This window comes from Heteronotia binoei, chromosome 9 (genome assembly GCF_032191835.1).
Source record: "Heteronotia binoei isolate CCM8104 ecotype False Entrance Well chromosome 9, APGP_CSIRO_Hbin_v1, whole genome shotgun sequence".
Taxonomy (NCBI): domain Eukaryota; kingdom Metazoa; phylum Chordata; class Lepidosauria; order Squamata; family Gekkonidae; genus Heteronotia; species Heteronotia binoei.
In genome coordinates this window covers 16,200,652-17,354,084 of record NC_083231.1, presented here as the reverse complement: position 1 = coordinate 17,354,084, position 1,153,433 = coordinate 16,200,652, and the positions used below count along the sequence as shown (strand labels likewise).

Here is a 1,153,433-nt window from a genome sequence, read left to right as displayed (position 1 = left end):
GGAGTAAAAGGACAGGTCCTCTTGTGTATCAAAAACTGGCTGAGTAATAGGAAGCAGAGAGTGAGTATAAATGGGCAGTCTTCGCAGTGGAGAACGGTAAGCAGTGGGGTGCCGCAGGGCTCAGTACTGGGTCCCATGCTCTTTAACTTGTTCATAAATGATTTAGAGTTGGGAGTGAGCAGTGAAGTGGCCAAGTTTACGGATGACACTAAATTGTTCAGGGTGGTGAGAACCAGAGAGGATTGTGAGGAACTCCAAAGGGATCTGTTGAGGCTGGATGAGTGGGTGTCAACGTGGCAGATGCGGTTCAATGTGGCCAAGTGCAAAGTAATGCACATTGGGGCCATGAATCCGAGCTACAAATACAAGTTGATGGGGTGTGAACTGGCAGAGACTGACCGAGAGATCTTGGGGTCATGGCAGATAACTCACTGAAAATGTCAAGACAGTGTGCGTTTGCAATAAAAAAGGCCAGCGTCATGCTGGGAATTATTAGGAAGGGAATTGAAAACAAATCAGCTAGTATCATAATGCCCCTGTATAAATCGTTGGTGTGGTCTCATTTATTGTGTGCAGTTCTGGTCGCCGCACCTCAAAAAGGATATTATAGCATTGGAGAAAGTCCAGAAAAGGGCAACTAGAATGATTAAAGGGCTGGAACACTTTCCCTATGAAGAAAGGTTGAAACGCTTGGGACTCTTTAGCTTGGAGAAACGTCGACTGCGGGGTGACATGATAGAGGCTTACAAGATAATGCATGGGATGGAGAAAGTAGAGAAAGAAGTACTTTTCTCCCTTTCTCACAATACAAGAACTCGTGGGCACTCGATGAAATTGCTGAGCAGACAGGTTAAAACAGATAAAAGGAAGTCCTTCTTCACCCAAAGGGTGATTAACATGTGGAATTCACTGCCACAGGAGGTGGTGGCGGCCACAAGCATAGCCACCTTCAAGAGGGGGTTAGATAAAAATATGGAGCAGAGGTCCATCAGTGGCTATTAGCCACAGTGTGTGTGTGTGTGTGTATATATATATTGGACTGGATGGGCCATTGGCCTGATACAACATGGCTTTCTTATGTTCTTATGATATGGGGGTAGGGCAAATGAGGGGCTGGCAAACCTAAATCTCTCAGTTTCTCTTCACTTTACATATAGCTTTTGTCTGATGGAGATGGTCAAAGGGGATCCCCCCTTCCTATTTTCACCAGTGGCAAAGCTGTCTGCATTCAACCTTGTATGTCTGCATCTGCAGCAAGGGTTCTTTAATGCTCCAGCAAGTTCAGATATTGCCACCAGCTACTTGCATAGCTATTTCTACGTTCAGCTTTATTGCTGCCTTGCAAATCACATTTTTTAAGCCCCTTCAATTAAACGTTCCTTTTGATGACGAGGGTCATGCTCTTGTAGCAGAGGTGAACGCAAAGAAGGTGAATCCTCATTGAATTCCATCCGCAGCGCAAAGAAGTTCAGTCGTCAAAGGCTTGCTGAGGTCATCACCGTGTTCCACTTTCATAAAAACCAGCTGAAATTAATCTGCAATGGCCTCCAACCAGCCTCCTGAAGGAGATGCTAATTTGACATGTTCAAGTCTATTTAAAGAAAGCCAATATATTTTATGTTATCCCACTGTTTCACGCTCGATAACATCAGTTATAGTATGGTTCTAAATGATCCATTGTTTCATAAATAGAACGGCGTGGTTAAAGTTTCATAATGGAATAAATAAAACAGAGAAGTCCAAAGGCTTTCTTTTAGCTTTGATCATCTTCATAGACGGAAACTAGGTCAGCCCTAAGAACGCTTTCCTGGGAGCAAGCCCCGTTTAAAGGAACTGGAGTAGAATTCTAAGTGGACTTGCTTTTTTTTATTTCTTTCAACATCGTTTTATCCAGAGCAGAGTTGAGCCCTTCTAAGTCTGTTGGCTTTGACCGAATTAGAAAGGTGTGACTCTACTTAAGATGGCCCAAAGTTTGAGTCCAGTGGCACCTTTAAGACTAACAAAGGTTAATCCTGGGTATTTGTTCATGCACATGAAAGCTTAAACTCAGAATTAAACTTTGCTGGTCTTAAAGGTGCCAGTGGACCCAAGCATTGTTCTGTTGCTTCAGACCAACACGGTGGTCCACCTGAGATCTATTAAGATGGCCCAGTTACTTCATTTTTATTTCTCCCATCCTTAGGATTGCCAGCTCTGGAGGGTGGAGCCTGCGAGGGGAGAGTTGGGGAAGGGGAGGGACCTCAGCAGGTGCAATGCAATGAACTCCACCTTCCAAAGCAGCCATTTTCTTTAAGGGAACTGATCTTAGCCATCTGAAGATCAATTATAATAGCATGAGATCTCCAGGTAGCCCTCGGAGGCTGGCGACCCTCCAAGAAGTTCAGAATAGTATCGACAGTTCTCACCTCCTCCATTTTACCCTCACAACAAGTTTGTAAAGTAGGTGAGGCTAAGAAGGAATAACTGACCAGCGGTCATCCGGAAAATGTCAAGATTCCCCCCTCCTCCATTTTCTTCTCACAACGCTGTAAAGTAGGGAAGAGTGAGAATGACTGGCCCATGGTCAGCATTTTAAGATTGAGCAGGATTGCAAAGGCTAGGTTTGCTTAGCTCTGCTTTGACATTTACAGTTTCTGCCTGGTTCCTTTATCAGGCAAATAAACGTTCCGCTCGCCCAAAGTCTAAAGCAATATTTTTTTGCAAATACAGTTCTACAGAAGTTCTCAGTAATCAGCGTTGGTTGTTGCTTTGTTGATCTTTGAGCCCAACTTCCTGCCTTATTTTCATTTAGAGGAAGTTGACGTAGCTGACGCCATCTTGGAAATGTCCTAGGACATACAACTAAAAGTGTAAATTGGTGTAGGAAGCCCCCCTGCCAGCTAACTTCTACAAAGTAATGGAAGAGTGTCTGTTTTTTTCTCTTTCAAGTAGGGATGCCAGCAAGGAGGAGGAAAAAAAAAAACATTGAGTTTTGTGAAGCTTTCAGATCTCATTCCAGGCCCTGACATGGATGGCCCGTGTAGCCTATTTTGTCAGCTCTTAGAAGCTAAGCAGGGTTTAGATGGGAGACCACCGAGGAATTCCAGAGTCATTATGCAGAGGAAAGCTGTGGCAAACCACCTCTCAGCATCTCTTGCTTTGAAAATTCTATGGGGTCACCATGAGTCAGCTGTGAGTTGACCCATACACATCTTCCTCCAGCCTTCCTACGAAAATAACCAGACACCCGCTGAGGAGATGAGTACCCCTTGCAGTGGTATAAAATTGTCTTTAAGGAAGATGTCAGGGCTTAACGGCTGCTGGTGGAAAGTGTGTCAATTTGGAGCCCTTCATGGTGACCGTGTAGCATTTTCAAGGCAATAGATACTCAGAAGTAGTTTGCCATTTCCTGCCTTTGCGGAACAACCACAAACTTCCTTAGAGGTCTACCATCCAAGACTAACTAGGGCTTAGCTTCTAAGATTGGATCAGATCAAGCTATCCTGGGTAGGTCAGGGTGTTTCAGAGACAGGGCCAGCCCTAGACTGTCTGGCACCCTAGACAAGGCTAACTTCTGGCACCCCCACCCCACACTGATAATATCACAGAGTCACATGGGGGGTGCCCAGAAGGCTAGCATGCTAGGCAATCATCTAGTTTGCCTAGTGGCAAGGCCGGGCATGTTCATAGCTACACTAAGGCAAAGAGGACGACTTGCAAAATTCATCTTTTTTTTTTTTTGACAAGCTTCAGGCTCAGGATCCAGGTCTGCTCCCTTGGGTAGGATCCCTACCAGCATCATTTAAGAGCAACTCAACAGGTCTCTGCACCTTTGCAGCGTGATTAGGTCCCTAGGTATCTATGCCTGCACTGTCTATGTTTTCTGACCTCCAGGTGAAACTTGGTAGGGTTGTCAAATTCCAGATGAGGATTGGAGCTTTCTTAGAATTTCATCTGATCTCTGGACCGCTTTGGAGGCTGAACTCTATGTAGGGTATCCATGTCCCTCCTGGACACCAGCAGGGGATGGGGAGTAGTCTTGCTAGATCTTGGTTGGGAAACTCTTGGACCTTTGGAGGTGGAGCCTGGGGAAGACAGATGTCAGTGGGGGACGATGTCATAGAGCATCTATTATCTCCAGGGGAATGGATTTCTGTATTCTGGAGATGAACTGTAATTCTGGGGAGTCCTGAGGTTCCACCTGGAGGCAGGTATCCCTAACTCATTGGCATCACCCCCCCGCTGAACTCTCCCTCCTCCCCCAACTCTGTGTATCCCAGGCACCACCCCCAAATCTCCAGGAATTTTCCAATCCAGAGGTGGCAACCCTAGATTTCAATTGATCCCCAGACTACAAAGATCAGTTTCTCTGGTGGGAACTGCAGCTTGGACATCTGTAACTTGTTTGGAAGAATAAAGTATGTTTGAGCATTCCATTATAATTAATTCTTGATCCTTAATAGTTCTTTAGTTCCAATTTGGAGAAAGATTCAAGAAAATGAGGTGCTTGTACAACAGTTTGCCCATTTTCTGGAACTATAGCTTTTGAAATTTATTGTTTTTGCAAAAATCTGCATTATGCCATCATGAACAGAAGATCCCCACCCAAGAGATTCTTGGTAGTAACCAGGGGTGGAATTCTAGCAGGAGCTCCTTTGTATATTAGGCCACAGACCCCGATGTAGCCAATCATTCAAGAGCGTACAAAAAAGAGCCTTGTAAGCTCTTGGAGTATTGGCTACATCAGGAGGATGTGGCCTAATATGCAAAAGAGCTCCTGCTAGAATTCCAGCCCTGGCAGTAACCAATGTGGAAGAAATCACTTGGAAAGACTTTTAAATTTGGATTCTCTGTTCTGTTTGTAAGACTCAAAAATTCTATCTATTTTCCCTACTTGCACAACTGATAATTGTATGAATTTGCCTTGTGTAGCTATTTGTTAAATGGATATTTGAATAGATTGTACAATATGGTAGTGATTTTCTTATTTTTGTGTTTGTGTATGGAGGTTTTCTCCCTCCCCCCCCCCAGCCTCATCTGTGTGTCTAACTTGTCTCACTAATCTCCAGGTAGTAACAAGCTAAGTGGCAACACAGTAAATCACAGAATGAATCAAGCAACAGCAACTGTGCATAGAAACAATAAAGAATTTATAAATAAATCTCGAAAAGTCTTTGTTTGTTCTTCAATGATACCGCATGCACAGTACAAAAATATATTTCAAAGAGGAATAGGTTTCACAGCAGGAGTATTTTCCATCCAATTTCATCAAAGAAAATCCAGTTCATATGCAGAAATGTTCGTAAGAGTCATACAATCAATCACAGTCCTTCACAATTTCACTGCGTGGAATCCAGTTCCCTTAAAGATATTGGCTCCAAAGGCTTCTTTCTCCTTTGGCACCTTTGGAGCCAATAGGAGAAAGAAGCCTTTGTTGTTTGTTTCAATCTCCAGATAGTGGCTGGAGATCTCCTGGGATTACAAATAATCACCAGATGACAGTTCCCCTGGATCAAATGGCAGCTTGGGAGGGTGGACCCTATGCTAATGTACTCAATTGAATTCCTTCCCTTCCTCAGATCCCAGATTTCCAGGTATTTCCCAACCAATCCTGGTGACCCTAGCTGAGACACAGTAAACTGCTTCTTTGGGATAGATCCCAATAGGCAGCTGTGTTGGTCTGAAGCAATAGAACAAAGCAGTAGACAAGAGCACCTTTAAGACCAACTAAGTTTTATTCAGAACGTAAGCTTTCGTATGCTCCTAAGCAGACTTTGTCAGACAAAATGGCAATCAGCAGTTCTTAATATAAGTGGGCAGTGTGGAATCATGGGAATGTTTTTAGCATATACCAACCCATCCTATGGCAAACTATATGGATGTTATACTCTCTTGAGAAACCATGCCCTCTATTTAAGCTAACAAAGTCAAAATTTATGGCACCTGCTTTTTATCACCCCCCAGTGTTTTTTTCAGCCCTGTTTGGTCCTATACTAACAAACACGGTTCCCTGTTTGTGATTCTTTTAATCTGCTAAAAACATTCCCTTGATTCCCCACTGCCGACTTATATTAACTGCTGCTTGCCATTCCCATTTTGTCTGACAAAGTCTGCTTACGAGCGCATGGAAGCTTACATGCTGAATAAAACTTAGTTGGTCTTAAAGGTTCCACTTGTCTACTGCTTTGTTCTGCTGCTTCTTTGGGAGGGAGAGGTTCCTGGTCCTGTATCAACAGTTTTAAGTTTTGCTGAAATAGCTAAGCAGCCTGACCAGCAGTTTGGAATCTGTAGAAATACGAATAGTCCAGTTTCTCCAAATAAACCAACGAGTCCAGTGCAGAAGACAAAATAGCAGAGCAGCTGGATGAAGCTGTTTCTCCTTCAGCGTCTTGGCCGTGTATTTCACAGTACCTAATAGGATTAATAGCTCCCCCAGCATCTGCTTGTCAGATGGAGTCTAATCCTACAAGACTTTGATTTTGATAGAATTCACATCGAGGGACATGAAAAAAAAAAAATTGTAGCAGACACCTTGCCAAGGTTAGACTAGCCCCAGATAAACTTGAACATCGCAAAATGCATGGATAAGCTTTTAACTTTTATGTTTAATTCTGAAGTATATGTGGCACACAAGCTGAAAATACTGTTGTAAATGAGTTTACCTTATTCATTGTGTAAAATCAAAATTTACATGTATGGTTTTTTCATTTGAACCCTTATCCAGGAAAGATCAGACAGAATTCTCTTCTGGTGCAATGAGATCCATAGGAAGGTTGAGTGTGGTGAGCAGGGGTGGATTTCTAGCAGGAGTTCCTTTGATTATTAGGCCACACATCCCTGATGAAGCCAATCCTCCAAGAGCTTACAAGGCTCCTTTTTTGTAAGAGGATTGGCTGCATCAGGGGCATGTGGCTTAATATGCAAAGGAGCTCCTGCTAAAATTCCATCCCAGTGGCAACCATCTTCAAAAGCCTCCCCTCTCTTCCAGGGCTCTAAACCAATCCTTGTGATTGAAAACCAAAGGGATTCTTGGTCATTCAGGGACAATAAATTCAACTGGATGAGAGGAGGTGAGCTACCTTCAGCAGAAGAAAGATCTCGCCACGGGTAGGGAATTGTGGCTCTCGATAAGATCATCCTCTTAGCCAGGTTTTCATTTTGCTTTTAGTTAGGGTTAGAGGTCAGCTTAGGGAAGACAGCTTATTTCATTGAGTCAAATAAAACATTCTGTTAAGGTCCCCACATTCCTAATTTATGGGTGCAGGTTCTGAGGACAGGAACTCTGCGTTGTAAAAGAGCAGCCTTGAACCTGCTGAGGTAACCTGTTTGGAGAAAGGGGAATCAAATCTCCCTTCAGGGTTTATTTTCTTTGCTGAAAGTTCAGCTATAAAGTGGTTACTTTCATCAGGGAAGGCTTGTAACCCTTGGGAGTGAAGCTGAGAAGCAATTCCTTTTATGAAATGTTTCCACACAAGATCCTTAACCTGATAAACATTTTTTAATACATCTTTGTTCATCTACATCTATATCTTGTCTGTCTAGTTCAATAGCTGTGAAAAAAAATGTCTTCTACATACCACATAACTAATTACAGCATTTGTCTAGCAGGTTCCCAAATAAAAAACCTTTAGGGAGCACCAGGCCTTTTTTTGTAGCAGGAACTCCTTTGCATATTAGGCCACACACCCCTGATGTGGCCAATCCTCTTGGAGCTTACAGTAGGCCCTGTACTAAGAGCCCTGTAAGTTCTTGGAGGATTGGCTACATCAGGGGTGTGTGGCCTAATATGCAGAGGAGTTCCTGCCAGTGTTCCCTCTAAGTTGAGTTAGTGTGAGCTAGCTCATGGGTTTTTAGCCTCCAGCTCACACATTTTTGTCTTAGCTCAGGAAAAATGGCCCCGAACAAGCTACTTTGTGCAATAGCTCAAAGCCTTAATGCCACAAAATATTTTTTTTTCTCTCACAAGGCTCCACAGCTTAGAGTAGGGATGTCAAACATCTGGCCCGGGAGCCACATCAGGCCCCCGGAAGGCTCCTATCGGGCCCCCAATCAACTGGCTGTCATCTGCTTCCTTCTCCCTCTTTCTTGCTTCCTTCTGTGTAACAGCTTGCCTTGCAAGGCTTGCTCAATTATACAGTTACTACAGAGCAAAATGTCCATTTTCTCCATTGGCTGAGGCACCTCCCTTGGGGGAGGAAGGGGGAGGAAGGAAGAGCTTGCTTTGCCAGGCTATCACAATTGCACAGCAGAGCTACTGAGCCAAACCTCTCTTCCTTCTATTGATTGAGGCTCCTCCCCCTCCTGGTCCGCTGGGGAAGGAAGGAAAGAGCCAGAGCTTCCTTTTCCCAGCTCTCTGGATCCCATGGGAGAAATACAAAGAAAGCACCTTTAAGACTGAGTGGGAATGTTTTAAGCATATTTAAGGTTGTTTTTTTTTAAAAAAAAAATAAAATCTTCAATTGTGTTTGTGTCCTTTATAAAGTTTATATCTCTGCTATCTAATATTAAATAGGTACACATATGGCCCAGCCCAACACAGCCTGGCCCGACAAGGTCTCATTTATGTCAGATCTGGCCCTCATAACAATTGAGTTCGACACCCCTGCGCAGAGGGAACAGTGCTTCCTGCTACAGAAAAAAAAGCCCTGGGGAGCACATAGCTTATTGCTAAAAAAAAAAAGGTAAAAGGTAAAGGTAGTCCCCTGTTCAAGCACCAGTCGTTTTCGACTCTGGGGTGATGTTGCTTTCACAATGTTTTCACGGCAGACTTTTTACGAGGTGGTTTTCATTGCCTTCCCGTCATCTACACCAGGGGCGGCCGACGGTAGCTCTCCAGATTTTTTTGCCTACAACTCCCAGCCATTGGCCATGCTGGCTTGTGCTGATGGGAGTTGTAGGAAAAAAAAAACATCTGGAGAGCTACTGTTGGCCACCCCTGATCTGCACTTTCTCCACAGCAAGCTGGGTACTCATTTGACCGACCTCGGAAGGATGGAAGGCTGAGTCAACCGGGAGCCGGCTACCTGAACCAGCTTCTGCTGGGATCAAACTCAGGTCGTGAGCAGAGGGCTCCGACTGCAGTATTGCAGCTTTACCACTCTGCGCCACGGGGCTACTATATACAATAAGTATATACTATACTTATTACTACCAGTCCTTTAACCGGTTCCCCCCTCCTTTTCCTTGATTGTGGGTGGCAAAGATTTAATGAAGCTGTAGGCGAGTCCAGAGTGAAGCAGTGGACATAAGAATACTAGAGAAGCCACACCTCGGGGTCTTCCTTCCTCTACAGTCTATATGAACAATCACATCAAACAAGCATCTTTGCACTGTACCTTCAGCACTGACAACATGGGAGGTGAGAGAAAGGCGCATGAGCTAGAAATAATAAAAGCCGCGGCGAACTATCTACGCTCCTATATAGACTTATTTTTAGAAATTCTTCTCATTAAGCTGGGATTCAGGAGGAGTGAAGGCAGGGCAGAATGAATCCGTAGAGAAATGAAAAGGAATGCTTTGGGAAGGAAGTTGCTTGCCCTAAAGTAATATCGACACCTCAACTATTCCAAAGTACAGCTGAAATAAATTTGCCCTTTATTTCAGAGAGTGAGTATTCTTAGGGCATTCATAAGATATTTGACAGCTGACATCTTTTTTTTCTGACATAATGATTTTTCGCTATTTGACATGTAATACACGATATATTATAATATTTGATAATTGACAGGGACTGGTGTTTTGATATTTGACATCAGGTATTTGACATTTGACCACTTTTGACATTCAATATTTTTCATCTCGGACTGGAAAGGCTATTCTGGTATTTGACAACTAATGTTTGCTATCTCTGAGGCAGCGCCGTTTGACATTTGACATCTGGCTGTATTAGCGGTTTGATGGACAATGGGAAGGGGTGTGTGTGTGTGTGTGTATAAAGAAAAAAAAATGTGTGCAGCAATTTCAGCACTAGAAAATTCCAGTTTAATTCCTCACAGATGAAGGCAGCTCACTGAGTGATCTGCAACAATTAACGATCTCACAGGAACGCTTGCGTCTGCCTTATACCGAATCAAACCTTTGGTCCATCAAAATCAGCGTTGTGTACTCAGACTGTCACTGGCTCTCCATAGTCTCAGGCACAGGTCTTTCCACATCACCTACTGCTTTCCACGTCACCTACTGCTTTTGGAGAGCCGGTTTGGTGTAGTGGTTAAGTGTGCGGACTCTTATCTGGGAGAACCGGGTTTGATTCCCCACTCCTCCACTTGCAGCTGCTAGCATGGCCTTGGGTCAGCCATAGCTCTGGCAGAGGTTGTCCTTGAAAGGGCAGCTGCTGTGAGAGCCCTCTCCAGCCCCACCCACTTCACAGGGTGACTGTTGTGGGGGAGGAAGGTAAAGGAGATTGTGAGCCGCTCTGAGACTCTTCGGAGTGGAGGGCGGGATATAAATCCAATATCTTCTTCTTCTTTGGTGCTTTGAACTAGAGATGCTGGGAATTGAACCTGGGACCTTCTGCCTCTGCATCAAGGTCATTTCCCCTTCTAGTCTAATGTATCTCAGATGGACAAAATTCTACATGAACATTACACTGCTTCAAAAAAACAAACAAATGGAACATGTGTTCCCTGCAACTTCACATCATGATACTGCCCATGCCCATCCTCTTACTCTACAGAACTTACTCTAAGAAGAAATACAGCATCAATACTTCAGGACATTGCATAATAGATTATGGATAGCAGGAGAGGAATTCGAGCAGGGATTCCTTTGCATATCAGGCCACACACCCCTGATGTAGCTAATCCTCCGAGAGCTTTACAAGGCTCTTTTTTTTTTGCTATCTCTTGGAGGACTGGCTACTAGGGATGTGCATTCGGCTCGGCCGAGCCATATTTACAGCCGAACCAGTGTTGATTCGGCCGCATACGGAATAGCCTGCAGCCGACTTCCATAAGCGCCCATTACACGGCAGCCGAATAGGCTCGTTGTGTAGTTACGAATAGCTATTCATAAGCAAACAGCTGTCAATTCAAAACAAAAGGCGGCAATTAGCTTCTGGAGCTTCAAAGGAGCTCCTTTGGCACCTTCCCGCCTCTGCCTTAACATCCCTGGGATCAGGGAGGGGGGAGGGGGAAGAGGAGCCCCAACAGCCAATCCAAAGCATGCATTTGTAAAATACATTGGAAATGCATGCTTTGAAGGGCTTTCTAAGGAGTCTTCACTTCCTGGCTGACTCCTCCATGCTGTGTGTAAGAGATTGCTTAAGCTGCTGCAGCTCTCTCACTCAGACTTCCCTGGAAGACAAGGTAAAACACTCTTTGGGTTCTCTTTTTTTATTTATTGTTGGTAAAAGGACTTTTTTTAAAGACTTAGAGTCCCTTTACTTATCCAGATTTGGGTGGTGGTGGGGTAGCTTATTTGGGGTTTCTGCTTGGGGAGGGGGCCTGGGGTGGGGGGGTTTGCCAATCTGCCCATATCTTAATTTAGTGAGAGGACTTTTAAAAGTGCAGTGTCCTTTTACTTCTCCTGATTTGGGTGGCTTTAATTTCTTGGGGTTAGGGTGAAGGGTTTTTTTGGGGGGAGGGGGTGGCAAAGTTCCTGTATTGTTAAAAGTTAATTTTTTACTGTTTTAAAAGTATTCAGTGTTTGATTTGTTGCTGCTGTGCTGTGTTGTGCTGCTGCTGTTACTCTTTTCTTTGGGTTCTTGGGGCGGGTGCTGTTTGGCCTAATTTCCATTGTTTAAAAGGCCACTTTTGTCCCCCTTTTCTTGTTGGTGAAAAGGCCACTTTTTTTTAACACTTGGCCTTTTGTGATTCTGCTGGTTTTGTTTTGGTTTTTTAAATTGCCTCTGGTTGGTGTGGGGGTTGGTGAGGGTGTGTGTGGGCTGGGTCACTTTCTTGTTTTTATAGAGTAGGTTGTGTGTTCTGTGGCAGGGAAGCTGGCACCTGGGTGAGAGACCCAGAACCAGCGGGCTTTTTGTGGTTTGCCAGCTCTCCCCTTGTTATTTGGGGCAGGGCTGGAGAGCTGGCATCTGTAGATTGTGTGTTCTGTGGCAGGGAAGCTGGCACCTGGGTGAGAGACCCAGAACCAGCAGGCTTTTTGTGGTTGACAAGCTCTCCCCGTGTTATTTGGGGCAGGGCTGGAGAGCTGGCATCTGTAGATTGTGTGTTCTGTGGCAGGGAAGCTGGCACCTGGGTGAGAGACCCAGAACCAGCAGGCTTTTTGTGGTTGACAAGCTCTCCCCGTGTTGTTTGGGGCAGGGCTGGAGAGCTGGCATCTGGGTTTGCTGCAAGCAGGTCTGCAGAGCAGACCTTGAGCAGATTGTGTTTTGTGTGGCAGTGAGGTTGGCAACTGGGTTTATGTTGGTGCCAGGCCTGCAGGCCCAGGGTTCATAGATTAGATAGAGGGATGTAGTGCATTTGGGGCCTATAGAGATTCTCTGGTGTGAAGTTAGGTTTGGCTTTGGGTGCCCCAGGAATTGGACCCCATGGTCCAATTTTTTTGGGACTTGGGGGGGTTGGAGGGGAGAGTCCCCTTCAGGTCTCCTGCAAATTTGGGGGCTCTCCCTCAAACCCCCTCCCCTCCAGGCGGCTTCAATTATATCCTATTTGCCATTGATTTTAATGGCCCATAGGGTATAATGATGGAATAGGGGCACCCTCTTTGGGTGCCCCTGGAATGGGATCCCCTGGCCCAATCTTTTTGGGACTTGGGGGGGTTGGAGGGGAGAGTCCCCTTCAGGTCTCCTGCAAATTTGGGGGCTCTCCCTCAAACCCCCTCCCCTCCAGGCGGCTTCAATTATATCCTATTTGCCATTGATTTTAATGGCCCATAGGGTATAATGATGGAATAGGGGCACCCTCTTTGGGTGCCCCTGGAATGGGATCCCCTGGCCCAATCTTTTTGGGACTTGGGGGGGTTGGAGGGGAGAGTCCCCTTCAGGTCCCCTGCAAATTTGGGGGCTCTCCCTCAACCCCCCCCCTCCAGGCGGCTTCAAATATACCCTATTTGCCATTGATTTCAATGGCCCATAGGGTATAATAGGGCCGTATATTCGGTAATAGCCGTGCATCTACCGTATATGCGGCTATTCCGAATACGGTATTCAGTAGTGCATGGGGAATCCGAAATTTTTTTCCCTGTGCACTTCCGAATCCATGTAATTCCGAATTTTTTTTTTTTTTGCACATCCCTACTGGCTACATCAGGGGTGTGTGGCCTAATATGCAAAGGAGCTCTTGCTAGAATTCCACCCCTGATGGGTAGAGTGATAGAAATTTGGCAGAACTGAAATTTTCATAGCACCCTGATTTTTTTTTAATGTCCTCCCTGTAATGCTAGTTCTCTGGAGAAAGAAAGGGGGCGAGCATGCTCATTTTGGACAAAGGCATCATAAGCCACAATTCTCATTTCAAGCAGCAGCAGACATCTTAAGGGTTCGTCCACACTGCCACGGTATAATGGAGGTGTCCTGAGCAGGGGTTTTTTTTTGGGGGGGGGGGTAGAAAAATCCCCACATGGACATATTTGCATATTAGGCCACACCCCCTGATGTCATCTCCTTTGTCCCCCCAGGTCCAATGGACTCAAGAAGAAAAAAAAAATGAGAAGATCAACTGGTGCAGTGGGAGCTGAGATCCCTGTGCTGCCTGGGCTAATCCTGGGCTGGCTTCTCTTTGCAGTTTGGTGGAAACCGAGCTGCAAAAAGGAACCAGCCCCAGCTGAGATGGTGCGGAGCTGTCAGCTCTGTGCTGCCCTGGCCAACTGGGCCAAACTGAGCCACAACGAGGAGCCAGCCTCAGCGAAGGCTTCCCCCCGCAGGCTCTGCTGGGCAGCCCAATTTAAGCCAGGCTGTCCAGCAGAGCATCTGAGGAGAAGCCTTGTCCTTGTCCAAAGCTTGCCCTCGCCTTGCTTCCAATGGAAAGGGAGAAAGGCTTTGAAGGGATTAGATCCCTTTAAAAGCCTTTTTCAAGCAGCGAATGCCCTTTAACTGTGGCTATCTGACAGTCTCAAAAAAATCACATACCAATTTTGCACTGGAGCTTGTCTCGGGTGGAAAGCCCTTTTGCCCGCCCCCCCCTCCCCGGTGTTTCTCTTCATTTTTGCACAGACTGCTGTGGAGCTAGGAGTCCATGCACCACTTTCCCGGGGCAAGCAGAAACCGCTTGTAAGAGGATCTTGGTTGCAGCGGAAAGCAGTGCTCCAACTCACAGCTCCATGGCAGCTTGTGCGTAAACCGAGAGAAGCTCCGGGAGTAAAAGGGCTCTCCACCTGGAAGAAGCCTAGTGCGAAATCGGTCACAAATATTTTTGTGATTTTGCAGGGCGACCATTTTGGGATAGCCAAATCATTAGCCTACTCTGTAACTACCTGAGAAAATACCCAATAAATACCTTTGGCTATTTTGGGGGCTCAGTTTATACCAAGTGCACTCCTTGACGTGGGATGCAATATCTAATAATCTTTTCAATTAGTTACAATACGTCTTGGCAAAACCGCTGGTACCTTATCACAATAGCACCGTATCCCTTAATATATGTCCATGAAAAGCATTTAATTTTTAAAATGTAGTTATAGAACCATGAAACAATGCAGAAATGTTAAAGGGGCCATATTTTGTGTCAATATTCCTCCAGAAAGACAACCCTTAACCTTTTGGCCTAGTCTGATCTGCTTAGCACCCTAATGTCAATAAATTTGTTTGATTAAAGCAAACTATCAGAGCTTAAACCTCTCTGGGAGTTGTGCCTTTTCTTTAATCTAAAGCACAAGCCAGAAATCATGAAGAGAAAGGGTGTTTTTACCCTGGCAGTTTGCAACTCTCTATCTCCGCATTGTAAACTCACCTTTTACATTAATAACGTTCTCATAACTGTTTCTCATTGTTGCTTCCTGAGGCATTTACATTTGTTTCAGTGAGATGAGTTTCGACGCTGCCGCAAAAGCGTTTTTCTCGAGACTAGTTGTGGTCTAGTCTTTTCTCTATGGACATTTCAAGCTTGCAATGTAAAAGTTTTCCTGTGTTTTAAAAGACTCCTCCAAAAGCCACTACAAGGTGCAATAATTTGCATGAGAACTGACGGCACTTGAAATTTTTGCATATCATTGCTTGCCTCATCTAGTAATTTAAATGTGTATTGTCTTTGCAGTGTTGACGGGATTTCCAAGCAATCGTATACATTTAACCAAGCACTGGTATTCCGGATGCCCTCTGATCAGAGACACCCCCCCCCCAATTGAAATGCTTAAATGTAAAAGGGAAATAATTAAAGCGGAACGGTGGCAGGCGATTTGAAGACTCTAAAACTCTGGATCAAACTGAATGTAAAAACATCTAAAGTCAACAGACAGATGTCCAGAGATATGCTACACTGATCTATTGCAACAAGAAATGGATGGATGTTGCACATACTCTGCAGCAGGCATGTCCAATTTCAAACAGGTCATGATCTATTTTTTCCGGACAAAAGTGCTGGTGATCTACGACCATGAAAATTAAGTTTCAAATTAGTTTCGAATTAGATTTTAACACAACATATCAGAGTAACACCCCCCCCCCAATTAACAATGCACCTTCTGTCATTTACTGGTAAGCAAAATAAGCAAAAACAAAAGAGAGAGATGAAGATCGAGAAAGAACTGCAAACAGTTTTTCTTAAATTTTTATTGTTATAACTTTCTTTAACTGTCTTAATAACTTTCTTTAACTTTTATTGAGTAATTTGTGTTAAGTGTAGGTCAAGTGTTGATGCAGGCTGATCTTGCGCAATCTTTAAAACTTCACTCTTGCTAATTAGTGAGATGTCTGAGCCTGTATTTCATTCACCAGCTTTTTGAAGTTGGGTGAATATTGCATAAGGGCCAGTCTCAGGGAATCCTGGAGATGTTCATCTGTCATGTTGGAACGCTGTGTATTCTTTGTCATTTTCAGATGGGAAAATGCAGATTCACACAAATAAGTTGAACTGAAACAGGAGTGTACAGCTTCACTGCATCTTCTCAAGTTGGGAAATTTGTCTCTAGGCACTAGCTTCCAAAACGATTCTTGCTCAGCACGGGTCTTGAGAAAAATGTCATTTTTAAGGGTTACTATTTCGTTTTCAAGAGATGTCTTGTTCAATGAGTAATTTTTACTGATAGCAGCTGAAGTTTCCTTAATGTCCATATCTGCTTTGAATGGGTATGACAAGTACTCCACAACTTTTTCAATTCTTTGGAAGTCACAGAATCTTTTTTCGAATTCCTGGATAACAGAGGCGATTTATGTCACATACTTCTCGTTCTGAAAAACAAAATTTGGATATTGTCCCAGATGGTCCTGCGTATTAAGAAAATGATCAAAAGTGTTGTTTACAAGGTCAGTCATCATTAGCTCAAATTTGCTCTTGTAGGATGAAACTATACTTATCTCGCCAATGCATTTGTTTTTACCTTGTAGTTCAATCTTCATATCAGTTCATCTGTAAAGTCAGCGAGAAATGCCAGATCATATAACCACTCCTCATCTTTCAACTCTGCTTTATCATCTCCCCTCTCCTTCAAAAACCTTCTTATTTCATTCAGCAAATCACAAAATCTTTGCAGAAATTTGTGCCTACTTAGCCACCTTACATCTGTGTGCAAGATGATTTCCACTGCCCCTTCATCAAGAGTAAGATTAAAAAGCCATCTTTGAAGTGATCTTCCATGAATTTACAATTTTGAAAATGATGTCCATGACAGTCTTTGTATTGAGTCTCTTGCTTGCCAAAACTTGCTGGCGAATGATGCAGTGGTAAGAAAGGAAATCTGGAAAGTCGTCATGCTGTCTACAGAGGCCTATGAAACCGTTAACCTCACCTGTCATTGCTCTTGCTCCATTAGTAGTGATGGAAACAAGTTTATGCAATGGAAGATTACACTTTGTCACAAAAGAATGGAAAGAGCTGAATATTTCCTGACCAGTAGTTCTCCCTTTTAAAGAAATCATTCCAAGCAGTTCTTTAACAACGAAGTCTTCAAAAACCATTCAAATAAAGACTAGTAACAGGGCTATGTCTCTTAGGTCTGTAGATGCATCCAGTTGGAGGGAGAAAGCAACACAAACTGAAACATCCTCCAACAATTGTTCAGTTGTGTCTCCACACATCTTTTCTATTCGCTGCATGACGGTGTTTCTTGAAAATTGTACATCTTGAACAGCAGCTATGATCTCTTTCTTATTCTTAAATCCGTCAAAAAGATTGTCTGCTGCTTCAGGAAAACAATCTTTTACAAATTCTCCTTCATTGAAAGGTTTGCATTTCTTAGCGATCAGGTCGCTGGCCTTGAAGAATGCCATGGTTGCATTGACTGAATGTGACCTTGGCTTCACCATCAACTGTTGCTGTGCAGCCAATTTAGATTTAAGTTCTTTGAGCTTCAGTTTATGAATTTCACTTTTGGGTGGAAAATCAGCATCAAACATATTGCTACGCAGAGCCTTATAATGATGCTCCAGATTACCCTTTGTGGGCAAGGATACAGCAGTGTTACAAAGTAGACAACAACACTTGTCTTTCACCATGATGAAGAAGTAGTCCATTTCCCATTTATCATGAAAATGGTAGGTTTTGCTCTTCTTTGGAAACTCATCTTCGTTATACTGGGGTGCCTGGGGTGCTAAGTTAACACTGACTGAATGTGGTCCAAAACTGTCACTGTCCCAAAGTATTAAAGATCAACAGGAACTGAAGATCTCTGGATGATGCCAAAACCACACATGCAGTTCAAAAAGTAAAAATAAGAATTCATCATACTGGCACCAATAATCAAATATCACCACACCAAAAAATCATCAAAAAAACCAAACATCTGTCCAGCAAACCATGAGACCAAGTGGGGCTGGTGATCTACCTCTGACCCCTCCGTGATCTACTGGTAGATCGCGATCTACCTGTTGGACATACCTGCTCTGCAGCTTAGTCTTTGAAATGATAAGTGTTTGAATCCATGTGCTGAGCTCATCCTTGCTCTATATGATGTGTCCTTCCTTTTAATCCTTGTTGTTCCTGTCTTTTACATTCCAACGGGACTCGGCCACATTCATTGGGAAACTATTTCAATCCTGTTTGGTGTAGCAGTTAAATGTGCAGACTCTTATCTGGGAGAATCGGTTTTGATTCTCCACTCCTCCACTTACATCTTACACTTACAAATAAAATTATCTATCTATCTATCTATCTATCTATCTATCTATCTATCTATCTATCTATCTATCTATCTATCTATCTATCTATCTATCTGCTGGAATGGCCTTGGGTTAGCCACAGCTATTGCAGGAGTTGTCCTTGAAAGGGCAGCTGCTGTGGGAGCCCTCTCAGCCCCACCCACCTCACAGGGTGTCTGTTGTGGGGGAGAAGATATAGGAGGTTGTAAGCCGCTCTGAGTCTCTGATTCAGAGAGAAGGGCAGGGTATAAATCTTCAGTCTTCTTCATCGTCTTCTTCTGTTGACTCAACCCACCTTGGATCATATATCCTGCAAATCCAGTGCTTAAGAGAGTTACATTCAGTGTCATACCAGCACTTCCTTCCTTCTCATGCACTGGTACACATCTGCACAGAGCCTAACAGGATATGTATCTCCCAATGGCCTATCACTTGTCCAGCACCTGAAAAGTGAAGGCAGCATTGATCAATCCATTATGGATTCATACAGACTTTCATGCATTACAAAGAACACAATGAGCTTTTAGAATTAAACAATGACAACACTTCACATGCTCTGTCTTGCTTTCTGCCTGCGGTGGATTCTAATGGGTTGTGTATATTGTTCTTCCTCTTTCCAAGAGAGCTAGAAAATGGATTAATGTACCTTTTGTCCAGGTGTTTTTGCAGTGAATTGTTTCTGGCAAAAGATTAAAAGAATGCGGGTGTCACTTGTGTCTGATCTGTCTTCAACCAACCATACCTGCCTTCCATTTCGAGAATGTGTGGTTCACAAGGAAGCCGTTTCTGTAGCCAGCTAAGAATTTATGGATTTTATAATTTTTATTAATTTTTACTACAAAAAGAAAAAGCATAAGCACAAGTACAGAAACATCAAGACGGAGGGGGAAATATAGAGTGGGAGATCAGAAACAAAGAAAGCTGCAAATATATCAGTTACATTTTTACCTCAAAACAAAATACGTAATCCTTTCTACCTGCAAGTATTGAGTTTTCCCCTTATATTCTACCGCCTTCATTTTCTATTGTACACTTTTTACTAAACTATTACTTAAAATAAAAGTCTGAACTATTTGTCTTCAGCAAACATAGATATAAAAAAAAAAATCACCAAGGTCTCAACAAAGAACTAACTGGGTAAGCTTAACCATATTAAAAACACAAACTGACTTGTTATTTTAACAATGTCATCATTTAGATAGGTATAAAAAACAAATCTTTCTTTATCCTTCTAACTTGCATATTTCAAACGGATAGAGAAAAAAATCGAATTTAAAATAACATAAAAAGTGGAGAAATAAGGAAAATGGTAAACAAGGATCATATTAGTTTAGCTATCTCAATATAAGCAATTTCTCCAAACAAACATATTAAGAGCAGATCTACCAGATTACAAAATAATTGTATTGTCTGTCTTCTTAAAAAAATGATCCAAGTTAACTGTTTATTTATCTAAATTTCTTTTCAGAACTTTTCAGTCCTTTAGCTCTTAAGTCCATATTAATCAGAGAGGAACAAACCTATCGTGTCCCAAAGATCTCACTTTGCCTTTTAAAATCGCATACCTTGCTGAGAGTTCCTAATTATCCCGTTACCTACAGAGAAGGAAAACAATTTAAAATCCCTTCTTCCTGAAAGTTTTCCATGTTTTGATTTTTTTGATGAAATGTGCATCCTCTCTCCTTAAAGCACCCCTCTCAGTAAAGATAGTAAAAATCCCACGCCATTAGATCCTCTCAAAAAAAACTTCAAACTGCCTTAACTTCCGGTTCTTCTTAGTAACTGTGCCATAAGGTTCCATTTTAGTTTTCTTCTTTTTTGTTTCCCGATGGATCTTTTTCCATTTCCAACTTCACAGACGTCACCAAGATCTCTTTGTCACCCTTGTAGATTCAAGTTATCGCTAGCTTTCAACATAAAAGCTCCCATTTGCTTTTTTATCAACTGTGAGGAAAACGAATTCCAGTTTGCTGAGATTCTGCATTAGACATCATGGGAGATTATTTCTTGTTCTAACTGAAATGCACTCATCAGACATCAGAAAAGAACAGAATTGGGAAGAGTGGAAGAGCATGCAAGCATCCGAAAAAAAACCCCAAACCCAACCTGTATTCATATAATAGGTTAGAAAATATCTGTTTAATTAGAACAGGAATGAGCTATATGTCAAATTGTTGGTTGTTGGACATTCTGTTATTTGCAAGGGCTGCTCATTGCTTTCTGAGTTCTTTCCCCAAAAAATCTGAATTTTAGTTATTATTCTAGGCTGAAATAATTGCTTCCCATGCAAGTTTCATCCATTAAAATATATATCAAGTTTAAGATATATGTTATTTTATCCACTGGAATTCCTTGCTGTGTAACGTTAGAACAAAATCATTTCCATTTTAGAGATTATGAAGGGAGTGGTCTTATGCTCTATTTTTCCCCCATCATATAGCAAAATAGAAGGAGTGTAAATTTTACGACTGTCAGTTAAAGTGGCCTCACTCCTCCCTTTAAGTGACAGTGAAAGTTAACAGCAAATTGACTTGCCCCTCCCCAACAAAATGAATGTTTTCATGCTATTCTTCTCTTTCTTTTTTAATTCTGTGCGCTGCTGGAGACCTAGTGCATAGCTGCAGACCTGTCTGGGAAGAATGATCATAGTGCCAGCAAATTCAAAGGATATGTAAGTGGAAAAGTGCCTATAAATTCCAACAGTGTCACATTTGATTTTACAAAGAGGATTCTTTTTTCATAAATAAAGGGATTAAAAGAAAACTAAAGGGATGTTCATGAGGATCAAATGTATTCAGGATGCTTGGTGGCTAGTTAAATAACACTACAGCTAACAGCCTTAACTAGAAAAAAGAAGATGCCAACCTGGGGGGGGTTTTGGAGCAGGAACACACAGGAATGCAGTTCTGGCTGGCTTGGTGTTGGGGTGTGTGGCCTAATATGTAAATGAGTTCCTGCTAGGCTTTTTCTACCAAAAAAGCCTGTGTGAAACCATGGTGATGTCAGGGAGTATGGCCTAATATGCAAATGAGTTCCTGCTGGGCTTTTTCTACAAAAAAAGCCATGATGCCAACTATTCCAAAATGATGCTGGTATGCTTCACAAATACAGTCAAATAAACTGTGAAAGTCGCAAAGACATTTTTTTTTTGGGGGGGGGGAGAAGAGGAAATCTTGTACAAATAAAAATATAACCATCAAAATACATATACATTAACAATTCGGTAAACAAAAAGAATCTGAAGAGCTTGCTAATAAAACAAGAAGATAAAAACAAAGTGCTATTTATATCTATCAGGAGATGAGGAAAAGAGACAGTAGGACTGTTAGTTGATAAATTTCTAAAGAGACTGATGGAGGAGAACAGGGAAATTGCAGAGAAACTGAATGAGTTTTCTTGATAGTAGATCAGTGCAAGATGGATGGATGGATGCCATGACAACTGTGGATCTGTCTAAGACTGTATCTGGCATGAAATACTCAGCAGAACACACCAGCAAGTATCCGTTTAGCTGGAGGAACTTCATCTTATCTCTCCATTGAGCAAAGTCTGGAGCCTTTCTCTAGCCTAGCACACCTTCCATTGGAGGAAGGGACACAAATTTGAGGAAGCCTCCTTAGGCTAAAGGAAGGCTTCAAAAATTGCTCAGCGGCATGGTAGGATGTATGCCAGTGGTACCAAAAGCATCAGACATATCTATGTAAGTGTCGTTGCACATGTTAATTCCAAACTCTAGGTTCTAGGGAGAAATATACATGTCTTAAATCACCCTTTGGGTGAAGATGAAATTCGATTAAATTGCTGAGCAGTCAGGTTAAAATGGATAAAAGGAAGTACTTCTTCACCCAAAGGGTGATTAACATGTGGAATTCACTGCCACAGGAGGTGGTGGCAGCTACAAGCATAGACAGCTTCAAGAGGGGTTAGATGAAAATATGGAGCAGAGATCCATCAGTGGTTATTAGCCACAGTGTGTATATACATGTGTGTGTGTGTGTGTGTGTATATATATATATATATATAATTTTTTTGGCCACTGTGTGACACAGAGTGTTGGACAGGATGGGCCATTGGCCTGATCCAACATGGCTTCTCTTATGTTCTTAAGAAGTACTTCCTTTTATCGGTTCTAACCTGACTGCTCAGCCATTTCATTGAATGTCCACAAGTTACTGTATTGTGAGAAAGGGAGAAAAGTACTTCTTTCTCTACCTTCTCTATCCCATGCAAAATTTTGTAAACCTCTATCATGTCACCCCGCAGTTGACATTTCTCCAAACTAAAGAGCCACAAGCGTTTTAACCTTTCTTCATAGGGAAAGTGTTCCAATCCTTTAATCATTCTAGTTGCCTTTTTCTGCACTTTTTCCAATGCTATAATATCTTTTTTTGAGGTACGGTGACCAGAATTGTACATAGTATTCCAAATGAGGCCACACCATCAATTTATATAGGGACATTATGATACTGGCTGATTTGTTTTCAGTTCTCTTCCTAATAATTCCCAGCACGGCTTTGGCCTTATATATTATGTCCCTGACAAATATAACATCCCTGCCAATATTATCTCCATTCAATGTTGCCTCATTCCGATGGGTAGTGAATTTGGGGTCCTCCTTCAGTGGCCCCTAAGAAAAAAAAGGGAGAGAGTTCAGAAAGGGTGACTTTTTTGGGGAGGGGGGGGGGCATTCATTTTATGGATGTGGATTTCAGAGGCCACTTGTCTGTACTGGCAGATACTCTCCAGTTGTGGTGCAGCATGAGGATATGAACAGATTTCAACAGGATCTTTGGACCACAGCTGATTCCAACCTTGCCCCTCCATTGCCCTGAAAGTGGCCAGGATAAGGAGGTGCTGAATATTCAGATAGCTGACATGAGTGCATCTCTGATACTGGGTGGAGTTCCTGCAGGGATGAAAGAGAAACAGTTGTGCAATAATTGCTGAAAACACATCCTTTGATACTGTGGTGGTGAAACATCTGAGGAATCAGTGTAAAAAAAAGGTACAAACTATCTCCAGAAGAGCGGGAGGCAATTTATAGGTCAACGTGAGACAGCCAAGAGATCATAGGAACTTCTTCTGTGGTTCCCAGGACCTGTCTCCTAGGTAGGGAATTCCCATAAGATAGCATGGGAGGATGTACAGGAAGAATACCATCCTTTGTAGGATACCTTTTGCTTAATAGATTTTGGAGAATGCAGCTCCCATCCAGAAGCAGGCTGCACAGCCTTGCTTCTGGGGGCCGTTTTGCCTCCTTTCAAGGAGGAGGAGCAGACAGGGCAGCATCAGAGGTGAGGGCGGAGCAGGCACACCTAGAGGCGTGCTCTGCTCCGTCTTCTCAGTCTTCGCCTCGTGCTCGGCCCTCCCTCCCACCCTTGATGCAGTGTGGGCGACCGCTGGTTGCTCAGTTTTTGGGGACCGGGTAGGAATTTTTTCGCCACTTCTGTTTTGGCTGTAGGAAGTGGTGTTTTTCGCCTACCTCACACTGCTTGTAGAAGGGATTGTGGAATTGGCTGGGGTGTGGCTGGTTAAATAAATCGGTCACTTTTAGGTTGGCTGGGTTTTGGCCTAAACTTTCGTTATGCAGCTCGGTGAGCACCTGTAGCACCCCAGTTTTGGGGCACGGGGACTCGCTAAATCATTCCTGGACCGTGCGGGACGGTTGAGTGATGAAGCGGACTGCCTTGGGTTTGCATGGATTGATTCGCCTGATTAGCTGTGCGACTGGAGGCTGGAACTCCAGGGCATAACCTTTGCTAGGCCGCCTGGGTACGAGCTGTGTATTTTGTCTGGACCTAGGGGCAGGGTGGCTCACCCGTCATGTGGCAGGGCAGGGGTATTTCGTCCCCTGGCCCTGCCGTGCTGCCTGTTATGTTATAGCCCTTGTGTTAATGTAATAAAGAAAGAAAGTGGCCCTTTAGTTACCCAAACCCTTGTGTCCGACTCTTCCGTCCGTCTGGGGGGCAAAGAGATTTTAAAGATTTCTTCTTCTTCTCCTCCTCCTCCTCCTCCTTCCACCAAAAAGGCTAAAGTAAGGATCATGGATCCTGCATGAACAAAAGTGATGTGGAATAGGTGCTATAGTAAGGAGGAAAATTGATTGACAAAGCAGAATGGATGCAACCCCTTGCTTTCTCCAGAACTGCTATCTGCTTATCTCTTCTACCTACGTTATCATTCTTGCATCTATGTATCAGCCCTTCCTTACCACACTTAAAACACATAATGGCAAAAGGATTAATCTCATAGTAAGACGCAAGGCACATCTTGGCATATCATAGAAGAACACAGTTTGGCACATTCTGATCACAGGAATTAGCATATGTTGTTTTATCAAAACATTTATGCAACATTCCAAATACAATATAAGAGCTTTCTATATCATATTAATCTTGGCGTTTCCATGCCAGGTTGGTCTTTTAGTTCATTTATTTAAAACTCACCATTTGCCTCCTTCTTCCCATGATGTCTTGCAACTGGCTTAGCTTGTCCTTCGAGACTGCACTGACTCGAGTGTTACAATGGAAAGGAAGTGATCTGTTGGTACAGAAAGGGCCAGAGTGTCTGTTGTGTAGAGAGGGAGGGAAGGAGATTGTAAGTTGCTCCAAGACTCCTTTAGGTAGAAGAAGAAGCTGAGAGAGCTCTCCCAGAACTGCCCTTGAGCAGAACAGCTGTGAGAGAACTTGTAGGCTGACCCAACGTCACAGTAGCAGGTGCATGTGGAGGAGTGGGGAACTGAACCCGGTTTTCCCAGATAACCAGGGCTTTTTTTGAAGAAAAAGCCCAGCAGGAACTCATTTGCATATTAGGCCACACGCCCCGATGGCACCATTGTTTCACACGGTAACCAGAAAAAAGCACAAAGGAAAAATGCTCAAAGAAAAAAAAACCAGTGACATAAATACTCACAGGAAAAAAGCCCCCATGGAAAGAAGACCACGTGGAGAAAAGCCCATGGTGAAAGTAGCCCACAAAGAAAAAAGCCCACATGGAAAAAAGCCCCCGTGGAAAAATATGTAAAGCGCAATAGGTTTTTATAATTGTGGATAACCATTAATAACATTTTGATGTCATTTTTGGGTTAAAGTATGTCATATTCACATGCAACAAAAAGTGACCATTTTGTTATCAATGAACTTTATTAAGAAGGAAAAACAATAGTAACAGAAATTAAACTCTACATAGAAATATATTTAAATAAAATTAAATAACTTTATTAATTTACGGTTTGTCAAACTTTTTAATGTTAATACATTGTGGTACATCCAGTGAGCATGACAAAAGACTATATAACCCTAATAGTAAAAGCAACAATTATTTAACAACAACAACAATAACTCAGATATAATTCTTCATTGCAGATTAGCCAGCCTCTTTAAGTAACTAAGAATGCATTCGGAGGGGGGTGGGGTGCTGAAAGCACTTTGGAAGCAGACTTACCGCTATGCCAGTGGGAATGGAAAGTACACCACTCTAGCCCCTTCCCCGTCAGCGCAAATGGGGCTTACTCTCAGTCCATGGACGGAGCACAGCTCGGCCTAGCCAGCAGCACAACTGGGGTGTAGGAAGGTACGCCGGTGTGTGAGGGGGCTGGCCTAGGGGTGTGGCTGGCATCCTAAGACCTCTCAGCCCAGGCATGCCCCCTGCGAGACGCTTAAAGTTACAGCAAGGTAAATCATGGCGGATCCCATAGAAACCCATGTGCCCTGAAAACAAAGGTTCCTGGCGCTCCCAGCGCAGCCTCAGAAATGCTCAGGGAGCCGAATAAACGGTGCACTCTGGATGGGGTGAGCCCCCTGTCCAGCACCCAATCACATCCCCCCCCTCTCCTACAAAGGCTGTTGGTCCTGCCCCACACACCCTTTAGGTAGGACAGGCCTTGCAGCAGGGAGATATGCCGGGGAGCTCTCTGCCATGCGGACTTAGGCCGAGGAGGGCACTTTGGTGATAGAACATGGGGGGGCACAAGACTCCATGTCCGTGCTGGGCAGTACTTTCCTGTGGAACTTGGACATGCCACGGCTCTGTCTCCTCTGTCCTGGACACACATTTTGCCTCGTTTCCCTGAGTGCAGACTCCTGCACTACGTTTCCCCTGTCTGTGTATGGCTGAGAGGGGGGGCACAGCTTCTCTCACCTGCTTGCCATTGACATGAGTCTCTGACGGTGGGCACGGCCGCAGGACTGGCCAATCCCATAGCCCACACTTCCCCTTGCCTGCTCGCATCTCAGCAGCATGCCAGGCTTCTCTGTCGCTCTTGTGCACATGCCCAGCCCAACCCCTTTCCCCTTGACACATTGGTGGGACTTCCCCCCCCCTTGACTGTGCCCATATGGCCATGATTGGCTCAGGTCTCTGCTGAGGCGGGGTGGGGAAGGCGATCAGCCTCTCCAGGGTGGCCTCTTCTCACCCCTGATTGTCATCTGCCATGGCGCCTGGCCAATCAGGGGGGGGGCTTGGGCTGGCCCTCCCCTCCTCCTGCGTCCACCTCATCCATGGTGCCTGCCAGACCTGCAGCCGCCTTACGCCACTTCCCCCCCGCCCCTACACCTGCGCATGCCGATCCCCTTAGGGACTCAACGAGTGCTGCCTGACGTGTGCCGTGGCCAGCCGTCATGTATGTCTGGATTGGGCTGCCCATTTATCTTCCACCTGCTCATATTGCTGCACGGAAGTGGCAACCATGTCATGTAGTGCCTCATATTTCCTCTTTTTTACCTCTAAGTGACCTGCCTATGCATTGGGGGGGGGGACTAAATCACAGGGGGGGGGAACTAAATCTTCTTTTTGGTTACCCAATGACCTACCTTATTCAGCAAGGCCTGTGTACACGTTTTTCCTTTTCCCATAGTTGTTGTGGTTATATTATTATTTAAATTGTTATACCCCCTACTCTACCTTGTATCATACCCTAACTCAAGCTGTGATACACCAATGACAATTTTCGATATGTATTAATAAGCATAGCTTACCGTTGATATTGCATTTACTCTATGTTTGTATGATCTTGACTACTTCAATAAAACATTGAAATTTGAAAAAAAAAGAAACTAAATCACAGACAAATGATCACCAGTGTTCCAGCTAAGCTGAGTTAGTTTGAGCTAGCTCACAGTTTTTTTTAGCTTCCAGCTCACACATTTTTTGTCTTAGCTTTGAAAAAATGGCCCCAGAGCCAACTAATGTATGCAACAGCTCACAACCTGGCCCCAGAGCCAACTCATTTATGCAGTCGCTCACACCTTCAATGCCAGCAGCTCCCAAAGAAGAATTTTTGCTCATAGACCCCATAGCTTCATAGGCTAAGGAATTATTGCAGCAAAGATATCATATTAAGTAAACCAGAGGTCGCCAACCGCCAGACCACGGACCCAGACAAAAGAGGCGGCACAGGAGAGGCAGCCTCAGAGCGAGGCAGAGCAGTCCCACTGCCCCTTTCCCCTGCCTGGGACCTGAGCAGATGAAAGAAGCAGCGCAGCCTCACCTTGCAGGGGAAGTGAAAGGGGCAGTGCGACATTGACCTTCCCATCCTCCTCATTTAAAGATCCCTGCTGAGCAGCTCACATCTCATTTACCAACCACCATGGGGGGGCAGGGATGGGGAGGCAGCCGGGGGTTACAAGAACCCCAGTGCTGCCCCCCCCCCCCAAGTCCCTGGGAAAATTATCTTCCAGGAAACCAGTCCCTGGTGCCAAACAGGTTGGGAACCACTGAAGTAAACCACGTGGAGTACACATTTCTCAAAACACATTCTAAAGAAGTACAAAAAAGATACCTGGCTGTTTCGAAGACCTTTCTGCAGACATACTGGTTTTTATTTTCCCCCAAAAAACCTATGGGTTAGAAACAGATTTTGAAAAACCATGCTTTACTAAATCAAACCCATGCTGCTTCTAAATAAATTCCTCCCAATATCTAACTTCTCCCCCCCCCCCCTCAGCATGGTGAATTTACCTAAGTAAAAAGACTTGCTTTCTTCAGGATCTGGATAGTAAATGGCCTGGGTCACACCAGGCTAATCCTTTTATATCTCTGGTCCCCAATTGTAGAGACTGGTGTGATCGAGCAAGTTTAAAATCATAGAATCATAGAGCTGGAAGGGATCTCCAGGGTCATCTAGTCCAACCCCCTGCACAATGCAGGAAACTCACATACCTCCCCTAAATTCACAGGATCTTCATTGCTGTCAGATGGCCATCTAGCCTCTGTTTAAAAACCTCCAAGGAAGGAGAGCCCACCACCTCCCGAGGAAGCCTGTTCCACTGAGGAATCGCTCTAACGGTCAGGAAGTTCTTTCTAATGTTGAGCCAGAAACTCTTTTGATTTAATTTCAACCCACTGGTTCTGGTCCTACCTTCTGGGGCCACAGAAAACAATTCCACATCATCCTCTATATGACAGCCCTTCAAGTCCTTGAAGATGGTGATCATATCACCTCTCAGTCGCCTCCTCTTCAGGCTAAACATGCCCAGCTCCTTCAACCTGTCTTCATAGGACTTGGTCTCCAGACCCCTCACCATCCTCGTCACCCTCCTCTGGACCTGTTCCAGCTTGTCTATATCCTTCTTCAAACATGGTGCCCAAAACTGAGTACCCAAAAATGAGGCATGCAGGAACACCCAAAGTCTTCACTTGAGTCCACATACATAACAGTATTAGAACACACAATCTGTGAGGCAGGTGGGGCTGCGTGAGCTCTGAGCGAACAGCTCTGAGAGAACTGTGGCTGACCCAAGGTCACCCAGTAGCTGCAAGTGGAGGAGTGGGCAATCAAATTTGGTTCTCCCAGATTAGAGTCCATGCTCCTAACCACTGTACCAAACTGGCAAGAGATGATCCGGGTGGTGGAAACAATTGCTCCTGAGTATTCTTTCCCCTTCTGTGGAGCCTGGAATGTCCCTTGGTTTACTGTGGAGCTAAAACTGTTGAAATAGTTGGGCAGATAGTTGTCTGCATACAAGAACTGCATGTGAAGAATAAAGCAAAATGTCAACATTATCCTATTTTTTTAAAAAGGATTCCCCTCCCCACAATAAAGCCAAAGTTTTCAGCTCTTATTTTCCTCAGTTTCTCTTTGTATCCATATTCTGCACCCAAACCCTGCCCTGTGCATCAAGACTGTCTCTCGTTAGGAGCAGGAATGCATGTTATAATCCCCATCGATTTGTTTTTTTCTTTCTGAGACTACGATGTAGCAGAAACAAATTTCTGTTGCACCACTGATGTCAACAGGTGGACCCCACACTCATTCTTCTGCTTCCATTGTCCACCACCTTATCAAGACATCTCTCCTACACTCTAGATTCAGCTACCCACCCAGCCTTCTGTTGGCTCTCAGGACCCAGCCAAAGGAGGCCAAAGACATCGGGATATCTCGATTCACTCACCGCTTGATGCTTTCTCCTTATCAGCCATCATCTGCAGATCCTTCATGTTTTACAACATAGATCAGGGTGGCCAAACAGTGGCTCAGTGGCCACATGTGGCTCTTTCACACATATTGTGTGTCTCTCAAAGCCCCTGTGGCCAAGATATTAAATCACTTATCCAAGCCAAACCAGTCAGCAGCTTAGAGAATGCATTTAAAGTTAAAGTTGCTTTCTTTCCACCTCTCCCTTCCTCCTCCCTCCCCATCAGATTTCCTTCCTTCCTTCCTTCCTTCCTTCCTTCCTTCCTTCCTTCCTTCCTTCCTTCCTTCCTTCCTTCCTTCCTTCCTTCCTTCCTTCCTTCCTCCCTCCCTCCCTCCCTCCCTCCCTCCCTCCCTCCCTCCCTTCCTCCCTCCCTTCCCTTCCCTTCCCTTCCCTTCCCTTCCCTTCCATAGGTTTATTCTATGTGGCTCTTACATTCATGAAGCACGTTTGGCCACCCCTGACATAGACGTTCCCCTTCATTTCAACCACAAGAATCACAAACAAACAGCAACATCAAAATAAAATTGACCTAAAATGATTTAAATATGGGCAATTTAGTTCCCTCCAAAGCACCCACATTTTTTTTTCTTGTGTGAAGGGCTGCCAGGCTGGAACAGAAATGCATTCCCTTCCTTTGTGTCCAAAACCACACATTTCCAGCACAATAGCCAGATTGTGTTATTGTTAGCATGGAAAGAATGGCGCGAGTCCACAGGAGTCTTTTCATTGCCTTCAATGGACATTTGATTGACTCCATGCGGTAGGAATTCCTACAAACCCAACTATATATTTAGTAAATACATGAAAATAACTGTAGCTCTAAAAGGCTTCGCTGAATGACTTTTTGGACATTGCGGAAAAGGGCACACAGAAGTAGCCATTTGAGTGGCCTGATTTGGTCTTGACGCTATATATATTCCTTGGGCTTTTGAACTGATAGCCTAACAAATGTCATCTCTAATCACTTACAAAATAGCAAAGAATACTGTTTCTTTCATAATGGAGTGGATATTTACAAAGGGAGACGCCGAGGTCACGCTCTATAATCACATCAAAGTGCCACAGAACTTTCAGCTTAATGTGAAAGTTCTCTTAATTTCACCGCTCATGCTCAAATGTCAGTCTATTGATTGTGAAACAAATAATTAGGGGGGGAAACAACAACCATAACCCGGACACTGCTAAAAGACAAAGATTGCTAGAGATGTAAGCAATGACAAGCTGCCCATTTATTAGGCAGTTGGGGAAAGTACTCTGGATAGCATTAAAAGAAATGGCCAGGTATTCAATGTCACTGTAAATGGCCAAGTATTCAATACCACTGGCTCCACTACAGTTCTGCTGGGTTACTTGGATCGCATTGAAAAGATGGCACAGCTAATTAGCTGGTAGACCAGGAGCCAAAAATTGGCATTTGTGCATCAGGTGAGGATCCGTTCTCTGTGTCAAGCATGTGGGTTCAATGACGAGTCGAAGTTGATACAAAGGCTACGTTTATTGATAGACCGATACTTTGGCTCAAGCCATTGCTTGAGAAGAATGAAACCAATACATTGATGCACAACTTTTAAGACACACTTCAAAGGGATTCCTACGGGAGGGGAAGCAGGGGAGCGTTAACACATAGAATATCAAAACTACATACATTCCCAGGGCGTTATCAGGCATTTGGCCTTGCAATGCCCAGATGGCTCATCCTCCTGGAGGAGAATTCATGGGAAGGTGCTGATTGCTTTGTTCCCTCTAATTAACAGTCATAAAGCAAGAGGAAAGCCAGGAAAGAATAATAAACTAACAATATTTGGTTCTCTGGGATCCTTCTCAGGTCTGCTTTTAGTCAGGCCCTAAAACCATTAGTTATTGATTAGAATTAGCCATGCTTGAAACTCTGTAGCAGACCCTCATGCTATGGCTCATTGAAAGGTGAAAGAATAAGCTAGAATTGTTGAATATACTTTAGATGACTAATGACTATCTGGATTGGGTAATGCAGGGGTTAATTTGTAGAAAAATAGGCGGCAGAGTTCATTAGCATAACTCATTAGTATATGTCATGCCCCCCTGTCGAAAGTAACCTGATGCGAGAAAGGAGAGCCCTGGGTGAGCGAGGCCTGCTTGGGCTGGCTAGAGATCCAGCCAGCCTAAGCAGGCCTCGCTCGCCTGGGGCTCTCCTGGGCTGCCCCCCTCACATCCAGCAAACCACCTGCCTCCCAAAATCACATAAGAAGTGGAGAAAGGGTGGTGTGGACTTCTCCAGGGGTTCATGAGGGCTGCTGGGGGCACGGCAAAGCCCCTGGTGGCTAGCTGACTGCCCACTCTCCTAATCCAGGGATTGTTATGCAGCCGCACCTACTATTGAATGGACAAGGTAGGTGCAGAGGAAGAAGGGGAACTGTCAGAAAGGTTCAGGAGCTGTGCTCCTGTGAGCTCCTGCTGAATCTGAGGCCTGGGTGCATGTCCATTCTCATAGTGCTTTAATTATGGCTTGCTCCTACCATTTCCGCTCCTGGTTCACCTGCCTGCTCATTGGCTCATTGAACATGCATGAAGCTGCTTATACTGAATCAGACCCATTTTTGTCCTTCCCTTCCTCTAAGAAGTTAAGAATGTCATGCAGGAATGGCCTGTCTTCCATTTTATCCTCATGGCAGCTCTATGTGGTAGGGGAGGTTAAGTTTAATAACTGGGGGTTGGGATTGAAACTGGGTCTTCTCAGTCCTATTCTAATGGCTCAAACCAAACAGACAAAGGTCATGCCAGTTTGGTATAGTAGTTAAGTGTGCGGACTCTTATCTGGGAGAACTGGGTTTGATTCCCCACTCCTCCACTTGCACCTGCTGGAATAGCCTTGGGTCAGCCATAGCCCTGGCAGAGGTTGTCCTTGAAAGGGCAGCTGCTGTGAGAGCCTTCTCCAGCCCCACCCACCTCACAGGGTGTCTGTTGTGGGGGAGGAAGGGAAAGGAGATTGTGAGCTGCTCTGAGACTCTTCGGAGTTAGGGGTGGGATATAAATCCAATATCTTCTTCTTCATGCATCTTGTTTAGTCCTTAAATGCAACCTTCAGTCTCATGCAGCCTCAATTTGCCCAGGGTGGTGCACAGGAGAGAAAGAGACAAGTTTGTTTTTGGTCTCTATCTAGTCTATTTACTTTTGGCATTTGGAAATGAGCTCCTTGCTTCGTTATTAGCATTTTAAAGGGGGAAAGGGCATGTCCTTTAAGAACGCTTTGTGGGGTTTTTTTCATTTTGAACTACTAACGGTACGCCTCCATATAGCATAACTCAATAGAAGTTGAAGTGTTAAACCCCACCCTCTTCTTCCTTTCCCGAATGACCCCTATGCAAATTGAGGCTCTACAACACTACAATTTGCATTTTATAGCCATCACAAGATGCACACATGGCCTTTGGGTCTAGCCTGTTCGAGCCTGACATTGTAATTGCTATACCACTGGCTCTCATCCGGAAGAGGGTGTTTATACTGTTGATTTTGGGGGGATTTGATGCGGGATTAAGTTGTTGGGCTGCCTGCTTTAGGATACTGCCCGCTGCTCATATGTATTGCAGCTTGTGTGTTTATAAAGAAAATGATCTTACGGAGGTATCACTACATCATAAAAATGGTGTCTGGAGTTTGGGGGGCCCCCGGAGAAAGAGATATTGCTGCCATTGCCTGCATCCACCCATCCTTGGTGAATAGACAAAGCAAACATATTATTTCAAAATTGTATTCATATATAACTGCATTCCCCATTTCCCCTTTCGCCTCTCATGCCTGCAGGAGAAGTTAATAAAACACTTTTACTTATGCACTAAATATTGTCCACAGGAAGATAAAAAAAAAAAAAAATGGAAGGCAAATGTTAGCTGTTGGTACACAGCTGTGTTTTTCCAGAAGGGAGGGTTGCCAGATCCCTCCCCCCACACACAGACACAGGCAGGGGATGGGGGGGATTGGGTTGTCCAGAGCTTTTTTCTGGGCAGGAAGAAGAAGAAGAAGATATTGGATTTATATCCCGCCCTCCACTCCGAAGAGTCTCAGAGCAGCTCACAATCTCCTTTACCTTCCTCCCCCACAACAGACACCCTGTGAGGTAAATGAAGATATTGGATTTATATCCCACCCTCCACTCCGAAGAGTCTCAGAGCAGCTCACAATCTCCTTTACCTTCCTCCCCCACAACAGACACCCTGTGAGGTAAATGAAGATATTGGATTTATATCCCGTCCTCCACTCCGAAGAGTCTCAGAGCAGCTCACAATCTCCTGAACCTTCCTCCCCCACAACAGACACCCTGTGAGGTGGGTGGGGCTGGAGAGGGTTCTCCCAGCAGCTGCCCTTTCAAGGACAACCTCTGCCATAGCTCTGGCTGACGCAAGGCCATTCCAGCAGCTGCAAGTGGAGGAGTGGGGAATCAAGCCCGGTTCTCCCAGATAAAGAGTCTGCACACTTAACCACTACACCAAACTGGCTTAACCACTGCACCATACAGGCATGCAGTTCTGGCTGGCGTGAAATTGTGGGTGTGGCCTAATATACAAATGAATCCCTGCTGGGATTTTTCTACAAAGAAGCCCTGGTACACAAGGGTGACAACAGGGGGTGTAGCCTAATACACAAATGAGTTCCTGCTGGGATTTTTCTACAAAAGTAGCCCTGTGTCGGTTCTACCCGTTTGCCCAGTAAACAGTCCATTGGTTCAAAACGGTTCCGTTTATTCAACCATCAGGAAAGATATTGACTGGAGTCAAATCTAATCTCAGCTCCTAAACCATAGACTTTATAGAATGCAAAAAGTGCACGGAAGCTACGGCACATTTGCACACCCCTCATTCCCACGGGTAGCTTTCCCCACAGTTACACAGCAGGTGCAGTCACACTGATAACACAAAGCAAAATATTCTGCTCCTCAAGGCGTCTCTCTCTCTCTCTCTCTCGACTAGTCAAAGCCAGGGCTTTTTTGGTAGAAAAAGCCCAGCAGGAACTCATTTGCATATTATGCCACACCCCATTGTTTCACATAGGGCCTTTTTGTAGAAAAAAGCCTAGCAGGAATTCATTTACGTATTAGGCCACACCCCCTGACACCAACCCAGCCAGAACTGTGTTCCTGTTAAAAAACAAAACCCTGGTCAAAGCAGTCCCAGAAGCACACAAACAACACATTCTAAACTAAACAACAGGTGGGAAATAGTTTCAGTGCAGTGACAGGCTTTTCAGTATAGAGTTAAGCCCTTAACGGCAAGAGTACTTGACACCCTGGGGTTGCCAGATCTGGGTTGGGAAATGCCGACAGATTTGGGGATGGAGCCTGGGCAAGGCAGGGACTTCAGTGGGGTTCAATGTCAAAGAGTCCACCCTCCAAAGCATCCATTGTCTCCAGGCACTCTGTATCCTGAAGATGAGTGTAATTTCAGGGGATCCTCAGGTCCTACCCGGAGGCTGCCATCCCTACCTGTAGACCATGGCTATGGCTTGGTAGCCAGAGCCCTGGATGGACTAATGGGTTACTGTCTTGTTCCATTCGTAAAATGGAAATTTCAGGTCTATGCAGGCTGAGTTTGCCCTGTGCCCCTCTGCTGTCAGAGGCACCAAGGCCTAGACTAGAGGTGGCCAAACTTGCTTAATGTAAGAGCCACATAGAATAAATGCCAGATGTCGGAGAGCCACAAGGCACATACGTTAGATGTCTGAGAGCTGCAAGACATGAATGTCAAATATCTGGGAGCTGTAAGACGTGAACATCAGATGTTTGAGAGCTGCAGGACAGGAAGGGAGGGAGGGAGGAAAGCAAACAGATGGGGGAGGGAAAAGTAGAAAAAAAGCAACTTTTTTTTTTAAACATTCATCATTTATTGAGATTGGTATATATAACAAATCCATAGTAATAATAAGTATTTAACAATAAACAAGCAAAAATTACGTAGTTCATAATTATCCACTCATCCAACACCCTGTGACCCGTCACCCTTGTTGCCCATACTTATCTATCACTGCCTATTGTATGCCTAATACTTGATATAGCTCTCTGACCACCTTGGCCCCCACAGCCTAGAGGGAACTATGTTCAAAATCACATCCCGGACCCTGTAAATTATTGACAGCCGCCAAAAATGGTGCCCAAATGTCCTCGAATTGTTGTTGTTGCATCATTCGTCGGTAGACCAGCCTTTCATCCACCGCCAATCGCAGCATGTCCTCTAACCATTGCGCCACGGTTCCTGAAAAATCAGTTCTCCACATCTGCATGATTATCCTCTTTGCCGTCATCAGTGCCCAAAATCCCCAATATCACTGTGGGCGAGACAACACCCATGTTGACGGGAAGTGGTTTAAAAGAACTTGCATGGCTGTGAATCTGTGCTGACCTCCAATACGCGGTTTATCCACCTGAGTATATTGCCCCAGAAATCTAGCAGCACCGGACATGCCCAGATCATGTGGCTTAGCCCCGCTTCACTTCCCTGGCATCGCCACATGCTGGTGAAGTCAAGAGGTTAAATTTGTGTAGTCGAACAGGTGTCCAGTAAATACGGAAATGAATTTTTTGATGAATTAATATCAAGCGTTGATCTTTAGAAACTTTTCGGATCGCCCTGTGATTGTGAACCATTGGAATGGTAGATTATTAAGGTTCAGTTCATCTGCCCATTTACCCGTAATTCTTCAATTAGCTGTTGTTGTTGCGTCCCATATCGAAAGTACGTGTACAGGGCTTGCACTGGGTTATCTTGTTGCCATGTCCGCCTTAAGACAGCTAAAAGGGATGGTGGATCAGGGGCAGCCAAGGCATCCGGACCCAGTAACTGCGTCAGCGCCGTCTTGGTAATAATGTAGCCATTGGTTAGATTCAAGATTATACTTGTCTTGAAGCTCCTTAAATGTCCAGAATTCTTCTCTGTTTGGTCTCATAGATGATCAAGAGATGTTATCCCTTTTTCTATCCAACCCTTCCAGACCACTTGGCACCCTCCAATCCTCAATTCTGGGTTTCCCCAAAGAGTCATTGATCCATGTAAGAAGGCGTTAAAGCCTTGCTTGGTACCTATTAGCTGCCATAATCGCCTGGTGGCCTGAACTGCTGGAAGCAATACTTCCCCTTGGTGGTGCTTCGAACCCAAAACCTCTAGCGTAGAAAGAGGGGCCACTGTTGAAGCCTCGAGGGCCACCCAGTCTGGAGATTCCTTCCCTACATCTTGCTCCACTTACTAACACTTGCCAACATATAGGCCCTATGGTATGCACTTAAGTCTGGCATACCAAAGCCACCTTGATCAATTGGGAGCTGGAGCCTGGCCAAGGAAAGTCGCGGCCTTTTACCTTCCCACAAGAAGTTTGTTATTAGAGTATTGACTCTTTTAAACCACTTCTGTGGAATATACTGATGGAGACCTCGGAGAACATAAAAGAAGCGGGGGAATGTAACCATCTTGAGGGCATTCACTTTACCCCACAATGACAGTGTGATGGGTTTCCATCGGGTAAAATCAGCTTGTGTTTTCTCCAGGAGCTTTCTAAAATTCATCCCCACTAAGTTTTGACTTCGATTGGGAATTTGTATTCCTAAGTATTGAATCGAGTCCTCCTGAAGTCTAAACCGCCTCCCCACTGCCTCAGGAGTCTTCTTACCGCCCACTTGGAGTACCTCTGTTTTCCCCCAATTCACTTTGTAGCCTGCAAGTTGGCCGAATTCTTCAGTAAGCTTAATAATTGCTGGAAAAGAGGACTCTGGCTCAGTCACCATCAAAAGGGCATCGTCTGCATATAACAGAATTTTAAATTCGCTGAGACCGTGCTTCATACCATATATGTCCATCCTTTGGTGCACCGCCTGGGCGAGAGGCTCAATGCAGATGTTAAACAGGAGTGGGGAAAGCGGACACCCCTGTCTTGTGCCGCATGCCAGATCGGCTACTCCAGACTGCTCTCCATTGACTCCATTGAAAGCAACTTAACTTTAAATGGATTCTCCAAGCTGCCAGCCAGCTTGGCTTGGACAAGCTGGCTGACGGGGCAGTGGGGGCTTTGAGAGCCACACAATATATGTGAAAGAGTCACATGTGGCTCCCAAGCCACAATTTGGCCACCCCTGGCCTAGACCCACAACACACCTAGAAGAAAAAGAACAGGAGTTGAGTAGCACCTTAAAGGCTAATGAAATTCGTGGCAGGGTGTGTGTTTTCATGAGTCACTGCTCACCTCTTCAGACTAAAGAAGTGAGAAGTGACTTGTGAAACTGCATACCCGGTGGCAAATATTGTTAATCTTTAAGGTGCTACTGGAATCTTCCTCTTTTCGGCTGCTGCAGACCGACTAACACAGCTGCCTTTTTACATTCAAAACTTGTCATGTTAATACTTATGCCTTGCTTCAGTTCTGTTTTTAGACTTCTGGATGGCTCTACAAGCCTAATCCTATTACGCTGTTTATTTATTTTTTAACATATAATAAGTTTATTTTTAAAATTCCAAGTTATACAGAACTTTGTTGGATGAAGTAGATTTAAGTAGATTAATTCCACGCATAACAAAACGTGCATAAAAAAACCCTATGGAATACATCACTTTGTAGAACATCTTATTTCGCATTTAAGCTAACGTCCAGTTTGCTGATCCATCAATAGATAAATTAATAAATACATATATAAATAAACACCTTATTAAGGATAAATTAACTGATAACTGGGCTAGAATTTTTGACTCTTGAGCCAAGAATAATAAGCTATGTGTAATGCCTTGCTCCATCCCAAGCCAAACAAAAGGGAATAATTAAATAAAAAGAGAAAGAGGGGATGGCATGTTAGGAAGAATTATAGTGAGAGAAATTGAAGGTAAGTTGTGTTAATAGGTAAGATGTTTTTAGATTCAGTATACTCCAGAAACGGAAGCCATTTTTCTTCAAAAGATGTGACCTTTTGGGGTAGATGAAGGACAAGGAAAGTTGTGCCATGATTTTCTCCATTATTAAAATGTCCCAGATTTTTGTAAACCGGAGTTTGTGATAATAGGGTGTTGGATTTCCATAGAGATGTTATAATCATTTTAACAGCTGTAAGAAGACTTTCAATCAAATCGCGAGAAAGCTTTGGAACATAAGAGAAGCCATGTTGGATCAGGCCAATGACCCATCCAGTCCAACACTCTGTGTCACACAGTATCACACAGTGGCCAAAATACACACACACACACACACACACACACACACACACTGTGGCTAATAGCCACTGATGGACCCCTGCTCTATATTTTTATCCAATCCCCTCTTGAAGCTGGCTATGCTTGTAGCTGCCGCCACCTCCACATGTTAATCACCCTTTGGGTGAAGAAGTACTTCCTTTCATCCGTTTTAACCTGCTCAGCAATTTCATTGAATGCCCACGAGTTCTTGTATTGTGAGAAAGGGAGAAAAGGACTTCTTTCTCTACCTTCTCCATCCCATGCATCATCTTGTAAACCTCTATCATGTCACCCCACAGTCAACATTTCTCCAAGCTAAAGAGCCCCAAGCGTTTTAACCTTTCTTCATAGGGAAAGTGTTCCAAACCTTTAATCATTCTCGCCCTTTTCTGGACTTTTTCCAATGCTATAATATCCATTTTGAGGTGCGGTTACCAGAATTGTACACAGTACTCCAAATGGAATCTTCAGAGTTCGTCAGTATTGCAAAAAAAAAAAAAAGTGTTGTTTATTGAACGTCCCATCCGTCGACTGTATTTTGACTTCTTTTGTGTAATCCGCCTAGAGGCCACATGAGAAAAGCGATCTATAAATAACATAGATAAATAAATATAAATTATGCAACAGAACGAGGAGGGGAATCCAGACACCTAGCCATCTGCAAACAACACTAAAATGTTGGCTCATTAAAAAAAAAAAAATAGTATCAGCTCAGTGAAATACCTCTGAGGAAAAAAATTCACAAGATCTGCAGAAAAAAAAAAAGTCAGTACCAGAAAACAAGAGATCTCTCTGTAGAATAAAAAGAGGAAATACACCGCAGAATCCCAGTGATACTCGCAACCAGTTGACAGTAATGGTGGTCCTTTTCCCTGCAGCATTTTAATCATGCACTATTATTTATGGACGATTGGAACAATAGTATTCTGCCAGGCGCTCGTATTTCCCATTACTCCAGCCTCGCCTAGCCATTTTATGATCATCTGCAAAATCAACTGTGTCAGTGAGAAAGTTGTCTGCGGTAAATTTATTTATCGAAAAAAAAGAGAGGTAAGTCTTTCTATAACACAAGAAGGATGAGCGCATAAAGGGAGATCAATTCTGGGGAGGGGAAGATTAAAACAGCAGGCAGGACTCTTGTTTGAATGCTCCGTCACCTATTATCCTGCTTCTTCTAAAGGTGAACTTGTCACCCCTGGCTATCAACAGAGCAGTGAAACTGGGCTACCTGGAGACAAGGCCGGAGTTTCAGCATGCTCATGTGCATCCTAAGAAAAAAATAAGGTAGTCCCCTGTGCAAGCACCAGTTGTTTCTGACTCTGGGGTGACGTTGCTTTCACGTTTTCACGGCAGACTTTTTTACGGGGTGGTTTGCCATTGCCTTCCCCACTCATCTACACTTTCCCCCCAGCAAACTGGGGACTCATTTTACCGACCTCAGAAGGATGAAAGGCTGAGTCAACCTTGAGCCGGCTACCTGAACCCAGCTTCCATCGGGATCAAACTCAGGTCATGAGCAGAGAGCTTGGATTGCAGTACTGCAGCTTTACCACTCTGTGCCACTGGACTTCTTGCCTCTTCTTTAAAGCAGCTTCTGAACTTTTGATATGCCACCAACTTCCTCAGTTCTTTTTTCAGGTTCTGCTTTTGGGGCCTAACGTTGAACGATGACTTTGAAGCAACTGTGTTTGAACGTTCTCTGTTGGATCCAAGGCTGCCGTATCCCCCCTGGTGCCCTTCATGAACTTTTAAACATTTTCGGAGAATTTTCTTTCCGCAAAGAGGAACTCCATGCCGGCACGTTCCTCCAGGAAAAAAAATAAATAAATAAGCCCTGATTATTTTGTATTTCTGCCTCAGTGTGTACTAGACAAAAAAAAAAAGTTTGTATTGAACCTTTTTTATTTCCCCCAGTGACCACCCTGATCGTCAGGCATTGATCCACATTCTGAAGCACAGGACATGACTGTGTTGTACATCATTTCCTACTAAATGCACCAACAGGGCTATTGAACATTGCTCCCAATTTAAAAGCATAAACAATGCTGCGCAGCGTCTCCTGTCCCTTTACGGTGCCTCTCTGAAATGCTGTTTGCAAAATACGTGTGTGCCACAGTGAATACACCAATTTAGCTTTTAGCTTGGAAAAAAATATATATATGGATATTTGCGCAATCTCTACCTGCAGCTTTGGTGGTTATGATGACTTTGCGTTAAAGGGGCAAAAGGCTAAGGGAAGTTATAAATGATGACTTAAAAGCGCTTGCCAGAGGTCCCTGCGCAATGCTCACATTCACATAGAGACATCTCTTATATCTGTATCTAGCTTGGAAGCAGCACTATTTATTATGACTTCATAAACCTATTGCCTCATCAGTGAATATGGTGCTTTACAGAGTGATATAAGGAATAAGAAGCCCTTAAGAACATAAGAGAAGCCATGTTAGATCAGGGCAATGGCCCATCCAGTCCAACATTCTGTGTCACACAGTGGCTAATAGCCACTGATGGACCTCTGCTCCATATTTTTATCTAACCCCCTCTTGAAGGTGGCTATGCTTGTGGCCGCCACCACCTCCTGTAGCAGTGAATTCCACATGTTAATCACCCTTTGGGTGAAGAAGGACTTCCTTTTATCCGTTTTAACCTGTCTGCTCAGCAATTTCATCGAATGCCCACGAGTTCTTGTATTGTGAAGAACCCTTGTCTCTAAGAGTTTACTTTCGAGCCACAGTGATTCAGGCCTGGACTACTGCCAAGTGCTATACTTGGGGCGACCCTTGAAGAGTGTTTTGAGGTGGCAGCTAGTACAAAATGCTGCGTTTAGACTTGGTCGGGGCCGGCATGTGACCTTGATCGCGAGCAATTGTTCTGACTACTGATCTGTTCCTGAGCCCAATTCAAGGGTTGGTTTTGTCCAGGGCTGGGCCTAGACTGTCTGACGCCCTAGGCATGGCTAACTTCCGGTGTGCCACCCCCCCCGCCCCACACTGCACTGATAACATCACTAATGTTGCACACACCATCGGTGCCGAGAATTGAGTCCCTCCAGTCCAACAACCAGAATTCCAAGTGAGTTGATCCAGAGATTCCTTTATTACCACTAGTGGCAGGAGGAAAGCCCGTATCTCTCTATACCACCATTCCTCCTGCATTTTTCCTCAAACCCATCTTTACAAAACATAGCATATTTATACAATTTCTGATAACAAAGCAGATCTCGTTGATTGGTTACAAATCCTCACTCTTAGCCTTTTGTGGTGTTTCATTGGCTTGAAGAAACCCGTCTCTTCCACGGTGAGGTAATTCCTTCGTGAGTTCTTTGTTCTCTACTCCCAATCGCCCGTCTTCCTGGCATCCCGGTTTCTGGTTTCGTTCCAGAGGATGTGTCTATGACTGCCCTGCACCACTCAAGGCGACTTAGGGTGACTTATGGTGACCCCAGCCCCTCCTGCAGCCTTTGTTTCTTCCTTCTGGTTTTACCTCATGACTACTGAGTAAAGGGGGTGGGTATAATAAGGATTTCTAGTCTCTTCGAGGTTCTCTTTTATTTTCAGATAGATGGATAACTATGCGTGTAGGGGACCACTGCTGATTTGGTGCTGATTCCAAATACTCAGGCACCAGAGAACTTAACAGTTAACCACAGATTTTTATTTACACAGTCTCCAGCTGGGGGGAAAGGATGTATTTGCATAGGCTATTTTGTATCTTGGATGAATAACAGTTGCTAAACAGTTCAGGCTTTACAATACAGAGGTTCACTGAGGTATCTCAGGGTCCACAGTTCTTATATTCTTCACTCTCCAAACTCTAATTAGATTGGCATCTTGGGCTTTATGTGTCTGGTCTCTTAAGTCGACGGGTGTGTCTGTTCCCAGCCCTCCTGACTCCCTCAGACCCACATCTCTCCCTCAGCAACCTTGTTAGTTCTTAAGAGTAGTGTAAATATTTCTGTGACTACTCAGGTCTTTACTGTGACACTCAATTGTCACTCTCAGCCACCTGGCTGTCTCCACAGAGTTAACAGTGAGCTTCACTTCACCAGAAGTCTCTTCAAAGCTCTCTGTATCAGCTCTCTCTTCAGCTCTCCTGCTGACCATCTACTGCCCACTTCAACTGTCTCCCTCTGACAGTTGCTGACCGTTGACTCTCCAGCTGTTATCTGCCACTTACTCATCCTGAGAGTTCCGAGCACTCCAGCCCCCACCCTCAGATCACATGACTCAGACTCCCTGAGTCCTTATCTTTTCTATTAACCCTTCCAATTCTGTCACAGTGTCAGTAAGTACAATCTCTACTGCATGGGTGAGATGGGTCCTTTCAGATTAGGAAGTCCTTCCTTGAGGCAGAGAGGAATGAAAAACCTCAGCTTGAGACTCTGGAGAGTCACTGCCAATCTGAGTAGACAGTACTGATTTTGATGGACCTAGGGTCTGATTCAGTATAAGGCAGCTTCGTATGTTCATGTGTTCATATATGTTCTTCCCTTATCAAAGGGTGCTAACAGACCTCTGATAACATTCTCTTGCTAAGGAAATGTGTTTTCTTTCATATATATATTATGCTTAGCAAGGACTCTTAATAGAGGCCTTTTGTCCATTGTTCCAGACCACTTCAGGCCTGGGATAGAGAGAGATAAAGCACTAGGTACTTTTAAAGCAAGCCCTGCAAATATAATATTTCGAAGGTAACAGCTCAAATAGTTCAACGGTAGTGTAAGGTAGGTTAGAGCAAATGAGTTCTGTGATCTGGAGTAGTGCAATTCTATTTGGCACCCTGTCCATGCTCTAATGCAAATCTGAATCTGCATCCTATACTGATTCACGTGGGGGTGCCAAACTGGGCTGGTGCCCTAAGCAATTACTTAGTTTGTCTAGTGGCCCTGGCTTTATCCTTTAGAGCCTTCTGGGTTTGTCCTTTAGGGCTTGGGACTAACCACTGGCAGGGATTTAGGGTAGGGCTGCCAGATCCATGTTGGTAAACTCTAGGGTTCCCAAGTCCAATTCCAGAAATATCTGGGGACTTTGGGAGTGGAGCCAGAAGACTTTGGGGGTGGAGCCAGGAGACATCAGGGGTGGAACCAGGAACAAGGTTGTGACAAGGATAATTGAACTCCAAAGGGAGTTCTGGCCATCACATTCAGAAGGACCGCATACTTTTAAAATGCTCTCCCTCCATTGGAAATCATGAAGGATAGGAGCACCTTCTTTTGGGGCTCATAGAATTGGACTTCCTGATCTGATCCTTTTGAAACTTAGAGGGTATTTTGAGAAGAGGCACTGGATGCTATGCAGAAAACTTGGTGCCTCTAGATGAAAAAACAGCCTCTGCAGAGCTCCCTCCCTAGACTGTGTGGCACCCTAGACAGGGCTAACTTCTGGTGTGCCACCTCCCCCCTGCACTGATAACATCACTGTGGATACCCACAGATCAAGTCTCCATTATACCCTATAAGAATCAGACTCTATAGGGAATAATGGAATGCCCAGTAGACACCCCCCCCACACATTTTCTGATGACCCTGAAGCAGAGGCAGGGGAAAATGGCCTCCAAACCAGGGGGTCCCCTGCTCCCACCTGGGGATTGTGCAACCAACAAGAGAATCATGGTAGAGAGTGGCAGGGAGAAACTGTACAGGTTCCATGATATCCAGCCTCCAAATTAATACAAATATTCTTAAGCATTCTCATACAAAATATCTAAATCCAACATACTCTAACATTGGAACACTCGACAGTACAAATCACAAGGACCAAAATTTCAAATAATTCAATTACAACTTAATGTCCATGAAACATAGAACAGTCCTCCCACGGATCCCCAGTCCAGATATTTCATGAGTGGTAATAGAACATTCCAATGATGTATTCTTGACACAGCACCACAACGCAGCAATGAGGTCGTACTTTATGATCCCTCGTTTCACTTAAAGCTTAAACTAGCTTCAAAATATGATCCAGAGCGTGGCGAAATTCCTATTGTTGCACACAACCAAGTGCGTAAAAATAGGAAGTCACTCGGTTGTGTGCGGGGAGAGGATGGGAAGCTTATTGTAAACCGCTCCGAGACTTCATTTATTTATTGCATTGATATCCTGCCCTCCCCACAGAGGCGGGTTCAGGGCGGCTTACATTTATTTATTTATTTATTTATTTAGTGGACTTATATCCCGCCCTTCTCACCGAAGTGTCTCAGGGCGGCATAGACATAGACATGCATATGCATGAGTAGACATAGTAGTGTAATGTTAAAACCATAAAAACATAGAATAGTATACAAAACATAAAATAAATCGAATAATTAGCATTTCGGTGCTATGATCTTAAGTTTCAAATTTATAATTCTCTGTAAGCAGATCTTAGGTTGTCCTCTCCGCTGCTGATGTACCGCTGATTGCGAGGGGTGGTTTGTAAGTCACCTAAAAACTGTAGTGGCCAGTTTAGTTTACAAATGCCTGGTGGAAGAGTGCCGTCTTACAGGCCCTGCAGAACTGTATGAGCTCTCGCAGGGCCCTAACCTCTTCCAGCAACTCATTCCACCAGTGTGGGGCCACTAAAGAGAAGGCTTTGGCTGTAGTTGTCATGAGCCTCCTGGCCTCCTTAGGACTGGGGATTGTAAGCACATTTTGTGATCCAGACCAAAGTGCTCTCCAGGGAACATGTGGGGAAAGGCGGTTCAAGTGAAGGGTGGGGCATAAATCCAGTCTTTTCTCTTCTTCTTCAACAACAGCTCCATGAGGTAGTTTAGGCTGAGAGTACATGGCTGGCCCAAGATCACCCAAGAATCCTCCATGCCAGAGTGGGGAATCATTGAATCATAGAGTTGGAGGGGACCTAGAGGGTCATTTAGTCCAACCCTGAACTCCAACCGGGATTCAAACCTGGTTCTCCCAGATCAAAGTCTAGCACTCTAATCACTACACACTGGCTTTCCGCCGGTGAAAATGGGAGAATAGAATCCTCTTTTTCCCATTTTTTAAAAAATTTCCTTCAAAAAACAAATAAAAAACTTTAAAAGGGGGGGGGAAGATATACATACAATCAATATGTATGCAATCAATCAATTACACATACAATAATACAATCAACAAGAGTTGTGGCAGATCTACTCATAAAATAATAATAATAATATAATAATAATAAATTTTATTTGTATCCCGCCCTCCCCGCCTCGGCAGGCTCAGGGCGGCTAACAACATTTCTCAATAACATACAGTATAATAGAAACCTTTAAATTTAACAATATAAAACAATATAAAACATTATTTAACAACATTAAAAACCAGTCTATACAATTAAATAGTTTAGTCTGACAGTGCTGATGATGTTTGACGCTAGTTCTGCCAGTTTATATACAGCGGTCTAGATCTTTAAGCCGCATTGGCGGATCCTTATTAACAGCCTTCTTCAGCAGTCTGGGTAAGCAAGTTTAAAAAGGGTGGTCTTGCAGGCCCTGCAGAACTGGTCAGATAAAGGTAGTCCCCTGTGCAAGCACCAAGTCATTACTGACCCATGGGATGATGTCACATCATGACATTTTATTGGCAGACTTTTTAGGGGGCGGTTTGCCATTGCCTTCCCCAGTCATCTACACTTTACCCCCAGCAAGCTTTTACCAACCACAGGAGGATGGAAGGCTGAGCCAACCTTGAGATGACTACCAGGATCCAGCTTTCACCGTGATCAAACTCAGGTCGTGAGCAGAGCTTGGACTGCTGTACTGTGGCTTAGCACTCTGCACCATGAAGCTCATGATCTACACATAAGTTTCTATAAATGGTTTCCAAATATCTAAAAAGAAAAAAAAATCCCATTAGCAATTGCCATCCATATGCCAGGCATTCCAATATTGATAAAGTTCTGAAACAACAGAATCCTCTTTAACTAACCAAATAAGTCTATTGCTGGAGATCACAGGGCCTCCATGGACAAAAACCATGTTGAATGGAGCTTGTAGTAAAGAGAAGAAATGAGTGTGATTGAGTGAAAAAAATTGGCTGGCTCCATCCTCCTCTGCCAACAGAAAAAACAGAGGTCTAAGGGGCTGGAGTAAAGGAAGAAGAACAGGAAAAGGAAGATGAAAAAGAAAAAGAAAAAGAAGTAGTAGAAGAAGAAGATGATGATATTGGATTTATATCCCACCATCCACTCTGAATTTCAGAGTCTCAGAGAGGTTCACAATCTCTTTTATCTTCCTCCCCCACAACAGACACCCTGTGAGGTGGTGGGGCTGAGAGGGCTCTCCCAGCAGCTGCCCTTTCAAGGACAACCTCTGCCAGAGCTGTGGCTGACCCAAGGTCATTGCAGCAGGTGCAAGTGGAGGAGTGGGGAATCGAACCCGTTTCTCCCAGATAAGAGTCCATGCACTTAACCACTACACCAAATTGGCTTTTCAAGAGGATCTGGAATACAGAAAAGTTGCACCATACAAGTGCTTTGAAAGGGCCCTGCCTTTGGATAAGGGACTTTTGTCATTTCATTTTAAAAATTATTGGAAGTGACTTGCCCTTTTACTCTTGGCATGCGAAAATCTGCGATGTCAAATCAGTCGTCAACAGTCCTCCTTTTTTTTTATCTTCTGTCCCTCGGACCTCGTTGATTACGGGATCTGTTTATCTTAACAAGCACATCTTCTGCGTCACACCGCCCTCGTTTCCCCCATGTTATCCCCCGCTGTGTCACATCCTTGCATACAGCCGCCGTACTCTACTCGGTGATTTGATTTTGTGAGTGTCACCACCCACAAGGGACCAAACACTTTCAACTCCCATAGAAAGCAGTTCAAAGGCGGACAAGTAATCCCTGAAGCGATGGCAAGGATAAGAAAAGAGATATTCCTCCATCAGACAGAAAACGGATGTAGGGAGATTAGGATGCTGATAACGCCACAATCTGCAGGATGGGGGAAAGCTCCAAAATGAGTTCCCCGTCTGTGTATGTGTGTGTTGTAGTTGTAGTAGTTATTGTCGTTTGGCATGCTCAAATTCTGTAACAAGAGTAGCTAAATTGTTTGGAGATAAAGATTTGGTTTCACCTCCGGGGCCTTGAAATGCACCGTATTAGTTCAAAAAACCTGCATTAGAGTTTTGTTATTTATATTCTCAAGGTGGTTACTTCATGAAGCCTCAGTGCTTGTATCCAGTATGTATGGAGAGCGTTGTTGCCAGCAATGGAGTGCAAGGCTTTGCTCATGCTTCTAGTAAAAGGAACTGGCTTACTTCCTTGTAATATAGAGCACAAGCGGAAGATATTATAATACCGATGAAGTGGGAACACGAAAGGCGTCTATTATATTATTGTAACTAGTTACTTGTATGCTGTATTAGTAAATCACTATGGGCTCTGCTTATAAGGATTTAATTGCATTTTATGGTTGTCACTGTGGACTTTTGTGTCAAATACGTTGATTAAGTCTGAAGCAGTTTTATATTTAAAAAGCATATGCATATATTTAAAAGTCTGGCAGCCTATTTATATCACGGACATGTTTGTTTTTTGCACAAATTCTGTAACGAGGCAGTATCACTGTCTCTATGCAGATGTGAAAGCTATTTTTGGAGGGCTTTTTAAACACTGTGCTGATTTAAAACAAAAAGAAAAAAAACAAAACAGGATCCTGTTCTTATTTTCAGTCTCAGAGCCAGTTTGGTGTAGGGGTGAAGTGCGCGGACTCTTATCTGGGAGAACCGGGTTTGATTCCCCACTCCTCCACTTGCAGCTGCTGGAATGGCCTTGGGTCAGCCATAGCTCTCGCAGGAATTGTCCTCGAAAGGGCAGCTGCTGTGAGAGCCCTCTCCAGCCCCACCCACCTCACAGGGTGTCTGTTGTGGGGGAGGAAGGGAAAGGAGATTGTGAGCCGCTCTGAGACTCTTCGGAGTGGAGGGCGGGATATAAATCCAATATCTTCCTCTTCTTCCACACAGATAGGAGGACACTTTGTTGGAATTATTCCCAGCGAGGCAGTCTTTCTGTGCCTCATACTTTGATAATTGAGAGCATCAGGGGTCGTTTTGTAGAAAAAAATACATGGTGGAGCTCATTAGCATAATTCATTAGCATATGCTGCTGCTCCCCCCAGCCGAAAGCAACTTGACACAAGAAAGGAGAGCTCTGAGCGAGTGAGGCCTGCTTGGGCTGGCTAGAGATCCAGCCAGCCCAAGCAGGCTTCACTCACCTGGGGCTCTCCTTGGCCACCACCCCCACAGTCAAAAGGCCAGCAAGCCATCCGCTGCCCAAAATCACATAAGAGGTGGAGAAAGGGTAGTGTGGGCTTCCTCAGGGGCAGGGGTGCAATTCTAACAGGAGCTCCTTTGCATATTAGGCCACACACCCATGATGTAGCCATTCCTCCAAGAGCTTACGACAAAGAACCTTGAAAGCTCATGGGGGATTGGCTACATCAGGGGTGTGTGGCCTAATATGCAAAGGAGCTCCTACTAGAATTCCACCCCTGCCCAGAGGTTAAAGGAGGCTTCTGGGGTGTGTGTCAAAGTTTCTGGTGGCTGGCTGCCCGCTCTCCTAATCCAGGGATTGTTATGCAGCTGTACCTACTATTCAATGGACAAGGTAGCTGGGGAGAAAGTGGGGGAACCATCAGAAAAGTTCAGGAGCTGTGCTCCTGTGAGCTCCTGCTGAATCTGAGGACTGGAGAGTATGAGGTTTTGTCTGTGATGGCAAAGACCATATAACCCCAATTTCAAGGAGGGGTGTGCGTCTTTCAATATATAAGCAATTAATGGATACAACAAGTAAAAGCATACAGTCAAACAGCAAAACAGAAGAAGATGAAGAAGATACTGGATTTATATCCCACCCTATACTCTGAATCTCAGAGTCTCAGAGAGGTCACAATCTCCTTTACCATCCCCCTCCCTCAACAGACACTCTGTGAGGTAGGTGAGGTTGAGAGGGCTCTCCCAGAAGCTGCCCTTTCAAGGACAACTCCTACGAGAGCTATGGCTGACCCAAGGCCATTCCAGCAGCTGCAAGTGGAGAACTGGGGAATTGAACCCGGTTCTCCCAGATAAGAGTCCGTGCACTTAACCACAACACCAGACTGGCTCTCTAGTTTCCAAATGGGAACTGGGCATAAAACACTACAGCATCTGAGCATAAGGCACATATAGCATCTGCCAAAGGACACATTAGCATGTCAGGAGGACAGACAGCCTTGTGACCTAACAGCCAAGTGGGAACTGGGCATAAAAGTCGCTGTCTTCTCGCTGTCCCTAGATAGGATTGCCAGCTCTGGATCAGGAAATACCTGGACATTTTGGGGGTGGAGTCAAAGGAGGGTGGGGTTTGAGGAGGAGAGGGACTTCAATGGAGTATAATGCCACAGAGCTAGGGTTGCCAAGTCCAATTCAAGAAATATCTGGGGACTTTGGGGGTGGAGTCAGGAGACATCGGAGGTGGAGCCAGGAGCAAGGTTGTGTCAAGCATAATTGAACTCCAAATGGAGTTCTGGCCATCACATTTAAAGGGACCACACAGCTGTTAAATGCTTTCCCTCCAGTGGAAATAATGAAGGATAGGGGCATCTTCTTTTGGTCCCCCTGGTCCAATCCTTTTGAAACTTGGAGGATACTTTGTGGAAATGCATCGGATGCTATGCTGCAAATTTGGTGCCTCTACCACAAAAAACAGCCCCCCCCCCGAACCCCAGATACCTGCAGATCAATTCTCCATTATACCCTATGGGAATTGGTCTCCATAGGGAATAATGGAGTGCCCAAACAAACATTTCCCTCCCCCCCCCTGCTTTCTGATGTCCCTGAAATGGGAGGAGGGCCTCCAGACTGGGGGATCCCTTGCCACCGTCTAGGGATTGGCAACCCTACACAGAGCTCACCTTCCAAAGAAGCCATTTTCTACAGGTGTACATTTCCTTTAGATCTTTGTTCCCAGGAAAACAGATGTAATTCCAGGAGATTGCCAGTCACCACCTGAAGGCTGGTAACCCTAGATGACATTCCTACTTAAAATGCTACCAACTGGAGGCTCTCAAAGTGTACCTTAATTTGTCCTCATCACTCTTCATCTTTGTTTTTAACGATGTCCTTGTATCATCCTGTTGATTAGAACAGTCCTCTCAAACATAATTTCCAAGATCTCCAGTATTTAAAAAAAAATGGCATGCAAATGCGAAACAAAACCCAGAGAACGTTCCGGGGCAAAGGTGTAATGAGGGGGGTAAAGTGATAAATGACGCCTAATCAGTAGGACCCTTAATTCTGCACCAGGAGAATGTGTGTGTTTTGAGAAATTGGTATCTTTAGATAAATCAGTTCTGGCTAATCAATGAGAAAAGGTAAAACATGTACGCTGATCAAAGTTCTTTTAAAACACATTAAACATGGTTCTGATCTCATCAACTGCAAAAGGGTGGGTATGATCTCCAGCATAAGTTTTAAAGAGTGTGCATAGAAGAGAGAAAAGCCTTCTGAAAACCAGAGCAAGTGAGAGATCCAAATGGTTTATAAAAACAGGGTGTATGTGTGTGTGTGTGTGGGGGGGGGGGAACAGGGAAGAAAAAAGCAAAATGCCTTTCCTTGGTAATTTATCAGAAGTCAAGTTTTTTTAAAAAAAGATCCTTTGATCTTCTTGCAAGAGTTGGGCATTTCTAAATATTCCTGTCTAAATTCTGAACTGATAGGAAAGGCAATTATGTGAGTTACATGATTTGCCACTTCAGAAGATGCCACAGACCAAACTACTGAGGCAAAGTATGGGGGGAGGAAAATGGGAGAACTGCACTGAAATAGCCAATTACCCAGGAATACACAAATCCACGTCTGAGGCGTTCTGCCTACAGATTGCCCCACTGAACCATTTGGAAGCCAATTTTACAGCAAGCCTCGTCGTTTTCATTCTTGTTTCTCCCTCTCCCCCTCCCCCACACGCCATTGCTGAGAACGCTTTTTGATATTGCCTCAAAGTCCTTGGCAGTTAAATAAATTATTGAAGCCAATTCTGCTTTGGTGAGTTCTCATGGGGTCATATCAGTAAAGGACTGTGGATCTAGAAAGCGGGAGGCTTTTGAACTTTGCCTCTAATTCCAGGATTTTCAGACTTTCCCCTTCTTTCAACAATTCACTGCGAGGGAAGGATTAGGCACTGTATTTATGCGCTTCCCACAAAAGCCAGGGGGAAAAGGAGATGAGAGTCTTGGGTTTTCGTTCAAGGAGAACTTGAAATTCTGTAGGCCTTTGATTATTTAGTGCAGGCATTGTTTCTCACAGCGAGTCTGCGTCCCCGGTGAAGAGGGGGTAAGCAGACGCGTGATGCAAAAACAAAGGTGGGAATTAAACTGTGGCATCCACCATAATGGATGACACTGTTGCATTATCATTTTTAAAACTTTCAGAAGAAAGAAGGAAATATGAAATTTTGTTAAAAGGAAGAAATAGTGTGCCTGGGAGGAGAAATTGTTTAGATGGAGAACACATTTTTTTCACTTTACAATGGCTGACTCAAGCCATTGAGATATCTTCCTTGCCACTCTCCAAAGAAGCCAGTTTGGTGTAGTGGTTAAGTGCACAGACTCTAATCTAGGAGAAATGGGTTTGATTCCCCTGCTCCTCCACATGCACCTGCTGGTATGACCTTGGGTCAATCATAAGTCTCTCAGAGCTGTTCCTCTCAAGAACAGTTCTGGGAGACTCAGACTCAAAAACTCAGACTCAAAAGCCTTTATTGGCATATGTCAGATTAAACAGCTACAGAAATAACAAAAACGGTCATATGCAGCTATACCTTGGACAATCAATCCTTAATTGCCAGACTCAAGAATAAAGCAACCTTTTCAGTTATTTCAGATGACAAATCATTCAAAAGATGGCAAACCTTTACAGCATCTGAGCAGCCTGTCATATTGAACAGAATTGGATCTAGAAACCTAAGGTGTATAGTATCATAGAGGGGACAATAAGAAGAATATGGGATGACGAGTCAACTTGTTTTAAATTACATATACAAAGACTTAATGAAAGTGGGATTTTTTTTTTTTTTATATCTACCATAGGTAACTGCTGATGGGATTGTATTGCATCTGGCAAGGGTAAATGCTCTACACAATTGTGGAACATGGAGAGTTGATAAATAAGAAGGCAAATGACCAATAGTTGGGGAAATTCCAAAATTCAGAGGGGAGCAAGATTCAATCACAGCACTCATTCGTTTTTGCAATTCAATATCTAAAATTCTGTGTTTAATTACATACTATGCGTTTGTAAGAGGAAGCATGTAAAGAGAATCCATAAACAAACCTAAGGTGATTATTTTCCTCTCTATGCAGGAAATCCATTTGGAGAGTTCTCTCAACTCCACCTACCTCACAGGGTGTCTATTGTGGGGAGGGGAAGGAGATTGTAAGCTGCTCTGAGTGAATGGTGGGGTATAAATCCAATCCTCCTCCTCTTCTTCTTCTTCGTATGTAACCACGTACACCAAAAGTGGGGTATGAGTATCCGAATATATAAACAAATAAACCAGAGTGATCCAGCGCAGAGGGGAAATTCCACACCCCTAGAATGGTGCAGACGACCACCAGCACTCATGCCAATAGTGGTACACCAGACTTCTTTGCTTGGCACCCAGAGCCACATCTTTGCCCAAGCAATTTAGCCACTGGCAGAATTGCTGGGGTCAAGATATACAGGGGAAAGAAAAAAAAACCCTGAGAGGACCAGGTAACTAAGAAAGCTGACACCGGGTGTAATAACAAAATAAATAGTAATGGGTAGGAGCTCCTTTGCATGTTAGGCCACACACCTCTGATGTAGCCAATCCTCCAAGAGCTTACAAGGCTCGTTTTTGCAAGCTATTTGAGGATTGGATACAGCAGGGAGGTGGGGCCTAATATGCAAAGCAGCTCCTGCTAGAATTCCATCCCTGGTTTATATATAACAAACCAGCAAAACTTCAATATATAGCAAATAGTAAAAACACCAGACGTGTTTCAGCCAAATGGCCTTCCTCAGGGGTATAGGTAATCAAAATACACACCATAAAGTACAATTAGTCACAAGATAAAATACATCATTTCTGAACTGAGCCTCAAAAAGCATGCACCAGAAGTGAGGAGAATTTATTAATTAGATAAGAACCTCTTCATTTTTGGAAAACATCAGGGCCACGGCTTTTTTAGTAGCAGGAACTCCTTTGCATATTAGGCCACACACCTCTGATGTAGCCAATCCTCCTGGAGCTTATGGTAGGCCCTGTACTAAGAGCCCTGTAAACTCCTGGAGGATTGGCTGCATTAGGGGTGGGGAGAGGGTTAGCCTAATATGCAAAGGAGCTCCTGCTACAAAAATAGCCCAATACATAAACAGTTTCTTTTGGAGTTAACTTGTGGAGTTGTGCTCTGATCACTTAGTCTCCCCCTGCTCTGCACATGACCAAGAAGAAAAGGGGAAGCCTGGGAAGAGAAAGGAGAGGCTTGATTTTTGGGTTGCCAACTCTCCAGGGTCACCCCAAAGACTGGAGATTTCACCTCCAAACAAGGAGATTCAGCCAGAAGGCTCTCACCTTCCCTCTAAGACGGCAGGGACAAATTCAGTGAGTGGTGGCAGTGAACTGAGGAAAGGTTACATCCACTAGGGAATGGGTAGGGGCAGCAGTGGGACTCACAAGCCACAGACGGTTGCCCGGTTGCAAGGAAGGGGAGCAAATGCCTGTTCCGCCACAAGCACCATCAATAGTCATTTTTTAATTGAAAGCGTTCGTGGTCCAAAGAGCTGTATCCTCAAGGTCAGAGTAACTAGCAACTTTATGGTGTGCACGTCCACATCCAGGAAGCCAATTCCATCCAGCTCTTGCCCTCACACCCCATTTAGTTTGCAGCTGCACCAACATCTGCATAGGGAGGTGTTGCCTTTCTGTCAGTGCTTGGGCCAAAAAAAAGTCACCTACCCAGGGCTGGAACCTTTAAAAGTATGGGGAATAAGCTTGAAAATGTGTAGGAGTGCAAGTCAATAGCCTTACAAAATTGCAAGGGCTGAGGGAACAGGAAGACCATTAGCTTCAAGAGGGGATTGGATAAACATATGGAACAGAGTTCCATCAGTGGCTGCTAGCCACAGTGTATTGTTGGAACTCTCTGTCTGGGGCAGTGATGCTCTGTATTCTTGGTGCTTGGGTGGGGCATAGTGGGAGGGCTTCTAGTAGTCCTGGCCCCACTGGTGAACCTCCTGATGGTACTTCCTCCCCCCCCAGCCACTGTGTGACACAGAGTGTTGGGCTGGATGGACCACTGGCCTGATCCAACATGGCTTTTCTTATGTTCATTGTGTTGCTTACCCTAGTGATGTCACAAGTGCTAGCCACTAGGCGCCTTCCACGCCCATAAAACCACACATTCTAACACAACACCTGCCAGAGCAACAATTGCACGAACTGGGGAAAGCATCGTATTTCCTAAGCTAAAAGACATTGCACACACACACACGCCCCCCAGTCTGTCCTTGAAGTATACGCAAGCGAAACAACAAATCAGTAACAACTGCGCATTTATTATGCTACAAACTGCCCTGATTCAAAGTAAACAGATTCTGGGTCACAGGCTTCAGTTTTTGACATTTAATTAGAATGTCTTCAAAGAATGATGAAGATGATTTAGCGTCATGCGTGTACATGGCATTTTGCATAGTAATATGAGCCAATGACCGACAGGCCCCTGTCCCCTGGGAGGCTACAGTGTGACACCGAAGGAAAGGATAAAATAACGAGATACAAACAAATATAGTCACAACGCGACCGTCTTGGGAAAGAATAAATAGATAAACTTAGGACTTTTTATATAATATGCAACTCCTTTGCATATTAGGCCACACACCCCTGATGTAGCCAATCCTCCAGGAGCTTACAGTAGGTCCTGTACTTAAAGCCCTGTAAGCTCTTGGAGGACTGGCTACATCAGGAGTGTGTGGCCTAATACGCAAAGGAGTTCCTGCTACAAAAAAAGAGCCCTTGCTTGTGTAAAACAAGTTTATGGGAAATTCACCAATGGGTCTGCTGCCATTTGTGCAGGGACCCGAAGTCAGACAGCGAGATGGTACGAGTTAATCCATTGCCCTGACCTTGGGAGGAAATTGAGACTGTCATACTGGATCCAAAGTTCTAGTGTTAACTCTTAAAGCCAGGGCTCATTTTGTAGCAGGAGCTCATCTGCATATTAGGCTGCACCCCTGCTATGTAGCCAATCCTCCTGGAGCTTACAGGGCTCTTCTTACATGGCGTACTGTAAGCTCTTGGAGGATTGGCTACCTCAAGGGGTGTGGCCTAATATGCAGAGGAGCTCCTGCTACAAATTGATCCCTGCTTAAAACTCTATGGGCGTTTTCCTACAGAGCTTACTGCGGAGTGACATCCCTCTTCACCGCACAACGTCTGTGCGGATTTCCCACCAACTGCTCCACAGAACCAGGAAGTGCCGGGCCTTTTGCGTCGCAAATGTAAACCGCTAAAAACCAGTTTACGTTAGCGACGCAAAAGCCGCGGCTCTTCCTGGTTCTGCGGAGCAGTTGGTGGGAAATCCGCGCAAACGCTGTGCGGTGAAGAGAAAAGTCACTCTGCGGTAAACTCTGTGGGAAAACACCCTATGTTGTCAGGGACCTGCATATCTCAGGGACCATCTCTTTCTATGCATGCCCTGTAGAGCAAGTGACCGACATCTTCTGGTTATCCCTGGTCCAAAGGATGCCCGATTGGCCTCACCTAGAGCCATGGCCTTCTCAGCAGTGGCCCTAGCCCAGTGGAACAAGCTCCCACCTGAGATCAGGGTTTGGTGGGATCTATTGCAGTTCTGCTGGGCCTATAAGGTGGAGCTGTTACACCAGGCTTTCAGCTGAGGCAATTGGGTGTCCAAATATCCGTCCCTGTCCTCCCCTGCTGCCAGCTCTGCTGATAGGCCCACAACACTGCCCAGAAGGCTTTACTGGCATGCCATCATAACGATAACTTGATTTTAGCCCTGTGCATTTTAAATCCCACTACTATTTTACCCCGGGGTCATTTTTGTAGAAAAAAAGAGATGCTGGAGCTCATTTGCATATGCCACACACCCCTGACATCACCGGAAGGTGTACTAAATTATATCATCTCAGCAACTACCCTAAAATGCTTCTTGAATTGTTATTGTCATCATATAACCTTACTCCTCATCATACTTTTTCAGTTACTGGAGAGCCAGTTTGGTGTAGTGGTCTGGGACTCTGGTCTGGGAGAACCGGGTTTGATTCCCCACTCCTCCACTTGCACCTGCTAGCATGGCCTTGGGTCACCCATAGCCCTGGCAGAAGTTGTCCTTGAAAGGGCAGCTGCTGTGAGAGCCCTCTCCAGCCCCACCCACCTCACAGGGTGTCTGTTGTGGGGGAGGAAGGTAAAGGAGGTTGTGAGCTGCTCTGAGACTCTTCGGAGTGGAGGGCAGGATATAAATCCAATATCTTCATCTACCTCACAGGGTGTCTGTTGTGGGGGAGGAAGGTAAAGGAGATTGTGAGCCGCTCTGAGACTCTTCGGAGTGGAGGGCGGGATATAAATCCAATATCATCTTCTTCTACTTTCTTCTATGTGGCCACAGTACCATGAGGAAGGTTTCCATCTGTCAGCTTCGTATGTTTCGGTTGTTCCCTCCCTCCTTTTAAAATAATTTTACTTCATTTAAATTTACACACACCACAAAACTAACAAAACATGGAAACATATAACAAAAAACAAAGGTGAGATAAGCAGTTACGCTCTCCATCATCCATTTGTATGCAACCACTTATTCTCTTTTTCTTTTCCCCTTCTTTGCCCTACAATCTTAACCTTCTACTCTTCTCGTTAAATATTATTCACATTCTCCATTTCATTTACATTTGCATAGCCATTCATAGAACCTGTACTTTCTTTTTACGTGTTTGAGTGTTGAGCATACATGTCAGTTTATCGACTTCTACAATATCCAGTATCTTTACTATAAGATCATCTATAGTCGGAATCTCTTTTCTCTTCCAATATTGCGCAAATATAATTCTTGCAGCTGTTACAATGTGAATTATCATATATTTTGCCAATTTGTCCATCTTAGTTGGAAGCATGTTTAACAAAAATAACTCAGGTTTGAATGGCATTGGCAATTTCAATATATTTTGTATTAGCTCATGCACCGCTATCCAATCCCGCCCCTCTTTTGTGTGTGTGTTGTCAAATCTTAGAGTTCAGCAGAATTCTAACAGGGGGTTTGAACAATGGAGCCCAGAAGCAAGTATTTGGGGGGTAAGAAAGAAAGACGAGCCCCATAGCGCAGAGTGGTAAAGCTGCAGTACTGCAGTCCGAGCTCTCTACTCATGACCTGAGTTTGATCCCAGTGGAAGCTGAGTTCAGGTAGCTGGCTTAAGGTTGACTCAGCCTTCTACCCTTCTGAGGTCGGTAAAACAGGTACCCAGCTTGCTGGGGGAAGGGGAAAGTGTAGATGACTGGGGAAGGCAATGGCAAACCACCCCATAAAAAGTCTGCCGTGAAAATGCCATGATGCGACATTACCCCGGAATCAGAAATGACTGGTGCTTGCATGGGGGACTACTTTTAAATTTTTTAAGAAAGATAAAAAAAAACACAATAAAATTTAGAGTTTCTGAAGCTCCACTCCTGTGAGCTCCTGCCCCAAATCAGGCCTGATTACTTGTGCCAATCGCATTGTTACGTGACTTGTAAGCCGCTCTGAGCTTGCCTTTATAGAAAATAAAGAAATAAACTCTTACACAGCCTAACCTACCTCACAGGGGGTTTTTGTGAGGATAATGTGGAAGAGGAGAGAATGGTAGGATAAAATGGCACTACATAGATCAATGCTCCTGAGCTATTTCCCAATAGAAATCTGCCTCCAAATGTGCAGTTTGCCTTTGGACAAAACCTTACAGGTTCTATGTGTGTGATGTCTGTGTGTGAAAAGAGATATCAAGTCGCAGATGACTTACGATGACTCCAGTGAGGGACTTTTGAAGGCACATGCTTCGGCGGAGGTGGATGGCCCTTGCCTTCCTCTGCAGAGCCGCCATTGGTGGTCTCTCATCCAAGTATTAACCTCGCTTAGCTTCCAAGGTCTGATTGAGATCAGGCCATCCTGCCTTCCCTCCAATGCAGCTTCTATACCTGGGGCGGCCAAAAGTGCTTAATGTAAGAGCCACAGAGAATAAACCTCAGGTGTTTGAGAGTGAAAGACGTAAATATCAGATATTTGAGAGCTGCAAGACAGGAAGGAAGGAAGGAAGGAAGGAAGGAAGGAAGGAAGGAAGGAAGGAAGGAAGGAAGGAAGGAAGGAAGGAAGGAGGGAGGGAGGGAGGGAAGGAAGGAAGGAAGGAAGGAAGGAAGGAAGGAAGGAAGGAAGGAAGGAAGGAAGGAAGGAAGAAGGGAGGGAGGGAGGGAGGAGGAAGAGAGGGAGGGAGGGAGGAAGGGAGGGAGGGAGTAAGGAAGGAGGGAGGGAGGAAGGAAGAAGGGAGGGAGGGAGGAGGAAGGGAGGGAGGGAGCAAGGAAGGAGGTAGGGAGGGAGGAAGAAAGGAAGGGAGGGAGGGAGGAAGGAAGGAAGGAAGGAAGGAAGGAAGGAAGGAAGGAAGGAAGGAAGGAAGGAAGGAAGGAAGGAAGGAAGGAAGGAAGGGAGGGAGGGAGGGAGGGAGGGAGGGAGGGAGGAAGGAAGGCTTGCATTATCCAAGATGCCAGCTGGCTTTGCTTGGAGACATGGTTTAAAGAGAGAAATGCCTTCTCCAAGCTGGCCGACGGGGGCTTCAAGAACTGCACAATAAGTGTGACAGAGCAACATGCAGCTCATGAGCCACAGTTTGGCCAATCCTGTTCTTTACATCTTTAAAAAAAAAAACCTTCAGGAGATGCAAACATTAATCTCCCATATTTTTAATTCTGAATTTTTCTTTCTTTCTTTTTAGTTCTGTGGGTCTTAATTCCGTGCCCTTCTAAGTCCGTTCGGTTTTATGTCCTTGCAACCATCTATTACCTTGTAGCTGCTGGAGGAAATACAGATGGATGTAAATGCTCTGAACTAATCAATAAGCTTGGCTGGTTTTGCAGAGAAACAAAAAAAATCAAGCTCCTTTTAACATGGACTCTTTAGCAATACATTCTGGCTTCTGAAGGCAAGCAGATTTTTTAGGTGTTAGACTCAGTTCAGCAACACCTTAGAGATCAACAAGAATTTCCAGCAGGGGTGGAATTCTAGCAGGAGCTCCTTTGCATATTAGGCCACACCTCCCAGATGTAGCCAATCCTCCAAGAGCTTACAGTAAGCCCTGTACTAAGAACCCTGTAAGCCCTTGGAGGATAGGCTATACCAGAGGGTGTGGCCTAATATGCAAAGGAGCTCCTGCTAGAATTCCACCCCTGGTTTCCGGGTATAATAATCTTTCTAGAGTTAAAAGCTCCCTTTGTCTGGCATGAGTGAAAATCTCTGAGTCCTTTGAGCCAAGTGAGGTGTAAAGAATGCTTGTAAAAGATGCAGAGGTACAATGCATATCATAATCAGCCTGATTAGAGCAGAGGGGAAATGCTAGAAGACGGGAAATTAGCATATGCGGTAAGATAAGAATCCAAGGTCCCGATTTAGCTCTGGAGGGCCCATTGAACTTGTGAATCAACTCAAGTTCAGCAATCTCACATTGTAATTTCCTCTTGAAATTTCTTTGAGGACTGACACTCTTAGATCAGTCTATGAAATGACCTGGAAGATTAAAATGCTCTCCCACTGGTTTTTGAATGTTGCGATTTGTAATGTCAGACTTATCGCCAAGGTTTTTTATTAATGTATTTATTTTTAAGCAGGAACGCACAAGTACGCCATTCTGACTTGCTTGAACTCAGGGGGTGTGGCCCAATATGCAAAAGAGTTCCTGTTGGGCTTTTTCTACAAAAAAACCCTGTGTGAAACAATGATGACATCAGGGGGTGTGGCCTAGTATGCAAATGAGTTCTTGCTGGACTTGGTCTGTAAAAAAATCCTGTTTATCTCCATTTATTCTTTTGCATAGAGGCTGATCCTTTTGTCTGATGCAGAGATGGGAAGGGCATTGCTGACATTTGATGGCATGCATAACAGCGGATGATGAACAAGTGAATGAACTGAGATGGCATGGCAGGTGTTGTTAGGTCTGGTTATTGTGCTGTCAGACATCTTGAACATATGAACATATGAAGCTGCCTTCTACTGAATCAGACCCTTGGTCCATCAAAGTCAGTATTGTCTTCTCAGACTGGCAGCGGCTCTCCAGGGTCTCAAGCTGAGGTTTTCCACACCTATTTGCCTGGACCCTTTTTTGGAGATGCCAGGGTTTGAACCTGGGACCTTCTGCTTCCCAAGCAGATGCTCTACCACCGAGCCACGTCCCTCCCCTTGGTTCGTTGTAGGCCCTGATCCCAGAGTCTGCGTCCGTGCTTAGAAGAGTATTGCTGTGGGTGAGTAAGAGAGCAATTATAAGCAGGACATCTACTCAGTGTCCTACCGTAGTCTATTCTACAAGGCTTGCTCCCAGGAAAGTGATTTTTTTTAGGATTGCACTGCAATTTTTGTGGTTACGAGGCTGTCTGTGGGCATGAAAAGGTTTGTCTCACAATGCTCTGCGAGAGAGGAATAGCATTGTCCAACATAGGTTATAGGTCTTCCCTCCCCCCTTTATAATAAACTTTTTTTAGTATTCCACAACAACATAAATCATAACAAATAAACAGTAAATAAGCATCACATGTAAAATCTCTGCATAGGCGCGCACGGCTTTTTTCGTAGCAGGAACTCCTTTGCATATCAGGCTATACCCTGCTGATGTAGCCAATTATCCAAGAGCTTAGAGGGCTCTTCTTGAAAGGCCTATTGTAAACTCTTGGAGATTGGCTGCATCATGGGGTGTGTGGCCTGATATGCAAAAGAGTTCCTGTTACAAAAAAAGCCCTGGGCACGCGTGCACGCACACACACACAGAGAGACAGAGAGAGCAAAGCATCAATGGACCAATTCCAATGCACAGAGATCATGATAATATGGATTGTATGGGACCACCCTTTGTTGAATTACATACTCCACCACTAGAAACCATACAGCTTGAAATTCCTCCTGATATTTTTTCTAGATTAGGTATAAGTGAATGGCTAGAGATTGTGCTATGAAGGAAGTATTTCCACAACTTATTCTGCCGCCTTGAGAAAAATGATGGGAATTTATCTTACCATTTCATAGCCACCGCAGTTCTTGCCATCGCCAACAGCATTGAAATTTTGTTATCAGTGAAAGCACACACAGTAAAGATAGGAGCACAGTTTTGGGCTTGGCTGGTGAGTCAATTCCAGGAATAAAGTAAATATGGTTCAAAATTTCCTCCCCAGATGAGTGAACGAACAGGCAACATAACCAGCAATGTAGGCAATCACCAACTTTCCCGCAGTTTTTCCAGCACTTTGGACTTAAGCCTGTATTTGACTTGCTGGGAAGCAGGGCTCTTTTTCTAGCAGGAGCTCTTCTGCATATTAGGCCACACCCCTTTGATGTAGCCAATCCTCCTGGAGCTTACAGCAGGCCCTGTACTAAGAGCCCTGTAAGTTCTTGGAGGATTGGCTACATCAGGGAGGTGTGGCCTAATATGCAAAGGAGTCCCTGCTAGAAAAAGAGCCCTGGCGGGAAGCACCATTTATGCATGACTTTATAAGAGTTGGAACAAATATTGAATACCTTAGAAGCAGTGTTTCCTCTAAGCTGTGTTAGCGTGAGCTAGCTCATAGATTTTTAGCTTCCAGCTTACTCGTTTTTGTCTTAGCTCAAGAAGGATGACCCCAGAGCATACTAATTTATGCAGTAGCTCACAACTTTAATACCAGTAGCTCACAAAGTAGAATTTTTGCTCATAAGACTCTGCAGCTTAGAGAGAATGTCTGCCATGAAAACGTCGTGAAAGCAACATCACCCCAGAGTCGGAAACGACTAGTGCTTGCACAGGGGGCCTTTCCTTTCCTTCCTGCTACAAAAATAAAATATGTAAATCATATTATATTCTCAACCATCCAAAGCTGTCATTTTCTCCAGGGAAACTGATCTCTGTAGTCTGGACAGAAATGATGGTTCCAGGAGATCTCCAGGCACCACCTGGAGGCTGGCAAACTACTTGATGGACTGAAAGACTTAAGTTTGAGAATATCTAAACCAGGGGTCCCCAACGTGCCTGCCAAAGATTCTTAGAAAGTGGGCTTTTGCACAGGAAATCTTCTGTGAGAGCCAGTTTGGTGTAGTGGTTAGGTGTGCTGACTCTTATCTGGGAGAACCGGATTTAATTCCCCGCTCCTCCACTTGCAGCTGCTGGAATGGCCTTGGGTTAGCCATAGCTATCGCAGGAGTTGTCCTTGAAAGGGCAGCTGCTGTGAGAGCTTTCTCAGCCTCACCCATTTCACAGGGTGTCTGTTGTGGGTGGTGGGGGGGGGGGAGAAGATATAGCAGATTGTAAGCTGCTCTGAGTCTCTGATTCAGAGAGAAGGGCGGGATATAAACCTGCAGTCTTGATTAGCCATTGAAGAACTGATTGGCTGTGCAGGGTTGTTGTTATTGTTGTTTTGTTTTCTGACATTTTTTTGTCAGCAGCTGTCACCAGTTTTGTCAGCTTGCCAGATGGCAAGTGGGCCCTGTGGGATCCTGATGAAGTGAGCCCCCTTAAACATCAGGCAAGATGCTAAAAATGACCTCTTAGTAGCTTGAAAATACAATAGAAGTTTCAATATCGTTACTGTAACGCAACTAAAATTTAGAAGAAGAACAAGAAGATGAAGATATTGGATTTATATCCCACCCTCCACTCCGAAGAGTCTCAGAGCGGCTCACAATCTCCTTTACCTTCCTCCCCCACAACAGACACCCTGTGAGGTGGATGAAGATATTGGATTTATATCCTGCCCTCCACTCCAAAGAGTCTCAGAGCGCCTCACAATCTCCTTTACCTTCCTCCCCCACAACAGACACCCTGTGAGGTGGGTGGGGCTGGAGAGGGCTCTCACAGCAGCTGCCCTTTCAAGGACAACCTCTGCCAGGGCTCTGGCTGACCCAAGGCCATTCCAGCAGGTGCAAGTGGAGGAGTGGGGAATCAAACCCGGTTCTCCCAGATAAGAGTCCGCACACTTAACCACTACACCAAACTGGCTCTCCACTTTACATTGTGTTTAGGGTTGCCAGTCTCCAGGAGAGCCAGTTTGGTGTAGTGGTGAAGTTTGCGGACTCTTATCCGGGAGAACCGGGTTTGATTCCCCACTCCTCCACTTGCACCTGCTGGCATGGCCTTGGGTCAGCCATAGCTCTGGCAGAGGTTGTCCTTGAAAGGGCAGCTGCTGGGAGAGCCCTCTCCAGCCCCACCCACCTCACAGGGTGTCTGTTGTGGGGGAGGAAGGTAAAGGAGATTGTGAGCCGCTCCGAGACTCTTCGGAGTGGAGGGCAGGATATAAATCCAATATCTTCATCTACCTCACAGGGTGTCTGTTGTGCGGGAGGAAGGGAAAGGAGATTGTGAGCCGCTCTGAGACTCTTCAGAGTGGAGGGCGGGATATAAATCCAATATCTTCATCTACCTCACAGGGTGTCTGTTGTGGGGGAGGAAGGTAAAGGAGATTGTGAGCCGCTCTGAGACTCTTCAGAGCGGAGGGCGGGATATAAATCCAATATCTTCATCTACCTCACAGGGTGTCTGTTGTGGGGGAGGAAGGTAAAGGAGATTGTGAGCCGCTCTGAGACTCTTTGGAGTGGAGGGCGGGATATAGATCCAACATCTTCATCTACCTCACAGGGTGTCTGTTGTGAGGGAGGAAGGTAAAGGAGATTGTGAGCCGCTCTGAGACTCTTCGGAGTGGAGGGCGGGATATAAATCCAATATCTTCATTTACCTCACAGGGTGTCTGTTGTGGGGGAGGAAGGGAAAGGAGATTGTGAGCCGCTCTGAGACTCTTCGGAGTGGAGGGCAGGATATAAATCCAATATCTTCATCTACCTCACAGGGTGTCTGTTGTGCGGGAGGAAGGGAAAGGAGATTGTGAGCCGCTCTGAGATTCTTCAGAGTGGAGGGCGGGATATAAATCCAATATCTTCATCTACCTCACAGGGTGTCTGTTGTGGGGGAGGAAGGGAAAGGAGATTGTGAGCCGCTCTGAGACTCTTTGGAGTGGAGGGAGGGATATAAATCCAATATCTTCTTCTTCTTCTTCTTTTACAACTGATCTCCAGCTGGGAGAGATCAGCTCCCCTGGCGAAAAGGCAATCTGTATTTACATTTAGTATTTACTGCATACTGCCAGTAATATATACAATATATGTACACCGTAATTACTAATATACCATCCCATCTAACCTGGACCTGAAGCTGCAGTATAATAAGCAAGTGGGCCCCCTTAAACTTTTATTTATTTCTTACAAAAATTAAATGATAGCCTCATAGTTGTGGGTGGGCTCTCTATGTCTCCTGGCAACCTATATTTTTACACCCAGTCCACCACTGGCTGCCACCACAGCACAAGAATCTTCATGATGTGGCTGAAGGAAAGCTGTGGCAGTCATTTTGTGTCAGCCATTTTGTGCCCGCACCCCTCATGCTTTGTCAGAATGTCTAAAGTGCCCACAGGCTCAAATTGATGAAGGACCCACCATGATCCATGGTGTGTAAGAAGGAATTGAACTTTGGCTCCGAATATTAAAGGTGTTCTGGAAAGACAATGTTAGAGGGGGGGAAATAGTCCCGCAAGCTGTGATGGCATTTGGAAGGCAAACTCCACTCCTAACGAACAAAAACGTTTTCCCTGCTTGCCTTTGGGAGACAGCAAAGTCAGGAGGTGCCTTAAAATCCTCATGACATAAAGAAACAAAAGGCTTAACAAACATCACGGGGTTTTATTATTATTATTATTATTATTAGGAATGTGTTCTGTAGATACATTTTCAGGTCATGATACGCAAATGAGTCAGAGCCTTCCCTCTAAATCTTCCCAGTCATTCACGACAGTATCAGATTGGCATATGTAATGGAAGACGGGAATAATGAAGTACAAAAGCAAAACCGAACGCAGAGGCAGGAAAGTGATTTGTAGTCTGTCAAGACAAAGCGTATCAGTAGCTAAGGGAAACACATTTCGCCTTCACCAAGGTGTGTCAAAATACCACGGGAAATTCAAGTCGGTATTATCTCCCGAAGTGAGAAATTAGGTGTTGGGGGCCAACATTCGACAAAGCTACGTACAGTTGTAGGGAAATAGCCTGTGTAGTTTATTCATCAGTCAAAGTGACGGTGGGTAGAGCCCAGTCAGCAAGGACAGATAGATCAAATCGAAATATAATAATTGTGCGGCATGAAGTGACGTTTATGAAACGGTTCGTATCTGCAAAGCCGCAGGCAGATGACAATTGTCTCGGGCGGTGTCATCTATCAACAGGACTTTGCTCCAATGAGGTAAATCCTCAGGAATGTGAGGTATCCAGCAGGCAAAAAATCATGTGGGATTCAATAAATGAAATATACTAAAATTATTCCTCTTCTACTGCATTTGAATCTACCATTCCTTTTCAAAAACTCACAGCGGCATTCATAGCTCTCCTTGCTATTTTACCCTCACAAAAACCCTGTGAGGGAACTTAAGGTGATAGAAAGTGACAGGTCAAAAAACCACTCACGGTTGAAGGGGGATTTGAACCTGGTTGGGGGAACATATGCCCTAGTCTAACGCTCGAACAAGGATAGGAGACTTTACGAGCCCAAACACAGAACGAAATCAGTCCCAATTTCTACCTAAGAAGATAGAAGAATAAGACTGAAGATTTGTACCCCACCCTTCTCTCTGAATCACAGCGGCTTACAATCTCCTCTATCTTCTCCCCCCACAACAGACACCCTGTGAGGTGGGTGGGGCTGTGAGGGCTCTCAAAGCAGCTGCCCTTTCAAAGACAACCTCTGCCAGAGCGATGGCTGACCCAAGGCCATTCCAGCAGCTTCAAGTGGAGGAGTGGGGAATCAAACCCGGTTCTCCCAGATAAGAGAGCTCTGGCTGACCCAAGGCCATTCCAGCACCTGCAAGTGGAGGAGTGGGGAATCAAACCCGTCTTTCCCAGATAAGAGTTTGTGCACTTAACCACAACACCAAACTGGCTCCAAACTACCAACACCAAGCTACACCAATACCAATACCAAACTGCAACAATACCAAAATATTGGTATGCTAGCAAAAAACAGGGTCTGCGTGCCTCTAGCTCTCCCTCCCCAGCCAGAATCTAAAGCACTGGACCTGCTTTTCTCACAGATTCTGCTTCCCCAGCATTTGGATGCATGTGTGAGTGCTATTGTGTCGCTTCTGATTTATGGTGACTCTATCATGAATGCAATTGAAAGCATCCTATCGTTAACAGCCAGCACTGGCCCTAGGTGCATGGTGCCTTAGGCAGACAGGTGGACTGCCCCCCTGTGCCTTCTCCTCCCTCCCCTCATGCCCCTTCCTCCCTCCCCCACCAGATCTATTTCTATGCTGCACTCCTGGGTTATCTAAAGCCCCCCCCCCGCCACCAATCAACTGATTGCATGGCGCCCACACTGTCAGTGCAAGGGCAGGCCAGCAGCAGCGGGAAGGACTGCAGAGCTTGATAGGGCGGAGGCAGCAGCAGTGCCACAACTGCCCTTTCAGGCTTTGCAGTCCTTCCCCCTGCTGCTGGCCTGCTCTGGCACTGACAGTGACCATGCTGTGTGGCTTTACCCGCCAATCAGCTGATCAGCTGAGGGGGCACCTTTACATAGCCTGGGACCGCGGCACTCAACCACCTGTTCCTGGGTGTTGAAATAGACTTGGTGCGGGAGGGAGGGAGGAGGAGGCTGGGGAGCAGGCAAAGTAGGCATTTGCCTAGGGGGAGGGGGGGAGGCCAAAATCAGTGCCCCCACCCTGCCGGCGCCCTAGGCAACCACCTAGTTTGCCTAGTGGGTGAGCCGGCCTTGTTAACAGCCTTGTTCAGGACTTGCAGACCGAGGGCCTTGAATTCCTTGATTGAGTCAACCCATCTCATGTTTGGTCTTCATCTCTTCCTGCGGCCTTCAACTTTTCCTAGCATGATGGTCTTTCCCAATAACTCTTCTCGTAATGTCTTCTCGTAATGGGACCAAAGAATGATAGCCTCAGTGTAGTCATTTTTAGCTTCTAGGGGGAGGCCAGGCTTGATTAGATCTAGAACGACTTCTTCTTTTGGTAGTCCACATTTTCACAAAACTCTCCTCTCCAAAGCTTTATGCACGAGCTAAGCAAGCTGGCTTTCTGAAGAACGGCTTTAAAATGATGACTGTTACATTTGCTTCCAATATACGGTGACTCCACAGGACTGTTTAGGCAGTATGGGTCAGTTCTGAGTCACGTCAGCTATAACTTATAAGTGGCTTTAGGCAACTCCAGATGTGAACTAGCTCCGAGACATCGAGCACAGACCTCAATTAGTGACACATTCACACTCATCTTGGAGTGCTATTTACCCAACTCGTTCGGGTGTGAGCAAAGGTTCTCTGGCAGACATGCCACCTATCCCTGCTATTTGTTCCTGAAGTGAAGTCAGACCAATTTGTGGGGAAGGAATCATTTCCATAGCAACAAACTCGTGCTGTTGTCACAGGGTCGTGACTTGGAAGCGCAGGCTGTTGCAAAGCTGGGGCAGGAAAACAGAGGACATTCTTTCCCCCCATCACACAAATAACTCTTGAACCCCTTCTACCTCCTGTTCTCAGCAAAAGAAGAAGAAAAGGGAAGTATGTAGGGATTTACTGCTGAAAGCCCATGAAGCTTCTTTGCACTACTACATTCAGAGGGAAACGTAATGATAAAATGGCAGGAGTTTCACACTTCCTTTTCTCCCCTCCATGTTGTCCTGCTCCATGACAGGAATAAAACAGCATTTTAATAACTAGGAGTGCCAGTTTCTCTTAGTAAATTCTTCTTCTTCTTCTCTGCTCCCCACAGTGAGACTTATCTTCCTCCACTCCCCAATTCTCTCTCTGTTGGGTCACTGCTACCAGCTAACCAATTTGTTTAGGACTCTAGCCTGACAGATAGGACGAGGATGTTGGTTTAATACCCTGCCCTTCACTACCCAGTGGAATCTCAGAGTGGCTTAGAATCACCTTCCTTTCCTCTCCCCACATCAGACAGAAGACGAAGAAGGAGAAGAAAAAGGAAAAGGAGAAGAAGAAATTGGTTTTATACCCTGCACTTCACTGTGAATCTCAGTGTCTCAGATCGGTTTACAATCTCCTTTACCTTTCTTCCCCACAACAGACACCCTGTAAGGTAGGTGGGGCTGAGAGAGCTCTCCCAAAAGATACTCTTTCAAGGACAACTCCTGTGAGAGCTATGGCTGACCCAAGGCCATTCCAGCAGCTGCAAGTGGAGGAGAGAGGAATCAAACCCAGTTCTCCCAGATAAGAGTCTTCACGCTTAACCACTACACCAAACTGGATCTCAGTAAGAGACCTGGGTTTGCAGGGCAATGTCTTTTTTTCCATGTGAGCATAAACCATGCTGTTTCCTCACCGCCCAGTGCCAGCCATGAAACCTGAAACTGCGATCGAGTTCCATGCAACATTTCAGATTCATAAAGCTAATTTAGCCTAAAGCATTTGACAAGATGAAGCTAATGTGCCAAATTCGCAGAAGATTACTGAAGTTTCTCAGGGTCCATGAAGACTGGGGTGCTTTTCCTCTTCTAAAATCGCCAGCCTATTTTGCACAAGTTTTAGGTAAAATGTGTGTGTGGGATGGGGGGGGGGGGTGCGGTTTGATGTGGAACAGGAGAACATCCATAAGAATGTTGAGAGAAGTTCAAAATTGTCAACATTTGTGGAACTGCGGGTCGGGGGTGGATACCGTTTTCTACATATCTGTCGTATTTGTAATACATGTATTCAAACCCATATTTACACGGGGATTCATAATCTTTTCTAGCATAAATAGTATTGAAGTTTACTTTTTTTCTCCCCATTATCTAGGTTAAAGCTTGTGGGCTCCGTGATTTATGTAGCTATGAACTTTAATGAACCTGATTTCGGCATACGCCGAGGGAGAGGGAGAAAGAAAATTTATCTTTCGCCGTGCGCTCTTGGTGCATCCTATCTGTTTTGCCACATTAAGATGCCTGCGCCGACAGGATAATGGCTAATCCTCATGGCTGTTTAGCCACAGTTAATCCTTTGCTGGTACTTATCCTATTAACATTTTTTTACATTTGCCTATATTTTTAATGGTGCTGCAGTGTAGTCAAATTACAGACCTTTATTGCTTAGACTGGGGACACCTTTGTGGCAAAACGGGGTATGCAAGATCCGATTTATTTTTCAGACGCCAGTACAAGTGTCCCTGGAAAGCCAATTCTCACGGTATTCTTTCATCCAGGAACATTTATTTTCCTCTACAAAACGGGATACTTATTTAACGATTCAAAACGGGGGTGTCAAACATGCGGCCCGAGGGCTGAATCAGGACTGACTGTCCCATTGTTTTGTGTTTGAAATTGTGATGTTGGTTTTTATATGACGGTTAGCCGCCCTGAGTCTGTTTGGCATGGGCGGGATATAAGTGGGAAGAAAATTAAATAAATAAATAAATAAATACATCAGGGGTGTGTTAGCCAAAATGCCCTCAAAACGAGGTTGGGGAATTAGTTTAAAGGACACTTGGCCTTAATAGGAATCTTTTTACCAATGTATACCAGGCTCAACCATCCAGATAGTCAATGCTCAATAAACTGGACTCTAATTTAATAAAAACCAATTGTAATTTATTTGAAATAATAGTTCTTTCACACAAGGTACAAAAACAATCACACATTCACACAGATCTAAAGAAATATAGAGAGATCAATAGGGGTACATATAAGGATGAACATACAGGGCGATACTACCTCTCGCAGACTCCAAGGAAGACTCCGATGGCGACGAATGAGGGAATGGGGGAGGACCCGAAACTGATCAGGAATCGGGGATGTATCTATACAGCGGGATATAGGGGTTGCTGAATAGAGAACACACCTGTGGGTAGCTAGTCCACAGGTTATATAGAGTCACCTCAGTCCTGAGGGGATAGGAGGTGACTGGGAGGGGTAATGGGAGGTTCCGCTGATGACCAAGAAGGTTGGACACCGGCTGGACCAATGGTGAGTCCACGGCGATACCTGATTGGATGTATGCTTCGACCAATGGGCTTCACCTTTATCCTGGGCATCCTGGAAACTTCCAAGTTGCGACAGGGCCTGGGGTGGCTCCAGTGATATCAGTATGGAAATGGTTGGGTGATTGGGATGAGATGGGATTATCTGGGAATGTGACAATAGGGAATCAGATATGGACCTAGGTATCCCCGGTGTAGACAAAGGGCTTGGATGTGGCAGGAGAGATCCTTCCTCTTTCTCATCATCTCCTGGGTGAAAACTGCTGTGCAGGATATTACTGAGCAATTAGGATCAACAGTCGAGCTATTAATCCATTCATGAAACAGATGTGTTGCTTGCGGGCTAGGAATGACTCAAGGTGTGTACGTGAGGTTTCCACTAAGAAGGAATGAAGCCCAACCAGGCAGGAAGATGGCTACAAGTGGTGTTAGCGAAACACAGTGGCTTCCATGCTTAGCGCTTCAACACCGGTCGCCTGGACAGCTCCTTGGCGGCGTAGCCTCCTCCTCGCCATGGCGGACTCCACGCGGTAGCGGGGAAACGTCCGTGTGCGTCTGCAGACACTCTGTGCCTGTCTCAAGCACTTATATACTTAGGCGGTTGGTACACATGAGTCCTCTATAGTTCCTGGATAGCTTTACTCGCACTCACTGGCCAGGCGGGTGCAAGCTCACTTCTCCAGGCGCCCTGGCAACCATGTTTGTGACTATGATATTGGGGAGGAGGGGTCATTTCCTCACAGGTGTGTGGCCCAATTTGCAAAGGCGTTCCTGCAAAAGCTCTGATTGTAGATGCAGAACAAATACACAGAGGAAAAAAAGAATGGTGTGGAAGGTGGCCGCAGCATTCCAAAGTCAAGGTAAGATGTGCATGCGTAACGGGCCTGAGAGGAGAAAAGAACTTGAGATTGCTCAATGGAAGTGTCAACCCCGTGTGCTGCAATGGTGAAAAATGCAAACTCTGTGTTGAGGTTTATTAAGAAAGGGTCTGAAAACAAAATAGCCTATACTATATACTATAGAGGATGGTGTGGGATTGTTTTCTGCGGTCCCGGAAGGTAGGACCAGAACCAATGGGTTGAAATGAAATCAATTAAAGTTTCTGGCTCAACATTAGGAAGAACTTCCTGACCGTTAGAGCGGTTCCTCAGTGGAACAGGCTTCCTCCGGAGGTGGTGGGCTCTCCTTCCTTGGAGGTTTTTCAACAGAGGCTAGATGGCCATCTGGCAGCAATGAAGATCCTGTGAATTTAGAGGGAGGTGTTTGTGAGTTTCCTGCATTGTGCAGGGGGTTGGACTAGATGACCCTGGAGGTCCCTTCCAACTCTATGATTCTATGATATAATGCCTCTGTATGGTGTGCCTTCATTTGGAATCTCGTGTGCAGTTCTGGTCTCCAAAGCTCAAAAAAAAAAATTAAAAAAAGGACATTGCAGAGCTGGAAAAGGAACAGAAGAGGGCAACCAAGATGATTAAGGGATTGGAACTCGTTACGTATGAAGAAAGACTGAAAAGTCTGAGACTTTTCACTTGACAAAAGAGACGACTAAGTGGGGAACATGATAGAGGTTTCTAGAATTATGCATGGGCAGAGAGAGTTGACAAAGAGAACTTTTCCTGAATAACTCAACATAATAGGACTCAGGGGCATCCAAAGAAGGTGATGGGCATTAGATTCAATATGAATAAAAGGAAATACTGCTTTTTCACAGCAAGTGATTGAAAGGTGTGATGTGCTACCAGAGGACATAGTGGTGGTGGGCATAGGAATAAAAAGCTAAAGGTAGTCCCCTGTGCAAGCACCAGTCGTTTCTGACTCTGGGGTGACGTTGCTTTCACAACGTTTTCACGGCAGACTTTTTACGGGGTGGTTTGCCATTGCCTTCCCCAGTCATCTACACTTTGCCCCCAGCAAGCTGTGTACTCATTTTACCGACCTCGGAAGGATGGAAGGCTGAGTCAACCTGAGTCGGCTACCTGAAACCAGCTTCCACCAGGATCGAACTCAGGTCATGAGCAGAGAGTTCAGGCTGCAGTACTGCAGCTTTACCACTCTGCGCCACGGTGCTCTTCAAAGGAAAGGTCCCCTGTGCAAGCACCAGTTGTTTCCAACTCTGGGGTGACGTTGCTTTCACAACGTTTTCATGGCAGACTTTTTACGGGGTGGTTTGCCATTGCCTTCCCCAGTCATCTATGCTTTCCCCCCCAGCAAGCTGGGGACTCATTTTACCGACCTCGGAAGGATGGAAGGCTGAGTCAACCTCAAGTTGGCTACCTGAAAACCCAGCTTCCACCGGGGATCGAACTCAGGTCGTGAGCAGAGCTTAGGACTGCAGAACTGCAGTTTTACCACTCTGCACCATGGGGCTCTAGGCCACAGGAATAGACAGCTTTAAAAGGGGATTACACATATTCATGGAGGTTAGATCTATCAGTGGCCACTAGCCAGTGATGGAATTCTAGCAGGAGCTTCTTTGCATATTAGGCCACACCCCTGATGTAGCCAATCCTCCAAGAGCTTACAAAAAAAAGAGCATTGTAAGCTCTTGGATGATTGGCTACATCAAGGTTGTGTGGCCTAATATGCAAAGGAGCTCCTGCTAGAATTCCACCCCTGCTACTACCCATGGTGACCAGTTCCATGTTCAGGCTCTAATCCTCTGAATCCCAGCTCCAGGAGGCAACCTAAGGGGAAGGCCGCAGCCTCTATACACTGTTGATGGCCCTCCAGAGGAACTGGTCTGCCGCTGTGTGAGGCAGGATGCTGGATGTTGGATTGACTACTGGTCTGATCCAGCCGGCATCTTACGTTCTTATAACTGGATTTTTGATATGTAAGGTTATCACTGATTTGTTACAGGTGCCACTTATCTTATTGAAACTGTTGTGTCTTCCCTCAGGAACTTCAGCAATACTTACCCAGGAGAATTTGCCATATCAGTTTAATTGACATTCGATGGTAACCAAAGGAAGCACGCGGCATCAAGAAAAAGCAGAGGTCTACACGTGCACAGAGATGAAAATAGTAGAATGCTAAGGAAGAATCCGTAGCTGTTTTATGTCCTGGCCCCTCCAGTTAAAGTCCTCATGTAGCAAGTGTTATGAAAGACCCTTCTCTGCTTCAGATCTGGAAAAGTTATTGAAAGTCAAAGTACACAAACAAACACTGAGCTAGAGGTAGCAATGAGTCTGACTCAGTATATGGCAGGGATGGCCAAACTGTGGCTCTTTCACACATATTGTGTGACTCTCAAAGCCCCCATCAACCCGTGGGCCAGCTTGGAGAACACATTTGTCTCTTCAAATCACTTTGCCAAGCCAAGTCAGCCATTGACTTGGAGAATGGATTTAAAGTTAAATTTTCCTTCCTTCCTTCCTTCCTTCCTTCCTTCCTTCCTTCCTTCCTTCCTTCCTTCCTTCCTTCCTTCCTTCCTTCCTTCCTTCCTTCCTTCCTTCCTTCCTTCCTTCCTTCCTTCCTTCCTTCCTTCCTTCCTTCCTTCTCTCAAACATCTGATGTTTGTGCCTTGTGGCTCTTAAACATCTCATGTTTGTTCTACGTGGCTCTTACATTAAGCAAGTTTGGTCACTTTCGGTATATGGCATGTTCCTACGAGATGGTAGAATGGAGCACAGTATTTTGACAGCAGGTGAGGCGTGACAATTTCAAACACTCTCTCTTTTAGGAGGAAAAAAACCTTTTGAAAAGAGGAAGCCAGCCTAGTAGGCAATGGTTAGAACAGAACCTGTCCCTGTGCTGGAACCTGTCTGCTGTGCTTATTTTCTGTTTCCAGGCAGCAGTCCATACTAGGCACAGACTAATTCAAAAGCAATTCTAGCAGAACAGTTTCCTACCAATCCCCTTTACCTCCTGCCATGTTTCTGGGGAGGTAGAGGGCAACATTGGATTTTGTTATTTGCTTTTTTGGCATTTGCAAACAACTGGGAGCACGTGACTGGAAGCAGACCTGATCTTTTCAGGCAAGTTTTCCTTTTTCCTAACAATACTACGTGGGATGGGATGGCAATGCCAGTTCAGACAGAGGTGCAGAAAGAGAGATCGATTGGTAGAAAAGTTTCTGCATTTCACACCACTGTGTAAGGTTATCAACCTCTGGGTGATAAAACCTATGGGTGGGGCCTGGAGATGTTGTGCATGCTGTTGGGCTGTACTTCCCTAGCTCTGAGCTAGGGGTTGGCCTGTTCTGTAGTAGCCTGGCTGCAAAAGTAATGTTGTCTGCCTGTTGCTGATATAGAATCATAGAATCATAGAGTTGGAAGGGACCCCCAGGTTCATGTAATCCAAATCCCTTGCACAATGCAGGAAACTCACAAATACCACCCCCTAAGTTCACAGGATCTTCATTGCTCTCAGGTGGCCGTCCAGCCTCTGTTTAAAAAACCTCCAAGGAAGGAGAGCCCGCCACCTCCCGAGGAAGCCTGTTCCACTGAGGAATCGCTCTAACGGTCAGGAAGTTCTTCCTAATGTTGAGCTGGAAACTATTTTGATTTAATTCCAACCCACTGGTTCTGGTTCTACCTTCTGGGGCCACAGAAAACAATTCCACACCAACCTTTATATGACAGCCCTTCAAGTACTTGAAGATGGTGATCATATCACCTCTCAGCCTCCTCCTCTCCAGGCTAAAGGCCCTCCTTCCCTTTCCTGGGGAGGGATGGTGGCTCAGTGGTAGAGCATCTGCTTGGTAAGCAGAAGGTCCCAGGTTCCATCCCCGGCATCTCCAACTAAGAAGGGTCCAGGTAAGTAGGGGTGAAAAACCTTAGCTTGAGACTCTAGAGAGCCACTGCCAGTCTGAGTAGACAATACTGACTTTGATGGACCGAGGGTCTGATTCAGTATAAGGCAGCTACATTTGTTCCTAAATGGAGTACTGGAATGAGTTTCTTGAGCTAGTGGGGAGTATTTGGGGGAGGGCGACTGCTGTTAGTGGCAGGGCTCTTTTTCAAGCAGGCTCTTTTTCAAGCAGGTGTTCCTCTGCATATGAGGCCATGCCCCCGATGTAGCCAATCCTCCTGGAGCTTAAGTAAGCCCTGTACTAAGAGCCCTTTAAGCTACATCAGGGGGTGTGGCCTAATACAAAGAGGGGCTCCTAACTAGAAAAAGAGCCCTGCCCCTTGGAGTGATTCTTATCAGTGTCCTATCTGAAGAGGAGCAGTAATCACACTTACAGAGTGTGTCTATTTTATAAGGCTGCTCTAAAAGGTTTCTGGTGTAATACGTGAAGCGTTTTAAACATTCTGAACCAGTATATAAAGCCAAGTATCATAATTACGGGCTAGGTGGAATGCCAGTGATACAAATGCCTTTCATTTAAAAAGAGAGAAACCACTGCTGTGATTGTTGTGAGACATACCACAAGTGCTTTTCTTAATGCATTTGTTTGAAATGAAATATCACTAGAAGCTTGCATTTCATAAAGCCATTACCGTTAAATTATACCAGGCTTGTAAAGACTGCACTTGATGCCCCCCCCCCAAAATTGATTTCAAAATATAACAAACCCATTTCCATTCCGTCTGGGAATAAGTGGGTATTTTCCTTCCCTTCCAACATGAGTTGATTTTCTTGATTTAGCCACTGATCAAATTTTAACTGTATTTCTATTTCCATGCCTTTAGATAATGAGAAATTTTCCATTTACTTGCGAGCGGCATTTTGGACCCAATTAATACATTTAACAGCAAATCTATATCACTGACTTCCTCCAGATTTTTTTTTTCAAATATGCTCAGAGCGTAACTGAAGGATTTGGAGATAATTTTATGATGCACAGTAGTATTCCCGTATATGTAGGAAAGGAAAGGTCCCCTGTGCAAGCATCAGTCGTTTCCGACTCTAGGGTGACGTTGCTTTCACAATGTTTTCACAGAAGTCTTTTAACGGGGTGGGCTGCCATTGCCTTCCCCACTCATCTATGCTTTTCCCCCAGCAAGCTGGGGACTCATTTGACCGACCTCGGAAGGATGGAAGGCTGAGTCAACCTCGAGCCGGCTACCTGAAAACCCAGCTTCCGCCGGGGATCGAACTCAGGTCGTGAGCAGAGCTTAGGACTGCAGTACTGCAGCTTTACCACTTTGAGCCACGGGGCTCTTTTCCTGTATATGTAACCTATCACTAAATTTAGCCACTGTACCAAAAGATTGAAAAGCAGCAAATAATAATAATAATAATAATAATAAATTTATTTTTATATCCCGCCCTCCCCTGCCAAAGGCAGGCTCAGGGCGGCTAACACGATACGGTATACACCATGATTACAATAAAATACAATATTACTACAGAACAATTAAATAATTAAAATAGATAAAATTACATTCATAAATTAAGTTAAAATTAAATAGACAGTTGGACCATTATAAATTATAAATTCCTGTGCTACAGTTCAGACTATGTATAAGATGGCTAGATGTCATTTCCCGGGTTTCATCTTAATGCGAGCTGAATGAGGGCAGTTTTGCAAGCCCTGCGAAACTGATTTAGGTCTCGCAGGGCTCGCACCTCTTCTGGTAGTTGATTCTACCATTGGGGAGCCATTGCTGAGATGGCTTGCTCCCTCGTTATTTTCAAATATTACACCAATTTTTAAAGAGGGATCCAAAGGGGAACTAGGAAATTAAAGGGTAGTCTCCCTAATGTCCAGAGCTGGTGCATGGGAGTAGGCAGGCTAGGTAGCAACCTAGGGTGCCACCCCACTTGGGGGTTTCCGTGGGCACCCCCTATCTCCCTGATGAGCCAGGCCCAGGGCTTGCGTGCCGCGCTCCTTGCAGGAGTGCGATATGCAAGCCTCGTCTTTCCCCGCCCCGATCAGACTTCTTGCAAAGCAAGAAGCCTGAGCGGGGGGGGGGGGCTTTTATGATGTCACTTCAATTACCAGGTGGATTGAGGGGGCGCTGTGTTGGGGTCTGCCTTTAGTGGCAGAATCCCTCGTGCCAGCCCTGCTAACATCCCAAGCAAATTAACAGACATTATAATCTGAAGCCTGTGCTAGGGTGTCGCACAAGGCCAGAACCCCAAGCGAGGTTCAGTCACTCACCTCCGCCCCCCCACAAGTGCGACCGCAACCGCAGTGGCCCGGTGCATGCACCTCAGTTTGTGCGCACCGGTTGGCCACCAGGACTCTGCCTCCTGAATCTGTGCTGGAAGAACAGAGCGGAGGTGGAGCCACGGTGGATGATGAACGGGCATGAGTTGCACCGCTGCACCATCGTATTTCCCCAGTCCCAGAGCCAAAGGCGGGAGGGAGGGCCTAAACTGGTGCCCTCCCTGAGGCCCGCACCCCAGACGGCTGCTTACCACTGCTGGGCCTGCTATAATCAAAGAGAGGGTTGTTAGGCACATAAAGAGACAAAACATGCTGAGGGGAAATCATTTATTTATTTATTTATTTATTTATTTATTTGGTGACTTCTATCCCGCCCTTCCCACAAGTGGCTCAGGGCGGCTTACAACAACAATAAAACAGTAAAATCAGAGCAAGTTATTACCTCTAAAATCAGACAATTAAAAACTAAAAACCTTAAAATTAAACATTAAACTATACAGTATAAACACAAAAATCTGGTAGCTACATTATCTCATCATGGCTACTGCCAAGGGAAGTCCTGCCCTTCCAGCCTTTTGAAGTTCTTTGAGAAAGTAAACAAGCACATAGACGATGGTGACACAGGAAACATTATATAGCTGGACTTTCGGAAGGTTTTTGATGACGACTCCTAAGTAAGTTTAGCAGCTGTGGGATAAAAGGGCAAGTTCTCTTATGGATTAAAAACTGGTTAAATGACGGAAAGCATAGAGCAGGAATCAATGAATAGTTCTCACCGTGGAGGGAAGTAAACAGTGGGATCCTGAAGGATCAGGATTGGGGCTGGTACTATTTATTTATAAATGATCCGGAATGAGGATTGAGTTGGCAGATGACACAACACTATTCAGGATGGTAAATCCTGTGAAGGCTGACTGTGAGGAATTCCAAGAGGACCTCCACAAACTGAGTGAATGGGCAACAATGAGGTTCAATTTGCTGGGTTTGTGCCAGTTTGGTGTAGTAGTTAAGCATGCAGACTCTTCTCTGGGAGAACTGGGTTTGATTCCCCACTCCTCCACTTACACTGGCTGAAATGGCCTTGGCTCAGCCATAGCTCTCATAGAGTTGTCTTTGAAAGGGCAGCTGCTGTGAGAGCCCTCTCAGTCCCACGCACCTCACAGGGTGTCTGTTGTGGAGGGAGAAGATATAGAAGATTGTAAGCCGCTCTGAGTCTCAGATTCAGAGAGAAGGGTGGGGTATAAATCTGGAGGCTTCTTCTTTTTGTAGCAGGAATTCCTTTGCATTTTAGGCCACACATCCCTAATGTAGCCAATTTTCCCGGTGCTTACAGAAATCTTAGTATAGGGCCTACTGTAAACTCCAGGAGGATTGGCTACATCAGGGGTGTGTGGCCTAATATGCAAAGGAGTTCCTACTACAAAAAACAGCTCTATCACTGACTATATACAACAGGGGTGGCCAATGGTAGCTCTCCAGACTTTTTTTGCTTATAACTCCCATCAGCCCCAATCATTGGCCATGCTGGCTGGGGCTGATGGGCGTTGTAGGCAAAAAGCATCTGGAGAGCTACTGTTGCCACCTCTGATATACAACAATTGGAAAACTGTCCAAATAAATTGATTTTTTTTTGTGAGAAATGGTCTCCTTTCATGGACTACATATCACCACATGATATTCAATCTCATAACCAGATTATCTCTTATTATATTTCTTTCTTTCTTTCTTTCTTTCTTTCTTTCTTTCTTTCTTTCTTTCTTTCTTTCTTTCTTTCTTTCTTTCTTTCTTTCTTTCTTTCTTTCTTTCTTCACTCTCACTATCTCTTTCTTTCACAATTGCTAGTTGTGGTCTGAAATCTCATATAATGTTTACGTTCACATACATTTGTTTGTCTGTTATGGATTTGTTTCTATTTTGCATATCTCCACCATAAATCAAAATAATCAGTTTCACTAAATTCATAAACTCACTAGTTTCAGGACATTGATACATCTACTGTCTACAACTTCTGATCCTTGTTAGATCCCCATCCCATTTTCTGGAAACATAGATCATTAACATGTTTATACATCTGTTAGTATAGCCATGTTATATATTGTTCAAGGAAGCTGTATGTGTATGTTTTGATTTTTGAAAAAGTCAATAAAAATGTTTTTACTTAAAACAATTTCATTGGTAACATATGGTAATTAATCTATATCTTACATCTTTAAAAAAAGCTTCTTTTATCTACCCCATAAATTACTTTCTACACAACCCTCCCCCCATTACTTGACCCCCGCCGGTGTTATGTACTTAAAATGCAAATATTTAAAGGTACCCTTAACTACTAAAACAAAAATTTATATTCTTCTTCTTTTAAAAACTTAATCATTATCAAATCATTATTTATTCTCCACTCTTTTTCTACATATCTTCTAAACTTTTTTCCATTCCGTCTTAACTTCTAAATCATAGTCTCTCAATATTCTCAATAAAAAAAATGTTAATTACCATTATAGGCTAATGGGATCTGAATTTGCTGAGAATGAGAAAGGAAAAGATCTTGGGATCACAGTGGATAGCTCAATCAAAGAGCATTCATGCCTTTTAGGAGGAAAAAATATGCAGAGCCCCATATAGGGCTGGATCTAGTGAAACATTTCTGCTTGTGGTAGAGCTCTTGCGCAACAGGAAATACAAGAAAAAGACCATGGTAGCCACTTGAGCTAAATCAAGTGTCTGTATCTCCAGTTAAATTTCTGTTTGCTGTCTATCTTGTGCAACCAATTTTGAGGCACTATGATACATACGGAGGAAAATGCTCAGTGTTGCACACAATCTTGCACAAGTAGAATTGTGCTAAATCCATTTATGCTTGTGCTGGTTCATCATTGGATAAAAACTACTGTGTCTTTCTCGCTGGATAAATAATACAGAAGACACACACACACACACACACACACACAACACAGGGCTTTTCCACATTCTCATTTTCCTCATTTGTGTGCTCCTATTGCTTTGGTTCTGGTTTTGGCTCCCTCTAGTGGTAAACTTGATATTATATTGCTTTATTGCCAGCATAAAAAACCTACAGTTTAAAACTGCAGGGAGATAGGCCAACATAAAGTGATATGATATCTGAGCACAGTAGGGAGCAAAACACATAGAGAACAGCAAAAACAAAACAAAAACCTGAAGCGACAGGATCACACAAGCAAGGAAAATATGGATGTGGAAAAGTCCATATACACACATTCCTTATACCACAGTTCTAAATCATATTGTATTTCCCATACACAACCTTTCTGTTGTTGTTGTTGCAGAATCCAAACAATAGTCCCCAGTGCCACAAATAGTTTGGACATGGACAATATTTTAAAACCTGAATTTTATCATAGTAGTGATCAGTGTTCCCTCTGAGCTAAGTTAGCGTGAGCTAGCTCACATATTTTTTAAATTCCAGCTCAAACATTTTTGTCTTAGTTCAGGAAGGATGACCCCAAAGAACAATAATTTATGCAGTAGCTCACAACTTTAATGCCAGTAGCTCACAAAGTAGAATTTTTGCTCATAAGACTCTGCAGCTTAGAGGGAACACTGGTAGTGATAGTAATTCACTGTTCTTGTTCTGTATTTCTGATCTGCAATAACTTGCCCCAACCAACCGGGTTCGCTACAAAGTGCTGGTCATTACCTTTAAAGCCCTATATGGCCGAGGACCGGCCTACCTGAGGGACCGTCTTTCCCCATATGAGCCCCAGAGAGCACTGAGGTCAGCAGGGAAAATCAAGCTGACCATCCCTGGGCCAAAAGAGGCTAAACTTCAGAACACTCGTGCACGGGCCTTTTCCATCGCGGTCCCATGCCTATGGAACCAGCTCCAGGAGGAGGTGCGGGCCCTGCGGAGCCTTGACCAGTTCCGCAGGGCCTGCAAGACCACCCTTTTTAAGCTGGCTTTTACGGACTGCTGATTTATGATTGTTAAATAAAGGGACCCGCCAACATAATTTTGCTTACTGAATTGTTTTTACATGAATTGAACTGAATTGCTTTTAAATAATGTTAATTTTAAAGTCTGTATATTTATTGTATTGTATACCTATGGACGTTGTTAGCCGCCCTGAGCCTGCTCCGGCGGGGAGGGCGGGATATAAATAAAATTTTATTATTATTATTATTATTATTATTATTATTATTATTATTATTATTATTATTATTATTATTATTATTATTATTATTATTATTATTATTATTATTATTATTATCCTTTCAAGTTTAAGTACCCTAACAGTCTCATCTCCTCTTTCATATTTGCATTTATTAAACATGTGGAATATGATTTCATATAAATCCACACTGCAAATCTGTCATTTGAGTACCAGTATCATGGGTTCATGAGTCTTAGTTAATTAATGGTTGGGCATTCTTTGCATCAATAGACTACCCACCCTCCATAATTATTTTAGGTTTTTGATACTTATTACAAGGTTGTTCAAAGTACTGTGGTCTCTGTTCAGCTCTCCTTATCAACAAAATACATTTGAGAAATGGCAATTTGGTTTAAAGAAATGAAAAAAAAAATGGTAGTCCCAAGGTGATCTTAATACGTATCACATTATATGTTATTGGATAATTTGTGGAGCAAAAGTCACATATAAAGGGGGGAGTATTTCTCTCACAAAGTGAAAAAACCCCCTCTAAATATCCTTATGGATTAAAATTAGGGTTAAGTATCGTAGACTTTAATGGACAAAAATTGAGTTTAATGGACTTAATGGGGTCACGTATAAATAGTCTGTTCTATACCTTAAGGGCCACATTAAGAATAATTCTGTTGTTCAGGCCAAAAGGCCTGACCCTTGTCTGAATCCAATGGAGGCAATTTGATGGGTTGCTATTTTATCTTACTCTGCTGGCTGCTATAGAAGTTTTTGTGAGTCACTGAAAGAAGCAAATGAAGCTGGGAGATGATAGTCACCCTGATTAGAAGCCCCTTTGTCTTTTTCTTTCAGCATTTTGTATGTTATTATCCTTCATCATTCCTATTAAATTATATCATTTGAAAAGGCTGGCAGAGTCCTTTGTATGTGGAAAGTGTTGTCAGGGTGTAGCCGATTTATGGTGACCCTGCAAGGTTTTCAAGGTAAGAGATTACCAGAAGTGCTTGTCCCCACCTGCTCTGGGCTGGACATCCTTGGAGATCTCCAATCCAAACACTAACTAGGCCTGACTCTGCTTAGCTTCTGACAATGGGTGTTTTTACATTCAGTTTGATCCAGAGTTTTAGAGTCTTCAAATCACCTGCCACCGTTCCGCTTTAATTATTTTCCTTTTACATTGGTGGATTTGCTCTGCTCATTTTGCATAGCCAAACTTCTATATTTCCTGTTGAAAACATTTCAATTTTTTTTTTTGGGGGGGGGTGTCTTTGATCAGAGGGCAGCCGGAATACCAGTGCTTAGTTAAATGTATACGATTGCTTGGAAATCGTGTCAACACTGCAAAAACAATACACATTTAAATTACAAGATGAGGCAAGCAATGATATGTAAAAATTTCAAGTGCCGTCAGTTCTCATGAAAACGCATGAAAACTTCTACAATACAAGTTTGAAACGCCTGTAGAGAAATGACCAGATCAAAACTAGTTTTGAGAAAAACATTGCAGCATCAGCGCTGAAACTCATCTCACCAAAACAAATGTAGATGCTTCGGGCAGCAACGATGCAAAACAGTTGTGAGAATGTTAGGTAATGTAAAAGGTGAGTTTCCAATGCAGTGATAGAGAGTCACAAACTGTCAGTGTAAAAACACCCACTATTGGCTAGCCTAGGCCATCAGGGTCACAGCATCCCCTGTATATATGCATTAGATAAAACTAATTTAAAGGAGGACAGAACAAAGTGGGAATCCAATGACACCTTTAATACCAGCAGATATTTATTCAGACCAGTTTTGCACTAGGGCTTGTTCCGGGTGGAGAGCCCTTTTGCCCCCAGTACTTCTCTCTCTTTTCGCACAAGCTGCCCTGGAGCTGTGAGTTAGCGTGCTGCTTTTCTGTGGCAAACAGAAACTGCTTGTAAGAGGATCTTGCTTGCTGCGGAAAAGCAGTGCGCCAACTTGCGGCTCCAGGGCAGATTGTACGAAAACAGAGAGAAATGCCGGGAGCAAAAGGGCTCTCCACCCGGAACAAGCCTAGTGTGAAATCAGTCTCAAAGTTGGAGTCCAGTAGCACCTTTAAGACCTGGATCTATTTATTCAAAGCATGAGCTTCTGTGCACACGCACACTTCCTCAAAGAGAATTAAATGAGGATGATCCTTAAGGTGCAGCCCAAGGGTATGGTTTCATGAACATTTTCATTGGCTCTGAAAAAGGCTGTCTTTGGGCAGATAGTTGCCTATGGAAGGATGAGCAGATCAACTGAATGTGGTAAATTCTTGGATCCTGTGAAGCTGAACCCCTATTTACAAAGTGCCTTTCAACCTTTGAACATGGCTGAAGGACCTCTACCCCCAGAGCGGTCATGTCCAAGTTGGCCAAGTAGGCTGTTGCCTAGGGTACGCTAGCACCACAGGGGCAGGTGGTGGGTGCCTCCTCCCCACTCGCGCCCTGCCGCACTGCACCGCCATCCCCATTCAGCTGCTTCCAGGTGTGTGCCGAAGCACAGAACTGGAAGGGGCTGAGCGGGGGTTGTGCATGCACATGCCTCGGAGGTGCTCGGAGCAGGCTTCAAGCACCTCCAAGGTGAGTGCACACACCATGCCACCATCCCCGCTCAGCCTCTTCTGGGCCTGTGCTTCAGCACAGACCAATGAAGGCTGAGCAGGAGTGGCACAGTGGTGCGGTGGCAGGCACGTTCACCTCCGAGACACTCGGACTGTTATCTGAGAGAACCGGGTTTGATTCCCCACTCCTCCACTTGCACCTGCTGGAATGGCCTTGAGTCAGCCATAGCTCTCATAGGAGTCATCCTTGAAAGGGCAGCCGTCGTGAGAGCTCTCTCAGCCCCACCTACCTTACAGGGTGTCTGTTGTGGGGGGGAGGTAAAGGATATTGGACCACTCTGAGATTCAGAATATAGGGTGGGATATAAATCCAATATCTTCTTCTTCTTCGGAGCAGGTTTCGAGCACCTCCAAGGCATGTCCAATTCAGGAAATATCTGGGGACTTTGGGGGTGGAGCCAGGAGATTTTGGGGGTGGAGCCAGGAGACATTAGGGGTGGAGCCAAGATCAAGGCTGTGACAAGCACAATTGAACTCCAAAGGGAGTTCTGGCCATCACATTTAAAGGGATGGCACACCTTTTTAAATGTCTTCCTTCCATAGGAAATAATGAAGGATAGGGGCACCTTCTTTTGGGGCTCATAGAATTGGACCCCTTGGTCTAATCTTTTTGAAACTTGGGGGTATTTTGGGGAGAGGCACTAGATGCTATACTGAAAATTTGGTGCCTCTACCCCCCCAAAAAAACACACACCCCCAGAGCCCCAGATAGCCGCGGATCAATTCTCCATTATTTTCTATGGGAATAAATCTCCATAGGGAATAATAGAGTTCCCAGAAGACATTTCTCTCCCCTCCCCCTGCTTTCTGATGACCCTGAAGCGAGGGGAGGGTCTCCAAACCGGGGGATCCCCTGCCCCCACCTGGGGATTGGCAACCCTAATGTCCACACACTGTGCTGCCATCCCCGCTCAGCCTCTTCCAGGTCTGTGCTTGGGGGTGGTGGAGCAGTGTGTGCCCCTTGTCTAGGGTGCCGAAAACCCTGGTACTGGCCCTATCTATCTCAAGCAATCATGCCCTTTGCATGTTTGATTTTGAGAGGGCCAATACATAAATAGCCATGGCTTGTAATGCCCATAAACAACATTTTTGGCCATTTGAGACAAACCCATCTGCAAAGTTATCAAGCAGTTTCATAGTTTCTCTCTACTTGGCTCAGCTTTTATGTTTGAAAGCATCCTTTAAAATACCTGTAAAAACCTTAATAATATATTTTCTGTTACACCTTTCTTCAGCATTCCTGAATAAAGTGCAGACATTCTTGCAGGGTCCACCCCCCTCCCCCCCCCGCCGACCCCTTTTTACGAAAAAAAGCTTCTCCTATAGTTTTCTGTCACAAGTTACTTTCATCTTCACCCTTTCCAATTGGCCTTTGCTATAATTAGCAACTATCTTCCTGGTTTTCTTTGGATGTTCAGTAAGACAGGCAGTTAGTGTAGCATTACTTCCAGTTTTTAAAAGTGAAGAAACCTGAATATTTAGGCTCCGCGGTTCTGCTGACTATAGCAAGAAGCCAGCTGAAATTCGAAACTGCCACATCAAATTAAGTTCTAATAGAGTATTTAACAGTTTGTGGAGAGAAACAACCAGAGCCATGGATCTTTCCCCCCCTCCCTACCAGCTTAAGAGCTTGCTGTTAAGAAGGCCCTTGAAAATATTTTCATTCTATTATCATCTTTCTGCTTCTTGTAATCATCAAGTGCTCCTGAGAAAAATCAAGTTTGTGAGAATATTTCTGAAATTTGATCATTGTATCACGTTCTCGGGAGGAATAATTGAACAGGAAACGCATCAGAATTTGTCACGCTGAAACTGTTAGAAGAATGGGATCAAAATAGAAGTTAATAATTACCTAGGGCTCATTAAGTAAATGCTTAGGAAAACTATCTCCGCTAATTAAATTCCCTCATACTCAACACGGATGTTCAAAAGCACCCAAAGGACATTTTTTTCAAGCAAGTCTTGGCTTTCCTATGAAATTCCTTAGTGTTTTTGCCTGAGGGAGAATCTCCATATTAGCTCTGAATTTTGCTCGAGGCGAATTCTGATGACCATGGAGGGATAGGTGGAATACCCCCCTCCTCAAGGAATGTCAGTGTACGAATTGAAGCTCTTTGGGCTTTCCTCAGAATTTTGCACCTGTCTCACCTGAGGAGAAAGCTATCCATTCATTTTCAATGAGCTTTGGGTGTAACGTTGGTGGCAATTTCAATACTGAAACATTAACATGTAACATTTATTTAATGCAACGGCCGGCGAAAATTCCCAGTGAGCGGATTTCTGTTCCTTTTATCAGAAATATAACCATTATGATAATGACAGAACAGGAAATGGTTTTATTAGCCATTGCTTGTGAGTGCAGAGAAGCGCGAAACCCCTGGAGAATTTCTTTTTTCTGGCAAACGTTATAAAAACTTATCATTCTTCAAATTCTATGGATGTTTTACCTAACCCTTAGAGCACGGGTGTCAAACTCATTTGTTATGAGGGCCGGATGTGACATAAATAAGACCTTGTTGGGCTGGGCAATGTGTGTCATAAAATGTAATGCCAGGTAGTAGAGATATACACTTCATATAGGAAACAGTCAAGCACAAAGATTTTGAAAGACTTAAAATAAAACATGCTTAACATATTAGCACTTGCTGGTCTTAAAGATGCTTTTTTGCATTTCTCCCATGGGATCCAGGGAAGTGGGCAAAGGAAGCTCTGGCTCTTTCCTTCCTTCCCCAGGGGACCAGAAAGGAGAGAAGCTTTAGCTAAAAGAAGGAAGAGAAGCTTGGCTCAGTAGCTCTGCTGTGCAACTGAGAGAGCCTAGCAGAGCAAGCTCTCCATCCCCCTTCCCTCCTCAAGGGGGGAGCCTCAGCCAAAGGAGAAAACAGAGGCTTTGCTCTGTAGCTCGTTTGCAATTGAGCAAGTCTGGCAAAGCAAACTGTGATACAGAAGGAAGCAAGAGAGAGAAGGAAGCAGATGACAGCCAGTTGCTCGGGGGCCTGATAGGAGTCCTCCAGGGGCCTGATTTGGCCTTTGGTCCGCATGTTTGACACCCCTGCCTTAGAGTAATCTTTTGGGGTTGTCAAAGGGGACCCCTCATTTTTCACCAGCAGAAAAGCTAGTTGGATCAAACCCAGTAGAATATGTACTGATTCCTGTTGGAAAGTTATTCAACATCTATATGCGCCCTCTTGCCCAGATTGCCCGAAGGTACGGGCTGGGTTGTCACCAGTATGCTGATGACACCCAGCTCTGTCTACTTATGGATGGCTGACCAGTCTCCGCCCCAGAAAATCTAGACCGGGCATTACAGGAAGTGGCTGGGTGGCTCAGACTGAGTGGGCTGAGGCTAAATCCAGTGAAGACAGAGGTCCTTTGTTTGGGTCGTCGGAGCCCAGGGAGGGAAATCCCCCTACCAGCTTTTGAGGGTGCGCCGCTGATAGCGGCGGACAAGGTCAAAAGCCTGGGGGTACTCTTGGAGCCCTCCTTAACGATGGAGGCTCAGATAGCAGCCACTGCCAAGTCCACATTTTTTCACCTTAGGCGGGCAAGGCAGTTGGCCCCCATCCTGGAACGTGACGATCTAGCAACAGTGATCCATGCCACGGTCACCTCGAGGTTGGACTACTGCAATGCTCTCTACATGGGGCTGCCTTTGTGCCGAACCCGAAAGCTGCAGCTAGTGCAGAATGCCGTGACCCAGCTGTTGTTAGGGCTCCCAAGAAGGGAGCACATCCGGCCGGGGCTCCGGGACCTGCACTGGCTGCCGATAGCTTACCGAGTCCGGTACAAGGTGCTGGTTATTACCTTTAAAGCCCTATATGGCCTAGGACCTGCCTACCTGAAGGACCGTCTCTCCCCGCATATTCCCCAGAGAGTACTGAGATCGGGAACTCAAAATCTCCTAGATATCCCCGGGCCAAAGGAAGCCCGCTTAAAATCGACAAGGGACCGGGCCTTCTCTATTATGGCCCCCTCCTGGTGGAACCAGCTGCCGGAAGAGGTGAGGGCCCTGCGGGACCTCGCCCAGCTCCGCAGGGCCTGTAAGACAACCCTCTTCCGGCTGGCCTATGACTAGCTGGTACAAGAAACTGAGCGTAGTTATACTGGATGTCTGCTGCCCCCAATGCTTTAAATGTTTTAAATGTTTTAAATGGTTCAATGTTTTAAATGGTTTAATGTTTAAATTTAAATGCTCTATGTTTAACGCCTATTTATGTTAGATTCCTGTGTTGTAAGTCGCCCTGAGCCACTTGTTGGGAAGGGCGGGATAGAAGTCATAAAATAAATAAATAAATAAATAAATAAAGCTGTGCATGTCTGATGTCCTGCTATTGGTGAGCCATCAATTGTGTCGGAATAGACAGGGGTTGTTTTGTAGAAAATTATATGGTGGAGCTCATTAGTATAATCAGGCTTGGATTCAGTGGGAGCTCACAGGAGCACAGCTCCTGAACCTTTCTGACAGTTCCGTCTCCTCCTTCTCACCTTGTCCATTGAATAGTAGGTGCAGCTGCAAAACAATCCGTGGATGAGCTCCACCACCTATTTTTCTACAAAACAATCCCTGAGTATAAATCATTTGCATATACTGCCCCCTACCAACCAAAAGCAACCTGATATAAGAAAGGAGAGCCCTGGGCCAGTAAGGGGGGGGGGTGTTTCTTCCACCTCCCTCTCCCTCACCCCAGCACTTTGCAGCCAGCAGCTCCATCCACCCCCCTCCCTGCCCCATTTCATGCAGCTTTCTCTGCCGCCTGCTCCAGCACCTCTCTCCCCTCTGCTTGTCGCTTTTGATGCTGCAGTGCACTGTGCCCTGTTCAGCTCTGGCTGCCACTGATGATGCTTCGCCAGCACAGCCATGGCATAAAGAAAAAGGGCAGGCTGCATCCCAGAAGGCCCCCTGGGAGTCAGAAGGCACTGCGTGGAAGTCAGGGGGCAGTGCCCCCACAGCCCCACCCCCCTGTGGCTACAGGCCTGTATCCAACACTTCCATCAGGTGCTCCTAAGTTTCAATATTTTGGGAGAGGAAGAAATAGTTCTTTCTGTCTGCTATCTTCATATCAGGTGTGTGTGTTTATATATATGATGCAGTGGCTTATGCTGTTTGGCCAGAGCGGTAGGATTAATGCATGCATGTGTGCATATAGACACAATATGCAAACACACGAAGGTGTTTTGCTTTATTTTGAGGTTAGTTATTGTACACATGTCATATGCCACCAAGCAGCTATGTGGCACATAGATGTTTAAAGGAACATGCTGAGGTGACCAGTATTATTTCATGGCATGTGGCACACAGACTGATTTCCCACTCACCATATGCCGATCACACGTTCCTCTTCTCAGCAGGGCTTCCTTCCGATTTCACACTATCTGCCCCGGGGCTGCAAGTAACGTTGGTGTTTTCGTGTGCCAAACAGAAACTGGTTTTTAGAGGTTTCTGTTTGCTGTGTGAAAACATCAACGTTACTTGCAGCTCCCAGGAAGATAGTGTGAAATCAGAAGGAAGCCCCACTGAGAAGAGGAATGTGAGAGTGGCGTAAGGTGAGTGGGAAATCAGCCACAGTGTATGTTTACTACCACCTTCACTGTTTTTTACAGTTAACCGACTCTCCATAACATGCTTTAACACTGTAAACCAAGAAAGACTGGCTACTGGAAGACACTTGGAAAGGAATGAAATCCAAAATGGTCCCCTATCCTACCAAGAGCTAAACTGAACATGGAGATATTATGTTGACAATTTGGTAGTATGACTGCCGGTAACTCAAACTTGGACTGCAACCAGATTTGATGACTAAAGTTTGATTCAGAAGTCTGGTTTTCTGTTGTGATGTCTGTCTACACGCTTAGGATGACAGCTGAGACATCAATTTCCCAATCACATGACCAAAACAAGTAAAAAAAAAACAACTACTGCCAAAATTGGTGCCTCTTATTGAGATTTAAAAGTGTTACCTCCTAACACTGTGGTAGCTGGATAGCTATTCTTTTGTAACTTAAAATGGTACATTGAGGCATCTCCAGTTGGTTATTAATTATTAGAAGAAATTCCTTAATACCAATATAGGAATCAGATACTTAGCCAAATGTGAATTCCCATCCTATCTTTATATGCTGACAATACCCAAATTAAGATGCTCATATATGCTTGAACACTGTAACACGCTACCACCAGCATGGATGAAGGGGGCGTTTTTGCTGCAATTCCTCCAGAACATTTTTATGATTGCTCGATTCGTTCTTACACGCTTTCTTTTATTGTTGCAAATACACTGTTGCGGATCTTGCAAAATGGTTGTCAAAATATTCATCTGCCTCTGATACCCATAAATTAAGATTACTTCTGAGTGGCTTTTGTAAAGCACGTACAGTCAATGCGGGAACATTTCCCCCCCCCCCTTTGCTCTTGTTTTTAATCCTTAAACATTTTCTTGGCGTGTGGAGTACTGGTTGTTAAACTTGAACAAAGCGAAGTGAAAGGGATATTCCTTGATAGCTTTGCTAAGTGTCATGATCTTGTAGGAGAGGGTCCCTCCCAGAGGAAGGCAAGTAGTGAAATGTTGGAGGGGGGGGCAAGAATAGACACTACACAGCAATAAAAGTACAGCAGCAGAGAAACATCACGTTTGTGCATGCTGACACATCAGTTCAAAAGTATTCTAAACAAGGGTTACTTTATAGAAAAATAGGTGGTAGAGCTCATTAGCATAACTCATTAGCATATGCCACCACCACCCTCCCAGCCAAAAGCAACCCAATGCAAGAAAGGAGAGCCCCGGGCGAGTGAGGCCTGCTTGAGCTGGCTAGAGCTCACCTGGGGCTCTCTTGGGCCACCCCCCACAGTCAAAAGGCCAGCAAGCCCCCCACCACCCAAAATTATATAGGAAGTGGAGAAAGGTTCTCCAAGGTTAATGAGGGCTGCTGGGGGTGTGGCAAAGCCCCTGGTGGCTGGCTGGCTGCCCAGTCTCCTAATCCAGGGATTGTTATGTAGCTGCACCTACTGTTCAATGGACAATGTAGGTGGGGAGGAGGAGGGGAAATGGTCAGGAAGGTTCAGGAGCTGCACTCCTGTGAGCTCCAGCTGAATCTGAGGCCTGATTCTAAACCAAATGAAGGAAACAATCCTTGCGCAGCCCATCCCCCATGAAACTTGTGCTTTATGTATGTATTTATTGCACTGTGCACTTGTGGCTCAAGACTTCAAGATTGCAGCCCTACATATTTCTTGTTTTCTATTCCATTGTCAGTAGGCTTCCCAATCCCCAGGTCCCAGCGGGGGATCCCCCGGTTTTACAGGCTTCCCCCCTCCCCCAGCCAGCTGGCCGGCAGGGGAAGCCCCACCCCCACAGCCATTATGCACCTCCATGAATGATTCCCATAGGGAATGGTGGGGAATTGATCTGTGGGTATCGGGGGCTCTGGGGGGGGGGCTGTTTTTTGAGGTAGAGGCGCCAAATTTTCAGTATAGCATCTAGTGCCTCTCCCCAAAATACCCCCAAGTTTCAAAAAGATTGTACCGGGGGGGGGGTCCAATTCTATGAGCCCCAAAAGAAGGTGCCCCTATCTTTCATTATTTTCTATGGAAGGAAGGTATTTTAAAAGGTGTGCTGTCCCTTTAAATGTGAAGGCCAGAACTCCTTTGGAGTTCAATTCTGCTTATCACACCCTTGCTCCTGGCTCCACCCCCAATGTCTCCTGGCTCCACCCCCAAAGTCTCCTGGCTCCAAAGTCCCCAGATATTTCTTGAATTGGACTTGGCAACCCTAATTGTCAGGATTGCCTTGGTCACAAACCACTCCATGCTGAGATACAGAAGATATATTCTTAAGCAAACGTTGAGATCACCTTTTATCTGCTTTCTGTTCTCCAAGGCTGAAGTCCTCTGTCATTTCTAGGTTCCTTCCTAACCAGATAGAACGCAAGGAGAGCCTCTGGTTTCCAATTGCCCTCCTCTGCGGGGCCGTCCCTGCCGCTAAGCAAACTAGGTGATTGCCTAGGGTGCCAGCCTTCTGGAGGCACCGAATTAGGTACCTCCCGTGTGACTTGGTGATGTTATCAGAGTGGGGGGGGGTGCCAGATTAGTCTTGCCTAGGACGCTAAGCCTAGGAATAGAAGGATCATATTTCAATCCAGAGGAAGGCAATAGACATCCCAACAGCTAGAATACATTTCCTACCCTTTTGGAATGGAACGGGGACATTGCTCTGTGATTTATGCAAGCTGAAGTTTAAGGCTACCCGAAACCAGATATTATCGATCACCGGTACAGCTTTTCTTCTTTAAGTGGTCAAGTCTCAAGTAGCCAGAGAAGAACATTGTTGGCTGAGCCACACTTTTGGACTGGCTTGATATTTACTTCTTAAGAGCAACCTGCTTTTGTATTGATTATTGCACTGTGTTATGTTGTATTATTTGTAAGTAGAATTTCCCTTGTTCGTGGGCTTTGCTATTTCACATATTGTTCTCAATTATACATGTTTAATACTTTTAAGTGTTGTCAAGTATTTGTTTGGTGTCGCCCTGGGGCTTTTCTTGTATTTTTTAAAAAGGTAAAGGTAGTCCCCTGTGCAAGCACCAATCGTTTTCGACTCTGGGGTGACACCGCATCACGACGTTTTCACAGCAGACTTTTTAACGGGGTGGTTTGCCATTGCCTTCCCCAGTCATCTACACTTTCCCCTCAAGCAAGCTGGGTACTCATTTTACCAACCTCGGAAGGATGGAAGGCTGAGTCAACCTGGAGCCGGCTACCTGAATCCAGCTTCTGCCAGGATCAAACTCAGGTCGTGAGCAGAGAGCTCGGACTGCAGTACTACAGCTTTACCACTCTGCGCCATGGGGCTCTTGTTCTTGTATTTTACAGCCATGTAATTACCCCAGGTCTCCTTTGTTTGTTGATTGCCAACGGTGCCAGACAGTCTAGGGCGTGCCCTGTTCCTCTGGAAATGAATTAGACACTATTGTTGGCGGACTTCTGCCTTCAAGTATAGAGTTTTCGGGCTTTGCTCTTTTTGCACTGCTGCTTCTTCATGGTTCAGTGTCATCCCCAGGCGCCCCTTCTGACACGGACTTCCCTGCAGCTAGACAATTCCGCATTCATAGAATCTGACACCTGGAAAGAGCTGGAGAGTCCAAACCAACTGGAGTCTTGAGTGACAGAGGTTTGCCGTGGTGAACAGAAGGTCGACTTCTGCACCGGCTGTGCTGAAAAATGTCCATTAACAAAATAATTAAGCCCTGTGTGGAAGGGAAAGAACACTTGCCAACAAAACTTTTTTTAAAAACAAATCCGAGTTGGTTTGACATATGCAGCATTTTCATGGGAGAAATTCAGACAAAGGTTTTTTATAATTAACTCAGATCACACGGAGGGAAATGAGGATTGTGGGTAGTAGGCGATGCTCCCTCTAAGTTGTGGAGTCTTGTGAGCTCAAATTCTACTTTGTGAGCTGCTGGCATTATTTTTATTTTATTTTGTCGTATTTATATTCCGCCCTCCCCTAATGCCCACATTAAAGTTGCGCACGAGCAATTGGGCTACTGCATAAATCGGTTTGCCCTAGAGTCGGCCTTCCTGAGGTAAGACAAAAATGTGAGAGCTGGAAGCTAAAAAAATGCAAGCTAGCTCACACTAACTCATCTTAGAGGGAACATTACTTATGAAGCTGCCTTATTCTGAATCAGACCCTCGGTCCAGCAAAGTCAGTATTGTCTACTCAGACTGGCAGCAGCTCTCCAGGGTCTCAAGCTGAGGTTTTTCACACCTATTTGCCTGGACCCTTTTTAGTTGAAGATGCTGGGGATTGAACCTGGGACCTCCTGCTTACCAAGCAGATGCTCAACCACTGAGCCACCGTCCTTCCTCTGACCATATGAACATATGAAGCTGCCTTATACTGAATCAAACCCTTGGTCCATCAAAATCAGTATTGTCTACTCAGACTGGCAGCAGCTCTCCGGGGTCTCAAGCTGAGGTTTTTCACACCTGTTTGCCTGGATCCTTTTTAGTTGAAGATGCTGGGGATTGAACCTGGGACCTCCTGCTTACCAAGCAGATGCTCTACCACTGAGCCATCGTCCCTCCCATTGGTAATAGGACATCTCTGCTTTGTCATCATGAGCTTCTTAGATCAAAGGCAAAAAAAAAAAAGGAAGGAAAACGATGAACCATGTGATCCATCTTACCTGTTGTCTTCTGCCCAGTGAATGAATTGCTTAACGCTTATGCTAATGTATTGAACCAGCAATATTCAAAGAGATGGTGTGACGGAATCAAAGGGTTAATGGAGAAGCTGAGGACTCAGAGAGCCCGGAGTCATGTGACCCGAAGGTGGGGGCCAGGGGTGCTCGGAACTCTCAAGTCCTGAGTGACAGCTAACGGCTAGGAGGTTAACTGTCAGGAAGGAAAAAATGGTCAGAAAGAGGGAGTTGGACTGAGAGTGGCTTGGTGTGAAGTGAAGCTCTATATATACTCTGTGAAATCGGCCAGGTGGCTGAGCATGAGACATATCTCTAGGTCACGAGTGCCCTCTAAGGAAGAGGAAGGTGACAGAGAGTGTCTAAGTGGAAGACCTTAGTGGTCGCAGACCTATGATACACTGCTCCTAGGAATTTATAAGGTGGCTGAGGGAGAGCTGTGGGTCTGAGGGAGTCAGGAGAGCTGGGGCTTGTCAAACCAGACGACTCGAGGGACCAGGCACTCAAAGCCCAAGAGGCCAGCCTGATTAAAGTTCAGGAGAGTGGATTAATAGAAGAACTGTGTACCCTGAAATACCTCAGAGCACTGCTGGAGGGACTAGCCGACATACTGTATGGGAAATGTTATTCCTACAAGATACAAACTAACCTCTGTACATACATCCCGTCCCCCAGTTAAAGCCTATTTTGTAAATAAAGAACTATAGTTTGCTGTTACGTTCTCTGGTGCCTGTGTGATTGGGAAAGACTTCAAATCTGCAGCGGTCCCCTGTTCATCTACCGTATCAGAACCCCGAAGAGACTAATGTATATTTAGCTGCCCTCGCTGAGGCAGAAGGCGATAGGCTGGCGTCGCCATAGCAGAGGGTGTGATAGATGGCATCTAATTTATTACAGATTCATACACTTTCATACTCCATTTTCACCCTGCCTGGAACAAGGAAACTGTACGGTCTTGTTATTTGTTTTGTACAGTTATAGAAATGGCAACCGGGATGGGGAGGGGAGCCGGAGTATCAGTTCAGCTTCTCCAAGCACAATCTACCGAGTGTTACACCCACACGAGCCAGACAGAAATGAATGAGGCTTGTGTAAGAACAGCGCTCGAGGCATTAAGCCCTTTGAATCTCTCATCATCTGGGACCAGTGTGGCAACTGCTCTGTGTACAAAGAGCTCTGCTGCTCAACTGAACCCAATCATACATGGAATCTAGGGGGGGGGGGGGATGAGAAAGGGGAAAGCAAATGTCACATCAGACCACAATGTCCACAACATGAAGTCACCGGATTTGTTTGCTGTTCCAAATACCAAAATTCCCAGTGTTAGAACGGGCTAGGGGGAAAGAAAGGCCCCATGGTGGAGGGAGGGGCATCTCTGTGTGCTTTATCTCCCATAGGATTCCTCACACTGCCATGATGATACCTGTATGCACAGCATCGGGGCTTTTTTGTATCAGGAACTCCTTAGCATATTAGGCCACACACCATGATGTAGCCAATCCTCCAAGAGTTTACAGTAGCCTAGGGTTGCCAATCCCCAGGTGGGGGCAGGGGATCCCCTGGTTTGGAGGCCCTCCCCCCACTTCAGGGTCGTCAAAAAGCGGGGGGAGGGGAATGTCTGCTGGGAACTCTGTTAATCCCTATGGAGATTTATTCCCATAGAAAATCATGGAGAATTGATCCGCGGGTATCTGGGGCTCTGGGGGGGGGCTGTTTTTTGAGGTAGAGGCACCAAATTTTCAGTACAGCATCTAGTGCCTCTTCCCAAAATATCCCCCAAGTTTCAAAAGGATTGGACCAGGAGGTCCAATTCTATGAGCCCCAAAAGAAGGTGCCTTCTTTGGAGTTCAATGATGCTTGTCACAGCCTTGATCTTGGCTCCACCCCTAATGTCTCCTGGCTCCACCCCCAAAGTCTCCTGTCTCCACCCCAGATATTTCTTAAATTGGACATGGCAACCCTACAGTAGCCACAGAACACGCCCAAAGCAGACCTTTCTGGCAGCAGCCATGCAGTGGTGCTCTGTCGAAGCCTAGCGACAGCTGGTCCATTACAGTCCTGGCAGCTGTCCCTGTGTGACTTGCCCAGGCTTGGGAGCTGAAGAGAGGTGGCTGCCGAAGCCATTCGCTCATCAGGACCTTTCCTGGTGCCCACAATATAGGGTTGCCAATCCCCAGATGGGGGCAGGGGATCCCCCGGTTTGGAGGCCCTCCCCCGCTTCAGGGTCATCAGAAAGCGGGGGGAGGGGAGGGAAATGTCTGCTGGGAACTCTGTTATTCCCTATGGAGATTTATCCCCATAGAAAATAATGGAGAATTGGTCCACGGGTATCTGGGGCTCTGGGGGGGGGGTTGGGGGGGTAGAGGCACCAAATTTTCAGTATAGCATCTAGTGCCTCTCCCCAAAATACCCACCAAGTTTCAAAAAGATTGGACCAGGGGGTCGAATTCTATGAGCCTCAAAATAAGGTGCCCCTATCCTTCATGATTTCCTACGGAAGGAAGGAATTGAAAAGGCGTGCCGTCCTGCTGCCTCCCACTATCAATGTCTTAATATATGGGATAGAGAAAAAAAGTAGTTATTAATTATATAGGAAATTGAATATATTGCCATATGTTACTAATAAAAATTGTTTGAAACAAAAAGAAAAGGTGTGCCATCCCTTTAAATGTGATGGCCGGAACTCCCTTTGGAGTTCAATGATGCTTGTCACAGCCTTGATCTTGGCTCCACCCCTAATGTCTCCTGGCTCCACCCCCAAAGTCTCCTGGCTCCACCCCCAAAGTCCCCAGATATTTCTTGAATTGGACTTGGCAACCCTAGTCTGGGCACTCCATTATTCCCTATGGAGACCAATTCCCATAGGGTATAATAGAAAATTGATCCATCAGTATCTGGGGCTCTGGCAGGTCTGTTGGGTTTTTTAGGTAGAAGCACCAAATTTGCAGCATAGCATTCCGTGCCTCTCCTCAAGATACCATCCAAGTTTTAAAAAGATTGGAATAGAGGGTCCAATTCTATGAGCCCCCAAAGAAGGTGCCCCTATCCTTCATTATTTCCAATGGAGGGAAGGTATTTAAAAGGTGTGCGGTCCCTTTCAATGTGATGGCCAGAACTCCCTTTGGAGTTCAATGATGCTTGTCACAGCCTTGATCTTGGCTCCACCCCCAAAGTCTCCTGGCTCCACCCCCAAAGTCCCCAGATATTTCTGGAATTGGACTTGGCAACCCTACCACAATGGCCAATCTTTGCTAACTCCTACGCTATAGGGAAAAGGCTAATACTGCTGTAATATAGTGGTGGTGAGCAAAAAAACCCCACATCCGGCAGAAATCTGGGGGTAGAATGCCTGGAAGGCATTGCATCCCTCACTTTCTTCTGGCCACAGCTTTTCCCAGCCAGCATGAAGCAAGATTTCGGCTGGATGTGGGTTTTTTTGCTCACTACCAAAAGCTGCGGGGATTAGAAAACTGAGGTGAAATGGCTCAGAGCCATTGAAACTCCTGCTCCCTGCAGGAGCTGCAACTTCCCAGCAGCAGTGGCCACAGAACACGCCCAAAGCAGCCCTTTCTGGCAGCAGCCATGCAGTGGTGCTCCGAAGCCTGGAGACAGCTGGTCCATTACTCCTTGTGTGACACATCTGACAGTGTAATCCCATGCAAAAGGGTATTTTGTGTGTGTGTATATTTGTGTAAAGCGCCATCAAGTCACAGCAGACTTATGGTGACCCCATAGGGTTTTCAAGGCAAGAGGCATTCAAAGGTGGTTTGTCGTTGCCTGCCTCTGTGTAGCAAACCCTGATTTCCCTTGCTGGTCTCCCATCCAAGTACTAACCAGGGCCAAGCCCTATGAGTTTCCGAAATCGGACAAGATCAGAATGGCCTGTGCCATCGAGAGTGACTTCAGTGTGACCCCACTGAACTCAATAGCTTAGGCAGGAGCAATTCTGCAGAGGATGTCAGGCTCTTAGCTACAAGGGGGGCCAGAGGGTCCTTGCCCCACCACTTAAAGACCAATGCCTAGGGGTGGAATTCTGGCGGGAGCTCATTTGCATATTAGGCCACACACCCCTGATGTAGACAATCTTCCAAGAGCTTGCAAGGCTCTTTTTTGTAAGCTCTCGGAGGATTGGCTGCATCAGGGTTGTGTGGCCTAATATGCAAAGGAGTTTCTGTTACAAAAAGAGCTCTAGCGCTGAGAAATGTTGAGAGAAATCAAAATAATTTCGCTAATTGGGTGGCAATTTTAAGAGGGTCTTCCACCGATCCTCACCTCATCCCTGGGTTTCTCTAATATTTCCCCAGCCTTAAATCCTCAACACAAAGAGAAACGGGGCTTTTTTTTGGGGGAGGGGGGTGGGACTGAATTTAAAACAAATGGAGAACTTCATCCTCGGATGAAACTTCAGAGGAATGTTAAGCCCAAAAGAGTTTTGACTTATATTCAGTAAAATGATACTCCTCTTGAATCATAATTGGATTGCAAAACTGCAGGCAGCGTCCTTGAAGACTCTGTTTGGCAACTGCAGCCCATGTACCGGGGAAGGCAATGAATCACCTAGGTAACCATGAGATGCTCTTTGTATAGTCTGTGTCATCCTGCCCTGCCCCAGAGGCCAGCAACTGTTTATCACTGGGGAGCCAAACTACATCGAAAGTCAGAGCAAAGAGACTAAGTCCATTTGCTGAAAACACACAAATTAACATTAGTGATGATTGACATGTTGATTATTAATCCATATTTTTGCTTGCCATAACTCTTTTATTAGGAAGTAACACACATGAGGTCTTTAAATAAATAATAAATATGCACAGGAACATCCTGAACATTTGTGTTCTTTCTTTCTTTCTTTCTTTCTTTCTTTCTTTCTTTCTTTCTTTCTTTCTTTCTTTCTTTCTTTCTTTCTTTCTTTCTCTCTCTCTCTTTCTTTCTTTCTCTCTCTCTTTCTTTCTTTCTTTCTTTCTCTCTTTCTCTCTCTCTCTTTCTTTCTTTCTTTCTTTCTTTCTTTCTTTCTTTCTTTCTTTCTTTCTTTCTTTCTTCTTTCTTTCTCTCTCTCTCTCTCTCTCTCTCTCTCTTTCTTTCTTTCGCCTTGCTAGGGCAAGAAAGGTTTAAAACAGTAAAATAAATTATTCTCAGGATTCAGCCAATTTGAGGAAAACCACAGAAGTGTTTTGGGCTCCAAATCAGGATCAGACGAATTAGTAGATGGATCTGCTAAAGACTTAGCTTAGTTTGTTAAATTTTAAGGCTTTTAGCTAAGTGAAGGTTACACTTGTTCATACTGGTATAAGATTATTTTGTTCCTGGTTTGTTACAAGAAGAGAATGCCAGAGCACAATTATTAACAATAGTCTTTCCTCCGAAGAAAAGAGTGGCATATTTTATTTCTTAAAGTATTTTACTCTTCCTTGAATACCTCCAACAGTCAGTATTGGGAATCTGTAAACTGGTTTACTATTAAAAGTTTAATTAACAGGTAGATAGTAAGATAACTAAAGCCCTTTTCAGTTATTATGATTTTGGTACCCCTTCCATGTGTACCAGGGCATGTGCTATGCAAAATCCTCATATTATATGTGGCTGCCATTTTGTGTGAACGGGGCAATGTGCATTTTTTCCCAGGTTCAGTTCATGAGATCAGAAACCCAGATATTTGACAGCATGCATTAACATATATCAAAACTGGAGAACAACGTTCCCTCTAAGCTGCAAAGCAAAAATTCTTTGGCTGATTTTACACTCATTGTTGATTCTGATTTTTTGAGCATTGAATTTGCCTGCTAGAAATCCACATTGTAGCGTTGGATTTACATTCAAAATTTTGCTCCTCACTTTCTCCGGAGTTTTAACTTTACACTTGTAATGGTTCCCTGGTCTGTGATTATGTACTACGCCCAGTAGGTGGCTTTAGAGCTGAATCTGCAGAAAGAGTGGTCTTGTAAAGTGAGGAGCAACACGCTTTCAGTGCCCATTCAAGAAACTGAAGGTGAATGACTACTACAAATGCAAAGCAAGACAGAAGCGACTGAGCTATGCAATGTAAACTAACGCCTTTCAAAGCACACTGAAAGAGGATCTTCTGCCCTGTGTAAAATCAGCCTTTGTGAGCTACTGGCATTAAAGTTGTGAGCTGCTGCATAATTTTTTTTTAAATTTATTTATTTGGTTAATTTATATTCTGCCCTTTCCCATGCGGGCTCATTCTGTGTGCTCTAGGATCATCCCTCCTGTGCTAAGACAAAAAATGTGTGAGTTGGAGGCTAAAAACCGGTGAGCTAGCTCACGCTAACTCACTGCTGAAGAATATGCATTATGCACACAGAACGGGGAATCGCATGGACTGAGAAGACGACGCACAGTGCGCTCATCCGGTAAACATGGTATGAGCACCCAAATTTTAAAGCCTGACATTTCTTTAGAAAGCCGTAGTATTTTCTGTTTCACTTCCAGGGCCACAACTATGGTGCCTACGCATTGCTAATGCAATGGGACGTCCTTTCTGATGTGTACATCTTGAGACAGAATTACATGTGCTTCAGCAGAACACGTACGATCAGGCAACGTGGAAACACCAGAGTGAAGAAGTAAATCTGGCAACAGTCGCACTTCGTTACTTTCATCCGAATGCAGACAACATCTGACCTACTTTATTGATGTCTTAACCAAGACTGATATGACGAATCCTTCCATTCTCTCGGAAAAGACAGTAGGAGACAGATGTTCAAAGTGCGGGGATACTGTAGCATGAATGAACAGTTGTGGCAGGCAAATATGACACACCCTTGGATGACCATTTTTAAAAAGCGGGGACATGTGTCTAAGGCAAAGAAGAGAATATGCCATAATTTATATATGCGCCGTGTTCCTGTAAAGATATATGGCAATATTGAAGATGTCATGTTTCTGGAACTTTTGAAAATACATTGGGAGTGGGGGGACAGGACAAAATAACGTAAGTAATAAGATTGTTGTGCAATTTCTTCCCAGTCAGACATTTACAATGTATTTGGTAGTGCTAGCTTGAGTTTTGAGGGCGTCAAAGAATCTCAATAAGATTACATTTGTTTGAAATATTTTTATCCTGCTTTTCTCCTATAAAGCGGGACTCAAAACAGCTTGAACAACTAAGAAGAAGAAGATTTGGATTTATAATCCGCCCTCCACTCAAGAGTCTCAGAGTGGCTCACAATCTCCTTTATCTTCCTCCCCAACAATAGACACCCTGTGAGGTGGATGGGGCTGAGAGGGCCTTCACAGAAGCTGCCCTTTCAAGGACAACTCCGACGAGAGCTATGACTGACCCAAGGCCATTCCAGCAGGTGCAAGTGGAGGAGTGGGGAATCAAACCCGGTTCTCCCAGATAAGAGTCTGCACACTTAACAATTACACCAAACTGGCTGTCTCTAACTAAATCAAACAACTCCCCTCCCAGTAATATTTAACACCCATTTCATGTTTTATATTAATTCCATGGTACTAGAATCTGGAATATTTCCAGTCTAGTTTTTACTTAGAGCTCTGGATCAGCTGGTTAGGGAATTGAATCTGCTATGAAGAACTCTGGTAGGCCTTGTGTTTTCTTTGTCCTGATATTTACTTTGTTAAGAACATAAGAGAAGCCATGTTGGATGGATAGATAGATAGATAGATAGATAGATAGATAGATAGATAGATAGATAGATAGATAGATAGATAGATAAATTTATTGTCATTGTTCTCAACAAAAGAGAGCAACGAAATGAAGTCCTTGGCGATGGCCCATCAGGCCAATGGCCCATCCCGTCCTACACTCTGTGTTACACAGTAGCCAAAAAAACCCAAGTGCCATCAGGAGGTCCACCAGTGGGGCCAGGACACTAGAAGTCCTTCCACTGTGCCCCCACTGTCCCCTTAGTTACTCAAGAATGACCCTCATCATATTCCTGAGTCACTGCTGCATTCTACAAGAACCTCCACAAGGTCAAAGGATTCAGCCTTTGATGGAAATCACCCATGACAAGCAACAGGATATATGGATAACGTGTAAACTTCTCTCCATTGCCAAATGATGGGCTTGACACCTCGTATCATTGAACTCTATCGTCTGGTCGCCCCAGCAAATGTCTGGCTTGTGCATGGCTAGCCATCCTACTCCCAAAACTACATCGTAAGAGGAGGATGGGGCTATTACAAAAGCCTCCTGGTCCCAGTGGTCTTTAATGCCCACCAGTACTAACTGAGTCTCTAACACGCATGGCTCCCCCCTCATCACTGACCCATCCATTTGCTCAAACTGGATGGCATGTAGCAACCTTGTCGTGGGAAGCACCAACGTGTCCACCAGTTTAGGGGTGATTATGTCCCTCGTGCACCCTGAGTCAATCAAGACTTTCACCTGTATGAACCTCTTGAGTCTGCTATTTAACAAAATTACTGGCCCAAAATATAGCGACCCCATTACTCTCACCCTGAGTGGTGCCGGTTCGTCAGCGACCTGCTGATTGACACCATTTAGAGCAGATCGTCCTCATTTCCCGCCAGCTCGTCCTCCCAGGACATCTCACTCAACTAATCGATGACGATGGTCTCCTCGTCAGGCATCGAGCTCGCAGCTGCACTGCTCTTCGTCGCATCCTTAGGGCGGCTGGACTGCTTCTTTGAAGTTGGAGTGCTTGTCTTGGTGGTGGTGGACATTGCCCTAGGGGGGTTAGGACAACCACTGGCCAAGTGGTTTGGGTCCCTGCAACGGAAACACTTGCGGATCGCCAAGGACTTCCCTGCTCCTCCCCCCACCTGGGTCTTCTTCGCCTCCGTCTTCACCCCTGGTTTCTGGTCACGGCCCGTCTTGCCGCTCTGCTGCTGGCACTGCATGGCCATTCTCTTCATGTTGGTCTCTACCTCTCCCGCCAGCTGTATCCACCCCACCAGGGTGGTTGGCCTCACTTGCTGCAGGGCTCGATCCAGGACACTAGCATTTAGCCCTTGGATGAAATGCTCGATCATCAGCTCACTCCACTCCCTCACTTTAGCCGCGTTGGTGCAGAACTCAGCCGCATACTCACAGATCGACTTAGAGCCATGTTGTATGTCCCTCAGGGCGGCCAATGCATGGGTCTCCTCATACTGGGCCAGCAATGCTTGGAGGGAAGTGGCCTCATTGTCCAGTTCCGGGCTCATGGCTTCGTACAAACTCATATACCATCACTTCAAGGCCCCCTTCAGCTTCGATCCCAGATAGTCCACACGACTAAATTCGTCAGGGAAGGTGTTTCCCCAATAATGCATGTAGCTATTGGCCTGGATCGTGAAGTACTCCACCTCTTCAGGGTCCCCATCGAAGGTAGCCTCCAACTCCCTTCCTCGGCCGCTCAGTGCAAAACACTGGGAAGCTCCCACCCCCCTGCTGGCATTCTACCTTCATGATAGCTTTTTTAAAATATACAGTCCCCCTTTAAATCCTGTTGTGTTTGTGGCTCTCTTTCTGGAGGATCTACTTACCTTATTGGGAACACAAGGAAAATAGGGATCCGGGTTCCTGGTTCTTACAAAGCCCCTAGGCTAAGATCCACAGCGCCTCTGGCAAGGTGGAGCTTAATAATGCAAAGAGGGTGGGGCCTCAGTCTGCCCCAAGAACACAACCATTCCCAGTCATTCAACAACAATCACCTCCAGCCCACTCAAACCAAACCAAACAAACAGCAGTTCCCCAGCACCACTAACTCAGAATTTTCAGCAAGCACACAATCACACAAACTCAGAAATTCTCAGCATTTTCACCAGCTGTTTAGAAAGCCACTCCTCCCCTTATAGCCTTCTTATCTGCTCTCTCTCAGAGCTCTCTGAATATCAAAAATAGAAGAAGGAGGAAGGGGACCAGGATCTTTCAGGGAGCCAGTAAGAAAGTTTCCTGTAAAATAGTTTCTGAGTGGAGATGGGGGGACAAGGGGGGAAAGATTTCCCACTAGCATTGCTCCGCTCCCAGGTTTCTGTTTTTCCCTTGTGCAAATGATCGATTACCCACCAGTTGTTCCGCGGGTGCATTTTGATGCATGGCTCCCTCCAGTTCCTCTTGTGGTTTCTTAATCCTTAAAAGACAGCAACACAAAGCTGCAAGGGGAACTGGAGAAAGCCAGGCGTCAAAATTTGCCTGCAGAGAAACTGGTGGGAAATTGATCGCTTGTGCTGGGGAAAACAGACGCCTAGAGGCAGAGCAACACTAGTGAGAAAATGGTAAGCAGCAGGGTGGAATTTTAGCAGGAGCTCTTTTGCATATTAGGCCTCACCCCCCTGTTGTAGCCAGTCCTCCAAGAGCTTACAAAAGAGAGCCTTGTAAACTCTTGGAGGATTGACTACATCAGGGGTGTGTGGCCTAATATGCAAAGGAGCTCCTGCTAGAATTCCACCCCTAGTAAGAGTGAATAGCTCTTAAAATTCCATCCCAGTTGAAAGGAAGATTTTTTTTTTTTAAGTTACATCCAGAATGGAATTCTGTTCCCATGGAGACTACAGGAAACAAAACTGATAGTAATAACGGAATGAAATGTATTTATAGAAATAAAAAATAAAAATAAAAAGTCATGTTTAATGAAAATAAAGCAGAATTAAATGCATACACAAATCTCCGCCCTCTTCTGGCATTTAGTAGAGACCTCTCTTAGTACACATATTCATCTGGAAAGGGTTTCTCTAGAAGTACAAAGTTTGACAACTGCTGTCCTAACACATTTTCAGGCACACCATAAAGCACATCTGTGTCCAACAGCCTGGAGTTTGTACTAGAAGCTTTTCGGCTCTATAAATAAAAGTTGAGGTTTTTCTGGTGACAGATGTGTAAGCAGAGGGGAAATGAAGACTTCTAGCACTGCATTGTTTCTCGCCGTGTGACAAGTTCACATCAACGTGTCTATAGCACCTTCCCATGTGCGTTTTGCAGGAAGAAGGCAAGGGATGTATGAAACAATTATTGCAAACTGTGAGTCACATTGCATCCCTGGAATGCAGAATGCATTCATAAAGAATCACTTTGGCAAGATCCAGACAATCAGACTTGAGATTCCACTGACTGAAACTCCTTCCAGCTTCCCCCCTCCCCCCCCCCCCTGCCAGTGATTAGCCTTTGATCTTGACAACCTGGAGAAGAAGAAGAAGAAGACTGCAGATTTATACCCCACCCTTCTCTCTGAATCAGAGACTCCAAGTGGCTTACAATCTCCTATATCTTCTTCCCCCCCACAGCAGACACCCTGTGAGGTGGGTGGGGCTGAGAGGGCTCTCCCAGCAGCTGCCCTTTCATATTTCCATTTTAAGGCTATAACATCTTTTGCAGCAGTGAGGAGAGTCATTTTGTTTATGCCTCGCTTTCTTCTTTCACTGTTTTCTTAAAAAACTTCTAGCTCTTCAACCTTTGATTTATCCTTGATTTATCTCTGATATGCCAATAAAGGTTGTCTGTCTATTCCTATCCAGTGTTACTCATGCTTGAAGCATTAAAATAACAATGGAAGAGAATCACCTGTCAGCTCTCCTAGCTTTTTAGAAGGGGGAATAGAATTGTCAGAGGAGTGTTGCAAATATATGGAGGGATATTAGGGTTGTCGCTTTAAATTGCAAAATAACTTGAGATTTTGGGGGTGGAGCCTGGGAGGGGAAGGAACTCAGCAGGATATAATGTCATAGAGTCTACCTTCCAGAGCAGCCATTTGCTCCAGGAAGGCTGATCTTGGTCACCTGGAGATCAATTATAATAGCAGGAGATCTCCAGGTGTCAGGGATATGGCTCATATCAGCAACACTTCGTGTCAAAACAAGGCCTAACAGAGCCAGCAGCAGCAAATTAGAGCATGCGTGGATCCATGTTGTAAAGAGTAGAGCTGTGGCTCTGTGTAACGTCGGGAGAAAGAGGCTGAGGAAGAACGAACTATTGAAACTGTGAGGAGTCCTTTTAAAAGTGGCTCCTTAATTTCATTGCTTCCAGTGGTTATCTTATATTGTTTATCTTCACACCGGCTCCAGTTGTATTTATTATTACAATTGTCCTGTTTAAAAGAGTGGCTGGTCCAAAATTAGCCAATTACCTTTGTGTTGAGTGGAGATCTGAATGGACTTTCTTCTCTCAGGTCCTAGATCAGGGGTGGCCAAACTTACTTAATGTAAGAGCCGCATAGAATAAGCATCAGATACATGGATGTCAGATTTTTGACATGAAGGCAGGCAGGCAAATAGATAGGGAAGGGAAAGGTGGAAAGAAAACAACTAACTTTAAATGCATCCTCCAAGCTGTTGGCTGGCTTGGCTTCAAGAAGTGATTTAAAGTGAGAAATGCCTTCTCCAAGCTGGCCATTGGGGTGGGGTGGGGGGCTTTGAAAGTGACACAGGAATACCAGGAGTTGGGAGGCAGGAGGAGGCTTTAGTCAGCCACCTCCCTGAAATCCTCCAGGCTCCCAGTCACCAGAGATTGTTATGACTTCCAAATACATGCACATACTTTGTCTCTCACACATATATAAAAAGGAAAGGAAAGGTCCCCTGTGCAAGCACCGGTTGTTTCCGACTCTGGGGTGACATTGCTTTCACAACATTTTCATGGCAGACTTTTTACAGGGTGGTTTGGCATTGCCTTCCCCAGTCATCTACACTCCGCCCCCCCCCCAGCAAGCTGGGTATTCATTTTACCGACCTCGGAAGTATGGAAGGCTTAGTTAACCTCAAGCTGGCTACCTGAAAACCCAGCTTCCACCGGGGATTGAACTCAGATTGTGAGAGAAGCTTAGGACTGCAGTACTACAGCTTAAACACTCTGCGTCACATATAAACAAGAACCCCTCAAAAAATGAAAAGAGGGACTGACTATTACTGAAATCCTGAAATTATGCTGTTTCCTGTTCAGACAGAATAAACTACTCATGACGCATAGCATCCTGACCAGGAAACACTATTTTTACTTGCTTAAAATAAAACAGACCTTTTTTTTTTGAGGGAGGGTTGTGAGTGGAGCAGTCTGTGCACAAACAGAGGGTAACTTTGTGTGGAAACATGGAAATAGAAAAGAAAAGAACCTGCACCAGTAGGAAGGCTGAATGTGAGAAATCCTTGGTCTGATTATGACCACTGTTGTTGGGAGGACAAAATAGGTGGAAGAACTGTGTCTACCACCCTGAATTCCTTGAAGGAAGGACAAGAGAAAAATTAAGAAAGTTCTTAAGAGGCACAGCTGGACTGCTCTATGCAAAGTAAGCATAAAATACATACTTAATTTTCATAGTTACCAAATATTTGGTACCGAATGCTACCGAATATTTCAGACTTTTCATCTGTATACTTCACTACCTTTTTAATTTTTTAAAAAAAAAAACAGTTGGACAAAAAATTCACAAGAGGAAATGATGAGAGAATGATTTTGTAGGACCAAGTTCATAAAATGAAATGTTCCTTATCGTGTTGTGGTTTCTCTTCCTGGATCCAAGGAGTGTGAGGTGATACACATGCCATCTTTCCATGTTATTCTCATGACAATTCTAGCATATAGTTGATGGGCACTAAGCTAGTAAATGAGCTTCAGAGAGCTGAACTGGCATCTGTTCAAACCACATCCAACTCTTTATCTATTAACCCGCAGCAACTCCTGATGGTTCCGGATAAATGAGTTTTTCATATGAAGCATTTATAAAGCCTGAATAGTTGAACAAACAGCATTTGCTGGACTGCCTCATGGGAATGTGTCTTCAACCACTCCAGAGGCATGGAGGAATACAGTATATGTATTGTATATGTATGAGATGTTGTTAGCCGCCCTGAGCCTGCCTAGGCGGGGAGGGCGGGATACAAATAAAATTTTACTTACTTACTTACTTACAGAGACAGGTTGATTGAGCAGCTTTCTGTCATCCGACTAACCAAGGTTAAACATGAAAGACTTTACTTAAGATGGCTGTGCTAATTCACAACTTAGTTAATGGTGGCAGAAGCAACTATCACAGCTGCTTGGTTGGTTATCTATCTATCTATCTATCTATCTATCTATCTATCTATCTATCTATCTATCTATCTATCTATCTATCTATCTATCTATCTATCTATCTATCTATCTATCATCTATCTATCTATCTATCTATCTATCTATCTATCTATCTATCTATCTATCTATCTATCTCTCTGTCTGTCCGTCTATCTATCTACCTGTTTTCTTCCTTCTTTGTTTAATACCTTGCTTCCCCCCAAAAAAACCCCAAAACCCTGGACTCCTATCAAGCTCTGTGGGCATCACAGGTACCGCCATAGTCTCTGAAATCATTCTTGATCCACTCAGGTTTACAGGGATTAGAGCTGATGATGCTGACCAGATCCTCCTCAAACATCTTTTATTTTTTTAAGTGATCAAGAAGAAGGAGGAGGAGGAGAAGAAGTGTCACAGTCAGATATTTGACTGGTTGATGTTCTGCAATTCTCGGATTCTAGCCAAGTTCTTGGAAACTGCAGATGTATCTTCGCAGGATTCTTGTTGTTTAAAGCAATGCTGTCTTCCAGAGCTGAGCTGATGTCACTTGTTCAATGCCCAGAACATCCAGGTGTTTTTTTTGAGGCTTCTGGGCACTGCTCCAAAGGCTCCAATGACAGCTAGCACAATGGTCACCTTCCTCTCCTAGTGGCGCTCTAATTCTACGTATAAGTCTTGGTATTTTTGTGATCTTCTCCTGTTCTTTTTTATTATTATTATTTGTCTGTCTCTTGGGATTGCAATTTCAATTATCAATTTCTCATTTTTTCCTTCAATTGTGATATCAGGGGCTTTATACTCCAGGTGTTTATCTGTTTGCAATTGGAAGCTCTGGTCTGTGCTCCCCATAAATTTCTGGCTGATGGTAAGTCATACTTCTTGCAAAGAGTCCAGTGGAACATAGCTGTAACTCTATTGTGCTGTTCTTTATAGTCTGCTTGAACAATTCTACTGCAGGCACTGACCATGTGATTGACTGTTTCATCCTTTGTCCTGCAAAGTTGACATTGCTGTTGGTTTTTTTTGTTTATAAAAGTGCAAAAACTACAGAAAGAAAACATGGAAATTCAATGTAGTTCATAAAGAATTCTTTCATTTAACAGAATGCAGAGGCTGTCAATATAATTAGTGACATTCTAGATCAGATTCCAAAACAAATCCTTTCAAGTATTCTAATAAGTATGTTGGGATCACAGAAGATTAGACATCCTGTCATAACACAAATTGATCCTATAATTTATACACCAAGATCTATCAATTTGTGTACGTGGGACTGCCCTGGGAGAGTATCTAGAAACTACAGTTCGTACAGAATGCCACAGCCAGAATGTTGACCGGAATGGGTTGTAGCAGGGGTGGCCAAACCCATGTGATGTAAGAGCCACACAGAATAAACATCAGGTGTTTGAGAGCTTTAAGACATGAACATCAGATGTTTGAGAGCCAAAATACAGGAAGGAAGGAAGGAAGGAAGGAAGGAAGGAAGGAAGGAAGGAAGGAAGGAAGGAAGGAAGGAAGGAAGGAAGGAAGGAAGGAAGGAAGGAAGGAAGGAAGATAGGTAGATAGATAGATAGATAGATAGATAGATAGATAGATAGATAGATAGATAGATAGATAGATAGATAGATAGATAGATAGATAGATAGATAGATAGATAGATAGATGATAGGAAGAAGAAGAAGAAGAAGAAGATGATATTGGATTTATATCCCACCCTCCACTCCAAAGAGTCTCAGAGCGGCTCACAATCTCCTTTACCTTCCTCCCCCACAACAGACACCCTGTGAGGTGGGTGGGGCTGGAGAGGGCTCTCACAGCAGCTGCCCTTTCAAGGACAACCTCTGCCAGAGCTATGGCTGACCCAAGGCCATGCTAGCATGTGCAAATGGAGGAGTGGGGAATCAAACCCGGTTCTCCCAGATAAGAGTCTGCACACTTAACCACTACACCAAACTGGATAGATAGATAGATAGATAGATAGATAGATAGATAGATAGATAGATAGATAGATAGATAGATAGATAGATAGATAGATAGATAGAGTGGGGGGGAGGGAGAGGTGGAAATAAATTCATTCTCCAAGCCACCAGACAAGAGACAAATGCCTTCTCCAAGCCAACCAAAGGGTTAATGGGGGGTCCAGAACCACACAATATATGTGAAAGAGACACATGTGGCTCAGGAGCTACAGTTTGGCCATCCCTGGGTTGTAGGATCCTATCATCCCAGTCATGTCCTATCCACACTGGCTCTCAATTGCTTTTGGACCCAATTCTTCCATGGCGACACTAGGACTCTCCCAAGTAGTTACAACACCCACTCACCAGGCCGGTCACATGTTAGACTTGATCTTCGAGTCGGGAGTTGTAGTGAACGATCTTGCTTCCATAGCAGTGCCATGGTCGGATCACTATGCCCTCAAGGCTCGTGTGGACGTCCCACCCCAACCCCGTTTGGGCGGCGAGCTTATTTTAGCTCGCCCGCGGAGCCTGATGGACCCAGAACGGTTCCTGATGGCTCTGCGGGATCCCTGGCCCCCTGGCAATTCCCTCGATGACCTGGTGGAGTCTTGGAATAGTAGGCTCACCGGGGCCATCGATGAGATCGCGCCTAGGCGTCCTCTGCGCCCTCGCTCAAGGCCGACACCCTGGTATAACCAGGGGTTGCGGCGGTTGAAACGAGGACTCAGACGACTAGAGAGGCAATGGCGGCGTACCCGAGATGAAGCGACTCGAACATCTTATAGAGAGGTTATGAAGTCCTATGAGATGTCAGTCAAGGCCGCAAAGAAAACTTACTTTGCGGCAGAGATTGCGTCCGCAATTTCGCGCCCGGCACAACTGTTCAACACAATTCGGACCCTTACAACGCTGCCACAGGGCAGACCAAATTTTAATGAATTGGAAATTGGCTGTGAGGCTTTTGCGGATTTTTTTGCGGATAAAATCGCATCGCTCCGTTCCGACTTCCCTGCCACATTAGATACAGTTAGTGAACCTGAGGCTCCGTGCCTGTCTTCGGATTGTGTTCTGGACGGCTTCAGCGCGCTCAGCCTGGAAGAAGTTGACAGGATCCTCCTATCTGCACGCCCAACAACTTGTAAATTGGACCCATGCCCCTCCTGGCTTATTAAGACCTGCCAGAGGGAGCTAAGATATCCTATACGGGATATCATAAATAGATCCCTATTGGAGGGACATTTTCCATCAGCGCTTAAAGAGGCGGTGGTCCGTCCCCTCTTGAAGAAAACAACGTTAGATCCGACCGAATTGGCACACTATCGGCCGGTATCGAATTTGCCCTTTTTGGGCAAACTTATAGAGAGGGCAGCGGCGTTGCAGCTACAGAGCTTCCTGGAGGATGCTTCTGTCCTTGACCCCTACCAGTCTGGTTTCCGCCCAGGCCACGGGACGGAGGCGGTGCTGGTCGCCCTGGTAGATGACCTTCGGCGACATCTGGATCAAGGCGGCTCGGTGGTGCTGATGTTGCTGGACCTATCGGCAGCGTTCGATATGGTCGACCATCGGCTTCTGGTGTGCCGCCTTGCCGACGCAGGGATTCAGGGGTTGGCCTTGCAATGGCTTTCCTCTTTCCTTGACGGTCGGGGACAAAGGGTGGCGATTGGGGAGGAACTGTCCCGGAGACACACGATTGATTGTGGGGTGCCTCAAGGGGCGGTGCTTTCCCCGATGTTATTTAACATCTATATGCGCCCCCTTGCCCAGATGGCCCGAGGGTATGGGCTGGGCTGCCATCAATATGCTGATGACACCCAGCTCTATCTGCTTATGGACGGCCGGCCCGCCTGCGCCCCAGAAAATCTGGACCGGGCGTTACAGGCAGTGGCTAGGTGGCTTAGGCTGAGTGGGCTGAAGCTGAACCCGGCGAAGACAGAGGTCCTTTGCTTGGGTCGCTGCGGCCCGGGAAGGGAACTCCCCCTGCCAGTTTTTGACGGCGCTCCATTAACAGCGTCGGGCAGGGTTAAGAGCCTGGGGGTGCTGTTGGAGCCTTCATTGACGATGGAGGCTCAGATAGCAGCCACTGCCAAGTCCGCTTTTTTTCATCTTAGGCGGGCGAGGCAGTTGGCCCCCTTCCTGGAACGTGACGACCTGGCAACAGTGATTCATGCTACGGTCACCTCGAGGCTGGACTACTGTAATGCCCTCTACATGGGGCTACCCTTGTGCCGGACCCGGAAACTGCAGTTAGTGCAGAACGCTGCTGCCCGGCTGTTATTAGGGCTCCCAAGATGGGAGCACATTCGGCCGGGGCTCCAGGGTCTGCACTGGCTGCCAGTAATATTCCGAGTCCGGTACAAGGTGTTGGTTATTACCTTTAAAGCCCTATATGGCCTAGGACCTGCCTACCTTAGGGACCGTCTCTCCCCACACGTTCCCCAGAGAGTACTACGCTCAGGTTCACAAAACCTGTTGGTAGTCCCCGGGCCAAAGGAGGCCCGTCTAAAATCCACCAGGGATCGGGCCTACTCAATAACGGCACCTTATTGGTGGAACCAGCTGCCGGAAGAGGTGCGGGCCCTGCGGGATCTAGGGCAATTCCGCAGGGCCTGCAAGACAGTCCTCTTCCGGCAGGCCTATGACATTAGCTGACAATGTAAAACATCTTGGATGGAACAAAATGTATCTATAGGCCGCCGGTTTTATTCTATCTTGTTTTTTACTAATTTATGGTTTAATTGTATTTTTAAATGTTTTAAACTGAAGTTGTTTTAATTATTATGTTGTAAGCCGCCCTGAGACACTTAGGTGAGAAGGGCGGGGTATAAATCTTAATATAAATAAATAAATAATAAATAAATTCAAAGTGCTGGTATTGATCTTTAAAGCCCTGCACAGCTTGAGGCCAGCATATCTTAAGGACTGCTTCTCCCATATGAACCTCGCTATCCGCTTTAATTTTTGGAGGTCCTTTTTTTTTTTTCCTGTACCCATCATTTGAAACTAAACAGGAAACAACCTGAGGAAGGATCTTCTTGGTCATGGTGCCAAAACTTTGCAACTCCCCAAGAAGATTCACCTGTCTATCTCTATCCTTGGCTTCTGCCAGTGTATAAATACCATTTTGGTTTGGTTTGTGCACCCCCAGTAACTGCTATTGCCCCACCTCCCTTATTGTGCTATGATATGTTTTTGTGACCGATTTCACGCTCACCTTACGCCACTCTCACGTTCGTCTTCTCAGCGCAGCTTCCTTCCGATTTCCCACTATCTGCCCCAGGGCTGCAGCAAGGATCAGCGTTTTTGCACAGCAAACAGAAACTGATTTTTAGCGGTTTCTGTTTGCCGCGCGAAAACACCAATCCTTGCTGCAGCTGCAGAGCAGATAGTGGGAAATCAGAAGGAAGCCACGCTGAGAAGACGAACGTGAGAGCGGCATAAGGCGAGTGCGAAATCGGTCTCTGTGTTTAGATTTCCATTGAACCATTTTATATGTGCACTGTTTTAAAGGCTGTTTTAATGTTTTGATGCTCATCCCCATGGGAACGCTGTTTGGGTGGAGAGGTGGCATGGAAATGTTTTAAACAAAAGAGATATATTCGTTCCATAAAGTAAAATCCATCTTATTCTTTTGACACCTCTGAAAATAATTAAAGTATATGTGGGTAAATGAAGGTAACAGTGAGTTTACTGAAATGAGCAGCTGAAAGTGGAGACGAAATGCTGGGAACTGGCTTAGGCATAGCGGTGGAATTCTATCAGGAGCTCCTTTGCATATTAGGCCACACACCCCAGATGTAGCCAATCCTCCAAGAGCTTACAAAAAAGAGCCTTGTAAGCTCTTGGAGGATTGGCTACATCTGGGGTGTGTGGCCTAATATGCAAAAGAGCTCCTGCTAGAATTCCACCCCTGAGCATTGTGATATTTAGTCTCAGCCTGGTGGATGGCAAACACTGTGTAGTGGTTTGATTCTCCTACTCTGAGGTCCCCAACATGGCACCTGCTAACACCTTTCCTAGTGACAGCCAAGTATTTTTAGATAGTGGGTGGGGCCAGGCAAGGCTTTTGCCTAGCAAGGTTTCTGATTGGCCACTGGAGATTTGGTTGGCTGTGCTTATTTTTCAAATCATTGCTTTGGCTGAAATTGCCACCACAGCACAAGGATCTCCACTGTGTGGCTAAAGGTAGTTGTGGCAGTCATTTTGTAGCTGGCTCCACCATTTTGTAGCTGGCAGCCACTTTGAAGTCACAATTTTGTGGCTGCACCCACCACATTGTGTCAAAATTCCAAGAGTGCCCGCAGGCTCAAAAAGATTGGGAACAGAAGTTCACTGGGTGACCTTGAGTCGGTTTCTCTCTAACTTGCTCACATCCTAAACTATTTCATAGATTTGTTGTGACAATAAAAGGGTAGTGGTCCCTACTGGAGAGAAATGTGATTTATACATATCTAAATAAAGAAATAATGTTGATAGCAGGAAGACTAGCAGTTATATTAGCCGGGGTCATTTTTTAGAAAAAGAGGCGCTGGAGCTCATTAGCACAACTCATTTGCATAACTCATTTGCATATGCCACACACCCCTGACATCACCAGAAGGTGTACTAAATTAGAACTGCTCAGCATCTCCCTTAAAATGCTTCTTGAATTCTAGTTGTCATTATAAAACCTGACTCCCATCATACATTTTAAATTACTTTCTCCTGTGTGGCCACAGTGGCATGATGAAGATTTCCATCTGTCTGCTTTATGAAAGGAAAGGAAAAGTCCCCTGTGCAAGCACCAGTTGCTTCCGACTCTGGGGTGACGTCGCATCATGTCGTTTTCATGGCAGACTTTTTACGAGGTAGTTTGCCATTGCCTTCCCCAGTCATCTACACTTTCCCCCCAACAAGCTGGGTATTCATTTTACAGACCTTGGCAGGATGGAAGGCTGAGTCAACCTTGAGCTGGGTACCTGAATCCAACTTTCGCTGGAATCGAACTCAGGTCGTGAGCAGAGAGTTCAGACCGCAGTACTGCAGCTTTACCACTCTGCGTCACAGGACTGCTTTACACATTTTGGTTATTTTCCCATTTTTTGTGGGGCAAAATATTAGAAAGTTTGTCATATGTTAAGAGTTCAACAAAATTCTCACGGGGGTTTTGAACAATGGAGCCCAGATGCAATTGTTTGGTTTGGGTGGGGAGGTAAGAAAGAAAGAATACAATAAATTTAGAGGTTCCGGAGTGTTGCTCTGGTGAGCTCCTGCTCAAAATGACGCCTACATCTGAGCATGATTGCCCTCCACAAGATTAGCAGAAGCTATATGTCTGACTGAAGTTAACCCTCCATGTTTTCCACTGCCCACACCAGGGGTCATTTTGTAGAAAAATAGGTGGAGGAGCTCATTAGCATAACTCATTAGCATATTCCACCACTACCCCAGCTAAAAGCAACCCAATGCAAGAAAGGAGAGCCCAGGCCTCATGAGGCCTGCTTGGACTGGTTAGAGATCCAGCCAGCCCAAGCAGGCCTCACTCCCCTGGGGCTCTCCTGGGTCACCACCCTCCAGTCAAAAGGCCAGCAAGCTATCTACCACCCATAGGCTTCCCAATCCCCAGGTCCCAGAGGGGGATCCCCCGGTTTTACAGGCTTCCCCCCTCCCCCAGCCAGCTGGCCAGCAGGGGAAGCCCCGCCCCCAAAGCCATCATGCACCTCCATGAACGATTCCTATAGGGAATGATGGGGAATCGATCCGCGGGTATCATGGGCTCTGGGGGGCTGTGTTTTGAGATAGAGGCACCAAATTTTCAGTATAGCATCTAATGCCTCTCCCCAAAATACCTCCCAAGTTTCAAAAAGATTGGACCAGGGGGTCTAATTCTATGAGCCCCCAAAGAAGGTGCCCCTATCCTTCATTATTTCCTATAGAAGGAAGGCATTTAAAAATTTGTGCAGTCCCTTTAAATGTGATGGCCAGAACTCCCTTGGAGTTCAATTATGCTTGCCACACCCTTGCTCTCAGCTCTGCCCCCAATGTCTCCTGGCTCCACCCCCAAAGTCCCCAGATATTTCTTAAATTGGACTTGCCAACCCTAGCCACCCAAATTGACATAAGAAGTGGAGAAAGACTTCTCCAGGGGTCAGTGAGGGTTGCTGGGGGTGTGGCAAAGTCCCTAGTGGCTGGCTGGCTGGCTGCCCACTCTTCTAATCCAGGGATTGTTATGCAGTTTCACCTACTATTCAATGGACAAGGTAGGTGGGGAGGAAGAGGGGGAACTGTCCGAAATATTCCAGAGCTGTGCTCCTGTGAGCTCCTGCTGAATCCGAGGCCTGGCCCACACACACATGAACGCACCCATCTACTGCAAAAAGTGTGGCTTCCATTCCTCTTCTAGAAACTGAGCATCAACGGTAATCCCACAATCATTTCCCCATCATCCAGCTAAGGAAAAGTCTATAGAAAAGTGGCCAGTCCATTTTTTACATCTGCCAAGAGCTAGCTTGCAACCATATGATAGTCCATGCATCGTACACATCAGAGAGAGGCAGACTAAATCAGCCGAGTTGACTCTGGTGCCAGCCTAAATTCTGTCAAAGAATGTCTGGCAACAGAAATAGCTATCCATCAGAAAACCCAAATATGGAGAGAGAGGGGGAGCTGAAAGAAAAGTGAACATTATCTTAAACACAGTGAATCTGATGCTTTTGGATAAAATAAGTACAACTGACAATTGTCCTAGCAGGTTTTGACAGAGCTATAAATAGATAAACCTCCTAGAAATAACAGCGGAAACTGTCTGCACCACTGTCACTACCGCTAACCAAACAGATCTCATCCAACAAGAGATTAACTGAAAATAGATGAGTTTCTACCATAAGGTAGAGCGAGCCCAGGTCTCTCGACCATGTAAGTAGCAAAGAAAACAGTACGTCTAAAAAGCCACTACAGCTGGCTTTTTATCTCTTGGCAATGCTTTGTTTCCACTGTAATATACCTTACAGGGCTTTAGCTGAGGCAGTGTTCACTTTCCTTCTGGCATTTGCTTCCAGCGACAGAGCCTGAAATTTTACCGAGAGTCAGAATTTTACCTAGAGTCTATAGCTAAAATTTCAGGGACAGAAGCAAGGAGGTTACAGAAGGTTATTTTCCTCTGGGTTTGAAGGGCTTCTGCCAATCATCCGTCTACCAACCATGTTCATTACTTCTTCTTCCTCTTTCTTTTTGTAGCAGAAATTCCTTTGCATATTAAGCCACGCTCCCTTGAAGTAGCCAATCCTCCTGGAGCTTACAGTAAGCCTTGTAGTAAGAGCCCTGTAAGCTCTTGGAGGATGGGCTACATTGGGGGTGTGGCCTAATAGGCAAAGGAGTTCCCACTACGGAAAAAGCCCTGTTAAAATCTATCCGCTATCAAGCAGGATGCATGGATGGTCAAGACCGTAGAATTTGGGGGATTTTGGAGAGTGCTGTGGACATGGTGAACGGTCAGGGCTGCCAGCTCCCGCTGGGGGTGGGGCATCCCTCGGTTTGGGGGCCCCCAATCCACAACACAGAGCAGGCCACTGGGGGAAACCCCACCTCCAAAGAGCACTGTCATTGCGTGATGTGCCCTGATTGATGGTTTCACCCGGAAGTGATGCCACTGTACCAGGCACGTCGCACCGGGGACACTCTGGGATCCTCAGTAAAACTCTATGGTACCATGGTACTGCGGCAGTAGCAGAGGGACTTGGCAACCCGGTGATTGGTTGTGGATGCATCTGTGACATCACCACTGCTCCCTTTTCTCCCGCCGTCCAGTTGCCTGAGAGCAGGCGAGAGCAGAAAGGGACCGGAGGTTTTCCAGCTTCCCTCATCCACATGGGCCAACACGTTTGCTATTAGGTATAGAGATGATTAGGCAACAGTTGTTCTATGTGAAACGTATTCATCCTGGTTTTTTATTTCTTTATTTAGAAGGCTTATATTCCGCCCTTTCCTGTAAACATACAGTAATAACAATAAAAAAACCCTACAGATCAAAGTTAAAACACTGCATTAAAATTAAACAGTAAACCAACAAAACAGTAAATAGAGTACACCACTGGCAGGAAGGGCACATTACACAAGGTAAAGGTATATTAAAAAGGTAAAGGTAGTCCCCTGTGCAAGCACCAGTCATTTCCGACTCTGGGGTGATGTTGCTTTCACAATGTTTTCACGGCAGACTTTTTACGGGGTGGTTTGCCATTGCCTTCCCCAGTCATCTACGCTCCCCCCCCCCCGCAGCAAGCTGGGTACTCATTTTACCGACCTCGGAAGAATGGAAGGCTGAGTCAACCTCGAGCTGACTACCTGAACCCAGCTTCTGCCGAGGATCGAACTCAGGTCTTGAGCAGAGCGTAGGACTGCCGTACTGCAGCTTTAACACTCTGTGCCATGGGGTGCTTCGTTATAAACAGTTATAGGCCCAGATTAAATGATGGCAGCTGTGGTAGGATAGCACTGCAGTAGGGCACAATGTCACCACAAGGGAAGCCAACTGATGGAATAATAGCTGGAACTGGATTTTTGCCTCTGAACTATGGATAGCTGAATTGGAGTTTTGCCTCTGAACAATGGCCTCTCATCACGCTGCTATTACAGCTTACTTTGGGCTTCTTTCCCTCTCTATTGTGCTCAGTTTTGCGCTGATCAGCAAATGCTATTGCCTTCCTCCATTTGTGTTTGAACCCCTCATTATGTTTAAACTCCCACCGCTGTTAAGCAAATCACTTCCATTAAGGTAATGTTCCCAAAATATATTATATCACACATTTTCAATTCCGCCCCCCCCCCCCTTCTTCTCAAGGATGTTTATTAAACACTACCTCCTACTAATTAGCGCTTTGACAATTTGGGTCCTTATTAAAATCAGCTTAATGACTTTTGATAATTGTCGGGTGACTGGATAGATGAGGAATGGCGCGAAAAAAAAAAATCTTAACTTTATCTGCTGCACACACGAAAAAAAATAGTCAGGCACAAAATGGCCGCACCGTTTGAAACATTGGCTCCATCTCGGCGGTCAGATTGAAAGGAAGCGCACCAACAATGCAAGAAATCCCACTGCTCATTTCCTTCCTAATCTCCACACATACAGGGTGCAATTTGCTCATGCCTCTAACAGCCTGCTTTCAATGAATACGGTAGTTTTAAAGAGGACAGTCTGTACATTATTTTTTTTTTAATCTATTGTTCAGAACATTCCACAAAGAAAAACGAAGGAACTTTCCGGTATGTAAAAAAAGAAAGAAAGAATAAACCCTTCAAAATCTCATATTGTTTCATTTATAACTGTAAGGTTAAATCTATCGCTGGAATAGAGACGCACATAAACCCAAATGTGGGATTTGTGAGTGCCACACATTGCTCTGTATTCATCCCCTTCGTTTGTTTTCCTTGCATTTCTCCATTTGTATGGCTTGCAAGTAGTTGTGCTTTTCTGTGGACTGGCATGTTACGAGTTTAAGAAGAGCCCTGCAGGGTCAGACCAATGGGATTTACTCTAGTCCAGGGGTGGCCAAATTTGCTTCATGTATGAGCCGCATAGAATAAACATCAGATGTTTGGGAGCCACAAGACATGAATGTCAGTAGTTGGAGAGCCACAAGATAGGAAGGAATGTCAGATGCTTGAGAGCCACAAGACACAGAGGGAGGGAGGGAGAGGGAGAGAAAGGGAAGGACGGAGGGAAATAGATGGGGGAGGGAGGGAGAAGTGGAAAGACAGCAACTTTAATTGACTTGGCTTTGAGAAATGATTTAAAGAGACAAATGCCTTCTCCAAGCCAGCTGACGGGGCAGTGGGAGATTCAAGAGCTACACAATGTGTGCGAAAGAGCTGCATGTAGCACCCGAGCCATGGTTTGGCTATCCCTAGTATATTGTTTCCTACGATGGCCAGCCAGAAGCCCCAGGAGATCAAGAAGCAGAGGGACAGAGGCAAAGCCTCCACCTTGTTGTTACCTCTCAGCAAATGGTAGCCAGATGGATTCTTCCTTCCATATGAACATGAACATATGAAGCTGCCTTATACTGAATCAGACCCTTGGTCCATCAAAGTCATTATTGTCTTCTCAGACTGGTAGCAGCTCTCCAGGGTCTCAAGCTGAGGTTTTTCATGCCTACTTGCCTGGACCCTTTTTAGTTGGAGATGCCGGGGATTGAACCTGGGACCTTCTGCTTCCCAAGCAGATGCTCTACCACTGAGCCACCGTCCCTCTCCCAAACATGTAGATTCAATTCAGCCATTATAGCTTAAAGCTGTTGATGAGCCCATGCACTGGGCTAATCTCCTTTCAAATGTTTCTGACCCAGCAGCATCATTACCGTTGTTGGGTCTCTCGAGGAACTGGTTGGCCACTGGGTACGACAGGATGCTGGATCAGATGGTCCGCTTGCAAAGAAGCATTTATAGCGATCCTTTAAATGCTTGTTGCCAGTGGGGATTGGATGTGCCTGAACTCCTAGCGACAAGTTGGCCACTTGGAGTTCAGGCATGTAGTCAGTGTCTATCCCTCTCCATCCCACTCTGCAAGATTTCATGGGCCCTCCAGCTGATTGCCAAGCCTTGTGTTCCCGCTGATCAGTTGGAGGGCTCTTTGAATAAGGGGTGTCAAACACGTGGTCTGGGGACCAAATCAGGTCCCCGAAGGTCTGCCATGAGGCCCCCGAGCAACTGGCTGACATCTGCTTCCTTCTTCTTATCTCTTGCTTCCTTCTGCATAACAGCTTGCTTTGCAAGGATAGCTCAATAGCATCGGAGCTACAGAGCAATGCCTCTATTTTCTCCACTGGCTGAGGCTTCTCCCTTGGGGAGGAAGGGGAGGGGAAGGCAGACCTTGTTTTCCCAGGCTCTCTCAATCACACAGGAGAACTACTGAGCCAAGCCTCTCTTGCTTCTATTGGCTGAGGCTCCTCACCCCCCTGCCCCCCCACCGGGGGAAGCAAGGAAAGAGCCAGAGCTTCCTTTGCTCAGTTTCCTGGATTCCATGGGAGAAAAACAAAGAAAGCACTTTTAAGACCAACGACTGCTAATGTTTTAAGCTTGTTTTAAGGTGTATTTTTTTAAATTAATTGTGTTTGTTTCCTTTATAAAGTTTATATCTCTGCTACCTAATCTTAAATAGGTACACACATGGCCCGGCCCACTATGGCCTGGCCCAACCTAACATGGCCCAGCCCAACCAAGTCTCATTTATGTCACATCTGGCCCTTATAACGAATGAGTTTGACACCCCTGCTTTAAATCTTCCAAATGGGAGGGTGAAGGGTGGTTGCCAGCAACCGCTGTTGTGGGGGAGGGATTGGGTTGGGGCTTCCCCACTGCCTACCGAGCTGGTTGCAGGTAGGACCCTGCAAAATTAGGGGATTCCCCACCCCAAGCAGTAGACAAGTGCACCTTTGAGACCAACTGAGTTTCATTCAGAAGGTAAGCTTTCGCATGCTCTTAAGCAGACTTCATCAGACAAATGGGAATGGCAAGCAGCAGTTCTTAATATAAGTGGGCAGTGTAGAATCGTGGGAATGTTTTTTTAGCAGATTAAAAGAATCACAAATAGAGATCTGTGTTTGTTAGCGTTAGGACAAAACAGGGCTGAAAAAAACCACTGGAGGGTGATAAAAAAGCAAACTGCTGTTGTAAAGGAGGTGTCCATGTAGTAAAACATATTTAGGCCTGCTTGCCATTCCATACCATTGTCTGATGAAGCATGCTTAGAGTACACGAAAGCTTCCGTTCTGAATAAAACTTTGTTGGTCTTAAAGGGGCCACTTGACTCTTGTTTTGTTCTCCTGCTTCCGACCAAGACGGCTGCCCACCCTGGGTGTGGCTTCTCCTCAGCCCTGCTTCATCGCGAATGCTGGGCGCCGCTAATTGCCAATCACGGCAGTGTAATATGTGGCACTTTCCCCCTAGATGACAGGAGAGATTCATAAAAGCATGCCAAAACGGGATATGATAAGTATTATTACAAACGAAAAAGATGTTCTTGTTAGCTGCGTGATTAGAATGTTCCAGGAAGTGCTAAGGCTCCCTCCCTAATTAAAATGCATTCTATTAGGCAACAATGATGACACCTTACTTAATTACTGCACAGCCAGCAAGTGATACAACTGAGTATATATATAAAAAACCAACAACAAAAAAAAAGGAGATCTGAGAAATTCTATGACAGGAAATCAAGCACTAACATTAAGTACTTTAGGTACTCAGCTCCTGCTGTTTGGTTACAATTTGTATCGCTGCCATTTAGCCTTTTTTGTTATGTCTGTAGAGGAATACACTGTAGGAGAATAGCAGGGTTCATATCTAATCTGTAGAGCCAGATTGGTGTAGTGGTTAAGTGTGCGGACTCTTATCTGGGAGAACCGGGTTTGATTCCCCACTCCTCCACTTGCAGCTGCTGGAACGGTCTTGGGTCAGCCAGAGCTCTCGTAGGAATTGTCTTCGAAAGGGCAGCTACTGGGAGAGCCCTCTCCGCCCCACCCACCTCACCGGGTGTGTGTTGTGGGGGAAGGAGATTGTAAGCAGCTCTGAGACTCTGATTCAGAGAGAAGTGCGGGGTACAAATCCGTGGTCTTATTCTTATTCTTGGAGCCACCATTTTGAGAGCTAACAGAAGAGGAGGGGCTGTTTTGGCAAGCCCCTTTGCATCCTTCCTCACTTGTGAAACACCTCTGAGGAAAAAAAAAGATGTTCTCAGTTTAATCCATGCTTGAGGAGAAACAGTGTAAACACTTGTGGGAAGGGCGGGATATAAATCCCAAATAAATAAATAAATAAATAAATAAATAAACATTTACTAGCATTCACACCATCATTCTCTCATTTCGGCAAGCGTATTACCTTTTGCTGTTTTCCCACATGACTTATACTATCCAGACCAAACTGTTATTCTTTCAATTTGTTAATTTCACTGTCTTGCCATTGGATTTGAAATGCCTACTATACACTACCCACCACTACCCACTGCTAACTGTACCCCATTTCATTGTCTGATGAAATGTGCTTTTAGCACCCAAAAGCACACATTCTCAATAAAAGATTGTTGGTCTTAAAGGTGCTACTGGATATCTACTCTGTTCTATTGCTTCAACACGGCTGCCCACCCCATGAACGACATTTGGTAGCAATGAGTGGGCAGCCATGCGATGGGATAGTCAGGACATCTCTGCGCTGCTGATGGATGATTTTGTCTGGAGCCTTTGCCATGGAGCATCTTTTGCCATTTACTTGTGGTAAGAAGCCCCATGGCGCAGAGTGGTAAAGCTGCAGTACTGCAGTCGGAGCCCTCTGCTCACGACCTGAGTTCGATTCCAGCGGAAGCTGGGTTCAGGTAGCCGGCTCCAGGTTGACTCAGCCTTCCATACTTCCGAGGTCGGTAAAATTAGTACCCAGCTTGCTGGGGGGAAAGTGTAGATGACTGGGGAAAGTAATGGCAAACCACCCCGTAAAAAGTCTGCCGTGGAAACGTCATGAAAGCAACGTCACCCGAGATTCAGAAATGACTGGTGCTTGCACAGGGGACTTTTTACCTTTGTGGTAAATACCTTTGCCTGATACCTATGCCCCAGACCAAAAATATGGTAAGTTGCATCATTTAGTCCAGGCCTGATACAGTTTCTAGTATCCACTGAGGAACCACTGGGCTTGCCTGAAGCAAATTCAGATCAGATCAGAAACCTTTCTTAGGCATTTATTGAAAATTACATAACTGGATCAGACAACATCAAGAAATAACACAAATGGATGGTCATAAACTTCAAAGGAGGAGGGCAAAGGAAATTATCCAGAGTTATTGACAATCAATTCCCGGAGCCTAGGTCAGATAGAAGATATAAAATTAGTCACCTCACAGTGGCCTTTAAATTTACATAAAAGGGGGCTAATTAAAAAGTTCCTCAATTCAGTATAAAAATTACAATGAAGCAAAACATCAGATAAAATTCAGGAGCTCTAGCTCTACATGTGCAGAGTTTTTCTTAAGGAGTCTTTCTTGATGGTGCTTGAACAGCAGATGTGGCTGGGGATGTTACCCAAAGTATGCAGTCTCCAAATAAATTGGGAAATTAGTGAAAGGTAGCTAACTGGCATCTCCACCAATGTACACCAGATTTTTTTTTTGCCTTTATGAGAATCCTCAAATGAACCAAACCAGGCAGAAAGGTTTTTATTAAAACCAGAAATAGAAATTGACAAAAATGCATATACACACAGACTAAAACACATACAAGAGCCAACTAAGAAAGGCAGGGAGGAAAAGGAAAGCTTTTTAGGTAATGGTGATAATTACTGACCTTAGAAAGGTCCATGGACGCAGCAGTTGAAGAGCAAAATGGCCAGCATATTGGGAAGCAAAAGAATATACTCACAGGCAAATGGGTTTGTGTAAAGGATTCAAGTACACACCTTGCTGAGTGGCAAGTGCCATAGTTACAGGGTAAAGGTGGGAATTCCCTAAGGTGGGAATGACCTGCTTGCCAGAAATCAATGACATAATGCCTTTACTGGTAAGACAAACAAGGCGTGAGAGGCTTGATGACTTCAGAAGTACCAGACAGGAAAGGCAAGTGGGAAGGTGAAAAGATTCAACTGTTCATTAATTGCAGCTTAATCAAGGGGTAATGGGTGAAGGAAGTGAGGCTGGGATGTTGATGGGATTATGCTGAATGAATCAATAGATCCTGGGCGATTCATTGTTCTAACATCATGGATCTCTCCAGGGCCAAGAGAAGGTAGTAGCCAGCCAGCTGCTCTGACTTGCACCTTGAAATGGTTTCCCCAGGCTGATGCTGATCTTGGTCCATTTTTGGCCCTAGCAGTGCCCTGCACTAAAATATAGGGGTGAGGTCTGGAGAGGTGTTTCTGCCTCTTTAAGCTATAAACTGCCCTCTGAAAGAGGAGTGACCTCCCAGACAACTGATAAATTATGTTTCTGCTCTGTCTTCACCATTTCTTTGAACATATGATAAGTTTATTTTAAAAATTCCAAGTTATACAGAACTTTGTTGAAGATGTATCAAGTAGATCAATTCCACACATAACAAAATTCTACTGTGCATAAAGTACTATGGTATGTATAACTTTGCAGAACATCTTATTTAGCATTTAAGCTAATGTCCAGTTCGCCAATCAATCAACCAATCAATCAACAGATAAATAAATACATATATAAATAAATATCTTATTAAGGATAAATTAACTGATAATTGGGCTAGAATTTTTGGCTCTTAAACTAAGAATAATGCCTTGCTCCATCCCAAGCCAAATGAAAGGGAGTACTTAAAAAGAGAAAGAAGGGATAGCGTAAGTTAGAAAGAATTCTAGCAAGAGAAATTGAAGGTAAGTTGTGCTAATGCATCTTCCCCATTCATGCATCTACTCTGCTTGATAGTGGATAGATTTTAACAGGGATAAATTTTAACCATTTTATATTTTTAAAAGTTTATTTATGACATCTTTTATACTGTTTTTATCACGTGTGTTTTATATGTTGCTGTTAACTGTTCCAAGTCCCATTCAGGGGAGACAGAACAGGATATAAGTTATATATATATATATATATATATAAAGGTAGTCCCCTGTGCAAGCACCAGTCATTTTCGGTTTGCCATTGCCTTCCCCAGTTATCTACACTTTCCTCCCAGCAAAGCTGGGTACTCATTTTACTGACCTCAGAAGGATGGAAGGCTGAGTCAACCTGGAGCCGGCTACCTGAACCTGAACTCAGGTCGTGAGCAGAGGGCTCTGACTGCAGTACTGCAGCTTTACCATGGGGCTTATATATATATATATATATATATATATATATATATATATATATATATATATATATATATATATATATATATATATATATATAAACTTATGGGATGAACCAGCAAACTTTTTCACTCAATCTTGCCCAATTCCCCGCCTTTCTCCAGCCCTTGTACCACATAACTTTTGTTCATATAGATTCCATGATCCCCAACATAGCCTTTTAGATGGCTTTAAAAAAGAGATCCTTCCTAGGGCTGCCAGTCACCCCTCCTGGCTGCTGGCTGGGGATAGAGGGGCAGCATCAGACCCAGATTGGGAAAACTCCTGGAGATTTACGAATGGGAGCACAGGGACCTCAACAGGGTACAAGGCCACAAAGCCCACCCTCCAAACCATCCATTTTCTCCAGGGGAACTGATCTCTGTAGCTGGGAGATGAGCTGTAATTCTAGGGCATCCTGAGGTCCCGCCTTGGGGTGGGCATCCCTAATCCTTCCCTCCTTTTTTTGACCTGCAGAAAAGTGGGTTGAATCCATTCCACCAGCAAACTATTGAGCCGTAATACCAGATTAGTGAAGTGATTTATTTTTTTTTAAGCCTAGGAGAGTTAACTTTGCCTGTGCACCAAGGATGCTGAAGTGCTTACTCAAGGCCTAATATATAGCTCTGCTATTTTTTCCTCCTCATACAGGTTTCATCGGTTTGATTTTACAGTGTGACCCACAGTTCATTTTTCAACTGAGAGGCACATTTCGACTTCCTGTGAAGAATGAGCTCGGTTTATGAACTTCACAGGGCTGGTTCAGAGTTCACAGCTCCTGTAAACAGCTTGCTGCTCTTTTATCAAGAATGATGTTCAACCTTAACATCTTTGCTTTCCTGATTTATGTTATAATCTTTATACTAGGTGACCATGATCCAGCTGATTTGAATCTATTTATGCATTTCTCTAAGTCTGCAGACTTCCATCAGCTAGAATAGATGCTCCTATGTTAAAAAAAAAAGAATATAAAGATTAATGAATTGATCTGGGGAGAGGAGGAAGATTCTAACATTGAATAAGTATGAATGAATGTCTGTGTATTAAAAATGTTTGGTGTAGTGGTGTGTAGGGGTTAAGTGTGCAGGCTCTTATCTGGGAGAACTGAGTTTAAGAATAAGAACATAAGAGAAGCCATGTTGGATCAGGCCAATGGCCCATCCAGTCCAACACTCTGTGTCACACAGTGGCCAAAAAACCCAGGTGCCATCAGGAGGTCCATCAGTGGGGCCAGGACACTAGAAGTCCTCACACTGTTGTCCCTCCCAAGTACCAAGAATACAGAGCATCACTTGCCCCAGACAGAGAGTTCCAACAATATGCTGTGGCTAATAGCCACTGATGGATCTCTGTTCCATATGTTTATTCCTTCTTCAAGCTGGCTATGCTTGTAGCAGCTACCATATCCTGTGGCAGTGAATCCCATGTGTTAATGACCCTTTGGGTGAAGAAGCACTTCCTTTTATCCATTCTAACCCGACTGCTCAGCAATTTCATTGAGCGCCCGTGAGTTCTTGTATTGTGAGGAAGGGAGAAGAGTTGTTTCTCTACCTTCTCTATCCCATGCATAACCTTGTAAACCTCTATCATGTCACACCTGAGTCAACTTTTCTCCAAGCTAAAAAGCCCCAAGCATTCTAACTTTTCTTCATAGTGAAAGTGTTCCAACCCTTGAATCATTCTAGTTGCCCTTTTCTGAACTTTTGAGTTTGATCCCCCACTCTTCCACTTGCACCTGCTGGAATGGCTTTGGGTCAGACATAGCTCTGGCAGAGGCTGTCCTTGAAAGGTCAGCTTCTGGGAGAGCTTTCTCAGCTCCACCTACCTCACAGGCTGTCTGTTGTGGGGGAAGAAGATAAAGGAGATTGTGAGCCATTCTGAGACTCAGAGTATAGGGTGGGGTATAAATCCAATATCTTCTTCATATGAAATGTGGTGTTGGATGAGAGTTTTACAGATTCCATGGACCCCCCCCACCCCCCCCCCCAAAAAAAGAGAAATAAGTGGGTTCTAGACCAAATCAAGCCTGAACTGTCCCTAGAAGCTAAAATGATTAAATTGAAGTTATTGTACTTTGGTCAGATTCTAAGAAGACAAGAGTCACTAGAAAAGACAATCGTGCTAGGAAAATCTGAAGGCTGCAGGAAAAGAGGAAGACCTAGTGTGAGATAAATTGACTCAATCAAGGAAGCCATGGCCTTCAGTTCGCAAGACCTAAGAATGGCTATTGATAATGGGATGTTTTTAGGGCTGCAAAGCTCCCGATCAATAGGTACAATAGGTACCATAGAGTTTTTACCTCCCAAATGGCTAGAGCATCTGGGAAAACCATAGAATTTTCCTGGAAATGCCTAGAGCAGCCTGTGTGCGTGCTGCCATTTTGATGACGTCACTTCCAGGTGACGTTATTGCATCACAGGTGCACAAAGCATGCACACGAAAGTCCCCCGCTACAGGAAGCTGGGGGCTTGGCAACCCTAGATGTTTTGGAGGACATTAATTGGAAGGGTCATGTTTGGTCATGTTTTTTTTGGTCCGCCTGTGTCCCATCCCTGTGTCAGCTCAAAATGGCAGTCTGGATCCAGCTATAATGAACCAAAAGCACACCCAAATAATTCTGCCTTCCAGAAGCATGGCATCATACCCCACTGAGGTCCCTTGTCTCCTCAAAGCCTGCTGCCCCTCTCAAATCTCCAGGAATTTCCCAACCGGGAGTTAGCAACCCTATTTAAACAATGGTGATGTCAGGGGTGTGGCCTAATATGCAAATGAGATCCTGCTGGGCTTCTTATACAAAAAAGAGCCCTGAACACAAGTAAAATGAGAATGCAAAAAACCAACCCACCCACCCACCCATGAAAAGATTGCTCATTGGCTGTTGCTAGCGTAAGGATAACATGAGGCCATTTCATTGGTCCTTAGAAAAAAACACCATTAACCCAAATGCAGTTATCCACTTTATGTTGTGATGACGGCCGGGGTCAGCATCCCCGCACTGAAACTGACAGGACATTTGTGCAGTCACACTGCCCTTTCCACAAGCAATGGGGACCCCTAATATCTCAACAATAGACAAAGCCACAAGTGAGTTATAAATGTCTTTGTTCTCCCAAGTCAAATCGATTCTACACAGTTCAGCAAATGCTTATGTATTCTGCTTATTCGGCAGGGAAGGGAATAAAATGTAGAGTTGCTTCTCTCTCTCTCCCTCTCTCTGTCTCATGCGCGCTTTCTCCCCTCAGCTTTCTGCTGAAATGCCAGTGTGCAGTGGAGCTTATTTAGTTTCAATGATGGCTCCAAACAATTCGGTGCCTGAGGCAAAAATTCAAATAGGGTGCCCTACAGTGGTGAAAATTTCATAATAAATGCAGCCACCGACAATTGGCTGCTCTTAATGGGGACCTTTTTGGTGGCTTTCATGAAGTGTCAGAGAAATCAATGGCACGGCAATTAGGATTATTGCTGGTAGTACGAATAGTATTATGATTAGTATCATTAAAACAGCATAATACCTATTGCCTTCGGTGGCCCAAATGCCTCTGGGAAATGGCCCTGATTTCTTTCAGTTTCTCTATTCCCATTTCAATTCACACCTGTACTTTGAGTTGCCAACCTGCCCTTCCTCCCAGCTATGTTTTTTTTTCAGGTTGGCACCAATGTTCCCTCTAAACTGCAGAGTCTTGCGAGCAAAAATTCTACTTTGTGAGCTACCGGCATTAAAGTTGTGAGCTGCTGCATAAATCAGTGTGCTCTGGGGGTCATCTTTCCTGAGGTAAGACAAAAATGTGTGAGCTGGAGGCTAAAAATCTGGGAGCCAGCTCACGCTAACTCAGCTTAGAGGGAACACTGGTTGGCACCAACATTTTTTTTTTCCAGGTTAGCAGAAAAGACTCAGCTTTTTAAGAGGGAGAAGTGCTCCCCCCACCATCACCATGGACCAGCTGAGTGACAAAACTTAACAGATGGGCAGAATTCCCACATGATGTATTCCAGAGTGCTGATGGGGGAACAAAATAATTGAATGCCCTCCTGGCTAAAATACTGCCAACAGATACAAGCATGCTATCAATATTAGGGGAAAAGGAGAAGGAGAAGAAGATGATGATGATATTGGATTTATATTCCATCCTATACTCTGAATCTCATAGTCTCAGAGTGGTTACAATCTCCTTTGCCTTCCCCCCCTACAACAGACACCCTGTGCGGTGGGTGGGGCTCAGAGAGCTCTTACAGCAGATGCCCTTACAACTCCTATGAGAGTTATGGCCGACCCAAGGCCATTCCAGCAGGTGCAAGTGGAGGAGCGGGGAATCAAACCTTTTTCTCCCAGATAAGAGTCCGCGCACTTAACCACTACACCAAACTGGTTCTCAAATGGGATGTGTTACCCAAATGACCTTCAAGCAGGGGTGGAATTCTAGCAGGAGCTCCTTTGCATATTAGGCCACACACCCCTGATGTATCCAATTCTCCAAGAGCTGACAAGGCTCTTTTTTGTAAGCTCTTGGAGGATTGGTTACATCAGGCGTGTGTGGCCTAATATGCAAAAGAGCTCCTTCTAGAATTCCACCCCTGACTATAATCAAATGAAAGGAGAAATGTTTTAATGTATGGATGCATCTGAGTTATTGGATAAGTGCCCACAGGTGGGCTAGCATGGAGATGATGTCACCCATGGCTTTTTTCTTTTAGAAAAAGCCCCGCAGGAACTCATTTGCATATTAGGCCACACCCCCTGATGCCAAGCCAGCTGGAACTGCATTCCTGATTAAAAAAAAAAGCCCCAATGTCAGCACTTCCATTAATAATCCCCTTCCCCCCCTAAAGATTTAAGATTTCACCAGCAAGAGACCGAACCTGACATCTCAACACAGGAGCGAATGCAGTTTGCAGGTTAGAAAGCGAGGGGGAGAAAATCAATTTAGCCATTTATAAACTGCATGACAGTGGGGAAAGAAAACTCAAAGTGCCACTAGAACTTGGAAGTATGGCATTCTGATAAACTGCAGAGTAACTGGAGTCTAAACGGAAAGGTGTGTGACGGGCTTCTGTAAAATTAATACAATAAGGGCTGTTGTTAGGGAGAAGGGAATGTTCCCCGTTGAGTTTATTTATATATATATTCATTTATATTCTTTGTCCACAGTTTCATTTCTCTGCTTTTCACTTTGGGTTTCACAGATTCAACTGTATTGGAGATGCAGGGTGCACCGTTTTTGCACACTGTGTGACATTTATATGGAAGTCAGGCTTGTAGGGTGTTTTTACACTGAGGCAGTTTTCCCACTGACCTTAATCCGGAGCGACGTCCCTCTTCACTGCGCAGCGTCTGTGCGGATTTCCCACCAACTGCTGCACACAACCAGGAAGAGCCGCGGCTTTTGCATCGCAGATGTAAACTGGTTTTTAGCGGTTTACATCTGCGATGCAAAAGCCGCAGCACTTCCTGGTTGTGTGCAGCAGTTGGTGGGAAATCCACGCAGATGCTGCGCGGTGAAGAGGGACATCGCTCCAGAGTAAGGTCAGTGGGAAAACGGCCTGACAGTTTGTGACTCTCTATCACTGCATTGGAAACTCACCTTTTACGTTACCTAACCTCACTACTGTTTTGCATCGTTGCTGCCCGAAGCATCTACATTTGTCTCGGTGAGATGAGTTCTGGTGCTGCTGCTGCAACGTTTTTTCTCAAAACTAGTTTTGATCCAGTCATTTCTCTACAGGCGTTTCAAACTTATATTGTAGAAGTTTTCATGCGTTTTAAAAGACTCCTCCAAAAGCCACAAGGTGCAGTAATTTGCATGAGAACTGACAGCACTTGAATTTTTTACATATCATTGCTTGCCTCATCTTGCAATTTAAATTTATATTGTTGTTGCAGTGCTGACACCATTTCCAAGCAATCATATACATTTAAGTAAGCACTGGTATTCTGTCTGCCCTCTGATCAGAGACCCCCTCCCCCAAAATTGAAATGCTTTCAGTAGGAAATATAGAAGTTATGGGCCCTCTGCTGGTTTGAATGATCCAATGGTGTCCTAGTGCGGGGTCCTTGAACTGTATATAGTTGGCCCCGTTGGCCCAGTAAGGCAGTCTTCTAGTTCAACTGTTACCATGCTGTAACTAATAAAAATAGCTATGATCACAGCAACTTTGTCTCCTCTTTGCATTGAACCCACTATATTATAAAAAACAGAAGTCCAGAAGCAACTTAAAGATCACTACACGAAATTAATACTCATGAAAGTTCAGGGTAGAAGAAATTGTGTTCGTCTGGAAGGCGCCATGGATGTCTTTTACGGCAACGAAGAAATACAACTGCCCCTCTGAAATTATTATCTTTCCTATCAGTTCCAATGAGAGAGGGGCAGTGGTCAAAGAAGGAGCAGTTGCCACTCACTTTCCACAGACCCACAGAAATAAAACTGGGGGAGGGCTCAGCCTGAAGAGGCAGCAGGAAACTCCTACTCCGCTCATGGATTTTGTTAAATAAATGCCACCATTTCAATGCATAAATGTATAATCTGTCACATATTTATAACCCTAATTTTATTCTGATGAGTACAGGGTGGTGCAGGTTTTCCCTTCCAAATGTTATCCTCACAACAATCCTGAGAAGTAAGTTTGGCTGAGTATGACTGTCCAAAGGTCACCCAATCACCCAAGGGGGGACAGAGACAGTTCGGTGTAGTGGTTAAGAGAGCTGGACTCTAATCTGGTGAACCAGGTTAGATTCCCCACTCCTCCACATGCAGCGAGCTGGGTGACCTATGGTTAACCACAGTTCTCAGAGCTGCTGTCTCAAGAGTAGTTCTCTTAAAGCTCTCTCAGACCCACTGACCTCACAGGGTATCTGCTGTGGGAAGAGAAAAGAAAGGAGGTTGTAAGTCACTTCTGTAAGTCAATTATGAATTTTAAATACATTAACTGGTTTTTAAATGATGTTTAAAGTTCTCATTGTTAAATTTAAAGTTTTTATATTTATTACTGTATATGTATGAAATGTTGTTAGCCGCCCTGAGCCTGCCTAGGCAGGGAGGGCGGGATACAAATAAAATTTTACTTACTTACTTACTTCGAGGCTCTGAGTGAAGGGCGAGGTACAAATCCAACTTCTTCCTCCTCCTCCTCCTCTTCCTCTACTTCTTCTGCATTGAGTAGGGGTTTAAACCTTGTTCTCTCCAATCGTGGGTTAATGTACTAATCACTGCATCTTTAGCTGTCATAATGTTCATGTACCAATGCACAAATAATGCATACATTTTACAAGCAACATGTACATTTATGGCCAAAAATCAGTGTGTGAGGTAACAGAGAACCAAGGCTCATCCATTCAGTTCCCACAAGGGAGAAGCAAAATCAAACAGGGATTTTCAGATCAAAAGAGCAGGGATGAAAAATTCAAAATCATCCCTAGGTGTAATATGCAAAAATGTTACTGGATCACCAAGAAAGAAAACCAGACTAAGGTTTGGATCCAGTGGAGGATTTCAACCGATGAATGGTGGGCCAGTTGACAGCACACCTCAGTTCTCCTCCAGTTCTCCAGGAGCAGCTGTTGTGGAGGGGGGGCACCTTGGGCCGCAGCAGGACAGAAAAGAGAAGGTAGTGGCACAGAAGGAAGTTGGAAGCCTTCTCTCTGAAGAAATTCCTGATGGATCCCACATCTAGGAGTCCACAATGTAACAAGGCTGAAGCACAGTGGCTGAAGAGACCTCTTCCTTTATCAGCCAGTTTGAGAGTGAGTTTGGTGTAGTGGTTAAGTGTGTGGACTCTTATCTGGGAAAACTGGGTTTGATTCCCCACTCCTCCACTTGCAGCTGCTGGAATGGCCTTGGGTCAGCCGTAGCTCTCGTAGGAGTTGTCTTTGAAAGGGCAGCTGCTGTAAGAGCTCTCTCAGCCCCACCCAGTGTCTGTTGTGGAGGGCGGGGAGGTAAAGGAGTTCTGAGACTCTGAGATTCAGAGTATAGGTCGGGAAACAAATCCAATATCATCATCATCGAGGGGTATATCTGAGAGGATGGTATGCAGACTTTTAAATATCTAACCAATACTAATGTTATCAAATATACCATACTAGAAATGAGCAAAATGCCCCTAAGAAAATCCGCAAGCCTTATCTAAACACTTTGGACTAGATGTTTAGGAGCCCTGAGTTCAATCCCAGCGGAAGCTGGTTCAGGTAGCTCCAGGTTGACTCAGCCTTCCATCCTTCCGAGGTCAGTCAAATGAGGACCCAGCTTGCTTGGGGGAAAGTGTAGATGACTGGGGAAGGCAATGGCAAACCACCCTGTAAAAAGTCTGCCGTGAAAACGTGATGTGACGTCACCCCAGAGTCGAAAACAACTGGTGCTTGTGCAGGGGACTACCTTTACCTTTACTAGAAGTTTAGCTAGACAACAAGGTTGCCTTGTCTGGTATGGGAAATTCCTGGAAAATCAGAGAATGGAGCCTGGGAAGGGTTGAATTTGGGGAGAGGAGAGACCTCAGTGGTGAATAATGCCATAGAGTCCATCCTCCTAAGCAGCCATTGCCTCCAGGGGAATGTTACCTGTTGCCTGGAGATCATTTGTAATACTGGGAGTCCTCTAGACCCCACCCCTGTTGCCTGTCTCAGTTTATCATTGAATAGACCATCCAGTGATAGCATTGCCAGCTTCAGGACAGAAAATGCCTGGAGATTTTGAAGATGGAGCCTGGGAAAACTGGGATTTGGACATGGAGGGACCATAGTGGGATGTAGGGCTATTTTTGTAGTGGATACTCTTTTGCATATTAGGCCACACACCCCTGATGTAGCCAATCCTGCTGGGGCTTACAGTAGGCCCTATACTAACAGCCTTGTAAGCTCTTGGAGGATTGGCTACATCAGGGGTGTGCGGCCTAATATGTAAAGGAGTTCCTGCTACCAAAAAAAAAAGGCCTGGTGAGATGTAAAGCCATAGAGTTCTCCCCTCCAAAGAAGCCATTTCCTTCGGAGAATGGATCTTTGTAGCCTGAAGATGAATTGTAATCCTGAGAGACCTACAGGCCCCACCTAGGTGTGGCAACTTTCCTTGACAATGTGGGGACTATTGATCAACACTTAATCACCTCCTCCAGATTCCTAGAAATAGTTTATCCAAGTAAGATCCTCCAAATTCGCCTTGAATTTTGAACCAGACGAAATTTAGTGGCGAACGAGATAGAACTGGTATGGCCACTGGTTGCTTTTTTTACATTCGCCTCTTGTACAATGCTGTCCTTTTTGAAGGCGCTGAGAGAGCTGTTAGGTTGATTATTCAGAGAAATTATCATTGCTATAGGCAGGGGTGGAATTCTAGCAGGAGCTCCTGTGCATATTAGGCTATACCCCCTGGTGTAGCCAGTCCTCCAAGATCATACAAAAAAGAGCCTTTGTAAGCTCTTGGCGGATTGGCTATATGAGGGGTGTGTGGCCTAATATGCAAAAGAGCTCCTGCTAGAATTCCACCCCTGCTTTTAGCAAGCATGCCTTATGAAGCTCCTTGATATTAAAGGATGGAGTCTGGGGAGGCCAGCGAGCTCAGTGGAGTACAATGCTATAGAGTTCACCCTCCATCCATTTTTTTTCCCAGAGGAACTGATCTCTGTATTTTGGAGATGAGCTGTAATTCCAGGGGATCCTCAGGTCCAACCTGAAGCTGGTATCCCTAGGTTAGTCCAATCCATAGGCTAAGCCCAAGAACCGGTCAGTGCCCCCGGGTGAATCACCTGAAATATTCCTAGGATCTTATACAACAGGTGGAGGTTCTATGAGCTTGTCACTTTTTTTGAAGGCAAGGGTGTATGAGTTCTCCTTTAAAAATACTATTCTAGAACATTATTTTTAACCATTCTCCAGTCAACATATAGCGTCATACCGAAACCGTTTTTTATCATCAGCTAAATACTCAAAATGCTAGTTGCAGACTCAGAAACTTCATGAATAACTCATAAAGACTAGATTTACATTTTCCATTAGTAAGGCTGGCTGTACGCTGTTAGAAACAGAGTTATTCATTTGTGTACACAGTGGAAATGCATTGTTTTCCGTGGCTTCCTTGAAATGGGAGCATGTTGGTTTTTAACCTCTCGGATGCCACTGTCCTCAGACGAGTCCTTTGAATGCAGTGAAAGGGTCATTCGGCTTATTGTGCTGCGGAATTATGTCCACCCAGTCGTGTTGCAACAGAACACTGACAGTATTGTATAAAGAGCCCACTGATCAACATCCCCATTGCTTTACTGAAACATGAACATGGGACTCAGTCAATTAACAACTGCAAACAAAAAACTCCTCCATGTTGCTTTCCAGCTCTGAGGGTTTCCCCCCCCCCCTTCATAAGCAGCTGAATATTCATGATGACAAATGCTGAACAAATGGAGAAATGGCTGTGATGTTACAACAGTGTTTTGAAAGTTCACAGTCATTTAGAGCCGTTGCATTATTTGGGGGCTGTGCTAAAACAATGTGTTGTCAAAAATTTATTGTGTATAGCCATTGGCCGTTACAAAACGGAACAGGAACAACAAAGTTCCCAATTAATACCTTAAAAGTTCCCCAGAAAGTCCAACCTCGAGGAGTTATGGTATTTGATATCATTCCATGAGCTTCGCAGCAACACCTCTGCACAAATTAGGGTGGGCACTTCAGGCTCCCTGACTAACAAAATTCCTATATGTAAGGGAGTCAAGCAGGGATGCATGATGGCCCCCCTTACTATTTAATCTATATATAAATGACATAACAGAGAGCCTGTCAGGTCCTCCAACTTTAGGACAGCAGAAAGTCTCCATCTTGCTTTACGCTGACGATATGGCCATAATAACCGTGACCGAAATAGGTCAGAGAAGGCAATTACAATGTCCAGGGACATACTGTAATAATGAAGCCCTCAAGATCAACCATGCAAAGACTAACGTCATGGTCTTCAGAAAAAAAGCCCAAGATCTTCTGCTGGAGTATAGCGGAAAATCCAATCAGCCAATGCAGCTCCTTTAAATACCTGGGGGAAACCTTTAAGGAGACCCTGAACTGGAATGCCCACCTGGCATCGGTAAAATCCTCAGCACTGAGGATTGTTGGGTCGCTTGATAGATCCAGCACTAAATTTTTTTAAAAGCAAGGTTCTACCACATCTTTTGTAGAGTGTCGAAATATGGGGATGGAACGGGAATGCTTTATCTAGCCTGGAGGTAATCCAGAATCACTTCCTAAGACGAATTCTTGCTCTCCCTAGGGGCTCTCCTGCTGCCCTGATATGAGGGCTGAAACAGGACTCCCTTCCATAAAAGCACGGTTACAGCTAGCTATAATAAAATATTGGGGGGAAAGTAAATCCTCTCATCGTACTTCCCTTAATCACCATTCATTTGATCTTCTACTATCGAAAGATCACAGGCATTCTAGATATGTTGTATTTCCAGTTTGTTTCCTTGAGTGATTTTTTTTCTTAAAAAAACAAACCTTTCCCATTGGATCCCAGTGGCTCTTGGGTGCCATTTTCCTTTGGTGCCACCGTTTAACCTCTGGAATGAAAGGCAGAATGCCTCTGATCATCAGATGCTATTGAGTAGTCACCACATTAGGGATGTTGCCCATGGGCCCTGCCTGTGGACTTCCTGGTGGCATCTGGAACACTTCCTGGTGGCATCTTTTGGTTGCCCTCACTGCTATTAGATCCTACTGGATATAACATTTCTTTGTGACTTACTGATGATATCACTCACAAATTCACATCTCACTGTGACTAAAGTTGCACGGTTTGTCACAGCATAGGATTAAAGAAAGGTGTGTCAGTGTTCCAGCCCTAATTTGCTTATCTGCAGGGCTTTTTGGGTAGGAAAAAGCCCAGCAGGAACTCATTTGCATATTAGACCATGCCCCCTAATGTCACCATTGTTTCGCAAAAGGATTTGTGTAGGAAAAGCCCAGCTGAGACTCATTTGCATATTAGGCCACACCCCTGACACCAAGCCAGTTGGAACTGCATTCCGGTGCATTCCTGCTCAAAAAAAGCCCTGCTTATCTGTGATGAATGTGAAGTTAATCTCAAAATTCCGCAATAACTGACACACTGCTCACTCATTGGTGCTATCTTTTTTTTTTCTAAAATATTTGCATGTTTGATCATTATACCGAAAATTGAGATGTCTGTGTTTTATGATAGTAATGTAGTGTATATGATTTATAGTGCTTTTATAAGAAGTTTAAAGTGATTCACTTCATTTTCTCAGTAACCCTTGAAACAACCGTGTGAGAGAAGTCAGTATCTTTTATCTCCAGTGGACAGAGACGTGGTGGCTCATTTAAAGCCATTGTGTGTATTTATGGTTGATATGAAATTTGAGTGGGGAACTTCAGAGAGGTCACAGCTGAGCCATAAGGCTAGGGTTAGGGAGGTGAGGATCTCTGGCTGGTTTCACACTGTGAAATTGACATGATTTTATTCCGTTGGGAAAATACCCGCTTGAGTTTGTTCCGTTTCCCGGCTATCAGACAGCCGCCATTGATCCCAGCAGAGGTCCGTGGTAGCCCATTCACACTGCTAGTGCAGCTCAACCATGGACCAGATGTGGAAAGGGTTTTCTTAAAAAACCAGCTGTGGAAAGGGTTTTTTAAATAAATAAATAAATAAAAAGCCCCCCGATGTGTGTGCTCAAGCAGAGAAGTGCAAAGTGCACCTTGGAGAGGGGTCAGGGGAAGAAAAACCCGACCGTGCCAGAACCGGCTTAGCACGATCCCACAGCTGTTCCGCTTATAAATTGTACAGGGGGATTCAGACAGCAGCCGATTATGCAACCTACATCTGATTCAGGGGGATGCTACCGGAAATATCCAAGTAACTTTTTAATGCGGATAGGAGGCATCTGGAGACAGCGTAAGTAAATAAGTAAGTAAGTAAGTAAGTAAGTGACATGATAGAGGTTTACAAGATTATGCATGGGATGGAGAAGGTAGAGAAAGAAGTACTTTTCTCGCTTTCTCACAATACAAGAACTCGTGGGCATTCAATGAAATTGCTGAGCAGTCGGGTTAGAACGGATAAAAGGAGGTACTTCTTCACCCAAAGGGTGATTAACATGTGGAATTCACTGCCACAGGAGGTGGTGGCGGCTGCAGGCATAGCCAGCTTCAAGAGCGGGTTAGATAAAAATATGGAGCAGAGGTCCATCAGTGGCTATTAGCCACTGTGTGTGTGTGTGTGTATATATACACACATTTTTTGCCACTGTGTGACACAGAGTGTTGGACTGGATGGGCCATTGGCCTGATCCAACCCCCGTTGTGGCCTCTGGGAATATGGAGTTTAGCACATGATATTAGATGTTGGTGGGCTCAGATGAGGTTTTCCAAGAGAGGACAATAGGAAGAAGAAGAAGAAGAAGAAGAAGAAGAAGAAGAAGAAGAAGAAGAAGAAGAAGAAGAAGAAGAAGAAGAAGAAGAAGAAGAAGAAGAGGAAGAGATTGGATTTATACCCCACCCTTCACTACCCGAAAGATCTCAGTGGCTTACTATCCCCTTCCCCTCTCCCTTCCCACAACAGACACCTGTGTGATAGGTGGAACTGAGAGAGCTCTGACAGAAACTGCTCTTGAGAGGAACATCTCTATTGGAACTTGTGACTGACTTGAGGTCACATCAGCAAGTGCATATAGAGGAGAGGGGAATCAAAGCAGATTCTCCCAGATGAGAGTTGCACACTTAACCACTACACCAAATCATGTAATTGTGTTCTGGATTGTGTCCTCTGGACAACAAAATCCAAAGTACAAAAACAATATATCTCATCCAAGACCCAGGCTATTTCCTGCAATGCATTTGACGGAATCTTCTTTAAGAATGAACATACTTTTCTAAAAGGAAGGTCACAGCATTTTTATTTTATTTTGTATTTTGCTGGGGAGAAGCAAAGTAAAATTGTCAGTCTCTTCTGAAACAAAACATCCAAGGACTTGAGTGGGGGCAAGAGAAATCCCCAAGAGACATGGGGACCAAGATTTTCATCTGAAGAGTCCTTGCCATATCCCCCAGACACAACCCAAGTATTATGTGAAAATAAATCACCTAATTTGCCCAGACTGCAGCCCATTATGATAAGAAGAGCCCTCAGAATTTTGTTTCTTCTAGTCCTCCCCCTCTCTCATCAACTCTGTGAAAAAAAGTTTTGATAAACTTTCATTTTAAAAGAAAAGTCCACATACCTATTCATCATAAACACAAAGTTTCGCAAAGTTTTCTTCAGGATTCAGAAAAACTCTCTTATAATACTTGAACTCAGGGTCATCCAGAACAATTGATTATCAGAGTCAGTAGATTCTGGATAACCAAAAGAAAGTACTTTCCCCCCCCCCCCATCACAATGCATAGATCTGGCTACCACAAGATGCCTTGATGCCCACTGTTAATGTTAGATAATGTTAAAAGTGAGTTATACAACGCCTGGATGGTAGGCTTGTGAAGCCACAATAGTTAAATGGTAACCCCCATATTCATGGGGTGGGGGGGTACCTCTGAATAAGTATTTCTGGTGGTTCAAATAACGAGTGCTTTGAATTGTGTAATTCCAGAGTTGAAGGGATGGCACTGAAATTTATAAAGTTTTCAATTTTTACTCTGCCTTCCCGAACCTCAAGGGTATCTCAGTACAAAAAGACAGAGAACCGTCTTGGGAAGAATCACAGTCGGCATAGGAGAAGAAGAAGAAGATAAGAAGATATTGGATTTATATCCTGCCCTCCACTCCGAAGAGTCTCAGAGCGGCTCACAATCTCCTTGACTTTCCTCTCCTACAATAGACACCCTGTGAGGTGGGTGGGGCTGGAGAGGGCTCTCACAGCAGCTGCCCTTTCAAGGACAACCTCTGCCAGAGCTATGGCTGACCCAAGGCCATGCTAGCAGGTGCAAGTGGAGGAGTGGGGAATCAAATCCAGTTCTCCCAGATAAGAGTCCGCACACTTAGCCACTACCCCAAACCGGAGAGGAAAACTGATGAAGGAATAGAGTTGGATCCAGCTAGAAGTTTTTTTCCCCCCTCAATTCCTTCCCAATTATCTCCCTTATTACAGCTTCCATCCCCAGGGCTTTTTTTGTAGCAGGAACTCCTCTGCATATTAGGCCACATACCCTTGATGTAGCCAATCCTCCTGGAGCTTACAGTAGACCCTGTACGAAGAGCCCTGTAAGCTCCTGGAAGATTGGCTATATCAGGGGTGTGTGGCCTAATATGTAAAAGAGTTCCTGCTACAAAAAAAGCCGTGCCCTTGCCAGATGATTTTTCCCCATGCAGGTTGAATGGTTCAGACTATAATCTTTTTTGGTGGTCAAAGGGGGCCCCATGGTTGGGTCCAGTCAGCAGACAGTAACATGGACTATACCAATCAGGTTCTACACAGTCACTCTCACTTGGAAGTCAGCAAAGAAAGGCTTCTTCCAGTATAAATGGAACAGCCAATGCTCCGCAGGTTTCTTTGTTTTCTTTTTAAAAAAAAAATCTAACAGACTTTTTCTAGATATCCAGACAAGATATCCCAATGGAATATTATCACTTACTATTTGTTGAAACTGGAGACAGTCATATTTGAAGCCAGGCCTCGAATGTGTTTTCAGTCATGAGAAATCTGTGGATGGAGGAGGCAGAGGAGAAGCAGACGCAGAAGCAGAAGAAGAAGAGGAGGAGAAGGAGGAGGAGGAGATTGGATTCATAACCCACCTTCACTACCTTAAGGAGTCTCAGAGCAGTTTATAATCTCCTTTCTCTTCCCCTCCCCACAACAGACAACCTGTGAGGTCGGTGGGGCTGAGAGAACTCTAAAAACCACTCTTGAGAGGAACAGCTCTGTGAGAATGTCTAACGGACTCAAGGTCTCATCAGCAGGTTCATCTGGAGGAGTGGGAAATCAAACCCGGTTCTCCCAGATAAAAGCCTGTACTCTTAACAACTGCACCAAACCGGACAGCCAGTATGGTGCAGTGGTTAAGGTTAGACTAGGATGGGAGAGAGCTTGCTTCAAATCCCCACTCAAGCAGGAAGTTCGCTGGGTGATCATGACCCAATCAGTCCTTGGAGTCTTATCTGCTTCCAAACACAGTTGAGAGGATAAAATGGAGACAAGGAAGACCAGGTATGATGCACAAAGTGCCTTGGAGAAAAGGTGGGGTAAAATAGAACAAATGGATTGATAGTGAGAAGGCTAGAGCTGGAAACCAAAATGTACCAGACAGAAATAGCAGCATTCCAGGTTCTATTGTCCTTCTAACAGGCTTGGCTAATCCAAAGGCTCCATATTGGTGCCAGTAGCAGAGGCCCAGGTTATTCCTATCTCAGCCTGAAGAGGGCTCTGTGGTCTTAAGAAATGTTTTCCTATACTTCTTGTAGGACTTATTTGCTGGTTGGTTCCGAAACACAACACTAGTGATGCCACAATGCCTATTTTTATTAATGGTTTGAGCAAAGTTGATAACATAGATAGATGATAGACAGACAGACAGACTGAGTCCCTTTGAATCTCTGCTTTCCGTTCCTTGCAGATGCTACAAAAACAGCTGAGCAGCGGGGAGGTGCTCTCTGTCGCTCAGCTGTTTCGGGCTGTGCAGTCCCTTTAAACTTAAACCATCCTGGTTTAAAGGGACTACAAAATAAACTGGGGGAAACAGCTGAGCTGCTTTTGCTCATCTTTCTGGTTCTCAAAAATAACTGACTTTTGGGAGGGATTTTTCTCAAAAGAATCCCAAATATTTTGGGGATGCTGAAACATACCCAAAAATACTGATACAATTTTTTGGGGGTATATTTTAGGCTCTGGAAGATCCAAATGTACACTCTTACTGTGTGGCAGGAAGCGTCTTCCCTCTGCACAGCTGTTTTTGGGCTGTCTTCTGCAGTCTCTTTAAAAAGCTCAAGTAGGAGCTCTTTAATACCCAGTAGGAATGCCCAGCCATTTCATGTTTTCCAAGGCTCAGACATTTTATGTGTTTAGTTTATATTTTTAATTTCTGTTATGATCCTTGTGCTTTTTCTTGATTTTTTAAAAAATTGCATTGCCAAATCCCACTATTCCCCCATAATTTCATTTTAAACAAAATATTGCAAGAGTTTTAAGCAAGTTTGTATTTTAACTTAAAAATCTGTTTAATTGCATTTGTCTGTAACCTTCATAAAGTTTATATCTCTGCTACCTGGAATTACATTTTACGGCGCACGTGGCCCAGCCCCACGAGGTCCCATTGTCAGATCTAGCCCTCGTAACAAATGAATTTGATATCCCTGTTCCCTATGAAAAAAGGTAAAGAGGTTAGGGCTTTTCAACTTGGAGCAATTTATTTATTATTTACTTATTACATTAAATTTCTATCCCGCCCTCTCTGCAAGCGGACTCAGGGCAGCTCACAACATTCATTTACACAATTCAAATCAATAAATCAATAAAACATCATTACAACTAATTTCTTTTAAAAGCTATTACATGGTGCTGTATCATTACTATATTGATGGTTCTGCTTTTCAGACGGTGATCAACGAGTACTCTAACTGACGTCAGGTGGCAGCTCTCTCTCGGTTAAATATTGAAGGCCTGTCGAAACAATTTGGTCTTACAGGCCCTGCGGAATGTAGAGAGGTCCCGCAGGGCCCTTATGGCCTCCGGAAGAGCATTCCATAATTCTGGTGCTGCCACCGATAAGGCCCTGGCTCGTGTCGAACACAACCTGGCCTCCGTTGGTCCAGGGATGGACAGTAGATTTTTTGTCCCTGAACAAATGAAAATGAAAATTAAATGTGATATGAGATAGAGAAGTTAGAGAAAGAACTCTCTCACACACACAGTACAAGAACTTGTGAGCACTCGAAATTAATGTGCAGTAGGTTTACTACAGATAAAAGGGAAGTACTTCTTCACCCAAAGAGTAATTAACACGTGGAAATCACTGTCACAGGAAGTGGTGGCAGCTAAAAGCATAGACAGCTTCAAGAGCGGATTGGATAAACTTGTGGAGCAGAGGTCCATCAGTGGTTATTAGCCACAGTGTATCAATGGAACACTATGTCTAAGGCAGTGAAGCTCTGTATTCTTGGTGCTTTGCGGGGGGGGGGGGGGGAGCAACAGTGAAAGGGCTTCTGGAGTTCTGGCCCTGCTGGTGAGCCTCCTGATGGCACCTGGGTTTTGGCCACTGTGTGACACAGCGTGTTGGACTGGATGGGCCTACCTGGCTTCTCTTATGTTCTTACGAGAGTAGAAAATGCAATAAAACTAAATTGAATTGAATTACCGCTTTTCAAATGAGGCATGGGAGAGAGTTAAGCCTTTCTTTTGTAGAATATACACAGCATGCATATGGATTATGGAGGAAGGCCTGAGACACAGGTTCTTTTCATGTGAGTAAATGGAATTGCTCATGTTCCGCAGGGACCGTGTGGGTGTTAGATCGATAGTTCATATCGCGCGTTCATCAGTAACCTTGAGCAACCCAAGGACTAAATTCCAAATGCACTATTTTGAACTTGCTTGATAAAGTGCTTTAGGAGTTCTCATTCCTCCAAACAATTACTTTCCCATTCAGTTTGTGCAAAGCTATTGAGCTGATGGGGGTGGTGTGGTGATGGGAGCTTTCTCTTCCAAGAATTGGAAACTCGTATTTGTGGATCACTAGGGGAAAGGACTCTAGAGTGATTCTCCCTTGACAGCATTCCTTTGCCATCTCTCCAGTGCTTCTAGCAATCTTAATATATGTTTTGCTTAAAATACCCTTGTGGCACCATCAGTCATGAACAGGACCAGCATTTCATTGGTTACGTTTCCCTGCAGTACAAATGGAAGTGGCATACACGAAAGGATTGGGTCCTTGCTTCCTTCATTATTACAGGGAAACCTGTTACCCACCCGGAGCCTGTTCTACAGGCTATAAATTGAATAAAATAAATGAAATAAACCCAGGCATTTTCATGGGGATGTGCCATTCATCGCCAGGGGTAGAACACAAAGTTTTGCCATTGAAACTCGGGGACTATTTTCATAGTTTTACGAGTTACATGAACCAGCTCTTATTCTTCTGCATATCTGGGGCTTCTGAACTTGCAGACTAGCCAGAAATCAGGTAAGGCAGCCATGTTCTTCCACACGGCATCTGCACAATGTTGACAATCGTATTTATAATACAGTGGGTTCTATGCATTGACGAGTCGAAGGATGAGTGATAACAAGCTCTTTCTTAAGTACAGCTTAGTGGGTGGCTGCACCACAAGACTGAGAGCTGGGCCAACAGGGCCAAACATATATACATCCCTGGGTTCCCGCGCAAGCACATTATTGGGCCATTCAAACTGGCAGAGGCTTGTGATTGGTCCAGGGCAGCAGAGATTTGGATCCTGCAGCCCATTGTCCCCAAGTTCCCAAGCTCAGTCTGTATGGCTCCAATCATAGAATCATAGAGTTGGAAGGGACCTCCAGGGTCATCTAGTCCACAATGCAGGAAACCCACAAATACCTACCCCAAATTCACAGGATGTTCATCGTTGTCAGATGGCCATCCAGTCTCCATTTAAAAACCTCCAATTAAGGAGAGCCCACCACCTCCCGAGGAAGCCTGTTCCACTGAGGAATTGCTCTAATGGTCAGGAAGTTCTTCCTAATGTTGAGCTAGAAGTTCTTTTGATTTAATTTCAACCCACTGGTTCTGGTCCTACCTTCCGGGGCCACAGAAAACAATTCCACACCATCCTATAAATGACAGCCCTTCAAGTACTTGAAGATGGTGATCATATCACCTCTCAGCCGCCTCCTCTCCAGGCTAAACATGCCCAGCTGCTTCAACCTTTCCTTATAGGACTTGGTCTCCAGACCCCTCACCACCTTCGTCACCCTCCTCTGGACCCGTTCTAGCTTGTCTATATCCTTCTTAAAATGTGGTGCCCAAAACTGAGTACCCAAAAATGAGCCATGCAGGAACACCCAAAGTCTTCACTTGAGTCCACATACATAACAGTATTAGAACTAGGATGTAGGTGACAACAGGCCTGCAGATTGTTCTTTATACCAATGATGGGTTTCTGGGAATCTCCAGTTAGAAGCCTTGGAGAAATTTGGGTCCTACCAGTCTTGTCTCAGTGAAAATGTATCATACTTTTAAAAAAAAAATCAGACTGGCATTTCCACATGCCCCCAAATTGCAAACAACAGTTACCAGGAACTGAGAAAATACTAATGCGATGTTGTCTCACTATGCATTTTATTACTTACAGGGAAATGTAACTGCCTTTCCCCATAAATTGCAGCCTGGCCCTCTGCCCCCAACCATTTTCAGTGCCTATATATATATATATATATATATATATATATATATATATATAATATATATACACACACACACACACACACACACACACATATATATATATATATATATATACACACACACACATATACACACACATATATATATATATGTAGGAGATGAGGTTAACATGTGATGCTGGTTTTGCTTTGGGGTTTTTTTTAAAGCAGGAACTCCTTTGCATATTAGGCCACACATCCCTGATGTAGCCAATCTTCCAAGAGCTTATAGTAAAGTAAGCTTGTGCTAAGAGCTCTGTAAGCTCTTGGAGGATTGGCTACACCAGGAGGGTGTGGCCTAATATGCAAAGGAATTTGTGCTACAAAAAAAAGCCCTGATATATCTTCTTATACATAGCAGCATAGCCAATCCTCCTGGAGCTTACAGTAGGCCCTGTACTAAGAACTCTGTAAGCTCTTGGAGGATTGGTTACATCAGGGGTGTGTGGCCTAATATGCAAAGGAGTTCCTGCTACAAAAATACAAATTGCACTGGTTACCAGTTGAGTACCAGTCCGCTTCAAGGTTCTAGACTGACATTCAAAGCCTTATTTGGCCTAGGACCAACATACCTGCGAGACTGCCTCTGCCCATATGAGCCCTGAAGGTTGCTGCGATCTGCCAACCAACATCTTTTGGCCATCCCTGGCCCAACGGACATCCATCTTGCCTCAACCAGGGCCAGGGCTTATTGCCTATACCATCTGTTATCCTCCCCCACATTGATCCATCATCTGAATTATTAGATCTGGGCCACTGATTATATTCTAATCTGCACTATGAGCCCGTCCGCCTCTGTTATATAGTTCTGTGTCACTTTGTTTTCATTGTATTTCATTGGTTTTATTGTATGTGACTGGTTTTACTTGGTTGTAATCCGCCTTGAGCCCATTTGGAAAAGGGCGGAATATAAATTCACCAAATAAATGTGTGTGTGTTCTGGCTGCAGCCCGCCGGGACTACTGCTGGTGCCGTCCAGGCCCCCCCGAACTGGCACGGGACCCCCAGCCCACCAGCAGATCCCCTGGACCCACCCAACACCCTCAACATGGGTCGATGACAGCCCTGCCCTCCCCCACTCACAGAGGGCCAGGAGGCCAGCGCCCACCGCTGCAGCAGGAGAAGCGGCCGTTCCTAAGGGCAGGAAAGAAGCAGGTTCTGCCGAAGATGCCAGGGCTGGGAGCTGGCCTTGCAGATAGGCGGGAGCCCCCAAGTCTGAGCCAGCATTGCCTGGCTCCCTCGCCCCTCCCCCCCCGGGGCTCTGCCAGCTGGTGGAGCTCCTGAAGAACAAGAAGGAAGAAGCCAGACCAGCACTGGCAGGTCACTCCAGACCGCAGCAGGACCACAGGGCCTGCTGTGCCACACCCAAATGGACAGACAGACAGACAGTCAGCCAGCCAGAGCAGGCCTAGCAAGCTCCAGGATATGGAGGGGGCTGCTGGACGTCTTCCCTTAGAAAGGGGGGGCAAAGCCTGGAGGGTTATCCATGGGGGAGGAGACATGGGAGCTGGGAGGGGAATAAAAGGAGGGCTGGGCGGTCAGTGTGGGGGTCGGTGAGGATTCAAAGGAGTGGAGCTGGTGCCTGAACAAGCCTCATACAGCCAGAAGAAAGAGAGAGAGGTGGAAGAGGAGAACTAAGGCCTAGCCAGAGGGGTGACAGGGTGCTGTAACCCGGCCCTCCACCCAACTCTGAGACCTCCCGGCCACCCAGGTTGGGGCCCTGGGAGGTTGATGGGCGACAGCCACTCGAGGGGCAGGGTTCCCGGACTGGGCGGGGTGTGAGTACACACACACACATCCGTGCAATTACAGGGAACTGTATGGTAGTTGGGAGCAGTGTTCCCTCTAAGCTGTGGAGTCTACTTTGTGAGCTACTGACATTAAAGCTGCGAGCTGCTGGCATTAAAGTTGTGAGCTACTGCACAAATGAGTTTGCTCTAGCACCATTATTCCTGAGCTGAGACAAAAATGTGTGAGCTGAAAGCTTAAAAATTGTGAGCTAACTCACACTAACTCAGCTTGGAGGGAACATTGGTTGGGGGTCTGTTCCAGATGTACTTGGGCCTGTGAAAAGACCAGAGAGGCCTGCTCAGTGCTCCCCAGAACATGCCTCAGAATCTTATCCCCCATAACTAGATTCCAAAGTGAACAGGATGGGCTCCCTCCAATGGTACGCCAACGCGGAAAGATTCCCTCCCAAGACAGAAGCCTCCAAGTCACTGGAAGGGCCAGATGTCTCATTTTCATGTACAGACTCTCTTTAATTAACCATTGCCTGAGCTGGATCATACCGAAAGAAGCGCCCTGATAAAATAATGGACTTTTTAATAGATCCTTTCCATTTAATTTACATTCTGTAACTGGGAAACACAATCCGCCCAAGTTAAATTTGATTAAGTAAGGCAGAAAGCGCCTCCGAGTAAAGAGATATCTGAAATTGGAGAACGCACTTTGTCTAATTGTATTAATGAACTACACTGATGAGGTTTGTTTAGTAACAAAAGCCCCTTGTGACCTTTTGATTTAGTGTAAAGTGGAATGCTTATTACATCAGGCTTCTTCTTCTCTTTTCTTTTTTAAATCCAGAAAAAAAAAACCCCAGCATTCTCATTATGTCCTGTGAAATCAAACACTTCTACAGTGCTTGGCCACACGGAAAGAATAAAGAAACCGTTAAAAAAGATTGATACATTAGCGGAAGAGGCTGTGACAGACTGCACTTGTGTGTACCATATTCAGGGCTCTTTTTTTTTTGCAGAAAAAGCCCAACAGGAACTCATTTGCCTATTAGGCCACTCCTCCTGACATCACCTGTTTGGTAGGTTACTGTCAAGTCGATAGATTCAAGAATGAGTCAAAGTTGAGACTAAGACTACATTTATTGATAACCGGTACTCTGGCGCAATCCTCTAGCTTGCTAAGAATGAAACCAATACATTGATACATGGGTTTTAAGATACACTTCAAAAACATTCCTACCAAGGGGGGGGTGCGGTTTCAGGAGGAAACATTCACACATAACTACCAGATCCTTTCTCAGGCGATAGCTGGCTTCCTGTCCTTGAATTATCATGCAAGGCTTCTTCCCACCACAGGCCCTGAGAAGGCGCCAACTATTTCTTTCACACAGTTGCAAATCAAAATAAGAAAGGGGGGAAGGGAAGTAGCTGAGGGTAGAACATTAGCAGCAGTGGATCCGTTATGATTTTAACCAGGCCTGATACTTAGGCCAAGATCCCCCCAGTCTTTAGTTATAATTAGTCGATCTTGACAGTTACCTTCCGCATATTGACACAGAACAGTAGAGTGCCATAAGCTGCTCTTCATGGACACAGCCCAGTGAGAGATCTTGTTTCACTCTCACCACAACATGGCCAGAGAGAGAGAGCCACATGCAGTGGAGTAGGCAGTGGCAGGCCCACCTTCTCCCAGGCGGGGGCGCTCATGGGTGGTTCCACATCTCTCACTCTCTTTGCAAGCCCATTGGAGGTTAGAGGTCACAGAGAGGATGGAGCGCAGGGTCTGGGAGTGTGTAGCTGCCTAGCGCTTTCTCTCTGCCAGAGACCTTTCTTTGAGCTGGAGCCCTGGCCAAGCCAGCTGGAACTGCATTCCTGTGTGTTCCTGCTCAAAAAAAAAAAAGCCCCGACCATACTTATGAAACCAGCATAGTTTGTCTTTTCTTTGTGTGAAATGCTGTATATAAATCCCACCCGCAGTTTAATCTACTACTCTCTCCTGCAAACATGACCCAGATTTCAGAAATTCCGTTTATCTGCGTTCCAACCATCTAACTGTTCCGCTCTGCTCTGCACTTGGATCCCTGACCTAGATGGTCCAGGCTAATCCAAAGTTATCAGATCTCAGTTGGCCCTGGTTAGTATTTGGGTCAGAGACCACCATGGAAGCCCAAGTTGCTACTCAGAGGCAGGGTGTGACACACCACCTCTGTCTGTCTTGTACCTTGAAAACACTACGAGGTCACCATAAATTAGGGTTGCCAGCCTTCAGGTGGAGCCTGAAAATCTCCTGCTTTTACAACTGATCTCCAGCTGGCAGAGATCATCTCCCCTGGAGAAAATGGCCACTTTGCAGGGTGGACTCTTAAGGCATTGTACCATTACAACATAAGAGAAGCCATGTTGGATCAGGCCAATGGCCCATCCAGTCCAACAGTGGCCAAAAAAACCAAGTGCTATCAGGAGGTCCGCCAGTGGTGCCAGGACACTAGAAGCCTCCCACTGTGCCCCCAAGCACCAAGAATACAGAACATCACTGCCCAAGACCATGCTGAGGCCCTGCCCCTCCCAAACCCCACCCTCTCCCAGATCCACCCACAAAGACTCCAGGTATTTTCCAACACTGACCTGGCAACCCTACCATGAATTGGCTGTGATTTGGTGACACTTTTCATCACCATATCTTCCCAATACCATGCAGCTAATGTAGAACAAATCAAGGATGATCATTCAACAGCAGGAGGTTCAGAGCACAGCCATCTTGTTTGGCCAAAAGGCAGGCAATCACTGGGGGAAAAGAACACAGATCCTGCATATCTGTCCCACGAAGAGAAATGTAAGTGCTCACTTAATGAGGGAAATTCCATACAAGGAAATGGAAAAGGGCATACAAATAAGGACTTATGGAATTGAATATATGAACATATGAAGCTACCTTATACTGAATCAGACCTTTGGTCCATCAAGTCAGTATTGTCTTCTCAGACTGGCAGCGGCTCTCCAGGGTCTCAAGCAGAGGTTTTTCACACCTATTTGCCTGGACCCTTTTTTGGAGATGCCAGGGATTGAACCTGGGACCTTCTGCTTCCCAAGCAGATGCTCTACCACTGAGCTACCGTCCCTCCCCTTATAGTCTATAGTGAAATGGCAGTCTCATAGAAATCCAACTGGGATCCAAGAGGTATGTGACCTTCTAGCACAGTGCCCCCCCAACCTTTTTGGCACCAGGGACCGGTTTTGTGAAAGGCAATTTTCCCACGGACCGGTGGGGGTGCTGGGGGTTTTGCTCCCATCTCTGCCCCCCCCCCACAGGAATCTTTAAATGAGGGGTAGGCAAAAGTCATTGTCATGCTGCCCCCTTTATCCGCCTGGGACCTGGGTGAATGAAAGAGGTAGTGCTTCTGAGTGTAGCCGCACTGCCTCTTTCGTCTACCTGAGACTCAAGCAGGCAACAGGGGTAGTGCGGTGCCTCCGCCTCACTCTACGGCCTGGTTGCTAACAGGCCATGGACCAGTAGTGGTCCACAGCCCAGGAGTTGGAGACCCCTGTTCTAGCACATCTGCAGTTAAATTCTGAAATTTTGCAGAACTTCCCTCCTCTCTTTGAATTTGTGATCAGAGTGGAATTGATTAGAAACTGACCTTAACCTTTTTAATTATTGTATCATCTTTTGCAAAATCTTAATAAATACTTTATTTTTTTTAAAAAACACCAAAAAACTGAATTCAAGTTCTTAAAACAAGAGGAAAATAAATGGCTTTTGGGAAGAAATTGAGTAGACGGGCATTAAGAGAATTTCTCTAAAGAACACTACATTTTACCCCCACCAAAACTAGGACATTTTCAAAGGGTTTTTTTTTTTTTTGGCAACTGTTCCCTATAACTGGTATATAAATGGCATAAAATTGTAGAAACTCCCCTAAATATTGTGGACAACGCTGCACAAAAATAGACAAGCTAAACCAGATGACAATTATGACTCACAAAATGGGAAATAGCTGTATCAGCTCACTCCAGGCAGTAATTCAGCCCAAAGGACTACTTTTACAAATAGTTACATAGTCTTTTCTCTGCCACCGCAGAAAAAAAGTAGTTTCTATTACTTCCATCTGTGAATCCAAGGTATTGGCACAACTTGCAGCTTAGTTTAGAATGACATTGTCTGGAAAGATTTGTGCAGTATAACCAGGCCTCAGATTTAGCAGGAGCTCACAGCAGCACAGCTCCTGAACCTTTCTGACACCCCCCTCCTCCTCCCCAGCTACCTTGTCCATTGAATAATAGGTGCAGCTGCAGAACAATCCCTGGATTAGGAGAGCGGGAAGCCAGCCAGCCACCAGGAGCTTTGCCACTCCCCCAGCAGCCTCCATTAACCTCTGGAGAAGCTCGCACCACCCTTTCTCCACTTCTTATGTGATTCTGGGTGGCGGGTAGTTTGCTGGCCTTTTGACTGGGAAGGGTGAGGGGCAGAATCTCCAGCAGGCCTCTCTTGCCCAGTGTTCTCTTTTCTCGTGGTTGGTTCCTTTTGGCTGGTGGGGGGGCGCGTATGCTAATAAGTTATGCTAAAGAAATCCACCATTTTTTTTTTTACAAAATGACCCCTGGGTATAACCAAAACATGGCATTTTAGAATCTCTCATCTGAAAACGATGGGGGTCCGATTCACTAGTTTAATCTACCAGTTGAGCTGCATAGCATTTTCCCCCGTAACGCCTTTTGAACGTAAGTCCTGAACAGATGTATCCTGTAATGAGATGTGATGCTGCCTCAGAAAGAAAGAAAAAAAAAGTGTGTCTGCGTGTGTGTTTTCACTCTGTGAGCCACATATGGAAGCTTGCAGAAGCAATACGCTTTTTTTTTCTTCTTCAGATGAATCCTAGCCATTTTACATCTTGGCAAAACAATGTGAATTTTCCTGGTTTTACCCCCATTTTGGAAAGCAGGGTACAGAGAAGAACAGGGGTGGCCAAACTTGCTTAATGCAAGAGCCACACAGAATACGTGCGAGATGTTTGAGAGCCACCAGACATGAACATCAGATGTTTGAGAGCCACAAGACGTGAACGTCAGATGTTTGAGAGCCGCAGGAAGGAAGGAAGGAAGGAAGGAAGGAAGGAAGGAAGGAAGGAAGGAAGGAAGGAAGGAAGGAAGGAAGGAAGGAAGGAAGGAAGGAAGGAAGGAAGGAAATATATGTGCAAAGGAGGGAGTGGTGGAAAGAAAGAAACTTTAACTTTAAATGCATTCTCCAAGCTGCCGACTGGCTTGGCTTAGACAAGAGATATATAGAGATAAATGCCTTCTGCAAGCTGGCCAATGGAGTGGTGGGGGCTTCAAGAGGCACACAATATGTGTGAAAGAGCCATGTGTGGCTCACAAGCCTCAGTCTGGCCACCCCTGGATAAGAACATAAGAGAAGCCATGTTAGATCAGGCCCATGGTCCATCCAATCCAACACTCTGGTCGTTTTCGCACTCACCTTAATCAGCAGCGACGACCCGCCTCACCGCGCAGGATCTGCGCGGATTTCGCACTAATTGCCGCGGAGCACCCAGAAGAGCCGGAAAGTCCCGGCGCTTTTGCGGCGCAAACGGAAACTGGTTTTTGGCAGTTTCCGTTTGTGCCGCAAAAGCGCCGGGACTTTCCGGCTCTTCTGGGTGCTCCGTGGCAATTAGTGTGAAATCCGCGCAGATCCTACGCGGTGAAGCGGGTCGTCGCTGCTGATTAAGGTGAGTGCGAAAACGACCTCTGTGTCACATAGTGGCAAAAAACCCAGGTGCCATCAGGTGGTCCATCAGTGGGGCCAGGACACTAGAAGCCCTCCCACCGTTGGCTCCCCCCCCCCCAAGCACCAAGAATACAGAGCATCATTGCCCAGACAGAGTTTGATCAATACACTGTGGCTTATAGCCACTGATGGACCTCTGCTCCATATGTTTATCCAATCCCCTCTTGAAGCTGTCTATGCTGGCAGCCGTCACCACCTCCTGTGGCAGTGATTTCCATTTGTTAATCACCCTTTGGGTGAAGTACTTCCTTCCAGGCCTTGAATTCAGCAGGAGCTCACAGAAGTGCAGCTCCTGAACCTTTCTTCGGTTCCCCCTCCTCCTCCCCACCTACCTTGTCCATTGAATAGTAGGTGCAGGTGCATAGCAATCCCTGGATTAGGAGAGCGGGCAGCCAGCCAGTCAGCCACCAAAGACTTTGTTACACCCCTAGCAGCCCTCATTAACCCCTGGAAAAGCCCACACCACCCTTTCTCCACTTCTAATGTGATTTTGGGTGGCGGGTAGCTTGCTGACCTTTTGACTGTGGGGGTGGCCAAGGAGAGCTTCCGGTAAGCGAGGTCTGCTTGGGCTGGCTGGCTCTCTAGCCAGCTCAGGCAGGCCTCTCTCACCTGGGGCTCTCCTTTCTTTCATCAGGATGCTTTTGGCTGGTGGGGAGGTGACATATGCTAATGAGCTATGCTAATGAGCTACACCACCTATTTTTCTACAAAACGACCCTTGCTTCCTTCTATCTGTTCTGACCTGAGGAGAAGAAAGTTCGCTGGTCTTCCTTCTTCCCCGTTACTCAACAATGGCAACCTTCATTGCTGACAAGGGAGGAGAATGCGAAGGGGCTATGGTTCAGTGGGTAGAGCAGCTGCTTCACACACTGAAGGTCCCAGTTTCAGGTGATGTGAAAGACCTTGGCCTACAATCCTGGATAGCCACTGCCAGTCAGACTGACCAAGACTAACCTTGATGGACCAATGGTCTCATTTAGAATATGGAAACTTAATGTCCACCCTAGGTGTCCATAACACATAACACGAGCAGTGTTCCCTCTAAGCTGAGTTAGCGTGAGCTAGCTCACAGATTTTTAACCTCCAGCCTCAAATATTTTTGTTTTAGCTCAGGAAAATGGCCTCAGGGCACAATAATTTATGCAGTAGATCACAACTTTAATGCCAGTAGCTCACAACTTTAATACTACTAGCTCACAAAGTAGAATTTTTGCTCACAAGACTCTGCAGCTTAGAGGGAACATTGAACACGAGAGCCAGTTTGGTACAGTTGTTAAGTGTGTGGACTCTTATCTGGGAGAACCAGGTTTGATTCCCCAGTACTCCATTTGCAGCTGCTGGAATGGCCTTGGGTTAATCATAGCTCTCGCAGAGCTGTTCTTGAAAGGGCAGCTTCTGTTATAGCTTTCAGCCCCATCTACCTCCCAGGGTGTCTGTTGTGGGGGGGGGGGGAAGGTAAAGGAAGCTGTAAGCTGCTCTGAGATTCAGAGTGAAGGGTGGGGTATAAATCCAGTATCTTCTTCTACTACTGCTCCTGGTAGGATATAGCAAGTCCCGTTGTAGATTGCCTTGAATGGTTGTGCCATATTGTCCTCTATTTCACTGTGCCTTTCTCTATCTCCTGCCCTTTACACACACAGCTGACTCCTAACTGCTGTGTCCTTCAGACTCCCAAGCAATGTTCCCTCTAAGCCATGGAGTCTTGTGAGGAAAAATTCTACTTTGTGAGCTACTGGCATGAAAGTTGTGAGCTATGACATAAATTAGTTTGCTCTGGGGCTATTTTTCCTGAGCTAAGGCAAAAATGTGTGAGCCGGAGGCCAAAAATCTGTGAGCTAGCTCACACTAACTCAACTCAGAGGGAGCACTGCTCCCAAGTATATCTCAGGTACCCTTTTATCTTCTTATTCTCTATTAAAAACCAAAAATGAATGTCTGAATGCCTACATGGAACCAAAGCTCTACGTTCTTCTCATCCTCCTTGAATGATGTGCCTTTTCTTCTGCTACGCCGACTCAAAAGCCATCTCTCGCTTCTTATTCACCAGAGACACATGGTCCTCAAGGGCTTTTTCAAACTTCTATCACTTTTCACCCCCAGATGTTGCACCTACTGCCTCAGGATTTTTGTTTGTTTGTTTAGCAGAGAGCTGGGCTCACCCTCTGAACTCAGCATAGCCTTAATCGTCATGTCCTTTTTTTGACAGTATGGAGATAGTATTGGGACTAAGAACAGGGAGATCTAGGTTCAAATCCCCTCTTGGCCAAGGAGCTTTTTGGGTGCCCTTGGGCTTAACCTAACTCCAGGGTCGACCCTAGACTGTCTGGCACTCTAGGCAAGGTTAACTTCTGGTGCCATTCCCCCCCTGCACTGATAACATCACCGAGTCACATGAGGTAACCAATTTGGTGCCCCCAGAAGGCTGGTGCCCTAGGGAATAGCCTCGTTTGCCTAGGGACAGGGACAGCCCTGCTTAACTCATAAAGTAGTTGGGAGGACAAAATGGAGGAGAGAGTAATAATAATAATAATAATAAATTTTATTGATATCCCGCCCTCCCCACCGAAGCAGGCTCAGGGCGGCTAACAGGACATGGTATATACCATGATTATTATACAAAACAATTGTAAAATACGGTTAATAAATACATTTAAAAACAGTTGCATAAAATTTTTAAAAACTACAATAAGTTAAAGGTGCTACATTCTATAAGGTATATTCCGATGGCTAGATGTCACTTTCAGGGTTCCTTATAAGCTTGCTGAAAGAGGGTGGTTTTGCAAGCCCTGCGGAACTGGTTAAAGTCCCGCAGGGCTCGCACTTCCTCCGGTAGCTGATTCCACCAGTGGGGGGCCATTATAGAGAAGGCCTGCTTCCTCATTACTTTCAGTTTGGCCTCCTTTGGTCCAGGGATCTTTAGAAGACTTTGGGAGCTGGATCTTAGTGCTCTCTGGGGAACATGTGGAGAGAGGCGGTCCCTAAGGTAGGCAGGTCCTCGCCCATATAGGGCTTTAAAAGTAATAACCAGCACCTTGTAGCGAACTCAGAATATAATTGGAAGCCAGTGCAGCTCCTTCAGCCCAGGCCGCACGTGTTCCCACCGAGGTAGTCCCACTAGCAGCCTGGCCGCCACATTCTGCACTAGCTGCAGCTTCCGAGTTCGGCACAGGGGCAGCCCCATGTAGAGGGCATTACAGTAGTCTAATCTCGAGGTGACCGTTGCATGGATCGCTGTTGCTAGGTCGCTACGATCTAGCGTAGGATAAAAATGCAAGACAGAATGATTATCAGTTCGTCTTCAAGGATATTCCCTCTAAGCTGTGAAGTCTTGTGAGCAAATATTCTACTTTGTGAGCTACTAGCATTAAAATGGTGAGCTAGTGCATAGATTAGTTTGCTCGGGGACCATTTTTCCTGAGCGAAGGCAAAAATGCGTGAGCTGGAGGCTAAAAACCTGTGAGCTAGCTCACACTAACTCAGATTAGAGGGAACACTGGTCTTCAGGTTCATATCATGGGGGTGAGGAAAACAAAATGTGATCTCTCTCTCTCGGCTTGGCTTCGCGAACGAAGATTTAAGAAGGGTGCAATAGTCCACGTCTGCTGCATGCTTGCTGGTGGCTGACAAGACCAATGCGGGACAGGCAGGTCCGGCCACAGTGGCTGGCTGCAGGGAAAAGTCTGATTTAGGGTTGGTGCTGTAGCAGTGCGATTCTTCCTCAATCTCCTTTTGTCCTCAAGACCAGCTATGCGTGCGTTCTCAAAGGAAGAGACAGCCTGGTGGATGGTGTGCCTCCATGCTTTGCGATCTGAGGCTAGGTCAGACCACTGGTGATGGTTGATGCGACAGGTGCCAAGGGATTTCTTCAAGGAGTCCTTGTACCTCTTCTTTGGTGCCCCTCTATTTCGATGGCCGGTGGAGAGTTCGCCATACAGGGCAATCTTGGGAAGGCGGTGGTTTTCCATCCTAGAAATATGCCCTGCCCAGCGCAGCTGCGTCTTCAGCAGCAGTGCCTCGATGCTGGTAACTTCCGCCCACTTGAGGACTTCAGTGTTGGTCACAAAGTCACTCCAGTGGATGTTGAGGATGGTGCAAAGGCAGCGCTGATGAAAGCGCTCGAGGAGTCGCAGGTGATGACGGTATAAAACCCACGATTCGGAGCCGTATATGAGGGTTGTCATCACAACCGCTTTGTAAACATTGATCTTTGTGCCTTTTTTCAGATGGACTCTGAAAGAAAGGACTCTGAAAAAAACAGGGCTTCATGTAGTGTGCATAGAGGTTGTATGTGTGTTAAAAACGTGCGTTAATCTGTATCTAGTTATCACATTTTGTTCGAGACATTCAGAACAAAATGTGATAACTAGATACAGATTAACGCACATTTTTAACACACATACAACCTCTATGCACACTACATGAAGCCCTGTTTCTTTCAGAGTCCTTGTTCACATGTACCACAGCTGAAAACCCCTGCATTGGGCCTTTCAGACATTGAGGGCCAGTGCATCCATTAGGTAGCTTTAGGTGGCTGCCTGGGGTGCAGCCCAAGGGAAAAGGCACCAGTTTCAGCCCTCCCTCCCAACCTCACCTCTGTGGTGAGGGAAATATGCAGGCCTGGCAGTGCAGCACAGCTCCTGCATCTCAGAGTGTGCTGCTGCCGGGTCTCCCTAGCTCTGGGTGCCTCGACCTAGCCCTGCCTCCCATTCGGATTAAAAGTGCACGATCACACAAGCACATCTGCCCTCCGAGCTGCACCCGTACTCACCCTGTCTCCGGACACCTCCTATCCGCATAAAAAAACTACCTGGATTTTCCCGGTACCATCCCCCTGAATCGGATGTAGGTCGCATAATCGGCTGCTGTCTGAATGCCCTGGTGCGACTCATAATCAGAAGAGCTGTGTGATTGTGTCAAGCTGTTTCCGGAAAGGTCTGGGGTTTTTTTTCTCCCCTAACCCCTCTCCAAGGCGCGCTTCTCCGCTTCGCTGATTGAGTGCATGGGACCTGTTTTAAAAAGACAACCCTTTTCGCAGCAGGTCCATGGTTGAGCCAGGCTAGCAGTGTGAATGGGCAACCACTGACCACTGGCGGGATCCTGCCGCTTCAGCAGCGACTTTGGAATAGGATGAAATCGGGTCAATATCACAGTGTGAAACCAGCCTCCGTCTCCCAGCTTCTGGAAGCTTCCAGTCGCCAGGAGGCAGAGTGAAAGTGCCCCGGCAGTGGGTGTGCATGCTCTGAGTTGCAGGGGTGCTCCGTGCCACCAGGGGGGGAAAGGTGTGGGCTGTGAGGTGGGGCTGGTACCTTGCCTGGGGCCTTGTGTCAGCACCCACGCACCGGCACTGCAGACATTACAATCACATGTAATGTAATCAGGTGTATAGGGAGTGTGCGCTCTTCACAGTCCTCTCAATATGTGCAATTGCCAGTTTATCTGAAAGTGACACTGTAGAATTTTAATATGCATACAACTTCTGTACACACTGCACAGAGCCCTGTTTATTTCAGAGTTCTGGTTCACATGTACCACAGCTGAAAATCCCTTCATTGGCCCTTTCAGACAGCATGACAAATGTACCAGCCTCTTGGTACACTTGGACTGTAATATCTGAAAAGGGCTTTCTGAAATGGCTGGGCTCCTGGTTTCTCTCAAGAACACAGCAAATCTACTGAAACACTAATTAACTCGATTAAGTTCAGGCAGTTCAGATTAGGAGAATATATGGTGGCGGTGCACAAGGTGTAGGATGAGTGCCTCTGTTCGTTCGATGGAATGAATGTCTGTGATATGCTTTATGAAAAACTTAATAAAATATAAATAACAAAAAAAAAATCTACTGAAACACTTGGCCAACTTTTGATTATGTCCAACATCAGGATCAAAGTGAAAACTACAGGATCTGCCTCTCGGATTCTGAAACAAAACAGCTGAGCAATATGTCAGCTAGTCAGACAGTAGAACCGCAATTCAGAAGAGACGAGGGCCGCTCTACAGTTTTGTCTTGTCCGTGCTCTGAAAAAAGCCTGCTCAACACCCATTAAGGATGACACTTCAGCGCAGGATGGAGCCGATAACGCACCGACTGCCTTGCCAGCCCCGATCGGAAATTTCTTGAAGAGGAAGCAAGAATCGTGTCACTAGTCAGAATGCGAGGCTTCAAGGATGACGAGGACAACGTCCATTTTCAGACTGGCGACACAGAAAGCTCTCCTGTGTCGGCGTAAGAAATCGGGGAGGCTGTTCCACAAGGCAGATTATGACTGAATATTAAGACAGTGTCAATTGAAACCATTTGACTCATCCATCCATCTCCTGAGCTGCCTGCTGTTGCGCTGAATATCATCTCGTCAATGGGTTTGGCGTTAACATTCAGCTGGATAGCTGGCTGCCTCTTTCAGCTCGGCAAGAGAGCTATTATAGTGTTTGTGGATGACTTCTCTGCAAAAAGTTCACCCCCCCTCCCCTTTTGGGTTGATGTCAACTTTCCTGGCAACCTGTCTCATCAAACAAAAGCGGATTCTTGCTGTGTTCCCTCTCTGAGTCCTGTACAAACTGTACCATCCACGACTCCTCTAACGGTCTGCTCCATCCTGTTGACTCTCCGCTTAATGTATTCCTTGCATATTGTCATGATTTCCCTCTTGGATGATTGTTCTTTGCTTCCCGAGCTGTTATTTAAGAAAAGTCTCTTTCTGCAGGATACATTGCAGACTTCAAGAGGCAAATGTCACGATGCAGTTGGGCCTTCATCAGTGTTTCCTTCAGCGTGAGATTCCACAGAAGCGTTTTAGAAAAGCATCCTTTGAGGACTTGCCTCTGGACCCTCTTTTCATCTAGTGGAGACCAGAGCATCATGTGAATCAGTGAGAGGTCTTAGTTTTTAAAAAAAATAGGATTTTAAAGATCAGAATTTGTGTTGACTAATGAGAAGTCAACAACATTTCATGGCAGATAGCTTCCATAACGTTTAGTGCTTTTCTATGAGAATTTCTCATTTCTGTTGTGGAGAGAGGAAGGGAAGGCGATTGAAAGCCACTTTGAGACACTTTAAGGTAGAGAAAAGCCAGGTATAAATACCAACTCTTCTTTAAATTCTAAAAAGTAACACCCTTATTCCCATCCCTAATTTCATCTAGTGTAATAAGTATTCTCACGAGCCCCGTGGCGCAGAGTGGTAAAGCTGCAGTACTGCAGTTGGAGCCCTCTGCTCGCGACCTGAGTTCGATTCCAGCGAAAGCTGGTTCAGGTAGCCAGCTCCAGGTTGACTCAGCCTTCCATCCTTCCAAGGTCAGTAAAATGAGTACCCAGCTTGCTCGGGTGAAAGTGTAGATGACTGGGGAAGGCAATAGCAAACCACCCCGTAAAAAGTCTGCCGTGAAAACGTTGTGAAAGCAATGGCGCCCCAGAGTCGAAAACGACTGGTGCTTGCACAGGGGACTACCTTTACCTTTTTAATAAGTATTCTGCAACCTTCCAGTGTTGACAAAAACAGACTAATCAACCAAATTTCATGAAAGGCACATTTTGTGGTTGTGCCTTAAGTCACTCTTCAGTGGTTGAAAGATTTTTTCGGAACCTTAAGATCCAAGGCACATAGTTTCGTCAAGGAACACAACACTGCCAGATAAGCTGACATTTTGAATCTTATTTATGTATGCTGTATATTTTCCCTGACTGATTTGTTATCCCTAGTGCTTCACTTTTTGCCTTTTGGGATTCCTCCCTCCCTGCTTCTGTTCATGTTGGATTATTTAAGAGACTATCAATATTTTGCCACATTGTCTTGTCAGGATAATATAGAAATGATCTTCCCAGACACAGCTGTAGGAGGACTCTACTAAATCTTGCCCAAGTAGTTTTGCAAGATGGTCTAGCAGTGAATGTAAGTCATGGGGTTCAAAGTGAATATAATGTGACTGAGCAAGGCAGTAGCACCAATGTACTAAACCCAGTTGGGTGTAGGGGTGTGCATTTGGGTCTACCAAAACCAAAAATATACCTGAAAAAAGCACTTTATCAGTGCATTTGATAGATGATGGATGGATGGATGGATAGAGACAGACAGACAGACAGACAGACAGACAGACAGACAGACAGACAGACAGACAGACAGACAGACAGACAGACAGACAGACAGACAGATAGATAGATAGATAGATAGATAGATAGATAGATAGATAGATAGATAGATAGATAGATAGATAGATAGAATGAGACAGACAGACAGAGAGATAGGGATAGGGATAGAAATAGAAATATAGAGATATATTGAGATAGATAGATAGATAGATAGATAGATAGATAGATAGATAGATAGATAGATAGATAGATAGATAGATAGATAGATAGATAGATAGATAGATAGATAGATAGATAGATAGATAGATAGATAGATAGATAGATAGAAAGAGACAGACAGACAGAGAGATAGGGATAGGGATAGGGATAGAAATAGAAATATAGAGATATATTGAGATAGATAGATAGATAGATAGATAGATAGATAGATAGATAGATAGATAGACAGACAGACAGACAGACAGACAGACAGACAGACAGACAGACAGACAGACAGACAGACAGACAGACAGACAGACAGACAGACAGACAGGCAGGCAGGCAGGCAGGCAGGCAGGCAGGCAGGCAGGCAGATAGACAGACAGATAGACAGATCAGCATCCCAAATGTATCCAAGATTGTTCAGGAGAAACGGGGGGGGGGGGGGCAGGGGAAATCCCTGAAAAAAAATTCTAGCTATGCTTAGGAATTACCGGCAAACCCAAATAACAGTGTGCGCAGGGGGTGGGGAAGCTGGACCACCCCTTTGTTGTTTTTGGGGGGGTTTTCTTCTGCAGTCCCTTGAAACAGAGGGTGTTTAAAGCGATGGCAGAAGACAGCCTGTCAAACTGCCAAGGGGGGACACTCTCCCCACCCGCTCAGCTGGGGGTCTTTGGGGCTGTGCAACTGAACTGCCAAAGAGAGCCCCAGCAGAGCTTGCGAGGAGAGTTCTCTTTGCACGATTCGCTAATGTGTGGGCTCTGTTGGGCAGTCTGGTTAAAAGGGATTGCCTACAAGAGTTGCAGTTGAGCTGCCTCTCAGCTTTGTCGTTGTTGTTGTTGACATATTTTTTTTCCATGGTATTTTTTTGGTTCAGGCCTACCCCTCCTGAAAAAATTCAGAATTTCCGAAATCCCAAACCCAAATACTTTATGGCAGGACTTTTTTTGAGCAGAAATGCACAGGAATGCTGTTCCAGCTGGCTTGGTGCCAGGGGACTGGCCTAACATGTAAATTAGTTCCTGCTGAGCTTTTTCTACAAAACAGCCCTACTTTACGGGTATTGGGGCCCAGGTTTTTTTTTTCAAGATTCCTGAAATGAAAATTACTGGGAAAAATTGCAGACTCCTAGTTGTGTGAACTTCTAAATAGTGATGAAGCAGACGTAGCTTAATTATTCTTTTGCTAAAAGAAAATGTGAAATGAGATGCAATTCATGTTCAAAGCAACGATGCACATGTATTTTACAAAGCGTTTCTTTAGCTTGTTGACATTATTTTGCATTAATATTGCAAAATTAAACAACAGCCATTGCTGTTCACAAATTATTCTGCTCGTGAGAATGTCAGGAAATCGATGAATAGAAATTGTTCAAAATTAAATCCAAAACCTACTGCAGGAAAATTATTATCCAAACTTTATGAAAACTTTAAAGGTAAAATCGAAGCACATTCCCCTTTTCAGGTCTCTAATGTTGTCTCCAAAGCATGTCAGGAAAGGGATTTTATGAAAATGCTGAACTAAAATAAAAATGTTTATGAATCAATATTTCTAATTTTGAACAATGACCCAGAAGAGTTGTATGTGTATGTATGAGTTGCATGAGTTGTACACACACACATACACACACAATGGGGCCATGTACAAATGAGGGGGGGGGGGGTCTGCATATCTAGGGAACCTCCAGGTTTATATTAAAGAATCCAAAACTTAATAAAAACAGTGGGGGTGACTGAGAGTAATTTGACTTTATTTTGTTTAAATTTAATAAATTTTATTGAATCTTCAGCTATACAATAAAGACAAATATCATAAAGAGAACAGCATGAAACCAAGATTGTATGATAATACAGGTAAATACATTCACTTAACATAGGTTTAATAGTCTGAGTGATCTTAAAATATATGGGTGATAGAGAGTATAACCATCACATCCCAACAAAAGCATCAATCCAAAACTAAGCTAGACGACTTTAAAGATAATTACCTAAAATTAATTTGACTTTATGAAGAAATCTCATGATATTGCAGTTGTCACTATAGTGTTGCCTAGCAACTGACATTGTTTTGGAGGGTAGAATTTCTTTTCCCAGTATTTGCTTTATATATAATTTCCACTTATTCCCTTTCTTTTTCTCCTTTATTTCTCTTTTTTATTATCCTACAACATCTCTAGGCACCTTTTTGTAATTTCAGTACTAGCAAGGTTTTGTATGCATTTTTCTTAAAGTTACCCATCTCACAATGCTCTAGCAGGAGGGTAGAAAGTTTTGATAAGGCACTGCCTTTCTGTTAGCATCTGGGAAATGAAATTCTAAAATTCTGTAGAACCTTCCTTTCTTCCCCTGCCTCTTAGAATTTCTTTGTTAAACAGATTCCAAATCCCTTAAGGAACAAAAAGTTTGTTGGATTTCAGGAGAAAATGGGTAAAATGTAAGACAATTCCCCCTCCCCTTAATAATGCTACTAACAACAACTACATTGGATTCTGGACATAGGAAACACCAGCATGATTGCAGCAGCAGAAAGAAGAAGCAGAAAGAACAGGTGATAGGTCACCAGAAAGTGAGTGGGTGGAGGGTTAGCAGCAGTGGACCATGGCAGCTTATCCACTTCCAGATATACAGCCACTGGCCTTGTCCTAACTAAGACTGATTCCCCACTAGCTTTGTCCCAGTCTTGTGTTCTTCTTCTCCGTGGCGCTTCCGTCTGATTTCACACAAGCTGCCCCGGGGGCTGCAACTCACTCTGCCTCTTTCCCTCAGCAAACAGAAACTGGTTTTCAGAGGCTCTTGCTTGCCACATGTTATGTATTGAACATTAGTTACCCGGCCGCATGGCGATCGCTACTAAAGGCGACCCCCTGGGTCCCCGGATGGAGCTCACCATTTGCCCCGCCCATCAAGATCTGTGGCGGGAAGTTTGACCGACCAGGATTGGCCTGGTCGGAAGAGGGGGGTTGTTCCGGGTATATAAACGGGGCCCGGCCCGCGTGTTCCCTCTCTTGTAATGTGCTACTGAATAAACTATGTTGCCTTCAAACTGTCTCGGTTCTCAGTACATTACACCACAGAAAAACGGCAGAGTGAGTTGCAGCCCCAGGGCAGCTTGTGAGAAATCGGACTGAAGCACTGCAGAGGAGAGGAGCGTGAGACCAGGACAAGGCTCGTGAGGAATCGGTCTAAATCTCCTTCCATATAATCTTGCTCACCATTGTTTTGACACAAACCCTTCTCCTACTCCAAAAAAACCCGATTCATCCAACCTTTTGAACCTCCTATACTTCATAACACCTTTCATACCCCCATATTCATTCCTTTCTTACTCAATTTCTTGCCTAATCCCTCTGGCACAATATTTCTTCTTTTGACAGAAGTGCCCTTGACTGTGTAATAGTGTTCAGCCGCTGAAGTGGCTTCTGTCCTTAGGATCAGTTTTTCAGCAGCTGCCAGCAGCCACCGACTAGTTAAAGGGTGGGGGGAAAGTGAGTTTCGAGCAGTATCACAAGAAGAGTTGTTTGCCATGTCCCTGTGGACTGGAAGATCAGAATAATGCAAGAAGTTTAGAAGTTCTGTCAAAGAGATCCCCCAGTGCCTTTAAAACACTCGCATTTTAATTCTGAGGTAAAAATTTTCCACCACCTAAATAAGAATTTGAATTTGACAAGCAAATAGGGACTTGGTGGGCTGGTGTCAACTGAAGAGTCTCTGATACTGCTTTCTCACTCTGCCCAGTGAATGAATAATAATGTGACTTAAAAAATAAGCCTTGCTGATTATAGCTGGAAAAAGAACAATCATAGCAACCGACATATGAAAAGCTTTGCTTACGGTAGAGCATTCCCTTCTCTTCCTCCCAACATTACTGCCGAAATCGCCTTTAATATTTTAGCTGAGAGCAATCTGTCAGTCTGATTAGCTCACTGACAAGTCATCTTTCAATTTCGACTCCTCTTCTTCCAAGTGCTGTGTGTGGGATGTTTGGAAATGGAAACTTCATTGTTAAGAGTATTTTTTTCTCCCCACATAGCCTGAAGAGAAATGCGTGGAGGGAAACAGAAGCTCATGGAAGCAAAATGGACCATGTTAATGATGTGACAGAGGAAACCAATAGCGTGTAAAGCTAGAAACTTCTAAGTGCTCTGTTGCCTTAATAGTGCGATTGGGCTGATTCTCAATACAAACTTATGGAAAACACCAGTGCCCTTTTATTTATTCAGTTATTTTGGGATATTCTAATAAGAACTTATTTGGAGACATCTGACCATTCTTTAATGCTACCATGGCAGGTGAAAATACCAAGGGAAGATTTCATATATACTAGGGGATGGATGGTAGCTCAGTGGTAGAGCATCTGCTTGGTAAGCAGAAGGTCCCAGATTCAATCCCCGGCATCTCCAATTAAAAAGGGTCCAGTCAAGTAGGAGTGAAAAACCTCAGCTTGAGACCCTGGAGAGCTGCTGCAGTCTGAGTAGACAGTATTGACTTTGATGGACCGAGGGTCTGATTCAGTATAAGGCAGCTTCATATGTTCATACTAGGCAATGTGTCACCAAAAAACCCCAAGAACACCCCACCTAATAACCAACATCCCATTTCAATCAGAGTAATATGTTCCAGATCCACAATACAGCAGTAATAGGTTAGGTCAGGGGCGACCAAACTTACTTAACGCAAGAGCCACATAGAATAAATGTCAGATGTCTGACGCTGAAAGACATGAATGTCAGATTTTTGAGAGACACAAGACAGGAAGGAAGGAAGGAAGGAAGGAAGGAAGGAAGGAAGGAAGGAAGGAAGGAAGGAAGGAAGGAAGGAAGGAAGGAAGGAAGGAAGGAAGGAAGGAAGGAAGGAAGGAAGGAAGGAAGGAAGGAAGGAAGGAAAAGATGGGGAGGGAGAGGTTGAAAGAAATCAACTTTAACTTTAAATGCATTCCCCAAGCTTCTGGTTGGCTGGCTTGGAGAAGTGATTTAAAGAGACATTAGCCTTCTCCAAGCCAGCCAATGGTGTGATGGAGGCTTCAAGAGCCATCCAATCAGTGTTCCCTCTAAGCTGTGGATTCTTGTGAGCTGAAATTCTACTGGCATTATAGTGCATCAATTAGTTTGCTCTGGGGCAATTTTTCCTGAGCTAAGACAAAAATATGTGAGCCAGAGGCTAAAAAATCTGTTAGCAAACTCATACTAACTCAGCTTAGAGGGAACACTGCATACAAAATGTGTAAAAGAGCTACGTATGGCTCTCAAGCCACAATTTGGCCACCCCTGGGTTAGATCCAATCACCTTTGTTGCTGGTGACCAAGGAAGAAAGGGGTCCCTAATGACCACCACAAAAACAGTGGAGACCATAAAACTTGTATGGACAAAAAGCAACAGGGACTATAATGAGGGACATTGGCAGAGACTGAGAGAAAAAGCTGTCAAGTTCCAACCCTGTGGTGGGAAACGCATATAACTTAGTCAGGTATGCATTGACACTTAGTCTTTTCAGACTGCCAGTAAAATACACCAGTAAGAGGCAGGTGGTATCTAAAGTACAACTTGGCTAAAAACAGCATAAATTACTTCTGAATCCCTCATACACTCTTCCTCAAAATTCACTCCTTTACCCCAATATTTTGCCAGTATAGTGTAGTGGTTAAGAGCGATGGACTCTAATCTGGAGAACTGGGTTTGATTCCTACTCCTCCACATGAAGTCTGCTGGGTGACCTCAGGCCAGTGACAGTTTTCTCAGAACTCCCTCAGCCACACCTCCCTCACAAGGTGCCTGTGGTAGGGAGGAGAAGAGGAACAATTGAAAGCCTCGTTGAGGTCCTGTTCAAGCATACAGTATAATCAGATGTCACTGCTGTTTCCTTCCGGATTTAAAGCGGCTGATCAGACAGCAACATCTGCCTCCCGGTAACTCATGGTAGCCCCCCAATCCTTCTCGGAACCAGATTATTTTGTTACCTGCTCCTTTGTGGTGTTTTTTGAATCCTCCAGTTTCACCTTGTAGTTTTCTTCGTCTGGATAATTCTGCTGCGATATTAGCCAACTTCTGGATATCTGAAGGCTGTCCCAGAGCAAAAGGAGCCTCAAACATCCGGTTTGCAATCACCATTTTTTTTTACGATTTAGCGATGTGCGCATAACCACATAATGTTTCAACCCCTGTGCATGTGTGCATAATAGTGGAGGGAAAAAAGAACTGCAAGGTGCCATCATGTAGACGGCAGAAGACGGTTTCACCGCGGAGTGATTCAAGTTGTAGTATGGCAATCTGATCGATAATATCTGGAACAAAGATATTTGGAACAGAACCGGGTCAGTTTAACCTGGACTCAATGCGCTGTGTGAACAGGGCCTGAGACTCCTTTGGGTAGAGAAAAGTGGGTTATAAAAACCGACTCTTCTTCTATTCTTAGTTGAAATTTGGTGGCAATTCTAATGTTTTCTGTTTCAACCTTCTTCACTATTCCCAATTAAATAATTTTCTGTCGAAGCACCAAACTATTCCAATCCTTTCTGCCCATATGAAGAAAGAGAAACCCAGCACTCAAAGTGTAACAACGAAAAAAATATATAATACATCTGGGCTTCCTGTGTGTTACAAACCCACCCTCTCTTTCCCAAATAAATCTTTCTTAAAGGTAGTTTGTGACAGCAACCCTGACGGAGAAAATGGCCATCAGCAGCAACCGCCAGCCAAAGAATATTGAACTTCTTTTGAGCTGTTCTCCAGAGATATGAATTTGAGCAAACAAATCCTTTTACACCGGCCTTGAAAAGAAAAAAGAAAAAAGTTTATACTTGGTGTTACCTCCTGGGCTTCAATTAACTCCTCGGTTGCTTCAAAATTCTGCAGTACAACACAGTGTATGTGAGACCTGGTGTCGCCCCAATGGTATGGCTAAGACTTAAGGATTGGAAGGTCTTTGGTTCAAACCTCCCTTCGGCCACAAAGAAACAGTCCCTTGCTTCAGGTCCCTATGTGCAATGCTGGTATAATAATCAACATGATAATAATTGAGTGGATTTGACAGGTTCGTGGAAGATAGATCCATCAAGAGCTGCTCTAGTCATGGAGACTGAAGGAAACTGACATAGTCAGAGGCTGCCCATCTGTTTCTGCCAGGTATCAACCAAACAGACTCCCGCTTATGAATACATTTATTTAGGGCTTCCCCCCTTTTTGTAGCAGGAACTCCTTTGTATATTAGGCCACCCCTGAGGTAGCCAATCCTCCAAAAGCTTACAGGGCTCTTAGTACAGGGCCTACTGTAAGCTCCAGGAGGATTGGCTACATTGGGGTGTGTGGCCTATATGCAAAGGAGTTCCTGCTACAAAAAAGAGCCCTGCATTTATTGGAATTGATACGAGAGCTAGATACTTGCTGGAAGGCTTCTCTGTTTGGAATAAAGCTAACAGTTACAGACAGTAATAAAAAAAAGTCAAACTGAGTGGGCAATAGTAGCTCCTCCACCCCCCTCCCACCTTTTCACACAAACATGTTATATATCTCCAACAGGACCGGCCCCAGGGCGCATGGTGGCCTAGGCAGACTTGCAGCCCACTGCCCCTCAAAGCAGCACCCCACCAACCCCCTCCGTGGCACCACACCCCACCCTGCCAGCACCCTAGGCAACTGCCTAGTTTGCCTAGTGGGCAAGCCAGCCCTGATCTTCAAAAGACAGTGCATTCCTTTCCCTTCGCACCTTATTTATTTAATTGGATTTCTATCCCGCCCTCCCCACCGAAGCAAGCTCAGGACAGCTTACAACAATAAAAGCATTTATAATACAAAACGGTAACTAACTAAAACTTTGAATAGTATAACAGTTGAAACATTATTAAAACAATTTGGTGCTGAAGTTAGATTGCAATCTCGTCAGCCTCCTCGAGTATCCTCATATATTGCTATCCATTAAAAGCGAGTTGAAACAAGGCTGTCTTACAAGCCTTGTGGAACTGGACAAGGTCCTGCAAGGCTCTTACTTCTTCCGGAAGTTGGTTCCACCAATTGGGGGCCGCTATAGAGAAGGCTCTTTCACGGGTGGTCTTCAATCTTGCCTCCCTTGGCCCAGGGATCAAGAGCAGATTCTGTGTCCCAGATCTGAGTACCCTCTGGGGAACATATGGAGAGAGACGGTCCCCAATGTAAACAAGTCCTCGGCCATATAGGGCTTTAAATGTAATAACCAGCACCTTGTAGCGAATCTGGTACACCATCGGCAGCCAGAGCAGCTCCCACAGCCCCGCCGGGGGAGCCCCATTAACAGCCTAACCACTGCATTCTGCACCAACTGCAGTATCCAGATTTGAGACAAGGGCAGCCCCATGTAGAGGGCACTACAGTAGTCCAATCTCAAGGTGACCATCACGTGAATCACAGTTGCCAGGTCGCTACGGTCAAGGAAAGGGACCAACTGCCTTGCCTGCCTAAGATGGAAAAAGGTGGATTTGGCAGTGGCCTACTATCTGGGCCTCCATTGCCATTGAAGGTTCCAGTAGCACCCCCATCAAAAGCTGGCAGGGGGATTCCTCTTCCCAGGCCACCATGGCTGAGGCAAAGGACCTCTGTCTTTGTCGGATTCAGCTTCAGTCGACTCAGCTTAAGCCATCCTGCCATGGCCTTCAACACCAGATCCAGGTTTTCTGAGGTACAAGCGGATCGACCTTCTATCAGTAGATAGAGCTAGGTGTCATCAGCGTACTGATGGCCACCCAACCCATACCTCCAGGCAATCTGGGCAAGGGAGCACATATAGATGTTGAAAAACATCGGGGAGAGCACCGCCCCCGAGGCACACCACAATTAAATGGGTGCCTCTGGGATGACTGTCCCCCGATCGCCACCCTTTGTCCCCAACCATGGAGAAAAGAGGAGAGCCATTGTAAGGCCAACCCATGAATCCCTGCATTGGTGAGGTAGTGAATCAGCAACTGATGGTCGACTATGTCAAATGCAGCCAACAGGTCCAACAACATCAGTATCACTGACCCACCTCGATCCAAATGCCGCTGGAGATCATCCACCAAGGTGACCTTTAAGGTTGTTCAACATCCAGTGGTTGTGGGAAGGAAGTTCCTTCTCCAAACGCCTGATCACCATCACCTTGACAACTAGACAGGGGTCATTTTGTAGAAAAAGAGGTGTCGGACCTCATTAGCACAACTCATTTGCGTAATTTGTTTGTATATGCCACACACCCCTAACATCACCGGAGGGTGTACTAAATTATATCAGCTCAGCATCTACCTTAAAATGCTTCTTGAATTATAATTGACATAAAACCTGACTCCCATGATACTTTTAAAGTTACTTTCTCCTATGTGGCCACAGTGGTGTGATGAAGATTTCCATCTTTCTGTATTATATGTTCTGCTTATTTTCCCATTTTTTGGTGGGGAAAAATACTAGAAAATTTATCAAATCTTCGAGTTTAGTAAAATTCTCATAGGGGGTTTAAACAATGGAACCCAGAAGCAAGGGGGTTTTTTTGGCGGGGGGTGTTAAGGAAGAACACAATCAAATTTAAAGGTTCCGGAGTGCCGCTCCTATGAGCTCCTGCCCTAAATGAGGCCTGCAACTAGATAAACTATATGGCTTATCTGTAATCTGTAATCTTTCATTGAAATCTGCCTCCGTTCCTGAGGACTGGAAGGTAGCAAATGTCACCCCCATCTTTAAAAAGGGTTCCAGAGGAGATCCGGGAAATTACAGGCCTGTCAGTCTGACTTCAATACCGGGAAAGTTGGTAGAAACCATTATTAAGGACAGAATGAGTAGGCACATTGATGAACACGGGTTATTGAGGAAGACTCAGCATGGGTTCTGTAGAGGAAGAACATGCCTCACTAACCTGCTACATTTCTTTGAGGGGGCAAACAAACATGTGGACAAAGGAGACCCGATAGATGTTGTTTACCTTGACTTCCAGAAAGCTTTTGATAAAGTTCCTCATCAAAGGCTCCTTAGAAAGCTTGAGAGTCATGGAGTAAAAGGACAGGTCCTCTTGTGGATCAAAAACTGGCTGAGTAATAGGAAGCAGAGAGTGAGTATAAATGGGCAGTCTTCGCAGTGGAGGACGGTAAGCAGTGGGGTGCCGCAGGGCTCGGTACTGGGTCCCATGCTCTTTAACTTGTTCATAAATGATTTAGAGTTGGGAGTGAGCAGTGAAGTGGCCAAGTTTGTGGATGACACTAAATTGTTCAAGGTGGTGAAAACCAGAGAGGATTGTGAGGAACTCCAAAGGGATCTGTTGAGGCTGGGTGAGTGGGCGTCGACGTGGCAGATGTGGTTCAATGTGGCCAAGTGCAAAGTAATGCACATTGGGGCCAAGAATCCCAGCTACAAATACAAGTTGATGGGGTGTGAACTGGCAGAGACTGACCAAGAGAGAGATCTTGGGGTCGTGGTAGATAACTCACTGAAAATGTCAAGACAGTGTGCGTTTGCAATAAAAAAGGCCAACGCCATGCTGGGAATTATTAGGAAGGGAATTGAAAACAAATCAGCCAGTATCATAATGCCCCTGTATAAATCGATGGTGCGGTCTCATTTGGAGTACTGTGTGCAGTTCTGGTCGCCGCACCTCAAAAAGGATATTATAGCATTGGAGAAAGTCCAGAAAAGGGCAACTAGTATGATTAAAGGGCTGGAACACTTTCCCTATGAAGAAAGGTTGAAACGCTTGGGACTCTTTAGCTTGGAGAAACGTTGACTGTGGGGTGACATGATAGAGGTTTACAAGATAATGCATGGGATGGAGAAAGTAGAGAAAGAAGTACTTTTCTCCCTTTCTCACAATACAAGAACTTGTGGGCATTCGATGAAATTGCTGAGCAGCCAGGTTAAAACGGATAAAAGGAAGTACTTCTTCACCCAAAGGGTGATTAACATGTGGAATTCACTGCCACAGGAGGTGGCGGTGGCCACAAGCATAGCCACCTTCAAGAGGGGTTTAGCTAAAAATATGGAGCAGAGGTCCATCAGTGGCTATTAGCCACAGTGTGTGTGTATATATAATTTTTTTTTCCACTGTGTGACACAGAGTGTTGGACTGGATGGGCCATTGGCCTGATCCAACATGGCTTCTCTTATGTTCTTATGGCTACAAACCCCAGGCCTAAACTACAAAGCAAAAAAAAAGCATCACCTTCTCCCTTCTTTTACAGCACATAGGTTGACATGAGACTATATGGCTGGTGCTGCAATAAACATGTGGCAGGAAAAACACATTACGTCAGGACACCATCCTGACAGCTGCAAATCTCTGAAAACCAGTGTTAGGAGGCAACATCACAGGGGGGCCTTGGCCTAGGCTTGCCAATCTCCAGGTCCCAGCAGGGGTTCTTCCACTTTCCCAGACTCCTTCCCACCCCCAGTCAGCTGGCTGGTGGGGGGGAGCCCCACCACCAGAGGACCATGTGCCTTTCTACCTCCAGAGGCTTCAGTCTCAGATTGAAAGGCTTCCTCTTGGGATGGTGTGTCTGTGTTACTTTGAAGAAGTTGGCAGCAACTCGTGAGTAGAGAGGCCAATCCCTAGCTTCGGAGTCGCCAGAAACATGGGGGGGGGAGGGAAACGTCTGCTGAGCACTTCATTATTCCCTATGTGGAGATCGATTCTCATAGGGTATAATGGGGAATTGATCTGGAGGTTTCGGGGGCTCTAGGGAGCTTATTTTTTAGTTAGAGGCACCACATTTTCAATATAATATCTAGTGCCTCTCCCCAAAGTACCCCCCAAGTTTCAAAATGTTGGACCATGGGGTCCAATTCTATGAGCCCCAAAAGAAGGTGCCCCTATTCTTCATTATTTCCTATGGAAGGAAGACATTTAAAAAGGTGTGCTGTCCCTTTAAATGTGATGGCCAGAACTCCCTTGGAATTCTATTATGCTTGTCACACCCTTGTTCCTGGTTCTACCCCAATGTCTCCTGGCTCCACCCCCAAAGTCCTCAGATATTTCTTGAATTGGATTTGGCAACCCTAACTTGGCCTCTATGTGTTGTTAACCTTCCAGGGTAACTGTTTGTCCACTGTGTCAAGCAAAATGCTGGATCAGATGCACCAGTGGTCTGATCTAGCAAGGCTCTTATTGAGTTTTTATCTATCATGTGTACTATCATCAATTACTTGTCAGAACTTGTAACTTTTACTTTGCTTGCTTGACTAAACTGACTCCATGCTATGATTTAGAGTACCTGACAACGGTCATTGACCCGGGCCCCTCTGCTATGCCAAGTATTCAGGGCAGTAGGGCAGGCGGCAGATAGTCTCTGCTTAACATCCACAGGTGCCCTTTGAAGACAGGCCGTTTGGCCTTCGCAACAGGGGAGCATCCTCCCTTCTGATAACGAAAGCTGGGAAGACGAGACAACTGTTTGAGACCGTGTGAATAATTGTTTTATTATGCTTTGCTGCTGGCATAAAATGTAATCAACTGCCAAGAATCGCCATTACTGTTATTTCGTTACTTTAGAACTGTAGCTCTTCAATAAAGATCCTAACTTGTAACAAGTATTGGTCTCGACTGAAGTTCATCCAAGTTCTGACATTACTAAGATAATACAGATTTATTCTTACAAAAATGCATAAAATTGCATTTTTAATAGGGTGGATCCCACCACTTATCCTAATAGTTAATAGAGAGAAGACAGATCCATTTTTGATCACTGAAATATTGGGTTGCCAAGGTCCTCCGTCACTCCGGAAAGGGACTCTTCTGTTGCTCACGCTTCACGCTCACAGCACGATGACAGCACCCGGAAGTGATGTCATCACACTGGGCACATTGGGCCATGAATGCTCTAGGATTTGTGGCAAAACTCAATGGTAACATAGAGTTTTACCAGAGTCCTAGAGCATCTGTGGCACATTTCCAGCGCAATAATGTCACTTCTGGGTGACATTGTTGTGCAGGGCACATCGCACAATGACAGAGCTGCTAGGGGTTGGGGATTCCCCCCCCCCCGCAGTGGCCTGCACTGTGCTGGTGGGTTGCCCTCCCAAACCAGGGGATCCCCTGCCCCCGATGGGAGCTTGCCAACCCTACTGAAATAGCTATGGTGGGGGTTATGGGACACACATAGACAAAGGCCATATGGAGCAGGGGACACAGAAAAGAGGAGGACTGAGTGAAACGGAGCAGAAAAGCTGGTAAAATTCAACCAAGTACACTTTTGGGGGGATGTTATACTCAGGGCTCTTTTTCTAGCAGGAGCTCCTCTGCATATTAGGCCACGCCTCCCTGATGTGGCCAATCCTTCAAGAGCTTAGAGAGCTCTTAGGGCCTACTGTAAGCTCCAGGAGGATTGGCTACGTCAGGGGGGCGTGGCCTAATATGCAAAGGAGTTCCTGCTAGAAAAAGAGCCCTTGTTATACTTCAGAAACATTAAGTAGCATAAATCTGCCCTGCCCATGGCAACGGTATGTATTGAGCAAATATATGGGGTATGTATGGAGCAAGTAGCAAGTAGGGTTGCCAAGTCCAATTCAAGAAATATCTGGGGACTTTGGGGGTGGAGCAAGGAGACTTTAGGGGTGGAGCCAGGAGACATTGGGGGTGGAGCCAGGAGCAAGGTTGTGACAAACAGAATTGAACTCCAAAGGGAGTTCTGGCCATCACATTTCAAGGGACTGAACACCTTTTAAATGCCTTCTTTCCATAGGAAATAATGAGGGATAGGGGCACCTTCTTTGGGGGAACATAGAATTGGACCCCCTGGTCCAATATTTTTGAAACTTGGAGGGAATTTTGGGGAGAGGCACCAGATGCTACGCTGCAAATTTGGGGCCTCCAACTAAAAAAAAAACAGCCCCCCCAGAGCCCCAGATACCTGTGGATCCATTCTCCATTATTTCCTATGGGAATATATCCCAATAGGGAATAATAAAGTTCCCAGCAAATATTTCCCTCCCCTCCCCCCGCTTTCTGATGACCCTGAAGCGGGGGGAGGGCCTCCAAACCGTTGGATTCCCTGCCCCCACCTGGGGATTGGCAACCCTAGTAGCAAGTGCTGTGATGGAACTAGTCAGTGTGATACAACAACTGGACTGCCAGGAGGACCCAAGCTCAAATAACCCAATTTGTCATGAAGTTCACTAGGTGACCATGGACCCAATAATTTCTCTCACGACAGCCTAACTCCAAAGCTTGTTATAATGAAAAACAGGAAATCATGCAAACTACTCCAAGCTCTCTGGAGAATAAGAATGTACTAGATAGATGCCAGCAGCTCAGACGATTGGGTAGGTGGGTCAGGATTACATAACTAATGGATGTTTCTGGTCACTCCATGCTTAACACAGCCACCTATTATCTCTGTAATCCTTTTCCCTGGCAACCAAGTTGGAGGCAAGCCTCAGCAATCACAGGGTCTAAGAGCAGGGGCCCTCAGGTCACAGTCCAATGGCAAAGTCCAGGGTCTAATAATACAATCCAAACACAAGGACAGAAGGCAGTCCAAGGTCTCAATCCAGGGTCAAAGCCATGTTCCAAAGACAGGGCCCAAAAGCAGTCCAAGAGTCAAGTAACAAGGTTCCACAAATCAATCCCAAGCGGGTCAGGCAACTATCTGTCTGTCTGTCTGTCAGTCCGTCTGTCCGTCCGTCCGTCTGTCTATTATCTATCTATTTATTTTGATTTATATCCCACCATCTCCACCAAAGCAGACTCAGGGCGGCTTACACACTCATGTATAGACATGAAACACAAAAGTACAATTAAGACATAACAATATAAAACCATAAAAATATTAAAAAACATTCCAGGTGCTATTGATCTTTCGATGGTAATCTCTTTAATAAAAAAGATGGCTACTCTGCTGTTCCAGCTGGATGTTCTATATAAAAGCAGATCTTAGATTCATGCTAGAGGTGGTCCTGATGTTTCAAAGTCTGTTGTAGCCTGTGCTCTAATTAACAAATGCCTGGTGGAAGAGCACTGTTTTGCAGGCCGTGTGGAACTGTGCAAGCTCTCACAGGGCCCTTACCTTCTCAGGGAGCATGTTCAAGTGGAGGAGTGGGGAATCAAATCTGGTTCTCCCAGATAAGAGTCTGCACACTTAACCACTACACGAAACTGGCTCTCTGCTGCCTCAGAGGGGAGGCCCTGAGATACTACACTCACAGGTAGGGTCTCGCCAAAGCAGGGCTTCGAGACAGGTTGCCCCCTTCTCTGATAAGGAGACAGCTCCCCGCGCTAAACCAAGGTGGTCCATCCAACAAGACCCTTGCCAAGTAGGTCAATGATATAGCCATTTATAGCATATGAAAACTGTTTTATTCAGCGAACAGAGCTTTGCCTAAGGCTTCCTTATTGAATTCCTGGTGAAATTTCATCGGGGAATGTCAGTGATCAGTCTCTACACCACATCAGTGTCACATATTTTATCATCCCTAAACATCAAAGGAAATGTTCACAAGCCCAAAGCACCCGCAGCCGAAGCAAACTTGTGAACAATTAACAGATTGCGTGATAATTACCACTTCATCTCATAGTGCAGAGAGAGTTCCCACGCAAGTATGGCAATAAATATGTTTAGAAAGTAATGTTATTGCTTGGGTTTTTTTTCTCCTTATGCTGCCTCTTTAGAGCTCTGCTCAAGACAGCTTATAAGTGGGAAAAAAATAAGACTATATGATCATAAAAAAATATTTTAATTATTTAAAACATTTATATGCCACCTGTCCACTCAAAGAAAGGCAACAGGCATTAAAACACTTAAATATTAAAAGAACATCTAAAATGCATATATAAATATTTAACAATACAATAAATCCATCCGTACAAATACACACGCACAACCAGGAAGGAAAAGTCTTCACCCAATGGAGGAAGACAATGATGGAGCAATCCAAGTGGGCAGCCATGTTGGTTTGACGCACTAGAACAAAGTAGGAGTCCACGTTCACCTTTAAGACCAACAAAGTTTTATTCAGAATGTAAGCATTCATATGCATGCATACTTCATCAGCCAATGGAATAGGGTACAGTGAGCAGAGCTATATATAGCTGGTGGGCAGAGGTTAAGAATGCAAAGTGGCACAAAGTTAGAATCCAATGGCAAAATGGTGCAATTAACAAATTGAAAGGGCATCTGGTCTGGATAGCATTTGCGTGGAAAACCAATGCAACGGAAGAACATAAGAGAAGCCATGTTGGATCAGGCCAATGGCCCATCCAGTCCAACACTCTGTGCCACACAGTGGCCCAAAAAACCCAGGCACCATCAGGAGGTCCATCATTGGGACCAGGACACTAGAACCCCTCCCACTGTGCCCCCCCAAGCACCAAGAATACAGAGCATCACTGCCCCAGACAGAGGGTTCCAACTATACTAACATGTCAGTAATGTCAGAATGGGAGAATGATGGTGAGAATGTCATAAGGCAATAAATGTTGTCTGTTAATGGCTCTATTGCTTGCAAGTCTGGGTTAAACGGAGAAAAAAATCTCAGACTTGCAAGCAATAGAACCATTAAAAGACAGCATTTATTGCCTTATGACACTGTCACCATCATTCTCCCACAGTACCCCCATTTCATTGTCTGATGCAGGCTGACGAAAGCTTATATTCTGAATAAAACTTTGTTGGTCTCAAAGGTGCTACTGAACCAAAGGTTCTTCCACCCGGGAGGTTATTCTGATGACAGAGCAAGACAGAGGAATCTCCTTTGGGAGGGAGCACCACAACCAAAAACATCCTTTCATGGGTTGCCCCCCGTCTAGCCTCAGGTGATGAGGGCATCTGAAGCAAAGCCTCTGAAGATGACCAGAGTGGACAGGTAGGTTCAGATGGGAGAAGGCAGCCCTTAAGGTATACTGGTCCCATAAATTGACAATACAAAAACATAAGAACAAAAGAGAAGCCATGTTGGATCAGGCCAATGGCCCATCCAGTCCAATACTCTGTGTCACACAGTGGCAAAAAAACAACAACAGGTGCCATCAGGAGGTCCATCAGTGGGGACAGAATGCTAGAAGCCTTCCTACTGTGCCCCCAAGCACCAAGAATACAGAGCATCACTGCCCCAGACAGACAGTTCCAACAACCAAACAAGCCATGAAAAAAATGTGGCAAGGTAGTATGTGTACAACTGAAATAGGCTCTCCCTCCCAAGACGCACGATGAAAGCATGTTAGTGAAAGCGAATGAAGGGAAAAGCGCGTGGAGGGGGTGATGATATCAAGTTTCTTTTTGTTCTTTTTTTTTTGTCTTTTTTTGTTAAAAAAAATCAGCTCTGGAAGCATGGCATTTGCTCCTTGCATGAGATTGAATTTAATGACATCAAAAATGAATAGAAGCCCGGCGAGGGGATTCAACGAGCGCTCTAATCAGCCAACTAGAGCCTGGCAGAGGAAAGCATAGATTTCTGAGCATAGTGGGGAGGGAGCTCGCCAAGGCCAACGGAAAGCTCCCGTTTGGCGAGATCGCCGGGTGTTTCGCCAAGCTATTGTCAGGCTTGACACCGAACCTGGCAGGAGGAGGCACAGTCCCTATAGTGCAGAACACCATGGAATAATTATGAAAGAAGAACAAGGCAAAATCTATTGTGAAAGCATCAGGTTACGGGACTGTTGTGAAAGAGATCCTTCAATGCAAAAAATGTTGCAAGGCCACCCGCCTTTCAGTTTACACTGAAGAAAACATGCAGATGCTTTCTTCCCGTGAGCCACTCCATAGAGAGAAGAGGACGGACTGAGCCAGCCAAAGATAAAACAACAACAGACTTAGGGCTGCCAAGCCCCCAGTCTGGATGGGGGTTCTCCCACCCAGGAGGTTCCCAACCTGCTGGCCCACACTGGGCTGGTGGGGGGAACCTCCCCCAACACCACCAATGTGATGACGGCCACTGCGAGTGAAGTCATCACGCCGGCGATGTCACACGCTGGCCGCTCTAGGCGTTTCTGGGAAAACTCTATGGTTTTCCTGGACACTCTAGCAATTTGGGAGGGAAAACTCTATGGTATAATAGAGGCGGGGGGTCTAGGCAACCCTAACAGACTCTTTGGTGGCGCTTTCGCTGGCCTTGTTGTAGGATTTCCAGCTTTGGGCTAGGAAACACCTGGAAAGTTAGGGGTGGAGTCCGGGGAGTCTGGGTTTGAGGAAGAGGAGGGACCTCAGCAGGATATGATACCACAGAGTCCACCTTCCAAAGCAGCCATTTTCTCCAAGGGAACTGATCTCTGTAGTAGGGAGATCTGTTGTAATTCTGGGAGGTCCCCAGGCCCCACCTGGACATTGGCAACCCTACAGTGAAAAAAGAGGCAGAGATTTAGCAGCAGGCCTGAGAATTTATAAGCCTCAGACTGTTATCTGGGCAGCCCTCCACTGGAGAGGGATTAGGGAAGGCAGAAAGATTACAGAAATAAAATATAAATTGTCCCTTCTGCTCAGAGGTAGCCATTTCAAATTGCAGTGTGGGGCAAAGAGATTTCAGTAACCGGGACCATGTTTTAAAGGCAGAATAGAGTACCGAGTAAAACATGTACAATTATAATCCACTGAAGTGGTTATAACCCATAAAAATGTCTTTATCTATTACCTAAGTGAGAAAAGATATAGTGATGGAAGACAGGACCCCCAGGTCCAATAGCGATCAACCAGCTACTGGGGAAGACCAGAGGACAAGTATGAGTGACACTTTTCTTAATGACACAGCTGGATTAAAGGTAAAAAAAGCCATTCAGTTGTTGATGCGATCAAATGCATAAGGGAAGCCCAAAGCTGCTTGACACATATAACATAGAATGTGATAAGTATGAATCAAGGGAAGAACAAATAAGAAATGGATCATTGAAGCACTGGAATCCTGGGAGTGAGCAGGGCCAGCGCATGGGAGTAGGTGAGGTTGGCAGCCACCTAGGGAGCCACCTCGCCGGGGTGGGTGGGGTGGGGATGGGTGCCCCCTCCCCATCCCCTCTTGTGCTGACCCTTCCCCATCACTTCCCTCCCGGTCCCCACTCGCACCACTTCCGATACTGAAGAGAGAGAGAAGAAGAACTGCAGATTTATACGCCGCTCTTCTCTCTGAATCAGAGACTCAGAGCGGCTTACAATCTCGCATGTCTTTTCCCCCCACAACAGACACCTTGTGAGGTGGGTGGGGCTGAGAGGGCTCTCACAGCAGCTTCCCTTTCAATGACAATCTCTGACAGAGCTATGGCTGACCCAAGGCAGACTTTTTTTATGGGGTGGTTTGCCATTGCCATCCCCAGTCATCTACACTTTCCCCCCAGCAAGCTGGGTACTCACTTTACTGGCCTCAGAAGGATGGAAGGCTGAGTCAACCTGGGAGCCGGCTACCTGAACCAACTTTCACTGGGATCCAACTCAGGTCGTGAACAGAGGGCTCCGACTGCAGTACTGCCGCCTACTTGACTACTCCCACATACCGGCCATGCAAGCGGCTGCTGCCCAGTCAGTTCTCTCTGAAGAGGGAGAGGGCTGGGCAATGGGTGGGCCGAGTGAGAACACAGAATTACAGCACACTATAAAGTGTGTTCATTGGGTTGCAACGTTTTTAAATTACTGGTTTTATTGATTTTATGTGTGCCTTTTGTTGTACATCGCCTAGAGCCCAGCATTGGTCCGGATGAGGTGATTCATAAATTTAATTAGTAGTAGTAGCAGTAGCAGTAGCAGAAGAAGAAGAAGAAGAAGAAGAAGAAGAAGAAGAAGAAGAAGAAGAAGAAGAAGAAGAAGAAGAAGAAGAAGAAGAAGAAGAAGAAGAAGAAGAAGAAGAAGAAGAAGAAGGAGGAGGAGACAACGACTCCCATTCAGGCCAAAGGAAACAGGAAAGATCTTCTAGAGAGAGAAGAACATTCTCTAGTCAGACAAAAAGGGAGTTAGCTCTCTGAAGAGCGCAAAGATTCTGGGGTGCTTTTAGAGATCTCAGGCAAAAACAGGACAGAATAAAAGATGAGGGCAATACACTGAAGAACTAAACAGAAAGGATAAAAGAATGACAGAATCTTCTTTTGAAGAACCTGCGGTTTTAGAAACTGAGGTGAAAACTGCCTTCAAAGTAATTGGAAGAAACAAATCCCCAGAAAAAGATGGGCTATCAATAGAGCTATTCAAGCCCCAGTCCATCAAAATCTTAATTGGAATATGCCAGCAAATATGGAAAACAAAACAAAACAAAACAATGGCCCACAAACCGAAAACAATCTGCATTCCAATTTTGGGTAAAGGAGATGTCAAAGACTGCAGCAGCTATAGACAATCACATTAATTTTTCACATGAATAAAGTGATACTTACAATCATACAAGGACCGTTACCATGTATGGAATGAGAAATGCCAGATATTCAAGTGGGATTCAGAAAAGGACGAGGAACTAGAGATCATTTACATTGGTTACTAGAGAACATCAGACAAATTCAGAAGGAAATCAGATTGCATTTCATAGATTACAGCAACACTTTTGACCGTGTGAATCATGAAAGGCTATCATCAGTTTTAAAGGAAATGGGTGTGCCACGATACCTGATTGTTTTGATGTGCTACCCATCCTCTGGACAAAAGGCTACAACTGGGATAGAATATGGAGAAACAGAATGGTTTCCAAAGTATCATAAAAGAATGCATTTTATCTATATGAAGAAGAAGAGGAGGAGGAAGAGGAGGAGGTGGAGGAGGAGAAGGAGGAGATTGGATTTATACCCAGCCTTTCACTTTGAATCTCAGTATCAGAGCGGGTCACAATCTCCTTTACCTTCTTCCCCCACAACAGACAACCTGTGAGGCAGATGGGGCTAAGAGAGCTCTCACAGAAGCTTCCCTTTCAAGGGCAACTTCTGCGATAGCTATGGCTGACCCAAGGCCATTCCAGCAGGTGCAAGTGGAGGAGGGGGGAATCAAACCTGGTTCTCCCAGATAAGAGTCCGCGCACTTAACCTCTACACCAAACTGAACATGTCATAAAGAAAGCTGGGCAAGATTTAGATGAAGGCGGACCGGGAAATTGGTGGAAGGAACATTGCCAGTTTGAGACATGCAGAGGACACCACGTTACTGGCAAAAAATAATGAAGACTTAAAACGGTTACTCTGCTTAGGATTGCACTGCTGCTGTACCAGCTGAATAATTCACAACACGTCTGTATCTGTGATATGAATAGAAACAGTTCACAGAAAAGCACAAAATGCAGGAGGGACAGAAGCAGTTCTTTATCTTCACTACTTTAGGGCCAGTTCCTGGCTAATATATTCCAAAATCTTTCCTTTGGCTACCGTGGGGAGGGACGGTGGCTCAGTGGTAGAGCATCTGCTTGGGAAGCAGAAGGTCCCAGGTTCAATCCCCGGCATCTCCAAAAAAGGGTCCAGGCAAATAGGTGTGAAAAACCTCCGCTTGAGACCCTGGAGAGCCGCTGCCAGTCTGAGAAGACAATACTGACTTTGATGGACCAAGGGTCTGATTCAGTATAAGGCAGCTTCATAAGTGGCACCATTGTGCTGGATGCGGCCACAACAGAAGCACACAAGTGAGGACAGCTGACTTGCCAGATTGGTCTTTCGGTAGCTCCCAATCCTTAATTACAGCCTCCTGAAGACCCCTTGAGCTGGAGTCACTGGATTCACACAAAGGTCTCCTTAATATGACAGCGAGATCTTGTTTATTTCCCAGCAGGTATCTACAAACGCAGCTCATCTGGCCATGACATCTTGAATAAATTGGAGAGCAGCCAATGTAATTCTTTCTCTGTATCGGTTTTTCTTCGGGTTAGGCAGCCTGAAAAGAGCTTGAATGCTTGGGGACCTCACAGAAATCCTCTTTCTGCGGAGCTCTGCTGGCAAAATGCTCTGTTGTACACATTTGTTGTTAATTCTGTAATAATTTGACTTTTTGGGGGGGCCAAAGGAACAGCTTTGGTGGAATGCTGTTTTGTTGTGTTTTGTTTTAAAGATCACAATAAATCCTCCAAGCTTTCAGCACGGACTTCCCTCGCTGCATATAGCTTATGTACACTCACAACTAAGATGTCGTGGAGGAACAGTTTGGAGTGGCGTGCATTACGATATTATTTGCTACATTTTTTTTTGTCCTGCCTTTTCTTTAAAGAGCTTAAGGAAGCATACAGCCCACCTCCCCTCCTGGTCCTTATAACAAACATGAAAGGTGGCCACTTTAGGATAAAAGGCAGCTGGTCCAAACTCACCCATGTCAACTTTGCAGCTCAGTAGGGATTTGGAGATAGGCTTTTCTGGCCTAGCTACGAGGAATTTTAAAAGGGACACCGCAGCCACGGGAAAAGTGTCAATTTAGATTGCAGCTATGCCAAAGGAACCGTAACTTGTACTAATTCACTGATGGAATACCCCCTCCCATTTTTTAAAAAAATATATTTACTCTGCACTTTTCTCTCTGATGAAAGGAAGGTGGCATGGTCTAGCCCAGGGGTGGCCAAACTGTGGCTTTTACACACATATTGTGTGGCTCCCAAAGCCCTCACTGCCCCATCAGCTGCCCTTGGAGAAGGCATTTCTCTCTTTAAATCACTCCTCCAAGCCAAGCTAGCCAGCAGCTTGAAGAATGCATCTAAAGTTAAAGTCCCTCCCTCCTTCCTTCCTTCCTTCCTTCCTTCCTTCCTTCCTTCCTTCCTTCCTTCCTTCCTTCCTTCCTTCCTTCCTTCCTTCCTTCCTTCCTTCCTTCCTTCCTTCCTTCCTTCCTTCCCCTCCCTTCTTGTCTCACAGCTCTCAGACACCTGACATTTGTTCCATGTGGCTCTTATGATAAGCAAGTTTAGCCTCCGCGGTCTAGCCTGATCTTGTCAGATCTCAGAAGCTGAACAGGGTGAGAACTTGGATGGGAGACTAACCAAGCAAGATTGCGCAGAGGAAGGCAATGGCAAGTCTCCTCTGCTTCTCATATGCAGAAGAGAAGGAAAAGAGAAGAGATTGGATGTACACCCACCCTTCAGTCAGAATCTCAGAGAAGCTCACGTTCTCCTTCCTTTCCTCTCCCCACAACAGACACCCTGTGAGGAAGGTGAGGCTGAGAGAGCTATTCAAGAACAGTGGATTGCTCAAGGACACCCAGCGGCTGCATGTGGAGGAGTGGGGAATCAAACCCGGTTCTCCCAGGTTAGAGTCTGCGCTCTTAACCACGACACCAAGCTGAATCCTTGGAAGCCCTTGCTAGGGTCACCATAAGTCAGTCACAGCGTGATGTCACTTATTGTACATACCCCCCCCACACACACACGCCAGTGGAGACCCAAAGCAGCCTACAACATTGTTCTCCCCTCTTCTATTTTTTCCCCTCACATCTATCACCCTTTGAGGTAGCCTAGGCTGACAACAAATGACTGGGTAAAGGTCATCCAGATAGTTTCCATGGCACAGTGGGCTTTCAAAACATGGGTTTCCCAGATTCTAGTCCAACACTCTGACCGCTATACCTCATTGTTATTAATCTGGAAGGCAGGCCCAGTGCTAGGGGTTCTGGCACCCCTAGGCCAAGGCCTGTTCCCCCACCCCTCCCAGTCTCTTCTCACGTGTGCAAAGCGTCACCAGAAGTGACGTCACCAGAAGTGGCGTGACCAGAAGTGGCGTGACCAGAAGTGACGTCACCAGACGTGACGTCTCCAGACGTGACGTCACCAGATGTGACGTCATTGGGCATTGAGCGCTGCACTCAAGCACTCACCCCAACCCTCCCCTGCTTCAAAGGGAGTTGGCCACATGCACTTTGAGTGCAGGGAGGCAGGCACAGGGAGATGGAGGGCAGCAAGCATGGGGAGACAGAGGGCAGTGGACGCGGGGAGATGGATGGGGAGAGGCTAACAGCAGCGGGCATGGGGAGATGGAGGGCAGCGGGTATGGGGAGGCAGCCAGCATCGGGAGTGGGGAGACAGAGGGCAGCAGAGAGAGGGGGCATCTCATGGTACCCCTAGGCCAAGTGGTGCCTGAGGCGGCCGCCTACTTGGCCTACTCCCATGTACCGGCCCTGGTGGAAGGAGAACGAATGCAGAGACAGAGAGACCCAGGGCTTTAATTGTAGCAGGAACTCCTTTGCATATTAGGCCACGCACCCCTGATGTAGCCAATCTTCCAAAAGCTTATAGTAGGCCCTGTACAAGAGCTTTGTAAGCTCTTGGAGGATTGGCTACATCAGGGGTGTGTGGCCTAATACGCAAAGGAGTTCCTGCTACAAAAGAAAGCCCTGAGGGGAACAATTTCAGGCCATGAAGCTGCACAGTAGAAACCTCTCTTCTTACACACCAAGGGTCCATCGGTCTGAATCTGGCCACTTGAAAATGCAATTTCCTTTTTGGAACCTGGGGAGCTCCGTTCTCAGATCTCTCAAAGGCATGTCTCCTTTGGCCTCGAGTGCAACGCTCTGAAGACGGCAGGCACCGCTGGGTCATAACAGTCCCTTCTGTTCTCTTAATGGCAACCGCGCTTCCTTTAAGTCACAGCCCTCATGGGACTAGAGGCAGCTGTGTACTTGGTGGTGGGTCTGCGCGCCTCGGTGATGACCACATGGGGGTTCTGCCTCGTTATGAGCCGGCCCTGCGTTTTGCATTGCCCTCCCCGTTGTGTCAAAAGCGTTTCTGAAGCTGCCTGTCACGGCACAGTTAAGGCCTCAAACAAATATAAAAACAGTGCGACGCAAATCGTATATTTCTGCTTTTTAAGCAGCTAGGATGTGATAGCGCCAAACGGGCTAGGTATTGTAAATGACACCTTTGGGGAACAGCTGCCAATTGGCAAGTGGTTCAGCTACAGCAGACCACCATATGGGGAAACCAAAGCTAACTTCATAACACATCAATCAAGTCACATTTAACTAGATATGTGGTGACATAATAAGTCAAGGCTCCTCCATGGGTTGTTTTGCTTTGCCATGGCGGTTTTGCTTTGCCATGTTCAGTCGCATAGTGATGGGGCTGGATGCCATGATCTTAGTTTTTTTGATGTTGAGTTTCAAGCCTACTTTTGCACTCTCCTCTTTCCCCCTCAACCAGAGGTTCTTTAGGTCCTCTTCACTTTCTGCCATTAGAGTGGTATCATCTGCATATCTGAAGTTGTTGATGTTTTTTTGTTGTGGGGGGAGAAGATATAGGAGATTGTAAGCTGCTCTGAGTATCTGATTCAGAGAGAAGGGCGGGGTATAAATCTGCACGTCATCGTCTTCTTTTTCTCAGGAATCCTAATTCAGGCTTGTGCTTCATCCAGGTCGGCATTCTGCATGATGTACTTTGCATATAAATTAAATAAGCAGGGTGACAATATGCATCCTTGTCGAACTCCTTTTCCTATTCTAAACCAATCAGTTGTTCCATATCCCGTTCTGACAGTTGCTTCTGGACCCTTATACAGGTTTCTCAGGAGACATGGCAGCAGTCAAATGATGGCTTATAGCCATTGAGCATTATTTTTGTTGCAGATCTTCTTTAAGTCACCATGAGTTTACTTTAGCCAATATCTTTTTCTCTCTTTGAGTCCCCTGAACTACTTGTGTGCTATGTAGGGTTGCCAAGTCCAATTCAAGGAATATCTGGGGACTTTGGGGGTGGAGCCAGGAGACTTTGAGGATGGAGCCAGGAGCAAAGGTGTGACAAGCATAATTGGACTTCAAGGGAGTTCTGGCCATCACATTTAAAGGGACTGCACATCTTTTAAATCCCTTCCTCCATAGGAAATAATGAAGGATAAGGGCACCTTCTTTTGGGGCTCATAGAATTGGATCCCGTGGCCCAATCCTTTTGAAACCTGGAGGGTATTTTGGGGAGAAGTACTGGACACTATGCTGAAAATTTGGTGCCTCTACCTCTAAAAACAGCCTCCCCCAGAGCCCCAGACACCCATGGATCAATTCTCCATTATTTCCTATGAAAATAAGTCTCCATAGGGAATAATAGAGTTCCCTCCCCTCCCCCTGCTTTCTCTCTCTCGCTCATGCTTAACTGTCTCTGGTGTCTCCACAATGAAGTCTGGAAAGTACAGGGGCTACGCTGCTCTCTTTTACACACGCACTCACTTGCTCTGAAACGAAAGCAAAACAAATGGAGGGGCTGCAGTCTGACAAGGTCTGCTGTTGCCAATCCTTGCCCATGAAGTACTTCCTGCTTCCAGCTCCAATTTAAAGGCACACACACATTTTAAAACTGGACTTGTTTACAGGTCCTGCTGGAGATCTAGAGGTACATGATGGCTGTGGGGGAGGGGCTTCCCCCGCCGCCGGGTGGTTGGGGGCGGGGGGAAGCCTGTAAAATCGGAGGATTCCCTGCTGGAACCTAGGGATTGGGAAGCCTAGTGCTATGGGTTGGGCCAGATTCCAAATGCCCTCACTTTATGATGTGAGAATGTAAGCCAGGAAACACACAGGGACTTTACTGCAGTTGCCCTCAAGCTTTGGCATGCTGAGTTCAGAGGAACGGAGTGACTCTTATTTCTTTCCACAACTGTATGACCCAAATTGTAGGCTGTCTCCCCCTACTGCGATACAGGCCTCACAGACTCCCTAGGCCCACTAGACCTCTGCCTCACAGCAAAGCACAGATCATGACATTGTAAGGAATTTATCTTCCAATTAAGTTTTTGCTCTGGTCATTGTTTGGGCTGATTGCTGGGAGTAACTTTTGCTGATTTTAGTGGTAAATTGATCTGTTTTAGCTATTTTTCTTGTTTAATTTGTAATAGGCCCTTTGAGCCTGGGAAGAAGAAGAAGACTGCAGATTTATACCCCGTCCTTCTCTATGAATCAGAGACTCAGAGTAGCTTACAATCTCCTATGTCTTCTCCCCCGACAACAGACACCCTGTGAGGAGGGTGGGGATGAAAGGGCCAACTCCTGCGATAGCTATGGATAACCTAAGGCCATTCCAGCAGGTGCAAGTGGAGGAGTGGGGAATCAAACCCAGTTCTCTCAGATAAGAGTCCACACACTTAACCACTATGCCAAACTAGAAAGGGAAGATAAAGGTAGTTTAGATATTACACCTGGTATTATACACAAGATATTATATCTGGAAAAGTATAACAGAAAGTGATGTTAACTTCAGATCATGAACTGCATTTGGGCAACTTTTTAAATACAACCTTGGCCAATTCCCCTGATTACCACAGCCCCCATCCTGTATGGCTTTTTCTCACACAAGTCCCATGATTCCCAGCATAGCTTTTTTAGTGGTGGCCTTACCTTTTTCACTAACAGCAAAGCTGGTTAAATCCAGCCTTACTACATAACAACCAGGATCCAGATCTTACCTTCAACAAAGATTACAGAAGTCGGTGGCTTGGTCCTTTGGTCTAATCCAGCAGGGCTGGTCGCATGTCGTCTCTCATTATTGACAGGACAGAAGACTCATAGATAGAAAAGGATGGTCTAGCCCCTGTGAGTTTTGCACAGAACCTAGAAGGACCTAGAACAGCAAAGTATTTTAGAACATCTCAAAACTAACAAACACACTATAACACAAGCTTTTCGTGAGCCAGAACCTGTTGAGGTATTTGGAGAAATGAGAAGTGACTCATGAAAGCTCATATCCTGCCACAAATGTTGTTAGTCTATAAGGTGCTACTGGGCTCTTGCTCTTTTCTACTGCTACAGACAAACATGGCTGCCACCTGAAAAGTTGTAGGTCAGCTCTTTTATTAGTGAAAACTCAACTGAAAACACTCGTGGCTAGCCACAACTATATACACAGAAACTCCACCCAAAACATACCTCCAGCAATCAACAACCCAATAGAAAAACAGGTGCTCGGGACCCTCATTTGCATGGACTTCATTCAAATGGATATTACCTGATTGGCTGGCTCAGTAAAGGCAACAACTCTGAGTGTAGTTGCAATGGACTCCAGTCAAATGGATATTACTTGATTGGCTGGCTCAGCAAGGGCAACCACTCTGAGTGTAGCTGCAATGGGCTCCATTCAAATGGATATTACTTGATTGGCTGGCTCAGCAAGGGCAACCACTCTGAGTGTGGCTGCAATGGGCTCCATTCAAATGGATATTACTTGATTGGCTGGCTCAGCAAGGGCAACCACTCTGAGTGTGGCTGCAATGGGCTCCATTCAAATGGATATTACTTGATTGGCTGGCTCAGCAAGGGCAACCACTCTGAGTGTGGCTGCAATGGGCTCCATTCAAATGGATATTACTTGATTGGCTGGCTCAGCAAGAGTGGGCAATCCTAATGTAGCTGCAAGGAGCCTCTCCAACAAAGGGTCTTCGTTTGAAGCTCCTCCGTACACTGCATTAGCCATCTTGATCTGTTGAGGAAGGTTGTTTATAACCAATCAGCATTTTAGACTGAGGTCCAGTGCCAGAACCACCAAGGCAGAGAATATTAAAGCATTAAAACATTAAAAAGTAGCATTCTGTTTCTCAGAAAGAATGATCTGGAATTGAATTGTGTTCTGGAATTCACTTAGATGCCACAATATGGTAACCCTTGGAAGATATTTTTAAACAGCTGAACAAAGAAAGGAGACATAATGGAAAGATTTTTCTCATATAATGCATCTCTGTTTCAGTGCATGAAAGAGCCTCTTAAGAGCACTTTAAAGGAGTGTCAGATAGAAACATTTAAACTGCAGACTTCTTTCACTGATGGCCAGCCCCAAGAGTTTACAAAGCAAACATCCTGACTTAGCTGCAAAGAGGAAGTCACTGTCTGAAAAAAGAGAGAATCCTTCCCCACCCAAAAATAAAACAAAACAAAACAAAAAAACCCCTTATGAATAGGGTTGCAAGTCCAATTCAAGAAATATCTGGGGATTTTGGGAGTGGAGCCAGGAGACACTGGAAATAAAATGCTCCAACCCAGCAATGGTCTAGGAACATAAGAGAAGCCATGTTGGATCAGGCCAATGACCCATCCAGTCCAACACTCTGTATCACACAGTGGCCAAAAATTTATATATACCCTTTGGGTGAAGAAGTATATATATATATATATATATATATATATATATATATATATATATATATATATATATATATATATATATATATATATATATATATATATATATATATATATGCATATATATACACACTGTGGCTAATAGCCACTGATGGATCTCTGCTCCATATTTTTATCTAACCCCCTCTTGAAGCTGCCACCACCTCTTGCGGCAGTGAATTCCACATGTTAACCACCCTTTGGGTGAAGAAGTACTTCGTTTTATCCGTTTTAACCCGACTGCTCAGGAATTTCATTGAATGCCCACGAGTTCTTGTATTGTGAGAAAGGGAGGAAAGGACTTCTTTCTCTACCTTCTCCATGCCACGCATAGTCTTGTAAACCTCTATCATGTCACCCCGCAGTCGACGTTTCTCCAAGCTAAAGAGCCCCGAGGGTTTTAACCTTTCTTCAGAGGGAAAGTGTTCCAAACCTGTAATCGTTCTAGTTGCACTTTTCTGCACTTTTTCCAATGCTATAATATCCTTTTGAGGTGTGGTGACCAGAACTGCACACAGTATTCCAAATGAGACCGCACCATCGATTTATACATGGATGTAGATTTGGATGGTTTGGGCATGTTCTGTTAGACTGGAGCAAAAGGGCTGCCCCCACCCCCCTCTTCAACCATGCTAGAATTTTAATAGCCCTGATCTGAATGACTCAGACTACTCCAATCTTGTCAGGCCTCTTGCGGCAGTGAATTCCACATGTTAAGCACCCTTTGGGTGAAGAAGTACTTCCTTTTATCCGTTCTAACCTGACTGCTCAGCAATTTCATCGAATGCCCACGAGTTCTTGTATTGTGAGAAAGGGAGGAAAGGACTTATTTCTCTACTTTCTCCATCCCATGCATAATCTTGTAAACCTATGTCATGTCACCCCACAGTCGACGTTTCTCCAAGCTAAAGAGCCCCAAGCGTTTTAACCTTTCTTCAGAGGGAAAGTGTTCCAAACCTGTAATCATCTAGTAGCCCTTTTCTGCACTTTTTCCAATGCTATAATATCCTTTTGAGGTGCGGTGACCAATCTTGTCAGACCTTAGAAGCAAAGCAGGGGCAACACTGGTTAGTACTTAGATGGGAGACAAAGGAATAGAGCTTCCAAGTTCCCGGGCCGAGTGGGGGTTCTCCCACCTGGGAGATTCCCAATCCACTGGCTCTCATTGGGCCAGCGGGGGGGGGGATCCTCCCCCGATATTGCCGGCTTGACATCGATCACAGTGACATCATCACGCCAGCGACGTTGTGCGCCAGCTGCTCGAGGAGCTTTTGGGGAAACTCTGCTTTTCCTGGATGCTCTAGCGATTTGGGAGGGAAAACTTTATGGTACAATAGAGTTTTCCCGGAAGCTCCTAGAGCGGCCGGCACATGACGTTGCCGGCGTGATGATATCACTTGCGAGCCAGAGGCCTATCAAGGAAGCCCAGGGCTGCTATGTTCAACTAAGCAATGGAAAACCACCTCTGCTCATCTCCTGCCTTGAAAACCCTACAGGGTTGCCAGATGTCAGCTATGACTTTACAGCACTTTCCACTACCAGAATTTTAACTGTGAGGTAACATGACGAAGAAGAGCCCCGTGGCACAGAGTGGGAAAGCTGCAGTCGGAGCCCTCTGCTCACAACCTGAGTTCGATTCCAGCGGAAGCTGGTTCAGGTAGCCGGCTCCAGGTTGACTCAGCCTTCCATCCTTCCGAGGTCGGTAAAAGGAGTACCCAGCTTGCTGGGGGGTGGGGGAAGTGTAGATGACTGGGGAAGGCAATGGCAAACCACCCCATAAAAGGTCTGCCGTGAGAACGTTGTGAAAGCAACGTCACCCCAGAGTCGGAAACAACTGGCGCTTGCACAGGGGACTGCCTTTACCTTTTTTAACATGAAGAAGATTAGGGATGAGCACAAACTGGCAGATGAAATAAAGTTTGTCATAAATTTGGGCCTGTTCAAGGTTTGTGAAGTCTTTCCTTTCCTTTTGTACCCTTAGAAGTTCGTTGGGTCATGAATCTTGAGCAGCCGAAGACAATTATTTCTTATTTTTAGATGCAAAGGTTAAAAGAACTGAATTTTTTTTGCAGTTGCTAGAGTGATCTGAGGATCCTTATCACTGAGCATAAGAGCCGGGGGATGACTGGTTGAATAGAGGTTTAATATAGTGATCCCTCATAATCTCAATAAAATCTGCATTCCAGCAGTGCATGAAAGGATGCATCAATCCTGTTAAGGCCACAAGGGCAAATTCTGTCAGTATAGGGCCTACTCAAAAATCTCCCCTTCAAAAGCAGGAACACATTTGAACGCAGTCCCGGCTGGCTTGGTGTCAGGGGGTGTGGCCTAATATGCAAATGAGTCCCTGATGGGCTTTTTTCTATGACGACTGCAGATTTATACCCCACCTTTCTCTCTGAATTAGAGACTCAGAGCAGTTTACAATGTCCTTTATCTTCTTCCCCCACAACGGACACCCTGTGCGGTGGGTGGGGCTGAGAGAGCTCTCACAGCAGCTGCCCTTTCAAGGAAAACTCTTGCCAGAGCTCTAGCTAACCTAAGGCCATTCCAGCAGCTGCAAGTGGAGGAGTGGGGAATCAAACCCGGTTCTCCCAGATAAGAGAGCTCTGGCTGACCCAAGGCCATTCCAGCAGCTGCAAGTGGAGGAGGGGGGAATCAAACCCAGTTCTCCCAGATAAGAGAGCTCTGGCTGACCCAAGGCCATTCCGGCAGCTGCAAGTGGAGGAGGGGGGGAATCCAACCCAATTCTCCCAGATAAGAGAGCTCTGGCTGACCCAAGGCCATTCCAGCAGGTGCAGGTGGAGGAGTAGGGAATCAAACCCGGTTCTCCCAGATAAGAGAGCTCTGGCTGACCCAAGGCCATTCCAGTGGCTGCAAGTGGGGGAGTGGGAAATCAAACCCAGTTCTCCCAGATGAAAGTCTGTACACTTAACCACTACACCAAACTGGCTATCTACAAAGAAGCCCTGTCCAAAACCATTGTATGTATAATGTTCAGCCTTGCAAACAAACAAACAACCAAGCAAAAACTCTGTGACAATATGGGATGGTAAGATAGTACGTATGGGGGGTGGGGTTTAAAGATTTTGCGTAAGAAAGACCAATAATTAGGGGTGAGTATACTCACATCAAAAGAGCCCTGTGGCGCAGAGTGGTAAAGCTGCAGTACTGCAGTCTGAACTCTGCTCACGACCTGAGTTCGATCCCGGCAGAAGCCGGTTTCAGGTAGCCCGCTAAGGCTGACTTAGCTTTCCATCCTTCCGAGGTCGGTCAAATGAGTACCCAGCTTGCTGGGGGGAAAGTGTAGATGACTGGAAAGGCAATGGCAAACCACCCCATAAAAAGTCTGCCATGAAAACGTTGTGAAAGCAATGTCACCCCAAAGTCGGAAACGACTGGTGCCTGCACAGGGGACTACCTTTACCTTTTTTATATATATACTCACATCAAGGAGCAGTCCTGGAGTCACTTCTCCTATTACATGGCTGAAGGCATTATATATCAATTTTTTCTACAACCTGTCCTGCATAATTTTAAAAAGTCAAAGCAGTATTGTACCACTACCATTCTTTTGGGCTCAAGTCAAACTAGAGAAGAACAACTTTCCTTTAATATATTCATTAGAATAGTTATTAACTGCAAATTGCAAATAGCATTTTGAACCATTAAAAAAAAAAACAGGTTTTGTTTGAAAGGCTTAAAGGCTCTCTGCATGTATATTCCCACACTGCTGCCCCAAGGCTGTTATTGCATTGTTATCTTCCAATCGAGGGGTGTCAAACTCGTTTATTATGAGGGCTGAATCTGACATAAATGAGACCTCGTTTGGCCGAGCCAAGTTGAGCTGTGCCGTGTGCGTACCTATTTAAGATTAGGTAGCAGAGATATAAACTTTATAAAGGACACACACACAATTAAATATTTTTTAAGAATTTTTTTTTAAAATAAAACATACTTAAAATATTAGCACTCATTGGTCTTAAAGGTGCTTTCTTTGTATTTCTCCCATGGGTTCCAGGGAACTGGGCAAAGGAAGCTCTGGCTCTTTCCTTCCTTCCTTTCCCTGGGAGCCAGGACGGGGAGGAACCTCAGTCAATGAAAAGAAGAGAGGCATGGCTCAGTAGCTCTGTTGTGCAATTTAGAGAGCCTGGAGCAAAGCAATCTCTCCCTCCCCCCTTCCTCCCCAAGGGAGGAGCCTCAGCCAATGGAGAAAATAGAGACTTTGCGCTATAGCTCCTGTGCGATTGAGCAAGCCTTGCAAAGCAAGTGTTATGCAGAAGGAAGCAAGAGAGAGGAAGTAGGAATCAGATGACAGTCAGTTGCTCAGGGGCCTGATAGGAGCCCTCCGAGGGCCTGATTCGGCCCCCAGGCCTCATGTTCGACACCCCTGATCTAATCCATCTGACAGGGAAAAATCAACTTACAAAAGTCGTTTGCTTCCTTTGTCTGAAGCCTAATAGGATTTGGGTGGATAAGAAGCTATACAGGTTGTTTCTCTAATACAGGTGTCTCCGTCAAGGTACCTGTGGAAACCATGGTGCCAACTGTCACCTCTCCTGGTGCCCGCCAATTGCTTTAGAAAGTGGGAAGGGCCACATCTGGTATTTGCCCAGCAAAGCTTCTGATTGGCTATGCAGATTAAAGAACATCTTGTTGAACAAGACTTCTGCCTGAAATGTCAAATTGTTACTATCAGCGTTACCAGGGCTTTTTTTTGTCAAAGAGGCCCAGCAGGAACTCATTTGCATATTAGGCCACACACCCCCTGGCTTCACTGTTGTTTCACACAGGGCTTTTGGGTTGCAGAAGCCCAGCAGGAACTCATTTGTTATCATGCCGCACCCACTGACACCAAGCCAGCCGGAACAGAGTTCCTGCTCAAAAAAAGCCGTGATGAGTCACATACAACCTCACTTCCTGATCTTCTGTGGTCCTCCTGCAGCAGCCATTTTGTGATTCTCCACCTCCCATGGCAGCCATTTTGTGATTGTGCCAACCACCCTGCGTCAGAATTCTTAAGGTTTCTACACATGCTCAAAAAAGTGGAAACCCTTGCTCTAGTACAGGGGTGGGCAACCTTGCTTACCGTAAGAGCTACATACAATAAATGTCAGATGCTTGAGAGCTGCAAGAAAGGAAGGCAAATAGATGGGGTACGGAGAGGTGGAAAGAAAGCAACTTTAACTTTAAATGCATGTCCTTTGGCCACTGGCTGGCTTGGAGAAGTGATTTAAAGAGAAAAATGCCTGATGGGGCGGCGGGGGCTTCAAGAGCCGCTCAATATGTGTGAAAGAGCCACATGCGACTCCTGAGCCGCAGTTTGGTCACCTCTGCTCTAGTATGTCAACTTGGGTTGCTAATCCCCAGTTGGGGGCAGGGGATCTCCTGAGTTGGAGGCCCTCCTGCTGCATCAGGGTTAGCAGAAAGTGGGAGGAGGAGAGGGAAATATCTGCTGGGCACCCCATTATACCCTATGGAGACCAATCCCCATAGGGTATAATGGAGAATCAATCCATGGGTATTAGGGCCTGTGGGGTGCTGGGTTTTTTTAGGTAGATGCACCAAATTTTCAGCATAGCATCCAGTGGCTCTCTCCAAAATACCGTCCAAGTTTCAAAAGGATTGGACCAAGGGATCCAATTCTATAAGCCTCCCCCGGCCAAAAAAAGGGGCCCCTAGCCTTCCAAATTTCCAAATGGACGGCAGTCATATATCTTCAGATGTATTAAACTGAGACTGTGGGAATTGGAGGAAACGAAATTACGGCCAACTCTCCCTTATACTTGCTCTCCAGCTTCCTTAGGTCTTTATGCTTTTTGTGGCAAAATGCCCAATTATCTATCAGACCTAACCACTCCAAGTCATCGCAGGGCATTTATGTTGGCCAGACTAAACGCGTTTCCCTCCAAAGTTTTACAAGGGAGATATCAGCGAGTCCCTTTAGCCGACAGACTTTGCTCCTGTGGAGCGAATACCCCTGACTCAATCCAGCATATATTGCTTGATTGTTCTTTTTACCATAACCTCCGTAAAGATTTATTTGGCAAGCTTTCTTTTTCTCCAGATTTGTCTATTCTGCCACCCTGTTATTATTTATTGAGTGATACTGAGGGGGTGGTTAGTGAGGCTGTGGCAAAATTTCTGGCTGACATCCTTAAATTTAATTCTGACCATGTTTGAATGTATCTGTAAGCTCGGTTTTATTTTGATTTTATCTCCAATGTTTAAATTTTTATATTCTGTGTATTTTTATCTGAATCTATTATGCCATTAAAGGTTTGGTATGGAGGCATGCAGTCCCTTTAAATGCGATGGCCAGAATTCCCTTTGGAGTTTAATTGTACCTGTCACAATCTTGCTCTTGGATCTATCCCCAAAGTCTCCTGGCTCCACCCCCAAAGGCCTCAGATATTTCCTGAGCTAGACCTGGCAACCGTTTTCCGTTTTCCAGTATACCTGCCCAGCTTGCCAAACCATATGTAGCAAGAAACCGGGACCACGGAGGTTAGCTGCGGAAACCAAGCAACACAAAAGCCCCTCTCCGTGTGATACAAATACAAACTATTAACAATGTAGACAAACTCATGTGTTTACTAACAAACAAAATCGGCAGCGCCTTCTAGGGAAGAAATGAGAACAATGTTAAGGAAGTGAGAAAATACGTTAAATTTCAAAAGACATTGAAAAGCACCACTTACCCTACTGCATTACTAATCAGGGAGATGGTCCCAGGAAGAAGAGCCTGAGAACTCGAAACAATATAGGACCGGTTTTTCTATGCGACTATCATGAAAGTTACAACGTGTTTGGACATAGTTCTACGCAACAGTGGGGACAGCGTGTGCTTTGTTTATCGGAAGGATTTTCTGCTGTTATTTATTTGGCTTCATTTCGGACATTGTCTATCACTTTAAAAAATTTGCTAGTAAAACACTTGAATTTGTCTACATTGTTAATAGTTTGTATTTGTATCACACGTACGCTTCCCAATCCCCAGGTCCCAATGGGGGATCCCCCGTTTTTACAGGCTTCTCCCCGCCCCCAGCCAGCTGGCCAGCGGGGGAAGCCCCGCCCCCACAATCACCATGTAGTTTTAGAGCTCCTCAGGTCCGTTTTTAAAATATGTGCCTTTAAGGCTGAGCAGGAAGCAGGAAACAGGAAGGGCTTCGGAGAACGGCCCCTCCCTTTGCTTTGCTTTCGTTTTCAGATCAAGTAAAGCTCTGCAGGAACAAGACCCAGTAAGTATTTGTGAGTGAGAAAGGGAGGGGGCAGAGGATTCCCTTATTTGGAGGCCCTTCCCCCGGCTTTAGAAAGCGTGGGGGGAGGGAAATGTCTACTGGGCACTCTATTATTCCCTATGGAGAACGATTCCCATAGGGAATAATGAGGAATTGATCCGTGGGTATTGGGGCCTCGGGGGGGGGGGCTTTATTTTGAGGTAGAGGCACCAAATTTTTAGTATAGCATCTAGTGCCTCTCCCCAAAATACCCCCTAAGTTTCAAAACGATTGGACCAGGGGGTCCAATTCTATGAGCCCCAAAAAATGGTGCCCCTATCCTTCATTATTTCCTATGGAAGAAAGGCATTTAAAAAGGTGAGCTGTCCCTTTAAATGTGATGGCCAGAACTCCCCTGGAGTTCAATTATGCATGTCACACCCTTGTTCTTGGCTCCACCCCCAATGTCTCCTGGCTCCACCCCCAAAGTCCCCAGATATTTCTTGAACTGGACTTGGCAACCCTAATCACACGGAGAGGGGTTTTGTGTTGGTTGGTTGCTGCAGCTTCCCAAACCAAGCATGTTCACGTTCATCCAGTGCTTTAAACGGGATCAAAATACTTAGTGCGTTCTCTCCATGCCACCAGGGATTCAGTTCACTAAATCCCACACACTCAGCGACGTGACGAATGATAACGAATGCCATCGACTGCAGAGGCATGGAAATGGCACACACTCTCGAAATGTAGTTGATTTGAAAGGGCCCATGACTTGCCGACTGATAATCACTCTGGCACGTATGTCAACCATGCAAGCCAGCACACTTTGAGCATGAGCCAACAGGAAGTAGCCAGCCAACGCCACGCTGGATGCTACCACTGCACAGATGCAAAGCTCTTCAAAATAGGTTCAGCGGGATTTGGGAACAAATCATTGATCTGAAGCAAGCAGCGTGAGGAGGAATGGTCACTGCAAAGAAGGCAGCTTTGATTTTTAATGCCTTCTTTGCAAAAGGAAAAAAAAAAAACAAACCTGAATTACCCCTGTGTCAAAATGACCCTCGGTAGCTGCAGGGCACAAAAGAATGGGTTGTGAACTTCACAGATGTCCTGTTCATGTGCAGGGCTATTTTTGAGCAGGGATGCACAGGGATGCATTTCTGGCTGGCTTGGAGTTAGGGGGAGTGGCCTAATATACAAATGAGTTCCTGCTGGACTTTTTCTACCAAAAACAAAAAGGCCCTGTCCATGTGTATGCATTGAAAAGATGCTTCTATCCCATCCCCGCTGCTGTTTGAATATCTGATTTTCACAGACTTATGCAGGGCTTTTTTTTTGTAGCAGGAACTCCTTTGCGTATTAGGCTACACCCCCCTGATGTAGCCAATCCTCCGAGAGCTTACAGTAAGCCCTGGAAAAAGAGCCCTACAAGCTCTTGGAGGATTGGCTACATTGGGGGTGTGGCCTAATACGCAAAGGAGCTCCTACTACAAAAAAATGCCCTGGACTTATAAGACAGCAGAAACCTGAAGAACAGTAAAGGTCAGATTGACCTTTTTAAAAGGCCCCTCCCTCATCTCTCTGAAGGCAAAATCCCAAAATGGATGTATTTCGTTAGGATAAAAAAATATGTATAGCACATTTGGATAAATGTACATATGTCAGTGCCGTCGAGTTGAAATTCCATCAAGTCATAACTGAGTTATGGTGATCCTAGCAAGGCACTTTCAAGGCAAGTTAAGAACAGAGTTGGTTTGCCATTGCCTTCCTTTGCAGGGTCTTTCTTGGTGGTCTCTCATACAAGTACGGACCCTGCTTAATTTCCAAGGCAATTGTAAGCTGCTTTGAGACTCCTTAAGGTACAGAAGAGTGGAGTTTTAAAGTCCTCTCGTCTTCTCCTCCTCCACCTCCTCCTCCCAATAAAGATAGTGCCTCCTCACCTCCATAGGTAGCCTGTTCCTCAAGGTGGGAGCCCTTATAGAAACAAAATGGGCTCTGATAGCCATGTTCCCACATTCAGGCAGGGAACAACCAGTAGGATTCAACCTGAGGACCATGGTGCATAGAAATGTATGAGAAGAGACAGTCATTTCAGGTCAGAGAAAACTAATCATGGGACGGTGGCTCAGGGGATGGGGCGGTGGCTCAGTGGTAGAGCATCTGCTTGGGAAGCAGAAGGTCCCAGGTTCAATCCCTGGCATCTCCAAAAAAGGGTCCAGGCAAATAGGTGTGAAAAACCTCAGCTTGAGACCCTGGAGAGCTGCTACCAGTCTGAGTAGACAATACTGACTTTGATGGACCGAGGGTCTGATTCAGTATAAGGCAGCTTCATATGAGACTGTCCCTAATAAATAGGGAATGTGCTATATAGCGCAGGGGTGTTAAACTCATTTGTTATAAGGGCCGAATCTGACATAAATGAGACCTTGTTGGGCTGGGCCATGTCAGATTGGGCTGGGTCATGTCAGGCCAGGCCAGGTAGCAGAGATATAAACTTTATAAAGGACACAAACACGTTTAAATATATATATTTTAAAAAACTTAAAACATGCTTAAAACATTAGCACTTGTTGGACTTAAAGGTACTTGCTTTGTATATCTCCCATGCAAATTCAGGGAACTGGGCAAAGGAAGCTCTGGCTCTTTCCTTCCTTGCCCAGATGACCAGGAGGGGGAAGAGCCTCAGCCAGTAGAAGGAAGAGAGGCATGGCTCTAGCTCTGCTGTGTGATTGAAAAAGCCTGGGAAAAAAACAAGTTCTGTCTTCCCCCGGCTTCCTCCCCAAGGAAGGAGCCTCAGCCAATGGAGAAAATAGAGGCTTTGCTCTGTAGCTCCTGTGCGATTGAGTAAGCCTGGCAAAGCAGGATGTGATACAAATGAAAGCAAGAGAGAGGGAGAAGGAAACAGATGACAGCCAGTTGCTCGGGGCCTGATAGAAGCCCTCTGGGGGCCTGATTTGGCCCTTGGGCTGTGAGTTTGACACCCTTGATGTAGAGGATCATACAGATGAGCTACCGCAGGGGAAGGGTACAGAATCAACTAACATCAAGTGGATTTGTTTACCTGATTATTATTTTTGAGCAGTGAACACTCATTCCCAGCTAAATGAAGGACATGCCAATTGATAAACAAGTCTTTTGCCTGCCCCCCCCCAAAAAAAATCTCAATTATACACTTTAATGATTTTCAGCATCAAAGAATAACACGGTATCATAATGAAGGGGAAAAAATCGATAACTATGGAGTTGTCAACACCCCCCCAAAAGCAAAGAAAATACGTTCTGAATTAAATAATGTCTACAAACGGCTGGGCATCTAATTGCAAAAAAATATGTGAATGTAATATCATGTTTAAAACACAAAAAGAGAGACAGGGAAACAAAGGTAATTAATTCGTCAACAATTTTTCATTTGCCACTGAATAAAGGGCGAGTGAGAATTCAGTTAATTGTACTTTTATTCCCTCTGCCTTATTGCAGTTCTGCATAACCATTGTGAGTAATTGTGTTCCCACTTTCCCTGCATTGCTGAAGGAGGTAAACACCTGATGTGTCATTCTTAGAAAACAATGGCTGCAGTCCCATGCAGTTAGAAGCTCCTGAAATCCTACTTGACCACATGCCTAGTCATGCTTTCTAGACTTCCCTTGAGCTAAGAACATAAAAACATAAGAGAAGCCATGTTGGATCAGGCCAGTGGCCCATTCGGTCCAACATTCTGCGTCACACAGTGGCCAAAAATGCCCCAAGTGCCATCAGGAAGTCCACCAGTGGGGCCAGGACACTAGAAGCCCTCCCACTGTGCCCCCCAAGCACCCCCAAGCACCCAGCTAACCCACTGATAAGCAGTTCATTCATTGAACTGAAGGGCCGTTTTCCCACTTACCTTACCCCGGAGCGACGTCCCTCTTCACCGCGCTGCGTCTGCGCGGATTTCGCACAAAATGCTGCGCAGCACCAGGAAGAGCCGCGTAGTCCTGGGGCTTTTGCGTCGCAAATGTAAACCGCCAAAAAGCAGGTTTACATTTGCGACGCAAAAGCCCCGGGACTACACGGCTCTTCCTGGTGCTGCGCAGCAGTTTGTGCGAAATCCACGCAGACGCAGCGCGGCGAAGAGGGACGTCGCTCCGGGGTAAGGTAAGTGGGAAAATGGCCAAGGAGTCAAATTCTAACAAGGACAAAGTTCTGGGACACAATGAAATAACAGAATCTGGCCTAGAATGTAATGGTTACAGTCTGATTGATAGTAGCACCTATAGAACCCAGCATAATCCTGGCTAAATAATTCTTATTGTACAATCCTAAACAGAGTATAGGACTGTCTTAATGCATGGGCCTGATGGGCACTTGTCCGTGGGCCCCGCAAGCATAGGGGCCCCGTACTAATCTGTGTATGATGTAAATAACCATTTACATTTTTATTCCTGTGAGTAGCTGTTGTAGGGGCCCAGTACACTGCTTTGCCCGGGGCTCATAATGCTGTTAAAATGGCTCTGACAGAGTCACATTTAATCTCACCTAATTCTCCACATACTACATTGGTCATTCTACGTGGCTTTTGTGCATGGAAGCCCCATGATTCCTAGAATAACTTTGCTGGTGATTGAAGCGGGTGGGATCCATCCAAACAGAATGGTGTGGTTCTGCTTTGGGACCGTACTGTGAAATTCTTCCAAACGGAGAAAAGGAAGCGTTTCTAATCAAAGAGTGGTTACCTTCCAATGCAATTCCTTGTCTCAAATGTCCCTGCTCTTAAACCTGTTGTCATGAAGTGCCACAAATTCCGTGAATGATCAAAACAACATGTGCTTATATAAAACATTTGTGTGTGTATAAAATACTGTCAGGGCCGGTTCTGCCACTAAGCAAACAAGGGGATTGCCTAGGGCACTGGCCTTTCGGGAGTGCAGAATTGGGTGCTCCCCGCATAACTCAGTGACCTGGGCTATCCAGGCCAGGGAGCAATTTCAAGTTTTGTGCTTTTCACACACACACGCCCCGCCCACAAGTCATCTGTTTTTGAAAATTGGTTTTCAGTGCAGGGGTGGGGGGCACCAGATGTTAGCCTTGCCTAAAGTCCCAAGTAAACCAGAAGAAGCAGAAGAAGATATTGGATTTATATCCTTGCCCTGTACTCTGAATCAGAGCGGTCATAATCTCCTTTGACAGTGTCCTATTCCTTTAAAGGAGAATTGGAACTGCCAGAGATTGAGTCATCCTTGACTACAGGTGGTATATTGTCATCAGGTGTGAGCCACTTAACCAATTTGGAATGGGATTGGCTAAGGCCACTCGAAATGCAGTAGCCAGCTACCAGTTCAACGTGGGATAGGAAAGGACGATACTAGCGTGGCATACTGTTGGATGGATATTGGATTGATGACTGTGTATTGACTATTCTCTTGGACTCTGTATTTGTACCTCTGCCTGGATCTATTTGTGTGTAAGTGTATGACTATTGGGCTGCCTATCGATACCTGCCTGGACCCAATACAGTTTGTTGAACCTGCTATCTGTGTCGAGTGTGTTCCTTGGGACTGCAACTGAGACTGGTCTGACCAGTGGGAACCTTCTACAACTCTGTCATCCTTTACCTCCCCCACCCCACAACAGACACCCTGTGAGGTGGGTGGGGCTGAGAGAGCTCTCACAGCAGCTGCCCTTCCAAGGACAACTCCTACAGGAGCTATGGCTGACCCAAGGCCATTCCAGCAGGTGCAAGTGGAGGAGCGGGGAATCAAACCCGGTTCTCCCAGATAAGAGTCCGCACACTTAACCACTACACCAAACTGGCTCTAGGGTTAACCCTGAGTACTGTCAAGTCATAGACAACGTATGGAGACCCCAGCACAGGGCCTTCAAGGTCAGTGATTAAGCAGGGGTGATTTGCAATTGGCTTCCTCCGCAGGGTCTTCCTTGGAGGTCTTCCATCCAAGCACCAAGCCTCTGTAGCTTTGAGATCTGACAAGATCAGGCTATACCGTGCTGCCTTCCCTTGCTCAAAATAGCACGCGCTAGATCAAAATGTGAATGACCCAGCACTCTTAGGACGTATGGCTAGGAATTCTGGAAGTCTTTCAGTTAATTCTAATTTTATTTCTTCAGTACCCTGTTCCCCCTACCCCTCAAAAGGTACTTGGAACAGAAACACCACCACAAAGGTGGTACTCAGTAGACTGAAGAAGAATCCATAGCAGATATTGGCATTCTCTTCTAGGAGTGGTGTCTCATGTCAGCACCAAGTCCTGCAGTGTGCTTCCTTGCAGGTTGGGCCTGTTAACCAATTGACAGTAAGTCCGACATACAAGACGAATGTTACCGGATTTTCCCTTTTACTGTTAACTCAGCTGATTGAAGAGATTGCCTCTTACGATGCGTACTATGGGGAGCAGTGTATCCGTTCCTTTAAACAGCGCTTCACACAAAAGTTAAATACTTGGAGGTATAAATACAAGTATTAATTTGTACCTGGGAAATCAAACTGGAAGCAACCAAACAATAAGCTCTTGGTCACAGACCTCCTACTAGTAATTCCAAATAGGTAGCCATGTTAGTCTGCAGCAGCAAGTTAAAATTGTAGGAAGGTTTGCCAGTTCCCCCCAGACATCAGTGCAGGATAGGCAATATAAGATAACCACCAGAAGCAATAAAACCAGGGCTCTTTTTTTGTAGCAGGAGCTCCTCTGCATATTAGGCCACACACCCCCTGATGTAGCCAATCCTCCTGGAGTTTACAGTAGGCCCTGTACTAAAAGCCCTCTAAGCTCTTGGAGGATTGGCTATATCAGGGGGCGTGGCCTAATATGCAGAGGAGCTCCTGCTAGAAAAAGAGCCCTGAAAAAACTTTCACGCAAAGTGTGTAAATATGCGGTTTTTAGTGAAGTCAAACAAAAATAAAACTAAAGAACACTGAACACTCTTGAAATTTCTCCCACAAAGTCTCTCGACAGTCACAAAGAATGATAGGACTCTTCAAATAGGACTAAATGAAGACGTGGGTGAAATCTTTAAATTCTTAGTGTTCCACTCGTGATGGTACAGAGAGCATAAGGAACCGCTTTTAATAGGACTCCTCACGGTTTCAATAGTTCTTCCTCAGCCTCTTTCTCCCGACATTACACAGAGTCACAGCTCTACTCTTTGCAACATGCATCCACACATGCTCTAAACTGTTGCTACCGGCTCCAGTTGTATTTACTATCAGTGCAGTGCTTCTGTGAGCTCCTACTGAATTCAAGGCCTGGCTATAATGAACATGTGTACAACATTGTTGAAAAGCAGCCTGCTGATCAGGCCTGAATTGTTCAGGAACAGCTGAACTGTTCAATGAAAGAAACTGACTCTCTACTTATGACCAGTGAGTCAAATGTGAATTGATCTGGTGGGTACTCAAGCATCCCTGTTTTGTAGGGTGTTTTTACATTCAGTCTGTTCCAGAGTTTTAGAGACTTCAAATTGTTTGCCACCGTTCCGCTGTAATTATTTTCCTTTTCCATTGGTGGATTTGCTCTGCTCATTTTGCATAGCCAAACTTCTATATTTCCTGCTGAAAGTGTTTTAATTTGGGAGGGAGGGGGTCTCTGATCAGAGGGCAGACGGAATACCAGTGCTTAGTTATAGGATTGCTTGGAAATCGTGTCAACACTGCAAAAAGCAATACGCATTTAAATTACAAGATGAGGCAAGCAATGATATGTAAAAATTTCAAGTGCTGCCAGTTCTCATGCAAATTACTGCACCTTGTGGCTTTTGGAGGAGTCTTTTAAAATGCATGAAAACTTCTACAATACAAGTTCGAAACGCCTGTAGAAAAATGACCAGATCAAAACTAGTTTTGAGAAAAACGTTGCAGCAGCAGCGCCGGAACTCATCTCACCGAGACAAATGTAGATGCTTCGGGCAGTAACGATGCAAAACAGTTGTGAGAACGTTAGGTAACGTAAAAGGTGAGTTTCCAGTGCAGTGATAGTCACAAACAGTCAGTGTAAAAATACCCTTAGGCTCTTAATATCGTTGCTGAGTTCCAAAGTCAACAATCTCAAAGATTTCAGGTTTTCACGGCTGGTAACATCATTAGGGTTTTTAGAATCTTTTGGGATCAAGTGCCGTGTTCTACTGGAGAAAGTTTTCCTTCCAGACGTTTCGTTCTCAGCTGCGGAGAACATCCTCAGTGGCGTTGCAGCCGGAGCAGGCGCTCAGACCTTCTTGGCTGCTGTGCATTGAGCATCAACAATCTCAGTTAACAAAAAAGCAGAGATTGGAAGGACGGCAAATGCAAGAGGATCTGGAAGAGACATTACCAAGCGTCTGTTGCCAGCCAAGTTTGCCTGGGCTGAGGCTAGAAAGATGCATCTCCCTGCATTGCAGCCTAATGAATTGCACCAAATATATAGCCTGCTGCTTGTGGAGGTGAAGCATTCCCTAGCAAATTTCCTAGTAAAAGGAAGACAAAGTGCGTGCTGGATTTGGTTTCCTAGCTACATTAAGGTTATTGAGTTTAGAAGGTGTTGCCTCTCAACAGAAACCCTTCCTCACACATTTTCTAATAAACAGTTCTGCTGTGTGTAATAGAGACGGTAGGCCCCAATTTATTTCCGACGTGGCTGAAACCATTACAGAACCCAAGACTTTTTAGACTCTATCTTGAAGGAACTGCATTTACATGCTTTCATTTCTAGAATGGGTTTTCTCACTTTGAAATGGAAACAGTTCCCTAACTTAAAGTAGGTAATTACACACTCCATTAAACAAGTAATTAACAGATTACAATTTAGAGGAGGAAGGGGGGGGGAGAGAACCTTTGGAAATGAGCAATTCAGATGTCGAACATGCAGCGAACTGTTATAATTAGCATAATACTTTTTTAAAAAAAAATGGATTAACAGCTACACAATAAAAATGAAGGGAATGAGTCTATTTTCTCCATTAAGATGATATTCAACAAATGCCTTTGGGGGAGGTGGGGGGGTTGAGAGTAACAATCACCTGGTTTAAAAAGAAACCTACTGTTAGAGGTTGCCATTCAACTGCTGTCTGATGTTAAGAGATAAAAGTGGCTTTAAAAAAACCCCAGAGGAGATTTGTAATCTAGACAGAAAGACAGGCAGAGATTAACTGGAGTGGTGGAAGATGCCTTCTGGCAGTGATTGGCTGCACTTCCCTGATGTCACAAAAGGACAGGATAGCGACTGGCTGTCATCTGCTTCCTTCTCCCTCTCTCTTGCTCCCTTCTACATTACAGCTTGCTTTGCCAGGCTTGCTCAATTGCACAGGAACTACAGAACAAAACCTCTCTTTTTTCCCATTTGCAGAAGAAGAAGAAGAAGAAGAAGAAGAAGAAGAAGAAGAAGAAGAAGAAGAAGAAGAAGAAGATATTGGATTTCTATCCCGCCTTCCGCTCCGAAGAGTCTCAGAGCGGCTCACAATCTCCTTTACCTTCCTCCCCCACAACAGACACCCTGTGAGGTGGGTGGGGCTGGAGAGGGCTCTCACAGCAGCTGCCCTTTCAAGGACAACCTCTGCCAGAGCTATGGCTGACCCAAGGCCATGCTAGCAGGTGCAAGTGGAGGAGTGGGGAATCAAACCCGGTTCTCCCAGATAAGAGTCCGCACACTTAACCACTACACCAAACTGGCTCTCCACACCAAACTGGCTCTCCAAACTGAGGCTCCTCCCTTGGGGAGGAAGAGGGGGAAGGCAGAGCTTGCTTTGCCAGACTCAATCACACAGCAGAGCTACTGAGCCAAACCTCTCTTCCTTCTGTTGGCTGAGGCTCCTCCCCCTCCTGGTCACCTGGGGAAGGAAGAAAAGAGCCAGAGCTTCCTTTGCCCAGTTCCCTGGATCCCATGAGAGAAAGAAAAAGAAATCATCAGCACTAATGTTTTAAGCATGTTTTATTTTTTGTTTTTCTTTAAAAAAAAAAACTTTAATTGCATCTGTATGTGTCCTTTATAAAGTTTATATCTCTGCTAAAGGTAAAGGCAGGCCCCTGTGCAAGCACCAGTCGTTTTCAACTCTGGGGTGACATTGCTTTCACGTTTTCACTGCAGACTTTTTGCGGGGTGGTTTGCCATTGCCTTCCCCAGTCATCTACACTTTCCCCCCCAGCAAGCTAGGTACTCATTTTACTGACCTCAGAAGGATGGAAGGCTGAGTCAACCTGGAGCTGGCTACCTGAACCAGCTTCCGCCAGGATCGAACTCAGGTCGTGAGCAGAGGGCTCCGACTGCAGTACTGCAGCTTTACCACTCTGCGCCACAGTGCTCCTTATATCTCTGCTACCTAATCCTAAATAGGAACACACATGGCTCGGCCTGACATGGCCCAGCCCGGCAAGGTCTCATTTATGTCAGTTCTGGCCCTCATAACCAATGAGCTTGACACCCCTGCTCTAAGGTATCATACTATGACAACCATGACATCTCCCCTCCAGTGCCGCCCACTTCTGGCTTCTATGCTTGCACAGATGCCTTGGCACCATGTTTCTACTGGCATGGCAAGGGCAGAGCAATTACTCTGCCCTCTTGCCATATTTGTTCATGTATCCGAGTTGTGCGGAGCTTAGGCGCTAACCTAAGCAGTTTCCAGACTGGTTTTAGGATTGAGCTATTCAACTGGCCAAGTCTCAAGAGTTGGTTACAACTCTGCTATCTAAAACTAGCAAAGACGATGAATAAAATGTTGGCGTTTATTATTATTATTATTATTATTATTATTATTATTATTATTATTATTATTATTATTATTATTATTATTATTATTATTATTAACAAATCCTTTTTTCAGAAGAATCTCAGCCAAAACATGAAATACACAGCTAGAGGGAAGGCTACTGCACTCTGTGGTCTGAGTGTCAAAGCTGCCCATTCCGAAAGTCGCTAGCAACGCATGGAGAAACAATTTTGCGACTATCTTTAAGGTACAGCAAAGCAAGGTGTTAATCCTGATCTTGACCCCATGGCTACTGGGCAGCTGGACTCAATGGATGAGATAATTACTTCCCTTGCAAGCAGTAAAGCACCTGGTAGAGATGGCCTCTCCTTTGAACTCTTCACAAAGAACTTGTCACGGCAGGTCTCAGTTATTACCAATCATTGTGATGCTATCAGCCTCACAGGATGCATTCCCTTCTGTTGGGATATTGGTATCATCATTCCCTCAGACCAGGGGTGTCAATCATGCAGCCCAGGGGCCAAATGAGGCCCCAAGAGGGCTCCTATCAAGCCTCAAGGAACTGACTGCCATCTGCTTCCGTCTCCCTCTTTCTTGCTTCTTTCTCCGTAACAACTTGCTTTGAAAGGCTTGCTCAGTCGCACAGGAGCTACAGAGCAAAACCTCTGTTTTGTCCATTGGCTGAGGCTCCTCCCTTGGGGAGTAAAAGGAGGAGGCAGAGCTGGCTTTGCCAGGCTCTCTCAATCACACAGCAGTACGACTGAGCCAAGCCTCTCTTCCTTCTATTGGCTGAAGCTCTTCCCCTTCCTTGTCTCCTGGGGAAGGGAGGAAAGAGCCAGAGCTTCCTTTGCCCAGCTCCCTGGATCCCATGGTAGAAATACAAAGAAAGCACCTTTAAGATCAATAAGTGCTAATGTTTTAAGCAAGTTTTAAGTGGTTTTTTTTTAAAGTCTTTAATTATGTTTGTCTGCATCCTTTATAAAGTTTATATCTTTGCTACTTAATCTTAAATAGGTACAGACATAGCCCAGCCTGATATGACCCGGCCTCACAAGGTCTCATTTATGTCAGATTCGGCCCTCATAGCAAGTGAGTTCAACACCTCTGCCCTAGACGGTAAAAGAGAATTTTAAAAAACCATAGCCTTTCAAGTGACATAATAAAGCAACATTCTACACACAATATTTATTATGCAGGAGACTTGGTTTCAAGAAAACTGGATTTGCCAACAACAAGGATGGTCTCAGGGCAGGTTTTCAACCATCGCTAGGGGCTACTCTGTGAGCCCAATAATTGCTAAATAGTCCCATTAAGAAGAAGAAGACTGCAGAATTATACCCCGCACTTCTCTCTGAATCCAAGTCTCAGAGCAGTTTACAATCTCCTTTATCTTTTTCCCTCACAACAGACACCCTGTGAGATGGGTGGGGCTGAGAGAGCTCTCCCAGAAGCTGCCCTTTCAAGGGCAACTCTTATAAGAGCTATGGCTGACCCGAGACCTTTCCATGTGGAGGAGTTCAAACACAGTTCTCCCAGACACTTAACCGCTACACTAAACTGGCTCTTAAGGCAGGGAGATGTCTGCCATTTCCTGCAGACTGAAAAGGGCCATTTTTAGGGCATCTGGCACCTGCAGTGAGGTCCCACCACCCTGCCATCCCATCCTGCTGCCCCGCCATGCTGCTTGCACCCCTCCCCCCCCGGGCGAGTGCCACCACAGCGGTGCTGTGCAGCTCAGAGCATGCACACCACCTGGCCTCTGTCACTAAGCCTCCTGGGTCTGCATTTCTGGAAGCTTCCAGAAGTGTGGATCCAGGAGGGTTAGTGACAGGGACTGGGCAGCATGCATGCTCTTAGGTGCAGGAGCTATGCCGCGCTTGCCTATTTCTCTCACCAAGGAGGCACGGGTGGGAGAGCGTCACCACCCCAGAACCACACCCTAGACAGCCTCCTAGGGCTGCCTAATGGATGGGCTACCCCTGTGGGCTGAAAGTCTATATTTAGCTCCCTCGGTTGAAACAGACTTCGAGTCAAGCTTTCCAATACAAGCTTTTATCGCAGGTCTAGCCAAAGCCTTGCTCTCAGACAACTTATTTGAACATAAGGACTGTTCCTACTGGTTATCTGACCCTGGGCTAACCTAGACATGACAGTGTCTTTGCCCTCATTCTTGGCTGCTTCTTTATCATACAGCAAACACCGCCCCGCAGCTCTGTGCCACCGGTGCTCCTGTCTCCCAGCCCTCATCCAATGTGCTGTTTCCAAACTCTTGAGCCAGGAAAGACCACCTGGGTGTCTACTAAGATGGAACACCATCTGATGGTGTGAGTGATTCTACATGCCTGGACATCGTGTGTGTGTGTGTGTGTGTGTGCTACATCACTCTACGTGTGTACAGATGTTATCTCCTTGAATGGGATGCCTCTCTTAGTCTTTACCTGGGAGCTGCCCTCTAACCCGACATTTTCCAAAGGCAGGGTTGCGACCCGGCACCGGACTGCGGAGCCCTCAACGCCGGTCTGCGAGGCCTCCAGCCCTTTGGCCGCAACTCCCCCCGCCTTCCCCTGCATCTCACCTTCCTCCCCCGGGTCGCATGCCTCTGTGGCTCCTTCTCCCACCCTTCCCCACCGCAGAGAGTGTTTCATGCTGCACAAAGCCCTTACCCACCCACCCTGACCGATTGCCCGATCGGTCGAAAATCGGTGCTGAGCTCATTCAACGCTGGGCCAAGCCAGCCGCAGGTCAAACGGACTGCAGCCGAAAACGGCGCATGGCTCCTCCCTCCCTGACACTTCCTTCCCATCCAGGAAGTGCCGGGGAGGGAGAAGGGAGGAGTCATGCACCCTTTTCGGCTGCGGTCTGTTTGAGCTGCTGTTGGCTTGGCCAGGCGTGGAATGAGCTCTGCGCTGATTTCCTAGCAATCGGGCCATTGGGCGGGGCGGGCGGGGGGCTTTACACAAGATGAAACTGACCTGCTTGCAGTGGGGAAGGGAGGGAGAAGGAGGCGCAGAGCTGCAGGACCCTGGGGGGGGGTGAGGCGCGATGCAGGGGGCAGCAGTGCAGCGTCCAGGGGACTGGAGACCCCGCAGCCTGGCGTTGAGGGCTCCATGGCTGGATTTCCCATTGAGAGTGAGCAGTTTTAAAGGTGAGTTGCTTCCATTTCCTTTCCTTTCTTTTCTCTTTCTTCCTTTTGTCCCTTCTTTCTTTCACTCTTTCCCCCCCTTTTCCTTCCTTCCTATTTCCTTTCTCTTTCTTTTTTTTTCTATATTTGTTTCCAACTCTCTCTTCCTTCCTTCCTTCCTTCCTTCCTTCCTTCCTTCCTTCCTTCCTTCCTTCCTTCCTTCCTTCCTTCCTTCCTTCCTTCCTTCCTTCCTTCCTTGCCATTGCTAATCTGAGTAGACCTGGGGGGGGGGGGAGAAGCTTTAAGCACCCTGCCATTTCATGTTTTCCCAGGCTGAGAGCATTTTATATTTTTAGTTTTCTGCTGTGTGGTCCTCGCGCTTTTCCTTAATGTTTTATTTTTAAAATTGCATTGTAAAATCCCACTATTCTCCTACCTTTCCTAAACAAAACATTGCAAGTTTTAGGCTTGTTTGTACATAATTTCCTGTCTCCCGGCTCCACCCCCAAAGTCTCCTGACTCCACCTCCAAATTTTAGTGGGCCACGAAGGAGAAGTGTAAAAATAGTCGGGCTACGGGGTGGGGGGGGAGGAGTTTGGGAAACCTTGCTTTAACCCATCCTCTCTTTTTGACCGATTTCCCACTAGCCTTACGCCACTCTCATGCTCCTCTTCTCTGAGGGAGTTCTGTCGGATTTCACAGTATCTACCCCGGGGCTGTAACTAGCTTTGCCTTTATTGCATGGCAAGCAGAAACTGGCTTTAAAGGTTTCTGTTTGCTATGTGAAAAAGGTGGCGCTAGTTGCGGCGCCGTGGTAGATAGTGTGAAATCCAACGGAACCCCTGCAGAGAAGAGAAGCGTAAGGCTAATGGGAAATTGGTCTTTCTCTCCCTTTGTCCTTTCACTCTCTTTACATGGCCTTCCATGAAGACACATATCTCTGCAGGTGTCTCCTGTTTGGACAACTCCTACATCCTCCTGCAGACATGATGCTGGATTAGCTGGCCATTTTCAATAAAGTACTCTTCCAGTAAGCCTCTGCTCTCTCTTTTTGACTGCAACTTGAATGTGAACTGGATGCACTTGAATAAATGTAAGTTTACCTCTCTTTTTTTGCAATATACTTCTTGGGAGATGTATTGACTGTACTCAGGATCACGCTTCTATGACTGGGCAAATTCCACTGCATTAACCAAGTATTCCAATACCATCATAGGCATTTTTTTTTAAAGTAAGAAAAGCCCAGGTTTTAACTGGCAGCAGCATAAGAGAGCCAGTTTGGTGTAGTGGTTAAGTGTGCGGACTCTTACCTGGGAGAACTGGGTTCGATTCCCCACTCCTCCACTTGCACCTGCTGGAATGGCTTTGGGTCAGCCAGAGCTCTGGCAGAAGTTGTCATTGGAAGGGCAGCTGCTGTGAGAGCCCTCTCAGCCCCACCCACCTCACATAGTGTCCGTTGTGGGGGGAGAAGGTATAGGACAGGGGTGGCCAACAGTAGCTCTCCAGATGTTTTTTGCCTACAACTCCCATCAGCCCCAGCCAGCATGGCCAACGGCTGGGGCTGATGGAAGTTGTAGGCAAAAAAAATCTGGAGAGCTACCATTGGCCACCCCTGATGTAGGAGATTGTAAGCCGCTCTGAGTCTCTGATTCAGAGAGAAGGGTGGGTTAAAAATCTGCCATCTTCTTCTTCTGTAGGAGACACAGGGAAGCCATCTTGTCTGCTTCAGCCCTCCCAGCAACGACCAAGAACTGTTCAGTGGGTAGTACATTAGTCCATGTATATAATAACTGAACAGAAAAAGGAAGATAACTACCAAACTCCACCTTCAGTTGGTAACTCTACTTAAGTTGCTTTATAAAGACAACAGGGTTCTATTTCCGTTATACTCAAGGGAGTCTATGTCACTTTGCATCATTAGAGATGTATTGGAAGTTACTGAGCATTAACTACAAAAAGACCAAGATAATATCTTAGACTAGGATGGGCTAATAGCTATACGATCAATACTGATACTGTTAACTAGGAGCCCATGGTTTTGGACAGAAGCTCTTCTTCCAGGGCCTGCTGTAAGCTCTTGGAGGATGGGCTACATCAGGGGGGTGTAGCCTAATATGCAAAGGAGTTCCTGCTACAAAAAAAGCCCTGTTTTTGGAACCTGTAAATAGGAAGTACACCTCCAGTCTGTAAGATGGAAGCTGAAACAGACAACAATGAAGATCTGAGGAAAAAGGGAGAGAGGGGAACCCTCTTCTAGTTTCAAACGGATTAAGACCAAGCAGCATACTTATATGAAGTGGAAATCCTGACCTCACTGAAATGAAGACAAATCGGAACCGAATCTGTAAAATCATTTTGGACGTCCTGTAAGCATAGCCCTTTGATTCTCCTCGGTTAATGATGGCGGCGTCCATGCTTGCATTTTCAATCATAGGATTAGAAGTCTCTCAATGTGAGCAATTCTATTGGCCAAACTCTGTCTCCAGGTTACTTCAGTCCACTGAGAGGCTTCTTCTGGCTGGATAAAACTGAGCAGCTTGTGGAATTAGGAAGGCAACCAACAGTGGCTAAGAAAGATATTTCAAAGCTAAGCAAAGGAGGTCCTGATACGGCTTTCAGCAGTCAAATCTTTCCCTTGGTATTACATGATTAAATTTAATCACGACTACAGAAGATACTTAACAGACATGACATGATGCATCTTATCAGAAGAGCTTCCTTTTTTGATGTTTTGAGCAGATGCTCCGTTCCTGTTTTAGATATCTAGTATTCTATTTCATCTAAGAATTTGTACTGGGAAGAAGAAGAAGAAGAAGAAGAAGAAGAAGAAGAAGAAGAAGAAGAAGAAGAAGAAGAAGAAGAAGAAGAAGAAGAAGAAGAAGAAGAAGAAGAAGAAGAAGAAGAAGAAGAAGAAGAAGAAGAGGTGGAGGAGGAGGAGATTGGAATTATACCCTGCCCTTCACTACCCAAAGGAGTCTCAGAGTGGTTTACAATCTCCTTCCCCTTCCCCTCCCCACAGCACCTTGTGAAGTAGGTGGGGCAGAGAGAGCTCTGACAGAAACTGTTCTTGAGAGGAACTGCTCTGTAAGAACTTGTGACTGACTCAAGGTCACATCAGCAGGTGCATGTTGAGGAGTGGGGAATAAAACCCTGTTCTCCACGATACGAGTCCTCACACTGAACCGCTACACCAAACTGGCTCACTAGTCATGTGACTGGTTTTCATACAATGTCTTGTGGGCCTCGGTCGTAGGAAGATGCCCAGAGGCAATGGGTTTTTCTGCATTTTCATTTTCTTCACTTGTGTGCTCCTGTGGCTTTCCCCTCCCCTGTTCTACATGTGTTTTGCTACCTCTAGTGGTCAGTTCAATATTACATCACGTTATGTCCAGCATATCTCCCCGCAGGTTTAAACTGCAGGTTTTAAGCCAGACCTAAAGCGGCATAATATCAGATCAACCACTAGAGGGTACAAAACATACGCAGAGCAGAAAAAAAGATGCTGGATGCCCCAGAAATGCACAAATGAGAAAAATGAGAATGTGGAAAAGCTCGATGTTTGTCTGAGAGCCTGTGGCAGCTCTTGCCAAGCCTGGAAGATAGAGGAAGCTTGTTGTGTGGGTAATTTGATAAAGATGATGGGTTCAGCATATCCCTCCCCCTTAAGGTTTCACAGAAACAAAGAGCTATTAGAAACCCTTAGAGCAGAGGTGTCAAACATGTGGCCCAGGGGCTGAATCAGGCCCCCGGAGGGCTCTTATCAGGCCCCCAAGCCACTGACTGTCATCTGCTTCCTCTCTCTTGCTTCTTTCTGCATCACAGCTTGCTTTGTCAGGCTACAGAACTAAACCTCTATTTTCTCCATTGGCTGAGGCCTCTCCCTTGGGGAGGATGGGAGGAGGAATAGCAATCACACAGCAGAGCTACTGAGCTAAGCCTCTCTATTGGCTGAGGCTCCTCCCTCTCCTGGTCCCCTGGGGAAGGAAGGAAAGAGTCAGCGCTTCCTTTGCCCAGTTCCCTGGATCCCGTGAGAGAAAAACAAAGAAAGCACCATGAAGACCAATGTGCTTAATGTTGTAAGTATGTTTTAAGGTGTTTATTTTTTTAAAAAAGAATTGTGTTCATCTGTGTTTTTTATAAAGTTTTTATCTCTACTACCTGCCGTTACATTTTATGACGCACATGGCCCAGCCCAACAAGGTCTCATTTGTGTCAGAACCGGCCCTCATAACAAATGAGATCTACACCACTGCCTTAGAGAAATGTATTAGAAATGTGGGAGCAGATCCTTCATTTCTAGCTTTGGCAAAGCAGGTCCAACACTTTACCTTGGGATGCTGAGGGCTGATTGTGAAATTAAAAAAAAAAAAAAACCCTACACATTTTGGGTCTCATCTGACTGACTGGCCAAAGGCCACCCAGTTTGCTTTGCGGCTGAGTGGTCTTTCTTCCTCTCCACACACACACATCTTTTAAAACAACACAAAAAAATAACCGTCTTGCTCTCATTTAGCGGCAAGAGGCATTCAGTGTGATGATATCCCCACCATTTGAAAAGTCAAAATTCTGACAGAAACGGGTCACTGTTTTAAAAAGATGAATAAAGTGAATAGGGCTGGAAGCCATTTTTCTAATGAATAGCCTCCGGTTGGGAAACTCGCGCCCAGCAGTGCTTTTAATCTAGAAATAAATGTGCTTTTCACAACCACCGACACTCGCTGTCCTTCTCAGGACTTCACCATCTCTCTTTCACTCCTAAGCGCTTGTTTTAAGACACTTTTCAATGCCATATTTTCATCTGTTAGTTAGAAACAAGTTGGGGAATATTAAAACGTTATAGAAGAAGACGACATTGGATTTATGGCCTAGGACCTGCCTACCTTAGGGACCGTCTCTCCCCATATGTCCCCCAGAGAGTGCTGAGATCGGGTTCTCAGAATCTCCTTACAATCCCTGGGCCAAAGGAGGCCCATCTGAAATCAACTAGGGACAGGGCCTTTTCGATCACAGCCCCCTGCTGGTAGAACCAGCTGCCGGAGGAGGTGAGGGCCCTGCGGAACCTTGGGCAGTTCCGCAGGGCCTGTAAGACAGTCCTCTTCCGGTTGGCATACAACTGACCAATATCTGAGCATCCGAATATTTGAACATCAGAATATCAGAATATCGGAATAGCTGAATTTTTAAGGAAGACTTAGCATGGCATACTGATAATTGTGTTTTTACTCTATTTTATTGTATAAATTATTAATGTATTTTAAATTGATTTATTATTAGAACTTTGTGTTGTGAGCCGCCCTGAGCCCGCTTTGGTGGGGTAGGGCGGGATATGAATCCAATGAAATAAATAAATAAATAAATAAATAAATAAATAAATAAATAATTATACCCCGCCCTCCACTCTGAATCTCAGAGTCTCAGAGTGGCTCACAATCGCCTTTAGCTTCCTCCCCCACAACAGACACCCTGTGAGGTGGGTGGGGCTGAGAGGACTCTCACAGCAGCTGCCCTTTCAAGGACAACCTCTGCCAGAGCTATGGCTGACCCAAAGCCATTCCCACAGGTGCAAGTGCAGGAGTGGGGAATCAAACCCAGTTCTCCCAGATAAGGGTCCGCACACTTAACCACCACACCAAACTGGCTCATTCCTACAGAAGCAGGTTTATAGATCATTCCTGAAGAAACAGTCACAGGTCCATTTAAAATGTGCATGGACGCTGCCATGTTAGTCCCTAGGATAGAAAATTATATGGTAAAAAAATGGTACTGGCATGAACCCAACCATTGGCAGACTTCACAAAGCAAGACTTTTCTGCTTCTCCTTCCTGGTGTATGTCAAGAGTGCCTCTTGCCATTTCGCTATGTAGCCAAGATGTTACTTTCATTTCTCACTTAGCCAGCTCTCCTATCTCTAGGTAACGTGAAGCATATTTTCAGCCTGATCTCAGAGACAGTCAAGGTCGTGAGCTGTCTCTGTCTGATTATGTGTGCAGTGCACCTGTGAGGAGACTGGGAACTGAACTTAGAGGGAGGGACAGCTTGCTTCATGCCTTGCGTTTGAATGTGTAACAGTTTTAACATAAAGTATAAGTAGAGGCTAGTTACTGGCCAAAGCCAGTTTTCGCAAGAACCATCTTGCTCTGACCTGTCGTGTATCAATAAACAGCTATTCTTGCAATGGACTGTTGTTGGTCATTGAACTGTTGGGGACTTGACCATTGCAAAAGCATGCCATTTTGTCCTGGGGGTGGCCATCAGATCCTCAGGATCAGCACAGATGGCAAAGTGGTAAGGCTGCCAACTCTAGGTTGGGAAATTCCTGGAGATTAGGGAGTGAAGCATGGGGAGGGACCTCAGAGGGGTATAATGCCATTGAGTCCATCTTCCAAAGCAGCCATATTCTTCATGGGGACTGCTACGTGTAGTCTGGAGATCAGTTGTAAGTCCAGGAGATCTCCAGACCTCATCTGCAATGGGGGGGGGGGGATAGGCAGAAATTACCTTTCCTTCTTCCACAGAGAGAAATGCTATTACATATGTATCCAACTGTGTGGTTGGACACAAACCACTATAAATCAAATGCTTCCCCATTACTAATCTTATACATTATCCCAAAACTATCCTGAAATGGGTCATTTTATCCTGTTTAATGATTAACAGCTTGGATGAGCTAAAAAGGTAAAGGTAAAGGCAGTCCCCTGTGCAAGCAATGGGTCATTACCAACTCATGGGGTGATGTCACATCAGGACGTTTTCATGGCAGACTTTTTAATAGGCTACAGAAATCTAAACTTGGTAGAGAACTAGGTCCTTGTTTGGGGATTTAATCACTAATCATCACCTTGAAGCGGATAGCAGTTTTTGTTTTTGTTATTTTAAGAAGAAGAACTGCAGATTTATAGCCCACCCTTCTTTCTGAATCAGAGACTCAGAGAGGCTTTACGATCTTCTTTATCTTCTCTCCCACACAACAGACACCCTGTGAGGTGGGTGAGGCTGAGAGAGCTCTCCCAGAAGCTGCCCTTTCAAAGGCAACACCTGCGACAGCTATGACTGACCCAAGGCCATTCCAGCAGGTGCAGTTGGAGGAGTGGGGAATCAAACCTGGTTCTCCCAGATAAGAGTCCACGCACCAAATTACCCACTAACCCATATTTTCCTTGAGAACAACATAAGCTCCATCCTGGATAGTTTGGGAGAAACCAGTAAACAGTTAAATAGCAGGTGATAAGCCTACATGTTTGGAAAATATTTATTGCTGTTCCTGTGTTATTCATTGAGCTGAAGGCAGCTCTGGCTGTTCTAAGTGATTCGTTTCAATTAAGGCCACACTTCACATGGAAGGCTGTTCCCTGCTGATGATACCACCTATCTCTATTACTAGCAGGGGTAGGATTCTAGCAAGAGCTCCTTTGCATATTAGGCCACACCTCCCTGATGTAGCCAATCCTCCAAGAGTTTACAGGGCTCTTTTTTGTAAGCTCTTGGAGGATTGGCTACATCAGGGGTGTGTGACCTAATATGCAAAGAAGCTCCTGCTAGAATTCCATCCCTGATTCCTAGGGTTGCCATCTCAGAGTTGAGAAATTCTTAGAAATTTGGGGGTGGAGTCTGGGGAGGGCAGGGTTTGGAGATGGGAGGGACCTCAACAGTGTATAAAGCCATAGAGTCCACCTTCCAAAGCAGCCCTTTTTTCCAAATGAACTGATTCCTTTAGGCTGGAGATCAGTCGTTATACCAGGAGATCTCCAGGCCCCACTTCTGTGGATTTGTATTCCATTTCCACCCTTTCCCATAAGGACTCAGGGCAGATGCCAACAAGTCAAACAGTTAAGACCAACAATACCTCTATAAATAAGCAATAAAACAGTCAGACAATTAAAACATATTAAGGTTAAAACAGTTGAGCCGCAAGCTCAGATTTAACTTAAGGCAGCGTGGGTAATGTAGACACTTAAATTCAGAGCTTAGGTGTCCAAGGCACGTCAACTGTCTCGGCCTGATTTTCCTCCGGTCTAGATGTTAATGAGTGTTGAGAGGTCAGTTAGATGGTATACTAAACTAAGGACACCCACCCACATCAGCCAAAGGCCTGGCAGAACAGCTCCGTCTTACAGGCCCTCTGGAATGGCAACAAATCCAGGAGAGCCCGAACCTCCATAGGGAGCTGATTCCACCAGGTCGGGGCCAGGGCCGAAAAAAAACCCCTGGCCCTGGTCGAGGCAAGGCAAACGTTCTTTGGGCCAAGGATAGTCAGAAGATGTTGAGAGGCCAATCGTAACGACCTCTGGGGTTCATATGGGAAGAGGCACTTGGAAATTGGCATCACTAATTCCAGGGTTAACCCTTTCTGATACAGTTCCAAACACAATTTGTTAAGAAACTTACATTTTTTACCTCACGTACTTTTTGTTGTTAGGTCTGTCAGTTACCCCACACATACATCTCCATAATGGTGTAGTTTATCACAGGATTCCTTTTGTTGATCTGTGTAAAAATTAAGGATCTGAATTTATACAATTTGTGAAAAAAATGAAATGATTTTTTTTATTTTTTAAAAAGAAACAAACCAAAGATCTCCTTCCCATCAGAGCTTAGGTTTACTGATAATGACTGGCAGTGTTCCCTCTAAGCTGAGTTAGTGTGAGCTAGCTCATGGTTTTTTTAACCTCCGGCTCACACATTTTTGTCTTAGCTCAGGAAAAATGGCCCCAGAGCAAACTAACTTATGCAGTAGCTCACAGTTTTAATGCTCATAGCTCAGAAAATAGCATTTTTGCTCACAAGACTCCATAGCTTAGAGGGAGCATTGATGACTGGAAATTTCTTATTCATTTCATTTATTTAATAAATAATGTATCTGAAGAAGTGTGCATGCATATGAAAGCTTATACCCAACATGAAACTTGGTTGGTCTTAAAGGTGCCACTGGAATCACATTTTGCTCTTATTTATTTTACATTATTTGTAGTCCTACTTTCTCACAGGGACTCAAGGTGGATTACAAAGAGTGAGGCAGTATCAATAAGTTAATCAATAAATCATTTATTACCATCATATATCAGCATAAACATGACACAAGACATTACACTTACATGAATTTCAATTAAGATATGATACAAAGGCAAAGAAAAATGCATTGAAAGAGGGAAAAAAAACCCAATGACATGCATACAACATTTTATTTACCTGAATAACTCCTTGTTTTTGATTCCAAAACACATTGATTCTCCAATTCCTTCTCCTCCCCCTTTTCACGGTCCTATTTCTTTCTCTTTCTTGGTTCAAAAATGTATATTGGAGTTGGCAATTGTCCTAGTCACGGCCTTTTTTTTCTTGTAGAAAAGACCAGCAAGGACTTATTTGCATATTAGGCCACACCCTCTGATGTCACCATTGTTTCATACAGGGTGGATCACAACACTTAAACAATAACAATAAAAATAAAATTAGAAGTAAATAAACAAGTAAAACAGTTAAACAATATACATAAAGTACAGTCCGTGAATAGTGAAAAATCTTTTTCAGTCCAAAAACAGGAGTTCTACAAATATAGCCCCATAGAAAGTGTTTTTCTCCTCCTTTCTTCCTCTAGCCTCCTTTCTTCCACTAGCCAAACTCCTCTTGAACAAGCTTCCAAATAGGAAAGAATGTTGAGCCTGACTTGCTCTTTGAATATAAGCAGTTTCGTGTCTTCCTTAAGAGCTCCGTCCTTTCTTAATTGACTTTCAAATAGAACACAGAAGCCTCCAGCAATCACACAGAGCTTATGCTTCATCGGTATCCTCGGGCTATTTGTTGTACTGCCCCATGATACCAAGCCAGCCGGAACTGTGTTCCGGTGCATTCCTGCTCAAATAAAGGCCCTTGTTCTAATAAGACTGGGTGTGTTCAGATAAGGGAAAATGACAGCAAGAACAGAGTCACAAAGCAATTGATGCTAAATCATGGATACAAATATTTTATAGATTTCTGGACTCCTTATATTTTGATTGAATTTATAGTTGTTTTAGAAAGATTTATTTCTTTATTAACAATATCTGCATCTCAATTTCCCCCCAACCAACCAGACTCCAAGTGGCTTAATTTATTAAAGCCAGCTAAAATCACAATTCACACACAAAGAAATACCAATAAAAAAGGCAAGCCCATGATAATAATGGACCTCCACTCGAAAACCTCCAAAGGCATCACAGAAAAACTCTGCCTTACTAGGCTTCCCAATCCCCAGGTCCCAAAGGGGGATCCCCCGGTTTTACAGGCTTCCCCCCTCCCCCAGCCAGCTGGCCGGCGGGGGAAGCCCCGCCCCCAGAGCCATCATGCACCTCTATGAACGATTCCCATAGGGAATGATGGGGAATTGATCCGCGGGTATCGGGGGCTCTGGGGGAGCTGTTTTTTGAGATAGAGGCACCAAATTTTCAGTATAGTATCTGGTGCCTCTCCCAAAATACCTCCCAAGTTTCAAAAAGATTGGACCAGGGGGTCCAATTCTATGAGCCCCAAAAGAAGGTGCCCCTATCCTTCATTATTTCCTATGGAAGGAAGGCATTTAAAAATTTGTGCAGTCCCTTTAAATGTGATGGCCAGAACTCTCTTGAAGTTCAATTATGCTTGTCAAACCAATGTCTCCTGGCTCCACCCCCAAAGACTCCTGGCTCCACCCCAAAGTCCCCAGATATTTCTTAAATTGGACTTGGCAACCCTATGCCTTACGTAGTTTCTGAAATCTCTGGTGGAACTTGGGGAATCCCTTGGAATTACAGCTCATCTCCAGACTAAAGAGATCAGTTCTCCTGGGGAAAAACGGATGCTTTAGAGCAGGGGTGTCGAACTCATTTGTTACGAGGGCTGGATCTGCCATAAATGAGACCTTGTTGGGCCAGGCCATGTCAGATTGGCCCGAGCAATGTCGGGCTGGGCCATATGTAAGGTTAGGTAGCAGAGATACAAATTTTATAAAGAACACAAACACACACACACATATATATAAATATATAGCCATCCCAGAAAACAAAATCAAATTCCAACGCACTACTCGATCACAAGAGCCAGCATACTTCAAACATGCTTGAATGAGCCAATAGCGTGCTTGCACGGGAACCCTGAGTTATATAAAGTTGACCCTGTTGACCCAGTTCCCCCATCTTTAAGTGCAGTCTACCTTATGCTGTACCTAATAAAGAGCTGATATTCACTACCACCTTGCCTCTACCACTGTGCTATACCTCTTATCCTTTGAAAAAATTAACCCTGACACCTTGAACCGAGCATGAAACAGGCCACCAAAAGTCACTGCATCAAAACTATGAACAGCGCATGTTAATACTGAGGCACGAGTTCGTGGAATATTGAAAAAAAAATAAAGATTTGCATTTTAAAATGCAACATTTGGGTTCTCAGAACTTTGGTTTATGGATTATATGAAACACTGGCCTTTGCAGCAGAAAGAAGTTGTTAAACGGTGGCAGAAGGCGATTGAAGCAGTGTTTGAGACCCTAGCCGCAGTAGCTCTGTATAATGTCTGAGTGAGGGCTGATTATTAAAAAAGACTGGGCAGCCCTGTCTGGTGAGAGAGAGGGCCTGGAATGTGAAATGGTCATGAGTCTCTCTATATTTTTAAAGATGCAAAATGGGTGGCGAGCTGTGACTCCCTGGCCTACTTGCAACCAGGGGTGGAATTCTAGCAGGAGCGTTTTTGCATATGAGGCCGCACCTCCCTGATGTAGCCAATCCTCCAGGAGCTTACCAAAAAAGAGCCCTGGAGGCTCTCGGAGGATTGGCTACATCAGGAGTGTGTGGCCTAATATGCAAAGGAGCTCCTGCTAGAATGTCACCCCTGCTTGTAACCCTAAATCTCCGGGTCAGAAGGTGTGGAGGGTGCAGGGATTCTGAGTGAGGAGGAAAAGGGTATCACATGATGCTTGATGGTGAGATGGATGCTAAATACTGGATTGGGATTCCTTTAAGTTCTTGCTTTAAACTGAAGCAAGTTCGACAAACTTATTCTATAACAAAAATGTGCAGATTTGCGACGACATCAGTTTTCATTATCTCATTGTGACTGCTTCGTACACATCACACCCATCCTGCTGTTAGCACCTCAGACCCAGAAATATATCTGAAGCACCCATGTCAGCTGTCTAATAGAGAGGGTTGAGAAGGGAAGGGGGGGGAGGTAAATGACAGCCACTTTCACTCCCCTCTAAGTGATTTGTACATCCCAGTCCCATTAATTCTGTTCTAATGGAGCCTCCGTTTTGGTCGCTGCATCGTCCCACATTTGTCAAGGCAAAATTTGCAGAGTGCAAGGGCATTGATATTCACCCACCCTCAACCTCTGGATGGTTCGGTCTCCTGGGATGCCCCGAACGGCGATGCCACACGTTTCGACACCGTCCAATCGTGAAATGTTAACAGATTTCAAAGATCCTAGATACGCTTGTTAGCAATGTCGAGCATTATTCTGACAGCTTTCATTAGAGGCCCTTCTCCCTTCAATTTTTTTTGAATATTTTCCCCTCCAAAGACATACAGTGAGCTATGTTATAATTAACTCAGCTGCCAAAAGGTATTATATATCATCAGAAGCTCACCGGCCTAAGGTAGTCCAAGAATGGCAGTAGCATTGTTCTGTGTTTAATCAGGTCAGAGCAGTGGCAACTTTAATTACAGTTATTGTCGAGGCACTATTTAATGCCTGGAACAATACGTCTTGTCATATGTCAGCCCCCTACGTCTCCTGCCACATGCTTCTTTGTATGAAAGGAAAGAGGTCTCCTTGCTTATCTCAACAATGATGAACATCTTCCCACACAGGTACCGTCGCCTCTAATGCTTTAGGCACCGAACAGCCAAGCTATGCATTCCAACAAAGTGTTGCCAAACAGTCAAGGGAAGAGTTCAAATGTTCTACGGAGGAGGAGGAGGAGGAAAATGGTGCTTTTGTTGCTTTATTGTTCTTTGTGTTGGTTTTAACCCATCAATTGCCCCGAAGGCCATGGCCGTTTTCCCACTCACGTTTTACTGGCGCCACGACCCTCCTGACGCCGGCGAATCTGCCTGGATTTCGCATCAGAAGCTCCGGCGCTCCCAGAAGCGCCGGCGCTTTCCGTCGCTAAGCCAGCGCAAACGTTTTCCTGCATCTTTGCGATTTCCGTTTGCGCTGGCTTAGCGACGGAAGTAGCCGGCGCTTCTGGGAGCGCCGGAGCTTCTGATGCGAAATCCAGGCAGATTCGCCGGCGTCAGGATGGTCGTGGCGCCAGTAAAACGTGAGTGGGAAAACGGCCCATGAGTTCTGAGGCAACATAGAAATATCTGAAACAAATACTTCGTGAGGCAAAGGCGAGTTACTAATAAAGATGAAGACTGCAGGTTTATACCCTGCCCTTCTCTCTGAATCAGAGACTCAGAGCGGCTTACAATCTCCTATATCTTCTCCCTCCACAACAGACACCCTGTGAGGTGGGTGGGGCTGAGAGGGCTCTCACAGCAGCTGCCCTTTCAAGGACAACTCCTGCAATAGCTAACGGCTAACCCAAAGTCATTCCAGCAGCTGCAAGTGGAGGAGTGGGGAATCAAACCCGGTTCTCCCAGATAAGAGTCCATACACTTAACCACTACACCAAACTGGTGTAAATAATGCAACACAACACATGTAATAAATTGATAGCATCGCTTTAAGGCCAGTTCCCACAGAACTTTCAAGAGAGACCAGATTTGGTTAGGGTTATCAGTTGTACGTTGGAAAACACTTAAAGATTTTAAGGCTAGAACCTGAGGAAGTCAGGGTTCGGGGAGAGAAAGTTCCTCAGCAGGGTACAGTGCGATAGAGTTCACCAGGGCTTTTTTTGTAGGCCACACACCCCTGATGTAGCCAATCCTCCAAGGGCTTGCAGGGCTCTTAGTACAGGACCTACTGTAAGCTCAAGGAGGATTGGCTACATCAGGGGTGTGTATCCTAATATGCAAAGGAGTCCCTGATACAAAAAAAAAAGCCCTGGAGTTCATCCTCCAGAGCAGCCATCTTCTCCAGGGAAACTGTTCTCTGTCACCTGGAGATCAGTTGTAATAGCAGGAGACCTCCAGCCACCATCTGAAGGTTGGACAGCCCTAAGGAGCAAAACCATCCAAATAAACACTGAGTGAAAGAAAGACACTACTAACTGGCATTCAAGCTTCTTAAAGCCAAAAGAGCTGTAGACCAATTATTTATCACCACAGTTCTCTGCATTATACTTATAACGTGACCATACCAAAATGTGGATCTGGATGAATTTATACATGGACTATTAGATTGATACATGTTGGCCTTTATTTGACATTAATGAAAGAAAACAAGGGTTTTTTTTTAATATTATAATGTTATAAGTTAAATATAGAGAATTGTGGGGCCTGCATATCTTTGGGACCGCCTCTCCCCATATGAGCCCCCCCGGGCACTGCGGTCAGCTATACAACATCTTCTTGTGATACCTGGGCCTAGGGACACCCGTCTGACTTTGACGAGGTCCAGGGCCTTTTCGGTGCAGGCCCCTACCTGGTGGAAAGAGCTCCCGCTGGAGATCCGCAGGGTCTGTAAGACGGAGCTCTTCCGCCAGGCTTATACTCGATCCAGTGGGCGTCCTATGAAGCCATCACTCCCCCAGCATCCGGCGCCCTACTGTCAAGGTGCACAAGCTGTGTTGAAATCTTCCAGCCTACCCAGTGTTGTGTGGTTTGTTGTACTGACTACTGCTCTCGAATCTGATCGATATTTTTTGAGGTGTCGATGTTTTGAAGGGATTCATTTTAATGTTGTTTTAATGTTGTAAGCTGCCCTGAGCCTGCTTGCGGGATAGGGCGGGGTATAAATTGGGAAAAAAAAAATTAAAGGTAAAGGTAGCCCCCTGTGCAAGCACCAGTCGTTTTCGACTCCGGGGAGACGTTGCTTTCACAATGTTTTCACGGCAGACTTTTTACGGGGTGGTTTGCCATTGCCTTCCCCAGCCATCTATGCTTCCCCCTCCCCCCAGCAAGCTGGGTACTCATTTTACCGACCTCAGAAGGATGGAAGGCTGAGTCAGCCTGGAGCCGGCTATCTGAACCCAGCTCCCGCTGGGATCAAACTGAGGTCATGAGCAGAGGGCTCCAACTGCAGTACTGCAGCTTTACCACTCTGTGCCACGGGGCTCTTCCTTTATTGCATTAAAGGTAAAAGGTAAAGGTAGTCCCCTGTGCAAGCGCTAGTCGTTTTCGACTCTGGGGTGACGTCACTTTCACAACGTTTTCATGGCAGACTTTTTACGGGGTGGTTTGCCATTGCCTTCCCCAGTCATCTACACTTTGCCCCCAGCAAGCTGGGGACTCGTTTTACCGACCTCGGAAGGATGGAAGGCTGACTCAGCCTGAGCCAGCTACCTGAACCAGCTTCCACTGGGATCGGACTCAGGTCATGAGCAGAGGGCTCCGACGGCAGTACTGCAGTTTTACCACTCTGTACCACGGGGCTCTTTTTAAATTAAAAAATAGATGAAATGACATAATTGGTCTACAGATGTTTTGGCTTTAAGAAGTTTGAATACCAATTAGTAGTGTCTTTCTTTCATTTAGTGCTTATTGGTTTGTATTCCACAGTTTATTTGTACATTTTTACCATCTGAAGGTTGACAACCCTATATGTGGAGCACAAGTCTTTGGAGATGTCATGTGAAACTAGCGAGGAGTTCAGCATCATTGGAGTCTGGCTGTGTATATTGCTGTGGAAGCTTATGGATGTAGAAGAAGAAGAAGAAGAAACTGGATTTATATCCTGCCCTCCACTCTGAATCTCAGAGTCTCAGAGCGGCTCACAATCTCCTTTATCTCCCTCCCACACAACAGACACTCTGTGAGGTGGGTGGGGCTGAGAGGACTCTCACAGCAGCTGCCCTTTCAAGGACAACCTCTGTGAGAGCTATGGCTGACCCTAGGCCATTCCACCAGGTGCAAGTGGAGGAGTGGGGAATCAAACCCGGTTCTCCCAGGTAAGAGTCTGTGCACTTAACCACTACACCAAACTGCCCAATAAAGAATACAGAGACTTTATCCTGTCTCCTACACTGGCTCAGGATCTTAAAGGAAATATTCTACCCACACCACCTACAGCTTTTATTAAATACAAGTCTCTTGTGCATGTGCTGCTTGTTTGTTCTGACCTCTTTTGTTGACTTCAAGCTGCTCTTGCGAATGCATATTTGCTCCCCTAGTAAAAGTTGATGGCCCGGCAGCCTTCCCGGGTTAATGAACTTTGATGTGCCTTCTCGTAATTACTATTCGAAGCAACAAAACTGTTTACAGACTGATGCCTTACTTACCATGTTGTACAGCCAGTAATTAAATTTAACGCGTTGCAACAAAATCAGCATGCCGGAAGGTTAACCTTACGTCACCTTTTTTTAATGATTAAAGAATCTATTTCCTTTTTTTTTTCAGGTAGCCGATTCCAATACCAACTCAGCCGCACCCCCCCCCCCCAAAAAAAAAAAGCATTGATACGTACAGCAAGGACCTCTTATTCACAAATGTATTAGGGTTATCTTTCCGGGTATATAATTATTGCTGAGTCAACATAATGATATAATTGCAATATTATAATCCATCACTAAACAGATTGATTATGATTAATCATCATAGACAAGGGCATAAGAATTTCCAGAGCATACAATTGGTAACATAGCATTTGAATGTTCAGTGTCATTAACAATATAGATCTATATGTAGCAGACAAGGTACTGTGACAGTTAGACTATTGTATTTTCCCCCTAACACCAGGAATGTGATAGGCTTAAACAACCTTTGATAGCATTGATAGCATTGCTGATATCTCCATGCCTACTAACTGCTACTAACTGACTAACCTACTACTAACCTACTACTAAACTACTACTTTGTAAACTTTGTAAAGTAGTAGTAAACTACTACTAAACTACTACAGTCAAGTCCGACTCTGTGCAACCCCATGGACAAAGTCACACCAGGACCTCCTGTCTTTCAGCATCCTCCGAAGTCTGCTCAAATTCGTGTTTGTTACATCAGTAGCACTGTCCAGCCATCTCATCTTTTGCCAACCCCCTCTTCTTTTGTCTTCTGTCTTTCCCAGCATCAGGATCTTCTCCAGGGAGTGCTCCCTTCTCATTTGATGGCCAAAGTATTTGAACTTCAGCATTTGACCTTCCAGGGAACACTCTGGGTTGATTTCCCTTAGGACTGACTGTTTGGATCTTCTTGCAGTCCAAAAGACTCTCAAGATTCTTCTCTAGCACCACATCTCATAAGAACATAAGAGAAGCCATGTTGGATCAGGCCAATGGCCCATCCAGTCCAACACTCTGTCACACAGTGGCCAGTGTGTGTGTGTGTGTATACACACACACACACATATATATATATATACACACTGTGGCTAATAGCCATATATATATATATATATATATATATATATATATATATATATATATATATATATATATATATATATATATATATATATATATACACACACACACACACTGTGGCTAGTAGCCACTGATGGACCTCTGCTCCATATTTTTATCCAATCCCCCCTTGGAGCTGGCTATGCTTCTGGCTGCCACCACCTCCTGTGGCAGTGAATTCCACATGTTAATCACCCTTTGGGTGAAGAAGTACTTCCTTTTATCCATTTTAACCTGACTGCTCAGCAATTTCATTGAATGCCCACAAGTTCTCAAAAGCATCTATTCTTCTGCACTCGACCTTTCTTATGGTCCAGCTCTCACAACCATACGTTACTACTGGAAATGCCATCGCTTTGATTATATGGGTGATGTCTCTACTTTTTATTATACTGCCCAGGTTCACCATAGCTGTCCTCCCAAGGAGCAATCATCTTTTAATTTCATGGCTACAGTCACCATCTGCAGTGGTCTTGGATCCCAGAAATGTGAAGTCTGTCACGACTTCCATGTCTTCCCCATCTATTTGTCAAGGTGTGATGGGACCAGGTGCCATGATCTTAGTTTTTTTGAAGTTGAGTTTCAAGCCTACTACTACTAACCTACTAAAGGGCTGGAACACTTTCCCTATGAAGAACGGTTAAAATGCGTGGGGCTCTTTAGCTTGGAGTAATGTCATCTGAGGGGTGACATGATAGAGGTTTAAAAGATTATGCACGGGATAGAGAAGGTAGAGAAAGACGTACTTTTCTCCCTTTCTCACAATACAAGAACTCATGGACACTAAATGAAATTGTTGAGCAGTCGGGTTAGAATGGATAAAAGGAAGTATTTATTCACCCAAAGGGTGATTAACACATGGAATTCACTGCCACAGGAGGTGGCGGTGGCTACAAGCATAGATGACTTCAAGAGGGGATTGGATAAACATATGGAGCAGAGGTCCATCAGTGGCTATTAGACCCAGGGTATTGATGGAACTCTCTGTCTGGGGCAGTGATGCTCTGTATTCTTGGTGCTTGAGAGGGGATACAATGTGAGGACTTCTAGTGTCCTGGCCCCACTGATGGACCTTCTGATGGCACCTGGTTTTTTGGCCACTGTGTGACACAGAGTGCTGGACTGGATGGGCCATTGGCCTGATCCAACATGGCTTCTCTTATGTTCTTAACTACCTGCATAACACACTTAATCCAGCCAAGTCTGCTGTTGTCACCTGTGGCTGCCATTCAGCATCTGAAATCAAGTTTGTAAAGTTTATATCTCCAGTCCTGGCATTATGGCACACGTGGCCAGCCCAAGAAAGTGACATTTATGTCCGATCTGGCAATGATAGGCAATGAACATCTCTTGCCTTTGAAAACAATACAGGGGTGCCAGAGGTCAGGCGGCATTAAAAATATATATATCTGCCTTGGTACCAAACAGACTAGGTATATCACTGCATATTTCAGTAGTTCTTGATGACTTGTTTCCAGATAGTAGGGCTGAGTAAATTTCACTTAACACCAGTGTTACCATGTTCCACAATTCTCAGGGGTTTTTTTCTTTGTGCTGTTTAATATCTACAGGAAGCAAAATATGATTCTAGACCAGGGGTGGCCAAACAGTGGCTCAGGAGCCACATGTGGCTCTTTCACACACATTGTGTGGCTCTCAAAGCCCCCCCCCACCCAATCAGCTGACTTGGAGAAGGCATTTGCCTCTTTAAATCACTTCCCCAAGCCAAGCCAGCTTTTAAAGTTAAAGTTGCTTTCTTTCCATCTCTCCCTCCCCCCATCTATCTGCCTTCCTTCCTTCCTTCATCTTGTGGCTCTCAAACATCTAACGTTCACGTCTTGTAGCTCTCAAGCATCTGGCATTTATTCTATGTGGCTCTGACGTTAATAGGCTTCCCAACCCTCCCGCCCTGGCGGGGGACCCCAGGGTTTCCAGCCTCTTCCCCCGCTCCCCAAAAAATGGAAGTGGGGGGAGGGGGGAAATGGCGCCAAGGAGCATGGCGAGCCGCCCCATCCCGGAGCGGGCGACGCTGCCGCACCGCTGCCGCCCCCTCCCTGCCCACCGCAGCTGCTCCTCCGAGATGGGCCCAGCCTGAGCCCATCTCGGAGGAGCAGCCACGGTGAGCGGAGAAGAGGTGGCAGCTGTGCAGCAGCATCGCCCGCTCCAAGATGGGGCAGCTTGCCATGCTCCCTGGCGCCGTTTCCCCCCCTCCCCCTAGCTCCACCCCAGTGTCTCCAGGCTCCACCCCCAAAGTCTCCTGGCTCCACCCCCAAAGTCCCCAGCTATTTCTGGAGTTGGACTTGGCAACCCTAGACGTTAAGCAATTTTGGCCACCCCTGTTCTAGACTGAGCTTTTGCTTGCACAAGAATACCACCAGGGCATATTAGGTCTCACACCCCTGATGTAGCCAATCCTTCGAGAGCTTGCAGGGATCTTCTTACAGGGCCTACTGAGCCCTGAATACCACTATCTTGTGTGTGAGAAAACCCTCTTCCTCTTACACGGCACATGCTCCCCTGCCTCTTTCCCCCTTTGGACTTGGGTTGCAAGATCCAACCTGGCCACTGGCAAGGGATGAGGGTAGGGTTGCCAAATCCTGGTTGGGAAACTCTAGGAGATTTGGGAAGGGAGCCTTGCAGGGACAAAGACCTCAGTGGAGTACAAGCCACAGAGTCTACCCTCCAAGGCATCCATTTTCTCCCAGGAAATTGATCTCTCTAGTCTGGAGATGAGCTGCAATTCCAGAGGATGCCCAAGTCCCACCAAGAGAGTCGCAACCCTATTTTTGGACTATTTTGTTGCCTGGATATTTGAAGCCAGGTCACTGGATTTGGACTTCTGCTTGAAATCTGCATGGGTAAGTAAACTATCGCCTGCTCTAGAATAAAGTTCAAAGTCCAGTGGTACCTCTAAGACCAATAAAGTTTAATTCTGAGTATAAGCTTTTGTGTACATGCACTCTTCTTCAGATCAAACTTTGCTGGTCATGAAGGTGCCCCTGGACCTGAACTTTGTTCTAGAGCCTGTTCTGCCTTTATCTTTTGGCTCTACCTGCCTGGGAAACTCCTGGAGATGACCATATATGAACATATGAACATCTGAAGCTGCCTTACACTGAATTAGACCCTTGGTCTACCAAAGTTAGTATTGTCTACTCAGACTGACAGCGGCTCTCCAGGGCCTCAAGCTAAGGTTTTTCATGCCTATTTGCCTGGACCCTTTTTTGAGTTGGAGATGCCTGGGATTGAACCTGGGACCTTGTACTTACCAAGCAGATGCTCTACCACTGAGCCACCATTCCTTCCCTTTTGAGTGTGTCTGCTCCTGGAAGTCATGGTGACTTCTGGTGACTGACCCCTACTGGGGGCCTGGAGGATATTCAGAGAGGTGACTGAATAGAGCCTGTCCCTGACCTCCCGATTCCTGGTGTTTCAAGGAGGTCACCCATCCAAGTACTAAACAGAGCTGACCCTGCTTAGCTTATGAGATCTGAAAAGATCAGGCTTGCCTGGACTATCCAGGTCAGGACTGGGTCTACATTTGTTCATGTGAGTCTCGTGATAGAGGGAGCAAATGACACAGGAATGGTGCTACTTCTGCCTGAACTCACTCCCAACCCAAGTTTTGTCCTCTGGCTCTTCCCTGCTTGCTCTCCTTGACCCTGTTAGAAGGCCCTGTTATAAAGGACAACATCCATGCTGGATTATTTATTTACTTCCCTTAGAGTTGCCAATTCCCAGGTGGGAACAACGAGAGAGATCACTCGAGACTGTACCAATAAACAACCTGAAAGGTTGTAGTGATCAAAAATTACTAAGATGTAATGAACTACACACCATCAACATTTGCAGGCAAAACATAGCTCCTAGGCATAACTTTGCAGTATAATGCAAACTAAGCCATCCAAATACAATGTGCAGTTCCAATAAATGTAGAGTTCCAATGTACAGGACATCGACTTGATTTCCTGCTTCGAAGTATCTTCCAGCCAAGGCACATACTACAATCTTCTCTTGAATGAAGACAACTTCAATAATTGAAGATAATTTCACATTGAAGGCAACTCCAAGCTCTGCAAAGTTATGCCTATGAGCTATGTTTTGCCTATAAATGTTGACGATTTGTAGTACATTACCTCTTAGCAATTTTTGATCATTATAACCTTTCAGGTTGTTTATTGGTACAGAATCCCCAGGTGGGAGTAAAGGATCCCCTGGTTTGGGGGCCCTCCCCCCACTTCAGGATCATCAGAAAGCTGTGGATGGGGAGGGAAATATCTTCTGGGTACTCCATTGTTCCCTATGGAGACCAATTCCCATAGGGTATAATGGATAATTGGTCTGCGAGTATCTGGGGCTCTGGGGGGGGCTGTCTTTTGAGGCAGAGGCACCAAATATGCAGCATAACATCCGATGCCTCTTCTCAAAAGACCCTCCACATTTCAAAAAGATTGGACCAGGGGGTCCAATTCTATGAGCCCCCAAAGAAGATGCCCCTATCCTTCATTATTTCCAATGGAAAGAAGGCATTTAAAAGGTGTGCAGTCCCTTTAAATGTGATGGCCAGAACTTCCTTTGGAGCTCAATTATGCTTGTCACAATGTTGTTCCGGGCTTCACCTCAATGTCTCCTGTCTCCACCCCCAAAGTCTCCTGGCTCCACCCCTAAATTTCCCAGATATTTCTTGAATTGGACCTGGAAACCCTAGTCCAACTTTCTCGCTTAGACTCAAGGCATATTACATAGAGTGAGTCAATATGATGGATGGATGGGACATTCACTAGCAATGCAGTAGGGATTGAGGCTTGTAGAACCAGACAAATGTATTAATGCGGCCAGGGATGGAATTCTAGCAGGAGCTCGTTTGCATATTAGGCCACACACCCCTGATGTAGCCAATCCTCCAAGAGCTTACAAGGCTCTTTTTTGTAAGCTCCAGGAGGATTGGTTTCATCAGGGGTGTGTGGCCTAATATGCAAAGGAGCACCTGCTAGAATTCCACCCCTGAATGTGGCATATTAATACAAAATTCCATCGTAGGATCATAGTTGCAGCAAGCTAAACATTGTAGTCAGGGTTTTTTCAGTAGGAAAAGACCAGCAGGAACTCATTTGCATATTAGGCCACATCTTCTGACATCACCATTGTTTCACATAGGAATTCTCTGTGGGAAAAGCCCAGCAGGGACTCATTTGCATATTAGGCTACACCCACTGACACCAAGCCAGCCGGAACTGCATTCCTGTGTCATTCCTGCTTAAAAAAAAAATCCCTGATCGTAGTACAAGCCACAGTCCTTAATGATTTTTCGAAGTAATCTTGTGGGGTCATTTAGTACGGCACAAGTCTATTGCCTGCATCAAAAAGCCCTCTTTCATTATTCAGTTTTGCATAATTTGGGGAAAGCAATGAGAGAGAGAGAGAGAGAGAGAGAGAGAGAGCTTTCCTGACCTCCTTGGACAGGCTGTTCCACAAGTAGGGACCACAACAGAAAAAGCAGATGTGCGGGCCTTTGCTGATTTCCCCCATTTTCAGGTTGGCTTCAATGAGTGAAGCTATCGGGCCTTCTCAACAGAGGCAGCTTGGCATAACCATCTGTATGGCAAAAATCAGGCCCCAGCTGCATGGATCAGCCATCTCCGAAGAGCGTTTGCACATTCCAGAGCGCTGGAAAGGAATAACAAACACATTTTGTATGAGGGATTTGAAACAGAGACCTCCATTTGCCAACTGATCAGGAAATACAACTTCTGGCAGCAGTGCTCGAGTTCTGCACCATATATTTAATAACTCTATTCTCTGGGCAGTCGTATTTTCTCAGCTGTTTTGGAATTTGGATGGATCAGTCATTTATTCTCGCGTACTGTAGAGGTTAAGAAGTTCAGAACACAACGCTCATATCTATGCTGAGTAGATGGAGGGTAGCATAGCTGAAATTTAATTGCCTTGATGGATTCTCCCCCCATCCCTGCAGTTCTGCAATCCAAACAGATTGCCCATGAGGTCAAACGGTCACCGTGCAGCTTGTAAAGTAACTTTTTTGGGAAACAGTGAACATAAGAACATAAGAGAAGCCATGTTGGATCAGGCCAATGGCCCATCTAGTCCAATACACTGTGTCACACAGTGGCCAAAAAGCCCAGGTGCCATCAGGAGGTCCACCAGTGGGGCCAGGACACTGGAAGCCCTCCCACTGTTGTCTCCCCAAGCACCAAGAATACAGAGCATCACTTGTCTCAGACATAAGAACATAAGAGAAGCCATGTTGAATCAGGCCAATGGCCCATCCAGTCCAATACACTGTGTCACACAGTGGACAAAAAGCCCAGGTGCCATCAGGAGGTCCACCAGTGGGGCCAGGACACTAGAAGCCCTCCCACTATTGCCCCCCCAAGCATCAAGAATACAGAGCATCACTTGTCCCAGACATAAGAACATAAGAGAAGCCATGTTGGATCAGGCCAGTAGCCCATCCAGTCCAACACTTGGTGTCACAAAGTGGACAAAAAAATTATATACACACACACACACACACACACACTGTGGCTAATAGCCACTGATTGACCTCTGCTCCATATTTTTACCTAACCCCCTCTTGAAGCTGTCTATGCTTGTAGCCGCCGCCACCTCCCGTGGCAGTGAATTCCACATGTTAATCACCCCTTGGGGGAAGAAAGGAACTGAACAGAGCAGTAGACAAGTGCACCTTTAAGACCAGCTAAGTTTTATTCAGAATGTAAGCTTTCGTATGCTCTTAATTTTTTTCTTCAGAGAGCTTACATTGGCTGATTACAGACCGGCACTTCGGGCCGACTCAGAGACGCCTCTGAAGTCGACCCAAAAAATCCCAACATCTGCCGGGCGTCCCCATCCCGCACTCACCCCATCCTTCCAGCCGCTCCACCTGGCTCAAAAAGCTACCACTTTGAAAGTGGTAGCAAATATTTGAGCCGGCCATCAGTCGCTGGATTGCCATCTGGACGAGGAAGGACGCAAGCGAGGTGACTTGGTCGTCTGGAGCTGTCAAGCAGCCCCAAGCTGTTCACAGGGTTTTTTTTTAAATGGGACCAATTAGAGTGCTAGTGTGCTCATGCGCACCAGAGCTCCCCTCCCCCCAGGAAAACAAAGGAATCTGGCTTCCGGGTCACCTTCCTGTGCGGTGGCACCCAGCCACCTCATGGATGGGATGCTGGCGGCATGCGGGTGAGCGTGGGGAGGCTCTGGGACAGCTCTTTTGGGCCATCCTGAGACCCCTCCCTGCCGCCCCAAAATGCCCATCTGTTCTCAGCCATTCTGAATAAAACTTAGTCGGTCTTAAAGGTGCACTTGTCTACCGCTTAGTTCTTTCTTTTGCTTCAGACCAAAACGGCTGCCTACTGGGATCTATCTACAGTGAAAGGAACTGTGCAGCATCCGATTTGAGATGACCGATCCCCCAAAGGAAGTTGGGAAATGTTCCAGGGCACCTGAATAGGGACAAAATAGAATTTAGAAATAAGCAGGGCTTTTTTTTTTTTTTAGTAGGAACTCCTCTGCATATTAGACCACACCCCCTTGATGTAGCCGATCCTCCAAGAGCTTACAGGGGTCTTACTACAGGGCCTACTGTAAGCTCCAGGAGGATGAGCTATATCAGAGAGGTGTGGCCTAATATGCAAAGGAGTTCCTGCTACAAAAAAGTCCTGTAAATAAGTATAAAGAAGAAAATGAGAGTAGCTTAAAGATGTAGTAAAGGGTCATCAGAAAAAAAAAAGCGTGTGCTAAAGAAAGAGAATGAGACAAGAAATTCACTGCCACAGGAGGTGGTGGCAGCTACATCCATAGACGGCTTCAAGAGGGGATTGGATAAACTCAGGGCTCATTTTGTAGCAGCAGCTCCATTGCATATTGGGCCACACACCCCTGATGCAGCCAATCCTCCAAGAGCTTAAAGTAGACCCTATACTAAGAGCCCTGTAAGCTCTTGGAAGATCGGCAACAGCAGGGGTGTGTGGCCAAATTTGCAAAGGAGTTCCTGCTACAACACGAGCCCTGGATAAACGTATGGAGCAGAGGTCCATCAGTGGCTATGAGCCACAAAGTATAGATGGAACTCTCTGTCTGGGGCACATGATGCTCTTTATTCTTGGTGCTTGAGGCTCCCCCCCCCCCCCACTTTCTGCCAGTCAAAAGTCCAGCAAGCCACCCACCACCCAAAATCACATAAGAAGTGGAGAACGAGTGGTGCGGGCTTCATAAGGGTTAATGAGGGCTGCTGAAGGGCATGTCAAAGCCCCTGGCAGCTGGCTGGCTGGCTGCCCGCTCTTCTAATCCAGGAATTGTTATGCAGCTACACCTACTATTCAATGGACAAGGTAGGTGGGGAGGAAGGCGGGGACAGCCAGAAAGGTTCAGGAGCTGTGCTCCTGTGAATTCCTGCTGAATCTGTGGCCTGCTCACATTGCTGATATTAACCTCAGCATAAATGTAAGTGGGAAGAGGCACAAAAAGCACAACATGTTCGCATTCAATTTCGGAGACGGTCCCCCCCCCGCCAAAAAATGAAAGGATTAGTAGAAAGGACGTTGAAAGAAAGAAGGTTGGAGGGCCGAGAAGTCTTCAAACCCTCGAATAACTGCAGCTCAGCTAGAATGTATAGAGCCTGGATTGGGAAAGGTACTATCAAGTCCAAGAGGATGCTAAATATAGTTAATAGGCAGCGTCAAAGATGCTGTAAAGGACAAGAAAGCTTCTATTAAGGAATCTCCCTTATCTATGGGATCTTGCCTGGTAAACAGTAGGCAGATTGGAGAAAGCAGCTTCCCAGATTTATATGCAATTAAAAACAAACACAACCAAGGGCAGGCAAAGCTACTGATAGGTAGGCAGAGTACTGAAAGTCAGAGACAGCATACTTTAGAATAGTGAATCCTACAGACAGACTTTAGGGGATTATAGGAGACTATAGGAGACAAGGCTGTAGCCTTCCGGCCGGTTTTATGAAATTCTTGGAGGCATCTAGCTAGCCGGTGGCGGAGACAGAAAGCTGCGCGTGGTGAATCAAACTATTGACCCAGCAGGTCTTTCTCAACTCAGCCCTGAGAAGAGTCACACCCCTTTATGTCCACTGGAGTTAATGGGTCCAGGAGGGTGTAACTCTATATAGAATAGCACTGTTACACCCAGTTTGGTATAGTGGTTAAGTGTGCAGACTCCTATTTGGGAGAACTGGATTTGATTCCCCACTCCTCCACGTGCAGCTGCTGGAATGGCCTTGGGTCAGCCATAGTTCTTGCAGAGGTTGTCCTTGAAAGGGCGGCTTCTGGGAGAGCTCTCTCAGCCCCACCCACCTCACAGGGTGTCTGTTGTGGGGAAAGGAAGAGAAAGGAGATTGTGAGCCACTCTGAGATTCAGAGGGAAGGGTGGGATATAAATCCAATATCATCATCATCATCATCATCATCATCATCATGACAGAATCCTCTCCAAGGTATGCCCAACAACTTGTGATCTGGACCCTTGCCCCTCCTGGCTACTTAAAGCTTGCCAGAGGGAGCTTACATGTCATATGCAGGACATCCTAAATAGATCCCTCTCGGAAGGGCTTTTTCCAGTGCCTCTTAAAGAGGCGGTGGTCCTCCTCTCTTGAAAAAAGCTACATCAGACCCGGCCGAATTGGCACACTATTGGCCGGTCTTAAATTTACCCTTTTTGGGTAAAATTATTGAGAGGGCAGTAGCGTTAGAGTTAGAGTTTTCTGGATAACACTTCCGTTTTAGACCCCCACCAGTCCAGTTTTTGCCCAGGTCATGGGACAAAGACAGTGCTGGTTGCCCTGGTGGATGATCTCCAGCAGCATCTGAATCAAGGCGGCTCGGCGGTGCTGATGCTGTTAGACCTGTTGGCTGCGTTCGACACGGTCGACCATCAGTTACTGACCCAACAACGCGGGGATTCAGGGGTTGGCTTTGCAATGGCTTTCGTCTTTCCTCGATGGTTGGGGACAAAGGGTGGCAATTGGGGGAGAACTGTCCCGGAGGTACCCACTTAATTGTGGGGCGCCACAAGGGGCGGTGCTCTCCCCGATGTTGTTTAACATCCACATGCACCCCCTTGCCCAAATTGCCCGGAAGTATGGGCTGGGTTGCCACCAATATGCTGATGACACCCAGCTCTATCTACTGATAGACAGCCGGCCTGACTGTGTCCCAGAAAATCTGGATCTGGCGTTGCAAGCTGTGGCAGGTTGGCTCAGGCTGAGTAGGCTGAAGTTGAATCCAGCGAAGACAGAGGTCCTTTGCCTGAGTCGCGGCGGTCTGGGCAGGGAAATCCCCCTACCAGCATTTGACGGTGCGCCACTGAAAATGGCGCTTGGTGGTGCTGCTGGAGCCTGCCTTGACAATGGAGGCCCAGATAGCAGCCACTGCTAAATCTGCCTTTTTTCATCTTAGGTGGGTGAGGCAGTTGGTCCTCTTCCTGGACCGCGACAACCTGGCAACAGTGATCCATGCAACGGTCACCTCGAGGTTGGACTACTGTAATGCCCTCTACATGGGACTGCCCCGTGCTGAACTCGGAAGCTTCAGCTAGTGCAGAATGCAGTGGCCAGGCTGCTACTGGAGCACATACAGCCGGGGTTGCACTGGCTGCCAATAGTATTCATTACAAGGTGCTGGTTATTACCTTTAAAGCCCTATATGGCCGAGGACCTGTCTTCCTTAGGGACCGTCTCTCCCCATATGTTCCCCAGAGGGTACTGCGATCTGGTTCACAAAATCTATTGGTGATCCCTGGGCCAAGGGAGGCCAAACTGAAAGTCACTAGAGAAAGGGCCTTCTCGATTTCAGCCCCCCAGTGGTGGAACCAACTTCCAGAGGAAGTGCGGGTCTTGTGGAACCTTGCCCAGTTCCACAGGGCCTGCAAAACCACTTTCTTCCAGCTGACTTTTAATTAATATGGAACTTACATCATAGAAGGAGTGCCGTCGTCATTGAAAAACTGAAAGACTAAGAAACTGATATATGTATAACATCAGGACCTAGCACCTAATGAATTTTGATTGTTTTAACTGCAAAATAAATAATTTATATAATGTATGACTTACAATGTGTATTGTTTTAACTGTTTTAATGTTTTTATGCTGTGAGCCATCCTGAGCCTTCTTTGGCAGGGAGGGCGGAATATAAATAAAATAAAATAAAATAAATCATCATATTCTTCTTCTTCTTCTTTTCCTTCTTCTCCTTCTTCTTCTTCTCCTTCTTTTCCTTCTTCTTCTTCTCCTCCTCCTTCTCCCTCTCCTTCTCCTCTTTATACACACACACTTGGGCCATTGAAAGAACTGGGATTTCCTTCTGCGTGAACCTGGAGAGGATTGGGCTGCAATTCTGATAAAATTGTCAAACCATGTTGACTGTCTCCCTTAATGGTAAACTTTACTTTCCTATTTTGCATTGGGCTACGTTGAAGAAAAAAAACCAACAACCAACCACCACCCCCATTTCCATATTTTGTCATCCTTCCTTTAAATTATGCAAAGGTACTGTACTCTCTCTTTCCATTTCTTATGCATCAGTGACTACTTGCCAGACACATAAAGGGAATCTGTATATCCCCAAAGTGAGGGAAGAGAAAGATGGAAGAAATAGAAGAGTGTGACGGGGAGGGGGGGGGGAGGCAGAAAAAGATTTCCAGAGTACCCTTGGAATTACATATTCATCAAAGAAATATCCAAGCGGTGGCTATCTATCTTGAACCTAGGCATACTCGTGCCCATCCCACCTTTGGCTGGATGGAAGTTTTAATAAGTGAACATTCATGAATATTGCAGGAACCGGCAGGCCCTAATGTCAGTCACACATCGCTCTCTCCCCCCGTCCCCCACTTTTTTTTACCATCAACCCATCTACTCCGACTGACCAGCGCAAGGCAAACAAGAGCTTCCTTTCCATTTATTTTGCTCCCCGAAGGATTTGATCTCTTCACATTTCTTTCAGGATTTGATTGACAGGCACGGTGGAATTGCAACATCTCTGCCATTCTCGGGCATGTGCTCATTTGGGTTGACTGTAAACAAAGAAAACAAGCCTAGAGCATCAGTTTATGCTAATACAAGTGAACACCTGCATGGATTAGGATATCTGTGTTTAAAATCACAGAGTTGGAAGGGACCTCCGGGGTCATCTAGTCCAACCCCCTGCACAATGCAGGAAACTCAGAAACACCTCTCCCTAAATTCACAGGATCTCCATGGCTGTCAGATGGCCATCTAGCCTCTGTTTAAAAACCTCCAAGGAAGGAGAGCCCATCACCTCCCAAGGAGGAAGCCTGTTCCACTGAGGAACCTCTCTAAACTCACAAATACCTCCCCCTAAATCCACAGGATCCTCATTGCTGTCAGATGGCCATCTAGCCTCTGTTTAAAAACCTCCAAGGAAGGAGAGCCCACCACCTGCCTAGGAAGCCTGTTCCACTGAGGAATCGCTCTAATGGTCAAAGTGGTTTGGCATGCATAATGCTGTCTATCTGTCTAATTCCTATCCAGGGAAGGGGGAGACCTAACAGGTGCTATGGTCACCCTGCTAGTCTATGGAGCTGAGCAACTAATGTGATCTAGACCAATTCCCTACTAGCCTTATGCCGCTCTCACACTCCTCTTCCCTCCGGGGCTTCCGTAAGATTTCACACTATCTGCCCTGGGGGCTGCAACTCACTTCGCCTTTTTCCCGCGGCAAACAGAATCTGGTTTTCAGAGGATCTTGTTTGCTGCATAAAAGAGGCGGAGTGAGTTGCAGCCCCTGGGGCAGATAGTGTGAAATCCGACAGAAGCCCTGCAGAGGAGAGGAGTGTGAGTGCGGCATAAGGTTAGTGCGGAATTGGTTCCGGAGGGGTTTTTATTGCTTGGTTTGGGCCTAGTAATGCTCCAACACTCACTGGTGCATCTCACATCTTGCTTGCCAGTCATGAATAGGAAACCCATTTTCCAACGGGCTGATTGGCTGTTACTGAACAACCATTTCTGTTGCATCCAGGAGGTGTGAGGGACCTAGAGGGAATATTTGCATGAGAGCCCATGATGGCTTTCAGCAGCACTGTTCCTACTTTGCTTTCACTGCCAGTCCCCACAGACATATTACTGACATAATGCACTCTGCTCCCAGTACAGCCTAAAACAAGGATGGCCAAACTTGCTTAACTTAAGAGCCACATAGAATAAACGTCAGGTGTCTAAGAGAGCCACAAGACATGAACTTTAGATGTTTGAGAGCCACGAGACAAGGAAGGAAAGAAGGAAGATGGGGAGAGATGGAAGGAAAGCAACTTTAACTGTAAATGCATTCGGCAAGCTGCCAGCTGACTTGGCTTGGAGAAGCGATTTAAAGAGACAAATGCCTTCTCCAAGCTGGCTGCCGAGAGCCACACAATATATGTGAAAGAGGCACATGCGACTCCTGAGTCACAGTTTGGCCACCCCTGCCCTAAAATCATCAAGGAAAGTTTGACGTTCAATTGAGCAAAATTTTCATGGTGGTTGTTTCCCTTACACGAGCCTCCATCCCGAGACACACTTAAGGCTATATTGGTGTGGTTTTTGATTTCACTGTTACACCAAAATGTTTTCCTTCTGAGGGCTTTTTAAAAAGTTGATGTGGATGACCAGAGATGATTCGACAGCAAACAGCATCTTAGGGATCTGAGTCTTTCAGTACTTACTGATTGAGATAGCATTTGCTGGGAAGAAGTAATACATGGATGCGTCCTTCACTTTTTTTTTTTACCAGGGGTGGAATTCTAGCAGGAGCTCCTTTGCATATTAGGCCACACACCCCTGATATAGCCAATCCTCCTGGAGCTTACAAGGTTCTTTTTTGGAAGCTCTCAGAGGACTGGCTACATCAGGGGTGTGTGGCCTAATATGCAAAGGAGCTCCTGCTAGAATTCCATCTCCTTGCTTTCCCCCCCACCCCTCCTGCTGCTTTCTCCATAGGCCTTCTCAGCAAACATATGAACATATGAAGCTGCCTTCTACTGAATCAGACCCTGGGACCATCAAAGTCAATATTGTCTTCTCAGACTGGCAGTGGCTCTCCAGGGTCTCAAGCTGAGGTTTTTCACACCTATTTGCCTGGAGCCTTTTTGGAGATGCCAGGGATTGAACCTGGGACCTTCTGCTTCCCAAGCAGATGCTCTACCACTGAGCCACTGTCCCTCCCCACCATCCCACACCGTCTACCACTGAGCCACCATCCCTCCCCACCGTCCCACACTGTCTACCACTGAGCCACCGTCCCTCCCCACCGTCCCACACCGTCTACCACTGAGCCACTGTCCCACACCATTAGCGTGATTACCAGAGGTGTTATTAGTCAGTGAGGGAAACAGCTGGGAAGGGGACATCATAGGCAGGGCTCCCAAGAGCCACAAAAGCCCCCCATTTCCCCTGGGCACCTGTCCTGCTACCGAAACCCAACCAAACATCATATAACAGCAAACCGCAGGCCATGCCCATAGCCCATTGGTTTCATCCTATCCTCCTCCTCTTGGCCTGAACTGGATGGAGCAGGCTGGCCCAATCTCACAAGATCTCAGAAGCTAAGCAGCGTCAGTCCCGGCTAGTGTTTGGATGGGAGACCTCCAAGGAAGGCCAGACAGGCAACAGCAGGGCTCTTTTGTAGGAGAAGCCCAGCAGGAACTCATTTGCATATTAGGCCACACCCCTGACATCATTATTGTTTCACACAGGGTTATTTTGTTTGTTTGTTTAGAAAAAGCCCAGCAGGAACCCATTGGCTTATTTAGGCCACACCCCCAGATGCCATCATTGTTCCACACAAGGCTTTTTTTTTTTGGTAGAAAGAGCCCAGCAGGAACTCATTTGCTTATTAGGCCACACACCCTGATGCCAAGCCAGCCGGAACTGCGTTCCTGCTCAAAAAAAAAAAGCCCTGGGTAATGGCAAACCACTTCTGAAACGTCTCTTTCTTGCCTTGAAAACCCATGTAGGTCACCATAGGTCAACTATGATTGATGTCGAAAGAGAGAAAGAAAGAAAGAAAGAAAGAAAGAAAGAAAGAAAGAAAGAAAGAAAGAAAGAAAGAAAGAAAGAAAGAAAGAAGAAAGAAAGCCACTCTCTTCTCTCTCTTGGGAGCCAATTTGGTGTAGTGGTAAGTGTGCTGACTCTTATCTTGGAGAACCGGTTTGATTCCCCACTCCTCCACTTGCACCTGCTAGCATGGCCTTGGGTTAGCCATAGCTCTCACAGGAGTTGTCCTTGAAAGGGCAGCTGCTGTGAGAGCCCTCTCAGCCCCCACCCATCTCTCAGGGTGTCTGTTGTGGGGCGGGGGGGGGGGAGATAAAGGAGATTGTGAGCCACTCTGAGATTCAGAGTTTATGGCGATATATAAATCCAAGATCTTCTCTCTTTTTTGCAGCAGGAACTCCTTTGCACATTAGGCCACACATTCCTGATGTAGCCAATTCCATTAGATCTTACAATAGGCCCTGTACTAAGAGCCCTGTAAGCTCTTGGAGGATTAGCTACATCTTTGGGGTGATGGCGGTGTCCTAGTATGCAAAGGCGTTCTGGCTATATAAAAGGCATTGTTGTTGTTTTTGTCGTTGTTGTTTTTTTGTTGCTTTTTGTTGTTGTTATTGTTGATGGTATGTTTCCCCTCCCCCACAATAGAGAATGGACTCAGTTTAAAAATGAAACAAAGGAAGACATGACAGCTATTCATATGAGAAGCGCCAATGACCCACAGACACCCGGGCATAGCAGCTAAGTAGCAGCTGGAAGAAATGGAAGCAAAAACACCTCCGTTCCGGCAGGTCTTTTAATAGATGCCTCAGCACACACATAAGTATTGCCAAAAGCCTCCCAGAAGGCATAAGGAAGAGAATCACAGGAGCGCATGCCAGCTTTCAGGACCGATACTGTTCTTAATCAAGTGAATGAATGCATCTCACTTCCTTTGCCAACGTGGGCTGGCTCTTCCGAATTGTTCTCCATTGAGGGTCTTCTGGCTTAAGTACCCTTGCAGGAAACAGAGCTTTCCTCCCTTGTGAATATCCTTCCAGACAGTTACATGTTCACACAGTTCTGGCGAGATTTCACAGCTAGCCAGTGTTTAGATATCTTCTTTAGGGATGCTTTGCAAGACCAAAAAAAGAAAAAGAAAAAAGATGAATGGATGTGTTCTGAGTCTGTTTCAAGGTGCTGGTATTGACCTTTAAAGCCCTATATGATCGAGGGCCTGCCTATCTACGGGACCGCCTCTCTCCATATGTTCCCCAGAGATCACTGCGTTCAGGGACGCAAAACCTACTATCTGTCCCTGGACCAAGGGAGGCCAGACTGTGCCCTACACGGGCTAGGGCCTTCTCAGTGGCAGCACCAACAATGTGGAACGCGCTCCCAGAGGTCGTAAAGGCCCTCCCAGTTTCACAGGGCCTGTACCACTGAACAGTTTAGACAGGCCTTTCATACTTAAATGGGAGGGGACTGCCACCCGACACTGCTGAGCGACTTCACTCATGAGGAATTGTGATCGCTACAGGGTCATTGTCAGGAGACGGCAAGTGATGATCTCGCCCATACTGCAGCTTTGAGCAGGGCCAGGCAATATATTTTAATTGTTATTTTATTGTTTTAAATTGTAACCATCAATTGTTTTTAAATTGATGGTTGGCCACTCTGAGTCCGCTTGTGGAGACGGCGGGATAGAAAACGAAGGTGATAAATATACACCAGGGGTGGCCAACGGTCGCTCTCCAGGTGTTTTTTGCCTACAACTCCCATCAGCCCCAGCCAGCATGGCCAATGGCTGGGGCTGATGGGAGTTGCAGGCAAAAAAAAAACATCTGGAGAGCTACCGTTGGCCACCCCTGATATAGACAATAAAATAAATGTACTTTAAATAGGGTTGCCCGCTCTCGGTTGGGAAATACCTGGAAATTTAGGGAGGTGGAGCCTAAAAAGGGTGGAGCTTGGGAAGGGGAGGGACTTCAATGGAGTATAATTCCACAGAGTCCGCCTTCCACAGTGACCATTTTCTCCAAGTGAGCCAATGGCTGCTGCCTGGGAATTAGCTGTAATCGTGGCAGATCTTCCAGCACCAACTGGAGACTGGCCACTCCATTCATAAGGCTTTACCTGGTCCTGAATTTGCTGCTGAAACCCTTACACTGGTTTGGATCCAGGGATGCCCAAGTGGAGATACAAACTGACTTGGCCCAATTCTGCTTGTACAAGACCTTTTGCAGCATCAAATATTTTGGTGCCTGAGTATTATTTTGCCCAGATCTTGCACGGCCTTAGGCTTGCCACTCCCCAGGTGGAAAACGCTATAAATAAACCACTGCATTTTTATATTGCCAAGAAATGCTTACGCGGTTTCTTTCGTTATGATACAATTGCATCATTGTCCATCGAAAAATCAAAATGTTATTTCACGTCGCTCAAAAAGAGCGACGTGAAATAACATTTTGATTTTTCGATGGACGTTTAATGAATTTTGGTCTGAGAAGACTATAAGACAATTGCATCGTAATGAAAGAAATTGCTTAAGCAGTTATTTGCAATATAAAAACGCAGTGGTTTGTTTAGAGTGTTTGCTAATCAGTGCACTGCAGTTTCCGGTTTGCCCAATCCCCAGGTGGGGGCAGGCGATACCCTGGTTTGAAGACCCTCTCCCTGCTTTAGGGTCATCAGAAAGCGGGAGGGGGAGGGATATGTCTGCTGGGCACTCCATTATTCCCTGTGGAGACCAATTTCCATAGGGTATAATGGAGAATTGATCTGTGGGCCTCTGTGGATCTATGAGAGTTGTTTTTTGAGGTAGAGGCACCAAATTTGTAGCATAGCATCCATTGCCTTTACCCAAAATTCCCTCCAAGTTTCAAAAGGATTGGACCAAGGGGTCCAATTCTATGAGCCCCCAAAGAAGGTGCCCCTATCCTTCATTATTTCTAATGGAGGGAAGGCATTTAAAAGGAGTGCAGCCCCTATAAATGTGATGGCCAGAATTCCCTTTGGAGTTCAATTGTGCTTGTCACAATCTTGCTCCTGGCTTCACCACCAATGTCTCCTGGCTCCACCCCCCAAAGTCTCTTGGCTCCACCCCCAAAGTTCCCAGATATTTCTTGAATTGGATTTGGCAACTCTATGCAACCTGCAAAGCAACTGGGGATTCTATGGCTGGGTCTAAACCAGCAGTTTAAGCTGACACGGGGATGGCTCACGGACAGATTTAAAAAAATCAAGTCCAAACATGCACAACTGCTTCCCATCCAGCTCCTGTACTCACCCCATCCTCCAGCAGCTCTGAGGTGGCTCAAAAAGCTACCACTTACAAAATGGTAGCAAATCCTTCTGCCACACACCATCTGCCTTTTCGGGTGTCTGAACACCAGAGGGCGCAAGCAAGGCTGGTTGGAGGTGTGAAACTGCTAATCCACTCAAGGCGCTCATCAGTATTCTTTAAAAAAAAAAACTGCCCTAGGTGCATGGGCACATGGATGCATGAGCGCATGGCCACTTAAAAAATGTAAAGAATAAAAGAAATTCCAACCATACTCAGGGGATGGCGTGCAACAACCAGGCCTCAGATTCAGCGGGAGCTCACAGAAGCCCAGCTCCTGATCCTTTCGGAGAGTTCCTCCTCCTTCAGAGAGTTCCACCTCCTTGTCCATGGAATAGTAGGTGCAACTGCATAACGATCCCTGGATGAGCTCTACCACCTATTTTTCTACAAAATGACCCCTGGCAACAGCCATCTGACTGCGAGATACAGGTGCCTTGCACAGGAAGAAGGAGGAGAAGAAGACAACCCTGGATTTATATTCTGCTCTCCACTCAGATTCTCAGGGCGGCTCACAATCTCCTTTCCCTTCCTCCCCCACAACAGACACCCTGTGAAGTAGGTGGGGCTGAGAAATCTCTCACAGAAGCTGCCCTTTCAAGGACAACTCTACAAGAGCTATGGCTGACCCAAGGCCATTCCAGCAGCTGCAAGTGGAGGAGTGGGGAATCAAACCCGTTTCTCCCAGATAAGAATCCCCATTCTGATTGCACTTTGTCCACTGCATTTTGGCGCAGCATAGTTTGGATCACCTCCAATGAGCCTGAAGCGACCCATTTGTACCCAGCTTATATGTCTGACAGCGCAATTGGCTACCACCATCCTTCCCCCCCCCCCTTGCATTTCTGCTTGCACAAGACCTCTAAGGTGCTGGATCCAACCCATTCTTTTATTTTTTCCCCTGTGACAATTAGCAACAGTGCTTCATCCTGGGAAATTTGCCATGTGTTTAAATGTTTCATTAGAACAAAAAGAAAAGGAGGAGAAACCTCTGAGCGGAGAAGAGAAAAGAGAGCGCAAAGCACCAGGGGCTAAGGACGTTTCTGAACCCATCGACGATTGCAACACTTATACACGAAAGCAGGAATTGCTTAAAGGCATAAAAGGTAACGCACAAAACCTGTCAACAATGTACATGAACCTCAGCAACAGCACACCCAAAACAACAGGTAATTGGTTCATACAAACTGCTGTCCTGAAATCATGCCATTTAAAAAAAAAAATAGGAACATGAGCACTTCCAAAGTTCTGAGCCATTTTCAGGCATTTTTTTAAAAAACAAAACAAAACCTAAAAGCATCCCTTTAAGGAGATAGATTGAAAAAATCCGTGGTTTGGCTTGGTTATTATTTGATGCTGCCCGGTTCATTAGTTCTTTGCATTCTTTTTCTGGTTTGTCTATTGGCTTATTGCCGTTCATTTAATTGTGCCTCTTGTTAGGTGCTATCTGTGCAAATTGGGCGATGGGTTTTCATTGATGTCGTAAGCTGCTTTGAGAGGCAGCCTTCACTGGTGGGGGGGAAAAAACTGGGATATAACTATTCTCAGTTATAAAGAGATCTGAAGGAACTGTTCTTTGCAAGTGCGCAGCACAGCGGGGCACCATCTGGGCAAAGGCTAAGCAAATCTATACCAGGGAGCCTCTCTTCTGAAGTGTTTTTGGTTAAATATTGTCCTAAAAAAAATAACTCTAAAGTTTTCTTTCTTGAAAAAGTTTCCTGATATAGTGACGGTGACTCTTTAATCAATCGCAAGTATCACGCGGATAAATGTAACCTCTCAAGTAAACATCACAGCCCCGTGAAACGCTGATATGATTCTCATGAACAGGGGTGGTGTTCTAGCAGGAGCTCCTATGCATATTAGGCCACACACCCCTGGTGCAGCCAGTCCTCCGAGAGCTTACAAAAAAAGAGCCTTGTCAGCTCTTGGAGGTGTGGCCTAAGATGCAAAGGAGCTCCTGCTAGGATTCCACCCCTGCTTATGAAGACCACACAAAATCGGATTGCCAGGTCCCCCCCCCCTGGCCGCCAGCAGGGGATGGGTGGAAGAGTTGCTGGTCCCAGGTTGGGACCGACATACCTGCAGGACTGCCACTCCTCATATGTGCCCCAGAGATCACTGCGTTCTGCTTTGTGTCAGCTTGTGTTCAAATTGATATTAACCAGAATGCCTAAATTGTTGTATTGCTTACTAACCCTGTGACCTGTAACTATAATTTAGCTGTGAGAGCAGGAGAAGTGGGGGGGGGGAGAGGAGCTTGGCGCCAAGAGCTGTAAAGGTGTTTGAAGTGCAAACTATGTGGCCAGCTCTCAGCCGATGCAAGGCCGCCTGTGGGGGAGAGAGGACGGACGCGGCTAGCTATGCAAGATATCAGGGTGTGAACCTCGCACCTCTTGGAAGTAGAATGCAACGGTATTGTGAGAATGATTTAAACCCCCTAGCTTTGATCCTGGGCCATAAAGGCCAAGCTAGTTTGTGTGTACCTTATCACTTTCAAAGAACTCTCGTAGCAGTAACATGTATGTATCCAATAAATGAAACTTATTTTCAAATGAAAAGAGTCAATCCATTGTTGGAGCGTCCATGAACCCTACGCTGACATTTTGAAAGTGATCCCTATTTAACGGGACTTATCGGCGAGGGTTACTTCTGGCGGATGGCTGAAGCACCGGACGACCGAGAGCCCTGCATACCCGGCCTGCCTAGGTCACCGGCATGGTACATCACCGAAAAGAGGAGACCTCAGAGAGTGAGCAGCCAAACTCTCTTCCTCACCCCGAAGGCACCGTGCAAGCCCCGGGCCTCCACCAAGCTGATGGGCAAGACAGCGCAAAGGCATGCGAATATCCTCCGCAACCCCGGAGGACCCGGAAGGCAGCGGCAACCCGGGCGAGCCGGAGAAAGGCGAGAGGGGAGTACCCGACGACACCGGAGGCAGCGGAGGCAGCGGCGACAATGGGGAAGACTCCCAGGGCGAGGGCGATTTGCGAGCGTCCTCCCCGAAAACCGACCCCCTGGAAGAAATCAGGTGGGAGATGGAGATTCTAGGGTGTGATCTCCGCCGAGAGATGCACAGCAACATGAATCTAACCCTGAACGAAGTGGCGAAGCAAGTGGATCGGGTCCTGGCGACAATGGAGAGGAAACTGGCCGCACCCCCTGTGGGGCCGCTGCCGAGAAGCCCGACCCCGCCACTCCCCATCCAGCCAGCACCGGCCCAAGGGCCAACGGGGCCACCACCCAGACCCCCAGGGCCTCCACCCCCGGGATCAAAAGTCAAAACCCGGGAGCTACACGCTACCTTTGACGGGAGCGCAGATAAGGTGGAATACTTCGTGATCCAAGCCAACAGCTACATGCGCTACTGGGGAACGTCCTTTCCCGACGAGCATAGCCGAGTGGCGTACCTCGGTTCCCGGCTGGAGGGCGAGGCGCAGATGTGGTACATAACCCTGTTCGAGACCCGGGGCCCAGAGGTAACTACGGTGGCCGGATTCCTACAAGCGCTGTTATCCCAGTTCGAAGACCCCCTGTGGGAGACCCTGGCCATCACCACGATCGAAGGGCTCCGCCAGGGGAGCAAATCCATCCGAGAATACTCCCTGGAGTTCAGGAACTACAGCCGCAAAATCAAAGGCTGGAGCGAGGCGATAAAAATCAGGGCGTATCGAAAGGGGCTGAACCCCAGGATCCTCGACCGGGCCCTGCAGCAGGTCCGGCCGGACACCCTGGTCGAGTGTATCCAACTGGCGGGAGAGATCAAAACCAACATGAAAGAGGTGGCGATCCAGCGCCAAGAACTACAAGGGAAGCCCAGCCGAGAGACCAAGATTGCAGCCAAGCCGGAGGCGAAGAAGATGGGGGGAGCAACCCCAAAGCCCCCCTCTGGGGCGCGGAAGTGCTACCAATGCGGGGACCCCAACCACCTGGCCTCTACCTGCCCGGAGAGGGCCCGGGCCCCCGCGCCCACTGCGAAGGGTCCCCCGCCCAAAACCCAGCAAGCAGGGAAACCAAAAGAGTCGGGTTGAAGCAGCACCGCGCTGTCGGCGGTGCTAGACGAGGATAATACAACACTGGAGGAGCTTGGGGAGGAGGCTTGGGACCTGGAGCCGGCGGGAAACGAGACCGACCTGCGCTAGACGGTGCCCCGCGGCAGGTCCGAAAGAAGCCGGCACCACTGAGGGTGAGAGTAGCAGGGGAACTAATGTATATCCCATTGACTTTGTTGAACATTGGGGAAAAAAGGTTTATCCACGCCTGGGGCTTAATAGACTCGGGGTGCACGCGGGAACTAATCACCCCGCGGCTGGTGGACCTAATGGGGATAGGGCGGGAGAAACTGCCCCGGCCCCTTGAGTTCGAACAGATGGATGGAACTAGGATGAGGGGAGAACCTTGCACGGAGCAGTCCCGGGAGATACTAATGGGGGTGGAGGACCACTGGGACATGGAAGTATTTGTAATAGCCCCCTCCTGCTCCTTCGACATAGTGTTAGGGGTGGGCTGGCTGACTCGACACCAACCCGATATCCAGTGGGGCGAGCACACCATAGACTTTACGGATCGGAGGTGCGTCACTCACCTCTGGAAGGAGATCTGGGGCCCCCGACCTCCCCCCAAGAATGAGAAACTTTGTGTGACAATAGAGGAGGTGAAAACTGTCCCTGGGGAGTACCGAGACCTGAAGGGGGTGTTCAGTGAACGGGAGGCGGACGAGTTGCCCCCCCATCGGGCCACAGACTGTGCAATAGAGCTCCTGCCCGACCAGCCACTGCCAAAAGCCAAACTGTACTCGATGGGGTGGGCGGAAAAGGCTGAATTGAGAAAATTTCTGGACAAAAACCTCCAACAGGGGTTTATCCGACCCGCGACGGCCCCCCACGCCGCCCCGGTACTGTTTCGAAAGAAAAAGGATGGAAGTCTTAGACTTTGCACAGATTTTCGCGGGATAAACGGGATTTCCATGTCAAACGCCTACCCCATCCCCCCTAATCAAAGACTTGCTAAGCGCAGTATCGGAGGGGTCCATTTTTACCAAACTGGACCTGCGCGATGCCTATTTCCGAGTCAGGATAAGAGAAGGGGACGAGTGGAAAACGGCATTCAACACTCCTTTGGGGCAGTTTGAGTATCTAGTGATGCCGTTTGGCCTTCAAGGGGCCCCGGGAGTGTTCATGAACTTTATCAATGAGGTCCTTCGGAAATTTTTGTATAAGGGGGTGGTGGTTTACCTGGATGACATCATTATTTATTCGAAGGACCTACCCTCCCACGTGAAACTGGTCCGAGAGGTGCTGAGCACACTACTTCAAAACAAACTGTATGCCAAACTCTCGAAATGTGAGTTTCACAAAGAGGAACTTGACTACCTAGGGTTCCGAGTCTCGGGGAAGGGGTTGGCCATGGATCCGGCTAAGGTCCAGGCAGTGTTAGAGTGGGAACCCCCGAGGACACGTAGACAGCTCCAATCTTTCATCGGATTCTCCAATTTTTATAGATCCTTCATACAGGGATTTGCTAAGGTGGCCCTTCCCCTCACCGACCTGCTGCAGATGAAAGGGAAGGGTCCAGAGGCAAAAAAGCCAAACGCTAAACTTAATTGGACCAGCCAGTGTCAAGAGGCGTTTGACAAACTAAAGCGCCTCTTCACGAGCGAACCCGTGTTAGTGCACCCTAACGAATTCAAACCCTTTGTGGTGCAATGTGACGCTTCCGACACAGCCGCCGGAGCCATACTCATGCAGAGAGACGAGGAGGGGCACCTAAGACCGTGCGCCTACATATCGCGGAAATTCTCCGGCGAACAGAGAAATTGGTCGGTCTGGGACAAGGAAGCCTACGCCGTCATGTTTGCACTAAAAACATGGCGCTCCTGGTTAGAGGGAGCCTGAGTCCCATTCGAGATCTGGACAGACCACAAGAACCTAGAAGCCCTAACCGGGCGGCAGAAACTGACAGGGAAGCAAATCCAGTGGGCTGGGTTCTTTGCCAAATTTGATTTCACCCTCCGCCATATCCCCGGAGCCAAAAACTTTTTGGCTGACGCTCTGTCCCGGCAACCCCAACACGAAAGCGAGAAGGAGGAGGTTATAGACTCACTGATCTCCCCGCAGGCAGTGGCGGGGGCAGTGCAGACTCGATCGAAGTCAAAAACCCCAGCTGCGGGTCCGTGGGGGGGAAGCAGGCTGATTACCGAGACTGAAGCGGAGGGGGAAGGGCGACCAGAGGGACTGACCAAGGGAGAAGGGGGGTTCTGGTACCACGAGGGGAAACTCTATGTCCCCGAATCCCTCCGGGCAGAAGCACTACATCACTGCCCCACCAGCAGACTGGCTGGACACTTTGGCTACGTAAAAACTTTGCACATGGCCCACAGACAGTTCTGGTGGCCACAAATGAAGAGAGACATTTCCCATTTTGTGCAAACATGCTCAACTTGCCTCATGGCAAAGCGAAGGGGGGGGGAGGTTCCGGGATTACTGCAACCCCTCCCCACCGCGACACGGCCGTGGTCGGTCATCTCCATGGACTTTATAGTGGAACTACCCCCGTCAAGGGGGAGAACCGTAATTTGGGTGGTGGTTGACACATTCTCCAAACAGGCTCACTTCATCCCCTGCCGAAAGCTCCCCACCGCGAAAGAGCTAGCCCATCTATTTTTCGTTCACGTGGCCCGCCTACACTCGATCCCTGACAAAGTCATTAGTGACCGTGGGCCACAGTTCATTGCCAACTTCTGGCGGGAGTTTTGTAAACTAATGGGCATGGAGCAGGGCTTGAGCTCAGCGTATCACCCCCAGACGGACGGCCAGAGCGAGAGGTTTAATGGACTCTTGGAACAATATTTAAGGTGCTATGTAAATTTCCAACAAAGCAACTGGGTGGATTTGCTTCCTTTTGCGGAGTACAGTTACAACAACAGTCTCCATGCCTCCATCAAGGTTTCCCCTTTTCAAGCGGTCCACGGGTACAAGGGGAAGCCCCTACCTACCCTACCAGGGGGCAGTGAACCCTCACTCTCCCCCGAGTGCCATCAATGGTGGAAAACATTAGAAAACGCTTGGAAGAGTATACAGGAGAACCTAGAAGAGGCAAAGAGAGACTACAAAGCCCAATTCGACAAAAAACACAGCCCGGGGTGGGACTTTAAGGTAGGGGAGACGGTCTTCCTGTCCACAAAAAACTTACCGCTCCCCCAAACCTCCCGGAAATTGGCCTATAAGTTCCTGGGGCCATTTCGGATAAAACGAGTGATTAACAAGGTGACCGTGGAACTAGACTTGCCCAAGCTGTTTAGTAAGATGCACCCTGTTTTTCATTGTAGTCTGATTCGTCGAGACCCGGGGGGGGGGTCAAAATGGCATCCTCAGGGCCCCGAGCCGACCCCTATCAAGGTGCGGGGCCAACAACACCACAAAGTGAAGGAGATTCTCGATGCCAGACTGCACCGGGGTGCAGTATTTAGTGAGGTGGCGTTACTTTCCCCCTAGTTGTGATGAATGGGTGAAAGCCACGGATCTGAACACCCCGCTGCTTCTTAAGCAATTTTACCTACTGCACCCAGACAAACCCCGAGCGTGAGCTTAGGGGGGCAGTATGTCAGCTTGTGTTCAAATTGATATTAACCAGAATGCCTAAATTGTTGTATTGCTTACTAACCCTGTGACCTGTAACTATAATTTAGCTGTGAGAGCAGGAGAAGGGGGGGGGGGGAAGAGGAGCTTGGCGCCAAGAGCTGTAAAGGTGTTTGAAGTGCAAACTATGTGGCCAGCTCTTAGCCGATGCAAAGCCGCCTGTGGGGGAGAGAGGACAGACGCGGCTAGCTATGCAAGATATCAGGGTGTGAAACTCGCACCTCTTAGAAGTAGAATGCAACGGTATTGTGAGAATGATTTAAACCCCCTAGCTTTGATCCTGGGCCATAAAGGCCAAGCTAGTTTGTGTGTACCTTATCACTTTCAAAGAACTCTCGTAGCAGTAACATGTATGTATCCAATAAATGAAACTTATTTTCAAATGAAAAGAGTCTGTCCATTGTTGGAGCGTCCATGAACCCTACGCTGACACTTTGCAGCATCTTTTGACCATCCCTGGCCCAAAGGATGTTTGGCTTGCCTTGACCAGGGCCAGAGCCTTTTCAGCCTCGGCCCCAGCCTGGTGGAATCAGCCCCCTGTGGAGATCCATGCTGTACCTGATTTGATGCCATTTCATAGGGACTGCAAGACGGAGCTGTTCCGCTGGAACTTCGGTTGAGGCAACGGACATCCTTACTTCCATCTGCTTGGCCTCCCTTGCCTGTCATGATGCTATATTATTTTATCTGAATTTATTATTTCATCTCTGGGCCTACTACTGTACTGATATATAGAATGCGCTCAATGGAAGCCACCACCTGTGATATATATGCTATTTGACAGTGATACATGGGACGGTCACCTCAAGATTGGACTACTGTAATGCCCTCTACATGGGGCTGCCTCTGTGCCGAACCCAGAAGCTGCAGCTAGTGCAGAATGCGGCGGCTAGGCTGTTATTAGGGCTCCCGAAGTGGAAGCACATACAGCCAGGGCTGCGCAGACTGCACTGGCTGCCAGTTACGTATCGGGTTCACTACAAATTGCTGGTTATTACCTTTAAAGCCCTATATGGTCGAGGACCTGCCTACCTGAGGAACCATCTTTCCCCATATGAGCCCCAGAGAGCACTGAGGTCAGCAGGGAAGAACAAGTTGACTATCCCTGAGCCAAAGGAGGCAAAACTGCAGAACACCCACACACGGGCCTTCTCCATTGCAGCTCCACACCTATGGAACCAGCTCCCGGAAGAGGTGCGGGCCCTGCGGAGCCTCGACCAATTCCGCAGGGCCTGCAAGACCACCCTTTCCAGGATGGCCTTTGGGGACTACTGATTGAAGGACTGATGGATTGATGAGTTCATCCAAGTGATTCTCGCCTAAGTGACTCTCGCCATCATGCTAACTGCCAGAATAGCACCAGAAATGTCTATTGTATTGCCAATTTATGTTAATTGTAAATTAGAATGGTTTTTAAGACTAATGTTGATTTTAAAGTTTTGTATAAATTACTGTATGGACATATTGTTAGTCGCCCTGAGCCTGCCTCGGCGGGGAGGGCGGGATATAAATAAAATGTTGTTGTTGTTGTTGTTGTTGTTGTTATTATTATTATTATTTGTTTTATTGTATTTTATGGCTTTAGTTTCTAGTTTTTAATTGTTTTATCTCTTGTTGCGATCCGCCCCGAGCCCGCTTGCGGGAAAGGGCGGAATACAAATCAACAAAAATAAATAAATAAAAACAAGGAAATAAACTCTATTGGCAACTCTATTACTCATGGCAGCTAAACTTCTGATAGCTCAATATTGGAAGCAGGATGTGTGTCCTACAAAACAACAATGGATGTCTGAGGTATGGGAAATAGTGGCCTTAGATAAACTAGCCATACAGATAAGGGTAAATGACTTACCACAGAAAGAAAACATTTTTTTATTGAAAAATGGTTCCCATTTTTTAATTACATCAACTTCAAAGAAGAATTTGAAAAATGTATTCCAAAAAAGTACATAAACTTCTCGAATTATCGAAGCTTTTTATATATAATACAGCATAGTGAAAGATAATATATTTGAAATATGAACTGTAAATGCAAAACTATGAATTAAAAGAAGACTTTAAGAGTGCTCTTATTAATATTGTTTTATGTATATTGCATGTATTTATTTTTTTTTGTTTATTTTGTTTACTGTTTGCAGATATTTTTTGGGAAAAATTAATAAAAAATTAAGTATAAAAAAACCCCTCAAGGAAATAAACTCCAGGAGATTTGGGGGTGGAGCCTGGGGAGGATAGGGACCTCAGTGGGGTACAGTGCCGTGACGTTCACTATTTGAAGCACACTTTCTCCAGGGGAGCTCATCTCTGTAGTCTGGAGATGAGTCGTAATTCCAGGGGAGTCCCAGGTGGTGGCTGGAGATCTCCTGGGATTACAATTGATCTGCAGGCAATGGAGATCAATTCACCTGGAGAAAACAGCTGCTTCGGAAGGTGGACTCTACGGTGTTATATCCCACTAAAGTCCCGCCCTTCCCCAAACCCCACCTTCTCCAGGCTCCACCCCCAAATCTCCAGGTATTTCCCAGTCCAGAGCTGCCAACCCTAGGCTTTACCTGCCAAATAAAGGTAGGAGATCATATGACAGTGGTCTTAATGAATGGGCAGCAGGGCAGATGCCCCGGGACCCAGAGTGGGACCCTGACCACTTACAGCTCCACGTACTACCCCAAGGAAGGGGAAAAGAAGAAGAAGAGTATGCTGCTGTCTGGGGCTGGGGCAGTAGGCTTGAGGTGGTGGCTCCCACCCACTTCGCATGGGGCAAGGACTACCCTTGACTTGGCCCAGGATGGTTGGTGGAGTGGGACATTGATTCTGGAACCCCATCCAGGGCTTTTGCCCTTCAGAATTTACTCAGACCTCCACCGAGGCCATAGCACTGCCATTCTGAATTCCTATTTGAGATTTCAAATTTGAGATTTCACATTTGAAGTCCCCCCTCCCCTCATTCAGCATGGGATAACTTCTGATGTTCTCCATATCTATTTGTGTTTCAGTGATGCTGAATACTTAGGATCGCCCAATAGAAGTTATTTTACTGATTGTCATGTGTGGTCCAACATGTGGTAAAAGGTAAATGTATCACATCATGACGTTTTCATGGCAGACTTTTTACGGGGTGGTTTGCCATTGCCTTCTCCAGTCATCTACACTCCCCCCCCCCCGCAAGCTGGGGACTTATTTGACCGACCTCGGAAGGAGGGAAGGCTGAGTCAACCTGGAGCCAGCTACCTGAACCCAGCTTTTATTGGGATCAAACTCAGGTTGTGAGCGCAGCTTGGACTGCAATGCTGCAGTTTACCACTCTGAGCCACGGGGCTCTTCTCCAACATGTATTCTCAGTTAAATGTTGGAATAGATTTTTTCCCTGCCCACTCCCCATTCCATGCATTGGAAACTGAAACTCATTCAAAGCAGAGACTATGGAGTTAGGAAAACAACTTTATCTCTGAACTACTTTGGGATGAAGCTGGCCCAGATACTCAGATTACTGGTAACGTACCCTGACTGAAGTCCCACAGTTGAGAGGTTTTTCACTCCAAAACTTCTGAGTGCCAGTGATGATGATGATGATATTGGATTTATATCCTGCCCTAAACTCTGAAGTATAAGACTATGAATTAATAGAAGACTGCATAACTCTGCAAGAGCTATGGCTGACCCAAGGCCATTCCAGCGGCTGCAAGTGGAGGAGTGGGGAATCAAACCCGGCTCTCTCAGATAAGAGTCTGCGCACTTAACCACTACACCAAACTGGCTCTCATGGAACATGGAACTGAAGATAAAGTGGTCTTTTCTTGACCGCTATTTTCTCTGATTCTTTCAGCGCTGAACGGCAGCCACCACCGAGATGCACTTGTGAGCAAAAGATGGATACGGTGTTATCCAACGTTATATCGCAACGTTTGTGGTCTGTGGTCGAAAACAAGCTTCTTTGGCAGCTCCTCTGTTCATTGCAATTCCATATCCATTATGTTTGGCAGCTGCAAGATTCATTTCAATCTGCATCCATTATTTCTCTGCTCTCATTCCTGGATAGCATAGATAGGACATGAATGTGTCAATAAATCTTCCCTCTGCATTGCAAGATGACACACACCATCTCTGGACAGTAAACGAAGTACAGAGATAGAATTTTAATATGTTACATTGCACATCTAGATTGTTTCGGAGGGTACCCGTGTTGGCTTGAAATAGAACAAAGAGACGGATTTCCCACTAGCCTTAAACTGCTCTCATGCTCCTCTTCTCTGTCTTGGAATCTGTCTTGGGACCTGTTGTGTTCAACATCTTTATCAATGATTTAGATGAAGGAATAGAGAGAATGCTTATTAAATTTGCAGATGATACGAAATTGGGAGGGGTTGCAAACACAGAAGAAGACAGAAACAGGATACAGGATGATCTTGACAGGCTGGAAAACTGGACTAAAATCGATAAAATGAATTTTAACAGGGATAAATGTAAAGTTCTGGTTTTAGGTACGAAAAACCCAATGTATGATTATAGGATGGGGGAGACTTGTCTTAGCAGTAGTACGTCCAAAAAGGATCTGTGGGTCTTAGTAGATAATACGCTGAACTTGAGTCAATAGTGTGATGTGGTGGCTAAAAAGACAAATGCAGTTTTGGGCGGTATCATCAGAAGTATAGTGTCCAGATCACGTGATGTGATGGTACCACTTTGCTTTGGTAAGACCTCACCTGAAGTATTGTGTTCAGTTTTGGGCACCACATTTTAAGAAGGATATAGACAAGCTGGAACGAGTCCAGAGGAGGGCGATGAAGATGGTGAGGGGTCTGGAGACCAAGTCCTATGAAGAAAAGTTGAAGGAGCTGGGGATATTTAGCCTGGAGAGGAGGTGGCTGAGAGGTGATATGATCACCATCTTCAAGTACTTGAAGGGCTGTCATCTAGAGGATGGTGTGGAATTGTTTTCTGTGGCCCCAGAAGGCAGGACCAGAACCAATGGGTTGAAATTAAATCAAAAGAGTTTCCGGCTCAACGTTAGGAAGAACTTCCTGACCTTTAGAGCAATTCCTCAGTGAAACAGGCTTCCTCAGGAGGTGGTGGGCTCTCCTTCCTTGGAGGTTTTTCAACAGAGGCTAGATGGCCATCTGACAGCGATGAAGATCCTGTGAATTTAGGGGGAGGTGTTTGTGAGTTTCCTGCATTGTGCAGGGGGTTGGATTAGATGACCCTGGAGGTCCCTTCCAACTCTATGATTCTGCGGGCGTTCTGTCGGATTTTACACTATCTGCCCCAGGGCTGCAACTAGCTTCCTTTGGATGGCAAACAGAATCCTCAAAAAAAAAAAAAAAAAGGTTTCTGTTTGCCATGTGAAAAAGGCGAAGTTAGTTGCAGTTCCGGGGCAGATAGTGTGAAATCCGATGGAACCCCTGCAGAGAAGAAGAGCACGAGAGCGGCTTACGGCTAGTGGGGGATCAGTCTGTGATCCAAGTCCAGGAGTACCTTAGAGACCAACCAGAGCTTCAGGGTTTAAGCTTTTAAGAATCAAAGCTTCCTTCGTCAGACACAGCAGAGTTGAAATGGAGATTGTGCATCTATAGGCCCAAGGCTGCAGGTGCTATGCTTGTGCAGAACATGTGTCTGACATGGGTTCCATGATCCCTCACTGTATACAGTGAGGTTTTCTATACAAATGCCATCTTAATAGTATTTGTCTCGCCCAATCTCATCAGATCCTGGAAGCTAAGCAGGGCCAGTCCTGGCTAGTACTTGGATGGGAGGCCACCAAGGAATAAAAGGACCACTACATTGAGACAGGCAATGGCAAACCACCTCTGAAATTATCTTGCCTTGAAAACCCTTACGGGGTCACCATAAGCCAGGCGGGAATGCCATTTATATGTAAGAGGAGCCCCATGGCACAGTAAAGCTGCAGTACTGCAATCAGAGCTCTCTGCTCACGACCTGAATTTGATCCCGGTGGGAGCTGGGTTCAGGGAGTTGGCTCAAGGTTGCCTCAGCCTTCCATCCTTCCGAGGCCAGTAAAATGAGTACCTCGCTGGAGGGAAAGTGTAAGTGAATGGGGAAGGCAATGGCAAACCACCCCGTAAAAAGTCTACCATGAAAACGTCATGATGCGATGTCACCTCAGAGTCAGAAATGACTGGTGCTTGCATAGGGGACTACCTTTACCTTTTTAGCCCTAAAATACTGTTAAGAATGGGTGTGAAAATCAACCACAACAAAATAGAAAATGGCACAAATATAGAGACTAATAATTAGATGGATGCCTGAGAGTAGAGCTCAAAATGGGGTCTTTTTGAAATGGTGGGATTCCAGAAATCAGTAGTATCCTCACTATTTTGTATGTGTCCCCACCCAGCGTTCCCTCAATTCCCAGCTAACCACAACAACTTTAGTTAATGGAGAGCAAGATTATATGACTATCTTTCCAGGCAGATAACTCGGAGCCTTACTACTGCCAACAATCCAGTATTCGCCTAATACTTTCCGAGTGATTATCTCTTGGATCACAAATGGTGAATTCTTGGTCTCAGTGCTTTCTTTTTCTTGGCATGATGCACAGCTTAGAGAACCTTGGGTAAGACTCGAGAAACTGCAGTTGTTGGAATGAACCAAAGTCTCCTCTGTGATCCACCTCTGGAAATCCGGCATCTCCTATGAATTGACAAGCCGGTAACAACAGCCTCTGGATGCGTATCATAAAGGTAGACAAACAAAAGGGATGCATGTCACACAGAAAAAGTACTGCTCTGTGCTGCACCAGACAGCTGCAGTAAACTGTCAGTTTTGTCCCTTGAAGCCAACGAACAGAAAAGGCTCATCCATGAAAACAGCTGAACTGATTCTCAGTTTGCCTTCCCTTCTCCTTGGTATCCTTCAACGGGTTTCATGAAAATTACTCACCATCTTGTGCCCCTCAGAATCTTGCCCACTGTGTTTCTGAGACTTGGGGATATTTTAGCAAGCGAGCTAAAGGTTACTAAGTGCAGAAAAAGAATTTCTGCAGGGAATGTATTATCCCCGCAAAAGTCTTTTGTGAATGTCTGACTTCTGTATACCGCTCCAGGGATTTGGAAACAATGGATGTAATGATGATTCTGAAGTTACAAATGAAAAGCAGAACACAAAATGATACAGAGCACAAGCAACTGCGTTCGGTTCCCGGTGTTTGCAACATCTCCTGGGAGAGCTGTTTGTAAAGCGAACACCGTAAATTTAACACCCGAGTGTTGCTGAAATAAACAAGAAACACTTCTCGACAACACTGGATTCAAATTAGTTCGGAGAGTCGCACTTTGCCTTTCAAAAGAACCTGGAGGACAACTTGTGACAACGGTAAATGGAAGCTAATTTGACAAAAGGAAGGATAGCATTGGTTTTGTTGACCAGAGGTGTTGTTGACCAGAGGGGTTCTGGGCCTGATGTGAATGACCTGGGACAGAAGATGTTTATCAGTCTGACAAAGTTCCAGAAAAGGTCTATAAGAAAAAAAACCAACCAACTCCAGGACTTTTTGTTGTTGTTGTTGTTTAAAAAGCCCAGTAGGAAATCATTTACATATTAGGCCACACCCCCTGACATTGCCATTGTTTCACTCAGGACTTTTTTTGTAGAAAAAGCCCAGCATGAACTCATTTGCATATTAGGCCACACCCACACCCCAACACCAAGACAGCCGGAACTGTGTTCCTGTGCGTTCCTGCTCAAAAAAAGCCCTGACTAACTCTGCTGAAATCAATGCAAGGGTCCTACGTGACAGAATCAATGTAAGGTGACTTAAGGAGACCTCTGACAACTGCTTTTTAAAAAAAATCATTTAGAAAATTCCGGTGTCACTTTTCCAGAAAACCCTTCTGGAGGCAGTTTACAAAATATGATGCAATTCATGTAATGCGATTAAAAACATAAAATAGAATAAAAATAAGAAGAATAAGGTTTTATACCCCGCTTTTCTCTATCCAAAGGAGTCTCAAAGCTGCCTACAACCACATTCCCATCCCATCCATACAACGGGCACCTTCTGATCGATGTTCCCTCTAAGCTGCAGAGTCTTGCGAGCCAAAATTCTACCTTGTGAGCTACTGGCTTGTGAGCTACGTTGTGAGCGACTGCATACATTATTGTGGTCTGGGGCCATTCTTCCTGAGCTAAGTCAAACATGTGTGAGATGGAGGCTAAAAATCTGTGAGCTAGCTCACACTCACTGAGCTTAGAGGGAACACTGCTTCTGATGTAGGTGGGGCTAATGGAGTTTTGAGAGAATTGTGATTGGCTCAAGGTCACTCAGAGGCAGGCAGGTAGTTAGGTAGGTAAGTAGAAAGTGCCATCAAGTCACAGCTGACTGACAGCAACCCTGTGGAGCCAGTCTGGTGTAGTGTTTAAGTATGAGGACTCTTATCTGGGAGAACTTTGATTTCCCACTCCTCCACATGCACCTGCTGATGTGACCTTGGGTCAGCCACAGTTCTTGTAGAGCTGTTCCTCTCCAGAGCAGTTTCTGTCAGAACTCTCTCAGCTCCGCTTATCTCACAGGCAGTGTTCCCTCGAAGCTGAGTGAGTGTGAGCTAGCTCACCATTTTTTAGCCTCCAGCTCACACATTTTTGACTCAGCTCAGGAAAAATGGCCCTAGAGCAAACTAATTTGTGCAGGAGGTCACAACTTCAATGCCGGTGGCTCACAAAGTAGAATTTTTGCTCACAAGACTCCACAGCTTAGAGGGAACATTGCTCACAGGGTGTCTGCTGTGGGGAGGGGAAGGGGAAGGAGATGGTATGCCGCTCTGAGACACCTTTGGGTAGTGAAGGGTGGGATATAAATCCAATCTCTTCTCTCCTTTTTCTTTCCAGCCTGTCGTAAATGAAACTAGGGACACCCTTGCGCAGGCCTCATTTTGGACAGGAGCCCACAGAAGTGGAGCTCCGGAACACTAAATTTTATTGTGCTCTTTCTTTCATTCCCTCCCCCCCCCACCACAAAAAAAAAAAAAAAAAACCTTGCTTCTGGGCTCCCTTGTTCAAACCCCATAATGAGAATTTTGCTGAACTCCAAGATTTGACAAACTTTTTAATATCCCCCCCCCCCACACACACACACACAAAATGGGAAAGAAAACCAAAACGTATAAAGCGGACAGATGGAAATCTTCATCATGTCACTGTGGCCACATAGGAGCAAGTAATTTTAAGAAGTATGATGGGAGTGAAGTTTTACGATGACAATGATAATTCACTTAAAATGCTAAGGCAGAGATGCTGAGCTGATATCATTTAGTACTCCTCCCGGCGATATCAGGGAGACAGTGGAGGTTCAAAGTAAGAGGACTTCCATTGGTTACAATGTCAAGGTCTTTATTTGATAACTCAAAAGTTCTGCTTAATTGTTCAGAACTTTTGAGTTATCAAATAAAGGCCTTGACGTTGTAACCAATGGAAGTCCTCTTACTTTGAACCTCCACTGTCTGACAGGTGTGTGCCACATGCAAATGAGTTGTGCTAATGAGCTCCAGCAACTCTTTTTCCACAAAGTGACCCCTGCCATTGTGTCCCGAGGGTGGTAGTGGTAGGGCTGACCACGACATTGACACCCTCGCACACCCATCCTATTACATATCCTGGGACTTTTATTTTGCATTCGCTCTTTGTGCACTGAGTTGAAGAAAGAGTACGTTGGATATTCTTATTAATTTCAAGGGCTGCTCAAAAACCCAGGCGACCGCAGCTCATGGCCCCATTCGCCAGTCGCAAACCGGGAGCTGATTTATTTGACAGACCGCTTGTTCATTGACCTGTTCGCAACTGTCCGGCGGGTTGCTTCCCCACACTCCTTCCTAATTGCACAACCAGCTTTTGACACATCTGTTCTCATGTAGTCTGCATGAATTCTATTCACCCGTCACCACCTCGACACTTCTTCACTTGGCTGGCGACTGGTTTAAATGGGGGGGAGGGACAGTCGCAACACATATAAATCAGTCATAAATACATGCTTTGCTTTATTTTGTTTTGTTTCGGCTTACCTCAGCAGCACATGTGCTTCTGAAAAAAGAAAATCCTACCATTTGGTGTTTGTCTATGTAGTCCTTATCAATTTTAATGAACGATGATCGGGTAGGATCTTCAATGTTTCTAGGCATGCTCCGTCTGGGTGCATGCTATGTTGCAATGGAATATTTGCAAGAAGTCTGGCATACCATCAGTCAGAAATTAAGGGGAGCACAAACCAGACAAGATCATGGAGGATGAAGAAATAAAGATTCTTTGGGACTTCCGATAGCAAACAGATCCATACCTGGAGCATAAGACCCCTGATATCACAATTATAATAAAAATGAAAAGATAGAGTTTGGATCATTGACACCGCAATACCAGGAGACAGCAGAATAAAAAAAGAAAGAACAGGAGAAGACCACAAAATACCAGGACCTATGAATAAGAGTGCCTCTGGGAGAATAATGTTACTATTGTGCCAGTTGTCATTGGAGCCCTTGGAACAATGCCTAGAAGTCTCAAGAAACATTTGGACATTTGGGGCATTGAACAAATGATAACAGCTCAGATCCAAAGACCGTGTTGCATATAGGGATGGGTTCATGGTTTATGTCACACCCAGTTCATGAAGTATGAACTGTCATGAACTTTTAGGAGCTAGTTTTGGTTTGTGATACAGTAGGACAGCCAACCAGCATGCTAGATGCACCAAACTCACAGGGGATATCTGGCTGACTCTCCTCTACTTGCCCTGTGAGAATTGGATTTATGGTGTCCAAGTTATGGCCCCCCAAAGAAGGTGCCAAGGAAAGTGTTTTCTGGGGAAATGACAGATACAGGTGCGGGTTCAGAAGGTTTTTAAAAAAAAGGTAGTTCCCTGTGCAAGTACCAGTTGTTTCTGACTCTGGGGTGACATTACATAATGATGTTTTCACGGCAGACTTTTTATGGGCTGGTTAGCCATTGCCTTCCCCAGTCATCTACACTTTCCCCCCAGCAAGCTGGGTACTTATTTTACTGAGCTCGGAAGGATGGAAGGCTGAGTCAACCTGGAGCCGGCTACCTGAACCAGTTTCCGCTGGGATCGAACTCAGGTCGTGAGCAGAGGGCTCTGACTGCAGTACTGCAGCTTTACCACTCTGCACCACGGGACTCTCAGAAGGTTTAGGACTGTGTAGAACTGACCCTGTGCAAAGTAGAGATGCCAAACTCATAGGGGACCTCCCACTGATGCTCCTCTGCATTGGAGAGGATTGGTCTTAATATCTAATTATTCATTACATTTATGAATCACCTAATCAAGGTTGACTCAGCCTTCCATCCATCTGAGGTTGGTAAAATGAGTACCCAGTTTGCTTGGTGGGGGGGGGGGGTGTAGATGACTGGGGAAGGCAATGACAAACCACCCCTGTAAAAAGTCTGCCATGAAAACGTTGTGATGCAATATCGCCCCAGAGTTGGAAATGACTGGTGCTTGCACAGAGGACTACCTTTAACTTTAGCTGATGTATAGTATTGTAAAAGCAGTAAAAAAACACAAAACCAATATGAAAACATGTCATACATTAATTTAAAATCAAGACAAAATTTGCAGTTCCCTCCCTATACCGGCCTTTGGGCACCTCATGGATATGGGGCAGTCCAAGTTATGTTCCCCTCCAAAAAAGAAGATACTTCCAGGAGAGTGCTTTTGGAGGAAATGTCAGGCACAGTTTCAAAAGTGAAAGCTGCAGACATCAAAGGCATAGGAAACTTTCTGGTGTTTCCACAGCTGGAAAACTCTGCCCCCTGTTGATTTAAAATTGCTGAGTTGCTTTGAAGTTTGGTAAACATTTTCTTTGAGCAGAGGCAGTCCGCTTGGAAATGTATAGATTCACAAAGCAGCACAAACGCCATGAACTGCTGGAAAGTTCATGAAAAGTCCATGCTGGTTGGCCGGCCGCAAACTTCATTTCACAAATCACGAACCACCCGAAACTTGTCACGAACTTTAGCTTGTGAGCCAATTCATGCCCATCTCGAGTTGTGTGGAACAGAAAGGGTACTGCAAAGAAACATCTGCCGTTCCCAAGAACTTGGCTAGATCTCAAATTGCAGAATATCGTCTACTAATCAAATATCTGACTGTGACAATTAATATAACAACAAGAACTGTAGGAACTCATGCAAGCCTGTTCATCGGACATTCAATCTATGAAAGAGAAAGACTGAACAGATCCAGTGATCGGCTCGTATCTGATTTGTCACAGCTGAACGTGGTAAGCTTGACTACCGAATATGTTCAGCGAAGAATCTCTATGGAAAACAGCCAAACTCTGAGTTATACCATTGGCCCATCGCATCCAGCACTGTCTGCTTTGACTGGCAGCAGCTTTTCAGAGGCTATAGTTTGGTGTAGTGGTTAAGTGTGTGGACTCTTATCTGGGAGAACCGGGTTTGATTCCCCACTCCTCCACTTGCACCTGCTGGAATAGCCTTGGGTCAGCCACAGCTCTGGCAGAGGTTGTCCTTGAAAGGGCAGCTGCTGTGAGAGCCCTCTCAGCCCCACCAACCTCACAGGGTGTCTGTTGTGGGGGGAGAAGATATAGGAGATTGTAAGCCACTCTGAGTCTCTGATTCAGAGAGAAGGGTGGGGTATAAATCTGCAGTCTTCTTCTCTTCTTCTTCAGCAGAGACAGTCTTTCCCAAGACTTTCCCTTTACCTTTAGCACAACCCTCTTTCTGTCAAAGGGTAGAAAGGAAAGGCAGGCCTGAGTATGCAGCCCCCGCTCATTGCCTCCATGTGATTGTCAGCAATGAACTCACAGCTGGAATGAATATATTATTTATTTATGTACTTTATTAGTTTTATATCCCACCCTTCCCACAAGTGTACTCAGGGTGGGTTCCATAAAATATTAAGAACAGTTAAGATCACATTTAAGATTCGCAGATTAAAACATCTTAAAAACAGCATGATAAGCAGCACCTCAACATGGGCCACCAACAGATACAGGTAGTGATTTCAGGGCCCCACCCCTAGGGGAATGCCAGATACCTGGGCTTTTTTGTAGCAGGAACTCCTTTGCATATTAGGTCACACCCCTGATGTAGCCAATCCTTCAGGAGCTTACGGTAGGCTCTGTATGAAGAGCCCTGTCAGCTCTTGAAGGATTGGCTACAGGGGTGGAATTTTAGCAGGAACTCCTGTGCATATTAGGCCACACACCCCTGATGTAGCCAATCCTCCAAAAGCTTACAAGGCCCTTTTTTGTAAGCTCTTGGAAGATTGGCTACATCACGGGGGGGGGGGGGTGACCTAATATGCAAAGGAGTTCCTGATGGAATTCTACCCCTGATTGGCTACATCAAGGTGGTGTGGTCTGATATGCAAAGGAGTTCCTGCTACAAAAAAAAGCCCTGCCAAATACCATGGAGACACCCACTGCTTCAACTAAAGGACCAACAATATACACAACTCAATCGTTATAGTGACAAATTACAATAAATAAAGTGCATATACAAAATACAAAACATAATCCATGAAATTTCTTCCACAAGGAGTCCTGATGTGCAGGCTGTCGACTTTAAAAAGTCCTGCTTCGATTGTCACTCTTCCAGCAAAGGGCGCTTCATAAATTTTCAAAAAAGACCTGTTGATCTTTCCAGTGCGTTGCTTACTGCTAAATGTTTTTTTTTTTTTAAGATAGTGTGGGAATGCAACTTCTCCAGGAGGTCTTGACCCGCCTTAGAGCATTATGCCAATTTGGAATCCTCCTGGAGAAGTTACATTCCCACACTATCTTAAAAAACAACAACAACATTTAGCAGTAAAGAACGCACTGGAGAGATCAACTGTGAGCAGCGTTGAATGGGGATGTCTCTTTTGAAAATTTATGGAGCACCCTTTGCTGGAAGAGTGACAATCAAAGCAGGACCTTTTGTATATTGTTGTTCCTGTTGTGACTTCTCAACTAAAGGACCGGCAGAAGACCTCTGTTTTATAGGCCCTGAGGAACTGTAGTAGGTTCTGCAGGGCCCTAATCTCTGATGGAAGCTCATTCCACGAGGCAGGAGGCAAGGGCCAAAAAAAAACCCAGGCCCTAGTCAAGGCAAGTCGGATGTTGGTCCACCAAGAGATGTTGGTCCCCTAATTGTAGGGCCCTGAGGGGCTCATACAGGGAGAGGCGGTCCCAAAGATATGCCAACCCCTGGCCATATAGTGCTTTAAAGTAGGGGTGTTGAATTCATTTGTTTCAAGGGTCGGATCTGACATAAACGGAACTTTGTGTGGCTAGGCCATGTGTGTCATAAAATATAATGCCAGGTAGTTGAGATATAAACTTTATAAAGGACACAGACAAATACAATTAAAGATTTTCTTTAAAAAGCTTCAAATAAAACTTGCTGAAAGCATTAGCACTATTGCAGTATTTTGTTTATTTAACAGTCTCTGATAACTGACAACTGCGACCTCAGACTAGGCTGGCTCCGTGGTATACCCTGGAGTTACGCCAGCTGAAACAAGGTCTCAGATGGCTAGAGAGGCAATGGCAGCGTACTCGCGACGAAGCGACTAGAACATCTTATAGGGAGTTTATGAGGTCCTATGAGATGGCAGTCAAGGCCACAAAAAAAAGATACTTTGCGGCTAAGATTGCATCTGCAAACTCGCGCCCGGCACAATTATTTAGGATAATTCGGAACCTCACTACATTGCCACAAGGCAAACCAAATGTTAAGGAATTGGAGATAGGCTGTGAGGTTTCTGCGAGATTTTTTGCGGACAAGGTCCAGTCGCTCCGCCACGACTGCCCTGCCATATTAGATACAGTAAGTGAACTCGAGGCCCCGTGCATGTCTTCCGGTTTGATCCTGGACCACTTCGACCCACTCGGCTTGGAGGAGGTTGACAGAATCCTTGTCACTGTACGCCCAACTACTTGTGATCTGGACCCATGCCCCTCCTGGCTAATTAAGGCCTGCCGGGAGGAGCTAAGATGTCCTATACAGGACATCATAAATAGATCTCTTTCAGAGGGCTCCTTTCCAACGCCCCTGAAAGAGGCAATGGTCTGCCCTCTCCTGAAAAAGGATACATCTGACCCGGCCGAATTGGCTCACTACCGGCCGGTGTAAAATTTGCCCTTTTTGGGCAAAATTATTGAGAGGGCTGTGGCATCGCAGTTACAGGATGACACTTCCACCTTAGATCCATACCAGTCCGGCTTCCACCCGGGCCATGGGGTGGAGACAGTGCTGGTCGCCCTCATGGGTGACCTCCGGCGACATCTGGATCGAGGCGGCTCGGCGGTACTGCTGTTGTTGGACCTGTCAGTAGTGTTTGACATGGTCGATCATCAGCTGCTGACCCGCCGCCTCGCCGACACAGGAATTCGGGGGCTAGCCTTACAGTGGGTCTTCTCCTTCCTTGAAGGTCGGGGACAAAGGGTGGCAATTGGGGGAGAGTTGTCCCAGAGGCGCCTACTCAACTGTGGGGTGCCTCAGGGGGCAGTTCTCTCCCCGATGCTGTTTAACATCTTTATGCGCCCCCTTGCCCAGATTGCCCGGAGGTATGGGCTGGGTTGTCACCAGTATGCTGATGACACCCAGCTCTATCTATTGATAGAGCAAGGTTGTGACAAGCTTCATTGAACTCCAAAGGAAGTTCTGGCCATCACATTTAAAGGGATCACATACCTTTTTAAATGTCTTCCTTACATAGGAAATAATGGATAGGGACACCTTTTGGGACTCATAAAATTGGACCCCCTGGTCCAATCTTTTTTAAACATTGAGGCCATTTTGGGGAGAGGCACTGGATGCTATGCTGAAAATTTGGTGCCTCTACCTCAAACGCAGTCCCTCCAGATTCTCTCGGATCAATTCTCCATTATTTCCTATGGGAATAAGTCTCCATAGGGAATAATGAAGTGCCATGCAGATATTTCCCTCCCCTCCCCCCCCCAGTTTCTGATGAAGCGGGGTAAGGGCCTCCAAATCGCAGGATCCGATGCCCCCACCTGGGGATTGGCAACCCTAGTCTATAAAGACTAACAGCCCCATGTACTCAATGCCTACTTTATTGCTTTTGTTCCATCACAATGTGAACATATGAACATATATGAACATATGAAGCTGCCTTATACTGAATCAGACCCTTGGTCCATCAATGTCAGTATTGTCTTCTCAGACTGGCAGCGGCTCTCCAGGGTCTCAAGCTGAGGTTTTTCACACCTATTTGCCTGGACCCTTTTTTGGAGATGCCAGGGATTGAACCTGGGACCTTCTGCTTCCCAAGCAGATGCTCTACCACTGAGCCACCGTCCTTCCCAATGTTAAGGACTCTCTTAACTTCATCATTCCTACACTGTCAAAAGGCTAGCGCTTTGAGCACGTGAAATGTTTTCTCTTACTATACGCAGATACCGAAGAGTTAAGTATTTTTATTTATTCGTGCATGTGATCTTGACAATACCGAGAACGATGCTTCCCCACTCTTTTAAAGGACACCTTCGGAGAGATATCAAAGTCTCCAACCATGGAATAAGTGTGTCTTGCAGCTGAGATAAATCATCTTTATGCCACTCTAAGAATATTGGGCTTTTCTGCAGCTTGATGGTTATATAGGGAAAATTCTGTTACAGAATATATACAGCAGGCAGTTGCGGTGTTTGCTTATTCATTTCTTCGGAGGGCAATTAATCTTGTCATCACTCTTATATGATGGCATTTGTGATTTACTAATGTATTTAGTGAGGCTCAATAACAGTGGTGCAATATATGCATGCTTAAGGAATGCAATTACCTTAACCACTTACCTTGAGAATCTAGGATTATGCTTCCCCCCAGCTGCTCCTGAAGGTGTTCTCCTGTCGAGAATTCTATTGCCCCTTATAGTTCAGGAGAGGAAATGGAGTGGCCGGTGCCCACCAATAGCAGCCCTGCATCACTTCTAACAAGGGTTGCTATCAGGGTTGCCAGGTCCAACTCGAGAAATATCTGGGAACTTTGAGGGTGGAGCCGGGAGCAAGGGTGTGACAAGCACGACTGAACTCCAAAGGGAGTTCTGGCCATCACATTTAAAGGGACTGCACTCCTTTTAAATGCCTTCCCTCCGTTTTGAATAATGAAGGCTAGGGGCACCTTCTTTGGGGGCACATAAAATTGGAACCCCCTGGTCCAATCCTTTTGAAACTTGGGGGACTTTTTGAAGTGAGGCACAAGATGCTATGCTGCAAATTTGCTGCCTCTACCGCAAAAAAATGTCCCCTCAGAGCCCCAGATACCCATGGACTAATTTTCCATTACATACAGGAATTGGTCTCCATAGAAAATATTGCAGTGCCCAGAAGACATTCCCCTGAACACACACTTCCTGATGACCCTGAAATGGGGGAGGGTCTCCAGACTGGGAGATCCCCAGCCCCTACCTGGGGATTGGCAACTCTAGTTGCCATTTGCCTGCTACCAAAGGGAGATCCCCTCCTAGCACTCTATAATATAGTGGGTTTAATGTATGGAAGAGGCTAGGCGGTAGTGATCACAGCTCTTTTAATATGTACAGAATAGCAAGGGCTGAACTCAAGACTGAGAAACTGGGCCAATGGGACCAACTTATATACACAACAAGGTTCCCACGCTAGCACGCCATTGGCTTATTCAAACCGGCCAGGGGCTCGTGATTGGAGCAGGGCACACAGGGATTTGAATCCTGCTGTCCATTGTTCCTGAGTCCCCAAGCTCAGTCCTAATGGCTCCAATGAGCCCGGCAGGAGCACACACAATAGTCTTCATTCAGGTCCACACACACAGCACACTCCCTATTCCCCATCACTGCGGCAGAAGGGGGAAAGGAAGGCCCCCTAGCAACTCCTAGGCAGGTTTCTCCCTGCCCTCTAGGCCGCACGAGGCCTCAAATCATGACAGATGGAGTGGGGAATCAAACCCGGTTCTCCAGAGTACAGTCTGCCGCTCTTAACCACTACACCATGCTGGCTCTCAAGAGAATCCCATTCAAGTAGGGGGAGAAGAAAGAAAGATGTCCCCAGCCCACCAGAAAAAGTGAGCCGGCTGTGAAATTTAATATGTTTCCAGATTAGCGATTGTCGCATTCATTCAAGTTCGGTCAATGCTTGCAACCCAGTAGAACACTGGGCTTGGTTTGTTATGCACCAGCAGGCAGGACATTACCTGTTGCCATCCAAGAAGCAATTCAGGTGTTTAAGTGCACCTGCAGGGATTGATTAAGTGCCAGCCAGCGTGGATAGATTTTTTTTAGAACAGGCTTGAGCAACTCACAAGGCTCATTGACTGCTGGATAATGTCCTTACTCTTTCATAGATTTCCGGGCTATTATGATAATCTGGTTTGACCTTTGGAACAGCAGCAGGCAAGCTTGCATTCCTCTCCAGAATGCGCACAACAAGACTGTGGCCAAAGGGAAAGCAAACAATCACAGGGACGTTGATCTCCGTCAATACTGATTCATTCCGCCAGCCTGCAACCAAGGCCGCTTGGACTCTGTGAGCTTCGCAGACACAATTCTTATGGATGCCTTATCAATACAATAGATGGAAAGCCAGAGGCTGATCTATGTCGTAATGACTGGGAGAGGTTCAGACGGTCTGTGTGCTACAGAATGTTCACAAACGTTCCAACCAGTAAATGACTAAAGCTGCCAGAAAGAAGATGTTCAGTAACAGTATTATGGGACAGGGCCTTAAAAGTAAGATTAAGAAGAAGATATTGGATTTATGTCCCGCCCTCCACTCCGAGTCTCAGAGTAGGCTTCCCAACCCTCCCGCCCTGGCAGGGGACCCCAGGATTTCCACCCTCTTCTCCCGCTCCCCAAAAAAATGGAAGCGGGGGGAGGGGGGAAACGGCGCCAGGGAGCATGGTGAGCCGCCCGATCCTGGAGCGGGTGAGGCCGCCGCGCCGCTGCCACCCCCTCCCCGCCCACCGCAGCTGCTCCTCCAAGATGGGCCCAGGCTGAACCCATCTCGGAGGAGCAGCCAAGAGGCAGCAGCAGCGCAGGCAAAACCAGAGAAGGGGAGGGCGAGGCAGGCCAGGAGCATGGCGAGCCGCGAATCCGGGCCCTTCTAGGACCCGGACTTGCGGCTCGCCACGCCCCTGGCCCGCCTCCACTCCCCCTCCGATTCCACCCCAGAGGCGCCCCCCCCCCTGCAGCTGCTCCTCCGAGATGGGCTCAGCCTGAGCCCATCTTGGAGGAGCAGCCATGGCAAGCGGAGAAGAGGCAGCAGCCGCGCAGCTGCATCACTCGCTGCGAGACGGGGCGGCTTGCCACGCTCCCTGGTGCCATTTCCCCCCTCCCCCCCAGCTCCACCCCAGTGTCTCCTGGCTCCACCCCCAAAGTCTCCTGGCTCCACCCTCAAAGTCCCCAGATATTTCTGGGATTAGACTTGGCAACCCTATCTCAGAGTGACTCACAATCTCATTTATCTTCTGCCCCCACAACAAACACCCTGTGAGGTGGGTGGGACAGAGAGAGCTCTCACAGCAAGCTGCCCTTTCAAGGACAACTCTGTGAGAGCGATGGCTGACCCAAGGCCATTCCAGCAGCTGTAAGTGGAGGAGTGGGGAATCAAATCCGGTTCTCCCAGAGAAGAGTCCGCACACTTAATCACTACAGCAAACTGGCTCTCACACCAAAAATGGTCCTCAGTCATTTAGTGACAAGCCACAAATTTGGGGAGGGACCCTTTCAGAGGAACCATTAGAATACTCTTGGTGCTTCAGAAAGCGTCACCAAGCACCATATCAAATACAGCAACATTCCTAAACAGGGGAGGCCCAAGAAGTTGCCTTTGCACATAGCGGCTCAGAGCTAGACATGCACATGTGAGATTTATTTATTTTATATATTTATTTTTATTATATTTGTATCTCGTTCTCCCCCGAAAGGCTCAGAATGGCGAACGTTGATTAAAATTACATAAAATCACATCATTACAGTAAAACAACAATAAGTTATTAAAGACATCTCAAACGTAAACCATTTCAATCTCTAGATGGCTTTATTATTACTTCTTGATTAGCGCTTTTTACTGTGATGTTATTGGATGTTATTGAGCCTTTCGGTTTGGGTCGGGTTAAGATATTAATGCTGTGGGGGTGATGAAGTCCTGGACTCCTCCATTAGATGTTTAAAGCCTGTTTGAAGAGTTCTGTCTTGCAGACAGGGCCGGCCTGGCTACTAGACAAACTAGGCGATCGCCTAAGGCGCTGACCTTCTGGGGGCACAGAATTGGGCACCCCCCATGTGACTCAGTGATGTTATCACTGCAGGGAAGGTGCCAGAAGTTAGCCTTGCCTAGAGTGCCAGAAAGTCTAGGGCCAGTCCTGCTTGCAGGGCCTGCAGAATTGTAGCAAGTCCTGCAGGGCCCTGATGTGTTCGGGGAGAGCATTCCAGAGGGTAGGGGCTGCCACCGAAAAGGCTCCTGCTAGGCTCGCCAATCCCCAGGTCCCAGCGGGAGTTCTTCCGCTTTCCCAGGCTCCTTTGCACCCCCAGTCAGCTGGCCGGTGGGGGGAAGCCACGCCCCCAGAGGACCATGTGCCTTTCTCCCTCCGGAGGCTTCAGTCTCTGATTGAAAGGCTTCCTCTTGGGATGGGGTGTCTGTGTTACTTTGGAGAAGTTGGCAGCAACTCATGAGTAGAGAGGCCACTCCCTCACTTCAGAGTCGCCAGAAACGGGGAGTGGGGGAGAGAAATGTCTGCTGAGCACTTCATTATTCCCTACGTGGAGATTGATTCTCATAGGGTATAATGGGGAATTGATCTGGAGGTTTCGGGGGCTCTGGGGGAGTGTTTTTTGAGGTAGAAGCACCAAATTTTCAGTTTAGTATCTAGTGCTTCTCCCCAAAGTACCCCCCAAGTTTCAAAACGATTGGACCAGGGAGTCCAATTCTATGAGAAGGTGCCCCTATCCTTCATTATTTCCTATGGAAGGAAGACATTTAAAAAGGTGTGCTGTCCCTTTAAATGTGATGGCCAGATCTCCCTTGGAGTTCAATTATGCTTGTCACACCCTTGTCCCTGGCTCTGCCCCCAATGTCTCCTGGCTCCACCCCCAAAGTCCCAAGATATTTCTTGAATTGGACTTGGCAACCCTAGTTCCTGCCCTGGTGGTGGACAGCTGAGCATCCTTTGGCCCGGGGATGGTTAAGAGGTTTTGTGAGCTTGATTGTAGTGCTCTCTGAGGCTCATGTGGGGAAAGGTAGTCCCAGAGGTAGGCAGATCCCAGGCCATATCAGATCTATATCTCAGTCTTTCCTGAATTTCTTCTCTTCCGCAGCACATTTTTATATATATATGCATGTTCTATCAATCAATGAAAGTAAGACGATGATCTTGAGCCAGGCTGGGTCCAGACCAGCAGCTTGGGGTGGCAGCCTCCTGTCCCAAAGTAAGCTGGCAGAGGAGAAAGTGCCCTGGGGGTGGTCAGACTGTGGGCAGCCCACTGCCTGGACAGGGACTGGGTGTGTGCACTCTGGAGGAGTGTTCAGACTGCTCAAGCGCTTGAACGGCACTTCCCAGGTGCTCCCTGGCTGTTCAGATGGCCAGGAAAGGGAGCAGGGAAGTGCCATGGGGATTTGCTACCAGATTCATTCATTCATTCAGCTTATATCCCAGCCTCCCCATTGAAGCAGGCTCAGGGGGGCTTACATTTTCATAAAAAAAATCACATAAAAATCAGTAATTGATATAAGCAGCAAACATTAACAAACAAAAATGCAAGAATATATTAAAAGAATATTAAAAAGTATCAGGAGTTTCCGTCTCAACATGAGGAAGAACTTCCTGACCGTTAGAGCGATTCCTCAGTAGAACAGGCTTCCTTGGGAGGTGGTGGGCTCTCCTTCCTTGGAGGTTTTTAAACAGAGGCTGGATGGCCATCTGACAGCGATGAAGATCCTGTGAATCTGGAGGGAGGTATTTGTGAATTTCCTGCATTGTGCAGGGGGTTGGACTAGATGACCCTCGAGGTCCCTTCCAATTCTATGATTCTAGGTGCTATATTGATCTTAAAATGATGGTGGATCGCTGCCAGTTCATTCCATGTCGAATTTTGTTGTTCAGCTGCTACTGCTAGGTGTTCTATCAGGAAACAGATCTTAAGGACACGATTGCGCATTTCAGGTGGGCCAGATAGTTCAATGTCTGTTATGAAGACTATGAGGTTAGGAAGGGGGTAGCGTTTTCAGATGCTTCAACAACACTGGAGGACAGGGTGAGTATGGGAACAGGATGGTCTCCAGATGTTCACTACTGAGCGTTCTTTTTTAATCCGCCTGGGGGCCGTCCCTGTGTCGCCTCAAACAGGCCATCTGGCCTCAGTGGAGCTTATTTCCTGATTTAAACACACTGAATCTTTTGAGGACAAGTGGCAAGAATATGGTCCCTTCTTTCTGTCCAGATGGGGGATGTCATCCAGTCAAGCCCCTTTTTCCTCAAACAGAACATCAGACAACCATGAAATCTGTTCAGCCTTCTGCTGCCATGCCAGGGAGATTTCTAACACATGGGCATTTATGAGTGGTGCTCAGGGGTCGTTTTGTAGAAAAATAGGTGGCGGAGCTCATTAGCATAACTCATTAACATATGCCACCCCCCAGCCAAAAGCAAGCCGATGCAAGAAAGGAGAGCCCCGGGTGAGCGAGGCCTGCTTGGGCTGGCTACGGATCCAGCCAGCCCAAGCAGGCCTCACTCACCTGGGGTTCTCCTGGGCCGCCCTCCCCCAGTCAGAAGGCCAGCAAGCCACCCGCTGCTCAAAATCACATAAGAAGTGGAGAAAGGGTGACATGGGCTTCTCCGGGAGTTAATGAGGGCTGCTGGGGGCATGGCAAAGCTCCTGGTGGCTGGCTGGCTGCCCGCTTTCCTCATCCACAGATTGTTATGCAGCTGCACCTCCTATTCAATGGACAAGGTAGGTGGGGAGGAAGAAGGGGAACCCTCAGAAAGGTTCAGGAGCGCAGCTCCTGGGAGCTCCTGCTGAATCTGAGGCCTGGTTGTGCTCCTTTTCAAAAGCCTTGTGTATCTGTCTGTGTTCAAGCTTCCTCCGTGATGCTCTTCAAATGGCTCTCATTGCTTTCGGTGTCCTCATTGCCAAGTTCTACCCTATCCACATTTAATGACCTGGAACGTTTAGTGCAGTATTTCTTAAAGAGGAGTAATTCCGCACCAGCTGCTCCCTGGCTCCTGTTCGGTGACCTGTTTTTGTCATTAAGTGCTAGCAGCTTGGGTCCATCGCTGCTCAAGGGGAGCCCATCTCGTCTGCAAAATGTTCCAGTGCCTGGGCCATCGAACGGCTTCCTCCTGGTGCTGCTGTCTCACCCACACATGAGAATATCTCCGCTCTGCCTGCGTAGCTGCCCCTGTGGGCGAAGCAGGCACAGTTTCCGAAAATACTGTACTGGAGATCCTGAACGTAGGTATCCTGGTGCAAGAAGATTCCAAATGATGAAAGCAATGGATCGTTTTCAAAGAAATCCCTGCCCCTTCAGAAGGGTGCAGCCCCTGTTGGCTGGACACGTGCTAAGGATGTTCCGCTAAAATTTCCTCAATCTAAGTCATGCCTATCTGTAAACTACTTAAATATTGCAGCTCCAAACAATTTTTTTGTTGTTTTGGTTTTATTGTATTGTTATAGAGCAGAGGCGGCCAACGGTAGCTCTCCAGATGCTTTTGGCCTACAACGCCCATCAGCCCCAGTTAGCATGGCCAATGGCTGGGGCTGATGGGAGCTGTAGGTAAAAACATCTGTAGAGTTACTGCTGGCCACCCCTGTATAGGGTTTTAATCTGTAAAGTTTAACTGTTATTTAACCTATGTTGTTATCCGCCCTGAGCCCACCCATGGGAAAGGGTGGAATATAAAATGGACTAGGCTTGTTCCGGGCAGCGCCAGCTTGTGGGCAAATAGCACCCTAGGCAGGTGCCCCCCACCGGCATCCCCTGGGTGTGCTCTGCTTGCCCCCCGCCGCGCTTCGCTCACCCCTCGCCACCATTGCCGTGGCTGCCTCCAGCCTCCTCCGGCCTGCCGCTGTGCTCTGCTTGCCCTCTGCCACTGCTGCCATGCTCCACTCACTCACACCCCCCACTCACCATGACTAAAACAGCTCTATAGACTTCTCGCAGTCCGCGCCCGCGTGTTTAACCAAATGCACAGGAGCAGGCTACTTGAAGCCAGTGGGGCTGTAGTTGCGGCGAGCGGGAGGGCCAGCGAGTGGATCGTGACAGAGGTGGGGGGGGTGAGCAGAGCATGGTGGTGTGCTGCAGGAGGCTGGCAGCGGTGGGGGGGGAGTGGGAGGCAAACTAGCCGGTTGCCTTGGGCACTGGAGGTGGGGAGCCCAGTTCGGTGCCCCCTTCCTCTCAGCACCCTAAGCAACTGCCTAGTTTGCCTAGTGGGCGAGCCGGCCCTGGTCCTGAGTAGAGAGCCCTTTTGCTCCTGGGGCTTCTCTGTTTTCACACAAGTTGCCCCGGAATTATGAGCAGCTGGAAATTGCCAGTTCTGACCATTTTTCCAGTATCCTGCTGAGTGGTTGAATTTCTCTAGGCATCACAAGGAGCAGCGAAGGGACTTCATTAGCAAGAGGGTACATACGTGCCTCACAAGGCTGTCATCCAACCAAAACGTTAGCTGATCTTTTTTACCAAACCAGTTCACTGATTGGTGGTTTCTCTTTTTTAATAATAGATTTTCTTTTTATCCATGGATTTGCAAAAGTGCAAAGTCATCGATTCCACACAGATCTGATATTGCAGAAAACTCAAACAAATCAATGACCTTGCAGTTAAAAAATGGGGAGCAATCAGGGTCGGTTGGTTTGTTTTCTAAGCAGGAACACAAAGGGACACGGTGTGGCCTATTAGGCAAATGAGAGCCTGCTGGGCTTTTTTCTACAAAAAAGCCCCGTGTGAAACAATGGTGATGTTACGGGCGTGGCCCAATATGCAAATAAGTTCCGGCTGGGCTTTTTCTGCAATAAAAAGCCGTGGAAGAAACATATACGTTTCTATTTCCTACCAATCAGCGGTGGACCTCACTGGCCTTGGGGAGACTTTCTGATGCTATCGAAACACAAACTTTGGGTTTCCAAGTTGTGTTTCCAGGCTGGGGCTACAGGAAATGGGAGCAGAGTTCAATCCCTCCCCATCCACAAACTTCATTATTTATATATAAGAAAGAAACGCCCACCTCTGCCTCCCGTTTTTGAAGATTCTGAGAAAGGAGAGAAAAGTTCTTTTACACATCGATTCATGCCTCGTGCATACTCTGCAAGGGAGCATTTTAATTGCCTCGAGATTCAAGACAATTATTTTTGCAACTGCCAGTCATTTGGGACAAAGGATACTTTGAGGTGTGTGCTGTAGTCCGGTATAATTCCATTCTCCTTTGTGTGCACCACAATCATTTATTTCAATTGAGCCATTTGCAATACTTTTTTTTTATCCCACCTTTCCACACAATTGCTGTGGAAAGCAAAATTTTGTCACAGCTGACCCCATGTGGCTTTCAAGGCAAGATGATGAGGACGAGGAGGAGGAGGAAAAATTGGATTTATATCTCACCCTTCATTCTGAATCTCAGAGTCTCAGAGTGACTCACAATCTCCTTTCCTCCCCCCATAATGGACACCTTGCAAGGTAGGTGGGGCTGAGAGAGCTCTCACAAAAGCTTCCCTTTCAAGGATAGCTCTGCAAGAGCTATGGCTGACCAAGGCCGTTCCAGCAGCTGCAAGTGGAGGAGTGGAGAATCAAACTCAATTCTCCCAGATAAGAGTCCACGCACTTAACCATTACACCAAACTGGCTCTTAGAGATGGTGTCCTCTGCATAGCAACATTGGACTTCCTTGATGGTCTCCCATCCAAATACTACCTAAGGCCACCCCTGTTTATCTCCCAAGATTTGACAATACAGGTCAGTCAACCCATTTAATGCCCAGAAATAGACTTCTTTCTGAAGCCAATAGAATCAATGATCCAATCAGATTTCTGTTATGACCCTAGCTTTATCCCTAATGTTGACAAAACTGATTCAAAACCACAGAAGACTCTGATCGGAACCCAACTCTTAACGATTGTCACTGCATGATATGTGGATATGGACCTGACTGCACATTTGGTGTCATGCATGTTGTAGGCAACTCACTTTCTCTGTACACCTTTAACAAGAAAAACCTGCTTGGTGAACAAAGTAGTCTTTAATGTTTGGTAAAATCCTGGATCTTTCAAAACAAGCCTCACTGAAGAAAATGAAGAACTGAAACATGAGGGGAGGGGGAAGTAAAGACCAGGAATAAATAATGGCACAGAGGCTGATTCCCCACTAGCCTTGCTCCAGTCTCATAGAATCATAGAGTTGGAAGGGACCTCTAGGGTAATCTAGTCCAACCCCCTGCACAATGCAGGAAATTCACAAACACCTCCCCCTAAATTCACAGGATCTTCATCACTGTCAGTTGGCCATCTAGCCTCTGTTGAAAAACTTCCAAGGAAGGAGAGCCCACCACCTCCCGAGGAAGCCTCTTCCAATGAGGAATCGCTCTAACAGTCAGGAAGTTCTTCCTAACGTTGAGCTGGAAACTCTTTTGATTTAATTTCAACCCATTGGTTATGGTCCTACCTTCTGGGGCCACAGAAAACAATTCCACACCATCCTCTAGATGACAGCCCTTCAAGGACTTGAAGATGGTGATCCTATCACCTCTCAGCCGCCTCCTCTCCAGGCTAAACATCCCCAGCTCCTTCAACCTTTCCTCATAAGGCTTGGTCCTGGAATCATAGAGTTGGAATCAGGGTCATCTAGTCCAACCCCCTGCACAATGCAAGAAACTCACAAACCCCTCCCCCTAAATTCACAGGATCTTCATCGCTGTCAAATGGTCATCTAGCCTCTGTTGAAAAACCTCCAAGGAAGGAAAGCCCACCACTTCCTGAAGAAGCCTGTTGCACTGAGGCATCACTCTAACGGTCAGGAAGTTCTTCCTAATGTTGAGTCGGAAACTCTTTTGATTTAATTTCAACCCATTGGTCCTGGTCCGACCTTCTGGGGCCACAGAAAACAAGTCCACACCATCCTCTATATGACAGCCCTTCAAGTCCTTAAAGATGGTGATCCTATCACCTCTCAGCCGCCTCTTCTCCAGGCTAAACACGCCCAGCTCCTTCAACCTTTCCTCATAGGACTTGGTCTTCAAACCCCTCACGAGTCTCGTGCTCTTTTTTCCTGCAGTGCTTCTGTCCGATTTTGCACACACTGAGATGTGACTTGCCTTGCCTCTTTCCCAAGTTTTCTCCACGGCTTCAAAATCTGGTTTTCAGAGAATCCTACAGCCACTGAGGGAACTTGGGAAAGAGGCGGAGCAGAAGCAGCCAAGGAAGAAAAAGCATGAGACCAGAGCAAGGTTAGTAGGGAATTTACCAAAGTCTGCCACACTAAATATAGTCCATGACAAACACTTTAGAAAAACAATACAAATCTTCCTTTGGAATCTTCCACTCTTCCTCTGCTTTTCACACAGGCCACATTAGCCATGTCCTTGAGAGTTTTGAATTTTTGCTTTAACAAAATAGAGGGACAATTAGAGTACTCTGACTTCTTTCCAGTATACTTGCTAGAATCCTAAAAGTCATTTTTTTTTTTAGGAGTTAGCCCAAATGAACAAATGGGACTTATTCCTGAACAGATCTTAGTATTGCTCACTTTGCTTCTCTTGAAATTCCCAAAAGTTTCACTGAAGCAAGAACCTCCAAGTTCACAACCTTATTGAAATGGCATTCAATACATTCGGCATTCCTACAGATGCCTCACCTCAGAACGGCCCCCTTCGTTTTCTCTCAGCAACCAGCCAGGTGTAAGAAAAGTTACTCATTAGCCAGAAATCAAATGTAAATTTTTGTTTCCTTTGGTGCCCACCTCTCAATTAAATCTTGTTTATGCACCAACGAATAATGCTTAGCTAGTTGTATGAAAATTATGAGAAAAAAAAGACATTAAGGTGGTATCTAAAAGAAAATAGAATAAAACCATAACTTGCAAGCGTGCTCATTTACCCAACACTCAAAAAGTTTGAATAGAATTAATTTGCATACACATACTTCTTATTTACTTTGAAGAAGAAGCCTGCAGATTTATACCCCGCCCTTCTCTCTGAATCAGAGACTCCGAGCGGCTTGCAATCTCCCATATCTTCACCCCCCTCAAGAGACACCCTGTGAGGTGGGTGAGGCTGAGAGGGCTCTCACAGCAGCTGCCCTTTCAAGGACAACTCCTGTGATAGCTATGGCTGACCCAAGGCCATTCTAGCAACTGCAAGTGGAGGAGTGGGGAATCAAACCCGGTTCTCCCAGATAAGAGTCCACACACTTAACCACTACACCATACTGACTCTCTTTGGCTTTCATGAGGGGCAGGAGGCATTCTAGGTAAGGACCAGTTCCTATGTGGGGATGCCAATTCTGGCTTGGGAAATTCCTGAAGATCTAGGGAACAATGCCTGGGATGGGTGGAATTTGGAAAGGGGAGGGAGATCAGTGGAAATGTGATGCTATGGAATCCACCTTGCTGTTTCCACCAGGATAACTGATCTCTGTTGTATGGGTCTCCCGGATCTACAGCTCCTCTCTAAGCTACAGAGACCACTTCTCCTGGAGAAGATGGATGCTTAGGAGGGTGGAGAGTGTGGCATAGTACCCAACAGAGGTTCTTGTTCTCCCCGGTTCCATCCTCGAATCTCTAGTGTTTCCCAGCTTGGATCCGGCAACCCTGCTCCCATCCCCCATTGATGCCTGGGGTAAACTGGCAACCCTTCGAGAGCGCCAGGTCCCACTCGGAAGTAAGTAAACGTACAACTCCTGATATGTTGAAGACATTATGAGAAGACTTTCATCCATCATTTTTAAGTTTTCCACATATTAGCAAAACTCAGGGCTTTTTTTGGTAGCAGGATCTCCTTTGCATATTAGGCTACACCTTTCTGATGTAGCCAATCATCCATGAGCTTACAGGGCTCTTCTTCCAGGACATACTGTAAGCTCTTGGAGGATTGCCCACATCGGGGGAGGGGGGTGTAGCCTAATATGCAAAGAAGTTCCTGCTACAAAAGAAAGCCCTGGTAAAACTGCATATCTTTATTAGAAAATCTAGGAGGAAAGCAGTGTACTGCAGTGATCAGGCAGATGAGTTGTGAGCTGGAACATTGCTGGTTTAAATCTCATCTCAGCCTTGATCCCACACAGTAAATTTTAGGCCGTCTGTAAGTATCCGTAATGCTGGACCATCACACAGAACTGTGGCACTGCTCACATTTGGGCAGCACGTAGGGAAAATACTACATAGCATTCCGGTTTCTATCATTGAGGTCTCACACCACTGCAATCTTGTGGACTCAAAGTATTGTTGAATCTGTGGCTTGATTAGAGTTGCCAGCCCCCACGTCCCAGTGGGGATTCCCCTGCTTCCGGGGGCTTCAATGCACCACCAGCCAGCTGGCCGGCAGTGGAAACCCCACCTCCAAACAGATGTCACACAAAGAAGAAAAAGAAGAAGAAGACTGCAGATTTATACCCCACCCATCTCTCTGAATCAGAGACTCAGAACGGCTTACTATATCTTCTCCCCCCACAACAGACACCTTGTGTGGTGGGTGGGCCTGAGGGGGCTCTCACAAGCAACTGCGCTTTCAAGGACAACTCCTGTGACAGCTGGGGCTAACCCAAGGCCATTCCAGCAGCTGGAAGTGGGGGAGTGGGGAATCAAACCCAATTCTCCCAGATAAGAGTTCACACACTTAACCACTACACCAAACTGATGCTCTGGTTTTTTGGGGGCAAACTTGATGGTTTTAAAGGCAAAACTCTTCTGGTTTTGAAGTCTCATAGACTCAGTTTGTATAATATAGTGAGTTTTATGCAATGATGAGGCGAGGTGGTAGTGAACATAGATCTTTTATCAAATACAGCATAGTATAATGCTGCCTCAAAAGACTGAAGACTGGGCCAACCATATATACACCCAAAGTTCCTCCGCTAGCATGCTATTGGACCATTCAAACCAGCAGGGGGCTCATGATTGGAGCAGGGCAGCAGGGATTTGGATCCTACTGTCTATTGTTCCCGAGTCCCCAAGCTCATTCCTACAGGTTCCAATGAGCCAGGCAAGAACTCCATATCACTGATAGAATTCCAACCAAATCAAACCCGGTTCTCCCAGATAAGAGTCCGCACACTTAACCACTACCCCAAAATGCTGACTTTCATCTTCAAACCCTGCCCTCCCAAGGCTCCAACCCCAAAACTGACAGGAATTTTCCAACTTACCGCCAGAGATTTTAGCATCCCTCAACAGACAAAACACCTTAAGTGGGGTTTCCTGAAAGCAAAAATATGGAAAACCACTCATTTAAGCATAACAAAAACTAACAAGTTGGGGTTGGGAGGAGGGGGGGGGGGAAAGGGTGTCTGGAGCAAGTAGCACACATAGCCAAGCTGTGAGTTCTACCCCAAGGCTGTCATAAAACCTCTTCAAATGGATAATTCTATAAATAAACTGTATTACAGCTCATTAACTCCTTAGGGCAAATTGATTGAGTTAAGGAGTGACTCACTCGACTTGCCCATGTTTAAAGTCACCCAAAGGTATCTGCTCTTATTTATGCTGTTCCATTTCAGATACATTGGAAGATCCAATTTTGCCTTGCGCTCAACCCGGCAAACGGCATCATTTGAGCTGGAAGTCAGTAGCATGATGCATTATGGAAAAGATCCCCCTTAAACGCTGTTGACGCTTCCATGCAAAGTGATCATTTCTTTCATTCTTTGGTAAGATAGACACAGATAGCTTCGGAAGAGGAAAGAAGCTGTGTTCTTTCCAGTAGCTCCTCAAAGAGATGGATGCCGAAACATCTGCGGAAGCCCCCCGATGGCAAAGCAACAATCGTCGTTGGCTGTTTTCTTCTTCATCTTCTCACTCTTCATTGCTCCCTCCAGCCAGAAATCAACTTCCCTCCCTCCTTAATCAGAGCAATAATCACATCTGCAGGTGTCTGTAGCTGCCTTGCAGCTCTGCGATTTCTCTGTGGAGACCACACCACCTACGCTTCCCCCATAATAGCGCAAGCCATAAACGCAATCCCCCGCCCCCCCCCCGCCCCGGTAGCAACAATGAAATGACACAAATGAGATCGTTTTGAGACAAGCGTTTAAAATAAGGATTACAACTTGTTTGCTGACGGTACAGGACAGCCTCCTCTCTAGAAAGTCTGAGTATACTTCTTGTTGGCAGCCTGTGGGAAGGAAGGAAGGAAGGAAGGAAGGAAGGAAGGAAGGAAGGAAGGAAGGAAGGAAGGAAGGAAGGAAGGAAGGAAGGAAGGAAGGAAGGAAGGAAGGAAGGAAGGAAGGAGGAGGAGGAGGAGGAGGAGAAGAAGAAGAAGAAGAAGAAGAAGAAGAAGAAGAAGAAGAAGAAGAAGAAGAAGAAGAAGAAGAAGAAGAAGAAGAAGAAGAAGAAGAAGAAGATGATGATATTGTATTTATATCCCCACCCTCCACTCTGAATCTGAGAGTCTCAGAGTAGAAAACAATCTCTTTTATCTTCCTCTCCCACAACAGACACCTTGTGAGGTGGGTGGGGCTGAGAGGGTTCCCACAGAAGTTGCCCTTTCAAGGACAACTCTGCAAGAGCTGTGGTTGACCCAAGGCCATTCCAGGAGTTGCATGTGGAGGAGTGAATGGAAGGCGTCTAGGGAGGCTGGCTACTCCCATTCAGTGGAGGCAGTCCCTATTTTGGGGTGCTGATCCCTGGAATAAAGCGGTTTCTCCCTTTTTTTGCTTTTGAGGGAGTGGGTGAAATGCTTTTTTTTAAATTTAGTTAGGGTGCACTCTGGGGTTGCCAGTTTTGGGTTGGGAAATTCCTGTAGATTTTTTTTTTTTTTGGGGGGGGGAGCTTGGAAAAATGAGGGTTGGGGAGGTGAGGGAACTCAGCAGGGTATATAATACTGTGGAGTCCACCCTCCAAAAGAGCCATTTTGTCCAGGGGAACTGATCTCTGTTGGATGGAGATCATTTGAAATTCTGGGAAATTCTGGAGTTATGGTAGTTGAGCTAACATTAGTATTATCGTGAATTATTATTTTGCGGTTCCAAATTCAGGTGGGTGGTTTGAAGAAGGGAGAGCCTCTTGAAACGTGCTATTTCAAACCCAGGAGGTGTGCTATCACCATTCTACGCACAAGTGCTAGAGAAACCACCACTGGAAATTGACTAGAGTCATTTACAAACTTTTGCTGTGAAGAGGAGTCTAAGAAGTGAACTATGACCTGAGGACTATGTCAAGCATGGTAGAATTCCACAGCTAATTAATTGTTTTAGGGTCCTCCATAACGCTGGTCTGTGAAATATCATGGGGGACCAAAGTATGTTAGCTCTGTTATTCTTTCCCCCTCCCTCGTCTTGCTTTATTGCTTGTGAAGTAGAGTAGAAAGAAATGAAACTAACTTGAGAAAGAATAATCAACACCTTCCCATACATTCCTGTCTGGGAGTATGAGACATCTGGGGAAAGCAAGGACAAGATACTGATAACATTGTGAGAATGTAGACATTTATGATAGTTTATGTGTTAGAGCGTACCCCTCGCCCCCGCCTTTGGGAATCCTTTGAAGTAGGTCTTAAAAGTATTGTATCAATGTATTTTTGGCGTCACTCTCAAGAACCTGTACCAAGAGAGCATATCAGTCTATCAATAAACGTGGTTTTGTATCCATTTGACTCGTCATTGAAAACTGCATGCTTGACAGACTATAGCAGTCTTGTATGCATAGGTTTAAGCATGTTATAGACAAAATTACAACACTTGGATATAAGCAATTTATGTGATCTTTTGTCTTTGTGGTTGCTCAACCTTTACACTGTGGTTTCTTGTTGAGTTAGTCACCCATCTGGAGATTGGCTAGCCTGGTATACATATGTGCCATGCACTAGAATTGTTCAAGTTCTAGAGGTTACATCTCAAGTTCCTGGAAGTTACATCTCCAAAGCCCTGTCATCAATTTACAGCAATAGCATGTACAGTTTGTGTATAAAAGATAAAGGTAGTCCCCTGTGCAAGCACCAATCATTTCCGACTCTGGGGTGGCGTCGCATCACAACGTTTTCATGACAGACTTTTTACAAGGTGGTTTGCCATTGCCTTCCCCAGTCATCTACACTTTCCCCCCAGCAAGCTGAGTACTCATTTTACCGACCTCGGAAGGATGGAAGGCTGAGTCAACCTTGAGCTGGCTACCTAAACCCAGCTTCTGCAGGGATTGAACTCAGGTTGTGAGAAGAGTTTGAACTCCAGTCCTGCAGCTTTACCACTCTGCGCCACAGGGCTCCTTATAGTTTGTGTATAGCGTACACTTTATTATTCTTCATAAATGTGCCATGAGGTTCTTAAGTGGCCTTGAAGGCCCTTGGGAAAGGCTACTGTATAATTTCACAAAAACAGGGCTTTTTTGTAGCAGGAACTCCTTTGCATATTAGGCTGCACCCCCCTGATGTAGCCAATCCTCCAAGAGCTTACAGGGCTCTTCTTACAAGACCTACCATCAGCTCTTGGAGAACTGGCTACATCAGGGGGGTATAGCCTAATATGCAAAGGAGTTCCTGCTACACACAAACAAAAATCTGCACAAAAGTAATCCAGGGGTGCTGTCACATGTACCATTAGTGATGACACAGCTCCGTCTGGCTGGTGGATTAAATGTGTTCGTTCAGACATCCATATCTGGCAATCAAGCATCATCCGGGGTCATCCAGGCTTGCTACGCATGAATGGCACATTAATTTGACAGCACATAAAGTCCGGTCCTTTTTCAAAAAAGCTGCACAAGATCGGCTTTTTCCTGTTTGGACAGCTCACGCGCGATACTGCCTCTCACCTTTAAAAAAAAAAAAAAGCCCCAGCAGACATGCGCATTGCCAGATCATCCGGGAATCTGAGGTGACGTTTCTGCTTCTCCGATCAACACAGGATCAGAGGGGGGGGGAACGTTATCCCACTATTCAGAACAGGAAAAAAATCTTTTTTTCAATGTGGAGGATTTCAAGATATCATTGTCACTGCCAATTTCTAGGAAAATAATTCCTGGCAGTTCCGTGGTTTGGATCGGCAATGTTAATTCTGGAAACTTTCGCCCTTCCCCCCTGCATCTGAAGAAAGTTTTGATTTCCCAGCTCCAAACAGTTGGGCTCATGTTCAATGAACCCCCTCCCAGAAATTACCATCTGATTACACATGCTCCAAGAAAGGAGCATGATAGTATTGGATGTTTGATCGAGCACAACAGAATGAATCGCATTCTTGGATGCTCGTCTGAACTGCCCTGCATCAAATCAATATTCAGCAGTTCAGATTTGAGCGCTACACACCCGCTTTTAATGGTAGGTGTGACTGCACCCCAGTTTACCTTTTTCTTCATTTGCTGTGCAATGGCCCGGTTTCTTCAGGCGCTTCCACTGTGCACTCGCAATCCCGTTGTCAGATCTCTGGTCACCACCAGGTGATGAGGGTCGGGTGCCAGAGTCTACCACTCTGCTCAGCAAAGTCTGGAAATGTCCTTCAGCCAAAAGAGCCATCTTCTAACAGTCTTCTTCTCTGCCAGCAGAAGAGCCACTTGCGAAAGGTTGTCAATCTCCAGGTGATGCCTGGAGATCTCCTGGGATTACAACTGAATCCCAGATAACAGAGATCGGTTCTCCTGGCAAAAATGGTTGTTTGGAAGGTGAATTCTATGGCATCTCAGCTTGTTTTGCTAGGCTCGCTCAATTACACAGGAGCTACAGAGCAAAACCTCAATTTTCTCCATTGGTTGAGGTTCCTCCCCATCCTGGTCCTCTGGGGAGGAAGGGAAAGATCCAGAGCTTCTTTTGCCCAGTTCCCTGGATCCCCTTGCCCCGGCAAAGTCTCATTTATGTCAGATCTAGCCCTCATAACAAATTAGTTTGACACCCCTGAGCTAGTGGGTAAGTGCTTTGGAAGATTTCATCTATTGCTGAGTGGAGCGGCAGAATACCAGTCACTGGCCTTAGTTTCATTTGTCAGTTGTTGAAAGGTAAGGCACTGTCCATGAATCTGTTAATTATTTCGACATCTTCTGTATTTATCTATTAACAGGGAGACAGTTGCAGTTACTGACTGCTCTCTGTGTACCATCTCCCTGGAAACCCCTGGTTTGCAGCTCTCTGTTGTTCAAGATTTATGTGATCTAGCTGTCTTCCTGGCAGAAACAACATGTAAGAACTCAGCAGGCATCCACCTTCTCCCCAGTTATTAGGCAATTGAGAGAGGCTAAGAGGCCAAAGTAACTCTAAGTGCATGAACTCATTCATGAGTGCCTCTGAAGAAAAACCCCTTTGAACCACAGATTTAATGCAAGCCATTTTATACTTCGCCGTGTGAAATTTAGTTGATGTTGCTCACAGCTGAAAAACAACTACCCTTAGAGATGTGGGAAATGCAGATGGAAGAAATTACGTTAATTCAACCCCAAGTTCTTTTAGCTACACTCCAATTTCTTACAGATTTTTCTCCTGAGGGAAAACTCCACACTCACTCCAAATCCTACTTGAAGTTAAAAGTTGATGGTAATTTAGAAATATGTAAGAAACTTAAAAAAAAAAAAGAACATTCCCTGTTGGTTCTTTTCATACCTGTTTATCAGCATAGCTGCTTTTCACTGCTACTTAGTGTTCCCAACTCCACCTTGGCAACCACCAGATTTTGGAAGTGATGCCTGAAGAGGGACAAATTTGTGGTGGATGTCACTGTAGATGGTAGATGCTTTACTCTCTTTACCATAGAGACTACGGGAAATTCCTAGAGTACTATATGGTTCCTAAAGTCACTATGTGGTGGCCATTTTTTCCTCCATTTCTCAGGTCTTCAGGGACAGGAAACTGAGGCCTAGTAAATAGCGGGGGGGGGGAGGGGGTGTCTACTTTAGCTTTTAAGGGTTATATGTGCTGTGTACATGCACTAGTTTTATATGCAATGTGTATTCCATTTGCATGAATAAGATACGTGTAAGTGTAAATGCTGTGATGGATGGATGGATAAGTAATAGTTTCTATTTTATGTTGGAAGATGGCTAACAGAAAACAGAAAATGGAGAGTTATAACATCCCCAAGAAAGACAAAGTCAAAATAGAGCTTTTGGAGTTGAGACTTTAGAAACAAGAAATTAAAACTAATTCCTAAGAGTGATTCATACTATTTTTGAATACCAATAACCCTGTCAAAAATTGTTAACCTACCCTCAGCATTTTTATTCCTTTGTCACCTGAGCAGAACTTCAAATTAGCTTCAGTTTTTGCTCGGGGTTACGGTAAAACAAGGGTCCCCAATGTGGTGTTGATTATCTCATATTGTATGGATTTACCTCATATTTAGTCAAGAACCAATCACCTAGCTAGGTAATAATCACATAATTATGATGGGACAGATTTAGAAAAAGGCTGATATTTTTCTATAAAAATGTACTACAGACAAATCAGATTTCTCCGGATGGAAGTCGAAGAAGAAGACGACAATATTGGATTTATATCCCGCCCTCCACTCCAAATCTCAGAGTCCCAGAGTGGCTCACAATCTCCTTTATATTCCTCCCTCACAACACACACCCTGTGAGGTGGGTGGGGCTGAGAGGACTGAGATTAGGTGAAGTCTCTGTGCATGTGACTTGGCCTTTTGATAATCTGTAAAAGCAGTTAGACAAAAACGTGAAACTCGGTTTATTTTTTTACAATTATTACTTGCGATAATACGATTAAGCAAGGCTAGGAACTTTGATAATTGTATCATTCATCCTTACAGTAACTACAGGGTTAACTTTCTCAGGTCTGTATTTTCTACTGTCTTGCATAATAAAGAGGACAATGTCTTTTGTCAATAAAAGATATATTAAAAAATCTGTAGAGGTTTTCGGTCTGGTTTGCTGGTTATAGTTCAGAGGACCAAACATGCCTCTTACTATTTGCATCACTCAACACTTTCTTCAATCATCTATGAGCTAATTGCTGCAGCTGCATTGCTTATTGCTGCAGCTGCATTGCTTATTGCTGCAGCTGCATTGGGCAGCATCCATTGTGAGGACAGCTGCTGCCTGAGCTGGGAGCAGGAATGGATGTGTAATGCTCCCATGTACGCATGCTGCCTTTTTGACATGTGTGCAGCAGCCTAAGGCATCAGTCACCCAGACATCAAAGGTGGCTGGCTGGTGCAGGTGTGTGAGGGAAGACAAATGCAGCATTCTGGAGGGGAGAGCTGCTGTCCCTCTGTATCACCTTTTGAGTCACTGCTACAGCTGAGACAGAGAGCAGTGGTAACTATGGTAGTTACCTGGCTGACACCCCCAACACACAGCCTGCGCAATTTCCAGTTTGAGAGCCAGTTTGGTGTAGTGGTTAAGTGTGCGGACTCTTATCTGGGAGAACCGGGTTTGATTCCCCACTCCTCCACTTGCACCTGCTAGCATGGCCTTGAGTCAGCCATAGCTCTGGCAGAGGTTGTCCTTGAAAGGGCAGCTGCTGTGAGAGCCCTCTCCAGCCCCACCCACCTCACAGGGTGTCCGTTGCGGGGGAGGGAGATAAAGGAGATTGTGAGCCGCTCTGAGACTCTTTGGAGTGGAGGGTGGGATATAAATCCAATATCTTCTTCTTCTTCTTCTTCTTCTTCTTCTTCTTCTTCTTCTTCTTCTTCTTCTTCTTCTTCTTCTTCTTCTTCTTCTTCTTCCCAGGTTGCCCCAAAATTTAGGCAGCCAGACTGCATTTGAGCACATACACTTGTAGGAAAACATGCATTGTATGCGTGCAGTCGCATACTACTTGTTAGAATGGATAAACGGAAGCACTTCTTCACCCAAAGGGTGATTAACACATGGAATTCACTGCCACAGGGGGTGGGGGTAACTACAAGCATAGACAGCTTCAAGAGGGGATTGGATAAACATATGGAGCAGGAGACCATCAATGGCTATTAGCCACAGCGTATAGATGGAACTCTCTGTCTGGGGCAAGTGATGCTCTGTATTCTTGGTGCTTGGGAGGGGCAACAGTGGGAGGGTTTCTAGTGCCCTGGCCCCACTGATGGAGCTCCTGATGGCACCTGGGTTTTTTGGCCACTGTGTGACAAAGAGTGTTGGACTGGATGGGCCATTGGCCTGATCCAACATGACTTCTCTTATGTTCTTATGTTCTAACAAATGTCTCTGGCACTACATGTACAGTCCATTGAAACAGCACTACAGCCATAGATACTTGATGAGTTAGAAGAGGGTTATGATGTACGCAGCCACTTTTCTCTCCCAGTGGCAACATTTCCCCTTCATTTTCCTTTCCCTTTGTGACTGAGCTGCCCTAATTGCTGTTTTTTTTCTTTCCTAAAGAACTCTGGCTGTCCCACCCTGTCACAGTAGATTTTACCACTGTCACAGCCCAGGAGTCTGAGGGAAGGGTCGAGATCCCCCTTTAACTTAACTGAAATGCCACTCAAGACTTTTGAAAGTTCAAAAATAACAAAAAAAATATTCTCAACATAGAAGGGGAAAGGTCAGGTGAAATCAGGGGTAAAATTTCTAAGATAACTCTGAGGTAAAATTAGTAGACACACAGACTACAGTTTGTATCTTTCAGGTTACTGAGAGTTTCTTAAGTCATTAGAGTGACTTAAAATCTTTATGATGAGAGGCTTTTGTTCCAGTGTTTCCCAAACACTCCATTATACTTTCTTTGAGTATTCAATGACTCTTTTGGTTTCCAGAAGGTTGGGACACTATATCCAGTAGCCGAACCCCTTCTCTAAACACACCAGTACTCTTCTTGAGTTTTAACTGACTCTTAAAGATTTCACAAGGCAGTCTCTAAACACATCAAGTGAGGGATCTCTCCCTTCTTCACAGCTATTTTCCTGTTTTGACTGGGTACTCCTCCCCTCCTCAAACTCCATCTTCTCCAGGCTCCACCCTAAATTTCCAGAAATGTTATAACCTGGATTTGGTAGCCCTAACTTTCACTTGAACAATTTCACAAGAATTACTGGGAATGAGAAATGACTGTTAAACCTATTTCAGTCTTTAGCAAAGTCACGTGCTAATCTAAATAGACTAGGGTTGCCAGGTCATCCCTGCGCCAACAGCAGGGAGGAAGGGTGTGCCAGAAAACTCATGGAGATCTGGGGGTGGAGCCTGGGCAGTAAAGGGACCTTAGTGAGGTACAATGCCATAGAGTCCACCTTCCAAAGCAGCCATTTTCTTCCAGGGAACCAACCTTCATCATCTGGTGAGAAGGCTCCTGAGGATCACCAGGTCCCACCTGAAGGCTGTCCTCCCTATTAGACCATAACAAAGAGACAGAAGTCACAGTGATTAATTTTATATTCATTTTACACCAGGTCCCCTAATACATTTTACACCAACTGTTTTATAATTCCAAATGTGAGGAATTTCACTCCCTTTTTATTTATTTACTTACTTGCTTGCTTGATTATTCACTTATTTATTTATTTGGTGAATTTATATTCTGCCCTTTCCCAAACGGGCTCAGGGCAGATTGCAAGCAATAAAACCAGTTGAAATACAATAAGAGACTAATAAAATACAGTTAAAACGAGACAACACAGTGAAACATAAAAGCAGGCGGGCTTATATTGCAGATTAAAATATAGTTGTTGGCCCGAGTATAATAATTCAGGTGGTAAGTCCTTGTGGGGGAGGACAGTAGATGGTATAAACAGTGACGGATGCCTGCTTGCTTCAATTGAAAGCCTGGCCAGAATAGCTCTGTCTTACAGGCACTACGGAATAACAAATCCGGTAGGGCCCGAATCTCCATGGGGAGCTGACTCTACCAGGTTGGGGCCAGGGCTGAAAAGGCACTGCCCCCAGTTGAGACAAGTCAAATGTCCTTTGAGGCAGGGATGGCCAAAAGATGTTGATTGGCAGATCGCAGCAGTTTTGGGGGCTCATATGGGGAGAGGCAGTCCCAGTCCACGTACGGCTTGCACTGTTCCCTTCAATTACATTCCCTTGCAAAGTGCATCCCAAACAAATTCAGATCATTTATTTTGATATTATGGCTAACCTGCTGTAAAGGTTTGTTCACCCAGTCCTTTTCTTTTAAGAGAGAGACAGAAAATGGTGCGAGAAAAAACAAACCAACCAACGAGGGCTTTCATTCCATTACCCGGCATCATTAATGGGTCAATTTATAGGCACAGAAGGCAAGATATTGCTGACAAATCTTTAGCAAAGCCAGATTGGTTTAGTCTAACGGGCGAGGAGGCCGGTGTATATGTGACAAGAAAGGAGAAGCTGCTGTTTGAATTGTGGCTGTTTCTTGGCTTCAAAGGCAATAGGTAGTCCCATAAATAAAGACAAATCATTATTGCCATGCACCTCGGGAGCAGAACAGAAGAGGCAGGAGCACGGCATTATCCATTCCCAAGGCTGAGGGCCGAACGTGCGAAATAGTTTAATAAATTGTTTTTACAGCTGAGTTCTTTGTTTTCCTCCCAACCTAATTGCTTTAAATTGGTTCGAGAGGCCACCTTCTTTATTAATACTGTAGGAAGACTGCGCTCCCTTCCCCGTGGCTCATGATAGAGTCAGAGCACACGCGGCGAGTTGTCACCCGCATTTGCCTAAAGTGAAATACAAAGAGATTCTCGATGTTCCCCCTCGGGTGAAACATCCAAAGGATTTCAAGGGAAGCCGGAAGAGTTTAGTTATGGCGAGCAAAGGTTCACAGCAAAGGTGTGCACTTAATCCAAACCCTCGAGGGGAGCAGAAAAGTATCAAAGTTCCACTGTTTTTCAGATTCTTGAGACTACCAGATTTAGAGGACATGGCCTTGTGGTACAGCATCTGTTCTGCATGCAGAAAGTCCCAGTTTCAAGTTCTGGTACCCTCAGTGAAAAAAGGATTAGGTTGTAGATGATGTGAAAGACCTCTCTCTGGGGCCCTGGAGAGCCATTGATAATCACACTTAACAACACTGTCCTCGAGAGGCCAAGGGTCTCTCTTAGTATAAGGAAGCTTTTTTTTTTAAGCACCTGTGGGCATCTTTTATTTTTAAATGAAAAAAATAATACAATAACAACAACAAATACAACAACAAACAGTGGGTCTTTTGGTACATGCAGTTAATTGTTACATAAAGTTAGTTATAGACATTAATTAATTACTTCTTCACCCAGAGGGTGATTAACATGTGGAATTCACTGCCACAGGAGATGGCAGCGGCTACAAGCATAGACAGCTTCAAGAGGGGATTGGATAAGCATATGGAGCAGAGGTCCATCAGTGGCTATTAGCCACAGCTTATTGTTGGAACTCTCTGTCTGGGGCAGTGATGCTTTGTATTCTTGGTGCTTTGGGTGGGGGGGGGGACACAGTGGAAGGGCTTCTAGCGTCCTGGCCCCACTGGTGGACCTCCTGATGGCACTTGGGGTTTTTTGGTCACTGTGTGACACAGTGTGTTGGACTGGATGGGCCATTGGCCTGATCCAACATGGCTTCTCTTATGTTCTTAATTAATTAATTATTATGTTTGATTTATAGCCTGCCCTTTCCCAAATGGGCTCTGAGCGGGTAACAACAATCAATAATACAGAGTTAAAAAACAGATTCATATAATAAAAAAAACCCAAAATAACAATCTAAAAACAAACTCTAATTCTGCAGTTGATAGTATCAATGGCCCCTTTGCTTCCATATACCCCCGAGCTGGTTTAAGATAAATGGGTCAGCAGAGTTATATCATCAGGGTTCCTGGAGCAGGGAGGCCACAGAATAACAAAATGTCCACCGCCACAGTGGAATGCCTGGTGGAACAGTTCTGTCTTACCAGCCCTGTGGAACTGCAACAGCCCCTGTAGGGCCCTAATCTCCAAAGGGAGCTTGTGCCATCAGGTAGGGGCCAGGACAGAAAATGCCCTGGTCTGGGTTGAGGCTAAGTGGACTTCTTTGGGGCTAGAGATTAACAGCAGATGTTGATCCATGGGGCGTAAAGCTGTCTGGAGTGTATACAGGAAGAGACAGACTCACAGATATGTTGGTCCCAGACCGTTTAGGGCTTTGAAGGTCAGAACCAAAACTTTGAACCTGATCGGGTGCTCAACTGGTAACCAGTGCAGCCAGCAGAGCGCCGGTTGCACGCGCATCTGCATAGGTGCTGCAGCAAGCAGGCGCACCGCCGCTTTCTGCACCAGTTGGAGTTCCCAGATCAGATTCAAGGGCATGCCCACATAAAGTGAATTGCAGTAATCTAGTCTAAAAGTGACCGTTGCATGGATCCCTGCAGCCAGATCCTGGAAAGAAAGATAGGGAGCCAGCTGTTCTGCCTGTCACAGAAGCTAAAAGGCAGACCTGGCTACTACTGTGACTTAGACAATGAGGCATCCAGGATCGCCCCAAGGCTCCAGACCGTTGGCGCCGGTGGCAGAAGTGCCCCTTCAATGGTTAGGAGCCTTATTCCTGTACCTATTCTGCCCCGGGCCAGACACAGGACCTCTGTCTTAGATGGATTTAGTTTCAGCCGGCTCTGTTGCAAGTAGGGTTGCCAAGTCCAATTCAAGAAATATCTGGGGACTTTGGGGGTGGGGCCAGGAGACTGGGGGTGGAGCCAGGAGACATTGGGGGCGGAGCCAGGAGCACGGGTGTGACAAGCAGAATTGAACTCCAAGGGAGTTCTGGCCATCACATTTAAAGGGACAGCACACCTTTTAAAATGCCTTCCTTCCATAGAAAATAATTAAAGATAGGGGCACCTTCTTTTGGGGCTCGTAGAATTGGACCCCCTGGTCCAATACTTTTGAAACTTGGGGGGCATTTTGGGAAGAGGCACTAGATGCTATACTGAAAATTTGGCAGCTCTACCTCAAAAAACAGCCCCCCAGAGCCCCCGATACCTGCGGATCAATTCCCCATCATTCCTTATGGGAATTGTTCATGGAGGTGCATAATGGCTGTGGGAGTGGGGCTTCCCCCACCGGCCAGCTGGCTGGGGGGGGGGAAGCCTGTAAAACCGGGGGATCCCCTGCTGGGACCTGGGGATTGGGAAGCCTAGTTGCAAGCACCATGTCATGCCCTCAAGCACACACCCAAGGTTTTCTGAGGCAGAGTCTGGGTGGCCGTCCATCAACCCTAACCCAACCCATACCTCTGAACTAACTGTTATAAATGTACTATTTATAGAAAACAGCATAAACTCATTATCTGTAAAGAGTTCTTGATTAGATTATTAAAAGGGGGGAAAGAAAAGAAAGGGGGGGGGGGGAAGAAGTTATGAAAACCCATAAGTGTTCAATTATAGCGTGATAATTAAGTAAGAATAATAGCCTTAACTAAATCAGATAACAAAAAAATAAAGGTAATGAAAGGAAACCAAACTGTCTCAAAATGTGGAAGTTATATGGAAGCTTTGTGTTCAGATTCTTCAGTTATTCTCCCCAGAAATCTCTGTTCAACCATTCTCTCATTTTACACCTGCTATTTTTACCGTTTAGTGCTGTGCCCCACTCACAAACCTCAAGCTGTCACAAACCTTTAGCCACCAAATGGGATCAGTTTGTGAAATTCATGGTGTTGTAGAACAGCCCCCCGGAGTGCTAGAGACATCAAATTGACCAGAGATCTCCATATGACTCTTCTCTATCTGCTAACCAAGGTTGGTGTGCAATGCATTTACAAGGTCTGAGTTACAGCCCTCCAAAGATGATGCCTCCCAGCAAAGTGCTTTCTGGGGAAATGAGAAGTGGGCACATGAACATGTGACTCTGCTTTATACTGAAACAGAACTCTGGGCCCATCAAAGTTCATACTGTCTACACAATCTGGCAGTGACTGTCCAGTGCCACAGGCAGTGATCTTTCTCATTACCTATTTCCTGGTCCTTTTAACTGGAGGTGCCAGGAACTGAACCCGGGGCCTTCTGCATGCCAAACAGATGCTCTGCCACTGAGCCACAGTCCTCCCCCCCCCATGACCATGTTCATGCCCAGCCCAAACAATGGTTGGGGGGGCAGCCTGTCCTGATTCAGGCAGGGACCTGGGGCAAGAGTCAATAGACATAGTCCAAAAACAGTGGACAGTCCAAACACAGCCATTCAAAAGCCCGAGCATCAAAGCCGAAGGGCAACTCCAAAGAACAAGGCAGGCAGGCAGGCATTGTGGACAAATTGCTTTCATGCTAGCTCTCTCTTCTGGCTGATTTTATCAGGAGTCATTCAAGGCCAGGTGGAAGTCTTGAATAGGTGAGCAGCCTACAGGGCTGTCAATCCCGATCTGACATTGGCTCCAACTCACAGAGGTTGCCCAGTGCTGGGCTGCCAGCCCCACACAACAGCGCCGCTCCTGTGCCTTTCTCCAAGTCCACCCTCTCTGGCATTCTAAGGACTCTGGTGACTCCAGGGGTGGAATTGGCAGCTCCAAGGCCTCTGTTTTGGCTTCTGACGCCAAGCTGCAGAACTGAGGTCATGGCACGTTGACTGCAGGTTGAGATTCCCCATCTGCCCCTGAAGGAGGGCTGCCAAGCCCCTGGGCCAGGCAGGGGTTCTCCCGCCCTCGAGGTTCCCGACCTGCTGGTCCACATTGGACCAGTGGAGGGAACGTCCCCCAATTTTGATGGTGCAATGACATCACTTGCAGGTGATGTCATTGCACGGGAACGTCGCACGCTGGCCACTCTAGGCGTTTCTGGGGAAACTCTATGGTTTTCCTGGATGCTCTAGCAATTTGAGAGGGAAAACTCTATGGTACAATGGGTACCATAGAGTTTTCCCCTCCCAAATTGCTAGAGTGCCCAGGGAAAACCATAGACTTTTCCCGGAAATGCCTAGAATGGCTGGCATGTGACGCCATTGGTGTGATGACGTCACTTGCAGGACATTGTGCTGCATGTGCAAAGTGTGCGTGTAGAAGTTCACCACTGGAGGACACAGGGGACTTGGCAATCCTAACCTGAAGGAGTCTCCATCTTGTCTGATGGGTCTTCTTGCAGCATTCGTGGGTTTGGGACAGCTTCTGCCATCTCTTCCTCACCCAAGGAGGTGTTGGCAGGTAGGCCCACAACACAGCCTTTTCTGATTATAGACTCCTTGGAGCCACAAAATTGACTGATACTCCCTGGGCTCTTCTGTAGCAGCTCTTTTTACTCCAATGGAAGAAAGCTAGGATTCATTGCTTTATTTTAGGGAGAGAGGATTTGAGGAGTATGAGTGCCATGCTGGGGGTCTCTGGTTTAAAAGAATCCCCTTACCCCCTCAAGCTTTGAGTTCAACCAACAAACATACAGCATTCTTTTCAGGGGTGGAATTCTAGCAGGAGCTCCTTTGCATATTAGGCCACACACCTTGATGTAGCCAATCCTCCAAGAGTTTACAAGGCTCTTTTTTGTAAGCTCTTGGAGGATTGGCTACATCAGGGGGGTGAGGCCTAATATGCAAAGGAACTCCTGCTAGAATTCCACTCCGATTCTTTGCGCCCCAAGGTCGTCACTTGAGGAATCCTAAAGCAAAGCACAAAACAAATTTGGACACATCTCTCAAGAGCCCCATGGCACAGTGTTAAAGTTGCAGTACTGCAGTCGTAAACTCTGCTCATGACCTGAGTTTGATCCCCGGCAGAAGCTGGGTTTTCAGTTACCTGGCTTCAGGTTGACTCAGCCTTCCATCCTTCCGAGGTCAGTAAAATGAGTACCCAGCTTGCTGGGGGGAAAGTGAAGATGACTGGGGAAGGCAATGGCAAACCACCCCGTAAAAAGTCTGCCATAAAAACATTGTGAAAGCAATGTCACCTCAGAGTCGGGAGACGACTGGTTCTTACACAGGGGACCTTTCCTTTTTCCTCAAGAGAAAGTTGTATGGCACTTTGGAAGTCCTTTGAAAGAGCTGGAATTTATCAAACGTCTTCCTTCTCATCTCTAATAAATGCTAGTTGTCCGGGGAGGAAGATTAAAGTATTTTCTCCTCTTTTCAGATTAATCATTGGTATTGGCATCAATTTGTATACTGTCAGTATTAGTGAATTGTATGCCTAATATATCCAAAGACAGGCATTTCTGGGTTTTTTTAAAAGGCTTTTTGCTTGTTTTCACAGGTTCAGGGTAGGGTAGAGGACAAGCTTCCTAAAGCCCCGGACCACAAATTAAGTCAAGATTTGATGAATCATCTAAAAATGCAAGACCAAGAGAATTGCACAGCTGGCTTCAGTCCAACAATGCATTATCTTAAACAGCATTTCTGTGTTCCACCCCAGGGATGGTTTATATATACATAACATGGCTTTCTCAGAGAGTTCTTCAGCTAATGTTACTTAGTGTGCCCACACACATATATTTTACATAACACCAGCAGTGAAAATTCACATATGCAACTTGAAGGGGGGGGGGGGAGAAAAAGAGTTGCAAAAAAAAAAAAAAACTTAGCAGATGATTAACTTACATAGTTTACGAATGCTCCTTCAGCCTTTAAGGCAGGCGGCAGGAGATAGTCGGTGTAGACTTAAGGTCAAGCTTCTTCGTTGTTCTTATTGGATTTCTCTGCAGCCTTCGATGCGGTAGAACTTGCCATCTTGTTGATGTAACTGGAGGCAGCGGTAAGCATCAGGGGATGTGTGTTGAACCGGTTCAAATCTTTCCTCAGGGCTGGGACCCAAAGGGTTGCTATTGGAAACCAGTTGTCGTCGGTGGGCACTTCTATTCAGATAAACGCGAGGAAGCTGTCTTCACACATTTTGGAGGGATTTACCTGGTAAGCAGAGGGGCCCAGGGGACATCAACATTTCAACCGGCATCCCTCTAGTTAGGGGTCGCAAGCAGGCCTGGTGCTAGTGGTTCTGCTGCTCCACGCAGACCCCTGCGTCACACACACACCCCTGCGTTGCGCCCCCCCCATGTCATTGTGCAGGGTGGCAAGTGGAGGGGAGAGAGTGACAAGCCGCACACAAGAGTGTCGCTGCACTGCCACTTTCAAGCTGAAAGTGGACACTGAGCTCTTCAGAGGCTTCCTTGGAAGTCTCCAAATAGTGCAGTGTTTTAGCGGCCAAGTGGCGCCTTAATGGGAAGGCACTGGTTGGCCGCCACTAAAACACCGTGTTATTCAGAGGCTTCTAAGGAAGCCTCCGAAGAGTGCAGTGGCTGAGTGGCACCTTTCAGGGAAGGGGCAAGGGGAGTAAGAGGGCACCTGGTGGTGCCGCCAGACAGGATAGCACCCTAGGCAGCCGCCCACCCTGCCTACTCCCATGCACTGGCCATGGTCGCAAGTCTGGCAATGGGCCTTGAAGGAAGGGGGATGAGAAAGCTCACATAAGCCTCTTTGGCTCTCTAGTGGGACTTCCAAGCGCCCTGACAGGTCAGGACTAAGGAGCAGCCAACAGGAGGGGTGGTCTTCCCAGATGTATTTAGAGGGTTGAGACCTAGGCCGAGGAAGATGATGATGAAGAAGAAGATATTGGATTTATATCCCGCCCTCCACTCAGAGCGGCTCACGATCTCCTTTATTTTCCTCCCCCATAACAGACACCCTGTGAGGTGGGTGGGGCTGGAGAGGGCTCTCACAGCAGCTGCCCTTTCAAGGACAACCTCTGCCAGAGCTATGGCTGACCCAAGGCCATTCCAGCAGCTGCAAGTGGAGGAGTGGGGACTCCAACCCGGTTCTCCCAGATAAGAGTCTGCGCACTTCACCGCTACACCAAACTATCTCTCTTCCATTTTATCTTCACAGCAAGCAGTCCCATGAGTATGGTTGCCAGCTCTGGTTTGGGAAATACCTGGAGAATTTGAGGGTGGAGCCTGAGAAGGGTGAGGTTTGGAGAGGGGAGGAACTTCATCTGATGCCCTAGAGCCCTCCTTCCAAAGCAGCCATTTTCTCCAGAAGAACTGACCTCTGTCGCTTGTGGGAGCTCTCCATCCACCACCAGGAGGTTCCAACCCAGAAAGCGAGGACACAGATAAGAGGATAGGAAAAAAAAAAGAACAAGCCATGAAAAAAAACAATTATACAATTACACTACAATGTGACGTTCATATTCTATTCAAATTACTTCATCAACCAAACAGTATAATGAACAATAGGAGAAACAATACAATAGAACCCCCAAGTGTGAAAAATGAATGAAAAGTCCAATAAGGGGAAAGGCATGCTGTAGTGAATTCACTGCAGAAGTTTTCTTCTTTCAGAAGCAATAACCTTTTCCACAGATACGTGGCTGCAGGCAAGGCTTTTTTTTTTTTTTGAGCAGGAACGCAGTTCCAGCTGGCTTGGCGCCAGAGGGTGCGGCCTAATATGCAAATTAGTTCCTGATGGGATTTTTTTACAAAAAAGCCGTGTGAAACAATGGTGCCATCCGGGGTGTGTGGCCTAATATGCAAATGAGTCCCTGCTGGGCTTTTTCCTAGGTGGGGGGGGGAGCCTTGGCCACAGAGATCCCGGTCACAGTTTGGGCAATGGACAAACCGGTATTTTAAAAGACCTCATTTCGCGTAAAGCTTTGCCCAGTTGGAATTGTCCTCCAGCATACAACCAAGGATGTTTACTAATATTCAAAGGTAGACATTTACAAGATGTTGTACTCTTCCCAACGGTTATACTTTCATAAGCTCTTTTAAGTGTAATTGTGTAATCCTTTTTTTCCTAGACTGTTCTTTTTTTCTACCACCAGGGGGTTGTCAACTTTACCTGTTAGGCAGCTTAGGCAGAGAGAGAGAGAGAGACAGTTGTCCAAGGTCATCAATTAGTTTTAAGTGGGGTTGCTAGGTCTGTGTTGAAAAATACCTGGAGACTTTGGGAGTGGATCCGGGAGAAGGTGGGGTTTGGAGAGGAGAGGGGCCTCAGCATGGTCCCATGCCATAGAGTCCACCCTTCTAAGCAGCCATTTTCTCCAGAGGAGCTGATCTCCGCTAGCTGGAGATCAGTTGTAAAAGCGGGAGATCTCCAGGCCCCACCTGAAGGCTGGCAGCCCTAGTTTTAAGGGAAAGGGGATTTGAATCCGAGTCTTCGCGGGCCTAGTCCAACCAGTACACCACATCAGCTGCCATGTTGTCTAATATCAAGTGGAGGCATGCCATCTTATATCAGCAAAGAAGAACTGTTGTTTAAAATTAGAAGGAGCTTTAAACAAGAAGCTGTAGAGTTTTGGGGTGGAACCAATCTACATTTCATTAGTGAAAATGATGTCTTCTTCTTCCCACCCTGCCTTCGAATTCATGCAAAGATCATAGCCAAACCACATTTGTTTATACTTAGCCGTCAGGAAGCATTTTTTAATTAATGCAGAGAAACACACTCCAGCAAGAGGCTAGTGAACTTTAATTTAATTAACTGGCTGTTGAAAGCCTAATAACTTTATTTATCTGAACTCCAAATGCTAGCCTCAGCTCCCATGACCTGTCTCCGTGTCTTTTAAAGCATTTAGCGGAGATATTTTCATCCTGTTTCATCGACGAGATTACTTCCAAAAGAGGCCTATTCTGGGTGATTGGAACTGAAGCTTTTTTCGCAGAGGAAGCCTGTTCTACTGAGGAATCGCTCTAACGGTCAGGAAGGTCTTCCTACTGTTGAGCCGGAAACTCTTTTGATTTAATTTCAACCCATTGGTTCTGGTCCTGCCTTCTGGGGCCACAGAAAACAATTCCACACCATCCGCAACCCTTCAAGTACTTGAAGATGGTGATCATATCACCTCTCAGCCACAACCTCTCCAGGCTAAACATCCCCAGCTCCTTCAACCTTTCCTCATAGGACTTGGTCTCCAGACCCCTCACCATCTTTGTTGCCCTCCTCTGGACCCGTTCCAGATTGTCTATATCCTTCTTATATCAAAGTTTTCTTCCCCCGTCCCAATTTAATGGGACCCTTCCAAGGAATACTTTTTTTTTTTCTGTGTTGAAAAATACCTGGAGACCTTGGGAGTGGCTTCTCCACTCCTCCACTTACAGCTGCTGGAATGGCCTCGGGTCAGCCATAGTTATCGCAGGAGTTGTCCTTGAAAGGGCAGCTGCTGTGAGAGCCTTCTCAGCCCCACCCACCTCACAGGGTGTCTGCTGTGGGGGGAGAAGATGTAAGCCGCTCTGAGTCTCTGATTCAGAGAGAAGGGCAGGGCATGAATCTGCAGTCTTCTTCTTCTTCTTTATAATCTTCTCATGTAACAGTGGCCAAGTGTCATGGGTGATGGTGACGACCATGTTGGGCCCTTGCTTGTGTTGGCAACAGAGCCCGCAGCAGTCCCTTTGATGCTCCAGGAGCTGACAGCTTGCTGCTGCCACCTGAGTCAGCATTCCCTACACCTGAGCCAGCAGCAGTGGAAGAGGCACAACTGCAAGCAGAAAGCCCACCAGACTCACCCCCTTAGGTAGCTCGGATGAGGGTGCGACTCCGCAGAGACTTAGCGACCTTTTGGAGGGATGCACGCCTGTGAGGAAGATGGTTGCTGAGTCCTGAGTTCTGACCGAAGTTTCACTGCATGCTAATGGGAACATCGCTGGAGGCCCATTTAGCCCCCTGCTTGGGGCTGGGCTACTTGTGGAAGCAACAATTTGCATCTGTGATGACTTGTGTCCACCCTGGCTCTTGTGCTCCTGATCAAACTCTTTGACTTTCTGACTCTTGGCTCTGGATGACCTTGCTCTCCACCTCCTGACTTGGCTAACTGACTTGGCTTCAGTTAGAACTCTCTGGCTCAATCCTGGATTGGACTTGGACTTTGCTCCTGACCACATCCAGCCCATGACACCAGCATACCAGTTGTTACATGCCTCTGAGTCACGACTGATTCATAGCTACCCCATTCATGATACATCCCTGGCAAGAAACAACCAGAGGTGGGTTGTCATTGCCTTTCTCTTTGTAGTAACCCCTGTCTTCCATGGTGGTCTCCCATTCAAGTACCAACTGTAGCCAACCTTGCTCAGTATCCAAGTGCTGAAGAGGTTAAGTCATCGTTACAGCCATCCCTGTAGTTTCTCCTTTGAGCAACACCGGAGAAAATGCTTTTCCTGCCTCACTTCCTCACATCCCACCAACAGCAGTGAAGAAATTGTCCTTGAAGCTCCATGAGATGAACAGTGATGAGTCCGTGGAACGCAGCTCCACCTGATGGGGGTATGGCCTATGCATCTAAAATAAAGAGTTCTGGCAAATTCAATGAGGGTTGAGCTTCTTACTGCATCACTCAGCAGATTGCTGGTCTGGTTCAGATACGCATTGGCCACCCAGCCCTTTCAGAAAATACATAGAAGCGGCTGTGGCAATTAGAAGCACATGTTTTTTAACTCCACAACCTGCACGTTCTCCATCCCAGGTGTCTGATCACCAAGAAAGAAAATGGCATTGAGGAAGAATGGGAAGAAAGGGCCATGATGGGAGGGGGAGAAGTAAGCAAGAGGGAAGGAAGCAATGATGAGGGAATGGGATGCCCCCTGTCTTCCAAGCTCTCCCAGGTTTCCCTCATGCAAATTTATATTAGTCAGGGCTTTTTTGTAGCTGGAACTCCTTTGCATATTAGGCCACATACCCCTGTTGTAGCCAATCCTCAAAGAGCTTACTGTAGGCCCTGTAAGAAGAGCCCTGTAAGCCCTTGCAGGATTGGCTACATCAGGGGTGTGTGTCCTAATATGCAAAGCAATTCCTGCTACAAAAAAGTCCTGATATTAGTAATAAAAAAAAGAAAAGACCAGTGGGGGGAGGGACTTCTTATAATTCTACTCAGTCCAAACAGATGACTAGCACACCACCCAGAGTTTTGGAGACATCAATTTGGCCAAGGTACAATGTAATCCTAGAGGGCGGGTTATGAATAAGATCATTCTAACATAACTAGGACCTGAATCATTAGAAGAGTTTGCTACCAGACATGGCTGGCATAATGATGTCATCTGGAAGTGATGTCATTGCGCCGGCCACTCTAGGTATTTCCAGAAAAACTCTATGGTTTTCCTGGACACTCTAACAATTTGGGAGGGAAAACTCTATGGTACAGTAGGCCAGAGGCTGGGGACTTGGAAACCCTAGTTGGAGGCTTTGTGCCCCCAGAGAAATAACAGAGAAATTTCAAATTTTGAGGTAAGCAAAAAGAGTTTTGACTGGGCCAGAAGTATAAATGGATCCTTCTAGTCTTAGGGCGTTTTCACACTGACCTTAATCGGCAGCGACGCCCCTCTTCACCGCGCAGGATCTGCGCGGATTTCGCACCAATTGCCGCGGAGCACCCGGAAGAGCCGCAAAGTCCCGCGGCTTTTACGGCGCAAATGGAAACCGCCAAAAACCAGTTTCCATTTGCGCCGCAAAAGCTGTGGGACTTTGCGGCTCTTCCGGGTGCTCCGCGGCAATTGGTGCGAAATCCGCGCAGATCCTGCGCGGTGAAGAGGGGCGTCGCTGCCGATTAAGGTCAGTGCGAAAATGCCCTTAGTCTTCAGTAATCTGATCAGCTGCTTCCCTAGACTCTGTACAACAAGCAACACTGAAAGCACCTCTTCGCCATTTCTATTTTATCATGTATTACATGGAAAAGATTAACAGCTGGATTCCTTAGCTCACTGGGTGGCTGTGGGTTAGTCATGCTCTCTCAGCCTAACCTATCTCGCAGGCTGTTGTGAGGACAAAAATGGAAGAGGTCAGAATAATGGTAGTTGCTTTGGGTCCCTGTTGAGGGGAAAAGGCGGGGTATAAATGAATCAAATAAATAAACAGGGAAAGCTCAAAGGGATCATTTGTTCCCTCACTGCCACAGCTTTACGCTCCATGAGGGAAAGATGAAAGGGTTGCTTGCATGTGGCCTTCAAGCCTTGCTTGGCTTGACCTGGCCTGCAAAGCTTTTAAGACCCAAGCCTGTAACAAACGTGCTACCGTATTGATTTTATCATCCTCTTTCTTTAGCTTAATGGATTGAGGCTTTACAGAGCTTCTCTGCTAAAAATATTCTCTTCTGTACTCCTGGGAGAAGCAGGGAGAGGGAACGCCGTAATAAATGAACTGCTTTTAAACAATATAGTGTTGTTATCCATGACGCCATGACACATAACTCCGATATTTTAATTCTAAAGAAGCATGTAATAAATATTTTCTGTACGTGAGGATTCATCTCATGAACACACAGGAAGCTGCCTTATAATGAATCAGACCTTCCGTCTGTCAAGGTCAGTGTTGCCTGCTCAGACTGGCAGCGGTTCTCCAGGGTCTCAGGCAGGGGTGGAATTCTAGCAGGAGCTCCTTTCTACATTAGGCCACACCTTTATGATGCAGCCAATCCTCCAAGCGCTTACAAAAAGCAGCCCTGTAAACTATTGGAGGATTGGCTACAGCAGGGGTGTGTGGCCTAATATGCAAAGGAGCTCCTGCTAGAATTCCACCCCTGGTCTCAGGTAGAGCAAAGCAAAGCAAAGCAAAGCAAATTTTATTTTTATATCCCGCCCTCCCCCGCCAGAAGGCGGGCTCAGGGCGGCTCACAGACATGACAAGCATGATTTGGTTAAAATAGACAACAATGGTTTAAATAATACAATTATTATTGTATTAGAGGTAGAGGTCTTCCACATCACTTATTGGCCTAGTCCTTTTTAAGTGGCGGCAGAAGGATTTGAGTATGGGACGGTCTGCATCCCAAGTGGAAGTTCTTCCGCTGAGCCACAGCCACTGCCCAAAGTTAGGCCTAATATGCCTTATGGTCTCATTCAAGTTTTCAGAGGTTCAGTCTATACAGCAGGGGTGGCCAACGGTAGCTCTCCAGATGTTTTTTGTCTACAACTCCCATCAGCCCCAGCCAGCATGGCCAATGGCTGGGGCTGATGAGAGTTGTAGGCAAAAAAACATCCGGAGAGCTACCGTTGGCCACCCGTGCTATATAGGGTTTGTGTGGAAGGAGATAAATCCCAGGGAAATCATGGAATCATAGAATTTTAAAAGGGGCCTAAAGATCATCCCATCCAACCCCTTGCACCATGCAGGATGACCTAAAGGATCCCTGACAAATATTCATCCGCTTGTGGCTTGTTCCCTCAAGCCCTGCCATTCAATTTAATAAAGAGGCAAGAAAGCAAGCTAGGAAAAGGTAAATACTTCTCTTTCTCTCACACACACACTCACACACACACAGGCTTTTTCCGCAATAACCTTGCTCCGCGGCAGGCTTCCATTTCTGTCTAGAGCAAGCTAGCGATTTCGCACCAGCTGCTTCGTGCTGCCATTTTGCTCCAGGGCAACCTGTGATTTGGAAAAAAAACCCACCAGGTTTCCATTGCTGCGTGCCAAATCGCGGGTTGCCCCGGAGCAAAATGGTGGCACAGAGCAACTGGTGTGAAATCGCTAGCTTGATCCAGACATAAATGGAAGCCTGCTGCAGAGCAAGGTTAGTGTGGAAAAAGCCACAGAGAGAGAGAGAGAGAAAGCGCTATCACAAATCACTGTTTTGGGCCCAGAGCAGCTCCCAGTCTTCCCTACCCCTGCAGTTTGGTCCGGATCAGTTCCAGGGCAGCAGCAGCAACCTGGCCGTCAACAATAAGGTGAGCTGTCTGCACATGCATTATCTGCACACGAAACAATTATTCACACATAGGTGAAACCCTTGGGAATTTTACATTATTCATTTGTTCGTTTGCTCCTTTTCTATCCCGCCCTTCCTGCAAGTGGACTCCAGGTGGGCCACATCATTAGGGGTTCCACAATGGACCGATTTTAAAACCACAATACCATCAAATCACGATACAATAATAAGATGGCATTGAACCAAACAAAAAAAGTTGTGTGTGTGTGTCTGTGTGTTTTATATAAAAGTATATATATATATTTGTAAACCAGGCAATTGTAAACTGGACTGCTGGCCGCTACAGTTCTAGGCAACATACAAACCACCCCTTACCGTCTGTTGCAGCTGCGGAGAGGACAACTTAAGATCCACTTTACAGAGAAGTATAAATTTGGAAACTTAAGATCATAGCACCAAAATAATTTTTTATGTATTTTATGTTTTATATTACTCTATATTTTATGGTTTTAATGTCGTACCACTATGTCTACTCATGCATATACGTGTCTATGTAAGCCGCCTGGAGCCCGCCTCGGCGAGGAGGGCGGGATATAAATGGAATAAAATAAATAAATAAATATAAAACAAAAAAAAGTTAAAAAAGAAAGTACGGAAAGAAAAAAAAGTGTTGCTTAACATGATGATAGATGATAGACAGACAGACAGACCAGGGGTGGCCAACGGTAGATCTCCAGATGTTTTTTTTGGCCTACAACTCCCATCAGCCCCAGCCAGCATGGTCAACGGCAAAAAACATCTGGAAAGCTACCGTTGGCCACCTTTGAGATAGATAATCATATATAACACAGTGTAAAAGACACAAAATGTCCCCTTCATTTCATTGAAAGAAAAACTGGGATTTTGTCTATAACATACAATGATATTTACTTCTGATGGGTTACATTTATATTCATCACTTTATATTGCAAACTTCATCACTAGTCTGTTTTGCAGCTACATTATTATTTTGTCCTTCCTGCTTTCTCAGTATTAGATGTTTTTGCCTCTTCTGCATATTTGCTATTACTTCTAACAAGTAGGTAATATTGCAAAAACGCAAAATTTATTATATATCTCATAATAAAAAAAATTAAAAAGATGTTTCTCCCTAAAGTCCACTTCCTTACATGCATTTATATTCAGGATGTTACATTTCAAACTAATTCACATTCTGCTTCTTCTTCATTTCCATATATTTGTAGACAATATTTAAAACTGCTTCTCATTCCAGATTTGTCTCCTGCTTGCATAGTATGTACTCTGTCTCTCCCCCAGGTTGAACATTCTTAGTTCCAGGGGTGAAATACCAGCAGGGGCTCCTTTGTATATTAGGCCACACAACCTTGATGTAGCCAATCATCCAAGGGCTTACAAAAAAGAGCCTTGTAAGCTTTTGGAGGATTGGCTACATCAGGGGTGTGTGGCCTAATATGAATTCCTGCTAGAATTCCACCCCTGCTCAGTTTCCTCAACCTGTTATATCCACCTCGGTCTCCAAACCCCTAATTAGGGTTGCCAAGTACAATTCAAGAAATATCTGGGAATGTTGGGGGCGGAGCCAGGAGACTTTGGGGGTGGAGCCAGGAGACATGGGGGTGGAGCCAGGAACAAGGGTGTGACAAGCATAATTGAACTCAAAGGGAGTTCTGGCCATCACATTTAAAGGGACAGCACATCTTTTTAAATGCCTTTCTTCCATAGGAAATAATGAAGGATAGGGGCATCATCTTTTGGGGCTCATAGAATTGGACCCCCTGGTCCAATCGTTTTGAAACTTGGGGGGTATTTGGGGATAGGCACTAGATGCTAAACTAAAAAAATGGTGCATCTATTTCAAAAGTAGCCCCCCCTCCCGAGCCCCCAATACCCGCGGATCAATTCCTCATTATTCCCTACGGGAATCAATCTCCATAAGGAATAATTGAGTGCCCAGTAGACATTTTCCTCCCCCCCACACACACACTTTCTAAAGCGGGGGATCCAAACCAGGGAATCCTCTGCCCCCTCCCTCTCTCTCACACACAAATACTTTCATGGTCTTGTTTCTGCAGAACTTTACTTCATCTGAAAATGAAAGCAAAACAAAGGGAGGGGCCATTCTCCGAAGCCCTTCCTGTTTCCTGCTTCCTGCTCAGCCTTAAAGGCACATATTTTAAAAACGGACCTGCAGGAGCTCTAAAACTACATGGTGATTGTGGGGGGCAGGACTTCCCCCGCTGGCCAGCAGGCTGGGGGCGGGGAGAAGCCTGTAAAAACGGGGGATCCCCCATTGGGACCTGGGGATTGGGAAGCCTACCCCTAATCATCGTTACCGCTCTTGTCTGTGCTCATTCTAAAGTGCTATGACCTTCCTGTTTAGCTCAGGAAGGATGACCCCAGAGCACACTAATTTATGTAGTATGAACATATGAAGCTGCCTTATACTGAATCAGACTCTCGGTCCATCAAAGTCAGTATTGTCTACTCAGACTGGCAGTGGCTCTCCAGGGTCTCAAGCTAAGGTTTTTCACACCTATTCGCCTGGACCCTTTTAGTTGGAGATGCCAGGGATTAAACCTGGGACCTTCTGCTTACCAAGCAGATGCTCTACCACTGAGCCACCGTCCCTCCCCTAAGCTCACAACTTTAATGCCAGTAGCTCACAAAGTAGAGCTTTTCTGCAGCTTAGAGGGAACATTGCTTCTGGGTAATGCTGGAAGTCATGTGGGCACATTGCTGAAACATTCGATGCTTCTGTTAAGCATTCTCTCCCCCCCACCTGGCCATTCAACTCAGCAGGGATGTGATGGCCAGTGCTCCCTCTAAGCTGTGGAGTCTTGTGAGCAAATATTCTAATTTGTGAGCTACTAGCATTAAGGTTGTGAGCTACTGCATAAATTAGTTTGCTCTGGGGCCATTGTTCCTGAGCGAAGACAACATTGTGTGAGCTGGAGGCTAAGAGAAACTTAAGAGGGAACATGGATGATGGCACAGGGTCATCCTCCAAAGCCATCGTTCTTCTAGAACTCCTCTGTAGTCTGGCAATCCAATTTTTTGTAGCAAGAACACCTTTGCATATTAGGCCACACACTCCTGATGTAGCCAATCCTCCTGGAGAACGTAAGAGAAGCCATATTGGATCAGGTCAATGGCCCATCCAGTCCAACACTCTGTCACACAGTGGCCAAAAAACACAAGTGCTATCAGGAGGTTCACCAGTGGGGCTAGAAGCCCTCCCACTGTGCCCCCCCCCCAAGCACCAAGAATTAGGGTTGACAAGTCCCCAGTTTCCTGTAGTGGGGGATTTTCTCCCTAGGTCGCTGGTGCAATGACATCACCCGGAAGTGACGTCATCAAAATGGTGGTACATACGCTGGCCTCTCTAGATACTTCTGGGAAAACTCTATGGTTTTCCCAGACGCTCTAGCCAATTTGGAGGTAAAAACTCTATGGTACTATTGTACCATAGAGTTTTCCCTCCCAAATGGCTAGAGCATCTGGGAAAACCATAGAGTTTTTCCGGAAACACCTAGAGCAGCCCCGTGTGTGTGCCGCCATTTTGATGAAGTCACTTCTGGGTGACGTCATCGCACCAGCGATGTGGGGGAGGTTCCCCCCACCGGCCCAATGTGAGCTGGCGGGTTGGGAACCTCCCGGGCAGGGGAACCTTTGCCCGGACCAGGGGCTTGGCAGCCCTACCAAGATATTATTATTATTATTATTATTATTATTATTATTATTATTATTATTATTATTATTATTATTAAATTTATATCCCGCCCTTCCCAACAAGTGGCTCAGGGCGGCTCACAGCATAAAATTCCACATAATAACATTTAAGCAATAAACAGTTAAAATTAATTAATACATTAAAAATTATAAAATATTTAAAATTATAAGACATTTAAACCATTTAAAACATTAGGGACAGCAACTTCTAAGATACAGAGCATCACTGCCCCACAGCTTACAGTAGGCTTTGTACTACATCAGGGGTGTGTGGCCTAATATGCAAAGGAGTTCCTGCTACAAAAAAAGCCCTGTGACAATCAGCTGTAATCCTGGTCCCCACATGGACACTGGTGACCCTATGAGAGTTTGAGCACTGTTTGCAAAAGACAGACTGGTCAATTGGCATCATAGCTCTCTGATTCATCAGACACCCACCTCGAGTTTCTACGCACTGACCTCTTTGTCTCCTAGTCACTGGAGACCTTCATAGTGGCTTTTGCCACAGGACTATAACTGGATGACTTCAAAGGCAACCCAAATTCAGCCATTGCAAAACACATGAACCGAATTAGAATTTTAATGCCCTCCACTCAGCGTCGGCATTCATGGTGACCCCTTTGAAGTCCACCACATCAAGCGCACTTTGTCATTTTGGAACTTTGATATTTGGTCTTGCAGCTGTTCAGAACTGGCCCCTTTTCTCATCTGGTACAGTAATATTAAAAGAAAGAGAGAGAGAGAGGAAATTCTGCTGAGTTGTAAATCAATAACACAGGAAATGTATAAGAACATTTGGTTCTATTTCGCAGCCTGCAAAGTAGAGAGGATATTTGTATAGTTATGTCTTTTAAAACGACAAGTGTGTGAGGTTTATGCATATTTTTAGTCTCTCTCTGTGAGACAGTCTTTGTCTGCAAGCTATTTTAACCCCAATATTCTCCTTCCGTAGTTCATTGGATCTCTTGGATTTCTTTCTGGTTCCCTTTTTTTAGTCCATGACGTTGTCCTGTTTATGATTTTTTGTTTGTTTAGGTTAAGACCTCGAAATGCCTTTAATAAAACACAAGCCAAATGCAGACTAATCAATGAGAACGTTAGGGAATTTAACGTCAAGTGAGATTGGGTCTTGTTCTCTCTCAGCCATTTCTGAATTGAGTCATTATTCCATCAGGCCTTTGGCTTGGCATTTCCATAAGGCTTTATAGAGGAGCCCCAAGGTGCAGAGTGGTAAGCTGCAGTACTGCAGTCCAAGCTCTGCTCACGACCTGAGTTCGATCCCGGCAGAAGCTGAGTTCAGATTGCCGGCTCAAGGTTGACATTATTATTATTATTCCCATTCCCCCATGGGGGGTTACAGAGCGGACTCAGCCTTCCATCCTTCCAAGGTCAGTAAAATCAGTACCAAACTTACTGGGAGTAAAGTGTACATGACTGGGGAAGGCAATGGCAAACCACTCTGTAAAAAGTCTGCCTAGAAAATGTGACCTCCTGATGTGATGTCAACCCATGGGTTGGTAACAACTCGGCACTTCCACACGGGGTCAAGTTTACCTTTTTAAGGTTCTATAGTCTGGCTAAATGCTATATTTTTCCAAGCGAGAGTGGGTTCACCGATGTACTTTACCCTAGAAAGAACGGTTTATATTTTTCAAGTCCATGGTACTAGCGCCAAAGCCTGAACATAGATTGTCAATAGTCTATGTCTAAGAGCTTCCTGACCCACCAATGACATACAGATAGCCACTTACAGAGGTATCAAAACAGTGTGGAGCTTCATGCCACATTGATGAACACGGGTTATTGAGGAAGACTCAGCATGGGTTCTGCAAGGGAAGATCTTGCCTCACTAACCTGTTACATTTCTTTGAGGGGGTGAACAAACATGTGGACAAAGGCGACCCGATAGATGTTGTTTACCTTGACTTCCAGAAAGCTTTTGATAAAGTTCCTCATCAAAGGCTCCTTAGAAAACTTGAGAGTTATGGAGTAAAAGGACAGGTCCTCTTGTGGATCAAAAACTGGCTTAGTAATAGGAAGCAGAGAGTCAGTATAAATGGGCAGTCTTCGCAGTGGAGGACGGTAAGCAGAGGGGTGCCGCAGGGCTCGGTACTGGGTCCCATGCTCTTTAACTTGTTCATAAATGATTTAGAGTTGGGAGTGAGCAGTGAAGTGGCCAAGTTTGCGGATGACACTAAATTGTTCAGGGTGGTGAGAACCAGAGAGGATTGTGAGGAACTCCAAAGAGATCTGTTGAGGCTGGGTGAGTGGGCGTCAATGTGGCAGATGTGGTTCAATGTGGCCAAGTGCAAAGTAATGCACATTGGGGCCAAGAATCCCAGCTACAAATACAAGTTGATGGGGTGTGAACTGGCAGAGACTGACCAAGAGAGAGATCTTGGGGTCGTGGTAGATAACTCACTGAAAATGTCAAGACAGTGTGCGTCTGCAATAAAAAAGGCCAATGCCATGCTGGGAATTATTAGGAAGGGAATTGAAAACAAATCAGCCAGTATCATAATGCCCCTGTATAAATCGATGGTGCGGTCTCATTTGGAGTACTGTGTGCAGTTCTGGTCGCCGCACCTCAAAAAGGATATTATAGCATTGGAGAAAGTCCAGAGAAGGGCAACTAGAATGATTAAAGGGCTGGAGCACTTTCCCTATGAAGAAAGGTTGAAACGCTTGGGACTCTTTAGCTTGGAGAAACGTCGACTGCGGGGTGACATGATAGAGGTTTACAAGATAATGCATGGGATGGAGAAAGTAGAGAAAGAAGTACTTTTCTCCCTTTCTCACAATACAATAACTCGTCGGCATTCAATGAAATTGCTGAGCAGAAAGGTTAAAACGGATAAAAGGAAGTACTTCTTCACCCAAAGGGTGATTAACATGTGGAATTCACTGCCACAGGAGGTGGTGGCGGCCATAAGTATAGCCACCTTCAAGAAGGGTTTAGATAAATATATGGAGCACAGGTCCATCAGTGGCTATTAGCCACAGTGTATATGTGTATATACAATTTTTTGCCACTGTGTGACACAGAGTGTTGGACTTGATGGGCCGTTGGCCTGATCCAACATGGCTTCTCTTATGTTCTTATGCCCCCACAGATAATACATTAATAACAGGCACAGTTCATCCTGGCTGTATATGAAAGGTTGGATTTGATCAAGCACGTCAGATGTTCATCACAGATCTAATGGACAGCTACACTGGCTTCTATTGGAAGCAAAAGATATTTAACATTTGAATTTTCTTTTGGTCATTGCTGTGCACCAACCACCCCCTTTGTGGGTCTTGACAAACAACCAGGATATATCTTCTATAGAATTACAGTGCACTCTATTTAGATATTTGATTACTTCAATTATTTCTGCATGCTGCATACTAAAATGTATACATTTGGAAGTTTCTGCATTATGTTTTCAATATTCAGTAAATCTCTCGCGCTCTCTCTCTCTCGGCTTGACTTCGCGAACGAAGATTTAAGAAAGGTGCAGTAGTGCACGTCTGCTGCAGGCTCGCTGGTGGCTGACACGACCAATGCGGGAAAGGCAGGTCCGGCCGCAGTGGCTGCAGGGAAAAGTCTGATTTGGGGTTGGTGCTGTAGCAGTGCGATTCTTCCTCAATCTCCTTTTGTCCTCAAGACCAGCTATGCGTGCGTTCTCAAAGGAAGAGAAAGCCTGGTGGATGGTGTGCCTCCATGCTTTGCGATCTGAGGCTAGGTCAGACCACTGGTGATGGTTGATGCGACAGGTGCCAAGGGATTTCTTCAAGGAGTCCTTGTACCTCTTCTTTGGTGCCCCTCTATTTCGATGGCCGGTGGAAAGTTCGCCATACAGGGCAATCTTGGGAAGGTGGTGGTTTTCCATCCTGGAGATATGCCCTGCCCAGCGCAGCTGCATCTTCAACAGCAATGCCTCGATGCTTGTAACCTCCACCCGCTTGACGACTTCAGTGTTGGTCACAAAGTCACTCCAGTGGATGTTGAGGATGGTGCGAAGGCAGAGCTGATGAAAGCGCTCAAGGAGTCACAGGTGATGACGGTATAAAACCCACGATTCGGAGCCGTAGATGAGGGTTGTCATCACAACCGCTTTGTAAACATTGATCTTTGTGCCTTTTTTCAGATGCTTGTTGCTCCACACTCTTTTATGCAGTCGGCCAAATGCACGGTTTGCCTTTGCCAGTCTATTGTCAATCTCCTTGTCGATCTTGGCGTCTGAGGAGATGATGCACCCCAGGTAGCTGAACTGCTGGACTGTCTTCAAAACTGATTCACCCACAGTGATGCAAGGAGGGTGATAATCTTCCTGGGGTGCAGGTTGGTGGAGAACTTCTGTCTTCTTCAGACTACCTTCTAGGCCGAATAGCTTGGCAGCCTCTGCAAAGCAGGACGTCATATGCTGCAGAGCTGATACCGAGTGGGAGACAAGTGCAGCATCATCAGCAAACAGTAGCTCTCAGATAAGTTTTTCCATTGTCTTGGATTGGGCCTTTAGTTTCCTCAGGTTGAACAGGCTGCCATCGGTGCAATAGCGGATGTAGACACCATCGTCATCATCTAGATCTACTGCGGCTCTTTGAAGCATCATTCAGTAAATAGTTCCTAAGGTAAAGCAGTCTTGATCATCTTTCTCTGCGAAATCTCTCCTGCCAGTCTCAATCCAGCACATCGAACATTAGTGGGGGGTCCCAAGCAATGTCTTGGTCTTTGAAATCCCCCATCAGAAAACACATGATTGTAGATGAAATTATAGACAGATAAGACCGACTCACAGTTTTAGCCCTGTTTCCCAGGCTGGCCCAAGATCAGTGGTGGCCAAACATGCTTAATGTAAGAGCCACATAGAATAAATGTCAAACGTTTGAGAGCCACAAGACAGGAAGGAATGAAGGAAAGTATGTCGGTGGAAAGAAAGCAAATAGATGGGGGAAGGGGGAGGTGGAAAGAAAGCAACTTTTAACTTTAAATGCATTCACCAAGACTCTGGCTGGCTTGGCTTGGAGAAGTGATTGAAAGAGACAAATGCCTTCTCTAAGTGGTCCCATGGAGTGGTGGAGGCTTTGAAAGGAAAGGTCCCCTGTGCAAGCATCAGTCGTTTCCGACTCTGGGGTGAGGTTGCTTTCACAACGTTTTCACAGCAGGCTTCTTTACGGGGTGGTTTGCCATTGCCTTCCCCGGTCATCTACACTTTCCCCCCAGCAAGCTGGGAACTCATTTCACCGATGGAAGGCTGAGTCAACCTCGAACTGGCTACCTGAAAACCCAGCTTCCGCCAGGGATCGAACTCAGGTCGTGAGCAGAGCTTAGGACTGCAGTACTGCAGCTTTAACACTCTGCGCCAAGGGGCTTTGAGAGCCACATAATATGTATGAAAGAGCCACATGTGACTCCCAAGTCACAGTCTGGCCACCCCTGTCCTAAACTGTCTGGCACCCTAGGTAAGGCTAACTTCTGGTGCCCCCCTGCACAGATAACATCACCCAATTTGGTGCTCCCACAACACTGGTGTCCTAGGCAATCACCTAGTTTGCCTGTTAGTAGAGTCAGCCCTGCCTGTCTCAGGACGTAAGTATGAATTTCTCTTCTTGGACTACCTTGAAGGGGAGGGACGGTGGCTCAGTGGTAGAGCATCTGCTTGGGAAGCAGAAGGTCCCAGGTTCAATCCCTGGCATCTCCAAAAAAAGGGTCCAGGCAAATAGGTGTGAAAAACCTCAGCTTGAGACCCTGGAGAGCTGCTGCCAGTCTGAGAAGACAATACTGACTTTGATGGACCAAAGGTCTGATTCAGTATAAGGCAGCTTCATATGTTCATAAAGAGACCCAGGGCCAGCATGTGCAGTCAGCAGGTCCGGGGGCCTACTGGGGCCTAAGGGAAACTGGGACAGGGCTTCCAGTAGCAACTTTACCTCCATTTTCGTTTTCATTTCACTGAGATTAGAGGCAGTGAATTGGGGTGGGGGGGAGTTGAGCTGTTACTAGGGTTGCCAAGTCCAACCCCAGAAATATCTGGGGACTTTGGGGGTGGAGCCAGGAGACTTTGGGGGTGGAGCTAGGGGGAGGGGGAAAACAGCGCCGGGGAGTGTGGCGAGCCGCCCCGCAGCTGCTGCCTCTTCTCCGCTCGCTGTGGCTGCTCCTCCAAGATGGGCTCAGGCTGAGCCCATCTCAGAGGAGCAGCCACGGCGAACGGAGAAGAGGCGGCAGTGGCGTGGCGGCCTCGCCCGTTTTGCCTCTGGGGTGGAAGCGGAGGGGGGGGTGGAGGTGGGCCGGGGGCGTGGCGAGCCGCAAGTCCAGGTCCTAGAAGGGCCCGGATTCGCAGTTCACCATGCTCCTGGCCTGCCTCGCCCTCCCCTTCTCTGGTTTTGCCTGCTCCTCCGAGATGGGCTTAGCCTGGGCCCATCTTGGAGGAGCAGCTGCAGTGGGCAGGGAGGGGGCGGCAGCAGCGCGGCGCCCAGGATCGGGCGGCTCACCATGTTACCCGGCGCCATTTCCCCCCTCTCCCCGCTTCCGTTTTTTTGGGGAGCGGGGGAAGAGCGTGGAAACCCTGGGGTCCCCCGCCAGGGCGGGAGGGTTGGGAAGCCTAGCTGTTACTCATTGATCTTTACTGGTGCCCCAGGTGAACAGGGCCATCAACCTCAACAGTTCTCCTGGAATTCCAACTAATCATCAGACAACAGAGATCAATTTCTCATCAGACAACAGAGATCAATTTCTCTGGAGATAGTGGAGCCATTTCTGGGTTTGGAAATTCCTGGAGATTGGGAGGTGGAGCCCAAGGAGGAAGCAGTTCAGGGAAGGGAGGGAACTCAGCACAGTATGGTATAAAGTTGCCAACCCTACAAAGCTCCAAGCTGGAGTTGGGGACCTTACGGATGAAATGAAATACTGTTGCTCCAGAAGATGGGTGGCCAAACTTGCTTAATGTAAGAGCCACACAGAATAAACATCAGATGTTTGAGGGCCATAAGAAATGAATTCCAGATGTTAGAGAGCCGCAAGACAGGAAGGAAGGAAGGAAGGAAGGAAGGAAGGAAGGAAGGAAGGAAGGAAGGAAGGAAGGGAGGGAGGGAGGGAGGGAGGGAGGAAAGAAGGAAGGAAATAGATGAGGGAGAGGGAAAGAAAGCAACTGACTGGCTTGGAGAAGGAATTTAAAGAGATAGATTTCTTCTCCAAGCCAGTTGACAGGGTTGTGGGGGCTTTGAGAGCCACACAATATATGTAAAAAGCCACATGTGGCTCTCGAGCCACAGTTTGGCTACGCCTGCTTATGGCAGCCTAGCCCCCAGGCTGGGTGGGAGTTTTCCTACCTTAGAGGTTCCCAACCCACCAGCCCACGTTGGGCTGGCGGGGAAACCTCCCCCAATGTCGCTGGCTTGATGATGTCACTTGTGGCCGCTCTAAGTGTTTCCAGGAAAACTCTATGTTTTTTTTCTGGATGCTCTAGCAATTTGGTAGGGAAAGCTCTATGGTACAATAGGTAACTCTATGGTACAAAAAAAGTCCCCCGCTGGTGGACGCGGGGGACTTGGCAACCCTAGGCCCTGCTCCAGAATCTGTATCTCAGAAAACATTCAAGTACAGTACTGGCTTCACAGAGGGCATCTGAGATGGCTCTATCATACTTCCCCAGCCTTCCCAAATATCATGACCAATCTATAGATTCTGTAACTTTCCCAATCCAAGTTGAGAAATTCCAGACAATTTGGGGATGGAGCCTGAGGTGGGTTGAATTTGGGTGGAGAAGAAGCTCAGCAGGACATAATGTCTCAGCGCTCACCTTCTAAATATTGCCGTTTGCTCCAGGGGAGCTGACCTCCGTAGTCTGAAGATCAGTTGTAATTCTGGGAGATCTCCAGAACCCACACGGAGGCTAAAAAAACCTACAAAATTACTGGAATATTAACAAAATAATACTTGAAAAGAGAAAAGTAACCAATCAATACCATTCACTCTCTTAAAGCAAAACAGCTACAAGGCAAAAACTCAAAAACCTAAATTCCTATATAGTTCACAAAACTCCAAGTATAAATTGATTACAAATTCAAGTGCAAAATCTTATCAAAATGCACCATCCTTACAAAATATACCGTCCACTCAAAGATTCACATGCGCATGTCAATTTCCGAATTTAGAAGCTTCAAGAAGGATCCACCCGCTCCTGTGGAATGAATTAAAAGTGCCGGTGCTCACAATGATTCCAGTACGTGGAGGCTGGCAACCATAACATTCCCTTGTAAACTGGGGAGTGCTGGTATGCATACAAAAGAGCAAGATGCTAACACAAACTCGGGGCAAAGAATACTGTAACATGCCCAGACAACTTATTCATCCAGCAGAAATCTCACTCCCAACCTATCTCAGCACTTATTCAGGGAAATATTTAGTGTTCATTGTAGCTGTATAGAAGAAATGATTATGGGAACAAAGACTTTGGGGGGGGGGGGGGCTGGACAATTAACCCTTTGCAGGTTCTTTCTGACTCACCACTGCCTAGGGTTGCCAATCCCCAGGTGGTTAACAACTGAAATAAACCACTGTGTTACTTATAACACTTACTTATAATTGCTCCACAGATATTTCTTATGTCCTATTCATGTATTCTTCACCAACATTCTTACAAATTTTGGGAGGGATGGTAGCTCAGTGGTAGGACATCTGCTTGGTAAGCAGAAGGTCCCAGGTTCAATCCCCGGCATCTCCAACTAAAAAGGGTCCAGGACAATAGGCTTGAAAAACCTCAGCTTGAGACCCTGGAGAGCCTCTGCCAGTCTGAGTAGACAATACTGACTTTGATGGACCAAGGGTCTGATTCAGTAGAAGGCAGCTTCATATGTTCATATCAAATGTTCATGAATACAGCACAATTCAAAATACAAATTAATTTTCAATAGCTGTAATGGTAGCCAAGTACACTGTCTTTGGACTTTGGTACTTTGGTACCATTACAGCTATTGGAAATCAATTTGTATTTTGAGTTACACTGTATTCATGGACATCTGAAGAAGAAAAAGAAGAAGAAGATATTGGATTTATATCCCCCCTCCACTCTGAAGAGTCTCAGAGCGGCTCACAATCTCCTTTACCTTCCTCCCCTGCAACAGACACCCTGTGAGGTGGGTGGGGCTGGAGAGGGCTCTCACACCAGCTGCCCTTTCAAGGACAACCTCTGCCAGAGCTATGGCTGACCCAAGGCCATGCTAGCAGGTGCAAGTGGAGGAGTGGGGAATCAAACCCGGTTCTCCCAGATAAGAGTCCGCACACTTAACCACTACACCAAACTGTAAGAATTCTGGTGAAGAATACATTAATAGGATATAAGAAATATCTGCGGAGCAATTATTTACAATATATAAGTAACACAGTGGTTTCTGGTTTTGCCTAATCCCCAGGTGTGGGCAGGGAATCCCCCGGTTTGGAGGCCCTCCCCCCGCTTCAGGGTCATCAGAAAGGGGAATGTCTGCTGAGCACTCCATTATTCCCTATGGAGACTGATTCCCATAGGGTATAATGGAGAATTGATCTGCAGGCATCTGGGGCTTGGGGGGGGGCTGCCTTTTGAGGTAGAGGCACCAAATTGTCGGCATAGCATCTGGTGCCTTTCCTCAAAAGACCCTCCAAGTTTCAAAAAAGATTGGACTAAGGGATCCAATTCTATGAGCCCCAAAAGAAGGTGCTCCTATCCTTCATTATTTCCAATGGAGGGAAGGCATTTCAAAAGATGTGTGGTCCCTTTATATGTGATGGCCAGAACTCCCTTTGGAGTTCAATTATGTTTGTCACAACCTTGCTCCTGGCTCCACCCCAAGGTCTCCTGGCTCCACCCCCAAAGTCTCCTGGCTCCACCCCCAAAGTCCCCAGATATTTATTGCATTGGACTTGGGAACCCTAACTCAGTTCGGGTGCAAAGAATACTGTAACATGGCCAGACAGCTTATTAATCCAGCAGAAATCCCACTCCCAACCTATCTCAGCATCTATTCAGAGAAATATTTACTGTTCAGTGTAGCTGTATAAAAGAAAGGATTATGGGAACAAAGGCTTTAGGGGCTGGACAATTAACCCTTTGTGGGCTCTTTCTGACTCACCACTGCCACATGCAACAGCCACGTGTCAAGGGACTGAGAAAAGCTACATCCTCATACTTGTTTCTTTTCTACATTAAATACACAAAATGTAAATGGACAGTCCTCAAAAAACACCCAGAAAAGACAGCTCAAGAGTAAAACAAGCTGACTAAAATCTGCATCTTTATTGAGGACTAACTGAAGACTGTGGTTCGTTCGGGGGTTTTGGCTCAAACCAAGCCTGTAGATAGTGGTGTTTAGTAAACCCTGGAAAATTAGAATTCCCATGATCCTTTGTGATGGAAGCTCCTGGTTGCTAAGGCTCCTAGGGCTTCATGAAGGCTCAAGAAGGAGTCCTATCTTTCTTAAATACAAGGACTGCTGCCTTTAAAAAGAAACAGGAAAAAAAACTGGCAACCCCCATCTAGGGTTGTCAATTCTGGATTGGGAAATATCTGGGGAGTCTGAGGCGGGTGGGATTTGGGGAGAGGCAGGACTTCAATGGGCTATAATACCACAAAGACCACCTTTCAAAGTAGACATTTTCCTCAGGTGAACTGACCTCTGCCATCTGAATAATAATTTTAATCCCAACTGAGCTCCAGCTACCACCTGGAGGTTGGGAACTCTACCCTTCAAAAAAGCCCCTCAATTCTCAGGGGCTTGAATGGGTTGATTTTCCCTCTTTCCTCTTTAAATGATCCCAGTACATGGAGCCAGTTTGGTTTAGTGGTTAAGTGTGCAGATTCTTATTTGGAAGAACCGGGTTTGATTCCGCACTCCTTCACTTGCACTTGCTGGAATGGCCGTGGGTCAGCCAGAGCTCTGGCAGAGGTTGTCCTTGAAAGGGCAGCTGCTGTGAGAGTCCTCTCCAGCCCCACCCACCTCATAGGGTGTCTGTTGTGGGGGAGGAAGATAAAAGAGATTGTGAGCTGCTCTGAGACTCTTCGGAGTGGAGGGCGGGATATAAATCCAATATCATCATCTTCTTCTTCTTCTTCTTCTTCTTCTTCTTCTTCTTCTTCTTCTTCTTCTTCTTCTTCTTCTTCTTCTTCTTCTTCTTCTTCTTCTTCTTCTTCTTCTTCTTCTTCTTCTTCTTCTTCTTCTTCTGTGAAAACAGAGAGAAGCCCCGGTAGCAAAAGGGCTCTCCATCCGGAACAAGCCTAATGTGAAATCGGTCCTAGTGTTGTCAGCTTTGGGCTGGAAAATATCTGGAGATTTGGGGGTGTGGAGTTGGGGACGGCAGGGTTTGGGGAGGGAGGGACCTCATCAAGGTACAATTTATTTGTTTATTTGTTTGATTTATATCCCGCCCTCCCTGCCAAGGCAGGCTCAGGGCAGTTCAGAAATTTGAGGTCACACAGTTACATTGTGTGACCAAATAAAATAAAACAACAATAACAACATAAACATAAAAAACCCATTTCTAAATGCCATAGAGTCCACCCTCCAAAGCAGCCATTTTGTACAAGGGAACTGATCTTGGTTGTCTGGAGATCAATTGTAATAGTGTGTGTGTATGTGTAGGTCTTCAGGTGACTTCTGGAAGTTGGCAACCCTATGACACCAACTCTTCCTTGGCAGGACAAACAAACTGCTGACAAAAGCAAAAAGAAAAAGAAAAGGCCTCAGGTTGGCTTTATTGCTTGGAGTATCTTTTCTTCTACTTTGCAAAGAAAAGGCTATTTTCAATTCATCTGAGTCAGTCAGGGTGCAGTCAAGGGGTGCAAAGTTCTGACAGGCACTGATTCTTTAATAGTTGGCAACAAAAGACGTTCATTGACTCACAAAGACTGGCTTTGCCCGTCACTCACTGTCTTCCGTTTGACTGAAGAAATCATCTCGGATTAATTTGATATAAAACGGTCTCCCTAGGAAGACCACGTTTTCGCTCTGAGAAGTCTGCAGTCTCATTTAGTTGCCTACGCGCACTAATCCGATTGTAATCATGTTACTTATCTTTTAATTTTGGAATGTGGCAGATGCACATCAGACGAGGAGTCCAGGCGGGACTCTGGCCAATAAAATTGATTTCGGCGCACTTAAACATTTCGCGACTGGAGGCATGAGAACCAATTCCAGCAGTCAGAAACAGGTGGGTGTGCTACAAAACTAAAGCCAAATACTCCCAGGTATAAAGCTGGAATGGTAACACATTATCATTATTATGCACTTAAAATTCTCCATGGCACTGTCAATGGAAGAAAACAGACAAGTTTCTGAGAGAGGGGCCTACAATTGAATAGGCACAAAAGGATGTGGCAAGAAAAGGACAAGCAAATGTGAAACGTTAGCAGGGCTTCTTTTGTTGCAGGAATGCCTTTGCATATGAGGCCACACACCCCTGATGTAGCCAATCCTCCAAAAGCTTACAGGGCTCTTCGTACAGGGCCTATTGTAAGCTCCAGGAAGGTTGGCTACATCAGGGGTGTGTGATCTAATATGCAAAGGAGTTCCTGCTACAAAAAAAAAGCCCTGAATGTTAGTATTTTAAAACTGTTAACATAACCCCCCCCCCCCTACCCCCCGTACCATACCCTAAATCAAGCCACTTCAACGGGGTTTGGATGATTGACGTAGTTCAGGAAAGACATTCATCCAGATGTGCTTCAGCATCAACAACATGCAAACAGTTGTGTGCAGGCCTCATTTTTAGCAGGAGCTCACAAGAGCAGAGCTCTGGAACCTCCACATTTCATTGTGCTCTTTCTTTCTTAACCCCCCCCCCACCCCTCCCCAAATACTTGCTTCTAGCATCCATTGTTTGACCCCCCCTATGAAAATTTTGCTGAAAGCTAAGATCTGACAAACTTTCTAATATTTTTTCCCACAAAAAAAATGGGAAAATAACCAAAACATACAAAGCAGACATATGGAAATTTTCATTCTGCCACTGTGGCCACATAGGAGAAAGTATTTTTAAAAGTATGAGGGGATTCAGGTTTTCTTATAACAATTCCAATTCAAGAAGCATTTGAAGGTAGATGCTGAGGTGATATGAACATATATGAACATATGAAGCTGCCTTACACTGAATCAGACCCTTGGTCCATCAAAGTCAGTGTTGTCTGCTCAGACTGGCATTGGCTCTCCAGGGTCTCAAGCTGAGGTTTTTCACGCCTATTTGCCTGGACCCATTTTAGTTGGAGATGCTGGGGATTGAATGTGGGACCTTCTGCTTTTAAGTGTAAGCTTTTAAGTGTAAGCTACTGGAGCCATTTTAGTTGGAGATGCTGGGGACTGAACCTGGGACCTTCTGCTTACCAAGCAGACGCTCTACCACTGAGCCACTGTCCTTCCCCAAATATAATTTAGTACACCTTCCAATGGTGTCAGGGGTATGTGGGATATGCAAATAAGTTGTACCAAAGAGCTCCGGCATCTCTTTTTCTATGAAATGACCCTTGGTCGTGTGGATTTCTCTTTACCTGGTATATAATTATGCATTTAAATAATGGAAAGGGATACCCACTTAAATGTGGGGTTTCATTAAGGCTAGATCTGAGATATTACTGGAAATCTTTCCGCTTTACCTTGGACAAGCATAGTAATTCAGGGGTGTTAATTTATGTAGGGCATCAGAGCTTAACTCCCCCTCCCCATTTCCAGGAGGAAGTATTTTCTTTCATACTCAAATGATTCACTCAAAGTATCTAGAATGAAGCAAACAATAAAATGTTGCAGTTTACTGTAAATTAGGGCCCATTATAGTAGTCCTTGCAACTTGCAACATTCTTTCCTTAAGCATTGAAAAGTCATTTGCTTTTGCTGTTGGTTGAGGAATAAGTTAACCAGAAAATGTTCTCTGGAATTTTGTGTGTCAAGATTGCGTAGATGATGGGATGGGCTTTCATCGCCAAGATGAACATATTGACCGTTTTCGCACACAGCTTACCTCGCAGTCCCAATCCTGTTCCCTCTGCAGCATCCAGTCGGATTTCGCATCATCTGCGCTGGAGTTACAGGAAGTGTCGCGGCTTTTGCGTAGCAAACGTAAACCGCTAAAACCCAGTTTACATTTGCTACACAGAAGCTGCGGCACTTCCTGAAACTCCGGTGCAGATGGTGGGAAATCCAACCGGACGCTGCGGAGAGAACAGGATTTTGACTGCGAGGTAAGCTGTGTGCGAAAACGGTGATTGTCATGGTTCTGGTCATCTGAGCAGCATAAAATTATGGATTTATATAAGCTCATGATCTGGGGCGAAGAGAGGCGGTCTGTGGCCCAACTTAAGACCTGAACTCATTGGTTGAAGACCACTGTCCCAAGCAATGAAGAAATCTTCCTGTCTGGAAACTGCTTTCCTCACCATCACCACCAAGCACTTATGGCTTAATTAGGAGAGTTTAACTAAGAGCCCCATGGTGCAGAGTGGTAAAGCTGCAGTATTGAAGTCGGAGCCCTCTGCTCACGACCTGAGTTCGATCCCAGCAGAAGCTGGTTCAGGTAGCCGGCTCCCTTCCATCCTTCCGAGGTCGGTAAAATATGTACCCAGCTTGCTGGGGGGAAAAGTGTAGATGACTGGGGAAGGCAATGGCAAACCAACCCATAAAAAGTCTGCCGTGAAAACATTGTGAAAGTGACTGGTGCTTGCACCTTTACCTTTTTAACTAAGCGTAAACGACTATTTTCAATGAGGATGTCACAAACAGACATAGGCAGAGATCTGTGTTCCAGCTCTATAGATATTCATATTTAGCACAGTGTCATAACTAATTCTCTACTAGCTTCTTAATTAACTCATTTGCCAGAAAACCAGTCGAGAAATTTCTGGGACAAAATTTACAGAGCAAGCCAGAAGAATGTTCCAGTTGACTTCCTAATAACAAAAGGATAAAAAACAATCGAGATGCACAGGGGGAGAGGGGAAGAACTTGTTTTCAGCTCAGGTGAACATCAGCAGATTTTCCACCACTCCCAACGCATTCGGCGGCACTGATCTCAAGATGAATAATTATCCGTTCAAATGAGTAATTATCAGAAAATAGCAGCATCACCGAGAGCCCGCATTTGATCTAAACTATTGATTTAATGATGTTTCTGTATGACATAATTATATCACAGCAATTAGAGGACTAAAACAGTGTGGGTGATAGGAGGGCTGTTTTCTCCAAAGCTCTTTTCCCCACCAGAAGCTGAGTCAAGGATGGAGGAAATCAGCGAGAACGGCGGGCTTTTGTGTAAAACAGAGCACAAAATATAATTACTGCGCCGACGCTGGATAACGAGGAGGGTATCGAAAGTGAGTAGGGGCTCCTCGTTGTGGAGGAAGGTGAAAGATTGCCAATGGAGAGCCCAAGGTTGAAGCCCTTGACAAGGCTAGGACTTGCAAGCTCTTGGAGGATTGGCTACATCAAGGGTGTGTGGCCTAATATGCAAAGGCGCTCCTGCTAGAATTCCACCCCTGTGGGTGCCACAAGGCTTATTTGCATCCTCAGGAGGGATGTGCACATTCAGAGAGTTGGAAGGGCCATAGAGACCATCTAGTCCAGGGGTGGCCAAACTGTGGCTCGGGAGCCACATGGGGCTCTTTCACATATATTGTGTGGTTCTCGAAGCCCCCAACACCCTGTTGGCCAGCTTGGAGAAGGCATTTGTCTCTTTAAATCACTTATCCAAGCCAAGCCAGCCAGCAGTTTGGAGAATGCATTTAAAGTTGCTTTCATTCCACCTCTCCCCACCTTCCTTCCTTCCTTCCTTCCTTCCTTCCTTCCTTCCTTCCTTCCTTCCTTCCTTCCTTCCTTCCTTCCTTCCTTCCTTCCTTCCTTCCTTTCTCCCTCCCTTCCTTCCTTCCTTCCTTTGATTCATAGTAGCTGGGAATCAGATTCAGCCCCTACTACAATGACGTGCCTAATTGTACCCTCTTCCTTCTCATCACCGTTAATTCTAAAGAAGAAAACTAAAGTGGTGCATCTGAGGACATTAATGTGGTGAACTCCAAACCTGCCCTCCATATTCAATACCATCTGGCCTTTACTGAAAGAGATCTGACAGACAGCCCCTTGTACAATGTTTCTCTCTGATCAGAGGCAAATTGCATTTCCATCGCCCGTCTCTTGAGATTTTGTCCTTGAGCTTGACCACCATAAGGTGGAATGTTAAGTATAAATGCTTTTATTCATGTGGAGTCTTTTGATGCTGTCAGTTTGGTGCAGTGGTTAAGTGTGCGGACTCTTATCTGGGAGAACTGGGTTTGATTCCCCGCTCCTCAACTTACAGGTGTTGGAATGACCTTGGGTTAGCCATAGCTGTCACAGGAGTCGTTCTTGAAAGAGCAGCTGATGTAAGAGCTTCTCAGCCCCACCCACCTCACAGGTTGTCTGTTGTGGGGGGGGGAGAATATATAGGAGATTGTAAGCCGCTTTGAGTCTCTGATTCAGAGAGAAGGGCAGGGTATCAATCTGCAGTCTTCTTTCCAAGTTGATGGGTTGTGAACTGGCAGAAACTGACCAAGAGAGAGATCTTGGGGTCATGGTAGATAACTCACTGAAAATGTCAAGACTGTGTGATTGCAATAAAAAAGGCCAACGCCATGCTGGGAATTATTAGGAAGGGAATTGAAAACAAATCAGCCAGTATCATAATGCCCCTGTATAAATCGATGGTGCAGTCTCATTTGGAGTACTGTATGCAATTCTGGCCATCGCACCTCAAAAAGGATATTATAGCATTGGAAAATGTCCAGAAAAGGGCAACTAGAATGATTAAAGGGTTGGAACACTTTCCCTATGAAGAAAGGTTAAAACGCTTGGGGCTCTTTAGCTTGGAGAAAAGTCGACTGCGGGGTGACATGATAGAGGTTTACAAGATTATGCATGGGATGGAGAAGGCAGAGAAAGAAGTCCTTTTCTCCCTTTCTCACAATACAAGAATTCATGGGCATTTGATGAAATTGCTGAGCAGTCAGGTTAAAATGGATAAAAGGAAGTACTTCTTCACCCAAGGGTGATTAACATGTGGAATTCATTGCCACAGGAGGTGGTGGCGGCTATAAGCATAGCCAGCTTCAAGAGGGGATTGGATAAAAATATGGAGCAGAAATCCATCATTGGCTATTAGCCACAGTGTGTGTGTGTGTGCTTATGTGTGTGTGTTGGACTGGATGGGCCATTGGCCAGATCCAACATGGCTTCTCTTATGTTCTTCCCGAAACATGGTCTGGAAGAGCTCATAACATGGAAGGTGAAATTGCTAGAAACTGCCAATTTCCTTCAGATCCAACCTAATTTTTTTTTCCCCCAGTGACACCAAGCAAAACTTAGTAAACCCAGCAACAACAACATCACAACAACAACAACAATAATAATAATATCCAAGATCCCAGTCTGGCAACTTGTAAAACCATCAACATTCTTGTAAGACAACCACATAAAAACAAGCTAAGAAAATATAAAACAAAGTGGAGAGTAAGCCATAAAATCCATAGAGTATTCAAATCACCAAGTGGAAAACAGGATAATATTCCATTCAAATTCTGGGGAAGTTTGAACATGGCACATAAATGAAGGAGAAGGAGAAGTAGTAGGAGGAGGATATTGGATTTATATCCTGCCCTCCACTCCAAAGCTCAGAGTCTCAGAGCTGCTGACAAACTACTTTAGCTCCCTCCCCCGCAACAGACACCCTGTGAGGTTGGTGGGGCTGAGAGAGTTCTCACAGAAGCTACCCTTTCAAGGACAGCTGTGTGAGAGTTATGGCTAACCTAAGGCCATTCCAACAGTTGTAAGTGGGGAATCAAACCTGAGTCTCTTAGCTAAGAGTCTGTGCACTTAACCACTGCACCAAACTGCCTCTCTAAGTAGGTGAAGTTTCATGGAAGGGTATTCTAGAGATGGGTGCCACCACCAAGGAAACCATCTCCAGTGGCCATTCTCTTCATTTTAGGGTTGCCAGATCCCCCTTCATTTTCCTCTCCTCCTTTCCTGATCTGCCATTCCTCTATCTCCTCTTCTAATTTTTTTCTGCCTCCCCCTTATTTTTCAGTCTCAAGTCCTTCTCATCTATCCTGGTTAAAGGTTGTATTTAACAGCAGTATCACATAGGGTTGCCAGGTCCCCCGTGGTCACCATCAGGGGATGGAGGGTAGGGTTGCTGGATTCAGGTTGGGAAACTCCTAGAGATTTGAGGATGGAGCCTGGAGAGGAGGTGGTCCTCAGTGGGATACAACGTCATACAGTTCACTTTCCAATGAACTGATAGTCTGAATAGCAGTTGCCATTCTCGGGGATTCCCAGGTCCCACCTGGAATCTCGTATCCCTCCCTAGGTATAGGCACCGAGGTTGGGGCATGAGAGGAGGATCTTACAGAATGAAAATGACAACACATTTGGGCATGTGGAAAGTACTTTCCATTCACATCTAAGTGTACTCCACTATCATCTTTTCTTTTCTTTTTTTTAATGATGAGGCCCACAGAGCCAACGCTATCTTTCCCATGCAGTGCTTCAGGAATTAGATTCTGTACCACCACTCCCTATTTAAGAACATAAGAGAAGCCATGTTGGGCCAGGCCAATGGCCCATCCAGTGCAACACTCTGTATCACCCAATGCCCCCCCCCAAAAAAACAGGTGCCATCAGGAGGCCCACAAGTGGGGACAGGACATTAGAAGCCCTCCCACAGTTGCCCCCCCCCCAAGCACCAAGAATACAGAGCATCAGTGCCCCAGACAGAGAGGTCCATCTATACCCTGTGGCTAATAGCCACTGATGGACCTCTGCTCCATGTGTGTATCCAATCCCCTCTTGAAGCCATCTATGCTTATAGCTGCCACCACCCCCTGTGGTGGTGAATTCCATATGTTAATCACCCTTTGGGTGAAGAAGAACTTCCTTTTATCAGTTTTAACCTGACTGCTCAGCAATTTCATTGAGTGTCCACGAGTTCTTGTATGGTGAGAAAGGGAGAAAAGGACTTCTTTCTCTACCTTCTCTATTCCATGCATAATCTTGTAAACCTCTATCAAGTTGATGTACATCACCTAGATAAGGCAATTCACAAATCTAATAAATCATCACCACCACCACCATCATCATCATCGACATCATCATCATCATCGACATCATCATCATCATGTCACCCCTCAGTCAACGTTTCTCCGAGCTAAAAAGCCCCAAGCGTTTTAACCTCTCTTCATAGGGAAAGTGTTCCAATCCTTTCATCATTCTAGTTGCCCTTTTCTGCACTTTTCTCCAATACTATGATATCCTTTTTGAGGTGCGGTGAGCAGAATTGCACACAACACTCCAAATGAGACTGCACCAGGGGCATTTCAAACAAGGCATGAACCAAATGTTGGGCTATCTGAAAGCACTGTTCTTTGAGGCTACCAGCCTTCACCAGCACACTTTAGGAATTAGGTTCCATTCAATTTTCGACTCACAGTCAGTAAGAAGTATTGCAGAATATGAGTGGTTTGCAGATAATGGCCCTTGTACGATTCCTTCTAGAAAAGCAGCAGGCTATAAGCGCTGGAGCGAGCAGGATTTCTCTGACAGAACTGCTGATGTGCAGCAAACCTTTTCAAGTCGGGAGCCAGCTCTTCAGTCCAAATGCTTGTTGGCAAACTGCTGAATTGCAGGAGATTTTCAGCTTATTAAGGGAGCCAATTTTGACACTGTCGCCTGGGTTCCTGTGGCCTGTTCTCCCAAGAATCAGCACATTTTCCAATCCAGGGAAAGCAAAAAACTCTTCCCATTTGTCGCGAGCGCCCCTTCTGTTTTGCCAGTCTGGTACGAGAAAGCTTAGACAAGTGGAATGCAAGCAAATGTGGCATCTGAAGACATGACTCGACAGCATTCGATTCCATGTCTCTGCCCAAATCAGGGCTGATGCCACAGATAGCAAGGTCAAGCGTTTTCTAGGACCACATGGTCCACATCTCCTTAAATTTCCCAATAACACTACTGGTCTCATCCAATGCTCCCTCTAAACTGTGGAGTCTTGTGAGCAAAAATTCTACTTTGTGGGAAGAAGAAGAAGAAGAAGAAGAAGAAGAAGAAGAAGAAGAAGAAGAAGAAGAAGAAGAAGAAGAAGAAGAAGAAGAAGAAGAAGAAGAAGAAGAAATCCAAGTTGCCTACGATAATTATGCCTTATGTGATCACACCATCCAGGTCATCCTCAATTAATTCTGATTTATTGTTTTATTTTTTACTGATGTTTTATTGTTGGTTTTAATGGTTTTATGATGTTGGAATCCACCCTGAGCCCATCACGGGAAAGGGCGGACTATAAATTTATGTAAATAAATAAATAAATAGAAGAAGAAGAAGATAACGATGATGATGATGATGATGATGATGATGATGATATGGGATTTATATCCTGCCCTCTCCTCTGAATCTCAGAATCTCAGAGCGGTCACAATCTCCTTCCCCCCCCCACACACACAACAGACACCTCGTGAGGTGAGTGGGGCTGAGAGAGCTCTCCCAGAAGCTGCCCTTTCAAGGACAACTCTGTGAGAGCTATAGCTGACCCAGGGCCCTTCCAGCAGCTGCAAGTGGTTCAGTGGGGAACCAAACCCGGTTCTCCCAGATAAGAGTCCACATGTAACCACTACACCAAACTGGCTATTGGCATTAAAGTTCTGAGTGAGCAATTTGAAAACTGCATAAATTAGTTTGCTCTGGGGCCATTTTTCCTGAGGTAAGACAAAAATGTGTGAACTGGAGGCAAAAAACCCCCTGTGAGCTAGCTCACACTAACTCAACTTTAGAGGGAATACTGTTCTCATCTTACATGATATATCTCCCCCCACAATCAGAATCAGTGTTAAAAGAATTCACTTTGGGGGCATTCTGCCTATTGCAAGACCCCATGAGGGTCTCTTGGAGACCATTACTCAAGGCACCAACCCAAACCAACTCAACAAAGGCTATGCTTTGGTTTGGCAAGACTGCCATTCATGTCCCACATGTGAAATAACGATGCAGCAAAAAAAATCATCCTATGCAGGCGTGTTCTACACAGCACTCAGAATTTCAAGGTTCTGGTTTTGACCTTTAAGGCCTTGAATGGTCTGGGACCAACATACCTGTGGGACCATCTCCTCTGCTATGTCCCTGCTAGAGTGCTAAGCTCTACTGATAGTAATCTGTCTGGCTGTCCTCAACTAGAGCCAGGACCTTTTCAGTCTTGGCCCCAACCTGGTGGAACTCTCTACCAGATGACATCCGGGCCCTGCGGGACCTTATGCAGTCCCTCAGAGCCTGTAAGGCAGAGATGTCCCACCAGGCTTTTGACTGAGAACAGCAACGGCTGGCACCTTTCTTTCCTTCTTCCTTTCTTGTCCATCTCCCCCAGACGTTTTTCCTCCCCCCACCCCCATATGGTTTGATAGTCTGGAAGAAGAACTCAGTGAACAGGATGCCATCAGGTTTTTTTGAAATGTTAATTGTTTTAACCTGAATTGTTATTATGTGCACCATTTTATCAGATGTACTTCGCCCAGTGCCCGGCCTTGGCCAGCATGGGGCAGTTAAGCAAACTGAAATATCAGCATAATCAACATCGTCAAAATCGTCATCAGGGGTGGGATTCTAGCAGGAGCTCCTTTGCCTATTAGGACACACACCCCTGATGTGGCCAATCCTCCTGGAGCTTACAGTGGGCCCTGTACAAAGAGCCCTGTAAGCTCTTGGAGGTTAGCTACATCAGGGGGTGTGGCCTCAGGGGTAGAATTCTAGCAGGAGCTCCTTTGCATATTAGGCCACACACCCCTGATGTAGTCAATCCTCCAAGAGCTTACAAAAAAAGAGCCTTGTAAGCTCTTGGAGGATTGGCTACGTCAGGGGCGTGTGGCCTAATAGGCAAAGGAGCTCCTGCTAGAATTCCACTTCTCCTCCTCCTTCTCCTCTTCATCATCAGGGGTGGAATTCTATCAGGAGTTTCTTTGCCTATTAGGCCACACCCCTGATGTAGCCAGTCCTCCAAGACCTTATAAAAAAGAGCCTTGTAAGCTTTTGGAGGATTGGCTACATCAGGGGTGTGTGGCCTAGCAGGCAAAAGAGTTCCTGCTAGAATTCCATGCCTGATCATTGTCGCTGCTGTCGTCGTCGTCGTCATCATCATCATCATCATCACCATCATCATCATGGCATATAAATTACCTGGCACTTTTAGAGTTCAACAATTAGTAAGTCAGGGCTGCATGGTTGGGTGTTTGCATTCCCTAGGGACAACATTTTGCTCTTTGAGCATTAGAACTATGTAACGAACTTGCATCCAAGTCTAGCACTAATGAGCCGTAACAATGGGTGCCTTTAGAGCCAGAAACAAGAAGAGGTGGACCTCAAGTATGGTATAGGATCGCCAAACTTCAGGCAACGGCTGGAGATCTCCCTCCATCACAATCCCCAGGCAACAGGGATTGGTGAACTTGGAGAAAATGGCAGCTTTGGAAGGTGGACTCTATGGCATTGTATCCCATTGAAGTCCCTCCTCTCCCCCAAACCCTGCCTGGCCCTCCTCAGGCTCCACCCCCAAATCTCCAAGTGTTCCCCAACCTTGAGATCCCTTGCCATTTTATTGTATTACCGTCTTAGTGTTCTGTCTGTTATAAACACCTGCTATGCTGGCTGGGAAAACGAAAGTATTTAGGCCCTCTAACATCATCTAACCATCAAAGTAATCACTATTTGTTGGAGTATTTTGCTAGCAACTATTGTGGTATGAGAATGTCTGTCTTGTAACCAGGCCTCGGATTCAGCAGGAGCTCACTGTCAAGTCCAGGTATTTTGATATAAGACAATATAAGACATTTGATATAAATATCAGGTCAATACTTTGGCTCTTCTCCATTATTTACAACTTAGCAACCACGTACACCTTGCCGTCTGGCAAAGAACGTTTATATTACTGGGGAAAGCATGCTATGTCTGAAGAGTGCACTCCCTAAATTTCACAGGCTCCTGATCAGTGAGAATGCTTTTGTGGTGTAAAATGTAGTTCCTTCTGTAACCCTTGGAACTTTAGGTTTGAATGAAGCATGCCTTTTTGTAACGGTTTATGATACCCTATATAGAACCATGTAACCTCTGGTATCTCAGTATTTTCAAGGACCATGTTCCTTGGGTAGGGTTGCCAAGTCCAATTCAAGAAATATCTGAAGACTTTGGGGGTGGAGCCAGGAGACTTTGGGGGTGGAGCCAGGAATGAGGGTGTGACAAGCATAATTGAACTCCAAGGGAGTTCTGGCCATCGCATTTAAGGGACAGCAAACCTTTTTAAATGTCTTCCTTCCATAGGAAATAATGAAGGATAAGGGCACCTACTTTTGGGGCTCATAGAATTGGACCCCCAGTCCAATCATTTTGAAACTTGGGGGGTACTTTGGGGAGAGGCACTAGATACTATACTGAAACTTTTGTGCCTCTACCTCAAAAAAACAACCCCCCCCAGAGCCCCTGAAACCTCCAGATCAATTCCCCATTATACCCTATGAGAATCGATCTCCACATAGGGAATAATGAAGTGCTCAGCAGACGTTCCCCCCCCCCCCCCGGTTTCTGGCGACTCTGAAGCAAAGGATTGGAGCCTCCAGAGGGGGGAAGTCACATGGTGGCTTTGGGGGCGGGGCTTCCTCCCACCGACCAGCTGGCTGGGGGCCTGGGAAAGCGGAAGAACTCCGCTGGGACCTGGGGATTGGCAAGCCTATCCTTGGGGCACCGTTGAATTCCTAAATAAACCAGTCTATTTCAAACAAAACAAAGGACTTCATTATTGAGAATTTCGGGGCTTGACACTCACAGGAGCGCATCTCCTGAACCTTTCTGAGAGTTCCACCTCCTCCTCCCCACCTTGTCCATTGAATAGTAGGTGCAGCTGCATAACAATCCCTGGATGAGCTCCACCACCTATTTTTCTACAAAACGACCCCTGCCTGTAACAATTTAGTATTTTGAACTAGGCGCGCCTGTAACGGCTAACTTCTATATATCTTCACCTCAGTCTTAACTGCCTTAATCTCGACACTGGCCTTGCTAGTGGTACTATCCTGTTTTACAATAAATGCTAATCCTGATGAAATGGAGAGTTGTTATTATTGAAGATAGTCATAGACCTGACAGCAACCCTAAGAAAGGACCTCAAGAATGCAATAACTCCCCCCCCCCAATGTAAAATTCACTCCACAGCCTTGGAAATATCAAGGCCTTATCTAGGACAGCAATTTTCTCATGAACCTGCCTCCAAAGTACAGTCTTTCAACAGATTCTTGAGAAACCTGCTCTACTGCCTAAAGCGATAAAAAAAAAATCTTTTTTCCCCACAGGGATTTTTTTTGGCAGCAGGAACTCCTTTGCATATTAGGCCACACCCTCCTGATGTAGCCAATCCTCCAAGAGCTTCCAGGGCTCTTAGTGCAGGTCCTACTGTAAGCTCCAGGAGGATTGGCTACATCGGTGTGTATGCGGCGTAATATGCAAAGGTGGTCCTGCTACAAAATAAGCCCTTTTAAAAATCAAAATGTAAAGGGGCATTCTTGCATGAATAATTAATCATTGACAGATTATCACCTAAACTTACTTCTTTTTTAATTATTTACATTTTTAGTGCTGCAAATCCTCTCTCTCTCTCTCTCTTTATACCAGCTAATTTTATTTATTGAATAACAGGCTGGTTTTTATTAAGGCATTTCAAAGCCAATTTTCTCCCCAAAAGGACTGAAGCAGCTTACTTTGACCATTTTCACACACAGCTTACCTCGCAGTCACAATCCTGTTCCCTCCGCAGCGTCTGGTCGGATTTCCCACCATCTGCACCGAAGTTACAGGAAGTGCCGCAGCTTTTGCTTAGCAAATGTAAACCGCTAAAACCCAGTTTACGTTTGCTACGCAAAAGTCGCAGCACTTCCTGAAACTCTGGTGCAGATGGTGGGAAATCCGACCGGACGCTGCGGAGGGAACATTATTGTGACTGAGAGGTAAGCTGTGTGCGAAAATGGTCATACACTTCCAAGATACCAAGCAAAGCAATTTAAGCCATGTCATTTCAACAAACAAACAAAAAAATCCACCTGCACCTGCCAGATCTTGATTCACTTCGCTGGCTTACAATGACCCAAGGCCACGAGCAAGGAGTCCCTTGGCTTTTGCCCTTTGGATCATGCCTCTGACCATGCCCAAACTAAATATCTGCAAGCAGAAGAGACAACAAACTAAAGCCAGGTGGCATTTAACTGATGCTAGCTATATGGAAGTAGCGACAGACTTCACATTTCTGGGATCCAAGATCACTGCAGATGGTGACTGTAGCCATGAAATTAAAAGACGTTTGCTCCTTGGGAGGACAGCTATGGTGAACCTGGCAGTATAATAAAAAGTAGAGACATCACCCTGCCAATTTCGATGAAATTGCTGAGCAGTCAGGTTAGAACAGATAAAAGGAAGTACTTCTTCACCCAAAGGGTGATTAACATGTGGAATTCACTGCCACAGGAGGTGGCGGCGGCTACAAGCATAGCCAGCTTCAAGAGGGGGTTAGATAAAAATATGGAGCAGAGGTCCATCAGTGGCTATTAGCCACAGTGTGTGTGTGTGTGTGTGTGTGTATATATATATATATATATATATATATATATATATATATATATATATATATATATATATATATATATATATATATACACACACACACACACACACACATATATATATATATATATACACACACACATACACACACACACACACACACACACATATATTGGCCACTGTGTGACACAGAGTGTTGGACTGGATGGGCCATTGGCCTGATCCAACGTGGCTTCTCTTATGTTCGTTATTCGTTATGGAGACTGATTCCTATAGGGAATAATGGAGAATAGATCTGCCGGTATTTGGGGCTCTGGTGGGGGGCTGTGTTTTGAGGTAGAGGCACCAGATTTGCAGCATAGCATCCAGTGCCTCTCCTCAAAACACCCTCCAAGTTTCAAAAAGATTGGACCGGGGGGTCCAATTCTATGAGCCCCAAAAGGAGGTGCCCCTAGCCTTTATTATTTCCAATGGAGGGAAAACATTTAAAAGGTGTGTGGTTCCTTTAAATGTGATGGCCAGAACTGCCTTTGGAGTTCAATTGTGCTTGTCACAACCTTGCTCCTGGCTCCATCCCCAATGTCTCTTGCCCCCCCGCCCCCCGCAATATCTCCTGGGTCCACCCCAGAGTCTCCTGGCTCTGCCACCAAAGTCCCCAGATATTGATATATGCAGTTCAGTGTGGCCAAGTGCAAATTAATGCACATTGGGGCCAAGAATCCCAGCTACAAATACAAGTTGATGGGGTGTGAACTGGCAGAGACTGACCAAGAGAAAGATCTTGGGGTCGTGGTAGATAACTCACTGAAAATGTCAAGACAGTGTGCGTTTGCAATCAAAAAGGCCAACGCCATGCTGGGAATTATTAGGAAGGGAACTGAAAACAAATCAGCCAGTATCATAATGCCCCTGTATAAATCGATTGTGCGGTCTCATTTGGAGTACTGTGTGCAGTTCTGGTTGCCGCACCTCAAAAAGGATATTATAGCATTGGAGAAAGTCCAGAAAAGGGCAACTAGAATGATTAAAGGGCTGGAACACTTTCCCTATGAAGAAAGGTTGAAACGCTTGGGACTCTTTAGCTTGGAGAAACGTCAACTGCGGGGTGCCATGATAGAGGTTTACAAGATAATGCATGGGATGGAGAAAGTAGAGAAAGAGGTACTTTTCTCCCTTTCTCACAATACAAGAACTTGTGGGCATTTGATGAAATTGCTGAGCAGACAGGTTAAAACGGATAAAAGGAAGTACTTCTTCACCCAAAGGGTGATTAACATGTGGAATTCACTGCCACAGGAGGTGGTGGCAGCCACAAGCATGGCCACCTTCAAGAGGGGTTTAGATAAAAATATGGAGCAGAGGTCCATCAGTGGCTATTAGCCACAGTGTGTGTGTGTATGTGTGTGTGTGTATATATAAAAATAAATTTTTGGCCACTGTGTGACACAGAGTGTTGGACTGGATGGGCCATTGGCCTGATCCAACATGGCTTCCCTTATGTTCTTATGTTCTTGAATCAGACCTGTTTGGCCACTCACGCACCTGCCTGAACACGCTATGCGGTATCATCAAGGGAAGGCCTTAAGGCAGTGCAAAAAGATAAGAGTCTGCCACTCTTAACCACTTTGATTCCCCACTCCCCCCCCATGAAGCCTGCTGGGTGACCTTGAGCTAGCTCCAATCCTCTCAGAACTCTCTCAGCCCCACCTGCCTCACAAGTTGCCTGTGGCGGGGAAGGGAAGGCAATTGTATGCCACTTTGAGACTCCTTAAGGTCGAGAAAAGCGGCAGAGAAAAACCAACTCCCCTTCTGAAGGTGAGGGTGTTTGTAAGCCTGGCGGGGAAGGATGCATGCTCACATGGGTGAGTATGTGGGAAGGGCCCCCCTAAGAACACTCTGTCCACCCCCATATCTAGAACTAGCCCAGTCTGCCAGGCAGTTCATTGTGGGGTAGCCTGCCTCAAGACTGAGTTATCTAATCACACAGTTGTCTCATGAATTATTCCCAAAGTGGAATTTTATGTTCGGAAATTTTCAAATAAACTGTATTCTCCACAGACGATAGTGACAAGCCTACTCTCCCAGCTGCTGTGACTGTGATGGAGGGTTCCTCGCAGCTTTTACAGTGTTGCACAGAGCCTGCTTTCAAATTCCCTTCAAGGTCAGTTGGCACAGCAGGACGACGTGCGACTCTGAGCCGTCTCCCTCTGTTACCCTCCGTGTGGGCCTTGCTCGAAATAGCTTGTTCAGCTTGGTTGGTTGTGTTTGCATGGTGTCTGCTGGGCAGAATCCTCACCTCATCAGATAACCTTGAAGTAGAACACAGTTTCTCAGCCTGAGTGACTCAGCTGTACAATGGGCGCCGGTGACACAGGCGCCATCTCTGAAAAAAGCAGGCCCCTGTAAGTCTCCGGGTCGAATCATGTTCAGGCGCAACCTCAGCACGGTATTTACACATCCAGCTTTTTGACAAATGTCACAGATCTGACAGACATATACGGGGACAGACTCCTGGCATGCTCTGATAATCGTACACCCCCCAAAAAATGTGCAGCGGCGTGAGTGGTAGGGTTGCCAATCCCCAGGTGGGGGCAGGGGATCCCCCGGTTTGGAGCCCCTCCCCCAGCTTCAGGATCATCAGAAAGCGGGAGGAGGGGAGGGAAATGTCTGCTGGGAACCCTGTTATTCCCTATGGAGATTTATTCCTGTAGAAAATCATGGAGAATTGATCCGTGCACAGGGGTGGGTATCTGGGACTCTGGGGGGGGGGGATCTGGGACTCTGGGGGGGCTGTTTTTTGGGGTAGAGGCACCAAATTTTCAGTATAGCATCTAGTACCTCTCCCCAAAATGCCCCCCAAGTTTCAAAAAGATTGGACCAGGGGGTTTAATTCTATGAGCCCCAAAAGAAGGTGCCCCTATCCTTCATTGCTTCCTATGGAAGGAAGGCATTGAAAAGGTGTGCCGTCCCTTTAAATGCGATGGCCAGAACTCCCTTTGGAGTTCAATTATGCTTGTCACAGCCTTGATCTTGGCTCCATCCCAATGTCTCCTGGCTCCACCCCCAAAGTATCCTGGCTCCACCCCCAAAGCCCCCAGATATTTCTTGAATTGGACTTGGCAACCCTAGTGAGTAGTTACTGGGAACTTCTGCATACAGTGAAATGTCAGTGCGAATTTGGTGCTTGAGGACAACATCTGAGGTGATTCATCCCTCAATCCATCTTAAGACAGCTACATTGCCTGTCAACAGGGGTTTATTTTTGTAGTAGGAACTCCTTTGCATATTAGGCCACACACCCCTGATGTAGCCAGTCCTCCAAAAGCTTAGAGGGCTCCTATTCCAGGGCCTACTGTAAACCCTGCCTGCCAATCTATTTCTGAGTCCAGTGCAAGGTGCTGGTTATTTAATTTAATTTAATTTTTCAATTTATGCCCCGCCCTATCCCACAAGCGGATTCAGGGTGGCTTGCAGCATTAAAACAACATTAAAATGAATCCCCTCAAAAAAACATCGTAACCACAGATATGCCAATCGGATTCGAGAGCAGTAATCCATACAACATGAACATTAAAGTTTTTTATAACTTAGGACCTGTACATCTAAAGCAGTTTTTCCCAACCTGTGAGTCGGTTCTCAGAAGTGGGCCATGAAAGTAGGTCATGGGCCAATCCTCCCTAATGGTTGCTCCGACCCTTTCCATTGCTCTCTGTTGTGTTTTGGAAATGAAGAAACACTATCTTCCATGTTGCACATTAATTTGGTATTTTTTTTTCACTGTGTGTATAAGCTGATCAAGTAAAACATGTTATGATGGTTACTAGAATGAGTTTCTTTGGATTTTAGGGGGAATTAGAGGGTATAAAGGAGAAGAAAAGGATGGTCAAAGGCTGGAACATAGCCTCCAAATGCAACAGCTGAGAATGTTGGAATGCCACTTGTTTGGGTTCTTAGTGTGGGGGGGGCAGTTTTGCCCTTTGTTTGTTGTTTGTTGGTTTCTCAAAAACATCTGGTTAGCCACTGTATAAGACGGCTTAACTAGACGGGTGCCAAAGTCATAGTTAGCCTAGGCCCCCCAAAAACCTTGGTCCAGCCTTGGATGAGACACCCAACCAGATGAATTTGGACTTGTGAGTCACCATTCTGGAAAAGTTGAGAACCACTGATCTTGAGGACCATCCTTTCTCATACACCCCTGTGCAGCAGCTGTGGTCCTCAAGCTCCCATCTATTGTTTTTCTCCCACTTATGGCTTTCCCCCCCACTTGTCATCAACCAGAGAGCCAGTCTGGTGTAGTGGTTAAGTGTGCGGACTCTTATCTGGGAGATCCGGGTTTGATTCCCCACTCCTCCACTTGCACCTGCTGGAATGGGCTTGGGTCAGTCACAGCTCTTGCAGAGGTTGTCCTTGAAAGGGCAGCTGCTGTGAGAGTCCTCTCAGCCCCACCCACCTCGCAGGGTGTCTGTTGTGGGAAAGGAAGATAAAGGAGATTGTGAGCAGCTCTGAGACTCTGAGTGGAGGGTGGGATAGAAATACAATATCATCATCTTCTTCTTCTTTTCCCATTGTAGCTCCCAATTTCCATTGTAGCTCCCACAGGGTCCTTGGCAAGGTAAGGGGAGCCCCATCTATAGAAATCTTCAGGATTTCAAAGACATTTTATTTGTCAAGGGCTTTTAACCTGTAGGCATCTTTGTGGGGGAGGTTCGCTTGTGACTTGTAAGATGCCTTGAGCCACAGTGAAAGATGGGATATGAACATTTTTACTATACGAATAAATGAGGGTTAAATGAGTTTTACTGAGGACTCTCTAACAGATGAGATGAAGAACATGTGCTTTGGCCTGCCCATAAAATGCAAACTGCAGCTGAGGGCAGCCTCAGTTTGCCTAAGGGTCATGCCAGCTAGGACCAGGGAGACTTAGATGCAAATCTGATCTCAGTCATAAATTAAATAGATGCGCCGATAACTTTTGTTCAGCCTAATCTAACTCACAAGGTCATTGTGCTGTTCGAATGGCAGAGGGGGTAAATGACGAATGCCACCCAAAGTTCCTCAGAGGAAGGGAGTAATGAAAATGTAACAATTTAGTTGATAAAGTAAGAAATATGGAAAAGTTCCCTAGAGTGAGCGAAGAATGCATTTTCCTAGTCAGTGAGTAAATTAGAGAATTCCAAACCCTAGGTGGCTACCCAGATCTTCTTCTTATTATTATTTGTTTATTTATATTCCGCCCATTCCCTCCTTGGGGGCTCAGAGCGGAGTACAGCAAATAGAAATAAAATCACAATAAAATCATAACAAAACCAATTACAACGTTCGTCAAAGTGCAGCAAGATGGTTCGGCAGGATGACATGACAGCAAGGTGGTAGAGCACAAAATAGGACCGAAATACAGCAGAGCAGTAGGGGGGAGGCCAACCGATCGATAAATAGATGCCCGCTGCCTCATCCAAAGACCTGGTGGAACAGCTCCATTTTGCAGGCCCTACGAAAGGCCCGGATCTCCATAAGGAGCTGATTCCACCAGGTTGGGGCCAGGACCAAGAGAGTCCTGGCCTTGGTAGAGGCAAGACGGGCATCTCTTGGGCCTGTGACTATCAGAAGATCTTGGGAGGCTGAACGAAGTGATCTCCGGGGTGTATATGAGAGACATTGGAAGAAGACATTGGATTTATATTCCACCTTCCACTCAAGAGTCGCAGAGTGGCTCACAATCTCCTTTATCTCCCTCCCCCACAACAGACACCCTTTGAGGTGGTGCCTCATCCAATGGTGGCTCATCCAAAGACATGGTGGAACAGCTCCATTTTGCAGGCCCTACGAAAGGCCAGCAAGCCAGGTAGAGCCCGGATCTCCATAGGGAGCTGATTCCACCAGGTTAGGGTCAGGACCGAGAAAGTCTTGGCCCTGGTAGAGGCAAGACGGGTATTCTTGGGCTGGGGACTATCAGAAGATCTTGGGAGGCCGCCTCCTTTAATTTCTACTTATCTAGACTCCTAGTATTTAACCCTATGGGCAAAACTCTATGGTTTGAGGCCAATTTTACCATAGAGTTTTGCCCAGAAAGCAGAGTGTCACCCTTGATGTCACCAACACATCAGTGTCACTTCCTGGTTACGTCAATGCATCACGTGGTGTCCCCATCCAGTCTAGAATGCCCTCCAAATCTCCCTTCTGGCACAATGAAGGGACTTGGCAACCCTACTGAGTCTTTACTCATGAGCCTCCATGAGATAACTTTTTTCCCTTTCTGGCCTCTTCTTCTTCCCCTTTCTTCTCCTACCTTGCTTGACTTCCCTTTCTGTCTCCACCTAGCCACCTCCCATGTCCCATTCTTCTCTTTTTATAGCCCCAGCTTCACGTCTGGCTCTTGAGCTAAGCTCCACCCCATCTTCCCAGTTCTTCGCTCTACATAGCCATGCCCTGTCTTAAAATACCTGGGCCCAGAGAGCCATTGTTCTTCTTTCCAGGCTTGCTCACCACCTCCATACCTTTTGCGCTTCCCTTGGACAGACTGCCAAAGTTGCCCTGCTGCTACCATGGCTGCATCCACCCAGATGAGTAGGGTTGCCAGGTCTGGGTTGGAAAATACCTGGAGACTTTGGGAGTTTAGCTGGGACAGGGCATGGTTTGGGGATGGGAGGGGCCTCAGCAAGGACAACTGCTGCAAGAGCTATGGCTGACCCAAGACCATTCCAGCAGCTGCAAGTGGAGGAGTGCAGAATCAAACCCGGTTCTCCTAGATAAGAATCTGCACACTTAACCACCACACCTAAATAAAGCGCCCAGTTGTATCATCCCAAAAACATTGCCCCCTACCCCAGTCTGTGGAAAAATTGTCTTCCACAAAACTGGTCCCTGGTGCCAAAAAGGTCAGGGACTGCTGCCATAGAGTCCACCCTTCCAAGCAGCCATTTTCTCCAGGGGAGCTGATCTCTGCCCGCTGGAGATCAGTTCTAAAACTGGAGATCCCAAGGCCCCAACTGGAGGCTGGCAACCCTACAGTTGCGTCCTGCTGTTGGGCCCGGAGGTGGGTCATTGTCAGGTAGGCCCCCACAGGTGGCTTCCAATTGACGGTGCTGTTCGCCAATAGACAAGGTCCCTGTAGCACAGGGGTGTCGAACTCATTTGTTTTGAGGGCCGGATCTCACATACATGAGACCTTGTTGAGTCAGGCCTGCCTTTCTTTCTTTCTTTCTTTCTTTCTTTCTTTCTTTCTTTCTTTCTTTCTTTCTTTCTTTCTTTCTTTCTTTCTTTCTTTCTTTCTTTCTTTCTTTCTTTCTTTCTTTCTTTCTGCTTATATCCCGCCCTCTCCGCAAGCGGACTCAGGGCGGCTCACAACATCACATCACTTCCATTAAAAACCAATAAAACATATAAAACATAATTACATATTTAAATGATTTAAAACATTTAATGGTGCTGTATTAATGCAGTACAGTATAGCAGTTCTGTTGGATTGGGTCGAGCCATGTTGGACGGGGCCATGTTGTAGGTAGATTAGGTAGCAGAGAGATAAATGTTATAAAGAACACAAACACAATTTTTTTTAATAAAAAACCCCAAAACTTAAAACATTCTTAAAATGTTAGCACTCGTTGGTCTTAAAGGTGCTTTCTTTGTATTTCTCCCATGGGATCCAGGGAACTGGATGAAGGAAGCTCTGGCTCTTTCTTTCATTCCCCAGGAGACTGGAGGGAGGAGCCTCAGCCAATAGAAGGAAGAGAGGCCTGGCTCAGTAGCCAAGTGCGATGGAGAGAGCCTGGCAAAGTGTGCTATTCCTCTCCCCGTCCTCCCCATGGGAGAAACCTCAGGCAATGGAGAAAACAGAGGTTTTGCTCTGCAGCTCCTGTGCAATTGAGCAAGCCCTGCAAAGCAAGCTGTTATGCAGAAGGAAGCAAGATATATAGAGAAGGAAGCAGATGACAGCCAGTTGCCTGATAGGAGCCCTCCGGGGGCCTGATTCGGCCCCCAAACTGCATGTTTGACACATGCACATCCCCCTTCCCCAGTCCAGTTCTGGGACAAACATCCAGTAACTGCTCAGAAAGTTAAGAAAATGGACTGCCATTTTCTTTAAAAAGCAGAGGTCCAAGATGTCACAAAATAGGAGCACGGATGCAACCTTTAGAATAAGCAAGGGCAGCCTTTTAAGCAGATGATCTCTGTAGGTGAAATTGCGCACCGTAGGCCGGGAAAGGGGGGGGGACAACAACAACAAAAGCCCAACACTCCCCATCTCTTTGAAAAGCCGCTAAACACAGTTGAATGCAATGGATGTCAGAAGCTGTTAACCGTGCCTCAGAACTAGTGTTAAATTTGGCCTCACTTTACTTCCTTTGAAGTAAATTGATGCCACTGCTTCTGGGTTGCTGTGTATTTCTGTCTCTCGATGGGAGGAGGGAAAGGAAGGAAGGGAAAGAGAAAAAAAAAAAAAAACAAGACAGAGAGTTATTACTGCCATGTGCCTGTCTGTTCCTTGCTGTGTTAATCCGGCACTGACCGCTGTTGTTTCTTCGCCACAGGAAGTGCTTTTTAAAGTCTTTAAGTGCTGTGGAGAGCAAAAGGGTAAATAGCTCTGGAGTGACTTTGGAGAGGGAGAGGGAGAATGGCAAAAGCCCCCGAAACAAGAAGGCTCCTGTTTGAGTTCAAGAGAAGACGCTGTCAACATTTGTCAGAGGGAGATTGCTTTCTTCCGTCCTGTGGGGAACGACACAACTCTTGATCGCGCGCCAGGGTGCCCAAACAGCGTGCATTAATAAATAACACAATTATAAATTATACATCTTCCTACTCGTCATACGGCTCTGCAGTTCAGTGTTTCTCTGAGCATTTGCCTCTCAAGTAGGGTTCCAGTTCCCAATAAACCCAAACAGTAGATGCAGAATACCTAGTGATCCAAAGGTGACTACCAAAGGTATGTAGAAAATGGCGGTGGAAAGTGCTGAAAAGTTGCAGTCAGCGTATGGAAACTCAGTAAGGTTTTCAAGGCAGGAGACATTTTGGTGTAGTGGTTAAGTGTGCGGACTCTTATCTGGGAGAACCAGGTTTGATTCCGCACTTCTCCACTTACAGCTGCGGGAATGACCTTGCCATAGCTATTGCAGGAGTTGTCCTTGAAAGGGCAGCTGCTGGGAGAGCTCTCTTGTTTTGTGGGGACATGCCTCAGTTTTTCAAATCCTCCAAGGTGAGCAAAGAAAACAAGAAAACAAGAGAAAGTGGATCCAGAGAACGGTCTGGAGGAAATTACTTTCCAGGGAGAGGAAAATCAACACTACCAGTGAGGATCAGGGTAGCATATAGGTAAAGCCCTATATGGCCAAGGACCTGCCTACCTTAGGAACCGTCTCTTCCAATATGTGCCCCAGAGAGTACTGAGATCAGGAGCATAAAAACTTTTGACAATCCCCGGGCCGAAGGAGGCCGAATTGAAGAGTACGAGAGAAAGGGCCTTTTCGATCGCAGTTCCACACTGGTGGAACCAACGACCGGATGAGGTGTGGGCCCTGCGAAGCCTTGCTCAATTCCGTAGGGCCTTCAAGACCACTCTCTTTCAGCTGACCTTCCCGTAATGTGGATCCTAGCCTATTATATCCGGTCATCTAGAATATAGCACCTGGAAATGTTAGAATCTAATTAAATTGATGGTTTTAATTATGATGTTTTAAATGTAATAGCAAATATCGTGAACTGTACATTGTTGGATATAATGTTTTATTATTGTAACCTGTTTTTATGCCATATTTTGTGAGCCGCCCTGAGCCTGCTATGGTGGGGAGGGCAGGATATAAATAAAATATTATTATTATTATTATTATTATTATTATTATCATCATCATCATCATCATCATCATCATCATCATCATCATCATCATCATCGTCATCGTCATCGTCATCGTCATCATCATCATCATCATCATCATCATTATTAAAGGTAGTTCCCTGTGCAAGCACTGAGTCATTACCTATCCATGGGGTGATGCCACATTTTAGCGTTTTCTTGGCAGACTTTTAAAGGGGTGGTTTGCCATTGCCAAGAGCCCTGTGAATCAGACTGTTAAAGCTGCAGTACTACAGTCCTAAGCTCTGCTCATTACCTGAGTTCGATCCCTGGTGGAAGCTGGGTCTTCAGGTAGCTGGCTTGAGGTTGACTCAGCCTTCCAGCCAGTTTGGTGTAGTGGTTAAGTGTGCGGACTTTTATCTGGGAGAACTGGGTTTGATTCCCCACTCCTCCACTTGCACCTGCTGAGATGGCCTTGGGTCAGCCATAGCTCTGGCAGAGGTTGTCCTTGAAAGGGCAGCTGCTGGGAGAGCCCTCTCCAGCCCCACCCACCTCACAGGGTGTCTGTTGTGGGGGAGGAAGGTAAAGGAGATTGTGAGCCGCTCTGAGACTCTTCGGAGTGGAGGGCGGGATAGAAATCCAATATCTTCTTCCATTCTTCTGGGGTCTGTAAAATGAATACCCAGCTTGCTGGGGGGAAAGTGTAAATGACTGGGGAAGGCAATGGCAAACCACCCCGTAAAAAGTCCGCCATGAAAACATTGTGAAAGCAACGTCACCACAGAGTCGGAAATGACTGGTACTTTCCTTTCCTTGCCATTGTCTTCCCCAGTCATCTACACTTTAACCCCAGCAAGCTGGGTACTCATTTTACTTACCTCAAAAGGATGGAAGGCTGAGTCAACCTTGAGCTAGCTAGCTGAATCCAGCTTCTGCCAGGATCGAAGTCAGGTCGTGAGCAGAACTTGGACTACAGTACTGGAGCTTACCGTTCTGAGCCACGGGGCTCTGTACAGGGTAGCACTGTACCCTAGAACCAGCAGTTCTCAACCTTTTTGGTATGGTGGCCCACAAGTCCAAATTTCCTTGACATGGTGACCATGCAGGACTAGCCCAAGGACTTTTGACACTCTAGGTAAACTATGACCTCAGCACTTGTCTAGTTCAGCATTCCATTTTCTACAGTGGCCAACTAGATGGGGGGTTTTTTAGAAACCATCAGACATTGTAGAAAGGGCACAGGTGCCCCCACTGTGAAAAGGTGGGAAGTGGCATTCCAACATATACAACCTTTGCATGTGGTGGTTACGTGCCAGCCTTTGAACATCCATGACTCCCTCTGTTCCCTGCTTAAGATTCTCGCTCCAGTGACCATTGGGGACACTTTTAAATTGATTGACATGTATGAAGAAAAAACACCTGCTCACATGTGACATGGCAGATACTATTTCCAGGGTTTCCAAGATACAAAAGAAAGCAATGGAAAGACCAAGGGTAGCCGTTAAGGAAGGCCGGCTCATAACCAGTGTTCCCTCTAAGCTGAGTTAGGGTGAGCTAGCTCACAGATTTTTAGCCTCCAGCTCACACATTTTGGCCTTAGCTCAGGAAAGATGGCCCCAGAGCACACTAACTGATGCAGTAGCTCACAACTTGAATGCCACTAGCTCACAAAGTACAATTTTTTTGCTCACAAGACTCTGCGGCTCAGAGGGAACATCGCCCATAACCTGCTTGCAGATGCTTCGTGACCCACTTTTGGGTCCCGAGTCGACCCACAGGTGGGGAAACACAGGCCTAGAAGAAATAACATAATTGCAATGTTGTTCACACCTTAGGGAAGGGTCCTTCTGAGTGGGACCAATTTCTGCAGCAGTGTGCATAGAATGTCCTAGCATATATATCCCTCCCCCCCCCCCCCAGCAGATAAACACAAACTGCAGTAAACTCTGTACCAAGGGCATTTCTTCCATTTATGCAGTAAGGAAAGGAGGTGGGGGAAGCGCATTCCGCAGACAAGCGCCGATGCTGAAAGAGCATGAGACAACCATCAGCTTCAAACAGCTTTCAGGTCACCTTATATCATCCCCGACATGTCTTCATGATTCAGCTCTAACAAGGGCTTAGTCAAAACGACTCACTTCATTCTGTGCGAGCATTAGTGGGACTGCATGTTGCAAAAGGATTTCAAGTATTTTCGTTGTTGTTGTTCATGGGCCTGCATCACATTTTTAGGCAGCTGGGGTTCCAATAGGAATTGCACTGTTCGGGTGAGAGCCACAAACCTTTATGTGAAAGATCGACATGCCCCTCAAAAACATTATTTTCCATTAAGAAGAAGAAGATATTGGATTTATATCCCGCCCTCAGAGTCTCAGAGCGGCTCACAATCTCCTTTCCCTTCCTCCCCCACAACAGACACCCTGTGAGGTGGGTGGGGCTGGAGAGGGCTCCCACAGCAGCTGCCCTTTCAAGGACAACCTCTGCCAGAGCCATGGCTGACCCAAGGCCATTCCAGCAGGTGCAAGTGGAATCAAACCCGGTTCTCCCAGATAAGAGTCTGCACACTTAACCACTACACGACTACAGCATTTAAAGATGCCTCCCTGCACCTTCCCTAGCATGCCAGCCAGAGCCCTGGCCAGGGCAGCTGGAACTCTGCTCCTGTGCGCTCCTGCCCATAGGAGGTGGTGGCAGCTACAAGCATAGCCAGCTTCAAGAGGGGGTTAGATAAAAATATGGAGCAGAGGTCCATCAGTGGCTATTAGCCACTCTGTGTGTGTGTGTGTGTGTGTGTGTGTATATATAAAAAATTTTTGACCACTGTGTGACACAGAGTGTTGGACTGGATGGGCCATTGGCCTGATCCAACATGACTTCTCTTATGTTCTTATGTGACAGAGTGTTGGACTGGATGGGCCATTGGCCTGTTCCAACATGGCCTCTCTTATGTTCTTATGCCCAAACTGGAGCTGTTGTCTCCTATGAAGATACTTGCAATTGGATCCAACCAGCTTTTCCTCCCCCCCCCCACCGCTCCTTTTCAACCAGCTTTTCCAGTGGAGTTAAAAACAACAAGGTAGTCCCTTTTGACCAGCAAAATGGCTGCATTGGAGAATTCGGGGCCTGCATGAACAAAAGCCTTGAAGAGTTTTGGTGGTGGGAGGGGGGTTGTAAATAGCCGGACTGGATGAGATTGATTGAAAATGCTAGCTGGAGCCAACCTCCAGGCTGCATGTTGGCACTACATTTCTTGTGGGGTTGGAGACAACATTGGGAATTGTGTTCCACGGGGCTTTTTTGTAGTAAAAGCCCAGCAGGAGCTCCCCTGTGCCTTCCCCAATTTGCCCTCCCACAAGCAGGCACGCTGGGGAAGACTGAACTGCAGCCAACCCTACTTAGTACTACTAACTATGGCCAACCCTATTTAGGAACAAGATTGGAGAGATCAGGTTAGTCTGGGCCATCCCATTCATTTCTTTGAATGGACTGCAAGAGTGGACTGCAAGAATAAATCTCTCTGGAAGAGTAATGGGATTTAGGTTTTCAGATCTTCTTACTAATGTTTCTCTGAGCGGGAGTCTCCTTCCGCCTTATGTGTATTCCTCCCTCCCCCTTTTAGGCATGCGTGCATTTGTTAGACAGGATTCTAGCAATGAAAATTCGACCTGCTCTACAGTGCCTCCAAGTACAGTCATGAGCAGCAATTAATGTGGCAAATTGACATCTGATTTACTTCTTTAAAATCTAATTTCCCCCCAAACCCCTCTCCGAGAAGTGCTTGTGCTCTTCTCTGCGTCAGCACACACACTAAAGGACTTAAAAAAAAAAAAACCCTTTCTTCAACGGGTCCATGGCTGAAGCATGATAGCAGTGTGAACGGGCAACCACAGTCTGCCGCCCGGAACCTGCCACTTCGACAGCCGGTGTCTGATCCCTCTGAAATGGGCCAAACTCAAGCAGATTTTTTGGCAACAGATCATATTGCGTCAATTCCCCAGTGTGATTCCCCAGCCGCCCTGAGCCTGCTTCGGCGGGGAGGGCGGGATATAAATAAATGTTGTTGTTGTTGTGATAGCACCCAGAGAGAAAGAGAGTTCTCGCAGAAACTGCCCTTTCAAGGACAACTCTGTGAGAGCTATGGCTGACCCAAGGCCATTCCAGCAGCTGCAAGTGGAGGAGTGGGGAATCAAACCCGGTTCTCCCGGATAAGAGCCCGCACACTTCACCACTAGACCAAACGGGCATCCTGATGCTCGCTCCTTTAGAGAACAAGCTCATGCAAAAGTTAAGGACCACCAATTGCTTTTACAAATGGGCCAAACTCAAGCAGGTTTTTCGGCAACGAGATCACATTGCGTCAATTCCCCAGTGCGATAGCACCCAGAGAGGCAACGACGACGACAGAACTCACTGCTGTGGTATTTCACATGGGATGCTGGTGACCAACGGTAGGGATTAGCAGCAGGAACCCTGGTTGCTGTTGTGACATAATTAAAGGAATGATTATGAATGCAACTAAACACTGTAGTGCACTTGACTTTAATATGCTCATTACGGATCGCATATACCTGAGCTCGGTCACGTCAAATCACTGAACAATGTCATTAACAGAGGTCAAATTTCCTGCATCCTCAAGGGCCTATGCTTATCAGTTTAAACTCAGGAGGAAAAAAATGCTTCCAAGTAAAGATATCCCCACAGCCCTAGATTTGTAAAAGCAATTGGTGGTCCTTAACTTTTGCATGTGCTTGTTCTCTAAAGGAGCGAGCATCGGGATGCCCGTTTGGTGTAGTGGTGAAGTGTGCAGGCTCTTATCTGGGAGAACCGGGTTTGATTCCCCACTCCTCCACTTGCAGCTGCTGGAATGGCCTTGGCCGGGGCTCCGGGCTCTGCACTGGCTGCCAATAATATACCGAGTCTGGTACAAGGTGCTGGTCATTACCTTTAAAGCCCTATATGGCCTAGGACCTGCCTACCTGAGGGACCGTCTCTCCCCACATGTTCCCCAGAGTACTGAGATCGGGAACCCAAAATATTCTCGTTGTCCCCAGGCCAAAGGAAGCCTGCCTGAAATCTACCAGGGACAGGGCTTTCTCTGTAATGGCCCCTTCCTGGTGGAACCAGCTGCCAGAAGAGGTGAGGGCCCTGCGGGACCTTGCTCAGTTCCACAGGGCCTGTAAGACAATCCTCTTCTGGCTGGCTTATAACTAACCTGCATAGGAAACTGAGTGTAGTTCTATTAGATTTCTGCTATGTTTTAATGTTTTTAACTGTGTAAAATATTTAAGCTATATTTTTATGTTAGATTTTATGTGCTGTGAACCGCCCTGAGCCACCTTGGTGGGAAGGACGGGATATAAATCATAAATAAACTATAAACTAAACTAAATAGCTCTCACAGAGTTGTCCTTGAAAGGGCAGTTTCTGCGAGAGCTCTCTCAGCCCCACCCACCTCACAGGGTATCTGTTGCGGGGGAGGAAGATAAAGGAGATTGTGAGCTGCTCTGAGACTCAGAATGTAAGGCAGGATAAAAATGCATCCATCATCATCACTCTGCCTATCCTGGTTTTTCTCAACCAACCCCAACGTTCAATAATAAGGAGAGACTGGATTTATACCCTGTCCTTCACCCATAGTCTCAGAGAGGCTTACAATCTCCTTCACCTTCTTCTCAGCACCACAGACACCCTGTGAGGTGGGTGGGGCTGAGAGAGCTCTTTCAAGAACTCTGGCCCAGTGTCACACCAGCAGCTGCATATGGAGCAGGGAATCAAATCTGGTTCTCCAGATTAGAGTCCATCGCTCTTAACCACTACACAAAACTGGCTCTAAAAGGCAGAAAAAAACCCTACCTTGAATCCTGAGGATAGTAGAACCTGGGAAGGATATGTTGGAATTATTTGTCGTAATCGCACTTTGCGCAAGTCCCAGTGGCACCGATGGCAAATTGACTTATGGTGCTTTCTTAGACCACACTCCAGGCCTGTTCCACTGATCTGTGCTGGAAAAAGAGAATTACAGAATAAGCCATTTGCATTTTTAGGGGAAGTTTTGCAGGGTAAAAAGGTAAAGGTAGTCCTCCTGTGCAAGCACCAGTCGTTTCCGACTCCGAGGTGACATTGCATCACAATGTTTTCACGGCAGACCTTCCCCAGTCATCTACACTTCCCCCCCAACAAGCTGGGTCCTTGTAGGAAAGACTGTTTTGTGGGAGTGGGGGAATGGATGAGTGGGGGTTAGAAACCTCATAGCATAGCCCCTCTGGGGAAGTGCAAAATAAACTTCCTGCATTGTGCAGGGGGTTGGACTGGATGACCCTGGAGGTCCCTTCCTACTCTATGATACGATTCATCTACTGCTCTCTAACTTGGACAATAATACTGTTTTGCACCATTCTTCCAAATTCCTGACGTCCTGAACTATTCCCAGTGTCTGTTCTTACCCAGTCAGCACGTGTTTTTTTTTTTCCCCTTAAGGTTGAACTTCCTCAAACACTTCTACCAAGGAATGTCCTCCTGTTTGTGGTGATACTAGTTTCATGACAGAATACAGATACTAGTTTCATGACAGTCTGTGGCAATAGACTGTTGTATATATGATCGGAAATGGGTATAATGTATTGTTTTTTTGCCTGACTCATTGGAGCCTGAAGGACTGAGCTTGGGGACTCGGGAACAATGGACAGTAGGATCCAAATCTCTGCTGTCCTGCTCCAATCACAGGCCCCCTGCTGGTTTGAATGGTCCAATAGCAGGCTAGTGTGGGAACCTTGAGTGTATATATACTTGGGCCTGTGGGCCCTTGAGTGTATGAGCTTTTTCACACAGCCTAAGTATTCCGGTTTGGCAGCTGGTCAGTTACTGAACAGCAACGGGTTTCCGCTGGCATTTCAGTCAGACCCAATTCAGTAACTGGCTGCTACCGGAATACTGTTACCTTTTCACATAGTCCCACGGCTGTCCCGGTAGTGAGGCATGCCTGAGTCGTTACTAACAAAGAGCAGCTTCTTTCAGTTTTCAACCCCTCCTTCCAGGTTCAAATCGCTATGGGACGCTGTGTGAAATGTCCCGTAGTGATTCCGGGAGTGCCGTTTTCGCGCCCTTTTTTGCCTGCCCGCAATCCATCTCCTGCTTTTTTTGGGGGGGGGGGATGTTGGGCTATAGTGCTATAGCGATGTTTCAAAACACCATCACCATAGGGATGCCTGGGCGCCATTGAGATGCCTGAGATCACTGCGGCTGACACTTTGTAACAAGTGCCCCATTGGATACACGGTCCAAGCGGGAGATCAGGGCACCAGGCATTGGTCTGTCACCTGTTGCTATCACTTCCATGCCCACACGGGAGTCAGGGGAATGTGATTGGTTTGTAGGTGACTCTGAGGCACATTTATGGGGGGGGGAGCTGTTGCCACCTGGAGAGGGGTTGCCCATAGGGCAGCAGGTTTCGGCGGGACCAACAGTGATTGGTGAGACAGATGTTGCTAACCCAGCCTGATGTGCACCCATCCATGCTCACAGGCTATTGGCTGTAAAGTGACTTGTGGCAAGCTGCGGCAGGTATAAATATTAGGGGAGGGGGGAGCCACAGACCATGTTCAGATTGCCAGGCATTGTAAGCTCTCTTCCCACTTGAACTGTGTATCCAATCCGAAGGTGGTGCTGTTTTGAAACAGCGCTATAGCGATTGTAGCCCAATGTTCCCCCCCCCCAAAGAAAACCGGAGATTGTGTGCCGGCGGGCAAAAAAGGGCACGGAAACAGCCAGTGCTCGTGGAAGCAAGATAAAAGCGGAATAGTGTGAAATGGCTCGCTTCGATCACAGAATCCTACCGGGGAAAAAAAACATGTTTCTGAAAACTCCTATCCCTGTCCCGGATTACTCCTGGCCAGCACAATACCGGCTTCCTTCCGGTTTCCACTGGTAAGCCTATATATAGTTGGTCCTAAGTGTATATATAGTTGGCCCTGTGGTAGGCAGTCTTAGAACAAAGCCCTGTGCTATGCTGTGACAATAAAAAGAGCTATGATCATTACCACCTTGCCTCTTCATTGTATCGAACCCACTATATTATATGGACCTTGTTGAAGTGAGCAATATCCAGGACCTCTGACACAGCTAGAGGTTCCCTAAGCTCTCATAGCCAAGCAGCAGGGCTATTATTTTTGTAGCAGGAACTCCTTTGCATATTAGGCCACACACCCCTGATGTATCCAATCCTCCATGAGCTCACAGTAAGCCCTGTACAAAGAGCCCTGTAAGCTCTTGGAGGATTGGCTACATCAGGGGTGCGCGGCCTAATATGCAATGGAGTTCCTGCTACAAAAAAAAAGCCCTCTCAAGTAGGAAGACATAAAAGCTGGCACAAAGGCAGTTGTGAAGGAGGACTTGGCTGCCGTAGAACTTGAGACTCCGAGGAGCAACCATTTTGGTTCTTGTACAAGAAATCAGCTGATGTGACATGTTAGGGCTTGCGCTGCATGCCTCCAGGGAGTAAACTCTCCTGAGTAAGCATAAATGACAAGATCAGGGCTTTTTTGGGTAGAAAAAGCCCAGCAGGAAATAATTTGCATATTAGGCCACACCCCCTGGCACCAAGCCAGCCGGAAATGTGTTCCTGGGCATTCCTGCTCAAAAAAAGCCCTGCACAAAGTATTGAAAGAAATGAAGCAGAACGTAAGTATTCGCATGCCACCTTTAAGCAGTACAGCAATTGCATAAGTAGGATCCTACCTACAAGCTATATGCAGCTGCATAGAGAACAGTCCCTAATCATTCATTCAAGCCAGTTTTTACAAACCCTTTTGCGCCATGCAACCTTGTTCATGGCGCAGAAAAGCCCTCTTGAATAGTTCGGTTTTGAATAGCTTGCAGAAATCAAAATGGGGTAGCAAGCATGATTATGGACAGGGTTTTTTTTTCCCAAACAGGAACTCATTTGCATATTAGGCCACACACCCTGATGCCAGGCCAGCCAGAACTGCATTCCTGTGCGTTCCTGCTAAAAAAAAAAAAAAGCCCTTGGTTATGACTTTGTGTGAGGCCCCATGACCTGAGCAATCTCTTTGGCTTCTTTCTTTCGGCAGGCTGATTCGTTTGACGGACCGCTGGACAGTCCGCATATGGCAAAACATATGGCTCGTAACCTTCTGGATACCGACTCGGGTTTAAAAATAACTAGAGCTGTGTTCAAAGGCAAAGCAACCTTTGAAAAGTCCACTGATTTCTAAACATTACCTTGCTTTCTTCCCCTATATATCGTTATCAGGTTCTCTCTTCCTCTTGAAGTAGTAAAAAGGTGGAAAGAAAAACAAAACAAAACAAAAGAATTTGTCTTTGCGCTCCATGTGTGACCAGCATGTAGGACAGATTAATCTGAAAGACGCTAATATTTTCCAAATTGAATCCCATTAAGCAGAAATTGCTTCCTTCCAAGGAGCACAAAGAGGAAAACCATCCGGATGGGGAGGGGGAGGGGAATCTCAATGGATCTCCGAAAAATATACTTGGAAGTTCTAATTAAAATGCTTACTGACTCTGCCTTTTTGGAAGAGGCACTAGGGGAAAAAAGAACAAATTGTCCAAGTATCTATAGACACCATCGGCTCAAAGTCCAGGAATTCAAGTGCATGAAAAAACGTTTCCACATGACTGAACGTGGACTACCTATGTGATCATTCCTGCAGTTCCTCAGTTCTGTTTGTAGTGCTAGGGAAGCCTAGAATGGAAACTGAACCCAGCCAAAAGTAGCTGATGGGTTTGCATAGCCAAATAAGGTCTCTCTCTCCCCCTGCCACCCCTGTGTGTCCATTGTGCAATTTGTGTAGAAGAAGAAGAAGAAGAAGAAGAAGAAGATGATGATGATGATGATGATGATGATGATGATGATGATGATGATGATGATGATATTGGATTTATATCTCGCCCTCCACTCAGAGTGGCTCACAATCTCCTTTATCTTCCTCCTCCACAACAGACACCCTGTGAGGTGGGTGGGGCTGAGAGGACTCTCACAGCAGCTGCCCTTTCAAGGACATCCTCTGCCAGAGCTATGGCTAACCCAAGGCCATTCCAGCAGCTGCAAGTGGAGGAGTGGGGAATCAAACCCATTTCTTCCAGATAAGAGTCCGCATACTTAACCACTGCACCAAACTGGCTATACTGGCTGGATCACACACAAGGTAGCCCTATACTGCAGTTGCTTGTGGAATGTTTAAAATTATGGCTGAGCTAATGAAAGCTTCTCGCCTGATGGAACTCATGTAGATATGCTATAGGTGAAAATTGGAGCTTCCAGCTGGGTAGAACGTGGTTTCCTTGATTCCCTAGATTAGTGGTGTCCAACTCATTCATTATGGGGGCCGGATCTGACATAAATGAGACCTTGTCAGGCCAGGCCGTGTGTGACATAAAATGTTATGCCAGGTAGCGGAGATATAAACTTTATAAAGGGCACAGACCAAAAAAAAAAAAAGATTTTTAAAACTTAAAAGAAAACATAGTGGAAAGTATAATTGCAGTCATGAACCTTTAAAACTATTATATTGTTCTATTTGAAATAATAGGCTAGTGGCATTTACCTGTAATAAGATTGTTGCTCGGTTACTTAATGATATTTGAATGTAGACTGCAGAATGCAGAATTTTTGTATATTAATAAATTTAATCTGCTTAATTTGAAAAAATAAATAAATAAAACATGCTGAAAACATTAGCACGTTCGCAATATTTTGTATAACTGACACCTCTTGCTCTGAATTATTGCATCAAACACTGGAGACAATGTCTGTGCTGTAGCAATCTTGAGTATGCTGTTCAGATGTTGTTCAGGTACGTATCTGTAAGTTGCAAACCTATTTTTGATCTATTGACATTCATTGCAGAAATCTCATGCTCAATGCGTTGAGCCTAAGACCCAGGGGAAAACATGAAATGGCTGGGCATCGTGAGCTTTCGTACATAAGTTGCTTCACGTGCTGGTCAGCCAATAGAGAAAACAGAGGCTTTGCTCTGTAGATTCTGTGTGACTGAGCAAGCCCGGCAAAGCAAGCTGTGCTGCAGAAAGATGCGAGAGAGAGAAGGAAGCAGATGACAGTGAGTCGCTTGCGGGCCTGATAGGAGCACTCCGGGGGGCTTATTCAGCCCTCAGGCTGCATATTTGACATCCCTGCCCTAGATGACAGTGGGACTTTTTCAAATCAATGGCATGGCAGAAATGAAGGGAGTCATGTATGTACCGCTTCGGCTGAAGTACCAGTGTACATACATTATCCATGCCCCTAACCCAACGTACCTAAAGAGCTGTCTCTTTCCATACATTCCCATTGGCCACTGGCAGTCTGAGGCTGCTGTCTGCTAGTTGTTCTTCTACTTTGTGTAGCACACCCAATAGCAACAAGGGATGGTGAGGGCGTTCATGAATTGTGAACTGAAAAATGAGTTGCAAACGTTCTTCCATTCAAAATGAGTGCAGCAGCAACTGTTCTCACTCAGCTTTGGCCTTATGGCATTATCACGTCGCCAGATCTGATCGCCTACGTGGTCCCATGACAGCATCGCACCAGCCCGTGTTCCCTCGAAGCTGAGTTAGTGTGAGCTAGCTCATAGGTTTTTTTAGTTTTCGACTCACACATTTTTGTCTTCGCTTGGGGAAAAAAATGCCCCCCCGAGTAAAAGAATTTATGCAGCAGCTCACAACTTTAAGGCCAGTAGCGCACGAAGTTGAATTTTTGATCACAGGCTCCGCAGCATAGAGGAAGTATTAACACTAGCTATATGGTCTCTTGTTTCCTTGACTGGTTTACACAGCAAGTTAGTAGAAGAGTCTTCATTTAAAATTTATATTAAAACAGATGGGGGGGGGGGACGACGACAATACTGCAATCGAATGAAACGAGGTCAAATATAAGGTTTGATGTATTATTTTGGAGAACACTTTAGGCCTTTCAAGACTCCCCCTTTCCCACTGGAAATGTTTCCTCACAACCTGTGCGGATGTTTCAATTCCCTTGCAAATGCCCCCAGATGTGGTACCTCCATTTTGTCCAATGTGACTGAAAGTTAAGTCTAAGCCAACATGTTGTGGCAAAATATTTGCGTCATAAAAAAGGAGGTCCCTCTGACTGGATAGGAAGGCCCCTTCAAAGTTCAGAGACCTTACCATCCCTCATATATCATACCATATAACATCTGTCATAATCCCATCTATCCTATCCCCCATATGTCATACCTCCCTTTCAAATGAATCCTTTATCTTCTTGGACAATACAGTGAACATGAACATATGAAGCTGCCTTATACTGAATCAGACCCTCAGTCCATCAAAGTCAGTATTGTCTACTCAGACTGGCAGCGGCTCTCCAGGGTCTCAAGCGGAGGTTTTTCACGCCTACTTTCCTGGACCCTTTTCAGTTGGAGATGCCGGGGATTGAACCTGGGCCCTTCTGCTTACCAAGCAGATGCTTTACCACTGAGCCACCATCCCTCCCCCAGTGGGATTTCTATAAGTGGCACAGCCATGTATTCTGAACCATGAGCATAGGCAGGAGTTTTGCGACACTGCGAAGACAAATGCATCCCAGCATTTGCTTTTGTAAGCTGAAGCCCACATCTTCAGGTGTTGAAGGAGAGTTCTACAAATTCTAAAAAGACAAATAAGTGGGTTCTAGACCAAAACAACCCTGAACTCTCCCTAGAAGAACCAAATCAAACCATGAACTCTCCCAAGAAGCTAAAATGACCAAATGGAGGCTATCATACTTTGGTCATATTATGAGAAGACATAATATGACCAAAGACAATCATGCTAAGAAAAATTGAAGGTAGTAGGAAAAGAGGAAGAAGAAGAATATCAGAGTTATACCCTGCCCTTCTCTCTGAATCAGAGGGCGTTTTCCCACAGAGCTTATCTCGGAGCGACGTCCCTCTTCACCGCGCAGCGTCTGCGCGGATTTCCCACCAACTGCTCCACATAACCAGGAAGAGCCGTGGCTTTTGCATCGCTAGCGTAAACTGGTTTTTAGCGGTTTACATCTGCGACGCAAAAGGTCCGGCACTTCCTGGTTATGCGGAGCAGTTGGTGGGAAATCCACACAGATGCTGCGCGGTGAAGAGGGACGTCACTCCGAGATAAGCTCTGTGGGAAAACGCCCATTGTCCCAGAGCGGTTTACAATCTTCTTTATCTTCTTCCCCCACAACACCCTGTGAGGTGGGTGGGGCTGAGTGAGCTCTCACAGCAGCTGCCCTTCAAGGACAACCTCTGCAAGAGAGATGGCTGACCCAAGGCCATTCCAGCAGCTGCAAGTGGAGGAGTGGGGAATCAAACCCAGTTCACCCGGATAAGAATCCACACACTTAACCACTACACCAAATTGGAAGACCCAGCGTGAGATGGATTGACTCCATCAAGGAAGCCATGGCCTTCAGTTTGCAGGACCTGAGCAAAGCTGTTAACAAAGACAAAGGTCGATAGAAGTAGGTGGCCAGGAAAGGATGGTCAGAAGAGGGAGTGTTCTAGAAGAATGAGGGGGGTGGGAATACAAGGAGTGCATAAGAGGCAGAGATCTGAGGGTGTTTAGTGTTTTAGCATATACCTTCACCTGATGTGTGCTAATATTCTATTTTATACTTGGTGGAATTCTACACATGAACAACAGTCACACTGATCTAGTGTGGTCATTTGAACAGTTTCTAAGAGGGAGTGGGGAGTAACCACAGTTGACTGATCATGGAAAATGTAAGAGAAACAGCTCTTCATCACTTATCATCTTGGCCAGATGTTAGCAGTCAGATCCCTCCTCCCTCTGATAGCCAAAAACATCCCTCTATACATAACCCCAGTACCCTAAGAGAGCCAGTTTGGTGTAGTGGTTAAGTGTGCGGACTCTTATCTGGGAAAACCGGGTTTGATTCCCCACTCCTTCACTTGCAGCTGCTGGAATGGCCTTGGGTCAGCCATAGCTCTTGCAGAGCTGTCCTTGAAGGGGCAACTTCTGCGAGAGCTCTTTCAGCCCCACCTACCCCACAGGGTGTCTGTTGTGGGGGGGAAGAGGAAAAGGAGATTGTGATCACTCTGAGACTCTGAGATTCAGAGTATAGGGCAGGATATAAATCCAATATCATCACCATCTTCTTCTTCTTCTTCTTCTTCTTCTTCTTCTTCTTCTTCTTCTTCTTCTTCTTCTTCTTCTTCCAGGGCACTACTTGGGCCAAGATTGATGCCAGTCAGGCAAAGGCTTGGAAAAGCAGTGTTCAAGATGCGAGTCAGAGTGTTTGGATGGTTGCTACCCTTTCCTTGCCCCGGAGAGATGTATGACTTAGAACAATGGGTTACCTATCGATTCTCAGCACAATCCCATCAACACTCTAAGCCTGACTTCCCCTTCACCCATTATCCTTGATTAAAAATCAATCAGTCAATACTTATATCTATTCAGCTTCCCAATTGTTCTTCCCAACTAGTGCTTGTAGGTCCATCGAGCCTATCCCACCCCTTTGTCTACCTCCGGTAGATCCATCAGCTCATTGACCTCTGGGGAGGGTGGGATATAAATACGATAAAATAAATTTAACAATAAATATGTCACCCTGCTGCCCCAGCAGTGCGTGTGTTCTCGGATCCCCAGCTAATCCCCACTTGCATGCAGGTCGTCTCTTGCTTTCCGAAATGTGGGCTATAATGTCTTGAACTTTGTTGCTTCCATGGATCTTTTCAAGAATGGCAATTATCACCCATCCCTACAAATGCTTTCCCCTTTCCTCTCCACTTTTCTTAGTTAGCTCTTGTATGTGTTTGCTGTGTGCACCCTTGTTTTATCCCATTTTTCATTGCATCCAGTTTGGTGAAGTGGTTAAGATCAGTGGACTCTAATCTGAAGAACCGGGTTTGATTCCGCAGTCCTCCACGTGTGGCCAGATGGATGACTTTGGGTTAATCACAGTTCTCTCAGAGCTGTTCTCTCAAGAGTAGTTCTCAAAGAGCTCTCTCAGCCCCACCTACCTCACAGGGTGTCTGTCGTGTGGAGAGGAAGGGAAAGGAGATTGTAAGCCTCTCTGAGACTCTGAATGAAGGGCAGGGTATATATCCAATATAATAATAATCTTCTTCTTCCCTTTCCCATAAATAACTGTCTGGTTATTTTCAAGAGTTCCCACAGGGACAAATCTCCATATACATAGGTGGAGTTCCGAGTTGCCCCTCCTCTCACACAGACTGATTTCGCACTCACCTTATGCCACTCTCACGTTCATCTTCTCAGCATGGCTTCCTTCCGATTTCCCACTATTTGCCCTGGGGCTGCAGCAAGGATTGGCATTTTTGCACAGCAAACAGAAACTGGTTTTTAGCGGTTCCTGTATGTTGTGCGAAAACGCCGATCCTTGCTACAGCTGCAAGGCAGATAGTGTGAAATCGGAAGAAAGTCGCGCTGAGAAGACGAATATGAGAGCAGGGTAAGGTGAGTGTGAAATCGGTCATTGTCTCCTTATGCAAATTCCCCAAAACTAAGTGGTGATTGCCTATTTTGGGTAACATGAAGGTTTCTGGGGCAACTCAGTCACTTTAAAAGAATAACTTTAAAATACCTAATTCTCCAATAACAATTCACTTGGGAAATATTGACGACACCTATATTCCAAAGATTTATAAAGGATTGAGAACATGCCTGCTTTTAGCTGGGGTGGGGGGTGGGGTGGTAAACTGTGGAAAAGCAAATATAAGCTGCTATAATTTTTTGGTATGATGTGATAGGGGAAATTTTAATCGATTTCAAAAATAACTGCAAAGTAAAATTACATAAAACTCCTTTCACATATGTGTGTGTGTGTATCCCCTAATATTCATAAAATACTCTAATTATTATATACATTATAAATCTTGCCACCTTTGATTGATCTGGTTAAAGTCTTTGTCTTCTGCTATATTAGAATCATAGAGTTGGAAGGTACCTCTAGGGTCATCGAGTCCAACCCCCTGCACAATGCAGGAAACTCACAAACACCTACCCCTAAATTCACAGGATCTTCATTGTCACATCCTGTACATTGATGGATATATTGTGACTGAAGGATGTAATTGTCTTTTTGTCAAGCAGTACTGCAGAAATGTTGTAAAAAATTAAATATGTTGTTAAAGGAGACAGTGAGAAAGAGGAAGTACGGAGAAATGCGCGTGGCAAGGAGCCACTGAGGTGATGAAAGGTGAGCTTCACAAGCCAGTTTGAAATAACCTGCTAGATAACTGCTCCAAATAAACGTTATATTTATTCTTATATCCAACTCCAAAGAGAATTCACCTCACGGACTTGGCAGCATTCCCATCATCCTCTCTGCTGCTTCTGCAGAAAAGTCCACCTTCTCAGTGCATTCCAAGGGCAACCCAAGATTGCCTCTGAGAGGAATTTTCTATCCTCACAGCTCTTGCCAACCGCTTTCCCTGTACAACATTCCCTTTTGCATCTTTCTGCCTCGTTGACTCTCCATCTCATTAAATTTCACAATTTAGATGGCTTTCTTCCCTTGCCTAGGCATCTTAATGTCCATGTCCCCTTGCTCCAATTTAGCTCTGGCTGGAGTACTGAATCATATGAATTTTTTTACTCTATATATTATGCAAAAATGATGCCACAGCTACAGGTCTGCCTGGAATTGTTTGTCATCCTATGTCTTTATTTGAATGCCAAATTTGAGGTGATTTTGGAGGTTCCTGGTCAACTAGTTAACATGTCACATTTATTTTATTCTCCTGCTCTGAAGATACTTTACCTCACAATCATGACTGCATTCCCATTAAGCAATGATTTTGAGAAAGGAATGCCAGTAAGAGTGATACTATTTCTTAAGACCATTCTATAAATGTGTCTCTGAGCCGATGATTGGGTCGAATAAATCTTAAAACCCAAACAAAATAAATCACTTGCTCCTGAAGTTTTGACTAAACTGAAACCTCAAAGTAATTGTGAGGCAAACCAGCAGAGTTTTGATCAGATTAAGGAAATTTAACTGAGATGGAGGGCGTTGATTAACAACGACTGGGCGAACTCCTGAAATGCAAACCAGTAAGCTCAGGCTTCATGGACAAAAGGCCACAACAATGCATCTGTTTCACAGCAGCAGCAAGTGGCATGGGAGTAGGTGGAAACTTCATCCAATTGCCCCACCCCTGCTGACACCACCACCCATTTTGTCCCCTCTTTCCCTCTGTTGCATCTGCAAAAAGGTACAGAGGTGCTCATGAGTATACCACCCGTGTTATGTCCCAGAAGGACCCCCTCTTTCTCCTCACTTTCACATTTATTTTAAGTATTTATATTCTACTTTGTCCTTAGACTTTAAGCCCTTACCAGTGCAACAATAAATAGCTGGCCTGGCCAAGTGAATTGGCAAGGCAAATTAGAAAAAGCCCTTTAATGGGCTAAGCAGGGTTGGGGAAACAGTGCACAACGGTGAGCTGTCCTGTGTTATGCATGTTAATATGGACCTTATTTCTTCCCCTACCCCTAGTGGCTATGGATGGAGTGTCTGGATGGATGACCCTCCTGTCCCCACCCCACAGTTCCCCTGTTAGAAGAAGACGACCGCAGATTTATACCCTGCCCTTCTCTCCGAATCAGAGACTCAGGGCAGCTTACAATCTCCTATATCTTCTCCCCCCACAACAGATACCCTGTGAGGTGGGTGGGGCTGAGTGCCAGTTTGGTGTAGCTGCTTTGGAAGGAGGGCTCTAGGGCATCAGATGAAGTTCCTCTCCTCTCCAAACCTCACCCTTCTCAGGCTCCACCCTCAAATTCTCCAGGTATTTCCCAAATCAGAGCTGGCAACCATACTCATGGGACTGCTTGCTGTGAAGATAAAATGGAAGAGAGACAGTTTGGTGTAGCGGTGAAGTGCGCAGACTCTTATCTGGGAGAACCGGGTTGGATTCCCCGCTCCTCCACTTGCACCTGCTAGCATGGCCTTGGGTCAGCCATAGCTCTGGCAGAGGTTGTCCTTGAAAGGGCAGCTGCTGTGAGTGCCCTCTCCAGCCCCACCCACCTCATAGGGTGTCTGTTGTGGGGGAGGAAGGTAAAGGAGATTGTGAGCCGCTCTGAGACTCTTCGGAGTGGAGGGCAGGATATAAATCCAATATCTTCTTCTTCTTCTTCTCTCCCAGCAGCTCCCCTTTCAAGGACAACTCCTACAAGAGCTATGGCTGACCCAAGGCCATTCCAGCAGCTGCAAGTGGAGGAGTGGGGAGTCGAACTCGGTTTTCCCAGATAAGAGTCTGCGCATTTAACCACTACACCAAACTGGCTCTCTCTGGGTCAAAGGAAGTATCACTTTGAAACTAATGTAAATGTAAAAGGGAAAGTGTAAAAGGGAAAACCCAAGGAATCCCATGAGAAGTCCACAATGAACATGGCATTGTGTGGAAATTTATCATTCAATTCCAGGGCTTCTGCTATACCACGCAGAGAAAAACAAAACAAAACCTCCATCTGGAACAGCTTCAATCTGTAACGGAATATTCCCTGGGCAGAAATGACTACAGGAAAATAAATCAATGGTTGGAAAGAACTACATTTTCATCTAAATACAATATCCTTCAGGATGATATGAGGAGCTGATCAAGACATTGACTATGATAGGCAGTGAAATCCTAGGAACACTTTCCTAGGAGTAAGCCTTATCGAATAGAACAAGGGATTTTGAGTAGACCTGCTTAGGATGTGCTTTGTACTTATGTCATATTTTGCTTCTACCAAGTTGAAAGGAACTTCCACCTTACCTTGAGCTCCAACATAGAGGGCTTCCTGACCAATGGATGCTTCTTGATGGCTCATGATACTTTATGGTTGGTTTCTATCCTGTTTAATTTCATGGTTGTTTTTTTTTTTTTTAATTAAATGAGTGAAACAGAAATGAAGATTTAATATAAAAAAACACAACCTTCCACGTAACCTCAGATAATCTTGAATGAAAGCTGGCATTGGAATTTCACCTCCAGCAAAATTCAAAGCAAACATTTAAGTTCCTTTTTTAGGAAGAATACTTCAGGAAAGTAATGATAGACTTAAACATTTCTGATAAGGCTAACAGATACACACACACACACACACACATATATATATATATAGTGTGTGTGTGTGTGTGTATTTCCTAACAGTAAAACTGGGCCCCACAGAAAACATTAATGTCATTTATTAATCAATTCTGCATCGCAATTAATTGTGTTTGAATTACCCCCCCTTTTTAATATTTTGAACTTACCTTTTTTTTTTCCCTCCTGCCAACCTCAGCCTTTTAAAGTTGCTCCGGTTACTTTGATCATAAATTCCAAGCCTTTCTGAGGAATCTTTCCCACAGCATGAAGAACACATTATGCCTCCTGTGACATGGCCATTTAGAAACTAGCATCATCTACTACGATGCTGTAAATGTAAAGATTCATACATCGACTTTACATGTTACCAGGGCTGATTACTGTGATCTGCATAATCAGCACATTTATGAACCATTGAGCATGTAGTGTGCTTCTCCACTGGAGACTTGGTAGAAACAACTTAGAACATAACAGAAGCCATGTTGGATCAGGCCAATGGCCTATCCAGTCCAGCACTCTGTGTCACTAGGGCTGCCAAGTCCCCAGTCCGGGTGGAGGTTCTCCCGCCTGGGAGGTTCCCAACCCAATAGCCCACACTAGGCCGGTGGGAGGAAACTCCCCCGATGTCACCAATGTGATGATGTCACCTGTGAGTGATGTCATCATGCCAGCAACGTTGTACACCAGCCGCTCTCGGCATTTCTGGAAAAACTCTATGGTTTCCCTGGACACTCTAGCAATCTGGGAAGGAAAACACAATGGTACAATAGGTACCATAGAGTTTTTCCCTCCCAATATGCTAGATTGTTTGGGAAAACCATAGAGTTTTCCTAGAAACACCTAGAGTGACTCATGTACAATGTTGCTGGCATGATGACGTCACTTGCGGGTGACGGCATCATGCCGTGCACACTTCGCACGTGTGGAGCAAGTCCCCCACCAGAGGCTGGGGGGGACTTGGCTGCCCTATGTGTCACACAGTGGCCAAAACCCAGGTGCTATCAGGGGGTCCAACACGAGGACCAGAAGTCCAGAAGCCTTCCCATTCTTGCCCCCCTAAGCCCCAAGAATTCAGAGCATCACTGCCTCAGAGTGTTCCCTTTATACCTTGTGGCTAATAGCCACTGTTGAACCTCTGCTCCATATGTTTATCTAATCCCCTCTTGAAACTGTCTATGCTTGTAGCTGCAACCACTTCCTGTGGCACCTCTTCTTCTTACTTAGGATTAGGTCATCAATATTAAAAGCCTTAGACCGATTTTCCATTAAACTTATGCCGCTCTCACTCTCCTCTTCTCTGTGGGGCGAGTTGCTCCGCCTCTCTTCAAGTTCCCTCCGCAGCAGGCAGGATCCTCTGATAACCGGTTTCTGTCTGCTGCAGAGGGAACTTGAAAAGGGGTGAGGCAACTCGTCGGCTCAGGGCAGCTTGTGCGAAATCCAACAGCAGCCCTGCAGGGAAAAGGAGCAACGAGACCGAAACAAGGTGAGTGGGAAATCGGTCTTACATTTCCATAGTATAGCAAACAAGCGGCTCAACATCAATAACACTCCAGCTGACAGGGAACAGGTAAGTGTTTCATGTACGCTTCCTGCCCAACACACCCTAGCAGTTTGAGAAATTTATTTCATCCAGCTTTAATCATTTTTTTTTCCCCGAGATGCAGCCGGGTAAACAAGTATTAGGACCGAATCAAGATAAAAGGCAAGAATGAAGACAAACAAAGTCCACCTTTACCAGCCAGGCTTAGTGCAGACAAAACAGAAGAGCTTGATTGAAGCTGCTCGTTAAAGCGACGCCCCTGAGCAGGTAAACCTGAAGGGTTTATGCTAAGTTCACCGATGCGCAGCTCGGGAGGGCTATTATTCATTTAAGGCTTCTCCAAACATTGAGATCTCTAGCCCTTGGGGAGGGAACAAGTACTCGGAAATAATTGTGTGGTGAAAAGCACCAGCTCAGAAGAGATTTAATACGTATGGGCTCATGCTAAAAAAATGCATTGTGCAAGTTTTGAATTAGGTCAGAAGAGAATATGGGCCCAATGCTCATTCACAGTTCATCTTTCACCATCATTACCCTTGCATCTTCAAATCTTTATACCTTCTATTCCTCCGCTGTCTCCTCTATTTCTTGGTAAGTCTAGATCTGCATAACTCTTAAAAAAAACCAAAAACCCTAACCCTATCTGTTTACAGCCCTCGAGATCACTTGGTCTGGCCTGCAAGGATTGCTGGCCTGAATAGTTCTCCCTTGGTGGAGCACTGTTTTTAAAACTGATAATTTTGTATGGCCTGCAAATGATGTTATAAACATCCAAATGGCTCTCGGCAGAAAAAAAGGTTCCCCATCCCAGATCTATATAGTAAGATTCATCATAAACTTTTTTTTTAACTGTAAAGCCCTGGGTATACTTGAACATATGAACATATAAAGCTGCCTTATACTGAATCAGACCCTCGGTCCATCAAGGTCAGTATTGTCTACTCAGACTGGCAGTGGCTCTCCAGGGTCTCAAGCTGAGGTTTTTCACACCTATTTGCCTGGACCCTTTTTAGTCGGAGATGGCAGGGATTAAACCTGGGGCCTTCTGCTTACCAAGCAGTTGCTCTACCACTGAGCCACCATCCCTCGCCGCTTCTGGTGCTCAAGAAACCAAACTTTATTTTCCATTTTCCAGCTCTCAAAATTTCACCACATTCCTGAACAAGCAAGAACTAGAATGCAGGACATGGCACTGCAAATAGACGTCAGTTCAGTTCTCAAGGGCTAAGAGTTGCTAAAGAACCAATTTTATTTTCCCAACACAATGGGGATTTTCCCCCCAAGTCAACCTCTATAGTTTCTCCCATATACATGAATAATTTCCAGTCCAACTGTTTCATTTTTAAATTATATGTGTGCATGTGTTTATCACGACCTCTGATCATTGACCTCTACTGGGGTCCTGGAGAAGATTCAGAAACAGGCCCATAGCTAAGAAATTTTAAGGGGGGCCCACTGGGGAAAGTGGTGGGGACTGTGGCCCCCAAAAGGACATCACAAGGACGGGGCTGTGCTGTTGCCACTTCCACCTTCCGTATACTTCAACCCGCCTTGGGGCTTAACCAGGTGGCAGGTGAGATGGGGGGAGGCAGGGCCAACAACAACAATAACAACAACTTTTATTTGTATTTTGCCCTCCCCGCCGGAGCAGGCTCAGGGCGGCTAACAGCATTATTTCATCCATTGGTCATACAATCAATAAAACTACATTGACAGTTTAATTAAAATTCTAATTAAAATACTAAACTTAATAAAAGTAATAAAATATATACTGGTGCTATGATTACGTTTACATTTATGATGGCGAGTTCTTTAGCAGTTTCCCTCTTAATCGGTGAAGGCCAACCAGAAGAGGGTAGTCTTGCAGGCCCTGCGGAACTGTTCAAGGTCCTGCAGGGCCCGCATTTCCTCTGGAAGTTGGTTCCACAGGCGTGGAGCCATAGTTGAGAAAGCTCGGTTGCAGGTGCTTTGCAACTTCACCTCTTTCGGCCCGGGGATGTTCAGCAGGTTTTTCCCAGCTGACCTCAGTGCTCTCTGGGGTTCATACGGGGAGAGGTGGTCCCTAAGGTAGGCAGGTCCTCAACAATATAGGGCTTTAAAGGTAATAACCAGAACTTTGTAACAAATCCGGTATACAACTGTATACCCAAGATGGGCAGCTCCAGAGGGGTCCCACAAATCCTGACAGCTTCTTCCCCCTCTCTCCTTCCTGTGCCTGTCTACCTGGCATCAGTGCCTGGGGGCATAAAGAGATGGGAGACAGGAGATCTGGCAGAGCAGCAAGAAGGGCCAAGGAGGCTGATTGGGGGTGGTAAGTGGTGGGGCCAGGACCTCACATTGGTACCAGAGAGCCAGTTTGGAGCAGTAATTAAGTGCATGGACTCTTATCTGGGAGAACCGGGTTTGATTCCCCACTCCTCCACTTGCACCTGCTGGAATGGCCTTGGGTTAGTCATAGCTATCACAGAGGTTGTCCTTGAAAGGGCAGCTGCTGTGAAAGCCCTCTCAGTCCCACCCACCTCACAGGGTGTCTGTTGTGGGGGGAGAAGATAAAGAAGATTGTGAGCCGCTCTGAGTCTCTGCTTCAGAGAGAAGGGCGGGGTATAAATCTGCAATTCTTCTACTAAATTTAATTTAATTTAATTTTTTTATTTATACCCCGCCCTATCCTGCAAGCAGGCTCTGGGTGGCTTGCAACATTAAAAACCTAACAAAAACATTAAACAAACCACATCCAGTCTAGGTGATATCATAATTACAAAATCTATAAAATTACAGAATTATCAAAATAGTGGTGGGGCTAGGACCTTGGAAGCCCCTGTGTAGCTGTGGGCCTGTCCAGAAAGATAACTGAATAAAGCCTTCCCTTTCCTCTCACCTCTGATATTTCAAGAAGGTCTCCCATCCAAGTACTTGCCAGAGTCGACCCCACTTGGCTTCTGAGATCTCACAAAATCAGGCTTGCTTGGGCTATCCTGGTGAGGGTACCAATCTAACTGTCAAATGGGAAAATGGTGGGAAAGAAAAAGCACAAAATGAAATGGCACAGTCCCTGGTGGTGCTCCATTTGGGATAGGAGCTCTCCCTATGGCAGCGTTTTATTTGGGGGGGGGAAATTAGCAACAAAAAATCAAATACAATTGAACATCTTGCACAGATTTAGACAATATGCAGAAAAGAAAAGGAAAAAAAAACCTAAAGGTCTAATCTGCACCACTAATGCATATCTAGTTTCCTTATGAACCTTGGTGTAGTGGTTTAGTGCGCGAACTCTTATCTGGGAGAACCGGGTTTGATTCCCCACTCCTTCACTTGCACCTGCTGGAATGGCCTTGGGTTAGTCATAGCTTCTCTTGCAGGAGTTGTCCTTGAAGGGGCAGCTGCTGTGAGAGCCCTCTCAGCCCCACCCACCTCACAGGGTGTCTGATGTGGAGGGGGAAGAGATAGGAGATTGTAAGCCGCTCTGAGTCTCTGATTCAGAGAGAAGGGTGGGGTATAAATCTGCAGTCTTTGTCTTCAATTTGAAAAAGTCAAGGGGAATCTGGTATTTGCATTTGTTTTTTTAGGACACTCGCATAGCTATAGAACTGTCCAGTATTTGGGGCATGGAAAGGCCTTGCATTTCTGATGGTTATATCTGGAAACACATCAGTACATCTGGAATTATCTCTGCTTTACTGAAGTGCTAATTAAACTGACTCGGAAATAATTGTGACCACTACAATTGCTGACTTAACTGCCTGTATGGGCAAGGAGTCGACCGCTGCTGCGCAGTCTGCACTGACTACCAATTGAGTACCGGATCCGTTTCAAGGTTTTAGTATTAACTTTTAAAGCCTTACATGTCCTGGGACCTACATACCTACGGGACCGTCTCTCCCCATACGAGGCCCAGAGGCCTCTACGATCGGCCAATCAACATCTTCTGACCATCCCTGGCCCAAAGCACGTCCAGCTTGCCTCTACCAGGGACAGGGCCTTTTTGGTCCTGGCCCCAATCTGGTGGAATCAGCTCCCCAAGGAGATGCGAGCCCTACCGGATTAACTGCTATTCCGGAGGGCCTGTAAAATGGAGGTGTTCCGCCAGGCTTTTGGCTGAGGCAAGCGGATGTCCTCACACCAGCTAATTGGCCTCCCTGCACTGACCGTATCCTGTATTTCAATCTGTGAAGGATGTATATCACTGATGCTGCCTTATTTTATTTTATTTTAATGATTTTAACTGTTTAAATTTAACTGTCTTATGATGTGTTTTAACTGTTTTATTATGTTGAAATCCGCCCGGAGCCCAACCTGGGAAAGGGTGAACTAGAAATCAGCAAAAATAAAATAAATAAATACACAGTGAGTCAATACCACGGGGACACTAGGGCGTCTCCTGCTGTCTGCTATAGACTGTAATTCATGGTTCTTTGTCTACCATAGTTGGCAGTGAGACCCAGCTGTGCATGCAGCTCGCTGCATCACAAGGTCGCTCTCTCTCCCCCCCTCAAACTCCCGTTTCAACAATGACTACCTTTCTTTTTTTGCCTGAAAAGTTTGTGAAGTTTTCAGCTTTTGCTTTAATCTGTTATTCCATCAAACACCGATCCAGACAATAAATCGTATCTTCATCTGGTTTCCCATTCGAAAGAACCAAGCAGAAGAAAGTTTTCTGTTTGACATCCTCCTGTCTTGGGATATGATTGGGGGAGGCATTGCTCATCATTAGAAGCACAGGTGTTGCATACCAAAGAGCTCAGGTTCCACTCTCCAATGTGAAATCACAGGGAACACCACACTTCAAAAAAGGATATTATAGCATTGGAGAGAGTGCAGAAAAGTGCAACTAGAATGATTAAAGGATTGGAACACTTCCCTTTGAAGAAAAGTTAAAGTGCTTGGGGCTGTTTAGCTTGGAGAAACGTCAACTGATGGGTGACATGATAGAGGTTTACAAGATTATGCATGGGATAGAGAAAGTAGAGAAAGAAGTACTTTTCTCCCATTCTCACAGTACGAGAACTCACGGACATTCAATGAAATTGCTAAGTAGTGGGGTTAGAACTGATAAAAGGAAGTAATTTTTCACCCAAAGGGTGATTAACACATGGAATTCACTGCCACACGAGGTGGTGGTGGCTACAAGCATAGCCAGCTTCAAGAGAGGATTGGATTCTATGATTCTATGTGGAGCAGAGGTCCATCAGTAGCTATTAGCCTCAGGTTGGAACTCTCTGTCTGGAGCAGTGATGCTCTGTATTCTTGGTGCTTGTAGGGGGCACAGTGGGAGGGCTTCTAGTGGCCCCACTAGTGGACCTCCTGATGGCACTTGGGTTTTTTTGGCCACTGTGTGTGATACAGAGTGTTGGACTGGATGGGCCATTGACCTGATCCAACATGGCTTCTCTTATGTTCTAACAAGACTAGGAGTGATTGTGGGCTGGGGGCAGGGCTGGTCAGCTATAGTCTCAGGCTAGGTGGATCAGTGGCACAACTCCGATAAGGCAGCTTCTTATGAATCTTTAGTGGGAGAAAGGCTGGAGGCAATAAATATACTTTTGGGATTTCTAGGTTGTAGAAAAGGGAAAGATGGGTATCTTAATTAAAAACTGCTAGATCAACATCAGCCCTGACTTGGACAGCTGTGGCTAAGTTGCTCCCATCTGATCTTGGAAGTTAAGCAAGGTTGGCCCTGGTTAGTATTTGGATGGGGAACCACCAAAGGAATAAGAAAATAAGAGAAGCCATATTGGATATGGCCAATAGCCCATCCAGTTCAACACACTGTGTCACACAGTGGCCAAAAAAACCCCAGGTGCCATCAGGAGCTCCATCAGTGGGGCCAGGACACTAGAAGCCCTCCCACTGTCCCTTCCACAAACACCAAGAACATAGATAAGAGTCCGCATACTTAACCACTACACCAAACTGGCTCTCAAGCATCAGGAGTAAGATGGGAGCATCAGGAGTAAGATGAGCACGCAAATGACAGCATCAGGAGCACCAGGAGTAAGATGGGAGCAAGATGTGTGTGTTTGGATGCGCTTTTTTGATCTGTTAGGGTCCCGTCCCTATGCTGGCTTAAACTGCTGGTATGGATTCAGCCTATTTTTTGTATGCAGGGGTCATTTTGCAGAAAAATAGCTTGCGGAGCTCCTTAGCATAACTCATTAGTATATGCCACCCCCCCCCCCTCAGCCAAAAGCAACCTGATGCAAGAAAGGAGAGCCCCAGGTGAGTGACACCTGCTTGGGCTGGCTAGATCAGGCCTCGATCACCTGGAGCTCTCCTGGGCTCCCCCCACCCAGTCAAAAGGCCAACAGGCCACCCGCCATCCAGAATCACATAAGAAGTGGAGAAAGGGTGGCGTGGGCTTCTCCAGGAGTTAATGAGGGCTGCTGGGGGTGTGGCAAAGCCCCTGGTGACTGGCTGGGTGGCTTCTGCTCTCCTAACCCAGGGATTGTTATGCAGCTGCACCTACTATTCAATGGACAAGGTGGGTGGAGAGGAAGAGGGGGAGCCATCAGACAAGATCAGGAGCTATGCTCCTATGAGCGCCTGCTGAATTTGAGGCCTGGTTGGACATATGGACATATGAAGCTGCCTTATACTGAATCAGACCCTCGGTCCATCAAAGTCAGTATTGTCTTCTCAGACTGGCAGCGGCTCTCCAGGGTCTCAAGCTGAGTTTTTTCACACCTATTTGCCTGGACCCTTTTTGGGAGATGCCAGGGATTGAACCTGGGACCTTCTGCTTCCCAAGCAGATGCTCTACCACTGAGCCACTGTATGTGTTATGTGTTATGCTATTTTATGGAATGTAGCATACTGTTGCATCTACATAGCCCACTGTACCTGATCGCCTTGTTTGAAGAAGTGTGCTTTTAGCACACGAAAGCTTCCGTTCTGAATAAAACTTTGTTGGTTTTAAAGGTGCAACTTGACTCCTGCTTTGTTGAGCCATCTCTGTTGAGCCTCAGTGAGAAAAAAAAATGGACTACAGATAGTAAATGAATGAACAGACGTAAGTCTCTTTGAAGGCAACAAAAGAATAAAGATGGGCAGTGTGTATTCTGACTGGTTAGTTGATTTATTAATCACAAAACTCTCAGTTTGAGCCTTGTCCTCATTGTAAGCTCATTAGGTGCTCATTTATCAACCCCACTCTCAGCCTCAGGCAATTCTTAGCACAATATGGAGCACTAATAACGGTCTACCATGCAGTGCTGTAGTAAGGATTATTCAAACAACACATAAGTTGGGTTGTAGACTCTAATGAATAAATGCATTTATTCAGTCGTTTGGGGTAACAATCAGACACAAAGAAATCATAACTTCTGTAGAATTCCCCATCCCCACTACAGGGGAAGAGGTTGCTATCACATTTAGTTGGATCTGAGTTTGGTGAGGGAGCCTTAAGGGAATTTTTGTCTGGAAGATCCTGTTTTAGATCTTCAATAGATCACAACTTCACTGACTGACCTTAGATCAAGTCTTTATCTGGAAGCTTTGTCTATTCCTGAGAGTTGTTGGAGAGAAATAATGTGTGTGATGTCACACCATGTGTGTTGCAGTGGACTCTTTGGATAAAAATCAAAGGAACCGCACAGATCACGCAGTCTTCTCCAAGTAAAACAAGTTGGTCTGCCAGAACAAGGGGAAAACTGCTTCTAGTAAGCGGCAAATGTAAATGTCTTCCATTTTGCAATCCAGGCTCAATGTCAAATCATCTCTTCTTCCTTTCTTCAAAAGATCCTCTTGGAAGCACACACAACTGGGCAGTCATTTGAACATGTTATATTTTAATTTGCAGAGACAAAAATGACAAGCAATTTATTTACATAAAACTGTACAAAAGCAAATTAAATTATGCAAAAATCTTTCATAAATAGAGGTGGACTAGCATTGAATACATTTTTGCCATGTTTCTTTTTTTTTTTTAGCATAGTTGCGTGCATAGTGACTCATAATAAACAATGATAAGTTGTTCTTTGCTTCACTATCAACATCCAAGTTGCAGAACAATAGTCAATGATTAATATTACAAACAGATCGTAACCACACCGAATGCTTAAGTGCTTCAAAATTCAGGAAAAGAAATGTCTGAAAGTGTACCCCAGGTAGCTGGAAAATGGTGCCTTCTTCCCAATGTTATGTTCTTCGTGGCAAGCGACAAGGTTCATTTCTACCATCATCCATTCGCCAGCCACTTAAGAAAACACCGGATCTTTATCACTGATCTGTCCCATTCTTCAAACGTTGTAGAAGTCCTTTAGTGATAACTGCATTTACGGTAGTTTCATTTTGCCCCCTCTCTCCATTTCCCTAAATCTCTGTGTTCCCATATGACAACTTCCCAGGGTAGTCTTTCAGCCAAGCACCTTCAATCTCTCACTGGAGTTCTTCCCCCACAGAAAAATAATGTCTACCTTGTTTTCTGAAACTCAGGCAGTAGGCCAGTCGGAAATCATATTGACTAAAGATTAGCAGATCTGGAGGTCGGAATGAGCATGAGTTTAGACTGAAGTTAATACAGACATCTTCTAATTCATATAAAGTTACATAAGTGGTGTGTCAGTCTATAAATGTGTGAACGTAAAATGCATGCACGGTAGCTTTCAGTTTGCTTGCAGAACTAAAAAAAAAAAATAACAGGATTCTTGCATTGTGAAATGAACACAAACTGGCCGCTAATAGCAAATAATAACTTAAAAAAAAGAATATCAAATCATCGACTCCTTTGCCAGACGGACTCATAACATCTTCCCAAATCTCTTGCAGCAATCCAAAGAACACTTTCCTGGGAGTAAGTCCCATTCAATAAATGGGACATACTTCTGAGTAAATCTGTTTAAGATTGCAGAGTCTATGATAATGCAGCTGATCGGACAACAAATGCCCCATTTTTAAAACCGCTTTCATGATTTTAATAATGAATGATATTAAAGACTGGTCCATTATCTGAGTTCGGTAGAAGGTATTCTTTTTTTTCCAAATATATCATTTTTCTTTTCATTTCTCAGAAAATAAACATGGTTAAATATACAGGTTCAAAAAGGTGGGAATAGCCCATTAATCTTCAGTGTCTAACCCCAACCACCATTTTACCATAACAACAGGTAAAAAAGGCACAGTTGCATATTTTGCATTCACTCTAAAATTTTTCATTTTAGCTTTATTGATTATTATTTATTTATTTGTTTTTTTTTACAAAACCCCTCTATATATGGAGTGCCACCAGATTTAACTAATTTCAAATGAAAAGAAAAACCCACAAAAATGTGTGTTTCATGCCAGGTCATAAGAAGCAACTCTCTGCATTTTGATGGCTAAATTGTGCTAGAATTGCTGTGAACATCTACAAGTAGATTGTAATTTTTTTTTCTGTTATCCTTTTGCACCCATCTTAGCTCTACGAGTAAATTAGATAAATTCCTCAATCACATGGCACACCTTGTATTGTAGCACAAAATTGGGGAGTGGCTGTTGATGAATTCAGTAGTGAATTCTCTGACCTGTATTTGCTTTCTAGAAAACAGTTTAAAAGAGAGAGAGTTTATCTAGAGTTCTTTATTATCGAGTGGATCTCAAGTAGATATTAAATGAATTAGAATTTTACTTTTAAAAATATCTCTGTTGACCGCTGGGATGACGCAGTTGGGTTTTCTGCTGAACTCTGCAGGAAATGTCTGAGTTTTTATCATAAGTACTTCGAGAAGTGTTTTGTTTCTTGCAGATGCTTAAAAGTTATATGATACAGTAACAGTTGTATTTAGTCCTCTAATAAAGTCAAAATTTGCATCTCTATAATTTAAAAATGACATATTAAGAATGATCACTCATAAATTTGTCCTTAATATCCTTCCATTCTAAATTGTGCCCATCTGGAACTGCTACACACAAACTAATTTCAAAATAAAATGCAAAAAGAAAAAAAATTAAGGAAGATGCACAAACGAATAATAGGGCACTTGGCTAGAAAAAGGGTTCAAAAGTCAAAACTCATGATGAATTGGTACCTCTTGATCAGTCTGTATTTTAGACTGTTTAACATTATATTCTATGTCATTTTTTAAAGCAAGAAATTACCCAATGCTATCTTGTGACTACAATCTACTAGAGCCACCTAGTCATGCTTTAATGCTGAATTATAACAACCAGAGGGGTCGGTTTCACTTTGTACCATGTCTCAAGCTGTCCCCACTGCATAGACCGATTGTCAGTTTTGTTTGAATGTCTAAGCTCACCCACTCTTTATTACTAACGCCGTCCTCAAGACAGAACTAGCTCAGATTCTACACACTCCGTAACTTCTTATTGCACAAAATAATATCTGGTCCATTCTCCTAATATAGTGCAAACCATGAGAACTGCCACAGCTCAGAGCTCTGCACCGTCATGATCAGTTTTGGATTCTTTACAATTTGCCTGAAACAAAACTACTTCGCACAGAACATGTCGGCAGTGACATCAACCAAGACTCCTGATCACCTCGTCATTGGCTTTGTATTGCACAGGACTCAGCTTTAATGCACTTGTGTTTTTTAAAGAAAACCTGCATAAGACCTTCGCCAAGAGCAGATGGTTCTCTTGGAATTCTCTTGACCCCAAGAATCAGCACCCACTCTCAACAAAGATGGCGTCGCACTTGACTCGAAGCGTGCCCTTCCTCTGTCGTCGCTGCACTCCTCTTTCCATTTTTCCCCCTCAGCACATATTTGTAGTTCGTCAGCACAGCCTCCTGTATGGATGTGGAACCTTCTAAAGAAAATATACCCTGGAACTGGAGGGTCATGTTAATAGAGCACCTGAGGTGTCATAGCGTTGCCAACAGAACTCATCTGACCAGTCCCCTTTGGGCACTCAACTAAACTCTGCTTTATAAAAAAGAATTACATTATCTAGGCTGACAGCACTGATTGCTGTGCAAAAGTGTATGGAACATGCACCTATGTGTTTCAGTGTGTCTGTTACGTCTGACTGACTAAACCAGGACCGATAAGCAATTCCCCTGATCTGTAGAGCGATCTTTGGCCTTTTAGTTATGGTGGTCATCCAAGCTAGAATGTTGGCCTTTGGAAAAAAACAAAAAACAAAGAATACCAGTTGAGCAGTTTATCCTTAGTATCATTATTTTGTTTATGCTGAAGCTGAAAAGGGGGAGAAGAGGCACAGAGGGGCAACAAGAGAGGAGGAGGAAGAGAAAGAAAGAAAGATGAAAGCAGAGACAGCGGTTATTTTTATGGATAAAACTGACCCCCACCCCCAGTTCATGATTACAGGAAACATGTCATGTTTTGGACTGTGTAGTCTTAGGCTGAATATATATATTTTTTCTGCTGTTTTCAGCCACAGGACAGTATTAAAGCTGTGATCTTCACAAAGTGCTTCATAAAGTTATCCCTTTATATATTTTCACCATGGTTTCCGAAGGCTCATCTCTGATGGGAACCAGCAACGTTCAGATGATATCTTGGAAATCTATATATATATATATGTGTGTATGTGTCTGTGTATGTGTGCGAGTGTGTGTGTATAAATATATATATATATATATATGTATGTATACATATACATGTTTATACATATTTAAGTTAAAAAAAAAATCCCTAAACCTGTTCTTCCCAGTGAGCCAAATGACCACCAAACCAGAATCACAGCGGCTTAAACAATGCTTCAGCAGTGGGAAGGTATGGGGGGTGGGGGGTGGGAACTGGGCAACAGCAGTTTCTGTGGTTCGTTCCAATTTTTTCAGACTTGTTCCCTTGAAAGGAATTTACAACCATAATTTTTTTGGAACAAAAGAAAGATCGGTGAGCCGGGGAATCAGGCATGCAGGAACAACAATGGTTTCTACATTGTACAGCATCGTCAGGCAGACAGGGTACATTGATTGCCTGGCACGGAGGCAGGAGTGGCAGGCCCAGCTTTCGTCTCTTTGGTAGCCCCCTCTTTCGTTTCCGATAGACTTTTCTTTCATTTATTTATTTGAGTTTTAAGTTGTTTCAACTTATAGGGTTTTTGCCTTTTTTATAAACTCCCTTCTTACACGTGAGAGAATCGTTTTGTGGCTTCTCGGTCGCCTAAAGGTAAACTTCCCGTCTCGTTAAAGTGTTGACAGGAGATGGCTTGTACTCCCCTGTCTGTGCGAGGGGAATATCCTCTGGATTGGCTTCCTCGTTTTTGCTGAAACTGGCTGCACTGAAGGTCTCATAGGATGAGGTCAACTTTTTGTTCAGGAGGTTTCTGTTGCGGTCGCCCATGATGGAGGCCTCACCATTGGCCAGCTTCTCTTGACTGCCCCGTTCGTCGACAGGCATGAAAGTAGAGAGTTTTGGCTGGCTCTTCTGCTTCCTTTCGGGCGAAGTGCGGACTGGCATCCAGCAAGAGTCTGAATGGCCGTACTCGTCGCATTCCCGTGTGCACTTCCCGGTCAGGGCGACATCTGGTAAAGGTCTTGAATCTGGAAACAGAGACCCCAAAAAATGGATGTTAGATTTTTGTTCTTGGTTTTGGTTACTGAATATTGAAATATATATATTTGAAAAGGCTGGTTTTGCATTGAGAATCTTTTTTTTTAAGCAGATAGATCCAGGTGGGCAGCCGTGTTGGTCTGAAGCAGTTGAACAAAGCAGGAGTCAAGTCTCACCTTTAAGACCAACCAAGTTTTATTTAGAACGTAAGCTTTTGTGTGCTCTCTAAGCACACTTCATCAGACGAGGGTTTCAGTTATTATGGCTGGAATACATGCCATTTGTTAATTAAGAGACTGATGCTGATAAGTAGATTGGGTGGACTATGACTAGGATATACATGTCCTTTTGTGATTTACCTAGATTTGCAGAAACACCATTTGGTAGGGAATTTCATTACCTTTTATGGCTATCCAGACCAAATGGCCAAGCCACACTGTTTTATGACACCATGGGCATTTTCGCACTGACCTTAATTGGGAGCGACGTCCCTTTTCACCGTGCAGCGTCTGCGCGGATTTCACACTAATTGCTCCGCAGAACCCGGAAGAGCCGCAAAGTCCCACGGCTTTTGCGTCGCAAATGTAAACTGGCCAAAAACCAGTTTACATTTGCGACGCAAAAGCCGCGGGACTTTGCTGTTCTTCCGGGTTCTGCAGAGCAATTTGTGCGAAATCCGTGCAGACGCTGCGTGGTGAAGAGGGACGTCGCTCCCGATTAAGGTCAGTGCGAAAACGCTCCATGTGATCAGTTAGTTTGCCCTTGTAATCAACAAATTGCATGTATTCCAGCCACAATACCTGATCCCCTCATCTGATGAAGCTTATGTTCTAAATAAAACTTGGTTGGTCTTAAAGGTACACTTGAGTCCTGCTTTGTTCAACTTTTTTTAAGCAGTACATGTGAAATTCCTCTGGGAATAATAATAATAATAATAATAATAATAATAATAATAATAATAATAATAATAATAATAATAATAATAATAATAATAATAATAATAATAATAATAATAATAATAATAATAATAATAAATGTTGACGTTGTTGGGGTGCTTTTGGCTTCTCACAAAACTCTGCAAGCTTTCCAGCTGAAGCGACGCCCCCACTTTTAGTTTTGCTATAGGTAAAATTTGGGTGGCAATGTTAGAAATCTAGTTGTGTGAGGGCACACGTGGTATTAGGACAAGCACACAGAACTAGCATTGAGAAAAGAAGATGACTAGATTTATACCCCGCCCTTCTCTCTGAATCAGAGACTCAGAGCAGCTTACAATCTCCTATATCTTCTCCCCCCACAACAGACACCCTGTGAGGTGGGTGGAGTTGAGAGGACTCTCATAGCAGCTGCCCTTTCAAGGACAACCTCTGCCAGAGCTATGGCTGACCCAAGGCCATTCCAGCAGCTGTAAGTGGAGGAGTGGGGAATCAAACCCGGTTCTCCCAGATAAGAGTCAGCGCACTTCACCACTACACCAGAGGGCAGAAAAGGGCAACTAGAATGATTAAAGGGTTGGAACACTTTCCTTATTAAGAAAGTTTAAAGCACTTTGGGCTCTTTAGCTTGGAGAAATGACAATGGAGGGGTAATATGATAGAGGTTTATAAGATTATGCATGGGATAGAGAAGGTAGAGAGGCTCTTTTCCTACTGGAGTCTCCCTTTCTTCCAGGTAATGTTTAATTGAAATTAGCCAGAGCTCTAGCTTGCCTGGAAGTCAAAGCATCTGATTTTGGAGCCCTTTCTCCAGAGAGTGACTGCTGGTGGCAGCTAGGAGATAAGGCTATTAGAATAAGAAGTGATCACACACAGCTGTCTGCATGGAAAGTGGAGAAATCGTTTGGCCCCTTCAGCAACCAGAGTGACAGGAACAAAATCAGAGGAACAGAAGGGGATGATTGGGCACCGGGAGTTTTGTTCCCCTGGCCTTGACTATACCTCATCTGCCATTCAAAAACAGCTTGATGTTAAGCTGTGATGCGGACTTCATCAGTTGCAGGGACAAAAAAAAAGCATCCAACAAAACCCATTCTGTGGATATCACAATGCAAAACCTTCCCTTCGAATCTCTGGTGTTCATTGTGACCATCCTGCAAAAACTGGTGCTCGATTATGCTTGTTTTTCCAAACATCTGCTCCCGATTGGAGCTCACTTGAACAGGGGAGGTGCTGCTCAAATCAGCCTTAGAAGAAGAAGAAGAAGAAGAAGAAGAAGAAGAAGAAGAAGAAGAAGAAGAAGAAGAAGAAGAAGAAGAAGAAGAAGAAGAAGAAGAAGAAGAAGAAGAAGAAGAAGAAGAAGAAGAAGAAGAAGAAGAAGAAGAAGAAGAAGAAGAAGAGAAGATATTGGATTTATATCCCGCCCTATACTCTGAATCTCAGAGTCTCAGAGCGGTCACAATCTCCTTTATTTTCCTCCTCACAGCAGACACCCTGTGGGATGGGTGGAGCTGAGAGCGCTCTTGCAGCAGCTGCCCTTTCACGGACAACTTCTACGAGGGCTATGGCTGACCCAAGGCCATTCCAGCAGCTGCAAGTAGAGGAGTGGAGAATCAAACCCGGCTCTCCCGGATAAGAGTCCGTGCACTTAACCACTATGCCAAACTGGCTCTCAGAGACATCACTCAGGAGATACTAACAAAGAATGTTCATTCAGTTTGAAAAGGATACTAGAAGACAAGTGAGGCACAACGTGAGGCTAATGGCTAAAAAAGCCAGATCAGTGTTGATCGGTTGTAAGTCCACGGAAGCACTCACCGAACTGCCCTATGCAATTTAAATGTGCACCAGTCTTTGCAGGATTGGAAGGCATTCGTACATAATGCATTAAAACAGACATCAATTAAACAGTTAGGAGCACACAAGCCACTGTTTTTAGGAATGAGAATGAACTGAACGTACAAAAAAAGCAAACACTCTATGTGTTTATGTAAGTGTCTGTACAAAGTGCCTGTCGATTTGAAGCAATGTTTCTGTGAATGTGATGTGGTTTTTGGATCATAGCATCTGACCCTATCATCTTCATAAATTCCTTATTGATGCCGGTTGAAGGGTTCCTGGACAAAGGGTGTTGCCAAGGGTTTAAAGTGGGCAGGGTCAAGTGGTGCTTTTGACTAGCAAAACATCTGATTGGCAACTGAGATTTAATTGGCTGTGCAGCAATGTTCCCTCTAAAATGTGGAATCTTGTGAGCAAAAATTCTACTTTGTGAGCTACTGGCATTCAAGTTGTGAGCGAGCCATTTGGCGACTGCATAAACTAGTTTGCTCTAGGGCCATCCTTCCTGAGCTAAAACAAAAATGTGTGAGCTGAAGGCTAAAAACCTGTGAGCGAGCTTGCACTAACTCAGCTTTGAGGGAACACTGCTGTGAATGTTTTATTATGCCAACACATCATGAGGGTTTTCACTGTCCGACTGAAGATAAGTAGCCTTCAGTAGCCCTTTTGTGGCTACTGAATTTGGGCAAAAACTCTAAGGGAGAAGCCATTTTTACCATAGCGTTTTTGCCCAGAGTGTCGCCACAGTGGTGCAGTGTGACGACATCATTTCCGGTACATGGAGGAAGTGATGTCATTGTGCTGCTGGTGATGTACCTTGGGCCAAGGGCCTGGCAACCCCAGCTAGAGCTGCAATTATATTAACAGATGAAAAATCTTTTGCATGACTGTAATGATTTATTTCATTTTTAAAAATATATATTTCCTTATACAAATGGCCCATGGCAGGTGCAAAGAAGGACATTCTCCCATCTTTCAAACATGGAACACAATGCCCTTCTAAGATGCTAGTGGCCACAATACAAAACAAAACAAATTCTTTCCTCAAAATGATTGTTTTATATTTCATGGCATATCTTTGTAGGTGTCGTTGATTAATTAACCAATTTGTCAATTAAAACTCATATCATTTGTCAATGGAAATAAATGTATGACAACCCTAATTACTAAAGATGTTAAGGCTACTTTGGATAGATTTATGTGGTTCTACTCACTATTCTTCCCCCCGCCCCTCTTCTGAATTTAATTTGCGTCATTTAAACTGCCTTTTTACTTTATAAAGAGAAGTATTTTATTTTCTGTTATACTAAAATGTCTTTGGTCTGATGGGTAGGAAAACAGATAAATTTGTACATATTGAAGTGAAAGATAAAAATTGTATTTCTGGAGCCTGAGTCAGAAAGGGCTGATAGCATCCTATGCCCCTTAAAGTATGTTCCCATACAGCAGCATCAAACATTCATCTCAAATATAGATCTAAGTGAATGCAACAGAAGGTTGCACACAACTAATCCCCCCCAATGCAAGAAGATGCAACCCTCAGCCATAACAGCAGAAGCATCTAGCAAGCTCAATGGGATTCAACTTTGACTTCAGGGGGGAAATATAACTTGTTCAGGCAACCAAAGGGGTGACCAACACCTTTTCCAAAGATTTTGTTACATACTCAGAATATATGCTATAGAATGGAGGCAAATGCAGTTGATTCCATGCAAAAGGACATTAATATACTGCTGGGAAAGACTTCGAAAGAACACTTGGTACCCTTGGCAGTCATGGTTCTCAGTTCAGAAAGAAACACATACCCAGATGCTTACTTTGGCATGATCATTGCAATTGTATAAATGTTTCCTTCCTTCCTCCCTCCCTCCGACACAAAATAATAGTAGTAGAGAGGTAGTTGAAATCCAGAAAAGGCCTTGGGTAGGATACAGTGGGTCTAGTGGTGATAGGATGTCTGACTCTACTAACCAGCTTTGTGAGCCCAGGAATTTGAAATTGAGATCTGATTCCAATTTGGCCTTATTCAGGCATGCATGCAACCATAACTGCACAATAAATGAACCTCCCAAACCAAATTAAGACCTGCAACAATCCCAACTGTTCATTTTTTTGTTTGTTTTTACACACTAGGGTAGGCATCAGCAACTGATGAAGGGCCAGATGTGCTCCAGAGGAACACTAGTTACACTAACTGAGAGCCAAGCAATGTGTGTTCAGTAGAGGGGTGCTAGTAGGCTATTGGTGGCATGGGATGAAACCTTGGTTCACCATCACTTACCATCCTCATCTCCAAGTAGCCTTCTTGTAAAGCTAGCTGGTCAACAACTGGTCTGAATTCCTAAACACAAGTTCTACTATCCCCTAATGACTGATGTATTGACTATTTGTCATTCCATTTAACCTGACAACTGTTTGGGCTAGAGCAGGGGTAGGGAACGTTGGCTCTCCAGATGTTTTGCCTACAACTCCCATCAGCCCCAGCCAGCATGACTAATGGCTGGGGCTGATGGAAGTTGTAGGAAAAACATCTGGAGAACCAATGTTCCCAACCCCTGGGGCTGATGGGAGTTGTAGGCAAAAACATCTGGAGAACCAACGTTCCCAACCCCTGGGCTAGAGCATATTATGTACACAGACAGGCTTCAGAGAACATAGAATAAACCTGGAATAATTTTCAAGAGAGACAGGGATACTGGTTTATTATTTGGGAATACATGATACTCTTTGGTTTTTAAGCAGGGAAATCTTAATATTTTTTTAAGCTTCAGAATAAGGCAAAACTCATCCTTGCCATCATTTCCTCTCTTAATAAGCTCCATGAGGGAGTCTATAATTTGTTTCCAAATAATGACCGTTTAGAGAACCACATTTATTTCAGTTACTTATTACTGCTGTGAGTACCACCAGGAGAAATCTTTTAACTGTCTCCTGGGAGCACCTCATAACCACACTACTGAAATCATAGCTCCGTATTTCAAGGGTGGGATCCAAAGGGTCATGCACAGGGAATGTTCGTCTTTCCTGCCACAACCTAAAGGCTGGGCCTCCCTCTGAGATCAGAGGACCATTATGCTTGATGGGATGCTACCAGCACAGAAAAACATCAGTGCACTCTCCCTTCCCCTGGTACGTGCACAGAAGTACCTTGGGAGCAGGCCTCGGATTCAGCAGGAGCTCACAGGAGTGCAGCTCCTGAACCTTTCTGACAGTTCCCCTCTTCCTCCCCAACTACCTAGTCCATTGAATAGTAGGTGCAGCTGCATAACAATCCCTGGATTAGGAGAGTGGGCAGCCAGCCAGCCAGCCAGCCACCAAGGGATTTGCCATGCCCCCAGCAGCCCTCATTAACCCCTGGAAAAGCCCTTACCACCCCTTTCCCCACATCTTATGTGATTTTGGGGGGCAGGGGGCTTGCTGGCCTTTTGACTGGGGGCGGGGTGGCCCAGGAGAGCAAGACCTGCTTGGGCTGGATGCATCTCTGGCCAGCCCAAGCAGGCCTCGCTCACCCGGGGCTCTCCTTTCTTGCATCAGGTTGCTTTTGGCTGGGTGGTGGTGGTATATGCTAATGAGCTCCACCACCTGTTTTTCTACAAAATGACCCTGCTTGTGAGCATATATGAGCTGTTCTAGATACGACCCCAAATTATTTAAAAAAAACATATTTTGAAACTAGGTTTATTACCAAAGGATACACTTTAATCTGTATATTGGGCAGAGACTGGTGGAGGGATTTGGGGGGCATTCCAGGGGTGGGAGAAGATGTCACAAGTGGACAGTCTGGTATTTGGGTGAAGCTCTATGGTTGGGTTTTTTTTTTCAAATTTCAAGATTTTTATTCGCAGAATTCCTTATAATATAAAATATAACCAAAGCAGAAACTTAAAAAACAAAAACAAACAAACAATGAAGATGAGATAAGCAGTTACTCTCTATAACCACTATATATAACTTTCTCACTTTCTCGTTTTACCCTTCTTGTTTTGCCCTCTCTTTTTACGCCTTCTACTCTTTCCCTTAACATACACAGTTTTATTTGCATTTACATAACCAGTCATAAAATTATGACCAATCCTGTACTTTACTCTTACAAGTTTGAGTGGTAAGCTTATAATTCAATTAATCTATTTCTGCTATATCCATTATTTTTATTACCAGTTCGTCCTTGGTCGGAGTCTCCTTATTCTTCCAGTATTGTGCAAACGTAATTCTTGCCGCTGTTATTATATGGATTGTCAAATATTTTGCCATTTTATCTGCCTTGGTTGGGAACATAGTTAACAATAATAGTTCTGGCTTAAATGGTTTAGACAGTTTCAGAACCTTTTGGATCAGCTCATGTACCTTAATCCAGTATCTCTTAGTGACCTTGCAGGTCCACCACATATGAAAATAGCTGCTGACCTCTTCCTCATATTTCAGCTCTATGGTTTTTTCACCCTCAAAACCAAATACCAGAGCCTCGCCATGTGTTGTCGCCAGCATGATGACATCACTTGGAAGTGACATCATCACATTGGAGACATCACACAGTGATGTTCCCGCTTGAGGGTGGGGTTTCCCCATCAGCCAGCTGGCCATTGGGGTATCAAAGCCCCCCAAAGTGGGGGAAACTCCACTGAGACCTGGGGGCTGGCAACCCTAAACATAAACTTTATGGTTGCCATCTCTGGATTGGGAAATTCTGAGATTTTTGGGGGGGTGCAGCTTGGGGAACGTGGAGTTTGTGGAGGAGATGAACCAATAGGGTATAATGCCATAGAGACCAATTTCCAAAGCAGCCATTTTCTCCAGGGGAAATTATCACTGTCATCTGGAGACCAGTTGCAATTCCAGGAGATCTCCAACCACCACTGCCTGGAGATTGGTAACCATACTAACCCCACCAAAGCCACTAAAGCCAATGACCCTCTTCTTGTTATGAAAGAGACATTGCATGTACATTTTGGAAATCTTATGCAACCTCTTTGTCATTTTCTGTTGGGAATTATCTCAAGGAGAGGACCCAGATCTCTTTAGAACTGGGTTGATGGATCTATCCAAGGTTTGAGCCCTTTACACTGTAAAGCCAGAGAGGGCAGCCATGTTTGTCTAATGCAGCAAAATAAAACAGAAGACCAGCGGCACCTGAACTTTATTTAGAAGAAGAAGATATTGGATTTATATCCTGCCCTATACTCTGAATCTCAGAGCGGCTCACAATCTCCTTTACCTTCCCCCCCACAACAGACACGTGTGAAGTAGGTGGGGCTGAGAGTGCTCTCCCAGAAGCTGCCCTTTCAAGGACAACTCCTACAAGAGCTATGGCTGACCCAAGGCCATTCCAGCAGCTGTAAGTGGAGGAGTGGGGAACCAAACCCGGTTCTCCCAGATAAGAGGCCGCGCACTTAACCACTACACCAAGCTGGTGTAGTATATATCTATGCTTCCTCTTCAAGGGAGCTTGCAATGAAAGTCATGTCACAATATCAAAAAACAAGCCATATGTTCATCTGCACCTGACAAACTGAGCTCTGGCTCACCCAAATTTGTTAGGCCTTGGTTAGTCTTTTGTCCTTGGTGAGAAGGAACCACTGGACTTTAGTTTTACCATGGCGCCATTTGAAGTCAACTCCCAGAGGATCAGAGCAGGAACACACCAGATTCAAAGCAAGGTACAGAGTCTATGAAACTGCATATATTGTATAATTAAAGCCTTGTTATAGGAAGCTGTGATCGGGACTAGAAGAAGCAGAGGGGCCGATCGCACCGGGGAGTAGGGAGGCTAGAGAAAGAGCCTGTAAAGTTAGGCTGATTCCGCACTAACTTTGCTCCGCACAAGGCTTCCATTTCTCTGTGGAGCAAGCTAGCAATTTCGCACCCGTTGCTCCGTGCCGCCATTTTGTGCGGGGAAAACCCACGATTTGCCACACCGCAGTGTAAACCTGTTTTTTTTTTTTTTCCAGGTTTACACTGCAGTGTTGCAAATCACGGGTTTTCTCTGTGCAAAATGGCAGCACAGAGCAATGGGTGGGAAATTGCTAGCTTGCTTCAAAAAGAAATGGAAGCCTGGCATGCAGAAAGGTTAGTGTAGAATCAGCCTTACTTGGCCCAGAGAGAGGAGTAACTTTCCAATAAGGCTGTAATGTCTCCAGCCTTGCTCTGGGGCTTGAGTCCACCCGTGGTCGATTACTGACATTTCTCCCCGATCGACAAAATTCAAGTCGATCTTCCACTTCTGAAGCCACAGCACCAGTTGCGTTTGATCCTCCACCATTCATAGCCAAGAGCCGACTATAAGACATGAAAGCTCTCCATTGGAGCTGAAGCTCTAGACTCTGCTATGATAAATCATCCGATAACACTGCAGTTGTCTTATGGTTCAATCTCATTTCTGTTTATGTCCTGAGCTAGCAAATGAACCTGAAAACGTGCGATGAGACCCATCGGGTCTATGATCTTCAGAATTACAAACAGAACAGAGCAAGGTTTTGAAGTTAGGACTACATGCTGTGCAGAGTTCTTTTGCCCCCCCCCCTCTTTTTTAACAACTGGATATCTTTTTTACAGGAAGCTCTTCTTGTTACCTAGGTAACTATTCTGACCATTCCTTACAATTCCTGTGCTGGAGAAAGATGCCGTGTGGTGTAGCTCCCAAGTGAAAGTAATGGGAGAGGCTGAATTTCACTGTCCTAAGAGACTAAGCGGTAGGCTGTGAAGGATGGATGGGGGTCTGTTTGGGAGCTCAGATTTAGATTTCCAAAGTAGTTACATCTAGCATTAACAACAGCCCTGTACGACCAGGGTTGGAATTCTAGCAGGAGCTCCTTTGCATATTAGGCCACACAACCCTAATGTAGCCAATCCTCCAAGAGCTTACAAGGCTCTTTTTTGCAAGCTCTTGGAGGATTGGCTACATCACAGGTGTGTGGCCTAATATGCAAAGGAGCTCCTGCTAAAATCCCACCCCTGTGTATGACTATGCTCCTCTAGAATCATCAGATTCAGCAGAATGCATTTAACGGGCCTAAGAATCATTTTGAAAAGATTCTCACTTGGTGAGTAGGGACTAGATTTTTCAAGAGTTTGGGACACAAGCTGTACGGTTGCTGGGCCACCCGCCGGGGATGGGGAGTGTCATGTAATGTGTTGTACTGTGTTCCTGTTGCCTGAGTGTGAGACAGGCACTCTTTGCAATCCAGGATCCTGAAGCTTGGAAGAACTGGCCAATGAGGATTGTAGGCATGTAACAATTCGTAACAAAGAGATGTAAATGAAGGATTCTGGAGTGAGCCAATAGGAGTAACTGTTGCCTGCTGCGGGGGTGGGAGGGGAGTGTGCTTAACCATGGCCAGAGTGTATACAGTGAATGAAGTGCCTGTGCTGTTTTTGACTGTTTCTTCTTGCAATGAAGTGTTCTTGGTTGATTCAGAGCTGGCTGAACTCACTTTATTTCAAGGAGAATGGTTGCCAGATCCTGGTTGAGAACTTCTGGAGATTTGGGGTTGGAGCCTGGGGAGGACAGGGACCACCGTGAGGTAGAGTGCCAGAGAGTCTACCCTCCAAGGCATCCATTTTATCCCTCAGAGGAACTGATCTCTGTAGTCTGGAGATGAGCTTTAATTCTGGGAATCCCCAAGTCTCACTTGGAGGCTAGCATCTCTAGCAAGCGTATATTTAACCGTGTTGCTGTGTAAAAGGCCTTATTGTGGAACCAATACAATGGCATCCCGTTTAGGTTCCACAGACGTGTTCACCTTCAAATTAAAGTAATAGGCTCTTCATTGTTCACATCCCTAATTTAATTTTGAATTCTTAATGATGCTTAGGATTCGATTTCATGCAATCTACCCATCCACACCGCTTTTCTCTTCTAGGTAATTAAATCCCCACCCCAATCACCCCCTCTAACTGAAGGAACGAAAACCACTATCGTGGCTTGCTTCTAACTACTGTGCAATCCAGCCACAATAAAAATTAAGGAGACTTTGAGATCCACAAGACGTAGATTGCAGCTAATGGATTAACGGACTCTGGGGAAGAGGAACAGGCAAGCGAAGGAAGTCCCAGTTCTCAGTCAGTTACTGACAACCCAGTGCAGGAAGCTGCTGCTACTCAGCCAAGCGACGATTCTGACATTAGCATTCCAGCTGTTCAAGCCCAGGAAGTGCCCCACCATGCACCTTGCCTCCTGCATCTCCAGAGCTGCTGGAACTTAGACAAAGGAGAGCCTGTCATTAAATGCTGGGGAGAAGAAGAGTGTATGATTAGCAGCCTGGGGACACTTGAGGTTAGGCAGAAAGGAGGAGAGTGCACACCTGCATAGTGTAATCCAGTGGAGAGACAAGCATCTCTCTTGCAAATGGTGGAGAGAGGGAGAGACAGGATGTGGAAACAACATGTCCAATTACTCCTGACCTCACCATCGCTGCTGCTTAGGCTTCCCAACCCTCCCGCCCTGGCGGGGGACCCCAGGATTTACAGCCTCTTCCCCCGCTCTCCAAAAAAATGGAAGCGGGGGGAGGGGGGAAACGGCGCCAAGGAGCGTGGCGAGGCGCCCCATCTCAGAGGAGCAGCTAGGTGAACCGGAGAAGAGGCGGCAGTGCAGCAGCGTCGCCCGCTCCGCCTCTGAGGTAAAATCAGAGAAGGGGAGGGTGGAGGCAGGCCAGGAGTGTGGCGAGCCACGAGTCCAGGTCCTAGAAGGACCCAGATTCGCGGCTCGCCATGCTCCTGGCCTGCCTCCACCCTCTCCTTCTCTGATTTCACCTCAGAGGCGGAGCAGGCGACGCCGCTGCGCTGCCACCTCTTCTCCGCTTTGCTGTAGCTGCTCCTCCGAGATGGGCTCAGCCTGAGCCCATCTCGGAGGAGCAGTTACAGTGAAGCGGAGAAGAGGCGGCAGCTGCGCAGCGGCGTCGCCGGCTCCGCTCCGCCTCTGAGGTGAAATCAGAGAAGGGGAGGGTGGAGGGAAGGAAGACATTTAAAAAGGTGTGCCAGTGATGCTTGTCACACCCTTGTTCCTAGCTCCACCCCCTGTCTCCTGGCTCCACCCCTAAGGTCCCCAGAGATTTCTTGAATTGGACTTGGCAACCCTACTGCTGCTGCCTTATGACTTTGACTCTTGGACTGCCTCTGGACCTCGTCTCATGGATTCGCCCTGAACCTGCTCTTGTCGTTGTCCCTGTGCTTGACTTAGCAACCAGCAGGGCTTTTTTCTTGAGCAGCAATACACGGGGATGCGGTTACGGCTGGCTTGGTGTCAGGGGTGTGCGGGCTAATATGCAAAGGAGTTCCTGTTGGGCCTTTTCTACTTAAAAAGCCCTTTGTGAAACAATGGTGACAACAGGGAGTGTAGCCTAATATGCAAATGTGTTCCTGGTGAGCTTTTTCTACTTAAAAAGACCTGTGTGAAACAATGGTGACACCAGGGGGTGTGGCCTATTATGCAAATGAGTTCCTACTGGGCGTTTCTTACTTAAAAAGCCCAGAGAACTGGACTCTGACCACACTATCCCAGATTGTACCTTGCCTCTCTCACACCTTGACTGAGCAACACTGCCTAGTGCCCGGTCTACTCCAGAATGATCAGGCTACGCCGTGCCACCTTTCCTCCCAAATTTATCTCCTAACCTCCATAATATCATGGATTCCAACATCACATTCAGTTCTGCTTCAAAAGATGCATCTCTTCCAGCCCCAGGATTCGCATCTTCTCTCATTCTTATGCATAACGTGTGGGATTTTTTTTTTCCTGTCCTAATAAAGAAATCATTTCCAAACTTAGACACTTCATTGGAGACCACACTGCTCGCTGACAAGCTTAATTGGATTCGACTTGTCACAGTGTCTGTCAGCAGTCAGTAAATCATCAAGGAAGGCAAACCTCCCAATCGGCATTGCTGACCTCGAAACTCAAATGAATACTTTTGAGTACAGCCACTAACAAAACCCCCCAATTTTTTACATTCGTGCTAACTGGCAAAACAGGCAGTCAAGTGGTGTGCTTCTGCTTGCACCAATTTAGTATTCATGGCGTCAAGGCTGCCGGGATTTAACCTTCGAGATCCCACTGGATCATCTGGGGACCTAATACATGTTTTTAAGGGTGATACAGGCATGAGCTGGACCACTTGTGGTCCCTCGTTTTGTTTCTAGATAGATAAACGGGCAGATAGATATTTTGTTCTGGTGCTTTCGTATCCAGGTGGCTTTCACAGTAGAGCTGCAAAAGTAGGCCAGACGGGTCGGGTTGCCTCAGCCGGTTTGATTGGCAGCGCTAGTAGGCCCCGAACTTTAGTGGGCCTTCTGAAAATCTTCAGCAGCCTCATGTATGGTACATCCCAATGCCAAAGTCATGGCCTTTGATTCTGGAAAGAGCTTTGGGCAGAGGCTTTTCTCTCACTGCTCTGAGTTCTATGCGATGGGTAGGCTCATTACAGGCCTTAGTAAGTTACTAATTAACAGGAATACTGACAGCCTTAGACATTCTGCCACAGAAGCACAGGGGGTTTCCTGGCAATACGAACCAAGCGCGAGCATTTCAAATACCTTAAGCTGAAAGCCCAAGACCAAATTAAAGCAAGCTCAAACACCTGACCTACTCATCTGTGGAACAATTTCCAGTATGTCGTAACTCTCTTTTCAGGCCCAGTCTGTTCGTCACTGCTGATTGAAATGAAACAATAAAGAGCTTCCCAGTTCTTTAACGCCATTTTACTGCATCCGAAAACCACAGAGGAAATGGGGAGGGGTGTGTGGAGAGAGACAGGCAGTGATATACTGTGTTGTTCCTTGACTGAATCTTTTAACCCCATTAGACTACCCTCCTCCCCCTTCCAGAATGTCATTTATTCCTCCTCAGTTTCTCTCAGAGTAGCTCCTGGATTTATATCAGCCGTTTTCTTCAGTCTCTAGCAAAGCTTCTTCTATATAGATCACCTTCTTCAACATTTATAGAGTCAGCCAGAGATATAGAGCTGCTCTCCCAAGGTCTGACTAACTTGTTAATCAAACCTAGAGAGAACTGATCCTTCATACTACTGGAAAGCTAGCTTTGACTGTTCTTCTACTGAATAGATATTGGGACAAGTTTTTGCTTAGACATTGAATAGTTTCCCTTAGGGTTGCCAATTCTAGTGTCCTGGCCCTGCTAATGGACCTCCTGATGTCACCTGGTTTTTGTTTTTGTTTTTTTGCCACTGTGTGACACAGAGTGTTGGACTAGATGGTCCACTGGCCTGATCCAACATGGCTTCTCTTATACTCTCAGGTCTTACCTGGCTCCTGACAGGAAATCATAGAGGTTCCCCCCCCCCACAAAAATGCAGTTCCATGGCAGTGGGTTGGAGGCCCCAAAATTGGGGGGGAAACCCACCACCAATGGAAGGCTGGAAACCCTAGATTCCTTATGGAAGAATGCAGATGTTCAAAACATGTCAGAAAATAGGATTGCCAGCTCTGGGTTGGGAAATACCTGGAGATTTGGGGGGTGGAGCCTGGGGAGGGTGGGGTTTGGAGAGGGGAGGGACCTCAGCAGAGTATGATGCCATAGAGTCCACCCATCAAAGCAGCCATTTTCTCCAGGGGAACAGATCTTGTTACCTGAAGATCAACTGTAATAAGTGGGAGGTCTCCACTGGCTACCTGGAGGGTGGCAACCAGTGTTCCCTCTAAGCTGAGTTAGTGTGAGCTAGCTCACAATTTTTTAGCCTTTGGCTCACACATTTTTGTCTCAGCTCAGGAAAAATGGCCCCAGAGCAAACTAATGTATGCAGTAGCTCACGACTTTAATGCCAGTAGGAACATTTTGTGGAAGAGCCTTCTATGTTAGTGGATGGCCCTTTCAGTCTGGTGGAAAGTGCTACCCCTAATGGAAATGATTCATAGGCTTTGAGAGCCTATTGCAGCCTATTGCTGCTTTCTCAGTTTTTCTTTGAGTTTTCAGTATTTGTTTTAAACCACCTTTGAGATGAAGTGAAAGAACACAACACAGTTTGGTGTGGAGGTGAAGTGCATGGACTCTTATCTGGGAGAACCGGGTTTGACTCCCCACTCCTCCACTTGCAGCTGCTGGAATGGCCTTGGGTTAGCCATAGCTCTCGCGGGAGTTGTCCTTGAAAGGGCAGCTGCTGTGAGAGCCCCCTCAGCCCCACCCACCTCACAGGGTGTCTGTTGTGAGGGGAGAAGATATAAAAGATTGTAAGCCGCTCTGAGTCTCTGATTCAGAAAGAAGGGTGGGGTATAAATCTGCACTATTCGTCTTCCTTCAAAATCAAATCAATACAGCTTAGGTTAGTTTTCCCACAATGCTAAGGAGATTCTGCTAGATAGGGCCTCACTTAGGTCTACTGGATCTCTGAACTTCTGCTTACATTCATGTAGTCAAATACGCAGGGAGGGGGCCATAACTCAATGACAGAATACATATTTTACTTGCAAAAAGTTCCCTGGCGCCCTGACCTGGATAGCCCAGGCAAGCCCAATCTCATCAGATCTCGGAAGCGAAGCAAGGCTGACTCTGGCAAGTACTGGGTTGGGAGATCTCGTTGGAATACCAGCAGTCAGGAGGACAGGGGCAGGCTGTATTCAACCACCTCTCTGAATATCCTCCAGGCCCCCAGTAGGGGTCAGTCACCAGAGGTCACCAGGTGTACACACACACACACACAAACACACACAAAAAAAGTTCCCTGGCATGTCATGATGCTTGCATGAAGCTGCCTTAGACTGAATCAGACCATCGGTCCATCGAGATCAGTATTGTAGACTCACACTGGCAGCGGCTCTCCAGGGTCTCAGGCAGAGGTCTTTCGCATCACCTACTGCTGGAGATGCCAGGGATCCAACCTGGAATCCTGTGTATGCCAAGCAGATGCTCTATCACTGAGTCGTGGTTCCTCCCTGGAAAGGGGAAGGGGGACGGTGGCTCAGTGGTAGAGCATCTGCTTGGGAAGCAGAAGGTCCCAGGTTCAATCCCTGGCATCTCCCAAAAAGGGTCCAGGCAAATAGGTGTGAAAAACCTCAGCTTGAGACCCTGGAGAGCCGCTGCCAGTCTGAGAAGACAATACTGACTTTGATGAACCAAGGGTCTGATTCAGTATAAGGCAGCTTCATATGTTCATATGTTCAATAGTCTAATAAGCTTAAGAGCAGGGGTGTCAAACATGCAGCCCAGGGGGGCGAATCAGGCCCCCCGAGGGCTCTTATCAGGCCCCCGAGCAACTGGCTCTGTTTCCTTCTCCCTCTCTCTTGCTTCCTTCTGCATCTCAACTTGCTTGGCAAGGCTTGCTCAATCACATAGTAGCTACAGAGAAAAACCTCTGTTTTCTCCATTGGTTGAGGCTCCTCCCCATCCTAGTCCCCTACGGAGGGAGGGAAAGAGCCAGAGCTTCCTTTGCCCAGTTCTTTGGATATCATGGGAGAAATACAAAGAAAGCACCATTAAGACCAACGAGTGCTAATGTTTAAGCATGTTTTACTTTAAGTTTTTTTTTAAAAAAATCTTTAGTTGTGTTCATCTGTATCCTTTAAAAAGTTGATATCTCTGCTACCTAAACTTAAACAGGTACACACATGGCCCTGCCCAACAAGGTCCCATTTATGTCTGAAGACCAAGTCCTATGAGGAGAGGTTGAAGGAGCTGGGCATGTTTAGCCTGGAGGGGAGATGGCTGAGAGGTGATACGATCACCATCTTCAAGTACTTGAAGGGCTGTCATATAGAGGGTGGCACAGAATTGTTTTCTGGGGCCTCCGAAGGTAGGACCAGAAGCAATGGATTGAAATTAAATCAAAAGAGTTTCCGGCTCAGCATTAGGAAGAACTTCCTGACTGTTAGAGCGATTCCTCAGTGGAACAGGCTTCCTCAGGAGGTGGTGGGCTCTCCTTCCTTGAAGGTTTTTAAACAGAGGCTGGATGGCCATCTGACAGCAATGAAGATCGTGTGAATTTAGGGGGAGGCATTTGTGAGTTTCCTGCATTGTGCATGGAGTTGGACTAGATGACCCTGGAGGTCCCTTCCAACTCTATGATTCTATGTTAGATCTGACCCTCAGAACAAATGAGTTCGACATCCCTGCTTAAGAGATTACATCAATGAACCACGTAAAGCCCCTCCGTGGGCTTTTTCACATCGGGTTTTTGATGCAGCTGCTTGTCTTAACTGTGTTGGGTTTCCCCCTCTCTTATAGTCAGTATCAGGGTTTTTTTTTTTTTTAAGTCTTCCTGGTGTTCTTTCACTTCATCTCAAAGGTGGTTTAAAATAAACATGGGAAACTCGAAGAAAAACTGAGAAAGCAGCAACGGGCAAATAACACTGTCTATAGAGGAGGGGGGGGAAAGCCAACCGAGTTGAGAAATCAAGTTGTAGCTGAAACCTAATGCGGAAAAGCCCCAAAGGTACGAAGCTAAGCAGAATTGGGGAAGAAAAGCTAGGCCTTGGGGAAGCGTTTTCAGCTGGACTTGATATAACTGGTTAGATGCCCAGCGGTTGGACACAATACAACGGAACTTCTTGGGTTCATATTTCTTTAGTTGATTTTAGAGAAAATGTTTCCAAAAACATATTAATGGTTCCAATAACTTACTGGGGGAACTTCAGGCTGTGTTTCTTACTGACAAGCTGAATGGGAAAGGAGCAATGTTCTCCCCTTTACACAGGGCTTTTTTGGTAGGAAAAAAGCCCAGCTGGAACTCATTTGTATATTAGGACACATATTTCATACAAGGCTTTTTTGGGTAGAAAAAGACCAGCAGGAACTCAGTTCCATATTAGGCCACACCCCCTGACTCCCAGCCAGCTGGAACTTCGTCCCTGTGCATTCTTACTCACAAAAAGCCCTGACTTTACATACATGTGCCATTCTGCACAGATGTATATTTGCGCGTGCTGATGCCTTTTCTCTTCTATTTCTCAGGGCTTTTTTGTAGCTGGAACTCCTTTGCATATTAGGCCACACACCCAAGAGCTTACAGGGCTTTTCGTGCAGGGCCTACTGTAAGCTGCAGGAGGGTTGGCTACATCAGGGGGGGGGTGTCCTAATATGCAAAGGAGTTCCTGCTACAAAAAAGCCCTGCTGTTTCTCATGGCTGATTTGCATAGTAGCATGCAAATGAACATGACTGTTTACCTGCATGTATACGTTTATGCATTTTTTTATTCCTGTTAGCTCTGAGGGTAGAACAATTGTTTGTTATCACCAAAGCAGGGTATCTAACACAAGGAGATTTGCATTTTTCACATTACGTTAAAATCGAGTCACTGAATATTTTTAAATCCCCTTCCCAGCACTGCAAATTCAAGACTGAAGAGCTGTATTGCACCAACAGTAGCCACCTAATGACCAAATTGTCTAGTCTGCATTGTAAAGCCATGCACAAATTGGAAAAAAAATATAGTAATATGGGAGCAGACATCTTGATTATAATTCTGTCATTCTTCGTCAAGTCCTCAATACCACTGTACAGAAGTGTATATGTATACTGATTAATGCATAGTTCAAAATATTCAGTAGGCTTATATTCCGCTTTTTCCCATAAAATAGAATTACCAGATCCAGCTCAAGAAATATCTAGGGACTTTGGAGGCGAAGCCAGGAGACTTTGGGGGTGGAGCCAGAAGCAAGGTTCGAACAAGCATAATTGAACTTCAAAGGGAGTTCTGGCCATTGCAGTTAAAGGGACTGTGTTCCTTTTAAACACCTTCCCTCCATTGGGAATAATGAAGGATAGGGGCACCTTCTTTGGGGGCTTATAGAATTGGAACCCATGGTCCAATTCCCCCAGTAAGTTATTGTAACCATTAATATATATTTTAAATGTTTTCTCTAAAATCAACTAAAGAAATATGAATCCAAAAAGTTCCATTGTATTGTGTCCAACCACTGGGCATCTAACCAGTTATATCAAGTCTGGCGGGGGGGTGAGACAAGGCACCAGATGCTATGCTAAAAATTGGTACCCTTACCTAAAGTAAACAGCACCCCAGAGCCCCAGATACCCACGGATCAATTTTCCATTATTGTCTATAGGAATTGATTTCCATAGGGTACAATGGAATGCCCAACAGACATTTTCCTCCCCGGCCCCACTTTCTGATAACCCTGAAGCAGGGGAAGGACCTATAAAACCAGGGGATCCCCTGCCCCCACCTGGAGATTAAGAACATAAGAGAGACCATGTTGGATCAGGCCAATGGCCCATCCAGTCCAACACTCTGTGTCACACAGTAGCCAAAAAACCCCAAGTGCCATCAGGAGGTCCACCAGTGGAGCCAGGACACTAGAAGCCCTCCCCCAAGCACCAAGAACACAGAGCATCACTGTCCCAGACAGAGAGTTCCAACACTGACAACCCTAGTTCAAAGAGTAACCCCAGCGGTGTTCATATGAAATGTGTTCTTTATAGTCCACCTCTCTCATGAAGACTCAAAGTGATTACACCAAGACTACTCTGTAGCAGGGCGGACACTTTCTCGAATAAACTATTAAACCCAGGGGTTGTTTTGTAGGGAAAAAAAAATAGGTGGTGGAGCTCATCCAGAGATTGTTATGCAGCTGCACCTACTATTCAATGGAAAGAAAGGTTCAGAAAGGTTCAGGAACTGTAAATGCAATTTTGAGCTTTATCAACAGAAGCATGGTATCCAGATCACGTGGAGTGATGGTATCACTTTATTCTGCTCTGGTAAGACCTCACCTGGAGTATTGCATTCAGTTTTGGGCACCACATTTTAAAAAGGATCTAGACAAGCTGGAACGGATCCAGAGGAGGGCGACAAAGATGGTGAGGGGTCTGGAGACCAAGTCCTATGAGGAAAGGTTGAAGGAGCTAGGGATATTTAGCCTGGAGAGGAGGCGGCTGAGAGGTGATATGATCACCATCTTCAAGTACTTGATATAGAGGATGGTGTGGAATTATTTTATGTGGCCCTGGAAGGTAGGTCCAGAACCAATGGGTCGAAATTAAATCAAAAGAGTTTCCGGCTCAACATTAGGAAGAACTTCCTGACCGTTAGAGCGGTTCCTCAGTGGAACAGGCTTCCTTGGGAGGTGGTGGGCTCTCCTTCCTTGGAAGTTTTTAAACAGAGGCTAGATGGCCATCTGACAGCGATGAAGACCCTGTGAATTTAGGGGGAAATGTTTGTGAGTTTCCTGCACTGTGCAGGGGGTTGGACTTGATAACCCTAGAGGTCCCTTCCAACTCTATGATTCTATGATTTCATGACTCCATGAAGACCCTAAAGAGAAAGGCCTGATTAAACCCAAGAATCCCTTTTTTTTCACCAACAGGGAGAGAATCAGACAGACTACACACCTGACTCTCCACACAAAGCATCCGTGCCACATGCCACGTTGTGTGTGAGATGTCGGGTGCACCCCCTGCTTCTCAGCCACCTGAAATCTGTCACTTGCCGCTCAGGTAAAGCGCGTGAGCCAAACCTGAGTCATTCAGAAGGAGCTTCTGTTCTCCGACTCACACAGCAAGTTGCCAATTCTGATGACAAGCCGTATCTGAGAGCACAATGGCACCTTGACAATCTCTCTAGTACATACTGGAGCATCCACAATGGAGAAGGGGAGGGGGCATATGAAATTCAACCCAAAATGTCACGACTGCAGTCCAAACTCTCTCGAAAATTCACATTACCTAATTGCAGCTACGGAGCGCATGGCACCCTGTTAGCACTGCGGCATCGCTCTGACAAGCCAAGGCACTCTTAAAATGCTTAAACATGTTTGAAAGCATTGGTGACTTCTTTCCCAGCACCTCGGGCGAAACACAGTTAAACGGCAACTGAACATATCTCAAACAGCATCTCCTACCCCAAGGCTTGGACTGCTGTCATTCCGAATGTGGCATTATCATGTACGGGAGAGATACTGCACGCCAGCTCTAAGGCAGTCTCACCGAATAAAGTCAAACACAAATCTGCTACCGGAGATGTGCAAACGGCACGGCACGGGCTTTTGCTTTATGTACTCACAGAGTTAAAAGCCTATGCGTAAACGCTGGAAATATCTCGCAACCTTTTACAAAATAGATCCAAGAGGGCAGCCGTGTTGGTCTGAAGTAGATGAACAAAGCAGGAGTCAAGCTGCACCTTTAAGACCAACCGAATTTTATTCGGAACGCAAGTTTTCGTGTGCTCTCGAAGCACACTTCATCAGATGAAGGGGTCAGGAATTCTGGACTGAAATACAAGCAGTTTGTTGATTAAGTATGCAGACTGATCACATGGCAAACCTGTGTGGCTTGGCCATTTGGACTGGATAGCCATAAAAGGTAATGAAGTCCTCTGCCAATTGGTGTTTCTGTAAATCTAGGTGAATCACAAAAGTACATGTATTTCCTAGTTGTAGCCCACATCTAATTTACAAAATTTACACTTATTTACACCTAGATTTACAGAAACACCAATTGGCAGAGGAATTTATTACCTTTTATGGCTTTCCAGACCAAATGGGCAAGCCGCACTGGTTTACCACATGATCAGTCTGCATACTTAATCAATAGACTGCTTGTATTTCAGCCCACAATACCTGATCCCCTCGTCTGACGAAGTGTGCTTAGAGAGCACACAAAAGCTTACGTTCTGAATAAAACTTGTTGTTGTTCAACCCCCCCCCATGAAAATTTTGCTGAACTCTAAGATCTGAACAAACTTTCTAATATTTTCCTCCCACACACAAAAAAAATGGGGAAATAACCAAAATACAGAAAGCAGACAGATGCAAATCTTCATCATGCCACTGTAGCCACATAAAAGGTAAAGGTAGTCCCCTGTGCAATCACTAGCCGTTTTTGACTCTGGGGTGATGTCACATCACGATGTTTTCACGGTAGACTTTTTTTTACGGGGTGGTTTGCCATCGCCTTCCCCAGTCATCTACACTTCCCCCCAACAAGCTGGGTACTCATTTACCGACCTCAGAAGGATAGAAGGCTGAGTCAACCTTGAGGAGGCTACCTGAATGCAACTTCCACTAGGATTGAACTCAGGTCCTGAGCAGAGTTTGGACTGCAGCACTGCACCTTACAACCCTGAGCCACGGGGCTCCTAAACTGTAGCCACATAGAAGAAAGTAATTTTAAAAATATGATGAAAGTAAGGTCTTATTCTAATTCAAGAAGCATTTTAAGGTAAATGCTGAACTGATCTAATTTAGTACACCTTCTGGTGATGTTAGGGGTGTATGGCATATGCAAAGGAGTTGTGCTAATAAGATCTGGCACCTCTTTTTTTTACAAAATAACCCCTTGTCACACCAGCATGAAATTAAAAGCCATGAAATTAAAAGATGTTTGCTCCTTGGGAGGACAGCTATGGCGAACCTGGGCAGCATAATAAAAAGTAGAGACATCAGCCTGCCAACAGAAGTCCGTTTAGTCAAAGCAATGGTATTCCCAGTAGTAATGTATGGCTGTGAGAGCTGGATCATAAGGAAGGCTGAGCGCAGAAGATTAGATGCTTTTGAGCTGTGGTGCTGGAGAAGACTCTTGAGAGTCCCTTGGACTGCAAGAAGATCCAATCAGTCAGTCCTAAGGGAAATCAACCCAGACTGTTCCCTAGATAGGATTGCCAATCCCCAGGTCCCAGCGGGGGTTCTTCCGCTTTCCCAGGCTTCTTCCCATCCCCAATCAGCTGGCCGGCGGGGGGAAGCCCCGCCCCCAGAGGACCATGTGCCTTTCCACCCCCGGAGGTTTCAGTCTCCGATTGAAAGGCTTCCTCTTGGGATGGGGTGTCTGTGTTACTTGGAAGAAGTTGGCAGCAACTCGTGAGTAAAGAGGCCAATCCCTTGCTTCAGAGTCACCAGAAACGGGGGGGGGGGGAAGGGAAACATCTACTGAGCACTTCATTATTCCCTGTGTGGAGATCGATTCTCATAGTGTATAATTGGGAATTGATCTGGAGGTTTCGGGGGCTCTGGGGGAGCTGTTTTTTGAGGTGCACCATATTTTCAGTAAAGTATCTCGTGCCTCTCCCCAAAGTATCCCCAAGTTTCAAAATGATTGGACCAGTGGGTCCAATTTTATGAGCCCCAAAAGAAGGTGCCCCTATCCATTATTTCCTATGGAAGGAAGACATTTTAAAAGGTGTGCTGTCCCTTTAAATGTGATAGCCAGAACTCCCTTGGAGTTCAATTATGCTTGTCACACCCTTGTTCCTGGCTCTGCCCCCAATGTCTCCTGGCTCCACCCCCAAAGTCCCCAGATAATTCTTGAATTGGACTTGGCAACCCTATCCCTAGAAGGTCAGATGCTGAAGCTCAAATACTTTGGCCACCAAATGAGAAGGGAGCACTCCCTGGAGAAGATCCTGTTGCTGGGAAAGACAGAAGGCAAAAGAAGAAGGGGATGGCAAAAGATGAGATGGCTGGACAGTGTTACTGATGTAACAAACACGAATTTGAGCAGACTTTGGAGGATGGTGGAAGACGGGAGAGCCTGGCGTGACTTTGTCCATGGGGTCGCAAAGAGTCAGACTCGACAACACCAGCATATCTAAGCATAGCCAAGAGCTCCCTCATAACTGAACTGCCTGCCCTATCCAATCCAGCCACATTTTTGCTCAGTTCCAACTAATCCCTCTCCTTACCAGGGGTGGAATTCTAGCAGGAGCTCCTTTGCGTATTAAGCCACACACCCCTGATGTAACCTATCCTGCTGGAGCTTACAGTAGGCCCTGTACTAAGAGCCCTGGAAGCTCTTGGAGGTTAGCTACATCAGGGCCTTATATGTGGCCTTATATGCAAAGGAGCTGCTGCTAGAATTCCGCCCCTGCTTCTTACTACAGTGCTCGTCCTGCATAGCTGTTGCCCATGCAGATCCCATCATAGCCAGCAGAAAGTGGGTTTTGAGATCAAAGCAGACCACCATTTGGTTGCTTCAAACCCAGTGAGGGCAAGATATAAATCCAATGTCGTCTTATTATTGTTATTACTACATTATAACATGTAATGAAATATACATCTCACGGATCAGTTGCTAACAGGCCACAGACCGGTACCAGTCCATGGCCCCGGGGTTGGGGACTCCTGATCTGGACTCTGCAGGCTGGCTTGAAAAGCTACCACTTCCAAAGTGGTAGCAAATATCTGCGCCGACAGCCAGTCGCCTAGTCGGCGTCTGGAAGCAGCAGGGCGGAAGCGAGGCGACTCGACTGTGTGAAAGGGCCAAGCCTCCCCAAGCCACTTCCGCCTTGGGTTTTTCCCCCTTAAAATCTGTGGGGAGCACTTGAGCGCACGAGAGCTCAAGTTGTTGGGAGAAGAAAGAGCGGTCCAGCTTCTGAGGTGCCTCCGTGTCTGGAGGAGCCCGGCCGCCTGGCAGACGGAATGCAAGCACTTCGCTGGGGAGCAAATAAAGGCTTTGGGATGGCTCTTTTTGAGTCAGCCCAATTCAGGACGCCTCCCAACCGCCCCAAACTGCCCGTCTGTTATCACCCTTAACATGCCCATTAAACACAATAACACATACCAGTCAAGCAAATTGATAGAAGGGTTCAAGTTAATGGAATATTTTTTTTTTATTTATTAGATTTGGCTTGGTTTTGATAGAATAAATTCAAGGGAAATGAACCGAGCGTTGGAGGAGTTTGCATAGGCAAATTCATTGCTCAGACTGTACTCGCAGAGTCACCGAACTATGACTGCGACATCAAGTGATACAGCTTGCCTTCCTTTTTTTCTGGAGAAAGAGGTCCTGGAACTCTCAAGAAGGAAATGAATGAGGAACACACAGGTGCCCCTCATGAACTTTTGAGCCAGTTTGGTGTAGTGGTTAAGTGTGTGGACTCTTATCTGGAGGAACTGGGGTTGATTCCCCACTCCTCGACTTACAGCTCCTGGAATGGCCTTGGGTCAGCTGTAGCTCTCATAGGAGTTGTCCTTGAAAAGGCAGCTGCTGTGAAACGTCTCTCAGCCCCACCCACCACACAGGGTGTCTGTTGCGGGGGAAGGGGGGAGGAAGATAAAGGAGACTGTGAGCCACTCTGAGATTCAGAGAGAAGGGCAGGATATAAATCCAATATCTTCTTCTTCATCATCATCTAAATGCTTTTTTGAGATTTTTGTTTCCATGAGGAGGTTCCAGAACTCTGTTTCACCTCATTACCCCAGGAAAAAAAAAAAAAAAAGCCCTGACTGGCCTGGATGACTGACCCAGAACAGATCTAGCCTCACAGGTACAAGTTCTGGTTTCCCTTCCTTCCTTCACTAGAGTTTTCCACGGAGCCACTTCAGTTAATGTGGTTACCAGTCAGCACACATCGAGCAATTGATGTGCAAATTAGGCCACCAACAGGGCAGCATCACATTGGTGGCTGGATAGAAGGGACAATGAGCTGCTCACATTTGAAATGATGTCTTTTTCCAGGAAGGCACTGCATTCCCCCCCCCCCCCCCTCTTTTCATCGAGTAATCACTGCTGGCTTTCACCGGTTAGCATGAAAGCAACATGAGATTAGGGTTGCCAAGTCCAATTCAAGAAATATCTGGGGACTTTGAGGGTGGAGCCAGGAGACATTGGGGTGGAGCAAGGTTGTGACAAGCATAATTGAACTCCAAAGGGAGTTCTGGCCACCACATTTAAAGGAACCACACACTTTTTAAATGCTTTCCCTCCATTTGGAAATCATGAAGGATAGGGGCACCTTCTTTGGGGGCTCATAGAATTGGACCCCCTGGTCCAATCCTTTTGAAACTTGGAGGGTATTTGGGGGGAGAGGCACTGGGTGCTATGCTGAAAACATGGAGCCTCCACCTCAAACAGCAGCCCCAGCAGAGCCCCAGATATCCATGAATCAATTTTCCATTATGTCCTATGGGAATTGGTCTCCATAGGGAATAATGGAATACCCAGCAGACATTTCCCTCCCCCCCTCCCGCTTTCTGATGATCCTGAAGCGGGGTAATTGCCTCCAAACCGGGGGATCCCCTGCCCCCACCTGGGAATTGGCAACCCTGCATGAGATCCTACTAATAAAATTAGAGGGGGGGGGCACCAACAGCCAGACCATAAAGTACTAAAGAGCTTTGCATAACTGGCTCCTCTGCCTTTAACATTCTCTCCTGCAGACAAGTCAGATGGTTCAGGCTTCAAATGAGGTACGAAAAAGCATCCAAATTTTACATATCAACTTTGGAAAGCACGTCTGTGTCTCAAGAAGCCAGTAGCACAATATATTAACTCTTTCAAATATGACGTCAGAAGTCAATTTGATTAAAGAACTTAAAAGAAGCCACGTTGGATCAGGCCAATGGTCCATCCAGTTCAATGCCCTGCGTCGCACAGTGGTCAAACCCCAGGTGCCATCAGGGGGTCCACAAGCAGGGCCACAACTCCCAAAGCCCTTCCGCTCTTACCTCCCAAAGGACCAAGAATATAGAGCTGTTCATTCTCTCATATTTGGGCACTTTATGACTTGGAAATTTGCCTCGTCATTTGACTCATCCCCCCTCTCACTCAATGAGAACATTTCTTTGCTCAGTCTTAATTCTGCCTTTTCCCCTTCCCATTTCCCTCTTTACTCCCTCTCTGTTCTTTTAATTCCCCTCTCCGCCATACTCCTTCCCTTTCATCTTCTTCTTTCACGTCTCCCTACTTTCTCTTTCCTATTCACCCCCCTTTTTTTACTATTAATATTCTTGTTCTTATTATTAATCACAATAGTGTTGTTGGTTTTTTTCTTTTCCTTACTCGGTTCATTGCTCAACAGACAACAAATGGACAACAATCTTGGGTTTCATATACTAATGGGGCAGGACCTTAAGTTTCTACCAGCAATCACTTGTAGCATTACTTTGCATTATTGTATTGTGAGTATACAGCCAATAAAGATTTGTTAAAGTTAAAAATAGTAACAATATAGAAGATAGAAGAAGAAGATGAAGACATTGGATTTATATCCCACCCTCCACTCTGAAGAGTCTCAGAGTGGCTCACAATCTCTTTTACCTTCCTCCCCACAACAGACACCCTGTGAGGTAGATGAAGATATTGGATTTATATCCCGCCCTCCACTCCGAAGAGTCTTAGAGCGGCTCACAATCTCTTTTACCTTCCTCCCCCACAACAGACACCCTGTGAGGTAGATGAAGATATTGGATTTATATCCCGCCCTCCACTCCGAAGAGTCTTAGAGCGGCTCACAATCTCCTTTCCCTTCCTCCCCCACAACAGACAACCTGTGAGGTAGATGAAGATATTGGATTTATATCCCGCCCTCCACTCCGAAGAGTCTCAGAGCGGCTCACAATCTCCTTTACCTTCCTCCCCCACAACAGACACCCTGTGAGGTGGGTGGGGCTGGAGAGGGCTCTCACAGCAGCTGCCCTTTCAAGGACAACCTCTGCCAGAGCTATGGCTGACCCAAGGCCATGCTAGCAGGTGCAAGTGGAGGAGTGGGGAATCAAACCCGGTTCTCCCAGATAAGAGTCCGCACACTTAACCACTACACCAAACTATAGAGTGGATGCACATGTCAACAGATACCCCATGTCAAACTGGATCAGCCATTACCATCACTTGAAGTTTAAAACCTCACATAAGTGCTAAGAATTGTTTTATTATTTATTTATAAATCATTATAACTTTACATAAGCATTACGAATTGTATCATCATCAAGAACATCTGGCTGATGGTGGAAATGTCATTAAGTTCAATAAAGTTCGACAAAAAGTGTATTATTATTTGGCGCAGAACTCTTTAGAAAATAAAGTATTTCATTGGTTAGGCAGAGACCTTTTACAATGACAACAGAAAGACAACTCCAAGGTTCTGCCAAATGCCCTGTTTTTTTAAGGGGAAAAAATATTTTACCTTAAACAGAAAGAAATTAAAAAAAAAATGAGTAAATACCCTAGGGATGCCAGATCCCCCAGTGGAGGAGGCGGTTCCCCCACTGCCCTGGTGCCAGGCTATACCTCCCCACCACCAATCAGCTGGTCAGTGTGTGTGTGGGGGGGGGTTACTGCAAATAAAAAGGGGGGAAGGAACACCTGATATGGTCCAAAAAAATTACCTTAAATGTGGCAAACTTTGTTATGCGAGCAATAAGATCCCAGAAGCAAATTGTTGGGGGAATCAGCTCCCTGTGGAGATCCGGGCCCTACGTAAATTACTGCCATTTTGTAGGGCCTGTAAAACGGAGCTGTTCTGATGGGCCTATGGTTGAGGCAGCGGGCGTCCTATTATTCCATCATTTGGCCTCCCTTGTGGTGAGATCATGCTTTATTACAGTGCTATCCTATTGTTATTACCATCGTTTAAGACGGGCCTACAACTGGTTATTGATATGCTGTGCCCTGTCCGCCGGTGGTGCATTTTATTTATTGTTTTTACTGTTAATTTTAAATTGGTGTTTTAACTTTGATATGTAGGTTTTTATTGCTATTTTTATATGTTGTGATTCGCCTTGAGCCCGTTTACGGGAAAAGGCGGAATATAAGCCTATTAAATAAATAAAATAAAAAATAAAAGTACTTAATTGGTTTATTGGCTCTAAGATTCAAAAAGCTGGAACGCGATGTATATAATTGAGGTTGATTTTATATTTAGATGTTCTATTCTGAATGTATGTTTTTTATCTAGAATGAGTTTAGCTAATATGGTCTTTGGCCATATTAAACTAGTCTACGGAAAGGAACGCCAGATGTTTTATTTTTTATTATTATTTGATTTTATTTTAGCAATGTACCTGTGTGACTGAAATGTCAGGTGAAACTCTCTGCTACTTGTAAGCCTACTCTTCATCCCTCACCAGCTGCCAGGGGGACCTGGCAACCCTAAAGTGCCCTAACTTTCCACAAGTTTACTTCTGCTAAATGAGCATCATCAAAACAAAGCAGGAGTCAAGTTGCACCTTTAAGACCAACCGAGTTTTATTGAGAACGTAAGCTTTTGTGTGCTCTCTAAGCACACTTCATCAGACGAGGGGATCAGGTATTGATCAATACCTGATCCCCTCGTCTGATGAAGTGTGCTTAGAGAGCACACAAAAGCTTATGTTCTCAATAAAACTTGGTTGGTCTTAAAGGTGCCACTTGACTCCTGCTTTGTTCAACTGCTTCAGACCAACATGGCTGTCCTCTTGGATCCATCATCAAAACAGTTGATCGTGTGCTACCATATCGCCCTCTGTATTGCAGAGATATTTGATCTCTATACATAACTTCAATCTTAACGAGTTTTCCAAGTAGACATGATAAATTGTATATTTCTCTCCTCCTCTCGTATTGTTCTAATGAGACCATCTTTAAGGTGGTCAAAATTTGCACCTTGGCATATTTGACAAGGAAGCAGTTGGTTAAGTCTCTCTCTCTTTTTGGAATTATATCTGTACTAGTGAAATCATCCTGTTATGGAGCTTTGAAGTTTTATTGTACCTACAGATGATTCTGTGTGCCAGTCTTGGCTGATCTATGACCACAACAAAGATATATTTGATGTTGCAGTGAGAGGTCTATGTCACTTCCAAAGTGATCCAAATGTGACAATATCACAGTGGCGATGTCAGGGCAACACTCTAGTATTTGGGCAAAAATTCTATGGTAGAAGCCAAATTTACCATAGAATTTTTGCCTAAACATTAGAGCATAACCCCAACATCTCTATGTGATGATGTCACTTCTGGGTCACATTAGAAGTGACATAGACATGTTGCTGCAATGTTGGTTGGTTCTCCTTCCTGCTCCTGGTAAGTCCCCCCATCCCCCACCATTTGCCAGGGGGACCTGTCAACCCTACTAGTATGGAAATCCAATGGTCAACACTCACAACCCACTGGTGGGTCTCAGCCTGCCCAACTGAATTTTACACCATTCAATCATGAGTTTAGCTAATTCCCCAAACAGAATATATATTTTTTTCTTTTCTAGGACATTCAGTTGTTGACCTAATCGCTGTAATTCTCTTACAAAGAAATTTCAAAGGGAGATTAGAGAGACTGCTGAATGGCTACCAACAATGACACTCAAGACAATGCATCCTCCTGGACTGAATTGGGATCTAGGTTTCCTGTCTCATTATCACTGCTGGTTTCTCCATGCCTACTGCCTCTCTGCGTATCAATCCAATCTAATCAAGTCTGATATTGGCTTTTACCTGCTATTATCATTCAGCATTTGAAATTACGCCACTCTCCAAGATATAAGGACAGATGGACTCACATTCTAGCTGTATCTGAAGAGGTGAGCAGCGACTCGCAACACCTCATACCCTGCCAGAAAATTTTGTTAGTCTTTGAGACGCTACTGGGCTCTTGCTCTTTTCTACTTCTACAGACAGACTAATGTGGTTACCCATCTTGATCTGTCTCTTGAGTAGGACTATCTATGCAGATATGCAATCCCATCTGGTCCCAAGGCCTAGTACCTTAGCTCAAATTACCTTGAGCAAAGAAGCATGTGAAATCCTGGTTAATGTGTCTTAAATTCTCTTCAAAAGAGGGAGGGAGGAGAGTTGAAAGACCTCTTCCTGCCCCGCATGCTAAGGAGCCTCTAAATAATGCAAAGTGCAGGAGGAACTGTATGCGGTTTTTGAAGGTGGAAGACAAATATCCTGAGACTTCCTGTCTTTTTAAGTAACTGTCAAGGAAAAAACGTTGCTGTGCTGAATGGAAAGTAGCAATAACCTAAGGGATTTATTTAGCCTTCCTGCCATGTTAAGATGCTTCATTTAGTTATGTGAATCCTGCTGAGTTAAAAAGGAGAGGATTTATTATCTGCCCATGATAGACCCGTGTATCTCATAAATACACGGCGGGATTAAGGCCATGCAAGGAACTTGCAGTCAGGAGTCAGAGGCTACAGATCTATGAGATGAAAAACTGCATTGGGAGCCATACATTCATGTACTAGAATGACTGTCATGCTACACATAAGAACGTAAGAGAAGCCATGTTGGATCAGACCAATGGCCCATCTAGTCCAACACTCTGTGTCACACAGTGGCCAAAAAACCAGGCACCATCAGGATGTCCACCAGTGGGGCCAGGACACTAGAAGCCCTTCCACTGTTGCCCCCCCAAGCACCAAGAATACAGAGCATCACTTGTCCCAGACATAAGAGAAGCCATGTTGGATCAGAACAATGGCCCATCCAGTCCAACACTCCATGTCACAAAGTGGCCAAAAAACCAGGCACCATCAGGATGTCCACCAGTGGGGCCAGGACACTAGAAGCCCTTCCACTGTTGCCCCCCCCCCCCCGCACATGCACACATACACTACACCACAAACTCATCTGGTTCCCAAAATTCCCTTTTCAAAAACACTTTTTTTTTTTTTTGCTTCCCTTGATTCCTCAGATTTTTTTTCCTTCAACATTTGGAGGTTGTGGAGATTTGGGGATGGAGCCTGAGGAGGACAGGGACCTCAGTGGGGTACGGTGTCATAGGGTCCACCCACCAAAGCATCCATTTTCTCTGGAAGAATTGATCTTTGTAGACAGGAGATGAGGTGTAATTCCAGGGGATCCCCAGGCCCCACCTGGAAGTGGGCATCCCTAGTGCATACAAGTATGTGGCATTCTCATACACAACTGGTTGAAGGAATGGAGCGGAGAATGACAACTTCTTTCTCATATATGAGTACACGAACAAACACAAATTGTCTTGTGCACCAACACCTCCCTCACCGGCTGTCTCTGCTGCTTCCTTCCTATTATTCTCACTGCTTTCTTTCATCCCCCTTTCCTTTGCACCGGAATGGGATATTGGGGTGCTAAAAGCTATAAACAATCCAGTAAGGGATGGTAATCCTCTTGAGTGTGCTAGGCCCAAATTTCTCTCAGACTGGCATGGCGAGAAATACCTAGGCAAGCATGGAGGAGGAGGAGGAAAAAGAGTTGGTTTTTATACCCCACTTATCTCTACCCCAAGGAGTTCTAAATCAGCTTACAATTGTCTCACCTTCCTCTCCCCACAACAGGCACCTTGTTAGGTAGATGGAGCTGAGAGAGTTCTGGGGGAACTGTGACCAGCCCAAGGTCACCCAGTAGGCTTAATGTGGAGAAATGGGGAATCAAACCCAGAGCTCCAGACTCAGTCGCTCTTAACCACTACACCATACTGACTACATCAATGATTTAATGATTAATTGATTGGTGTCAGTGTGTCTCCCACACGAACCACTGACATGAACTGCATGAACTTTCATGAAAACCATGGAAGGTTCACTGCAGACGTGATTGCATGACGTGATTGCATGACTCTCAGCTCATGAGCCATGAATTGGATAATTTCTGTGACGAATTTAAGTTCGTGATGAGGTTTGTACCCATCCCTAGTCTCCATTGGGGGGAAAGGTGGGAAACAAATGAATAAATATTGCTAGATGATCTTCTCCTGCCTTTTTCTGACCTTCCAATTTCTTTCTCCAGGTCACCCGCACATGAAGTGAGTTGAAAAGTAGATTATGGACTGAGGTAACCAGATCTGAGTTGGGAAACTCCTGGAATTGGGACAGTGGAGCCTAGAAAAGGCAGGTTCAGCCAATGGAGGACCTCAGTGGAATATAATGCCATAGAAACCCTTCCAAGCAGCCATTCATGCCAGGAATTGAAGGGAGATCTGGAATGAGATCTGTAATTCCGGAAATCTACAGACTACACCTGACGGTGGACAGCTCTAATTTATAGACACATCTGTGAGAAGATATTTCATTTCTGGGAGGAGAAGGAGGAAGAGGAGCAGAAGGAAAAGAAGAAGAAGAAGAAATTGTCTAAGTTTATATTCAGTAGGCTTGAAGCAAAATGAGGGGGGAAAGTAAATTTTTTAATGTAAATCACCTTCTGCTGCTAGTGAGAAACAAAAGCCCAGACAATTTCTCCACTCCCATGTACTTAATTCTCTTTTTGTTTGAGTCAGGGCCATACTTTTTGCCTTGAAGTATTGATTCATCAGCCATCTGGTACTTCAATACAATACAGTCTGTGGAAATACAATGATCTCTTGTTCTTTCACAGGATCCGAAGGTCGCGAGGCTCATGAGAATATATAATTAGCATACTATTTCCAGAGGACACCTAGGTGAAGTCTGCAAATCACTGGGATTATAAACCAAATTAGGAAGGGGGGGAATCCCCCCCCCCATGTTTGCTTTGGGGGGTAGACTCTGTGCCATTGTACCTCACTGAGGTCTCTGTCCTCTCTAGGATCCATCCCCAAACCTCCAGGAGTTTTCTAACTTGGATCTGGCAACCCCACTCCCCCATTGCCTTCCAGTGGCCAGGGAGGACCCGGCAATCCTAGAGCAGAAGAGTGCTGCTGAAATGATGCATAAAGATTTCTTACATGCCTTCTCATAATCTGTGTTAAGTGTGGAGCTTTGACATTGGTCCAACCTCTTAACTGATTTGCTTTACAAGGCTCCCCTTTTTATGATGAAACCTGCCTGAGCCTGTCCTAAGGAAAGGGTGGGCTAAAAAATTGAATAAAATAAACAAAGAAACAAAGATCTTTTTTTTTTTTGAAGCAGAACACACAGAAACGCAGTTTCAGCTGGCTTGACATCAGGGGCTGTGGCCTAGTATACAAATGAGTTCCTGCTGGGCTTTTTCAACCAAAAAAGGAGGTCTGCTTAAAATTATGAACTCATTTGTTGTACACAATCCCCTTTATTTGTTTTTTCATTTTAAAAATGTACTATTACTTTTCTGGAAGTTTAAGAGTCAGCGAGTAAAGCAGTCAGCCTCCCCCAAACCGCTTTGTGTTACCAGTCATGACTTACTTCTTTCCTCCTCACTAATTTCTAAAACCACAAGGACAAGAATTTTACCCCCTTTTTTACCAGTAAGAAAGCACATGATGCACAAGGTCTTCAAGGAACTCGTATCTCACAGATTACTGATTGGCACATTCTAGACCTTGTCAATCTGGCCACATCAATTCGATTTTTAAAGCATTTGATTCAAAGATTCAAATGCCACATTAGATGCAGAGACATTAAAATAACAAATGAAATACTCTCTTTTTTCAACCGGGGGGGCACAGACGTTCTTGTTTGTATGCACTAATAATGATGTGTCTTGGTTAAAGTAATTTATTACTGTTTCATAAAAAAAATATTTCTGCTGTTTTGTTTTTTGAGGTTGGTAGACGTGGAGGCTTTGTGCCTTTCCCCCCCTGTTCCACCTGGGGATTGACAACCACATCAGGAACACAAATAGCAAACTTTGACTGGATTGGTACATAAGGAATAAAACTTTCCAAAGCTACTTACGTATACAAAGTGCTGAGACCTTTAAAACTATTAAGGTACTTGAGGGAGAAAGACTTCCCATTGTACCATGAAAAACCCGATCCAGTTCAAAAGCCTCGCATTCATTGTGGCAGTATTTATGCAAAAAATTACTTTTGTTCCCTTCTTCAACGACACACTTTATTCAGTGAGAGGCTTTTGAGCGTGAGATTTTTTTTAATTATTATTATTTCTGTTCACTCTCAAACTCTTTCCAACAAAACCTTCACAACACCTGAAGGTGGCTGTGATTTCACAAAACATTCTCTTGTGCAAGCTTGTCTCTCTGCAGCACCCTGCAAAATTATCAGCTTCGCCTCTCGCTACTAGGCACTGTTGTGCACCAAAATAGGAGCATGCTCAGATGTTTCTTCTTCCTGTTTGCCTGAGTCATGGGGGGGGGGGGGGGGTGGTAGCACAGGGGGAGGAGGAGGAGGGAAAAGAAGAAGGCCAGAATTGAATCAGTGTTCCTTGTGCCAACGAAGCCATGAAAAACAGCACTGTTCTTAAAGCCAGGGTAATGAACCCAGAAAAAAGGAAAAAAAGTGGACAAATAATGACTGGGAAAAGACAATGAATCAGTCTCAAGAAAGAACTGTTTTGTATCATCACACAGGGCTTTGAAAATGAGCTTTAGTTGGTCACATAACATCCCTCTTGGTGGTGGGCAGTGCCATCAAGTCACAGTTGACTTACAGTGACCCTGTGGGCCTTTCAAGGGAAGAGACATTCAGAGGTGGTCTGACATTGCCTGCCTTTGTGTCACGACCATGGTATTCCTTGGAGATCTCAAGAAGAGGAAGAGGAAGAGGAAGAGGAGGAGGAGGAGGAGGAGAGAAGAAGAAGAAGAAGAAGAAGAAGAAGAAGAAGAAGAAGAAGAAGAAGAAGAAGAAGAAGAAGAAGAAGAAGAAGAAGAAGAAGAAGAAGAAGAAGAAGAAAGGACATGGAGTTCCAGGGTCAGTGCGAGTCGGGAGGGGGTGCCTGCTCCCACCCCATGCCCCTGTGTCAAGGTGGCGCCCTAAGCGGTTGCCTACCACACCTACTCCTGTGCACCAGCCCTGATTCAGGGTCAGCCCCGGTTAGTATTTGGATGGGAGGGGAAGCCCAGGGTGGCTATGCAGAAGAAGGCAAGGGCAAACTACCTCTGCAAAGTCCCTTTCCTTAAAAATCCTATGGGGTTGCCATAAACCAGCTGCAACGTGACAGCAAAATAATAATCACAATAATCACGCCCTATGTTTTTTTTACTAAATCAGAACAGCCAAAGGCAGCATTTTAGCTTCTATTCCATGTGTCTTGCTTTCTGCCGTCAATCACCCACAGGTAAAGTCTGCCGTGACAATAACTTTGATCCGTTTCGGTATTTTTTTTATCATATAATCCTTCAGTCGGAGGTTTATTATATTGAGCGTGCGTCTGTGATTGCTCTCCAGTTCAGACCAACCAAATCCAGCGGCTAGTCAAATTATTGTCAAAATATGATAGAAGATCGACAGAATAAGCTTCAAAAATTAAACCCAGGAGCGGCATTTGGGGGTCGCTTGCTGGAAAGGAGATTTGATTGTTTGTGTTAGAAGTTATCAAATACTGGATCCGAAGAGATTACGGGAAATAATATCTCAGCTCATAGCTGACAACGTGCTTTAAAGTAGCCTTTAAAGTTTTAAATAAACATTGGAGGGGCACAGTACCGATTAGGTTCTAATAGATTAGAAGTTCTATGGATTTGTATTTTGCTTTGCCATCTGTTCAACATTCCATAGATAAAAACACATGTTTTCCTCTCCTGTATATTCCAACTGTTTAGAATAATAATGATTTTCCTCATGTTAGGATTTAATAACAATAACACTCCCCCTCAAGCGCCTTAAGAGAAGCTTATCCAAAAATCTTCCTTGTCAACGTCATATATTTGCATTCATTGAAAGTCTCTGATTTTCAATAAGATATACATCTCCCTCCTGCCCCCTCCCAATTGCTTACTGATGACTCACTTCCTCTTAATGTACTGACAAGAGCATGGTTAAAAGTTGGGGTTTGCCAGTTCTCAGCAGACTGTAACCCCTCGTCAAATCTTGGGTGGCATACCTGAGGTTCCCCCAATCTGCTTTTGGGCAGAAAAGACTGTGAGAAGCAGCTCCCCATCCCCCCCCCAAAAAATGATCCCCTATTTTAATTATTGACTTAGTGGGTGGGGCTGGAGAGGGCTCTCCCAGCAGCTGCCCTTTCAACGACAACCTCTGCCAGAACTATGGCTGACCCAAGGCCATTTCAGCAGCTGCAAGTGGAGGAGTGGGGAATCAACCCCGGTTCTCCCAGATAAGAGTCTGCACACTTAACCACTACACCAAACTGGCTCTCCAGTTATAAATTGTACTTGCAAGAAGCAACCTTACATTAGTTCTGGAGGGAAAAAAAGCACTACGCCTCCCAAATTCTCCTTCTCCTTCTCCTTCTCCTTCTCCTTCTCCTTCTCCTTCTCCTTCTCCTTCTCCTTCTCCTTCTCCTCCTTCTCCTTCTCCTTCTCCTTCTCCTTCTCCCTCTCTCTCTCCCTCTCCCTCTCCCTCTCCCTCTCCTTACTGTTATCCTATTCTTATCCTTGCTATTATCCTATCCTTATTCTTGCTGTTTCTCTGAAGCACTTCGCTTCAGAAGCTTCACATCAGATTTGAACTGAGCAACAAAGCTACCTATTTCAGCGCAAGATACTTTGGCCATGATTTAACTCACTCTTAAGCCTGTTGAGGCCCAAATCAATGTTCTTAAACCACACTTCCCTCTGCATTAGATAATGGCACCTGTCATTTGTGCAAAGTTGGCTCCAATCAGTCTTCTAGGACAAAGTGGAACACACCTAAGGCACAGCTTTGACAGGCCACATTAAATCATCGGACCGGAGAGAGTGCGGAACTCATGTCAATTTGGACTTGATTAGCATTCCCCAAATGAACCAGTGCTTTAGTTCCCCAGGGTTTGCAACTCCATTAGCTGAATACCACAAGATGTGATTCCTCTTGTTTTCAAAAAATATATTTGCCCAGAATAACTTAAGAGTTAAGTCATGGTCAAATTTATGTATCTGAAAGTGTTGAGACAGAAGGTCTCATTGGCTTTATGGTTTTGACCTAAAAACTGTATATGTGTATATAGAAGCTTTTCAAACATGGTGGTGGTGGTGGGGGGGGGGGAGGACATGCTGTTAACCTTTGGCAATCCAGTAGGGTTTTCAAGGCAAGAGACGTTCAGAGGTGGTTCACCATTGCTTGCCTCTACACAGCAACCCTGCACTTCCATGGTAGTCTACCATCCAAGTATTAACCAGGACTGACTCTGCTTAGTTTCTGAGATCTGACAAGATCAGGATAGCCTGGGTAAGAACATAAAAACATAAGAGAAGCCATGTTGGATCAGGCCAATGGCCCATCCAGTCCAACACTCTGTATCACACAGTGGCCAAAAAGATAGATAGATGATAGATAGATAGATAGATAGATAGATAGATAGATAGATAGATAGATAGATAGATAGATAGATAGATAGATAGATAGATGATGGATGGATGGATGGATGGATGGATGGATGGATGGATGGATGGATGGATGGATGGATGGATGCCCTTTTCTGCACTTTTTCCAATGCTATAATAGAGTTGCCAGGTCCAACTCAGGAAATATCTGGGGTCTTTAGGGATGGAGTCAGGAGACCTTGGGGTAGAGCCAGAAGCAAGGCTGCAACAAGCATGATTGAGCTCTGAAGGGAGTTCTGGCCATCACATTTAAAGAGACCGCACTCCTTTTAAATGCCTTCCCTCCATTGGAAACAATGGATAACAACAACAGCAACAATATTTGGGGAGCTCATAGAATTGGACCCCTGGGTCCAATCTTTTTGAAACTTGGGAGGGGGTTAGGAGAAGCTCCAGATGTTATGCTGAAGATCTGGTGCTTCTACCTAAAAAACAGCCTCCCCACAAGATCCAGATACCCATGGGTCAATTCTCCATTACATCCTATGGGAACAAGTCTCCTTCGGGCAGGGGTGGCCAAACCATGGCTTGGGAGCCACGTGTGGCTCTTTCATACATATTGTGTGGCTTCTGGAAGCTGAGGCTTTCTCTTGAGTAACTGTGCATAGCATGGTCAGTTTCTGAGTGCTGACCCCATAGGTGGGCAACTATTTCTACCATATGTGAAGAGGGGATGGGGGGAAGGAATAGGCAGGCTTGCAAGCTCTTCTCCACCACCAAAGAGGTCACCCAGACACTGAGAGCATAACAGCCCAGGGAGGAAAAGCAAGCATATAAGGGAGGAGGCTGCCAGCTGTGCCCGAGTCAAATATTAAGAGTTTTCTTGCTGGCAGTAGCACGATTGGAGGTTGCTGCACTCTGGAAAGACAAGGCTCTGCCTTCAATACATGCTTGGAGAACCCGACTGTGGAATTATTTACTACTAAATAAAATCTCAACTTATAGTGCTGATGCTCTGACAGAACGTACTCAAGAAAAAAATTACTGTGTCCTGGTTCCAAATAGTGGAATATCTCTCCAAACATAATATCCTCCCCCCAAATTTTTTTATCATGATATGCTCGATTTCTAATATGTTCTGGGGCTCACTTTCTCCCCTCTGGTCTGAATACAAAAAACCGTGAGCTCTAATTAGTTGAGTTTGATTAACTGGATTTCTTAATAGAATATTGGGACAGTTATTTGCACATTCGTACAGCAGAATCAGTCAATAGAATGTATTTTCACTGGATGCTCTTCAGTATAATTGTATGACTGCTCCTTGGTTCTTTATTTTATGGCTTACATTTTCTTTTTCTTGGTTTTTTTTTTAAATTGTTTATTATATCCTCACTAGATCTGCATTATTTGAGGTGATAGATTACCGTGTTCATATGAACATATGAAGCTGCCTTATACTGAATCAGACCCTCAGTCCATCAAAGCCAGTATTGTCTACTCAGACTGGCAGCGGCTCTCCAGGGTCTCAAGCTGAGGTTCTTCACACCTTTTTGCCTGGACCCTTTTTGGGAGATGCCGGGGATTGAACCTGGGACCAACTGCTTACCAAGCAGATGCTCTACCACTGAGCCACCGTCCCTCCCACTGAGCCACCGTCCTTTATGGTAAACTGAAAATCTGTTAATAAAAATCTGATTTTTTAAAAAAATATTAAGAGTTTTAATTAAAGCATGTATGTAGTATTTGTTTATGCATTGTGGCTCTCAAACATCTGACATTTATTCTTTGCGGGTCTTACATTGAGCAAGTGTGGCCACCTCTGCCTTAGGGTATAATGGAGTGCCCAACAGATATTCACCTCCTCACACACACTTTCTGCTAACCCGGAAGCAGGGGGAGGGCTTCCAAACCAGGGGATCCCCTGCCCCCAACTGGGGATTGGCTACCTTAAGCCTGGGCCATCCAAGTTAGGGCTTTTCAAACATACTTTTTTTCCCCAAATGGAAAACACCCACAAAAGCAACAGACACAGAGATGACCGCCATCCACCCTGGGTGATCTACATATACAGAATCAGCGCAAATAGGCCTAATGTTACCTGAGCAAATGGGAGAATGGATGATAGTTACACATTATTGGGCATATGTACGTTTATGCAACTAAGCTGACAGATGTGTTCTGACCAAGAGCCATAATCAGGGAAAGGGTTCAGTTATCCGCAATGTCCATCCCAATTCTGTGAGACGCTACGGTGAGATTCCCCCTTCCAACTTTCATATCCCAGATGTATTCACCCACGGTAATAATCATAAATTGAGGTCAATGCTGTCTTTCCTTGGGCATATTTTTTTTTGTAGCACTTAACAGTGGTGCCTGGCTCTCTTCCAGGCAATGCAGTCTACGCCGCATAACCTCCAGCAACAGTGCCAAGTTCTAAATCAGTTTCAAGTCAACACTTTGGTACATTGTAGCTCTGTACACATGCCCTCAGGGTAGGCACGCCGGAGAGTTTCTCTGTTGCACTTCATTTTCTTTAATATCTCTCATCCTCCGTTATTGTTCCTTTGATGATCTTTATGCATTTCCAGGATGCTCGTTCACAGAATTGCACAGAGGAACCGAAAGCGCACGAGAAGACCACAAACTACCAGATTATATGGCGTGAACAGTTTTATCTTTGAGAGCAAATGCCAAACAAGCAGGGCTTTTTATTTTATTTGCATATGAGGCCACACACCCTCTGATGTAGCCAATCCTCCAAGAGCTTACAGGGCTCTTCGTACAGGGCCTACGCTAAGCTCCAGGAAGACTGGCTGCATCAGGGGTGTGTGGCCTCATATGCAAAGGAGTTCCTGCTACAAAAAAAAAAAAAAAAAAAAAAAAACAACCCTGAGAGCATGCACCATGAGATAATAAGGTGATGACTCTATCTCACTATGGAAAATAGTATGAACTAAAACCCAGTCCTTCCCTCTTTTCAAGGGAGAATTAATGCATATAGGCCTACCTATCTACAGCCATCTATCTAGAATACTCATGTAACATATTTTATTAGTTCTGCTATGGAACATGGGATACTCCTATGAGTACGTAATATGATCTTTTTTCAGACTCTTGTTATTTATAAGCACGGTGATGGAATTAAAGACAATGGGTTGTATCCTACAACAAGTCATGTCTGAGGAATTCCAGGTGCCCAAGAAACCTTCTCAACAGAAGAGGCTATTGGTGTAGTGGTTAAGTTTGTGGACTCTTTTTTGGGACAACCGGGTTTGATTCCCCCTCCTCCACTTGCAGCTGCTGGAATGGCCTTGGGTCAGCCACGGCTCTCGCGGAACTGTCCTTGAAAGGGCAGCTTCTGGGAGAGCTCTCTCAGCCCCACCTACTTCACAGGGTGTCTGTTGTGGGGTTAAGGAGTAAAGGGGTAAAAGAGATTGTAAGCCACTCTGAGATTCAGAGTGAAGGGCAGGGTATTAATCCAATATCTTCATCTTCTTATTTCATTGGGGAGAAATGTCACTTCCGTTGGAGGCAAGTGCCAGAAATTTGGACAAAATAACTCCCACAGAGAAACATTTTCACTCTTCATGCAACATGTTTTGTAGTTCAACGAAAAGGTTCTCCCTCATCAATTCTGCTGATTGTAACATGGAATTTGAGAGCTCACAAAATTGTAACAAAGCTCTAGTACTAGTATTACTGCAAGAAAAGTCAGGGACTAAGCTGTCCTCCGACACTCCATCTGAGATGAAAGACTTGCAGCAGATTTTTGTACTCTGTTTGCTGATACGGCAGGCAAAAAAAAAAAAGTCAATTCACATTTTACACTACACGTATATCCCTTCTTACCAAAACAGAATATTGCCAATTAAACATTCCATTAAAGTACAAAAGATAGTTAAAAGGGAACATAAAACGGGCATTTATACTTATCAAAAAGCCTACTTATTAAAATATTAAAAGGAAACATTAAAGGGAAGGAAATTTTTCTTTCAATCAAAGCAAGATCTAAGTCATTGAAATGCGATTTATGTCGTGTTTTGAGTAGACAGCAAACCTGAGCGTTATTCAAAATAGTTTAATTGCTACCTTCTGTGCACTCTTTCCCTTTGTTACTGAAACAGAACAGGCTACACTATTTTTGGTAGTCGTGCTATTTCCCACTTGTGAATATATGATTCAATCCAACTAGCTTTTCCACTGGTGAAAATGGGAGGATAGTGGCCCAACTTTGGATCACCCAAAAGGCTATGATGAGGGACATGGAAAAAAACCCTCTGTGATGGGCAGGGCTTTCTTTGTAGCAGGAACTCATTTGCATATAAAGCCACACACCCCTGGTGTAGCCAATCCTCCAAGAGCTTAGAGTAGGCCCTGTAAGAAGAGCTCAGTAAACTCCAGGAGGATTGGCTACATCAGGGGTGTGTGACCTCATATGCAAAAAAGTTCCTGCTACAAAAATACCCGTGATGATGGGGCTGTAACAAGGGGGACAGATAGGGTTGTCAGCTTCCAGATTGGAGCTGGAACGACAACTGATCTCCAGATTCCATAAATCACCTCTTATTGCTATTTATTTAAAACATTTCTTCCACACACACACCTCTCTTTCTCTTTCTTTCTCTTCATCCATCAGCAGCTATTAGCCACAGCATTTTATTGGAACTGTCTGGGGCAGTGATGCTCTGTATTCTTGATGCTTGAGGGGGGGGGCGTACAAAGTGGAAGGGCTTCTAGCCCCACTTGTGAACCTCCTGATGGCACTTGGGGTTTTTTTTTGGCCACTGTGTGACACAGAGTGTTGGACTGGATGGGCCATTGGCCTGATCCAACATGGCTTCTCTTATGTTCTTACGTTCTCTTGTATTTCGTGTGTGTGCATTTGAATATGCCTGCCTGGAAGTCATGCTGAGTTCTGGCAACCCCTCGTGGAGGATGTTTAGAGAAGAGGCTGGATACAGCCTGCCTCTCCCTCCCAACTGCTGGTATTCCAAGGAGGTCTCCCAGCCACGTGTTTGCCGGGATCGACCCTGCTTATTGTGTTTTAAACTGTGGTTCTAAATTGTTAGTTTAATTGTTGATTTTAATCTAATATTTAATTTATATTTAACGTATTTAAATAGAGGATTGTCGTATTATAATGTTGTATTTTATGCATTTCTTGCATTGTAATGTTGTATTGTATACTGTTGAAATGTGGTATTTTATGCTATGTGAGCCGCCCTGAGCCTGCTTCGGTGGGGAGGGTGGGATATTAATTAAAAATTATTATTATTATTATTATTAGCTTCCAGGATCTGACAAGATCAGATTGCCTGAGTATCCAGGCCAGGGCATTTCTTCTGCTTTTCCTGGAGAAAACAGCTGCTTTGGAAGGTGGACGCCATAGCATTATGCCATACCAAGTTCCCTCTCCTCCATAAACCCCAGTTTCCACCCTCAGATCCCCAGGTTATTTCTGAATCCAGAATGGTTAACCCTAGTAGATAGGGTTGCCAAGTCCAATTCAAGAAATATCTGGGGACTTTGGGGGTGGAGCCAGGAGACATTGGGGTGGAGCCAGGAGCAAGGGTGTGACAAGCATAACTGAACTCCAAAGGGAGTTCTGGCCATCACATTGAAAGGGACTGCACACCTTTTAAATGCCTTCCCTCCATGAAAATAATGAAGGATAGGGGCACCTTCTTTAAGGGTGCATAGAATTGGACCCCACGGGCCAATCTTTTTGAAACGTGGAGGGTCTTTTGAAGAAAGGCATCAGATGCTATGCTGCAAATTTGGTGCCTCTACCTCATAAAACAGCCCCCACCAGAGCCCCAGATACCCACCAATCAATTCTCCATTATTCCCTATGGGAATCCGTTTCCAAAGGGAATAATGAGTGCCCAGAAGACATTCCCCTCCTCCCCGCTTTCTGTTGATTCTGAAGCAGGGGGAGGGCCTCCAAACCAAGGTATCCCCTGCTCCCACCTGGGAATTGGCAACCCTACTAGTAGGAGACAGAGCAAAAAAGTTGACTGGATCCAACTCAATGTGTTTCTTTAAGTCATTAGTGCGTTCACTGCCAGGAAACGTGTCAAACTGCTCACTTTCCAGTTCTATACTAGTCACTGTTTTTGATTATTTTCTCACTAGCTTGTACTTATCATACCCTAGGAGTGGGCGCTTGGGTCTCAACTTGGATCTCTTTCACTGTGGCCCAACCATCTGGAATTGCCTCCCTGGGGGGGGGGGGGTTCTGAAGGCACCAAGTCTAATGAGTCTAAGGAACACATTTAAAGTAGCCCAGTTTGAGAGAACATTTAACTATGTTGTAGAACTATTAGGGAACTGTTGGTGGTAGGCATCCCAAGCTCCTGCTGGAGGCAGGGGTTCCCCTGGTTTCGGGGGCCCCAACCCGCCAGCATGGAGCAGGCCACCGAGGAGATCTCTGCCATTTTTTTCTTCTGTTCATCCACTTCTCAAGGGTGGGGAAATGGGGCTGAGGTAAGGGATTTGCCCACCATCCATGGACAAACGGCAAGCTCGGCATTGTTACACCACCTTATCTGGTATACCACCACAGTCCCACCCCTAAATAATTTAATTCACTGACCAAACCGTCCATAACTCTAGACAAGAATAAATTTCAACTCCCACACAGATACGAAAGAGCCTGTGAGGACACAAAAGTCTACCACCACAGCTACTGCACGGCTGCAAATCTGTTTGATTGCTATTCGACTCCCATGGCAGTTAGTTGGACGGGTCTGAGCCTAGGCTTATAACCAGGGGTGGAATTCTAGCAGGAGCTCCTTTGCGTATTAGATCACCCCTAATGTAGCCAATCCTCCAAGAACTTCCAAGTCTCTTTTTTTTTGTAAGCTCTTGGAAGATTGGCTACATCAGGGAGGTGTGGCCTAATATGCAAAGGAGCTTCTGCCGGAATTCCTCCCCTGCTAATAACTGATCACAGCTGCTGAATATGGTATATTCACGTTCTGAAACTCTTTTGCAAAGTCTATGGCAGCCCTTTTTAAGAAGGAACGATAAAACACATTTCAAAATTTATCCTGCGTATTGTCCAGTGACAACCAAGAATGTATGGACTGACACCTGTCCTGAGAAATGTTACCTTATTATAATTATTTTGGCTCATCTTGAAATTTCTTGGATGTAATGTCACAACAGTATAGGGATTTTCAAATCTCTATATACATTCCTGGAACATCATGATGCTATTTCCTGATTCGGGATTGGAAGTGACACTGGAATGGTCTATGGATTTCCAAATCTCCATAGTTTTTACCAGGGGCGGAATTCTAGCAGGAGCTCCTTTGCATATCAGGCCACACTCCCTGATGTAGTCAATCCTCCAAGAGCTTACAAAGCTGTTTTTTGTAAGCTCTTAGAAGATTGGCTACATCAGAGGTATGTGGCCTAATATGCAAAGGAGCTCCTGCTGGAATTCCAACCCTGGAATTTACCATAGGGGTCTGGAAATTCCTAGTGTCATGATGTCACTTCCTGTTTCAAAACAGGAACGGATGTCTCAGCAATCTCTGTATGCCTCCCCTTAGTACTCCCAGGGGATGTGTCGCTTGAGGAGCTAGTCCCAAATTTTATTTTATGCAACTTTCCATTGATAACCCTAGTAAGTAGTAACAGCTCATGAGATAAAATATATTTTTTAAAAATATGCTTTTCATAGGCATTGTGAAGACCCATGACAATGTTAGGAAACACAAGAAGAAGAAGAAAAAGAATTGCAGATTTATACCCTGCCCTTCTCTCTGAATCAGAGACTCAGAGCGGCTTACAATCTCCTTTACCTTCTCCCCCCACAACAGACACCCTGTGAGGTGGGTGGGGCTGAGAGGGCTCTCACAGCTGCTGCCGTTTCAAGGACAACTTTTGCCATAGCTCTGGCTAACCAAGGCCATTCCAGCAGCTGCAAGAGGAGGAGTGGGGAATCAAACCCGATTCTCCCAGATAAGAGTCCATGCACTTAACCGCTACACCAGACTGGCTCACAACACGCTAACAACACAGCATGTTAACATTCCATCCAAGAGCTCCAAACCTGATGGTGTTTTTCCCTCTTACGAAGTATTTTCCAGCCAGCGTTGTGGCATAACTGGAAGTCCTGCTCAAGAAGATTAAATCCTGATTTGCTGACCGCAAGCCCAGAGCTGTTATTCATTTATAAACCACCCACAGTCACCTCACCTCAATCTTTATCAAAAAGCTAAAATTCATACCGTGGGCCAAATTGTCTGGCTTTGACCTGGGGTTGGGCAGAGTAACCACTTTTTTTTTTTAGGTACTAATAAAAACCTGCTGGATGAATTATCATCCCTTTTCGAGAGCAAGGTTTCAGGTATGTGGATCCAGCAGCACATTAAATCTCATAGCAATACGAGGCCTGAACATTCTTTAACCCTCTATGTCCCAATTTAAAGTTGGCCAACTACACAATAAGTACTTTTTTTTTTTTAATGAGAACACATCAATGAACCCTTTTTCTTCCTTAGCGAGCACAATTGAGCTTACTATCACCTTGTTCCTTCCCGATTAATAATGTGACGTCTGGTGTCATCCACTCCCATCACAATTATTCAAATTTCTTAAATAAAGTCTTTTAACGTAAATTCAAGATGACAACTGATTATGGATCTGTCAGCCTGATCACCCAGCCTCGACACTCGTTTCAAGACGCATTTCAAGTTTTCTGCTTTCCATAATTGCATAAATGAAGCCCCCTGCATATCCCTCTCCCCCCTCAAGATGTGCTAGCTGTGCGGAAACAGAGCTGTCAATCACTTATTAAACACACAAGCGCACACAAACATACAGAAATTTAATACTAGCCATTACACAGGCTTGGTTTTTAATTCCCCTTGCTAAAAACTGACTGGATGATTGGAAAGCAGAAGTGGGAAAGAAAAAGAAAACAACTGTGGATGTGTGAGACAGGGATGCAGGACTCCATGTGGGACCTGGGAATAGGGCTGCTAAGCCCCTAGTCCGGGAGGGCGTTCCCCCGCCCAGGAGTTTCCCAGCCTGCTAGCCCACATCGGAAGTGATGTCATTGTGCCGGCTACATCATGTGGCAGCCACTCTAGGCATTTCCAGGAAAACTCTATGGTTTTCCTGGATGCGCTAGTCATTTGGGAGGGAAAACTCTACGGGGAGCAGAGGGGACTTGACAACCCTACCTGGGAAACTGCCAGAATTAAAGTTCACCTGCAGACTGAAGGTATCCATTCCTCTGGAGAAAGCTTCTACTTGGGGGAGGGGTTTTTTGACATTGTACCCCACTGAGGTCCCTGTTCTCCCCAGGCTCCACCCCCTAATCTCCAGGAGTTTCTTGATTTGGTTCTGGCAACACCACCTCCCAGCCCTCACCAGTGACCAGAAGGGACATGGCAATCCATGTGTGAGGGATTCCTTGGGGAACTGGAGACCGTCTCACCAAATGGTGGGATCTGACTCAGTGAGCCATGTGGCACTAAGTGGGCTTCGATCTTACGTATAGGCAGGGCTGGAATTCTAGCAGGAGCTCCTTTGCATATTAAGTCACACACACCTTATGTAGCCAATCCTCCAAGAGCTTACCAAAAAGAGCCTTGTAAGCTCTTGAAGGGTTGGCTACATCAGGGGTGTGTGGCCTAATATGCAAAGGAGCTCCTGCTAGAATTCTACCTCTCTCTCTCTCTGTGTCTCTCTCTGTCTCTCCATCTATCTATCTTTTATCCATCCATCTAGTGCCATTTCTCAGTGCTAAGTCAAAGAGAGAATCTGGTCCTATGCATGTTCATATATACAAAACATATTAAGCAAAACCCAACCATCTGTCAATGGAACAGACTTGATATGCCTGCAAATATTTATCTAGTCATAGTACTTATTCCTTTTTTATTCCACATCTGAGTCATCCCTCACAGTCTACAATCCAACCTGCCGATTCCACCTCACGTTTGCCTGCCTTTCCCTCATTCATGTGAAACTCTTACTTTTGTTTTAATTATTCTTTCAGTTCACTGATATCAGTCATTCAATTTTTGATAGAAGGTTGAGCCAAGGACAGATCAATGAAATTGAAATAACCAGCAGCTTTCAAAGCCTGATGGGGAGGTCAAGTAGTTTGCGTGGCCCGTTTGCATGCGGAACAGCAGCCATTATTGCATTCAATGGAATCTTTATTTTTTTTCAATGGAATCCTCAAATCTGGCCATTTTCAGACAGCAGAAAATTAGTAGAACAGCCTGTTTGGCTGTTCTACATAATCTCAGGTGTTTACATTATTGGAGGAGAGGGAATTGGTAGACATCCCCCCAATATTATATTTACAATAAATATGCAGTAAATAGAATAAATAAATACTAAGATCATGACATCCGACCCAATTACTCCTTGGCAAATAGAAGGGGAAGACATGGAAGTAGTGACACATTTCTGGGATCCAAGATCACTGCGGATGGTAACTGTAGCCACGTTTGCTCCTTGAGAGGATAGCTATGGTGAACCTAGGCAGTATAATAAAAAGTAGAGACATCACCCTGCCAACAAAAGTTTGTGTAGTCAAAGCGATGGTATTCCCAGTAGTAATGTATGGCTGTGAGAGTTGGACCATAAGGAAGGCCGAGCGCAGAAGAATAGATTCTTTCGAGCTGTGGTGCTGGAGAAGAATCTTGAGAGTCCCTTGGACTGCAAGAAGATCAAATCAGTCAGTCCTAACGGAAATCAACCCTGACTGTTCCCTGGAAGGTCAGATCCTGAAACTGAAACTAAAATACTTTGGCCACCAAATGAGAAGGGAGCACTCAATGGAGAAGATCCTAATGCTGGGAAAGAAAGAAGGCAAAAGAAGAAGGGGACGGCAAAAGATGAGATGGCTGGACAGCATTACTGATGTAACTAACATGAATTTGAGCAGACTTTGGGGAATGGTGGAAGACAAGAAGGCCTGGCGTGACTTGGTCCACGGGGTCGCAAAGAGTCAGACTTGACTGTGTGACCAAACAACAATAACAAAAAAGATTCAATAAATATGCAGTAGATGAAGAAAACTCTTTCCTATCCAAACAATACAGCACTGCTCTATTTCAGTAGGCCAGTTTTCAATATTTGCTCTCTCTTTCATGCTCTTCAAAGCCCAAGACTGTCACTATCATGACATCATGACATCGAGAAACAGAGCCAAACTGAGGATAATATTGTATTTGGGAAATGGAGCTATGTAAATAGAGGCTCGTTAGATTATATCTGCAACCATCTGCAATTTGGGACGCAGTTGAGAAGGGGTAAAACCTGCTCTATGATCCAGATGCTGGGCTTGCAAGGACAAGGGGGGATATTTTAACATCATGACATCTGTCTCTCTGAATTCACCCCCTTTTTAATCACCAACAAAATGAATGGCCGGCATTCACCTCTAGGAGGCAAATGGAAATTTGGAAATATTGCTGAAGTGGAGAGAATATGTGTGTACCCTTCTTTGTCACAGGCTTTGTCTCTACTGCCGAAGACTCCATCAAGGAGGGGGCAGGTTCACAGAGGGCTTCATATCCTCACCCTGATAGACAGGCCCTCCCCTCCATACTCCCTTTCTACCTGTCAAAAACGGCAGACATTTTATTTATTGCACTTGCACTTGACAGATCATTTGCATTTCACCGGTCTCTAAGTTGATGGGTTATCTCATGACACTTCGAGGTCACACAAACACGCCTAACACATCTGGCCTTCTATTCATCTTCAACATTCCAACTTCCGATCCATGAGTTACCACAGCAGCATGAGAAGCATATTCTAGCGGACTGGTGCCATGCCAGCTCAATAACGTCTAGATGCCTGACCTGGATGGCCTGGACTAGCTCAACCCCATCAGATCTTGGAAGCTAAGGAGGTTTGACACTGGTTAGTGCTTGGATGGGAGATGTTGTATATGAGGACTGCTTTGGGTGATCCTGCCTGGCTCATTGGAGCCATAAAGACTGAGCTTGGGGATTTGGGAACAATGGGCAGCAGGATCCAAATCCCTGCTGCCCTGCACCAATCACGGGCCCCCTGCTGGTTTGAAAGATCCAATAACTGCTTGTGCGGGAACCCGGAGTTGTATATAATTGTCCCTGTTGGCCCAGTTCGCCAGTCTTTTGAGTGCAGCCCTATACTATGCTGTACCTAATAAAAGAGCTATGATCACTACAACCTCGCCTCTTCATTGCGTTGAACCCGCTATATTATAGGAGACCACCAAGGAAGTCCAGCATTGCTACACAGAAGCAGACGATGGCAAATTATCTTGGTAGAACCTCATGCATGGTACCAGCATCCTGATGGACAGTAAACATCTGCATGTGAAGAAACAAGACATTTATGAAGCAGTGTAGGATCAGACCTACCAATGACTCCCATGCCACTGCAGTAATGCATTAATCATGCTTGAATGGTACAAAAAACAAAAGCACAAAGGTTAAACACTGGGTCAATTGTTCTTGTTTTATAAATATCACCTTCACCAGATGCATAACCTTTGGCTCCTTAAGGCACCCTGATGTAATACTTAAGACTGGGAGACCTTTGGAGAAAGAGACAGATATTGATGAAGTTGCTGTGAGCTTGCGGAAGAGAACTGAACTTGCGGAAGAGATCAGAAATATGGCAGAACAAAAGTGATAGAACGAGTCATTGAGAGAAGGTCTGGGTGGACACCATTCTAAAGGCCTTAAGTCGCTATAAGTCACCAGCTCCACTCATACTATTAAGAAATGGTACTAAGTGGTTTCAATGTAGTGGAGGCCCTATCTCCTGAGGTTCTCATTCCAATAACTGTGACATCTATATATGAGTTACTTGCCAGGTATGCCCCATATTTCCTGAGCATGGCACAAAACCATATGATTCACTGCCATAAGTAGTGCCAGGTAAGACTAGAACTATACTGACCATGTGGACATAAGATACAGATGTTGCTCAAAGTGGTATGGGGAACAACCATGGAGAAGAAGAAGAAGAAGAAGAAGAAGAAGAAGAAGAAGAAGAAGAAGAAGAAGAAGAAGAAGAAGAAGAAGAAGAAGAAGAAGAAGAAGATGATGATGATGATGATATTGGATTTATATCCCGCCCTCCACTCTGAATCTGAGTCTCAGAGCGGCTCACAATCTTTTTTAGCTTTTTTTAGCCTCTGGCTCACGCATTTTTGTCTTAGCTTAGGGGAAATGGTCCCAGAGCAAATTAATTTATGCACTAGCCAAATCACTCATTCACAACTTTAATGCCAGTAGCTCACAAATTAGAATTTTTGCTCACAATACTCCACAGGTTAGAGGAAACATTGCTAACCACTACATCAAACTGGCTCTCTTCCATCGTACAGCATGTATCAGGTCTCGCCAAGTTATTCATATATAAATTAATCACAATGTACATGACTGCAGCCTTTTGCACCCCAGTTGTCTTGAATTCTCACATTCTTCCATCAATGCAGTGCTCTAACCATTGATGATGCTGTGTTCTATCTCTTTTAGGGACACAGACACTCAAGTGATTCATCTTACTTCTATGTTTAAGCAGCTAATCTAAGGCAGGGGACATCCAGCCAAGTTTGACAACATCTCTTACAGCTACTAGCAAATGAATCTTAATATTGTTAAGACACAGATTGATTTCCAATGTCAAGAGAAAGCTGGGATCCGACTCCCCTCCCCCCCAAAAAGTATAAATCAGAACCCCTGTGTTCCATTTCAGATCCGCATTAGATATGGAAATAATTTATGAGCTTTCAGTTCACTTAAGAGCACATGCATCAGGCATCAGTACTGTTTGAATATCTCTGAAATGCTTACAAGTTCTAATCTGGCCCACTTTTATCAGAGCTGTTCTAGTAATGCTAAAGAGTAACCCTCCCACATTCTTCATGGCAATGAGTTGGGATTTCAGCTGCAGCCAGCCCAACAATAAATGTGGTTCAACAGAGCCAGCTGGCACACTCCACACTGCATTAAGTGAAAAGTTAAACTACTGTAACCTAAAACTTCATAAACTTCTAAGTAAAATGAGCAAGTCAGGAATTAGGGCTTCAGTTGGACAATTCAATCATCTCTACGGCGAGAGACTGTTCATGACCAAATATGGAGCGTAGAAGTCTCCATTGTACTATTTTAGGTTCAGAAATGTACGTACATCTGGATATGTTTGGCCAAACACAGAAATCACCAGAGAGAGAGAGCGAGAAAGAATGAGAGGTGCAGAACATATAATGAAGATGTCATGACTGATTTGAGATTTTGATATGATGGCTTCTAGAATGGGCCAGTGGAACATTTCACAATTTGCCTAGGGGAGTTCGAAGACTATATATATTTTTTCTACTTATTGCCTAGAACATCTGTTCAGGAAGGCATATTCTAGACTGAGTCCATCTCTAGGTGCTCAAAAACTGGGATGCTATACAACAGGGCCGGATCTACGTGTTTTTTGAGGGGGGGCAAAATTAAAAAAAACAGTGCCCCCTTATGGGCCATTCTATCTTATGGTCCCATAGAATACAATGGACTCCATACCCAATTTGGTACCCCCCTCCGTTGGCGCCCGGGGCAAGCACCCCCCTCTCCCTCCCCCCCCGTCCAGATCCAGCCCTGCAACAATAGGGTGGTGTGATGGACAAGCTGGGTTCCACCTCTCCTTGAGAGGGACCAATGAGGGCTGACAAAAAGTTGAGGAAAGACGTGGGGGGAAAAAAGCAGTTAAGAACAACAGTTAACAGTTGGCAGTTTAGGATCTGAGTGGGAGAAAAGGAGGACATCTGGCTTAAAAGCCAGCTGAGAACAGCCAATTTGAACTAATTGTAAAAGTAGGATCAGCACTCAAAAATTCTATGGAAGAGAAATGTTGTCACTTATGCTTTACCATCCTCAGTGTTATGTTCATTCCATAAATTAAAAAAAATAATAACTTCTTGTTTTGGTTTAACCCTGAGGCTGCATGGCTGTGTGAATGAGGATTTGGTATTAAAGGGGGCTGGGCTACCTTTATAGATGTCTCTGGGAATGAGAGAGAGGACCCGAGCTGTAAAATGGGCATGGCTCTCTGTATATTTTTTAAAAGAAGGGTGGTAAATGTGGTGTCCTGACCTACTTATAACCTATAACTGGAGTAAGAGAGGTTGTAGAGGCTTGTAGAGACCCAGTTTGGTGTAGTAGTTAAGTGTGCAGACTCTTCTCTGGGAGAACTGGGTTTGATTCCCCACTCCTCCACTTGCGCCTGCTGGAATAGCCTTGGGTTAGCCATAGCTACCGCAGGAGTTGTCCTTGAAAGGGCAACTGCTGTGAGAGTCCTCTCAGCCCCACCCACCTCACAGGCTGTCTGTTGTGTGTGTGGGGGGAAGATATAGGAGATTGTAAGCCACTCTGACTCTCTGATTCAGAGAGATAGGCAGGGTATAAATCTGCAGTCTTCTTCTTCGTCGTCTTCTTCATCATCATCTTCTTCTTCTTACTCTGCATGAGTACAAAGGGCTTTTTTGTAGCAAGAACTTCTCTGTATATTAGGCCGCACACCCCTGTTGTGGGCAGTCCTCCTGGAGCTTACAGTAGGCCCTGTACTAAGTGTCACAGCGGCATGATTCTGCCAAAAATACACAGAAATCTCAATGGATACAGAGACATATGAAGCTCAACCATACTTCAGCCTTCTCATCACAGAAATGCATTGTGCCATATTTGCATTTATATATTCCACAACTACGTTCTACATGTTACACCATTACTCTCTGAGTCATGAACAGTATACACTCAGCGGGCAGTAATTGCTTCGAGAAGAAGGAAGGCCGAGTGGCTTGGCTTCACAAAGGTTTGGTGGCAAAGAATTCCAGTCTGCCAAAATACTGTAGCAGATTATGGAAGCCAGAGTGGATTCTATAATCAATCCCAGACATGCCCAAAACACAGAGTTGTTTCAAATCATGCAAGTCAGGGGCCTAATAAAACCCTGGAATGCCCCTACATTGTTCTATGAGGTTGTCCCCAGTCAAAGTTGCTAGGCAACTGTTGGGAGGGTTGGAGGGAGCAACATTGCAAGACTTTTTTTTTTTTAATGCAGTCTTATGTGCTTACTGGAAGTTCTTACCAGAAGTGACAAAAGATAGCTGTAACTATAAAGTTTCTGGCAGTTCCTAGAGCTACCCTCTATCATTTTCAGTAAGAACTTCTGCTAAGTACATGAGGCTACATCGTATTTTTTGTTGTTGTTAATTCTTCCATTGATTTGCCAAGCAGTGGCAGGCAACAGGACCTCAGGTGGGGGATCTGCCACACCTCACCAGGGCTTGGCTGCCCTAAGAGAGCCAGTTTGGTGTAGTGGTTAAGTGCGTGGACTCTTATCTGAGAGAACTGGGCTTGATTCCCCACTCCTCCACTTGCACCTGCTGGAAAGGCCTTGGGTTAGCTATAGCTATCACAGAGGTTGTCCTTGAAAGGACAGCTGCTGTGAGAGCCCTGTCAACCTCACCCACCTCACAGGGTGTCTTGTTGTGGGGGGGAGAAGATAAAGGAGATTCAAAGAGAAGGGCAGGGTATAAATCTGCAATTCTTCTTCTTCTTCTCCAGAAATCCCCAATGAACAGTGAAACTTCAATTGCTGATCTTACTGGACACGATCTGTGAAGGGACATCCTAAATAATCACAGACCTTCCAGAAAGCTTTTGATAAAGTTCCTCATCAAAGGCTCCTTAGAAAGCTTGAGAGTCATGGAGTAAAAGGACAGGTCCTCTTGTGGATCAACTTGTGGAAGGGCAACTAGAATGATTAAAGGGCTGGAGCACTTTCCCTATGAAGAAAGGTTGAAATGCTTGGGACTCTTGGGATCAAAAACTGGCTGAGTAATAGGAAGCAGAGACTGAGTATAAATGGGCAGTCTTCGCAGTGGAGGACGGTAAGCAGTGGGGTGCCGCAGGGCTCCGTTCTGGGTCCCATGCTCTTTAACTTGTTCATAAATGATTTAGAGTTGGGAGTGAGCAGTGAAGTGGCCAGAGAGGATTGTGAGGAACTCCAAAGGGATCTGTTGAGGCTGGGTGAGTGGGCGTCAATGTGGCAGATGCGGTTCAATGTGGCCAAGTGCAAAGTAATGCACATTGGGGCCAAGAATCCCAGCTACAAATACAAGTTGATGGGGTGTGAACTGGCAGAGACTGACCAAGAGAGAGATCTTGGGGTCGTGGTAGATAACTCACTGAAAATGTCAAGACAGTGTGCGTTTGCAATAAAAAAGGCCAACACCATGCTGGGAATTATTAGGAAGGGAATTGAAAACAAATCAGCCAGTATCATAATGCCCCTGTATAAATCGATGGTGCGGTCTCATTTGGAGTACTGTGTGCAGTTCTGGTCGCCGCACCTCAAAAAGGATATTATAGCATTGGAGAAAGTCCAGAGAAGGGCAAATAGAATGATTAAAGGGCTGGAGCACTTTTCCTATGAAGAAAGGTTGAAACGCTTGGGACTCTTTAGCTTGGAGAAACGTCGACTGCGGGGTGACATGATAGAGGTTTACAAGATAATGCATGGGATGGAGAAAGTAGAGAAAGAAGTACTTTTCTCCCTTTCTCACAATACAAGAACTCGTGGGCATTCAATGAAATTGCTGAGCAGACAGGTTAAAACAGATAAAAGGAAGTACTTCTTCACCCAAATTGTGATTAACATGTGGAATTCACTGCCACAGGGGGTGGTGGCGGCCACAAGTATAGCCACCTTCAAGAAGGGTTTAGATAAAAATATGGAGCACAGGTCCATCAGTGGCTATTAGCCACAGTGTATGTGTGTATATAAAATTTTTTGCCACTGTGTGACACAGAGTGTTGGCCTTGATGGGCCGTTGGCCTGATCCAACATGGCTTCTCTTATGTTCTAAAGAACAGGAAGAGTACCATGATCAAGTACAGAATCTATGAACTATGAATCTGCTAGGGTTGCCAGATCCACCCCTAGCCTCCAGGGGCAGGATTGGGGAATAAGCTTGCCAAATTCAGGTTGGGACACTCCTGGGGATTTGGGGATGGAGCCTGGGGAGGACAGGGACCTCAGCAGGGTACAGTGCTATACAGTTCAGCTTCCAAAGAACCCATTTTCTCCAAAGAAACTGATCTCTGCAGTCTGGAGATGAGCTGTAATTCTGGGGGAGAGCCAGTTTGGTGTAGTGGTTAAGTGTGTGGACTCTTATCTGGGAGAACCGGGTTTGATTCCCCACTCCTCCACTTGCACCTGCTGGAATGGCCTTGGGTCAGCCATAGCTCTGGCAGAGGTTGTCCTTGAAAGGGCAGCTGCTGTGAGAGCTCTCTCCAGCCCCACCTACCTCACAGGGTGTCTGTTGTGGGGGAGGAAGGTAAAGGAGATTGTGAGCCGCTCTGAGACTCTTCGGAGTGGAGGGCGGGATATAAATCCAATATCGTCTTCCAATATCTTCTAATTCTTTTCCTACTTACGAGCCACAACTGGAGACGGATGTTCCTCTGATTTCGAGTTCTCTGGTCTGCACGAAGCACACAAAGCACCGGCTTTTATGTTCACCCACCATCAAGCATCCCCCTGCATGTTTTCTTTCGTTTCTCCTTTCGCCACAAGCTACGATGAAGTGCTTGATTAAGTCAAGCATTTCCAAGCAATAAGGTGTGTTTTTTTTTCCCTTCTCTCTCTTGAAAGGCCAAACAAACAAAACAATCCAGTCTTTGTCATTTTCCAATGGAATAATGCGTTGAAGCGGGCCGGGGGAGGGGAGCCACAGTTGTGATTCAAATCTTTCAACCCTTCCTATCAACTAAGCATTCTTTCCCCTTTCATTAGACAGGCATCTTTCACAGATAGCCGTTGCTGGAGGCTGCGCTCCAAAATTCCTTCTTGCTCTGACGCTATTCAGTCCCGCTTGAAAGAAATGACTATACTAGGAATGGACTTGACCCAGCTCAATAAAAGTACAGACCAATATATTTTCAAGTGAAACGGCCACGAATCTAAAAGTTTAAATGTTTTAAATATACTGACGGTTTTCTCTTTTTTTAAAAAAAAAAAATTCCACAAGCTTTGTCATCTGGACTTGTAACGCAGAAAACGATCGTCCCTTTTTCCAAGGAGCAAGTCGCTTTTGTCACTTGCGAACTACATTTCTCACAATGAAACATTTGTCCCTCTACCAAGGCCTCCCACTCTCTCCTTCAGATTCCCCCTCCTCCTTTGGAGAAAAAAAAAAAGCACTCCTTTGACAGGGTCTTTTCGGTATCCCTCTCTTAACAACCCATTTGGGTAGGCATACTTCTTATTTGAGCTGGCACTAATCGATCAATACGCTTCAGCTTAGCTGTTCAAGCAACAAACACAGCTCTGGAAGCGCCTAATGTGTGTCCCTGTCTGGTATTGGGATACCATTTGCAGAGACTTTATGTGTACGCCACATTGTCCTTCAGAAGGGTGGGAGAACCAGCGTTTTCAAAGGAGAGCCAATTAGGCACAAAAGTCTGGTCAGTTACATCATAATATGTGGTTGCCTAAAACACTCTGAGATGTAAACTCTGGGAGCCAGTTTGGTGTAGTGGTTAAGTGTGAGGACTCTAATCTGGGAGAACTGGGTTTGATTCCCCACTCCTCCACTTACAGCTGCAGGAATGGCCTTGGGTTAGCCCTAGAAAGGGCAGCTGCTGTGAGAGCCCTCTCAGCTCCACCCACCTCAAAGGGTGTCTGCTGTGGGGGGAGAAGATATAGGAAATTGCAAGCCACTCTGAGTCTCTGATTCAAAGAGAAGGGTGGGGTATAAATCTGCAATCTTCTTCTTATTCTACACTAATATATATTTTGATAGGATTGCACCAAATGGCTTCCTTGTACCCCCCCTCCTTTGTTTGAAACCATCTTCATCTTCCTGCTAAAGTGGTTCCAACTAATCAGGGATCATATAGGCAGTCTTGGCAGCAACCCTCTTTTAACCCTTGTTTCACTTTTGCTTTATCCAGCTTGCAATAACTCAGTTAGGGCACGGCAAGAACACAGCTACATTGCACATCCAAGTAACAAAAGGTAAATTTCAATTCCAAAAGTCTACCCAATTTTGAATAGTGTGAAATATTATTTCAGATTTTCAAATGCTCAAGAGTCAAGAATTTGCAGGCCTTTTCCCATAAACTAGAGACTGAGTCTCCACTGGCTATGCCCTATGTTCACATCTTGCGCATAACCCCAAAGAACAGCTCACCTCCCGTCCAAGCGTACTTTTTACGAACCTTAATGTATCTGGCGAAAATTCCATTAAGCAAATGCATTCTGCCTCCAGAATGAGACAAAAAGTTTAGACGTGCACAGTCGGTCGCTGAGCGAGAGTCCAACTTTTGCAAAACACAGAGTCTTTTTGCATGTATAATTCACAACAATGTCCACGAATGGTGGGTTTGAGGAAACTCTCCTTCTTCCCTGCCTCGGAGATGGCAGCTCAAAACTCAGTACATAATTAAATACATATGATGGATTTTACTGAGTGGTTAATGCATGTAAAATTTCCTTCGACAATTCAAATTTATACTCACTTTAGTTCTTATAAATCTTGCAGGAGGATAATTGACTTAACGTTTTTTTTTCTTTCTTTCTCCAATGCAGCTAATACGTTACTTTCATTTCTATCTGGATTTTCATACAAATGAGAATTAGGCACGCAGAATGGAATTAGTACTACCTGATAGTCAACGCTGAAACATCTAGGGAGACGACCAGAATATGCACCTCTCAGACACTATCATCTGTAACCATTTGCAAAGGTGTGTGGTATCTTAAGAGACTGGTTCATTACAGCCAGCACAGCTATAGTGAATGAAATTAATTTTTACCATTGCAAATGCCCCCGATAACAAGCAATGCAAAGAAATCATTATGTAGTAACCAACTTTTTTTTTTTTCCTCCCTGGCAATTATACACCAATTTCCCACTTGCCCAGAAATTAAGAGGAAGCATTTTTGATACTGGAGAGAAAGAGAAAAGCAGCTGCATTTCTTTATTTTTTTTCACCAGACAAATTTACACACTGGCTTGACAACCCCCACATGGAAATGATGTGACTATGCATTAAACGTGAATTAAGGGAGTTTTGCTTAATTGGGCGGGGATCCTATGACCACAAACTTATATAGACACCGTAACATTCATCTCATTGATAAGCTGCTGTCCTCCCAGAGACTATTTGCACCAATGGTTTCCCATGCGCTTCACCGCGACAGAAGGTGGATGAAAACGGCAAGGAATGCCTAAAGGGGGGGGGGGTTGTATCAGGACCTCCTTTGCATACTAGGCCACATCCCCCTAATGTAGCCAATCCTCTTACAGGGCTCTTAGTACAGGGCCTACTGTAAGCTCCAGGAGGAATGACTGCATCAGGGTTGTGTGGCCTAATATGCAAAGAACATAAGAACACAAGAGAAGCCATGTTGGATCAGGCCAATGGCTTGTAACTGCCACCACCTCCTGTGGCAGTGAATTCCACATGTTAATCACCCTTTGGGTGAGGAAGTACTTCCTTTTATCCATTTTAACCTGACTGCTCAGCAATTTCATTGAATGCCCACGAGTTCTTGTATTGTGAGAAAGGGAGAAAAGTACTTCTTTCTCTACTTTCTCCATCTCGTGCATAATCTTGTAAACCTCTATCATGTAACATATTATAGCATTTTTCCAATGCTATAATATCCTTTTTGAGGTGCGATAACCAGAATTGCACACAGTATTTATTCCAAATGAGACTGCACCATCGATTTATACAGGGGTATTATGATACTGGCTGATTTGTTTTCGATTCCCTTCCTAATAATTCCCAGCATGGCGTTGGCCTTTTTTATTGCAATCGCACACTGTCTTGACATTTTCAGTGAGTTATCTACCACGACCCCAAGATCTCTCTCTTGGTCAGTCTCTGCCAGTTCACAACCCATCAACTTGTATTTGTAGCTGGGATTCTTGGCCCCAATGTGCATTACTTTGCACTTGGCCACATTGAACCTCATCTGCCATGTTGACGCCCACTCACCCAGCCTCAACAGATCCCTTTGGAGTGCCTCACAATCCTCTCTGGTTCTCACCACCCTGAACAATTTAGTGTCATCTGCAAACTTGGCCACTTCACTGCTTACTCCAAAGGAGTTCCTGCTGCAAAAAAAAAGCCCTCCCTGATGAGATTAAGGACATAAGCATTGATAGCAATATGACAGTGACAACAGTAGAAGCAAGAGTAAGCGCTGCAGGGTAACACTTGGCTTCAGTGAAAAGCAGTACGCCTGAGTCAACTGTCGTTAAGGAGTGCTGTGGTTGATCTTTCTGTATCCCATATCATCAAATCCATGGTGTAATCCTATTAAGACACATGCCTGTGAAAATCAATCAATCAATCAATCTGACTTATAGTCACCCTATGAATTAATGACCTCCAAAATGTCCTCTTGTTAACTGCCTTCTTCAGGTCTTGCAAACCAAGGGCCCTGGCTTCCTTTAGCGAGTCAACCATCTCTCGTCGGGTCTTCCTTTTGCCTCCACCTTTCCCTAGCATGATTGTATTTTCCAGTGACTCTTGCCTTCTCATCATGTGACTGCAGTATGATAGCTTCAGTCTGGACATTGAGCTTCTAGAGAGATTTCCAAGTTTGATGTCTTTTTGACAGTCTGCAAGATCCATAAAGCTCTCCCCCAACACCACATGTTGAACGAATCAACTTGCTTCATTGTCCTTCCCACCCATTCATATTAATGGGGAATACTATGGTGTGGATTAGGGAGTTAGATTACATGACCATGGAGGTCCCTGCCCCCCTTCCCAGGGCTGTTCCTTTCCCCCCTCTCACCTGCACAGTTTAAATCATGCATGAAGGATGGTGGGTGATCCTGCAAGATCCTTCCATGTGATTTAAATCACACAAGAAGGAGAGGGAAAGCACTGGACCCTTGAGCTTCCTACTCTCACCCCACAGCCCCTCCCCCATGGCCAATTAATTATATTATTTTTTTTTTATTCAAAATACAAACAGGCTTAAAACATTAATACCAGTATCTCGCTAGCATTGCTTCACACCCGAATACCAAGTCCTTCCACTTGTACTAATGCTTTATCCTTTGAAGCAGTAGGTCCGGGATGTGATATAGTGAGCCGTATAAACAGACTCCAGCGCTCCCATTCTTCTTTCAATTGCAGCCAGTGTAAAAATTAACAGCAGCAAGGCACAGAACCGCAACAGGGATGTGCATGATGCCCTGTTTCACATTAGGCTTCTACAAGCTTCATAAATACTTATGCCGTTTATACAGGAGACCAATGCGCCAAACATTCTGCAGACAAACAATGGCCCAAAGGATAAAGCATTACTACATGTGGAAGGACTTGGTATTCGAATGTGGTTTACACCTGCACAATTGTAATTGTATTTTTTTTCATACGTTTTCTATGCTTTCGATATAAATTGTTTAACGTTTTCTATATTTGAGGCTGGTTTATCGTGGATGCTATAGTGCTTCTTACCTGCTCCATTTCCCACATTACTCTTGGTTGCTATAGCCTCCAGGTGGGGCCTGGAGATCTCTTGCTTTTCCAAATGAACTCCAGCTGGCCGCGCCGGATTAAACCCTGTGGAGGCCTCTAGGCAGTCAAAATCTCAGGGGGCCCCCTTGAAAATTATCTCAGAGTTGGAGCGCCCGCCCGCCACTCATGGCCTCCACTGCAGCCTGCAGGCATCTTCTCAAAAGCCCCTTTGACAAAGCTGCAGGGGTAGGGTTGCCAAGTCCAATTTATGAAATATCTGGGGACTTTGGGGGTGGAGCCAGGAGACTTTGGGGTGGAGCCAGGAGACATTAGGGGTGGAGCCAAGATCAAGGCTGTGACAAGCATCATTGAACTCCAAAGGAAGTTCTGGCCATCACATTTCAAGGGATGGCACACCTTTTCAATGCCTTCCTTCCATAGGAAATCATGTAGGAGCACCTTCTTTTGGGGCTCATAGAATTGGACCCCCTGGTCCAATCTTTTTGAAACTTGGGGGATATTTTGGGGAGGGGCACTAGATGCTGAACTGAAAATTTGGTGCCTCTACTTCAAAAAACAGCCCCCCCCAGAGCCCCAGATACCCGCGGATCAATTCTCCGTTATTTTCTATGGGACTAAATCTCCATAGGGAATAACAGAGTCCCCAGCAGACATTCCGCTCCCCTCCCCCGCTTTCTGACGACCCTGAAGTGAGGGGAGGGCCTCCAAACTGGGGGATCCCCTGCCCCCACGTGGGGATTGGCAACCCTATGCAGGGGAGAGGCAGAGAGAGGCAAACGTGGCAACAATGCCAGCAGCAGCTGCGCCAGGCAAATTGGGCGAAGAGCGGCTCAGTTGCTGACGGTGCTTGCAGGCTGGGAGGGCTGCAAGCAGGGGGGGGGGGGAACCAGGGGAGAAACTGGCTCAGGGCCCCTAAAGGCGTGGGGGCCCATAGGCCAGTGCCTACTTTGCCTAATTGTTAATCCAGCTGGCAGAGATCAGCTCCCCTGGAGGAAATGTGCTGCTTGAAGGGCACTTTGTGTCATTAGTAGACTGATCAAAGCCACCAAGTAATACACCGTCTTTCAGTTTGCAAAAAGATATCACAAGGATTGTGTACCGCACGTAATAAACAATAACGATAAAGGCCAGCCGTGCTAGGGCCTTTTAAAGTAACAGAAACCCCAAGGGGCAAAAAAAAAACCCTATCCCCAAATGAATAGATGTAAATCCAAACTTGGAAACAGTCCAACTGAAATTCACACGGTGGGTGCTCCTGAGGAACGTAGCTTCAACACAGCTGCTTTCTTAAAAAGACGTCTCTCTAGATTTTGATGATGTTTCAATTCCTTCTTCAGTTTAACGGCTCAATTATTTAGGAACCACGTTCTACATTCTCTAATCGCAGCATTAAGCGTCACATTTCAGTGTGAACATTATTCAGTGTGAACATTATTGTGTTGTTTGTTATGTGTGGTACACAATCCTTGTAATGTATTTTTGCAAACTGAAAGACAGTGTATTACTTGGTGGCTTTGATCAGCTCCCCTGGAGAAAATGGCAGGTTTGGACTCCATGGAACTGTACCATGCTGAGGCCCCTCCCCTCCCCAAACCCCACCCTCTCCTGCCTCTACCCCCCCCCCCCCCAGTCTCCTGGCAACCCTAGAGCATGAATTTGTCTCATTTTTTTTAATCATGTCCTTTCACGACATGCAAACAAGCAGGAAAGAAATCCATGTTTTAAAATTGAGATGGGAAAATAACCCCCTAGATAAAAAAAACAACCAACCTCTCCTCTCACTAAATTCTATTAAACAGCTCCTCATAGATACCATAGTCAAACCTGTAGAAACCCAGACTACTTTAGGAACAAATGATTATTAAAAACACTCAAATGATTTATGAAAATGGAGCGCAGCTATGCCAGAAGGAGATCTCAATATTGATTTCTACTTGGTGGTTTATTCAGAACAAATGCATAATCAAAATCTAATGTGGAGGGGAAAACACACACACACACACACAAACACACTCTGAGTCCTTTGAATGGGATTGTTCCAAATCATGATAAATATTTCTCTGCTCTTCTGTTGTTGTTTTTTTATCCCATTTCAATGTTGTATTAAATGCCACCCCATTCCCCCGACCTCTTTCCCAATCTCCATATTGTACCAATCTCAGAAAGCTAGCAACTAAGTAATGAATTGTGAAAATTTCTCTTACCTCACATGTATAATAATAATAAGAAGAAGAAGATGAAGAAGATATTGGATTTATATCCCGCCCTCCACTCCAAAGAGTCTCAGAGCGGCTCACAATCTCCTTTACCTTCCTCCCCCACAACAGACACCCTGTGAGGTAGGTGGGGCTGGAGAGGGCTCTCACAGCAGCTGCCCTTTCAAGGACAACCTCTGCCAGAGCTATGGCTGACCCAAGGCCATTCCAGCAGGTGCAAGTGGAGGAGTGGGGAATCAAACCCGGTTCTCCCAGATAAGAGTCCTCACACTCACAATAAGCCCTCACAATAAGCAGCACCATCTCACTGCCAATTGGCAGTGAAACGCTTCACATTATTTGAATAAGGTCGAGTATTTCTTTTGATTTGATTTGTTTGGTTGGACAACCTTTCTTTCTTTCTTTCTTTCTTTCTTTCTTTCTTTCTTTCTTTCTTTCTTTCTTTCTTTCTTTCTTTCTTTCTTTCTTTCTTTCTTTCTTTCTTTTTCTTATTTTCTTTCTCTTTGCCAGCTCATTTTTTTCTCCTGCTTTTTCTTCTTCTCAGGGCTTTTTTGGTAGAAAAAGCCCAGCAGGAACTTATATGCATATTAAGCCACACACCTTGACCAGTGTTCCCTCTAAACTGAGTTAGCGTAAGCTAGCTCACAGGTTTTTAGCCTCTGGCTCACACATTTTTGTCTTAGCTCATGGAAAATGGCCTCAGAGCAAACTAATTTATACAGTAGCTCACAACTTTGATGTTATTAGCTCACAACTTTAATGCTGGTAGCTCACAAAGTAGAATTTCTGCTCACAAGGCTCCGCAGTTTAGAGGGAACCGTAATCTTCAGTAATCTTTCATTGGAATGAAAATTGAGCCCCATAGTTCTTCTCCTGGAACTTCCTACATCTTGTGGAAATGGGAGCAGGTAACCATATACATTTAATTAAACCCATGCCCAAGAGTCATTTCATAAAAAAAGAGGTGTTGGAGTTCGTTGGCACAACTCATTTGCATAACTCATTTGGGAGAGGAAGTTTGGTGTAGTGGTTAAGTGTGCGGACTCTTATCTGGGAGAACCGGGTTTGATTCCCCACTCCGCCACTTGCACCTGCTAGCATGGCCTTGGGTCAGCCATAACTCTGGCAGAGGTTGTCCTTGAAAGGGCAGCTGCTGTGAGAGCCCTCTCCAGCCCCACCCGCCTTGCTGGGTGTCTGTTGTGGGGGAGGAAGGTAAAGGAGATTGTGAGCCACTCTGAGACTCTTCGGAGTGGAGGGCGGGATATAAATCCAATATCTTCTTCGTATGGCACACACACCGACATCATTGGAAGGTGTACTAAATTAGATCAGCTCGGCATCTACCTTAAAATGCTTCTTAAATTATAATTGTCATAACAAAATCTTCCTCCCAACATACTTTCAAAAATTGCTTTCTCACTGTGTGGCCACAGTGACATGAGGAAGATTTCCATCTGTCTGCCTGATATTTTTTGGTCGTTTTCCCTTTTCTGTGTGTGGGGAAAAAAATATTAGAAAGTCTGTCAAATCTTTGGGTTCAGCAACATTCTCACAGGGGGTTTGAACAATGGAGCCTAGAAGCAAGGTGCGGTGGGGTGGGGGGTTTAGAAAGAAACAGCACAATAAAATTCAGAAGTCCCAGAGTTCCACTCCTGTACTAAAAACGAGGCCTGCCCATGCCTACATATAACCTGACCAAACACTGCTTCCTTGCTTGCATAAGAGTATTTAATTTCTTCCATACAAGTCAGAACAGACGAACTAAGTTTAGTCATCAGGCACTGGACTGACCTTTTATCTTCACTTTTCAATTTAAAAATTGACAGATAAAGTTAGCAGCTTGAGAAAACATTTCCCCTACCGCCTGGCAGGCTCAGGATCGTGAACAATTTGGCTGCGTAGGATTTCAATATCCATTTTACAGAGCATGTCTACGTGGGAATTAATCCATTGTTGGGGTTTACACCGCCATCTTGGAAAAAGCCCTTCGCAATCAATAGGCTTTCTGAAGAGGATGGAACACCTTATATGGATACATTCTATTACTGGAAACTAGGGCATCATACCCTCTGCCATTTCAGACAAAAACAGACAGGTTCTTGTCTCCTGTAATAACCTCATTCTCACCCCAACAATTACTTGCCTTGCCTTTCCACTATTACAAAGCTTTACCTGCTTACGCTGGTTTATGTACACTACAGAAGTGGTTTCTCATCCTTTTCATATTTCACATCCCATCAATCATTCTATCAGTGAACCCAAATCCCACCATGAAAGGGGGGGTGGACTGTTTTTTTTTTTTTCTGAGGACGTTTATATGTTTACAGATGTTCTCTTCTTATATTTATCATTTACAGTAGGATTGAAGGACATAAAAATTGTGGTTATATGGTTGGAAGCAGGTTTTATGGCTATGGCTATAGAACACAAACAGAAAGAAGAAACAAAGGGGGAAAGAAACCCAACCACAAAAGCAGCGTGGACACTCAGAAGGCTGAGTGTTACAAACTTAAAAATAGCAAAGCATTTATTACACAGTGTGACAATTGACCATTAAAAACAAGAGGAAGACTCTTATAGCTGAAACATGTCTGGCCTGGTGGGTTTTTTTATAAGCTATTCTGTTATGTGATTCATGTTCAGTGGATGTACAATTTCTATAGTTTGGATTTTAGTATTTCTATGTACCTATCTTATTTTCAACTGTCAGTTGTTACACTGTGTAATAAATACGAAGAAGAAGTCCAGCTAGAGCTACACCATGCTATTTTTGATCATGTTTATTTATTATTTATTACTTTAAATTTATATCCCGCCCTCTCCGCAAGAGGACTCAGGGCGGCTAACAATCAATTATAAAAAACAATTTAAAACCAATTGCACATTCTGATACATTCCAAGATTCTATCCCCCCAAAAAACTTTGGATATGTCACTTTCTCTCGATCTTTTGGACTTCTCCATTGCCAGACAGGGTTCCCATAATCCTCTTGTGATGCTCCCTGCTATACTGACCTACCTGCCATTTTGTTCAGATGCCTATTACTCTGCCACGGGGGTAGCCAAACCGTGGCTCGGGAGCCACATGTGGCTCTTCCACATCTATTGTGCGGCTCTTGAAGCCCCCATTGCCCCATTGACCAGCTTGGAGATGGCATTTCTCTCTTTAAATCATTTCTCCAAGCCAAGCCAGTCAGCGGTTTGAAGAATGCAGTTAAAGTTGCTTTCTTTCCACCTCTCCCCCCAATCTATTTGCTTTCTTTCCTGCCTGCCTGCCTTGCGGCTCTCAAACATCTGACATTTATTATATGTGGCTCTTATATTAAGCAAGTTTGGCCACTCCTGCATCTACATTTACAATTTTGCCTTTGTCTGCACTGGACAATTTGTAACAAGAAAAAGGGGGAGAAAGAAGGGGGGGCAGGATAACCAGAATTACATTATCACTACAGTCAAAAATGCAAGACAAATACTGAACGTGGCTGACAAGAGAGCTAAGAGCCTGATATGATGCCCCCCCTTTTTTTGCACAATTCCCCGTCCCTGAAAAATGAGCATATTGGAAAAAGGCTGGAGTGCTCTTACAGTCTCTGCAGTCGCGCTGCTTAATCCTGTTGGAACATTTACAGCATCACAGGACGTCTCCTTTGAATGTCAAGATTAAGAACATAATCCTCTAAAATTTGGCTCGCTCGCAAACTAGTGATGTTTGTCTTTTGCTCTCTCCCCACTTTCACTTCTCCTTTTCATTCTTTCTTTCCCAGAACGAGACAGGTCCCCCTGCCCCCCCCCCCACCCGGCCTACATCTCCTCAATGAAAATCTCACATGTACTCATCTTCGAATAGCTAAGACGAATCACAGCAACGCACAAGGCGATGTTCGCTTTTTTGGCAGCACTGGAAAGGAGATCCAAAACATGGAAAAGGTTTGCTCAATTCGGGGGGTGGGGGGGAGAGAACTCAACTGGACTGATTTCATATCGGACTGCGGTCTGACAGCTCAGCTGACTGTGTCACCTGACTCCAACCTGAAGTGTAATGTTCATAGTCATCAAATCAGGGCTCATTTTGTAGCAGGAGCTCATTTGCATATTAAGCCACACACCCCTGATGTAGCCAGTTCCCCAAGAGCTTAGAGGGTTCTTATTACAAGGCCTACTGTAAGCTCTTGGAGGATTGGCTACATTAGGGAGGTGCGGCCTAATATGCAAATGAGCTCTTGCTACGAAATGAACCCTGGTCATCATCATCAATACAACCTCTATTGGCATTACAGCATGAATCAAATGAATTGCAATAGAATCAATACAGATTCAATGATTTCACACTTAGTTCATAGTAATGGCAGCAGACCTGTATTTCTACAGACCGGGAATAATGTAGATCAGCTATGGTGGGGCATCACGGGGCCATGGCCCTAACTCAACAGCCATGCCCCACAACACCATGTCTCCAAGTATTCAGGAAGAATACCCAATGAGCCCATGCCTCTCGGGCAGTCAGAGAGGTGGGTGAGGGGGTCTTCTTCCTGCTTCTGCAGCTGAAGAAAACCCAGGACTTTGACTGCAGAACCAGGAAGGAAAACAGTCAGAGAGGAGGTCATCTCTCACTACCCCCTCCTCACCCTCCAGATTTCTCAATGCCCCCCCCCCCTAAATTTTCTACCTATGCCCTGATGCAGATGCAGTGTGAGATACTATCATGAATGTTAAACCTCCTTCTCCCATCCCAAGCATTGCTCATATAATGGAAATATCTGAACTTCTCTTCTACCTGCAGCTTCCAGAAGTCTTCAATATCCTGTTCCTGGGGCTGGGTTAATTCACAGAAACAGGGGCCTGCAGGAAAGAAACCCTCAGAAATCTAGTGCAAGAGGAAGGGAGCTTTAGGGCACGACCAAATACGAGGGGGCTGGGACTGTGATTCAGTGGTAGAGCATCTACTTGGCATGCAGAAGGTCCTAAGTTCAATCCTTGGCATCTCCAGCTAAAAAACAAACCAACCAGGTGGTAGGTGATGTGAAAGACCTGAGACCCTGACAGTCTGACTAGACAATACTGTCCACCGATGGACCAAGGGTGTGATTCAATACAAGCCCATTACATAAGTTCAAGCTATGCTAGATGTTTTGTAGGGAAAGGAGCCTTCGAACTGGTGCATGTGAATATAAATATCATCTATACATTCTAAATATTATCCTCATGCCTTCCTACAGTTTGGTGTCGTGGTTAAGTGTGTGGACTCTTATCTGGGAGAACCGGATTTGATTCCCCACTCCTCCACTTGCACCTGCTGGAATGGCCTTGGGTCAGCCATAGGGTTGCCAAGTCCAATTCAAGAAATACCTGGGGACTTTGGGGGTGGAGCCAGGAGACTTTGGGGGTGGGGCCAGGAGACATTGGGGGCGGAATCAGGAACAAGGGTGTGACAAGCATAACTGAACTCCAAAGGGAGTTCTGGCCATCATATTTCAAGGGACTGAACATTTTTTAAATGCCTTCCTTCCATAGGAAATAATGAAGGATAGGGGTACCTTCTTTTGGGGCACATAGAATTGGACCCCCTTGTCCAATATTTTTGAAACTTGGAGGGTATTTTGGGGAGAGGCACCAGATGCTACGCTGCAAATTTGGGGCCTCTACCTCATAAAACAGCCCCCCCCCAGGGCACAGATACCCGCGGATCCATTCATTATTTCCTATGGGAATACATCTCCATAGGGAATAATAAAGTTCCCAGCAGATATTTCCCTCCCCTCCCTCCGCTTTCTGATGACCCTGAAGCGGGGGGGAGGGCCTCCAAACGGGGGATCCCCTGCCCCCACCTGAGGATTGGCAACCCTAGTCAGCCATAGCTTTCACAGGAGTTGTCCTTGAAAGGGCAGCAGCTGTAAAAAAAGCTCTCTCAGCCCCACCTACTTCACAAGGTGTCTGTTGGGGCAGAGGGGAGAAGGTAGAGGAGATTGTGACTGCTCTGAGATTCAGAGTATAGGGTGGGATATGAATCCAATATCTTCTACCTTCTTCTTCTACAGTGCCAAACAAACTTTTCTATATTAGCATTCCTGTATTAGTAGAATCCTTCAGATACCTTTAACTCATCTTTCGGCCACTAGAGGAATCCCTTTGCTAAAGAACATCTGGACAACGGGTTCTCTTAAGTCCTTGCTATTTATTTATCCGCGTTCATCCATCATGCCGCACTGCATATATTTCATGCGCTAAAGTAATAACAAATGATAAAGTATGTCAACAAGCTGGATGAGAATATTAACAGAGTCAGACACTTGTTCTCAAAATGGTTTACAGAACCATGGCTTTCTAATTGGACACACATGTCCTTGACACTTGATGGGTTTCATATGACACCAGTGTATATTTATACTTTTTACCAAGTAAACGTTGAAACAAATGGGAACGGAGGGTGGTCAAGGGTGAGTATGTATGCTCCTATGTTAATGATGCTCTACAGAAGTCTCAGCATAGTTGACCACCCCAGGTCTCGACCATTCTTTTCAACATGGGAGCATGACCCTTTTCAAGATTATCTGTGCTAGCCCAATGGTAAGGACTATAACGGTGCATGATATTGACAGCTTAAAACGTTTTTCTCTTGACACGGATATCCAATTTGTTCAGTAGAGGGAGAAATAAGAAACTCAACTCGTACGGAAACAACTATGGAACAGAACCCTAAATATGAAAGTCAGACATCTGTAATCATTTGTTGGGGAAAGGGGTATACGGTACATTAAAAAAAAGAGAGAGAGAAAGGAATTGTATTATTTTATGAGACTGCTTTGGCTCTGACATTCGAAGCTTGATTCTCACCTCAGGAGCCAACATGGTGGAAAAGCTAAAACAGGCCCACAAAATTTGACTTAGTAAGTCAAAACCAACACATCAGCTGCATGTAGTGTGGTAGTAGCCTGATAAAATTCTCATTTTCACTGATGGTGAGGTGGGTTGAAAGGCACCAGAATTTATTTATCGTGTGGCAGAGTTAGACACAGAAAACATTTAATAAATAAGATAAACTTATAAAAACTTATAAAAAATAAGAGCCAGTTTGGTTAAGTGCATGGACTCTAAGCTGGGAGAATCGAGTTTGATTCCCCCCTCCTCCACATGTGCCTGCTGGATGACTCAGAAAGTCAGAGTTCTCTCAGAGCTGTTCTCTAAAGAGCAGTTCTTTCAGAGCTCTCTTGGCCCCACCTACCTCACAGGGTGTCTGTTGTGGGAAGAGAAAAGTAAGACAATTGTAAGCCGCTCTGAGACTCCAAGTGAAGGACACCTATAAATCCAAACTCCTCCTCTTTCTCCTATCATATGCATAACCAAGTTAATACAGTGGATATGCAGGCAAATTGGACAACCCCCCTAAATACTAATATCTAAATTTTCAGTCCACTCAATTGCAGCTGAGGAGAGTTTACAGAGCTCTGTCACATCTCCCCAGAAAGCACAATCATAGAATAATAGAGTTGGAAGGGACCTTCAGGGTCATCTAGTCCAACCCCCTGCACAATGCAGGAAACTCACAAATACCTAAACTCCCCCTAAACTCACAGGATCTTCATGGCTGTCAGATGGCCATCTAGCCTCTGTTTCAAAACCTCCAAGGAAGGAGAGCCCCACATCTCCCGAGGAAGCCTGTTCCACTGAGGAACCGCTCTAACAATGCTCACATTTCTGTGACAAATAGGAAATAGTTTGGTGGGCACCTCAAATGCCACTATAAACGGATTGTTTGCCTTGGTAGGTCATAGGGCTGAGTGAGCGTGCATATGGAAAATTCACATCCAGATCCCTGCTAATTGGGTGGTCTTGGCCAAGCCATTCTCTCTTGGCCTAACCTCCCTTCTCAGATTGTAATGAGAAAGGAGATAACTCCTCCATGTTTAGAGAGGTTCATGTATCAGTGCTCATAAGGACAAGTTCTTGGAATTCTATTTGTATTTGGTGGAACATCAGACTATCTAATATTGGAACACTGAAGAACTGATCTGAAGAATGGCAGCATAGTATATATTGGCGGCATAGTATATATTGATGTGAGCTCTACGAGCTTTATGTGTTTTATGTATTTTATATGTATTTTAAGTATTTTATTGTATAATTATAATTACGAATGTATTTTTAATATATTTAAATTGATTTTGTTGGTTTTATGTTGTAAGCCGCCCTGAGCCCGCCTCGGTGGGGTAGGGCGGGATATAAATTGAATTAAATAATAAAATAAATAAAAATAAATAACATTTAACCCCTCCCCTTTCTTCAAGGAGTTGTGGGAGGTGTATATGCATCTTCCTCTCCTTCATTTTATTCTCCTAACAAACTACGTTTGCCGGGCTTCAACCTTTAACTCCTGGGAGCTTTTGGGAGTAGGGTATGGTGAAAGGAAGCATTAACACATTAAACTGACTTACGCTGAATGAGCTCCTCCTCGTCAAAGTCAGTATTGTCTACTCAGGCTGGCAGCAGCTCTCCAGGAGTTCAGGGGGAAATCTTTTGCATCACCTACTACCAAATCTTTTAACTGGAGATACCTGGGACCTTCTGCATGCCAGAAGTAGATGCTCCACCACTGAGCCACAGCCCCTTGATTGATGCTGTGATGTTATTTCCAGGTTTCACCTGTATCTCCCCAGTTGTACACAGAAGTGACATCACAATGCTCCAAGAATTCCCTCAAATTCTATAATAAAACCAGGGCTTTTTTGAGCAGGAACGCACAGGAACACAGTTCCGGCTGGGTTGGCGCCAGCGGGCATGGCCTAATATGCAAATGAGGTCCTGCTGAGCTTTTTCTACAAAGAAAGCCCTGGATAAAACCATAAAGCGTCAGGGACATTCTGGAGTGCCATGGCATTGATTGATGCACTTTCTTCCCATTTCCCCCACACCAAGCAAATATAGGGGTCGCAAGAACATTGGCTGGAGGATTCCTGCCACAAGTAAACCTTGATTAGGCTGAGACGGAATTCCCAGTTCGAGGTCACTGAGTAATGGCAAGCGAAGATTTGAAATTCGATTACCTGGTCCTAGCCCAACAATTTAGCCTAGCGGCCATGTTGACTCCCCGAAAAAATTCCTAAATATTCCCTAAAGATTTCAGAGTGTCAGCTAATGACAGAACTGCTGCTAGTCAGAACAGATGAAGTAACAGACTAACTAATAAGGCAGATGTCCTTGTTGCACAATTTAACGTGTTTTGGCCTGCAGGGGCCTTCAGAGGTCAACATACAACAAAGTCCCAGCCAACGGAAGGGAAAGGCACTCTGTACATGCTCAGGTACTTCCTGCTCATTGGTCCTTTACAAGAAGCAAATTCTCTCCCATGGAAGAAAGGAACTTTGCATTCATCCTAAGGTGCTAGAATTCTAAAGAAGCAGCCCTACAGAACACAGTACTGGATATTATGAGAATACTCATCTGTACTCTAACCAAGGGAAACAGTCACCTAATCTTAAAGAGATTGTTTTAAAAATGGGATAAGAACATCCTTTCCAGTTTTAGAAATGATGACACACTCCATACCGATCTGGGGCTTTCACTTATGCTGACAAACCATAAAAGCAAATTAAAGTATATAAAAAAAAAATCCCTTTTGAGGAATAATTTCCCCACAAGAGGTTAACATCTGATATCTGGGAGGCAAGGTTAATTAATGTAATTTAACATGCATCAAGGGATCCTGCAACACGAGGAAATGAGCGACTCTGCAAGATCATCACTTTAAAGCCGCCTTCTTTATGTCTCCTTCTAACACCAGCAGCGGTGTCAAAGGCCCGATGAATCTCATCGCAACTGCTTGGTCTATTGAACGTTCTCTCTTGAGGGAATACCAGCAGATGCAAGCTTCCCACCTCATGCTATTGTAAGCCCTCCAATATTTTAAAGACAACATTTATTTATTTGTTCACTAGGCTTACATCCTGTCCTAATTAAGTCCACTCTTAGGTATTTTAGGAAGAGCTCCGTGGCACAGAGCGTTAAAGCTGCAGCACTGCAGTCCTAAGCTCTGCTCACGACCTGAGTTCGATCCCCAGCGGAAGCTGGGTTTTCAGGTAGCCGGTTCGAGGTTGACTCAGCCTGCCACCCTTCTGAGGTCGGTAAAATGAGTACCCAGCTTGCTGGGGGGGGGGGGGAAAGTGGAGATGACTGGGGAAGGCAATGGCAAACCACCTCGTAAAAAGTCTGCCGTGAAAACGTTGTGAAAGCAACGTCACCCCAGAGTCGGAAACGACTGGTGCTTGCACAGGGGACCTTTCCTTTCCTAGGTATTTTAGACACCCTTTCCTTCACATCAAAATCAACACCTGCATCCCCGAGAACTAGGGTTGCCAGTGTCAAGGTGGGACACATGGAACAAAATGCTGCGTGAAAGCAGCTGATCTTGCATGTTACTATACACATATGTATACATTTTAATATATCATTGCGTATTCCAAAAGCCGTGGCACAGCTACAAAACCAAGACGCAATTGAAAAAGTCCACAATAAAGATTATAGATTATAGTCAATTTCCACAACTCTGGCCTGTTTCCTGTGGTGATTCTTCTTACTCTCAGCAGGGGGTGATGAGTCATGACACGCCCCCCCCCCAAGCTTAGTAACTTGTTTCAAGAAGGTCTCCCTTTTTCAAATCACCCACTTAGAAGAAGACTGCAGATTTATATCCCGGCCTTCTCTCTGAATCAGAGACTCAGAGCAGCTTACAGTCTCCTATATCTTCTCCCCCCACAACAGACACCCTGTGAGGTGGGGGGGAGGGCTGAGAGGGCTCTCACAGCAGCTGCCCTTTCAAGGACAACCTCTGCCAGAGCTGTGGCTGACCCGAGGCCATTCCAGCAGCTGCAAGTGGAGGAGTGGGGAATCAAACCCGGTTCTCCCAGATAAGAGTCCACACGCTTAACCACTACACCAAACTGGCTCACCCACTTAGAAATGGAACTGTAAAATAAGCATTACATAGTGCTACTAGTGTAACAAAATCACCAAAAGTAAAATTCCACGCCCATTGCTGTAAGCAGACTTAAGAACTAGTGTTGCCAGTCTCAAGGTGGGTAATCAAAAACACAACCACAAGTTTATAGTGACAATTAACTAACAGATGCATTATTAACCATAAACACAAAGAAACGTAAGTCCCTAATAAAGTGCTTAGAGTAGATACATATGGAAAAAGTCCAACATGAGAACGTCTTCTTCCCGTAGTGATTTCTTCAGTGAAATTTTCTTCAATGAAATATGAATTCCCAAATGTAGCTTGAAAATCCCTGGGCAGGTCGTCGACTTCTGCCCCACCTGTTTCCAATTCTTTTTCAACAGGGGATATTCCACAAATTTTAATAACAAATATAAGATTCTTGCATGACACTAATAGGGACCATAGTCTCCACAAAAACCTTCACTTATGGCAATTGCTCAAAAGGCTCTAAGCTTAGAAAATTTCACTGAAGAAATCACTATGTGGAGATTGATTCTCATAGGGTATAATGGGGAATTGATCTGGAGGTTTCGGGAACTCTGGGGGAGCTGTTTTTTGAGGTAGAGGCACCAAATTTTCAGTATAGTATCTAGTGACTCTCCCCAAGTATCTCCCAAGTTTCAAAACGATTGGACCAGGGGGTCCCATTCTATGAGCCCCAAAAGAAGGCGCCCCTATCCTTCATTATTTCCTATGGAAGGAAGACATTTTAAAAGGTGTGCGGTTCCTTTAAATGTGATGGCCAGAACTCCCTTGGAGTTCAATTATGCTTGTCACACCCTTGTTCCTGGCTCCATCCTCAATGTCTCCTGGCTCCACCCCCAAAGTCTCCTGGCTCCACCCCCAATGTCCCCAGATATTTCTTGAATTGGATTTGGCAACCCTAATCCAGAAGTACATTTTGAAGAGGCAGGTCAGATGAACAGAATGTCTTTATGCAGATAATCTGAGAAATGCAGGAAGAACAGAATTGGGGGACAGCACTCATCCTTACTTTGCTCCTATTTATTTTCAAACATCGACCTAACCTTGTCCATCACTGTTTTAAGAAAATACAATATGCAACCATGTGTTACAAAACTGAGAATTATAACAAAAGAAGGCATTCAGTAACACAGCCCATCCTCTGAAATACCAAGATCACGCTGAACTTCCCCCCCGCCCCCGACTCAACAAATATTCTATCAAAATGGAAAATGTTAACTACTGATCTGCTACTAAGAAAGAGCCATGTTGACCTGGCACCTACAGCAGGAGGTTCTATGGGATGAGGGCCATCAAGCTCATGCTTATGTGCTCAGTCTCCAAAAGCTAAATTCACTTGAGCACAGGATGACTGGTTTTTCATTGGACCAGAAAATGTTATGCCTCATGGCGACTCAAAAACAAGCAACAACCAAAATGGATAAATAAGCTTTTTAAGGAGGAGGTGTTGGTGACTGCAGTTTGAGGAGAAGATGTTGAGGTCCATGCCTACTGACTTGGCTACCACCAGGCCTCAGATTCAGCAGGAGCTCACAGGAGCACAGCTCCTGAACCTTTCTTAGGGTTCTCCCTCTTCCTCCCCACCTACCTCGTCCATTAAATAGTAGGTGCAGTTGCATAACAATCCCTGGATTAGGAGAGTGAGCACCAGGAGTTCTGCCACACCCCCAGCAGCCCTCATTAACCCCTGAAGAAACCTACACCACCCTTTCTCCACATCTTATATGATTTTGGGTGGTGGGTGACTTGCTGGCCTTTTGACTGGAAAGGGGGTGGCCCAGGAGATCCCTGGGCAAGCAAGACCAACTTGGGCTGGCTGGCTCTCTAGCCAGTCCAAACAGGCCTTGCTCACCCGGGGCTCTCCTTTCTTGCATCAGGTTGCTGTTGTCTGTGAAGGGGGGGCTTCATATGCTAATGAGTTATGCTAATAAGCCCTGCCATCTATTTTTCAACAAAACGACCCCTGGCTTTCACCAATGAGAGATACCATTGAGGTTTAGAGCATGGCTTAGATGAAGAGTGTAGAAATGAGCACAGAGTAGGGCTGCCAGTTCTAGATTGGGAAATACTTGGAGATTTTGGTGGTGAAGCCTGAGGATAGGAGGGCTGGTGGGAAGGGACTTCTATGAAGTGTAATACCATACAGCCCACCTTGCAAAGCAGCCATTTTCTCCGGATGAATTGACCTCTGTCGCCTGGAGATTAGTTGTAATCTCAGGAAGTTTCCAACTATCACCTGGAGGTTGGCAATCCTAGCATTGGGCCAGAAATGCCAATGCACAAACCTTCATTTCTAATTCGGTTTGGATTTTTAGTAGCCGCGCGAGTCCAAAGTGAAATCCCCAAACAAAAACCACATGGTATCCCTTTATTTGAGAAATTCATCGATCGTCGACTGATCAGGAAGCTAGACTGGGCGGGGCCTACTGCGATGGGAGGAGAATACTGTGAACTTGGCTACGTAAGCACACTGCCGTGCTTTATTGATACTTCACCGCTGGCACCTGGACCAGGTTCTCCTCAGATGGTTCTAAGATTCTAGAGGCTGAATTCTACCGCATGTGTGTGCAGTAATGGTTAAAATTGTGTGTGTGTGGGGGGGGGGGGAGAGTATGGACAGCAATTCACTAAGGGAAGTTACTAGTAAAACAGGTTTTCTCCCAGATAAACAGGGATGCCTATTGTAAAGGGAATAGGGAAACCAATTAAAAATCAGGTTAAAAAAAAAGACTGATTCCACTGCTGAGTGATTTTCTGTTCGCCATCCTGTTTGATTTTTCACCTCGGATAACTCTTTCAATCTACATTGGAATTGATTGGTATGCAGAGCTGACGACGATACACAGTAATTATCAGAGCTTTTCTACTTTCTCTTTACTTTAAAACAGCAAAATAAAACAAACAAACAAACAAAAAAACCCTTTACCTAGGCACAACCATCATGTTAGGAGGAGGGGACGGTGCCTCACTTTCATAAACAGGACCAGAAAAAAAATAGGAAAATGAAGATGGGGGACAACATAGAGATGCCAAGCTACACTGGGAGATGCAGAGATCATCAAAGAGATAAACAATGCAGACATGCGATTGAAGGAGTCAGCACCGCAAGCAAATATGCAGGCTCTTTGTACAAACAGTTGAAAGCATCATGGTCTGCATGCCGCATTATACGCCAGCCCAAATAGATGCCGATACGTTTTCATTTTCAGCGATGATGACAGGAAAACAAAGAGGCAGGCTGAAATTAATAGATGTTGATAAAATAGTTCATAGGAGAGAATTACATCGGTGTCATGTATAATTGTTGAGGGGGGAGGAAAAAAAAACCCTGAAGGTACAAATGAGTAAACACGGAGTCTGGAAAACATGAATACAAATGAAGGGGGAAATGAAGATTAGTAGCTGATTCAAAGGGTCATGATGGATTAATCTCCGTTTGGAGCAGCTGGGCAACAGGGCTGATGGCACAGAAAGGGGCAATTACCGACAACCGCACATTATGTGTGACATGGAGCTGCCACTAAAAATGGCAACCTCGTGTCCAGCTCTCCTCCCGTTATCCTCCTCCCCCGCGTAATATGAGGGATCGTTTACCCATATCACAACATAACCCTGCTGTGCCTTTCACCATGTCCTCTGGTTGCAGCCAACAATCTGGAGTGGAGTGAGGGTGAAGACATGATATGAGAGGGTGCCATAAAATGGGTCAATGATGCAGAGATGGGCTCAAGCCCCATCTCCTCCAGGTCAGCAGCAGGGGTCTGAAGCGATAATGAAATTGTTGCACAGCTCAGCAACATAAAGCATACCGCATACGTGTATAGTCTCTGGTTCATTCTCAAAATGCTATAAATGTTAGGGAGCCACTACCAGTTAAAGCAGAAAATACAGGGTTTGAGAGATCAGTAGCCTACTGTAATATTCAGTGGCGTCATTTCATCATTTGGGAATGGCAGATACAAATCCAGGTATGATGGACCCTGTCCATTTCCCTCCCTCAGATGCTTGATTTTCCCTCCATTTTCCTATCCTTTCACAGACTGAGCAGCCCTGGTAATGTGTATTCTTCTCTCCTGAAGAAGCTTTGACTGTCCCACCCAGTGTCATAGCTGGGTGGGACAGTCAAAGATGTAATAGCTATTTGCTCAGCTCAGGAACCTGAAAGAAGGGTTAGGCTCACCCTTTAACTTAAACCACTGAAATATGGCACTTGAGATGCTTTTAAAATTTTTTTTAAAAAAACAACAACAGTTTTTTATTTATCATCAATGGGGAAGGGAAATCAGGAGTTGAAATTATTGAGGTAAAATTAGTACAAGCACAGATTTTTGTTCTTACATATCAGGCTAACGAGAAGTTCTTAAATTATTCACAGCAACTTAGATCTTTATATTGAGAGGCTTTGGTTTCAGTGTTTTACCAAACACTCTCAAATACTTTTTGTATAATCACTGACCAGGGCTTTTTTTTCTGGATAAAAGAGGTACTAGAACTCTCAAGAGAGAAATGAAGGAGAAACACATGGGTGCCCCTCACAAATCTTTAAAGGTTTTGGGGAAATTTTATTTCCATTAAGAGCTTCTGAAACTTCATTCTGTTATGCTGCCCCAGAAAAGAAAGCCCTGTCACTGATTCTTTTCATGCCCAGAAGGCTTCTCTTTACCCATATGAAACTTCTCAGTACCCTCTTGGAACACCAGTACAATTCTTGAGATAACAGACTTTTAGGTCTCTAAAATCAGTTTCTAATCACACCAGACCAGGGATCTGTACTCATCAAAGAGAACTCTCCTTGTTTGAGTGAGTAGGGATTCTTCTTCTCTCTCTAGAATATCAATCCCCTTTCCTTTGACCTGAATGGGAGTCTTATTCTACTACCCAAACTTCCTTGTCAAACTTCCCCCCAGTTCTCTGTGTCAAAACTACCCTCAGCTAATGCTGAATTCAGACTGTATTCAGTTATGCCTGAAATCTGTCAGCACTAAGCCTTTTCCAATCAGAGCTATTCATAGACAGTCTCAACACACATCTCTTCTACAGTCAAGGCAGGAATCTGATTCAATCTCCTTAGCATACAGTTCTCACACTTTTTTTTCTGATCAGCTAATGCTGACCAATCAGATTGCATGGTACAGCCAGCCTGTCACTCAAGGCTGTCTGGCTTTGCGAAGAATTAACTCACCCAGTGGCCATTTTGTACAAAAATAGGTGGTGGAGCTCATCCAGGGATTGTTATGCAGCTGTACATACTATTCAATGGACAAGGAGGCGGGGCTCTCAAAAGGAGGAGGTGGAACTCAAAGGTTCAGGAGCTGCACTCCTGTGAGCTCCAACTGAATCTGAGGCCTGAACTCAACACAGTTCTGTAGTTGTACATACAGTCCACCACATCATGCAATACCCAAGGGATGCCAGCCCCCAGGCTCCCGGAGTAGCTCATCTCCAGTCAACAGAGATCAGTTCCCCCAGAGAAAATGGATAATTTGGAGGGTGGATTTTATGGCATTGTATTCCACTATATCCCAGGCTCCATCCACAAATCTCCAGGAGTTTCCCAACCTAGATCTGGCAACCCTATGTCCCCATTCTCCAATGGGGGCCAGGGGAGATCTGGCAATCCTACTCAAGGAAGCAGGTGACATATCAGTGAGAAAGTAGAATTCATGCTGTTTGGATAGTGTCATACTCCTAATACACCCTGAATGAATCCTCTATCTGAATTCCTTTACATCACAGTAGCGACAGGCACAGCTGGATGGTGAATAGACAGATCATTCATTCCGTCATTCATTCATTGCAGTACCTGGTATATTTAACCGCTGCAAAAAGTACAGAGAATAGACAATAGAGTAGCCCCTTCTCCTTCACATTACATGCAAACAATATATATTTTTTATTTAGAAATGAATGACTCTTTGGAGAGGGGGGAGCTTGGAAGTAGAGAAAGGCAGCAAAAGGAGTGAGCAGGCCTCAGATTCAGCAGGAGCTCACAGAAGTGCAGTTCCTGAACCTTTCTGAAGGATCCCCCTCTTCCTCCCCACCTACCTTGTCCATTGAATAGTAGGTGCAGCTGCATAGCAATCCCAGGATTAGGAGAGCAACCAGCCAGCCAGCCACCAGGGGCTTTGCCACACCCCCAGCGGCCCTCATTAACACCTGGAGAAGCTTACACCACTTTTTCTCCACTTCTTATGTGATTTTGGGCATCGTGTGGCTTGCTGGCCTTTTTACTGGGGGTGGGGGGTGGGGAGAGCAGCCCAGGAGAGCCCCAGGAAAGCAAGACCTGCTTGGGCGGGCTGGATCTCTAGCCAGCCCAAGGAGGCCTTGCTCGCCAAGGGCTAGCCAACTCCCAGCAGGGTCTGTCTGTTTCTCTCCCACTCTTATCAATCTAAGGATGCCAACTCTGGGTTAGGAAATTCCTGCAGATTTGGAAGGTGAGGACCTGAGGGTGGGGTTTGGGGAGGGGCAGGGCATCAGCAGGGTATACCAGGAAAGATCCCATCCCCCAAAGCAGCCATTTTCTCTGGAGAGAATTGGTTGGCTCTCAGTTACTGGACATGCCCTGATCCACTGGGGAGAATTTCTCTCTCTAGTTTGTAGGGAAGTTGCAATTCTGGGAGACCCCCAGGCCCCACCTGGATGTTGGCCACCCTACTTCAATTATCTCACCTGTGCTTTGTATACAGGCATTGCTGTTGGCCTTTGAGATGGTGCTGGGCTTTTTTTTTCTCTTTAGACAGAGTCATAAATCTGCCCTTTTCCTAGAGCTACCGTGGGATGGAAATGACCTCCTCCAAGTAGGGTTGCCAAGTCCAATTCAAGAAATATCTGGGGACTTTGGGGGTGGAGCCAGGAGACATTGGGGTGGAGCCAAGATCAAGGCTGTGACAAGCATAATTGAACTCCAAGGGAGTGCTGGCCATCACATTTAAAGGGACTGCACATCTTTTTAAATGCCTTCCTTCCATAGGAAATAATGAAGGATAGGGGCACCTTCTTTTGGGGCTCATTGAATTGGACCCCCTGGTCCAATCTTTTTGAAACTTGGGAGGTATTTTGGGGAGAGGCACTAGATGCTATACTGAAAATTTGGTGCCTCTATCTCAAAAAAACAGCCCCCCAGAGCCCCCAATACCCGCAGATCAATTCCCCATCATTCCCTATGGGAATCGTTCATGGAGGTGCATGATGGCTATGGGGGTGGGGCTTCCCCCGCTGGCCAGCTGGCTGGGGGAGGGGGGAAGCCTGTAAAACCGGGGGAACCCCCTCTGGGACCTGGGGATTGGGAAGCCTACCTCCAAGCTGTGATGGGGTGCCTTAACAGAATCAGCTCCCCACTATTAAGGCCCTGCAAGGAGATCTTTGGCTGTAAAGTCAAGTAGGAGAGGCACAAGCACAGTCATCACGCTCAAGCATGCAGGCTTCAGATTCAGCAGGAGCTCACAGGAGCACAGCTCCTGAACTTTTCTGAGGGTTCCCCTTCCTCCTTCCCACCTTGCCCATTGACTAGTAAGTGCAGCTGCATAACAATCCCTGGATGAGCTCCGCCACCTATTTTTTTCCCTACAAAATGACCCCTGCAAGCATGTAACAATTGCCATCCAAAGAATAAACTGAGAAACTTGGCTAAAGCACTTCTTAGCTTCTTTACTTAGGATGAGATTAATGCAGTAAGCGTGCTTTGAAGCCTAGTATTAGAACACTTTTCAGAAAGAAAGAAAGAAAGAAAGAAAGAAAGAAAGAAAGAAAGAAAGAAAGAAAGAAAGAAAGAAAGAAAGAAAGAAAGAAAGAAAGAAAGAAAGAAAGAAAGAGATGGCATGATGGCACCTGCAGGAAAATGCTGTCAGTGGTGTCATGGCTCTAGAGGAATCATAGGAAACTTTGTCCCAATTCCTAGAGAGACATGAGGTCATTTGTGGGGGTTCTCCAGAAGTGATGCCCGGTCATAGGTTAGCAACTTCTTTTTTGTGTGTGTTTGTGTGTGGGGGGAATCTTTTCTTGCTGCCACCCAGAAATGGGAAACAGAGTTGGTGGTGAGGATCCCCCGAACCCAACAGTAGACAGGCAGGGCCAACTCGCCCACTTTGCAAACTAGGCGGTTGCCTAGGGCACTGACAATGTGGGGGCACCAGATTCAGCCTTCCCCCTCCCTCCTAGGCAAATGCCTAGTTTGCCCCCTGACTCCTCCTCCCTCCCTTCCCCACCCCAGATCTATTTTAATGCTGGGAAAGGTGATCGCGCACAGCCCCCAGGCTGTCTAAAGGCCACCCCCTCCCCAATCAGCTGGGGTGGGGAAGGGGGGAGGAGGAGTTGCAGGGTGGCGTGGTGCCATGGGGGGAGGAGGCACGAGGGATACTGCCATGGGGGGCACTGCATGGGGGACACTGTGGAGGGGGGCGGCAGACCATCAGTCTGCCTAGGGCACCATGCACCGTCGGACCAGTGCTGGAGACAGGCAACCTTGAATGGATAATTTATGATAATCCAGTACATAAAGTATTGCTTAAATGTGACCTTGGGACTAAACCTAAACAGTAGTTCTCAAGGCATGCACCAGGACACATCAAAAGACACACGACAACAACACCCTAATAAATCTGCCATAAGAAACAAATTCAATAATTAGAGGCCTCTGTAAGCCAGAAGTTCCCATTGACAGAGGAAGCAGCCAATTAGGACTTTACATCAGTAACTGTTTTGGCCCAAGATTTGAGTCTAATAAGCATCTTTAGGGTTGTCAACTCTGAGTCAAGAAATACCTGGAATTTGAGGGGTGAAGTCTGAAGAAGATGGAGTTTGGGGAGGGGAAGGACTTCAATGGGGTATGATGCCATAGAACCCACCTTCCAAAATAGTCATTTTCTCCAGGGAACTGATTTATGTTGCCTGGAGATCAGCCAATAACCCCAAGAGATCAGCAAGAAAGACAGGGCAGAAATTTTTGAGGGACAAAGTTCCATGAGATGAACGTAGGGTTCTCATTCTCCCACCCCCAGCAGGGGTTTCTCTGATTTTGGATCCTCCAACCCACCAGCAAAAAGATGGCCAGTAGGCCTCCATTGTTGCCCAATGTGCCTGGCAGGATGACCCAGAAGACCTCCATTGTTGCCCAATGTGCCTGGTAGGATGACCCAGAAGTGATGTTATCGGACTGGGCATGTCGTGTGAGGGGTGCTCCAGCATTTTGGTTTAAAAACTCTATGCTACCATAGAGTTTTCCCCAAATGCTAGAGCATCCCCCATACAACGTACCAGGCAGAATGACATCACTGCATCAGGTGCGCAATGCATGTGCTGGCAGCCAGGTAAGGCCTGGGAACCCTACATGAACCCCAAGGGACTACTGGACCCAAATCTAGGTATTCCACTGCAAACCAACATGGCTACCCTCTGAAACTACATTCTGGCCTCATTTATTTTTATTCAGTGGCTGCTGAAGACAGCTGATTGTCACACCCCTATTTAGGACAATCATTTCAGCATGTTTATGTTTACTTTGATTTATACCCCGCCCTTCCCACCAAAGCGGGCTCAGGGTGGCTTACATCAGAATCATAGTATGCTATGATCACAATCATAAAATCAATAAAACCATTTAAACATTTAAGTTAAGACAATATACAGTTGGTGTTAACAATCAGATGTTACTCATAGTCTCAAGATGATGGTTATTCCAGAATTCTCCTACGATCGGTTGAAGGCTTCCCAGAAGAGAATGGACTTACAGGCCTTGGGGAACTGAGCAAGGTCCCGCAAGGCCCTAACCTCTTCCGGCAGTTGATTCCACCAGGACGGGGCTGACACTGAAAAGGCCCGATCCCTGGTGGTCACTAATCTCACCGCCTTCAGCCCGAGGATCACTAGGAGATGTGGGATTCAGATCTTAGTACCCTCTGGGGAATGTGTGGGGACAGACGGTCCCTCAGGTAAATGGATCCTTGACCATACAGGGCTTTAAAAGTAATAACTAGCACCTTGTAACAAATCCAGTACACTATTGGTAGCCAGTGCAGTTCCTGCAGCGCTGGCTGTATGTGCTCCCACTTGGGCAGCCCCAATAGCATAGAGATGCAGGAGAATTACTGTTAAACTCAGGGGTGGAATTCTAGCAGGAGCTCCTTTGCATATTAGGCCACACACCCCTGATGTAGCCAATCCTCCAAGAGCTTAGGAAAAAGAGCCTTGTAAGCTCTTGGAGGATTGGCTACATCAGGGATGTGTGGCCTAATATGCAAAGGAGCTCCTGCTAGAATCCCACCCCTGGCTTAAACCACATATTTATTGACTATATTTATATCACACCTTTCTCCTAAAAGCAGCTCACTCAGCAATCTTTTATGGCCAACGGGGGGGGGGGGGGCGGGGGTTGAACCTGGATCTCCTAACTCCCATTCGGACACTCTACCCCCTACACCACATATGATGTATGAATCCATCTTTGAAGAGTCAATTGACATTGCATTTGAACTTTTAAAAAGCCACTTTCATTCCCTCCATCAAAAGTGTGCATATCTTCAGCTTCCGTTGCGAGCGTTGCATCTGTGCCTCTTTTAAAAATTACAGAGCACACAGAATGACCTTGAAAACGTTATTGGGAACCTTGAACAATTCCCTTCTGCTAATGGAACAGAACATCTGCAGTGACTTGTAATTTAAAGAGAAAGGCACGGCGAATATTGGATCTTGGCAAATCAATGAGCGGCTATGAACATCCCGCAATTGTTTGAAAATGAGCATTCATTGTCAAGTTCTGTCTAAATATTTCAGGCAATTCCCTTTCGATGAAAACGGCTCAAATGTTGCATTCCTAAATGATTCTGTTAGTGCAGCTGATCAATAATTCATTCTGCTAACTAAAACAAATTTTCAACGGTGCTGCTGGAAACCAGAGGCAGAGTTTTCCTTCCACCCAACCCTCATAAGTTCTTCATTCTTGTGGAGATGGAAACAGTATGGAGGTGGGGGAAAGAAAGAACAGGGGTCCCAACCCTGACCTCTGTGGGTTCATGGATCTTACATCAAGAAGAAAAAGCTGCAGATTAATACCCTGCCCTTCTCTCTGAATCAGAGACTCAGAGCGGCTTACAATCTCCTATATCTTCTCCCCCCAAAACAGACACCTTGTGAGGTGGGTGGGCTGAGAGGGCTCTCACAGCAGCTGCCCTTTCAAGGGCAACTCCTGCGATAGCTATGGCTGACCTAAGGCTATTCCAGCAGCTGTAAGTGGAAGAGTGGGGAATCAAACTCGGTTCTCCCAGATAAGAGTCTGCACACTTAACCACTACACCAAACACTCCCCATCTGGGGAAAAAAAAATGTATGGGTTACTCATAGGGTTGCCAAATACCAGGTGGTGCCTGGAGTTCTCCTAGAATTATAACTACAGATATTTTCCTTGGAAGAAACGGCTGCTCCAGAGGGTGGATTTTATGGCATCAAAGCCCTGCTGAGCCCCCCACACACCTTTCCAAAATTCCACCCTCCGCAGGCTCCAACCCCAAATCTCCAGGAATTTTCTAACTTGTTTGACAGTCCTAATTAGCCAAGTACCTCTACCTTCTGTGCAACCCAAATTATTGAATGTGTGAAGCTGAGGTGCAAAAGGACACCACCACTGGCCACAGGCCTAATCCCTCTTTGGCCGTTTTCGCACTCACGTTTTACTGGCGCCACGACCCTCCTCACGCCGGCGAATCTGCATGGATTTCGCACCAGAAGCGCCGGCGCACCCAGAAGCGCCGGCTACTTCCGTCGCTAAGCCAGTGCAAACGGAAATCGCAAAGATGCAGGAAAACGTTTGCGCTGGCTTAGCGACGGAAGTAGCCGGCGCTTCTGGGTGCGCCGGCGCTTCTGGTGCGAAATCCATGCAGATTCGCCGGCGTGAGGAGGGTCATGGCGCCAGTAAAATGTGAGTGCGAAAACACCCTTTGTGATACATATGAAGCTGCCTTCTACTGAATCAGACCCTGGGTCCATCAAAGTCAGTATTGTCTTCTCAGACTGGGCAGCGGCTCCCCAGTCTCAAGCTGAGGCTTTTCACGCCTACTTGCCTGGACCCTTTTGAGTTGGAGATGCTGAGGATTGAACCTGGGACCTTCTGCTTACCAAGCAGATGCTCTACCACTGAGCCAATGCCCCTTCCCTTTGGCTTATAATCAGACCCTGGATCCATCAAAGTCTTGTCTACTCAGACTGGCAGTGGCTCTCCAGGGTCTCAAGCGGAGGTTTTTCACACCTATTTGCCTGGACTCTTTTTTGGAGATGCCGGGGATTGAAGCTGGGACCTTCTGCTTCCCAAGCAGTTGCTCTACCACTGAGCCACCGTCCCTCCCCAGATTCTGGGTTGCTGCAGATTCTATAGGGGGCACGGCCCCTGTGCTCCCCTGCTGGCTACAGCTCCGGAAAGGCAGAGATGTTCTGCCAGACTTTTGATTGAGGACAGCGATAGTTGGCACCTTTCCTTTCCTCTCTTTTCCTCCCCCCTGACCAGTGTTCCCACTAAGCTGAGTTGCTGTGAGCTAGCTCAGTTTTTTAGCCTCCGGCCGGCTCACACATTTGTTGTCTTCACTCAAGAAACATGGCTCCAGAGCAAGCTAATTTACTCAGTAGCTCACAATTTTAACACTAGTAGCTCCTGGAGTAGGAGTTTTGCTCACAAGACTCCACAGCTTAGACGAAGTATTGATACTGACCTTCAGCGCTGTTGCGTGAACCATGAAAGATAACATGTGGGCGGAATTAAGCCAATAAGAAGAATTTTCTCACTTTAAAACATCCCAAAACAAAATCGGATGTCAGTATTTGCAGATGTATGTGTGCGGCCAGAATGAAAGAATACAGAAATACCCACAGTAACAAACCGGCAAGTTTTGACCACCCTTGATTTAAAAATCGCCATGCTCCTTAAAAACAAAGGTACTCCTTTTTAAAAAATGAAGGTAATCTCTACCAATCACCCAGCACTGGCTTGGGAAATACTTGGAGATGGGGTTGTTTTGCAGAAAAAAAGTCGGTGGAGCTCATCCAGGATTGTTAGGCAGCTGCACCTACTATTCAAGGAACAAATTGTATAAATCGATGGTGCGGTCTCATTTGGAATACTGTGTGCAATTCTGGTCACCGCACCTCAAAAAGGATATTATAGCACTGGAAAAAGTCCAGAAACTAGAATGATTAAAGGTTTGGAACACTTTCCCTATGAAGAAAGGTTAAAACGCTTGGGGCTCTTTAGCTTGGAGAAACGTCGACTGCGGGGTGACATGATAGAGGTTTACAAGATAATGCATGGGATGGAGAAAGTAGAGAAAGAAGTACTTTTCTCCCTTTCTCACAATACAAGAACTCGTGGGCATTCGATGAAATTGCTGAGCAGACAGGTTAAAACAGATAAAAGGAAGTACTTCTTCACCCAAAGGGTGATTAACATGTGGAATTCACTGCCACATGAGGTGGTGGCGGATACAAGCATAGCCAGCTTCAAGAGGGGATTGGATAAAAATATGGAGCCGAGGTCCATCAGTGGCTATTAGCTACAGCATATTATTGGAACTGTCTGGGGCAGTGGTGCTCTGTACTTTTGGTGCTTTTTTGGGGGGGGGGGCAAAGTGGAAGGGTTTCTAGCCCCACTTGTGAACCTCCTGATGGCATTTGGGGTTTTTTTTGACCACTGTGCGACACAGAGTGTTGGATTGGATGGGCCATTGGCCTGATCCAACATGGCTTCTCTTGTGTTCTTATGACAAGATGGGAAGGAGGAGGTGGAACTGTCATAAAGGGTAAGGACGGAGCTGCGCTCCTGTGAGCTTCTGCTGAATCCGAGGCCTGCTTGGAGATTTTGGGGGTGGAACCTGGGAAGGGCAGGGTTTGGGAAAGGGAAGGAACTCAGTAGGGCATAAGGCTATAGAGTCCACCATCCAGAGCAGCCATTTTGTTCAGGAGAATTGCTCTCTGTAATCAGGAGATCTGCTGTAATTCTAGATCTCCAGGGCCTTCCTGTCAAGCATGCTATTTCTAAGTGCTATTTTATCCATACCTTTCACTTTCCGCCCTTCCCCCTCTCACTCCTTTCTTCTCCCCCCCCCCACAGTGGGTGCATAATAAAACCTTCTCTTCTCAGGATGTGTAGCGTAACCTTTTATGAAACAGTGTAAAGTGCCTCTCCCCCAGATTCACACAGCCATGCCTTATCAGTTTGCAGAGAATGTGTGAGAAATGGAGATGTGAGGATTCCTTAGTCGTAAAGAGATAGTAGTGAATACCCTTTGAACTTTCATCCCCATTTGCATCTTTATGTTATTCTTTTGAAGTTATCTGTAACCCTACCTTTTGAACTAGCCTATAAGACACTTGGCAACTTTGTATCCAGTATTACTTCCAATGAATCTGTCTTCTGAGCAAGTCATGGAGTTTCAATAAAACAAGTCTTTGATTTAAAAAAAAAAACTTGATTATTTCGAAATATCGATGCTTGACATTTCCAGAAGGTTGGCAACCCTACAGACTACAACCCAAAAGGCAGACCTTAATTCAGGCAACGCTGAACTGTCAACTGTCCCTTTCACGGGGAGCAACTGCTTCTTTTCGGGGCGTGTGCACAAATGCAGCTTCACAAGCTGCATGCTGCTTGAGTGAGGACTGATATACAATTTCGAGTATCAGTAAAACCCAGCCTCCACCACAATCATTCCAGGCTATGGATGGGAATGGAAATACTGTAGGAGATCCAATTAAGCTTGTCACTCAGCTGAGTACAAGTTTAATTCAAAGTTTCCAATTGAAGAAGCGTAAAAATATCCTGTAGGCCGAAGACAGACAAGTGGAACTGAGTTTTTAAAAAATCTAGATAGAACTGGATCAAAAGACACAAACAAACCCTCAGTGCTGTGCCAAATATTCACCAGATTTTTTTTTTTTTGTCATGGAAAACAAAGCAGAGAAGAACTGCCCACCCCTTACTGATTTCATTCTAGAGTTGCCAGCCCCCTGGTCCAGGCAGGAGGTTCCTTCACTTTTGTGGGCTCCTCCTCACCACCAGCTAGCAGTACAATTATGTCTCCCAGAAGCGTCATCATTGCACCGCTGACATCGTGAGGCAGCAGACTAGTTATTGAGCAAAACTTTATGGTAAAACCAAGCTCAAACCATAGAGTTTTGCCCAAAAAAACAAGTGTGATCCACACTATGATCACCTCAAGATTGGACTACTGCAATGCCCTCTACATGGGGCTGCCCTTGTCTCAAACCCGGAAGCTTCAACTAGTGCAGAATGTGGCAGCCAGGTTGCTACTAGGCCTTCCCTTATGGGAGCATATGCAACGTGGGCTGAAGGCGCTGCAGGTTGCCTATTGCATACCGGGTTCATTGCAAGGTGCTGGTCCTTACCTTTAAGGCCCTATATGGCCAGGGACTTGCATACCTTAGAGACCGCCTTTCCCTATGTTCCCTGGAGAACACTTCGGTCTGGGTCACAAAATCTCTCAGTTCCTGGTCCTAAGGAGACCAGGCTCATGACAACTAGAGCCAGGGCCTTCTCTGTGGTAGCCCCACACTGGTTGCCAGAAGAAGTTAGGGCCCTGCGAGAGCTCATACAGTTGCCAGAAGAAGTTAGGGCCCTGCGAGAGCTCATACAGTTCCTCAGGGCCTGTAAGATGGCACTCTTCCACCAGGCATTTGCAAACTAGACTGCTGGCTGCTACAGTTCTCAGGAAACATCTGGACCACCTCTTGCAAGCTGCTCTATAGCAGCAGCAGAAAGGACCATCTAAGACTCGCCTATAGAGAACATAAATCTGAATGTAAGATCATAGCATCGAAATGTTAATTTTCTATGTTTTTAAATTGTTTTATGGTTTTCATGTCCTATTATATGTTTATACCCATGCATACACACGAGCATGTAAGCCACCCTGAGCCCGCTTCGGTGGGAAGGGCGGGATATAAATGGAACTAAATAAATAAAGAGTGTTGCCATGCAACATCAGCAGCGCAATGACATCACTTCTGGGTGATGTCATTGTGCCATGCATGCAGAAGCTCCCAGAAAGGCTTATTGATCCCCCTGCTGGCAGAAGGGTAGGACCCATTTCATTCAAACATTTTTTTCCCTCACCTGAAAAGATGGTTTTTGGCATGAAATTCAAAGCACGACAAATAATCAAATATGGAAAGTATGGGTTTTTTTTTTTCACAGTTGGTAAAGCAAGATGTGTAAAGCACACCATTCCATGGAGACAGATGGCAGTGACTGGAACCACATGAATCTACCCGATACTGAATGAAACAGTTAGTCTGCTAAGGTCGGAAGGAACTCAGCCTGAGAATCTTCCTCATGAATCTTTTTTTACTGGAGATGCTGAGGTCTGAAACGCGAACATTCTGCAAGCGAACATTCCGCAAGCGAAGCAGATACTCCGCTACCGAGCCATGGCCTATGCAGCCAAAAAGTTAAAGCACATTGTGCGAGTTATCCCTCTTGGGATAAATGGTGTGAAAAATGTTACTAAGCATTAACAACACACAAATATTAGAAGAGACAGAAAGCAATACTGAGGTTGGTTCCGGGCCGGCGGGTTAAGCTGCCCCAGGGACAGTGGGTGAGTGGACAAGAAAAAGTGTGCCCGAACATGCACATCTGCCTGCTGTCCTGCCCCCGCTCTCAACTCGTCCCTACCTGAAGTGCAGCCGGCTGGAAAAGGTGCCACCTCCAAAGTGGTACCTAATTGCCTCCAAGGTGCCTCTCTGACTGCCTGGATAGCTGGGAAGTGCCTAGGAAGTGATAGATGGGTGCATGAGCACTCTGGAAGCTCCTCCAGGGTGCCCATGGACCAACCCTGTTCCAGGGACGGGCCACATGCTGTCTGGACTCTCCAGGGTGCTCCTATTTTCCCCGGCTCCCTTCCAGGTCAGCACACTGCCACTCTGATGTAAAATCATTAATTCCACAGATTAAAATAATCTAACCGCTATGCTGCTAATGTTTCTATGTAACTCTGAAGCATTTGCAACTGCAGTAAGAAAACTGGTGACGCGAAAATATACAGGTTCGCTATTAGTTAAATAAATTGAATTTTAAATTGGGTACAGTTCTGCAGGAAAAAAAGAACATAGCCAAAACAATATTGAAGGATTAGTAAATCTCCAGCAAATATAGACAGAATTATATTGCTATTTGTTTTCAGTGAGTAGGGAGATATTATTGTATGTCAAGTTGAAAAATCTGTTGTCAAAATGGATTTAAAAAGCAATTTTTGTCTAAATATTAACAATGGTTTTATCTATTCTGATTTTGGAAGACTTCAAATATGTCAACTCAAACGCTCAATAATTAAACGCTAATGACCATTGCATAGTACAGGGGTGGAAAACTCATTTGTTATGAGGGCCAGATCTGACATAAATGAGACCTTGTCGGGCCAGCCATGTGTGTCATAAAATGTAATGCCAGGTAGCAGAGATATAAACTTTATAAAGGATACAGACACACACAATTAAGGTTTTTTTAAAAAATAAAAATAAAATATGCTTCTATGATTTTGTGATTCTATACTTGAAAGATTAACACTCCTGCAATATTTTGCTTATTTAACAGTTTCTGATAAATGAAACCTCTTTCATTATCTAAAATTATTTAGATAAATTATTGCATAAAATTATTAAATTATTGCATAAAAATCTGAAGACAATGTCTGTGCTGTAGCCATCTTGAATGTGCTGTTCAGGTTCAGCTCTGTAATTTGCAAACTTAGCTTTGACTTATTGACCTTAATAACAGAAATCTCATGGCCAATGCTTTGAGCCTAAGACCCAGGGGAAGCATGAAGTGGCTGGGCATTGTGAGCTTTTGTACCTAAGTTGCTTCGTGTGTTGATCAGCCAGTGGAGAAAACAGAGGATTTGCTTCATAGCTCCCATGTGATTGAGGAAGCCTGGTAAAGCAAGCTGTGATGCAGAAGGAAGCACAGGAGAGAGAAGGAAGCAGATGACAGTGAGTTGTTTGTGGGCCTGATAGGAGCCCACTGGGGGCCTGATCTGGCCCTTGGGCCACATATTTGACACCCCTGGCATAGACTCTACTAAACTATATTAGAAGTATTTACGTTTATACAGACTGTATGCTTGCAGATGCCATATCTGTGTTCCATCAACCACACATAGGTGGGGGACATGGGTGAAACATTCAGTCAGGAGTGGAGGTAGGGCCTATATTTTACTCCATTTCTCCTGGAAGCACAATGACTTCCTCCTGACTAAACCTCAGTGATAACCTGCACATCATGAGCGTGATGACCAACATGGTACATTATGACCATGAACAGAGGTCCATTGGTGGCTGTCTGTGGCAAGTGATGCTCTGTATTCTTGGTGCTTGGGAGGGGCAACAGTGTGAGAACTTCTAGTGTCCTGGCCCCACTGATGGACCTCCTGATGACACCTGATTTTTTTTGGCCACTGTGTGACACAGAGTGTTGGACTGGATGGGCCATTGGCCTGATCCAACATGGCTTCTTATCAGCTACTTCGTATTGCCAAACACTACTATTCCCTGGGAACTATCAGTTACTACAAAAAGGTGCTGATAGAAAGTGCCAACAAGTCAGATACCTCAAGGCAACCCTGTAGGGTTTTCAAGGCAACAGATGAACAGAGGTGGTTTGTTGTTGCCTACCTCTGCATAGAGACCCTGGACTTCCTTTGTGGGCCCCCATCCAAGTACTAACCAGGACCATTTAGTTTCCAAATCTGATGAGATCTGGCTAGCCTGGGCTATGCAGGTCAAGATAACTACAGCTTATCATCTATCATATACTGGGTGGAAAATATAGGCATCCAATATTTGGAGGTCCTCCTCCCCCCTCCCCCCCCCCCCCGCAGCATATGCCACGGAGAGCACTGGGGAGGGACTTGTAAGTGTGTTTGTTTGAGCGCTTCTTTGCTTGTCTAAATTTTCAGCTCAAGAATCTCTGATCTGGGTCTAGAAAGAAAAAGCTCCGCTGATATTGTCCTTAAGGGAAGGGGAAATCACTGAATATAAGTATCTCATATCCTTTCCATATTGTACTCAAATAAGCTTACTATACTTGGGTGAAAATAAAACATAAATCAAGTGTCCTGCATTTGGATTGGGGGGGGGAGGGAGGGATAGACAACGTAAAAAGAAAAGTATATATTCAGCTCCGGTGACATTTTGATGAAATAGGTCTGGAAAATGATAAGGAGAAAGTGTTGAAGAATGGATTATAAATGTAGCTGGAAATTGTTTTTATTGATTTTCATTGACAGCGAAGCTGACAATATGACTTCTTTTAAACACACACACACACAACTATTGCAGATCTAGGGCACAGGAAGAAGATGTCTTCTATCCTGAGCCTCTGTGTACCTGAGGAAGTCCATGGTTTTGAGCATAGGTCAGGTTGAAGGGCATGAGGGCCTTGATAGAAGATATTGGATTTATATCCCGCCCTCCACTCCGAAGAGTCTCAGAGTGGCTCACAATCTCCTTTACCTTCCTCCCCCACAACAGACACCCTGTGAGGTGGGTGAAGCTGGAGAGGGCTCTCACAGCAGCTGCCCTTTCAAGGACAACCTCTGCCAGGGCTATGGCTGACCCAAGGCCATGCTAGCAGGTGCAAGTGGAGGAGTGGGGAATCAAACCCGGTTCTCCCAGATAAGAGTCCACACACTTAACCACTACACCAAACGGGCTCTCCAAACTTGATGCTCCTCAAGAGCAGGTGGAGGCACAACAGGTGAGAGCCAGCATCAAACAGAGGGCTCACTGTCCAGGCCTGTGTGTTGTCCAGTTCACGCCATGGCATGGCTTCTGCTTAGAGATGTCTGCTTCCAGGTATGACCTGGAGATCCCTAAAAATATAGCTAATCTCCAGACTACAGAGGCCAGCTCCCCTGGAGAAAATGGGTCCTTTGAAGACTGACCTCTACGGCATTTTACCCTGCTGTGTCCCAGGTTCCATCCCCAAACCTCCAGGAGTTTCGCCAACAGCAGGCAAGTCTATGGAAACTCAATCCCTGCAGTGGCCATGGGGGACCTGGCAAACCTATTCCAGTTGTGTCTTCACTACTACCACACAGTCTGCATTTGTTTGCATTGATTTCACTTCAAATAGAGGATTACAAGATTATGCATGGGACGGAGAAAGAAGTACTTTTCTGCCTTTCTCACAATACAAGAGCTCGTGGGCATTCAATGAAATTGCTGAGCAGTCAGGTTAAAATGGATAAAAGTAAGTCCTTCTTCACCCAAAGGGTGATTAACATGTGGAATTCACTGCCACAGGAGGTGGTGGCGGCTACAAGCATAGCCAGCTTCAAGAGGGGGTTAGATAAAAATATGGAGCAGAGGTTCATCAGTGGCTATTAGCCATAGTGTGTGTGTGTGTGTGTGTGTGTATTTGGCCACTGTGTGACACAGAGTATTGGACTGGATGGGTCATTGGCCTGATCCAACATGGCTTCTCTTATGTTCTTATGTTAAACGTTAAAGTGCATGCCACTCTCAATGGCCAACCCAGAAGTTCTGAGAGAAGAAGATGATGGTATTGGATCTATATCCCACCCTCCACTCCAAATTTCAGAGTCTCAGAGCGGCTCACAACCTCCTTTAGCTTCTTCCCCCACAACAGACACCCCATGAGGTGGATGGGGCAGTGAGGGATCTCACAGCAGCTGCCCTTTCAAGGACAACTCTTGAAAGAGCTATGGCTGACCCAAGGCCATTCCAGCAGGTGCAAGTGGAAGAGTGGGGAATCAAACCTGGTTCTTCCAGATAAGAGTCCGCACACTTAACCACTACACCAAGAATTGATGTAGACATTACAGCATTCCCATGGTGAAGCAGGCAGCCAATGTTATCATACATGTACTTCTGAACATAGCCCAGGAGCATGTATTAAATCAACAAAAAACACAGAATGGGGCCAATTATGGAAGATGGAAATGCATAAAAATCCCAACATTTGAAGCGTGTTTCAGAATCCTCTTGTAAACATGCCGAGTATGATTTTGAACCAGGGCTTTTTTGGTAGCAGGACCTCCTTTGCATATTAGGCTGCACCCCCCTGATGTAGCCAATCTTCCAAGAGCTTACAGGGCTTACAGTAAGCTCTTGGAGGATTGGCTGCATTAGGGGGGTGTAGCCTAATATGCAAAGGAGTTATTGCTACAAAAAAAGCCCTGTTTTGAACAATGAAAAGGGGACAGCTGATTAGACAACTCAACAACTGGTAAGAGTGTGATGGGTAAAAACAGTGATGGGATGGTTGGAAGACAGAAAAAGAGGCAATGAGAGTGTGGGGTACCAGAAGATGAATGTGATTTCCTTTACCTCTCTTGCACCATCTCCTTATTCCCAAAATTTCTTCCCTGGAACTTGTGTACAAATGGTCTTTGGCCAATGGGACAACATTTCTCCCTTGCAGATTTATGGTGATAGAGGACACAGACAGGGCAATGCGGTCAGTAGTGGTTTTGATTCATATGATTACTTCCAACACACAGGGAATGGGATATCCATAATGAGGATACTGAGTCCTGTGGCAAATTCCACATACAGATAGGGATCCCCCTCGATTACAGCTCATCTCCAGACTACAGAGATCATTCCCCCTGAAGAAAATGGATGCTTCAGAGATGGACTTGCCAGAATTGTACTCCACTGAGGTCCCTGTCTCCCTCAGACTTTGTCCCCAAATCTCCAGGAATTTCCCAAACTGAAGCTGTCCACGGCCTGCCCCGGCTCCTGCCCGTGGCCAAGGGGGACCTAACAGTCCTACACGTAGACAGGGACACACAGGAATGCAGTTCCAGCTGGCTTAACACCAGGGGTGTGTGGCCTAATATGCAAATGAGTTCCTGCTGGGCTTCTCCTTCAAAAAATCCTATGTGAAACACTGGTGACATCAGGGGCTGTGGCCTGATATGCAAATAAGTTCCTGCTGGGCCTTTTCTACAAAAAAAGCCCTGCACATAGATAAACTTTGACACATTTCAGATACTATTTTCAGACTTTTTTGCTGCAAGACAATTAGATTTAGAACACATAGCAGAGATACTATATTCTAACAGTGTCTCTTTGGGCACCTTCAATTAATTATTTATTACGGCATAAGCTTTCACAAGCCAGAGGCCACTTTGCCAAATGCGATAGAAGCACCGTAGTGCTGCTCCATTCTAACACAAATTTGAAAAATGTTTTCTGAATTAGGGTTTGTAGAATCTTTCGGGCTCAAGTGCCATGTTCTACTGGAGAAAGTTTTTCTTCCAGACGTTTCGTTCTCGGCTGCGGAGAACATCCTCAGTGGCGTTGCAGCCAGAGCAGGTGCTCTGATCTTCTTGGCTGCTGTGCATTCTTGGCTCTGTGCACACTATGCACTGTGCACTGTGCACAGCAGCCAAGAAGGTCAGAGCGCCTGCTCCGGCTGCAACGCCACTGAGGATGTTCTCCGCAGCTGAGGACGAAACGTCTGGAAGAAAAACTTTCTCCAGTAGAACACGGCACTTGAGACCGAAAGATTCTACAAACCCTAATGATGTTACCAGCCGTGAAAACCTAAAATCTTTGTTTTCTGAATATTAGAAAAAAAAAATATTAAGGACAGCCCAGGATGTTGGCTGACCTACTTTAGCATGGGACAGCAGTCGAGAGTGAGTCAGATGCAGCTTCCAAGACTGCACATGTCTCTGGTGCCTGGATTTTGCTTTGTAGAAACTACTCTTCCTGTGCAATGGGTCTTTCGAAACCATGCGCTAGGATTCTGAATCTGGAAAAGGCTTCAACCAACAACAACAACAACCTCTATCAGGCAATGTTTTCTTCTTCTTCTTTGTCACAGTCAGATATTTGCCTGATAGATGGTGTTCTATGATTCCAGACTGAGCCAAGTTCTTGGGAAATGCAGATGTATTTTCAGAGGATTCTTGCTGTTCCAAGCAACATCGTCTTCTAGAGCTGAGCTGGTGTTATTTGTCCAATGCCCAAAATATCCAGGTGTTTCTTCTAGGCACTGTTCCACGGCCTCTGATGGCAGCTGACATGATGGCAACTTTCTTCTTTTAGAGGCGTTCTAATTCTATGTGTAGGTGTTGGCATTTCATGGTCTTCTTCTGTTCTTTCTTTTCTACTCTGCTGTCTCCTGGGATTGCAATGCCAGTGATCTAAACCCTATTCCTCATCCCCCCGCCCCTCCCAATCATATCAGAGGTGTTATGTTCCAGGTTTTCATCTGTTTGCCGTGGATTTTACCCAATAATCTTTGTTTCATCATTCACCATGATCTTGTCTGGTTTGTGCTCCCATGAATTTCTGGGATTGTAAACCATACTTCTTACAAAATAGCTACAACTGTATCATGACATTCCTTAGAATGTTTGAGCAACTTTACTTCAGGCACTGACCACGTGGTTGACTGTTCCATCCTTTGTCTATTATCCGCACCATCAACAATTAGAGCTAGAAAAAGATTCTTAAGTATAGAGATGCTGGCAACCAAGACTGAGTTAATTCATGCCGTAGGTATGCTCCATTACTATTTATGGGTGTGAAACTTGGACAACAAAGAAAGTTAGGAAGCGAGTTGATTCCTTTGAAATGAGGTGTTGGCAGAGACTTTTATGGATATCATGGACCAGTGGGCGGCCAAACTGTGACTCAGGAACCACATATGGCTCTTTCACACATATTGTGTGAAATATGTGCCCCATCAGCTGGTCTGGAGAAGGCATTTGTCTCTTTAAATTACTTCTCCAAGCCAGCAAGTTAAAGTTGCTTTCTTTCCACCTCTCTCTCTCCCCATCTATTTTCCTTCCTTCCTTCCTTCCTTCCTTCCTTCCTTCCTTCCTTCCTTCCTTCCTTCCTTCCTTCCTTCCTTCCTTCCTTCCTTCCTTCCTTCCTCCCTCCCTTCCCTCCTTCCTTCCCTCCTTCTCTTGTGGCTTTCATACATCTCATGTTCATGCCTTGTGGCTCTCAAGCATCTGACATTTATTCTATGTGGCTCTTACATTAAGCAAGTTTGGCCACGCCTGTCATGGATCAACAAAAAGACAAATAAGAGCTTATGGGTTGGTGGGTCTTGGCAGCTACCCCACCTTAGGGCATGAAACAAGTGGCCCTGCAACGGCAGCAGCAGCAAGGGGGAAAGGGGGGACGTGAGTCTCGGTCAGGGGCGAAGACCGAGGTGAGGAAGGCCCCACAAGCGGGGGAAACTGCCAAAGTCCCTCTGGCACATAGGTGCTACCAATACGGGGATCTGAATCACCTAGTGGTGAACTGCCCAGAGAGACCCTGAGCCCCCCCCCCCAACTCCAAAACCCATCACAGCAGCCCCTAAGAAGACCCCAGCGCACTTGAGGGAGTCAGCAAAAGGGAGCACCACCACACCAACCATCATCGAAGAAGAAACCATCATCTTGGATAAGCTGAGTGAAATGTCGTGGGAGGAGGAGCCGGTGGAAAACGAGGACGACCTGCACTGAAAGGTGCCGAGCAGCAGGTTGTGGATCTAACGGCACCACTGAGGGTGAGAATAACTGGATCTTTATTTTTTGTGCCATTGACTTTGTTGAACCCGAGACTTAAGAGATTTGTACATGTGAGAGCCCTAATAGACTCCGGGTGTACGAGGGAGATAATTACTCCCAAATTAGTGGAAGCTCTTGGCCTCTCGCGATCCCCCTTGCCCCACCCCATCCAATTTGGATGGATCCATAATGAAAGGGGAGCCCTGAGTGGAACAAACACAGGTGGTACCAGTGGGCATAGAAGACCACTGGGATGTTGAATTGTTTGTGATCGCCCCCTCCGCCTCCTTCGACGTAGTCCTGGGAGTCAGCTGGTTAGCCAAACATGAACTGGACATTAGGTGGGGGGATCAGAGCATAGACTTTACTGACAGTAAGTGCAAATGACACCAGTGGATCAAGGCATGGATCCTCCTCCCCAAAATGAAAAATTGTGCCTGGCGGTGGAGGAGGTTCGGTCCATCCCTAAAGAATACCGGGACCTAAAGAGGGTGTTCAGTAAGGAAGAGGCCAACGAATTCCCCCCCTCACCGAAGCACAGACTGTGCGATAGAACTCATCCCAGGTCAAGAGTTACCTAAAGCGAAATTGTATTCCATTGGGTGGGCCGAGAAAGCAGAGCTAAGGAAATTCTTAGACAAGAATCTCAAGAGGGGTTTTATCAGACCCGCAATGGCCCTGCATGTCGCACCTGTGCTGTTCAGGAAGAAGAAAGACGGCAGTCTCAGGGTTTGCACCGATTTTAGGGGGATTAATGGGATTTCAACCTCCAACGCGTACCCCATTCCCCTAATCCGGGACCTGCTAAGTACCTTCTCGTAGGGGAAGATTTTTACAAAACTGGACTTAAGGAATGCATACTTTAGAGTCCAGCTAAAAGAGGGGGACGAGTGGAAAACCGCATTCAACACACTGATGGGCCAATTAGAATACCTGGTCATGCCATTTGGATTACAAGGGGCTCTGGGGGTATTCATGAACTTTATCAATGAGGTCTTAAAGGAGTATCTGTACAAGGGAATGGTGGTGTACCTGGATGACATAATTATTTATTCCAATGACATGAACTCACACATGAAATTGGTGAGGAAGGTACTAACCACCCTTTATGAACACAAACTGTATGCCAAACTGTCCAAATGTGAGTTCCATAAGAGAGAATTGGATTACTTAAGGTTCCGGGTGTCTGGTAAAGGGCTAGCAATGGACCCAGCCAAAATCCAAGCAGTGGTAGATTGGGAACCCTCAAGGGCACGTAGACAGCTCCAATCATTTATCGGGTTGGCAAATTTTTATTGTAACTTCATCCAGGGGTTCACCCAGACAATGTTACCCCTCACCGATCTCCTAAAGACTAAGGGGAAGGGTCCGGAAGCAAAAAAACCGTGGGCAAGGCTAAACTGGACATCCGAATGTCAACAAGCGTTCAACAAATTAAAGAGACTGTTTACTAGCGAACCCATTTTGAGCCACCCTAATAAGCTCAGACCCTTTGTGGTGCAATGTGATACTTCTGATGTGGCCGTGGGGGCAATATTAATGCAAACCAATGAGGATGGGAGGTTATGACCCTGCGCATACATCTCCAAAAAATTTTCACAGAAGCAAAGGAACTGGTCCGTGTGGGACAAAGAGGCGTTTGCAGTCACGTTCACTTTAAAAACATGGCGATCGTGGCTGGAAGAGGCAAGAGTCCGCATCGAAGGTCGCATCTAGCTCCCTTCCCCTTCTGTAGTCTCAGGGCCCTGGGACCACCACCGGCGGGGCCGGTACCCCCGGCGGCACGGGGGGCTGCTGGGCTTGTGCTGGTGGGGCTGGTGCTGCTGGCTGAGCAAGAATATATATGCTTGAAACTGATGGGCCTCTGTTCCATATGTTTATCCAATCCTTTCTTGAAGCTTGCAATCTGTCATATGGTCTAAAATATAATAATCTATTGGGTTGCTACCCAACTTTAATTGTGGTACATGTTCTGTAGTCATTTTTTTTTTTTTTGTAGCCGTACACAGTAGGTGCCCCAATTTTGGTGTCGCTACCATGCAGTCCACATCAAAATGCACAGCTGCATCATGATGCAATGGAATAGTCTTGTTTTGTTTGAAGCAGGCTTGCTGAATTTGGGAAATCCTTCTCAAGTGAAACCCCTTAGCTAAGGCTAGACAATAGACTCACTATGTTCCTGGGTGATGATGTAAAGTCTGGTAAAATGACTTCCCTTAAGAGTTGATTGTTGCAAATGCCGATTGCATTGTGTAGTGCAAAGGGTTTTTCTGAAAATATCCCAACAAACCTGCACCATAACTCTGGGAGATTTGTCCCTTAAATCATTGTGAGATTCCTAAAGGAAGTTGCAGAAAGTTGAAAGGAGTGCTAAAGATGCAGATGGCTAGATAGTCCCCATTCTTCCAGACAACTTGGGATCATAACTCTGTGGCCAGCCAGAACTCTACGGCCAATGGACAGCTTCCTTCCCTTGGGATAGGGTTGCCAAGTCCAATTCAAGAAATATTTGGGGACTTTGGGGGTGGAGCCAGGAGCAAGGTTGTGTCAAGCATCGTTGAACTCCAAAGGGAGTTCTGGCCATCACATTTAAAGGGACCGCACACCTTTTAAATGCCTTCTGTCCACTGGAAATAATGAAGGATAGGGTCACCTTCTTTTGGGGCTCATAGAATTGGACCCCACGATCCAATCTTTATGAAACTTGACAGGTGTTTTGAGGAGCAGCATTGGATGCTATGCAGAAAATTTGGTAACTCTACCTCAAAAAAACAGCCCCCCCCCCGCCCAAGAGCTCCAGATATCCATGGATCAATTTTCCATTATACCTTAAGGGAATCAGTCTCCATAGGGAATAATGGAGTGTTCAGCAGATATTTCCTCCCTCCTGCTTTCTGATGACCCTGAAGTGGGGGTTCTTGTGATACAGATACCCTTTAGAATAGGCCTGAAAGGTTTCAGAAGAACACAAAGAAGCTTGGATAAAACCCATAATGGCTGAGTACAGAAGGACAGCTTGGGGTGGCAGCCTCCTGGCTCAGAAAAAAAAGCTGGCAGAGTCCAAGGAACCCTGGGGTGGTCAAGCAGTGTGTGCCCCACTGCCAGAAGAGGAACAAGCTGAACGCACTCCAGAGGATGAGTCAGACCACTCAAGCACATGGGAGGTGCTTCCAGGGCTGGATTAATAATTAAGCAAAGTAGACATTGGCCAATGGGCCCCCACACCTTTAGCAGCCCCGGGCCAGCTCCCCTCCCAGTTCCCCCCCTGCTTGCAGCCCTCCCAGCCTGCCCGTGCAGCCAGCAACTGAGCCGCTCTTTGCCCAACTTGCCTGGTGCAGCTGCTGCTGGTGTTGCTGCCAAGTTTGCCTCTCCCCGCCTCTCCCCCACAGCTTTGTCAAAGGGGCTTTTGAGAAGGCGCTTGCAGGCTGCAGTGGGGCCATGGGTGGCAGGTAGGGCTGCCAATCCCCAGGTGAGGGCAGGGGATCCCCTGGATTGGAGGCCCTCCCCACCCCGCTTCAGTGTCATCAGAAAGCAGGGGGAGGGGAGGCAAATGTCTGCTGGGAACTCTATTATTCCCTATGGAGACTTATTCCCATAGGAAATAATGGAGAAATGATCTCCAGGTAACTGGGGCTCGGCGGGGGGGGGGGGGCTGTGTTTTGAGGCAAAGGCACCACATTTTCAGCATAGCATCCAGTGTCTCTCTCCAAGTTTCAAAAAGATTGGAAAAGAAGGTGCCCCCTATCCTTCATTATTTCCTACGGAAGGAAGGCATTTAACAGGTGTGCGGTCCTTTTTCTATGTGATGGCCAGAACTCCCTTTGGAGTTCAATGATGCTTGTCACATCCTTGCTCCTGGCTCAACCCCCAAATCCCCCAGATATTTCTTGAATTGAACTTGGCAACCCTGGTCTGGGAGGGCAGGCGCTCCAACTCTGAGATAATTTGCAAGGGGGCCCCCGCAGCCTGGGTTTAATCTGGCACTGCTTCCCTGGTGCTCCTTGGCTGTTCAGATGGCCGGGAAAAGCGACAGGGAAGCGCTTCAGAGCCTTGCTACCACCCATAAGGGTGGAGCGAGGCAGGACCCAGATGTGCGTGTTTGAACGCGCAATTTAAATCCAGCTGTAGGGAGTGCCTATGTCGGCCCAAACAGACCATCTGTTTCCAGCCGACATTTCTCAGCTTCCACACATTCCCAGGCTACGAGCCTGATAGCAGCATTTACAGCTATTACAAAATTCTGCATCAACAGCACCAGGCGGGAACTCCACACCCCATCCCAACGCACAGTCTTCATTTGGCCTATAAATTCATTCGTTGCCTATTAATTCCTTTCCCGGCCTCTTCTTTGCAATAATGTAAATCAACAGCCACCCCATCAGAGATGGCTCATTTGGCATAATGGCGTTCCAAGAGACTAGCTATCCGAAGTTTTTAATATAAGGAACAGGCTTAATAGCAAATAGTAGATGAGGATTTTATAAAATACAACATGTATAATTTATGCAATATTTAAGGAACACTGTAATTCAGAGTGGCTTGCTTGCACCTGTCTTCTTGATTTAATTTCTATTCCCTTACTGACGCATTATTAAATGCAGAGCTTTTCCCTTTCTTTTGCTCTGTGGTAAGTTATTATGGGAACAGTGGGATAAGCAACTCACTGACCAGGGTCTTAGCCTTGAGATTGGCAGGTAGCAATTTAAAAATGTGACTTGATCTGTCTTCAGTACTATTACTACTACTTGACCTTATATAGCAGCAGCAGCAGTGTGGTAAACACTGAAGAGATGGCACACTTTGTGCCATGAGAGCTTACAAGCGACATAGGATGGGAAGCATGTTTTTTTTTTTTTTTTTAGCAGGAAATCCTTTGCATATTAGGCCACACACCCCTGATGTGGCCAATCCTCCAAGAGCTTACAGTAGGCCCTGTAAGAAGAGCCCTGTAAGCTCTTGGAGGATTGGCTCCATCAGGGGTGTGTGGCCTAATATGCAAAGGAGTCCCCGCTACAAAATAAAAACCCTGGGTGGGAGCAAAAAGTCACAGAAGAATGAAAGTTAGGGATGTCAGCTGCGGACTGGTACAACTTCAGATAGGGATTTAGCACAATACAAGTTGCTGCCAGTGGGGAAAGAATTCCAAGGGTTCTAAAGCGAATCTACAAAATCCTTTAAGGCAGTGGTTCCTGAGGTTTTGCTTTGTTTTTTTTTGTTTTTTTGGTATAGTGACCCACAAGTCCAAGTTGACTTCATATGGTGACTCATACAGGGCTGGCCCCAAGGGGTTTTTTTGTGCTCCAGGGAACTAGGATGACACCCACCTAGTTCTGAATTTCACTTTTTATAGTGGCTAACCAAATGTTGTTAAGAAAACAACAAATTTCACACCAAGGGTGCAGTTGCCCGTATTACGAAACCCAAGCACATGGTTTTTGGGTTACACTCCAGCCTTTGACCACCCTCACCTTCTCTGTTACTCTTTCTGATCATCCCCTAAGTTTCTCTCTTACTCTCGTAACCATCGGGTCATGTTTTACTCTGTCAACATGCATATGTAATGAAGAAGAAGAAGAAAAAAAACAATTAAAGTGTGACATGGATAGGGTTGCCAGGTCTAACTCGGAAAACATCTGGGGACTTTGGGAGTGGAGCCAGGACACTTTCTTATTCCCTAAAATAAACAAAAAAAAAAATTCAACTGAGCAGTTCCCCTGAATACATTTCCTCATCCCCCAGCAGATGCATGTCTGCTAATGAACGCGAACACTCACTCACTCAGAAAGCAGCCAGAATATACACAGCACACACACACTTTTGTGATCTCACTGGGGCAATTTACTCATGGGAGTGTTGAATGCAACCATCTGCTGTACTCAGCCAAGTTCTTCAGACTAACACAAGGAAACCAAAGGTTCTTGTTTACTATTTACTCTCTATTTTACTGTGCAAGCAACTTCCGAAAGGAATATAAAACGGAGGGACTGTGCTGGTTTCCCTTCCTTTCTGACGGCTCACTGGGAACAGCTATGTTGTTTTGCCGACTCGCCCCACCCCCATTCAGCCTGGCTCCTACAGAGATTTAAAGGCACACACATCTTCCAAACAGCAAGCAGTTTCCAAGCTTCCTCTAGCTTTCTGAGGTGGAAAATGCACATGGTGGCTGTTGGGGTGAGGCTTCCCCCCACTGGCCAGCTGGCTGGCCGCAGGGATGAACTTTCAAACTGGGGGATCCCCAATGTGACATGGGGACTGGCAAGCTTAGACATGGAAGATCCTGTTTCCAGACTCAGATCTTGGTTCCCCAAATACAAAAGAGAACAACAGAAAGGGCAGGGTAGGGCTGGCCTGTAACCTACTGTCATAGACTTCATGATCCATTTTTGGGTCCCAACCCAAGGTTGGGAAAAGCTGCTTTAAGAGAAACAGGGCCTGTCATGCCTGATCCTGACCCAGCCCCTGCTAGCTCAGAGCAGGCGCCTTTAACAGCTCTGGACGTAAGTCCTGAGGAGGCAAGCCGGCAGCAGGAGCCACCTGGAATTGATCAGGCCACGCCGGCCCGAGCTCATCCCCTCCTGAATCTCCACCACCTGTTAGCCGGCTCCGTGAAAGGAGACGGCAGGAGATAAGAAACAGGAGAAGCGAAGCACGCATGAGGGGGAGGAGAGATCTAAGCCCGGCATACTAATGGGTTAACAAGCCAGCACAGTATATCTGCAACCCTGGCCTTTTGGCAAACTGTGCTGGCAACGAACGATCCTCCTGGAACGTGACCACGCTCTGCACCCTCGTGACTTCTGTGAGAACTTGCGTATTTCTGACCCGGCTTGGACCTTGGACTTCGGAACTCTGGACTGTGACTCTGCTCTGTGGACTTGTTTTGGTATTTCGGCTTCGTTCGTCTCTATCCTCTCCGGTTACCAGACCCTCAGCATTCCTGTGTCTACGCTTCCTGCTTCATCCCTCGGCTCGGACTGATTTATGGTTTTGACTAATTGGACTGTTTGAGGTAACTTCTGTGCTGCTACTTGAAAACCTCAGCCGGCTGCAAAAGTTCTGGCTGACTGCCGGGATGCCAGCAGCTGTCGTTTCCTACCCCAGGCTCAAGTCACGACAGGGCCTTTTTCTTTTAACAGGAACGCACAGGAACACAGTTCCAGCTGGCTTAGTGTCAGGGGGTGTGGCCTAATAGGCAAATGAGTTCCTGTTAGGCCTCTTCTACAAAAAAAAGCCCTGTGTGAAACAATGGTGATATCAGGGGTGTGTGGCCTAATATGCAAATAAGTTCCTGCTGGGCTTTTTTTTTTTTTACAAAGATAGCCCTGAAGAGAAACACAAGTTTCTCTACCTCAGACTCTTCAGAGCACATGGTATGAAGCGGGACATAAATTGTCTTATTTCCCCCTCTTTCCATACAAGTGAAGTGAGTGCAAGTCTTTCCTTTGAATGGAACGATTAAATAGGAAACACTGTCCCATCATCCCCGCTACGATTTTTTTTTTTTTAAAAAGTCACAAAAATTTGGGAACAAAATTAATATTTGGCTAGTGCCACCGAAATGTTGAGCCACCCCTGCTCAAGAAGGTTACTGAACGCCTGAAAGATCTTCAGTATAAACGTTACCCCTGTTAGGCGTATGATCAATATGAATTTAATAATTGGTGTCTCCAAAGCTTCCGAAAATTAACTTCTTGTAAAGTGCACAGCTAATAAAAAAAAAAGAGATGAAAACAACTGATAAGAGGAAAATATAATTGATAAGGCAACTGCACAAATGCGATGGATGTGCTTCAGCTATTTTGTTGGGAGAGCTGGGGCGGTGGATACAGAGCAAAAAACAATTGGAAACTTAATTAAGCAGTCAGCTCTAATGAAAAGGGTCATAACCCAGAGCGAGTAAATCAAAACAAGCACTGCAACAGTATGGCATAAATAGACGGGTGAGCTAGAATACAAAATTGAAGCCAGTAATATGAACTGCCGGAATGGAGTTTTAAAAATAGAAAGCTTACAGCATTGTGTTACATGATGGTGCGGAATGGAGGCCCATTCTATGGCATACAAGGAACATGAAGCTATTAGGCATTAAATGAAAATGGAAACAAAAAATGTTCCTGTATTGTGATATGGGTAAGTTTATACCGACACCATGATCTCATGTAGCAATGTGACTAAAATGCCCATTACTTTGAGGCTTTGTTAACACATTGCTGTGTCCACCATAGATAATTGTGTGTGTTACCAGCAGAAACCATCAATATTCATTTAAATGAACTCTCAGAGTTATCAATGTTGCCTGTGAAAGGAACAAATTAAGCTATCAACTACACAAAACACTGAGGAATGTCTTTTCTTGATGCTTACGGAACTTAAGTGCTCTGTGAACTCCACATCCTAGAATGGTAATATCTTGAGGACCACGATATTACACTACGGTGCAACAAGTACACGCTAGGGATTGGCATGAAACAGATAAATGGAGGTTCATGGAGGTTTGTGCTTCAGAGGTTTTGATGAACCCCAAAGCATGAACTTCCATGAACTTCTCCATTGCATGAACTGGTTCGTGCTTTGGGGAATTTGCGGAGGGCCCCCACCCAGAAGTGAGCTCCAAAGGCATTCATTCATTCATTTTTATTTTATCAAATTTGTATTCCATTCTCCTTTAATGGGCTCAGGGAAGCCACCAGAACCCACTACCTTCATTCAAGAGAGCTCTGAATAGGGTTCCCAGCCTCTCACTGGGGGCAGGGCTTCCCCTAGTTTGGCACAGAGCTGGCTGGAGGAGATCCCTGTCCCCAAAGAGCCCTGTCGTGTGACTTGACCGGAGCAATGATGCCACCTCCAGATGACATCATTGTGCTGAGCACATTGTGTGGGGATGATTTAGCAATTTGGGTAAAAACTCTATGGCACCACAGAGTTTTTACCCAGAATGCTAGAGTGTCCCTGCACAACATGCCCGTCACAATGTTGCTACTTTCAGGTGATGTCCTCACACCCTGCACACAAAGCAAGTGCAAGAAGAATCCCCTGTCCAGAGCCGGGTAAGACCTAGCAACCCTACTTCCAAAGGCATTTAAATATCTTTGGATCCACTTCTGGGTTGGGCCACCAGACTGGAAGTGAGCCCTGAAGGCACTGAAATACCTTTGGAGCTTACTTGAATGAGGGTGGTAGGTTCTGAGCATTTAAATGTCTCTGGAACCCACCTCTAGGTTTGGCCAGCCCAACTGAGCTCCAAGAGTGAGCTCCAAAGGCCTTTGAAGATCTTTGGAGCTCATCCTCGGAGCTCAGTTGAGTCAGGCAACCTAATTTGACTGAGCTCTCTGAGTGGGCTCTGAAGGCTTTTATAAGTTTTGGAACCCACTTACAGGCCATGCCCACCCATAAGTGGGCTCTCAGAGATCAATTCTCTCCTCCCTTCCCAAACTGGCAATTACTGAGTTGATTATCTAGGAGTCTAGCTAGACATAATGCTGTGAGTTACATAACTTTTTTTGACTTTTTAAAGGCAGGGAAAACACGGTGGGGATAATTTTGACCATTACACACAGACCGATTTCCCACTCATCTTTCGCCGCTCTCACATCCCCCTTCTCAGCGGGGCTTCCTTCCGATTTCACAGCATCTCCCCCGGGGCTGCAGCTAGCGATGGCTTTTTCGCACTGCAAACAGAAACTGGTTTTTAGAGGTTTCCGTCTGTGGTATGAAAAAGCCAACGCTAACTGCGGCCTGGGGCAGATAGTGTGAAATCGGAAGGAAGCCCCGCTGAGAAGGGGAATGTGAGAACGGCGGAAGGTGAGTGGGAAATCAGTCACAGTTTTGCCAATTGAAACCGATGTTACATGGGGGGAATGGCTGGGCTGTTATTAGTCCTCTGTTTGCTCCCCTCATTTCCTTCAACGGCTAACAGGCAGGGGAGGCAACCAGTTTCAGTTGCTATAACCATGTGTAGCTAGTACCGTGGTCCCAGTTTGAAACAGGTTGCCACAAAGGCGGAACAAGTCTAAATAAGAATACAACACTGAGAAGATCCAGTCATGGACCACGTCATGTCTTGTGCAGTTCGCTTTAAGTCCTAAATTGCGGATCAGACACAGCACTCTGTGTTTTAGATGCATTATGTAAAAGCTGAGCACTGGCTATCATCTAATTATAACTCCCCTTCACTGAACATTCAGGCTAATTCTACATGGTGGTTCGGTCTGCCAGAGAGACAGGAGTGAAGCTCTTTTTTGGGCCTAGGGACTGGATGTCAATGAGAACGAGGACTGAGGGAGATGAGGACAGGAAGCCCAGGAGATGATAGGAGCCAAATTGCATGGCCTGATTCAAAATATCCAGGCAAAATGCTTAATTCGTAAAATCGCTCTCTGATAAACATAATCTAAAAAAGGAAGGGGAGGCAAAAAGCCCAACATTATGGTCAAGCTGGAGAATGCTTGACTATAGGTCTGGGAAAATGTAGCTCATAAGCAACTAAATTTAAAATCAAGCCACTGCACACCAATATAATTCCAAAGGCTAGAGCTATATAAAAATCCACAGGGAAAACAGGGTGGGACCAAGTCAACCCAAGCAGGCCAAAATTGAAACGCTATATCATGACAAAAAAAAGGGGGGGGGGAGCTAAAAATAGGCCGCTGCTCACAAAAGGCAAGATGGCAAATGGGAAACAGCTCCTGGGAAGCGTGCAACCAATGTTACCTTGTCCGTGCATAACTGAAACATCTGAAGGCAAAAGATGGTGACACCACAGACAACATCCAATGAACAGGGAGGGAAAAACTGGGAAACAATTTACAAGATTTGTGCATTTGTGTGCGAGTGTGAGTGCGTGTGTGCATGAGACGGAGAAGGGAGACTGGGGCAGGCAGAACAAACAAAACTTGCAAGACGTATAACTCTCCAAGGGACCTCAGCGCGGCTTAATTTGGAGCTACCTGATGCAAACAGATGAAACCAAAAAGATAATGGTGGTGCGCTCTGAATGTAAACCAGGCATGTTATTCTTGCCAATTAGAGAAACTAACACACTCGACCGGAAGAATATAAGAAAACTTCAGATGCATCGGCGTACCAAGCGTTGTACAATAAGATCAATTTGCATTTTACTCAGTTGCAGGCTGATTTAAAAGCATGCCCTAAGGTAACAGGATAGATTGGATCTTCCCACTCTACATATGAAAGCCAGTTCTATTCATCCCACTATACATATGAAAGCCGGCTCCTAATAGCGTTGCTGCAATCTTTCCCAATAAGCAACTCTAAACCCATCTTTACCCTGACTGCTTTCTGGAGAGTCGAACACGCCAGGATCTCAAATCACTGATTGGTTTGCAGTTTTTAAATTAGCAGCGTTTCGAACACACTTGTGTCGACAAAGCGTTCATTGCTGCTGCAGGGAGACTGCTGAGAGCAACGCTTGGCATACCCTCGGCGGTTGCTGCATTGCAAGAGTTGATGGGAATTCTAGTCTTTGCGGGTTTTCAACTTGACAGCCTGCAGAACCCTCAGTTTCCGTCGTGGCATGGGAGGAACTCATGCCGAAGGTTAGGAAGAGTAATGTAGAGAAAATACATGTAGGACTGCAGAGACAGAAACAGATAAGGGTGCCAGTTCTAGGTTGGGAAATGAAGCAGGAGGAGGAGGAGAAGACTGCAGATTTATACCCCGCCCTTCTCTCTGAATCAGAGACTCAGAGCGACTTACAATCTCCTATATCTTCTCCTCCCACAACAGATACCCTGTGAGGTGGGTGGGGCTGAGAGGGGTCTCATAGCAGCTGCCCTTTCAAGGACAACTCCTGCAATAGCTATGGCTGACCCAAGGCCATGCCAGCAGGTGCAAGTGGAGGAGTGGGGAATCAAACCCGGTTCTCCCAGATAAGAGTCCGCACACTTACCCACTACACCAAATGGGCTCTCAGAAAACTGGAGATTTTAGGGTTGGAGCCTGGGGAGGGCCGGGAGGGACTTCATCAGACCTCCAAAGCATCCCTTCTCTCTAGGGGAACTGATCTTGGTCATCTGGAGACCAACTGTAGAAGCAGGAAATCTCCAGACGTCATTTGGCAGCTGGCGACCCTCGAAACAGAACTGATGCAGAATGGCAGGCATCGCTATGGCAAAGGACAGGTTTAGCACCCCATAAAGTCAAGAATGACCCCCTTCAGTTTCTCCTTTATACATTAACATTTCCATTTACTGTATTAATGGGGAGGGAAGGCGGTATGGTGTAGCCCAAGGTTGGCCAAACTGTGGCTTGGGAGCCTCATGTATGCTCTTCACGCATATTATGTGGTTCTCAAAGCTCCCCCTGCCCTGTTGGCAAGCTTGGAGAAGGCATTTGTCCCTTTAAATCACTTCTCTAAGGCAAGCCAACTGGCAGCTTGGTGAATGAATTTAAAGTTAAAGTTCCTTTCTTTCCACCTCTACCTCCTTTCGCAAAGCCAGTATTGGGATCGGAGACCATCAAGGAAGTCTTTGCAGAGGGACTCAAACCAGATTTCCTCTCACTTGCCTCAAAAGACTCTTACTGAGGTCAAAAGAAGTCAGTTGTGACTTAGAATCACAGAATCATATGTTGGAAGAATTGGAAGGGACCTCCAGGGTCATCTAATCCAACCCCCTGCACAATGCAAGAAACTCACAAATACCTCCCCCTAAATTCACAGGATCTTCATTGCTGTCAGATGGCCATCGAGCCTCTGTTTAAAAACCTCCAAGGAAGGAGAGCCCTCCAAGGAAGGAGAGCCTGAGGAAGCCTGCTCCACTGAGGAATTTCTCTAACGGTCAGGAAGTTCTTCCTAATGTTGAGCCGAAAACTCTTTTGATTTAATTTCAACCCATTGGTTCTGGTCCTACCTTCTGAGCCACAGAAAACAATTCCACCCCATCCTCTATAGACAGCCCTTCAAGTACTTGAAGATGGTCATCATATCACCTCTCAGCTGCCTCCTCTCCAGGCTCCTCTTGATGGCACCAATGTTTGTATTCCCTCATATCTGATAAAGTAAACCTCGCAGCACAGCTGCAACAAAGTTAAAGACTGTGTTACCCAGCTGCCATCACAAAGATGGATGGAGAGCTCAGGCAGACAGACTGCACTGCCCAGGGGTCCTTGTAAGACATAAGCCCACCTACCCGCCACACCACTATGATAGGCATATAAGTTCCAGGATGCCTGTACTTTCACATATGTTAATGTGACCAAGAAACAGAACCTCAGAAGGGTCTGAAGGCAAAGAATCCTGCAAGCAAAAGACAAGAAACTGCGAGCCAATGATCTATTCACATCATGGATGGGAAAAAAACAGTGATTAAGACCAATCAGGGATGGAATTCTAGCAGGAGCTTCTTTGCATATTAGGCCACACACCCCTGATGTAGCCAATTCTCCAAGCGCTTACAAGGCTCTTTTTTTTGTAAGCTTCTGGAAGATTGGCTACATCAGGGGATGCAAAGGAGCTCCCGCTAGAGTTCCACCCCTGAGACCGATTATCGATTGTGGTGGAAGTGACTGCATTTTCCTGCTGTCAATGAATGTGGTATAGTCAGAGAAGACAAAGGCAGGCTAAATAAGGAGATGTGACCACTGGGTGTGTATGAGGGTGGTTAAGTCCCCTACAGATCAAGGAAGGTATTTCTATAAGGCAATAGTTTAGTTTAGTTTAGTTTAGTTTATTTACGATTTATATCCCGCCCTTCCCACCAAAGTGGCTCAGGGCGGCTCACAGCACATAAAATCTAACATAAAAATATTAAATTTAAACATTTTACACAGTTAAAACATTAAAAAACATAACAGCAGTCTAATAAAATGTTTCCAATGCCAGTTAGTTATAAGCCAGCCGGAAGAGGGCTGTCTTGCAGGCCCTGCGGAACTGGGCAAAGTCCCGCAGGGCCCTCACCTCTTCCGGCAGCTGGTTCCACTAGGAAGGGGCCATTACAGAGAAAGCCCTGTCCCTGGTAGATTTCAGGCGGGCTTCCCTGAATAAATCTCAGCCTTAATATCATAATGAAAAATAGCCATCCCTAGGGCCTGTGGGGTCCTCATCATTAAGATGCTTCCCGCCCAGAGCCTTTTTTTAGCAGGATCTCCTTTGCATATTAGGCCACACCCCCTCGATGTAGCCAATCCTCCAAAAGCTCATAGGGCTCTTCATACAGGGCCTACCATAAGCTCCAGGAGGATTGGCTGCATCAGGGGTGTGTGGCCTAATATGCAAAGGAGTTCCCGCTACCCAAAAAAAAACCCTGCAGCCCCCACCAATAACCAGCCCTGTCGCTAGGCAAACTTGGCAACTGTTTAGGGCACCATTCTTCTGAGGGAGCCTAATTGGGTGCTCCCACGTGAGTCGGTGACATTATCAGTGCAGGGGGTGTGTGTGTGCCATAATTTAGCTTCGCCTAGGGTGCAGGTAGTGTAGGGCTGGCCCTGCCAATAACTGATCTTAAAGACAGACCGTCTAGCTTTCCTTATAAGCACTGCCATGAGAATCAGTCGTGGGATCATTCCATTAGCTTATACTTAACATTGCACAAATGCTGTAAATGAGTAAATGGCTAAGTATAATGAACAGGCAGGTCATTGTATACAAAGCACAGTGAGAGTGCATGTGTGTTATTAAGTACTGTTGAGTTGCTTCTGACACATTGGGAGGGACGGTAGGCTCAGTGGTTGAGCATCTGCTTACCAAAGCAGAAGGTCCCAGGTTCAAACCCTGGCATCTCCAACTAAAAAGGATTCAGGCAAGTAGGTAGAAGAAGATAGAAGATATTGGATTTATATCCCGCCCTCCACTCCAAAGAGTCTCAGAGCGGCTCACAATCTCCTTTCCTTTCCTCCCCCACAACAGACACCCTGTGAGGTGGGTGGGGCTGGAGAGGGCTCTCAAGGACAACCTCTGCCAGAGCTATGGCTGACCCAAGGCCATTCCAGCAGGTGCAAGTGGAGGAGTGGGGAATCAAACCCGGTTCTCCCAGATAAGAGTCCACGCACTTAACCACTACACCAAACTGGCTCTCCTCAGCTTGAGACTCTAGAGAGCCACTGCCATTCTGAGTAGACAGTATTGATTTTGATGGACCGAGGGTCTGATTCAGTAGAAGGCAGCTTCATATGTTCACATATTGCCACTCTATGGATTAATTACCTTCAAAATGGTCTATTCATTAACAGTCTTGCGAACAGTGGATTATGGCTTCCTTGACCGAGTCAACCCATCTCATCTTTTCCTGCTGTCTTCAACTTTTCCTAGCATTATTTTCTCTCCCAGTGATTCTGCTCTTCTCGTAATGCGAGCAGCCCCATTTGAATGGACTTATCAAGTTCCATATTTGCAACGTGAAGATTTAATGTAAAGATTTTTAGCCCACTAAGTGACAAAACAAAACAACAACGGCACAGTGAGATTTTAGAAGACTATCTCAATATATCTGGAACACAGAGTTCGTTTACAGCTACTTGGTGAAAGGAAACATTGAAGGACGCAACGTTTGAAGAAAAACGTTATTGCACATTTCTGATTGTTATTGCACATTTCTGATTGGAGAGCTAATGTTTATGCCACTGTACTGCCTCCTAAAGGTCAATGCTAATTAGGAAAGGTGGAGTGAACAGGTCTTGGATAAAGATTGTTTGCTAAAACAATAATAATAATGAATTAAGACAATATTGTACTCTGCACAAGTTGACCAGATTCAGTAGAAAACAAGGCAAGAACAAACTCATATGCATAACCAGGAGTGGCTCAACTTGCTTCATGTAAGAGCCACAGGGAATAAATGTCAGATGTCTGAGAGCTTCAAGGAAGGGAGGGAGGGAGGAAAGACTAATAGAAGGCAGAGATGTGGAAATAAAGCAACGTTTGAGGCTGCCCATTATAGTCTTCCAAACTCGTCCTCTTGGGATAAGTCAGTGCCAAGAAGAGTGTTTGACAACTTCTGCAAATGGAGACAGGAAGGACAATTCAGGCAGCAATCCTTGGGGTGAGAGCAGGGATGTCAGAGGTACAAGGAGTATTTCTGTTTTTATCAGTGAAATATTGGAGGGTATGAAATTTCTGCCTACTCATGACTAATGACCCTGCAAACTTTTGAGGCTCGCTGAATGTCTGCAGAGACATTTGCAAGCTCTTGCGGCGGAAGAGAAGGAACCTGCCAAATGAACTCTGAAACCTAACAATTCTGCCCGGTCACCACTAATGGGGAAAAGCCAGGGTTTGGTGGGATAGCTACTTCGATACAAAATCTGGATGTGTGCTCTGGCCCTACACATCTGAGTGAACAAGCCACACTTGAGTTTAAATGTTAATATCTCTCTTCACACAAACTAATAAACAGTAGAAGATGGAATTAATCATTTGTGGGTAGTAAAGCACACAGAACGTATTTTTTTGAAAAGAACAATGGGAAGTAGCAATAGTGCTTACTTGAGTATGACCTTTTCTTCCGTATTTTCTTTTAATGAGGAACATAATCCAGGAGAGAGGGAGAGAATATAACTCTCACACAATGGCCAAAGGGGTTTATTTTAGAAATTACAACGTTAATTAGAAACATCTTTTTTTTTTCTCTCTGCAGAAACCTATTGTCTACAAATTAAGTTGTGTTGTCTGCTTGAGAATTTCTGTTCTCCAGTCGATGAATGCAACTTGATCTTCCGTTTGTGAAAGATGGATCCGGGCGCACAAACAATAACACCGTGCTTGCTGTTCAAGGGTACCAACGAAACCTGAAATTTCTGCAAAATTCTTCCAGTCCCCTTCCTTTTCACTCCCTCTGCTACCTCGGAGGATAAATTTATACTCTGCCCCACACAGGAAGAAAATACTTTCCTGTGGCAAGGTATTTATCAAAGCTGAAGGTGCCGCAAAAACAATTCTTAGCCTATGTATTGATTTTTTTTTTTTCACGTACAGGACTTTGTCACTGGCACAATGATAAGTCCTCAGTGTTCATAGTTGGTCTATTCCCCTTTCAAAAAGGCTATACAATAGCAGGAAGTATCTTGAGGGCTGGCATTGCTTTAAGACCACTGATGCTAACAACGCTGCCTTTTAAAGCAATAGATGGATCAATAGGGAACATTAAAAAAAAAACGGTCCTGTTTTGATATTGGTTTCTGAGGGTCTACCACAACTGGAGCAAATTGCTGATCCAGCATTGCTCAAGGCCAGGCTGCGTTAGGCTTCCCAATCCCCAGGTCCCAGCGGGGGATCCCCTGGTTTTACAAGCTTCCCCCCTCTCCCAGCCAGCTGGCTGGCGAGGGAAGCTCCACCCCCCACAGCCATTATGCACCTCCAGGAACGATTCCCATAGGGAATGATGGGGAATTGATCCGTAGGTGTCAGGGGCTCTAGGAAGGCTGTTTTTTGAGGTAGAGGTGCCAAATTTTCCGTAAAGCATCTAGTGCCTCTCCCCAAAATACCTCCCAAGTTTCAAAAGGATTGGACCAGGAGGTCCAATTCTATGAGCCCCAAAAGAAGGTGCCCCTATCTTTCATTATTTTCTATGGAAGGAAGGCATTCTAAAAGGTGTGCTGTCCCTTTAAATGTGATGGGCAGAACTCCCTTGGAGTTCAATTATGCTTGTCACACCCTTGCTCCTGGCTCCTCCCCCAAAGTCTCCTGGCTCCACCCCAAAGTCTCCTGGCTCCACCCCCAAAGTCCCCAGATATTTCTTGAATTGCACTTGGCAACCCTAGGCTGCGTTGTGAAATATGCCTGATGTTCCAGGTGAAACTGCAGTCTGGCCCCAAAACACATACATAGAAGCCTCCAGAAGCAGATACACAAAAATGGAGTTCAAGAGGTTACACAATCTATTTTAAGCTATTAAGTCAGCTCTAAGTCATATTTTCTTTCCGTTTTTGGAATAACCAGGGTTTTGTTTTTGTTTTGTTTTTTGCCGCAGGAACACCTTTGGCTATTAGGCCACACCCCCTGATGTAGCCAATCCTCCAAGAGCTTACAAAAAAGAGCCTTGTAAGCTCTAGGAGGATTGGCTACATCAGGGGGTGTGACCTAATACGCAAAGGAGCTCCTGCTAGAATTCCACCCCTGGTCATAACCGGTACCTTGAATAGAATATGGAAACAAACTGACACACACACACTATATATATATATATATATATATATATATATATATATATATATATATATATATATATATATATATATATATATATATATATATATATATGTGTGTGTGTGTGTGTGTGTGTGTGTGTGTGTGTGTGAGAGACACAGAGTGTTGGACTGGATGTGCCATTGGCCTGATCCAACATGGCTTCTCTTATGTTCCTTGTCTTCTTGCATTCGAATGTTTGTGAAAAAGAGGACAGCTTTCTGATGGAATTTATCTGCCACATCCTTTGGCTGGTGAGCTCTGCAGGCTCTTGGCTCGGTGTGTTTCCTTGACGGAGCCCCCCAAACGCCCTTGATTGACCGAGTAAGCAATCCAACATCTTTTTTTTTTTTTAAGCAAAGCTTCTGTGATGTTTTCTCCTTCCAACCGAGTGTATGACATGTACAACTAACGTTTCCCACTATGAGTACAAAAGCTCGAGGCTTCTCTGGCTACTTTTGTTGCGTTCACCTTTCATCCCACATAAAGCAAATGAGTTGGAACTAACAGGTCTGTCCTTGCATAAGTGAGCAAGAAGTCTGACAAAGTAATTCCTCCTGATAATCAGAGCAAATTAGCGTCGGAGCCTGCTGACTCAGAAAGATTCTCTGTGGCACCAAGACTGAGGACCGGACATAAATCCATTTTTACTAGGGAGAAGTGCTAATATTGAAATGACTTAACAAACAAAGCCGTGCTGCTTCCGAAGCTCTGTTACCTTGGCCTGATCGAGAACCAAATTCTCAACGGTAGGATGTATCGAACAGGGGTGGCCAAACTGTGGTTCGGGAGCCTCACGTGGCTCATACACACATATCGGCTGCATTCACACCCCCTCAATCCACTTTCAGTGCACTTTCCAACTGGATTCTACTGTGTGAACTGGCAAAATCCAGTTGGAAACTGCATTGAAAGTGGATTGAAAGTTCATTATTTAGGTTGTGTTACCACAGCCATTGTATGGCTCTCAAATCTCCCACTGCCCTGTCAGCCAGCTTGGAGAAGGCATTTCTCTCTTTAAATGACTTGTCCAAGCCATGCCAGCTAGAGGCTTGGAAAATGCATTTAAGGTTAATGTTGCTTTCTTTTCACCTCTCCCTCTCGACCTTCCTTCCTTCCTTCCTTCCTTCCTTCCTTCCTTCCTTCCTTCCTTCCTTCCTTCCTTACTTCCTTCCTTCCTTCCTTCCTTCCTTCCTTCCTTCCTTCCTTCCTTCCTTCCTTCCTTCCTTCCTTCCTTCCCTCCCTCCCTCCCTCCCTCCCTTCCTTCCTTCCTTCCTTCCTTCCTTCCTTCCTTCCTGTCTTGTGACTCTCAAACATCTGGCATTTATTCTATGCGGCTCTTATGTTAAGCAAGTTAGGCTGTATGATACTTGATAGAAACGGTTGATAGGAACAGCCTGTCACAAACGTGCCAAACACCAATGCCCTTCCCCCACCAAGGAATTTTGCTTGACTTATCAAACTCTTTTTGCTGGTCTCAGGATCACTTTTTTTTTCCTTTTCTGAACAGTTACCTCCAAATCAATTTGGACATTTTGATTTCGACAACATGAGGTGACAAGGTTTTAAATCACAGGGTGCCATTATTTGAACCTGGAACCCTTCGGTCCAATACAGTGCTGATAAAATAGAGTCCCTATACAGCCCCCCCCCACACCCTCTGGAGTACACAGCGGGATGGAGTTCTTCGTGGAAACAAAAGTCTCAAAAATGTTTAAAAGCTCACGAGTGGCACCCGTGTGTTTCTCCTTCATTTCCCTCTTGAGAGTTGTAGCACCTCTTTTGCTAGGAAAAAAGCTCTGCCTTTATATGAATATGCAGACCAATAACAACATCAAAATACACAAAAGGGCTCAAAAAGAACCATTAGAAGGCAATGGGTATTCAATATTTCCATTCCCCAAGCAAATAGGCTTTTCACACGCACACACAAACAGGGCCAGTGTCAGAGTTCCAGGTTGTGCTGCTATGTCACTTCCAAGAAAAACCTGAAAGTGGCATAAGGTAGCTCTAGCAATAACCAAAAACTATTTGGTGAAACTCTATTGTTTCTCCTCCTCCTCTTCTTCTTTCTCTTCCACTGCTAGCAAAAGAGCCTTGAGTGAATCTCTCTCTCTCTCTCTCTTCCAGATAGATTAGAGAAACTTTGACTGAGGGGTGACATGACAGAGGTTTGCAAGATCATGCATGGGATAGAGAAGGTAAAGAAAGAAGTGCTTTTCTCCCCTTTTCACAATATAAGAACTCACGGACACTCAATGAAATTGCTGAGCAGTTGGGTTAGAACGGATGAAAGGAAGTACTTCTTCATCCAAAGGGTGATTAACCAATGGAATTCACTGCAACAGGAGGTGGTGCCGGCTACAAACAGAGAGGGGATTGGATAAACGTATGGAGCAGAGGTCCATCAATATTAGAAGAAGAAGAAGAAGATGATATTGGATTTATATCCCGCCCTCCACTCCGAAGAGTCTCAGAGCGGCTCACAATCTCCTTTACCTTCCTCCCCCACAACAGACACCCTGTGAGGTGGGTGGGGCTGGAGAGGGCTCTCCCAGCAGCTGCCCTTTCAAGGACAACCTCTGCCAGAGCTATAGCTGACCCAAGGCCATGCCAGCAGGTGCAAGTGGAGGAGTGGGGAATCAAACCCGGTTCTCCCAGATAAGAGTCCACACACTTAACCACTACACCAAACTGGCTCTATTAGCCACAGGAAACAGATGAAACTTTCCGTCTGGGGCAGTGATGCTCTGTATTCTTGGTGCATGGGTAGGGGGCAACAGTGGGAGGGCTTCTAGTGTCCTTGCCCCACTGGTGGACTTCCTGATGGCATCTTTTTTTTTGTTTTTTGGCCACTGTATGACAGAGTTGGATTGGATGGGCCATTGGCCTGATCCAACATGACTTCTCTTATGTTCTTATGAGGGGGGAGCTGTACTGGAACAAGTAATGATCCCCTAACAATAACGTAACAGCAATGAAATTCTTCATAGCTCTGAAAATGGCTTTTAAAGTTGGGAAATTTTCAGCTCCTCTGACGAGCCCATCAAAATGCACATTCATTGTCTTTTCACAGAGCAGGGGCTTATCCGAATGCTACACTGTAGATAAATGTGTTACGGACTCCAGACATTTCTCAATATGCTAATCACCTTCCTGTTTTATTCAAATCTTTGCACCTGAAGTCTTATTCCCCTGCAATTAAGCATTAACAAGGAAAACATCATGAAAGCGCCCTGTTCTCTTAGGAGCTGGGACATGGGAACATTAGGATTTCAGCTGGTAAATACTGAGAGCTGGGTAGAACACCATCCTAATCCCTCGCAGAAAACATCGACAGCCAACAGATTCATTTTATGGGCACCTTTTTTTTTTTACACCAGGAAATTTAATCTGGGTCCAGCAGTAGTGCTAGGGTGCCGGAGCAAAACAGGCGCCCCAGGCAAAGTTCTGCTGCTGCTGTCCTTTCTCCCCCTTGTGAGCGCAACTGAAGAAGACAACATTGGATTTATATCCCGCCCTCCACTCAAGAGTCTCAGAGAGGCTCACAATCTCCTTTATCTCCCTCCCCCACAACAGACACCCTGTAAGGTAGATGAAGATATTGGATTTACATCCCGCCCTCCACTCCGAAGAGTCTCAGAGCGGCTCACAATCTCCTTTATCTTCCTCCCCCACAACAGACACCCTGTGAGGTAGATGAAGATATTGGATTTATATCCCGCCCTCCACTCCAAAGAGTCTCAGAGCGGCTCACAATCTCCTTTATCTTCCTCCCCCACAACAGACACCCTGTGAGGTAGATGAAGATATTGGATTTATATCCCGCCCTCCACTCCGAAGACTCTCAAAGCGGCTCACAATCTCCTTTATCTTCCTCCCCCACAACAGACACCCTGTGAGGTGGGTGGGACTGAGAGGGCTCTCACAGCAGCTGCCCTTTCAGCTATGGCTGACCCAAGGCCATTCCAAGCAGGTGCAAGTGGAGGAGTGGGGAATCAAACCCGGTTCTCCCAGATAAGAGTCCGCACACTTAACCACTACACCAAACTGGCACCTGTGTCTCAGAGTGTGTGCACTTGTTGGTCACTGTGGCTCCGCCTCCGGTGTCTGCGCTGGATGCACAGATGAGAGGCAAAGCCACGGTGGCCGGCCAGTGTGGAGGTGCAAGCCACACTGTCGCGCTGGTGTATTTTCTTCGGCTCGGAGGCAAGGGTGGAAGGAGGGTCTCCAACCCAGGGGATCTCCTGCCACCACCTGGGGATAGGTAACCCTAGGTGAAAGGGAGGGCCCAAATGGGCACCCTCCCTGAGGCCCACACCCCTAGGCAGCTGTCTACCACTGCCTTATGGATGCGCCGGGACTGTCTGGATCCCAGGAATGGACCAAACAACTAAGCTCTACATCAAGGGTAAAAGTAAAATATGAGGGGCTGAAGTTGGTTCCCACTGTTGGAGCGAACGGCTCAACATGCCTGGGCATTAGGGGGCACTACATCACTCTCAACTGTGTCTGTAAAACCTCAAGGGGCTCTCCCAGCTCCTTCTGCAATGCTTGCCCGCCACCTTCTGGGGGTAGGCTTTGATTCCAGAGCAATCCACAGCGCTTCAAAGAGAATGAAAGTCTCAGACACAAATCCGGGCCTTTCTTTAGTATTTCTGAACTCCTCCAGGTGCTGCTCTCCCCATTTTCACCTGTTAGTTCTTACCTAGCTATCTCTTTCCTCCTCTATATTTCCCTAACAATAAGAACCCTGTGATATTGTCTACTCCAATGTATTAAGCTGCCCTAATAAAAATTTTCTGAGTATGGGGCTGCCTGGAGATCAATTGTTACACAAGGAGGGTGTTATAAAACGGAGGGTGCCCCTTGAAATTTGTTGTATGAAAAGGAGGGACAGAGGCGAGAAAAACTGGCTACAATATCTATGGCATCAGCACCGATACTGATACCTAGCTGCAAGCCTAGGAAAGGATTAGTATTGCTACAAAACAACAGAACCCCCCCCCCCAAAAAAAAAACCTACCAGTTTTATTAGCTGCATTGGAAAGTCTTCTGGATCTTGTGCTTTATCTTTAAATCCATTACATCAGTGGCTCCCAACCTTTTTGGCATCAGGAACCGGTTTTGTGGAAGACATTTTTTTTCCACGGACCAGAGGGGAGAGGCAGCACTGGGTTTTTTGCTGCCCCAGGCTGCCCCTCAACTGTGCCCCATCCTTGCTCCCCCATGGGGGTCTTTAAATGGAGGGGAGACTGGTGCTGTTTCTGGCAACAAAAGGCCAATCTGCCTCCCCCTCCCATTTAAAGACTTCCCTCCAATCAGCTGATCTAGAAATGAGGGGATGGCTAAGGTCACAGCAGTGCTGCCCCTTCCACTGGCCTGGGACCCAAGCAGACCCTCTGCCTTGCTCTGCAGCCCGGTTGCTATCAGGCCACAGACTGGTACCGTCAGGAGTCATTGTGTAGAAAAATAGGTGGCGGGGCTCATCCAGGGTTTGTTATGCAGCTGCGCCTACTATTCAATGGACAAGGAGGTGGAACTCTCAGAAGGAGGAGGTGGAACTCTCAGAAAGGTTCAGGAGCTGTGCTCCTGTGAGCTCCCACTGAATCCGAGGCCTGGGTACCAGTGGTTGGGGACCCCTGCGTTACGGAATGTGAAACAGACATCGTTCTGCAGAAATGTATGCTATAAACATCCATCTAAAACAGGCTGATGGATTTTGCAAAGTAATTTAGGGTCATCAGGTCCTACCTGGATCCAGGCAGGGGATCTTCTTTACGTCCATTTTGCACACACAATGTGATGATGTCGTCCAGAAGTGACGTTATCACACCAGGCACATTGCTAGGGGGGCACTCTATCACTTGGGGGGAAACTCTATGGTTATCATAGAGTACACCCCCCAGTGATATATTGTCCCCTTATAGGGTTGCCAAGTCTAACTCAGATAATATCTGGGGACTTTGGGGGTGGGGCCGGGAGACTTTCTTTAAAAGAAATAAATCAAAACACAGCAATGGAGTTCCCCTGAATACAATCTTCATTTCCTCACCCAAGGACTTGTACAACAAACGGAGGGTCTGGGCTGCTTTCACAGCTACTGGGAGCAGCCATGTTGTTCTGCCTGCTCACCCCGCCCCCATTCAGCCTTAAAGACACAGACATACCATCCAAAAAGGAAGCCTTGGCAAGTTTTCTCCTAGCGTTCTGAAGGGGAAAAACACATGGGAGCTGTGGGGGTGGAGCTTCCCCCCACTGGCCAGCTGACTGGGGGCGGGAAGGAGCCTGGGAAAGCAGGAGAACCACCGCTGGGACCTGGGGATTGGCAAACCTATCCCAATAGCGACATGCCTGGCATGATAATGTCACTTCTGGGTAATGTCTTTACATTGGGCATGTTGCAGCATACCAACACACTTGGGGGGCAGGGCTTCTTCCACCAGCCAGTGGCGTGGCTGTGGGTTGGGGGCCTCAAAGCAGGAAGCTGGGAACCATAATCTACACACCTACTTAGCCTGCAATCCTAACAACCGTCTCCTGGGGGAAAGCTCACTGAATATAATGGGACTTATTTTCAAGAAGGGCTTTGGATTGTTTCCTTTGGATTGTTCCACCGTCAGAGACCATCTACCTTATTCTCAGTCCCTCATTTGCCGACAACTATGGTACCAACATCCATGACATCCTTCCATATAAGAGCTAGCATGGGGTAGTGGTTAGAGAGTCAGACTGGGATGGGGAGGTCCAGGTTCAAATTCCCAGCTCGGCCATGGAAGCTCGCAGGGTGACCTTGGTCCAGTCACACACAGCCCCCCTAACATACCTTGCAGAATTGCTTCAAGGATGTAATGGAGAAGGAGAGAGTGGGGTAAGCTGCTTTGGCTCCCCATTGAGGAGAAAAGTGGAATAGGAATGAAGTAAGTAATTAAATATATTGACACAGCATTGCAAAATCATTGAGAAACCAGGTAATTCACACAAGGATTGCGAAGGCAAAGAAAGAAAATGGCAAAGAGCAGATCAGAACAATAACGTGAATGTGTCATAAGAACATAAGAGAAGCCATGTTGGATCAAGCCAATGGCCCCTCCAGTCCAACACTCTGTGTCACACAGTGGCCAAAATACACACACACACACACACACACTGTGGCTAATAGCCACTGATGGACCCCTGTAACTAAAGGGGGACTATTTCCAACACTTGTGAAAAAGGAACACGAAGTTGGTAAGCAGTCTCAGTTCAGAATCATATCCTAAGGATTTGTTCTTCCACTACATAGGAACAGACCAAAAAACTTAAAGAAAAAATTCCATTGTGGAGGTAAGCCGTTTAAAAACATTTCATTCATCACAATATGGTGCCCTTTTTCTTCTCCCTTCATAATAAGTCCAGCTCTGAAAACAATGCTCTCTGGAGGGAGGGGAATCCTACCAGGGGTGAAATTCTAGCAGGAGCTTCTTTGCATTTTAGACCACACACACACCCCGATGTAGCCAATCCTCCAAGAGATTACAAAAAAGAGCCTTGTAAGCTCTCGGAGGATTGGCTACATCAGGGGTGTGTGGCCTAATATGCAAAGGAGCTCCTGCTAGGATTCCACCGCTGAGTCCTACAGAGGTTGAGTAAGAGGATTGAGGGGTTCTTCTCAGGGAATGGTGAATTCCTCTGATAACAGAAATACCACAGAAGTCAGTCTGTAGAACAAGCAGGGTGGCTGGCAGAAGAGAAGCCACCTTTGGGCTTGGGTCAACCAACACCTGCGACACCCTCACATATTAGGTCTACAGTGTTTGTGGATATCTGCAGCCGCTCTGAGGAAAACTTGCCTGCTCAGAGCCTGCGAAGAAAAGAGATCTTGCCAAACACGCAGACTATCCTGGGGTTCATAAATTAGCCCAGATTTAATATAAACAAATTAGCCCAGAGACTAAATAGACTTATCCACTTGCTCGGTCTTTGGGATGACTCACTATATTTTATTATTAACACTGCTTTGTTCAAAACTCCCAGTTCTATATCCCATCCACCCCCCACACACACACATTTTGATTAAAAACTGTTTCTCTACATTTCAGATTTGGAATGGGTCCTACAAGACTGTGAGTACTTGAAGACCAGGTTTCCCCCACTAGAGCGGAAGACCTCCTGGCCACGCCCCTTCCCCATTAACAGGCCAGCAAGGGGAAGAATGAAGGGAGCTCCTCACCATCATGCTAATTCATTATATCTCTTCCAGAAGTGACATCATTGCACTGGGGACAACGCTTTAGGATTTACCCTGGTGTGATGACATCTCTTGTGGTTCTTCACAAGTGGTATTGTCCATCATCGAGAAGCTTGTTGTCATCATGCCCCAAGCAGTTCCTTCTAAAGCCAAAAGGGAGACCCTTAGAACCAGAAAGACAGGATGCTGACCATGCAGTCCAGGAGACAGTCCATAATGATGATGTCTGTTTTCGAAGACTTAAAGTAAGAACCTCCTCTAGGGATGAGATAGGGCTGCCAAGTTCTAGCTTGGGAAATATCTGGAGGAGGTTGGGGGGCTGGAGCTTGAGGAGGATGGGACTTGGGGGTGGGATATAATGCCATAGGCTCTACCTTCCAAAATGGAAATGGAATGACCTTGAGTCAGCCATAGCTCTTGCAGAAGTTGTCCTTGAAACGGCAGCTTCTGCAAGACCTCTCTCAGCCCTGCCTACCTCACAGGGTGTCTGCTGTGGGGGGAAGAAGATAAAGAAGATTGTAAGCCATTCTGAGGCTCTGATTCAGAGAGAAGGGGCGGGGTATAAATCTATGGTCTTCTTCTTCATCATCACCTGAAGGTCAGTTGTAATCCTAGAAAGTCTCCAGTCGCCACCTGGAGGTTCACTCAAATACTAAACAGACCATGGTATAAATATTATAACCATTAAATACAAGGCACTGGGTGGTAATGCTTTGATGGCACTGTCTACTCTGGTGTAGACTGTGAGGTGTACCCTTACCCAGGGGTAGAGTTCTAGCAGGAGCTCCTTTGCATATTAGGCCACACACCCCTGATGTAGCCAATCCTCCAAGAGCTTACAAGGCTCTTCTTTGTAAACTCTTGGAGGATTGGCCACATCAGGGGCGTGTGGCCTAATATGCAAAGGAGCTCCTGCTAGAATTCCACCCCTGCTCTTGCCCCCCATTATTCCCCTGCCAACCTACGGAATGGTGGTGGAGGCAGAGGGGCAGGAGGTCTCTAGCCAGAGCAGAAGAGAGCTGCCTCCCCCCAAAATACCATCAGCCACTTAGAACTTTGAAATTTGGATGCACTGATCATCTGCGCGAGATGTCAAATTAAGCTCACTGTAGCATTTTAAGAATCAATTCGGCTAAAAATTAATCTGGCTTCAGCTCAGAGCAAGTACTGAAAAATTGATTTCCGTGGTCTTGCACGGAGTTGATGTCAGGCACAATTTCTGCTAACCGGGCTCCTGACACAGTAGAGGCTCGTGAAGGAACCCGGGACCAACTTCCATTCCCGCCCACCCTGCCCACACAACTGCCGTGTGCCGGCATGATCCATTTCTGGTTTAGTTCATATTCTGTTTTAGTTCACATTTAGTTCAAATCTCAAAGCAGGCCATGGGAAGAGGGAGGAAAGAAGAAGAAAAAATACCCAACAGACTGATTCTAGCATGTGGCCTCTTGTTCTGCACTCCCAAGATTGCCAAAGGAAAAAATATTCAGAAAGCATGTGGTGGCACTCCCAAGGGAGTAGCTGGGAATTCCACTATCCTTGCACGCAGAGTCATGCCAGATTTATGCATGGGACGAGCGGGGGTGGGTGGGAGGCAAAAGATATTCTCTAAACAAGACCTGAGTGTATCTTCTGATGTGGAAACCGCCTCGAGTATTTCGGCTCTGGACAGAAACTATAATTCATCCAGACAGTAAATTAACGTTATTCTCCCCACGCTTTCAATTCGTGCCTGCATGCCTAGCTCCTCCGCCACTATCAGCAACAAAGGAGTTGGAAGGAGCCTTCGAGGCCATCTAGTCCATCCTACTCCTCAGTTTATAGAATTCAAAGTGAAAGCATTTCCACTTTCCCACTTGGGTTGACAACCTCCAGGTGGGGCCTTGGGACTTCCTGCTTTTACTACTATTTCCAGACTACAGGGATCAGTTTCCCTGGAGAAAATGGCTGCTTGGGAGAGTGGACTTTATGGCATTGGACCTTCCCTTATCTAATGGTCTAGTATTGCCCAGTTCCGCAGGGCCTGCAAGACAGCCCTTTTCCGGCTGGCTTATAACTAACCGGCATCCGAAACTAACTAACTAACCGGAATCCGAGTGTAGTTTTATTAGACCACTGGATGTTTTTTAATGTTTTTAACTGTGTAAATTGTGTATAATGTTTAAATTTTTATATTTTTGTGTATAATGTGTATAATTGTGTATAATGTTTAAATTTTTATATTTTTATGTTAGATTTTATATGCTATAAGCCGCCCTGAGCCACTTGGTGGGAAGGGCGGGATATAAATCATAACTAAACTAAACTAAACTAAAACTGAGTTTTCATGTACACGCGTGCACACTTCCTCAGATACATCGAAATGGAAGTTTTGGAGAAACGTCGACTGCGGGGTGACATGATAGAGGTTTACAAGATGATGCGTGGGATGGCGAAAGTAGAGAAAGAAGTCCTTTTCTCCCTTTCTCACAATACAAGAACTCATGGGCATTCAATGAAATTGCTGAGCAGTCAGGTTAAAACAGATAAAAGGAAGTACTTCTTCACCCAAAGGGTGATTAACATGTGGAATTCACTGCCACAGGAGGTTGTGGCGGCTACCAGCATAGCCAGCTTTAAGAGGGGATTGGATAAAAATATGGAGCAGAGGTCCACCAGTGGCTATTAGCCGGAGTGTATATATATGTGTGTGCGTGTGTGTGTGTGTGTGTGTATATATATTTGCAGATTTATACCCCGCCTTTCTCTCTGATTCAGAGTCTCAGAGTGGCTTACAATCTCCGATATCTTCTCCCCCCACAACAGACACCCTGTGAGGTGGGTGGGGCTGAGAGGGCTCTCACAGCAGCTGCCCTTTCAAGGACAACTTTGCGAGAGCTATGGCTAACCCAAGGCCATTCCAGCAGGTGAAAGTGGAGGAGTGGGAAATCAAACCCGGTTCTTCCAGATAAGAGTCCGCACACTTAACCACTACACTGAACTGGCTCTCCAAACTTGAATCTGCTGCTCATCAAGTTCATCGGTGACCCCAAATTCTAGGATTCGGGAGTGGGGGGCGGAGGCCTCTCTATCTGCTTTCTCTATAAACATCGATGATAACTCCCTTTAGTCACCTTCCCCCGTTCCATGCCCTAAATTCTCTTGTCTTCTCTGGCAAGGAAGGTGTTTCAGCATCTTGGTCCAGAGGCAGTATCTGAATTCCAGATGTTGAACGCAAAGAACAGGAGACGCCCTCCCCAGTCGTACCCTTCCCAAAACAATCTGGCAGGCAATGATTGGAAGCAGATCCCTGGACTTGATCAGACCCCAATGGGCAATTTCTGCATTCTTGCAACATCTGCCGCTATAGTTAGCTTTACGGTTCAGTTCTAAGATGCAATTTTTTATTTTTTTTTAGAAGTCAGTACAACTAAACAGTAACACTAATGGGGGGAGGGAGAGAACCTGGTATATGTTTAGCAAACGGTAGCTTGACCCTTGGTAACTAGAACCACAGAACCTGCCACTCCTGTTAAATTGCATATCCCCGGCCGTGCTCGTTATTAAAAAAGTACAGTGGCAAGGAACTCATTAAAGTGTGAAATTACAGCAGCAGCCATCGCTAAAAAATTTAATATAAAGATAGTCACAAAGGTGAGATCAGCACCAGCAGGTAACCTACTGTAAGAAGCTTGTCTTCCCTCCCACAAGGCGATGGGGAGGGAGAGGGAAGGCAAAAGGAACAGCGTGTATTTCTGCAGTAAGGAGAATTCTCATAGTTCATCATTTTAAATAACCTGTCAGGCTTGCCATTAAGAAGTTGAGTGGTTCTGATTGCTTTCTGTTATATCACCAATTAGGAGCATTGGGGGGGGGGGGAGGTATATTGCTATCCTTTCCCCTCTCAAACTGATCGGGGTTTGACTCAAATATCACCTGGAATGCCACAGAAACTAGGCTGTTCCCAAAGCGGCCACCCCGCCTGTTAAATACTGGAGTTCAACCAGGAACATACTTTATTGGTAACGACATACTAGAACAACATGGCGGAGCTGTGACTTAGCAATTCTGATCCATGCGACGGTCACCTCAAGAACAGATTACTGTAACACCCTCTACATGGGGCTATTTTGACTTTGACTGCTAATAGCTAGCCAGCTTTGTCCTAATCTAGATTTCATTGCAATGTGCAGTTCCCTTCACCCTTGAAGGTATCTAACTGGGGTTGCCACCAGATTTAAAGTTGGGAAACTCCTGGAGATTTGAGGGCGGAGCCTGCGGAGGGCAGGAACCTCAGTGGGATACTATGTCATAGGGTCCAGCCTCCAAAGCTGCCATTTTCTCCAGGGGAACTGATAGGCTTGCCAATCCCCAGGTCCCACCGGGGGGTCTTCCGCTTTCCCAGGCTTCTTCCCGCCCCCAGTCAGCTGGCCGGTGGGAGCAAGCCCCGCCCCCACAGCCACCATGTGACTTCGCACCTCCGGAGACTTCAGTATCCGATTGAAAAGGCTTCCTCTTGGGATGGTGTGTCTGTGTTACTTTGAAGAAGTTGGCAGCAACTCGTGAGTAGAGATGCCAATCCCTCGCTTCAGAGTTTCCAGAAACGGAGTGGGGGGAGAGGGAAGGAAATGTCTGCTGGGCACTTCATTATTCCCTACGTGGGGATCGATTCTCATAAGGTGTAATGGGGAATTGATCTGGAGGTATCAGGGGCTCTGGGAGGGGGTTGGTTTTTTTAGGCAGAGGCACCAAGTTTTCAGTATAGCAACTGGTGCCTCTCCCCAAAATACCCCCCAAGTTTCAAAACGATTGGACCAGGGGGTCCAATTCTATGAGCCCCAAAAGAAGGTGCCCCTATCCTTCATTATTTCCTATGGAAGGAAGGCGTTTAAAAAGGTTTGCTGTCCCTTTAAATGTGATGACCAGAACTCCCTTGGAGTTCAATTACGCTTGTCACATCCTTGCTTCTGGCTCCACCCCAATGTCTCCTGGCTCCACCCCCAAATATTTCTTGAATTGGACTTGGCAACCCTAGGAACTGAACCCCTGGGAGATCTAGAGGCCCTACCGAGAGACTAGAAAATCTTTCTACTGATGTGGTATAAGAGCAAGAAAATGCATATCAGAATTATCTTAGGAGTAAACATTAGACATTATGGATGGGTGGGAAGCAGGGCTTTTTTTGCAGCAGCAGCAGCAGGAACTCCTCTGCATATTAGGCCACACAACCCTGATGCAGCCAATCCTCCAAGAGCTTACGGGGCTCTTAGTCCAGGGCCTACTGTAAGATCCAGGAGGACTGGCTACATCAGGGGGGTGAGGCCTAATATGCAAAGGAGTTCCTGCTACAAAAAAAAAGCCCCGGTGGGAAGTCGGGTTGCTATATCTCCCATGACCACTGGGAGGGATGGAGTAGGGTTGCCAGATTTAGTCTGAAAATCTCCTGGAGATCTGGGGATAGAACTTAGGAAGGACTGGGACTTCATCGGGGTACAATGCCATCAAGTCTACTCTCCAAAGCACCCAAAGCGAGTAGAGATTATTTTAGACTGTTTTTAGATTGTTTCAGATTATGTAAACATTTAACAGTAAATTGTAATTTTATTGAATTGTGTAACTGTTTTATTGTTCAATGGCTTTGCCATACCTGTAAGCCGCCCTGAGCCTGCCTTGGCGGGGAGGGCGGGGTATAAATAAATTATTATTATTATTATTATTATTATTATTATTATTATTATTATTATTATTATTATTATTATTATTATTATTATTATTATTATTATTATTATTATTATTATATTTTCTCTGGGGGATCTGAGATCTGTTTTCTGGAAATGAGCTGCTAGGTCCCAGCCTGGAATCTGGCATCCCTAGTGGAAAGAGTCAGTGCAGGTCAGGCAGTTTTGCCCCATGATCTCATTAACATCCCATCGTGTTCCCTTCTGGCGGGTAACGCATGCCTTTCAAAAAGCCTGCGCTCCAAAACCCTGTTGTCAAAGGCCAACTTGCAGCCCAAAGCAAAAATAATTGCTAAGAACTTTCATCCTCAAATATAGTCCCGTACCAGTAAAAACTAAAAGGTGAAGGGTTTGTTGTATCACAGTGCTCCTTTCAGCTGCTGTCCTGCAACTGCTTACTCCGGAGCAGGGCTTTTTTTGAGCAGGAACACACAGGAACTCAGTTCCAGCTGGCTTGGCCAGAGCTCCGGCTCAAAAAAAGGTCTCCGGCATAGGGAAGGCAGTAGGCAGCCATGAACTCCCAGACTGCGCGCACCATCCTCTCTGCTGCCTTCAGTCTCCAACAGGCTTGTGAAGACTGCAAGAGATGTGGAGCTGCCCACAAGCACCCTCTCCCAGGAGAAGCTGGGCCTGCCATTGCCTACTCTGCTGCACATGACTCTCTCTCTTCAGCTGTGTTGGGGGGAGGGGGGAAACAAGGTCTCTCCAGAGAGCCAATTTGGTGTAGTGGTTAAGTGAGTGGACTCTTATCTGGGAGAACAAGGTTTGATTCCCCGCTCCTCCACTTGCAGCTACTGGAATGGCCTTGGGTTAGCTGTAGCTCTGGCAGACGTTGTCCTTGAAAGGGCAGCTGCCGTGAGAGCCCTCTCAGCCCCACCCACCCCACAGAGTGTCTGTTGTGTGGAAGGAGAAGATATAGGAGATTGTAAACCGCTCTGTGACACACTGATTCAGAGAGAAGGGCGGGGTATAAATCTGCAATTCTTCTTCTTTTCATTGGGTTGTGTGAGAACAAACATCCATTTGCAGCTGATGGCGCTGCACTGTTCTGTGTCAATATGAAGAAAGTAACCCACTGAATGGGTGATGTCACTTCCGGCGATGTAAGGGGTGTGGCCTAATATGCAAATGAGTTCCTGCTAGGCTTCTTCTACCAAAAGGGAGGGAAAGCCTTGCTCCAGAGCAATGCCACAGACTTCACCGGAAACAGCCGAGGGATACAGTGAGCGAAATGAGTGAGGAAAGAGCCGAAAGCCCGAGCTTGTGCCATCTTCTCTAATGAGCCTCCCCAGGAAGAAGCAAGCTTTCCAAGTAAATTAAACCCACAAGAGGCTGCGCGGCTTTGGATCTGACAGAAGAGCGATGGCAAAGGCAGGTGACGGGGAAATTGTGTTCAATTTCCCCTCCATCTGTTGAGCCTCCCACCGCTTTGCACCACACAGGAGTAAACATAATCCTCATCATTTTCCTTCCAGCAGAAACTCGCCTGCGTAATTCAAACCACCACATTCCATTCTTTCTGCAAAAAAAGTTTGGCATTTTGATCTGTAGGACTGTAATTCGTAGAGAGTTCCATTTGCTCGCATTAACTAGGACTTGTTAGCTACCCGGTGATGTTTCCGCTGCTTTTGCAGCTCCGTTTGTATTAAACATTTAAGCTTCTGTGTTGGAGATTTCCACATTTTAATGAGTACCTTGCTATTTTTTTTTTCCCACCTCCACCCAATGCTCCGCACTGTGCATGTGGTTTGAAAGGAAGTGGTCGGGGTTAGCGTTTCACTAACCGCACGTCAAAATAATACCAGACACCCGTATATACATTCGGGTAGGCTGAGTTAAAATAACAGTACTTAAGTGTAATTATGTGTCATAGTATCATTACACACACATACAAATATACTCAAAACAGAAGGCAGGGAAAAATATAGCGAAAATTCCAGCTGGCTCCTTTTCAAAATCCATGTCTACCATAATTACTTTCAACTGGACAATCATCCATAATAGGCAACTTCAAGGGGAAGAAACAAGAACACTAGAAGCTTAAATAGCTTCTCGTCCTGTGTGACACAAAGTTTGGATATTATCCTACTTATTCTGGGGTGGGGAAAGCGGTGGAAATGTAGCAAGTATGGGATTTTTTTTTTCAATATTTCTTTGCTGTTACTCTCTGCATCAGAGTTGGGATCGGTTTAACCGATACCATGAACTTGGTCTAGCAGCAACAACGACAACTTTTATTGGCATAACAGCATAGACGTGCACCATCAGCAAGGGAGAAAACATTCCTCTCCTCCTAGAAGCACAGCACAGATATTTAGCCACAGTCTCAATAATCTCAGGGTTATGAGTGGAGAATAGCAAGAGAGTCTGACCCAGGCCTCCGATTCAGCAGGAGCTCACAGGAGCAAAGCTCCTGAACCTTTCTGAGGGTTCCCCCTCCTTCTCCCCCACTTTGTCCATTGAATAGTAGGTGCAGCTGCATAACAATCCCTGGATGAGCTCCACCACCTATTTTTCTACAAAGTGACCCCTGGTCTTACCACTATCAGATTGTCTTTTTACTTCGATCTTTGGTAGGGTTGCTAATTCAAGAAATATCTGGGGACTTTGGGGGTGGAGTCAAGATATATTGGGGGTGGAGCCTGGAGAAGGGTGTGACAAGCATAACTGAACTCCAAAGGGAGTTCTGGCCATCACATTTAAAGGGACCGCACACTTTTTTAAATGCCTTCCTTCCTTCCATAGGAAATAAAGAAGGATAGGGGCACCTTCTTTTGAGGCTCATAGAATTGGATCCCCTGGTCCAATCCTTTTGAAACTTGGGGGGCATTTTGGGGAGAGGTTCCGGATGCTATACTGAAAATCTGGTGCCTCTACCACAAAATACAACTCCCCCAGAGCTCCAGATACTTGTAGATCAATTCTCCATTATTTCCTATGGGAATAAGTCTCCATAGGGAATAACAGTTCCCAGAAGACATTTCTCTCCCCTTCCCCTGCTTTCTGATGACCTTGAAACGGGGAAAAGCCTCCAAACCGGGGGATCCCCTGTCCCCACCTGGGGATTTGGTCTAGTGATCTAGTTTTAAATAGAACGTGTACTCTGGATTTATGAACAATAAAAGCATGATTAATCTGTGCTGAGTTGATCCTTTGTATGGTCATTTCTGCTTCCTACGGCTGACCTAAGGTCATTCCAGCAGCTGCAAGTGGAGGAGTGGAGAATCAGACCCGGTTCTCCCAGATAAGAGTCTGCACACTTAACCACTGCACCAAACTGGTTCTCCATGCCAAAAGGATGCCAAAAGTACCCATAATTTTGTTGTCAAAGTCATATCTTATTTGTTAGTGCAACTGTCCCAAAGAAGCAGTAGAACTGAGATTTTCAGATCCAGACATGAATCTAACCTTGAGATCTCTACTTACACCAGCTACTTTGCACTGTGCATGTCATCTGAAAGGAAGAAGTCGGTGTACTTTTCACCTACTGTATCAAAGTAACTTTGGGTCCAGACACCAGAACACACGCGTGGGAAGGCTGAGTTAAAATAACAGTACTTAAATGTAATTATATGTTCTTGGTACCATTATGACACCAAAAAAAAAAAACAACCCACCCTGTTTCACAATTAACAGCTATTGCACACGCGATGGGAAATAATTACTGGGATCTGTGGCTTTCTGCTGCTGGTATTTGTCAGTGTGGGACATGATCCGTTTTACGGGTGCTGATGTACTTCAGTGTGAGCACTTCAGAATCAAGAAGATCACATCCGTTGGAAATATGCCTGGCAATGTTTTAGAAAGGACGAGGACAGCTTTTCTTTGCAGGTTTTTTTGTTTTTTTTTTTTTAAAAAAAACAAAAAACACTGCACTTAAAATACCAGTAGTTTTACCTGTCTTGTCCCTTCAGGATATGATGAGCAATCAAAGAAAATGTACACGTGACGGTTGGGATGTTGGCCCTTGCGTTTGTTAGGGAAAAGACAATTATTTCAGAGTGGAAACCCCTTGTGGGATCCTTGCAGGAATACTACTAGAACATAAGAACATAAGAGAAGCCATGTTAGATCAGGCCATCCAGTCCAACACTCTGTGTCACACAGTGGCAAAAAATTTTTTTGTGGCTAATAGCCACTAATGGACCTCTGCTTCATATTTTTATCTAAACCCCTCTTGAAGGTGGCTATGCTTGTGGCCGCCACCACCTCCTGTGGCAGTGAATTCCACATGTTAATCACCCTTTGGGTGAAGAAGTACTTCCTTTTATCCGTTTTAACCTGTCTGCTCAGCAATTTCATCGAATGCCCACGAGTTCTTGTATTGTGAGAAAGGGAGAAAAGGACTTCTTTCTCTACTTTCTCCATCCCATGCATTATCTTGTAAACCTCTATCATGTCACCCCGCAGTCGACGTTTCTCCAAGCTAAAGAGTCCCAAGCTTTTCAACCTTTCTTCATAGGGAAAGTGCTCCAGCCCTTTAATCATTCTAGTTGCCCTTTTCTGGACTTTCTCCCATGCTATAATATCCTTTTCGAGGTGCGGCAACCAGAACTGCACACAGTACTCCAAATGAGACCGCACCATCGATTTATACAGGGGCATTATGATACTGGCTGATTTGTTACTACTACTACACCACCACCACCACCACTACTACTACTACTACTAATAATAATAATAAATCTGATGATTTGTGGTTTTGATGATTAAGAAATTGAGACATAAGAAAAAAGGAGTTATATATTCCATATATACTGAAAGAAAATTATGTATCAAGCCTATATTTGTTGTAGAGAAAACGGGTAGCCTTTATATATATATTAGTTTATGTATTTCGTCTGTCTTCTTTGTTGTCTGTTTTATGTATTTTTGTGTATGTTCATGACAACAATAATAATAATAAACATCTTCAACCAAACCAAAACGAGAGGATGGTTCCAAACTCCTATGCTGCCTGTGCTTTGGAAAAGGGAACTTGAAGCAAAACCATGGGTAATAATATCCAAACAACCTGCAGCAATAATTTGGATCTGAGGAAATCACACGTCCAAATGTACAAGGCCCTGGCTGCAGAGTTATGATGATGATGATGATATTGGATTTATATCCTGTCCTCTACTCAAAGTCTTAGAGCGGCTCACCATCTCCTTTCTCTTCCTTCCCCACAACAGACACCCTGTGAGGTGGGTGGGGCAGAGAGGGCTCTCCCAGCAGCTGCCCTTTCAAGGACAACCTCTGCCAGAGCCATGATTGACCCAAGGCCATTCCAGCAGGTGCAAGTGGAGGAGTGGGGAATCAAACCCGGTTCTCCCAGATAAGAGTCCGCACACTTAACCACTACACCAAACTGGCTCTCTACACCAAACTGTAGAGCTTCTGGGTCTGACACAAGAAATATCTGGGGACTTTGGGGGGTGGAGCCAGGATACTATGAGGTGGAGCCAGGTTGTGACAAACACGACTGAACTCTGATGGGAGTTCTGGCCATCACACTCCTTTTAAATGCCTTCCCTTCCGTGGAAAGAATGGAGGAGGGAGGCACCTTCTTTGGGGCTCATAGAATTGGATCCCCTGGTCCAGTCTTTTTGAAACTTTGTGGAAGTGTTCTGAGGAGTGGCACCGGAAGCTATGCTAAAAATCCAGTGCCTCTACCTCAAAAAACAGCCCCCTCCCAGTGTCCCAGATACCCATTGATCAATGCTCCATTATACCCTAGGGGGACTAGTCAGGTGTAATGGAGTATCCAAAAGACATTCACCCCCCTCCATTTTCTGATAACCCTGAACTGGGGGAAGGTCCTCCACACCAGGGGATTCCCTGCTCCTAATTGGGGATTGGCAACCCTATATGGACTGGGACTCGGGGGATCCAGTTTGAATCCCCCCATGGGCACTTGGAGCTCACTGAGTGACCTTGGGTCAGTTACTCTTCCTTAATCTAGTTTACCTCACAGGGTCATGGTGAGAACATGGTAGGGAGAGCCATGGGTGGCGCTTTGAGGTCTTTGGATGAAGGGCAGGGCAGAAGTATGAGGAAGACAGGTAAGGAGGCAGACAGCAGGAAGGTGGAACTGTCTATCAAAATAAAAGCCATGTATCGAGGGCTTTTTTTGTAGCAGAAACACCTTTACATATTAGGCCACATCCTCCTGATGTAGCCAGTCCTCCTGGAGCTTACAGTAGGCCCTGTACGAAGAGCCCCGTAAGCTCCAGAAGGACTGGCTACATCAGGGGTGCGCGGCCTAATATGCAAAAGGGTTCTTGCTTCAAAAAAAAAGCTCTGTGTGCTCTAATATGCAAATGAATTCCTGTGGGCTTTTTCTACAAAAAAAGCCCTTTGTGAAACAACAGTGATGCCAGGGGGTGTGGCCTAATATTCAAATGAGTTCCAGCTGGCTTTTTCTAGCAAAAAGGCCCTGGATATCTGCATTCATTCCTTTGCTATATTAAAACATGCAGCTATTTGAATGTCCAAACCACAACCTGTTGTTTTGTTCTGAGCCTCCTCGCCGCCCCCCCCCCCGGCCGCCCCCTCCAGTTCTGCTATATAATCACCAAGGGCTTGAAATATGAAAGAGTTCTAAGCACTACAGCTTGGGTTTTTTCATTTTTACTTGTTGCGGATTTCAGGCTTTAAGACTGAAGGTCAGATAGCTCCCTTTCAACTGCCGTTTCAATAAACACATAAAAAGGAGACGGTTTTGTAGCTTTGTAATGCCACATTGTATACTTCCCCGCTTGTAGAATTTAAGTAGTGACCAGACGCACAATAGACCGAATGAATGAATGAAAGGACATTTCAGAATGAAGGCACGCTTTTTAACCTTTCTTACCACCGTTGCCATCTCCTGTCTTTCCACTAAACACATAATAGCAACTCACATGTGCGGTGAGGCCATGGCTCAGGGTCAAATTATGGGAGGAGGAGATTGGATTTATACCCCATCCTTCACTTAGAGCAGCCTCGGATCTCCTTCCTATCCTCTCCCCACAACGCACACCCTGTGAGGTAGGTGGGGCTGAAAGAGTTCTGAGACAACTGCTTTGGAAAGAACAGCTCTGAGAGAACTGTAGCTTGCCTAAGGTCACCCAGCACCTGCATGTGGAGGAGGATTGGGGAATCTAACCCAGTTCTCCCAGATTAGGGTCTGTGCTAGGGTTGCAAAGCTCCCGCTGGGGGTGGGCAATTCCCCAATTTGGGGCCCCCCAACCCGCCAGCATACAGCAGGCTGCTGGGGGGATCCCCGCCCCCAAAGAGTCCCATCATTGCGCTATATGCCCTGTGTGATGATGTCACTCGGAAGTGACGTTTACCTGTGTGATGATGTCACTCGGAAGTGACGTTTACCACAGATGCTCTAGGATTTGCGGTAAAACTCTATGTACCATAGAGTTTACTGTGAATCCTAGAGAGTCCTTGGCACGATGTGCCCAGCACAATGGCATTCCTTCCAAATTATGTCATTGTGCTGCATGCACAAAGCGCACATGAGAGGAATCCCCCGCTACAGAGGTGAAGGGACTTGGCAACTCTAGTCCATGCTCTTAACCACTACACCAAACTGTAACTTCTTTTTTTTTTATGAGTTTCTCAAACCCAACTTGTTTCCCTCACAGTCACGCAGCAGATGGAGGAGAATTCTTGTGAAGTCCTCAGGAACTAGACTGGGATCAGGATGATGGGATCAGGATGATGCTCCTGCCTTCCCCCCATGCCATTTTCCTGCGCCAAAATGGTGTGTTTGGAGGGGATTAATTTGCCCGTCTTTGGAAGTGCACATTCCAAGTGCACATTCTGTGCTTTGCATACAGAAAGTCTCAGGTTCAGTTCTTGGCATCTCCGGTTATAAGGATCAGATAGTCGGTGATGGGGAAATATCTGTCTGAAGGCCCTGGATAGCTGTCACCAGTCAGAGAAGACAATACTGACATTGATAGACCAGTATTCTGATTCATGTTTGTTTGTTTAAATCTTAAAGATCACTTTTCATGTGGATTCCCAAGATTCTTGGTGTATCCTTGGTGCTTGGGGGGGAGGGGCAGGGACAGTGGGGGGGCTTCTAGTGTCCTGGCCGCACTGGTGGACCTCCTGATGGCACCTGGTTTCTTTGGCCACCGTGTGACCCAGAGTGTTGGACTGGATGGGCCATTGGTCTGATCCAACATGGCTTCTCTTATGTTCTTATGTCTGGGGCAGTGATGCTCTGTATTCTTGGTGCTTGGGGGGGGCAACAGAGGGAGGGATTCTAGTGTCCTGGCCCCACTGGTGGACCTCCTGATGGCACCTGGTTTCTTTGGCCACCGTGTGACACAGAGTGTTGGACTGGATGGACCATTGGCCTGATCCAACATGGCTTCTCTTATGTTCTTATGTCTGGGGCAGTGGTGCTCTGTATTCTTGGTCCTTGCGGGGGGGCAACAGTGGGAGGGCTTCTAGTGTCCTGGCCCCACTGGTGGACCTCCTGATGGCACCTGGTTTCTTTGGCCACGGTGCGACACAGAGTGCTGGACTGGGTGGGCCATTGGCCTGATTCAACATGGCTTCTCTTATATTCTTATAGTATAAGGCTGCTTCATGTGTGTGTTTGTTTTTTCACATTGGAGTCATGTCACAGGAGACCCAGCTTGTGAGATCCCAGGCTTAGAGTCCTCCTCCCCATTTGGGGTCCTTCAGCGTTCCTCCCACCTCCCCAAGAAGTACGCCGAACGCTCCAAAGCACCATACCAATTCTTTGAATGGTTATCGTGATGCCGTATTTATATCTTGGCCGCATCAAATAAACAACATCAAGCACTCACTTGTTGGCACGGGGACAAGAAAACTGTAGCACGAGCCCTTCATTAACTCATTTACAACCAGGCAGCGTGTAGGCAGCCAAGACATTGCCCTCTTTTGCATATGTAGAGAACCAGGGGAGGAGATGGGGTGGGGTTTTCTTGGCCCGTTCCACAGCAGTCTTTAACCATTCATCATCCCCTGCAGGATCCGGGTGCAGAGATGATTGCTGGTGTTAGGCCAGAATGCAGCAGCATTTGACAACCAAGGAACAACGGAAATAGAAACTCCCAGATGAAACACTCCGTAATAAGAACAAAAGATAAAAACGCTTCTCAAGTATTTGCATTCCACCAACCGTGAAATCGGAAGCCAAGTTGCACCCCTCTAAGTGCATAGAAGGGATGAGTTTAGAGGGGTGTAATGGTTAAGTGTAGTGGTTAAGTTTAGAGGGGTGTAGTGGTTAAGTGCACAGACTCTTTATCTGGGAGAACCAAGATCTGGGAGAGCCAAGATCTGGGAGAGCCAAGCCTTTGGAAAGTCTTTCTGCCCTAGGTTTGAGAGGATGTACCGATCTGGGAGAACTGGGTTTGATTCTCCACTCCTCCACATGCAGCTGCTGAATGGCCTTGGGTCAGCCATAGCTCTTGTTGGAGTTGTCCTTGAAAGGGCAGCTTCTGGGAGAGCTCTCCCAGCCCCACTCACCTCACAGAGTGTGTGTTCGGGGGTGGGGGGAAGAAGGTAGAAGAGATTGTAAACCGTTTTGAGACTGATTTAGAGAGAAGGGCGGGGCATAAATCTGCAGTCTTCTTCTTCTTCTTCAGGATGGTTCTGTAAGGTAATGTTGCCAACAACTAGGCAGGACCTGGAGATCTCCTGGAATGACAACTGTTGAACATATGAAGCTGCCTTATTCTGAATCAGACCCTCGGTCCACCAAAGTCAGTATTGTCTACTCAGACTGGCAGCGGCTCTCCAGGGTCTCAAACTGAGGTTTTTCACATCTATTTGCCTGGACCCTTTTAGTTGGAGATGCCGGGGATTGAACCTGGGACCTTCTGCTTACCAAGCAGATGCTCTACCACTGAGCCACCATCCCTCCCTGTCCCACCTCAGGGCGTGCTGTCACTGACCCTGCCCTGCCCTGCCCACTGTTTTCATGGTCCCATGATTTTGATGCTATGGATCACTATTATATATATATTTGGCACACTTTGCATTTGTGGCTAAGTACATTGTTCCATGCCTTTGGGGTGACGATGAGAACAAACGCTTTATTTTGTCTCTATAGCTCTCTCGGCATTCTGGAAAAAAATGAATCAGAATATGGCTGAAGGGAAGGGAGGGTTCTAGGAAGGCGGCTGATCCCTCTCATGCCAGGAAGAACCAGTTATCCTGCCACACCTGTCTACAGCAAAGAAGAGTGTCTGCCTTTGGAAAGTCATTCTCCCCTAGGTTTGAGAGAACGTTCAGACGTGGAAGACACCACTCTGCTCACCGAATTTGCCAGGCAGTGCATGTCAATTGGCAGTAGGGCCAGGGGGTGCAGTGTCATAGGAATGCAGTCTTATTTACTTGCTGGTAGTGACAGAAGGTAGCTCTAGGAATCACTGGAAACTCTGTGGTAAAAACCATGACGTTCTCTAGAAATTCCTAGAGCTACTCTTTGTCAGTTCTGGTAACACAAGATTGCATTCTGGTACACAAGACTGCATTAAAAAAATCTCCCATCACTAATGGGAGACAAGCAATGGTGGGGGGGCACGATATCTGGGGGATTTTCTGCTTTCACTGGCTCCTCACTAACATTGGCCAGCTGGCCAGCAGGAGGAAAATCCCCCAATCCCCCACAAACAGTGATGTCACTGCATTGCTGATGTTGCCGGGGGGGGGGGGGCATGATCTGCTTCTTGGACAGAACTCTATGGTTTGAGGCCAATTTTGCTATCACCCCTGATATCACTGGTGCATTGATGTCACTTCTGGGTGAGGTCAGCGCTCAGCCCTTGAACGCCTCCCCAATTCCCCTGTCAGTACGATCAAAGGATGTGGCAACCCTATGGAATACTGTGTACAGCTCTGGTCACCTCACCTTTTTAAAAAATCTGTTCTAGCATTGGACAAGGTGCAGAAAAGGGAAACTAAAATGATTAAGGGGTGGAACACCTTCCCTATGAAGAAAGGTTAAAGAGGCTGGGGTTCTTTGGCTTGAAGGAACAAATATTGAGGGGTGACATCAGAGGTTTATGTGTGGGGTAGAGAAAGACGTACTTTTCTCATAAGAATATAAGAGAAACCATGTTGGATCAGGCCAATGGCCCATCCAGTCCAACACTCTGTGTCACACAGTGACCAAAAAAAACAGGTGCCATAAGGAGGTCCATCAGTGGAGCCAGGACACTAGAAGTCCTCACACCATTGTCTCTCCCAAGCACCAAGAATACAGAGCATCACTGCCCCAGACACAGAGTTCCAACACTATGGCTAATAGCCACTGATGGACCTCTGCTCCATATGTTTCCCCTTTTCTCACAATACAAGAACTCATGGGCAGTCAATTAATGAGGAGTAGACTTACAACAGATAAAAATAAGTACTTCTTCACCCAATGAGTAATTAACACATGGAATTCACTGTCACAGGAAGTGGTGGCGGCTACAAGCTTAGACAACATCAAGAGGAGATGAGATAAGCATGCAGAACAGAGGTCCATCAGCAGGTTTTAGCCACAAGGCATCGATACAACACTACAGCTGTGATCACACATGCTAAATAATGCACTTTCGATCTGCTTTCTGTGCACTTTCCCAGAGGCGTCACTAGGGTGGGTTGCACCCTGGGGCCAAGTGCGCCCTGCTGGCTGTGCAAAAGCGTGGGAAGGCAGGAAGCCTCTCTCCCTCCCCGCCCGTGTTTTGGAGGGAACTGCACCCTCTCCGCCTTGCGCAAGTGTCGACGGCCACCTCTAGTTGCTGCCCGCCCGAAGCCCGCGCCTGGGGCAGAGCAGGCGGATGTGCCCGGTCGGTAGACGCCGCGAAGCCCCCTTCCCTTCACAGGCCCGCCAGCACCCGGGAGGAGCCGCCCGCCAGCCAACCACCATGCGTCAGGCCTTGACTCAGCCGCGTCCCAGCACCATCCCCCTCTCCTCCGACTCCATGGGTGACTCACTGCTCCAGGCGGGCAGCAACTAGAGGCGGCCGTCGATGCTTGCGCAAGGCGGAGAGGGGGGCCAATGAGAATGCTCTGGGGGAGGGCCGATGGCCCCCTTGGCCCCGCCCCAGTGATGCCGCTGCACTTTCCAACTGGATTTTGCCAATTCACACAGTAAAATCCAGTTGGAAAGTGCATTGAAAGTGGATGGAAAGTGCATTATTTAGGGGTGTGTAATCTCAACCTTTTAGTCTGAGGGATGCTGTTCTTAGTGTGAATTCCCATCGCACTTATCCTCATCTTCACCTCAGACTCGTATGCACATCGAACATCCAACACATTTCACGCTATGCAGGTGTGTCAGGATTCCCATTGCCAAACAAACTTGGAAGTGGAGGGGGAGGACAAAGACACGTGTGACAGCCAGTACAGGCATTCTGCATTTTCCTTAACATTCATTAAAGATATATACTCACTGGGTGCAACACTTGGAAGAAATATATTCAGAGTCATGAGGCACACGCCTGCCTTTGTTTTCTAAAGAAAAACACACACACACACCCCTTTTTTTGTGAATATACAATGATGGCACAAAATCAGAATATTGCATCAAAACCGTTTCTAAGCAGATACATTTGCAAACACACTATTATGGAAAATAGATCCCAACTTTTGATTCAGCGTATGCAAAAAAAAAAAAAAAATAAAAATGAATGCATATTTATATCTCTTTTCTGGCAAAGCTGCTTCTCCCATTAACATACGATCAAAAACAGAGCCTTAATATTTCTTTCCCGTTATTTAAATGACTTTTCCCCTCTAATATTAAGATCTATTTATATCGCATTACGCCGCTGCTAATTATTGCCACCAAACTGCCAGGAGTTTTTATGCAAGAAAACTATCTGGAACTAGGAACATCAAATGGTTGGAGGCAAAAACAGGTTGGCAGGCGGAAAAAACAACAACAACAACACTTGTTTCGTGTAACCATGAAACAACAACAACAAAAGTCTCCTCTAAATGGTGGAAGTCCCAGAAGACATGCAATATAAGAGCTGCTACGGAGATGCGGGTAAAGCTGAACGACTACGCGGATTCGATGACAGCGGATGAAATTACATGTGTACCCCCGTTCAGCATTATAAGACTAGCAAAGAATATTCCTCTACAATTAATATTCACATGCCATGGGGAAAAAAAAGTAACATTTTCAATAACTATCTCTCTCTCCATTAGTCCTCTGGGATGCCTAATTATATAAAAATGCTGCTTCATAGAGAGTTAATTAATATTTGGGGTCTTTAATCAAAGCAGGCATTAATGGCTGCTAGATTCCTCCAAGCTGTGGTATTTCGGGATGTTGCTACCTCCAGCAGGGGACTTTTTCCACACACACCTAGAATGCACGGCGTGATGACGTCACTCACAAGTGATGTCATTGCACCGGCGACGTTGCGTGCCGGCTGCTCTAGGAATTTCTGGGGAAACTCTACGGTTTCCCTGAACACTCTAGCAATTTGGGAGGGAAACTCTATGGTACAATAGAGTTCCCCTCCCAAATTGCTAGAGCGGCTGGGAAGACCATTATTTCCCCCAAAGCTCCTAGAGCGGCCAGCATGCGGTTTCACCGGTCCAATGACATCGCATGCAGGTGACATCATCACACCAGAGACGTCAGAAGGGGATCCCCCTGCCAGCCCAATGTGGGCCAGCAAGTTGGGGACCTCCAGAGGGGAGAACCCCCGCCCCTCCCGGGAGATTGGCAGCCCTGAATCAACTACCTTGCAAGCCTCCAGCCCCAAATTTCCTGCCCTTCCAAAATCTATTCGCTCTCCAATGCCAGATCCCCATTCCCAGTGGAATACCTACAGAACATCCTCTTGCCCCACTGAGAAATGGTACCTGGTTTTCCCTGCACATGGCTTCCTCCCTACCATTTCACCAATGATATTTTTGTTTGGCTTTTCCTCTAGGGAGTTCAGGGCATTGTGTATAGCTCACCCCCTCCTGCTTTATTCTCACAATAGCCCCATAAGGCGGGTTAGTCTGAGAAACAGTGGGTGTGATCACACTAGAGCAGGGGTGGCCAACTGTAGCTCTCCAGATTTTTTTTTTGCCTACAACTCCCACCAGCCCCAGCCAGCATGGCCAATGGCTGGGGCGGATGGGAGTTGTAGGCAAAAGACATCTGGAGAGCTACCGTTGGCCACCCCTGCACTAGAGATTTGGCCCAACCTAGCCACGCCTCCCCTCTCGATTTAATGCAGGTGATCACACATGCACCTCTGCCCCCCCTGAGTCCCTTCTGTACTTACCTCATCATAGGATGGGCTGGGACTAGATTAAATATCTCTAAAGTGCATGCAGGGTATGCTTCCCAGCTGTCTGAACGGCTGGAGCATGCGATGCATCTGCCCCGCATAAGTAATCTGAATGCTCCTCTTGCGCATGTGTAGCCCTTACCTCTCCTGGCGGCAGGGTGGGGACTATGTGATTGCCATGGCACAGATCAAAACATACCAGCTTTTTCAATACTGGGATACCGCTGTGCCAAATTCCCAGTGTGATCCCACCCCAGTGACAGGCCAAAGGTCACCCTTTGTGACAGAGTGATTTGGGTCTCCCTAGCCCTAAGTCAAAACTTGAACCAATATACAGGCCTCACGATGATTGCCTGTCCTTAGAATTGAGCAGGGGACAAGGAACAAGCTAGATATATGGATAATAGCACAGAAATGGGGGGATACGTGAGTAAAAGAGTACAGAAATTTCAGAGTGGGAGATTTAATAGGCTAGATCCGGCGCACAAGGACTTCCCCTTGCATAATGTGACCTTTTTAGCTCCCTCCTTTGGCAGCAGCTGAAAATGTCTCCCTGATCCTACTTTTGGAGAGGACTCCTCTCCTCCAGAAATGGGATGTTGAGTCCCATGTTGACAGCCACAGGAAGGAGAGGCCCTGAGCCTGCAGCAACCCCACACTGGATCTAGCCCACCAAAAGTCATTTTCCATACTTGCCACAACCTGAATGCTTCTGTTGTGGAAAGCCCCAAAGGTGTATAAACAGATGCAAGGCAGCGTCTATGAAAACTGCTCTCCGCTAACAGGTTTTCTTTGAAAACGTTCTCTGAGAATCCACCCAATGAGGAGAATGATTAAAAACTGTTCTGAAGCTTAACAAGATATTCAGGAAACCTATCGTGCCCATACGATTCAATTTATGAATTGAAATGTATTGGTTTTAATGTTTAAATGTGAAGTATTTAATTGTTCTATTTAAATTGTTAAATTGTTATTGTTGGAAGCCGCCCTGAGTCACTCCTGGGAAGGGCGGGATACAAATCCCGAATAAATAAAAAAAAAAAAAATACACAATTTGAGCTGTTACTTTATTTTATATTATTTGCCTGCTCAAAATCCATATTGTCGGGATTCAAAACAAGCATGGCTTTGCTTCAGATTTGAAAATGTCATAGAGAAAATGAGAATGGGGGGGGGGAGTGGAATCAGATTCCTGTTTTAATTTAATAAAAAACAAACAAAAACAGAACCAGCCAGGGTTGGTGCGTGGGGTTCTGCCTCAGGCAGCAGAACCCCGACATGTGCCCACCCCCTCCCACTGGGGAAAGCATTTCTCGCACTTGTGGCATGATGTCGTTCACTGAAGCGCCATTGTTTCTGGCCGCTGAGGGGCTGGAGGAGTTTCTCTGGCTCCTCAGTGCCCAGAAACAATGGCACTCGCTACACTGCACATTGTTTCTGGATGCTGAGGGGTTGGAGGAACTCCCCTGGCCCCTCAGCCACCAGAAACAATGTGCGGCGCTTTCAGTCCTCTGTGCTCTCCGAGTTCGAAGACTGCTGAAGACTGAAAGTGCCATTGTTTCTGGGTGCTGAGGGCCGGGGGAGTTCCTCTGGCTCCTCAGCACCTAGAAACAATGGCGCTTGCCACACTGCACATTGTTTCTGGGTGCTGAGGGGTCAAAGGAACTCCCCGGCCCCTCAGCCACCAGAAACAATGTGTGACACTTTCAATTTGAAAATGTCATAGAGAAAATGAGAAGAAGGGGGGGGGATCAGATTGCTGTTTTAATTTAAAAAACAAAAAAACAAAAACAGAACCAGCCAGGGCTGGTGCATGGGGTTCTGCTTCAGGCAGCAGAACCCCAACGTGCACCCACCCCCTCCCACCGGGGAAAGCACTTCTCGCACGTGTGGCATGATGACATCACCCAGAGGTGACACAATCATGTCATTCACTGAAGCACCATTGTTTCTGGCCGCTGAGGGGCTGGGGGAGTTCCTCTGTCTCCTCAGTGCCCAGAAACAATGGCGCTCGCTACACTGCACGTTGTTTCTGGGTGCTGAGGGTTCGGAGGATCTCCCCTGGCTCCTCAGCCACCAGAAACAATGTGCGGCACTTTCAGTTCTCTGTGCTCTCCAAGTTCGGAGAATGCTGAAGACTGAAAGTGCCCTTGTTTCTGGGTGCTGAGGGATCGGGGTAGTTCCTCTGACCCCTCAGTGTCCAGTCAGAGGCTCAGGGATGGCACGAGCAAGGAGGGGGTGCCCACCCTTGGCCCCTGTTGGGAGTTGGTGCCATAGGCAATTGCCTAGGTTGCCTACTCCCACGCGCTGGCCCTGGAACCAGCAGTAGTCTACCTCAGCTGACGTTCCTTTTTTCCCCCTTTATTAAGTGTTCCAAAGGATATTACAAATTAAAAAAAAGCTTTTACAGAAGGTAGATAGGTAAGTATATAGCTTCACGTTTCAATTTTAAAAACAAAAGTAAGACATTCAGTTGACCATCCTTAAAAGCATAGCATTTGATTGTACATTGAATCCTTACGAATTATATCTAAAGCTGTCAAATATCCTACAAAAGGAAACCAGATTGATACGAAATGTTTTTCATATGTATCAACAGAAGAAGAAACCATTGAATTGGAAAGTTTAGTCATTAATGTTGGGGTAATTTGGTGTATTTCTGTAATAATCTTTTTTCCCAATTTTTTTTTATCGTATATACAGGTCCACCAGAAGTGGAAGAATTCATCTTTAATATTACCCTTCTTTGTGCCAACACTTTGTGTCAGCACTTGGATGTATGTGATTCATAACATTTGGAGGTAAGTAACACCTTGCAACAAGTTTTATTGTTTGAAACTTAATGTTAAACACTTTGGAAGTATAACAAGGTGATTTCCACATGTCTAATCAACCTTGTTCACTTGCAGCTGCTGGAATGGCCTTGGGTTAGCCATAGCTATCGCAGGACTTGTCCTTGAAAGGGCCGCTGCTGTGAGAGCCCTCTCCACCCCACCCACCTCACAGGGTGTTTGTTGTGGGGGGAGAAGATATAGGAGATTGTGAGCCGCTCTGAGTCTCTGATTCAGGGAGAAGGGCGGGGTAGAAATCTGCAATTCTTCTTCTTCTTAGTGTATAGCCAATATCAGCGTCCCAAAGTTTTTGGTATTTTAAAATAGGGAGCTGTCCTGTATTCAGGAGATTTAGACACAAATTCGAAAGGCTTACTGTCTAAAATACGAAAATTCAGCTAACATTCCTCACAAAAGTCGTAACTGGGATGTTTTTGACCTGTGACAAATACCGTTGGTGTTCATTCCCTTACCTTTGAATAAAAGTCGGGTCACTTCATTTCTACCTGTGGTTTGTAATATAACTATGGAGGTGGGTGTTGCCCTGGAAGGTCTTAATCAACCAGCATGCAGCACAATTTACAAGCATGCACAATGCTTGAGAAACTGCAGTGCCTTGCATATATTTTTAGGTAATTACTATTTATTTCATGTCAGTGAAAAAAAATGTGATATTATCTAAACAAGAGATCATGAAATAGTTTCTGTTTTAAAGTATCAAACAACAAAAAACCCCTTGACAGGTGATCGGAAATATGGTGGATGTCGAATCCGTGTGAGATTCATTGTATGGTTCAGATGCTCTGTCTGCCTATTTATAGCTTGAAGCTATTATGTATATGCTAGGAATAAGGCCCGTTGTGGAGAGAAATACAACGGGCTCTAGAAAAAAGCTCTGGGTGAGTGCCCCCCCACCCTTACTGTCTTCCCACCCATCCAAGTATAGGCACTCACTCCCCCCCACCTCGAGGGAAGCTGATCTCTGCCATCTGGAGAGCAGTTATAATTTGGAGTGATCTCCAGCCCTCCCCTGGAGATTGACAAAAGTGGTTCCCCCAGGAGAAAATGACATTATATCTGTCTGAGATTTCATCCCTCCTCAAACCCCATACCTTAAATCTCCAGGAATTTTCTAACCTGGAGTTGGCAACCCTATCTCCTTCCCTTTATCTGCCCCTCTGACTTCATCTCCCCCCTCCCTGCAGCCTCTACATAATAAAAGGACAGTCCTTCTACACTCAGGTGGGAGAGAGGAGCAGACTCAACCAATGGCGTGCAAGTACTCTTGATTGATCGTTTGACAGGCCAAAGGTTGATGCACCACAGTCCCGCCCAGTCCCGACCAATCAGGTTGCTCAGTTTTGCCAAGGGGAAAGGGCTTTTATTACATTATAGATACTAGTCAATTAAGACCACCAGCCTATACGGCTGCCAATTCTGGGCTGATTAATTCCTGGATATTTGGGGTTGGAGCCTGAAGAAAGGGGAAGGTTTGGGGAAGGGAGGAACCTCACTGGGCTACAATGCCATAGACCAGGGGTGGCCAACAGTAGCTCTCCAGATGTTTTTTGCCTACAACTCCCATCAGCCCCAGCCAGCATGGCCAATGGCTGGGGATGATGGGAGTTGTAGGCAAAAAAAAACATCTGGAGAGCTACCGTTGGCCACCCCCTGCCATAGACTTTACCCCCCAAATTGTCATTTTCTCCAAGGGAACTGATCTCTGTAGTCTGGAGATCTGTTCTAATACTGGAAAATCTTCAGGCCCCACCAGAAGCTTGATAACCCTATTAACACAGGGGTGGTTAAACTGTGGCTCAGGAGCCACATGTGTCTCTTTCACACATATTGTGTGGCTGTCAGAGCTCCCTCCCTCCCAACCTTCCTTCCTTCCTTCCTTCCTTCCTTCCTTCCTTTCTTCCTTCCTTCCTTCCTTCCTTCCTTCCTTCCTTCCTTCCTTCCTTCCTTCCTTCCTTCCTTCTTTCCTTCCTCCCTCCCTCCTTCCTTCCTTCCCCTTTCCCTTTCCCCTTCCCCTTTCATTCCTTCCTTCCTTCCTTCCTCCCTTCCTTCCTCCCTCCCTCCCTTCCTTCCTTCCTCCCTCCCTCCCTCCCTCCCTTCCTCCTTCCCTTCCTCCCTCCCTCCCTCCTTCCCTTCCCTCCTTCCTTCCTTCCCCTTTCCCCCTTCCTTCCTTCCTTCCTTCCTTCCTTCCTTCCTTCCTTCCTTCCTTCCTTCCTTCCTTCCTTCCTTCCTTCCTTCCTTCCTTCCTTCCTTCCTTCCTTCCTCCTTCCTTCCTCCTTCCTTCCTTCCTTCCTCCTTCCTTCCTTCCTTCCTTCCTTCCTTCCTTCCTTCCTTCCTTCCTTCCTTCCCTCCCTCCCTCCCTCCTTCCTTCCTTCCTTCCTTCCTTTCTTCCTTCCTTCCTTCCTTCCTTCCTTCCTTCCTTCCTCCCTCCCTCCCTCCCTCCCTTCCTCCTTCCCTTCCTCCCTCCCTCCCTCCTTCCCTTCCCTCCTTCCTTCCTTCCCCTTTCCCCCTTCCTTCCTTCCTTCCTTCCTTCCTTCCTTCCTTCCTTCCTTCCTCCTTCCTTCCTCCTTCCTTCCTCCTTCCTTCCTTCCTTCCTTCCTTCCTTTCTTCCTTCCTTCCTCCTTCCTTCCTTCCTCCCTCCCTCCCTTCCTTCCTTCCTCCCTCCCTCCCTCCCTCCTCCCTCCCTTCCTCCTTCCCTTCCTCCCTCCCTCCCTCCTTCCCTTCCCTCCTTCCTTCCTTCCCCTTTCCCCCTTCCTTCCTTCCTTCCTTCCTTCCTTCCTTCCTTCCTTCCTTCCTTCCTTCCTTCCTTCCTTCCTTCCTTCCTTCCTTCCTCCTTCCTTCCTCCTTCCTTCCTCCTTCCTTCCTTCCTTCCTTCCTTCCTTCCTCCTTCCTTCCTCCTTCCTTCCTTCCTTCCTCCTTCCTTCCTTCCTTCCTCCTTCCTTCCTTCCTTCCTTCCTTTCTTCCTTCCTTCCTTCCTTCCTTCCTTCCTTCCTTCTTTCCTTCCTCCCTCCCTCCTTCCTTCCTTCCCCTTTCCCTTTCCCCTTCCCCTTTCATTCCTTCCTTCCTTCCTTCCTCCCTCCCTTCCTCCCTCCCTCCCTCCCTTCCTTCCTCCCTCCCTCCCTCCCTCCCTCCCTTCCTCCTTCCCTTCCTCCCTCCCTCCCTCCTTCCCTTCCCTCCTTCCTTCCTTCCCCTTTTCCCCCTTCCTTCCTTCCTTCCTTCCTTCCTTCCTTCCTTCCTTCCTTCCTTCCTTCCTTCCTCCTTCCTTCCTTCCTTCCTTCCTTCCTTCCTTCCTTCCTTCCTTCCCTCCCTCCCTCCCTCCCTCCCTGCTCTCAAACATCTGACATCCATGACTTGCAGTTCTCTAACATCTGATGTCTATTCTATATGACTCTTACATGTTTGGCCATGACTTACAGGAGTCTAGGATCAAAACAGGGTGGAGGCGAAGTTCATTTCTCAGACAAAATCCTGCGGCAACTGTTGCAACAGACATGCTTTTTTTTTACAATCTATTAATATCATATGCCAAACTAGGCTACGGATCCTCAATTCCCAGGACATGGTTCGGCTTTTAAAAAAAGAAATGAAAAAAGATCCTGTTCGCAAAACCAAATCAAACAACAGCTCTTGCGAATTCCCTGATTACACATCCCACACAATTTGTAGTACATGGGCATCAACATAATATGACGCTAATGATAAGGCCTCAGCTACACAGAAAGCAGGCCAAATATTTACACTGTATTAAATGACTTCCTTTGGGTGACCGCACGCTCTGTGATCCACATCTGCTAATCTGTTTTGCAGAATGTGTATGCCTCAACAGACTGCCAACTGGCCTAGCGTCTCCCTGCAGCAGAACTTAATCAAAAACAGAGCAGTTCCTAGTAAGGGGTACAAGAGACTTGGGGCTTTGGGGCTTGGATCCAGAGATCCATGAACAGAAGCGTCAATGGACTCAGCACGGCTCGGCTTGTGCAAGCTCTTGGGCAACAAACATACCGACAGTTTTTGCACACATCTTACCTCGCAGTCACAATCCTGTTCTCTCCGCAGCATCTGGTCGGATTTCCCACCATCTGCGCCGAAGTTACAGGAAGTGCCGCGGCTTTTGCGTAGCAAACATAAACTACTAAAACCCAGTTTACGTTTGCTACGCAAAAGCCGTGGCACTTCCTGTAACTCCGGTGCAGATGGTGGGAAATCCGACAGACGCTGCGGAGGGAACAGGATTGTGACTGCCAGGTAAGCTGTGTGCGAAAAGGGTAACCGATTCCTCATTAGCAGTTGCTCCGCCCCCAGGGCTTCTGCTTTCCCAGGCTCAAGCGATCAATTCCCCAGCAGTTGCTGTGCAGGTGCATTTTGATCCGCGGCTCCTTCCAATCTCCCTCGCTCAGGGCTTTTTTTGTAGAGGGAACTCCCTTGCATATTAGGCCACAGCCCCTTGATGTAGCCAATCCTCCCGGAGCTTACAGGAGGCCCTGTACTAAGAGCCCTGTAAACTCTTGGCTACATCGGAGGGGGGGGAGGTGGCCTAATATGCAAAGGAGTTCCTGCTACAGAAAAAAAAAACCCTGCCCTCGCTGCTTCCTGCTCTTCTTTTTTTGGAGATCCGGAAGCTGTGAGGGAAATTGGAGGGAGCCATGGATCAAAATATGCCCATGTGACACCTGGTGGGGAATTGATCACTGGAGTCAGGGAAAGAAGAAGAAGATGATGATGATATTCGATTTATATCCTGCCCTTCACTCCAAATCTCAGAGTCTCAGAGCAGCTCACAATCTCCTTTATCTTCTTCCCACACAGCAGACACTCTGTGAGGTAGGTGGGGCTGAGAGGGCTCTCACAGCAGCTGCCCTTTCAAGGACAACCTCTGCCAGAGCTATGGCTGACCCAAGGCCATTCCAGCAGGTGCAAGTGGAGGAGTGGGGAATCAAACCCGGTTCTCCCAGATAAGAGTCCACACACTTAACCACTACACCAAACTGGTGCTACACCAAGAAGCCCAGGGGCTGAGCAACTGCTAGTGAGGAATTCGTCTGAGCACTTTCCTCCCTAGATATTATACTCTCCAGAAATCAATTGCGCAAGATCTCATAGAAGAGATCGCTCGAGTGGGGATACCATAAATGTGACTTACCACAAGTAGCCATCGTGCACTTTTTTTCTTGTGTTTCTACTTGCAGAAGAGCTCTAGGGCTCGGGCGGCCAAATTTGCTTAATGTAAGAGTCACATAGGATAAACGTCAGATATTTGAGAGCCACAAGACGTAAACATCAGATGTTTGAGAGCCATGAGGAAGGAAGGAAGGAAGGAAGGAAGGAAGGAAGGAAGGAAGGAAGGAAGGAAGGAAGGAAGGAAGGAAGGAAGGAAGGAAGGAAGGAAGGAAGGAGGGAAGGAAGGAGGGAGGGAGGGAGGGAGGGAGAGGTGGAAAGAAAGCGACTTTAACTTTAAATGTATTCTCCAAGCCGCCAGCTGGCTTGGCTTGGAGAAGTGATTTAAAGGGAGAAATGCCTTCTCCAAGTTGGCCAATGGTGTGGTGGGGGCTTCAAGAGCTACACAAAATCTGCGGAAGAGCCACATGTGGCTCTCGAGCCAAAGTTTGGCCACCCTTGCTTGCATGTCTGTGATTTCTAATTGTCCTTTCGATGACTTGAAGCAATCTTAGAAAATAAGCAGGAATGCATATGTATCAACAGGTGCGCCACCAAACCCAGTGGGTCATAACTTTGGTATCCTAACATTTGGAGCTAGTTGGCTCCACCGTTTGTTTACATTCCTGGCTGGCAATTAATTTTTAACGAGGGGAATTATTGTGTGTCAAGCAAGACGGGCTGGCAACACTGGTTACATCCACTAAATAATTACTCTCACATGCCAAGACATGGGGTTCTTTAATCCACTTATCACCAAACAAGATGCGTGGGAGGGGTTCTCTCTCTCTTCTCTTCTGATTGGCACACCTAAATTGCCTGTTCCCTTTTGACAAAGTGCTGGTCCCACACGAAACAGAAGAAGAAGGAAGAGGAGGAGAAGGAGAAGAATTGCAGATTTATACCCCACCGTTCTCTCTGAATCAGAGACTCAGAGCGGTTTACAATCTACTATATCTTCTCCCCCCACAACAACACCCTGTGAGGTGGGTGGGGCTGAGAGGGCTCTCACAGCAGCTGCCCTTTCAAGGACAACCTCTGCCAGGGCTATGGCTAACCCAAGGCCATTCCAGCAGCTGCAAGTGGAGGAGCGGGGAATCAAACCTGGTTCTCCCAGATAAGAGTCCACGCACTGAGCCACTACACCAAACTGGCTCTCTACTATACCAAACTGGCTCTCTGTTTTGTTAGTATTACTGCTGTATAAGTTTGCCAGCCTCCAGGTGAGGCCTGGAGACCAGCCAAAATTACAAGCGATCCCCAGAGGGCGGAGATCAGTTCCATGGGAGAAAATGGCCACTTTGGAAGGTGGAATCTCTATGATATTATATTCTCTCCCTTCCCCCAAACCTTGCTGTCCCCAGGCTCCAACCCAGAGCAGGCAACCCTCTGTTTAAGGAGATAGAAACCTGTCTCTATATCCGGGCACAGACGGGCAGCTTCGAGCACACCGGAGGCTTCCTAAACTGTGCCGCCTCAAACTGGAGCAGCCAAATCCCAATCAGACACTCCCATGCGATGCACCCATATATTACACAGCGGGCGCTTTGGCACATTCACATAATCATTGCATGCCCCCCCCCCTTAGCGCAGTTTGGGTTTCTTTCCCCTCCTCACACTTTAAGCCGCAATGCACTCATGTGCTCTGGGCAGGTGTTTTGGTTTTTTTTTAAGAGTACTGGAGAGCGCCTAGAGCACCTCGCTTGTGTGCTCCCGCAGCCAGGGAAGAAGAATTTGCGACTGCTTCCCAAAGTGGTAGCTCTTTGATCTATCTCAGAGACGTCAGAGGACAGGGTGAGTGCAGGAGCGGGACGGACGGCAGCTGGTCCTGCCTGACCTTGCTTTTTTAATCCGCCTGGGGGGCATCCCTATGTCAGCTCAGATTGGCTGTCTTACTTCAGCCTATATGTTAATTGAGAACTAGAAGGAAAAACCAGACAAACTATTTAAAAAGCTAAAGGCAGTCCCCTGTGCAAGCACCAGTCGTTTCCGACTCTGGGGTGACGTCGCTTTCACAACGTTTTCATGGCAGACTTTTTACGGAGTGGTTTGCCATTGCCTTCCCCAGTCATCTACACTTTCCCCCCTGCAAGCTGGGGACTCATTTTACCGACCTCGGAAGGATGGAAGGCTGAGTCGACCTGGAGCCGGTTACCTGAACCAGCTTCCCCTGGGATCGAACTCAGGTCATGAGCAGAGGGCTCCAGCTGCAGTACTGCAGCTTTACCACTCTGTGCCAAGGGGCTCTTTAAAGGAAAGGTCCCCTGTGCAAGCACCAGTCGTTTCTGACTCTGGGGTGACATTGCTTTCACAACGTTTTCACGGCAGACTTTTTATGGGGTGCTTTGCCATTGCCTTCCCCAGTCATCTGCACTTTCCCCCCAGCAAGCTGGGGACTCATTTGACTGACCTCAGAAGGATGGAAGGCTGAGTCAACGTGGAGCCGGCTACCTGAACCCAGCTTCCGCTGGGATCAAACTTAGGTCATGAGCAGAGAGTTCAGACTGCAGTACTGCAGCTTTACCACTCTGCACCATGGGGCTATACGACAGAATAAACTACAATAAACCATCCAAAATGACACAGAGTTCAGCTTTTCAGACTGGTCACAAGAGAGCCCTCTCAGCCCCACCCACTTCACAGGGTGTCTGTTGTGGGGGGAGAAGACATAGGAGATTGTGAGCCACTCTGAGTCTCTGATTCAGGGAAAAGGGTGGGGTATAAATCTGCAATTCTTCTTGTGTGTGTATATCAACGAACAGTACAAAGTGCCCTGAAATTGCTAGTTCCTGGAGAGCCAGTTTGATGTAGTGGTTAAGTGTGCGGACTCTAATCTGGGAGAACCGGGTTTGATTCCCCACTCCTCCACTTGCACCTGCTGGAATGGCCTTGGGTCAGCCATAGTTATCACAGAGGTTGTCCTTGAAAGGGGAGCTGCTGTGAGAGCCCTCTCTAGCCCCACCCACCTCACAGGGTGTCTGTTGTGGGGGAGGAAGGGAAAGGAGATTGTGAGCCGCTCTGAGACTCTTCAGAGTGGAGGGCGGGATATAAATCCAATATCTTCATCTACCTCCCAGGGTGTCTGCTGTGGGGGAGGAAGGGAAAGGAGATTGTGAGCCGCTCTGAGACTCTTCGGAGTGGAGGGCGGGATATAAATCCAATATCTTCTTCTTCTTCTTAGTTCCAGGGCTTTTTTTTAAGCAGGAACGCACAGGAACACTGTTCCGGCTGGCTTGGCATCAGGAGGTGTGGCCCAATATGCAAAAAAGTTCCTGCTGGGCTTTTTCTGCAATGGTAATGTCAGAGGGTGTGGCCTAATATGCAAATGGACGTCTGCTGGGCTTTTTCTACAAAAAACCCCGGTGGCCTCCCATGCAGATCAGAGTCGGACCACATTTAGTACACCTTAACTCCGGTATTCTTCACTACTGGCTAGGTTTGCTACAACCTCTACGAGTTCCACTAGAACAGGGGTGGCCAACGGTTGCTCTCCAGATGCTTTTTGCCTACAAGTCCCATCAGCCCCAGCCATTGGCCATGCTGGCTGGGGCTGATGGGAGTTGTAGGCAAAAAACATCTGGAGAGCTACCGTTGGCCACCCCTGCACTACAAGAATCGTGACAGTAAGGCATGGTTGATACATATGGGAGAAGGAGAATACATCGCATTACTCCAAGTCTTCCTTTATTTTATTTTATTTTTTTAAGAACCCTCCCTACTGAATCCAAGACCAGTCCCAGATTCATATTTTTTATTTTTTATTTTTTGGAGGGGATTGGGTTATTAATATTGTGCTTTTTTATCCCCCTTCCTTTTTTTTTTCTTTAATGCGTCTCTTTGGGAGAAAAGAGGGATGCAGGTATTTCAGATGAATAAAGCGAGCTCACTTTAGACTTCACAAGCAAAGCCTTCGCAAATAGATTCACACCCAGGATTTGCAGCTAATTATGGCAGTCTTCATTTTAGGAAACATTCCTATTGGGTATCAGCAAGGTGTTGTTGTTGTTTTTTTTGTAACAGGAACTCCTTTGCATATTAGGCCACACACCCCTGATGTAGAAATGCGGGCCCTGCGGGGACTTTGAACAGTTCCGCAGGACCTGCAAGACCATCCCGTTTCGAACGGCCTTCACTGACTAAAACTGCTAAGTAAAACTTGCCATCTGGGTAATAGCACAAAAATATTAATTTTATTGTTTTTTAGAATTTTAATAGATTTTAATTAATTGTAGTTGGAATGTTATCTTGTACAATGTATGTATTGAATTCTTGTTGTTAGCCGCCCTGAGCCTGCTTCGGCGGGGAGGGCGGGATACAAATAAAATGTGATGATGATGATGATGATGATGATGTAGCCAATCCTCCTGGAGCATACAGTGGGCCCTGCACGAAGAGCCCTGTAAGCTCTTGGAGGATTGGCTACAAAAGGAAGGCGTGGCCAAACATGCAAAGGAGTTCTTGCTACAAAAAAGCCCTGGGTATCAGAGGAAGAAAACATAACTTCCCTCTTCCCCCTTCCCCCTCAAATCTCATGCACCATCCCAAGAGATCCCAACAGAGGAGAACAAACAATGATACAAACACATTTTATGGGAGTTTTTGATAGCTGCAGGACACATCAAACCAAACAGCACCTCCCACGTTATAGCTATTAATAAGAACCGTAAATGGCAGGAAGGACTTGAACCAAACAAATGCTTCAACACAAGTCAATTACTTTAATGGTCGGAGTAGGCAGTTGAGGACCGCTGATGGTCAGCGTAGGCAGCTGAGGATTGCCACCAGAGATACTTAACCAACAGTCCACTAATGGCATATACAGAGGTATACATCTTCCAAACCTACGTGGGTCTGTCTCCAAGTCTCCATGCAGACTTTCAGAGGTTTCCGGGAGCTTTTGGTCTGAAGCCCCAGTCAGTGAAAAGCTTTTACAGAAGTCCACATTTTGGAATGTATGCTAGGTAACAGGCCACGTTCGCTGTTGCTGGGGGCAGCTAGGGTTCCCAGTCTCCCAATGGGAGAGGGGTTCCCCCCGTTTTGGGGCCTTCAACCCACCAACACAGGATTAGCCAGCAGGGTGAGCCCTGCCCCCAAAGAGCTCTGTCAGTACCCAACATGCTCGGTGCAATGACATCACCCAGAAGTGACGTCATCGACCCGGGCATGTCGCGTGGGGACGTTCTAGTATTTTGGTTTAAAAAACTCTATGGTGCCGTAGAGGGGTTTTTTTCTCACCAAAATACTAGAGTGTCCCTGCATAATATGCCCAACTCGATTACACCACTTTCAGGTGATGCCATCACACAGCATGCAAGATCTGGCAGCCCTAGGGCCAACTGGCAAATCTGACGATAACATGCAACAATCTTGACATGTAGAACCTTCAGGGCGAGCAACAGGAAGACAGACAACACATTCCTGCAACTTTGCTTATAGTTGTCATCCCCCAGGTGGTAGGATAACAAAAGGAAAAACTGTACAGAAGGAATGATTGTTAACACAATCTATGCTATAACACAATGCTACTCTATATTTTGAAACAATCTAATATCTGTATTATTAACAAAAACCACTTGATGCCAGAATTTAACAACAATTGGCAGAATTGCAATAGAAGGTTGATATCACAAGAGACAGCAGCAAATGGATTGCCTAGGTAACTATCCATTTCATTTGCCTTTTTCAGGCTGCAATACACTAGGTAAAGCCTGGAGTTCCATGACTGAATAACCCAGTATGTCCTTCAAGTTTGTGCTTAGGACCAGGACTTTTTTTTTAGCAGGAACACAGACCTGGTTAGCTTGGTGTTAGGGGGTATGACCTAATATGCAAATGAGTCCCTGCTGGGCTTTTTCTACAAAAAAGTCCTGTGTTAAACCATGGTGACATCAGGGGGTGTGGCCTAGTGTGCAAATGAGTTCCTGCTGGGCTTTTTCTACATACAAAGCCCTGCTTAGGACACTCTCCAGCTTTTACAATAGAGGTGCTTTCAAGGACAACTCCTATGGGAGCTATGGTTGACCCAAGACCATTCCAGCAGGTTAGTATTTGGATGGAAGACCACTAGAGGTCCAGGGCTGCTACAGAGAGGCAAGCAATGGCAAACCACTTCTGTTGATTTCTTGTCTTGAAAACCCTACAGGGCCACCATAAGTTGTCGGAGGAGGAGGTTAGATTTATACTCCACCCTTCACTTGGAGTCCCAGAGTGGCTTACAATCTCCTTGCCCTTTTCCTTTCCACAACAGACACCCCGTGAGGTAGGTGGGGCTGAGAAAGTTCTTGAAGAACTCTTGAGCAAAACAGCTCTGAGAGAGTTATGGCTGACCCAAGGCCATTCCAGCAAGTGGAGGAGTGGGGAATCAAACCCGGTTCTCCCAGATAAGAGTCTGCACACTTAACCACTACACCAAACTGGCTCTCAGAGATCATTCCCCAGGTGGTGGCTGAAGGTCTCCTGGAACTGCAACTGCAACTGGTCTCCAGTTTACAGAGTTCAGTTGACCTGGAAAAAATAACGGCTTTGGAAGGTGAACTCTATGTAGGCCTGCCAACCCCCACCCTGGTCCAAGCAAGGAGTCTCCCGCCCGGGAGGTTCTCAACCTGCCGGCCCACATTGGGCCGGTGGGGGGAACCTCCTGCTGCGTCGCTGGTATGATGACATCACCTGGAAGTGATGTTATCAAAATGGTGGTGCCCATGCGGGGCCGCTCTAGGCATTTCCAGGAAAACTCTATGATTTTCCCAGATGCTCTAGACATTTGGGAGGTAAAACTCTATGGTAACTGGCATCCAGTTACCATAGAGTTACCATAGACCAATAGGTACCATAGAGTTTTAACCTCCCAAATGGCTAGAGCATCCAGGAAAACCATAGAATTTTCCTGGAAACGTCTACAGCAGCCCCGCATGGACACCACCATTTTGATGACGTCACTTTCGTGTGATGTCATTTCGTCGCATGCACAAATGTCCCCCACTGAGGGATGAAGAGGACTTGGCAACCCTATCTCTATGGGATTCTATCACCGTGGGGTCCTTCCCCTCCACAAATCCCACCCTCCCCAGGCTTCACCTCCCAATTCTCCAGGACTTTTCCAACCCAGAGCTGGCAACCAGTGGTCATCCACTGCTGAGCCCTAATTTAAAGGGCATGACCAACCCCCATGCATATCTGTACAAAATGACCCAGTTGAAGCGGAAATAAATCTCTAATAATTGTTTTCGCATTCCTTCCACAATGAAAAGAACAAATCCTTTAAAAATACATTTAATGCGAGCCTTGATTGCCAAGAATTCTTTCTTCCTTCTCCTCCTGGTTTAATCATTACCCATGCAAAACAAGGCTTTGTTGTGAGGCATTTATTTATTTATTGCAACGGCTGTGCATCTGTTCTAATCTTTGAGGCTTAATTCTGGAAAAGTAACATTTTGTTCCAGCTAGCCATTATGTATATCTCACAACATCGGATCGGCTAGATTAACCATCAGGCAAAGGAAGCAGAAGTTTTGGGATGTAATCTGAACGGAACCCTCTCCTGGAAGTATCGTTAACTGACAGTGCATCTACAGCAAGAAAGGGAGAAATCACCACTGTCCTTATCTTATACCTATTTTCAGGGGTCATTTTGTAGAAAAATAGGTGGTGGAGCTCATCCAGGGATTGTTATGCAGCTGAACCTACTACTCAATGGACAAGGAGGTGGAACTCTCCGAAGGAGGAGGTGGAACTCTCCGAAAGGTTCAGGAGCTGCGCTCCTGTGAGCTCCCACTGAATCCGAGGCCTGCCTATTTTGGCTTTGCATAGAAACATCACAGATTGAATGCAACCTCTTAGAGTTCACAGACTAGCATTAGGATCGCCAGTTTCTTTGTGGGGTCAGGAGATGCCCTGCTTTTACAACTGATCTCCAGCTGGCAGAGATCAGCTGCTTTGAAAGGTGGAGTCCATGCCATTGGACCATTCTGAGGCCCCTCCCTTCCCTAAACCCCGCCTCTCATGGATCCACCTCGAAAGTTTCCAGGTGTTTTCCAACACTGACTTGGCAACCCTATCTCAGGCAGAGGCCCTTTAGATCACCTACTGCCAGATCATTTTAATTTAGGATTGCCAATCTCCAGGTGGGGGCAGAGGATCCACCAGTTTGGAGGCCCTCCACCCACTTCAAGGTCATCAGAAAGTGGGGGCATGGGGAATGTCTGCTGGAGACTCATTATTCCTTACGGAGACTGATTCCCATAGGGTATAATGGAGAATTGATCTGTGGGTACTTGGGGCTCTGGGGAAGCTGTTTTTTGAAGTAGAGGCACCACATTTTCAGCATAGCATCCAGTTCCTCTCCTGAAAATACCCTCCGAGTTTCAGAAAGATTGGACTAGGGGGTCCAATTCTATGAGTCCCAAAAGAAGGTGCCCCTATCCTTTGCTATTTCCAATGGAGGGAAGGCATTTAAAAAGTGTGCGGTCCCTTTAAATGTGATGGCCAGAACTCCTTTTGGAGTTCAATGATGCTTGTCACAACCTTGCTCCCTGGCTCCACCCCCAGAGTCCGCAGGTATTTCTTGAATTAGACTTGGCAACCCTATTTTAACTGGAGATGACGGGGATTGAACCTCAGACCTTCTGCATAGTAAGCAGAGGCTCTTCCAGTGAGCCCACAGACTCTTCCCTCCTCTCCCCTGCTGGTGGCCAAAGGAGACCTGGCTACCAGCGTTCCCTGTAAGCTGAGTTAGTGTGAGCTAGCACAGATTTTTAGCTTCCAGCTCACAGATTTTTGTTTTAGCTTAGGAAAAATGACCCCAGAGCAAACTAAATTACACAGTAGCTCACCACTTTAATGCCGGAAGCTCACAGAGTAGAATTTTTGCTCACAAGACTCCACAGCTTACAGGGAGCATTGCTGGGAACCCTAACTGAGAACCATACCACAAGCATCTAATACAATAGGTCTGTTCAGGGTAGGCTTCCCAAATCCACTGCCTGGGCAGGGGGGCCCTGATTTGAAGCCTCCTCCTCTTGCTCGTCAAAAATCCGGAAAGCAGGGGGGGGGGGAGCGGATGGCAGCCCTTCCCACCCAGCCCGATCCCAGCAGCTTCTCCTTGCCCTTACATTTCCACCCAGCCCCGATCGCAGCAGCCTTTCTTCTGTTTTCCCAGGCTGCTTCCCACCCAGCCTGCAAAGGACCATGTGCCTTTGCACCTCCAGAGGCTTGACTTGAAAGGCTTCAATGGTGTGTCTGTGTTGCTGTGAAGAAGCTGGCAGCAACTGGTGAGTAGAGAGGCCAATCCCCTGCTTCAGACTCACCAGAAATGGGGGGGGGGGGGGGAGGAGAGAGAAAAGTCTTCATTATTCCCTGTGTGGAGATCGATTCTCATAGGGTATAATGGGGAATTGTTCTGGAGGTTTCGGGGGCTCTGGGGGAGCTGTTTTTTGAGGTAGAGGCACCAAATTTTCCATATAGTATCTAGTGCCTCTCCCCAAAGTACCCCCCAAGTTTCAAAACGATTGGACCAAGAGGTCCAATTCTATGAGCCCCCCCAAAAGGTGCCCCTATTCTTCATTATTTCCTATGAAAGGAAGACATTTAAAAAGGTGCTGTCCCTATAAATGTGATGGCCAGAACTCTCTTGGAGTTCAATTATGCTTGTCACACCCTTGTTCCTGGCTCCACCCTCAATGTCTCCTGGCTCCACCCCAAAGTCTCCTGGCTCTACCCCCAAAGTCCCCAGATATTTCTTGAATTGGACTTGGCAACCCTAGTTCAGGGGTTGTTTTTCAGAAAAATAGGTGGTGGAACTCATTAGCACAACTTATTAGCATATGTCGCTGCCACCCCCCCCCCCCCAGCCAAAAGCAACCTGATGCAAAAAAATGAGAGCCCTGGGCGAGCAAGGCCTGCTCGAGTTGTCTAGAGATCCAGCCAGCCCAAGTAAGCCTCGCTCACCTGGGGCTCTCCTGCACTGCTCCCCCCTCTAAGTCAAAAAGGTCAGCAAGCCACCCACCACCCAGAATCACATAGGAAGAAGAGAAAGGCTGGCATGGGCTTCTCCAGGGGTTACTGAGGACTGCTGGGGGCATGGCAAAGCCCCTGGTGGCTGGCTGGCTGCCCGCTCTCCTAATCCAGGGATTGTTATGCAGCTGCACCTACTATTCAATGGACAAGGTAGGTGGGGAGGAGAAAGGGGAATCCTCGGAAAGGTTCAGGAGCTGTGCTCCTGTGAGCTCCTGTTGAATCTGAGGCCTCAGTCGTCTAACTTTTAAGGTGCTGTAAGAGTGTCTGTTTTAGCTCGAATGTGGCCTCCCTTCTGGACTCTATCTGGAAAAGACCAGTGTTCTGTTCTCTGTGGTGCGCACCATTAAAATTCCATGTTTTGTGATGAGCCAGACAGATCTTATTTTGTGAGCAGCAGGGGAGTAGTAGCCATGCTCTCGCTACAAGGGATCTTAAAAATATCGGTAGCAGGTCCAGAAAAAAAAATCAGAATGGCTACAATTTCTACAGTTCATTTGGTATATGTAGACAGCCCTTTGAGGGCATCTATGCCCAAACGTAGACCAAAGCGAACGCATGATCAATGTGTGGGCAATAGGGTTCCCAAGTCCAAACCCAAAAATATCTGGGGACTTTGGGGGTGGAGCCAGGAGACTTTGAGGGTGGAGCCAGGAGACACTGGGGTGGAGCTAGGGGGAGGGGGGGAAACGGCGAGCCGCCCTGTCTCGGGGCGTGCGACGCCGCTGCGCAGCTGACTCCTCTTCTCTGCTCGCCGTGGCTGCTCCTCTGAGATGGGCTCAGGCTGAGCCCATCTCGGAGGAGCAGCCATGGCGAGCAGAGAAGAGGCCGCCGTGCCGCTGCCGCCTCACCCGCTCCGCCTCTGGGGTGGAAGCGGAGGGGGGTGGAGGTGGGCCGGAGGCGTGGCAAGCTGCGAGTCCGGGTCCTAGAAGGGCCCGGATTCACGGCTCGCCATGCTCCTGGCCTGCCTCGCCCTTCCCTGTGCTGCTGCCGCCTCTTGACTGCTCCTCTGAGATGGGCTCAGCCTGGGCTCATCTCGGAGGAGCAGCTGCGGTGGGAGGGGAGGGGGCAGCAGCGGAGCAGTGGCCTCGCCGGCTCCAGGATGCGGCGGCTGGCCATGCTCCCTGGCGCCGTTTCCACCCCCTCCCCCCGCTTCCGTTTTTTGGGGGAGCGGGGGAAGAGGGTGGAAATCCTGGGGTTCCCCGCCAGGGTGGGAGGGTTGGGAAGCCTAGTGGGCAATGCTGCTAAAGGAGAGGACAGCGTATGGAAGAATCGCTCCCACAGATGGTTGCTAACTTGTCAACCTTTAACAGCTTGACCAAGTAAACTGGAGGTCAAGTAACTGCAGGCCTCAGATTCAGCAAGAGCTCACAGAAGGGCAGCTCCTGAACCTTTCTGAGGGTCCCCCCCTCCTCCTCCCCTCCATGTCCATTGAATAGCAGGTGCAACTGCATCAGAATCCCTGGATGAGCTCCACCATCTATTTTTCTACAAAGAGACCCCTGAGTAACTTAATAATGTCGCCAACCGTCAAGTGCAAGGAAAACCGTGGCAGCACAGTAGAAAGCAGAAAACAAAACAACTGCGCTCAAAACAATAACTTTACATATTTAGAAACTTTTTTTATAAGCGCACAAGCATCAATAAATCATAGTAACAAATGCAAAACTTTAAAAGCGCAAAGTCCCATAAAAAACACATCAATTTCACGGCACGGCTCGGGAAGAATTCTCAGTCCTCAATGGGTTGTAGCAGAACCCGGCTCAGAAAATTTGCCTTCGCATGATTGCCAAAACCAACAAAGTTCGGGTAGCACAAACATACACCGCCTATTCAATTGTGCATTGTATTCAGTTGCTTATTCCATACACACAACATATACAAACATGTTCTTAAAGCCCCAGTCCACAAAAGTCCACTATATTCCAAAGTCTGTTTTGAGATGCAATCTTCAATTTCTTGTAAGAATTGTTGGAGAAGTAGGTAGAAGAGACGGATTTCGGCATGCCTTTCTCAGTCGTCACTCACAACACAAATTACTGCGTGCACCTTCTCCACTTATTGGAACGATCATTCGCTAAAATGGGACCCAGTCCTACTATGTTAACGGGCATCGCCTCGTACAATTTCTACAGCTGGTTACGTCCAGCTTGAAATTCACGTGATTGCCAGCTTGAAATACCATGTTTAGGTGCTTACAACTGTTTCATAAGCTGAATAATTATACTTGTAATATCATACAGACCATCTTTTGCACACGCCCATTTCTTCACAATATAAGCCGTCATTAAAAATTATATTGTGTTAGGATTGCCACCACTGGGTTGAGAAATACCTGGAGATTTGGGGGAGGGAGTCTGGAGACGGTGTTGTCTGGGGAGAGGAGGGTCTTCAGCAGGATAGAACGCCATAGGGTTGCCAACACCCTCCAAAGCAACCATTTTCTGCACCTGAACTGATTTTGGATACTTGAAGATCAACTGCAATAGCAGGGGATCTCCAGGAGCCACCTGGGGGTTGGTAACCCTATATGTATGTTGCTTGAGTCTATGAGAGAGTTCTATCATAGGGAAGGCTGAGCGCAGAAGAATAGATGCTCTTGAGCTGTGGTGCTGGAGAGGAATCTTGAGAGTCCCTTGGACTGCAAGGAGTCAGTCCTAAGGGAAATCAACCCAGACTGTTCCCTGGAAGGTCAGATGCTGAAGCTGAAGCTCAAATACTTTGGCCACCAAATGAAAAGAGAGCACTCTCATTGGAGAAGACCCTGATACTGGGAAAGGCAGAAGGCAAAAGAAGCAGGCGACGGCAAAAGATGAGATGGCTGGACAGCGTTACTGATGTAACTAACACAAATTTGAGCAGACTTCGGAGGATGGTAGAAGATAGGACGGTGTGGTATGACTTTGTCCATGAGGTCGCAAAGAGTCGGACTCGACTGTGTGACTGAACAACAACAACTAACTCCATTTCAGTTTTTTTTTTTTTTAACAAATACATTTCAAGCCCTACCTTCCATATCATGTGAAGACTCCTACAGTCAGGAGGCCAGCTTTGCCCAAAGTTATAGAGTTCAAGGTAAGGTCTCCACATCCATTAACCTCGTTCTTATCCGGCCGGTCTTATTAAGGCTTCCTTCGAATCAGAGAATTAAAAGGCCGAGGCCCCGGATCCGGCAGTTCAACCAGCAAACTTTGTTTCTCAGCCCACACATTTTGACACAAGGGAGAAACACATCTACAAACTACCCCCCCATGCCCCAAAACGAGAGGAATATCAGAACCTGTATGTGATGAAGAGCACTTAGGGGAATGAAAAGCAAAGAACGATGCAAGTGTGTATGTACCCAAGCCTTATTGTCTGCAAATAATTGGGCTCTCTGGACTGCTGCCTTAACCATAAATATAGCTCACCGTGTAAAAACTGCAATCGCTCTGACTATTTAAGAAAAAAGAAAGCAAAACACAGCAACTTTTTGAGCAAGTAAAACAAGGATCTGTTTGTGTCAAACATGTCCCAAGCTTGCATTCTTTTATGACTTAAAGAAGAAGAAAAAATAGAAGTTCATAAAGAGCAGACATAAAAGAACTCCTGTAATATACTGAGCAAAGCACTTCTTTTTTTTCCCTCCAGGTCACATTGACCGGAGTTATAGAAGTTCACCTGTTTGGCTCCTAGTTACTTTAAGGCAAAGCTAAAGGAATGTTACTTTGGAAACAGTTCTTTCTTTGAAAAACCCAAGTCAATGCTATTTCTGCAATTATTTTACTGAGAAGTCCCTGACATCTAATTGTGACTCTTACATTCGTGACAAAAAGATCTATTAAAATTAAGAGCGGAAAGCTCTACTAGCGCAAATGGTCTATTACGGGATTTTAAAGAAAATGCTGGTATTGCATAACTACTTTCTTTCCTACTGTCCCCCCCCCTCCGCATTTTCTCTGGATTTTGACCACTTTGTAGAATTGTTTTGAATGGAGGAATAGCTCCCCTCCTCCAGCTTTGGGCCACATTGTGGAAGAAGAAGAAGAACAACAAGAAGAAGAAGACTGCAGATTTATAGCCCCCCCCCTTTTCTCTGAATCAGAGTCTCAGAGTGGCTTGCAATCTCCTTTATCTCCTTCCCCCACAACAGACAACCTGTGAGTTGGGTGGGGCTGAGAGAGCTCTCCCAGAAGCTGCCCTTTCAAAGACAACCCCTACGAGAGCTATGGCTAACCCAAGGCCATTCCAGCAGGTGCATGTGGAAAAGTGGGGAATCGAACCCGGTTCTCCCAGATAAGATTCCGCACACTTCACCACTACACCAAACTGAAACAGCGCAGAGCATGACGGTCTGTAATTCAAACTCAGCCTCCTCTTCCGCAGCATGCCCAAAGCACATCATTATATTGCGGGTGTTATGAGGAAAGAATAACAATGTTTATACTTCCATGTTCAAACAGGAGCTACCAGGGTTGCCAAGCATTGCGCTTGGGGGCCAGACATTCCACTTGGGGGACAGTCATCAGTGACAGCAAGTCATCACGCCTCCCTAGAATTGCCAAAAACTCTATGGTAAAACCATAGAATTTTTTGGCAATTCCTAGAGAGGACTGGCATCAGTACCGTGTTTTCCAGGAAAATAACAACCTGGCAATCATTTCTTTTAAAAAATTGTCCTGCCATTGCTCTGATTAGGGTTGCCAAGTCCAATCCCAGAAAAATCTGGGGACTTTGAGGGTGGAGCCAGGAGACTTTGGGGGTGGAGCCAGGAGACACTGGGTGGAGCTAGGGGGAGGGGGGGAAACGGCGCCGGGGAGCGTGGCAAGCCGCCCCGTCTTGGAGCCGGCGATCTTGGAGCCGGCGACGCCGCTGCGCGGCTGCCACCTCTTCTCCGCTCGCCTTGGCTGCTCCTCCGAGATGGGCTCAGGCTGAGCCCATCTCAGAGGAGCAGCTGCGGTGGGGCGGGGGGGCGGCAGCGGTGCGGCGGCCTTGCCCGCTCCGCCTCTGGGGTGGAATCGGAGGGGGGGTGGAGGCGGGCCGGGGGCATGGCGAGCCGTGAGTCCGGGTCCTAGAAGTGCCCGGATTCGCGGCTCGCCATGCTCCTGGCCTGCCTCGCTCTCCCCTTCTCTGGTTTTGCCTACGCTGCTGCCACCTCTTGGCTGCTCCTCCGAGATGGGCTCAGCCTGGGCCCATCTCGAAGGAGCAGCTGCGGTGGGCGGGGAGGGGGCGGCAGTGGCACGGCGGCCTCACTCACTTTAGGATCGGGCGGCTTGCCATGCTCCCCAGCGCCGTTTCCCCCCTCCCCCTGCTTCCTTTTTTTTGGGGAGCGGAGGAAGAGGATGGAAATCCTGGGGTCCCCCGCCAGGGCGGGAGGGTTGGGAAGCCTAGCTCTGATTGGTGGTGGGAAATGGAAGCTGTGGGAGAAGCATCCTCTGCTCCCACTACACTAAACTGGATCTCCAAATCTACTTAAACACTCCAAAGGGAATCCTGTCCAATAACTATGATGTTTATACATTCACATGAATCAAGAACAAGAGCATTCTGGCTGGCTCCCAAAGATTCTAATTCCTTTACGTAAAGCATATTCATATTACATCAACGGGCATACTGCCTGTGGGTCAAAACTGAGAAACTTTTGCACCAATACTTACGTAATCTGCATCATTAGCCTTTTACCGTTACTGTCTATTGATTGTCTGACCTCTTGAAAAGTAGCCGCAACAGTTCCTTTTATTATATTTACTGTAAACTTGCTGCAAAAGCATGACCTTCAAATATTTGCATCAATGGGAATAAAAATAGTTATTTGAAGGAGCAAAATAGGAAGAAACCATGCTGTTCTGAAAATGCCTCAGACGGGCATTTGCAGATTTCACTAGGGTTGCCAAGTCCAACCCCAGAAATATCTGGGGACTTTGGGGATGGAGCCAGGAGACTTTGGAGGTGGAGCCAGGAGACACTGGGGTGGAGCTAGGGGGAGGGGGGGAAACGGTGCCGGGGCGTGTGGCGAGCCGCCCGCCGCTGCCGCCTCTTCTCCGCTCGCCGTGGCTGCTCCTCCGAGATGGGCTCAGCCTGAGCCCATCTCAGAGGAGCAGCCACGGCGAGCAGAGAAGAGGCGGCAGCGGCGCGGCGGCCTCACCTGCTCCGCCTTTGGGGTGGAAGCGGAGGGGGGGTGGAGGCGGGCCGGGGGCGTGGCAAGCCACAAGTCTGGGTCCTAGAAGGGCCAGGATTCGTGGCTCATCATGCTCCTGGCCTGTCTCGCCCTCCCCTGCGCTGCTGTCGCCTCTTGGCTGCTCCTCCAAGGGGAGGAGGGTGGCAGCGGTGCGGCGCGGCAGCCTTGCCCGCTCCCCGGCACCGTTTCCCCCCTCTCCCCCCGCTTCCATTTTTTGGGGGAGCGGGGGAAGAGGGTGGAAATCCTGGGGCGGGGAAGGGGCGGCAGCGGTGCGGCGGACTCGCCCGCTCCCTGGCGCCGTTTCCCCCCTCTCCCCCCACTTCCATTTTTTTGGGGAGCGGGGGAAGAAGGTGGAAATCCTGGGGTCCCCCGCCAGGGCGGAAGGGTTGGGAAGCCTAGATTTCACATTTGATCTGGTAGGGATATATCCAGGTGTCATGATCCTGGGCCTAGTGAGGCTCACAGGCTCCAGAGAAGCCTGCCTAGGAGTTTCTAAAGAAAGCCTACGTTTCCCAGGATCCTTTCTGTACTTCTGATTGGGTGGCAAGGTTTTGGAGAGAAACTAGCCCAGAAAGGGGTGGGACCTGGCAAAAGAGCATAAAAAGGGCCAAGCACAGACAGGGTGTGTTCTTTCCTGGAGAGGCTGGTAGCAGAGATGTTATCTAGAGAGGCTGCAGACAGAGGGGGAATGCTCTCTGGAACAGGCAGTAGGAAGATCCCTCACCCAAGTGAGGTGGTGAGTTTTGGTATTAGAGTAAGGACTATACAGCTAAATATGCCAGGGCTTTTGTTTATTTGCACCAACCTTTACTGTTTCACATTCACTAAAGAGCCCCGTGGCGCAGAGTGGTAAAGCTTCAGTACGGCAGTCCTAAACTCTGCTCAGGACCTGAGTTCGATCCTGGCGGAAGCTGGGTTCAAGTAGCCGGCACGAGGTTGACTCAGCCTTCCATCCTTCCAAGGTTGGTAGAATGAGTACCCAGCTTGCTGGGGGGGAAGGTGTAGATGACTGGGGAAAGCAATGGCAAACCACCTCGTAAAAAAAAGTCTGCCGTGAAAACGTTGTGAAAGCAACATCACCCCAGAATCGGAAATGACTGGTGCTTGTATGGGGGACTACCGTTGCCTTTTTATAGCTTTAAACCAGGGGTAGGGAACCTTTTTTCTGTCAAGGGCCATGTGGATATTTATAACATCATTTGCAGGCCATAAAAAAATTATCAACTTAAAAGTGCTTCGCTGAGGGAGAATGATTCAGGCCAGCAATATTAATGCAAATAATTGTTCTTCTATTTGAAGTCATGTGGGGAGAGCCTAATCTGGCACAGCCACACAAACACCTGGCCTGCTGCCCTAGGCAAAAGCATAGGTCCAGGGCTTTTTTGTAGCAAAAGCCCAGCAGGACTTAGCATATTAGACCACATCCCCTAATGTTAGCATATTAGGTCACACACTCATTAGCATATTAGACCACATCATCTGGGATGAACATATGAAGCTGCCTTATACTGAATCAGACCCTTGGTCCATCAAAATCAGTATTGTCTTCTCAGACTGGCAGCGGCTCTCCAGGGTCTCAAGCTGAGGTTTTTCACACCTATTTGCCTGGACCCTTTTTTGGAGATGCCAGGGATTGAACCTGGGACCTTCTGCTTACCAAGCAGATGCTCTACCACTGAGCCACCGTCCCTCCCCTGATAACCAAGTTCAAACTGAACTGTGACAGTAGAAGACATTGGATTTATATTCCCTCCTCCACTCAAGAGCGGCTCACAATCTCCTTTATCTCCCTCCCCCACAACAGACACCCTGTGAGGTGGGTGGGGCTGAGAGGGCTCTCACAGCAGCTGCCCTTTCAAGGACAACCTTTGGCAGAGCTATGGCTGACCCAAGGCCATTCCAGCAGCTGCAAGCGGAGGAATGGGGAATCAAACCCGGTTCTCCCAGATAAGAGTCCGCACACTTAACCACTACACCAAACTGGCTCTCCAGAGCCTCAGAGCAGCCTACAATCTCCTTTCCCTTCCCTTCCCTTCCCCATAGCAGATACTTTGTGAGGTAGGTGGGGCTGAGAGAACTCTCCCAGAACTGCTCTTGAGCAAAACAACCTTGAGATAACTTGTGGCTGACCCAAGGTCACATCAGCAGGTGCAGGTAGAGGAGTGGGGAATCAAACCCGGTTCTCCCAGATAAGAGAGCTCTGGCTGACCCAAGGCCATTCCAGCAGGTGCAAGTGGAGGAGTGGAAAATCAAACCCGGTTCTCCCAGATAGGAGTCCGCGCACTTAACCACTACACCAAACTGGCTCTTTTTTACAGGCCCTGCAGCAATTCTGGCTGGCCAGCCAGGCCCCAGGGAGGCTGCCACATGGCAATCTATGTATCTGTCCAGCAATCCCCGAGGGTCACAACAAGTGACCTACAGCCCTTGGGACTGAGGTTCACCACCCCTGCTGTAAACCTTTGTCACCCACTTATTGTTTTAGAGCACTAATAATAAACTGCTTTTTGTTGTTATACTGCCTGGGTTCTCACATCTCTTTGGTCACACTTAAGAGGTATTTCTTAATAAGGAAGACAAGGGTGGTTGGGTACTCTGGGCCCTTCCATACGGACCCTTACCAGAGTGGTGGCAGCCAGTAGAAGGCCCTCCTAGACCCCTGCTGTGTAACACTTGAAAAAGTCTCTTTAAACATGAGAACAAGAATAGTATTCAGGGCTTTGTGTGTGTGTGTGTAGAAAAAGCCTAGTAGGAACTCATTTGCATACTAGGCCACATCCCCTGATGCCAAGGCAGCCGGAACTACGCTCCTGCGCATTCCTGCTCCGAAAAAACAAAACAAAACCAAAACATCCTGATAGTATTTAAATGGAAGGTGGAGAAGAAGAAGAATTGCAGATTTATACCCTGCCTTTCTCTCCGAATCAGAGACTCAGAGCGGCTTACAATCTCCTATATCTTCTCCCCCCACAACAGACACCCTGAGAGGTGGGTGGGGCTGAGAGGCCTCTCACAGCAGCTGCCCTTTCAAGGACAACCTCTGCCAGAGCTGTGGCTGACCCAAGGCCATTCCAGCAGGTGCAAGTGGAGCAGCTTTGTGTTGCTGAGAGGTCTTACTTCCGACGGTTTTCCAGAAGGTTCTTTCATGGCCACAATTAGGGTTGTCAGTTCTTGGCCAGGAAATACCTGGGGACTTTGGAGGTGGAGCCTGGGGAGGTCAGGGACCTCAGTGGGGTACAATGGCATAGAGTCCACCATCCAAAGCAGCCATTTTCTCCCAGGGGAATTGAGCTCTATAACCCAGAGACCAGCGGCAATTCCAGGAGATCTCCAGATATTACCTGGGGACTGGCAACCCTAGGTGGAGTAGCAGGAATGTTGGGAACTGATCTTGGTGATATGGATATCAACTGTACTATCAGGAGATCTCCAGTTGCCACCTGGAGCCTGGCAACCCTACAACATAGATATATTCACTGTAGGCATGGCTGACACAGACTGGCTTTAGAATGATGCAAGTCAGGTGGGAGCAGCCGCATGGCACAGAGTGGTAAAGCTGCAGTCTTAAGCTCTGCTCATGACCTGAGTTCGATCCTGGTGGAAGCTGGGTCCAGGCAGCTGCCTCAAGGTCGACTCAGCCTGCCATCCTTCCGAGTCCCCAGCTTGCTGGGGGGAAAGTGTAGATGACTGGGAAAGGCGATTGGCAAACCACCTCGTTAAAAGTCTGCCATGAAAACATCGTGGTGCAACATCACCCCAGCGTCGAAAATGATTGGTGCTTGCACAGAGGGCTACCTTGGCCTTTAAGTCAGGTGGGCCACCTGACTGGGCTTCTATCAAGGATGACAGTCGAAGCATCTCTAGCTTGGGCACATCTGCTATTTATGAAGCCATTCGCCAAAGACAACGGGGAGTTAAAATACTTTCAGCTGATCCCAGCACTACAGGGAAATCTATGTCAGCCCAGCTTGTGAATTCTTGCCGAGGAGATGCAAGATTGCTGTTCTCAGACAGGCAGGTGGCTCGGAGTTTTAATACTTACGGCACCGTGCTTGGGGTTTATTAAGGTTTTTAGGGAGGCTTTGCCGTTTCTTGAGGTTTTTCAGCTATTTGGAAATCACTCCAAGTATGGGTGAAAGTTTTTTTTTTTTTTTAAGTACTGTTTGCAACATTGATGCAATGGCTCCCTTCAGTCTTAGCCCACAATTGTGGCTTTTAACTAAGCTGATTGTGGGCATGATGATTTTCTGGACAAGGCCCACTCACCTAACTATCGTTAATTAGGGCACGTGAAGCCACCGTCTGAAACCACAGCTTAAACCTGGCTCAGCTACTAGTATTCTTAACTATATGAGTCTGCATGTATGCATATTTATGAACATCTGAACACATGAAGCAGTCTTCTACTGAATCAGACCCTTGGTCCATCAGTCAGTCTTGTCTACTCAGACTGGCAGCGGCTCTCCGGGGTCTCCAGCTGAGGTTTTTCACACCTACTTGCCTGGACCCTTTTTAGTTGGAGATGCCGGGGATTGAACCTGGGGCCTTCCGCTTCCCAAGCAGATGCTGTATCACTGAGCCACCATCCCTCCTCATAGTTCACATGATGTACAAATGTGGATGTGCTGGCATCGTATTGGCATCTGCCTTGGTGCTGTTAAGACAACGAAGCAACTTTTTGTTGAGGCAAGCCAAGATTTGAGAGATCATTTGTGAGTAAGCTTGCCAGGTCATCACTGGGGTGGGGTGGGGGTAGGGTTGCCAGATGCAGGATGGGAAATCCCTGGTGGATTAGGGGGTGGAGCTTGAGGAGCAGGGCTTTTTTTGAGCAGGAACACAGTTCCGGCTGGCTTGGTGTCAGGAGGTGTGGCCTGATATGCAAATGAGTTCATGCTGGGCTTTTCCCATGAAAAAGCCCTGTGTGAAACAATGGCAATGTCAGGGGGTGTGGCCTAATTCGCAAAGGGGTCCCTGCTGGGCTTTTTCTACCTAAAAAGCCCTGCCCAAGAGAGTGGTGTTTGGGGAGAGGAGGGACCTCAGCCGGGTACGATGCCACAGATCCCACCCTCCAAAGCAGCCATTTTCTCCAGGGGAGCTGATCCCTGTAGTCTGGAGATGAACTGTACTTTTAGGGGATTCTCAGGTTCCACTTTGAGGCTGGCATCCCCCTGGTTTCATAAACTAAGCATAGTTAAAATAAGCCACAGTCATGCATTATGCCTGGGCTGTGTCATCAGCTACATGAGGGTTCACGGGTTCAAGTTTCGTAGGATTGTATTGCCTACAGAAACTTCAGAGACCTGCAGCCACGGTGCTTCTGGAGGGAGGTGCTGCTGAGGATTTTCGCACTGTTAGAGAGAATGCAACACATAACCAGAGCCAGCAGTTGCCTCGGGCACCGGCTCTTGGAGGGGTGTGTTGTTTCTGGACACGCAGGGGCTGGAAGAACTCTCCCAGCCCCTGTGCACCCCGAAACAATGCAGCGCCTTTCAGTCCTGGGCTTTGGACTTACTCCCCGGGAAATGTGCCTGGGATCTTGCTGGGGGTGAGGGTGGGCTGCTTTCCCCTTTGCCCACCGACTTGAAAGCACCGCTGAAACCCCGCGGGATTTACTCACGCGTTGGCGAAAGTTGCAACAGCTGCCAGACAACAGAGAATGGAAGCAAGCGAGTGTGGGGGGGAGCAAAGCTACTCCGGGGCAGGGCTTGCCTCAACAACTTCCCTTGACATCACTGCCCAAATAAAGAGCTTTAAACTAACCCTCCCCCCACCTCCACCCCAAGCCAGTGTAGGTCGTGCTTCCTCTGTCGGCCAAGGCATGGGACTGGGAAGGCTGTGGAGCCAAGGGCGTGGAGGCTCCGTAGGTGCAGCGGGGTGGTGGTGGGGAAAGTGGGGTCCCTCTGCCCAGTTGTCAGCTGGGAAAGGGGAGGGGAGGAGAACACGGCAGCCCCTTCTCCCCGATGCGCACCGTTATCAGGCTGCGGAATGGTTGGTGAGCAAACCTGAATATGCCCTGAGCAAACAATCAGGTTGTTGTTATTCTGCTTTACAGAAAACACTGTGGTCAGCAAATCAAACCATGCTAAAAGGAGTATAACTGCGAGGAAATAGCACGTTCAGTTTCGTTTCCATAGCCTTGATCTAATTTTTGCGACTATTTCCGATTCTTCGGGGGAAATTGAGTTGTGTGAGGGGGGAAGTTAATGGAAAACAGATTTCAGGAAACAAAAGACTACTGCTGGCTTTTTTTTTGTTTACTTCAGATTATGTTAGCTCAGCTCTTTCAATAATGTCATTATCCTTCATGGAATATTATTGGCTGAAATTACATATGATACAGTATTTTTAATTTAAGGTGGAAACCTTCAGAGAAACCATAGAATGGCAGGGTGTGCTTGTGAGACACAGTGCGAGGTGGCAGGTGGCATCTAGGACTAGGCAGACCAGGGTATAGGGCCATGAAGGTGTCCTCCCTCTCTCTGCTTTATGGATCTCACAACGTAGTCTGTTATTTTGAAGAGAAAATAGTATAACCCCCTATGCCCTAGCCACTTTGAACAAAGATTGGGAGACACAAATAGTAAAAAAAATAATTGGGTATTGTACTGTGGGGAGTCGGGGAGGGACCTGGAAACTTTAAGGAAATGCGAGGCACAGGTGTGGGATGCGGGGATTTAAGGCTGTTTGGATGGATGGACGGGGCTGGTGATGTCTTGTGGGGATCAGGGACGAGGCTGTATAAAGGAAAGCGGAAGAACTACTGGCTCGAGACGGCTCATTCCGTGACAACTACCTTGGGTTGCCAGGCTTCCCACTACGGCAGGAAACCTTCCATTTGGCAACAAATCACCATCAGGCCAATGGTGTGACATCACTTTTGTGGAAAAACCCAAAAGTGACCCAGTCTTCTGTAGGAATCACTGGAAACTCTGTGGTTTTGCCATAGAATGTCAGCTGATTCCTAGAGAGACATGATATCACTTCTGGGTTTTCCCTGGAAGTGGTATCACACTATCACTGACAGCACCCCTTGTGTCCCACCTGCTGTGCCTAGCAACCCTAATTGTATCACATGGGAAGTTGGAGGGAGTAATGAATATGGTTAAGTAATATATCACAGCTGCATTATTTGCTTGAAAACAGTGCCACTATGACATTCCAGCAGATGTCAGTTTTTCCCTTATTCTAGGGTTAGGTAATCTGCAAAGCAGCCCAGTATCTACAAACAAACCTTTATGTATTCCTTTAACTCAGCTGGCTATCCCTGTGATCAGGCTCTGCACAGAGCACAGCCTCTATGACCTTGCTTGCTAACCTAGGCATTCTCATTGCTGACTCAAGAACAGTTCTTAGCTCCTTTGCCTCCATCCAAGTCCCTGTAAGGAGGGCTCTTTCAGAGTTACAGTATCCCTCCCACTTCTCTACCCCTTCCTTCTTCTGTCTCTCAAGTCGGTTCTTTGCAAAACTTAGGGTAGTATGCATGAATGGCTTCATAGGGCCCCAAAAGGTGAGGGGGGATTAAGAATACACATTTCTGGAGGCTCTTGTGATGTCCAGGGGCCTACAGAGATAGGCAAGTAATGTCAGATGCTCTCATACAATGGTTAGGTTGGATCTGAATGGCAGGAAAAAAGCCCAGCAGGAACTCATTTGCATATTAGACCACACCCCCTGAGGCCAAGCCTGTGCATTCCTGCTCAAAAAAAAAAAAAGGCCTTGGTCTGAATAATGGGCCAAGAAACATCTTTGTATGGGGGCTTTGGAAACTGATGGCAGCTCTGTCCATCACACCTAGTCTGTTAGCTAATCCTCACTTTCCTTACCTTCCACCTCATATAACCCACAGATGCTGCCATTTCTGTCTTACCCAGGTCATGCCTTATGACAGAATCCCTCCTACTTCACTGCAGGGTTCTTATTGAAGACTCAGGTGGTTTCCGTACTGATGTGTCAGACTCATAATTTGGTTTTCATTTTCTTTCCACTGCCATTTTATTTCACACTCTCTAAATCTGAGATGTCAGTCGTGTATCCGGGGTGGGACCAAGCAAACCGAAATCAAATCAGTACCACAATCTGTTCTCAGATGACTCCGGGAACAGTCGAAGCTGACGTGGAGAAATGTCACCTCTCACGTTTCCCTCACCCTCTGCCTTCAACACCCAAGCCTGGAGAAACATCACTGCTTGCATGGACCATTTCAAGATAACCATTTCTTCCCCATCCCGCATCTCTTAATTATGGGTGGCGGTTGGGGATCAGCTGTATTTAAAGACAGTTTTAAAACCCAAATAACACACACAGCTAATTTTTTTTTTTTATTCATCAGTTTTTGTACTATCACAAGGCTTATACTTTGACAGCAGGCATCTGCAGTAGAATTAACAAAATGACTGTGTTGGAAGGAAAGTATATGTTTAAACGTGTAATTCAAAATGACAAGATGCGGGTAATGACCACTAGCTTAGATGGCATTAAATCAGGATTAAACTTGTTCATGGAAGGGAGGTCTACAGGCCGATATTATCCACAACGGTTGAGCGGGCCTTGGAAGGAATGCACACAAGACGATTATCATCCCTAATCATGAGCTCTGTACCTGCGGCCGGCCATTGTTGGAACCAGAATTCTGGATTAGATGGAATCTGGTCAGCTCTGGAGAGCCAGTTTGGTGTAGTGGTTAAGTGCGTAGACTCTTATCTGGGAGAATCGGGTTTGATTCCCTGCTCCTCCACTTGCAGGTGCTGGAATGGCCTTGGGATAGCCATAGCTCTCCCAGAGTTGTCCTTGAAAGGGCAGCTGCTGTGAGAGCCCTCTCAGTCCCACCCACTCATAGGGTGTCTGTTGTGGGGGGGAGAAGATATAGGAGATTGTAAGCCGCTCTGAGTCTCTAATTCAGAGAGAAGGGTGGGGTATAAATCTGCAGTCTTCGTATATTTCATTAAGGGTTTTGTTGTTGCTGTTGCTGTTTTGTTTTGGCAGCTGATTCACCTAATATTCCCCATTTAATTTCTCTCTATACACAATGTTTTGTTGTTGTTGTTGTTTGGCCACAGATTCAACTCTCATTTTCTCATTTTTTTTAGAATGGTGTTTTCAGGTTTGGCTGGATAACATCAGGCCTCAATTTTGGGTAAGAGCTCACAGGAGTGGAGCTCTGGACCTCTAAATTTTATAGTGTTCTTTCTTTCTCTCCCCCCCCCCAAAAAAAAATATACTTGCTTCTGAGCTCCGTTCTTCAACCCCTCCCCCCGCGAGAATTGTGCTGAATTCTAAGACCTATTTCGCACTAGGCTTGTTCCAGGTGGAGAACTCTTTTGCTACCGGGGCTTCTCTCTGTTTTCACACAAGTTGCCCCAGAGTTGCGAGTTGGCGCACCGGTTCAAAACGACAGGGAAGACAAACTCAAAAGCTGGCGTACCTTCCTCACAGGACTATTTTGTAAATTTAGCATCTTTAGGCATGTTTGCGTACATTCAACCCATGACTAGTCCAGCTTTCTTTTCGCCTCTTCCCTCCCAGCCACTGAATTTATATCGTGTTAAAGTGTTAAAGATGCAGTACCGCACTCTAAGCTCTGCTCATGACCTGAGTTCGATCCCTGGCGGAAACTGGGTTTTCAGATAGCCAGCTCGAGGTTGACTCAGCCTTCCATCCTTCCGAGGTCAGTAAAATGAGTACCCAGATTGCTGGGGGGAAAGCGTAGATGACTGGGGAAGGCAATGGCAAACCACTCCGTAAAAAGTCTGCCATGAAAACGTTGTGAAAGCAACGTCACCCCAGAGTCGGAAACGACTGGTGCTTGCGCTGGGGACCTTTCCTTTCCTTTGAAGAAAACTCATTCTCTGCTGTTGTTTTACAAAGGCACCCTCCCAATACTGATGTAAGATGTAAGATACACACGTACATATATTATCGTTCCATATTTGCACTTCCAAACTGAAGTCTTCTAAAGTCAAACCATCAGCTGGAATTACCTTCTGTTCCATAATTATGACCCATTTTGCATTCAAGCCAGTGATTTGTTTTAGGCCGGCATCGACAGCAAGTTTCTTTCCAGAAATTAATTCCCACCCACCCCCACCCCAATTCCTTTTCATTTCCCTTTCCTCTTCTCTTTTCAGCAAAGCCTTGGAGGATATTAGAGCATCTTTTCAAGGTGACCTGCCTTTTCTTTTTTAAAAGTTGTGGCTGCATCTTTTTTTATGAAGCCTGGAAATGCCTGAGGTTTTGTTTCAAGCCGCTGAAATGCAAGGAATATAATTGGCTCTCCCTCTTTGGATGTGCCAGGTCACCTCTCCGGGAGACCCCAGGGTGCGCATTATGAATGCAAGAGGCTATAAACCTCTCTCTCAAAGCACTTGAGCACACACTTGAAAAACATTCACTTCCGTTTCTGTTTATCTACATCACTGTAACAGGGAGCGCTTGGGGAAGAATGGAGCGCCACGCGGTTTTGTTTGTATGTAAATGGCTCCACTGAAATGATTTATTCCAACAGCAAAATCTGATTATTATTATTTTTTACCCCCTCCATATAGTTTGAAATATACTGGCAGAACTGGGGTAGCTCACAAGAGTTTGGAAATGGACAGCCTCATATACTGGTGATGACGACTCCTTCCTAAAAAATGGTAAAGGTAGTCCCCTGCGCAAGCACCAGCCGTTTCCAACTCTGGGGTGACGTCGCATCACGTTTCTATGGCAGACTTTTTATGGGGTGGTTTCTCATTGCCTTCCCCAGTAATCTACGCTTTCCCTCCAGCAAGCTGGGTACTCCTTTTACCGACCCCGGAAGGATGAAAGGCTGAGTCAACCTTGAGCCGGCTACCTGAACCCAGCTTCTGCTGGGATGAAACTCAGGTTGTGAACAGAGTGTTTGACTGCAGTACCGCTGCTTTACCACTCTGTGCCTACCTGAAAACCTTCCTAACTGGTACCAAATACTTGCTAATGGACCTCAATGTTCTTCATGGCTCGCATATCTTGAAGGACTTGATGGGTCCCATAGTATCCAGCTAAGATCTGCCCCACAAACTCTGTTCTCCATCCTCCTCCCCCCATTCAGAGTTGGGGCAGGTGGTGACCAGAGACAGAGTCTTTTCAGTGGTGGCTCCTTCATCTGAGAGAATGCCCTTTGCCTTGGGTCTAGCCCAGTGCCTACATTGTGCTGTTTTAGGCTGAAGGCCAAAATGCTTTTGTTCGCCCAAGCTTTTCATAGGGGTTTATCTTTCAAATCATTTTATAGAGTGCTTTTTGCCTAGAAATTATTAATTCATTTTACACTGCTCAATGATCTCTCCCCCCCCCTCCGGCTGGGGCCTGTTAAGGCTTGATTTTTACACAGAATTTTTAATGTTATGGGGGGGGGGTTAATGTTGTTATGTAACCTGTCTCAGGCAGCTTCCCTAGTAGCGTTGCCAGGCAACCATCTGGAAATGGAAGAGGCAGAGACTTCTGACTGGGGAGGGGGGGGGGGTATCAGTATCTCCAGTGGAATTTCATCCATTCTTGCACAATGGGGTTCCCAGGTCTGTGTTGGAAAACACTTGCAGACTTTGGGGGTGGATCCGGGAGAAGGCGGGATTTGGAGAGGGGAGGGGCCTCAGCATGGTGCAATGTCCATAGACTCCACCCTTCAAAGCAGCCATTTTCTCCAGGGGAGCTGTGTTGCAAAAGCGGAAGATCTCCAGACCCCACCTGGAGGCTGGCAACCCTATAATCTGAAAGTAATGTTGGAAGGTCACCCAGCATGGTGACATCACTGCCAAATCACACAAGAAGCAATGCCATCATGCTAGAGACATGCAAGAGACACCAGGGGCCCCTGGAGAAGATTCTACCTGGGCCTCCTATTATGATCTTGATCCAAATCAGATATTGTACCAGAACAAATCACTCGGCTGGCTGTTACCATACATTTAGAAGATGGAGACAATATTGAATTTCTGTCCTGCCCTCCACTCTGAATCTCAAGAGTGGTTCACAATCTCCTTTACCTTCCTCCCCCACAACAGACCCTTTGTGAGATAGGTGGGGCTGAGAGAGCTCTCTCAGAAGCTGCCCTTTCAAGGACAACTCCTTCGAGAGCTATGGCTGACCCAAGGCCATTCCAGCAGCTGCAAGTGGAGGAATGGGGCATCGAACCTGGTTCTCCCAGATAAGAGCCCACACACTTAACCACTACACCAAACAAGAACCCACAAGTCTAACTGTTTGGCCATTTGGGGCAGGCATTACTAATGAGAAAAATAAAACTGGGAATCTCAAAATGAGAGATCAGGGGAGTTCCAGGGCCAATAATACAAGGAATCAGCATATCCTGGTCTAGGTTACAGTGTTCCTGTTATGCCAGCCCTGGCCAACACAGTGACCTCATACTGGCTGGGGGAGGTCAATTGAAGGCCTAATTCAAGGAGATTCTTAGGTTTTCTGACCTATGCTATCCTGCGCATGCTGACAATGTTTAGATTTCCCACACTGCAACTTCTTTCATGCCTTGTCTTTATTGCATCGTTCTCTAATTGTGAAACCCATTTTATTGGAGGTGGTTGTTAGAACATAAGAGAAGCCATGTCGGATCAGGCCAACGGCCCATCCAGTCCAATACTCTGTGTCACACAGTGGCCAAAAAGCCCAGGTGCCATCAGGAGGTCCACCAGTGGGGCCAGGACACTAGAAGCCCTCTCACTGTTGCCCCTCAAGCACCAAGAATACAGAGCATCACTTGTCCCAGCCATAAGAACATAAGAGAAGCCATGTTGGATCAGGCCAATGGCCCATCCAGTCCATCACTCTGTGTCACACAGTGGCCAAAACCCCCCAAGTGCCATTAGGAAGTCCACTACTGAGGTCAGGACACTAGAAGTCCTGTTTTTATCTCATTGCTCTTTAATTCAGCAGTCCAGTTTTATTGTTTGCATTAGACTAGTCTTTATTGCATGGTGCTTGTAACTCCATAATCTACCTTCAGATTTCAACAAGGGAAGGAAGGAAATAAAGCAAGCAAGCAAACTACCTATATGTTATTTACCCTTCAAACCAGCCTATGCTGAATTTTGTGCTGTAAAGAATACAGAGAGATGCTCAGTACAGAAAGCCATTTTGAAGAGTGGGCCACAGGGGAAGAGGCTGTGTTCCCATTCCAGTGGTTGTTCTACACATCCAGGGGAACAGGATGGCAGGATACTGAGATAATAAAAAGTGCCGCTCCCTCCTCAGACTGCAGGGGTTGGAGTTCAGTGTTCTTGTTAACAGAAAACTAGCACAGCAGGAAGAAATCTTCTGCCAAACTCTTCCTCTGCTGGGATGGATTCCTCTCTGTTTCTCTCTTTAACATAAAGCAACATTCAAACTACAGTTGACCATGTGCAGTTGGGAGTGGTACATTCCGTTCCACCCCCTCATCCTACTGTGTGGTAAGACCAACCCGTAGCAGAGACCCACAACTGAAAAAACTAGAACCACAAAAAAGAAATGCTGCTGCATTGTCCTTGAAAGCACCAGAAGTCAGAGTTTGGTGTATTTTAGAGCTCAGTCTTTCGCTGTGTAGCCTCCTTTCTTTCTTTCTTCTTATTGCTTAATTTAAAAAACGCTACCCTGTCTTAAAAACCTTCAAGGTTCAATCCTAAACAGTTACACCCTTCCAAACCCATGGGTGTTTAGGGTTTGCCTTGCACAACACATATTAGAAGCAATAGAAGAAAGACACACAGCAAAGCAAAACATTTCTGCATTCACCTATTACAGGCATTTTGCTATTTGATCAATAATGTATTCTGGATTAAATGTCATATTCCAACTTTGGGAGGGCTGGGGCATCAAGAGGCAAAAAAGCCAAATCTCATCCAGATATTGGGGTTGGATCCGAAACAACTTTTTCAGTAGTGAAAAAAGGAGGCAGGGATCCCCTCTGACCACCCAAAATACTCCAGGGAGGATCATGGGACAAACGTTGTGTTGAATGGGGGGGGGGGGGCTGTAGTAAAGTGGGAAAATGACCAAGATTAGCATAAAACCATAGCAAGATCTAACCAGTTGTGTCAGATCTAGACTATAGTTTCAATAAGTGTGAGCTACGCTGCGTGCGTGTGTGAGCAGGGATCCTTTTGTAGAAAAAGAGGTGCCAGAACTCATTAGTACAACTCATTGCATATGCCACACACGCACACCCCGACATCACCAGAAGGTGTACTAAATCATATCAGTTCAGCATCGACCTTAAAATGCTTCTTCAATTAGAATTGTCATCATAAAACCTTCCTCCCATCATACTTTTTAAATGACTTTCTCCTATGTGGCCACAGTGGCATGCTGAAGATTTCCATCTGTCTGCTTTATATGTTTTGGTTATTTTCCCATTTTTTGTGGGGGAGCAATTCTCACAGGGTGTTTGAACAATGGAGCCCAGAAGCAAGTATTTGTGTGTGTGTGTTTTTTTTTGGGGGGGGGGGGAGAGAAAGATAGAGCACAATAAAATGTAGAAGTTGAACATATATGAACATATGAAGCTGCCTTCTACTGAATCAGACCCTGGGTCCATCAAAGTCAGTATTGTCTTCTCAGACTGGCAGCGGCTCTCCAGGGTCTCAAGCTGAGGTTTTTCACACCTATTTGCCTGGACCCTTTTGAGTTGGAGATGCCGGGGATTGAACCTGGGACCTTCTGCTTACCAAGCGGATGCTCTACCACTGAGCCACCGTCCCTCCCCTCCTGTGAGCTCCTGCCCAAAGCGAGGCCTGAATATAAGTATATAGGAATATGCATATGTACACACATATATACATTCACATACATATTATCTCTCTTTCAATTTTGGCAAGGCTGGATTTACAACAAATCATACGGCTGAGATTTCATTGTGTATCTTTTGGTCGCTGTTGCGATCTGCCAGAACAACAAATACTTCATTTCATCGCAAAGCGGGATTCCTATCGCTCTGCTGGGAAACAAACAAGAATACATTCCGGCCTAGCGCTGACTGCTCACTGACATATGGGATTTTAAAACTGTCAGTGGTAGCTGACGGTGGTACCTGACGGAATATCACCTGCCCAGATTCCCCAACCAGCCAGACCTGGGTGAGAGATTGATGTCTCTGGCCAGATTCAGAAAGGACAACACATTACCAAGGCCGCGTTCTCGTAAACATTTCTTTCCGCTTTAATCAAACTGTAGCACACCTAAATCCTTCTCTTCCTGTAATTGAAAGAAGAGGACAAGTACAGGACGAGATTTCGCAGTCGCACACAAGTTCATTGACTGGGGATAGGTGAAATACTTAATACGGGAGGCAAGCCAGATTCAGATTGGCATTTTCTCACTCGCTTGGCTGATTTGTTCCAGTACCGAAATGGCAAGAGCACTCCCGCATGACCAGTGGCGGGCTGGGTCTAAAAATATTGGTTGCCGGGAGACATAGGGAGCCCACTCACAACTATAAGGCTATCGTTTCAATTTTATAAGAAATATATTTTTTTCAGAATATACGTAAGTGGAAAAAAAGGTACAATTAAAATTATATATATACAGTATATAAAGGTAATATGATATATATAAAGGTAAAGGTATCCCCCTGTGCAAGCACCAGTCGTTTCCGACTCTGGGGTGACGCTGCTTTCACAACGTTTTCACGGCAGACTTTTTACAGGGTGGTTTGCCATTGCTTTCTCCAGTCATCTACACTTCCCCGCCCGCCCCAGCAAGCTGAGTACTCATTTTACTGACCTCGGAAGGATGGAAGATTGAGTCAACCTGGAGCCGGCTACCTGAACCCAGCTTCTGCCAGGGTCGAACTCAGGTCATGAGCTGCGAGTTCAGATTGTAGTACCGCAGCTTTACCACTCTGCACGACAGAGAGAGAGAGAGAGAGAGAGAGAGAGAGAGATAGAGAGATAGAGAGATAGAGAGATAGAGAGATAGATAGATAGATAGATAGATAGATAGATAGATAGATAGATAGATAGATAGATAGATAGATAGATAGATAGATAGATAGATAGATAGATAGATAGATAGATAGATAGATAGATAGATAGGATACTACTGTTGCACCATAGCAATAATTCCCAGCTGGGTTATCTTGACTGCCTAGGAAAATCCAGTTGCTATTGGTTGCTCTAACACAGCTATAGGGCGATATGCAGCAGTGTAGATATAGCCCTATTTTAAGCAAGAGTTAGACAGTTATATGCCCGTGGATGTCAACAGACTTAGAAGGATATGACTCTGTATAGGATGGCTCTGTTAGAGAACTAGAATTTAGTAAACACACTCTTTGATTACTAGGGGGGAGGGGAAAACTGAGAACAGGAAAACCTCAAGCCAGTACATCTCAAATATGCCTTCCAGGCCACTATTTTTTTTTTTTTAGTACATTCATAATTAAACTATTTTAAAACAATGGAATTTGGGGTTGCCAACACCCAGGTGGATGCTGGAGATCTCCTAGAGATCAGTTCCCCTTTGGTGAATGGATTATAAGACGTTATAGCCCACTGAGGTCCCTCCCTTCCCCAAACCTCACCCTCCCCGGGCTTCGCCCCCAACTCTCTAAGAAGTTCCCAACATGGATTTGGGAACCTTACTAGAAATGGAAAATATATTTATTTAAACTGGGGGGGCGGCAAGTAGTATACTCAAAATCAAGGTACCCCAACACCAGTGAAAAAGGCTGAGATTTGACACACTAGTTGTTGAAGGCAGTGTGAGTAAAAGAAGATGATATTTCTATCCCGCCCTAGACTCTGAATCTCAGAGCAGCTCACAATCTCCTATACCTTCCTCCCCCACAACAGACATCCTGTGAGGTAGGTGGGGCTGAGAGAACTCTACCAGAAGCAGCCCTTTCAAGGACAGCTCTGCCAGAGCTATGGCTGACCCCAGGCCATTCCAGCAGGTGCAAGTGGAGGAGTGGGGAATCAAACGCGGTTCTCCCAGATAAGAGTCCGTGCACTTAAGTACTACACCAAACTGGGTTAAATTTGATAGTGGAGCATGATGCATCTCAAAAATAGCTAAGCAACTATGACATCACCCGGTTATTGGAAAGCTGGTACACACGTAACCCAAAGCTAGAAATGTATCTGGCCATCGGACCTTTTTGACACCTGACTGTCAAAGTCCAGGATGTTCAGTTTATCTAGCAAAGAGGGGCAGCAAAACATGGCAGAATAAAGAAAGACCTACAGGATGGAAATGTTGACTAGTGAACCTTCTATTATTCCTTTGCATGCTCGAAGCACTTCCCCAGACAACAAAGAAACGCACATCCATTGTCGCATGAGTACACATGAAACATGAAGCTGCCTTAAATTGAATTGGATCATTGGTCCATTCAAATCAGTATTGTCTACTAAGACCAGCAGCGGCTCTCCAGGTCTCATGCCAACGTCTTTCGCATCACCTCCTACCTGATCCTTTTCACTGGCGATGCTGGGGATCGAACCTGGGACCTCCTGCATGCCAGTGAGATATAGCCCCTCGAGCGACAACGTCTCTTTTTCCATGTGACGACGACAGCTGGGTATTATAAAACACACAGAGACACAGGGCAGCTTTTGTTTTTTTTGAGAAAAGCAGCAATCAACCAAACCTGTTATCTTTTCACAAATTGCTCGCGGATTCATCAGCGTATTGAAGCCACGTTTGAACCGACAGTATGTCAGTTAGATTACGTCTTTTCTTCCAGTTGTTCTCGCAAATTAGTTATTTTGGGTCACATTTTCATAACGTCAAGGCCCAAGGTCTGCATATATTTGCACAAGCAATTAACCACAGTGGCACTCGCTCGCAAGGTAGTTGATTACTGCACCCAATGGTCAACTGGCATAACCTTACTATTAAAAAATGCTTTCTCTGAAAGACCTCTCTCTCTCTTTCTCTCTCTCTCTGTGCCTCAAAGTGATTTAGACATAGGGTTGCCAATCCCCAGGTGGGGACAGGGGATCCCCCAGTTTGGAGGCCCTCCCCTTGCTTCAGGGTCATCAGAAAGTGGAGGGAGGGGAGGGAAATGTCTGCCTATGGAGATTTATTCCCATAGAAAATAATGGAGAATTGATCTGTGAGTATCTGGGGCTCTGGGGGGGGCTGTTTTTTGAGATAGAGGCACCAAATTTACAGTACAGCATCTAGTGCCTCTCCCCAAAATATCCCCCAAGTTTCAAAAGGATTGGACCAGGGGGTCCAATTCTATGAGCCCCAAAAGAAGGTGGCCCTATCCTTCATTATTTCCTATGGAAAGAAGGCATTGAAAAGGTGTGCCGTCCCTTAAAATGTGATGGCCAGAACTTACTTTGGATTTCATTTATGCTTGTCACAGCCTTGATCTTGGCTCCACCCCTAATGTCTCCTGGTTCCACCCCCCAAGTCTCCTGGCTTCACTCCCAAAGTCCCCAGATATTTCTTAAATTGGACTTGGCAACCCTATCTAGGCATCATCTTTTAGTTCATCTACCTGGGTTGGTGGTGGAAAGCACTGTCAAGTTGGAGCCAACTTAGGCTGATTCTGCAGGGTTTTCAAGGCAAGAGCAAACAGAGGTGGTTTGTCATTGCCTGCCTCTGTGGGGCCACCCTGGATTTGCTTGGTGATCTCCCATAAAAGCACTTAGCTAGACTGACAAGATTGGGCCAGGCCATCCAGAATTGGTGTGCACCAATTTTGAGGAACTCACGTAGAAGTGTTGAAAGTCCACCCTCTGATCTGCACCAAGGAGCTTTTGGGCGATTTCCCACACAGCTTACCTCACCGCGCAGCGTCTGCTGGGATTTCCCACCAACTGCTCCGTGGAATCAGGAAGTGCCGGACCTTTTGCATCTCAAATGGAAATCGCTAAAACCCTAGTTTACCTTAGCGACGCGAAAGGTCCGGCACTTTCTGATTCCGTGGAGCAGTTGGTGGGAAATCCCAGCAGACGCTGCGAGGTGAGGAGGGACTTCGCTCCTCGGTAAGCTGTGTGGGAAATCGCCCTTTGACTTCATTTATCCAGCACTGTGGGATTGTGCAATTTGATTTTTTAATGAACTTGATGAACATCAGATACTTTGAAAATTAGTTGCCAAAAGTTTTGTTGTTGTTGTTTCATTTGTATTGTCAATTTATTTTGCACAGTTGCTTTGTTCATTTCACATCCAAGTCGGGGAAAATGACTTAACCCATATGCAAATAAATTATTGAGCGATTGAATTGATCAATTAACTGCATGCATCCCTTCTTCTACCAAGAAACCGACTAGTCCGAGACCTTACAGTGAGATTCATGCCAGAATAAGAACTTGAAGTTGGATCTGTTAATCCACAATTCCTATTCCCATCTCTGTATCGCACATTATTAATATGACAAAAATATCTAGACTTACATTTCTGGTGAAGGACTAGTCCAAAGTCACTTCTGAATTTGACTGGAATCTTAATCCAAAACTCTCTGTGGCATTACAAATGGACTGTGAATAAAGAGATACAATTCCCTACATGCCCAAAATACGCTATTGCTGAAACTGCTATCACATAAACATTTCTCTCTGCTCTAGTGATAAGCTGGCAGGTGGTACATGGTTAAACAAGGAATGGAGAAGTGTGCGGCATCTACTTGTGAACCATAAAATGTCAGAGCAACAAGATCATCTGACATCACAGTTCTGATGTTAACACTGTCTGAGCAATTTCAATGCACTGCGGATACCCAACTGGGCTTATCATCATCCACCAAAAATACTTTTCCCTCTATATTCTTATGCCCATTACTACCGCTGAAAACTAGCGTTGCCAGGTCTGTGTTGGAAAATACCTAGAGACTTTGGGAGGAGGATCTGGGAGAGGGTGGGGTTTGGGGAGGGGAGGGGCCTCAGTTTGGTCCAATGCCCTAGAGCCCACCCTTCAAAGCAGCCATTTTCTCCAGGGGAGCCGATCTCTGCCAGCTGGAGGTCAGCTGTGAAAGTGGAGGCTGGTAGCAACCCTATAAAAACTGAACCAAATTGGCATAACCAAATGAAATGTGTTGGGTCACCAGGCACAGGCTTGGTATTGGGGGCTTTGGGATGTGGGGCATGGGAAGGGAATATTTTGTGATATGGAAATGTCACTTTCTGATACACAAAAGTGTGTCACCACACTGAGCAACACTCTAGAAATTCCCCCAGTCTCTATAGTAACCCCTGCCCACACACACACACAAAACATAGATATAGGCAGAATTGCTAGAACATCACTCTGAGTTTTACAATTGGTGATGTTGGTGCATCGGACTATGTCATTCCCCTGTTTTTCTCCATGTCGCTCCTTTTAGCAAGGGAGGGGGGTTATCTGTCCTTAATAGGCAAGTGGCAAGTCAATCTTAATGACTGACTATGATTGCCGACTCCAGTTTAGGAAATTACTGGAAATTTGGGAGCATCGCCTGGGGAGGGCAAAGTTTGGGGATAGGACGAAGTGCAATGTGGATATGATACCATTCTATGACTTCCATTTCTCCTCAACTCTATGGTATACCAAAGAGTTCTACCTTTGAAGCTGTCATCTCCTCCAAGGGAGTGGATCTCTAATCTAGGGATTAATTCTGGGAAATTACTGGAGATTTGGTAGCAGTGCCTGGAGAGGGCAGAGCTTGAGGATAGGAGGAAGCAAATATAAACATATGAACATCTGAAGCTGCCTTACACTGAATCAGACCCTCGGTCCAGCAAAGTCAGTATTGTCTACTCAGACTGGCAGCAGCTCTCCAGGGTCTCAAGCTGAGTTTTTTCATGCCTATTTGCCTGTACCCTTTTTAGTTGGAGATGCCGGGGACTGGACCTGGGACCTTCTGCTTACCAAGCAGATGTTCTACCACTGAGCCACCCTCCCTCCTCTCTAATGTGGACATGATGTCATTCTATGACTTCCATTTCCCCTCAACTCTACGGTATACCTCTGAAGCTCTCATTTCCTCCAAGGGAGTTGATCTCTGTAATCTCGGGATTAATTCTGGGAAAAGTAAACACCCTATCTTCGGGCTAGTAACCCGTGGTCTGCTCTTTCCCCAGGCTCAGCCCAGAATGTCTTTTAGGCACATTTTTTTAAAAAAATCAGAGTTTGGTAGCTGAGCTAATTCTGATTGGAGACAGTGCACATTATCCTATCGTGGAAAACCACAAAAAGGCTGTCTAATCCTACCTGCTTGTTTCCAGGCAAGATCATCACCCTATTAGCCTCTCTATAGATCAGCCTATGCAGTTGCCCCAGAACATGGCTTGCCACAGGCAGAGAACAAGCGCACTGCAGACGGAGAGCAAACAGCTTGTTCACAGCTGTTAGATTTTATATTGGGTTAGATTTCTCTCTTGTATTACCCATGGGCCATCTAGCACAAGAGCAACAGCAGCAATCAATATCTTTTTTTCCCCCTTTTTTAAAAAAAAAAGAACAAGACAAACCAAACCAAAGAACAGCACAATATTGCAAGATCTCAAATACAACAACCATACAAAAAATTAGGCTAAAACGCTTGAGTTTTATCTGTGTTTTGTTCAAGAAGGAGACGGCTAGATCTCTGATGGAACACCGGCAGAGGGGTCTCATGATCGCATCTGGCAAAGCAACGTTCTACAAGTTTCATTTCATGTATTCAATTTATACCCCACCCTATCCCAACATGTGGGGTGGCTTACATCATAAAACCACCCAAAATAAGACAATAAAACAATAAATAGTATCAGTGATTAATAGCAAAAAGCCCCATGCTTCGTGTCAGATAAAAATCAGTAACCCCAGAGACTCCAGTAACCCCAGAGACTCCACTCCAGTGGAGAGCAAGTTTGGGGTAGTGGTTAAGTGTGCGGACTCTTATCTGGGAGAACCAGGTTTGATTCCCCACTCCTCCACTTGCACCTGCTAGCATGGCCTTGGGTCAGCCATAGCTCTGGCAGAGGCTGTCCTTGAAAGGGCAGCTGCTGTGAGAGCCTTCTCCAGCCCCACCCACCTCACAGAGTGTCTGTTGTGGGGGAGGAAGGTAAAGGAGATTGTGAGCCGCTCTGAGACTCTTCAGAGTTGAGGGCGGGATATAAATCCAATGTCTTCATCTTCTTTTTCAAATAATATCAAAAGGCAACAAATGCACTATGGGACTATGGACAGGGGAAGCTGGAATGATTTCAACATCCAGGCCTCAGATTCAGCAGGACCTCACAAGAACGCAGCTCCTGAACCTTTCTGAGGGTTCCCCCTCTTCCTCCCCATTTACCTTGTCCATTGAATAGTAGGTGCAGCTGCATAACAATCCCTGGATTAGGAGAGCGGGCAGCCAGCCAGGCAGGCACCAGGGGCTTTGCCATGCCCTCAGCAGCCCTCATTAATCCCTGGAGAAGCCCACACCATCCTTTCTCCACTTCTTATGTGATTTTGGGTGGTGGGTAGCTCGCTGGCCTTTTGACAGGGGGGTGGGCAACCCAGGAGAACCCCAGGCAAGTGAGGCCTGCTTGGGCTGGCTGGATTTCTAGCCAGCCCAGGGCTTTCCTTTCTTGCATCAGGTTGCTTTTGGCTGGGGTGGGGGGTGGGATGTGCTAATGAGTTACTGGAGTATATGAGAGAATTTCAGAAGAAGATCAGTTTGTGTTTCAATATTACAGCAAAACTGTAATTTACTGTGTGGACCATGAAAAGCTATAGTTGGTTCTAAGAGACATGGTGTGCCACAATTTTTTGATTGGTTTGATGCACAACCAATGCTCTGGCCAAGAGACTACTTTTATAACTGGATATGGAGGAAAAGCATGGTTCCCAATTGTCAGAGGTGTCAGACAAGGATGCATTTTATCTCCCTGTCTGTATGCAGAACACATCATAAAGAAAACTGGATTAGACTTAGAGGAAGGTGGAGTGCAGATTGCTTGAAGGAACATTAACAATTTGAGATATGCAGGTGACACCTGCCGGTAGAAACATAGTGAAGGCTTGAAATGACTACTGCTGAAGGTTAAAGCAGAAAGTACCAAAGCAGGATTACAGGTGAACATCAAGAAGCCAAAAGTAATGACTACTGGAGAATTGCATAACTCTATGGCTGACAATGAGGGAATTGAAAATGTTAATGGTTTTCTATTCTCTGCTCAGCCATCAAGGGAAGCTGCTACCAAGAAATCAGTTGACGGAGTCTGTAACAGGCAGCCACGAAGGAGCTAGAATAGATGCTTAAGTATAAGGATGTGCTGTAGATGATCGAGATTAGGATGATTCATTCACATATTCATTCAGTATGGGTGTGAAAGTTGGACAACGTGTGAAAGTGCTGTAGGTGACCAAGATTAGGATGATTCATTCATGGATTCGTTCATGTATGGGTGTGAAAGTTAGACAACGTGTGAAAGTCAGACAATGAAGAAAGGACCGAGAAAGTTCATTCACTTGAAATGTAATTTTGGAGCAGAGTTTAAGGGATACCATGGAATGCCAAAGTTCTAGATCAAATCAAGCCCGAACTCTCTCTGGAAGCTCAACGGACTAAACTGGAGCTTTTGTACTTTGGTCACATCATGAGAAGACCAAAGTCGTTGGAAGAGATGGTCATGCCAGGAAAACTTGAAGGGAACAGGGGGAAGTGGAAGACCCAACACAAGATGGATTGATTAAGGAAGCCACACCTCTCAAATTTGCAATGCTGTTCATGACAGGACCTTGTGAAATTATAGCAAAAATGGGCCCTTGTGTGAAGACAATACACAGCTATATAAAACACAGGAAAATGTACTTCTCACACACTTCAATCACAGTGAACTTTATATGTATCATACAACAGTATACAACAATCCAGCTTGGGCTTGTCAGATTCTTAAACTGTAGGTCAGAGCGACCACTTGTGCAACTGTGGAAGGCTTTACCATTGCATATAAACTATTGGTGAGGAAGAAATCCCAGCCCTTGAAAAAGACCTCACTTCCGGTGGAAACGATCATCAGGCAAGGGACCCCAGGAGCAAGAGACTTCAGCGTCTCTAAGATTTTCATTTTCTCCAGAGTTTTTTTGGTCTTGCTAAATAATTCCTTGAGTGCTCTGTTTGAAGGACTTTTGTTTTGTAGAGTGGATTTGTTTAATGAGATGTGGATTGAGTAACTTTGCTACTGCTGGAGACATAGGATTTGAATGTTTTGTATTAATAGAGTAATTGCATATAATTTCACATTTGCCGTTGTATAATACATATAAAGTTCACTGTGATGTAAGATATTGAATTGTATGAGGAGGACACTGTGGAGGTCATTAATGTCTGCGTGCAAAGTGCCAACAAGTTGACTTACGGCAACCTCAGCAAGGGGCTTTCAAGGCAAGTGAGTTCTGGTTTACTGCTAAATATGATAAATGGACCAAATCTTGATTCAGCTGTGAAGTCTAGAAAACTACAGAAAACTTGCCAGTCTAAATATATTTCTGAACGATGGCTCGATTGTACCGCACCCCTCCCTCCAGTAGGATTGCCAGGTCCCCGCCCCCCGGCCATCAGTAGGGGATGAGGGGTAGGGTTGCCGGATTGAAGTAGAGAAATCCCTGGATATTTGGGAATGGAGCTTGGGGAGGACAGGATCTTCAATGGGGTATAATGTCATAGAGGCTGCCTTCTAAAGTATCTAATTTTCTCCAAAAGAACTATGGGATGCCATATGTCTGTCTGTCTGTCTATCTATCTAATACATTACATATCAGCAGATATACCACCAAAGAAGTTAATTGTATGTATTATGGTTTTAATAATTGCTTAATATTTTATAATAGATTATTGTATTTGATGATGTTAATATGCTGTTAGCTGCCTTGAGCCAGTTTGCAGGGAGGGCGGGATACAAAGGTGATGATGATGATGATGATGAAGAAGAAGAAGAAGAAGAAGAAGAAGAAGAAGAAGAAGAAGAAGAAGAAGAAAGAAAGAAAGAAAGAAAGAAAGAAAGAAAGAAAGAAAGAAAGAAAGAAAGAAAGAAAGAAAGAAAGAAAGAAAGACGATAGACGATAGATAGATAGATAGATAGATAGATAGATAGATAGATAGATAGATAGATAGATAGATAGATAGATAGATAGATAGATAGATAGATAGATAGATAGATAGATAGATCTGTAGTCTGGGGATAAGCTGTAATTCTGGAAGATCTCCAGGTGGTCCCACCTGGTCGCTGACATTCACACCTTCCAACAGTTGATAAAGGAAAATTGTATTTGAAATTGTATTTAAAATTGTTTTAATATTTCAATAATGTTCTATTTTAATAATTTAAATCTGTTATCAAATTGTTGACTGTTGTTAGCCGCCCTGAGCCCGATAGAGGAGGGCAGGATATAAATATAATAAAATAAATCAGTAGGTAAATAATTTTCAAATTTTATTTTATTTTATTTATGTTGTATTTATATCCCACCCATTCTATGCAGACTCAAGGCGGCTAACAGTATAAAACACACAATAAACAACAAGCAATATTAAAACAATAAAACAATCAAATAAATTGCAATGGTGCTACTTCAGGCGGATCATATAATATTTTCCTTTCTCAATGTGTACAGATCCTAGGCAGTTAATACTAAAGCACGATAGCTCCAGATGTGGTGGCAGCTCTTTCCCATTAGATGTTATATGCCATCCGAAAGAGTTCAGTCTTGCAGACCCTGCGGAACTGTGATAAGTCCCGCAGGGCCCTGATGGCTTTTGGGAGGGTGTTCCAAAGTATTGGGGCCGCAACTGAGAAGGCTCTTGCTCTGGTGGAGTTAAGCCTAGCCTCTTTTAGCCCAGGGACAGCCAAACGATTTTGAGAGCTTGATCGCAGTGCACTCTGGGGAGCATGTGGGGCAAGGCGGTCCCGTAGATAGGTAGGTTGAGCTATATATGCAAAAAAAAATGAGCTATATATGAAAAAAAAATGAGCTATATATGAAAAAAAAGCCAGCTACAGCTACCTAAAATAACTCTAACATACACGCTTTGCGGGGGGAGGGCGGGGAGCTAAGCAAAGAATAAACACTTGGAAGGCTTCAAAAACCAGACATGAAAATTTTAATGGACTATTCCGTCACCTCAAGGTCTAGGCTCAAATGGGTTTTTATTTCCTCCACAAATGAAGCCAAGAGCTTCCTTCCAGGTTGCTCTTTTTCACAGGCTCACTGTTCCCCTGGGTTGCTGCTGTTGTTATTTTTTAAACCTCTTGTATGCAGCCCTTCCCTCTTCCTTCACTCCCTTCCTTCACTCCCTTGCATTTTTTTTTAATCCCTCTCCTGATTTTAATTCTTGTAGCTGCTAGAAAGTTTTCCACTGACACATCAAACAGATTGATGAGACTTAACAGATTTTGTTCATTTTAAAAGGCCAGTAGCTCACCACTTTGATACCAGTAGCTCACAAAGTAGCATTTTTGCTCACAAGACTCTGCAGTTTAGAGGGGATGTTAGACACGTCTGGCATGTCTATCCACTAGGCAAGCCTCCTGACCTTTCCCAACACAGCGCTACAAGAGAGTTACCAACTTTTACAGAATACTTTGATCGCTTCAATAGTTCCTTTACCATGGTCCACAAGCATTTCTCTGAGAAAAAAAAAAAAAGTTAATCAGGTGAAGTGGAAATTCAGACTTCATCCTTGGCACTCGGGCCTCTCCAAGCGTCAAGGCAACAATATGTTTTCGAGAAATGCCAGGTGCAAAAGCTGTATCGGTGGCGAAGGAAGTGGATGTAGCTGCCATCTTGTAACAGCTTTTTGCCTTCAAGGCATAACCGAGATCCGCTGGACCTGCACAAACATCCAGCACAAAGCTGAGGGAAACGTTATCAGTAGCTGGGTTTGCACAAATCAGGGAACGTTAGAGACATTAATGCTTTTGAAAAAGAGAGAGAGCAAATGCTTGCTGCAGAAGGAAGGAAGGAAGGAAGGAAGGAAGGAAGGAAGGAAGGAAGGAAGGAAGGAAGGAAGGAAGGAAGGAAGGAAGGAAGGAAGGAAGAAGGGAGGGAGGGAGGGAAGGAGGGAGGGAGGGAGGGAGGGAGGGAGGGAGGGAAGGAAGGAAGGAAGGAAGGAAGGAAGGAAGGAAGGAAGGAAGGAAGGAAGGAAGGAAGGAAGGAAGGAAGGAAGGAAGGAAGGAAGGAAGGAAGGAAGGAAGGAAGGAAGGAAGGAAGGAAGTTTTCTCCGTCTGGATAGTTCTGCCACGATATTAACCAACTTCCGAATGTCTGAAGGCTGTCCCAGAACAAAAGGAACCTCAGACATTTGGTTTATGGTCGCCATTTTTTTTTACTACTTAGCAAAATGCGCATAACCACATAATGTTTTAACCTATGTGCAGGAAGGAAGGAAGGAGTGCTGTTCAATATGTCTTGGATCCATGTCCCCAAATGCTTGAAATCACCAGGTTATCACTGTTGCCACACAAGTTAAATTCTTATCATGCCAGCTGGGAATATTTCTTTTCTTTTTTTAGTGTTAAAATGCAAGAAAAGTTAGTGCTGCTCCCCTTCCGGAAACCCTGAGTCTCCAGGGAGAGGAAAGAACCGAAAGGAATATTCGAGTGCTTATGCTCTGCCGACACAGGTGTTCAGATGGTTGTTACCACAGGGCAAACTCCACCGGTGGCAAAGTCTGCCAAAGACTTGGACCCCATCTATAATGCAACAAAAGGGTGGGGAGCTAAGAGCCTTGCAGGAGAAGAGAGCTAACACAGCAAACAGTAGATCTATGAAAACACCTCTACTCTGTATTACAGAGCATCATTTCATTTCACATCGGCTAAAGAAAGCTGCTTTGGAGTGCATGTGCAATTTCCTTGGCTCTTATTGTCATCCCTCTCGCAAACAAAGTGTTGCATTGTGTTAACAGATTCAAGCGTTTTTCCCCTCCGCAGAGGACAAATGCAGAAGTCTGTGTCGGGTGTGAGCCCTCTTGATATCTGAACATATCTGAACATATGAAGCTGCCTTATACTGAATCAGACCCTGGGTCCGTCAAAGTCAGTATTGTCTACTCAGACTGGCAGCAGCTCTCCAGGGTCTCAAGCTGAGGTTTTTCACGCTTATTTGCCAGGACCCTTTTTAGTTGGAGATGCCAGGGATTGAACCTGGGACCTTCTGCTTACCAAGCAGATGCTCTACCACTGAGCCACCGTCCCTCCCCTTATTTTATGTATTTACTTTGTTTGTATCTGGCTGTTCTCCCCAACAGAGACCCAAAACGACTCAACGTCCTTCTCCTCTCCTCCATTTTAACATGAGAACATAAGAGAAGTCATGTTGGATCAAGCCAGTGGCCCATCCAGTCCAACACTCAGCCACACAGTGGCCAAAAAAACCCAGGTGCCATCAGGAAGTCCACCAGTGGGGCCACAGCAACCCGGTGAGGTAGGTTAGGCCGAGCGTGTGTGACAGGCCCAAGGTCACCCGGTGTGCTTCCATGACACAAGTACAGATCTAAACTGGGTCTTTCAGATCCACTTTAAGCACTATGCTTAGGGTTGCCAATCCCCAGATGGGAGCTGGGGATCCCCTGGTTTGGAGGCTCTCCCACTTTCTGCTTACTGTGAAGTCCAAGTAGACGTCCCCCCTCCTCCGCTTTCTGCTTACTGTGAAGTGAGCTTCACAGTAAGCAGAAAGCGGGGGAGGGGGGGAGAACGTCTGCTTGGCACTCCATTATACCCTATGGAGATTGATTCTCATAGGACAGGGGTGGCCAACGGTAGCTCTCCAGATGTTTTGCCTACAACTCCCAGCATGGCTGGGGGTGATGGCAATTGTAGGCAAAAACATCTGGAGAGCTACCGTTGGCCACCTCTGCCATAAGATATAATGGAGGATTGATCTGTGGGTATCTGGGACTCCAGAGGGGCTGTTTTTGTTTTGTTTTTTGAGGTAGAGACACCAACTTTTCAGCATTCCCTGCCTCTCCTCAAAAACACTCCCCACGTTTCAAAAAGATTGGACCAGAGGGTCCAATTCTGTGAACCCCCAAAGGTGCCCCATCCTCCATTATTTCCAGTGGAAGAAATGCATTTAAAAGAAGCATGGTCCCTTTCAATGTGATGGCCAGAACTCCTTTTGGAGTTCAATTGTGCTTGCCACACTCTTGCTCCTGGCTCCACCCCCCAAAGTCTCTTGGCTCCACCCACAAAGTCCCCAGATATTTCTTGAGTTGGACTTGGCAACCCGAACTATACCATGCTACCTTCTTATAACCAAATCCACTTGGGATCTATGAGGCAAGGCATTAGAGAAAAGAAGAAGGATCATTTAGATTAGACTGCAGGTTCAGAATTGCAACTGATGAAATAGACATGCTGTGCTTTAAAAAAAAAGAGATGGATGGAATTCAGAACTATTTCATTTGCGTGAAGAATTTTTGATGACTGAATTACAGAATGTTGTCAGGATCCTTACAGAGGGACAGTGTGATTTTACAAGCTCTAAGCAGACATGAGGGTGGGTGTGACTCTCGAGTTGGATGTTCTCAATAGTTGCAAGCGATAGGAATTTATTTGTTCCCTTCATTTATACACCCCCTTTCTCACCCATGGGGATGCAAAATGGTTTGCATTGCTCTCTTCTCCTTTTTTATCCTCACAGCCACCCTGTGGGGTAAGTTAGATTGAGAGTGTGTGACTGGCTTGTGATCATCAAGCAAGCTGCCACGTTGAGGTGGGATTCATGTCTGCATCTCCCCAGATCTTAATCTGACACTTTAACCACTACTGCACACTGGCTCTCCAGAGGCCAAATAAGAATGTAAGAGCCTAGCTGGATTAGACCAATAGCTCATCTAGTCCAGCATCCTGTCTCCTACAGTGGCCAACCAGTTCCTCTGGAAGGCCAACAACAGGACATATAGGCCAAGGCCTTCATAAGAAGAACACTGCTGGATTAGTCTAATGGTCCATCTAGTCCAGCACCCTTTCTCACACAGTTGCCAACCAGTTCTTCCAGATGGCCTGCAATGGCATATAGGCTGAGGCCTTCATAAGAGCATAAGAAGAGCACTGCTGGATCAGAGCAGTGGTCCATCTAGTCCAGGCATCCTGTCTCACACACTGGCCAACCATGTCCTCTGGGCATCCAACAACACAACAACAGGGGAAAGAGGCTGAGGCCTTCATAAGAGCATAAGAAGAGCACTGCTGGATCAGAGCAGTGGTCCATCTTGTCCAGGCATCCTGTCTCACACACTGGCCAACCAGTTCCTCTGGACACCCAACAACACAACAACAGGGGAAAGAGGCTGAGGCCTTCCCCTGATGTTGCCTCCTGGATGCAGGAGTAAGAAAAACTGTTCCAACGTTGCTTTTCTGTGGTCCCATGGCATTACTGGTGATGGGTTAGTGGTTCTACCTGATGGCAGAGAATTAGTCTTGGCGCCCTTTTGGGTATCAGTAAACCAATTCTCTGAGAAATCAGGTTGGTTCCCGTGAACCTCTCATTTCTGTGGCATCAGAAATTAAGGAGGCCGAGAAAAAGGCATTTACTTTGAACTTGTCTCGTGTTCTTAATTTCAACTCTCCCTTTTATGAGACCAGCTCCAGCTGCACTTTCCACTTTCGACGCTTTAACCTCCCTCCCCATCGGTTAGGCTCCAGCCCACATTCCTGTCTGAAACTCCAACATGCTGCCAGCGCATCTGGAGACACAACCGCCCTTTGTGAAGCATGCAGCACTCCAAATGGCCCCGATTTTCTTCACTATGCTACCTGCAGGGTTTAAAGCATAAGCAAAGGTGTTCTCTGCAAAATACCCGATGTTAAACTAGTTCCGTGCAAACACGAAATCGGGGGCTATTAAAAAGGCAGAGGTCCCCTAAGCTGCCTACCTTGCACAACGCCTGTTCCACAACTTTATCTTTTTTCCCCGGAAAGTTGCAGTGAAAACGAATCCATCATAAAATATTCAGTTGAGTCAGGGACCTGCTTTACCCTCTCCCCTAAACTGTTTGTTCCCGCCGCCCTTGAACCACATGTTTCTTTCCTTCGGTGTTGTCTGTGATTTATTTTGTTTTATTTTGCTTTGCAATCCTAGCACGTAGCGCTCATCTCTCCCCCTAGGCAAAGCAAGGCCTGCGCTAGTGAGAGATTCGGCGTTTTCTCTCTCTGCTTCATCGTAGCCTTTGTTCTGCCTTCATTCCTAAACTGGCAATTTCATCACCGCGCAACAATACTAATAGCAGGACCAGACTGTAACTCCCGGGGAGCATCTCAGTGTGTGTGATGCTAATGGGTCTTTGCCGGGGCCCGTCGGTCTGCTGTAATTAAATGCCATTCAGGACTTGCCTGGCTTGAGCTAATGTGGACAAGTCTTGGAGACATCCAATTGATACTATGCGGCTCAGATGCTGCAATGAAGTAAAGGCTGAATTCTTGTACACACAGTGGCCCAAAATAATCAAACTTGTCAGTGAATGTATGCTAGGCTTCCCAATTGCCCGGGCCCAGTGAGGATCTACCTGCCTCCAATCCCAATCCCCCCCCCCTTGAAAAACTGAGGAGTGGGAGAAAAAAAAATTGGCCTCCATGGTGATGCTCTAGGAATTTCTCCTAATCTCTATTACCTTGATCATTGAGAGTCAGGGGGCATTACTGGAGCCATCTCCTGGAAGTGACATCACATCCTCCCCAAACTCCATGATCCTCAGGCACCACCCCACAAAATTCCTGGCTTCCACTGACCTCACTCAGGGCCTTTTTTTGTAGCAGGAACTCCTTTGCACGCTCCTGATCAGTGTTCCCTCTAAGTGGAGTTAGCGTGAGCTAGCTCACAGTTTTTTTAGCCCCCCCAGCTCACACATTTTTGTCTTTGCTCAGGAAGGAGGACCCCAGAGCACACTCATTGATGCAGGCGCTCACAACTTGAATGCCAGTCGCTCACAACTTTGATGCCAGCAGCTCACAAAATAGAACTGTTGCTCAAGAAGACTCTGTAGCTTAGAGGGAACACTGCACCTGATGTAGCCGCTCCTCCAACAGCTTACAGGGCTCTTCTTACAGGGCCTACTGCAAGCTCTTGGACAACTGGTTACATCAAGGGGTGCGGCCTAATATACAAAGAAGTTCCTGCTACAAAAAAAAAAGACCTGACCTCACTTATAAAACACTGAGCAAACTCCCACCAATCACACTTACAAAACTTCCACCGACCTCACTTATAAAAACACTGAGCAAGCACCAAAGTCCTAAACTGAGTCTAACAGTTGTGCATGGGAATTTACTGTGAGCCCCGCCAGCCCTGCAGTTTTCCTGTGACACAAGACTGCACAAACTCGGGTAAGGGCTGTCAAGCGCTTGACCGGCCCAACGTATTGCTAGCTGGCTATATTTCATCTAACGGATTTCAAGTTACACAGGCCTTCTTCTAAGGCAAAGCTCTGCTTCTCAGAGCTTCTCTGTTTGCCAACCACAATTGCAGCCTCCATTTAACACTGCATTCGCAGTCATCCAGATGTCAGTTTCTCCAGGGATGGTAAACTGGAATTCTCTCCCTCCTCCACCACCCAAACCCCAAACAAAGTCTAAGTTCAGCATGCTATCCTCTACACCAGTGTTTTTCACATTTTTCTACCTTCCGGGAACTGTCTCTGTCTTGTAAGCCAAGGAATGCCTGCACATCTGCCATGAAAGCTCATCAGAGGATTATGGGCCGCGTCCGAGGGCCCCCACACTGCATGCGAGTCAATAGCCATCAACCCCGTGTGACCCAAGCACATGCCCAACTCTCTCTTGCAGATTTCCCATCGAGGAAGTGCAACCAAGCTTCCAAGGAAGCTCAGAGTTCCCACAAAGTGTGTCAGAGCCATCCGACAAAGCACGCTGGCTCTCTTCTTCTGCCATTTATTTTCCCAAGCAAAATAACAGAGTGGGTGCACAGTGAAAGGCCAAAAGCAAAACAACTGTGCACCAGCAATTACGAACAGTCTCTGCTTCATCAGAAAAAATATACACAGATACCCTCTGAACAATATATTCAAGAAGGAATAGGTCCTACGACAATAAAGTCCAAATATTCATGTGGCAACAACTTTGTTCCTGAGAAGAAGAAGATGACGATGACGACAACTTTGGATTTATATTCTGTCCTCCACTCAAGAGTCTCAGAGCGGCTCACAATCTCCTTTATCTCCCTCCCCCACAACAGACACCCTGTGAGGTGGGTGGGGCTGAGAGAACTCTCACAGTAGCTGCCCTTTCAAGGACAACCTCTTCCAGAGCTATGGCTGACCCAGGCCATTCCAGCAGGTGCAAGTGGAGGAGTGGGGAATCAAACCCGGTTCTCCCAGAGAAGAGAGCTATGGCTGACCCAAGGCCATTCCAGCAGGTGCAAGTGGAGGAGTAGGGAATCAAACCTGGTTCTCCCAGAGAAGAGAGCTATGGCTGTCCCAAGGCCATTCCAGCAGGTGCAAGTGGAGGAGCAGGGAATCAAACCCGGTTCTCCCAGGTAAGAGTCTGCACACTTAACCACTACACCAAACTGAAGAACCAGATCCCCTCAAAAGAAGGCTCCAAAGGTTGCTATATCCTTAACGTGCCTGTCGAATTCTTGGTACATGTTTCACATCAAGATGCTTTCTCGTAGAGCCAATCCTTCAATACATGACAAGGCACTTCCAACCAATCCTGGGCTTCACATTCTAACACTTCCCAAAAGATTGAAGATTGAAACCCTTAAAGATTGAAACCCTTTTGGGAAGTGTAAGAATGTGAAGCACTGGATCGGTTGGAAGTGCCTTGTCATGTATTGAAGGATTGGCTCTTCGAGAAAGCATCTTGATGTGAAACGTGTACCAAGAAGTCGACAGGGATGTTAACGATATAGCAACCTTTGGGGCCTTCTTTTGAGGGGATCTGGTTCGTCTACTACACAGGAGCAAATTTGTTGCCACATGAATTTTTGGACTTTATTATCATAGGACCTATTCCTTGTTGAATATGTTGTTCAGACGGTATCTGTGTATATTTTTCTAATGAAACAGAAACTGTTTGTAATTGTTTGTGCACAGTTGTTTTGTTTTTGATTTATTTTCCAAGGGCAACATCCCTTCAGTTTGGTGTAGTGATTAAGTGTGCGGACTCTTATCTGGGAGAACCAGGTTTGATTCCCCGCTCCTCCACTTGCACCTTCTGGAATGGCCTTGGGTCAGCCATAACTCTGGCAGATCTGTCCTTGAAAGGGCAGCTGCTGTGACAGTCCTCTCAGCCCCACCCACCTCACAAGGTTCTGTTGTGGGGGAGGAAGATAAAGTAGATTGTGGGGCACTCTGAGATTCGGAGTGGAGGGCGGGATATAAATCCAATATCTTCTTCTATCAAGATGGTGCTCCTTCCATATGTCTAACTTGGGATGGCTGCTGGCATTTAATTTCTTCCGCAAGCGTAAGAGCATAAGAAGATCACGAATGGGTTTCCCGTCTAAACTCTCTACAGCCTTCTCAGTTACCTAATTTAATCTAAAGCAGACCACAGGAATGTTTCCGCGTTGGTGCTGATGTACATAAATGATCGTCCCACAAAGGGACATGTAATAGCGCATAAAACATTAGTGTCTGTGATACGTTCTGTGCATTTGAGATGGGATCAGAAAAATTTAAGGAGACACTGTTAAGTCTTTATTCAATTGGCAGCAGACAGTGTTTCCGTCTGCTATACATCTGGACTCGTGCTTGACACAACCTCCAAGCAAGCCAAGGGAAAGCGCAGCCAGCGAACCAATCATAAAACGTACCAAAATATAAAATAATATATCAAAACAAACTTAAGTCCATCAACGATCTTCAAACAATGCCTTTCTGAGGACCATTTCATTATTTTATCTGATCATCTCAAATGCGCACAATGGATAATGCTTTGATGCACAATCTCCTTTTGCCCCCAGGGGTTCTGAAGTTGGAGGTGGATGCAGGTGGGGCCGCTGAAGAGGCACATCGCAAGGCTTTCCCAACCTGCAAAACTTGTGAAACAACATCCCACACACAACCTGCTCCCAACCACAACAGACACGCTAGCTGGCAGAGGAGGGGAGAAGTGTATTTTTTTTCCCCTTCCCAGCAACACAAAATTTTGTGGATTTAATGTTGAGAAAAGGTGCTATTCTGGCCTCTTTGGAGAAGAGTGCCTTGGTCACGTGACAACACAGAGTGGCAACAATGCACTTATTGCATTCAAAAACAATTGCAAACAAAGGTATAAAAGGTAAAGATAGTCCTCTGTGCAAGCACTGAGTCGTTACCAACTCATAGGGTGATGTCACATCACAATGTTTTCTTGGCAGCCTTTTTACAGGGTGGTTTGCTGTTGCTTTCTCCAGTCATCTATACTTTACCCCCAGCAAGCTGGGAACTCATTTGACCAACCTCAGAAGGATGGAAGGCTGAGTCAACCTTGACTTAAATTCAAGTCATGAGCAGAGCTTGGACTGCAGTACTGCAATTTACCACTCTTCTTTAATGGAAAGGTATGGGATTCTACAAAATGACAGCTACATTACATAGATTCCCTTGCCATACCTGGCAACTGACAGAGTCGCAATTTTCAAGATGTAACTGTGATCCTCGGTGACATTGCTAATTTTATTTCCAATAGTCCCACTGCAGATTTATAAAGCCGGAGCATTATGTCCAAAGCACATTACGATCATTTATTTGCCAGCTCTTCATATAGCACATGGAAGAAAGCGCTGGTCGAAGGTTCACTCTGCCATGCATCATCCCAGCAAAACTTCTATATGCAAAAAATTCATGTTTGGTATGCACAACGGCAACCTTTGAGCCTAGGCTCTATGATACTAAACTGCTTGTAAGAATTTCTGCAACTGCACAGTCCTAAACAACTCCAGTCTAAGCTAAGACTAAAATGAGCCTGGAGGAAATCTGAAGCGGGCTGCATTGTTATTTTCACCATCTTGAAAAATACTACATGTATCGGGATTAGGGAAGGTCTCACACCACATGTTCCATGGGCTAGCATCTAGGGTTGCCAAGTCCTCTTCATCCCCTGGTGGGGGACATTCGTGTGCACGATGCGCGTGCGATGAAATGATGTCACCCGGAAATGACATCATCAAAATGGCGGTGCCCCTGTGGGGCTGTTCTAAGCGTTTCTTGGGAAACTCTATGGCTTTCCCGGACACTCTAGCCATTTGGGAGGTTAAAACTCTATGGTACCTATTGTGCCATAGAGTTTTACCTCCCAAATGGCTAGAGCATCCGAGAGAACCGTAGAGTTTTCCCGGAAATGCCTAGAGTGGCCCTGCATTGGGGCGCCGCCATTTTGATGATGTCACTTCCAGGTGACGTCATCACACCAGCGATGCAGAGGGAGGTTCCCCCCGCCCAGATAGGGGGCTTGGCAGCCCTACTAGCACCTGTGGAGGAACTGTGCACCTGTGGAGGACTGACCCTGAGAATGCAGAGAAGGGGCTTTGCTGGATTCTGACCAATCGCTGCAACTAGAGCCCAACTGCACAAGGGAATGCCAGATTTGGAAACCACAGAGGGTTGCCAACCTCCCGGTGGGCAGCAAAACCAAACCTTAGAAAAGGCTACTGTGACCCAAAATTACTATGGATAATATAAATTATAATCATTTAGAACCGGCATACGAGATAAATCTCAACTTCCTTGTTTGAAAATAATACAGAAAACAATCTGTCCCTTCAACAGACCCCATCGTCCCCAGGCTCTGTCCCCGAATCTCCAAAAATTTATCCACCCCGAGTTGGTTAGTTACCATAATGTGGAACATTATGGACTGGGAGAACGATGAGGGATGAAAGAGTTGAATGCTCCTTTCCCAGGGTCCTAGCCAGGATTTGTTGAGGCAGGGCTGAGGGGCTACCCGGTTTGGCAGCCCAGGGCTCTCAGCACTGTAAGCTGCCTTCAGTTCCACGAAGTAAGGCTTCTGATAAAGTTCCCCATAGTATCCTAGTTGACAAGTTGGTAAAATGTGGTTTGGATCCTGTTACCATTAGGTGGATCTGTCACTGGTTGACAGATCACACCTAAAGAGTGCTTGTGAATGGTTCCTCATCCTCTTGGAGAGGAGTGGCAAGTGGAGTGCCTCAGGGATCTGTCCTGGGACCTGTTTTGTTCAACATCTTTATCAATGATCTGGATGAAGGAATAGAGGAAACGCTTATTAAATTTGCTGATGATACTAAATTGGGAGGGGTTGCAAACACAGAAGAAGACAGAAGCAGGATACAGGGTGACCTTGACAGGCTGGAAAACTGGGCTAAAATCAATAAAATGAATTTTAACGGGATTAAATGTAAAGTTCTGCATTTAGGTAGGAAAAATCCAATGCATAGTTATAGGATGGGGGAGACTTGTCTTAGCAGTAGTATGTGCAAAAAGGATCTAGGGGTCTTAGTGGATCATACGCTGAACATGAGTCAACAGTGTGATGTGGTGGCTAAAATGGCAAATGCAATTTTGGGCTATATCAACAGAAGTATAGTGTCCAGATCACGTGATGTGATGGTATCGCTTTGCTCTGCTCTGGTAAGACCTCACCTGGAGCATTGTGTTCAGTTTTGGGCACCACATTTTAAGAAGGATATAGACAAGCTGGAATGGGTCCAGAGGAGGGTGACAAAGATGGTGAGGGGTCTGGAGACCAAGTCCTATGAGGAAAGATTGAAGGAGCTGGGGATGTTTAGCCTGGAGAGGAGGCGGCTGAGAGGTGATAAGATCACCATCTTCAAGTATTTGAAGGGCTGTCATACAGAGGATGGTGTGGAATTGTTTTCTGTGGCCCCGGAAGGTAGGGCCAGAACCAATGGGTTGAAATTAAATCAAAAGAGTTTCCGGCTCAACATTAGGAAGAACTTCCTGACCATTAGAGCGATTCCTCAGTGGAACAGGCTTCCCCGGGAGGTGGTGGGCTCTCCTTCCTTGGAGGTTTTTAAACAGAGGCTAGATGGCCATCTGACAGCATTGAAGATCCTGTGAATTTAGGGGGAGGTATTTGTGAATTTCCTGCATTGTGCAGGGGGTTGGACCAGATGACCCTAGAGGTCCCTTCCAACTCTTATGATTCTATGAAACTAGCCTTTTTTTGCCTGGGCAGTCACAGCAGCTCCACTCCCCCACCCTTTCTCATGTGCCCTTCTCACAGAGAGACAGAGACCTCTTGTCTCTTCCTGGCCCCCCCTTTGCTCTGCACGCTGTGTTAGGGAAGGGGAGAGAGAAAAGTGAAAAGACCAGCAGCGATGCTAGTGCTTGTTCAGAGTGGTGGTGAGAAAAAGGGGACAGATTTGACTCCCCCAATGGGGGGAGGCATACAGTTTGAATTAGGGTGTGTGAAAGGATGGGCCTGGGGCCCCTGTAGCTATGGGCCTGCCCTTTTCCAGATTTATGGTCTTGATCCAAGTAGAGGACAGTTTTCCCCTGCACTGCTCTGAATGCCAGTAACCCACCAGGAGTTCTAGTAGTAGAACTCCAAGACCATTGTATAGTGGGCCTCTCAAACAGTGCTAAATACATTTTTAATACATGCATCACACAAATTCCAAGTGCATATTTTTAAGCACATTGTTGTTATTCTTTTTTTAACACACATACACAGTTCTTCTCTCATTCTAGGGGGGGGGGGGGGGAGATACAAGTCATTTCACACTGCACAGTCCCAATGCCAGACATAACACTGCTATTTCTAGACCACAGTGGCTGCGATTTCAATGCTTCCCATTTTTAAGGTGCAAAAATAGGTCCAGTCAGCATCTGAATCAGTGAAAAGTCACTCCCAATAACAGCGTCTGTGACTTTTGCAATTTCCTTAACCAAACAGCCAGCGCTGATGAAAAATTGAAATTTATAACTAGTAGAACATTGTCAAATCTGCCCAGGAGCTGATCTTTCTTAGATTAGATATACAGGGCATTTTTTGCGTAGCAGGAACTCCTTTGCATATGAGGCCACACACTCCTAATGTAGCCAATCCTCCAAAAGTTTAAAGTAGGCCCTATGCTAAGAGCCAGGTAAACTTTGGGAGGATTCGCTGCATCAGGGATATGTGGCCTAATATGCAAAGGAGTTCCTGCTACAAAAAAAGGCATCAGAAGGATGGAAGACTGAGTCAACCTTGAGCGGGCTACCTGAACCCAGCTTCTGCCAGGATCGAACTCAGATTGTGAGCAGAGCTTGGATTGCAGTATTGCAGTTTACCACTCTGTGCCACGGAGCTAATGCTTGTAACATCTTAGAGTTCAGCAAAATTCTCACAGGGAATTTTAAACAAAGGTGCTCAAAAGCAAGTGTTTTTTTTATTGGGGGGGGAGGGAGGAAGCAAGGAAGAGCACAATAAAATTTAGCGGTTCCAGAGCTCTGCTCCTGTGAGCTTCTGCCCCAAATGAGGCCTGGTTCCCATCAGAACTTTCTTTTCTGTAGCTCTCCATGTGTGAGCTGTAATACCCCAAAGCACTGTATCCCATTTAAGCAGCATCCACCCAATCATATGCACCTTCCCATACCAGCAGCATTCCCAGCCTTAAGATGAGGTCTGGAGAACTCCTAGAATCACAAGTGACTTCCTGATTACGAGGATTAGATTTCATGAAAACGCCGGGAGCCTCTTCAAGAATGCCACATTCCTTACTAAAATGGCAAGCATTTTATTGAAAGAAAAGTCTCTCCACTGTCATTAACTCACTGGTTGTCACCAGTTTCCCTGGTCAAGCCACCAGGACTCACTCTCATGCCCATTCACTTTCTTTTTGACATCAAATTACAGCCAATTTATGATGACTCCATAAGGTAGTCTCCCTCCCTCCCTCCCTCTCCCTTCCCTTTCCCTTCCCTTTCCCTTCCCTTCCCTTCCCTTCCCTTCCCTTCCCTTCCCTTCCCTTCCCTTCCCTTCCCTTCCCTTCCCTTCCCTTCCCTTCCCTTCCCTTCCCTTCCCTTCCCTCTTCTTGCCTTCCTGCCTGCCTGCCTTCCCATTTGTGTGTGTGTGTGTGTGTGTGTGTGCTTACATGCCTGGAAATCATAATGATGTTGCCAACTCCTAGTGGGGCTAGGATATTTCAGAGAGGTAGTTTGATACAGCCTGCCTCTCCATCCCAGCCCTGGTATTCCTTGGAGGTCTCCCATCCAAGTATTTGTCAATGTTGCCCCTGCTTAGTTTCTGAGATCTGATGGGATCAGGCTTGCCATTGCCTGCCTCAGAGTAGTGACCCTGATCAATTTCTGAGATCCAAAAGCCTGCTTTGCCCCTGGGGTGGCACTTGGTGGCAATTACTACACACAGAGAGAGAGAGAGAGAAGGAGGAGAAGGAGAAGAAGAGGGAGAAGGAGGAGGAGGAGAAGGAGGAGGAGGAGGAGAAGGAGGAGGAGGAGAAGAAGAAGGAGAAGAAGAACTTTTCAGTGGTACTATCTTCAGAGAAAACACATTTGAACTGGCTCAGCACCAACCCAGGCAGTTTTCCCTCAAATTATATTCTAAAGGGGGGGGGGGGACACTCCCTTTCCCCCTTCAAATGTAAATCTCTCTTCCCCAGTTATAAGCCTTTCAATTACGAACTATGCCATGCCAATTACCTTGCAAAGAAAATCAAGGCTGGGGCATTTGCAAAATTAACATTTAGGGATTTGTTTTGCCTTTTAATTAGCAAAACAAGCTCCGATTTAATCAGTGCCCGGAACGAGGCTGCAGTGGTATCAGCATCTCACTTTCTCAGGCCCATCCCCAGCATTTGTATGTTATTTTTTGATGACTCATTTCTTCCTTCAAATGTACAGCAGACTTTATATACGGGGAGGACCCCACAGCGTTAAGATGTTAACTCTCGCTTTTCATTACAAGAAGAATGGAATTGCGGTTGTAGGGAGCTGGATGGAGCAAAGCTTGGATAGAGCAAAGGTTCTCCTGACAAAAACAACAGCTTAAGACAGCTCAACTCTCTCTCTCTTTACCCTGCTTTCGTTAATTTTGCCCCTTCATATTGTTTATTTTTTTTCTCCCCTGGAAGAGAATTTTCTGTTCTGTTTCTGACAACTGGGTGTTCGCCAGAGACAGAATTAAAAGATAAAAGATAGTCCCCTTTACAAGCACCAGTCGTTTCCGACTCTCGAGCGACGTTGCTTTCACAACGTTTTCACGGCAGACTTTTTGCGGGGTGGTTTGCCATTGCCTTCCCCAGTCATCTACGCTTTCCCCCCAGCAAGCTGGGGACTCATTTCACCAACCTCGGAAGGATGGAAGGCTGAGTCAACCTGGAGCCAGCTACCTGAACCAGCTTCCGGTGGGATCGAACTCAGATCGTGAGCAGAGCTTAGGACTGCAGTACTGCAGCTTTACCACTCTGTGCCGCGGGGCTCTTCGGAGACAGAACATTCGTCCCAAACAAAACAAAATAAAAATACACAGAGAGGTGAAGAAAGCATTTCTTGCCTGAGGCAGGAAGAAGACACCAAGTGGAGTTCTCCCTGGAGTCTTCGACAGTTGGCCCTACAAGGTGCTTCTAGGTATATTTGACAACTGCCTGAGAGAGAAGAGTTCAACAAGCCTAGTGACAGCATTCCTACAGGTTTAATTGCTACCTGCTTAATCTTCCACATGCCACTCAACATTTAAAAGGTCCTGAATCCCTCTTTAGGCCATATGCTGACTAGAGTAAGGTAGGGATATACAGCAGCTAAGCACAGCCAGCTATTCATGCTGTCATGCATACCAAGGATGAAGCAGTCCAACCCAATGCCTATCTGTTCCTGGAGCCAAGACCCATATAGGAAAGGAAAGGTCCCCTGTGCAAGCACCAGTCGTTTCCGACTCTGGGGTGACGTTGCTTTCACAACGTTTTCACGGCAGACTTTTTACAGGGTGGTTTGCCATTGCCTTCCTCAGTCATCTACACTTTCCCCCCAGCAAGCTGCGTACTCATTTTACCGACCTCGGAAGGATGGAAGGCTGAGTCAACCTCAAGTCGGCTACCTGAAAACCCACCTTCCGCCGGGGATCAAACTCAGGTAGTGAGCAGAGCTTAGGACTGCAGTAATATAATAATAATAATAAATTTTATTTATATCCCGCCCTCCCCGCCTAGGCAGGCTCAGGGCGGCTAACAACAGTTCAATAAAATTATACAATATACAATATAAGGTGATTTAAAACAACATTGAAATTATACATTAATTTAAAACAACAATCTAAAACCAGTTCGAATGTCTGGGTCATTCCATAATTTAAATGGCGGTGATCTTCCTGATGTTATTCTGTACACTTATATTATGGCAGGGGTCACTAGATAAATCATTGGTGGATTAAACAGCCATCCTATCAACGTCTACAAAAGCCTGCTTGAAAAGGATGGTCTTACAGGCCCTGCGGAATTGGTCCAAATTCCACAGGGCCCGTACCTTCTCCGGAAGTTGATTCCAAAGGCACGGGGCTATAACAGAGAAGGCCCGTGCCCGTGTACTCTGTAATTTTGCCTCCTTTGGCCCAGGGATAGTCAGCGTGTTCTTCCCTGCTGACCTCAGTGCTCTTTGGGGCTCATATGGGGAGAGACAGTCCCTCAGGTAGGCAGGTCCTCGGCCATATAGGGCTTTAAAGGTGATAACCAGCACTTTGTATCGGACCCGGTATGTAACTGGCAGCCAGTGCAGTTCACGCAGCCCCGGCTGTATATGCTCCCATTTCGGGAGTCCTAATAACAGCCTGGCCGCTGCGTTCTGCACTAGCTGCAGCTTCCGGGTTCGACACAAAGGCAGCCCCATGTAGAGGGCATTGCAGTAGTCTAGTCTTGAGGTGACCGTCACGTGGATCACTGTTGCCAGGTCCCGGCGCTCCAGGAAAGGAGCCAGCTGCCTTGCCCGCTTCAGGTGGAAAAATGCCGACTTGGCAGTGGCCGCTACCTGGGCCTCCATTGATAGTGAAGGCTCCAGTAGGACTCCCAGGCTCTTGACCCGGCCCGCCGCTTTCAGCGGGAGAGGTATTTCCCCTCCCAGAGCGCCGCGCCCCACGCAAAGGACCTCTGTCTTCGTCGGGTTCAGCTTCAACCCACTCAGCCTAAGCCAAGTTGCCACGGCCTGCAGTGCAGTAGTGCAGCTTTAACACTCTGCTCCATGGGGTTCTAAGACCCATATAGCACATTACAATGTGTAACGTATAGGATCTGTCAGGATTTGATGCTCTCAGACATGAAGAGTTTGGGGACAAGTGCCCAGGGGTCTACGTTGAATCAGGATTATGGTATGGGGGAAGGGCAGAAGGGACTTCAGTTAGAGTTGCCTGACCCCCACCAGAAATCCTACACCCAACTGGCTGAAAGGCAACATGATGACACCACCCAGAAGTGACATTATCACATTGCCAACATTGCATATCGACATTCTAGTTTTTGGGCAAAACTCAATGGTAAAATCAGCTATAAACCAGAGCTTGATCCTGGATGAGAGACCTCCTGTAACCCTTAAATATTCCATTATGGAAGGAAATGGGCTACAAATGCACTTCAGCAAATAAACAGTGCGACTCAACTCTCTCCATGAATGCTTGGGAGTAAATCCCACTTGGTTCACTGGACAGTCACAGGTACAAGCAGGGTTGACGGTTTATAGTTTCCCTCGACGGAAAGGAAACTTTTTGAACAGTTTGGATGTGAACGAACACCCAGAAGTGCATCCAGTGTGACCCGACCCACTGCATTATAGGAGTGGCTTTGGATGAAGATATACATCTTTGTTCGTTTCGCAGCACAGATACGGATGTGAACTGGAGTCAGGCTGCCTATCTCAAAAGCACATCGCTGCTACACGGCTTCCCTTGGAACCAGTGACATTATCTGCTATAAAGTCTTAGGCAAAAGCCTTCAAGGTTGAACACACCTAGGCCACCACAACTGCAGACCTACACAATGAATTTGCTGGTAGCAAGACTATATATATATATTTTTTTAAAAAAAGATGTGTTTATGATTGCACCCCTGGGTGTTACACCCATCGAGCTGCATCAGCATATATAATTAAATGCGAGCAATGCCCAATATTTTGTATACAAACTTCAGACCTGCAATATATACTTTGGGCACTTCAATTATGATTGAAATTATGAGTAAAAGGGATCTAGAGGTCGGACGTTTATTCTAAACCAGATATGATTAAATGGAAAAGCCGACATAACATTAAAAGTCATCTTTCCACACAACAGAAATGGATCAAGTCCCCTTCATCTGGATATGTGGACACGTCTGGCTTTTCGGGAGCAAAATCTAGAATAATCCAGACTTTGAGAATAGACGTTAGGTGGCCACTGAAAACCTGGATTGGACTCGGGCAACACCAACTCACTTGTCACTTCTTGAAGGCCCCGGCTAAATCACAAAGGAAAGGTAAAACGCTCGGGGCTGTTCAGCTTGGAGAAACGTCAACTGCGGGGTGACATGATAGAGGTTTACAAGATTATGCATGGGATGGAGAAAGTAGAGAAAGAAGTCCTTTTCTCCCTTTCTCATAATATAAGAATTCATGGGCATTCCATGAAATTGCTGAGCAGTCAGGTTAAAATGGATAAAAGGAAGTACTTCTTGACCCAAAGGGTGATTAACATGTGGAATTCACTGCCACAGGAGGTGATAGCAGCTACAAGCATAGCCAGCTTCAAGAGGGGGTTAGATAAAAATATGGAGCAGAGGTCCATAAGTGGCTATTAGCAACAATGTGTATATATATATGTGTGTGTGTGTGTATATAAATTTATATATATATAATTTTTTTGGCCACTGTGTGACACAGAGTGTTGGACTGGATGGGCCATTGGCCTGATCCAACATGGCTTCTCTTATGTTCTTATGAAATGATCCCCTGGGACATTCATCTGTGGACTTCAGTATAATGCATGGGAGCTGGGCAGGAACACAGCTTGACATAAATCTTGGTGGTCTTGTCCGGTTATTGAGCAGTTTTGAAAACTAATTATATCAAAAATTAACAACTGCCAAGTTTAGTGGTTCCATGCTCTCCACTAATACTTCTTCTAATTTTTTTTGAAAGAATTTGTGGTTTCTAAACCCAGGCGAGATTTGATTTCCATAATGTTTACTGCAGCTAAATATACCCAGGCCTTTGTTTGTAGAAAAAGTCCAGCAGGAACTCATTTACATATTAGGCCACAGCCCCTGACCACACCATTGTTTCACATAGGGATCTTTTGTAGAAAAAGTCCAACAGAGGCTCATTTTCATATTAGGCCACACACCCTGATGCCACACTGCGTTCCTGTGTGTTCCTGCTCAAAAAAGGCCCTGAATATACCATTTCTGTTCAGTGGCAGTCATCCTCTCCACCCTCAATTCATACGTGGGCATTAAAATTGTGGGAATATTTCCTACTGGATAAAATTATTGAATATAAACTAAGTAGATACTCCAATTCATTCATACCTACGCCAAAAGTGAGAACCTTTCCTTCGATGGAACCCCTTGTTTCAAGACAATGACACAAGAAGCGTATGTCCCATTAATGGCATTCCAGTAACCTTTCATCTGTAAAAAATTTATTGTATTATAAGTATGAATCTCAAGTGAATATAATGTATTTAACTTGTATTGTTATATTCATTGTGATTTTGGAATTCTGAGTAAAGAATCACTTTCTGCAAAAATAAATAAATTAATCTCACAGGCTTTAATTAAAGACAAAAACCTGTTTTCTCAGGAATTTTCTCCTCAGCAGTTGTATTGACTTTGTCTACTTTAATGTGGCATATCAAGATACGCCAGGATTTAGTCCATGATATGTATCATTATATGCTACATTTTAAGCTTACTTAAATTGATAATATCCAGTAGCTTTCCAAAGAAATCACGCTACTTATTGTTCATTTGTAGAATGTCTGCATGTGTTCCTCTCGAGGGCCTAAATGGAAGTGTATGAGAGACTCCAGATGCTCACAGACAAATACTGACAGAGGGGTGCTGATATTTCTTACCTTCCCTCAGATTCCCAACATTTACAGGAGCTGAAGGTTGTACATGAACATTGTACTTATGAGGCACAGCAACAGTTGCTAGTAATCAGAAACCAATATTTAGTAGCAAGAAATTGAGACAAATTCTTTCTTCCAATAAACATAAGAGAAGCCATGCTAGATCAGGCCAGTGGTCCATTCAGTCCAGCACTCTGTGTCACGCAGTGGCCAAACCCCCCCCAAAAAACAAATGCCATCTGGAGGTCCATCGGTGGGGCCGGGACACTAGAAACTCACCCACTGTGCCCCCCCAAGCACCAAGAATACAGAGAATCACTGCCCCAGACTGAGAGTTCCAACGATAAGCTGTGGCTAATTGCCACCGCTGGACCTCTGCTCCATATGCTTATCCAATCCCCTCTTGAAGCTCTCTATGCTTTTAGCTGCCACCACCTTCTGTGGCAGTGAATTCCATGTGTTAATCACCCTTTGGGTGAAGAAGTACTTCCTTTTGTCCATTCTAACCCAACTGCTCAGCAATTTCATTGAATGTCCACGAGTTCTCATATTGTGAGAAAGGGAGAAAAGTACTACTTTCTCTACCTTCGCTATCCCATGCATAATCTTGTAAACATGGATCATGTCACCACTTAGTTGATGTTTCTTCAAGCTAAAGAGCCCCAATAAAAACTTCAGTGATCAAAGAGAGCCTTTAGTGCTGAGAAGACAGAGAAGCGGGGCATCAGGCTCAGAGTTCATATTTCGTTTGAGCCCAGTTCCCCCCACAACCATGAATTTTCACATCTTCTTGTTTGATTTATTATTACTTTAAGCACAGGCATTTTCATTCCCGTGTATGCCTTTGCTAGAGTTGCTGGCCACAGACAACAACCCCCAGGGAGGAACTAGGGACCGGAGAAATATGTAACCAGGGCTTTTTTGTAGAAAAAAAGCACAGCGGGAACTCATTTGCATATTAGGCCACACCCCCTGACATCACCATGGTTCCACGGGGCTTGTTGGGTAGAAAAATCCCAACAGGAACTTATTTGCATATTAGGCCACACCCCTGGCACCAGGCCAGCTGGAACTGGCACCAAGCCAGCCGGAACTGCGTTACTGTGCGTTCCTGCTATGAAAAAAAGTCCTGGATGTAACAGAAGAAGAAGAAGAAGATATTGGATTTCTATCCTGCCCTCCACTCCGAAGAGTCTCAGAGCGGCTCACAATCTCCTTTACCTTCCTCCCCCACAACAGACACCCTGTGAGGTGGGTGGGGCTGGAGAGGGCTCTCACAGCAGCTGCCCTTTCAAGGACAACCTTTGGCAGAGCTATGGCTGACCCAAGGCCATCTCAGCAGGTGCAAGTGGAGGCGTGGGGAATCAAACCCGGTTCTCCCAGATAAGAGTCCGCACACTTAACCACTACACCAAACTGGTTAAGATTGTGCTGGTGCATGTCTCACTTCCAGAGCACAACTGGAAGTGATGTCATCATGTAGGGGCAGTGCTCTCGGATTTGCCAGGCAGTGCTGCTCAATATGATGGCATCAATTCCCATTTTGAGGCAGAAGTAATGGAATGGGCAAGCAGGGCTGGCATGTAAGAGAAGGACAAGTAGGCAGATGCCTAGGCAGGAACCTGGCAGCTATATACATGAAGCCTAACTCAGAGGACTCAATTTCCCAACACCTTAGGTCAGTGCAGGGTGGCAGTGGGATGGAACTTGTAGTACTGACATCCTGGGCAGTGATTTGGTGGCACTAGAGAGGGTGGAGTGGACACACATGGCAACAGCTGTTTCTAGAGAAAGCCCACCGCTGGAAAACCTCTAGAGAAAGTTTATAGAGAAAGCCTCCATCAGGCTGTTTCCAGTTGCTTTGGCCCACTGGAAGCCCAGGGGGCAGTGTGGCCTTTGCACTCTTAACCTTCTCCAGCCATTTCCTCTCCTTTGCTGCCTTGATGCTCAATGGGGGCTCGTCCAGCCCAGGAGGGGTGGCCAGATGTGGCTCCACACCCAGAGGGAAGGGGAAAAGTAGCAAAGAGCCAAAAAACCCAGGTGCCATCGGAGGTCCATCAGTGGGGCCAGGACACTAGAAGTCCTCACATTGTTGCCCCCTCAAGCACTGAGAATACAGGGCATCACTGCCCCAGACAGAGAGTTCCAACAATATGCTGTGGCTAATAGCCACTGATGGACCTCTGCTCCATATGCTTAGCCAATCCCCTCTTGAAGATGTCTATGCTTGACAAACAGCTGGGAGGTGAGGCTTTTGATCGGTCGATTAGCATGGGTGGATTGAAAACTCTCCATACCTAGCAACAGATTTTTTTTGTGTGTGTCTCTTGTTTTGTTCAAAGGCCAGATCTCTGGCATCAAGGGAAGTTTGATCCTAAGGGATTGTTAACAGAACTTGGCATAAGATCAGTGATCAACTGATTGCAGGTTAAAACTAACTCTACTGTAGCCTTGTTCTTTTGTGTGGGTGGGATGACAATGAAACACGAATGGAGATATTGGTAATGAGATATTCATTAGTCCTAGTAGCTGCAGAGCAAATAGATGCTCGGGGGGGGGGGGGGGTGAGGGAAGAGATGTTGGTCATTAAAGCTGCATGAAACGAAGAGCATGTGTGCCTGGGGTGAAATAAAATAAAGACACAAAATGATTTTTTTTTAATCACCTGTCAAAACTTATTCAGCAATAGGAGGATTGCTAACTAATGATCATCTAGTCCAACCCCCTGTATAATGCAGGAAACACACAAATACCTCCCACTAACTTCACAGGATCCTCATTGCTGTCAGATGGCCATCTAGCCTCTGTTTGAAAACCTCCAAGGAAGGAGAGTCCACCACCTCCCGAGGAAGCCTGTTCCACTGAGGAACCGCTCTAACAACAACAACAACAACTATTTTTATTTGTATCCCGCCCTCCCCACCGGAGCAGGCTCAGGGCGGCTAACAGCATAATTTCATACATTGGTCATACAAATATTAAATAAAACTACATTGACAGTTTAATTAAAATTCTGATTAAAATTCTAAAATTAATAAAATTAATAAAATATACTAGTGCTATGATTACGTTTACGATGGCGAGTTCTTTAACAGTTTCCCTCTTAATCAGTGAAGGCCAAACGGAAGAGGGTAGTCTTGCAGGCCCTGCGGAACTGTTCAAGGTCCCGCAGGGCCCGCGTTTCCTCTGGAAGTTGGTTCCATAGGCGTGGAGCCATAGTAGAGAAAGTTCGGTTGCAGGTACTTTGCAACTTCACCTCTTTCGGCCCGGGGATGTTCAGCAGGTTTTTCCCGGCTGACCTCAGTGCTCTCTGGGGTTCATATGGGGAGAGACGGTCCCTAAGGTAGGCAGGTCCTTGGCCATATAGGGCTTTAAAAGTAATAACCAGCACTTTGTAACGAATCCGGTATACAACTGGCAGCCAGTGCAGTTCGCACAGCCCAGGCTGTATGTGCCCCCACATTGGGAGCCCCAACAGCAATCTAGCCGCCGCGTTCTGCACTAGCTGCAGCTTCTGGATTCGGTACAGAGGCAGCCCCATGTAGAGGGCATTACAGTAGTCTAGTCTCGAGGTGACCGTTGCATGAATCACCGTTGCCAGATCTTGGCGCTCTAGGAAGGGAGCCAGCTGCTTTGCCCACCTCAGATGGAAAAAGGCTGACTTGGCAGTGGCTGCAATCTGGGCCTCCATTGATAGTGAAGGCTCCAGTAAAACTCCCAGGCTCATGACCCGGCAGGAAGTTCTTCCTAATGTTGAGCTGGAAACTCTTTTGATTTAATTTCAACCCATTGGTTCTGGTGCTACCTTGGGGGGTCACAGAAAACAATTCCACACCATGCTCTATATCAGGGGTGGTCAACGGTAGCTCTCCAGATGTTTTTTGACTACAGCTCCCATCAGCCCCAGCCAGCATGGCCAATGGCTGGGGCTGATGGGAGTTGTAGGCAAAAAAATATCTGGAGAGCTACCGTTGGCCACCCCTGCTCTATATGACAGCCCTTCAAGTACTTGAAGATGGTGATCATATCACCTCTCAGCCGTCTCCTCTCCAGGCGAAACACGCCTCTCCAGGCTAAACATGTCCATCCAGGTTAAACATGATCTGTTAAGCTAGTTAAGTTACTGCACTTCAACTGTCTCTCCCCTCTCACCCCCCCCCCTGCTTTCTGGAACAATCCACCTGTACAATATTAACAGAAGAATCTGCTATCTTTCCTGAACAGCTTGCAACAGTTGCCGGTAGGACCAACATGCTAGATTGCTATAACTGGTCAAATCCTCAGTTATGACCTCCTTAACCCTTCACCCTGTTAAATTCTCCAACAACGATCAAACACATAATGCACCACCTAAAATATCATTTTATTACTCAGTAACCCTGAAAGCAAGTCAAATTGCTGTAGAAAAGTCATAGAATGTAGTAGAGAATGCAAGCTCAAGTGAACTTAATCATGTCTCACAAAACGGTTAAAGGAGAGCCAGTTTGGTGTAGTGGTTAAGTATGTGGACTCTTATCTGGCAGAACCGGGTTTGATTCCCCACTCCTCCACTTGCACCTGCTAGCATGGCCTTGGGTCAGCCATAGCTCTGGCAGAGGTTGTCCTTGAAAGGGCAGCTTCTGCGAGAACTCTCTCAGCCCCACCACCTCACAGGGTGTCTGTTGTGGGGGAGGAAGGTAAAGGAGATTGTGAGCCGCTCTGAGAATCTTCAGAGTGGAGGGCGGGATATAAATCCAATATCTTCTTCTTCTTCAAGCTTGGGCGTACGTACACAGAAGGGTGTACACTGAATGTGTTTTGAGGCAGAAGGATTATGCATTTGCTTGTAAGCTGTCCCACTGCTTGCCGTGTGACATCTAACTGTGCCATATTATCTACTTCTGAGTGCACTGGTCGTGAAATATGCATCCTGTACTTCAGGAAACTGGAATGTAAACACCAAGTGCCTCAAGTTTAACGGCACATACATACATTGCATTTAGATGCCACAGTCCCGGTGGACACGAGATTCCCTCGCTTATTCAGGACACGCCGGAAAACACATACACAAGTCTGCATTACTTAAAGGCACCCCTGAAAAATAAATGGGTTCCAACTGCAAGCCAGTGTTTAAAGGAGAACGGGGGGAGGGGGAATAAACTTTGAAGTACTCATGAATGCAGAGCTCTTTTTCTAGCAGGAGCACCTCTGCATATTAGGCCACGCCTCCCTGATGTAGCCAATCCTCCAAGAGCCTAGGGCTCTTATTACAGGGCCTACTGTAAGCTCCAGGAGGATTGGCTACATCATGGGGGGGGTGGCCTAATATGCAGAGGAGCTCCCACTAGAAAAAGAGCCATGCATGAGTGCCTTGTTTCAAAACAACAACATATTCTTCAAGAAATACCCAATTTAACATTTTCCATGTCAAGACAGCAGCTTGATATCACTAACTTAAGCAATGTAACGGTGCATGCATTGAAATTATCATTGCATTTGACAGGGCGTAAGCTGAGGTCTTCCACTCCCAGAAGTTATAAGGATCTAAACATCATCAGCCACAGAGTGCAGCATTTCCAGAGGTTGCGAGAGCTGGTTCATACACTCACAGTTGGGGGAATTATATGCATGTTGGAGAGGCCAGAAAGCCACCTTTTCCGGACCATGTATATGATGTGATATTTCCTCCTTTTCTCTCTCTTTTTAATTGAGGAACACAGTTTTCCTAATTCAGGCCTCTGGACATTTGGGTATATATGTGTAACATCTCATCAGAAATATACAAGTGAGATGGAAGATGCCATCTCCTCAATGACCATGGTCCACAGAATAGACAAGGTAGATGTGGGACCCTATCCTGTGTTAGACGTAAGCAGGGCTTTTTTTGTAGCAGGAACTCCTTTGCATATTAGGCCATGCCCCCCCCCCCCCCCGATGTAGCCAATCCTCCAAGAGCTTACAAGGCTCTTAGTTCAGGGCCTACTGTAAGCTCCAGGTGGACTGGCTACATCAGGGGGTGTGGCCTAATATAAAAAGGAGTTCCTGCTACAAAAGAAGCCCTGGATGTAACTCAATCACATGTGAGTTATGTCTTCTCCTAAAGTCTCACGTATGTTTAGGATGAGAAGGAGCTTCAGAGCCTTCTCCTTCTGCCTTTTTTTCAACCTGAAAAGATTCTGGGAGTTGCAGTTTGAGGAAACCCGTGCACTAGGGTTGCCAAGTCCAATTTAAGAAATATCTGGGGACTTTGGGGGTGGAGCCAGGAGACATTGGGGGTGGAGCCAAGATCAAGGCTGTGACAAGCATCATTGAACTCCAAAGGGAGTTCTGGCCGTCACATTTAAAGGGACGGCACCCCTTTTCAATGTCTTCCTTCCATAGGAAATAACAAAGAATAAGGGCACCTTCTTTTGGGGCTCATAGAATTGGACCCCCTGGTCCAATCCTTTTAAAACTTGGGGTGTATTTTCAGGAGAGGCACTAGATACTATACTGAAAATTTGGTGCCTCTACCCCAAAAAACAGCCCCCCCCCAAGCCCCAGATACCCGCGGATCAATTCTCCATGATTTTCTATGGGAATAAATCTCCCTAGGGAATAATAGAGTTCCCAGCAGACATTTTCCTCCCCTCCCCCCGATTTCTGATGACCCTGAAGCGGGGGGAGGGCCTCCAAACTGGGGGATCCCCTGCCCCCACCTGGGGATTGGCAACCCTACCATGCACTAATTGGGATGCATGTCAATTTCCCTAACAGATCCAACAGTAACTCCCTAGAATTGTTTCGGGCTCAAAAAAAAAAAAAAAATGACACGGAGAGAGGCTTTTCTCCACTTGCACTGTGGTGCTGATTGAATTTAGTAGGGCCGGCTCTGCCAAGAGGCAAATTAGGTGATTGATTAGGGATCTGGCCTTCTGGAGGGGCCAAATTGGGTTCCCCCCATGCAACTCGGTGATGTTAGCAGTGTGGGAGGGTGCCAGGTGGTAGCCTTGCCTAGGGTGCCGGACAATCTTGGGCTGGCCTTGGAAATGAGGCACTGCACAAGTGGGAACTGTGCAGAACCCACGACATGTCTGAGTCCACTGGCACCCGTAAACTTTCGTGTGAACTTCTTCTGATATCAGAAGTGCGCATGCACACGAAAGCTTATACCCAGAATTAAACTTGGTTGGTCTTAAAGGTGCCACTGAACACAAACTTTGCTCTATTGCTTCAGACCAACATGGCTCCCCACCTGCACCCCACAACTCTTGTGCAATCAGGGATGGAATCCTAGCAGGAGCTCCTTTGCATATTAGGCCGCACACCCCTGATAGAGCCAATCCCCCAAGAGCTTACAAGGCTCTTTTTTGTAAGCTCTTGGAGGATTGGCTACATCAGGGGCGTGTGGCCTATTATGCAAAGGAGCTCCTGCTAGAACTCCACCCCTGCATATTAGACCACACCCCCTGATATAGCCAATCCTCCAAGAGCTTACAAGGCTTTTTTTTGTAAGCTCTTGGAGGATTGGCTAAATCAGGGGCGTGTGGCCTATTATGCAAAGGAGCTCCTGCTAGAATTCCACCCCTATGTGCAATTATGTTACCTGGCTGGAAACTGAGACCGAAACAAGATACACCAGAAAGTGTGACAAGACAATATTCAGGTGAGTGTGCAAACCAGCTCTTTTCTTTTTGCAGACAATGCCGGTAGCAATCTGCCGCATGCCTACAGAGGGAATTCCCCTTGCCCAAAGTATCACTGCAGGATGAATCGACATCAAATAGCAACCCAATTCCTAAAGATTTGGAAAATTCCTTTTACAAACTTGATAACATCTTCTGCAGCAAAATGTCTCGCATGGTCATTAAAGCAACAGATACAATAATTGCATTGGAGAAACTGGAAAATCGTCCATCGGACCAGGCCCAGATTCATCCCAAACGGAATGCTAATGACACATGGCTATTAGAAGAGGGATGGAGCATGACAGTGCATATGGAAAATGTGAGGCTTCCCTTTTCCCTGAAACAGCTGCTTCAATTTTAATTCAGAGCTGCGTGTTTAAAATTATGTTTGTATATAGCAGAAAATAAACATGAATATATGTTGATTATGTATACAGGGTCAATTTACATAGTATTAATGCTGCCGGCTTGTGAAATAAAAAAAATGCACGTATTTAAATGTCTCAGAGCGCAACTTTGTAAGAAAGGTCTGTTCGACAGCGGTAGCTCCCGTTCTTTCAATAGGGCTCGCATAGGAATAAATTAATTGTGCCTTTTTCGATATGTGTGTAAAATGTTCAGAGAGCAAGAGTCTCCAATGAGACGAGCTCTTACTAGGTGCATCTCTGCAGCTTCAGCCTCCTACATATATAACCAGAGCCCTTTTTTTACACCATGGGAAGTGCATAGGAAGTGATTCATTTTGGATAGAAAATGCAGACTCCTTCACATGAGCAATGGGGGCTACAGTTGATGAGGATATCGGATTTATATCCCACCCTGTACCCTGAATCTCAGAGCGGTCACAATCTCTTTTACCTTCCTCCCTCCCCACAACAGACACCCTGTGAGGTAGGTGGGGCTGAGAGAGCTCTCCCAGAAGCTGCCCCTTTCAAGGACAACTTCTGCAAGAGCTATGACTGACCCAAGGCCATTCCAGCAGGTGCAGGTGGAGGAGTGGGGAATCAAACCCGGTTCTCCCAGTAAGAGTCCGTACACTTAACCACTATACCAAACTGGCTCTCCGAGAATCCCCTTCCTTGACAAATTAATTGGTTTCTGCCATTTCACAGAATAGTTTATTTGCTCAGATGTGTCAATCCTATCCAATCCTCAGGGAGGTCAATGGAACTGGACAGAGCACAATCCTGCCAACATGACACATTTTTAGACTGCACCTTTTTCAAGGCAAGAGACCAATCTCTGGGTTGGGCTAGCATCTCAGGAGGTGGAGAGTACACAGCAACCCCTAGGAGGAATGGATTTGGACCACAAACTTATAGAAGAAGGTGATGATACTGGAGTTATATCCCACCCTTCACTCTGAATCTCAGAGTCTCAGAGCAGTTTACAATCTCCTTGACCTTCCTCCCCCACGACAGACACCTTGTGAGGTAGGTGGGGCTGAGAGAGCTCTAACAGAAGTTGCCTTTTCAAGGACAGCTCTGCTAGAGCTATGGCTGACCCAAGGCTATTCTCAGCAGCTGCAAGTGGAGGAGTGGGGAATCAAACCTGGTTCTCCCAGGTAAGAGTCTGCGCACTTAACAACTAAACCAAACCGGCGCTGATGGTTATTATTATATCACATTGTGTGTAGTATAGCCAGGAGATCCTAAGATCTCTCTCTCTCCTCTCTGTTACCTCAGGCTCAACTAGTTTGTCCTCTGAATTATTGACTACCAAGTTGCCCTCAACAAAGCCAAGCCACCCCTCTCTCCCCAATGTGCGACTTGACCTCCCACCTCGTCCTGTTCCGTCACCCTCCTTCCTGGTGTGGCCGGCAAGCGCTTATTCTCACAATTTTTTTATAACTTATCACATTTTTTTTGAAAAAATTAAATTTAAAAATCAGTAAATTAAAAATGTGAAAAGTTTCAAGTTTGGTGCTCTTCATTTTCCCTATTTTTTATTTTTTAAAAAATTTCATTATAACCAAAAACAAACGATTTAGTACAAATCGAAATTATAAAAAAAATACAAAACAAATCCTTCCTCTACAAACTTGATTCAAATAAGATAATTACTTTAAATAATGATGAAAGCCAACATTTCAGGAGGCAACTTTTCACTTTCCGAAATAGTAGAATTAATATATTCTAGGAAAGGGAGCCATTTTTCTGATAGGGTATTTTTGAATGTTGGTGTTTCCATTAGTAGAAGTTGTGCTGAGATCTTATCTTGTACAATTATGTCCCTCACCTTACTGCACCATTCCTCAACCTATGGGATCTTAGTACTCAACTGATGGGACCTTGGGGAGGGAAGGTGGGTCAGTGGCAGAGCATCTGCTTGGCAAGCAGAAGGTCCCAGGTTCAATCCCCAGCATCTCCAACTAAAAAAGGTTCAGGTAAATAGGTGTGGAAAACCTCAGCTTGAGTCCCTGGAGAGCCGCTGCCAGTCTGAGTAGACAATACTGACTCTGATTCAGTATAAGACAGCTTCATATGTTCATGTACTCTTCCCAACTTGAGCTACTAAATTTTTGCCAGCTAACAATAACATTGAGATAAGTTCCATGCGCCGGGGGGGGGGGGGGAGAGGTGCTAGTGGGTGACTTGCCTAGGGCGCCAGAAAGCCTAGTACCGGCCCAGTCGAGGACCTCAACAAATGTTCTGAACATGAAGACTCACAGGAGACAGTCTCGAATCCACATTATCCACCAAGCCCTCACATAGAATATTTTAAAAAACCAGTGAGGAAAGCCTTTTCTAAAAAAAAGGTGCAGCCACTTATTGATGAAAACACTTGTGTCTACACATTAAATGTTATGTATCGGGTATGTTTGTGCGTCAGTGTCAGGATCAACCTCAGTGTTCCCGTTCGATGCAGAAAGGTCCCCGAAATCCAGGAAACATCCAAGTTACTTTGGACAATGGTGAAACTACAAGCAGAATTAGAGTCACCTAGGGTTGCCAATCCCTAGGTGGGGGCAGAGGATCCCCCGGTTTGGAGACCCTCCCCCCGCTTCAGGGTCGTCAGAAAGCGGGGGGGAGGGGAGGGAAATGTCTGCTGGGAATTCTGTTATTCCCTATGGAGATTTATTCCCATAGAAAATCATGGGAGAATTGATCTATGGGTATCTGGGGCTCTGGGGGGCTCTTTTTTGAGGTAGAGGGACCAAATTTTCAGTACAGTATCTAGTGCCTCTCCCCAAAATATCCCCCAAGTTTCAAAACGATTGGGCCAGGGGGTCCAATTCTATGAGCCCCAAAAGAAGGTGCCCCTATCCTTCATTATTTCCTATGGAAGGAAAGCATTGAAAAGGTGTGCCGTCCCTTTAAATGTGATGGCCAGAACTCCCTTTGTAGTTCAATTATGCTTGTCACAGCCTTGATCTTGGCTCCACCCCCAATGTCTCCTGGCTCCACCCCCAATGTCTCCAGGCTCCACCCCCAAAGTCCCCAGATATTTCTTAAATTGGACTTGGCAACCCTAGAGTCACCACATGTCTGTAAAACCATTTCAGGCAAATCCTCGAGCATCCAGCGACACAGTGACATCATTTCTAGTCCCGTGGCTGGAAATGACATCATGACATCCCAGGATGACATGCCAGACTCCCAGATTTCCCCACTACTATTCATTGGAGTGAAGGGGGGGGGGGTGGATTTCCCATGACCCCACCTGGGAAACCAAACAGAGTAATGCAGAAAACTGGAGCAGGACAAGAAGGCACACAGATCTCCACGACTTCTATACCGCAGCCTGGACCTTCGAATTTGAGAGTGATCGGTATTGACTGCTGCTTGTAAGACTTTGGGTGCTGGCATGGCCAGCATTCTTATGCTTTGAATGTGATTTATTTCAACATACGTTTATAAATTTGCTATAATTTCTATACATCGTTGATAAGTATACTGTATCGACTGAGGCTGGTTTTTTGCAGAGGCCTGTGTGCGTTTTTCCCTGCCCCACCTGGGAAACAGCTTCCCTAAGCATAATTCCATTTACTACATGTCTTCAGGCTTCTTTTCTCATCACATTATTTCCTATTTTATGTAGAGCATGAATATACTGAAAAGCAGAAACGGTAGACTGAAACATCCACTAAAAATTAGAATGTGGCCAATTTCATTGACAAGCTAATTTATAACAATTATAGGCAGGGCTTGTTTGTTTTTTTGAGTGGGAATACACAGGAACACAGTTTCAGCAAACTTGCCACCAGGGGGAGTGGCCTAATATGCAAATCTGTTTCTGCTGGGCTTTTTCCTCAAAAAAGCCCTGTGTGAAACACTGGTGATGTCATAAGGTATGGTCTAATATGCAAATGAGCTCCTGCTGGGCTTTTTCTAGAAAAAAAAGAGCCCTAGTTATAGGCAGTGTTCCCTCTAAGCTGCGTTGGTGTGAGCTAGCTCACAATTTTTTTAGCCTCCAGCTCACACATTTTTGTCTCAGCTCAGAAAACAGGGCCCTAGTCCAAGCTAATTTATGCAGTAGCTCACAACTTTAATGCCAGTAGCTCACAACTTTAATCCTAGTAGCTCACAAAGTAGAATTTTTGCTCGTAAGACTCCACAGCTTAGAGGGAACATTGGTTATAGGTAACAGATGTGATTCTTTTTATTTTGTGGTGGGGAGAAAACCAGGTTTGGAAAACTGCACTTATTTCTAAGACTGAAAATAGCAAAAATAAATAAATACATATGTAAATATAGGCCTCGGATTCAGTGGGAGCTCACAAAAGCGCAGCTCCGGAACCTTTCTGAGAGTTCCACCTCCTCCTTCCCACCTTGTCCCATGAGCAGAAGGTGCAGCTGCATAACAATCCCCGGATGAGCTCCACCGCCTTCCCCCCCCCCTACAAAACGACCCCTGTATATATAAATATATCTTACAACACTCCTGGTGCTAAAACTGTATGGGGCAGTACTGCAGCATTCTGGATTACAACACGGACAAGAGGAAATATACTTTTACAATGCTATTAATGATATTTATAACAGCCCTATTGCTATGTGATAAATGAAGCCGCAGGAATAAGATCATAAAACCAATTAAAGTTCTGGCATATTCACCAGCATTTTTGAACATGCAATTAAAATATTTCAAAATGTCACTTTTGTTACTGTTCTGCATGGAAGGCATGCTGATTGCGAATGCTTTATTTTCCTAAATCGCTTGGGTATATAAATAGAAAAGTCTTCCGTTGTTAGGAAGAATGAGCTCTGTTTGGCATAACTTTTTTTTTTTTCTGCAACCTTTATAATTATTATTCTTTGGCAGTTAGTGTCATCAACTTCATACTTTAAAAAAATAATGGACTGTCATGTTTAAACTAGGCTTGCCAGGTTCCCTTTGGCCACCAATGGGGGATGGAGGGGGTAGGGCTGCGAGATCTAGATTGAGAAAGTCCTGGAGATTTGGAAATAGAGCCTGGGGAGGATAAGGACCTGAGTGGGGCACAATACCACAGGGTCCACCCTCCAAAGCACCCGTTTTCTCCAAGGGAACTGATCTGGAGATGAGCTGTAATTCCAGGGGATCCCTAGGTCCCTCCTAGAGACTAGCAGGACTTTTTTTGTAGCAAGAACGCCTTTTGCGTATTAGGCCACACTCCCCTGATGTAGTCAATCCTCCAAGAGCTTAAAGTAGGCTGTAAACTAAGAGCCCTGTAAGCAGGGTCGGTGCTAGGAATTCTGCCGCTAAAGGCAGACTCCTGCGCAGCGCGTGCCCCCCCCCCTCCTGGAAATTGATGTGTGCACACACAAAGCGAGTGATGCCATCAAGCAGGCCAGGGATGAGAAGAGCCGAGGTTTGCATATCGCTCTCCTGCTAAGCAAGAAGAGGGGAAAGCCGAGGCTAGGTTGCATATCATGCTCGGGAGCGAGCGCGGTACACAAGCTCCCCCCCCCTCTCAGGTTTCTTGCTTTGCAAGGAGCCTGATGGGTTGGGGAAAGCCGAGGCTTGCGTATCGCGCTCGGGAGCGAGCACGGTATGCAAGCTCCCCCCCCCCCCGGCTTCTTGCTTAGCTAGAAGCCTGATCGGGGCGGGGAAGCCAAGGCTAGCTTGCATATCGTGCTCACTCCTGAGCGCAGCACACAACCCCCCCCTCCCACGCAAGCCTGATGGGGCGGGAAAGCTGAGGCTTGTGCCCCACCAAGAGCCGGCACCCAAGGCAACTGCTGAATGTTGCCTAATGGACGCGCCGGCTCTGCCTGTAAGCTCTTGGAGGATTGGCTAGATCAGCGGGGTGTAGCCTAGTAATATGCAAAGGAGTTCCTGCTACAAAAGAAGCCCTGGAGGCTGGCATCTCTAATTTTAACAATGTTGGGTAAGACAAAAACTTGCAGACAATGCTCTTGGAATTCAGAATACATACTATGCCTGAGTTTACCCCAAGTTTGTTCTTTAACCACTATTACAGGGAACAAAACTATAATAGGAGATTCTAAGTTTGGAATTAACTGTGGTTCTCATAGGATGTAATTAGTAGATTAAACTGATCAAGATATTACCCATCAGGTAATGCATGGCTGTGATCAGACACATTAAATAATGCACTTTCAATCCACTTTCAATGCACTTCCCAACTAGATTTTACTTCTGTGAACTGCCAAAATCCAGTTGAAAAGTGCATTGAAAGTGGGTTGAAAGTGTATTATTTAATGTGTGTGATTGCAGCCCATGTTACTGGTTTCAGATGGCCTTGATACAGTAAGAAGAAGATATATTGGATTTATATCCCGCCCTCCACTCCGAAGAGTCTTAGAGCGGCTCACAATCTCCTTTATCTTCCTCCCTCACAACAGACACCCTGTGAAGTGGGTGGGGCTGGAGAGGGCTCTCACAACAGCTGCCCTTTCAAGGACAACCTCTGCCAGAGCTATGGCTGACCCAAGGCCATGCTGGCAGGTGCAAGTGGAGGAGTGGGGAATCAAACCCGGTTCTCCCAGATAAGAGTCCACACACTTAACCATTACACCAAACTGGCTGATAGTATGGATTGATAGTGGTATTTTCCAGAGCACAGAGAAGTCTGAAACTAAATTATATAAGGCTTTTCCCCCCTAGGAAAAACTGTGTATTTGAGAACTTTTCATCAGCTTTAACAAAGGAGGCAAGATTATCTCATCTACCAGGTAATTTAAATTCATATATATAAAGATCATGATTACAAAGACCCCCAGATATCTGTACCTGCTGTTGGCTGCCGATGTGATAAATAGCTAAACCATCTGTAATACGCTGCAAATATATTTACATTTCAAGTATAAATACCGGAAGAGTAATTTAAGCAAGCCAAGGTGGCAGAGATGCCTGAAAGAATGTAAGGAAGATCAAGAATTCACACAGGTAATGAAAGGAGACAGTGAATGGGCAGAAAATATGAACCGGAGAGATGACCATACTGGGTAGCTAACTAATACAGGATAAATAGGAAAGAGAGAGGTGTGGAAGGATGAATGAGAGATGTAACATATGCACCATTTGTGGTCTGGAGTACAAAGGAATGAGGAAGGTACTCTCTCACAAAGAGAGAGAGAGAGAGAGAGATGTCTTGCTATTCTGAACAAAACTCCTGTTTGCTTGGCTGTGAATTCCACCTCTAAAATGCATCTCAAAAATTGAGTGGCCACTCTAGGCCCACTCTTGCCCATATAGGACTGCCAAGTCCTCCACGGCCTCCAGCGGGGGACTTTCTTCATGAGCTTGCAAAGTGTGTGGTGTGATGATGTCAATCACAAGTGACATCATTGCGCTGGCGACATCACACGCCAGTCACTCTAAGGAGCTTCCAGGAAAACTCTATGGTTTTCCCAGATGCTTTAGCAATTTGTGAGGGAAACTCTGTGGTACCATAGAGTTTTCCTCCCAAATTGCTAGAGTGTCCAGGGAAACCATAGAATTTCCCCAAAAGCTCCTAGAGTGGCCAGCATACAACACCACCAGCGCAATGACGTCACTTGAGAGTGACATCATCATGTTGTCGATGTTTGGAGGGGATCCCCCACCGGCCCAATGCGGGCCAGCGGGTTGGGGACCTCCCGAGTGGGAGAACCTCCATCCAGCCTGGAAGCTTGGCAGTCCTATGTCCATGGTGTGTAGAATTTGCAGACCTCTTCCAAATTCCCAACAGGACACAGAATGCTGGCAATAGACAGAAGGCATCTGAAACTCAGCTTGACTAACTGCCCATTCTAAAGCTTCCAAGCAAGGAAGTAATGACTCAACTGTGTGTTTGTGTGTGTGGGGAGGGGATCTGTATCTATGCCTACTCTCTGCTGTGCCAGCTTTTAAACTACAGCAGTGGGTTTTTTTAATGTCACAAGGTGAAGTCTCACCTGCAGACTGAAGTGCTCCAGTCCACCCCTCCCCTCAAGACTACCACTTCCTTCACTATTCAGAAACCCAGTGGAGAGAAATCAATGAGGCACATAGATGCTCAAATCACTCTGTGATTTGGAATGAGGATTCTGAGACCCATCCCCTAAAATGCTTACTATACTATTCATACATTGCTTAACTCAGTCTTGTTTCTTTCTCAGAAAGGACATTTATTGAGTGTTAAAGTAGATGAGATGCCAAGAAGTTTTACTGAAGATGGATGGATGGATGGATGGACTGAATATAGATACACACACACACATGCATACTGAAGATACACACACACATATCCTCCCTGCTATTTCATCAGCCTAAAAGAAAATCCCCATTTCAATTATCTCCTGGGTGGAAGGAAGCATCCATGCTTTTTATTTGTGCACCATTTTGTTTCCTCCACCTGAATTGTCACACAAAAAATGTATGCATTTTGCAACGTTTGTGTGCTGATTCTTTGGCGTGCATACTGTACACATAACAGTGTACATTGTATGCTTAAATGCCACTGGCAACTGTGTATAGACTAAAGAATGCATGAACGCCATGCCAACAAATCAACAACACCAGCAGTGAAAAACAGGGAGACGAAGATTGTTACCAAAATTGTGAACCAACGTAAAACAGAAACATAACAAGAAACCTTCGCTCAGCTGTAACTGAAGCGCATGCAAATCAAATCCATGCAGGAGGGAAAGAAGGGGCTTCAGTCACCTATGCCTGCATGGTTTCACACATTTAAGCTGGCTCCCCTGGATCGTTAATAGCTTTGGCAAAATGCTGAGCTCCTGTCTTTTGCCCCTTTTCAACTTCTAAAGCTAGGGTTGCAAGGTCTAACTCAGAAAATATCTGAGAACTTTGGGGGTGGAGCCAGGAGACTTTGGGAGTTGAGCCAGAAGACTTTCGCATTCCAAATAAATAAATAAAATAAAACACAGCAGTGCAGTTCCCCTGAATACAGTATTCATTTCCTTCTCTCTTTTTTGCCTTTTTTTGTTCCCCAGCAGCTGCTAAATGAAATTGAACGCACGTACTAAATGAAAGTGAACGTGAAAACACATACTCACAAAGCAGCCAAAATAAACAGTTTGCATGCCCATCCATGCCAGCGATTCACCCTGGTGTAGAAAGCTTTACTCACTGGAGTTGCTGAATGTAACAATCTGCCATATTTCTATCAACTTAAGGAGAGAGAGGTCTAGGGGGTGGAGTTTTCCTCTATTCCATAATCATGTTCTGGTTAACTTGTTACTATCTTTTTAAAAAACATCTCTTTACTATCCCAAACAGTTTCTGACAGGAATGCAAACAGAACAGAGGGACTGGGCCCTCTCGCTTCCTCCCTCACCCATGTGCCTCGGCATCCTCACTCTGCCCCACTTCAGCTTCCATCTGGCAGAGATTTAAAGGCACACACACATCTTTCAAAACAGAAGCAGTTGCAGGCTTCTAACCCTGCCTGAGATCTAAAGATACATCCTGGTTGTTGCAGCAGGGCTCTCTCCCCACCCCACCCCCCGCTGGCCAACTGGCTGGCTATGGGAAAGAGCCTACACAACTGGAGGATCCCCTGCCCAAACCTGGGGACTGGCAAGCCTATCTTAAGCCAACAGCATTGTGGGAAGGGTGAAACAGGGTGGCAGTGGAAACAGTATATATGAAGCTCCTCTCTACTGAGTTAGACTGTTGGTCCATCAAGGTCAATATTGTCTACTCTGACAAATAGCAGAACTCCAAGGGCATGACATCATCTTTAACTTTATTCCTTCTTGCTGGAGATGCTGGGGATGAAACCTAGGACCTTCTACTTGCCAAGCCAGTGTCCTCCCACTCAGCTATCACCATTCCCACAAGCCCCTCTCACAAGGAAACTTCTTTTGTGTCTTCTTGGCAGATACACAATCGGCCATGGCAAATGCAATGTAGTGTTTTGTTGTTAAAGCTGCAGGAACACAATCATGGACCCCTCTCCCCAGCATCCAATTTCAGCATCAGAGAATGTCAACAGAGTAAGGAACATAGGTATAAAAGGTGTTTTCATTTAAATGCTCAAATGATGCAATTCATGTTTCTGAAACCCCTCCCATTTATTTATAGAGCTCTTTCAAATCAGTGCGCCACACACGTGAAAAAAAAAAAAAACATAGGGTTGGAATTTTTTTTTAAGCAGAGCTCAATAAGGCTTGATCTTTGTGCAAGATTAATGCTGCAAGTCTACCTGGATTCCCGGCATTTTGATGTGCTGCCCACACAAGAAAAGAATTTTCTCCAGGATTCCCCATCTCTGAGCAATTGTATACAGAGAGCACAATAAGCTATTGCTATTCCAGCACAGAACTAAGAATCAAATCCTAGTCTCCGGGGTGCAAGGAAAAGGTCTGTTAATGGTGCATTGTGAATCCATGACACTGCTGCAGATCGCCATGCTTACAGACACAACGGATTTTCATTCACCACGGCACAACAAGCGGCATGCAAATATCTTCCACTATTTGTAGATTGCCCGCTTGGGTTACAGCAAAGCTTTGGGCAGCACGTGCTAAATATAAGTTGGAACAGGGAGGGACGGTGGCTCAGTGGTAGAGCATCTGCTCGGCAAGCAGGTTCAGTCCCTGGCATCTCCAACTAAAAAGGGTCCAGGCAAGTAGGCACAAAAAACCTCAGCTTGAGACCCTGCAGAGCCGCTGCCAGTCTGAGTAGGCAATGCTTTGATGGACTGAGGGCCTGATTCACTATTAGGCAGCTTCATATGTTCCTATATGTAACAGATAATTTTATATTTATTAGTGGGCTCTTCCTCCAAGAAGCTCAAAAGGAAGGTTTTTATATCCCCTTGTTTCTTTATCTTAAGGAGTCTCAAAGCGGCTCACAATCACCTTTCCTTCCTCTCCCCACAACAGGTGACTTTTGAGGCAGGTGGGGCTGAGAGAGTTCAAAGGGAACTGGTCCAAAGTCATCCAGCTGGTTTAATGTGGAGGAGTGGGGAATCAAGATTAGAGTTCACCACTCTTAACCACCCCATCCTGCTGGTTCTTTCTTAGGTATTTATTCAGCCAAATCAGATTTTCTAATCTGATTTGGCTACTAAACTAGCTGAGCCTGAATAAAAGGTTCACTCGTGCTTTCAGGTTCCTCTTGTGTGGCTTGACTTTGCAAAAGCCTTTTAAAAGTGAAGTTCCCTTTAAATTGCTTTTGCAGAGCCAAGCCACCAGCATGATTCGCAGAGCTGTGTCGCCACGGTGGCACAACTCTGCAAGTCAAGTATTTAAACTTTGAATGTTTTCCTTTCACTCGCTGAAGTGTGCTGCCACTATGATGTGATTCAGGGAGGGAAGGGAAGATATTTAAAATAACTCCTCAAGTCAGGCTGTGGCAGTGGCACACCTCAGCAAGCAAACGGAACTTTCCCTCCCCAAGTAGCACTGCAATGCCATGCCTCAACACGTGTAGGGGAGGTATTTAAACCAATCCGCTGACAAATGGACTTGCCATGCAGTTTGGTTTAAATGGGAGGAAATCATTTCAGTGCTCCTTTTAGCTCCCGCCACTCCAGGGGGTGGGAGCAAAGGGAGCTTTGTAGAATACATTTGGCAATATCAATTATTTCCTGAATCCCAATATCATACCAATATTGAGATTCAGGAATATTGGTTTTTACAATATTTTTCAAGTTTGGTATACCTGAAACTGGGGGGGGGACCCTTTCTTTTTTCTTCTAGCCCCACTGGTGGACCTCCTGATGGCACTTTTGTTTTTGCCACTGTGTGACACAGAGTGACACAGAGTGTTGGACTGGATGGGCCATTGGCCTGATCCAACATGGCTTCTCTTATGTTCTTTGTACACGCCCCCTACTCCTTACATTAGGAAGTCACAGATCTCTATGGAGATCCATTGCTTTGATGCTTTCTGTAGATCTCCAAGGCAGCACATGGTTAAATGACTGCCTCCTTCAGACCTCAGTTAAAGAGGTTTTATCTTCTCCCTTTCCCCTACCACTGAACAGGTCAGGCCCGGACAGAGAAGCCTCCAGATATTTCCTTCCTGGAGATTATTCCTGAAGTCTTTCTAGTCTAAAGTCTTCCAAATCTCTGATCCCTGCCGGGAGAAGGGAGAGAGCTTGAGCCACCCATTATCTCTCCTGCTAGATCTATTCGTATTTTCATGAAGGTAAACTGGAAAGCAATTGGACTGACTTTCCCCCACCCAGCCTACTCCCTGCCCAGAAAAAAAGGGGGGGGGATTTTAAACTTAGAATGAGGGTTTTCTTCATTTCAATCCTCCAAAGGAAAACACATACATTCACAAACAGTAATGCAAATTGCAGCAGCATCGTAGACTATGCAATACTATTAACATTTAGGCTTCCCAATCCCCAAGTCCCAGTGGGGGATCCTCCAGTTTTACAGGCTTCCCCCCCTCCCCCAGCCAGCTGGCCGGCGGGGGAAGCCCCACCCCCACAGCGATTATGCACCTCCATGAACGATTCCCATAGGGAATGATGGGGAATTGATCCGCGGGTATTGGGGGCTCGGGGGGGGGGCTCTTTTTTGAGGTAGAGGTGCCATATTTTCAGTATACCATCTAGTGCCTCTCCCCAAAATACCCCCCCCCAAGTTTCAAAAGTATTGGACTAGGGGGTCCATTTCTACGAGCCCCAAAAGAAGGTGACCCTATCCTTCATTATTTCCTATGGAAGGAAGGCATTTTAAAAGGTGTGCTGTCCCCTTAAATGTGATGGCCAGAACTCCCTTGGAGTTCAATTCTGCTTGCTCCTGGCTCCGCCCCAATGTCTCCTGGCTCCACCCCCCAAAGTCTCTGGCCCCACCCCGAAAGTCCCCAGATATTTCTTGCATTTAGGGTGGCCAGACCGTCCCGGTCTCCCGGGACTTTCCCGGATCTGGCCCCCAATTCCCGGCTCCCGGGCTGGGTATACCGGGACCATTTAGAGGTCCCGGTTTAGCCAGCCAGAGAGCCGGGGGCCGCGCGAGCGGGCGGGGAAGGCAGCGAGTGAGGGAGGGAGCGACCCTGCGCACGCGCAGGGACGCTCCCTCCCTCACACGCCGCCTTCCCCGCCCGCGCACGGGGCCCGGCGGTGGCGGCGGAGGCCCGGGAGGGCATCGGAAAGGCCCGCGGTGGCCGCTGGAGGCCCTCCAGCGGCCACCGCGGGCCTTTCCGAAGGCTTCCCGGGCCTCCGCCATTCCCCCCCCCCTTCTCCTCGGCCCGGGAAGGCTTCGGAAGGGCCCGCGGTGGCCGCTGGAGGCCCTCCAGCGGCCACCGCGGGCCTTTCCGAAGGCTTCCCGGGCCTCCGCCATTCCCCCCCCCTTCTCCTTGGCCCGGGAAGGCTTCGGAAGGGCCCGCGGTGGCCGCTGGAGGCCCTCCAGCGGCCACCGCGGGCCTTTCCGAAGGCTTCCCGGGCCTCCGCCATTCCCCCCCCCCCTTCTCCTCGGCCCGGGAAGGCTTCGGAAGGGCCCGCGGTGGCCGCTGGAGGCCCTCCAGCGGCCACCGCGGGCCTTTCCGAAGGCTTCCCGGGCCTCCGCCATTCCCCCCCCCTTCTCCTCGGCCCGGGAAGGCTTCGGAAGGGCCCGCGGTGGCCGCTGGAGGCCCTCCAGCGGCCACCGCGGGCCTTTCCGAAGGCTTCCCGGGCCTCCGCCATTCCCCCCCCCCCTTCTCCTTGGCCCGGGAAGGCTTCGGAAGGGCCCGCGGTGGCCGCTGGAGGCCCTCCAGCGGCCACCGCGGGCCTTTCCGAAGGCTTCCCGGGCCTCCGCCATTCCCCCCCCCCTTCTCCTTGGCCCGGGAAGGCTTCGGAAGGGCCCGCGGTGGCCGCTGGAGGCCCTCCAGCGGCCACCGCGGGCCTTTCCGAAGGCTTCCCGGGCCTCCGCCATTCCCCCCCCCCTTCTCCTCGGCCCGGGAAGGCTTCGGAAGGGCCCGCGGTGGCCGCTGGAGGCCCTCCAGCGGCCACCGCGGGCCTTTCCGAAGGCTTCCCGGGCCTCCGCCATTCCCCCCCCCTTCTCCTTGGCCCGGGAAGGCTTCGGAAGGGCCCGCGGTGGCCGCTGGAGGCCCTCCAGCGGCCACCGCGGGCCTTTCCGAAGGCTTCCCGGGCCTCCGCCATTCCCCCCCCCCTTCTCCTCGGCCCGGGAAGGCTTCGGAAGGGCCCGCGGTGGCCGCTGGAGGCCCTCCAGCGGCCACCGCGGGCCTTTCCGAAGGCTTCCCGGGCCTCCGCCATTCCCCCCCCCCTTCTCCTCGGCCCGGGAAGGCTTCGGAAGGGCCCGCGGTGGCCGCTGGAGGCCCTCCAGCGGCCACCGCGGGCCTTTCCGAAGGCTTCCCGGGCCTCCGCCATTCCCCCCCCGCTTCTCCTCGGCCCGGGAAGGCTTCGGAAGGGCCCGCGGTGGCCGCTGGAGGCCCTCCAGCGGCCACCGCGGGCCTTTCCGAAGGCTTCCCGGGCCTCTGCCATTCCCCCCCCCCTTCTCCTCGGCCCGGGAAGGCTTCGGAAGGGCCCGCGGTGGCCGCTGGAGGCCCTCCAGCGGCCACCGCGGGCCTTTCCGAAGGCTTCCCGGGCCTCCGCCATTCCCCCCCCCCTTCTCCTCGGCCCGGGAAGGCTTCGGAAGGGCCCGCGGTGGCCGCTGGAGGCCCTCCAGCGGCCACCGCGGGCCTTTCCGAAGGCTTCCCGGGCCTCTGCCATTCCCCCCCCCCCTTCTCCTCGGCCCGGGAGGGCATCGAAAGGCCCGCGGTGGCCACCGCGGGCCTTTCCGACGCTTCCCGGGCCTCTTCCACGCCCCCACCCCGTGCTCCTCCGCCCGGGAGGGCGTCGGAAAGGCCTCTCCGCCGCCGCCGGACTCGCCGCCGCCGCCGCCCGCCGGACTCGCCGCCGCCGCAGGTAAGGGGGCCGAAAGGGGGGGGCTGGCAGGAGGGGGTGGCCTTCCTTCCTTCCTTCCTTCCTTCCTTCCTTCCTTCCTTCCTTCCTTCCTTCCTTCCTTCCTTCCTTCCTTCCTTCCTTCCTTCCTTCCTTCCTTCCCTCCCTCCCTCCCTCCCTCCCTCCTTCCTTCCTTCCTTCCTTCCTTCCTTCCTTCCTTCCTTCCCTCCCTCCCTCCTTTCTTCCCTTCTTCCCTCCCTCCCTTTCTCCCTTCCTTCCTTCCCTCCCTCCCTCCTTATGTTCTTATGTGACACAGAGTGTTGGACTGGATGGGCCACTGGCCTGATCCAACAGGGCTTGTCTTATGTTCTTATGTGACGCAGAGTGTTGGACTGGATGGGCCACTGGCCTGATCCAACAGGGCTTGTCTTATGTTCTTATGTGACGCAGAGTGTTGGACTGGATGGGCCACTGGCCTGATCCAACAGGGCTTGTCTTATGTTCTTATGTGACGCAGAGTGTTGGACTGGATGGGCCACTGGCCTGATCCAACAGGGCTTGTCTTATGTTCTTATGTGACGCAGAGTGTTGGACTGGATGGGCCACTGGCCTGATCCAACAGGGCTTCTCTTATGTGACAATACTGACTTTGGTGGACCCAAGCACTGATTCAGTGTAAGGGAGCTTTGTTTTTGTGACTGGAGTAGACAATACTGACTTTGGTGGACCAACCCAAGCACTGATTCAGTGTAAGGGAGCTTTGTGTTTGTGTCTTCTAGTGCAATTTTGTTCTCAGATCCTGTATTTACTTCATATGGGATAAGGCACTTTCTCAACTGTGCTGCATAATGCAGCCTATTTATTTTGTCCTGTTGGCTCTGTTGGCTCTATCTGCGCCACCTTCATCACTTTCGGGGTGTGGATCCCCCAGTGGAGTGGTCTCCCGACTCCCTCCGCCGGCTGTTTCTGATAGCCCTGCGCCCCCTCTTTCATTTGATATGTGTCCCGTGCGGGTGCCACCCTCCCGCCGGGAGATGCCGCAAAATGAGCCCCCTTGAGGCTTATGGCGGCAGGGCTCGGGGGAAGCGAGCTAGAATGCTGTTCTTTTGAGGGGTTATAGAGTGTTTCGAGCCCGTCCCTGTGGCATCGGTCCCATCATTGTGGGGCCCAAGGGGCCGGCGCAAGCGGCACGCTGAAGCAGCCTGTCGGTCACTTCCAGGTTCCTGTCCTGCATCTCGACCGGTGTTATTAGTGACAGGCTGCTTCGGCGTGCCGCTGCGCCGGCCCCCTGGGCCCCACAACGATGGGACCGATGCCACAGGGACGGGCTCGAAACACTCTATAACCCCTCAAAAGAACAGCAGTCTAGCTCGCTTCCCCCGAGCCCTGCCGCCATAAGCCTCAAGGGGGCTCATTTTGCGGCATCTCCCGGCGGGAGGGTGGCACCCGCACGGGACACATATCAAATGAAAGAGGGGGCGCAGGGCTATCAGAAACAGTCAGCGGAGGGAGTCGGGAGACCACCCCACTGGGGGATCCACACCCCGAAAGTGATGAAGGTGGCGCAAATAGAGCCAACAGGACAAAATAAATAGGCTGCATTATGCAGCACAGTTGAGAAAGTGCCTTATCCCATATACTGATGAAGTATATACAGGATTTGAGAACAAAATTGTTTCCGGCGGTGATATTTGGGGGATTTTTGGGGGCGTCACAGGAAGTGCTGTGAAGTCACTTCCTGTTTCCGGCAGTGGCATTTGGGGGAAATGATGTCATTTGGGGGAAATGATGTCACAGGAAGTGATGTCACTTCCCGTTTCCGGCAGGTGACGCGGGGGAAATGATGTCACAGGAAGTGATGCCACTTCCTGTTTCCGGTGGTGGCATGACGTCACCGGAAGTGACGTCACCGGAAGTGACGTCACTTCCTGTTTCCGGCGGCACACGCGCTTCGCGCGCGCACCCCCCCCCCCCCCCCAAAAAAGTGTCCCTGGCTGGCCTTCAGACATTATGGTCACCCTACTTGCATTGGACTTGGCAACCCTATTAACATTACTCTTCATAAGCAAATTGCATGTATATGTGTCAGAGCTTATTGACTTAGGGCTTACGGCCTGGAGCCTGCATATCTCCGGGGCCGCCTCTCCCCATAGGAGCCCCCCCCCCGGGTTCTGAGGTCAGCTGCACAACATCTTCTCATGATCCCTGGGCCTAAGGACGCCCGACTGGCTTCAACAATGGCCAGGGCCTTTTCGGTCTGGGCCCCCACCTGCTGGCATGAGCTCCCACTGGAGATCCAGGCCCTGCGGTACTTATCTAGGTTTCTCAGGGCCTGTAAGATGGAGCTCTTCTGCCAGGCTTTCAATTGATCCAGCGGGTGTCCCCTGAAATCGTCGTCCCCCCCCCCCAGCACCTTATGCTTATGTTATGCTGAACACCACCAGTCTATATGTGGTCTATGACTTGTTGCCAACGATGTGGATCATGGGTTTGTTTGTTTGTTTTTTCAATTCTGTAATTATGAGATTATCTAGTTTGGATAGGGTTGCCAAGTCCAATTCCAGAAATATCTGGGGACTTTGGGGGTGGAGCCAGGAGATACTGCGGTGGAGCTAGGAGCAAGGGTGTGACAAGCACAATTGAACTCCAAAGGGAGTTCTGCCCATCACAATTAAAGGGACCTCACAACTTTTAAAATGCCTTCCTTCCCTCCACGCTTCCCTTCTCTGATTTCACCTCAGAGGCGGAGCAGAGCGGGCGACGCCGCTGCACTGCTGCCGCCTCTTCTCCGCTTCACCATAGCTGCTCCTCCGAGATGGGCTCAGCCTGTTCTTAATGTTGTAAGCCACCCAGAGCCCGCTTGCAGGATAGGGCAGGGTATAAATTGAAAAAAAATTAAATTAAATTAAATTCAGCAAGATGGCTGAACTCTGTTCTGTATGACTATGTCGTCCTTACAAAGATGGCCCCGGCTGGCCCAACCTCATCAGCTGTGGGCTGCTAAGCAGAATCAGCTTTGGTTAGTTCAAGGATGGGTGATCACCAAGGAAGTCAAGGGTTGCTATGCATAGGCAGGCAGCAGTAAACCACCTCTGTTAATCCCTTGCCTTGAAGACCCTATGAGGTTATCATAAGTCGACTATAACGTTGTGGCAATTCCCTTTTCCAACCACTGTGTGTGGGGCCCTCACACAAGCATTTGTGCCTATGGACTGCTTGTGAATTTCTTCTAACCATCATTTTGTATTTGTCTGAAGATTCCAATGCCCACTCAATTCTTCTGGTTTCCAAATGCCAAACTGGTGTAGTGGTTAAATGGTTAAGTGTGCAGACTCTTATCTGGGAGAACCAGGTTTGATTCCCCATTCCTCCACTTGCACCTGCTGGAATGGCCTTGGGTTAGCCATAGCTCTGGCAAAGGTTGTCCTTGAAAGGGCAGCCACTATGAGAGCCCTCTCAGTTCTACCCACCTCACAGGATGTCTGTTGTGGGGGAGAATATATAGGAGATTGTAAGCAGCTCTGAGTCTCTGATTCAGAGAGAAGGGCGGGGTATAAACCTGCAGTCTTCTTCTTCTAACCATGATTCGCTACGTTGTTCAGCATTAACACTCTGCAAAAGTGGTTACATAATAGCAAATAACAAAAGATTTATTTAAAAAGTTAAGGACCAAGTGGATAAGCAATCCTCCATGAACAGAGTTCTTAATTGTACAAGCACACTAACTCACGTGTCAGCCGTTCACATGAGCGAGGAAATCCAGGACTCAGTGAAGGTGATGAAAATGGATTACAAAACACTGGGTGCCATCGCATTTGCTCTAGATTTTTAAATCTCGGATCCTTTCCACAGTGCTAGCACACTGTAAATTTTACACAGATGGTTAACTAAGGCCTCTTGACATTTTATGTGCTTTAGTTGACACCCACGGCCCTTGAAGCGTACCTCTACAAGATAAAAGGCTAATGCGGTAAAAAAAAACATACACCATCTTAGAGGTGTACTTTCCACAGAGATAGGATCCGCTGTGGCCCCCTGTGGCAACTAACCTGATCAAGTGTGAGCTCAGGGAAACATCCTATCCCTCTTTGCTTTTTAGCCGGAATGTTACGACTTTTAGAAAGGTGGATATCATTTTATGTATTTAGGGATGCTTTGGAACTGCGACAGGAAGGATATTAGAAGCTGAGAATAAATTCCCCTCAACCCTCTTTTAGCACAGGTCTCAGTGGAAAGGAACCACATATGTTATTCTGAGCTCCTTTGAGAAAGAGTGGGATAAAAACATTCTCTGCCTCTCTCGGTATGTGTGTATTATCTGTGCTCTTGGTAAGCCTGTGTAGCTCTCAAAACAACTTGCAAAAAAAGAAAAAGTGCAACAAAACCCCATCTCACTCTCAACCTCATACTACTTCTTAACTTTTAGTTTTAAGCAAAATATTACTAAAACATAGGAAAAGCTAGACCCCAGGACTGTTATTTTCCATTACTTCTGTCTTCTGCTCTACAGTTAGGAGGTTTAATTGTTTTAATCAGGGCTCACTTTGTAGCAGGAGCGCCTTTGCCTATTAGGCCACACACATCTGATTTAGCCAATCCTCCAAGAGCGTACAGTAGGTTCTGTAAGAAGAGCCCTGTAAGCTCTTGGAGGATTGGCTACATCCGAGGGTGCAGCCTAATAGGCAAAGGAGCTCCTGCTACAAAGTGAGCCCTCATTTTAATGTACTGATTTTATTGATCTTAATGCCAGGGCTTTTTTTGAGCAGGAACGCATAGGAACGCAGTTCCGGCTGGCTTTGTGTCAGGGGGTGTGGCCTGATATGCAAATAGGTCCATGCTGGGTTTTCTACAAAAAAGGGTGAGGCCTAATATGCAAATGAGTTCCTGTTGGGCTTTTTCTACCAGAAAAGCTCTGCTTAATGTAATAATGTTAACTGTTTGACTGTTTTGTAATCCACCCAGAGCACATTCACAGGGTAGGGTGGAATATAAATTTACTTAAAAAAAAAACAAACCCTCTATCCTACTTGATTCTCCTACTAAGAACATCAGAACTGTCCTTTCTTCTGGAAAGGAACCTTCTTCAGAACCTTTTGTCTGGAAGAACACCTGATAGTTAACTATCAAAAATTTGAGATTTTTTTTTATGTGGGGTGTGTATGGAATCTTATGTACACCACAAGTGGATAATTCATGGTAATGATATTGAGGAAGTCCCCTATTTAAAATACTTAAAGGTCTGGTTTGTTCAGAGATTAGCTTTGTCAGTGCCAGCTCCTTGTGTCAAAAGACTGGTGACAGCTGCATCTTGGGATGATGGCTCAGTGGTAGAGCATCTGCTTGGGAAGCAGAAGGTCCCAGGTTCAATCCCTGGCATCTCCAAAAAAGGGTCCAGGCAAATAGGTGTGAAAAACCTCAGCTTGAGACCCTGGAGAGCCGCTGCTAGTCTGAGAAGACAATACTGACTTTGATGGACCAAGGGTCTGATTCAGTATAAGGCAGTTTCATATGTCCATACGTTCAAATATTACCTGCCATTATTTTAAAAATTATTCATCTGGGGTTCAGTATATCCCAGCTGCCATCCAACTGTTTAACTCCCCAAGTGGCCACATAAAGTTTATATGGGGCTGGTATCTGGAGCACCATGGTGCAGAGAGGTAAAGCTGCAATACTGCAGTCGGATCCCAGTTTGATCCCAGTGGAAGCTGGTTCAGGTAGCTGGCTCCAGGTTGACTCAGCCTTCCATCTTTCCGAGGTCGGTCAAATGAGTACCCAGCTTGCTGGGGAGAAAGTGTAGAGGACTGGGGAAGGCAATGGCAAACCACCCTGTAAAAAGGTCTGCCGTGAAAACATGAAAACATCACCCCAGAGTTGAAACGACTGGTGCTTGCACAGGGGACCTTTCCTTTACCTTTATCTGGATTGACCAAATAGAGGAGTCCTCCAAGTTAATTCTTCTTAAATTCCTACATTCTGTTGGTAGCATTCTGAACCCTGTACTAGTGGGGGTAACCCTCCAAGCTGAATTAGGACAACCATCTCTTGAATCTTGGGCTTGGGTTGAAGGCTTTTCACCTTAAAATTAAAATTATACACTCCGACATCCAACAGGCCTACCTCGGCTTAGGCGAAAGGACCCTTATGTTTTTCACTTGGACTCTTACGTTTCCCACTTGCAACAACCGCAGTTCCTCAGTCTTTCCTTTGAATACCTTTACTCGGTTACCAAACAGAAAACCATAAGAGCGATTAAGAAATAAAATGCTACGTAAAATTCCAATGCCTAAGGGGAATAATATAACCTCCTGCAAGAGGTCCATCCAACACAACTGCCCAGACACCTGAAGCTACCTTCTGTTTTCTGTCCCTTAGCCAGTATTGTCTACTCTGATTGGCCAACACTCCTTAGGGCCTCAAGACTTTGCTACTGCAGACCTAGGAGCTTATGGATTGAACCTGGGAGTTTGTCCATGCAACCCCTGTTCTCGCACACCTTTATCCTCAAAATAAACTTGTGAGATCAGGCAAGTTTTTTGGGGAGCTGCAGTAGGTGCATCTTCTGGAAAAGCCTCTCAAGATTGAAATTTAGCTGCCTCTCTGCATCCCAGCCATAACATTTAACTGCAATAATATGGTCAATTTTACTTGGTTAGTATCAATTTTACTTACTTAGTATCAATTTTACCTAGTCATGGATACTTCAACTGTACGAGCGATCAAAATCAGAAATACAGTCCTTGGCACATGGCTCACAGCCACTTTCTTCTCTTCTCTTTTGCTGTCTAGCTCAGTATAGTCTGCTTTGATTGGATACTCTAACAATGTGATAAACTTTATTATGATATTGGGGGGAGGGGGATTATTAATATTAGTTTATTTATATTCCACCCATTCCCCCATTGGGGGCTCAGAGCAGAGCAGATGAACAAACCTAGGAAATGTTTTATACTTCCATTCTTCTGATGAGTTTGATACACATGGGGCTTTTTTGTAGCAGGAACTCCTTTGCATATGAGGCCACGTGCCCCTGATGCAGCCAATCCTCATGGAGTTTACAGTAGGCCCTGTACTAAATCTTGAAGGACTGGCTACATCAGGATGCCCTAATATGCAAAGGAGTTCCTGCTACAAAAACTGCTACCCCCCCCCAAAAAAAAAGCCTTGTTCATGCATGTAAGGGTTCTTATTTTAAAATATTGAATGGCCATTTTTCAATAGAGGCATGCATTCTGAGAAGATAACAAAATATTAAACTTGCAGATATAAGTTGATTCAGAAGCTATTTTTAAAAACTCTACTTAGTCATTGATTCTTCAACTATACGAGCGATCAAAATCAGGAACGCAGTCCTCGGCGCACAGCTCACGGCCACTTTCTCTAACAGGAAGACGCAAAACAAGAGATTATTATACACGGCACTCCGTTTCAATTCACAAGACACCTCGATAATTCAGAACACCAAATGCTCATTGGTTCTGAGCTCCGGCGATATAGGCCACCTCATTATTTCACAATGCCGAAGCTGCAGTTCAGTTGACTGCTCCACCTACGCGGAGTTCTCAGCTCTCTACGATATACGAGGAACACCTTCCTAATGTTATGAACCTCATTTCATGAGCAGAGGAATAACTCTAGGCCCACATATAATTTGCTAATTGGTATAAGATCGCATAGCATCTTCTTCACCAAGAACCGCAAATGCAAAAGATTTCAAGAGTGCAATTATGTCCTAGAAATAGCTATGTCATCTCTTTCTGGAGTCAAAAGTACATTTATTGGTAGAGGGATTCTACGGTGTATCACAACCTGTGTGTGAAAACATGAAGTCAGGCCTTGAATTCAGTAGGAGCTCACAGGAGCGCAGCTCCTGAACCTTTATGAGGGTTCTTCCTCCCCACTTATCTACCTTGTCCATTGAATAGTAGGTGCAGCTGCATAACAATCCCTGGATGAGCTCCACCACCTATGATGGTTTTTCTACAAGACTACCCCAGCACGAAGTTGTCTTATATTGAGTCAGTCCATTGCTCCATCAAGATGAGTATTGTCTGCTTTCACCGGTAGGGAGGGTTTCCCCCTCCCCCGCAGTCACCTGTTATACCATCCCATTAACCAGAGATGCCAAAGATTGAATCTGGGATGGTCTCCCTACAAAACAGATGTTCTACCACCAAGCCACTGTCCCTCCCCATTCTCTGCTACATACACGTGGTTTTCCTTCTTATCTACTGAGTTGGGGAGCAATTAGTAGCATTGTACAGGAGCAGAAAAGACCCTGCACTGGAGTCTCTGTCCTTGCAAAAATTCCTTCTCCCACCTAGCATGCATAGTGGGCTCTGCATGGCAATCTCCGAAGGCCTGATGGTGCAGTTCCTAGAGAGATACGACCTCACTTCCAGTTTTCCCAGAAGTGAGGTCATACCTCTCTAGGAATTGCTGGAAGCCTCTATGATAAAACCATACCATTTCTGATGTTTCCTAAAGAGACATAAAATCAATTCCCATCCCCCCCCCCCCCGAAGTGATGACACACCATTGGCCAATATCCATTAAAAAAAATTCTGGAGTGGCTACCCAGATAGGACCAGGATGTACATTTTAATGTATATACCGTGAGCTCTCTTCTCTTTTGCTATCTAGCTCAGTATCGCCTGCTTTGATTGGAAGCAATTCTCCAGCACAGCAAGTAGTTTGGTTTGGTTTGTTTCTTTTTGCCCAAATGCAATTCGCTGAAATACTTTAACCAAAGATGCCAGAAACTGAACCTCGGCTCTTCGGCAGACAAAGCATGTGCCCCACCACTGACTCATGAGCTTGCTCCGAAATTCACTGAACGCAACAGGGTGCACTCCCAACACCCTGTGCATAAATTTGCAGCTTTAGTCTTATTCTAGACTATGCAAGCAGTGAATCGCTTCTGCAAATGATGGCAAAACAGGGTAGCGGTGAGACAAACGCATGTCTGATTTATTCAGAAAATGACTCATCGTTCGTTCAAAGTCAAACCACCTGCATTCCCTATGACGAGACAAACACATTGGCGGGGGGGGGGGACCACCCTGAAATTGATGCAATTGTCTTTCTGAAAAGGAACTTAAAATATTCACCTGGATGCGCAACAAGTTTGCATTTCTGGATTAAAAATAGCAATGCTCCGCTCCTGTTTGTTTTTCCAGCCGTACACCTCGAAGGCTGTACAAAAAGCAAAGCTATTAACAAAAAGGAAAGAGAGGCCAAGAAGTTACAATAAGTCTTGCTGTTGGTAGAAAGATAGTGGGTGGTCTCTTCTTCTTCTTCTTTTTTAATGCCCTCATGTTTAGCAGCCCATCTGGTGAGTACAGACCGTCTGCACAGCTGTCGGTGCTACCAATCACTCATTTCCACGATACACCCCATTCCTGTTGTTTGACGTAGGCGGGTGGAAAGACAGAAAGCCTTTAGACCAAGAAACTATGTTCAGCCATGAATCAACTGTAAGCCCTTTCCCCCCACCCCCCATGAATACTGTTCAGTTTATATATTCCTGTTCTCCTGTGGAGTCAACAAGGAACCTTTTCTGCTCAAGGCTTATGCGCTGATGTAGGCTTAAAAACAAAACTTGAAGCAACCCCACGCATCAAATACATATGGCCATCAGATGAAGACACACACACCCCATCTGCCTTTTAACCAGTTGCTGTTTTGCTGCAAAGGAACTTCAAGAACAGAATGGAGAGGGAAATAGCTGAATTATACATTATTATGAAACCTAGAACAAACACATCCCCAGGACTGAACAGGGATATTGGTTTGTTTCCCATCTCACTGCATATCCTAAACCCACTTTCACCAAGTATAGCTATACATTCACAGTATTCCAATATTTTTCTCTTTTAGAATAGCATATGACAATAATGGCTTTTGTACTGACATACTTAAATAAGGGATACTCGCTGTTTATCTCATTACATATACTAACCCATCTTCCACTATATTTTAACGCATTCTTTTTTTCTAATGACATACTAGAATTATGTCTGTACATGTTACATGTTTAAATTAAATCTATGAGAAACCTATGCACTCATTTTAATCCAAAGCTAACATTACATCAGACTCTCATTTATTGCACTTCACACCCAGGATATTTAATGACATAGACATCAATCTGCTATTCCAACTTATATTGCCCTTCATTGTTGTTTCAGCCCAGTCAACACAAACTAACAAACACCAGACCCCAACTTGTGATTCTTTTAATCTGCTAAGAAACATTTCCATGACTCTGCATACTTACTCACTGCCCACCTTTTTTCTATATTTAGGACTGCTTGCCATTCCATACTGTTGTCTGATAAAGTGTGCTACCAGCACACACAAACTTACATTCTGAATAAAACTTTGTTGGTCTTAAAGGTGCAACTTGAGTCCTTATTTGCCTTTTAACCAATTATTTGACTCATTAATGAACTGAATCTTCAACCTGACAAAACCTCATTATAGGGGTCCATTTCTGAGAAATAAAAAGTGAAGTGGAGGATTCCGGCTTAGCTCTGACATTGACATATCATTGTGTGTGTGTGCACATGCTACACACACACACTTGGTCTTGTATCTCCTCAGCTATGTGCTTACTACTTCAGTAATGTATCTATGCAAATAAATATCTAAAATTATCAAAAAGTCTCTTAGTGTGTTCACCAAGCGCGAGTCTTCCTCTCCTTAATCTTTAGAAAACAGTCAAATGGTGAGCCCGTAGTCCATAGGGGGACCAGTTTTGATGTAACGCATCTTCATCAGCCAAGGGCTTCTCTGTAGAAATTGTGGAGATGACGGTCAGAAAAATTGTTGAACTGGTGTTCCGGTTATATAATAATTTTGTTGTGAAACGTGATAATTGAATATTGGTGGAAACAGCTACATGCAGACGAAAGAGCTACGGAGAAGCCCTCGGCTGATGAAGATATGTTACATCAAAATCGGTCCCCCTATGGACTACAGGCTCACCGTTTTGACTGTTTTCTAAAGATTAAGGAATGGAAGACTAGTGCCTGATGAACACACTCAGAGACTTTTTGATAATTAATTTTGGATATTTATTTGCATAGATACATTAACGTGATTAGAATATATTGTATTGTGCCACACAGTTTCTTTGTTTGATTTTTGCACAATCTTCAACTGTGTTTCTTCTTTACTTGCTACTAACTCAGTAAGACATAGGCCTCAATCATGATCCAATTCAGACACACCAGTTGGGCTTTTTCCAGTAACTCCTGAGGTGAATGCTAGTCCCTTCCACACCCATACATATACAGCCTTTCAACGCTAAAGGGGGATAGACAATGTCAAGCAAGTAAAATACAGTGTGTGAAATACGTTAATAATGGCTAGTGACGGGATTACTGCTTCTCTGACAGTTCTAACAGATGGCCAGATAATGCATTATGATTAATAGGGAGGCACTCTCCCAGGCAACAGGTTTTTACTGACGACTCTCGAACAGGTGGCTGTGATTAGCAGGTGACTTCAGCCCCTCTCTGTCATCTCGGAGGACTTCTCAAGGCTGACCTTTTGGGAACCTGGCCTTCAACCAAGAGAACTCTAAATGGGCCCTGAGTCACTCTCCCAAAAATAAACGCTATAAGAGAATCAGAAGGCATGTTTATCAGAACCTGATGGCTATGATTGACAGTGGATGGTATGTGCGAAACTTGCAATTTTCATGGATGGACTGCCTTTCTCCATGCTGACAATGAACATTTAGGGCACTTTCCCTCAAAAGAAACAGAACAGTTTTCCAAATCACCCATGCAATGGTTTTCAACAATCGTACAGTGTGCTTCCTTGATGTACATCACAGGCTCAATGGCTTCCTTGTCCAACAGCAAATTGGATCTTACAACTGTCTCCCAGTATGTTGGGTCCTTTGACTCCCTTTCACTGAGATTTCCTCCAAAAGAGAGAGGGCGTTTTCACACTGACCTTACGCCGGAGCGACGTCCCTCTTCACCGCGCAGCGTTTGCGCGGATTTTGCACTAACTGCTCCGCAGAACCCGGAAGAGCCGCAAAGTCCCGTGGCTTTTGCGTCGCAAATGTAAACCGCCAAAAACCAGTTTACATTTGCGATGCAAAAGCCGCGGGACTTTGCGGCTCTTCCGAGTTCTGCGGAGCAATTAGTGCGAAATCCGCGCAGACGCTGCGCGGTGAAGAGGGACGTCGCTCCGACGTAAGGTCAGTGCGAAAACGCCCAGAGTTTATTCATCAGAGGAAGTTTTTTACCAGTTATTCTCCACTGGAGGAAGTTGCTACTTGTTGTATATGTGTTCCTCACTAGTGTTCTTGCCTGGCTCATTGCAGCCTTGAGGACTGAACTCGGGGACTCTATAACAATTGGCAGTAGGATCCAAATCCCTGTTGCCCTGGCCCTACCAGAAGCCCCCTGCTGGTTCAAACAATCCAATGGTGATCCAGCACAGGAACCCAGGACTGTATATAGTTGGTCCCATTGGCCCAGTTGAACAGTTTTCTAGTTCAGCAGTTACCATGCTGTAACTTAATAAAAAGCTATGATCACTGCAACCACATCTCTATACATTGAACCCACTATATTATAGTATATTACCCACTGAAGGAACACACCGGGCCAGGGTAGACATTATGGTGTCCACAAATCTGCCCTCTTAACGTTGAACTATAATATAATTTTATCATGTATGTTTTAAATTGTTAACCACTGTGGCGGACCTTGTAATGGCAGAAAAGTAGGATGTAAATATTGTAAATAAACAGCATTTTAGAGCTGAATTCAGACAGCAGAGTAGCGAGGCCATGAGATCTTGTCTCCCCACACCGTGCTTTTTCAAGTGCCAAAATACACCCCCAACAGTTGTTTTGGCACCTGAAAATACCTGGGAGGACAAGATTGCCTGGTCCCTCCACCTTGCAAGCATGATCAGGACCAGGCCCTTGTGGCTCAGTTCAGCTATAAAATGACATCTGTGTCCAAGGATTGGAAGAGGAGGGAGAAGAGGAGGAGGAGGAATTGGATTTATACCCCACCCTTCACTATCCGAAGGAGTCTCTGAGTGGCTTACAATCTCCTTACCCTCCCCAATAACAGACACCCTGTGAGGTAAGTGGGGCTGAGAGCTCTGACAAAAACTTGCACTTTTCAGAGCATCCTCTGATGTCTACTTTGACCCATACTAGTAGTAGAGCTGGCAGCTCTGAGTTGGAAAATACCTGGAGATTTGGGGGTGGAGCCTGGGGAGGGCACAGTTTGGGGAGGGGAGGGACTTCAGTAAGTTACAGTGTCATAGCACTCCTTTTCTCTGGGGGGATTGACCTTTGTAACTTGGAGACCAGTTGTATTTGGCACTAGGCATTTTGGCAGGTGGGAGGAAAAACTGCCTTTGTCTTAACTTACCACCCTACCTACTTCTCTTAAGGATTGTATGGTCGGTATTCCCAAACCTCCCATCTTTTGCCAGTTGTTTTCTTCATCTGACAGAACCCTAATCCTGTTACTTTTTTCCTTGCAATGTTGTCAATAGTAAATTCTAGTGATTTAAAAAAAATCCACCGCTATGTATAGCAGAGTAATGAAGTCTGTCAGGCACTGTATTGGCACTAGAGTCTCAAGAAGATACTTAAGAACGGGGGGGGGGGGGGGAATAGGACAAAAAAAAAATTCCTGTCGATCTCAGTCTCACAGTCCATCATTATCATGAGATAATATGAAGGCTGCTCCAACTGCTAATGAAATAAAGGGATTGTCTTCGCCATAGATCACGGTGAACATTCGCGGAGAAACGACGAACAGGCTCCGAAGGTAAGACATGCATGTCTAATGTTGAAGAAAAGTGAGTTTGTGTCTAATCCGCTGGAGAAATTGCTCGACAGCAGTTCAACCATGAACAACAACCAAAAAAAAAAAAATTAAAAATGACTGCTGAATGTCTGCCAAGGTCAGGAGTCCTCAGGGTGAAACAGTGGGTAAGTGCAGGCCACGCAACCTTAGATCGTTCAATCCTGTCATCGTTATCACCGGGCCAATAGGAAGCATCACGGAATGCAAAGGCATTCCGAAGGCAGAGGCATCTCGGAGCCTGGCCATGGTTTCATGATTTATTAAAGCAATGTCCAATTCTATTTATCCAGCAAATTAGCAGACCTGAAACTGTGAGGAGAGCATAAAGGGGGAATAACGCAGCAAGAGAAAGCACTTGTAGGCAAGCTGACACTTAGAGTTGGCAGCTCTAGGTTGGAAAATACTTGGAGATCTTGAGGGCTGAGGATGGGATTTGGGGAGGGGGGGGGACCTCAGCATGGTATGGTGTCCTAGAGCCCACCCTCCAGAGCAGCCACGTTCCACAAGGGGAACTGATCTCAGTGGTCTGGAGGTCAACTGTAAAAGCTGGAGATCCCTAGACCCCACCTAGAGGTTGGCAAGTCTCCTGACTCAGATGCATACTGGGGCTCATAAGGTAATTGAAGGGATACTTGTCAAGGGTGTCAGCCATGAGGAGACTGGAATCACAGGCTTTCCTTGAAGAAGGGCAGCTCCTTGGGAAAAAAGAAATGTAGGCCTCCTTGAGCTTGTCTAGCTTTGTGGGCTCTTGCCGTCTAGCTGTGACTGGTCCCTTGAATTGCCTGTAATTGAATCAACTTCCTTTCTCTGGGCAGCAATCTCCGTGGTAACAGCATACCCCTGTTTGAGCCTATGTTTCCTGACAAAGCACACTTTCCAGGTTCCTCAGCCCTACGTTATTGAAAGCGGAATTCGCCTCAGTCTTTGACCAAAGATTCAGCTTCACCTTTGGGTTTCTTTCTTCACAAGGGATATAGCACATTCAATACGTCTATTTTATCTTTTTTTTTTTTTAATGGCCTGAGAGAAAGCCACATCTCCAACAAGCGGAGGGAGGTAATTTCTCCCCTCAAACCAGCAGCCTTCACGTTGCCTTTTAGATAGCATTGCTTTAGAAGAAAAACCCAAACAGAACAATAATAATAAAAAAAGATCCTTGGCCCTTTTTGTGTGAGCTCGACACAATCTCTGTTGACTTCTAGCCTTGCAGCATCAGATTAGTCAACATCTGGCACAATTCAGCATGCTGAGAAATCTTCGTCTAAACGGACTAGATTTAGGCTGGATGCCAGAGGAAATGGTGAGTCACCCGGCAGCGCATCAATCTGATTACTGTTACATCAGCAGAAGACAATTTTTGTTTTATTGCTATGTCTGAGGAAGCCAAATGCCGATCTCCTGCAACGAGAGTCACTCACTTGCCAATATAATCAGGTGTTGCGAGGAGGGGGGGGAGGGGAATGCCTTAGGACCCTCTTCTAATAAAAAAGGAACACAAAGGACTGCAACTGTATGATATGAAGCAGTCTCAGCTGGATGAACAACTGGGCACGGGAAGGAAAGAAAATAACCAAGGTGGAATCTTGCCATTGCATCGACACCTACCATTCTCAGTGGAAATGAGCTAGCCAGCAAAACGCGAATGCCAGCTTACTGCAACAAGTCCCTGCTTGAGATGTGCAGGCAACTGGCTGATCTTGCCACTGTTGTAACACGCTTGGTGAACAACACAGCAGCCAGTCACCCCTAAAATCAGTAATCTCCCCCCCACCCCCGTAAAATGAAAATGGACTTAACTCAGCCTTTTGGCTTTGGAGAGCCAGTTTGGTGTAGTGGTTAAGCGTGCGGACTCTTATCTGGGAGAACCGGGTTTGGTTCCCCACTCCTCCACTGCTGGAATGGCCTTGGGTCAGCCATAGCTATCGCAGAAGTTGCCCTTGAAAGGGCAGCTGCTGGGAGAGCCCTCTCAGCCCCACCCACCTCACAGGGTGTCTGTTGTAGGGGGAGAAGATATAGGAGATTGTAAGCCACGCTGAGTCTCTAATTCAGAGAGAAGGGCGGGGTATAAATCTGCAGTCTTCTTCTTTCTTTAAAGAAGATAATAAAAAGGGGGAACAAAATGTCATAAAACCATCTCTGGATGGTTGCATAAGCTTCACACCCTGATAAACACCTTTCTTTTTTCTGAGAGAGAGAGAGAGAGACAGAGACACACACACACAGAGGGGGGGCTTATACAGTTTGGGGGGGGTTGTCCTTCCTTGAGGCACAACAGAACACCCTTCTTCTTATCTCTTCCCACCGTCTCCAGAGTCCATATTTAAAGGGAATTGTTAAACTGTCCCTTCAGCTTAAAGAAGGAATGTCTATATGAGAGGAAGATAATTGCTTGGAACGTATCCTCTGGGAGGAACAGAACAGCAACTACGCAGCTCAGAGACCGGTTCAATCAGGCCAGAGCAAACTTATTTATTTCCTTATTACCCCCATCTTTCTCCCCAGTGACTACCCAGAGCAGCTTACGTTATTCTCCAGTCAGCCATCTTATCTTCGCAACGACCGTGTGAGAAAGGACAGGCTGAGCATGACTGGTCCAAGTTCACCCAGCAGGGTTCCATAGCAGAGTGGGAATTTGTACCTGGATCTCCCAAATCCTGCTCCAGGGATTCCCAAACATTGGAGCCTGTGGACACCTTTAGAATTCTGACACAAGGCAGTGGGCACAACCACAAAATGGCTGCCCCCAAGAGGAGGAACCAGGGCTGGAATTCTAGCAGGAGCTCCTTTGCATTTTAGGTAAGGTTGCCAAGTCCAATTTAAGAAATATCTGGGGACTTTGGTGGAGCCTGGAGACTTTGGGGGTGGAGCCAGGAGACATTAGGGGTGGAGCCAAGATCAAGGCTGTGACAAGCATCATTGAACTCCAAAGGGAGTTCTGGCCATCACATTTAAAGGGACGGCACACATTTTCAATTCCTTCCTTCCATAGGAAATAATGAAGGATAGGGGCACCTTCTTTTGGGGCTCATAGAATTGGACCCCCTGGTCCAATCTTTTTGAAACTTAGAAGGTATTTTGGGGAGAGGCACTAGCTTCTATACTGAAAATGTGGTGCCTCTATCCCAAAAAACAGCCCCCCCCCAAAGCCCCAGATACCCGCGGATCAATTCTTCATGATTTTCTGTGGGAATAAATCTCCATAGGGAATAACAGAGTTCTCAGCAGACATTTCCCTCCCCTCCCCCTGCTTTCTGACGACCCTGAAGTGGGGGGAGGGCCTCCAAACCGGGGGATCCCCTGCCTCCACCTGGGGATTGGCAACCCTAATTTTAGGCCACACACCCCTGATGTAGCCAATCCTCCAAGAGCATACAAGGCTCTTTTTTTGTGAGCTCTTAGAAAACTGGCTACATCAGAGGGGTGTGGCCTAATATGCAAAAGAGCTCCTGCTACAGTTCCACCCCTGGGAGGAACCACCACTAAATATCAGGGAGTGAGGTTATGCATAACTGTAACAGAAACTCTGTCATGTTTCAGGGAGAAGTAGATGCCTTTTAAAACAAACATTTAAAAATAGAGTTGCCAGATCCTACCTGCTTTCCTGCAAGGTGGTGGTGGGGGGGGGATTTCCTTCAGTCCTTCATGGGAGTTTCTGCTCTGCGTACTTTGAGTGATGACATCACCCAAAAGTGACATCATCATGTTGCCAATGTTGCACAGCAAGGCTCTAGTTTTTTTTTGGGGGGAAACTATGGTTGGAGCCCCAATTTACAATGGAATTTCGCCCAAAAACTAGACTATCACCACACAATGTGGGAAGGGTGGGTTATTAATCGAAAAGAATAAATAATAAAACCAACAGTAAATGTCGGCAGCACAATGACATCACTTCTGGGTGGCATCATCAAACCACATTTGAGGGCATTTGCAGGCAGAGTTTCCCCCTTCCATTGGCTAGCTGGCCAGTGGCGGGAAGAGCCCAACCACTCAGACTGGAGGGCTGGCAATCACATTGAAAAATATTTCCTTGCATACGCTCAGCTGGCTTTCAACTCCCTGGTGGAGATCCTTGTACTATGGTGCCACATACTGCAGAAGCAATGCTTTGAAAAATCTGCACCGCAAATCAGAATCTAATCAGAAGCCCCACTGTGCAATATCCTCACTAATTTTCTCCAACCCCACCCCACCCCACAAAACACTCATTTTGCCCCCTCCCCCTCAAAACCCCACCGTAAAAGTATTAATCAGGGCTTTTTTTGTAGCAGGAATTCCTTTGCATTTTAGGCCACATCAGGGGTGTGATTCTAGCGGGAGCTCCTTTGCATATTAGGCCACACACTCCTGATGTAGCCAATCCTCCAAGCGCTTACAAAGCTCCTTTTTGTAAGCTCTTGGAGGACTGGCTACATAAGGGGTGTGTGGCCTAATATGCAAAAGAGCTCCTGCTAGAATTCCACCCCTGGGCCACACACCCCTGATGTAGCCAATCCCCCAAGAGCTTACAGTAGGTCCTGTCCTAAGACTGCTGTAAGCTCTTGGAGGATTGGCTACATCAGCAGGGTGTAGCCTAATATGCAAAGGAGTCCCTGCTACAAAAAAAGCCCTGGTGTTAGTGGGTGCCATGGAGCCGAAGGGCATAATGTTGAGGACTCCGCTCCTAGCCTAACACTCTAACTACTACACAACAGCATTGGTCCAACACCTGACAAATGTACCCCGGTCCTTTTCCTCTTTGCAAAGCCAAAAAAAGAGGGGTGGGAGGGAATAATCAGTGCATGGGGGATCTGGCAGGCTGCTGTACACAGCTGGTGGGCTGCCTTTAGCTTGCAAGCCTGTGAGCAGAGCAGGCTGCAAGGGAACTATTTTAAGCCGTGTTTAGCAACTCCCCAGTGCTCAAGCAGTAGCAAGTGTCAAGGGGAGGACAGCCTTTCATAGCATCTGCGCTCTCGTGAGGAAAGGACACTGGGGATTTATGGCAGTTTTGTAATTGCTGTTTTATTTACAAATATACAAGAGGGGCACTCCAGTTTTCCACCGTTATTCACCCCCAAATAAGCAACACTTACCCTTGACAGCTGCCCACACATGCACAAGTCTTTCTATTCTGCTTCCAACAATCATACTATCCTTCTCCAGAAATACATAAATATACAGGCACACACAAAACACGCACAATGTCCTAGTCTTGACCCCACTATGGCTACAAAAATGGCCCCACTATGGCTAAAACACAACAGTCAACAGTAGGGCTTCGTTTTTTTTTTCCTGGAAAAAAAAAGAGGTGCCAGAACTCTCAAGAGCAAGAAAAAGAAGAAGACTGCAGATTTATACCCCGCCCTTCTCTCTGAATCCGAGACTCAGAGCGGCTTACAATCTCCTATATCTTCTCAACAGACACCCTGTGAGGTGGGTGGGGCTGAGAGGGCTCTCTCAGCAGCTGTCCTTTCAAGCAGGACCAGATAGACATGTTTTTTGAGGGGGGGGGGGAATTAAAAAATGTCACCCCTTTATGGGCCATTCTATCTTATGGTCCCATAGAATACTCCATAACCAATTTGGCACCCCCCCATCCGTCAGAGCCTGGGGTAAGCACTCCCTTTTGCCCCTCCCCCTAGATCCGGCCCTGCTTTCAAGGACAACCTCTGCCAGAGCTGTGGCTGACCCAAGGCCATTCCAGCAGCTGCAAGTGGAGGAGTGGGGAATCAAACCCGGTTCTCCCAGGTAAGAGTCCACACATTTAACCACTACACCAAACTGGCTCTGTGAATGCACAGGAATGTAGTTCTGGCTGGCTTGGCATAGGGGGTGTGTGGTCTAATATGCAAATGAGTTCCCACTGGGCTTTCTCTACAAAAAAAGCCTTGCATGAAACAGTGGTGATGTCAGGGGGTGTGGTCTAATATGCAAATTAATTCATGTAGGGGGGTTTTCTACCCCCCCAAAAAAAGCCCTGCTCAAGAGGGAAATGAAGGGAAAACACATCGGTGCCCCTCATGAACTTTCAAACATTTTAAAGAATTTTGTATCCACTGAGAGGTTCTGGAACTCCATGCTACCACGTTCCCCCAGGGGGAAAAAAAACCCTTAGTCATCAGGATCCTGGGGAAAAGCCACTTAGGAAATAACTAGGGGCCAACATAGCTGACCAGCTTTTCCAGCATCGTGTATGTGGGAGCATGGGCACATTGTATCTAAAGGAGATACCTGCAGAGACATGTCTTTCCATGGAAGGCCATGTAGAGGGAGGGGGAGGGCAAAGTGAGAAGGAGGGGTCAGAGGACAGCTCCCAAGTTAAGATAAAGTGAGACATCCCATTCAAGGATATAGCATTTATACATACCTAGAGAGATGAAGCCCCCTCCCCGCCATGTCAAGGCATGCTGAGTCTCCCACTCCAAAAGAGGAACTATATTTTGGCAACATGATAAAGACACTTGATTGTAAGAAATAAAGATTCTACCTGAAAACAGAATTGCTTAAAAGAGATTGGCAATATGCTTAATCTAAGGAACAACATGGCTCTTTTCTGTTTGTATACCACAAAGAAATTGTATGTAGAGGTTAAATAACCCATCCAACTGAGTGAGAGCTAATGTATCTGGCCTTGCGATGGGCACAAACCAGGAGAACGGCGGTTCGTTTTGAATTGTCGTCCATTTGATTGCACGAACCGGGAATTTACACAAACTTTTCCTTTTCCTGAATTGGTTTGTGAGGTTCGGGAGGTGGTAAAGCAGCCCCCTGGTGGGTTAGAGAAGCCAAACTCGCAGGGAGTCTTCAGCACGCTGTCCTCCACCCACCCTCCTAGTTTGGCAAAGATTGGATTTGAGATGTCTGAGTTATAGCCACCCAAAGCAGGTGCCCTCAAAAAAGCTCAGTTCTAGCTTCAGGTTCAATCTCTGAAACCAGAGCAAGGAACCCCTTCCCAGCTGAGAGAGGTGGTTTAAATATATATATATGGGGAAAACAGAAGTCCCTCAAAGCTTCCTCTAAATCAGCCATGCAGCAAACAGTTATTCTGCTCTCACAACTACTAACTTTTCTCTCTTCATGCTGCAAAGTGAAAGCAGCTGAGTCAGGGTGTGGTATGTAATCTGCTCCTATAGAGCAGAATGGGAGCTCCGGCTTCCAGAGCTGCCAATCAAGTGATGCATAAATGCATTGGGTGTTTCTAGGGTTCTTCACGAGTCCACCCCCAGTACTGCCTAGGAATAGATTGAATTGGTGCCAGGTGCCAGGCTATCTGGACCAGTCTAATGAACCACCCAAACCTCCATGGAAAAGGTGGTTCGCTTTGGAGTATGGGAATGATGCAAGCAAATGAACCAGTTTGAAAGGAACCCAAACCAGCCTTGTTTATTCTCAAACTGTGGCTCATTTTTTGGTTCGTGCCATTAGCGGAATGTTAGTGGGAATCATTCACGTTGAGGCATTCCACCCCCCACCCACCATAAAAGCACCACGTCGTGTCCGACTTTTCTTACCCTGTCCAAAATTGAATGCTCTGGCAGGCAGGCAATATTTTCAGGATCAAAATCAAGCGCAGGTGGGAAGGCAAATGTGAAGACAATCTGTTCCCATAAAACCAGGGCTCTTTTTCTAGCAGGAGTTCCGCTGCATATTAGGCCATGCCCCCCCCCCCATGTAGCCAGTCCTCCAAGAGCTTAGAGGGCTCTTAGTACAGGGTCTACTGTAAACTCCAGAAGGATTGGTTACATCAGGGAACATGGCCTAATATGCAGAGGAGTTCCTGCTAGAAAAAGAGCCCTGCATAAAAACAATACTCTACTAATTGCATTTGACAACATGAAGATGTAAAGCTGTTCGATAGCGACTCAGATCATTAGTCCATCAAGGCTAGTATTGTCTACTCAGATTGGCAGCAACTCTCAAGGATCTCAGAAGGAGGCCTTTCACATCACTGGAATGGCATGCTGGAATGGCCTTGGGTTAGCCATAGATCTTGTAGTTGTCCTTGAAAGGGCAGCTTCTGGGAGAGCTCTCTCAGCCCCACCCACCTCACAGGGGGATTGTTGTGGGGGGAGAAGATACAGGAGATTGTAAGCCGCTCTGAGACTCTGATTCAGAGAGAAGGGTGCGGTATAAATCTGCGGTCGTCTTCTTCTCCTTTGTCATCACCTACTACCTAATCCTTTCTACTGGAGATGCCAAGGATTGAATCTGGGATCTTCTGCATGCCAAGCAAATGCTCTACTACAAAGCCACGGTCCCTCCCCATTAATCAGGTTCACAGAGGAACCAAGAGCCGAGATTCAATGCAGTAGTGCTTTAGAATGGGTAGCATCTTATCAAAACTACGCTTCCACCCTCCACTAAACCCCAGCTTGATTTACTTGTTAGCAGGGCTTTTTTTGTAGCAGGAACTCCTTTGCATATTAGGCCCCAGCCCCCTGATGTAGCCAATCCTCCAAGAGCTTACAGTAGGCCCTGTAAGAAGAGCCCTGTAGGCTCTTGGAGGAACAGCTACACCAGGGGGGATGGCCTAATATGCAAAGAAGTTCCTGCTACAAAAAAAGCCCTGCTTGTTGATCAATGCAATGAAATTTACAACTGCATTCCCTCCCACTAAACCATGCTTAAACGGCTCTCCCTTTTAACTTTCCCTGCCCCTTACGATGGGAATTCTCTCCCCCTCAACACCTACATGATCTTTTTTTCCTTCAAACCTCTCCAAGACCCCGCCTCTGGTGAAAACTAGGACTTGACTTCATAGTGTTGCCAGCCTCCAGGTGGCAGCTGGAGATCTCTTGGGATTACAACAGGTCTCCAGGTGACAGAGATCAGTTTACTTGCAGAAAATGGCCGCTTTGGAAGGTGGACTCTATGGTACTATACCCCACTGAAGTTCTCCCAAACCCTGCCCTCCAGATATTTCCCAGCATGAAGCTGGCAATCTTAATCCTTAGCCACAGCAAAACTATCATCATCTTTGCAACACTGCTAAAAGATCACTCCCCCTGCAAAACTTTGATCCACAGCCAAATATTGTTATATGTGGATTAGCACAATACTTTCCTTAGTAGTCTGTCTTTCATCTTACATGGCTTGCTTTTGTCTTGAAATCATCAGCTTTTTTGTGTTAAGGCTCTTTCAGCGATTGGACCACACCACTGCTTTAATTTATTCAAGGCTTTTTTTGTAGCAGGAACTCCTTTGCATATTAGGCCACACACCCCTGATGTATGTAGCCAATCCTCAAAAAGCTATGAGGTCAGGTCCTAGTTTTCACCAAAGGAGGGGTCTAGGAGAGATTTGAAGGAAAAAGAAGATCATGTAGGTGTTTGGGGCGGGGGAAAGTTCCCATTGTAAGGGGCATGGAAAGTTAAAAGGGAGAGCCATTTAAGCATGTTTTAGTTGGTGGGAATGTACTAAGAGTCCTGTAAGCTCCTGGAGGATTGGCTGCATCAGGGGTGTGTGGCCTAACATGCAAAGGAGCTCCTGCTAGAATTCCACCCCTGATTAAGTGTATTCTAATGGTACATAAGAACATAAGAGAAGCCATGCTGGATCAGGCCAACGGCCCATCAAGTCCAACACTCTGTGTCACACAGTGGCAAAAAATGTTATATACACACATACACTGTGGCTAATAGCCACTGATGGACCTGTGCTCCATACACTGTGGCTAATAGCCACTGATGGACCTGTGCTCAGTGTACCCAGTGTACCCAGTGTACCCAGTTGTTGTTGTTGTTGTTGTTTTTTTGTAGCAGGAACTCCTTTGCTTATTAGGCCAGACACCCCTGATGTAGCCAATCCTCCTGGAACTTACAGTAGGCCCTGTAAGCTCTTGGAGGATTGGCTACATCAGGGGTGTGTGGCCTATTATGCAAAGGAGTTCCTGCTACAAAAAAGCCCTACATTTATTTATTTAAAACACATTAAAATGTATTTTAAATAAATAAAACAAATGTCTTTTAAATAAATAAATGCTTGTGGGGAGGGTGGGATACAAATTCAAAAAATACAATAAAATAGAAAATAAATAAAATGTGTATGCACTGTTTTTCTCACGGTGGCTTCCATACATACATGGGAAAATTTAAGTGCAGCCCGGCAAGACATGCGTAGCACACTTGGACATGCAGTTTTCCCCAGCAGAGCATACAGCAACCTCCTGGGGACATTTCAGGCCAGGAAAATGGTACAGCTAGGTGACAAACCTACCAGTGAAATTGACTGAAGATTGCAGCTTGCACATCTTTACCCGTTCCAAGCTTTCCTTGTGGATCAGGTGTGGGCCAGCGGTGTCCCAGAATAGCTCGTTTGAAGAGTAAGGAGACATTCATTATCTGCAGAGCATCCAGAGCGTCACGCTAGTCCAGTGGTTTCTGTGTTTCTTTGTTATTGTTTTGTTATTGCTTTATTTTTTTTTCCCTATTGATGCTTCAGAAAGCGCATTTTGCCTGGACATCAAGGTACATTTTAGAGTCCATGGTTGGCTGTGTTGACATTTGGCACCCTTTTGCAGTCCAGTCACTCACTGCTTGGCTGTTGCTTTATTTTATTTATTTTTTTAAAAAAATAAATAAATAGTTCCTCAGTCATCTTTGCAGCACGCTTGGTTTTTAATCTTGAGGTTGACTGAAAGGTGCTGCGGACGCAGCAGCTTTAGAATTCTGCTGAGGCAATCTCCTGTGCAAATCACTGACAGGCAAACTGAGGGCCGGGAAATGCCATTGCCTTCTCTAGAGATCTGTGTGGTGCAAACTAAGCTTTGCAGCTTCTAATCATGGAAGTCAGACCCATTAGACCCCCATCCTAAATATTCAAGGAGCAGGCCTCTTGGAAAGGATGGGGAATGAAAGCAGACGGAGCAACGTGGATGTGTGCATGAGAAGGAAGAGCAGTCACACATGAGCTCACATGAAGATGCTTTATACTGAATCAGACCATAGGTCCATCCAGGGTTTTTATGGTAGTGGTGGTGGAGAAGGAGGAGGAGAAAGGCTCCCATAGCAACATAAGAAGAACCCTGGCAGATCAGACCAGTGGTCCATCTAGTCTAGCATTGTGTTCCACGCAGTTGCCAACCAGGTGCCCTGGAGAAGGAGGAGGAGGAGACTGCAGATTTATACCCTGCCCTTCTCTCTGAATCAGAGGCTCCGAGTGGCTTACAATCACCTATATGGGTAGAAAAAGCCCAGCAGGAACTCAGTTGCATATCAGGCCACACCCCCTGATGTCACCATTGCTTCACACAGGGCTTTTTTGTAGAAAAAGCTCAGCAGGTACACATTTGCATATTAGCCAGCTAGAAGTGCGTTCCTGTGTTTTCTTGCTCAAAAAAAGCCCTGGGTCAATCCGAATCAGTATTATCTACCAGGACTTTTTTTGGGAAGCAGGAATGTATAGGATTGCAGTTCCAGCTGGCTTGGCATCAGGGGGTGTGCCCTAATATGCAAATGAGTCCCTGCTGTGCTTTTTCTATCAAAAAACCCTCTATGAAACAATGGTGACATGAGGTGGTGTGGCCTACTATGCAAATGAGTTCTTGATGGGCTTTTTCTAAGGGCATTGGCTGTCAAGAGTCTCAGGCAGAGGATATATATAGATAGATCTTAAACTTCAAATACAACAGCAAAACAGCTTAATACAATTCAGGTAAGCAACTTAGCATGGACCATTCTGAGAAATCTGTGGACTTTTTACACTCTGTTTAGGACCTTTTGCTTTGTGTGGATTTAATTGTATGATTCTTTAATGATTTTGCATAGACCAATATACCTCATTTGTTTACTATATTGTTTCCATGGTGTATTAATTTGTATTGCCATTTTAAGATTACAGCAGTTATATATAGTTCCTCCCCCCCCCCCCCCGTTTCTGGTGACTCTGAAGTGAGGAACTGGCCTCTCTACTCACGAGTTGCAGCCAACTTCTTCCAAGTAACACAGACACCCCATCCCAAGAGGAAGCCTTTCCAATCGGAGACTGGAGCCTCCGGAGGGGGATAGACACATGGCGGCTTTGGGGGCAGGGCTTCCCCCCCCCCCACTGGCCAGCTGACTGGGGGCGGGAAGCAGCCTAGGAAAGCGGAATAACCCTGCTGGGACCTGGGGATTGGCAAGCCTAGGCCACACACCCCTGATGTAGCCAATCCTCCAAGAGTTTACAGGGCTCTTAGTACAGGGCCTATTGCAAGCTCCAGGAGGATTGGCTACATCAGGGGTGTGTGGCCTAATATGCAAAGGAGTTCCTGCTACAAAAAAAGCCCTGGCTACTTCACGTTGCTGATGTACAGCTCTACAAAATGTCTACCCATGTTCGATATAGTGGTATGCCAACCAAGAAATGTCCACCTTATTCTCATCACCGGGACTTTTTTTGTTTTTAGCAGGAACACACAGGAATGCAGTTCTTGCTGACTTGGTGTCAGGGGTGTGGCCTAATATGCAAATGAGTTCCTGCTGGGCTTTTTCTGACAACTCCCCCCCCCCCCGCTCATCACTCTTTTCAAGTCTGGTCATTAAGAAGCAAGCGGCATTCAAAGCAAAAACAAACACACAATAAAGTGTCTTCTCAGGGTCTCTATCACAATGTTTTTACTTTTTATGACTAGCTATTTTGCAGCTGGCAGAACTTATGGGGAAACAAGGCCTTCTGCTATATCAGCCCTAGGAGCCTTTTTTTTTTTTTTTTTGATGATAGCTGGGAGTTCTGATAAGGCCGAGCTGTTAAATTCCTCACCTGCCCAAGTCCAGTCTCCTGACTGTCAAAAATTCAGTCTGCTTAGTCCCTTGGTGCAAGAATATGTCCCTTTTCTTCTCTCCCCCTCCCCTCTTTCATTACCAGTTACACAAAGCCAGCCACCAGCATGCCAGCAGCAAGGAAGTTATTTTTTTTTTCATTCTGGGAAATTAATTCCCTGGGGCAAAACGACACTCTGTTGTGAGAAACACTGAGCAGGTATAAGCCCATTGATTTCAATGACTCAAATGGGCTTCTTCCTGTGAAAGGGATAAGAGTGCAGCTTTCTTGTCTCAGCATGTATATTGTATGACTTATTTCTTAGAACTACAGGTAGTTTTCAGTGAACACCTCTGCTTCTCATCCCAAATAATCACGACCACACTTGGCCAGTGCTTTTGTGCTACCAAACACAGCTTATAAGAATGTAAGAGAAGACATGTTGGATCAGGCCAATGACCCATCCAGTCAAACACTCAGTGTCACACAGTGGCCAAAAAAATCAAGTGCCATCAGGAGGTCCACCAGTGGCTCTAGAAGCCCTCCCACTGTGCCCCTCCCCCAAGCACCAAGAACTAGCAGAGATTTCCTATTACAAAATAATTCCAGATTCCAGGGCCAAAGAGATTCCACTATTTTTGGGTTTTCTTCTGTTTTTAGGTTGTTGTTGTTTTACTGTTTGCAGTACCATTCATTCATACATCTGTTCCTGCAGATATTTATACTCCACTTCTCTCCACAACAGAGACTACGGGCATTTCCGCGCTGACCTTACTCGGGAGCGATGCTCCTCTTCACTGTGCAGCGTCTGCGCAGATTTCGCGCTAATTGCTCCGCAGAACCTGAAAGAGCCGCGAAGTCCCGCGGCTTTTGTGTCGCAAATGTAAACTGGTTTTTGGCCAGTTTACATTTGCGACGCAAAAGCCGCGGGACTTTGAGGCTCTTCCGGGTTCTGCGGAGCAATTAGCGCGAAATCCACGCAGACGCTGCGCGGTGAAGAGGGGCGTTGCTCCCGAGTAAGGTCAGTGCGAAAACGCCCTACAAGTGGCATACAACATTGTTCTCATCTCCTCCAAGTCATCCTAACAACAACTCTGCAAGGTCCGGGCCCCTGCCTGGGGCTCCCGCTGGAGATCCCGGCCCTGTGGGACTTATAAAGGTTTCACAGGGCCTGTAAGATGGAGCTTTTCTGCCAAGCTTTTAATTAATCCAGTGGGCGTCCTCTGAAAGTCATCACTTCCCCCACCATTTGCATGGCAATGCTCCAGGACAGAGTTTTGACAAAAACTGCTAGACCGTCACTGTGCAATGTGCCTGGCATGATGATGTCACTTCTGCATGACATCATTATGCCAACGATGTCATGTGCAGCAACATCGCCTCACCCTCCCCACTCCCAGAAGGCTCTCTCACATTCCTTGCCGGTGGGTAAGTAGATCTGGTCACCCTACCAGGAACTTTTGAATGGAATCTGGCAACCTGAAGGGTGTGTATTATCCCCCCCCTCCCCAATATTTATCCCCATTGCAGCCATGAGACATAGATTAGACTGAGAGGGAATGCCTGGAACAAGTTCTAACTCCTGCTGTGTACAAAATAGCAAATAAAAAATAATTAAGCGCAGGGGTGGAATTCTAGCAGGAGCGCCTATGCATATTAGGTCACACAGCCCTGATGTAGCCAATCCTCCAAGAGCTTACAAGGCTCTTTTTTTTTGTAAGCTCTTGGAGGATTGGCTACATCAGAGGTGTGTGGCCTAACATGCAAAGGAGCTCCTGCTAGAATTCCACCCCTGATTAAGTGTATTCTAATGATGTACCCAGGGTTTTTTTTGTAGCAGGAACTCCTTTGCTTAGGGGAGGGACGGTGCCTCAGTGGTAGAGCATCTGCTTGGGAAGCAGAAGGTCCCAGGTTCAATCCCCAGCATCTCCAACTAAAAAAGGGTCCAGGCAAGTAGGTGTGAAAAACCTCAGCTTGAGAACCTGGAGAGCCATTGCCAGTCTGAGTAGACAATACTGACTTTGATGGACCAAGTAGGGTTGCCAAGTCCAATTCAAGAAATATCTGGGGACTTTGGGGGTGGAGCCAGGAGACTTTGGGGGTGGAGCCAGGAGAAATTAGGGGTGGAGCCAATATCAAGGCTGTGGCAAGCATAACTGAACTCTAAAGGAGTTCTGGCCCTCACATTTAAAAGGACGGCACACCTTTTCAATTCCTTCCTTCCTTCCATAGGAAATAATGAAGGATAAAGGCACCTTCTTTTGGGGCTCATAGAATTGGACCCCCTGGTCCAATCTTTTTGAAACTTGGGGGGTATTTTGGGGAGAGGCACTAGATGCTATACTGGAAATTTGGTGCCTCTACCCCAAAAAACAGCCCCCCCAGCACCCCAGATACCCGCAGATCAATTCTCCATGATTTTCTATGGGAATAAATCTCCACAGGGAATAATAGAGTTCCCAGCAGACATTTCCCTCCCCTCCCCCCGTTTTCTTATGACCTTGAAGCGGGGGGAGGGCCTCCAAACCGGGGGATCGGCAACCCTAGGACCGAGGGTCTGATTCAGTATAAGGCAGCTTCATATGTTCATATGCTATAGTTTCATATGTTCATATGTTATTAGGCCACACACCCCTGATGTAGCCAATCCTCCTGGAGCTTACAGTAGACCCTGTTCTAAGAGCCCCGTAAGCTCTTGGAGGATTGGCTACATCAGGGGGGCGTGGCCTAATAGGCAAAGGCGTTCCTGCTGCAAACGAAGTGAGTGTACCCTTAATAACATGATCATGGTAAGGTCTGATTAGTATAGGAATTATTGTATTGTTACAGGTAGTATTGTACTGGGATCTGCTTTTACAGCCCTCTAGCAGAAATAAAAATGACTGCTATTACCAATTTTTGGACGGCTGTACATTACTTCTATGGCTACAAGGCACCATGTACATTCAGGCTGGGCTAGCGCTGGAGGTTGTACAGGTAACAAGAATAATAGAAAAAAAATTGTAAAAGACCATCGCTCAGAAGTACAGCATGTGCCTGAAATGCAGGAAGGCCCAGTGTTCAATCCCAACCATCTCCAATGTATAGGGGGGAAATCGTATTAGCAAGACTGAGGGAGATCTCTGGTTCAGACTGTCCAAAGCAGTCCCAATACAGCATACTAGGGCAGGCGTGTAAGTTAGGTCTTGGAGGGTAGCGGGAGGGGCGGGAAATAGACTTGGAAATATTGTACTTTTCCTAAATATTGCAACTGTTTTTTTTTATTGTGATGTTATTGTGATTTTATTACTAGTTATGATATACTCCGCTCTGAGCCTCCAGTTGGGGAGTGGGCGGAATATAAACTGATCATAGTAATAAAAAAGACAGACAGAAATCTTCCTCGTGCCACTGTGACCGCACGGGAGAAAGTAATTTTCAAAGGATGATGGGAATAAGGTTTTATGATGACAGTTCTAATTCAAGAAGCATTTTAAGCTAGATGCTGAGCTGATCTAATTTAGTACACCTTCCGGTGATGTCAGGGATGTGTGGTATATGCCAATGAGTTATGCAAATGAGTTCTGCTAATGAGCTCCAGCTCCTCTTTTTTCTACTAAAGGACTCCTGGTTATTAATAAAGGCTACAGAAAGAGATCCCTTTAAGCCTCGTGATGGCCTTTCTTCTTTCGTCCAACTCCATGCGAGCAGCTCATTGCACATTCTGCCCTTTGTGGAAACTTCCCCCAAAATCTGTCATTTAAAAGGTAAATTGGAATGTTACGTTTATGACTGCACTCGTCACGAGAATGGATCTTTTATTTCCTAGCAACTGTACTAAAACAAAACAATGTCTCGGCAATTAAATGCCGAAATGTTTCTTCTTTGCCTTCATTCCCTCTTTTGTTTCCCAGTTAACAAAGATGTGCAGATAGTGTGTGTCATCGCAGCAGAACGCGAGAGGAAAGTCTCCTGCCAAACCAGCTAAGTCTCAAAAAGCAAAGGGCAGAAGTAATACTCGGGAAGTCATTCCCCGTTATTTCTGTGTTGTTAAATCAAAAAGGGTCTCTTTTTGAAAGCCAGCTTGGTCTAGTGCTTCAGTGCGTGGACTCTTATCTGGGAGAACCAGGTTTGATTCCTCACTCTTCCACTTGCACCTGCTGGAATGGCCTTGGGTCAGCGATAGCTCTGGCAGAGGTTGTCTTTGAAAGGGCAGCTGCTGTGAGAGCTCTCTCAGCCCCACCCACCTCACAGGGTGTCTGCTGTGAGCCTGAGGGGAGAAGATATAGGACAGGGGTTGCCAACGGTAGCTCTCCAGATGTTTTTTTGCCTACATCTCCCATCAGCCCCAGCCATTGGCCATGCTGGCTGGGGCTGATGGGAGTTGTAGGCAAAAAAAAACATCTGGAGAGCTACCGTTGGCCACCCCTGATATAGGAGATTGTAAGCCACTCTGAGTCTCTGATTCAAAGAGAAGGGCAGGATATAAATCTGCAATTCTTCTTCTTCTTTTTTACCTTCAGATTAGGCAGAACTTAATACGATCTCTTTGAATTTCTGCAGTCTCCACATGCTCCAGATAAATGACTTCTCGCTGCTGCATTTGTCTAGGAGTTTGGAAACCACTGATCCTAGGGATGTCAGCCTTCAGGTGAGATCCGGGGATCGCAAGGAATTGCGGTGCAGGGCTTTTATTTGCATATTAGGCCACACCCTGCGATATCAAGCCAGCTGGAATTGAATTCCTGCTCAAAAAAAGCCCTGCAGTTCAGACTACATAAATCAATCCCCCTGGAGAAAATGGATGCTTTGGAGGGTGGGCTCTATGGCACTGTACCCCGCTCTTCGGGCTCCATCCCCAAATTTCCAGGAGTTTCCCAACCCGTATCTGACAACCCTACCAACCATCCCCTGCTGGTGGCCCGGAGACCTGGCAACTGTAGCTGATCCTCAATGGGTATCCAGTTAACTGTCAGGTTCGGCAGCAGGGGAAGGAATAGAGAGGCTCCATTGCAAAGGACACTGCCTTGAGCACAGCAATGCACAGGGCCAAACCGGCATTACTAAACCTGGTCCTGCTCCATTCCTCAGTATAGCCTCCAGGACAAGGGGAATAGATAAAGACTGGTTCCCACACAAACTTCTAACCCAGACAGTTTGTCTGAGGTTGGTGAAAGAGATGGTGCTCCCTAACCCAGCTCTTGCTTTGCTTTTGGAGGCAAGGAGAAAACGTCAGAAGGACTACACCACCTTGGGGCACCTTCCCCTAGGAAAAAGCATTGTGACACCCCAGCTGCTTGCAGCAAAGGGTGGGCCATCTGGCACTGGGTATTGCACAGCTCTTCGGGCCCCCCACATCATTTTGCAGCACTTTATTTTCCACCCCGGCATATCATTTTTATTTGAAACTTTTGCCACCATGTTACGCCTGTCCACGCCTCAGATTTGGCCTTGAGCTGTTTGGGATGGCATGCCCTAAATGAGAGAGCATTTCGTGGAGACTGTTTGGTCCCGGTGTATTAGGGTTGCCAAGTCCAATTCAAGAAATATCTGGGGACTTTGGGGGTGGAGCCAGGAGACTTTGGGAGTGGAGCCAGGAACAAGGGTGTGACAAGCATGATTGAACTCCAAGGGAGTTCTGGCCATCACATTTAAAGGGACCGCACACCTTTTTAAATGTCTTCCTTCCATAGGAAATAATGAAGGATAGGGGCACCTTCTTTTGGGGCTCATAGAATTGGACCCCATGGTCCAATCGTTTTGAAACTTGGCGGATACTTTGGAGAGAGTCACTAGATACTATACTGAAAATCTGGTGCCTCTACCTCAAAAAACAGCACCCCCAGAGCCCCCAAAACCTCCAGATCAATTCCCCATTATCTCCTATGAGAATCGATCTCCACATAGAGAATAATGCAGTACTCAGCAGACTCCCCCCCCCCAATTTCTGGCAACACTGAAGGGGGATTGGCCTCTCTACTCACGAGTTGCTGCCAACTTCTTCAAAGTAACACAGACACCCCATCCCAAGAGGAAGCCTTTCAATCAGTGACTGAAGCCTCCGGAGGTAGAAACACACATGGTCCTCTGGGGGCGGAGCTCCCCCCCTCCACCGGCCAGACTCCCCGAGGAGAAGCCTGCAGCAGCTGGAGAGGATGCAAGGACTACGAGTCCCAGCATGCACCTCACGAAGGGAGGCCACGCCGTTTCCCCACCACACCCCTCTTGCTTCCACGTTTTTGGAGATTGGGGGAAAAGGCTGCTAATCCAGGGGTCCCCTGGCAGGGCAGGGGGGTTGGGAAGCCTACGGTGTATAATGTTTGAACTCTGCCAAGTGTACTTTGTTTAAGTATTGTGGAATACGAAGATCCCAGCTCAGCTCTTGGATACTTCTGTAGGAAAGATCTGCATCTCCAACAGCCCTAAGCTTGGGAATCGTGGAAGACAACCTTAGTGAATAAAATGCTATGGGGCATGAGTGTGGGGGAGCTGGACAGACCTGGGTGGCTTCAACCTCTATTCTAACCACTCCTCTTAGAACAGTTTATTATGCAATTATTTATTAAAATCTTTATACCCCACCTTTTCTTTTGGTTAAGCTTAGGAGCTTTGCTCCAATTTAAGTGGTTCTTCTGTTGGAGGAAGAGCTGGAAGTTGGAGGAATGTATAACCGTTTTCATACACAGCTTACCTCGCAGTCACAATCCTGTTCCCCCCGCAGCGTCTGTGATTTCCCACCATCTGCGCCGGAGTTACAGGAAGTGCCACGGCTTTTGCGTAGCAAACATAAACTGGGTTTTAGTGGTTTACGTTTGCTACGCAAAAGCTGCGGCACTTCCTGTAACTTCGGCGCAGATGGTGGGAAATCCGACCAGATGCTGCGGAGGGAACAGGATTGTGACTGCGAGGTGAGCTGTGTGTGAAAACGGTCTATGTAAATTCTGAAAAAAGCACTGCAGTAATGGAATGTAAATTAAAAAATCCTGACTCTACCCCCAAAGTCCCCAGATATTTCTTGAATTGGATTTGGCAACCCTAACACAGAACCATGTTGCAAGAACTGGGGAAGGGACTGGATGACTAAGTAAGGTGTTTTTCCCCGCCTCCAGCAGATTTTCCTGCATTTTTGTTGCCCTACGGAGAGTGTTGAGTAAAATCTACTGTCTTGTTTCCAGCCGTCGCAAATTTAAGATTCTATATCGTTCGCACAGTCCGTGACAATCTATACCAAAACATGTACTGTGTGCTTTATGGCAGTCACAGAGAATCCTCTAACTGCTTCTTTGGCAGAATTTGTTGCTCTGCTGTTGGTGTAACCAGGCCAGACTAGCAAACGGCGTGATTCTCCAGCATCATGAAATACGAATAACCATTCGCAAGAGCATGTCGGTGTGAACAATATATATAATGCGTGCATGTATTTTATTTGACAAGCATTTTCCAGCCAAGAGAAGTGATTGAATGTTAACGGGTAAAAAAAAAATGTTCCTCATACAAGGGCAGAGAGAGCTCAGATTCCTCAACTACAAGGATGGTGCGCTTTGTTTAGAAATGAAAGCGTCTAGAAAGGCATACTTCACACTGTTATGAAAGGCATACTTCAAAAAGGATTAGCTTATTCAACCGACTTCCTCAAATAACACACCAACAAAGGAAACCTCTTTCACCAAAGCAGAAAGGTGGGAAACTAAGCACACACGGACTTCCTCTGTTAGACAGCCATTTCTCAATATCTTTAGCATGCAAAACATACTTTGGAATGCAGACTCTCTTCCAGGTTGCCTTCGAAAACACCTGCCATGGCAATGGGGCCAAGTCTCCCTGAGGCAACGTCAAAGGGCTGCACAATGCTTGTGCCTGCTGTGGAAAGGTGTGCAGTAAGGTTGCCAGAACCGCCTCAGCAAATGCTAGGAGATTTTTGAGGGTTGTCTCCCTGAGGCAACGTCAAAGGGCTGCACAATGCTTGTGCCTGCTGTGGAAAGGTGTGCAGTAAGGTTGCCAGAACCGCCTCAGCAAATGCCAGGAGATTTTTGAGGGTGGTGCCTGAGGGGATGGAATTTGGGGGGGATGTTACATCAGTTCCAAGCGACACTTTTACCATTTCTCCAAAGCTCTATGGCAGGGGTCCCCCAACATGGTACAACCCGTGGGCACCTTTTGAATTCTGACACTGGGTGGTGGGCAGAATTACAAAATGGCTGACATGGAAGGCATTGGCCAGCTACAAAATGGCTGCCATAGGAGGCAGAGCCTGACAAAAAATGTCAGGCAGTGAGGTTACGCATAACTCTAGTGGTAACTCTTCAATATTTCAGGCAGCGGAATGCCTTTTAAAATGAACATATTGTTCAAAAATATTTTCTTCCACAGGTACAGATTACCTTCACTCAAACTAGGGTTCCAGTCCCCAGGTCCGAGTGGGGGCTTCTTCTGCCCATGGACCAGCTGGCTGGTGGGGGAAACCCCACCCCTAAACAGGGATGTCACTGTGAAATGTCCCCAGTGAAATGACATCACCCAAAGTGGCATCATCATGTCGGGAATGTAGCATGGGGACACTCTGTTTTTTGGGCTCAAACTCTATGGTTTGAGGATGAATTTACCACAGATTCACCTAAAAAAAACCAGAATGCCGTCCCAACACAATGGCATCACTTCCGGGTGACATTAGTGCATTGTGTGACATCCCCACTTGCTCCTAGAATGCCTGTCAAACTCCCTTGCCAGAGCAATAAGGAGACCTGGCAACAATAACTTTGCATATTAGGCCACACCCTGCTGATATAGCCAATCCTCCTGGAGCTTACAGTAGGCCCTGTACTAAGAGCCCTGCAAGCTCTTGGAGGATTGGCTACATCAGGGGTGTGTGGCCAAATATGCAAAGTAGTTCCTGCTACAAAAAAGCCCGGGTTATCTTCTGATAAAAGTAATAATCTACTTTCTGCCCAAACCCAGCTCTTGTTCCAGTGCACCAAGGCTCCATGTGCTCTCACTAGAACAAACAAAAAATGCATAACTCCCTTCTATTTCCTTCAGCTAAACATTCTAATCTATTACAACTAAACCCACAGATCTGTCTGCGTATTTTGTTTAAGGCGCTGTCGTACTGTTAATTACGCCGTCGCCGTATAGTTATCTACAGGAGATTTCATACGGCAATTTAAAAAAATTAAAAGGTGCAGCTGTGATGGTTAATAGACATTTCTGAAATGCCTCACTAAGCACGGAGGATTTCTTGTTCGGTCCCAAACTAAACCGAAATGCAAACATCAGTCTTCCAAAAGAATGTTAAATGTGCTATATCTACCGCATCTCTTAAGAAAAACCTTCCATGTTGGGACTTGCACCAAGTCGCTATCTCTGCTGGAAAGTGCGCAAATCCATATTGTGTATTGCAAACACACCTATGAGGATGAATCATCTTTGGCTCAATCACATTCCCCTTTTTTTTTCTTTTTGCATAACAAAGCACTAATTACAAACCACCAAATAATCAAGCCAGCCTGCTTGACAATCTCATTTACATTTCAGCAACCTCAGAATGCAGATTTCAACCGTGTTTCTTAAGGCAGGTCAATGGGAACGAAGAGGACAGAATGCAAGCAAGCTCAACTTGATGGGTGTGTACAGGGTATGGATGGAACTCTCTGTCTGAGGCAATGATGCTCTGTATTCTTGGTGCTTGGGAGGGGCAACAGCGGGAGGGCTTCTAGCGTCCTGACTCCATTGATGGACCTCCTGATGGCACCTGGTTTTTTGGCCACTGTGTGTCGCAGTGTTGGACTGGATGGGCCATTGGCCTGATCCAACATGGCTTCCCTTATGTTCTTATGTGTACACAGATAGACAAAGCAACAGGGAGAAATGGGCATTTTTGATGTCACTTCCAGCACAGAAACAGAAGTGCCATCAACACATTGGGGCAATGTTCTAGCATCGGATGGATGCTAAAGTGTCACCCCAACAAGTCTGTGCTAGAAGTGATGTCATGATGCTGGGAATGTCAGAATTCGTAAGCACTCCCCTCATTTTCTACCTGTTGCCAGCAGGGCCGGCCCTAGACTGTCTGGCACCCCAGGTAAGACTAACTTTTGGTGCCCCCCCATGCACTGATAACATCTCCAAGTCACATAGGGCAGGGGTGGCCAACGGTAGCTCCCCAGATGTTTTTTTTGCCTACAACTTCCATCAACCCCAGTCAGCATGACCAATGGCTGGGGCTGATGGGAGTTGTAGGCAAATAAAATCTGGAGAGCTGCCGTTGGCCACCCCTGACATAGGGGATGCTCAGTTTGGCACCCCCAGAAGGCTGGTGCCTGAGGGAATAGCCTAGTTTTCCGAGTGGCAGGCCCGGTCCTGGTTCACAGCCTTGGGCAGCTGTGAACCCACTTACCAGCTATACAACTGGTTTGAAAGATGATGATGGAGTTGATTTTGATACCCCACTTTTCTCTACCGCAATGTGCCTCATAAACATCTGTCCTCCCCCTCCCCACAACAGACACTCTGTGAGCAGTGTTCCCTCTAAGCCGAGTTAGTGTGAGCTAGCTCACAGTTTTTCAGACTCCGGCTCACATATTTTTGTCTCAGATCAGGAAAAATGGCCCCAGAGCAAGCTAATTTATGCAGTAGCTCACAGCTTTAATGCCGGTAGCTCATGAAGTAGAATGTTGTTGTTTTTTTGCTCCCAAGACTCCACAGTCTACAGAAGTAGGTGGGGCTGAGAGAGTTCTGAGAGAATTGTGACTGGCCCAGCAGGCTTCATCTGGGAGACTGGTTCTCCAGATTAGAGTCGGCTACTGCACCGTGGTGGTATATCTGTTGAGTGAACTGCTGCACCATGGTGATATATTTTTTGACTGAATCAAATTGTGAATGGGTTTGATTTGTTCTTAATCTTGAAGGACTCCTTGATGAAAGATGACAGGATTTTCTTATAGCGCCATCCTAAGTGGTGTCACACCCTCTTAGCCATGTAACTTCAGTGGACAGAAAGGCATAACTGCTGAGTTAGTGACTTCAGTTACTAGCCAATCAGTGCTGTGCAGACAGGGAGCACTGGATTTGGAGGGCATGTCTGACCAAAACATCATGGCTATATTTCCATGGCAGACTCCCTTCTAAAATTGCATGTGTCGAGACACATGCTTGACCTTCAGGGGTGCCCAGCAAGAGAAGGCAAACCTTGATCTGACAATTAGACATAATCATTCACAAGAGCCTTGCAGTGCTGTGATGCTCTATAATTTCAATAAAACTGATTGGCACACACCTATCTAACGTGATTAGCAAGAGGCACTTCCTTTGGGGAAGGATCATTAAATGTCTCTCTTACAAGAGGTGTTTCTTTCAGAGCTGAAGGAAGCTATGATTACATCTCCTCTTGAGAAGGCATCTTTGGGTAAGAGAGATGTGGACAAATTATTGTCAAATCTGTTTTCTGAGCAAGGTGACTGAATAGGTAGAGGCAGAATACCTGCAAGCATTTCTGAATGAAACATCAGCCCTTGACCAAGACAGAATGATGTATTAACAGAAGCAGGGGTGAAATTCTAGCTGGAGCTCCTTTGCATATTAGGCCACGCACCCCTGATGTAGCCAATCCTCCAAGAGTTTACAAGACTCTTATTTATTTATTTATTTATTATTTATTTATTTATTACATTTGATTTATATCCCGCCCTCTCCGTAAGCGAACTCAGGGCGGCTCACAGTATCTACACAATTAAACCAGTACAATATATAAAACCATAATTTAACATTTTCAGTTTAAAAAACATATTACAGTTAAAAATTATTAAAACCATTTTAAAGTGCTGAATCCCTACATTATAGCGGCATTAGAATTCCAAACAGTGATCACCGGCGTTCTGTGTGATGTCCGGTGGCAGCCATCTTCGTCAAGCATCGAAGGCCTGCTTGAACAACTCGGTCTTACAGGCCCTGCGGAACGCAGACAGATCCCGCAGGGCCCGTATGGCTTCTGGAAGAGCATTCCAGAGCTCTGGTGCTGCCACCGAAAAAGCCCTAGATCTTGTCACGCATAGCCTGGCTTCTTTTGGTCCGGGGACCGAGAGTAGGTTTTTTGCCCCTGAACGCAGTGCTCTCTGGGGGATATGCGGAGAAAGGCGGTCCCGTAGATATGCAGGTCCCTGACCATAAAGGGCTTTAAAGGTCAATACCAACACCTTTTTGTTAGCTCTTGGATGATTGGCTACATCAAGGGTGCATGACTTAAAATGCAAAGGAGCTCCTGCTAGAATTCCACCCCTGAACAGAAATATAGTGTGCTAACCATGTGAAGTAATGGTATCGCTTTACTCTGCTTTGGTAAGACCTCACCTGGAGTATTGTGTTCAGTTTTGGGCACCACATTTAAAGAAGGATATAGTGAAGCTGGAATGGGTCCAGAGGAAGGTGATGAAGATGGTGATGGGTCTGGAGACCAAGTCCTGTGAAGAAAGGTTGAAGAAGCTGCATATGTTTAGCCTGGAGAGGAGGCGGCTGAGAGGTGATATGATCACCATCTTCAAGTACTTGAAGGGCTGTGATATAGAGGATGGGGTGGAATTATTTTCTGTGGCCCTGGAAGGTAGGACCAGAACCAATGGGTTGAAATTAAATCAAAAGAGTTTCCGGCTCAACATTAGGAAGAACTTCCTGTTAGAGTGGTTCCTCAGTGGAATAGGCTTCCTCGGGAGGTGGTGGGCTCTCCTTCCTTGGAGGTTTTTAAACAGAGGCTAGATGGCCATCTGACAGCGATGAAGACCCTGTAAATTTAGGGGAAAATGTTTGTGAGTTTCCTGCACTGTGCAGGGGGTTAGACTTGATAACCCTAGAGGTCCCTTCCAACTCTATGATTTCATGACTCCATGATGACCCTAAAAAGAAAGGCCTGATTAAACCCTGACCATAAGATGCACCTAGTTTTTAGAGGCGTGTGTGTGAATTTTTTTGCAGTATTCGCTCCTTAAGATGCACACAATCCCCCCCCCACACTGTTTTTTTGGGGGGAAAGTGCATCTTATGGAGCAAAAAATATGGTAATCACCATCTGGCTCAACGTTAGGAAGAACTTCCTGACCATTAAAGTGGTTCCTCAATGGAACAGGCTTTTCCAGGAGATGATGAGCGCTTCTTCCTTGGAGGTTTTTCAACAAAGGCCATCTGACAGCAATGCTGATCCTACAACCTTAGGGGGAAGTCCCTGCATTGTGCAGGGGGTTGGACTAGATGACCCTGGAGGATCCCTTCCAACTCTATAATTCTAAGATAGACTTGGGGCATTCTCAATTTGCTCCCTTTATGAAAGTATGCAAGCTAGTTTTATTCCAGAGGGCATTTAAGTGGAAGGCAAACTGCTTTTGGACAATTTGTCTACTTTTTTTTAATACAGTTGCTGGACACCTGCCTTCTTTCTGAGTCCTTGAGGCTACTCCTGCTTGGTTGCCTTGAGTCCAAAGAGGTAAGGCTGGACAAATATTTTTAAAGAGAACTAAATATTGTTCTTGATTACTCACCATTTGGTGATCGCGAGCAAATAAATAAATGAACCCCAAAGAAAAGTGTTCGCTCTGATCCTATAAATGAAATCTATGACATTTTTATTTCACACAAGTAAGTCATCACTTGGATTTAGGGACTTAGGTGGGACCTGGGGATCCACTGGGATTGCAGCTTCTCTCCAGGCTACGGAGATCAGTTCCCCTGGAGAAAATTGGATGCCAGTTTGGTGTAGTGGTGAAGTGTGCGGACTCGTATCTGGGAAAACCGGGTTTGATTCCCCACTCCTCCACTTGGCACCTGCTGGAATGGCCTTGGGTCAGCCATAGCTCTCGCAGGAGTTGTCCTTGAAAGAGCAGCTGCTGGGAGAGTCCTCTCAGCCCCACCCACCTCACAGGGTGTCTGTTGTGGGGGAGGAAGATAAAGAAGATTGTGAGCCACTCTGAGAGCAGAGCGGGATATAAATCCAATGTCGTCATCTTCTTCTTTGAAGGGTTCTACGGCATTGTACCCTACTGAGGTGCCTGTCCTCTTCAGGCTCTATCCCCAAATCTCCAAGAGTTTCCCAATCTGGATCAGGCAACACTCCCTCCTCCCCCAGGTTCCTTGCCAGTTGCCAAACTCTATGCTGCAGTCAGGGCTCTTTTATGGGGGAACACTGTAAAAGAGAGTTCCATGACCTCTTTGTGGATACCAAATTCTCAAAAATGTTTAAAAGTTCATGAGGGGCAACCATGAATTTCTTCTTCATTTCCCTCATGAGAGTTCCAGCACCTCTTGTGTGTGTGTGTGTGTGGGGGGGAAGCCCTGAGAATAGTCAGGGATGGAATTCTAGCAGGAGCTCCTTTGCATATTAGGCCACACACCCCTGATGGAGCCAATCTTCCCAGCGCTTACAAGGCTCTTTTATTTGTAAGCTCTTGGAGGATTGGCTACATCAGGGGTGTGTGACCTAATATGCAAAGGATCTCCTGCTAGAATTCCACCCCCCGACAACAGTCAACAAGCGATGAACACGGTGGTGTGAACGGATCCCATGCTTGGTCTGCTTAAGCCTGTCATCTGCAAAGGGTCAAAAGTTGAACAGGAAATTTGTGTAGATGCAAAGTCAGCAACTTTGAAGCAGTGCAATCTTTAGAACCGTTGTGATTATTGCTTACTCAGGAACTTGTGTCTGAGTCTTGTTCTCCTCCGGAAAGGGCATTCTTTGTTCCCAACATCCTTTTATTTCTCTCTCCTTCTTAACTAAGTCATGACGCTGAACGGCTATAAATTGAAGCTGCAACACTAAAGCCAACGTCACGTATTTATAGTGGTGTCAGCACTGTGCCAGGGTGTTCTTTTGAAAAGATTAATATTCCACGACCTGAGCTGCTGATTAATCATTGACTAATGGTTTGCTTACCACTTTAATTAAAACATCATTTTCTTCTGTTGCTATAATTAATTCTGTTTTCCCCACACAGGAAACTTTATTTTGGCCTGAAAAAAATAATAATGCATCTCACCGGTAAAGTGGACAACAGAAGAGAGAAGCCCAACGGAGAACCGCAATCCGTCGTAAGCGGGGCAATAGGTTTATTTGTATATCGCTTTCTAATCTAACTGTTCTCTTGATTCAGGCATCTTCAACAGAAAAAAGATCTAACCCTCTTACAGGCAATCGCCACGAGCTAAATATTTAGGAACTGCTAAGTTAGTTTTCCGATCCTCGTCTACAAGGAGAAACTGGACAATTTTTTTTTTTGAGATGGTAAAGTCAAATAACCCATTAAGGGGGAGATTATTTGCACGTTTTATGGAGCCTCTGTTTTTTCCCAGGCAGCATGGGACCAAAGGCAAGTAGTAACGTAAAATAAAAATGGACTTCAGTCAACCAACAAAACCCAGTAAATGGGAAACTTCATCCATATAGCTATAACTAAGGTCCCTCGGGATAATTCCTTGCCCCTACTCCAAAATTGTCATCACTTATCTCCCCAGTGGGCCCCCGAGTTCTCTTAAAAAGTTTTACAGACTCTCTGGAACACAAACAAGCTGGGAGCTTTACTTACGTGGAAAGCTGCCCCCCACCCCCAAAAAAGGATCCCACACAGCAGGGGAAACACTACAGAAGAAGAAGACTGCAGTTTTATACCCCACCCTTTTCTCTGATTCAGAGTCTCAGAGAGGTTTACAATCTCCTATATATTCTCCCCCCCCCCACAACAGACATCCTGTGAGCTGGGTGGGGCTGAGAGGGCTCTCACAGCAGCTGCCCTTTCAAGGACAACTCCTACAAGAGCTATGGCTAAGCCAAGGCCATTCCAGAAGCTGACTGGTAGCCGCCCTGAGTCCGCTTGCGGAGAGGGCGGGATAGAAATTTAAGGTAAATAAATAAATTAAATAAATAAGCTGTAAATCAAGGAGTGGGGGAATCAAACCCGGTTCTCCCAGATAAGAGTCTGCCCACTTAACCACTACACCAAACTGGCAGCAGGGGACAGAGAACAGAAGCAGGCCAGAAGATAGATAAGAGTCAAGCTCAGTAGATATAGATCAACATGATTTTCAGGATGAAGATTTCAAGAGCCAAAGCTCTCTTCATCAGATACCTGTCGATACGAGGGCATATGATAAAAGGCAGCTTTGACTCTCAAAAAGTTACACACCAAAAAACTTGTGGGTCTTTAAGGTGCTAACTGGCTTCAGTTCTTGTTCTTCTGCTGCAACATGGCTACCCACCTGTAACTATCTTCACAGAAGATATAGATTCCTTTGGCTATGTATGAGCTCACATCTCAGCTAAGGTTGCCAAGTCTCCTCGGCTTGCCAATGGGAGAGATTTGGGTGGCATTTCAGGGATGGGCAGGGACATCACACGATGTCCTTGATTCAATGACATTATGCAGAAGTGACATCATACAGTGACACTCTGCATTTGGAGCCATACTCTATGGGTTTTTTTTTTTTTTACCTAAAACCATAGAGTTTTGCTTCAAAAGCAAAGCATCACTGAATGATGTACCAATGTGATGACATGAAGCCCAAAAACATCAGGAGAGACCCCACCCAGGCCAGGGGTCTAGCATCCCTAATCTCCATTGCAATTTTAACACAGGCTGATAATCCAGTCAGCATTCCAGAACACTAGGTCAACCTAGCTCCCCACTCCACCCCTTCCAGAATTGCACATCTCTTCTCTGCTGGGATACCGATAGACTCCAGTCCTCAGCCTTCTCATTCCAACAGATCTTCAACAGAATAATTTAGGCCTCAGTCCATAGCATGCAGCCATGGAAGTCAGCATCACAAAGCTCACCAGAAGCTTTTTTCACAGGGACTGTCCTTAAGCACAGTTTAAGGCCTCAGCAGGACCGGCTCAACCACTAGGCAAATTAGGCATTTGCCTAAGGCGCTGAGAGGGGGGCGCCGAATTGGTCTCCCCCCCCTCCCAGTACCCCAGACAAATGCCTAATCCCCCTCCGCTTGTCCGCCAGCTCTCCTCAGCAGCAGCAAGCAGGCCACCTTCCATGCCCTCCCCCCTGCCCTCAGAGGAGTGACACCAGCTTCCTTCTTACCCACTCTGATACAGGCATTGCAGTAGAGCATTGTCTTTTAAGAGAGTGCACAAGACTTCGCTCCCCCCCTATCTTCCAGAACCAGAAGGGAGGGGGGAGCAAAGTCTTGTAGTGTGCTCTCTTAAGAAAGAATGCTCTACCAATATGCCTGCATCTAAGTGGGTAAGGGGAAAGCTGGCATTGCTCCTCTGAGTGCACCGGGGGAGGGGGGCAGAGAAGAAGGGAGGGGAGATTAGAAGGGAGGGGAGGGGAAGGGAGGGGGTGTGCAGACAGAGAAGAGGGCCAGGACACCACAGGGTGGTGCTGCAGAGGGGGCACATCATGGCAAGTCTACCTGGGGCACTGCACACCTTAGGACCAGCCCTGGGTCTCAGTTCAATGACTGCTACTTTATGGTAAGCCCCACTGGGATCAACGTTAACCCCCCCCCCCCAGCAGTTTAAATATCCATACAATCAGGCTGTGTTTCCCCTCCCCCCTCTCTTGTCATATAGAGTTTAACATTTTAATCTTCTGAGCCCCCCCACAAAAAAACCCTCACAACTATTCAGTTACATAAAATGCAATAATCTGAAATAAAACCAGCAGGCTGATGAGAAAGGCAAGAGGCACAAAGAGAAATCAGATTCTTCGATAGCGCTATGCAGGTAACAACACTGGCCACAGATGAGAGACGGAGACTGTGCTCAGTTGCCAAGTAGCAGATGCATTTTGGCAGATGTGACCCCACCTTATATCGATTACAGGTTTCTACAAGTTTATTCAGACAACAGAACGCCTGCAGGAGAACTGGGCCATCAGGCAATCTCCATGGCACACATCTTTGTTCTGCGTGAGGACACTGCCTGCCCCGAGGACAAATGTGGAGACACAAACACACACAAAGGTTTGTTGATTTGCAAGTAACCACAATGGCAGCAATCCCTTGTTTTGTTAGGATGTTTGCTGGGGGGGTCTCCAAGCCCTTGGATGTTTTAGAATCGTGGAAAAAAAAATTACTGTAAACTTAAGTTTAAACCATGTAGCTCTCAAGTTACAATATGATAAGGACCTGATAATTGACTGCAGTTTCTTGAGGGAAAAAAAGGGTGTATCTGAAGCCTTGTTGAGTTGGGCAGCCAGTTTCCAGGCAATGGCTGGAGACCTCCAGGAATTACAACTGGTCTTCAGGTTATATAGAGATCAGTTCCCCTAGAGAAAATGAGCTGTGTATAAAATCCACTGGAAACAGTGAAACTTTCACGCAAAGTGTGTATCAATGCATTTTTAGTGCAAACGAAATAAAACAAAACTAAGCAACGCTTGAGTATTCAATACATGAAATTTCCCCACAAAGTCTTGCGACAGCCTTAATAAAATGATAGATTCTCCAAAACAGACGTGGTGGTGGGTGGAGTTTTTGCTTTCTCAGTGTTCTACTCGCGACGGTGCAGAGAGAATAAGTCATGAGTAGAACACAGAGAGCAAAAACTCCACCCACCACCACATCTGTTTTGGAGAAGCTATCATTTTATTCAGGTTGTTGCAAGCCTTTGTGGGGAAGTTTCATGTATTGAATACTCAAGCGTTCCTTCGTTTTGTTTTATTTCGTTTGCACTAAAAAACGCATTGATACACGCTATGCGTGAAAGTTTCATTGTATCCGGTGGATTTCATACACAGCTCATTTACTATACCGGTTTCAGTTGTTTTGATTACCCCTGGAGAAAATGGCTGCTTTAGAAGGTGGACTCTATGGCAGGGGTGGCCAACGGTGTTTTTTGCCTACAACTCCCATCAGCCCCAGCCATTGGCCCTGCTGGCTGGGGCTGATGGGATCTGTAGGCAAAAAACATCTGGAGAGCTACCGTTGGCCACCCCTGCTCTGTGGCATTATAACCTGCTGAGGTCTCTCCCCTTACCGAATCCTACCTTGCTCCACGCCTAAAATATCCAGGTATTTCCCAACTCTAGGCAGCCAACCTTTCCTAGAAGCAAGTGACTATAGAAGAATAGTCTGCTCTCACATTGTGGGGGGAGGCGGAGGGAACATTCTTTGAAATTGATTTTAATTTCCCTTGACACAGCTAGATGCTCACCTAAACAGGAGCCTCCAAAATCCAACTCCGATTTTGCCTTGGCAAATTAAAAAAAAAAAAAGCGTTTGCCTCATCTTAATTTTACGTAAACAGAACCATTCAAATTTACCTTGAATTTCGCTTCGGAAGCAAACAGGCAACTCTATGGGAAAATACATATTTTTTTTGGGGGGGGGGATATTGATATGGTTGCTGCTTTATAGAAAGAGTGGCTAATAAATACCCCAGGTTAGGGATGGAATTCTAGCAGGAGCTCCTTTGCATATTAATGTAGCCAATTCTCTTGGTGCTTGTAGCCTGATGTAGCCAATCCTCTTGGAGCTTACAGTAGGCCCTGTACTAAGAGCCCTATAAGCTCTTGGAGGATTGGCTACATCAGGGGTGTGCGGCCCAGGAATTCTAGCAGGAGCTCCTTTGCAAATTAATGTAGCCAATTCTCTTGGAGCTTGTAGCCTGATGTAGCCAATCCTCTGGGAGCTTACAGTAGGCCCTGTACTAAGAGCCCTGTAAGCTCATGGAGGATTGGCTACATCAGGGGTGTGTGGCTTAATACGCAAAGGAGCTGCTGCTAGAATTCTACCCCTGCCCCAGGTAAAAAGAAAAGGCAATTCCATCTTCAGGCAAACAAGAAATCTTCGTCCCACCAACTATCATAAGTTATTATCGGAGATGTGCCTTTAAATTAAATTCCAAAATGGTAACATATTCTGTGATTTAGATTTTATGGAGTCCTGTTCATTACCTTCCTCGGTTCCAATGAATCTGAAAGCATTCGGGGCAGAAGAGAGATGCATCAAGGCACACTGTTAAAGCCTGATCGGTTCATAATCATCAACACTGCGCGGCGAGTTGGCATTAACAACAGTTTTAATTGCCGTGGAGTATTACCAAGCCCTGCTCGGGAGCTCAGATACCACCACCTGGAGCAAAATACCCACATTATGCACAGCGCGGGGAGTTGAGGGGGATGGTCGATGCTATTTCGGGATGCGGTTTTTTTAAACGCATACAAGTACGGGCAATTTTCCGACAGCGTGTAAGTCGGCTTGCGACCTATTTGCTATACTTGAACACAATTAATGGCAATCCCTATTGTGACTAGCCACAGATGTGATTAGCAAGGCAGGCCCCAACATGCCCTGAAAATGCCCAGGGCACCAAAGGCCTCCAGGACACGGGGGAGGGAGGAAACAGGCTCTTTAACCCACTTGGGGAACAAGGGAGCTAATCTTGTGCTTCAGCCATCAGAATGAATTCAGAATGTATTCCTGTATCAAGCGCTTGAAATTCTGTAAAAAGAAAGAAAGAAACAAAAATACATGGGCCCCTGCAGGGCTTTTTTTGTAGCAAGAATGCCTTTGCATATTAGGTCACACCCTCTGATGTAGCCAATCCTCCAAGAGCTTACAGGGCTCTTCTTACGGGGCCTTCTGTAAGGTCCAGGAGGATTGGCTACATCAGGGGATGTGGCCTGATATGCAAAGGAGTTCCTACTACAAAAAAAGCCCTAGGCTCTAGTAAGAATGGTGTACAGTACAAACCAATACCAGGACTCTGGAAGGAAGAGGAAAACACGCCAAGCTTAGTGATCACCTCTTGGAAAATTAGGGATGAAGAGATTCCCACCATTCTTGTCTCCTGGCCTTTGCTGTTCTTTCTTATGTCTGCCTAAATCCTGCAGTCAATGGGAATATGTATTTGTAGTTGGAAGTGGGTATTTTCCTCCCAGCTTTCCCCGTTGATGCACAAGCACATCCTCAAAGAAAAAGAGAGAAAGAATACAATTTCAATAAACTCACTCACTTGCAGGCATGAGATATATTTAAAGGTGGGGGGGGAGTGCGATCTGTCAAGAAACTAGGATTGGGTTGGAGGGGGAATCCCCCAATTTTGCACACTCCTTCCTGTCTCCTGCCGTCTGGCCGGTTGGGGGACCCCAGTTTCCACACAGTGACATCACTGATGCCATGATGTCACATGGAAGTGACAGCATCACTTCATTGACATTGGGGGGGGGGTGCTCTGGTTGGAGGACAAACTCTATGACTTGAGGGCAAATTGTCCGACAATGACCCAGGTTTGATTCCCCACTCTGCCATGGAAGCTGGCTGGGTGTCCTTGGGCCAGTCACTCACTCACTGAGGATCAAGCAGAGGGGTGAAGAATGATGCAAACTGCATTCAGTCTCCTCTGGGGATGTGAACAAAGTTAGACAAATGGCCAGGGGGCCAAAATTTCTCCTAATGTAAAATGCAAGGTGAATTGGGGAAGGTCATCTCTCATTGGGCAAGGTATTGGAGTAATGTCAAGGGAAACAACAACCAAAACGTCACATAAATCTAATGCAATGGCTGGGTTATGATTTTAGCTATACCTTTGCTTTTTTGAAGTGTTTTCATCCTATGACGCTGATATTACAACTGTAATTGGGCTGGACCTAACCAGCTTTCTCACCGTTGAAAAATAGGAGAAAAAAAGGCCCTTCCATTGACCACAGAAAGGTTCTGTTAGGTATCATGGAGTCTGTGTGGACAAAAAACATGTGACACGGGGAGAGTAGTGAAACGGCTGGTTGGGATCCATCCCAGCAATTGACCTGCTTACTGCTTAATTGATTTGTTCTTACTAGTGAGCATCTCTGATTAAAGTAGGGTTGCCAGGTCCAACTCAGAAAATATCTGAGGACTTTGGGGTGGAGCTAGGAAATGTTGGGGGTGGAGCCAGGAGCAAGGTTGTGACAAGCATGGTTGAACTCCGGAGGGAGTTCTGGCCATCGTATTCAACGGGACTGCACTGGAAATAATGGAAGATGGCTTGAGCTGATCCACCACCCATTCTCAAAGTGGACCTCATGTGAAATTGATCTTACAAAGCCTTGTCATGCCCTACACAGACCACCACGTTGGATTTATGCTTCCATATCCATCTCCGCTTCACGACAAGGCTGCAAATGAGAACGACAAGGTACGGGGGAGAAAACGGAAGTATGCAGTGTTTTCAGGAGGCTGATATTAGGGATTTAAATTAGCCTGTTGCCAAGAGACTTGTTGCTAGATCCATTACTTCTTGCTTTCTGCCTCCTGAAACCTAATCCTTCTTTGCCTGTTGGGATATCTACCACATGGTGGAATGAGAAGGTCATAAAATCATGACCTTGAAAAATCTGCGTATTTCTTCTACTTCTTTTGTAACATCCAGCCTGATGGAGAGTTTTGACGGCCTCAAAAGCTTGCAATCTCTCCCTGTTCACATGTACAGGTGGGTATTGATTTGTAAGAGCCAACGCATGCTCATTTTACAAATGAAACCATGGACTGGTACATGAATAAAACTGGCATTCGTTTCCCATGTTCACGTGCATGTACATGTGTTGACCATAACATGGGACTTACTCAATCCACATACAAAGAACAATCAAGTGTACACTGTACATGGATTGAATGTGTCTTCACGGTAATGTTATGGGGTTAGTTCTAATGAAACATATTATATCTATTGTGTCGTTCAACTCAGCCCTATGTTTTATCACTCCCTTACCCCAACTTACAGTTGACTTGGAGCCTGCAGTTACTAAAACAGGTTAGCCTGTTTAGAGGGGGGGAGGGGGGAAGATCTTTGTCCCAAACAAAAACCCTGGTTGTGATAGACACCTTTTTCCCCCTGTCCTTTTTAGTGTGTGTTCTTCGCCAGCATTACTTGCAGAAGCATGACGGAGGGAAATGAAAGGCGCTTGCATCATTACAACAGCAAAAGAATTAAAGGCACAGAACAAAGCTTTATAAAGAAGGTCTCGTGGATGGAGGAGCTTTGTTAGGGCGGGAACCGATTCGGCAACAGCTTCACGCCCACCCCGCCGGCTAGGAGGATGGTGATCACTTATCAAAGTAGCGGAATGGGCACTTTAAAATGACAAGAGTCAAAGGAAACGACAGAGAAGACGGTGGGGGGCAAGCTGCCAACCAATATCAGCAGATCTAGCAAAGTGCTGCCTTTTGTGCAAGCCGGTATAGAAAAAAGTTGTTGCTTTTTTTTGAGACAAAAGCCAATTTCTTTATGTACAGAAATGTATTCTCGGTGCCTTTCAGATTGACTCCCGCTCGGGAACAGCATGAAGCCTCCGCAGAGCTCAACTTTGTCCTTACAGATACTAGGAAGGATATTTTATATACATTCTCCTTCTCTCCCACCCCCAAGTTGGCTTTTAAAAATACGCCGGAAAGCAAATGTTTCCATTATTGATCGGCAAGCTCCCCCTAGCTTGTGTCAGAAAACATACCCCCCCCCCTAAAAAAATGTCTTCAGTCAGAGAATCTTTTTTTGGAGAAAAATACAAATGTTCAGAAAAGTAACACAAGAAAATAACACAAACTAGATGGGGAAGGTTCCAGATACTCCTCAGCAGAGAGGCAGAGGAACCAGGGATGGAAGAAGAAGACCACAGATTTATACCCTGCCCTTCTCTCTGAATCAGAATCTCAGAACGGCTTACAAGCTCTTTATCTTCTTCTTCCACAACAGACACCCTGTGAGGTGGGTGGGACTGAGAGAGCTCATACAGCATCTGCCCTTTCAAGCACAACTCCTATGAGAGCTATGGCTGACTCAAGGCCATTCCAGCAAGTGCAGGTGGAGAGGTGGGGAATCAAATCCGGTTCTCCCAGGTAAGAGTCCGCACACTTAACCACTACATCAAACTGGCGCTGGAGAGGAACACTAGTGCTACGTGCTTCATGCTACGGTCACCTCGAGGTTGGACTACTGTAATGCCCTCTACATGGGGCTACCCTTGTGCCGGACCAGGAAACTGCAGTTAGTGCAGAACGCCGCTGCCCGGCTGCTACTAGGGCTCCCAAAATGGGAGCACATACGGTCGGGGCTCCGGGACCTGCACTGGCTGCCAATAATATTCCGAGTCCAGTACAAGGTGTTGGTCATTACCTTTAAAGCCCTATATGGCCTAGGACCTGCCTACCTTAGGGACCGTCTCTCCCCACATGTTCCCCAGAGAGTACTACGATCGGGTTCACAAAACCTGCTGGTAATCCCCGGGCCAAAGGAGGCCCGTCTAAAGGCCACCAGGGACCGGACCTTCTCAATAATGGCACCTTACTGGTGGAACCAGCTGCCGGAGGAGGTGCGGGCCCTGCGGGACCTAGGGCAGTTCCGCAGGGCCTGTAAGACAGCCCTCTTCCGGCAGGCCTATAACATCTAACTGACAATGAGAACATCTTCTGGATGGAACAAAAATGCATCTACAGACCGCTGGTTTTATTCCTATTTTGTTTTATCAATTATGGTTTTAACTTATTTGTAAATGTTTTTAAACCAAATCTATGTAAATTATAATGTTGTAAGCCGCCCTGAGACACTTCGGTGAGAAGGGCGGGATATAAGTCCAAATATAAATAAAATAAATAAATAAAATAGTGGAGTCAGGCCTAGCTAGGATTGCCAGGTTAACCTTTAAAGCCCTTAATGGCCTGGGACCAACATATCGATGGGAATGCCTCTCCCCATATACCCACCCCCGGAAAACTCTATGCTCTGCTGAGCAACATCTTCTGGTTGTCCCTGACCCAAAGGATGTCCACCTAGCCTCGACTAGGGTCAAAGCTTTCTCTGTCTTGCCCCTGCCTGGTGGAACAAGCAGAGGTCCAGGCCCTGTGGAGCCTGCTGCAATTCCGCAAGGTCTGTAAAAGAGATCTGTTCCACCAGGCCTTTAAGTTGAGGCAGTGGGCATCACCAACCATCAGTGCAGCCTCCCTTCCGCATCCTGGCCCACTCGGGAGCAGTGCTTGACTATGCCAATTGTATTCACTGTTCCTTTCTAGCCAGGGATGAGGTTTGTGAAATGGCCACCTTCTGGATTTGGTCTTAATTAGTGAATTTTAATTAGTAACTTGGTTTGTTTAGTTTTATGCTCGGCTGTTTTAGAAATATGCAATTTGTTTTATTTGATGTCACTTGCCCTGAGCCCATTTGGGGAGGGCAGGATAGAAATGCGAATGAATGAATGAATGAATGAATGAATGAATGAATGAATGAATGAATGTATGTTTCCTCCCCCCGCCCCAAGCCACTGGTAGGGGATAGGGAGTAGGGATATTTGGATATTTGGGACTGAGCCTGGAGAGGACAGGGACCACAGTGTCCACTCCCAAAGCATCCATTTTCTCTGCAGTCTGGAGATGAGCTGTGATCTCAGGGGATGTATCCCTAGGCCTGGCATCTCAAGGTCCAGAAGACTCCATTACTTAAGGTTATCAACTCCCGACTGGGAAATATCTCAAGATTTTTTTTTGGGGGGGGTAGTTTGAACCTGAGGAGAGCAGGATTTAGCTAGGAGAGGGACCTCAATGGGGTAGAATACCACAAATTCCACCCTCCAAAGTGGCCATTTTCTCCAGGCAGAGCTGGGCCTGCCACTGGGCAAACTAGGTGATTGCCTAGGGTGCCAGACTTCCGGGGCACCAAATTGGGTGCTCTCCATGTGACTCGGTGATGTTTTCAGTGCAGAGGGGGCACGGCGAAACAAAACATAGCAATAGCTAATCTTAGCAAATAATGATGTCTAATAGCAGTAAGAATTATGCCCATGATGAAAGAAAGAAAGGAAGGAAGGAAGGAAGGAAGGAAGGAAGGAAGGAAGGAAGGAAGGAAGGAAGGAAGGAAGGAAGGAAGGAAGGAAGGAAGGAAGGAAGTCATTTATATGCAGGTGCAAGAGGCTAATTCAATGAGGATTCAACCTTTGGTTGAACCATGACCATTGCTATTTTTTTTTTAATAATCAGATATGTTTAGTTTTATGTAAGAATCAGAACCAATGGCCAAAAAGGCTCCCATTCCCCTGGTTTCTTGCCAACTATGCAAAATTGAATTATTCAAGAGGGCTTTTCTATGGAGGCAATAGATTTGCATAGTGCTAAAGGATTCACAAAGTCACTTGGAAAAATTATTAGGGAATGTAGTCTACACAACTGTGTTCAGCTTGCTGAAACTAGGATGCTACTATGAAATTTTTGCATCATTTAACCTGTCATGCTAATGCTTATACTTTGCTTCATTTCTGTTTCCAGGTTTCTGGTTGGTTCTACAACCCTAATCCTATTGCGTTGTTTATCGGAAGCCTATCCGATCAATTATATTGACTCACTCTGTCTAATCTGTCTGGAGTCCAAGCAAAAACGGTAGGCTATAATGCCGATAGACAGACAGACAGATAGATCAGAGACCCCTTAGATATCAACTGTGATCAATGATACTACTATTTCAGTATTTGTATTTATTCGTTTTCTTATCCTTCCTTAGCATCGCTGCTACTGAAATATCCCCCTGTTTGGAAATATTCCCCTGTCTGTGGCACTAAGAGTTCCACAAGTGGATTTCATGCATGCTACCTGTAACAGCCAACTGAAAGTAATTACTTCTGGTCACTTCGGATGGAGGCTGGATTCAATTCTCTTACTATTTATTTTCTCTGTAATAGAGAAATTAATCTTGCCACTACAGCTTTCCTATCCACCTTCTCTGTAACAAAGAGCCTTCTAAATGCCTATGGCAAACTGGCAAGAAAGCAGATGAGACCCAGCCGCCCCTCCCCAAAAAAGAAAAAAAAACCCTTTATCCTGGATAGAATAACTTGAGATAGCACAAATTCATTTCTCCTATCAGCTTCAGAGATGTTTTGTGTAATCGGCTTATTAATTTTTGTACCGTTTGTTTTTCATGTTAGTAAAAACAGCAGCAGAAGGTAATGTGGGGGAAATGTGCTTGGTAAAAAGAAAGAAACAAAACACACACATACCCATGTTTGCGTGAGATCACAGTCAGCATACTGGATTTTGGCAACATATCTATTGTTATGATGGATGGAGGTGGGGCGGAGACATCTTGATTACTACATGGCCCCCAGAGCTAAGGGGAAAACATCACATCTGTGCAACATCTCTGGGTTTTACAGTCATTCCTTTTTGAGCAAAGAACATAAAAATGAGGCAGCGGGAGTCCTATTCCAGCTATCATTCCATCAGTTGGCCTCCCTTGTGGCGGCGTTGTGTCCTACTGCAGTACTATCCTGCTATTGCTACCATCATTTAATCTGGGCCTATAATTGCCTACCTTGTTTGATGTGACCTTCCCGCCTGTGGTGCACTTCATTTATTGTTTTATTGTTTCTACTTGTTTAATCTTAATTATTGTTTGTACTCTGAACAGTAGGTTTTTATTGTTATTACTGCATGTTGTGATCCGCCCTGAGCCTGTTTACGAGAAAGGGCGGAATATAAGCCTGCTAAATAAATTTTTTAAAAATAAAATAGGTACATTGGATCATTATCTGGACTGGGGATTAATTTGACCCACTTGCTATAGTCTTGTTCCACTACTAAGTCCCATCACGGGTTGCATTTCCTGGTCATGCCACAGCATAATGATGAGGCAACATTGAAATTTATAGACACACAATCACTGCCTATCTTTATATGTGTCTCTTGTTATGGAACCCTCTGGGGAGGGATGGTGGCTCAGTGGTAGAGCATCTGCTTGGGAAGCAGAAGGTTCCAGGTTCAATCCCTGGCATCTCCAAAAAAAAGGGTCCAGGCAAATAGGTGTGAAAAACCTCAGCTTGAGACCCTGGAGAGCCGCTGCCAGTCTGAGAAGACAATACTGACTTTGATGGACCAAGGGTCTGATTCAGTATAAGGCAGCTTCATATGTTCAATTTGATACCTGTATTGGATTATGCTAATAAAACAAAGAGGTGCGTGGAAAGAGAAGTATCCAGACTTTTCTTTTCTGTGTTATTCGGCCCCACCCAGCCAAGAGGCTGATCGGCCGCCCTAGGCTGGGGGCCGTCCATTGCCTCCCCTGCTGGAGGAGAGACAATGGTTTGCCCTGAACTGCTTGGGGATGGGCGGCCTCATATAGGCTGGCCCAGCCCCCTGTGTCGCAGTTCTATTAGGGCTTTCTCGGCCCACCCGCCCATCATGCAGTGCAGGCATAGGCTGGTCGCCTGTTAAGGGGCCAGGTAGGAATTTTTCACTTTCAAGCAAATTGGCCGGCTTGGGAGTTTTTTTGCCTACCTTGTACTGCGGAAGGTGCGTTGGCAATTGGCTTGGGCGGTGCTGTTATTATTGGTCACTGGCGGTTTTACTGTTGGGAACATGTTCTTTTGGGGTATTGGTGAGCTCCCATGGCAACGCACCTTTGGGGGTGCACGGCGCCCCTGGGGAGACCTAAGCTCCACGGCTCAAGGTCGGCTCCAGGGAGCCTTGTGATCCCGTCACCGGTGAGTGGTCCACATCCCAGGCTGCACAGCTTGGGTGACTGTGGAGCTCAGTGAATGGGATCTTGTGCCTGGCCGGCCGGGTTTGAGCCGTTGGGTCGGCTCACTCCCGGGGCCTGGGGCTTGCCCAGTTTTCGGGTTGAGGAGGTGGTCGGTGTTATGACCCCTGGCTTAACCTGGCCCCAATTTTTCCCATTGCCATTAAATTTAAATAAAGTGGCCCTTTATCCCACATTGTTGTCTGTCTCGTTATTCCGAATGGGGGGGGGGCAATTTCAGCGCTGCAAGGCTGCAGTCAAGGACTGAGGATTTTGTCTTCCCCTCAATATCCTCTTCTGTTCAGCCATGTTTGGATACTGAGGCGGGGTGGGGGCAGAACACACCAAACAAATGGTCTGAAGCTGTCGGGTACCACATGCTAAGATATCAGTCTGTATTTGGATGATGTTGAACAAGCAAAGCCACAATCCAGTTTTGTGTGACAAATTCCACATGTCAAACAAAAGAAGGAGAATAACTTCCTCAGTAAAATGTTTTGTCATTTCTAACGTTGGGTTGCTACAAACATATTACTATTACAAATATTCATCATGGCCCTAGTTAGTAGGGTTGACGGCACTCGGTTGGGAAATACCCAGAGATTTTTTTTGAGGAGAAGCCTGAGGAGGACAAAGTTTGGGGAGGGAAGAGACCTCAGCGGGGTTTAAATCCACACAGTCTGCCCTCCAAAGAAGTCATTTTCTCCACCAGAACAGATCTTAGTTTTCTGGAGATGAACTCTAATAGTGGGAGATTCCCAGGTGCCATCTCAAGGTTGTGAGTCCTGCTAGTCAGCAATGAATTTTGCCAGACAACCACCTTGACAAAAAAAAGGGAACCACAACATGGAGACAGAGCACATGTTTGGGCTATGGAAGGTCTGATGTTTAGTCTGTGCAGGGGTGGAATTCTAGCAGGAGCTCCCTTGCATATGAGGCCACACAACCCTGATGTAGTCAATCCTCCAAGAGCTTACAGGGCTCTTTCTTGTAAGCTCTTGGTGGATTGGCTACACCAGCGGTGTGTGGCCTCATATGCAAGGGAGCTCCTGCTAGAATTCCACCCCTGAGTCTGTGACATCCCTCAGTTGAAGAAGCTCTTGGGCAAAAGACTGGAAACAAGCCTGAACTGTGGACGCCAGTCACAGGAGACAACACCAAGCTATGTTGACCAGTAGGAATAAGGAAACTTCAGATATTTGTTGAAGGGATAAAGGAAGGTAGCTGGTTAGGAGAGAAAGCTCCATATCCCCTCCCCCAATTTGAGAATAAACAACCTCAACAGATGACTTTACGCCATCTCTGAAGAAGGGAGTTTTTATTCTAATGAAGTTCAGATGGAGGGAGATTTGATTCATGAAAACGTATCCCCCTGAAATCTTGTTGATCTCCAAGGTTTTACTGGACTACTGCAGACCAACCTTCTGAAACTATCTACAGCACCTCTCTCTCTCAAATATGCGAAAGTACGTTTTTAGTGATATCATTGTCAGTTTTTTAAGAAGTTTTGATGACATATCAACATTTTTTTAGGACAGCAGCCAAAAATAGTATTTCCCCCCCCCCTCTCTTCATAGATTTGGTTCAAACATTCCAGAATAGCACTTGATTTCTCTTAACTCATTGATCAAGTTAAGAGAAGGTGTGAACCAACCGCTCTCAGCAACGTTTGAATATGCATCCCTGTAGGACCCAGCAGAAGTTCTGTCCGCATTAGACCTTTAATCCTGCTTCAGCCCTGTCCTGAAACTGATTTTCTACACTAGAATCACAGAATCGTAAACTCATAGAGTTGGTTTCTATGATTCCATGATTCAAGTGTAGAATGTCAGTTTGGGGACAGGGCTGAACCAGGATTAAAGGTCTAGTGTGGAATCTGCCTGTGATGGTCTATTCACAGCATGTTATTGTTTGATGGAACTGATGATGCAGTCACTGAGTGATGAAGGTGCCTGCGTGAACCGATCCTAAGAGCCGAAAGTGAAGCCGTGAAAGGCGAAAGCCCCAACTGAGAGTCAACATGGTTTTGAGCTAAGATCTATGAGTTTGAATTCCCTGCTATGCCATGAACGTCACTAGAGACATTAGGCCAGAGACTCTTTTTCAATCCATACTGGATTGTTGTGAGGTAAAAAAAAAAAATGGAGAGAAGAAGAACAAAAAAAAAAATCTGAGTTGCTTTGAAGAAAGACAAGACAACACTGAGATAGACTGAGATATATGAGGGGAGCAATTCAGGGAAGTTTATCATCTTGGTCATTCTGGCTCATTCTCAGCTAGTTGAGCACCGTGGCGCAGAGTGGTTAAGCTGCAGTACTGCGGTCTGAACTCTCTGCTCACGACCTGAGTTCGATCCCAGCGGAAGCTGGTTCAGGTAGCCGGCTTAGGTTGACACAGCCTTCCATCTTTCCGAGTAAAATGAGTACCCAGTTTGCTGGGGGGGGGGGAAGTGTAGATGACTGGGGAAGGCAATGGCAAACCACCCCGTAAAAAAAGTCTGCCATGAAAACGTTGCGAAAGCAACGTCACCCCAGAGTAGGAAACGACTGCTCCTTTATCTTTAATGCAGGGAAGTTTATCATCTTGGTCATTCTGGCTCATTCTCAGCTAGTTGAAGCCAAGTTTAACTCTAGCCAGCATGTATGAAATCACTTGCGTTAGGAGGAAAAAAAAATAATCTCAACTATTATGAGAAATGAAGCAATAGCTGAAGCATCTAACGGCTTAAGCTCAAACCTAACTGAAAAGATCTTCTTGTTTGCTTTTGTGCGCGAAATTCTGGCCCTCGGTAAGACGGAACCAGGAGGAAAAAAAAAATGCTCCAAAGCTTCCACACATAACAACATTCTTGGGATTTCTGTTTCAGTGGAATGTCGCACAGTTAAAAAGAGCCCTGATCCCAGAGCGAGAAGCCGCAGCTGCATCAAGAGGACCACCAGCCAAGAGGATAAACCAGCACTGATAGATTTAATGGCAGATCACGAGAGAGATTATTGCCATTTCCCAAGCTGTATAATGGGAAAACGTGCCTAATCAGGGGAACAGGGGCCAGGTATGCTCTTCATTAGCAACAATGATGTGGGAAACCATAGCGGCTTTTGGGGCCACCCACATTGTTTAAAACATGCTTAGACTCTTCCTCCCCCCCCCTTTTCAAATTGACACACAAGCACTGTATTAACTATTCATAAGCACACAAATGTCATTTTCCTTGGACTACAAAAGGGGCATCACAGCCGCACTGAGGCACATATATATATGCTGACAGAGAGAGGGGAGAGAAAGCCACTCACAAGAGTAAAACCAATTAACCTTCTCTAATACAATCTACTGTAATGCAGCTGGAGCTTTTGGAAAGATAACTCCAGGAGAAAGAGCAACACTACCATTATGTACTTCACAGCTTTCCAGAGAATCTATCTAGAGAGGAGCTGGGTAACACCACCCCTGGACCCCCTCCGGAGGAGAACAGCGGTCTTGTCTGCAAATTTCAAAACCAAACCAACAAAAAATGCATTTGAAAAAGAAGGAATCATTTGATCAAGGAAGCAAATCATCCATTACCCCACAGGAAAAAAAAATGCTTTAGACGCAAGCTTGTCTTCTGCCTTGTTTATATGCAGTTGTAGATATGATTCACTTTGATTTCACTTCCCTTGCTGATGCAATAATACAGATTGCTCGGTTAAAATGAACAAGTCCCCCTGCAGGGCTCTTTAGGGTTGATTTGCTCCTTAGATATAAAGGGGGGAAAGCAGGTTAAGACAAGCAAGTAGGGAAAACCAGCATGGACCCATCTGTTTGCTTGGAAAGAACCAGGCAACCTTCAAAATAAATTAACACTATGGGGGCTAGACCTTTCCCAAAGCATGCTGGGTTGCCCAAAGCCCTGGCTCTTTAATTAACCACTTCACCTGCAAAAAAAAAATATCTGGGGAAGGATGCACACAGGTTTTCAGCACAGGTGGAGAATACGTCCTTAGATCCGAGAAGATCCCTAGTGGACTTGCCGACTTAGGACACAATTTTTGTTTCAGTTTTTCACATGTCTAAATGCCTCCCTAATGTTCCCTGGAAGAATGCCAAAGTCTGCAAACCATCTATGCCGTTGCAAATGGACTAGTTAGAAAAATTAATTATAGGTGCATCCTAAATTTACTTCCATGTGAAAAATCATGGAGGACTGAGCACTGGACAAATGAAGGAGCTCCTCCACGAATTCTCCTGGTGATCTTGGAGAAGTCATTATTTCTCAGCCTCCCCCCCTCCCCCCTCCAAATACACCATCTCTGATTAACTGGGATGATGATGATATCAAACTGCAGCCAAGTTATGGAGACTCCTCATGAAGATTTCAAGGCAAGAGATGATCAGAGGGGGTCTGCCATTACCTTATACTGCAAACATGGTCTTCCTTGGTGGTCTCCCATCCAAGGACTGTCCGTGACTGAATCTGCTCAATGTCCAAGCTCTGACAAGCTAACCCTTCTTCCAAGAAGCTCAGGGCAATGCCCACAGTTCTTTCCCCCTCCACTATCACCACAGACAGCCCTGTGACATATGTTAGGCAGAGAGAGAATGACTGGTCTGTGGGCACCCGATAAATTTTATAGCAAGCAGGCATTTGAACTCGTCTCCCCCCACCCCGTTCCTAGTCAAACCCTTTAACCACTGAGAAATCTGAGGAAGTGTGCATGCACATGAAAGCTCATACCCTGAATAAAACTTTGTTGGTCGTAAAGGTGCCACTGGACTCTAACTTTGTTCTACTTTAACCACTATAACACATTATTTCCAGTGGCTGCAGGGAAAAGTCTGATTTGGGGTTGGTGCTGTAGCAGTGCGATTCTTCCTCAATCTCCTTTTGTCCTCAAGACCAGCTATGCATGCGTTCTCAAAGGAAGAGACAGCCTGGTGGATGGTGTGCCTCCATGCTTTGCAATCTGAGGTTAGGTCAGACCACTGGTGATGGTTAATGCAACAGGTACCAAGGGATTTCTTCAAGGAGTCCTTGAACCTCTTCTTTGGTGCCCCTCTATTTCGATGGCCGGTGGAAAGTTCGCCATACAGGGCAATCTTGGGAAGGCGGTGGTTTTCCATCCTGGAGATATGCCCTGCCCAGCGCAGCTGCGTCTTCAACAGCAATGCCTCAATGCTTGTAACCTCCGCCCGCTTGAGGACTTCAGTTATTGGTTAGTTAATGACCAAAGACCAAACCTTCCCCCTCCCTGCCCCAGTGCTGCCCACAATAAGGTAATAAATCCAGAGTTCAACATTCACTGTATTCAGGCCTCGGATTGAGTGGGAGCTCACAGGAGCACAGCTCCTGAACCTTTTTGAGAGTCCCACCTCCTTGTCCATCGAATAGTATGTGCAGCTGCCTAACAATCCCTGGATGAGCTCCACCACCTATTTTTCTACAAAACGACCCCAGACTGTATTACCAGGAGGGTTGGATTTTGTTTTATCCAGGGCTTTTTTTGTAGCTGGAACTCCTTTGCATATCAGGCCACACACCCCTGATGTAGCCAATCCTCCTGGAGCTTTCAGTAGGCCCTGTACTAAGAGCCCTGTAAGCTCTTGGAGGATTGGCTACATCAGGGGTGTGTGGCCTGATATGCAAAGGAGTTCCTGCTACAAAAAAAGCCCTGGTTCTGTCAATGAGTCAGAAATTGCTGGATGGTTCTCACACATCTAACTTCAGATGGTGGCTTCTGTTTTGGGCCAGAGATTGAGGCTAACATCCTCCCCAAACCTACAGGAATCCCGGGTGCATGCAAACATCCCACTGAGGAATTAGACCTTTCCTGACTTGCACTATAATCGCATTCAAACCCGGAATTGTGTCTTTTTACAGTCACTCAGTGTCCTTTTATTTAATTTCCTTTTGACACAAAAGAAAAGTGTAACCGTTTGGGCAAACAGAGTGTTCTAATTGCCCATTTGTGTAAGAATGTCCAACGAACTTTCAGAGTTAATTCAAGCCTATGGCTTCGATTTCTTTTGGCTTCCCCCTCCTACAAATTACTCATTCTTCTCTCCGAAACCAAGGGATACCTAATCTCTTTTCAAAAGGGATTTATATCCCTAACTCCCACTAAATTAGAAGAGAGTACTAACGGCTAAGCTTGCGAATCTTTGGCAGCGTATGTACTAAGACTTCTTTTAATTGTCTAGCGGGATTCTTTGTTGTCCATTCTGGGTTTTTTTTTCTTTTAACCTCTAATGTTCCCTCTACTTCCTTTCCTCCTCATTGAGTCACGTTGAAACTGCAAAGAGAGAAAACCCTTCCAGACATGTTTGTACAAAGCTGCCGACATGCATGCGGAGTCTTGAAGAAGAGCACGTGGAGAGAAGGTGTTCTACACCACCGGCAGTTGTACCCCAGCAGCTCCATAGCTGGCTTTCGAATCTGCTCGCTCTCTGAAATACCAGAGACATTCTATTTAACAATTGACTGAGGACCGAAAGCCACAAGCCTTGGACAAATTCCCAGCACATAAATGCCAGATCTACCTCACATATATTCAACCAGCTGAGCTCGGGGTAAAAGTACAATGTGCAATCGCATAAATACTTTAAGTTTAAAGGTCCTCCAAGGCAACTGAGGCCAACATCCGGAAGGCTTTGTTCTAAATGTTCAATGAGCAACACTTGGAAAGATGAAAGGCTCCCATAACAACATAAGGAGAGCCCCGGCAGATCAGAACAGTAGTCCATCTAGCATTGCGTTCCACACAGTTGCCAACCAGGTTCCCTGGTGTAGGAAGAGGAGAAGAAGGAGGAGTAGGAGGAAGAGGAGACTGCAGATTTATACCCCAGCCTTCTCTCTGAATCAGAGACTCAGAGTGGCTTACACTCTCCTAAATCTTCTCCCTCCCCAACACCCTGTGAGGTGGGTGGGGCTGAGAGGGCTCTCACAGCAGCTGCCCTTTCAAGGACAATTCCTGCAATAGCTATAGCTAACCCAAGGCCATTCCAGCAGTTGTAACTGGAGGAGTGGGGAATCAAACCCGGTTCTCCCAGATAAGAGCCCACACACTTAACCGCTACACCAAACTGGCTCTCTTAAGTTCCCTGGACATGTTTCAGTTTCCTCATTTGTTTTAATGGAAGATCACCATATGTTTTCTCTTCCAAAGAAACAAAGGGGCAGGCTTAGGGTTGCCAAGTCCAATTCAAGAAATATCTGGGTACTTTGAGGGTGGAGCCAGGGGACTTTGGGAGTGTAGCCAGGAGACATTGGGGGTGGAGCCATAAGCAAAGTTATGACAAGCACAATTGAACTCCAAAGGAAGTCCTGGCCATCACATTTAAGGGGACCATATACCTTTTTAATTCCTTCCCTACGTTAGAAACAATGAAGGATAGGGACACCTTCTTTTGGGGCTCATAAAATTGGACCCCCTGGTCCAGTCTTTTTGAAACTTGGAGAGCATTTTGAAGGGACTGATCAGATACTACACTGAAAATTTGGTACCTTTACCTTAAAATATCACCCCTACAGAGCCCCAGATACCCTGGGATTAATTCTCCATTATACTCTATGGCCCAGCAGACATTTCCCTCCCCCCCATTTCTGATGACCCTGAAGCTTCGGAGGGCCTCCAAACCGGGGCTCCCCTGCCCCCACTTGGGGATTGGCACCTCTACTCATGAGTTGCTGAACTTTCAAGTTCTTCACAGTAACACAGGGCAACCAAAGGTTCAAGTTTCCCTTCACACTATGCAAACGACCTCTGCAAGGATTGTGCAACAAACGGAGGGTCTGGGCTCCTTTCACAGCCATGTTGTTCTGCCTCCTCCTCCCCCCCCCTACTCCTCTTCAGCCTTAAAGACGCAGACACACCATCCGAAGAGGAAGGCTTTCTCAAGTAGAGACTGAAGCCTCCGAAGAGGGAAAGTAGGGTTGCCAAGTCCAATTCAAGAAATATCTGGGGACTTTGGGGGTGGAGCCAGGAGACTTTGGGGTGGAGCCAGGAGACACTGGGGGCGGAGCCAGGAGCAACGGTGTGGCAAGTATAATTGAACTCCAAGGGAGTTCAGGCCATCACATTTAAAGGGACAGCACACCTTTTAGAATGCCTTCCTTCCATAGAAAATAATAGATAGGGGCACCTTCTTTTGGGGCTCATAGAAATGGACCCCCTGGTCCAATATTTTTGAAACTTGGAAGGTATTTTGGGGAGAGGCACTAGATCCTATACTGAAAATTTGACGCCTCTACCTCAAAAAACAGCCCCTCCAGAGCCCCTGACACCCGCGGATCAATTTCCCATCATTCCCTATGGGAATCGTTCCTGGAGGTGCATAATGGCTCTGGGGGTGGAGCTTCCCCCGCCGGCCAGCTGGCTGGGGGAGGGGGGAAGCCTGTAAAACCAGGGGATCCCCCGCTGGGACCTGGGGATTGGGAAGCCTAAGGGAAAGGCACAAGATGGCTAAGAGGGTGGGGCTTCCCCCGCCGGCCAGCTGACTGGGGGCGGGAAGGAGCCTGGGGAAGTGGGAGAACCCCCACTGGGACCTGGGGATTGGCAAGCCTAGGCAGGCTATATACATAGGAGCCCACACTTGGATGTGACAGGCTAGACTGAGAGCCAACAAACAGGGCATGGAGGCCAAACCCTTCCCCTGATGTTCCTCTTAGCACTGGTATTCAGAGGTTCGCTGTCTTTTAATATGGCGGTCCCCTTAACTCACTATGGTTAGTAACCATTGGCAGCCCATCAATGTATCTCCATTAATCTAACTTTCCCCAAATGTATTTGCATTCTGTGGGCACAGGGGCAGACTGGGAGGGGGGGGAACAGCTCTAAGAGGGCATGGCCACTCCCTGCCCAGCCCCACAATGCATAAAGCTCAGCTTGGTGCTGCCGTCCCCACATTATGTGGGGCTTTCCCGGGCACTGCTCATCTTGTCACTAAGATGGCCCAGCCCAAGTGGAGGAAGTGGCTATTGGTCCACTAGGAGAAGTCCCTATCACCATAATGGCCAATGCACCCATGCATGGGTACACAATCAATACACAAAGCGTTGCCTCACCTCAGCAACAGGCTGCAGCATAGGAACTTACTTCATTTTACAAGTTGCCTCTTTGCCACAAAGTATCACTCTAAGTTCCCCCCACAGATTTCAATTTCCTCGTTTGTTTTAATGGAAGAGCGTCATGTGCTTTCTATTCCAAAGAAGCAAAGGGACAGGCTATATGTATAAGAGCCCTCACTTGGACGGCCCAGGCTAGACCGATCTTGTCAGATCTCAGAAGCTAAGGAGGAGCAGGCCTGGTTAGTATTTGGGTGGGAGACCACTAGAGGTCCAGGGCTGCTACAGAGAGGCAAGCAATGACAAACCACTTCTGTTGATCTCTTCTCTTGAAAACCCTACAGGGCCTCTATAAGTTGGCTATGAAGAGGAGGAGGAAGAGGTTAGATTTATACTCCACCCTTCACTTGGATTCTCAGAGCAGCTTACGATCTCCTTTCCCTTCTCCTTCCCACAATAAGACACCCTGTGAGGTAGGTGGGGTTGAGAAAGTTCTCCAAGAACTGCTCTTGAGCAGAACAGCTCTGAGAGAATTATGGCTGACCCAAGGTCATTCCAACAGGTGCATGTGGAGGAGTGGGGAATCAAACCCGGTTCTCCCAGATAAGAGTCTGCACACTTAACCACTACACCAAACTGGCTCTTGACAACACTTCCTACTATCACATATGCATAAGAGCTCCATATGTTTACTGAAATATAGATAGGGCTCTGATTCAGGTCATATATATAAATACAAGTATGGAATCCTAGTAACAAAAGGCAAGACAGGCTTGTTGATACTGCAGCAACTCTGACACCAATTGAAAGTTGAACTCTTCCATATAGTTTAGGCAAACTCGATTCTCATCTCCTGGTGATTTTGAACAAAACTTCTCAATAGGAGATATATGGAATGTTGTAGGGTGGATTCATTGTGTCTGTTCTGGGGAGGGGGGAGGTCATTTGGGATGAGCAAACTATTCTCTATTTTTTTTTTCCCCTTTAAAATTCATTTATATTTTTTCAAATGACTTTGGCTCTCTCATTTTTGCTGTTGGTTTTTATAAAATCATTGCTAGGGTATACCCAGCTGACTTTGTGTGTGTGTGTATATGTATATATGTGTGTGTGTATATATATATATATATATATATATATATATATATATATATATATATATATATATATATATATATATATATATAATGTGGTGTATATAAAAGAACACATCAGCTAGTGATTCAATACAGATTCACTGAAGCACAAATAATGCTGAAAGTTTTATGGGAGAAATCAGTGCAAGGAAACAGAAAGTGGAATAGCAGGTTCAGTTTGCAGCAGATGGATCTGGGGAAGGGAGTTAGAGAAATCTAAAACCATTCCTGCATTTGCGACTGGAATAAGCATTGGGTAGTATAGAATTTGTAATGATCTACTCTGATTTCCATTGCCTTCTTATTTGATAGTTTCTTGTACATTAACAGTTTATTGGTTTAAAATAATTTTTTTTAAAAAAAAACATGAAACAGTACAATTATATACAGGGTTGTTTTTTTAAAAAAAATAGGTGGTGGAGCTCATTAGCATAACTCATTAGCATATGCCCCCCCAGCCAAAAGCAACCTGATGCAAGAAAGGAAAGCCCCAAGCAAGCAAGACCTGCTTGGGTTGGCTAGAGATCCTCGGGTTGGCTAGAGAGGCCTCGCTTGCTTGGGGCTCTCCTGAGCTGCCCCCCACCCCACAGTCAAAAGACCAGCAAGCCACCCACCACCCCAAATCACAAAAGAAGTGGAGAAAGGGTGGGGGGAGGCTTCTCCAGGGGTTAATGAGGGCTGCTGGGGATGTGGCAAAGCCCCTGGTGGCTGGTTGGCTGCCTGCTCTCCTAATCCAGGGATTGTTATGCAACTGCACCTACTATTCAATGGACAAGGAAGTTGGGGAGAAAGAGGGGGAACCCTTAGAAAAGTTCAGGAGCTGTGTTCCTGTGAGTGCCTGCTGAATCTGAGGCTTGATTATATATGGTTCTGCAATTCCTAGATATTATTAAAAATATCATATATTTCAAAGGGAGATAATATACTAAGTGTAAATAGTCAGTATCAATACTTTGCCATAGGTGTAAATAATTTGCAATTTTTGGAATTTCTTGTTGAGCAGTTAGATATTCCACTGCAGGAAACCATACAATATTAGAATTGGAAGGTGTATCACATCCAGCATTCAAATTAATATTGTCAGTCAATTTTGCCATTATGTAAAACTCCCAGGTTGTTTTTTTTTTTTTGTGCCACTGAGCAAGAGAAGGGGGAATTGTACTTAGAAAAGTTCCTAGCAATGTATGTTTTTGCAGCAGATAATAATAATGATGATGATGATGATGATGATGATGATGATGATGATGATGTTGTTGTTGTTGTTGTTGATGATAAAAAGATATTGGATTTATATCCCGCTCTCCACTCCGAAGAGTCTCAGAGCGGCTCACAATCTGCTTTACCTTCCTCCCCCACAACAGACACCCTGTGAGGTGGGTGGGGCTGGAGAGGGCTCTCAGAGCAGCTGCCCTTTCAAGGACAACCTCTGCCAGAGCTATGGCTAACCCAAGGCCATGCTAGCAGGTGCAAGTGGAGGAGTGGGGAATCAAACCCAGTTCTCCCAGATAAGAGTCCGCACACTTAACCACTACACCAATAATAAATAAATAATAATAAAACTCTGTCAACAGTTGCTGAGGCATATTTATGAGTGACCCAACCATTTAAGAAGAGATGTACAGGAGTTGCCAAAATATCAACATGTGAAATTATTTTAATATGAGAAATAACAGAAGACCAAAATTGTTTTAACACTAGGACACTCCTGCCAGCAATGTATTTGGTAGTTTCTAATGAGAACCAGTGTGGAATAATAGTTAAGAGCAGGTGTAAAATTCTAGCAGGAGCTCCTTTGCATATTCGGTCACATACCCTGATGTAGCCAATCCTCTGAGAGCTTACAAGGCTCTTCTTTGTAAGCTCTTGGAGGATTGGCTACATCCGAGGGTGTGGCCAAATATGCAAAGGAGCTCCTGCTGGAATTTCACCCCTGGTTAAGAGTGTTGCATTGGGATCTGGAAGACCCAAGTTTGATTTCCTATTCTTCCGTGGAAGCTTGCTGGGTGACCTTGGCCCAGTCACATTCATTCAATCTAACCTGCTGCACCGAGTTGTCGGGAGGAAAAAACGAAAATCGGGAGAGCCATGTAAGTCATTTTGGTTCCCCATTGAGGAGACAGGACAGGTATAAATGAAATAAACGCAATGAAATAATCAAGAATACGAGCCATATTTCGTAGAGGGCAGGTCGATTGAGATGATCAGCCATAGCGTGCTATTAAACTGTACCTCAGTGTTTAGAGGCACCGTACTTCTAATTACCAGATGCCAGTAATGCTTATTATGTTCACGCCTTCTTTGAGAAGTTCCAGAGACATCTGGTTGGGAGCTGGTGGGAACAGAATGCTGAACTAGGTGGACCTTTGATCGGATCCAGCAAAACGATTCCTTTAAAAAAAAAATGCTTTGCAGCTAAAAATCCCTGCTATCACAGCAGAAGTGCTGGATGATCAAAGAAAAGGAAGGTCTTACTGTAATTCCAGACCTTAAATGTGCAAATCCCATATTTGGTTAAGTTTGCACAACGTCTAACTCAGCGGGGGCTTGGTTCTGGTTAGTCATAATTAGTAACAATCGCTGGAAGGAAGAAGGCACACTCCTCTTGCCCGTGTTCTGAACTTGTGCTGGAATTTACACCCCTGCAGAACTATCTCATTAGTTGAAAGATCTGAACGTCCTGCTATGGAAAGTGTTAGCAGGCGCATATGTGTGGTTCTTTGGCATACAACTGCCAGTAGGCTGTGGAAAATCCCAAAAAAAGTTAGACTTCAAATTTCAGAATATTAAAAGAAGATATTGGATTTATATCCCACCCTATACTCTGAATCTCAGAGCCATCACAATCTCCTTTACCTCCCCTCCTCTCCACAACCGACACTCTGTGAGGTAGGTGGGGCTAAGAGAGCTCTTACAAAGCAGCTGCCCTTTCAAGGACAACTCCTACGAGAGCTATGGCTGACCCAAGGCCATTCCCAGCAGGTACAAGTGGAAGAGTGGGAAATCAAACCTGGTTCTCTCAGATAAGAATATGTGTGCTTAACCACTACACCAAACTGGCTCTCTTCCCCTGATATAAATACTTTTCCCCTGATATAAAGGCCCTACTGATGGAGCTTTCCAACTGCTTCTGCTTATGGGTCACAAAGGAAATGTGACTGTATTTTGGGAGCGGAGATCTTCATTTAACTTCAGAGACAGGTCTTTTCAGATACCCTTTTTCAGTCCTCCTGACACAAGTGATCATCATTTCACCTGAAGAGGAGCAATGTGTATTGTCAACCACAGCACGTGTGTACCAGAACTGGTACACAAGCACCAAGCCTGAAAATATCCACAGTGTCCCTCACAACAAAATGACAATCACATCTCACAGGAGGCATCCATGTTGTATTTTCACCCACAGGTGTGTGGTGAAACATAATGATTGACAAGGGCTACTGTAAACAAAATGGCTGCCTAAAAGTAAAAGAGTAGGTTTTTCTCTACTTTATGGAGTCTCAAAGCGTTTTACAATCACACACCCTTCTTTCCCCTACAATAGACTCCTCGAGTGGTAGTACGTGGCTGCCGGTGGGGGTCCCCAATTCTCTTCCTGGGAGACTTCAGTGCAAGCACACCATGATGATGTCACCCAGAAGTGATATCATCATGCCGGGCATGTCGTGCAGGGGACACGCTATCATTTTGAAGGAAAATACCATAGAGTTTTTTACCCAAATGCTTGATCATCCCCAGTGTGACATACCCGGCATGATGACATCATCTCCCAGTGATGTCATTATGCCAAGCGTATCAGGCACGCCGGAGCTCTTCAGGGTGGGGTTCTCCCTGGCAGCCAGCTCTGTGGAGGCGATTTGGAGGCCCCAAAAGCAGGGGAACACCCACCCCGATTGGGGGATGACAACCCTATGTGGTAGGTGGGGCTGAGAGAGTTCTGAGGGAACTGGGCCTGACCCAAGGTCACCCAGCTGTCTTCGTGTGCAAGAGTGGGGAGTCCACTGCAATTAACCACTACACCATGGTGCCTGAAAAATTACTCGCTATCTTCACTCAGAGAAGGAAAGAAACGAAGGGCAGAAGTTCTGCTTTGTGCTATTATGGGGGAAAGAGTTCCTAGATATGCATGTTTCAACAAAGAGTGGCTGTGGAATGCAGATTCCCACTGAAGTGGAGGAGGGAGCCTTCTCTAGATTCCTGGGCACTTTTCAGAGCTACCCTACAACTGCTGGATGAAGCCATTAAGCAGGCCCATCTCTCTCATTCAGTAAACATAAGCTTTGAATTTCTCCAAACGTGTCTTTCCCAGACTTCTAAATCCCTTCACTTCAGGGTACAAGCTGACTATAAACTGACAGAGGACAGCACATTCGTCAGCAGAGGACGTCCTCTCTCCCTTTTTCAATTGTCTTTGTGCTTTCCCCCCCCCCTTTTTTACTAAAAGTCGGAAAGACTTTGTGGCTGTCCTTAGACACAGAGGCTGGGCTACTGTGCAGGAGAGCTACTGTTTACCCCAATGGCGTATGAGTAGTTTCAAACAAGAGGATTTATAACACACACCCTTGCTGTGGATATTGCTGTATGTCATTGAAACAGCTTCTTCTTTTTTAAGGCAATGTTAACAGGAATCACTAATCCTAGGCAAACACAGGGAACAAGTCTGAACAACAATTTGGAACTGATCTGAATGCTGAGGAGCCACAGGGAGCTGTCTCGTCGCAGAACACAGGCCTGACTTCCATAATTTAGCATTCCGTGTTCGAAACACCTCGCCTGCCATGCCGGAGAATTCTAGACAGGCCTCATCCCTGTCCTTAATGTGTCAAGTTTCCAGGTGCTTTCCGACATCTAGGTGACAGATCAAAGAGGGTACCCCATTTCATCATTTGAGGAAGCGTGCATGCACACAAAAGCGTCCAATTCTGAATAAACCTTTGTCGGTCTTAAAGGTGCCACTGGACTCCAACTTTGCACATGCTAGTGTTAGTATTTCTCTCTGCTCTTTAGATAGGGTTGCCAAGTCCCCCGTGGGCGCCAGTGGGGACTTGCTTCATGTGCGCTTTGTGTGCGCAGCACGATGACGTCACCCACAAGTGATGTCATTGTACTGATGACGTTGCGCGCCGGCCGCTCTAGGCATTTCCAGGAAAACTCTATGGTTTTCCTGAACTCTCCAGCAATTTGGGAGGGGAAAACTCTATAGTACCTATTGTAACATAGAGTTGTCCCTCCCAAATTGCTATAGAGCGTCCGGGAAAACCATAGAGTTTTCCTGGAAATGCCTAGAGCGGCCGGCGCGCAACGTCATCAGTACAATGACATCACTTGTGGGTGATGTCATTGCGCCAGCGACATCAGGGGAGGTTCCCCCCACCAGCCTAATGTGGGCTGGCAGGTTGGGAACCTCCAGGGCGGGAGAATGACAGTTAACCATGTCTATACGGCCTAATGGCACAATCCAGTAGTATGTTCTTATGTGCAAGTTCCACTGAAATGAAATGGGAGTGACACAACTGCCCAATAGCATTCTTAGAAAGTTCCCACTCATTTTAATAGGATTTGAATGGAACTTCTCTGGGGTTGTGCTACAAATGTATAAATACATTTCTCTCTGAGATCTTGCACGGTGAAGTGGCTAACAGCAGCAGACCCTAATCTGAAGAACTGAGTTTGATTCCCTGCTCCTCCATATGAAGTCTGCTGGCTGGTGACCCTGAGCCAGTCACAGCTCTTTCGGAACTCTCTCACACACACCCCATCCCGCACGGTGCCTGTTGTGGGGAGAGGAAGGTAAGCCACTTTGAGACTGATTTCTCACTAGCAGTTGTTCCACCCCCAGGCTTCTGCTTTCTCTGGTTCAAGAGATCGATTCCCCACCAGTTGCTACGTGGGCGCATTTTGATCGGCAGCTCCCTTCAATTTCTCTCGTGGCTTCCTGCTCTTGTTTTGTAGAGATCCGGAAGACCTGAGGAAAAGTGGAGGGAGCCGTGGATCAAAATGCACGCACACCGCAACTGGTGGGGAATTGATTGCTTTTGCTGGGGAAAGCAGAAGCTCAAGGGTGGAGCAACTGCTAGCGAGGATGTTGTGTATGAGGACCAAACTGAAGACTGCTTTGGGTGTTCCTGCCGGGCTCATTGGAGCCATAAGGACTGAGCTTGGGGACTCGGGAGCAATGGGCAACAGGATCCAAATCCCCGTTGCCCTGCACCAATCACAGGCCTCCTGCTGGTTTGAATGATCCAATAACGTGTTTGCACGGGAACCCTGAGTTGTATATAGTTAGCCCCGTTGGCCCAGTTCATCAGTCTTTTAGTGCAGCCCTACACTTGCTGTACTTAATAAAGAGCCATGATCACCACCACCTCGCTTCTTCCATGCATTGAACCCACTATTTGATAGAGGAATTGGCCTGAGACTCCTTAAGGTAGAGAAGAGTGGGTTATAAAGGTAGAGAAGAGTGGGTTATAAAAACCCATCTTTGCTCAAGACTCACAGTGTAGCATTTGCTGCTGTTGTTTAACCTAAGTGACAAGTTCATGATTTGAAAACAGGCCAAGGCCTTTGATAGATTTGGAAGAGCCGGATGTACATTTGTATCTTTCACGTGAAGGGCTATAGTCACAAGTTGTTCCTGACTTGTGTGTGTCTACAGCAGTGAGGATCAGCTGGATGAGTACAACACACATCACACCCATTCTCCTACCTCTATCCCCAGATCGACATTTTTTTGAGGAGAGGGGCAATTTTTTTTAAAAAAATGATGCCATTCTATCTTATTGTCCCATAGAATGCAATGAACTCCATATGCAATTTGGTGCCCCCCCTCCATTGGCGCCCAGGGCCAGCACCTCCCCCCCCACCGGCCCTTCCTAGATTTGGCCCTGAATTGAACATCTGAAGTCAGAAGCCAGCAACAAAGACAGATTAAAAAAAAAAACATGAAAATTTGGTTCTTGTTTGGGAGGAAGAGGAGGAATGGAAATTCAGCATGCACCCACATTAAAAGCTCGCCATGCACAACCCCATCAGCTATCAGGATTCTAAACAAACATAACCCATGAGTGGCCAACGGGCTTCAGTCCCCCATGTTTTCTACAGTCCATTAATTCTAGAGATGGCAGTAAGCAGAATCATACGGCATACCGTATATTGTAGAGCCAGGACAAGCAAGCTTAAAAGCTGGAATTGAAGCATAGGGGAAAGGAAGGAAGGGGGAAAAAAAAAAAACCCTCTTTCTCTCAAATGTCAAATGTTACATTTACAGCCTAGCAAAAGTACACTGCCTCTTGTTCTGACATTACCTACAGGCCAGTGCCAACAGTAATTACTGGAGGCAGATGACATGCTGAGACAGAAAAGTCAAATGTAGACAGGGACAAAAGATGGCCTATTTCAGTACGGCACTGTTTCTATCACAATGGCTCCCACTTTCTGAAGGGCCCGCGCCAGTGTTTCGATACTTAGAAGGAGAAACTTGCTAGGCTCCACCTGAGTTGGGAAGCAGCTATGAAAAGCGGGGAACCCACGAGGACTTGTGGGATCGCTTCATTTCCCCCGTATCGCTCTGCTCATGAAGCAGAGGAATAACAAGGTCCGTACAGACTTACTGGTATGAAGCGTGGTTTACTTTCTGGTACCAGAAGGTAGGACCCAATCGGGCACGGGCCCCCAAATTGACTGAGTTCCAATCATTCTACATACAGGCAGTTTTATTCACACAGAAAACAAGCAGGCAGGCTTATCTGATTTCAAGGGGTCCTGCCTCCACTAAGTTCCCCCTGGTAAAATTCCATGACAAAGCTTCCTTACTTATCTATATACAGCAAGTCGCCTGTAGGAGGCTGTTTCTCTTATCTTAGTTAGCCAGCTTCAGGCGCACACCCGCTCTGCTGTGACCAGCTCTTTAATGGAAAATTACAGCAGGCATCGTTAAGACAAAGCATGCTCTTATTCAATATGGCAATTACTATTATTGGGGGTATTAATTCATTATTCAGGGGCTCCCCTTCACTCACATTCTTTCCTTTTTCTCTCCTCCTGGCAGCCCCATGTCCTCCCCCCTTCCCCTGCTTCCTCTTCTCCTTCTCACACTCATCAACCACCCTTTCTTTGATCTTTCACCTGGTCTTCAATGTTATGTATTTGTATTTGTGGAACCAAAACAGTTTACATATTTCTCCTCTCCTCCACTTTATCCTGACGCAAACCTGTGAGGTAGATTAGACTGAGACAGAGTACCAGGCCCATGGACACTCAGTAAGCACCTACAGCAGAGCAGGGATTTGAACCTGGGTTTCCCAGATCCCACTTTCACACTCTAACTCAGGGGTGTCAAATGCACAGCCCATGGGTCCCGTCAGGCCCCCAGAGGGCTCCTATCAGGCCCGCAAGCAACTCATTGCCATCTGCTTCTTTCTCTCTCTCTCTTGCTTTTGTCTGCATTCCATCTTTCTTTGCCAGGCTTCCTCAGTCACATAGGAGCTCCCAGGGGTGGAATTCTAGCAGGAGCTCCGAAGAAGAAGAAGAAGAAGAAGAAGAAGAAGAAGAAGAAGAAGAAGAAGAAGAAGAAGAAGAAGAAGAAGAAGAAGAAGAAGAAGAAGAAGAAGAAGAAGAAGAAGAAGAAGATATTGGATTTATATCCCGCCCTCCACTCCGAAGAGTCTCAGAGCGGCTCACAATCTCCTTTACCTTCCTCCCCCACAACAGACACCCTGTGAGGTGGGTGGGGCTGGAGAGGGCTCTCACAGCAGCTGCCCTTTCAAGGACAACCTCTGCCAGAGCTATGGCTGACCCAAGGCCATTCCAGCAGGTGCAAGTGGAGGAGTGGGGAATCAAACCCGGTTCTCCCAGATAAGAGTCCGCACACTTAACCACTACACCAAACTGGCTCTTTGCATATTGGGCCACACACCCCTGATATAGCCAATCTTCCTGGAGTTTACAAGGCTCTTTTTTGTAAGCTCCTGGAGGATTGGCTATATCAGGGTTGTGTGGCCTAATATGCAAAGGAGCTCCTGCTAGAATTCCACCCCTGGGGGCTACAGAGGAAAGCTTCTTCTTTTTTCCTTTGGCTGACCAGCACATGAAACAACTTGTGTACAAAAGCTCACAATGCCCAGCCATTTCATGTTTTCCTCTGGGTCGTAGGCTCAAAGCATTGACCATGAGATTTCTAGTATGAATGTCAATAAATCCAAAGTGGGGTTGCAACTTACAGATACACACCTGAATAACACCTGAGCAGCAAACTTGAGATTGCTTCAACACGTACAATTGTCTCCCTATTTGAATGCAATAATTCAGAGCAAGAGGCATCGGATACCGTTATCAGAGACTGTTAAATTAACAAAATACTGCAAGTGCTAATCTTTTAATGATTCTTTAATTGTGTTTGTCTGTGCCCTTATATCTCACTACCTAGAATTACATTTTGTGACACATATGGCCCAGCCCAGCCCAACAAGATCTCATTTATGTCAGGTCCAGCCTCATAACAAATTAGTTTGACACTCCTGCTCTAACTATTAGATCACACTGGCTCTCAGTCACCTGCCAGCAGTTTCTACCTCAGGTAAGCAGGCCCAAGTCACACCAAAAAAATTGTGGCAACAAGTCCCTCAAGGGAGTTGTGTGGTAGACGCTGATGGGCCTGACCGAGTTGTGTAAATTGTGCGGAGGCTGGTGCTAGGCCCAGGCAAGCTGTATGACAATACCTTATCTGGTAGCCACTGCCATGGCTGGGTGAATCATGCAAATTGCCTAACAGCAAGTTGTCTGGTGCTTGTTGCTGGCCCTGACCCCGATGAGTCCTTTCTCCAGGACATGAGGGAAGGGAGTAGGGATCAACCTGGAAGCACCCCTCCCCCATTTTTTACTGACAGAAACCAATGTTTGAAGGTTGTCAGTGTTGTAGTGGTTGCCTAGCAACCCCACAATGGCAACTGAGATTTCACAGCTTTTTTTAGATGTATAGGCACTATCGCTATATGGGAGAACCCCTGTTTTAAAACAAACAAACAAACAGCCCAAAAATCCCTTCATCCCCAGAGAAAGAGCTTTTCAGGGGGCTGACCAGGGAAGGGACAGGCAACAAAAATTCCCTCCATGCAAAGAATGGATGTTGTTTTGATGTTTAACGTTCAATATAGTTGACTGGGCTCTAAACCAGGAGTGTCAAACACGCAGCCCAAGGGACGAATCATGCCTCTGGAAGGCTCCTATCAGGCTCCCAAGCAACTGGCTGTCATCTGCTTCCTTCTGCCTCTCGTGTTTCCATCTGTATAACAGCTTGCTTTGCAAGGCTTGCTCAATTGCACAGAAGCCACAGAGCAAAAACTCTTATTTTCTCCATTGGCTGAGGATCCTCCCTTGGGGAGGAAGGGGAGAGGGAGAACTTGCCTTGCCAGGCTCTTACAAGTACATAACAGAACTACTGAGCCAAGTCTCTCTTCCTTCTGCTGGCTGAGGCTCCTCCCCCTCCCCCTAGGGAAGGAAGGAAAGAGCCAGAGCTTCCTTTGCCCAGTTCCCTCAATCCCATGGGAGAGATACAAAGAAAGCACCTTTAAGGCCAATGAGCGCTAATGTTTTAAGCATGTTTTAAGACTTAAAAAAAAACCCTTTAATTGTGTTTGTGTCCTTTATAAAGTATATATCTCTGCTATTTAATCTGAAATAGGTACACACATGGCCCAGCCCGACATGGCCCGACAAGGTCTCATTTATGTCAGATCCAGCCCTCATAACAAATGAGTTTGACACCCCTGTTCTAAACTTTGCCTGGAAGCATCTCCGCAACTGAATTGTCTTTATCTCTCATATAACAATCTAAAATGACACCCTACTCTCTGAAAACAAGTACCCCAATCAGAACCTTCACAGATATGTGGAGTCCTTAAAGGAGATTCTACAGAAAGAATAACTAGCCAATTTTTCTTCATTCAAGTATATTGTTGTTGGCGAAAGGGAGCAATGGAAAAAACAGCTTCATCCAGCTGTTCTGCTGTTTTACTGTTATTGCTACTTACATTTCATTTATTATAGAAAACGTTCGGCATTAATATAACTATTCGGGGGAAAGGAAATCACAAGGAAAAGCATTCAATGCCAACGTAAGTCTCCAAAAGAAGCAAACGGGAGACAGAGAAAACCAAAGAACTGAACCTATGCGGGATCTGAAGCAAGACATCAGCCGCCCAGACTTACACCTCTACACAAATATCATTGGCACACGTATTGTTTCGCTTGCAGCTATCAGCCCGTACCCTGACATTCGATAACTGAGGGCCTCGGTCCAAAGAACAGCAAAATCAATACAACTGACTTCAAAAGATTTCCGATCTGGGGGAATCGAACAAGAGGGCAGCAGGAAATTGGGCAGAGCTGTTCTACTGAATCCAACGGCAACATTTAAAAGGACAGCGCTTTCTACTTAATTTTAAGCACACAACAAAAAAGAGAAAAAAGAAAAGAAAGCAACACTCGGTGGGTGGGGGGGCGGGATCATATTCAACCACTGAAAACATTACACTGCCAGAAAAATTAAACACAGCACAGGGAAATGCGATGCAATATTGTCCTTGCTATAACCCCGCCCTCCATCCCCAAGTTTAAATGAGACATTCTAGTATCATTTTCTACAGTGGAATGGGAAATACTCCCCCCCCCCTTTATAATTCACATGCCTTCAAAATGTGTCAATGCAGTATATTCCTTTTATGTGTATATATGATATCAGTAGCCTACTACAAAAGGCAGACAGTGCAAATGCCTGATATTAGCATCTACAGGCAAATGGTTATCATAAGGGGTGGAATTCTAGCAGGAGCTCCTTTGCATATTAGGCCACACACCCCTGATGTAGCCAATCCTCCAAGAGTTTACAAGACTCTTTTTTGTAAGCTCTTGGAGGATTGGCTACATCAGCGGTGTGTGGCCTAATATGCAAAGGAGCTCCTGCTAGAATTCCACCCCTGGTTATCATCCAGTGAATACAACCAGAGCTGGGAATCTCCCATTCACTCATACGCTTGCGCTTGAGGATCTTTGGGCCGTCCACAGCAGACTGTGGATTATGGAGGCATCACAAGCTTTTTGGACGAATACGTTGCTTCTCATTCTCCCCTCCCCCTTTGCCATAAATATGTTATCTTTAAATGAAGCCAAGTTTGAAAACGGTACGCGTACATTTAGAGAAATGACAACGTCTAGAGGGAACCTTCAGGGCCTGTTTTCTTTTAGCCGATGCTGAACACATACTATTCCTGAAGTCATAATAACCGATTGCTCAAAGCACAATCCCAAACAAGAAAACGAAACAAAGATAACGTATCTCTTTCTCAGGGATAGTTAAAATAGGTTTCACCAGTTCTGAACTGGTCTTTTCTTTAGATGCAACACATCTCTCAGCAATACTGTTTAAAACCCAAGTTCGATTTTTTTTAAAGTTATATGGTTATTTTTTTCCCCTATATTATTACATTTGGCCAGTTCTATTACAGTATTACAAATGCAACCAAGTCAGAGTTCAGCACATTGGAGTCCCAATGATTTCAAAGGAAAAGCTGTTTTATTGTTGTCAGGGCTCTTTTTCTAGCAGGAGCTCCTCTGCATATTAGGCCACGCCCCCCTGATGTAGCCAATCCTCCTGGAGCTTACAGTAGGCCCTGTGCTAAGAGCCCTGGAGGAGTGGCTACATCAGGGGTGTGTGGCCTAATATGCAAAGAAACTCCTGCCAGAATTCCACCCCTGCTCCTTTGCATATTAGGCCACACACCCCTGATGTAGCCAATCCTCCTGGAGCTTCCAGTAGGCCCTGTGAGAAGAGCCCTGTAAGGAATTCTAGCAGGACCTCCTCTGCATATTAGGCCACGCCCCCCTGATGTAGCCAATCCTCTTGGAGCTTACAGTAGGCCCTGTATGAAAAGCCCTCTAAGCTCATGGGGGATTGGCTACATCAGGGGGCGTGGCCTAATATGCAGAGGAGCTCTTGCTAGGAAAAAGAGCCCTGATTGTTGTAAGCTGCTCTGAGCCCGCTTGTGGGATCGGGCAGGATATAAATTTTAAAAATCAAATTAAGCCAGCAGCCATGGAAACCAAAGGGAATGCAAAGCGCTTCAATGAGACCGGATTGCACCTTTTAAAACTATTTTAAATAGGTCTTCTTTTCCGAACTGACCTCTCGGGTAAGTCTACTTTATGTGGACTCGCTCATGTAAATCGAGTGTTGGGTGTGCGTGTGTGTGTTGTGTTTGCCCCTACCATTTTCCATATGCTCTGCCTCACCAACACTGCCATCCGGCGTAGTCCTTTCGTAGTTGTCCTCTGGGAGTGGAAGGGCACCCAGCCTCGGCCCGGAAGAGCTCTTACTGCTCGGTGTCTCTGACTCCTCCAGACCGCTGTCATAGCAACTCTGCAATGACCCTTGATGCGGGTCCTGAGGCTGACTCACAACTGAAAACGTCACTCTACGAAATGGCTGCAAAAAGAAAAGACGTCTGAATGTCACTTTTTTGAGAGGCAGGGTCTTCGAGAAAGCCATTCTTAACAACACACACGCACACACAAAATCCCAATCTCACAAAACCCAGATCGAGCCCCTTCCACCCCCTCCCGTTCTCTGACTAAGGATCTAAACTTGTAGCAGGAACCTTTGGTGTTGGGAGGGTTGCCAAGTCCCATTCAAGAAACATTTGGGGACTTTGAGGGTGGATCCAGGAAACATTGGGGGTGGAGCCAGGAACAAAGTTGTGACAAGCATAATTGAATGCCAAAGGGAGTTCTCACCATTACCTTTAAAGGGACTGCACACCTTTGAAATGCCTTCCCTCCCTTTGGAAATAATGGTTAAGGGGCACCTTCTTTTGAGGCTCATAGGATTGGACCCCCTGGTTCAATCTTTTTTGAAACTTGGAGGATACTTTGAGGAGAGGAACTGGATGCTATGCTGAAACTTTCGTGCCTCTATCTCAAAAAAACAGCCCCCCCCCCCGAGCCCCAGATACCAGTGGATCAATTCTCCATTATACCTTATGGGAATCTGTCTCCATAGGGGATAATGGAGTGACCGGCAGACATTCCCCCCTCCCCCGCTTTCTGATGACCCTAAAGCAGGGGGATGGCCTCCAAACCGGAGGATCCCCTGCCCCCAGCTGGGGATTGGCAACCCTAGGTGTAGGCCTATAAAGCCTTCATTTAAATGCCTGGCACTTGTTGAATGACCTACAGTCACAGGATCTTCACTCAAGGTTAATATTGAAAGGTACGGAAGATCAAGGTTGTTCTGAGAGTATGAAGCAGACCTCTCAAGGGAGACATGCAGCTGGTTCACACATACATCGTGTTACTTAATTCCTCTATGCTGGGCTATGTCGGAAATTAATGGTGTGATCTGACTCTAGGGTTGCTGGATCAGTGTCGGAAAATACCTGGAGACTTTGGGGGTGGATCCGGGAGAGGGTGGGGTTTGGGGAGGGGCCCCAGCATGGTCCAATGCCATAAAGTCCACCCTTCAAAGCAGCCATTTTCTCCAAGGGGGCTGATCTCTGCCAGCTGGAGATCAGTTGTCAAAGTGGGAGATTTTCAGGCCCCACCCAGAGGCTGGCAACCCTATTGGACTCCAAGAAGGGGGAAATAGATTGGGGGTGATGTGAGAGGATAGGGAAGTTCTCTCTGTGGAATCAGATCTGTGATGGCCCATCCGCTCATGCATATTATCGCTTGATACTGCAGTGTGAAAGAAGCCCACAGAGATAGAAGTTTCTGAGACCGTAAATACTCCAGTTGGATTTTCATATAAGAAGAACATAAGAGGTGCCCAGATTCCCAGTGTTTGGTTCCTGCAGTGGCCCATCAGTGGTCCTGGAGAGCCCAACACAACATGGAGGCCAAGGCATCCCTTTGATGTTGCCTCCTACACTAACATTCAGGAGCAAATATCTCTCTTCCAGGGCACTGGATGAGGGTTGATGAATCTCACAATGGAAGCAAGAGCTCCTAAATGTTACTGGGGAAGGAAAGGGCTGAACTTGCAATGGGATGCAGTTTCTGTTGTTGTAGACCCATGATGGACATCACGTTTCTTGTACCAGAGTGAGGAGACAAATCTCTAACCTTTGCAGTTATCTACCAATGATGGCTGGGAAGTGACCAGTGTTCCCTCTAAGTTGAGTTAGCCTGAGCTAGCTCACAGATTTTTAGCTTCCAGCTCACACATGTTTTTTGTCTTAGCTCAGGAAGGATGACCTCAAAGCACTCTAATTTATGCAGGAGCTCACAACTTTAATGCAGGTAGCTCACAAAGCAGCTTAAAGGAAACGGTGGAAGTGACCCTTTACTTTTCAGAAGCTTTTCAGTTCCGGGGTTCCTCTCCTAAAGAAGCTATAAAGAACATCTACTGTGAGGTGACTCCCACCTGCTGGTTTTCTTTGACCCTAGGCTAAGAACACTGCAAGCAAACAAAGCATTGGGTCAAGGAATAAAGGAATCCAAGTTCAATCTCCTCCCTTCTCTGTCGTGAGACTCGCTAGGTAGTAATGGGCTTGGAGTAACCCGCCTCAATGATTGCTGTGAGGATAAAACAGAGGAGGAAATAGCCCTACAGGGCAGCTTGACCTCCTCGAAGGAAGTTGTGACAAAACTGGAATGAAGGAACACATAAGGTCTAGAACGGAAAGTCACCAAACCAAGATCTGCCTTAGAGTCCTACCCAGAAATATTCAAAACCATCTTCTCCAAGGCTAAAATTCATGAAAATTCTATACAACAGAACTGATTCTGACACACATCGGCTCAATTCAGAAATATTTATTTACAGAGACCTAAACTGTACATCTGCCCTGACCTGGATGGTCCAGGCTAGACGAATCTCAACAGATCTTGGAAGCGAGCAGGGTCAGCACTGGTTAGCACCTAGATGGACGATCACCAAGGAAGCTCAGGGTTGCGAGTTTGGTGTAATGGCTAAGTGCCAGTTTGCTTAGAGAGCCAGTTTGGTGTAGTAGTAGTTAAGTGTGTAGGCTCTTATCTGGGAGAACCGGATTTGATTCCCCACTCCTTTGGGTCAGCCATCGCTCTCGCAAGAATTGTCCTTGAAAGGGCAGCTTCTGAGAGAATTCTATCAGCCCCACCTACCTCATGGGGTGTCTGTTGTGGGGGAAGGAGATAAAGGAGATTGTAAGCCACTCTGAGACTCTGATTCAGGGAGAAGGGCAGGGTGTAAATCTGCGGTCTTCTACACAGAGGCAGGGAATGGCAAACTATCTCTAAATGTCTCTTGCCTTGAAGACACTACTGGGTTGCCATAAGTCAACTCTGACTTGACAGCACTTTCCTTGACCTGATTTTAGCAAGCATGAGAAGTCTCTGTAACGGCGCAATAATATCCATTGGTATGTGGATGTTGTCCATCACTCACAAGTGCATTATCCTGCATGGACAAGCCAATCCAGTTGTAAGGGATTGCTATTGTGCAATAACTGGAGTGTATTATCCAGCAGTGTGTGGATACAGCTTAGACTGTGCTCTGAGTATGGCAAGAGTGATTTAAAACACAGTCTCTCCCTTGAAAACAAAATGCCTCTGAGCCTGGCTACAAGTGCTATTGGGAGTTATGCGATCGCACACCCTGATTTGGGAGTTAGAAACAGCAGGGGGATCCTATCTCTGTGCTGTGTTTCCCCCTGCTAGAGCTAAAGGAATCCCAAAGAGGAGGAGGAGAAGGAGAAGAAGAGGATGACGACGACATGGGATTTATATTCCACCCTCCACTCAGAGTGGCTCACAATCTCCTTTATCTTCCTCCCCCGCAACAGACACCCTGTGAGGGCTCTCATAGCAGCTGCCTTTCAAGGACAACCTCTGCCAGAGCTAGGGCAGGCCCAAGGCCATTCCAGCAGCTGCAAGTGGAGGATGGGGAATCAAACCCGGTTCTCCCAGATAAGAGTCCACATACTTAACCACTACACCAAACTAGCAGGGAAGAGAGTGTGGGGAAAACCCCCTCCCCATGCCAAAGCATTGGTCTAGGCCCATTCACCCTGCCATTCTAAACTAGTTCTGTTCTTGGCCCAATTTCAGCCAAAGCGAAATGGGGACAGAGATTTCATACAGAGCATTTAAACCTGTTAATGAGCCATGTCTGAAGAGGTCTGGCCATTTCAAACCACACCACTTACCCTTCCCCCCCCCCAACAGCTGCTTTTTTCGCAGTACGTTCTTAACCATCTTTTGCATGTGCAGGTTTGTTTTTGAAGATTTGGACTTTTGATTTATAGTGCAAGACCAATATAGCAATTCAATGCTTGCCACTGTCATCTGAATACTAGCAATATTGCATGGAATTGCTATACTCTAGCACTACAGCACAAAAATTAGAAAGTCAAAAAAACAAAACAAAAAGGGCAAAATAGAGCACACAGCGAAAAAACAAAAAAAGGAGTGGGAAAAGAAGTGGCAGTTTCAAAAGCATCTTACACACGGCTTTTTTGTGGCAGGAACTCCTTTGCATATTAGGACACACTCCCTGATGTAGCCAATCCTCCTGGAGCTTACAGGGCTCTTCGTACAGGGCCTACTGTAAGCGCCAAGAGGACTAGCTACATCAGGGGTGTGTGGCCTAATATGCAAAGGAGTTCCTGCTGCAAAAAGAGCCCTGATCTTAAACATTTCAAGCAATTTTTGTTGTTCAGTTGCGCAGTCGAGCCCCACTCTTTGCAACCCCCATGGACAAAGTTCTATTTCAAACAATACACTATAGCAGACGTGGCCAACGGTAGCTCTCCAGATGTTTTTTTTGCCTACAACTCCCATCAGCCCCAGACAGCATGGCCAATGGCTGGGGCTGATTTTATTTATTTTTTTATTTATTCGGGATTTATTTATTTATTTATTTATTTATTTATTTATTTATTTATTTATTTATTTATTTATTCGGGATGGGAGTTGTAGGCAAAAAAGATCTGGAGAGCTACCGTTGGCCACCCCCGTAATACACTATAGCAATTCAGAAGTCCAAAGAAAACCTGGAAATGAAAAAAGGAGGGCTTTAAAAAAAAAAAAGCCAAATGACTCAGCCTTGTGCAGCAAACAGGACACAAGCAGCTCTGTCTGAAAAGGTTAAATACAAAATCCTTGAGCTGTCGGGATCAAAAACAGTTGTGCCTGAAATAACACACACACAAAAAAACTGTTTGCAGCTAGCTGCCAAAACAGATGATAAAGGCTGCTTGAGAGGGGCCCTGTCCACTGTGCCCCTGCTGCTCCCCAGAAATTGTATTTCGGGGACAAAAACATATCGAGAATTCTGACTAGGGAACTCGATCCTGTGTCTTTGACCGGCTGAATACCGCAACCCCCCCCCCCCCCCAAAAAAAAAGACTTCCACTGCACTGTAGGCAGCATTTGTCTTCCCCTCTAGGGTGCATTTATGGAGCCTCTGGGGCCACAGTAGAAGCTGCAGCCTGCCATTCTGAGGTGCAGCGTTTTTTGAACGAAGGGAAGTTTTCGACATGCAACCCTCCTGCAGCCTGGCATAAAGTTCTTCTGAGGGTCTTCCCCGAACCGATATAAGGTTTTATAGAGGCCATAAATGTTACAGGATTGTGCAGCTGCCAGTAGCGCTAACTCACACACAGGCCTTTTAAAAATCAATGTCTGTGGTTTTTTGAAGCCAGACCATGTAAGGGAGAGAACAGGGGGGTGGGGGGGGGGGAGAAGAGAAGAGAGCAAATGGTTTGGTCTCTCCCACTTTCTTGCCATTAAATTTAATGCTGGGAGATGGGCTGTTTGGCTAGCTGACTTAATAAAGCCCTCAGAATGGCACAACCACTGCGGCTGACACCACAAGCTTCCCTCGGGACTGCGAACCCATTGGCTGTTATTATGGATCCGTGTTTATTCAAAACGCCTCCACAGCTCCCAAAGAAAGAACTTGTCGCTGGAGAAGCGAATTCACTGAACTCTGACTCTTGACGGTATCGCCGGGAAGGGTGAGGAGTGAAATTTGTTAACAAAAATCCTTTCAGCGCCGGCTGCAAAAAGATGGCTCGGAGTGTGAGTTTCAGTCACCCCCTTCATTATGCAGAGTCAAGGAAATTTCTTCTCACGCAAAGGGGCGGGGGATAGATGACACGTTCAAAACATTTGCAAACGTCAGTCGTGATGATGTCTGTGGCCTGGGGGAGAGGGGTATAAGCGATTCTGAAATTTAAGATAATTCCTTACTTTGACTTGCTGCTACTTGTTTTATTTTAAACATTTTTTTAGGCAAGCAGTCAGGGTCCACAAGATGGCAAACAAACGGAATGTTCAAGCCGATTCAAATACAGCTGGAAATAGAAAACAAGTCATGCAAAGCCTATAAACCTTAAGGGAGGGACGGTGGCTCAGTGGTAGAGCATCTGCTTGGGAAGCAGAAGGTCCCAGGTTCAATCCCTGCATCTCCAAAAAAGGGTCCAGGCAAATAGGTGTGAAAAACCTCAGCTTGAGACCCTGGAGAGCCGCTGCCAGTCTGAGAAGACAATACTGACTCTGATGGACCAAGGGTCTGATTCAGTATAAGGTGGCTTCATGTGTTCATATAAACAAACGCTAGGAGGAGGGCCAATGACCTTTATGGGGATAGCAATGCCAGCTCTGGGATGGGAAATACCTGAAAGCAGGGGTAGAATTCCAGCAGGAGCTCCTTTGCATATTAAACCGCACACCCCTGATGTAGACAATCCTCCAAGAGCTTACAAAAAAAGAGCCTTGTAAGCTCTTGGAGGATTGGCTACTTCAGGGGTGTGTGGCCTAATATGCAAAGGAGCTCCTGCTAGAATTCCTTGAGTTGTCGGGAACAAAAACAGTTGTGCCTGAAATAACACAAAAAAAATCCGTTCGCAACTGGCTGCCAAAACAGATGATGAAGGCTGCTTGAGAGAGGCCCTGTCCACTGTGCCCCTGCTGCTCCTCAGAAATTGCATTTCGGGGACAAAAACATATTGAGAATTCTGACTAGGGAACTCGATCCTGTGTCTTTGACCGGCTTTGACCTGTGTCTTTGGGAGCTGTCGAGGCGTTTTGAATAAACACGGATCCATAATAACAGCCAATGCGTTCGCGGTGCCTGAAAGTGTTGAAGTAGAGCGAGGGAAGGGCAGAAATTTGGTGAAGGGAGGGACCTCAGCAGGGTCATAGAGCAGGGGTGGCCAAACTGCAGCTTGGGAGCCACGTGTGGCTCTTTCACACACGGCATGTGGTTCTCGATACCCCCACTGGCCCATTGGTCAGCTTTAAATCACTTCGGCGAGCCAGTCGGCAGTTTGGAGAATGCATATAAAGTTGCTTTCTGTCCACCTTTCCCTACCTTCCTTCCCAACAAAACTACTGCAGATCCTTTACTGCTGGGGACTGAATTTGGGCCCTTCTGCATGTCAAGCAGATGCTCTACCACTGAGCCACATCCCCTCCCTTTGTAGCTTTCTTGATCAGATCAAGGATTCACCCCGGGGCCATTTGGTGGACAAATAGGAGGTGGAGCTCATCCAGGGATCGTTCTGCAGCTGCACCTACTATTCAATGGAGAAGGAAGGTAGGTGGGGAGGAGGAGGGGGAAACCTCAGAAAGCTTCAGGAGCTGTGCTCCTGTGAGCTCCTGCTGAATTCAAGGTCTGGGTTCACCTAGTCCACAACCAAGGTTGTCCCTAGCACAACCAAGGACCCAAAGAATCTTGCCTATATTAAGGTGAGTGTTCAATTCAGGTATCATGACCAAGAGTCATCAGTGAAACTTGCCTTCATGACCATGTCTAATATTTCATTTTGCTCAGACTTTTTTTTTTAACCTACACAATCCAAGCACACTAAAAACGCACACACGTGCATATGCGTATCTCCTCATGTCAGCTCCCAGAACCATAAGCAAGCATTCTATCTGGAAATGGAAAGGCAGCCTGGTTAATATTATCTCTGGGTGCCCCACCCTTCCCTTCTCCCTCCCTCAGTGCCAGATTAAACCCTGTGGAGGCCCCTAGGGAGTCAAAATCTTGGGGACCCTTCACAAATTATCTCCGAGTTGGAGCAGCTGCCCCACCACCCATGGCCCCTGCTGCAGCCACCTTCCTAAAAGCCCCTTTGACAAAGCTGCGGGAAGGGGCAGAGAGAGGCAGACTTGGCGATGACACCAGCAGCAGCCGCACCAGGTAAGCTGGGCAAAGATTGGCTCAGTTGCTGGCTGCACATGCAGGCTGGGAGGGCTGCATGCAGGGGGGAAACTGAGGAGGGGAACTGGCCCGGGCCCCGTAAAGGCGTGGGGCCCCATAGGCCATTGCCTACTTGGCCTAATTGTTAATCCGGCCCTGTCCTCCATCAGTCACCAGGACCCTGTTTTCTGGGGAAGAAAAAGGCTTCGAGGATTCTGCTGTGCTTGTCAGCTCTTGTACAGACTGCATTAGGGAATTCTAGGCAGTTCCTCACTCAGGCCGACGTCACTGTCCCTACCGGCAGAGAAGCGAGGGAGGAATGCCACAGGGCATCTCACGGCTCTGAGAGGGATGACACGTTAGTAGCACTTGACAGGAGGAGGATAGACATGTTAGCACAGTGAAGCCGTGGACAGGAGGGGAGACAAAATGCCGACTCCCTCTCCGCAGCATTCGTTGTAACTTTGGAAAGAGCCTACTAGCGTGCAAACAGGACAGGCTCTGCTTGCGCAACAAGGACCCTGGAACGGTCAAGCACACGTAAAGCCCCTCTGTGCACCTATAATCTGCATACCCATGGACTCTTTCCAGAATTATGCTGAATAAGCATAGAGCTGGAGGTGGTGCCAGCAGCCTCGGTCTATGTTCCCAGTGCATGGATATTGGTGTCCCCAAGTACAAGAATATTGCCTTCAGCTGGCTTGAGTTTTCAAGGCACACTTCAGTCTACAAGTCGCCAATTAAGTTGCTTGAACCGTAGCCTGGCTGTCTCTCAGGCTGATTTTCTGCTTTTCTTGTCTGGGAGGGGGGGGGTTGTTAGTGCTCTCATTATTATTATTGCTGAGGGTTCCGTATTAATTAAACCAGTAACTTAGTGGGGTTTGACTTAACTGTGCAGATAAATGGGCAGACATGCTACAGCTTCATATTCAAAACCGCCATCTTCAGGATGTAAAAAGGCATTGATATAGCTGATTCGGGCACCTGCTACAAAGGCGTAGCCATCCCATCTAGGTTAGTGTGGTGGAAACTGCCATAAAGGCACAGCCAAGTTATAGTCACTTTGTAGGGTCTTCAAGGCAAGAGACGTTCAGAGATGGTTTTGGCATTGCCTGCACAGTGACCCTGGACTTCCTTGGAGGTCTCCTTTCCAAATATTTAATTTAATTTATTTATTTACTTCCCATTTATATCCCGCCCATTCCAAACGGACTCAGGGTGGCTAACAATCAAAATAAAGGCAACATCTCAGTTTCCGATCTAAAACGATAAGACGTAATAATTTACAATTTAAAACAATTTAGAACAAAATATTGGTGCTTTACAACACATTAAAAGCTTAGGCAGCTCAGATTGTACTATGCGTTCCATTTATCCATTGGTGGTCCTTCTGGTGGAGTTGCCCAGCAGCCTAAGAGGTGGCAGTCTTCTCCCCTAGTTGTTGTAGGCTTGTTCAAAAAGTTCGATTTTACAAGCCCAGCAGAATTGGGAGAGATCCCGCAGGGCTCTTACGGCCTCGGGGAGAGCATTCCACAGGATTGGCGCTGCCACTGAGAAGGCCCTGGCCCATACAGAGCCCAGTCTGGCCTCCCTTGGTCCGGGGATGGATAGATTTTGAGTTCCCGAATGCAGTGCTCTCTGGGGAACATATGGGAAAGGCGGTCCTTTGGATACACAGGTCCTAAGCCATATAGGACTTTAAATGTCAATACCAGCACTTTGAAACAGACTCGGTGCACAATAGGCAGCCAGTGCAGCTCTTTCAACACTGGTTGGATGTGTTCCCAACGAGGGAGCCCCATTAACAACCATGCTGCAGCATTCTGCACTAACCAGGTCTGTCCCTGGTTCAGTTCCAAGATCTGACAAGATCAGGCAACCTGGGCCACTCAGGTCGAGGTTACTGCAAGAGGGCCAATAGGGGCTCTCACACACCCTAGTATTTCTCATTTGTAGACATCTAAATAAAGGATAAATATCACTGTCTAGGGGGGGAAAAGACTATCAGATACCACTCTGATGAGTTGTTCGATTATCGTTTTCCTTTCAGATAAAAAAAACAAACAAACATGGGAACCAAGTGCCTGAACGGTTCTTTGGAGGCAAACGCAGAAGAGAAAAACTGCCCAGTCAATTCCAAATTAACACAGCCAGCAGAGCAGGAGGCTTCTTTCAGACATGAAGAGCCCTGCTGGATCACACCAGTGGTTCCTCCAGTCCAGCATCCTGTCTCACACAGTCACCTATGGAGGGACAACAAGAAGATGTAGATGCCAAGACCCTACCCTGTTGCTAGGCTTCCCAACCCCCAGGTCCCAGCGGGGGATCCCCTGGTTTTACAGGCTTCCCCCCTCCCCCAGCCAGCTGGCCGGCGGGGGAAGCCCCACCCCCACAGCCATCATGCACCTCCATGAACAATTCCCATAGGGAATGATGGGGAATTGATCTGCGGGTATTGGGGGCTCTGGGGGAGCTGTTTTTTGAGGTAGAGGTGCCAAATTTTCAGTATAGCATCTAGTGCCGCTCCCCAAAATACCTGCCAAGTTTCAAAAGGATTGGACCAGGGGGTCCAATTCTATGAGCCCCAAAAGAAGGTGCCCCTATCCTTCATTATTTTCTATGGAAAGAAGGCATTATAAAAGGTGTGCTTACTCTTTAAATATGATGGCCAGAACTCCCTTGGAGTTCAATTATGCTTGTCACACCCTTGCTCCTGGCTCTGCCCCCATGTCTCCTGGCCCCACCCCCAAAGTCTCCTGGCTCCACCCCCAAAGTCCCCAGATATTTCTTGAATTGGACTTGGCAACCCTACCTGTTGTTGCCCCTTAGCACTAGTATTCAGGTTTCCTTTAGTAATCATCGGGGGGGGGGGGTTGCTTTTGAGGGGGGGGGTTGGTAGTAGGAACTCTTTTGTGTATTAGGCCACACACCCTTGATGTACCCATTTCTCCGAGAGCTTGCAGGGCTCTTAGTACAGGGCCCACTGTAAGCTCCAGGAGGATTGCCTACATCAGGGATATGTGGCCTGATACCCAAAGGAGTTTCTACTACAAAATAAGCCCTGGTAATCATGGTTAGCAGCCGTTGATGGACCTATCCTTCAAAAAAACAAAAAATGTCCAATGTTGTATGTGAGTTCTTTACACATAAGAATCCCCCCCTTTTTTTTTTTTGAATGGGGAGGGGAGACACTGAGCATTCTTTAACTCTTGGGCTCCTACCCCCGAAACATTATGAAGTGGTACAATTCAGAAGTTAAACAGATCTATTGCTGTCCGCGCCATGTACAAAGTACCGCCACTATCAGTCAACAGATGTTGCTGCAAAATGTACTGATTGCTCACATTTCAAGAAATCTGTCCAAAGGGCGCACAGATTTCCCTTTTGCTGCAGCAGCCAGAAAAGTTTGGTTTGTTCTTTAAAGAAAGAAATCCCAAACAGGAAAAAGAATCGCATTTCTCAGGAATGATAACTGATGGGGGAAATAAAGCTGCAAACTGGATTTAGATTACAGTAATTTATACATCCTGTAGCGATGCATCAACGATCTACTTTCAAACTCTTTGCCTAAAAGTTTAAATTATTCAGGTCTCTTTTCTGGTGACAGTACAGCTGCCCTTGACATCCGCGCATTTTGTCATACAGATACAGTAATCAGATTGCCTGGACGTAATTTGCCAGGTTAAAAGAAGGGTAGAAAACCAAACCTTAGCCAAGATTACACTTCGCCTTCATGTTTGCCAAGTGACTTTGAAAAAGCAGATATGTGCGGGAAGGCAAAATGTGTTTGTTCTTGTATGCATTTGCACAGTGTTTCACCTGTTCCCAACCTATTGGCATAAGCTTCTTGGGCCCCATATAAAGGCAGAACACTAAAACATAAGAACATAAGAGAAGCCATGTTGGATCAGGCCAACGGCCCATCAAGTCCAACACTCTGTGTCACACAGTGGCAAAAAAATTTATATACACACATACACTGTGGCTAATAGCCACTGATGGACCTGTGCTCCATATTTTTATCTAAACCCTTCTTGAAGGTGGCTATACTTGTGGCCGCCACCACCTCCTGTGGCAGTGAATTCCACATGTTAATCACCCTTTGGGTGAAGAAGTACTTCCTTTTATCCATTTTAACCTGTCTGCTCAGCAATTTCATCGAATGCCCACGAGTTCTTGTATTGTGAGAAAGAGAGAAAAGTACTTCTTTCTCTACTTTCTCCATCCCATGCATTATCTTGTAAACCTCTATCATGTCACCCCGCAGTCGACGTTTCTCCAAGCTAAAGAGTCCCAAGCGTTTCAACCTTTCTTCATAGGGAAAGTGCTCCAGCCCTTTAATCATTCTAGTTGCCCTTCTCTGGACTTTCTCCAATGCTATAATATCCTTTTTGAGGTGCGGCGACCAGAACTGCACACAGTACTCCAAATGAGACCGCACCATCGATTTATACAGGGGCATTATGATACTGGCTGATTTGTTTTCAAAACATACAAGTCAAGCAAAGGTTGCCAATCCCTAGGTAGGGGCAAGAGATCTCCCAGTCTGGAGGCCCTCCCCCTGCTTCAGGGTCATCAGAAAGCAGGAGGGAGGGAAATGTCTGCTGGGCACTCCATTATTACCTATGGAGACTGATTCCCATAGGGTATAATGGAGAATTGATTCGCAGGTATCTTGGGCTCTGGGGGTGGGGTCTAATTTTTGAGGTAGAGTCACCAAATCTGCAGCATAGCATCTGGTCCCTCTCCTCAAAACACCCTCCAAGTTTCAAAATGATTGGACAAGGGAGTCCAATTCTATGAATCCCAAAAGAAGGTGCCCCTATTCTTTGTTATGGAGGAAAGGCATTTAAAAGGAGTGCAGTGCCTTTAAATGTGATGGCCAGAACTCCCTTTGGAGTTCAATTATACTTGCCTTAACCTTGCTCCTGGCTCCAGCCTAGTTTCCCTTGGCTCCACACCCAATGTCTCCTGGCTCCACCCCCAAAGTCACCAGATATTTTTTGAATTGGACTTGGTAACCCTAAAGTAACCCCATGTCAAGTGTTACAAGCTTTGGGTCAGATTGTCCCATACTTTCTGTAAGGGCTTTTCTGCATTCTCATTTTCCTCACTTGTAAGTTCCGGTTTCTTTGGAGGAGGGGGTGTTTTGTGCCACATGTGTTTTGCTCCCTCTAGTGGTCAATTCAATATTACAGCACTTACGGCCAGCATATTAAATATTGAATTGACCACAACGGGGAGCAAAGCATATGCAGAACAGACTAAAAGCCCTGAAGCCGCTGGAACACACAAATAAAAGGAGAATGTGGGAAAGCCCTCTGCCTGATTGGCACCAGGGGTGGCAATCTAGCAGGAGCTCCTTTGCATATCAGGCCACACACCCCTGATGTAGCCAATCCTCCTGGAGTTTACAGGAGGCCCTGTACTAAGTGCCCTGTAAGTTCTTGGAGGATTGGCTACATCAAGGGTGTGTGGCCTAATATGCAAAGGAGCTCCTGCTAGAATTCCACCCTGATTGGCACTCAGCCACAACCATTAGCATTTCTTTTGCCACAAGGGACGGACTGATCCCAACACAGGTTTCTCTCTCTTCCTCTACTACAATAGCCCAGATGCCATTAGACAGATTGGTTCCCTGCAATCCATTAAGCATCAAATCATGTTTCCAAAGACTGGTGAAAGTTGCTAGATCAACAATTGTGTTGCTCGATCAAACCAAAAGCTATTCTAGAATTTCAGAAAGGCTAATGCACTCCTTAGAAACTAATTCTTGAGAGTTGCAAATGAATTCCTGAACCCTATTGAATCCCTAGGGCGCTATCTGGACAAAATTAAGCCTTGCTAAATTCAATTTGTGTCAATCTAGTGTTTAAGTCTTGGCTTCGTTCTTTTCTATTGAAAACAATGGGACTATATGATGGCTGATGGGCATAGCAGGCTGTAGGAAGGATTCTTGTACATGATGCTGTTATTTTTTTTTTAAACATAAACATGGTTAGATAGAGTTGCCAGGTCCGTGTTAGAAAATACCTGGAGACTTGGGAGGTGGATCTGGAAGGGGGCGGGGTTTGAGGAGGGGGCACAGCATGGTCCAATGCCATAGAGTTCACCTTCAAAGCAGCCATTTTCTCCAAGGGAGCTGATCTCTGCCAGCTGGAGATCAGTTGTGAAAGCGGGAGTTCTCCAGGCTCCACCTGGATGCTCACTACCTTAGATTACAGTGTGCCCTTTCTCTCCAGATCTGGGCTACACACTTACATCCAGGGCTTTTTTGGTAGTGAGAACTCCTTTGCATATTAGGCCACACACCCCTGATGTAGGCAATCCTCCAAGAGCTTACAGGGCTCTTAGTACAGGGCCTCCTGTAAACTCCAGGAGGATTGGCTACATCAGGGGTGTGTGGCCTGATATGCAAAGGAGTTCCTGCTACAAAAAAAAGCCCTGCTTGCATCTGCTGTGGAAGCCAGAAAGCTGTGCCATTTCCTCACTTGCCGGAATTCACATCTCTGCCCTAGTTCAGATCTCTGCCTGAGCTTGTTCGGGCTACCTCTTTTAAGGCCTGTCCCAGAAGATGGGTCTGGCCTGGCCCCTCTGATGGGTCAACTCCCTCCGAAGACCCATCAACACACCATCTTCTTCCATGGCTGTAGTGAACAGCAGCCAGACCTGACCCTAATGGCACATGGGTCAGATGTTTATTCCCAGCAGGGGTCCCATTCCACCAAGGCAGAACTCAAGTACAAAGGCTACCAATAGGTTTGGCAACCCCCTCTCCACAGTAATCAACTAAGTGGGTCATCTGACATCAAAGTAATAGGACGAGATAAATATAGCAAGGGACCATGCCAAAACCCCATGAATAGCCAGTGAGATCTGACAGTGTAACTAGAATAATGAACTTGTATTACTTTTTTCTTAACTTTCTGCAGATTTCCCTATGCTGGTTTTATAGGGACTGTTATTCCCAGCTTTTTTTTTTTTTTTTAAGTCTCCTTCTAGCATGGTCATGTTGTAAAGTGCATACATACAATTTTTATCTTTCTGTGCAAATAAAGTATTAAAAGTTTTAATACTCCCCAGTTGGGGACAGGGGATGCCCTGATTTGGAGGCCCTCCCTCACTTCAGGGTTATCAGAAAGCAGGGGGGAGGAAACCATCTTCTGGGCACTCCATTATACCCTATGAAGACCAGTCCCCATAGTGGATAATGGAGAATTGATATTTTGTTATCTGGGGCTAGAGGGGGTGTGCTTTAAGGTAGAGGCACTACATTTTCAGCATAGCATCTGGTGCCTCTCCTCAAAACCACCCACCCACCCTGTAAGTTTCAAAAAAGATTGGACCAGGGGTGTCCAATTCTATAAGCCTCAAAAGAAAGCGCCCCCATCCCCCATTATTTTCAATGGAAGGAAGGCAGTTAAAAGAAATGTGATCCCTTCAAATGTGATGGCCAGAACTCCCTTTGGAGTTCAATTGTGCTTGTCACACCTTTGCTCCTGGCTCCACCCCCAAAGTCCCTAGATATTTCTTCAGTCGGTTTTGGCAACCCCAGTGACATCCAGGCATAGGCTTGCCAATCTCCAGGTCCCAGCGAGGGTTCTTCTACTTTCCCAGGCTCTTTCCCACCCCCAGTCAGCTGGCCAGTGCGGGGAAGCTCTGCCTCCACAGCTGCCATGTGCCTTTCCCCTTCAGAACGCTAGGAGAAAGCTTGCAAAGGCTTCCTTCTTGGATGGTGTGTCTGTGTCTTTAAGGCTGAATGGGGGCAGGGTGAGCAGGCAGAACAATGTGGCTGCTCCCAGTAGCTGTGAAAGCAGCCCAGACCCTACATTTATTGTACAAGCTTTTCAGAGATCGTTTGCATAGCAAGGGGTAAAGTTGAACCTTTGGTTTCCCTGTGTTATTGGAAGTTCAGCAACTCATGAGTAAATTGCCCCAGCGAGACCACACGAGTGTGGGATTGCAAACTCTTATATTTGTGTGTTTGTGTGTGTGTGTGTGTGAGAGAGAGAGAGAGAGAGAAAGAGAGAGAGAGAGAGAGCGATGATTTGGAGCTGCTTGGGTGAGGAAATGAAGATTGTATTCAGGGGAACTGCACCCTTGAGTTTTTATTTATTTATTTTAGGGAAAGTCTCCTGACTTCACCCCCAAAGTCTCCCGGCTTCACCCCCAAAGTCCCCTGATATTATCTGAGTTAGACTTGGCAACCCTATCCAGGCAGGGCTCGAGTGCAAACTTCTCCATGACATCCACAGCTCCCTCCAAAGCAGCTCCCATGCGACCGACATTACTCACAACCTGGGCCTACCTTTTCCCCTCAAAATATTTTAAGTCAGTGGAAACTCCTGCTCTCCTTTTCCGAGGGGCATCTTTCGGGCTCACTCCTGAGTATTGAATTAATCAATACTGACTTGTATTGAGTTTCTAATTAAACCACCGTGAATGTGGGATGAAGGTGTAGCTTTGGTCGGCATGGCTCACCGACCCTGTGGAGAAAGAAATTAGGAGTGGCTCCCAGCAGTTCTCTCAGAACATTCTCGCATCCCATTGTAAGCACAGCTCTTTCAAGGAAAGTGGAGGGTGGGGGGGAGATTATGAATTATGTCCTTTTTTGGAATAGCTTTCTACCTTTAACAACACGCTTGGCTAATTTAAGAAATAAAAAAAACCCCTCACAAGTAATATAAATTTGCAGAAAGTTAAGAAAAAAGTAATACAAGTTCATTATTCTAGTTACACTGTCAGATCTCACTGGCTTTTCCCGGCGTTCTAACATGGCCCCTTGCTATATTTATCTCTTCCTATTACTTCGACGTAAGATGACCCACTTACTTGATTACTGTGGAGAGGAGATTTTTTTTTGAGGGGGGGGGCCAGCAGTGGGGACGCAGATATTATATTCCCTCAGGTTTTTCTCAAGTTACATAATGTGAACCAGGGAGCTGTACTGTGTAAAGGTGGAGGGGAGGGAAAGGCTTGGAGCTAATTCTGTTACTGTGCCGTGACATGTGGTTTGTTATGGAAGGAAAGGAGTCTCAGGAACACCTCTACTGGTGAAGATCGAGGCTCAGCATCTGTTTTGCAGGCAAAAGCAGGCAATTAAAGCCTGTGTATTGCAGAGGCTTTTGTAACAGGGAAGGTGATATTGGAAATGCAATTTTAGGCAAATGCAATTTTGGGCTGTATCAACAGAAGTAGAGTGTCCAGATCATGTAAAGTGATGGTATCGCTTTACTCTGCTCTGGTAAGACCTCACCTGGAGTGTTGTGTTCAGTTTGGGGCACCACATTTTAAGAAGGATATAGACAAGCTGGAACGGGTCCAAAGGAGGGCGACGAAGATGGTGAGGGGTCTGGAGACCAAGAGCTATGAAGAAAGGTTGAAGGAGCTGGGCATGTTTAGCCAAGAGAGGAGATGACTGAGAGGTGATATGATCACCATCTTCAAGTACTTGAAGGGCTGTATATAGACTCATAGAGGATGGTGTGGAATTGTTTTCTGTGGCCCCAGAAGGTAGGACCAGAACCAATGGGTTGAAATTAAATCAAGAGTTTCTGGCTCAACATTAGGAAAAACTTCCTGACAGTTAGAGCAATTCCTCAGTAGGGGTGTGCATTTGGTTCAGCTGAACCGAATAGACCGAGGTGTGCATTCGGTTCGGCTGAACCGAATAGACTGCCGAATCCAATTAGAAGGCATTGCACAGGAGCCGTATACTTCCGAATCAATATTCAGAAGTATACGGAACTCTATGTAAAAGGCGGGAAAGGAGCTTCTGTAGCCTCAGGGAAGCGGCTTGCCTCCTTTCCCTCCTTTGGAAGTCTTTTCCTGCCTCTCCCATAGCCTCCCTGGGATCAAGGAGGGAGGGGGAGAGGAGCCCTAGCAGCCAATCCAAATTATGCATTTGCAAAATGCATTGCAAATGCATGCTTTGCATGGCTGTTGTGTAGCTGATGGCTGGGCTAATCCCCCAGCCATCAGCAACATTGTTGTTCTTTTGTTTACTTGGGTATCCAAGTAAACACTGTTCTCTGGCCAATCATAGAGCAGTGGTATTTTTTGAAACTGCTCTGTGTAGGGCCAGAGAAGTTTCATAAGGAGTCTGCCTGGCTGGACTCCATTCCATTGCTGCTGTGTTGGTGTGTTGGTGTGAGAGAGAGATTGTGCTGCACTGGCCCTTGGCCTCAGCTGCTGCTGCTCTCGCTCAGCCTTGCCTGACTTGCCTGGAGAAGGTATCTAAGGTAAGACAGTCTTTGGGTTCTTGTTTTTATTTTAGTTAGGATAAAAGTAAAAGGACTTTTTAAGACTCAGACTCTTTTTACTTATCCAGATTTGGGTGGGTAGCTTATTTGGGGTGAGGTTAGGGGGGTCTGCTGGGGATGGGGGCCTGGGGGGGGTGTTGCCAGTTTGCCTATATCTTACTTTCGTGAGAGGACTTTTAAAAGTGCAGTGTCCTTTTACTTTTCCTGATTTGAGTGGCTTGGATTTCTTGGGGTTAGGTTTTTTTTTGTGGGGAGGGGTTGGTAAAGTTCCTGTATTGTTAGAAGTCAAGTTTTTTACTGTTTTAAAAGGATTCTGTGTTTGATTTATTGCTGCTGTGTTGTGCTTTTGTTGTTCCTTTTCTCTTCTGGTTGTGGTTCTTTGCCGGGGGGGGGGGCAGTTTGGCCTTATTTTTATTGTTTAAAAGTTCAGTTTTTAACGGTTGAGTTTGTTGGTCTTTTCTCAGTTGGATTTGTTTGAATATGTTGTTGTTCGTTTTACATCCTGTCCTGTTGTCCCTTTTCCTGATTCTAGTTTTTTTGTGGGGTTTTTTTTTGGGGGGGGGAGTGTTGACTGATTTGGTCTGAGGTTTTTTATTGTTAAAAAGTTTATTTATTTATTTATTTATTATTTATTTATTAATTTCATTTATATCCCGCCCTCCCCCACCTTGGCAGGCTCAGGGTGGCTAACAACAATCCATAAAAACACACCATAATAAATAAAACATTAGAATTACAATATAGAACAATAAAACATTAAAATAAAAACCAGTCTAGTAAATACAATTATACTGCGGTATAGATCTTTAGGCCGCATTGGCGGATCTTTAATTACCATTTTTCTTAGCAGAATCAGAATATGCTGATTTAAAAAGGATGGTCTTGCAGGCCCTGCGGAACTGTTCAAGGCTCCGCAGGGCCCGCACCTCCTCGGGGAGTCGGTTCCATAGGGTAGGGGCCGCGATCGAAAAGGCCCGTATTCTGGTGCTCTGATATTTAACTTCCTTCGGCCCAGGGATAGTCATTAGGTTTTTCCCCGCTGACCTCAGTGCTCTCTGGGGTTCATATGGGGAAAGACGGTCCCTCAGGTAGGCAGGTCCTCGGCCATATAAGGCTTTAAAGGTAACGACCAACACTTTGTACTGGACCCGGTATATAATCGGCAGCCAGTGCAGTTCACGTAGTCCCGGCCGTATATGCTCCCGTTTCGGGAGTCCCAACAACAGCCTGGCCGCCGCGTTCTGCACTAGCTGCAATTTCCGGGTCCGGCACAGAGGTAGCCCCAAGTAGAGGGCATTACAGTAGTCTAGTCTTGAGGTGACCGTTGCGTGGATCACTGTTCAGGTTTTTAACAGTTGAGTTTGTTGGCCTTTTCTCAGATATGTTTGGATCTGTTGTTGTTGGTTTTGCATCCTGTCCTGTTGTCCCTTTTCCTGATTCTGGGTTTTTTTTTTTCTTGGGGGGTGGGGTTAAAAGTTTCTTTCTGTCACATTTTGGTTTTTTTTTAATTACCTCTGGTTGGCGTGAGGGTGTTGGTGTGTGGGGTGGGCCACTTTCATGTTTTTATAGAGCTATTTTTGGAGTGTGAGGGTTTCATGCAGTTTTGGGGGCTCTCCCTCAAACCCTCTTTCCCCCAGTAGCCTCTGATTATGTCCTATGTTGCCACTGTTTCCAATGGCCCATAGGGTATAATGGTGGGATAGGGGCACTCTCTTTGGGTGCCCCTGGAATGGAAACCTCTGGCCCAATCTTTTTGGGACTTGGGGGGTTCATAGGGGAGAGTCCCCTGCAGGTTCCCTGCAAATTTGGGGGCTCTCCCTCAAACCTCCTCCCCCCCCAGGCGGCTTCCAATAGCACTATAAGGGAAAACACATGCAGACAGAGAAGGGACATGCAGGCGAGCGGGATGCATATGGGCAGTGGACAAGAAGAGTGGTCTAATAGTAGGCATCAGGGTCCCTGGGCACTCTCTGCCGAGGCTTCCACAAAACCTGGAACAGACCCTGAGAGAACCAATGTTATATGCAGGGCTTTAAAAAAAAAAAAAAGGCAGGATTGCACAGGAACACAGTTCTGGCTACCTTTGGGTAAGAGGGTGTGGCTTAATATGCAAATGAGTCCCTGCTGGGCTTTTTCTACCAAAAAAGCCCTGGTTATATGCAATGTTCCCTCTAAGCTGCAGAGTATTGGGAGCAAACATTCTAATTTGTGAGCTCCTGGCATTAAAGTTGTGAGCTACTGCATAACTAATTGTGCTCTGGGGTCATTCTTCCTCAGCTAAGACATAAATGTGTGAACTGGAGACTAAAGATCTGTGAGCTAGCTCACGCTAACTCAGCTGAAAGGGAACACTGGTTATATGTACTATTCACCTTCGGAAAACAGAGAAGGTAGAAAGGTAGGTATGAACTAGAACTGGGAAGCATCAGAGCTTTTGCTCCTCCCCCTAATTCCCCTCAGTCAGACTATTTCATCTACTAATTTGTTCAGCACATTTTCATTCTGCTCTTTTTGCTAAGAGCTGAGGGGTGGCATATATTACTCTTCATCTCATACTCCCAACAACCTTGCACAATTCAAATCCAGCGGCACCTTCAGGACCAACAATTTTATTCAAGGTATACGCTTTTGCGTGCACCCCCTCCCTATATGTATGGACTGGTATAACTTCAATTTAAATGCATCTGAAGAAGCATCAGCGCACATGAAAGCTTATTACCTTGAATAAAACTTAGTTGGTCTTAAAAGTGTCGCTGGACTCAAGCTTTATTCTGTTGCTTCAGAGTAACACAGGGCCCCCCTCAAAAAAAAAAAATCTATCCCAAGAATCTCATGAGTGACATTGAGAATGACTGCCCAAGGTCACCCTGTGAGGTTCAAGTCAGAGTGAGGGATCTGAACCCAAGCCTTCCAGATTTTAGTTTGCATCTCTAACATTACTGGGTCAGGTATTTAGGTTTGTTTGCTTTCGGTCTTTGTTAAGCTGTAATTAGTGACTACTGGAGATGTGGAATGATGGGATATAGCAGAGGTGGCCAAACTGTGGCATGGGAGGCACATGCGGCTGTTTCACACACATTGTGTGGCTCTCAAAGCCCCCATCGGCCACCTTGGAGAAGGCATTGCTCTCTTTAAATCACTTCTCCAAGCCATTTGAAGTTGCTTTCTTTCCACCGTTTTCTCCCTCCTTTCCCCATCTATTTTCCTTCCTTCCTTCCTTCCTTCCTTCCTTCCTTCCTTCCTTCCTTCCTTCCTTCCTTCCTTCCTTCCTTCCTTCCTTCCTTCCTTCCTTCCTTCCTAGACAAATAGATTCAAGGGCAAAGACAAATAGATTCAAGGGCAGCTTCTATCCAAGTGCCGTGGTTAAGCTAAATGCAGGGTTATGAATGGTTATGTGTTTTTAGATGCATTTAAACGGTCTATGTATATGTCCTTTTGTGGGTGTTGATGTGTTGGTATGTTTGTGGAAGAGCACCTCATTTCGTTGCTCTCATTTTCTTGAGAACAATGACAATAAATTTATCTATCTGTCTATCATCTATTCCTTCCTTCATCTGACATTCATGTCTTGTGACTCTCAAGCATCTGACGTTTACTCTGTGTGGCTCTTAAGTTGATCAAGTTTGGTTACCCCTGTGGTATAGCTTGATCTCATCAGATCTCAGAAGCTAAGTAGGGCTGGTACCCGGATGGGAGACCACCAAGCTCTGCAGGGGAAGGCAACGGCAAACTGCCTCTGCTTCTCAGTTGACTTGAAAGCCCCTTAACCGGCCTCACCATACATTGGTTACAAATTGACAGGGACTACTTTTGTGCACTTTGCTTCTCCCAGAAGACTGTGGAAAGCTCAAGTGTTGAGGTTCCATTTGTTTGTTTGCTGAACTTTGCTAGAAAGCTACTGAACTTTGCTGGAGAACCATGGAGCTCAGCTAACTGAAAACAAGGGAGAACTGTGAAGAACCAAAACCTAAGATCTCTTCCCAGCTGGCTTGACCTACTTTGGAGAACAGCCAAGTGCTCTAACTGTGATCTGGCTTCCCTTCAGAGCATAACATGGCAAGGGGGAGCTATCAGAGAGAACGAGGGAGCCCAGATGTTACTGAAAGCGAGGACTTTATTCTTCCAGATATCTGGGTCAAGCAATGCAGTTTACTGACTCTATTATCCACCCAAACAGGTTGAACTTATTCATTTCCTATAATGGAAATTTCAGACTAGGTTACAATGAAGCGTAACTATTAGAAAGGGATGGGAAACGCTGACCTCCACGCCCATTGATCCTGGTCACCCCACTAAAACCTCGAAACCATTTTTCCTCCCCAAATCACCATTAAAAACACAGCGAGATTCTCACCAGTCCCATCGTCTCTTCCGCTGCTGACCAGAGCACAGAATTATCTGACCCAAAATTAACACGCATAATGTTCAGCTTACTAAAGCAATTCCACGGAATTTCAATGAGGACGACGTTAATACCGGCAAAGCCATGCCCAGCGAATGATGTGCCCGTTAATTGCTATTTTGCAGCTTTTATTACAGTCCTAGAGTGACTATAGATCTGGAAAAATCTGAACTCCACAGTGCACGTTTCTTTTCCCCCAAGCAGCTAGAGTTTCTCAGCCAAATGTGTCATAAATTTCTCTCACTTCATGAAGCAAGGCCACGATGAAACAGACCTCAGTCTGAATATATTTGCTATATGAGCAGTTAAAGTACTTAGAATTATAGAATAGAATCATAGAGTTGGAAGGATCTTCATTGCTGTCAGATGGCCATCTAGCCTCTGTTTAAAAACCTCCAAGGAAAGAGAGCCCACCACCTCCCGAAACACTAGAGTTAATCAGGTCCACAGAAGTTTGAGTACGGCCACATTCATTGGTCCTGCCAGTGAAACTGAACTGGTTTTACATACAGCTTTGGAAGAAGACGTGTGTGCTTGCGCAACTGACTAAGCTGTGGGTCAATCTGCGTACAATTCTGTGTACAATTCTGGTCACCCCACCTCAAAAAAGACATTATAGCATTGGGAAAAGTCCCCAAAAGGGCAACTAGAATGATTCAAGGGTTGGAACGCTTTACCTATGAAGAAAAGTTAAGACCAGGCCTCAGATTCAGCAGGAGCTCACGGGAGTGCAGCTCCTGAACCTTTCTGAGGGTTCCCCCTCCTCCTCCCCACCTTGTCCTTTGAATAGTAGCTGCAACTGCAGAACAATCCCTGGATGAGCTCCATCACCTATTTTTCTACAAAGCGACCCCTGGCTAAGATGCTTGGGGCTCTTTAACTTGGAGAAATATTGACTGTGGGGCAACATGATAGAGGTTCACAAGATTATGCACGGCACAAGGAAGGTAGAGAAAGAAGTCCTTTACTCCCTTTCTCACAATATGAGAACTTGTGGACATTCAATGAAATTGCTGAGTAGTCAGGTTAAAACGGATAGAAGGAAGTACTTCTTTGCCCAAAGGGTGATTAACACATGGAATTCACTGCCACAGGAGGTGGTGGCATCTACAAGCATAGACAGCTTCAAGAGGGGATTGGATAAACATATAGAGCAGAGATCCAACAGTGGCTATTAGCCACAGTGCGTTGTTGGAACTGTCTATCTGGGGCAGTGATGCTCTGTATTCTTGGTGCTTGGGGGGCACAGTGGGAGGGCTTCTAGTGTCCTGGCCTCACTGATGGACCTCCTGATGGTGCCTGAGCTTTTGGCCACTGTGTGACACAAAGTGTTGGACTGGATGGGCCATTGGCCTGATCCAACATGGCTTCTCTTATGTTCCTTTGATTTGTTCTTATGATCATATGAATTTTGCTGGTAGATGCACAGAAGAGAGGAGGATCTCTTACAAGTTAGTCTTGGGACACTGAATGTGTGTAAAGAGTGGGGAATCAAACTTGCTACCTTCTCCTCTCATGCACATTTGGTATAACTTATGAACAACCGTACATGAACATACTTCATCCATATGGTCAGAAGCAATCTCAAGACCTCTGCCCATACCTTTCTGTGCTTGGGGATGGGATCCTACTCCAAGGGTGAATTCAGATGGCCAATTTGAGCCAACATAAGGATGGCCCCCAGGCAGATTAAAAAAGCAAGGTCAGACAGGCACAACTGCCACCCGTCCTGCTCCTGAACTCACCCTGTCCTCTGATGTCTCTGAGATGGATCAAATAATGGAGCAAATTCATCTGCTGCACTCCATCCATCTTTCCAGGCATTTGACCATGGGAGTGTATAAGCGATAGGGTTGCCAATCCCCAGGTGGGGGCAGGGGATCCCCCGGTTTGGAGGCCCTCCTCCCACTTCAGGGTCGTCAGAAAGCAGGGGGAGGGGAGGGAAATGTCTGCTGGGAACTTCATTATTCCCTATGGAGATTTATTCCCATAGAAAATAATGGAGAATTGATCCGTGGGTATCTGGGGCTCTGGGGGGGCTGTTTTTTTTATCTTGGCTCCACCCCCAAAGTCTCCTGGCTCCACCCCCAAAGTCCCCAGATATTTCTTAAATTAGACTTGGCAACCCTAATAAGCGAGCCAGATTGGTGGTGTGAGCCGGCCAATCCGCTCTAGGCACTCACCAGTAATCTTTTTTTAAAGAAAAACTGTCCCGAGCCCATGAGCACATGAGTGCATAAGAACATGGCCAGTAAAAATATAAGGGGGAAAAACTGCACTAAGGGGGTGGCGCGCAACAACCCGTGTGAACGTGCCAAAGTGCCCCCTGGGCAATATACGGGCATATTGCATGGGAGCTTCTGATCAGGATTTAGCCACTCCAGTTTGGGTTAGCACAGTTTGGGATGCCTCTGGTGAGCTCAAAGCTGCCCGTCTGTACCCAGCCCAAGTGTGTGTGTTCCCTTCTGCACTTGGGGTTGGATCCTACTCCATACTAGAACAGGTTGAGAGGGGAGAGGACCAATCACAGTGGGAGGAAGAAATGGGTTGGATTCCACCCACTTTTTCACACCATCTGTCAACTCTCCTCTTTATTGCAACCCCTATCCCATAAGATTTTTGCCCTACAATCCCCAACTCTGGCTTTTGAGCAATCCAAGCCAATCCCCAGTCCTTCCTGTTCCATCAGCAGAGAACAAGGCAGAATCCAGCACAACATTTTTAATCTTCTGAGATATAAATACCTTCCTTTTGACCCAGGCTTAATACAATATAGTCATTAACAGATATTCTCACATTTTGACATATTACTGTTTTATTGCTTTTGCATGCTCATGTTACTCAGATCAAAGGTTTGCTCAATTTGTTAATTTTACTATTCTATCATTCAATCTTAAATTTGTACCATTTTGCATTCTAAACCGCTCCCTACCAGATAATTTTACTACACTGCCATTGGATCTTAAATTTGTACCAGTTTGCATTCTGAGCCACCGACTACAGTGGCTTTGCTCACTGTACCGGATTCCTCGTCAGATGAAGTGTGCTTGGAGAGCACACGAAAGCTGACGTTCTGAATAAAACTCAGTTGGTCTTAAAGGTGCAACAACTCCTATTTTGTTCTAACATTTTTAACGGTATTGCAAAGTAAAGTGTGAAAACTGTCGCTACCGATACCTATGCACATTCCCAACATTATCCCAACATATTCTCTTGTGTAGGAGCCCCTGATGTATCACCCACCAACACCTTTCCTGATGCCTACCAAGTTTTTTTTTTTAGAAAATAAGCAGGACTAGATGGGCCTTTTGCTCAGCAGAGCTTTGATTGGTTGTTGGAGATATGCCTGGTTTTGCTCAGCAGAGCTTTGATTGGTTGATGAAGATATGATTTTTCAAAACACTGCTTTGGCAGCGGCCGCTACCACAGAACAATATGTTCATTTTTAAAAGTTGTCTTGTTAAACAGAGTTTCTGCCTGAAATGTTGAAGTGTTGCTATTAGATGATTGAATGACCTCACTTCCAGATGTTTTGTTGCAGGCTCCGCCTCCTGTGACAGCCATTTTGTGGTTGCACCCTGCATCAGAATTCCAAAGCTATCCACAAGGCCTAAAAAGGTTGAGAATGCCTGCTCTAGTCAACCATCTTTTTGCAGGGTCTTCACAAGTTAAAAAGGTAAAGGTAGTCCCCTGTGCAAGTACTAAGCCATTACCAACCCATGGGGTGATGTCACATCGGGACGTTTTCTTGGCAGACATTATATAATGGGGTGGTTTGCCATTGCCTTCCCCAGTCATCTATTCTTTATCCCCAGCAAGCTGGGTACTCATTTTACCAACCCCAGAAGGATGAAAGGCTGAGACAACCTTGAGCCGGCTACCTGAACCCAGCTTCTGCTGGGATCAAACCCAGGTCGTGAGCAGAGCTTGGACTGCAGTGCTGCAGCTTACCACTCTCATAAGTTACAAAATTCCTAAAAGATTTCCAGAGGAAGACCCCAAAACCAGCACACACGACCACTTTTATGAAGGAGAAATACTTGTTTTAAATTTAGTCTTACATGAAATCTAGTGACAACCTAGAGAAGCATGTATGTACACATACAGGTATTTTTCCGAAGTTAACTGAAATCTTGCCTTCTCTCAAAATCCCCAAGATAATTATCCAGAGAAGAACCCCTCCACACACACATTTCACTCTGATCAAGTTTCAGCAACAGCTCTAAGAAAGTTACACCATTATTGAATGCAGCTTGGAAAGTTCGGCTTCTGCCCAGAATATTCGTGCTAGTCTTTAAAAGTTAAAGCAGGAACTCCCGCGTGGAAGAAAATAAAATACACACACTGAAGAGGAGACTAATTGGAACCGCCTCATTATGACTGGTCCCGAAAACCACTCTGCCTCCTGGTGCCTCTACATTATTTATGTTTCCATCCCTTTGAGTTTCTTGCTCAATTTTCACACAATTACTAACTTCTCCAAAAATCCAATACAAGTGCATGTTCATCTTCATCTCTCCAGTGGATGCTGAACGGGGAAACGGATAGGAGATCTAAGTAATTCATAGGAGAATCATTGCCAACATTCTTTGGGTCAGCTATTGCACGAATTCTAGCCTTGGAGGGCTAACACAGCAGTTTTCCAGTAGCTACTCACGTCTTTTAAGCGGGTTTCTAGAACTATGCATTTTCAAAGGGGTGATCTTTAATGCAAGGCAATATATTTTGATTATCTGCATGAAAAAACAAAACAAAACTCACCAGTCTTGCTGAAATTTTATCTGCTTCCTTCAGCGTTCCTCACCCGCCTCACCCAAGCACGAACCAACAAATTAACTTCTAATTTTTGCTCAACTGGAACCCCACTGCCACCCACAGTTGCTTTTGCTGTCAAATCACAACTGATTTGCAATGACCCCACGGATGTCAATGCAAGAGACATTCAGAGATGGTTGGCCGTTGCTCACATTTTGTGTCACCTCCTTAGTATTCCTTGGAGCTCTCTCATCTAAACACTGGCCAGGGTTGACCCTGCTTGGCTTCCAAGATCTGATAAGATTAGTTTAGCTTGGGTTAGTTCCATAATTAGCCCCACTGGTGGACCTCCTGATGGCACTTGGTTTTTTCGGCCACTGTGTGACACAAAGTATTGGACTGGATGGGCCACGGGCCTGATCCAACATGTTTGGTGTAGTGGTTAAGTGTGCGGACTCTTATCTGGGAGAACCGGGTTTGATTCCCCACTCCTCCACTTGCAGCTGCTGGAATGGCCTTGGGTCAGCCATAGCTCTTGAAGGAGTTGTCCTTGAAAGGGCAGCTGCTGGGAGAGCCCTCTCAGCCCCACTTACCTCACAGGGTGTCTGTTGTGGGGGGGTGGGGGTGGGGAAGATATAGGAGATTGTAAACCACTCTGAGTCTCTGATTCAGAGAGAAGGGCGGGGTATAAATCTGCAAACTTCTCTTATGTTTAACTCTGTGCAGGGATTGTTTCCAGTACTTACCACCCCAACACATAGCAACTGGTGGGGAATCAATCACTTGAGCCAGCTCAAGCAGAAGCCTGGGGGCGGTGCAACTAAGGTGAGGAATCAGTCAAGAGTCAATTTCAATCCCATTGGGAATCTAGTCTAGTCAATTTCATCACTCCATGATCTCTCAAGGCAGGAGCGGCTGCAATCAAGTATCAGGCTAGGGTTCCTCTGGCCCCATGATGCTGATACTATTGTCCAGCTTCAAATGCTGGATAGGGGAGGTGCCAAGATAGCACCGAGGGAAGCCATTTCCGTTGCTCTTTGGAAACTGTCTCTTTTTTTACGCAGCTACCGTTGTCAGCTATGCAGGAATAACTTGTGCTCTTCTCCTAACACTCCTTAACAAAACCTAATTTCTTCTGCTGCCACTAGTCTTTATCCAATCGCATGCGCTCGACAGCTAAACAAAGTTGTTTTGACACAATCACTATGTGTCTCACAGCACCAATCAGCAAGGGAAAAAAAAAAGCTTGTGTGAAATAGAAACACGGCTGGCTTTGAGTCATGTACAGGGGTAGATCTCCAGAGGAGGAAAGGAATGGAACAGCAACCAATCATACATTTTCAAGGTATTTCTTGAAAGCGCTGGGATTTTTTTTGTGTGACAAAAACATGCCATTATCCTTTCCTTTGTACCCATTCTTAATTGCAAGCAGCCTGTTGAAAGACTAACAAACAAAATATTAATGAACAATTGCTATCCACTCATGCAGAATATCAGCCCACACAGTCCCTTTCTCCACCTACAAGTCTCGCATTTCTCGTATTCCCGCCATCCCGTTATTGTGTCTCGGTGTATAATTGGCAAATTAAGCTGGCATTATTTTTGTTCCAGCAAGAAAGGCTGTTACCACTCTTGAAAGTACAACAGGAAGTGAGAAGATAAATATGTTGGCAAGGATGGTTTAAACAAAAAAAAAAACTTGGTTTAGGCTCGATAAGTAGGAGAAAGCAATATAATTGAAGGTTTGTAACAATACTGGAATGGAAATGCCAGTACTCCCCTAAAGGGGAACCCCTGGGAAGGGAAAAGAGATGTTACTGAATAGCAAATGAAGGAGCTTTCACTTTTTGCAAACCATCTTTAAATTATCTCCAGGGGCTCCATGCATGCCAAGGGCTGTCTGTCTCATTTCCAAAGTTCCTAGGGATTTTTAGACTTTCTGATATTGCTTGTCAAGACCCTGAACATTTTTTTAAAAAAAATCCTTCCTATATATTTTATATCTTTTCTCTCATTCCTCGCTGTCGCTGGCCCACTGATGGACCTCCTGATGGCAGCTGAGGGTTTTGGGCACTGTGTGACACAGAGTGTTGGACTGGATGGACCATTGGTCTGATCCAACATGGCTTATCTTCTCTTGTTATGTTCTTAAATGGTGCCTCGTGTAGGAGACAAAGCCCTATCTGGAAAAGCTGAGGGAACTGGGAATGTTCAGTCTGGAGAAAAGGAGGGGAGAGGGCACAATTGCTCTCAGAAGAAGAAAAAGAAAAAGGAGAAGGAGGAGGAGGAGGAGAAGAAATTGGATTTATATCCCGCCCTCCACTCTGAATTTCAGAGCCTCAGAGAAGCTCACAATCTCCTTCATCTTCATCCCCCATAACAGACATCCTGTGAGGTGGGTGGGGCTGAGAGGGCTCTCACAGCAGCTGCCTTTTCAAGGACAACTCCTGCAATAGCTATGGCTGACCCAAGGCCATTCCAGCAGCTGCAAGTGGAGGAGCGGGGAATCAAACCCGGTTCTCCCAGATAAGAGTCCACACGCTTAACCACTACACCAAACTGGCTCTCCCATACCAGCAGCTGCAAGTGGAGGAGTGGGGAATCAAACCCGGTTCTCCCAGATAAGAGTCTGCGCACTTAACCACAACACCAAACTGGCTCTCTTTAAGTATTTGAAAAGTTGTCACTTAGAGGACAGCAGGGATAGGACTTGCAATAATGGGTTTAAATTAAGGGTGGAAAGATATCAGATGGATGTTTGAATTTTACTACTTTTTTTTTACAGTAAGAGTAGTAAGAATGGGCTCCCCAGGGAGGCCGTGAGCTCCCCTTCACTGGTAGTCCTTCAAGCAGCTGCTGGACAAACTTTTGTCAGGGATGCTTTAGGCTGATCCTGCATTGAGCAGGGGGTTGAACTCAATGGTCTGTCTGGCCCCTTCCAACTCTATGATTCTGTTCTTAGACTCCAGTTCTGGAAGGGCAGGGGGAATTCTGTATCTACAGGGCCTTTTATTGTAGCAGGAACTCCTTTTCATATTAGGCCACACCTCCCCGATGTAGCCAGTCCTCCTGGCGCTTGCATGGAACTGTACTCTGTAAGCTCTTGGAGCCCTGTAAGCCCCGTAAGAGCTCTGTAAGCTCTTGGAGGAGTGGCTACATCGGGGGTGGGTGGCCGAAAATGCAAAGGAGCTCCTGCTACCCCCCCCCCCCAAAAAAAAAGCCCTGTGTGTTTATATTTAGGCCTGGCATTATTTTTTCCACCAATGGGAAAACAGCCCTGGAATACAGCATTCATTCAGAAGGAGAAGGAAACGGAGGAGGGGGAGGAGGAGGAGAAGTAGAAGGAAGAGGAGGAGGAGGAGAAGAAGAAATTGGATTTATATCCTGCCCTCCACTCCAAATTTCAGAGTCTCAGAGCGGCTCACAATCTCCTTTATCTTCATCCGCCACAACAGACACCCTGTGAGGTGGGTGGGGCTGAGAGGGCTCTTCCAGCAGCTGCCCTTTCAAGGAAAACCTCTGCCAGAGCTCTGGCTGACCCAAGGCCATTCCAGCAGCTGCAAGTGGAGAAGTGGCGAATCAAACCCGTTTCTCCCAGATAAGAGTCCACACGCTTAACCACTACACCAAACTGGCTCTCCCAGTTTGTTCCCAAATATGAAAGGATCTGTATGGATATTGCTGGGCAGATCTGTATGTATTCATTACCCACCCCAGGGCTTCTTCTCCTCCATCCTCCTACACTTTTCCCAACAGGAAAAAAAGATGAAAAGTTTGGAAAGCACTATTAAAAAAAAAACTTATGCGAAATATTTTGTTCTTTGGAATGAGGAAAATGGTTTTTAAGACAAGGTTTTACTCACCCCAGAGGTATAATGATCATTCTTCCCTGTAATGTAGTCATACAGCATTGAAGGAAATGTTTATTAGGATGGGACCAATTTTGTCCACAATTAATTTGCTGTAATGTACATAGGTTATTGAAGAGCCCAGTGTTTTCAATGGTATACATTTCAAATTGCTTATTATTGAAATCTTATTGAAATAATATACTTCCTTTCATTTGCAGCAAGGCAATTATTTTACCCTGCCATTCTGATGGCAAAACGAAAAATATTGGCTAGAGTAGCAGTGCTTTATGAAGTTTCGAGAATATACAACATTGTGAATATACCCAAGCTGTATATTTAACAACTCAAGGATATTCCCAGTTTCAATTATGGAAAACTGTGGCATTCGTGTGTTTTATTAAATGTTCATAATCGTGCCAAAAGATTGCACTTTTTTTTTTTTTTTGAATTAATTTTGAGACCAGCGGCACCTTTAAGACCAACAAAGTTTCATTCTGAGTATCAGCTTCCATGTGTAGGCACTCCCCTTCAGTTATAACTTGCTCACTAAAGCAGCAAGATAAGTTTAGGCTTGATATTGCATATTTAATCATTCTCCAAAAATTATATTCCTCCTGGCAACTCAGAGCAATTTTTTTTCATACAGTGAAATTGAACAGAAGAGTATTTTCAACATGACAATATAGCTGCCTTCAACTATCACTTAAGGTTGCCAATCCCCAGTTGGAGGCAGGTGATCCCCTGGTTTGGAGGTCTTCCTCACACTTCAGGGTTGTCGGAAAGTATGTGAGGGGAGAGAAATGTCCTCTGGGCGCTCCATCAGATCCTATGGAGACTGGTTCCCCATAGGGTATAATGGAGAATTGATCTGTGGGTATCTGGAGCTCTGGAGGGAGCTGTTTTTGAGGTAGAAGCACCAGATTTTCAGCATAGCATCTAGTGCCTCTCCTAAAAAAAAACTAGTTTCAAAAAGAGCACAGGGTCCAATTCTATGAGCCCCAAAAGAAGGTGCCCCTGTCTTCCATGATTTCCAATACAGGGAAGGCATTTAGAAGGTGCGCGGTCCCTTTAAATGCGATGGCCAGTACTCCCTTTGGAGTTCAATCGTGCTTGTCACGACCTTGTTGCTGGTTCCACCACCAAAGTCTCCTAGCTGCATCCCCCAAATCCCCAGATATTTCTCGAGTTGGACCTGCAACCCTATCACTCCATCAAGGTTAGAATTGTCCACCCAAACTAGCGGCAGCTCTCCAGGATCTCAGGCAGAGATCTTTCTCATCGCTTCAACTGGAGATACCAGGGATTGAATTTGGGGCCTTCTGCATGCCAAACAGATGTTGTACTATTGAGCCAGGGCCCCTCCCCTTAAGCAGCATGAGCACATGCACACAGAACATCTATGCAGACAGAAGGATATATGGACTGCCATGCCTGGCATATGCACAGCAGCCTATGCCACTATAAGAACATAAGAGAAGCCATGTTGGATAAGGCCAATGGCCCATCCAGTCCAGCACTCTGTGTCACACAGTGGCCAAAAAAAAACAAGGTGCCATCAGGAGGTCCACCAGTGGGGCCAGGACACTAGAAGCCCTCCCACCATACCCCCCAAGCACCAAGAATACAGAGCATCACTGCCCCAGACAGAGAATTCCAATGATAAGCTGTGGCTAATAGCCACTGATGGACCTCTGCTCCATATGTTTATCCAGTTCCCTCTTGAAGCTGGCTATGTTTGTAGCCTCCACCACCTCCTGTGGCAGTGAATTTCATGTGTCAATCACCCTCTGGGTGAAGCAGTGCTTCCTTTTATCTGTTCTAACCTGACTGCTCAGCAATTTCCTTGAATGCCCACGAGTTTCTTATTGTGAGAAAGGGAGAAAAGTACTTCTTTCTCTCCCTTCTCTATCCCATGCATCATCTTGTAAACCTCTCACATCACCTCTCAGTCGACGTTTCTCCAAGCTGAAGAGCCCCAAGCGTTTTAGCCTTTCTTCATAGGGAAAGTGTTCCAACCCTTTAATCATTCTAGTTGCCCTTTTCAGCACTGTTTCCAATGCTATAATATCTTTTTTTGAGGTGCGATGACCAGCATTGTACACAGTATTCCAAATGAGGCTGCACCGTCGATTTAATGACAAACACATGATTATGACAGACACATGATTCCTGCCTGGGATAGTATATGAAAAACCCACAGGTTTTTGAACAAAGCTGAAGTCCGGTATAGGGTTGCCAAGTCCAATCCCAGAAATATCTGGGGACTTTGGGGGTGGAGCCAGGAGACTTTGGGGGTGGAGCCAGGAGACACTGGGGTGGAGCTAGGGGGGATGGTGGGGAAACGGCGCCATGGAGCGTGGCGAGCCGCCCCGTCTCGGAGTGGGCGACGCCGCTGCACAGCTGCCCCCTCTTCTCCGCTCGCCGTGGCTGCTCTTCCGAGATGGGCTCAGGCTGAACCCATCTCAGAGGAGCAGCTGCAGTGGGGTGGGGGGGTGGGCGGCAGCGTGGCAGCCTCGCTCGCTCCACCTCTGGGGTGGAATTGGAGGGGGGAGTGGAGGTGGGCTGGGGGCGTGGCGAGATGCGAGTCTGGGTCCTAGAAGGGCCCGGATTCGCGGCTCGCCATGCTCCTGGCCTGCCTCCGCCCTTCCCTTCTCTGGCTTTGCCTGCGCTGCTGCCACCTCTTGGCTGCTCCTCCGAGATGGGCTCAGCCTGGGCCCATCTCGGAGGAGCAGCTGCGGTGGGCGGGGAGGGGGCAGCAGCGGCACGGCAGCCTCGCCTGCTCCGGGATGGGGCGGCTTGCCATGCTCCCTGGCGCCGTTTTCCCCCTCCCCCCGCTTCTGTTTTTTTGGGGAGCTGGGGAAGAGGGTGGAAATCCTGGGGTCCCCCGCCAGGGCGGGAGGGTTGGGAAGCCTAGTCCGGTAGCACCTTGAAGACCAACAAAGTTTTATTCAGAACGTAAGCTTTCATGTGAAGGCCCATTTCATCTGATGAGTGTGCACGCACATGAAAGCTTACATCCTGAATAAAACTTCATTGGTCTTCGAGGTGCTATGGGACTCCTACTTTGCTCTGTTGCTTCAGACCAACATGGCTGCCCACCAGAATGTGTCTCCACAGATTTTTGTCTCCTCGTGTAAGGATATGCTTCACTTCATAAGGACATCATGCCACACACACCAAACGGCTTTGGACAGTGGCTCTCAAATGGTAAGCTTGGGGCTGAGAATCTTACAGGTGGTCTAAGAGGCCAGGAGGAAGGAAGAGAAACAGCATGAGCCGGGAAGGTGCATCTGCGAGACTCAGTGGGCTATTTGTCTCCACATAATGTGTGAAAAGACCATCACACCCAGCCCCTCGCTCAATAAGACTGTAGCTTACTAAATAAAATCTCAACTTATAGTGCTGTTGCTCTGACACAACATACTCAAGAAAAATTTACTGTGTTCTGGTTCCAAAGACTGGGATATCTCACCAAACATAATATTCTCCTCCAAAAGCTGTTTCTCTCATGATATGCTCTATTTTTAATATGTTCTGGGTTCACCTTCTCTCCTCTGGTCTGAATACAAAAAACTGGGAGCTCTAAATAGTTGCGTTTGATGAACTGGATTTCTTAATACAATATTGGGACAGTTCTTTGTACATTCTTACAGTAGAATTAGTCAACAGAATGTATTTTCACTGGATGCTCTTCAGTATAATGGTATGACTGCTCCTTGGTTCTCTATTTTATGAATTACTTTTTCTTAGTTTTTTTTTTTTAAAGTTTGTTAATTATATCCTCACTAAGGCTGCGTTATTTGAGGTGATAGATTACAGCGTTCTCTACTGTGAACTGAAAATCTGTTAATAAAAATCTGGTTTTGGGTTTTTTTTAAAAAAAAAAATAAAACTGTAGCTATGTGAATATAATCAATGAAAAAAATCTACTTAAAGCTCCTCCTCCTTCAATAAATTTGAGATCCTGGCTTAGAGAGATTGTATTGGGGGAGGGGGGGAGAAGAGAGATGCAGACAGAAAGGAAACAAACTGTTCCAATGAATGAAGAAAAGAAGTGATATCCAAGAGTAGATATTGAAAGTTGTAATCTGGATTTTGTTTTATATTAGTATTGTATTACTGTTCTGGACTTTTTAATGTAAGTTGGTTTTAGTATTATTTTATAGTGGACTGTTCTTGTATGTTCATGATTTAATTTTAATTTTAGATTTATATCCCACCCTATCCCATAAGCGGGCTCAGGGCAGCTCACAGCAACAGTTTCAATACATAGCACAGATTAAAATGTAAAGCATAAAACAGAGAATATAAAATTGAAGGCAATACAATATCTCAGACACAGCGGCAAAAACCACACGATAGTCTATAGACTGATGACTATAAAACAACTCAATCACCATGAAGGGGGAATAATGGGGAACCAACAGGTTATCTAAGGCAAGGGTGAGGAACTCATGAGGGCCAGATCTGACATAACTGAGACCTTGTCGGGCTGGGCTGTGTTGGGCCAGGCCATGTGTGTACCTATTTAAAATCATGTAGCAGAGATATAAACTTTTCCAAAGACACAGACAAACACTACTAAAGATTTAAAAAAAAAACACCCTTAAAATAAAACATGCTTAAAACACTAGCACTCATTGGTCTTAAAGGTGCCTTATCTGTATTTCTCCCATGGGATCCAGGGGACTGGGCAAAGGAAGCTCTGGCTCTTTCCCTCCCTCCACAGAAGACCAGGAGTTGGAGGCACCTCAACCAATGGAGAAAATCGAGGTCTTGCTCTGTAGCTCCTGGCAATTGAGCAAGCCTTGCAAAGCGAGTTGAGATGCAGAAGGAAGCAAGAGAGAGGGAGAAGGAAGCAGACAAGAGCCAGTTGCTCGGGGGCCTGATAGGAGCTTTCCAGGGGCCTGATTCGGCCCCTGCGCCACATGTTTGACATCCCTAATCTAAGGGACACCCTCTGGTCAATTAAATAATTAAAAAAAACCCTTGTACTCCCAATTCCCTATTGCATTCTACATTCCAGGCAACATGAGCTATCAGCAGCAGCCTTCCAAAGGTAGAAAGATCTTTCGGGGGGGGGGGGCGGTGTTCATGGGCAAACTAATATGTTTCCTCCCAAGCAGCACATCAAATAAGTTGCATATAACCCAGAATGGCTCATTATATTTAAGTGCCCCGTAATTATGCTTCCATCGATTTCACATTACATTTGCATTTCTATGGATATGTTCCTCCTTCTTCATTTATTTATACTGACTGTATCTCTTTTTTACCTCTTGTGGATCAGTATTTATTTTAATTAAACCTATTCTGGGAAAAGCACAGGTTGAGGTCAGCATGCTTTTGCCCTACATTGTTGTCATACACGGATGCAGGAATGAAACGCTGTTTGGGCTGGCAAGGCAATTTCCCCTTCCCGGTGACTCAGCCAACTACACTGAATGGACTGGAGGTCCTGAAGTCAAGGCAGAAAAAAAAAAGTATGTGATGTACAGAAAGATTAATCCTGGTTTGTTCACACTGTCAATGTCAGGTTCTCTCATGTCATGGGCCCAGGGGTCATTTTGTAGAAAAAGAGGTGCCAGAGCGCATTAGTACAACTCATTAGCACAACTCATTTGCATATGCCACACACCCCTGACATCACCAGAAGGTGTACTAAACTAGATCAGCTCAGCATCTACCTTAAAATGCTTCTTGAATTAGAATTGTCACAATAAAACCTTACTCCCATCATACTTTTTAAAATTACTTTCTCCTATGTGACCACAGTGGTGTGGTAAAGATTTCCATCTGTCTGCTTTATATCTTTTGGTTATTTCCCCCTTTTTTTGTGTGTGGGGAAAAAAGAAATACTAGAAAGTTTGTCAGATCTTAGAGTTCAATAAAATTCTCACGAGGGGTTGAAGAACGGAGCCCAGAAGCAAGTATTTGGGGAGGTGGTTCAGAGAGAGAGAGAGAGGTTGATTTCACACTCACCTTACTCTGCCCTCACGTCCATCCTCTCCGTGGGGTGTCCTCGCGTTTTCCCACTATTTGCATTGGGGCTGCAGCAAACATTGCGGTTTTTGCACAGCGAACGGAAACTGGGCTTTAGCACAAAACCCACAATGTTTGCTGCAGCCCCAAAGCCAATGGTGGGAAATTGGGAGGACGCCACACAGCAAAGACAGACATGAGGGCCGAGTAAGGGTGAGCGCGAAATCGATCAGAATCAAATTGGAGTCTGCCGGTTTGAAACAGCAGGGATGGAAATCTGAAAGCTTCTCTGGATTTAGAACCAAAACTTAGTTCCGCAGTGAGACCAGAAAGGATCCGTGTAATCTACATCTTCTGAGTGGGCCAGGAGCTGAGCAGTCATCACACAAACCAGCACTTTACCCAAAAGTAGTCAGTTAGGTGCTAGACAGAAAGAAACTAGGCCCCAAAGGGAAATGATTCAACTACCCTGCTCAGCAAAGTCTGAACCTTTCTTCTAGCCTAAGAAGCAACTTTCCCTGACCTGGATAGCTCAGACTCATTAGATCTCAGAAGCTAAGCAGGGTTAGCCCTGGCTAGTATATGAATGGAAGACCACGAGGGAATCCCAGGGTCAGGATGCAGAGACAAGCAATGGCAAACCACCTCTGAACATCTCTTGCCTTGAAAACCTTGTGGGGTCACTGTAAATCAGCCATGATGTTATGGTAAAAGAAGAAGAAGCAACTTAAGTTGGAGGGACACACCACCCCATTGGCTCACAAATACTTCCTCCAATGGGTCGGGAACTATCTCGTCCTGAGGATAGAACTGAATGTCTTCCAGATCTCTAGCCAGAGAATGGGTAAGGGGACTCAAATAGTTGGCTGAACTTTTTCATGAAGACAGTACAGATCATTAGACTGAAACACCAGTTAAATCTAGGCCCCTACCTGATGGAATGAGCTCCTGTTGGAGATCTGGCCCTGAGGGACTTACCTAAGTTTTGCAGGGCCTGTAAGACAGAGTTCTTCCACAAGTCTTTTAATCTCCTGGGCATCCTCTGAAACCTTCCCCCAGCATTTTACTATCTATGTGCCTGAGTTGGGTGAAGGGTCTGAGTTACAACCGTAAGTGGTATCAATGACCCGAAGTTGTGCTAAGTGATATTAATTAGCTGAAGTCATACCAACGGCTGAACTATGGCCTCTGGCTGTACTATTGTTGGCATTGCGGTCCTCTATTTTAATCCGTATGTTTATGAGATTTTACATTTGTTAATTTGATATGTTTTATTTATTGTTATTGTAATGTTTTAATGTTGTAAGCCATCCCGATCCCGCTTTGCAGGATAGGGCGGGGTATAGATCGCAAATTAAATTTAAAAAATTAAAATAAATAATGGCTGCAATCACACACACTAAATAATGCACTTTCAATCACTTTCAGTGCACTTCCCAACTGGATTTTACTGTGTGAACTGGCAGAATCCAGTTGGAAAACGCATTGAAAGTTGACTGAAAGTGCATTATTTAGTGTGTGTGATTGCAGCCAATAAGAAACATACCAACTAAAATTTCTGCTAGGGTTTTTTTTTTTGGTTAATGTTGCCAGATTTGTCCATCAATTTGCATGTTGAAGCTTTGGCTGGTTAGAATGTATGCTTCTTTCATCTCAGACTTAAAAAAAAATAAGGTAACAAAAGGTAAAAAAAGACAACTATATGCTGTTTCACAACTATATCCAGCACATGATTTACGAGGCACTTTGTTTTATGCATCTGTTGAAGGATGAAACTCACATTATAGTTCAAAGATTAATCGCTTGACGATCGTAAAGCCTTCCAACAACCATCACTGTCAATCAAATGTTTATTGACATGTTTAGCTATAAACACATTATCAACTTTGCTCAGGAACAGATCAGGGGAGAGAGAGGGGGGAAAAAAAGTTTTAAAGACAAGTCCGTAAATTTTAATGTGTATCCCTCGACGCTATTGCCGCAATTCCGTCTGGCCAATTTCAAGGTTGGAACGACAAAGAAGCAAGCGGTTTGATGGATATCCTAGGGCAAGAGACTAACCTACGTGAGTATTTTGTGATTGATTCACGTTGTCTTTCCAGAGAGAGAAGATCAGATTTCATCTAACGTGTTCAAATATTCATTTCAGTGCGTTTGAAGGATCAATGGGTTTGGAATGTGATTCAGTGGCCTCGTGCTGGTGTGATCAGCACTGAAGACCTCATCCCAATGAAAAGGTATCTGAAAAAAATGCTATGGTAAAAAGTTTTTTTTAAAAAAGAAGAAGAAGAAGAAGAAGAAGAAGAAGAAGAAGAAATTAAATTAGCACAGGACTAAGAGCCCTGCGGCGCAGAGTGGTAAGCTGCAGTACCGCAGTCTGAGCTATCTGCTATCTGAGCTCGATTCCAGTAGAAGCTGGTTCAGGTAGCCGGCTCAAGGTTGACTCAGCCTTCCATCCATCCGAGGTCAGGAAAATGAGTACCCAGTTGACTGTGGGGGGGTGGGATGTAGATGACTGGGGAAGGCAATGGCAAACCACCCTGTTAAAAAGTCTGCTGTGAAAATGTTGTAATGCGACATCACCCCAGAGTCGGAAACAACTGGTGCTTTCACAGGGACTACCTTTACCTTTATAAATGGGTGCAATCACATGAGCAATTTGGCCAGCCATAGTCACCCCTCCCCTCCAAATCAAATGGACACAATCAAATGCTCACACCTGGCTCTTGTGCCCAACTTGTCCTTACCTGACACTAAAACAACTCCCATGCAGATTAAATAGCTACCAGCAAATTCCAGTGGCAACTTTGACAAAGCTCTTCCATGGCAGGTTTCTGGGCATTTAATCACCTGGGTGAGCCATGGAAGTGCACGAGTGGTGTGATCATTCGGCTCCATTTCCGGTGCATCTTCTTTTTCAGCCCCACTCTGAAAGTTTGGTGTAGTGGTTAAGTGCGTGGACTCTTATCTGGGAGAAGCGGGTTTGATTCCCCACTCCTCCACTTGCACCTGCTGGAATGGCCTTGGGTCAGCCATAGCTCTGGCAGAAGTTGTCCTTGAAAGGGCAGCTGCTGTGAGAGCCCTCTCAGCCCCAAGCACCTCACAGGGTGTCTGTTGTGGGGGAGGAAGATAAAGGTGATTGTGAGCCGCTCTGAGACTCTTCGGAGTGGAGGGTGGGATATAGATCCAGTATCTTCATCTACCTCACTGTTTGGTGTGTGGTTTGGAGAGCCAGTTTGGTGTAGTGGTTAAGTGTGCGGACTCTTATCTGGGAGAACCGGGTTTGATTCCCCACTCCTCCACTTACACCTGCTGGATGGCCTTGAGTCAGCCATAGTTCTGGCAGAGGTTGTCCTTGAAAGGGTAGCTGCTGTAAGAGCTCTCTTGGCTCCACCTACCTCACAGGGTGTCTGTTTTGTGTGTGTGTCGGGGGGGAGGTAAAGGAGATTGTGACTGCTCTGAGACTCTGAGATTCAGAGTATAGGGCGGGATATAAATTCAATCTCTTCTTCTTCCTCCCTCTAATATATGTTTCAGCGCCCCCACAGAATGCAACCAGGAACACATGTGCATGCTTCTGCACATGCACAGCAGGACTTGGGGGGGGGGGGGACCCAATCCAGCCATGGGTCCATGTTTGTGGCATGTTAGTGATGTGAACAACCAACCACAGGCTCATGGCACTATAATGCCGGCTTAGAGGGCACTGCCTGATTGGCAGAAACTGCTCCAAACTCAAGCAGCTTATTTAAAGCCAAGATACCATCGTGGCAATCTGCCCGTCTGACTGCACCCTACATAATGACAACACATGAATAACTGAAACACATACCAAAACATCCTCTGGAATATGGTATTCTATAAAAGAGAACATGTTGAATCATTCAGGTATTTCACTAGTTCCACAAAAAATCCTTAGAACAGGGGTGACCAATGGTAGCTCTCCAGATGTTTTTTGCCTAAAACTCCCATTAGCCCCAGCCAGCATGGCCGATGAATGGGGCTGATGGGAGTTGTAGGCAAAAAACATCTGGAGAGCTACTATTGGCCACCCCTGCCTTAGATATTTCATCTAAAGAAGAACTTTCAAATTCCCTTCTTAAATTTTATCTTAGTTATGATGTCAGTAGCAATTCGACGTAACATATAAAATGGCATTCACAAGACTTCATTTGTTCCTTCACACATATGCTGACCATCAGACCTCGGATACAGTGGGAGCTCACATGAGCACAGCTCCTGAACCTTTCTGAGAGTTCCTCCTCCTCCTTCTGAGAGTTCCACCCCCTTGTTCATTGTATAGTAGGTGCATAACAATCCCTGGATGAGCTCCACCACCTATTTTTCTACAAAATGACCCCTGCTGACCATTAAATGCATGACACAATCACTACGAGTACAAACTTCAAACAGAAAACTAGACATGTTTTGAAAGAGCCTTCATCAGTGGGCAACTGAATAACAATGGTTAAATTGTTAAATTTTGACTGAAATCAGTGGATAGTCTGGCTTTTTCATATTAGATTTATTTGGGGGGGGGGAAATGTATGTGTGTGTGTGCGCACATGCCTGAAAGTCAAGGTGATTTCTGGTGACCCCCATTGGGGCATGGAGGGCATTCTCGTGCATTGGGGCATTGGGGCATGGAGGGCATTCTAGATCTAGTGGATACTTACGATCATTGAACGCCATCTTAATCTGTACTGAAACTAGAACCAACTTGTTCTTAAACTGTTTTAAATGTTTTTTAATGTAAATGTTTTATTGTTTTGTTGTATGCCATGTGTTGTGAGCCGCCCTGAGCCTGCTTCGGCGGGGAGAGCGGGTTATAAATCCAATTAAATAAATAGAGAAGTAGCTTGATACAGCCTGCCTTAGCCTCTTGGTCCTGGTATTCCAAGGAGGTTTCCCAACCAAGTATTTGCCAGGGTTGGCTTTGCTTAGCTTTCAAGATCTACCAAGATTGGGCTTGCATGGGCTATCCAGATCAAGGCCATATTAGAATTTTTTTTCCAATTATCCTTAATCTTTCTTTATTCTTCTTCTGTTATTCAGAGTTCTGCTTCCTCACAGAATACCTAATTAGCATATGGAATCTGCCCCATCACAGCCCAGGTGGATAAAAAAAGATTACACAAACTCACAGAGAATCTGTGCAGCAATGGCTATTAGATAGAAGACCTTCATGTAGAAGGCTGTATTCCACATGAGAGCTGGTATCAGCATACCCTGGTTTCAGGTCTTCTACCAAGAACCTCATGCCCCCAGGCTAGAATTAGCTATTTTAGGACCAGTGTTTCCTCTAAGCTAAGTTAGTGTGAGCTAGCTCACCGTTTTTTAGCCTCCAACTCACACATTTTTGTCTTATTTGAGGACAAACGGCCCCAGAGCAACTTAATTTATGCAGCAGTTCACAACTGTAATACCAGTAGCTCATGAAGTAGAATTGTTTTGCTCACAAGACTCCACAGCTTACAGGGTGCATTGTTTAGGACCCATTGATTTCTGTTGTACCGTCACTGTTAGAATAGTTTAGGGTTGTAAGATGAAATATGAGCATTATTACCTCCATTGCCTCAGTCCTAATCAACGCACTGCTCTTCAGAATAAATACATATTCAGAATTTATTCGGAATTCATAAATACATATTTCTATGCTCCCCCTAATGAAGAGAGAAGAAGGCATCATTTTGGCCCCTGACAAAACAAAGCACTGTGTGCTTCTAGGAGGCCAGCTGGCATTCGTTAAGAAAGTTTCTGATCAGTGTCCTCTAAAATAATTAGAAACAAAGGGGGAAAACGAACTTGCCATCAGGAGCTCCATATTGCGCGGCCCAGAATTCAATGTCAATCTCCCACTTGGCTGCTTTTGTTGCTACCACTAAGCCATCTGGCTTGCAGGATTATTTAGCACAGTTATCGGTGTTGTGTCTTCCACTTCTGCAGGACGAATATTCACATCGAAACTTCGGCCTCAGTCAAAATAGCATGTACGAGATGGAGCCGAATTTTGTTTTGGAGAGGGGACGAAAAAGGCTTTCTAACAAAGAAGGTTCGTACAGTATTCGGATAATCAGGTTGGCCTTGAATTTATCTTTGTTAATCTCTGACACTTCTGGAAGCCTGTCTACGATGATAAACACCTCCCAAAGGGACTTTTAACATTATTATTGCATTTTATTGCACATATATGCCTCCTCCTTTCCCTCAAATGGCTAATGGTGACATCACTTGGTTGGATTGAATGTGCACAAAAACAGATACATACTTTTTGCATGGGTAAAGTTCTCCAAACGTTTAGTTCCCACCCTTGTGTATGTGTGTGCATCATTTCCATTCAGACTGCTCATTACTCTCTCATGCATGCCTGTTATTCAAAACACTGGAATGAGGGACTGGGCTTTCCTCTGCCATTTTGTGGCACTGGGCTTAATCAATTTTCAGCTGGAAATGATGTTATTTCCCCAAATTTAGGCTTCCCAAGCTCTTGCTGGGGGCAGGATTTCACCCAATTTCAGAGTTCCCAACCCACCAGCATGGAGTGGGCTGCCAGTGGGATCCCCGCCCCCAAAGAGCCCCACCATACACAGTGTGGTGATTTCACCCGGAAGTGACATATCACATTGGGCATATTGCATGGGGATGCTCTAGTAATTCAGGGAAAACTCTATGGTTTCACATGGGGACACTCTAGGAATTTAGAGGAAAACTCTCCAGGTGATGTCATTGTGCTGTGCGCGCTGCATGTGCATGAAAAAACTCCCCCACCGGCAGTTGGTGGGGACTTGGCAACCCTACCCAAACTACAGTTAACTACTCTAATGCAGGCAAAGTTAAAAATTAAAGGTAAAAGTATTCCCCTGTGCAAGCACCAGTCATTTTCAACTCTGGGGTGACGTTGCTTTCACAACGTTTTCACGACAGACTTTTTACGGGGTGGTTTGCCATTGCCTTCCCCAGTCATCTACACTTTCCCCCCAGCAAGCTGGGGACTCGTTTTACTGACCTCGGAAGGATGGAAGGCTGAGTCAACCTGGAGCCAGCTACCTGAACCCAGCTTCTGCTGGAATCGAACTCCGACTGCAGTACTGCAGCTTTACCACTCAGCGCCACGAGGCTAAAAATTATAATCCCTTTTATTTTAATTAAGCATATGCACGTGGCCCTTTTAAAGAAATCTGATTTGTTTGGGCTGCAATTGTGAGCCACCTTCCCCCCCACCCTTTTATCTGCTTAAAAGAACTACCCTTCCCAGTGTGTGAGGATGCTTCCAAATGCGCCAGAAGATATCAATTTTAAAAAAATAAATGACCAAACTTTAAACAAATCTTCCTAACCTGCCCCATCCCTCAGCTATACATTAACCCCATTCACAAGCCGATGAACAAGCCGATGACTAAAGCCCAGGAATGAAGCCCACATCATCACAAAGCTGATGTGCAACCCTTAGGCTACCAAAGCAGAGAGCCCTGCGCCAAGCAGCGGATGTTCTGGAGCCACCCAGAGACATGACAGATCAAGTAGGCTGCCTAATAAGAGACCTATGACTGCACAGGTTATTTCATAAGCCATACTCTGACATGTACTGAAGACTCTGCATCTGCATTCCATGTCTAGTTCCCTACTCACATCACCGTGCGGTCCTTGTACTTTATTCATCAGCGTCGCAAATACCTTTGAGATGTTCCGCTGGAAGAAGGTTAATATACCATGTTTACAATCATTCGGGGAATAGTGGCGATGTTTTATGAGACTCAAGACTTGGAAGAAATGGGACAAATGTGCAGATCTCCATCTGCTATTTATCTTCCCGAAAATTGGAACAAGAGCATATGTAAACATCTGGGCGGTGACAGCGTTATAAATGTGCAGAATTAACGCTGACCTGATCCCTCTGGTATTACAGGCAATCACAAAAAATGGCCTTTGCAGTGTTTGCCAGACAAGAGCACATGCCAAATTATATTACACGCATAAGTTGAAATCACTCTGATCTGTCATATTCCTTCAAAATGCAAGGCCATGGGCCCATTCCAACAACAACAGCAACAAAAGCATTTGGGCCCCATTTGTTTCATATATGTGTTCACCATTCTTCCACTGAAATTTTAAAGCACTTCTTCATGCCCAGTGTTGTTCCTTTTGATTTTGGACACCTAAGAATCCCGAATGTGCATGAAAACAAATTACACTCACATCTCAGTCTTAGCTTTCCTTTTCCTGTTGCAAGTCCTCTATTAACATATCTTTATCCACACTTTCTCTTATGAATTCATAGTGGCACAGAGATAGAGAAGAAACCAGAAAGCCCAATCCCTCTGTTCATTTTGCATTCCTTTCCGAAGCTGTGTAGTAAAAAGGATAGTAAAGAGTTAACTAAAATCTGAGTATGGAAAACTCCACCCCCTAGACCCTTCTTTATGTAAGTTGCTTGAAATACAGCGGATTGTTACATTCAGCAACTCTGGTAAGAAAAAGCTATCTATTCCATTGTCCCAGGGAGATCATCAAAGTGTGGGCATGCAAACTGTTGTTGTTTTTTTCTTTTTTGGCTGCTTTGTGAGTGCATATGCACATGTGTGAGTTCACTTTAGTGGAAGTGCAGCTGTTGTAAAACCATCTGAATGCAAAAAAGAAAATAAGGAAATGAAGACTGTATTCAAGGGAACTGCACTGCTGTATTTTTATTTTATTTTTAGGGAAAAGGAAAGTCTCCCAGCTCCATCCCCAAAGTCCCCAGATATTTCCTGAGTTGGACCTGGCAACTCTAACTGAAGCTGATCCTGCAGAGACTTGATCTTACTTGAGAGAGTGTTCCACCAGGCCAGGGTCAGAGCTAGGGTTGCCAATCCCCAGGTGGGGGCAGGGGATCCCCTGGTTTGAAGACCCTCTCCCGTTTCAAGGTCATCAGAAAGCGGGGGAAGGGGGGGAAACGTCTGCTGGACACTCCATTATTCCCCATGGAGACCAATTCCCATAGGGTAATGGAGAATTGGGGAGGCTGTTTTTTGGGGTAGAGGCACCAAATTCTCAGCATAGCATCTAGTACCTCTCCCCAAAATACCTTCCCAGTTTCCAAAAGATTGGGTCAGGGTGTCCAATTTCATGAACCCCAAAAGAAGGTGCCCCTATCCTGCATTATTTCCAATAGAGGAAAGGCATTTAAAAGGTGTGCAGTCTCTTTAAATGCAATGGCCAGAACTCCCTTTGGAGCTCAATTATACTTGTCACAATCTTGATCCTGGTTCCACTTCCAAAGTCTCCTGGCTCCACCCCCAAAGTCCCCAGATATTTCTTGAATTGGACTTGGCAACCCTAGCCAGAGCCAAAAAGGCTCATGCTCTGATCGAGACTAAACATATGTCCTTTGGATTGGGGACCACCAGCAGCTGTTCAGAGAAGCGTAATGGTCTTAATGGTGCCACTGGACCCAATTTGTTCTGCTGCTTCAGACCAGCATGTCTACCCATCTGATTCTAAAAAAGACAGTTTGAATAAAAAATAAATAATAAAATTAAAAGAGTCCTCGTGGTCTAAGGCAGGAACTTAACTACCTTAAGAAGCATTAATTTTAACTGCACTTTAAGCATAGCTGAGGGTTGTGAAACAAAATGTAAGCATTACCTTCATTGCCTCAGTTCCAACTGCCCAATGCTTATCTAAATAAATACAATTGTACTTTGCTTGCAGACTACAACAGGTATGCTTAACAGAGCAAAGAAGATTCAAAAAGAGTTCCAAAAGCAGACGCAGCATCTTCCAGTCACTTATCTACGTCCTTTTGCCTTTGAGACTTAATACATGAAAGGCACCACAAAGAGATTTTTGTCTGCAGCAGAATAGATAATAAAATTAAGAGACTTTCTAGGGACCCAGTTCATTGAGGAACAAAATTTATACTTGTCCAGAAGAAGCTTCTAGAACATTCATCACTGCAGATCACCCTTTGTGGCAAGATCTCCCCATGGCCACATTTTCCAGAATGTTTTGTGATCCCACAGTGGCTCAGCCTCCTGAATCCTCTCCAAAAGGAAACACTCTCAAAGTTGGAAAGGGTGGAAAAAATTGTTGTAGACTGGAGCAGTGGGGCTGTCTCTGCAGCACAAAGGCTGTTCAGTTCAAATCCACCTGTGTGCCAACTCTGACAGATAGTCGAGATACTGAATAGAGTAAAATTTTGAATACCATTATATGCGCCCCTATCAAATAGCATCAGACTATATCAGCTCTCAAATACCAAAGGCTGAAATAAAATTCAAGGTCAAATATTGATATCTGACATCAAATACAAGCATCCAGTATTCAGTAAATATTTGAATATCCAGATAATCTGTGGTAAATATTCATCAACCAAGTGCATTTTGCTTGCTGTATCCTTTTCTTAACCCAATTGGGGAGGAGAGACAGTTTATTTCTCCATATTTTCCCCAAAGAGCACTGCGTTCAGGGACATAAAACCTATTATCTATCCCCAGACCAAGGGAGGCCGGACTGTGTTCCACACGGGCTAGGGCCTTCTCAGTGGCAGCACCAGAAATGCGGAATGCCCTCCCAGAGGCCATAAGGACCCTGCGGGATCTTTCTCAATTCCACAGGGCCTGCAAAACTGAACTATTTTGACAGGCCTTCAACACCTAAACCAGGAGAGGACAGCCACCCTACACTGCTGAGAATCTATGATCAGTATAGGACCACTGTCAGAAGAAAGATCCCGCATAAACTGAAGTTGAACAGCACTTAGGGTTGCCAATCCCCAGGTAGGGGCAGGGGATCCCCCGGTTTGGAGGCCCTCCCCCCGCTTCAGGATCGTCAGAAAGCGGGGGCAGGGGAGGGAAATGTCTGCTGGGAACTCTGTTATTCCCTATGGAGATTTATTCCAATAGAAAATCATGGAGAATTGATCTGTGGGTATCTGGGGCTCTGGGGGGGCTGTTTTTTGGGGTAGAGGCACCAAATTTTCAGTATAGCATCTAGTGCCTCCCCCCAAAGTACCCCCTCAATTATGCTTGTCACAGCCTTGATCTTGGCTCCACCCCAAAGTCTCCTGGCTCCACCCCCAAAGTCCCCAGATATTTCTTGAATTGGACTTGGCAACCCTAACAGCACCATGAAATGTATTTTAATTGTTATTTTATCATTTTAAATTGTAATTGTAAATGTTTTGAATTGACTGTTAGCCGCCCTGAGTCTGCTTGTGGAGAGGGCAGAAGACTAAAGTAAATAAATAAATAAATAAAATTTCAGACCTAGAAAGGAGGAGAAGGAGGACATTGGATTTATACCCCATCCTTCACTCGGGGTCTTAGAGCGGTTTACAATCTCCTTTCCCTTCCCCTCCCCACAACAGGCACCCTGTGAGATGGGTGGGGCTGAGAGAACTCTTGAGAGAACTGCTCTTAAGAGAATGCTCTCTTGAAAACTGTAACTGACTCAAGACCATTCCAGCAGGTGCAAGTGGAGGAGTGGGGAATCAAACCTGGTTCTCTCAGATTAGAGTCCTCACACTTAACCACTACCCCAAACTGCTCTTGATAGGATCCTAACGCTAGTTCGGGATGAAATTAAACTCCAACCGCCATCTAGGATTTCTTGAGAGGAAATATTCCACAGAACTGTATAAACGAGGAGCATTTTGCTTACTATATCTTTAAAAAACAACAACCCAATTGCAATTATTTTAACCTTCCATTCCAATGAGCTCTATTTTACTAATTCAAAAATATAATGGAGATAATGATAGGCCTCGTAATTCCAGAATTCTTCACATATTTGCTTCATTAAATGTAGCGAAGCTTATCTTAATAAGCCTGTCTCTTTTCTTTTTGATATGCCTGGGTTTCTTTTTCTTTTTTTCCTCAACTATACTATGCTGTAAGATTGCTTGTTAGGCTAATACTGGGCTTTTTTTGTAGCAGGAACTCTTTTGCATATTAGGCCACACACCCCTGATGTAGCCAATCCTCCTGGAGCTTACAGTAGGCCCTGTAAGCTCTTGGACAATCGGCTACATCAGGCGTGTGTGGCCTAATATGCAAAGGAGTTCCTGCTACAAAAAAAGAGCCCTGTTTGAAAAGTCTGACCTAGGATTATTCCTGGGCCAAAACAAAGACATTTTAACTAGGCAACTTCCACACACCTTTGGGATGAGCAGCTCTATAAATCAATTTCACTGCCTTCTCTCTGACCTTCACTTTATATAGCAGAGGGGTGCTGAAGGAATAATACATACCTAACATCAGCAGAGAAATGGAGTGCTTATCTGATTTAATTTCTCGTCCACATAGGTAGACACCAGACACGATAGGCATTGAAGAAACTTCTCTAATTGTCTCTAATTAATGTCCCCCCTTTACTCTTCAAAATGTTTGGCAGCAATTTGTTCTACTGGGAGGGGGTGGTAAATCAGTTGCTTCAAAAGTCATTTTGTGCCAAGGACACTGAAAACCTGGCCATAACAAAGGGCACATAATCCCGGGGGAAGGGAAACAATTAAAGGGGAAAGGTCTGAATTTGTATCCATCTCTAGTCCTCCCCAGCCAACTATAAACTGAGATAGCAAAATCTTTCATTTGCTTCCTTTTTGGCCTTTTGAATCTTCCTCATAGCTTTGGAACTCACTCCTATTCCAGTACCATTGATGGTCAAACAAGGAGATTTGGGTTTTGGAGCCAGGAGACTTTGGGCATGGAGCCAGGAGCAAGGGTGTGACAAGCATAATTGAACTCCAAAGGGAGTTCTGCCCATCACATTTAAAGGGACGACACACCTTTTAAATGCCTTCCCTCCACTGGAAACAGTGAAGAATAGGGGCACCTTCTTTTGGGGCTCATAGAATTGGACCCCCTGGTCTGACCTTTTTGAAACCTGGAGGGTGATTAGAGGAGAGGCGCTGGATGCTATGCTGAAAATTTGACACCTCTATCTCAAAGAACAGCTCCCCAGAGCCCCAGATACCCACAGATCAATTTTCCATTATGCTTATAGGACTTGGTCTCCATAGGGAATAATGGAGTACCCAGCAGACATTTCCCTTCCTCCCACTTTCTGATGACCCTGAAGCAGTGAGTGCCTCCAAACCGGAGGATTCCCTGCCCCCACCTGGGGATTTGGCAACCCCAGAGCATCCCTAGTGTGACATCCCCAGTATGATGATGTCACTTCCGGGTGATGTCATCATGTGCACAAGGAACAAGTTCCCCGCCACAGCGGTGGAGGGATTTGACGACTCTATTCCTCCACCACTTATGCAGCCTGGGCTGCTGGCAGCCTAATATGAGATTATAGTCCAGGATGGACCTAGATTTGCCAGCCTCCAGGTAAAGAACAGGAAAACAGCCATGGACCAGTTCTCGGGTTGAGGGATTAGTGGCCTGATGAAGCTATGAAACGAAAGCAGCGCACACAAAGTGCAGATAACAGTTAGGATAAGCCTTCCAATAAAGACATCTCTCTACTGCATGGCAGGAAGAAGGAAGAATACAGAACGTACTGGGGGCATATTTAATGAAAATGCTATTTTTATTTTTTTTTGTTACCAGAAAAAAAAAGACGAGAACTTAAAAATAAGGAAGACCAAAGGCAGTAGCACAGGCCCATCTGTTTCTAAGCTCTCATTTATGTACAACTTGACTGTTTGTCTTGCTCAAGGATTCTTGATACACAGACGCCCCAAATCTGCAATATGCAACATCGCCAAAAAAATATGGCAAGTGTGTTTGAAAACCTCCCGCGATTTTGCCACAGCTGCTCAACTGCAAGGCTCAAAATGCAGAAAAAAGAATCCTGACTACAATCCTGATTTATTAATACAGACAGGTATAAACGATGACGATAATGAAAATTATGGTACGCCAGTTTCCCCCCCCCCCCCTATGCAACTGTGCAGTGGAAATTGGTTCTGCAGGCTTGCCAGATTGTTAACACAGTCTATATAGCAGCTGAATACGTTTCAACTATTATGGCTTTATTAGCAGCTTGTATGTAGCAATTCGGCTATATCCTTGGTGCACATTTGGTCATCAGCCAGAGCACAAACAGCAGCCACCTTGAAGATACCTAACAGTGGAAGGTTATATTGGAGAGAACATTTCTTGGTTTTATTGGTGCATGCATATAATTTATTTATTGCTTTCAGGGCTTTTTTTTTTTTTGCAGCAGGAGCTCCTTTGCATATTAGGCCAAACCCCCCTGATGTAGCCAATCTTCCAAGAGTTTACAGTAGGCCCTGTAAGCTCTTGGATGATTGGGGGTGTGGCCTAATATGCAAAGGAGTTCATAGGGATTCCAAGTCCAGTTCAAGAAATATCTGGGAGCTTTGGGGGTGGAGCTAGGAGACATTGGGGGTGGAGCCAGGAGCAAGGTTTTGACAAGCATAATTGAACTCCAAAGGGAGTTCTGGCCACCACATTTTAAGGGACCGCACACCTTTCGAATGCCTTCCCTCCATAGGAAATAATGAAGGATAGTGGCACCTTCTTTAGGGGCTCATAGAATTGGACCCCTTGGTCCAATCTTTTTGAAACTTGGAGGGTCTTTTGAGGAGAGGCATTGGATGCTATGCTACAAATTTGGTGCCTCTATCTCAAACAGCAGCCCACCCAGAGCCCCAGATCAATTCTCCATTATTCACTATGGGAATCAGTCTCCACAGGGAATCATGGAGTGCCCAGCAGACATTTCCCTCCCCCTCCCGTTTTCTGATGACCCTGAAGGGGGGGGGAGGGCCTCCAAACCGGGGATCCCCTGCCCCCACCTGGGGATTGGCAACCCTAGGAGTTCCTGCTACAAAAATAGCTCTGATTGCATTGATATTCAGGGCTGCCGGGTCTCCCCTGGACAAAGGCAGGGGATGGTGGAGTAGGGTTGCCAGATTCAGGTTGGGAAACTCCTGGAGATTTGGGTATGGAGCAGGGAGAGGAAAGAGATCTCAGTGAAACACAGCGCCATAGAGTTCACTCTCTAATGCATCCCTTTTCTCTAAGGGAACTGATTTAGGTCATCTGAGGATGAACTGTAAGTCCAAGGAATCCCCAGGTCCCACCTGGAGGCTGGCACCCCTATTGAATTATACAAACAAAAGAACATAAAAGAAGCCATGTTGGATCAGGCCAATGGCTCATCCAGTCCAGCACTCTGTCACACAGTGGCCAAAAAAAAAAACCCAGGTGCTATCAGGAAGTCCACCAGTGGGGCCAGGACACTGGAAGCCCTCCCACCATGCCTCCCCCCTCCAAAAAGCATCAAGAATACAGAGCATAACTTGCCCCAGACAGAGGGTTCCAACAATAAGCTGTGGCTAATAGCCACTGATGGACCTCTGCTCCATACGCTTACCCAAACCCCTCATATGCTTATCCAAACCACTTTTCCACTTCTCTCCTCAATGGGAACCCAAAGCAACTGCCGTCATTTACAACAACACCACCGAGATTTCTAAGTGAACACTTCAATACATAAAGGCATTTGGGGTATTGAAAACAGGCAGCACAAAAGCTGTCATGAAAAACACATGCAGGGACAGAGGGGAGGTTTCACTCCAGTTTCTCTGGGATGGTTTCCTGATCAATTGTGGCAAGGACAGATCAGGTTCTTGGCTCCATGATCTAGTGACCCACCTATGCTAAAAGCAGCTCTCAGAAGCTATGTAGGTTGGCTCTGGTTGGGAGACCACCAACTGAGTCCAGGGTTGCTGTCCATAGACAGGCAATAGCAAAATACACACATACCATTCTGTCCATCCTTGCCTTGAATACCGTATGGAATCTCCATACATCAGCTGTGACTTCATGGCACTTTCTGCCACCAAGATAATTCTTTTCCCCTCTAAAAAGAGGAAAAGAAATAATGCAAACAAGTTGTTCCACCACTAGACATTCACGTAGAAGACATCTCATGGAAGGCAGGGACTCTGCCAATCTCTAGCATGGGGCGTCGGACTCATTTTGTTACGAGGGCCAAATCTGACATCAAAGAGACCTTGTCGGGCCGGGCCATGTGTGTTCCTATTTAAAATCAGGTAGCAGGGATATAAACTTTATAAAAGACACAGACAAACACAATTAAAGATTTTTTTAAAACATAAAACATGCTTAAAACATTAGCACTCGTTGGTCTTAAAGGTGCTTTCTTTGTATTTCTCCCATGGGATCCAGGGAGCTGGGCAAAGGAAGCTCTGACTCTTTCCTTCCTTCCCCAGGGGATCAGGAGGGGAGAGACCTCAGCCAATAGAAGGAAGAGAAGCTTGGCTCAGTAGCTCTGCTGTGCAACTGAGTCAGCCTGGCAAAGCAAGCTATCCCTCCCCCCCTTCATCCCCAAGGGAGGAGCCTCAGCCAATGGAGAAATGTAGCTCCTGTGCAATAGAGCAAGCCTTGCAAAGCAAACTACGATGGAGAAGGAAGCAGATGACAGCCAGTTGCTTGGGGGCTGATAGGAGCCCTCTGGAGGCCTCATTTGGCCCCCAGGCCACACGTTTGACACCTCTGCTCTAGCTGATACATTCAGGCCCACAAGTCACCACTGACAGCAATGAAGTGATGCATGACTCTGGAATTCCTTTTTCTCCATATCCCTATCGCTTCTTCTCACTTCAAGTTTTGTACTAAAGTGTTAAGTGATGAGAAGCACCTCCCTGCAAGTGACCATAGAATGCCAGGAACATGGCTTTTTTTTTTTTTTTTAGCAGGAACGCACCAGAATGCAGTTCCAGCTGGTTTTGTGTCAGGGGTGTGGCCTAATAGGCAAATGAGTTCCTGCTGGGCTTTTTCTACAAAAATAGCCCTGGCCATGACTCAAATTGTCCATTAAAGGGGGGGGGGGGAGAGATACTGGCATACATAAAAAAAAATAGTTTTAGGCAGGAGTTAACTATGGTAAACGTGCCAGAGTATTCATAAATTAAAAAAGCAGATGTGCCAAGCTCATGGACTGAGCAATCGTAACATTATTTTCAGAACGCACAAAGAACATGTCTTTTTACTTCTTGCCCGATATACACTGCCTGAAACTGTAACTCAACTGTATGCATCCATCTTAGGGTTGCCAATCCCCAGGTGGGGGCAGGGGATCCCCCGGTTTGGAGGCCCTCCCCCCACTTCAGGGTCGTCAGAAAGTGGGGGGAGGGGAGGGAAATGTCTGCTGGGAACTCTATTATTCCCTATGGAGATTTATTCCCATAGAAAATCATGGCAAATTGATCCGTGGTATCTGGGGCTCTGGAGGGGGCTATTTTTGGGGGTAGAGGCACCAAATTTTCAGTATAGCATCTAGTGCCTCTCCCCAAAATACCCCCCAAGTTTCAAAAAGATTGGACCAGGGGGTCCAATTCTATGAGCCCCAAAAGAAGGTGCCCCTAGCCTTCATTATTTCCTATGGAAGAAAGGAATTGAAAAGGTGTGCCGTCCTTTTAAATGTGATGGCCAGAACTCCCTTTGGAGCTCAATTATGCTTGTCACAGCCTTGATCTTGGCTCCACCCCTAATGTCTCCTGGCTCCATCCCCAAAGTCTCCTGGCTCCACCCCCAAAGTCCCCAGATATTTCTTGAATTGGATTTGGCAACCCTAATCCATCTTAAACTGTCACATAATGCCGCCTGGATTGAAACCTAAGTGGGAGAACACATCACATTAAACACTTTTTTTTAGAAGCCATGGACTCAGACAAGAGTTGCTGGCTCCCCATGGAGGTAGGGGATCCTTAATTTCCAGGCCCTGCCCCCCACCACCAATCATCTGGCTGCCAAGAGAACTTACCAGGAGTGGGAGGGAGGCTCAGGTGATGCGCCAACATCACTTCCTGCTTGTAGTGGAAGTGACATCATTGTGTTGGCAATGTCATGGCAACACTCTGGTATTTGGGCAAAAACTCTAGAGTAGGAGCCATTTTTACCATAGAGTTTTGATGCATATGCCCCAGCATTGCCGCAATGTCACAACATGATGATGTCACTTCTGGTACAAACCAATCACTGGCAATGTAGCATGGGCCTCTCTCCTGCTTCTGATAAGTTCCTCCACCCCCTGCTGGTTGCAAGGAGTAAATCAGACACACCAGCTAGGACAAAGAAAATGGCTGCCATTTCCACAGGAGCAATGTCACGTTTAAAATATGATGTATCATGTGGTCAAAGACGTGGAGACCTCTGATCACTCCTTAGCATTTAATAGAAGAAGTAGAAGACTGCAGATTTATACCCCACCTTTCTCTCTGAATCAAAAACTCAGAGCGGCTTACGATCTCCTATATCTTCTCCCCCCACAAGAGACACCCTGTGAGGTGGGTGGGGCTGAGAGGGCTCTTACAGCAGCTGCCCTTTCAAGGGCAACACCTGTGATAGCTATGGCTGGCCCAAGGTCATTCCAGCAGCTGGAAGTGGAGGAGTGGGGAATCAAACCCGGTTCTCCCAGATATGGCCAAAATACCATAGTCATCTAGTCTCAGTGATTAAATTCTGCCTGTCTACTCATACATGTCTACTTATTTCAGTAAGCCTTGATCACCTTTAGGATAGGGGTTAAACCCGTCTTCGTTTTTGTATGTGGATGTCTTTCTGTTCTTTGGTCGCCATCACCCCAAACTAAATCCAAAGTTTTCTGTTTACTAGAAGTTCAGGGGGCATGTGCAAAAGGGCACGGTTTCCCAACTACCACTCCCCTTATTCTGGGTGCATTCCGTGAGTGTCTCAGTGAGTGGAGAGATATTTGAACACATTCTGGTTTCCTAAACGGGGAGGACTTTATTTACCACAGCTCAACAAACTAGTGCACATTACAAACAGCGTTCCCTCGAAGCTGAGTTAGCATGAGCTAGCTCACAGATTTTTAGCCTCCAGCTCACACTTTTTTGTCTTAGCTCAGGAAGGATGACCCCAGAGCACAATAATTTATATGCAGTATCTCACAAAGTAGAATTTTTGCTCACAAGACTCTGCGGCTTAGAGGGAGACATCGATCACAAGGGAAAGTGATTGTCATAAGCAATATGGCTACAGCAGATATAAAAAAAAGGAAAGGAAAAATCACATTTCTGGTCTAACCTTAATGTTACCATTATTTACCTCAGCATCCCTATTTCGGATGCACCATGGAGCAAACACTGATTCTGGCTCCCAATCTGACCCCCAACCCTTGAACAGCTTTAAGGTCTTCTTCAGACACTTTAACCCTTCCTGACTTAGCTGGTTGGAAGCAACTAGTCCAAAGCCAGGAGGTCTTCAACCCTCATGGTAAGTCTTCTTCCCTTATAGAGCTCATGACACATTCTGCAATACCCAGCTGACATTTTGACAACGACCATACATCTTGTCCTTCCAGGGACCGTCTCTCCCCACATGTTCCCCAGAGGGTACTTAGATCTGGAACGCAACATTTACTATCAACCCCTGGGCCGAGTGAAGCAAGATTGAAATCAACCAGAGCCTTCTCAATCGCTGCTCCTCATTGGTGGAACCAACTGTCTGAGGAGGTCAGAACCTTGCGGGACCTTGCCCAGTTCCACAAGGCCTGCAAGATGATACTGCTCCAGCTAGCCTTTAACTGAAGCTGCCGAGATACAAGATGAAGATATTGGATTTATATCCCGCCCTCCACTCCGAGGAGTCTCAGAGCGGCTCACAATCTCCTTTACCTTCCTCCCCCACAACAGACACCCTGTGAGGTAGATGAAGATATTGGGTTTATATCCCGCCCTCCACTCCGAAGAGTCTCAGAGCAGCTCACCATCTCCTTTACCTTCCTCCCCCACAACAGACACCCTGTGAGGTGGGTGGATCTAATAGGATGCCTAAGAACATCGAATGCCATCTGTAACTAAAAATGGAAATTAGCACCAAACTATTTAAATTGTTTTAACTGTTTTAACTTAATGTTTACCTAAATTGTTTTATTTACTGTGTATCGTGAGCCGCCCTGAGCCGGCTTTGCTGGGGAGGGCAGGAGATAAGTCAAATAAACTAAACTAAATTAAGTTTCCTTACAATTTGTGCATTCTTTTGGCTCTTTTCCTTAGGAAAGAGTGCTGTTCCCAGAACACTGGGGACCCCCTTGACGAAATTCAAAGCACCCTGCATCTCTCATCCATGACAGTCGCCACAAGTGTCTTGATTTCACACACCTTTCATGACTTTTCTAGACTTTCTCCCTACCTATGATTCACTGCATGACTTCAGTCCTGGTGAATACATCATACAGGAGCACGACATGCAATTCTCGCATGCCACGACAAGCCAGTTTTAGAAGGTTGTCGTGTCGAGGCTACAGTCTGGCTTCTTCAGTGGGCGGGGCTGCAAGATTTCCAGTTAGGGCCAGACCCTAGCAAATTTGCAGGAGAAACAGGGTGGTAGGTTCGCTGACTAGACAGCTCCAAAATAAGGATCAGCTTGTGAGACCATAAGAAAAGTATGTGTTACGTCTCTCAGAACTTTGCCAGTACCTAAACGCAATATGTTACAAGAATGGTATGTTTTAATAACGTTGTTTTTGGCAGTTATATTGCATAAATATCCTCCCCCTAAGTATTTCTGATATTAAAAAGTTCCTTGAAATAAAGAATGGATGCTAAGCCCAGGGAGCAGTGATATCAACACTGGGAGGAATCTCACACCCACCCACCTTGGCCTTAATCAGGGGTCACTTTGTAGAAAAAGAGGTGCCACAGCTCATTAGCACAGCTCATTTGCATCTGTACCCTTAACATCACTGGAAGGTGTACTAAATTATATCAGCTCAGCATCTACCTTAAAACGCTTCTTGAATTGTAATTGTCCTAATAAAAACCTTACTCCCATCATACTTTCTAAATTGCTTGATCTGTCTGCTTGATATGTTTTGGTTATTTTCCTTTTGTGTGTGTATGTGTGTGTTTGTCAAATCTTAGAGTTCAGCAAAATTCTCACAGGGGGTTTGAACAATGGAGCCCAGAAGCAAGTATTTTTTTTTGGGGGGGGGGGCTTAAGAAAGAGCACAATAAAATTTAGAGGTTCTGGAGTTCCTGCTCAAAATGAGGCCTGGCTAAAATTGAGTCCTCTCCTAATTACTTCAACCATTAGGGTCATCAGATATCTCATTATAGTTTTGGGGGCTTTTATTTTTAAAATTATCAGTATTAAATGGTACAACATAATAAGCGAAGCCAATGAGGCTCCTTACAATGCAAGAACAGATGTTAAATGAGTTGCAAAAGAACACTAACAAGGAACCTAAAGCAAGTTAAACTATTAAAACAAGAAGAAGGTCAATATCAGTCAGTTAACCAGCAAACTATAACTACCGTTGGTGAATAACATTTAGGCTACTGTACTTGTGACAACATATAATTCCAGTCACGGCAAAGCTAAGCAAGAATAATTAACTGGAATTGAAGTATCTGAAGTATTTTCATTTCATTCACACATAACTCTTGGCACATAGGCTCTGACCTTACACCTATCTTGATCAATTCTGGACCATGCGACCTACAATAAGACACTGGATGCAATATGCATGCCCTTGATTAAGGCATAAGGCTGTAGAATAAGAGGCCTCAAGAATATCTCTAAGCCTTTGTCACTTCATTAAATGTCCTTCTGGTCCAGCATTGTTCTATTGTTTTATTCTATTATATATTATGAGCCAATATGTGTACTTGCCTTTCTGACCTCTGAAGAAGACCAACGTAGGTTGAAACGTGTCAGGTCAAGTTGAGTGGGTTCCCATTGTGGTTTTATGACTGAACATAGGATAGAGGCTTATGATGGGCCCTTAAATGGTTTTAGTTTTCTACAATAAATACAAATATGTTGGTTTATGATTTATTTTACACTGTTTTTAATATTTGGCCCTTTAATTGCATATTAACCTTTCAGTTTTCTTACTCCAGTTTTTGGGTTAAGTTTCTTTCCCTTCTTTGTTTTTCCTTCGTATTTTCATTAATCACAGCATTTACAGAAAATGAAACCATGACTGATTCCCCACTACGCTTCTGGTGTCTGAGCTGTTTCCACACACACACACACACCGACATTTCTATCTAATTTCGTACAAGCTGCCTCGTTGCAGCGACTTGGCCTGCCTCTTTCCCATGGCAAGCAAGCTCCTCTGAAAACTGGTTTCTGCTTGTCATGGGCAAGAGGTGGGGTGAGTTGCATTCAGGGGGCAGCTGGTGCAGAATCAAAGTGAAGCATTGGGGGGGGGGGGAGGGGAAGAGCTCCAATGCCGGAACAAGCCTAGTGGGGAATCAGTCCAACATTCTACAAATGCAGATTGATTCAGAGGACCTTCCATGGTCCAGAGTTGAACTGAAATCTTCTCATTACAAAGTGATCCCATAATTTCCTATACCATTGTGCAATTGAGGGTAAGTCTTTGTGCTTCCAGTTGGAAGCCAGCAAAACTTGTGCTTCACTGATAAATAATAAATATTAGGTCTTTTCTGAATGAAGGGACATCGGAATTTTCCCACAAATTAAACAAGACCACATCTGAAAAGAAGAAGAAAGAAAGAAAGAAAGAAAGAAAGAAAGAAAGAAAGAAAGAAAGAAAGAAAGAAAGAAAAGAAAGAATTGCAGATTATACCCCACCCTTCTCCCTGAATCAGAGACTCAGAGTGGCTTACAATCTTCTATATCTTCTCCTCCCACAACAGACACCCTGTGAGGTGGGTGAGGCTGGAGAGGGCTCTCACAGCAGCTGCCCTTTCAAGGACCACCTCTGCCAGAGCTATGGCTGACCCAAGGCCATTCCAGCAGGTGCAAGTGGAGGAGTAGGGAATCAAACCCAGTTCTCCCAGGTAAGAGTCCACACACTTAACCACTACACCAAACTGGCTCTCCCAAAGGTACTACATGACCTGTAATTTTTTTCGATGTGTGAAATAATTTGTCCAATGGTACCTTTAAGTCCAAGAAAGTTTTATTCAAAGTGTGAGCTTTTGTGTGCCAAGCAGTGCCGGCACTAGGGCATCCAACACCTGAGGCAAGAGGCATACGCCGACTAGGAGTGGCGCTGGGCTTTTTGCATCCACCCCACCTGTGCCCCCATTCCTGCCCTTTAAAAGAGGGGGGGAGGTGGAGCTGCTTCTGCTGCCAGGCAGAAACACCAGATCTGCCTCCCCCCACCAATTTAAAGACCCCCGCTGATCAGCAGGGGTCTTTAATGGTGGGGAGGGGGTCTTGCTGTGTGGTCTTTTTCCTCCGCCTGAGTCTCAGGCAGAGGAAAGAGCAGGTGTGGGGCCTTGTCCTTGCTCTCGGGCTGCCTTTCTTGAAGGGAAGGCAGCCTGGGAGTGAGGCCGAACTGCCTCTTTCCTCCACCCGAATCTCGGGCAGGGGAAAGAGACAGAGCTGCGCTGGCTGGCATGGGAGGAGGGAGCGCCTAGTGGTACCCTGTAGGCCATGTGGCACCCTAGCCAGCCACCTACATGGCCTCCTCCCACACACCAGGCCTGGCACCACTCCACAGACCCTGCTCAGCCCAGGAGGGCTGCAGACTTGAGAGGGGTGTGTGTTTGCTCTAAGTGTGCTTGGCAAATGAAAGGTCACACTGTGAACAAAACTTTATTGGTCTTTATTGGTTCTTCAAGTTATGCCAGAAAAAAGATTCAAAGGACAATGAATCCTCCAGATTCCCAGTATTGGGCTAACAAAAAATCAGTTTTGCAGACAATTTGGAACAGGTTAGCTGTGGGGGTGGGGAGGGAGAAGATTAGGCAAGGCTATTGGAGACCAGTTACAAAAAAACAGGTATCTCGTTGCGCATAGTGTGCATTATTATGCCGAGTTGCAGCGCATACCTTGTTATTTTATGACAGGTTCTTACTTATTGGGATTTCAAAGGGGATTCAGAGGTCTGGGCATTTCAGTGGCTCGCCACTTCTTCTGGCTAATGAGGAATTTTCTCACCAGCAAGGAGACAAGGAGAGGCAGGAATCTGTAAGGAATGTGCAGCATTCAGAGTGTGACTTTTATCACAGCCTTGCAAGTGTTAGAAGGCGACTCCTGTTGATTTGCTTGTTGGAGACTTGTTTACCTCACGCCCCAGAGCGAGGGGCCACCAAAGGTGCATGCAGACCCCCAAGTGTTTGACAAGCCCTCCCTCTCCCCCTTCTATTACCAGGCAAATATCAGAAATGTGAGCTTTATCAAGACCCTGACAGGCTGCCATAGCTAGCTATTCAGCGCTACTGGTCACAAGTTATGCCACCCTGATTTATACCGAAGTGCTAATGTATGCTGACTTATACTGAAGTGCCCCATGTCGGAGACATCACACAACAATGTCCCTGTTTGGGGATGGGGTTTCTCCCTCTGGCCAGCTGGCCGGTGGCAGATTGGAGCCCTGAGGATTGGGGCGGGGGGGGGGGGGGGCTGGCCAGATTTGGGGTCTAGAAACCCTCCTTTTCTTCTTATACTTGCAATGTTTAAAGAACCAATAAAGTTGAGTCAGTTGCCAAGGAGGAATGTTTACCAGAAGCAAACATAATTCAAAGGAAGCTGAGTGTGCATGTTGGGGTGGGGATGGAGGGGGATGATCAACCAGCACAAACAAACGGACGGTGGCTCAGTGGTAGAGCATCTGCTTGAGAAGCAGAAGGTCCCAGGTTCAATCCCCGGCATCTCCAAAAAAGGGTCCAGGCAAATAGGTGTGAAAAACCTCAGCTTGAGACCCTGGAGAGCCGCTGCCAGTCTGAGTAGACAATGCTGACTTTGATGGACCAAGGGTCTGATTCAGTATAAGGCAGCTTCATATGTAAATGTAACTGAAAAAGCAAAACACTACTACTAATAAATATAATTACAAGATCGTTATGGGGCAAAAGAAAGCATAAGGGAAGGACAAGCGTGGCCCACACCAAATTTACACACCCAACAGGCCACTTTTTAGCGCTCGAATCAGATTGCATTTGTGCTTATGATACAGTTATCTCGTGAGCGGAGAGCACTCTCTCGTTATCTGAATAGCCAGCTTGAACTTCCTTTTTCTTGACGTTTCTGTCCTGCCATGTGTTTACTGCCCGTGGCTTTCGGAAGCGGCCAATTTTGAAGCCTCGCTGTTCCTTGCAGTAAATAAACCAGATGCACTCCGCGGATATCAAAGCGCTTGGCATTAGCTGTTCTTGTCGGAAGGGCATTTTGACAATCAGAAGGTTCCCACCAGCCCCATCTTGCACTTTACAAATAAAACCCCCAATCCAAACAAGTTAAGAAGCAAGCCAATGCATTTGTCCCCCCCACCCCACCCCACTCTTCTTTCGTCTGCTCAGGCACAATGCACGCACAATTCCCGCGGTATATTAAGAGCTGCATTCGACAGTTATCTTAACACGTCCTGTGGATATTTAAACACAACAGGGAAAGTTAATCCTCGTTTTAGTTCGCACCCTAAGACTGCGTTTGTTCGTGAGTCCAGCTTATAAACAAACACAACGCAACTCAGATCACTGACTTTGTCAGAATATGAATAAATCCTTTTGGTCTTATTAGCTGAACGATCCATTGAATAAAATACCCTCTCGCCTCCCCAATATTCCCTGTGGCTGACTGCTCAGTGCCACACCGTCTATTCTTGGTAGCGTTCTGAAATTTACAGATGGCCCACACATGATCTTTGCCAAAAAAACCCAAGAACTATGAACAGACCCACAGGCTTCAATACGCACCCCTCTATCATGGTGACACGGAGAGCAAAAATATCCCTTCTGCCCAGGACAGATCTCCAGACAGAGCATAATTTGCTTTTTAAAAAAGTCTTTGGAATTCTGAAAAGGGGAAAGGGGCACAACAACAAAATGGCTGACAGGAGAGGCGGAGTCAGCTGCCAAGTATTAATTCTGCATAACTCTCATAGTAACTCTTTAACATTTAAAGCAGACGTTCTGCTTCATCAGCATGCCTTTTCATCCACACAGCCGATCAGAAGCAGCACTGGCCACAAGCCCCTCATGGCCACTTTCCAAAAACACTCAAGGTGTGCCAGGAAAGGTGCTAGAAAGTGTCATGGTGCCCTCCAAGCACCGTGTTGGGAACTCCCTGTACTAGAGCATGGGAACTTATTCTGGAAAAGTTGAGAGTACAAACAGTACAGCAGGCGAAAGCGTAAAACTTAAACTTTAGCAATACCAGATTGTATTCCACTTTTCTTTTTAAGTATCAGGCTGTTTTCAAAGTATAGTCTGATTCTCTTTGGTGCCATTATACATGTTTTCTGCACAACTGAAAAAAAAACCTTGGCTCATAGGGAAGAACAATGCTCATTTGTTTTTTTGGTTTGTCTCTTTTTCATTTCTATACCTAGCTACGCCGTCAGTTCTGTTCCTCCACCTCTCCCCAGGTTGGTTTTGTAGATTTCTTTGTATTCTGTACCCCATGCGGTATGGTTTGTGTTGTGTACGTGGACTCACATTTATGATCCTTTATCAGTGTTCTTGCCTGGCTCATTGGAGGTGTGAGGACTGAGCTTGGGGACTCAAGAACAATGGGCAGTAGGATCCAAATCCCTGCTGCCCTGGTCCAATCAGAAGCCCCCTGCTGGTTCAAACGATCCAATGGCATCCTAGTGCGGGGAACCCAGGACTGTATAAAGCTGACCCCATTCAGTAGTCTTCTAGCTTACTAGTTACCATCCTCTAACTCAGGGGTGGCCAACGGTAGCTCGCCAGATGTTTTTTGCCTACAATTCCCGTCAGCCCCAGCCAGCATGGCCAATGGCTGGGGCTGATGGGAGTTGTAGGCAAAAAAAAAAATCTGGAGAACTACCGTTGGCCATCCCTGCTGTAACTCAATAAAGAGCTATGGTCACCGCAACCTCGTCTCCTCCATGCGTCGAACTGTTGAAATGCAAGTTATGCACATTTCAGACATTACAGAGTTAACTGTTTGTTTACCTGAAAGGGGAAATTATGTGTTGTAGCTTAAACCCAATTGTGAACCGAGTCTTCTAAGCCCGGGAAACATGTCAACATAGCATCGGTTAGAAAGGACGTTAGGTGTGAAAAGCTTTGATCTTGTATGTAAGCTGAATAGCCCGTCTTCCTGTTCCCAAATGCTTTCTGGGAACAAGAAGCTCGACAAAGAGTTGTAATACGTAGCCATGAAGAGACCAGACGTATTTAGCCATGCTAGTAAGCTAAGTTGTATTTCTTTTTTATCCCAAGTACCTTTTCCTGATGTTTTTTCTAGTAATCTTTATTTCTTTTGCTAAGCTTAAATCTCATCTCCAATTATTGCCACCCCACACCTCTGAATTGAATCGTACTTCCCAACATGAACCCACTGTATTATAGTTTGTATATGTGATATGTATGGTGCGACTAGTCACACTACTGTCAATATAACCCTGATTTATGGACATACAATGGAAAAGTGTGTGATGAAAAGTGTGTTCCCATTGGCAGGATCCAGCTGTAATTTCCACTGATGAAAGGGATTTTTGTCTGTGGAACATGACTTCCTTACTGTACAACTTCAGCCGAGCATGCTGCTCCGGGGGGGACAGGTAGGAATGTCAGCCTCCAGGTAGGACCTGGGGATCCCCTGAAATTGCAGCTCATCTCCAGATTACAGAGATCAGTTCCTGTGGAGAAAATGGATGGTTTGGAAGGCAGACTGTATGGCACTGTACCCCATTGAGGTTCTTGTCCTCTCCAGGATCCATCCCTGAATCTTCAGAAGTTTCTCAACCTGGAACTGGCAGCCCTAGATTGCCTCGAGAATAACATGAGGGCAGGGCCAGTTCACACACTAGGCAAACTAGGTGGTTGCCTAGGGCACTGGGAGAAAGGGGGCACCAAATTGGGCTCCCCCCTCCCGGTGCCCACAACAACTGCCTAGTTTGCCTGCCTGCCTCCCCCTCTCCTGCCCCCTCCCTTCCGCGGGGGGCAGAGGGCTGCCCGGGGCGCCATGGGTCCTAGAGCCAGCGCTGCATGAGGGATGAGCCAGAGGTCGACAGCAGAAGAATGGATGACCTTCAACCAGAATGCTACCTGCAGATCTAGTCAAATTGCAAACAAATGATAGGGGACCAAAATGGAAAGAAAATGAACACTCTCTTGTTAGCCTAGCTTAAGAGAGAAACAAACTCAAAACAGGTTTCGGGGGTTCCAGACAGCAGGGGGTAAGGACAGCAAAAGCCTCCCAGATGACAAACCATTGTCTTCACTCCGTACCACCCCCACAGCCTTGATGTATGAACACAAAGACATGATCTCACACCCTATTAAGCTCTGCCAGTTTCAAAAGGAAGCTCACTTTGTGTTTCGGGTGTCACATCTTCAGTCTGGAGGTGGACCAAACAAGAGATCCAAGCTGTAATTAGACTGGGACCAAGCCTGTACTTTCTTATTTATTGCACTTGCAGCTTCCTCAAAGCGTTAAGAACAAGAAAGAATACTGGGAACGTTCCAACCAGCGCTTTAGCAATTCTGCCTCTAGGACACTCCCACATTGATGGCCTCTGGCAAACATTTCACTTCCCATGGAAAGACACACACTCTCTCTCTCCCCTAATTAAAATACTCATCTGCTAGAGGACTTCAAACATGTCTAACATCACAGCTCTAAAAAAAGAGAGAGAGAGAGAAAGAAAAGAAGAAAAAACACAAGCTCCACTGATCTCATTGGGAATAACTTAACAGACACATTTTATTAACCAGAAAAAAGAAGGGGAGAGAGCTAGGAACAGTAATTAGGCACACCTAGAAATGCATGGAAATGCTGCACAGAACTGGGCTTGGAAACTGACATAATATCTGTATGATTCCCCACTAGCCTTGTCCCAGTCTCACGCTCCTCTTCTCCGTGGCGCTTCTGTCCGATTTCGCACAAGCTGCCGTGGGGGCTGCGACTCACCCCATCTCTTTGCTGCGGCAAGCAAGATCCTCTGAAAACTGGTTTCTGCTTGCCATGGGAAAGAGGCAGGGAGAGTCCCAGCCTCGCAGCAGCTTGTGCAAAATTGGACGAAAGCGCTGCAGAGAAGAGGAGCGTGAGACCGGGACAAGGCTAGTGGGGAATCGGTAACTGTCTAACATCTTGAGCAAAGGATCCTAATCAGAGCTTTTTTTCTGTAGCAGGAACTCCTTTGCATATTAGGCCACACCCTCTGATGCAGCCAATCCTACTGGAGCTTACAGGGTTCTTAATACAGGGCCTACTGTAAACTCCAGGAGGATTGGCTACATCAGGGATGCATGCATGGCATAATATGCAAAGTAGTTCCTGCTACAATAAAAGCCCCGTGGACAGGGGTGGAATTCCAGCAGGAGCTCCTTTGCATATTAGGCCACACACCCCTGATGTAGCCAATCCTCCAAGAGCTTACAGGGCTCTTAGTACAGGGCCTACTGTAAGCTCCAGGAGAATTGGCTACATCAGGGGGTGTGGCCTAATATACAAAGGAGTCCCTGCTATAAAAAAGCCCTTATTCTAATATACATTCAGAGTCTGCCATCTTTCACTAGGCAACATGAGCGAACCAGCTTGCAAAATAATCCACAATAGTTTCTCACATGGCATCTTAAAATGCTGAATTGGAAATATCCCCGCACTTCTGTGGCTAAAACTGTGGTTCCAGCTTAATTTTCTGGGACACAGTCAACACAATCACAGCTGCATGAAATGTTGGGTTGCTAACCCCCAGGTGGGGCCTGGAGATCTCACAGAACAGCAATGGATCTCCAGCCTAGAGAGATCAGTTCCTGTCAAGAGAAAATGGCTTCTTTTGAGGGTGGACCCTGTGTTCTACACTAGTTAGATCTGATAAATCCACCCGAGGTTCTACCCTCTAAATCTCCAGGATTTTTCCAACCTAGATCTGGCAACCTAAGGTGATGCATCAAGCTATACTTCATCCTTCCAGATGTCTGACAACTCTCCTGGGTTTTTTTAAGTCAATAAATACCTGCCACGTGTTGTTGGCATCTGACCGGCTCATGAACTGAACAGACTTGCCCAAGAAAATCAAGAACATACACCGTTGGATCCTCACCCTCCTTCTGCTCACCCAAGTAGCATTTCTATGCATTGTAAGTTTATGTCAAGTCCTCCTTGCACTGTCCCCAGGCTCAGCAGACTGCAGAGGGGAAAGAGGAGATGGGAACACAGCACTCCGCGAGTCCATTCACACTGACAAATTGATAGCCTCCGGTCCCGAGATCACAACTTGGCAGGGCTTTTTGTGCTTGTAGAAAAAGCCCAGCAGGATCTCATTTGCATATTAGGCCACACCCCTGACGTCGCCATTGTTTCACACAGGGCTTTGGGGGTAGGAAAAGCCCAGCGGGAACTCCTTTGCATATTAGGCCACACACCCTGACGCCAAGCCAGCCGGAACTGAGTTCCTACTAAAAAAAATAAAATAAAAGCCCTGACTTTAATGCTACTGACAGATTAGATATTTTGCTGGTGGCAATAGATGTGCCAGACCTTTTAAAAATCTTTGACCTATTCATAATGAAAATCAAGGGGTAATAAATCACCTCCTTCCTAATTTAACCAGAAAGGCAATGGGATTAGGTTCCAAAAGTTCCTGCAGCCAAAAGTTCTCGGTGATGGATGATCACATTCATCAACATCATCTCATCATTATGGACCCATCGGTTCAGGCTCTTGGGAGAATGACAAGCAATTCAAAGGGCACCCAAGCTTTTCTGGAGGATTTCCTTCCTCCAACGTTTGCAGCCATCCCAACTGTCATGGACCCCCAGAAATCTCAGCCAATGACCAAAGAGCATGGCAGCACAAACCAAATGCAATTTGTTTTCTCTGTCGTCAGAGAGCATAACCCTGTGCTTTATCTAGGGATCCATTCCTATTTACCTGGTCCAACATCACCTGGTCCCATTCAGTGCCGGATTAAACCCTGTGGAAGCCCCTAGGTAGTCAAAATCTTGGGGGGAGGGCTTGCAAATGATATCTGAGTTGGAGCACCTGCCACCCCACCCGTGACCCCTCTAAGCTGCAGAGTCTTGTGTGGGGGCTTTAGAAAAGGTTTGATTCCCCACTCCTCCACTTGCACCTGCTGGAATGGCCTTGGGTCAGTATAGGGCGGGGTATAAATCTAATATCATCATCTTCATCTTCTCATTCTTCTTCTCCTCTTTCTCCTTCTCCTCCTTTCCTGGCTCATTGTGAATTGTTCCCATGCCCACATTCCTTCGTATTCTATCTTTGTAATCGCTCATCTGAACCACTCCTTTTCACCAATTCTGGCTTTCCGTTACTTCCATCTCCTATCACCGCAACCCTCTTCTTCAAGAGACCATTCTGGTCGCTGAAAGATCCCTTCTTCCACCGTCCCACCTCTGCTTATGCTTTCTCTGTTTCAATTCCACTGTTAGCTTGTGTAAACTGAATTCCAGGGTCTTCATTTTTGGGGGGACATTTACTATCATTTCAAGTCCCGTGACGCAGAATGGTAAGCTGCAGTAGTGCAGTCCAAGGTCTGCTCACGACCTGAATTTGATCCTGGTGGAAGCTAGGTTTAGATAGCCAGTTCAAGGTTGACTCAGCCTTCCATCCTTCCGAAGTCAGTAAAATAAGTACCCAGCTTGCTGGGGCTAAACTGGGGAAGGCAATGTCAAACCACCCTGTAAAAAAAAGTCTGCCAAGAAAACGTTGTGATGCGATGTCACCCCATGGGTCGGTAACAACTTGGTGCTTGCACAGGGGCTACCTTTACCTATACCTTTTGACTGTTATTTCACACTGCCCCGCGCCCTCCAGTAAACAAAAGACTATTTTTTGACAATAATGTGCATATTAATAACTTGCATTGCACATATAACCTTTGCATATAAAAAAATGTACCTGATGCTTACACAATACAGGCAACTATACAAACTAACTTTACACTAGAGCAGGGGTTCCCAACCCCCTGTCCATGGCCCAGTACTGATCCGTGGCCTGTTAGTAACCGGACCATGCGTTATATAATTATTTAATTATATATTGTGATATTATATATATATAATTGTGATATTACACCTACAATTCATTACAATAATAAGACGACATTGGATTTATAGCCTGCTCTCCACTCTGAATCTCAGAGTGGCTCACAATCTCCTTTACTTTCCTCCGCCACAACAGACACCCTGTGAGGTGGGTGGGGCTGAGAGGACTCTCACAGCAGCTGCCCTTTCAAGGACAGAGACTCAGAGTGGCTCACAATCTCCTTTATCTTCCTCCCCCCAAAACAGACACCCTGTGAGGTGGGGGGGGCTGAGAGGGCTCTCACAGAAGCTGCCCTTTCAAGGACAGAGGCTCAGAGCGACCCACAATCTCCTTTACCTTCCTCCTCCACAACAGACACCCTGTGATGTGGGGGGGGGGGGGGCTGGAGAGGGCTCTCCCAGCAGCTGCCCTTTCAAGGACAACTCTTGCGGCAGGCATGACTGACCCAAGGCCATTCATTCCAGCAGGTGCAAGTAGAGGAGTGGGGAATCAGACCTGGTTCTCCCAGATAAGAGTCCTCATGCTTAACCACCGCACCAAAATAAAGTGCACAATTGTATCATCCAGAAAACACCCCCCCACCCCCCGGTCCATGGAAAAATTGTCTTCCACAAAACCAGTCCCTGGTGCCAAAAAGGTTGGGGACCGCTACACTAGAGAAGTGACCTCCCTATCGAGAGTTCAAACCAAGAGAAAGGGAATGTTCATTTATCTCTCTCCAAAGTCAGTGGAGCAAATGACTGGTACAATATTCCACAGATGGCTCTAACTCTTGAGGAGTAGGCGGTGCTATTTTCAGCAGAACTAACCACCACAGAAATCATTGGCACAGGACGTCAGCTTCCTGAAGGCTAAAGAGGGACTCAGAGCTACTTTCCCACAGAAGTTCCTAACCTTCCTCTAAAGTTCGGGCACTCCTCTCCCCTTTCCAGTTTAAAGTACCCAACTGGTAGCATGGAAAATGGTCATCAAAATGTACCCTAAAGTTACAATATAACACCATGTGCAGCAGAAAGTACCCACCCACCCCCAGCACCGAATTGTATGTGTTCAGTTTCATCTCGAATTAGTTGAATCCAGAGAAGAGGTGTTAAAAAGACTTGGGAACCAATGTCACTTGATGTCAAGCACCACATCTCAGTAAGAACATAAGAGAAGCCATGTTGGATCAGGCCAGTAACCCATCCAGTCCAACACTCTGTGTCACATAAGAACATAAGAGAAGCCATATTGGATCAGGCCAGTAACCCATCCAGTCCAACACTCTGTGTCACACAGTGGCCAAAAAACCCAGGTGCCATCAGGAGCTTGTAGCAGTGAATTCCATGTGCTAATCACCCTTTGAGTGAAGACATACTTCCTTTTATCTGTTCTAACCCAACTACTCAGCAATTTCATTGACTACAGGTTAACTTCAAGTTCACAGTGAAAGGGGAGCCAGAAAACTTCACATGAGAGAAGCCATGTTGGATTAGGCCAATGGCCCATCCAGTCCAACACTCTGTGTCACACAGTGGCCAAAAATCCAGAGCAAGCTTCAAAAACCCAAGGCAAACTTCATTCTTCACCCAATGACGAAAGCTGCTGTAGGGGTCGTTTTTTCTCTGGGAAATAAGGTGCTGGCTGCTGGGGGAGGGGGGAGTGCTGCTCTGCAGAACAGGTGATGCATTAGTCCTATTGTAATCGGTATTCCAGGGATTTTTTTTTGGAGGGGGGGAGCGAAGAGCAATATATCCAGGGCTTTTTTTGAGCAGGAATGCACAGGAACACAGTTCCAGCTCACTTGGAATCAGAGGGTGTGGCCTAATGTATAAATGAGTTCCTGATAGGGGTTGCCACTCCCCAGGCGGGGGCAGGGGATCCCATGGTTTGAAGGTCCTCCCCCCACTACAGGGTCATCAGAAATCAGGGGGAGGGGAGAGAAATTTCCGCTGAGAACTCTATTATTCCCTATGGAGACTTATTCCCATAGGAAATAATGGGTAATTGATCCACCAGTACCTGGGGCTCTTGGGGGGGGGCTGTTTTTTGAGGTAGTGACACCAAATTCACAGCATAGCACCCAGTGTCTCTCCCCAAATCACCCCCCAAGTTTCAAAAGGATTGGCCCAGGGGGTCCAATTCTATGATCCCCAGAAGAAGGTGCCCCCTATCCTTCATTATTTCCTACGGAAGGAAAGCATTTAAAAAGGTGTGCGGTCCCTTTAAATGTGATGACCAGAACTCCACTGGAGTTCAGTTATGCTTGTCACACCCTTGCTCCTGACTCCACCCCAATGTCTCCTGGCTCCACCCCCAAAGTCCCCAGATATTTCTTGAAGTGGACTTGGCAACCCGAGCTCCTGATGGACTGTTTGTACCAAAAAAGCCCTGCGTGAAACCATGGTGGCAGCAGGGGGTGTGGCCTAATATGCAAATGAGTTCCAGCTGGGCTTTTTCTACCCCCAAAAAAGCCCTGAATACGTCCAAAGGAAGATGCTTAAACTGAGGCAGTATATGGGGAAGGTAGTTGGGCAGGTCCCCCCAGTACTTTTTGGAAAGCCACATCGGCGGCTTTGATTTATGTTCTGTATCTCCTCAGACAGGTTGATTAAATTAGGAGGTTCAATTACTCGGCAGTGCTGCTGCATGCACTCAGGCAGGCTAATCAAAACCCCGCATCCTTCTGACACCGCCAGGAAAGGATGGGGCGGCTTAAGTGATTTGCAAACGTTTACCATCCTTCAGCCTTCTACAACACACATCAAGACGACAAGCGTAAATTGCAAGCCCGGATTCCAAAGAGGAACTTGCTGGCATCAGCACATTGGAAAGGAAATGTCTCTGAACTGCCAGGAAGCGGGGGGAGCACAGTGCGCCATCGCCACATTGCTTTTGTTACCTTCAAAATGTTAATTAGAGCACAGATTCCCGATAGCGTGCGCACAATCGTCCCTCTCGGGCGACAGGTTGCAAAACAATGCGTTCATTCTTTCATTGTTATTGTTATTGTTACAAGGCGCCTATCACCCTCCAGCCCATCCGTAGCTCTTTTTGCTCACTCATCTCCACATTTACAAGATTCTGTCATTATTATATTTTTTTTTAAGTGAAAGACAAAAATTCTGGCCCGATCTTGGCGTCTTTAGGTTGTTCCTCCCAACGAAGACAAGAATCGCATGAGAAAACCCCTATAAAAAGACAGTACTTCAAAAGCATTTGCCATTTGGTTGCCAAGTCCTTTCATTTAATTTTATTTGATTTATATCCCGCCCTACCCCACCGAGGCGGGCTCAGGGAGGCTTACCACACAGAAGTTCTAACAATAAAATTTAAGAATTAACATACACAATAATTTACATCATTAAAACAACTAAAATATCAATCGATCAATGTCAGTGTGCTATCTTGCAATCTTCCTTCAGAAGTCCTCATTTGGTGCTCACAGAAGCAGAGCTCCAGAACATCTAAATTGTATTGTGTTCCTTCTTTCTTACCCCCCCCCCCAAAAAAAAACACCTTGTTTCTGGGCTCCATTGTTAGAACATTAGAACATAAGAGAAGCCATGTTAGATCAGGCCAATGGCCCATCCAGTCCAACATTCTGTGTCACACAGCGGCCAAATATATATATATATATATATATATATATATATATATATATATATATATATATATATATATATATATACACACACACACACACACTGTGGCTAATAGCCACTGATGGACCTCTGCTCCATATTTTTATCTAACCTCCTCTTGAAGGTGGCTATGCTTGTGGCTGCCACCACCTCCTGTGGCAGTGAATTCCACATGTTAATCACCCTTTGGGTGAAGAAGTACTTCCTTTTATCCGTTTTAACCTTTCTGCTCAGCAATTTCATGGAATGCCCACGAGTTCTTGTATTGTGAGAAAGGGAGAAAAGTACCTCTTTCTCTACTTTCTCCATCCCAAGCATTATCTTGTAAATCTCTATCATGTCACCCCTCAGTCGACGTTTCTCCAAGCTAAAGAGCCCTAAGCGTTTCAACCTTTCTTCATAGGGAAAGTGTTTCAGCCCTTTAATCATTCTAGTTGCCCTTTTCTGGACTTTCTCCAATGCTATAATATCCTTTTTGAGGTGCGGCGACCAGAACTGCACACAGTACTCCATTGTTCAACCCCCCCGTGAGAATTTTGCTGAACTCTAAGATTTGACAAACTTTCTCATATTTTCCCCCACCAAAAATGGGGAAATAACCCAAACATATCAAGCAGACAGATGGAAAACTTCCTCATGCCACTGTGGCCGCATAGGAGAAAGTCATTTCAAAAGTATGATGGGAGCGATGTTCCCTCTAAGCTGCAGAGTCTTATGAGCAAAAATTCTACTTTGTGAGCTACTGGCATTAAAGTGGTGAGCTACTGGCCATTAAAATCATGAGCTACCGTATAAATTAGTGTGCTCTGGGGTCATCCTTCCTGAGCGAAGACAAAAAGGTGCGAGCTGGAGGCTAAAAATCTGTGAGCTAGCTCACCCTGACTCAGCTTAGAGGGAATCTCTGGATGGGAGGAAGGTTTTATTGCAACAATTATCATTCAAGAAGCATTTGAAGGTAGATGCTGAACTGATATAATCTAGTACACCTTCCGATGACATCAGGGGCGTGTGGCACATGCAAACGAATTGTGCTAATGAGCTCCGGCACCTCTTTTTCTACAAAATTACCCCTGCAGTTGCCCTTCCTTGAATCTCACTTCTCTTAAGCCAACAATTCATCCATAACCCACAGAATTCCAAACTACATCTGCGGTTGTCTAAGCTGAGGACATTACCACTTCCCATTCCACCAAGGCAAATCCACCACTGAGGGACACACTCAACTGTCCCCAACCCACAACAGAAAAGAGTCCATTTCTGCCAAATATAGACTTGTCACTTCCAGATAGCAGGGGATGGCATTTCCTTTGTGCCTCTCATTCCAAACCGTCCCATCCCGCAGTCAAAACTATTTTGGAAGCCACCTCCCTGAAATTCTTTCAACCTACTGCAAGGTCACATTGGAAAACCCACGCTGGGGAAGGTCACCAGCACCTGCCAGAGAAGGCCTGCTTGCTATGAACTCCGAGGTCACACAGGCAAGGTAGTGTTACTCTTCACCCAGCTTTTCCTTGCACAGAGATAGACATACACTGGATACCTTCCCTTGTTATCAAATTCCAAACCTGACATCTGATAGAGGCAAGGAGAACCAATACATTTTTTCCCCAAGCAAACCACCAACCAACTGACATTTTCTACACAGAGAGAGAGAGAGCAAGAGAGAGACAGACAGAGGCAGAGACAGAGAGAGAGACAGACAAACAGAGAGACACAGAGAGAGAGAGACAGACACAGAGAGAAGTTTAGCTTCTTAATTGTGCAGATTTTGCTGGCATCAACCACAATGGATATTTGAAAGGTTCCTCACATCAGAAATTATCTTCTCAAAAACAAGTTTTACGAACAACTCTTTAACTGAACAGGTTCAGTTCTTTGCACGAGGGTGCACAGGGAGACTAACCAAAGTAGTGACTCCTTCTGTCATAGCCAGTAAGAACGCTGCTCTGATAGGCTAGCTTTTTGGGAGGTGGGGCAGGGATCAGCGCCGGATTAAACCCTGTGGAGGCCCCCAGGCAGTCAAGATCTCGGGGGCCCCTTGCAAATTGTCTCCTAATAAGTTTTTAATTTTTTCCAACCAATAGTTTTAATAAACCAATTTTATTGCACAAAAACATTAACCACGAGGGAAAACCGGAGGTAAAAGCCAGCCCGGGGCCCCTATAGGTGTGGGGGCGCATAGGCCGGTGCCTACTTGGCCAGTTGTTGTTAATCTGGCCCTGGTGGGGATTTGAGAGGAAGCAAGTCAAATGCATGCTCTACGACATTGTGAAATGGACAACCCCAGCAGATATCATCTTACCCGCAACGCTTTCCTGTGAGACCTGGAGAATGTGTAAGCAAGAAACAACAACGCGGTTCTGTGTTTCATAGGAAGGATTCTGCTTTCTGTTCAAAACTGTTACATAGAAGCAAGGCGGGGGTGGTTGCTGTTTTTAGCAGGAACGCTCAGGAACACAGTTCCTGCTGGCTTGTCATCAGGGGGTGTGGCCTAATATGCAAAAGTTTCTGCTGGCCTTTTTCTACAAAAAAAATTCTACAAAAAGCCCTGTGTGAAACAATGGTGAAATTGGGGGGTGGGGGTGGCCTAATATGCAAATGAATTCTACAATAAAAGCCCTACATGGAGGTAGTAGCTTAGCAACTCCTCTATCTTCCCCAGTTATGAGAGAGAGAGAGCTCACTCCACATCAGGTTTGATTCCCGATGCCATAGAGATGCCAGGTCTGCCTCAGAAAGTATCTGGGAACTTTGGGGGAGGGGGCAGGAGACTTTGGGGATGGAGCCAAGATCAAGCACTTGGCAAGCACAATTGAACTCCAAAGGGAGTTCTGGCCATGACATTTAACAGGGCCATGCTCTTTTTAAATGCCTTTCCTTCATTGGAAAGAATGGGGACACTTTATTTGGGGGCTTATAGAATTGGACCCTCTGGTCCAATCTTTTTCATACTTTTTTTTTAGGACAGGCACCAGATGCTATACTGAAAAACTAGTGCCTATCTCAAAACACAGCCTCTACGACAATTCCTATTCTGCCTCCGAGAATCTGTAAGGCCATCGATGGGCAAATGTCATTTTATCCATGCAGAGAGACACCTAGAACAGAATTGTGGCTACGGTTTGTGGAGAGGCAGGGTGCAATATTTAAAATAACTAAATGCACTTGCAAGTATCTAAATAGGACCCTGATCACAGATAGCACTGCATAGTGCAGGTCTGCAACTGTTCTGATGTAAGAAAACCAAGGGTGGTTTTGTAGAAAAATAGGTGGTGGAGCCTATTAGCATAACTCATTAGCATATGCCCCCCCCCCCAGGCAAAAGCAACCTGATACAAGAAAGGAGAGGTCTAGGCGAGTGAGGCCTGCTTGGGCTGGCCAGAGATTCAGACAGCTCTTGCAGGCCTCATTCACCTGGGGCTCTCCTTGGCCGCCTCCCCCAGTCAAAAGGCCAGCAAGCCACCCCCCGCCCAAAATCACATAAGAAGTGGAGAAAGGGTGGCACAGGCTTCTCCAGGGGTTAATGAGGGCTACTGGGGGTGTGGCAGAGCTCCTAGTGGCTGGATGGCTGCCCATTTTCCTAATCCAAGGATTGTTATGCAGCTGTACCTACTATTCAATGGACAAGGTAGGTGAGGAGGAAGAGGGGGAACTTTCAGAAAGGTTGTGGAGCTGTGCTCCTGTGAGCGTCTGCTGAATTCAAGACCTGAGGGAAACCAAAAGCTATTGATAACACAGGTCAGTTTGAATGTTTGCATGCTCAGCAGTTAATGACTATTTAAAACCATGGGAAGAAGTTCTCACACCACCTCAAAGCCAATGTTTTCTTTCTCAGTCTGGTCAGGTCAGATCGCAATTCAATCACAAATGTACATGACTAGGGTTGCCAAGTCCAATTCAAGAAATATCTGGGGACTTTGGGGGTGGAGCCAGGAGACTTTGGGGGTGGAGCCAGGAGACACTGAGGGCGGGGCCAGGAGCAAGGGTGTGACAAGCATAATTGAACTTCAAGGGAGTTCTGGCCATCACATCTTTTAAATCCCTTCCCTCCATAGGAAATAATGGATAGGGGCACCTTTTTGGGGGGCTCATAGAATTGGACCCCCTGGTCCAATCGTTTTGAAACTTGGGGGGGTATTTTGGGGAGAGATCCTGGATGCTATGCTGCAAATTTGATGCCTCTACCTCAAAAAGCAGCTCCCCCCAGAGCCCCGGATACCCGCAGATCAATTCTCCATTATTTCCTATGAGAATAAGTCTCCATAGGGAATAATAGAGTTTCCTCACCTCTCCCCCTCCCCCGGCTCTCTCACTCACACCCACCCTTAACTATCTCTGGTGCCTCCACAAGGAGGTCTGGAAAGTACAGGGGCTACGCTGCTCTCTTTTACACACGCACTCACTTGTCTGAAACAAATGCAAAACAAATGGAGGGGCTGCACACTGAGGAGGTCTGTTGTTGCTAACCCTTCCCCACGAAGTGCTTCCTGCTCCAATTTAAAGGCACACACACATTTTAAAACCGGACCTGTTTGCAGGTCCTGCCGGAGATCTAGAGGTACATGGTGGCTCTGGGGGAGGGGCTTCCCCACCGGCCAGCTGTACAGGGGGAAAGCCTGTAAAACCGGGGGATCCCCCGCTGGAACCTGGGGATTGGGAAGCCTATACATGACTGTTCGTACCATCTCATCGCGAGATGCGCAAACCAAACGGAGAGAGAAAAGTTCAGCTTCAGAAATGCCTTGGTAAGGCCCTAGCACTGAATGTGCATTCATGTGTGGATGATCTCTCCAGAGATGGAAATATAGGGAAATGTTGACATAGAAGTGAGATAGGTATGAAACACCCTCAATTTTGAAAGAAAGAAAAATCCCATCTAGGGTACAGTTTTTCCCCTTTTTTTCTTGGCATTCTGAAGCTTTCTTAATGAACAGCTGTTTACAGAGGTTAATTAATTCCTTAACGAGAATACCTTTCCTTTCTGTGGAATTTAAAAGCATGGCTCACTTATCACACTGGTATGTTAAGTATTATTTCTAATGCTATCCGCAGCAATTGATACGTGGCCACCATTAAAGCACCTAAAGAAAAAAAATCAATCCAAGAGGCTTTTAAGAGGGTGTGAAGGATGGATGGGGGTTATAAATGGAACTGCTGACAGGCCTTCTTGCTGAGGTCCTGAGTGTTTGTTGGAAGATCCGTTCCAGCTTTCAGACTCAGGGCGGGGGGAGAAAAGTTCTGAACGAAATGATTCGCAACACAGCGATCCACAAGCTAATCCACAACCTGTGTTCCATCTAATCTGAGTTAGTGTGAGCTAGCTCACTGATTTTTAGCCTCTGGCTCACGCATTTTTTTTGTCTCAGCTCAGGAAAAATGGCCCCAGAGTAAACGTATTTATGCATAGGGTTGCCAATCCCCATGTGGGAGCAGGGGATCCCCCGGTTTGGAGGTCCTCCCTCCGCTTCAGGGTCATCAGAAAGCGGGGGGAGGGGAGGGAAATATCTGCTGGGAACTTTATTATTCCCTATGGCGATGTATTCCCATAGGAAATAATGGAGAATGGATCCGCGAGTATCTGGGGCTCTAGGGGGGAAAGCTGTTTTTTGAGGTAGAGGCCCCAAATTTGCAGCGTAGCACCTGGCGCCTCTCCTCAAAATACCCTCCAAGTTTCAAAAAGATTGGACCAGGGGGTCCAATTCTATGTGCCGCAAAAGGTGCCCCTATCCTTCATTATTTCCTATGGAAGGAAGGCATTTGAAAGGTGTTGAGTCCCTTGAAATGTCATGGCCAGAACTCCCTTTGGAGTTCAATTGTGCTTGTCACAACCTTGCTCCTGGCTCCACCCCCAATGTCTCCTGGCTGCACCCCCAAAGTCTCCTGGCTCCACCCCCCAAAGTCCCCAGATATTTCTTGAATTGGACTTGGCAACCCTATTTATGCAGTAGCTCACAACTTTAAAGCCAGTCGCTCACAAAGTAGGGTCTTTGCTCACAAGACTCCACAGCTTAGAAGGAATATTGTCCACAACATCTCCATTCAGCTCCGTTTCGATCTCCTCAGACCATTATTTAGTCCTTTAGGCATGAAGTAAGGTTTTGGGTTGCCGGGGCTGTAGAGCCACAAATAGTAGAGGGTTGTCTGGTCTTGTTGGCCACTGGCAGGGGGTGAGGGGTGGGGGTATCATTGCCAGACCCAGGTTAAGAAACCTCTGGAGATTTAAGGAAGGAGCGTGAGGAGGACAGGGATTTCAGTGGGGTACAACGTCATGGAGTCCACTGTCTCATCTCTTTACTCTGGGGGAACAGATCTCTCTAGTCTGGCGATGGGCTGTAATTCCAGGATATCCCCAGGTCCCACCTGGAGCAGCATTCTTGAACTGCAACGGTAAACTCCTCAAAACAGATTAAAAGCTCGAAGGAAGCAGTACAATTGTAGCATTTCAAAGCACTTCATATTCACTCGGCAATCCTGACCATATCCTCTTTGGTTGGCCAGTACTGTTATCCCCATACTCTTTATGTGGAGGCATATAAACATGGCCTGCTTACTGAGTTTTACTATTCTGAGTTCATTTATTCATTTCATTTATTTAGTTCCACGCTGGGACAAGGCAGACAATAAAGACTTTAATAGAGTATTTACTTTAGTGCAAGACTAAGCCCCCCCTCCCCGCAAGTATGCTATAAAAATACAAGTTACACTTATATCCATTTTGGGGGGATATATAATGTACCTTGAAGAGGCTTGGGGTTTCCTGCCTTTGAAGTATATACGATAAGTAAATAAATCATGCAGTTCGGTGCCAAGACTTGGACCACTAGAGGTTACAAGTTTAATTTCTAGTTTCCAGCAATTCCTAGAGGTACCCTGTGTCAGGTTTTCAGACAGAAATGATGTAATGGCACATGTGATGTCACCTCCCCCCCAAATAAGAACATAAGAACATAAGAGAAGCCATGTTGGATCAGGCCAATGGCCCATCCAGTCCAACATTCTGTGTCACACAGTGGCAAAAATTTTTATATATACACACACACTGTGGCTAATAGCCACTGATGGACCTCTGCTCCATATTTTTATCTAAACCCCTCTTGAAGGTGGCTATGCTTATGGCCGCCACCACCTCCTGTGGCAGTGAATTCCACATGCCAATCACCCTTTGGGTGAAGAAGTACTTCCTTTTATCCGTTTTAACCTGGCTGCTCAGCAATTTCATCGAATAAATTAGGAGACAACTGAGAGGTGATCTGATCCCCATCTTAAGTACTTGAAGGGCTGTCATATACAGCAGGGGTGGCCAACAGTAGCTCTCCAGATGTTTTCTGCCTACAACTCCCATCAGCCCCAGCCAGCATGGCCAATGGCTGTGGCTGATGGAAGTTGTAGACAAAAAACATCTGGAGAGCTACCCTTGGCCACCCCTGATATAGAGGATGGTACAGAGTTGTTTTCTGTTACCCCAGAAGGTCAGACTAGAACAAACAGGTTGAAATCAAATCAAGAGAGTCGTTGGCTAAACAGTAGGAAGAGCTTCCTGACAGAGCTGTTCCTCAGCGGAATAGGCTTCCTTGGGAGGAGGTGGGCTCTCTTTCTTTGAAGACTAGATGGCCATCTGACAGCAATGCTGATTCTGTGAACGTAGGCAGATCATGAGAGGGAGGGAGGGCAGGGAGGGTTGCATCAGTGCTTAGTTCTTGTGGCCCTTTCTTACACACCCAGGAAAATGCTGATCACCACTTTGGGGTCAAGAGGACGCCATTATTCTCCAGGCCAGTTTTGCCAGGAATGCTGGAGGGTTTTTTTTTCCCTATCCTCCAATTTTCTAGGCATGGAGCAGATGTCACTGGGTGTATGGGGGGAGCAGGTATTTGAATTTCCTGCATTGTGCAGGAGATTGGATGAGATAACCCTGAGGGTCTCTTCCAAAACTATGATTCTATGGTTCTAAATGTATCCATCTCCAAATAAAGAGAGAGTCTTATCCCATTTGCATCTACAGGAAGAGGTTGGCAAGCCTAGAGACAGAACGAAGCATGATTCTGGGGCCAAGCTGAAGGGACATGGGATGAGCTTGGCCTTCTACCAGTTAGACAGCTGGTAGGAAGTCACCCCCAAGCTCTCTGCTTTCTTCTGCTACTATCCAAGAGCCTCTGGAATGTACCTCCAAGAAACACATTAGTGGGCACCAATACACCCATGGGTACCACACTAGGGATTACTGTTCCACTGATCAGTATGAGCAAAGGAAACCCAACCCACACCATTACAGGCACATACAGAATAAAAGCTAAAATCGAGAACTAGGAATGTAAAGTGTAGATTCGTCTGGGAACCAGTGTTCCCTCTAAGGTGACTTAGTGTGAGCTAGCACACAGCTCTACAGCTTAGAGGTGGTATTCTCGGGAATGATGCTGGTGAATTTTCTGCCTTTGCCAGGCCATATTGATATGTTGCTGCACTTGGCCTCAATCTAGACAGTTGCAGCAGCAATCCATTCCAGAAGGTGTAAAATCTGGAAGAGCGCAGCACAGTCGAGTCCGACTCTTTACGACCCCATGGACCGAGTCACTCTCCTGCCTTCCCCCATCCTCTGCAGTCTGCTCAAATTCACAGAACCATAGAGTCGGAAGGGACCTCCAGGGTCATCTTGTCCAACCCCCTGCACAATGCAGGAAACTCACAAACACCTCCCCCTTAATTCACAGGATCTTCATCGCTGTCAGATGGCCATCTAGCCTCTGTTTAAAAACCTCCAAAGGAGGAGAGTCCACCACCTTCCGAGGAAGCCTGTTCCACTGAGGAATCCCTCTGTCAGGAAGTTCTTCCTAATGTTGAGCCGGAGATTCTTTTGATTTAATTTCAACCTACTGGTTCTGGTCCTACCTTCTGGGGCCACAGAAAACAATTCCACACCATTCTCTATATGACAGCCCTTCAAGTACTTGAAGATGGTGATTATATCATGTTAGTTACATCAGTAACGCTGTCCAGCCATCTCATCTTTTGCAGTCCCCTTCTTCTTTTTCCTTCTGTCTTTCCCAGCATCAGAGTCTTCTCCAGTGAGTGCTCCCTTCTCACTTGGTGGCCAAAGTATTTGACCTTCAGCTTCAGCATCTGACCATCCAGGGAACAGTCAGGGTTGATTTCCCTTTGGACCAACTGATTTGATCTTCTTGCCATCCAAGGGACTCTCAAGATTCTTCTCCAGCACCAGAGCTCAAAAGCATCTATTCTTCTGCCCTCGGCCTTCATGCTACCAACCTACAAGTTCTTCCACACAATGGTGGACCACATGTAGTAAGTTTAAAAAAAAAATCATTCACACAGAAACTCTGCACAACAGATCTCTCCTCACCTTAGACAGAAAGACACACAACCCAGTCCTTGATAACTACAAGCCAAGAAAAAGTTTTAGTAGCAAAGAAGAATCGGATGGCAGGCATTTCTATTATTCCAGGAACATGCTATTTATATAGTCTCAAACAAAGACTCCACCTGAAAGGATTTTTTTTTTTAAAAGTCAACACTGCCTGAACTCCCATGCTCAACTAAAGTAACCCCCCATATTGGGGTCACTTCCCGCAGATTTATGACTGAAGGCTGTAGTCATCAACTCCATTCACCATGAGCAGGTCAGCTGCATTTCTTCTCCCCCGGAGGATACGAATGTTTTATACAAATGCAGCTTGTATTTTTTTTAAAGTGCTCTTACAAAACCTTGAGTGGCAAAGGGACTTTGTTTCTTGAAGAAGAAAAAAATAAACTGTTTTCTTCTTATCTGGCATTTCTTAATAGTGTCTGAGGAAAAGAAATCAGATTATTCTGATTCTTTCCCCAGTTCTGCTTGGAGTTGCAGCTCTTAAAACCACATTGAACTCTAGGACCAGGGAAGCTGGAATGGGTTACCTCTGCTAAAAACCAAAATCTTCCTCATAATCAGAATTCGCCTTCCTTGATTCTATTTGGAATTGCAACTCTTAAAACTGCATTGATCTCTAGGACATGGGAAGCAGTAGGGCTGCCAATCCCCAGTTGGGGGCAGGGGATCCCCTGGTTTGGAGGCCCTCCCCCCCACTTCAGGGTTATCAGAAAGTGTGGTGGGGTTGTATGTCCACTGGGCATTCCATTATACCTCGTGGAGACAAGTCTTCATAGGGTATAATGGAGAATTGATCTGTGGGTATCTGGGGTGACTGTTTTTTGAGGTAGAAGCACCAATTTTTCAGTATCACATCAACCCCCTCCCCCCCACTAAGTTTCAAAAAGATTGGACCAGGGGATACAGTTCTATGAACCGCAAAAGAAAGTGTCCCCATCCTCCATTATTTCCAATGAAGGGAGGGCATTTAAAAGGAGCATGGTCCCTTTAAATATGATGGCCAGAACTCCCTTCAGTCCCAGAACACTTCTGCTACTGCCAGGGCCTGTCACTCCATTCTGGGACTAGTCGTTCTCGACCCAGAACACTTCCCCTACTCCTAAGTCCCAGGGGTTGTCATTGTACTCTGAGAGCGGTTATTCCAGTCACAGAAGATTTCTGCTTCTCCCAGGGGCTGTCATTCCACTTTGAAACTTGACATGTTCAGTCTGTGTTGGTACAGACCAGGAATTCAAGCATCTCTATCTTTGACAGTGCAAAACTGACACAGAGCTGAGGTGGCTGGATGCTACTTGGTGAGGTTCCAAGATCTGTGCCCAAAAAAGGACTGAGATTTTCTGACTCATCGTACCTCAGGATTATCAAAACCTGAAACTGCATTCTGAGGTAATTTTCAGTTTCAGATCCATTATCAAATCCTGAGAAATTCATTTGTAATACAGAATTCAAAACCGAGCCATGACTTTTAAAAGTCCTAATGAATTGGGTATTTTTTTTTTTCTATTGCTTCTGGTTATAGTTGTTTTTTTAATGAGCTAGCATGGCCCAAGAGATCTAATTTTTACATTCCAAGTATGAGCAAAACACCATGCAATCACATTCTTTCCCATGTCGTAACAAAACACTGTACAGTAATTACCAGCCTTTGCGCTGGTTTACATCAGCATGTCCTATATTGGAACTGAAAAGTGATTATTGAGAACCACTTGATGATAGTATTAGACATAGACCTTTGAGACTGGGTTTTACAAATCCATCACTCAGCCTTAATCTAGGTTTACTGTGTAATCTATTTAGGCTCAGGGCGGCTAGACCAAGTCACTATAGTTTTTTCCTAACCTACCTCTCAGGGTTGTTTTTTTTTTTTTGAGATAATTGTTTATACACTTAAGAATATAAGAACATAAGAGAAGCCATGTTGGATCAGGCCAATGGCCCATCCAGTCCAACACTCTGTGTCACACAATGGCCAATACACACACACACACACTGTGGCTAATAGCCACTGATGGACCTCTGCTCCATATTTTTATCTAACCCCCTCTTGAAGCTGGATATGCTCGTAGCCACCGCCGCCACCTCCTGTGGCAGTGAATTCCACATGTTAATCACCCTTTGGGTGAAGAAGTACTTCCTTCTATCCGTGAGAAAGGGAGAAAAGGACTTCTTTCTCTACTTTCTCCATCCCATGCATAATCTTGTAAACCTCTATCATGTCACCCCACAGTCAACGTTTCTCCAAGCTAAAGAGCCCCAAGCGTTTTAACCTTTCTTCATAGGGAAAGTGTTCCAAACCTTTAATCATTCTAGTTGCCCTTTTCTGGACTTTCTCCAATGCTATAATATCCTTTTTGAGGTGCGGCGACCAGAACTGCACACAGTACTCCAAATGAGACTGCACCATCGATTTATACAGGGGCATTATGATACTGGCTGATTTGTTTTCAATTCCCTTCCTAATAATTCCCAGCATGCCGTTGGCCTTTTTTATTGCAATCGCACACTGTCTTGACATCTTCCCGTTTGTACCCTGTCATTCTTCCCAACAGGAACTCAATATGGGAAAGGGAACTTGGTTATACTCTCTCGTCCAGGGCCCACAAAAACCTGGAACCAGTGGAGAAAACTCCATGTGAAGTAGTGAAAAGGAGGAAATAACTCCCCTCAGCATTGTTCCACTAAAGGGAAATGGCTCGGGAGAATGCAGGGTTCCCAGCATCCCATTGGGGTGGGGGTTTCCCTGGTTTTGGGGCCCTCAACTGACCAGCACAGAGCTGGCTGGCCGAGAATCCCTGCCCCTCAAAGAGCTCTGTCAGTGCCCGACATGTCTGGTGGGATTATGTCACCTGGAAATGGCATCATTGTGCTGGACACATTGTTCAGGGGATGTTCTGGCATTGCGGGGGGAGAGGGAATCTATTGCACCATAGAGTGTTTTACTCAAATGCTAGAGTGTCCTCAGTGTGATGTGCCTGGCATGATGATGTCACTACCAGCTGATGTCATCACACCATGCATGCTTCACCGGGAGCCAAGTAAGACGTGGCAACGCTAGATGCCTCCATTCCACTACCTGAGAGCTACACCATCTCATTCTTCTGCCTGTGTGAAACAGGTCTTGGTCTTCATATATGGCCTGGTCCTGGATCATGTGTTACACACATGCTATTGATCCTCTAGGATTGCCAGCCTCCAGGTAGGGCTTGGAGTTCTCCCAGGAGTCCAACTGATCCCCAGATGACAGAGATCAGATCCCACGGAGGAAATGGCTGCTTCAGAGGGCAGACTCCGCACTATAATATAGATCAGGGATAGCCAACGGTAGCCCTCCAGATGTTTTTGCCTACAACTCCCATCAGACCCAGCCATTGGCCATGCTGGCTGGGGCTGATGGGAGTTGTAGGCAAAAAAACATCTGGAGAGCTACCGTTGGCCACCCCTGCTATAGATTCAAGATTGCATCCCTCCCCAGATTCCACCCTCCACAGGCACCGCTCTCCAAATCGCCAGGAATTCCCCAGCGCTGAAATTGGCATCCCTTCTATTACCCCAATGTTTGGCCTCAAAAAGGCAGTTCATAACACGCATGCCATGTGTTTCAGCGAGTTAAAATAGTATATATATAATAAAACATATGGAGTCAGAGAGTTGTGCAGCATGAATCATTACACAGTTGTTGTTGTTTTGTGCCCTTAGCAAACTATAGCCTTGGCACCCATATAGTTCAGCACTGCATTTTCTACAATAGCTAAGCATTTCTCTCTCTCTCTCTTTTTTTTTTTTGAGAAACAAACACACATCACAGAAAGAGTGCGGCTGGCCCCACTTTGAACCCCAAATAAGTGGCATTCCAACATACACAGCCTTTGCACACGGAAGTTACATTCTAGCCTTTGGCCACCCTCTATAAGAACATAACAACATAAGAGAAGCCATGTTAGATCAGGCCAATGGCCCATCCAGTCCAACACTCTGTGTCACACAGTGGCAAAAAAAAATTATATATACATATACACACACTGTGGCTAATAGCTACTGATGGACCTCTGCTCCATATTTTTATCTAAACCCCTCTTGAAGGTGGCCATACTTGTGGCCGCCACCACCTCCTGTGGCAGTGAATTCCACATGTTAATCACCCTTTGGGTGAAGAAGTACTTCCTTTTATCCGTTTTAACCTGTCTGCTCAGCAATTTCATCGAATGCCCACGAGTTCTTGTATTGTGAGAAAGGGAGAAAAGGACTTCTTTCTCTACTTTCTCCATCCCGTGCATCATCTTGTAAACCTCTCCTTCTCCATTACTCCGCTACTCCCTCTAATCCCTCTTAACATTCTAAGAAACTCATTCTAGTAACTATTAGGGCACATTTTACTTCATCAGCATGTATACGTAGGGATGTCAGACCCCCTTGGTGGGGGTCCCTCACTTTCAGGTCCCACCTCTGGACAGGAGGCCAGCAGGGTGGGAACTACCCCGCAAAGAAGGAAGAATGCCAGAAATTAATGTGGCATGCCTACATGACCGGGAAGTTGCATAGATATGACAGGGTCATGGGGGGCGATGCTTTGGTTTTGGAACAAAACTCGATGGTAGAAGCTAATTCTGCCATAGAGTTTTTGTCCAAAAGCTAGAACATTGCCTCCCATATCTTCAACATGCCTATGTCACTTTTGGATCATGTAGGCATGTCACTTTTATTGTTGGCATTCCTCCCCACTCTCATTAATTCCCCACCACCACCCAAGGGACCTGGAACCCTATGTACATACAGTTAAGAAAGACACCATCTAATGTATTTGCAGAGTCAGGACTTGGTTTCCAAAATACAGCAGCGAGCGATGGAAAGGGTCAGGGCTGCCGCTAAGGAGGGTTGGCCCATGACCCATTTTCAGTGGCCACTTTTGGGTCCCAACCAATACTTCATTCCAGGGCTTTTTGTGGTAGAAAAGGCCCAGCAGGAACTTATTTGCATATTAGGCCACACCCCTGCCATCACCATTGTTTCACGTAGGGCTTTTTTTGTAGAAAAAGCCCAGCAGTAACTCCTTTGCATATTGGACCACAGCCGCTGACGCCAAGCCAGACGGAACTGCGTTCCTCTGTGTTCCTGCTCAAAAAAAGTGCTGCTCCCTTCTAAGCTGTGGAGTCTTGTGAGCAAAAATTCAACTTTGTGAGCTACTGGCATTAAACTTGTGAAAGGAAAAGGAAAGGTCCCCTGTGCAAGAACCAGTCGTTTCTGACTCTGGGGTGAGGTTGCTTTTACAACATTTTCACGGCAGACTTTTTATGGGGTGATTTGCCATTGCCTTCCCCAGTCATCTACACTTTCCCCCCAGCAAGCTGGGGACTCATTTTACTGACCTCAGAAGGATGGAAGGCTGAGTCAACCTGGAGTCGGCTACCTGAAAACCCAGCTTCCACCAGGGATCGAACTCAGGTCATAAGCAGAGCTTAGGACTGCATTTGTAGAGCTTTAACACTCTGTGCCATGGGGCAGTTAATAAGCTGTGAGCTTCTGCATTAATTTTTTTTTCCTGAGCTGAGGCAAAACTGTGCGAGCTAGAAGCTAAAAAGGCTGCGAGCTAGCTCACACTACCTCACCTTAGAGGGAACACTGGTCCCAATCCAAAGGTTGATAAACTCTGACCTAAAGGATTGCCAGCTGTCAATCTTTTCACGGAGGCGCATAACAAAGCTTAAGGGAATGAACTTTTTCAGCCTCATCTATGGCATTTCTAAAATCTCATTGCTCCTTCTTGGCAAAATTTGCAACCACAGTATCTCAAAAGGCAGTCAATTACTATTCCATGAGTGCTTTCCTTTAATATATATATATTCCTTGCTTTCCACTCTTACTTTACAGCTAAACACAAAGCATCACTTTGAGCCCCAGGCTTTATAAGTAGGCAGTCGCCAAAATTATTGGCATTTTACTCCTCTGAAGTCAAAAAACCCCATTTAATAATTCTTCAGTTTGCAATGTACAAGGCAGAAATACAATAAATATATCATCTTAAGAGAGCTAAGGAGCGAATCTCTCTCTCTCTCTCTCACTTAAGGCTTCCAGCCACCCCTTTCAAATGCATTCATTATAACAAGGGACTGCAGATGAGAGGGTTTTTAAAAAAGCATTCAGAACTTCTGACGTGATCTTTTACCCCCTCCCCCCCCAAAAAATTATAATTTCATTAGGATTATCGGGAAAGATTGACAGAAGGTGGTTCTGATAAAGCTTTTAATACACCAAAGTGTTTAGGATTCAGCATTTACTGGGCTCACCCTTTCGATACCTGTGGATTCCTAACAAACTGTTAACACACACAAGCCACTTGTGGGAGGGGCGGGGTATAAATCAACAGAAATAAAAAATAAACACATAGAAACCCCTTTTGCTAGGAATATTTGCAGTCACCCATCTTCATGGCATGACCAGGGCTTTTTTTTTGTAGCAGGAATTCCTTTGCATATTAAGCCACATCTCCCTGATGTAGCCAATCCTCCTGGAGCTTCCAGTAGGCCCTGTACTAAGATCCCTGCAAGCTCCTGGAGGATTGGCTACATCAGAGGGGTGTGGCCTAATATGCAAAGGAGTTCCTGCTACAAGGAAAGCCCTGTTCGTGGCAATGGAGCCTCTTCATTGCAAACTTATCTCCGCAATCCTCCAGCACTTTTGTCTAGAAATAACACTGTTTGCAAGCCATTCTCACTCTGCTGTGGCTATTCACCGCCACGTTGAAAGATTTATTTTGCCTATTGATGGCTGTTTAAAACAGTATATGTAGACACTTCAAATAGTAATAGTTGAAGTTCATATGTGATGCATGTAATAGATGAAAAGTAGTCTAAAGATGTCCAAGAGGGTACCAGTACAGTTAATGAGTGAAATTTAAAATGTCAGGAAAGCTCCTCCATTAGCATGTCAAAGCCTGGGAAGCTCTTACAAGATAATGACTCAGCCCTACCCTGACCTTCCTGAGTAGATATAAATTACCTGCCTACCATCTTCTTCTCACTTTGACCCAGAGAGAACTCCAGTTTTCTGGGTTATACCTCTGAGGAACCCAGTCACAGCTGCTGGTGAAATGTCAGGTCTCAGAATGCCCAGACCACAGCCATACAGCCCGGAAAATTGACAACAACTAATGAACTCCAACTGTGAAAGCCTTCAACAACATATTGGATTATTGATTTTAATTATTTTGTCATGCACCTGTTGTAATCTGCCCTGACTCTGTTCATGGGGTAGGGCGGAATAAAAATCCATTAAATAAAATAAATACATCTCATTTTTAAAACATTTTTAAAATAAAAAAGTCAGAATGGCTTTCTCCTTCCCCATAGGGTTGCCAAGTCCTTTGCATTCTCCAGACCACAGACCTATTGTACCATAGAGTTTTCCCTCCCAAATGGCTAGAGCATCCAGGAAAACCAGAGTTTCCCCAGAAATGCCTAGAGTGGCCACTGTGTGATGTCGCCGCCATGATGGTATCACTTCCGGCTGATGTCATCGCGTTGGCAACATAGGGGGAGGTTCCCTCCAATGGCTCAATGTGGGCTGGTGGGTTGGGAACCTCCTGGGTGTGGGAATTCCCGCCCGGCCCGGGAGCTTGGCAGCCCTAGTTGAAAATATCTCACCACAGTGCTCTGATGGCATTGTCTTCTGTATTTGTCATCTACTTTCTGGACTGTCTGTGGTATATTCCCCCACCCAGGAGGTTCTGCCTTAGCCTCCTCACCACAGTCTCAAAGCACCGGTTCAGTGCAGAAGAACCTAAAAGAAGCCATGTTGGATCAAGCTGATGGTCCATCCAGCCCAACATTCTGTGTCACAGTGGCCAAAATCCAAGTGCCAACAGGAGGTCCACCAGAGGGGCTAGAATTCCAGAAACCCTCCCACTATTGCCCCCCACAAGAACCAAGAATGTAGAGCATGACTGCCCCAGACACAGGGTTCCATTTATATGCTGTGGCTAAGAGCCTCTGATGGACCTCTGCACCAGGTGCAGTCTGTATAGTCAAAGCAATGATATTCCCAGTAATAATGTATAGCTGTGAGAGTTGGACCATAAGAAAGGCAGAGTGCAGAAGAATAGATGCTTTTGAGCTGTGGTGCTGGAGAAGAATCTTGAGAGTCTCTTGGACTGCAAGAAGATCAAATCAGTCAGTCCTAAGGAAGATCAACCCTGACTGTTCCTTGAGGGGTCAGATGCTGAAGCTGAAGCTCAAATACTTTGGCCACCCAATGAGAAGGGAGCACTCACTGGAGAAGACCCTGATGCTGGGAAAAACAGAAGGCAAAAGAAGAAGGGGACGGCAAAAAATGAGGTCGCTGGACAACGTTGCTGATGTAACTAACACGAATTTGAGCAGGCTTCAGAGGATGGTGGAAGACAGGAGGGCCTGGCATGATTTTTTCCATGGGGTCACAAAGAGTCGGACTCAACTGTGCGACTGAACAACAACAACAAAAAGACAATCTAGAAATCTGCCTGAGAGTTTTCACATTTATTAATAAAACTGCTCTGGTTTCCCACAAAAGTCCTCAAATTTTCACAAGAAGAACCCAAAAATTTACTTCAAATGTCCTTTTAGGTAGATTTCCAAAGGCAACATACTGCTTATTCAAGTGTACCTCTCACCATGCCTCCCACCCCCAGACATATTTGACGGCATGTAGAGAACAATCCTGAGTAGACCTGCTTAAAGTCTACTCAACGGGTCCTACTCCTAGGAAAGTGCCCTTAGGATTGCACTGTTCAACTCCCAAGCCAGAAAGCTCCGGCGTCAAACGTTAATACCTGCAGCTTCTTAGTGGATGAGATTATGTATAGCTGCAGAGCTGTTCAAGTGGAACGCAGCTTCTGTTCGGAATACAAAAAAAAAAAAAAAAGTTAAGTAAAATAAAATGAATTATAAAGCATAATGTTTCTCCAGGGGAAGAACAATTTAATAGAATTCCGCCTATTGCACAAGCAGACGGATTGAAATGAAACTCTTTAAGAGCCAAGAGATGCAGAAGGGAGCTGAGCATTCAATCGCTTTTCCATTTTTGGCTGGTTTTAATTTTGTTTCATTTTAGAGATATCTTTAAAAGCAGAGAACACGGTTATTTCCCCCAACGGTATTCCTTTATATAGGAAAGAGAGAGAGAGAGAGAGAGAGAGAGAGAGAGAGAGATTTGCCATTCACAAATAAGCTAAAATGCAAACAAAGGGAGGTTCTAGTTGGCCTTTGGATAGCCAGCCTTTCAGTTGCTTAGGAGACTCACCATGAAGTCCCATGCTAATGTCATGGAGAGATACAGAAGCATAACTTGGGAAATCTGCAGGCGCATTCCCCTGCCAATGCCGTGCTGGTGCTAGGGTTTTATTTGCAGAAAAAGCCTAGCAGGAACTCATTTGCATATTAGGCCACATCCCCCCTGGCATCACCATTGTTTCACACAAAGCCTTTTCTTCGTTCAGGGCCTACTGTAAGCTCCAGGAGGATTGGCTACATCCTAGGATTGTGTAGCCTAATATGCAAAAGGGTTCTTGCTATACACACACACAAAAAAAAGCCCTGCTGTCTGGACTGACTTGTGGGTGGGGGGTAAATTTTCATTCATCAATTGCCAGCCAGCTCTGAGGTTTCAATAATGGAAAAGCAGGGGATTTATTTATTTTATCAAATGTATAATCCACCTTCCCCAGCTAACAACAGCAAATTAAACCACGTAAAACATACAAAACAGATTGCACAATAAAACCAACCAGTACAACTTACAATCATAAAAACAAGATGACCAGGAGGGGAGAGGAGCAGCTTCTGGGGCACCCTTCTTCTGCAGCCCAAACTGGACTACAGGAAAAAGTGATCCTAGGATCTTCTCTGGGAGCAATGTATTCCATACAGTCCACCAGCTCCTGGGGCTCATGTTTCCGGAAGCCTGAACTGTGCAGGAGAAAGTGAGCCTAGCCCGGATCTCTGGTAGTGCACAGAGGAAAAATGCTATGGGGCCCACAAAAAAAATAGAGGAAGGGTTTCCTGGATATTTACCATAATCCCAATACTATACCAGTATTAGGTTTTTGGTATATCAACAAATATGGATATTTTTAGAGTTCAATATAAGGTAAAGGGAGTCCCCTGCGCAAGCGCCAGTCGTTTCCGACTCGGGGATGATGTCACATCATGATGTTTTCATGACAGACTTTTTACAGGGTGGTTTGCCTTCCCCAGTCATCTACACTTTACCCCCAGCAAGCTGAGTACTCATTTTAGTGACCTCGGAAGAATGAAAGGCTAAGAGACGTTGCACTGGAGATGTTGTACTGGTTGCCTATGGCATTCCAGACTTGCTTCAAGGTGTTGGTGATAAGAACATAAGAGAATCCATGTTGGATCAGGCCAATGGCCCATCCAGTCCAACACTCTGTGTCACACAGTGGCCAATATACACACACACACACACACTGTGGCTAATAGCCACTGATGGACCTCTGCTCCATATTTTTATCTAACCCCCTCTTGAAGCTGGCTATGCTTGCAGCCACCACCACCTCCTGTGGCATGTTAATCACCCTTTGGGTGAAGAAGTACTTCCTTTTATCTGTTTTAACCCAGCTGCTCAGCAGTTTCATTGAATGCCCACAAGTTCTTGTATTGTGAGAAAGGGAGAAAAGGACTTCTTTCTCTACTTTCTCCATCCCGTGCATAATCTTGTAAACCTCTATCATGTCACCCCGCAGTTGACATTTCTCCAAGCTAAAGAGCCCCAAGCGTTTTAACCTTTCTTCATAGAGAGAGTGTTCCAACCCTTTAATCATTCTAGTTGCCCTTTTCTGCACTTTTTCCAATGCTATAATATCCTTTTTGAGATGCGGTGACCAGAATTGTACACAGTATTCCAAATGAGACCGCACTATCGATTTATACAGGGGCATTATGATACTGGCTGATTTATTTTCAATTTCCTTCCTAATAATTCCCAGCATGGCGTTGGCCTTTTTTATTGCAATTGCACACTGTCTTGACATTTTCAGTGAGTTCTCTACCACGACCCCAAGATCTCTCTCTTGGTCAGTTTCTGCCAGTTCACACCCCCATCAACTTGTATTTGTAGCTGGGATTTTTGGCCCCAATGTGCATTACTGGGTATACATTTGACCGACCTCGGAAGAATGGAAGGCTGAGTCAACCTCGAGCCAGCTACCTGAGCCCAGCTTCCACCGAGATCGAACTCAGGTCGTGAGGAGAGCTTGGACTGCAGTACTACAGCTTACCACTCCGCCATGGGCAGGTCCAAGACTATTTGATCCATCCATCCCTAGGAAGTCGTCTGACACAACTACCAGCAACACGAGGGGCAACGTCTTTTGATTAGATAGGAGGAGATATTCCAGGATTGAGAATTTATCAGAGACACCCTCCCACCATAGCGGCACCTGGCAACATTTGTGCGGCACAGGTGTACACCTTTCGACGCATAGCCATGGCAAACGACAAACTGTTGCAGCTTAAAACGTTGGTTATCAGCGACGGGAAGAGGCAATATGTTTCGAGGCAAGACAATATATCTGACTGCACGGGATGCATACGAAGAAGGGAGAAATAGCTTTTGCGAGATGGCGAATCGTACCCCTGAGGAATGCAAAGCTGCTGCTTAAGACAGCCGCTGCAATTGCCATTATCTCCGAGAACGCAACACAAGATTTAAAAGCAGGCTCCCTTATAGGACACGTCATGTTGGAGAACAAAATTGCTGCTGTTTAATACTGCGCAGCAATGCAAATGGCTTCATAACAGAGTCCTCTTTTTTTTTAAAAAAAAAAATGCATATTAAGCATGCACCAGACTTTATGCCCCTGGAAGAGCATTTTGCAACAATGTGTAAAGCTTGGAGACACATTAAAACCACTGCTTAGGTCACAGACCTTTATTTGTCCACCACCACCACCCCTCTTCTGAAGTGTCCCAGGTTTTGACTGTATTCATCACAAGTAGGGTTGCCAGCTGTAGGTTGGGAAATACCTTGAGATTTTGGGGATGGAGACTGAGGAAGGCAGGGTTTGGGGAGGGGAGGGGAGGGGAGGGATTCCAGTGGGGCATAATATCATAGTGTCCACCAGGGGTGGAATTCTAGCAGGAGCTTCTTTGCATATTAGGCCACACACCCCTGATGTAGCCAATCCTCCAAGAGAAGAAGAAGATATTGGATTTATATCCCACCCTCCACTCCAAAGAGTCTCAGAGCAGCTCACAATCTCCTTTACCTTCCTCCCCCACAACAGACACCCTGTGAGGTAGGTGGGGCTGAGAAGACTCTCATAGCAGCTGCCCTTTCAAGGATGACCTCTACCAGAGCTCTGGCTAACCCAAGGCCATGCGAGCAGGTGCAAGTGGAGGAATGAGGAATCAAACCCGGTTCTCCCAGATAAGAGTCCACACACTTAACCACTACACCAAACTGGCTCTTTTTATGCAAGCTCTTGGAGGATTGGCTACATCAGAGGGGTGTGGCCTAATATGCAAATGACCTCCTGCTAGAATTCCACCCCCTGGAGTTCACCTTCCAAAGCAGTCATTTTTCTCCAGGTGAACTGATCGCTGTTGTCTAGAGATCGGTTGTAATCCCCAGAGATCTCCAGCCACCACCTGATCCTAATTGTGGATCACCCGAACTCCCATATCCCATAACTGTCTCCCCTAAACCTCAGTATCCATTTCCACACACTCAGAGGAGTTACCAGTCACAATATTAGCTCCCACAAGAATTTTAACAAGGGAGTGATAATCGCTGGATCTCATCATCCATAATGCCCTTAATCTTCGCCCCAGGCAAGCATCACAGCTGTTGAGTCCAGAGGTCCAGTCCATAAATAACGTTCTAATCCCCTTTGCATGAAATCAATGAAGACCAACACTTTCTTTTTCTCACTCCACAGCACAACGTAGAAGTCAGCTCCATCTAACTTCAAGGCCCAAGATGACCCACTTCTGCCAAAATCACTGCAACTGAATCTTTTGTTATTCCAAAACTGATTACTCAGCTCCAGTGGTATAGAGTGCCATCTAGATCTTGCCTCCTGGGGTAAGCCATATTCCACAAGGTGGGCTCCCTAAGTGATGTCTCTGATTCATTATTCTTCCCTCTATCTCCTTGTAGAGCATCCTCGGTCATTGTAGAGCATCCTGGATCAAGGAAACCTTCAACATTTCTAATCTATTTGTGGGTAGCAATACATTCACCAGTCTTCTCCTCCAACAAAGCCACCAGTTTAGGCTCCTAGCAAATAGAACCCCTGTTATCTTCTGGGAGGAAAACAAACATAATACATACCTTACAGGTGCCTGGCAACTGACCCTCTCTATCCATCTACAACATTAACTATCCTGCTCTGAGTCCAAGGAAGAAGAAACAGCAATTTAAAATATCTCTGTTGATTTTTTTTTAAACCCGTCTACTCATTCTCTCATCAGTAAACATTTTTATATCTTCTCTGCCAACCCCAGCTGAAGTACCTTGCTCTCTAGGGGGTACCTGGTGGTGGAGAGGGCCTTCAAGTCACAGCTGACTCTTCGTGAACCCGTAGGGTTTTCAAGGCAAGAGACATTCAGAGGTGGTTTGCCATTGCCCACCTCTAGGGTCACCAAGTCTTCTCACACACAAAGCACACATGGCATGATGTTACCCAGAAGTAACACCATTGCACTGGGCACATCATACTAGGGACACTCTAGGATTTGTGGTAAAACTCTCTGTACCATCGAGTTTTATTGTGAATCCTAGAGCATCCCTGGCATGATGACATTACCTCCAGGTGATGTCATTGCTCAGGACATGTTGCATGGCAACGGGGCTCTTTGGGGGCAAGGATTCCCTGGTGGTCTGTTGTGTGCTCTCAGCGGGAGCTTGGAAGACCTACCTGCCCCTGCATCATGATCGTGGTCTCCCATTCAACTACTAGCCAGGGCTAACCCTGCTTAGTTTCTGAGATCTGATAAGACCTGGATAACACTGGCTATAAACAGGCCAGGTGGAGGTACTTGGCATTGTTTTTATCGCTTCAATTGCTCATATCTCTACCCTAAGAATATATTATTCCTCTTAGAAAACAAAGCAAAAACACACACACTCATTTTTAACTTTAACCTATCTGGGTCTCAGTACTTCTTCCATATGTGTGGTAATGTTTCCCTGTTCAGCCAGGTGTTTCCACATTTGATGTGAGACACTGCATAGAATTTAAGTGCTAGATCTAAGTCAGGGGTGGCCAAACTGTGGCTCGGGAGCCACATGTGACTCTTTCACACATATTGTGTGGCTCTTGAAGACTTCACTGCCCTGTCGGACAGCTTGGAGAAGACATTGATCCCTTTCAATCACTTCTCGAAGCCAAGCCAACTGGCGGCTTGGATAAGGCATTTAAAGTTAAAATTGCTTTCTTTCCACCTCTTCCTCCCTCCCCCCATCTTCCTTCCTTCCCTCCCTCCCTGTGGCTCTCAAATACCTGGCATTCATTCTATATGATTCTAACGTTAAGAAAGTTTGGCCACCCCTGATCTAAGTCAACAGCTCCCTGAGTAAGGAGAAGCAGCTGGGAAAGAAAGATCACTTCCCTTTGCTGGGATGTTTTGGTGTGGGTGTGTCCTCGAACTGCAAAGCTGACTACATTTGTACAATCACATGTCTAGGGTGTGGTTGCACTTAGCAGCACTGCAACTGATTTCCCAAATTTGGGCAAAATGGGACTGCAGCGAACACGGGATAGAGCCCGCAAGCAAAAACGGCAAACGACATTCATTCCAGCGTCCCGGAAAGTTCATCCTACCCTGCCGTATTCAAGCACCCGATCTTATCCCGCTGATTAGGCATTCTCTGCAACCCCGACAGCTTTTTTTGAAATATCAGCCGCTCTTATCAACATCTGATAGACCCCTTTGAAGTTATTTTTGTTTAAATCATCAAGTTTATCTGTTCCTTAATTTACCAATTAATGCAGCCTGAACATTGAGGAATAGCTCACAAGGCTTCCAAAACGATGCCTTCGGGATATACTTTTCATCTTTGCTTGTGGTTTTTCTTCCTGTTAGACTGGGTATGTAGCAATTATCACAGTGGGGTGTCCCTTGGCACCACTGTCTTAAAAAAAAAAAAGTAACTCATCCTCATGCCATAAGTCCAAGGGGGCCATTAGAACATACAAGCCAACTCCAGATTGCTGCGTGCCCATTAATGGAAATCATTGGCTATAAAAGATTCATTGCATGAGAGGGGGGGGGAAAACCCGTACTGTACAAAAATCACATTAATAATAACCAGGACGATGGGCAACCCCCCTCCACCGCCCCCTCCAAGTTGTCATTCATGCACATCCACAAAATAATAGCTTGCTTATGGATCCTTTTAGCTACACGGAGTCTAATACTAAGTAATTAGCTATCAGCCAGTCCGGGTTATTGAGCCGTTGCAGAACTAAAGCTTTTTTATGCTGAAAACACACTTTGTTAAGGAGTATTTGTTGAAGGAAGCCCAAGCCGGCGTCTGAGAGGCTCTAACAGCTGCCTTCGCACTACCAGATGCAGGATTAGGGCCTCCTTGTGCTGTGTTCAGTGCTTGTGTTGGCAATGCTGGCAGGAGTGTGATGGGGCTGGAATTGGCAGAGGAGACCAAGGTAACAAGGACTGGCAATACAAACAATGACTAAGCTCAACATGGGGGGGAAAACCATTCACACAAAAGCCCTGCATTCTACGCGCCATACACTAGGAGTGACAAACGTAGAGTTTGGTGGCTGAATCAGGCCCCCGGAAGGCTCCTATCAGGCCCCCCGAGCAACTGGCTGTCATCTGCTTCCTTCTCCCTATATCTTGCTTCTTTCTGCATAACAACTTGCTTTACAGGGCTTGCTCAATTGCACAGGAGCTAGAGAACAAAACCTCTATTTTCTCCATTGGCTGAGGCGCCTCTCTTGGGGAGGAATAGCTTGTTTTGCCAGGCTCTCAATCGCACAGCCGAGCTACTGAGCCAAGTCTGTCTTCCTTCTATTGACTAAGGCTCTCCCCGCCAAGTCCCTGAGGAAGGAAGGAAAGAGCCAGAGCTTCCTTTGCCCTGTCCTTTGGATCCCATGGGAAAAATACCAAAAAAGCACCTTTAAGACCGAGTGCTAACATTTTAAGTATGTTTTAAGTTTTTATATATATGCACGTGTGTGTGTTTGTCTGTGTTCTTGATAAAATTTGTATCTCTGCTACCTATTCTTAAATAGGTACAAACATGGCATGGCCCAACATGGCTCGGCCCAGCCAGACATGGCCTGGCCCAACAAGGTTTCTTTTATATCAGATCAGGCCCTCATAACAAATGAGTTCGACACCCCTGCTGTACACCATTTGAGGGCTAGACAGAGGTGAGATATAATGGGGCAGAGCATTTCCCTCCACTGAAATTAATAAGTAGTCCTGATATATTGCTTTCTTAGATACCTCACCTTGTTTATTGCATTGAATTTTTAGTGGTTTTTTTTTTTTTTTTGCATTGACATACAAAGTGTGTAATCCACCTTGAACATTCAGTGAGAAAAAAAAAGGTAAAGGTAGCCCCCTGTGCAAGCACCAAATCATTACCAACCCATGGGGTGACGTTATATCATATTTTCTTGGCAGACTTTTTATGGGGTGGTCTGCCATAAGAGAAGCCATGTTGGCTCAGGCCAGTGGCCCATCCAGTTCAACACAGTGGCCAAAAAAACAACAACAGGTGCCATCAGGAGGTCCATCAGTGGGGCCAGGACACTAGAAGCTCTTCCACTATTGCCCCTCCCAAGCACCAAGAATACAGAGAATCACTGCCCCAGAGAGAGATTCCAACAATAAGCTGTGGCTAATAGCCACTGATGGACCTCTGATCCATATGCTTATCCAATCCCCCCTTGAAGCTGGCTATGCTTATAGCTGCCACCACCTCCTTGTGGCAGTGAATTCCATGTGTCAATCACCCTTTGGGTGAAGAAGTATTCCCCCCCCCCAAAAAAAGAGGGCTGTAGCTGGCTAGCGAAGGGGGTCAGCACCTTTCTACAATTAAAAAGCCACCGAACCGTGTTGAAAATCAGAGCACGAGACCAATAACAATTCAGTGTAAGAAAGCCCATTTGGATAGTGGAAAACAGATGGCTTTATCAGCAATGTTAAATGACATGTTGGTTCATGATCCGTAAAGTTTATGTGGTCCTAAAATAGCAGGGTGTTATGATTCCTTTATTAGGAAGTGGCAGACATAGGACTTGCTGGAGAAGAATCTTGAGAATCCCTTGGACTGCAAGAAGTTCAGTCAGTCCTAAGGGAAATCAATCCTGACTGTTCCCTGGAAGGTCAGATGCTGAAGCTGAAGCTCAAATCCTTTGGCCACCCAATGAGAAGGGAGCACTCACTGGAGAAGACCCTGATGCTGGGAAAGACAGAAGGCAAAAGAAGAAGGGGACAGCAAAAGATGAGGTGGCTGGACAGCGTTACTGATGTAACTGACATGAATTTGAGCAGACGAGGATGGTGGAAGACAGGAGGGCCTGGCATGACTTGGTCCATGGGGTCGCAAAAAGTTGGATTCAACTGTGCGACTGAACAACAACAACAAAAGGACATAGGACTAGCCATTGCAGAGTTTTAGTGTGTTGGTATAAACCTGTGCATGTTTTGCATTGGGATGACTAGCAACTGTTCCCTTCTGTCCCTCCTCCTCTTTAAAACATCTTTAAGAAGCACTTTAGTCCCAATCAAAATCTTTGCCTGCCGTTCCCTTTCTTTGCATGCTGGGTATTCTATCTTCCGACCCGCCTCTCTGGTACACCATAACTCAGAAGGTCCCATTTTCTTTTTTAAGAGAGCCATATTTGTTTCCGTGGTGAGTCACAGCTGGTTGCAGACCCCTCCTTCCCTGCCACGTGCACTGGGAAGACACACCACTTGTGCTAAAGGGACCCCCACCCCACAAAAAGGTAACCTGAGGCAAAAGGAAGTGCAAATAAGACTGTGCAAATACCAGCACATATTCAAGCTTGAGGTGGCACAAAACATCATGAATATGCGTTTGTCGCCTGAGTCATTAACATTCCAAGCAGCGCAGCCCTTTCCTCAGTTCTGCTTAACAAAGCCCGTCTCTAAAATTGTGACCTTAAATATGTTTTAATTAAAGATACGTGCGCTAAAAAAAAATCCGAACCAAAGAAAAAGGACAGTGCGGATGACTCAAGATTTACACCACCCATCAGCGCGCTAAGATTTTCTCCAACGGTATTTTTTTATATTTTAAAAACTCCCAAGTATTAGCCAATGAATTAATTTAGCAAATTATTTTTGGACTCATCTCTGAATGATAATGGCAGTGTTGGGGCGGAGCAGATGATTAATTAAGGGCAGATGGTTTTTGTGGTTATACAAGTTGCATCACTTTGTGAAGGGGGGAATTGAAATAGACAAAGCAAAAATAGAATTATTTTGTCTTTTTTTTTTAAAAAGACGCAAATTAAACAATTTGTTTGCAGATCATGTGCTCCCATCATTAAGGGGCCAAAGGTGTTTTGTTACGGTAATTCTTTGTGTAAGTAGATTAATCATATGTATGGATTCTAATGATGCTTTTTTTTTTTTTTTAAAAAGTTACTTTTTAATTTAAATAGATTTTAGTTTATTAGATCTAATCCAATACCAAGGGAGCATAGGGAAAATAAATAATGAAATATAAATCTAACATACAAGAATCCAATTTAGATCATTGGATGCATATAACAAACAATTTACAAAAGCAATACATAATATGGCGAGTATTAAGAATTAAGAAAAAAGGTAAAGGTAGTCCCCTATGCAAGCACCAGTCGTTTTCAACTATGGGGTGATGTTGCTTTCACAACGTTTACACGGCAGACTTTTTACGGGGTGGTTTGCCATTGCCTTCCCCAGTCATCGACACTTTCCCCCCAGCAAGCTGGGTACTCATTTTACCGACCTCGGAAGGATGGAAGGCTGAGTCAACCTGGAGCCAGCTACCTGAACCAGCTTCCTCTGGGACTGAACTCAGGTCGTGAGCAGAGGGCTCCGACTGCAGTACTGCAGCTTTACCACTCTGCACCATGGGGCTCTTAAAAATTAAGAAATAGCCTACAATTCATTCTATTAGTCAAAAAGGAAATATTCCCAAAGAATTCCAAAACCGAGGCCCAAAGCAAATCATAATCTATAGCCAAATCAGTATCATTGTCGAAGGAATGGTTATCCATTGTTTTTCCCATTGCATCCTGGTTCCATAACTTATCACAAAATCTTATTTAATGTGTGGTCCATAAGATGTGTCCAGGTGCTGAATGAAGGACACTGGAATTGCCCAACAGGTTTGAACAAGCCCATAAAATAAATAATTGGGAGTAAAATTAGAAAGATCCATCTCCCAATATCATCAGATTTAGTGACCAGGTACCAGACTGATGATCAGGGCTTTTCTTTTTTGGGGGGGAGGGGGGAACCCTGCAGGAACTTATTTGCATATTAGGCCACACCCCCTGACATCAAGCCAGCCAGAACTGTGTTCCTGCTTAAAAAAAAAAAGCCCTGATGATGATTAAATCCTACATCCAGGAGACAGTGTATACTTGAGTCTTTCCCACCTACTTCTTCTCCTAAGTGGTGTTAGGGTTCAGAACCTGCCCCCATCCCTGCCATTCACCCTCACAGATTCTTAGGAGAACACCTAGAATAGGACACCCTTCCCTCCCAGCTGACCCTTCTCTGGCAGCCCCTTGGAGGAGGGAGGGAACAACCTAGGGTTGCCAGCCTCCAGGTGGGGCCTGGAGATCTCCCACTTTTACAGGTGAGCTGCAGCTGATAGAGATCAGCTCCCCTGGAGAACTGCGGCTGCTTCGGAGAGGGCGCTTTATGGCATTGGACCATGTTGAGGCCTCTCCCCTCCCCAAATCCCACCCTCTCTTGAATCCACCCCCAAAGTATATAGGTAAACATATGGAGCAGAGGTCCATCAGTGGCGATTAGCCACAGGGTATTGATGGAACTCTCTGTCTGGGGCAAGTGATGCTCTGTATTCTTGGTGCTTGGGGGGCAACAGTGGGAGGGCTTCTAGTGTCCTGGCCCCACTAGTGTACCTCCTGATGGCAACTGTTTTTTTTTTTTTTTGGCCACTGTGTGACAGAGTGTTGGACTGGATTTATTTATTTTTTATTATTTATTTATTTTCTGATTTATATCCCGCCCCTCCCAACAAGTGGCTCAGGGCGGCTCACAGCACAGGATTTCACATAGTAACATTTAAGCATAAAACAGTTAAAATTAATTAATACATTTAAAATGATAAATATTAAAAATTATAAGACATTTAAACCATTTAAACATTAGGGACAGCAACCTCTAGTATGACTACACCTGGTTTCCTGTACCAGCTAGTCATAGGCCAACCGGAAGAGGGTTGTCTTACAGGCCCTGCGGAACTGGGCAAGGTCCCGCAGGGCCCTCACCTCCTCCGGATGGACCATTGGCTTGATCCAACATGGCTTCTCTTATATCCTTAGGTGTTTTCCAACACCGACCTGGCAACCCTAGAAGAACCATCTCTTCTGATGCCACTCCAAGGCATGCTGCATATCCGTGTATCCACTCTGCCCTGACCTTGATGGCCAGACTAGGCCTGATCTCTTGAACCAGGGATGGTGGCTCAGTGGTACAGCATCTGCTTGGTAAGCAGAAGGTCCCAGGTTCAATCCCCGGCATCTCCAGCTAAAAAGGGTCTAGGCAAAGAGGTGTGAAAAACCTCAGCTTGAGACCCTGGAAAGCCTCTGCCAGTCTGAGTAGACAATATTGGCTTTGATGGACCAAATTCAGTATAAGGCAGTTTCGTATGTTCATATGTTCAGGACTCAGGGCGGGATGGGTGATAACAATCTTACAAAAACAGTCTTATTAAATTAGCACCCTAACTAAAACCAGATAATTATGACTCTTCAGCTACAGCCCATTGAAGCTACCCGTAAGCGCTTCAATAATTCTGACTTACCGTCTCTCTGAAAGGCCCTGAGGGCAGGTACCTGCCTCGCCCTTTCCAGGAGGCTGTTTCATAATAGTAAACCCGCAACAGGAAAGGCCTGGGTCATCCCAGACTTCACCTTTGAGAGGCGGGAGACTTGTTATGTATGAGAGTAAGTGCTGTTATCAATGGTGTCATTGGAGCCTGAAGGACTGAGCTTGGGGACAATGGACAGTAGGATCCAAATCCTGCCCTGCTCCAATCACGGCCCCCCTGCTGGTTTGAATGACCCAATAACGTGCTTGCGGGGGAACCCAGTGTTGTATATAGTTGGTGTGAAACCCAACAGTTAGGTAAAAAAATTCTAATATTAATTATATTATGAAATAACTGAGTCCAACGCAGTGGTCTTATAGCTCAGTTCCAAACAAAGGTCCTAGGTATTTTTTTTTTTACTCTGTTTCATTTTTTTTTCTTCCACAGTGGGTAGGGCTCTTCAATAAGTTTATATGCAGGACGCCGATTGTATGCAACTTAAGTGGTAGTATTCTGCTGTTGTGCAATATATACTTTTCTTTGAGATAGTCTTCTCTGTCTCCTATTTATTTCTTGCATGAACTAAGGAATCAAACCTCTTTTTTTCTCTGACGTCACAGAAAAAACAGGCTTGACTCCGTAGTTCACACAAGAAATAAGTAGGAGATAGAGGAGACTAAGGAATCAAGCCTCTTTTTTTCTCTGGAGAGCCAGTTTGGTGTAGTGGCTAAGTGCATGGACTCTTATCTGGGAGAACCAGGTTTGATTCCCCACTTGCACCTGCTAGCATGGCCTTGGGAAAGCCATAGCTCTGGCAGAGGTTGTCCTTGAATGGGCAGCTGCTGTGAGAGCCCTCTCAGTCCCACCCACCTCATAGGGTGTCTGTTGTGGGGGGAGAAGATAAAGGAGATTGTAAGCCGCTCCGAGTCTCTGATTCAGAGAGAAGGGCGGGGTATAAATCTGCCATTCTTTTTCTTCTACTTCTAAGTTGCATACAATTGACGTCCTGGATATAAATTGATAGAAGAGCCCTAACCACTGTGGAAGAAAAAATTGAAACGGGGTAAAAATTTTTTACCTCAGACCTTTGTTTGGACCTGGCTATAAGACCACTGCATTGGACTCCATTATTTTCATAATATAATGAATATTAGAATACTTTTTTGCCTAAGTGTCGGGTTTCTCACAAACTGTTTCGAACCGTCACTCCCATTTATTACATGTCATATAACATTGTATATAGTTGGCCCAGCAGGCTCCGTTCTCCAGTCTTGTTAGTGCAGCCACCTGCTATGCTGTACTCAATAAAGAGCTTGTTATCACTACCGCCTCGCCTCAGCCATGCATAGAACCCACTATATGACAGCACTGTTAGGGAATGGGGATGACAGTTTCAAGTTGGGAAATACCTGGAGATTTCAGGTGTGGAGGGGTGGAGCCTGAGGAGGTCTGACTCAATGACTGCGCCATATTGAAACGAAAGTATTGGGGGGGGGGATCTGCATTTTCATCCACTGCAGAAACTCCCCATGGAAAGTTGCCTTGCTAAGAAAAAGGGTTCAGGCTGCTAGCTCTCTTTCAGAAAATCTTTAAAAAGTAGGGGTGCCAATCCCCAAGTGGAGGCAGGGGATCCCCTGGTTTGGAGGCCCTCCCCCCCCGCTTCAGGATCATCAGAAAGTGGGGGGGAGGGAAATGTCTGCTGGGCACTCCATTATTCCCTATGGAGACAGATTCCCATAGGGTATAATAGAGAATTGATCTGTGGGTAACTGGGGCTCTGGGGAGACTGTTTTTTTTTTTTTTTTGAGATAGAGGCACCACACTTTCAGCATAACATCCGGTGCCTCTCCTCAAAACACTCACCAAGTTTCAAACAGATTGAACTAGGGGGTCCAATTCTATGAGCCCCCAAACAAGGTGTCCCTAGCCTTCATTATTTCCAATGAAGGCATTTAAAAGGTGTGTGGTCCCTTTAAATGTGTTGGCCAGAACACCCTTGCTCCTAGCTCCACCTCCAAAGTCTCCTGGCTCCACCCCCGAAATCCCCAGATATTTCTTGAACTGGTCCTGGCAACCCTATTAAAAAGTGGTAACATTTGAACATGCGATCTTTCCATACCTGCCTAGTTCCCTGGTTAATTACTACCCTGCGATGTAATCCTGAGCCCCAAATTAATAATGAGCTCAGAAGACTCACACTTTCTCTCTTACTTCATATGACCTGTATCCCGCTACTGTACATAGCAAAATTTGAAGCCATTATCCAGCCTTCCAGCCTCCAACTTACTTGGCTCAGAAACTGGAGGAAGATTCCTTCGCCTGGAGGAAAGCTCGAAACAGCATTGAGCACAATGGTAGGAGAGAGGCAGGGAGTTGCCAAGGCATTCTGAAGGAGATACAACCCCAGCAAGACCATGCTACATTCTTTTTTTTTAGCTAGCAATTAGGGATTAAAGTAGCCATGCTGGTCCCAAAGTACCCAAAACACAGCCACTGCAGGGTTGCCAAGTCTCTGTTGGATAATACCTGGAGACTTTGGGGGTGGATCGGGGAGAGGGTGGGGTTTGGGGAAGGGGCATGGCACACTGACATAGAGGCTGCTCTTCAAAGCAGCCATTTTCTCCAGGGGAGCCGACCTCTTCCTGCTGGAGATGAGCTGTAAAAGCGGAAGATCTCCAGGCCCCACCTGGAGGCTGGCAACCTTGAGCCAATGAGAAGGTAGCTTCACTTGGAAGAAGTAGCTCTTCAACTGATGGAACAGACTCTCTTTTTCCAAATAGGTTAAGTACAGCAGGGACTCCCCTTCCTTTCTGAACACCATAATAGGAAGCCAATAAGATACACAGAGGGCGTTTTCACACAGGGCTTACCCCAGAGCGACGTCCCTCTTCACCGCGCAGCGTCTGCGCGGATTTTGCACCAACTGCTCAGCAGAACCCGGAAGAGCCGCAGCTTTTGCATTGCAAATGTAAAGTTGGTTTTTGGCGGTTTACATTTGCAACGCAAAAGCCGCGGCACTTTGCGGCTCTTCCGGGTTCTGCGGAGCAGTTGGTGCGAAATCCGCGCAGACGCTGCGCGGTGGAGAGGGACGTCGCTCCGGGGTTAGCCCTGTGCGAAAACGCCCAGAGGCTGCAGTCCTACACTTTTCTGGTGGGAAGTAAAACATTGCATCCAATGGTACTGGGGAAGACCCAACAGCCTGTTAATATTCGTTCCCCCAAAACTTGCCAATAGAATGAGAGTTACAGATGTCCTCCACTGGCAACAAAACCAGTATTACATTCAGAAATAACGTGGAAGAGCCCCATATCTGAATCCACCCTTACGATTGGCCTCTTCAAGAGCTCTCAGAAGGACCTACACCCATGTCTATTCCGCCCTTGTACGAGAGCACGTGTGTTGAGTACAAGGTCAAAAGGGAGGCTGTGGTGAAAGATGGGATGACTAATCCAGGCATTTGCTTTGTTTCCGATTCCGACATTTCTGTGACTTTTGTATTGTTCGAGGCACACACAGTTTTTGTTCAACGCGACAAGCATGGAGCCATGACCCAGCTACTCCCATCTCTCTCTCTCAACCCTGCCTTGCTGGCATTTCGCCATGAGCTATTCTAAAGAGAGGGAAGAAATGCATCATTCATCCCACAATGCTTGTTGGGGGTGCTTTTGTTCCTAGCATGGAGGTGACTAACTCTTGTCTGAGGCTCTTCAATCACCCATGTAAACAGCCAGGTTTACAATCGGACCTCAGTTTCAGGATTCTGATGGTTCCCTCTTAGGGAAGAATTTCCCTTACCCACCCACACAGAGTAACAAAAAAACAAAGTGGAAGGCAAAATACAATTCAGCTGGGAGCATTTATTCATGTATATGCACAACTGAATTGTCCTATGTTACTTAGTAATATGCAGATGCACAAGAGATGTGTGCAAGATGTGTAAGAGGGCAAGGTTACAGATTAAACATAGAATCATAGAGTTGGGATGGACCTCAAGGGGCATCTAGTCCAACCCCCTGCACAATGCAGGAAACACACAAATACCTCCCCCTAAATTCACAGGATCTTCATTGCTGTCAGATGCCCATCTAGCCTCTGTTTAAAAACCTCCAAGGAAGAAGAGCCCACCACCTCCCGAGGAAGCCTGTTCCACTGTGGAATTGCTCTGTCAGGAAGTTCTTCCTTAGGTTGAGCCAGAAACTCTTTTGATTTAATTTCAACCCATTGGTTCTGGTCCTACCTTCCGGGGCCACAGAAAACAATTCCACACCATCCTCTAGATGACAGCCCTTCAGGTACTTGAAGATGGTGATCATAGTGAAAACAACTACTGCTTGCTTAAAATAAGAACATAAGAGAAGCCCTGTTGGATCAGGCCAATGGTCCATCCAGTCCAACACTCTGTGTCACATAAGGACATAAGAGAAGCCCTGTTGGATCAGGCCAATGGTCCATCCAGTCCAACACTCTGTGTCACATAAGAACATAAGAGAAGCCATGTTGGGTCAGGCCAATGGCCCATCCAGTCCAACACTCTGTGTCACATAAGAACATAAGAGAAGCCCTGTTGGATCAGGCCAATGGCCCATCCAGTCCAACACTCTGTGTCGCATAAGAACATAAGAGAAGCCCTGTTGGATCAGGCCAGTGGCCCATCCAGTCCAACACTCTGCGTCACATAAGAACATAAGAGAAGCCCTGTTGGATCAGGCCAGTGGCCCCTCCAGTCCAACACTCTGTGTCACATAAGAACATAAGAGAAGCCCTGTTGGATCAGGCCAGTGGCTCATCCAGTCCAACACTCTGTGTCACATAAGGACATAAGAGAAGCCCTGTTGGATCAGGCCAGTGGCTCATCCAGTCCAACACTCTGTGTCACATAAGAACATAAGAGAAGCCCTGTTGGATCAGGCCAATGGTCCATCCAGTCCAACACTCTGTGTCACACAGTGGCCAAAAAAAAAGAAAATAGTGCCATCAGGAGGTCCACCAGTGGGGCTAGAAGCCCTCCCACTGTGCTCCCCCAAGTATCAAGAATACAAAGCATCACTGCTCCAGACAGAGAGTTCCAACCAGGGCTCTTTTTCTAGCAGGAGCTCCTCTGCATATTAGGCCATGCCCCCCTGATATAGCCAATCCTCCTGGAGTTTACAATAGGCCCTGTACTAAGACCCCTCTAAGCTCTTGGAGGATTGGCTACATCGGAGGGCATGAGGAGCTCCTGCTAGAAAAAAGAGCCCTAGTTCCAACAATAGACTATGGCTAATAGCCACTGATGGACCTCTGCTCCATATGCTTATCCAGGCTTCATATTCAGTGGGAGCTTACAGGAGCACAGCTCCTGAATCTTTCTGAGAGTTCCTCCTCCTCGTCCATTGACTAGTATGTGCAGCTGCATAACAATCCACCATCCATTTTTTTTTCCCTACAGAATGGCTCCTGTGCTTATCCAATCCCCTCTTGAAACAGAAACCTTCAAGATTTCTAAAGGGTAGGACTTGGAACATGCATCCTTGCCTGTATCTGCCTTCCCAGGGAAGAAAGAGCATCAGCCTTGCCATTCTGAGCCTCTCACTGTTGAAGTCCACTGTCTCATCCACCCATAAATCAGATTTGGTTTCTTCTCTGAAATGAGGGGCTACTAGCTATAGCAAAGGTGTGGGGAGTTTTGCCCGGTAAGATGAGTTGGAGACAGCTAGGACCACAGCGACTCACTTTCAAATGCCATCAAAAGAAATGAAGTAAAGTTTCCTCTCCACCACAAAGTTTACAAGTGACCTTGGGAAAAAAAAAACACTCTTTCTCCAGTTCACAGATTACAAAGACACCTCCTGGTGCCTCCCAAGCACACGTGAGCCTAAGCAGAACCATGGAAAGAGGTGAATGAAGCCTCCATCCTATTCACACATTAATTCTACTGACCTGAAATGGACCTGGGAAGCCAGTGTGGACATTCTGGATTGGTAAATACCTGGAGACTTTGATGTCGGAACCTGAGGAGGGTAGATTTTAGGGATGGGAGGCACTGCAATGTGATGCAATGCCAAAGAGTCCACCTGCCAAAGTGGCCATTTTCTCCAGGTGAACTGATCTCTGTCAGCTGGAGATTAGCTGTAATCCCAGGAGACCGCCACAAACCACCTGGAGCTTGGCCTGTGGCATGCTGATAACAGGACTATTACTTTAAGATGACTGCTAGAGGAACTCTAAAAAGGAACAGCTCAGGTACTGTGACCAGTTAGGAGTTAATTAGCCAGTTTGGCGTAGCGGTTAAGTGTGCAGACTCTTATCTGGAAGAACTCAGTTTCATTCCCCATGCCTCCATACACACCTGCTGATGTGATCTTGAGCCAGTCACAAGTTCTCACAGAGCTGTTCTGCTCAAGAACAGTTCTGGGGGAGTTCTCTAAACTCCACCTACCACACAGGTGTCTGTTGTGAGGAGAGGGAGGGAAAGAAGCCTGTAAGCTGTTCTGAGACTCCTTTGGGTAGTAAAGGGTGGGGTATAAATTTCTTCTTCCTCCTCCTAGTTGTGGCCTACTGAGTTTATTCCTTTTGTTCCAATAAACACAATTCTCATGGTCACTGCTGCCTCCACGACTGAGTCCTTCACCATTCGGAAATACTGCAGCCACTGGTGGGGTACAGAGAGCCAGTTTGGTGTTGTGGTTAAGTGCATGGACTCTTATCTGGGAGAACTGGGTTTGGTTTCCCCACTCCTCCACTGACAGCTGCTGGAATGGCCTTGGGTCAGCCACAGCTATCGCAGGAGTTGTCCTTGAAAGGGCAGCTGCTGTGAGAGCCCTCTAAGCCCCACCCACCTTACAGGGTGTCTGTTGTGGGGGGGGGAGAAGATATAGGAGACTGTAAGCCTCTCTGATTCAGAGAGAAGGGCGGGGTATAAAATCTGCAGTCTTCTGTGTGGTTTGAATGAGTTCTTGTTTTATATCGGTAAGTTCTTTTTATGGCTGATTCAAGATTTTACTTTGCGAGCAGCTCTCTTGAAAGGTACATTTTCAAAGTAAATAAAAGATGGGATAAAATATGTATCTACTACAAGATCATAAGAAACCTGGCCAAGTATCTAAACTGGAAGAACTGGGCTCATTTCCAGCTAATCTCTGTCAAGGGAAGGGAATATGGCTCATGTTGCAACCGTCAGGTGATGGCCATGTAGACTGTTCCTCAGTCCTTCAAAGGTCTCTTGCCCCCCTGAAACAACCTAAAATCTTCCTCCCTTGCTGTCTATTTTCATCAAGTGCCACCTCCTAGAACACCCTGGTGCTACATCTCTAAAGATGCCAGGTCAGACTCAAGAAATATCTGGGGACTTTGGGGGTGGAGCCAGGAGACATTGGGGGTGGAGCCAGGAGCAAGGGTGTGAGAAGCACGATTGAACTCTGAAGGGAGTTCTGGCCATCACATTTAAAGGGACCACACACCTTCTAAATGCCTCCCCTCCATTTGGAATAATGAAGGAGAGAGGCACCTTCTTTTGGGTCTCTAAAATTTGACCCTTCTTTGGGGTCTCTAAAATTGGACCCCCTGGTCTAATCTTTTTTTTTAAACTTGGAAGGTGTTTTGAAGAGAGGCACCAGATGCTATGCTGCAAATTTGGTGCCTTTACCTCAAAACACGCCCCCCCCCCCAGCTCAGATATCCATGGATCAATTCTCCATTATATCCTATGGAAATTGGTCTCCATAGGGTATAACGGAGTGCCCAATAGACATTTCCTTCCCCCTCACTTTCTGAGGACCCTGGAAAGGGGGGAGGCCTCCACCTGGGGATGAAACAAAAATGCAAAACTGTGTGGCCCAAAAATCGCTTATATCGCAATAAATTGTATTCAAACGTAACTCGCAAAACGCAATCAAAAGTGCAGAAGGATGAATGGAGCCCAGCTCCAGCAAGAATGTCTCAGTTCAATTAGTCCCGTTCTGACAGAAGATAAAATAAAGTCCAAGCCCTTACAAGGAGGGAAAAGGCTCAAAAGAGCACCGGTGGAGTGAAAGTCCGTTCAAAGGGGGAGGTGGGGCAACAGCAGCAACTCTTCACCTCACTCCTCTTCACTCACCGGAGAAATCCAACCTCAATCTCTCCACGTGTCTGTCGACTGTACTTGTTGCGCATTTCGAAGAACCGCCCTAAGGCAGTTCACACTTTATCAAGAGCCTAAATAAATACAATTATTATTTAACACCATAGTGTAGAAGATAAATATATTCCAATACAATAACACATCAAAGTATACTTACAAAATGGTACATGGCTTTCTCTCAACTGCACTTCACAAATTTCATTCCAGGCAAATGCTTCAACCAGCAGGGGAACGCCGCCGTAAGATGGCGTTCTCCAAGGGCAATCAAGAAACTCTCAAAACACTTAAAGCAATATTATTCCTCAAACAAACAAAGCCAAAGTTTCCCATGAAATGTCATAAAAAAAAACAAGAAAGGTCGTTTTGTTGATTCAACCCACTCGGTTCTAAGGATCGCAATCTGAATATCCATTCTGCCTCCATTCATCCTTCTGCACTTTTGATTGTGTTTTGTGAGATATGTTTGAGTACAATTTATTGTGATATAAGTGATTTTTGGGCCACACAGTTTTGTATTTTTGTTTATTACTTATTACTGTGTTTTGCTTTGGCGTGTCCGCCTGGGGATTGGCTGCCCTATACATCTCTCACTTTTTCGAAGCCCTCATCAAAACTCCTTTACTCCTCTAAGCCATTTTGGCTCAGCCCCATTTCTGACTAGACTGAAGCCCAGCATCTGTAGCTGGAACTGATTCATTTTCTTCCCGCATTGACCGTTCCTCTGCTTTCCTCCCCTCCCTTCTGTTGTCTCATTTGTGGCAAATTTTAATTTACTTTTTTGTAGCCCGACTTCCTTGCCGAGACTTGAGGCAGACTACAGAATATGTAGCTGCCTTACACGGAATCAGACCCTTGGTCCATCAAAGTCAGCGTTGTCTTCTCAGACTGGCAGCAGCTCTCCAGGGTCTCAGGCTGAGGTCTTTCACATCACCCTCTACCTGCTTCTTTAACTGGAGTCCTACATGCCAAGCAGATGCTCTACCACTGAGCCACAGCTCCTCCCCCAAATATAAAAACCAGTACCATTCAGGCACCACTAAACATTCATTGAAACATGTAAATGAATTGTCTAAGACAAGAAGAAGTGGATAGAATGGAGGAGGTGCAGAAGAGAGCCATGAGGAAGATCAGAGGCCTGAAGACCAAACCCTATGAGGAAAGGCTGAGGGACTTGGGGATATTCAGTCTGGAGATGTTGAAGTGGGGCATGATTATTCACCTTAAGTATTCAAAGGGCCGTCATTTAGAGGTGGACAGGGAGCTGTTCCTGCTGGCCCCAGATGAGAGGATGCGCCGTAAGGGTTTGAATTATGGGAGGAAAAATTCTGGCTGGATATTAGGATTTTATACATTTATTATTTATTTATGTTTGCAGAAAGAGTAGCTCAACAGTGGAATGAGCTGCCTAGGGAGGTGATGAGTTCCCTCTCACTGGCAGTCTTGAAGCAGCTGCTGGACAAACGCTTGTCAGAGATGGTTTAGGCTGATCCTGCACTGAGCAGTGGGTTGGACAAGTTGGCCTGTACGGCCCCTTCCAGCTCGGAAGATTCTATGCCAAATATACCACAGACAGTGCAGAAAGCAGATGACAAAGACAGAAGACAATGCCATAAGAGCACTGTGGTGAGATATTTTCAACTAGGGCTGCCAAGCCCCCGGGCCGGGCGGGGATTCCCCCACCCTGGAGGTTCCCAACCCGCCAGCCCACATTGGGCCGGTGGGGGGGAACCTCCCTCAACGTCACCAGTGCAATGATGTCACCCGGAAGTGATGTCATCATGCTGACACCGCCATGCACCCGCCTCTCTAGGTGTCTCTGGGAAAACTCTATGGTTTTCCCAGATGCTCTAGCAATTTGGGAGGGAAAACTTGCACGTGTGGAAAAAGTTCCCCGCCAGAGGCCGCAGGGACTTGGCAACCCTATTGTCAACAAACATTGTAATAGACTTCAATCTTATTCAGGGCTTTTTTGTTGTAGCAGGAACTCCTTTGCATATTATTATTTATTTATTTTTGCATATTATTATTTCAATTTATTATTATTATATTAGGCCACACCTGCCTGCTGTAGCCAATCCTCCTGGAGCTTACAGTAGGCCCTGTACTAAGAGCTTTGTAAGATCTTGGAAGATTGCCTAAATCAAGGGTGTGTGACCTAATATGCAAAGGAGTTCCTGCTACAAAAAAAAGCCCTGATCCTATTGCATTATAAGGGCGTCCTCACAGACTGGTCCATTCTGCCACAGTTCTAAGCCCTTTGGATGAACGCCTTGTTGAACATTTATGTTTTACTCATTGTACAGGATGACAGAAGTGTGGAAGGCTGCCTGATCTTCTCAGGCGGGCTATTCTACATGCTCCTCAGGGCCAGAACCTGTCTTCTTGGTGCACTACTAAAGTGCCACGGAGATTGAAGTTGCAGAAACATTTATGATGATGATAGTTATTAGCATGATCCTGACCTTTGAGGGCGTCTGCACCTAACAATTCTATTATATTAAAATGAGAAGTCTATTGGAATTGTAGGCACCCAGAGGTTACCCTCAGAGTTTTAAAAGCTTTTGCTTCCCTAGATTTTATTGGATTGCAACTTGATTTCATACCCCAAACCAGGCCTTTTTTTGTAGCAGGAACACCCCCCCCCATTGTAACCAATCCTCCAACAGCTTACAGTAGGCCCTATAAGAAGAGCCCTGCAAGCTCCTGGAGGATTGGCTACATCAGGGGGTGTGGCCTGATATGCAAAGGAGGTCCTGCTATGAATAAAAAGCCCTGCCCAAAATAATCACCCATATATGGACTGCCATTTTTGATGACAAGCCAGCCAAACACACACAAGGCTTTGAAAGTAGACATGTAGGAAGGAGACACAAGCACAATCTATTGGTAAATTCTCTTATAAGCAACAAAAAGGAGTAGGGCTGTCAAGCCCCCGGGCTGGATGAGGGTTCTCCTGCCTGGGAAGTTCCCAACCCACTGGTCCACATTGGGTCAGCGGGGGGAACCTCCCCTGATGTCACTGGTGCAATGACGTCATCCACGACGATGTCATCGTGCCGGCGATTTTGTGCGCCAGCCGTTTTAGGTGTTTCCGGGAAAACTCTATGGTTTTCCCAGATGCTCTAGCACTTTGGGAGGGAAAACTCTATGGTAAAAACATATAAAGCAGACAGATGGAAATCTTCCTCATGCCGCTGTGGCCAAATAGGAGAAAGTAATGTAAAAAGTATGATGGGAGTCAGGTTTTATTAGGACAATTCTAATTCAAGAAGCATTTTAAGGTAGATGCTGAGCTGATCTAATTGAGTAGCCCTTCCGGTGACGTCAGGAGTGTGTGGCATATGCAAATGAGTTGTGCTAATGAGCTCCAGCCAGGACTTTTTTTGTAGCAGGAACTCCTTTGCATATTAGACCACACCCCTCTTATGTAGCCAATCCTCCAAGAGCTTTCAGGTTTCTTCTTACAGGGTCTACTGTAAGGTCTTGGAGGATTGGCTACATCAGTGGTGTGTGGCCTAATATGCAAAGGAGTTCCTGCTACAAAAAAAGCCCTGGCCAGCACATCTTTTTCTACAAAATGACCCCTAGTTATTTTTAAATTAAAGGATACTATAAAACTATTTTTCGGATCTCCTCACGAGCAAACTGACTTTGGAAAAGGCTTTGAGGAACTGGGGAGCCATAAGAAACAAAACAAAACGTGGCAATAACCAGTGTGTAAATTATACACCTCAGCCTGATCCTTCTCCCTCTTTCCATCCCACGGGCAACTCAATCCCAAGTACTCACAAGGATCGCTACTCTTGACGTTTTGTATATTCATAGCCACATCCATGGGTAGGAATGTTCTGTGATGCTTTGATTTAAGAGTTCACTCAAGCTAAACAAAGACAAACCACAGCTGCTTTCATGTTTGTTAGAAATAAACCATGACTCAGCTTCACAGTGCTTGCAGGAAAGTTCAACATAGCGCTTGCAAGGAGAGACTATGGAGTGCAAGTACACTCCCACCCTGGGATAGCAGCATGCTAAAGTTTGGGCACCACAGTTGAAAGAAGATGATGACAGATGGGAAAGGATGCAAAGGCTACCTACATGGTTGATAAAAAGGCCTCCAGGTATAAAACATGCAAAGAAAGCCTGGGAAACAGCTCAGCCTACTCAAGACAGCAAAAACACAATTAAAAAGGGAGAGAACACCTACAAGCTCATGGTAGGTAAAAAAGCTGGAATAGCCAGCATTTACTGGAAGAGCTGGTCTCAGCCGATAGCCTGCCCCCCACGCTAAACACTGAAGGCGTGGATTTTGTTCTTCACCCTTCTAGGCAAATCTCCTTTTGGCTAAGCCAGCATGTGGAGCAACCAGGGAATTTGGGAAACTCAACTTTCAGCCAGGAGGATTCCCACAAACCTGAGAACTGAGTCTGGAGCTCATAAGAACATAAAAGAACTCATGTTGGATCAGGCCAATGGCCCATCCAGTCCAACACTCTGTGTCATACAGTGGCCAAAAAAACCAGGTGCCATCAGGAGGTCCATCAGTGGGGCCAGGAAACTAGAAGCACTTCCACTGTTGCCCCTCCCAAGCACCAGGAATACGGAGCATCACTTGCCCCAGACAGAGAGTTCCAACAATACGCTGTGGCTAATAGCCACTGAAGGACCTCTGCTCCATATGTTTATCCAATCCCCTCTTGAAGCTGGCTACGCTTGTAGCCATACCACCAACAGCTCCAAATGCAGAAACTCCCAGAGCACATCTGATTTAGCCTTACGTGGCACACCTCTGGTCAGGGTCAGCCCTAGACTGTCTAGCACCCTAGGCAAGGCAAAATTCTGGTGCCCCCACCCCAGCACTGATAATGTCACCAAGTCACATGGGGGTGCCCAATTTAATGATCCCAGAAGGCTGGTGCCCTACGCAACTGCCTAGCTTGCCAAGTAGCAGAGCCAGCTCTGCCTTTGGTCTTTGAAGACGTGGATTTTGTTCTTCACCCTGGAGGCAAATCTCCTTAAAAGGGCAGCTGCTATAAAAGCACTCTCAGCCCCACCTACCTCACAGGGTGTTTGTTGTGTGTGTGTGGGGGGGGGAAGGTAGAGGAGATTGTGACTGCTCTAAGACTCTGAGATTCAGAATATAGGGTGGGATATAAATCCAAAATCTTCTTCTTCGTTCAGCTAAGCCAGCGTGTGGAGCAACCAGCGAATTTGGAAAACTCAACTCTCAGCCATGGGGATTCCAACACACCTGAGAACTGAGTCTGAGAGCTCCAAATGCAGAAACTCTCAGAGCACATCTGGTTTAGCCCTACATGGCACACCTGTGGTCTTTGAAGCCCAGTAGGCTTCCCAACCCCCCCGCCCTGGCGGGGGACTCCAGAATTTATAGCCTCCTCCCCCGGTCTCCAAAAGTCCAGAAGCGGGGGGGGGGGGGGAGGGGGGAACTTCATGCCACTCTCCCGGAGAGAGCCTGCCTGATTCCCTGCACCCACCGAAGGCTCGGCACTGGAGTCCAGTCCTCACCCAGGCATGCTAAGCAAGAGCCGAAAAAGAAGGGAAGGGAGGGTGTGTGTGTGTGTGTCCTGTCCTGTTAGTAAGGAAGATTTGTAGAGGTGGTTGGTGTGTAAATAAACATTCCTTCCAGGCACAGAGAGAGGGAGATCTAGCAAACATTTTCTCGTCACACAAACCTGCCCTGTGCCTTCACTGCAGAACAGAAAGGCATGAGGTGTTCTTGATGAGATTTTGAATGATGCATGAGCTGATAAACTGCCTTGCCCTCAACCTGTCAGCAGCAACTTCTGCAGAACTTTGCAGTAGAATACTTATTGAGAACTTTTGGGGTTGTTTTGCCTTTAAGAAGAAAAGCCTCTCTTCCAGAACAGGAAGTGCAGGCAGGCAAGGAGTAGTCTTCTGACGCTGTTTTGCTCTGCGACTAAGGTGCTTTCTAAAGCTTGATTTTAAATGATTTAAGGTATCGGTTTAGAGTGCTTAAGTTTTCGTTTTATGTGCTTCTCAGCCGGGCTGGCTAAGCGCAGTCCCAGCCTTGTGTTCTTGTGGAGACTGTTTATTTTTTCATTGTCTTATCTGATTTATTGCCTCCTCTGCTTTTATTGCCTTTGGCTACCCCATGTTCAGCTTAACTTTGGTATATGCTGGCCCGGGTGTCTGGAACATTCTGAAGAAATTTGTCTTAATTTTTAAAACCTTGCTAAAACTTTGAACCCAGTGGCACCTTTAAGACCAACAAAGTTTAATTCAAGGTATATTTTTTCATGTGCAAGCACACTTATTCAACTGATTTGCAGATTACAGAAATCATTTTCACTTGAGAAAATGGGTGTTAAAACTAACCTATTTTTATTTGCTAGCATTGTTTAGCTGAGTTAATTATCCTGCTCTCCTCCCCCCCCCTTAAGATATAGCAGGTTTTTTATCACAACAAACACACCAAACAAACCAATCCTATAACGACTGGGGGGAGGGATTTTCCAGGTAAAGATCAGATAGTTTGACAGGAATTGTATTTTTTGTGAAAAGGAAGCAATATAGTTTATTGCATTATGAATATGTTGGTTCTAGATGACTTTTAAACATATTTTTGAGCAATGTTTCCTCTAAGCTGAGTTAGTGTGAGCTAGTTCAGTTTTTAGTTTCCAGCTCACACATTTTGGTCTTAGCTCAGGAAAAATGGCCCCACATGAAACTAATTTATGCAGGAGCTCATGACTTCAATGCCAATAGCTTACAAAGTAGATTTTTTGCTCACATGACCCCACAGCTTAGAGGGAACATTGCTTCTGAGTCTCAGGTGTTCTAAATGCAGTACTGCAGATATTGTTTTGATATTGTGTTCTTTTCTAATCCCACTAAATGAAAAGATGAATAACTGATACTTGAAAGTATTTCCTGGAATTATGGCATATCTCCAGATTACAAAGTCAATTTCTGCTGGAGAAAATGGATGCTTTGGAGGGTGGACTTTGGGAGCATTGTAATCCACTAAATTCCGTGTCCTCCCCAGGCTCCACCTCCAAGTCTCCAGGAATACCCCAACCTGGAGCTGGCAACCCTACTCCTGCCTCTGGTCAGTGACAGGTCCTGGCAACCCTAGAGCTATTCTATTACATGATGGTAACCAGAGCTGCTTATTAGGATTTTTGGTAGGGGTGATATATGCAAACCTCCACTCCCAATTGCTAGACATAGAGGAGGACATAATATGCTCTAGTGGCATATAAGAATTTTCTCTGCTGTGAATTATCTTAAGCTTCCAAATTGCCAAGTTCCTGAAGCATAAAGAGCTACAAATTCTTTTTTGTGGCAAAGAGAATGCAACTGAGAAATACCTGACCACAGAATTACCAGAGGTATGATAGAGCTACTTAGGCTTGTAATTGTGTTTGACCTGAGAAGACAGCAGTAACTAAGTCTTACTAGGTTGGGAATGGCTTCCACTGTTTAAGAGGGAAGCCCATATCTGTTTTGAATTAAGTGACATTATTTAGCAAGCTTTCATCCAAATTTGTCAATTAGAATCTTATCATTTGAATTGAGTCTAGCACTAAAGTCTCTCTCCCCCCCCTTTAGAATCAGGTGTGCTGGAGTATCTAATAAAAGTTCTTCAATAAAAAATTCAGATTAATTACAGCACCTTGCTATATCTGATCATTTTTGCTGGGGAGGGATATATACATTTAGTATTAGAAGAGACCCCATTTTGAAGTGTAGGAGGATAGCCATTGCCCATGGGTTTGAATTTTTTAGATGGACACATTCAATTTAAGTGATGTAGAAATTAGGATTCCTAAACCCCCATGAAGGGTTTTAGAGGTGGGGTTTGATGCAGTGTGCTGGAAGTGATATAGAGGAGTGAAGCTCAGGAAGTGACATCACTTGACCTTTGACTTGGAAGTGATGTCACTTCCTTGCTCCTGGCTCCACCCCCAAAGTCTCCTGGCTCCACCCCAAAGTCCCCAGATATTTCTTAAATTGGACTTGGCAACCCTAAAGCCCAGGCTGCTGAAGATGAAGGCAATGGTTGAATGGAGGCAAAGTGGGGAGGGGGAGCAACTGGAAAAAAAGGAGAAGATGCTACACCTTGCTGCTTCACTCCCCTCAATCATTCCCAGTGGTGGAATTCTAGCAGGAGCACCTTTGCATGTTAGGCCACACACCCCTGATATAGCCAATCCTACAAGAGCTTACAAGGCTCTTTTTTGTAAGCTTTTGGAGAATTGGCTACATCAGGTGGTGTGTGGCCTAATATGCAAAGGCGCTCCAGCCAGAATTCCACCCCTGGATATTCCACATAATGTGCAAAACTCGACTGCAGCAGAATGGAACCATTCAGGAAGAAGTCCCTTTAATGGCATGCGATTGTGGTCTACTGCAATGCTTATTGTAATTACCCCGCTATTACTGCATTGTCTTGTACCTTATTAATTCTGCATTACTTTTAGTGTTGTTTATATTATACCTTGACAGTTCACTGTTCTCCCTGCTTTCTAATTCTCTAATCCTAATCCTATTACATCACCCGCAGATTGTTTTAGGGTGTCTGATTGCATTGCTCTGTATTCTGTAATCCACCTTGGGTCGCACGAAGGGCTAGAAATGGAGTTAATAAGCACAAGCCTGGACAACTGTCTACCATAACAAATGAGAAAATGGACCCAACAATGTGAATAATGAAATCTCACATGGGAGCAAATAAATGGATGCTCTTTGGGCACCATTGGGTAGAGATACAGTTCTGCCCTTGTACGTCCCATTCATCACTTAGAACCGGGCCTGCTCTCTATGGATATAGCTCAGTACAGAGCTCTTTTTCTTGAGATAGAACACCCATGTGCTTGGTTGTTTTTTTTTTAAACCTGGAAATTCAACTTTTATTCCAAGAGAACATATTGAATCCTAAGCAATTAAAAGAAATGCACATATATTCTGCATAATTTACTCTGCTTTTGCTCTCATTGCGAAGAGCAGGTTGCTGTCTGGAAATTCCAGTCGCCACTAAATAATGCTCTGGCTTTGCTTATTACCTGTCCCTTCCTGTTCCTAATACTTTTACCCAGGGCTTTTTTTGTAGCAGGAACTCCTTTGCATATTAGGCTACACCCACCTGATGTAGCCAGTCCTCCAAGAGCTTAGAGTAGGCCCTGTAATACCAGCCTAGTAAGCTCTTGCAAGATTGGCTACATTAGGGGGGTGTAGCCTAATATGCAAAGGAGTTCCTGCTACAAAAAAGCCCTGCTTTTAACCAGTTTTAGGGTTGCCAATCCCCAGGTGGGGGCAGGGACCCCCTAGTTTGGAGGCCCCTCCCCCCACTTCAGGGTCATCAGAAAGTGGGGATGGGGAGAGAAATGTCTGCTGGGCACTCCATTGTTCCCTATGGAGACCAATTCCCATAAGATATAATTTGTAATGGCCAATGGCTATATACGATAAATTTTTGACTGACTGACATAAGGTATAATGGAGAATTGATCTGCAGGTATATGAGGCTCTGAGGGGGGGGGCTGTTTTTGAGCCTCTTCTCAAAACACCCTCCAAGTTTCAAAAGGATTGGACCAGGTGGGCCAATTCTATGAGCCCCAAAAGCCCCTATCCTTCATTATTTCCAGTGGAGGGAAGGCATTTAAAAAGTGTGCTGTCCCTTTAAATGTGATGGCCAGAACTCCCTTTGGAGTTTAATCATGCTTGTCACAACCTTGCTTCTGGCTCCTAACCCTCAAGTCCCCAGATATTTCTTGACTTGGACTTGGCAACCCTATCCCCGTTTTGATATTTTACCACCGTATCATAAGGGCCAGAAACATTTGATTACTTCATTTTGACTCTGCCATTCTCATTGACAGGAACCCAAAGTGGAACATGCACCGTTCTCCTGCCTTCCATTTTATCCTCACAACAGCCCTGTAAATTGGTTTGGCTAAGAGTGTGTGACTGTCCCATGGTTGCCAAACAACCTTTCATGGCTGAGCAGGGACTCAAATATGGGTTTCTCAGATCCTCGTGTCAAGTGCCTTGCCATTTTTCTGTCTTTTGATGAACCATGCTTCTGTCTCTTCGCTTCTGTCACTCCTATCTCTTTGCAACAGTTATCAAAATCCTTCGCACTGGTCTGAGGAGTTACCAGGGAGACAAAGATCACTCCGCCAGAGCAGGAACACCTGAAAGAAGGGGCTTGGGGACTAACTTGGAGGGAGGGACCACTGCTTCCCACTTTTCCTTCAAAATGTAATGTCTTTAACTAACTCTATATAAGGGGCCAAAAAACTCGCCAAAGTAGTCTTTGCAAAAACGGTCCTGCCTATGAATAGTTGTCTGGAGTCAATAAATAGCCATTGATAAACTGGTCCCTTTCTGCTCTCGGGGTCTTGACACTTGGACTGATAATCTTGGTTCTCACATTTGGACTTTCTTTTAAAATGAAAACTATGGGGGGTTTTTTTGGTTGCAGATGTTCCCTGTGTTCCTCAGGGCCAAACTACACATTACACAGACATGTCCATTACATGTGTCTTCTCTCTGACTGAGAGTGCAAACTAGAAGAGAAGATGAGGAGGGAGGCTTAGAGCCTTTGCCTGCTAGCCATTTAACTCTAAAGATACTGTTCCCCCCACATATATTTCCCCCTCAATAAGAAAAAAAAGATGAAGGGTCCTGCAATTTTCCGCTTCAGGGAGAAAAGGCAGCCGAGAGGGAGATTTTTTTTAAAAATGGTTGGCAAAAAGGGGTTTATGAATCCCTCCCCAGCCTCTTTTTGAGAGCCAGTTTGGTTAGTGGTTAAGAGTGGTGGATTATAATCTGGAAAACTGGGTTTGATTCCCCACTCTTCTGCATGCAGCTGCTGGGTGACCCAAGGTCAGCCACAGTTCTCTCAGAGCTGTTCTCTCAACAGCAGTTCTCTGAGAGCTCTCTCAGCCCCACCTACCGCACAGGGTGTCTGTTGTGAGGAGAGGAAGGGAAAGGGAAGGGAAACCACTCTGAGGAAAGGTCAGCGAATAAATTCAATCTTGTCTTCTTTTTCTTGACTTCAGCAATTTACATGCAGACAAGCACACACCGGGGGAAAGGTAAATAATTCTGTGTAATGTCTTTTGCCTATTTTTTCAGCAATGCGCTCCGGAATGAGAAGGCCTTCCCTCTATTAATTTGAATCTTAATTATCTCCAATTCATACATGCTTTCTGAACTCAGAGCCAGAGGTCAAGCCAGTCTGCTCTCAGGCCGTTGGACCAGACCTGCGAATTCTCTGAAATGAAGTAAAACGAATACATCATTTCTCAACGAGCCAGAAGACACCCAGCGAAAGGAAAACAGTATTGTCCTACAATAGAAACAAAAGACAGAATGAAGGGCTATTGTGTTCATCGTCTTCCACACACACACGTGCCCTCGTATGCAATGAAGGGTAAAATGAGTGAGTGTGGCAGCAAGATTCCCCCTCCCCGGATGCCTTAAGAAGCAAAGCTGCAAGAAAATTAACGTAGACTTGCCAAAGCACAGAGATTTTTTTTTTTTATCTAACCCATGTTAAAAATTAAGTATTCTCCTTGCCGAATCCCTCCGATAATTCAACTGGCTCATCATTTTCCCCCAAACCAAGATCTGCTTGAATACCCCATTAGCATTGTAGCTTATGGCTCTTCCTGACGAATCTACATATCCATTATTGGAGTCTGCAAATCCTTCAAATCATATTCAAAAATTTCTATCCTTACTTAAACATGAAGCTTTTTACATTCTTCATCTGGGTCAAACATTCCGACTTTAACTTATCGAAATGCCGGCTCGCTATAATAGACCGAAAAGGCCTTGGGAAGGGATTTCGGTTCGGTTCCCATTCGCAGACTGCTATGCCTGGAGGCCGAACCAAAAAAGTAATCCCACCCCAGCCATTTTTTAAATGTTTACTTTGGGTTGCTTGAAATGGAGAAGAGATCTATTAATGCAAAGCGGTTTCCTTATAGCAAGACCGCACCACAGATATTTCATTAAGGCATTTTCATTTTTTCTCTCCCCTCCCCACCAAGGTTTAATTAAATTTAAGGCAATTAAAGAATTATAAGGTATGTTTACAGTTAAAAAAAAAAAACCATTCAATCGAGAGCTCAACGAACACATAAAACTTAATTAAAGCCACACGAACACATGAAAAGTCTTTCAATCAAGTGACACATCAAAGTCAGTACTGTCTGCTCAGTAGTTTCGGATATAGGTCTTTCACGTCACCTGCTACCTGATCCTTTTACCTTGAGATCTCTGGGATTGAATCCAGGAGCTTCTGCGTGCAAAGGGGATGCTCAACCACTGAACCACAGCCTACAACTCTTCCCAAAATGTTTCAGTTATATGTATTAGTTTGCATTGCCTCAGCCACCCTGCTACTAGGGACTGAAATCTGGGAAACACCATCAGCAGAAGACCCTGTGTTTCACTCCAGACACAGAGACGGGCGCATATATAGGCCCCACATCTGAATACATGTTTTTACGTTCTCTGACACAGGTAATAATGGCAAGGATTCCAGTTCAGGGAAGACAGGTTCCTGCAAAATCTTCCATGTTTCTCCTCTGACCAGGCTACTTTCTGCTCCTTCCAACACAGAGGTGGCCAAACTGTGGCTCAGGAGACACATGTGGCTCTTTTACACATATTGTGTGGCTCTTAAAGCCCCCACTGCCCCATCAGCCAGCTTGAAGAAGGCATTTTAAAATCACTTCTCCAAGACAAGCCAGCCGGCAGCTTGGATAATATATTTAGAGTTTGCATAGAGTGCTCGACCTTGTCAGAACCCAAACACAGCTGTTATCATGGCTTTCTCTGCATCTCTCTCTTTTTTTGTAGCAGGAACTCCTGCATATTAGGCCACACACCCCTGATGTAACCAATTCTCCAAGAGCTTACAGGACTTTTCTTACAGGGCCCACTGTAAGCTCTTGGAGGATTGGCTACATCAGGTGGGGGTGTGGCCTAATATGCAAAGGAGTTGCTGCTACAAAAAAAGGTATATATTTTGAGGCAGTTGAGTAGTTAGGCCATCTGGAGACTAAATTCACATGGTGGCTAGGGAAAATCTTGGTTACGATCCACCACTGGAGGCTAAGGTATTAGAAACTCTGCTGGGATCGGTGACGGAATCTTGATTATTGCAGCTGGGATGAGCATTGCAAAAGCATGGACAATTAAGACCATGGCCAGGGTCCTGCATACCTTAGGAACTTCCTTTCCCTGCACATGCCCCAGCGAGCATTTCGGTCCGGGTCTCAAAACCTGCTGACAGTCCCCAGCATCCGAGAAGCGAGGCTCAAATCAACAAGAGCCAGGGCCTTTTCCGTTGCTGCCCCTAGCTGGTGGAATGAGCTGCCAGAAGGGATCAATAAAAGGGAGAGGGCGGTGGAAAGACCACCCCCAGCCCTCAAATAGATATGTGAAGAACTGGATGGACCACTGGAATATGAAATTGTCCAATTCTCTATCATCAGCTTTTTTTTTAAAAAGCAACTATGAGAGAGAGAGAAAGAGAGAGAGAGAGAGAGAGAGAGATCTGCACCGTGCCATGGCTCCACTTTCTTATTTCTATACAACATTTCATCATCAGTCTCTTTGTTCCTCATTCAATACAGGACAGACTTTGAGGGTTAAAATAAAGTTAAGTGCAAGGAAAGCAGAATCCAAGGAACAATCCAGTGGCACCGAGTCCCTTAAAGCTTTGCTTTCTATGGATGCGGGGGCAGACGACAATGGCACATTTTCTGTTAAGGCCTCCCGCAAAAGCCGTTCTTGTCATTTTTGTGATGGTCAGACCCATGCTGTCATCGTTCTATTAATATTTGCCTGACCTTTGCATGTTCCTACCAATCTCTCAGCAGAAAGGGTCCCTTAATTCACAGAACCGGACAACGGTGACAAACCCGACCACTAATCAGCACTGCGGGAGGAAGCAGGCGGCCTTCCAGAACAAATATAGATCCAGCAAAGAGATCCTGGCACATCTGCTTGTCTAATAGCAACAATCAATGCTCCCTTGCATTTTCTTTCTGTCTGTTGATTCGACAGCGGGATACGATGCTGCTCTGATACAACTCGGATTCCAGTCAAATAGGTTGCCTTCCCAAAACAAAGTATTTGCGTGCAAAATTCATTTGCATGGGATGCTGCAATGGACGCTAGCTCGGATAACTTGAAAAGAGGGACGAGAGAAATTTATGGATGAGAGGACTAGCGATCGCTATTAGCCACGATTGCTAAAAATGGAACTTCCACGTTTAGAGGAAGTGTACTTCGGAATACCAGATGCAGCTGAACAATGGGAGATGGCTATCATCCATACATGATTTGCCTTTCAACGCCCCAGAGGACATCTGGCTAGGCACTGTTGCTAAAAGGAGACAACGCTCTACAGACCCTTGGTCTGATCCAGCAAGGAAGTTCTTGTGTTCATATCCTATTAATGGCTGGAGACACAAAAATCGGTGTGCCAAATTTTGCACACACACCCCTTCAAAAATTTCCAGGTGCATCTGCAAAGTAGTCAAGTTGAACTCAAACTGCCGGCGAGGACAATTCTTCTGTAACCGCCCTAAGATGCTGGGAGCAACACTCTTAACATACGGTGGGGAAGAAGAAATTTCAGCTTTGGGAACATCCCGTTTGCCCCGGTTGAGACTCTGACTCATTATTCTGGGTATTAAAGTTAATTTCAAGAACATATTCAAAGCAAGCAAAGCAATGTCTCCCTTAAAAGTTGGATGCAAAATATAATATAGTGGGTTCTTAGGCATTGAAGAGGCAAGGTGGTCGTGATAACAAGCTCTTTATTGACTACAGCATGGTAGGTGGCTGCACTAACTGAACGGGTGAACGGGGCCCACTGGGCCAACTATATACAACACCGGGTTCCCGCGTTAGCACGTAATTGGGTCATTCAAACCAGCAGGGGGCCTATGATGGAGCAGGGCAGTTGGGATTTGGATCCTGCTGCCCATTGTTCCTAAGTCCCCAAGCTCAGTCCTACAGGCTCCAACAAGCCAGGCAGGAAACCCATTTGGTAACACACAGATTCACAGACATAACACAGAACTTTGTACGTTTAGTTATACATTTCAGACAAAATACATTTAATTTACACACATTTAACAAAATGCTATTTGGCAGGGGTATTTGCCAAATTAACAAAATACTACTTGGCAGGCTTAAGATTTACCGATGTGCCTTAAACAGCCATTGTTTAATTACTCCAGTAAGGAGAGAATGCCCAATATACACCTTACTGGGGTTGTCAGACCTGATCTCTTTCCAACACTTAAAAACACTCCGGGATCTTTTTTTAAGAAAAAGCCCACCTGGCGCTCATTTGCATATTAGGCCACTCCCCCGATGCCATCATTTGCATATTAGGCCACTCCCCCGATGCCATCATTGTTTCACACAAGGCTTTTTTGAAGAAAAAGCCCAGCGGGAATTAATTTGCATATTAGGCCACACCCCTGTCACCGAACCAGCCGGAACTGCGTTCCTGCTCAAACAAAGCCTTGAAAATATTTAAAACTGGCTTGAAAGGGAATAAATTCAGATTTTTAAGATATAACTAAGTTGCCACGGAAACACGCATAGGACCAGGGCTTTTTTTGTAGCAGGAATTCCTTTGCATATTAGGCCACACGCCCCTGATGTAGCCAATCCTCCAAGAGCTTACAGGACTCTTAGTACAGGGTCTACTGTAAGTTCCAGGAGGATTGGCTATAGCAGGGAGGTGCGGCCTAATAGGCAAAGGAGTTCCTGCTATTAAAAAAAGCCATGCATAGGACTGACAGCTTGTCGATTCTCAAAATGGAGTCTTAGCACTATGGTATTGTAGTAGATGAGTCAAGCAAACTGAAGATCACCGCATGACAGTCCTTGGAAGTGGAGCCAAAGCAATAACCCCAGTCCATTTCTAAGCTGTTATCACAAAGTCCTCCAAAAGTTAGGGTATGAAAGTGCATGGAACAATGGGCAGTATGCTCCCAAAGCCTAAGGTGCATTGAGCAGACACTATCACGTTGAAATCCATAAGCAAATAGATACCGTTTACTTTTTTGTTTCTAAAAGAGCTCTTTATGTGAAGGGGTGGAGAGAGAAAGAGAGCGCTGCATTCTCTCACATAATAAAGCAGCACAACTATGGGGCTTAAAAACACAGAAAGAGCCAAGAGAGGATATGATATGATATCTTTGATGGAACAGGATAACAAAGCCAGACAGACTGACGAAGACATGCAATCATTTACACAGTGCAATCCTAGGAACAGTTACACCCTCCTAAACCCACGGATTTCAAAAGTCTTAGAAGAATGCCTATCCACTTGGAACTCTACCTATGGTATGTTAAAAAGAAAAGAAGAAAGAAAAGGCTGAACCAGCATTGTCTTAGCAATGTTTACAAAATCCCTGTAAAGGAGGCCGGTGTAGTTATTCCATAGTGCAGGTATGGAAGGCCAACAGGATAGCAATTTGCCCAGGGTGCCAGTTGCTAAGTCCACAGTGGAGGCAGAACTTGAATCCAGAACTGGCCAGGTCATGCTCTTTACACCATTACACCACTCCACATTACACCAACTCTACGCATCTACTTTCCCCAAAGGCAAGACCTAAGACTGGAAGTTACTGCAGAAAATATTAGGCAGACGCCCCCTCTGCATCGATGCCTCTTCTTATGACTAAAGAAAATTGCGTCATCCTGCGCAGAATTTCCCTAACTCCTTGTCTCACGTAGAAGAAGAGGAAGAAGAAGAAGGAGAAGAAGACGACAATGACAATGACGACGATGATGACGACGAAGACAATGATATTAGATTTATATCCCATCCTTCACTCTGAATCTCAGAGTCTCAGAGCGATTTACAATCTCTTTTACCTTCCTTCCTCACAATAGACACCCTGCGAGGTAGATGGGGCTGAGAGAGCTCTCCCAGAAGCTGCCCTTTCAAGGATAGCTCTGGGAGAGCTCTGGCCAACCCAAGGCCATTCCAGCAGCTGCAACCGGAAGAGTGGGGAATCAAACCCAGTTCTTCCAGAGAAGAGCCTGCGCACTTAGCCACGACACCAAACTGGAGAGCAAGGTTGGCGGGGTGGCACAACTCCAGGGACCATGGCCAGCTGGGAATCCATGGAGGTGGCCAAATCACATGATTCATTGTCACATGATATAGGGTTGTCTGGATAGCACGGGGACAAAACGCAGACCTTAGTCTGGAGACCCACACTGGCTCTTGGGACTCCTGTCTGCACCTGTTGGGGAAAACTGAACGCCGTAAGACTGAAGCAGGCATTTTGCATTATTGGACAGTACTAGAGAGAACAGCAGCACATAATGCTGTTCTCTCTAGTACACAGCCTCTGTATTGCACATTTCAGGCTCACTTAACAGTTTCCAAAGTAACAATATTCATTAAGGGACCTGTAATTATGGAACAATTCCTCTGCTGCCGTACAGATACCAATGCCTTCTTAAACTCCACTGACCTCAGCAAGAGAGTTATTCAGAGTTTATTAAAATATTCATAATCTTCTGCCATCTACGGTGGCACAAGGTGGACGAGTGTTTGCTCAAGATTTTTCTATTTAACTGAGCTGAATGTTGAGTACGCCAGCACAATTCTTTCCCACTTCTCTGCCAAGAAACTTGGAGTAGCATATCAGCATTACCCCAATCTACCACTTAGTGAAGCAGATTATGCTGGTAAACGTGTGGATTTCTCATGTGGTATAATGGCTAGTCAGGTCCTTTTTTGTAGCTAGGAACTCATTTGCATATTAGGCCGCAACCCCCTGATATAGCCAATCTTTCTGGAGCTTACCGTAGGCCTGGTAAGAAGAGCCCCGTAAGCTCTTGGAGGACTGGCTATATCAAGGGGTGTGCCCTAATATGTAAAGGAGAAAGAAAGCCCTGGGTAGAATGTCTGGCTAGGATCTCTGAGAGTGTCAACATTCTGCCACAGAACCCAGAACCCCCTAACCCCAATGGGCTCAATACTCACAATGACCTGTCTTGTTTTATAATAAGTATGCGGGGCAATTGTGGTTTAATTCCTGAAGTGTATGTAAATGTGAAAATAATATGAGATACCTTTGAGAAGTTGATTGTTAACACCTGTAATTTCTGTTATAAGGAACTTGTGCGAAGCTATGGTGTTGAGCTAGTGCCTATTGAAGATCTGCTCAAGTGGTCTTAGTTGACATCAAAAAGAGGGGGGGAAATATATAGCGGGTATTGTTTGTACCATTTGTATGTCATTTACAATGTTGTAGATTTTTGATTACTGGGTATTATACTTTGTACAACAGATTGGCTCTCCGAGGAAGCATTTCAATGCGAAACGTGATCCAAGTTGATGGGCACGTTGGGAACATCACCTTTGGAGCCTGCATTTGTATGGAATCTGGATACCACCCAGAACTGTATAAGAGATGAGAAGGACTGAGTATTCGTCTGGACATTTGAATTGTCATGGCTCCTTTCCTTTTGTGAGATTTTTGTATGTCGCGTACTAGGTATTACTGGAAACGAATAGAGACAAAGAAGAGAGACTTTCTACATTTTGTTGTTGATGTGTTTTGTACACAAAAAAAGCTCCGGCTGCAGTGTCTGCCTAGGATCTCCGAGAGCGTCAACATTCCGCAACAGAACCCCGCCCCCCTCCGGTCTGCTGAAGTTTGCTGGCTTTTGTTCTCACCCCGTTGGTGAGAATATTTATTTATTTTATTATTTATTATATTGGATCTCTAACATCACCTCCCCACAAGTGGGTTCAGGGTGGGTAACAACAATCCATTATTAAAAAAAACCCCACCAATTCACAAGAATAAACCAACTTTACGATTAACATTTAAAATACTTCCAGATTGCAGATATCAGGTTTTGTTATCCCTGCGTGTCCCCCTTCCAGCTGGAGTGAATAGATGACTAATACTCCTGTGGGCCAGAGGGGAGGTGTTTCAGCAGGGAGACCAAGTGAAGATGAATTATCCATCACCTCAACTGAAAGCCTGGTGGAACACCTCTGTCCTACAGGCCCCGCGGAACTGCAACAACCCCTGCAGGGCCCTCGTCTCAAGTGGGAGCTTGTTCCACCAAGTAGGGGCAGGACAGAGAACGTCCTGGCTCAGATTGAGGCTAAGTAGACTTCCTTTAGGCCAGGGATAAACAGTAGATGTTGGTCCATGGAGCATAAAGCTGTCTGGGGGAGTTATATGGAAAGAGGAGGTCCTTCAGTGATAGAGAAATGTCGACTGAGGTGTGACATGATAGAGGTTTACAAGATTATGCATGGGAGAGAGAAGGTAGAGAAAGAAGTACTTTTCTCTCTTTCTCACAATACAAGAACTTGTGGACACTCAATGAACTCATGGACATTCAATGCTGAGCAGTCAGGTTAGAACTGATAAAAGAAAGTACTTCTTCACCCAAAGGGTGATTGACACATGGAATTCACTTCTACAGAAGGTGGCGGCGGCTGCAAACATAGCCAGCTTCAAGAGCGGATTGGATAAGCATATGGAGCAGAGGTCCATCCGTGGCTATTAGCCACTGCTTATCGTTGGAACTCTCTGTCTGGGGCAGTGATGCTCTGCATTCTTGGTGCTTGTGGGGGGGCACAGTGGGAGGGCTTCTAGTTTCCTGGCCCCACTGGTGGACTTCCTGATGACTCTTGGGGTTTTTTGGTCATGATGTGACACAGAGTATTGGACTGGATGGGCCACTGGTCTGATCCAACATGACTTCTCTTATGTTCTTATGCCAGTCCCAGGCAATCCAGGACTTTAAAGGTGAAAAACAGCACCTTGAACCGGATCTGGTACTTAGATGCAGTTAGTGCAGCCAGTGCAGTTAGTGGAGCACCAGCTGCATGTGAGCCCACACCAGCTGGAGTTTTGAGGTCAGATTCGAGGGTAAACCCATGTACAGCAAATTACAGCAATCCAGTCTGCAAGTGACAGTTGCTATCGCTACTGGATCTGGTCGCGTGCAAACAAATAACTAAAACTGCTAGCAGGGATCACAGCTCAAGTCTAACGCTAACCACTACAGGATGCTGGCTGAAATATGCTGAACTCTGCCAAGACTGTCTTTCAGAGCCAATTTAAGAACATATCTGCTTGACAGTAATTCCTACTGTTTTCACTTCTACATTTTGGGGTGTAGGATTAACATAAGAACATAAGAGAAGCTATGTTGGATCAGGCCAGTGGCCCATCCAGTCCAACACTCTGTGTCACACAGTGGCCAAATATATCTATCTATCTATCTATCTATCTATCTATCTATCTATCTATCTATCTATCTATCTATCTATCTATCTATCTATCTATCTATCTATCATCTATCTATCATCTCTCTCTCTCTCTCTCTCTCTCTGTATGTATGTGTATATATATATATATATATATATATATATATATATATATACACACACACACACACACACACACACACACTGTGGCTAATAGCCACTGATGGACTTCTGCTCCCTAGTTTTATCTAACCCCCTCTTGAAGCTGGCTATGCTTGTAGCTGCCACCACCTCCTTTGGTAGTGAATTCCACATGTTAATCATCCTTTGGGTGAAGAAGTACTTCCTTTTATCCATTTTAACCTGACTGCTCAGCAATCTCATTGAATGCCCACGAGTTGTTGTATTGTGAGAAAGGGAGAAAAGGACTTCTTTCTCTACTTTCTCCATCCCATGCATAGTCTTGTAAACCTCTATCATGTTACCCCGCAGTCGACGTTTCTCCAAGCTAAATGGCCCCAAGCGTTTTAACCTTTCTTCATAGGGATAGTGTTCCAACCCTTTAGGCTGCGATCACACACACTAAATAATGCACTTTCAATCCACATTCAGTACACTTTCCAACTGGATTTTGCCAGTTCACACAGTAAAATCCACCTGGAAAGTATATTGAAAGTGTATTGAAAGTGCATTATTTAGTGTGTGTGATCGCAGCCTTAATCATTCTAGTTGCCCTTTTCTGGACTTTTTCCAATGCTATATCCTTTTTGAGGTGCAGCGACCAGAATTGCACACAGTACTCCAAATGAGACCGCACCATCGATTTATACAGGGGCATTATGATACTGACTGATTTGTTTTCAATTCCCTTCCTAATAATTCCCAGCATGGCATTGGCCTTTTTAAAATTGCAATCGCACACTGTCTTGACGTTTTCAATGAGTTCTCTACCACGACCCCAAGATTATGAGAACAGTACCAAAGTTTCAAGGCGCATTTAAAACAGAGGAGAGGATGAAAGCAAACATCAACATCGGTGTATGGTTACTGCGAAGCATGCCCATGGCGAATCCATCAGCAGTTCCAACCACAAAAAACCACAGCAGAGCTACACTTACCCTTGAGGGCTGCATTTGCATTCATCTCCACTTTCATTGTCTAGGTCTTAACAGCTGAGCTGCTGAGTGAGAGCACTCCAGAGAAGTGGGCCAATGAGAAATTGCTCCAGCCGTTTCGCTGTTAATTTACTTGCCAAGCTCTTGTAAGCAGAGTTGCCAATCTCCAGGTAGCACCTGGAGATCTCCCACTACTACTATTGATCTTCAGAGATCAGTTCCCCTGGAAGAAAATGGCTGCTTTGGAGGGTGGACTCTATGGCATTATACCCTGCTGAGGTCCGTCCCCTTCCCAAACTCTCCCCTCCCCAGACTCCACCCAAAACGTCCCAAGGTATTCCCAACCCAGAGCTGGCAACCATATTCATAAGGAACATGAATTGGGTTGCCAATCCCCAGGCGGGGGCAGGGGATTCCCCAATTTGGAGGCCCTCCCCCTGCTTCAGGGGTATCAGAAAGCAGAGGGAGGAGGAAGGGAAATGTCTGCTGGGCACTCCATGATTCCCTATGGAGACCAATTCCCATACGGCATAGGTTATGATAATTGATCCATGGACATCTGGGGTTCGAGGGGGGGGGGGCTGTTTTTGAGATTGTTATGTGCTGAATTTATTGCTTCGCTTGGCTTTACGCATTTCCTCAGACCCGTGGTTTCTCACGGCTCACCTGGACAGATTGAACTCCGAACAGAAGCCAATGAGTGGTCTTGGCACAAAACTTGACCGCTGTGATTCGCTATGGGACTCCGGGGGGTGTTTCGTTGCATGTTTATAAGCGGGGTCTCAGCCCCGCCATTTCATCTGCTAGTATGTAGCCGGACTTTTTTTTTGCAGAAAAAGCCCAGCAGGAACTCATTTGCATATTAGGCCACACCCCCTGACATCACTTTTGTTTCATATAGAGCTTTTTGGTAGAAAAAGCTCAGCAGGAACTATTTGCATCCTAGGCCACACCCCCTGACACCAAGCCAGCCGGAACTGCATTCCTGTGCGTTCCTGCTCAAAAAAAGGCCCTGGTATGAAATAGTAATAAAACATGTCTTGTGTTGAACTCTGCTGCATTGAACTCACTATTTAACAGAGACAGAAGCACAACATTTCAAAATAGCATCCAGTGTCTCTCCCCAAAACACCCTTGAAGTTTCAAAAGGATTGGACCAGGAAGTCCAATTCTATGAGTCGCAAAAGAAGGTGCCCCTATCCGTCATGATTTCCTATGGAAGGAAGGCATTTAAGAGACGTGTGTTCCCTTTAAATGCGATGGCCAGAACTCCCTTTGGAGTTCAATTATACTTGTCACAACCTTGCTCCTGGCTCCACCCCAATGTCTCCTGGCTCCACCCCCAAAGTCTCTTGGCTTCACGGCCAAAGTCCCCAGGTATTTCTTGAATTGGACTTAAACGCGAACAATATTTTATTTTTGTTTTGCTGATGAGAAGAAGAAGAAGACATTGGATTTATATCCCGCCCTCCACTCCGAATCACAGTCTCAGAGCGGCTCACCATCTCCTTTCTCTTCCTCCCCCACAACAGACACCCTGTGAGGTGAGTGGGGCTGAGAGGGCACTCACAGCAGCTGCCCTTTCAAGGACAACCTCTGCCAGAGCTATGGCTGACCCAAGGCCATTCCAGCAGGTGCAAGCGGAGGAGTGGGGAATCCAACCCGGTTCTCCCAGATTAGAGTCCGCACACTTAACCGCCACATCAAACAGGCACACTCTCGCACTTTTGTCAAAATGCATTGAGCATAGATTAAAAAAAAAAAAATAGGAGTGTTCCCAAACTCAGGGAGTTCCCTATATTCAACTTGTTGCAGGTCCCATCGTATCTACATACAACGGACGGTGTTCTCATCACTTGGAAGCACAGCTATACAGAAAAGAAAAGAAAATCATTAGCGTTGCATGGCTTGTAGAGTCGTGGTGCGTGCCGCAGCCAGAAGCAGAGTTATATAGAGAAGCTTTCCTTTTTATAACATTGGCACACTACAACACTGCCGGAAAGATCAGCAAGATGAGTCACGGCTAGGAGCGAACGAGGCCAAGGATACATCAAAAGGTATACCTCCCCGCCCTCCCAACATCTTTGTCATGTTCCCTGGTGTTACACTCACCCTATTCAGTTGCCTTTCTCCCTGCTTACAGTGTTCATTTCAAATTCAAAAGGATTAAACTGTGGACCTTTGGTGGAAAGAGATTTCTCTGCTTAGGGTACACAGGTCAGCCAGAAACCACGAGATAATCTATTCGGCTTGGTTGTGTGTGAGGATTCAGAGTCTGTCGAAAAGTCTAAAGCGAGCACGCATTTCCCAAAAATAAAAATCATTTTTTTTTAATATAATACAGTCTCCTTAAGATTGGGAGTTAAATTGTGTTGGGAAATGCCTGGAAACTTTGGGGGTGGAGCCGGGAGAGGGTGGAGTTTGGGGAGGGGAGGGGCCTCAGAATGGTACAAGGCCATCGAGTCCACCCTTCAAAGCAGCCATTTTCTCCAGGGGAGCTGATCTCTGCCAGCTGGAGATCAGTTGTGAAAGTGGGAGATCTCCAAGCCCCACCTGGAGGCTGGCAACCCTAGGTCTCTTTATTGTTTTGCTTAGCTCTAATATCCCACATCTTTAAAAAAATCTATATTTTTTTAAATTTTTAAGGGGAGGGAAGGAATATAAAGCATTTTCTTAAACAGCATAATAGTTTTGGAGAAGCTCTTGGAAGAAAGTTGTCAGACTAGAACTCGGGAGGCTGTCTCAGGCCAAGAAAAGCTACTCTCCAGGACTGCTTCATGCATCTGGGAGTGAACTGGCCCCAAGTCCCATCCCTGGAGAAGAGCCAACAGAAGCAATTTTCTTACAGACTTCCCTCCCCCAGCCCTTCCTCAAAAGATGCAGGAGAGAGGTCTGGAGCTCCATACATAAAAACGGCCACATGTCTAAACACCGCCACACTCTTCTTCGGCCCACTGACAAAGTTACCCACCAATACCTTATACGGTTGCCAGGTCTGACTCAGGAAAGATTTGGGGACTTTGGGGGTGGAGCCAAGAGATTTGAGGGTGGAACCAGGAGCATGATTAAGCTCCAAAGGGAGAACTGACCATCATATTTTAAAGGGACCACACTCCTTTTAAATGCCTTCCTTATAGGGTTGCCAAGTCCAATTCAAGAAATATCTGGGGACTTTGGGGGTGGAGCCAGGAGACATTAGGGGTGGAGCCAAGATCAAGGCTGTGACAAGCATAGTTGAAAGCCCAAGGGAGTTCTGGCCATCAAATTTAAAGGGACGGCACACCTTTTCAATGCCTTCCTTCAACAGGAAATAATGAAGGATAAGGGCTTCTTTTGGGGCTCATAAAATTGGACCCCCTGGTCCAACCTTTTTTAAAACTTGGGGGGTATTTTGGGGAGAGGCACTAGATGCTATACTGAAAATTTGGTGCCTTTACCCCAAAAAACAGCCCCCCCCACTGCCCCAGATACCCGCAGATCAATTCTCCATGATTTTCTATGGGAATAAACCTCCATAGGGAATAGCAGAGTTCCCAGCAGACATTTCCCTCCCCTCCCCACGCTTTCTGATGACCCTGAAGTGGGGGAAGGGTCTCCAAACCGGGGATCCCCTGCCCCCACCTGGGGATTGGCAACCCTACTTCCTTCCATTCAAAACAATGGAGGATAAGGTCACCTTCTTTTGAGGCACCGAGAATTGGTCCCGTCTTTTTGAAACTTGGAGTGGGTTTTGAGGAGAGGCACTAGATGCTGTGCTGAAAATTTGGTGCCTCTACATCAAGAAGAAGAAGAAGAAGAAGCCGCCCCTCCAGAGCCCCAGATATCCATGGATTGATTCTCCATTATAGCCTATAGAGACCGGTCTCCATCAGGAATTATGGAGTGTCCAGCAGACACATCCTCCCCCTACCCACTTTCTGATAACACTGAAGCGGGAGGAGGCCCTCCAAACCAGGGGATCCCCTGCCCCCCAGCCAGGGATTGGCCGCCATACTACCTTACCCCCCTCACCCTCTTTGCAACCTCTGAGCAGAGACCATCCATTTTAAGAATCAAAATCGCCCTGCACATTGAACCGTTGTCTGAAAAGGGAGGAAAGGGGCTGAACTATAAACAAGCTTTAATTTATGCAGCGAGTCCCGGAGAAGACCGGGTTCCGCACTTTCCATTCATTGCAAATAGCAGAGGAGACGCGCCAAGTGGAACCCAGCCAGATTCCTTTAAAGATCCGTCCCTCAGTGAAGCCAGGGGGAGAGAGTTCTCTGAAAAAGAGGCTCGGACTGGGCACGCTGTCAAAGCTCTGCTGGCTCCACAAAAAGTCTCCGAGAAAGAGAGATAACACCTCTCAGACAGATGGCTCCACCTTCCCCGCTTACCGAGTTAATTCGGAGTACAAAAGCTTCACATTGGGGGGACTTTATTTAATCTAAGTAATCCGCTGTGATCAATTTGCGACTTACTTTGACGATGAAATTGCCCATATCCCATCTGGATTAGATGTCAGCATGGATGCATATTCAGGGGGGTTGGAGCACCTTCCCTAGGAGGAGAGGCTGAAGGGTCTGAAACTTTGCTGTCTGAAAAGATACAACCAGAGGTGGAATTCCAGCAGGGGCTCCTTTGCATATTAGGCCACACACCCCTGATGTAGCCAGTTTGCCAAGAGTTTACAAGGTTCTTTTTTGTAAGCTCTTGGAGGATTGGCTACATCAGGGGTGTGTGGCCTAACCTGCAAATAAGCCCCTGCTAGAATTCCACCCCTGGATGCAACTAAGGGGGGACATGGAGGCAGAGAGACAGGGCTGCCAAGCCCCCAGTTTGGACGGGGATTCCCCCACCTGGGAGGTTCCCAACCCGCCGGCCCACATTGGGCCGGTAGGGGGAACCTCCCCCTACACCGCTGGCACAATGACGTCATCCAGAAGTGACGTCATCACGCCGGAAATGGTGCACACGGGCTGCTCTAGGCATTTCCAGGGGAACTCTATGGTTTTCCTAGACACTCTAGCCATTTGGGAGGGGAAACTCTATGATCCGCCCTGGGATGCATGAGACTTGGCAACCCTACAGAGAGAGCTGACAAAGATATTTTTCTCCTTCTCTCAAAATACTAGAACTTGAGGGCCTGGGTGAAGCTGATGAGATGTAGATTCAGACTGTTACGTTAGGGCTTGTCACCTAATGCTTTGCTGTAGTGGCTCTTAAATAGTCATGCCAGGAGCCTTAGAAGAGTTCCTGAACAACAGACCACCAGCATTCTGGAATCTGCCTGTCAACTGGGCATGCAGTCGCTGGCAGCCAATTGGGTGCAGGAGGGCAGGGCAAGTCCTCCAATCGTTTGGGAAGTGGGAGGAATTTAAGCGTATATAACCAGGCGGAGTGGGTGTGGGTGTTAGCTGAAATCACTCATAAACAGAGCTGATCGCTATGCCTGGCATCCATCCTCCTCTCAAACCCAATAGTTAACACAGACCCACAAAAGGAAATACTTCTTTATGCAGAGAGTGATCGAAATGTGGAATTCGCTGCCTTAGGATGCAGTGGTGGCCACAGGAATGGACTACGTAGAAGGATTATGACCCTGTTGGTTCTGCTGATCTCTCAGTGGCCTTCAATACTATCAAGCACAGCATCCTCCTGAACTGCCTCCCAATTCTGGGACTAAGAGGCCTTGTGTTATGATGGTTCAAGTCCTGTTGGGAAGGGGGGGGGCGGGTTTGGTCTCAAAATGTAGTGCTGGGAGATTCCTGGTCCCCCCCCCCATGGCTCTTGGCCGGTGGGGTTCTATCTTATCTCCCCATACTGATAGGCAGGGTAAGGGGGGGGTTAGAAAAAGCCCCGCAGGAACTCATTTGCATATTAGGCCACACCCCTGATGTCATCATGGTTTCACCCAGGGCTTTCACACATCTTGTATGGCTCTCAAAGGTCAAAGAGGAACTTAACGCAGGCTTACTCTCAAGTAAGTGTGCGTGGCATCGGGCACTGACCCATAGAAAAGTGACTATTTCCTGCTGTGTGCAAAGCAGGGAAGGGGGGGGATAGGCAGGTTTGCAACCTCTTCTCCTCTACCACAGAGGTTGCCCAGAGGCCTACAGCAGAGATAGAGAGTACAAGAGCCAAGGGAGCCACTGGAAGAAGGGATTAAAGACTTAAAGAATTAAGTCAGCGGGGCAAGGTTCCCACTTTCAGAGCTCTTTTAGGAGTTGTATTTACTATCCTTGGTGTCAAGGCAAAGAGAGATGTATAATGATGCAAACAGTCGACAGTGATTTAAACGACATGTGCTTGTTTCCCTTCTCCCACTGGTGCCAAAAAATTCCCAGAGGGTGCCTCGTGGTGAAGAGTGGTAAGCTGCAGTACAGCAGACCAAGCTCTGCTCACAACCTGAGTTCGATCCCAGCGGAAGCTGGATTCATGTAGATGGCTCAAGGTTGACTCAGCCTTCCATCCTTCTGAGGCCATTAAAATGAGTACCCAGTGTAAAGTGTAGCTGACTGGGGAAGGCAATGGCAAACCACCCTGAAAAAAAAAAAGTCTGCCAAGAAAATGTGGGTCGGTAACGACCCGGTGCTTGCACAGGGGGCTACATTTACCTTTAACCCTTCTCTATGCTGGTTTTATGAGAACTGTTATTCCCAGCTTTTGTTTATTTGTTTTTTAAAGTCTCCTTCTGTCAAGGTCATGTTGTAAAGTTTCATACATATATATGTTATCTTTCTGTGCAAATAAAGTATTAAGAGTTTTAATAAAAAAAATGGGTGTCTAATATTTGTTCATGTCTTGCAACTCTCAAACATCAGATGTTTATTTTATGCGGCTCCTATGTTAAGAAAGTTTGGCCACCCCTGCTCTGTAGTCTGGATAGCAAGTTGTAATTCCAGGAGAACTTCCAGTTCACACTTGAAAGATGGCAACACTAATTGTGGCTCTTGACCAAGTATCTTTGCCTTAAGGCAAAGGCATTTCCAGAGAAGAAAAATGTGCATTCCTTTTGAAGGTTTTCCAGTTGCCTTTCTGCACAGAAACTGAAGCATGGAGCAGACTTTAAAAAAAACCCCTAGATTTTTCAAAAAGTTTATTCCTTTGTGTATATGTGCTTTTAAAAAAAATAAAAATGGTCTTTCTGAAAGATTACACCATCTGATACATATATCTAGGGGATAAAAGGCGAACACGGATTCCAGTGTTGTCAGCATCTTGTAAAAAGTTCTGTTAACTTGGAGCCCAAAGACCAGGGGAGAAATTTGGCAGGGAGATTTCCCCAAGCGCACAGAAATCTGTCTTCAATGAACAACAACCAAAAAAGTTATAGAGAACTTTTGTCCATGCTAAGTAGAAAGCAAAGAAGAGCAGCCAATAAAAACACTGAACAGGTGGCCGCCCGAGCAGCGATGCGGAACAGCTGAAATTTCTTCATGCAGCTGTGAAGACAGAAAACGCCAGACAGGAACAGAGCCTTCCCTGGTAAAAAAAATAACAACTGGCAGGAAATCCTCTACTCATCCCAGCTCTTGAGCTCCAAAAACACCCCTGGTCCTCAATCCCGGAGAGATTGTTTTCCAAGAGTCTTCTTTGCCCAACAACTGTTTTAAGTAGGGTTGCCAATCCCCAGGTGGGGGCAGGGGATCTCCTGGTTTGGAGGCCCTCCCCCCGCTTCAGGGTTGTCAGAAAGCGGGGGAAGGGGAGGGAAATGTCTGCTGGGAACTCTGTTATTCCCTATGGAGATTAATTCCCGTAGAAAATTATGGAGAATTGATCCGTGGTATCTGGGGCTCTGGGTGGGGCTGTCTTTTGAGGTAGAGGCACCATATTTTCAGTACAGCATCTAGTGCCTCTCCCCAAAATATCCCCCAAGTTTCAAAAGGATTGGAGCAGGGGGTCCGATTCTATGAGCCCCAAAAGAAGGTGCCCCTATCCTTCATTATTTCCAATGGAAGGAAGGCATTGAAAAGGTGTGCTGTCCCTTTAAATGTGATGGCCAGAACTCCCTTTGGAGTTCAATGATGCTTGTTACAGCCTTGATCTTGGCTCCACCCCTAATGTCTCCTGGCTCCACCCCCAAAGTCTCCTAGCTCCACCCATAAGGCCGCAGATATTTCTTAAATTGGACTTGGCAACCCTAGTTTTAAGTTCTCCAGGTTTGTTCTTGCAGGCCCCATGGCAGATTCAGTTCCTCTAGGTACTTTGGAAGGGTGAAGCAAGGGAGAACTTGATAGTTTGGTTAAATGTGCAGACACCTATCTAGGAGAACTGGGTTTGATTCCCCATTCCTCCGCCTGCAGCTGCTGGAATGGCCTTGGGTCAGCCTATGGTTGCCAAGTCCCCCGCAAGTGATGCAAGTGACCTATTGCACCATAGATTTTCCCCTCCCAAATTGCTAGAGCATTCAGGAAAACCATAGTTTTCCCGGAAACGCCTAGAGCGGCCGGCACACGACATCGCAATGATGTCACCTGCAAGTGATATCATTGCGCCGGCGACGTCAGAGGAGGTTGGGAACATTGGGTCAGTGAGTTGGGAACCTCCAGGGCGGGAGGACCCTTGCCCGGCCTGGGGGCTTTCGCAAGAGTTGCCCTTGAAAAGCCAGCTTCTGGGAGAGCTCTCTCAGCCCCACTCACCTCACAGGGTGTCTGTTGTGGGGGAGGAAGATAAAGGAGACTCTGATATTCAGAGTGAAGGGCGGGGTATAAATCCAATACCATCCTTATCATGAAGTTGCATTGTGGCTTTCCTCTCTAAACGGCACAGCCCGAACAACCCATAATAAACATCAACAGAATGTCGGCCTCTTAAAGAAAGCAGAGAAATCCAGAAAGCAAAGGTCAACAGGAATCTGTTGAAAAACCAATTAGTTACAAAATTCAAACATAATTTGTGGAATATAAATGTATCCCAACATAATTAAGTTTATAGTATTTTATAAACAGTGAGCCAAAAGTCTTTTAATGTAATGATGGAGCTACTGGGGAGAAATATTTTGCCTTTCCTATAGTTTGTTACATATAATCACTGTTTGATATATATAATTACAATGTGTCATCTGTCTTTTCCCTGTATTTTCTTTTTATTCTCTCTCTATTTCCCAGAAACAATTAAAATGCATAATTCAGTTTTGCAGGAAACCTCCCTCCCCCCCATCCCATACACATATTAGTGGGCAGCAAAATACCTGCATCATACCTTGAAATTAGCATGGCCAGAAAGACCCGAGAGGGCAAAAAGTTCTGACACCAATAACCAGACCTTTTTTTAGCAGGAATGCAGAGGAACATGGTTCCAGCTGGCTTGGCACCAGGGGGTATGGCCTAATATGCAAATGAGCTCCTATTGGTTTCTTCTACCAAAAAAAAAGCCCTGCCAATAACAAAACACAGCCAATAAGCAACTGGCACAAAGAGAAACTTTGAATGAACTTGAACTGAAACCCTAGAAGGGCCTCAGTTCCTCTCCTCCACACTCGCATTCCTTACCCTCAAAAACAGTCTGGAAATGAAGTGGTTTTACGCCCTTCCATAGCAACTGTAGCCTATGGTCTATATCAGGGGTGGCCAAAGTTGCTCAATGTAAGAGCCACATGGAAGAAGCGTCAGATGTTTGAGGGAGGGAAGGAAGGAAGGAAGGAAGGAAGGAAGGAAGGAAGGAAGGAAGGAAGGAAGGAAGGAAGGAAGGAAGGAAGGAAGGAAGGAAGGAAGGAAGGAAGGAAAATAGATGGGGGAGAGAGGGAGAGATGGAAAGAAAGCAACTTTAACTTTAAATGCATTCTCCAAGCTGCTAGCTGGCTTGGAGAAATTAGTTAAAGAGACAAATGCTTTCTCCAAGCTGGCTGACAGGGCAGTGGGGGCTTTGAGAGCCACACAATATGTGTGAAAGAGCCACATGTGGCTCCCGAGCCACAGTTTGGCCACCTCTGGTCTATATCCTGCAGGCACGTAACTTCCGGGAAGTGGGGGGGTGGGGAGTTGAACAACATCTCCTCCTTCTTCCTTGCACATAGAAGGGCAATAATTAGGCCCGCTTCTCGATATGCTGCTGTTCTTTGCTGAAAGGTCCCCCCGGGAACATTCCTTCATGTGTTCCCTCCCCACGCAGATTCAAATGGTGCAATCCAATTCACCACAAGTTTTGTTTATATGGCTACCATCTGTATGGGTTCAATTCCTGGCAATTCCTAGCAAAAAATTGCTAGAGTGGCCCCACGTGAAACCATAGAGCTTTCCCTGAAGTTCTAGAGCATTCCTGCACACGGTGCCTGGCGTGATGCGTCCCTTCTGGGTAATGTCATCGCACTGCACCCACGCAAAAAAAAAAAATCCCCTGCCAGCAGTTGCTGTGGAATTAGCAATCCCATGGATGGGCAGATTCAGGGCTTTTTTATTTATTTATTTTTTCTGAGCAGGAACGCACAGGAACGCAGTCCCGGCTGGCTTGCTGTGAGGGGTGTGTGCCCTAATGAATAAATGAGTTCCTGCTGAGTTTTTTTTCACAAAAATCCCTGTGTGAAACAATGGTGGCATCAGGGGGTGTGGCCTAATATGCAAAGGGTTCCTGCTGGGCTTTTACTGCAAAAAAAAAAAAGCCCAGGGCAGATGTATCCTTAATTGTGGAATGTTGACAGTAGTTAACGGACACCTTGTTTTGTGAACTGGAGTCTCTCTCCTGGCCAATCTAATCGAAACCGAATGCATGCAATAATAAATGTCCCCAATGCCACACAGCATGGGCCCACGTCAACAGGTGTAGACATTTGATGACAGGCAACAATGAAGTTCTGCCTGCCCTGCGGCTTTTAAAGCCATAAAAGGGGCATTGTGACCATCTTAGACATGGTGGGTTTTTGAACAAGAAGCCAGATAATCACGAGCAATGAAAACAGAAAGCGGGTTTTGTCTTTAATTTGTTTTACAAACGTCGTAGGGGAACCAGGCCCCATACTGGTAGCTTTCAGGAAGGAGTTTTTTTCCCCCCTGCCAGCCTGTAGGAAGCAATCTGCTTTTGCCATTTTCTCTGCTCTCTCTCCCCCTCTTTTTTTTCCTTCTTCTTCTGACAGTTTCTGCCCAGCTCTCTTACAAAGGGGGGGGGGGGAATTACTCTGAAGCACAGCTGCAGGTGAGTTACCAGCAGAGTTGTACAACACCACAGGGAGGTCTCAAATTCTTCTTAACACTAGCAACAACGGATCCAAAGGACAGTTTCACAGCTCCTGTATCAGCCAAAGCCCCTGCTGGGCACAGTGATGCTGGCCACATCCTAATGTGTGAGAAACTTGCGCTAGCAATTTGTCACACCATCGGTAGAGAATTGATATTATTCTCTCTCTCCGCACACACAAATGCATTCACAGGGTACCTGTCCTTCTGACTGGTAGGACCTTCACAGGTAAAGATTTTCTCTGAAGGAAAATGAGACAGCCGCGAGGTATCCCTGGTTGCTGAATTTCATCCTGTTAATGGCCGAAGAGCTGAGCAACAGACAGAAGTTCAATCGGTGAGGAGTGTCTTTGAAGGTATATGATACAATAATGGGGGGAAGCGAAGCCCTTTGAAGGTCTTCTCTGCATCTTCAGAGTGGGCCGCTCTGGCTTTGGAACAAAACTGATGCACTGTTCTAGTTGAATTTCTGTCTGTCTATCCTGAAAAGCACAAGAGGCCCAATAGAAACATAAAATAAAATAAAGAATGCACCATGTAAAAAAGCTCCAGAATTTATTTTCTCTTTGTCTATGTATATGAATGACAGAAGACACAGATGGTGAGCCAAGATGAGAACTACTCCGAGCTGTCCTTGAAAGGGCAGCTGCTGTGAGAGCCCTTTCAGCCCCACAGGGTGTCTGTTGTGGGGGAGGAAGATATAGGAGATGGTGAGCCGCTCTGAGTCTCTGATTCAGAGAGAAGGGCGGGGGTATAAATCTGCCGTCTTCTTCTTCGTGGCCAGCTGTGGTTTGGGCAATTCATTGAGATTTTGAGAGCAGAACCGAGGGAGGATGAAGTTTGGGGAGCGATGCCAGTCTCCAGGTGGGACCTGGGGATTCTCCAGAATTACAACTCATCTCCAATCTACAGAGACCAGTTTCCCTGGAGAAAACGGCTGCGTTGGAAGGTGGACTTTATGGCATTGTAACCCCCTGAAGTCCCTGTCCTCTCCACAATCGATCCCCCCATCTCCAGGACTGTCCCAACCTGGGTTTGGCAACCAAGCCCTCCACCTCCAAGTGGAAAGGGGGACCTGGGAACCCTAAGAGGTGCTATAAGCAGGAAAATGCCTCCCCCCCAAAAAAAACCCAAGTATGGGAGAATTGTGACCCAGAGATCAATGAGGACAGCATGAAGAGGAATGCTTTACTGCTGGGACAGGTTATGGCGGATGTAGAGGAACAAGTAAAGGACATCACCCTGTCATTTGCTCTTTTATTATTAAATATTTTTACCTGCTGAGAGAGAAGACATTGGGTTGCATTGCCTTGGAAGAAGAAGAAGAAGAGGAAGAAGACCGGAGATTTATAACCTGCTCTTCTCTCTGAATCAGAGTCTCAGAGTGGTCACAATCTCTTTTAACTCCCCCCCCCCCACACAACAGACACCCTGTGAGGTAGGTGGGGCTGTCTTACAGCAGCTGTCCTTTCAAGGACAACTCTTGCGAGACTGACCCAAGGCCATTCCAGCAGCTGCAACGGGAGGAGTGGGGAATCAAACCAGGCTCTCCCAGATAAGAATCCACGCGCTTAGCCACTACACCAAATTGGGTTTCTATATAGTTTGGCCCAGAGCTTTTTTTTCTTTTTGTAGAAAAAGCCCATCAGGAACTCATTTGCATATTAGGCCACACACCCTGACATCACCAGTGTTTCACACAGGGCTTTAAGCCCAGTAGGAACTAATTTGCATATTAGTCCACACCTCCTGACATCACCAATGTTTCATACAGGGATTTAAGCCCAGCAGGAACTCATTTGCATATTAGGTCACACCCCCTGACATCACCAGTGTTTCACACAGGGCTTTAAGCCCAGCAGGAGCTAATTTGCATATTAGTCCACCCCTCCTGACATCACCAATGTTTCACACAGGGCTTTTAGCCCAGCAGGAACTCATTTGCATATTAGGCCACACCCCCTCACACCAAGTCAGTCCAAACTGCATTCCTGTAAGTTCCTGCAAACCCTCCCCCCCAAAGCCCTGGTTTGGCCAGTCTCAGTGGGCTGAATTTCACATAATAACTCAAACCTATCCGGGTCCACAGAAAAGAATTGTGCCGGAAGAAAATCAGTTCTCATCCTGTACCGGCTTTGCAAGCCAGCTGCGAGCCACAAAATCCATTGTAAAAAAAAAAAAAAAATCAACACGATCTCTCCAGAAAGGGGTTAACGTGGCAAAAGAACAGCTATTCGCTCCCACACAGATGGCTGCTGGAAATCTATCCGGTTGCTAGGGCAGCCGGCTGTACAGAGAGCTGCTCTCTTGCCCTAGTGCGCTCCTCCCAGGCGCATGGAGTGGGATTGTAAGGTGTTCAAACAGAGAGGCCACTGTAAACCTCCAAGACACATGTCTCACCCTCCCTCCCCCCCCATAAAAAAAAATAACACCACTCTGAGAGGAGCAAGCCTTCACCGCCCACCCACTTTTCTCTCAGTCATGCCAAGGGAGAGCAACCGGCCTTGTTTTGCTTATTTCAGACCCAACATGAAAAGCCATTTAACGAACATTTAAAATATTTTTTCCTCCTACGACGCAGGAGCCTTTACCTTTTGAAAATCAACAACAAAAAAGCCCAAAGATATAAACCAAAACAGAGAGAAAGCAAGCAAGGAAGAAACATCCCTTCTCCCCCCAAAAAAGTGAAAATAGAGAGGCCGGTTCGCTCCATTCACCCTCAATTTAGATGTTAATGAGACTTTTTCTTTCATTGTGCAAAACCATGGAATGATGAGGTAAGGCATTAGAAACTGGCTCTTCATCTTCTCAGTCCCATGCTCTCGCTAATGAACGCTTGAATCTCGCTCCACCCTCCCCCTGTTGTGGTTGAGGGAAGCTTTCTTTCAGTTCTCTGAATTTCCACATCCTTCTTCCAAAGGTTCTTCTCATCATTGTTGGAGCTTCCTTTCCCCCTCCCCTTCCTTTCCCCTGCAGAAGGAGCAGAAGCGGAACTATTCATTACTTCACCCCAAGGTCGTAGCCAGGATTTCATGTTTGGTGGGGCCCACAGCAGAATTTGTTGGTTGGTGGGGTGCAGGGGGCCACCTGGTTTGGTGGCCCTGGGCTCTTAGCACTGTTAGCTGCCTTGAGTTGCACAAACTAACCCCCTTCACCTGGGCAGTCACAGCAGCTCCGCTCCCCCCCACCCCGTTCTTATGTGCCCCTCTCTCAGAGAGACAGAGACATCTTGACTCTCCCGCACCCCCACTTTGCACACTGGGTTAGGGAAGGGGAGAGAAAAATTAAAAAGACCAGCAGCAATGATACTACTTGTTCAGAGCGATGGTGAGCAAAGGGGACAGTTTTGGGGCTCTCTGATGAAGGGGCCATACAGTTGGAAGGAGGAGTTGAAAGGATGGGCCTGATCCCTCCCAGGCATCACTGTAGCTACAGGCCTGCTTCACCTCTCCTCCCCCCCAAAAAAATGTCTTTCCCAAACTTCTTGTTAGTGAAATTAAACTTCTTGTTAGGGAAATGGAAATTAGGGAATGTTTGAAGGAGAGCAAATTCAGGCTGGAGCACCTTTCCTGTGCTGAAAGTTAAATGTCAGTATCAGTATTAGAAGACAATCCACGAGAGTTGCCAACCTCCATGGATGGTTGGAGATGTTCTGAGCTTACAACTGATCTCCAGGCGACAGAGTTCAGTTCATCTGGAGAAAATGGCCACTTTGAAAGGTGCAGGCCTCGGATTCAGCGGGAGCTCACAGGAATGCAGCTCCTGAACCTTTTTGACAGTTCCACCTCCTCCTTCCCACCTTGTCCATTAAATAGTAGGTGCAGCTGCATAACAATCCTGGATGAGCTCCACCACCTATTTTACTATGGCATTATACCCTATTAAAGTCCCTTCCCCAAGCTGGAGATCTTCTGAGGTTACAACTTATCTCCAAGCGACTGAGATCAGCTCACCTGGAGAAAATGGCCACTTTGAAAGGTGGATTCTATGGCTATTATATAGTGAGTTCAGCCAGCCTGAGGTAACCAAGAATGTTTATTGAACCAGAGCAGAACTGGACACAAACAGGCCACCCCTCTCCTTATATCCATTTGGCCTGAGTTAAACATGACCCCTTAAATGGGCAGCAATCCACCCTATTGGTCTCTCCAGGATCCTTCATTTGCATTTCCTGAGATAAATGCCTTGTGTCCCGATTGGTTGGTTCTAAAAGAACAGCCAACTGGAATGTTGTAGGCATTAGGGTCTTGGAGGGGAATGAAGTATGCTTCAAGGTCAACTCACAGACATAACAAACCAGCAGTCTAAACAACCAATACGCAACAATGGCATTATACCTTATTGAAGTTCCTCCCCTCCCCAAGCCCCGCCCTCCTTAGACCCCACCTTCAAAATCTTCAGGAATTTCCCAACCCAGAGCCAGCGACCCTACACCCTTGTTAGTTTCCTAACCCCTGTATTTCTTCCCTAGAATAAATTGATTTAAACACACAAGCAGACAGAGGGATAAACCTGTACTGTGAGGTGAGGCATCAAATCTCTTCTCTCTCAAGTATATGTTTGAACCCACACTTCTTGCAAGGAGTTCATTATTCTCCCTTCATCAGATTACCCACACACAGTACCAGCCCAAGCGCCCATGGCACCCTAGGCAGATTGCCAGCCTGCCCCCCCCTCCACAGCCCCTCTGCCTCCCCCTCCATGGTGCCATGCCCCCCGTGCCTCCCCCCGCTCCCCACTGTGCCTCCTCCTCCCTCCCTTCCCCACCCCAGGTGTATTTCAAAGCACAGAAGGGCAGTGGAGCCATGCTCCTGGGCAATCTAAAGCCCCCCCTGCTGACCAGCTGATCGACAGGGGGTGCTTTAAATCACCCAGGAGCACAGCTCTACTGCCCTTCCAAGCTTTGAAGGGAGGAAGGAGGATGTTGAAGAGATGGCAGACTAGGTGTTTGCCTAGGGGAAAGGGGGGAAGGCCAAATTCTGCCCCCTGCCCTTCCAGCACCCTAGGCAACCGCCTAGTTTGCCTAGTGGGCAAGCAGGCCCTGCCCACACAACAATCCTGTGAGGTAGGTTAGACTGCAAAGCAGGGCCCACAGCATCCATTTTCTCCAGGGGAACTAATATCTAGTCTGGAGATGAGCTATAATTAGGCTTGCCAATCCCCAGGTCCCAGCGGGGGTTCTTCCACTTTTCCAGGCTCCTTCCCACCCCCAGTCAGCTGGCCGGTGGGGAGGAAGCCCCGCTCCCAAAGCCACCATGTGACTTTCCCCCTCCGGAGGCTCCAGTCTCCGTTGGAAAAGCTTCCTTTTGGGATGGGCTGTCTGTGTTATTTGGAAGAAGTTGGCTGCAACTCGTGAGTAGAGAGGCCAATCCCTCGCTTCAGAGTCGCCAGAAATGTGGGGGGGGGGGACATCTGCTGAGCACTTCATTATTCCCTATGTGGAGATCGATTCTCATAGGGTATAATAGGAAATTGATCTGGAGGTTTCGGGGGAGCTGTTTTTTGAGGTAGAGGCACCAAATTTTCAGTATAGTATCTAGTGTCTCTCCCCAAAGTACCCCCCCCCAAGTTTCAAAACGATTGGACCATGGGGTCCAATTCTATGAGCCCCAAAAGAAGGTGCCCCTAGCCTTCATTATTTCCTATGGGAGGAAGACATTTAAAAAGGTGTGCTGTCCCTTTTTAAATGTGATGGCCAGAACTCCCTTAGAGTTCAATTATGCTTGTCACACCCTTGTTCCTGGCTCCGCCCCCAATGTCTCCTGGCTCCACCCCCAAAGTCTCCTGGCTCCACCCCCAAAGTCCCCAGATATTTCTTGAATTGGACTTGGCAGCCCTAGCTATAATCCCAGGGGATCTCCAGGTCCCACCTGGAGGCTGGCGTCCGTACTGTAACACTTGTAGCTGTCTATTGCACAGGACATGTATCCACAACCACCACACCAAATGTGCGGATTTCTCTTTGACTAACATGAAATCCCTAGTATTTATTTCCTCTTTGCTCTCTTTTAGTGGTGTGCTATTATTCCAAATGAATTCCTCTTAGAAAAAACAACGATCACTTCAGAGCCTTCTAAAGGACAGCAAGACAACCTCTAGAAAGAACAGAGAGGCACGGAGGGGCTGCCCTTTGTCAGGGAACATAAATCCATGCCACAGCCAGGTGATTTACAGTACCAACTATGCAATCCTGAACGAAGTTACACCCCTTCTAAGCCCGCTCACTTTAATGTCTTCAGAAGGGCGTAAATCTGTTCAGGAGGGCACTGGAAAGTGTCACTTTTGTTTCACTGCTTAGCATTTTTGGTAGCTTTGTTTAACTTTATACTTTTAAAAGCCGTTAACAAATATCCTCACAAGCAGACCTAAATGGGGAAGGAAAAGGTGAGGAAGATTTATTACGTTGCCTCAGTTGTCACAGTAGGTTGTATAGATGTTCTGTTTACTATCCTTTGAAAGGACACCATTCCAAAAAGACCTGTTCTACACATACACAATCCCTTGCTTTTGAAAATGGGAATCTGTCATAATAATTCACCCTCTCTGTCATGGTAGAACAAATAGAGGAAGGGGGACATGTTAAGAGAACCGCTCTGAGACAGTCTAGGAGAGGATGCAGTATATACATGCAAACAGGGCTCACTTTGTAGCAGGAGCTCCTTTGCATATTAGGCCACACACCCCCTGATGTAGCCAATCCTCCAAGAGCTTACAAAAAAAGAGCTTTCTAAGCTCTTGGAGGATTGGCTACATCAGGGCTGTGTGGCCTAATATGCAAAGGAGCTCCTGCTAGAATCCCACCCCTGGTTGTTGTGATAATATAACAAAAGGGAAGACAGCTAGGTATAAATATCTAGTAGTCAGAGATCGCTCATTAGAACTCCAAATTTGTGGAACGACGGTTTCAGGTGTTAGAAACCCTTGATGTGCGATGACACCTTACAAGAAGGGGTGCAGTCAAAGCAATATTACAGTGCATTAGCACATTTTTGAAGCTGTCAATACTCTCGGATTAGTTATTTCTGCAATGCTGTTCTTTCCTTTGTTTTGTTCTTGGTAATTGTAACTTCATAGATTTAACCTACCTATAAAAAATGCAATATGTTTTTGTTGTATGTTTTTTTAGGGTAAAATAAAATAAAAATCTTAAAAATGAATATCTAAATAAATACAGGGGGTTGGACTAGAAGAGGGGGTTGGACTAGATGACCTGGGTGGTCCCTTCCAACCAGGGCTTTCTTTTTTAGCAGGAACTCCTTTGCCTATTAGGCCACACACCCCTGATGTGGCCAATCCTCCTGGAGCTTACAGTAGGCACTGTAATAATTGCCCTGTAAGCTCTTGGAGGATGGGCTACATCAGGGGTGTGCGGCGTAAGATGCAAAGGAGTTCCTGCTACAAAAAAGCTCTGCGATTCTGTGAAATAAATAAATCTCTCCGTTTGTTCTGTTCAAGGTTTGTAGAATTCAGCTCAGCGTAACAAGAGTCAATGGAAGGCTTCAGCTAAAAGGGTCAGACACAGTCACGGAAAAGAGGCCGCATGATGGCTATCAGCCATGACAGCCAAATGGAACTTCCATGTACAAAGGTAATATACCTCAAATTATCACATGCTGGGGGGCAAACAGCATGAAAACCATTAGCAACCTGCTTTGCTTGTTCACTTCCAGAGCCATCTGACTGGAAACAGAATAACAGACTACACCAACCTTTGTCTAAGGCTGCCAAGGTACCATACAGGTACCATAGAGTTTTCCCCTCCCAAAGGGCTAGAGCATCCAGGAAAACCATAGAGTTTTCCTAGAACCGCCTAGAGTAGCTGCCGGGCAACTGCCAGTGCGATGATGTCCCTCGCAGGTGATGTCATCATGCTGCACGCGTTTTGTGCACATGAAGAAAGTCCCCCGCCAGAGGCTGTGAGGGACTTGGCAACCCTACCTTTGTCTAACCTTGCAAGTAGGGTTCCAGCCTCCAGGTTGTGGCTGGAGATCTCCTGAGATTACAACCAATCTCCAAGCAACAGAAATCAGTTCAGACTGTCTGGCACCCTAGGTAAGGCTAACTTCCGGCACACCTCCCCTTAGGGTTGCCAAGTCCAATTCAAGAAATAGCTGGGGACTTTGGGGGTGGAGCCAGGAGACTTTGGGGGTGGAGCCAGGAGACACTAAGGGTGGAGCCAAGATCAAGGCTGGGACAAGCATCATTGAACTCCAAAGGCCATCACATTTAAAGGGACAGCACATCTTTTCAATTCCTTCCTTCCATAGGAAGTAATGAAGGCTAGGGGCACCTTCTTTTGGGGCTCATAGAATTGGACCCCCTGGCCCAATCTTTTTGAAACTTGGGAGGTATTTTGGGAAGCGGCAATAGATGCTATACTGAAAATTTGGTGCCTCTACCCCAAAAAACAGCCCACCCAGAGCCCCAGATACCTGCGGATCAATTCTCCATGATTTTCTAGGAGAATAAATCTCCATAGGGAATAATAGAGTTCCCAGAAGACATTTCCCTCCCCTCTCCCCGCTTTCTGACAACCCTGAAGTGGGGGGAGGGTTTCCAAACCAGGGGATCCCCTGCCCCCACCTGGGGATTGACAACCCTACCTCCCCTGTACTGATAACATCACTGAGTCGCATGGGGGCCACCCAATTTGGTGCCCCCAGAAGGGCACCGTAGGCAATCACCGAGTTTGCATAGTGGTGGGGCCAGCCCTGAGTTCAGCGGAAGAAAATGACCACTCCGGAAGGCGGGCTTTGTGGCATTGTATCCCACTGAGCTCCCTCCCCAAACCCTCACATTCCACTCCCAAAACCTCCAGGTGTTTGCCAGCTTGGAGTTGGCAGCCCTACATGCGAGGCAATTCTTAGATTCTGAAATACATCATGTAAACTAAGTATTGGGGGAAACATATGACAGATGCGGCTTTCATTTTCCCTCCCTCCTGCCCTTTTATGTGCTTATTTTTTGCTGAAGCCTAATTCATTCTCTGCAGAGACCTTGTTACCAGTTTCTTTCTCTATCTTATTTTTCTTAGGTACGGCATTCTATCCGCCGCACCGTATTTTCTCCATTTTTTTTTTTTTTTGCTTTCAGTGCACATTATGTTCTTGCTTTCGTGCGTTATGTCCCCATCTCCATTTTTGCTCAGATATATCTGTGTTTCTAATCTGTACTTGTAACACCAAACATATTACAGAACGATGCTGGGAAACAAATGCAAAGTTTCTAGGCAAGGGCTGAAAATGGAAAATTCGGGACAGCTTTCGCATTGCTTGAGCGAGCGCCGAACCAGCTTCCGTGTTAGCTGCTCCTTTGGCAGGTCTCTATGTTACCGGGGAAGGCGGGGAGAGGCAAGTTGAGGGGTGCCCCACATAAGGTTGCCAACATCCAGGTGGGGCCTTGAGGCATCCCAGAATCAGCGTTCCCCCCTAAGCGGAATTAGCGTGAGCTAGGCTCACAGATTTTTAGCCTCCAGCTCACACATTTTTGTCTTAGCTGAGGAAGGATGGCCCCAGAGCACACTAATTTGTGCAGTAGCTCACAACTTTAATGCCAGTAGCTCATGAAAGTTTTGCGCACAAGACTGCAGCTCAGAGGGAACATTGCCCAGAATTATATCTGATCTCCAGATAAAGAGATCCATTTGCTGGAGAAACTGATAGCATTAGAGGAGGGACTCTACGGTTTTTTATTGTTGCTTAATTTATGTTGTGATCCACCCTTAGCTCATTTATGGGAAAGGGTGTAATATAAGCCTGCAAAATAAATAAACAAATAAACAAATAAACAAATAAATAAAATGATACCCTGCTGAGAGCCAGTTTGGTGTAGTGGTTAAGTGCGTGGATTCTTATCCGGGAGAACCGGGTCTGATTCTCCACTCCTCCACTTACAGCTGCTGGAATGGCCTTGGGTCAGTCATAGCTCTCATAGGAGTCGTCCTTGAAAGGGCAGCTGCTGTGAGAGCTCTTTCAGCCCCACCCACCTCATGTTGTGGGGGAAGGAGACAAAGGAAAATGTAAGCAGCTCTGAGACTCTGCTTCAGAGATAAGTGTGGGGTATAAATCTCTGGTCTTCTTCTCCTCCTCCTCCTCCTCCCCAGGTTCTACCAACAAACAGGGTGGTCAGGTCTTCTTCAGTCCCCAGCAGGGAGTGGCAGGAGCTCTCCAGCAGTGCAGGGCGATGTCATCATGCACAATGTCCCCAATGTGATGGCATCATGCAGAAGTGACAACATGTGATGATGCTCTGGTATTTGGGGCAAAACTCACAGTTACTTAGGGTTGCCAGGTCTGTGTTGGAAAATATCTGGAGACTTTGGGGGTGAATCCAGGCGAGGGCGGAGTCTGGGGAGGGGAGGGGCCTCAATATGGCACAATGCCATAGAGTTCACCTTTCAAAGCAGCTGTTTTCTCCAGGGGAGCTGTTCTCTGCCAACTGGAGATGAATTGTTAAAGCAGGAGATCTCCAGGCCTCACCTGGAGGCTGACTGCCACAGAGTTTTGCCTGAAATACTAGAGTGCTGCCATATGGCAGGGGTGGCCAACAGTAGCTCTCCAGATGTTTTTTGCCTACAACTCCCATCAGCCCCAGCCACTGGCCATGCTGGCTGGGGCTGAAGGGAGTTGTAGGCAAAAAACATCTGGAGAGCTACCATTGGCCACCCCTGCCATATGGCATCCCCAACGTGATGTTACTTCCACATGACATCATCAAGCTGGAGGCGTTGCACTGGGTGGTGAGTGGGTGGGTGGGTCAAGGATTGCCCACCAACCAGCTGTCCAGCAGCAGATTGGAACCTGCCAAATCAGAGGATCCCCCATCCCCACCTGGGGCCTGGAACTCTACCCACAAACCTCCAGGAATGACTCAACTAGAAGTATTACTTACCTCTGTGACAGTTAGGCACAGAAACACCAATTGACACATTATGCAAGCACTGCATTCTAACTACAGTTAAACCCTACTAAATTCATTAAAGGCACTAGACTTAAAAAGGTGTACAAGCCTCGTTTTGGGCAGGAGCTCACAAGAGCAGAGCTCTGGAACCTCTAGATTTTATGGTGCTTTTTCTTTCTTACCCCTCCCCCCAAAAAATACTTGCTTCTGGGAGGGACGGTGGCTCAGTGGTAGAGCATCTGCTTGGGAAGCAGAAGGTCCCAGGTTCAATCCTCGGCATCTCCAACTAAAAAGGGTCCAGGCAAGTAGGCGTGAAAAGCCGCAGCTTGAGACCCTGGAGAGCTCCTGCCAGTCTGAGTAGACAAGACTGACTTTGGTGGACTGAGAGTCTGATTCAGTAGAAGGCAGCTTCATATGTTCATTAGGGGAGGGACGGTGGCTCAGTGCAGAGCATTTGCTTGGTAAGCGAGGGTCCCAGGTTCAATCCCCGGCATCTCCAACTAAAAAGGGTCCAGGCAAGTAGGTGTGAAAAGCCGCAGCTTGAGACCTGGAGAGCTGCTGCCAGTCTGAGTAGACAAGACTGACTTTGATGGACCCAAGGTCTGATTCAGTAGAAGGCAGCTTCATATGTTCATTATTCAAACCCCCTGTGAAAATTTCGCTGAACTCTAAGATCGGACAAACTTTCCATTATTCCGTCCCCTCCTCCCACAAAAAAATGGGAAAATAACCTAAACATAAAAAACAGACCGATGGAAATCTTCATCATGCCACGTAGGAGAAAGTCATTTAAAAAGCTTGATGGGAAGAAGGCTTGATTAGGACAATTCTAATTCAAGAAACATTTTCCGGTAGATGCTGAGCAGATCTAATTTAGGACACCTTCCAATGATGTCAGGGGTGTGGGGCATATTGCAAATGAGTTGTGCTAATGAGTTCCACCACCTCTTTTTCTACAAAATGACCCCGGGGTGTAACACTGTCATCCTCTGCAAAGCTGCACCTGTCTAAACCCACTAATATGAATGGTCATTAAAAGGTCAAGGTAGTCCCCTGTGCGAGCACCAGTTGTTTCCGACTCTGGGGTGACGTTGCTTTCACATTTTCATGGCAGGCTTTTTACGGGGTGGTTTGCCATTGCCTTCCCCAGTCATCTACACTTTCCCCCCAGCAAGATGGGTCCTCATTTGACTGACCTCGGAAGGATGGAAGGCTGAGTCAACCTTGAGCCAGCTTTAAAAGGTAAAGATTCAAGCACCAGTTGTTTCCGACTCTGGGGTGACGTTGCTTTCACAACGTTTTCATGGCAGACTTTCTACGGGGTGGTTTGCCATTGTCTTCCCCAGTCATCTACGCTTTCCCCCCAGCAAGCTGGGTCCTCATTTTACCGACCTTGGAAGGATAGCAGGCTGAGTCAATCCGGAGCCGGCTACCTGAACCAGCTTCCGCTGGGATCAAACTCAGGTCGTGTGAGCAGAGGGCTCCAACTTCAGTACTGCAGCTTTACCACTCTGCGCCACGGGGCTCTTTAAAGGAAAGGTCCCCTGAGCAAGCACCAGTTGTTTCCGACTCTGGGGTGACGTTGCTTTCACATTTACATGGCAGACTTTTTACGGGGTGGTTTGCCTTTGCCTTGCCCAGTCATCTGTGCTTTCCCCCCAGCAAGCTGGGGACTCTTTTTTTTTTTCAAATTAAAGTTTTTATTGAGTTTCAGTTATAGGAAAGGGGAAAGGGAAGACTTTACAGGGAAATGTGGGAAAACAGGGTTGGAGGAAGAGGACAAACGCTTCTCTTAATTACATTTTCTTTCTCATTACATATACATCTGATTCAATCATCATTTCATCTATAGCTAGAGCTAGTTTGGTGTAGTGGTTAAGTGTGCGGACTCTTATCTGGGAGAACCGGGTTTGATTCCCCACTCCTCCACTTGCACCTGCTAGCATGGCCTTGGGTCAGCCATAGCTCTGGCAGAGGTTGTCCTTGTAAGGGCAGCTGCTGTGAGAGCCCTCTCCAGCCCCACCCACCTCACAGGGTGTCTGTTGTGGGGGAGGAAGGTAAAAAAGATTGTGAGCCGCTCTGAGACTCTTCGGAGTAGAGGGCGGGATATAAATCCAATATCATCATCTTCTTCTTCTTCTTCTTCTTCTTCTTCTTCTTCTTCTTCTTCTTCTTCTTCTTCTTCTTCTTCTTCTTCTTCTTCTTCTTCTTCTATATATCGTTTACAATTAGTATTTTCTATTTTGTCTCTTATAACACTTCTACCTCTCTAAAATTCTTATTTTGGCTTACAAATACACTTTTCTTATCATTGCAATTATAAGAAATTATAAGGTACTCATTTTACTGACCTCAGAAAGATGGAAGGCTGAGTCAACCTCGAGCCGACTACCTGAACACAGCTTCCACCGGAATCAAACTCAGGTCGTGAGCAGAGCTTAGGACTGCAGGACTGCAGCTTTACCACTCTGTGCCACGGGGCTCTGATATGAACGGGCGTAGACTGGTGTATTTCTATCGAGGATGGCATTTAAATAGTTAAAAAAAGGTGACTGAATGGAAGTTTCCCCCATTCAAGCCCAGTATTATATTCTACACCAGGAGCTAAAAAAGAAAAGACTGAGACAGCATAAAGTGGCTCTTTTACTTCAACCATCCTAAAACCCCAGAATGTAGTTAATAACGAACGCGTGTTGCAATTGATTTTGTGAGCTATTATTCACTTCATCACGGGCAGGACTTCCCAAACTGGTATGTACGCTAACAGAGTTCGCTCCAGCAGCTGCCATTTTCCCTCTACCACACCAGAATGCTTTATGATGGCCTTTAAAAATCTTTAATTACTGCAGAGTTTTAGTGCTGCTAGCAATTACGAGAGAGAGAGAGAGAGAGAGAGAGAGAGAGAGAGAGAGAGAGAGAGCTAGCTTCTGGCACAAAACAAAACTAATGCAGCAAGACCTCCATAAATGTGAATCTTCTTGTCCCTGTTCCTTTATTTTAAAAATTGTTCTTTTTAAAAAAGTATTGTAACTAGAGCCTTTTTTGCAGCAGGAAGTCCTTTGCATATAAGGCCACACTTCCACCTGATGTAGCCAATCCTCCAAGAGTTTACAGGTCTCTTCTTACAGGGCCTTCTGTAAGCTCTAGGAGGATTGGCTACATTAGGAGTGTGTGGCCTAATATGCTAAGGAGTTCCTTCTCCCCTCCCCGCCAAAAAAAGCTCTTATTGTAACAAAGCAGGTTTGAGGGGCAAGCATAATGAGGACAGAAGATATTGGATTTATATCCTACCCTATACTCTGAATCTCAGAGTGGTCACAAACTCCTTTTCCTTCCCCCTCCCTCAAAAAAACAGACACCCTGTGAAGTAGGTGGGGTTGAGAGAGCTCTTACAGCAGATGTCCTTTCAAGGACAACTCCTAGGAGAGATATAGCTCACCCAAGGCCTTTCAGCAGCTGCAGGTGGAGGAGTGGGGAATCAAACCCGGTTCTCCCAGATAAGAGTCCGCACACTTAACCCCTACACCAAACTAGGGAAAATGTGGAAAGTAGTCGATTAGAGGACACATTATATGGGCTCCCCAAGAACTTGGCTCCAGTAAGAGTTGCTAGCACTGCTTTGGGTAGTGCTGGGAGACTTTGAGGGTGCTGCCTGAGAAGGGTGACATTTGGGATGTGATCCCTTCAGCGTGAGGCTCAGTCTAAGACGTTCCTCTAATCTCTGTGGTACAGGTCCCAATGGTGGTGAGTGCCTAGATCTGCTTTGGGTCCCACCGGAGAGAAAGGGGAGGGGAGGCAGAATAAATTATATATATAATAAGCCAGGGTGTCAAACATGCAGCCCCAGTGGCCGAATCAGGCCCCCAGAGGGCACCTAGCAACTGGCTCTTGTCTGCTTCCTTCTCTCTCTTTCTTGCTTCCTTCTGCATCACAGCTTGCTTTGCCAGGCTTGCTTGATCACACAGAAGCTACACAGCAAAGCCTCTACTTTCTCCATTGGCTGAGGCTCTTCCTTTGGGGAGGAAGGAGGGGAGGGGTAGCTTGCTCTGCCAGGCTCTCTCAGCTGCACAGCAGATCTACTGAGCCAAGTCTCTCTTCCTTCTACTGGCTGAGGCTCCTCCCCATCCTGGTCCCCTGGGGAAGGAAGGAAAGAGAGTTTCCTTTGCCCAGTTCCCTGGATTACATGGAAGAGATACAAATAAAGCACCTTTAAGACCCACAAGTGCTAATTTTTAAAGCAAGTTTCATTTTTTAAAAGTTTTTTTTAATTGTGTTTGTGTCCTTCAAAAGTTTAAAGTACACACATGGCCCAGCCTGACAAGGTCTCATTTATGTCAGATCCGGCCCTCATAACAAATGAGTTTGACATCCCTGATCTAAGCCATGGCTTCAATAGGTGGCCTTAGCTGACTTGGGCTTCATATCGGCATAATGAGGATTAAAAACTGGTCTACCCTACAAGGTTGTTGTTAAGGGATCACTGTGATAAAACATGCCGAAGCCCCGAAACACACTTGTCTAATGCTGAGCATCTTTCTATAGTGTAGGGTTGCCAAGTCCAATTCAAGAATTATTTGGGGACTTTGTGGGTGGAGTGAGGAGACATTGGGATGGAGCCAGGAGCAAGGGTGTGACAAGCATAACTGAACTCCAAAGCGAGTTCTGGCCATCACATTTAAAGGGACGGCACACCTTTTCAATGCCTTCCTTCTACAGGAAATAATGAAGGATGGGGCACCTTTTTGGGGGCTCATAGAATTGGACCCCCTGGTCCAATCTTTTTGAAACTTGGGGAGTTCTTTGGGGAGAAGGTCTGGATGCTATACTGAAAATATGGTACCTCTACCTCAAAAAAACAGCCCCCCAGAGCCCCAGATACCCGCAGATCAATTCTCCATTATTTTCTATGGGAATAAGTCTCCATAGGGAATAATAGAGTTCCCAGCAGACATTTCCCTCCTCTTCCCCCTTTTTTTGATGACCCTGAAGCAGGGGGAGGGCCTCCAAACTGGGGGATCCCCTGCCCCCACCTGGGGATTACACAGCAACCAAAAGAGTAACGTGGAAAAGAGAAGCAGGTAAGAAGCACTAAGGCATCCACGATAAACCAGCCTTCAAGTATGAAAAAATCCACAGATTTATCAATATAGTATAAAGAACTTATACAAAAGTGCAATATATATCACACCCGAAACCAACGTCCTTTTAGTTACAGCCAGTGTTCTTATTCTTTAAAGTGGGAGTCTGGGGCGCGGTTAGACAAGCCGTGAAAACAGAGTCCAACGCTCCAAGACTTCTTTCAGCAGTAACCGGTGCAGAGACGAATAGCAGCAAAGCGCAAGATCGCAACAGGGATGCACAAAGCGTCCTGTTTCACACGAGGCTTCTACAAGCTTCAAAATCATTTAAAACATTCCTACATGCCAATAGCTCAAATATTCTGCAGATTAAAAGCGTTGGATTCTGTTTTCACGGCTTGTCTTACCACACCCTGGGCTACCACTTTAAAGAATAAGAACACTGGTTGTAACTAAAAGGACGTTGGTTTCGGGTGTGATATATATTGCACTGTATTGATAAATCTATGGATTTTTTTCATACTTGAGTCTGGTTTATCGTGGATGCCTTAGTTCTTTTTACCTGCCCCACCTGGGGATTGACAACCCTGTGGCACCTGGTGGTTTGGTTTTGATCCCGAATTCTGGAGTATCTTTGCTCAAGGCCGCATAATTTCCCCGCAAAGCTGGCACCGCATCGTGGTTTGTTATTATCCCCCCTCGACTCGGCCTTTCAGACGCTCTCTGTTGGCTCAGCAAGTCTTAGAAATGAGATCAAGCCATTAGTCTTTCCAATATTGACACCAGGAGGAAAATGGAGTATGTTCTATAATCGTGATTGAATTGCTGTCTCTCTCTCTCTCTCCCTCTCTCTTTTTGCTAATTAAAAGTGCATGGAGTACAAAAAGAAATGCAAAGTGAAGCACGGAGGATGATTTAAATGGCTTAGGTCTTCTATCATCAATATGGTGAAATGTGTTACATATATATAAAAACCTCCACGTATGTATAGCCAAGCTACTGACGAAGGGTAATGTGCATTAGGCTAATCATAATTCTGAATTGACTTTATGGGTATCGATCCCGTCACTATATCACACCATCAAGGGGGTCGCTGGAGCTGCTTGGAAAAGACTATATTTTAAGTGCTGACAAAAGGGGAGAATCACTTGGCAGGACACAGGACAGCATTGCAGATTTTTCTAGCCACTTTTTGCTAAACCCAACAGAGGGATAGCCCAGCATCCTGAGGAACGGCTGCCTGTCAGTAGGCTGATGCTACTTGGGAACCATCGTGGATACTTATTTGCGGGGCTTTTGTGTAGCAGGAACTTCTTTGCATATTAGGCCACACATCTCTGATTTAGCCAATCCTCCTGGAGCTTACAGTATTAAGAGCCAGTTTGGTGTGGTGGTTAAGGGTGTGGAATCTTATCTGGGAGAACGGGATTTGATTCCCCATTCCTCCACTTGCAGCTGCTGGGATGGCCTTGGGTCAGCCAAAGCTCTCGTAAGAGTTGTCCTTGAAAGGGCAGCTGCTGTAAGAGCTCTTTTAGCCTCATCTACCTCACAGGGTGTCTGTTGTGGGGGGGGGGAGGTAAAGGAGATTGTGACCACTCTGAGATTCAGAATATAGGGCAGGATATAAATCCAATATCTTCTTATTCTTCTGTTGGAGGATTGGCCTCATCAGGGGGGTATGGCCTAATGTGCAAAGGAGTTCCTGCTTATCTGTAAACTGGCCACAACTGTTATATATTCTGGGGTTTGTTTTGTTTTTTAAAACTTTCCTCATTGGAGTCATAAAAAGCCTTGCCTCAACTATGGCCAGGGCTTTTTCAGCCCAGGCCCCAGCCAGGTGGAATTAGTTTCCTTTGGAGATCCAGGCCCTGCAGGATCTGCTTCAGTTCTGCAGGGCCTGTAAAACAGAGCTCTTCGGCCAGGCCTTCAGCTGAGGCAGCGGGTGTCATTCGTTATTGCCCTCCCCTCCCATTCCTCAATACGGGATCTGGCCATCTTTGGACTGAGAGGTCACTGCTGTAGAGGCCGGGCTTTTAAGCTACACTGTATTTTAACTGCTGTTCTATTTAATTGTCGTACTATGATAACTTTGTTTTAGCTGTTTTACTGACAATGTAACCCACCCTGAGCCTGCTTTGTGGGAAAGGGTGGGATATAAATCAAAATAAAGAAATAAGTAAATAAATAGTGGGTTTCATATTTGTACTTCAGTGTTTGAAACATGTTCTCTTACAGTTTTCGATATACGCTCGTATTGTGGAGTATCGTTTCGAGTAATTATAGATCTTGTATTCAATTTGGTGGTAGGTGCAGGGGTGGAATTCTAGCAGGAGCTCCTTTGCTTATTAGGCCACACACCCCTGATGTAGCCAATCCTCCAAAAGCTTACAAGGCTCTTTTTTGTAAGCTCTTGGAGGATTGGCTACACCAGGGGTGTGTGACCTAATATGCAAAGGAGCTCCTGCTAGAATTCCACTCCTGGGTAGATGATAGGGCTGTCAACCCCCTGATCCAGGTGGGGAATCTCCCGCCCGGGTTCTCAACCCACCGGCCCACATTAGGCCGGCGGGGGGAACCTCCCTCCATGTCACTGCCACAATGGTGTCACCCGGAAGTGACGTCATCAAAATGGTGGCGCCCGTGTGGGGCTGCTCTAGGCATTTCCAGGAAAACTTTATGGTTTTCCCGGATGCTCTAGCCATTTGGGAAGTAAAACTCTATGGTGCAATAGGTGCCATAGAGTTTTAACCTCCAAAATGGCTAGAGCATCCGGGAAAACCATACAGCTTTCCTGGAAACACCTAGAGCAGCCCCGCACGGGCACTGCCATTTTGATGACTTCACTTCCGGGTTATGTCATTTCGCCATGTGGCACACAGCGCACGCACATCTGTGCCCCGCTGGGGGATGAAGAGGACTTGGCAACCCTAGTAGATGGTATGTAATAATTTCAGTAAACTGACTTTGAGATATAGGTATTCTTTATTGATTATATATAGTGACATCACACGGTGAGACAGTTCTATTTTTATTTGATTCCACCCCTCTCCCATTCTCCCATTTAGTTCTATAAGCTCCAGATGGTGGCTGGAGATCTCTTGGGGTTACAACTGATCTCCAGGCTACCAAGATCAATTCACATGGAAAAAATGCCCACTTTGGAAGGTGGAGTCTATAGCATTATGTCCCAGGTGAATTCCCTCTCCTCCTCTCCATCCCAAACCTGACCCTCCCCAGGATCCACCGCCCTCAAAAAAAAAAAAAAGTCCAAGGATTTACCAGCCCAACAAGGGTCAACACTACCACTGGGGAAGGCATTCCAGCAGCTGGTAGGAGCAATGACATCATTTCTGGGTTTCTCCAGAAGTGACATCATCATGCTGTTGCTGATGGTCACACCCTCTCAATATTCCACTGGAACTGGCAACCTTAGAGTCATTCAGTGGCCTCTGCATGGAAGCTTAAACAACAGTGCGTCTCAGCGCTGCAAGTGCTTACTGTTCTACATGTCACTTGGTTTGTGCATCCTCCCCCTTTCCTAATTGTGTTAGTACTCGAGCAAATATTGGATTGGTTCACACAACGGCAATTGTTGGCAAGTGTAATGAACTTCCAGGGACCTCTCTGAACTGCTGTTATTAGGAACAACAAATACCCTCACATTCTATTTGCTTTAAATAAGTACCAGTCAGTTTCTGGAGGTTAATGCATGCATTCAGCATTACTTAAGTGCCATTATGTAATTCCGCGGGTGTTTTATCATGCCTGGCATTGTGCATTCATGGGATTCTACAGTCGCTATTGTGGAGAAAAGGCGGGGAGGTCTCGATTGGCTTTCCAGTCCATTCTAGCAACCAACAATGGGACGTGGCACATTTTGCTAAAGATGTCATTGTCTGAAAAAACAGCACATGGGGGAGAGGGGAGACAGAAAAACAGTTGTTTTTAATTTACTTCCCCCTGATGGTATGATGGGTTTCATACAGGCCTCAGATTCAGCAGGAGCTCACAGGAGCACAGCTCCTGAACCTTTCTGAGGGTTTCCCCCTCTTCCTGCCCACCGACCTTGTCCATTGAATAGTAGGTGAATCTGCATAACAATCCCTGGATTAGGAGAGTGAGCAGCCATCTACCAGGGGCATTACCATGCTCCCAGCAGCTCTAATTAACCTTTGGAGAAGCCCACACTACCCTTTCTCCTCTTCTTATGTGATTTTGGGTGGCGGGTGGCTTCCTGGCCTTTTGACTGGGGAGGCAGCCCAGGAGAACCCAAGGCGAGTGAGACCTGTTTGGGCTGACTGGATCAGGCCTCACTCACCAAGGGCTCTCCTTTCTTGCATTGGGTTGTTTTTGGCTGGGGGGGGGGTGACGTATGCTAATGAGTTATGCTAATGAGCTCCACCCCCTGTTCTTCTACAAAACAGCCCCTGGTTTCATAAGATTATAGGATTTGAGAATTACAGATTCAAATTAAAAACGAAAAAAAGTCGCCGGGAAAATAAAGTCTTACGGGTTTAACATAGGTTGCAGTTTTCCACTGTTGTCCAAGGCAGCAGCAGACAGCGCAAAGTCCTTGACTTCTGACAAGAGGCTGCTTAAAAATGCACATACCCCCCCCCAAAAAAAAGTTCCAAACGCTCCCCCAAGATTTGTAGATCACCCTTTCGTTAACGATCAGTAGTCAAAGCTATGTGTATTTTCAAGCCCCTGCTTTAAAGGACGCTGAGATCAGATTACCTGACTTCCACCGATCTCCATTTTTTTCCCTGAGACCGCAGTATGCAATAAACGAGCTATTCTTTTAGGTTAAGGTGCGCTCTGCTGAACTGGCCGCTGAACATAATCACAGGCTGTCAGATTTGCAGAGCCAACAGATGGCCGTGAGACAATCAGGTATTATTAAGCCCAGATTAAAAAAAACCCAACTACAGATCATGGCTGGGGACGTGGCTAAACCTCAGGTATACATTTCATCTTGATCCCTCAATAACAACCCGAGGTTGATCATGCAGGTTACCATGGGGACTGCATTTCTTCCTCCTGTTAAGAGTAGATTATGATGGGCTAAATTGACTCAGACTATTGCAAGCTCAACACCCTTCATTTGAATAAAATCATAGCTGACTGAAGGGAATGGCACGAAGCCCGGCTGCATCAATTCTAAATCTCCTTGAAAGGATTCCCGAGCGCTAAAGCGAAGTCTCAAATATGCCCGCCTATAGACGAGCCACCCGTGAATCGATCTGTTTTTCAAAGCACAACATGAGGTCCACCATACGATTATCGAGTACATTTATCTTATCGGCTAATGTATATATTACAGTTTCTTCTTTTGTAACCGGATGTATGGAAGTCAATAGATGCTTAGGTAAACACATTCCAAAAAGCTTTTCTTTTCTTTTTTTTTTTCCTTTTTAACAAGCAAAGGAGAACTGAATTGATAGATGAATGAAGAATGGTCTTTGTTTAGTTGAGTAATTCACAAGAATGGCCTTCGTTTAGTTATCCGAGTAAATCTCAAGAAGCGGGCTGGTTCGCCAACATGTGTCAGGAGAAAAATGCTAATGTGGCACAGGAAATAAACAAGGACCACGTGTGTCCTAAAGGCACTCTCTCCAAGGAGGTTGTCTGTGATGTCTCTGCGTGACCTACTGCTCTGGTCATGCTGCCTTCTAAGCAGCCTGCATTGCCAGGTTGTCTGTTATGTCTCTGCTTCTGATTCAACTGCATAATCCATTCACTCCCAATCATTTAGCCTCAGAGGAAGTTACTTGTTGTATGAGTCACTATTGCCTACATTGTCCATGCAGAAATTCAAGAAGTTACTTATACATACTTGAAAAAGGGGATGTGTCTCTTTAATGCAGATAAAGAAAATGTGCCTCTTGCAATAGAAGTCTGGAAGGTGCTGAGCTGCTATTTATAAAGTCCTTGCAAACAGTTACCTTGCCTTACAAACTCTGGTTGTGTTCTACTGCGAAGTTCCTCCAGGGAAGGACCATGGAAATGAAAAAAGAATTGCTGTTATGAGGTTCCCATTTCAGTTTGATGGAGCCTTCTCAGCTGTCCCTTCTAGGGACTGTGCTGTAGTTGAAAGCACAGCATGTTTCATCAGGAAAGCCATCTAAGAGGCTTCTCATAATCCACAACTGGTGCCTCAGCAAACTGAATGAAGTGGGTCCATTGGCCAGAAGTCAATGAGAAGCTAAAATAATCCAGGAGCAAACTGAGCCAAATGGCCACTGCAGTGCTAACGACACTGGACGTTTGGCCTCACTCAATGGAGCAGGGTGGGGGGAACTGGTGGTGTGCATCACTTCCAGCCAGGGGTCGCTTTGTAGAAAAATAGTTGGTGGAGCTCATCCAGGGATTGTTCTGCAGCTGCACCTACTATTCAATGGACAAGGTAGGTGGGGAGGAGGAGGGGGAACCCTCAGAAAGGCTCAGGAGCTGTGCTCCTGGGGGCTCCTGCTGAATCCGAGGCCTGTTTCCAGCTGAGTACCCTGAAGTGATAGCACAGCATCATGTGATGCTTTAGGGATTTCCCAAATCTCTACGGTAATCAAATAGATTTGGAAAATTCCTAGAGCACCACATTACACCATGCTGTTACTAGGGTTGCCAGGTCCTTCTGCCGCTGTGGCAGGGGACTCCTATCTTATGCACGTGGCATGATGACATATCATAAAGTTTTACCACAAACCGTAGCGTGTCCCCAGCATGATGATGTCACTTCTGGGTGACATTATCATGCAGGGCATATCCCCTGATGAAGGGGCCCTTTGGGGGCAGGGGTGCCCCCCCAGTGGCCTGTTCTGTGACAGCAGGTTGAGGGAGCCCTAAAAAAGTGATGTCTTGGCAATACACTAGTTTTCATGGTTTCCATCCTCCCAGTGCTCCAAAACTTGACAGCTATAGCTGTAGAGTCTGCATGGCTCATCTTCTTCCTTCTAGATGCCAGTCTGCCCCAGACTGTGGTTCTCTGGGTCAGGGGTGTCAAATTCATTTTCTATAAGGGCTTAAAACATCTTGGCCTTGCCAGGCTGGGTCATGTGTGTCCTAAAATGTAGTGCCAGGTCAGGGAGATATAAACTTTATAAAGGATGCAGAGACAAACAAACACGCTCAACCAAATCCACCTCACTGGCTTGCTGAGCCTCAGCCAACAGAAGGAAGAGAGGCTTGTTTCAGTAGCTCTGCTGTGCAATTGAGAGAGCCTGGCAAAGCTAGCTCTCCTTCCCCCACTTCCTTCCCAAGGGAGGAGCTTTGCTCTGTAGCTCCTGCACAATTGAGCAAGCCTGGCAAAGCAAGCTGTGATGCAGAAGGAAGCAAGAGAGGGAGAAGGAAGCAGACGACAGTTGCTCGCAGGCCTGATAGGAGCCCTTTGGGGGCCTGATTCGGCCCCTGAGCTGCATGTTTGACATCCCTGCTCTAGGTATTTGAGAATCCCAATGACTCTGCAGCAAACACAGAATGCCAAGCAAGCTTCTAATCTAGGGGGCTACCGTATGTGGCTGGCGGTCCAGGTTGTGCGTATCTGGAGACCAAGTCCTATGAGGAAAGGTTGAAGGAGCTGGGCATGTTTAGCCTGGAGAGGAGGCGGCTGAGAGGTGACCTGATCACCATCTTCAAGTACTTAAAGGGGTGTCATATAGAGGATGGTGTGGAATTGTTTTCTGTGGCCCCTGAAGGTAGGACCAGAACCAATGGGTTGAAATTAAATCAAAAGAGTTTCTGGCTCAACATTAGGAAGAACTTCCTGACCGTTAGAGCGATTCCTCAGTGAAACAGGCTTCCTCAGGAGGTGATGGGCTCTCCTTCCTTGGAGGTTTTTAAACAGAGGCTAGATGGCCATTTGACAGCGATGACGATCCTGTGAATTTGGGGTAGTTATTTGTGGGTTTCCTGCATTGTGCAGGGGGTTGGACTAAATGACCCTGGAGGTCCCTTTCAGCTCTATGATTCTATATCGTTCCAGAATACAATGTTCCAACAGTGGCGAAAGCCCCTGCCATTTGTTAAGACTCAAAGGCAGGTTTGTAAAAGTTAGCAATTTTCTTTTTAAACCTTACTAATGCACCACTTAAGGTAATGCGTTCCATAAAACTGGGCTCCCGGCATTAATGCTTGACCTCCCGTGCTTGGAAGCCCTATTTTTGGAGAGTGTTGCCTTCCTCCTGAGGTCGTCAATGTTGTGACCGCAGAGAAACGCTCAACGTTGTGAATGTTCAGGACCTCTTTTGTGCGATAATTGCAGCTGACCAAAGCAGCAAGAATGCAAACGGACTGCAGCTTTGTCTGGGCAGTCAGAAGTCTCAAGGTTATATACATCTAAATAGATCCAGGTGGGCAGCCAATGTATTTCTCTTTTAGAATAGTGCATCAGAATAATGTTTTTTTGTATTGACGTACTCAAATAAGGGCTATTGGCTGTTTATCTCATTACACATACTAACCCATCTTCCACTATATTTCAATGCAGGGGTGTCAAACATGAGGCCCGGGGAAAGGCTGTCATCTGTTTCCTTCTCCCTCTCTCTTGCTTCCTTCTGCATCTCAGCTTGCTTTGCGAGGTTTGCTCCATCACACAGGAGCTACAGAGCGAAACCTCTCTTTCCTCCATTGGCTGAGGCTCCTCCCTTGGAGACGAAGGGGGGAGGGAGAGCTTGCTTTGCCAGGTTCTCTCCAACGCACAGCAGAGCTGCTGAGCTAAGCCTCCCTTCCTTCTATTGGCTGAGGTTCTTCCCCATCCTGGTCCCCTGAGGAAGGAAGGAAAGAGCCAGAGCTTCCTTGGCCCAGTTCCCTGGATCCCACGGGAGAAATACAGAGAAAGCACCTTTAAGACCAATGAGTGCTAACGTTTTAAGGGGTTTTTTTTAAATCTTTGTGTTTGTCTGTGTCCTTTATAAAGACTGTATCTATGCTACGTAATCTTAAATAGATACACACGTGGCCCAGCCCGACATGGCTCAGCCCAACAAAGTCTCATTTATGTCTGATCTGGCCCTCATAACAAATGACTTTGACACCCCTCTTTTAATGTATTCTTTTTTAAAAAATGGCAAACTAGAATGAACTTATGCCCTCTTTTTAACCCAGAGCTAACATTCCAACAGATTAAAGCAGTAGACAAGTGCGCCTTTAAGACCAACCAAGTTTTATTCGGAATGTAAGCTTTCGTATGCATACGAAAGCGTACATTCTGAATAAAACTTGGTTGGTCTTAAAGGTGCACTTGTCTACTGCTTTGTTCTATTGCTTCAGACCAACACGGCTGCCTACTGGGATTCCAACAGACTCTTATTTATTGCAGGTCACAGGATACCTAACGACATAGGCCATTTTCCCACTGAGCTTACCTCGGAGCGACGTCCCTCTTCACCGCGCAGCATCTGCACGGATTTCCCACCAACTGCTCCGAGGCTGCTCCGAGTTCCCGACCTTTTGCGTCGCAAATGGAAACGGCTAAAGACCAGTTGACGTTAGCGACGCAAAAGCCGCGACTCTACTTGGTTACTCGGAGCAGCCTCGGAGCAGTTGGTGGGAAATCTGCGCGGTGAAGAGGGACGTCGCTCTGAGGTAAGCTCAGTGGGAAAACGGCCATAGAGATCAATCTGCTATCCTGACGTATATTGCCTTGTTTTTGTTGTTTTAGCCCAGTCAACCCAAACTAGCAATCCCCAGACCCTAACTTTTGATTCTTTTAACCTGCTAAAAAAAACCACATTTCCATGATTTTGCATACTAATTCACTGCCCACTTCCTCTATATTAAGGACTGCCTGCCATTCCATCCGATTGTCTGATGAAGCGCGCTTCTAGGGCACGAAAGCTGACATTCTGAATCAAACTTTGTGGGTCTTAAGGATGCTACTGGACTCCTGCTTGGTTCTATGCATCAATAGTGGTAATAAGCGTAATAGGAATGGCCCAAAGAATACAAAGGACACATTGCAGTTTTCAATGCATGATGCAGAACTGCCTGAATACAATCGGTCTCCTGCTTTCTGAGCCTTTCTCATTCAGTTTTCAGTAATGTAACTCAGCTGATGTACACAAACGGAGCTATTAATATTCACATCTGATTACTAATTAATAATATTTCAGAGTTACTGGAAGCTACAGATGCATACATCAAAGCAACTGCATTTCAGAAAACCCCAGCTGTGTCGACTGGTTTGTAAACTGAGTTGCCCTATTATTCATTATCATTTATTTACAATTGATGCTCCATCGTTGCGCCCAATCCGGGCCCTAGTTTTATTTGCATAACGAATGTTCGCATTATTGTCTGATACAAATTATGGTTGATGCTCACCAAGGCTTCCTCTCATCCTTGGTATGAACCCACCCATAGGGGAGGGATGGTGGCTCAGTGATAGAGCATCTGCTTGGGAAGCAGAAGGTCCCAGGTTCAATCCCTGGCATCTCCAAAAAAGGGTCCAGGCAAATTGGTGTGAAAAGCCTCAGCTCGAGACCCTGGAGAGCCGCTGCCAGTCTGAGAAGACAATACTGACTTTGATGGATCAGTATAAGGCAGCTTCATATGTTCACCTTATGGGGTCAAGTCCGACTGCAAAGCCAGCAATGGGGGTTAAACATCACGCCAAATTTTGCTTTGCATAACTATGTATATCATTAAGGCATAACCATGGTTACGCAAACAGAAAATTGGAGTTTCACCCAGAAAAACAATTGCTACTTATTTGATTCCATATATCTCAGAGCTTTCTCCCCCCCCCCCTGCCCCATTTCTACCTGTGGATTCTCCATATTGTGTATACGAATTAGCTGTACAAAGAACGGGACCGCTCTTTCCCCACCCCTGCTGAGACAGCAAAACACTCAATTTGACCCACAACATAAATGTGTTATTTGTTTTAGCAGAACAAACAGGCAGAACAAACACACATGACTAGCACACCCACGTCATTCTGCTCTTCTGGAAGATGCTGAAGACAGGGAGCTGAAGCCGAATACGCACAGGTTGTTTGTTCCTCTTTAATTGAGCTTCCAACTAGAGTAACACCATGTACCCTTGAACCCATGTCATTGAATCATAACACTACCAAAGCCAGTGTCATGGCTGCTCTATGGCTAGTGCCAATACAAAAAACCAGTTTGAGTTTGCTTTGGTGACTAGTTCATCCAGATTAAAAAAGGTAGTCCCCTGTGAAAGCACCAGCCATTTCCAACTCTGGGGTGACGTCGCATCACAACGTTTTCACGGCAGACTTTTTACGGGGCGGTTTGCCATTGCCTTCCCCAGTCATCTATGCTTCCTCCCCCCCAGCAAGCTGGTTACTCCTTTTACCAACCTCGGAAGGAGGGAAGGCTGAGTCCATGTGGAGAGCCAGTTTGGTGTAGTGGTTAAGTGTGCGGACTCTTATCTGGCAGAACCGGGTTTGATTCCCCACTCCTCCACTTGCAGCTGCTGGAATGGCCTTGGGTCAGCCACAGCTCTGGCAGAGGTTGTCCTCGAAAGGGCAGCTGCTGTGAGAGCCCTCTCCAGCCCCACCCACCTCACAGGGTGTCTGTTGTGGGGGAGGAAGGTAAAGGAGACTGTGAGCCTCTCTGAGACTCTTCGGAGTGGAGGGCGGGATATAAATCCAATATCTTCTTCTTCAACCTTGAGCCGGCTACCTGAACCCAGCCTCCACCGGGATCGAGCTCAGGTCGTGAGCAGAGAGTTTCGACTGCAGTGCTGCAGTTTTACCACTCTGCGCCACGGGGCTCTGTACTCCAGGCACATAGAACAGCAGAATTTACTGCTGAGACGCTACACAGATTTCATCCATGCAATTGCTGTCTATATGCAACATCAGAAACAGTTTAAGTAAGTATCAGTATCACAACAGCTTTGGGGACTTCAAACAGCGGGGAACCTTAAACTACGGATGCAGCAAAATAATATGGGGTAACCTTCCTTAGGTGCTGTCCTTTGCCCTCCTTCAAGTTTTAATTCTTATGAAGCAAAATACATGAGAGTAGCTTGTATACACCAGTAAGCTGTCCAATTTCTGTCTTTTGTTCTCTAGATTGAAAAAATATGGCGGGGTAAGGCTTGACGCCTCTGCATCGCGGCAGTACCGGCAGTACCGTAATGGATGGGAAATGCTTGACTGGACTAAATGCTGAACATTCCACATGCATTTTATGTAAGGCTTAACCTGAAGGCAATCTACTTTCATAGAGGCTGTCAGTAGGAAGGGAAACGAACACAGAAAATTCATTCTGCCGAATTCCAAAGTGACCAGCTGCATTAAGGAAGATTATATTGGATTTATATCCTGCCCTATACCCGGAATCACAGAGCTGTCACAATCTCCTTTGCCTCCCCCCCCCCCACAACAGACACCCTATGAGGTAGGTGGGGCTGAGAGAGCTCTCACAGAAGCTGCCCTTTCAAGGACAACTCTTGCGAAAGTTATGGCTGACCCAAGGCCATTCCAGCAGCTGCAAGTGGAGGAGTGGGGAATCAAACCCGGTTCTCCCAGATAAGAGTCCGGGCACTTAACCACTACACCAAGCTGCCTCTCAAACAAAAGGAGCAATTGCAGAAACCCAGGGCTTTCTTTGTAGAAAAAGCCAGCAGGAACTCATTTGCATATTAGACCACACCCCTGATATCACTATTGTTTCACAAGGAGTTTTTTGTAGGAAAAAAAGAAGCTCATTTGCATATTAGGTCACACACCCTGACACCAAGCCAGCTGGAACTGTGTTCCTGTGCATTCCTGCTACCCCCCCCCCCCTGCAGAATACCTCTCCTCTGAAAAATAAAGAGAGCCAGTTGAGAGACAGGCTGAGAAAATCCACCCAAGGACCAGGATTTCAGAACTCATAATGGGGCACGGCAATTTGGGGGGGTAGAGGTTGAATGAGAAAGCAGCCCTTGATTTTTTTTTTCCCTATCCTGATCTAGAATATCTCAACAGCCTTCATATAGGTTCAGGCTAAGCAAAGATCCCCCCCCCCCAGTAATCATACAAAAATCATATACAGCATACCATATGGGAAAAATTATAATGGAAACTGATGGTGCGTGTTGTAGTTGATATGCATGATATATTTGGTAACATGCAAACTTGCTATTTAATATGCGGCATTTAGTATATTAGACTAAAGATCACCAAACTCCACAAGGAATTATATAAAAAAAATTGGAAATATCTGGAAGGTTCTTATTGTATGCTGTGTGTGATTTATAGTGTGTGGGCTGTAGCGCAATACGTGCTGTTATCTTGTTCAATATATTATGGTCGAATACAGTTCACCATATGTTATGCGAAAGTGTACTAAAATAACACTGTTGTCTCACATGTGACTTTTTTAAAAAAAATTAGGCTATGTCAAAGACATTCTTCCTAAGGTATCAGCAAAGGAGCAATTGCAGAATCCCAGGGCTTTCTTTGTAGAAAAAGCCAGCAGGAACTCATTTGCATATTAGGCCACATCCCCTGACATCACCATTGTCTCACACATGGCTTTTTAAAGAAAAAGTCCAGCAGGAAGTCATTTGCATATTAGACCACACCCCTGACATCACTATTGTTCCACACTGAGTTTTTGTAGAAAAAAAAAACAGAGGCTCATTTGCATATTAGGCCACACCCTCCTGACACCAAGCTAGCTGGAACTGTGTTCCTGTGCATTCCTGCTAAAAAACGCCCCTGCAGAATACCTCTCCTCTGAAAAATAAAGGGATTATCTCAATAAATAAAGGGGGCTCTGTCTGTAAATGGCAGCTGAACCACATTTAGCTTGATGGGTCAAAAGGTGTCCTGGTTTGAGCTAGACTTATGGGCAGCTCACATTCCAAGATGGCTGAAGAAGTGACACAGGGGCTGCCACCACAGCAGCAGCTTTGCAGGTGGGGGTCCCACATCCTTAATGTGGTGGCATGTGGGGGACTATGGGGGCCGCAGGAACAGCTTCAGCTCAGCTCACCAACCATCACTAGTCACAGAAGCACTTTCAGTGCTTCATTTCAGACAGTGTCAGTCCCTTCTAGGGTTGCCAACTCCAGATCGGAAAATACCTGGAGATTTGGGGGATGGAGTCTGAAGAGGGCAGGGTTTAAGAAAGGGAGGGACTTTGGTGGGGTATACTGCCATAGAGTCCACCTTCTAAAGCGGCTGTTTTCTCCAGGTGAACTTTTCTCTCTTTTCTGGAGATCAGTTCTCACTGAGGTAAATCTCCAGTCACCAGGTAGAGACTGGCAACCGTAGTTCCTTCCCTGAGACCTATGCTCTTTCATTATTGGTGCTCATGTCCTTTTATTTTACACTACTAGAAAGGCCTATTGACCCTGTTTTGATATTGCTCGATTGCTGGATTGACTATGAGGTAGAAAATAGTAAAAGAGATGTTATATCTATACTGATAGATCCAAGTAGGCAGCCGTGTTGGTCTGAAGTAGTAGAACAGAATAGGAGCCGATTGCACCTTTAAGACCAACTTAGTTTTATTCAGAACGCAAGCTTTCGTGTGCTCTCTAAGCACACTTCATCAGACGAGGAATCTGGCACGGTGAGCAGAGCCATACATAGCTGGTAGGCAGTGCCCCAGAATGCAACATGGTACAGATTTAAGAACCAATGACAGTGAAGTAAAATTATCTGGTAGGCAGTGATTAAGAATAGTAAAATTATCAAATTGAGCAAACCTTTGATCTGAGTAGCACGAGCATGCGAAAGCAACAAAACAATAGTTTTGACATTTTGACATACTACTGTTTTGTTGCTTTCGCATGCTCGTGCTACTTAGATCAAAGCTTTGCTCAATTTGTTAATTTTACCCCTGTCCTAATGCCTTTCCCCATTGTTACGTGTTTATACTTCGGGCTGATTCCGCACTCAGCTTGCTCCGGGGCAGGCTTCTGTTTCTGCGTGAAGCAAGCTGGTCACACCAGCTGCTCCGCGCTGTCATTTTGCATGAGGCAAAGCCGCGATTTGCTGCGCTGCAGTGTAAACCTGTTTTTTTTTTTTCAGTCGTGGGAAATCGTGGGTTTGCCCCACGCAAAATGGCGGCGCGGAGCAAGTGGTGCAAAGTTGCAAGCTTGCTCCGCACGGAAACGGAAGCCTGCCTGGAGCTAGCTGAGTGTGGAATCAGCCAGAGAGTGCACTGTACGTGATCCTCCCAATGTGCTTTTACCTTAGCCACACTACATTTGCATGCACCACGGCTGAAAATGCACACACTGCTAGGGAGGCTAGTCTCTACATAGGGCCTGGGAAATCTCTGAGAATTTCAGCTCGTCTCCAGACTACAGAAATCAGTTCCCTGGAGAAAATGGATACTTGCAAAGGAGAGTCTACAGCACTGTACTCCACTGAGGTCCCTGTCTTCCCCAGGTTTCACTCCCAAATCTCCAGGAGTTCTCCAGCCTGGAGCTGCAACCATGCCTCCCCAATCCCCTGACGGTGGCTGGGGGAGAGACCGGACAACCCTACACATGGCTCATCTTTCGGGAGGACTGAGAGCAGAAAGCTCTCCCCCTGTACACGTATTTAGGTGCCCGGCTAAAACACATCTTTTCACCCAGGCTATCAATTAAGGGTTTTGTGGTCGACGTTGCTTAATGGATAGTTGCTCCGCTCCTGCTATCTAAATGGCTCGTGTTTGTAATGGCTCGTGTTGTAGATGGTGGTTTTTAATTGTAAGTCACCTTGAGCAGGAATCTGAAGAGGCAGCATAGAAATATTCTAAACCAGGGGAGGCCAAACTATGGTTTGGGAGCCACATGTGGCTCTCTCACACAAATCGTGTGGCTCTTGAAGCCCCCACCGCCCTGTCGGCCAGCTTGGAGAAGGCATTTGTTTCTTTAAACCACTTCTCCGAGCCAAGCCCGTCAGTGGCTTAGAGAATGCATTTAAGGTTGCTCTCTTTCCACCTCTACCTCCTTCCCCATCAAATTTCAATATGCAAATTCTTTGTGGGACCTTTTATAAGGTACTTTTGAGGTTGTTCTAGATGACTAAAATGTTCTGGTCAATGACTGTAATAATAAATGGACCTGAACCTTCTTCCCCATCTATTTGCCTTCCTTCCTTCCTTCCTTCCTTCCTTCCTTCCTTCCTTCCTTCCTTCCTTCCTTCCTTCCTTCCTTCCTTCCTTCCTTCCTTCCTTCCTTCCTTCCTTCCTTCCTTCCTTCCTTCCTTCCTTCCTTCCTTTCTTCCTTCCTTCCTTCCTTCCTTCCTTCCTTCCTTCCTTCCTTCCTGTCTTGTGGCTTTCAAACCCTTGACGTTCACATCTTGCGGCTCTCAAAACGTCTCATGTTTATTTTACGCGGCTCTTACGTTAAGCAAGCTTGGCCACTCCTGCTCTAACTAAATAAGTTCATCCCGTTGCAAAGTGCATTGAAAGTGGATTGAAAGTGTGTTATTGAGTGCGTGTGAGAGTGCCCCATTACTAGTCATCCTGCCTAAGATCCTTCCTGTCTAGGGTTGCCAGCCTCCAGGTGGGGCCTGGAGATCTCCTGCTTTTAACAACTGATCTCCAGCTAACAGAGATCAGCTCCCCTGGAGCAAAACGGCTACTTGGGAGGTTGGACTCTATGGCATTGTGCCAAGCTGAAGCCCCTCCCCTCCCCAAACCCCACCCTCTCCCAGCTCCACCCCCAAAGTCCCCAGGCAGTTTTCAACACAGACCTGGAAAACCTATTCCCATAGATGCTAGCATTTGAATCTGGGACCTTCTGTATGTCAGGCATGCGCTCCTCCACCGAGCTGTGGCTCCTCCTCATGTGGCAAGTCAAGGAATAATATGATTAAAGAGTTCAGATGTTTTCTTATATGTCCTAACATAAACAAATGGCTTAATTTCTAGCCCTGGAATAGCACAGGCAAGCTCCAAATGTCATGGAGTTATTTGATTCATTCATCATATCCTGCTGTGTGAGTGTAGTCATGTTTAGGGAATGTTTTATATATATATATTCAAGCAATCTTTAGCATTCAGCTTTCAGTAGACCCTGAGAATAATTATCCGCTGAGAAATAGGGGGGGGGGGGAATACACTGTCTGAATGCCATATCCGAAATTACATCCATGTCTGATGCAAAGGAGCATTTATTTACTCTCAGCAAAGAGAAAGTTTATCAGTGGTGCATGTTTTTCCCCCTCGAGCGGAAAGCTGGAAAGCCGCAGATTATGGGGGAACATCCACATGCCATACACATTCCAAGCATGAATCATGGGATGTCTGGGCTGTTATGTATGTGGACTCAATTGAAGACTATGGGTGTTCCTGCCTGGCTCATTGGAGCCATACGGACTGAGCTTGGGGACTTGGGAACAATGGGCAGCAGGATCCAAATCTCGGCTGCCCTACACCAATCACAAGCCCCCACCCGTTTGAATGATCCAATAATGTGCTTGCACTGGCCCAATTCTCAGTCTTTACTGTGCAGCCATTTACGATGCTGTACCAAATAAAGAGCTATTATTCACTATCACCTCGCCTCTTCAATGCATAAGAAAAACAGATTGCTTACCTGTAACTTATGATCTTCGAGTGGTCATCTGTGCATTCACACCTCTGGGAGAAGCACCAGCACTGATCCCTGATTGGTACCTACCAAAGTCCAGGATTTGTCATGCCCCGCCCTCCATGGGCATGCACAATAGCCCCACTGTGAATGCTCACAGAGCGGGCGCAGATATCCCGCCAGTTCCCTTGACCACCGCCAGTCTAAGACATGGCCGGCAGCAGAGGGGAAGGAGGGCAGGTGGTGTGAAGGTGCGGATGACCACTTGAAGATCATAAGTTACAGGTAAGCAACCTGTTTATCTTCTTTGTGGTCTGTGTTTCACACCTCTGGGAGATTAGCAAGCAAGGCTTACCTGGTGGTGAGTGCTGGCGGTCAAGCAGAAAGAGCTGAATGCAGAACCAGGGTACCCAGCCGAGCTTTATGTTGCCTCCTGTCCAGGGCATAGTGCCTCATGAAGACATATGGCAATGCCCATGTCGTGGCTGCACAAACATCTGTCAAAGAGGCACCTTTGAGGAATGCTGTGGATGTAGCCATAGCCCTGGTGGAATGAGCCCGAACTGGACCAGGAAGTGGTCGTTTGGCTAACAAATAGCAAAGTCTTATGGTCTCTGAAATCCATTTAGAGAGCCGCTGGGCAGAGACCTTAAGTCCCAATGCCGGAGGCGGATAAGAGACGAACAGATTCAGGTCCTTCCTGTAAACCTTCGTGTGATGCAGGAAGAACCACAACAATCGTCTAACATCCAACGCCTGAAGTCGCCGCTCCTCATTCGAGGAAGATGCGGCATAAAAGGTCGGTAATGTAACTTCCAGATTCAAGTGGAAATTAGACACCACTTTAGGCAAAAACGAAATGTCAGGTGATAAGGAAATCCCTTCTTCTGAGAACAAAATGTAAGGGGGGTCACACCTCAGCCACCAGTTCACCCACTCTCCTGGCTGAGGTAATTGAGACAAGAAAGGCAGTCTTCCAGGAAAGAAGATGCAATGGGCACGAAGCCAGTGGCTCAAAGGGCTTTTTGGAAAGCCTGTCCAGCACCAAAGGGAGGTCCCAGGAGGGGGTAATGACCTCAATGGAGGGTACAGACGCATGAGTCCCTTAAGAAATCGCTTGGTGTGTGGGTGGGTGACGACTGAGTTACTCTCTACAGGATCGTGATGAGCAGAAATGGCCACCAAATAAACTCTAATAGAAGAGTGGTTAAGGCCTGCATCTACTAAAGATAACAAAAATTCAAACACATGACTCAGGTCCGCAGTGTGAGCGAGTACACTTCGCTCATCCATAAAACCCACGAATCTGGCCCACTTCCTTGCATACGAGCGACGAGTGGAGGGTTTCCTGCTATTGATCAGGATATGCTTTACCATGTCTGGAAAAGCCAGGAGTTGATCCTCCAGGCAGTTAACTTTAGGTGGGGAACATCATGATGAAAAAGAAAGCCCCGACGAGCTAGCAGAAGTTCTGGCTCTGCTGGAAACATATGATGATCCCCACTCCCCAGGTTGAGGAGGATTGGGAACCAGCTCTGACGTGCCCACCAGGGAGTGATCACAATGCAGTACGGGTGCTCTCTTGCCAGCTTGTGCACCACTTTGACAAGAAGGGGCAAGGAAGGAAACCTGTAAAGAAACTTGCCCGTCCAAGGGAGAAGGAGACCATCCCCAATCGATCCCTGCCCTACTCCTCTCCTGGAGCAGAACATTTTGCATTTGCGATTCTCCTCTGTGGCAAAGATATCTATGGGAGGATGGCCCCACCAATGAAACAACAGCGACAGGTAAGACTAGTTCATCTCCCATTCGTGTGGCGAAGCAGCCCCCCTGCTCAGAGAGTCTGCCTGGACGTTGAGCTCTCCTGGCAAGTGAGTGGCTATTAAGAAGGTCTGCATCTGCATGCATTCTTCCCAAATCTGCATCGCCATCGCACAAAGCTTCCTGGAAACCGTCCCCCCTTGACGGTTTACATAGCTCATGGCTGTCGTATTGTCTGTGAAAATTGCTACAGTCTGCCCCGCCACTAGTGAACTGAAAGAGTGAATGCCAACTGAATGGCCATGAGTTCCAAGACATTGATGTGATGGCTGTGAAGGGCCCACGGACCCCTGATACATAGTTCTTGCAAGTGTGCTCCCCATCCCCACAGGGAGGCATCTGTCGTTATTGTCACCGAGGGAAGCAGCAGGTGAAAAGGTGCTCCCTGAAAAAGCTTGGCTCTTATCCTCCACCAGGTCAGAGAGTGAAGAACTATGGGTGGAATTTGTACCAGCTTGTTCGGCAGATCCATCATAGACCTGCAGTGTCTGAGGAACCAGAGCTGCAGTGTCTGCATTCTTAGCTTTGCTAGTAGAAGGACACTCATTGTAGCTGCCATCAGGCCCAGCAGATGCTGGATCTAGATGATTGTCCCTCTACCTGTGCCCTGCAACTGCTCGACCAGGGTGATGATGTCTGACGCCCTGGGTCTGGAAGAAACGCCAAATGGAGTGAGGTGTCCAACACCACCCCGATGAACTGCACTCGTGTTGTAAGCATTAGATGGGCCTTCTTTGAACGGGTAGGTCCAACGACAGGAATCCCAGTTAGAAGGAGGCATAGGCTGTGAAGTATTGTTTGATGGATGCTTCTCGGAGCGCCTGTCAACTCAGAGATTTTCGGCAGCAAGGCACCTTGTCCCAATGTCGAGCCGAAATCGCTGATTTCTTGCGAGGTTGGCCGGAAAGGAGGCGACTTCTGAGTCAGATTGATCTCCAGGTCAGAGGCGGAGAGCGAGATCAAAGGAGCGTCATCCGGGCCTGAGGGGCTAGTTGGTCGAACCGGGGAAACTAGAAGCTTCTTAGGTAGCGTCCGGAACAACCATCGGGTCTGACTTTTTCTTCAACGGTGGGGAGGGGGTGCGCCTCTCCTGATGTCTGCGTTCCTCCTTCCGAAGTTTCTTATGCTCCTGATGACCATCCTTCTCCCCTTTAGCTCTTTTAGCGGGGGTAGAAGGTTTGGAGCAAGATACTGAGCTCGCACGTTTAGAGGGCTGGTTGGTATAAGCCAGTGGCTGCATCAGTTGACTTGCTACAGATGTCGACTCAGCCATTGATGCCGATGGGGTCGATGCAGTGTTGGTCGCTGTCGACGTTGTCGCTGCCATTTGTGGGGCAAGGGCCAACTTCACAAGGGCCACTGAGAGTCTTGCTTCTCTGTTCTTTTTAGTTTGCTTGGAGAATTTAGAACAGTGGTGGCAGGAGTCAATGCGATGTCCCTCCCCGAGGCACAATAAACAGAGTGAGTGTTCATCCGGGGGAGGGGGGATCTTGCTTCCGCAGTTGAGACAGAGTTTAAAGAACCCCCAGAGTCTGTCCATAAGCTCCGAGAATGTAAGACGAGGAAGGGGGGGGGACCCTGAAGGGATAAAGTCTCTAACTAACTAACTTAAAAAAAAAAAAAAACAAGAATGAAGAACGAGGAACCGGAGAAAACAAGTAAGTACCGATCGGAGAAGTCCGACGTGCAACTGATCGACATGGCGGTCAAAAAGGAACTGGCAGGATATCTGTGCCCGCTCCATGAGCATGCGCAGTGGGGCTATTGCGCATGCCCGTGGAGGGCACGGCACGAAAAATCTCAGACTTTGGTAGTTACCAATCAGGGATTGACGCTGGTGCTTCTCCCAGAGGTGTGAAGCACAGAGACCACGAAGAAGATCCCACTATATTATAGTAGCAACGAAGGTGGGATCCTGGTAGGCAATCCAGCAGCCGGCCCTGCGCTGTGCCTCGTAGCAGCTGCTTCCAGCTCCACACATTGCACTGCCATAGCTGAGGAAGGTTGCCAAGCCAGGACCTGAAGATGAGCAACTCAAGCATCCAGTGCCACCGCTTCCCCAGAGCCCGGCCCCAACCAGGCTGCTGTGCCAGGGCTGCACGGGTACATCCCGGAGTTCAATCCCACTCAACCAGAGCGCTGGGAGAGATGGGAGAAGAGGCTGAGCTACTACATCCTGTACCACAAGATCACTGATGAGCAACAGCAGAAGCATCTCACTATAGCTGTTTTTACACTGACAGTTTGTTGCTCTCTATCTCCGCATTGGAAACTCACCTTTTACACTACAGAACGTGCTCACAACTGTCTTGCAACGTTGCTTCCCGAAACATCTACATTTGTTTCGGCGGAATGGGTGCCGGCTCTGCTGTTGCCTCGTTTTTCTTGAAACTAGTTTTGATCTGGACATTTCTCAAGAGGCATATCGAATGAATGGTTGTAGAAGTTTTCCTCTGTATTTCCAGACCCCACTCCCTGTCTCTTTGAAAGCCACAAGGTGCCACCAATTTGCATGAGGATTGACAGGACTTGAAATTTTTACATCTCATTGCTTGCCTCAATTTACATTTGTATGGTGATGATTTCTAAGGCAATTGTATACATCCCTATACTAAGCATTGGTATTCTGGCTGCCTTGATCACAGCTCGTCTCACAAAGTTTAATTTTTGCTCACAATAATCCACATCATAGAGTCATAAGGAAACTGTGAACACTGGAAAGATCTGCAGAATGTAGCAATCAGGCTTCAGGATAAAATGCGATGTCTCAGAACCATACACCCGCAGTTCCTGTAACTGACATCAGCAGCCTGTGCTTGAGCTGCAATACAGAAGTTCGGCTCCGCAAAATGAGCGCAAGCAAATCCGCAAATGTAAAAAAAGGAAATAATTAAAGCAGAACAGTGGCAGGCGGTTTGAATACTCAATAACTCTGGATCAAAACTGAATGTAAAAAGACCCTATATTTTATGGGCCTTCCCTTTCAAATCTCAAGGGAGGAAAAAAAAAACCCCAAGCAAAACTGACTATGGAGTGGCTATGGGGAAGTGTCTGTACTGGTCCCATTTTACAGCTAAGAAACACAGACGTATAGCAATACAGCAAGCCAGAGAGCAGTCCGTACATCCAGGCCTTAATGTTCTTAAGCAGAAATAGTGGTTAAGCTGTCTTTCAGTGACTGCAATGTCTTTTTCTCTCACCACTGCACCCCCTTAAAGGTAAAGGTAGTCCCCTGTGCAAGCACCAGTCGTTTCCAACTCTGGGGTGACGTTGCTTTCACAACGTTTTAACGGCAGACTTTTTATGGGGTGGTTTGCCCTTGCCTTCCCCAGTCATCTACGCTTTCCTCCCAGCAAGCTGGGGACTCCTTTTACCGACCTCAGAAGGATGGAAGGCTGAGTCAACCTGAGCCGGCTACCTGAACCCAGCTTCCGTCAAGATCGAACTGTGCAATTGGATTTTGACTGTCTGAAGTGGCAAAATCCACTCGCAAACGGTCGCCGAAGTGCATTGAAACGGCATTCTTTAGCATACGTGAAAGTGCCCTTCAAGTGATTAAAATAGTATAAAGCATCACAGCCAATGGCTGGTGCATCCAAAGTAGTCTTAGAATCAAACAGGGTTTACAGCGTGGTGGCCAGCCTCCCATGCTAGTGCAAGTTGCAGCACCTCTCTCTTGAGAAATCAAAGACTGACTTCACCTTCACCGGCAGCACCCAGAGAGAGAAAGAGTGAGTGAGTGAGAGTGTGTTTGTGTGTGTGTGTGTGTGTGTGTGTGTGTGAGAGAGAGAGAGAGAGATTCTGTTCCCTTCCAAAGACATTCCATCTCTTTTTTTCAAATGAATCCACAGCTACATTTCCCCAAAACAGGGGTTCCCTCCCCAGTTCCTTGTTATAGGCAGGGGTGGCATTCTAACAGGAGCTTCTTTGCATATTAGGCCACACACCCCTGATGCAGCCAATCCTCCATGAGCTTACAAAAAAGAGCCTTGTAAGCTCTTGGAGGGTTGGCTACATCAGAGGGTGTGGCCTAATATGCAAAGGAGCTCCTGCTAGAATTCCACCCCTGGTTGTAGGTAAGTGCTCCCTGCTTATTCTCCCTCGGTCGCATGCTAAAACGAAAAGCTATGAGGTGTCTGTTTTCAGCATCAGGGTGGAGTAGGGTTGCCAAGTCCAATTTAAGACATATCTGGGGACTTTGGGGGTGGAGCCAGGAGAGTTTGGGGGTGGAGCCAGGAGACATTGGAGTGGAGCCAAGATCAAGGCTGTGACAAGCATAATTGAACTCCAAAGGGAGTTCTGACCATCACATTTAAAGGGACACCTTTTCAATGCCTTCCTTCTATAGGAAATAATGAAGGATAGGGGCACCTTCTTTTGGGGCTCATAGAATTGGACCCCCTGGTCCAATCGTTTTGAAACTTGGCAGATATTTTGGGGAGAGGCACTAGATACTGTACTGAAAATTTGGTGCATCTACCCCAAAATGCAGGCCCCCAGAGCCCCAGATACCCACGGATCAATTCTCCATGATTTTCTATGGGAATAAATCTCCATAGGGAATAATAAGAGTTCCCAGCAGACATTTCCCTCCCCTCCCTCCCCCCCCCCCGCTTTCTGATGACCCTGAAGCGGGGGGAGGGCCTCCAAACCGGGGGATCCCCTGCCCCCACCTGGGGATTGGCAACCCTAGGGTGGAGTCCAAGGTTCTCTCAGAATGTGCACAGTGATTTTTCTCTCTCATCACTGAAGAACTGTCGCCTCCCCCTCTGGAGTACCAGTGTACATCTGTTTGTGAGAAAGAGCCATGGCACATTGACTTTACTAATGAAACTGAGGACCAGTCTTTGGATAAATGTGGAGTTCAGCACTACATGTATTGAAAGTCGCACCAAAATCACACGAGGCAAACCACACCGGAACCACTCAAGACATGTTATGTCACACCACAATCACTCAAATCAAATGATTAAAAAGCGAAGAAGAGATTGGATTTGTACCCCACGCTTCACTACCTGAAGGAGTCTCAGAGTGGTTTACAATCTCCTGTCCCTTCCCCTCCCCACAACAGACACCCTGTGAGGCAGGTGGGGCTGAGAACTCTGAGAGAACTTGTGGCTGACTCAAGGTCACATCAACAGGTGCATGTGGAGGTGTGGGAATCAAACCCGGTTCTCCCAGATAAGAGTCCGTGCACTTAACCACTATACCAAACTGGCTCTTAAGGCATACACACACCTTTAATTGTGTATATTGTATAGAAAGTCAGTTTGGTGTAATGGTTAAGTGTGCGGACTCTTATCTGGGAGAACCAGGTTTGATTCCCCACTCCTCCACATGCAGCTGCCGGAATGGCCTCGGGTCAGCCACAGCTCTTGCAGGAGTTTCCCTTGAAAGGACAGCTTCTGTGAGAGCTCTCTCAGCCCCACCTACCTACCAGGGGGTCTGTTGTGGAGGGGGGGGGGAAGGTAAAGGAGATTGTAAGCCACTCTGAGAAAAATCTTTAATTTTGTTTGTCCATGTCCTTTTTCAAGTTTATCTCTCTGCTACCTAGTCTTAAATAGGTACACACATGGCCCAGCCTGACACGGCCTGGCCCAACAAGGTCTCACTATGTCAGATTTGGCCCTCATAACAAAATGAGTTCGACCCTCTAAACTAAGCCAACATCCCTTCCTCCCGCAAAAAAAATAATCAATCCACTCAGTTTCTTACGTTCCCTCCCCGTTTAGTCCTTCCAAAACTAAAAATACCTTATTTTTTTTAAAAAAAATTAGCACAGTAGAAGGCACTGTTCATTTCTCAAACGTTCATCTCAATGCTTTATCAATAAATGTCAGCATTTTTAAAAAAGGCTGCTTCTCTTCCCCTGAAGTATGTGTCTGTGTGTGGGAGAGGGTTTCTCAGTGGGCTGAGAGAAGGAATTAACAACTATCTAAAAAAAAAATCATTTGCATTGAGAAACCTGGTCTTTGGGGAAGGAAGTTCAAAGAAAATAATCAACAGCTGCAGTTCAAAGAGCACAGGTTATTCCAGTTTCTTTGTCTCTGTGAGAACTCATCTAGCTTTGGACTCGTTATAATGAATTAGGCATTACCATAACTAAATGCATTAAACAAACAGGTGTCCCCATACTACACCTTGTTTTTGCTGTCTTTTCTGCCGTAGGCAAGTATAATGCATGCAAAACTGAGAACCCGGAGGACGCATTACAGTAAATACAAGTACAAATCCATGTTAGGGTTGCCAGGCAACCGGTAGGAGGGTTGTGGGGAGGCAGAGTCCTGGAAGAAGAAAAAAATTAAAAAGAAAGATAAGGCCTCATCTACTTACAGGAAGTCCTTACCATGGAGTTGTGGTCAATTCCTAGAGCTACCCTTTGACACTTCTGGGTAGCTCTAGGAATCGCCAAGAAACCCACCAGGGGCTTGGCAGCTTGGGTTCTCACGTCTGTGTTGGAAAATATCTGAAGACTTTTGGGGGGTGGATCTGGGAGAGGGCGGGGTTTGGAGAGAGGAGGGGCCTCAGCAGCGTAAAATGCCATAGAGCCCGCCCTTCAAAGCAGCCATTTTCTCCAGGGGTGTGAGAAGAAACAGGCTAGCGTATAGGAGACAACAAAAAATAAACGCACTGAAGAATAATGTCTTGTGTTCAAACAATACAAGGTTATTATATAGCCTGTGTACCATATAAATGCAGAAAAAAGTGTTTCTTGATTTTTTTCTGTATTTATATGGTGTAGGATATATAATGGGAAATATATATTATTTTCTCCAGGGGAGCTAATCTCTGCCTGCCGGAGATCAGTTGTAAAAGCGGAAGAACTCCAGGCTCCATCTGGAGGCTGGCAACCCTATATAATTTGATCCGTGTACACTTGATTTTTTTTTCTTTGGAGGCCCGTTAAATAATTTGTTCAGTACATGTGAAGTATGTTAAGAATGTGCAATTTAAACCCCACATTTATTCAAGTCCAGATACCTGGTATTTTTTTTAAAAAAATGTCTCTTTCTCATAAACCAATCTCTCCTGTTACATGCAGGACGTACCCCCATTTACAGGAACATGGAGGAACACTGCTTGAGAAGAAGAAAACCGTTCAGCAGCTGCTGAATTTGATGGTAAAGTTTGTCTCTTAAAACTGTGCCATCCGGCTGAAAGAATAGAGTCAGAAAATATAATTAAGGAAGGGGCAGAGAGTTATACGTCAGGTCCTTTGCTGCCAATCCCTTTAGTAGACTCCTGTCAAATTCCATTACCTTTCCCTCATTTTCTTTGGTACATTCTCTCTCTTTTTTGCGGGGGGGGGGGTAGTACTCCCACAAAGGGTCATATGTAGGCCAGGGGCTTTGAGCTACTGAGTTTTACTTCAGTGTTTATCAGGGAAAAGCACACCGTTTTGAAATTCACACACACACACAAAAGCACAATGCTATCTTTGCACTGACTCAACTGTGGAAAAGGGCGGCAAAATGTTAAGAAGGGAAATGTTTTGCAAAGTTTCATGGCCCGTTTTCAGATTCATGATTTCACAGTTTAAAAGATGTTTTTAGCCACTGAATGTTATAGAAGATCTGAGTTATAGCACCATAATGTTAATTTAATATAAGTTGATTTAAATGATGGTTTTATCTAATTGTAATTACTGTGTATTATGGTTTTACTGTATATTGTATTTATGTGTTGTGAGCCGCCCTGAGCCTGCCTTGGCGGGGAGGGCGGGATATAAATAAAAAAATATTATTATTATTATTAAAACAAGTGTCGTTTAAGAGATGTGTGATAATTGCCAACCCTGTCGGCAATCTGTGTTTGTGTGTGCATGTGTGTGTGTAGTTCTCCAAGATTGCAGCTAGTCTCCAAAGATCCATTCCCCAGGAGAAAATGGCAGCCTCTGAGGTAAGGTAGCCAAGTCCTCTTTGTTCTGGAGTGGGGGACTCTATGGTACCTATTGTACCACAGTTTCCCATCCCAAATTGCTAAAGCATCCGGAAAAACCACAGAGTTTTCCAGGAACCTCCTAGAGTGGCCGCTGCGCACCGTTACAATGATGTCCCTTCAGGGTGACATCATCATGCCGGTGATGTAGGGGGAGGCTCCCCCCACGGGCCCAATGTGGGCTGGTGGGTTGGGAACCTCCCGGGCAGGGGAATCCCTACTGAGGGCAGGCTCTATGGCATAACATCCCTGATAAGCTGCCTCCCCTTCCAAAACGTCACCCTCTTCAGGCTGCACCCCCAACGCTTCAGGAGTTTCCCAACCTGGAGCCATCTACTCTTGCTAATTCTCTTTTTGATACCTCAGAATTATAGGATTGCTATCAACATGGTACAAACCAGCAGCATTTTTTTAAGTAATGAGAGCTCAACCACTTGGACACCGCTCAGCTGTTTATCACGTTCATCACACTGTGTGTGTACCATCGAGAACTTGGTCAGAGACCTGGATGCTCCCAGAGAATCATCACATGGGGCCTGCAACAGCAGGTGTGAGGTAGGAAGAGAAACTCTGCTATCTACCCTGGTGTTTCCATGGGCTGCGCCAACAGGAGTGTTCACAGCGTGCCCGCTCATTTTATGTGCACTAAAAATTAGAAGGGAGTAGCTTGAAAAGTGCAGAAGGAACAGTATAATTTATTACAGCCAGTACTTTCTGAGCAGATTCAGCCTCCGGAGCAGTCATAAAAGCAAATATATAACCTACTTAGTATATCAAATAGAAAAACAGGAAGTTTAGTGTTTTACATTTAGAGGGCATATTTCAAATTTGTTTTTTAAAATAAATATATATATATATATATATATATATATATATATATATATATATATAAAGTGTTTTATGCATTTAACTCTGACCAATTTATTCAGTAGATGTTCTGGCTTTGAAGGATTGAGGCTTGCCAGGTGTCTACTTATGGTGAGCAGACTCCTGGTAATTTCAGCCACTGGCAAGTATGTGCCTCCGGGGCAGGCCACCGGGGGATCCCCACCCCTAAAGAGCTCCATTGTTGTGCAACGTGCCCTGCATGATGACATCACATGGAAGTGACATGTTGTGCCGGGGATGCTCTGGAATTCACAGTAAAACTCTATGGTACCATGGAGCTTTACTGCAAATCCTAGAGCATCCCTGGTGCGATGTGCCCGGTGTGAGGACTTCACTTCCGGGTGACATCAACATGCCACATATGCAAGAAGTCCCCCGCCACAGCAGCGGAGGGACTTGACAACCCCAGCCTCCCCTAGAGAGCCAGTTTGGTGTAGTGGTTAAGTGTGCGGACTCTTATCTGGGAGAACCGGGTTTGATTCCCCACTCCTCCACTTGCACCTGCTGGAATGGCCTTGGGTCAGCCATAGCTCTGGCAGAGGTTGTCCTTGAAAGGGCAGCTGCTGGGAGAGCCCTCTCCAGCCCCACCCACCTCACAGGGTGTCTGTTGTGGGGGAGGGAGGTAAAGGAGATTGTGAGCCGCTCTGAGACTCTTCGGAGTGGAGGGCGGGATATCAATCCAATATCATCTTCTTCTAATGTCCTGCTGCCCTGCTTACCAGGCCCTGCCTCATTTCCCTACTTTTGTAATCCAATGGTGTTTCATTGTTTGTTGTACCTATTAGAATAATTTACTGTCCATAGCACAAACATACTCTTAGTGCAGGGCCTATTGCAAGCTCCAGGAGGACTGGCCTGTACTAAGAGCCCTGTAAGCTCTTGGGGGACTGGCTACATCAGGGGTGTGTGGCCTAATATGCAAAGGAGTTCCTGCTACAAAAATAACCGTGGAACTGTCCCAAACATTCCTCTGTTCAACAATGCAGGATTAGAATTTGAAATACGATATGGGAAATGCATGTCCCTCACATGAACAAGAAGTCTCTTCCACATGGCTCTCTGTGTTAACACAGAACTCAGTTTTCCCTTAAAGGATCAGCCAATGTCATATGACTGGGGATGTGTATTTCCCCTGGGGACACATCACACCAGTGATTCTAGTATAGTATACAGTCCCAGGGCTTCCTTATGCACACATCTGATGTACCATTAACCACTTCCATCATTGGTATGGGCTCTGGGACTATGTGGATCAAATTATATATCCACACAAATATACTCCTGGGAGGAAAGGGGCCCCTCCCATCAAGAACCTAATATCCGATGTCAATCGGCCATGGCGAGAACACAAATTGAGAAAGGTGAGGCAACGCACCCCCTTATTCCCTTTTCTTATCTAACAATATCAAAGGAAAAGTAGCATTTTGCTTGTCGCAAACAAGCTTTCGCTTGCTCACATCTGACCAAGAAGGGGGAAAAAACATTATCCAACAATAAACCAGCAGTAGGAGGCAAGGAGGAAAGGAACTCAGGTTGAAGGGGGGGGGGGAAATCCTTCTGTCTCCCTGTTGTAATTTGAAATTCACAGCGTTCTGAAAAGTTGGAGAAAACATATATCTTCTTTCATTTGGTTTCCGACTGTTTCCCTGACCTTTCCCTACTGGGGTAGTAGCAGGAGACAAAAAAGAAAGTCATTTTATTCCTTGCGAGACACTTGGCTGCTAAACACTGTACATTACAGCAAATAGCACTTTCTCAATAGTCCTTCAAGATTCCATTGGTCGTAATGATTTCTGAGCAGCTGGCTGATAACACAGAAACAGGAGAAAAGAGACATCACCTTGGCCAGACAAATATCTTGAATGCAGAGATACGCATCGAAGAGCAATTTTCTGTCTCTTTTAATGATGGTGAAGATGACTATCATGGGAACATACAGTTGCCTTAGACCTTTATAGAGCTGGGCCTCAGCTGATGTTCTGTTAGAGTTGCCTGTGCCTGAGGAAGATTTGGAGACATGAAGTCAAATGTGCCAGTATGATACTTCTGGTGAAACCCCTAAAGTGAAGTTGGGTAGCTTCAGGAACTGTAGAACCACTATGGATTTTATCATAGAGTTTCTGGTAATTCCTAGAGCAACCCAACTTTACATCTGGGTTTTCACTGCAAGTGAGATACAAGTGACAATCACAGTTTAAAGATTTTCCTCCACTACCTCTCAGAACACTGGGAATCGATGTTCCTCTCAGAACATCGGGAATGGGAGCTGGGGATAAGAGGAATGGTTGCTCCCATCAGGGGAATTATAAGCCTAGATTCTATTATCCACTGAGGGTTACAATCCAAGGGTTGGATCACTGGTCTGTCGGGCTACAGTTTCCCCATTTTATGTGCAGCTCTTAAGCCATGACCTTTCTCAGTCCTGAGACCTACATTCATTTGATAGTGGGGACACAGGGGCTATATCTAGAACTTCTTTTAGGCAGAACACAAGCTGCCTCGCTGAGTTGTGTGAACAGGCCATCACACAGCTAATGCTATTGACAAAATGTTCATATCTGACATCATTTCATGGCAATAGCATTATTTGTGACATTAGCATCATTCAGCACATTAGTGTCAATCAAACACCGTGCCGCCCATTAAATTCACCTTTCCTTCTGCTTGTTCTTTTATTTCAGCTTGCTTAAATAATAGTTTGTGGCATAGTATGGGTGGATGGATGGTTATCAACGTCAACAGATTAAAGGCATACTTTTTTTTCAGAAATGCAAAATCTTTTGTTGGATTGTGTCAAACTGGGAGAGGAAATTATGACAGCAAGCATTCAGAAATGTACCTCAGGTTTCAAGGAGAGCAGTACACTAAACCAGCCAATAGGAGCTGAGTACTATGAAAGAGTGAAGCTATGGCAGACAGGTAGAGGTTGAAGTCAGTTGGGTTTTTAGAGTTGAGAGTTAAGAGGTTGGAAATGGTGAGTGAGGGAGAAAAACTAGTTCAATAGACAAATGCAATTTTGGGCTGTATAATCAGAACTATAGTGTCCAGATCATGTGAAGTGATGGTATCACTTTACTCTGCTCTGGTAAGACCTCACCAGGAGTATTGTGTTCAGTTTTGGGCACCGCATTTTAAGAAGGATATAGACAAGCTGGAGAGGGTCCAGAGGAGGGTGACGAAGATGGTGAGGGGTCTGGAGACCAAGTCCTATGAAGAGAGGCTGAAGGAGCTGGGCATGTTTAGCCCGGAGAGGAGGCGGCTGAGAGGTGATATGATCACCATCTTCATGTACTTGAAGGGCTGTCATATAGAGGATGGTGTGGAATTGTTTTCTGTGGCCCCAGAAGGTAGGACCAGAACCAATGGGTTGAAATTAAATCAAGAGAGATTCCGGCTTAACATTAGGAACTTCCTGTTAGAGAGGTTCCTCAGTGGAACAGGCTTCCTCAGGAGGTGGTGGGCTCTCCTTCCTTGGAGGTTTTTAAACAAAGGCTAGATGACCATCTGACAGCAATGAAGATCCTGTGAATTTAGGGGGTGGTATTCGTGAGTTTCCTGCATTGTGCAGGTGGAGTTGGACTAGATGACCCTGGAGGTCCCTTCCAACTCCATGATTCTATGAGTCATCAGATCTTTAAGTTCCCCGGTCTGAGTAACTGAGGTGTTAAGAGTACATCATTAAGGTTTGATGTGTAACTAAGTTGCTGCAGAGTGCTGAATTTCTATGTCAGACACCTGTCAGACACTTGCAGGAAAAGGGGGTTCTCCTGGCCATCTGCTGCACAAAGCCGGGCATTCCATAACTCCTGGATGATTGCTAATATTGCTCTCAGTTGTGTGTTTCCTTTCTTTCATTCACTTCAAGAAGCAAACCCTTTAAAACCTGGAAATCTGCATCTATGTGGCACAAGAAGCTGTGGGATCTATATATTTTAGCAAAACTTACTGGTAATGTCGAATCCCCTGAAAACCCCTCTTCGCTTTCATATTTCACTTCCGTATGGTATCCAGTTTCAGAATACTCATTGAATCATCATGAATGCCCTAATATGGTCAATGATATGCATCTGATTTTTGTAAATCTTGATTTTAGTTGGAACGAATAAGAGGAAGTACTTCTTCACTCAAAGGGTGATTAACATATTGAATTCACTGCCACAGGAGGTAGTGGTGGCTACAAGCATAGACAGCTTCAAGAGAGGATTGGATAAACATATGGAGCAGAGGTAGGGTTGCCAAGTCCAATTCAAGAAATATCTGGGGACTTTGGGGGTGGAGCCAGGAGACATTGGGGTGGAGCCAAGATCAAGGCTGTGACAAGCATAATTGAACTCCAAAGGGAGTTCTGGCCATCACATTTAAAGGGACGGCACACCTTTTCAATTCCTTCCTTCCTTAGGAAATAATGAAGGATAGGGGCACCTTCTTTTGGGGCTCATAGAATTGGGCCCCCTGGTCCAATCTTTTTGAAACTTGGGGGTTATTTTGGGGAGAGGCACTAGATGCAATATGGAAAATTTGGTGCCTGTACCCCAAAAAAACAACCCCCCCAGAGCCCCAGATACCCGGAGATTAATTCTCCATGATTTTCTATGGGAATAAATCTTCATAGGGAATAATCGAGTTCCCAGCAGACTTTTCCCTCCCCTCCCCCCGCTTTCTGACAACCCTGAAGCGGGGGAGGGTCTCCAAACCAGGAGATCCCCTGCCCCCACCTGGGGATTGGCAACCCTAAGCAGAGGCCCATCAGTGGCTATTAGCCACAGCATGTTGTTGGAACTCTCTGTCTGGGGCAAGTGATGCTCTGTATTCTTGGTGCTTGGGAGGGGCAACAGTGTGAGGGCTTCTAGTGTCCTGGCCCCACTGATGGACCTCCTGATGGCACCCAGTTTTCTTGGCCCCTGTGTGACACAGAGTGTTGGACTGGATGAGTCATTGGCCTGATCCAACATGGCTTCTCTCCTGTTCTTAGTTTATATCGAAGTTGCCACTTGTTATGAAAATGGTATGCTCTATTTTTGCTATGCAATCTTACATACTATTATTTTCCATGTTTGGTTTCAATTGTTGACGTTGTTAAGCTATACTATTTAGAATCTGGTTTTGTATTTTATTTATTTATTTAATTTATATCCTGCTCTCCCCACCAAAGGCAGGCTCAGGGCGGCTCACAAACCAAGAGTCGACACAAATACATTAGTGTGACCGATACAATAAACAACAATAAAAACATAAAGCATAAAAACAATTTAAAACAATCGCACGTGCTACTATCGTAATTTCAGGCAGCGATTTAAATTCTGGTGGTTAGCTCTACTCAGAAGTCTCAGGATAGCCATAACACAGTGAAGTAGGCCATTGGTGGTATTCTTATGGGCCAGTCCCATTGCTGCAGATGTTACCATTCATGTAAATGCCTGGTGGAAGAGTGCCGTTTTGCAGGCCCTGTGGAACTGTAAGAGCTCTCGCAGGGCCCTAACCTCCTCCGGCAACTCATTCTACCAGCTAGGGGCAGCAACGGAAAAGGCCCCGGCTCTCATTGTTTTGAGCTTCGCTTCTCTGATGCTGGGAACTGTCAACAGGTTTTGAGACCCGGACCGCTTGTAGACTTCATTCACATACCCCAGTTTAGTATGCTCAGTCATAGGGCTGCCAGCTCTCAGCTGAGAGATACATGGAGAATTTGGGGGTGGGGCCTGAGAAGGGTGGGATTTGGGGAGAGACTTCAATGCCACGGAATACACCTTCGAAAGAGAACATTTCCTTCTGGTGATCTGATCTGGTAAGGAAGAAGGTTGCTGGCTCAGTGGTAGAGCACCTGCTTGGTAAGCAGAAGGTCCCAGGTTCAATCCCCGGCATCTCCAACTAAAAAGGGTCCAGGCAAGTAGGCATGAAAAACCTCAGCTTGAGACCCTGGAGAGCTGCTGCCAGTCTGAGTAGACACTACTGACTTTGATGCACCGAGGGGGATCTGATTCAGTATAAGGCAGCTTCATATGTTCAGATATGAAGTAGAGCATCTGCTTGGTATGCAGAAGGTCCCAAATTCAATCCCCAGCATCTCTGACTAAAAAGGGTCCAGGCAAATCGGCATGAAAAACCTCAGCTTGAGACCCTGGAGAGCCGCTGCCAGTCTGAGAAGACAGTACTGACTTTGATGGACCAAGGGTCTGATTCAGTATAAGGCAGCTTCATATGTTCATATGTTGATCTCTGTTGTCTGTAGATCAATTGTAATCCCAAGAGATCTCCAGCTACCACCATGGGGTTTTGTCAACCTTAGCTCAGTGTGTATACAGCATGCGACTGTACAAACCACTTTGGTTCGACTTCATATCACAAGAAGGATTAATAAATCCATTCAAACACCTTTCATGGATTCCTCATTAACCGGCTCTGACAGTAATGATATGGCAGGAATATCTAGGGGAAAGGTGGGTGTTCTGATGCTTCCTTGTGATATTTATGAGGATAAATTCCAGTGTTAATTTTCTCCACCAGGCAATGACTTTATCAAGCTCACATTGAAGGGGGGAAAAAAACCCACCTTTTATTATCCTAGTCCCATGAATGGTATCAAACACCATCCAATCTCAAACTGATAGGCACTCAGCAGGCATAACCAACCCTGGCCAAACTGGGACGTCCACAATTTTTGTATTCCAAATACTCCGTTGCATATTTTCAACCTGCTGCAAGAGGTGCTGGCCGGCTACACGAGCTGATAGACAGTTCAGCACAACTATAGAGCAAAATCCACAAGGGAAGATCAACAAGTCAGATGTGCATTATATCACTTTAGAGAGATGCGGGTGGGTTTTTTTTTGGGGGGGAGGGGCGTGGAGAAATACGGTAAGAATTAAACAAACTGCAGTACAATAATGCACATGAAATAGATGGGTTTGGACGCAACCCATTTTTTGTGTTCAAACTCACCCAGCTCCCCTCTTTACTATAACCCAAGTTCCCCATGGGGTCCACCCCCGTGCAGGTCACATGATCCTTAGCATGGGCTTTTGGGTGGTCAAAGGGGACGCCATTCTCTCTTTTTTCCACTAACGGAAAAGCTGGTAGATCCAAGCGGGCAGCCGTGTCGGTCTGAAGCAGTAGAACAAAGCAGGAGTCAAGGCGCACCTTTATCGTCACCTTTAAGACCAACCAATTTTTATTTAGAACGTAAGCTTTTGTGTACTTTCGGAAAAGCTGCTTGCATGCAAACCAACATATGCTTTGGCTCTGCAGGACTCTTTTTTTTTTTTGAGCAGGAACGCACAGGAATGCAGTTCTGGCTAACTTGGTGTAGGGGTTGTGGCCTAATATGCAAATGATCTCCTGCTAGGCTTTTTCTACTCTACTTTCTGACTATTATGCCCCACTAAAATCCCACGCTGCACCTAAACCCTGCCCTTCTGACGTTCCACCTCCAAAATCTCCACGTATTTTCCACCCCAGAGCTGGTATCCCTAATCAAGGTTCATGTGAACTCCATTGGGAAGAGACTTTTTTTAAAAAAAATCACACCATCGTCAAAATTATAATATATAAAAACCCACCACTGTTTTCCTTTAGCTTTATCACCGTTGGCCTAATTTTCTTTCCAATTGTATTTATACAGTCAGGAGTCCTTTACTCATCATTCCCGACGCCCTGGATGTCTTTCTGCATCAATGCATTCCCACCCAAAAGTTCAAGGTTAAGCAAACAAAATGCAAACATGAAAAATGAAGGAATAGATTTTTTTTTTATTTTTAATTTTACTTATTGATTTCGCCGACAGAAATATCAATACAGTAGAAGTGAACAGACTCTGGAGTTTGATAATATATTCTTAATACAATAAAGAGGTCAAAACCTCTACCATACTATAGATTCCACCACCTGAGAATGATTACCAAAAGTGGGCAGATCACCAAATTAATTCTTTTTTTTTTTTAAAAAAAAAAGTAAGAACCGATGTGTGACTTAATACAAAGAGGGGGGAAATGCATAGCAGTCCGACAGAAGGGTATGATCCAGCCAAAGTTAAATATGTTCAATTCCCAGACCAATTTCCCACTCACCTTACACCGTTCTCACGTTCCTCTTCTCAGCGCGGCTTCCTTCCGATTTCACACTATCTGCCCCAGGGCTGCAGCAAGCGTTGGCGTTTTCGTGCAGCAAACAAAATCTGGTTTTTAGCGGTTTCTGTTTGCTGTGTGAAAATGCCGACACTTGCTGCAGCCCCGGGGCACATAGTGTGAAATCAGAAGGAAGCCCCGCTGAGAAGACGAACGAGAGAGCGGCGTAAGGTGAGTGGGAAATTGGTCCCAGTGAGTACACATATGCTTTAATTCCTCCCACTGAAATCCTTGAAAAATTAACAGTGCAGTCCTTAGGGGAGGGGCAGTACCTCAACGGCAGGGCATCCACTTGCCACACTGTGGCTCAGTGGAAGAGCATCTGCTTGGCAGGCGGAAGGTCCCAGGTTCAATCCTGGCATCAGGCCGTGGGTGATGTGGAAGACCTCAACATGAGACCCTGGAGAGCTGCTGCCAGCCTGAGTAGACTATACTGACTTCAATGGACCCAGTATAATAATCAGTGGATTCAGTATAATGCAGCTCCATGTATGTTCATGTACATTTGGAAGATCCCAGGTTCAATCTCTGGCATCTCCAATTAAAAGGACCACATATCAGATCGTATATAAGGACTCCACCTAAGAACCTAGAGAGCTGCTCCCAGTCAGAGGAGAAGACCTTATATGGCCAATGGTCTGAGTCAACTTAGTTTCTCCTAAACCAGGGGTGTCAAACGGGCAGCCTGTGGGCCAGATCAGGCCCCTGGAAGGCTCCTATCAGGCCTGCAATCAAGTCTGCTTCCTTTGCCCTCTCTCTTGCTTCTTTCTGTGTCACATCTTGCCTTGCCAGAATTTCTCAATTGTACAGGAGTTATAGAGCAAAGCCTCTATTTCCTCCATTGCCTGAGGCTCCTCTCTTGGAGAGGAAAGGGGGTGGGGAGAGACCTTGCTTTGATACTGACCACAGTATTGCTAGAGTGCTAATACTTTAAGCATGTTTTATTTTAGTTATTTTTTTTTAATCTTTAATTGTGTTTGTGTCCTTTATAAAGTTTATATCTCTGCTACCTGCCATTACATTTTATGACACACACGGCCCGGCCTGAAAAGGTCTCATTTATGTCAAATCCGGCCCTCATAACGAGTTTGACACCCCTGTTCTAAATACAGATACACCCCTCTTAAGTCCCCTTAAGTGAACTTAAGGTGACTTGAATTCAAAGGTTATAACTCTGTTTACGATTGCACTGTAAAGTCCTTAACTTTGGCAAAATCGTGCCCCCAGACGTATGGTCCAGCACTGTATTGTGACTATCAGAAAAGGCATATTGTAAAGGCAAGTAATTGGATAGGTATACGATTTATCAATTAATGCAACATAATGTTTTCATATAAATATACCAGATATAAACCAGCAATCTGAATAAACTAAGTTTATGACTTAACAGGTAAGCAAAAAAGTTAAAAAAGGGGGAAGGGATTTAAAACATTCATTAATACTTAAATACCCCTGCTTCTCACCTTGATGATGGGAAAGATTGATACGAATGAGACAATTATTTGGAAACAGAATAATCAGCCCCCCTCTGTCATCTCATAAATCAACATTTCTAACCCTTACAATATTTGTTCAAATATATTCTTTAATCTCTTGGCTACAAAATAAAATATAGTCTTTTCAATTATTATGGCAATATTAAGGGTAATAAAGGCCAGAAAGGCAAAGAGGGCAGCCATCTCATGCAGATTTCCCTTTAATTAAACTGACCCCCCCTCTCCTTTCGTAATGTCGTTTCAATTGGGATGGGCCCTTTTTAATTCTGTAATTGCAAACTCCATAAATAAGCCAAGACTCGGCAATAACAAATTCCAATGCACGTTCTTCTCCATCAGCATCTCTAAGTGATGGGATTGCTTCTGATTTCCAGAATCAGGCCTGAGGTATCGAAACCATTTTCTTTGTTGATCTAGCACAGGCTCAAGGGATCTTTTCTTAAAAAAAAAAAATAGCCTACATAGCACAGCTATTTTCTTCCCGCAAGCTTTTCAAACTCATCTATGTCCTCCAGTCCCTCCCCAATAACCAATGGAAGAGCTACTCTGATGATATCCTTTGGCCAGAAATCAGTTCTTCTCAGAGGCAGATTGGTGGGTAGGGAACACCTTGCATTCTCCGATTCACAGTCCTACACAAGAGGGCGTGCAATTCTGTTCAGCCACAGTTGACCATCTCGTCTGACCAAAAAAAAAACCCAAACCCAAACCATTCTCACATCCCTTTGGCTCTCTTGAAGTAATTCATTGCTCTTTCCAAATGCACCGTCATCCCAAGAGGTAATCGGAATGCCTTGTGGATTGTTTTAATACAAAAATAAAATCATAATACGATTCCGAAGTCTGCTTGAAAAACGAACGTTCCTTTCCTTTCTTTTTTTTCTCTCTTTGCTTTAAAAGTCTTTTGAGCTTTCCAGTGACCCCGCCTCTTGGGAATCGGTTTCTTAGTACGACATGGTTAAACGGAGGTCACGTGTTTGTTTTTGGTCCAACATACACAAGTTGGAGCTTCATTCATAAATATTTCACTTACGAGCACATACATTCATTTTACACGATTCCTCAATGTGGCTGCGTGGTCTGCACTGTATCCACCTATAAAAAATACAAAAATATATGTCTGCTTACCGGGATGTGAGTAGGGTTTTGCTAAACTATTCCTATCACATGGTTTCTTTCTTTTTCTTAAAGAAGAGATTAATACGTCCACATCCTTAAGTCCAATCACACTCCATAAGGTTCAAGGGTACACAGTTATAACATTGCACGGATGTCAAGTATAAAAAAAAGGAAAAAAAAAGAATGAGAACAGAAAATAGAGTCCAGGGACAGCTCCAGCTGAATTACAAACCATCAAATACATAATTGAATTGTGCCTCCATTTCCTTGGGTGGTTTTATTATTATTGTTGATTTCCCCCTGAATTTCTCAGTTAGTCCTCAAAAATGTAGCTTTCCTCTCCTGAAAGGACAAAATTAATATTGTAGTAGTTATCTAAGTAAGCAAAACCTTAACATAGGCATAAAGGAGATAATATACAATGTACTACAAGTAGCATTTTTTTTTAATGAATTAGACATTTAAAAGGTTCGTAGTTGCCACGGCAATAGTCGCTTCTTCCTCCTCTCCTCTTGATGAATGAGGAAGATGAAAAAGAAGATATTGGATTTATATCCCACCCTATACTCTGAATCTCAGAGTGGTCATAATCTCCTCTACCTTCCCCTCCCCCGCACCACAACAGACACCCTTTGAAAGCTATGGCTGACCCAAGGCCATTCCAGCAGGTGCAAGTGGAGGAGTGGGGAATCAAACCTGGTTCTCCCAGATAAGAGTCCGTGCAGTTGACCACTACACCAAACTGGTGTTACTGTACAGTTAGGGATGTCTGAGCTAGCATCCCCCCCAAGAGGAACTGGGGATGGTAGGGTTGCCAATCCCCAGTTGGGAGCAGGGAATCTCCTCCCCTAATAGGCTTCCCAATCCCCAGGTCACAGCGGGGGATCCCCCGGTTTTACAGGCTTCCCCCCTCCCCCAGCCAGCTGGCCGGCGGGGGGAGCACCACCCCACAGCCATCATGCACCTCCATGAACGATTCCCATAGGGAATGATGGGGAATTGATCTGCGGGTATCGGGGGTTCTGGGGGGGCTGTTTTTTGAGGTAGAGGTGCCAAATTTTCAGTATAGCACCTAGTGCCTTTCCCCAAAATACCCCCCAAGTTTCAAAAGGATTGGACCAGGGGGTCCAATTCTACGAGCCCCAAAAGAAGGTGCCCCTATCTTTCATTATTTTATATGGAAGGAAGGCATTCTAAAAGGTGTGCTGTCCCTTTAAATGTGATGGCCAGAACTCCCTTGGAGTTCAATTCTGCTTATCACACCCTTGTTCCTGGCTCTGCCCCCAATGTCTCCTGGCTCCACCTCCAAAGTGTCCTGGCTCCACCCCCAAAGTCACCAGATATTTCTTGAATTGGACTTGGCAACCCTATCCCCTAACTTTAGGGTTATCAGAAAATGGAGGGATGTTCACTTGATCTCCATGCACTATAACGGAGAGCTGATCCATGGATATCTGGGGCTCAGGGGGGTGTTGTTGTTTGAGGTAGAGGCACCAAATTTTCAGCATAGCAATCTGGTACCTTTAAAAAAAACCCCACCCAAACCCCTCCAAGTTTCAAAAAGATTAGACCAGGGAGTTGAATTCTGTGCACACTCGCCCCACCCCCCCACTCAAAAGGTGCCCCTATTCGCCTTTTTTTTTTCCAATGGAAGGAAATAATTCCACACTGCGGGCCAAGTTATGAGTAATGTAGATCTGTGACTGATACCAGTGAACAGGTCATTCAAAGGTCCAACTTCTCTTATGTTCTTATGTGACACAGAGTGTTGGACTGGATGGGCCATTGGCCTGATCCAACATGGCTTCTCTTATGTTCTTATGTGACACAGAGTGTTGGACTGGATGGGCCATTGGCCTGATCCAACACGGTTTCTCTTATGTTCTCATGTGACACAGAGTGTTGGACTGGATGGGCCATTGGCCTGATCCAACATGGCTTCTCTTATGTTCTTATGTGACACAGAGTGTTGGACTGGATGGGCCATTGGCCTGATCCAACATGGCTTCTCTTATGTTCTAAAGCCATCTCTAGAGACCAATCCATACACAACAGGAGTAGCAAGCTGACTTGGGTTTCGGGGACGTGGATGCTGGGAGAAAGCTGCGCTTCCGCTACTGTGCCAGTGACCCAACACACTCCGGGGTGCTTGCCTGGAGCCACAATCAAATATGAATTGAATACATTTGGTCTCGCTGGGTACACAGTTGCACACACAAACTGGTAGAGATATTGGGTGGGATCAAACCAGCTTTTCCATTGTTGAAAAGGAAATTATGGGGAGTATGACCACCCAAGAAAACTCTGAGAGTTGCATAGGGTTGCCAATCCCCAGTTGGGGGCAGGGGATCCCCTGGTCTGGAAGCCCTCCCCACACTTCAGGGTCATCAGATAGCAGAGGGAGGAGAGGGAAATGTCTGCTGGGCACTTCATTATACCCTATGGAGATCAGTTCCCATAGGGTATAATGGAGTATTGATCTGTGGTATCTTGGGCTCTGGGGGGGGGGCTGTGTTTTGAGGTAGATGTGCCACATTTTCAGCAGAGCTTCCAGCGCCTCTTCCCAAAACACCTTCCAAGTTTCAAAATGATTGGACCATGGGTCCAATTCTATGAGCCCCAAACGAAGGTGCCCCTATCCTTCATTATTTCCAGAGGAGGGAAGGCATTTAAAAGGCCCTTTAAACGCAATGACCAGAACTCCCTATGGAGTTCAATCATGCTTGTCAAACCTTCCTCCTGACTCCATCCCCAAAGTGTCCTGGCTCCACTCCCTAAGTCCCCAGATATGACTTGAATTTGACTTGGCAACCCTAGAATTGCAGAGGAAAAAGCCATAGGAAACAGACTGTAATGAGGAGGGGAATATGGGGAGAAAGAATGAAAAAGCCAGCTGGATATAACCCGTCACCAATCCCTAGTAGAAAGGAGAGAGATTAATCGTTCAACAGAATCAACTAGAATAATTCTACCTAGAGATGTGCAGGGTTAGCTCTAGGCTTCCAGTTTACTCCCTCCCCCCCTCTTCTCCCCCATGACAAAAACTCTGTTCTTGCTACTCCCATGCACACATCCTACATCGGAACTTGCTTTCAATATCCCAGGGAGTTCCAAAAACAGTCTCCTACAGTACAGAAGGCTACCTCCTCCTCCTCCCAAACCAGCTCCCTGGATCTGAGCCATGGTTTGAAAACACGAACAAAAGTGTAAAGCGCTGAGCATAATTATAGGAGGCTTCCCACATCATGTTTATGTTAGCGGAGTAGCGAAATGTCTCAAGTGCACATCTAAAAATAGAAAACAGGAACGTGAGACTCAGGGGTGGGATTCTAGCAGGAGCTCCTTTGCATATTAGACCACATGCCCCTGATGTAGCCAATCCTTCAAGAGCTTCCAAGGCTCTTTTTTTGTAAGCTCTTGGAGGATTGGCTACATCAGGGGTGTGGGACTAATATGCAAAGCAGCTCCTGCTAGAATCCCACCCTGTTAAGAAGCATGTGCGATACTCAGCAGTGCTGTTCAGAGCTCCTGTATCGATCTTCTCCACTGAGTAGTGCACCAGTACGCTGTGTCAAAATGGAGCTGTGATATCTGGAAGGCACTGTGGTACAAGCAGGGCGGGTTTTTTTTTTGTAGCAGGAATTCCGTTGCATATTAGGCCACACGCCCTCTTACGTAGCCAAGGGCTCTTAGTACTTAAAGGGCTCTTAGTAAAGGGCCTACCATAAGCTCCAGGAGGATTGGCTACATCAGGGCTGTGTGGCCTAATATGAAAAGTTCTTGCTATAAAAAAAAAAAAAAGCCCTGAGTAAAAAGTAAGGCTGCCAGTCTCCAGGTGTTGGCCAGAGTTCTCCAGGGATTACAAATGAAGAAGACAACAACGACATTGGATTTATATCCCGCCCTCCACTCAGAGCAGCTCATGGTCTCCTTTCTCTTCCTCCCCCACAACAGAGACCCTGTGAGGTGGGTGGGGCTGGAGAGGGCTCTCACAGCAGCTGCCCTTTCAAGGACAGAGTCTCAGAGCGGCTCACAATCTCCTTTACCTTCCTCCCCCACAACAGACACCCTGTGAGGTGGGTGGGGCTGGAGAGGGCTCTCACAGCAGCTGCCCTTTCAAGGACAACCTCTGCCAGAGCTATGGCTGACCCAAGGCCATTCCCGCAGGCGCAAGTAGAGGAGTGGGGAATCCAACCCAGTTCTCCCAGATCAGAGTCCGCACACTTCACCCCTACACCAAACTGAATGAGATCAGTTCATCTGGGGGAAAAAAATGCATGATACCCCATTGATGTTTCTCCCCAAACCCTCCCCTCCTTAGGCTCCACCCCCAAAATCTCCAGCCATTTCTCACCTGGAGCTGGCAACCCTACGTGCAAAGAACAGTCCCCCCCCCTCAAGCTTCCGCCGCAAAATAAAAAAAAACCTAAAACCAAAAGTGGCAGGTGCGATATGGAAACAGATAGAACTTTACACAATGTATAATTCATAACAGTTCTTAAAATCAGGATCCGGCCCACAAAAGAAGACGAGGACTTGTGCTGAGCCCCCAAATTGCCCAAGGGCAGACTAAGCCATTTCCTATGGAGCTTTCAAGAAAACTGGAGAAATACAGGCAGAGTGAGTAGTCTCCATTTGTTAGTTCCACCTCCCACAGGTGGAGGTGGGCTCCAGAGAATGCCTTGCCCAAAGTCCTCCGAAACCCTGGAATCGGCATGGCTTAAAACATTTTTTTAATAACTACAAGCAAGCGACACAGTTGCGAGCAGGTTACACAGTTGGGTTCCGTTACTGGAGTTTCCACAAGTTTATTTTACTAACCACTGTCACTTTTTTTACTACACATCGTTCCCACTCCTCAGTTCTTCACAACCATGCCACAAAGTTTCGTAATACGTTCACCCAGTTCACCCAGGAAGAAGCCTCAAATATCTCATTGGACGTATCTCCATGACAAACTCATACCACTTCTACATGGAGTTTCCAGTTTCAATTCAAGAAATACCTGGGGACTTTGGGGGCGGAGCCAGGAGACTTTGGGGGGTGGAGCCAGGAGAAAAGTTGCGACAAACATAATTGAACTCCAAAGAGAGTTCTGGACATCATGTTTAAAGTTTAAATTTCAAGCGCCTTCCTCCATTGGAAATAATGAAGGATAGGGGCACCTCATCCTGGGATTCATAGAATTGGACCCCCTGGTCCAATCCTTTTGAAATTTGGAAGGTATTTTGGGGAGAGGCATTGGATGCTATGCTGAAAATTTGGTGCTTCTACCTCAAAAAACACCCCTTCCAGAGCCCCAGATACCTGCAGATCAATTCTCCATTATACTCTATGGAATCGGACTCCGTAGGGAATCATGGAGGGCTCAGCAGACATTCCTCCCCCCCCCCACTTTCTGATGATCCTGAAGTGGGGGGAGGGACTCCAAACCGAGGGATCCCCTGCCCCCACCTGGGGATTAGCAAACACATTATCATCACAAGCCAAAATTCATTAAATGGCCATAGAAAAATCAAAAAGATATTTCACACCACTCTTGTAAGGTAGTCCTTTCAAAATCAGAATGTTATTCCACATCATTCTTGTAAGGTAGTGCTTTACACTCCACTGTCTCAGCTCTCCTTTGCTTGAAAGGACTACCTTACAAGAGTGGTGTGAAATAACTTTTTGATTTTTCTATGGCCATTTAATGGATTTTGGTTTGTGAGGATCATAATATAATTGCATCATTACGAAAGAAATCGCTTAAGCATTTATTTGCAACATAAAAAAGCAGTGGTTTATTTCTAGGGTTTGCTAATCAGTACTCTGCAGTTTCCGGTTTGCCCCGCCTGGGGATCGGCTACTCTACTTCTACACCAAGGGCGTTTTCGCACAGGGCTTACCCCGGAGCGACGTCCCTCTTCACCGCGCAGCGTCTGCGCGGATTTCGCACCAACTGCTCCGCAGAACCCGGAAGAGCCACGTGGTGCCGCGGCTTTTGCGTCGCAAATGTAAACTGCCAAAAACCAACTTTACATTTGCGACGCAAAAACCACGGCTCTTCGCGGCTCTTCCGGGTTCTGCGGAGCAGTTGGTGCGAAATCCGCGCAGACGCTGCGCGGTGAAGAGGGACGTCGCTCCGGGGTAAGCCCTGTGCGAAAACGCCCCAAGTTAAACTGTCATGGCTTCTCCTCACAGAAGTGCAAAAGAGTTGGGGAGGGACAGTGGCTCAGTGGTAGAGCATCTGCTTGGTAAGCAGAAGGTCCCAGGTTCAATCCCCGGCATCTCCAACTAAAAAGGGTCCAGCCAAGTAGTTGTGAAAAACCTCCGCTTGAGGCCCTGGAGAGCTGCTGCCAATCTGAGTAGACAATACCGACCTTGATGGACCAAGGGTCTGATTCAGTATAGCGCAGCTTCATATGTTCATATATGTAAGAGTTCTACCAGTGATCCCAACTCCTCCAACCCATTTTATGGATGAGGGAATGGCTATGAGATCAGCTTGGGTCTACGGTGCAGAAGAAGCGACGCGAGTTGTGAGCGGCATGTGCAAAAGGCTTCCAAATGTCCTTGATTAAAAGCTGCTCGAGGAGCGCCTGGTTCCCAGCCTAAACACAATGTTCTCACAGGAAAGCCATCTGGAGCCAGCCTGCAAAACATGCCCCCTTAGTGGAAGGAACAGCATCTTTCCAACATCCCCTGCCTGCCGCATGTCCTATTAGCAAAGATGACTACACTGGCCAACACGCTTTTATTGGAAGCAAATGTATCTTTTAAAGCCATGCTCTTCAAGATCCAACAAGCTATGTCAAGCATGCCCAAGGATTTGTCTGTTCCCAAGGTTAGGTTGGCTGGTTTGCTTTTAATTTTGTACAGTCAAAAATTTAGTGGTGCAGCTAGGTGATTTTAGACTCTGGACTGTGATATACTGTATTCAGAGCTCTTTCTTTTGGTCAAAAAAGCCTAGCAGGAACTCATTTGCACATTAGGCCACACCCCTGGCATCACCATTATTTCACACAGTGCTTTTTTGGGTAGAAAAAGCCCAGCAGGAACTCATTTGCACATAAGGCCACACCCCTGGCATCACCATTATTTCACACAGTGCTTTTTTGGGTAGAAAAAGCCCAGCAGGAACTCGTTTGCACATTAGGCCACACCCCCTGTTGCCAAGCCAGCTGGAACTGCATTCCTATGCGTTCCTGCTCAAAAAAGACCTGGGTGTATTTATTATATATGCAACATTCTTCTGAAGGTTGGCTATGCTGAAAAAGAGGTAACTGGCCCAAGGTCACCCAGCAAGCTTCCAGGACAGACAGGGATTCAAACTGGGTCTCCCAGATCATAGTCCAGTATAGCATGTGTTTGGGATGGAGGTGAATTCTCCCATTCCTGGAAAAAGCCTAACAGGGCGTAGGTATTCTGTTATGGTCAGGTCTCATTGTGTAGCAGGAGCTCTCTTTGCATATTAGGCCACACACCCCTGATGTAGCCAATCCAACAAGAGCTTACCGTTGGCCCTGTAAGAAGAGCCCTGTAAGCTCCAGGAGGATTGGCTACATCCGGGGGGTGTGGCCTAATATGCAAAGGAGCTCCTGATACAATATGAGCTCTGCTTAGGGTTCTTCTAGAAATGGGAGAATTCAACTCCATCCCAAATACCCCGCTTATACACACATACATTATTGGGAAAGATTAACATAAGAACATAAGAACATAAGAGAAGCCATGTTGGATCAGGCCAACGGCCCATCAAGTCCAACACTCTGTGTCACACAGTGGCAAAAAATTTTATATACACACATACACTGTGGCTAATAGCCACTGATGGACCTGTGCTCCATATCTTTATCTAAACCCTTCTTGAAGGTGGCTATACTTGTGGCCGCCACCACCTCCTGTGGCAGTGAATTCCACATGTTAATCACCCTTTGGGTGAAGAAGTACTTCCTTTTATCCGTTTTAACCTGTCTGCTCAGCAATTTCATCGAATGCCCACGAGTTCTTGTATTGTGAGAAAGGGAGAAAAGGACTTCTTTCTCTACTTTTTCCATCCCATGCATTATCTTGTAAACCTCTATCATGTCACCCCGCAGTCGACGTTTCTCCAAGCTAAAGAGTCCCAAGCGTTTCAACCTTTCTTCATAGGGAAAGTGCTCCAGCCCTTTAATCATTCTAGTTGCCCTTCTCTGGACTTTCTCCAATGCTATAATATCCTTTTTGAGGTGCGGCGACCAGAACTGCACACAGTACTCCAAATGAGACCGCACCATTGATTTATACAGGGGCATTATGATACTGGCTGATTTGCTTTCAATTCCCTTCCTAATAATTCCCAGCATGGCGTTGGCCTTTTTTATTGCAAACGCACACTGTCTTGACATTTTCAGTGAGTTATCTACCACGACCCCAAGATCTCTCTCTTGGTCAGTCTCTGCCAGTTCACACCCCATCAACTTGTATTTGTAGCTGGGATTCTTGGCCCCAATGTGCATTACTTTGCACTTGGCCACATTGAACCGCATCTGCCACGTTGACGCCCACTCACCCAGCCTCAACAGATCCCTTTGGAGTTCCTCACAATCCTCTCTGGTTCTCACCACCCTGAACAATTTAGTGTCATCCGCAAACTTGGCCACTTCACTGCTCACTCCCAACTCTAAATCATTTATGAACCAGTTAAACAGCATGGGACCCAGTACCGAGCCCTGCGGCACCCCACTGCAGCACCGGCATCCTTCAGATCTCACAGACATTTTCTTGGAAGCAACTCGATTGCAGCCGTCATGCCCCTGACTGTAAAAAGAATTAAGGCATGGGTTGTATAGCTAATATAAGAGCCCCGTGGCGCAGAATGTTAAAAGCTGCAGTACTTCAGTCCTAAACTCTGCTCACGACTGGAGTTTGATCCCCGGTGGAAACTGGGTTTTCAGGTAGCCAGCTCCAGGTCGACTCAGCCTTCCATCCTTCCAAGGTCAGTAAAATGAGTCCCCAGCTTGCTGGGGGGAAAGTGTAGATGACTGGGGAAGGCAATGGCAAACCACCCCGTAAAACGTCTACCGTGAAAACACTGTGAAAGCAATGTCACCCCAGAGTCGGAAACAACTGGCGCTTGCACAGGGGTCCTTTCCTTTCCTGTATAGCTAATAGCAGAGTACATGTGTGTGTCACACATAATTCCTATGTTCAGTTCCTGGCATTTCCAGTGAAAAAGTGGGTTCCAGGAGCACAGCTGGAACCTTGGAGAGCCACCAACTGCTAAAGAAGAAAGTCTGAGTAAAAGTTGAAATGGGACCAACGGCCTGATTCGCTGGTTCCTTCTGTTCTGTATTGTTGAGCATCCCTCTCTGACAACTTAAGATTGCAAGCATCTTTCAGCTCCCACAAAGGCAATAAACCTGAACAATGTGTGTGTTTGTAAAATTCTCCAGTGTAGCAGAACTCTGTAAAATAAACATGGCCGACTCCTCCACAAAGAGGGCTCTCTCGTTAACGCGCAACAGATGCATTTTATTACAATGATGTTCTTCAATTAGAAAATCGTTAAACTCTTAATTTATCGCACAATAAAAAAGAAGTTGGACTTTAAAGGCTTATCAAAAAATCTACTAGCCAAGGGCTGAAACGATGGAAAGATACTATGAGATGGAGATGGGGGGAAGACAAAGATTAAACGAGCCGTCAACAATCTGTTCTGGATTGGCAGATCAAGTTAAAATGTTCATTTAAGAAAGGTGAATTTTAATTGAGGTGATCTAGCTCCATGGCCATTTTAAAAAAAAATCAATAACATTCTCAGGAAATATTTTAGTGATCTGCAAGGGTCGTTTTGTAGAAAAAGAGGTGCTGGAGCTCACTAACATGATTCATTTGCAAATGCCACACGCCCCTAACTTCACCAGAAAGTGTACTCAATTAGATCAGCTCAGCATCTACCTTAAAATGCTCCTTGAATTAGAATTGTCATCATAAAACCTTACTCCCATAATACTTTTTAAATTACTTTCTCCTATGTGGTCACGGTGGCATGAGGAAGATTTCCATCTGTCTGCTTTATATGTTTTGGTCATTTCCCCATTTTTGTTGGGGGAAATATTAGAAAGTTTGTCAAATCTTAGAGCTCAGCAAAATCCCCCCAGGGGTTCGAACAATGGAGCCCAGAAGCAAGTTTGGTTTTTTTTTTTTTTTGGGGGGGGGGGGTTAAGAAAGAAAGTAAAAGGTAAAGGTAGTCCGATGTGCAAGCACCAGTCGTTTACGACTCTGGGGTGACATTGCTTTCACAATGTTTTTACGGCAGACTTTTTACAGGGTGGTTTGCCATTGCCTTCCCCAATCATCTACATTTTCCTCCCAGCAAGCTGGGTACTCCTTTTACCGACCTCGGAAGGATGGAAGGCTGAGTCAACCTGGAGCATAATACAATTTAGAGCTTCCTGAACTCCACGTCACAAAAAAGCCCTGTGTGAAACAATGGCAATATCATGGGGTGTGGCCTAATATGCAAAACTCTTGCAGAGTTTTTTTCTACCCCCCCCCCAAAAAAAAGCCCTGGAGGTGGGGCCAAAAATGGCACAAAGGCAGAGCATTAGTTCAGTGGCTGAAGCCTTCTTAATAGGGGAAAGGTCAACCCATCATGCCGTACTGACAGACAGCTGTCTGCGTTGTCAGCAGCTGGAGCCTGAATGATGGGCGTCCATGTGCTTTGCTTGGTTATTCAGTCAGGTTAATGCGACAGCCAATTACAGGTCAACATTATGCCTGCAGAATCACGCCAAGCACATAAAAACTCAGTCCGCACCCCTCCTCCCCTCCATAAGTGAGAAAGCACGATGTCATGCAAAAACCCTCGCAGTCAGCAAAAGCAGGAAGCCAAAGTAGAGAATCGATATTTGCAAAGATGACAGATCTGAGGCTCAGCCACTTAACCCGGCAAGGAGAAACTGCTCGCGAGAAAGAGCCAGGGGTGAGGCACCATCTGTATTCTACCGAAGCAAATGGCAAGGACCACACCAAGCACAGGATTTAAGGGGCCACTTTTGATTGCAAGATCTGGCTTTCATAAGAAAAAAAGGGGCAAAGTCGACAGAATTCTATGCGAGTGGGATGGGGTCCTGTACCATTTGAAAGCCAGTTTGTTCGTTTGAGAGCCAGTTTGGTGTAGTGGTTAAGTGTGTGGACTCTTATCCGGAAGAACTGAGTTTGATTCCCCACTCCTCCACTTGCAGCTGCTGGAATGGCCTTGGGTCAGCCATAGCTCTCGTAGAAGTTGTCCTTGAAAAGGCAGTTTCTGGGAGAGCCCTCTTAGCCCCACCTAGCTCACAGGGTGTCTGTTGTGGGGGAAGAAGATAAAGGAGATCATAAGCCACTCTGAAACTCTGAGATTCAGAGTGGAGGGTGGGATATAAATCCAATATCATCACCTTCATTTTCATAAACTCTTAAAAGCTTGGGAACGAATACTAAATACTTTCGAGCATAGGGATGGATTACCCTGTATTTTGTCCCAATCTGAAACTGCAGTTCTAGTTTGGGAGATCTCCTCCCAATGTAATTGGTATTTCTCCTTGACTTTTGACCCTTTGACCAGTCACATTTTATAGATCTATGAGGCGAGGTCTGACAGTTGTCCAGTTAATGCTTTAATTGGTTTTTCAAATTCAATTAGTCGACTAGTAACTGAAGATTTAATTTGAGGGGAGTTCGGCAGATGCTGCAATTGCAAGCACATCAACCAGGAGTTCCATGACTGAAGTTTATTATTTAAGGAAATCTTACCCGTTAATATTCAGGGCTCTTCTGGTTTGTTCTGCTGAATAGAATACATTGATATTAATCTCTGCTGAAAGTTAAGTTTCAATGCTTATTTATAGGAAAGTTTTTACTCTTTTATGTTGTGTTTTGTGTCATAACAATTTATTAAGGTTATAGGGATACAGAAACAGAAGGGGAGGGTGAGGGGAAGGAGTAGGGATAGGGAATCACATACACATTGCTAATAACAGTTTACATATTTTCCATTAATTAGTTTCTATGCCTTTCGGAAAGGAAAGGTCCCCCGTGCAAGCACCAGTCGTTTTTGACTCTGGGGTGACGTTGCTTTCACAACGTTTTCACAGCAGACTTTTTACGGGGTGGTTTGCCATTGCCTTCCCCAGTCATCTACACTCCCCCCCCCCCACAGCAAGCTGGGTACTCCTTTTACTGACCTCAGAAGAATGGAAGGCTGAGTCAACCTCGAGCCGGCTACCTGAAAGCCCAGCTTCCACCGGGGATCGAACTCAGGTCGTGAGTTCAACCTAATATATGATATACCTATCATATACCTATTAATTACTTTATATACCTATTTTGAGATTATATTGTGTTTTAATGTATTGTATTGTATTTTGTTCTGATGTATGTATGGTGTTGAATACGCAATAAAAATTAAATTAAAAAAAAATAAGGAAAGGGCCACCATCGACTACATTAAGGGAGGATTTCCACGATACGAGCAGATGCAACGCACCATTGGGAATATTCTCATAACTACATCATCCAAACGTTGGGGAGGGTCTGTGACTCAGTGGAAGAGCCTCTGCTTTCTATGCAGAAAGTCCCAGGTTCAGTCTCCAGCATCTCCATTTAAAATGACCAGATAGTAGGTGATGTGAGACCCTGGAGAGCAGCTGCCAGTCTGAGTTGACCTTGATAGATCAACGGTTTGATTCAGTATAAGGCAGCTTCATGTATTTTTATTAATGTATGCAGGGCCAGCCCTGGGGCGCTTCACTGCCTGCCCCCTCTCCTTGGGCAGCCCCCCCACTATTACAATGCCTGGAAAAGGGCGATGGAGCTCCACACTTACAGGGCTTTTTAAGCCCCCCCACCACCAATCAGCTGATCGGCGGGTAAAACACTGTTGCCCCCCGTCCCTTCCTTCCCCTCTCCTTTTCTTTCGGCAGTGGTGGCAGTGCCGCAACCCACCCACACCCCCCACAGCACACTCAGAACAGCACTGCTAGAATCAGCCCTACCGGCTTAAATGCGGCTTGGGTCTCTCATCACTGAACAAGGCTATTCTAGTGCTCCTTTGAGCACCGCCACAGAAGGGGAGGGGAGGGAGGAGGAGGACTCAGCGCTACTAGAATCAGCCCTACCCGCTTAAATGTGACCAGGCCTCTCATCACTGAACAAGGCTTCGCTCCTCCCTGAGGGGGGAATGAAGCCTCATTCAGCGATGAGATGCTTGGGCTGTGTTTAAACGAGTAGGACCAATTCTAGCACTACTTTGAGCACGCCGGGGAAGGGTGGTGTGTGACGGCGGAGCACTGCCACAGAAGGGCAGGGGGGAGGGGAAGCATTTCACCTGCGGGGGGAGGGAGGAGGTGACAGCAGCGTGGCAAGGACTGCGCGGCAGGTAAACTTGGTATTTGCCTTGGTTGCAGGGAGGGGGAGCCCAATTTGACACACCACCCTCCCGGCACCCTAGGCAATTGTCTAGTTTGTATGTTCAAATGACATGAGGCTTTTCCAAATTCCAATGGCCTCTTTGAAGTACAAGTTGGTCAGAAATAAACATCCTTCTAAGGCATAAACGTAATCACACAGCACAGTTTTAGCTCACCACAAATGTTCTGGCTTTCAGCACATCTTCCCTTCCACAATTCTCTCATTTCTCTCCGAAGGATATTCTGATGTAAGCATTTTTCAAATGCTTCACAGCCTAGCCTGCTTTGTGTGCAGGGCGTCTTCTGACCCCAAATCCATGTTTTGTTTATGATTCTGGAAGACATCTGACATGTACCATGACCTTCCTCTGTGGGTTACAGAGCTAATGATCTCATGCATGTTCTCCGGCCCTTCTGCATTACTTAATGCAAACAATCTGCCCAAGATTTTAAGAGTATTTTCTCGGTGCTGTGAAAGAGGATTGCTATTTGTGTTTTGATGCGCTTTTCTACCGCTCAAAATTTGGCCTGGAAGAGCTGCCAATGGTTTCTCTGCCAGCTCCTTAGGTAAAAAGATTGGCAGCTAGATGTCAGGAATACAGATGTGGGTTCCTATAATTTTTTTTTTTTGGGGGGGGGGTGACCTTTCTCTTTTTGTTCCCAGGGATTTTTTAAACTTCAATTTGTTCAATGAAAAATTTGGAAATTTGGGAAAGCACTGAGGGAAACACACCTCTTATGTAGGATTGCCAATCCCCAGTTGAGGGCAGGGGATCTCACGATTTGGAGGCCCTCCCCCCGCATCAGGATCTTCAGAAAGTGGGGGGGGATGTCTGCTGGGCTCTCTATTGTACTTTATGCAGGGTATAATGGAGAATTATACCATAAGGTATAACGGAGAATTGATCCATGGGTATCTGGGGCTCGGGAGGGGGGCTGTTTTTTGAGGTAGCGGCGCCAAATTATCAGCATAGTATCTGGTGCTTCTCCTCAAAACACCCCCCAAAGTTTTAAAAAAGATTGGACTGGGGTGGTCCAATTCTATGAGCCCCCAAAGAAGGCACCCCCTTTTTTGCTATTCCAAACGGAAGGAAGGCATTTAAAAGGTGTGTGGTCCTTTTAAAATGCGATTGCCAGAACTTTGGAGTTCAATCAGGCTTGTCACACCCTTGCTTCCTGGCTCCACCCCCAAAGTCTCCTGGCTCCACTCCCAAAGCCCCCAGATATTTCTTGAGTTGAACTTGGCAACCCTACTCTCATGAAAAATTTCATCTTCTCGAAACAGTTAAATGTGAGGTTTGACATGGGTTCAATGACTTATAGTATTTTATTTATTTATTAGATTTGACTTATATCCCATCCTCCTCTCCCCCCCCCTCAATAAAAAAAAGAAGTAGGCTCAGAGCAGGTTACACAAGAGTCAGCTTCCATTAAAACAATTCATACAAACGGATCAACATTCAATCAAAACAATCCAAAATCATTTTATTAAATATACTAAAAAAAGAGTTTAATGTCAGACAAGCTAGTACTAAGATTTCAACACAAGACTATCTGTTGCATGTCACAGAATCATAGAATCATAGAGTTGGAAGGGACCTCTAGGATCATCTAGTCCAACCCCCTGCACAATGCTGGAAACTCACAAACACCCCCCCCCCTAAATTCACAAGGATAATTCCTGTGTACACTCTCGACATACAAAATGGTTCTTCAGGCATAGGTTTATTATTGAAATGTCTGTCCGTAATCAATATATTCGAAAGTTGTGAAGAATTAAATGTTTTAATTGCTATGAAGTTTAACTTGATATCCATATGCCGCTAGTGGTACTGTGAATTGATGAGGCCCATGCTGTCCAATGTTTGATCATCGCTCTGTGTTTCTATCTCCCAGCGTTAATTTTTTCCCCTCTCTCTTGCAAGGCAAAAACTAAGGTAGCACAGAATGCTACAATTTGCAACACCCTCTCTAGAGGATTGGGCATATTTGCAATAATGAGCTAGGGGGGTGTCCTGGTTAAAATGTTGGGCTAGGATCTGGCAAACAAACATTTGAATCTTCACTCTGCCCTGGAAGCAGTGCTGGCGCTAGAGTGCCAGCAGCATTGCGCCACCCCTGGCAAGGCTTCCCTCTGCCCCCGACTTCCTGCCCACCACGTGCTTTCCCCCCACACACACCTGCTGCCACAACATGCTGCCCGGCCACCCCCATCGAGAAGGGCTGGGCTGCTCCCCCCCAGCCTACCTCTGTCCCCCAGCAGTGGCGGCAGCAGGAAGCTCCTCTGGCCACCAATAGCAGCCGACCAAGGCAGGAAGAGGTGGAGTGACAGTGGGAAGGAGCCAATGCTCCTTCCCTCTGCCTCACCTCTTGCCTTGCTGCTTTTATTTACAGCTTCCCTGGCACAGCCTGTGGGGAGACAGCAGGGGTGGCATGAGGTGCCACGGTAGACCAGGTGTTGCCCATAGGTAGTCACCTACCTGACCTACTCAGGCCTGCCCGGAAGTTTTCTGGCTGATCTTGGGCCAGTCATGCATTGTTAGCCTAATCTACCTCACGGGGTTGCTGTGGGCATAAAACAGAGGAGAAGAGAATGATGTAATCCACTTTAGATTCCCAGTGGGTCCCCACAACCATTGGCTTGCCATCTGTCTGTCTGCAGTTCCAATCCTCTGCCCTTGGGAAACTGAGCAGGAAGGGGGTTGGAAATGGCTGAAAAATGGCCAGCATAGTGATGCTCTAGGAAAGTCCTCCGTGTCTCTATGGTCTTTATCATAGAGGCTTGTGGAAATTCCTAGAGCGTCACCTGGAAGTGATATCACATCCTCCTCAAACTTCACCCTTCCCCAGGTGCTGCCCTCAAAATCTCCATGCCTTTGTCAAGGCACTGCTGGAAATCCTACACAAGCATTACACTGAGGAACTCTGCTGGTAAGATGGAGGTCCAATAGCAAGGAGCTCCAAAGGGCAGGTACTACAACTTGAAAAGGCCTGATTCCACACAACGTATGCCTCTGCAAAAGAACAAACACAGCAAGACTTTCCCCGAAGTACCCAATGCGCAGGAAAGTATATTTGAGGAAATATGAACAATACATTATTTGTGACCCCAGCCACTGAGAGGTAAAAAGTCTGAGAGTCCTGAACTGGGCCCTAGTTGGTAGCCACTACAGGTGGACTAGAATCTACTAGACACCATCACTTACGGGCCATGGATTAGCAAACAGGCAGCCATGTTCTGTACAAGTTGCTGGTTCCAAGATACCTTCAAGGGCAGCATGTAATGCTGTCCTGGTCCTGGAAGTGCTCCTCGATTTGTTTGAAAATTGAATGTCACCAGCACAGCTCACAAGAAACTGAGGCACCAGAAGTAAACTTTCCTCACAACATACACATGAGCAGCTAGAAGGAGCCAACCATGAGCCATGAGGATCCTTCAATGACCTGCCAACGAGCGCTGGCCATAGCAGCTAGCAGTTCCCTGGGCGGCCAAAACACTCTTGGGTCCCTTCCTCTTTCATGTTACAGCTCCAGACCGGCAGTGATTTCTACAATCCCGCTATCAGCCTTCAAGTGAAGTGAAAGCAAGAATGCTGATCATTAGGGAAGAAGGAGGAGAAGGAGGAGGGGGAGGAGGAGGGGGAGGGAGAAGAAAAAGATGATGGTATTGGATTCATATCCCGCTCTCCACTCCGAATCTCAGAGTGGCTCACAATCTCCTTTATCTTCCTCTCTCACAACAGACACCCTGTGAGGTGGGTACGGCTTTCAAGGACAACCTCTGCCAGAGCTATGGCTGACCCAAGGCCATATCAGCAGGTGCAAGTGGAGGAGTGGGGAATCAAACCCGGTTCTCCCAGTGAAAGTCCACACACTTAACTGCTACACTAAACCGGCTCTCTACAGCAAACAGAAGGTGACCCAAATGTGCCCGTAAGTCAAAGGAAAGAAAGACTGAAAGAGCATTGTATTTAATTTCCTATTTTATCAAAGAACCTTTAGAAAAAAAACCTGGAATCATATCTGCCGCTGTACCATCTTGCCGTGTAAGAACTTCAGAGCAAACACTCAAGGTCACAGGAGATGGCTGGAGAAACGGCGTTTTTCCCCCTCTGAGAAGCACATTATTCACGGAACTACATGATTTGTAAATGTATTTAAAAATAGCCTCAGAAGCAGCAGCAGAATGAAGACAAGACTGATGCATTTATTGCTACCAGACACTATAAAGCATTACCCATCCTGTCATGTACCTGGGGGGCTTTGACGGATGCTCATCTCACTCATACACGGAGAACTCGAGGAAAGAACACCATCAAGTGTTCTCCGCGAGAACATTCCACAACCCAAGCCTCCACGAAGCAGAGAGAGCAATGCCAACGCGCTGTGGTGCTGACAGGTGACAGCCATTGTTTCGACGGGGCTTGCAGATGAGAACTTCCAGGATGGGGTCAGACTGGGAAGTAAAAACAGTGTTGGGAAATGGCGTGCCCATCTCTGCCCTCAGCAGAGGGGGCAAAGAGAGGAAGAGCACCCACCCCAGATCCCAATGGATCCCACCCAGGGCTTTTTTTTTTTGTAGCAAGAACTCCTTTGCATATTAGACCACATACCCCTGATGTAGCCAATCCTCCAAGAGCTTACAGTAGGCCTAGGGCTGCCATGCCCCTGGACTGGGTGGGGGTTCCCAACCCACCAGCCCACATTGGGCTGGCAGGGGGAACCTCCCTCCATGTCGCCGGCACAATGATGTCACTCAGAAGTGATGTAATTACGCCGGTGACATTGTGCACTGGCCACTCTAGGTGTTTCCGGAGAAACGCTTATCATTTTCCCGGATGCTCTAGCAATTTGGGAGGGAAAAACTCTATGGTGTAATAGAGTTTCCCCGGAAACACCTAGAGAGACTGGCATGTGATGTCACTTTTGAGTCCCTCGCCGGAGGCTGCAGGGGACTTGGCAACCCTAAGTAGGCCCTGTAAGAAGAGCCTTGTAAGCTCTTGGATGATTGGCTAAATAAGAGGGCTGTGGCCTAATATGCAAAGGAGTTCCTGCTACAAAAAAAGCCCTGATCCCACCTGTCTCACATGGGACAAGGGCCATCCCTTGTTTAGGGCTGGGGCAGCCTTCCCCAGTCATAGAAAGCCATGAGTTGAAAGCTACTTACACAGACATAATATGGGGACCATCATATGTTGATGCAACAGCTGAACAAACAACAGTGCCCTTAAAGTGTTGCAGTTAATACCACTGCCAGTAAATAGTATTCAAGGCTGACAGTTTTTGTTGGGGGCAGAAGGGGGGATAGCATGTACCTGCGGTTAGAATCTCTGCAGTAAATTTGTAGGTTTTAATCAAACTAATATGGCTGATCTTCAATCTATAGTGGTTTTAATTTATTTATTTAACTGTGTTTTAACTGCATTTTATTATATTAACTGTATGTATTGTAATCATGGTACACACCATGTCTTGTGAGCCGCCCTGAGCCTGCATTGGCGGGGAGGGTGGGATATAAATAAACGTTTTATTATTATTATTATTATTATTATTATTATTATTATTATTATTATTATTATTATTATTATTATTATTATTATTATTATTATTATTATTATTATTATTATTATTATTTTATCTTAGCAAGGGTGGGGGGAACCCACCTCCATTCAATGTTCCTTTGCCTGATAAGTAAAACATGATGTACTGGCTTAATTAAACTCTGCAGAGTTTTCATATGGATTTTATGCAACAGGCAAATAATTGGTTTTTTGTTCTTCGCAAACATTTTGTTTATGAAAACGGTCTTTTTTATGATCTTTAATATGAGATTTATAAGAAAAGTGGGGAAGAAGGGAGAAGTCTAAATTATTTGACTTTTGGAGACTTGGAATCAGGGCTTTTTTTTTGTAGAAAAAGCCCCGCAAGAACTCATTTGCCTATTAGGCCACACACCCATGCCATCACCATCGCTTCGCTTTCCCTACAAAAAAAGCCTTGCAGGAACTCATTTGCCTATTAGGCCACACCCCCTGCCATCACCATTGTTTCATGCAGGGCTTTTTTTGCAGAAAAAGCCCCACAGGGGCTCATTTGCATATTAGGCCACACCCCCTGACACCATATTAGGCCACGCCCCCTGACACTGTGTTCCTGTGTGCTCCTGCTCAAAAAAAGCTCTGCTTGGAATTACTTTTCAATTAAGTCGTAACTTCTTAAAATACCACGTTCCTTAATAGTTAACTGTTCATTCTAAAATCATAGCTTTGATCAAAATGTCCATGAGATTTAATGTTTGAGTATATTTATTTAAAATATCAATTGAGTGTAAAGAGGGGGGTTCATTTCAATGGTGTTTTAGAAAACTTGCTTTTCTTTGCGTTCACATCATGGGAGAATTCTACAGTGCACATGATCATAGGTAACATTAGAGCCCCAGCTTTTGTCTGATGAAGTCTGCTTAGAGCATACGAAAGCTGACATTCTGAATAAAACTTAGTTGGTCTTAAAGGTGAGCCTTGTCTACCGCCTTTTTCTATTGCTTCAGACCAACATGGCTGCCCACTTGGATCTCTCTACATTAGAGCCCCAGAGTCCAGGAGTGCCTTAAACACTAACAACATTTGTAGCGGGGAAATGAGCTTTCATGAGTCATGGCTCACTTTTAGCAATGACTCATGAAAGTTCATATCCTGCCACAAATTTGGTTAATCTTCAAGGTGCTACTGGACCTTCCTCTTTTCTACTGCTGCGGACAGCCAAACTCAGCAACCAGGGCCAGCCTTACACTATTTGGCACCCAAGGTAAAGGTAAAAGATAGTCTCCTGTGCAAGCACCAGTCGTTTTCGACTCTGGGGTGATGTGCTTTCTAGGGTTGCCAAGTCCAATTTAAGAAATATCTGGGGACTTTGGGGGTGGAGTCAGGAGACTTTGGGGGTGGAGCCAGGAGACATTAGGGGTGGAGCCAGGGACAAGGGTGTGACGAGCATAATTGAACTCCAAAGGGAGTTCTGGCCATCACATTTAAAGGGACAGCACACCTTTTCAATGCCTTCCTTCCATAGGGAATAATGAAGGATAGGAGCACCTTCTTTTGGGGCTCATAGAATTGGACCCCCTGGTCCAATCTATTTGAAACTTGGGGGATATTTTGGGGAGATGCACTAGATGCTGTACTGAAAATTTGGTGCCTCTACCTCAAAAAAACAGCCCCACAGAGCCCCAGATACCCACGGCTCAATTCTCCATGATTTTCTATGGGAATAAATCTCCATAGGGAATAACAGAGTTTCCAGCAGACATTCCCCTCCCCTCCCCCCGCTTTCTGACGACCCTGAAGCGGGGGGAGGGCCTCCAAACTGGGGGATCCCCTGCCCCCACCTGGGGATTGGCAACCCTAGTGCTTTCACAACATTTTCACGGCAGACGTTTTACGGGGTGGTTTGCCATTGCCTTCCCCAGTCATGTACACTTTCCCTTCAGCAAGCTGGGTACTCATTTGACTGACCTTGGAAAGATGGAAGGCTGAGTCAACCTGGAGCCGGCTACCTGAACCAGCTTCCACTGGGATCAAACTCAGGTTGTGAGGAGAGGGCTCTGACTGCAGTACTGCAGCTTTAGCACTCTGCGCCACGGGGCTCTTTTTGGCACCCTAGGCAAGGCTAATTTCTGGTCTCCCCCCTCCCTGCACTGATAACCACATGGGGGCACAGGTCCCATAGGAAATAATCAAAGAAAAAAGCAAATAAAGAAATAAAGAAAGACCAAAGAAAAAGGAGGACCAGATGTGCTTCCCTTCCATTGATCTGGTCCCTCCCCAAATCCTGCCCTCTCTAGGCTCCACCCCCCCCCCCAAAAAAAAATAATCTCCAAGCATTTCCCAGCCAAGAGCAGGCAACTTTAGAGGGGACATAGATGGGACTGAGTTGAAAAGCTCGCTGACGCCACTCCATAGTATAGACACGTACAGACGCTAACCATAGCAAATTCTGCTCAGGTACTCAGAACATATGCTCCACAGAAGTTTGTTGTGATCCTCGGCTGTGTTGAACTAGCAATTAAATATATATAAAAAGGAAAATTACATTCTTTGGTTTTCTGTCTTCTGATGATTAAGCCAGCAGTCAGCTTTATCGCCGGGGTGTCGAGTGGGAAGGCTTATGCAAGACGGTGCCTTTCCTCAATGAGCACGCACGCCGTTTAAATAGATGTACTTGATTCACTCAATTTGTTTCAAGCCAAAGAGTGAAAAAAGATTCTTTGATATAACTGTCATCTTTAAAACACAGTGATATTTCATCCCCCCCCCCCCCCAATTCTTTCCCTTGCACTATTTAGATTGCTTGGATCTGAGAGGCTTCCAGCAACAACTGGGTCCAATTTTTCAAAACTGTCATTTCCTAGCAAATCAGCTTAAGCAAAATACTCGTGCTGTTAGAAAATAGAGAAAACATATATTACAGAATGCATTCTCCACCCCTCACCTCCATCACTTGCCGGTCAGAGTAGCATCCAAGCAAACAGAGCATCAGGAACATTTGACAATATATTAAAAGCTGATTAGGACAAATGGGTCGAAGTCCATAAATCTAGTACATTTCTGGTCAATTTGCAAAGATATAGTATGGTTTAGATTTGTGTGAGATTTTTTGCTTTGGTTTTGCTTCAACTCCTCGCATGATGATCATATAATCAAGATAGGGGTCCCAAATCCCCCGGTAGGCCTGGAGACTCCCGATTTGGAGCCTCCTCCCCCCGCTGGCCATAAAAGGGAAAGCGGGGGGGGAGGGGAGGAGGAGAACGGCAGCCCTTCGCACCCAGCCCCGATCGCAGCAGCCAGAGCTCTTCCGTTTTCTCAGGCTGCTTCCCGCCCCCAGTCAGCTGGCCGGTGAAGGGAGGGGAGCCCAGCCACGCCCCCAAAGGACCATGTGCCTTTGCACCTCCGGAGGTGAGTGAGTTCTGTCTCCTGCATCAGATTTCCCAGAAAGGGGGGGGCGGGGGGGAGGGGGGTGGAGAGGGAAACGTCTTCTCATAGGGTATAATGGGGAATTGATCTGGAGGTTTCGGGGGCTCTGGGGGAGCTGTTTTTTGAGGTAGAGGCACCAAATTTTCAATATAGTATCTAGTGCCTCTCCCCAAAGTATCCCCCAAATTTCAAAACGATTGGACCAGGGGGTCCAATTCTATGAGCCCCAAAAGAAGGTGCCCTTATCCTTCATTATTTCCTATGGAAGGAAGACATTTAAAAAGGTGTGCTGTCCCTTTAAATGTGATGGCCAGAACTCTCTTGGAGTTCAATTATGCTTGTCACACTCTTGTTCCTGGCTCCGCCCCAAAGTCTCCTGGCTCCACCCCCAAAGTCTCCTGGCTCCACCCCCAAAGTCCCCAGATATTTCTTGAATTGGACTTGGCAACCCTAAATCAAGACGGGACAGGAACATTTGCACTTAATAAAACTGTCTCCTCTGAAGGAGAGACAATCAAAAGTGTGCATCTCCTTCTGTCTGGGCCGCATCCCAATTTCATTTGCTGTTTAACTCGCGGGCCACAACAGAGCATGTTTACTCCAAAGAGAACTGGTGCACCGTAGATGCTACAAATTTTATGGCAAACATTGAGTCTTTTATTGTAGAAAAAGTCCAGCAGGAACTCATTTACATATTAGGCCGTGCCCCCTGATGTCACCATTGTTTCACACAGGGCTTTTGTGGGGAAAGCCTAGCAGGAAGTCATTTACATATTAGGCCACACCCCCTGATGCCACCATTGTTTCACACAGGATTTTTTGTGGGAAAAGCCAAGCAGGAAATCATTTGCATATTAGGCCACGTCCCCTGATGTCACCATTGTTTCACACAGGGCTTTTTGTAGAAAAAGGCCAGCAGGAAATCATTTGCACATTAGGCCACATCCCCTGATGTCACCATTGTTTCCACTCAGGGCTTTTGTGGAAAAAGCCCAGCAGGAACTCATTAACATATTAGGCCACACCTCCTCATACTGCCACTGTTTCACACAGGGTTTTTGTGGAGAAAGCTCAGCAAGAACTCATTTACATATTAGGCCACACCCCCTGACATCACCATGGTTTCACACAGGGCTTTTGGGTAGAAAAAGCCCAGCAAGAGCTCATTTGCATATTAGGCCACACCCCTCGCCTCAAAGTCAGCTGGAACTGCATTCCTGGGCGTTCCTGCTAAAAAAAAAAAGCCCTGCTAAACATGTTCGACAGTCAAACTTATCTTGTTCAATGGCAACGGCAGATGAAGGCCCATCACGAGGCCATTTGGGTTTGGCACCAATGCTCTCACAGTTCCGCAGGGCCTTAAAAATGGCACTCTTCCACCTTGCTTTTCCATAATGACAACTTCTACGGCAACGGACTAGGCCCATAAACCAGAAACTTAACATCACTCTGGACTTCCTACCACACTATGGTGATTTAGTGTTGTTTAGCCAGACCCTGAGATGAACACGAACCTGTAGGTAGTCCCAAGAGAAGAATTCGGTAGAATGTTTTCGGGTTTTGACTTTGTACTGGTATGGCTGATAAACAACCGCTGTCTACCAAATGGAAGTTTCAGTTTAAATTTGCAGTGTTCGTTTGTGCCAGATTTATGTGATTTGCAGCTGATTTAACTGTCTAGTTAAACAGTTACCTGACCGGTGGGTTGACACCGTAGCAAGGAGAGGGGGAAGGAGCTGAGGAAGAGACACAGCTGGGACTTCCTCAAGCACCTGGAGATCTCCAGCTATGACAGTTGATATCCAGATGACCAAGATCAATTCCCCTGGAGAAGTTGCTTTGGAGGGTGGACTTTGTGGTATTATATCTTGCTGACATTCAGGGCCCTTTTTGTAGCAGGATCTCCTTTGCATATTGGGCTATACCTCCTTGATGTAGCCAATCCTCCAAGAGCTTACAGGGCTTTTCTTACAGGACCTACTGTAAGCTCTTGGAAGATTGGCAACAGCAAAGAGGCATGGCCTAGTATGCAAAGGAGATCCTGCTACAAAAAGAGCCCTGCTGACATCCCTCCACTCTTCTCAGTCTCCACCCCCACAATCTTCAGGTATTTCCCAACTCAGTGCTGGCAACCAATCAATTTTCCCCAAAAAATGTAGCCCCATTTCACTCATTAAATACAAGTGAATGAATCCAGAAAACCTGAGGACTTTTTAAAAATTCCTGCCCAATTTTGCATGCAAGTAGCACAATAAAAATGCACTGAGATGGTATAAACTAGGGGTGTCAAACATGCAGTTCGGGGGCTGAATCAGGCCCCTGAACAACTGGCGGTCATTTTCTTCTCCCTCTCTCTTCCTTCCTTCTGCATAACAGCTTGCTTTGCAAGGCTTGCTCAATTGCACAGAAGCTACAGGGCAAAACCTCTATTTCCTCCATTGGCTGAGGCTCCTCCCTTGTGGAGAAGGCGGGGAGGAAGAGCTTGCTTTGCCAGGCTCTCTCAATCACACAGCGGAGCTACTGAACCAAGCCTCTCTTCCTTCTATTGGCTGAGGCTTCTCCCCCCAGTCTCCTGGGGAATGAAGGAAAGAGCCAGAGCTTCCTTTGCCCAGTCCCCTGGATCCCATTGGAGAAATACAAGGAAGCATCTTTAAGACCAATGAGTGCGAACGTTTTAAGCATGTTTTAATTTTTAATATATATTGTGTTTGGGCTGCAGACTCACAGTACACCCCTAATACGTATGTGTTTGTATTGTATATATATTTGTGTTCTTTATAAAATTTATACCTCTGCTACCTAATCTTAAATACGTACACACGTGGCCCAGCCCAAAAAGATCTCATTTATGTCAGATCCAGCCCTCATAACAAATGAGTTTGACACCCCTGGTATAAACATTGTAAAGCCCTCTAAGTGTATAAACCAGAAACAACAAGAGACTGTTGTGATTTCCCCCCCCCCCCCCCGTGTTCTGAAATGCCTGTTGTGTTGCAGACAAAGTCCCGGCCTGTTTTGGTGCACAATTCAAAGCTCAATTCTCCCTCGCCCCATAACCACTAACCCGGCCACCCCTTAGCTCTGCAACAAAATCAATACACATGAATGTCACCGCACTTTGATGGCCCACAAAACCTTGCTGCGCATTTATTAGACAAAAAAATTTATATTACTTCAGAGTAAGAGCATGCCAGGCTAAAAATCAATTTCAAGTCATTTCCTAGGCAGGAAATAGCCTTAGAAATATAGCAAGGTTCCATTCAAGTTAGGATCAAATATGGGGACCAATAAAAAGATGGTTAAAGGGGTTCAAAGTCTTTGTACGGGAAGGGGAGGGGGAGACAAAATCCAAGACTGTCCAGTGCTTTAACCTGCTGCCTTTATGCCCGGGCAGGTTTCCGATTCTATGCACCCTCCCCTCGCTGGGAAACAAGGTGATGAATTCAGACAGTTACAGAATCCCAAGCAGCAGCTGCTCAGATAGACAGCTCCTGATCACAAACTGTCGTGGAGAAAATCTGGAGAGCACAGGCTGTTTTCTGAGGCAGAGGAGACAAATTTTCAGCAAGGCATCAGATGCCTTTCCTTTAAAAAAAGTAAATTTCAAAAAGATTGGACCCTAGGGTCCAATTCTATGAGCCCCAAAAGAAGGTAGCCCCATCCTCCATTATTTCCAAGGAAGGGAAGGCATTTAGAAGGAATGTGATGGCCAGAAATCCCTTTGGAGTTTAATCATACTTGTCACAAATTTGCTCCTTGCTCCACCCCAATCTCTCCTGGCTCCAGCCCCAAAGTCCCCAGATATTTCCTGAGTCAGACCTGGCAACCCTATTTTCACACTTTCTGTTATCATAGTCCTATGTTGGCTCGAAGCTAAACTTCCTGAATTTCATACAGACGCATCCAATGGACTTTAAGCATGACTCATTCTTTGCTGGGCTGCAGACACACAGTACACCCCTAAGCAGAGTTACACTCTTCTAAGTCCATTGACAAAATTGCCCTCTGATAGGTGCAACTCTGCTCGAGATTCCACTGTTTATCTCCTGTTAGGCTCAGATCATGTATATACTTCTGAATTATTGGTCACCCCATGAAATCCCATCCAATGAAGGGGAACTGGTCTCCTTGTTACTGTTAGCTGCCAAGTTCCTTATTGCCCAGTATTGGAAGACTCCAAAGGTACCCTCTTTATTCCCAGTGATTTACAAAAGTATGGGATGTTTTAATTTCAGGAATGTTGGCTAGACTAATCATACAGTTAGAAACTCCCACAATATATATATTTTGCAGAAACTTGGTTTACCCTTTTTTGATTATGTGCAAAATACTGATTCTGTTCTCTGTAAATTACCTAAAAAGTATACTGATTTTACGTTGTATTGATATCTTGATTTTGGGGGGAGGGGTTGGATTTTTAAATTATTTTATCGTCTTTTCAGCGTTTGTATGTTGAAATTATTATATCAATACAATTTAAAATCTTGAAAAAGGCTGACAAAACTCTACGAAACTGTGATTTTGGGGAGGTTTTTTGTTTGTTTGTTTTAGACTCCTATCTTTCTGCTGTTCTGCTTTCTGCACATACACATGAAGCTGCCTTATACTGAATCAGACCCTTGGTCCATTAAAGTCAGTATTGTCTTCTCCAGAAGACAGAGGTCAGTTCACCTGGTTACGATACTGCATGGGTGGAATTCTAGCAGGAGCTCCTTTGCATATTAGGCCACACACCCCTGATGTATCCAATCCCCCAAGAGCTTACAAGCCTCTTTTTTGTAAGCTCTTGGAGGATAGGCTACCTCAGTGGTATGTGGCCTAATATGCAAAGGAGCTCCTGCTAGAATTCCACCCCTGCAATATTTTATATTAGAATATGTTTCCTGTGTGCAATTTTGCTATGCAATAAATAAATAAATAAGCAGAAGTTAACCGCGTACATCGTTTTTGAATCCCAGCCCAGTACTTTCTCTAGTCTTTCCAACACAAGTGATTGAGTGTTCCAAAACAAGTCATAACCAACTGAATTTCAAATGGAGCTGCTCAGAATATCCATTTTTACACACACCCATTACACTAATTAATAGAAAGCTGACGCAAGAGGAGCCATGGCTCCTGTATAGTTTTTTTTTTGCATTTTCTCCGAGCAGCTTCTTCAGTAGGCTTTTAATATTCCATTAAAAAAAATTTCAATTCAAGAATGCTTAGAATGCATTTTTGCACTCAAGGATTGTTAAGGTGCCGCTCGATAAGAACGCTGAAACAGCAGCCAATCACACCACAAAATGGACACCGCCGCATAATTCGTTCCTATCATCTTTATAAATCACTTTAAATGCACAGGCAACGGTGCTGCTGGCACTGGGGAGCCGGCGCAAGGCTAGTGCCCCAGGCCAAGTGCCCCCTACCAACCCTCACTTCCTCGGTGAGGGTGAGCTCTGCGGGTGCCTCAACAGGGCTTCTGGCCTCAGCTTGCATACACATGAGCATGCTGTCTCTCCACCCCTTGCATCTGTGTTTGGAAGTACAGATGCGAGGGACAGAGCAACAGTGAGTGAGCGGTGTGCCTGCCTGCTGAGGCTGAAAGCCATGGGCCAGCCACGGAGCTTACTATTTCCCTTGCTGAGGAAGAGAGGGAGGGAAGAGCTGAGGAAGAGAGAGTAGGAGCACTATTTCCTTGCTGAGGAAGAGAGGGTAGGAGCACTGAAACCAGTGCCCTCCCCCCAGAGCCGCAGCCGCCTCATGCTGCCTAATGGACGCTCCAGCTCTGGGCAACGGTCTTTGCCACGTTTCTTCTTCTACACTTACTCTGCACCTGAATGTAAAGGGATTCATTAAGAGATCATATTTTCATACTCACACTGGCCCACGTTAGAGTTGCCAGCTCCAGGATGGGAAATAGCTGCCGATTTTGGGGGGTGGAGCATGAGGAGGGCAGAGTTTGGGAAGGGGAAGCCATATGGAGTTCACCTTCCAAAGCTGCCATTTTTCTCCAGGTGAACTGATATCTCTGTTGCCTGGAGACCAGTTCTAATAGTGGGGAATCTTCAGGTGGCACCCGGAGGCTGGCAACACTCAGGGTTTTTTTTTGCAGTGGGAACTCCTTTGAATATTAGGCCACACACCCCTCTGATGTAGCCAATCCTCCTGAAGCTAGATCCTGCAATAAGAGTCCTGGAAACCAGGGGTGGCCAACAGTAGCTCTCCAGATGTTTTTTTGCCTACAACTCCCATCAGCCCCAGCCAGCATGGCCAATGGCTGGGGCTGATGGGAGTTGTAGGCAAAAAAACATCTGGAGAGCTACCGTTGGCCACCCCTGCTGTAGACTCTTGGAGGATTGGCTGCATCAGGGGTGTGGCTTAATATGCAAAGGAGTTCCTGCTAAAAAAAAACCCTGGCAGCATGAATAAAAGTATTGATTTTCAGTGCCTCCATCAGTGTATCTCTACTTTGCTCCCACCAGTTATTAGTAACATAAAGAAATACATTGTGCGGACCCTAGCAACGATTCATTCGAAAACAAAGTTAAGTGTTTCATTACCCTTTCAAAACCAGAATCACTTCCTTTCTAAAGCAAGTGGGAACACTTGGGAAGAAAACTAGCACAACTCATACAGGCGCAGTCCACTTTGAATACTGCAGGGGGGGGGGGGCGGGAATCAATGCCTCTTATTTTTTAAGGCATCTTTTTCCTATTAAATGTTATCCTGCCATTCCTCCAAGGAACTCAGATCAAGGCATTTCCCTGCCTACCAGGTGAGGCAATTTAGCCTGAGATGTCATGACGAATGAGGCTGGGCAGCGATTCACACAAACAGAGGCCATCTTGTAGAAAAAGAGTTGCCAGAGCTCATTAAACACAATTCATTTGAGTAACTCACCACACCCCCCTGACATCACCAGAAGGTGTACTAAACTGTATCTACCTTAAAACGCTTCTTGAATTAGAATTGTCATCATAAAACCTGACTCCCATCATACTTTTTAAATTACTTTCTCCTATGTGGCCACAGCAGCATGAGGAAGATTTCCAAAATGACGTAGCATCTACCTTCAAATGCTCCTTGAATTAAAATTGTCATAATAAAACCTTACTCCTAGCATGCTTTTAGAATGACTTTCTCCTATGTGGCCACAGCGGCATGAGGAAGATTTCCATCTGTCTGCTTTATATGTTTTGGTTATTTTCCCATTTTTGGTAGGGGGAAAAATATTAGAAAGTTTGTCAAATCTTAGAGTTTGGCAAAATTCTCACCGGGGGGGGGGGGGCTTGAAAAATGGAGCCCAGAAGCAAGGGTTTTTTTTTGGGGGGGGGGGTGGAGGGAGAAAGAGCACAATAAAGTTTAGAGGTTTCAGAGCTCCGCTCCTGTGAGCTTCTGCCCAAAATGAGGTAAAAGGTAAAGGTAAAAGTAGTCCCATGTGCAAGCACCAGTCATTTCCGACTCTGGGGTGATGTCACATCATGACATTTTCACGGCACTTTTTACAGCGTGGTTTGCCATTGGCTTCCCCAGTCATCTACACTTCCCCCCCCAACAAGCTGGGTACTCATTTTACCGATCTCAGAAGGATGGAAGGCTGAGTCAACCTTGAGCCAGCTACCTGAACTTAGCTTCCACCGAGATCGAACTCAGGTCGTGAGCAGAGCTTAGGATGGCAGTACTGCAGCTTTACCACTCTGCGCTACGAGGCTGCTGCCCAAAATGAGGCTTGTACACAAAGAATGAAGAATTTTTACCCAGGTCTACTATATCCATGTTACTGGCACAGGTCAATTCTCATATTCCTTCTCATCATGGTTGCCTATGGTTGCCATGGATCTGATTTTTTTTTTTAATGGAAACACCAGCAATAACAAAAAAATATATTTTTGAGATAATTTCATTCAATCACTTCATGGAAAGCTCAGCTCTGAGATCATCATCTGGACGCGCGTAAGGCACATGGGCTCCTGAGAATGCAGCTGTGCACGTCGTTTGCCCCCTGAACGCACATGATCGCAGTTATTCTTTCCCCCAAGACGTCCCAGCATTTCCTGTGACGTCTGTTCCCAAATCACCAGTGTCTCCTAGCAGGCGTAGTTCGTCTCTGATCTCAGGCTCATGAGACTTAGGACATTTCTCCCCCATCCCCAATTAGATGCAAACAAGGTTTTTAATTAATATTCTCTTCCCAACTAGCACTTTCGCACAGAGTTACAGGGGAGTCTTCGGTTGGCTGCCGCGGCTTTGACAGAAACAAGCAACTGGATTATAAACCCTAAAGTGAGTTGATTTGGCCCCAGAGGCCTTTCATAGAGGAAAGGCACGAGGCTTGCTTAGAGTTCCACACCTCTCTTAAGCGTTGTATCTTTCAGTTTTGCATGCAATGGTCCAACTAAACCTAGCATAAGAACATAAGAATGTATACGACCAGAAGTGATGTAGTGACATCTCCAGCAATGCTTTATCGTTTGGTCAAAAGTCGACGATGCAATGCAGTCATATTGCCAGCAACACACCGACATCCTTCTTAGCATGACTGGAAATGACATAACGAAATCTCCCGCGATGCTTTGCCATTTGGTCAAAGCTCTATGGTTTATCCTGAGTCCTTGAGCAACGCCAGAGATAGATGACATCACTTCCCGTCACACTGAAAGTGCCACCAGTATGCCAGGGTGCCGGCAATCACTCCCCCACCCTTCCCTCCCTTATTTTTCTCCTGCTGCCTTTCTGTTGGGGGAGGGGGTTGTCGTCTCCTGTCCCCAATGAGAACATGGCATCCCTGGTCTGCGTACACGTGCACACCAACTGTGTGTAGGGTTGCCAATCCCCAGGTGGGGGCAGGGGATCCCCCGGTTTGGAGGCCCTCCCCCTGCTTCAGGGTCGTCAGAAAACGCGGGGAGGGGAGGGAAATGTCTGCTGCGAACTCTGTTATTCCCTATGGAGATTTATTCCCATAGAAAATAATGGAGAATTGATCCGCGGGTATCTGGGGCTCTGGGGGGGGGCTGTTTTTTGAGGTAGAGGCACCAAATTTTCAGTACAGAATCTAGTGCCTCTCCCCAAAATACCCTTCAAGTTTCAAAACGATTGAACCAGGGGGTCCAGTTCTATGAGCCCCAAAAGAAGGTGCCCCTATCCTTCATTACTTCCTATGGAAGGAAGACATTGAAAAGGTGTGCTGTCCCTTTAAATGTGATGGCCAGAACTCCCTCTGGAGTTCAATTATGCTTGTCACAGCCTTGATCTTGGCTCCACCCCAATGTCTCCTGGCTCCACCCCCAAAGTCCCCAGATATTTCTTAAATTGGACTTGGCAACCCTAACTGTGTGAAACTGTTACAGTTACATGACACCAGTTTTATTCTAGAACCTAAGTTGATCTGTGTAGGAAAACGTTTGTGCGGCTTGGAAAATACAAAGAAATTGGCTATCGCCAAAGTATGACCAAAGCCAAGTCCAAATATTTGCGAGAGGCAAATGATGTGCATTAAAGAAATAAACCAAAACAGACTCATTCGCCTGAAGTGGAAGAATCACTTCGACTAGCAATTAGGCTAGCAATGTAATCCTAAATCACGTAATGGGCCCTTTCTCAAATCATATGCTTCTAAGTAAGCCCGTAGAATGGAGTTGTAAATTATCTTAAACGCTCCCATTTTATTATAACTGAGTTGAGGAGCTGGTTGTTGACCACCAAGCATCAGTAGTCATATATTGCGGCCTGCCATCTCTCTCACACACACAGAGAGAGCAATGGTTTGCACTCACAGCCAGGAATTAAAGTCAAGGAATTGTTGAGACCCTAATGTATTTTGTTTTATTTCTTTAAGGCATTTCTGTGCCACCTTTCAATCTAACGCAGGATCCCCATGGTGGCAAATATGTCAGACAGGTGGTTTGGCATGTCCCTTGGACTGCAAGAAGATCCAATCAGTCAGTCCTAAGGGAAATCAACCCAGACTATTCCCTGGAAGGTCAGATGCTGAAGCTGAAGCTCAAATACTTTGGCCACCCAATGAGAAGGGAACACTCCCTGGAGAAGATCTTGATGCTGGGAAAGACAGAAGACAAAAGAAGGGGACGGCAAAAGAGGAGATCGCTGGACAGCGTCACTGATGTAACAAACACGAATTTGAGCAGACTTCGGAGGATGGTGGATGACAGGAGGGCCTGGCGTGACTTGGTCCATGGGGTCGCAAAGAGACTCAACTGTGCGACTGTACAACAACAACAATTTGATGCAGAACTTTAAAGAGAAGCCTAGAAAACTTGAGAAAGCCTATGTAGTAAAATGGTTAGCAGCTTACCGACCTCCAGGTAGGGCTAGGAGCTCTCTCAGAATTAGACCCAGATTACAGAGTTTTTCAGACTACAGAGATCAGTTCCCTTGGAGAAAGCAGTTGTTTTGGAGGGTTGGACTCTATGGCCACTGAGGTCCCACTCATCCCTAAACCCTGCCCTCTCCCGTCCAATCTCCAGGAGCTTCCCAAGCTGGAGTTGACAACCCTGGTGATTACAGTATTGACCTAGGATTTGGGAGGACTAGCATCATATTCCCCACCCACCACAAAGTTCATTGGTTGACCTTGAGACAGTCACTGTCTCTCTCTCAGCATCACCAGCCTACCAAGGTTGTTCTGGGAATAAAATGGAGGAGAGAAGAACCTGTGTGCGCCACTGTGAGAGCCAGTCTGGTGTAGTGCGCAGACTCTTATCTGGGAGAACCAGGTTTGATTCCCTACTCTTCCACTTGCAGCTACTGGAATGGCCTTGGGTCAGCCATAGCTCTCGCAGAAAGGGCAGCTTCTGGGAGAGCTCTCTCAGCCCCACCTACCTCACAGGGTGCCTGTTGTGAGGAAAGAAGGTAAAGGAGATTGTGAGCCACTCTGAGATTCAGAGTGAAGGGCGGGGTATAAATCCAACACCATCTTCTTAACAGAAAGGCAGGATGAAAATGTTCAAATAGATTAAATCTTCAGAGCCATTAGATCCCGACACCTTTTGTTGATTAAAATGTACTTTCCCTGTGGTTCAAACATTACCTCTCACAATGAGTTTTTAAAACTGAGAGATCTAAGCTTTGGTGATTTTTTTTTTTTAAAAAATCATCATATGACTTTTATTTCTTGAACAGCAGAGCGAAATGGTTTTCAATCTGTCCCCTCGACAAGAAGACCACAGATCGCAAACCTTAGCAATAAAGGCCAAACTCATATTTTCCTCTGAATATAATATTTTCTTTCGTCTCCAAAATGTCCTCCAGGGGTACAGCGTTTTAATTTAACAGCTCCCATTGATTTGCAGATATTCTATTATAATAAAAGAAAGAGAGAGAAAGGGAGGCGGCGGGCGCAATCCATCTGAATAAAACTAAAGAATGGTCGATATAAATAGTCTCTTATCATGAGCTCACGTAGCAAGGTAAAAAAAAAGGGGGGGGGAGAAATAATAAATAACTGTTGATAATGAGTGTGATTCGGGGAAGTGATTGTAAGCTATTTCCCCCTGAAGAAACAAAGAAGGTATTTTGTGTTTTCCTGCACAAAACATACCCATCATTATTTTGGCATATAAGCAGAATGTATCTATTATTGTTAGAAATCAACAGACTCGCTCCAGGTGACAGGTTTTCATCATTCTCTGATGCTATGGCATAAGAATGACAAAAGCCCACGTGAATGAGGTGTGCGAAAAGAACCACAGCCTTTGACAATTGTTCACTGGGGCCTGCTTTTGCACCGCATTCAATAAGTGCTCAAAAATTTCTTGATATGTTCAAAGATAGGGTTTATTTAGGGTCGCCAAGTCCAATTCAAGAAATATCTGGGGACTTTGGGGGTGGAGCCAGGAGACTTTGGGGGTGGAGCCAGGAGACATTAGGGGTGGAGCCAAGATCAAGTCTGTGACAAGCATCATTGAACTCCAAAGGGAGTTTCGGCCATCACATTTAAAGGGACGGCACACTTTTTCAATGCCTTCCTTCCATAGGAAATAATGAAGGATAGGGGCACCTTCTTTTGGGGCTCATAGAATTGGACCCCCTGGTCCAATCTTTTTGAAACTTGGGGGGTATTTTGGGGAGAGGCACTAGATGCTATACTGAAAATTTGGTGCATCTACTCCAAAAAACAGCCCCTCCCAGAGCCCCAGATACCTGTGGATCAATTCTCCATGATTTTCTATGGGAATAAGTCTCCATAGGGAATAATAGAGTTCCCTCCCCTCCCCTTCCTTTCCGATGACCCTGAAATGGGGGGAGGGCCTCCAAACCGGGGGATCCCCTGTCCCCACCTGGGGATTGGCAACCCTAGGTTTATTTTGTTTTTGTTTTTTTACAAATCTTCCAGGAGGCTTTGCTTTGACAATCTAAAAGGGTGTGGCTGATTTTTTAAAAAAAATCCATTCAACCAGATTTTAAAAAGACCACTTGAATGATCCCCAATGCTGCCTAGGCCATACCACCCTGAACATACCCGATCTTGTCTGATCTCAGAAGCTAAGCAAGGTCAGGCCTGGTTAGTACTTGTGTCACACACCAGGGGCCTAGCAGGGCCTTTTACTGACTGCCACCACTCTGGTAAAGGTCTGTATGGAAGGGCCCAGAGTACTCAGCCACCCTTGTCTTCCTTATTAAGAAATACCTCTTAACTGTGACCAAGGAGATGTGAGGATCCAAGGAGTATAACAACATTTATTTACAGTGCTCAAATAATAAGTGGGTAAAACGGTGAAATATATACACTAAATATTGGTGCAAATAAACCAAAGCCCTGACACATTTAGCTATACAGTTCCTACTCTAATACCAACACTGCCCCCCTTGGGTAAGGGATCTTTCCCCTGCTGCAAGCTCTCTAGGCTACAGCCTGCCTCCAGCTCAGGTTCCAGGAAATGAACACACCCTGCCAAGGCTTGACTCTTTTATGTTCTCCTCCCAGGCCCTCTCTGGACTAGTTTCCCTCCAAAACTGTGCCACCCAATCAGAGGGACAGAAGGGATCCTGGGAAATGTAGAGTCTTTTGTAACTCCTAGGCAGGCTTCTCTGGAGACTGCAGGCCTCACTAGGCCCAGGATCATGATAACTTGGATCCCTGATGCTGTGCCAAGGAGCTACGTGGTACCCACTTCTGTTCTTCATGGTGCCCTTGTCCTTTTCACTGGAAGCATCTCTTCCGTGGAGTAAAACATCAGATCTAGCTTTCCTCCATCTCAGTAGAGCAGGAGGAGTTTCAGAAAAAAAAACAAAGGCCTCAGCTTTCTGTCTGTAGTGGCCACCCATTCGCAAGCCGCTATTTCCATTGTAGGAACACACTTGGCTTTGAACTAGGGTTGCCAAGTCCAATTCAAGAAATTTGGGGGTGGAGCCAGGAGACATCAGGGGTGGAGCCAGGAACAAGGGTGTGAAAAGCATAATTGAACTCCAAGGGAGTTCTGGCCATCACATTTAAAGGGACAGCACACCTTTTTAAATGTCTTCCTTCCACAGGAAATAATGAAGGATAGGGGTACCTTCTTTCGGGGCTCATAGAATTGGACCTCCTGATCTAATCATTTTGAAACCTGGGGGGTACTTTGGGGAGAGGCACTAGATACTATACTGAAAATATGGTGCCTCTACCTCAAAAAACAGCTCCCCCAGAGCCCCTGAAACCTCCAGATCAATTCTCCATTATACCCTATGAGAATCGATCTCCACATAGGGAATAATGAAGTGCTCAGCAGACTTCCCCCTCCCCCTGTTTTCTGGCGACTCTGAAGAGGGATTGGCCTCTCTACTCATGAGTTGCTGCCAGCTTCTTCAAAGTAACACAGACGCCCCATCCCAAGAGGAAGCCTTTCCAATCGGAGACTGGAGCCTCCGGAGGAGGAAAAAAATCACATGGTGGCTTTGGGGGCAGGAAGGAGACTGGGAAAGCGGAAGAACCCCCGCTGGGACCTGGGGACTGGCAAGCCTACTTTGAACCTCTCAACATTCTGTGAACATAAGAACATAAGAGAAGCCATGTTGGATCAGGCCAACGGCCCATCAAGTCCAACACTCTGTGTCACACAGTGGCAAAAAAATGTTATATACACACATACACTGTGGCTAAAAGCCACTGATGGACCTGTGCTCCATATTTTTATCTAAACCCCTCTTGAAGGTGGCTATACTTGTGGCCGCCACCACCTCCTGTGGCAGTGAATTCCACATGTTAATCACCCTTTGGGTGAAGAAGTACTTCCTTTTATCCGTCTTAACCTGTCTGCTCAGCAATTTCATCGAATGCCCACGAGTTCTTGTATTGTGAGAAAGGGAGAAAAGTACTTCTTTCTCTACTTTCTCCATTCCATGCATTATCTTGTAAACCTCTATCATGTCACCCCGCAGTCGACGTTTCTCCAAGCTAAAGAGTCCCAAGCGTTTCAACCTTTCTTCATAGGGAAAGTTCTCCAGCCCTTTAATCATTTTAGTTGCCCTTCTCTGCACCTTCTCTAAAGCTATAATATCCTTTTTGAGGTGCGGCGACCAGAACTGCACACAGTACTCCAAATGAGACCGCACCATCGATTTATACAGGGGCATTATGATACTGGCTGATTTGTTTTCAATTCCCTTCCTAATAATTCCCAGCATGGCATTGGCCTTTTTTATTGCAAACGCACACTGTCTTGACACTTTCAGTGAGTTATCTATCATGACCCCAAGATCTCTCTCTTGATCAGTCTCTGCCAGTTCACACCCCATCAACTTGTATTTGTAGCTGGGATTCTTAGCCCCAATGTGCATTACTTTGCACTTGGCCACATTGAACCGCATCTGCCACGTTGACGCCCACTCACCCAGCCTCAACAGATCCCTTTGGAGTTCCTCACAATCCTCTCTGGTTCTCACCACCCTGAACAGTTTAGTGTCATCCGCAAACTTGGCCACTTCACTGCTCACTCCCAACTCTAAATCATTTATGAACAAGTTAAAGAGCATGGGACCCAGTACCGAGCCCTGCGGCACCCCACTGCTTACCGTCCTCCACTGCGAAGACTGCCCATTTATACTCACTCTCTGCTTCCTATTACTCAGCCAGTTTTTTTTGTGATTGGCCCCTAATCTATGGCAGCCATTTTGTGATGCCCACTCCCTGTTCTTAAAATTCCAGTAATTCCCACAGGCTTAACATGATGAAAGAGGTAAAGGTAGTCCCCTGTGCAAGCCGCCGTTGTTTCTGACTCTGGGGTGATGTCACATCATGATGTTTTCACAGCAGAATTTTTACAGGGTGGTTTGCCATTGCCTTCCCCAATCACCTACACTTTACCCCCAGCAAGCTAGTTACTCATTTTACTGACCTTGGATGGAAGGCTGAGTCAACTTTGAGCCGGCTAACTGAACCCATACTACACCTTACCACTCTGCACCATGGGACTCTTAGTTAGCATGGTTGGGGACCCTTAGAACACATGAACACCTGAAGCTGCCATATATTAAGTCAGACCTTTGGTCTATTAAGGTTGCTACAGTCTACTCGGACCAGCTGTAGCTCTCAGGTGAAGGTCTTTCACATCACTTATCTGAGCCTTTTCATGTACCCCAGTGACCAAAACTGGGACCTTCTGCACATTAAACAGATGCTCTACCACTGAGCCATGGGCTGGAACCAAATCCATAGCATGAGCTGGTGTTCAAAACTTTCACAGAGGACACTGGATGGAGCAAAAGCATTAACATGCTGAATGCTGGCATCACAACTGTCCTTTAATCTTCACAGAGGCAGCTCCCCCCCCACACACACATTGCTGTTCCGAGAGAGATGGAACATGTAGTTATCCCATATAGCCCCTTCTAACTCTGAGATTCTATGATCCATCCAGGGTGATGGTCACAGCTTCTCCAAAACATTTGTTGTGGCCTTAACCACTCGACTCAGCTTTTGGAGAGCACTTCTCTTGCCTTTGCTAGTGAAACAATTTGGGGGGCAGTAGCTTGGTTGACATTATTATGTGACATGTTCTGATGGAATAAGAGCCCCGTGGCACAGAGTGTTAAAGCTGTGGTACTGCAGTCCTAAGCTCTGCTCACGACCTGAGTTCGATCCCCGGTGGAAGCTGGGTTTTCAGGTAGCCGGCTCGAGGTTGCCTCAGCCTTCCATCCTTCTGAGGTTGGTAAAATGAGTCCCCAGCTTGCTGGGGGGAAAGCGTAGATGACTGGGGAAGGCAATGGCAAACCACCCTGTAAAAAGTCTGCTGTGAAAACGTTGTGAAAGCAATGTCACCCCAGAGTCAGAAATGACTGGTGCTTGCGCAGGGGACCTTTCCTTTCTTCTGATGGAATATTTGGACCGCTACTCAGCCCTATCTCATGTACCCCAGAGTCAGCATAACAATACTTAGGGGAAGACACACAGATTGCTACATCAAAGCAATATCACACCACCGTCAGCAAGATAAAGCATCAACACCACTATATTAAAAAGGTAAGGGTAGTCCCCTGTGCAAGCACCAGTCGTTTTTTACTATGGGGTGACATTGCTTTCACAACATTTTCACGGCAGACGTTTTACGGGGTGGTTTACCATTGCCTTCCCCAGTCATCTACACTTCCCCCCACCCCCAGCAAGCTGGGTACTCATTTTACTGACCTCGGAAGGATGGAAGGCTGAGTCAACCTGGAGTCGGCTACCTGAACCAGCTTCCGCTGGGATCGAACTCAGGTCGTGAGCAGGGGGCTTTGACTGCAATACTGCAGCTTTACCACTCTGCGCCACAGGGCTCTCCACTATATTAGAGATATGCTATTATATTAGCAAATGATTGGATCACATCACACTGGATCTTATGGATATTTACAAGGCTATTTGCAATGGGGGACATGGTCCCTTTGTCTTGAAGAGACCGTTGCTTTAGCTTTGATGGCAGGACGAGGTTGATTTTGATATATGATGAGGCACAAGTCCGTTAGAAGTCAGTCAGAATTTCCCTGCGTACCCAACCATTTGTGGTTCTGTGAGCACTGTCCACCAGCTGAATATTTTGTAGTTGGATCACTACACCTGATTAAAAAAAACCCACAGTGTTGACAGTGGCCTGGATCTTGTCAAAAATCCCCAATGATGGAAGGATTTCCGTCAACAGAACCCAACGTCACTACTTCCCCTTCCCTGCTAAAGTCCAAAATAACCCCTAACATACAGATAAGAAGAATTGCAGATTTATACCCCACCCTTCTCTCTAAATCAGTCTCAGAGCGGCTCACAATCTCCTTTACCTTCCTCCCCCACAACAGACACCCTGTGAGGTGGGTGGGGCTGGAGGTGCTCTCACAGCAGCTGCCCTTTCAAGGACAACCTCTGCCAGAGCTATGGCTGACCCAAGGCCATGCTAGCAGGTGCAAGTGGAGGAGTGGGGAATCAAACCTGGTTCTCCCAGATAAGAGTCCGCACACTTCACCACTATACCAAACTGGCTCTCAGGACCAGGAGAGGCTCCCAGGAACAGCATGAGAAAGAAGTCAAAGCCACAGGAGCAGGATTTGCTAAAAACCACTTCCCATTTTTGTGCACATGGAAATGATTGGCAGGATCCAACCTAGTATCTACAAAGGACCAACCAGGTTCGGTGTTGAACCTTTTTCCCCCCAAGGTGCAAAGGACCGATATTGCAATTTCACAAATAAAAGCTCAGTATTAGAAGAAAACACTCCCTTCGATGCTTTCTTTTTCATTCCCTGTTCCAGCAGTGATTTGTCAAACCTTAACTCCAGCTTCCTTGGAAGCTTATGAGAAAATTAAAAGCCAAATGGGAGAGATGACACCTAAAGGGTTACACATGTGTCTTTACAATTGCATCAGCTTCTCTCTCTCTCTCTCTCTCTCTCTCTCTCTCTCTCTCTCTGTGTATATATATATTTCAATTTTAAAAGTTTTATTAATTTCAAAGAACTGGGGATAGGGAATAGGAAGGGATAGGAAATAAGAGTACATATTGATCTTATTCTGCATAAAAATACTTTCAAGGAATACACGTCTACATCTGCAATACTTTCTTAAAATACATAAATTGTCACATATTATTATCTCTCAACTATGCATCATCAACATTTTGATATTTTGTGTTACAAATCTTTTTGTTAAACTAGCTGTTAACTTTGACAATTCCAATAAAGGCAATCTTATAATACAGAGTACAGGGGAAAAAAGGAGATATAAGTTCACACCAGAGAATCTTAAGAGTCTTGAGTGTCTAACCAGGCATAAAATTTCATCCAATATTTTCTTGCTTCTTCCTTAGATTTCCCAGCCAATATATATATATATATATATATATTAAAAAGAGAGTAATTATGTCGACTGGATGCAAGAATACAGTAAAGTTCTTCCAGTGACAATTACCTACTTATCTTAGTTGGAAGAACTACTGCAAAACAGACTGGCTGGTAATATTCATTTAGGCACAGTAAAAAGATTTCTTTAATTTTGAGCCAAAACCTGTTGGGGCTGGCCAGCTCTCTCTTATCTCTGTTCTTTACAAGGAGTTTCTCTTCCTCATGCTGTATCAAGGAAAGAATAAGCTCTAGAAGTGTTGTATGCGACCAATATTTTAGGACCTGGCTTTTGATTTTTAATACAATATTTTATTTATATAATTTTGACTATACTTAGGTAAAATCAGAGTTGTTATTATAAAACACAGATTCCCCTGACAAAGCCTGTTGGTGAAACATGTAGGAGATTTTTGGAAATTGAATTGAGTAATAAAGTATATTGTACCTAGGGTTGCAACGTCTGTGTTGGAAAATACCTGGAGACTTTGGGGGTAGATCCAGGACAGGGCGGAGTTTGGGGAGGGGCCTCAGCATGGTACCAGGGCTGTCTTAATGCATGGGCCTGGTGGCCACTTGCCCATGGGCCCCACGATCATAGGGGCTCCATACTAATGTGTGTATGATGCAGTACTAATAACCAGGTATTGATAGCTTGTGAATATAAGAATGGATAAGCTTTTTATTTGTGCAAGTTGAGAAAATCTTGAATGTATTCTTGTAGACCTATACAAAGATCCTTTGTATAGGTCGACCATTTATCGACCATTTACATTTTTATTCCTGTGAGTAGTTGTCGTAGGGGCCCAGTACGCTCCTTTGCCCGGGGCCCATAATGCTGTTAAGATGGCCCTGCATGGTACAGTGCCATAGAGCCCACCCTTTAAAGTAGCCATTTGCTCCAGGGGAACTGATCTCTGCCAGCTGGAGATCAGTTGCAAAAGTGGGAGATCTCTAGGTCCCACCCGGAGGCTGGCAACCCTAATTGTACCTGATTTTGCACCATAAAAGCCTTGACCCCATCTCAATTAAAATCCCACCATGACAACTCTTTCCCCATAAAACAAAGCTGTCAGAAACCAGTGGGTGTTTCCACATGGGATGAAAATGAGACCCAATTTGTGCTCAACACAAATCGAGCATTTGCCCTAAGATATGTCCAAAATCCTAAAGTCACACCAACAGCGGGAGATCTCCACGTCCCACCTGCAGGCTAGCAACCCTAACTGAGCTTCTTGCACCTGAACTTACCAGCAACAGAGCAGCCAGTGGACCCCACCAGAAGGGCTGACCAAAGCCAAGACATCAATTAAGGAGCAGCTTCTCTCCAGCTCGCTATACTGTTATATGAAGGCAAGGGAGACTTGAAGCAAAGTGGCAAAATTAAAGGAAAAGGCCACAGCAGGGAGGGGATCTGTATAGCCTGTTCCACTCCCTGGCTAGATCAAGGGGAAGGCAGCCAAGTGACAACAGACTCCAGGGATCTGGCCACTACCTTTAGGGTTGGCAGGATGAAGAGAGGCAAAGTCAGAGGCAGTCCAATCAGTGCCCACAGGAGAATGGAGAATGGGGGAGGGGAATGGGGAGGGGCAGCCTACTTAAGGCCATGAAGGCAGAGAGGCCCTTTAAGGAAAAGGGAAAGAGTGATGGTGAGGAATGAGAAAACCCTCCTGTCAGCCCCTTGGCCAAAGAATTTGCCACTCCTCTAGGACCTAACCCAGGAAAAGAGGAAGTTGGTGGGTCCAGAGGTGGCCTGCCCCATGTTCCCTTTAAAAGGCAAATCCAGGAAAGGCCAGATTTGTACCTAGAGCTCCAGGAATCATAGAATCATAGGATCACAGAGTTGGAAGGGACCTCTAGGGTCATCTAGTCCAACCCCCTGCACAATGCAGGAAACCCACAAACACCTCCCCCTAAATTCACAGGATCTTCATTGCTGTCAGATGGCCATCTAGCCTCTGTTGAAAAACCTCCAGGGAAGGAGAGCCCACCACCTCCATAGGAAGTCTCTTCCACTGAGGAACACTGAGGAACCGCTCTAACTCTTTTGATTTAATTTCAACCCATCGGTTCTAGTTCTACCTTCCAGGACCATAGAAAACAATTCCACACCGTGCTCTATATGACAGCCCTTCAAGGACTCAAAGACGTTGGAGGACGCAGCAGCTCCAGGCCCTGACAAGACCCCACCTAGGGCTGCCAACCCCCCATGTCAGGCGGGGCTTCTCCCACCCTGGAGTTTCCCAACCCGCCTGTCCACATTGGGCCGGCAGGGGGAACCTCCCCCAACGTCGCCGGTGCAATGACATCACCTGGAAGTGACGTCATCGCGCTGGTGACGCCACGCGCCGGCCTTTCTAGGTGTTTCCAGGGAAATTCTATGGTTTTCCCAGACGCTCTAGCAATTTGGGAGGGAAAACTCGATGGTACAATAGGCCACGGGAGACACGGCAACCCTAACCCCACCAGAGTTGGGTTGTGCCATAGGATATTTGTACACAATAGCAATACAGAAATATCACAGTCAAGCTGGGGTTTTTTTTAATAATACTTAAAAAAAATCAGAACTCTTTATTCTCAGCCCCATTAATCCACTAAAACGTGGGTTGATTAATCTGCCAAATAAAGTGCCCTTGATCAGTAGAAGGCCTTCACAATGCCAATCGAATGCTCGCATATCATAATAACGCAGCTAGCGTCGTGCCCTGTCTTCAGAATACATTAACTGACACAACAAGTCTTCAGGATTAGGTCATCCATCAACCGAAAATCAGAGTCCTGCCGTTTCAACTCCTGTGCGTATCACCACCTTTATCTGCCGAGAACAGTTTTCATATATCTAAATTGGAAAAATAAATCAAGGGAAATGTAGACCATCGAGTGAATTTATCTAATTGGAAAGAGCTTCCAGAAAGGAAGAGATTAATGTAATTATCAAATGGTGCAGAAGTAATTTAGTGCCATTAAGGACAAAATAGAGTTAGGGCCGGAAGCCCCATAAAAACATGAGATGCTCAAAAAAGATATTAGCGTGAAGTTCATACCACAATCAATCTTTGCAAATGTCTGACATCCTTCCCTGAACGGTGTTATCATGTGACCTTCGTTTTTTACAGTCATGAAAGTACCTTGGGCTTGACAAGATTTATTGTTCCAAACTAATAGCTCCTACATTGTCTGAGAATTTCATTCATATTAATGGCTCATATTTTAGGGACCTTAAGTCATAACTTTTACAAGCCCCAAACACCTTAGATCCCAAACAATTTGGAATGAATCAATATATCATGTTTTCTACGCGGGGAACAAAATGAAGTGATACTTTCTCTCTTTTCTTTTTTTTTGCTCAGATCACTGCCACCGCCAGGCAACGACAGCTGTCTTCCGGGTCTTTGACGGACAGCTATGAAATGCGCAAAATTCTTTCGTGGAGCTGAACTCTTTTCGGGGCATTCTCTAATGAAACATGTCATAATTCACACTTGGATTTTGCCCCCCCAAAACAAACGCACATATCCCTAGCTGCCTTTATCAGTTCTACACATTCAGACAGATAATAAGAACGGATTGCTACTATCAGAATTGGAAATTCAACAGCATGTCCTAAGACATTGTCCTGTGGGTCAGGATCAAACTGGGGCTATGGGTCACCATATCTGAAATGGGTAGGGTGGCCAGCCACCACTAGAAAGCCACCAGGAGAAATGAATGTGTCTCTGGGGCAGTGATGCTCTGTATTCTTGGTGCTTGGTGGGGGGCATAGCATGAGGGCTTCTAGTGTCGTGGCCCTACCAATGAACCTCCTGGTGGCATCTGTTTTTTTGGCCACTTTGTGACACAGAGTGTTGGACTGGATGGGCCATTGGCCTGATCCAACATGGCTACTCTTATGCTCTTATGTGACACAGAGTTTGGGACTGGATGGGCCATCAGCCTGATCCAACATGGCTTCTCTTATGTTCTTATGCGACACAGAGTGTTGGACTGGATGAGCCATTGGCCTGATCCAAAATAGCTTCTCTTATGTTCTTATGTGACACAGAGTTTGGGACTGGATGGGCCACTGGCCTGATCCAACATGGCTTCTTTTATGTTCTTATGTGACACAGAGTGTTGGACTGGATGGGCCATCAGCCTGATCCAACATGGTTTTTCTTATGCTCTTATGTGACACAGAGTGTTGGACTGGATGTGCCGTTGGCCTGATACAAAATAGCTTCTCTTATGTTCTTATGTGACACAGAGTTTGAGACTGGATGGGCCACTGGCCTGATCCAACATGGCTTTTCTTATGTTCTTATGCGACACAGAGTGTTGGACTGGATGGACCATCAGCCTGATCCAACATGGCTTCTCTTATGTTCTTAATATTTGACTAATTAAAAAAAATTATATCAGATGACTGGTCTCAATTGCAGGAATCATTATAATTTGTTTGATGTCCAGTCATTGGCAAGAGTTATATCTGAGTTTAGGATACAGAACATTTAGGATACAGAACATCTATTGTTACTATGTAAATGTTCTTCCTTTGTACAAGAAAACACACTGATGTAAATGAATAGTTATTATTCACCATATAGTTACTATTCCTTTGTAATAGTTTGTGTCACTCTATTGGATATGGTTTTTGTAAGCTTAATTGCTATTTCAATAAAAAATAGTTTGAAAACCTAAAAAAAAAGAAAGGAAAAGGAAAAGGAAAGGGCAGGATGCTATAGGTGGAATCCAGAGCGTGCGAGAGGATCCAACCTAGTGGCTAGTCCGTAAAAGCCCGAAAGCATTAGGCAAAATTCAAACAACTCTAAGAAACCGCAAGTAGTTAAAATTAATGTTTCTCCTTGGTCTACCTGGAGACCCGTGCTGCTCATTGGTTCTTGGAAACCAACTTGGAAATAAATAAATCTTCTGTGTTGTTAATATACATTTCCTGCCTCAGGGATCTCGGTATTATATTTGCTCAAAAGTTACCTCACAGCAGCGAACCCAAAGCCTATACACTCGCTTCCTTTGGAACACTTGGAAACTAAAGGAAGGTTTATGGTTTAAAACTAACCTAGTCCCCTCAAAATCATAGGAGGCTGTGTAGATCCCCTCAGTTATTTAAAAAAGGCCTATCACACTATGATCCTCAACATACGCCCTCTTCAGTGATCAAAGTGGACCCTCTGTTTTTAATTTTCTTCAATGGAAAAGCTGGTGAGGTCTAATCCTTAAAAAATATAGTCCGTTGGTGTGAACAATACCTGAGGCATCCAAGCATAAGGGGAGGAAAAGTCCTCTGGTGTTTTCTTTTTTTAAAAAATATAATGGATATACGAAAATACAGTGCCTCTATTTCCCCCTGTGATTTAAGCCACCACCAAGCTGCGATAATCACAGTGGTAATATTTCATCCCCTGACCCGGGTCTCCTTGAAGCGTTCAAATCTACATGAGCACATTTTAATGAGGATTCCTAACATCACGAGGTTGAGGGGGAGAAAAAAAACCTTTCCAAAGTTTCTACGGCTAACCTTATTGCCTTTTTTTCTGAGATTCCTGCAAAAAGAAATTTTGACTCTCGTCCCAAGATGCAAAGGAAATCCTTTGGGGAGTATTACAGAAAACGCCAGCGTTCCCTCAGCTTGGCCCAACACAGACGGTGTCTGTTGACAGTTTGTGAGGGATAGGGGTAGGGTTGCCAGGTCCGACTCAAGAAATAGCTGGGGACTTTGGGGGTGGAGCCAGGAACAAGGCTGTGACAAGCATAACTGAACTCCAAAGGGAATTCTGGCCATCACGTTTAAAGGGACCACACACCTTTTAAATGCCTTGCCTCCATTGGAAATAATAGATAGGGGCACCTTTTTGAGGGGCTCATAGAATTGGAACCCCAGTCCAATCTTTTTTGAAACTTAGGGGGTGTTTTGAGGAGAGGCACTGGATGCTATGACAGAAATTTGGTGCCTCTGTCTCAGCCTCACAAAGCCCCAGATTCCCAGAGCAATTCTCCATTATTTCCCTATGGGAATTGGTCTCCATAGGGTATAACGAAGTGCCCAGCAGACTTTTCCCTCCCCCCTCCCTGCTTTCTGATAACCCTGAAGTGGGGGGAGGGCCTTCAAACCAGGGGATTCCTTTCCCCCAATTGGGGATTAGCTACCTTAGCCCAGGGAAGCTGAAGGACCACTTCCTCCCATTGTATCCCATAACTATAACTAGAGACCTCTCCCTACTAGAGTTGGCAAGTCTAACTGAGAAAATACCTGGGGACTTTGGAGGATGGAGCCAGGAGTCTTTCCCATTCCCTAAAACAAATAACTCAAAATACTGTAATGCAGTTCCCCTGATTACAGTCTTCATTTCCTCACCCAAGCAGTTGCACATTCTCTATTCTCTCTCTCTCTCTCTCACACACACACACACACACACACACGTGTGTGCACATGCACATACACACAGAAAGCAGCCAAAATTAACAGTTTGCAATCCCACACTTGTGTGGTGTCACTGGAGCAATTTACTCATGAGTTGCTGAAGTTCCAAGTTCTTCAGGCTAACACGTGGAAACCAAAGGTTCTAGTTTACCCTTTACTATGCAAACAACCTCTGAAAAGACTGTAAAATAAACAGAGGTTTCTGGACTGCTATCACTTCTACTGGGAGCAGCCATGTTGTTCTGCTCACCCAACAGTGTTTCCTCTAAGCTGAGTTAGCAGGAGCTAGCTCACAGATTTTTAGCCTCCAGCTCACACATTTTTTCTTCGCTCAGGAAAGATGACCCCAGATCACACTAATTTATGCAATAGCTCACAACGTTAGTGCTTCACACTTTTAATGCCAGTAGCTCACAAAGTAGAATTTTTGCTCACAAGACTCTGCATCTTAGAGGGAACACTGCCGCTCATCCCCACCCCCAGTCAGCCTGGCTTCTAGATTTAAAGGCACAGACACACCGCCTAAAAAGTAAGCCTTTCCAAGTATCTTCTTAAGCCTCTTAAAGTAGAAAGGCACATGGTGACTGTGTGGGCAGGGCTTCCCCCCATTGGCCATCTGACTGAGGGTGGGAAGGGGCCTGCAAAAGCAGAGGAACCCCCGCTGGGGCCTGGGGATTGGCAAGCCTATTCCCTACTAATGCTAAGTCTGCATTTGAAGAAGCCAGACACATGGGTTTAGAAGCCTTGAAATGAGACACTGGATCAAGCAGAATGTTGCACTGGTAGATATACCGACAGTGGTGGAAGAGTCCCCAAGATTCGTTATTTAACTGAAACCTTCCAAACTTTGGTTTTTCGTTAAGCACGTTTCCAAATAGCTGCTAAGAGAATAAACTGTGGGAATCCCAACTGGGTTCGGTGTGGGGTGTTGTTCAGGAATTGTGCGGCAGACATGCAGTGCAGCAACCTGAGCATTAAGGCGGACAGCGTCACACAAGGAAACAGTGCACGGAACACATTCTGCCATGCTTAGCTGAAATAAGCTCAGCAAACAGTGCTTTCTTCGGAGAGCAGCTACGCCTGAGCCCTCAGTGAGCTGGCAGGCAACAGAGAGGGAGACTTGGTCTCCCAACCCCTCATGGCTGTTTGTCTCCTCACTCCTGCATGGATGAAGAGGAGGTAGCAGTGGTGTGGCCCAGCCAGAAACAGTATGGGTGGGGTTGCCAGGTGGGGCCAGGGGATCCCCCCAGTTTGTAGGCCCTCCCCCCCACTTCAGGGTCATCAGAAAGCAGGGGAGAGGGAAATGTCTGAGGGGAGGAGACTTCAAGCTTGCCGGATCTACTTTTTATTTACTATAGTCTACAGCAGGGGTGTCAAATTCATTTGTTATGAGGGCCAGATCTGACATAAATGAGACCTTGTCAGGCCGGCCATGTGTGTACCTATTTAAGATTTGGTAGCAGAGATACAAACTTTAAAAAGGACACAAACACAGTTTAAAAAAAAAAACCCTTAAAACATACTTAAAACATTAGCACTCATTGGTCTTAAAGGTTGGTCTTCTTTGTATCTTTGGTTGGTTGGTCTTCTTTGTATCTTTCCCATTGGATCCAGGGAACTGGGTAAAGGAAGCTCTGGCTTTTTCCTTCCTTTCACAGGGGACCAAAAGGGGGAGGAGCCTCAGCCAATAGAAGGAAGAGAGGCTTGGCTCGGTAGCTCTGCTGTGCAATTGAGAGAGCCTGGCAAAGCAAACTATCCCTCTTTCGGGAATCAAACCCGACTTCTCCCAGATAAAGCCCCTCTGTCTTCAAGAACCACAATCCACGCATAAGATCAGGCCACCACAGGTCAATCAAATACTTGCATCGAAGTCGCGCTACTGTGTCACACGCACAAAACAAGAAACGTCAGGGCGTGCAAAGTTGTTAGCTCAAGCCAGCGAGAGCAGCCACTGACTACACATCGAGTCCTATGTGTCACACACACATATGCAGCACTCTTTTAATGAACAAAGAGTTTCAGAAGCTATTCCAGAAAACATCTCTCCATTTTACAGATGGGGAGGCCTTAGGCTAGGACTCAGCATACCTGAGGGAAGGTTGAGCCTGGGAGACAATGTGCCCAGGCATGCGAGGTAATCTATGGCAACGCATAAGGAGCCACACCAAACCAGCCAGAAGCAAACTCAGAAAGAGACAGAGAGGTTGCCCAGATGGTAGAAAAAGGCCACGCAAAGGCCACCAGAGAAGAAACAACGTGCATGAACACAAAGAACAAATGCCAGCCAGGTGCACACCCAGAAAGATACTGCCCAGGGCAGAGTAGAGAAAGACAGAGACGGTCTCTCTCGCTTTCAAGACAAGCAGGGCAGGGAACTTTTACGAAAATTCCCATGCCTTACCAGTTGAAGCTGGTCCACACTTAGGGTTGCCAAGTCCAATTCAAGAAAAACCTGGGGACATCGGGGGTGGAGCCAGAAGCAAGGGTGTGACCAGCATAATGGAACTCCAAAGGAAGTTCTGGCCATCACATTTAAAGGAACTGCACAGAGACACCTCTGTGAGGTGGGTGGGGCTGAGAGGGCTCTCACAGCAGCTGCCCTTTCAAGGACAACTCCTGCGAAAACTGTGGCTAACCCAAGGCCTTTACAGCAGCTGCAAGCAGAGGAGTGAGGAATCAAACCTGGTTCTCCCAGATAAGAGTCTGCACACTTAACCACTACACCAAACTGGCTCTGGGGCACCTTCTTTGGGGGCTCACAGAATTGGACCCCCTGGTCCAATCTTTTTGGAATTTGGAGAGTCTTTTGAGGAGAAGCTCTGAATGCTATGCTGAAAATTTGATGCCTCTACCTCAAACAGAGGCAGATACCCACAGATCAATTATACCCCATGAGAATTGTTCTCCATAGGGAATAATGAAGTGCCCAGCAGACATTTCCCTCTCCCCTGCTTTCTGATGACCCTGAAGTGGGGGGGAGGGCCTACAAACTGGGGGGATCCCCTGGCCCCACCTGGCAACCCCACCCATACTGTTTCTGGCTGGGCCACACCAGTGCCACCTCCTCTTCATCCATGCAGGAGTGAGGAGACAAACAGCCATGAGGGGTTGGGAGACCAAGTCTCCCTCTCTGTTGCCTGCCAGCTCACTGAGGGCTCATGGAAGGAAAAAAAGTCACTTTGAGGGAAGACCTAGTGGGAGAAGGAAGGGGTGGGGACAGGATGGAAGGAAGGAGTCTTTGCATCATTGGTGCAATGTCACTGCTGGCCAACCAACAGAAGCGACATCACCTTGACGATGTGTCACTCTAGGATTCCCCCAACACCACAAATTTCTCACTAGCATGCAGCCATTTCATGTTCATGTTATCTTGGTGGTAAGTATCACTGATACCAATCACAGTCATTTCCAAGTTAAAGTCATATGGGGAGAAGAAGACTTCTGTCTACCCTATTGATTCCAGTACGGCTGTTCACCTAGGAAAGAGAAAGAAAGAAAGAAGAAAGAAAGAAAGAAAGAAAGAAAGAAAGAAAGAAAGAAAGAAAGAAAGAAAGAAGAAAGAAAGAAAGAAAGAAAGAAAGAAAGAAAGAAAGAAAGAAAGAAAGAAAGAAAGAAAGAAAGAAAGAAAGAAAGAAAGAAAGAGAGAAAGAGAGAAAGAGAGAAAGAAAGAAAGAAAGAAAGAAAGAAAAAGAGAAAGAGAGAAAGAGAGAAAGAAAGAGAGAAAGAGAGAGAGAGAGAAAGAGAGAGAGAGAAAGAGAGAAAGAGAGAGAGAGAGAGAGAGAGAAAGAGAGAAAGAGAGAAAGAGAGAAAGAGAGAAAGAGAGAAAGAGAGAAAGAAAGAGAGAGAGAAAGAAAGAGAGAAAGAAAGAGAGAAAGAAAGAAAGAAAGAAAGAAAGAAAGAAAGAAAGAAAGAAAGAAAGAAAGAAAGAAAGAAAGAAAGAAAGAAAGAAAGAAAGAAAGAAAGAAAGAAAGAAAGAAAGAAAGAAAGACTGATGGGAAGGGGAGTTAGAAGAGGAACATTTTTCAAAAATAAAGTGTTCATTTTATCTACAGCCACAAAGAAGTCTGTTTTTGTTTCGTCACATTCTTTCTAAAGTCCCTGGCTCATGCCACTGAGCCTGACAACCCTGAAATTCCATAAAAAGGCAAGAGGGTTTTGATAATGGCTGGCAAAAGCCTTTCAAGGAGGGTTTTGCACTTCCCTAGACTGCTGCCAGATTTTCACCTCCAGAAAAAGTCAAAGGGTCGGAGGAAGCTCCTCTTTCAGCAAAGAATCTGAAGAATTTAAAGGCCAGCCAAGTGACAGAGCGTGTTGATAAGAGTAGCAAAACTTCACAGGGGAATTTGTAGATTCCCATTGGATATTTAGTTGGCTCCCCTCCCCACAGGTCCACGGTAAGGTTGAACACTGGCCTGGAGAATTCCTGGAGATTCGGCTACAAGTCTGACATAAGAATTTGCACTATGAAAAAATATGCCTAGGTCAAATATTGGAGCTGCATTAGCCAGCTCCAGGTTGAAAAATACCTGGAGATTTTGGGGGTGGATCCTGAGAAGGTCAGGGTTTGGGCATTTGGTAGGGTTGCCAAGTCCTCTTCATCCCCCTGCAGGGGACATTCGCATGTGCGATGCACACGTACGACGAAATGACATCACCCAGAAACGACATCATCAAAATGGTGGCGCTCATGTGGGGCCACTCTAGGCATTTCCGGGAAAACTCTATAGTTACAACTCTGTGGCACCTATTGTACCATACAATTTTACCTCCCAAATGGCTAGAGCATCTGGGAAAACCATAGAGTTTTCCTGGAAAATCCTAGAGCGGCCCCACATGGGTGCTGCCATTTTGATGATGTCACTTCAAGGTGACGTCATCACACCAGCAACACAGGTGGGAGATTCCCCACCCGAACCAGGGGCTTGGCAGCCCTAGCATTTTGCCATAGAGTTCAACTTCCAAAGAAGCTATTTTTTTCCAGTGAACTGATCTCTGTCACCTGGAGATCAATTATAATAGTCGAGATCTCCAGCAACCACCTGGAGGTTGGCAACCCCATGCTGCATACACATGAACAAGGATATTGATTTTCATGAAACAGTTGCTACAGCCTGTGGTGCATGTTCCCTCCTACTTACAAAGACTGCACATCAATTTGCACGTCATCTATCAATATTAACTGTTTCAAGACACTGTTGTTCATCTATGCTGACTGGATTTAATGTGCTCAACATCAACACTGTTGACAGAGAGGTGCAAAAACATTCCGTCCAGTTGTAGTTATTGTCCTTACTCTGCTAAACTGATTGAAACATTGATTCCATTGTAGATTCTATGTACAGACATGCTTGGTTTATTGGAACCTGTATTGGTGGATTTAAAACAAAACAAAACAAAAACCCTGTTGTCTGAGCAGAAGACTTTTAAAAGCTTATTGACAGATGTTGACCAAATAAGTGCTGCATCTGTAGCTAAGCTTCTGTTCTCTGCGGTGAAAATAGAGGCCAAAGTAACATCTTGTACAAAATCTACTCTGATTCTAACCAACTGTAAGACAGGGGTGTCAAACTCATTTATGAGGGCCAGATCTGACATAAACGAGACCTTCTCTTGCTTCCTTCTGTGTAACAGCTTGCTTTGCCAGGCTTGAACAGAAACCACAGAGGAAAGCCTCTATTTTTTTCCCATTCCTTTGGGGAGGAAGGGGAGAAGGGAGAGCTTGCTTTGCCAGGCTCTCTCAATCATGCAGCAGAGCTACTGAGCCAAGCCTCTTTTCCTTCTACTGGCTATGGCTCTGCCCCTTCTTCATCCTCTGAGGAGGGAGGGAAAGAGCGAGAGCATCCTTTGCCCAGTTTTCTGGATCACACAGGAGAGATACAAAATCTTTAATTGTGTTTGCCTGTGACCTTTATAGAGTTTATATCTCCACTACCTGGAATAACATTTTATGACACACAAGGCCCAGCCCAACAACGTCTCATTGGTGTCAGATCCGGCCCTTATAACAAATGAGTTTGACACACCTGAGCTAGTATGAGACAATAGTTGTGATCGCAGTTTTGGACTAGAAAAGCTGAATGTGAGTCTATTGTGTAGAGGTGTGCATCTGGTGGAGCGTATAATGATTATTTTAAAAAAAAAGAGAGAGAGAGAGAGACTCTATACTGGTATATTCGAATTACTTGACCAAAATTGTTATGAAATACGACCTTTGTTGGGGGGAAAAAATGAAATACAGTCTTTTAACCCCGCAATGAATTATTACGACTTGACAATGTTAGGCAAGGTTTCTACTGATATGAACCTTTCGCTAGACAGATCTGACTTCACAGCAGCATTTCTGGCTTCTTGGAACGGTTGATAAAAATAGACCGCTGGGCCCACTCAGCCATGAAGATCATTGGATGACTAAAGGCAGCAAGCCTAACCAGGTACACTCAGAAGGAAGACCACTTTATTCAGTGGGGCTCACTCTCCAGAAAATGCTCTTACGACTGCAGCCTAAATTGGGAAATTCCTGGAGATTTGAGGGCGGAGTCTTGGAAGAGCAGGATTTGGGAGGGTAGGGGACTCAGCAAGGATATGGTGTCATAGAGTCCACCCTCCCACGCAGCCATGTCCGCTGGTTGAACTGATCTCAGCAATCTGGAGATTGGCTGATATTTGGGGAGCTCTCCAGGTCTCTCTGTAGGGTTGCCAACTCCAGATTGGGAAATACCTGGAGACTTCACAGGTGGAACCTGAGGAGAGTTGGGTTTGGAAAAGGAAGGAGTCTCAATGGGGTATAATGCCATAGAGTCTACCTTCCAAAGCAGCCATTTTCTCCAGGGGAACTGAACTCTGTCTCGTGAAGATCAGTTGTAATCCCAGAAGCAGGGGTCATTTTGTGGGGAAAAAAGATGTGCCAGAGCTCATTTGCACATGCCACTCCTGACATCACCAGAAGATATACTAAATATCAGTTGAATATAACCGTGCCAATCCCCAGGTCCCACCAGGGGTTCTTCCGCTTTCCCAAGCTCCTTCCCACCCCCAGTCAGCTGGCCGGTGGGGGGGAAGCCCCGCCCCCACAGCCACCATGTGACTTTTGGAGGCTTCAGTCTCCGAATGAAAAGGTTTCCTCTTGGGATGGTGTGTCTGTGTTACTTTGAAAAAGTTGGCAGCAACTCGTGAGTAGAGATGCCAATCCCTCGCTTCAGAGTCGCCAGAAATGGGGGGAGGGGCGGGGGGGGAGGAAAATGTCTGTTGGGCACTTCATTATTCCCTATGTGGAGATCAATTCTCATAGGGTATAATGGGAAATTGATCTGAAGGTATCGGGGGCTCTAAGGGAGCTGTTCTTTGAGGCAGAGGCACCAAATTCTCATTATAGCATATAGTGCCTCTCCCCAAAATACACCCCAAGTTTCAAAACGATTGGACCAGGGGGTCCAATTCTATGAGCCCCAAAAGAAGGTGCCTTTATCCTTCATTATTTCCTATGGAAGGAAGACATTTAAAAAGGTGTGCTGTCCCTTTAAATGTGATGGCCAGAACTCCCTTGGAGTTCAAGTATGCTTGTCACACCTTTGCTCCTGGCTCCACCTGAATGTCTCCTGGCTCCACCCCCAAAGTCCCCAGATATTTCTTGAATTGGACTTGGCAACCCTAGCTCAACATCTTGAATTCTAATGGTTATAATAAAACCTTGCTCCCATCGTACTTTCTCATATGTGGCCACAGTGGCATGATGAAGATTTCCATCTGTCTGCTTCATATGTTTTGGTTATTTCCCCATTTTTTTTTTTCGGTGGGGGAAGGGAATATTAGAAAGTTTGTCAAATCTTAGGGTTCCACAAAATTCTCACAGGGGGTTTGAACAATGGAGCCCAGAAGCAAGTATTGGGTGGGGCGGGGTTAAGAAAGAAAGAGCACAATAAATTCAAGATGTTCTGGAGCTCTGCTCCTGTGAGCTCCTGCATAAAATGAGGCCTGCCCAGGAGATGTCCAGGTATTTTCTGGAGGTTGGTAACCCTCTCCCAGCCTGGAGGTTGGCAACCCAAAGTCATTTCAGGCAAAGCTACGTTACAAAAGTTGCTGGGAAGATAATGGGATCTAAACAGCTTGGAATGTCTCTCCCCATTCTCCTTCAGTCCACGCGCTCCCCAACGTCCGACCGCGACATGGGGGGGGGGGGAAATCAGCACAGTCAAGGTACATCTGGTTACAGTTAGGCCAGTGATTAAATAGCTGTGTGGTGACTTAAATGAGGATGTAATCACCTTGCAAAAATATTTTCCAGAGCTCATAAACCCTTTTCCTGTAAGTGGTTGTTGAAGAAATGAACTCAAACCGTGGTTAACACACTGCTTGGCACGTCAACTCGAAACCACATCAAATACGAAAATGAACCCCTAAAAATATTACGTTTCCCTCTCAGGGCTTCCAGTTAGTTTGGTCTGTCTCGCTCTCCCCACACGCCTGGCTTCCACATACAATGGGGTTGCCAGGTCTGACTCAGGAAATATCTGGGGACTTTGAAAAAGATGCAAGAGGTTCCCCTCCGTGCTTGAGAGGACACAGGCGGAGCGTAATGGCAGGGTCTCGGTTATTACTCTCAGCTTTCCACAATTAAGGATACAGCTGCCTATTACTCTCCAACTTTGACATCTTTATTAAACCCAACCAAATGGTCACCATGTAAACGAAGTATATTATTCTTGTTTGATCACTGGAACTGTTAAAAATCTTCATTACGCTGTATGCTACTTTATTGCTCTCACCCTCACTGTTCCCTCTTAGTTGTGGTCTTGTGAGCAACAATTCTACTTTGTGAGCTACTGACATTAAAGCTGTGAGCTCCTGCATAAATTAGAAGACTACAGATTTATACCCCGCCCTTCTCTCTGAATCAGAGACTCAGAGCGGCTTACAATCTCCTATATCTACTCCAACAGACACCCTGAGAGGTGGGTGGGGATGAGAGGGCTCTCACAGCAGCTGCCCTTTCAAGGACAACTCCTGCATTAGCTATGGCTAACCCAAGGCCATTCCAGCAGCTGTAAGTGGAGGAGTGGGGATTCAAACCCGGTTTGGTGTAGTGGTTAAGTGTGCGGATTCTTATCCGGGAGAACCGGGTTTGATTCCCCACTCCCCCACTTGTACCTGCTAGAATGGCCTTGGGTTAGCCATAGCTCTGGCAGAGGTTGTCCTTGAAAGGGCAGCTGCTGGGAAAGCCCTCTCAGCCCCACCCACCTTACAGGGTGTCTGTTGTGGGGGGGAGAAGATATAGGAGATTGTAAGCCACTCTGAGTCTGATTCAGAGAGAAGGGCGGGGTATAAATCTGCGTTCTTCTTCTTCTGGAGCCCTCTCAGCCCCACCCACCTCACAGGATGTCTGTTGTGGGGGGAGAAAATATAGGAGATTGTAAGCCGCTCTGAGTCTGATTCAGAGAGAAGGGCGGGGTATAAATCTGCAAATTCTTCCTCTTCTCCCAGATAAGAGTCCACACACTTAACCACTACACCAAGCTGGCTCTGGGGCCCTTTTTCCCGAGCTAGGACAAAAATGTGTGAGCTGGAGGCTAAAGAACTATGAGCTAGCTCACACTAACTCAGTGTAGAGGGAACACTGCCCTCTACCTGTACATATGAATTGGTAATTTGCATGTTATTGTGCAGGAAGAAAGGTGAGTGTACAGAAAAGCCGATACCCAGAATAAAGCGTTGTTGATCTTCAAGGTGTCACTGGACTCAAACTTCAGATCAATATTGATCAGCTTCAGCTCAATGTGGCTGCCCACCAGGATCTACAAACAAATTTAACTTGAATGATTTGTATTGCAACGGCAGCATTTCTGGCCCGAATTAAACAAATCTTTCCCTTTTTTTTAAAGCGTTCCATTTTGTAATAACTCAAGGATTCCGCTGAACCAATCAACCACACTCGTGTATTGCATATAGTAACCAAGCAAGACGCCACAAGGTCGCCTACATAAAAAGGCTGCCTTTTGCTCCAGTTATTCTGAACCATCCTTTCATTCCATTCTGCTGCTCCGCATTTCTCTGTATACATTACGAATATGTTGTAAAAATTAACTGCACAACTGTCACTATAAAGCAGAGTTAACTTAAATACTCCCCGCCCCCTTCGCCTTCATTGCTTCCAGGTTTGCTGTCAGGGTTCCTAGCTCTAAGTTGGGAAACATCTGGAGATTTTATTTGGGGTGGGGTGGAGAGTAGAGCTGCCAACCCCCCGGGCAGGGTGGGGGTTCTCCCACCCTGGGGGTTCCCAACCCGCTGGCCCACATTGGACCGGCGGGGACGTTGCTGGCACAATGACGTCACCCCAAAAGTGATGTCATCATGTCGGAGACGTCACTCACTGGCTACTCTAGGCATTTCCGGGAAAACTGTATGTTTTTCCCAGATGCTCTAGCAATTTGGGAAGGAAAACTCTATGGTACAATAGATATCATAGAGTTTTCCCCTTCCAAATGGCTAGAGTGTCTGGGAGAAGCAGAGTTTTCCTGAAAATTCCTAGAGCAGCCAGTGAGCGATGTCACCAGCATGATGATGTCATTTCCAGGTTACGGCACCATGCCGTGCATGCAACGTGCTTGCAAAAAAAGTTCCCCTCCAGAGGCCGCGGGGGACTTGGGAACCCTACTGGGGAGGGACCTCAGCAAATTTCCCTCTAAGCCGAGTTAGTGTGAGCTAGCTCACAGTTTTTTAGCCTCCGACTCAGACATTTTTGTCTTTGCTCAGGAAAAATGGCCCCAGAGCTTACTAATTTATCCAGTAGCTCACAAAGTAGAATTTTTGCTCGCAAGACTCCACAGCTTAGAGGGAGTAATGGACCTCAGTGGGGTATAATGCCATAGAGTCTAGCCTCCAGAGCAGCCATTTTCTCCAGGTGAACTGATCTTTCTCACCTGGGAATCAGTTGTAGAGAACCTGGGGATTCTACATTCAAGCACTGAACTCTATGTCGGGAATTAAGAAATACTGAAAGGATAGCGGCACCTTCTTTGGGGGTTCATAGAATTTGACCCCTTGGTCCAATCCTTTTGAAACTTGGAGACTGTTTTGAGGAGAGGCATCAGATGCTATGCTGAAAATTTGGTGACTCTGCCTCAAAAAACAGCCTCCTCAGAGGCCCCGATACCCGTGGATCAATTCTCCATTATTCCCTATGGGAATTGTTCTCCATAGGGGATAATGGAGTGCCCAGCAGACATTTTGCACACACACATACACCTCGCTTTCTGATAGTCCTGAAATGGGGCGAGGGTCTCCAAACCAGGGGACCACTTGCCCCTACCTGGGGATTGGCAACCCTAAGTCCAAGGTTGCAACGCAGAGGCAGGCAATGGCAAGCCACCTATGTACAGTCTCTTGCCTTGAAAAGCCTACTGGGACACCATACGTTGGTTGCAACTTCATGGCACTTTCCATTGCCACGGCCAGAGAGATCAGGGCAGGCCATACCCAACCAGGAATTTCATCTCAGAGACACAAGAGCTCTTGAGTACGTTGACAGCCGAGAGAGGAACCCCAGCCACTGTTTAGAAGCAAACCTTGCACTTACTAATTCTTGATGCTCTCCAGTCGCATTTATCCCCCCACCCCTTTGGCCACAGTCACTTTGCCAAACCCTTCTGCTAAAAGGCACACAGCGCTGGTAAGACCTAATGATGGTTCTTGGCATCCAAAGATTCCCCTTCAGCAACAGGGATCCATGCATAGCTGGTTAGGCAGGATTTACAGCTGCTTTTAAACCCTGGAACGTCATGAAGCAGCCTACCTAGGCACCAGTATATGGGCCTGAGGGCCTCAATTATAAGAGAGAACCAAGCTACTCTTGAGAAATCCCCTGCAGGAACAAATGGCTCTTGAACATATGAACACATCACTCTGTCTTATACTCAGGGGTGGAATTCTAGCAGGAGCTCCTTTGCATATTAGGCCGCACACCCCTGACGTAGCCAATCCTCCAAGAGCTTATAAGGCTCTTTTTTGTAAGCTCTCGGAGGATTGGCTACATCAGGGGAGTATGGCTTAATATGCAAAGGAGCTCCTGCTAGAATTTCATCCCTGCTTATACTGAACCAGGACATTGGTCCATCAAGGTCAGTATTGTCTACTCAGATGGGCTCTCCAGAGTCTCAGGCAGAAGTCTTTCATAGCATCTTTTTTAAATTGTTGTTTGGGTTGCCAACCTCCAGACAGGGGCTGGAGATCTCCTGATTTTACAACTGATCTCCAGATGATACAGATCAGTTCCTTCGGAGAAGATGGCTGCTTTGAAAGGTGGATTCTAAGGTGGTATAACCCAGTGAAGTCACTCCCCCAGCTCCACCTCCAAATCTCTAGATATTCCCCAATTCAGAGTCAGCAACCACCACCACCATCTACAAAAAGATTACAAAACCCACATCCCACTTTTCTGCCCTTACAAGAGCCACAAAGGTGGCTAACAATTTACACATGATAAAATTACACTATACAGCCATCATAATTAAAAACAAAGAAAACATTGATCATGAAAACAACTTTTAAAAGAGTTAAACGCTGATTTAAAATCTATGCAAAACAGTTAAAATACACACACACACACACACAAAACCCAACGCACTCATTACAAAGGAGGGATCATTGAAGGAACACCAAACACCACCACCAACACCAAGAAGTCTTCACCCACTGACGGAAGATGTCAACAGAAGGGGACAGATCTGACACAAATGAGACCTTGTTGGGCTGAGCCATGGGTGTCATAAAATCTAATGCCAGCTGGTGGAGATAGGAACTTTATGAAGGACACAAACAAATGAAGAGAATCTGAATTGCCTAAATATCTGCAATTGGTGTTTCTGCTTATCGCTGCATTTACTGAAGCTTCTCCTCATATTCCCTTTTGAAATAATTGGAGGCCATCAGACTTTTTTTTGTGTTAACACTGCAGTTATCAAGGGTTACAGGGTTACCGTGTATTTCTGCTAGTACTCCTGTGAAGTTGTTTGCTGGAATTTGTTGGAATTCTGGTGCCTGCGAGCACACATTATATACTACTGTTTATTACCGTCTCCTGGTTGTTTACCACCAACTTTATTGACTATTATAGTAGTATAATATAGTCAGTCTAAAGATATTAATTTTTGACTGATGGTTATTAACTAGCATGCCTTGGGTTTTGCTTGTTGGGACTTCTTACGCTAAGTTCCCCTTTCTAATATATTACCACCAGGAGGTTGGCAAACCAATTTTAGTCTTAGCTTTTTTCTGTAATAACTAGGTGTTCAAATATGCATGAGAAAAAGGTGGGAGAGACAAATCTCTCTGCGTTCCAGAGCTTTGATGCCATGACCAGGAACATCCTCTCTCAGTAGGCTGGCCAATCCCCAGGTCCCAGCGAGGGTTCTTCTGCTTTCCCAGACTCCTTCCCGCCCCCAGTCAGCTGGCCGGTGGGGGGAAGCTCTGCCCCCAGAGGACCATGTACCTTTCCACCTCCGGAGGCTTCACTTTCCGATTGAAAGGCTTCCTCTTGGGATGGTGTGTCTGTGTTACTTTGAAGAAGTTGGCAGCAACTCGTGAGTAGAGACGCCAATCCCTCGCTTCAGAGTCACCAGAAACGGAGTTGTGGGGGGGAGGGAAACATCTGCTGAGCACTTCATTATTCCCTACGTGGAGATCGATTCTCATAGGGTATAATGGGGAACTGATCTGGAGGTTTCGGAGGCTCTGGGGGAGCTGTGTTTTGAGGTAGAGGCACCACATTTTCAGTATAGTATCTATTGCCTCTCCCCAAAGTACCCCCCAAGTTTCAAAACAATTGGACCAGGGGGTCTAATTCTATAAACCCCAAAAGAAGGTGCCCCTATCCTTCATTATTTCCTATGGAAGGAAGACATTTTAAAAGGTGTGCTGTCCCTTTAAATGTGATGGCCAGAACTCCCTTGGAGTTCAATTATGCTTGTCACACCCTTGTTCCTGGCTCCGCCCCGATGTCTCCTGGCTCCACCTCCAAAGTCTCCTGGCTGCACCCCCAAAGTCCCCAGATATTTCTTGAATTGGACTTGGCAACCCTACTTTTGCTTGGAATGGATGGGCCATTGGCCGGATCCAACATGGCTTCTCTTATGTCCTTATGTTCCTAGGTGCACTAATCCCAGCTTGCTGTGGCCTGGGGTCTTCTTACCCTACGTTCCCCTTTCTAATATATTACCACCAGGAGGTTGGCAAATCAATTTTAGTCTTAGCTTTTTTCTGTAATAACTAGGCATTCAAATATGCATGAGATAAAGGTGGGAGAGATAAATCTCTCTGAGTTCCAGAGCTTTGATGCCATGACCATGAACGTCCTCTCTCAGGTTGCCATGCACCACTCCAAGCGGAGTCTCCAGAGCCTTTTTTTGAGCACGAACACACAGAGACAGTGTTCCGGCAGGCTCGGGGTGTGGCCTAATATGCAAATAAGTTCCTGCTGAGCTTTTTCTACAAAAAGTCCTGCCCAAAACAGTGGTGACATCAGGGGGTGTGGCCTAATATGCAAATGAGTTCCTGGTGGGCCTTTTTTTTAAAAAAGCCCTGGGAAGAACCTTTTCCACCGCACTGAGCTCCTTGGAGGGAGAGCAGGATGTGACCTCTTTGAAAGCCCTTTTGCTGTTAATAACAGCAAAGGCAAGCTGCTCTTATAGAGTCCCATCAGTCCATGAAATCTTGAGGGATACGTATTACAGACCATTTTCAAAACAATTCTTTCCGCCTCCATGAACTCGTCTATTTTCTTCCACATAATCATCGGTTGTCAAGCATTTGCTATTTCAAAACAACTGGGAAGTTTAAAAAAAAAATAAAGCCAAAAAACCCTGCTTCCAATACAATGCAGTTAAGTGAATAAACCTTGAAAAAAATATTCAAAACCTTATTTATTTATTTATTTAATTTTTCTTTTATCACTGGGCTGCTTGGAGTTCAACGGCATCGGACCCCTCCTGAGACGGTGGGAAAATGGAACGTGTTTGGCAGAAAGGATCAGAGAATTGGGATTACGGTGCCCAAGAAACCCTTCAAACTTCGGAGATGCCCCTGGGGACACAACAACAAGACCCCAGGCCACAGCAAGCTGGGATTAGTGCACCTAGGAACATAAGGACATAAGAGAAGCCATGTTGGATCCGGCCAATGGCCCATCCATTCCAACACTCTCACACCGTGACCAAAAACCCCAGGTGCCATCAGGAGGTCCATCAGTGGAGCCAGGACACTAGAAGCCCTCCCACTGTTGCCCCCCAAGCACCAAGAATACAGAGCATCATTGCCCCAGACAGTGAGTTCCATCAATATCCTGTGGCTAAGAGCCACTGATGGACCTCTGCTCCGTATGTTTATGCAGTCTCCTCTTGAAGATGTCTATAATTATAGCTGCCACCACCTCCTGCGGCAGTGAATGCCATGTGTTAATCACCCTTTGGGTGAAGAACGACCTCCTTTTATCCATTCTAACCTGACCGCTCAGCAATTTAATTGAGTGCCCATGAGTTCTCATATTGTGAGAAAGGGAGAGAAGTACTTCATTCCCTACCTTCTCTGTCCCATGTATGATCTTGTAAACCTCGATCATGTCACCCTTCGGTTGTGTTTCTCCAAACTAACCATTTGTCCAACCTCACCGCTTCCGTATCCCCTGGCAGCTCACGCTTGTCATGCGAAAGATGCTCCCTACAAGTTTCAGATTAGGGAAAAAATCAGCCCATGCCTAGAATTGCTCTCCACAGCTACACCGAAGCGCAGCGGATTTGGTGCTTCCCTTGCATTCAAATCCGCCCCTTCCATTTGCAAGCAATTTCAGTGACAGTCCTCTCAGCTGATGACAAGGGCAGTGCTCTAAGGGCAGAGAACTAGAGAACTGCCACCTTTTGTGCTCCTCTTCCCCTGTGAAGAAACCGTTCAGATGTGCAGGTTCATAAAGTGATGACTGGAGGCGGGGAGGGGGGGGGGGATTAAGGGATGACTCATGTGCACAAACGGGTTGCCGCAGATCAGAAACGACAGAGAGAACCATGCAGTAGGGTTGCCAATCCCCAGGAGGGGGCAGGGGATCCCCCGGTTTGGAGACCCTCCCCCTGCTTCAGGGTCATCAGAAAGTGGGGGGAGGGGAGGGAAATGTCTGCTGGGAACTCTATTATTCCCTATGGAGATTTATCCCCATAGAAAATCATGGAGAATTGATCCGTGGGTATCTGGGGCTCTGGGGGGGGGATGTTTTTTAAGGTAGAGGCACCAAATTTTCAGCACAGCATCTAGTGCCACTCCCCAAAATATCCCCCAGGTTTCAAAACGATTGGACCAGGGGGTCCAATTCTATGAGCCCCAAAAGAAGGTGCCCCTATCCTTCATTATTTTCTATGGAAGGAAGGCATTGAAAAGGTGTGCCGTCCCTTTAAATGTGATGGCCAGAACTCCCTTTGGAGTTCAATTATGCTTGTCACAGCCTTGATCTTGGCTCTACCCCTAATGTCTCCTGGCTCCACCCCAAAAGTCCCCAGATATTGGACTGGGCAACCCTACCGTGCTGTTCAACTTTACATCCCTTTCCATAAAAAAAGCCCCAAAAACCCTCACAGCGCAGAGCATCAAATGTAATATTTGACCCAGTCAACTGCCACAGTTAGCTGCCAGTCAACGAGGATTGTCAGCCTCCAGGTAGGGCCTGGAGATCTTATCTCCAGCTGGCAGAGATCAGTGCTAGGGTTGCCAATCCCCAGGTGGGGGCAGGGGATCCCCCGGTTTGGAGGTGCCCACCCACACTTCAGGGTCATCAGAAAGTGGGGGGAGGGGAGGGAAATGTCTGCTGGGAACTCCATTCCTCCCTAGGGAGGCTTATTCCCATAGAAAATAATGGAGAATTGATCCACGGGTATCTGGGGCTCTGGGGAGAGCCCCTGTTTTTTGAGGAAGAGGCACCAAACTTTTAGTATAGAATCCAGTGCCTCACCCCAAAATACCCCTCAAGTTTCAAAAAGATTGGACCAGGGGGTCCAATTCTATGAGCCCCTAAAGAAAGTGCCCCTATCCTTCATGATTTCCAATGGCACTTGGGTTTATTGCATTAAAAGGTGTGCGGTCCCTTTAAATGTAATGACCAGCACTCCCTTTGGAGTTCAATCATGCTTGCCGCACCCTTGCTCCTGGCTCCACCCCCAAAGTCTCCTGGCTCCACCTCCAAAGTCCCCAGATATTTCTTGAATTGGACTTGGCAACCCTAATCAGTGCCCCTGGAGGAAATGGCTGCTTTGAATGGTGGCACTGTACCATGCCCCTCCCCAAACCCCGGACCCACCCTCAAAGTCTCCAGGTATTTTCCAAGTTAGGCTCTACAATCCTACAAGCCAAGAAGCGTGCAGTAGTCATAGATACCTATATGCTCGGTGTGCGTCTGTGTGTTCGGCTTGCCAATCCCCAGCGGGAGGTCAGGGGATCCCCCTGTTTGGAGGCCCTCCTTCTACTTCAGCGTCATCAGAAAGCGGAGGGTGTAGCGAGAAACGTCTGCCAGGCGTTCTGTTATACCCTATGGAGATTGATTCCCATAGGGTATAATGGAGAATTGAGCTGTGGTATCTGGGGCTCCAGGGGGGCTGTTTTTTTAGGTAGAGACATCAAATTTCCAGCATAATATCCAGTGCCTCTCCTCAAAACACCCTCCCCCTCAAGTTTCAAAAAGTTTGGACCAGGGGGTCCAATTCCCCCAATACCCAAGAAGTAGGTGCCCCTATCTTTTATTATTTACAAATGGAGGGAAGGCATTTAAAAGGTGAATGGTCCCTTTAAATGTGATGGCCAGAACTCCCTTTGGAGTTCAATCGTGCTTGTCACACCCTTGCTCCTGGCCCCACCCCCGAAGTCTCCTGGTTCCATCCCCAAATTCCCCAGATATGTCTTGAGTCAGACCTGGCAACCCAAGTATGTGCGTATCCCACATTTTTGCAAATAGAAGCACTTTCATTTTAAAAAGCCAAAATCAAATATGCTTTGAACATCATAAACATTCATGTTTCCCCGGTTATGTTCCCACTTTCTTTATTGTACAGGGCTTTAGATTCATAGGAAAGGAAGATAAAGGGGAATGTCTGTGTGTGTGTTTTCCTTGACAAATTCTCCCCCAATATTTCTTTAATTATTTAATATTGAAACATGACTGAAAACAGCCATGCTGGGAATGATTAAAAATATTTCTGTGCTTCCAGCACATTATGCGGGAATTAAAAAAAAAACTTGAAAAGGTATCTGTAATTCACTGAACTGTATTTCTCTCCTTCTTTGCGCTTTATGAGCAAGACGACTTAAATAATAGACTTTTCTTCAGGAAGGGGGAAAAAAAATAGCTTTCTTCTTCTACCAAAGTGAGAAGTTTGGTGCCATACCCGCACTGAGTCAGATAAGCAGAAAAGCCTCCTTCAGTTTGCCTGATTATTGAGTACTGATCCCAGATAGGCCTCACCGGTTTAAAATTAAAACACTGGTATGATTTTCAGTAGCTCACAGAAGTGAATTTCCACTGAAATCCAAGTAACTAACACAGAGAGACGGTGGGGAGAGCATAAGGCATAGTGTTGCCAATCTCCAGGAGGTCAGGCAATGAAAGAAACAAATACTGTGATGTACTGGCTAACAATGTTTAATAAAACCATTTAAAAACCTTTTAAAAATATCTTTTTGTGCTTCACTAGAAATAACTATTTTACATAACAATATTATCACAGAGGTCCATTCCCACATTCCCTTATTACAAGAAGAGTCCTATGAGCACCTGGATATAGGCTCATTTTGTCAATGGACTTCCTCAGGAGTAATCCTTTCTATATTTCTATCTTACCACACAATTATATATAAAATTAAGAACTGTCTATTTTCCGTTCAGCTTTGTGGTATGTCTTGTTATTGCTTCGGTTTACTCCAGGATGAGAAAACTTAAGGTAGAAGTTGCTGCAGTAGAACATTAACACTGGGTTGTTACAAGCGGCTGGTAACCCTGGAAGGAATATAGGAAGGATGACTCCTGAGGAAGTAGAAGAAGATATTGGATTTATATCCCGCCCTCCACTCCGAAGAGTCTCAGAGCGGCTCACAATCTCCTTTACCTTCCTCCCCCACAACAGGCACCCTGTGAGGAGGGTGGGGCTGGAGAGGGCTTCTCACAGCAGCTGCCCTTTCAAGGACAACCTCTGCCAAGCTATGGCTGACCCAAGGCCATTCCAGCAGGTGCAAGTGGAGGAGTGGGGAATCAAACCTGGTCCTCCCAGATAAGAGTCTGCACACTTAACCACTACACCAAACTGGCTCTCCATTGGAAGTCCATTGGTGAAATGATAATATTGTTATGTGAAATAGTTATTCCTAGTGAAGTACAAAAAAGGTTTTTAAATGCTTTTATTAAACATTGTTAGCCAGTACATCACAGTATTTGTTTCTTTCATTGCCTTTCTTATCAACTGTGACCCCTTTTTGTTGATTATAACCTCCAGGTGGTGGTTGGAGATCTCCCACTATTACAATTGTACTCCAGAGGACAGAGATCAGTTCTGGAGAAAATGGCAGCTTTGAAGGGTGGACTCTATGGCATTGTGGCATGTTGAGGCCCCTCCCCTCCCCAAACCCCACCCTCCCCAGGCTCCACCCCCAAAATCTCCAGGTTTTCCCCAGCCCAGAGCTGTAACCCTAATAATGCCATGCAATCCACCCTCTGAAACAACCATATTCTCCAGGGGAACTGCTCTGTTGCAAGAAGTGATACCGGTAGACCTCTAGATCTCACCTGGAGGCTGGCAGCCCTGGGGCCATTCTACTTCCAGGGCTCACTGCAGACCCTCACACCACCCTCCTTTTCCTTTACAGCGATGATGAAATAACCTCTCAGAAGGACAAAGTGATTTTCAATTCCGGAGGATGACACGAAGAATACATGTGAAAGAAGCACTGAGGTTTCAAATAGGGCTGCCAAGTCCAATTCAAGAAACATCTGGGGACTTTGGGGGTGGAGCCAGGAGGCATTGGGGTGGAGCCAGGAGCAAGGTTGTGACAAGCATAATTGGACTCCAAAGGGAGTTCTGGCCATCACATTTAAAGGGACTGCACACTTTTAAAATGCCTTCCCTCCACTGGAAATAATGAAGGATGGGGACACCTTCTTTTGAGGCTCATAGAATTGGATCCCCTAGTCCAATCTTCTTGAAACTTGGAGGGTGTTTTGAGGAGATGCACTGGATGCTATGCTGAAAATGTGGTGCTTCTACCACAAAGCACAGCTCCCCCAGAGCCCCAGATACCTGCAGATCAATTCTCCATTATGCCCTATGGGAATTGGTCTCCATCGGGAATAATGGAGTGCCCAGCAGATATTTCTCTCTCTCCCCCCCTTGCTTTCTCATGACTCTGAAGCAGGGGGAGGGCCTCCAAACCAGGGGATCCCCTGCCCCAAGCTGGGGATTGGCAGTCCTAGTTTCCAATCAGTTTCCCGCACACCATCCACTAAGGCCCATAGGAAGAGTTCTCACCATCTCAAGCTCATGCTCAAACCATCCGAGTGCACACTGGAGGACAAAGGCCTAGTCTGTGTTTATGGGAGGCGTGTTTTACCTAGTTCTGAAGGAGGGCGAAGAAGGGCGAAGAAGCACGTTTCAGGTCACTGAATAAACCGACAGGGTTTACTAGAGGATTACGAGTTTCGCCCAAACGCACACACAACAAAAATGCAACTGAGCCGATAACGCCACCATTCCAAACCACTTGGTGTGACGGAGCTTCAGTCAGAGATAACAGAGCAGCGTGACTGACAGGACTTCAGACTCCGGCACCGATTAAGAAATTCTACGTGTGGCGTGTGGGACGAGAGGAATTCTAGAAGCCTGTCTGTCTTCACATGTCCATTATAACAAAACACCTGAAGCGCTGTTCTCATTTTTTTTTTGGTGGTGAATTTTTCATGCGGGGAATGAAAGCTAGGTTACCTGGTTTCCACGATAGTTCCCTGCGGCTTTGGGCAGCGGGGAAGCGCCTCTGAAGCATCTTTTTTACCACTCAAGCTTCTCTGTCCTTCAGACCACAGCAATATCCACAAAGGTCCACCTTGGCGTCTCCCTTCTTCTGCCTTTAATCAGAAGTTCTCAAGCCACACCTGCTTGTTTCTTTTCCCTTGCTGGACCTGAATTCCTTAACAGGACTGAAGCAGCCCATGGGAAGAGAGGTGTTGAACTTTGCCCAGTGATTCCCCCAACCTGCTGGCTAATTTCCTCCCAGGTGGGTTTCCAGATCTGAAAAAGAAGCCCTGGTTGGGAAAAAAAAGTGGCAGTTGCGGCTTCCTTCCACTTGCTGCTCCATAAGGGCCCCTACACATTACAAAGGTGCCTCACACAAACAATAGGAAAAGGGTTGCCAAGTTCAACTCCAGAAATATCTGGGGACTTTGGGGGTGGAGCCAGGAGACTTTGGAGGTGGAGCCAGGAGACTTTGGAGGTGGAGCCAGGAACAAGGATGCGAGAAGCAGAACTGAGCTCCAAAAGAGAGCGCTGGCTGTCACATTGAAAGGGACCGCACACCTTTTAAATGCCTTCCCTCCATTTGGAAATAATGAAGGATAAGGGCACCTTCTTATGGGGCTCATAGGATTGGATTCCCCCTGTCCAACCTTTTTGGAACTTGGGGGTGTTTTGAGGAGAGGCTCCAGATGCCATGCTGCAAATTTGGTGCCTCTATCTCAAAAAAACAGCCCCCCCCCGCCTTAGTGCCCCAGATACCTACAGATCAATTCCCCATTATACCCTATGGGAATCAGTCTCCATAGGCAATAATGGAGTGCCCAGCAGACATACCCCCTGCTTTCTGATGACCCCGAAGCGGGGGGAGGGCTTCCAAACCAGGGGATCTCCTGCCCCCACCTGGGGATTAAAAAATCAAAGGTACATAACCCACCGTGAAAACCAGCTCCTATTATTAAATTATACAAGGTCAACAAAAATAAACACAAATTCCACCATCATAAATTATAAAACAACCATAACTTTTAGTCCTTAATAGAAAAAGGAAGCAATAGCACCAAGAGTCTTTCTTTTCATCCTCTGGTAAAACTTCCCATCTTATTCCATGCAATCCTGGTGTCGTACTCCAGATGTTTAATGTCTGTCCAAAGATGCAGCCAATAATCCAAGTTTCCAAGGACAAGGTCGTACTGAACCCTTGTTTCGCGGGACCTTCTTTCAAGCTGCAACAATCCTCTTAGCAATTTCTCTTAAGGGTTAGGCCAAACAGCCAGCATATTTGAAGGAACACCTACAAGATGCAGGACTGGCAGCCCTACCCTAAGAGTCCGGTTTGGTGTAGTGGTTAAGTGTGCAGACTCTTATCTGGGAGAACCGGGTTTGATTCCCCACGCCTCCACTTGCACCTGCTAGCATGGCCTTGGGTCAGCCATAGCTCTGGCAGAGGTTGTCCTTGAAAGGGCAGCTGCTGTGAGAGACCTCTCCAGCCCCACCCACCTCACAGGGTGTCTGTTGTGGGGGAGGAAGGTAAAGGAGATTGTGAGCCGCTCTGAGTCTCTTCGGAGTGGAGGGCGGGATATAAATCCAATATCATCTTCTTCTTCTACACACAGGGCTTTTTTTGTAGCACGAACACCTTTGCATATTAGGTGACACACCCTTGATGCAGCCAATCCTCCTAGAGCTTACAGTAGGCCCTGTACTAAGAGCCCTGTAAGCTCTTGGAGAATTTGCTACACCTGGGAGGTGTGGCCTAATATGCAAAGGAGATCCTGCTACAAAAAAAAGAAAGGAAAGCCCTGCCTCTACACATTACAAAGGTGTGGAACACCAGGACTTTGCCTCACATGTACAATAGGAATGCTGTACCTCTAAGACATTTGCTGGCTTTTCTCCATTTACGACCACCACAGCAGTCAGGGAGATGCAGCCGTAGCTTCTCCCCGCCACAAATGCACTGTTTTCCCATCCACAGAACACCTCACAGAGCGAGTATTGGCTAGGCGGTCAAAAGCCACATCACTTAGCTGGCTAAAACCAAACCTTATCAGCACTGCTTTACGACAGAGGAGTGACACCTGAGATTTCAAAATGTAACTTGACCACATACGGAATCCTTCTGGCCTTAGCATTGCATTCGCTATGAGAAAGCAAGGGCGGCCAAACTTGCTTTAACGTAAGAGCTGCATATAGAAGGCAGGCAGGCAGGCCGGCGGGCAAATAGATTGGGGGGGAGAGGGAGAGGCGGAAAGAAAGCAACTTTAACTTTAAATGCCTTCTCCAAGCCGTTGGCTGGCTTGGTTTGGAGAAGTGATTTTAAGAGAGAAATGCCTTCTCCAAGCTGGCCGACAGGGTGGTGGTGGCTTTGAGAGCAACACGATATGTGTGAAAGAGCCACATGTGTTTACAGTTTGACCCCTGTAATAAAGCGTAACTTAAAGCAACTTAACTTTAAAGCAAAACATTGTATGACCTCTCTCTCTCTCTCTCTCTCTCTCTCTCTCTCTCTCGCTCATTAGCATAAGCCATTAGCATATGTCACCCCTCCTCCTGCCAAAAGCAACCCAATCCAAGAAAGGAGAGCCCCAGGCAAGCGAAGCCTGCTGGGGCTGGCTAGAGATCCAGCCAGCCCAAGCAGGCCTCGCTCACCTGGGGCTCTCCTGAGCCGCCCCCCCCCCTCCAGTCAAAAAGCCAGCAAGCCACCCGCCACCCAAACTCACATAAGAAATGGGAAAAGGGTGGTGTGGGCTTCTCCAGGGGTTTATAAAGGCTGCTGGGACTATGGCCAAGCCCCTCGTGGCTGGTTGGCTGCCCATTCTCCTAATCCAGGGATTGTTATGCAGCTGCAGCTACTATTCAATGGACAAGGTAGATGGGGAGGAGGAGGGGGAACCCTCAGAAAGGTTCAGGAGCTGTGCTCCTGTGAGCTCCTGCTGAATTCAAGGCCTGGGTTCTCAACATGTAAGATCTCCGCAGCTCTTACGAACAACCCCCAAAGCATCAAGAGATAATGCTCATTTTTGACGCGGCGTGCGAGAACCCCTTAGGTGGAATATTGTGCATGATATGATCAGGCAACAGGTCTATTACAAGGGAAAACCTTATTTCCCCTGTGCATTTATCACGGCACTGGCCACCTCGAGCATAGCCAGCTTCATAATGAGGAATTCACATTGTCATAATCTCTCACTCCTCGCCGTGATCTCGTGTCCCCCCCAGCAGCCTGCTCTTGTCAAACAGGACCGCCATCAAAAAGTTCAAAATTAGCAGCTGTGAAATCTTGAGTACTCATAAGCAGGTGGTGTTTTTTTTTTAATCACTTCCTGGCAGTATAGATAGAATACTCTCATTATTTATTATTCCTGACAGTGAATGCTTCCCGCTTTGCTTCAATCAAAGTGTCGCTTGCATGGAGCTAGAAAGACACAGAACCCACACATCAGGGAAATACCTGGAGGTGATTGGCCAAGTTGTTCTGATGTCACAGATGGGGGAGGAGGAACAGGGCAACAGTTCTGTACAGGGCCTGATTAACAATCAGGCCAAATCGGGAGGGACGGTGGCTCAGTGGTAGAGCATCTGCTTGGGAAGCAGAAGGTCCCAGGTTCAATCCCTGGCATCTCCATCTAAAAAGGCCCCAGACAAACAGGCGTGAAAAACCTCAGCTTGAGACCAAGGAGAGCCGCTGCCAGTCTGAGTAGACAATACTCACTTTGATGGACCGAAGGGCTGATTCAGTAGAAGACAGCTTCATATGTTCATATATGTAAGTAGGCCAGGGTTGCCAAGTCCAATTCAATAAATATCTGGGGGCTTTGGGGTGGAGCCAGGAGACTTTGGGGGTGGATCCAGGAGACATTAGGGGTGGAGCCAAGAGCAAGGCTGTGACAAGCATCATTGAACTCCAAAGGGAGTTCTGGCCATCACATTTAAAGGGACGGCACACCTTTTCAATGCCTTCCTTCCATAGGAAATAATGAAGGATGGGGCACCTTCTTTTGGGGCTCATAGAATTGGACCCCCTGGTCCAATCCTTTTGAAACTTGGAAGATATTTCGGGGAGAGGCACTAGATGCTATACTGAAAATTTGCTACAGCTGTGCCTTTTCAATGGCGAGCTGGAACCAAACAGTAAATCACAAGATGTTGGGAAGGAGCAGGGGTTTTTTTGTAGCAGGAACTCCTTTGCATATTAGATTACACTCCCCTGATATAGCCAACCCTCCAAGAGCTTACAGGGCTCTTCTTACAGGGCCTACTGAAAGCTCTTGGAGGATTCGCTACATAAGGGGGATGTAGCCTAATATGCAAAGGCACTTCTACTACAAAAAAAAAGTCCTGGGAAGGAGGACAGGAAAGGTTGCATCTGTGCTTAGTTCTCATGGCCTTTTCTTACACACCCAGGGAAATGATGAAAATATTAGATTTATATCCCGCCTTCCACTCCAAATCTCAGAGTGGTTCACAATCTCCTTTACCTTCCTCCCCCACATCAGACTCTCTGTGAGTTGAGTAGGGCTGAGATTGCTCTCACAGAAGCTGCCCTTTCAAGGACAGCTCTCCCAGAGCTATGGCTGACACAAGGCCATTCCAAGCAGCTGCAGGTGGAGGAGTGGGGAACCAAACCCGATTCTCCCAGATATGAGTCCACACACTTAACCACTACACCAAACTGGCTCTCAAATGCTAATCACCACTTTGGGAAGCTATTTTTCTCCAGGGCACTTTGGCCAGGGATTCTGGAAGTTTTTGCTATCTTCTGGGCATGGACATGGGGTGTGGGGGAGGAGATATTTGTGAATGTCCTGCATTGCGCAGGAAGTTGGACTAGATGACCCTAGAAGTCCCTCCCAACTCTATGATTCTATGATTTCCTGGGATGATAGACAGTTGATCTCCATGCCACAAAAATTAGTTTGCCTGAAGGAAAATGGCCACTTTGGAAGGTGGACTTTATGGCATTGTACCCAACTGAAGTCCCTCCTCTCCTCAAACCACACCCTTCTCTGGCTCCACCCCCCAAATAGCCAGGTATTTATAGGGTTTCCAGCTCTGGGTTGAGAAATTCCAGGATAAGGGGGGGGTGAGATCTGGGGAGAGGAGGAGCCTCAGCAACGTATAATGCTGTGGAATCCACCCTTCCTAAGCCGCCATCTCCTCACCCCCTGCCCCACAGGGGCCTGAAGATCTGTAGCTTGATCTACAGAGACCACCTAAGAGTCGGCAGCCATCCTAGATGTTTCCCAACCAGACGCTGGAAAGCATAGTGTGAATATGGAGTAGGCCAGAGGAAAAGTAAAAGAGATAGGGTTGCCAGCCTCCAGGTGGGTCCAGGAGATCTCCCGCTTTTACGGCTGATCTCCAGCTGGCAGAGATCAGCTCCCCTGGAGAAAAGGGCTGCTTTGGATAATCACCAGGACTGCTGCCTAAAGAATATGACAAGCATTCCTCACGGCACTACTTGCATCTGGAAGCTGATGAATTAACAGGGATTGGTACCGTTTTGACTTTAAGCATCCAGGAATTTTGTTGTTGTTGTTGCTTTATGGACTTTGAATTTCTTTGGACTGTAAAATTTGAATGAATTGCTACCTGAGCTGCTAAGAATAATGAATATGAGTGAAATTAAATGAGGATCATATGAATTTCTGTAAAATGTATTTTGCACAGCGTTTTGCTTGCAGTTTCTAATTCTCTGTACGCTGTGGTTTCCTGTTGTGTTTTAATCCCCAGGTGGGGGCAGGGGATCCCCTGGTTTGGGCACCCTCCCCCCACTTCAGGGTCATCAGAAAGCAGGGGGGGGTAGAGAAATGTCTGCTGGACACTCCATTATTCCCTATGGAGACCAACTCCCATAGGATATAAGGAAGAATTGATCTGTGGGAATCTGGGGCTCGGGGCGAGGGCTGTTTTGTGAGGTAGAGGCACCAAATTTGCAGCATAGCATCCGGTGCCTCTCCCCAAAATACCCTCCAAGTTTCAAAAAAGATTGGTCCAGAGGGTCCCATTCTATGAGCCCCCAAAGAAGGTGCCCCTATCCTTCATTATTCCCAGTGGAGGGAAGGCATTTAAAAGGTGTGCGGTCCCTTTAAATGTTAATGCCAGAACTCCCTTTGGAGTTCAATTATGCTTGTCACAACAACCTTTCTTCTGGCTCTACCCCCAAAGTCCCCAGATATTCCTTGAATTGGACTCGGCAACCCTAATTGAGGTTCCTATGCTCAAGGCTAGGAGGCAGATAAGAATAAGAAAGGCTGACATTCAAAATAACCAGCCAGATTTTGCCTACCAGCCCCTAGTCTAGAACGTTTGAAGTCCAATTTGAAGCACGCATGGCTTTTTTCCAGCTTGGTATTATACAGGCTCGACAGGAACTTGAACAATCTATGTTATCATCTTCCCCTTCTCTTGCTGCCGCCATTTGTTTCTGCCCACAATAACCTTTCCCCGTCTGAAACGAGCCTGCACCGAAATGCTTTTGCAACACATATATTTATGCCACCGTGTCATTTGGGGAATTATCCTAATTATTGCACCAGCAATTTCAAATCTCCAGACAGCAACGGGAGCCAACTTTGCTGGGAACCTATACAAACTCGCCTTTCCAAAGGATCTTTAAGTGCCGTGCTTAAAAAAAAAAAAATCTATGAATGTAGGACGTTATTTATGGCCTTGCCTAAGAGAGCTTTGCTCTCTAATTTAAAACAAAACAACTGTAGCAGAATGTAACAAAAGGCGAAAGCAGGGGTGGGGGAAAGACGGGGGAGGAAGACCTTATACTGTAATACACCTAAACCAATGCATGTTGTAGATCCACGATGCATGGTGCTAGCTGATTATGTGTTTCTGTTTGCTTTCATTTACCAGTTACCCATTTCAACACCTTACATGTATATAAAAAAGGAACACCTCGTAGTAATTAGGGTTTATAGCAATATTTTGTTTGCTACAGCTGTGCCTTTTCAATGGCGAGCTGGAACCAAACAGTAAATCACAAGAGTACATTGCGTACACCTTCAGGGCCTGTTTGTACACTTTGCATACACAACTTGGGTGTGTGTGTGTGTGTGTAGGGATAGGGTCGCCAAGTCCAACTCAGGGAATACCTGGGGACTTTGGGGGTGGAGCCAGGAGACTTTCTCATTCCCTAAAATAAATAAAAATACAGCAGTGCAATTCCCCTGAATAGTATTCATTTCCTTGTCCCCTCCCCGCACCAGCAATTTCAGTAAATGAAAGTGAACACACACTAACAAAGCAGCCCAAATAAACAGAGTTTGCAAGGACATACTTTTGTGATCTCTCTGGGGTTTTATGCACAGGAACTGCTGTATTTCCAACCAACTTCTTCGGACTAGCACAGGCAAAAGAAAAGAGAGAGAGAGGTGGAGTTTTCCTCCATCCCATGAACAGGCTTCTATACAAAAACATCCGGAACAGTGCAAAACAAGCACAGAGTCTGTGCTCTCTCTTGCTCTCTCTCTCACACTTACTGGCTCTGGTTCCTATACAAAGACTTCTGATATGAAAGCAAGCAGAGGGCTCTTTCTTTCTCACACACACACACACACACACACGACTCTGCTGCTGGCCCCTCCCGATGCAGCTTTTACTCCCTGCTCAAATTTAAAGGTGCACACACACATTTTAAAATGCAATGTGTTTGCAGGCTTCTGAACCTGTGGGAGATCTAAAGGCACATGGTGGCTGTGGGGCGGGGCTCCCCCCTACTGGCCAGCTGGCTGGGGGTGGGGTGGAACCTGGAAAACTGGGGGTTCCCCCCAGGGCTGGATCTGGGGGGGGGCAGAGGGGGTGCTTGCCCCGGGCGCCAACATGGGGGGGTGCCAAATTGGGTATGAAGTCCATTCTATTCTATGGGCCCATAAGATAGAATGGGTCCATAAGGGACTAATTTTTTTTTAATTCCCCCCCCCCCTCAAAAAACATATATATGCAGTCACCCACGCTGAAACCGGGTGATTAGAAAGCCTGGGGTGGGAGGAATAATCTCTGCATTAACTTCTAATTCTACCACTTCATGGCAAGTCAGAAGATGGGCACCAGCAGACAGTGAATTCCACCCTTTGCAAGCTAACCTGGTTTGGTAATTATCATCAGACTCCTTTATTCTGTAGTTGACCCCGATTGAGAGGGATGTATAAATGAGATTGGGATGGCAATAAGGCTAGGGGTGCAGGATCTGGGCTGGGAAATTCCAGGAGATTTTAGGGCTGGAGTCTGGGAGGGAAGGGACCTTGGTGGGGAATGATGCCACAGAGTCCACCTTCCAAAGCAACCTCAGAAGCTAAGGAGGGTCAGCCCTGGCTAGTATTTGGAAGGGTGACCTCCAATGAATACCAAGGGTGTGTCGAAGAGCCAGGCAATGGCAAACCACCTCCAACCATCTCTTGCCTTCAAATAGCAAGTCTGGCTCACCATTAATGGTGCAAAATGCGAAAAGAGCTAGAACTTCTGACTGCCAGACAATCTTAGGCTCTCCGGGCTACATGACACACATCGCTGTACAATAATTAAATAATTAATTAGTCCATTTCCATCCGGCTTGTCTAAGGGAACTGAGTTCCACCCATCGGATTTCCAGGAATTTCCCAACCTAGAGTCGGCAACCTTACTTGAAATAAACTCCCGAAATCTGACCGCTTGACGCCTAGGCAACTATTTTTGCCAGACTAACAAATATACACAGGATCATGTATGGACAAAAGCCACATGGAACATTGGTTGCCAGGTCGGATTGCCCTAGCAGCAAGGGAGAAGAAGGGACTTTCTGGGAAAGTTTGTGTGTGTTGGGTGGGGGAAAGAGTGTGACATGTATGTGATGTAATGGCATCACATAGAAGTGACGCCATCATGTCAGTGATGCTCTGCAGCAACACTTTGGTATTTGGGTCAAAACTCTATGGTTACCATAGAGTTTTGACCAAAACACAAGAATGTCACCATGCGACGTTGTCACCGTGGGGATGTCACTCCCATGTAATGTCATTACATCAAGTCTGGGGGTGTGATTTCCCCCCACTGGCCAGCTGGTTGGTGGCAGAGAAGAAGCTCGAAAATTCGGGAACCCCCCCACCCCAACTGGGGGATGGCATTGCTGGTATTGAATGAGTTTGAGCCAAAAAAACAAAAAAGTTTCTAACCACGAGACCTAACGTAAGAAGTTGTCGAGTAAGCCATTTCATTGTTACCCACTCTAAAAAGAACAGCCAGCGCTACTAACCACACGATATCTGATTTATCATTAGCGCAGAAATTCTACCAAGGCAAAAAGCACAAACTGCCTCTGGGCGAGCCATTAGCTAGGGCCCAATTAATTGCAGATTGAAGACACCAGACTTAGATCTGTTCTCGTGCCAGTAATCTGAAACCCTGTATATTGGGTACTCATATTTAAACGCTATTTATTTAGCGGCGGACAATCTGATTAGATGTAATAACAACAAAGCTAACAACGCCCAGCGATGCTGTAGGTCAAATGTAAAGCAAGCGCTTCTAGAGAAAAAAAAAATGCAAAATTAGGGGGGAAATTAAACTAGATATGCTACAAGAAAGGCTATTGCCGAGTAGTCATCTTCCATTTACGGCGAATAAAAATAACATGAATGACCAAAAAAGAGAGCATTTCTACTGTAAATTACTATACACGCATCGCAAAGTATATATTCCGACTTCCTCATCATGCTAAGTCGTTTAAATCCTGAGACTTATTTCATTTATCCCCCCCCCCCTTTGATAACACATGGATTTTCTTTTATCCTTAGTAATTTGCATCAATAGTAGATCATGAAGTCATATAAATACATAAAGCCTTTTAGCAACATTGGATAGAAGGAATCTCCGACACAGGCTTTTATGTTTCTGTAGCATTTATTCACAAGGAAGGTTACCAGTGAATTTTCGGAGTTCGGTTGCTTTATTTGGCTGATGGGAGGCAGGCAGAGATTATACTCTAAATTTAGAGCCGCAGCGTTAAAATAAAAATGCACTGTGTTCCGTGTTAAGATGTTCAATTGGAGCTGTTGTTCGTTCAGCAAAAAAGGGCACCGGGAAGCGAAGGTAGAGCAGTGTTCCCTCTAAGCTGCGGCGTAGGGCTGGCAAGCCCCCAGGCTGGGCAGGGGGAACCTTCCCCAATGTTGCTGGCACAATGACATCACCCGGAAGTGACATCATCACACCGGCAATGCCGTGCGCCGACCGCTCTAGGCGTTTCCGGGAAAACGCTATGGTTTTCCTGGATGCTCTAGCAATTTGGGAGGAAAAACTCTATGGTGCAAAAATTCTCCCGCCGGAGGCCGCGCAGGACTGTGGAGTGTTGTGAGCAAAAAAAATCTACTTTGTGAGCTACTGGAATCAAAGTTGTGAGCTATTGAATAAATTAGTTTGCTTCGGGGTCATTTTTTTCCTGAGCGAAGACAAAAAAATATGTGAACCGGAGGCTAAAAAACCCGTGAGCTAGCTCACACTAGCTCAGCTTAGAGGGAACACTGGATGGGAGATGGTGGCTTGGTTAGAAGGACGATTCCATAGCACCAACCAGGAGCGTCAGCCCTCATTCTTACTAAGGTGATGAGTCTTTCTGGGCTGTACCCAGAGATGCCAGCCTCTGGGTGCTACCTAGGGATACCCTAGAATTACAGCTCATCTCCAGACTACAGAGATCCAGGGCGGTCCCTGCCACTAGGGAAACTAGGCAATTGCCTAGGGTGCCAGTCTTCTAGGGCCTAAAATTAGGTGACCCCTCCATGTAACTCAGTGATTTTATCAATGCGGGGGGGGGGGGGGGGAGGGATGCCAAAAGTTTACAAGTTTAAAAGAGGTTTACATGATTATGCACAGGATAGAGAAGGTAGAGAAAGAAGTCCTTTTCTCCCTTTCTCACAATGCAAGAACCCGTGGGCACTCAATGAAATTGCTGAGCATTCGGGTTCGAACGGATAAAAGGAAGTACTTCACAAAAGGGTGATTAACACATGGCATTCACTGCCACGGGAGGTGGCGGCGGCTACAAGCATAGCCAGCTTCAGGAGGGAACTGGATAAACATATGGAGCAGAGGTCCATCAATGCCTATTAGCCACAGCGTATTGTTGGAACTCTCTGTCTGGGGCAGTGATGCTCTCTATTCTTGGTGCTTGGGAGGGGCAACAGTGGGAAGGCTTCTAGTGTCCTCCTGATGGCTCCTGGGTTGTTGTTTTTTTCAGCCACTGTGTGACACAGAGTGTTGGACTGGATGGGCTGTTGGCCTGATCCAACATGGCTTCTCTTATGTTCTTAAGTTACCCTTGCCTAGGGTGCCAAGACAGTCTAGGGCCGGCCTTGAAGAGATCTGTTCCCCTGGAGAAAATGGCTGCTTTGGAGGCTGGACTCTATGATACTATACCCCACTGGCAGGGTTCCCTCTATGCTGTGTGCAAGAGTGGCCGCTCATTAATACAGGAAGCCCTGCTCAGCAGCAGTCGGGAGCCACACAGGGTCTTATCCTGACCGTGGCCCATTTTAAGATTACAGCAGTTCTATTCTGCTCAGGATGTGAACTGCTCCACTCACTGGGGGACGGAATTAGAGGGAACATTGCCACTGGCAGCCCCTGTCCTCAAACCTCCAGGAGTTTCCCAACATGGCCACCCTATCTAGGGTTGCCAAGTCCAATTCAAGAAATACCTGGGAACTTTGGGGGTGGAGCCAGGAGACTTTGGGGTAGAGCCAGGAGACATTGGGGGTGGAGCCAGGAGCAAGGGTGTGACAAGCATAATTGAACTCCAAAGGGAGTTCTGGCCATCACATTTCAAGGGGCTGCACACCTTTTAAATGCCTTCCTTCCATAGGAAATAATGAAGGATAGGAGCACCTTCATTTGGGGCTCATAGAATTGGACCCCCTGGTCCAATCCTTTTGAAACTTGGAGGGTGTTTTGAGAAGCGGCACTGGATGCTACACTGAAAATTTGGTGCCTCTATCTAAAAAAGCAGCACTCCCCCAGAGCCCCAGATACCAGCAGATCAATTTTCCATTATTTCCTGTGGGAATAATAGACTTCCCAGAAGACATCTCCCTCCCCCGCCCCACTTTCTGATGACCCTGAAGTGGAGGGAGGGCCTCCAAATCGGGGGATCCCCTGCCTCCACCTTGGGATTGGCAGCTCTAAGTGCTATATAATGATACAGGTCGCTTATGGTTGAACACTGCTCTATTAAAAGAAAGGACTCTCCACATCTCAGAAAGAAAGTTACTCTGGACCAAAAATGAGATGTCCGAGAGAAGGTATGTGAGAAGTGGGGAGAGAGTTGATTCGAGACACATTCCTTCAGAAGCACTGCTGGCCACACACACAGATTTACCATCTTAGTGAAGAAACTAGGCCATTGTCTTTACAGGAGGACACACAGAGCTAGATTGTTCCCTAGCAACGTGAGCCTACTGAGGTCATCCTGAAACATCAGGGAGGAGTGTAGATAGTCATAGCCAACTTCCTGTACCATCTCCCCTGTTTCTTATGCCCCTCCCTTCAAGCCAGAAACTGATGATCCCAGCTCGGTGATGGTGACAAAGGTACAGATAGACAGCAGCCATTGATTTCGTTTTACTTTATTTATAACGCTGTTTTCATCCCAAAGGGAACCCCAAGCGACCTGCATCATTCTTCTCTTCCCCATTTTATCCGACAACAACCCTGCGAGGAAGATTAAGTTGAGAGGATGTGACTGGCCGAAGGTCATCCATCAAGTTTCCCTGGCTTGGAATCAAGTCAGAATTCGAACCTGGATTTTCCAGGTCCTAGTATTACAATTTTACCCTGATGGCAAGGGATATATCATGACTGATTCCGCAGTAGCAGTTGATCCACCCTTGGGCTTCTGCTTTTCCCAGCTCTACCAATTGATTCCTCACCAGTTGCTGCACAACCGCATTTTCACCTGCACCTCCTTCCAGTTTCCCCTGCATCTTCTTGATCTTGGTTTTTAAAGATCAGGAAGACATAGGGGAAATTGGAAGGAGACATGAGTCAGAATGTGGCCATGAAGCTGGTGGGAAATCAATTGGCTGAGAAGAAGAAAACTGCAGATTTATAGCCCGCTCTTATCTCTGAATCAGAGCAGCTTACAATCTCCTTTACCTTCCTCCCCTACAACGGACACCCTGTGAGGTGGGTGGGGCTGAGAGGGCTCTTACAACAGCTGCCCTTTCAAGGACAACCTCTGCCAGAGCTATGGCTGACCCAAGGCCATTCCAGCAGCTGCAAGTGGAGGAGTAGGGAATCAAACGCAGTTCTCCCAGATAAGAGTCCGCACACTTAACCACTACACCATACCGGCTCTCCCTACACCAAACTGACTCTCCAGGCAGAGCAGAAGCCCAAGGGTAGAGCAACACTTACTGTGGAATCAGTCCATGCAGTCCATGTTGTCCTTTCTCATGAAGTTCAAATTCATCAAAGGAGATCCAGTTCCTGTTCTCCCAACTATTTGACGCTGGACAGCTTTCCATTAGAAACAGGGGCATGCCTTGCATGGCCTCCTCCTTACAGACAGGGGTGGCCAAACTTGCTTAACATGAGCCGCATAGAATATATGCCAGATGTTTGAGAGCTGCAAGACATGAACTTCAGATGCTGGAGGGAGGGAGGGAGGGAGGGAGGGAGGGAAGGAAGGAAGGAAGGAAGGAAGGAAGGAAGGAAGGAAGGAAGGAAGGAAGGAAGGAAGGAAGGAAGGAAGGAAGGAAGAAGGAAGGAAGGAAGGAAGGAAGGAAGGAAGGAAGGAAGGAAGGAAGGAAGGAAGGAAGGAAGGAAGGAAGGAAGGAAGGAAGGAAGGAAGGAAGGAAGGAAGGAAAATAGATTGGTGGAAGAAAGTGATGCTAAAAAAAAACCAACTTGAACTTTAAATGCATTCTCCATGGACAAGTGACTTACAGAGACAAATGCCTTCTGCAGACCAGCCGATGGGGCAGTGGGGGCTTTGAGAGCCACCCAATCTGTGTGAAAGAGTCACAGGTGGCTCCTGAGTTGCAGTTTGGTCACTCCTGCTTACAGAGCATCCTCCTAGCCAAGAACTGACTCAGTTTATGCCACTGAACTTGTTGTTATTCTGCCAGCCCCCGGGGAACTCCCAGTTCAACTGCAGCACCTGAACTGTTATTGCTTGCTCTTTCTTTTTTCCTATATTGCACTATTATGCTGCGTTGTAATTTTATGATCTTTTGGCCTCTTTATTGTTATTCCCCCTCCTGCCAAAAAAAAAACCAAAACCAAATTATGTGCTGCCTAGAGAGCTCTTGGGTCCCTCTTGTACCTTGATTAGGACGGATACGCGCTTAGAAATAAATCTGAAAGAAGGGGAGATAAGTGGCACCTTCTCGCGACAATCGGGGAGGACAGAGATTAGAATCTACGAAGAGATGGTTGGGAGTATTCTTTGGAGGCAGGGGCACGCTTCTCAAACATTCCCAAGGGGTGTCCTGCTTTCTGCGAATCGCTTGTGCCTCTTACATGCTACGTGTGGGCAGCAATCAGTCTGCCAAGCACGGGGGGTAAATGGCAAATCCCAACACTTATTACTGCATTAAATAGTCCGGGCCAGCCCTGTCACCAAGCAGACTAGGTGATTGTAGGGTTGCCAAGTCCCCTGCGTTCGCCATAAAGTTTCCCCTCCTAAATGGCTAGAGCATCCGAGAAAACAATAGCGTTTTCCCAGAAATGCCTAGAGTGGTCGCCGCACGCTGTCTCCAGCGGGTCGGGAACCCGCCGGCGACGGATTGGCAGCCCTAGGTGATTGTCTAGGGTGCTGACCTTCTGAGAGAGACAAATTGGGCATCCTCCCGTGTGATTTAGTGATGTTATCAGTGCAGGGGGCTGCACCAGAAGTTAGCCACCTGTAGGGGATGGGAGGGTAGGATTGCCAGTTCCAGGTTGGGAACTCCTGGAGATTTGGGGGTTGAGCCTGGAGAAGACAGAGACCCCAAGGACAACTGAGATGAGCTCTCCCAGAAGCTGTCCTTTCAAGGACAGTGCCGTGAGAGCTATGGCTGACCCAAGGCCATTCCAGCAGCTGCAAGTGGAGGAGTGGGGAATCAAACCCGGTTCTCCCAGATAAGAGTCTGTACACTTAACCACCACACCAAAATAAAGTGCAGAATCATATCATCCCAAAACCATCCCCGCCCCGGTCCGTGGAAAAATTGCCTTCCATAAAACCAGTCCCTGGTGCCAAAAAGGTTGGGGACCACTGGCTTAGTCCAAGAAAAATGTTCTTAGGATCCTACCGCTTGACTGTTTTATAGATCTACATTGCTTATTAATTGCTGCCATCTGCTTTACAAACCAGATTGATTGCATCGGTATGGTTTAAAACGAACAAAACGAAAACTCTCTGTTTCATGGAAGCCTGGATATTAAATCCGTAGGGTATTCGGAAATACAGGAAGTGAACATTAAATATACAGCAAATGAATGGCAAACGTGAGCAGTAGCTGTCTGATGCAGCCTTTCTCTTGGCAGCAAGCAAAAAGGAGCTGCCGAAAATGCTTCCCGAGGAGTTTTATGAATGAGCTGGCTAAATCTATCCGACAGTTATCACCTACGATCAGAGCTGAGGATTGCCGCATGAGCATCTAGTGGCCTGTTGTTAAAGAGGTCTTTCGGGTTCGGATGCAATTACTCCCACTGACCAAGTTTTCACAAGTTATTTCGGAAGGAAATAAACACTTCTGAAGGTCTCCGTTATTGCTTTTCTCCCTTTCTGATTTGGCAATCCTTATATAATCCCAAAAGTAATAAACTGTTCAAGTTTTGGAGGGGGGGAGATTGCACTGTAGATAGCATTGACAATTCTGAGTAGGGAAATTTTTGGAGATTTGGGGGTGGAGCCTGGGGAGAGCATCGTTTGTGGAGGGGTGGGAGCTCAGCAGGCATGTGATGCCATAGAGTCCATCCTCCAAAGTATCCATGTTCTCCAGGAGAACTGGTTTCTATAACCTAGAGTAGGGGTGGCCAGACTTGCTTGACAAAAGCCACATAGAATAAACAGCTGATATCTGAGAGCTGCAAAACATTAACAAACATTACACACATGTCTATATTAAAATTCTTTACACAGATAGATAAAATACTTATGCATGCCCTTTGCAATACAACCATGCTAGAAGGGGAGTTTTTTTTAAAAGCTGGGACTAACAGTCCCCATAAGACCAGCATAGGGAAAGGTTAGGGAATTATTTTATGGCATCAGTGGGAGAAGGGAACATGTATGTGCTGTATACATCACTGACCACCATTTGCATCATTATGCACCTCTCCTTGCCTTGACAGCAAGGTTAGTAAATTCAGAAATAGTTGCCTAACTATGGGTCAGCACTCAGAGGCTGACTGAGGTCCAGATGATAAGCAAGCTTACTTAAGAGTAAGCCTGCACTGAGTTCCTCCTTGACCTCTGAGAGCTGCACAATGTGTGTGAAACAGCTGCGTGTGGCTCCTGAGCCGCAATTTGGCCACTCCTGGTTTAGAAATTGGTTATAATTCCAGAAGAAGCCCAATCCCCACTTGGAGGCTGGCAACCCTAACTAGGCTTGCCAAGTCCCCTGCCTTGTACCATAGAGTTTTCCCTCCCAAATGGCCAGAGCGTCTGGGAAAACCGTAGAGTTTCCCCAGAAACGCCTAGAGTGGCCACCGTCGCGATGATGTCACTTCTGGGTCCAATGTGAGCCACTGGGTTGGGAACCTCCCGGGCGGGGGAACCCGTGCCCCGACCGGGGGCTTCACAGCCCTATCCCTAACAGATTAAAAAATGACAAAATACGAATATCCTTATCCTGTGTTAAGGCACAAAGAACCATGAAACTGGTTGAAAACTGAGAAGAGTTGCTTAAGAGACCCGCTATCTGAGTATCAATCCAGAATTATGCCAGTGACCGCCAGTTGTAGGCAACAAGGCCATCTCAATGCATAAAGACGGGAGTTTAGATTGCATAAAGTAATAAATGTCTCTGGATTGAGAGCACTGTTTTTTTTTCCCAGAGCTGGGTGTAAATTGGCTTCCATGCAAGTATTCTGTCATAACAAGGATGGCATTTGAGCTGATATATTTGCTGTTTTGGAGAGCAGCTGAGTGAAAATATTTTTTTTCCTCAGTTTCAGCTGCAGAAAATCATAAACTCCGCCGATATCGCCAGATGTAAGTAACAGCAGCAAGCCAGAGAACTTGGCTCCAGTTACAAACTTCTGCTTAATGCCAGTTGTGGGCTCAACCGCTAGATTAACAGCTTTGATTATGACATTTAGGTCCCTGGGTTTATGTTAGGCTGAACTGCCCCCTGCCCAGCCCATACTGCCCAGGCTAGCTGGATCTCTCACCAGATCTCAGAAGCTAAACAGGGTCAGCCCCGGGCTTCTAGTGTCTTGGCCCCACTGGTGGACCTCCTGATGGTGCCTGGGGTTTTTGGCCACTGTGTGACACAGAGTGTTGGATTGGATGGGCCATTGGCTTGATCCAACATGGCTTCTCTTATGTTCTTCTGTGACACAGAGTGTTGGACTGGATGGGCCATTGGCTTGATCCAACATGGCTTCTCTTATGTTCTTATGTGACACAGAGTGTTGAACTAGATGGGCCATTGGCCTGATCCAACATGGCTTCTCTTATGTTCTCATGTGACACAGAGTGTTGGACTGGATGGGCCATTGGCCTGATCCAACATGGCTTCTCTTATGTTCTTATGTGACACAGAGTGTTGGACTGGATGGGCCGTTGGCCTGATCCAACATGGCTTCTCTTATGTTCTTATGTGACACAGAGCGTTGGACTGGATGGGCCATTGGCCTGATCCAACATGGCTTCTCTTATGTTCTTATGTGACACAGAGCGTTGGACTGGATGGGCCATTGGCCTGATCCAACATGGCTTCTCTTATGTTCTTATGTGACACAGAGCGTTGGACTGGATGGGCCATTGGCCTGATCCAACATGGCTTCTCTTATGTTCTTATGTGACACAGAGCGTTGGACTGGATGGGCCATTGGCCTGATCCAACATGGCTTCTCTTATGTTCTTATGTGACACAGAGCGTTGGACTGGATGGGCCATTGGCCTGATCCAACATGGCTTCTCTTATGTTCTTATGTGACACAGAGCGTTGGACTGGATGGGCCATTGGCCTGATCCAACATGGCTTCTCTTATGTTCTTCTGTGACACAGAGTGTTGGACTGGATGGGCCATTGGCCTGATCCAACATGGCTTCTCTTATGTTCTTATGTCATGCAGGATGGATTTCATACAGGGCCACGTCCTCAGGAAAAGGGGATTTCAACTTGTCCTTTCCATTCCCTAAGGTGGCCAGGTCCCACTCAGGAAATATCTGGGGACTTCAGGGTTGGAGCCAGGAGCAAGGTTGTGACAAGCATGGTTGCGCTCCAAAGGGAGCTCTGGCCATCACATTTTAAAGAGACTGCAGTCCTTGTAAATGTCTTCCTTCCATTGGAAATAATGGCGGATAGGAGTGCCTTATTTAGAGTCTCATAGAATTGAGCCCCCAGGTCCAATCTTTTTGAAACTGGGGGGCAGGGAGTGAGGAAAGGCTGTAGATGCTATGCAGAAAACTTGGTGCCTCTGTCTCAAAAAGCAGTCCCTCCAGAGCCCCAGAGACCCTCAGATTGATTCTCCATTATACCCTATGGAGCTTCCCTTCCCCCCCCTCGCTTTCTGATAACCCTGAAGGGGGGGGGAGAGCCTCCAAACCAAGGGATCCCCTGCCCCCAAAGAAATCAGATTCTCCGAAATGCTATTAGAACTCGGGAGGGTGTGTGTGTCTCTTGTCGTTCATAATCGCAATTTCTCTTGAGAAAATGGTAACTCCCTTTTCTCCCAAGCAAAACTTGCAGACCCCGCGGATGTTTTTTTGAGTTTAAGTGACACGCAGCAAGACTGGATCATGGATGCGCAACTCTGATTTGGCTGAGAGAGAGAGAAAGAGAGAGAGTTCACCTGCGCGTATCCGGGCTTCTAATTAGCTTCACCTTGAAAGTGACTTTTCTGATTAAGCACTGCATCTTGGTTAGAAACCAGCAAGTTGTCTGCCACCCATGGCAACCAGAAAGGTTGCGTCTACATACCTGACTCTATATAAATATATAACAGTGCTGTTGTGGGAAGGGTGCACGAATGTACAGACTTCATCTCAGAATACAATCTCGGAAATACGAACAACCACGACCTTGACTTGAAAGATTATAGTAACAAGGATTGCAAGATATCCATTCTCAGGGATTTTTTTTTTTTGGTAGAAAAAGCCCAGCAGGGACTCATTTGCATATTAAGCCACACTCCTAAATGTCACCATTGTTTCACACAAGGCTTTTTTTTTGGTAGAAATAGCCTAGCAAGAACTCGTTTGCATATTAGGCCACACCCCTTGATGTCATCATTGTTTCACACAGGGCTTTTTTGTAGAAAAAGCCCAGCAGGAACTCATTTGTATATTAGGCCACACCCCCGATGTCAACATTGTTTCACACAGGGCTTTTTTTGTAGAAACAGCCCAGCAAGAACTCGTTCGCATATTAGGTTGCACCTCCTGATGTCACCATTGTTTCATTACAGGGCTTTTTTATAGAAAAAGTCCAGCAGGAATTTATTTGCATATTAGGCCACACACCCTGACACCAAGCCAGCCAAAACTGAATTCCTGTGCATTCCTGCTCAAAAAAGCCCTGCCCATTCTTGTGCATTTTTTTGGGGGGAGGCACTCAATACAGAATGGGGAACTAATTTGAGTTTGCAAGTCACCTTTCAATCAAATGATATGGTCAATAGATGTTAAGCCGCTACCCGAGCTCTTGTGTTAAAGTTGGGAATCGTTCCCATAACCCCACAAGAGCACCGATGAATAGCGGCAACATGCTATTTTACAGAATGGCAAACCTTTGATTTTTTCCGGCTGGGTATTATTTCGCTGGCACAGGTGATAATTAAGACTCGTTTTAGCGATGCTACTTTCGTTCTCGGCAAGATGCAACCTTTAGCACAAACGCTTCCATTCTCCTAAATGTGCGGTTCCCTTACAAAAAGATGTTGTCCTCCTCTTCCACACATAACCCCCTTTCACATGGCCAAACAGGGAAATAAAGGGATTGGGAAAGGAAAGGGAAGGAGGCACAGGAGAATTACTTAACCAGAGAAAAGAAATTATTATTTCAACCCGATACACTGTTCAGTTTTCTCACAATACGTAGTTCATATCGAAATCAGATAGAGGCAACGCTTCCTCTAAGCCAGGGGTGTCAAACTCATTTGTTACGAGGGACAGATCTGACATAAATGAGATCTTGTTGGGCCAGGTCATGCCGGGCCAGGCCATGTGTGAACCTATTTAAGTTTAGGTAGCAGAGATATAAGCTTTTTAAAGGACACAGGCAAACATCATTAAATATATATATATATATATATATATATATATATATATATATATATATATATATATATATATATATATATATATATATATATATATATATATATATATATATATATATTTAAAAACCCTTAAGATAAAACATGCTTAAAACATTAGCACTTGTTCTTAAAAGTGCTTTCCCCCCCTATTTCTCCTGTGGGATCCAGAGAACTGGGCAAAGGAAGCTCTGGCTCTTTCCCTCCCCAGGGGACCAGGAGGGGGAGGAGCCTCAACCAATGGAGAAAATGGAGGCTTTGCTCTGTAGCTCCTGTGTGATTGAGCAAGCCTGGCAAAGCGAGCTGAGATGCAGAAGGAAGCAAGAAAGAGGGAGAAGGAAGCAGGCAAGAGCCAGTTGTCAGGGGCCGGAGAGAAGCCCTCCGGGGGCCTGATTCGGCCCCTGGGCTGCACATTTGACACCCCTGCTCTAAGCTGTGGACTGTGGAGTCTTGTGAGCAAAAATTCAACTCTATGAGTTACTGGCATTAAAGTTGTGACTGAGCGATTAGGCTGCTGCATAAATTAGTTTGCTCTGGGGCCATCCTTCCTGAGCCAAGACAAAACACGTGAGCCGAAGACTAAAAAACTGTGAGCTAGCTCACACTAGGTCAGCTTAGGGAGAACCCTGGATAGAAGCCTCCTTGAAGCTTTCCAGCCCCAAACTCTTTCCTCAGGAACAAGGAAGGATGGATCCTTACAAGGAGCAAACATGCCACACTTCTGCGGAGTTGGATCCCACTCCGTGTCTGCTCACATCTGAAACGGGAAACCACACGGAGCAGACAGGTGCCGTGTCGGAATTGAGGCCACAGCAGCAGAGACCACGTGCTCGAAACAATCCCCTCAACGCTCCTCATAAATGGCAATCTCAGGAACTCTTTCCTGATCATAAGCCCCACAGAATAAAACAGGACTCACTTCCAGGTAGACCTGTCAGGGATCCTGGCCTCACACTTCCAAAATTGTGTGGTGCAGCATGGGACTGGGTCCATGAGGAGGCAGATAGCGCCAATGGTGCAAGCCTTTTTTTGTAGCAGGAATCCTTTGCATTTTAGACCCCCCCCCCCCTCCGATGTAGCCAATCCTCCTGAAGTTTACAGTAGAGCCTGTATTTAGAGCTCTGTAAGCTCTTGGATGGTTGGTTACATCATATGAACATATGAAGCTGCCTTATACTGAATCAGACCTTTGGTCCATCAAAGTCAGTATTGTCTTCTCAGACTGGCAGCGGCTCTCCAGGGTCTCAAGCTGAGGTTTTTCACACCTATTTGCCTGGACCCTTTTTTGGAGATGCCAGGGATTGAACCTGGGACCTTCTGCTTACAAAGCAGATGCTCTACCACTGAGCCCGTCCCTCCCATGAACATAAGAGAAGCCATGAACATAAGAACATAAGAGAAGCCATGTTGAATCAGGCCAATGGCCCATCCAGTCTAACACTCTGTGTTACGCAGTGGCCAAAAAAACCCCACACCAAGTGCCATCTAGAGGTCCACCAGCGGGGCTAGAAGCCCTTCCACTGTGCCCCTCCCAAGCACCAGAATACAGAGCATCACTGCCCCAGACAGGGAGGACTCTGCTTAACTAAATCAGACCCTGGGTCCATCAAAGTCAGTATTGTCTACTCAGACTGGCAGCAGCTCTCCAGAGTCTCAAGCTGAGGTTTTTCAAAGCCTATTGGCCTGGACCCTTTTTAGTTGGAGATGCTGGGGATTGAACCTGGGACCTTCTGCTTCCCAAGCAGATGCTCTTCCACTGAGCCACCGTCCCTCCCTCAGGGGCGTTTAGCCTAATATGCAAAGGAGTTCCTGCTGCAAAAGAAACCCTGGGTATGAACATTAACCAAACCTGCATTTTGATTACAGTCAGGGGTCATATCATAGCAAAAGAGGTTCCGGAGCTCATTAGTACAACTCATTAGCATAACTCATTGGCAGATGCCACACACCCCCTGACATCACAGAAGGTGTACTAAATTAGATCAAGTCAGCAGCTACCTTAAAATGCCTCGTGAATTAGAATTGTCATAATCACCCCTTATTCTCATTATACTTTTTAAATGGCTTTTCTCCTATCTGGTCACAGTGGCATGATGATTCCCATCTGCCAGCTTTATATGTTTTGGTTATGCTCCAATTTTTTTTGTGTGTGTGTGTGTGTGTGTGAGGGAAAATATTAGAAAGTTTGTCAAATCTTAGAGTTCAGCAAAATTGTCGCAAGGAGTTTGAACAATGGAGCCCAGAAAGAAAGGGGTTTTTTTGGGGGGGAGGGGGCCGAATAGGAAAGAAAGAACACAATAAAATTTAGAGGTTCCGGAGCTCTGCTCCTATGAGCTCCTGCTCAAAATGAGGCCTGGTTACAGTTTAAAGGTAAAGGTAGTCCCCTGTGCTAGCAACGTTTTCACAGCAGTCTTTTTACAGGGTGATTTGTCATTGCCTTCCCCAGTCCTCCACACTTTCCCTCCAGCAAACTGGGGACTCATTTTACCGACCTCGGAAGGATGGAAGGCTGAGTCAACCTTGAGCCGGCTACCTGAACCCAGCTTCTGCCGGGATCGAACTCAGGTCGTGAGCAGAGAGCTCGGACTGCAGTACTGCAGCTTTACTACTCTGTGCCACAGGGCTCTTGTTCCATCTGTACCTTGTGGCTAATACCCACTGATGGACCTCTGCTCCATATGTTTATCCAATCCCTTCTTGAAGCTGTCTATGCTTGCAGCCGCCACCACCTCCTGTGGCAGTGAATTCCATGTGTTAATCACCCTTTGCGTGAAGAAGTACTTCCTTTTATCTGTTCTAACCCAACTGCTCGGCAATTTCATTGAGCGTCCACGAGTTCTTGTATTGTGAGAAAAGGAGACAAGTGCCTCTTTCTTGGATCCAATCAACTACGCTGCTGGTGAAAAAAGAGAGGGAGTCTACTTTGGCTACCCAAAAAGCTTTGCTGGGGCTCATAGGACCTGTGTGGTCATAAACCTCTGAGTGAGGAGGTCTTTAGTAAGGAGGGGAATTGGCCAAGACTGAAAAAACTGACTGGTCCCAGTACCCAGTATGTCTACCAAAAAGAAGAGGAATGATCATTTTAACCACTACAAAAACAAAAACCTGACAATGAAAAAAAAATGAAAAAAATGTCAGTGTGAGCTCCCCAAAATCCTACTGAACAATATCAAACAAGACCCTGTTCTTGCCAGTTTGGTGTAGTGGTTAAGTGCATGTACTCTTATCTGGGAGAACCGGGTTTGATTCCTCACTCCTCCACTTGCACCTGCTGGAATGGCCTTGGGTCAGCCATAGCTCTGGCAGAGGTGTCCTTGAAAGGGCAGCTGCTGTGAGAGCCCTCTCCAGCCCCACCCACCTCACAGGGTGTCTGTTGTGGGGGAGGAAGATAAAGGAGATTGTGAGCCGCTCTGAGACTCTTCGGAGTGGAGAGCGGGATATAAATCCAATATCTTCTTCTTCTTCTTCTCTGTCTCATTGACTTTACCCAAAGACCTTCTGATCTGAGTCGGTCTGTAAAACTCCCTTAACTGAAGAAATGCCGTACAAAGTTCTTAAATCCTGGGGCATTCAAGAAGAAACTGTAAACCCAGGGCTTTTTTTGTAGCAGGAACTCCTTTGCATATTAGGCCACACACCCCTGATGTAGCCAAACCTCCAAGAACTTCCAGGGCTCTTCTTACAGGGCCTACTGTAAGCTCTTGGAGGATTGGCTACATCAGAGGGGGTGCAGCCTAATAGGCAAAGGAGTTCTTGCTACTTAAAAAGCCCTGTGCAAACCTGTTTGTAATGTAAAATGTAGTGGGATGAAAACTCATCATAGAAACGTAACGGATGCAAATCTGGCAAGATATGCAAGCAGCCAGGGCCAGCCACTGGGCAAACCAGGCAATTGCTTAGGGCGCCGGCCATCGAGGGGCGCAGAATTGGGTGCCCCCATTTGATTCAGTGACATTATAGGAGTCAAGTGGCACCTTTAAGGCCAACTTAGTTTTATTCAGAACGTCAGCTTTCGTGTGCTCTAAGCACACTTCATCAGACGAGGAATCCGGCACAGTGAGCAGAGCCACGCGTAGCTGGTAGGCGGTGGCTCAGAATGCAAAAATGGTACACATTTAAGATCCAATGACAGACTAGTAAAATTCTCTGGTAGGCGGCGGTTTAGAATGCAGATGGTACAAATTTAACATCCAATGACAGAACAGTAAAATTAACAAACGGAGCAAACCTTTGATCTGGGTAGCATGAGCATGCGAAACCAATAAAGCAGTAATATGTCAAAATGTGTGAATGCCTGTTCCCCGGGGCCAAAAGGAAGACATTTCTATCTCAGAAGCTTTGCCATCCAACTAATTTACCTTTTAACACGTCACATACATATATTAGGGTTTGTAGAATCTTTCGGGATCAAGTGCCGTGTTCTACTGGAGAAAGTTTTCCTTCCAGACGTTTCGTTCTCAGCTGCGGAGAACATCCTCAGTGGCGTTGCAGCCGGAGCAGGCGCTCTGACCTTCTTGGCTGCTGTGCGTTGAGTGGGGCCAGGGCTGCTGGAGAGCTGCTATTTGTAGGCTGGAGGGGGTGTGATGAAAAGGCAATTGGTTTGTGGATGTGCCCATTGTGTGGTGGGGCTTCCTGGAAGGGTAGTGATAAGGAAACTGGCTGCTGAATGTGACCATTGTTCTGTATTAATTGCTGGGAAGATTGGAAGCTGAGAACGAAACGTCGGGAAGGAAAACTTCTCCAGTAGAACATGGCACTTGATCCCGAAAGACTCTACAAACCCTAATGATGCTACCAGCCGTGAAAACCTGAAATCTTTGATAACATACATATAGTTTGCCATTAGAAGGAAAATACATTAAAATATAGTGGGAGATGGGTTCAAGATATGTAATGGGATAAACAGCCAATATCCCTGTTTGGGTATGTCAATGCAGCTAAAAGAGAAATACATTTGACCGTGCGGGGAGGGGGAGGGAGCCAGAAGGGATATAAGGGGGAGGGGGAGGGAGCCAGAAGGGATAGAAATCGAATGAAATAAATAAAGAAGTTAGTCTTGTCTAGGGTGCCAGACAATCTAAGCCTGGTCCTTGGGTTGCCAATCCCCAGGTGGGGGCAGGGGATCCCCTGGTTTGGAGGCCCTTCCCCTGCTTTAGGCTCATCAGAAAGCGGGGGAGGGAAATATCTGCTGCACATTGCATTATTCCCTATGGAGACCGATTCCCATAGGGTATAATGGAGAATTGCTCTGCGGGTATTTGGGGCTCTTAGAAGAAGAAGAAGATATTGGATTTATATCCCGCCCTCCACTCCGAAGAGTCTCAGAGCGGCTCACAATCTCCTTTCCCTTCCTCCCCCACAACAGACACCCTGTGATGTGGGTGGGGCTGGAGAGGGCTCTCACAGCAGCTGCCCTTTCAAGGACAACCTCTGCCAGAGCTATGGCTGACCCAAGGCCATTCCAGCAGGTGCAAGTGGAGGAGTGGGGAATCAAACCCGGTTCTCCCAGATAAGAGTCCGCACACTTAACCACTTCACCAAACTGGCTCTCTACACCAAACTGGCTCTCTGGTGGGGCTCTGGTGGGGGGGGGGGGCTGCTTTTTGAGGCAGAGGCACCAAACTTGCAGCATAACATTCAGTACCTCTCCACAAAACACCCTCCAAGATTGGAGCAGGGAATCCAGTTATGTGAGCCCCAGAAGAAGGCGCCCCTATTCTTCATTCTTTCTAATGGAGGGAAGGCATTTGAAAGGTGTGCGGCCCCTTTAAATGTGATGGCCGGAACTCCCTTTGGAGTTCAGTTATGCTTGCTTCTGGCTCCACCCCCAAAGTCCCCAGATATTTCTTGAATTGGACTTGGCAACCCTACCCGGTCCTGCAAGTGCCCCAGCGTTTTATTTTTTTTAAAAAAAACACCACTGCTAAAAATACCCACTCAAGAAAGCATCCACTCCGGGCATGCCATTTCAAAGACATCCATTAAAATGCCTTTAAGAAGGCCTGGATTGCTGGAGGAGTGTTGGAAGGGCTCCGGCCAACGTAATCTAAATCAGATTGTAAATCAGCTTCTTAAATCCGGTCTTTTCTCCGTCACTTATCGAGAGCCGCAACAGACAACGAAGGAATGCGCTTTTTAAAACCGAGAGGAGATCCTGGCGCCTTTTATGGCCGACTTTAAAAGCAGCCGAGATTTTATTTGAGGACGCAGGCTTCTCTGGCTGTAAACTTAACCAGGCAAACTAGCGACAGACGCCGGGATGCTGAGCTGATAAGCAAGAAAACAACCTCCAGGCATTCTGGGATGCACTCATGTTTGTGCTTTTCTCTTAAGCAATCACGGTGCCAGCACTCACAGAAAAGCCTGCACTGACTTTCAACCTCCCCCCCATCCCACCCCAGGACTTTGGAGAGCCCAGAAAAGGTGCCAGTAGGGTTGCCAACCTCCAGGTGGTACCTGGAGGCATCCTGCTGTTACAAATGACCACTAGACAATAGACATCTGTATCCCTGGAGAAAATGGCTGCTTTGGTGGGTGGGTTCCATGGCGTTGTGCCTTGCGGAGGTCCCTCCCCTCCCCAAAGCCTGCCCTTCCCTGCCCCCCCCCTCCCCAAAAGATCTCCAGATGTTTCCCAACCCAGAAGCAACAACAGCCTTAAGTACCAGGGATAGGGTTGCCAAGTCCAACACAAGAAATCTCTGAGGCCTTTGGGGGTGGAGCCAGGAGCAAGGGTGTGACGAGCATGGTTGAATTCCAAGGGGAGTTCTGGCCATCACATTTCAAGGGACCACATGCCTTTTAAATGCCTTCCCTCCATTTAGAGTAACGAAGGATAGGGACACCTTCTTTGGGGGTCCATAGAACTGGACCCCCTGGTCCAAACTTTTTGAAACTTGGGGAGGGGGGTGTTTTGAAGAGAGGCGCCAGATGCTATGCTGAAAATTTTGTGCATCTGCCTCAAGAAACAGCCCCCTCCCCGAGCCCCAGATACCCTCAGATCAATTCTCCATTATACTCTATGGGAATTGGTCTCCATAGAGGATTATGGAGTGCTCAGCAGACATTCCCCCCCCAGCACTTTCTGATGACCCTGAGGTGGGGGGAGGGATTCCAAACTGGGGGATCCCTTGCCCCCAACTGGGGATTGGCAACCCTAACCATGGAGTACCATCTCTTTCGCACACACACACACCACACAAAGCCAAGATTTACACACAATCCATTCAAGTTGTGGAGGTCCACATCTCTAAAAGTAGGGTGCTGTCATAGGGAGAGAGTTCGTCTGGATTGTGGACCAGAGGTCCACCTCGTCCACCATTCTGCTTCCAGCAGTGGCTGACCAGATGCCTCTAAGAAGCTTTAAAAAGAAGACGACCGTAGATTTATACACCAGCATTCTCTCTGAATCAGAGTCTCAGTGTGGCTTACAATCTCCTTTACCGTCCTGCCCCACACCAGACACTCTGTGAGGTGGGTGAGGCTGAGAGAGCTCTTACAGCAGCTGCCCTTTCAAGGACAACTCTTGTGAGAGTTATGGCTGACCCAAGGCTATTCCAGTAGGTGCAATGGGGAATTGATCCGCAGGTATCTGGGGTTCTGGGGAGGATGTTCTTTGAGGTAGAGGTACCAAATTTGCAGCATAGCACCTGATGCCTTTCCTCAAAACACCATCCAAGGTTCAAAAGGATTGGACCAGGGGGTCCAATTTTATGAGCCCTCAAAGAAGGTGCCCCTATCCTTTATTATTTCTAATGGAGGGATTGAAAGGTGTGCAGTCCCTTTCAATGCGATTATGAGAACTCCCTTTGGAGTGCAATTGTACTTGTTCCAACCTTGCTCATGACTCCACCCCCAATGTCTCCTGGCCGCACCCAAGAGACTCCTGGCTGCATCCCCAAAGTCCACAGAGATTTCTTGAATTGGCCATGGCAACCCTAAAAAGCAGCTACCACATATTTGTAGGCCCTTTCCTAGACCCCTCTTGCCAGCTTGACAAGATCCAGTGCTAATTCATGGGACCTCAGGGTCTGAACTCATTTTGCCCGTCTTCAGGTGCTGGCTGGAGATCTCCCAGAATTACAGCTAGTCTCCAGATTATGAAGATCAGTTCCTCTGGAGAACATGCCTGCTTTGGAAAGGTGGACTCTGTGGCATTATAGCCCACTGAGAAACCTTCCCAAGTCCCCCCTCCCCCCCAGGCTCCAGGGTCAAGACTGTCTTGACACCCTGGGCAAGGCTAACTTCTGCACCCCCTGCACTGATAACATCACCGAGTCATATGGGTGTGTGTGCCCAATTTGGTGACCCCCAGAAGGCCAGCGCTCTGGACAATCACCTAGTTTGCTTCATGACAGGTTTGGCCTTGCCAGGCTCCACCCCCCAAATCTCCAGGTTTTTCCCAACCCAGAGCTGGCAACCCTAGCCAGAATCGTCTGTCCCCTCACACCGGTCTCCCCTGACCGACACTGACAACACTGCTACCCTTTAAAAAAAAAAAAAGCCACAACATGTGTTTCTAAAATCCTTTGCGACTTCTGTTTGATTGTTAGTCACAGTGTAAGCTTGACCGTCTCCCAAAGCAGACCTTTAGACCTTGCTGAGAAGTTTTCCCTTGGCTTCCTCCTCAACTGATCCCTCCTGAATTCTCGCTTAAGATCTGGAATTCCTTGAGGCAGACACTGACCTTTCAAGGTGGGTGACTCAACGCTCTCTGAAACCTCTCCGAGCCGGCAATATTTGGAGTCAGCCATTTTTTTAGTCGTGTTGCAAATTAAATCTAATGCTTTTCATGCATTCAAGACAATTAGTCAGGGCACATGACGCACTCAATTTTTTTCCTCCGTATCTGGGCCATCTCGCTAGTTTCTCGCTGTTCGCCTTCTGCCCTGTTCGGGGACGAATATATCTTGTCGTGAATGAAAGGTTTGCCTAAAAAAGTCAAACTCTGCTTTTAAAGATTGATTCTCCTCTTCATGCAGACATTAGCTTCCATTAACGTCACTGGGAATACCATACGCGTATTGATGGAGAAATAGACCTTTTTTTTTTTTTCCCCTTTCTAACTTTGCTGTTCCCATTTTCGTATAGGCCAGATGCACGCTGAAAGCAATCCCTGCTATCCGAGCGCTCGCCAGGTGTCCGATAAGCAATGTGAACGAGCTGAACGATGTTGCCAATTGCATTTTTTTATTTTAAAAAAAGGAAATTATTTTCAGCAAATTGCAATGTTTGAGAGGCGAAGCCCTGCAGCCCTGCGGACCTGATAACATTGTCCTCCCGCGTGCAGAATATTTTCCAAACAGCAAAAAAAAAGGGGGCCTGGATCGTTCATGAAAAGATAATAATTGGCTAAGTGACAATGTCGACCGAGCTAGGATGAGGCACTTGTGAAGTCCCACGGTGCTCTTTCGAACTGTGCCGAAGGTGGCATCTGTTTCGCGGGAGGAAGGGGAGGAAGCGGAGTAGAACATCCTACCCCTTGGCTGGCATTGTTTGCATCGAGCGCGGCAGGAAAACGGGGGGAGGACGATAAGGCAATAACAAAAATGAAAGAGTCAATTTCCCAGACAATGGTAGACACCTGCAGGTTCTCATGCTAAAACGGAACGAAAGAAATATGCTTTTTAAAAAGCCTCTATTTAAGACCTCGCCAACCTGTTGAGCTACGAAAGCAAATAGTGGGGCGACAAATAACTCCGGGCAGAAGCATTTGCAACCGGTGCTGCGTAACCAACAGGTGTTTCTGAACTCCCACTTCCAATGTTAATAAAGAATCCAAGTCTCTATTCTCGTTGGTCTTTTAGCCAGACAGAAAAACACAGCTCCTGTAAGACTGGGGTGGGGACTTCGGAAAACGAAAGATGCTCTGATATAAGCCCTATCAGAGTCAGATTAACAATTAGGCACTGGCCTATGGGACACACCTTTAGGGACCCCAGGCCGACTCCCCCCCCCCCGGTTTTCCCTCTGCTTGCAGCCCTCCCAGCCTGCACTTGCAGCCAGCAACAGAGCTGCTCTTTGCCCGACTTCCTGGTGTGGCTGCTGCTGGTGTTGTCGCCAAGTTTGCCTCTCCCCTGCAGCTTTGTCAAAAGGGGCTTTTGAGAAGGGGCTTGCAGGCTGCAGCAGGGGCCGTGGGGGGTGGGGCGGGTGTTCAGACTCGGAGATCATTTGTGAGGGAGGGCCCAAAATTTTGACTGCCTAGGGGCCTCCATAGGGTTTAATCTGGCATTGAGCCCTATTAAGTAAAGCTAGACCAGGGGTGGCCAAACTGTGGCTCAGGAGCCACATGGGGCTCTTTCACACATATTGTGTGGCTCTCGAAGCCCTAGGGTTGCCAAGTCCAATGCAAGAAATATCTGGGGACTTTGGGGGTGGAGCCAGGAGACATTAGGGGTGGAGCCAAGATCAAGGCTGTGACAAGCATTATTGAACTCCAAAGGGAGTTCTGGCCATCACATTTAAAGGGACGGCACACCTTTTCAATGCCTTCCTTCTATAGGAAATAATGAAGGATAGGGGCACCTTCTTTTGGGGCTCATAGAATTGGACCCCCCGGTCCAATCGTTTTGAAACTTGGGGGATATTTTGGGGAGAGGCACTAGATGCTATACTGAAAATTAGGTGCCTCTACCCAAAAAAAACAGCCCCCCCCAGAGCCCCAGATACCCGCAGATCAATTTTCCATGATTTTCTATGGGAATAAATCTCCATAGGGAATAAGAGAGTTCCCAGCAGACATTTCCCTCCCCTCCCCCCGCTTTCTGACGACCCAAAAGCGGGGGGAGGGCCTCCAAACCAGGGGATCCCCTGCCCCCACCTGGGGATTGGCAACCCTACGAAGCCCCCACCACCAGGTCGGCCAGTTTGGAGAAGGCATTTGTCTCTTTAAATCATTTTTCCAAGCCAAGCCCACCAGCAGCTTGGAGAAAGCCTTTAAAGTTAAAGTTGCTCTCTTTCCACCTTTCCTTCCTTCCCACTACCCCCATCTATTTGCTTTCTTTCCACCTTTTTTTTTCAATTTCCCCTTCCTCCCTTCCCTCCTTGTGACTCTCCAACATGTCTTGCAGCTCTCAGACATCTGACGTTTATTCTATGTGGCTCTTGCATTAAGCAAGTTTGGCCACCCCTGAGCTAGACTAACTTTCAATATGGATATTTAGGATTGAGCTTTAAGGTTAAAGTCCTACTCAAATGTGCTACTCAAATGTGCCATCCTGTAAGTAACCCAGCGAATCTTGCTTCTCACTCAACAAGTATTGGGATTTGAAGCTCACACTCTGGCTACTGGGCTTGGATCACTGTCATATGGTGTCAGGATCAGAGCCAATGGGTTGGATCCATCTGGCTTTGCCACTGTCAAACAATGTTCCCTCTAAGCTGCAGAGTCTTGTGAGCAAAAATTCTACTTTGTGAGCTTCTGGTATTAAAGTTGTGAGCTACTGTGCTCTGGGGTCATCCTTCCGGAGCTATGACAAAAATGTGTGAGCTGGAGGTTAAAAATCTGTGAGTTAGCTCACGCTAACTCAGCTTAGAGAGAACACTGGAAGTCACATAGGCAGTGTGGCTCTAATCCAGGGGGTGGCCAAACCTGCTTGTCGTAAGAGCCACATAGAATAAACATCAGATGTTTGAGAGCCGCAAGACATAAATGCCAGATGTTTGAGAGCCGCAAGACAAGGAAGGAAGACAGGCAGGCAAATAGACGGGGAGAGGAGGGGGAGGCGGAAAGAAAGCAACTTTAACTTTCAATGCTTTCTCCAAGTTGCCGGCTGCCTTGGCTTGGAGAAGTGATTTAAAGACAGAAGTGCCTTCTCCAAGCCAACGGATGGGGCGGTGGAGACTTCGAGATCCACACACTAAATAATGCACTTTCCATCCACTTTCAGCACACTCTCCCGCTGGATTTTGCCAGTTCACACAGTAAAATCCAGTTGGAAAGTGCATTGAAAGCGGATGGAAAGGGCATGATTTAGTGTGTGTGACTGCAGGCATCATGTGACAAAGAGCCACGTGCGGCTCCGAGCCACGGTTTGGCCACCTCAGCTCTAATCTAATCCACATTTCAGGAGAGTCATACAGCACAATCCTAGATAGAGTTTGATTCTCCTAAACCATTTCACTTCAGTGGATGGAGAAGACTGTCCACCTGCTTAGGACCATCCTGTAAGTAAACCCGCGAGTCTTGCTTCTCACTCAACAACAACAGGCTCTGGCTACTGGATTTGGAGCACTGTCGTACGGCGTCTGGATCAGAGCCAATGGGTTGGATCCATCTGGCTTTGCCACTGACAAACAAATCAAGGAGGTCTCTTTTGACCACCAACTGGGTTAAGCATAGGACGTGCATAGTCAAAAGCCAATGGAGAACTGGGGTTGCAGGAAAGAAGAAGAAACTAGATTTATATCCCACCCTGTACTCTGAATCTGAGTCTCAGAGCAGTCACAATCTCCTTTACCTTCCCCCCACCACAGACACCCTGTGAGGTAGGTGGGGCTGAGAGAGCTCTCCCAGAAGCTGCCCTTTCAAGGACAACTCCTACGAGAGCTATGGCTAACCTAAGGCTGTTCCAGCAGCTGCAAGTGGAGGAGTGGGGAATCAAACCTGGTTCTCCCAGATAAGAGTCCACATGCTTAACCACTACACCAAACTGGCTCACATAAATTAGGTAAGGCTGAGTGAGAAAACTGACTGGATCCAGTCCAATCTCTTTACAATTTATAAGGAGAGATCAATAGAGATCTATATCTCTCTCCCATATATGCCCCGGAGGTCACTTCGTTTGGCCTTCCAAGATCTTCTGGCCGTCCCTGGCCCAAGAGATGTCCATCTTGCCTCTACGAGGGACAGGACTTTCTCGGTCCTGGCCCCAACCTGGTGGAATCAGCTCCCTACGGAGATCTAGGCCCTAACTGGCTTGTTAGAAGAAGAAGAAAAAGACTGCAGATTTATACCCCGCCCTTCTCTCTGAATCAGAGACTCAGAGCGGCTTACAATCTCCTATATCTTCTCCCCCCACAACAGACACCCTGTGAGGTGGGTGGAGCTAAGAGGGCTCTCACAGCAGCTGCCCTTTCAAGGACAACCTCTGCCAGAGCTATGGCTAACTCAAGGCCATTCCAGCAGGTGCAGGTGGAGGAGTGGGGAATCAAACCCGGTTCTCCCAGATAAGAGTCCACGTACTTAACCACTACACCAAACTGGCTCTTTCATAGGGCCTGTAAAACTGGCTCTTTCATAGGGCCTGTAAAACGGAGCTGTTCCGCCAGGCTTTCGGATGAGGCGGCTGACATCTACATGTTAGATCGGCTGGTCGTCCCCTGCTGTATCACACTGCAGTGCTATCTTGTTATACCGCCTGGCTGGACCATCCTGCCGTACTATTAACTGGTTATTGGAACTGATTGTACTATGTTTTTATTGTGATTTTATTGTGATTGTCCTGTCGTTTATATTGATGTAATCTTCGTTGATGCACTCTGCCCTGAGCCTCCATGGGGGAATGGGCGGAATATAAATAATAATAATAATAATAATAATAATAATAATAATAATAATAATAATAATAATAATAATAATAATAATAATAATAATAATAATAATAATAATAATAATAATAATAATAATAATAATATGGGCTCCCCTCCATACACATACACACAAAAACACATATCCAGATTTAAAAGGGGAGAAAGGAAGTGGAAGCCTCAATGAAAAGATGCCACTGATGTGGTCCTCTGTCTTCACTTAGGGTGTCTTTACACTGACAGTTTGTGACTCTCTATCACCGCATTGGAAACTCACCTTTTACATTACCTAACGTTCTCACTACTGTTTTGCATCGTTGCTGCCCGAAGCATCTACATTTGTTTCAGTGAGATGAGTTTTGGAGCTGCTGCTGCAACGTTTTTCTCGAAACTAGTTTTGATCCGGTCATTTCTCTACAGGCGTTTCAAACTTGTATCGTAGAAGTTTTCGTGCGTTTTAAAAGACTCCTCCAAAAGCCGCCACAAGGTGCTGTAATCTGCATGAGAACTGACGGCACTTGAAATTTTTACATATCATTGCTTGCCTCATCTTGTAATTTAAATTTGTATCATTCTTGCAGTGCTGACACGATTTCCAAGCAATCGTATGCATTTAACTAAGCACTGGTATTCCAGATGCCCTCTGATTAGAGACCCTCCCCCCCAATTGAATGCTTTCAGCAGGAAATATAGAAGTTTGGCTACGCAAAATGAGCGCAGCAAATCCACCAATGTAAAAAGAAAATAATTAAAGCGGAACAGTGGCAGGCGATTTGAAGACTCTAAAACTCTGGATCAAACTGAATGTAAAAAACACCCTTGGTCATCCAGCCCCGTAAACCAAGACGGCACTTCCTGACAACAGGAATGGCAGATACTGAATTGTATCAGTTTCCTGATTCTAATTGCATTAATGGAGCTTCCTGTCTCGCAGGGCACTTTTGCACAAGCACTGCTCGGCCTGCCCTTTGCAACCCTCCCCGGTCCCCTTGACGAGATACGGGAAACAAATGCTCCCTTCAATCAAAGGGGTATGACAAATGCCTCCTGAAAATATCAGCTCATTTTCTCCTTTCCAGAGAACCTGCCTGCCATTCCCCCCTTTTCTCTGCTTTCATCTAAAGGCCTGAGATCAGGGGTCGTTTTGTAGGAAAATAGGTGGTGGCACTCATTAGCATAACTCATTAGCATATGCTGCACGCCCCCCCCCAAGCCAAAAGCAACCTGATGCAAGAAAGGAGAGCCCCGGGCAAGTAAGGCCTGGCCGGGCTGACTAGAGATCCAGCCAGCCCAAGCAGGCCTCACTCGCCTGGGGCTCTCCTGGGCCCCCACCCCCAATCAAAAGGCCAGCAAGCCACCTGCTGCCCAAAATCACACAAGTGGAGAAAGGGTGGTGCAGGCTTCTCCAGTGGTTAATGAGGGCTGCTGGGGTTTGGCAAAGCCCCTGGTGGCTGGCTGGCTGCCCGCTCTCCTAATCCAGGGATTGTTATGCAGCTGCACCTCCTATTCAATGGACAAGGTAGGTAGGTGGGGAGGAGGAGGAGGAACCTTCAGAAAGGTTCAGGAGCTGTGCTCCCGTGAGCTCCTGCTGAATCTGAGGCCTGCCTGCAACGTGAGATTAACACACACACTCAGACGAGGGCGCACACAAAAATCAATCCCCCCTCTGCCTCGTGAACGTGAAAGCCAGCTGCTTAAGAGTTTGAAGGAGGTGGAGGAACTGTGACCGAGGAATCCGTCGATGTCCAAATGGCCTTCCTTGAGGTTTTGAAAAGTTCACCGACTATTTATATAACTCTCCACCCGCTAGGCTCGGTTTTATGCAAAACAAGGGGGGGGGGGAGATGTAAGAAATGTCAGTGGGAATCATGTTAACCCAGTGCTGAAATCACGCTGAATATATTCTGTGAAAGGCTCTTTTGCAACACTTCCGTAGGCCTCCCTCCCTCCACGAAATGCCTCTGCCTACCAATCCCTTCATATCTATCTTCAGGAACAGTTGGGCGTCTTTAGTAGCTGGGCCCCGGAACACTACAACAGCTGTGTTCTTATTCCACAAAGGTTATGTGTCATAGCCCCCCTCCCCCTTTTCTAAACAACCCCTAAGAGAGCAGTTCTAAGTTTTGTAGCATTAGGCTACAAAGCCATCTGTTTCACATTCAACAAATCAATCTATAAACAGGTCTCTCTGTTTTTTTTCCCTGGATGAAGAATCCTTTTTTGGGATTCCCTCATAAATTCAAAGAGAGAGTGAGGTAACGTATTTTTAAAAAATGCAGTTCTATCCAATTTTCTGCTCTTTTCGTGGATCAGCCCCCAAGATCCTTCGCGTTACTCGTGTTTTCTGGTAAAATGCTTCACATGTGACATCTTTTTGACACAGTAATGCACAGTGAGGGTTTGTTGGTTGGTTTTGTTTTCTCTGCACAAGGAAGCACAAGTACCATCTGACCTGTCTCGAAACCAACAACCCTTGTACACGTTTCATTTCAGGCCAGGAAAAGGTTCATCAGCAACTGATTCATCGAGTGATTGTTTCACTTTCATCACAGTTAGTATTATTTTTTTTTTAAATCTCATCCCGATTATTAAACATTCTAAGGTGCACACTTGCAACTTGGGGAGTAAGCTGGAACAAAAGGGAAAGCCCAAGCAAGGAAACTGCAGTCAATCGTAACATTGTCATGTTTCTTCCTATGAGACAGCTGATCAAGGGTATCAAAAGACCAGACCGGCCAAGTCAATCCACAGAAGGCTGCATACAGCATCAGCTGTATCCCTCTAAACACACACGCGTCTTTGTTTCCAAATCTGATACTTCACTCACACTGTTTTTGTTCCAGCACCACAACAATCGACACATGCAAACCTCTTCCACCGAGACGTGTTCTTCTACCGCACAATACAACCATGTGACAGATGAGATAGCTCTGGGCAGAGTAAGCTAACAGATCCCACAGTGGCATACGAGCATTTGGGACTGCTATGCACCTTTGAGGATGCGGCAGGATAACACGTTGGAGGGGTGTCAAAACCAAAGTCATGATTTCTGCATTCCTGACCCAACATCGCATTTGCATTCATCAGCATGCTTTCCCCTATAATGGAATTCCGCACAAGATGCTATGCAGCTTGAGATAACACAATATTTACCCTCACTCGGCTCTGACAGCGTCAACTGTTAAATGGCTCGCTTTGCATACAACCTTCCGACAAGGTAAAAAAAAAAGCAGAGAGAACTCATCTTTGTTCAGAAAAGGAAACAGATCAGCTTAGAAGACCAGAGAGAGGACATAGAGGCACACGAAAGTGATGGTTTCCCATGAGGGTGTGATTGGATTCTGGGGAGGGGGGGCGGGTTGAGGGAGTGTTTCAACTGTGTATTAGAGCAAAGTTCAGAATCAGTTCTTGGCATCTGCACTTAAAGCTCTGGTGCTCCAGGTTAATTGCGTGGCTGGGATTTTCACAGAAACAGCCTACCCCTGGCTTTAGCTGCTGGATTGAAGATTGATTTTGCTCTATGGAAAGTATTGCCAAAAGAGAGAGAGCTGTCTATCGAGTGAAATTCAAGGGGCATAAGGATAGGGGAAATCCTGTCTACCTTCATTCATCTCCGTTTAACCTCCTTTACAACACTGGGGGGAAACAGTATATACACACATGCAGGTGTCATTTCACTCCAATCTTTACAAACGTTGCATTTGTCCAGCTAAAAATCAGGGCTGTTAGCCCTGGTAGTGGTAACAGCTGTCTAACTTGCAGGGAAATTATAACCATTTGAAAGCAGAACAGAAGAAAAAACACCCCGGACTTTTGCTTACGTAAAAAATCACCCACATTTTAAGTGCAAAGCACAACAGCCAACATTCAAAACCTCACAACGTTTCAAAGTTTAGAGACCTGGTTTCGACCGGGTGTCTACCCCTAGTGGCTCAAAAGACCTTCCTATCCCCGGATCATAGCAAAGGAAAGAACTGGTGATTCGTTTGGATAGAAGACCTCTGGCAGACCCCTATGACCTGCTGAGATGAAGGGGAGTGGCAAGAAGGAGGTGGCAAGATGGGCAGAAAATGGGACTCCCTTTTTCCTCTGTCTTCTGGATCCTTTACCTTCTGGCTATAAGGGCCAGTGTCTGGTTGAGGGAAAGGCTATCAGTGTTTGGAGGCTGAGCTATAGACGGTGGGGCTATAGAGGGGACTGTCCCCTGACCCTTCTACTCTGCCAATGCTTGCCGCTTCCTGCAAAGGAGGTACCTCCTCCATGCTTGGTGGGACCGGGTCTGGTGGGACCAGGTCTCGTACCTATACAAGATTCACTACGAGTGATGCTTTTGGCTGGTGCTTCATTCCCCAGTAAAGTGATGCTGCTATGGGAGAAGCTGCACTGGGCAGAATTTTCCCTTCCTAAAGCCAAAGAAGCCTTCTCAAGGCTGGAAAGCTTAGACGTGCATATCTAAGTCCAGGCCCAGAGAGGTTCTCCTGCCGTTTTGTGGTGGGCTGGCTGTGATGGGAAGAAGAAGAAGAAGAGAACGGGGGAGACCTCCCCTGTTTCTTCTATCAAAGAGAAGTCACCTCCTTGATGTCTGAAGTTGATGGGGGGGTGGAGTTAGTAGATAACAGTGTAGGGCTGTGGGAGGTGCCCAACCAGAGAGGTCAGACCTGTTCTCGGGGCCACAACTTCAACCCACTTCAATATTTCAATTCATCAACACATATAAGAACCGAACAAAGCCCTTACAGTCCATCCAAGCTCCAGACTTGAAAATCCAAACTCCAGACATGAAAGATAGTCTAGAGCAGGGGCAGCCAAACTTGCTTAACGTCAGAGCCGCATAGAATAAATGTCAGATGTCTGAGAGCCACAAGACGGGAACATTAGATGGTTGAGAGTCACGAGACAGGGAGGAAGGGAGAAGTGGAAAGCAAGCAACTTTAACTTTAAATGCATTTTCCAAGCCTCTGGGTGGCTTGGAGAAGTGATTTAAAGAGAGAAGTGCCTTGGAGAAGAGCCAGCCAATGGGGCAGTAGGAGCTTTGAGAACCACACAATATGTGTCGAAGAGCCGCATGGGGCTCCTTAGCCACAGTTTGGCCACCCCTGGTCTAGAGTTTGGATTTTCCAGTCTGGAGTTTGGATGGCCTTTAAGGACTTCATTCCGTTCTTATACACAACATTCCCCCTAAGCTGTGAAGTCTTGTGAGCAGAGGTTCAGCTTTGGGAGCTACTAGCATTGAAGTTGTGAGCGACTGCATGAATTAGTTTGCTCTGGGGCCATTTTTGTTGTTGCTGTTGTTGTAAGCTAAGACAAAAATGTGTGGGCCGGAGGCTAAAAAAAACCCTGTGGGCTAGCTCACACGAACTCAGCTGAGAGGGAACACTGCTTATATGTGTTTATGAACTGAAATGCGGACGTTGTGGTTATAAACCGGTGTGGAAGTCTAAATGTACAAGATCCATCGTTATACTATATGGGTGGTCATTTTGGTTAGTCACAGTTTTGGTTTGTCGCTTTATCCTCTGCCTGGGACTCTCCTAACGGTTGTTTTCTATTCTCAGGGCCAGCTTGTGAGCCACCTCTATCCATCCTAGAGCAGGGGTGGCCAACGGTAGCTCTCCAGATGTTTTTTTTTGCCTACACTCCCAGCAGCCCCAGCCAGCATGGCCAATGGCCTCTTCATAATAGCGCTGTCCAGGGGTGGAATCCTACCAGGAGCTCCTTTGCATATTAGGCCACACACCCCGATGTAGCCAATCCCCTGAGAGCTTGCAAAAAAGAGCCTTGTAAGCTCTCGGAGGATTGGCTACATCAGGGGGTGTGTGGCCTAATATGCAAAGGAGCTCCCGCTAGAATTCCACCCTACGGTGCTGCCCATGGGGTCACTTGGATGGCCCTGTCAGCTTGCCAAGCCCAAACGTGCTTCTCTGTGGGCTAGGTCCTATCTCACTCCCAACCCTTTGCACAGACCCCTGCAGTTGCATGAGCGTGCAGGCACAATAGTGGGTCTGTTGCCACCCAGGTGCCAGAGCTGGTTCTGGTTACTGGAAGTGACAGGGGAATAAAGGGAGGGGGGGAGTACTGAAGGCTGGAGATGTCTCTGCCTCACTCTGCTGCCCATGTGCTCTTTCTTTTTTTTTATCATGGATGTGGCTAAGTGCGTCTCTCTGCTGCCTCTCTCTCCCTCTGGGCCTGCTTTAGGGAACGTGGCATCCCCCACATACCCTCTCAGCAGTGTTCCCTCTAAGCTGAGTTAGCGTGAGCTAGCTCACAGGTTTTTTTTTTAGCCTCCGGCTCACGCCTTTTTTGTCTTAGCTCAGGGGGAAATGGCCCCCAGAGCAAATTAATTTATGCAGCAGTTCACAACTTTGAGGCCAGTAGCGCACAACGTGGAATTTTTTTCTGCTCACCAGGCTCCACAGCTTAACGGGAGCATTGGCTCTCAGCATCCTGCCTCGCTTACGACTGGGGGAGGGGGGGTACAGTTAAAGAGCAGGGGCGCTGATTCATTTTATGGACCCCCGCCGACATGCGGGTTTTTCTCTCCGGCTTCCTGGGCTGCAACTTCCCATGTTGTGAGGCTTCATGCCTGCTCGGAGAACCCCACTTCCCTAATGAGACGTAGGAAAGGAGCCCGAGCCCGGCAGGACCAAGACTAACCAAATTTGTGGGAGGGGAGGAGCTATTGTGCGTCACCGCCCACTTCTTCAGATGAGAGCTGCCACCCTGCATCATTATAGAGTACCATGATCACCGCTTACACTATATTATATTGCAGTGATACGGCACCGTGAAATGAAATGTTAAATAATTTTAAACTGTAGTTTTTATTGGTTAAATTGTAAAAATGAGTGTTGTTAGCTGCCCTGAGTCCGCTTGCGGCGGGGGCAGGATGAAAATTTAAAGTAATAATAATAATAATAATAATAATAATAATAATAATAATAATAATAATAATGAGCTCCTCCCCCTGCCACAAATTTGGTTAGTCTCAATGGCACTACTTGGCTCTTGCTCTTCTCTGCCGCCACGGACAGACTAACACACCTAACCAAGGGCTCTTTTTCTAGCAGGAGCTGCTGCTCTGCATATTAGGCCACGCCCCCCTTTCGATGCAGTCAATCCTCCTGGAGCTTCCAGTAGGCCCTGTAAGGAGGAAATCTCTAAGCTCTTGGAGGATTGGCTACGTTAGGGAGGCGTGGCCCGATATGCAGAGCAACTCCCGCTAGAAAAAAGAGTGACCTCCCCATCTTGATCTATCTCCCCATCTTGATCTATCTATAGGGGAGGGATGGTGGCTCAGTGGTAGAGCATATGCTTGGGAAGCATAAGGTCCCAGGTTCAATCCCTGGCATCTCCAAAAAAGGGTCCAGGCAAATAGGTGTGAAAAACCTCCGCTTGAGACCCTGGAGAGCCGCTGCCAGTCTGAGAAGACAATACTGACTTTGATGGACCAAGGGTCTGAGTCAGTATAAGGCAGCTTCATATGTTCATCTCCATGAGACGCACGAGATGCCAAGAAGGGCGTGCATGCGTTTGGGGCCACGCATGCACAAGTGCAGAGGTTTGTGGAATTGGGAGGATGAAAATGGACAGAGGGCAGATTGCAGGGTGGAGGTCTGTAAAACGTCTCTCTCCAGGGATGGAGCAGAGGGCCCCCAACTCTGTGTTGTGTTGCGGGAAAGTAAACAGAAGCAGCCGAGCCATTAGGATGCTGCATCCAGGCTTTCTTGCAGGGCTGAGGTGGAAGCGAGTACCATGTGGCCAGCCAGCGAGCTGCAAAAGGCACCAGCCAAACGGTGTCGCTTCAGCTCCACTAAACACAATGGGGTTGACTTCGAAGCAACGTTCCCTCTGAGCTGAGTTAGTGTGAGCTAGCTCACGATTTTTTTTAGCCCCCCACCCCACCCCAGCTCGCACATTTTTGTCTCTGCTCAGGAAATACGGCCCTAAAGCAAACCAATTCGTGCAGTGGCTCACCGCTTGGATGCCAGCAGCTCGCGACTCGAAAGCCGGTCGCTCGCAAAGTGGAATTTTTTGCTCACAAGACTCCGCAGCTTAGAGGGAACATCGCTTTGAAGTCAACTCACAGAAGCCTGTGCTGTAAAAGAGCATCCACGAGCAAGCCTATTCGACACCGGGGGCCTACTCCCAGGAAAAGTGTTCTTAAAACTGCTCTTGAAGCATCTCAGAGGCTTTGGGGATGCTGTCTGAGTAGGGAGGGGGGAGGGAGAGAGAGAAAGGGACTGCCTATTTACCTTTTAAGCATCTCAGAGGCTTTGGCTGTGATCACACACGCTCAATAATGCACTTTCAATCTGCTTCCAGTGCACTTTCCAACTGGATTTTGCCAGGTCACGCAACAAAATCCAGCTGGGAAGTGCACTGAAAGCGGATCGAAAGTGCATTTTTTTAAGCATGTGTGACTGCAGCCTTTGGGCTGCTGTCTGAGTACTGGGACCGGGGTGTGGAAGAGAGAAAAAGACAGAGAGGAAAAGCCTATTTCCCCGGGGTACCTGCTTTTATATGGGATCCCTTCCTGTGATGCACAGTTTCTTCTCCACGCTCTCGAAACCTCAGGGCTTCAAATTCCCTAAAGTCCTAGTTAGACCTACAGTGTGAGTCTCCAAAGAGTAGGGGTTGGGGAGGCGGGGGGGGGGGGGGGTTGGCTGCTGGAGAGCAAAGCCCCCCCCCACACACAGCTGTGTGCCAGCCCTCCCCAGAGTCCTCCCTTTCCTTGGACCCTCCCGGGCTGGATTCTCCTTCACCCCTTCCATCAACCAGCATCCAGCCCTACTGTTGACCCAACCCTAATACCTCGAAGAAAACAAAGATCTCCCAGAAAAGAAACTTCGCCTGCCCTGCTTTTATTCACAACCACCAAAACCAAGCACAACGGGGGGTGTGAGGAGAGAGAACTGCCTTTAGGGGGCTGGTCTGGATTCAAGATTTGGGGTGCCAGATCTGAGGCTCCCTGGGGCGGATTTGATGCTCTTTTTGGGGAGGGGGGAGGTGCCACCTCTGTCCCTCGCCTGCCTTGGACGGTTCCTAGTCAGAGAGCTGTGGAGGGGGCGTGGCCGAGGGGAGGAGCTCTTAGGGAGGGGGTGTGGCCGAGGGGTGGAACTCTTAGGGAGGGGGCGTGTCTGAGGGGGAGGAGTCTGGACCGTGCCAAGCTAGGTCTGGGGGAGGGGGGTCTGCCTTCCTCCCTTCCCTTCCCTTCCCTCCCTTCCCCTCCCCTCCCCCTCCCTTCTCCCGGCACATCTCCCGGAGGGGTTGTCGGCCTTACCTGCTTGCTGTACTTGCCGCTGGCCTGGCAGCTGTACTCGGAGCAGTGGTCCGAGCCGATGGAGATGTTGTCCCCCGCGCCCACGAAGGTGTTGGCCGGAGGCAGTTCTTGCACGGCTTGGTGCTTTTTGCCGGCGGTGGGCGACTGGGGGTGGAGCTGGACGGTGGGCAAGGGGGAGCTGGACTTGTAGTGGCGGGCCAGATCCGGGCTCCCCGGGCCGCCGTTGACGGAGCGGTAGCGGCTGAGGGCCGGGCTGTCGGCGGCCGAGAGCTTTTCGTGGACGCCGTCGTAGCAGCGCTGCCCGTTGGGCTTGGACGCCTCGACGGTGACGATGCTGCTGTACAGGGGCTGCTTGCCGCCGGCGCCGGCTCCCTTCTTGGCTTTCTTGTCTTTCTTGGGCTTCTTGGCTTTGTCGTGGGGCTGGGGGGTGAAGAAGTCCTCGTGGTCTTTCTTGCCGGCCTCGTAGCCGCCGTGCTTGCCCTTGGAGCGGCAGTAGCGGGCCAGCACGACCACCAGGATGAGGAGGACGACGGTGACGACGCCGGCCACGACCCCCACGACGATGCTGAGGCGCTGCTTGCTGAGCTCGTAGCTGGGGTCGCCGGCGATGTCGTGCGCCAGCGGGGTGTGGAGGCTGCGGGCCACCTGGCCCTCCACCAGGCTGGCGTTGGCCAAGCTCTCGTTGACAAAGACGTGGAGGAGGGCGGTGGTGGACTGCGGGGGCTGGCCGCTGTCGTTGACCTGCACCACCAAGCGGTGGAGGCCGTAGTGCTTGGGGGCCAGCTTGCCCACCAGCGACACCACGCCGCTCGACGGGTCGACCTCGAAGAGCTTGAAGGGGTTGCCGCCCACCAGGCTGTAGCTCAGCTCCGCGTTCTGGCCCGCGTCGGCGTCTTTCGCCTGGACGGCGGCCACCACCGTCCGGGCATGGCTGGAGGGCGGCAGGACGGTGTAGGAGCTGTTGGCCGGGGCGGCCACCGCCGGCGCGTTGTCGTTCTCGTCCATGACGAAGAGGGAAACGGTGGCGGTGGCCGAGCGCGCCGGCTCGCCGCCGTCCACCGCCTTGACGCGGAAGGTGTAGCTGGTCTGCAGCTCGCGGTCGAAGGAGACGGTGGAGAAGATGGTGCCCGTGTCGTTCTCGATGGAGAAGATGGACGGCGCCCCCGCGCCGCCGGCGGAGCCAACGCCCGGGAGGCCGTGCTCGCCCAGCCCCGGCTGGATGGAGAGGCTCAGCTCGGCGTTGCGCCCCTTGTCGGCGTCCATGACGGTCACCATCCCCACCGGGCTGTTGGGCTGCAGGTTCTCCTTGACGTAGAAGGTGAAGACGTCCTGCATGAAGCGCGGCTCGTTGTCGTTGCGGTCGGCCACCCGCACCACCACGGTGGTCGAGCCCTGCAGCGGGGGCACCCCCTTGTCCCGGGCGGTCACCTGGAACTCGTAGGTGTCCTTTTGCTCGCGGTCCAGGACGGCCTGGACGCGCACGTCGCCCGTGTCCGGGTCGATGGTGAAGAGGCCTGCGGGGGACTCGGCGGAGAGAGGCGAGGGCTCCAGCGAGTAGGCGATCTCCGCGTTCTTGCCGCTGTCTGCGTCGGTGGCCACCACGGTAGCCACCCGCTCCCCAGGGGCGTTGTTCTCCGGGAAGGAAACCTCCAGCACGGCCTGCCCAAAGACGGGAGGGTTGTCGTTGGTGTCCCCCACCCGCACCAGCAGCGAGTTGTTGCTCGACAGGCTGGGGCTGCCCGAGTCGACGGCCACGATGACCACGTTGTAGTCGCGCACGGCCTCGTAGTCCAGGGGGGCCGAGGTGTGGAGGAAGTACTTGCGCTTGTTCTGCGGCTCCCCCTCGCCCTCGCTGGCCGGCTTGAGCTGGAAGGGGACGTCCCCCACGACGGTGCAGGTCACCACCCCATTCTCGCCCTGGTCCCGGTCGGAGACTTGCACCAGGGCCACGGGGGTGTCCACCAGGACGTCCTCGGCCACGCTGGCCACCCCGTCGCGCAGCGGGATGCGCCCGATCTTGCGGATGTCGATGGTGGGGACGTTGTCGTTCTCGTCGCGGATGTTGAGCACCACCGTGGCCTTGTCGGTCTTGGGGGGTTGGCCCCGGTCGCGGGCCATGACGGTGAAGCGGAGCTGGTTGACCTCCTCGCGGTCGATGCGGTGGAGGACGCTCAGCCAGCCCGACGCCTCGTCGAGGCGCAGCAGGCGGCGCACCGACTCGGTGGCCGCCCCGAAGACGTACTCGATCTGCCCGTTCACCCCGACGTCGGCGTCGGCGGCCCGCAGCTGGAGGATGGGGGTGCCGGGGCTGCTGTTCTCTGCCAGGTCGGCCTCGTAGACGCTCTTCTCGAAGCGGGGGCTGTTGTCGTTCACGTCGGTGATGAGCACCCGCAGGATGGCCTGCGAGGAGCGCGCCGGGTCCCCGCCGTCGCGCACCCGCAGGCTCAGCTCATAGGAGTCGCGCTGCTCGCGGTCGAGCGCCCCTTTGACGATCAGCTGGGGCTGCTTCTCGCCATCGGGGGTGTCAGCCACCTGCAGCTCGAAGACGCTGCTCCGGGCGGCGCCGTCGGCCTCGGGCCTCCGCTTGCTACTCCCGGGGTAAAGAGCGCCGTCGGAAGCAGCGGCCCCCGCGCTCCCTGCTCCTCCGCCGCCCCCTCGACGACTCCCGTCGCCGCCGGGCTCCTGGAGGAGCTCGTAGCGCTCGATGCCATTGCGGCCGAAGTCCCGGTCGGTGGCGGTGGGCAGGAGGTAGAGGGTGCCGACGGGGCGGTTCTCCTCGACGGTGAGGGTGAGGACGGGCGAGGGGAAGGTGGGGGTGTTGTCGTTGATGTCGAGGATGATGACCCGGCCCTCGAAGAGGTCCACCCAGCTCTGCGAGGGCCCGATGACCGACACCTCGAAGTCGAGGAAGCACTCGTTCTCGTCGAAGATCATCTGGCACTGCGGCAGCTTCTCGCGGTCGATACGCCGCTCGGTGGTGCTCAGCTCGCCCGTCATGTTGTCGATCTTCAGGTAGTCGGCGCCGGACTCCAGGCTGAACGTCACGTCCCCGGAGCCCGTCACGATGCCCAGGTCCGAGGCCACGTTGCCGATGCGGATGTCGGCCGGCCCTTCCTCGGCCAGCCGGTAGCGGAGGAGCTGCTTGGCCGCCGCCGGGCTGACCCACAGCGGCGGCGGCAAGAAGAAGAGGAAACAGCAGCAGCAGCAGTAGCAGCTCCGCGCCAAGCCCGCGAGCGCCCGCGTCTTCCACATCGCTTTGGACGCCCGGGCAGGGGGAAAAAAAGGGGAGGAAAAAATGAGATGCGATCCGAGAATCTCCCCCTCCTCTTCTTTCCCCGCTCCCCGCAGCAGCAGCGACACCTCGCTCGGCTCAGCTCCTCTCTGCCCACCCGGGCCGTGCGATCGCCCCCACCGCTCCCTTCGGCAAGGGAGGGAACCTCCCCTCCCCCCCTCCCAAAAAAAAAATTTCCAAGCGTCTTGAGGGAAGCGAGCCCAGTTATAAGAATCCGTCCGCTCCGGCGCAAACTTCGCCTGGCGTCCCGATCTGGTGCATTAGGTGAAAAAGGGGAGGGGGGAGAGAGAAAGAGAGAGAGGGGAGGGGTGGAATCCAAGGGGGGAAACGCGAGTCCGAGGGTGGGGGGCTGGCTGGCTTCTCTTCCCCCACCTCTTCCTCGCTGGCTCCTCGCAGGCGCTCTGCGCTTCACAGTTCACGGGGCAAAGCGTGGTGGATTTTTTTCTTCCTCTTTTTGCTTTCTTTCTTTTTTTTTTTGGCGTGTGTGTGTGTTGGTTTAAAGAGGCATCGAGGATGGACGGGGGGGGGAGCTCTTATTTCCTCCTCCTCCTTCTCCTCCCCCTTTTTTTTTTGCTTACTGTAATCACTTTGCCAGGCTTGCAAGAGAGAAGGGGGGAAAAAAGCTCCGCTGCAATAGGGGAGATGGTAGCTTCTCTCTCTCCCGCCCCCCCTCTGTCCCCGCCCCGGCAGCCCCAATTGCAGGTCGCTGTCTTCGCTGGTCCCCCCCCCCCACCAACCCCTACTAGTCCAGTTCAAGGCGACTCACGCTCGTCTCCCTCCGGGCAGGCGGCGCGGAACGGGTTTCCCCCTCGGCCGCTCCGCATCCACAAGGCACACACGAGGAAACGGGGGGGGGGGGGGGGCGGCTGTGGGGGGGGGGGAGATGTCGCTTGCTTCATTCAAAGAGCGAGCTGGGGTCCGGGGAGGCGGGGAAGGGGGGGGAGAATCCAAATTCCTTTTCGCAAAAGATGAGATGGGGAGGAAAGAAACGACTCTCCCCCGGGCTGACCAAATAGCCCGGCGCCGCGATGCCAACAGCTCAAGCTCTTGGGGAGCTCTATGGAGAAGCGCCCCTCAAATCCACTCGCCTGGGCAAGATAGAGCCACGATCCATCTCCGGGCCCGGTCTCCCCCCAACGTCGAGGGCTGGTTCTTACCCCCCCTCCTAGAGAGTAGGTTCTTCGTCTTGGGGGGTGCGGAAATCTCCCCCCAAAAAATATATATGTATATATTCAAACGCGCCCAACTCTGCGCAAGGTCATTTAGTCACCCAGCCGAAAGAAAAAAGGGAAAAAAAAAACCCGGGTTGGAACGAAAGCTTTGCAGATGTTGCGTCCCGAATGTAGGCTGGCGAGAAAAGCCCCAGGAAACAGGCAAAAGAAAGGCGAGGAAAAGCAGCTCGCTTTCGCCGGTCCTTCTCGGCACCCGCCGGCAGCTCCAAGTTTGCTTTCGCCGCCGCAGTTGGGCTGTGCGTGGGGGATGCCTCACCTGCAATGTTTGCGCGGCGTGCGCCAGCCGAGAAAGAGAGAGAGAGGCGAGCCGGAAGCTGCAGCAGCCAGCCAGGCGATCCGAGGCACAAATGAGATTGCGGGTCTTTCTCTAGCTGGCTCTCTCGCTCTCGCCCGCGCTGCCTTCCCTCGGCGTCCCGGTGCAGGTTTTTTTTTTTTAAAAAAAAATAAAAATTGCACACCCCAGCTCTCCAACTTCAAGCTTTTTTTCCGCAGGGGGGGGGGGGTCGTGAAGTTCAAAGTTGAGCCCCCCCACACACACAAGCCTGCGGGGCGGGCACGCGTCCGGGCGTCCCCCCCCCTCTTCCTCGCCCTCTTCTTTAACAGCCACCGCCGGTTCCCAATCGCATCCGTGTCTCCAGCATGGAGAAACCAACAAAAAAAAAATAAGGGGGGGGAGAGTAGGGGGGGAATGCAGCTGTCCAGATGATGCGATAGATGGATCCCCCCCTCCGAAAAAAAAAAAAAGGAATCCAGGCAGAATCTCGGTGGCGAAGATGCTCAGAGTCCGGTGTGTGTGTGTGTGTGCGTGTTTCCCTCTGAACTGCACCGCCGCTCGGGCTGGAGCTCTGCAATCGCGCTCGTTTGCAAAAAAAAGGGGAAGGGGAAAAAAAAAAATCAGATCCAGGTTCCTCCTCCTCCTCCCCCTCCCTCCGCCTCCTGCCCACCGCCGGCTCGCCAAAGCTCAAGTGCGGCTGGTTGGTGCAGGCGGGCGGCTCTGTCTCTCTCGCGCGTTCGCTGGCTCGCTCGGGCGCACACACGCAAGCAGGCGGCGGCAGCAGCAGCGGAGAAAAGGGAGAGCGAGAGAGCTTGATGCCACGGGCAGGAGGCAGCCGAGCATTCAAGTTAGGGGGGGGGGGGGTTGCCCCAAGTGCTTGGGCAGCAGCCGGGGAGAGCGAGAGCGAGCCGCGGCCGGTCTCCGTTTGCCTTTCCCCTTGCCGAGGAAGAGGCTGCAGCTGCGGTTGCTGCTGCGTCTTGCAGACGCGAAGCGAGAGCAAAAAGCAGGCAGGGAGCGGGGAGAGCGAGAGAGAGAGGAGGAGTTGGGATCCGAGCTCCGGAGAAAGCAGCCCAGCCTTTCGCTTCTCTCCGCCGCCAGCCAGCCGAGAGGACGCGCGGCCGCCACAAGCCGAAGCCCGGCTGCCTTCTTCTCCCTCCAGCCCAGATTCCTCCCGGGCGCAAGGAGGATCCCGAGTCTCGGCGGGGCGTCCCCGGGATTGTAGCTCCATTCATCCGCTAGTTTTTGTTTTGCTTTACCACAACTGCTTGCTTGGGGGGGGGGGGGGGGGGGGGAGAGGTTGGGAATCACGTGGACGGGCGAGAGAAACCGTTCGGCGTCGTTTCTTTATTGAAGTTTGTGTGTATGTGTGCTGTGTTGTGATGCACAGGCCGGGCGGCAGGGGGCGGCCGGGGCAGAGGTGGGGGCGTGGGGGCAGAGGCTCCCGGTGGGAAAGGCGACTCCCCCACCGCAGCGGGTGACACAAAGGCGGCGGCGCCTGGATGCGCCTTGGGGAAAAACAGCTCGGGAGGAAACCCCTCCTCCTTCCGCGCCCGGGACGCGGTGCTAGCCACCCCAAAGCCCGGTCGGAAACGCGGCTCCGGACTTTCTCCTTCTGTTGACTTTGGGGTGGTCAATCGCCCGTGGCGCTGGGCAGGCTTCCATCCAACCCGCCCCCCCCCACGCCTTTCTCCAGCCAGCCTGCCTGTAGTTTCCCCCGCCCCACGTTGTTGCCAGTCTCCAGGCGGGGCCTGGAGACCTCCCGCTTTGAGGACCCAGCTCCAGCTGGAAGAGATCCGCTTCCCCTCCCCCCCCCCAAGAAAACGACTCCACTACAATCTACCCCCAGGCCCTTCCCCCAACCCCACCCTCTCTCGGCTCCCCCCCCCCCCCCAAAAAAGCCTCCAGGTCTTTTCCAACATAGACAACCCTAACTCCCCCCCCCCCTCCCCAAGCTGCCTCCTCTCCCCGGAGAAACAACCCAGGCAACCTCGGGGTCAGGCTTGTAGGGCGAGGGGGGAGGAAGCGTAAGGCTGCAGGGCGGGATCGGGGGGGGGGGGGCGGCAGAAGGGGGTACTTGCCCCAGCGCGGATGGAGGGGGTGTGTGTACCAAATTGGGTATGGAGCCCATTGTATTCTATGGGACCATAAGATAGAATGGCCCATAAGGGGGCGTCCTTTTTTAATGTTGCCCCCCCCAAAAAAAATGTGGATTGGATCCTGGGGGCTGGTACCCCCTATAGAATCTGCATCAACCCCCCCCCCCAAAAAAAACCTTTCATCTTTCCCTTTCAGTGAAAGGGGAGGATGGGGGGGGGATGCTGCAGATTGCAGGGGTGGCCAAGGGTAGCTCTCCAGATGTTTTTTTTTCTTTTTGCCTACAACTCCCATCAGCCCCAGGCAGCATGGCCAATGGCTGGGGCTGATGGGAGTCGTAGGCAAAAAAAAAAAAAAACACCCATCTGGAAAGCTACCTTTGGCCATCCCTGCTATAGGGGGCATTGGCTCTGCGCCCCCCCTCTGCTGGCTGCAGCCCTGCTCCGGGAGAAGGCGGGGAGAGCCCCCCCCCCCAGCAGCCTGGCCTGGGTTCCGGGGAGAGCGGAGAAGGCCAGCGGACCGGGAAGAAGAGCTCAGGAACTCCCTCTCTTCCCAGCACGGCTCCTGCCTTCCTTCCTGCTAAGCCCAGCCCGCTGGGCCGCCCCCAGCCCCGCCTGGCCCTCGCGGAGCTCCGCCTCGCCGCCGCCTCCTTCCTCGCAGAGATCTGCAGCCTCAGCGAGAAAAAAAAAAGACCCGCGCGTTTTGGCGCAGCCTCGGTGCGCCCCGCCGCAGTGTAGACGGGGAGATGGTGTGGGAGGGAAGGGGGGGGGAGCAGGGGGCTTCGAGGGGGCCCGCGAGCCCCGGCGCGGCTTGGACGGGCGGGTTCAGTGGGATCGAATCCCGCGGCGCCGCTTTGCTTTGCCAAAGCGGCCGGGCTCGGGCTCTCCTCTCCTTCTCTTGCGCGCGCACGCGGCCTTCCTTCTCCCCCCCCCCCCTTCGCTCTTTTTCCTTCCTCTCCTCCCCCCCCCCTCCCCAAACAAGCGCGCTGCCGCGGGAGGGAAGGGGGAGAACCCAGCCGAGCGCCTGCTCGGATTTCAGGAGCGCCGACGGCGGCGAGCCCGGGGAAGCACCGAGAGGGCTTGTTGTGCGCCAAGAGCGGCTACTGCATTGCATGGCGTTGGGTTTTTTTTTGCGCGCCTTCAAGTTAGGACGCCGGCAGCGCGCGACTTGAAGGTTGCAAGCCGGGGGCGCGTTTCGTTGGAGAGCCTGGCCTGAAAGGGGGAAGGGGTGGATTCCCGGCCCTGATGGGAGGGGGGGGGGGCAAAAATTGCAACGTGCACCGTTTTTTTTTTTTTTTAAACAGATCTCTAATTGTGGGTTATTTTGGCAATGGGCTGGTGGATTCTCTGGTTTAATATGGACTGGTGGCTTCTCTGGTTTGATTTTCCCTCTTGAGTCTCGGCGGTGGGCTGGTGGATTCTCTGGTTTGATATGGGCTAGTGGCTTCTCTGGTTTGATTTCCCCCTCCTGTTCCCGGAGGGCGTGAAACGGTGCGTTTTTGCCAAGCCGGGGATGCCTCTCGTCTCCGACAGCGGGTTCTTCTCTGGCTGCTGTCGCCCTTCCAGCTGGAGCCGCGTCTTCCTGCGCTCGCCAGCTACTGCAAAGCCCTGCGGGTCTCTTGACCGATCCCTTTTGGTGCATTCTCATTTTTTTAAAAAAGCTTAGACTTCTGTCGTGGCGGCTCAGTGGCAGAGCATCTGCTTGGTAAGCAGAAGGTCCCAGGTTCGATCCCCGGCATCTCCAACTAAAAAAGGATCCAGGCAAATAGGCATGGAAAACCTCAGCTTGAGACCCTGGAGAGCCGCTGCCGGTCTGAGTAGACAATACTGACTTTGGTGGACCGAGGGGGGTCTGATTCACTAGAAGGCAGCTTCATATGTTCATATGTCTTCCCCCCCCCACGAATCTCCCCCATTCCCCCCCTTTCCAAAAACAGACACCCTCCCCCCTCTTCCAGCGAGGGCTTCCCACAATCCTCTTTGCAATGCATGCAACCCCTCACCCCCGTCTTTCTCCCGCACCCGCCCCTTTTCGCCTCCCCCTCTCCGGTTTCTCTGGCTGGGGGGCGCCCGCCTGCGTCTCCCCCAGCCTCTGCGAGGTCTGCCCGGCTGGAGGAGGAGTGCGGCAGGCGACGTCCTTCACACTGGATTGGCTGCTCGGGCGGAGAGCAAGAGGTAAAACGCGGCCAACCCTCTCCGCCCGCCTTCTCTCTCTTCTCTCCCCCCCCCCCCACGCGCCTCCCGGAGGCAGGCGTGTCGGGAGGCCGGCGTGGGAAATGGGCTCGACGTGCGCTGCATGGCCGATGGGGCAGCGGGCTGCCTCGGTGGCACGTGCCTAGCCTACCGGGGGGTGGGAAGAAGCAAAGGAAGGGGAGGGGGAGAGGGAAGCAAGCAGCAGCGACTCCCCCTTTCTTGACAAGATAGCCTCGGCCGTCATCTCCGGTACCAACTGCCCCTCCATCTCCTCTTCCCTGCAAAGGAAATCTCCCCCCAAAGGCATGATCCACCCAGGACTTATGCAGAGGCGGGGGGGGGGGGGGCTGTAAAATAGATCCTGGACGCGTCGCGGAGTGGAGAATCTCCACGCACAGGAAAACGGGCTGTGGATCCGAGCTCTTGTGTGTTGCATCTTCAGAACCTATTTTGCAGCCCCGCCACGTTTTCGAAAGTAAATGCCCCATCCCTATTTGTCCTTAAATAGGGTGGGGGTTTCCTCTCGTGGAGGCTCCTGTTGCACCCCCCGCCCCCTCCTCGTTTCCTTGCGGCACTGGGAAACAGCCCCGCTGCCTTGGGCTGATGGATTCTCTGGTTTGATTTCCCCTCTTGAGTCTCCCTGGTGGATTCTCTGGTTTGAGTTCCCCACTTGAGTCTCGCGGTGGGCTGGTGGATTCTCCGGTTTGATATGGGCTGGTGGCTTCTCTGGTTTGATTTCCCCCTCCTGTTCCGGGAGGGCGTGAAACCGCCGGTTCCTTGAATCGCATAGGGCGCGATTCTGGGTGGCGGTTCGAGAGCAGCCTTCCCTTTGCATATAGGACTCGGCTGAAGTTCATGGGGGCTCGGAGCCGGCTAACTCTCTGCATTGGATCGCGGCAGACGTGCGCTGCGAGTTCTGCGGCTTGGGCTGGCGATCATTTAACACACACCCGCACCCACACTCAATTTTCTGGCATTTCGCTTGACCTCTGAAGTCTCAGATTTGGGAAGGGGGGCGGGGGGAGAAATCCAGGCAAAAAGAAGACACGGCCTTGTCCAACGCGTTCCCATGGATGTGCGTGCCATCCTTTAGAAGTGTTAAGGGCCAGGTGGGCTCCCTAATTAAGGCGCCGGGCGGCCTTGTGATAAGGAGCCAAAATACGGTTAAATCGTGATAGTCAAATATGAGTTGTGGCGGAGAAAGATAGCAAAATGGATTAAGCGCTTGAAGAGCAATGGGGGGAAAAAACTTGACTCAACAGCTCCACCAAGGGATGAACGGGGGTAACGACGCCAGCCAAGAGCTCCAAAAGCCGGTGACCTTTTTCCTCGCCTTGGAGCTTCCTGCCGGGTTGCTGTTTTCGCTGCCTCTTGATCTCTGCAGCTGCTCTCCCCGGGAGACCTTTGGGTTGCCCAGCCTCTTCCCAAAGCTTTCCAGTCTTCCGAGTTGAAGAGAGATTCACAGTGCTGCCCAACCTCTATAGGAAAGGCGGCTGCCCCTCGGTTCCACCCCCCCCCCAAGCTCTCTCTCATACACACACGCTCACAAAGACCCCAAGCCTTCGCTCCCGTTTGATAGTCGCATTTCCGAGAGTGCAAATCCAGAAGCTGCAACGTTCCTTTTTAAAACAACCCAAGAACTGCTGTGACCTGGTTTTGTTTGACTGCAGCCCTGCTAAGGGAGCCAGTTTGGTGTAGCGGTGAAGTGCGCGGACTCTTATCTGGGAGAACCCGGTTTGACTCCCCCACTCCTCCACTTGCAGCTGCTGGAATGGCCTTGGGTCAGCCATAGCTCTGGCAGAGGTTGTCCTTGAAAGGGCAGCTGCTGGGAGAGCCCTCTCAGCCCCACCCACCTCACAGGGTGTCTGTTGTGGGGGAGGAAGGTAAAGGAGATTGTGAGCCGCTCTGAGACTCAGATTGAGGTTGGGGTGTAATCTAATGATTTCTTCTCCTCCTCCTCCTCCTTCTCCTTGGACCAGATCTGCATGTTTTTTGAGGGGGGAGATTAAAAAAATGGCGCCCCCTTATGGGCCCATAGAATAGAATGGAAAGGAAAGGTCCCCTGTGCAAGCAGCAGTCATTTCCGACTCTGGGGTGATGTTGCTTTCACAACGTTTTCGCAGCAGACTTTTTACAGGGTGGTTTGCCTTCCCCAGTCATCTACACTTTCCCCCCAGCAAGCTGGGGACTCATTTGACTGACCTCGGAAGGAAGGAAGGCTGAGTCAACCTCGAGTCGAATACCTGAAAACCAAGCTTCTACCAGGAATCGAACTCAGGTCGTGAGCAGAGCTTAGGACTGCAGTACTGCAGCTTGAACACTTTGCACAGGGAGTGAAGGGTGGGGTATAAATCCAATTATTTCTCCTCCTCCTCCTAGGATGGATCTACATGTTTTTTGAGGGGGGGATTAAAAAAATGGCGCCCCTCCCGCTCCCTCTCCTCCCCCTCCCTTTCCCTCTCCTCCTCTCTCCCTTTCTCTCTCCTCCCCCCTCCCTTTCTCTCTCCCCCCTCCGTTTCCCTCTCCTCCTCCTCCCCTGTTTCAAATGAGATGATAGGGCTACCAGGTCCTCCCTCCCCAACCATTGGTGGGCAGTAGGGTTGCCAGCTTCAGGCTGGGAAATCTCTGGAGATTTGGGGATGGAGCCTGGGGAGGACAGGAACCTTGGTGGGGTACGCTGCCATACAGCCCACTCTCTGAATCACCCGTTGTTGTTTTTTTCTCCAGGGGAACTGATCTCCGTAGTCTGGAGATGAGCTATAATTTCAGGCGATCCTCAAGTCCCTCCTGGAGGCTGGCAACCCTCATATGATGTAATTTCAGGAATCCCTTCAAGGTCAGTGCCCTGCAAACTGAAAAGGGCTTTGGAGTGTGTGCAAAGGAGGCACGTTTTCGTCCTTAGAAGTGAACAAGGAACTGTGGCTAAGGATGTAAGAATCAGATGAAACAGAGCAAGGTGGAGGCGGAGGGGAAAAAACCTCTTCTCCTTTGCCATTTAAAAGTGAATCTCTGCCACACTAGAAAAGATCTGCCATTCCTCCCCATACACTGACTCCGCTAATGCACTTTGAACAGCAGTCTAATTCTCAGTAATTATGCTAAAACCTTTCCCAAAGTGTGCCAAAAATCAACCAATGTTTGTTCGTCCCTCCCACCCTCTCTCTCTCCCCCTTCCTTCCTTCCTTCCTTCCTTCCTTCCTTCCTTCCTTCCTTCCTTCCTTCCTTCCTTCCTTCCTTCCTTCTGCCAGTTTGGTGTAGTAGTCAAGCGCACAGTCTTTTCTGGGAGAACTGGATTTGATTCCCCACTCCTCCACTTGTGGCTGTTGAAATGGCCTTGGGTTAGCCATGGCTCTTGCAGAGTTTGTCCATGAAAGGGTAGCTTTTGGGAGAGCTCTCTCAGGCCCACGTACCTCACAGGGTGTTTGTTATGGAGGGCGGGGGGGAAGGTAAAGGAGATTGTGAGCCATTCTGAGACTCTGAGATTCAGAGTGAAGGGTGGGGTATAAATTCAATATCATCTTCTCCTTCCTTCCTTCCTTCCTTCCTTCCTTCCTTCCTTCCTTCCTTCCGTCCGTCCGTCTTGTCAGGCTGGTGTCAAAACGCAGCAGCAGGGCCAAAAAGAGAATTGGATCCCATTTAAGAAAAAAACAGAGACTTCTTGTTTAAAATTAGCCACATATTCCACATCTTCCATGCTTTTGCTATATCTAAAAACACACACAAAATAATAATAACAACAACAATAATAATAATAATAATAACAACAATAATAACAATAATAATGTGGTAGCTAAGGTTCAAGTACATACTTCAAGGTTTACAGCTGTAGGGATAAAATTTAAACTTCTCAGTAGAAGAATAAAGAATGATTCTTTCATCTACACACCATTGCCCTTTGGAAGCTTCTTTTTCGTGGAAAATGCTCAGAGGCTTAGCAGAAAGACAAAAAATATCAAGACATTCAGATCTGAAGCTACATTTCTGTGCCCACTGGGGATGAACTAGCAGGACTTTGTACTCAGACATGGTCAGGCGGTAGATTCTCTTCAGCTGCCTTCTGACAGTTCCTAATGCAGCATTTGACTCTATTTCCTGTTCATGTGCATTTGAAGAAATCTTATTAAACTAAATGTATCCATCACCATTTGAACTGGTCCTTTCAATCACTCATCCAAAGCACACATGGCAACCAATGTGCCCTCTAAGCTGCTGAGTCTTGTGAGCAAAAAATTCTACTCTGTGAGCTACTGCCATTAAGAGTTGTGCACTCCTGCATCAATTAGCATGTTCTGGGGTCCTCGTTCCTGAGCTAAGACAAAAATGGGCGAGCTGGAGGCTAAAAATCTGTGAGCGAGCTCACGCGAACTAAGCTTCTAGGGAACACTGATGGCAACTGCACTGATGAAATCAAGTCCATTCACCCCAGATCCTGGTTTAGAATGGCTACCAAGTAGGATTTTAAGGTGGGGCCATGGGGCTTGATTGTCCACTGTCCATTGCCCAGATAAAAACTTATTAAAAATCTGAAATCGCTGCTTGTGTTGAATTATGGTTACAGTCCAATTATTTCTAGGAGAGCCAGTTTGGTGTAGTGGTTAAGTGTGTGGACTCTTATCTGGGAGAACCGGGTTTGATTCCCCACTCCTCCACTTGCACCTGCTAGCATGGCCTTGGGTCAGCCATAGCTCTGGCAGAGGTTGTCCTTGAAAGGGCAGCTGCTGTGAGAGCCCTCTCCAGCCCCACCCACCTCACAGGGTGTCTGTTGTGGGGGAGGAAGGTAAAGGTGATTGTGAGCCGCTCTGAGACTCTTCGGAGTGGAGGGCGGGATATAAATCCAATATCTTCATCATCTTCTAAACAGCAATTGACTTCCAACCACCGGCAAGGACTACCATCCCGAATGGACAGCCCCGTATCGCTTTAAAATGCCATCCTTTTATTTAGCCGGTATTCAACAATGCCGCTGAGTGACTCTCCTGAAATCTAGGCTCTGATCTGAAAAGATTTCTTCCCCACCGTGCAACGTGCATTGTTAGGGTCTCTGTACATTCACAATGCAAACAATAGCAGGGCTTTTTTTTGTAGCAGGAACTCCTTTGCATATTAGGCCACACCCCTCTGATGTAGCCATTCCTCCAAGAGCTTACAGTAGGCCCTGGAATTTTAATTTAAGTTTTAGATTTATAACCCGCCCTTTCCCGCAAGCAGGCTCAGCAGGGCCGGTGCAAGGGAGGAGGCAAAGTAGGCAGTCACCTAGGGCGTCACCTGGCCTAGGGGGCACCACTGGGTGCCCCCTCCCAATGCCTGACTCCGGCTCCTGACCGCTGCCCCCTTGTCCTCTCCCATCATCAAGCTGCCCTCGACAAAGCCAAGGCACCCCCCTCTCCCCAATGCGTGACTTGGGCCTCCCACCTCATCCTATCCTGCCACCCTCCTTCCTAACATGGCCGGCAAGCACTTCTTCTCACCATTTTTTTTTTTTATAACATCACATTTTTTGTTTGAAAAATTAAAATGTGAAAAGTTTCAAGGTTGGGCTTTTCAGTTTCCCTATAATTTTTAATAATGGGAGGGGGCGCTAGTGGGTGCTTCGCCTAGGGCCCCAGAGAGCCTAGCATTGGCCCTGGGGCTCAGGGTGGCTCACAACATAGGCAATACAGCATCCCAAACACAGATAGCAAAGCCACACAGAAGTGTATAGACTAGGGGTAGCCAAACTTACTTAACGTAAGAGCCGCATAGAATAAACACCAGATGTTTGAGAGCCGCACGACAGGAAGTAGAGAAAGTACTTTTCTCCCTTTCTCACAATACAAGAACTCGTGGGCATTCGATGAAATTGCTGAGCAGACAGGTTAAAACGGATAAAAGGAAGTACTTCTTCACCCAAAGGGTGATTAACATGTGGAATTCACTGCCACAGGAGGTGGTGGCGGCCACAAGCATGGCCACCTTCAAGAGGGGTTTAGATAAAAATATGGAGCAGAGGTCCATCAGTGGCTATTAGCCACAGTGTGTGTGTGTGTGTGTGTGTGTGTGTGTATATATATATATAATTGCCACTGTGTGACACAGAGTGTTGGACTGGATGGGCCATTGGCCTGATCTCACATGGCTTCTCTTATGTTCTTATGAAGGGAGGGAGGGAGGCAAATAGATGGGAAAGAGGAGAGGTGGAAAGAAAGCAACTTTAAATCCATTCTCCAAGCTGGGTAGTGGGGGCTTCAAGAGCCACACACCATGTGTGAAAGAGCTACATGTGGCACCCGAGCCACAGTTTGGCCACCTCTGGTATAGGCTGATATCCATTAACACAGCGCGGTCGCCATGATGGAAGGTGATGGGAAGACCAATTCGTAAGAAGAGCCCTGTAAGCTCTTGGAGGATTGGCTGCATCAGAGGGGTGTGGCCTAATATGCAAAGGAGTTCCTGCTACCTAAAAAAAAGCCTGGAATAATAGTACGCCTGGAATTGCCTCCCAGAACTTCTGTGCTTTGTCGCTTCTCTGTCTTCCTTCAAATTGCTCCTCAAAGCTCTTCTTTTCAATGGAGACTCTGGTACACCTGCACTGAATGAGGTACCTCTTCTTCCCCATTAACTCCCATCTCTCCTTCTCCATTAATTCCCCCCTCTCTTGAGAGCCAGTTTGGCGAAGTGGTTAAGTGTGCACAAGGCATTATTCTTAGCTTAATAGTCAAAAATTCTAGCCCAGTTACCGGTTAATTTATCCTTAATAAGATATTTATTTATTCATTCATCCATTGATTGATTGGTGCACTGGAGATTATCTTAAATGCTAAATAAGATGTTCTACAATGTTATGTATACCATAGTACTTTATTCATAATAGAATTTTGTTACATATGGAATTAATCTACTTGATACAACTTCACCAAACAAAGTTCTGTATAACTTGGAATTTTTAAAATAAACTTATCATATTTTTTTTTTTAAGTATGTGGACTCTTATCTGGGAGAAGTGGGTTTGATTCCCCACTCCTCCACCTGCAGCTGCTGGAATGGCCTTGGGTCAGCCATAGCTCTCACAGAGTTGTCCTTGAAAGGGCAGCTGCTGTGAGAGCCCTCTCAGCCCCACCCACCTCACAAGTCTGTTGTGGGGGAGGAAGGGAAAGGCAATTGTGAGCTGCCCTGAGACTTTGAGATTTGGAGTGGAGGGAGGAATATAAATTCAATTTCTTCTTCTTCTTTGGTGTAGTGGTTAAGTGTGCAGACTCTTATCTGGAAGAACCGGGTTTGATTCCCCACTCCTCCACTTGCACCTGCTAGCATGGCCTTGGGTCAGCCATAGCTCTGGCAGAGGTTGTCCTTGAAAGGGCAGCTGCTGTGAGAGCCCTCTCCAGCCCCACCCACCTCACAGGGTGTCTGTTGTGGGGGAGGAAGGTAAAGGAGATTGTGAGCCACTTTGAGACTCCTCAGAGTGGAGGGCGGGATATAAATCCAGTTTCTTCTTCTTCTTCTTCTCTCCCCCCACCAAGTTTTAGAAGATCAGCTCCTCTAAGGAGAAACCTTTTAATTACTCTTCATGGAATGACACACCCTGACTTGGATAGCACGAGCCAGCCTGTTCTCATCAGATCTTGGAAGCTAAGCAGGGTCACCCGTGGCTAGTGATTGGATGGGAGACGACCTAGGAATACCAGGGTAGTGACATGGAGGCAGGCAATAACCTTGAAAACCTCATGGGGTTGCCATAAGTCAGACTGGTAGTGGCTCTCCAGGTTCTCAGATAAGAAGTCTTTCACATCACTTGCCGCCGGATCCTTTAACTGGAGATGCTGGGGATTGAACCTGCAACCTTCTGCATGCCAAGCAGATGCTCTACCACTGAGCCACAGCCTCTCCCCTCCCTCTCTGTCCCTCCCTCTCAGTTCGCGGTGGCTTAAAACAACGATTAAAAGCGTTTCCAGTTGAAACCAAAATAAAACAGCAAACCCCAAATCTCTCTCCCCACTCCTACTGTCAACCTTCCCCCCCCAAAAAAAATACTCTGGCAAACAAGATCTCCAAGGACCACCCCCAGCTTCAGGGAGTCCCATCCCACAGAGCAGGAGCCCTGATGCCAGACCCAGACTCTCATTAATGGCAGCTGGGCCACTCCAATTTATTTTATTTTATCAGATTTACATCCCGCCCTCTCCTAACGAGCTCAGGACGGCTGGCAAAAACCACATAGAAGACTAAAAAAACCAATATACAATAAAATCAATTCTACACATTTGAACCATAAAATCCAAGATGCACGTTGGTGTTTCTCAATATTTGTCCGGTGGGACTGTCAGTGTTGTGGGACATTTGCTACCTCCCCTTAACTGTTGAAGGCAAGCTTCGGGAACCCAAAATCTTCTCGTTGTCCCCGAGCCAAAGGAAGCTCGCCTGAAATCTACTAGGGATAGGGCTTTCTCTGTAATGGCCCATTCCTGGTGGAACCAGCTGCCGGAAGAGGTGAGGGCCCTGCGGGACCTTGCTCAGTTCCGCAGGGCCTGTAAGACAACCCTCTTCCGGCTGGCCTATAACTAACCGGCATAGGAAATTGAGTGTAGTTCTATTAGATTTGAGCTATATTTTAATGTTTTTAACTGTGTAAAATGCTTAATTTTAACTGTCTAAAATGCTTAATTTAATATTTTAACGTTAGATTTTATGTGCTGTGAGCTGCCCTGAGCCACCTTGGTGGAAAGGGCGGGATATAAATCATAAATAAACTAAAAACTAAACTAAACTAAATTAAGTAGTTCAGTCTTACAGGCCCGGCAGAACTGTGGCAGGCCCGCAGTACCCTGATGTTTTCAGGGAGGGCATTCCGCAGAGCGAGGGCTATTGTTGAGAATGCTCTGGCTCTAGTGGTGGACAATCGAACTTCTTTCAGTCCGGGAATCTGGAGGAGATTTTGGGACCCTGAACGTAGTGCTCTCTGGGGCCTGTATGGGGAAAGGCGGTCCCGAAGGTAGTGGTAGGGTAGCCAACAGACGGCTGCCTGAAAACCATAGCTCCATAAAAACACTTACGAAAAAGGTCTTGTCACACAATCATTCTGTCCTGTACATGGACGGTTGATTTCAATGCTGACTTGAAACTGACACACCTTAGCGCAAAATGCAATAGACCTAAATCAAAGGCCACGCAGGAGCGGTTCAAAGCAATAAAGAGCCATGCTCTGTCTTCTGTTGCTCACGTGGATTCAAAAAGAACTTGGTTCAGAAGTCCCAGACGCCAGCATTTTCTGCATGACTTGAGAAGTGAACCTGTGATTTCATCACTGGTCCCGATTACAAGCAAATGCCTGACGAAGCTTTGAGAAACGGCTTGGATTACCGGTCTGCCGTAGCATGCTTCTTTTCCGTTGGGACTTAAAATCGACTGTCCATGTACAGTATAGAATGATTGTGCGACAAGAACTTTTTCGTAAGTGTTTTCTTGTACATTTCTCAATACAATTTGCAGTACTGTGCCATGAGCTTTTCGCTTCTGTAGAGTGTTCCATTGCACGGCTTCCTCCCGTGATTTGAAAGCCATAGCTGGCAGTAGATGGCACACAGGGATATAACAGAAGAGATGGCCCTTCGAACGTGTGGGTCCCAGATCACGAAGGACTTCGAAGATCATTACCGGCACGTGGAATGGAACTTGGGAACGGATTGGCAGTTGTTTCAAAATGGGCAACGTCTGTTCCCAATGGCGGCTAGCCCCTGACAGTAGTCGGACTGCCACATTCTAGACCAGTTGTACTTTCCGAGTTGTCTTCAAAGGCAGCCTCGCATAAAGCGTGTTGCAGTAATCCAGTTGTGGAGGTGACAGAAGCATGAATCGGCTGGGTCTAAGTAATGGCGAATCAGATGCAGCTGTTAGAAGGCGCTTCTGGCCACAGTGCAAACCTGCTTCCTAGTTTTACTAAGCTAGTTATCGTCACCGATAGGCGAGGAATCCAAAGTCCTTGATGAGTCCTCAGGAGATAATATATAAAAGGAGTGGCCAAACTGTGGCTCGGGAGCCACATGTGGCTCTTTCACACATATTGTGTGGCTCTTGAAGCCCCCACAACACCGTCAGCCAGCTTGGAGAAGGCATTTGTTTCTTTTTAAAACACTTCTCCAAGCTAAGCCAGCCAGCGGCTTGGAGAATGCATTTAAAGTTAAGGTTGCTTTCTTCCCACCTCTCCTTCCTTCCTTCCTTCCTTCCTTCCTTCCTTCCTTCCTTCCTTCCTTCCTTCCTTCCTTCCTTCCTTCCTTCCTTCCTTCCTTCCTTCCTTCCTTCCTTCCTTCCTTCCTTCCTTCCTTCCTTCCTTCCTTCCTTCCTTCCTTCCTTCCTGCCTTCCTTCCTGCCTGCTCTCAGACAGCTGGTATTTGTGTTTTTGCAGCTCTCAGACAGCTGACATTTATTTTATGTGGCTCTTACATTAAGCAAGTTTGGCCACCCCGATATATTACTTCTTGATGAATTCCATTACAGCATCTGTGTTTGAAGAAGCGCTAGTCTTAAAGGTGCCACGGGACTCAAGCTCTGTTCTACTACTGCAGTTTCACGATGAAGTCTCCCTTTGAAGTTCTTTGACTGGAGAATGATGGTTTTATTTTAGTTCATTTTCTGAAATACTATCCCACTGGCAGGGCTTTTTTCCTAGAAGAATCCCAGCAGGAACTCATAGGCACATTAGGCCCTGATGTCACCATTGTTTCACACAGGGCTTTGTTGTGTAGGAAATAGCCCAGTAGGAACTCATTTGCATATTAGGCCACACCCACTGACTCAGAGCCAGCCGGAACTGCGTTCCTGCTCAAAAAAAAAAAGGCAAAAAGCCCTGCCTACTGGTTTCTGAACATTTTGGTTTTTAATGTTAGATCTGTGCTCCATTTACTGTTTTGTGTTGGACTAACTATTTTGTCTTACGCAGAGAGCAGAAGGGCATTGCTGACATATGATGGTGGGAAGGGCTTTTTTTGTAGCAGGAACTCCTTTGCATATTAGGCCACACACCCCTGATGTAGCCAATCCTCCTGGAGATGACAGCAGGCCCTACATCGGGGGGGGGGTGTGCCTAATATGCAAAGGAGTTCCTGCTACAAAAAAAAAAGCCCTGATGGTGGGTATCACCTCAAAGGGTAAGCAAGTGGATAAGCCAATATGGTATACTGGTTGATGGGTTTGGAGTACAAGGTGGTGCTGGTATGTCCATCACACAGTTGCACGGAGGTCTCCAGGAAGAGAGCACATTGCATTGACTGCTCAAGGCTCAGGTTGATGGTGGGGCAGAAGCTGATTAAATTTCCCAGCCGCCTCCTTTTCAGGAGACTACATAAGAAAATGTAATCACTGTATCTCAATCACTGAAGACGTGTTTGGGAGAAAAAGAAGAAGATGCTGATGATATATGCTGAATCTCAGAGCGGCTCACAATCTCCTTTTACCTTCCCCCCCACAACAGACACCCTGTGAGGTAGGTGGGACTGAGAGGGCTCTCACAGCAGCTGCCCTTTCAAGGACAACCTCTGCCAGAGCTCTGGCTGACCCAAGGCCATTCCAGCAGGTGCAAGGGGAGGAGTGGGGAATCAAACCCGGTTCTCCCAGATAAGAGAGTTCTGGCTGACCCAAGGCCATTCCAGCAGGTGCAAGTGGAGGAGTGAGGAATCAAACCCAGTTCTCCCAGATAAGAGAGCTCTGGCTGACCCAAGGCCATTCCAGCGGGTGCAAGTGGAGGAGTGGGGAATCAAACCTGGTTCTCCCAGATAAGAATCCGCACGCTTAAACCGCTACACCAAACGCTATATGCAGGTGCCTTCCCTGGGAGGGCGTGATCAGGATTCATCCACTACATTTTAGGGCAGCAGGATTTGTGATGCATCCCACGTGCACCGAGCTGCCGGTCCGAACGCAGCCTCAGGCTCTCGGGCTAACCAAGCGGATGTTGTGAGGATAGAACAGAGAAGGGGAAAATGTTGTATGCCAGTTTGGATCCCCACTGGGAGAAAATAAACGGGTATTTATTTCAACTGGTCCATCAGCTGCTGTCTGTTCCTAAAGGTGAAACCAAGAGTGAGGTGGTCTATCTCCGGATCATGGTACAGATGCTCGATGCATCTGGAATCTTCCTCATGTCAGGGCTGGCCCTAGATTTTCTGGCACCCCAGGCAAGGGCAGGGGTGGAATTCTATCAGGAGCTCCTTTGCATATTAGGCCACACACTCCTGATGTAGCCAGTCTTCCTGGAGTTTACAAGGCTCTTTTTTGTAAGCTCCTGGAGGATTGGCTACATCGGGGGTGGGTGGCCTACTACGCAAAGGAACTCCTGCTGGTATTCCACCCCTGGGCAAGGCTAACTTCTGGCACCACCTTTGCACTGATAACATCACAGAGTCACATGGGGGATGTCCAATTCAGCACCCCCCAGAAGGCCGACGCCCTAGGCAATGGCCTAGTTTGCCTTGTCTACAAAGGTTCAACAGAGGACCGACAGCATGATGCTGGAGGACAAACAATCAGGGCTTTCTTGTAGCAGGAACTCCTTTGCATATTAGGCCACACCTCCCTGATGTAGCCAATCCCGCAAGAGCTTACCGGGCTCTTATTAATAAATTAATAATAATAATAATAATAATAATAATAATAATAATAATAATAATAATAATAATAATAATAATAATAATAATAATAATAATAATAATAAATTTATTTTTGTATCCCACCCTCCCCCGCCAAAGGCAGGCTCAGGGCGGCTAACAAGGCATGCTAGGTACCATGGTTACAATACAATACAATCATTACTATAAACAGTTAAAATAGATTAAGTTACATTCATAAGTTAAACTAAAAATTAGATACAAGAATAAACCAATTATGATTTATCAATTAGGTGCTACAATTCAGAGTATGTATAGGATGGCTAGCTGTCATATCCCGGGCTTCATCCTAAAAGCGGGCGGTTTTGCAAGCCCTGCGAAACTGATTTAGGTCTCGCAGGGCTCGCACCTCCTCTGGTAGTTGATTCCACCATTGGGGAGCCATTGTTGAGAAGGCTTGCTCCCTCGTTGATTTCAATCTAGCCTCCCTTGGTCCAGGGATTTTTAAAAGATTTTGAGAACTAGATCTCAGTGCTCTCTGAGGAACATATGGAGAGAGGCGGTCCCTAAAGTAGGCAGGTCCTCGGCCATCTAGGGCTTTAAAGGTAATAACCAGCACCTTGTAGTGAACTCGGAACACAATTACAGGGCCTACTGTAAGCTCCAGGAGGATTGGCTACATTAGGGGTGTGTGGCCTTATATGGAACTCCTTTGATGTAGCCAATCCTCCAAGAGTTTACAGGGCTTTTATTACAGGGCCTACTGTTAGCTCCAGGAGGATTGGCTACATCAGGGGTGTGTGGCCTGATATGCAAAGGTGTTTCTGCTACAAAAAAAAGCCCTGCAAACAATCCTTTGGAATCTGGTGAAGGGGAAAGTCCGGGGTGGGGGGAGAGATTGGAACGGAAAAATTGATGGCAAAGGAAAGATAGAGAGCATTCCTCTGTCCCCCAGTTTCTCTGCTCTTAATTTCCCCTCCTGCAGTGACCTTGCTTTGTGAAAAGGGGAACTGGGACACAGTTGTTCTCCTGGAAAGAAAGAAAGCCTAACTCTGCACTTCTTCAAGCAAATTTCAAAAAGTAAACTTGACTACAGGGGGAAGGAAAGTGGAGTAAGACGGATTAGTTAATTACTTCTCAAACAATGAGCTTTTCTTGTGTTGTGCGCTGATCAAAACTGCTGCAGTTAATATAATCCCGCTTTTGGTTTGCCTTTCCCGCATGGGAGCAGACATATTAGATCGTTAATTGCTAAACTGTCTCATCATTTGCCACACAAGAAACAAGAGGGAACGCTCCATGTTATTTTGAAGGCACGAGGGAGAGCAACAAGGAATCACCTGATATACCCCGAGTAAGCAGACGAAAAAGGAGCAAAGCAGATGATACAGGAACGGCCATCTCCCTATCCAGGTTAGGTTGCATCGGGCGGCTTTCAAATTGTTGCAAAGTCTGAAGGTGGCCTCTGGTTTCTGAAACAGCTTTGAGATGTAAGAACACATCAAGGTGTCAAAAAGAACATCGTTTGCATCCATCGCGGTTAGATGTTTTGTTCTTACAGTACAATGTCAGATGGGGAGGAGAGCAATACACAGAAGAACAAAGTAGGAGTCAACTTTCACCTTTAATGCCAACAAAGTTTTATTCGGAATGTCAGCTTTCGTATGCATGCATACTTCTTCAGACGAGGGGACAGGATACAATGGGCTGAAATACATGCAGCTGTGAGAATCAAATGGCAAAATAGTGCACTAAATTGGAAGACCATTGGGTCTGGATAGCAATAAAAGGTAATAAAAGTTGCCTGTTAATTGCTGTTGTTGCAAGTCTAGGTAAAACAAAAGGACATGTATTTCCTAGTGTTTTATCTAGACTTGGCGATCCCATGAAAGTCTGGTGCCTCTAACATGCTGGGGAAGGCAGGGGGCTACTGTTGTACTAGGTCACAAAGCTCATGAACTGAACCGGTTCGTACGATGCTGAAAAAGTTCGTGACAATTCATGGTTCGTGAAAAAAACCAAACCGCATTTTCCTGATTCATGCCCCTGCCTAGGAAAGTGGCTGCGATGTCAACAATGTTGTTCAGCCCAACACGTAGAGATTTGCAAGACGTCCGCTTGCAATTTTATCCAAACCTCACAATGTTAATCGCCACTCAGAAAATTGAATAGAAGGAATAAGCTTCAAAGCCTTTCAAATGTTGGCGCTAAGGTTCTACATTCCTAGAAAAGAGCAAGGGTCCCATAGCCAGGGCCGGCCCTTTCACTAGGCAAATGAAGTGATTGCCTAGGGCGCCAGCCTTCTGGGGGTGACAAATCAGGTACCCTTCATGTGACTCGGTGAAATTATCAGTGCAGGGGGGATTTTTCCAGAAATTAGCCTTGCCTAGGGTGCCAGACAGTCTAGGGCCAGCCCTACCCCGGATGACTGGATGAGACCTCGGTGAAATTATCGGTGCAGGGGGGATTTTTCCAGAAATTAGCCTTGCCTAGGGTGCCAGACAGTCTAGGGCCAGCCCTACCCCGGATGACCGGATGAGACCTCGGTGAAATTATCGGTGCAGGGGGGATTTTTCCAGAAATTAGCCTTGCCTAGGGTGCCAGACAGTCTAGGGCCAGCCCTACCCCAGATGACCGGATGAGACCTCGGTGAAATTATCAGTGCAGGGGGGATTTTTCCAGAAATTAGCCTTGCCTAGGGTGCCAGACAGTCTAGGGCCAGCCCTACCCCAGATGACCGGATGAGACTGGACTAGCCTGGGCTATCAAGGTCAGGCCTATGTAAGAATTACTGCAGCCTAATTCCACAAAGACTTTTTAAAAATGGCAGAGTATGAGCTTTCATGAGTCACTGCTCACTACTTCTGACACCTGAAGAAGTGACCAGTGACTCACGCAAGCTCATACCCTGCCACAAATTGTGTTAAGGTGCTACTGGACGCTTGGCTTTTTTCGAGGTTTAATTAAGCATGTTGGTCATGTCAGCCTGCTATCTTTTTTTTCTTTTCTTTATCTGAGACAAAATGCTTTTGGGTTTGAAATCTTAAGAGGTCCCTCTTGCTCACTTAACTTTCATGCTGTTGTTTCTTTTATGTTCAGCTCCACGGGAGTTCTTCGCCTCCACTCCTGGATTCCCGGAGCTGTCCCTGTTCCCTTTCTTCCGTATCTCAAAGGGCTTTACTACAGGCTACAGTTTCTTCCTTGCTTTTTTAAAATGACTCCAACCTCTTTTTGCATGTGCGGGGTTGCCTTTCGGGGAGGAAAGAACAGTAGGGGGATCGAGAGAGAGAATTGTTAAGCCTTCCCTACACTGCTCTTTGCTTTCTTTTAAAAGTCACCACTAAGTTGTTCTTACCCCTCTGGAAGACAAAAAAAACAACAACAGGAATTTGTACATTTCCTCTAGAAGGAGTAAAAGCAGATTGGGAGTGGAATCTTTTTCAGAGAGAACTGCAAGGAAGGAAAGGGTTATAGCAGGGGTGTCAAACATACAGCCTGGGGACAAATCAGGCTCCCAGAGGAGTCCTATCAGGCCCCCACGCAACTGGCTGTCATCTGCTTCCTTCCCCCTCTCTCTTGCTTCCTTCTGCATCATAGCCTGCTTTGCCAGGCATGCTCAATTGCACAGGAGCTACAGAGCAAAACCTCTATGTTCTTTATTGGCTGAGGCTCCTCCCTTGAGGAGGAAGTGGGGGGGGAGGCAGAGGTTGCTTTGCCGGGCTCTCTCAATCGCGCAGCAGAGCTACTGAGGCAAACATCTCTTCTTTCCCCTCCTGGTCCCCTGTGGAGGGAAAGAGGCAGAGCTTCCTCTGCCCAGTTCCCTGGAACCCATGGGAGAAATATAAAGAAAACCCCTTTAAAACTAACAAGTGCTAATGTTTTAAGGTGTTTTTTTAATATATATATATATATATATATATATATATATATAATTAGGGTTTGTAGAATCTTTCGGGCTCAAGTGCCGTGTTCTACTGGAGAAAGTTTTCCTTCCAGACGTTTCGTTCTCAGCTGTGGAGAACATCCTCAGTGGCGTTGCAGCCGGAGCAGGCGCTCTGACCTTCTTGGCTGCTGTGCATTGAGTGGGGCCAGGGCTGCTGGAGAGCTGCTATTTCTAGGCTGGAGGGGGTGTGATGAAAGGGCAATTGGTTTGTGGATGTGCCCATTGTTTGGTGGGGCTTCCTGGAAGGGTAGTGATAAGGAAACTGGCCGTTGAATGTGACCATTGTTCTGTGTTAATTACTGGGAGGGTTGGAAGGGGTTTGAAGATAAGGAAGATGGTTGTTGACTGTGCTGATTGTTCTGTGGAATTAACACAGAACAATGGTCACATTCAGAGGCTGCCAAGCTATTCGGCCTAGAAGTTAGTCTGAAGAAGACAGAAGTTCTCCACCAGCCTGCACCCCAGGAAGATTATCACCCTCCCTGCATCACTGTGGGTGAATCAGTACTGAAGACAGTCCAGCAGTTCAGCTACCTGGGGTGCATCATCTCCTCAGATGCCAAGATCGACAAGGAGATTGACAACAGGCTGGCAAAGGCAAACTGTGCATTTGGCCGACTGCACAAAAGAGTGTGGAGCAACAAGCATCTGAAAAAAGGCACAAAGATCAATGTTTACAAAGCGGTTGTGATGACAACCCTCATCTACGGCTCCGAATCGTGGGTTTTATACCGTCATCACCTGTGACTCCTTGAGCGCTTTCATCAGCGCTGCCTTCGCACCATCCTCAACATCCACTGGAGTGACTTTGTGACCAACACTGAAGTCCTCAAGAGCACGGAGGTTACAAGCATCGAAGCGCTGCTGTTGAAGACGCAGCTGCGCTGGGCAGAGCATATTTCTAGGATGGAAAACCACCGCCTTCCCAAGATTGCTCTGTATGGCGAACTTTCCACCGGCCATCGAAATAGAGGGGCACCAAAGAAGAGGTACAAGGACTCCTTGAAGAAATCCCTTGGCATCTGTCGCATCAACCATCTCCAGTGGTCTGACCTAGCCTCAGATCGCAAAGCATGGAGGCACACCATCCACCAGGCTGTCTCTTCCTTTGAGAACGCACGCATAGCTGGTCTTGAGGACAAAAGGAGATTGAGGAAGAATCGCACTGCTACAGCACCAACTCCAAATCAGACTTTTCCCTGCAGCCACTGTGGCCGGATCTGCCTGTCCCGCATTGGTCTTGTCAGCCACCAGCGAGCCTGCAGCAGACATGGACTACTGCACCCTTCTTAAATCTTCGTTCGCGAAGTCAAGCCGAGATAATGGAGAATTGATCTGTGGGTACCTGGGGCTCTCAGAGGTACCTCTTTGAGGTAGAGGCACCACATTTTCAGTGTAACATCTTTGAAAGGGCAGCTGCTGTAAGAGCCCTCTCAGCCCCACCTACCTCACAGGGTGTCTGTTGTGGGGCGGGGGGAGGTAAAGGAGATTGTGACTGCTCTGAGACTGAGATTCAGAGTTATGTGACATTTTTTTAAAACGGAAGGGGGAGACCAATGTGTACAGGCCTACAGAGTCCCCCTTGAAAACTCCAACTATTTAGTTGGATTGAATCATTGCTGCACAAGACAGGGTCATCTCTTTGTTCCGACAGGATTTAAATCAACAGAGTACGGGAAGGAAAAGCCTACAGGGAAAATTGGGGAGGGAAGGAGGTAGGGGGGGGGAGAAAATAACTCATTTTAGGGAGGATTTCTTGGTGAATTTCTTTGGGCAACCAGTTGATTGCATTATTGAACATGGTGTTGATAATAAAGAGGATGGATCATGAAGTGTGGCAGGCCTCCTAAGCTGCCTTCAAAGATATTTATTTTTCAAGATTTTTACAATGTTGCCAAGAGCTCCTCCGTAAATACTAATTTCAGGTAATAAATTGGGTAACCTCCCCCACCCCCACCAAGGTGTGACACTATACGTTCCCACATTTTGAGGAAACTTCCAAAAGACGTAGGGCTGTTTCCGAGCATGACCTCTGGGTTTTTGATTCTTAAGCCCGAGTTCTTGCAAAATAAAGGATCTCCGAAAACAGTTTCGATGTATCATACTGATAGTCACTGACAGAAAACCATTTCCTCCAGAACTGTGCTTCTATGCTGGTGGTGTTCTGGAGGCTATTTCCAGTTCCCCGTTACTATGTATGGGTGTAACTGTGTACGGACAATGGAAGGAATCTGAGAGGAAGAAAGATGATTCCTTTGAAAATGTGGTGTTGGAGGAGAGTTTTATGGATAGCACGGAGTGTTGAAAAACCACAATGACGTGGGCTTAAGATCAAATTGAGGCTGATTCCGCACTAACCTTGCTCCATGCCAGGCTTCCGTTTCTCTCCAGAGCGAGCTAGCAATTTCGCAACAGCTGCTCCACGCTGCCATTTTTCACTGGAGCAACCTGCGATTTGCCATGCCGCAGAGTAAACCTGAAAAAAAACCAGGTGTGTGCATTTAGAAGTGCTTTTTAGATCTGCTTGCCTGCTGTCCCTGGGGTGGCTTAAACGGCCCACCTGGAACCAGCCAGCCAGTGGTTTTCACCCACAGAAGATGATTCTGGGAGCAATCCTAAGTGGACTTGAAAAAAAAAAGAGGTAAAGGTAGTCCCCTGTGCAAGCACCAGTCATTTCCGACTCTGGGGTGACGTTGCTTTCACGGCAGACTTTTTTTGGGGTGGTTTGCCATTGCCTTCCCCAGTCATCTACACTTCCCCCCCACCCAGCAAGCTGAGTCCTCTTTTGACCGACCTCAGAAGGATGGAAGGCTGAGTCAACCTCGAGCCGGCTACCTGAACCCAGCTTCGATCAGGATCGAACTCAGGTTGTGAGCAGAGTTTAGGACTGCAGTACTGCAGCTTTACCACTCTGCGCCGGGGGGCTCTTAAGTGGACCTACTTGGAAGTCAATCTCATATCATTCATTGGAGTCAGGAAAGTGTTCTTCAGATGGCAGCCTCTGCAACTGAGCTGACTGCGAATGAGAAAACAACTCCATGTTGTCTTCCGTGTTGTCAGAGAGAGCAGTTAAAGAACCCTTGGCTTTGATCAGCTGTGGAGAGGGCCGCATCTGGCCTTCCGTTTGCCATCACGGTTGACCCGGGCAGCCGTGCACTCTGCACATTTTCCCTCAGCGAAAAAGGCTCTCTTCTCTTTAATTCAGTTCAGCCCAGAAAATGATTTAGGCCTGAAGACTGGAGTCTCCTCAAGTTCAATTCCAACCTCATCCACTGTTGAATAATTCTGTGTGCTTTGCAGCATTTATTTAGTGAGGGTAAGTGTTTGGCAACATATTTTCTGGAGAGGAAGAAACACCAATATATATATGTTTAAAAGGAGAGGGGAGAAAAAAATACTTGTAGGAAAGAAGACACAAGGAAAAATAAAAGCGGTGTAATATCTTTTATTAAGGTCGTCCAAGATAACAAGATAGCTCCGTGGCGCAGAGTGGTAAAGCTGCAGTACTGCAGTCAAACTTTCTGCTCACAACCAGAATTCGATCCCAGTGGAAGCTAGGTTCAGGTAGTCGGCTCCAGGTTGACTCAGCCTTCCATCCTCCCGAGGTCGGTAAAATGAGTACCCAGCTTGCTGGGGGGAAAGTGTAGATGACTGGGGAAGGCAATGGCAAACCACCCCATAGAAAGTCTGCCATGAAAACGTGATGCGACATCACATCAGGGCTGGGAGGAGAGGAGAGGAGAGGAGAGGAGAGGAGAGGAGAGGAGAGGAGAGGAGAGGAGAGAAGAGAAGAGAAGAGAAGAGAAGAGAAGAGAAGAGAAGAGAAGAGAAGAGAAGAGAAGAGAAGGTCAGCATATGCTTGCTGGTAAGACTTCAGGCTGGAGTCTAATACAAATGATCTATGACAGTCCATGATCTGTGACAGTTCCTGACAGCTTCCCTTAGCAGGTGCATACCGGTTCTGTCCAGAGTACTTGTGCCTATGCAGGATGACTCAGCACTGTGTGCTGATTGGTGCTTGTGTATAGCAATATGTATATAACTGGGAAGAGTCTATGCAGTGTATCTTTGCTCTCAAACGTGGTGTCCAGCGAAGCACTTTGTCAAAGTGTATACCAGAACAACTATAAGCTTGTATGTTTGTACATAAATGTAAATAGTGAGCACAAGTCAGTGTGCTGTCCATTATTAAGCCTCACAAATCCAGAACATACCAGGGAATACGTCAACAAAGAAAAGAAAAGAAAAACACTTGCAGGAGCTAAGAAAGGTGTTGGAAAGAATGTTACTCCCAAAGGCACCATGTCAGGGATCCCCTGCCTTAAACACTTCTGACTAGTGTTTCCATCCTCAAGGTGATAGCTGGAGATTTCCTGGTAATACAATGGATCACCAGATTACAGAACATAAGAGAAGCCATGTTGGATAAGGCCAATGGCCCATCCACACACACACACACACACACACTGTGGCTAATAGCCACTGATGGACCTGTGCTCCATATTTTTATCTAACCCCCTAAGAACATAAGAACATAAGAGAAGCCATGTTGGATCAGGCCAACGGCCCATCAAGTCCAACACTCTGTGTCACACAGTGGCAAAAAATGTTATATACACACATACACTGTGGCTAATAGCCACTGATGGACCTGTGCTCCATACACTGTGGCTAATAGCCACTGATGGACCTGTGCTCCATACACTGTGGCTAATAGCCACTGATGGACCTGTGCTCCATATTTTTATCTAAACCCCTCTTGAAGCTGGCTATGCTTGTAGCCGCCGCCACCTCCTGTGGCAGTGAATTCCACATGTTAATCACCCTTTGGGTGAAGAAGTACTTCCTTTTATCCATTTTAACCCGACTGCTCAGCAATTTCATCAAATGCCCACGAGTTCTTGTATTGTGAGAAAGGGAGAAAAGGACTTCTTTTTCTACTTTCTCCATCCCATGCATGGGATGTAAACCTCTATCATGTCACCCCGCTGTCGATGTTTCTCCAAGCTAAAGAGCCCCAAGTGTTTCAACCTTTCTTCATAGGGAAAGTGTTCCAACTCTTTAATCATTCTAGTTGCCCTTTTCTGGACTTTTTCCAATGCTATAATATCCTTTTTGAGGTGCAGTGACCGGAATTGTACACAGTATTCCAGTACACAGAGATCAGCTCCTCTGGAGAAAATGGCTGCTTTGGAAGGTGGACTCTGGCATTGTACCCGAATGAGGTCTTTCTCCTCCCCAGGTTCCAACCCACACACACCCCCACAAAAAAAAATCCCCAGATATTTCTCATCCCAGAACTGGCAACCCTGCTGGTGATAACTGCCTACCTTAAAATCTAATTCTAATCCACTTTCTTCTTCTGCAGCATCTAAAAATTGCTTGGAGTCTAGAATGCAGTTCTCACTTCAGTTGCAGAGGTAGAATTCTAGCAGGAGCTCCTTTGCATATTACTCCACACATGCCTTATATAGCCAATCCTCTAAGAGCTTACAACAAAGAGCCTTGTAATCTCTTGGTGGATTGGCTACATCAGGGGTGTGTGGCCTAATATGCAAAGGAGCTCCTGCTAGAATTCCACCCCTGTCCAGTTGTATGTGTTTATTTCCCCCATGGCATTTGTGGGGGTGGGGCAGGAAAGGGATGTGGGGTGTGTGTGTGTGAGTATTCCTCTCTGTAATAGAAAATATTATCAGATCCAATATTATCTATGAACTTTCACTTTTTAATCTATTTCTATGAATCTTTGTTGTTCAGTCACACAGTTGAGTCCAACTATTTGCGACCCCATGGACAAAGTCATGCCAGGCCCACTTGTCTTCCACCATCTTCCGAAATCTGCTCAAATTCATGTTTGTTAGAAGAAGAAGATATTGGATTTATATCCCGCCCTCCACTCAGAGTCTCAGAGAGGCTCACAATCTCCTTTATCTTCCTCCCCCACAACAGACACCCTGTGAGGTGGGTTGGGCTGAGAGGACTCTCACAGCAGTTGCCCTTTCAAGGACAACCTCTGCCAGAGCTATGGCCAACCCAAGGTCATGCTAGCAGGTGCAAGTGGAGGAGTGGGGAATCAAACCTGGTTCTCCCAGATAAGAGTCCGCGCACTTAACCACTACCCCAAACTGGCTCTCCTTGTTACATTAGTAACGCTGTCCAGCCATCTCATCTTTTGCCGTTCCCTTCTTCTTTTGCCTTCTGTCTTTCCCAGCATCAGGGTCTTCTCCAGTGAGTGCTCCCTTCTCATTTGGTGGCCAAAGTATTTGAGCTTCAGCTTCAGCATCTGACCTTCCAGGGAACAGTCAGGGTTGATTTCCCTTAGGACCAACTGATTTGATCTTCTTGCAGTCCAAGGGACTTTCAAGATCCTTCTCCAGCACCACATCTCATCTTTAATCTTTTTTTGTTGAATTTTTATTATTTGAATCTTTATGGACTTTCCAAACCACATGATATCAATGTCCAGTATTCTCATTTGTGCACTGGGACGAAAGGGGTCGTATCTCCTCAGTAGTTCATTTCGCTCCATTTCTACAGGTTGAATGATGGTCTTGAAGACAGAGCAGCACAGCTTAATGTAGCCCATTTCACTTGAGCTGGTAGAGGGTTATGGTTGCCCAACCACCAGGAGGGGATGAGGAAGGCAGGACTGCCAGCTCCAAAGCTGGGAAACTCCTGGAGAGGGTGGAGCCTGGGGAGGACAGGGACCTCAGTGGAGTACAATGCCCCAGAGTCCACCCCCCAAAGCATCCATTTTCTCCAGAGAAACTGATCTCTGTGGTCCAGAGATGAGCTGTAATTCCAGGGGATCCTGTAATTCCAGGGGATCCCAAGGTCCTACCTGCAGACTGGCATCCATAAATCAGCCGAGTACTGTGATCCCGTACAGGGTATAATAGACCATAATATGGGCAATTAGCCAAGTACAGTGATCCAATCAGGGCTTTTTTGTTGGAAAAGCCCAGCAGGAGCTCATTTGCATATTAGGCCACACACCCCTGATATCCTCATTGTTTACACAGTGCTTTTTCTACAAAAAAATACTTATGGAGCCTTATGAGCAAGACTTCATATTAGGCCACACCCCTGACACCAAGCCACCCAGAACTGCATTCCTGCTAAAAAAATAAAGTCCTGGATCCAGTACAGAGCATAATAGTTTGGTGTGTCCAGATTCAGAAAACCTGTTCCCACTATAGCAGGCGTGAGGAACCTTTTTTCTGCCAAGGTCCATTTAGATATTTATAGCATCATTCGCGGGCCATGCAAAATTATCAACAGGGTTCCATTCAGGCTGGCAAAATTCATGCAAATAATTGCTTTTCTATTTGAAGTCATGGGAAGAGACTAATTTGGCACACCTCCCCTGACCTGCCAATCTAGGCAAATGCCTAGGTCCAGGGCTTTTTTTTTAGAAAAAGCCCAGCAGGAACTAATTAGCATATTAGGCCACATCCACTAATATTAGCATATTAGGTCACACACTCATTAGCATATTAGGCAACACTGTCTGGGATAATCAAGTGCAAATTGAACTGGTGGTAGGTGGCTCCCACCCCTGCTATCCTCCTTCCTTTCATGTGGAAACTGCAGCTGCTCCCAGCAGATGTTTAAAGGCACCCATATACCCCAGCAGCAGTCCTTCAAAATGGCCACCACTCAGGCTCCAGAGAGAGAGAGAGCGAGGGAGGGAGGAAGGGAAATAAAGAAATGGGGGAAAGAAAGGGAAATGAAGAAATGAGGGGGGAGAAAGGGTCCCACAATCCTTGCCAGCCAGCCAGGCTCCAGCGAGGCCACCAAGTGGCTCAGCTCAGCCCAGCAATCCCCGAGGGCCAAACCAAGTGACCCTGAGGGCCGTAAACGGCCCTTGGGCCTGACGTTCCCCACCCCTGCACTATAGCCTCAAGACCTTGAGAAGAAAGTCCCAGTGCCCAAGAAACCATACAAAATGGGCGGTAGAAGAGGGGAGAGCAATTATTTATCCTATCAGGCCATCGTCTTCTGGTTGAAGAGCTGGCAGGCATTTCAAGCATGCAAAACTCCCCCCCTCCCGCCACCCCCAATCCGGCAGGAACAGGCTAATAAAAGCTATCACCTTCCCTGTTTAGCATCACTTATCCTGATATATAATACCTTGTTGAACCAAGTGGGTGATTAAATTTACTACTTCAGATTCCTCAGTAGTGGCTGGTGTTTCCCTCTGTTGTGAGAAATAAAATCCAAAAATGCAATGCAATCTCATTTCCTTGCCTCGCCTGGGGTGCATCAAGATAGTCGTGGGGATAAAAGAGAGTGCTATTTACATAGGGTTCCATTGCCCTGACAAGGCTAATTTAAACTGATAAACGAGGGCAGCAGACAACTGAGATAAATAGAAGGGGTGGGGGGGAGGTTCTATTCTGTGAGAAAACGGGTCCCTCTTGCAGCAGGGGAGGGGTGCTTGGAAAACTGGCACGTAATATGAACTATTGTCCCCGAATGTTTGTTAACCAAGATAGATTCTGTTGGGAAACTATGTTGGTCTGAAGCATCAGGACAAAATTTGAGCACAGTGGCACCTTTAAGACCTACAAAGATTTGTTCTGGGTATGAGCTTTCATGCATGAAAGAGGAGGAGGAGGAGGAGGAGAAGAAGAAGAAGAAGAAGAAGAAGAAGAAGAAGAAGAAGAAGAAGAAGAAGAAGAAGACGACATTAGATTTATATCCCGCCCTATACTCTGAATCTCAGAGCGGCTCACAATCTCCTTTATCTTCCTCCCCTCAAAACAGACAACCTGTGAGGTAGGTGGGGCTGAGAGAGCTCTTACAGCAGCTGCTCTTTCAAGGACAACTCCTACAAGAGCTATGGCTGACCCAAGACCATCCCAGCAGTTGCAAGTGGAGGATTGGGGAATCAAACCCGGTTTTCCCAGATAAGAGTCCGCACACTTAACCACTACACCAAACTGGCTCTCCCTTTTGTTTAATCAGATTAAATTTTTAAGAATAAAGACTTGCCTTGCGTTCTTGTTTTGTCAAGGTGACATTTTTTTTTTTTTTGCCTCCACGAAACCTTAAGAGATCCTAGGTGCGCGCTGGGCATAGCTGTTCACCTTTGGCAGGCGCGCTCTGAAAATCGTTACTGTGAGGCCAGTTGCCTTGTTCAGACTAACAATTCCTCAATTATTCCTGCTGCAAACCCAGGGAAGATGAAAATTTCTCTTAGGGATTGGCAGACATGGCTGCGGAATATTTTGCTGAAGAGCTGAATTCGGCATTGGCTTTGAGGTTCTCATCTTGACGAATCTCAATGGACAAATTTAGAAGTTTCTCTCTCTTTAGATCCTGAGCCAACAGCAGATCAGCATTTCAGAGATGCAGAGTATCCTATGGACTCTGCCTGTATCTTTGCCTGTCTGATGATGAATCTCTGGAGATTTGGCATCACTGCATTCCCTTACCAAGATGTCATGTCATAAATACCTCAGGCTTCTCTGTACCTGTACTGGAGAGCCAGTTTGGTGTAGTGGTTAAGTGTGCGGACTCTTATCTGGGAGAACCGGGTTTGATTCCCCACTCCTCCACTTGCAGCTGCTGGAATGGCCTTGGGTCAGCCATAGCTCTGGCAGAGGTTGTCCTTGAAAGGGCAGCTGCTGTGAGAGCCCTCTCAGCCCCCCCCCCACCTCACAGAGTGTCTGTTTTGGGGGGAGGAAGATAAAGGAGATTGTGAGCCACTCTGAGTCTCTGTCCTTGAAAGGGCAGCTGCTGTGAGAGCCCCTCCACCTCACAGGGTGTCTGTTTTGGGGGGAGGAAGATAAAGGAGATTGTGAGCCACCCTGAGTCTCTGATTCAGAGAGAAGGACGGGGTATAAATCTGCAATCTTCTTCTTCGGCCAGCTTGCTCAGGTCTTGAGGTCTATGCATACTGGTTTCCTGCAGCAATTGACTTATAGGATCTGTGTTGACCAGGATATGTAGAATGGCCTTTTCAGCAGCCAGCTATAGGAACCCCATCCCTCAGTTTTGGGTAAGCTTTATGCATTTAGTTCTAATATGCAGACAGAACGCAGTCAAGAGAAGTTTATTGCCCTTTGGTTCCCAATAATTTCTTATCTGACTAAAAACGATGTTCCCCCCAAAAACAAATTTTATCATGATCTTTTTTACTTTTGACTTGCCTGATGTATATAAGCACTGAGTACTTATGTCTTTCCGGGAATGCCTGCTCTTCACAGTTAAAAACAGTGTAAGCTGGTTTGAAATATTGATTGTCTGTGCATATCTGCTTTACGACTACCACACTATATTTCCAATTTGTCTAGCGTTTGCTTTTACGCTTCTGGGGAGATCTTGCTGTCCCCTGTATGGAAATATTGCCGTCTCTCTGTTGTTTGGTTTGGTTTTGCCTGTTGAAAAAAAAGATGTAATAATCACAATAATTTTTAAAAGGACGTTAAAAAAGATTTGAGTGTACTTCGGAGGACGGTGGAAGACAGGAGGGCCTGGCGTGACTTGGACCATGGGGTCGCAGAGAGTAGGACTCAACTGCGCGACTGAACAACAAAAACCGGATGTTTGTTTAGCTGCGACTCCAGAAAAGTGGAAATTGATCGGGGCAAAGCACCCAGGGCTTGAAAAAGGTGACATCTAGACTGGATCAGCGCCATTCGGGCTGGTCCAGACTACCCTGATCTCATCCTCTGGAGCTAAGCAGGCTCAGCTCTGGTTCATACTTGGATGGGAGACCACCAAGAAGTCTAGAATTGCTCCACAGTGGAAGGCAACGGCAAACCACCTCTAAACATCACTTGCCTTGAAAACCATACTGGGGTCGTCACAAATCAGCTGTGACTCGATGGTGCTTCCCACAATCAGAATGGCTCAGTTAGCCTCAAAGCATTAGATATTGCTGTCCCAGTGTCCAGGGCTGGAATTCTAGCAGGGGTTCCTTTGCATTTTAGGCCACACACATTTTAGCCAATCCTCCGACTGTTTACACAAAAGAGCCTTGTAGGCTCTTGGAGGATTGGCTACCTCAGGGGTGTGTGGCCTAAAATGCAAAGGGACTCCTGCTAGAATTCCACCCCTGCCTGCACCAATCACATACTAAATGTCCATATATTTGCAGAGAAAAAGGTACACTTAGGCTGGGTTCAGGTGGGCAATTTAACCCGTCCCAGGGATGGCAGGCGAGCGCACACAAAAAGTGTGTCCAAATGTGCACATCTGCCTGCCGATCTGCTCATACCCTTGACCCATCCTCAACTCACCTGGAGCCGCCTCAAAAAGATACCACTTAAGAAGTGGTACCTAATCGCTGGGGCACCTCCAAGGCAACTCCCCAGTCTTCTGGACAACCGTGAAGCACCTAGAAAGCGCCCGGGGAGTGGCCGACGGGATATATGTGTGCTCTGGATGCTCCCCCGGGGAGCCTGTGGCCCGTCCCTGTTCTGTGGGCCATCTGAACACTTGGGGCACTTCAGTTTCTGCTGACTCACTTCTGGGTTGGCATGCTGCCGCCCTGAGCTGGCTGGACTCAGCCTTACAGGACCATCCTAAGCAGAGTTTATTGTTGTTGCTCAGTTGCACAGTCGAGTCCGACTCTTTGCAACTCCATGGACCAAGTCACGCCAGGCCCTCCTGTCTTCCACCATTCTCTGAAGTCTGCTCAAATTTGTGTTAGTTACATCAGTAACGCTGTCCAGCCATCTCATCTTTTGCCATCCCTTTCTTCTTTTGCCTTCTGTCTTTCCCAGCATCAGGATCTTCTCCAGTGAGTGCTCCCTTCTCATTGGGTGCCCAAATATTTGAACTTCATCTTCAGCATCTGACCTTCCAGGGAACAGTCTGGGTTGATTTCTCTTAAGACTGACTGTTTGGATCTTCTTGCAGTCCAAGAGTCTTCTCCAGAATGACAGCTCGAAAGCATCTATTCTTCTGCGCTCGACCTTCTTTATGGTCCAACTCTCACAGCCTTCCATACATACTGTCATGAGAATTTTGGATTTGGGTCCTAAAAAATTGTATTCTTATGCTCTATATGCTATGAATGTATTAGACCAACTTTAAGTGAGCCCAATTCCCAAAACGCTTTTCAGCTCTCTGACCTTTCAGTGACTGCAGCTGCCAAAGTTGTGTGTAATTCTCTGTTCCTAGGGAAAGAGAAGGAATGACATCTAAGGGTAACAAAATGATAAAATAAGGCATCCCTCTGAAATGCAAGAATTTCAAGTATTCATGTTACCGAATGCCCTGAACCTGTAAACATGTAAACAACTGAAGTATGGAAACATGTGTCTCACCAGGATGGACCTGTTGTTACCGAAGCAAACACTGTCCAGCAGAATTTGTACATGTAACAGGGTCTTCAGATCCTTTGATGACTTGTTCAACCTATATAAGCTGTGCTTTTCAGAGAATCAGGACCGCTTGACCAGATCAGCAGAGAGGGTCACTCTATCTCCCGTTGTCTGTCCACGGTCCGAGAATTGTCATTAGGGGGGGAATTTCTGTAACTCTGTCTCTTACTTTATTGTCAGTATAGTTAAGATAGAAGGGCCACCGTATAAGTGTTGTGTTGAATCTGATGGGCACCAGAGGGCTGCCCACCCCAAAATTCTGCCCTGTGTTAAAGGTTAACTTTATTTCCAAATAAAGTTCACATTGTTGCATGAGTTTAGCATTGCTTGTTTCACTTCTAGCTAGCCTTAGATAGTACAAAAACACCAGTGAGATGGCCTGAGCCTGGGTAAGGGGCCATATTGGAGACAAAGGACCGAGACCAAGACTGGTGGAGGGCTGCCAACGTTGGGAGCTCCTCCAGCACATACAAGCAGAGTTTTGTTGTTGTTCAGTCGCACAGTCGAGTCCGACTCTTTGCAACCCCATGGACCAAGTCATGCCAGGCCTTCCTGTCTTCCACCATCCTCTGGAGTCTGCTCAAATTTATGTTAGTTACATCAGTAACATTGTCCAGCCATCTCATCTTTTGCCGTCCCCTTCTTCTTTTGCCTTCTGTCTTTCCCAGCATCAGGGTCTTCTCCAGCGAGTGCTCCTTTCTCATTTGGTGGCCAAAGCATTTGGGCTTCAGCTTCAGCACCTGACCTTCCAGGGAACAGTCCGGGTTGATTTCCCTTAGGACTGACTGATTTGATCTTCTTGCAGTCCAAGGGACTCTCAAGATTCTTCTCCAGAACCACAGCTCGAAAGAATCTATTCTTCTGCGCTTGGCCTTCCTTACGGTCCAACGCTCACAGCTATACATACAAGCGGAGTCACACCCTTCCATACATACTAGCAAAGTTACACCCTTCTAAATCCCTGGGAGTCAATGGGCTTAGAAGGGTGTCGGTGTGCTTAGGAAGACAGATAACTTTAGTTCCCACTAATACCTACACAGAGAAATATATACTCCTTCAAGTGCAGCAACAAACCACACTGCAGTTGCAGCCTATTGTGCAGTCTAGCTCCTTTCCTGTAAGAGCACTCTGCTCTTCGGCCCAATGATTGCTGCCATCCTACAAGCTGTCAATTTCGGGTTCAAAAGCTATCAATCAGAACCGTAGTGGGAGATACCTGTAGCAGAAAGGGAAACAAAGCAGCTCGCCCTCCAGAGGTGGACATTTCTCTGATTTCTCTTTTGTTCGCTTGATTGCAAAGTGCAGCAAGCGCCTCTCACGCTCGTGCAAGCAAACAGAACAAAACATTATTTTTTTAAAGGGAAAACAGAATTTTGCTACAGTCGCGCCCCTCCCCCCGGGGCTGCTAATCAAAAGCCCATTGTTGGCCATATATTATCGTGATTAAGGGCCAACACAGCAGATACAAAAAGGGTATGAAGTAGTCATTAGTTATACGGTCAACAATGCAGAAAGAAAAGAGCAAAACATGCATTTTTAAAAATTTGTAACAGAAATTTAAGCACTAATGAATCAATATACTGGTTTAATACAGATGTAATGACCTCCAAGGTTACCTTTGTACCAGAAGTTCCTTTTTCAAGAACTGAGTTCTGCTCATTTTTTTTTTTTTTAAAAACTGGCTTGCTTTGGATTTCTTATCCTCTAAAATACATACAGGAGTCCCTCGGCGCAGAGTGGTAAAGCTGCAGTAGTGCAGTCCAAGCTCTCTGCTCATGACCTGAGTTCGATCCCGACGGAAGCTGGGTTCAGGTAGCCCACGCAAGGTTGACTCAGTCTCCCATCCTTCCAAGGTTGGTAAAATGAGTACCCAGCTTGCTGGGGGGAAAGTGTAGGTCAGGGGTGTCAAACTCATTTGTTATGAGGGCCAAATCTGACATAAATGAGACCTTGTTGGGCTGACCCATGCCAGGTTGGGCTGGGCCATGTGTGTACTTATTTATGATTAGGTAACAGAGATATAAACTATATAAAGGACACAGACAAACAATTTTAAAAAAAAAAAACACCTTAAAACATCCCAAAAATATTAGTGCTCGGTCTCAAGGGTGCCTTCTTTGTATTTTTCCCATGGGGCCCAGGAAACTGGGCAAAGGAAGTTCTGGCTCTTTCCCTTTTTCCCCAGGGGGCCAGTAGGGGGAGGAGCCTCAGCAAATAGAAGGAAGAGAGGCTTGGCTCAGTAGCTCTGCTGTGCCTAGCAAAGCAAACTCTTCCTCCCCCCTCACCTCCCCAAGGGAGGAGCATCAGCGAATCGAGAAAATAGAGGCTTTACTCCATAGCTCCTGTGCTATTGAGCAAGCCTGGCTGGGAAAGCAAGCTGTGATGTGGAAGGGGGCAAGAGAAGAAGGAGGAAGCAGATGGCAGTCAGTTGCTCGGGGAGGCTGATAGGAGCCCTCCAGGGGCCTGATTTGGCCCCTAGGCTACATGTTTGACACCCCTGGTGTAGATGACTGGGGAAGGCAATGGCAAACCTCCTCATAAGGAGTCTGCCAAGAAAATGTCATGATGTGACATCACCCCTTGGGTCGATAACAACTCATTGCTTGCCCAGGGGACTATCTTTACCTACCTTTAAAATACATAGCTGTTTAAAATCAGCCAGGTGAGGGCCAAAATGAATTCTGTTTGCTACGGGGATGTCAGAAAGAAGTGGCCCCCCTGCCGTGACTGCTTCTCCCCCTTCTTAGTCTAAAATGCACAAGCAGTCCCAAGCAGAATTAACCCTTTCTCTACTCTCCCTAGGAACTAAAATGTCTAAACTGAGGCTGTTGTACTTTGGTCACATTATGAGAAGAGAAGAGACAATAAAGCTAGGAAAAGACAATAAAGCTAGGACAAGTTGAAGGCAGCAGGCAAAGAAGGAGACCCAACATGCGATGGAAGCCACTCCCCTTGGCTTACAAGACCTGAGCACAGCTGTTTATGATGGGATATTTTGGGGGGCATTAATTCATAGGGTCCACCATAAGTTAGAAGTGAATTGATAGCATTACACATACACCCCCCCCCCCAATTAAAGTAAGGGTGTGCATAACAAAATTGCCAAGCCAAAGATGTACATCGAAATGGCTGGTTCAGGTCATTACTGGGAGTTTCCAGAATGGTATTAGCAATCTAGGTTTCTCGGTGAAACAAAACTACTCCTCCCCACAGAAGGCAACTCCACACCGTCCTCTGTAAGACAGCCTGTCACACAGCGAGGGTCTAGCAGGGCCTTCTATGGGATGCTACCAGTCTGGTAGGGGTCTGCATGGAAGGGCCCAGAGTATCCAACCACCCTTGTCTTCCATATTAATAAATACCTCTTAACTGTGACCAAGGAGACGTGAGAACCCAGGCAGTATAACAACAGCTGTTTATTTAGAGTGCTCAAATAATAAGTGGGTAAAAATAGTGAAATATATATGCAGCAAAGAGAGCCAGTTTGGTGTAGTGGTTAAGTGTGTGGACTCTTATCTGGGAGAACCGGGTTTGATTCCCCACTCCTCCACTTGCACCTGCTGGAATGGCCTTGGGTCAGCCATAGCTCTGGCAGAGGTTGTCCTTGAAAGGGCAGCTGCTGTGAGAGCCCTCTCCAGCCCCACCCACCTCACAGGGTGTCTGTTGTGGGGGAGGAAGGTAAAGGAGATTGTGAGCCGCTCTAAGACTCTTCGGAGTGGAGGGCGGGATATAAATCCAATATCTTCTTCTTCTTCTTCAAAGATTGGTGCAAATAAACAAAAGCCCTGACACGTTTAGCTATACAGTCCCTACTCTAATACCAAAACTCACCACCTCCCTTGGGTGAGGGATCTTCCTACTGCCTGTTCCAGAAAGCATTCCCCCTCTGTCTGCAGCCTCTCCAGACAGAGAACCTCTCTGCCTGCAGCCTCTTCAGGAAAGAACACACCCTGTCTGTGCTTGGCCCTTTTTATTCTTTCCTCCCAGGTCCCACCCTCCTCTGGGCTAGTTTCCCTCCAAAACCTTGCCACCCAATCAGAGGGACAGAGGGGATCCTGGGAAATGTAGGCTTTCCCCAGTAACACCTAGGCAGGCTTCTCTGGAGCCTTAGGCCTCATTAGGCCCAGGATCATGACACAGCCCTTCAAGCACTTGAATTAGGTGATCCTGTCACCTCTCGGTTGTCTCCTCTCCAGGCTAAACATACCCAGCTCCTTCAACTTTTCCTAGATCCTTGTGGTGTGATGAAAGCGGCTGCCAAAGCAACATTTTTCTAAAAAAAAAAAAAAAATGGCACGCCCAATCAAATCTTGGACAAAAGCCTTACCTGGCCCAACCCATTTCCTCAAAAAACAATTGGTGTGTACCAGAAAAGGTGACAACAGGCAACATGGCCTCCACAGGCACATTGTGGACTCCTGGACTGTATTAGCACAACATCTATCAGAAGATCTGGCTTAAAGAGCCAGCCACCACCACATCAAATAGGGTGATACTTGCACATCCTCTGAACATGAAAATGTGACCCCCGACCGCATTTCCCTTGCTTTCCTGTCACAAACATGCACAAAATGAGATTGCATTTCACAGCCATCTCAGATCTTTCATCAGGGCCGACCCTAGACTGTCTGGTATCCTAGGAAGGCTTCCCAATCCCCAGGTTCCAGCGGGGGATCCCCCATTTTGACAGGCTTCTCCCCGCCCCCAGCCAGCTGGCTGGCGGGGGAAGCCCCGCCCCCACAGTCATCCTGTAGTTTTAGAGCTCCTGCCGGTTTAGAAACCTGCAAACAGTTTTTAAAATGTGTGCCCTCAAGGCTGAGCAGGAAGCAGGAAAGAGGAAGGGCTTCATGGGAAAGGATCAGTAACAGTTTCCTCAGAGAACGACCCCTCCCTTTCTTTTGCTTTCGTTTTCAGAGCAAGCAGGAATATTCTGCAGGAACAAGACCCAGTAAGTATTTGTGTGAGAGAGAGAGGGAGGGGGCAGGGGATTCCCTGGTTTGGAGGCCCTTCCCCCGCTTTAGAAAGTGTAAGGGGGGAGGGAAATGTCTACTGGGCACTCTATTATTCCCTATGGAGAACGATTCCCATAGGGAATAATGGGGAATTGATCCGCGGGTATTGGGGGCTCTGGGGGAGTTATTTTTTGAGGTAGAGGCACCAATTTTTTAGTATAGCATCTAGTTCCTCTCCCCAAAATACCCCCCAAGTTTCAGAACGATTGGACCAGGGGGTCGAATTCTATGAGCCCCAAAATATGGTGCCCCTATCCTTCATTATTTCCTATGGAAGAAAGGCATTTGAAAAGGTGTGCTGCCCCTTTAAATGTGATGGCCAGAACTCCCTTGGAGTTCAGTTATGCTTGTCACACCCTTGTTCCTGACTCCACCCCCAAAGTCCCCAGATTTTTCTTTAATTGGACTTGGCAACCCTAATCCTAGGCAAGGCTAACTTCTGCCCCCCCCCCCCCACTGATAAAATCATCAAATCACCTGGGGGGCACCCAATTTGTCCCCCCAGAAGGATGGCGCCCTAGGCAACGGCCTAGTTTTCCTAGCGGCAGGGCCGGCCTTCTCCATCATTACAAATCGCTTTAGATTTTTCCACATTTGTCCTTCTCTCTCATCTCCACTACATTAGGCTTGGCAATCCTAGGTGAGAACACATCCTTTCCTTTCTTTTTTTTCCGGTCCTCTTAACGCTCGATGAATCCTGTATTTATCACCCCTGCTTTGGCTCTGGAATTATGGTTACTCTTTAATGGTACTGGAAAGATACTATTTCTTTTTACCCTGTGCCTTTGAAAGGAGGGAAGCAAGACAAAACGGAATTTGTTCTGCGGCGGAGGTTTGCAGCAGCTACGGAAGATAAATATCTTGTCTGCTCCTGTACCTGAGACGCTTGCCAAAAGAAGTGAGTGCCCATACCTGAACTTCATAATCCTAAATCAGGTAATAATAGCACATTTCATTGCAACTGGCAGAGCAGACGGAGGGATAGCGCTGTCTGGCTTTCCGCAATGTTATCTGTTTCTTCTGGGTCATTATCTTGGGCAAGAGCTGTGTTATTTTATTGCTGCAGTCAAAAAAGAAAGGTGCTGCTAACTCGGCTCACTCAGAGACACTGGTGATTCTATCGGAGAGGAGGGAGAGATCTGGTCCACACCACTCATCCTTGTCTTTGAAGACAGTGTTTGTTTTAATGGCATGCGGGAAAGGGGGAAAGGGATCAAAGGCTCACATTATATCTCTGTGACTTTAATTGGAATATTAGCATATCCCTCCCACCCTATAGCCCTGACATAAGACCATAAGAGAAACCATGTTGAATCAGGCCAGTGGCCCATCCAGTCCAACATTCTGTCATACAGTGGCCGAAAAAGAACAGGTGCCATCGGAGGTCCATCAGTGGGGCCAGAAAACTACAAGCTTTCCCACTGCCCCCCCCCTACCCAAGCACCAAGAATACAGGGCATTACTGCCCCAGGTAGAGAGATTCAACAATACGCTGTGGCTAACAGCCACTGATGGACCTCTGCTCCAATGTTTATCCAATTCCCTCTTGAAGCTGGCTATGCTTGTAGCCGCCGCCACCTCCTGGGGCAGTGAATTCCACGTGTTAATCACCCTTTGAGTGAAGAAGAACGTCCCTTTATCTGTTCTAACCTGACTGCTCAGCAATTTCATTGAGTGCCCACGAATTCTTGTATTGGGAGAAAGGGAGAAAAGGACTTCTGAGGAGCCCAGTCTCACCAGAGCTTGGAAGGTAAGCAGGGTTGGACACGATGAGCATTTGGATGAGAGACCCCCAAGGAAGTCTGTGGTCACTCTGCAGACCACCTCTGCTCATCTCTTGCCTTGAAAACCCCATGAGTCAGTTGTGACCCGATGGCCCACAATTATTATAATAATGTCACAAACTTTTGATGATACCGAAACCTTTATTAGGCATTTGTTGAAAAGAAAATGCCATTTAAAACTATAAACATCTAAATTGAGTATAAGACCAAGGGCAGACTTTTAAAAAGATCCCGTCAATACATCATTTCTTCCCAAAGTCAATAAACCCCTCCTACTCAGTTTGGTTATTGCCCAACAGCGAAAATGTGCAAGGAAATAATAATATGCATTGAGACATACATACAAGAAGGGCTTTTTGGGGTAGAAAAAAACTCAACAGGAAATCATTTGCATATTAGGTCACACCCCCTGAGGTCACCATTGTTTCCCGCAGGGCTTTTTTTTTTTTAGGAAAAAGCCCAGCAGGAATTTATTTACATATTAGGCCACACCCCCTGACACTAAGCCAGCCGGAACTGCGTTCCTGTGTGTTCCTGCTCAAAAAATGCCCTGCATACCAGCAGTAGAAGAAGAAGAAGATATTGGAAGTTTATCTGAATCTCAGGCTGGCTTCACACTGTGAAATCGACACAATTGTATCCCCTTCAGAAAAAATCCGCTAAAGTTTGCACCGTTTCTGGGCGATCAGACAGCCGCTGCGGAAGTGGCAGGATCCCGGCAGCGGTCCGTGGTTGCCCATTCACACTGCTAGCCCGGCTCAACCACGGACCTGCTGGGGAAAGGGCTGTCTCTTTAAATAAAGGCCCCGTGTGTGCGCTCAATTGGAGAAGCAGAGAAGTGTGCCTCGGAGAGGGGCGTGGGGGAAAAAATCCCCAACCTTGCCAGAAATGGCCTGGCATGATCACACAGCTCTTCTGCTTATGAGTCACCCCAGGGCATTCAGACAGCAGCTGATTATGCGACCTACATCCAATTCAGGGGGATGCTACTGGGGAAATCCAGGTAGCTTTTTAATGCAGATAAGAGGCGTCTGGAGATGGGATGAGTGCGGGTGCAGCTCAGAGGGCAAATGTGCTCCTGTGGTCGTGCACTTTTAATCCAAATGGGAGGCAGGGCTAGGTCGGGGCAGATTTCCTGTGTGAAACCACCCTCAGAGTCTCAGAGTGATCATAATCTCCTTTACCTCCCCCCCCCCCACACACACACAACAGACATCCTGCGAGGTGGGTGAGGCTGAGTGAGCTCTCACAGAAGCTGCCCTTTCAAGGACAGCTTTGCAACAGCTATGGCTGACCCAAGGCCATTCCAGCAGGTGCAAGTGGAGGAATCATAGAATCATAGAGTTGGAAGAGACCTCTAGGGTCATCTAGTCCAACCCCCTGCATAATGCAGGAAACTCACAGACACTTTCCCCTAAATTCACAGGATCTTCATTGCTAATGAGTTTGACATCCCTGACCTACACTTTACCCCCAGCAAGCCGGGTACTCATTTTACCAACCTCAGAAGGATGGGAGGCTGAGTCAACCTAGAGTGGGCTACCTGAACCCAGCTTCCACCGGGATTGAACACAGGTCATGAGCAGAGAACTTGGAATGCAGTAATGAAGCTTTACCACTCTGCGCCACGGAGCTTCTGTAATGGAGAATTGATCCACAAGTGTCTGGGGCTCTGGGGGGGGGGCTGTTTTTTCAGGTAGATGCACTGAATTATCTGCATAGCATCCAGTACATCTCCCCAAAATACCCTCCCCCCCCCCCAAAGTTTCAAGAAAATTGGACCAGGGAGTCCAATTCTGAGGCCCAAAAGAAGGTGCCCCTATCCTTCATTATTTCCTATGGAAGGAAGGCATTTAAAAGGTGTGCTGTCCCTTTAAATGTGATAGCCAGAACTCCCTTTGGAGTTCAGTTATGCTTGTCCCACCCTTCTTCCTGGCTCCACCCCCAATGTCTCCTGGCTCCACCCCCAAAGTCCCCAGATATTTCTTGAATTGGACTTGGCAAACCTAGTCCCTCCCCAAACACCACCCTCTACAGACTGTTCTACCAAATCTTTAGGAAGACTAACTCTCACTTGTTAAGCTGTTTTATTTGTCCTGGTCTGGGCTATGTTACATATTCTCAGTAACTGGTGCGTTTCCCGTTGTTTTTACCACTGCAAATGAGTGGTTGCTAAATTGTCGCTTGTATTCTGTAGCTATCATCATGGTTAATAAAAAGGCCTTTAAAAAAACATTTTAGGTTTTGGAGATTTTTAATGCAGGGAGTCTTTTCAAGCAGTTTTAATTGAGAGCTGGCGGATAAAAAAATGTAAAGGAATAGTTTTGCAGCCACAATAAACTACCATTCTGATAGCTGCAGTTGAACGCACTTCTATTGCTAAGGCTGCCAACATCCAGGCAGTGCCTGAAGATCTGCAATTACATCTTATCTTCAGATCATAGAATCATAGAGTTGGACGGTACCTCCAGGGTCATCTAGTCTAACCCCTCACCATCTTCATCGCTCTCCTCTGGACCCGTTCCAGCTTGTCTGTATCCTTCTTAAACTATGGTGCCCAAAACTGAACACAAGACTCTAGGTGAGGTCTTACCAGAGCAGGTAACATGCAATGCATTGCAGAAACTGAGGCAGAAACTAAGCTGAATAGGGGTCGGCTTCAACAGAAACCGGTTCTCCAAAGAAGCAAGTTTGGCAGAGCTCTTACATGATACATTTTGGCAGGATTTCACTGATGGCTGTTTTCTGAAATGGGCCAAGAACACATATATTTAGCTGGTTAATTAGTTCATTTGATTTATATCCCACCCTCCCCATCGAAGCAGGCTCAGGGTGGCTCACAAACACAATAGGATAAAAATAAATACGCACACACACACTGTGGCTAATAGCCACTGATGGACCTCTGCTCCATATTTTTATCTAACCCTCTCTTGAAGCTGTCTATGCTTGTGGCCGCCACCACCTCCTGTGGCAGTGAATTCCACATGTTAATCACCCTTTGGGTGAAGAAGTACTTCCTTTTATCTGTTTTAACCCGACAGCTCAGCAATTTCACCGAATGCCCACGAGTTCTTGTATTGTGAGAAAGGGAGAAAAGGACTTCTTTCTCTACTTTCTCCATCCCATGCATTATCTTGTAAACCTCTATCATACTGTCTTTCAAGCCTTGCAGAAGTGGGCAAGGTCCCACAAGGCTCTGACCTCCTTAGGCTGTTGGTTCCACCAGTGGGGAGCAGCGATGGAGAAGGGTCTTTCTCTAGTTTTTTCTCTAGTTCTCTAGTTGTTTTAATGTGCACAATCGCGATATTAAATGTGAAGGGTCTCATAGATCCACACACAATAAAGCCTAACAAATTTAAGATTCATCTTGGGCTCTGTCCACAGTGTATCTCTCCCCCCCACACACACACACACCACTCCCCATGCCTCTGTAATCGCAGGGTTACATAGGCTGGAGATTGGTACTTTTATGTTGGAAGTTAAAGATTAATTGGGAGCCCTATCTTTGAATTCCCCTACTTTCTTGAGTTAAAAAGTCAAACCATTAAAATGACATTAGTGGTCCCCCCCCCATTAATATTTTTTATTAATGGCAGTTAAAGAGTGGGGGGTGAGTTCAAAGGAGAAGCCTTTTAAAGATATATCCGGGAAACGTTGGCAGGGGATTCGGGACAGATGGAAAATTTCCAGTAAAAGCCGAGAGAAGGGGTGCAGTCGCTGAAATCGGAGGATATATGGGAATCGGGACTCGGTTAGCAGAAATACTCCTCAGGGGCATAGTTGGGGTGTAGAAAATATCCTGGGCTGTACCCCAAAAGGATCAGGACCTCTTGAGGGAGGGGGGAAGAGAAGCAACTGAAGGTTTACAGAGTTGGGTCTTTTCTTAATAGTAACCCATGCCATCTGACCAAGGGATGAGACATAATCGTGAGTTGGAGGTGAACATTGAGGTTGACTCCTGGAATAAAAGTGTATAAATTAGAGATATTCCCTGGTAGTGCGGAGAAGTTCTAGAACAAGACTGAGATATGTGTAGTTGTTCAAATTAAAAGATGCTTTAAGCCAATCTTGAACATATGAACATATGAAGCTGCCTTATACTGAAACAGACCTTGGGTCCATCAAAGTCAGTATTGTCTTCTCAGACTGGCAGCGGCTCTCCAGGGTCTCAAACTGAGGCTTTTCACACCTATTTGCCTGGACCCTTTTTTTGGAGATGCCAGGGATTGAACCTGGGACCTTCTGCTTCCCAAGCAGATGCTCTACCACTGAGCCACCGTCCCTCCCCATCTTCATTCTGATCATCTATTTTTGGACCCAAAAATACTCCAGTTCCAAAAGGCAGTTCAGGGAGATACAGAAGGAGGGGGCAGAGAGAGAACCCATAAGCTGTGTTCCCTCCAAGCTGAGCTAGTGTGAGCTAGCTCACAGTTTTTTAGCCCCTGGCTCACACATTTTTGTCTTAGCTCCAGAAGGATGGCCCTGGAGCAAACTAATTGATGCAGTAGCTCCCAACTTTAATACCAGTGACTCACAAAGTAGAATTTTTGCTCACAAGACTCCATAGCTTACAGCAGGGGTGGCCAACAGTAGCTCTCCAGATGTTTTTTGCCTACAATTCCCATCAGCCCCAGACAGCATGGCCAATGGCTGGGGCTGATGGGAGTTGTAGGCAAAAACATCTGGAGAGCTACCATTGGTCACCCCTGGCTTAGAGGGAACATTGCCCGTAAGTGGGTCTGGCAGGAAGAAGGAACCGCAGACGCATGCATGAAGGCACAGAATGAAGAAGGAGGAGGAGGCAAGAACAAAAAGAAGACCTGTTAGGGTTGCCAGCTTCCATGCAGTGGCTGGAGATCACCCGCTAATTAGAACGATCAGTTCCCCTGGAGAAAATGGTCACTTTGGAAGGTGGACTCTATATGGCAGGGGTGGCCAACAGTAGCTCTCCAGATGTTTTTTTGCCTACAACTCCCATCAGCCCCAGCCATTGGCCATGCTGGCTGGGGCTGATGGGAGTTGTAGGCAAAAAACATCTGAAGAGCTACCATTGGCTACCCCTGCTATATGGCATTATACCCCGTTGAAGTCCCTCCTCAAGCTCCACTGGCAAAATATCCAGGCATTTCCCAACAAGAAGCTGGCAACCCCTAACTGTCTGAGCTGCACAGTTTGATGCACAGACTGAAGATGAACAGAGAAAATCGTTTTCCAAGAGACCACTTACTTCGATGTTACTAGGAGATGCTCATTATTTAAATTAGAGACACTTTGGTGTAGTGGTTAAGCGTGCGGACTCTTACCTGGGAGAACCGGATTTGATTCCCCACTCCTCCACTTGCAGCTGCTGGAATGGCCTTGGGTCAGCTGTAGCTCTCACAGAGGTGTCCTTGAAAGGGCAGCTTCTGGGAGAGCTCTCTCAGCCCTACCTACCTCACAGGGTGTCTGTTGTGGGGGGAGACAGTAAGCCGCTCTGAGTCTGATTCAGAGAGAAGGGCAGGGTATAAATCTGCAGTCTTATTCTCCTCCTCCTCCTTCTTCAGCTCATCTTTCCACACTTTGCCACCGAATCAGAAATCCAGACAAGTCCAAGAATGGTAAAGTTTTCCTCTATCATTAACAAGACGACACACAAGGCCAGCCAACCAAGATGTGGCACAATCACTGTCAGAAGCTACCGCCTGCCAAATGGCCAATTGTTATCATCCATAGTCTGATAACAGGATGGTTATTCAGGGAAAGGCCAATGACCTGTCATAATGGGGAGGGGTGTGGCAAAGATCTATCCAGGGCTTTTTTTTGTAGCAGGAACTCTTTTGCATATTAGGCCACACACCTCTGATGTACCCAATCCCCCTGGAGCTTTCAGGGCTCTTAGTCCAGGGCCTACTGTAAGCTCTTGGAGGATTGGCTACATCAGGGGTATGTGGCCCAATTTGCAAAGGAGCTCCTGCTACAAAAAAGCCTGGATCTATCTATCTAGTACTGCTTTTATGGCTATTGCCTGAAGCAGAAGTTAGAATTAAAAATTATTTTATAGACCTTACTCAGTATTATTTCTCTTGTTTTTGATCCTTGCGCCTATGAATTTTGCCACCGAGAGGGTGTGTGGCAAGGTATAGCGAGCGACGCTAGGTGAGCCCAGGCCTTTCATTACTAGCACATTTTTTCTTATGACTGGTGGCCTCAAATAAATAAATATACTATACTATGGTTTCCCACAGAGATGACCCAGGCTTCCGGGCTTCAGCCCGTTTGGTGTAGTCGTTAAGTGCACGAACTTTTATTTGGAGAATTGAATGTTTAATTTAATTTTTAGATTCATATCCCACCCTATCCCCCGAGCGGGCTTAGGGTGGCTTACAACAATAGGAGAACATGAACAAAGGGCAAGGTTGTGTGTCAATGCAGACCTTACAGAAGAAATGAAAATTAGTAAAGGTACTAGACAAGGTTGTCCACTTTCACCATTGTTGTTTATAATGACTCTTGAAATTTTATTGATGCAGATTCAAGAAGAAAAAGATATAGAAGGTTTACGAATAAAAGGATGTACTTAAAAATATAGAGCATTTGCTGATGATATAATGTTTATAATGAAAACCCCATACAAGTAACACCTTTGTTGTTAATGAAAATACAAGAATATGGGGAGTTGGCGGGACTTTTTATAAATAGAGAAAAATCAAAAATTTTGTGTAAGAATATGCAGCTGAATAGACAACAAGAATTACAAAGATTAAAGGGTTGTGAAGTTACCTCTAAGGTAATGTACCTAGGGATGGAGATAACAATGAAAAACATTGATCTGTTTAAAAATAATTATGAGAAGTTATGGCATAGAATGGATGAAGATATGTTAAAATGGAACAAGCTTAATTTGTCATTGCTGGGTAGAATAGCTGCAATAAAAATGAATATTCTACCAAAGATAATGTATTTGTTTCAAACTATTCCTATTGTGAAGGATGCCAAACAATTTGATAAATGGCGTAGGAAAATTTCAGAATTTGTGTGGGCCGGGAAGAAGCCAAGGATTAAAATGAAAATTCTTTCAGATGCAAAAGAGAGAGGCGGATTTCAACTACCAGATTTAAAATTATATCATGAAGAAGTTTGTTTAGTATGGATGAAAGAATGGATAACGCTGTTAAACAAAAAACTTTTAGTGTTGGAAGGCCACGGAAATAAATTTGGCTGGCACGCATATTTGTATTATGGAAAAAAAGAAGATGGACGGTTTTTTCTCTCACCATTATATAAGGAGCAATTTATTAAATACATGGATAAAATATAAGAAATATGGAGATGAGAGAAAACCTTTATGGATTGTGCCAGCTGAAGTAATAAAGATAACGGATAAGATAGGCAAAGAAAAGTTGCTGTCATATAATCAATTATTAAAAATACAAAGTGGGAAAATAGAACTGAAAACTGCTGAAGAGCTGAATCATAAATATGATTGGTTTCAAATGCAACAAATAAAAAGTTTGGTGGAGAATGACATCAAAACTGAAGGAATAAGGAAAGAACAAACAGAAATGGAAAAAGTTCTGCTTGGAGATAATGAGAAATTAATTTCAAAAGTATACAAATTACTCTTACAAAGGTCTGCAGAGGATGACGTAGTGAAATCTCAAATGATAAAATGGGCAATTAATGTAAATAAAGAAATAAAGATGGAATCTTGGGAATATTTGTGGAAGAACTCTATGAAATTCACAACATGTCAAAGTATTAAAGAAAACTGTTTTAAGATGATGTATAGATGGTATATGACTCCTAAGAAATTAGCAAAGATAAATAACAAGATGCCAGACAGGTGTTGGAAATGTAAAAAGCATATGTGGTGGACTTGTGAAAGAGCTAAAATGTTTTGGCAGATGATTCAGCAAGAGATTTCTAATATCTTGGGATATGAGTTTAATAAAGTTGCAGAGACTTTTCTGTTGGGACTATATATGGAAAAAATTCCAAAAGAATATAGAATATATTCCAAAAGAATATAGAACTTTAATTTGGTACTTGCTCTCAGCTGCTAAGACATCGTATGCGCAGTTGTGGAAGCAAGAAAAAATACCAGAGAAATGGGACTGGATTATAAAACTTATGTCATGGAGTGAAATGGAGAAATTAACTAGAATATTAAGAGACTATGATTTAGAACTTTTTAAGTTGGAGTGGAAGAAGTTCAGAAGATACGTAGAAAAAGAGTGGAAAATAAAGGGACATTGGACAATCTTTGATAATGATTAAGTTTTTAAAACAAGAGTATAACTTTTGGGGTTTTTTAATAGTTAAGGGTACCTTTAATATTTTTTTTTTGTAAAGTAAATAACACTGGCGAGGGTCAAGTAACGGGGGGAGGGGGGAAAGTAAGATATGGGGTAGATAAATTTTTCCTTTTTTAAGTTGTAAGATATAGATATAACTTTGCAACCATATGTTACTAATAAAATTGTTTATAATCAACAAAAATACAAGAACAGAGTTAAAATAATATAATAAAAACAGACATTACAGAATAGGAGCAGCACAGTAAGCAATCTTACAGGCATAGGTGGTAAGCAGCATGTGGTTGATGGCTAACAGCATAACACAGCACCATAATGATGAAATGCTGGGAGAAGGGATGACTTTCAAGGACACCCACTGGATTAATTAAAAGCCTGGCAGAAGAGCTCCATTTTACAGGCCCTGTGATAAATCCCGCAGGGCCCGGATCTCCAGCGGGAGCTCATTCTACCAGGTGGGGGCCTGGACCAAAAAGGCCCTGGCCCTCATTGAAGCCAGCTGGGCATTCTTAGGGCCAGGGATTATGAATAGATGTTGAGCAGGAGACCTCAGAACCTGGGGGGGAGGGGGTTCATATGGGGAGAGGCAGTCCCAAAGATAAGCAGACCCCTGGCAGAGCCGGGTTTGATTCCCCACTCTTTCACTTGCAGCTGCTGACGTGACCTTGGGTCAGCCATTTGCATCCTCTTACATGCTTTATCAAGTCCAAGGGTAAGAGGTATCCATGGAAAAGGCAGTTCCTTTTGATATGAGTGGACTTAAAGCCTAGGTGTGTAGATTCAAAACCACACCAATGATTTAACAGGTCTGGCAAACACTGCTGGACTTGTCTTTAATCAATGTAAAGTTATGTGAGCCTGTTTAATGCCGGAAATCCTGGATGAGTGAGAGGGCTTGTACATTCTTTGTTTGACCAAATCCTTTTGACAGATGGTGATGCTGAATGCACTTGTCTGTGGAGATGGAAATATTATCAATGTTTGGGAGCGTTAAAGGCACAAAAAAAGAACACCAAGGGCTGATTATACAAGGGACACTTGTCTAGCATGGAACCATCATGAATGCCATTAGCCAAGACGTTGGGTTTGGACCTCCATTGCAAAGGCAATTAACATGGAGTCATGCTCTTTTTCAGTAATGGCTCCCACCTCACAGGATGTCTGTTGTGGGGGAAGAAGTTAAAGGAGATTCTAAGTCGCTCTGAGACTCTGATTCAGAGAGAAGTGATGGGTATAAATTTACGGTCTTCTTCTTCAACTGAGCTTCCTGAGAAGGTATGAAAGCTGTCATCTCTAGAGACCTCTTAGGAGGCACCATAAGGCTGGTTTGTTTTGGTGACAACTATGGTCATCTCTTTGGCAGGGAGGTCAATGAGTACAAGACACCTTGAGCCACAAGGGAAAGGTGGTGTATGCATTCTTAAACAAATAAATGGGCTGAGACTCTACTCAGCTGTGCCCAACTGCAGAGAACTATCAAAGGACAGGAAATAGAACTGTTCCACTTCTCAGGTCATTTCCATTTTTTTTTTTTTTGTAGTGGATGGATGTCACGGGCTGGGCGCGGTCGGGAAGCAAAGTCCAGGTCTGATTCGAAGTCAAGCCAGGAGAGTCTGAACAAAAAAATGAGTTAGGGAACCGAACTGAGGGTCTGAGAGCAAGGTCGTCTGGAGCAGGGAGTCAGGAAGCCAAGAAATCTGATCAGGAGCAAGAGCCAAGGTGGATGTGAGGTCATCACAGATGCAACGTGTTGCTTCCAGGGAGAGCCCTGTCCCAAGCAGGGGGCTAAATGGGCCTCCAGTGATGCTTAAGTTAGCAAGCAGTGAAGCTCCTGTTAGAACTCAGGGTTCAGCAACTGTCTTCCCTGCAGGCATGAGTCTCTTCGACAGGTTGCTAAGTCTTGGCAGAGCCACTCTCTCAGCTGAGCTACCTGTGGAGGTCAGGTGGACTTTTGGCTCACAGCTGCCAGCCAGGTGGGAGGAATGCTGAGCAACAGCAGTGAAAGGAAACACCTCAAAACCTCTCCGTTTAACAAAAATCAAATAACACTCCTTTTTGTTCCTAACACAGCAACCTCTGTGGTCCCAGCTGTGAGAGCAACAGCAGTGAGCTGTCAGCTCCCAGAATATCAGTCACTGTGTGGTGGTAGTAACCATCATCATCAACACCATTACCATCACCACCACCTTCATCATCATCATTGTCATCGTCATCACCACCGTTATTCGGTTATATATATTTTATTGGAATTCTATGAATCCGGATAAGGAAACACAGAGTAGGGGAGGGAAAAGGGGAAAGGGAAATAACATTATTTCAACATAAACTCTGCACCATTAGTTTGCAAATGTTTCTCATGGTCTATAAAGATTTGCAATCTTTTAATTAAGCTAATAATTTGCTAACATCAACACTAAAATATCAAAATTGAGGAATTACGAATATGTGTCATATAAGAGTCAAATGTGTGTCTTCAACCATTCATAAAAGGGTTTCCAAGGGTTCTCCTCAACTCATGTTAGTCTACCCTTAAGACAAAGTACAAGGGCATCTGTTTCAGCTGTCTCTAGTATTTTATCAATCAAGTCCTGCTTCTTTGGAGTTTCACGATGCTTCCAGTTTTGTGCTATCAAAAGTCTTGCTGCGGTAATAATATGTATCATCAAATGTTTATCCTGTCTCGAAAGATCCACCAGTAGAATACCATCACCACCATCATCGTTGTCATAGTTGTCATCATCATCATCATTATCAGCATTTTATAACCTGCTTTCCTCCCCAATGGGAGCCCATACCAGCTTACATTATTCTCCTCGTCTCCACTTTAACTTCCCAACAACTCCATGAGATGAGATAGGCTGAGAATGCCGCTGACCCTGGGTCACCCAGCAAGCTTCCATGGAACAAGTGGGGATTCGAACCAGGGTCGCCCAGATACTAGTCCAACACTCTTAACCGCTACACCACATGGATACAAAGTAAGTAATGTGTGGATAATGGAGATGCAGATGATGCAGTCAGGTTAGAACGGATAAAAGGAAGTACTTCTTCACCCGTGTGGAATTCACTGCCACAGGAGGTGGCGGCGGCTACAAGCATAGCCAGCTTTAAGAGGGGATAGGATAAAAATATGGAGCAGAGGTCCAGCAGTGGCTATTAGCCACTGTGTGTGTGTGTGTATTGGCCACTGTGTGATACAGAGTGTTGGACTGGATGGGCCATTGGCCTGATCCAACATGGCTTCTCTTATGTGACACAGAGTGTTGGACTGGATGGGCCATTGGCCTGATGCAACATGGCTTCTCTTATGTGACACAGAGTGTTGGACTGGATGGGCCATTGGCCTGATGCAACATGGCTTCTCTTATGTGACACAGAGTGTTGGACTGGATGGGCCATTGGCCTGATCCAACATGGCTTCTCTTATGTGACACAGAGTGTTGGACTGGATGGGCCATTGGCCTGATGCAACATGGCTTCTCTTATGTTCTTATGAACATTTCTTTTGCACAATGTTCATATCTGCACCTTCCCACATGACAGCATGCTCGGGGTTCAGTGGAAAAAGCTAGCAATAGTCAAGCCATCCGTGCGATGACATTTCAGTCCTCCAGGCATCAACCCTACATCCTTTTATAATTTTGATTCACATGGAAGATTGGACGCAGCATTCCCATTGGATTTCATATCCCCTTCCCCCCACCACCACTCACGAATCATATATTTGCATATAAAGTAGTGCATCGTGTACTGCTGACAGATAATCAGGATAGCCAAGTACCGCAAAGGTTGTCTTTCATCCTGCTTTCATTTCACATTAAAGCAAAATGGCATTTTGATGAAAACGTACCGTCCGCTGGGCTGTTTCTTTCCCCTTCGGTTGCAATCCTCGCACTGTACTAATTCATGAGAAAAGAAGAAATGGCAAACCAATGACAGTGCAACAGTGTCCTTCTTGTACAGGGAGTCCACTGTGGGCATTTTTTCCTCTATCATTTAGGAAACAGGTGCGAACCAAATTAATTAACACTCACTGGGGAGTCTCTTCATTCTACTATCCGTTCTGTTGAAAATGCTTGCAGTCAAGTTATGTGTGCAGGTGTTATAGAAAGAAAAGTCAAATTTTCCCCCTCGTTAACATTTTATTACCTAAGAGACTTTTCCCTCAGATGTTTATGAAGAAGACTGCAGATTTATACCCCCCCCTTCTCTCAGAGCGACTTACAGTCTCCTAAATCTTCTCCCCCCACACACACACAACAGACACCCTGTGAGGTGGGTGGGGCTGAGAGGGCTCTCACAGCAGCTGCCCTTTCAAGGACAACCTCTGCCAGAGCTATGGCTGACCCAAGGCCACTCCAGCAGCTGCAAGTGGAGGAGTGGGAATCAAACCCGGTTCTCCCAGATTAGAGTCCGCACACTTAACCACTACACCAAACTGGCTCTTATGAGGTAGATCCTCATTCTAAACTTATTCTAATCTCTTGTCTCTCAAACCAAGACTAGATTATTTGAACCATTGTTGGTCAGGACTTCTATTTGCAAGTTGGATATCTTGGCTTTCATCTGCGCTAACCCCGTTTTTGGAATGAGTTTAGGAATTATATATATTCCTATCTGTTATTATGACAACAGAATTCATCTTCCTGTTCCTTCATAATTAGTTGCTGCCCATCCATCTTGATTAGCCTGTAAATGTTTTTTTTTGGAAACTGTTCTAATTCCAATCAAACGACAGAGTGTTTTCCTGGTTCTACCAAACTGTTTAAGAGTTGAGGAATTTATTTAGAGATTTCCCATCATTTGCATGGAGAGTAAAAAGCTTGTTAGCCCACAAGCTGTTTGATTGGCTTTTCACAAGGCTGCCTCTTAAAGCATTGATTGGATCACATCAACAGAGGGGTGGGTTCTCTGTGCCTGGGACTGATAACATTTCTTTGGTTAGGCTGTCAGATCTCCAGTTTCAAAACAATCAGAATTGCTTGGTTCCCACCTCCTTTGTCCCATGCTTAACATACACTTGTGTAACAAAGTTTGAATCCATTGAATCTACCTTTGAGCCCACCTTTAAGATCAACAGAGTTTTATTTAGGGGTGGAATTCTAGCAAGAGCTCCTTTGCATATTAGGCCACATACCCCTGATGTAGCCAATCCTCCAAGAGCTTACAAGGCTTTTTTGTAAGCTCTTGGAGGATTGGCTACATCAGGGGTGTGTGGCCTAATATGCAAAGGAGCTCCTGGTGTAATTCCGCCCCTGGTTTTATTCAAGGTATAAGCTTTTGTGTGCGTGCACACTTCTTCAATGAAGTGATGTCCATACATATAGGTAGAGGGTTAGCACTGAGCAGCAAATTAGCATACAACATAATGAAGTTAACAGATTCAAGGACTAAACAGGAGTAACATGTTTAGTTTATTATTTTGTGTATGTGTAAGATGCCATCAAGTTGTTCCAGACTTACAGTGACCTCTGGTGGGATTTCCAAGGCAAGAGATGTTTAGAGGTGGTTTTTCCAAAGCCTCTTCTTGCCACAGGAGGTGGTGGCAGCTACAAGCATAGACAGCTGCAAGAGGGGAATGGATAAGCCTATGGGTCCATCAGTGGCTATTAGCCACAGAGTATTGTTGGAATTCTCTGTCTGGGGCAGTGATGCTCTGTATTCTTGGTGCTGGGGGGGGGGGGGGTGCAGTGGGAGGGCTTCTAGTGTCCTGGCCCCACTCATGGACCTCCTGATGGCACCTGGGTTTTTGGCCACTGTGTGGCAGAGAGTGTTGGACTGGATGGGCCATTGGCCTGATCCAACATGACTTCTCTTGTGTTCTTATGTTCTCTGTGTCACAACCCTGGCATTCCTTGGTGGTATCCCATCCAGAAAACTGACCAAAGCTGACTGTGCTTACCTTCCGAGATCTGATGAGGTCAGGCTAGCATGGCTCATTTGGGTCAGGGTAAGCTGTGCTTAAAGTCTCTAAATTCTACGTTTCACCTGTAAAGCTGCCTTACAGCCAATGCTCCCTCTAAGCTGTGGAGTCTTGTCAGCAAAAAATCTACTTTGTGAGCTCCTGGCATAAAAGTTGTGAGCTGTGGCAAAGATTCGTTTGCTCTGGGGCCATTTTTCCTGAGCGAAGAGGAAAAAAACGCGTGAGCCAGAGACTAAAATACAGTGAGCTAGCTCACACAACCTCAGCTTAGAGGGAACGCTGCCACAGCATCATTATTTAGAAAACATCAACAACAAAAGAAAACAGAAGTTTTGCTGAACAAACAGATTGTCAACCAGATGGGGGGATAGCTGTAACTTTTTCACTGAGATCTAATGAGTGGAACTGGGCAGCTGAAGCTGTTTATGGCGAGAAATTCAATAACCCCACCAAATAATTGATGCAGGTGGTTGGTCATGTAGGTCTACAGTAGAAAAGCACGTTTGGAGCCCAGTAGCACCTTAAAAACTAATAAAACTGGAACATATTTCCACGGTTGGTGGCCCTGCCCAAAAAATCCAATTCTTTTGGACTGCTGTAATAGATAAAATAGACCATACAGTTAAAAACTCCATCCCTCGTACTCCTGAGTCTATTCTCTTAAACTATTGGCCACAAAACAACTTTTCTCCTCTCAAAAAAGACTTAATTTCCCTTTTACTTTTAGCAGGAAAACTTGCATTAGCGAGATGCTGGAAATGAACCAAAATTCCATCTACAACCCTCTGGTTTCAAAAGGTGTGGGACATTGCAATACAGGACAAAATAGCATCTCAACTTCTACTGCGTGAAAACCCCAATGCAGGTGAAGCCTTTATAGAAAAATGGTGTGTGTGTGTGTTTTTAGTATATAAACAACAACCACTCAAAGAAATGTAAAATACCAAACAAATACCTGGATTTTGTTCTATATTAAACTTTATTCAAAAGTGAACCTTTATGATGTAAAGAACTGTATATTGAGTTACATTACTTTTTTTTAAATTCTGTTTTTTCATGATGTATTGCACGTCAAAGGACTTTGCTGTTGTTTTATAATAAAAAAATTCAAGTTTTAAAAAATATATATAAATAATAAGATTTCCAGGATATAAGCTCCGGAGAGTCAAAGCTCCAACTCTGAATAGTCTGAATATCTTGGTGGCCTTTGACAGGCTAGTGGGCTTGAATCTCGATAATGGCTTGCAGATCAAACCGATTGTAAAGGGTTATCTTGAGGGGATGAGTTTTCTCTGTGCGTAGCGCCGTGTGGTTGTTGTATGGGTGAATTGATAAGTGGGAGAAGCTTCTTCGACAAAAGACTGAGCCAGGAACGGTGATAAATGCGCGTCCCCATCAGAGGTTTTTCACGCACCCACTTTATGTTATTATTTCAAGATCTGACACCTGATTTTTTTGGCCGGATTAAATACCTTATGGGAGCCTTTATCAATATATAAGGACGATATTGGACACAGGATCCTTGAGCGCACTAGCACTTCAATCCGCCGCAAGGGAGCGGCAGGATCACCTTGCGAAATTCTTGGAAGTCGACTGAAGGAACGACGTCCTCAAGTGACATGGATTTATGAACTGTTTATTGTGATTTACAAGTGATGTTATTAATTAGATACTGTAGAGAGTAGTGTAACGTGCATTTTCTTAATAGTGATTACGAAATTTTTTTCTACGAATTTATCGTTGCTGCTGTGTTTTTTTTAAATTCCGTTGAAAGTTTTTCAGTAGCATTGCATTGTTTCGTGATTTTGCACAGTTTTCTGTTTGCACTTAGCATTTTCTCCTTGGCATTTCCTGATCTTACGCGTGATGCTTCCCTGTTCCAGTGGCTCAAAACAAATGGAAAACGTGAAACTTAACGAATGAAATATGCATGTGACAAGCGCCACGAGAGGAACTTAGGTCCAGAAAAGCACTCGCTGTAGCAACAGGAGTTCCAACTGTGCAGCCTCTCTGCTCAGCATCTCTTCCAGTCTTGCTCGTTGTGAAAAAGAGCTATGAACTGCAGTCGCTTTGGCCTGCAGGTATGAAGGCAGGTGCTCTTGTGGAATCTTGGTCTGGATGTGTCTCAAAGCTTTACCTCCAGGAATAGGTTTCAGTACAAGTGCAGCATGTGAGAATTGTCTTGCAAAAGGCAATTTTATTTTATTTTATTTTTTTAAATGAAGCTATCTTTAAAAAGTTTGCGCCGAGAGCAAAACACGGTTGAAACCAGAGCAAAGCACCTGCTGCGCAAATGGAGAGATCTGTGAGATGATATTACTCTGGGTAGTACAGGCTGAGTACATTGGGGCTTTTCAAATTGCCAAAACATGTTCATTATCACTGATTTGCTTCCGCCTTATCCAAATGGTTGTAAGGCTGGAAGCGGCAGGTACAGTCTTATGGGCGCTTTCCTACACGCCGAATAATGAACTATGAATCTGCTTTCAATGCACTTCAGCGATTTTTGCACACAGTAAAATCCAATTACAAAGTGCATTGTAAGTGGATGTACTAGATCCCTAAAAACACCTAGTCATCGACATGCTTTCACTCTTGCTAGGCTTAATTCTTTTCCCACTGCTGAGTTGACAGATCGTTTTTCTAGAGTCCCATACTCAGACCACTTATGTGATTGTGGGTCTGGAACTGTAGAAACACTTGGCCGTCTTCTATTACATTGTCATGGGGAGGGACTGTGGCTCAGAGGTAGAGCATCTGCTTGGTAAGCAGAAGGTCCCATGTTCAATCCCTGGCATCTCTAACTAAAAAGGGTCCAGGCAAATAGGTGTGAAAAACCTCAGCTTGAGACCCTGGAGAGCCACTGCCAGTCTGAGAAGACAATACTGACTTTGATGGACTCAGGGTCTGATTCAGTATAAGGCAGCTTCATATGTTCATATATGTTCATATGTTCGTATATGTTCATATATGTTCATCAGTGGTCGATTCCTAGATCAATTTGGATAACTCCTGTTCTTATTTAAACACCAATTACCAACTGAACTTTGGGTGATCCTTTATTTGCTGGCAGATACTAATTCTGAAACCACCTATTTTGTTACAAAATTTTTAATGATAATCTTATCTGTAAAACGACAGAAATCTGGATTGATCTGATGGTAATGGAATCTGGCATATATGTTGTTAACATGACAATTTGAGGTTTACTTAACTGTATGATAGGTTTTATTAGAAATTCCTGCTTTAACATTTTATTCACTTTTAGATTTAAATATTTTGACTGTAACATTTGAATTCTGTGAATATGGACTCATGGGTATTCAATGAAATTGCTGAGCAGTCGGGTTAGAACGGATAAAAGGAAGTACTTCTTCACCAAAGGGTGATTAACATGTGGAACTCATTGCTGCAGGAGGTGGTGGCGGCTACAAGCATAGACAGCTTCAAGAGGGGACTGGATAAAAATATGGAGCTGAGGTCCATCAGTGGCTATTAGCCACAGTGTATTGTTGGAACTGTCTGGGGCAGTGATGCTCCGTATTCTTGGTGCTTTGGGGGGGGGGCAAAGTGGAAGGGCTTCTAGCCCCAATTGTGAACCTCCTAATGGCAGTTGGTTTTTGTTTTTTTTGCCACTGTGTGACCCAGAGTGTTGGACTGGATGGACCTTTGGCCTGATCCAACGTGGCTTCTCTAATGTTCTTATGTTGAATACCATTGCATGTTTTGACAATTGTGACATCCTGATTGATCTTAAGACTTTTGGTCATAGAAGCTAATAAATGAAATGGAAGTGGAAGTGGATTGAAAGTGCATTATTCAGCATGTGTGAAAGTGCCCTCTATGCCTCTTATTAGTCTTTAAGGTGCTACTAGACCCCAAACTTGCTTCTCTACTGTAGACCTACATGACTACCCGCCTGTTGTGTCCTGCATTTCAGTCCCGAAATTACAAGACAGCGGACGCTACGGAGGTGACCAGCAGAAGTCCACTGGTCCCCGGTTGTAGCTCCGCAAATATGCTCCGCCAATCAAGATCGGTGGCGGGAAGTTTAATTGGTCAGGATTGGACCTGGCCAGACCTAGGGTTGTTCTGGGGTATGTATATAATCGGGACCTGGCCCGTGTTGCCTTGCCTTGTGATGTACTCACTAATAAAGCATGTTGCCTTCAACACGTCTCGTCACTCAGTACGTTACACAATCAGTAGCAATTATCAGGTGGGGTTACTGAACTTCTAGCCATAAAAAGCTTCAGCTGCCCAATTCCACTCATTAGATCTCTGTGAAAGAGTCACAGCTATCCCCTCCATCCAGCTGACAATCTTAGGTAAAGTTAGGCATACAAATATGGAATTTATTTATTTATCATGTATTTGGTGGTTGTGGGGGGGAGAGATCATGAATATAATGTTGTGGTGTTAGCTAATGTTCCCTCTAAGCTGCAGAGTCTTGTGAGCAGAAATTCTACTTTGTGAGCTACTGGCATTAAAGTTGTAAGCTACTGCATAAATCATTGGGTTCTGGGGTCATCCTTCCTCAGCTAAGACAAAAATGTGTGAGCTGGAGACAAAAAAATCTGTGAGCTAGCTCACACTAACTCAGCTTAGTGGGAATACTGGTGGTAGCAGGCAAATATAAATCTAGGGGTCGTTTTGTAGGAAAAAATAGGTGGTGGAGCTCATTAGCATATGCTGCCCCCAGCAGCCAAAAGTAACCCAACGTCAAAAAGGAGAGCATTGGGCAAGTGAGGCCTGCTTGGGCTGGCTAGAGATCCAGCCAGCCCAAGCAGACCTCGCTCACCCGGGGCTCTCTTTGGCCACCCCCTCCCCAGTCAAAAGGCCAGCAAGCCACCCGCCGCCCAAAATCACATAAGAAGTTGAGAAAGGGTGGCACGGGCTCCTCCAGGGGTTAATGAGGGCTGCTGGGGGTGTGGCAAAACCCCTGGCATCTGGCTGGCTGCCCACTCTCCTAATCCAGGGACTGTTATGCAGCTGCACCTACTATTCAGTGGACAAGGTAGGTGGGGAGGAAGAGGGGGAACCCTCAGAAAGGTTCAGGAGCTGTGCTCCTGTGAGCTCCTGCTGAATTCAAGGCCTGTATAAATCAAAAGCATGTTGGGTCTTAAATGGGGACCCATCACAACAACATTTTACCCTGACAACAATCTTGCAAGGCAGGCTAGGCTGAGACAGGGTAACTGACCAAGATCACCCAGAAAGATTTTATGGCAAAGGAGGGGATGTGACCCTGGATTTCTAAGGTCTTCCTCTCATATACTTCCCATTACATCACATGGGCTCGCAATAGCAATCCACAGGAGGATGCTCTGGATGTCTGGAACTTTTATATGCCTGTAGAATTCTGGGACCGATTCCCCACTAGCCTTATGCCGTTCTCACACTCCTCTTCTCCGCGGGGCTTCCCTCGGATTTCATGCTATCTGTTTCATGTTTCACCTTTTTCACGCAGCAAACAGAAGCTGGTTTTTTAGAGGATCTTGTTTGCTGCACGAAAGAGGCAGAACTAGGTGTAGCCCCGGGGCAGAAAGTGTGAAATCCGACAGAAGCCCCGCAGAGAAGAGGAGAGTGAGAGCGGCATAAGGCTAGTAGGGAATTGGTCTGGGTACAGTGTGTGTATGTAAAGTGCTATCAAGTTACAGCCAACTTACGGTGACCCCAGCAAGAGGCTTTCAAGGCAAGTGAGTAGAGGTGGCTTGCCATTCCCTTCCTCTGCAGAGTCTTCCTTGGTGGTCTCCCTTCCAAGTATCGACCCTGCTTAGCTGCTTAGATCTGGCAAAATCAGGATATACCATGCTGCCTTGCCTCTTGGGACAGCAGTCTATGAAAAACCTTTATAAAGATGTGATGAGCAGCGAGATGGTTATTTAGAACAGTGCGATAGACACCACCGTACTGGATGAATTAGACTTCATACAATTACTAACTGCAGCAATCTCTTGTAAAATAGGAATGACAGAAATCTTCTCTAGCAAGAAAGGTTTAGTATGGCCATCTTCCCAGTGTGCTGATTTGTTTAGAACAGATAAAAGGTACTTCTTCACCCAAAGGGTGATTAACACATGGAATTCACTGCCACAGGAGGTGGGGGCAGCTCCAAGCATGGACAGTTTCAAGAGGGGATTGAATGAATATATGGAGTGGCTATTAGCCACAAGGTATAGATGGAACTCTGGGGCAAGTGATGCTCTGCATTCTCAGTGCTTGCAGGGGGGGGGAGGGGCAACAGTGGCCCAACTGGTGGACCTCCTTATGGCACCTGGGACTTTTGGCCTCTGTGTGACAGAGAGTTGGACTGGATGGGCCACTGGCTTGATCCAACATGGCATCTCTTATGTTTTTATGTTTGTTTGAGAGTCACATGAAGCTGCTTTATACTGAATCAGACCCTTGGTCCATCAAGCTCAGTATTGTCTACTCAGACTGGTATTGGCTCTCCAGGGTCTCAGGCAGAGATCTTTCACATCGCCTACTGCCAGATCCTTTTAATTGGAAATGGTGGGGATTGAACCTAGGGCCTTTCATTCTCACTGTTTTGTGTGAGAAACTGTGGATGAGTAAATGGCTGATGGCTGTTAAATTTAGGGAAAGAGATCTGAAAATATGAATGGAGATCATTACCTTCATCCGCATGTCTTCCTTTTGAGATCAGCACTCTAAGTACAAAGCTAATCAGTAATCGATGTAATGGTTCAATTCATCGCTCTACGTCAACCAGTTAAGCAGAACAGATAAACAGGTACCTGAAGAACAGTACCATCAGAACCCATTTTATAAATTAAGAGGCCAATATTACATTGACAGGACTCATCTGTACAAATAATAACGGTGATCAATATGGACTCCATCAATTTCAGCTATATTCAACACTTGATCTTCAACAACAGCAAAAGACAACCGTTTGAAGTTCTGAGGACCAGACTTGCTCCAGAAAACAGCCCACGTTTTCTCCTCCGATGTTGTTGGTAACACATAGGAGTGCAAAATACATAATGCTATCTACTTCAAGTTTGCCTGTCCCTGGGAAATAGAATTGGTTGGAAAGACTCAAGGGAGGAGGAGGAGAGGGAGAACTGCTCTTCTCCAAGGCAGCTGTGCATTTCAATAACTATGAAGAAGAAAAGAAGGTTTGGTGTAGTGGGAGAAGAGAAAGGAAGGGGAAGAAGGATGATGTGAACAAACTCCACTTTCAATTTATGAGCCCAAGCTCATAAAAACCAACTCCATTACCTTGGACCCACCATACACAAGAAGTACAGCTATTCTTAAGTATCCGTCTACTGACTTGCTGTTTTCCTGAGAAATGTCCATTTTCAAAGAATCTCGGGTTGGATCCCAACCCAATGTTCTACTAAGGAAAGTGGAGGGGCAATTCCCTTTGCATCCCCCTTACCACTGCTAATTCCTCAAGAAATTCCCCTTGTTACCCAGGAGCAAAATTTTGTGGGGATCATTGGGCTATGATTGAGAGGGGGAGAGATAAGAAATGTCCCTCAAACTGATAGAAAACTTAGGGCGTTTTCGCACTTACCTTAAGGCTGAGCGACGTCCCTCTTCACCGCGCGGCGTCTGCACGGATTTCGCACTAATTGCTCCGCAGAACCCGGAACAGCCGCAAAGTCCCGCGGCTTTTGCGTCGCAAATGTAAACCGTCAAAACCCAGTTTACATTTGCGACGCAAAAGCCGCGGGACTTTGCGGCTCTTCCGGGTTCTGCGGAGCAATTAGTGCGAAATCCGCGCAGACGCTGCGCGGTGAAGAGGGACGTCGCTCCGGCTTAAGGTAAGTGCGAAAACGCTCTTAGTGTCTTCTCCATCTTTGAACGTCATTTCCATCAGCAGGGAAACACTGATTTTTTTCCAGGGAACCGGGTCTAGACGCTCTTTGCCACAAGAGGGCTTGACTCTTCAGTGAGCCTTTGATATTTTCCAAGCACCTTTTTTAGCCTGGAACAGAGCTGTTATTTAAACACGGGGCCTGGGGAATCTGTTATCTAACGTGATATGCTATTCTCAGCTGCCTGACGGAACACTGCGCTGCTAGCAGCCTGTGAAGTCAAGCAGAACTTCTGTTTTGTAATCCATAATGCTTCCAGGAGAAGTGTCTGCTGAAAAATTAACCAGACTATTGGCAATTGTGCTAGACTGCTGGTGACGAGTGGATACAACTTCACTGCCAATTTCGTTAACATCGTATGTAGTAGCACAACCTATTGATGTGTATGTTTTGGTTTCCAGCTCCTTGTCATTATGTGGGTTATAACCACCTCTGCAGTTAGATTCCTGTGGGCAGCCATGTCGGTGCGAAGCAGCAGAACAACGTTTGAGTCTAATGGCACCTTTAAAGACCAACATAATTTAATTCTAGGTATAAGGTTTCGTGTGCATGCACACTTCTCCTGCAGCTATTATTTATTTCTTCTCCCTGCTCCTTTAGCTTGGAGAAATATTAACTGTGGGGTGACACGATAGAGGTTTACAAGATTATGCATGGGATAGAGAAGGTAGAGAAAGAACGACTTTTTTCCCTCTCTCACAATACAAGAACTCGTGGGCACTCGATGAAATTGCTGAGCAGTCAGGTTAGAATGGATAAAAGGGAAGTCCTTCTTCACCCAAAGGGTGATTAACATGTGGAATTCACTGCCACAGGAGGTGGTGGCGGCTACAGGCATAGGCAACTTCAAGAGGGGATTGGATAAACATATGGAGCAGAGGTTCATCAGTGGCTATTAGCCACAGTGTATTGTTGGAGCTCTCTGTCTGGGGCAAGTGATGCTCTGTATTCTTGGTGCTTGGGAGGGGCAACAGGATTAGGGCTTCTGGTGTCCTGGCGCCACTAATTGGCCTCCTGATGGCACCTGGGTTTTTTGTCCACTATGTGACACAGAGTTTTACTGGATGGGCCACTGGTCTGATCGAACATGGCTTCTCTTATGTTCTTATGTTCTCCTCTATCCCAGTCTCTTTCCCTCTCTCAAACTTCTTAGGACTTTAAATATTTCCATTCCTGATTCTTCTTTCTTAGATCTCTAAACTTTCCTTGATTGTGGTTTTTGGTCATGGTTCTGCTTTCTCTTATTCAAGATCCTCTTTCTTCAGTGATCTTCTCAAGGCTGTTCTGTTTGTTCTTTCAAGAGCAGCTCAGCTCAGCCAATGTCGGCTCAAGACTCTTGCACTTGCCCTATTGTAACATCAGTAGAATTAAAAAAAAATCACTTTTAGAGGTTTCTATACTACAACCATAAAAAAAGATTACTTAATGGCTTATAAATAGATAGGGTAGTCAGATTTGTACTGCAGTTTAAAAAAAAACACAACACTCCAGGAGGTAAAAAACCCTAATTCTTTGCAGAGTGACTGTAGACTGTGGGGCATGCATAGTCCTTTGAAACTGGTGAATTCAATCCATTTCTTATGCTAATGTCAAATCATGAAAGAACCACAAATAGTGCCAACTAGGGGTGTATCCAAAGGGGGGGGGGAAATAATACTTTTGAATTTGAGGTTTGGTGGAGAGATTTTCCCATAATTAGTTATGTTTGCATAAGACATTGCTTGCCCAGGATTCCAACCCATCTAGTTTTTCAGATGACAGTGCTTTAGGACTTTTTACTTTCAATGGAGGATCTACTGGACAGTCTGGATCAGCTGTTTGTTAAAGATAACGGCACCAGATTTGCACAGGATGTAGTCCTCTCACTATTCTAAAGACCCCTGAAATTTCAAGAGAATTAAACTATGGCATTTGATTTGACAGACTCCTGAAGAATTGCGCAAACACAGGGTGAGATCACATGAGAGATTTGGCCTGACTTAGCCATGCTTCCACTCCAGATTTAATGTGCATGATCAAATGCACACATCTTCTCCCTCCCCGAGTCCTACCCATACTTACTTTGTCTTAGGATGGACTGGGTTAGGGTGCTGGTAAGCACTTAAATTTGAAAAACAAAAACAAAAAACCAGGTTGAAGGTGGGTTGTAATTCTCAAGAATCCTGAATTTGTATCCCCATTCCAGGAAAGTACCATTAATGCAACCCAAATGAACCATTTCCATGTATATTTTTTTGACTCGGAGAATGCACAACCCTAGTGCTGACTGCAGGCACAGAGGGGCCCAAAGAGGTTCCAAGTGTGTGTTTGTCTGTGTTACTAAGGGGCACAAAGGAGTGCTATGGACAGGGCTGGCCCGACGCCCTAGGCAGACTTGCTGCCTGGCGCCCCCCCACCAAAGCACCCCCCTGCGACTCCATGCCCCCCCCCTTCCTCCCTTCCCCAAGTGTCAATTGCAATGCCGGAACTGGCTCTAACGCCGCATTCCAGCGATCTAAAGTCCCCCCCCCCTCGCCAGCGATGATTCATTCAACGGGTAAAACCACGCCATGGGGCCTCACTTGCACTCTGTCCGGCAGACTGGCATCCTGAAAGGGCAGCCTCACTGTCGCTGATTCCTCCACTCCCCACTTCCTGGATGGGAGAGGAGTCAGCGACAGCAAGGCCACCTTTTCAGGATGCCTGTCCAGACAGAGTGCAAGCGAGGCCCCGCGGCCCGGTTTTACCTGCCGAGCGAGTCATTGCTGGTGGGGGGGGGGCTTTAGATCGCTGGAATGCAGCATTAGAGCCAATCCCAGCATCACAATTGACACGTGGGGAAGGGAGGGAGGAGGAGGAGGTGCAATGCGGAGGCAAAGGGAAGGGAGGGGCGGTGGGCGGCGGCGGTGGCGGGTGGCGGGCAGTGGTGGTAGGTGAGAAGGCAGGCAAACTAGGTGCTTGCCTGGGCCACCGGGAGGGGGTGGGGAGCCGAATTTTCCACCCTCAACCTCCTAGCGCCCTAGGCAACCACCTAGTTTGCCTAATGGGAGAGCTGGCTCTGGCTATGGATATAGCTCAGTCAAAGACTTCATGGGACTTACAGTTTTCGAGGAGGGATTCCCACTGATGTACAACTCCCACTGCAGCCCACTGCCACCTTCCAAATTCTTGTTTGAAGAGTTCTAAGTTATTACTGCCATTCAAGCACATCAAATGTCAGCTGCCCTGAGCCTGCTTCAGCGGGGAAGGCAGGATATAAATCTGAGAAATAAATAAACTGCACCGATTCTGCACAAACTATGTTTCTTAAACTGTGCCATCTTTCTAAACAAATGTTGGATATCGGTATATTCTGATCTGAGCCCTTTAATACAGTTCAAGAAATGCACACAATGTTGCTAGTTAAAGAAAAGGGAGACATTTCTTTGAATCTCGAGGAAACCCTAAGCTTGTAGACAAATCCTGAGGCCTAGGCCAAATGGCTGTCCTGGTGTGCCCTTCTGATTGGCCTCAGTTCTTGTGTGTGTGGAAGGAGGATCATTTTCAGTTGCCCAATAAGGCTGCCATCTTGCCAGTTTAGATTATCATGGAATTTAATTGGCTGTTCTTGGATTGATTTTAAGGTACATAAAACTAATTTTATAGCTGGGGGCGTACCCAAAAGCATTTGGGATTAGAAAACTTCCATCTGTTAAGATTTCTCAAATGAAAAAGATAGGTTTTTTTATTATTATTATTTATAGTACTGTTTTCATACAAGGGATTCGCCTGTTTCTTCCACAGGAAAAAAAGCTGAGTGAAAACTTGAACTCTCAAGTACCAAAAAGCTTCTTTATGAAAGTGTTTTTAGTAAACAACCTTTCATTGATCAAAAAAGACATTTTTTTTCCACAGACACTTGAAAATCATAACCCCGGATACCAATCAATTACTAAATCATTTTGTCTGAAGTTCTTTCAACCACTAAGATGCACTATAACCGCAGGTCTGTTTATAGAAAGTAAGTTTTCAGAACTGGCAACAGGAAACCAGCTAATAGTGGTGATATTGATAAAGGCAGTGAAAGAAGTAAGTGCGTAGGCTGGATGAGGGTCAGTACACTGAAACTCAGGCCAGATACGACTGGGGCACTGTTCCTTCTAAGCTGAGTTGGCGTGAGCTCGCTCACAGATTTTTGGCCTCCGGCTCACACATCTTCGTCTTAGCTCAGGAAAAATAACCCCAGAGCCAAGTAATTTATGCAGTCGCTCACAACTTTAATGCCAGTCGCTCAGAAAGTAGAATTTTTGTTCACAAGACTCGATGGCTTAGAGGGAACGTTGGACTGGGATGGTGGGGTTAAGAATAAAGCCAGTCTGGGGTGGTGGAGTCAACTTGCACTCTGTTGTGTATGTGATGGACTTCGTGTTTGTTTTCTGGGAGTTCCTGCCTGGCTCATTGGTGCCTTCAGGACTAGGCTTGGGGATGGAGAAACAATAGGGAGCAGGATCCAAACCTCTGCTTCCCTGAGCCAACCACCGGCCCCCTGCTGGTTTAAATGACTCAATAGTGTCCTAGCATGGGAACTTGAAACCGCATATAGTTGGTCCTATTGGCCCAGTTCAGCAGTCTTATAGTTCCGCCATTACTATGCTGTAACTCAATAAAGAGCAATTATCACTGCAACCTCGTCTCCTTCATGCATTGAACCCACTATATTATACACTCCCTGTCCTTTGCACTCTCCTGGGGTTACATTCCCCTGAAGGAGCAAGTTTGTAGTTTGCAAACATTTTTAGATTCAGACTCCTTGGAGAGGCATTAAGATGTCTATTTAGGGCTGCCAAGCCTCCGGTCCGGGCGGGGAATCTCCTTCCCGGGAGGTTCTCAACCTGGCAGCCCACATTGGGCCGGCGGGGGGAACCTCCCCCTGTGTCGCTGTCACCCAGAAGTGACATCATCAAAATGGTGGTGCCCGTGCGAGGCCGCTCTAGGTGTTTCCGAGAAAACTCTATGCTACAATAGGTACCATAGAGTTTTGACCCCCCCAAATAGCTAGAGCGTCCGGGGAAACCATAGAGTTTTCCCAGAAATGCCTAGAACGGCCCAGCACAGGGCGCTGCCATTTTGATTATGTCACTTCCGGGTGATGTCATTTCATTGTGCACGCGCACATCACACATGCGAATGTCCCCTGCCGGGGGATGAAGAGGACTTGGCAACCCTATGTCTATTCCATGTTTTTTTTTTTTAATGGTACCAAGGGTCCAGGATCTGAAGTAGTTCCAGAGCAGGTTTGACTTATGGCTCTGGATAAGCTGAATCTAGGCAAGTTTCTATGAAAGATTCTGGGAGGGCTCATTATCTTTTATTGCTTCTTACGGTTTGCTTTGAATGCAGTTTTACTCTGTTGGAATCGGCTTGTAATCAAACAGACTAGTTGCCAGCTTATATACAAATAGCTCAGTTTGTCTGAGCATTATTCTGAAGTGCAGTTACCAAACTCTGAGTGGCAGAGCTTTTTTTGTAGCAGGAACTCCTTTACATATTAGGCCACAAACCTCCTGATGTAGTCAACCCTTCATCAGCTTACAGGGCTCTTAGTCCAGGGTCTCCTGTAAGCGCCAGGAGGATTGGCTACATCAGGGGTGTGTGGCCTAATATGCAAAGGAATTCCTGCTACAAAACAAAACCCTGCTGGGTGAGGCCCGGAGTTCCCTGAGAATTGCAATGGATTTGCAGAGCAAAGAAATCACTTCTCCTGGGGGAAATGGCAGCTCCACGGGGAATGACTTCACACACCCCTTCACACAGTCTGAATCTCATGTCAGTGACTAACTATCCTGAATAACCACCATGCTTGTTCAGCCAAAGTCCACTGCAGCTGGACTGGACTTCAAAAGGAAAGAAAAAAAAGATCAATGTGTTGTTATGGCTGAGTTGTAGGGTCGTCAGGTCCAACTCAAGTAATATCTGGGAACTTTGGGGGTGGAGCCAGCCACAAGGTTGTGACAAGCATAATTGAACTCTGGAGTTCCGGCCATCACATTTAAAGGGGCAGAGCTCTTTACACTGTCTTTCTTATACTGGAAATAATGGAGGATGGGATATCTTCTTTGGGGGTTCATAGAACTGGACCCTGGGTCCAATCATTTTGAAACTTTGCGGCGGCGGGGGGGGGGGGTGTTAGGAGAGACACCAGATGCTATGTGAAAAATTTGGTGCTTCTACCTAAAAAAAAAAAAAAAAAAAAGCACCAGTCCCCCAGAGCCCCAGATACCCATGAATCAATTCTCAATTATACCCTATGGGGGCCATTCTCAATAGGGTATAATGGAGTGTGCAGTGGACATTTAACCCCACCCCCCCCTTTCTGAAAATCCTGAAGCAGGGGATCCGCTGCCCCCAGTTGGGGATCGGCAACCCTACCGTTGCTTTAATTGGATTTTATCGGAGTCTTTTCTATTAAGTTTTCATCCCTTTCTACTTGCTATAAGCCTTGAAGATGAAGAAAGATAATCATACGATACAGCTGGGGCAATGTGGTCTACAAAATGGCACTTGTAATGTCAATAGTTCATGGGTTTCTCATGGGAACCGTGAAAGACAACAGTGCTGCAGAATCCGCCTGAAGCCGCTGCTAGATTTAATAACCACACTTGTGCTACCGGTGACACCCACACCATCATTCAAATCAATTGAATTGTATGTATTTAATCAAGAGAAAAATCTGGGTCCAAACTGAAATGCCCCATTCCTTCCCCCTCCATCCTGGGTAGCTCTGAACGGGTGCTTGGAAGCAAAAGAACCGGGCAGTTGGAAGCTGAGTTGTACAAGGTTCTCAGAAAGTTATCAAAATTCACCGTGTGTCTACAGATCACAGAAGAACTTAAAGAGTTGTTCTCCTGGATCAGAGCAAAGCTCCCTGTAGCCTCTAACAATGGCTAGCCAGATGCTCCTAAGCCAGGCATGATGGAGTGAACCCATCCCGTTATTAGACGGAGATTGCAGGTGGCCATATCAGTCTGCAGAAAAAAATCCAAAACCAAAAATCCACATAATACCTTTTATTAGATCCAGCCCAGTAACAGGAAATAGTGAGCGGGTTTTTGACTTCTTCAGGCTTGTTCTTCAGACTGGATTTGAAAAAAAAATGGGAGGAACATGCTTCATGTCTTAATTTTAAGGTGCTTTTTGCCCCTCTGCATCCTGTGCAGAATACCCCAGAGACATGATAGGTGATAATAGGATCAGCCAGTATCAGATTTCACCCTTGAATCAAAAGGGAGTTCCCTGGCTACAGGGAAGTCTATATCAGGGGTCCTCAATCCCCGGGTCATGGACCGGTACCGGTCCACAACCGGGCCATGAGTTGTATAATTATTTCATTATATATTACAATGTAGTGATGATGATAAGACAACATTGGATTTATATCTTGCCATCCACTCCGAATCTCAGAGTGGTCACAATCTCCTCTATCTCCCCCCCACAATAGATGCCCTGTGAGTTGGGTGGGGCTGAGAGAGCTCTCCCAGAAGCTGCCCTTTCAAGGACAACCCTTGTGAGAGCTATGGCTGACTCAAGGCCATTCCAGCAACTGCAAGTGGAGGAGTGGGGAATCAACCCCAGTTCTCCCAGATAAGAGTCAGCGCACTTAACCACCACACCAAACTAATAGAAATAAAGTGCACAATTGTATCATTCCAAAACCATCATCACCCCACCCCACCCCATGACCCCCGGTCTGTGGAAAAATTGTCTTCCACAAAACTCCCTGGTGTTAAAAAGGTTGGGGACAGCTGGTCTATATGACTAATAGCCTGGATTGGAGTTCTGTGTCAAGACTGAAGTCATGATTGAAGTCCAAACACTAATTCTCCATCTTGGATCCATTCTCCAGAATGGGAATATAGAGCCTCTTTGAAACGATAGGATTAGTTAGCCATCTACCTGTTCGTATTTCTTTCTTGTGTTCTGTCTAGTGTGCCCAAATATCTGTGCTTTCTATTATGTTTGTTTATTCGCGTTTTATCTTACTTGTGATCTTTGGCTGTTTTCTCAAGTCTGCATGGAAGATTTTCTGATTTGCACAAAGGGCCAGGTCCAAAGAAATTTCCTTTTTTTTTTTTAAAGAAAAAAAAAACTTTAACATGCCAAATCTCTTTGGTTCTCAGCCAACTTGGAGCTCAAGAATGAGCTTCAAGAGCTGAGACTGAGCGAGGGTGTCCGATTTGGAGTTGGGAGTAAGCAGTGAAGTGGCCAACTTTGCAGATGACACTAAATTGTTCAGGGTGGTGAGAACCAGAGATGATTGTGAGGCACTCCAAAGGGATCTGTTGAGGCTGGGTGAGTGGGCGTCAATGTGACAAATGAGGTTCAATGTGGCCAAGTGTAGAGTAATGTACATGGGGCCAAGAATTCCAGCTACAAATACAAGTTGATGGGGTGTGAACTGGCCAAGAGAGAGTTCTTGGGGTCATGATAGATAACTCACTGAAAATGTCAAGACAGTGTGCGATTGCAATAAAAAAGGCCAACGCAATGCTGGGAATTATTAGGAAGGGAATTGAAAACAAATCAGCCAGTATCACAATGCCCCTGTATAAATCGATGGCGCGATCTCATTTGGAATACTGTGTACAATTCTGGTCACCGCACCTCAAAAAGGATATTATAGCATTAGAAAAAGTGCAGAAAAGGGCAACTAGAATGATTAAAGGGTTGGAACACTTTCCCTATGAAGAAAGGTTAAAACGCTTGGGGCTCTTTAGCTTGGAGAAACGTTGACTGCGGGGTGACAAGATAGAGGTTTACAAGATTATGCATGGGATGGAGAAAGTAGAGAAAGAAGTCCTTTTCTCCCTTTCTCACAATACAAGAACTCGTGGGCATTCAATGAAATAAAACGAATAAAAGGAAGTACTTCTCCACCCAAAGGGTGCTTAACATGTGTAATTCACTGCCACAGGAGGTGGTGGCGGCTACAAGCATAGCCAGCTTCAAGAGTGGGTTAGATAAAAATATGGAGCAGAGGTCCATCAGTGACTATTAGTGTGACACAGAGTGTTGGACTGGATGGGCCATTGGCCTGATCCAATGTGGCTTCTCTTATGTTCTTAAGGGATTCTGAGGTCCAAGGAAAGTCTATGACAAAAGAACAATGGTGTCCCACAAGAATCAGTATTGGGGCTGGTACTATTTAATTTATTCATAAATGATTTGGAACTAGAGGTGAGAACTGTGGTGGCCAAATATGGGGCTGACACATAATTATTCAGGATGGTGAAAACCAAGGCTGACTGGGAAGCGAATCTCCACAAACTGGGTGACCACAAACTCTCCCCCCGCCCCCAAATTCAAGCATAGGCTAATGGGTTCTGGTTTAAACAATTTTATTAATAACATATGGTAACAATGTCTGTTTATATCATTACTATCCTTAATTCATATGATATTTTTAATCCCCCCTCCATCCATTACTAGACTCCCGCCGAAGTTATATACTTGAGTTCACTTATAAAGGTACCTTAGCCAATCAAAGTTCAATTTCTCCCTTTTCTCATATTATTAAAAAATTGTCCAATGTCCTTTTAAGTTCCACTCTTTTTCTCTATATCTTCTAAATTTCTTCCACTCCCTTTTAAACACTTCCAAATCATAGTCTCTTAAAATTCTTGTTAGTTTATCCATCTCACTCCACGATAAAACTTTCACGATCCAGTCCCATTTCTCTGGTATTTTTTCTTGCTTCCATAACTATGCATACAATGTCCTAGCAGCTGAGAGCAAGTACCAGATTAAAGTTCTATCTTCTTTTGGAAATTTTTCCATTTGTAGTCCCAATAGAAAAGTCTTTGCAACTTTCTTAAAACCATATCCCAAAATTTTAGATATTTCTTGTATCATCTTCCAAAACTTTTTCACTTTTCCACAAGTCCAGCACATATGATAAAAAGATCCTTCATGTTTCTTACATTTCCAACATCTATCCGACATCTTTTTACTCATCTTTGCCAGTTTTTTCGGAGTCATATACCACCTATACATCATCTTGAAACAGTTCTCTTTAATGCTCTGACATGCTGATATTCTCATCGAGTTCTTCCAAAGATATTCCCATGTATCCATCTGTATTTCCTTATTTACATTAATTGCCCATTTAATAATTTGAGATTTTACTACTTCTTCTTCTGTAGACCATTTCAACAATAATTTATATATTTTTGATATTAATTTTTCATTATCTCCAAACAGAACTTTTTCCAATTCCGTTTGCTCATGTCTAATTCCAACAGATTTAATATCATTTTCCATCAAGCTTTTTATTTGTTGCGTTTGAAACCAGTCATACTTGTTATTTAGCTCTTCAGCAGATTTTAATTCAACTTTATCACCTTGAATCTTTAGCAGTTGATTATATGACACCCCTCTCTCTTCATCAGATTCAGCTGTTATTTTTATTACTTCTGCTGGCACTATCCATAGCGGCTTTCTTTCATCACCATATTTCTTATATTTTATCCATGTATTTAGTAAGTTATTTCTAATATAATGGGGAGAAAAAAGGCCATCCATCTTTTTTTTCCCATAGTACATATAAGCATGCCAGCCGAATTTATTTCCATGAGCTTCTAACAATAAAAGCTTTTTATTTAACAACATCATCCAATCCTTTATCCACATCAAACAAACTGCATCATGGTACAATCTTAAATCTGGAAGTTGAAATCCTCCCCTTTCTTTAGCATCCGTTAAAATTTTCATCTTAATCCTTGGTTTTTCCCCAGCCCATACAAATTCTGAGATCTTCCTTTGCCATTTATTCAATTGTTTACTATCTTTCACAATCGGAATAGTTTGGAACAAATACATTATTCTTGGCAAAATGTTCATCTTAATTGCAGCAATCCTACCCAACAAGGACAGATTAAGTCTATTCCATTTCATCATATCTTCATCCATTTTACGCCATAACTTTTCATAGTTGTTTTTATACAAATCAATATTCTTCATAGTTATTTCTAGACCTAAATATTTAACTTTAGAAGTGACTTCGCATCCCATCAAACTCTGCAATTCTTTCTGTTTATTTAGTTGCATATTTTTACATAAAAATTTCGACTTCTCTTTATTTATATAGAATCCTGCCATTTCTCCATATTCTTTTCTCTTAGCTAGCAACAAAGGTACCACTTGTATCGGATTTTCAGTTATGAACACAATATCGTCTGCAAATGCTTTATATTTATAAGAAAATCCTCTAATTTTCAATCCTTCTATCTCTTTATCGTCTTGTATTTGCATTAGCAGAATTTCAAGAGTCATTATAAACAATGGGTTATAATAGGCTAATGGGTTCTGAACTTGCCGAGACGGAAAGGTGAAAAGATCTTGAGGCTGTAGTAGATAGCTCAATGAAGGTGTCAACCCATGTGCTGCAGCAATGAAAAAGGCAAACTCTATGTTAGAGATTATTAAGGAAAGGGCTTGAGAATAAAATGGCCAGTGCTATAATGGCCCTGTATAGATCTATGGTGTGGCCTCACTTGGAATGTTGTGTACAATTCTGGTCACTGTATCTCCAAAGAGACATCCCAGAGCTGGAAAAAGTACAGAGGAGGGTAATCAAAATGATTTGTGGATTGCAGCAGCTTCCCTATGAGGAAAGACCGAAGACTCTGGGACTTTTCAATTTAGAAAAGAGACAACTAAGAGGGGGGGGGGCATGATAGCAGTTTATACAACTATGCATGGGGCAGAGGGAGTTGACAGAGAACTTTCCCTCCCTCTCCGAAATACTAGAACTTGAGGATATCCAGTGAAGCTGATGAGTGATAGTTTCAGGATGGACAAAAGGAAATATTTCTTTACATGGAGAGTGATTAATATGAGGAATTCACTGCCAGAGGATGTAGTGATGGCCACAGGAATGAGCAGGAAGTATTTTGCCCTATGTCAAAAGCTCCTTGTCACTAGTGCTGTGTGTATATGTGTTCATTGTACCAACAGCATGCACTTCCACTTTGTAGGATTCTTCTCTTCTCACTATGAAACACTGGCTGTTTTGCTGCTGCTTCCAGGGATCTTTCGCCCTCAACTATTCCCAATACTCCCTGTTTTTCTCTTAGCTACCTTGCACACTTCTAAGTGTGTGCTTGTGTGTGTGTTTTGTGCTTTTATTTCTCTGTTCTGGTTGAACTTCTGCCTGGTTTATTTGAAAGTTCTCTTAAAAGGGAAGAATCCTGGTATACGTTAGTAGAGACCCCAGTTACCCACCTCTCGCTCTGACTCCTTAAGTTAATTCCCTCAATTAAATAGGAAACTGCCCCTTTGGCTAACAGAGCCAGAAGGCAACATCAGTGGAAGGCCTTGGCATCTATGCCCTGTTGTTGGTCATCCAGGGGAACTGGATGGCCATTGTGTGGGAAGGGATTCTGGACTGATGGACCATTGTCTGATCCAGTAAGGCTTTTCTCATGTTCTGAAAATTTAGCAGTGCTAGCACTGAATCAGTTTACAAAATAGATGCATTGTGTTTGTGTTTTTATGAAGAACAAATGGCACTCATATGTTAACAACTAGATTTCTTTATTCTTAATCTGAAGGCTTGTAACTTTGTGAAAAAAAAGTTTAAAATAATTCAAACTCCTGCTGATTGCTTGAAAGATTTTTTTCCCCTTAGATAAACCAAATTAAGCAATTATTTTCTCAGTTTTGCAAACATCATATTGCTCAGAGTCTTATATCCCCTAACGGCTCTATTAGATGTAATAATTTGCTGGTTCATTTGATCATGGCAGGGAGACTTCCTCCTCTTTCTAATGCAAAATTTAGAGTGGTATGGACTTGAACTAGAAGCTTTGATTGATTAATCAGTATGATTAATTGATAATGCTTTCATCTTAGATTTAGAATGAGTCTTCTGATCAATTGGTGGGGAAGAGAGCAAGCAAAAGACTCCAATATTCAGAAATCTTGACTCACACCATTATAAAGACTATAGAGCCACACGGTCTCCCTCCTTTTTAAGCCTACTTTACTCGAAGAAAACCTTTTTGTTAAGATCAAGGGTGGAATTCTAGCAGGAGCTCCTTTGTATATTAGGCCACACACCTCTGATATAGCCAATCCTCCAAGACCTTACAAGGCTCTTTTTTGTAAGCTCTTGGAGGATTGGCTACATCAGGGGTGTGTGGCCTAATATGGAAAGGAGCTCCTGCTAGAATTCCACTCCTGGTTAAGATAAATTTCCCACCATCTTGTAGGTAAAGCTATCAACAATTCCCCATTATCTGGGAATGTAAGATTCCCCCCCCCCCCGCAAAGTCATACCCCTCAAAATTGTATTATTGGCCATAATTGTAACTTATATATGAATTCAAGATGACTCCTTTTTTGATGAGGTTTAAAATAAACCTACTTGCATTTGAGTAAATACAGTAATTCATCAGAACCCAGAGCACATTTTAGTACTTCATAGGTACTACAAAGGAACTGCTCTTTGAAAGAAGAATTTGTAAGGGGAAATACTCTCCACTCATGTAACTTGAAGGAGTGAGGAGAAATGTGCCACTTTATGTAGATTACAATGTGAATTTTCATTTTAAGTCAGTTGATGATTGCCCTTTTTGCTTCTCATATAAGGTTTTTTTTTAATTTATTTCTCTCAAGCTGTACAAACCAGGTATAAATTAAAACTTAAAAAAAGAAAAAAAGAATTGAAACTACTTTTTTATGCTCCATGATTTTACCTACTACTCAAATGTCTCTCTTATATCTCCCTCAAAGAGCATTGCACTCAACATATCAACATCTGCTGGTCATCCCCAATCTGAAGGAAGTCCACTTAGCCTTGGCCAGAGCCAGGACCTTCTCAGCCTTGTCAGAAGCCTGGTGGAACACTCTTCCAGGTGAGATCTGGGCCCTGCAGGACTTACTACAGTTTTACAGGGCCTGTAAAATGGAGATGTTCCACCAGGCCTATGGCTGAGGGAGCGGAGCTCTATCAGTATTGACCTCCCCAGTGCTTTTCCAGTATGTAGTCCACCGGCTTCCTGCAACAGTAGTCTACCATCTGTAGAATCACAGAAAGGACCTCCAGGGTCATCTAGTCCAAACCCCTGCACAATGCAGGAAACTCACAAATTTTGTTGTTGTTCAGTTGCACAGTTGAGTCCAACTCTTTGCGACGCCATGGACCAAGTCACGCCAGGCCCTCCTGTCTTCCACCATCCTCTGAAGTCTGCTCAAATTCGTGTTTGTTACATCAGTAATGCTGTCCAACCATCTCATCTTTTGCCATCCCCTTCTTCTTTTGCCGTCTGTCTTTCCAGCATCAGGATCCTCTCCAGTGACTGCTCCCTTCTCATTTGGTGGCCAAAGTATTTGAGCTTCAGCTTCAGCATCTGACCTTCCAGGGAACAGTCTGGGTTGATTTCCCTTAGGACTGAATGATTTGATCTTCGTGCAGTCCAAGGGCCTCTCAAGATTCTTCTCCAGCACCACATCTCAAAAGCATCTGTTCTTCTGCGCTTGGCCTTCCTTATGGTCAAGCTCTCACAGCCATACATTACTACTAGGAATACCATCACTTTGACTATACGGACTTTTGTTGGCAGGGTGATGTCTCTACTTTTTATTATGCTGCCCAGGTTCACCATAGCTGTCCTCCCAAGGAGCAAACGTCTTTTAATTTCATGGCTACAGTCACCATCTGCAGTGATCTTGAATCCCAGAAATGTGAAGTCTGTCACTACTTCCATGTCTTCTATTTGCCAAGGTTTGATGAGGCCAGATGCCATGATCTTAGTTTTTTTTTTTTTTAATTTAAAACAATTTTATTTAGTAACATATGGTAACAATATCTATTTCTTGCATCGTTAATAACTTCTTTTTATCTATCTCATATATTACTTTCTAACCACCCCTCCCCCCGTTACTTGACCCCCGCCGGTGTTATTTACTTAAAATACTAACATTTAAAGGCACCCTTAACTAATAAAAACAAAGATTAATATTCTTCTTCCTTCTAAGACTTAATCATTATCAAAAATTGTCCAATGTCCTTTTATTTTCCACTCTTTTTCTACATATCTTGTAAACTTTTTCCACTCCATCTTAAAAACCTCTAAGTCATAGTCTCTTAAAATTCTTGTTAATTTGTCCATTTCACTCCATGTCATAACTTTTACAATCCAATCCCATTTTTCTGGTATTTTTTCTTGCTTCCACAACTGCGCATACAGTGTCCTAGCAGCTGAAAGCAAGTACCAGATTATAGTTCTATCTTCTTTTGGAAATTTTCCCATTTGTAATCCCAACAGAAAAGTCTCTGCAACTTTCTTAAATTTGTATCCCAAGATCCTAGAAATTTCTTGGTGAATCATCTGCCAATACTTTTTTGCTCTTTCACAAGTCCACCACATATGGTAGAAAGAACCTTCATGTTTTTTACATTTCCAACATCGGTCTGGCATCTTATTGTTCATCTTTGCCAACTTTTTAGGAGTCATATACCATCTGTGCATCATTTTAAAACAGTTCTCTTTAATACTATGGCATGTCGAAAGCTTTATAGAATTCTTCCACAAATATTCCCCAATTTCCATCTGTATTTCTTTATTTACATTAATTGCCCACTTAATGATTTGAGATTTCACTACTTCATCTTCCATAGACCATTTTAAAAGTAATTTATATAATTTTGAAATTAATTTTGCATTGTCTCCAAGCAGAACTTTTTTCATTTCTGTTTGCTCTCTTCTTATTCCTTCAGTTTTAATATCATTTTCCATCAAGCTCTTTATTTGTTGCATTTGGAACCAATCATATTTATTATTCAACTCTTCAGCAGTTTTCAATTCTATTTTGCCACTTTGTATTTTTAATAGTTGATTGCATGACAACCAATTTTCTTCACCCATCTCAGCTGTTATTTTTATTACTTCTGCTGGCATTATCCATAATGGTTTTCTCTCATCCCCATACTTCTTATATTTCATCCAAGTATTTAGCAAATTATTTCTTATATAATGGTGAGAAGAAAAACCATCAATCTTCCCCGCCCCCCCATAATACATATAAGCTTGCCAGCCAAATTTATTTCCATGACCTTTCAACGCTAAAAGTTTTTTATTTAACAGCATCACCCATTCTTTTATCCACACTAGACAAACTGCTTCATGATATAATTTTAAATCTGGTAATTGGAATCCTCCTCTCTCTTTTGCATCTGTTAAGATTTTCATTTTGATCCTTGGTTTCTTCCTAGCCCACACAAACTCTGAAATTTTCCTTTGCCATTTATTAAATTGTTTACTTTCTTTCACAATCGGAATAGTTTGGAACAAATACATTATTCTTGGCAAAATAGTCATCTTAATTACAGCTATTCTGCCAAGCAATGACAAATTAAGTTTATTCCATTTTATCATATCTTCATCCATTTTACGCCATAACTTCTCATAATTGTTTTTAAACAAGTCAATATTCTTCATTGTTATCGCCAAACCCAAATATTTTACCTTAGAGGTAACTTCACATCCCGTTATCTTCTGCAGTTCCTTTTGTTTGCTTACTTGCATATGTTTACATAGAAGTCTGGATTTTTCTTTATTAATACACAGTCCCGCCAATTCCCCATATTCTTGTATTTTAGCTAACAACAAAGGTGTGACTTGTATGGGATTTTCATTTATAAACATTATATCATCTGCAAATGCTCTATATTTGTAAGGAAATCCTTTTACTTTTAATTTTTCTTTATTTCTTGGAATTGCATCAGTAAGATTTCAAGAGTCATTATAAACAACAGTGGGGAAAGCGGACAGCCTTGTCTTGTACCTTTGCTAATTATCATGTCTTCTGTAAGATCTGCATTTATACATAACCTTGCACGTTGTTCAGGATATATTGCTTTTATCATCCTTATAAAGTTTTCCCCCAACTCCATTTTCTCCATTACTGCAAACATAAAGTCCCAATTTAAATTATCAAATGCTTTCTCTGCATCCACAAAGAATAATGCTACTTCCTTTTCTGGATGTCTTTCATAGTATTCTACAATATTTACAACAGTTCTAATATTGTCCCTTATTTGCCTTTTGGGGAGAAACCCTGCTTGATCTTCCTTTATAAAATTTGTCAAATATTGTTTAAGCCATTCTACCAAGATTCTTGTATATATTTTATAGTCATTATTTAATAGTGAGATTGGTCTATAATGTTTTACATTCGTGACATCTCTATCTTCCTTTGGAATCAACGAAATAACAGCTTCCTTTCATGTTTTTGGTATTTTCCCTTTTGTTCTTATCATGTTCATCAATTTCTGAAGTTTGGGAATTAACTCCTCTTTGAAGGTTTTAAAAAAATTAGCTGTATATCCATCTGGCCCAGGTGCTTTTCCATTTTCCATTGCATTAACTGCTGCTTCAATTTTTATTTTTTTCAATTGGATCATTCAAGACTTTTTCCATATTTTTTGTTAAGGGTGCTATTTTAATCTTTTGTAAATACTCTTCCATCTTTTCTTTCTTTATTTTAACACCCTTAAATAATTTGGCATAATACTTAAAGAATTCTCTTTTTATTCCTTCTTGATCTACCACCTCTCTTCCCTCCACCACAATTTTATTAATAATTTTACTTTCCCTCTTTTTCTTCAATTGCCAGACCAAATATTTTCCAGGTTTATTTGCTTCCTCGAAAGATTTCTGCTGCAACCTTTTTAGATTCCATTCCAGTTCTTTATTTAAGAAATGTCTCATTTGTGTTTGTAATATTGTAATCTCCCTCATAATTTTCTTTTTCCCTGGCCTTTTTCTCAGTTCCCCCTTTTTTTCTGTATTTCATTGTGAATGTCCAGCATCTGTTTTTTTTTTTTTGCCCTCTTGTCTTTATTATTCAATGTAACCAATATTTCTCTCATTACTGCTTTATAAGCATCCCACACCATCTGAAATTCTATATCTTCTTTATCGTTTATTTGGAAGAAAGCTTTAGTTTCATTTTCTAGAGATGTCACTATTTCTTTATTCTGAAGTAAATCTTCATTCAATCTCCATCTTCTCGACTTTTTAGACAATTTTGTAATCCACATTATTGGGTTATGATCAGCCCCTATTTTAGGCAAAATCTCTATTTTCTTTGTTATAAGGCCTAAATCTTTAGTACCCCACAACATGTCAATTCTGGAAAAAGTTTTATGTCTTGCTGAAAAAAAAAGTATAATCCCACACTTCAGGATTAAATTTCCTCCATATATCCTCCAAGTTTTCTTGTTTGACCAATTCAAAAAAAGACTGGCAATTTTCCTTCCTTATTATTTTTTCCCCCCAGACCTATCTAGAGTATTCTTAATTGTTCCATTAAAGTCCCCCATTATCAAAACTTGATCATATGTCACTTCATCGAATTGTTGTATAATGTCTTTTTAAAAAGCATCCTTTGCTCCATTTGGTGCATACAGTCCCAGTAACAACTTTTTTTTTTTTTTTGCATTTAATATTATTTCTACTGCTACAAATCTTCCATCTTTATCTTTAAACTAGTTTTGGGTCCAATTCTTGTTTAATATAAAAAATCACTCCCCTTTTCTTCTGTTCAGTCAATGAATGAAATTCTAGTCCCAATTGTTTATTCCATAAAAATTTGTAATCCTTTTGTTTGATATGTACTTCTTGTAAACAAGCTATATTACAATTTTGCTTTTTAATCCAATGATTAAAATAAAATTTTCTTTTTTGTGGTGAATTTAGTCCATTTACATTCCAAGATAATAATTTGTATTGTAAATAATCATGGTGCAAATTCTTTATGTTCTTCATAAAATCCACGCAGTTCCTGTGTACTTGTACTTGTAATCCTTTTTCCTTGTAGCTCAAAGCTCAAACCTTCAGGTATTATCCATCTATACCTCATTTCACTGTCCCATAATTTTTCTGTCAATTTCTTATATGCTCTTCTGTCATTTATCACTTGTCTTGGCAATTCCTTCATAATTCTTACTCTGCTGCCTCCCACTATCAATGTCTTTTCAAAGTTTTTATTCATGTTTTTTCCCACCATTTCTTTTGTCATATAACTTATAACCACATCTTTTGGTAGATTATTTTTTTTGGCATATAGTGAGTTCACTCTATACATATAGTCATACATGTTTCTAGTCCCTTCAGGATCTTCCTCCAAAAATTCTGCAATTATTTTTATTATATATTCTTTCAAATCAGTTTCTTCATCCTCAGGTACTCCTCTCAGACATATCTGGGTCTCCATCAATTAGCAGTCATGAATTGCCACTTTTTCTTGTATTTTTAACAAGGTGGAATCATGTACTTTCACTCTCCCTTCCACCTCTTGCACTTTTTTTGATGTCACCACAGTCTCATTTCTGAAATCCTCTATATAATTTTTTAGCTCTTCAATATCTTTTCTAATTTCCTTTTTGGAAGCAGTTATCATCTTCCTCATCCCTTTCATTATCTTGGCTTCCATTGCATCTAATTGGTCCTGCATTTTCTCCAGTGAAGCAGTCCTTGCACGAGTTTGCTTATGGTCTGACATGTAAAAACACCGAAAATTTTGACCTCACCAAATTAAATTTCAACTATCAGATTTAAAAGAGTGAGGCTTGCTCTTTTCAATAAGCTTAATTTCGCTGTCCTCAGAGCCTCTTGGGCTCAGATATTAATTTTTTAATTTTTTATTTTTTCCAAAATGGCAGTCGCGACTCTCTGCCTCACTTTAATTTTTTTTCCTTTTTCCTCTAGAAGCTTCTAAAATAGTTATTAACAGTAATGTCCAATAGTATTTACCTTATAATCGTCACCTCTGTCGGCTCCACCAATTTTTAATGTCCCAAACACTTTAAAAATTTTATTTAATTTTTAGCCTCCTAGCAATGGCCGCCGATGTTTTTCTATGATATTATAGTCCTAGAGTAGGCTGGTTGATTCAATGATTTCCCTTTTCCATCCGATACTTCCTGCTTTGCTTGCCACCAAATCCCGTTTTCGCTGGTAGAGAGATCTCACGATGCTTGACGTATTTTCTGTGTTGGCTGTGGGAGCTGCAAGTCTATGACGATGGGGCTTTTTCTCCAAAACCACAAGTAGACAAAACAATAAATTCCTTTCCACTTTTTAGCACTGTCCTTTAAATTTACAAAGTCCAAATTTCGCCCCTTCTCCCCTTCTTCTTCCAAGCTTTCTACATTTCAATTTCCCACCTTCTGATTTTATTTTGTTTAACTTTAATTAGTACCGGAATGAAAGATAGCCACCTGTACCTTTTCTGTAGTTATCCAGATCAACACCGGTCTTGTATAGCTTTAGATGTTTAGCAGTATCAAAGAAGATTAGGATCCTGTCGAGCTTATGTCAAATAAATGACTCTGGAAACTTCTGCAGATGATGAAAATACAACTCGTCTCCGGAGATCCCTCAAAGGAGCCCCCCCCCCCTGGGACTCCCTTTTAGCCAAGGTAAATCTCCTCAAAGTTTCTTGTGCATATCTTGGACTGATCTCTGACTGAGAAAAGTAGGCAGTAGGCATTAGATTGCCTTCCACTACCCCAAACAGAAGTTCCAGCCTGCTCCCCTTCTGAGAAGCAGTTCAGCTCGGCATTTTCGAACCCCGGAAGTCCATGATCTTAGGGGGTTTTTTATGCTGAGTTTCATGCCTACTTTTGTGCTCTCCTCTTTTGCCCTCAACAAGAGGTTTTTTAGGTCTTCCTCACTTTCTGCCATTAGAGTGTTATCATCTGCATATCTAAGGTTGTTGATGTTTTTTCCAGCAATTTTACTTCTGGGTTCTGCTTCATTCAGTACTTCCCCCTAAATTCACAGGATCTTCATTGCTGTCAGATGGCCATCTAGCCTCTGTTTAAAAACCTCCAAGGAAGGAGAGCCCACCACCTCTCAAGGAAGCCTGTTCCACTGAGGAGCCGCTCTAATGGTCAGAAAGTTCTTCCTAATGTTGAGCCAGAAACTCTTTTGATTTAATTTCAACCCATTGGTTCTGGTCCTACATTCTGGGACCACAGAAAACAATGTATGCACATATATGGAGAGGCCTCAGAAATAGCTGTACCTAGCACCACAAATGAAATGATTTTATATTTGGATTTTAATAACATATTGATGCTATTTACTGTTTCGTTGTAACCTCTGTTTTATTTGCATTATATTGTTATATTTTGGTTCTGTATTTTTTATTTTTTAAAAAATATTAAAGGTACAAAAAGGGGAGGAAAGGTAATGGAGAACTGAAAAAGAAAAGAAGAACATAAAAGTATTTACACTTTTCAAGGACATTCTCATTTGATATAACACATTATGCCAAGATGCAACATGCTTCATTTCACACTTCTCTTTTATGGGTTTAACATTAACAATAGTCATCATAATCAACAAAGGACCATAATATAAAGATAGCGATATTTAAGACCTCTTCCAGCTATCCACTGGACCATAAGATAAAGATAGCAATATTTAAGACCTCTTCCAGCTATTCGCTATATATATAAGGAATTAAAATTGAAAGCATAAATTCTTCGATAATAATATTAAGAGATGAATAGTCTTTTAGAATAGAGCCAGTTTGGTGTGAAAAGCCAGTTTGGCGTAGTGGTTAAGTGTGCAGACTCTTATCTGGGAGAACCGGGTTTGACTCCCCACTCCTCCACTTGCACCTGCCGGAATGGCCTTGGGTCAGTCAGAGCTCTGGCAGAGGTTGTCCTTGAAAGGGCAGCTGCTGTGAGAGCCCTCTCTCCAGCCCCACCCACCTCACAGGGTGTCTGTTGTGGGGGAGAAAGTTAAAGGAGATTGTGAGCTGCTCTGAGATTCTTCGGAGTGGAGAGCGGGATATAAATCCAATATCTTCTTCTTTCAAAGGTAATCAATGGTTCACCCACCTTGAGCCTCGCCATGCAAGGTAGGGCAGACTAGAAATTTAAATAAAGAAATAAATACCATCAGATGCTGGCTAGTTTTTTTTTCAAAGAGGGTGAATGACACAGCTAGCATCTCAATGTCAGGAAGAAGCAAAGCCAGGACTCATTTTGGGCAGGAGCTCACAGGAGCGGTGCTCCGGAACCTGTAGATTTTATTGTGCTCTTTCTGTCTTACCCCAACCCCCAATACTTGCTTCTGGGCTCCATTGGTTAAACCCCCTGTGAGAATTCATCTTCTGATGTCAGGGGCGTGTGGCGTATGCAAATGAGTTGTGCCAATGAGCTCTGGCACCTCTTTTTCTACAAAATGACCCCTGAGCTTAGCTGTCCGGGGGAAGAAATTATGCCCTTCGACAGGCTACTCATTAAAAATACCTTTGGCTTTGAACATGGCTTCTCAATATATTTCCTTCCGATTCCAGTACTCTGAACTGACTTTTTAGCATCACGAAGGCACATAAGCTCTTCTTTCCACTGCTGCATAAGAAAAGAGTATTACTGGGCTTATTATTTGGTGCTTGGGAGGGGCAACAGTGTGAGGAGTTCGAGTGTCCTGGCCCCACTGATGGACCTCCTGATGGCACCTGGGTTTTTTTGGTCACCGTGTGACACGGAGTGTTGGACTGGATGGGCCATTGGCCTGATCCAACATGGCTTCTCTTATGTTCTTATGAGACACAGAGTGTTGGACTGGATGGGCCATTAGCCTGATCCAACATGGCTTCTCTTATGTTCTTATGAGACACAGAGTGTTGGACTGGATGGGCCATTGGCCTGATTCAGCATGGCTTCTCTTATTTTCTTATGTGACACAGAGTGTTGGACTGGATGGGCCATTGGCCTGATCCAACATGGCTTCTCTTATGTTCTTATATGACACAGAATGTTGGGCTGGATGGGCCATTGGCCTGATTCAGCATGGGTTCTCTTATGTTCTTATGTGACACAGAGCGTTGGGCTGGATGGGTCATTGGCCTGATCCAACATGGCTTCTCTTATGTCCTTTGTGACACAGAGTGTTGGACTGGATGGGCCATTGGCCTGATTCAACATGGGTTCTCTTATGTTCTTATGTGACACAGATTGTTGGACTGGATGAGCCATTGGCCTGATTCAACATGGCTTCTCTTATGTTCTTATGTGACACAGAGTGTTGGACTGGGTGGGCCCTTGGCCTGATCCAATGTGGCTCCTCTTATTTATTTATTTAATTAATTTCTATCCCGCCCTCCCCGCCAAAGGCAGGCTCAGGGCGACTCATAGACCAAGGGTTGACACAAGCACATTAGCGTGAGCGATAAAATAAACAACAATAAAAGCATAAAACATAAAAACAATTTTAAAACATTTGCATGTGCTACTGTCATGATTTCAAGCAGCGATTAAATTATGCTGATTAGCTGTACTCAGAGGTCTCAGGATTGCCACAGTGTGGTGAGGTAGGCCATCGGTGGTGTTCTTATGGGCCAGTCCCATTGCTGCAGATGTTATCATCATGTAAATGCCTGGCGGAAGAGTGCCATTTTGCAGGCCCTGCGGAACTGTGAAAGCTCTCGCAGGACCCTAACTTCCTCTGGCAACTCATTCCACCAGCTAGGGGCAGCAACGGAAAAGTCCCTGGCTCTCGTTGTTTTGAGCCCTCTTCTCTGATGCTGGGGACAGTCAACAGGTCTTTATGGGCTGAGTGATTGTAAGTACCTTTCTGTTTGGAGGAGTCAGGGAGACGTCCTGTGTCCCCCTAGCCTGAGATTCGATGCTTATGATACCCAGTAGCCTGACAGCAGCACTAATTACAGCTTTAATGCATTCCAGAGCAGCTCCCATTCAAATGCCATCCAGAGGGACATGTGCCACAATTAACCATTAACTCGGCTGGGAAATGAAATCTCCTCTGAGCATCTCTTCCCTCTCCAGGGTCTTTATTTGTGTAAAGACCCTGGAGTAAAAAGATGTAGAGATAGGGTTGCCAGCTCCAGCTTAGGAAATCCCTGGAGATTTTGCGGGTGGAGCCTGAGGAGGACAGGAGCTTGGTGAGGGGAGGGACTTTGCTGGGGTGTGATGCCACACCCCATAATGCAATGGGGTAGAAAGTCCATTTTCCAAAATGTCAACGTTCTCCAGGTGAACTTATCTCTTTTTACCTAGAGATCAGTTGCAGTCCCAGGAGCTCTCCAGCCACCTCCTGGATGCTGGTGACTCTATCAACAGAGATAGGGGAGGGACGGTGGCTCAGTGGTAGAGCATCTGCTTGGTAAAAGAAGGTCCCAAGTTCAGTCCCCAGCATCTCCAACTAGAAAGAGTCCAGGCAAATAGGCATGAAAAACCTCAGCTTGTGACCCTGGAGAGCCGCTGCCAGTCTGAATAGACAATACTGACTTTAATGGACCCAGGGTCTGATTCAATATAAGGCAGCTTCATATGTCCAGATAGTGGTTAGAGGGACTAGGATATGAGAGATCCGGATTCCAACCTTTACTCAGCCAGGAAGCTCACTGGGTGACTTGGGGCCAATGTTCCCTCTAAACTGAGTTGATGTCAGCTAGCTCGCAAATTGTTTTTAGCCTCCAGCTCGCACATTTTTGTCTCAGCTCAGGAAAAATGGCCCCAGAGCAAACTCCTTTATGCAGTTGCTCACAACTTTAATGTCAGTCGCTCACAAAGTAGGATTTTTGCTCACAGGACTCCACAGCTTAGACGGAGCATTGCTTGGTGCCCATCATTTTCTCTCTGCTGCATAGGGTTGCTGTGTGGATAAAAAGGAGCTGGGAACCCTTTTGTACCTCAGTTTCCAGGTGGGACCTGGGGATGCCCTGGAATCACAGCTCATCTCCAGACTAGAGAGATCAGTTCCCCTGGAGTACATAGATTCATTTGAAAGTAAAATTCATGGTGTTGTCTCCCACTGAGGTCTTCCCCCCCCACCCCCACCCCCGCAGACTCTATCCTGAAATCTCTAGGCCAAGGGTGTCAAACATGCAGTTTGGGGGTCGAATCAAGCCCCTGGAGGGCTCTTATCAGGCCCCCGAGCTACTGGCTGTCATAAGCTTCCTTCTCCCTCTCTCTTGCTTCCTTCCGCATCACATCTTGCTTTGCCAGGCTTGCTCAATTGCACAGGAGCTACAGAGCAAAACCTCTATTTTCTCCATTGGCTGAGGCTCCTTCCTGAGAAAGGGGGGGAGGAATAGCTTGCTTTACTAGGCTTTCTCAATCACATAGCAGAGCTACTGAGCCAAGCCTCTCTTCCTTCTATTCGTTGAGGCTCTTCCCCCTCCTTGTCTCCTGGGGAAGGAAGGAAAGAGCCAGAGCTTCCTTTGCCCGGTTCCCTGAATCTCATGGGAGAAATACAAAGAAAGCACCTTTAAGACCAATGAGTGCTAATGTTTTAAGCTTTTTAAAATATTTATATTTGTGTTTGTCTGTGTTCTTTATAAAATTTTTATCTCTGCTAAAAGGTAAAGGTAGTCCCCTGAGCAAGAACCAGTCGTTTTCGACTCTGGGTGACGTTGCTTTCACGTTTTCACGGCAGACTTTTTACGGGGTGTTTTGCCATTGCCTTCCCCAGTCATCCACACTTAACCCCCAGCAAGCTGGGCACTCATTTTACCCACCTCGGAAGGATGGAAGGCTGAATCAACCTGGAGCCGGCTACCTGAACCAGCTTCCACTGGGGTCGGACTCAGGTCGCGAGGAGCGGGCTCCGACTGCAGTACTGCAGCTTTACCACTCTGCACCATGGGGCTGTTCACCTCTGCTACCTAATCTTAAATAGGTACACACATGGCCCAGCCCGATATGGCTCGGCTCAACATAGCCCGGCCCCTCAAGGTCTCATTTACGTCAGATCTGGCCCGCATAACAAATGAGTTTGACATCCCTGCTCTAGGAGTTTCCCAACCTGGATATGAGAGCCCTACTCCCATACTTTGCCTGTGGCGGCTGGGGGAGAAGCTTGCAACTCTGTCAACCCTAACTCAAGGTCCACCCTAACTCAAGGTCAATAAGGTTAGCAAACCTCTCATCTGCAGGGCTTTTCTTGAGCAGGATGCACAGGAATGCAGTTCCAGCTGGCTTGGTGTCAGGAAAAGGAAAGGAAAGGTCCCCTGTGCAAGCACCAGTCGTTTCCGACTCTGGGGTGACGTCGCTTTCACAACGTTTTCACGGCAGACTTTTTACGGGGTGGTTTGCCATTGCCTTCCCCAGTCATCTACACTTTCCCCCCAGCAAGCTGGGGACTCATTTTACTGACCTCGGAAGGATGGAAGGCTGAGTCAACCTCGAGCCAGCTTAAAAAGGTAAAGGTAGTCCCCTGTGCAAGCACCAGTTGTTTCCGACTCTGGGGTGACGTTGCTTTCACAATGTTTTCTTGGCAGACTTTTTACAGGGTAGTTTCCCATTGCCTTCCCCAGTCATCTATGCTTCCCCCCCAGCAAGCTGGGCACTCATTTTACCGACCTTGGAAGGATGGAAAGCTGAGTCAACCTGGAGCCAGCTACCTGAAAACCTAGCTTCCACCAGGGATCGAACTCAAGTCATGAGCAGAGGGCTCCAACTGCAGTACTGCAGCTTTACCACTTTGTGCCACGGGGCTCTTTAAAGGAAAGGTCCCCTGTGCAAGCACCAGACGTTTCCGACTCTGGGGTGACGTCGCTTTCACAACGTTTTCACGGCAGACTTTTTACGGGGTGGTTTGCCATTGCCTTCCCCACTCATCTACACTTTCCCCCCAGCAAGCTGGGTACTCATTTTACTGACCTCGGAAGGATGGAAGGCTGAGTCAACCTCGAGCCAGCTTAAAAAGGTAAAGGTAGTCCCCTGGGCAAGCACCAGTCGTTTCCGACTCTGGGGTGACGTTGCTTTCACAATGTTTTCTTGACAGACTTTTTACAGGGTAGTTTGCCATTGCCTTCCCCAGTCATCTATGCTTTCCCCCCAGCAAGCTGGACACTCATTTTACCGACCTCGGAACATTGGAAAGCTGAGTCAACCTGGAGCCGGCTACCTGAAAACCTAGCTTCCACCAGGGATCGAACTCAAGTCATGAGCAGAGGGCTCCAACTGCAGTACTGCAGCTTTACCACTTTGCGCCACGGGGATCTTTAAAGGAAAGGTCCCCTGTGCAAGCACCAGACGTTTCCTACTCTGGGGTGACGTTGCTTTTACAATGTTTTCACGGCAGACTTTTTACGGGGTGGTTTGCCATTGCCTTCCCCAGTCATCTACACTTCCCCCCCCCCCAGCAAGCTGGGGACTCATTTGACCGACCTCGGAAGGATGGAAGACTGAGTCAACCTCGAGCCAGCTTAAAAAGGTAAAGGTAGTCCCCTGTGCAAGTGCCAATTGTTTCTGACTCTGGGGTGACGTTGCTCTCACAACGTTTTCACGGCAGACTTTTTACGGGGTGGTTTGCCATTGCCTTCCCCAGTCATCTACGCTTTGCCCCCAGCAAGCTGGGTACTCATTTTACCGACCTCGGAAGGATGGAAGGCTTAGTGAACCTCAAGCCGGCTACCTGAAAACCCAGCTTCTGCCAGGGATTGAACTCAGGTTGTGAGCAGAGCTTAGGACTGCAGTACTGCAGCTTTAACGCTCTGCACCACAGGGCTCTTTTGGTGTCAGGGGGTGTGGCCAAATATGCAAATGAGTCCCTGCTGGGCTTTTCTGACAAAAAAGCCCTGTGCGACTCAGTGGTGATGTCGGGGTATGTGGCCTAATAGCCAAATGAGCCCCTGCTGGGCTTTTTCTACAAAAACAGCCATGCTCATCCCTTAATTTCAACATAAATCAGGTCTGGATTTAAACAACCCCACCTCCTCCCAGAGTTCCCAGAAAATATATACAATGTGGTCAACTAGAACGGATGATGCCAACACCCTCTGAGCAACTTTGGTTTCCCTGGCTATATGTGAACAGTTTAAATAAAAATGTTTCTTCTCTAGCGAGAGGAATAATTTCGATGCCCAGATGCAGCAGTAAAACGAGTATGTTTGAACAAGGCAGAGACAATTAGAAATTAAAAGGTTTTGCCTGCAGGGATGTCGCTTCATTTGTATAACAATGAAAACCAAGAACACTGAAGAAGCGGGGGATAAAAGAAGAATTCTGCTGTCTAGATCACATTTCTTTGGGGAGGGGGGGGAAAGAGAGCAAAACTTGATCTCTGGACTTGCAATTGCCAAAGGCTGTCATGCTCTATTGGCTAGTAAGCAATTCCATGCAGGTATGTATTGTGTGTCCTCCCCAACTGAAAGTTCTGTTTGCACGTTACAGTGAATGTGCAGACACTTGTTCTTAGGCTGGCCAGTCCCCAGATCCCAGTGGGGGATCCCCCAGTTCTGCAGGCTCCTTCCTGCCCCAAGTCAGCTGGCTGGCAGGGGGAAGCCCCACACCAATGGCCACCATGTCCCTTTCCACCTCAGAAGGCTAGAAGAAGCTTGGAAACTGCTTGCTTTTTGGAAGGTCTGTGTGCCTTTAAATATGTAGGAGCCAGGCTGAATGGGGTTGGGGTGAGTTGACAGAGCAATGGTGGTTGCACCCAGTGAGCTGTGAAGCTGTGAGTAAAAAAGTGGAAACTAGACCAGTCCCTCCATTTGTTTTATATTCCTTTCAGAAGTCATTTGCACAGTAAAATAGGCAGTAAATAGTAAACTAGAACCTTTGGTTTTCCTGGGTTAGTCTGAAGAACTTGGTTGAATATACAGGAGATAGTTACATTCAACAACTCTGTGAGTAAATTGCCCCAGTAAGATCACAAAAGTGTGTGCTTACAAACTGTTTATTTTCTTTTTACTGCTTTGTGTGTGTGAGAGAGAGGGGGGCAGGAATGTGCAGCTGCTAGGGGGATGAGGAAATGAAGACTATTTTCAGGGGAGATGCTTTCTCTGTATTTTTATTTATTTTAGGGAATGTGAAAGTCTTCTGTCTCCACCCCCAAAGTCACCAGATATTTTCTGAGTTAGACTTGGCAATCCTATTTCTTTTTAAGAAAAGGCCAACACACATTTGCTTTGCAACTGAAACTATGGACCAGTACGGGGAGAAATGTGTGTTTTATATCATTTAATTTCATTTTTTCATTTTATTTGATTTATATCCCGCCCTACCCCACCGAGGCGGGCTCAGGGCGGCTTACAACATAACAAGTCTAACAATAAGGTTTAAAAAATTAAAATACAATAATAATTTACATAATTAAAAACAACCAGTATATCAATGTATCAGTCAATGTCAGTTGCTATCTTATTGTCTTCCTTCAGAATATTGCAATGCTGGTCAGTTATAAGCCCACTGGAAGAGGACTGTCTTACAGGCCCTGCGGAACTGTCCAAAGTCCCGCAGGGCCCTGACCTCTTCCGGTAGCTGGTTCCACCAGCAAGGGGCTGTGATTGAGAAGGCCCTGTCCCTAGTTGACTTATTAGAATTGGATTGTGGAATATCACACATTCAGCTGTACTTACATGGAGTGTAATATGAAAATTACCCAATCCACATATTAAAAGCAATGCGATATACCCTGTACACAGGAGCCCTGTGTCCATGTTACAGTGAACACATGGACATCTGTTGGTAAGAAACAGTCGACGCACATTCACTTCCCAAAGGAAATGAAACCAGTAACCTGGATAAAAATTGGTTTCAATCCCCTGGCCAGTGAATTCAGTCCATCAAAGTCAGTATTGTTTACTCAGACTGGTAGCAAGTCTCTGGGCAGAGGTCTTTCGCATCACCTACTGCCTGGAGATGCCAGGGATTGAACCTGAGACCTTCTGCATGCAAAGCAGAGGCTGTACCACTGAGTCGCAGCACCTCTCCTTGTGAACAGTTTCTAGAGCATTCATAGTAGGGTTGCCAAGTCCAAATCAAGAAATATCAAGGACTTTGGGGGTGGAGCCAGGAGACATTGGGGGTGGAGCCAGGAGCAAGGGTGTGACAAGCGTAATTGAACTCCAAAGGGAGCTCTGGCCATCACATTTAAAGGGACTGCACACCTTTTAATTGCCGTCCCTCCATTAGGAAATAATGAAGGATAGGAGCAAATTCTTTTGGGACACATAGAATTGGACCTCCTTTTCCAATCTTTTTGAAACTTGGAGGTGTTTTGAGGAGAGACACTGGATGCTATGCTGACAATTTGGTGCATCTACCTAAAAAAAAAAAAAAAAACAAGCCCCCCTCAAAGACCCATGGATCAATTCTCCATTATACCCTATGGGAATCAGTCTCCATAGTGAATAATGGCATGCCCAGCAGACATTTCCATCCTTCCCCCTCACCCGCCGTCTGATGACCCTGAAGTGGGGGGAGGGCCTCCACACCAGGGGATCCCCTGCCCCCAACTGGGGATTGGCAACCCTAATCCCTAGAACAATGTGATGTCATCCCCCAGGTTTATCTTGGAGCTGATATCTTGCCATGTGTGAAGGCCTCTTCTTTCCCCCATTTCATGGATAACAGGTTGCATTGGGAGGTCTCCTGCCAAGGTGATGATGATGAAGAAGAAGAATTGCAGATTTATACCCCGCCTTCTCTCCGAATCAGAGACTTAGAGCGGCTTACAATCTCCTATATCTTCTTCCCCCACAACAGACACCCTGTGAGATGGGTGGGGCTGAGAGAGCTCTCACAGCAGCTGCCCTTTCAAGGACAACTCCTGCGAGAGGTATGGCTGATCCAGGCCATTCCAGCAGGTGCACGTGGAGGAGTGGGGAATCAAACTCTGTTCTTCCAGATAAGAGTCTGTGCACTTTAACCAGTACACCAAACCGGCCATCAAACTGGCTTAGGATGCCGGCCTTGTGCCAAGGCGGAGCAGGAGACCTAACAACCCCCACCACCGTCTTTTGCTAACAAGGCAACTGTGCCTTTAACAAGAAATGATGCACAAAATCCCTGGGGTCAAGCTTTTCCTGGCACAGAAAGGAAGTGATGGGAAAACTGAAGCTGTTAAATTCCTGTCAGCAGATAAAAGGCACAGGCTACCCTTAGCAGCATAACTTAGCAGTCCGCAGAAGACCGAAGCGTTGGGGGTGCCTTCCTTTGTAATAAAATCACTGTGCACCATTGTATTTGTGCTCTGCTCTCGACGCAGATGCTATAAATTATATCGCTTAAAGTGATTTAATTTCTTTCTGTGGTAAATTTAATAATCTAACCTCCAAAAAGGTATAAATCCTAAATAATGTTATGAGGGGGAATTCATTCCTCGAAATATATTCTGCTGTTGGTAAGATAGAAATATGGTCATTTATTGTTTCAGTTTAGTGTCTATTTTGCGTTCATTTAAAGCAGAAACAAACATTGTATGTGTATTTTTTTTTTAAAAAAAACCTGTACTAAGAGTCTTTTCACAGAGCGCTGGCTTGTGGGTGGTTGTCTTCAAAACCTCTTCTTTCAGCTAGTTTCAGATCAAGTCAATGTGGGCAGATCTTGAAAGCAGGGCTTTTTTTCTGCTGGAGCCTACCTAAGGACATAAGAGAAGCCATGTTGGATCAGGCCAATGGCCCATCAAGTCCAACACTCTGTGTCACACAGTGGCCAGAAAACCAGGTGCCATCAGGAGGTCCATCATTGGGGCCAGGACATTAGAAGCCCTCTCACTAGAGCATCACTGCTCCAGACAGAAAGTTCCAACATTACGTTGTGGCTAATAGCCATTCATAGACCTCTGCTCCATAGGTTTATCCAATCCCCTCTTGAAGCTGTCTATGCTTGTATCTGCCACCACCTCTTATGGCAGTGAATTCCTTGTGTTAACCATTCTTTGGATGAAGAAGGACTTCCTTTTATCTGTTCTAACCTGACTGTTCAGCAATTTCATTGAATGTCCATGAGTTCTGCCTGGGCTGACCAGGGCTCCAGCTGGCCCGACCCGGCTACATGCTCTCTGGCCAGGAGGTGTGGTCTAATATGCAAATGAGCTCCTGCTGGGCCTTTTCCACCAAAAAACCACTGCTTGAAAGCAGTCCTAAGTAGGTCTGCTCAGAATCCTATTGATTCTGTGGGGCTTACTTCCGGGGGGGGGGGGGGGGACGGCATAATCCCTGATCATAATGCCCTGAATTTCCTTGGAGGAAGGGCAGGCTATCAGTGTAACAAATATGAATGACAGCAAAATTACTCCAGCCTACAAGCCGGAAAGAACCTTTGTTCCCCTCCCGAAATCTTCCCCTCTGGGTTTCATTAAAAGCTTTTGGGCTTTGGTAGAGGAGAGCACAAAAGTAGGCTTGAAACTCAACATAAAAAAAACTAAGATCATGGCATCTGGCCCCATCACACCTTGACAAATAGAAGGGGAAGACATGGAAGTAGTGACATACTTCACATTTTTGGCATCCAAGATTACTGCAGATGGTGACTGCAGCCATGAAATTAAAAGACGTTTGCTCCTTGGGAGGACAGCTATGGCGAACCTGGCAGTATAATAAAAGTAGAGCCATCACCCTGCCAACAAAAGTCTGTATAGTCAAAGCGATGATATTCCCAGTGGTAATGTATGGCTGTGAGAGCTAGACCATAAGGAAGGCCGAGTGCAGAAGAACAGATGCTTTTGAGCTGTGGTGCTGGAGAAGAATCTTGAGAGTCCCTTGGACTTCATGAAGATTCAATCAGTCAGTCTTAAGGAAGATCAACCCTGACTGTTCCCTGGAAGGTCAGATGCTGAAGCTGAAGCTCATTTGGCCACCAAATGAGAAGGGAGCAGTCACTGGAGAAGATCCTGATGCTGGGAAAGACAGAAGGCAAAAGAAGAAGGGGACGGCAAAAGATGAGATGGCTGGACAGTGTCACTGAGGTAACGAACATGAATTTGAGCAGACTTCGGAAGATGGTGGAAGACAGGAGGGCCAGGTGTGACGTGGTCCATGGGGTCGCAAAGAGTCGGACTCGACTGCGTGACTGAACAACAACAAAAGGCCAATTTTATCTCCCCCTTTCCCTTTTTACTCTCAATTGTTCCAAACGTTTTCTTTTTACCTCCAGGGCTGACTTCGCATATCATTATGCTGTCTTTGGGGGTACATCAACCCTTCGCAACTGTATACAGGAAATCCCATTTGCAAAAGACTGCTGCGGTGCAATGGAAGCGTAACGTCCAAGTATATGTGGATGAAGCCTTGGGACATCTTCATCCCTTATCAGGCTTTTGGGGAGGTTTCTTTTCCTTTTGATGAATTTATGTTTTCTTTTGCAAAGCGAGGACTTCCAGCTTTTGGCAGGGGGCAGGAGATTTTCCGCCACCTGGTTCTCGTTTCCTGCCACCACTCAGAAGAAATGTTTCATGTGGACACCTTATATATATATCAAAAGAAACAGCAGGGTCAAGGGGCCATGAAATGCAGGTATGCATGTGTGTTATATGTGCATGTGTGTGTATGCCCATGTGTCTTATACTGATCTTGGAATATTGAATATTTTGACCTTGAAATATTGAAACCCAATAATAATTTATTTTAAATTTGAAGAGTCAAGGTACAGCTGGGTTTGTTTTTCTTTTTCTTTTTTAAAAAAAACAGAGATAGAGCAAAATGGGTTGCCGTGTTAATCTGTCTGTAGCGGTAGAAATGAGCAAGTGCCCAGTAGCAACTTAAGGACTCACAAAATTTATGTTGGGTGATGAGCTTTTGTGAGTCACAATACGAAAACAAAAGTGTATCGCTGATAAGGTAGACGTCTGCATGACCGCAAATGAACTGCAGAGCAACCTATCTTGCAGTCAGATCAGCCAATAAAGAATGCTTCACTGCATGTCCTTTTCATATCATCCTTTTAAGCACTTCCACCTTTCTCTGCTCCAGAAGAATCAGAAATCCTGTCTGTAATTTCACTGTCTTTACTAAATTCTCACAGACTTGCAGCCCTCTCTATTGCCTTAGGTGTCATTTTGGTGCAGAGTCAAGATCCAGTTTGAGAAACTCCTAGAGATTTGGGGGTGGAGCCTGGGGAGGAGGACAGGGACCTCAGTGGGGTGTGATTCCATAGAGCCCATCCTCCCTTCCCCTCCCCCACCCCCATGGCCCGGTTATTTTACAATTCTTCTTCGTGGCCCACTAAAATTTGGGGGTGGAGCCAGGAGACAGGAAATGATGTACGAACAAGCCTAAAACTCTTGCAATATTTTGTTTAGGAAAGGTAGGAGAATAGCGGCATTTTGCAATGCAATTGTAAAAATAAAACATTAAGAAAAAGCACAAGGACCACACAGCAGAAAACTGAAAATATAAAATACTCTCAGCGTGGGAAAACATGAAATGGCAGGGCTTTTAAAGCTCCCCCCCCCCAGTCTACTCAGATTAGCAATGGCAAGGAAGGAAGGAAGGAGGGAGGGAAGGAGGTAAGGAAGGAGGGTGTAATGTATGCGGACTCAAGTGAGAACTGTAAGCGTGTTCCTACCGAGCTCATTGGAGCCAGATGGCCAGAGCTTGGGGACTTGGGAATAATGGGCAGCAGCTGCTCCAATCACGGGCCCCCTACTGGTTTGAATGGTCCAATCAAACCCTTGCGCGGGAACATGAGAGTGTATATAATTGGCCCTGTGGGCCCAGTTAGTCAGTCTTATGCATATGCCTCAAGATGTTGTAATCCATAAAGAGCTGATGATTCACTACCACCTCACCTCTACCATGTATTGAACCCACTATATTATAGTGGTGATGAAGGTGATGAAGGGATCCTGGTGAGCAGCCCAGCCAGCATCGCATCGCACATTGCTGTTCGAATCCAGCATCGCACTCGACCTGCCTCCGCTGACGAGATGGGACCAATTCAAGCCTTCGATGTGGGCTGCCCAGAGAGATGAGAGACCTAGTTAGAGCAACTGGAGAACCACATGGACTACAACGAGGTCACGTGGTGCAAAAAGAAGTTGCTGCTGCTCAGCTCCTGGGGCATGGACATCATGGAGTTGGCCCAAGGGCTAATGGCGCCTGTGACCCTCAAGGCAGCCACCTTGGATGAGATCATCACAGCCCTCACCCCACAACCAACCATCCTGGCCCACCGCCTTAAGTTCTCGGAGCACCGCCAACAACCAAAAGAGTTGGTGGCAAAGTTCAGCGCCGTCCTCCGCCGGTTGTTGCTCCACTGTGAATTCTCAGTCCTCGATGAAGCGTTAAGGGACCGGTTCATCTTTGGCTTGTGGGATGAGAAACTGAGATGGAAGTTGGTAGGAAAGGACGACACTGACCTAGCCAAGGCCATCAAGGAGGCTACGGCTTATGAGAAATCGAGGAAAAAGCGAGCCACCGCCTCTGCACATCGAGCTGCCGCCTCCTCATCCGAGTCAGAGGACTCCAGGGAAGATGACACACACAAGTTAGGCATGTGGCACAGAAGAAACCGCCAAACCATTCATCCGAGACAGCTCCTGCTCAAGACTGCACCAGCTGCGGGGACCCCCATGAGCGACGTTCCTGCTGATTCTGAGATACAATCTGCCACCAATGTGGGAAAACAGGCCATCTCGCTAAGGTCTGCCATTCATGGCCCAAGCGCTCTACACTGAGAAGTGCGGGACCCAGGCAGAAACCAGGATGCTGCCATGGCAGAAGACCTCCACTACATCACCAATTTGAAAGAGCAGGTATGTCAACTTCCCCTGCCCTCCCCCAGGAAACTGCAAGTGACTGTTAACATCGAGGGCAAACCATGCAAAATGGAAGTAGATTCTGGGCCACCAGACATAGCTGCAGGGCCTTCATCAGCACTATTTCTGGGTGTGAATCATGTTGTGCGGTGAGGACTCTTTGTCACTGATCATAAGCCCCTCCTGGGATTGCTTCCCCCCCCTCCGCCAAACACCCCAGATGCTGTCGTTCAGGGTTCTAAAGTGGTCCATTTTCCTAGCAAGGTACCAGTATGACTTGCAATACCATCCCAGAAAAGCTATGGACCACGTGGACTCCTTGAATCGGTTGCCACTATGCTCCGGCGACCCGGATCTGGTGCCAGCACACCAGATAATGTTGTTAGAGTACCTCCCAGACTGCCTGCTAGCCCAGCATGCCATTCCTTGCACCGCCACCGGCCGTAGCCCAGCTGAGCTCCTAGACCGCATGCACCCCAATCGGGCCCCAGACATGCAAGACATGCCCGACATGGTCAGAGCGCCCAGGGGTTTTGATATGGGGGACTTAGTGTACACAAAGAACTTTGGGGGTGGCCCAGAATGGCTACCAGCCAGAATCTCTCGAGTGTTTGGGTCAGTCATGTACAAGATCACCACCGAGGGGAGGGTCCACAATGCGACGGCACATAGACCAATTAAAGTCACGAGAGGCGCCTGGGGAAGAGGGCGAAGAAGACAGTGGAACACAGGACCTACCAGCGATTCCCGCTCCAACAAACCCCGGACCGGCGGGGGCTGCGACTCCGACCCCCGACCGTCCACCAGAGCAGGACACATCTGAGAGCCGGGAGCTGCCAACAGAAGCTTCCACGTCCCCGGCTCCTCTGTCTGCCATGCCCAAAGCAAGCTCTGCCCCACCACCCTCTCCAGCAACCCGGTGGTCAACAAGAGAGCACCACAAGCCAGCGTACCTCAAAGACTATGTATGTCAGGGCTCATGAACTAGGAGGGGAGGGATGTAATGTATGCGGACTCAAGTGAGAACTGTAAGCGTGTTCCTACGGGGCACATTGGAGCCAGACAGCCAGAGTGTGGGGACTTGGGAACAATGGGCATTGTACCATTTTACATTCTAAACCACTGCCTACCAGATAATTTTATTTCACTGTCATTGGTTCTTAAATCTGTACCATGTTGCATTCTGGGCCACTGCCTACCAGCTATGTGTGGCTCTGCTCAGTTTTGTATGGCTTTGCTCACTGTGCCGAATTAAGAGCACACAAAAGCTTATGTTCTAAATAAAAACTGGTTGGTCTTAAAGGTGCAACTTGACTCCTGCTTTGTTAAACAAACAAACAAGTGGACCAACTGTGTAATGAAGTAGGCTGGCGGCTTTGATTCTCCATGCTGTTCTGAGCATCTTCTGCAGCTCTGATGAGAGGGTTCTCAGGTGTGATTAATCACTTTGCAAACTCACCAAGGCGGCTCTGTTCTTCCAGAACAACATTCACAATTCAGGTATAGATGCTTATGAGACAAAGGTAACACAGCCAAATTAATTTCAATTATTGGAATGCTAACAAACGCTCTTTACACTTAACAAAATCATTTCAAACAAAAGCACCAGAAGCCGAAGGACTTAGGAATTAAGTAGTCACATACTTCACATGATTCAAAAGAAGAAGAGCATTGTTTCAGCCACTGATTGCATTTCCATGGTCACTGGAGTCCTTGAGAAAGACAGCGAGGTTGCCAAAGGTCAAACTCTCCTGGAAGGCCAATTACAATCTAGCAGTGTCCCCTGGAGGCTACGTGATGAAGTTGAGAGCTCTGATCTAACAAGATGGAACTATTTCAGACTTTGTTGATCTTCTTGTGGGCTTAAAGCAGAGGAAGAGGAGGCCTTTTTCACATTTTACAGTCAGCTCTTGTCTTTCCTCAATGTTGTACTCCTAAGCAGGGCTTTTTTGGTAGAAAAAGCCCAGCAGGACCTCATTTGCATATCAGGACACACACCCTGGCACCAAGTGAGCTGGAACTGCATTCCTGTGCATTCCTGCTCAAAAAAAGCCCTGCTCCTAAGCAAAAAATGTGCCCCTCCCAATTTATAAAATGGTATTACCCAGGGCTTTGGGGGTAGAAAAAGCCCAACAGGAACTCATTTGCATATTAGGCCACATCCCTGACACCACAATTGATTCACACAGGGCTTTTTCTACTAACTCATCTGCATATTAGACCACACCCCTGACACCACCGTAGTTTCACACAGGGCTTTTTCTACTAACTCATCTGCATATAAGACCACACCCGTGACACCACCATTGTTTCACACAGGGCTTTTTCTACTAACTCATCTGCATATTAGACCACACCCCTGACACCACCGTTGTTTCACACAGGGCTTTTTCTACTAACTCATCTGCATATTAGACCACACCCCTGACACCACCGTTGTTTCACACAGGGCTTTTTCTACTAAATAATCTGCATATTAGACCACACCCCTGACACCACCGTTGTTTCACAAAGGGCTTTTTCTACTAAATCATCTGCATATTAGACCACACCCCTGACACCACCGTTCTTTCACACAGGGCTTTTTCTACTAACTCATCTGCATATTAGACCACACCCTTGACACCACCGTCATTTCACAAAGGGCTTTTGCAGGTAGAAAAAGCCCAGCAGGAACTCATGTGCATATTAAGCCACACCCCTGACTGCACCATTGCTTCACACAGGGCTTTTTTTTGTAGAAAAAGCCCAGTGGGAATGTATTAGCATATTAGGTCGCACCCTCTAACACCAAGTCAGCCAGAACTATGTTCCTGTGTGTTGCTGCCTCCCAAAAGCCCTGGTATTACCTATGGTTGCTGTTAAGCCTCAGAGAAAAAGTGTTGGGTTGGGGGAACCTGTAGCCACTTCATTAAATAAAGTCTCATTTAGTTAGGCCCTTACAGCTATCGCTGGTTCCTTCTGCTCTCACGGTTCATCAATCACGCCCATTTCTTCCAAGGACGGCTCCTGCAGTTCATGTGGAAAAATCCCACCTCCTCCCACCCCATGTTTTGCTTTTGAAAAGATCAATGCAAAGACGAGCCCCTTGCTGGAAATGTGGTGTTGCTTTTGAACCAACGTATTTCTGCGGTGCTGACAAATTGGGAGTTGCTCGGAAGGGAGCTAAAAACATGATTAAGTAGTTGGAGAAATTGGACTTACCAATAAAAGGCAACATGTGTTAAATAAGCACAGGGTGACTGAACAGCAGCGAGGGGGATATATAACATTCTACAAATATTTGAAGGTGTAAACACCCAGGAAGAGGAGGAATTATATAGCATAATAAAAGTGGATATAATTAGGAGTTATGGACGACAGTTAAGGAAAGGACAACGCTGACAGCGAGATGTAGTAGCCTGTGAAATGTGCACCTCGCACTGAATACAGTCCCGCAAATTTATAAAGGAAAGCATGCCAGTATTTTAGAAAACAAGTGTTTATATAAAGTTCCTGGAGGAGTTATCTTTCAGTGTGATGCCCCTCCTGCACTCACACAGGGTGCCTACCACCCTCTTAAACCTCTCTCTCAGGTTACGGGACACACGTAGGGCAGGACATCACACTCGCCACCCTTCTTGTCTCTTCTAAAATATACAGAGGACCATGACCATTTCGTACCTCAGGTCTTCTCTCCCACTCACAAAGACATCCTCGGACAAGATAGCCCAGCACCGTTTAATAACAAGCCCTCACTCACACAGAGTTATTGAGGTTGAGTCTCAAACACTGCTCCATTCACATGCTGCCTCCATTTATTTCTTATCTATCTATCTATCTATCTATCTATCTATCTATCTATCTATCTATCTATCTATCTATCTATCTGTCTGTCTGTCTGTCTGTCTGTCTGTCTGTCTGTCTGTCATCTATCTTTCTCTCTCTCTTTTTATCTATCATCTGTCTATCTATCTATCTATCTATCTATCTATCTATCTATCTATCTATCATCTATCTATCTATCTATCTATCATCTATCTGTCTGTCTGTCATCCATCTTTCTCTCTCTCTTTTTATCTATCATCTGTCTGTCTGTCTATCTATCTATCTATCTATCTATCTATCTATCTATTATCTATCTATCTATCTATCTATCTATCTATCTATCTATCTATCTATCTATCTATCTGATTGATTGATATAGGTATGTGCATCCATGTGTGTGGTCTCCATGTCTTGACCTTGGTATTCCTTGGAGGTTGCCCTTCCAAATACTAGCCTGGACCAACTTTCACGAGGTCAGGTCAGGACATATATATATTTATATATCTAATAGCAATGTGTGGCTCCCATCTGTGGATACTTAAATATGTGTATTAGGGCCACACTGGCATTAAAAGTGTGGTATTTGCAATGTGGCCCCCATATCTGAAGAAATGTTGAAAAGTTAAAAAAAAAAACACTAGGGATTTAAATTCCCCTCAAATTAAAAACAAAACAAAACCCAACCATTGTGTGCACACACAAAGACAACATACTTACTAGTTGAACTGGCAAGTAGCTGCCACTGGAAGTATTAACCCTCATTCAAGTTTGATCCACATGCCAACACGATTAGGGAATATTTATGAATGCAGAACTAACCCCAACTGTGCCCCCATCTGGGAATATTGGGAAGGTTCCCAATGTCACCAGAATTGTTTCTTTTCATCAGGAAGCATTGGAATCCTTTCAATCTGACAGATCTTCTGGCCCCCCCTATCATTTGGTTTTGCATTTCCAGGCAACGTGAGACAGTAAGGGAAGTCGGTAAATAAGCATGAGTAGACATGGCCTCTCCCCAGATTGTAGCTGGAAGAGTTCTCACCAAAGGAGATCATTACAACTAGCATTTTTGTACTTAAAATGAGGGAAGGCTTAATCTGCTTCTCCACATATGGCTTGGTCCTGATCCAAATTGGGCCCACATGGACCTGGGAATGAAGTTCTAAACATGGTGTTCCTGACACATTTCTGATTGACAGGGATACCCGTGACTGACACATTGATTTGATTTATTTGACTTTTATTCCGCCCTTTCCGCGAACGAGCTCACAGCAGGTTACACGCATAGCTATAAGATATTAAAAAACAGTTAAAAACTATGTGGGACAAGGAAGAAGATGATGATGATGAACAACAACAACATATGAACATATGAAGCTGCCTTATACTGAATCAGACCTTCGGTCCATCAAAGTCAGTATTGTCTACTCAGACTGGCAGCGGCTCTCCAGGGTCTCAAGCTGAGGTTTTTCACACCTATTTCCAAGGACCCTTTTTTGGAGATGCCAGGGATTGAACCTGGGACCTTCTGCTTCCCAAGCAGATGCTCTACCACTGAGCCACTGTCCCTCCCCTTTATAATGATGATATTGGACTCAAACCCCATCCACTCCAAATCTCAGTCTCAGAGTGGTTTACAATCTCATATGGACATATGAAGCTGCCTTATACTGAATCAGACCCTTGGTCCATCAAAGTCAGTATTGTCTACTCAGACTGGCAGCGGCTCTCCAGGGTCTCAAGCTGAGGTTTTTCACACCTATTTGCCTGGACCCTTTTTTGGAGGTGCCAGGGATTGAACCTGGGACCTTCTGCTTACCAAGCAGATGCTCTACCACTGAGCCACCGTCCCACCATCTCCTTTACCTTTCTCCCCCACAATAGACACCCTGTGAGGTAGGTGGGACTGAGAGAGCTCTCCCAGAAGCTGCACTTTCAAGGACAACTCCTGTGATAGCTATGGCTAACCCAAGGCCATTCCAGCAGCTGCAAGTGAAGGAGTGGGGAACCAAACCCAGTTCAAGCCTGGCCCAATATAATCATCATCATCATCATCATCATCATCTTCTTCTTCTTCTTCTTCTTCTTCTTCTTCTTCTTCTTCTTCTTCTTAACATACATTTTGAAAAACCTCTGAAAGAAAAAGGGGGGGAGCCCACTCAGTTACACAAAAACACCCACACACATATAGCCCCTCCTCCCCCAGTACAGGACAGCGGTAATACTACAGAATCTCAATGTTTTCATTCATCCTCTTGCATTTGGCAGACAGCATCTGAATACTAATCACATACACAGTCTAATTCAAGCAACTCTTTGCTTTGCGACATAATTGACAGGTGGCTGAAAAGAGGAAAATTCCGGCATGAAGATTGTTATAGCTTAATGAAGCTTGTGAGTTTGGTGTGGTGAAGCTGAAAAGAAGGGCGCAGTCAGATATGAAGAAAATGGAAATAAAGCATTAGGTTTTGAAGTTTTCAAAGCTGCCTCAGCAAAATACAAAGTCAGGCAAGCAAGTAACCCAGGGTCTTTGCTTAAATTCAAACAGGGGGAAAAAAAATAATTTGCAAAGGGGAAATTCCTACCTCTTTTCTCCACTCCAAATCAACTTCAAAAGTTTCATTTCTGTAGACACGAGAAGCGGAAACCGGGGGGGGAGATATACAAAGAGCCCTGCTGGATCAAATCAAGGGTTCATCAAACTGGTGTCATCCAGCTATCTACAGAAAGACTATCCTCAGTTGAAGCCATAGCTGGCAGGAATTTCAAAGACATATGCCTGCATTTACCATATCCCTCTCTTGTCACACTTAGATGGTGGAGTGGGAGATTCGTTGGCTAAAACATTGGGTAGGTTTCTATCACCTTCTCCGCTTGACAGAGTTGGAGGAAAAATCCCTTTTGACCTCTCGAAAGACTATGTCAGAGATTATGAGTCAAAAGTCACATGGAATGAGGATGCAGGGAAGGGGAGAATCAGGGAAGATTGAATGGGGAAGCTGGAAGTATCCAAAAAAGCTGGTAGTATCTAACTGTCTTTCTACAGAAGGATGGGTTCTGAGCTTTGTTTATCAAACCAGCTTTGAGTTTGCAAGTGGAAAGAGAAAAGGAAAGACAATTCACACCTTTGTTTATTTATGGCACTTGCATGGCATATTTCCTCCCTGAAGGAACCGATATAAAATAAGAACATAAGAGAAGCCATGTTGGATCAGGCCAATGGCCCATCCAGTCCAACACTCTGTATCACACAATGGCCAATATATATATATACACACACACACACTGTGGCTAATAGCCACTGATGGACCTCTGCTCCATATTTTTATCCAATCCCCTCTTGAAGCTGGCTATGCTTGTACCTGCCACTACCTCCTGTGGCAGTGAATTTCACCTGTTAATCACCCTTTGGGTGAAGTACTTTCTTTTATCTGTTTTAACCTGACTGCTCAGGAATTTCATTGAATGCCCACGAGTTCTTGTATTGTGAGAAAGGGAGAAAAGGACTTCTTTCTCTACTTTCTCCATCCCCTGCATAATCTTGTAAACCTCTATCATGTCACCCCGCAGTCGACGTTTCTCCAAGCTAAAGAGCCCCAAGCGTTTTAACCTTTCTTCATAGGGAAAGTGTTCCAACCCTTTAATCATTCGAGTTGCCCTTTTCTGCACTTTTTCCAATGTTATAATACCCTTTTTGAGGTGCGGTGACCAGAACTGCACACAGTACTCCAAATGAGACCGCACCATTATGATATTGGCTGATTTGTTTTCAATTTCCTTCCTAATAACTCCCAGCATGGCGTTGGCCTTTTTTATTGCAATCGCACACTGTCTTGACATTTTCAGTGAGTTATCTACCACTACCCCAAGATCTCTCTCTTGGTCAGTCTCTGCCAGTTCACAACCCATCAACTTGTACTTGTAGCTGGGATTCTTGGCCCCAATGTGGATTACTTTGCACTTGGCCACATTGAACCTCATCTGCCATGTTGACGCACACTCACCCAGCCTCAACAGATCCCTTTGGAGTGCCTCATAATCCTCTCTGGTTCTCACCACCCTGAACAATTTAGTGTCATCTGCAAGCTTGGCCACTTCACTGTTTACTCCCAACTCCAGATCATTAATGAACAAATTAAAGAGCATGGGACCCAGTACTGAACCCTGCGGCACCCCACTGCTTACTGTCTTCCACTGCGAAGACTGCCCATTTATACTCACTCTCTGCTTCCTATTAATTAGCCAGTTTTTGATCCACAAGAGGACCTGTCCTTTTACTCCATGACTCTCGAGCTTACTAAGGTGCCTTTGATGAGGAACTTTATCAAAAGCTTTCTGGAAGTCAAGGTAAACAACATCTATTGGGTCCCCTTTGTCCACATGCTTGTTCACCCCCTCAAAGAACTGTAACAGGTTAGTGAGGCAACATCTTCCCTTACAGAACCCATGCTGAGCCTTCCTCAACAACTTGTGCTCATCAATGTGCCTACTCATTCTGTCCTTGATAATGGTTTCTACCAACTTTCCCGGTACTGAAGTCAGACTGACTGGCCTGTAATTTCCCGGATCTCCTCTGGAACCCTTTTTAAAGATGGGGGTGACATTTGCTACTTTCCAGTCCTCAGGAACGGAGGCAGATTTCAATGAAAGATTACATATTTTTGTCAGGAGATCCACAAGTTCAACTTTGAGTTCTTTCAGAACTCTTGGATGTATGTCATCCGGACCTGGTGACTTATTAGTTTTTAATTCATCAATTAGTTGTAGGACCTCCTCTCTTGTCACCTCAATCTGACTCAGGTCTTTCAACAGCCCTTCCAAAATTAGTGGTTCTGGAGTGGGCAAACACTTCTAGTCTGATTGATACAATTAAACAACCCAAATAATTAGTCAAAAGGAACAGATCTTGGGCTGGTCCTGGTTGCCCAGGCTTCCTAACAGAGGGGTGTAAAATTCATTTGTTATGAGGGCTAGATCTAGTATAAAAGAGACCTTGTTGGGCCAAGCCATGTCTGGTTGGGCCGAGCCATGTCAAGCCGGGCCATGTACATACCTATTTAAGATTAGGTAGCAGAGATATAAATTTTATAAAGAACACAGACAAGCACACATACATACATTTTTAAAAAAACTTACAGCATGCTTAAAACGTTAGCACTTGTTGGTCTTAAAGGTGCTTTCTTTGTATTTCTCCCATGGGATCCAGGGAACTGGGCAAAGGAAGCTCTGGCTCTTTCCTTCCTTCCCCAGGGACTTAGAGGAGGGGGGGGAGGAGCCTCAGTCAATAGAAGGAAGAGAGGCTTGGCTCAGTAGCTCTGCTGTGGGATTGAGAGAGCCAGCAAAGCAAGCTATTCCTCCCCAAGGGAGGAGCCTCAGCCAATGGAGAAATAGAGGTTTTGTTCTGTAAGCTCCTGTGCAATTGAGGAAGCCTTGCAAAGCAAGCTGTTATGCAAGATATAGGGAGAAGGAAGCAGATGACCGCCTGTGGCTTGGGGCCTGATAGGAGCCCTCCAGGAGCCTGATTCGGCCCCCAAACTGCATGTTTGACACCCCTGCCCTAACACATACACACATACTTTATTATTACAGTCAATGACCGGTACAGTCCAAATAAACAGGACAGGTCATGTTAGGAAATCCATTACAAATTGAAATTTAACATCTTAGCTTCAGTATTAATATCTAAACACATTATATATGGTAGTATAATAAAATATAAAATACAAAATCCTAACTTGTCTACCTAAAAAACAGACCTTGCTCAAATGACCATCTGTAGTGTTCAATGTCGTTAAACCTGTGCACAGTATTTCGCAACCTGGTGTGTTGTCACATGATTGTTATGGGGAGGGACGGTGGCTCAGTGGTAGAGCATCTGCTTGGGAAGCAGAAGGTCCCAGGTTCAATCCCTGGCATCTCCAAAAAAGGGTCCTGGGAAATAGGTGTGAAAAACCTCAGCTTGAGACCCTGGAGAGCCGCTGCCAGTCTGAGAAGACAATACTGACTTTGGTGGACCGAGGGGGGGGTCTGATTCGGTATAAGGCAGCTTCATATGTTCATATGTTATCTGAAAGCAAGTATCCCAACATAGTGTAACACATGCAACATATTGTATATTGGGTAAGAATGATATTGTAGACAATAAAAAAATTTCAGGAGTTTATTTTTGTGCTCCCCCCTTGGCTTCTTTCTGCTTGCTTCCTAACATATACAGCAGGCTGCAAGCCATGGGCTAGGATCCAAGGGCCAACAGTATGGCTGGAACACTTAAGTCAAGAAAACTGGCCAGTCGCTGATGACACACCAGCAGGAAAAGGATCACCAGCAGGGGAAAAAAAAAAAGGATTGTGGAAGAAACTGGAAGCCTGAAGGCACACCTGTCTTGGTTCAGTCTGTAGTGACTTCGTGATCACTTGATCTGATGGAATCCGACAACAGCAGTAGCTTGCTGCCCTCTGCAGTCACTGAACATTTTCGTTGCACATTAAAACATGCATGTCTTTGACACCTGCTACTATTGATGGGTTGGATTCAGCAGCAAAGTTCGCAGAAGGAGACGACAGAATGGAACTTCCACCTTCGGCTTCTCTAAATAGCCTGTTGTTTGCTCTGAAAATCCTCTTGGTAGAGAGAGCCATGAGGGGCAGGGCTCTTTTTCTAGCAGGAGCTCCTCTGCATATTAGGCCACACACCCCTGATGTAGCCAGTCCTCCTGGAGCTTACAGGAGGCCCTGTACTAAGAGCCCTCTAAGCTCTTGGAGGATTGGCTACATCGGGGGGCTTGGCCTAATATGCAGAGGAGCTCCTGCTAGGAAAAAGAGCCCTGATGAGGAGTGAGGGTGAAAAGACAGAATCAGGACCAGTTGCTGCTATCATCATCATCCTTGTTTAATTGTAATTGCAAAGGCCAGGCTCTGAGCGATGTATAACAGATAAAACAATACAAACTCAATAAAATTCCAATTAAGGCGTTTCAAGAAGTTTTTTTTTAAATTATTTATAAATAAAATATACAACCCGTTTATAATTTATGAATAATAATTCATAAGGGGAGGGACGGTAGCTCAGTGGTAGAGCATCTGCTTGGGAAGCAGAAGGTCCCAGGTTCAATCCCTGGCATCTCCAAAAAAGGGTCCCGGCAAGTAGGTGTGAAAAACCTCAGCTTGAGACCCTGGAGAGCTGCTGCCAGTCTGAGAAGACAATACTGACTTTGATGGACTGAGGGTCTGATTCAGTATAAGGCAGCTTCGTATGTTCAATTATCAAATCAGAAGTGGGCTAAAACATTGATGTGATGGTCTAGATTGGCTCAACAATGAGATGGTTCATTCTTTCTCCAAAAAATGGAAGCCCTTTTTCGAGGTAGGAGGCAGGACTGCTTTCTGATTCATTCATATTACACCTCTTACCATCAATCAATGGTATATAATAGCCTGGGACTATTTTATATTTGATAAAATTGCTGAAAGCATTTCAAAAAGTTGAGCCAATAAAACTCTACAAGCCCATGATGGCATCCCACTAGTTAAGTTCTCCTTCTGAACTGTCAGAACATACCGGGGGGACAGGGGGGTGTCAGATTTCTGAAGGGGGTGGACAGAAAAGAAGGAAAGGTGCCAGCCATTGCTGTCCTTAATTGAAGGCCTGGTGGAACATCTCTGCCTTACAGGCCCTGAAGAATTGCATAAGGTCTCTCAGGGCCCAGATATCATCTGGCAGAGAGTTCCATCAGGTTGGAGCCAGGACAGAAAATGTCCTGGTCCAAGTCGAAGACAGTTGTACCTCTTTAGGGCTGGGGATCACCAGTAAATTACTACTAGAAGAGCATAACGCTTGACCAGGGACATAACAGAGGAGATGGTCCTGAAGGTACATCGGTCCCAGACTGCTCAAGGCCTTAAAGGTTAAAACCGAGACCTTGAATGTGACTCGGTACTCAACTGGAAGCCAGTGATTCATCCTGCAACGATGCCACAATGCCAGTGAAAGAGGGAGAAGGAATGGGTTTCACCTGGTATTTCCTCATCACTGCACCACACAGACTATTGCAAATTTTTCTTCCTGCATTTTCTCCTGATCCTCTGATTAGATTTTCAAAGCCAACAGCAGGCTGCATGGGGAAAGGCAAAGTGGCAAAAGATCCCCTTTGCCAGCTCCTTTTGTGAAATGGTCCACTGGATTCGGCCGAGTGCGTTGGCACGTTTGGGATAGATTGACGATTGACGCTTAGAAAGGGCATAGTGACCTGCTGTCGAATTGTGTTGATTGGATAAGAAAATTTGACTTTGATGAATACAGGCCAATTATTCTGTAGATGTTGAACATGGTTATGGATTTGATCTCTGGGTGTGGATTGTTCCTTAATATGAAAACACATAACCCTGTGTCAGTATACTTTTCATCGGTTACTTAATATCAGTATTTAATTCTTCATCTCTGAAATTCCTTCCTTCCTTCCTTCCTTCCTTCCTTCCTTCCTTCCTTCCTTCCTTCCTTCCTTCCTTCCTTCCTTCCTTCCTCCCTCCCTCCCTCCCTTCCTTCCTTCCTTCCTCCCTTCCTCCCTTCCTCCCTCCCTCCCTCCCTCCCTCCCTTCCTTCCTTCCTTCCTTCCTTCCTTCCTTCCTTCCTTCCTTCCTTCCTTCCTTCCTTCCTTCCTTCCTTCCTTCCTTCCTTCCTTCCCTATTTGCCTACTTGAAGGAAATATAGTATGAATATCCAGGTGACTGGATGGCTGCTAACAAACTGGCAGTTTGGGGAGCATGGAAGGCATCCCAAATCAGGAGAAGTTACAAAAAAAAAAGCATCCTAAACCATCCACACGCTCCCCCACAAGCCGTTCCCATCCTGTCCGCTGAGGCAACTTGATGTGATTAGACGACACCATTTCTGTAGCTTGGTTTGGGTTTCTTCCCCCCCCCCACCACCATTTATTGGTTAGGTGCATGAGTGCTCATGCGCCCATGCACCTATGTGGCTTGGGGTGGCTTGGCAGGTTCACACCATTAAGGCATCTTGCTTGTGTGCTTCCGCGTCCAGACATGTGTCTGGCGTGCAGCTCAGACATTTGCTGCCACTTCAAAAGCGGTAGCTTTTTGAGCCGCTCTGAGGATGCTGGAGGATGGGGTGAGTACTGGAGGATGGGGTGAGGATGCTGGAGGATGGGGTGGCAGATGTGCTTGTTTGGACTGGGCTTTTTAGTCAGTTTCTGAGGCGTCTTTGTGTCGCCTCAAACTGCCCTTTTGTAACTGCCCCCAGTGGGGACACCTAGAAACTTGGTGGAGGGACAGATGTTTGAGAACAGGAATATCATTTGGGGAGAAAAGTTTTTAATCATATGTTCTGTTAAAACATGGCTACAATTCAAACTGGCATACATGCTATTTAGCAATAAGAATGGAGATCCATTCAGAGTCTCTTTGCCTAAGAGATCCTTGGGCTTGCATTGGAAGTCTGCAGCCAAAGAACCACATTGATGGTACAATTCAACATACACAACCTCCCTGCTCTTGTCCACCACTGCCACTCCACATTCTTCCTTTTGCATCTGGACAACCTTCCCCTGAGTTTCCCCCTATGAGCCTTCCCAGTCTTCAGTTTACCCACGAAGCTATATTTCGGGCCCAGATCAGGTTCTGTTGCCAGACAAACGGACAAGTGTCCTTTTACTCTCTGGAATCACACAGGGCGCTTTTTTTTTTGTAGCAGTAACTCTTTTGCATATTAGGCCCTCAATGAAGACAATCCTTCAAGAGCTTACAGGGCTCTTAGTATTGGGCCTACCGTAAGCTCCAGGAGGATTGGCTACATCAGGGAGGTGTGGCCTAATATGCAAAGGAGTTCCTGCTACAAAAAAAGCCCTGGGAATTAGGGGGCAAGTGCAAACATGATGACAGTTTTGTTTCCTGAGCAGCTGGAATGTGTGTGAACATTGTGTGCAGTCGTTCCTGTTCATCCAGTTAGTGGCAAAGCCGTAACTGCAATATATAGATAGTAGCTGTAGCCACTGAATTTCCACATTAAGAGCAAACTTGAAGTGAATGTAGGAGTTGCTGCTCTGGCAATTAGATTAGAGCCGTCTAAATGTCTTTAAGCACCTCTCTTAATTGCTTTATTTTAATTTCTGTTTCTGTTTTAAATCTTAACATTGATTTAGCTGAAATTGGGAAGAACCGGTGTGCCTCCAGGATGGAAAGGAATCTAAAATTGGCCTTAAGCTTAGACTCAAGTTTCCACGCATAAACAAGTATTACTCACTCCTTTACTCTTCCTAATTAAGAGAAATTGGGGTTTCCCTCTGTGCAGATACTAGGCTTCCCAATCCCCAAGTCCCAGAGGGGGATCCCCCGGTTTTACAGGCTTCCCCCCTCCCCCAGCCAGCTGGCCGGCGGGGGAAGCCCCGCCCCCAGAGCCATCATGCACCTCTATGAACGATTCCCATAGGGAATGATGGGGAATTGATCCATGGGTATCAGGGGCTCTGGGGGGGGCTGTTTTTTGAGATAGAGGCACCATATTTTTAGTATAGCATCTAGTGCCTCTCCCCAAAATACCTCCCAAGTTTCAAAAAGATTGGACCAGGAGGTCCAATTCTATGCGCCCCAAAAGAAGGTGCCCCTATCCTTCATTATTTCCTATGGAAGGAAGGCATTTTAAAATTTGTGCAGTCCCTTTAAATGTGATGGCCAGAACTCCCTTGAAGTTCAATTATGCTTATCACACCCTTGCTCTCGGCTCCGCCCCCAATGTCTCCTGGTTCCACCCCCAAAGTCCCCAGATATTTCTTAAATTGGACTTGGCAACCCTAGCAGATACTAGAAAATTTTTCTCTGTGGCCTCTCTCCCATTTGTGAATGATGGCATCAATGCTGATTTGCTGTTAGGTGTAGTGGTTAAGTGTGAGGACTCTTATCTGGGAGAACTGGGTTTGTTTCCCCACTCCTCCACATCCACCTGCAGATGTGACCTTGGGTCAGCCACAAGTTCTCTCAAAGAGATAAGTAGAAAAAGTGGCAGCACAGTATAAAATGGATACCCAAAAATACCAAACACTTGATACAAATTAGAAAATCACAGTATAATATAAAGGTGCACAAGCATCCAAAAATTCAGAAATTCATACATAAGTAGTAAAAAAATGTGTGCAATTCTGGTCACCGCACCTCAAAAAAGATATTATAGCATTGGGAAAAGTTCAGAAAAGGGGCAACTAGAATGACTTTCCCTATGAAGAAAGGTTAAAATGCTTGGGGCTCTTTAGCTTGGAGAAACGTCGACTTCGGGGTAACATGATAGAGGTTTACAAGATTATGCATGGGACAGAGAAAGAAGTCCTTTTCTCCCTTTCTCACAATACAAGAACTCGTGGGCATTCAATGAAATTGCTGAGCAGTCAGGTTAGAATGGATAAAAGGAAGTACTTCTTCATCCAAAGGGTGATTAACATGTGGAATTCACTGCCACAGGAGGTGGTGGCAGCTATAAGCATAGCCAACTTCAAGAGGGGATTGGATAAAAATATGGAGCAGAGGTCCATCAGGGGCTATTAGCCACTGTGTGTGTGTATGTATATATTGGCCACTGTGTGATACAGGGTGTTGGACTGGATTGGCCATTGGCCTGATCCAACATGGCTTCTCTTATGTTCTTATGTTTAACAGTCCATTACAAAAAGTCCCATACGATATATAGCAACTTCACTGGATGACTCCGAAAAAATTTGCAAATCTTCATTGGGTAATTTACTCCAAAGTAATACACGAAATGGAGTCCTTCCACCGATGTTGGCTTTAAAGGAAAATTCACCTTCACGTGAACGCTGGCTTGATACCACATTCCGCTGATTACAGCTTCTTCTTCATAAGCCAACAAAATTTACAAAGTCCTCCAGACCAGTTCTCATGCACGCCCATTTTCAGTTTCTCAGCCGTCACTTGGCTTATTTTCAATTTTGTGCATTTTTTACTACTTATGTATGAATTGCTGAATTTTTGGATGCTTGTGCACCTTTATATTATACTGTGATTTTCTAATTTGTATCAAGTGTTTGGTATTTTTGGCACAGTTGTTTTTGGGTATCCACAAGTTCTCTTAAGGCTGTTCTGCTCAAGAGCAGTTCTGGGGAAGCTCTCTCAGCCTCGTCTCTTAGCTGAATTAGGGTGAGTTAGCTCACAGTTTTTTACCCTCTGGCTCACACATTTTTGTCCTAGCTCAGGGTAAGTGGCTCCAGAGCAAACTAATTTATGCAGTAGCTCGCAGCTTTAATGCCAGTCGCTTACAAAGTGAAATTTTTGCTCACAAGTCTCCAAAGCTTAGAGGGAGTATTGCTTACAGCAGTGGCTCCCAACCTTTTTCGGCACCATGGTCTGGTTTTGTGGAAGACAATTTTTCCATGGACCAGTGGGGGGGAGGGGTGGCATTGATGGGGTTTTTGCTGCGTGCCACACAAGTACCATGGTGGTAGCATGGCACAGTGCCGTCACCTCAGAGTGCACTGCCCAGCCGTCATCACTCAGCTTAGCCTCCAGGTGTTATCCCTTAGCCTAGCAATGGTGGCCAGGTGGTGTGCGTGCTCTGAGGTGCAGATGCTATGCTGCCATGTTCACCCATTTCGCTCGCTGAGGGCTGCTTAATGGACGGGCTGGTCCTGAAAACATCACAGATTAAGCCAGTGGTTCTCACACTTTTTGAAAAGGGGTCCTGGCAACACATCTGTACTTCAAAATCCACTGCCACAAGAAGGACAAGCTTTGGGGCTGGCAACCTAATTAATCAGGCAGCAAGCTAACGACTCCACACACCAAATGCATAGGGGAATCTTTGTAAGTAAACAGATATCCCGCATGAGAACAGATTTTGAAGAAGGAGGAGGAGGAGGAGGAGACTGCAAATTTATACCCCACCCTTCTCTCTGAAGGATCCCCGTGGCGCAGAGTATTAAAGCTGCAGTGCTGCAGTCCTAAGCTCTGCTCACGACCTCAGTTCGATCCCCGGCAGAAGCTGGGTTTTCAGGTAGCCGGCTCAAGGTTGACTCAGCCTTTCATTCTTCTGAGGTCAGTAAAATGAGTATCCAGCTTGCTGGGGGGAAAGTGTAGATGACTGGGGAAGGCAATGGCAAACCACCCCGTAAAAAGTTTGCTGTGAAAACGTTGTGAAAGCAACGTCACCCCAGAGTCGGAAACGACTGGTGCTTAGCGCACAGGGGACCTTTCCTTTCCTTCTCTCTGACTCAGAGCGGCTTACAATCTCCTATGTCTTCTCCCCCCACAACAGACACCCTGTGAGGTGGGTGGGACTGAGAGGGCTCTCACAGCAGCTGCCCTTTCAAGAACAACCCCTGCCAGAGCTATGGCTGACCCAAGGCCATTCCAGCAGCTGTAAGTGGATGAATGGGAAATCAAACTCGGTTCTCCCTGATAAGAGTCCACGCACTTAGCCACTACACCAGACTGGCTCTCCCAGTTGCCATTTAGCCAAGGACTAATACAGTCCAGGAAAAAAATGTGGGTACTTAAATTTGCTGATTGGATACACTGGCCCCAAGATGTTGGTGTCCCCTCCCCGGAGTACTTATTACAAGGAAAAAGGATTTTGCAGGTCTGCTTCTTTAAAAGAGGCTAAATTTAGAAGCCTCTACCAAAATAAATAAATTAAAATATTCTTGTTACACCGATGGTGCAGACTCAGCAGAAATTACAGACTATGACTAATAATGAAGTAATTATTTCACCCTCTTCTTCTGACAGATGGCTGAAAACCTCCATCTTAATGTCAGAAATGCATTTCTCCGAGAATGGAGCTTATTAACGTGGTCGGTCTGGGAACGCTTTGTCTTGATTTGACTGCACAGTTTTACATTAATTATAGGCAGATTAACTTAAAAGGAGCTGGTTGAAGTTTCAATTATTAATACTTGCGGTCTCCGATATTGTCTTTTGGCTATTGCTTTCTCCCAATGTATCCATGTACTTAAGCAATGAAGCAATGCGTTTCATTTAATTTGATAGCCTCATGCTAGCACCTCCAGCTTTGTTTATGTGGATCCTGAATTATTCATGTTGAGGAGGGGAAAAAATGCAGACTTTTGCAAGCAGAAGTTAGTCTTATGGCCATCTGGGAGCCAACGGACACTCCCAAATTGCTTTCTCTTAAGGTAATCATTTCCCAACTGAATGGCCAGCTTGACCCTGTCTGTAACCAGCAGAAGCATCTTTGGCATTGTAAGCCAGTTTGGTATAGTGGTTAAGTGCGCGGACTCTTATCTGGAAGAACCAGGTTTGATTCCCCACTCCTCCACTTGCAGCTGCTGGAATGGCCTTGGGTCAGCCATACCTTGCATAGGAGTTGTCCTTGAAAAGGCAGCTCCTGTCATGGGATTGGATTGTGAAAGTTTTATCGCGGTGTGAGATGGACAAACTAACTAAAACTTTAAGAGACTATGACTTAGACTTATTCAAAAAGGAGTGGAAGAAATTCAAAGGATATATGGAGAAAGAGTGGAACGTAAAAAGACTTTGGACAATTTTTTAGTATTAATCAAAAGTATTAAATTTTGATAGATTAGTGGTACCTTTAGAATTAAATGCAAATTTATCACTTCGGGGAAGTCAATATTGGAGGGAGGGGGGGTGAAATATCATATGGTTTAGTATAAGAAAAAAAAGATAATTAAATATTGTAACCATGTGTTATTAATAAATTGTTAAAACATGAAAAGGCAGCTCCTGTAAGAGCTCTCTTAGCCCCACCCACCTCACAAGGTGTCTGTTGTGTGTGTGTGTGTGGGGGGGGGGAGGTAAAGGAGACTGTGACTGCTCTGAGACTCTGAGATTCAGAGTACAGGGCAGGATATAAATCCAATATTTTCTTCTTCTTCTTACCCATTACTCTCAGGTAGACCTTCCCTTTTGTCATGTTGGGAAGTGCCTTCAGGCTGAATGGAGTTCTCCTGCAGCCTCATCTTAATTTTATGGATGTCTATATGCCGCTCCGCAATTAGGAATGTCAATGTGTCAACAGTTCTTACGCTCCCTGATTCTTGCAGATGGATACGTTTGGCCAGAGCTTTTTTTGTAGCAGGGACTGGTATTGGAGAAGGTCAGGTGAACCACAGCTATGGGCCATTCTACTCTAAGCCCCAAAACATGAACGATGACGGTGAAGCACTGGCACAACTAGCTGTTATCTCTGGAGTGAAAAGAAATGGCCAAACTCAGGGGTGGAATTCAAGCAGGAGCTCCTTTGCATATTAGGCCACACACCCCTGATGTAGCCAATCATCCTGGAGCTTACAGTAGGCCCTGTACTAAGAGCCCTGTAAGCTCTTGGAGGATTGGCTACATCGGGGGGTGTGGCCTAATATGCAAAGGAGCTCCTGCTTGAATTCCACCCCTGAGTTTAGCCATTGCTTTTCACTCCAGAGATAACAGCTAGTTGTACCAGTGCTTCACTGTCACCATTTTTGGGGCTTAGAGTAGAATGGTCCATAGCTGTGGTTCACCTGACCTTCTCCAATACCAGTTGACTTTTCACTGTTGTATTTGCATGTCTCTTACCCACTGTCTTCCTCTTGGTGCCCGTTCGTGCGATCAGCAGAACTGTGAGCTAACACTTTTTTCCTGGACTATGCTATGGCAAGCTGTGGGTATGATATCTGGATCACATATGCCAACAACCGGAGGTGGAATTCTAGCAGGAGCAGCTCTGCATATTAGGCCACACACCCCTGATGGAGCCAACCCTCCAAGAGCTTACAACAAAGAGCCTTGTAAGCTCTTGGTGGATTGGATCCATCAGGGGTGTGTTGCCTAATATGCAAAAGAGCTCCTGCTAAAATCCCACCCCTGGCAACAACCATCTTTGTACCACTTTGCAGTCTTAACCACCATATATAGCTCCGGTCACTGTACTCCATTCCATTGTCCGATGAAGTATGCATGCATACGAAAGCTCACATTCGGAATAAAACTTTGTTGCTCTTAAAGGTGCTACTGGACTCCTACTTTGTTCTGTTGCTTCAGACCAACATGGCTGCCCAGCCCATCTGGAACCATCTTTTCCCTTCATCTCACCCACTTCCTTTCCTTATTACAGCCCCTGGCAATTGTGGTGTTTGTCCAGGCCCAATGCGTGGAAGTCAGAAAACTAGGCAATTGCCTAGGGCGCTAGCTCCCAGCAGGGAAAGGGGCAGGCGCCCCCTCCCCACTTGCACCATCCCTGAGCCTCCGCTGCTCTTTTGGTACTGAGGGATTGGATCCATTGGAGCCGAAAGTGGCGTTTCCCTTCCCCCGTGCCCTCTGAGGTGCCGGGGAGGGGAAGGGCTGACTGTCCTTTCATCTCTGAGGGATCAGAGGAGCTTCCCCGAATCCCTCAGAGCCAAAAGTGGTGTTTCCTTTCCCCTGTGTCCTCTGAGGGTGCCGGGGAAGGAAAGCAATGCCAGTCATGATATCACTGTGATGCTTTGCATACAAAACTTTTTAGGGGGGGGCACTATAGTGCCAGGGGGCACATTTTAAAAAGAAGACTTGAGTCATGTCACGATACCTCACTTGCTGGGTGGTCACAGGGTGGAGTCACCAGCTGTAGGTCATTAGTTCTAGGCTGGTGGCTAGAAAAGGGGAAACCTTTTCCCCCATGATGGCTCTTGTCGAGGCAAGACGCTCCGGTGTCCTCAGGGTCAGTTAGTAATTCTTGGAAACCCTGAAAGGTGTTCGTTTAATCCTGGTAAGAAATTTTGAAAGACTCATTCTGCTGGACTATTACCTATAACTTAGGTTAAGGTAATTAGCTAACCTCTGTTGTTTGGCATGTGCCCGATGTTGGGGTTTTACCTGCCCTACAGAATAACATTTTCTTTATATTTTGTTTAAAGCAATTTCTGTGTCCGTGGCTTGCTTGGCAACACTGCCTATGCATCCCTATTATAGGCAGAGCAAAATCGTTGCCAGCTTTGGGAGCTGGAAAGTGGGGAGCCCTTGATGGGAAGATTAGGGTAGGCGGGGCCCTAATTAGTAAAAATCTAGCCTGATGGCAACATAGAGATAGTGCCTCCCTCCAGGGAGTGGGGAGGTGGGGGTGGTTCAGGGAACCTCTTGCACTACAGGCACACACTGGGATTTTGCGTTAGGCACCAGAACCCCACGTACAGGGCCATGTTTGTTCATGTAAGTCCCACAGCAAAACTGGTTGGGCCCCACTTATCACTGAAGCTGAATCCTTTTCCCTGGCATGCTAGGGACCTGGTGGCTTAGTGGTAGAGTACCTGCTTGGTAAGCAGAAAGTCCCAGGTTCAATCCCCGGCATCTCCAACTAAAAAGGGTCCAGGCAAGTAGGCGTGAAAAACCTCAGCTGGAGACCCTGGAGAGCCGCTGCCAGTCTGAGTAGACAATACTGACTTTGATGGACCGGGGGTCTGATTCAGTACAAGGCAGCTTCATATGTGCATGTTGTCCCTACGTGCGAGGAGCTTTGTTATCCATCAGGAAACGCTGAATCATTCATCCCTCTAACGTTTCCAGACCCACACGCCATCTCCTTATCTATTCCTCTTACCGCTTATAACAAAGCTTGTAACTTCGTTATAACGTTGCACAGAGAGCCGCAAGATATACTTCCTGTTCAATTTGTAGCAAATAGGCCTCACCGTGCATGATCTTTGTCGGAAAAGGAATTTTGCCCAAATATACATATGTATGTATATATATATATGTGTGTGTGTGTGTGTGTGTGTGTGTGTGTGTGTATATATATATATATATATGTGAGACTTCTGTGCTTGAGATGAAATCTGTCCGCAACAGGTACCTACTTTGCTTTTACTGGGATGGGGGCAGGTTTAGCTGGGCATGCTGCCAGCTGGATGAATGCAGTGGGAAACCCCTGCGAAGCAAGCGGAATATCTCACCATATCTTTCCAGTTGGCCACGTGCCGGGGATAATGGTTTAGAGCACTTTGCAAAACACAGAAATTTATATAAAGTTGCAGACAAGCAACCATAGCAACTGCTAGGAGCTGTGAGGATCATTGACGGTTGAGTTATTTAGTGATGGGTTTTTTCCCCCCTATGGAATGTTTCTGAAATTCTCACTGAAAGCTTTCTTTGACAGAGCTTGGGGTTCTGAACCACCTGACCTCGGTTGCAAAGTAAAAATCATGCATTTTGCTTTAACCGTTGCTTTGTTTCTTTCATTTCTCTCAGTGGAATACTGAAGACTACGTAGGTGCTGTTTGCCACAGATCTGAGTTCTTTCAATTCATGGGTGCCTATACATCAATAAAACAAAGCAAGCAAAAAGAAAAAATCGAGATAGGATTACTTATTACCTTTCATTGTCGATTGAAGTATTTACATCCCACCTTTGCTCACGGTTCCAAGCAGCTTAAAATAATGGCTTAACACATTTTCAGTTTAAGGCGGCAAACCCTATATCTCTTCTCCCTCCTGACTCTTAAAAGATGTCTCAAAAACCATGACCAACATTGTCACAGAATGCTTTATATGAGGTGTTTTCACAAATGCAAACATGCAGTTATGCGCCTTAGTAAAACACTGTACATATAAAAATGAAGCACAGCTCTGTTGATTCTTTTTTGTGAGACTTTGCAGTGCTGTAGTCAACATTCTCATAAGAACATAAGAGAAGCCATGTTGGATCAGGCCAACGGCCCATCCAGTCCAACACTCTGGTCGTTTTCGCACTCACCTCCAGCCGGCGCGACCCCCCTCTTCACCGCGCAGGATCTGTGCGGATTTCGCACTAAATGCCGCGGAGCAGCCGGAAGAGCCGGAAACTCCCGTCGCAAAAGCCGCGCAAACGGAAACTGCTTTTTGGCGGTTTACGTTTGAGCGGCTTTTGCGCCGGGAGTTTCCGGCGCAAAAGGCTGCTCCGTGGCATTTAGTGCGAAATCCACGCAGATCCTGCGCGGTGAAGAGGGGGGTCGCGCCGGCTGGAGGTGAGTGCGAAAACGACCTCTGTGTCACACAGTGGCCAAAAATTTATATATATATAAACACACACACACTGTGACTAATGGCCACTGATGGACCTCTGCTCCATATTTTTATCTAAACCCCTCTGAAGGTGGCCATGCTTGTGGCCACCACCACCTCCTGTGGCAGTGAATTCCACATGTTAATCACCCTTTGGGTGAAGAAGTACTTCCTTTTATCCGTTTTAACCTGTCTGCTCAGCAATTTCATTGAATGCCCACGAGTTCTTGTATTGTGAGAAAGGGAGAAAAGGACCTCTTTCTCTACCTTCTCCATCCCATGCATTATCTTGTAAACCTCTATCATGTCACCCCGCAGTCGACGTTTCTCCAAGCTAAAGAGTCCCAAGCGTTTCAACCTTTCTCCTTGTGTTGTGCTTCACCAATGTAGAGCAGGGGTGGCCAATGGTAGCTCTCCAGATGTTTTTGCCTACAACTTCCATCAGCCTCAGCCAGCATGGCCAGTGTAGGCAAAAACATCTGGAGAGCTACTGTTGGCCACCCCTGATGTAGAGGATTGTATTTGGACATTAATAAATCATTGCAGAAAAACAATCTTTTTTTAAAAAAAAAAAAGTTCAAAAGGATTTTATTGAGAAATTAAAGCATATACAAAACAACTGAAATTATATAGAGAACATAAACCACAAGTGAGACATAATACAGAACATATTAGCAGTCTGATGATCTAGACAAACTAGAGTATTATACAGGCAGATCCTTTTTTGTAGCAGGAGCTCCTTTGTATATTAGGCCACATACCCAAGATGTAGCCAATCCTCCTGGAGCTTACAGACTACTGCAATGCCCTCTACATGGGGCTGCCCCTGTGCCGAACCCGGAAGTTGCAGCTAGTGCAGAATGCTGCTGCCCGGCTGTTATTAGGGCTCCCTAGATGGGAGCACATTCAGCCGGGGCTTCGGGGACTGCACTGGCTGCCGATAACATATCGAGTTCGGTACAAGGTGCTGGTTATGACCTTTAAAGCCCTTTATGGCCTGGGACCTGCCTACCTTAGGGACCGTCTCTCCCCACATGTTCCCCAGAGAGTGCTGAGATCGGGGTCCCAAAACCTCCTTACAATCCCTGGGCCAAAGGAGGCCCGTCTGAAAGTGACCAGAGACAGGGCCTTCTCGATTGCAGCTCCCTGTTGGTGGAATCAGCTCCCGGAAGAGGTGAGGGCCCTGCGGAGCCTTGAACAGTTCCGCAGGGCCTGCAAAACAGTCCTCTTCCGGCTGGCATATAATTAATTGCTATCAGAATGCCTGAACACCCCAATCTATAACACCAGATTATTTCATACTGGAATATTGAAGAATTGATTTAAGGAAGGTTAGCATAGTACATATTGTAGTAAGTTTTATGTGTTTTTATGTATTTTATATATTGTATTGTATAATTATAATTATTAATCTATCATGAATGTATTTAAATGGATTCTGTTGGTTTTTATGTTGTAAGCCGCCCTGAGCCCACCTCGGTGGGGTAGGGCGGGATATAAATCGAATAAAATAAAAATAAATAAAAATAAAATAAATAAAAAATAAATTACAGTAGGCCCTGTACTAAGAGCCCTGTAAGCTCTGGGAGGATTGGCTACATCAGGGGTATGTGGCCTAATATACAAAGGAGCTCCTGCTACAAAAAAAGACCCATCTGAATGGATGTTGTAAATGTTCATAACAGGGCTGGTTCCAAGTATGTGTGTGCCTTGGGTAGTATGGGATAACTGAGTTCCCTTTTCTCTTTGGTATGGCTTCTTTCTTGCTAACAACCCCCCATTTGGCTCTGTCTTGTCTTCTTCAACCACTCCAGTTTCCCTTTCAGTTTTCTTACTCTGGTAAAGAAAAATCATACCAATTTGTGCTGCCTTGGTTACTTTTTTTTTTTTTTTGTATAAAACCAAAGGGAAGAAAATATGCCCCCGGTGGTTTTATTTGGTACCCTATTCGACAAAATTTGGCCTCATTTTTGTAAAAGAAATTTAAAATTTTGGAGGAATTTTGGTCTCAAGGTTTGTGGACGTTTTCACATTACACTAGTTTTAGGGACCAAAACTAAGCGGGTCTACTCAGAAGGACGTCCTATTTTATTCAGTGGGACTTACTCCCAGGAGAAGTGTCCTTGGGACTGGAGGCATAGTTGATGTTACTGAAAAAGTCTGCTCCGGGGGTAGAATTCTAGCAGGAGCTCCTTTTCATATTAGGCCACACGCCCCTGATGTAGCCAATCCTCCAAGAGCTTAGAAGGCTCTTTTTTGTAAACTCTTGGAGGATTGGCTACATGAGGGGGGTGAGGCCTAATATGCAAAGGAGCTCCTGCTAGAATTCAAACCCCTGGTTTGCTCTAAATTAGTTTGGCTCTGCTAGCTTCAAGTGACTTGAACTTGTCTATGGGTTGTCATAGAGAGCTCCATGTTAGCATGGGAAGATGAGTCCTTGTTGGCGGACAAGCTGTCCCCAAGCCCTACCTTGGCAAACCCTGGTTATGAGGCTGGGGTCATGGGATCTTCCTGAAATAGGGTTGCCAATCCCCAGGTGGGGGCAGGGGATCCCCCGGTTTGGAGACCGTCCCCCCGCTCCAGGGTCATCAGAAAGTGGGGGGAGGGGAGGGAAATGTCTGCTGGGAACTCTGTTATTCCCTAGGGATTCCCATAGAAAATCATGAAGAATTGATCCGTGGGTATCTGGGGCTCTGGGGGGGCTGTGTTTTGAGGTAGAGGCACCAAATTTTCAGTACAGCATCTAGTGCCTCTCCCCAAAATACCCCCCAAGTTTCAAAAAGATTGGACCAGGGGGTCCAATTCTATGAGCCCCAAAAGAAGGTGCCCATATCTTTCATTATTTCCTATGGAAGGAAGGCATTGAAAGGGTGTGCCGTCCCTTTAAATGTGATGGCCAGAACTCCCTTTGGAGTCAATTATGCTTGTCACGGCCTTGATCTTGGCTCCACCCCTAATGTCTCCTGGCTCCACCCCCAAAGTCTCCTGGCTCCACCCCCAAAGTCCCCCGATATTTCTTAAATTGGACTTGGCAACCCTATCCTGAAATAGGGTTGCCAATGCTCAGATGGGAGCAGGGGATCCCTTGGTTGGAGGCCCTCCCTTGCTTCAGGATCATCATAAAGCAGGGGGGAGGGGGAAATGTCTGCTGGGCACTCCATTATTCCCTATGAATACCAATTCCCATAGGGTATAATGGAGAATTGAACTGTGAGTATCTGGGGCACTGGGGAGCTGTGTTTTGAGGTAGATGCACCAAATTCTCAGCATAGCATCCAGTGCCTCTCCCTAAAGTACCCTCCGAGTTCCAAAAGGATTGGACCAGGGAGTCCAATTCTATGAGCCCCAAAAGAAGGTGCCCCTATCCTTCTTTATTTCCGATGGAGGGAAAGTAGTTAAAAGGTGTGTGGTCCCTTTAAATGTGATGGCCAGAACTCCCCTTGGAGTTCAATTATGCTTGTCACAGCCTTGCTCCTGGCTCCACCCCCATGTTTCCTGGCTCCGCCCCCAAAGTCTCCTGGCTCCACCCCCAAAGTCCCCAGATATTTCTTGAATTGGACTTGGAAACCCTATCCAGAAAAGACCTTGAGTCAGTGGCCCAATACTGTCCTCTGAGCCAGCAGGGCCTTCAGACAGCATGGAGCTGCTCGCAACCAGACCCGACACCATAGTCTCCCGAAGCTCTCCAGGATCAGAGGAGGTGAAAGCAACTGATAAGTCATCGTAGCAGCTGGGTCCCAGTACTACTTGTGAGTAGAGGAGCTGAGTCAGCTTGCAGGGAAGAGCCTAACATGGGAACCAGTGGCACCTGTAGGCAAACTCTTTATATAAGCCTGAAGAAAGGCTGCAGCCAGCGTGAGATCGTGTGTTGTTTTGGTGACTGCTCTATCAGTTACCTGACCTGCTTTGTACTTATGCTTCTTACTTGTCCCTTGGACCGCCTTTGACTTTGCTTTTGAGAACCAGTTTGATGTCATGGTTAAGTGTTCAGACTCTTATCTGGGAGAACCGGTTTGATTCCCCACTCTTCCACAAGCACCTGCTGATGTGACCTTGGGTCAGCCACAAGTTCTCTCAAGGCTGTTCTGCTCAAGAGCATTTCTAGGAGAGCACTCTCCCAGTACTTTGTATTTTCTTTAAGTACTTTTATTTACTTTCAAGGACAACACTTCCAGAGCTATGGCTGACCCAAGGCCATTACAGCAGCTGCAAGTGGAGGAGTGGGGAATCAAACCCGGTTCTCCCAGATAAGAGTCCGCCCGCTTAACCACTACACCAGAGCTGCCCTTAGACCCATCAATCCTGAATTCAGTCAAAAGATCTAGCAGGCAGGCATCGTGTGCCATCAAGATTAGTACTGAGTTTTAAAACAAAGCATGAAATATGTACCCATTAATATCATTCTTTGTGGAGCATGTCTTGGTCTGCTTGATTTGCATGTCCCTTTCTCCATCTCTGCATCTAGTGGCTGTTGGCAATACATCAGTTCTACTGCACCATCAGCAGGTTGATGGGAACTCTGCTCCAGATTCTATTCCCATAAATGAACACTTTCCCTATGAAGAAAGGTTAAAACGCTTGGGGCTCTTTAGCTTGGAGAAACGTCGACTGCGGGGTGACATGATAGAGGTTTACAAGATTTTGCATGGGATGGAGAAGGTAGAGAAAGAAGTCCTTTTCTCCCTTTCTCACAATACAAGAACTCGTGGGCATTCGATGAAATTGCTGAGCAGTCGGGTTAGAACGGATAAAAGGAGGTACTTCTTCACCCAAAGGGTGATTAACATGTGGAATTCACTGCCACAGGAAGTGGTAGCGGCTACAAGCATTGCCAGCTTCAAGAGAGGGTTAGATAAAAATATGGAGCAGAGGTCCATCAGTGGCTATTAGCCACAGTGTGTATATATATATATATATAAATTTTTGGCCACTGTATGATACAGAATGTTAGACTGGATGGGCCATTGGCCTGATTCAACATGGCTTCTCTTATGTTCTTATGTGACACAGAATGTTGGACTGGATGGGCCATTGGCCTGATTCAACATGGCTTCTCTTATGTTCTTATGTGACACAGAATGTTAGACTGGATGGGCCATTGCCTGATTCAACATGGCTTCTCTTATGTTCTTATGTGACACAGAGTGTTGGACTGGATGGGCCATTGGCCTGATTCAACATGGCTTCTCTTATGTTCTTATGTGACACAGAGTGTTGGACTGGATGGGCCATTGGCCTGATTCAACATGGCTTCTCTTATGTTCTTATGTGACACAGAATGTTAGACTGGATGGGCCATTGGCCTGATTCAACATGGCTTCTCTTATGTTCTTATGTGACACAGAATGTTAGACTGGATGGGCCACTGGCCTGATCCAACAGGGCTTCTCTTCTGTTCTTATGTGACACAGAGTGTTGGACTGGATGGGCCATTGGCCTGATTCAACATGGCTTCTCTTATGTTCTTATGATCTTGGGTCTGTATTTCACCCGGTCTCCTGTTCTGGAATATGTGAATATACCTAAGCCCATGGATTTACGAGGATGTTGATTCTGCTTATGATTTCAGAGAAATCTCCTATTTTTAGTCTGGTGCAAGTAGATCTTAGATGACTACAACAGTTTGACTACTTTGTCCAAACCAAGACCCACAGTTTCCAAAATACCGCCCTCCACTCTGTGCATGTGTTTTGCGACTATTTAATGTCAGTCACAAGATGATCTCTTATGGAGCCTGTTAACCAGCTTCAGCTTCGTTAAATGTCTTCAAATGACACACTTTCCCTTTGTCTTCTTGTGAGTGGTAAACCTCTCAGATGTTTTACTTTTATTTGTACAAAACTCACATACTTGTGCCGTAACTTTACTTGTGGCCCCTGTTTTCCTTTATGTTATTGTACTGCATTGTATTGCATTTATTTATTTATATTTATATTTTTGTTTTGTAAATTTGTCGTCCATCCTTTCCCATAATGGGCTCAGGGTGGATCACAACACGTAAAGCAATTAAAACCAACAATAAAACAGTTAAAACAATTGAACCGTTAGATCAAAATTCATTTAAGGCAGCATGGATTGTGTGAGTACATAAATGAAGACATGATTGTCGCAGGCGACTTAGATATCCAAAGAATGTCAGCAGTGTCGGCCCGATTTTTGGCAATCAAGATGGCAATTGGTACTGGGAGACCAGTTGGATGGTGTACTGAAATGAGGACGCCCGCTTGCCTCAACCGTAGGCCTGGCGGAACAGCTCTGTCTTACAGACCCTCCGGAAAGGTAATAAATCTGGTAGACCCCGAATCTCCATAGGAAGCTGATTCAACCAGGTCGGGGCCAGGGCCAAAAAAGCCCCGGCCCTAGTCGAGGCAAGCTGGACGTCCCTTATGTAGATATTTATTTACTAATTCATTTATCCCCCATCTTTCTCTACAGTAAGGAACCTCTCCACCATTTTATCATCCACACTCTTCTGCAAGGTAGATTAGAGTGAGGAAGAAGGACAGCCTTGATCACGTTGCGCCAGATGTGTGGAGGCTGCCACTGAATGCAGGTGAATTTGGTGGCACCAAATCGTCTGGGATCAGATCATCTGGTAGCCATTGCTGCGCCTAAGCGAGTCATGCAAATCCCATGGTAGCGAGTTCTCTAGTCATTGTTGCTGAGCCTGGTCCAAATGTGTCTTCTTTCAGAATAAGAGAGAGGTGGGGAAAGGTTAATCTGGGATGCCCTGAAAAGATCTCTGCCTTCTGCCTTTTATGGACAGAAACCAGCCATCCCCGCAATGGCCACTCCCCTCTCTTAAAGGCATAGGCACTGCTGCTATCATTTGGGGAATTTTAACCCATCAATGTATTTTTTTTTTTGTCGTTAAGATTTAAATTTCTCTGCAGACCTCAGGTTTATTAAAATATTGTCCATTCACTGCTTCCATCTCTAGATATAAGTATCCATATAGAGAGCTTTGCTGAGAAATGGATATACTCACAATCAATCACAATTGATCAATGAAACTAGCCAAGGCTCTTTTTCCAGCAGGAGCTCCTCTGCATATTAGGCCACACCCCCTGATGTAGCCAATTCCCCAAGAGCTTAGAGGGCTCTTAGCACAGGGCCTACTGTAAGTTCCAGGAGGATTGGCTACATCGGGGGTGTGTGGCCTAATATGCAGGAGAGCTCCTACTAGAAAAAGAGCCCTGAAACTAGCATAAACTAACAACAGAATCAAAAGATGCAAGGAGTATAAGCCCTTCCAGTCAGGACAGGGCCCCACACCAATCACCTGTTCTCTATACAGCTGGAACTGTGGGCCACAGAAGGGAAGTTCAAGCTGGGACACTATTGCTGCAGAAAAACTAGGTGCCATCAGGAGGTCCATCAGTTGGGCCAAGACACTAGAAGCCCTCCCACTGTTGCCCCCCTCCCCCCAAGCACCAAGAATACAGTGCATTACTGCCCCAGACAGAGAGTTCCAACAATACACTTTGGCTAATAGTATAGATGGAACTCTCTGTCTGGGGCAGTGTTGTTCTGTATTTTTGGTACTTGGGGGGCAACAGTGGGAGGGCTTCTAGTGTCTTGGCCCCACTGATGGACCTCCTGATGGCACCTGGTTTTTTTGGCTACTGTGTGATACAGACTGTTGGACTGGATGGGCCATTGTCCTCATCCAACATGGCTTCTCTTATGTTCTTATATACATTGTTGTTGTTCAGTCACACAGTCGAGTCTGACTCTTTGCGACCCCATGGACCAAGTCATGCCAGGCCCTCCTGTCTTCCACCATCCTCCAAAGTCCGCTCAGATTCATGTTCGTTACATCAGTAACGCTGTCCAGCCATCGCATCTTTTGCCGTCCCCTTCTTCTTTTGCCTTCTGTCTTTCCCAGCATCAGGGTCTTCTCCCGTGAGTTTTCCATTCTCATTTGGTGGCTAAAGTATTTGAGCTTCAGCTTCAGCATCCGACCTTCCAGGGAACAGTTCTTATACATACCCTGTGGCTAATAGCCACTGATAGACCTCTGATCGATATGTTTATCCAATCCCTTCTTGAAGCCATCTATAAGAACAGAATGCCTCCGGAATGTGGTAAATGGATTGGAACTTGGATGCAGGAGAACTGATTCTCTTTCCTTCCTTTTTGATGTTATTTTGCAATTGAACAAGACCATGGTGAGTCAACCTATGGAGCTATTGACCACAACGATGTTCCTGGATGCCCAATATACCTTGCGGAGAGCTCGATGCTTATCTTCTAGGGAAAAAAAATGACAAATTTAAAAGGCGAAGGATGCTGGGGAGAAATCTGCAGTGAATAACTGGCTTATTCTTGCAAAGGGAATGAGGAGTTGCTCCCATAATATCCCATAATATAGTCAAGTCACTTCTGACCAGTCTGTGATGCTTACTGATAGAAGAGACTACCCTAGGCAACCTCTGGCAACCGCAGGTTGTGAATTTCAATATAAGAATGCAGACAGGTGAGCGTGAATTTATAGAGGCAATTGGAAGGCAGCAAAATCCATATGAAAAACCATGGAATTCAGCTGGTCCTGCAGCTAAATAATTCTCAGCTTGTGTTTTTTAGCCCAGCTAGTCAGGCAAGTTGATCTTAATTCTAGAAGATGTTGGATTTATGCCTCACCCTACACTCTGAATCTCAGAGCAGTTTACAATCTCCTTTATCTTCTTCCCCCACAACAGACACCCTGTGAGGTAGGTGGGGCTGAGAGAGCTCTCCCAGAAGCTGCCCTTTCAAGGACAGCTCTGCGAGAGCGAGAGCTGACCCAAGGCCACTCCAGCAGCTGCAAGTGGAGGAGTGGGGGAATCAAACTCGGTTCTCCTGGCTAAGAGTCTGCACACTTAACCACTACACCAAACTGGCTCTAATCTAATCTAATCTAATCTAATCTAATCTAAAAGAATCTAAAATGATGCAAACTAATCTAAGATTATGGGTTACAGGCAGCCAGCTTTTCCCCTGCCAAGAAAAATAGTACCTTTGACCACCAAAAGACTATGTTAGGGATTAAGGAACAAGGATGACTCCAACGCTTTATAAAGTGAGCTTTAGGTGTTTTTATATATTTTATATGTATTTTATTGTATAATTATAATTATTAATGTATTATTAATGTATTTAAATTGATTTTGTTGGTTTTTATGTTGTAAGCCGCCCTGAGCCCACCTTGGTGGGGTAGGGCGGGATATAAATCAAATTAAATAAAATAAAAAATAAAATAAATAAAAAAAATCATGTGGGGCATGGGGCTATAATAAGGAGAACTATGCCACATGAAGTGAAAAATATGGCTGGCTCCAACCCTAGGATTCTGCTCATCAGTTTACAGCACACAATCCTATATATTACCTCTTTGCATCAAGTTCATACCCCCTCTTTCTTCTTTATTTCTTGATTTGAAGGACCACTTCACACCTGCCTTTAGTAACTGAGGGACTGCAATAGATCATGTCGCTTTATAGTACATGGTCAGAAAAAAACGATGGCAACACAATATCAACAGAGAGCTAAAAACAATTGTGTCGAGAATACAATTTGACAAATTTTACAGAGAGAGCATAAAGTCCCAAACAGAATCACTGTTTCTAAGGATGACTCCGACGAATTTTTTTTTATAAAAAGTCTATAAGCAGTAACACTACTCAGAAGTAAGTTCCAAATGGAGTCCTTCCACTGATGTCGGCTTCCGAAGGAGAAATTCTTGCCTTCACGCAATCACCGACTTAAATCGCGTTCCGCTGCACCTGCAGCTTCTTCACAAAGCCAACTGACAAGGTCCTCAGAATTTGGGCGTTTGAGAGAGGCCGGTCTGAGGACCTTGTCAGCCGGTGACTGCATTGGAGTTATCCTTAGAAACAGTGTTTCTGTTTGGGACTTTACGCTCTCTATGTGATCTATGATTTTGGAATATTAATTGGATGTTTTTGCACGATACAATATATATAGATTTTTGTAAAAATTGTCCAATTGTATTCTTGACACAATTATTTTTAGATCTCTCTTATAGTACATGGTGGCATAGGACTGGTGACACAGAGTGTTGGACTGGATGGGCCACTGGCCTGATCCAACATGGCTTCTCTTCTGTTCTTATGTGACACAGAGTGTTGGACTGGATGGGCCACTGGCCTGATCCAACATGGCTTCTCTTATGTGACACAGAGTGTTGGACTGGATGGGCCATTGGCCTGATCCAACATGGCTTCTCTTCTGTTCTTATGTGACACAGAGTGTTGGACTGGATGGGCCACTGGCCTGATCCAACATGGCTTCTCTTCTGTTCTTATGTGACACAGAGTGTTGGAGTGGATGGGCCACTGGCCTGATCCAACATGGCTTCTCTTATGTTCTTATGTGACACAGAGTGTTGGACTGGATGGGCCATTGGCCTGATCCAACAGGGCTTCTCTTATGTTCTTCTGTGACACAGAGTGTTGGACTGGATGGGCCACTGGCCTGATCCAACAGGGCTTCTCTTATGTTCTTATGTGACACAGAGTGTTGGACTGGATGGGCCACTGGCCTGATCCAACATGGCTTCTCTTATGTTATTATGTGACACAGAATGTTGGACTGGATGGGCCACTGACCTGGTCCAACTTGGCTTCTCTTATGTTCCTATGAGACCCAGAAAACCAGACTCGTTTAAATTAGGTAAGATATAAGCTCCTCCCTTGGTCAGCCGGGCACGTGATTCAAGAGGGATTTGGATTGGGCAACCATCATTTAGTCATGGGCAAAGGAAAGGAATGAGAAGAAGAGCAGCTGTACCAGCCAAGGGGGGCTTGACAGATCAACATGGCAATGCAAATCAGGTGGTCCTTTTTAATGCATGAAGCCATTTTTTGTATACAAACTCTTTTCCTCTCTGTTGCATTTGTTTCACCACTCAATGATGTTACAGCCAGCTGTAACTGGCTTTGATAAGACATTGATATCTTGCCTTTCTTCGATCAGGGAGCTGGGTTTCAAGGAGGCTCCCAGCCCAGCTTACATTTGATTCAGAAGTTTGCTGTGCTGCATAACTCCCAACAACATCCTGGAAATAACACACCTATCACTCATAATAAAAGTCTTTTAGAAAAGAGACCCAGTGTAGTGTAGTAGTTATGAGTGGCAGACACTAATCTGGAGGACTGGGTTTGATTCCACGCCCCTCCACATGAAGCCTGCTGAAGAACTTGGACCAGTCACAGTTCTCTCTGAACTTTCCCAGCCCTTCCTCCCTCACACGGTGTCTGCGGTGGGGTGAGGAACGGAAGGAGATTGTAAGCGACTTTGAGACTCCTTAAGGTAGAGAAAAGCAGGGCATGCAACCAGTTCTTCTTTATGGAAACGCTTCAGTTTGTTTCCCTCAAAATATTTCAGATGATATTTTGCATACCAGAACCTCAAAATTCCTCTCCATATGTTGTGCTAGGAGCAGTTCAGTGGCAATTATCATCATCTCTGCCCAGTCTCCAAAGACGTTTTCAGAGGAAGTGAGCAGTGTTACACGAAAGCTTATACCCAGGCCTCGGATTCAGTAGGAGCTCACAGGAGCACAGCTCCTGAACCTCCTGGACAGTTCCACCTTCTCCTTCCCACCTTGTCCATTGAATAGTAGGTGCAGCTGAATAACAATCCCTGGATGAGCTCCACCACCTTTTTTTCCTACAAAACAATCCCTGCTTATACCCTATCACAAATTGCATTAGTCTTTAAGGTTCTACCGGACTCTTGCTTTTTTCTATTGCTATAGACAGACTAACATGGTTGCCCATCTTGATCTGTCTCCATGGAAGGAACCGCATTCAGCTGTACAGAATGGAAAACCTTCAGCCTTGTGGTGAAACTTGAACCAGTACAAACAACCACCATCTTTCTCAACAAATGTGTTAACATTATACATTATACCAAATGTCTTAACATTATACTGAGAATTTTTTTTAAAAAAATCTCCTACAATCCACTTATCTCACAAGCTATGGTGAGAGAGTTTGTGCCTGAAGAGTTTACCTGAAGAGTTTAGAGAGCCAGTTTGGTGTAGTGGTTAAGTGTGCGGACTCTTATCTGGGAGAACCGGGTTTGATTCCCCACTCCTCCCCTTGCACCTGCTGGAATGGCCTTGGGTCAGCCATAGCTCTGGCAGAAGTTGTCCTTGTAAGGGCAGCTGCTGTGAGAGCCCTCTCCAGCCCCACCCACCTCACAGGGTGTCTGTTGTGGGGGAGGAAAATAAAGGAGATTGTGAGCCGCTCTGAGACTCTTCGGAGTGGAGGGCGGGATATAAATCCAATATCTTCTTCTTCTTCTACTTGCTGCAAAAGGCTGTGGTAACATTATTCCTGCTCTTATTGATTTTGCTCATCACAAAGAGACTTCTTTCTTTGCTCTGAACAGGACTTCAGTGATGGAAGGCAGAAGATGTGATGTCAAGCGTATCTCCCTGCATTAATGCTCTTTGTCAGGTCCCCCAAACCACCACATCCCGCCACAAGACATTTCCTTTGAAAAACTGAAACACTGTTTAGTTTCTCATGAAGTACCTGTGAGGATTCTCTTGAGGTGGAACTACCAGATTCATCTTGAAACTTCCCTCGAAGCAAAATCCAATGGCGATTCTAAAGACAACAAGAATTACGATGTAAGAAAATGGAACACCACCTACACATTCGATATGACCAGGTAATTCTTTTTAGAACTCCATAATTACATAATGGAAATAAATAATAGGATTAAATTAATAGATGGGGTAGAACGGCACCTGCCCCATGGTGCAGAGTGGTAAAGCTGCCGTACTGCAATCCGAGCTCTCTGCTCACGACCTGATTTCGATGCTGGCGGAAGCTGGGTTCAAGGAGCTGGCTCGAGGTTGACTCCGCCTTCCATCCTTCCGAGGTCGGTAAAAGGAGTACCCCGCTTGCTGGGGGGAAAGTGTAGATGACTGGGGAAGCCCTGACCTACCACTCCACTAAGCCAATTTTATTTATTCAGACATTTCTACCTCACTTTTTTTTTTTTTTTGCGTGGGGTGGGGGCAGGTAATGTAATTTTTGAAGCCACTAATGTGCTAGGTTTCCTAGGTCTTACCTCACTTCCAGCAGGGGAATTGTGTGGGAGATGATTTGGTATTTTGCCCTCAAAACCAAGGGTCATTTTGTGAAAGAAATAGGTGGCAGAGTTCATTAGCATATGCTATCCACCCTCCAGCCAAAAGCAACCCAGTGCAAGACAGGAGAGCCCTGGGTGAGCGAGGCCTGTTTGGACTGGCTAGAGATAGGGTTCCCAAGGCACTGCTGCCACAGCTGCTTATCCAGCAGTCAGCTTTTGCCAAGAGCATGCCTTCTGTCATGGGGAGTACAACCCTACCCAGAATGGGTGACGCCTGAAATCCTGGGTCAGATCTTTCCCTCACCGGTACCACTTCTGTCTTGTTGGAATTCAGTTTCAGTATTTTAGCCTTCATCCAATCCAAAACTGCCTCCAGAATTATGTTTACAGGAACATGAGTGTTCTAATAGGGCCTGTGCCTAAAGGAACCAGCCTTACCAAGGTGTTCTGGGGCACCCAGAGAGTTCTAGATATAGAAAGACAAACAGATCTTCTCAGTTCCCCAGACTATTTCTCTTCAGCAAACGGTAGATACATAGTTGCTCCCGCCGCCTGCCTATACTTTCTTGAATCTCACAACACTAGAAGGGCCTTTATTTTAGCTAGGAGTATGGCCCTGCCATCTGCAGTTGTAGAGGGGAGGTATGAGAAGAATCTTGAAAGTCCCTTGGACTGCAAGAAGATCAAATCAGTCAGTCCTAAGGGAAATCAACCCAGACTGTTCCCTGGAAGGTCAGGTGCTGAAGCTGAAGCTCAAATACTTTGGCCACCAAATGAGAAGAGAGCCCTCCCTGGAGAAGACCTTGATGCTGGGAAAGGCAGAGGGCAAAAGTAGAAGGGGATGGCAAAAGATGAGCGCAGAAGAATAGATGCTTTCAAGCTGTGGTGCTGGAGAAGACTCTTGAGAGTCCCTTGGACTGCAAGAAGATCAAATCAGTCAGTCCTAAGGGAAATCAACCCTGACTGTTCCCTGGAAGGTCAGATGTTGAAGCTGAAGCTCAAATATTTTGGCCACCAAATGAGAAGGGAGCACTCACTGCAGAAAACCCTGATGCTGGGAAAGACAGAAGGCAAAAGAAGGGGATGGCAAAAGATGAGACGGCTGTACAGCATTACTGATGTAACAAACACAAATTTGAGCAGACTTCGAAGGATGGTAGAAGACAGGAGGGCCTGGCATGACTTTGACAATGGGGTCGCAAAGAGTCGGACTCAACTGTGCGACTGAACAACAACAACAAGCAACATAAAGGTACTCCTTATGCACTTAGGCTCTGTTCCTGTTCTCAGCCTGAAATAGATTCTCTGGAGCAAATATATATTTTTAATTGTTCTTTTCATACGACGAACCGAAGGGAAATTATTAGCCCGCTGTTGGAAAGGTTCCCTGGCAGATACAATAAACTCAAATTAGATTATCTTCTGTCAAATAGGAACCACCAAACAACAAGGCAGGTGGCTAGGTTCTGTTCCCAGGCTTATAAAGAATGCAAAAAGCGAGACAAAGAGGCCAAACTGTAAATCTTGTAACAATTTTTAAAGTGCTTTTTAAAAATGGTTTAAAGGGTTAAATAATAATCTTTTAAATTCTTTTTTTTTTACTGCTATAAGCCTCAAGTCACCAAATTTTACCATGCAAATTATTTGTGGGACTATTTATAAGGTACCTTTAAGGTTGTTTAGATGACTAAAATGTTCTGGTCAATGACTGTAATAATAAACTGAACAGAACCCCCCAGAAAGCTTCGGTCAAAAACTGTGTTCACAAACCCTGACCTGGATAGCCCAGGAAGCCAGATCTCATCAGATCTTGGGAAACTAAGCAAGGTCGACTCTAGCAAATACTTGAATGGGAGCCAGTTTGGTGTAGTGGATAAGTGGTGTAGCCATGGTTAAGTGGTGTAGTGGTTAAGTGGTATAGTGGTTAAGTGCACAGACTCTTATTTGGGAGAAACGGGTTTGATTCTGCACTCCTGCACTTGTGGCTCCTAGAATGCTCTTGGGTCAGCCATAGCGCTTGCAGAGTTGTCCTTGAAAGGTACAGCTTCTGGGAGAGCTCTCTCAGCCCCACCTATCTCACAGGAGGTGTTTTTGTGCGTGTGGTGGAAGAAGGTAGAGGAGATTGTGAGCTGCTCTGAGTCTCTGAGATTCAGAGTGAAGAGTGGGATATAAATTCAATACCCCCCAGGCCCATAGCTATGGGGGGGCAGGAGGGGCAAGGCTGCTCTATTTAACCCCCTGCCCTTCTCTCTGTAGGGCCTCTCCAGGCGAGTGCAAGAGAGAGAGTGAGCACAAGACAGAGCAACGAGAGAGAGAGAGAGAGCAGAGTGACAGTGAGAGAGAGAGCATGAGAACAAGAGCAACAGCAGGAGAGAGAGAGCATGACAGCAAGGGGGGAGAGAGAGAACATGACAGTGATGGGGAGAGTGAGAGAGCAACAGCGAGGGCAGAGCGAGAGTGAGAGAGCGACAGCAAGAGAGTGTACACAAGAAAGAAAGCCTGGGGATGGATCATTAATGCTGCACAGTCCACAGGAGAGAAGACACACTGTAAAATAATGCCCCCGCCCCACTGCCTCACCTCATTTTTTATGCATTAAAGTGTCAAGCACACAAGAAGGGAACTCTCCCCCTCCCTCCCCCTTCCATTTTTACCCCTCGTTCCTAGGGCAGGTGCCTCGGATCATCTCCTTCCGTATACATTCCCCCCCTTTCCTCCCTTTTTTGGGTGAGAGAGAGAACTGGGGCCTGGAGGGAAGAAGCAGCCAAGCATGGTGGCCTCCCCACCAATTTTTTTTTCATCTCCAGGGCCCCTCCACCCAAATTTTTCTGGTTACAGGGCTGAACCCACCCCCCTCTGTGTTTGCTACCCATTGTTCCACCTTTGCTTGGGAGGAGTTTTATAAGTTTAAATAAAAACTGAATGAGTCAAAGGAGGAGGGAAAGGAAGGAAGGAAGGAAGGAAGGAAGGAAGGAAGGAAGGAAGGAAGGAAGGAAGGAAGGAAGGAAGGAAGGAAGGAAGGAAGGAAGGAAGGAAGGAAGGAAGGAAGGAAAGAAAGAGAGAGAAAGAGAAAGAAAGAAAGAAAGAAAGAAAGAAAGAAAGAAAGAAAGAAAGAAGAAAGAAAGAAAGAAAGAAAGAAAGAAAGAAAGAAAGAAAGAAAGAAAGAAAGAAAGAAAGAAAGAAAGAAAGAAAGAAAGAAAGAAAGAAAGAAAGAAAGAAAGAAAGAAAGAAAAGGGATATTAGGAAGGCATAAACATCTGTCTGACGTTTGGGGGGAAAACAATGCACTCTGGATGTTGGCTAAAGGCAAACTAACACACTGGGCTTAAGCCCTAAAGAAATACTTTAAGAGTCTGAAAAATAATAGATGGTCGAGCTTTTCAGATCCTGGCCTTGTTTCCAAAATTAATTAAGCCTTTTCACCACCCATTTAAACAATTTTCACAAAAGGAAAACAGAAACAAACATAACCACCAACCGGCAACAGCCTTGTTCTTTTCCAAAACACATAATTATGTTTGCAGCTGCTTGGGGAAATGTCCATTTTTTTTCTCCCTGATTCCCACCGTTTCACTCTGTGACCTCGTTCCGACTCTATTCTCATCTGGTATCGCGGGGAGGATTGCATATGGGGAAAATGTTTAAACATTTAACACTCAAACTGTCGGGAAGAGATTTTGTTCCTTCTGGTATTTTGGAGATAAACTGTAAAATTCCACCTTGGTGGGAAAAAGAAAAAAAATGTTCTTTTAAAAAAAGATGTGCAATGGATTCCGGAAGAAAAGGGGGGGATGGCCGCAGTTGCTATTGTTTTCCAGCTTAAGTCTAATTTTGCACAGCACTACAGCTCCAGTGGCTTTCATTCTACTTTATCCTGCTTTTTGTGGGTATGAGTTGGCTGATTCAAAATGCACACATCAAGTGGAGACGAGAGAACAATTTTTTTTTACAGAGTTTTCTTTTTAAAATATCACCTCAACTCAGTATAAATACAATGAAGGCGACGAAGAAGATTGCAGATTTACACCCTGCCCTTCAGAGCGGCTTACAATCTCCTTTGTCTCCTTCCCCCCCCCCAACAAAAGACACCCTGTGAGGTGGGTGGGGCTGAGAGAGCTTTCCCAGAAGCTGCCCTCTCAAGGACAACTCCTACAAGAGCTATGGCTAACCTAAGGCCATTCCAGCAGCTGCAAGTGGAGGAGTGGGGAATCAAACCTGGTTCTCCCAGATAAGAGTCTGTGCACTTAACCACTACACCAAACCGGCTCACACAGCATTCCACAATGCAGTCACAGGGTTGCCAGGTCCTACCTGGGTCTCAACGGGGGAATCTTCCATGCGTACAGCATGATGACATCATGCAGAAGTGATGTTAGCATGCCGGGCACATTGCCGGGGGGATGCTCTATCACTTGGAGGGAAACTCTATAGTTCTATAGGTCGTTTTCGCACTCACCTTAATCAGCAGCGATGACCCTCTTCACCACGCAGGATCTGCGCGGATTTCGCACTAATTGCCGCGGAGCACCCAGAAGATCCGGAAAGTCCCGGTGCTTTTGCGGCGCAAACGGAAACTGGTTTTTGGCTCTTCTGGGTGCTCCGCGGCAATTAGTGTGAAATCCCCAAGTGATACAGCGTCTCCCCAGCAATATGCCCAGCATGATAACATCACTTCCGAATGGTGTTATTATGCTAGGCACATCACAGTGCACTGGCACTCTTTGGGGTGGGGCTCCCCCACCAGCAAGGGGCCCTGAAATTGAAGGACCACCCCCTTGCCCCCTGTGGGAGGCTGGCAACCCTATGCAGTCAGCATATCAGATCCAGCCAGCAACTGCATACTGGCAAGGGGCTGATCCAGGTCTAGTTTACATGTTAAAGCTGTGATACTCACTTAGTGGTTCAGAAGCCACATCTGGCTCTTTGACATGCCACCTGTGGCTCTTCTGAGCGCTGCTCTTCAACTTCGTTTGGGAGCCAGTTTGGTGTCGTGGTTACGTGGGAGCACTGGGTTTGATTTCCCACGCCTCCACTTGCAGCTGCTGGAATGGCCTTGGGTCAGCCATGGCTCTCGCAGGAGTTGTCCTTGAAAGGGCAGCTGCTGTGAAAGTTCTCTCAGCCGCACCCACCTCACAGGGTGTCTGCTGTGGAGGGGGAAGGGAAAGGAGATTGTGACCGCTCTGAATTTCTAAGATTCAGAGTATAGGGCGGGATATAAATCCAATATCATCATCATCATCTTCTTCTTCTTCTTACCCTATGTTCCATGAAAGTGCTATCCAGTAGAGCTTGTGGTTGACAGGTGGTTCCCACCACAAAATAGCTGCCACTGTAGGCACTGGAAGATGGGTAAGCTGCGAGTGTTCCGCAGATGGATCGAAAGGGTCCTTTCTCTCCAGAAAGCCCCCACCCTTCTTTACTGTCTCTGCACTCTCATTCCAACTCCTAGGCACTGGTCAATAGCTGAAATGAGACCATATTCACTGCAGAGATGAGAGAGTACAGGCCACGGTTGCGAAGGTTGCCAAGCTGGCATTCTTTCAACTATGCCAGGTCAGGCAACTGGCTCCCTGCTTCTCTCACCTTGACCTAGCCATAGTAATCCATGCAGCGGTCACCTCCAATGTTCCCTCTAAGCTGCATAGTCTTGTGAGAGACTTGGGGAGGGACGGTGGCTCAGTGGTAGAGCATCTGCTTGGGAAGCAGAAGGTCCCAGGTTCAATCTCCAGTATCTCCAACTAAAAAGGGTCCAGGCAAATTGGTAGAGCATCTGCTTGGGAAGCAGAAGGTCCCAGATTCAATCCCTGGCATCTCCAAAAAAGGGTCCAGGCAAATAGGCGTGAAAAACCTCCGCTTGAGACCCTGGAGAGCCGCTGCCAGTCTGCGAAGACAATACTGACTTTGATGGACCAAGGGTCTGATTCAGTATAAGGCAGCTTCATATGTTCATATGTGAGCAAACATTCTGCTTTGTGAGCTACTGGTATTAAAGTTGT

The 1,153,433-nt window shown here is 46.0% G+C and overlaps 1 protein-coding gene and 1 non-coding gene across 2 annotated transcripts; both read right to left on the bottom strand.

The window, feature by feature from the left end:
* Nucleotides 1-382,439: 382,439 nt before the first annotated feature.
* On the bottom strand, nt 382,440-1,015,266 carry PCDH7 (protocadherin 7). Its single transcript, XM_060247354.1, has 4 exons — nt 1,014,720-1,015,266; nt 1,009,241-1,012,494; nt 699,268-699,484; nt 382,440-382,864 (listed from the first exon to the last, which is right to left on the bottom strand). Exons 1-4 carry the CDS (start codon nt 1,015,264-1,015,266, stop codon nt 382,485-382,487), a joined length of 4,398 nt encoding a protein of 1,465 aa, XP_060103337.1. The 3' UTR covers nt 382,440-382,484.
* On the bottom strand, nt 987,723-987,787 carry TRNAT-UGU (transfer RNA threonine (anticodon UGU)). The gene has a single exon. It is a non-coding gene; the product is annotated as a tRNA-Thr (tRNA).
* Nucleotides 1,015,267-1,153,433: the final 138,167 nt, after the last annotated feature.

What these genes read in the sequence shown, in the direction of transcription:
- PCDH7 (XM_060247354.1), bottom strand. Translation starts at nt 1,015,266, where the DNA reads ATGGAGCTACAATCCCGGGGACGCCCCGCCGAGACTCGGGATCCTCCT. An exon ending in CCAGCCGCACTTGAGCTTTG is followed by an intron (nt 1,012,495 to 1,014,719) that starts GCGAGCCGGCGG and finishes GGGCGTCCAAAG; the next exon opens with CGATGTGGAAGACGCGGGCG. An exon ending in GCGGCAAGTACAGCAAGCAG is followed by an intron (nt 699,485 to 1,009,240) that starts GTAAGGCCGACA and finishes TTCTTTTTGCAG; the next exon opens with CCATTTCGTAGAGTGACGTT.